The sequence below is a fragment of the Molossus molossus genome, unplaced genomic scaffold (genome assembly GCF_014108415.1).
Source record: "Molossus molossus isolate mMolMol1 unplaced genomic scaffold, mMolMol1.p scaffold_m16_p_1, whole genome shotgun sequence".
Classification (NCBI taxonomy): Eukaryota; Metazoa; Chordata; class Mammalia; order Chiroptera; family Molossidae; genus Molossus; species Molossus molossus.
Window position 1 is genome coordinate 221,293,029 of NW_023425344.1, and position 1,099,012 is coordinate 222,392,040.

Sequence of the window (1,099,012 nt, forward strand, 5' to 3'; positions counted from 1 at the left end):
AAATAGGTGGATTTTATTTACATGCCTGGCCCAAGAGCTCTGATTTAGTTTTGGTCTCCTAGCCTTCAATTCCCAAAGGTAAGCGCGTTTTTCGGACTTTGAGCTCATGATGGATCGGAGCAGGTGGATGCCGGCTTGGTCTTGGCAGGGCACTCACTTAGGGTCGGGTCAGACCAAGCTCAGCCCAGCCAGCCCCTCCGTGGTCAGCGAGGGCCGACCGCTACCCGCGAAGGGACGCACGTGCGGGTAACCACGCATTTATTGGCCAGACGCTTAGAGTGGCTTTTTGGCGTCGGCCGCTGGGGCTTGTTCCCTGGAGGGAGAGCGGGCTAGGGGGTGAAATGACGTCAGTGAAGGCGTGTCCGGGCCCAGGGGAGCGGTGGGCGGGGCCTGCGGGAAGGTGTGCGAGGGGCTAGTTAGCGGCAAGTCCCGGGAGGGCGGGGCGGGGCCGTGACGTTCGGGGCTGCGCGCTGCGGCTCGCGCACGGGTAGGTAAGCGCAGCTGCGGGCGGCGGCGCTCACTTAAGCCGGCGAGCCGCGAGGAGCAGTCTGTCGCTTGGCAACGTCCCGCGCTGCCCATCATGTCCCTAAGAAGCAGCCTTTCGCGTCTCCCGACGCAAGTGCGTTTCGTTCTGAAAAAGTCCGTACACTCCGTGGCTGTGATTGGAGCCCCATTCTCACAGGGACAGGTGAGAACTAGGACGGGCACCGTGGGGCAGAATCTCCGCCCCCCGAACCAGAGAGCGCGGGGGTTGGGGGGAAGGACGAAGAAGCGAGGAGAGGATGGGGAGAAACCTAGTGCGAACGAGCTGGTGGGTTCCTGCCATTGGGCACCGGGAGAGCACGTGGGATTTTCTCCGCTGGAAACTAGGGAAGGAGGGAGGCGATGGAAGGCACCCTTGTGCCATTCGGACTGGGGGCCTCGAGCTGGAGGGCTTCTGCGGCCTCCTCCGAGGAGCGAGAAAGTGCTGGGTCGCGCTTGGGTGATGGAGGAGAGGGAAGGAGGAAGAAGATTCCATGGAGGGGCTGAAGGAGGAGAAACCGGCGTGAATCCCCGTGTAAAACTGAGTAGATAGAGATTAAAGAGAGCGATCTCTAAGAATTCAAGATTCATTCTCAGAGCATTTACTGGGAAGGAAATTGGCGCTGGCCCCCCTGGCGGCGGCAGGACGAGAGGGGCTGTTTGTTCTCTCTCCATGAAAGAAACCCGCAGTCGTGGAGAGCTCACTGGTAGAGAAGCCCGGGATCTGGCCCTTGCCAGCCACACACACCCAACCACCAGATCCTCACCTGGCTCAGCCTGGCTTGGCTGCTGCTTGCCCTTCACACATGCGGCTTGGAAGGTTAATTTGATTCCAGCGATGTTGTTTCCCCTCCGTCTCTCCAAGTGTTTGAAATAACCAGACCTCAGGTGAAAATAACGGTAGTGTCAGGTTTTCAGAGGGATCTACTGGGAACTCAGTACAGTAGTCCTCCCTTGGTTTCGCTTTCCAATATTTCAGTTACCCACGGTCAACCGTGGTCCGAAAATCTTAAATGGAAAATTATAAAAATAAACAATTCATAAGTTGTAAATTGCATGCTGTTGTGAACAGTGTAATGAAATCTCAAGCAGTCCTTCTCTGTGTTGGCTGGGACCAGAATCATCTCTTTGTTCGGTGTATCCACGCTGTGTGCACCACCCTTTTAGTTATCAGATTGACTATTGAGATATCGCAGTCCTTGCTCAGCTAACCCTTATTTTATTGTTATAATTTTTCTGTTATTATTAATTATTGTTGTTAATCTCTTACCATGCCTAATTTATAAATTAAACTATCTGCAATCTCAGTCATCCACGGGGTTTCTTGGGATGTAGTCCTTGCAGATAAGGGGGATGGGGGGGGGGGAACTACTGTATAGTGAGTGTAGCAAATTTCAGTAATTTTGTGAACTATAGTTGTCTTATTTTCAATGATCTTCCTTCACATCTCACTGTGTAATTTATGTGACAGAAAAGAAAAGGAGTGGAATATGGTCCTGCTGCTATAAGAGAAGCTGGCTTGATGAAAAGGCTCTCCAATTTAGGTAAGTGGGGGATCTGAGATGTCTGTCAGGGAGGTAACAGACCAGTTCAGAGTCTTCTCTCTTACATCCAGGGACTGCAGTGTCATCTGTGCACGGGAAGTGTCTCGTATTCCATTAGATTCCACCTGCAGCTTAAGATCTATCAGAGTCCTCAGACAAAGTCTTGTTGCAATAAATTGTGTGGAAGGCAAGGAGGCAGAGAGAGGCAGGGCCTGGAACAAGCTGCTGATGACTGCAAAGTGGTGCTAAGAATGCTACTCCAACTTTAACTGCACAGTCAACCTTTCCCCCTAAAATTCTAGCTTTCCTAACTCAGTCATGAGGTGCCAGACTCATCAGTCTAGCTAGTTTCCCTCTTCAAATCATTCATTTCTTCATTAAGATGAACAGTTTTATATAACTGTAAGCAAAACCTTAGATTAATGTTTTCCAAACTTTCCTGATTATGAAAATCACTTGGGCTACTTGTTAAAAATACTGATTCCTAAGCTCCTTCATGGAAGAGTCTGGTTTACTGGCACTGAGCTAGGACCCAGGCCAAGTGCATTTTCACAAACACCCCAGGTAATCAGAAGTAAAGTTGTAGTATTGTAATTAGGATGGTACTCTAAATTTACAGAAGCAGAAGTCAATGGGGCCCAGAGATAAATGCCATTTACATGGTAATGGTGAACTCTTCTTTTAGTAATAGGGCATCAAATTCTATTACCATTATGGTAGGAAAGTTCTTTTATCCAACCAAGTGTTTCTAGTAGGTGTTAAGGGCCATTTCCTCCATGCCTATTAGGACCTGGTCACACACCTTTTCCAGAGCTGTAAGTGCAAAAGGCACGGAGGCAGGAAGCTGTAGATCTTAGCGACGGTAATGGAGAACTTAGGTGAGTTACAAATCTCTTTCTCAGTCCTGCTTTGAAACCTCCTCAGCTGGTCATTGAGTCCATTCCAGAGGTGGGTCATTTCCAAAATACAGACTAATAATGAAGTCACTGAAATCACCTTGAGTTGAGAATCCTTCATATGCCTCTGGCTACATATGGGTTGAATGCTCAAAACTTTTCGTGTTAAATAATTGCAGTTCCTTCTTCAATAGGGTCTCTTTCGTAATCATTTTAATTACTCTCCAAGTTCACCATCAAAGATGAAAGATAAATTGCTAAGATTTAGTTTTAATGTGTCACGGAAGTTAATCAATGGAGGAGGTTTTTATTCCCGCTTATAAATAAGGATACTGTCTCTTTAAATCAGCTACACACATTCTGCCTTTTATTTTATTTTATTAAAAACATTTTTTTCTCCATGGATTCGAGAGAGAGTGAGGAAGGGGGGGGGAGAGAGAGACGCATCGATGAGAGAGAACATTGATTGGCTGCCTCCTGCATGCCCCCCACTAGGGATCCGGCCCACATCCTGGGCATCTGCCCTGACTAGGAATTGAACTGGCAACCTCTTGGTGCATGGGTCAATGCTAAACTGCTGAGCCACACTGGTCAAACAATACACACACACATTCTGCCTTTTTTTTTTTTTTTTATCCTCACCTGAGAACATTTTTCCATTTTTTCTTCTGATGGGGGGGGGGGGGAGAAGAGAAGAGAAGAGAAGAGAAGAGAAGAGAAGAGAAGAGAAGAGAAGAGACATCAATGTGAAAGGGACACATCGAGTGGCTGCCTCCCACACGACCCAGCCTGGGCCGGGGACAAACCATAACCGAGGTATATTCCCTTAGCGGAACCAAACCTGGGTGTCTCTGAACCGCAGGCCCATGCTCTAACTGCAGAGAGGGAGAGAGAGAGAAACATCAATGTGACAGGGACAGAGATAAACTGCAACTGAGATGTGCCCTTCACTGAAATCAAACCCTCGACCCATTGGTCCTCGGGCTGACACTCTAACTGCTGAACCAAACTGGCCAGGGCTGGCAATCACTGTTTTTTAATACTGGATAAACCTATGCAGCCCATCTGATAAACTGGGCCTGGCGTTGTTTGAATCGCCTGTTCATTGCTGGATTCTGCCTTAAGAAACTCCTGACAAGAATCATTTTCAGCCTCTCACACAGGAGACAGTGTTCAGCTGAGGCTGCTGAATGAGGGGGAGGGGTTCATTTGTAACAGCTCTCTTAGTCATGCTTCTTAGACCTTTCCTGCCCCAGCTCATGGTATTTTTCCACTCTAACCTGGGGCAGCCGTTCTCCCTTAAACACTGTAATACCTCTGTAAACTCTCAACCTAAAGTGATGATGAAGCTTCAGTTTATTTGGTCTTCCCTTTCATTTAGAAAAATATTTTTTTAATTCTTATGCTGTAGCTGATTGGTAGCCCGACTGGTAGCCAGACTGCTGGTGAGCAGTCAAAAATAGAATCTCACTGCATATTAATAAGATTGTGGCACTCAGCAGACTTCTAGCCTGTGGTTGGGCTAATCTCCAGGAACGTGGTAGAGAAAAGTACAGAGAAGTTTCAATGCTCTATTCTGAAATAGTATCAAAATAACTTAAGTCCTTCCAGCACTTTCAAAAAAGCAGCATGGGTCAAATCTCAAGGGAAAGAAGACCCGTGGAAGGTTTCACAAATCCCTTTGTTCTTTGCCTTCTGCTGTGGTGTCACAGGCTGGCAATGTTGCCATTGCATCAGTTAAACTTCCCGTCTTTTCCAGTGAATGTATTTGATCTGGTGTGTGGGCTTAGTAAGGACACACTGTGGTTCCTCTCTCAGGTAACCACTTAATTTGAATATATAGAGAGAACCTGAGAGAAATGAAAGGCAATTGCCGTGACAAGGCTCAAATGTAGTGCCTCTGCTCCTGATTCGGTTAGCTCTGACAGCCATGGTAACGCCCTTTCTCTTCAGAAGTAGAATGTGTGTTCTGTGGGGAAAGACAGCTGTAAACTACGAGGAACAGTTTGAGGTCTCTCTCATAGTAGTTAAGGTAATTTGACCTTGCTGAGGTGACAGCCTCTGGCACAACTATATAAATTACTGTGCCACTGTGACCAGGCCAAGAGTCCTGGAGTTCAGGAAGATTTGGGACCTTTATTCTTTCTGTTCCATTGGTGCTCCATCTAACAGGAATTTCTCTGGTTGAGATCCAAGAATCTGGTCTGCTTCAGCAAGAACTAATAAGAGGGCCTGAGAGAATTGTTTCAACATAAGGATCTGAGGTATGAGCTGTTGATCTGGAACAGATCTATATGTGCGGCCAGGGATCTGTTTACTTTCAGTGGTTGGTAGGGAATGGTAGCAACCACGAGTTTAGTTGTAAGATAGTGATGCTTCAGCCTGGTTCCCATCAGACCATTCCCCTGAAACTATCTTGAGCAAACTCACTAATTTGTCAGCTTTTATCTTGCTGGATGCCTCTATTGCTCAGCTTACCAATTTATTCTTAAAATATTCTGTTAGCCAAAACTCCACTCTCCCCTGAGTCTCCCTTCTCCATTGATTGGTCCTTCCTGGACTCCTTTGTGGGATCCTCTTCCCAACCCTCAAATGTTGATATCCCTAATTTTCCTCTAACTTTGTTCTAAGTAAACTCATCTCACTCTCACACGTCTCAAACTCAACAATTCATTCTCCTCTCCTGCTGCCTTTCCCTTGTCTGCTTCATACTATCATTCATTATCTGGTTACTCAAGTCAAACTTCAAGGCCAGTTCTTTACTCCTTCCCTTTTGACCCTTATATCTGTTGATCACAGTCTTGTTGATTTTCCCTCCTAAATGATTAGAGTTCTTCTCTGCAGTGGTATTGCTCTAGTTCTCCTTCTCACACCTGGCTATAACTTTCCAGTGGTATCTCTTGCCCCAAATTTGCCTTTCTCAGTTCACATTCTTCCTGGCCACCAGAGTGTTCTTTCTAAGACTACATTTCTGCTTTGCTTAGTCTTTCTATTGCTCTCTTTTACATGCAACCATGCTTCTCATGTTTTCATATGCCATCAAATTTTTCATATTTAAATATTTTTTAATTGATTTTTAGAGAGAGAGAGGAAGGGAAAGAGAGATAGAAACATCGATGTGAGAGAGATACATCTATCTGGGAACCGAGCCTGCAACCTGGGCATGTGCCCTGACCAGGAATCAAACTGGGACCTCTCAGTCCGTGTGACGATGCTCAATCCACTCAGTCACACCGGCCGGGCTATCTTGGTGTATTTTTAATTGGCTTTAAAGCTTCATAGTTTTTTTTAATCTTCACCCAAGGATATTTTTTTCATTCATCTTTATTTTATTTTATTTTTTAAGAAGGAGGTGGGGTAAGGAGGACCAGATTTATTTATTTTTTAAATTTGTTTATTTTTAAAATTTATTTATTTATTTTAATTATTTTTCTTTATTGATTTTAGAGAGAGAGGAAGGAAGAAGTAGAGAGAGACAGAAACATCGGTAAGAGAGAACATCAATTGGCCGCCTCCTGCATGCCCCCACTGGGGATTGGGCCCACAACCTGGGCATGTCCCCTGACCGGGAATCGAACTGGCAACCTCTTGGTGCATGGGTTGATGCTCAACCACTGAGCCACACCGCCCGGGCCATCTTTATTTTATTTATTATTTTTTAAAATTTTATTTGAAACCTTGGATAACTTAAGAAATGTAATGTTTGGAGTTGCAAGATAAAAAGCGAGATAATCATGGAATGCTTCCAAGTGAAATAGTTTAAGTACCAAGTCAGATTTGATGATTTTAAGTCCTATTCCACTGTTCTTGACAGCCTTGGTGAGCAAGGCATAATTCATTTCTGTTCGTTACATATTTGGAAGAGAGTTCTGCTATGACTAGAAATATTGAGTCAATTTTAGTATAAAAAATTAGGACTTATTACCAATAAGGTTGACTACACACAGAGGAGCTAAGGATATTCTAACCGACATCACTGTCGTGTTGGAATGTCATGAAAAATTGACAGAAAAATCATCCTGGAGCTTAAAAGAACTCTGACATGGTGAGATCTGGTCATTGTCATCCGCAGTCAAGGGCACGAAACCTTGAATTAAGCCGCTGGGTCTTAATTCGCATTATAAAGATCATTCTCAAAGCAGATAATCTCATCTGCTTTGTAGTGCACTGCAGTCACATTTTGTGAAGTTTCCATCTGAGACTCTTTGCTTATTTGCAACACCTTTCTTTTCACGCATACATTTTTTTTGGTAATTATGGCAGCCAAAATAGTGAGCAATGTCAGGGCAGTAATGGAGAGTGCAATGTAGATTGCCTTATTGGAGCTCCCCCATGGTCCTGTTTCAAGCACACATGAGTTTCATTGCATTGACCATCTGCAGGCTGTGTCACAGTGCTATCCCCACCTGTTGGGCAAGAGTTCATTGATGAGCTTGTTGTAATTGTTTCCTGTGGTGTGATAGGCTGAGTTTCTGTTGTCTACACTGGAGAAGATAAAGCAACTACTGTCTTAAATTTCTGAGTGCCTGCTGGCATTATAGGAGAGACCCTCAGTGATGTTGGGACCGTGGTGTCTTAGGTGGATCTGTGTTAAGTTTCAGTGTTGATGTTGGAGTTGTAGGAGCAGAGGTGAAGACCACAGGTGATGCTGGAACACTGGTGACCTCAAGTGGAGCTGTGTTAAATTTTGGTGGTGTTGGAGTTGTAGGAGCAAAGGTGAAGGCTGTAGGTGATGCTGGAACACTGATGACCTCAGGTGGAGCTCAGTTGTGGTTCGTCCCCGGCGGGGTTGTCAGGAGGAGGCGGCCAATGTGTCTGTCTCACATGATGCTTCTCTCTCCATTCATCTTTAGATAGAGTAGAGGGGAGAGGGGGAGGGGGGAGAGAGAGAGAGAGAAACATCAATGTGAGAGAGACACATTGACTGGTTGCCTTCCACATGACCCCAACCAGGTCTGGGAAAGAACCACAACCTAGGTATGCACAGAACCAAACCCAAGACTCTTTGGTCCGAGGGCCGACGCTCTAACCACTGAGAAAAACCGGCCAAGGCCATACTTTTATTTTTTAATTTATTAAATTTATTGGGGCAACATTGGTTAAAATAACATTACATAAGTGTCAGGTGTACAATTCTATAATACAACATTTGTATATTGCATTGTGTGCTTACCACTGACACGCTAGTCTTCTTCCATCACCATATATTTGACTCCATTTACCTTCTTGATCCTTTCCCCACCCTCCTTCCCCTCCTATGAATGTGTTTTGTTTGTTAATTTGTTGCTTTCTGTTTTATATCCCACATATGAATGAAAATATATGGTTCTTATCTTTTTCTGACTGACTTATTTCACTTAGTATGATATTTTCAAGACCCATCCATGTTGTCACAAATGGCAATATTTCATCATTTTTTATGGCTGAGTAGTAGTCCATTGTATATGTACCACATCTCCTTTATCCAATAATTTGTCAAAGGTCATTTAGGTTGTTTCCGTATCTTGGCTATTATAACTAATGCTGCAGTGAACATAGGGGTGCATATAACTTTACACATAAGGGTTTTTAATCTTTTAAAATATATGTCCTTGATGATTTTAGAGAGAGAGGGGCAGGGAGAAGGAAAGAGAAATATTGATGTGAAAGAGAAACATCAGTCAGCTTCCTCCTGCACACCTGCTACTGGGGATCCAGCTTGCAAGCCCTGGCCTGGAATCAGACTGGCTTCCTTTTGGTGCATGGGACAATGCTCAACCAACTGATCCATACCAACCAGGGCAGTGTTTTCATATTTTTTGGATAGATACCTAGAAGAAAGATTGCTGGGTCATATGGTAGCTTTATTCTTATTTTTTGAGGTACCTCCATACTGTTTTCCAAAGCGGCTACACCAATATACTTTCCCACCACCATTGTACAAGGGTTCCCTTTTCTTTTAATTTATCTTTATTGTTGAAAGTATTACAGATGTTCTCCCTTTTTTCCTCCATTGATCCTCTCCTCCTGGTTCCTGCCCCTCTCCTGCCTTCTCGGGTTCTCTTTTCTACACATCCTCTCCAACACTTGTTATTTCTTGTCTTATTGATAGTAGCCATTTAAGAGGTGTGAAGTGATACCTAATGTGGTTTTGATTTTCATATTCCCTATAGCTAGTATATTTGAGCACCTTTTCATATATCTGTTGGCCATCTGTATGTCTTCTTAGGAAATATGTATATTCAGGTCCTCTGCCCATTTTTTAATTGAATTGTTTGGTTTTTTGTTGTTGAGCTATATGAGTTCTTTGTATATTTTGTATAATAGTCCCTTATTGGTGGTATCATTTACAAATATCTTCTCCTATTTGGTTAGTTGCCTTTTTGTTTTGTTGATGGTTTCTTTTGCTGTGCAGAAGCTTTTTAGTTTGATGCAGTCCCCTTAATTTATTTTTGCTTTTACTTTTCTTGCTTTTGGCGTCAAGGTCACAAAAACACCTTCTGAGACTAAGGTCCATACGTTTAGTGCCTATATTTTCTTATATGTATTTTATTGTTTCATGTCTTATATACAAGTCTTTCATTTTTAGTTAATTTTTGTATATGGTGTCAGATAACAGTCTAGTTTCATTCTTCAGCATGTGGCTTTCCAATGTTCACAATGCCATTGATTAAAGAGGCTTTCCTTTCACTGTGGTATGTTTTGGGCTCCTTTGTCAAAAATTAGTTGCCCATATATATGTGGGTTTATTTCTAGGCTCTCAATTTTATTCCATTGGTCGGTGTCTCTATTTTTCTGCCCTTACCATGCTGTTTTAATTATTGTAGCTTTGTAGTATTATTTTAAGTCAGGGAGTATGATAACTCCAGCTTTGGTCTTTTTTCTCCAGATTGCTTTAGCTATTCGGTGTCTTTTGTGGTTCCATACAAATCTGAGGATTTTTTTGTTCTATTTCTTTGAAAAATGCCATTGAAATTTTGATGGGGATTGCATTAAATCTGTATATTGCTTCAGGTAATATGGCCATTTTAACTATGTTAATTCTTCCAATCCATAAACAGGGAATATCTTTTCATTTCTTTGTGTCTTCAGTTTCTTTCAATAGTGTCTTGTAGTTTTCAGTGAGTAGGTCCTTCACTTCTTTTATTTATTCCTAGATGGTTTACCCTTTTTGTTACTATTGCAAATGGGATTGTTTTCCTCATTTCTTGTCCTAGTATATAGGAACACAACAGATTTTTGTATATTGATGTTTGTATCTTGCAACTTTATTGTATTTGTTTATTGTTTCTAATAGTCTTTTGGGTGGAGTCTTTAAGGTTTTCTCTATATAGAATCATGTCATTTGAAGCAGTGACAGTTTTACTTCTTCATTCCCAGTTTGGATGCCTTTTATTTATTTCTCTTGCCTAATTGCTCTAGCTAGTATTTCCAGAACTATGTTGGCACAAGTGGGCATTCTTGTCTTATTCCTGATCTTAGAGGAAAAGCTTTCAGTTTTTCACTGTTGAGTATATTAACTGAGGTTTTGTTGTATGTGGCCTTTATTATGCTCAGGTACTTTCCTTCTGTACTCATTGTATTGAGCTTTTTAATCATAAATGGGTGTTGTATCCTGTCAAATGCTTTTTCTGCATCTATTGATGAGATATGATTTTTATCTTATTTCACTTAATGTGGTGTATCACATTAATTGATGTGTGTATGTTGAATCATCCTTGCATCTCTGGAATGAACCCCACTTGATCACGATGCATTATCTTTTAAATGTATTGTTGTATTCAATTTGCTAGTATTTTGTTGAAGATTTTTGCATATATGTTCATCAGATATTGGCCTGTAATTTGTGTGTGTGTAGGGGGGTGGGGGTGCCTAGTTTTGGTATCAGCATAATGTTGGTCTCATAAAATTAGGAAGTATTCCTTCTTCAATTTTTTGGAAGAGTATATGACTGAAAGAAACTTGAGGGTAGAGAAGTTTCTTCTGCCTCCACAGTTGGTCATGAATAGGATACCTTACCAGCTGGGCACTGCTTATGAAATTTCCTACAGTAGAAAGATGATCCTGGGTCCTCTAGAATGAGCAGGCAAAGGTAAGAATTCTTGCCTAGGCACACTCCTGGATCTCTATCTGCAGACTTTGGTCACATAGTCTTCAAAAAAAAAAAAAAAGTAGGAGGAGAAAATTTAGAGTGATATACCATCTAATTTGCCATATTTATCTTGGTTTCTATTTTTTCATTGGGTCTAAAGCTTCCTACTTTAAAATGTTACCTGCCCCTACAATAAACAATGAGATCTCATGCTTATGCTAGCTATATCTTTCTAATTTTCATTTCAATAATTTTACATTGTGGTACTTGTCCTTCAACCACTAATGGCATGTGTTCCACACTTACCAACCAATAGAATAGGTCCTCCATAATTTGACCCTCATCTACCTCTTTAGATTTATTTCCATCTTGCTTTCATTTCAGCTAGAATTATGAGCATTTGACCTAGGCTCCACCAACAGAAGCACCCATTCTAAACTTTGATTTGAAATTCAAGAAGGGGCAGCAAAGAACTCATTTTGTGATGGACAGTGATGGCAGCAATTGGGCAGTAGCTTCTGTCCAGTGTCAGTGGGGTCAGCCATGCAAGCTACCAGTGCCTTTCCCTACTAGTGGCGGTGACAGCAGCAATGTCTTCACTGTACTGTCCTGCAGTGTGACTGTTGGGGCCATAATTTCTGGCAGAGTGGCCTTTAAACCAGATTAGGGCCTTCTTAATGAAAGATTCTGGGAATTACACAAATTAAACAGATTGCTTTTTTGCTAGAATCAGCCAGAACACATTTCTGTTGCCTGAAGCTTAAAGATCCCAATTGATGATAAAAGAGTTTACAAATTCCAATGAGAAACAAAAATTTGAGTCCTGGCTGGGTAGCTCAATTGGCTAGAGCATCGTCCCGATACCAAGGATGTGGGTTCTATCCCCAGTCAGGGTGTATACAACAATCAACCAATGAATGCATAAATAAGTGGAACAACAAATCCAACACATCTCTCTCTCAAAAAAAAAAAAAAAAAAAAAATAGAAACAAAATTTTGGACTGAAATCCTCAAAGACAACTTTCTCCAGGTCTTTGGTAGTAAATTCTTGTTCTTTTGTTTGCTTTTTTTCCCTAGTACTTTACACAATGTCTTTGAAAGTTAATATAACTCATTAGGTTATAGCTTCTTTGTCCTCTAGTTAATTTAGGATTATATTTTAGTCCCTTTGTGTTTTAAAAACTATCTGTTCTCTTGGTGCTTTGATCTTTGAACCATCATGTTTCTTAATATGACTTCTGAAAACAGCAGCCTAAAATTTTAAGTAAGGATATTTTCAAGTTCCAGGCCTACCTGCAGCAAACAGACCTACCTTAATGTTACTGTGAATTATTTTAAATGTTCTATATCTTAAGCAGTTGTGATTATAGGACTGTGTGTGTGTGTATACACACACAGAACTCACTGAATTCCATATGTGAATTAATATAAAGTATGCATCAAAACTGTTTAAACATCGTTTCTAGATTTATTTTTTCTTTTTTAGGAGCAGCTTTCAGTCACTAAAAATTATAACATGTTCATTCACTAATTGTTATATTCAACAACTTAAGCACTACTAAGTTCTAGGTTCTGAGAATACAATAGTGAATACAACAAATTCCTGTTATAGAACTCTCATTCTAATGAGGGGTGATTTGAAGTAGACATAAGTAAAACATAATGTATCAGATGGTAATGAGTGCTATAGAGTAAATGAAAATAAGGGATGGGAAGTATGGGGGTAGAGTAAGCATTGTAGTGTAGATGGGGAGGCCTCACTGAGGTGTCATATGAACCGATCCTTCGGAGGTGAGGGAAGGAACCATGTGCGTTATTTGTGAGAAAAGCATTTCAGGCAGAGGAAATAGTAAGTGCAGAGACCCTGAGTTAGAAAGGTGCCTGGAGTGTTCAAGGAAAAAGCTATTACTGGGCTCTAGCCAGTGGTTGTCATGTGGGAAGGGGAGGGCCTTCTACTCTTTTATCTTTGGTTTTTCAAGAAAAGCCAGAAATCTGGGTTTTTATGGGAGATTTGAGTTGTTTTAAGAAAAATGTGATAGCCTGGCTGGTGTGGCTCAGTGGATTGAGCATCGTCCCATGGACTGAGAGGTCCCTGTTTGATTCCCGGTCTGGGCACATGCCTGGGTTGTGGGCTCGATCCCCAGTAGGGGGCGTGCAGGAGGCAGCCGATCAATGTTTCTGTCTCATGTTGATGTTTCTCTCTTCTTTCCTCTCTCTAAAGAAATCAATAAAAAAAAATGTTTTTAATGTAATATATCCATACAATGAATGAACCTTGAAATAGCATTATACTAAGTGAAAGAAGGCAGACACAAAAGGCCACAGATTGTATAATCGCATTATATGAAGTGTCCAAATTAGGCAAATCCATAGAAACAAAGTAAATTAGTGGTTCCCAGGTGCTGGGCAGAGAGGGAATGAGAGTGACTGCTAATGGGCACCGGTTTCTCTTTGGAGTGTGGGGAACCTCTTCTGGAATTAGTAATTTGCTAGTGCTTAGCCAAAGCTGACATCACTGATGATGTGCCTGAATATAGGCAAATCTATTAGAGACAGATTTCAATATAACCATATCTTTCCTGCGTATAAAAGCAGCAAATAATTTAACTTACATCTTATATTTCAAGTTGTTCAGTATCTAACATTTACCATGTTCTAGACACGGTGCTAGGCTCTTGCTATTGTGTTATTCCAAATCTATTAAAAGCAATTATGATACCCATTAGGATGGTTAGTGTTAAAAAAATGTGTTGGTGAGGATGTGGAGATATTGGAACCCTTGTGCACTTGGTGGGAATGTAAAATGGTACAGGTACTGTGGAAAACAGAATGGTGGTTTCTCAAAAAGTGAAAATACAAGCCAGCAATTCCACTCCAGGCATATATCCAAACATTGAAAGTAGGGTCTCGAAGTGTCTTTGTATACCCATGTTCATAGCAGCATTATCAGTGAGAACCAAAAGGTGGATGCAACCCAAGTGCCCATTGATAGATGAGTGAATGAGCGAAATGTGGTACATATATATAATGGAATATTATTCAGCCTTAAAAAGGAAGGAAATTCTGATATATACTATAACATGGGTAAACCTTGAAAGCATTGTGCTAAGTGAAATACACCAGTCTCAGAAAGGCAAATATATGTTGTATGAGTCTACGTGAAGTACCTAGAATAGTCAAGTTAATAGAGACAGAAAGCATGGTGGTTGCCAGGGACGGTGGAGAGAGAATGGAGAGAGATTGTTTAACGGGTACAAAATTTCAGTTTTGCAAGATGAAAAGAGTTCTGGAGATGGATGGTGTTGATAGTTACAGAACGATGATAAATATGCTGAAGACCACTTAAAATGGTTTAAGATGGTTATTTTTATGTGTATTTTACCACAATTTAAAATATAAAAAAAAGGAATATTTAAAAGTAAATTGGAATAGAAATGTATGAAGAATAAGGAAAGTCACTTGAGGTTGTAGCTTTTTCTCTTAGGGACATGACAGTATTGTAGGAGCAGTTGCACATGATAAGAGCCCAAAATAGGAGAAGTTGAAGAAAAATAGTTCATTTCATTCTCCAGTGAACAGAGTTTAGAGAGAAATCCAGAGCTGGTTTAGCAGCTTTGTTCCTGGAAGTTCAGACCTAGATTCTTACCACTGCCAGCAAGGCCTGTATCTAATGGTCCGAGGTGGTTGCGGCCTCAGTCTGGCAGCAGGATGGCAAAATGAACAAAGAAGCTAGCAAAGGGAGAACTTGTGCCTTCCCCTAAGGAATATTTTCAAGAAGTTGCTGCAGGACACTTCTGCTTATCCTGTTGAGCCCATCAGGTCACATGGCCACACCCAGTTACAAGGAAAGGTGAATTTAGTCTCTCTTATAAAATGTCATGCTCTCAGCTAAAACTCCTATCTCCGCAGAAAAAGGGAAGACTAGATATTGGACAAGTATCCCATACCCTCCTTCGTTCTGAGGGTCCTTGTTCCTGCAGTTATCCCTTCTCTCCCCTTGTTTCTCAATTTCTCTTTACTAACCTGTCCCTTCAATAATTAATTGTATCTACCTGCCACCCCCTTGGCCTTATGTAACCTTCTTTGTTTCTCTTCAGAGCCACCATCCTGGCTTCCCCACTGCCCTTTCACATGTCAACTTGCTGTAATCTGGTGTCCTGGGCCATCATTGCAGTGAAACTGGTTTTGCTGAGGTCGGAGACCTGCTACTTTCTAATGTAGTGGATACTGCAACATTCACCTTATTTGAAACATTAACCATTCCTTTCTTATTGAAACTGGCTCTGCTCTCTTTTGGTTCTAACTCTTTAGGTTCCTTTGCTAGATCTTCTGCTTCCTGCCCCTTACATGTTGATGTTCCTCAGGGTTCTGTCCTTGATCTTCTTGCTTTCTGCTGTGTTGGTTGTCATTGTCCATTTCCATGGCTTTCCTATCACCTGTATGCTGATGCCTTCAGAGCTTCGTCTCCAACACCTCTTTCCCCTCCCAGCTCCATACCTGTATACCAGCTGGCTTCCATGTAGCCTCTTTTTATTATGGAAGTGTTCAAATATAACAATAGTAGAGATGGTAACATAATGAATTTAATACATGTATCACCCACCATCAATCATCAGTACACAGCAGTGTTTTTCACCCTACCTCCATACCTCTTGAAGCAAATCACAGACATCATATTGTTTCATCTGTAAATATTTCATTATTTATCTTCAAAATATAAACATTCTTTAAAGCTTATCCACAATACTATTATCACACCTAAAATAATTTAATATCAAAAACCCAGTGTTGGGGAAATACAATTTAAAAAAAAATCTTCCAACTTAGAAAACCTCTCCACAAAGTAGAGAAAGAAAACAGTTTAGCCCTGGCCAGTTTGGCTCAGCAGTTAGAGAGGCGGCCTGCTGTCCGGAGAGACCCGGGTTCAGTTCCCGCTAAGGGCACGTACCTCGGTTGTAGTTTGTCCCCGGCCCTGGTTGGGTCGTGCGGGTGGCAACCACTCAATGTGTCCCTTTCACGTCAATGTTTCTCTCTCTCTCTCTCCCACTCTATCTGAACAAAAAATGGAAAAATGTCCTCAGGTGAGGATAAAAGAAAAAAAGAAAAAAAAAAGAAAACAGTTTATATTGAATAATCATTGAATCAGACAATCTGCTAAGAGATTGCACAGATAAATAAATCTTACCCATTTATATAGCCAGGCAGGTGCAAGGCACTAAATGTTTTCAAGATAAATGATAAGTAGTGCTCCAGTAACGGGCCTTGATAGTATCTTTTGTCACATTTAGCCCATCCTAACTTATGGAAATTGGAGTGGCCTCCTATGTTAGTTGATTGGCTTTATCCGAGGGAAAACAGTTTTTTCATATCTTCACACAGGAGGTAGTTGTGCATATTGCAGCAAGGCACCCACCACCTGTGCCCACAGAAGTTACCCTGTTATTCTCCCACAGGAACTGGGAAGTCAGGTGCCCTAGGTGTTTGCAATTCAAAAAGATGGTTCCCAGATCCTTGAGGAAACATTCTTGAGTTGTGAGACTGGCAAGGTGCTCATTTAGTCATTATAAAGATTTACATATATTTGAAAAGGACAGAGAACAAAATTCTGAAACAAAGGGAGGAAAGAAGTCTATTCCCTTATTTTCAGTAGGAACAAGTAAGCCTTCAATTTGTATCTGCCCTTACACCTTTTAGTGTTCACCCTGTCCCATTAACTTGTACTTTTTATGTCTATTTGTTACAGTTTGAGTTGCAATCCAAATAAGAGAGAGCAATCAATATAGAACTTAAGTCCTTTAAATAGATCCGTCCTCTGTTATTTCCTTCTTCCTTGCAGTTTATTTGTAGAAGAAACTAGGTCATATGTCTGCAGAATCTCTCAGTTTGGATTTTGCAGATCGAATCCATAGTCAACCTATGACATGTTCTTTTGTCCTCTGTATTTCCTGTAAATTGGTAGTTTGATCTAGATCCTTGGTCAGATTTAGGTTCAATTTTTTTTTTTCCTGGCAACTCTGCTTCATAGGTAGCAGTATATGCTTCCACCAGAAGTGATGTTATCAGCCAATAAATATTGCCTAGAATTGATCCATTAACTTGTTTCTGTTAGCTGTAAAATCAGCTCTCGGTTCTTGAGTTCGGAGAAGAAGGAATTCAGAGCCAATAACTTTAGCACAAGAGGAAGTTTATAGCACGCAAAGCAAAAGTACACTCAAAGAGAAGATTCAGGTGGGCTGCTCAGAGAGTTGCCATGGCCTTTTAGAAAGAAAGTCACATGCCTAGCCAGTGTGGCTCAGTGGTTGAGCATCGGCCCATGTACCAAGAGACTGCCAGTTTTATTCCTGGTAAGGGCACATGCCCAGGTTGTGGGCCAAATCCCCTGTGGGGGGCATGCAGGAGGTGGCTGGTCGATGTTCTCTCTCATCGATGTTTCTGTCTTTCTCTCTATACAAAGAAAGTCAGAGGCAGAAGAAGTGAGTGGTTAATTTTAAGAAATGGCAGGCATGGGAGAAGCCAAGTAGAAGTTATCTTCTGTAAAAGACATTTATATTTGTAAGGGTATCTCCCTCACTGTAGCAGGCCTGCATTCACTATTAATGTAAGGTACAGACTTGAATCTTCATAACAATCTTAGCTTTGTTTACTGTGCTTTTCCTGGTAAACTCTTATAACTGACTCTTCATCCAACATCTTTTGTCTTTAGCTGAAGATGGTCTTTAAGGTAGCGGCTTCTGCCATTTTGGTGGAACTCAGTGTTCCTGTGTCTCTATCATGTATACATGTGGTATACATGTTATTACATTTTGTTTTCCTCCTGCTAATCTGTCCCATGTCAATTTGATTATTGGATCAGTTAGAAGAATCTTGAAAGGTAGAGAAAATTTTTCTTCCCAACACATCCCAGTTTTCTCCTGTAACTTCTGTTGACATAAGAACATCCAAACCTGTAGAAAAATGTTACAGGTTTATTGGAGTTTATTTGAGTTGTGGGGGAGGAAGAAATTTTCCTTTACCCTCAAGTTCTTTCAACTGGTCTAATAATCAAATAGACATGAGACAGGTTAGCAAGAGAAAATAACCAAACTTAATTACATACATATGTATGGGAACCCCACATACATGAGAGAGTCAAAGACAGAGAGGGAGCCCTGGCCAGTTTTGCTCAGTGGTTAGAGCGTCAGCCCCATGGACGAGTCATGGGTTTGATTCCAGTCAAGGGCACGTACCTCAATTGTGGTTTGTCCCGGCCCTGGTAGGGGTCATGCAGGAGGCAGCCAGTCGATGTGTCTCTCACATTGATGTTTCTCTCTCCCCCTGCTTCCCACTCTATCTGAAGATAAACAGAAAAATATCCTCAGGTGAGGATTAAAAAGAAAAGGAAATGGGTAGAAAAGACATTCTGAGCTAGGAATGAGGTAAGGTGCCTTGAGGCTTCAAAAGGTCATTTCAGGATGATAAGGAGAGCAGGTGATTAGTAAACAGAGATTTGCCCTGCACTATAGATAGGTCAAAAGAGGTTTTCTTTTATAGGAAGGGCCCCTAATTTAAGTTCTTCTAGGGTTTAAGGGAGCAGCAGAACTTTCTCTTGAGTGCAGCTAAAGTTGCCCTTACCTCAAAACAGTCCACATAACACTGAGGCACATCTTGGGGTGGCTGTTATGAACCCTGCCAGAGCCAAACAGATGACACACTTGGAAGCAAGATCTCAACAGACTGAGGAAATGCTCCCGAGAATGACAGTTTTACAATTTCTTTTATACATGTGGAATAAAGGGGGGAACATAGGGAAGATTACATGAAGGTGGGAGAAAGCAAGGCAGGGATTGGATTACAGGATAGTTAAGTTTATGTGCCCTCTTGAGTGTGGCCATGCCTCCAAGGGGTCTGAAAAAGAATTACTGTGGCATTTCGAAGGTGTGTTCCCAGAAGCACAGAAACAATGGACAGAGCTTGCTTGAGGCATAGGTATACTAAAGAAGACGTATGTTTGGGGCATGTCTACCCACCATGACCTTCCCAGTTAGTAATTTATGATCAGATCACCCTGTGAGGTTACTTTGTCACTGAACTTGTCAGATTTATTAGAGCCTCTTTTTAGTCCACACTTCATTTACACTGTGACTCATGGGATCTTCCCAGATCACCATTTCCTTTCTCTTAAAATGATTTGCTCACTGGAAGCCTTCTGGTTTCCCAGATTTTTAAGAATCTATGACTCAAAGAATAACTCATATCAAATTGTTTAACTCTTACAAGGTGTTTGGCTACCAGTTGATGAATTTATTCAAGCTAAATGTTAGTAGGGTGATAATCAGTTTTTGCCACCTTTTTGAAACATACTCTTTCCCCCTTTTATTGATTTTAGAGAAAAAGGGAGGGAGAGAGAGAAATGGAAACATCCATGAGAGAGAACATCGATTGGCCTCCTCCTGCGTGCCCCCGACTGGGGATTTGGCCCATAACCTGGGCATGTGCCCTGATCGGGAATTGAACCGGTGACCTCTTGGTGCATGGGTCAATGCTCAACCACTGAGCCACACCGAGCCATACCAGCTGGGTGAAACATACTTGTTTTTGAATCAAGACCTGAGTAGCTAATTATGATTGCTTCAGGTAAGAATGGCCTCTAGTTACTTAGACAGATGTTGCATCATTCCTTCAATATCCAAAATAGCACAATTCAGAGACCCAGAACCTAAGGAATTACTGTGGTTGCTTTAAATAATTTAATCTTTGAATAAATTTACTCTCTATTCATGACCAAACTCTTGGTAGTAAGGATGTGTTAATATAATAGGTGTGTTAATGCTCAGATTTGAAGAGAAGAAAGATGGAATCTCCCTAGCTCCCTCCCTCCATCAACCCTAGAGGCCAGAACCACTGACTAGGAAGAGAAGTAGAAGACACCTTCCTGTATGACTCAAGAATTGAGACATAGCAGGATGTGACATTGTGGTTTTAGGGCTTGACAGTTTCTGGGAAGCAAGATCTCAAATGCTCTGGAGAATGAAAATTTTGCAGTTTCTTTTATACATTTGGAGTTAAGGAGGGAATGTAAGGAAGATTACATGAAGGTGGAAGAAATCTAGGTGTGTGTGTGTGTGTGTGTGTGTGTGTGTGTGTGTGTGTGTCGGGGGTGGAGGGGTATCTCTGATTGGATTGCAGGACAGTTAACAATATTAGCCTGGCTGGTGTGGCTCAGTGGTTGAGCATCGACCCATGCACCAATAGGTCACCAGTTTAATTCCCAGTCAGGGCACATGCCCAGGTTGTGGGCCCAATCCCCAGTCAGGGGCATGCTGGAGGCGGCCAGTCGGTGTTCTCTCTCATCAATATTTCTATCTCGCTCCCTCTCCCTCTAAAATCAATAAAGAAAAAAATATATTGTATTCTTCCTTGAGGGTGGGAAGGAGGTCTGGAAAAGAGGATTACTTCTGTCATTTCAAAGGTGTGCTAACCTAGATGCACAAGAACAATGAACAGGGCTTGCTTAAACGTTTTATAGGCCTAGGGTATGACTACCCACCATAATCTGCCCAGTTAAGATATTATGATCAGCCCAGTGAGTATGGCTCAGTGGTTGAGCATCAACCCATGCACCAAGAGGTCACTGGTTCAATTCCTGGTCAGGGCACATATATGCCCAGGTTGTAGGCTCCATACCCAGTGGGGGGCATGCAGGAGACAGCCCATCAAAGTTTCTTTATCTCCTTCTCGTTTCTCTCTCTAAAAAAATCAATAAAAACTTATTTATGACAAAAAAAAAATTATGATCAGATCACTCTGTGATGTTGCTTTAAGTCAGATTTATTACAGAGCTCCTTTTTCATCCACAATTCCCCCTTTTGGTCATAAGTCAATCTGAAGGATGCACTGACGACCAACCTTTTGGTCAGATAGTGTGGTCTCACAGTGCTAGGAAGGCTCATTCCTCAGTCTCAATATCAACATCATCTTGTCACATTTTCCAAAGGGGAAGGGCATGTAAATGGAAAGCTGAAAGGTCTCATGGCCTTCATTGCACAAACACTCTAGGTCATTTCTATCCTGTGAACTAGCATGATCAGAGTTTTGTCACCTTTCTCATTTTTCTATATTTTGCATCTAGCATAACATTTAAATAAACCATAAAAGGAGGATTAAAAGTTATCTTATACATCTTCAGTAATCATTAATAGTTGGAATATGTAGAAAAATCCAAAGAACAAGTATAACTATTATAATGACTAATATCATTAGAAGCCAGGTAAAGATAAATAATTTTCTGAGTTCAACATCAATCTGTAGGTATACAGGCCTTGTTGATGATGTCTTGGGATAACTGTCCACTTCTGATATTGGTGGTTTCTTGTCCTTGAAGAGTCTTTGGTGCCTGTCGTAGGTGGAGGCAAGTGTCAGTCAGGGTAGATGGTCATTCTCAGGCACCTGATATGGTCCCTTACAATAAATAAGGCTGGAGAATGTATTTTATTTGATGTCCTTTCCAATAAACAGAATCTGCAGGTAGCAGTCAGTGATCTCTAAAGTCTTTGTACCCTGGGAGCTCTCTGTGAAAGGAAGCAGCTACCTATTTGGCATTCTCTTAAAGTGACTTGATCAAACGTTGGCAATAGTGTAAGACATCTCCTTTCAATAATGTCAGCTCATAGTTCCTTCATCTGATTTAAGTCCAGCTTAAATGCACTGTGATGTATAAAGGAATGTAAAAACAAAAAAATGGGGTTGTCAGGGAGCCCAAAAGAACCAAGCAGTTGCTTTGGGTTTCCTATACCCGAACTATTTGTTGAATTTACAACCATTGTTTACCCATACTATATATCCTAAAGTTTTTTTTTGATCATTTATTTACAATGCTTCCTATGCAATTTAACATTAACACACACACACACACACACACACACACACACATCTTTTGAAGGTGTTCCAAGGGTTCTTCTGGAAACACCACAAAGTTATTTCTACATATATTGATATTTTAAACCTTAAAATCTCAATTTCTAATGAAAACTAAGAAGTAAGCAATTAGCATTCTTTAACTGGGCCAATTTATGAAGACATTTTATAACCTCTGGAAGCATATTTCATAGACATCAACATTAGTTATTAACATGGACTTATTTTTGTAAAACCTGGGTAAAATATAATTTTACGCCCAGCCGATGTGGCTCAGTGGTTGAGCGTCAACCCACACACCAAGAAGTTACGGGTTCAATTCACAGTCAGGGCACATGCCCAGGTTATGGGCCAAATCCCCAGTGTGGTGCATGCTGGAGACGGCCAATCGATGTTTCTATCCCTCTCTCCCTCTCCCTCTCCCTTCCTCTCTCTAAAATCAATAAAGAAAAAAATTTTTTAAATAAAAATATAATTTTACATCTAATATGTGTAACTTGAAAGATATGTCTGTTTTACTTAAACCAACAAACTTATAGTAGCTTTTATTTACTAAGGACTAACCTTAGATCACATAAATTTAAAAAGCATTTCAGTTGGTATCTATATTTCTGAGAATTTTAGAATATTCAATCCCTAAAACCACTTGTCTTACAATCAGTTTATTTTAATTTATTAAACTAATTTAAAAAATACCATCCAGAGGTATAAAAATGATCTCACATTTACAACATACATGCATAGACACATGCTAAGAGACCTTAGCTTTGAGGAAAAACTAAAACTAAAAATTTTTTTTTTTAATAAAAAATTTTTTATAAAAATTTGGATCCACATTTTGTTTTGGCAGTTGGGATAAGAAGACACAAAAACAAAAACAAAACAAACAAAAAAGGGAGACACTTACTTTTTGTATCTGTCCTTGACAAGTCAAGCAAGTTTCAAATGATCTTCCCCTTTTAAAGAAAGGACAGCTGCCCTGGCCGGTTTGGCTCAGCGGTTAGAGCGTCGGCCTGCGGTCTGGAGAGACCCGGGTTCGGTTCCCGCTAAGGGCATGTACCTTGGTTGCAGTTTGTCCCCGGCCCTGGTTGGTCATGCGGGTGGCAGCCACTCGATGTGTCCCTTCACGTCGATGTTTCTCACTCTCTCTCCCTTCCTCTCTCTCCCTCCCATTCTATCTGTACCAAAAATGGAAAAAATATCCTCGGGTGAGGATTATTAAAAAAAAAAAAAAAAAAAGAAAGGACAGCTGTTTTTAATACCTCAAAGGACTGGGTTGCCACTAAATGACATCAGAGGTTGATCCATTTATTTAAATCCTCTTTTTGAAGCTTTGAGAAACCAATTAAATATGCTTTCCATTCATTATGTCTAATTTTATTTATTTATTTTTTTTATCCTCACCTGAGGACATTTTTCCATTTTTTGTTCAGGTAGAGTGGGAGGGAGAGAGGGGAACAGAGAGAGAGAGAGAGAAACATCGATGTGAAAGGGACACATCGAGTGGCTGCCACCCGCACAACTGACCAGGGCCGGGGACAAACTGCAACCGAGGTACGCACCCTTAGCGGGAACCGAACCCGGGTCTCTCAGGACCGCAGGCCGACGCTCTAACTGCTGAGCCAAACCGGCCAGGGCTCATTATGTCTAATTTTATAGCTGCTTTTTCTAATTGTATGTGCAAAGATTAATTTAGAAGTATCAAAGGGTCCTCATTTCAGCAATCCTCCTGCAGGAGTATTAATGGGAGGCCGACTGTGATTAGGCTTGTTGGCCTCAGAGACACGATTTCCCACATTAGTTTTAGTTTCCTTTAAAATCTGGAGAGTCTGCAGACTCCCAGGGAAAACCAGCCTGCGCATCACTGGGTGAGCCAAATGTGGTGGGCGTCCCGGCAGGACTGCTTCGGAAGCCCTGGCGGACATTTCTCCTCAGGCAACCTCACAAAGACCCGTAGTCATCTAAGAGCACCCAGATTTGGGTGGGGGGAGCAAGTGTCCTATCTCAGAACTGAAGAGAGTTCAGTCTCTCATTTACCAGTAAAGCTTTTGTTCAGATTCTCAGTAAGCAATACAATAAAAAGCTAAAATTAAAAGCAGTCACCAAATTTTTTCCCCTTTCCCTAGGTTGTCTTAACCCTTATCCACCTCAAGGATTTCATAAGAACAGCTCAAATAAAGTCAGGACCTGCCACTTAAAGTTGGGAGGTCTAGAATTCCAAGAGAAAACTCATCCAAGTTCACCCAATGGAAAGCAGGGAGCTGGTGGGGCACGATGGACATGCGCAGGTGCCTAGCACTAGACTCAGGTCCACAGGGTGATCTAGGCAGGCTTCTTCAGAATCATGCTGACTACTCCAAGTAATTTCGATGTAAGGGTTTATTTGAGCCAAACTGGTGACATGCTGGGAACCAAAATTTGGATGCTCTGGAGTATGACATTTTGACAGTTTCTTTTATACATTTGGGATTAAGGAGGTAAGTAAAGAAGATTACATGAAGTGGGAGAAAACAAGGTACAGGATAGCTAAGATTATGTGCTCCTTTGAGGGTGACTACAGAAAAGGTCTGGCAAAGAGGATTACTTCTGTCATTTCCAAAGTGTGTCAACCTAGATGCACAAGAACAATGGACAGGGCTTGCTTAAGGCAAAGATGAACCTTTTACAGTCCTGTGCCTGACTACCCACCATGATCTGCCCAGTTAGAATTTTATGGGCACATCCCCCTGTAATGTTACTCTTGGTCAGATGTATTACAGAGCCTTTTCTTTTTTTGTCTGCATCGCCTTGCCTTTATATTCTTTCATAGGGAATGTAGAAAATCTGAGCTGCGTGTGAGAGCTGGACTCTTTAGGAACCATTATAATGATAAATCAATGGGCCTGTTTTTGTTTTCTAATTCTCACCAAAATGTCTGTCTTTAAAAATGACATAGTCAGCCTGCCCAGTTTGGCTCAGTGGTTAGAGCGTCAACCTGCAGACCAGAGAGACCTGGGTTTGGTTCCCACTAAGGGCATGTACCTCGGTTGCAGTTTGTCCCCGGCCCTGGTTGGGGTCGTATGGGTGGCAACCAGTTGATGTTTCTCTTGGCTCAGTGGTTGAGCACTGACCATGCACCAAGAGGTCGCCGGTTCAATTCCTGGTAGGGCACATGCCCAGGTTATGGGCCCAATCCCCCGTGGAGGGCATGCAGGAGGTGGCCAATCGATGTTCTCTCTCCCTTTCTAAAATCAATAAAGAAAAAAAAATCAATAAAGAAAAAAAATAAATAAAATGACAGTCATATTACAAACAGGTTTTGGGAAGTCTTAAATTATACCATCAGTTTCAAGGAAAAGAAAAAGTGTCAGGTGGGAGTGAAGGGGTTAAAAATAAGCCTCCCCAAAATGTGCCTCTTCAGCATTTGGGTTACTTTCAGCTGAAGTCAATCAAGGCCCAGAAGACTCAGCAAGAGCTTTTTATTTCCCCTTTAACTGCCTAAATGAATTTAGATAGAAGGCTGGTCCAGGAAGAGAATTATCACCAGAGATTAACTGCAAAGAGTATGGGCTAGGTGTGGTAACCTGGAGGGAGCTTGGCAGGCAGGTCCTGTTTGTTCAAAGTCCAAGGTCCTCCATTTCTGCCTAGTTTGGCAAACATTTGTTTACTAAAAATTTGCTCTTCCCATCTTCCTGTGAATTGTCTTCTTTCCCTGTGAAGCCCTAATCACCTACCCCCTTCTCCAGTTATCTAGGGGAGTGGATTCAACCAAAGAACCTAGAAGGGAAGAAAGGAAATGTCTTCTTCCCCTGCAGGAGAAAAATCACAAGTATGCCTCATCCAGAACTGATGTAACTCTTGACATATGTAGGTCTTTTCTTATTTCATGTAATCCTTGTAACAACTGTGGGAGGTAGGACAAGCTTAGAAACTGTACTTGGTTGGACATCTTGACTCTTCTAGGAAGTTATGAGCCAGAGGGTAGGAATTCTTCCTTTGCATCTGTTATGGCCTTGACCCACTGCAGCAAGATGGGCATGGGACGATGTTCAGCTCTCTGCTCTCATCCCAGAGTAGCATGGAATGTGGTCTAATTGAAGGTTCCTGGGGAACACTCATCATGATGTTAGTCCAGGGTCTGGGGCATGGAGCTATACATATGGACTGTCAACTGGCAGAGTTGTAGTCACTAGCCTGATATGTTTCCCTTTAAGTCCTTTCTGGAACAAGGTGAAGTATCAAGAATTTCAAAAAGAAAAAAAGATCTCATTTTGAAGGGCAGTACTTCATGCCCAGGGATTGTTGCTGTCTCTTCCAGTGGTTAGATATTGGAATTAGCTTGAAGTTTGTCAGCAGATCATTTTTTGGTGAAGCTCAACAGTCTTGTCCTGAATGAGGGAAGTTGGTTTTGTTGTAGTGACTTATGAAGCCACAGGAACCCTCCTCTTATCCCCACCCCTGCCTGTGCTGGAACTAGGCTGCTGGGTGCCGTCAGCTGACTGATGGTGAAGACGGAGCTGACTCACTATGATGCAGAGGTGCTCAGAGGGTTGACATGAGTTTGGTTCATAGGGGCATCTGTTACTAAGCCTGTCTTCAGAGTGCTCTGTTCTCTTCTGGAAAGGACAGATGTAGCTGGAGAAGCGATTATCAGGAAACATAAATGGTGTTGCAAGTCATCTCAATTACATGTCTAGAGCCAAATTTTTTAGTTTATTTTTTTACTCAAAGATCACATTTATGCAAAGACATCTATTAACACCATGTTGTATCAGTTGATCAAGAGGTTAACTCAGGTATAGATGGACCCGTCTGAACATGTTAGATGGACATGTCTGAACTCACTGGCCAGGATGCCCAGGGCCACCTTCTTATCAAAGCCAAAGGTGACACCTGGGCCTAAAAGATCTTAATGGTACTCAGTGTATTTTTATTACCAGCACTGGGAGAGAAGCAATGAGGCTGTGTCAGTCTACATGGAGCTTTGCTTTTTCCCACTGCAGGTCACACAGGAAAGCCCATGCAAAGGAAATTCTAGTATTAGTTTGAGTCTGTAACTTTAAAAGCCATTAGGATTAGTAGTCTCAGCACCAAAAGAGATCTCAGCATCTTTGTTTTTCTCCAGGTTTCACTGACTTGTTATTCCTGTCAAGTCATAAACACTCCATCCTATTCAGGCACAGTTTGAAAAAACTGCACAATGGTGGGCCCCTAGGTTTTCTCCAAATCCACTGTTCTGCCAATGGACTACCTGGGGCTCACTGGGCTCTCCCGTGTGCCAGCTCACTTCAAAACCCATCTCTCCCGACTTTCTGGGAGACTTGGGAGCAGCTGGAGCTCCCTATAAGTGGAAGTCAGAGCAGTAAGGAAACCGGAGTTACTTTTATGCTATTCAAAAATGCCTGCTCACTCATAACATTGTCTTCTGTGAGTCTCCAACCAAACGGTCATTCAGGCTTGCTCTAAACAGTTGGAGCTATTTAACTTGGCCGAATTTCTCCCTCTAAAGTATGATACCAGCAGAGGATGTGAGGATTAGCAGCTATCTGTAAAGTATCTAGCGTGGTGGGGTGTGTGGAGGCAGGTAATCATGTTCCTTTCCCTTCTTTCCTGTCACTGGCTTCTCGCAGGGATTCACTAGTGATCAGGACCCTAAATAGAAGTGCTGTCTACGGACTGCTGAGGTCAGGTAGGGCTGTTTTGATTTCTTCCCTACCAGCTGGTTGTGTCATTCTGTTGATGCACTTGTGTTCTCATTTCACTCCAGTGGAGCCTGGAGATGTTTATCAAGGCCAAAGGTGACACCTGGGCCTAAAAGATCTTAATGGTATTCAGTGTATTTTTATTACCAGTGCTGGGAGAGAAGCAATGAGGCCGTGTTAGTCTTTACTTTTCCCACTGCAAATCACACACGAGTGCCTTTTCAAGTTGGTTCCAAATCTGTTTGTCATATGAGCTTCCTTGATGTTTCAGGTTCGTTCTGTCCTCGGTGTCTTCTTAAAAGAGAAGAAAGAGCAGCAATAAAACATGTCTCATCTGATCTAGATTTGCAGATGAGTTGACCTAAAGCACAAAAAAAGTTCAAGAATGGGACAGCTCCCTCAAGTATGACAGGAAGATACCCTTTCTATATTACAGTGTTTGCTCTTTTCACTATCACTCTGAGATTCTTTAAAAATTGGTGAGGCTGCCCTGGCTGGTGTGCTTGGTGGTTAGAGCATCAGCCTGAGTGCCAAAGGGTCGTAGGTTCAAATCCCTGTCAAGGGCATGTACCTGGGTTGCAGGTTTGATCCCTGGCTCCACTTGGGGTCTTGCAATGTGTCTCTCTTACATCAATGTTTCTCTCTCTCTCTCTCTCTCTATCCTCCCTCCCTCCCTCCCTCGCTCCCTCCCTTCCACTCTCAAAATAAATCATTGGAAAAGTATCCTCAGGTGAGGATTAAAAAAATGTAAAATTAAAAAAAATTAGTGAGACCCTGGCTAGTTTGGCTCAGCAGTTAGAGCATTGGCCCGCAGTCCAGAGAGTCTCGGGTTTGGTTCCAGCTAATGGCTGCAACCTTGGTTGCAGTTTGTCCCTGACCCTGGTTAGGGTCGTGTGGGTGGCAACCACTTGATGTGTCTCTCTCATGTCAATGTTTCTCTCTCTCTCTCCCTCCTCCTCTCCCTCCCACTCTATCTGAAAATAAATGCAAAAATGTCCTCGATCTGCCCAGCTGATGTGGCTCGGTGGTTGAGCGTCAATCCATGTACCAGGAGGTCGCCAGTTTGATTCCCGGTCAGGGCACATGCCCAGGTTGTGGGTCTGATCCCCAGTGGGGGGCATGCAGGAGGTGGCCAATCAATGTTCTCGCATTGATGTTTCTCTCTCTGTGTCCCTCTCCCTTCCTCTCTCTCTAAAAATCAATAAAGAAAAAAAATGTCCTCGATCTGAGGATAAAAAAAAAATTTAGGCCAATTCTTGTGCCTTTTGAACTAGATTTGCCACAGCACTCTGATGAGGTCATAGCTTCATTATTACTCAATACATCAGGCTCTAACCAGAAAAGAACCTCCCATCAGCTCCCCACTTCTCAGAAACTGTGTTTGGACTGTGGGTTGCAAATCATGTTCTCTATGACCTCATATTGCATTGCTCCAATATGCAAACTTCTCATTTCTATTAAATTGCTCAACCATTTTCCAAACAAGGCAAGTACAGTTCTTCTTTCAGGCCCTTGTTCACTCTTTAGAAACCGATGCTGAGCCCTGGCCAGTTTGGCTCAGTGGTTAGAGCGTTGGCCCGCGGACCAGAGAGTCCCGGGTTTGGTTCCCGCTAAAGGCATGTACCTCGATTGCGGTTTGTCCCCAGCCCCGGTTGCGGTCATGTGGGTGGCAAACACTCAATGTCTCTCTCTCATGTCGATGTTTCTCTCTCTCTCTCTTCCTCCCTCTCTCCCTCTCGCTCTATCTGAAGATAAATACAAAAATGTCCTCGGGTGAGGGGGAAAAAAAATGCTGGGCTCTATTCCGCTAGTCCTTTGGGTGCTACGATGCGATTGAATTGTAGGCATTAGCGGAGAAAGCTCCTAAGGGGCTATATCAGGATGGCATAGTATATTCACTGATTCAACTCTAATGAACTGGAATGGTCAGGATCACCAATAGTTAGGATCAGCAACACAAGCTTTAGCATTTGAGTTCTTAATCACTCAGAAGTTATGGCAGTAGAGTTTGTAAGAACTCATTTTGCCGTCTGCCAGAATCCATTCTCATCATCTTCCGGATGTAACGTAGACCTGCATTTGCTGGCCAGTGCCCTGTGAGCAGGAGTGATGTGTCACTTCTAGACCAGGGTCTTTACAGGAGAGGTGTGCCTTCTCTCTGTTTTCTTTCTCTGCACTGCCTTGAACCCGGGGCCATGGGTGGCAGAGCCACAAGCCAGAAGGAGCCTGGTCTCTGAATGGCTGCATGAAGGAAAGCCTCCTGCTGACCTAGAATATCCACCTGATGGTAAATGAACAAGAAACCAATTCACTGTGTTTGAGCCATTGTTTTGGGGAGGATTCATTACAGCAATTTACTCTAACAACCTTATTTAAAAGAATAGTGTGGATGATGTTTATGCATAAAGGTCTACCTAGGGAGTGGGACAAGGGACTTCCATCATTAGGCACTTCCTTGTCAACTTAACAAAAAAGTTCTATGGCCCGTAAGGAAAGAAAATAACAAAAATTAACAAAATAGTACTGGTACCAACTTTACTTGTTGTAGGAGTCATTCCTTGATCGCCCCAAATATCACTAAATTTCCTTTCACTCCTTTAGCACTCATTTCCCCTGGTTCTTACCCGGGAGTTATTGTGGAAATTAAAGAGCAGCGTTGGGAGTCACATAGGGTAGGGCCTCTCAAGATGTTAATCCCTTCAGGGAGTCTGGCCCTCCAGGAACGTAAGTCTTGATATGTGCAGAGTTTAGCAGGCTGTCAGACCCAGAGATTCATGCCAACCATGCTGTACAGCCCCAAATGCCCATGCATAATTGTGGTGAGCAACAGCCCTGCCAGCATCCACTGTCAGGAAGCCCTCTTACTAACATGAGGGCATTGGGAGACTAAGTGAATAACCAGAGAGCTGTTCAGTGAGCAAGGAATCGGAACAAATGGAGTTGCATAATCTTGAAGAATCTACCATCCAGCCTGTGAATGAATCTAGTGATCCACTCAACAGAGTTACACATTCAGTGACCAAAATCCTTTTATGAAATTCAGCCTCTCTTCCTTGGAGAGTGTTGCTAGAAGATTGCCAACTTCTCTTTGGGTTCCTTTTTAGGCTTTATGCAGCTTTCTTCTGATAAGTAAATAATAGTGAGTCAAGTAGTTTTCTGTCCCATTTCTCTGAGTCTGCATCCTAGATTCCATGACTGGACTTGAGCATTCCCCATGTTGTTACATATCCACCAGGTTGATTGCTTTCATTCCCATGTACTACTTCTTGGTCATGTGAGGATTAAATAAAAGTTGTTTTAAAAAATTAGTTAATATTAACATTATTACTTAGATTATACACCTAATATAAAACATCAGACATGCCCTGGTGGCTTAGACCTAGTAAGAACCTAAATGCTTCATGTGGTTTAAGGAGGTGCAGAGATAAACATGGAAATGGAAGTAGAAGCATCCAAGTGTAGGGACTACCATTCCAAACCTGCCCAGCCTAAGACTGTGGAGCCAACAATGGCAAGACCTGATATTAACTTGAAAGTTAGCTCAAGTTTCATCTTTTTTTTTTATCCTCACCTGAGGACATTTTTCCATTCATCTTCAGATAGAGCAGGAGGGAGAGAGGGAGGAAGAGAGAGAGAGAGAGAAACATCGATGTGAGAGAGACACATCAACAGGTTGCCACTCACAGGACCCCAACCATGACCAGGGACAAATTGCAACCGAGGTACATGCCCTTAGCGGAAACTGAACCCGGGACTCCCTGGTTCACAGGCTGACGCTCTAACCACTGAGCAAAACAGGTCAGGGCTAAGCTTCATATCTCTTAAATCTAAAGTGTCCTTGCATATTTTGAGGTTTGCTAAAGTACATAATGACTTTACTCATGGCTTTTTTTCCTTTCTTTTTAAAAGATTTTTATAGATGTTTGTTTAGCTTTTTCTCCTCTAGGTTCAATGTATTTGGCCTGTTATATTCTTCTTCTCCTACTTCAACACCTTCCCCCTTTTCTTCTTATTTAGTTGTCCAGATCATCTCTAGTTCTAGGCCTTTTAAATTATTATTTTTTTTAATGCAGTGACCAAAAGATACATACAGAATTCTAGCTGCAGGTACATCTTACCTTTGAGAATAGGATAAGGTTTTCTATTTTGTTCCCAGTATCACTTCTGGTGGTGATCTTGGTCTTATGTCCCAAGTTACTGTTAAGCTTCAGTTACAAGCCATAGCTTCTCAAATTGTTACACTTATCAATAGCTTGGCTTTGGATTCTAAAGGTATAGCTCAAAACTGTACAAATCAAAGATAGATCCATGCTGGTCTTAATGCAATAACACAATTCTCTGCAAATCTTAGGATGTCTATCCTACGACCAGTTCCCCTCCTCCCCCAACATACCTGTACTAGTTTAAGAAGCAGGGTCTTAAGGATACAGTATATGGTAACGTTCTGTTGTCTGGTGGTTCAGATCCCTTCCTGATAGAATTGGATTATTTAGTCCTCACCCCAAATGTGGCAAAGATGGAAAGACTAGTACTTACAACAAAGATAAAAATTAAGGTGTAGTGACCGGTATCATTCACTGGAATATGTGAACCTGAGTGGGAAAATGTTACAGCTTACTGTCAGAATATATCACTAGTTATATTTAAAAAAAAAATTTTTTTTTTAAAGAAATCAGTGCTTTTATTGGCCAAACAAGCTACTTGGGGGGAGTGAAGCAGTAATGGGTGCCCCGATGCCTGGCCAGCCTTGCTTCATGGGCTTTTGTAGGCAATGGAGAACCTGCTCAGGTAGTGGCCAATCATATCTGGTTTGATTCTCACCTGGGTGAAGGTCTTGCCATTGTAGACACCCACCATGTTGTCCACTGTCTTGAACAGGATGATCCTGTCCCGCAGGTGCATCTTCAGCCTGGCTTCTCTCTCCTGGTTGGCTCTGATCAGGGCTTCAGGTGCCACTTCCGCAGCTGCTGGGCACTGTGCAGCTGCCTCACAGTGACAGCTGCTGGGAGGCCATGTCCAGCAGCTGGGCAAGGTGAAGGCCCCGATAGGGGACCTTGCAGGTCTGCTTCTGCTCCAGCTCCATGTCCACCATCTTGTTCGTTCTTCAGAGAGGACTATCTAGTTCTTAAAGTGTCACAATCAAGAGGGAGGCTTTGGGAGATAAAGTCAAGAATACAAACTTTGGGAGCAGATGGCCTGGATTTGGATCCTGCTTCTGGCATTCAGCAGCTGTGTGAGACCTAGGTTTATAACATGAAACTTTCTGTATATGTATTTTTGTCCTAAATTAACTTTCTTTAAATCCTGCTGGTTCCTCTTGGTATCTTACTTCCATGCTATAACTCTGGAATAGAGGTCTAATTATTCCAAATTTTGTGACTGTTAGTCAGTTAACCTTTCTGGGCTTCACTTTCTAAAACCCCTTAATATGCAAAATGGTGTACCTAATAGAATCTCCCCAAAAGGATTGCTAGGTGGTAATCCTGCTAGTCATGTTACATTTGAATTTTACTGTGACAAAATGAGAATGATGTATACTTTGTCACAAGTTATTATTTGTGGCCCTGGCCAGTAAGAGCTGGAATAACATTTCCAATTGATATTTTTCTTAAAAATATTTTTCTTTATTGATTTTAGAGAGAAAGGAAGAGATAGAAACATCGATGAGAGAGAACATGGATTGGCCACCTCCTGCATGCCCCTCACTGGGGATTGGGCCCATAACCTGGGCATGTGCTGTGACCAGGAATGGAATCTGCGACCTCCTGGTGCATGGGTCAACGCTCAACCACTGAGCCACATTGGCCGGACATTTTTATTTGTTATTTAAATCCAATTAATCTTATTATCCTCCACTTGTTTCCAGGCTGCCGCCTAAAAGACTTTGGAGATTTGAGTTTCACTCCAGTCCCTAAAGATGATCTCTATAACAACCTGATAGTGAATCCTCGCTCAGTGGGTCTTGCCAACCAGGAATTGACTGAGGTAGTTAGTAGAGCAGTGTCAAGTGGCTACAGCTGTGTCACACTGGGAGGAGACCACAGGTAAGCTGGGAGCCAGTGGTGGTGGGGCTAGATTGCCTGGTGCTTTGGGCTACTCAATGAGCTTGTCTGTTTCCTGAGTAAAATACCCTTCAGAATTTTTGGCTATGATGTAAAAAAAAGTTAATAAACAGAAACTCGTGTGAAGCAGGGAGGCCAGAACATGAAGCTGTCGTGCCCTGTCCCTTGATCTTGAAGCACAGCAGGAGGAATTCTTGGTAACAGCCCTCCCAACTTCTTTCCCCTCTATAAAGAATCTCCTCTCCTTTGTTTCCGTGGACTTGTATGTGGCCCACATGGTTGCATGTTCTGGATTACAATGCTGTTCCCGAAGAAACACATTTTTCCTGGAGAAAAACTGGCTAACTTTTTAAGGTTGACAATACATAATAGCATTTTGATGTCTTAAGATAATGAGCTGCTGGAGGCACAAGTGATTTTGTTAGGACAACCTCAGAGGTAGACTAAGCAAAGTATTCAGACACAGTCCAGTGTTTCGTGCTTACCTCTTGGAAAGCATTCTTGAGAAACTCTTATGACTTCCATTTGGCTATTGGGAAAATTGGAAGGATATATCAATAGGCTGAAAATATGTGTTTTTAAAAGCATTCCTGCTAATAGGTTTGTCCCAAATTCCCCTCTTGTCATATGAATGCATGCTCTACCTCCACAGTAACTAACTCTAGGTGACTGACACAATAGATCCTTCCTTTCTTGGTGAATCAGCATGTACTGTATTGAGCACTGTTCTGATGTATTCTCAAGCAGCACTAGGGAGTGTGGGAAACTTGTGATCTGTTGGGCCTATATAAAATAAATACACATGGAATGAAAAAAATTATTCTATGGAATTTCAGAGATTAGTCTTGGCTAGAGTAGTCAGATTTCACAGGGGAGTATGTATGATTTGAACTAAGTAATGAAGGTCTTTGTTAGAAAAAACAGCATTTAAGTACTAGGAGCATTGCCCTGGCCAATTTGGCTCAGTGGTTAGAGCGGACCAGAGAGTCCCGGGTTCGGTTCCCACCAAGGGCACGTACCTCGGTTGCAGTTTGTCCCATTCCCAATTGGGTCGTGTGGGTGGCAACCAGTCGATGTGTCTCTCTCACATCGATGTCTCTCTCTCTCTCTCTCTTCTCCACTCTCTCCCTGCCACACTATCTGAAGATACATATAAAAATGTCCTCGGGTGAGGATAAAAAAAGTAAGCACTAGGAGTATTGAGCACTTCATATATACTCTTAGTCATCATAATAATAACATGAAGCAAATATAGTTTTATAGGATTTACTGCTGGGAACACTAAGGGTCAGATGTTAGATAACTTACCCAAGATCTAGAGCCAGGAAGTAGAGCTGAGATTCAAATTCAGTGTGACTTTTCTAGGCAATTAACTTAAAAAAATTTTTTTCTTTATCGATTTTAGAGAAGGGAGAGGGAGATGGAAACATTGATGACAGAGAATACCGACTGGCCCCCCACTGGGGATTTGGCCCACAGCCTGGGCATGTGCCCTGACCAGGAATTGAACCTGTGACCTCTTGGTGCATGGGTCAGCGCTCAACCACAGAGCCATACTGGCTGGGCTCTAGGCAATTAACTTTTCTTTTGAGATCCAATTTACCAATTTTTCTTAAGGTGCTTAGAGAGATTTACAGATCACTTAACAGAAGTTAAATCTTTGTTACAACTGGAAAGGCAAGTAAATTCCTCATTATGAATAAAATTTTAGGTAGAAGAAAGTAGTCCCAGGTTCTCTACTGAGACTCAGTTAGGCCAACCAGAGTGTAGGTCTCCTGCCTCTTAGCTCAGTGCTGTCTTTCAAAGTTCATTTATATTGTCTGTCTTCTCAATTGTCTCACTATTTGGAGACTGCTTATCAATGTCATTATCATAGTCCTTGGCTTTATTTTGTCCATAGGTTCTATACTGCAGCCCTGTCACTACTCCCAATTTCCTATTCAGTGCTAAAACCTACGCTATCTGGAAGATTCCAGACTGGAAGGGATAACTGTAAAACCTGAATAGCTATTGCCCTGGCCGGTTTGGCTCAGCGGTTGGAGCGTCGGCCTGCGGTACAGAGAGACCCGGGTTCGGTTCCCCCTAAGGGCATGTACCTCGGTTGCAGTTTGTCCCCGGCCCTGGTTGGTCGTGCGGGTGGCAGCCACTCGATGTGTCCCTTCACATCGATGTTTCTCTCTCTCTCTCCCTCCCGCTCTATCTGAACAAAAAATGGAAAAATGTCCTCGGGTGAGGATAAAAAAGAAAAGAAAACCTGAATAGCTATTGAACATTTTATTTATTTTAAATATCCTCACCCGAGGATATATATATATATATATTTTTATCCTCACCCGAGGACATTTTTTCCATTTTTTGTTCAGATAGAGTTGGCGGGAGAGAGAGGAAGAGAGAGCGAGAGAAACATCGATGTGAAAGGGACACATCAAGTGGCTGCCACCCGCACGACCAACCAGGGCCAGGGACAAACTGCAACCAAGACACACGCCCCTAGCGGGAACCGAGCCCAGGTCTCTCTGGACTGCAGGCCAATGCTCCAACCACTGAGCCAAACTGGCCAGGGCCTCACCTGAGGATAGTTTTACATTTATCTTTAGATGGGTGGGAGGGACATCGATTGGTTGCCACCTGCATGACCCCAACTGGGGCCGGGGATGAACAGCAACCAAGACACATGTCCTTGGCCGGAATCAAACCTGGGATTCCTTGGTCTGCAGGCCAACGCTCAAACTGCTGAGCCAAACTGGCCAGGGCACGCTACTGAACATTTTAAAAGAAGAGGAATTTTTAGGTCACTCTGCTCCATATACATACAGTATTGCCTTAATCATCAAACTAACTCTTGACTCAAACAGGCTGAGATAATTATCCCTATCTTATTGAAAAGGAAACTGAAGTCTAGAGAAATCAGAGGACTTATCCTAGATCATATACCTCTTCCTGGGGCAAAAGAACCCCAGCATTCTGACTTAATCCACTGCTTTTCGCTCTAGACCATGCTATTCCTCGAAAAGGCCCTAGGTGGGTGGGGCATGCAGCTCAAAATGCTACCTCATGCTATATTCGCCAATGATGGCGACAGTTCGTTCCTAATGTGGTTAAGCTGCATTTCCCATCTATGTCAAATTCTTTGGGTACTGGGAAGCTGGGCGGCTTTCTAATCACTTTTATCAGCTATATTCCAATAGTTGAGACAGTTGGCTAATGTAAGCAGAGACCAAGGACAAGGAAAGGCAAAAACAGAAACAATGATACTTGAATGTCATTCTAATGTTTATAACATGCAAATAAACTTATACTTTATTCAGTGCTCTAAATGAGGTCTTTAACTGGGTTGCTGTTACACTTATTTATGGTTTTATTGATTTTTTAGAGAGAGAGGAAGGGAGATAGAAATATGGATGTGAGAAACATCATATTGGCTGCCTCCTGCATGCGCCCTACTGGGGATCGAGCCCTGAAACCCAGGCACGTGCCCTGAACAGGATAGAACCAGACCCCTCAGTCCATGGGAAGACATTCAATCTACTGAGCCACACTGGCCGGGCGAGTTGCCGTTACTTTAAAGACTTGACTTTGATTTTCATTTTAGAAAGTATCATATATTTTTAAAAGCTGTAAGACTGATTTTCATCCTTAAAAAGTTAATGTAACTAATTTTTTTAAAGTGATTATTAGATCTCTTTGGTTTCCCTTACGAGGTATTAAGCAATATTTGAGTTGTTACATATAGACCACATCCTTGAACTGGATTTCATTCTTGAACAAATATTTAGGGTCCTTTTTGGGGTTGGGGGCTAATGGATCAAATTTTAGGGATTTGGGGGCAGTAATGACATCTGTCACACTTCAAGGAGGACAACCAATGGTCAGTTCTGAACCTTTAGAGCCTTCAATTTTTCCCTAACTTACTCAAGGTTAATCTTTGGGAACTACAGTCCCAGGGATTCGTCTCTTCCAAATCCAGCCTCAGTCTGGGGCCGACTTTGCCCTTAGGACAAAGTGTGAGCTGCACTGGCTAAGGATATTTGTTATTGGTGATGTTTGCCAAGCAGAGGGCCTTGAAGATTACTGTACAGTTGACCCTTGAACAACTCGGGGGTTAAGGGCACCACCCCCCACTGTGCAGTTAAAAATCCAAGTATAACTTGACTCACCAAAAACTTAAGTTGTCCTTTGGTATCTGGAAGGGATTAGTTCCAAGACCCTCCCAACAGTACCAAAATCAGTGGACACTCAAGTCCCTTATCTAAAATGGCATAGATCAATGCATACAGTTGGCCCTTCTCATCCACAGACTTCCAACTGTGAATTGAAAATAGTTACAGGTACTTATTGGGAAAAAAAAATCCATGCAGTTCAAACCATGTTGTTCAAGGGTCAACTGTATTTGTTCTTTACAGCCTGGCAATTGGTACCATTAGTGGCCACGCCCGGCACTGCCCAGACCTTTGTGTGATCTGGGTTGATGCCCATGCTGATATCAACACACCCCTCACCACTTCATCTGGATGTCTCCATGGACAGCCGGTTTCATTTCTCCTCAGAGAACTTCAGGACAAGGTCAGTAGACCAAAATGGAAAAAAAAAAAAAAGGTTGAACGACTTGCAGGGGCTTTGAGGGTTCAGTTCAGTAAGATTTCTGTGAAGGATGGGTTACCAGGGGTAGAAATGCTTACCACTCCTTCATTTGTTCATCAGACATTATTATGTGCCAGGCAGTCTGTTAGATGCTAGGGATGTAAAGATGGCCCCTGCTCTCAGGGAGTTCATAATTATCTAAGAAAGGAAGGTGGTACTGGGTATCTCTGGTGATTGATACACCCATGGCCTGAGGACTTCTTGGTTAGAGGCCCCCAGGCCTCACTTTCAGACCCACTGGTCTAGAATCTCAGTAAACCATGATTACCTCTAGGTAATATTTTCTAGGTTGTTCAAAAGACACAGGAGTCCAGGCATAGACTAGAATCTGTTTATCCCTCCCCTCAGTGAGGAACCAAACTAAACCAGGAATAACAAAGGTTATTCATTAGGCAGAATCTGTGTTCTGGCTGTCAGCAACTTGAGATGATAACTGGGTTATGTTTCAAGAACAAATCTGTAAATAATTCAGTAATATGAAAAGGGCTAATCAGCAGTATTCCTGCTTTTTGAGTAAGTTAATGAGAAACCGAGACCACTTTAGGAGAAGAGTTTTTTTTTTATTCTTCTTGAGAAAGCCATACTGTGTTCTTCGGTTGTCTTTCTGGATCATTTCTCTTTCTTGTGTTGCATTAAGCATATCCTGTAAATAGGAGAAAGCAAACTGCATACAATGGGAAGCACATGGTGATTATCTTGGTGTGATCAAAAATCCTTGATGAATCATGTTCATTCCTCTCTTCATAGGTGCCACAGCTCCCAGGATTTTCCTGGATTAAACCTTGTATCTCTTCCCCAAGTATCGTGTATATTGGTCTAAGAGATGTGGACCCTCCTGAACAGTAAGTTGATATACAGGGTTAAACTCTGGGCCCATCCTGGCCACTTATGTTCCATTTGATGGAACATAAGGTTGTTCCTTGCCTTAACTTGTAGATCACTATAAAGACAAAACCCCCTCTGAAAGTGCATTTGATTTAAAATGCTGTTTAAACTAAGGATTCCTTCCTTTATATCTCATTACAGTTTTATTTTAAAGAATTATGATATCCAGTATTTTTCCATGAGAGACGTAGATAGACTTGGTATCCAGAAGGTCATGGAACAGACATTCGACCTGTTGATTGGCAAGTAAGTAACTACAACAGATGTCTACTTCTAGGTCCCCAGGGTAATAAAGCAGCTCCCAGGGGTCAGCATACTTTAGCTTTTTCTCTTGAGGATAATAGCTTTTCTTTCAAATAAAAGCAAAACATGTACATAAAAAAATTTCAAATAATTTAGGGAGAATATAAAACATAGGTCATATTCTTCCTCTGGGGTCGGGAGGGGGTTTCCTTGAAATCATTGCCCTGATATTCTTTGTCACATGAATTTCTCTTTAGCTCCATTTTTTTTTTTTTTATCCTCATCTGAGGACATAGTTTCATTTTTTGTTCAGATAGAGTGGGAGGGAGAGAGAGAGAGACAAACATCGACGTGAAAGGGACACATCAAGTGGCTGCCACCCACATGACCAACCAGGGCCGGGGACAAACTACAACCGAGGTACATGCCCTTAGCGGGAACCGAACCCGGGTCTCTCTGGACTGCAGGCTGACATTGAGCTCCATTTTTAATGTTTATCTTTTGCGATGAGAAGAATTCATTGTTCCAACTGTCCTATTCTTCTTAGTCTCACTATTTCTTCATCTGGAAGGACGTTGTTTTTCTTTTTTAATCCTCACCTGAGAATATGCTTATTTAAACTGATTTTAGAGATCGAGGAAGGGAGAGGAAGAGAGACAGAAACATCGATCTGTTGCCTCCTGTATGCACCCTGACTGGGAATCGAACCTGTGACCTTTCGGTGTACATGATGACGCTCCAATCAAGCCAAACTGGCCAGGGCCAACTGAAAGGAGTTTTATATTAAGCAAAACTTGGTAGTAGATAAAAATGGCAGATGAATACTAATCAAATGCTAGTTTTAAGAGCATTTTCCCAGTGCTGTTTATTTCTGGATGATTAGTGTAATTAACTACCACTTGTTAAGAAATTTAGTTTTTAGCATACAGGTGTTGTATGTTAGTTTCAGCCAGTGGACATCTGGGCTAAAGTTAAAGTCAGAATTGGAAGGTGATAAGATCACAGACCTAAAAATCAGAGTTAAGTTCAGCTGCTGTTACACTTGGAGAATAAATGCAACTGTAATCCAAATGAAATTAGAATCTACCAGAGCCCAAGGTCATGGAAGTGAAGAATTCCCTCTACTGACAGATATTAATGTAAGAGGCTTTAATACTCAGTATAAGTCAGAAATATAAATTAGAATGAGTCTGAGGCACACATAACAAATGGCAAAATAGTATATAAAAGATAATATGCAAATACTAAGTAACTTTCAAAATAGGAAACTGGAAGTCTGCTGTATTAACAAAGTAGCAGGACTGGCAGCAACAAAATCAAGGAGTTGCATCTGTAGGGAGCATGAATATTCATGCACAGCCAAATGACTTCTCTTATCCTTCTCCTTTCAAGAAGACAAAGGCCAATCCATCTGAGTTTTGATATTGATGCATTTGACCCTACACTGGCTCCAGCCACAGGAACCCCTGTTGTAGGGGGACTGACCTATCGAGAAGGCATGTATATTACTGAGGAAATACACAACACAGGTAAGTAGTGATCAACCTGTTCACTACATAACTAAATATGCTGAAGCCTCTTGTCTGCTAGGGGAATCTTTTCTACTATTCATGATGTTGTTTTCGCTTAGACTTGTCATAGCTAAAAGTCATGTGGTCAGGCTAATAAGGATAGTCATTTAGAGGCATGTTTGCATCTGGTTCATACCAAAATATGGAACATGACAGAATAAAAAGTTGTCTTCTTAAACACTTATTAAATACAAGAATAACATGCTACACTAACGTAGTTCTTTGCATCTGAACTATTTAAAGGCAGATTAAGATTAAAAGGCAAGGCCAAGTAGTTACAATTTTTACCTTAAAATTAAGAGGTTGGCTCACTGGGAGTTGAGTATGTGGAGTTAAAGCTTCTCTTGAAGATATTTCAAAGCTATAATACCTTGGGTCCTTTCATATAGGCTGTTTTATGCTGGAGCTTGTTTAATAGGAGCTTTAATACAGGAATACTGGAAGCTGAATGGTTGACAATAAGATTAGTAAAATGAATGCTTGATTATCAAGAGTGGCTACCAACGGGTTACTGTCCCAAAACTCATACTTATTTACAAAACGTTTCCATTTCTGTCAGAAAGCTTCTGGTTTTAAGGCTACTTTAAATGACCTTTAATTGCATCATTTAAACAACTACCACATGATACTTCAATACCATCTCATGAAATTAGGGTCTAAATAGTAATAGAGACCCCAGACTGAAAGGCCCAGGGCTATAGGAAACCCTCAATTAGTTGGGATAGATATGGAAAATTGGTTTCCTGGCTCTGGAGCCGACTAGACTCTTAGTCAAGCACTCTTTCCCTCTCTGTAGTGCCTATCAGATCTGACAGTGGCAAGGTAGTCTCCTTCTCAGACCCACAATCATAGATGTTCATGTCCTTGGGTTAGTGGCCAGTGAACCTGGGAGTTCAATTCTCCATTCTGGTTACCAGTGACACTGCTAGAGCCAGGGCTTGATAAACTCTAGCACTTGGTTGGGCAGTGGTCATACCTTGCCCCTTTCTGTCCTGCTATAATGTTACTCTTCTATAAGACTATCACAACACTGTCAACTAGATACATAAAACAGTTTGCTTAAACTAATTTATAAGGTGGCAGTAATCTGGAAACATGGGTGATAAATATTTTTAATAGCTCAAACCCTCTTTTTTTTGGTTAATCCTTACCTGAGGATATTTTCCCATTGATTTTTTTTAGAGAGTGGAGTGTGGGGCAGGAGACAACATTGACTGGTGACCTCCTGCATGACAGCAACCAGGGCCGTGAATCGAACCCAAGCCCCTTCAGTTCATGGGCTGGTGCCCTAACCGCTAAACCAAACCAGGCAGGGCTCTCAAACCCTCTTGATTACTTCTGGGCTCTGCTGAAGGCCCAGCTTTAGTCAGTGGAATTCAGATACACATGCAGGAATCGGTGGGAATGCTCCAGTAATGTGCCTGCTCACCCCACTTCTGCACAGTGCACTGAACTATGCATTGCTAACAAGGGACAGCACACTGAACAGTTGTAATGGCAATGAACATGTCAGGTACTATAATGTAATACCAATAAACCATTAGGTATATTCACCCATGTTTCCAGGCTTTATGGCCACCCTAAATATTCTCAGATACTTGTATTCTCGAATACTAGTTTGTTCAGATAACTCTTGAAGAGGCAGATTAACTTCACTCAGAATACCCAACTAAAACGTTAATTACCAGTCCTGGCTGGTTTGGCTCAGCAATTAGAGCATTGACCCACAGACCAAAGAGTCCTGGGTTCGATTTCGGCCAAGGGTACATACCTTGGTTACAGTTCATCCCCAACCCTGGATGGGGTTGTGTGGAAGGCATCCAATCGATGTGTCTCTCTCACATCAATGTTTCTCCCTCCCGTTCTATCCGAAGATAAAAGGAAAAATATCTTCGAGGATTAAAAAAAAATAATAACTACCCTGGAGAAGTGGGAGTGGTAGAGGTTCAGAAGAGATATAAGGCAGGTATGGACAGGCTCTATTGGTCTAACCTTCCCTTCTCAAACCCTCAGATGGTAACTGGAATCCAAATTAAAGTATGGCCAGATCTTCCCTTGGCCAAGTGTAAGGTACTGGGTCAGTCTGATAGGAAACCTAAAAACAGTGTCAGATGTGGAACTTGCCCTCAACGCTCAGACCTGCAGGAGCAAGAGTAATATCTGCAGTAACAACTATACTTCAGGGCATGTAGTGCCTTAAGTATTCAGATACAGCATCAGAGTTCAAAAGTGGGAACAGAGCCCTGGCCACTTTTGCTCAGTTGTTAGAGCGTCGGCGGGAGGGTCCCGGGTTCGGTTGCCACTAAGGGCACATACCTCGGTTGCAGTTTGTCCCCGGTCCTGGTTGGGGTCCTGTGGGTGGCGACCAGTCAGTGTGTCTCTCTCACATCGATGTTTCTCCCTCCCACTCTATCTGAAAATAAATGCAAGGAAACAAACAAACAAAAAAAGGCCTCAGGTGAGGATAAAAAGAAAAGTGGGAACAGAGTTCTGGCTAGTGAGAAGTGGGCATTCTCCTCTTCACACGACTACATGCAGGCAACTGGAAGGTTCCTTAATATTGGAAACTCCTTGCTCCAATGCCCCCCAAGCTCTTTCTTTATTCTCTCCAGAAAGCCTGACAGCTATATTTTATTAAAAGTTTCTTTCAATTCTCTAATATAGCAGTGTTTTAATTTATGCCCAAGAGGGAGGAGGTTGCAAGGGGCTTCCTGACAATGGGTACTTTTATAGTAGAAAATGACTTAGTTTTTTATCTTCTCATTCTGTCCAGGTGGTACAACCCACAGCAGCTAGGAGATTTTCTGAGGTTTTGTCACTTTGTTCTTTCAGGGTTGCTGTCAGCATTGGATCTTGTTGAAGTCAATCCTCAACTGGCCACTTCAGAGGAAGAAGCTAAGGCTACAGCAGGCCTGGCAGTGGATGTGATTGCTTCAAGTTTTGGTCAGACAAGGGAGGGAGGGCACACTGTCTATGACCAACTTCCTACTCCCAGCTCACCACATGAATCAGAAAATGAAGAACGTGTGAGAATTTAGAAAATACTGTGTGCTGACACATTTTCGTCACAATGGGCATTCCAGAGTTGTGAGGGGACAGATACTACACGGTCGTCTGGTCAATACTGCCTTAATGAGATAATTTGTGTATTCTCACAGTTGTCAAGTTTCCTTTCCCTCTCCATTTTGGTGACCAATAATACTACTGTAAATGTATTTTTTTTTTTTTTTTGCAGTTCACAGGTTATTAATATGTTGGAGTACTATGTAAATTTAAAGAAGTCATAAACAGCATTTATTACCTTGGTATATCACACTGGCCTTGTTGCTGTTCCTTCACATTTTACTGGTTTTCCGTCTTCCCTCCCTCTTCCCAGAGTCTGGCCACATAGTGCATCCTTGAACCATTAGCTCACAGAAGCCATATGCTTATTTCACATCTCTAACGCCATTCATTCACAGGGTCAAAGTTCTGGTCCACAAACCCTTCCCTACAGGAAGTTCAATGCTTGTGAAAGAATTTGTAATAAACCAGGGCTCCCAGGATGGCTATCTCCAATAAGATGACAATGGAAAGTAGCAGCTTGTTGGTTGTCACTCTAAAAAAGGAAACAAAGTGAGCAGTCAGAAGTCTGATAAGGTTATTTCTTTCCATTCTTAATACACAGAGGTTTGACTTGGACCCAAGGCTAGATAGATACTGTGAGGCAGGCTGAATTTGTTTGATCTCACAGCCACTTAGCAGTAAGTATATACAGTAATACCCCAGAAATATTGCGGGTTTGGTTCCAGACCAGTGCAATAGAGTGAATATAGTAACAAAGCAAGTCACATGAATTTTTTGTTTCCCAATGCATATAAGTTATTGCACACTTAACAGACTACAGTCTGGTGTAAACATATCATTATGTTGCCCTGGCCGGTTTGGCTCAGTGGTTAGAGCGTCAGCCTGTGGTCCCGAGAGACCCGGGTTCGGTTCCCACTAAGGGCACGTACCTCGCTTGCAGTTTGTCCCCGGCCCTGGTTGGGTTGTGCGGGTGGCAGCCACTCGATGTGTCCCTTTCATATCGATGTCTCTCTCTCTCTCTCTCTCTCTCTCCCTCCCACTCTATCTGAACAAAATATCAAAAAATGTCCTCGGGTGAGGAAAAAAAACAAAAAACAAACAAAAAAAAACATATCATTATGTCTAAAAAAACATTATGCATACTTTAAAGAATATTTTATTGCCAAAAAAAGCTATCATCTGAGCTTATTGGAAAAATGGCACTGATAAATTGCGGGACACAAACCTTCAATTTGTAAAAAACGCAGTATCTGCAAAGTACAATAATCTAAGGGATGCCAGTATAAGGTACTGGGACAACATACACTAAAGGATAAAAAAATTTTTTTTTTTATTCTAAAATGTCTTCAAATAGCAGTTACTTCCTCACCCAATGATATGTTTTAATTGATTTTAGAGAGGAAGGGGGAGAGAGAAACATCGATATGAGAGGCTGTCTCCCATATGTGCCCCCAACCAGGGATCAAACCCACAACCTAAGAATGTGCCCTGACTGGGAATTGAACCTGAAACCTTTTGGCATATGGGATGACACTCCAACCACCTGAACCACCTGGCCAGGCTACTTCCTCACTTTAACACTAACTTTTCTAGGCGGGTCTAGTTAGAAAAATAGTATTAAATATAATATGAAAAAACATACCATTTCTGAAATCATGTTGAATCACACTTCAAAATAGCAGTAACAATATCATGTCAGTTACATACTGAAAAGTGTTTGTGGCAGACTTGCCAATGTCGACATCCAGGTCTGGGATGGGGCCTAAGTGACCAGAAACTGGGTAGTACTTCTCTTACTTTCTCTTCCCTATGAACTCAAATGCTATCTCTACAAAGGTAGCTTAAAAAAAAAATTTACTGTCTTTTGTTAATACAAAGAATTCAGTCTGGTTCTCATATTTACTCTAAACTGAAGGTTTCCCCCTATTCCACAGGGAGTTTAGGAAACTCCCCCTCTCCTGATAATTCCTTGACTCAGTTGTGGTTTTGTATTATGCACACTACCACCTACTCCAAATTCATTTTGTTGCTGTCAGCACTTACATCAAAGGTTTGTTTTTTTTAAGTCAACTTCTTGTTGACAGGACAAAACTCCCAGGTAAGGGGTTGACTCCCATGACGAGCAAGCAGAGCCAAAAGCAAGTATTAAGCAGCGGCAGTGAAAAGTTTTCATGAATGTGAAGCTCTATTACTGCCATGTATTGTCTTCTCTAAGGAATGGAAGATGGGATTAAAAGTGCTTTCAGTGGACAAATTTTACACTGCTCCAAGTCAGAGCAGCACATACTTCTAACAAAAGATTTTGTCTTGGGATATTTAACTACACAAGACAATATTCTTTATTTCTTCAGCTTTATTAGGAGCTTGCAAGTCACAGTTCAGAGCAGTGGTTCTCAACTTTCCTAATGCCGTGACCCTTTTATACAGTTCCTCATGTTGTGGTGACTCCCAACCATAAATTTATTTTTGTTGTCTACTTCATAACTGTAATTTTGCTACTGTTATGTCTTAGGTGATCCATGTGAAAGGGTCATTGGACCCCCAGGTTGAGAACCGCTGGTTTAAAGCTTTGACATTCTAGGTTGAAAGACATTAAAGTTGAGAGAGATGAATTTTGTGACTATTTTAAAAACTTACTTTCTGGACATTGACCGGAGAATCTTTCGACTTTTGCTTAAGTTTTCACTTGTGTTTACCAGCTGAGAAGAGAAAACAGCAATTATTTTCCTCTTCTTTCAAAAGTACATGCTCTAGAACTTGAACATTCCTAAACTGACAGTGGGCATTAATGGGTATATGCTGAAATTAAACCAATTTAAATGGTGGCCTCCGAGTATAATTAGAAGAAAGTGGAGAGGACAAGATATTTTAGTACTTGTCAAGTAAGTTTAGGAATGATTATATCCCAAGGCTGTGTGAGGGACTTCTGGGACAGAGCTAACCCTTGGCTACTCAAAACAAAAAGGCTTCAAGTGCACCTTGCCAATAACTGTGAAGCAACTTAAGATTTGAATTTCACCAGCCGAGCTCCAGGAAAGCCTCTTGAGTTACAGTTTGTTTTTGTAGGCTGGTGGATTACCACTCTTGGGATATGGTTATGTTTCTTTACACCTTTAAGAGATACTTGCATTGAATTGTAAAAGGAATTAATCTTTTTAAAGCTTTTTTAAAAACCTTTCCCTTTTGGTTGTCTGGTACTAATCTAGATATGTGGAGGCTATTTCAACAGATGCCACCTGCCATCTGTCCCCAATCCCCAGTGGCCTTGGTAAGCTGATCTTCAGATCATTCCTTGGCTTTTAAATTCAGCCAATCTATCTGGTATGTACAAAAGTCAAAAATCAAAACAATCTAAGTAAATTGCCATCTCCACAGTTTACCTTAAATTCAGTACTTTACTGTGAATTTTCACTAAGGGAAGGGCATCACTCTGATTCATTTTAAGAATGGAGAATTACAACTATTAAGATGTATGAAAAAATCATCTCAAATCCCCACACTGAACCATATTTTCCCATCTAAGTCTTGCCCACAGTATCTGTTTTTCAGTTTGGATTTGCCTCATACTATTAAGAACACAGCATTCCTTTGGCTAGTTGTATATTTTCAAAATTGCTATGCAGATTTATGGAAACGAAGGAATAAGTTGTTTTTCAGAGTCTCTTAGAGTGATATATCAGAGGCCCCAATATAGCCATCACTGGTCTATTTCCATTTTGTTCCCACAATGATCCAGCTTACCTTAGGTAACAGTACAGAGTTATAGTTCAGGATTGAACCTCTATAAATTGTCACTGGTACTATTTTATTACATGTGGAAAAGAACCGGGTTCTCAATGACAGGAAAGCTATGATGTTTTCATAAGAACAGAATATTCCATCAGATGTGAGAGAAATAAAAACCTCAGATTCATAATCCAGGAATAAAAAGATGAAGTTGCTGCAATCTTATGTTTAACTGGCAATCTTTAATAAATGCAGAAATTGGCCCTGGCCGGTTTGGCTCAGCAGTTAGGGTGTCGGCCTGCGGTCCACAGAGACCCGGGTTCGGTTCCCGCTAAGGGCATGTACTTTGGTTGCAGTTTGTCCCCGACCCTGGTTGGGTCGTGCGGGTGGCGGCCACTTAATGTGTCCCTTTCACATTGATGTTCTCTCTCTCTCCCTTCCTCCCACTCTATCTGAATAAAAAATGGAAAAATGTCCTCGGGTGAGGATAAAAAAAAGAAAGACTGCAGAAATTCGATTTCTGCATTTATTTAATTTATTTTTTCCCCTTCCAATGACTGCTAAATCTTAGGGGTAAAATTATTTCTAAGGGAAATCTCTTTGCCATGCAAACTAAAAACTGAGAAAAAAATAAGAACCTAAAAGGCCATTTACCCTGAATTCAGAACTGCTGTAGCTTTGGGCAACAGCTAGGCAATGGGGTTTAATGGGCCCACCTACTTTACCATTCTTGCCCCTTTCCCCATTTGCCCAGACTTACTCTATTCTTGGTACGTTCCAACTGGTCACGCTGCTCCCCCAGCTCTTCTATGATTTCTGAGCCAATCTGGTCAGTCTCTGCGGCAATCCGATGAGAACGCTCAATACTCTGGGTGGCCCGGTTCAGGCTGTCAGTGCCTTGCAAAAGCAACACTCTTTGAGACTGTAGCTGATTCTGAGAGGATTATGAAAGGGCAATGTTAGACTTCTTCCATTATAAATTAATTGCCACCACAATCCCTATGATAACTCTTATGTAAGAAGGGATATAATGTGCAATAATTTTCATTATTGTAAGACAACCAGGGATACTAATGAACTATAAGATCTTTCTCAGGGTCAGACTAAAGCAGAACTTGGAATCCAATCAGGATCACAATACCTCCCACTCCACTGCTTGTTACACTTAAGTGAGGCAAAGCAAGAAGGATTAAAAACATCAGCGCATTCTCCCAATGCTTGTAATGAATTTGAACTGATTCAGGTACTTGCTGGACTAGCAACTTCAGAGAGGCAGTGGCCCAGATTTGGGGTGCAGAAGCTACCTGAAAATACATATAACCTATAACTTGGAAGGGCAGCAACCAAACCAACTAAACTCTACGGCCCTAGAGCAGATTAACTGAAGATTCCTACCTGATTGGTACCGAGGGACCTTGTATAAGCTATTCATTTTCAATACATACAGAAATCAATGAGAAATCTGGGTGGGACAATGCCACATTCGGGAATAAAAACCTTAGGTGGCCACACTCTAAGTAAGCCCCAAAAGAATTTCACTTTAAGCCAAACAGAAAACAAAAACACTGAAGTTGCCACACCGGTGATTTGCTCTAAGGGAAAGAGGTATTTGGGGCCAAGTAAGGTGCCCTAGCTGTCCTAATTTCCCAAATCCCCACCAGTGTTACTCCACCTATAATCCTAAGCATAGAAGACAAAGGGACAGAAGTAGCCTTTGTCAGGCCAAAATGAACAACAGACAGAAATGGGTGTATCTCTCTCTCTCTCTCTCTCTCACACACACACACACACACACACACACTCAAAAAACAGCCAGTTCATAGGGCCTATCACTGAACACTGGATACCACCATCAAGAAGCCAAAAAACAGGTCCCCAGATCAGAAATAAGAAGTCTTCCAGCCCTGGCCGGTTTGGCTCAGTGGTTAAAGTGTCGGCCTGCGGTCCGGAGAGACCTGGGTTCGGTTCCCGCTAAGGGCATGTACCTCGGTTGCAGTTTGTCCCCGGCCCTGGTTGGTTGTGCGGGTGGCAGCCACTCGATGTGTCCCTTTCACATCGATGTTTCTCTCTCTCTCTTTCCCTCCTGCTCTATCTGAACAAAGAATGAAAAAGTGTCCTCGGGTGAGGATAAAAAAAAAAGAAAAAAAAAAAAGAAGTCTTCCTAAATGATGTATAGACTAGTAGGTGAGGAAACTACTCAATGAGGTTGAGCTAAACCCCAGTTATTTTAGCTTAAAAGAAACAGAAATAAGGCTTCAAAAAAAAATGGGGGTTTTCAACTGATTAGGTTGAGAAAGAACAGGAAAAGATGGTTAAGATCATATAAATCAACCCCAGATTTGGAACAATAATTCTAAATATGGTATATATATCTAACTTGTTTTTATAATTTCTGAAACTAATAATTTTTTTTTTTTTATCCTCACCTGGGGACATTTTTCCATTTTTTTTGTTCAGATAGAGTGGGAAGGAGAGAGAGGAAGAAAGAGAGAGAGAGAAACATCGACGTGAAAGGGACACATCGAGTGGCTGCTTCCCATACGACCAACCAGGGCTGGGGACAAACTGCAACCGAGGTACGTGCCCTTAGCGGTAACCGAACCCGGGTCCCTCTGGACTGCAGACCGACGCTCTAACCGCTGAGCCAAACTGGCCAGGGCTGAAACTAATAATTTTAAAGCAAAATTATTCTTTAGACTCATCCTCCCCTTTTTTGTTTTGGGGTGGGTTTTTGATAATAAATGACCAAAGTCACTTTACACCCCTCATCTCCCTTTAACAAGCTCCACCTGACTGACATTTTTTCAGTCACTCCCTTCACAAGTGAACTTTGAAAATTTTACACCATTCTCAAATATTCTAGCTTTGACATCAGAATGTCAGGCCAGTAGCATCTGAATGTCTCTTCAACTATAATCAGGATATATCATAAAATGGGATTAGTTTATTTAAAATGGTAGTATCACCCAGGCAGGAGTGGCTCATTTGGTTGAGCATGGTCCTGTACACCGAAAGGTTGCTGGTTTGATCCCTGGTTGAAGCATGTATCGAAAGCAACTGATTGATATTTCTCTCTCTCTCAGCATGTCCTTGGATGAGGATTAAAAACAAAAATGGTGCCCTGGATGGTATGGCTAAATGGTTAGAGTGTTGGACTGTGGATAGAAGGGTTGTGGGTTCAATTTCCCAGTCAAGGGCACATACCTGGGTTGCAGGTTTGATTCCTGGCCCCGCTCGGGGTTGTGTAGGAGGCAACCAATTGATGTGTCTCTCTCCTCCCCCCTTCTCTCCCTCCCTCCCATTCTATCTAAAAAATCAGTGGAAAAGTATCCTCGGATGAGGATAAACAAACAAACAAAAAGGCACCATCACAGTTTTTCTACCTACATGCAGTCTGAACTTCCATTTCTTTCCAATGCTAATTGCCAGGACATTTCAATTTCATAGTATGGAATATAATCCCAAATGCAACACATTAAATTTAAGCTTTGTGAAGTTTTATTCCTTTAACCCTCTAGCTTCTCTAGATAGTTTCAGAATATAGATTTTTCTACCTAGTCAGTCTAACTTTATAAATCAGAATACTAGAGGCTAGAGAGGCAATCTGGCTCACTTTCTATTACAACAGAGCAAGGCATTAGCCCTTCTTAAGAAGCATCCTGCCTTCTCTACTGTATCTGGGCTACTGGGACATCTTGATATAAGTGTAAAATAAAGCTTGCATCAATTTTATAGCAATACTCCGATAAATTAAAAACCTAACAGAGCCCTGGCCAGTTGGGCTCAGCGGTTAGAGCGTCGGCCTACAGTTCAGAGACCCGGGCTCGGTTACCACTAAGGGCGCGTACCTCGGTTGCAGTGTATCCCTGGCCCTGGTTGGGTTGTGTGGGTGTTAGCCACTCGATGTGTCCCTTTCACGTCGATGTTTCTTTCTCTCTTTCTCGTCCTCTCTCTCCCTCCCACTCTATCTGAACAAAAAATGGAAATATGTCCTCAGGTGAGGATTAAAAACAAAACAAAACACCTAACTGAATTTTTTGGGCATATGTGAGAAAGAAACTGGATCAATGGGTCAGAATACAGAGTTCAGATATAATATGAGTAGGTAACACTTGTATACCACCAATACATACCAAGCACTGTTTTATATATAGACTACAAAGAAATGTAAATATGCATATGATTTGGAAAGATGTGCATTCAATACAAATAGAAGTAATATCCAATGGGAGAAGGGGAACTGGATGGAGGAAAGAGGATAAGGTAAGGAAAACAAGAGTTAGTATACACTATAACATGAACTGTACTCCACAATATGGTTAATTCTTTTTTTTTCCATCCTCACCTGAGGACATTTTTCCTTTTTTTGTTCAGACAGAGTGGGAGAGAGAGAGAGAGAGAGAGAAACATCGATGTGAAAGGGACACATCGAGTGGCTGCCACCCGCACAGCCAACCAGGGCTGGGGACAAACTGCAACCGAGGTACGCACCCTTAGCAGGAACCGAACCCGGGTCTCCCTGGACCGCAGGCCGACGCTCTAACCGCTGAGCCAAACCGGCCAGGGCAATAATGGTTAATTCTTATACCACAAGCCCCAAAGGGAAAAAAAACAGCTGAAGCTTACCATATGCTCATTTTCTACAGTATACATGCCATATTTCATGTCTCCTCGGCCTCCAGGTGTGGCTGTTAAAGGTGTGCTTCTCACTTCCCGGTGGAGTTTAGCAAGGTCCTTCCGGTAGTTTCGAAGCTTAGACATCATTGGGTTACGGAAAGATAGGGGTGCATAACGTAGTTCCTCTTCCATCTCTGCCAGCTAGGAGGCAGAAAATAGTGAGTAGATAGCCTGGCTCTTTTTTAGTCTCATCTGGGCATATGCCTAGTTTGGACTAATCGAACCACAGACTACCGCAAATCAGTACTCAACCATATACCCCACAATGTGACACATTCACTCCACTACTCTGATGTTTACACAGTGCCTGTCAAGCACAGAACAGGCATTCAAAAAGTATATGATGGAGACTTCCGGTCAAGATGGCGGTGTAGGTAAACGTGGTCCTCCCACAGCCACATCAACTAAACTACAGAACAACCATCATTCAAAACCGCCTGAAATCAAGCTGAATGGAAGTCCTACAACTACAGAATTAAAGAAGCTGCATAGAGACTGGTAGGAGGGGCAGAGGCGCGATGGGCTGGTCCCATACCCATGTGTGGCAGATAAAAATCAGGAGGACACCTCGGCTGGGAAGGTCCTCTCTAAGGACTGAGGGGTCCCTGTCCCACACCAGACACCCCGCTCAGGGTTCCAGTGCCAGGAAGAGAAGTCTCTATAACTTCTGGCTGGAAAACCAGCGGGAACTGAGGCTCAGGGAAGCTGACTGCAGCTGGAGCCCCAGGCAGCTCCTTTTAAAGGGCCTGCACATGGACTTGCCAGACTCACTCCCTCTAAGCTTGGAGGGGAGGCAGCTCGAGGTGCGCCAGAGACATACAAGGAAGAACTGAGCTGTTTGGCATTGGAGCGAGGGCTGGAGAGGGGGCTTTCTCCGGGACAAACTTGCTGTCAGAGGCCTTTGTTCCTTTGGTGAGCCCTTCCCTGGGGTGGCAGACAGTGGCCATATCTGGGACTCCAGCAACCTGGCTCACATTGGTAGCTCCACCCTGGTGATTCCCTGAGGCCCCGCCCCACTCAACTTTCAGGCCCACCCAAGCTGTTGCCAGTTGCTTCACCATAGGATTGGCCTGTCTGGGATCCTGCTTCAGGTGTTCCTAAATTTTTTCAAACAAGCAGCATCTGGTCTCAGATAGCCCCATACCTCTCATTAAGCAATACACAGAAACAAACACAGGAAGGCAGTCAAAATGAGGAGACAAAGAAACAAGTCCCAAATGAAAGAACAGAACAAAACCCCAAGAAAAGAACTAAGCGAAATGGAGATAAGCAACCTAACAGATGCTGAGTTCAAAATACTGCTTATAAGGATGCTCAGCGAAGTTAGTGAGGGCCTCAAGAGCATAAAAAAGGACCAGTCAGAAATGATGGATGCACAGTTAGAAACGAAGGAGGCGTTAACTGAAATAAAGAATAATTTACAAAGATTCAATAGTAGAGTACGTAAATCCAAGAAGCAAACCATTGATTTGGAATATATGGAAGCAAAAAACTCCCAATCAGAACCGCAAAAAAAAAAAAGGAATCCAAAAAAATGAGCATAGTGTAAGGAGCCTCTGGGACAACTTCAAGCGTGCCAACATTCGCATCTTGGGGGTGCCAGAAGAAGAGCAAGAACAAGAAATAGAAAACCTGTTTGAAACAATAATGGCAGAAAACTTCCATAACTGGGTGAAGGAAACAGACATACAAATCCAGGAAGCACAGAGAGTCCCAAACAAGATGAACCCCAAGAGGTCCACACCAAGACACATCATCATCAAAATGCAAAAGTTTCAAGATAAAGAGAGAATCTTAAAAGCAGCAAGAGAAAGGCAGCTAGTTACCTACAAGGGAGTTCCCATAAGGCTGTCAGCTGATTTCTCAAAAGAAACTTTGCAGGCCAGAAGGGAGTGGCAAGAACTATTCAGAGTGATGAAAAGCAAGAACCTACAACCAAGATTACTCTATCCTGCAAAGCTGTCATTTAGAATCGATGGCCATATAGTTTCCCAGACAAGAAAAAGTTAAAGGAGTTCATCACCACCAAACCGTTATTATATGAAATGATGAAGGGTCTTTTTGAAGAAAAATATAAAATATATGAACAAACAAAATGGCAATGAATACATATCTATCGACAATGGCATCTACAAACAAAATGAACAGGCAGGACAGAAACAGTCTCATAGATACAGAGAACATTTTGTTGGTTGCCAGATGGGAGGGGGGTTGGGGAAACGGGTGAAAAAGGTGAAAGGATTAAGTACAAATTCATTGCTAGACTGACAAACCTCAAAGGGAAAGGGGTTGTGGGGGTAGGAAGAAATAAACCAAAGAAATTATATGCATAACCAATGGACACAGACAATAGTATGGGAAAAGGTGGGAGGGGGGCGGGAGTGGGGAGGAGGGGGTCAATGGGGGAAAAATGAGGAACATCTGTAATACATACAACAATAAAGATTTAAAAAAATAAAATAGCCCTGGCCAGTTTGGCTCAGCGGTTGGAGCGTCGGCCTGTGGTACAGAGAGACCCGGGTTTGGTTCCCGCTAAGGGCGCGTACCTCGGTTGCAATTTGTCCCCGGCCCTGGTTGGTCGTGCGGGTGGCAGCCACTAGATGTGTCCCTTTCACATCGATGTTTCTCTCTCTCTCTCCCTCCCGCTCTATCTGAACAAAAAAATGGAAAAATGTCCTCGGGTGAGGATAAAAAAGTAAAAAAATAAATAAATAAACAAACAAACAAACAAATAAATAAATAAATAAAGTAAATAAAAATTAATAGAAAATAAAAAGTATATGATGAATAAGTGGGAAAAAAAACTAACAAGTACCTTATAGCTTATTAAACATTTTTATATGCATTCATTTAATCATCACAGCAAATCAACAAGGTAGGAAATACTATTTCTATTTCATATATAAGACTTGAAGAAAGCTGCTCAACATTATACAAAAAGGGAAGTCAGGATTAAAATCTTCCTATTCTCTTTTCAGCATTCCGAGTTCTTAGTCTGTTATGGTTCAAGTGCTATCAGGAAGCACTTTGAGGTCTACTGTTCAAAAATTACAAGGGTCTGGCAGCAAAGCTCTTCCCTTCCTTCTCTTTCTGAAAAGCAATTGTTTGTCTCCATATCAGAGATCACCAAGGGTCCAAATCAGTGTAAAATATAAAACATGAACATGTTCATAAGAGGCCATAAATTATTTTCATCTGCCTAGGATGGGGTTAATTTTGCTAAGTTCAGAGAAAGAAAGTAAGCACCAAACAAACTGGTATTAGTTCAAAGATTTTTTAAATGCTACCAAGATGTTAACCAAAAATGAAGATTGGCTCTGTAACAGGCACCATAAATATGCCCAGCTGTACTCAGTTACTATATTAAGAAAAATTCCTAGTACTTTCACTATGAAGAAGATAGTCTTCACAACCTGGTGATCTGATCTTTTTTTTAAACATGAATTTCTATTGATTTTTTAGAGAGAGAGGAAGGGAGAAGGAGAACGAGATAGAAACATGGATGTGAGAGAGAAACATTGATCAGCTGCCTCCTGCATGCCCCCCACAGGGGACTGAGCCCAAAACTCAGGCATGTGCCCTGACCAGTAATGGAACCAGGACCTCTCAGTCCATGGGACGATGCTCAATCCACTAAGTCACACTGGCCAGGCAATCCTTTTTTTTAATCCTTACCCAAGGACATTTTTGCATTTATCTTCAGATAGTGTGGGAAGGAGAGAGGGAGGGGGAGAGAGAGACACACACATCGACTGGTTGCCACCCGCACGGCCCCATTGGGGTCAGGGACAAACCGCAACCGAAGTACGTGCTCCTACTGAAAACTGAACCCAGGACTCTCCTGTCCACAGGCTGACGCACTAACCACTGAGCAAAACTGGCCAGGGGTAGGTGATACTTTTTTAAATAGATGTACAACAGAGAAAAGGATTCAGATAAGCTTAACTTCTCAGAACTTCACTGGAACAGGGAAGTTGTTCTTCAACAAGCAGGAAGGAAGATCTGGTTTAAAAACAATGTTACTTCTCAATCTAAGTCAGGATAGCAAAAACTAGGGGTGTAACTATTTCTGCAGAGTACTACTAGAGACCTGGATTTTAGCCCAGTCTCCTGAAGGGTTTGCTGAAGCTAGAGCATAATGGAGACAGAAGGACTCTTCTAACAGGTGAGAGCAAAGCCCTTTTTTTCTTTTAAGCCACAGATTAAGACAAACAAGTGTTAAACTGCTCAGCAATCTGGACCAACAACTTTATTTAAATAAATTTCAGAGTAACTTGATTGAACCTTTTGGAAATTGTTCTTCCTTCTAATAAGGACTGGTGACCAGCTTTTAAATGAAATTTTAAAAAGACCACCCAGGTAAAGGTATAAGAATGCCCTTTGCAACTCACATCAAGAATGTATTATCAAAGCCTCATTTCAGGACAGTCTTCAAGCTTTACTCATTTGTGTTTGTTAACCTCCACCCCCAACACCCATCCTCATCAATTGGTCTCATTTAGTCAGAAATAATGAAAATCAGGATCAATAGGCAGGAACAATTAATCTGTGATCAGGTCATAAAAATTATTTTTGGAAAATATGAACATTAGGTAGAAGAAACTGTTCTCACCGTTTCATTTGCTTCCTGTTGCTTTTCATCAAAATCTCTGATCAATTTCTTCTTTTCTTCTAGAAAAGATAAAACAAGTTTCAAGTGCTCAGTACTGTTTCTATACATTTATAGAGCCCATTCCCTCTGCATAGAATAAACTCCCCATTTCTTCCTTGTTGGGGGTAGTAGTACTTAATCACTCCTAAAAGGCATTTAGAAAAGTATGGGAACTTGTCACAACGACTGGAAGAAGGGAAGAGGGGGAGTATTACTACTGGCGTTTAGTGCCTAGGGAATAAGAATGTCCATGCTTGGCAGTCCTACGTAACAATTATCCGAACCCAAAGGCCAACAGTGTCCCTACTAAGAAGCAGTTCTAAGTTAGTTGTTGTTAAACCACCCAACCCCACAATCCTAACAGAAAGACCAGGCACACTATCATCACTAAGAACATTTAACAATACTGGTTCTGAAATCCCTGTCCCCACCTTCGCCCACATCATAAAATCACTTCTCTATTTAACCCCCATCCACTGCTTCTCTGCAAGACAAATTCAAAGCCCACTTACTCTCTGGCCAGGGAGGCTGCATGGTATGGCACTGTTTCTCTGCCACACCGACTGGCAGTGGTATGGAACTGACTCACACAGTGAGAAAGTCATTCCGATTCTGATTATGTCCTTTTGGTGCTAGTATGTCATTAATACCTAAAAATTACTATCCTTTTTAAAAACAGAAAAGGCTGACCTAGCCAGTTTGGCTAGGCACATACAAGGGCACATACCTGGGTTGCAGATTTGATCCCCAGCCTCAATTGGGGTCATGCAGGAGGCAACCAATCGATGTGTCTTTCTCACATGGATGTTTCTCTCTCTCCCTTCCTCCTTCCCTTCCACTCTATCTAAAAATCAATGGAAAAGTATCCTTGGGTGAAGATTAACAAAAGAAAGAAAAAAAAGAAAATGATTACGTAATAGTAAAAATGGTACTTGGACATGGCAAAAACAATGAAAGGAGCCCTGGTAAACATGCTGTCACCTGGTAAACATTTATACAAGAACTGCTAGTGGAAAAGGGGATTAAGTCCTGGTCCCAGCTTTGGGCTTGACTTAACATGTAAGCTTGGATAATTCTCTTCATCTCTTTGGGACCTGACCTTCCTTGGCTATAAAGTGAGACAGGTCATCCCTTTATATCTAACAAGCAAAAATTAGCCCTTTTTATGAGGAGCTTGATTTTTGAAAATGTATATATTCAAATGAATGTTCTCCCTGGAAATCTACACATAATCTACTTATTACCACAAAGGTTCCATTGCTTACAATGTTTTCTGAACTCTTCTTTTGGAATTACCTTCACAATCTAGGCAATAGTCCCTTTTTTACTGTAGATATCCATCTATCTATCTATCTATCTATCTATCTATCTATCTATCTATCTATCTATCTATAGATATCCATATATATATCCATTTTGAACATTTTTAAGTATACAGTTAAATAGCATTAAGTACATTCACACTGTTGGACAACCATCACTGCTATACTATACATCTCCAGAACCTTTTCGTCATTTCAAAGGAAATTCCATAGTCATTAGACACTAACTCACCATTCCCTCACCCCCGACTCTGGAAACCACCATTCCACTTTCTGTGTCTATGAATCAGACTACTCCAGGCACATCATATAAGAGTAATCACACAATATTTGTCCTTTTGCATCTGGCTTATATCACATGGCATAATGTCTTCAAACTTCACCCATGCTATAACATGTATGAGGCTACTCTTTTAAAGCTGTGTTTTTTTTTCATTCAATGTGATTCCTAAATACAAGCCAGTACTTCCATCTGCGAAAGAAAGAGTAATCTTTTCCAATGCCAAAGAAAACAGCTGAGTTGGGCTTATGGAGGGATAGTGTATGGATACTCAATATGCTGTCCTAAATTTTTCCTGGATAATTTTGTTTACCCTGATTTTCACCTTAAGCCTTGACTTTCTTACTCAATCCAATATAAGATGTGATACCACTATAGTGCTTTATATAGATTTCCACATAAATGGAAATTAATATAAGTCAATCATAATAGCATCTAGCATGTCAGTTGTCTGCTGCTTTTTAAATGATTATAAATAATTTTGGATGTGTATATTCTTTTTTTGTTTGTTTTTTTTAGAGAGAGAGAGAGAGATAGAAACATCAATGTGAGAGAGAAACATCGATCAGCTGCCCCCTGCATGCCCCCTACTGGGGATCAAGCCCAAATCCTGGGCATGTGCCCTGACCAGGAATGGAATCAGGACCTCTCAGTCCATGGGGCAACGCTCAATCCACTGAACCCCACCGGTATGGCCAGCTTATATAACCGCAGGGTCAGCGGTTAGACTCTGTTGGCCTCCGGGCCGGAGAGTCCTGGGTTTGGTTCCTGCTAAGGACATGTACCTCAGTTGCAGTTTGTCCCCAGCCCCAGTTGGGGTCGTGTGGGTGGCAACCAGTCGATGTGTCTCTCTCACATGGATGTTTCTCTCTCTTCCTCTCTCCCTCTCACTCTATCTGAAAATAAATGCAGAAATGTCCTTGGGTGAGGATAAAATAAATAAATATACTGTACTCACTTCACCACATGAGATCCTTTATGTAATCCTAAGATTTTTTTTAAAGCCTTTGAAATCATCCTTTCTGATGATGAAGTCAGGGAGGCAGATAATTAAAGGTTCAAAAGAGCTTGAACCCTACCCAACTGAGATATCAGTAGCTGCTTCTTTATACTTTAGTTGTAGAATTGTGAAATCAATGAATGTTAGAGCTGAGATGAATCTCAGATGTCATCTATCTAGTCTAACCTCACTTTACAGTTGTAGAAATTAGAGCCTGGAGAAAATGCCTTTCCCAAGGTCACAGGAAGAGTAAAGGCATGCAACACTAGTTCTAGAATGCAAGTCTCCTTACTCCCAAGCCTATGCTTCTGTACATTACAGTGCTGAGGAGCATTCTTGTGCTCCCAGGGTATAGCCTTTAGCAACAGGTAAAATCTGTTCAGAACTCTTTAATTTTTGAAAGTTAAGATTAATGCTATAATCAACTACAAAACAGCAGGTCTGCCTACTGGATGGAATGGGCACCAGAAACAAGAGTTAGCCACTCTAACACTGCCCCCATCCCACACCCCACACGCCTTCCCAAGCCAGTCACATGGGAGTTACTCACTCCAAGACTGATTCTGTTTGGTAAATTAGGTGGTTGGCAGCACCATGTCCTGGACACGGAATAAAACAAGCAGTCACAGCTCTGAAATACAGCTAGAGGAAGCCTACTTTAATGTTCAACAAGGTCACAGCTCTCTTCCATATAGGAGGTTTGAATTACTAGCTCAAGAATGACTACCCTTGGCCCATTACAGCTGTAGAAATAACTTTGGTTTTCACCATCTTTACAATATGTGACTAATTTGCTGTTGGCGCCCCAGTGTGGCACTTCTAAGACCTACAATCTCTTTTGTTTGTTTTTGTTGTTGTTGTTTTAATTTAATTTTATTTTTGTTACAGATGTTTCTCCTTTTTTACCCCATTGACACCCTCCTCCCCATTCCCCCCTGCCACCTCCCAGCTTTATTGTCCATGTCCATTGGTTCTGCATACCTGCATATAAGTTCTGTGGTTTATCTCTTCCCAACCCCCACCACCCCCTCTTCTGAGGGTTGTCAGTCTGTACCCTACTTCCATGTTTCTGAGTCTATCATCAGACTGTTATATTCATTATATTCCATATATAAGTGAGATCATGTGGTATTTGTCTTTGTCTGCTTGGCTTGTTTCGCTTAGGATAATACTTTCCAGGTCCCTCCATGTCATCTCAAAGGATGAGAGATCTTTCTTTCTTACAGCTGCACAGTACTCCATTGTGTATATGTACCAGTTTTTTTATCCATTTGTCTACTGATGGACACTTGGGCTGTTTCCAGATCTTAGCTATTGTAAATAGTGCTGCTACGAACATGGGGGTACATATATTCTTTCTGATTGGTGTTTCAGGCTTTTTAGGGTATATTCCTAGAAGTGGGATCACTGGGTCAAATGGAAGTTCAATTTTTAATTTTTTGAGGTAACACCATATTGTTTTCCATAGTGGCTGCACCAGTCTGCATTCCCACCAGTAGTGTACTAAGTCCCCTTTTCTCCACACCCTCGCCAACACTTGTTGTTTGATAATTTGTTGATGGCAGCCATTCTGACAGGTGTGAGGTGATACCTCATTGTTGTTTTAATTTGCATCTCTCTGATGATTAGTGATGTTGAACATTTCTTCATATGTCTCTTGGCCATTTGTATGTCCTGTTTGGAGAGGTGTCTATTCAGCTCCTCTGCCCATTTTTTAATTGGGTTGTCTTCCTTTTGTTGAGTTGTATGAGTACTCTATATATTTTGGAAATTAACCCCTTACCTGATGTATCATTGGCAATGATGCTCTCCCATACAATGGGTTGCCTTTCCATTTTGATGGTTGTTTCTTTTGCTGTGAAGACTCTTTTTAGTTTGATGTAGTCCCATGTGTTCATTTTTACCTTTGTTTCTATTGCCTTAGGTGATGTATCAGCGAAAATTCTGCTGTGTATTTTGTCCGAAATTTTGTTGCCTACATTTTCTTCTAGAATTTTTATGGATTCACGGGTCACATTTAAGTCTTTTATCCATTTTGAGTTTATTTTTGTGTATGGTGTAAGTTGATGGTCTAGTTTCATTTTTTTGCATGTAACTGTCCAATTTTCCCAACACCATTTATTAAAGAGGCTGTCTTTACTCCACTGTATGCTCTTGCCACCTTTGTCAAATATTAATTGAGCGTATTGCCTTAGGTCTGTTTCTGGGTTTTCCATTCTGTTCCACTGGTCTATATGCCTGTTCTTATGCCAGTACCAGGCTGTTTTGATTACAGTCGCTTTGTAGTATAACCTGATATCTGGTGTTGTGATCCCACCTACTTTGACCTTCTTTTTCAAGACTGCTGTGGCTATTCGGGGTCTTTCTTGGTTCCCTATGAACTTCTGAAGTATTTGTTCTAGTTCTGTGAAATATGTCGTTGGTATTTTCATGGGGATTGCATTGAATCTATAGATTGCTTTGGGTAATATGGACATTTTAATAATGTTAATTCTTCTAATCCATGAACAAGGTATGTGCTTCTACTTTTTTATATCTTCCTCTATTTCTTTTTTCAATGTCCTGTAGTTTTCTGCAAATAGGTCCTTTATTTCTTTGGTTAAGTTTATTCCTAGGTATCTTAATTTTTTTGTTGCAATGGTAAATGAAATTGTTTTTTCAGTTTCTCTTTCTGTGAGTTCATCATTGGTGTATAAGAATGCTGTCGATTTCTTGACGTTAATTTTGTATCTGGCTAGTTTGCCAAATTCATTTATTAACTCTAATAGATTTTTGATGGAGTCTTTAGGGTTTTCTATGTATAATATCATGTCATCTGCAAATAATGACAGTTTCACTTCCTCCTTCCAATTTGGATCCCTTTTATTTTTTCTTCATGTCTGATTGCTGTGGCTAAGACTTCCAGTACAATGTTAAATAAGAGTGGTGAAAGTGGACATCCCTGTCTTGTTCCTGTTCTTAAGGAAAATGTTTTTAGTTTCTGCCCACTGAGTATAATGTTGGCTGTAGGTCTTTCATATATGGCCTTTATGATGTCGAGATATGATCCCTCTATTCCCACATTGCTGAGCATTTTGATCAGAAATGAATGCTGGATTTTGTTGAATGCTTTTTCAGCATCTATTAATATGATCATGTGGTTTCTATTCTTCATTTTATTTATGTGGTGTATCACATTTACTGATTTGCAAATATTGTACCAGCCTTGCATCCCTGGGATGAGTCCCACTTGGTCATGGTGAATAATTTTTTTGATGTATTGCTGGATCCGATTTCCTATTATTTTGTTCAGAATTTTGGCGTCTATGTTCATCAGGGATATTGGCCTGTAGTTTTCTTTCTTTGTAGTATCTTTTTCGGGTTTTGGAAGTAGAATTATGCTGGCCTCATAAAACGAGTTTGGAAGTCTTCCTTCTTGTATTTTTTGAAATAATTTGAGGGGAATGGGTGTTAGATCTTTTTTGAATGTTCAATAAAACTCCCCCGTGAAGCCATCTGGGCCTGGACTTTTGTTTGCTGGGAGAGTCTTGATTACCTCTTCAATTTCCTTAGTTGTTATTGGTCTGTTCAAGTTTTCTATCTCTTCCCGGTCCAGTTTTGGGAGACTGTGTGTTTCTAGAAATTTGTCCATTTCGCTTAGATTGTCGAATTTGTTGCCATATAATTGTTCATAGCAGCTGTTAACGATCTTTTGTATTTCTGTGGTGTCAGTTGTTACTTTTTCTCTTTCATTTCTGATTTTGTGTATTTGGGTTCTCTCTCTTTGTTTCTTGGTAAGTCTAGCTAAAGGTCCATCGATCTTGTTTATCTTTTTGAAAAACCAGCTCTTTGTTTCATTGATCCTTTGAATTGGTTTTTGGTTTTTTTTTGGTCTCTATGTCATTTATTTCTGCTCTGATCTTTATTATTTCCTTCCTTCTACTTGTTCTGGGGTTTTCTTTTTGTTTGCTTTCTAATTCTTTAAGTTGTGAGGTTAGACAGTCAATTAGAAATTTTTCTTGTTTCTTGAGGTAGGCCTGTAGTGCTATGAACTTACCTCTCAGAACTGCTTTCTCTGCAGTTTTGATGTTGTTGTGTGTTCATTTTCATTGGTTTCCAGGAAATTTTTAATTTCTTCCTTGATCTCCTTGGCAACCCATTCATTGTTTAATAACATGCTACTTATCCTCCACGTGTTCAAATGCCTTTGCATGTTTTTGTTGCAACGGATTTCTAGTTTCATGACATTGTGATCTGAGAAGATGCTTGATATGATTTCAACCTTCTTGAACTTGTAGAGATTTAGTTTGTGTCGTATCATATGGTCTATCTTTGAGAATGTCCCATGTGCACTTGAGAAGAATGTGAATTCTGAGGTTTTGGGGTGTAATTCTCTGTAGATATCTATTAAATCTATTTGGTTTAGTGCTTCATTTAGAGTATCTGTTTCCTTGCTAATTTTTTGTCTAGAGGATCTATCCAGTGGTGTCAACGGGGTGATGAAGTCCCCTGCTATGATTGTATTGCTGTTAATTTCTCCTTGGAAGTTCTTCAAAAGATTTTTAATATATTTTGGTGCTCCTATATTGGTTGCATATATGTTTACCAAGGTTATATCTTCCTGTTGGATAGATCCTTTCAATATTATGTAGTGACCTTCTTTGTCTCCAGTTATGGTCTTCATTTTGAAATCTATTTTTATCAGATATGAGTATTGCTACCCCAGCTTTTTTTTGCTTGGAAAATTTTTTTCCATCCCTTCACTTTCAACCTATGTGAGTCTTTTGTTGTGAGGTGGGTCTCTTGTAAGCAACATATAGATGAGTCATGCTTTCTTATCCAATCAGCTACTCTGTGTCTTTTTATCGGAGCATTCAGTCCATTTACATTTAAGGTGATTATTGATATGTACTTATTTACTGCCATTTTTGTTTAGTTTGGTCATATTTTTCTTCCTATTTCTTCTACTAATTGCAGTGGTCCTTTTAACATTTCTTATAGTGCTGGTTTGGTGCTAATGTATTCCCTTAGCCTGTTTTTGTCTGGGAAGCTCTTTATTTGACCTTCTATTTTGAATGACAGACTTGCTGGGTAGGGTAGTCTTGGATTCAGATACTTGTTTTTCATGACCTTGATTACTTCATGCCATTCCCTTCTGGCCTGTAGTGTTTCTTGTAAGAAGTCAACTGAGAGCCTTTTGGGGTTTCCTTTGTAGGTAAACTGTTGCTTATTTCTTGCTGCTTTTAGGATTCTCTCTTTGTCTTTAATTTTTGGCATTTTAATTACTATGTGTCTTGGTGTGGGCCTGTTTGGGTTCTTCTTACTTGGGCTCTCTGTGCTTCTTGAACTTGAATGACTTCTTCCTTCACCAAATTAGGGAAGTTTTCTGTCACTATTTCTTTGAATATATTCTCTAACAGCTTCCTCTACTCTGCTCTTTAGACCTTCCAATGTGTTCTTTATTTGTGAAATGTCACTCTTGATCTCTTCCTGGTGGTTTTTAATTTTTTTTTTTTTTATCATCCTCACCCGAGGACATTTTTCCATTTTTTGTTCAGATAGAGTGGGAAGGAGAGAGAGGAAGAGAGAGAGAGAAACATCGATGTGAAAGGGACACATCGAGTGGTCGCTACCCGCACAACCAACCAGGGCCGGGGACAAACTGCAACCAAGGTACATGCCCTTAGCGGGAACCGAACCCGGGTCTCTCCGGACCGCAGGCCGATGCTCTAACCGCTGAGCCAAACTGGCCAGAGCAGTTTTTAATTTTTAATTGGTTTATTTTCAGCATCTCTATGTCCTTACTCATGCTGTTGAGCTTCCTCAAGATCATGGCTCTGAATTCTAGCTCTGTTAACATGCCTAACTGCTCCACATTGATATCATCTTCCGTGGAGGTCTCTTGTTTTCATTTGGCTTTTGTTTCTGTGTTTCACCATTTTGGCTATCACAGTGGGCTTTGGAGCCTGCCAAGTTTTCCCTGTGGGTATTGGTGTTCTGCTGTTTGTGGCTCCCTCTCCTGGGTTTAGATGAGCAAGGGAGGACCCACATTAAACACCACTGTCAAGTCTTACTATCCTGGTTAGAGTTGCTCGCCCAGGAATGGTACTGTTATCCTCTAGCTTTTTGCCTGGAGGCTAGCAGTCCAGGTTACTTGAAGAGTTTTAGGTTGTCAGTTGATTGAAAAACTCCCTCAGGTGCTCAGCTTAAGGGGATTTCACGAGGGTGGGGCAGATGCTGGTTGTTAATGAGCCTCAATTTGCATTTCAATGGCCCACAGGGTGGGGTTGAATATCCGAGGGAGGGGCTGCTGCCTCTCCCCAGAGCCCTGGGAAGGAGCAATATGGCCACTGTCCTGCCCTGCGTGGCTGCAACTCAGCAAAAGCTCCTAGCGCCCTCCAAATCCCGAGTGTCCCCACACAGTTCCAGTCCAGTCTGCCCTCCCTCTGCCGGAGCCCAAGGTGAGTGGCTGTGGCTATTTTAGCCTCTGTCCCGGCTCTGGGCTGTGGAGCCACTTGGGACTTTAACCTGAGGGTGCTGCTCACAGCTAAGGCTGCTGCCGAGCTGCCGACTGGGCTCCCAGCCCGTCTCACGCCTTCGCAAGCCTACCAGGGTCGAGTCAGTGTCCCTGGTTATATGGTCCTCACAAGCTGCTTTTCTGTTGCTTTTTCCCATCGATTTGTCTGTGTTTTAGTTGTAATTCCAGTTTGGTCCTGGGAGACGGACTGTGTAGCTTCCATTCACTCCGCCACCATTTTGGAATTCCCTACATTCTCTTTTGTACATCACTATGGTTTACCTGATCTCACACTGTGTACTAATTAAAAGCATCAGATCCCTCTAAGCCTGTTTTCTCATCTGTAAATAGGACGTATAACAGTACTGACCTCGTAGGGTGGTCTGAAAGGGTTAAAAGAGATAGTACACATAACAAGCACTTAACAAATGCTAGGTATATTAAGGGTTCAATAAATAGTAACTAACATTGTTTTTTAAAGTAAATCCTTAGATTTAGAACTAAAAGCAAAAATAAAATTCACTAAAGAATATGAAGAGTGTTGGAAAAATTAAAATTCTGCAGTCAATGAGTAATTGGTATTTACCAACCTACTGCACAGGGTCCTCCATAGTGATTATTTTTTCTGGTTCCCAAAATAATGAGGTATCACATATAGACACTGAAATTTAAGTGAATTAAAATAAAAAACTTTCAATAACTTTACAACACTAAGACATATGGCAAAATACCTTAAGGGACTACAAAACCAAAACTAAAAATCATGACTATAGGCACTTTAAGAATTGGGTAAGAATTTATAGCAATCTGAGGTATCTGGAGAGACCTTGTTGGATGCTGAGAAACTAAGACTAAAAATTATGGCTGTAGTCCGGCCAGTATGGCTCAGTGGTTGAGCATCGACCCATGCACCAAGAGGTCACCAGTTCAATTCCCTGTCAGGACACATGCCCATGTTCTGTGACTGATCCCTGGTGGGGGGCATGCAGGAAGCAGCCAACTGATGTTCTCCCTCATCGATGTTTCTATTTCTCTCTCCCTCTCCCTTCCTCTCTCTTTCAAAATAAAAGAAAAAAAATTTTTTTAAATATGTAATTGTAAATAGACTAATAATTATCACATATAATAATGGATTGTCACTGCCCATACAAACTTCCTAAAATAGAACACATTGTGTCTACAATCCTGTGTTTTAACAAGTATATATACATCCATTTAAAAGTGATGAAAAAGTGGAAGATGGTCAAATAGAAATAAAACCATACTCCTTTCAATACCCAATCATATATTATTTTATTCCCAACAATCCACAGTATTTATACAACCATTCAACAAATATTTATGAAGCACCTAGCATGTGCTAGGTGCTTAGGATATGTAATAAACAAAACAGACAAAATATATAATTTATGATAAAAGAGGAAGGAACATTTCCAAATTCTTTTATGAGGCCAGCATTATGCTGATACCAAAACCAGACAAGGACACCACAAGAAGAAAACATTACTGGCCAATATCAATGATGAACAAAGATACAAAAAATCCTCAACAAAATAATAGCAAACTGAAATAAAAAATACATTAAAGGTATCACAGATTATGATCAAGTGGGATTTATTCCAGGGATGCAAATCAGTGATGGTTCAACCTCCACAAGTCAATAATGATGAACCACATTAACAAAATAAAGGATAAAAATCATATGATCATCTCAATAGCTGTAGAACAAGCATTTGACGAAATTCAACATCCATTTATGATAAAAACTGATATAAAGGGAACATATCTCAAATAATAAAGACCATATAAGACAAGCCCATAGCTAACATTATACTCAATGGTGCAAAGTGGAAAGCGTTTCCTCTAAGATCAGGAAGAGACACGAATGCCCACTCTCACCACTTTTATTTAACATAGTACTAGAAGTTCTAGCCAGACCAATTAGGCAAGAAAAAAAAAAAGGCATCCAAATCAGAAAGGAGGAAGTAAAACGGTTATTATTTGCAGATGATATATTACATATGGAAAACTCTAAAGACTCCACCAAAAACTGTTAGAACTAAGAAATGAATTCAGTAAAGTTGCAGGATAAAAATCTACAGATGGTCCCCAACTTATGATGGTTCAACATACCAATTGTCAACTTTACAATGGTGTGAACACGACACGCACTCAGAAACTACACTGTAAATCTTGAATTTTGATCCTTTCTTGGGCTAGCGATATGCGGAGCAATACACTCTTGTGACTCTGGGCAGTGACAGTGAGATGATTTTGCTCAACTGTAGGCTAATGTCAGTGTTCTAAGCATGCTTAAGGTAGGCTAGGCTGTGATGTTTGGTAGGTTAGGTGTATTAAATGCACTTTGGACATATTTTTGACTCACTGTGGGTTTTTTTCTTTTTCTTTTTTTGGTATGTGCCCCCAGCGGGAACCGAACCTAGGACTCTCTGGTTTGCAGGCCAACGCTCCAACCGCTAAGCCAAACCAGCCAGGGCACTCACTGTGGGTTTATTGGAACATAACCCATTGGAAGTTGAGGAGCATCTGTATATAAAAATCTGTTGTATTTCTTTTTAAAATATTTTTTTTTCTTTATTGATTTTAGAGAGAGAGGAAGGGAGAGGGAGAGAGATGGAAACATCGATGAGAGAGAACATGGACTGGCTGCCTCCTGCATGCCCCTGACTAGGGATTGGGCCCACAACCTGGGCATGTGCCCTGACCAGGAATCGAACCAGCAACCTCTTGGTGAATGGATCAATGTTCAACCACTGAGCCACACCAGCCAGGCTGCATTTCTATATACTAATAACAAACTGTCAGAAAGAGAAATTAGGAAAACAATGACATTTATAATTGTATCAAAAAGAGTAAAATACCCAGGAATAAATTTAACCTAGGAGATATAAGTCTTATACACTGAAAACTGTAAGACACTGATGAAAGAAATTAAAGAAGATACAAAAGAAGATACAAGTGGAAAGATATTTCACGCTCATGGACTGAAAAAATCAGTATTATTAAAATGCCCATACTACCCAAAGCAATCTACAGATTTAAGGCAATCTCTATCAAAATTCCAATGGCATTTTATTTTTTTTCCACAGAAATAGAACAACCCAAAAACTTGTAGGGAACCACAGAAGACCCTAATAGGTCAAAGCAATTTTGAAAAAGAAGAACAAAATGGAGGAATCACATGTCCTGACTTCGAACTATATTACAAAGTAACAGTAATCAAAACAGCATAGTACTGGCATAAAACAGACACAAAGATCAACAGGACAGAACAGAGAGCCCAGAAATAAACCTACATATATGGTCAAATAATTTATGAGGAGCCAAGATTACACAATGGAGAAATGTGCATTATTAGGAAAACCCAGTCTTTCCCCCTCCTATGTTTTTATCTCCTGTATAGGAGGGGAAACCTAGTCCTTCCTTCTATGTGTTTCTTTCTTGTGCATCTCCTTTACTACTCACCCCAAACACTTCACTTCTAGTCACCAAATATGTGAGGGGTTTCCCCCTCACCAAGAACTGTGACACCGCCCTGGCCAGTTTGGCTCAGCGGTTAGAGCATTGGCCTGCGGTCCAGAGAGACTGGGGTTCAGTTCCCGCTGAGGGCACGTACCTCGGTTGCAGTTTGTCCCCGGCCATGGTTGGTCGTGCAGGTGGCAGCCACTCAATGTGTCCCTTTCACGTTGATGTTTCTCTCTCTCTCTCTCCCTCCTACTCTATCTTAACAAAAAAATAGAAAAATGTCCTCAGGTGAGGATAAAAAAAAAAAAAAGGAACTGTGACACCATGTGGGTATCCTACATTTCAACTCAGTTCTGATACTACTCAGACATAGCATCAGATTCCATAGATTAAGGGCTCGGTCCCAAAAGAATGCCTGTCCCTGCCCCTTCAGATGTAGGTCCTCAGGTTACCCACAACTTCTGCCCAATTTAGTGACAAACTGGAGGTTCCCAAGACCCTCTCCTCAGATTCTATTAATTTTCTAGAGCAGTTCACAGAATTCAGGGAAGCACTTACTTAGGTTTACCAGTTTATTAAATGATATGATAAAGGATACAAACTGCCAGGTGAAGAGGTACATAGGGTGAGGCCTAGAAGCGTCTCAAGCACGGGAGATTTTGTCTCCATGGAGTTCAGATGTATCACCCTCCCAGTGTGAATGTGTTCACCCACCTGGAAACTCTGAATCCCATACTACCGGGATTTTATGGAGGCTTCCTCACATAGGCATGATCTCTTTTAAATTCCATTTCCAGCCCCTTTCCCCTCTCTAGAGAAGTGGGGAGCAGGGCTGAATATCCAAGCTTCTAATCATGGTTGGCCTTTCTGGTGATCAGCCCCTATTCTAGAGCCACCAAGAGCCCACCCAGAGCTGCCTTATTAGAACAGAAGATGCTCCTAGTGCTATCACTTAGGAACTTATAAAGGTTTTAGGAGCTCTGTGTCAGGGACTGAGTCATAGACCAAATATTAGAACAAGATGTTCCTAGTGTTCTTTTTATTTTTAATTGATTTTAGAGAGAGAGGAAGGGCGAAGAAGAGAGAGAAACATCAATCGGTTGCCTCCTGAATGTACTCTGACCAGGAATGTAACCTGCAACCTGGGTATGTGCCCTGACGGGGAATCAAACTGCAACCTCTTGGTGCACGGGACGACACTCAACTGAGCCACACTTGCCAGGGCCTAGTGTTCTTATCATTTAGGAGATCATAAGAGTTTTAGGAGCTCTATGCCAGGAACTAAAGGCAGAAACCAACATATATTTTTTATATTGTATCACAGGAAAGGACAGTCTCTTCAATAAATGGTGTTGTGAAATCTTGACAGTTGCATACAAAAAAAATGAAACTGAACCATTATTTTACACAACACACAAAAATCAACTCAAAATGGGTTAAAGACTTGAATGTAAGACCTGAAACCATAAAACTCCTAGAAGAAAACACAGGTCTTGACAGCAATTTTGGCAAAGATTTTTGGATTAGACACCAAAAGTAAAGGCACCAAAGCAAAAACTAGTAGGACTACATCAAACTAAAAAGCACAGCAAAGGAAACCATCAACAAATGGGAGAATATATATGCAAATCATAAATCTAATAAGGGGTTAATATCCCCCCAATATAAAAAGCTCATACAACCCAATAGCAAGAAAAACAATCTGATTTAAAAACGGGCAGAGGATCGGAATAGACATTTTTCCAGACATAAAAATGGTCGTACACAACATCACTAATCACCAGGGAACTGCAAATCAAAATCACAACGAGCTATTATACAAATGACAAGAAATAAGCGTCAGTGAGGATATGAAGAAAATATAGAGCTTATGTTCTAGCTCAGAGACTTGCAAACTTGACATACATCAGAAATCTCCTGAAGGGCTATTAAAAGAGGCTGTCTGTCAAAATAGTTAATGATTAATGACTGGTTGGGGGCCAAGAATTTGCATTTCTAACAAGTTCCCAGATGTTGCTGATAATGCTGGTTCAGGGACCATACTTTGAAAACCACTGTGCTAGTGAAAGAAAGACAAATAATATACTATAAACATCATAAATATGTAAAGTGTCTAGTATGTTAGAAGATAAGTACACTAGGAAAAAATGGGGGGAAGGAGCAAGGAAATAGTTGTATACAGAGCTGGTATTCTCATGTTTTATTTCAATAAAATAACCAGCTTCCCATATAATAGTATCAATGACTAATCATTTTTACTATTGTCAGGCAGTATTGTAAGGGCTTTACAAATATTAACTTACGTAATTCTCATAAAACCCCAACGAAATAAATATTATGATTTATCCCCATTTTTCAGGGGAAATTAGTTAGATTAAAGTAAGTTGTCCAAGGTCACACAGCTACTTAAAGGAGGATCTGGGATTTGAACCCAGGCAGTCTGACTTTAGAATCCTTGCTGTTAAACATACAACTATACTGCCTCTCAATTCACATTTAAGGGAAGAACTCTTGGAACTCTCCAGGGCCGAGGACAGTGACTGATACATAATAATTCTCAACAAATGATTATTGAAAAATGATTTAATTCAATTACAGCACATAAGCTAAATGCAAGGGCTGTGTTATGTGCATTATTCAGCACCTAATAATTCATGATGGAAATTAAAGCTCTGGAAAACTTATGAAGTAGTTCTTGAACTAAAAAAGAATTCAGAGATGAGGCCCAGTGTTTGCTTAATTAAATTCATTCAACAAATTCATTGAGCAGTAGGAACAAAACAGTGAATAAGGAGATTAAAGGTTGTTAAAATTCGTTTTATAACCTGGGGATATGTGTATATTGTATTTACTTACCCATTAAACAAGTAACTATGTTAACCAGCAACTTATGTTAAAGAGTATTTTGTGCTTGGGTAGAAATTCACATAGTTTTGATTGTCCTCTTTGCAGAAATGGGGAAAAGGTTAGGTAGATGAAAAAGGTGAATATAACTAACTCAGTTTTCTATTTTTGAAACAGAATGCATTATTTAGCCTTACAGACATTTAATTCAGCACCAGGCTGGGGGTAGGGGGGAGGACCAAAAACATATCTTTCAACCATGTAAATCAGATCCTATCGCTCTCTTGCTCAATAACCTTGAACTGCACACTCAGCCCTCATTTATCGCCGCTAATCAGTTCCAGACTCTACCGCGGTAAATGAATTTCCGTGAAGTAGGATTCTTTATTTATACAGTCGCCCCTCATCACTTCAAGTTTCGACTTTCACGGTTTTTTCTAATACTTCAAAACCGCGAAAAAACCACGATAGAGTGAAGCCGTGAAAGTCCAAGCACGAAGTGGCGAGGGAGGACTACATCCCATCTCATTCAGAAAAAGATGCAAGTCTTTCACTGTGGTCTACAAGGTCCCACATGATCTGGCCCTTTCCAGCCTCACCTACTACCACACATCTCCTTTGCTCATTCCACTCCCAACACACTGGCCTTCTTGCTTAGAACATACCAAGTTCACTTCTGCTTTAGGATCTTTGCCGTGCTAGTCCATCCTCCTGACACTCATTTCTCCCAGATTTTTCATGGTTTACTCCCTTACTTCACGTAAGTCTCTGTTCAAATGCCACCTCTTCAAATAGGCCTTTCACAGACCCGCCTCCCCCCATTTAAAATCAGAGCACCTCCCTCTCTCTAGTCTTTTGCCCTGCTTTGTTTTCCTGTAGGTACAGGCATAACAAAATGAGTTGTAATCTTGCTTTAAAAAATATGTTTTTATAGATTTTTTTTTTTTAGAGAGGAAGGGAGATAGAGATAGAAACAAGGATGTGAGAGAGAAACATCGACAGGCTGCCTCCTGCACACGGGGATGGAGCCCGCAACCCAGACATGTTCCCTGATTGGGACTCCAACAGGGACCTCTCAGTCCATGCGACCACACTCAATCCACCTAGCCACACTGGCTCGGGCTGTGAGTTGTCATCATTTTGCAGGTGGAAGGTCTTGCCTTAAATTTGTTAAAAATGCAACATCCGTGAAGCGCAAGGGGGCACAATAAAACGAGGTATGCCCGTGCTGCCCTTAACACGGCCTCAGTCATATATTATCAGCAACCCACTAAAACAGGGATTTAAGTCTTTGCACCGTAATTTGCAATATTAACAGCATCTAGGGCAGTGCCCGGCACACAGTAAATTCTTTCGATAAATACGAATTAAACACACGTATGAATTCCATTGTCACCGGTCATTCAATTCACATGACCTTGGATAACACACAGAGCTGACACAAACGCTGACCCTGAAGTAAAATCAGTAAAACAAAGTCCTACCCACCTTGCCATCAAGATCGATTTCGTTCTGGGGCAAAAAACTGTGCTTTCGACGGATTTAAGAGGACAGCTCTAGCTCCTCCAGGCAAAGCCTGCATTTTGAAATCACGGGCAGGAACTAGTCTAAGCAGAAAGTTCCTAAGAGGACCACACCTAAACGCCGCAATCTTGATCTTTAAAGACTAACCCCCCCACCAAAAAAAAACTGATATTTACCAGCCCCCAAAGCTATGATCCTTTGGGTTCTTCACTCTTTTGGTCTACGGATTCTTTGCCAGTCTGGGGAAAACTATGGACCTCTCGAGAATAATCACTTAAATGCATAAAACAAAACAGAGAACTACTAAAGCAATCAATTCTACTGAAATACAGGACCGCAGATTTCAAGTCTCCTGTGCTCTTCTTGACACACTGAAAATGAGACGAGACACACTGGAAGGCTACGGGAGGCCGAAGAACCCCAAGGGAACGGCACTCCGAGATCCATCACTGAGCACCTAAGCGGCAGCAGCGAGACCCTGGGCGCCGGCCCAGCCAGCTCGAGGGGGCGTGTTTGAAGACGCGGAGAGAAGCGAAGAGGGCTCGGGCCTGGGGAGAGGGCGGGGGCTTCTCCTCCCGGAGCGCGCGGGGCCGAGTGCCCCCGGCCCCGGCCCGGCCCGCCTCACCTGTCCCTCCAGTCCCCAGGAGCCGCTCCGGCACCCCTCGGAGGTCTTCATGGAGGCCGCGGAATATCTCGTGCAGTTTCTCGAAATGCTCGGAGGAGGCGGCGGAGGTGGCCATGGCGCAGGCCGCGCTCGAGCAGCGGCCGTCGAGATTTGGGGCCCGCTCCTACCCCGGTGGTCAGCCGCCCAATCCCGCAGGCATCACGGCGACCACCGCCACCGCCGCCCTGGACGAGGCGCTTCCGGGGCCGCGGCGGGGTCCTCTAGAGCCGGAACGCCCACCCCTTCATGCCATCTCTGAGGGAGCACCGAGCGTGAAAGCCTGATGGGAAGTCGGACGGGCTGCGCTGGCCGGGAGATTCCTGTGAGAGCGGCGGCGCGCCCGGGCTAGCGGTAGTCCCGGGGCTCCGGAAATGCCCAGTGCAGGTTTGAGGAGAGCGCCCAGCGGAAGGGACCGTGCGGACCCGCGGGACGGGCAGCGCGGCCAACTCTCTCCAGGGCCCCGCCTCCCGACGTAGGGCGGCGCCGCAGTGCATGCCGGGGGCTGTAGTCGGCGGGGGAAGACGTCCCTCAGCGGAGGTCACGCAGGAACGAGCGCGGTGGTTCTTTATGCGCCGCTGCCGCCGGGCGAGACGCTGAGCGTATTTGTTTGGCATCAGTGTGTGCTAGGACGTCATCTTAATTGTCATCGCACTTTTTAGTCCCCCCTGACTTCCTTAGTTCACGTCCTGACCAAATGTTAGCTTTCAGCCCTTGAAAGGTAGTCGGGACAGGTTCATGCCTGCCCTCGAGCCCTAAAGCCCTTTTTTGGGGGGGAGGTCAAGTGCCCAGGGTCGCCTGCTTTCAGAAATGGTCCCGGGGCAGTGTGACCCCAAATATACACTCAGCAGATGTTTGTTAATGTTAAACACAGTGACTACAAGGGTCTGGGCATACGTTGGTATAAAATATTCACTGCGCTTGGGTGATTTATGTGGTGAGCAAGGGGGACCCGGATTCAGGCCTCATTCCCACTAAGTGTAACGCGCTAACATTCACAAAGTCCTTTCCTGCACTCCATCGGTTTTCATGGTTCAGTGGAAGGGGATTCGTATTTTCACCACTTTCATGGTTCGCCTATGGAGCCCGTTCTGAAATGTTTGGGAGCCCAATACTTAAAACTGCTCACACATATTAAGATATGTGACTGTTCAGGAGAAAATGATTTCGTGATTTATATCTCCTGGACCCTTATTTTTTTTTAGATTGAGTTCATTAACCATTGATTCAAGAAACTTGTTGAGCTCCTAATAAGCACAGAGAGGGAGCAAAGCCTGAGATTGTTTAGTGGCTGTTCATAGCATTGTTATAGAAGGGGCAAGTACAAAAAGGAGAAAGAACCTGGGATGGAAAAAGTAATCTTTGAACACTATTACAAAAGAAAAGTAGAAAATGGGTGAATGAACGATCAAACTATCACAACTGAAGTTAATGGCATTTCAATTGATACTGTACTGTACCAAGATTCTGGGACACATTATCTTTAGAATGAGAAATGATTGCATAACTGTAATAATGAAGTGTTTTCTTCTTTCGACTAAAATTAAACTTTCATTTAATTGCTTTCTTCTGTTGACTCTAAACTTTCCTTTAATTCTTATAGTTTTCTTTTGGTAAATTAAAACACAATATATAATAAAACATTTTTATTTGTCATTGATAGTTCAGTATAAATTAAGTAAAATATTAATTCAGTTATTCCACTGCACTATTATCAAGTTTTCCAATATTTCCATAAAGTGACCTCTTCTAAATATATAGTTTAATGGTCAAAACAAGTTCAACAAGATTATTAATTTACAAATATGAGAAGACTGTGGTCCTATAACTCTTTTCCCTACCAAAGTGAATCTATAGTCGTGGTTCCGAGAAAATCACAAACCCTATTAGAATAACATACTGTAAACAAGTGATGAAAACAGTAGCAACTCCTCAGACTTCCTTTGGCAACAGTACTTTTTTAAAAATATTTTTTCCTCACCTGAAGATATTTTTCCATTGCTTCTTAGAGTGGAAGGGAGGGAAGGGGAGAAAGAGAGAAAAATCATTGTGAGAGACATGTCAACTGGCAGCCCCCTGCATGAGCACGAGACAACTGTGGCTGGGGATCAAACCTACAACCCAGGCACACACCCTTGACCGGGAATCAAACCTGAGACCCTTCGGTCCATGGGCCGACACTCTAACTGCTGAGCCAAACTGGCCAGGGCTGGCAACATGGCTTTTAATAAAAGTTCTCCAAATAAGCCCTGGCCAGTGTGGCTATTGACTGAGCATTGTCCCATGCACTGAAAGGTTGCTGATTAGATTCCTGGTCAGGGCACATGCCTATGTTGTGTGTTTCATCTCTGGTTGAGGTGTGTGTGTGTTTGTGTGTGTCTGTGTGGTAGCCAATCAATCTCTCTCTCTCTCTCTTTTTATTTATTTCTTAAATAAAAACACTTTAAAAATGTTTAAAAATCAATAAAAACATTTTTTAAAAAGTTCTCCAAATAAAATGTACTTTTTTTTAGCAAATAGACATTTTAATCTTGTCATGATAATGTAAGGTTAAGATTAAGTTGATTGTAATTACCAATATCTGTCCATAAGATAATTTTGCTGAATAAGGAATTGAGGGTTTGTTTGTTTTTTCTTTTCTTTTTTATTTTCCCTGCCACATTGGTTGGCTGGTGTTTAAGATAGTGCCCTATCAGTCTTGCTAATTCAGGTGCTCACCCTTAATTCTTCCATAGCTGGGTATTACCATCTTCAGCGTTTTTCCTCTAATATAACTAGTCCCTTCATTATCTTCCAGGCTTATCATCTTTGAACTTCCTTTCTGTTTCCCATGTTCTTGTTGGTGAGTATTTATCAACATATACAGAGTCTGCTTCCCCTTGCGGCTCTACCCATTTGTATCAAAGACTGGATGACACTGGCTTGCTCCATCTGATCGTTTAACTGCATCAGGGTCCAGTTTAATACTATTCCTTTTTGGCTATTTTGAATTTTGTGAAAATACTCCCAACTACAAAAATGCACGTATATTCAATAACAATCATCAAATAGCCTTTCCTGTCTTCTGATTTTCTAAGATAAACTAAGGGACAAAAAGGAGGCCTCTGTGGATCTGGGGTCACTAACTGAAGTCAGGAGGCCTACCTTCTCAAACTGCTCCTTACATTACCTCCTTGCTGGTCAGAGAAATAGCAGGAAAATTAGTTTAAATTTCATTTTTATTTCTGCCTTCCCCCATATTTCTGCCATCCTCCAAAACCCACAAACTTCTTAGAAAAGGAAGCTCTTCCATGGTCTAGGCATAGGAAAGTGTCTTAGCAGTGGCTTTAGGTTGTCAGAGATAGAATCTTGCCACAATCCAGATTTAGTTAAATTTCCTGAAGAATTCAGATGTGGCACCATAATGGTTTTCCTTAGAGGTGAGGGACAAGTCCTGGTCTGGAGCCAAGCCACTGTGACTCCTGGCGTTGAGCTGAGGCTGCAGTGTGGCCCTCTTGAAGAGAAGATTGGTTGGTTGGGAAGAACATTGTGAACAGAGGGCAGAAACTGGTCCAACACTGACATAGCTTAGGTTCTCCTAGTAGTAGGTTTCAGAAGAAAAGTATGAGCTTGCAGGTTATGAGGGGGTATTTATCCTATGGTATCTCTAGTAACTGGCAATAACAGGAGCAAAGTAAATCTGGACAAATGCAAGGCTGTTCAGTGACTTTGGCAGTGTACACTGGGATTTTATCAGACATCGAGTTGGCAAGGCTGGAAAGTTTGCTCTCTTTGTGCTCAAGTTTTTGGCCATCCTGAAGGAGAAACATTTTGGCTGGGAGTACAGAGTAGTCTGCTGCACACTTCTTGTGGGTCCAACTGCCACCACCTAATCCATAGGGATGCCCAGCAGGTCACAGCTGACATCCCATAGCCGCCTTGCTACCGTCTCATTACGAGCCTGGGCAGAGACCCATGCCACATGGCAGTCACTGGAAGGAAGAAAGAGAGGTTTAAAACACAGTGTTAGCGGAGTCTGTTTCCTGCCTAAGATAAGGATACGACAGAAAAACAACTCGGGGATATGTCCTCTAGGCACTTCAAAGATCCAGTGTTTGTCCTATTTCTTCATTCTCCAATGAGAAAATGTAATTTTCTTTACCCCAGAGAAAATGTAATTACCACCTCTCTTTTTAAAAAAAAAGTCGTTCCGACTTCCGGTCAAGATGGCGGGTAGGTAAACGCGGTATCGCATCCTCCCACAACTACATCAAAGTTACAACTAAACTATAGAACAACCATCATTCAAAACCGCCTGAAATCAAGCTGAATGGAAGTCCTACAAAACTACGAATTGAAGAAGCCGCATCGAGACTGGTAGGAGGGGCAGAGGCGCAACAGGGCTGGTCCCACACCCACGTGTGGCAGATAAAAATCAGGAGGACACCTCGGCTGGGAAGGTCCTCCCTAAGCACTGAGGGGTCCCCGTCCCATACCAGGTGCCCCGCTCAGGGTTCCAGTGCCAGGAAGAAGTGTCCTCATAACTTCTGGCTGGAAAAACCAGCGGGCACTGAGGCTCAGGGAGGCTAAGGGCCCGCGCACAGACTTATTGGACTCTCTCCCTCTAAGCTTGCAGGGGCGCCAGAGACACACAGGGAAGAACTGAGCTGTTTGGCATTGGAGCGAGGGCTGGAGAGGGGGCTTTCTCCGGGACAAACTTGCTGTCAGAGGCCTTTGTTCCTGTGGTGAGCCCTTCCCTGGGACAGCAGATAGTCGCCATATCTGGGACTCCAACAACCTGGCTCACACTGGTAGCCCCGCCCTGGTGATTCCCTGAGGCCCTGCCCCACCCAACCTTCAGGCCCACCCAAGCTGTTGCCAGTTGCTTAACTATAGGATTGGCCTGTCTTGGATCCTGCTTCAGGTTTTCCTAAATTCTTTCAAATAAGCAGCATCTGGGCTCAGCTAGCCCCATACCTCTCGTTAAGTAATACATGGAAACAAACACAGGGAGGCAGCCACAATGAGGAGACAAAGAAACAGGTCCCAAATGAAAGAACAGAAAAAATTTCCAGGAAAAGAACTAAGCGAAATGGAGATAAGCAACCTAACAGATGCTGAGTTCAAAACACTGCTTATAAGGATGCTCAATGAACTTAGTGAGTACCTCAGCGAACTTAGTGAGGGCCTCAAGAGCATAAAAAAGGATCAGTCAGAAATGAAGAATGCACAGTCAGAAATGAAGGAGGCACTAACTGAAATAAAAAATAATTTACAGAGATTCAATAGTAGAGTAGGTAGAGCCAAGAAGCAAACCATCGATTTGGAATATAAGGAAGCAAAAAACACCCAATCAGAACAGCAAAAAGAAAAAAGAATCCAAAAAAACAAGGATAGTGTAAGGAGCCTCTGGGACAACTTCAAGCGTGCCAACATTCACATTTGGGGGTGCCAGAAGGAGAAGAGAGAGAACAAGAAATTGAAAACGTATTTGAAACAATAATGGCAGAAAACTTCCCTAACTTGGTGAAGGAAAAACAGACATACAAGTCCAGGAAGCACAGAGAGTCCCAAACAAGATGTACCCCAAGAGGCCCACACCAAGACACATCAACATCAAAATGCAAAAGGTTCAAGACAAAGAGAGAATCTTAAGAGCAGCAAGAGAAAAGCAGTTAGTTACCTACAAGAGCGTTCCCATAAGACTGTCAGCTGATTTCGCAAAAGAAACTTTGCAGGCCAGAAGGGAGTGGCAAGAAATATTCAGAGTGATGAAAAGCAAGAACCTACAACCAAGATTACTCTATTCTGCAAAGCTGTCATTTAGAATCGATGGCCATATAAAGAGTTTCCCAGATAAGGAAAAGCTAAAGGAGTTCATCACCACCAAACCATTATTATATGAAATGGTGAAGGGTCTTCTTGAAGGAAAAGATAAAAAATATGAACAAACAAAATGGCAACGAATACATATCTATCGACAACTGAATCTACAAACAAAATGAACAAGCAGAACAGAAACTTTCTCATAGATATAGAGAACATTTTGTTGGTTGCCAGATGGGAGGGGGGTTGGGGGAATGGGTGAAAAAGGTGAAGGGATTAAGAACTACAAATTGGTTGCTAGACTGAAAAACCTCAAAGGGAAGGGGGTTGGGGGATGGGAAGAAATAAACCAAAGAACTTATATGCATATATGCATAACCAATGGACTCAGACAACAGTGTGGGGAAAGGCAGGAGGGGGGCGGGAGTGGGGAGGAGGGGGTCAATGGGGGGGAAATGAGGAACATCTGTAATACATTCAACAATAAAGATAAAAAAATTTTTTAAAAAGAAAACAATAAAATACAGTCATCCCTCGCCACTTCACGCTTCAACTTTCGCGGCTTCACTCTGTTGCATTTTTTTCAAATATAGTATTTGAAAAACCATGATAGAATGAAACTATAAAAGTCAAAGTGCAAAGTGGTGAGGGACGACTGTATATAAATAAAGAATCCTACTTAGCAGAAATTCATTTATCACAGTAGAGTCTGGAACTGATTAATAGCGATAAACGAGGGCCAACTGTATGTTTTAATTGATTTTTAAAGAAAGGGAGAGGGAGCAAAGAAAGAAACATCAGTCGGCTACCTCCTGCATGTCCCCTATTGGGGATCAAGCCCAAAACCCAGGTATGTGTCCTGACCAGGAATTGAACTGGCACCCTCTTGATCCATGGGTCGACGTTCAACCACTGAGCCACACCAGCTGGGCTGTAATTACCATTTCAGATCTCACTAGACCACCTCTGATCAGAATGCTTTGTTTGATATAAATGCGTATAATTTAGTCTTACTATTCCCCTTTGTATGTATATATTTAGCTGTAATATCAGTGCCTGCTTGACATCTGTATATGTCCATCTTGTTCAAATAAGTCTCTGAGGTCCATTCTACAAGACCTTGTACAGTGTCATGTAGCTGAGATCCTGCTATTTACATTGGTCACAGATGCTTAGAATGGTAAACAACAACAACAAATAAACAACACAAAACATTTCTTATTTCTGGTCTACCTGTTTTTAAACTCAAAAAAACAAGTCAGCTTTGTAAATAATGAAAGGAGGAAAAAGCTGATAGCAGAAAAGAAATGATAACAAGGTACCCAGTGTTTCATATACCCTCTCTTCATTGGTAGAATTCTAATTATTTTAAGTCCCCATTAAATGCAGGAGCGATATCCCAACCTTGCTCCACCCAGAAACTTCTCTCAAGGATAATTCTTTTATTCATTTTTGTATTTTCTGAATCTAGTACACAGCAGATATTCAATGAAGGACTTTTAAGAAATGATTAAGTAAATGGATCACAATCTTTGAAATCATATAAAAAGCAATTTCAAAACATTTTACTGATTTTTTACAGAGAAAAACATCGATATGAGAGAGAAATATCGATCAGTTCACACATCCCAACCAGAGATCAAATCTGTAACCTTCGCCCTGGCCGGTTTGGCTCAGCGGTTAGAGCATCAGCCTGCGGTCCAGAGAGACCTGGGCTCGGTTCCCGCTAAGGGCACGTACCTCGGTTGCAGTTTATCCCCGGCCCTGGTCGGTCGTGCGGGTGGCAGCCACTCGATGTTTTCCTTTCACGTCGATGTTTCTCTCTCTCTCTCTCTCTGTTCCTCTCTCTCCCTCCCACTCTACCTGAACAAAAAATGGAAAAATGTCCTCGGATGAGTATAAAAAAAAAAAAAAAATCTGTAACCTTCGTATGTGCCCTGACCAGGAATCAAACCCTCAACCATTGATATACAGGATGATGCTCCAACCAACTGAGCCACACTGGCCAGGGTGAAAAAGCAGTTTTTAAAATTATATTATTTCAAGAAAACTGCTTTCCTGGACAATTTAAGCAAATTCTGAAGGTAAAAAGCTGAGCTGACAAGTCTGAAATAATGACATGAAGCAAACTCCTGACACAGTGCTACTCAAAGTATGGGCTGTGGACCAGCAGCAGGAGCATCACCTGGAAACCTGTTAGAAATGTTAATTCTGATGCCCAGACCTACTGTATTAGAATCTCTGGGGTTGAGGCCTAAGAGTATGTTTTTAACCAGTTTTCCAGATGGTTGTTAAATGCAAGAAAATGTGAGAATAAACCACTTAAAGAAATCTTTGCATTTAAAAATCAGCCTTATAAGTACAGTACTTCTCTTTAAGAGAACTCACCAGCACAACCTGCCATTTCTTTTTTTTTTTTTATCCTCATTCAAGGACATTTTTCCATTTTTTGTTCATATAGAGTGGGGAGGGAGAGAGAGAGAGAGAAACATCAACATGAAAGGGACAGATCGAGTGGCTGCCACCCACATGACCCAACCAGGGCCGGGGACAAACTGCAACCGAGGTACATGCCCTTAGCAGGAACCGAACCCGGGTCTCCCTGGACTGAAGGCCAACGCTCTACCACTGAGCCAAACTGGCCAGGGCTCAACCTGCAGATTCTGAGTGCAAAGCCCATCACTGAGAAGGGAAGGCTCTGTATGACCCTTGAAATGACTTGTCCTGTGCAGCCTCCACGGCATGGCGCCTCACTACTCATTGTAGTTTATGGTGAAGAGCAAATGACACAATGGGCATGAAAGTGCCTTGTGAGCTACGACATGCTGTAAAAATTATTCAAATACTACAGTAAGAGCTACGTAAATATGGTTAAGGCATCAGCACAGTCATGGTACTGGTACTTCCAGTGGGATTTTTTTATTTTTTTAATCCTTACAAGAGGATATTTTTCCATTGACTTTTAGATAGAGTGGAAGAGAGGGAGGAGGGAGGAGGGAGAAACATCAAACCTGCAACCCTTTGGTCCTCAGGCTGATGATCTGACCACTGAACCACACTGGCCAGGACAGGATTTTGGTGAGTATTAATCAGTATAGTAAAAGATTGTCTGACCAACTTCAAAACTTTCTTTTTTTTTTTTTATCCTCACCGGAGGACATTTTTCCATTTTTTGTTCAGTTAGAGTGGGAGGGAGAGAGAGAGAGAGAGAAACATCCACGTGAAAGGAACACATCGAGTGGCTGCCACCCGCACAACCAACCAGGGCCGGGGACAAACTGCAACCGAGGTACGCGCCCTTAGCGGGAACCGAACCCGGGTCTCTCAGGACCGCAGGCCGACGCTCTAACCGCTGAACCAAACCGGCCAGGGCGCAACTTCAAACCTTTCTACAAAGCCACAGTAATCAAGACTGTGGTACTCGTATAAGGGTAGATATATAAATGAACGGAAAATAATTAAAAGTACAGAAGCAAACCCTTACATTTATATCAATTGGTTTCTGATAAGGCTACTATTATGAACTGACTCGTGCAGCCCAAAATCCATATGTTTAAGCTCTAACCCCCAATGTAACTATATTTAGAGATAAGACATTAAAGGAGATTTTTAAGTTAAAAGGAGGTCATAAGGGTAGAGCCCTAATCCTATAGGACTAGTGTCCTTATAAGAAGATAAGACACCAGAATTGTGCTCATACAGAAGAAAGGCCATGGAGGGGGGGCACTACAAGAAGGCAGCCGTCTGCAAAACAGGAAGAGAAGTCTCACCAGAAACCAACCCTGCTGGCACCTTGATCTTGAACTTCCAGCCTCTAGAACTGAGATAATTAACTTCTGTTATTTAAGCCACCCAGTCTGTGGTATTCTGTTATGGCAGCCCAAGGTGGACTAATACAGCTACCAAGATAATTTATGTGGGAAAAGAACAATCTTTTCAACAAATGGATCTGGGACAATTGGATATTACATGAAAAAGGATAAAGTTGGACCTCTACCTCATACCATATACAAAAATGAACAGAAATGAATCATAGACCTAAATGTAATATGAAAACTACAAAACTGTTAGAAGAAAAGAGTAACAAATCTGTGTGAGCTTTGATTAGGCAATGGTTTCTTAAATATGACATCAAAAGCACAAGTGACAAGAGAAAAAATAGATAAATTAGACTTTATCAAAATTAGAAATGTTTGGCTTCAAAGGACACCATGGAAAAGGTGAAACGACAAACCAACATAATGGGAGAAAATATTTTCAAATCATGTATCTGATAAGGGACTTGTATGTAGAAGATATAAAGAACTGTTTCAACTACTCTCTCCAGTTTGGCTCAGTGGTTAGAGCATCAGCCCAAGGACCAACGAGTCATGGGTTCGATTCTGGTCAAGTACCTGGTCGGGTTGTGTGGGAGGCAACCAATGTGACCCCTCGCATTGATGTTTCTCTCTCTCTCCCTCTCCCTTCCTCCCTCTCACTCTATCTGAAGATAAATAGAAAAATATTGCCCTGGCCAGTTTGGCTCAGCGCTTGAGCGTCAACCTTCGGACCAGAGAGTCCCAGGTTTGGTTCCCGCTAGGGGCACGTACCACCAAAAAAAAAAAAAAATCCTTAGGTGAGGATTGAAAAAAAAAGAACTGTTACACTAAACAATAAAAAGACAATCCAATTTAAAAATAGGCAAAGGATTTTAATAGACATTTCTCTAACAAAGATATATAAATCGACAGTAAGCAGAAGATGTTCAACACCATTAGTAGAAAAATGCAAATGAAACCTATAACGAGACACTACTTCTTACTAGTATGGCTAAAATAAAGACAGGCAATAACTAGTGTTAATGAGGATGTGGAGAAATTGGAACCTTCATATTCTGCTCATGGCAACATAAAATGATGCAGACACTTTGGGGGAAAGGCTGGAAGTTCCCCAACAGCTAAACACAGAATTAACATATGACCCATACTCCAGTGGAATTTTAATTCTAAGTATATACCCAAGAGAAATGTCCATACAAAAATTGTACATGGCCCTGGCCAGTTTGGCTCAGCGGTTAGAGCGTCGGCCTGCGGTCCTGAGAGACCCAGGTTCGGTTCCCGCTAAGGGCGCATACCTCGGTTGCAGTTTGTCCCCGGCCCTGGTCGGTTGTGTGGGTGGCAGCCACTCGATGTGTTCCTTTCACATCGATGTTTCTCTCTCTCTCTCGGTTCCTCTCTCTCCCTCCCACTCTACCTGAACAAAAAATGGAAAAATGTCCTCGGGTGAGGATAAAAAAAAAAAAAATTGTACATGAATGTTCATAGCAGCATTATCCAAATAGCCAAACAGTGAAAATAATCCAAATGTCCATCATCTGATGAATGGATAAATAAATGTGGTATATCCATAAAATGAGATGTTATTTGGCAATATAAAGGAATGAAGTACTGATATACTCTTTGGCATAGATGAACCTTCAACACATTATGCAAATTGAAAGAAGCCAGTTACACAAGGCTACATATGCCTTGGCCAGTTTGGCTCAGCAGTTAGAGCGTCGGCCTGCGGTCCAGAGAGACCTGGGTTCAGTTCCCTCTAGGGGCGCGTATCTCGGCTGCAGTTTGTCCCCAGCCCTGGTTGGTTGTGCAGCCACTCGATGTGTCCCTTTCACGTCAATGTTTCTCTCTCTCTCTCTTCCTCTCTCTCCCTCCCACTCTATCTGAACAAAAAATGGGGAAAAAATGTCCTCGGGTAAGGATAAAATAAGGAAGGAAGGAAGGAAGGAAGGAAGGAAGGAAGGAAGGAAGGAAGGAAGGAAGGAGGGAGGGAGGGAGGGAGGGAGGGAGGGAGGGAGGGAGGGAGGGAGGGAGGGAGGGAGGGAGGGAAGGAAGGAAGGAAAAGAAAGGAAGGAAGGAAAAGAAAGGAAGGAAGGAAGGAAGGAAGGAAGGAAGGAAGGAAGGAAGGAAGGAAGAGAGAAAGAAAGAAAGAAAGAAAGAAAGAAAGAAAGAAAGAAAGAAAGAAAGAAAGAAAACAAAAGGCCACATATTATGATTCCACTTATATGAAATGTCCAGTATAGGCAAATCCATGGAGACAAAAAGTAGATTAGTGTTTAAGGTAGAAAGAATAACCAGTGCAAAAGTCCTAAGGTTTGCCCTGGCCGGTTTGGCTCAGCGGTTAGAGCGTTGGCCTGCGGTCCGGAGAGACCCGGGTTCGGTTCCCGCTAAGGGCATGTACCTCGGTTGCAGTTTGTCCCCGGCCCTGGTTGGTCGTGCGGGTGGCAGCCACTCGATGTGTCCCTTTCACATCGATGTTTCTCTCTCTCTCTCCCTCCTGCTCTATCTGAACAAAGAATGAAAAAGTGTCCTCGGGTGAGGATAAAAAAAAAAAAAAAAAGTCCTAAGGTTTATGATCATTTCTTGGTAGTGGCCTATATGGTTGCTGTTTGACCTTCAAAGTGTTTAAAATTAAAAATCTATGGAAATGGGAAGGCTCTTCAAAAGTCAATTCAGTAATCATGGATTTGAAGCTGACTTTTTAAAAACCACTCAGTCAAAACCAAGGTAAAGGGTTATTTCTTAAAACCTCCAGGAAAAATCATTCCATTGTGCAAAATGAAATAATCTGTCTTCTTATACTTCAGACCCACATTTCCAACTATTTGTCACACATTTCTACTCATGTCTTATGGAAGACTCACTCAACATGTATAGAGCCAGGTTTATTACACAGTGGGTAACTGTTACTCTTTAGTCGAACATCCATTACACATTCTTTTGGCAATAGCTACCTGACTTCTTTTTTTTTTAATCCTCACCAGAGGACATTTTTCCATATTTTGTTCAGATAGAGTGGGAGGGAGGGAGGGATAGAGAGAGAGAGAGAGAGAGAGAGAGAGAGAGAGAGAGAGAGAGAGAGGGAGAGAGAAACATCGACGTGAAAGGGACACATTGAGTGGTTGCCACCCACATGACCCAACCAGGGCCGGGGACAAACTGCAACCGAGCTACTTGCCCTTAGCAGGAACCGAACCCGGGTCTCTCCGGACCGCAGGCCGACGCTCTAACCGCTGAGTCAAACCAGCCAGGGCTACCTGACTTCTTTCTGTGGAATTACCTCTTCTCCTTAGTTACAGTTTGAAGAGCCCATTAATCAAGTGACTAACTACCTACCCCTAGCCAAGGAAATAGGGGTGAGGGGATGGAAGGTGGGGTGCAGGAGAAAGAAGAACAAATGCTACCTCCCTGGAGAGTGGAAGATGAACAACAAAACCCCCGATGAGCATTCGCTCACCCCAGCAGCAGTGCCCTGCCACCAGACTGGCCACTGACTGTTCTAAGCCTGGCTCTTCAGTCTTCTCTTTGGACCTAGCAGCACCCTCATATTTTAATAAAATCCCTTCTTGCTTATACTAGCCAGAGTCCAATTCTACTGTTTTGGAAAAGAACCCTAAGTTATACACATTATTTTTCATGTATGCTGTCTCAGTTAATGTCACCATCAAACTCCTAATAACTCAAGCTTGAACCCAAGTCACCAAATCTTCCCCTATTCCCTCACTCAATTGGTCAACAAATGGTAAAAATTCTACCTTGCTCACTTAACCATTCTTTTCATGCCAACTGTCATTACCTTAATTCAGGAACTCATTATCTCTGACTTGGGATACTTATTCATTCACTAAACAAGGTCACCAGGGATATTTTTTCAAAGCTCAGATCAGATTATGGCTCTGTACTGAAACAACTTCTGTGGCTCCTCTCACAGTCTAGCATTATAGGCCTTTTATGATCTGACTGCCTAATTCTCATCCCAATCTTAATTTACATATAGTCCATTCTCTAAAATTTCAGGTCATTGTCCTGCTTGGTGTGGTTCAGTTGGCTGAGTGTCCTCCCATGCATCAAAGGGTCACCGGTTCAATTCCAGGTCCGGGCAAATGCCCAGGGTCGTTGGCTCAGCCAATAGATGTTTCTCTCCATTTCCCTTCCTCTCTCTCTAGAGTTAATAAAAACACACAACCACATCAAACTTACAACTAAACTGCAGAACAACCATCATTCAAAACCGCCTGAAATCAAGCTGAATGGAAGTCCTACAACTACGGAATTAAAGAAACGGCCACATCGAAACCAGTAGGAGGGGCGGAGGCAGAGGGGCTGGTCCCACACCCACGTATGGCGGATAAAAATCAGGAGGACACCTCAGCTGGGAAGGTCCTTCCTGAGCACTGAGGGGTCCCCGTCCCACACCAGGCGCCCCGCTCAGGGCTTCAGTGCCAGGAAGAGAAGTCCCCATAACTTCTGACTGGAAAAACCAGCGGGCACTGAGGCTCAGGGAGGCTGAGATGGCTGGAGCCCCAGGCAGCTCCTCTTAAAGGGGCCCTGCACAGACTTATTGGACTCACACCCTCCAAGCTTGCAGGGGAGGCAGCTCGAAGGGCGCCAGAGACATATAGGGAAGAACTGAGCTGTTTGGCATTGAAGTGAGGGCTGGAGAGGGGGCTTTCTCCCAGACAAACGTGCTGTCAGAGGCCTTTGTTCCTTTGGTGAGCCCTTCCCTGGGGGCGGCAGACAGTCGCCATATCTGGGACTCCAGCAACCTGGTTCACACTGTTTGCGCTGCCCTGGTGACTCCCTGAGGCCCTGCCCCGCCCAACCTTCAGGCCCACCCAAGCTGTTGCCAGTTGCTTCACCATAGGATTGGCCTGTCTTGGATCCTGCTTCAGGTTTTCCTAAATTTTTTCAAATAAGCAGCATCTGATCTCAGCTAGCCCCATAACTCTCGTTAAGTAATACATGGAAACAAACACAGGGAGGCAGCCAAAATGAGGAGACAAAGAAACAGGTCCCAAATGAAAGAACAGAAAAAATCTCCAGGAAAAGAACTAAGCGAAATGGAGATAAGCAACCTAACAGATGCTGAGTTCAAAACACTGCTTATAAGGATGCTCAACGAACTTAGTGAGAACCTCAGCGAACTTAGTGAGGGCCTCAAGAGCATAAAAAAGGATCAGTCAGAAATGAAGGATGCACAGTCAGAAATGAAGGAGGCACTAACTGAAATAAAGAATAATTTACAGAGATTCAATAGTAGAGTAGGTAGAGCCAGGAAGAAACCATCGATTTGGAATATAAGGAAGCAAAAAACACCCAATCAGAACAGCAAAAAGAAAAAAGAATCCAAAAAAACAAGGATAGTGTAAGGAGCCTCTGGGACAACTTCAAGCGTGCCAACATTCACATCTTGGGGGTGCCAGAAGGAGAAGAGAGAGAACAAGAAATTGAAAACGTATTTGAAACAATAATGGCAGAAAACTTCCCTAACTTGGTGAAGGAAAAACAGACATACAAGTCCAGGAAGCACAGAGAGTCCCAAACAAGATGAACCCCAAGAGACCCACACCAAAACACATCATCATCAAAATGCAAAAGGTTCAAGACAAAGAGAGAATCTTAAGAGCAGCAAGAGAAAAGCAGTTAGTTACCTACAAGAGCGTTCCCATAAGACTGTCAGCTGATTTCGCAAAAGAAACTTTGCAGGCCAGAAGGGAGTGGCAAGAAATATTCAGAGTGATGAAAAGCAAGAACCTACAACCAAGATTACTCTATTCTGCAAAGCTGTCATTTAGAATCGATGGCCATATAAAGAGTTTCCCAGACAAGAAAAAGTTAAAGGAGTTCACCACCACCAAACCATTATTATATGAAATGTTGAAGGGTCTTTTTGAAGAAAAAGATAAAATATATAAACAAACAAAATGGCAATGAAGCCCTGGCTGGTTTGGCTCAGGGGTTTGAGCGTCGGCCTGTGGTCCAGAGAGACCTGGGTTCAGTTCCCGCTATGGGTGGGTACTTCGGTTGCAGTTTGTCCCCAGCCCTCATTGGTCGTGTGGGTGGCAGCCACTTGATGTGTCCCTTTCACATCGATGTTTCTCTCTCTCTCTCTCTTCCTCCCACTCTATCTGAACAGAAAATGGAAAAATGTCCTCGGGTGAGGATTAAAAATAAATAAATAAATAAATAAATAAATAAATAAATAAATAAATGGCAATGAATACATATCTATCGACAATGGAATCTACAAACAAAATGAACAGGCAGAACAGAAACATTCTCATAGATACAGAGAACATTTCCTTGGTTGCCAAGGGATGTGGGTTGGGAGAATGGGTGAAAAAGCTGAAGGGATTAAGAAGAACAAATTGGTTGCTAGACTGACAAACCTCAAAGAAAAGGGGGTTGGGGGGTGGGAAGAAATAAACTAGGGAAGAAATAAACTAAAGAACTTATATGCATAACCAATGCACACAGACAACAATATGGGAAAAGGCAGGAGGGGGGCGGGAGTGGGGAGGAGGGGGTCAATGGGGGAGAAATGAGGAACATCTGTAATATATTCAACAATAAAGAAAAATAACAGTAAAAAAAAATAAAGTCAATAAAAATGTGTGTGTGTGTGTGTGTGTGTGTATATATATATATATATATTTTTTTTTTTTAAGAAGTACATAAAATTTCAGGTAATTTCCACAAAATCTTGTAGGTGTTAAGAATCTTATGTAATATCTGGGATTTTCTTCAAAATAATATGGGATGTGCCCTGGCTGGTTTAGTTCAGAGGTTGGAACATTGGCCCGCTGACCAGTGAGTTGCGAGTTCAATTTGGTCAAGGGCAGGTGACTCAGTTGCAGTTCGTCCTCAGCCCTAGTCAGGGTCATGCGGGAGACAGCTGTTTTATGTGTCTCTCTCACACTGATGTTTCCCTGTTTCTCTCTCTCTCTCTGTGTCTCCTTCCCTCCCTCCCTCCCACTCTACCTGAGATAAATGGAAAAATATCCTCGAGTAAGGATTTTAAATAATAACAACAACAACATGGGATGAGAAAAATATGGGAAGGGGTTGCAGACTGGGATGGAGCAAGATTGGCCAGGGGTAATGGTTGTTGAGGCAAGATTATGGGTTTATGGGAATTCAACATGCTATTTGTCTACTGTGTACATTCAAAATTCTCTATAATAAAAAGTCTTCACTTATTCAAGAAAGGAATCCACTCATACTAGTTTAGTCCTGAAGACAATAAAGAAATACAGATTCACCCTGGCTGGTTTCGCTCAGCAGTTAGTGCATCAGCCTGCAAACCAAAGAGTCCTGGGTTTGATTCCAGCCAAGGGCACGTACCTCGGTTGCAGTTTGTCCCCGGCCCCGGTTGGGGTCGTGCAGGTGGCAACCAGTCAATGTATCTCTCTCACATCAATGTTTTTTTTTTTCTCTCTCTCCCTTAAAAAAAAATAAATAAATACAGGTTCAAATTCTTTTTAATATTAAAAAAAAATAAAACTAGGAGTCCAAAAAGGAACAAAGAAAATATAGGGATTAACATAACAAAAAATAAGAATAAAAGAAACAACCAGAAAGCATAAAAGATGACATGAATAAAATCAAACCTAGCAGTTACGACAAAAAAAATGTGAATGGGTCAAATTTCTCTATTAAAAGGTAAAAACCTAGAGTTAAAGGACCAAAGCTATGTTAGACAGTGTACTTTTTTAAAAGGGTATGGTATATTAAACAAATCCAAATTACTTCCTTTAGGCAATAAAATTCCATCTTCAAAAACCAATACATTCATACCTGAAATGATTCCCACTTAGAATCTCAAGACCTTCTGTTAAGGCACAGTACAGGCTGGTCTGGGCTCCCTGCTGAGGGGTCTTGATGAAGAAGGAGAAAAGCCACCACATCCATTTCATGAAAGATGAGTGCCTAACCAATTCAGAGTTGACTGTGCCAGGGTGTACAGAATATGCTGAAACGCCAGAGCCTTATGGGGGAAGACAGGAGAGAGAGAGGAAGACAGGATTTAATGTTGCTCGATGGCTGAAGAGAGCAGAGGACAAAAATAAACACGGCCCAGTTTCAAATCCCAGCCCTACCACTCATTAGCTGTGTGACCTTGGGCAAGCTCCAGATGCTGAGATTCAGTTTCCTCATCTGTAAAATGGGTATAATATAATACCTGCACCTAACAAGATTGTTCTGAGGATTAAATGAGGTCATATGTAAAAGAGCTTGAATAGTGTCTGGTGCATTTACACATTTATAAATGGCATTTATACATATGCTATTTCAGGTCCCCAATTCTTGGGGCAAGAAATGTTTCCAATTTTTTTCTGTATTATAAAGGTAATATGATACATATACATATATTGTCTATTACCTACTCTCCCTAGTACAGGTAAGGTTTTGTTGCCCATTGTGTTTTGATGCCAAGCTTATAAAAAAACCTGAAATTTCAGGCCTTTGTAGATTTCACAAATTACAGATAAAGGGATAAAGGACAGTAGATTTGCTTTTTTTTTTTTTCAACTCCAGAGCTACTCTGAATGACCCATATTTAATATTCTGTGTTCTAACCATAATGGCCTTCTCTCTGTTTCTCTCCCCTCTACCTGGTATGTTCCTCAACCACCTCATCCCACCCACACTGTAACCCAAATAATTTCTAATCAACCTGCAAGGGCTCAGCTTGCAGAGAAGTCTACCCTGATCCTTCAGATTGAATAAGGCCCCCCACAAATTGGCTACAGGTCCTCATACTTCCTCTTTATAGCATTTACCTCAATGACAGTCACACAACAACAAAAAGGAAACAATCTAGATGTTCTAAGAACATGACTAAATAAATGAAGGCATACCTATACTATGAAATACAATGCAGCCAACACAAGGAATGGGGTAAATCTCAATGTACTACAAGGAAAGATCTCCAAGACATTATGCTGGCATTTCAGTTCCTTATCTATATATAAATGCATAAGATAATTGGAAAGGGGCGCGTTAAAATTGTTGGCAATGGTTTCTTGAGGAGAAAAAAGTAGGAGGGGGAGCTAGGGGAAAAAGTGAAGGGGGTTTTTCACCTTTAATATATGAACTTTTACAATGAAAATTATTCATGTATTTTTTTTTGGAGGGGGGGTACATGCCCCTCGCGGAAACCAAACCCAGGACTCTCTGGTCCACAGGCCGATGCTCCAACCACTGAGCCAAACCGGCCAGGGCAAAATTATTCATGTATTACTAGACTGATTTTACATGTGACAGTTGTATAACTGCTTGATAATTATCTCCCCTCTATTAGATATAAACCAATCTAGTAGATTGAGGGAGGGACTGTACTTGTCTCGTGCGCCACTCCATCCCCAAGCCCCTATCCAGTGCATAGAACAGCACGGGCACAGAATGCTTGTCTGCTGAATGGCTGAATGAAAAACTCTTCTGTCATGTCCAGGTTTCTTTCATGGCACCACAGCACGTCCATCAGGCTTCCTTGCTCATGTAGCCTTTGCTTTATCTGATCCTCAGAGCTGAGCCCATTTCTCCATGCCAGGCCACCCTGGCTCCCTGACTGACCCTTTGGATAGTTTTCATCCTCTTGATCCTGATCCATCCTGAGCTCATGAAGGATGTCATGCCCTGGGCACAGACTGGACATGTGAACTAAGCTGACCACCAGCTTCCTTCCTCCCCATCTCAGAGCTTCAGCATGGTTTGATGATCCTGTTCCAACAATGCGGCTCCTGTGTCTGGTTCCTTAGGCCTGAATTCTGGCCGCCTCAACTCCTAGACAACTCCAACTGTCCACCCTGGATTTCCTGTCTTTACTGGAATCCAGAGTGGATGATGCTGAGAAACTCTGTTTACTTGTGACTGGAGAGTCCCTTCCTCAAGCATACATTTCTCTTATTTGACCCTTTGCTGTTAGGAAGACAACACCTCCCTCAGCCCCTGCTAACCCCAGCACTTGTTTTATCCTAATGATTGTATCTAGTGCCAGTTCAGGTCCTTTGCTTCTATTTAGTTTCACTATAAGTAAAAAACCTTGACTTGCTCATGAAGCCTGAATTAATTATGACAACAACCTGTGAAGTAGTCCAATTTTACATATGAGGAAATAAGCCTTGAAAAGTCACTTGCTGCAGGTCACACAGCTGGTAACACCAAGCTTTCAAACTCATAGTCAGAATGTCCCCATCCCCGGACAGCCACCTCCAATATTCAGTTGTGGGCTGCTTACTATAACTAGACCCAGTTATAGTCATGGAAGCAGGTCCTGGCCAGAGAATAGGCTCCAGAAAACAGTTTCTAATTCTGTGGCTTTTAGCTACTTCCCCAACTCATGTCTCCACACTCATTTCTGCTAAGCCTACCTTTCAGCCTCCGGGCCAGTTCCTGGGTGAAGAGAATGTTGGCTAACTTGCTATGACAGTAGGCCAAACCTGCACTGTAGAATTTCTCGCCCTGAAGATTATGAAAATGGATCCTTCCCAGGTGATGTGCTAGGGAAGACACATTCACTACCCTTGATGGGGCTGATTCCTTCAGCTTCTCTAGCAGCAGATGGGTCAAGAGGAAGTGACCTATAAGAAAAACTAGAATTAACAGAGTTCAGGGCCAGTGCAGGGGTGAGGGAACAGTGAGTGGTGAGCAGGGCTCAGCAATGGGAAGCAGAAAACTCAGGAATAAGGCTTTTTGCCTCATTCATTCATTGTCAACCACAGAACAAGTTAAGGGTTTAGAGAAACAGAAACAGTCAATGACACAGGACATCCTTTTATGACAGCGATTTTCAACCAGTGCACCACAAGAATTTTAAAAACATGCAATACCTGATTATTTAGTCAGGAGCACTGACCTCTTTTCCCTTAGACTGTCAAATAAAAAAATCACAACAGCCAACACAACAATAGTCCTCTGGTGTGAATGAAACAAAAATATATAGGTCATATAATAGAGTTTTATCTTATTGGTCATGTTGCATAATAAGGTTGCATCTGCTTGGTTAATGGTTAGTACCAGAAATCCTTATATACAAGTCTAGGCACCTGATTTTTTTTTTTTTATCCTTACCCACGTACATTTTTGCGTTTATCTTCAGATAGAGTGGGAGGGAGAGAGGGATGAAGAGAGAGAAACATCACATCAAGTGGCTGCCACCCATATGACCCTAACCGGGGCCAGGGACAAACTGCAACCGAGGTACATGCCCTTAGCAGGAACCGAACCTGGGGCTCTCTGGTCCACGGGCCAACACTCTAACTGCTGAGCCAAACCAGCCAGGGTGGCACCTGATTTTTTAAAGTCACTTTGGAGCAAAAAGGGTAGGTAATTACTATTATTATTATTATTTGTAAATTAATAAAGATTATAGCTATTTTTTGTCAGATTGGCAAAAAATGTATTTTTTTGGCTTACCACAGAATTTTAGTAATTAGTTTATATGTGCCATAAAATGAAAGAGGTTGAAAATCACTATTCTATGAAGTAGGTCTAGATTATGTGAATATGAACATGATGTACTGTCTCATTCCAACTTTGAGTAACTTCCCTGATACTAGCCACAAGGGTCACTACAAAGAAAACAACACAACCCCCAATACAATTAGGCTGTTCAAAAACACCCCAAGGTAAATAGAATCTGAATCAGATTAAAAAGTGGGTGGAACCAAGTGGGCCTCAAGTTTATCCCTGCGCTTTCAAGCAGGATCATATTTATTGTTTACTTATGGTCTATTATGGCCCAGAGGTCCAATCACACCACAAAGAAGGCTCAGTCTGGCCCCTAAGTTTTCCAAGGAGAACTTCAGGTTCCCTCTAGCTTTTGTGATGAGACCAGATTTCTTACCCAAGTGGTTGACTCCTATATGCATCTCAAAGCCATCTGCTGTCTTGGAGTAGGGACACATCATCACTCCTGCATTGTTGATCAAAATGTGAAGGTGCTTTTCCTCTGCAGGGAAGAGGAGATGGAGCCATAGCTATTACATCTTAGAAATCTGCCTCATACCCAGGCTCGGAAAATGGAGATGTAGGACTTTAATCTTTTCTCCATGTTCTCTTCATACTGATTTTGTATTGCTTTCATTCTAAGACTTTAGAATCCTGCATACTTTTACTACAGGACAAAATTCCATCTTACATTATCAAATGGCCTTTCCAATCTTTCCAATTCAGGAGCTACTTACTTACTGCTTCTGGGAAGTGTTCTGTCCACATTTCCCAGCAGAATGGGAAGATTCCAAAGCAAGAGAAGAAAAGATGTCCTGTATGCACTCCTGACACTGGGATTCAGGCACCAAAAGAAATACTGGTTTAACTTCTTTGCTGCCTATGCCAACTTTCTCTCATGGTTCATTTTCTCCTGTGGTTAGCAATTTCTGACTATAAGCTCATGTTCTCCTTGGGAGGCCTAGCTCCCTGGGTTATGAGGGGATATGCCTGCAGAATGCTCTAGGATTTGCTTTTCAAATAATACTACAGTACTTTATGTTAATTTCTCAGCTTAAGATTCTTGCACTATTTGGAGGTATGAATTCCCCTGCCCCATAGATGATGCCAGCTGGAGGTTCTAATTTCTTGCAGATGATTCTTTATCCATTTATGTCCTGAAGAGATAAGCTTCTTTGTCATGTCCCTCAGCTGGTGGCCTGTGCTTTTTTAAGCTCCTGTACCATGGACCAACCTTACATGGAGCCTCAGAGACAGCTCCCCAGCTCTCAAGGGCCCGACGCCTCATCTCCAGACCCTCAACCCCATATTGAGTTCTGACACCCCTGTGAGATTTTTGGCTTTAGTGCTTACAGCTATGACTTTTTGAATTAACTTTATATTTCTGCCTCTTGAGGATTTCCCTTTGTTACTAATGAGTTCAGCTCTGAATCAAAAGGTTTGGGTTATATTTTATCTAGCATTTCTGTACAATAAACAGGGAGAGGGATCTTTTCCTTTTAGCCAAGTCTGCCATGTTGACCCAAAACATAGTCTTAGGTTGTACACTTACCTGCTAAAAAGCCCTCAGCAAAGGCTCGAATAGATTTAGTATCAGCCAAGTCCAGTTTCCGCACCAACACCTGTTGGTTCCCTGTCATGGTCTGGATCTCTCTGGCCACCAATTCCCCCTTTTGCACATCCCGGCAAGCTATATATACACGGGCTCCTGTCAACCAACATATAAGAGACAAACTGTCAGCCCCGTGAGTGAGTGAGTATTATAACCCTAATACTAATGCTGAGTGTTATTTTCAACTGTTTTATTTATTTACCCCACTTCACAACAGAGGTATCTGATGAGTAAGTCAGGAAAGAAAAATAAATCAATAATATTCATTAAGTGTCCTTTAAATTGAGAGCATTGTATTAGGTTCAGACCAACAAATCAGTGGGCCACTTGGAATGTTCTTGAATTTCAGAATTGGGAGGAAATAAATGAGAATGGTCATTACTGTGAGGTAATGGCAGTCGCAGGAGGGAATTAGAAGTAGATAAACTTGCCCCTTTGAGCCAGCTCTTTGGCTGTCTCCTTCCCAATGCCTGTGTTGGCACCAGTGACCACAGCCACCTTCCCGGGAAGCTGGACAGTTGATGTACACACGCCGCTGGATAGCATTTTCCTGCAGAGAGAAGGAGAGCTTATCAGTTCTTCATTTTCCTTGTTTCAAACACAAGTTCCTGCAACCCAGTGTCTTCAGATCCCAAGGATGAGGTATGCTTTGGTTTCTTCTACTGCTGTCCTTTTATAGGTTTAAGGAAGGTTGGAGAAAAGAAAACAAAAGTTTTCTGGTTTTGCTCAAGAATAAAAGTGAGTCCATTACAAGGGCAATAATTGCTTAGAGCTACTCCCTACAGTACAAGAACTGGATGAATATTTGATTAGCCAGACACCTGGCTTTGGTTTGAGATCTTCTATAGGCCTAGGAAATCATAAGACTCAGCCTGAAAGAAGAAAGAACTGGTCCACATATGTCAATATGTTTATAATTAGCACTTTATAGCCTTGATAAACAGCTAATCCAACACAAAAAGCTAAAATTATGACAGCTTGTCAACTTGGGACAAAACAGACAGAAAAAACCCACAAAATTAAAAATAAGACAATGAGCCTGCTGGTTTTGCTCAGTGGTTAGAGCCTGGGCCTGAGGACTGAAGTATTTCAGGTTTGATTCCCAGTCAAGGGCACATATCTGGGTTGCAAGTTTGATTCCCGGCCCTGGTTGTGGTCGTGCTTGAGGCAACCAATTGATGTGTCTCTCGCTCATCAATGTTTCTCTCTTTCTCCCTCATTCTCTTCCACCCTATCTAAAAATCAATGGAGCCCTGGCCGGGTTGGCTCAGCAGTTAGAGCATCAGCCTGCAGACCAAAGAGTCGTGGGTTTGATTCCAGTCAAGGGCATGTTCCTTGGTTACGGTTAGTCCCTGGTCCTGGTCAGGGTCATGAGGGAGGCAACCAGTTGATGTGTCTCTCTCACATTGATGTTTCTCTCTCTCTCTCTCCCACTCTATCTGATGATAAATAGAAAAATATCCTTGGGTGAAGGTTAACAATAACAAAAAAAGATCCAGAGACTTGGAAGTAGGGAACAGACAGATAAACCTCAGAGGGAATGGGGGGTGGGGGTGGGAAGAGATAAACCAAAGAACTTATATGCATATATGCATAATCAGTAGACACAGACAATAGTGTGGGGAAGGCAGGAGGGGGATGAGAGTGGGTGGAGGGGGTCAATGGGAGAAAAAGGAGGGAACATCTGTAATACTCTCAACAATAAAGATAAAAAATGTAAGACAAAGAGAACACATAAATAAGTACAAAAGCTGAGATTCAAGTTTTGGTTTAATGAATTTGAGTCCTTGTTCTTAAGCACTGTACTATCTTTCTTTTCTAAAGGAATGAACACACACACAGAAATTAGTAGGCCTCAGATTGTTCTCTCCTCTTCTTTGCAAATCTTGAAACTCAAGTTAAAAGAATCTGTTGACTAGGAGATGCACTTTTAAAGGGCATTTCAGCCTTTCCATTGAACTTGGAATTGCAAGGTACACACTCCTAGCCACAAAAGATACCAGCTTAGTGCAAACAGGCAGATAAGAAAAGGCCTCCCCAGCTCAGTTTCCCACATCCCTTCAGCTTTAGCTCCAGGAGGGGCAATGTATCAGGACCTCTTCTCAGCTCTTTCATTTCCTTAACCAGCAGGAATGAAAAAGGCCATCAACCAGAAAGTCCTGCTCTGGCCTAACTCCTGTGACCTAACTAGGTGATTGGGAACATGACTCTTGGAGTATATCTTCCTCAGAAAAATCTCGCTGAGATATGAGCACTCAACTCACTATTTTCATTTCAGGTTCAACTTCTCATTGAGATTCTAGGTAGATAAGAAGATCTTGTGGTGGGAAGAGATAAAAGCACCCTTTTTTTCTGAGTATGTGCACCCATGTGTGCCCAGAGGTGGAGGCACTGAGTGTTCGGAGGGAAGGAAAAATATAACTGGAAGGGGCACAGGGAGGTGGGGGGGCAGGGCGGGGAAGAGAGGTGAATTCAGTAAGAACGGAGTGTAACCTAGCACGCCTTCAGGTTCCATAGGGACAGTGACTGCACCCCAGCTTCCTTATCCCGCACCACCCCGCCCCCCAGGAGGGCTGTGTCTTTCCACTCACTGGTTCACCGTCACCACTGGTGACTTACTCAGAACCAATCAGCAGGCCGCCTGTTTTGCAGCTCGCTGCAGATGCTCTGGGAACACTTAGCCAGCTATTGCCGGTTGTCTCACCTGCATAAGAGACCTTTACCCTCACCCTCTTGCCTAACCCTGAAACACCTGGATAATCCCGCACCGAAGGCAAGATAGGGCTCAAGATATCATTTCCTCTCCTTTACAACATCGCCCAGAGAAAGAGCGAATCTAACAGTGACAAGAGAGCAAGCAATGGGGCTGCAGCCAGTTTCAGAAAGCAAAAAGTTGAATCGCTCCATTGTACTATAGAGGCTGGAAGTAAGAGGCTAGACAGGGCTGGTTCAAGGCGTGGGAGCCACGGGGAAAACAGTCTGGAGGTCCACACCTTATTTTGGGGTCTGCAACCCCCAAAGCTGTAAACTTAAGTGTCTCAGGTAGCCTTGTACTCGGGGTTCGCTGGAGCCGGAAGCAAGGGCTGCTTTGACGAAAAACGGGGCCGGGAGAAACAAAGCGCGGTGCTCCGGGCTGCGGTCACTTCCCGCCGCCTGGGGCCTGATGGGGCCGCCCTCCCCGCAGCCGGACTCCTGCGACCAACCAAACCCGGCCTCCTACATGGAGCCCCTCGGGGAGTTTTCCTTTTCCTTCTTTTGATGAACAGAGCTTCGTGAGGATTAATGCCCCCCACCCCAGACTTCTCAAGAGAAGGCAATACATTTACACAGACCTGATCTGGGGTGCAGCGATGTACAGGAGAAGGGGGAGGAGGAGGAGCAGGAGCAGTACCCCAATCATCTTGCGGGGCGGCAGCGAAGGGAGATGCAGCAGCACAGGGAGATGCCCCAGAGATGCTCACCAACTGTGGCTTTCCTTCCCAGACACGTCCTAGTACGACAGCAAAGCTGGGGAGCAAAGCCATCTGGGAAATGTAGTCCAAAGCCTGGCGTGGGCTAACAGGCAGTGAACGTGCTGTTCACGGTCGCAGAGACAAGTTGAACTGTGCACCAGGTACACTGCAGATCCCCAGCTATCTAGGGTCCAGGGCCTTTGGGATCATCCAACCAGCTCTCCCATAGCCTTTCTGGTCACCAATGGTTCTCGGGAAATCTCCGAAGACCTCTAACTCCAGGTGCCCAAGTCTAGACCCCCGTTCATTGTCCCCCAATCATCGTTAGGCAGTTACCACATGGCTTGTCCTGGCATCTGGGACATGTTTTAAGGCGGATTACACAGGAGAGGAGCAGTTAGAATCTGACAGTTGGTAAAGTAGGGGGAGGTGAGAATTCTTCCAGTTCAGGGATTCCAATGGAGCTGAAGCAATGGTCCCTGCACACATTCCCAGGAGAATCACTTTATTCTGTCTATCTTGAATTATAATGCTAACTATCATGATTTTCCTGGTGTTTGACGACTAAGTGATAATACAGTATAGTTTTCTTTCTTTCTCTTTTTTTATCCTCCCAGGAGGACATTTTTGCGTTTATCTTCAGACAGAGTGGGGGCGGGAGAGAGAAACATTGATGTGAGAGAGGCACATGGAGTAGTCGCCACCCACAGGACCCCAACCGGGTTGAGGACAGACTGCAACTGAGGCACATGCCCTTAGCCAGAACGGAACCCGGGACTCTCTGGTCCGGAGGTCCACGCTCCAACCACTGAGCCAAACCACCCAGGGACCAGAGTATAGTTTTCTTGATGAATTGGGTTAGTTATATTAACTCCCAAGGTAGCAATGAATTTCTCAGATTAGCAGCACAGTTGGTTTTGCCAATTTATGAAACTGTTTAATCCTGTCTTCAGTTAAGGCCACGGATAGCCCCCTGCTTAGCCATTCCTTTCAGCTCTATTATCTGAGGCCTATATTTGGTTTCCAGGGGGTGAAGGTGGGGGATATTTAACTACTCAGTATCTGGTTGCGTCATCTGATTGCACTACACTAATGCATTCTGGATCTTTTTTCTGGATAATTCATTTCCATTTGATTGAAAGATACATGTTCCAAGGTGAATTTGAATCGACATTTTATATCAGTTTCTACTGCTTTGACATTAGGATCTAATTTTGTCACATGTTCATTATTGTGTTACCTCATATTTGTACAAGGTTTATAGCTTTGTTAAACGCCTTTCATATGTTTTATTTCACATGTTGTATTTCTGTGCTGAGGTACAACAGGGAGCCAGGTAGAAATGACTTATGGCCTGTCAGGGCAGACCTTAAACCATCGATTTTCAACCGGTGTGTCACAAGAATTTTTTAAAACATGCAATACCTGCCCTGGCCGGTTTGGCTCAGCGGTTAGAGCGTTGGCCCGCGGACCGGAGAGTCCCAGGTTTGGTTCTTGCTAAGGGCACGTGCCTCGGTTGCAGTTTGTCCCCAGCCTCAGTTGGGGTTGTGCGGGTGGTGGCCACTCGATGTGTCTCTCTCACGTCGATGTTTCTCTCCCCACCCTTCCCACTCTGTCTGAAGGTAAATGCAAAAGTGTCCTCTGGTGAGGATTAAAAAAAAAAAAGATTAAAACATGCAATTTAGTCAGGGGCACTGGCCTCTTTTCTCTTAGATTGTCAAATAAAAAATGACAACAGCCAACACAACAATAATCACCTGATATGAATGAATAAAAACTATACCTATTTTTTCGTCAGATTGGCAAAAAGTATATTTTTTGGTGTGCCACAGAATTTAAATAATTAGGTTACACATGCAATGGAATTTTTTTTTAAAGGCTGAAGCCCTCAGCAGCTGGTCAGCCCTCGGATCAAAGAGTTGCAGGTTCAATTCTGGTCATGGGCACATACCTCAGTTCCCCAGCCCTGGTCCGGGTCATGCGGGAGGCAATTAATCGATGTCTCTCTTTTTTCCTCCCTCCCTCCCTCCCATCTGTCTGAAGATAAATATATATATATATATTTCCTCAGATGAGAATTAAAAAAATTTTTTTTTTTTTATCCTCACCTGAGGATATTTTTCCATTTTTTGTACAGATAGAGTGGGAGGGAGAGTGAGGAAGAGAGAGAGAGAGAAACATCGACGTGAAGGGACACATCGAGTGGCTGCCACCCACACGACCAACCAGGGCCGGGGACAAACTGCAACCGAAGTACGTGCCCCTAGCGGGAACCGAACCTGGGTCTCTCCAGACCGCAGGCCGACGCTCTAACCGCTGAGCCAAACTGGCCAGGGCAAAAAATTTTTTTTTAAAAGGCTGAAAATTGCTGCCTTAAACTGTGAATAAATGATGATAAGGGTTATGAAGGGGAAAAGAGAAAGCTTTGGGAGCTGATAGCAGGAGGCCCCTCCTGATCTGGAGATCAGGAAAGGTTTCTTTGAGGAAACAACATTTGAGCTGAAGACTGAGTGAAGGTCAGGAGTTAGTGGGCAAGAGTACTCTGAGCAGAGGGAAGAGCCTACTTGAGAGTTCAGAGTCAGAGCAGGGCCCTGGCCAGTTTGGTTCAGCGGTTAGAGCATCGGCCTGCAGTCCTGAGAGACCCAGGTTCGGTTCCCGCTAAGGGCGCGTACCTCGGTTGCAGTTTGTCCCCGGCCCTGGTCGGTTGTGCGGGTGGCAGCCACTCGATATGTTCCTTTCACATCGATGTTTCTCTCTCTCTCTCTGTTCCTCTCTCTCCCTCCCACTCTACCTGAACAAAAAAAAAAAATGGAAAAATGTCCTCGGGTGAGGATAAAAAAAAAACCAAAGAAACCAAGTCAGAGCAGGGGCACTAGAACAATGGGAAACATTGGCCTAGCTGAGTCATGGGGCAGGGAAGAGTGCCAGAACCAGCAATAATAGCCAAAGCTTAGACACTTCTTATTAAGTGCAAGGCCATGTCCAAGTGCTAAATAAATAAATATATATATATATATATATATATTCCCTTTATTTCCATAACAACTCTATGAAGTATGTACTATAATTTTCCCTGAGGCAACAGGAATTTTGAGTAAGTAGCTCAGGCCATAGTGGCAGAGCTGGGATTCGAACACAAGCAGTTTGTATCCAGGGTCTGTGTCCTTAACTACTGAGCCATACTACCAAAACATGAGGTTCGAGCCCAGCCAGCATGGCTCAGTGGTTGAACAGCAACCCATGCACCAGGAGTTCACAGGTCCGATTGCCAGTCAGGGCACATGTCCAGGTTGTGGGCCAAATCCCCAGTGGGGGCATGCAGGAGGCAACCAGTTGATGTTCTCTCTTATCGATGTTTCTATCTCTCTCTCCTTCTTCCTTCTTCCCTCTAAAATCAATAAAGAAAAGATTGTTTTAAAAAAAGATGAGGCTTGCCCTGGTCAGTTTTCTCAGTGGTTAGAGCATCGGCCCACAGATCAGAGTCCTGGGTTCAGTTCCCACTAAGGGCACGTACCTCGGTTGCAGTTTGTCCTCGGCCCTGGTTGGGTCATGCGGGTGGCAACCACTCGATGTGTCCCTTTCACGTCGATGTTTCTCTCTCTCTCTCTCTCTCTCTCTCTCTCTCTCTCTCTTCCTCTCTCTCCCTCCCACTCTGAACAAGTATGTTAGAGCTAGCTCACCAAAACCAGGAAGCAAACCACTTTCCTCCAGCAATGTCTCTCCAGTGCCACCTATTGACAAAACTTAACATTGTACCAGATGGCAAAAGAAAAAAATTAAATGAAACATTTCCACTTTCACAGAACAAGCAAAAAGAATGAGTTGGAGCTGAGAGGCAATAAATTGATAACTGGCACAAGAGGTAATCTGAAGAATGTAGAGTAACAGAATTATTTAAAAGGTATTTCATGAAGTAGGTGCAGTACTTAGCAACACCAAAAGCATGATTCATAGAAAAACAAATTGATAACGTAGACTTTATCAAAATTAAGAACTTCTGCTCTTTGAAAGATAATAAAGAGAAGTCACAGACTGAAAGAAAAATATTTACAAAACACGTATCTGATAAAGAATTTGTTGTCGGAATATATATATTTAAAAACTCAGGATTAAGAAAACACGTATCTGATAAAGAATTTGTTGTCGGAATATAGATATTTAAAAACTCAGGATTAAGAAAACAACTCCATTTTTTTTTTAATCTTCACCCAAAGACATTTTTTTTTTCTTTTTTCTTTTCCAGATAGAGTGGGAGGGAGAGAGAGGAAGAGAGAGAAACATTGATGTGAAAGGGACACATCGAGTGGCTGCCTCCCTCATGATCCAACCGGGGCCAGGGACAAACTGCAACTAAGGTATGTGCCCTTAGCGGAAACCGAACCCAGGTCTCTCTGGACCACAGGCCAACGCTCTAACTGCTGAGCCAAACCAGCCAGGGCAAACAAACCCATTTTTTAATTGGTTAAGTGATTTAAACAGATACTTTACCAAAGAAGAAATAGAGATGGCAAATAAGTACGTGAAAAAATGCTCAATAGTCATTAGGGAAATGAAATTTAAAACCACAATAAAGCCCTGGCCGGTTTGGCTCAGCGGTTGGAGCGTAGGCCTGCGGTACAGAGAGACCCGGGTTCGGTTCCCGCTAAGGGCACATACCTCGGTTGCAGTTTGTCCCCGGCCCTGGTTGGTCGTGTGGGTGGCAGCCACTCGATGTGTCCCTTCACATCGATGTTTCTCTCTCTCTCTCGGTTCCTCTCTCTCCCTCCCGCTCTACCTGAACAAAAAATGGAAAAATGTCCTCGGGTGAGGATAAAAAAAAAAAAAAAACACAATAAAATACCACTCTATACCTACTGTAATGGCTAAAATAAAAAAGTCTAATCATATTAAGTAGTGATGAAACTGTGGAGCCACTGAAACTCTCATACACTGCTTTTGAGAATGTAAAATTGTGGGACCACTTTGGAAAACAATGTGGCAATTTCTCAAAAAATTAAATATATTAAACATACACCTATCATTGTGACTGCTAGGTAATTTTCCAAGAGAAATAAAAATTACTCATATAAAGACATACATATGAAGGATCATAGAAGCTTCATTTGTTGTAATCAAAAATAGGAAACAAGCCAAGTGTTCATCAATAGGTGAATGGATAAACAAATTGTGATATATCCACACAATGAAATATTACTCGTCAATAAGAAAGAATAGTTTTGAGGCACTGAACAGTCTGAATGTGTCTCCAAGTAATTATGTTGAATGAAAGAAGCCAGACAAAAGGAAAAAAAAAAAGAGTGCATACTTTATAATTCTGTTTATATAAAATTCTAGAAAATGCAAACTGTAGATGGTAGTGATAGAAAACATACCACTGGCTTCCCAGGGATGGAAAATAGTGATGAGAGATGGGAGGGTTTTACCAAAGGAAATGAGGAAACTTTGGGGGGTGATGGATATGTTCATTGTCTTGACTGTCATGATAGTTTTATGAGTGTATACAAATGACAAGACTCATCAACTTGTATACTTTTTTGTTGTTGTTAATCTTCACCCAGGGATATTTTTTTCCATTGATTTTTAGACAGAGTGGAAGGGAGGGAAGGAGGGAGAGAGAGAGAGAGAGAGAGATATCAGTGTGAAAGAGGCACATGGATTCATTACCTCCACAAGACCTCTACCAGGGTCAGGGATTAAACCTGTAACCCAAGTATATGCCCTTTACTGGGAATCAAACCCATGATCCTTCAGTCTGAGGGCTGATGCTCTAATGATTGAACCGCTGAGCTAAACTGGCCAGGGCCAAATTGTATACTTTTAAAAAAGATATGCTTTTATTGATTTTTTTAGAGAGAGATAGAAACATTGATGTGAGAGAGAAACATCAATTGGCTGCCTCCTGCAAGCCTTCTACTGGGGATCAAGTCTGTCCCCTGACTGGGAATCGAACCGGGACCTCTCAGTCTGTGGGCAAATTGTATACTTTTAACATGTGCAGAACATTGCATGTCAATTTTACCTCAATAAAGCTGTTAAAATTGGAGAAGTAGGGGCTGATCAAGTGTACCATGCTACTAAGAAGTCAAGAAACATAAGAACTGAAACATGTCCAATAGATTTAGCACCCTGTAAGTCATTGGTGACTTGTAGAGAACAGCTTCGGAGAAATGGCGGGAGGGAGCCTGATAGGAGTAGGCTGAGGAATGAGTAAAAAGTAAGAAAGTGTGGTCAACTCTTTCAAGCTGGAAAGGAGAGAAAACGTTAGTATCAGGAGAGGGAAGTGGGATGGTAGGAGCATTTTTAAAGAGGAAAAAGTTAAAGATAAAGGGGAGATAGAAAGTAAGTGATAGAGTAAGGTCCTGAGAAAGCAGGAGAGGATGGGCCAGGGGGAAATTCATCTTAGGAGAAAAGGAAGATATGATGAGCATAAATTCAAATAGACTTAGAAACTTGGTACCAGGATAATGAAGAATTTTCCTTCCGATGGCCTGTGTGTGTGTGCATGTGTGTAAAGAAGTCAGGAAACATGCTGAAATTGGTGGGGGAGGTAGGCAAGAATTTTAAGAAGAGTAGCAAATGTTTGAAATAATCATTGTGGAGATTAAGGAAATTGAAAAGATCGACAATTTTATTGGAGGCCCAATTGGTGATATTGGTGACTATGTACAGAGTGAGGCAAAAGTAGGTTTACAGTTGTTCATATGGAAAATAATAGAATAAATAATAGTACAAGAATAAACTGTGTTCCCCATACTCACAACTGTAAACCTACTTTTGCCCCACCCTGTATTTATAATGGCATCAACATGCAAGGTGATGTTATTTTTCTTTAGTAGCTCTCATCAGCCAGCTGCACAAGGAAGACAGATGGATTCATCCAGAGCTGGGGTTTATCAGCTTCGAAGGGCAGAAAGACAAAACGGTCAGGAGGCTGAGGATACTGGCAAGAGAATGATCGAAATGATGAGTATGAAATCTCAGTTGGATAATTCAAGGAAGTGATGACAGGAGGGACTTATCATTGTGAGGTCCTCCTGGGGCTGAGTAACTGCTACACTGGGATTCATGCCACAGGAGAGCTAGGTGAGTAGGAGGATGGGAGGTCTGAAGGTAGGACTTTAGAGGTGGATGGTTCCAGGTGCTGACAGACTGGGGGACGGGGATGAGGCAGAAGAGAGAGTTCCAGGAAGTCTGTCCCCACCACTGTAGGCTTACCGCTCATATTCTCCTGCTTCTTGCTTTACATTATGGTTATTTACTATATGTAAGAAGTTGGGTGAAAAGCCACTTAAAAGCTGGAAAACAGTTTCTTGTAGAGGTGAAAACTGTCTTGGTTTGGGAAAACATGCTTACAGCACCTTCAGGGAATCAGAGACAGTTTAATAATTAGACATAGCTAAATTTAGACATAGCTAAGTCACCTCATATGAGAAAATAAAGGAATTTGGGGGGTTTAGATTTTTAAAAAAAAGGGATAGAAGACTCTTAAGACTTACCAAATCATCACGTTGTACGTTTTAAATATCTTACAATTTTATTTGTTAATTAGACCTCATTAAACTAAAACAAAAAATAAAAAGAGACAGAGAGAGAGTTAAGGAAAATGTCAGGAACTAGAGTTTACAGATAAAAGTGACTGGTGAAAAATATTCAGTGACAGGGTAACTAAAGGACTTTAAGAACAGTGCTATTTACAGTTTAGGATTGTTATTTATGTGGCTAAATTGTAAGCTCTCTTCATCTTCCCAAACCTTTAGCCCCAGGAACTCACAGAAATCTGTCATTTTAAGACAACAGGAAGAGAGGGAGAAAAGGAGAGGTTTATAGTTCTTTCTCCTGCTCTAATTTTTAAGAGGTTACTTTGTAGAGTAACCAGGACAGGGATGACCAGTGGCCAGCGCATTATGACACCCACTTGGATTCAGACCAAAGGTCAAATCATGGAGCGGCTTAGGACCTGTGATTCCCGAAGCAGGAAGAGAGCTTCTCAGTTCTGTTGCAAGCAGTGAATGCTGCTTCATCGGTGAATTTCAGGTCCATTCCTGCACTGGTTCCGCTGGCGTTTTCATCTTTCTCCCTATTACATATATCTATTCTCAGACTGAAAGTTCCTAAAAAAGCAGGTATCAGATTGGTTCATGATCCTTTTGGTGTTAATTACAGTGATGAAGTAGGTCATGATGATGATGACTTTGCTTACGTGGCAACATATGTTTAAGAGTGTCTCAATACCGGTTTGAGAAATAGCTTTGTTTTGTGATATCACAATGATTAATTAAAAATAAATGAACAGGTTGTTTCAGAGCTAACCAGTCCGTTTTGCTAAACACTTTAATATTTAATTAGCTATAGGTCATGAATTCACAAGGTACCAAAGGGTACATTCGGTGAAAAGCCACCTATTCCTGTTCCCTTGTTCTCCTAGAAGCAACCATTGTTATCCCTTTCTTGTTATCTTGTTTCTTGTTATCTTGTCATACAAATATGTCCATCTGTTCCCTCCATTTAAAAAGAAATCTCACCCAAGGACATGTTTATTGATTTTAGAGAGAGGGAGAGAGAGACAATGCAAAACATCGATGTGAGAGAGAAACATCAATTGGTTGCCTCTCATACATGCCCCAATCAGGGACCAAACCTACATGCTAGGTATGTGCCCTGACTGGGAATCAAACCCTCAACCTTTCAATGTATGGGACAATGCTCCAACCAATTGAGCCCCACTGGCCAGGGCTATTCCCTCTAGTTTTTAAACAAATGGTAGCATGTTATAAACCCTGTTCTGCTCCTTGCCTTTTCACCAAATATGTTTCAAAGGTTCTTCCATACCAATATGTTAAAAAAAATATTTATTATTTTTCATAGCTGTATAGTAGTCATTGTATGGCTGTACTGTTGATGGACATTTAGAAGGTTTCCAAACTTTTGCTTGTGCAATGAATACGTGGAAGTGGAATGTTCAGGTCAACGAGTATGTGCATAGCTTTATTAGATGTTATCACGCTTCTCTCTGGAGGCTGTAACAATCAACTCTCACACTGGCCGAGCATCATTATTTCTTTACACTATTGTCAATGGACTGAGAGAGAGAGAGAGAGAGAGAGAAACATCAATTGGCTGCCCTCTGCCATGCCCTGATCCGGGATTGAACCGGCAACCTTTCCTTGCACAGGACGATGCTCAACCAACTAAGCCACACCGGCCAGGCTGTGTGATAGACTTTTCCATCTTTGCCAATCTGATAAGTGGCTCCCAGTGTAATTGTAATGTGCATCTCTCTTATTCTGAGTTAGTTTGAAGAGCCACTTATATTTCCTTTTCTGTAAACTGTTATTTCCATTGGATTGCTTATTCTTTTTCTTAGTGATTTCAAAGAGTGCTTTATATACTAAATAAATTAAACTCTTGTCTACAATTCATTTTGTGAATATTATCCCATCCCACCCTAGTTTCTCTTTTGTTTTGACTTGTGTATGGTGGTTTTTGTTACAAAATTTTATTTTGTATTTTCTTTTTTCAATTTCTGGGTTTCCCATCATATTAGAAAGGTCATATCACTCAAAAATTATTTTAAAATTTGTCCAATAGATCTTGTTAATACTTAAATTGTTTCATTTTCCATGTTTATATCTTTGATATTTTTGAAATTTTGGGGTCAAGAGTAAGGTAAGGATCAAGTTCACTTTTCCCCAACTAGATAGCAAGGTATTATAATACTTCATTAAATAATTCATCTTCCCCCAACAATAATTTAAAATGGTGTTTTTGTTGTTTTTTATCCTCATCCGAGGACATTTTTGCATTTATCTTCAGATAGAGTTGGAGGGAGAGGGGGGAAGAGAGAGAGAGAAATATTGATGTGAGAGAGACACATTGACTGGTTGCCACCCACACAACCCCAACCGGGGCTGGGGATAAACGGTAATTGAGGTACGTGCCCTTAGTGGGAACCGCACCCAGGACTCTGGTCCACGGGATGACACTCTAACTACTGAGCCAAACCGGCCAGGACAAATGGTATTTTTTATTATATCTAAATTTCCATATGTATTTGGATCTAATTCTTGGTTTTCCATTTTGTTCTATTGATCTGTCTGACTATTCATCTGTCTGTACCACACTATTTAAATTATTATAACTTTTTTTTTTTTATCCTCACCCGAGGACATTTTTCCATTTTTTGTACAGATAGAGTGGGAGGGAGAAAGGGGAAGAGAGAGAGAGAGAGAAACATCGACGTGAAAGGGACACATCGAGTGGCTGCCACCCGCACGACCAACCAGGGCCGGGGACAAACTGCAACCGAAGTACGTGCCCTTAGCGGGAACCGAACCCAGGTCTCTCCGGACCGCAGGCCGATGCTCTAACCGCTGAGCCAAACCGGCCAGGGCAAATTATTATAGCTTTGTAATGTAGTTTAACAGTTGGTAAGACTAATTCAATCACCTGATGATGGTCTTTGGGTTATAATATTTAACATGTTTTTAAACAAACTATTTGTATATTTCCATAATTCTAGATGCCTTCTATGCCTTCTATATCTTCTCCATGTTGCTCTAGAGCACTACATTCTGTTTCTTAGGATTCTTTGCCTTGCAGACAAACTCAAGATAAATTGAGCATCATCTCCACAAATGCAGGGGATCTTGGATTTGATTCAGTAGAAATCCCCATTAGTCAGCCCAGAAGTCATTGGTACAAAGGTACCCTTATTTGAAGTTATTAGATGTATTGTCCCTTGCAATGTATAGCATTGTGTCTGTCCTGCTGCTTGACTGTACCCTGATTACATGGGCTAGAAAGAACTCTAAGCATAAAGCACCAAAATATCTTGTTTTTACATATAATCTATGAGTTGTGGCAGACCCAATGTTACCAGGTGTTGGGAGGAAAGGATTCTGTCCAATCAGCAGGACCATACTGGCCCTCCTAGGAGGCTCCAGCAACAAGATCTCAGGACCTTCCAGAACTTTGAGGTGTCTGTAGCTGGCATTATAGATCTCTGCAGGGAACTGGAGCCAGACTGAGAGACGTGGGAAGAAATGGGAGAGGCCCCTGGGAATCAAGAGAGATTTCACCTGTAAATTATCGGATTACTCCTTGTTCTATTTATCAGGTCCATGGAATTCCCACGGGGCAAGAACTGTGTCTTTGGAGTACTTGGTACAATGCCTGACACCAAGAAGTACTCAATAAATGTATGTTAAAGGGAGGATGAACTGATGAGTGAAGGAGTGCGTAGCTGCATGCCAAAAGAGTCTTCTTTTATCACAGGTGTCTTCCTTGCCCGTTGTCCTGTCCAGGAGAAGAATACAGAGTGAGCAAGTGCTGTGAACACTGCTTATCCACCTCCAGAGGGCTCTGAGAGTTTCTGCTGGTTTTTTTTTTTATTCTTGTGTTTCCTCTGTTCTTTAATAGCATTCAATTGAAACATCACTCTCATTCAATACCTCCCCCTTTTCTACACCAAACCCTTGGATAAGGCAAGTGGGATAGGAAGGGAGACAGGAATCAATACAGCTAATTATAACAGCCAACTCTTTTACAGTGTTTACTATGTGCTAGTCTGTCTCAAATTATCTACCTATCTAATGACCTTTTTAATACTTAAAACGGGTAGGTATATATTGTTATTATGCCCTTTGTATAAGTTAGGAAACAGAGTTAACACAGTGGTTTAGTAACTTCCCCAAGGCCATGAAGCTTGTAACTAGATCAGTTGGGATTTGGCAAGAGAGTCCATGCACTGAAACACTATACCTTTCCTTGGCATGTACATGGATGCTTTAACTTCATCGAACTATAACAAAACACAGAAAAGTGAACAAATCAAGTGTACAACTCAATGAATTTTCACAAAGTGAGCACCCCTGTGTAACCAGCACACCTCAAAGAACAGAACACCCCTGGAGTTCCCAACATGTATCTTCCCAATATCTACTCCTTCCCCAGGAAACCACTGTCCTGACTTTTCTCGCCATTCTTCTGGGAGTTTCTTCCTTGTCTTTTTATTTTAATCACATTTATGTTTCACGTAACATGGAGTCTGTTGCTAACGCTAAAAATATTCTATCTTGTAGGAATAGAAGTGGAGGTGATTGAGGAGAATCCATTTCCTAGATAAGAGAAATAACTGGGAAAATAAAAGGGAAAGTTAGGGGGCAGTTGTTCCATTTCCCCTCATTCTCATTGCTGGTTAGTGTGAGGTTCTACTCCTTCCTCCGTCCTCCTCCCTGAGGACTACATGTCCCAGCAGGCTGTGCTCTGACAGCTCTCCGATTTAAATAGGATTCTGGGCTACGCTTAGAGCCAGGCTGTTGCTGAGAGCTCCAGAGGAGCTGGAAGAGGGAGAAGCAGTAAGAAGCAGCCAAGAGTTGGAGCCAGACCAGGAGCCTGAGCCAGAGTTAGAGTTGAAGTTGTTTTTGCTAAGGAGCAGCAACCAAAGAAGTTGAAAAGATGATGGTTATCTTGGGACTGCTCACCTCCTTCCTTTCTTTCCTGTATGCGATAGCTCCATCCATCAGGTTTGTCTTCGGTGACTCATACAGTATTTTACAAAGCCCTAAACTGGGAGCCACGGAACTTGTAAGTAGATGAATTCTCAGCTGCTGAAAGAAGAGAAAGGGATAGAGGTCAAGGGAGAGAAAGTCAGGGCAGAAAAAGCAGAAAGGAAGGAGGTAATTATGTATACCATGAAGGAAGCACCTGGGGATGGAAGTCGAGGTTCTGAAGCACCTGGGGATGGGAGTCGAGGGTCTGATTTGAATTCAGATGCTAGTGGAAGGCTGAGTGGATGACTGTTAGGTAGCTTGACAGACAACTTAGATGGAAGTCCTTGCTCTTTTACTCTGTTCCCTTGGGCTCCTCGGAAGGTCATCCTTTCTTCATTGTTTCTAGTTAAGGTGGCCCTGCAGGGCTACCATGACTGGTCATTGCTGAGGGACTCACTGTTAAGTACCAGTCATTTGGGGAAGGAAACAAACTGGCTCTTTTGCTGTGGGATTTCTGGAGGTGTCAAAGCAATGTGTGTTCTGAATAGAGAAGTTTTTAAATTGCTGCTGATAAAGAACGTTACACGGGTATATCAGGGACTGAGTGTTGCTCTAGGTTCTGGCATAGAAACCTGGGTTCACATTGTAGTTTTGCCACCATTAACAAGTGACTTGAACTTCCTTGAGCCTCAGTTTTCTCCACTGTAATATGGAGATAATAAGAGAGAGGTTGAGAGGATTAAAATAAACCCCCTATGGAAAGTGCCTAGCCTAGTGCCTGGCAGTTGAATGATGCTCAGAAAATCACCTACACCGCCCCCCCCCATCCTCTTTTTGGAACTTGTCAAATAAACTGTATGTAAAAAGATGCTCTTTGCACAGAAGTCTGAAAAGAGAGGTTGTCTCGGTGCACCGATGGCTAGAAGGGACTCTAGGAGGGTGGCAAAACAACCTCTGAAGATGCTGGCTTTCTAAAACTGGAGAGGGAGCCCAAGAGCTGCATTTGTATGTGGGACCCCTTTAGGTACCAGTCATCAGTTATTCACTGTTGGTGCTTTTTGAAGACCTAGGGCTCAGGACCACGGATTCCACTAATGCTCATTGCACACGTTTTTAATGCAGGTTAGAGGAGGAAGCTGACCTCTAGGAACCTCTAGAGCTACGAGCTTTGTTATTTTTGTTAGCTAATAAGGAAGCTCTCCCTTGGCTCTGACTTGAGAGCACTTATTCTGTTTACCCAGATGACCAGTTGTAGCTTCTGGACACATGACCTTCCAACCTGAGCGGATGAGCAGGAGACCCCCTTGCCCACCGGGAAAATGTCCCTTGAAGATTAGCTCCTTTAGGTCTCCTGACAACAACTGAAAGAAATTCTTCTTTCAGGCTGGATGGATTTTATGTATCTCGGCCTGGGATTGGGAAGAATGGCACAAGAATGTTTTTGTTTCCCCTGCCTATAGGAAGTTCTTTGCTGGTGGGGTTTGCAAAACAAACGTGCAGCTTCCTGGGAAGGTAGTGGTGATCACCGGCGCCAACACGGGCATCGGCAAGGAGACGGCCAGAGAGCTCTCTCGCAGAGGCAAGTCCCTCCGCTTCCGCGTGCACGGCAGCACCTCCTGCCCTTCCCACCCGGGCTCTGCCCACATTTCCTTGTCTTTTCTCCTGTGATTGGAGGCTCTGGCCAGGAATTCATGGAACCGGGGATTCAAGTCCAGCTGTAATACCAACTCACTTTGTGACCTTAAACCTTCCTTCCTATTATATAAAGTAAGAAAAACAATGATGTCCATGTATAGTATTGGTCAAGTCTGTTATTCTAAAAGGAGATACTAAGCAACATTAAATGTCAGCGTGTAAAAGCCAGGGTTCCCAGCCTGGAGTTAAGCTGATAGCAAGAAGAATGAGCAGCACCGCAGGGAGAACCTAAAGTGGCAATATAGTCACTCACTGCTTGAGCGATGGCTGGAGAACACTGTCCACCAGTTTCAAGCTCGCTTACTAGACTCTTTTTCAGCCTAGGGTCTGAACACATCGCCCATTTTTTCCCCTACAGGAGCCCGAGTATACATTGCCTGCCGAGATGTACTGAAGGGGGAGTCTGCCGCCAGTGAAATCCGAGCTGAAACAAAGAACTCCCAGGTGCTGGTGCGGAAACTGGACCTATCGGATACCAAATCCATCCGAGCCTTTGTTGAGGGCTTTCTGGCAGGTAAGGCCCTGGTGGGTAGCTAGAAAAGCAAGAAGCTGGGTGTGGGAAGGGCTGCTCTACCCTGAACCATCTCTGACCCTTACATCACAACTATTATGGATTTCACTGGACAGGTTCCACCACATGAACCAGCAGGGCAGGGAATTAGCAAGGGGATGGTAGATGGACAAGCTGGGCAGGATCCTTATCATCTTTTTGCCTCTGCAGTGGGAATGTTGGAGGTATCAGCTTCCTGTCTGGGCTTGTACCTTGGCATCAAGGTGTGGCCCTGGTGCCACTCTCTCCTTTCCTTCTGAGAAGCAAACTTCTGTGCCCACAGGCACCAAGAGGTTGTGTGGCTGCCAAAATTCCTCTGTATCTTGGAAAATAATTGGCTTTTACCAATGACTATGGAATCCATGAGGGACGAGGACCATGTCTGTCTTGTTTTACCACTGTATGCCCAGTGCTCAGCAGAGTGTGCTTGGCCCAGAGTCAGTACTCAGTACCTATTTGCTGAATGAATGGATGAATGAATGAATGGTGTCCAGGAAGATATCAATAACTCAAGTTAGAAACCCAAGTGACAGTGGTCACTGAATATCAGTAAGACAGGTCCAAAGGCAAGAAGTAAATACTCAGGGCTGTGCTGGGTAGCTAGCAGACTCCTCACTAACTGCAGGGTCTCCTTGCTTGTTTTACAGAGGAAAAGCAGCTCCATATTCTGATCAACAATGCAGGAGTGATGATGTGCCCGTATTCCAAGACAGCCGATGGCTTTGAAACCCACCTGGGAGTCAATCACCTGGGTGAGTATCTTTGAGTGACTAAAAAGTGAGGCTGGCCCAACCTTGTTCTCTGTAGGTGTAGATGACCTTACATCGGTGCCCAAAATCTCCAGTGGTCCTATTGGAGGCCAGGGTGCCAATAGACTGGACATATTGTTTTTTTGTTCACTATCCCTCTCCTGACCAGTCCAAAAAAAGTGAGATACTTCTACCCATACCATTAGGAAAACCCAATTACTAGAGGGAAAGGGGGTGGGAGGGAGGGAGGAAAGGGTATGGGGGGATAAATGATGATGGAAGAAGACTTGACTTGGGGTGGTGAACACATAATATACAGATGATGAATTATAGAAATGTACACCTGAAACCTATATAATTTTATTAACCCATGTCACCCCAATACATTCAATAAAAAAGTTTTATAAAAAAGAACCCTCCAGCCCTGGCCGGTTTGGCTCAGCGGTTAGAGCGTCCACCTGCGGTCCGGAGAGACCCGGGTTCGGTTCCCGCTAAGGGCATGTACCTCAGTTGCAGTTTTTCCCTGGTCCTGGTTGGTCGTGCGAGTGGCGGCCACTCGATGTATCCCTTTCACATCAATGTTTCTCTCTCTCTCTCTTCCTCTCTCTCCCTCCCTCTCTATCTGTACAAAAAATGGAAAAATGTCCTCAGGTGAGGATGAAAAAAAGAACCCTCCAAATTTTGGAGCTACCAGGAAGAAAAATGCCATTCTTGGATGGGGCTGTGGGAGCACAAGGCTTGCCAAGCAGGGCCAGGCACGGGGGCTGCAGGAGTCTGTGTTTGGCTGGAGGGGGTCACATCTATAACTGAGGGCTAAGAAAGCCAAGGGTTGGTTGATGGAGGAGGCAAACCTTGAAGTCTTAAGGTATAGGAGAGGCTGGGGTTCAGAGTTCAGGGTGATGACTCTAAAGAGGAGGTCATGGAACATGTTCTCTGATCCTAGACAAATGTTATTGTCCTTGACTATTCTACTCTTCCCTCTGTACACGGGTGTACCTAGGCCCACAGTTGTGTGACTGTGGCTACAGCAGGGTCAGAAGCCAGCAAGTAGCATTTCTCCTGACTGGGGCAAGGGCAGAGATTCAGACAAGTACAGATTAAGTCTAGAATCCCTTACCCTTGCGGTAAGGAATCCACTAACTCAGACTGCCTGACCATTAGCACAGAGTTACATAAAAATTTGTTCCCACTCAGACAATAGTGAGCTAATGCGAAAGTCCTGTCACCAGCTCCCATACCCTGAGCCTGGGCAGCCACTCCATTCTTCAGTCTTCTGTGCCGGCTCTCCTTTCAGGCCACTTCCTTCTCACTCACTTGCTCCTGGAGCGGCTGAAGGAGTCTGCTCCTGCGCGGGTCGTGAACCTGTCATCAGTGGTCCACATTGCTGGCAAGATTCGCTTCCACGACCTCCAGGGTGAGAAGCGCTACAACCGGGTTTTTGCTTATTGCCACAGCAAGCTGGCTAATGTGCTTTTCACTCGTGAGCTGGCCAAGAGGCTCCAAGGTAAGTCTGGAGAAAGGGCCAGGGTTAAGGTAGCAAAAGTAGGGTCTTCCATCCAGAGTAGAGGTTCACAGAAATTTCTGAAGTCAGGATGTCAAACATGCACATTACAGTGGTAGCTCTATGCACTAAGGAGAAAGAGGTTATAAACAGAATAAAAACAGGTCTCTTGCTTTTGGGAAGCTTCCAAAGGAATAAGGGTTAAGAACCTAGAAAGTTACCTTACATTTATGTCAAATCTTATATCTATTATCTCATTTTGTTTTTCACAACAACCTCTTGCAACAGGCGGAGCATGTATTATTATTATGTGGGTCCAAACTGAGGTCTAAAGAAGTAGTCAGCTCAAGTTTATATGACAAGTGAAGGAGTCAGGGCTGGAATGTGGGTTCTTTGCTTTACATCCAGGGTATTTCGTTCTGCATGCTGTTTGCTGAGGTTCACATGGTGAGCTGAGCAAGAGAGGAGCCACTGACTGGAAGTCAGGGAGCTAGGGCTGGATGTGAGCTGCTGGGTCTGAGTTCTTGCTCCACCGCATACTAGCCGTGTGTGTATATGGACGTGTCCTTTAACCTCCCCTGACTTCATCCCCTCAACTTTAAAATGGGGTGAGGCCTCTCTTAATCCTATGATTCTGTGATTTCTTGAAGTTTTCTTTTGACATCTGCAAATCATGGGCAACATTTGCTATGCTGAATAAGCCAGAGTTCAGGAACAATGCTGTCTGCTATCAGAACACAGAAGGTAGAAGAATAGGGGAATCATTAAAAGAAATAATAATGATGGTAATAATAATAATTGAGAGTTTTGTGTGTGTCATATACTATACATGTCTTAACTCATTTAACACAACATTCCTAGAAGGTAGGTGCTATTGTTTCCACCTGCTCTACAAAACAAAAACAAACAAACAAAAACAGATAGGCACAGATACATAGAGAAACTTGACCAAGCAAGTTTGCTAGCTGAGCCAGGATTCAAATCCTCTAGCTCTGGAGTCCATGATTTTTACATCCGAATTCAGACCTTGGCTCTGCAACCTGCTAGGGTATGACCCTGGGTAATTAATTTACTTAACTTCTCTGTGATGAGGCCTCAGTTTCCTTAGCTGTAAAGGGGCATCTTAATATAATTAACCTCACAAGCCTCTTTGCGAATCAAATGAGATAATGCAGGTAAAGCAAGTAGTAAGCCCTCGGACATAATAAGTACTAAAACTAGAGGAGGCACTGGGGGAGTCTGGGGGCATGTTAACTCCCTCATCTCCATCAACACCCTCAGCTACACCTCATAAAATGTGCTTGCCTGGCAAATGCAGCTGAGAACACTAGCTTCCTTTCTTTCAACTAGATTGCTTCCCTTAAGACCTTCCTACAGAAATTCCAAAGACATGATTGTCAATCACTGAACCATGGCTGCTACTAGTAGTAGCAGTACAATTAGTACATGTTGTTGTTTCCATTATTAATACTTAAGCCACAGAAAAGGTGACATCGATATAGAAGGACCTTCCACCAAGCATTCCTTTTGGAGCACAAAAAGCTGAGAAGGCTATAGATCTTTCTGGAAGAGATCAATTAATTACCAGCCAGATTTTACCTGGCATGGAGTGGCACCTTCTGAGTCATGGGGTTCTGCTTCCTGGCTCCCTTCTTCTCGTGCGTTTTTCGACAGGAGGTGAGCTGTTTCTGGAGGCTCAGAGTATGCCCCTGGTCTAACTGTGCTCTCTTTGCCCTAGGCACGGGGGTCACCACCTACTCAGTGCATCCGGGTGTCGTGCACTCCGAGCTGGTCCGGCACTCCTTCCTGCTGTGCCTGCTCTGGCGGCTCTTCTCCCCCTTCCTCAAGTCTGCGCGGGAGGGGGCGCAGACGAGCCTGCACTGCGCCCTGGCTGAGGGCCTGGAGCCCCTGAGCGGCAAGTACTTCAGGTGCGTGCAGGCAGCGCAGGTTCTCCCCCACCTGTGTGCGTGGTGAGACACAGGGCTCCCTGGGTTTTGCACTCCAGGTGGCCAGGTTGGTGCCTCATAACAGAATCCGGTTTGGGTTGGGCCTGCAAACCAAATGCTGTTACTTTTGCAAGGGAACTTTCATTAGAAATTTGGCAAGAGCTGCTTTTGCGGCTCTGTTTTGTAGGCTGTGCCGTTTCCAGGAAAGCTGTGGAGCTTTCTGAGAGTGGGAGAAGGCTGTCCTTGTTGAGTGCCTTGGAAAGGGTATTGGCAGGCTCTCTGGGTCCTTCTCCTGGTTGAACCTTTCGGCTGACTTTTTTTCGTGTACTCTTTAGTACCACTTGGCACGAAGCGCCAGGGCAAGGCTACTCTCCCGTGTGAACTCTGTCTCCCCTTGCTGTCAAGATCGGCACTGTCTGTCGGAGTATAGAAATAGACATTTCAGTGTTGAGTTGTTGTAGACCAATGAAACAGGCCAGACTCAGACTCCGAACTGGGTTCAAATTAAGAGAGCTTGATTAGCTGTGGGGACTGTCCCATCCTGCGCAGATGAGAGAGCAGCCCTGAGCTCAGGGGGAGGGCTGCTTACATAGTTGTCTTAACCGTAGGTAAGAAATTGGGCTAGTTAAGAAATTCTGTATAAGCAAGCTCGTACAGAAGCAGATATTTACAGTTAGCTGTTATGCCTGAGGGAGCGAGCAGTTTCGGTGTACACAAAGCAATGGTTATCTATACAATGCAGTGGTTATCTATTAACTCTAGCAGCTAGTTTTTGCCATTCTCTTAAAGTCCAGGGGGTAAGGTCTGCCTAATGAAAAAACTTTTTACTGTACATTCACATAGCATGTGTTTGTCCTTTACAGAGTCTTATAACAAACTCAGTTTGGGAATAAAGGGAAGCCTGAGATTAAAATTCCTTCCTTTTCCATGACTTGATCCAGTCCAGTCTGCTCTTCTGTCTCACTTTGTTCAAGGCCGTTAATTGGTGCACCGTTCATAAGTGAAGCATTGGAAATAATCTGTGTCCAACAATAGGAGAATGGATACATGATAATAGCTAATGTCTGAGCTCTTACAAAATGTCGGACACTCTTCTAAGTGTTTGACATGTATTAATTCATATCATCATCACAGCTTAATGAGGTAGATAATATTATTATCCCCATTTTACAGGTTAAGAAACTGAGGCATGCCCTGGCCAGTTTTACGCAATGGTTAGAGCATCAGCCCACAGACCAAAGGGTCACGGGTTTGTTTTCCAGTCAAGGGCACGCACCTGAGTTGCAGGTTCTATTCCTGGCCCCTGTCACAATCTTGCAGGAGGCAACCAATTAATGTGTCTTTCTCACATTGGTGTTTATTTTTTTTCCTCTTTCTCCCTCCCTCCCTCCCTTCTACTCTATCTAAAAAATCCATGGAAAATTATCCTTGGGTGAGGATCAACAAAAAAAAAAAAGAAAGAAACTGAGGCACAGAATAATTAACTTGCTCAAGATCATATAGCTTGAAAATAGTAGACCTGGGTTTTAAACCCAGGAAGTCTGGCTCTAGAGCTATGCTGTTCAGTGTGGTTGCCACTGGCCCGTGTGCAAACTGAGTGCTTGAAGTACGGCCAGTCCAAACTGAGATGTGCTGTAAGAGTAAACGGGCACCAGATTTTGAAGACATAATATGAAAATAGAAATGTAAAATATTTCATTAATAATTTTTACAGTAATTACATGCTGAAATTATTTGGCTACATTGGGTTAAATAAAACATATTACTAAAATTAATTTCACTCATTTATTTTTATTTTAAAAAATGTACTTAAAATACTGGAAAATTTAAAATTACGTCCGTGGTTCACATCCTATTTCTATTAGACAGTGCTACCCTAATTGCCTTAAATATGTGATAAAATATTATGTAATCACTAAATAAAATATTTAAAAAATATTTAATGGAAAAATGTTGATGATACATTATCGTGAGAAAAAAACAGAGCTATAGAACTATATAATTATCATTGTAAACACAATTAAAACAGTTTGGAAGGATACACAGCACACTGTTGCTGTGGTTACTATGAATGAGTTTGAGGGAGAGTCAAAGGGAGTGTGAAGGAAGAGTGTAACTTTTTGCTCCAGTTATGTCTTTATAATTTAAAGGTCACATATTTATTTATTACTTGTACGATTAAAATATACATTTTAACAAGAGAGTGATATCCTCCCCAAAGTAGATACAGTATGATCCCAGTTTTGTATAAAAGAGTGAAAGACTACATATCTATTTCTATACAAACAAAGCAAATAAGAGTGTAAGGAAAAGTAATTATCTCATAGGTTTTACTTCTTTATCAGCACTGCATTTTCCATGAATGCAGGAGAGTAGTAATACCTGTGACTTTGTCATCATAATATTTTCATGTCATAGTGCAGTTGTTGCAGATTTCTCAAAATGTCACTTCTCACTACTACTTGAAAATTCGGTGGTTATCAGACCCAATGCTAGCTCTTGTTATAGAATATATTAATAAAGAAGCCTGTGTATTACTATATCATGGATTTTTTAAAAATCCTCACCCGAGGATATTTTTCCATTTATCCATTTATCAGAAAGAGTGGGGGGCGGGGAGAGATCAATGTGAGAGACACACCGACCAGTTGCCTCCTGCTCAACCCTGACCAGGGCCGGGGAACGAACTGCAACTAAGGTACGTGCCCTTGACTGGAATCGAACCCGAGACTTTTTGGTCCCTGGGGCCGATGCTCTAACCAATGAGCAAAACTGGCCAGGCTATATCATGGATTTTTAAAACAATATTTAAAAACTGCTTTTCAATACAATTAGTTTCTTTTCATTCAATATATTTTATACATTTAGAAATATATTCTGAGAAAGAGGCCATAAACTTTTCCAGACTGTCAGTTTCTACTCTTGGTTGTTTACATTCTTTCTCTGCCTTCTAGTGACTGCAAGAGGTCCTGGGTGTCTCCAAGGGCCCGAAATAACAAAACTGCTGAGCGCCTGTGGAACGTCAGCTGTGAGCTTCTAGGAATCCAGTGGAAGTAGAGCTGGTAGAAGAGCCACAGTTTTATCAGGTCCAGTCCGCACCATAATGAAAGGGGACCAAGGAGAAGGCCAACACTGAAGGACTGTCCTCCCGGCTGGCTGCTTTTGTGAATCCTGTTCGCCTCTGAGTCTTCTGACCCTTCTGGAAATCTTTGTACACCCAACCCTCTTGAGAGGTTGGCTCATGGCATGAGATGTTCATGCCTACAGAGCATTTTTCTCCAAGACTTGCAGAGTCAACCACCCTGTTAGGGTAGGAGGAGTAGGCAGATGGCAGATGGAGCACAGGGGTGGCAAAAGAGCCTGGGAAATGGGTCAGTTTTCTCACCTGTACCGGAGACGCCAGCCAGCGTGCTAGCTGAGGAAACAGGAGAACCAGCGTTATGTGTTTCTAGGGACTATAGACTCAAACTCTTGACTAATCTCTTTCCTCTTTAAATTCTAGTCAAAACTCTGGAATCTGGACCAACTCAGGAAAATCTTGGCTTAACCTTGGCCAATTGAGTTCCTTCCTCTGAGCACCCTGGAGCCAATGCATGAAGCTGGACCTTTCCATTTTCTTCTTCCAGTTCTTTTATAAAAATGGGATTTTTTTCTAGCTTTATTGCGATGTAATTGACATATGACAGTGTGTGAGTTTGGACCTTTCCATTTTCAATCATGTAGATGGTTTCCTTTTCTAAAGCATTCCCTTTACCTAAAAAAAAACAAAACAGTTTTGTAGTTTATTATTATTATTATTATTATTTTTTTAGAGAGGAAGGGAGAGGGACTGAGAAACACCCATGTGAGAGAGGAACATCAATCGGCTGCCTCCTGCACACCCCCTACATGCCACCCGGGCATGTGCTCTTGATTGGTAATTGAACTGGCTACCTCCAGTGCACAGATGATGCCCAACCAACTGAGCCCCACCAGCCAGGGCTTTACCTCAATATTTAGAGGAAATAGACTACATATCTCACTGCCTTACTTATTTTCTCAGGGTAGCAAGAGAGAATGGGAACAAAGCAGGCCAGCCTTCTAGTTTAGTGAGTAGTGTCTCACTCTACTCACCACCCATGACCTTGTTATAGTAGCACATCTTATAGTGCATTATTAAAGTGCTGTAAAATAAGATGTCTCGGTTGGGTATTTCCTCAAGGCTCTTCCAGCTCTCACATTTTATTGTCTAAGAAGTGATAGAAGTGGCTTCATTTACATAGATGCTCAGCTTCACTATAGATTAAGGTCAAAGGAAATGTGGGACTTCATTTAATCTGATACATAGATGTAGAAAAACCCAGTCCTAAAAAAACCCTCTACCTGAAATCATAGGTCTTCTCTCTTCTGGCCTCCCTGTTCTCCTGCGCTGTGGCCCCTATGACCTTCTTCTTGCCTCAAGTGCTGAAGGTCACCAAGAAGAGGCAGAGACGTATTTAATCTGTCAGCTAGTTGACTCAAGAGGTCACGTTATTTGTTCCTGCTCTAAAGCATCCAAAGGGTAGCTGGTGGCAAAATGACACTTTCTTCCATAGCATGTAGACTTAAAAAAATTTTTTTAAATTATTTTTTTAAATCCTCACATGAGGATATTTTTTCATTTATCTTCAGATAGAATGGGGGAGAGGGAGGGAGAGAGAGAGAAACATCGATGCAAGAGAGACACATTGACTGGTTGCCTCCCGTATGACCCCACCAGGGCCAGGGACCAACCACAACCGAGGTACGTGCCCTTGACTGGAGTCAAACCTGAGATTCATTGGTCTGCGGGCTGATGCTCTAACTGCTGAGCTAAACTGGCCAGGGAAAGTAGACTTTTTTTTCCCCCTTCATTGATTTTAGAGAGAGCGGAAGGGAGAGGGAGAGAGAAATAGAAACATTGATGAAAGAGAACATTGATTGGTCGCCTCCTGCATGCCTCTCACTGGGGATCAGGCTCACAACCTGGGCATGTGCCCTGACCGGGAATAGAACCAGCAACTTCTCAGTGTACTAACTGAGCTGCATCGGCCAGGGTAGCAAAGGACAATCTTTACCTCAAATAAGCTATGTCCATTGTTCTTATACATCTAGGATTAATGTATGTTTGAAATGTCAGAGTAGTTTTCTTTTCTAGGACCTTGTAGGCACAACCACGAGCATTAGAGCACAGGACTCCAGAGCACAAGACCACAGAAGCCCTTGTTATTATCGTTGTTGTTAATCCTCCCCTGGGGATATTTTTTCCATTGATTTTTAGAGGGATAGAGGGGAAGAGAGAGAGATCAACGTGAGAGAGACACATAAATTGGTTGCCTCCCACACGTGCCCAACTGGGGCTGAGATTGAACCTGCAACCCAGGTACATGCCCTTGACTGGGAATCAAACCAGGGACCCTTTGGTGTGTGGGCCTATGTTCTAACCACTGAACAACACCAGCCAGGGCAGCTTTCATTGTTGTCTTGTTCCCTGTATACCATTTCTACATGTTGTGAATGCTCATTATTAACTATCCTCTACCCACCAAAATAAATGTATGTGTTTCTCCATTTTGCCTTTTATCCACTCGTATGTTTTCTCTCCCCATCCCCTAGCCATGTTTTTCCCCACCTCCTTTATGTACCTTCATGTAACCCTCCTTATGTTTCCTCCTTTGATTCTAATGTATAAAATAAGCTGCAAAACTGCCATTCTCTGGAGCATTTTCTCAATCTGTTGAGATTTTGCTTTCCATCATATGTCATCAGTTTGGCTCAAATAAACTCATAAAAATTCTCTAAAAGTTTGGACTTTTTTTACCTTGACATGTAACTGCTAACAACATTAATAATTCCTAAGTATCATTTAATACTTGGAGTTCAAGTTTCCCTGGCTGTCTCACAAAGTCTTTTTACTGCTTGTTTGTTCACATCAAGGAAAGAGAAATGATTCTTCTGAAAAAAGTGGAAGTTTTTTCCCTAGAAGCCCCAGCAGATCTTGTGTCTCATTGGCCTGAATAAATACTAGGCTGCCTCATGAACCAATCACTATGGCTTAGGATGGGCTATGTTAATTGGTTTAAGCCAATTACAACCCACACCTGTAGCTGGGGTCCATCCCATCCACCCCAACCAATGAGGAAGACTAGTGGCTAAGATAAAGCACTTATGTTAATTAGGATTAGCTGTCCCCGTAAGAGATGCTGTGGTACGTTTTATTGTTATTCCCATTTTATTGACTGGCACAGAAGAGTTAAGAAGCTTGCCCAAGTTCACATAGTTGATATATGGTAGAGAGGACCCAGGTAGCCCAGCTCTAGAACCAGCATTCTTTTCTTCTTCTTCTTCTTCTTCTTCTTCTTCTTCTTCTTCTTCTTCTTCTTCTTCTTATTATTATTATTATTATTATTATTGTTTAGAGAGAGAGGAAGGGAGAGGGAGAGAGAGAGATGGAAACATCGATGAGAGAGAACATCGATTGACTGCCTCCTGCATGCCCCCCACTGGGGAACAGGCCCACAACCTGGGCATGTGCTCTGATCGGGAATTGAACTGGTGACCTCTTGGTGCATGGGTCCACGCTGAACCACTGGGCCACACTGGCCAGACTAGAACCAGCATTTTTAACAGCCATGCTCTATAGCTTCCCACGGTGGAGGGAGCAACTAATCCTCTCAAGGAAAACTCTGGGAACATGAATGAGCAAAGGGTTGAGGGGAACCCTGGGAAGCAATCAGTATATGCTCACTCCTGAGACCTGTGCCTCATAGGCTGTTGGGTCCACTGCAAACCCTGGTGAAGAAGGAAGAAGAAGAAAGAGGAGAGGAGGAAACAGAGAGGCTATGCAAGGGTGGGAGACAGGGCTGGTGAGGATCATGCATGGCATTGATGATCCTGGACTTCTCCTGTGGGCTGGAGGGATAAGTAAACATCAAAAACTAGGAGTGTGGCCCTGGCCGGTTTGGCTCAGTGGTTGGAGCGCTGGCCTGCGGTACAGAGAGACCCGGGTTCGGTTCCCGCAAGGGCACGTACTTCGGATGCAGTTAGTCCCCGGCCCTGGTTAGTCGTGCGGGTGGCAGCCACTCGATGTGTCCCTTCACATCGATGTTTCTCTCTCTCTCTCTCTCTTCCTCTCTCTCCCTCCCGCTCTATCTGAACAAAAAATGGAAAAATATCCCTGAGGATAAAAAAACAAAAAAACAAAAAACTAGGAGTGTGCAGGGCTGCTGTCTGTGCAGCAGAGAGAGCAGCAGAGAGAGCAGGCAGACCATGGGTGTGAGAGCAGAGATTCACACCTGTGTACAAGTTTAAGCGATAAACAGTGTTAACAGTGAGGCAAGAGGCATGGGCTTGGGGTGGGGGCTTCGAAGCCTGTCAGAGATGGCTGATTGTAGGTAGAAGAAACAGAGCCATGCATGGGCTGCAAGGAGTTGGCTCCGGCTGCCACAGACAGGCAATACGCTGGTACTGGTATTGGCAGCATAGGGTTTTTGAATAAACCTGCTCACAAGGCTGGGTTTTTCCACTTCCACACATTCAAATATAGTAATTTTTATTCAGTTGGCATCTTCTCTCTATAGAATTGTTTTTCCCAGAGAGAACAGAATGCTAACTCATTCAAAAGATTAATCCTTATAGTATGCGTGTTTGGAACACTTTGGACATTTTATAACTTTTCATGTTTGCCATGGCTACTTATTAGTATGATTGTTTTAATAAAGGTCATCCTATTCTTGATTTATGTCAAATATCTGAAATCTGAAAACCTTTTTTTATTCTCTAAGATACACAAAGACGTTGGGGCCAATTGCTGGGGTAAGGGGGCCTCAATCTGGAGCACAGGCGCTGGGGAAGAGCAAGGGAGCAGGGACTGGAACTTAGGACCAAACCAGCCAGGGTGTCACAATATAATCTTTGGTATAATTATATAATGGAGACCTATATTTGCTTTTGGAGTAATTACTCCAAAAAGTTATATATTAAAAATAACTATAAACACATATATTGTTGGATAAATTGATGAATTGCAGAATGATGAATGCGTGCAGGTAACAAGATTTGTATTTAAAAATTACACACAGCCCTGGACGGTTTTGCTCAGCGGTTAGAGCGTCGGCCAGCAGTCCAGAGAGTCCCGGGTTCGGTTCTCGCTAGGGGCACATGCCTCAGTTGCAGTTTGTCCCTGGCCCTGGTTGGGTTCGTGTGGGTGGCAGCCACTCAATGCATCTCTCTCATGTCGATGTTTCTCTCTGTTCCTCCTTCACTCCCTCTCACTCTATCTGAAGATAAATGCAACGAAAGTATCCTCCGGTGAGGATAAAAAAATAAAAATTACACACATATAACAGGATATCATATATTTTCTATAGGTACATATATAAGTATGTAAAAGCTCAAAAAGCAAAAAAAGATATAAAACCCTATATAATGAACACATAAGAGAGGTTGCCTCCGCCCTGGTCGGTTTGGCTCAGCGGTTAGAGCGTCGGCCTACGGTCTGGAGAGACCCGGGTTTGGTTCCCGCTAAGGGCACGTACCTCGGTTGCAGTTTGTCCCCGGCCCTGGTCGGTTGTGTGGGTGGCAGCCACTCGATGTGTCCCTTCACATCAATGTTTCTCTCTCTCTCTGTTCCTCTCTCTCCCTCCCACTCTGCCTGAACAAAAAAAAAGGAAAAATGTCCTCGGGTGAGGATAAAAAAAAAAAAAAGAGAGAGAGGTTGCCCCTGGGAGGAAATTGATGGGACATAATATTTCAATTTTTTAAAAAGCAGAATATTTTTACCCTTTTCTTGGACATAAAAAGTTAATAATTTTAGCAGACACTGTTGGTGGCCACTGTCACGCTGTGTGCTGATTACATGATTGTGGTGCCCTCAATCCCTGGCTGTATTTTAGAACAGAAAGCGCCAATGAGTAGGTTTTACTTCAGAAATTCATATTTCACTGTTCTATTCTTGGGCAAATGTTCTTGAAAGTCCAGGGTGATTCTGTTGTGCAGACTGGGGCTGTGACCTCGGGTCCAAGGAATGGTGGGACCACATTTCCCTCGCCAGTGACTGGTTATGGAAAAGGCACGTGCCTCAGTCATGGCCCCGGGGATGTGGAAGGAGCTACTTTGGTAGCTTCTGGGAGGGGCTTCCTCAGTGACCAAAAGTAAGACACAGGAAGACATTTTCTGTCTTCTGTTGGATGTTGTCATGGCTAAATCTAGCCCAAAGGCCAAGCTCACCTGCTGAGGATGCTAAAGTAAACATGAGAGGAAAATGGGTTGCTGATGATCAAGGAGTGAGTGAGTCACTGAATTAACCAAAACTTGAGCTGCCCTCCCTGAGCCATCTTGCGACACTACACTATAAATAGTTGAAGTCTATGTTCTGATGCAATAGTACTATGTTGAGCCATATAAAATTGCTGATATTCTACCATTTTTGCGTGTTTAATTTTTAAACATTTTTATTAAATGTATTGGAATGACATTGGTTAATAAAATATAGGTTTCAAGTGTACAGTTCTCTGATACATCATCTGTATATTGAATTGTGCATTTACCACTCAAAGTTAAATCTTCCGTCACTAAATATTTGATCCCCTTCACCCTTTACTAACTCTCCCCACCCCCTTTTCCTTCTGGTAACCACCATACTGTTGTCTGCGTCCATGAGCTTTTGTCTGTTTGCCCTGTGTGTTCACTTGTTGCTTTCAGTTTTATCTCCCACATAAGAGTGAAATCATATGGTTCTTGACTTATTTCACTTAGCATGATATTCTCAAGGTCCATCTGTGTTGTTACAAATGGCAGTAGTTCATCTATTCTACCCTTTTTAAACCTACTTTCCCCCACCCTTACTGCTGATCCAAGGCAGACGTCTTTCTGACCTACTTTCATCACCTTCAATTTCCTCATCTGTAAAGTGAAAAATTGACACCTGTTTCATTATATTTTTTCTCATTAAAAGATTTGTCATCTTCTGTTAATTCAGCATCTACAGGGATAACTGAACTAACATCTCAATGCAGAGTCTAAATAGTTTTGGCATACTTTCACAGGTGTTCATTCAAGTTTTAATCTGTGTGTACAATCTATTATTTTCTACAGGTAGATATATGATATCTCTTAGTGAAAACAATCTGCTAAGAAGATCATAGAACATGAGGTACACTTTGTTCTGATAGGAGTAGATTAACTGCTGTAACAAACAATGCTAAAATTTAGTGGCTTAATATAGTAAAAATTGATCTCTTGTTCACATAGTCTAATGCAGGGATAGGAGTGGGAGGGCTGTTCTGCTCTACATGGTTTTCAACTCAATAAAATCACTATGTTGCTATGATCATCTAATATTATGTATTCTAATGGTAGTAGTTACCTAAAGGATTAAAAATACAAAATGTGCCCTGGCCGGTTTGGTTCAGTGGTTAGAGCGTCGGCCTGCGGTCCTGAGAGACCTGGGTTCAGTTCCCGCTAAGGGCACGTACCTCGGTTGCAGTTTGTCCCCGGCCCTGGTCGGTTGTGTGGGTGGCAACCACTCAATGTGTCCCTTCACATCGATGTTTCTCTCTCTTTGTTCCTCTCTCTCCCTCCCACTCTACCTGAACAAAAAATGGAAAAATGTCCTCGGGTGAGGATTAAAAAAACAAAAAAAAAACAAAATGTAATTATATTCAAGGTATTTGCAATTTAAACATATTTTCATAAAAATGTAAATTGAAAGGCAAAAATAAAAATTACTTTTAAAAATCAGGCTATTTTTTCTAAATATTTAAATTATCAAAAATTAAAAGGCAAAATACATGATTGCTATGCATATCAACATTTTAAATTAAAGTTCTTTCAATAAAGCTGAATTTTTTAGTTTTTCAAATTTAAGTAATTCTATGAACTTTTATAAAGCTAGAACTATTCATGATTCTAATGCTCAGTGTCCATGTAGCTGCCAATGTAAACAATGGATATCATGCTTCATGCATGTTTCCTCTATACCTACATGACATGCCTATCAATTTTAAAGCAATATGAATTGTTTATTATTTAACCTCCATTTGCGAGTGTTGCAAACACACATTAGTATATGAAGAGAGACAAGAAAATCGACTCTTAGGACTACTGAAAACAATACCTGTTTTAATGCATCTATTATACTCACACTGAGAGAGAATTTGACAATTAATGTGTCTTTTCTCCTTCCCAATAGCTCCCTCTGATCAAATCCTTCCTGCACTCAGGAGCAGCAGCACCTTTAAAGCATTTGGATGCAGTCAAGACATGTTTCCCTGGGTCTAAATAGTGTTAGTCATGAGAGTAGGTGTTCGGGCTCCGAGGTTGTGTTATGTCAGAACTTAGTGCCACAGCCTCAGTAACAGAGATGTCCACTTAAATAAATTTACCATAGTCTTGTGCATTTTTGTGAAATGTAGGACTTTTTAGGGTGCATGACCAAGGAAAAGAGCCCTTCTTGCCTTGGTCTCGGGGCTTTACTGTTCATACAGTCCTGGCACGGGACTGAGAGCCCAGCCCTGGAATTCCCAGAAAAGAGGCCCCTTTCATGTGTCTGCACCCATGTCTACCACAGAGGCTTAATGTCAACCTGGAATGAAAGATCGACTGTTCACTGAACACATGATAATCTTGCCTCATAAAATATCTGAGAGCGTATGATCAGACAGTAAGTATCTCAACTCAGATAACAACACGGTACTGCAGGGAGATGGAAGTGAATGGTGTGATCACTGTGGGTGTATACGGGTTGCCCAAAGCACTAGTATTTGGAAGTGTGCCACATGCCCACTCAGACTTGGTTCCCTGATCTCCTCAGCACTGAACTTATTCACTCCTCTTCAGTCTCCCATTCCCACAAGGACCACACCTAGACACCTTGTTATCACACGAACCTGCTGCTCCTCAGATATTTTAATTTCCAACATCCTATTCCAACCAAACCTCCTACTCTTCCCGCATTTTCCCTTGCCAATTCTCTGGCCACATCATCACCCCTGTCTAGCAAAGGCCAAGAGTAGAAGAATCCAACTCTCTGATTTCTATATGCCAAGAGGGCTGCTGAAGAAAATCACTCCACCGGCCAACTGGAGCCACGATCAGCCCGTGGTCATCAGCATCAGCTGGGCTTCCAGCCCTGCCTGTTCTCCGGTGGCTAAGGATGGATGCGGGGAAGCTTATATAATTTATGGGGCCATCTTTAAGAAGAGAATACAAAATTACAGATACGAAATTAGGTACAAACGTGGATATTGATCTAGAATGAGAAAAAAACAACCAAAGTAATGGGAGTAGTAGGAATTTAAGGTCTTCTGAGATCTCTTTAGGAGTTTTACCAGCAATGCTTGCATAAAAATGCTTTCTGGCCCTGGCCAGTTTGGCTCAGCAGTTAGAGTGTTGGCCTGTGATCCAGAGGAACCTGGGTTCGGTTCCCGCTAAGGGCACGTACTTAGGTTGCAGTTTGTCCCCGGCCCTGGTTGGGTCGTGTGGGTGGCGGCCACTCGATGTGTACCTTTCGCATCGATGTTTCTCTCTCTCTCTCTTCCTCTTTCCCTCCCACTCTATCTGAACAAAAAAATGGAAAAATGTCGAGAATAAAAAAAAACAATTCTTTCTGAAAGCAAGTTGGCTTCTCTTCCCCAACTAGAATACGATTCCCAGCAATTCACAGGGGCCCAGGTAAGCTCCAAAAGCTTCACAGTGGAAGTGCTTCTGAGTTTACAACACCTAGTTCATGTCCTTTCTGTATGCTCCAACCACTCAACTCACCAGCTCCCTTGAACCATTCAGTAAGAGGCGATTTTTCCTCTGACTTCATAGATGACATGGAAGCCATCAGCCATAAACTCCAACTTTCTGCTACCAAACCAGCAAACTTATCTGTATCCCACTCACAGTCCCTTCCTTTCCACCTTTTTCATTAGAAGAGGTGTCACTCCATCCATTTTTTAATCTTCATAGTGTGAATTTCTTTTACAATGGTCTCCTAGTCTCATCAAAGATACACTTGGTTTCTGTTTGTGGCCCTCCTTGGCTCTCTCCTGTTCCTGCTCGTACTACAAGGACACATGGCAGAAGTGCCCATCTTAGTCTGAGTAGGGAAAAGGTCAGAGAAGACTTCCTGAACTGAGTGGCCTGTGTTTAAGCAAGACCTGAAGGATGAGTCAGGTGAAGAGGAGGGAAAAAGCGGTGCGGGCAGCAGGCTCAGAAGGGGAAAAGAATATATCTCCTCAGCCCTGGCCGGTTTGGCTCAGTGGTTAGAGTGTTGGCCCACGGACCAGAGAGTCCTGGGTTCAGTTCCTGCTATGGGCATGTACCTCGGTTGCAGTTTGTCCCCAGCCCTGGTTGGGGTTGTGAGGGTGGTGACCACTTGATGTGTCTCTCTCACATCAATGTTTCTCTCCGTCTTCCTCCCTCTCTCCCTCCTGCTCTATCTGAAGATACATGCAAAAAAAAAAGTCCTCCAGTGAGGATTAAAAAATAAATAAATAAATATAATAATAATAATAATATGTCTCCTCTGGGAAACTAAAAGAAGGGGATGAGGCGTGAAGGTGAAAAATGAGTCATTTGACCTTGAGAAGCTTACAGTTTAGAAAAAGACTCTTAAACAGGTAACTTCAAAATGTTCACTTTCTCAACTATTTCTGATTCAGGACATACTGCAGTCTATACAATTACATTAAAAATTCTTTATTTACTGGTAAATAATGCGCAAATAATTTTTTAGGTGAACAAGAGATGATCCTTGCACACAAGGAGCTTATGGTCTATCAGGTAATCAAATAATAAGTACACATTGACTGTTAAGTGGGCGGAATAGGAGAGCTTTAAGTGACACAGAAGGGTTAAAGGAGTAAATTTTATGCATGTGTATTTTAACCATAAGAAAAACAATAAAATGTTCCAGAGATTCTGAGGTTGTAACTACTTATGAAGACTTTCCAAACCTCAAAATTATAGAGAAGTCAGTTTATTCTTCTAGAAGTATTATTTAATATGGGGTTGACTGGTGGTGCACCTTTTGGATAGGTGTTTGAGGTGAAGAAAAGAAGCTTCCGTGACAGTTAGGGGAGGAAGTGACGAAGACCTGAAGTGAGGTGATAAAGCAAAAGGACCAGGTTTTTCTGACTAGGCAGGTTGGCTGGGACTTGGCTTTCAAGTGGATATGTGCTTGATACATGCTAGGTACTTAAATGTTTGTTGAATGAGGAGGGGGAAGAAAGAGTCAATACAGAGAGCCCCTGAGGTTTCTAACCCGGGCAGATGCACAATAGTAACAATAACATTAATTAATATGAATATCCACTGAAGGAGGAAGATCAAGTTTATGGGTGGATTAAGATGTGTTACATTTTGGCCCAGCAGGTGTGGCTCAGTGGATTGAGCATTGTCCCATGGACTGAGAGGTCCCAGTTCTATTCCCAGTCAGGGCACATGCCCGGGTTTGGGGCTTGATCCCCAGTAGGGAGCGTGCAGGAGGCAGCCTATCGATGTTTCTATCTCTCCCGTCTTCTCTCTCTAAAAAAATCAATAAAAACATATTTTAAAAAAGGTATGTTACATTTCGGATATGGTAGTGTTTTTAGGTGCAGGTCAGCCACGTGGGTGGGTTCCAGAAAGCAGTCAAAAGGCAGGTTTGATGAAGAATTTAGACAAATTTGGTTTAGAACGCAGATGCTTGCTGAAACTATGGGGCTGTACGGGCCAGTATGAGAGTGTCAAGATAGAATAAATAGAACCTTGAAGAATTCCAGCCTGTAAGTGGAATGAAGAGGAAGTATGACCAGAGATGCAAATAATTCGTAGAGATGGCACTTGAAAAGGGCTTGAAGGAAGGGTTTTGACAACAGAAGACTGGAAAGTTGGGTAGTAGAGGTGGCAAAGGAAGGGTCCCAAGAAGAAATAACATGGACAGGAAGCAGGGAAGCACTCCTTCGAAGATGCCATTCAGTCACCGGATGTTGAATGACTTTGTTGTAGACGAACTGAAAATTTCAAGAATGGGTTAATCAACATTACTGTGGGAGAGAGGATGATGACCAACAAAAGGCCATTTTCCTCGGGGATACTGTGACTATTGCTATTTGGTTGCTTGGGTACGAAAAGAGTCTAATAGCACTTGATCTACTTGGCTTAAGCTCCAGCCAGAGATATCTGGTAACTTTGTAGTGTCTCAGGTTTCTAAACATAGTCAGTGGTCCTCTATCCTAGATTTAGATGGAGTGTTCCGATTCTCTTTGTTGTGACACATCTTTGTGCCATGTCTACACTAGGTGGTTTTCAGGTGTACTTTGATCATTACTGTGTGTGTGTGTGTTTCAGTGAGAAATGGCACGAGATCATGTTTCCGGGTAAAGGAGGTAATGGCAGCAATGCCGCTGTCCACAGCTCAAGTATCATACACGAACGCGTGCTCTGAGAAGATGGCATGAAAACAATTTAAGCTAAGCTGAGTCCTACTTTCCCCAAAGACCCTACACTTGGTTTCAAGGATTCACAATTTGGTTGATATTAAAGACATAGAATTTAAAAAATGACAAACAGCCCTGGCCAGTTTGGCTCAGTGGTTAGAGCATCGGCCTGCGGTCCAGAGAGACCCGGGTTCGGTTCCCGCTAAGGGCGCATACCTCGGTTGCAGTTTGTCCCCGGCCCTGGTCGGTCGTGCGGGTGGCAGCCACTCGATGTGTTCCTTTCACATCGATGTTTCTCTCTCTCTCTCTCTTCCTCTTTCCCTCCTACTCTATCTGAACAAAAAATGAAAAAATGTTCTCGAGTGAGGATAAAAAAAAAAAAGACAAACAGCATTAAAAAAAATCTAGAGTACCATTTTTCATTGATCACACAAGCAAAGACCTATAAAGTTGGGTAATTGTTGAGGCAAGGGTGTGGGAAAACAAGCACTGTCCTACACACCTGGTGGGACACTTATTTGCTGTGACCTCTTTGAAAAGCAACCGGCAACACTTACCAAATGCACATCTCCTCAGACCCAGGGTATTCTGGACACGTTAAATCATTGCAGTACAATTTGTAGTGGCAAAAGATGGCAATGACCTAACGGTCCATTAACAGAGCTGGTTAAATAATGATGGCATATCTTCACCATGGGCTCCTTTAGTTATTACTGCTGCTTATGGCACTATACACAAGAATCTGTTGACACTGGTGACCTCTGGGAGGGGACTGGGCTGAGGGGACAGGGATGGGAGGGACTTGTCACTCGCCTTCTGTACCTGATGAATTTGTAAGCTGTCTCCACCCACTACCCCAACTGAAGCAAAAGAGAAGTCTTCTGGTAGTAGAGAGTACACTATAGTTTTTAACACATAGGACACTTTAGACAAAGTCATTAGTTATAATGGGAATCATTTAGAAAAGTTCAAGAATTGAAGGCCATCTTATCTTTTCCACCCAGTTTTTCTCTCCACACAGAACATGAGGCAACAAGGAAGGGAAGGTAAGAACAAGACATCACAAAGAAGTCAAGAAACTGGTAGGGCAGAGACTTTATTGTGGCTGCTTGAGTAAAACATTTAACCCTTCGACATGTGCATTAGTTTTGTTGTTTGTTTTGCAGGAGACCACAGTGTGATGCTCAAAGGCCTTTAGCCTCATCTTATGTCAGTCTAGCTAATGGTTGCCTATTTTATAGCTCAGCTAGTAAGAGAAAAAAGTCAGGAAAGCCTGGTTTAACATCCCAAATTAAGGGCTGCAAAATCTGCAGTCCATGCATATAAAGTGCTTATGTTCAGTGCAAAAAGGTCAGATTCAGAAGGGCAAGGAGATACCAGGGAATGATGTTTCCCGGGAGACAGATGCATTCTACAATTCAAAGGAGGAAAAGCCACTTGTCAAACTTCCCCCAAAAGAGATCTAGTATTTTGTTTGCAGTCTTTCTGCTTTCTAACAGGATGAAAACTTTGAACCTGATAGATGTCCAGAATAGTTGTTTATTTTACTATCAAAAAACCTGGTTCAGAGGGAAGTCCACAGGGTTTTAAGCACCAGAGATACTGACTTCGCTTCTAGTTCCTGTTGGTCTCAGCAGCAAATGTGAGATCAACAGGCTGAGCTCTGGCTGGTGGGAGGCTCAGAGCTGCAGAGCTTTTCTTAGGCCTCTCATTTGCAAATCCAAGTCACTGAGCATGACACTCTTTCTAAAACATTGTCACATCTCAGGTGGGAAGACAAGCCCATATCAACTCAGCACATCACCTAGTTTCACCAACTGGATAGGATTTATTCAGTGTCCCCTCATCTGACTCTTGTCTGCAGACCCACCTCCAAATGGAACCCTTGACTCCCTCTGTTAAGACAAAGAAGTGCCTGCCTTCTCAGTGACCCCAGGTCTCTGCACATCCATCCTTCGGTCTTGAAGAGACTGGAGAGAAGTAGGAGAGAGGAGGAAGTGGTTTCCTAACCAACTGAAGGGTCATGAATAGGACTGTAACTCAAATAGGCAAAAGCTAGCCATTCATTCTGGGATCCTGGCTACCATCTCTCTCCCTAGACTCTCAGAGGGAGCCACATCCTCTAACTTTGCAGCAGTGACAGTCGCAGAAGCCAGCTCTGTGCTTGTAAACAACACCCTGCATTTCCGTTCGGAGAGGCTGCCCTTCCTCTCCCTGCTGGGTGAATCCAGTGGTGACCTCCTGCCCATATCTGGTGTTCAGACCTGCCACCTGTATGCACACCTGTGGCTTTCAGACGCCAGCGCCTGAGGGAGGACCCTTCTGTTCAGACTGCCATCCAAGGACTCGTGGTCACTCCTTGTGCTTTTGAGAGGAGACACTTGGAGCAGTTTGTTCCACAGGTAGCACTTGCCCCAAGGCCATCTCTGAAGCTGGGAAGGGGAGGGAGGGAAAGAGGCAATCCTTTTGGTAAAACCCTAGTCACGAGGAGCTACTGGAATGTCTCCACAGAGGGGACTGTGTACAAACAGGATGACCCGGGGTAAGAACCAAAACGCAGGGAGGTTCGTCAGACCGGCAGAAGTCTAAAATAAAGTGCCTCTTTTCAGCGGGGGAGGGTTCACTGTTCAGAAATGCTTGGCGTAAACCTGAGCGCACGGGAGCGCGCTCTCACACTCACTCACTCTGAGGTAGAAGAACTGACCATCTCCAGGCTAACACACAGAGTCCACCGTCTCAGAGAAACATGGCACTTGCGTGAAAGGTCCTGTCCTTGTCCCAGACGGCAAGGAGGGTCCAGTCCAGCTCTCTCCGACCTGGGCCAAGCCAGGGAAGTCTCAGTGCACAGGAGGAAAGAGGGGGAGAGCATCTTTATCCCTCCTGTCCCACAGCTCTCAGGGCCTGCTGCCCACGGTCACTTCCTGGCGCCCGAGCCAAGGGCACCCCGGGCGTGGCTTGTCAGAAGCCACTGGGTGCAGATGTCTTGCACTACAGAATCCCCGCTGCTCTCGGCGGCCTGCTGCACCTGCTGGACGAGGACGGTGGCCCGTGAGTGTTCTTGCTTCACGGCAATCAGATAGGCAGAACGCAGCTTGCAGCATGTCAGGTAGGCCCGAACCTGGCGGGACCGTGGAAAGGAAAGGTCACTGACGAATCACCAAGACGCACACAGCGTTGCGCCAGAGCTCAGGCACACAGCTTTTACCTCTCACCCACTGAAACAATCACTGGGTTCTCACCGTTTGTTACAGTACTGCAACTCTTCAGACATTCCAGACACTAGGCTACTACACTGTGTTACTTTACAGTGTAAAAAGTTATTACAAATAAGTTAAGAACTTCAGAGAAGTGAGCAGGAAGGCTGAGGTTGGCCTCTGTCCTTTCCCCCCTCACTATCTCGGGCTCTCCGGCTTCCTCCTGGCTTCACTGCCCACAGGTTGTGGTTTTAGTTATTTGGGTGATTATTTGATTAATGTCTGTCTTCTTGACTAGGCTTTTAAGATCCATGAGGGCAGAAATAGTGTCTGTGTTTTCTACCCTTGTATTCCTGGTGCCTAGCACAGGGCCTGTAGTAGGTGTTCAATAAGCACGTATCAAGTGAATGAATGAATGAATAAATGAATGAACAATTATCCCTGTACCCTACAATGAGCACACAGATCCCACTCCTTGTTTTTTCTGTTTCTAACCTGATGAATTTAAAATCTTTTAGCAGGAAATTTGAGGAATAAAACTTATAAACATAATTAGAAAAGGTCTAACTTTTGTTGTTTGGGTCAGAGGAAGCCGTGTTTTGGGTACGGGGTCTCTCTCCTACCTCTGGACACCCTCAAGCTCACGAATCCCCAGCTTGGTGAGACGAGAACCCTTGTTCCCCTGCCCCGCACCAGCACCTCCCTGACCAGCCAGCGTTCCAGCGAGACCTCACCAGCGGCCCCCGAGCTTCTCCTAGAAGCTGCCTTTCTGCTGTGACATTCCCTCCTGGTGGTTGGAGGGGACCCTTCTCTCTTCCTGTTTCAAGGCTCCATACTCTTTCTTGTCTTGATCACTAAAGTCTTTCTTTCCTCAGCTCAATTACAGATCATCTCCCACAGCGAGAAGATGTCTGGCACGTCTGAGTTCACTGACGTGATCAAGTCCTGCTGTTTGAATATCTGCCTGCTGCCCTGTGATGTTCCCACCCAGCCTTCAGCTCCACTTAGCACCTATGCATGTTAAGTACATAACACTAGTTCGCAGGCAAAATTCCTACCAAGAGAAGGAGGGCATTTTTCCAGAAAGGCTGGAATAGGAACTGAATGAAGCTATTTTTTGGCAAGATTTTATGGCCTGAGACAACTTAAGTGCATTAAAACAGCTGCTGGGGAAAAACCCCACAAACCAAACCCTGAAAAGTAATGACTGTCTGGATCTTAGTGCACATCTTTCCCAGGGACGAAGCCTCTGTCTTGCTGAGTGGGGGACTCCCTGAAGGCTTGGAAAAGGACTTCAGTCTGGGAACTAGGGAAGCTGGGTGTCTGGCCCGGCTGTTGGGCTCTTATTTTGAATCTAGAAAAGTAATCTTCCACTTTTCAGAATGTCAGAATTCCATCCTTTCCATAGGATCTGGTCAGGATGTTGCAGAAATAAAGAAATGTTAAGAACACCCTTGCCTAACTCCTCAGACGAGAAGTGCCCTGAACATTCACTCCAGGGACCAGCAGCACTGCCGCCGGAGCAGCTCCGTGGTTGTGCAAACGGACGTTTCCCTGACACTCGTTTGTTCCCCTTCAGCTGACAGATCAACTCCCCTGCTAGAGGCCATGGCAGCCCAGCTGGGAGTTCCCAGGCCTCTCCTGGCCCGTGCACCTTCCTCCACTGGCAGGGGCGTCGGGCCTGCCGTGAGCCACACACAGGGGCAGCTGGGGATGCTCTGGCTCTGGCTGGCACTCCACGTCGAGGCAACGTGACGCGCAGGGTCCCTGATTCCTTACTGCACAGGGAAGAGCTCGGAGGCCACAGGAAAGAGGCTTGTTCCAGAGGAGACACCATGGGTATTTGTTGGTCAAGGGTTGGGTGGGTTTTTCCCCTGACTGTAGAGGGTACCCTTTTCCTTCTAGAACAAAGAAATGCCTGCCCAGTCTGAGAACCTCATTCCATCAGTCACCTGATGATGGAAGGCAGGGATTCCCTAGGGCTGTCCCAGAGAAGGCCTTCACAGAAAATGAAGACACAAGAGCAGCCTAGGACATGTTTGTCTTGGGGACAAAGAAATGGGAAGGCAAAGGCTCAGGTGGCGATGTTCATGCATTCCCCATCCATGCCCCCTCCTCACACCCCCACCTGGGTCCCTGCGCCAACTCTGGCTAACAAGGAAGCTGAGACACAGGTTGAATGGCACTGTCACGGGGAGCAAGGAGTAAAGATGAGGGGCCAAGCCAAGGTGATGTTCGTGAGCATCCCCAGGGAGGGAGACAGTCCCGCGCACCTTGTTGTCGTCGTGGTGGATCGCCTGGATCAGGCCCTCCAGCTCCTGCGCGAACAGAAACAGAGTCGTGAGAGTGAGAAGAGTCCCCGGTGAAAGCTGGGGCCCGATCCAGGCGCCAGCCCGTTGTTCTGACTCCAGGATGGGGATCCTGCTTGACTCTTTTTTTAATAAACTCAACTCCTGCTATAAGAGCAACAAAGGAAATCTAATGATAACACTAGCTTAGGCATTTGAGGAGAAGAACGGCTCTCAAGAGGCATGTCCTTGGCCTTCGCAGACGATGCGGCTGTCACAGGGGACAGTTTCACAGGCAGCATGCTTCGAAGGCCATCTGCAGACCCACCTCACCTTCTCCGCAACCACAGCTCAGCTCCAACAGTTTGCGGGCACTTCCAGGCGCAAACAACATTAGAAATAGGAGATGAGGGCCGCCTTCTGGGTGTGAGGGTATCAGCACCACTTTTCTTTCCAGAGAAAGGCTGATCAGAGCGAGGCCAGTATTACAGAGGGGTCAGAAAGATAAAGGGACCTTGTAGAGTTTCAGGTACATTGTGGGAACAGAAATGTAAAGAGGGGGATGTGAAGACACCGAACTAGAGGGAGGAGCCAAGAGTTCTGGGAGTGAGCGCACCTGGGGTGGGATTCTCTTGAATGCTTCCAAGCAGTTGAGGAGGATGGTGTCTCCGTCACCCTTGGCTGCCATGCCTGACTCACTGACACATTTGAGCAGCTGTCGGATCTCACTGTATTTCTCCCTCTCCACCAACTGCCGGGCAGCTCTGCAGTAGGTGGCGGCAGCATCCAGCTGGAAGTCCTAGAGCAGAACATGGGGTGATGGGCTTAGAGTGGCAGAGATCAACATGGGGTGACAGGCTGGCAGAGATCAACATGGGGTGACAGGCTTAGGGTGGTAGAGATCAACATGGAGTGACGGGCATAGAGTGGCAGAGATCAACATAGGGTGATGGGCGTAGGGTGGCAGAGATCAACATGGGGGGCCGGGTTAGGGTGGCAGAGATCAACATGGGGGGCCGGGTTAGGGTGGCAGAGATCAACATGGGTGATGAGCTTAGGGTGGCAGAGATCAACATGGGTGACAGGCTCAGGAAGGCAGACATCAACATGGGTGACGAGCTTAGGGTGGCAGAGATGAACATGGGGTGACAGTCTTAGGGTGGCAGAGATCAACAGCGGGCAACATATAAAAAGCTCCCACTATGCTTGGTGTAGGTAAGCCATACTGATTGTAGTCACAATAGAAAACATACATATAACAAACAAAAAGACAAGCAAAGTTCCTCTTTTGGAGTTAAGCAGACATTTAGGAAGCAACCATGAAAATCGTAACCTTAATATCTAAACTGGTACATCTCATTGGCTATTGTATCGCTTTATGAAAACCTTCTAATCAAATTCGCAACAGCAGTTCATTCTCTCTCTAGTGAGTCACCTTTTCTAGGGAAACGGAGGTCGGGGCAGGTATCTACTGTCCTGGACACCTGCTGCCATGAAGAGGTGCCTTCCTATTCGGAAACAGACCAATTCACCAAAAGACTGATTTGCTAGAAACTACCAGATAAACACTTGAACTTTAAGCCTGGTCTGGGACAACCCCTGCCACAGGGTCTGGGAGGAGCTGCTGCTCTGCCTGATCACAAGGGTATGTGTGTGTGGAGAGCTTTGTCCAACACGAAAAATGGGTGGGAAAAAAGAATCTGTTGACGGTTCATGAAGCCACTGATCCTTGAGACACGCGTAATGCTTACATTTAAGACCTGCCTGCCCAGAACGATGGTTCTGTGTGTCTGTGCAGCTGTGCGGTGGGGGGTGGTCTGGAGAAACCGCTCTGCTCCTCGCGGTGTCAGTGCCCTGCTCTAGGCTCTGCTGCAGCGATACAGCTGCACCTGTGTCCTCGAATCGCAAGCAACAGAAAAGGTACTGATCAAGCCCACTCTTGGGCGGATGGATGGAGGCGCAGCGCTTGTTGCCGGCGGCCCCTTCTGCTGCACCGGGACCTGTCACCCTTCCCTGGACCCCTCCTCCAGGCATGCTCCCCTGTGAGAGTGAGCGGAGGCTCTGCAGGGGAACAGCTGTGGGGAAGTGTCCTCGACTTATTTACATGATAGCTTTTGAAGAACTTATTACTGATTACTTGGTTTTTGGCACAGTGGCCTAGAGTCTTGAATTTGACCTGTTCTGTAATAGCCACCTTCTTGATTTCATCCTTGATGTACACGTAAATCTGCTTTTCTGGGGATACACATTTTCTGAAGAATAATCTCTCACGAAACTGGTCAGGTGCTGATCACCCTCAGCATAATCGTGAGTAATCCAAGTCATACCTGCAGAACACGGAATGCAATTCCAAAACCATCTTCTACATTTTTCCCTGCTAGCATGACCTGAAAAGGAGAGGGAAACATGCTTACGAAAGCAGTGATTATGGAGCGGCCCTTCAATCGAGAGTGAGGGCCCCATTTATTCATTTATTCAACAGATATTTGTGGAGATCTACTGAGAGCCAGGCACTAGGGATACAAGTGGACTCAAAATGGCCTTTCTCTCCAGCCTCCTGCGGCTCACATTCTGGTGGGGCGGCAGTCATCAAACAAACAACTGAAATAATATTAGACGATTACAACGGTGACAAACATGCTGGGAGAGAACCGTCGACTGTAGGTCTGAAACTTCGCACGTACCTTGCAGGCGACGTCCATTTTCATGTGGTTATTCCCGAACAGGGTTGGCAGAGGCAAGGCGGTGCTCTGCGAGGCCCCGGCACTTTCACACCGCTGTAAAAACCTAGTCACTTCCATCTGCAGCTGAAGTGTGTTCATGTGCCTACGGTGACATGAGATGCACAGTCTAGCCTCCTGAGGGGCTTCAGGAGTGACGTGACAAAGGCTGGGTGACTGAGAAGTTGTAAGGAGATGGCAAAGGGAAGGGCAAAAGACATGATGTGGAAGGAGAAGAGATCGAAACACCCTCTGAGCAGTGATGACAAGAGAAAAACGGTGGCCTAGTGCCCTGTGCAGACTCACAGTAGTTAAGGAGCTTTGTGGAACTGGATGAGGTCCAGTCCTCGAACCAGAGTATTTACAGAGCACCAGTGTGCTTCTAACAACAGAGGTCGAGACAGAAGGAACGCTGCCTTCCTGGGGTCCATCGGCCAAGGAGAGATGAATAATGAACAAATGCATAAAATAACTAGCAACTGGCCTATGAGGTAATAAACAGTAGCGATGGGGCACTTTGGGCGTTATGTTCTAAGCAGCAGGATCAGTAGGAATAATTCCTTTTAGATGAGGATATTTTTTCTCCCAAGGGTTTAGAGATGGGCAAGAGCAGCTTCATCATCAACAGATGCTCAGTTCTAACCTCAGTTCTGGCCCACCCTAATTATTCCTGAACCCTGAAATACCTTGACACATCAGCTGCAGTCATCTTCTTTCGGAAGAAGGTGGTTTTCTTCCTTCTAGAGCTGTGGGAGGTTTCTTGGAGGTAGATCTTCAAGTGGTCCTTGGCCTTGAGCAGCCATGAGAGCTTCTCTCCCAGTTCCGTGTATGTCTTTGCTTTGTGACTGAAGAACCGAATGCAGGTCATGGCAGCCCGGACTTGGTCCTAGAAGAGAAAAACACAAGTTCAGGTCAAAGGAGACCTGGGATACTGGAGGGTGGGGTGTGAGGGCAATTCTGATCTGATTCTCACCTGTGGCTCTTGCCCGCACCCACTCCCATCGATGGCTGCATGGCTACTTTGTATCGGTCACTCCTAGGCCCGAGATCCCACAGGGAAGGGGCTGGCTGAGCTCTTGGGTAGGACATTATTCCATCACAAAAGAGATCTCAAAAAGGATACTTTTGATTCTCCATTCTACTTGGCTTCACTCTTACTGTGGCATTGAATTACTCAGTTTCTCGTGATTTAGTATTGGCAGCCTTCAGACAGATTGGGAGAAACTTGTTTCCTCTCCCTGCATGCGTCCTCTCTAAAAACACTCCACCATTCCTTAGGAATTCTGCATTCATGCCTCATGTTTACCCCGAAACTACCACCTTCCTTGAATTCTGAAGAATGCCATCACTGACAAGAGATTTGAGTTTACCCCTTTAGGATGTGGAGAGAAATCCTATTACTTAACAATGCCAGACAGCAACATGGATTTGCTCTAGCATCAGTCAAATAGCAAGGCCAGGGACCAAACGAGTCTTGCTCTCTCATCTCGCGCAGTCTTCGATCGTGCACATGGCAGGGCGTCAGCGATCGACATAGCGGGGGCCACTCTTACCTTCATAAACTGCTGCAGCTCATACAGAATGTGGTAGTAGTTCTTCTTCTGCAAATGTTGGCAGGCAGCGAGCAAGTACTCTCCCCAGCACTCCAAGGTTGGATCAATGGATTCTAGCAAGTTTTCCAAAATGTGTAGCTTTCCACTTCTGTAGCTTGGCTGGAAAATGCCTTCTATGAAGACTTCTGGAGGACTCTCCTGGAGCAGGCAAAGCAGAAGGTCAGAAGTCTTGAGCCTGGGTCTGGCACCATCTGGGGTCCATTCTGGATCTCCGTCAGCATCCTAGAGTGGTGCTTCTTAACGTCTGAATGTCACACCCTTGAGAATCCTGCTCTCATGACTGTTCACTCTCTCCTCCCCTTTACTGAAAGAGCCTTGACAGAGTTATCTACGTTGACTGTTTCCTATTTATCTCCTGTCATTTTCTCTCTTACCTAGATTTGTACCTACAACTCCACTAAAACTGTCCCTTAGGTCACCAGCGACCTCCATAGTATTAAATCTAAAAGTTAATTCTTGGTCCTTGTTTTCCATCTGATCTATCAACAGCTTTTGATACAGCTGATAGTTTCTTCCTCCTTGAAAAATTTTCTTTATTTGCCTTCCAGGACACCACCCTGTCCAGGTTTTCTTTCTACTTTTCTGGCTAATTCTTTTCAATCTCCTTTGCTGATTCTCCTAATCTCCCCAGGGCTTAGGAGAAGCCGGTTTATTTTTCTACCTATAGTCATTCTTTTGGTGATTTCATATAGCTTCACTCTTTTTAAACACATTTTTTTTTCTTTTATTGATTTTAGAGAGATAGGAAGTGAGAGGGAGAGAGATAGAAACATCGATGAGAGAGAACATCAATTGGCCGCCTCCTGCATGCCACCTACTAGGGATCCGGCCCACAACCTGGGCATGTGCCCTGACTGGGAATCGAACTGGTGACCTCTTGGTGCATGGGTTGATGTTCAACCACTGAGCTACACCGGCTGAACTAGCTTCACTCTTTAAATACTATTGATTTGCTGACTATGCCTAAATTCCTATTTTTAGCCTGTCCATTCCTTCTGAACTCCAGCACAGTCTATCCAACTGATATTCAATTGCCTATTCAACATGTCCTCTCAGGTACCTAGTAAACCTACTACATCTAAAACTATATTGGTGATTGTTTCTTCCAAATCTGCTCTTTCTGCAGCCTTCTTTCTCAGATGGTGATTTCATTCTTTTAACTATTCAGGTCAAAAACCTCCGTCATCTCTGCTCCCATATCCCAACACCAAACTTATCAGCAGATTCTATTGGGCCGGGGTGGTTATCTACCATGAGTTTATAGCCATCTTTTATTCTCCATTAGTTACTGTTACTCTACAATCTAAGTGCCCAAGTGATTTTCCTTTCTATGACTGTAGAGTAGGGGTTTATGACTCAAGGTCTCTGAACCACAGATGAGCTTCAGAAGTAAGGGGATTAGTATATGTGTGTACTTTCCTGAGGAGTTTCATAATGTTTATCATTTACTCATTCATCCAAGAAATATTTATTAAATAGCTGAGAACTATTCTGGACACTAAAGATACAGCTATGAAAAAAAAAAACAGACATAAATATCTGCCCTCATAAAACACATTGTAGGGTGGAGAGAGAGAGAGAGAGAGAGAGAGAGAGAGAAAGAGAGAGAGAGAGAGAGAGGAGAGAGAGAGAGAATAAGCCAAGTAAATAAAATATATAGGTAGGTAATGAGTAATAATGAGAAAAATAAAGGGGGGGGGGGTGGTTCTGTAATTTTAGATAGGATGCCAAGGGAAGATGACATCTGAGTAAAGTCCTAAAGCAAGTAGGAGTGAGCCAGGCAGATCATGGAGGAAGCACAGTCCAGGAGGAAGGAGTAGCAGAGGTCAGGTTGGCTAGAGCAGAGTGAGCTGGGGATAGGGAGGAGCAGATAGGTCAGAAAGGTAGCAGGGACCAGATCACATAGGGCCTGGTAGACAATGCAAGGTCTAGGGCTTTTGCTGAGTGACAGGGAAAGATATGGGAGGATTTTGAGCAGAGGAATAACATGATCACATGGTTTACAGAATCACTCAGGTTGAATTGTTGGCATTAGACAGAAGAGAGGCAGAAATGGAAGATGGGAGACCAGGGAGGAGGCCATTGCAATGATCCAAGCAAATGGTGATGGCTTGGGCTGGGGTGGTACAGTGGAGGTGGTGAGAAGTGGTCAGATTCCTACATATTCAGTGTGTGTTTTGATAGTAAGGGCGCGTACCTTGGTTGCAGTTCGTCCCCTTTTCCAATGCGTGGGTGGCAACCAGTCGATGTGTCTCTCTCACATCGATGTTTCGCTCTCTCTCTTCCTCCTTTCCGCTCTACATACAAAAATGTCTAATGGTGAGGACAAAAAAAAACAAAACAACTTTCATCTCATCCATTCATCTATCCATCTATACATTCATAACTGGTACTGGACCAGGTGCCTAAACACACAGATGAGTCTACACAGGCCCACTCAGTCCAGGTGAGAAGACACAATTGTAAACAAGATAGTTGTAATCCCGTGGGATAAATGCAATAACAGAACTATGTCCTAAGGATAATGGTGGCACAAAGGAAGAGATTATTAACGTGGCTTGCATGTCCTGTGACCGCGCAACACAGAGGGTCTGCAAAGATGAACAAATGTTCTCGGAGTAAGCAAGGAGGAACAGGGCATTCTAGGTAGGGGGAACAGCACATGCAGGCTCATGGAGGTAAGAAAGTACATGGTACAATCAGAAAAACGTAGGTCATTTGGTAAATCTGGACTGTAGGGTTTAGGTAGCATTTGCAGTGACAATCAAAGGGAGAAGCAAGGGGGCCTGACCGTGGTGGGTCCTGCATGCAAACTAAGGCATTTGTACTGCATCCTGGGGCCCTGGGGACCCACTGCAGGTCTTTTAGAGGGAGGAATAGCAAGAACAGTGAATAACATAAATAACAGGCATTTATGCCTTAGAAAGCTCACTTTGGGGTGGGGTGGCAGGTACAGGGGTGAAAAGGGCAGGGAGTAGGCTAGGAACAGCGCGTTCTGTGCTCCAGGCATTCAGTCATTGTCACAATGTTGTCTGTTTTCTGTTGTTCCAATCTGCTTGTGAATTAAGGTAAGATATTTCAGTTCAAGGGTAACTGTGATCACAGCAGATAAGAAGAAATCTTCTATCCTAACTGTGGCAAATGTGAGGCAGGGACAATGCTGTCGTCAGCTTATACCAAGATAAGTACGTAAGCAGCTTAACTCTGGACTAGTCATTAGTTAGAATAAACAGACCTGGGTGATTTCTATTGTCTATTTGTGCTTGGGAGAAGCAGATTTACCTCAAAACTCATTTGGAAACCGAGGGAAAGGAAAAGGTTAGCAATTAAACTCTAAATAATATAACTTTCATGTTATTCTTGAGACCTGGTTAGTAGGTGAGGCAGCAGTGAAGACAATTCCCTTTCGCGGTCCTGTAGGGATGGTTACTAGGACTGTGAGTCATTGAATTCACTTGGAGCAATACTACAAGACAGGTCTATTTGCAAACTTTCATTGGCTGCCATTCTGAATGAGAGTGGCACACTAAAATTACAGTAAAGGACCTTGAGATCCTTTAATTTTATATGAAATTTGGTATGAATCAGCCAATTCTTCATAAAGTTTTCATGGAACATCCAGATAAAAAGGGGAATGCCACAGGGTCATGTTGAAACAGAGTCCTGACTTTGCTCACAATGGCTCTGGAGAAATGACGCCTCCAGGGTGCCTTTGCTCCCTGTGGGAGGAGGGTAGCGGATGCCAGAGGGAAAAGGAGAACAGACTCTCCTTCCATTGGGTGTTGGAGCTCAAACATAGGATGTGTGCTATGTGAGAGTATGGGTGATCCCTGGCCCTTGTGGGAACAGCTCAGCAGATGAGCCGCCGGGTCAGCAGCAGGACATAGTTCCAGGGCCGGTGGGAGGTATGTGGAAACACAGAGGTTAAGCAATTTTTCCAAGGCCACACTTCTTACACCAAACATCTTATTCCAGAGATCATGCTCTCAACCACTATTTGATTCTGCTGTGTGCTTTGGCAGAAGGGACGGCATTGGTCATTGCCGGTCAGAGGGCTATATCAAATCACGATCTGTGTAGACAGAATTTCCATTTGATCTCACTCTGGCAGAGGAGACCTCATAGTTCAACACTGGGTTTAGTTGAAGGGGGTTATCCATCCCTCCCCTGCCCTTTAATGGTGAGTGGTCCACCTAGAAGGGCAAAGTGGGCACTGCCCTTTGTGAGCTGTGTCCGTGTGTCCCACCTTGTTGAGCAGGTGCAGCAGGGCTTCCCGCAGGCAGCTGTGCCTCACGTAGAAGCTGATGATGGCCAGGTTGGTGCTGTAGCTATGAAGGTAGAAGAGGCATTCTTGGTAGTAGGTGTTGTTCATGATCTTCCCTTCAGGAATCACCTCCAGAGAGAGGCTCTGGGTCCGAAGGGTAGTTTCCAGTTCTTTCAAGGTGGCCAAGTAATCATCATCTTGCTGACAGGAAAGGAGAGAGTGTGAGGGAAAAATGAAACTCAGTAAGTTCTCAGCAGCCCTGAAAATGATCAAATAACATTTAACAACGTGGAAAAACGCTCACGGTACAGTTTTAAGGGTAAAAAACGGACGGGATGCAATGTTATAATACCGTGTAACATCAATTGCATTAAAAAACATTAACAGGCCCTGGCCGGTTTGGCTCAGCAGTTAGAGCATTGGCCTGCGGTCCTGAGAGACCCGGGTTCGGTTCCCGCTAAGGGCACGTACCTCGGTTGCAGTTTGTCCCTGGACCTGGTCGGTTGTGCGGGTGGCAGCCACTCGATGTGTCCCTTTCACATCGATGTTTCTCTCTCTCTCTCTGTTCCTCTCTCTCCCTCCCACTGTACCTCAACAAAAAATGGAAAAATGTCCTCGGGTGAGGATAAAAAAAAAAAAAAAATAACAACAGAAAATTCACCAAAATCTAAATATTACTTAAATCTTAGGTATGAGATTATATGTGACTTTTATAATTAAAAAAAATAATTTTCTGTTGTTTGCTTAAAAAAATTGACTCTGTATTACTTACCTAACCATAGACTTATCAAACTATAACGGAGAGAACACAACCCAAGCCTGGCAGCTCTGAGCCAGGACTGCCACTGCGGCTGAGTGGAAGCTGATCTTTTCCCCCGGTCATGACTGCTCCTGGGCCTCCCTCCCTGAGCGGACCCTCCACCTGCTGTGCTCTTACCAAGGACAGGAGCGGCCTCACTGTGGACTCCAGGTACTCAACCACATCCTGTACCAGTCTTGAGCCATGACTCAGCTGATTGAGGTCAAAAGGGGGCTTCAGACAGCGACTGAACTTTTCCCGTGCGGCAGTGAGGTTCCCAGCTTTGAGGGAGGCCATTCCCCAAGCATGCCACGCCCCACTGGTATCAAGCCCAGTCTTTGTGGAGACCTGGAAGGAAAATTGCTCCTTTTAGAGGTAACTACACCAAGGTGTGAGAGCCCCTAAGACCTATTCTATCTCCTTGCTGCCAATCATCTCTCCCTACCTCCCACCTTGGCAACTGGTCATGCCCTATATACTGCCCCATGGTCAAGAACATGAGAGTTGGCAATACCTGTTTGCTAAGCAAAGGCAATTCATTACAGTGGGGTGGAAATAAGCTTTGTCTTTGCCTCACCTCAACGCCTAGTTGGTAGTACTCAGCTTCCAAAAGCTGGTTCCTCAGCCTGGTGACGGCAGCTGGCTGCAGGATCTGATCCAGAGATGGCACGTGGCGGTAGGCAGCAGCAACTAAAATATTCAGCACGTCTACCTTGCTGATGTAGCTATGGGAGGAAAAGGACAAGGCAGTGAGGCTCCCCAGAGGCTTCCTAAGAACAGATGCTTCTTAAAGATGCTCGATGTTATTTCCCATGGGAAATGTGGTGCTGAGGATAGAGAGGGACATAGACACTATGAGAGAAGGCCCTGCAGCCAGACTCTGCATCTCAACTCCATCATTAGCAGCTCTATGATCTTGGGCAAGTAGTTAACCTTTCTCTGTCTCAATTTATTCATCTTAAAATGAAAATGAAAGTGAAATAACACAAGTAGAAGAGCTTAGGATAGTGTCTAGAACTTTGCAGGCACTCGTTAAATATTAGATATTAATGCATGCAGTCGGGACACTCAGATCTTCTATTTGAGGCAAGGCCTTTACATTGAATGCTGGAGGCTCATAAGTGACCTGTTTGCCTTTTGGTCCTTTGGAATCCTGCTTGCTTGGGAGAAAGCACAGAGACTGTATGGATGGCCTGCATCCTGGACTGTACAGAGCGCACATCACTGCCATACCCAGGAGGCGCTGCTGGGCAGGGGCTCCCTGGCCCTTCCCTTGTTTTACAGTCTCCTGGACTCAACATCCTTTCCCTGGGCTAGGAATGGACTCTCATTACAGCTTGCTAGGAGTGCCACCTTTGAGGTGCTCCTGACACTGGTGACTGCAGAAACCTTACAACAGAGCCCAGGGAGCTGGATTACTCCGTCTACGGCTACCTGAACTCAAGGGTCTTAAATAATAATTCTAGCAAAAAACCCTGTGGATCCTGACTTGTCTACTGATTTCCCTGAAAATGGATTCAGTGTGTTAGTGATTCTCAACTTAGTGGGAATGGAGTAGGAAAGTACAGTGTGTAAAATCAAATTTGGTATCACTATGGATTGTTCATTTGTAATAGGTAGTGTGAGTTTTTTATGAGTTATAAACAGTAGAAAAACACTGCAAACCAGGAGCTCTAAACACACATGGGAGATGTATCCACTCCCCTCAGCAAATGGGGCACAAACACAGCAATTCTCCACAGCAGGTGTATCTGAATCCAAGACAGGGGAGAAAGAATGTGTAATCTGAAACCACTGCTGAAGCCCAAGGCACTTGGGGGTTCGAGAGACTCCTACTGAAGTAAGGACTTCCTTAATTTCTGCTGCCCTCAGCCTAAAGCAGATATTTGCTCCATCTATATTAGATTTTGAAGGAAGCATAGGAATTGATGTTAAATTTGTTCTCCCTCCCCTGAGGCTGCTGGAGTCCCAGGTACTTTTCTTAAAGAACTGGTGCACAGACTCACTTGGACTCGCTCCCTCTGGACTCCTGCGCTGGGAAAGCAGCTTCAAAGGCACCAGAGACATACAGGGAAGAACTGAGTTGTTGAGGTAAGAGCTGGAGAGGCAGCTTTCTCCCAGACAGACATGCTGGTGGAGGCTGTTGTTTCTTTGGTGAGCCCTTCCCTGGGGCCAGCAGACAGGTATCATATCTGGGACTGCAGCAACCTGGCTCACACTGTTTGCCCCACCCTGTTGATTCCCGGAGGTCCTGCCGCACCCAACTTTCGGGCCCACCCACGCTGTTTCCAGTGGCTTTACCTTAGGAATGTCCTGTCTGGGCTGATGCTTCAGATTTTCCTAAATTCTCTCAAACAAATAGCATCTGGCCTCAGTGAGCCCCATACCACTCACTAAGTAGCCCCAGGCTTGGCACAAGCAGCAGCCATCCATGATTCACAACTTGGCCTTGCCAGAGCACCTTCAAGCTCAGCACAAGAAACAGCCGTCTGCAGATTGCTTTGTAGCTTATGCCTGGTGGCCCTGGGTAGAGCACAGGCAGTGGCTGACCTTGGCCGGCACCTCCTGGGAGGCCCCAGAGCAAACACACTCAGTGGACAGCTTCAGACTATGTTGAAGCACCACCACCAAACCACCTACACAAGTGACATACTCAAGGGGTTGACTCTGGCTACCAGAGCCCTGCTGAAGTAAGCCTTGCTGTATGTGGTTGGCCCCATGCACAGCTGAACCTTCAAGATGGTCAGAGGTCAGTGGGCACAGCCAGTCCTTGCAGCTGATCAGCCTGAGAAAATCTCTCCCATTGATGTGCTAAGAGCAATCAAGACTCAGTTACAACTGAAGGATGTACAGTCCACAGGGGTGCACCTCAAGTACCCAGATGGGGTGATCAGGGAGGCTGTGCCACTGGACCTATAGGACTCCTATACTAAAATAGGCCACCCTAGGAAGTCTAGGAGACATAGCAACTCTACCTAATACATAGAAACAAACACAGGGAGGCGGGCAAAATGAGGAGACAAAGAAACATGTCCCCAAAAAAAGAACAGAACAAAACTCCAGGAAAAGAACTAAACGAAATGGAGACAAGCAATCTAACAGACATAGAGTTCAAAACACTGGTTATAAAGATGTTCAAGGAATTTAGTGAGGACTTCAAGAGCATAAAAAGGACCAATCAGAAATGAAGGATTCACTAACTGAAATAAAGAATAATTTACAGGCCCTGGCTGGTTTGGCTCAGTGGTTAGAGCGTTGGCCCACAGACCAGAGAGGCCCAGGTTCGGTCCCCACTAAGGGCACATACCTCAGTTGCGGTTTGTCCCCGGCTTCGGATGGGGTTGTGTGGGTGGCAACCATTTGATGTGTCTCTCTCACATCGATGTTTCTCTCTCTCTCTTCCTCCTCCCTCTCTCCCTCCCGCTCAGTCTCAAGATAGGTGCAAAAATGTCCTCAAGTAAGAATAAAAAAAAATAATAATAATAATTTACAGGGAATCAGTAGAGTAGGTAAAGCCAAGAAGCAACCCATTGATTTGGAATATAAGAAAGCATAAAACACCCAATCAGAATAGCAAAAAGAAAAAAGAATCCAAAAAAATGAGGATAATGTAAGAAACCTCTGGGACCACTTCAAACATGCCAACATGTGCATCACGGGGTGCCAGAAGGAGAAGAGAGAGAGCAAGAAATTGAAAACCTATTTGAAAAAAGAATGACAGAAAACTCCCCTAATTTGGTGAAGGAAATAGATATACAAGTCTAGGAAGCACAAAGAGACCCAAATAAGATAAACCCAAAGATGTCCACATCAAGACACATTATAATCACAATGCAAAATGTTAAAGACAAAGAGAGAATCTTAAAAGCAGCAAGGGAAAAGCTAGTTACATACAAGGGAGTTCCCATAAGACTGTCAGCTGATTTCTCAAAAGAAACTTTGCAGGCCAGAAGAGAGTGGCAAGAAATATTCAAAGTGATGGAAAGCAAGGACCTACAACCAAGATTATTCTATCCTACAAAACTTTAATTTAGAATCGATGGACATATAAAGAGCTTCCCAGACAAGAAAAAGCTAAAGGAGTTCATCACCACCAAACCAGTATTATATGAAATGTTGAAGGGTCTTCTTGGAGAAGAAGATAAAAAATATAAACAATAAAATGGCAATAAATACATATCTATCAACAATCTACATTTTGTTTTGAATCTACAAACAAAATGAAAAGCAGAACAGAAACAGACTCATAGATACAGAGAACATTTTGTTGGTTGCCAGATGGGAGGGGGGTTGGGAGATGGGCAAAAGGTGAAGGGATTAAAAAGTACAAATTGGTTGTTAGACTGACAACCTTGGAGGGAAGGCAAAAGGTGGGAACAGGAAAAGATAAAATGGACACATGACACTATGGGGAAGATAGGAGGGGGGTGGAAACAGGGAGGAAGAGGTCAATGGGGGACAAAAGGGGAGAATATCTGTAATACTTTCAACAATAAAGATAAATTAAAAGAAAAAAAAACTGTCCCCTTTCCCAATCTGAGTATCTTTTTCTTTAAATAAAACTTTACCTCATTTATATTACTGATATTCAAGACATACAGGGTGGGGCAAAAGTGTGTTTACAGTTGTTCATATGGAAAATAATACAATAATTAATTAATTAATAATAATAATATAAGAATAAACTGTTTCACATACTCACAACCTTTGCCCCATCCTGTATTTAGATATATTTTGATTTTTGCCAAAAATTTTATCGTTTTGCTCTATAGAGGGATTTCTGTTCTTTCCCCCCTTCTCCATTTCTGGAAAATTGATAGCTGTTGGTTCTTTTCACTCTACGTAACATGTTATATCTATTTATTCATTTATCAACTTAAAAAATGATGTAGAATCTAGTGCCTCTTGATATAAGAGTGAAATTAACTCAATACTTCCTTCCACTCTCTGTCCCACCTCCTTCTGTCTTTTTCAACCTTTTGCTTTTTGTTAATAAAAATAATAAAGCTAATATTTTTGGAGTAGTAGGTTCAGTTCTTAGCTTTTTATATGGATACTCTCACTTTATTCTCATAATAGCCCTATGTGATAAGTATTACTATCCTCCCTATTTTATAGAGGAGGAGACTGAGACCCAGAGTGGTTACCAGATGTGCCCAAGGTCAGAGAGCTCGGAAATGGAGATGTTGAGATTCACTGCACTCCCTGCCCACTGCCGAGTTTGCAAGCAAGTATTCTGAGCAAGTTCCTGAGGTACTTACAGCTCCCAAATCTAGCTAGGACTGAGTGCTGGGAACAGAAACATGAGTCACACATTTGGGTGGATAAGCTGGGAACTGGGAGTTCTCATTGTCAAGTTAATAAATGGAGGCAGAGCAGGTTGTGCAGGGATGTGAGGCCTAATCATACCTTGATGACTCAGACTCCTCCCTGTGACACAGGGAAGCATCAGTCTCCAGCATGCTTTACAGATGCTACTCAGAGCTCCCTAAGGCCACAGTCTGAATTGGGCCAAGGTTGGGGTAGAGTTTTGGTCAAGGCCAAGCATTGGACACTCAGAGAAGACATATCTTTAAAAGCCAGAAAGTTCCACAGAGATTAAAGGAGCTCCCTAAACTGACTTTAATTACAAATCAACCAGTCTTAAATTTCTTTCTGATTGGGGATGGCTAGAGAATCCTCTGCTTAGAGGATCCACTAAGGACAGAGAAGGAAAGGCACAGGCTTGTTTGGGTAGGGTGAGAAAGACCACTTGTGATCTGGTAACAGCATTACATTAACATCAGATTGAGATGTAAACATTTCAGTATGTCTTGTCAGAAAGGACGGTGAAGTGAAAAGTCATGGTGAGGCCAGGAAGAGAAGCTGGAGAGAAACGACACCGAACACAGACTTATTCCCATTTACCTGTCACAAAGAGCCAGGTCCTGGCTGCGGCCGGCCTTGACAAACATCACCTTGGCGCTAAAGAGCAGCTGCTTCATGATGTCTGTGAGCAGCCCTGCGTCCACCTCTGGGTTGGCGAGGCTCTGGGACAGCCTGCAGCAGTGCTCAATTAGCTGGTGGCCGCAGGCAACACTGTCCCGGTGCAGAGTCAGGATGGCGATGCACAAGGAGGCGCTGGGGGCCTGGCCAGTGTAGAGGACGAGAGAAACACAGCGAGTTCAGAGACCACAGCATTCTTCAAATGCAGTTAGATGATGGGAATTATTCTTCCTGTTTCACAAAGCTTGGAAAACACTGAAGAAGGAGCTGATGTCCCACAGCAAAGCAGAAGAGGAACTAGACAACTTTCAGATATTCTAAGTAGCACCTCCAAAGCTCCGGCTGCTAGGTTATGTCACCTACTTCTTGGGTATGTCCACAGGTGCCTCCTTTTTCCAGTCTACTGTCCCACTAACACAGGTCTTTCTTATTACCAGCTTGGACTATGATGGTCACCTTGCTTGTCTGACCACCTGGAGAAGCCTCTGCTTCAAATCACTGGACACACTGCTGCTAATTCATATTTCTAAAGCACATTCCAAAATCTTTCATGGTCACTGATGCCTACTAAGTACATATTCCTTACTGTAGAATTCAAGTCCCTAAACATAAATAGGCCATTTCAATCCAACCTTTTACTTCCTCTACTAACATTCTATCCCTCAAAATGAAACCATTTCCAATTCTCCATCATGACCTGTAATTTCTGACACTGACTTTTTGCTCAGCTGTTTTAGGTTTGCAATCTTTGCCCTTCCCTTACCCTCAGTCCCCTCACAACCCCCAAATTTCTGCTTGTCAAACTCCTACCACTCTTTCAAGGCTCATCTTAAATGCTACCCCTTCCACAAAGCCTTTCCTGACCTCCGGTGCATTTCCCAAGATGCTCCTCATTTTCTGCCTTAACTAGTTTACTTTTAGCTCCCATATTATTACACTAAGCAAGGGAAGGCCAGGCTGTGTTCACCTACCTGCATTTCCTGCCAAACTACTACTACACATCATAAAGAAACTCAATGGCCATTGAATTTTATTGCTATTACCTGCTCATAGTAAAAGTCATTCCGCACCAGCTCATTTTCCTCCTCATTCAGGTCCAAAATCCATTCCACCTCAGGTGCTTTGGGGACCCTGACCACAGCTGAGTATGGGGGGCTTTCACTCTTGGCACTGTCCAATACTGGAGAAGAGAAATGCCATCCACATGTCAGCCACTGGCCAGCAGGCCAGTCTAGCCTAGCCCAGTGAGCTGCCGTGAGTTGCAGACAGATCCTTGCCCGCTATGTGCCCGCCCTTTCTCTTTCCTTGGTTCTTTTCATTTCCTCTAGGAGACCTCCTTAAGAGACCTCAGAATTCCTTCTCAGGAGAGACCTGGGAGGAGTGTTACAGTGTTCCAACCCTGAGAGGTATATGCCTCTCAAATGGAGGGCTGAGGCCCTGGCTACCCGAAACTAACTTGCTGTGGAAGGATTTAGGCCAAACTATTAATAGTGATTAACTAGGGGGAATGAGGGAGCCTGGGGAGGTAGGATGATGGTGAAGGGGAACCTAGGAATTAAAAACAAACAATTAACCTACTAAAAGTTAAGGACCTAATTCTTTGGTTGCTGGCCTTCTCAATTCTGGAAGGTAATGGGCCATGATGATAGGTTAATATGATGATAAACTTTAAGGGAAACAGCTTGATTAAAATGCTAAGAATTGTCTTTGGCCAACCAGTCGGACTGAGTTACCATTAAGGGTTATCAGCCTTGGAATAGTTTTACTTGAAGGAAAAGCCTATCTGAGCATATAAACAAAGGGTCCCAGGGAATGTGGTTCAGCCTTACCTCCTGGTTGTCCTGGATTCTCCTCTGGTCCACTGGAAACAGAGAAAGAAAAAATGAAATTCCTGAATCTCCCTCCTCCTCTTTGTTGGCTGCCTCCCCACTAAATGGGGGCTCCTTGAGAGCAAAGTGATTATTGCTGAGTGATTATTGAATGAAAGAATCCCCATCAATACTAACTGCTCATTTCAAATCTCAGCAGTATGGTAGACAGAGAATTCCCCCGTCCCACCCTGAGGGAGGCAGTGGTATGCCAGGGTCACAGAACCTAGTATAAGCATGGCACGTCTGCCTTCCTATAAGATCAGTAATCATCATGATAATTAATGACAACAAATGTTCATTTTAAAACAAACACAAAAATGCTGTTACACTACTGAACAAAATGTAAAATCTATTTAAGTCCAAGTAAAACATAAGAATTCTAAGTAATATTGCCTTTGGATAGTTGCTTTGGCTCATATGCTCTAGGAGTCTCCATTTCACCCTTCTCTCCTGGGACAACACTGAGCTAGCCAACACGGCCCTGATCTGTCTTGCCAGAGGCATGAGCAGTTTCTGAAATTTGTCACCAAGTGAACTGTGTGTAGGAACATACAGGATTATTGGAAAGGCTGTTCTGATTATGAATAACAAGCCAGGATGACTAGATAAATTAAAGCTGATGAAAGAGAAGCCCAAAAAGCCTACCCGGAGTGGCTCAGTGGACTGAGCATCGTCCCTACTGAGAGGTTCTGGTTCAATTCCCAGTCAGGGCACATGCCTGGGTTTTGGGCTCAATCCCCAGTAGGGGGCGTGCAGGAGGCAGCCGATGGATGTATCTCTCTCACATCGATGTTTCTATCTCTCTAAAAAAATCATTAAAAAAAAAAAGAAAAGAAAAGAAAAGAAAAGAAAAAGAAAGATCTGGGGTTCTACATTCCTTTAAAAAAGAGAAAGTGATGCCCAAACATTCAGCAGGTATGAACATGTATGTCCCTTTGAGTCCAGCGGGGACGACATGGAGCAAGAGTGGCTGTGAAGTAGTTAAGAAGGTGGGTGAACTAAAATCAATGAGCCAAATGTCCTGATCTCAGAGAGATCATCATGTAAGAGCCCTAAACTTGGCTTCCTCTCACCCCTATTTCCTTCCTCAGAAGTTTCTCTGACCAAGGGCAAACATTTCACTGTAGAGTTCATGGCTTTTGGTGTTAAGGTTAAAACTTTCTGCAATTGTTCCAGATTTGAGATGCTCTTTGCAACGAGCCCCCTAGGAGTGTAAGGACTTGGGGCGGGGGTGCAGCGGTCAGTAACCGCAGCAGCCCGGCTGCAGAACACTCACTCTTTGTTGTAGTAACTATAGCACTGGTCACACACGCGAGTAGGGTTCTCTCTGCAGCCTTCCACAACCATTTTCTTCGTGGAGCAGGAACTGCACACTAGCCGGCCACAGCGGCGACAATGATGGCGTCTGTTAAACTGAGGAGTGGCGGAGGGAAGAGAAGGAAGGGGAGGAAGAAAAGGTGAGCTAGCGGAACTGCGAGCAGAACGGTTAATCCAGTCATCACTGATGTCAGCCCCTGGGACTTATTAAGAACACCAGGTGTTTGGGCATCTGCTGAGAAAAAATACACTAGTGTTTGTCTTCAAGAAGCTGAGATTTAAAGATTTCTCTGCTGATGAGCAAAGGTGCCCAAGTCATGAACAGTTTTGCAATAGCTCCTGATAAGATCTACTTGTCTGGCCCTGGCCGGTTTGGCTCAGCGGTTAGGGTGTCGGTCTGCGGTTCAGAGAGACCCGGGTTCGGTTTCCGCTAAGGGCATGTACCTCGGTTGCAGTTTGTCCCCGGCCCTGGTTGGCCATGCGGGTGGCAGCTACTCCATGTATCCTTTCACGTCAATGTTTCTCTCTCTCCCTCCCACTCTATCTGAACAAAAAATGGAAAAAATGTCCTCGGGTGAGGATTTAAAAAAAAAAAAGATCTACTTGTCTGTGGAGGCAACATGTAATGACAGCAAAAAACAGTGAGGAAGGAGTGACTTTCTCAGCCATGGCAGATCAGATTTCTATATGACTTTAATGATAATGAGGAAGTGTTCTGTTTTCAAAATGTCTCATAAGTACTACATTTCATCATAAAGAGGTTGGTAAAGATGTTATACCTCTTTTATAAATGAGGAGGAAACAGACACAGGAAAATTGCATCATCCTCATTTTCAACAGCACTGAGTAATATACTAGTTAGATACTAAGTCAAGTGTGGTAACATTTAGTTTACTGTAATTAGTCCTTATAGCGACATGAGCCAAATAACATGTCATCCCAAATTTACAAGTGAGCATCTGAGACTGAAAAAGTTAGTAGTCACATCGCTAGCTGGGACGAGAACCCAGGTCTTCTGTCTCTAGAGGCAGTGCATATAACCACTACCAGGTCGCCATCCTACTGTGAAGGACATGGAGCTGGGAGCAAGATCTTCTGATGTTTGCTGACTCCTCCTGCTATACCAGCCTGCCCCTCCCCCCTTTAATGAGACTGGCAAAGTTTTTGGAATATAAGGCTATTTCAGGGTATCTACCACCTGTTTGAATCCAGAAAATACACTCTGGTCGTGTCAAAGATAAATCCAGTCTTAGATTTGGTAGTTCTTCTGAAAATACCAATATCTTCTTGGGGACAAGAGGTGACTACAAACTCAGACTCAGGAGCTCGAGTTCTCCTTTCATTTGTCCTTCAGATAGAGCTGGAGGTGGATGCTGCTCACCATGGTGAAGTGCTCCGTGCGGCAGACCATGCAGAGGCTCTCGCTCTCATCCGGCACCCACTGGTGCCTGGCCGGGGGCGTGGCGGGGGGCACAAACTCCAGTAGGGGCCGACTCTGGGGGACACTCCTCTCCCTTGGACTGGGGGAATGTACAATGGGGACACCTGGGAGTCAGAGGCAGAAGTTAGGATAAAAGGTGATCAATAGTTCAGCTCATGAATGAAGAAGGAATGCGAGAATTAGAATTTCACCACTTTACAAATCCCTACTGAAATAACAGATGTGGTTACCGAATATTAACAACTGACTACATCACAAGGCAACTGGACACTGTGTATCTCCCGATGGGAAGCACACAACCACCCATCAAATATATTTACCTAAAAATATTAGGCCTGAATCAAATCAAGTTCCTAGATATCTCTACCAGTATACGAGCAACACAGGGAATCAAGACCCAGATTGCCACAGGGCAGCAATCAGCAAAGTCCAGTATGGGGGACGCTCTTCAGGACAAAGGATCTAGTTTCCTCCACATATAAAAGAGAGGAAGGGGGAAAATGTAGGGAACCTATTGACTGAAAAGAGATTTAAGAGATATTTTAGCCAAATTCCATGTGTGAACATTATTTAGATCTTGATTCTAGAAGAATCAATTCTAAAAATATCTTCATGAGACAACTGGGGACATTTGAATACTGGCTAGATAGTTGCTAATAATAAGGAATCGTGCCCTGGCCAGTTTGGCTCAGTGGTTGGAGCGTTGGCCTGCGGTCCAGAGAGACCCGGGTTCGGTTCCTGCTAAGGGCATGTGCCTAGGTTGCAGTTTGTCTCCGGCCCCGGTTGGGGTGTGCGGGAGGCAGCCACTTGATGTGTCCCTTTCACGTCGATGTTTCTCTCTCTCTCTTTCTCTCTCCTCCCCACCCTCTTTATCTGAACAAAAATGAAAAAATGTCTTCTGGTGAGGATTAAAAAAAAAGGAATCGTCCATTTGTTTTTAGGTATGACGGTTCTATTTTATAAATGTCCTTACTTTTAGAGATATATACTAATATATTTATAAATGAGATTATATCTGGGATTTACTCTAAGATAATCCAGTAGAAGGACAGGGGTATAATGAAACAAGAATGGTCACCATGAGGTGGGTAATGGGTATGTGAGACTTCACGGCACTATTCTCTCTACTTTTGTATTTTGGAAATTTTCCACAATAATAATCTAGCCCCACCCCCCAAAAAAATGTAAACCAAAGCTGCTCAGGCCACCTTACTCCTATGCGTGAAGCTGTTCATAGGCCTGTAATTCTGAGCCCTCTCTTCGAGTCTGATGGATATCATGATGTATGACTAATTCTCAAAGAATGGCCATGAAATGCCACAGTCTTTGCTTTATGGTATCTAAGTAGATTTCTTGTCACCTGGCAGAGCAATGTTGGCAGGTCACAGAAAGAAACAAACTGAAAAACAGAGTGACTCTCAGCAGCACCCAAAAGAAGAGAGGCTATAGATCTCTCTCCAGAATCCTGCTCCAACCGCTGGCAAACAACACTGGCTGAGCTTCTTTTCTTCTGTGTGTAGGTCATTGTGCAAGGGGTCAGAGACTGCGAAAGAGCAGGGACGGTAAAAAGGGGTGACCAATAGGTGGCTGGGGCCGTCAAAGAGCTTGTACCCTGTGTGGGTGACAGACACAAGTAACTAAGTGCAGCATAGGAGTAGAGTAAACATGAGGACTAAACACAGTCCATTCCTTATCAACAGATTCCATATTTGTGAACTTGCCTACTTGCTAAAACTTATTTGTAACCTCAAAATCAATATTTATAGTGCTTTCCCAGGCATGCAGGATGGTAAATAATTTAATCTCCCAAAAGTAGGATCTCAGCTCAGGTTGAAACCGGTGATGTCTGCTTTCTTATTCTAGCTCGCATGCCGAGATGGCTGCAGGAGGGAGATGGGGGGCAGGGCAGTGCCCTGCAAGAGCCTGGCTCTGGGCCTAGCTGGGCAGAGTGTGATATCCAACTTGGCAGTAGTGGGCCGCCTCAGGCAGGTCACGAACACCGCTGAACCTCCTCTTTTATTTTGTAAAATAAGTAAAATAGGATCTACTGGTATGAACTGTTTTCAATTTAAGATTATAATCTGTGCTCTGGCCAGTTTGCTCAGTGGTTAGAGCGTCGGCCTGTGGACCAAAGAATTCCAGGTTCCAAGGGCACGTACCTCGGTTGTGATTTGTCCCCAGCCCTAGTTGGGGTCGTGCGGGTGGCAGCCAGTCGATGTGTCTCTCTCATATCGATGTTTCTCTCTCTCTCCCTTCCACTCTGTCTGAAGATAAATGTAAAAATATCCTCGGGTAAGGATTAAAACAAACAAATAAACAAACAAACCAAGATTATAATCTCTGATATACATCTATATCTAAATATCTATCTACACACACACACACACACACACACACGTGTACATAGTTTCTTTAGCAGCAATGGTTCAGTATTCACTAATTCAGCGTTTGTGGAAACTAAAGATATACCACCATAAATAACAAGAATCACCTGTATGTTGAATTTTCTGGGGTATATCAAGTTGAACAAACCAAGAAAAGCAGTAAGGATGTTAAAACTAAAAATAAAAAAAGGAGGCAAAAGAATCAGAAAGTCAGAATAAGGCAAGATTGGATTGAAAGCTGGGTAGCCCTCAGAAGCTGTTCTTACCAGGAGCAGCAGAAGAGAACTCGGCTGACGGTGATCTAGTCAAGGTCTCGAGGTCTGAAGCCTGACCGACAGTTTCCTGCAGATGAATCTCAGGATCTGTAGAGAGGGACAATGATGTCAGAGTGTTGTTCTGCCATTAGCATCGTTACTCACCGTGTTAGGCATTTAGTTCAGAGCCCTGCTGGCTTCACTGGTGGTCACTCCATGATTCTACCAGGTATACAAGGAATGGCAGAGGCACCTCTAAGCCTGCTTCTTAAAGTCCTCAACAAAGTATGTTTATAAAGGCACATGAGAACATAAAGTAGATGTTAGAATTTTACAAAATAAATTGAAAAATGTCCAGAGGGAAGTGAAAGACAATGCCCCTGGAGGGTAGAGAGTAAGAAAAAAGAGCTGGCCGGGAACATCAGCCCCAATTTACTTCATTTTCTTCATTCCTGAAGAGGCTGAGTCAGCTCACATACTGGTGATAGCTGATGAGACCCTGGGAATTCAGCATAACCTCTATACAGAATGATGGCACCTAAGAGCCCACTGCACCAAGGCCACACACAGACCACTCCCAGTATGTTCGTTTCCCAAACCATTACGTTATCAAGCACACGGTGGTTATCTACCACTTAAAAATTCTGGTCAGCTTGCTACTTCCTCCGAGACCAAAACTCTCCTACTCTCTTTCAATCTCCATAAACTCAAAATAATAAAAGAGGGGAAATTAAATCTAAGGATGTTGCATAGTACTTCCTCCTCCATGTGGAACCCCCATCCAGGGTGTTGACAGTTACCTGATCGTTTCTCCTTCAGAGGGTATGGGAAGTCCAGGGCTTTGCCCGCGTATCTGGAAAGCAGTGAGTCAACCTCGTCCATGGTGAAGCCGATTTCCTGCCCGGCTGGCAGCTGGTGCAGAGTCTGCACAGCCACAGTGGCCCAATCCACTTTCATGTTCATGAGCAGTTGCTCCAGCATGAGCAGGGGTTTAGAGGACAGGTGGGAATAGCTGGCCCGGTGCTGGTCAGGCAGGGTCAGCAGAACCTGTTTGTGGGGAACAGCCACAGAGTAAAGAAAACAGTACACAAACCTCAGAAAAAAGCCTAGATTCTTACTGGGAAGGGGAAGGGTGTTAGGGACCAAGGGTAGGTAGTTACTACTGAAATGGGCTTAGCAGTCTTTTTAGGAAGCAAGGCTGGACTCCTATCTAAATCCCCCAGGTGGCAATCAAGTACACTTCAGCACTGGCCAGTGTGGCTCAGTTGGTTGGTCCCATACACCAAAAGGTTGCAGGTTCGATTTCCGGTCAGACCACATACCCAGGCTATGGGTTCAATCCTAGGTCGAAGCAAGTACAGGAGCCAACCGATTGATGACTCTCTCTCTCTCAAATCAATAGAAAAAGTCTTAAAAAAAAAAAAAGTATGTTCCAAATACCTCATTTAGGATCTAGAGGAAAGGTCAGCAAACGTTACTGTAAAGGGTCAGATAGTAAATGCTTTGGGCTTTGTGGACCATAAAGCCTCTATTGCAATGAGTCAACTCTGCCAGGGCAGTGGGCAAACAGGCCTAGTAACTTGTAAGTGAACCCATGTATCTGTGTACCAATAAATCTTGATGTCAAAAGCAGGCTCAGGAGTGGGTTTAGCCTACAGGTGACTTGTAGGCATGGTTGAGTTCTATTCATTTGAGGCTTTCTTAGAATGAGTAACATAAGGCGATATCAGTGGATTGCCTAACCTGGCACTTCCAGTGTCCCACGGGAAATGATTACTCTAAACTTCCTTTTTTTTTTAATCCTTACCCGAGGATATTTTTACATTTATCTTCAGAGTGGGAAGAAGAGAGAGAGAAAGAGAAACATCGATGTGAGAGAGTCACATCAGTTGGTTGCCACCTGCATGACCCCAACCAGGGCTGGGAACAAACCACAACCAAGGTACGTGCCCTTGGCGCCCTTGGCCGGAACCGATCCTTGGACTCTTTGGTTGTTATCCCTAGGCTTGAAATATGTTCATTGGCTCTGCTCATTGCCAGTTTTCAAGGCATCCCCCATTTAGGTACAGTGCATAAAAAAAAAAAAGATGTATCATCTTTAAGAACATTTTATGTGGTTGAACTCTTTTTTTTTTTATCCTCACCTGAGAACATTTTTTTTCCCCATTTTTGTTCAGATAGAGTGGGAGGGAGAGAGAGGAAGAGAGAGAGAGAGAGAAACATCCACATGAATGGGACACATCGAGTGGCTGCCTCCTGCATGACCCCATCCAGGGCCCGGGACGAATTGCAACTGAAGTCCACTACTCATTGATCCGTGGGTCAACACTCTAACTGCTGAGCCAAACTGCCCAGGGCTGCAGTTGAACTCTTAGCAAGTGGGCCAGCGGTCATATTCATGGCTCTCCCAGCACACATTCCATTTGTGGGCAGTATGTCTAACTGCCAATCAGAATTATTAGAAGAATGTCAGAGGGTCCCATCTCTCCCCAAACATTCCTTCACTGGATTACTTTTTCTAGTTTATAATAATTGTTTTTCTATTACTTCATCATATTACCTAGACAATTAACCCTCTATCAATCAGAATCCCTTTGGAAGAGAGCCAGGCCTTGTCGCAAGAGATTCAGTTTTCTTTTTTTTTTAAAATTCTCATCCGAGAACATTTTTGCATTTCTCTTCAGATAGAGCGGGAGGGGGAGAGAGAAGAAGAGAGAGAGAGGAAGAGAGAGAGAGAGAGAAACATCGATGTGACAGAGACACATCAACTGGTTGCCACCCACATGACCCCAACTGGGGCCGGGGACAAACTGCAACTGAGGTATGTGCCCTTAGCAGAAACCGAACCTGGGATTCTCTGGTCTGCAGGCCAACACTCTAACCGCTGAGCCAAACCAGCCAGGGCGAGATTCAGTTTTAATTGATCTGGGGGTGGAGGTCAACTACTGGTATTTTTAAAAAGTCCAGGTGATTCTAACACATGGTCAGAATTGATACAGCCGATGCCAGAGAAAGCATAAAGAGAACCTAAGAGGACCAGGTAAAATTCACTTTGGAGGTGGGGTAGTAAGAGAATGACAGGTCCTAAGGGACTCAGCTAGGACATGGTAGACGGCTAAGGTAAAGATTTTATATAGCACAGGCCAAAGATGGGAGGTACCTGGTAGAAGAGCCATTGACAGAGCAAATTCTGCAGCAGGGGCTGGGCCAGCAGTCTCTCCCTCAGGTGTGCTCTCCTAATACCCGCTTTTCCTCCTTACCTTGGATCCCATGTACAGTGCCTGGATTTCACGGTGTCGAACAGCAGTCAGTTTTCCATAGAAGTGGGTGGTGAGGTAGTTGGCCAAGAAGTGAGAAGTGGCCAAGCTAGGGTGCTGGTCGAGGGATTGCTCTGTGACCTCAAGGCACGTGGAGGGGTCGGGAATCCTTCGCAGAAGCTATTTCGGGGGAAGAGGAGAGGAGAAAGGTGAAGCCTGTAGAACAGTCGTTCTCAACCTGTGGGTCGCCTAAGACCACCGGAAAACATATTTCTGATGGTCTTAGGAACCGAGACACCGCTCCTCTATCCATCTCCAGGCGGGTCCGCCCACATGCAGATACGCCCACATACAACGTGAGGAACTGTATTAAAGGTCATGGCATTGGGAAGGTTGAGAACCACTATTAGAACTTAGGCCAGCCTTGTTTTGTTTGAGAACAAAACATTTATTCATTCTGGACTAACCCCTTCTCTGTGCTCATTTTTCTCATCGCCCCCATAGCTTCACAAATGATGGCTTTGACAGGACCAGAGTTCAGCAGAATCCTGGACCCCGCTGCCCCTCTGGTACCTAATGTATGGCTAGGCATCTCTGCTCAAGCTGCAGACTATAACCAGCTCCTGCAGGACAAGAAGGGGCAGATCTGAGGTTGCAAATGCTTGCATAGAATTAAGCAGGAGCAAAGCCATCTGATTTGACTAACCTTCCTGACCCCAGTGCCCCACCAAAAGGGGAAAAGTTGGAGGCTTACTTGCAGAGCCTTTTCATGATCTCCTCTTTCTAGAAGGTAAAGAAGATGCTTTTGATGTAGGCTGATTAAATGTTCCCTTGGAATGGGGTATAGGCAGCCCCACTCCTCACACAGTGCATACTCCTGAAAGGAAACACACACACACCTTCAATCCCTTTAAATGCCAGATTTTTCCCCGCGATTGTGAGTCTGCTAAAATCCCAGAAAGTTTGATAAGTGCTGATGGGAATTTCACTACAGGATTAAAGGAGGATCATAAATTCAAAGGTAAGTTATGAAACTGATAGAAGCAGCCTGGTGTGGCTCAGTGGTTGAGCATCAACCCACACACCAAGAGGTCACTGGTTCGATTCCCAGTTAGGGCACATGACCAGGTTGTGGGCCAAAGCTTAATCATCTTTGTTTCACCACCATCTAGCACAGTGCCAAGCAAATAGTAGGTATTTCATAAATGTTTCCTGGGTGACTGAACATCTGAATGAGCATATCTACATTTTGAACTATAGTCGTCCCTCTTTAATCTCGGCTAATCAGTTCCAGACTCTAGTTGTTGTACCTGGTATTGAAGGATTCCTGGGGTGCTCGAATATATAGGCCTACAGTCCATACATACACTAATCTTTTTTCTTTTTAAAAAATCTTTATTATTGAATGTATTACAGATGTTCCTCATTTTTCCCCCATTAATCCCCCTCTTTCCCTCTCCCGCCCCCCTCCCACCTTTTCCCACACTATTGTCTGTGTCCATTGGTTAAGCATATAAGTTCTTTGGTTTATTTCTTCCCACCCCCCAATCCCTTTCCCTTTGAGGTTTGTCAGTCTAGCAATGAATTTGTACTTCTTAATACCTTCACCTTTTTCACCCATTCCCCCAACACCCCTCCCATCTGGCAACCAACAAAATGTTCTCTGTATCTATGAGAATGTTTCTGTTCTGCCTGTTCATTTTGTTTGTAGATTCCATTGTCGATAGATATGTATTCATTGCCATTATGTTTGTTTATATATTTTATCTTTTTCTTCAAAAAGACCCTTCATCATTTCACATAATAATGGTTTGGTGGTGACGAACTCCTTTAACTTTTTCTTGTCTGGGAAACTCTTTATATGGCCATCAATTCTAAATGACAGCTTTGCAGGATAGAGTAATCTTGGTTGTAGGTTCTTGCTTTTCATCACTCTGAATATTTCTTGCCACTCCCTTCTGGCCTGCACAGTTTCTTTTGAGAAATCAGCTGACAGCCTTATGGGAACTCTCTTGTAGGTAACTAGCTGCTTTTCTCTTGCTGCTTTTAAGATTCTCTCTTTGTCTTGAAACTTTTGCATTTTGATGATGATGTGTCTTGGTGTGGGCCTCTTGAGGTTCATCTTGTTTGGGACTCTCTGTGCTTCCTGGACTTGTATGTCTGTTTCTTTCACCAAGTTAGGAAAGTTTTCTGCCATTATCGTTTCAAACAGGTTTTCAATTTCTTGTTCTCTCTCTTCTCCTTCTGGCACTCCCAAGATGCGAATGTTGGCACGCTTGAAGTTGTCCCAGAGGCTCCTTACACTCTCCTCATTTTTTTGGATTCTTTTTTCTTTTTGCTGTTCTGATTGGGTGTTTTTGCTTCCTTAGATTCCAAATCGATGGTTTGCTTCTTGGCTTTACGTACTCTACTATTGAATCTGTATAAATTATTCTTTATTTCAGTTAGTGCCTCCTTCATTTCTGATTGTGCATCCATGATTTCTGACTGGTTCTTTTTTATGCTCTTGAGGCCCTCACTAAGTTCACTGAGGTTCTCACTGAGTTCATTGAGCATCCTTATAAGCAGTATTTTGAACTAAGCATCTGTTAGGTTGCTTATCTCCATTTCACTTAGTTCTTTTCTTGGGGTTTTGTTCTGTTCTTTCATTTGGGACCTGTTTCTTTGTCTCCTCATTTAGGCTGTCTCCCTGTGTTTGTTTCCGTGTATTACTTAATGAGAGATATGGGGCTAGCTGAGACCAGATGCTGCTTGTTTGAAAGAATTTAGGAAAACCTGAAGCAGGATCCAAGACAGGCCAATCCTATGGTGAAGCAACTGGCAACAGCTTGGGTGGGCCTGAAAGTTGGGTGGGTCGGAGCCTCAGGGATTCACCAGGGCGGGGCTACCAGTGTGAGGCAGGTTGCTGGAGTCTCAGATATGGCGGCTGTCTGCAGCCTCAGGGAAGGGCTCACCAAAGGAACTAAGGCCTTTGACAGCATGTTTGTCCGGGAGAAAGCCCTCTCTTCAGCCCTCACTCCAATGCCAAACAGCTCAGTTCTTCCCTGTGTGTCTCTGGTGCCCCTCGAGCTGCATACCCTCCAAGCTTAGAGGGAGTGAGTCCGGTAAGTCTCTGTGCAGGCCCTTTAAGGAGCTGCCTGGGGCTCCAACTGCGTCAGCTTCCCTGAGCCTCAGTTCCCGCTGGTTTTTCCAACCAGAAGTTATGGGGATTCTCTTCCTGGCACTGGAACCCTGAGCGGGGCGCCTGGTGTGGGACGGGGACCCCTCAGTCCTCAGGGAGGACCTTCCCAGCCGAGGTGTCCTCCTGATTTGTATCCGCCACAAGTGGGTGTGGGACCAGCCCCTCCACCTTCGCCCCTCCTACCAGTCTCAATGTGGCTGCTGCTTTAATTTCCTAGTTATAGGACTTCCCTTCGGCTTGATGTCAGGCGGTTTTGAATGATGGTTGTTCTGTAGTTTAGTTGTAACTTTGATGTGGTTGTGGGAGGACGCGATACTGTGTTTACCTACGCCGCCATCTTCACGTATAGTAATCTTAATTTTAATTGTAATACAGGGGTGTATAATAGACTAAGACAACCGAGCACGTGCTGTATTATTTTCACTGTCTTGATCTACTTTTTAATGAATATATTTGAAAATACTGAGATAGAGTGAACCTGCGAAAGTCGAAGCGCGAAGTGGCGAGAGATGACTATATGGCATTTCAGCTCCTTAAAAGGTAGATAAATTCTATATAGCACTCAAATGTCTAATAAACACATGAAACATATTCTAGGTCATAGATAATCATGGAACTATAAATTAAAACAACAAGATACCATTCTATTGGCAGAAAGTGAAAAGTTGAAAGAGGATATGGAGCAATAGGAACTGAGTGTGAGTATAGTTGGGGCGACTGATTTGAAGAGCAGTTGGCATCACCTTAGTGCAGGTGAGAGCTCATGCCCAAAGACACAGCAATTCCACTGCTGCATGTACATCTGTACCCAGTACATACAGTGTGGAAAATCTCTTGTATGAACACAAGGTGATAGTACAAAAGCATCAACTGTTAACTATTTCTATACTTCTCTGTATATTAATAAATTCACACACAAACACAAAAGAAAAAAGAATGTGATGTAGTTACAAAGAATGTGGGCACTGGTAAGGGGGGAGAGGGTTTACACAACTAGTTCTAACTCTGAAAAGAGGAAGGAGGGGAATACCACCCAGGAAAATGGTACCTTTGCTTCTAGAATCTTGCTCATGACAGTTGATGGGTCCTCAATACAACAGTTCCTCAGAGTCTGCCAATCACACCACACGGGGGCAGCCTGCAAACCTAGGATCTACAGAAAGACAGGACAAGCTGTCAAACCAAAATGCAGCTTCTTCCTCCATGAACGAGGCATTGGAGTCTCCAGGGATGAGCCATCCCTAGGTCTCTGTCCCAAAGTCAGAATGTCATAACTTTCCGGGAGAGAGGAGGAATTGGAGCGAATGGGGCCAAGATTGTTTAGAGGACAGGGAAGCATAATCAGGGAGCAAAGACTAAGTGGAGAGGGCAGGATTGGGGTCTTTCACTTGTGAGGACAATTCTCAGAGGTTTCTCAGAACTTAAAGCTTGTTCACCCTTCTGGCTTCATCTGTCCCATACTCCTCCATCTCAAAACTCTAGTCAAGATATTCTGCTGGCTTGAATGCTCTGTGGGATCACCTTTCATGTAGCGTTTAGCTCTGCATGGAAACTGCTGAGCAAGAGTGGAAAGAAAATCTTTCTCATCTGCCATTTTCACCTGCCTTTTGCTGGAGGGGCTCTGGATTCTGCTCAATTCCAAGTACACATGGAAAATTAGCACATATGTTATGCTTGTTATCACCTAATCTGTCTCCCTGAGCCTCTTGATCTTGAATGTAACACATATCCTGCAAGAATCTTTCACTTTTGAAATTGTCATTTTCTTTTTTCTTTAAAATTAATTAATTTATTTATTTTTATCCTCACCCGAGGACATTTTTTGATATTTTGTTCAGATAGAGTGGGACGGAGAGAGAGAGAGAAACAGCGATGTGAAAGGGACACATCGAGTGGTTGCCACCCACACGACCCAATCAGGGCCGGGGACAAACTGCAACCGAGGTACATGCCCTCAGCGGGAACCGAACCCGGGTTTCTCTGGACCGCAGGCCAATGCTCTAACTGCTGAGCCAAACTGGCCAGGGTGAAATTGTCATTTTCATGCATCTTTTCAAAACAGCTCTCGAAATTTAGCTAAGATTTAAAACAATCTTTAAAAAAGACATATTATGAGATAAGCTCTATAAAAACTCTTGAAGGCCCAGCTGGTGTAGCTCAGTGGATTGAGTGTTGTCCCATGGACTGAGAAGTCCAAGTTAGATTCCAGGTCAGGGCACATGATCTGGATAATGGGCTCGATCCCCGATAGGGGGCGTTTAGGAGGTAGCTGATAGATGTTTCTCACTTCGATGTTTCTATCTCTCTCTCTCCAAAATAAATAAATAAATAAATAAATAAATAAATAAATAAATAAATAAATAAAATAAAATAAAAACTCTTTAAGAATAACAACAACAAAAAACCAGTGGACATAAAACATACACAAAGCTCAAATATACAGGGTGGGGCAAAAGTAGGCTATAGGTGTATGGAAAATAATACAATAATTAATAAGTAATAATACAAGAATAAAGCCTGTGCTTTGTGTACTTACAACTTTAATCCGCTTTTGGACTCTAAAGCATCATCCAGTGTTATTTTTTTATCTTTGTTTGATGCATATATATTTAAAATTATAAGGGTAAAAAATGAAAGAGGAACTAGCCAGGAGGCTTCCTTGAAGTTCACCTAAGAATAGAAGCCAGGTGCAAAGCAAAAGCCAGGTCTAGATTTTCCGTTTCCTAAAATCCACCATCACATAAGAATAGACTAGCTTGAGTTGGTAACAGGGAGAGAAGTCCATTTCTTCTCTTGATGTCAGGGTCCATACCTTCTGATACACCTGCAGCTCCGCCAACTTTCTCTGTAGTTCACACCTCAGTTCATCTTGGACAGCTGTGTCTGAAATGCAGTAGGCCAGGATCTCCAGGCACGACTCCAGGGGCCACCTATCCACAAACTTTAGGGTCAGCCGACTTCTCAGAGATGCATCCTTCACAGGAAACAGGTACTGCCAACCTTCTCCGTCTGCAGAACAAAAGGATGCCCAGAGGCAGCAAGCCTGGCACTGGAAGAGCTCCAGAGTCCAGGTTACTTCTTAAGGGAAGGGCTTAGTTCAGTTTCATGAAACAGGAGCTTGGAGGATCCTTAAAATCATCTGACCTTAACTAGTTTTTACACTTGGAACCACTACTATATGGCAAGAAGAAGTGTTATACCCCTATGTTTGTCTTTATGAAAACATAATCAGAGTCATGAGACTTTTTGAAGAGAGAGGAAGAGAAGGAGAAAAGAGAGGAAGAAATAGGAAGGAAGAGAGAAGGAAGGAAGGGAGAAAAGACAGAAGAGATGAAACTCTTCATGTTCTGACTCAGGGAATGTTTCAGACTCAGTGAGTCCGTGAACTTTTAGTTTTCCCTACAATTTCTACTCTGTGCCATATATAACTACTTGAAAGTTATCTCAGGTAAACTAGTTTCACTCCCTCAGCATCCTCTATCATTATTGGTAGATCTCTCTCCCACAACCCATCTCAGAGTTGACAAACAGACTCCAAGCAGAGAAGACTGCATCACCAGTCAGGCAGTGGATTTCTTCCCCCTTCTCAAGGAATAATTTTCTCTTTCCCACAGGGAGCCAGGCCCCTCTACCCAGAAACCTTTCACGACAGTAGGCCCAATATTGCTCTCCTAGTGGAGTGTGGTGGGTCATTAGCTCTCAATTCTGGTCACACATTAAAATATCCTGGGGAGATTTCAATTTTTTAAAATTGATTTTTAGAGAGAGAGGAAGGGAGAAGGAGAGAGAGACAGAAACATCGATGAGCGAGAGCATCAATTGGTCCCCTCCTGCATGCGCCCACTGGGGATTTGGCCCACAACCTGGGCATGTGCCCTGACCAGGAATCAAACAGGTGACCTCTTGGTGCAAGAGCTGACATTCAACTACTGAGCCACACCAGCTGGGCTCCTGGGGAGCTTTTAAAGTAGGGGTTATCAAACAGATCCCCAGTGTTTTTATAAATAGTTTTATTAAAATATAGACATGCTTGCCCTGGCTGGTGTGGCTCATTTGGTTGGGCATTGTTCCATGCACTGAGAGGTCACCAGTTCCATTCTGCTCAGGGCACATACCCAGATTGTGGGCTTGATTCCCAGGCGGGGGCTTGCAGGAAGCAGCTGATTGATCAGCTGTTTCTCTCTCTCTCTCCCTCTCCCTTCCTTTCTCTAAAATCAATAAGAACACAGACATAGACACACACACACACACACCCTCTATAGCTGCTTTCATGCTACAGTAGAAGAGTTGAGTAGTTTCAATTGAGACTCTATAGCCTACAAAGCCCTCAAAAGAAAGAATTTTCTGACCCCCGTTTTAAAGTAAACATTTACCTAACTTCCATCTGGGGCTTCTGGGGATGGAGCTCAGATACTTGTGGTTTATAGAATTTTCCAATGATTCTGATACGCAGGGCTGAGAATATTGGTTATGGATATATGTTCTAAAGTTAGACAGACCTAGGTTTTAAGCACTGCTCCACGATTTACTATCCTGGGCAAGTTTCCTACCTTTTGGTGCCACCTTCCTCTAGAGCAGTGGTTCTCAACCTTCCTGATACTGCGACCCTTTAATACAGTTCCTCATGTTGTGGTTACCCCCAACCATAAAATTATTTTCGTTGCTACTTCATAACTGTAATTTTGCTACTGTTATGTCTTAGGCGACCCCTGTGAAAGGGTCGTTCGACCTCCAAAGGGGTCGTGACCCACAGGTTGAGAACCGCTGCTCTAGAGTTATTGTGAGGATCAAAGGTGATGACACACTCGGTGAATGCTAAATGTTATTCCCACTAGTGAAGGAGGGAGGCGTAGTTTTCTGCTCACCACATGCTGCAGCACAGCTCAGGACCGCATCCTGTATGCTGCTTAAGGCATCCACGTCTCGCCCGTACACTTCAGTGAGCTGAAGGGCCCGGGGCCAATCTCTGGCCACCAGGGCTTCCTCGAAGGCGTCTGTGAGCACGTCCAGGGCAACAGGAGAATGCAGGCCCAGGAGGACAGTAGAGACACTAGCCTGGCCACAGAGGCTTGCTGCCAGACTCTGCTCCTGCTTGGAGGACCCTCGGAGGGGCTCCCAGGCAGCCAGGAGGGAAGCCTCAAGCATAGGGAAGTGTTCCAGAAGGCGCTCACACTCCCGGGCTACCTGCTCTGTGGTCAGAGGTACCTCCCTGCGGCCACGAAGCTCCTTCCATGACAAGCTGGGCTTGGTGACCTTTGATCCCCGAGAAGCCCCCAGACAGGCTACTGTAGCCAGCAGCTTTGAGCGGGATTTAAGGAAGGCCAAGGTAGAGGCGGTGAGGGCTGAGAGTGATGAATCTTTTGGGGAGGAGTTGGGCTTTTTCTCTGATGTGTGGTTCTCAGTTGTCTTTGGGGAGCTCTGCATAGAAAGTGGGGGGTCCTCCAGGCAGCGGGCGGTGTACAGTTGGGCCAGGACGCCCAGGTGGGTCAGGAGAGATGACGTCTGCTGGCTCTGCAGGGAAGAGGAAAGGGCAAGGGGCTCACAGCAGCAGCTGACAATGACCTGAGGCACACTGAGACCGAGGCCCTCACGGGCCAGGAGGGCTGCCAGCCTGGAGGGAGAGAAGCAGAGGGAATGCAGAGCCTCAGTGCACAGCCACCATCGCTGAACCTCAGTCTTCCTTTATGACAGTGCTTCTCAACCTGTGGGTCGCGACCCTTTGGGGGGTCAAATGACCCTTTCACAGGGGTCGCCTAAGACCATCGAAAAACACATATTTCCGATGGTCTTAGGAACAGAGACACCGCTCCTCTATCCGTCTGCAGGCGGGTCCGCCCACGTGCAGATACGCCCATATACAACCTGAGGAACTGTATTAAAGGGTGGTGGCATTAGGAAGGTTGAGAACCACTGCTTTATGATCACCCAGCAAATGTACATGTGGGCTCTTTAACTGTCCCTCTCTCTTTTTAAACACAAAATGTAGCCTATTAACATATTGCTCTGTCCTTATTCATTTATTTTTACTTAATAATGTATCTTGGAGTGCTATCTGTTCATATCTCTCTATAGAGAGGTCTCTCATTTCTTTTTACTGTACATAGTTTTCAATTATGGGGATGAAGCATAATTTAACTAGTCTCCTGTTAGTGGACAATGGATTTTTCTGATCTGTTGCTGTTACATATAAGGCTTAATAAAATGATGTATATACATCATTTTCCATATGCATAATAAAGCCACAGGATAAATTCTCAACATGAACTTCTAGGTCAAAGGATAAATACATTTGTAATTTTAGTATATATAGACAAACTGCCTTCCCACAGGGGCGTGTACCCCTTCATATCCCACCAGTAATCTATGAGAATGCTTGTGTTTCTATAGCCTAGCCAACTAATGTGTTATCTAATTTTTGGATGTTTGCCTATTCCTAAATGAAGATTCTCCCCTTAGTTTTATATTTGCAATGTGACTCTTAGTGGTGGCAGAGAGAGAAAGGAGGCACACTGAATTTGAAGGTAGCTGTATAAGAGTAAATGTAAATCAAGGGCAAAGTCTAGAAGGAACCCCACTCCCTATACTGAACCCGAGCATATCCCCACGGCACCCTCGGGCTCCTTGATGAAACAGTTAGGAAGGCTCATGTGTGATTCCCACAGGGTAGCTCCTACCTGTCAGGTGGGACTTGTCGCTCAAGCAGGAGGTGTGACACCAGTTGGGAAGAGCTCTGGTGCAGGAGAACAAAGGGATTTCCTACTCTGATCTCCACGTGATCTGCAAAGGTAAAGAAAGTGACCTTTGTACCACAGAGAGCAACAGTTCAGAGCCCTGTATTGCAGAACAAATAAAAAAAGTGGTGTCAAGACGAAGTCTACAATGCAAGCCCTTCTGTTGACATTTTTTAGGTAAAGGATATTCTCAACATGACCCTGACCACAAGTTGTCTGTGCCTTCCAATGGCTCTAGAGACTCCAACCACAGAAAACTTCGGTGGGCGGGTCTGGCCGCAAACAGCTCACCCTGCGCAGCTAACACGACCCAGGTGCATGGAGTGCTTGCTCTGTGGACTCCTATCAGAGACTCAGTTCCCTGCTGGTCCTCATGCCCACAATGGACTGAAGGTCTGAGAGGTATTTCTGAGTCATTAACACCATCAGAATTTATTGAGCATGCCCATGTGCTGTACAATTGTACTAGGTATTGGGGAGCCAAAGACGAATAAAATGCAGAAGAATAAGGAAAGACCTTAAAATCTAGAGTCCCTGGCTACTGCTGTGCCCAGAAGCTCTTAACTGGGTATCTTTCCTCTTCCTTGCTCTAAACACTTGCAGACTGGTCATAACTCTGTTTCCTTTTTCTTCCTGCTTACCAGTCTCAGAGCGCAAACTCTGAAGAAGCACTGCAGCCAGGGTGCTGCAGTAACTGGAGAAGGTGCCCAGGTAGTCGGTCTGCCTGCTGCCCGCTGGGGTCTGTTTGCCCAGGTTCTTCCGGAGGAGCTGAGTCTGGATGTGCACAGGGTGGGCCTCTATCTCTGGAGCTTTCTGGGCCGCTTGCTCCACCAGGGAGGAGAGTGGAGTGCTCCTGGGCTCTGAGAGGAGTAATGGCAGAAAGGATGTAGGCTTTATTCTGTGCATCCAGCTTTGGGTCAATTTCCAACATGATTATGTGAACTGGGCCTCTGTACACTGCGTGGGGCCTCCCACAGCTTGGGTGCTACACTTACAAGGCAGCTACAAAATCCCAAGTTGGCCGCATGTACAAATGATTTCCAGCCAGGAAGAGCTTTGAGTCTGGAGAAATCGGGGTGGATGGTTCTGTTTTCACCCCAGTGTCTTGGTGGTTGGAATGGCTTTATGAAGAGCACATCAATCTTTTGGGGAAGGGTTGATCAATATTTACTAACTTCGGGGTGTATTGCTCATTAGGAATAAGAGAGATGTATCAGGTAATGGAGTGTTAACCATCTCTTCACTTGAGAGGCAGGGGAATAGGTGGAGAGGGCTAGTAGGGCTCTTTGCTGAAGTCCTAAGCCTCTGCTCCAAAGTGTTTCCTCTCCCTAGGGCAGTCCTCATCTGCTCCCATACTGGGGCGGGTACCTGGCAGCTCTAGCGCCTCTCTCAGCGACTGAAGGGTCTGGTCCAGCTGCTGGGAGAGGGTGGCGTGGCTGGCAGCACAGTCCTCTGTCAGGCTGGGCCAGCACATCTGGAGCAGCTCAGCAATGCTGCACCGGGGAGGAACTCCTCCTTTCTCTTCTACACTCTCTGCAGAAAGCAAATGAGGAAGAAAAAGGGAAGTCTGATGCTGACCTAATGTTCTGAGTCTAGGAGAAAAAAAAGGGGGAAAGCAACTCACCCGACTTAGTTGGTCCAGTTGACATAAGTGAATAATTGAGAATCTTACTGATTTGCTGAAGAACGACCGGAAAACCTCGAATGCCATCGGCACTGAGGAGGATGTGGTCCAGCCGTCGACCTGAGAGCAGATGAAGGAAGAGAGAATACAGAAAAAATAAGGTACTTTCAGAGACTGGGACTCAGTCCTGCATTCGGCTGTACAGTTTTATCTTCTCCAATATTAAGGAGGAAATATACCCTGTGCCATTTTGGGCGACAACCAGCATATCTGGCTTTTCTGTGCCTGAGGTTCCAGGGCTGCCTCCTGCAAGGTGCCACCGCTGTCAGCAGGGCGGGTGGGGGGTGGTGGTGGTGGTGTGTATATGCAAGAATCTGGCCCTCCAGTGGGAAGCACTGTCCCAGCCAATCAGGCACTTCTTGTGGATTTGCCTTGGTATTGCCCTCAGCTGAGGACTTGACCCCAGACCATATCTGTCTTCTCTAACTGCTTTGAGTAGGCTCTTGACATCCCGACTAGACTATGAACAACTTTATGAACAGAGATGACTCCTTATACCTGTACTGTACCCCCAGATACTTGGGATAATCTAGAGACACAATAGGTACTAAATTAACTTCTAATTGACTAACCTGAAACCATTTCAGCTACTAATAGTTTGAATAATATCTCCTTTCATTTTAGAATATAAGTGCTAGATGAGGAAGAGGGGAATTGTTCCCCCCAAAAGAACTGCGTGTGCCACAGTATACTTTCGTAGGAGGACTAGGTGAACACTGAAGGACATTCCACCAGCCGCTCAGAAGCGATCTGGAGATGTGTGCAGAGAAGAGTTAGCACAGCAGGCCGGAGACTTCTATCCTTACGAAGGCCTGCTTGCAAGGTTGCCCTTGGCCAGCATCTGTGAACTTGACAAGCCAATGGTTTCCTATACTGACATGAAACGTTCCCTAAATGATGAGAATGCACCAAGTTTTCCCTTATACCTGATTTACAAACTCAAGACTACCCCCAGATTATAGGATATGGGGGTTCACTCAGGAGGGGGAATGGGGGAATGCTGTCTAAAGACACAAATTCCATTTATAGCATTTTTGAATATTTACTTATTCCTTGACTTTATCCATAAATCAGAAAGAATTTCCCCAACCCACTACAGATTGCTATGTGTAGTAAGAAGGGAAGGCTTTCAACAGACTGTATTTATGCCTGTAGCCTGGACATGAGGAAATTATCTAACCTGTTTTCCCTGTCCCTCCTTCCCCAGTAAGTACTTTCTTTTTGCATATTTTCTCAAGTATCTCCGAAATCCGTCTGAAAAGGAATGAAGCCAAAGAAGCACACTCACCCCGGCTCTCAAGGCTACTGTTCAGACGTCGCTCGGCTGTTTCCAAGAGCTGCTTGCTGGTTTTCCAGAGCTGGCACTGAGAGCAAGCAAGGTCAAAGGCAGCCATGGCGGGGGGGCTGAGGTCTTCCAGAAGCTCCCTCAGGGGGTCAGTGGGCTCCACCAGGGCACTGCTTAGCCAAAAGTCCTCCTGGAGTGTAGGGATGGGATCTCCAGAGGGGTTGAGCAGCTTGTCGGTCACGTCAGAGATGGAGTAAAATACCATCCCTGGACACCCAGCAGTGGAGTAAAAGTAAAGGTTAAAATAATTCTATATACCACTTTAATTTTGAAAAGTAGTTATTTAAAAAGTGTTCGAGGTCCTTCTCCACAGGATATCGTCTGTGCCTATGAGCACCCACTGCAGCCCACTGTAATGGCATCGTCCGTGCCTGTGAGAACCCACTGCAGCCCATTCTAATGGCATCGTCTGTGCATATGAGTACCCACTGCAGCCCATTCTAATGGTATTGTCTGTGCATATGTGTAGCCACTGCAGCCCATTCTAATGGCATCGTCTGTGCCTGTGAGAACCCACTGCAGCCCATTCTAATGGTATTGTCTGTGCATATGTGTAGCCACTGCAGCCCATTCTAATGGCATCGTCTGTGCCTGTGAGAACCCACTGCAGCCCATTCTAATGGCATCGTCTGTGCCTGTGAGAACCCACTGCAGCCCATTCTAATGGCATTGTCTGTGCATGTGTATCCACTGCAGCCCATTCTAATGGCATTGTCTGTGCATATGAGTACCCACTGCAGCCCATTCTAATGGCATTGTCTGTGCATGTGTAGCCACTGCAGCCCATTCTAATGGCATTGTCTGTGCATATGAGTACCCACTGCAGCCCATTCTAATGGCATCGTCTGTGCCTGTGAGAACCCACTGCAGCCCATTCTAATGGCATCGTCTGTGCCTGTGAGAACCCACTGCAGCCCATTCTAATGGCATTGTCTTTGCATACGTGTATCCACTGCAGTCCATTCTAATGGCATTGTCTGTGCATATGAGTACCCACTGCAGCCCATTCTAATGGCATCGTCTGTGCCTGTGAGAACCCACTGCAGCCCATTCTAATGGCATTGTCTGTGCATATGAGTACCCACTGCAGCCCACTGTAATGGCATCAAGGCAACGGCATGGAAAGGAAGACCAAGAGAAACTCATAATGAGTGTGATGAGTGAGGGTTTCTTCCAAATGGGATCTAAAGGGAGGCTGAGAAAGAATGAGGTGGATCTGTGTGCTAATCAGAAAAGATCTCTGAAATTCACTGTGAAAAGAACAAGGTAGAAAACAGCACTTGTTGTAAGAGCCCCTTTATATCAAAAGCAAAAAGGAAGTGCATATATTTTTGAATAGCTATCAGAAATTGCTGGGAGAATAGAGAAGGAGCAACGTGTGATGCTACTTGATACGTGCAGCCTAGACCTGTACGATAATGTGAAAAACGAAACAAGAATCCACTTTTAAGAAAGCACATGGGTGTGAATTTATGGCAGCCTGTGCCCTGAGGTCTCTCATGGGGCCCTAGGCCAGAGCAGACTGTGGCCCCGAACTGCTGCCGTAGGCTGGCTGCAGGCACAGAAGTGGGTTGCACAGTGGGGGAAAAACAGAGGAATAATGAAAGGATCAGTTTTTGCAGCGTAGCCAAGGCTGAGAATTGACACCTGTGAATCGCAGGCCATAGGAGTTATACACAACTTTTTCACTTTATGGTAAAGTAAAATAATACACTTAATCCCTAGATATTGACATGGAAGGAAATAAACTCCTAATCATTTCCCAAAGCCCAAGATAGCGGCCATGAAAACACATGGTGAAAACAGCATTCACACCTTTCAGCTTTAGTCACACAGGCCAAGCTTAATGAGTCGCTCGAGTGGCAGGTATGTGACCACCACAGTCAGGGAAACGGGTCGCAGTTACAAACTGACTCTCAATATGGCAGGGCTACCATTCCTCAAGGCAAGTGTCCTGCTCTGGATTTCTGCTCACCATCCTGAGGAGCTTATCATTTGGGTGGCTTTCCCCCTGAGACCCTCCTTCCCCAGCTACCACCTGACCACTTGTGGTGGCAACAAGGAAGCCTGACCTGCCGCTGCCGCGCTGCCAATGGCCTGCAGAGTTGAGCGGCCACTGCCTGTTCTTCGAATGGTGCTGCTGCCCGCATCTGAGTTCTGGTTCTCAATCTTGTGCTCGACTCGGGCCAGCTCCTGGATCACCTCCTGGTAGCGCTCCACGAACATCAGTTCTCCTGCGCTGGGTGAGGACTTCAGGTCGAACATGAACACCACCTGGTATAAGACAGGGAGGAGTGTGGGCTGTGGTGGGCCCACTGAGTTGGGGAATATCTGGAGATACAGGATCTTGCCCATCATTAGACCATAGCCCTAAAACATCTGCTCTGCAAGGGGGGAAGAGCACTGCATGTCAGAAGGGTAGATCACATACAGAAGTGACTTACCCAAGCCGGCGAAGCCACCAAAGCCCCAGCAGAAAATGGGCAGATGTGAACAATTTCAAAGAGCAGAGGCATATGACTAATACACAGATGAAAAATATAATCCTTTTCAGTAATCCAGGGAATTTAAGTCATATTAATACCATTTTGCATCTGTCACAATGACAAAGTGTAAAAATAAATCCTCAAGGGGGGTGGGTAAAATGAACTGTCACAACCTTTTTTGAAAAGCAATTTGGCAATCCATAAAGCTTTAAAAACGTTTATATTCTTTGACTCAGTAATTTTCATGTGAAACTTTCTTAAGGAAGTAATTCAAAAGGCTTAATGCCTAAAGGTGATAATCTTGGTACTATTTATTGTAATTATTACAAGGTTGAAAATAATTTAGATGTTGAGTAGCAGGAGAAGGGTCAAATGTAGCTACTTGATCAGACTGTTGTAAGGTCATTAAATCAGTTACAAGGCATTATATAAAGTTTTAAATTCAAAATAATCTTGGCTACTTAAAGTCATATATATCTTGAAAAAATAATGGCTAAAAATATACTTTACCTTTAATGTTGGTTTTGGACAATAGGGTTACAAGTAATATTATTTTCTAATTAATACTTTTGGTATTTACTTATAATACGCATGGCTTATACTATAACCAGGTTATAAAAATAAAGCTTTTGTTTAAAAAAAAAGATAAAAGATCAAGGGCCCATGAAAGAAAGTGGAAGCGAGGTCATTTGGGGGTAAAGCATCACATTTGCTGTAAGAAAGGCGGGTGAGGGTCCTATCCTCCCTCGATGGTCAGAATTATCATTATCATTAAAGTATGGGACCTAAAATGACCAGAGAAGGCTAGGCAAAGATTCTCCTATCACCTAGATTTCTGCTCGATTTATCTCTCAACAACTGAACTCACACGAAAGAAAAATTCTGACCTACACGTCAGAGCACGGTGTGATAAATATACCAACAGAGTTTCAAAAATTAGAATGGTAGGTTTTATGCTATTAAATTTATTTATTATTATTATTATTATTTTTAAATCCTCACCCAAGATATTTTTCTCTTTATCATCAGATAGAGTGGGAGAGAGGGAGAGAAAGAAACATTGATGTGAGAGAGACATCAACTGGCTGCCTCCCACATGACCCTGACCAGGGCCAGAAACAAATAGCAGCCAAGGTACGTGCCCTTGACCAGAATTGAACCTGCGACTCATTGGTCTGAGGGCCGATGTTCTACCGCTGAGCCAAATTGGCCTGGGTTATACTATTAAATTTAAACGATAGCAGAGGATTCTTATATTTCTCACAGCTTGTACAGAATCCTCTTAACATCCCCATGAGGACAAGCAGGTATTATATTTAACTTCAGTTTCCAAATGAGGATATAGAAGCTCAGAGAGAGTATGTCTTTCTGATTTCTTCTTGCACTTTCCCTAGACAACATGAACATTTTAGACTGGTAGCCCCTATACTTGTATATTGAACTGGCATTCTGTTTCTTATTAAACATGGTCTGCATCATGATTTTTTACTATGTAAAAACATGTATGTGTTCAGAGAAGCCTTAGAAGGAAAGAAACAAAAATATTTCCATGTTTTGAAATGGTGGAAGTATAGCTGAATATTCTCTGTTCAAATACTGTGTATGTTAAAAAAACCAACCAACCATGCAACAGCTTAAGCCCCCTCCAGTCTGGCTTTGGACATGGAAACTCTCCTCTGTTTCTCCTGCTGGGTGTGGCCCCTCAGATGCTCCCAAGTGGCTCTGGTTGCACATGTATCCAGCTTTACCTGAGGCCCAGAAGGTTCCAGACAACTAGGGGTGGACTTCACATTCTTTTTTCTAAATTTTTTTTCCTTTATTGATTTCAGACAGAGAGGAATGGAGAGGGAGAGAGAGACAGAAACATCGATGAGAGAGAACATCGACTGGCGGCCTCCTGCACGCCCCCCACTGGGGATCGGGCCCACACCTGGGCATGTGTTCTGACTGGAATCGAACCGTGACCTCTTGGTGTATGGGTCGAGCTCAACCACTGAGCCACATCAGCCAGACTCTTTTTTTTTTTTTTTAATATGTTTTTATTGCTTTTTTAGAGAGAGGAAGGGAAAGAGAGATAGAAACATTGATGTGAGAGAGAAACATCTATTGGCTGCCTCCTGCATGCCCCCTACTGGGGACTGAGCCTGCAACCCGGGCATGTGCCCTGACTGGGAATCGAACCCGGGACCTCTCAATCCACTAAGCCACGCCAGCTAGGCCAGATTTCACATTCTTTACTATGACAAGTTGAGGCCTAAGGTACTAATACCTGCTGCCCAGCCCCTCACCTGATGGGCTTCTGCAAAGTTCCCCCGGAGGATGCACGATGCCAGCAGCGACTCAGGTGGGGAGAACATCATGGGGATAAGGGAACTTTGAGTTTGGGGCTGTAACCGGCCATCCAGTTCATTCCTTCCAGACATGGTGTTCAGACTTCCTTCTGTTGGGACACAGAACGTGGGGGCCAAGGAAGCAACAGAAATTGAGAAAAAGCTATACTGCTATCATCTCCCACCAAACTCTTATATCTTCAAGCTTCTTTTTTTAAAAGGTACATAAATGGGTCTTGATTTTTTCTCAGTTGAAGGGCAAACCTATGCTATCATCTTTGAATATAAGACTTAAGTACCATTCTTAGGTATTCACCTGTTTCTCTCTGCTGATGGGTAACTCAACTGATAGAGAAACAGCTCTTTCCCTATTGAAATATGGCCACCTACAGAACCAAACTTTTTTAATTGACTTGTAATATTGTGTTAACTTTAGGTATACAACATAATGATTTCATATGTTATAAAATGATTACTAAAATTTAGCTAACATTCATCATCACACATGGCTGTAATTTTTTCTTTTGATGAGAACTTTTAAGATCTACTCTTAGCAACTTTCAAATACACAATACAGTGTTAACTATAGTCACGGTGCTGTGTGTTACATCTCTGGGACTTATTTATCTTATAAATAAGAACTGCTCAGTCCAGGTTTTTACACTATATTAGAGCAACTCCATATTAGGGCAAAGTTGCTTGAAGTTGGCAATTGGCTGGGACCCCCATACCTGAAGTACTTGTGCTCAGCTCACTACTTGTACTTTCCAGGGATGGATTGGAACCTCTGTCCCGGCCATCTAGAGGTGTTGGGAAAAAGAGAGAAAATCAACCACCAACTCCTTACAATGTAGAAAGACGTTGACTTGAAAACCAAGATCTGGGGAGCTAGAGAGAGAGGATAATGGGTAACTACCACCCCCACTGCTTCTTCTATAGCAACACCTGCTTTTCCTAGTGAATGGAGGCTTACTATTCCTTCGTGTGGTCATTCGAGGGTAATGTCAGCCCTTTGCAAGGGAGTCTTCTTGGCTCCCTGTCTGGAAAGGGACATACAGCTGCAGGAAAGATGGCTTGTGCATTCTTGGGGAGGATGGGTAAAGTGGATGCAAACTCTGCCTTTTGACGCAAACCGATCAAATGAGCAGCTTAAGGGCTTAGCAACTCAGCCTTGAAGTGTTCCAGGCTTCTCTCATAAGAGCCTCCACTTGACGGCTCACTTTTCTCATTGCCACTGCCGGAGACTTCTCATTCTTCCGCGCTTGGTTCAAGAGCCGATTTTTCCATCAAATCCCTTTCCCTGACTTTTGTAGGCTGTGCTGGTGTCCCCTTTATAGAGTTTTCTTCTGTTTTCGGGCAGTGCCTCAGTGCAGTTTAAGTTTTTCATGTAAACTACCTTTGCAGGTAAATCATAAATATTTTAAATGCAAAGTTCTAACATATGCCTCATTCACTTCCCTCAAGATACCTAGAATTATTAGCACATAGGAAACTCTTACGAATTCCCTGTTAATAACTTAAAAACCAGTACCAAAAATGTTAATAGAGCCCTGGCCAGTTTGGCTCAGCGGTAGAGCGTTGGCCCTAGGACCAATGAGTCCCGGGTTCGATTCCAGCCAAGGGCATGTACCTAGGCTGTGGTTTGTCCCTGGCCCTGGTCAGGGTGGTGCAGGAGGCAACCAGTCGATATGTGTCCCTCTCACACTGATGTTTCTCTCTCTCTCCCTTCCTCTCCCTCTCTCTACCTGAAGATAAATGGGAAAATATCCTTGGGTGAGGATAAAAAACAAAACAAAACCATAATAGAAATTTGATTACATGCTAATAGGCATTCATATACATTTGGTGGGAATATACATTGGTCCATCTTTTTTTTTTTTTTTATCCTCACTCGAGGACATTCTTCCATTTTTTTGTTCAGATAGAGCGGGAGGGAGAGAGAAGAAGAGAGAGAGAGAGAGAAACATCGACGTGAAAGGGACACATTGAGTGGCCGCCACCCGCATGACCAACCAGGGCCAGGGACAAACTGCAACCGAGGCACATGCCCCTACCGGGAACCGAACCTGGGTCTCTCTGGACTACAGGTTGAAGTTCTAACCACTGAGCAAACTGGCCAGGGCGGTCCATCTTTTTTTAAGGCAACTTGGTAATATCTTTATTTTATATCCATATATCTTTGACCTTGCTTTTCTACTGTTAGGGTCTTATCCTATGGCTATATTCATACAAGTATGCACAGACATATGTACAGGGTTGTTTACTACAGCAGTGTTTATAATAGTAAAAAAAACTGGAAACAATTTAAATGTCCACAAAAGGGTACATATGACAATGGAATATTAAGCAGCTTTTAAAATAAGTGAAAAAAGATGTCAATATATAGTATGATACATCTGTACATGTAAAAGGCCGTAAGTGAAAAAAGTTACAGTTCTCAATGATACATCTGAATCTATGAAATTATATATATGCTTGTACTATGTGGAAAATTTCTACAAGGGAACTATTAGCAAGGGTTATCTTGGTGGAGTGGGGCTAGGATAATCTTAGATCACTTTGTTTGTTTGGACCACGTGCTTTATCTTACAGAATATTAGACAAGTGCCACTATGCCACTTGCCTGGTAGGTGGGAACAAGGCATGAGGCATCACTCACCTGCCCGGCTCCTTCGTGTCCGACGACCTCGGCGGAGACTAGGGTACAGGGTGGTAACGGACCGGTATCTTCGGGAAGGTTGCTCCTCTGAAACAGCAAACCCAGTGGGTCACGAGGCAGTTATCAGTTTTGATTTGACCCACCTCCTGGGGTAACAGGTGGAGGAAGATTTGGACTGGGCTCTGAGGCCTGGTTCTGACACCAGTTGCTATGGTGAAATGACAAGTACGGTGTGACTCCCGTGACCTCCTCCCTCTCCCACGTTCCTGAGGTTTTTCTCCATCCTCACTTTCTGGACCCACTGGTTCTGCTGCCTGCACTCACCTGAGACCTGGTTGCTTGTCACCACCTTGTATCTCCACTGGGCCTCCGAGAGAACCTTGGAAAACTGGTGCAGGCGGCTCTGCAGTGTGTCTCTGCTTCCCAGGCAGCCCTGGCCTCCTGGCACCTTTGGCTCCTCATGGGGGCTGTGGCTGCTGAGCTCGTCCAGCTGCTCCTGGAGGAGCCTGAGGAAGGCCCCTATTGCACACTCATCAGCCAGGAACCCACTGATACCACTCGTAAAGTGCTTTAGGTCCAAAAAGCTGTGCCCGTGAGGCCCTGGGGAACTGTCTTTGGGCTCTGTCTTCAGATAGCTTGGAACTGTATTAGCAAGGCTCCTGGGGACTCCCAGGGAACCCCGTTCTGACTTCCTCTCAGGCTGTGCTATGTGCTGAGGGCTCTCTGGTGGGGACCGCAAATCCAATGGACCCTTCCCCTCAACGTCATCCTCCTCAGCATAGTCCTCAGGCAGGTGAGGCTCTGGGTGAAGACTGGCAGAGGTGACGAGGAGCAATGAGAAGATGTTTTCTAGAAGTTCCAGGCACAAAGAGTCGGGAACACTGCACAGATACTGCTGACACCTGGCCAGGTATGTTGAGAAGAGATTTGAAGCACCTAAAGAAGCATGTTTCAGAGAAGAGGGCAGAGAGAGAGCAGACATTAGAAACATTACTTGCCAGACTCAGACTTAAACACTCTCACAACTTTAACTCTTTTATTTTTGTGTGTTTTTCCAATGACTGATTTTTAGAGAGGAAGGGAGAGGGGGAAAGACAGGGAAGGAGAGAGGGAGGGAGGAAAGGAGGGAGGGAAAGAGAGAAAGAAAGAAACATCAATGTGAGAGAGAAACAATGATTGGCTGCCATGCCCGATTGGGGAGCGAACCTGCAACCTGGGTATGTGCCCTGACCAGGAATTAAACTCACCACCTTTTGGTGTACAGGACAATGCTCCAGCCAACTGAGCCACATTGGCCAGGATTCATTTATTTATGTTCTAATGACTAAGGGAATTGTAGTTACAGTCAGAAGAATAAGAGACTCTTCAGCGGTGTCTTTTCATGATTTGCAGAAAGATTTCACTACCTTAATTGTAAGTACAGCTCACTGAATACTTGTTATTTTGTTTCTGCTTTTTTAATTACATTATTCCTCATCTCTGACAAGTACTCTAGCATACAGGCTCCTTACTCCTCAGCTCTATTTTCACTCATTGTTACACTAAAGGGGATGAAGAAATACCTAGATCTCTTAAGAAACACTCACTGGTCAAAAGTGACCATGCTCAGAAGTGAAGGTTTATTCTAAAGCTACAAGGGAGAGAGAACTAACCAGCAGCCACAAAAGGCAAGTTAAAAAACTGTAAGTTATTAAGAAAAACGAGAATATAGGAAATAGGTTCTTTCACACTGTTACTGTGACCCATGACATTGACTTAGAGGCTGCATTTTAAAAAATGAAACACAACAGACAAATAATCAAGAGTGTGCTCTGTTTGGAAGGGTGAGTATATTGTTTTTTAAAACTTATTTTAGTTTATATGCCACTTATCTACACATATACAAATACATATATAAACACACAAATTATATACCTATGTGCAAACTGGAGTGTGATGTGAAATGCTATTTTTATTGTGGATTATAGAAAAAGAAGCATTTGGAAAACACTGTACTAGGTGATCAGACTCCGTTAGAACTTTGCAAATCACTTGCTTTCTCTATGTCTCTGATTAATGAAGGCTGATTAATGGATGAAATGGTTCCTGGGTGTAATAAAACCAACGGCCCCTCCGGATCCAGAGTCCCACATAAAGAACTCTGGAAGAGCTTGTTACCAGCTTGCATCAGGGATAGGGGCACTGTACCTGAGGAGACAGCATCATTCACTGGCTCTGCGGCCACGGCCAGGTCCTCAGAGGGACTGTCTTTGCATTCCTGGCACTGGGTGTGCTGGTGTGAGTTCACACAGAGGGCATAGATGGCGTACTTCATGGCACAGAAGCTCCGGTAGAGTGTCAGGTTCTGATACTGGCTCAGGTGCTCAGGGCCCGGGGCAGCAGCTGAATCTGGATGGTAGAGAGGAATAGGCAGGACTTCAGAGCTGGTTCTTTCAGGCGTGGCTGCAGGTGTGGCTGGAGCAGAGATGCTACATTTCTCTCCTTTCTGCCGGTCTGCTCCTCCTCCCTCCCAGGCCTTTTCCTCCGTGCAGCACCAGCTAACCTTCCCAGCACCAGTTCCCTGTCCCCACCAACCTTCCTGCTACTCGTCTGCTCAACATAGCCCTCACGGCTATTCACTACATCCTTCCTTACATTTCTAAAATCTTCTTTTTCCTTTTAACCAAAAATGAAAACTTAAAGTAGATGTTTAGCCTGCCCAGTGCCACCATATCTAAGAGGCAGGCTAAACATGTGTGTAGATGGAGTAATGAGGGCAAAGGCAACACATTTTTTTTTTTAAACATTTGACATTTTTAAGAAAGCACTGAAGCAGGCATCATGGGGAAAAACACTCTGTTGAAATTGATTGTACTTGTTTAATAATTTATAATGTCTCATTTAAAAAAATTGAACTTGAGGAGAGAGGGCACCATAATCTTTTAGGGTCTCTAAACATCTTAATTTGGCTTTAATCCTTTTCATAGTAAAAATCCAATCTTCTCAAAGAAAAGGCATTCAATGTAGCAAAGCAAAAAAATAAGAAAATATCACCCATGATCTTCCAGCTAAACATAACCATTAACAGTATGTTTTAACCCCTTTGACAGTTTTGCATATATATGTGTGTGTATGTTCAGTATAATGACATTTTCTACACTATTTAATTTTCTTGCTTCTTAAAAAATCCATTATAGTATATGCATTTGATTATGCTTCTTCATAAACTAAATTTCTGATGGTTGCATATAGTTCTACTGAGGCACATTCCTCCAAGGCAGGGCATTGCAGTAGTTAGGGATGGTTTGCTACTATGATGTTGCAATAAACCCCTTTACGTATAGGCTTCCTAGTGATTACTTCTTCTAGGGAGCTCAATTTTGCCAAAGTCAGGGTAAGAAACAGCGAGATCAATACTGCCTCTACCCAGCATCACTGCCCCTGGGACCTATATAAGGGCCAGGACCTATATAAGCCTGAGGGTGAGGGCTCCTTAAATTTTGCACCCAGATGCCTCTCTTAGCTCACCCTAGTGCCAGTCCTATTATTGTTCTTTTTACTTTTTCTAAGTTCTAAGTGCGTCCTGGTGGGTCACCAGGGGTCACATTTAAAATACTCCTTTGGGCCCTGGCCGGTTTGGCTCAGCGGTTGGGGTGTTGGCCTGCGGTCCGGAGAGACCCGGGTTCAGTTCCCGCTAAGGGCATGTACTTCGGTTGCAGTTTGTCCCCGGCCCTGGTTGGTCGTGCGGGTGGCAGCCACTCGATGTGTCCCTTCACGTCGATGTTTCTCTATCTCTCTCTCTCTCTCCCTCCCACTCTGTCTGTACAAAAAAATGGAAAAATGTCCTCGGGTGAGGATAAAAAATAAAAATAAAAAAATAAAATACTCCTTTGGAAGTCTGTACTTGTATGTAGAAAACAGAGTTCCAGTTCCTTTAGGAAGCCTGTTAAACAAGTTGCAGTGACACGGGTTTTCCGATGGGGGCTCAGTCCTTTCTCAACGTCCATCTACGCGATACCTAGGCCGAGCAGCAGCTGCTGCCACGTGGAAGGTTTGTTTCTCTAAGTGAAGTGTCCCAGGCCTGTGGGGCAGCTTGTGATGACACTATGATATCATTTTTTTAGAGCAAAAGAGCTTGTTAATGGGGACTTTACTTTCAATCAAAGCTCTAAGGTGAAAACAAGTCTTTGCTATTGTTTCAGGCCAGTCTTTCTTCCAAACGGCTTTATCTGTTCCACAGCGTGCGAAGGTGATATGGGAGAGAAGGGAGGTAGGCACGTGTGCTATGAGAAAGCTATGAAGACTGGAACGACTCACCAAGAGCCTGCACACACACTGCCAGTGCCCACGCTGTGAACTCGGCGGGCAGTTCCCAAGTCTGTCATTGGCATGAGGCTATGCTAGCGGTTCTGGAGGTGGGTCCGCAAGGACAGAAGTTCCTCTGGGACTGTTCTCATAGGGTTCCCTCACCTCTCCAAGAAAGGGGAGGCAAGTTCCTACATCCCATGGTCTCAGTGGGGCAAACAGCACCAATTCAGAGGGCGCCTAGGCCACCCACATCACCAGATGACACCTAGGTAAATCTTGTGCTGAAAGGAACTCGGCAGATTGTCCTAAGAGGAAACCTTGCCAAGTGGCTCCGTTGCCAACTTACCATGCTCTTGCTGGGAACCCTCAGCTGGCACCTTCTGTAAGAGCTTGAGAACCTCTTCCTCCCTAAGGGCTGGGAGGTTTGTGAGGTGATGGAGAGAGTAGAGCACTGAGTGGCTGTCTCCACCATGTAAATGACACAGGAGGTCTCTCTTTGGTATGGGGTCGCTGAAAGGGAAAGATGGGGATGGAAGAAGAGGTAGTTTAGATCACTGCTCTGAGAAAGACCAACCTGGAGTCCCTCTTGAGTTTGCTCTCTGCCCCATAGCACCCACTTCCCCAAATGCTAAATTTTAGTTGGTTTGGGACACAGCAGAGCATTTATTTATTTTAAAAAACTTTTTTCTTTACTGATTTTAGAGAGAGATATAGAAACATTGATGAGAGAGAACATTGATGGGCCACCTCCTGATGCCCCCCACTGGGGATCGGGCCCACAAACTGGGTATGTGCCCTGACCAGGAATCGAACCAGCGACCTCTTGATACATGGGTTGATGCTCGACCACTGAGCCACAAAGACCAGGTGAGCAGAACATTTATTTACCCTCTGGGAAGCACATCCATCAGGTCAGCTCTGCTTGCCTAGAAAGGACCTAGAAAGGGCCCTTTTGGTCAGTAGGATCTAGAAAAAACGTACGGATGAAGCTCCCTAATTTCTGTGCTCTTCCCAGCTCAGCAGTGACACAAGTTTCTCTGCTTCCCTTTGGGTAACGGCCTCTCACTACTTCCCACTCTGCCCTTTCGACTTCAGGAAGAGCTGGGGATGTGGGGGAAGAGCAGAACAGGAACCCAGACCTGGGGAAGGCCTACGCTTAGTTACTGGGAAAACATGGCTAAGTGACAGTTCAGTATGCAGTTACTAAGTAAAAGTGCGATCCACGCCCTGACCAGTTTGGCTCAGTGGTTAGAGTGTCAGCCTGTGGACCAGGAAGTCCTGGGTTCGATCCGGCCAAGGGCACATACCTTAGTTGCTGTTTGTTCCCAGCCCTGGTCGGGGCCATGAGGGAGGCAACCAGTCGATGTGTCTCTCTCACATTGATGTTTCTCTCTCTCTCCCTCCTACTCTGAAGATAAATGTAAAAATATCCTCAGGTAAAGATTTAAAAAAAGAAGTGTGATCCGGGATAACACACAGCTAAGAATGCGCCCCACATTTACTGTGTCACTTTGGGCACGTCACTTAACACCTCTGGGCTTCAGCTGCCCACTTTTAGAATTAGGATAATATTGGTATCTACCTCATAGGATTATTGTGAGGCTTAAGTGAAATCATCCACTTAAGGAGCTTGGAGCTATGCCTTGCTATAGTGAGTGCTCAGGAAATGTGAGCTATTGGTCTTTTTATCATTGTCATCCTTAAGTTATCTTCTAGTTATAACCTCATGGCTTTATTGAAGATAATTATTACTTATGTTTCTTTCACGGTTTAATAGTTGGAATAACTATTAGTTGCTGGCTAGCAATGTCATTCCACATTTATGTGGAAGATGTCTTGAAATGGTCACATGCACAGAACACGAGGTCAAGTGTACCCAATGGGAAGGGAGCTGGCTGCACAGGGCTATACCTGCTCTGCTGTATACACCACTCCAGGACCTCCAGGTGAGCCCACAGCCCATCACAGGCATCCCTGAGGAGCTTGTCACAACCTTCGTCCTGTATTGACATAGAAGAAAAGAGATGGTGAATCAGGCATCTGGGGTCAGAGACTGTAATGAACTTCAGGACCTTGCATTCTGCCTCAGCCCCAAGTCCCACAGCACTCTCTTCTGAGCAGCTCAGGCTGCAGAGTAAGAGTTACCTGTGTCCTGTGCAGTGTCTGGAGCAACCTCTTGGCTGATGCTAGGCTCTGGCAGTGTGTCCAGCCCAGGAGCACAAGCAGTCGACTGAGAGGCCTGAATTCCCTATCTAGCAGGCAGCCAAGACTGGAGAAGTCTTCCTCTTTCAACAGTGTTAGTGCTGTCACCTGTAAGTCAAAGGAGGCTGCTGTAGGCAATTATGTGGCTTTGCTGCTCAGTAGAGGAAGAGGCTTTCTGGTACAGCAGGTAGATTTCTGACCAGGACAGGATGAGGCCAGGTGGCTAAAAAAGGCCCAGAAAACACTAGACTATAAGCGCTTTCAAGGCAGAAACTGACTTTTGCTGAAACCACAGCTCCTAGCACAGTCAGGGTACATCGATGAGCTTAGTAAGTATCTGTTGAATTACACCGAAGCTCAGTTGCAGTCTGGAAGGAGAAGTTTGGAGTAACCAAATTCCCGTCAGCTGGACAATACATTGCTGCCACTGTCTTTTCTTTCCCGCACCCTCCAGAAAGCTGACAAGTATCCAACATTTTGGTTCCTGCCAAAGGACTGATAGATAATGGCTGGAGTTCTAATTATGAATGATACTGGTTCTTGAAGACGTCTTCCCCCTGGGACTATGGGATGGACAGAACCAAATGTCTCACCATTAGTTAGATTTCTCTGTGTTGGATAAATGAGTGGGAGAGAAATGAGGAATGAAAAAGCCTGTGGAGCGTTCCTGAGTACTTCTGATGGAAAATAATTACGTTTGACCTACCAGGATCTGCTCGAGGAAGTGCTTGTTGTTACTCAGGCAGTAGAAATAGGCCGATTTCCAAGCCTCGGCCGGGTCAGGACTGGAGAACAAGGCTAGCATTGCCCACTCGGGATCCAGATGATCTGGTGAGAAGGAAAATGGAAGCAGACAGGGTTACTGGGGAACCGGAGCTCTTCTTTCCTAAGCTAAAGCCCATTTGAAAAACCAACTGTTAGAGTTCACTCTTAAAAACATAAACCCGGTTTCCTATACCTCTACATTAAAGACTCTTTCCTTCTCTCATCAATTTCTGAAAAGCTCTTTGCTGCTATTGCTATTCCTTTATTTTTTTTCCCCATCACCACTCCACCACTACATAATCTGTGCTTTTACAAAAGAACATCTCACCCTTTTTTGCTTAGCCTTTCCTATTAGCCTTCCTGAGCCCACGAAAGGCCCTGGCCTAGAGGAACTCCAGAGGCTGGGCATAGTGGGATTACCAGCACAGCAAAAGCAGCAAGGGAAACACACCTTTTCCCGACAATGTGGCCTTCGGTGGCTTCTCTGTGGCCTTCTCTGCATAGGTATGGCCATACAGGGACACCAAGCCCCGCCCGGCCTTGTGCAGCAGGCAGCTGAGCAGCCGCTCCTCCTGCAGGGGACTCCCCTCCGTCCTGCAGGCCTCCAGTAGTTCCTCACACAGGACACGCAGCTCCACCCCGAGCGGCTCTGCAGGGCAACGCAGAGTCCGCAGGGCTCCGTAGATGGCATCTACGCCCCCAGGGGGCCCAGTGGCAGGGTCCTGCAAAGCTCGCAGTGCCTTTCGAATGAAGTCCACCAGTGCCTTCTGCAGAGGCCAGCCACAGAGGTCGGTGCCCTCATCTTCCCTAAGCAGAAGCTCCAGCAGGGCCTGCGCTGGCTGGGGAGCCCGGCTCAGAAGATCCAAGAGCACAGAGATAGCTTCTGAGCTGAGCCGAAGGGTGCAGCTCTCCTGCCTTCGATTTCTGTCCAGCACGGGGTCTGCAGTGTCTTGTGATAAAGCCTCATAAAGCTCCTAAATAGAAGATGAAGACAGGGATGTATGGTATGTCTAGAATGTTATCACCTGTATGTCTTTATGTTTTCCTATTTTCAGTACATATTTGTGTGTGTGTGTGTGTGTGTGTGTGTGTGTAAGTAACAGTAGCAATAACAAACACTTCTGTAGTAATTGTTATGTGCCAGGTCCTTTATACAGAAAAATCAAATCAATCCTTACAACAATCTTAAGAGAAAGACACTACTATTATCCCCATTTTACAAATGAGGAGACTGAGGTAAAGAGATGAACTCAGTTGCCCAAGGCCTCCATGCTCAAGTTTGTCCCCGCTTACTGCCTCCAAAGTGTGCACTGTTGCTCTCAATCAGGGACTGCAAACTCACAGACCAAGCAGATGACAAATGGGCAAGTGACATCATGCCCAATCCAAGGCATTTAAATTCCATTTTTAAAAGAACATTATGCGACCGTGGCTCAGTTGTTTGGAGTATCATCCTGTAAACTGAAAGGTCGCGGGTTTCATTTCTGGTCAGGGTGTGTACTGCAGGCAACTGATTGATGTCTCTCTCTCATATTGATGTTTCTCTCTCCCTCTCCCTCTCCGTCTCCCTCGACCTGCCTCTCTCTCTCAAATAAATGAAAAGAAAAAAAGAATGTCATGCACCAGTTTTTAATCCTAGCCTTGGTTTAAGGTATAGGCCATTCCTTATCCCCAATACCTCCAACCCATATAACTCTCCCTTTCTATTGGGCTTTCAATGTATTCACAATTAGTACCATATGGTTTATAATTGTCTCATGTTTCTGTTAGTCTCTTCTCCCTGACTAGACCAAGCCCTTAAAGGCTAGAACCTCTACAGCCTAATTTTGTTTAAAGAGCAGAGGCAGAGGAATAAAAGGGGGTGCTTTAGTACCCTAACTATGGATGGTGCTCAGGGATGCTTCCTCATTAACTGCCTCCAAGATGATCAGAGAACCAGGAGTCCTTGACTTAATATAAGTGAAAGTACGTCTCTTAAATCCTACTGCTAATATGTCTTTATTAGTTCATGGCAGAGTGATGAAGAAAATAAGTACTGAGCCTCAGAGTATACCTCAGGCACTTAAGCACTTAAGTATAGATCTAGTTAAGACTTAGTTTAACCCTGGCTGGGTAGCTTAGTCGGTTAGAGCATTGTCCCGATATGCCAAGGTTGCAGGTTTGATCCCTGGTCAGGGAATATACAAGAATCAACCAATGACTGTATAAATAAATGGAACAACAAATAGATGTTTCTCTCCCTCCCCCTTCTTCTGTCCTTCTAAAATTTAAAAAAAAAAAAAAGCGCCTTAGTTTGAACCTGGCCCCAGAAGGTTGTTGTGAGGATGAACTCCAACACCTTCAGTGCAGCTGTTACAGGAGAGGTATTCAACAAGCACTAGTTCCTTTTCCCCTTCACATTTCCTACCATCTACTGGTAAACAATTCAAACTCCTAGTTTAAATCCAAGCTACTATTTCTTTACATGAAATGAAAATCACTTTAATCCCCAGCTATACTTAGTGTTTCTGGACAATCCACCTATAAGAATTCTAAAATCAGGTAAGTTTATCCTAATTCTAAACTCCCCGCAGAGTGGCCTCGATCTAGCCTGGTCTTGCCTGAGAACAGAGTACAGTCGACCTCTAGGGAACCCATCTCTGCTGGATTCCTGGCAATTGAACTGGTTGAGTAACTGTGACCCTTGGCAGGTGGTTCCAGAACCCTCTCTCACCTTCAGGATGTCCTCTGGAATGTGACCTTGGAGGTCTTCTGACAATAAAAGAAACTCCAGCTTTCTTCGGAAAACAGCTGGAAGTAACTTCTAGAAAAATCATAAAGAGGAAGTACAGTGATTAGGCATATGCTTTAGTTAATAAAATGTAAGTAAATATTTCTCTCCAGTTACTATTCTTTTTTTTTTTTTTTTACTGCAAATAAAATTTTATTCATAAATCACTAGCCATGAGTTTTTATCATTAGTTACTACATAAATGCTGCTTGGTGCCATTATCCAAGTGGCATGATCATTTTCTGTCCACAAGTCACCTTGTATTTACAGAATTTTCATGATTTACATATATGCATCTATCAGTGAGGGTTTAACATTGAGATGCAACATAGCATCCATAATATCTGCTGTTTTCCAGATACCAAAGTAGCAGAAATGTATTTTTATTCACCTTTTCATTTGGTCACCTTATGTAAAAAAAAAAAAAAAAAAAAAATCAATAACTTAGACATTCTAAGTCTCTAAAGGAAATTTTCCAGTGTGTTCGTGGAAGTGGTTAGACAGTAAGATCGTCAGAAACAACGTCCATGTCCACAACCTCTGGTAGCTCCTGTACCATTTGTCTGCCAGTGCCTCCTCTGTGCAAAGGGGCCTGGATGAGATTCAGGTTTTGCTTGACTTCTCTGATGTCCTGAGCTTTCTGCAGTTCTTTATTTTTCTTCAACCTGTTCATTATAAATTTGGCTTGACGTTTCTGCTCGATCTCTTCCGAATCTCTTCACCGAATCAATCGTTTTATTCCACGGCACTCATGGCTATTTGATAGGTTAATTTCTACGTTTTTCAAATTCAAATGAATTATCCACTGTAAGCTCTTTACCAGCTGCTTTACATAATGCTTTAGCCCCCTTGACCTTGTGAGGATTGAGCTTCTTTTTAAAGCTTTATGACATTTGGATTTACAGAACCTGAACATCCTGCAATCGGTGAGAACATCGTGCTGAATCCAGGGTATATGGGCCCAAAAAAGACATAACACTTCTCGGTCTCCCCACTTACTCTTATTTCTGTTGTTTCTCTAACCACTGAATTCCTAGGAATGTTTTTGAGATACATTTCTTTGTATACAAAAACAGCTAAACTTGTATGCATACCCCTCTTGAATATTAACACTTAAATCCCACATTGATCAGCCTTAAACTCAAGGTTTGTTTATTTTTATTTTATTTTATTTTTAATTGATTAATTTTTGTTACAAATGATTCTCCTTTTTCCCCCCAGTGGTTCCCCCCTCCCCCTTCCCTCCCCGCCCCTTCCCCCAATTGTTGTCCATGTCCACTGTTCATGCCTATATGCATATAAATTCTGTTGTTCATCCCTCTCTCAGCTCCCCACTCCTTAGGGGATTGTCCTCAAACTGTTATGTTCATTATATTCCAGAAATCAGTGAGATCATATGAAATTTGTCTTTCTCTGCTTGGCTTGTTTCACTCAGGATGATACTTTCCAGGTCCCTCCATGTAGTCTCAAAGGACAAGAGATCTTTCTTTCTTACCGCTGCGTAGTACTCCATTGTGTATATGTACCACAGCTTTTTAATCCATTCGTCTACTGATGGGCACTTGGGCTGTTTCCAGATCTTAGCGATTGTAAATAGTGCTGCTACAAAGATGGGGGTACATATATTCTTTTTGATTGGTGTTTCAGGCTTCTTGAGGTTTGTTTATTTCATATGACTTTTTTTTCTGTCACTTGAGGTCTTTCTCCAAGAATCTCCCTTGCAGTGACCAAAATACCCAGTTATGAGTAAGCCTGGGAGGGTATGGACCACATCATCCTCTTTTGGTCTAAATCCTTGATTTTAGTATTTATTATAAGTTGGAAAACAAAAGTAAACAGGAAGGATTTAATGTTTATTAAACACTTATGTGCCAGGTATTGTGTGTGCTATATTTTCACATATTTAAAAAAAAAAAAAAAAAAAAATCTCATTTAGTCTCTAAATCAAACAAACCTGAAATGGTTAGGAAGCACTTTCCAACTTTTTCAAGCATTAAAAGGAAGAGTGATCCCCATGTTTGTTAATGAGACGCGCCATCAGAGAAGACTAATGTATAAAAGAAGAGAAAGCCTTGGATTCTTTTGGTACCTGCTTGTTTCACAATTACTTCCCTTCACCTAGTTCTTAAAAGTAAAATTATAGTCTCCCTGTCTCCAGACACAAATACAAATAGATTAAGCCTGGAAATAATCCTGACAAACACAGCTTTAAAATAGAGACACCAGTAAATCATGTAGCTGGTTAAAGCTTCCAGAAGCTGGGTTTTGTTAACAGGTCCCCTAACTCAAGGCAAGAAGTATCTGCAGGATCACACGTAGTCTATTCATATGCTATTCATCAATCACATTAGAGGCTAACATGATCTGGTATGTCCTTGGTTCAAAATCCTATTTCTTCTTACCACACCCTTCCCTAATGCACCTATACTACCCGAATGCTTGTATAATATGAATGATTGGAAGTTGGTGGAGAAAATTCATGCTAGGAAGCCGAAGGTTAGAGCTTCTACTGAGAACTAAGAGGAAGGAATAGGTAAGATGCTTAGACAGCAGGCCCTTAACAAAAGAATAAAGTCTGGTTAAGATTTTAGAACTTTAATCTAGAATTCTAATAAGTTTATATTTATTTTACTAGTGAAATTATATTATGTATATGCATGGCCATAAATGACTAACATTTCTAAAACAGCAAGAATTTGTTCCATGTTTCTAAGCAAAGATTTTCTTATTATAAAAGCAAGGCATGTCAATGTAGAAAAATTAGAATATACAAAGAGGCAAACAATCCCACCCCACCCCACCCCAAAGCTTCCCACTTAAAAAGAACTACTATCAATACTGTGGTCTAAGGGCATTCAGATTGTTTTCTACACATGCATCTATGCAAGCATACCAAATCTACTGTTCTCTAAACTTTTTTTTCCCACATAGCAGAGTATGAACATCTTTTCCACGTAACTGAAATTCATTTACCACATCATTTTAATAATGGCATGATATTTTACAAATAGAGGAGCCGGCCCTGTATGGTGGACATGGGAGTTTCCAGTTTTCCTCTATCAGAAGCAGCATGGCTGTGACTGTTTCTGCAGTTAAATCTTTGCACACACACTTACACATGTAGACAGAGAGCACTACAAGATAAAAGGCAGAAGGCAAAAGTGGATAAAGGAAAGGGAAAAATAGAATAACTGTTTCAACTAAATTAAAAGGGAAGCTTTCGGCAGAAGGTGGGAGACTGGAAAAGGATAGGCAGCCAGCAAGTCCCTGGAAGGTGAAAGCCACAGGTCCTTTCCCAACCTGTGAGGTTCAGCCATCAGGGCAGAAGACCAAAGAGCAGGCCATTCCCCCAACCAACCTGGAGTCAAGGATGACCACTCCCACATGTGACTGGCCTTGTAGAACTGCTCCATGAATTCACTGGAAATCTTAGTCCTTGTATAAAGTTTTAAAATTCTCTGAGGTCCTTGTTTAAAGTTTAAAAGAGTTCCACAACTGTTTAAATAACTGAGGCATTGGAGCCTTATGGACCAAATGATCTTCCCGCTGGCAGAAGCAAGAACCCTTAGTTGTGCTGAGTCAGGGATGTGAAATCCACCGCCTGACCCGATTGAGTAACTGCCCACAGAATAAGCAACCAAACAGCCATAAAGGAAGCAAATACCGTTTAGAGAGGAGAAAATTCCTCTGGTTTGATAAATTCCATGTTTGTACTAGAAATATCCTTAGTAACAATAAAACATTTTTCTTTTTCTCTTTCATGATACTATTAAATATTTTAGCTCAAGTGTTTTCTCTTTTAAATCTGAAACTATAGGCAACGCTTATGCAGGGGTTGATTATTTTTCAGTTTTGCTTCTTTCTTTCCTTTCCTCTGAGTCTTTTCATCACTTCTCCTTGCAGACAACTGGCAAAAGCCCGGATAACAAATGCATTTAGGTAAGTACTTTCTGTTCCCTTTTCACAGTTCTGTGGAGAGGGGTAGGTGTCAAGCACAACTGGAACTAAAGACAAAATTAATTCTGATGACTGAGGGGAGTAAAGAAAAAAATTAGGCTAAATTATACACATTTACAAAATAGAACTTATGGTTTCTTACTTTTAAGACCATGAAGGCAAACACCAATATCGAAGTGGAAAAAGCAGAGATGGGAACTCAAAGTTAGGGAATCTTGGTTCTAGCTCTGGTTTTGCCAGCTTTATGGTGTGACCTTGACTCTTCTGAGTCAGAGGTTCCTTAAAGTTGGAGGCTTAATACAAAATTGCCTCAGAGAAATATCTTTAATGGATATCAATTTCTGATAACTATCACATCTAAAAAGGCTTTTCATGGCAATTTTTCTTTCAGAATAAAAAAGCACTCCCTTACAAGTTCTCTTTCAGTATTAATTTCATCACTTTGTCTTTATATTTGGTAAATTATCAATCAATTCACGTGAGTTACTAAATTGCTAACTAATGAGGCTTAAATCTACAAGATTTCACTGCGCTGGACAAGTAATAAGATATTTGGAAGAACCACCAAGTTCCAGCCTAGTCCATTTGAGTATTATGAGGGTCATACCTCATTCCCTACCTTGTCACTTTCACTGAATTCTGCGAAGTTCTGTTCAGGCACAACTCTCACGATGGTATTTCACAAAACGGTATCATCTCAAATGGTAGTACATGCTAATGTATGTTAGTGAGTTAATGAATGAATTCAGGTAAGATAAGAAGACAGCAATACAAGTTTGAGCTATTCTCCCTGTTAGTACAGAGAGAGGATATGACAAACCTCACAATAAAGGAAGTAACAGACAGAAGGAAAATCTCATAATTACTGCCAAGTTGTTCTCAGTCTCGGCCTCAGGAGAAATTCTGAAATAGAAACCTACTTACCTTTTCCTGGGCAAACCATTTTTCCAGTACAAGAAGCCAGACCCAGGCTAATCTTTGAGGGTTGATGTCCTGTCCACAACTGAAAAATGTAAAAAGAAAGAATTACTATGGACTTTTTCTCTTTTGTCATCCAAGATTTACATTTCACTCAGTCTATTTTAAACCTGAACAGGCAAGACTTTCTAATGAGAAATTTTCAGATGTACATGACAGATCAATAAAACCAGAACCAGAATAGAGCTAGCAGCTTTCATGGAAAAGAAAAGAAAAAGGTCTTAATCTTACCTCCACTTCCCTATCTAGGCTTATTTATTTATTTATTATCTTTACCCAAGAATATTTTCCCATTTATTTTCAGATAAGAGTGCAAGGAAGGGGGAGAGCGAGAGACATTGATGCGAGAGAGAGACACATCAACTGGTTGCCTCCCACATGGCCCCGCCTGACCAGGGACGGGACAGAACCAAAACCAAGGTACATAATTGATTGGAATCAAACCCTCAACTCTTTGGTCTAAGGGCTGACGCTCTAACGGCTGAGCCAAACCGGCCAGGGTTATTTTTTAATATGTTTTTATTGATTTTTTTTAGAAAGAGAGTAAGGGAGGGAGAGATAGAAACATTGATCAGCCATCTCCTGCACACCCTTTACTGTTGGAGCCCGCAATCCAGGCATGTGCCCTGACTGGGAATTGAATTGGGACCTCTCAGAACATGGGACGATGCTCAATCCACTGAGCCACACTGGCCGGGCATAACCTTTATTATTTTTTAAACAAAATAAAATTACATAGGAAACCATAAAAGTAAAGCTATCCAAAGTATATTCTTGAAAGCAGAAACTGAATCAAATAGTACTAAAGAAAAAAAGGAATTTTAATTTAACTCTATGTTAAAAGGAGGGTTATAGGAATTTGTAAGCCTTTCTTTGTAGTAATTTAAATTAGATAGTTACAGGCTGGAACTCAAATTCAAGGGGAAAAAATTAAGGAAGAAAAGAGTCATTTAAGTCTCCACTCTACACAGGGTGGAGCAAAAGTATGTTTACAGATGTGAGAACATGAAACAGTTTATTCTTGTATTATTTATTAATTATTGTATTATTTTCCCTATGAACTGTAAACCTACTTTTGCCCCACCCTGTATGTGTTAATACAGTACTTAAACAATACAACAGAACTGCTAAAGTAAGGAAAAGTGAGGGAGAGACTGAACAGTACATTTAATTTCTATACCAGTAGTTATTAGCACTTATAGGAAGAATTTCATTGAAAATTTAGAGAACAGTGGTTGTCGGGGGCAAGGAGGAGTCAGAATACAAATAAGTATTCACAGGGAGTGAGGGAATTCTTTTGTGGTGATGAAACAGTTGTGTATCTTGATTACAGAGGTAGTTACATGAATATACAATGGATAAAACTGCACAGAACCACACACATAAAAATGAACGCAGATTAAAAACGGTGAAAACTGCAGGGCTGGTGTGGTCAGTGGATTGAGTTTTGTCCCATGGACTGAGAGGTCCTGGTTCATTCCCCGGTCAGGGCACAGGCCCGGTTGCAGGCTCACTCCCCAGAAGGTGGCGTGCAGGAGGGGGCTGATGATGTTTCTTTCTTAGGTGGATGTTTCTATCTTTCCCTTCCTCTCTTTCTAATAAAATCAATAAAAACATATTTTTAAAAAAAGCTTTAAGTGCATTCACTTCAATTTCATAAACAATTATAGGAGGGTTTGCTTTTTTGGAGGCAAAGAAAATATATCACAATGCAGTCCCACCATCTATTTTAATGATAATAAACAAAAAAAATGGTAGTTTCAGACACAATTTGCTGGCCAGGCTTAAACAGTTCCAAATGATAATTCAAAGCCAATACTGATTAAGTAATAGGCATGTATTAAAGAGGCAAATGTTCAGAGCATGTGAAATACACTCTTCCTGTTAATTCTTCAGAGGGTAGTTGAGTGAGGCATATTGACCAGAGCTCAAATATTGAACCTTGTGTCTCATGCCCTGTGACTGCCTGGCAGGAAGAGAGATCCCTTACCTCAGCTGATCTGGACACACCACCAGCGCCTGGAGTATGTCCTCCACCTTCTTTGGGATATCCCCTTGTGCCTGGTGTAGCTGAGGCACACATGCCTGTGCCAGCTCCCATTCTCCTCTTCGAAGGCACTCACAGAAAAATCCAAAAAGCTCCTTCTGGGAAGCAGTTTCCTCTTTTCCAAATGGATGATGCATTTTCCCAGCACAGAGTGCAGGGAGGTAGAACGAGATGAATTATGCAGATCACATGATCAATTTTCCCATTCGTGGAGCACCTTCTATAAAACAATGTACACCAGAGTAAGAAGAAATGGAAGGAGCTGTATTTAGATAAATAGCAACTACTAGCCCGACGGGGAAAGGCGCGACTTAACTTTCCTAATTATCGTTGTAAGATTGATTTGACATGCTACTATCTTTGAGAAGTTCCACCTTTCCCCAAGGGGTGGATCTCATCTCTCTGAGAGCATCCAATATTCAATGAATATTAACGTTTGTATTAACTCGGGGCGCAGACCCATAACTCCACGTTCATATTCCCTCCTAAACTTTAAATCCAGTTCGGCTCAAAATCCCCAGGTGGTCGCCTCCTTAAATATGAGAAATTCAGCAGGAACCTCCCTACTTTGCCCTCCCTTAAGGTAAAGGATTGACGATCCAGAGACGAATCTGTGTCAGAACTGCAGGGCGGTGGGGGGTTGGGGCCTAGGACGCTCCCTACAGGGGTTTTGGAGAGCCCTCCCGCCTTCCCTGGGGTGCCTTACACTCACCTGCTCCCGGTGCCCAAAGCAACAGTGCTTCCAGCGCAGCCATGTTTCAGTGGAGTCAGGTGACAGATCCCATTCGGAAGGTTGCCAGGGGGCTGGGGATTGCTGACGATTAACAGCGGCCACTCCTATTGGTCAATGGAGGGAAGATGCAAATAAAGCACCATATTTGTTTGGATCACGTGACTCCACCCCTAGGAACTGGAGAGCAAGGAGGCTCGGAAAGAGTAAATCAGCTACCTGGCTGAGGAACATTGCTTTCAGTTTGGACAGCTTCTCATCTCGACACTTTCTGTTCTGCACTCGGCGGAGCAGGTGGCCGAAAGAGCTGTGTTTCTTGATTTTATTCTTCCGCTCTCTTTTCTTCCTAGCGTTTGAAGTCACCTTTTACTGAGCTCCAATCACTGTCAGTGCTTTGCTAGGCCTTGGCGGGATACCCAGAGCAAGACCTGAATCCTCCTCCATTATTCTGTACACTTGGGCTCTCTTATAATGTCAGAACCCTGCATTCTGAATTCCCATTTTCTTCTGTTTAACTCTGTTCATTTATGTGCTCATTTACCCGACAACCATTAATTAGTGTTGTGCTAGCCTTTAGAAGCTGAATAAATTGTGGTCCCTGTCCTCAAGAAGCTCAGTCTAGTGAGGGGTGCAGGTCAATAATTAGGATAAAGTGGGCTAAATTATAAGATAGAGGTATGCACAGGGGAGATAAGAGCAAAGAATGAGCAAAAGCTTTTCTCATATGTAATATTCTGAAACTGAGAAGGTTACGTTTTGAGTAATTTTATTCAGCATTTCCCAAACTATTTCACTACCAGAGGCTGATGAAAAGCAAGCCAAAATAACCCAAAAGCTTCTTCCAAAACCTCTCCTATGATAGGTGCATTCTCTATTTCCAGAAAGCTAACATAGTTTCTCTGATTCATTAAGTAATTCTTAAGTGTAGTGACGAAAAAAAGAAAGGGGGAAAAAAAAAACTGCAAGCAAGGTTTTGCTTGCTTTCATACACTCCTTGCAGATGTTCCGCCTCTGCATATTGATGATCACTAGATCGAGAAACTGGGACTTAAGCTTTATTGTAGCGTGTGAACTACAATTCCCAGCAAGCCGCGAAGCCGACCTGGCTCTGCCTACCTCTGATTGGATGTTTCTCAGGAGCATGACCCAACCAGCGCTTCGGTTGTTGCTTTGTAGCGCTTTCCGCGGGGAATTAGGGGATAGTTGGGGGAAACTTTGAAAGTTGGATGCTGCGGACCCGGTACTGGAAAGTTTCATCTTGGGGGCAGTAGTGGGGAAGCGGGGTGCACGCATTATTTTCTGCTCCCGCTCTGAGCCCGTGGTATTGTTATGGGGGCAGCGGAGAATCTATCTTGGGTGCAGGGCACGCCCCCTTAATTCTGTAGGAATCTTAACAAGAATCCTGCCGCGGATCTGGTGGTTCCTGTCTTCCTTTGTGGGGTTGTGAGGAAGCTGGTCCTTGTTGAAAAAGCTCTTTTTAGGTGATTCTGGGGTGGTGTTTTTGCCTCTTGATGCCACCTCCTTCTTTTACTTCTGGGCAGTTTGGGGTGTCTAGGCAGGGGAGCCCGTGTTTGGGGTAAGTCTAGGGTCTGCCCGCCCTGAGGTGGTGTTGCAGAAGAGGTAGATAATAGCGTGGAATCTGGAGTCAGATCTATGGATTTGAATGCGGACTCCATCATATGCTAGCTGTTGGACTGTGGACGTTTTACAACTGAATGCCTCGTATCTTTACTCTGTAAAATGGGGTAAAACATCCGAAGCGCTTGGAACAGTGTATGGAACGTAATAAGGGCTCAATAAATATTAGCTATCATTGTTACTTAACAGTTTTCATTGAACATCCAACAGGAGGAGTTTTCTTTTCTTTATCCTCACCCGAGGACACTTTTCTATTTTTTGTTCAGATAGAGTGGGAGGGAGAGAGAGAGAAACATCTACTGAAAGGGACACATCGAGTGGCTGCCACCCACAGGACCCAACCAGGGCCGGGGATAAACTGCAACCAAGGTTCATGCCTTTAGCGGAACCAACCCGGGTCTCTCTGGACCGCAGGCCAACGCTCTAACCGGCTCTAACCGCTGAGCCAAACCGGCCAGGGCTTGCTTTCTTTTCTTGATGAGGAGGAGAGGATGCCATCTCCAGGGTTGAACCATCTTCCCTTTTTCCCCATTCACATGAGCACATGTACACACATAACAGAGCAGGAATTTACAGTCTCTGGTGGAAGAATCAGAGACCCTAACGATCCGTTGATTATGGGGCAAATATGTACAAAGTGATGAGAACATTGGAGGAGGGAATGAATTTGGTTAAAGCTTTGTGGAGGCAAGTCAGGGAGGCAGGATGGCGCTTTTCCTGACCTACTGTATACTGTTGTGGCTGGAGAGCAGGTCATGTGAGGCAGCAAATGATGCTTTGCTGAATGAATTGATAATGATAATTATTGTTAACCTTAAGCATTATGTGAAATCCTTTAACCTTCATTACATTCCTAGGGAGTAGATATTTGAATTACCCTTGTCTTACAGATGAAGAAACTAAGGATGTGGGAGGTGGAGTAACTGCCAGGAAGGTCAGGATCAAGGCCTTGCTATCTGATGTAGGAATGAAAGGGAAATGAGAAACCAATTTATGAAGGGTCTAAATCCTAAGGAGTGTGGAATTTATCCTGTGGTCTAATGGTTCCATGGGCAGTTTTTAAAGGATGAGAGTAACAAGATTGGAGCACCTTTTTAGGAAGTTACGTCTGGCAGGATTATGGCACTGGCCTGATGTTTGCAGGCCAGTTTGGTGGGTCTTCTTGTCCATAGCACATTTAAATACCAATGACAGTACTTATTGCATGACTGAAGTTATTTTGTATACTTCACATCTTTTACTGTGAGTTGCCAAAGGAAAGGGAATATGCTTAAATGAATCTTGTACCCCAGAATTTAGCAGTGTGTGCTTAATAAGTGCTTGAGGCCTTGGCCAGGTGGCTTAGTTGGTTGGAGTATCATACTGCACCAAAAGGGTTGTGAGTTCAATTTTTGTTGGGGCATGTGTTTCTGTGTGTGTGTTGGGGAGGGGAGGGGAATGGATGTTCCTCACATTGATGTCCCCCCACCCTTCTCTCCCTCTCTCACTTCACCCCACCTTCCTCTCTCTCTGGAAATCAGTAGACATATCTTCAGGTGAGAATTTAAAAAAAAAAATAATAAAATAACTGCCTGTGGAAGGAGCAAACAAATAGATTTTTTTTTTGTGTGTGTGAGGCAGTGAGTGACCAGAGGCAATATGCAATAGTCCAGACAAGTGATGGGTGTGGCCCTAATAAAGTCAGGGATAGCAGGATTGATCATTCTTAAAGTCCAGGTAGTTTGGAGTTTATAGTTCTTCTTTTTGATTGATTTTATCAGTCTAAATTGTGTCATTGCCCAGAACTACCTGATCTGTAAAGACACTAGGCAATGACATAGAACATGCTACTTAATAAATGTCCCACTGGGGAAACAAATTAATACTGACACATTCCTATTAAGAGAAATGAGAGGGATGTATTCTGTGTGGGAAGTGTGTGTGTGTGTGTGTGTGTGTGTGAGTGTGTGAGAGAGAGAGAGAGATATTTAATCTGATATACAGATATTCAGTGTGATTCAGAGAATTTGGATGTTAAATAAAAATTTGGGTCATGATATTGGAAATAAATATCTACATTCTTAGTATATATATATATATATATATATATGTATATATTTTTTTAATTTTACTTTTCTGATCATTATATTGCATGATCCCCTGGAACAATGAACAGTTTCTGTTTCTACTCTATCCAGAGAATATTTTGCCATTTCAATGAGATACACAGCCTTTCCTTTGCATATTTTTTTTTATCCTCACCCGAGGACATTTTTCGATATTTTGTTCAGACAGAGTGGGAGGGAGAGAGAGAAGGAGAAACATGGACATGAAAGGGACACATGGAGTGGTTGCCACCCACATGACCCAACCAAGGCTGGGGACAAACTGCAACCGAGGTACGTGCCCTAAGCGGGAACTGAACCCAGGTCTCTCTGGACTGCAGGCCGACGCTCTAACCACTGAGCCAAACCAGCCAGGGCTCCTTTGCATACGTTTTTAAGGGAGTCACAGTGATTCTAGTCTAGCTCTCTGAAGGCAGTTATTTCAAGAGCTTCATTTAGCCCTAGCAAGGTTCAACAAGAGTGAAATTTAATTGTATATGGGAATGTGATCAGCTAGTATAGTATTTGGGAATGTGGGCAGCTAGTATAATAAACAACAATTCAGCTTGTAAATAACACCTGGAATAATAAAATCTCATTCGATTCAGAAGATTTGCTCTGACTCATAGAACAAGAATTTAAATATGGTTATGGACTTGTATTCAAGTGCAGTGGTTAGGAGGATAGACCTCAGTATCAGACTTCCTGGGTTTGAAATCTAGAACCACCATTTACTTTTTCTGGTGATAATAGAATAGCTAAGCTTTCCAGGCTTTTGTTTTCTCATATGGAAAAATGGGGTCAATAACCTTTCTTATAGGGTGTGGAGAAGATTGAATGTGATAATTTACTGTATAGCAACAGTGCCTTGTATAGTAGTTGCTCAATAAATTATTGTTACAGTACAAATGGAAGTACAAACTTTCTAGGAGTGTCATTTCGAAATATGCCTTGAAGGTTACTTACACATCCAAATTTATAAATGTATTGAAAAATCTCAAGATGCTTTCCAAATGTCAAGTAGTATTATATTCATGTAATAAGTATCAAAGAATGGTGTGAACTGTATATTTTTATCTAGCCTTGTTTCTCTGTGTATATGTTTGACAAATAGTTTTCTCCTGTATTTAAAACATTTAGAAAGATTCTAGCCTGGCTGGTGTGGCTCAGTGGTTGAGTGTTGACCCATGGTTGCTGGTTCAATTCCCAGTCAGGGCACATGCCCAAGGTTGTGGGCCAAACCCCCAGTGGGGGGTGTGCAGGAGGCGGCCAGTCGATGTTCTCTCTCATCAATGTTTCTAGCTCTCTCTCCCTCTCCATTCCTTTCTCTCTAAAAATAAATAAGGAAAAAAAAGAAAGATTCTATAGCCTTCCTTTATTTTATCAATAATATTTTATTTTATCTTTTTATTTTTTGTTAATTCTCACCCGAGGATATTTTTCTATTGATTTTTAGATAGAGTGGAAGGAAGGGATGGGGTCAAGGGGGGCGGGGGGAGACAAACATCCATGTGAGAGAGACACATCGATTGGTTGCCTCCTGCACAACTCCGACCAGACCGGGATTGAACCTGCAATCCAGGTACATGCCCTTGTCTGTGAATCAAATCTGAGACCCTTTGGTCTGTGGGTCAATGCTCTAACCACTGAGCAACCAGCTAGGGCTTATCAATAATATTTTAAATGCTATGCATTTCATTATGCACATGGAAAATTTGAAGAATTTTTTTACTTTGTAATGTTTTGGATAGTAACCATCTATTATCACTTATGCTATTTTCTGATGTTCCCCCCCACCTGCATCTGGAGTCATGGGTAGCAAGAAATTAAGACGAGTGGGTTTATCGCCAGAGCTGTGTGACCGTCTGAACAGACATCAGATTGTTACCTGTAAGGTAAAATTTATTTAATTTTTTTAAATGAGAAACTTTAAGTACAAATTAATTTTAAGTATTTCTTATTAACTCTTAACTAAACCTGAAATGTGAAACCCTAGGTTTATAGGGAAAAAAAGGATAAATGATGGTGTTTCTCCATAGATTAATTTTGAAACCAAAATGATAAGCCATTTAGCTTATACTTATAATTCAAATATGATTTCATTTAACCTGGTTCAATATTTTCACATTTTGGGGAGAAGGATGCTCATGGCATAAGGTGAAGTACACCTGTGCCATTTATTTGAGGTTCTAGAGAAGTTTTACCTACTTAAAAGAAAATTTTTACTTACATGAGAGATATGACTCAAATGAGGAGATGTTATTCAAAATGGGTAATTCCTCTTGAAAGCAAGAGAAATTAATAGTTAGGATCATTTTCCTATTGATGGACTGAGAGAAATGTATAGAGAGGATGTTGCATTTTTAAGTATAATAGTGAAGCAAATTTCTTTTAGATTAAATGAGATTTAAGGTTTTAGATTAGGATTTAATCCTTAATATGACAGACTTTCAGAACATGCTGCAGTTTTAAATAAATTGCTTTGTGTGTTAAAGGTATTTTTGGTTCCTCTGTTATACACTTAATAATCCTCATGTTCATACTTTGAAACCTCTTAAAAGTATGAAGTTTAACATTTCATTCCATAGTCAGTTTTATTCTGTCAATTATCAAATACTTCCTCTGAATGATCTCAGGTAGCTTAAGAGGCAATGCATTTCAATCTGACACTTTCTGGGCATCTCTTTGTGCCCAGACTCTTTCAGGAACAGGTGCAATGCTCATACACACGTGAGCTGGATGCTCTGCCATGTGATGTTACTTGGTGTGTCCTCTGGTATACGCCAACTAAATAGGATAATTACAAGATAAGACTATCATATCTTTTAGTGAAGGCATATTTTGAGGGGAATGTACCATAAGGAACACATAAATCTTTGATCTGCAATAAATTTCACTTTTATCTACCATGGACAGTATCAGTTGAAACTTTCTAATTCCAAAATCTTTGTTACATATATATTTAAAATATTCTCTTTATGTCTCTTTAGGACTTTTTATGTCTTTCGCCACTGGAACTTATGAAGATCACTGGCCTTAGTTATCGAGGCGTCCATGAACTTCTGTGTGTGGTCAGCAGGGCCTGTGCTCCACAGATGCAAACGGTATATATATATTTTATTGTGATTTGATTTTGATTTTGGAATGATTCTTCATATCATTTCAAATATTTTTTTGGGATGAGGCAAAAGCAAAAACAATACATCAGAAATATTGACTTGCCCTGGCTGGTTTGGCTCAGTGGTTAGTTAGAGTGTTGGCCCGTGGACCAATGAGTCGCGGGTTCGATTCCAGCCAAGGGCACGTACCTTGGTTGTGATTCATCCCCGGGTCTGGTTGGGGTCGTGCGGAGGCAGCCTCTTGATGTGTCCCTTTCACATTGATGTTTCTCTCTCTCTCCTTCTCTCTCTTCCTTTCTCTCCTTCCCACTCTATCTGAATAAAACAATGACAGAATGTCCTCGGATGAGGATAAAAAATATATGTATATTGACTCTTACACCAGAATTAGTCTTCTAATGAGAATATATTTATGTAGTTTATAAGCTCCTGGGAGATAGTTCCTAATTATGGGAATGAGGGGACAATAGAAAGTTTTTTCTTTGTAGCTGAAGTGATATTTCAAAAGGTCATCTTTCTCTTTTTGTTTGGGTAGGATTTGTGGACCTCATGGTTAAATTATAATATACTTTTTATTTATTTTTTAACTGATTTTTAGGGAGAGAAGAAGGGAGGGGGAGAGAGAGAGATAGAAACATCAATGAGAGAGAACAGTGATTGGCCGCCTCCTGCATACCCCCACTGGGGATCGGGCCCACAACCTGGGCATGTGCCCTGACTGGGAATCGAACCAGCGACTTCTTGGTACATGGGTCAATGTTCAACCACTGAACCACACCAGCTGGGTGAAATTATAATATATTTTTAATTTTAGAATTTCTCTGTCTCTGTAATACTAACTTTTACCATTATCACTTAATGTACATTATAAAGTACATATAATAGATTTACACTTGTTTATTGATTGAAGAAATAATACTTAAAAACTTATCCTTACCCTTAAGAAGAGTCAAAGTCTTTTATAGCAAACCCTCATCAAGTTGTATTATTTTTTTCATATGTTTTGTCTCATGACTTGAGCTTTTCTAATTGTAGGTTTGATGCATGGTGGAGAAGATATTATTTTCCTAGAATAATTGTTGCCTAAAAGTCTTTCCAATGTTTTACAAATGTATTTATTTATGTGGATTATAAATTACTTTACTCTCTCATGTTGAAGTTTGAGAACCACCGAACAATAGAGTGCAGTTCTGTGAAGTAGGAAGTGTCATTTGAGACTTCTGAATCAATGGACAGAAAAGGTATTTTCTTTTGTTCAGATTTAGCTTGCGATCTAAGGAATATACCTTTTTTTTTTTTTTTATCCTCACCCGAGGACATTTGTTCATTTTTTTGTTCAGATAGAGTAGGAGGGAGAGAGAGGAAGAGAGAGAGAGAGAAACATCGACGTGAAAGGGACACATCGAGTGGCTGCCACCCGCACGACCAACCAGGGCCGGGGACAAACTGCAACCGAGGTACGGCTCCCTCAGCGGGAACCGAACCCCAGTCTCTCCCGACCGCAGGCTGATGCTCTAACCACTGAGCCAAACTGGCCAGGGCTAAGGAATATACCTTAAAGGCAGAGCAAGTAGAAGGAGAATTAGAATCAGAGGTAGAGTTTGACACTAATCTTACCTTTGTCATTGATCTCATAGCTTTGGACAGCTCACTTTGTTTTACTGGAGATAGTATGAGATGATTCTGTGACTAGATTCAAAATAACTTGTTACCATTTCAAAGGTTGGAAAGCACCAGGAAAACCTTTAACTTGACATTTGTTATTCTACTCAGTCAATATCTATGGCATATTTCTCATTAGGTAATAAGAGAGCATGGACAGGAAATTCACTTTAGTTTCCACTTACATCACCACTTCAGCTGCAATTTCAAGATTTCATCTTTCTCGCCCTGGCTGATGTTGTTCAGTGGTTAGAGCATTGGCCCACAGACTGAAGGGTCACGGGCTTGATTTCTGGTCAAGGGCATGTATCTGGATTGCAGGTTTGATTCCCAGCCCTGGTCAGGGTCGTGCAGGAGGCAACCAGTCGATGTGCCTCTCTCACACCGATGTTTCTCTCTCTTCCCTTCATTCCCTCCCTTCCACTCTCTAAAAATCAGTGGAAAAAATATCCTTGGGTGAGAATTAAAAAAAAAGAATTACTCTTTTTTGCTGTACATTCACTCTTGTAGCATTCTTTAGATTTTAGTCCTGCTTTAACATTGGCTTAGCCTTAGTTCATTCCTTTAAGAAAGATTTTTTTTGCCTATTTATTTATTCAGTCATTTATTCTTTCCACCAATATTTATTGAGTGCCAGCCACATGTCAGGTACTTTGTCAGGTACTGGGAATATTGTAGCGAACACGACTGATAAGTTCCTGCCTTCCTGTAGCTTATAGTGTAGTGGGAGAAGTCAGACATTAAACAAATAATTACCTAAATATTTAGTTAATTGTAGTAGTGATAAGTCCTATAAAGGAAAAGTTCAAGGAGCTTTGAAACTTAATAACAGGGGACATTACTTAATTTGGGGAAGGGCTCCCACAGAGAAGCAACACTTTAGGCTAAAACCTGAGGGATGAATAGAGAGAGAAGCACAGGAGCTGGGAAGGGAGGTGAGCAGGGAAGAGTTCAACAGGAGTGCGGCTAGCAAAAGGCTCTGTAAAGAGAAGCTGCATGGTGCTTGCATGGCCACGCTGCTGTGAATGGAATGTAGCAGCGAGGAAGACAGTGGCAGGAGGTGAAGTCAGCTAAGTAAGCAGGAGTCAGACAACGTTAAGGATCTTGACCTTTATTCTGGGAGCAATGAGAAGCCATAAAAGGGTGTAATCTAATATGTGTTTTAGAAACTCAGTCTTGACCACAGACAAGTAAGTGATTGAAAAGGAGCAAGAAAATATTTGTGAAGAATAGTTAGATATCTATTAATATATTCCAGACAGAAAGTGATTCTGACACAGATTATTAGTGTGGTGTTAATACAGATGGTATAATGTCAATTAATATGAGAGATATTGAGGAGGTAGAATGAATTGGATTTGTTCATTGTCTTTGGGTTGTGGTGAGTACAGTAAACCTTGCTATAACGGACTAATTCTGGTAAGGGGGTTGTCTATTAAAGTTGAAAGTCATTTATATAATAAAGTGCGTTTTCTGAATGCATATGTTAAAAAATTGACAAATTAGTTTACCTGTTTTTGCTTATGTAGACACGTTTGTGTAATTAAAATTAAATATGTATGAAAAGTCTAATTTCACAGATAAGTTTTCTACATGTATTACTGTAATTTTAAATTTATACTGAATAGGTCTAGTAAATCTGTGTTCTCACCAGTCACCTTGAGTAAACAGATGCACACGGCTGGTGCGTGGCTTAGTGCAGGTGGAAACATCTGCCTGCACATGTTAAAACTACTACAGAAAGTCACGCCATGTGACAACAGAACAAATTACTGCAAACCATGTGGTGTGATCACGTGCTAATCATGCGCCGAACATTGTTTATGAGCAGTGACTCTTGGATTTAAGTAGACTATAGTTGTAGATATGTAATATTTACTTACGTCAGTGAAATTACTACAGTGTTTTGTTCAACATATGGCTTATTTGCTAAAATGTGTTAAAAGTAGCAGTGAATTAATAACAAAAATAACCTGTTAATTTATTTTATTTTTATTAAAAAAGTTTTTGTATTTATTGATTTCAGAAGAGAGAAGAAGGGAGAGGGAGAGAGAGACAGAAACATCAATGAAAGAGGACACTGATTGGCTGCCTCCTGCATGCCCCCCACTGGTCATCGGGCCCACAACCTGGGCACGTGCCCTGACTGGGAATTGAACCGGCAACCTCTTGGTACATGGGTCGATGTTCAACCACTGAGCCACACCAGCCGGGCCCTGTTAATTTAATTCTAAGCAAATCTTGTTTAAAAACATTTTAAATTTAACAGGATGTTAATTTTCACATATGGCATATGGACCGGAAATTTTGTGTTTAATCTGAAGTTCGTTAAATTGAGGTCCACAGAATGGAGGGTTTACTGTACAGGAAAGTGTCAAATGATTCTTGATTTTTTTGCTTTGAGAAACTGGGTGGTACCATTTCCCGAGATAAGGAATACTAGAAGAGGATCAGGTTAGACCATGAATTCAGTTTAGTACTTGTTGAAATGCGGGTGCTTGTGAAACACTGAGCAGAGATGTGAGGTAGGCTGTTAAATAGGGAGGGGCAAAAGTAGGTTTACAGTTGTTTGTATGGAAAATAATATAAGAATTAATAAATAATACAAGAATAAACTCTGTGTTTTGTGGACATGAAGCATGGAGGAGAGGTCTGCACCAGAAGTATGCATTTGGGAGTCCTCACTGTAAATATGGTAGTCAAAGCCATGGGAATGGAAGAGCAGTTGCCTAGCAAGTAAATACAGTAAGAAGATAAGTATACCCCAGACCAAGCCCTGAGTGACGCCAACATTTAAGGATGAGCTTAGGCTCATGGTCAAGATGGCAGCGTAGGTAAACTCGGTATCGTGTCCTCCCACAACCACATCAAAGTTACAACTAAACTACAGAACAACCATCATTCAAAACTGCCTGAAATCAAGCTGAATGGAAGTCCTACTGCATCGAGTCTGGTAGGAGGGCGGAGGCATGATGGGCTGGCCCCACACCCACATGTGGCGGATAAAAATCAGGAGGACACCTCAGCTGGGAAAGTCCTCCCTGAAGACTGAGGGGTCCCAGTCCCACACCAGGCATCCCGCTCAGGGTTCCAGTGCCAGGAAGAGAAGTCCCCATCACTTCTGGCTGGAAAAACCAGCGGGAACTGAGGCTCAGGGAGGCTGAGGCAGCTGGAGCCCTAGGCTGCTCCTTAAAGGGCCCGCGCACGGACTTATCGGACTCTCTCCCTCTGAGCTTGGAGGAGAGGCAGCTCGAGGGGCGCCAGAGACATACAGGGAAGAACTGAGCTGTTTGGCACTGGTGCGAGGGCTGGAAAGGGGGCTTTCTCTGCGACAAACTTGCTGTTGGAGGCCTTTGTTCCTTTGGTGAGCCCTTCCCTGGGGCGGCAGACAGCGGCCCTATCTGGGACTCCAGCAACCTGGCTCACACTGGTAGCTCCGCCCTGGTGATTCCTTGAGGCCCCGCCCCACCCAACTTTCAGGCCCACCCAAGCTGTTGCCAGTTGCTTCACCATAGGATTGGCCTGTCTTGGATCCTGCTTCAGGTTGTCCTAAATTCTTTCAAACAAGCAGCATCTGGTCTCAGCTAGCCCTATACCTCCCGTTAAGTAATACACAGAACAAGCACAGGGAGGCAGCCAAAATGAGGAGACAAAGAAACAGGTCCCAAATGAAATAACAGAACAAAACCCCAAGAAAAGAACTAAGCAAAATGGAGATAAGCAACCTAACAGATGCTGAGTTCACAATATTGCTTATAAGGATGCTCAGTGAACTTAGTGAGAACCTCAGCGAACTTAGTGAGGGCCTCAAGAGCATAAAAAAAAGGACCAGTCAGAAATCATGGATTCACAGTCAGAAATGAAGGAGGCATTAACTGAAATAAAGAATAATTTACATAGATTCAATAGTAGAGTAGGTAAATCCAAGAAGCAAACCATTGATTTGGAATATAAAGAAGCAAAAACACCCAATCAGAACAGTAAAAAGAAAAAAGAATCCAAAAAAATGAGGAGAGTGTAAGGAGCCTCTGGGACAACTTCAAGTGTGCCAACATTCGCATCTTGGGGGTGCCAGAAGGAGAAGAGAGAGAACAAGAAATCCAAAACCTGTTTGAAACGATAATGGCAGAAAACTTCCCTAACTTGGTGAAGGAAACAGACATACAAATCCAGGAAGCACAGAGAGTCCCAAACAAGATGAACTCCAAGAGGCCCACACCAAGACACATCATCATCAAAATGCAAAAGATTCAAGACAAAGAATCTTTTTTTTTTTTATCCTCACCCGAGGACATTTTTCCATTTTTTGTTCAGGTAGAGTAGGAGGGGGAGAGAGGAACAGAGAGAGAGAGAAACATCGACGTGAAGGGACACATCGAGTGGCTGCGACCCGCACGACCAACCAGGGCCGGGGACAAACTGCAACCGAGGTACATGCCCTTAGCGGGAACCGAACCCGGGTCTCTCGGGACCGCAGGCCGACGCTCTAACCGCTGAGCCAAACCGGCCAGGGCAAGACAAAGAATCTTAAAAGCAGCAAGAGAAAAGCAGCTAGTTACCTACAAGGGAGTTTCCATAAGGCTGTCAGCTGATTTCTCAAAAGAAACTTTGCGGGCCAGAAGGGAGTGGCAAGAAATATTCAGAGTGATGAAAAGCAAGAACCTACAACCAAGATTACTCTATCCTGCAAAGCTGTCATTTAGAATTGATGGCCATATAAAGAGTTTCCCAGACAAGAAAAAGTTAAAGGAGTTAATCACCACCAAACTGTTATTATATGAAATGATGAAGGGTCATTTTGAAGAAAAAGATAAAATATATGAACAAACAAAATGGCAATGAATACATATCTATCAACAATGGAATCTACAAACAAAACGAACAGGCAGAACAGAAACATTCTCATAGATACAGAGAACATTTTGTTGGTTGCCAGATGGGAGGGGGAGCTGGGGGAATGGGTGAAAAAGGTGAAGGGATTAAGAAGTACAAATTCATTGCTAGACTTACAAACCTGAAAAGGAAAGGGGTTGGGGGGTGGGAAGAAATAAACCAAAGAACTTATATGCATAACCAATGGACACAGACCATAGTGTGGGAAAAGGCGGGAGGGGGGCGGGAGTGGGGAGGAGGGGGTCATTGGGGCAAAAATGAGGAACATCTGTAATGCATTCAACAATAAAGGTTTAAAAAAAAAAAAAGAAAAGGCCCTGGCCGGTTTGGCTTAGCGGTTAGAGCGTCGGCCTGCGGTCCCGAGAGACCCGGGTTCGGTTCCCGCTAAGGGCATGTACCTCGGTTGCAGTTTGTCCCCGGCCCTGGTTGGTCGTGCGGGTGGCAGCCACTCGATGTGTCCCTTCACGTCGATGTTTCTCTCTCTCTCTCTTCCTCTCTCTCCCTCCCTCTCTATCTGAACAAAAAATGTCCTCGGGTGAGGATAAAAAAAAAAAAGAAAAGTAAAAAAAAATAAAATAAAAAAAAATAAAGATGAGCTTAGACAATAAGGAATCTGAGAGGAAGCAACCACCAAAGTAGAAGAAAAGCTGGTGGAATGTCATATCACAGTATTACTCTGTCTCATTTGTGCATATACTGTTATTTCTAGAGTCTTGGTTTGTTTTTTTTTAGTTCATTTGTTTTATATACTTTTGAGAGTCACCAAATATATTATTCTAGTGATTATACTTATAGTTGCAAATGAAGTACTTTAATGCTGACAGATTGGGCTGCCTTTACATGTTTGATAAAGTATCTCCACGTCCATGTTGCCTGATGATGGATGTGGACAATATTCACATATTTCTAAATCAGATGCAAGCCACACAGCTTTGACCGTAGCTTTTCTGATTATTTTATGTGCCTCAATATAGCCTTAAAAAATTTGTGGTCTTCCTGTGTGAGACTCGGGTAACTGTCAAGATAGTATATGCTGAAGCCCTTTCTCGTCCCTTGAGTTGGAATGAAGTTGTTGGATGAATTTTCCCTTTGACAATATTTGGTGCAGTAACATACTTTACAACCAAAGGGATGGTAGATGCAGTTGATCCAACCAGAAAGCAAAAGGTAGAAGCTCAGAAACAGGCGGAAAAGTTAATGAAGCAAATGGGTGTGAAAAATGTGAAACTTTCAGGACATGAAATGAGTTTTGCTGCTCACCTTGTAGACCCGCTTAACATGCATGTTACGTGGAGTGGTATAGCAGGGTTAGATGATGTTGTCATGGATCTGAAAGACCCTGTCATCTTACCTATCAAGAAGAAACACTTGTTTGAAAATTCCAGGCTTCTGCAGCCCCCAAAAGGTATTCTTCTCTATGGCCTCCGGGCTGTGGTAAAACATTGATTGCCAAGGCTACAGCCAGAGAAGCAGGCTGTCTGTTTATTTACCTTCAGCCTTCAACACTGACAGATAAGTGGTATGGAGAATCTCAGAAATTAGCTGCTGCTGTTTTTTCCCTTGCCATAAAGCTACAGCCTTCCATCATCTTTATAGAAGAAATAGACTCCTGTCTACGAAACCGTTCAAGTTCTGACCATGAAGCTACAGCCATGATGAAAGCTCAGTTTATGAGTCTCTGGGATGGGTTGGATACTGATCACAGCTGCCGGGCCATAGTGATGGGAACTACTCATCGCCCTCAGGATCTCGACTCAGCTCTAATGAGAAGAATGCCTACAAGATTTCATATCAGTCAGCCTGCTCTGAAACAAAGAGAAGCAATCCTGAAACTCATCTCGAGGAATGAAAATGTGGGTAGGCATGTGGACCTGCTAGAAGCTGCCCAGGAAACTGATGGGTTTTCAGGAAGTGACCTAAAAGAGATGTGTCCAGGTGCTGCCCTTCTCCATGTCAGGGAAGATGTTAATTCAGAGGAAAGCCACGACGAGAATGAAATTCAGCCTGTGCAACAACAGGACCTGCATCGGGCAATTGAAAAGATGAAGAAATCAAAGGATGCAGCATTTCAGAATGTTTTAACACGTTTGTTTATGTTAAGAGTAAAGGTCATTTGTACAGGTCAGCGTGACCTGGTTTGGTGGCCCTGTTATCATTAGTGGAGGTAGAATGGAAGGAGCGTTCTTTAAACAGCGGGGGCGTTGAATGACACTGGTTTTATACTCTGAGTTCTAAGTTACTGAGATGTAGTTGTTACACAAAAGGTATTACCACTTGTCAGATACCATGAGGGTGAACAATTTAATCCAGCCTGCCTGTGGGTGCTCGTGTTTGACCTTTTAGGCCATATGTTGCAGCCTTATAGCATCTAAGCTGGTCTTAACAGGTGATCCGTTGAGTCATTAGTGAGAAATGGAGACGTGGTAAGTGCTGCTTTCTAGTGTATGTGTGTATTAAATGTATATATTCACACATTTTATTTATTTATTTTGTACATGTGCCCCTAGTGGGAAGTGAACCTGGGACTCTCTGATCCGCAGGCCCATGCTCCAAACACTGAGCCATACCAGCCAGGGCTATTCACACATTTTATGTTAACAATCTGTAGATATGTTTGAATACAAAGACTTTTTTTTTTTTTTTTTACCTAAACTACTGAATCAAAAAGTACCAAATACTATATAGCGAAACTAAGATTGAAGGTTGTGTCTAAAAGGTACAATGATTCAGCCATTTTCAGTTGTCACTTGTTTTAGCTTTTTAAAAAGTCTGAGTGTTCTCTGCAGTTGAATAATTGGAGTCAGCCACATCTGAATATTCAGTTGTTCAATTATTATAGTTATCAGAATGACCAAATAACAATACTTGTTCAGAGAGCAGCATTGAATGGTTTTCAGGCAGTTGTGTGATCAATCAACACCCATTTCACCTTTCCGCAAGCACGCTGAGGCATTTTTAAATCGATATACATGAAGGTGATTGAAAGCCATTTGAAAGAATGGCTTTGAAAAACTTCAGTGCCATACAATACATGTGTGTGACTTCCCCTTTCTTCGTTTACTGTTACATTGTTCTGTTGTAACCATGTTTTTAAATGTTATTTTAAAGTTATATGTTCTTTATGGTCAAATACAATTTGGTCATCAAAAATAAAATGATAATTTAAAAGAAAAAATATCTGTGGTAATCCATGATTTAACTGAAATAAGAATTCAATAGGTAAGGTTAGAGAAGAGTGGGCACATTTATGGCTCATAAATATTAATATGTTGGTCTTCCTCACAGAGGCAGAAAAGCCTTGGATTTGAGACATAGATTTATTAAATTATAAACTTTGTAAGTGGGTAGAAACTGTGTCTGTTAAGTTTACCATTGTATTCCCAGAGCCAATCATAGTATATGGCAGCAGTAGGCACTCTAATTTATTGAATGAATGCATTTTTATGGCTTGATTTCATTCATAAAAATGAAATTTTTAATGGTAGAGACTCCAAGGTGCAGGTGTTCTTATACATTACTAGTGGGCATGTAATCACATTAATCACATCTGCAAAGGTAAGTTTTCCAAATAAGGTGGCAGTCACAGGTTCCAAGGATTGGACGTGGATATTTCGCAGCCTGCCACACCTGCCTTCTAGCTATTCCTCACAAACCAACTCGGTTTGAAGTGACACCTTGATCACATCTCTCTGTTGCCCTCGGCATAAACTCCAAACTTCAACAAGGTTCTTTGTGATTTGGCCCCTGCTTATTTCTCTCGCCTTATCTCTTTCCATACCACAACCACACTCCATCTTTCAACCATTCTGCACACATTCTTTATTTTTGGTAGTTTCTATTTGTTGTCGACCTTTCTTTCCACATTCTCCCTTCAGCAGGAACGTGCACATCTCTTTGCCCGTCTAAGAGCTAGTTCAGATTTTAGTTTAGTCTAGCTCTTCTGTGAAGTCTTCCTGGATCACAAAATCCAGGGGAGGTGCACTGTCTTTATGTCTCCACTTTCCTTACCACAGTATCTCTTATTAATTGTATAGTAACTGCCCAGAGTCTAGGCCTAATAGTTGACTATAAGTACTGTGAGGGTAGGGGCTCTGTGTGTTAAATCATATCCCCATAATCTAGCTCAGTTCCTGGCAAAGAGTAAATATTTGTTGAAAAAATTAGAGAGGATAAAAAGATGGAATTGGTGTTCTAACTGCTAAAGTTTGAGGTTTCTGAATAGATATGGAGGTTGAAAGAAGTTAATCTTTTTCTCGTTCAGGCTTATGAGATAAAAGCTCAGAGGTCTGCTGCCCTCTCGCCAGCATTCTTATCTACAAGCCTTTCTGCTTTGGACGAAGCCCTGCGTGGTGGTGTAGCTCGTGGATCCATCACAGAGGTAAAGGAGACTCTTTCCAAACCTTTCCCAGTAACCTATTACTTTCAGAGCCAGGGGAAAAAGTTTAGTTAAAAAAAACACATTCTTTCATGAATAGTAATCTGAATTACGTTATAAGCACCTCAGGACATGGTTCTCTATCAGTGTCTAGTATAGTTGTTCTGCAAAAAGATGTTAAAAAATAATTCTTGTTGCCCTGGCCTGTTTGGCTCAGTGGTTGGAACGCGTTCAATTCCTGGTCAAGGGCATATACCTGGGTTGCAGGTTTGATCTCTGGCCCTGGTTGGGGTGCATTTAGGAGGCAACCAATTGATGTATCTTTCTCATATTGATGTTTCTCTCTTTCTCTCTCTCTCTCCCTCCTTCCTTTCCTTCCACTCTCTCTAAAAATCAATGGAAAAAATATCCTTGGGAGAGGATTAACAAAACAAACAAACAAAAATCCTTGTTGATTGACTGGTCTGCTTTGGTTGCTGTTTGAAAGTGATCATCACTTAGAAAGTGATGAATATTATAAAATAATATTAAACAATATGGGGAAATTATAAAAGGATCACTACTTAGTGTATTAGGGAGGAAAATTTGAAATTTTTTTTTTTAATCCTCACTTGAGGATAATTTTCTATTTATCTTCAAATAGAATGAGAGGGGAGAGAGAGAGAAACATCCATGTGAGACGGACGCATCAACTGGCTGCCTCCTGTACGACCCCGACCAGGGCTGGGGACGTACTGCAACCGAGATACATGCCCTTGCCAGAATTGAACCCGTGACCAATGGGCTGACGCTCTAACTGCTGAGCCAAGCTGGCCAGGGCAAAAATTTAAAGTTTTATTAACATGTGGGCAAATTATAGTATTAAACAGAAATGAGCTGTTTTTACTTCCTTGTGGATAGAATTTGGTTGCAAGTGATAGGTATTAGTTATATATTGTTACATAACAAATGACCTCAAAACTAAGTGGCTTAAAACAACACAAAAACCCTTACTGATTTTGTTTCCTTGGGAATGGCGTATCGTAGCTTGGTGATCTTCATGAGGAATGCTGTATCTGGGGGCTTGATGTGGCGGGAGGATATTTCCAAGGGGCTCACTCATGACTGGCAAGTTGGTGCTGCTTGTTGATGGAGCTCACAGTTCCTTCCCAAGCCGGCTCTCCACAAGCTACGTGAGTCTTCTTGTGACGTGAAGGCTGATTTGCTGCAGGATGTGTGATCCAAATGAAGGCAAGATGGAAGTGGCCCTGCCTTTGATGATTTAACTGTGGGAGTTACATCATTACTTCTGCCATACTGTCTTCAGTAGGAGTGTCAGTAAGTCCAGCCTGTGTTCAAGGACAGGGAAATTAGGCTCTATGATTTGAAAGAGGTGTCACGATAGCATTTGAGGACATTTAGAAACCACCACTGCCCAGGCCGGCTTAGCTCAGTGGTTAGAGCATCAGCCCGTGGACCAAAGAGCCTCAGGTTTGATTCTGGTCAAGGACATGTGCCTCAGTTGCAGTTCAGTTCCTGGCCCTGGTTGGGGTTGTGTGTGGGGCGACCAATCGAAGTGTCTCTCAATGTCAATGTTTCTCTCTCTCTCTCTCCCCCTCTCGTGCACCCTCTCTCCCACTCTATCTGAAGATAAGTGGAAAAATATCCTTGGGTAAGGATTTAAAAAAAAACCTACCACAGTTCTTTTTCTTGAAAATTGCATTGGTGTGTTCACTGGTCCTGATGTGGTGAATCGATAGACTATATTTACCAATACATTCCTGAAAGACTTCTTGCCTGAGTTCCAGGGGTATAGATTTAAACAAACTTCTAAACAAGAGCCGACTTTTACATTCTGATAGTCATATATTTTACTGTAACCTTTTTCCTTGAATAAACCTTATCTTGCCCGGCTGGTGCGGCTCAGTGGTTAAGCGACGACCCATGCACCAGGAGGTCGCCATTCAATTCTCGGTCAGGGCACGTGCCCAGGTTGTGGGCCAAATCCCCAGTGGAAGGCATGCAGGAGACAGCCAATCGATATTCTCTCTCATTGATGTTTCTCTCTCTCCCTCTCCTTTCCTCTCTCTTTCAAATAAAAAAAAAATTCTTTTTAAACAAAACAAACAAACAAAAACATTATCTTATTTCCTGTCTTCCAAGAAAGATTTAAAAATGTGTGTGTACTATGGCCAGTATTTCCTATTAGATAGTTGGTAAACCAATGAATGAGAGGCGTCCGCGTAATTGTAAAAAAAAGAAAAATTTAGAACCTGCTGTTGCGGAGTACTGCCACCAGATGGTGCCAGATTTCTATTTTATATAATAATTTTGTGATTTAGTTGGATCTTTGTAACAGTAGTGATCCACTATTGTTTATAAGTTTATGTCATAAACTTATTTATTTAAAAAAATTTTTTTCTTTATTGATTTTAGAGAGAGAGGAAAGGAGAGGGAAAAACAAACATTGATGAGAGAGAACATCAACTGGCCGCCTCCTGCATGCCCCGCACTGGGGATTGGGCCCACAACCTGGGCATGTGCCCTGACCAGGAATTGAACCAGTGACCTCTTGGTGCATGGGTCGATGTTCAGCCACTGAGCCATTGAACCACACTGGCCAGGCAATCATAAACTTATTTAAATAACAAAAAATTGAATATAAGGAAGATTAACCAACAACTACTTCTTATTTTTTAAGTTTTAGAATAACTTTCAATACTTTTCACTTCGTTTTTACAATTCTTGCTGAATCCAAGCAGTAGTCACAAGCCATTGAAGTGTTTTGTCATGATCTACTTGGCTGAATTGGAATGTACATCTGATTGTTTATTAGTAGCAAATTTTCTACTTTCTATTTCAGCTACAGTTAGCTTCTCCAATCTTGGGATTTTTCAGCTGAATACAGGGAGTATTTCTGTTTACTTTTTAATAAAAAACAAAATACTTATTTTATTTATACAGACTTAACTATATCCTACATGTGTAAGTTGTGAACCTCTATAAGCCCTTGACCCAATATCAGAACCAAAATAATACCAAAAACATTGAAACTAACTGTGGACTCTCCCCTGATCCTGTCTTTGGCTTTTTGTTGGGAGGTAACCTCCATTCTGAATTTCTACCATTCCTCTACTTTTCCCCCTGTAGTTTCCGATCGTTACCACCTGTATACATAAGAGATAGAACATTTTAGTTAGTTTTATTTCGTTAAATTCATTTATCCCTTCTCTTGTGATTGAACATTTGGGTTGTTTCCAGTTTGCTACTAATGTAAACAAGTTCTATGAAACTGTTACACATGTCTCCTTGATCACACTATAGGTATTTCTTTAGGGCAGGGATTGGCAAGCTACTTACTACCCAGTGGTCAAATCTGGCTAACTGCCTGTTTTTGTAAATAAAGTTTTATTGTAACATAGCTATGCTCATTTATTTACATTTTGTCTGTGGCTACAAGGCAGAGGTGAGTTAGTTGTGACAGTGGTCTACAAAGCCTAACATATTACTACCTGGCCTTCATCTAGGGTATCTGCTTTGAAATGATTTGCTGATTATAGGATATGTGCATGTGTAGCTTTGCAGCATCAGGGCAAATTGTTTTTCAGAGTGGTTGTGCCTGTTTATATTCCTATGAGCAGTTGTCAACGAATTCCTTTTGCTCTGTATTCTCTTGTCTTGGTATTATCAGACTTCTTAATTTCTGCTTATCTTTGTAATCTTAGTTTTCATTTTCCTGATTTCTTTTTTTCTTTTTATGTTTATTGATTTTTAGAGAGAAAAGAAACATCGATGTGAGAGAGAAACATTGATTGGTTGCCTCCTGTACGCACCCCAACTGGGGATTGAACCTGCAACCTAGGCATGTGCCTTGACTAGGAATTGAACTTCAAATCTTTTGGTGTACGGGAAGACGCTCCAGCCAACTGAATAACCTGGCCAGGGCTCATTTTCCAAATTTCTAATGAGCTTAAATATCTTTCATAAATTGCCCTGGCCAGTTTGGCTCAGCGGTTGGAGCGTGGCCTGCGGTCTAGAGAGACCCAGGTTCGGTTCCTGCTAAGGGCACGTACCTAGGTTGTAGTTTGTCCCCGGCCCTGGTTGGTCGTGCGGGTGGCAACCACTCGATGTGTTCCTTTCATATCGATGTTTCTCTCTCTTCCTTTCTCTCCCTTCCACTCTATCTGAACAGAAAATGGAAAAATGTCCTCAGGTGAGGATTAAAAAAAAAAAAAAAAACTTTCATAAATCATTTTGCTATTAATAAATAATTTTATTAAGGAACAATTTAAATACTATAAAATTCAACCATTGTAACTGTCTATAATTAGTAAATTTATGTTAAATCATCATCACAATCCAGTTTTAGAATATTTCCATCATCCTAAAATAAAATGTTCCCTTGTGCCCATTTGTAGTTAGTCTCTGCTTCCATCCTTAGCCCAAGGCACCCATCTGATCAGCTTTCTGTCTTTATCAACTTGCCTTTTCTAAACATTTCATATAATTGAATCATATAATATGTAGTCTGTTATATCTGGTTTCTTTCACATAGCATTATATTTTTGAGGTTCATTACTGTTGTTGCATGTAATAGTTTTTCCTTTTAAGTGTTGAATAGTATTCTATTGTATGTCTATAGCACATTTTGTTTATCTACTCATTAGTTGATGGAAACTTGGATTGTTTCCAGTTTTTGTCTATCAGGAATAATGCTACTGCAAACACTCATAGACATGTCTTTGTGTGAACTTAGGTTTTTGTTTCTCTTGGGTGGATTCCTAGGAATAGAATGGCTAGATCATATGATAGGTGTGTGTTTAATATTTAAGAAACTGTCAGACCACTTTCCAAAGTGGCCGTACCATTTTACATTCTCACCAGCAATGCATGATGGCTTGTTTCACCATTTCCATACCAATATTTAGTATAGATTTTTTAAAAATATGTTTTTATTGATTTTTTTGTTAGAGAGAGAGAAAAATCTATTGGCTGTCTCCTGCATGCCCCCCACTGAGGATCAAGCCCACAACCAGGCATGTGCCCTGGGAATCGAACCAAGACCTCTCAGTCCGTGGGACGATGCTGAATCCACTGAGCCACACCAGCTGGGCTCATCTTTTTATTTTTTTTTATCCTCACTTGAGGACATTTTTGCATTTATCTTCAGAAAGAGCGGGAGGGAGGGAGGGAAGAAGAGAGAGAGAAAGAGAAAGATCGATGCGAGAGAGACCCATCGACTAGTTGCCACCCACACGACCCCAACTGGGGCTGGGGACAAACTACAACTGTGGTACGTGCCCTTCGTGGGAACCGAACCTGGGTCTCTCTCTGGTTCGCGGGCCGATGCTTTAGCCGCGGAACCAAACAAGCCGTGGCCAGGCTCATCTTTTTGATTTTAGCTCTTCTAGTAGGTGTGCAGTTGTATTTCATTGTGGTTTTAATTTGCATTTTCCTGATGACTAATGATATTAAACACCTATTCATCTGTTTATTGGCCATTTGTATATTTTTTTTACTGAAATGTCTATTCAAATCTTTTCCTATTCTTTAATTGGTTGTTTCTTTTATTGTTATTGAGTTTTTTTTGTTTTTTTGTTTTTGTAGTATGTGCCTCTAGCAGGGATTGAACCCGAGACTCTCTGGTCCGCAGGCCGATGCTTAACCGCTGAGCCAAACTGGCCAGGGCTGTTATTGAGTTTTAAAAGTTCTTTACATATTATGGATATATAAAGTCCTTTATCAGATATATTATTTGCCATTATTTTCTTCCAATCTGTGGCTTATTTCTTCATTTTCTTTGAATTTTACAATTTTGAAGTCATGCAATCTATCAGGTCAGGCTGTTAAAATAGTCCATTATGTTGTTGAGTTGACACGTTTACTTGTAGCTCTATTATTCTTTATATATTTTTAGCTTATTTTATTATGTTAAACTAACACATTTAGAATTGTCATATTCTCATGGAGAACTGAACCTTGCACTATGGCTCTTCTGTGCAGCACGTAGCACCATTCCCATCGTGCTGTTTGTGTAATTACTTAATGTATGTCTTCCTCACTGCAGAATAAATTCCACGTGGGCAGGGATTATGTCTCTTTCTTTTTATTACATCCACAGTATTAGGACATGTGGAAGGCATTTAATAAATATTATCTGGATGAAAGAATTTGTTTTCCTTTCTTTATTGTTTAGTACTTATAGAGTGCTTGTGTACTACAGTGCTTTGGTTCCTGCTGCCTCTCCTGCACTTCCCCCTTTGATCTTGGAATAACCTAAACTTCAGGAACTTCTAATGTGATTGCAGTTGCAGGATAGACTAGTTATTTTACAGTGTTATTTTCATTTGCATGCATTTGTTTTTCCAAATCATCAAAATAGTACATTTAAGGAATATGACTTTTCTACCTCATTGATTTTTTATTAATGAACATCAGTGTTCTTTTACTTTAGGAGTGTTTTTCTTATATGATTTTAAAGCTGTATATCCCTAATGTCTATATATCTATATATATCTATATTATTTTTGTTATTATTGCTATTTAACAAATCATTTCAAAGCTTAGTACCTAAAAACAACAATAAATATTTCTCTCACAGGGTTTCTGTGAGTTAGGAATTCAGGAGCAGCTTAGCTAGGTGTTTCCAGTTACAGTCTCATGAGATTACAGTCATGAAGCCACAGTGGACTGAAAACTAGCCTGGAGCTGGGGGAGGTGCTTGCCAGATGGCTTACTTACGTGGCTGGGAAGTTGGTCCTGACTGCCACCATGGGGACTCAGTTACAGGCCACCTAAAGCTCCCCACAGGTCCGCTTGAGTGTCTTCATGGCATGGGCTGACTTTCCCTAGAGGAGGTGATCTAAGAGAACAAAGTGGACATGGCAGTCTCTTATGACTTGGCCTTGAAGTTATATACCACCACTTCTGCTGTGTTCTGACACTCACACAGACATGCGCGATCCAGTGTGGGAGGGCATGAATACCAAAGCGAGGACTGTGGGGTCCTTCTTAGGGGCTGGCTATCACTGTATGTGTGTGTGTGTGTTTACATATGTATGTATGCATATATGTGTATGTACATGAGTGGGTGTGTTCTAATTTATTGTCTCTCCATTCCTTGAGACTTGGTGGTAGGCAGAATTTCTAAATGTCCCTCCAAAGATGCTCTGTTGTAACCTGGAACCTGTGAATGTGGTGAGAAATCACTCCCACGATTGTGGTATGTTACATGGCATTGCCTTTAAGGTAGGGAGATTATCCTCATCGAAGCCCATGAGCCTTTAAGAGCAGGGAGCTTTCTCTGGCTAAAGAAGAAGGGAAAGCCAGAAAGATTCAAAACAGGAGGATCCAAAACATGAAGGTGGAAGGGGCCATGTGAGAATGAATGCAGGTGGCCTCTGGGAGCAGGGAGCAGCCTTCAAAGGTCAGCCAGAAACGAAACGGAGCTCAGACCCACAGCTGCGGAGAAGTGGATTTTGCCAACACCCTGAATGAGCTTGGAGGGTGATTCTCCACTCCCACACCCCCCAGCCTCCAGATAGGAACCGAGCTCAGCCAACATTTTGATTTTGGCCTCATGAAGCTGAGCTGAGAACCAGCCTACCAGGACTGTTAATCTACAGAACTGTGTGGTAATAAATGGGTGTTGTTCTAATGTTAAGATTGTGGAAATGTGTTACATAGCAATAGAGAACTAATACAGATACCAGTGGAGTTGTCTAATTAATTACATTGCAAAATCTTTGTTTTGGTTAAGAAGTCAAATCTTGCCCTGGCTGGTTTTGCTCAGCGGTTAGAGCATTGCCCTGCGATCCAGAGAGACCCGGGTTCGGTTCCCCCTAAGGGCACGTACCTTGGTTGCAATTTGTCCCCGGCCCTGGTTGGGTCGTGCAGGAGGCAACCACCCGATGTGTACCTTTCACGTCGATGCTTCTCTCTGTCTCTCCCTCCCACTCCATCTGAACAAAAAATGGAAAAATGTCCTTGGATGAGGATAAAAAAAAAAAAAAGAAGAAGAAGTCAAATCTTAGAGTCCGGGCATCAGGTAGAAGTTAGATCTGGTGGAGGTGAGGGAGGAGGCGGTTGGTTGAGTCGGCTTAGGCTGGGCCTGGAGATAACTGAATGAGTAAGAATGAATGTGGAAACATTCTTCTGTTGTTTGTGTAGCTGTTCCTTCCTGACTCTAACTTCAAAATTCCCTAATTTATTTATCATGGTGTTGCTCTATGTGAACGTCACCAAGTCTCTGTACCAAGATTAAAAGGGGAGCTAGGGACGTGCTGCTCATGCCGAAAGCAGAAACCCACTCTGCTGAATCACCAGTGGGTGTGGACTGCGGGCTGTGCCCATTCCTTGAGACACCACGTTCCTCACTTGGGAACATACAAGCAGATAATTCTGCATCTCTTATAACTGAATGTTGGTAGCAAAGGTGTGTTTGAAGTCTAATCTTCAAAAGTTTACATTGTGTGGGGATCAAACCCGGTGATGGTAGCCTTGCCATGTGAGGATCATCCAGATCAGATCCGTGTTTCTCAGCCCCTTTCTCATTACCACCCCCTAAGGAGCTTTATAGACTTTTTTCCTTTAATCACCCCTGCCAGGAGATTTGAATACTACATGTACACTGCTTATCAATTTATGTACTCTGTGCATATTTGAGCTTCATTCATAAAAGGAGTAAAATTACCCCCACCCCCAATCAAAACCAAGTTTCATTCTTGGAGTTAGTGTCACCACTGCAGAGAATGCAGGACAAAGATGCTAATGCGATTAGGTAATTTGAAGATGTATTTAAAGGGGTCAAAAAAGAGGTGTTTTTGTATAGTGATCCAGAGCCTGGGGCTAGAGAACTGGCGCAGACTCTGGGCGGTAGACTACAGTCAAGGAGATGTCAGAGGTGTGACATCTGCATGTCTGAGTGCAGAGTACTTCTGGGAAAGGAAGCAAGGGAAGGAAGTACTGCCAAATCTTGGTAACATTTAAGAGTCATGATTAGATCCTTGCTCTAAGCACTAAGAAACAATGTAGCATTTCTACATTATTTGTATTTCTTTGCTTTGTTCATGATGGCAGGAGACCTGGTGTCCTCCTTGAGTGAGGCAGTTTTGTTTTGGAAATGATTATCCTGTTCCAAAAAGGTAGAGGCGAGATGACAGTCTTATTTTGGCATCCCAGTCTTTCCTCAGAACAGCTGGGTATTACAGTTCTCTTTCCTCCTCACTGGCCGAGTTCGCTGTGGCCTGCAGGATCACAGGGGTTGTAAACTCAAATGCCTGCGGGGCCAGGCATGTAGTAGAAATGCATCAACAGTGACGTGTAAGGCATGCCTGTTTTATTAGTCCACTGTGGTTGCTTACACTGCTTACAACAGCAAAATTTATTGTTCTTACTCATAGGTCTGCAGGTCGGTCAAGGTGGGTCTCATCTCCATTCTGCAGTCAGGTTCAGGTCAACTTCATGTACAACAGCAGCAGTAGGAAAACTAGGGAGAGATTTCCAAGTGGTGTTCCTTGACTATAGTCTACTGCCCAGTGTTTTGAAGGGCAGGATAATCAGGCCTCTGCCCTAATATAGGAGTCCAGCACACACGGTTAATTGGATTGTAGTTCCCAACTATTCACTCTCTAACTGATATAACATGGTTTTCGATAAAGCTTTTGTAGAATCTTTCATATGGCACGTGTTAATTGGTTAAATCAATGATTATATCCCTTGATACTGTTTAATTTTTATTTTAGCTGTGAAACTTGGGGCACTTGTCATTTCCAGGTCCTCCTGCTTTTTCTCTGATTTGTTCCCCTGCTTTCTCTCTTCCCCTGTACTTTAAAAACAGCAGTTGTCAGTATGAGATGAGAGAATCCAAGATAGAAAATTTCCACATGTTGATGTAAAGTAATTGAAGATCAATGTTTCTTTTACAAGGCAAAGTGCTACTTGGCCTTTCTGAGATTGTTAGCTCTTTGTTTATTTGTTTGATTTAGGATTTAGAGAGTTATTTATTTTTTAGAATATATTTATTATATTTTATTTTATTTTGGAGAGAGAGAGGAGTGGAGAGGGAGAGAAACATCGATCGGCTGCCTCCTACACACCCCCATTGGGGATTGATCTCGCAACTTGGGCATGTGCCCTGTCTGGAAATCGAACTAGCAGCCTTTTGGTGCATGGACGATGCTCAACCATCTTAGCCAACACCAGCCAGGGCAAAAGTTAGTTATTTTTAAAATTAATTCTGTAGGTCTGAAGACCTGATTATATTTCTACATAAGTATAGAGCAAATGGAGGAGACAAATAGTTAGATACTGGGTGGGGGCTGGAGGTTTGGGGTGGTCTTACAAAAATGGTTTCCGCGTGTTTTTTCTCTCAGATCAGAACCAGGCAGTCCTTAAACTGTCTTCTGCAAAGTATTGGGTTGGAAGGTTGCCCCATCCTGTTGCCCTCCATCTTGAACGAGGGGAGAATGAACTTGGTAAGAGTTTAGGTCCTAACAGGTCTGAGTTTCACACTCATCTTAACCACTTAATCTCATTTAAGATTAAAATGACTACGCTTCATTTTTACTTTAGTGCAATTTGACCTTCTTTTCTTGGGAATAATTCTCTTTCTTCTTTAAACCAATTATTAATACAATGGTTAATACTCAGTTTACTTCCTTGTTGATATTTGAGTGATCTTCACTACTGGTTTTTTTTTTCAGTCTTTTTACATTTCTCAGGCAGGGCTGAAACGCAGACACCGACTGTCTGAAGCTAATTGTGTTTTACTGGTGTTGTCTGTGTGTAAACGTTGTATTCATTCTGAGTTTCCAAGAAGCAAATAACTTAGACTTTTCTGGTTTGGCATGTTCTTGCTTTCTAACCACATTGGAGCTGAACCTGGGAACTGAACACAACTTGAAATTTTGTGGTTTGGCTGCCAGAATTCAGAGCTAAACTATCTGAAGCTAAAAATTATTAATGTTGAAATGTTTTAACCTACTAAGTAAACCTGAAAAAAATGAAATTTTACTTTTATCTAGATGTCAGATGTGTGAAGAATGCTTAAAAATGATACCAGTGTTGTTCATTTTATAAAACCTGACTAGTAAAGAATTTCTGTGCATTCTGTGATGAGATGGGGAGTGACCAGGGAACTTTTTTGACTTATGAGAGCTTTGGTTATCTCCCAGCAAAGACTGTAAAAGAGTTACTGAATTTAAAGATAGGCGACACATTCTTTTTTCTTTTTAACGAAAAGACAAGATATGTCAAATTTGTTGACCTTTCTGTATGACAAGTGGCTATGTTACATAACTCATAGCATATTGAAAACAAATCAACCAGCCCTGGCCGTTGTGGCTCAGTTGGTTGGGTGTCATCCCATGCACCAAAAGGTTGCTGGTTCGATTCCTGGTCAGAGCCCGTGCCTGGGTTTTGGGCTCGATCCTTGGTAGGGGGCATGTGGTTCAGTTTCATCACATCAATGTGTCTCTCCCTCCCTCTCCCTTTCTCTCTATCTAAAAATCAATACACTGTTTAAAAAAAACAAAAACCACAGCAACTACCAACCAACGGAACACTCTTAGTACATCCCTGCAAAGTACAGGTGATGTTTTAACAATAAGTGAGAAAGTAATTGCCTTTGTAAAGACAGAGATTAAACTACAGAGAAAGTGTTTATTAAGTCACTGCTTGGAAATGTTTCTCATGGAATGTGTTTTTTGTTGTAAGTGGTATATGTATCTAATGAAAACTTTGCTATCTGTACACTGTAAAAAACTTGTAACAATATTTTCTATACTTCTGAAAATCTTCCAAATAGTTTAAGTTGATTTTTAAACCAATTGTTAAAAATGTAAAAATGCAATATTTTTAAAAATTAATTTGCAAGAACAATTGATAGGAGGGAAGACAGAATTTTTTAGCTAAAATCCAACAAAAACTAAGTGATAAAAGTTATTGAAAAATGAAAATAGTGATTTAGTAAGTACAAAAATGATATATTACTTTAATTTCAGTCCTTGCATTTTTGCAATTATGCTTTTCTCTACTATATAGACATTACAGTTAAGTACTGAAATAAATGGAATTTAGGACCTGACATTTCAGTCACTGAATGACAAAATACTTAAATCAATATTTAACAAGTAATATGATTTCATTTATTTTCATTGTTGTCATTGCTACACTAAAAGCATTAGTAAGGTTTCATGAGAATGAAACCATATGTGGTGAGACAGCACCAGGTGGAAAACTGGTGGAGGCAGACCGGACCTTGGTTCAGCAACCTCAGGCTAAGAAAGAATTCAGAGCCAAGGCTCAAACTATAAGAGAAAGTTTATTTAGAAAGTCAAAGAGGTAGAAGAAGTGAGCCATAGATGAAACAGGCTCAGGAAACAAGTTACAGAAGTAAAAGAAGGCCCTGGCCGGTTTGGCGCAGCGGTTGGAGCGTCGGCCTGCGGTACTGAGAGACCCGGGTTCGGTTCCCGCTAAGGGCACGTACCTCGGTTGCAGTTTGTCCCCGGCCCTGGTTGGTCGTGTGGGTGGCAGCCACTCGATGTGTCCCTTCACATCGATGTTTCTCTGTTTCTCTCTCTCTCTTCCTCTCTCTCCCTCCCACTCTATCTGAACAACAACAAAAAAAATGGAAAAATGTCCTCGGGTGAGGATAAAAAAAAAAAAAAGAAGTAAAAGAAGGGCCCTTGGAGCTTAGAAGAGAGAGGGAAGGAAAATGCATCTGGGGGAGGAGAGTGGGGAAAGACATGGGCATTGGGTTGCATAGAGAGAGTTGCATTGGGTTCTTCATCTTGAAGGCTTTTATCTGCTCTCCAAAGGCAGGGATTTCAGGGGAGGTCCCAGGGAGGATCCGTTAAGATAGTCATCAGCTTTCCAGGTGTGTCCCCTCAGGGTCCTGGTTTCCACCGAGTGTTTGGCATTAGGGGAGGGGGTCATTAGTCATTGCATTCTGGTCCTGATGTCAGTCATGGTGTCCCTCTGTCTGGTTTTGCTGCTTTTCTGGGCCCGGAGCTGAACACAACTGCAGCCTAGATGTTATCCCTAGGGGTTAATTGCTTAAGGATGTGGTCATGCAAGGGTCATGGGAGTCATATAAGGCCACTCTTGGGCTCCTTTGTCCTTCTCCAAGGAAAGGTCAGGAGAGGGTCCGAACCACATGACCAGCGATATGAAAGGTCAGGAGGTTTAAACTGCATGACCATGGATATGCTGGTGGAGGGGGAAAGGTCACCCTGGGGGCGAGGTCCTTGTTTGCCCGGTTTTGCCTGTCCTTGCTCTGCTCATGTTTGTTTAACGGCCTACCACACGACTAAGATATGAAAGTATTTTTAAATATTTATAATCTTTTATTTTTTAATGTCTATTTTATGTATGTTTTATACTGTGTGTAACATATTAGTAAATTAGTATGTATATAATATATATACATATGGTGGAGGACCATACTAAATTTTTGTTTGTTTGGTTTGATGTGAGTATGTAATCAAAAAAGTTTGTATATCCCTTTTCATTGATCACCCATGATCTGGCAAACTTTTATTGGTGGTAGCAACTATATATCCTTAAACTGCAAATCACTGTTTTTGGGATTATAAATCACCACATAGTTTTTAACTTGTGAGCTTTTGTTTTTTAATGTGGAGCCTTGATAACAGACATTTAGCTTTAGTCTAAATTCCAAACCAGTGGTTCTCAGACATGTAAAGCAGCATCAGCATCGCCTGGGAGCCTACTGGAAATACAAGTTTTCAGGCCACATCTCAGACTTACTGAACCAGAGATGCTGGTTAGCAAGATGGCCAGGTAATTCTAGTGCTCACTCAAGTTTGAGAATCGCTGGCTTTAATGATTTAGACTCATGAGTCATCCTTTCTTTCTACTTCATGATGGACCTGAGACAGTTTCTTAATATCTGTAGTATGTCTCAGTCTTAGCTCAGACTTTTATCATCTCTACCTGAGATTTTCTTCTCTTTTCCTTTCCTCCTCCTTTTTCTCTTCCTATTGTGAAATATTGTTTATTTGTGTTGTTTTCACAAAAGGGATCGTGTTTTGGTTCTTAAATTTTGGATGCCCCAGCCAATGTGACATATGTTTAAAGGAAATACATACACACACACACACACATTTTTTTTTTTAAATCCTTACCCAAGGATATTTCTCCATTTATCTTCAGATAGAGTGGGAGGGAGATAGAGAGAGGGAGAAAGAGAGAAACATCGATGTGAGAGCGACACATTGGTTGCCTCCCACACGACCCCGACCTGGGCCAGCAATGAACTGTAACCAAGGTATGTGCCCTTGACCAGAATCGAACCCGAGACTCATTGGTCTACAGGCCAGTGTTCTAACCACAGAGTCAAACTGGCCAGAGCTTAAGGGAATATTTTTAACATTTTAAAATTAATAATTTTTACTACTTCCAGTTGAACTGGAATATACACATGATTAATTTCCTATATTTTCCTCCTATATCTTGATTTCAAATTTTACAGTCTTGAAATATTTCTTTACCAACTAAAATTTCAAAATAAACATTTCAAAGTATGAGTTACTTAGATTCTACACTTTTTAAATTTTGTTATAGTTGCTTTATCTCTCTCTACAAACACACACACACACTCACATACTTTTTTTCTGAACCATTTGCTAGTAAATTGTATACATCAGTGCCCTTCATCCCTAACACCTTACTGCTAAGAATAAAGGTCAAAGTAGCTTTTAAGGGGACTAGTACAAAATTGTTCTGAGAGGCTGATTCATAGTAAATATTAAACCAATTATTAAAATCTTTTATTTTCAATATCCTTCTATAAATGCCTTAGTGAGGAAAAGGTATAGAACTCCAAGTTATAAATCTATAAATGGATCCTCTAGCCTTTCTTAACCAAAGTTTTTTATCTGAACTACAGAATACAAAGGGATGATTCGAGTGACCATTTTCTCATTTCTCCCAAGGATGGCCCATAGCTAGTACCAATCCAGATATGGAGGGGAGAAGTTAACTCACCATATACGGTGGATGTATCTGGGAGTCCACACTGGTTGGACTGTGCTTGTGGCAAGTTCCTAAAGATTTTGATTTGACTAGCTTATGATGTTTACACAAATTACTTCTTTTCTTTTTTTAAGATTACAGGTCCACCAGGCTGTGGGAAAACTCAGTTTTGTATAATGATGAGTGTGTTGGCCACATTACCCACTGACATGGGAGGAATGGAAGGAGCTGTTGTGTACATTGACACCGAATCAGCATTTAGTGCTGACAGGTAGGGTATTTTATTATTTTCCACAATACTTTAGTTTTGTAACATATGTAACATTTTCAAATAGGTTAACATTTGCTTTTTTTTTTTTTGAGAACACAGAATGCTAGATATTGTCTTAAGGAATTTTCCTCTTAAAATAGACAGTTTCTTTTTATCTTTTCTATTCCTTTATTGGTTTAAGTGGGGTTCCTGTATAAGGTGTGTTTGGCAGAAAGTCAGGAAGAAAAAAGTTCAAGAAAGAGGGAGAAATGTAAGTGGAAAAATAGGGAAGAGGGAAAATTAATAAGAAAGAAGATAAACTGCTTTGTAACTAATTTCTAGTTGGAAGTAAAATATTTGTGAATGGAAAAATTGCAGATTTCAAAACATTTTTTTTGATTGAGAAGTATTTCTGTTTCATCTTTGAAACAGTATGGTATTCATTGTTAGAAACACACTGATAGTAAGAGTATCTTTGCTTGGAAAGAAAAGCTTTCCTTAGTTTAAAAGGTGAAAAGGACCTTTCATATTCTATGACAGAGGCATTTAGTCATTTGTGTATTTCTGTTTTTAATGTTGTTTTTTTAATTGATTTTAGAGAGAGAGGAAGGGAGAGGGAAAAAGAGATAGAAACATCGATGAGAGATAACATTGATTGGCCTCCTCCTACATGTCCACCCCGCTGGGGATTTGGCCCACAACCTGGGCATGTGCCCTGACTGGGAATTGAACCATCGACCTCTTGGTGCATGGGTTGACACTCAACCAGTGAGCCACACTGGCCGAGCTCATTTGTGTATTTCTGTACACCTGAAAATAAGTCTGGGCTTCATTCTTCCCTGCTCTGATGAATGTTCATAAGCAGGAGTGCTTATGCATCTGGAGACTGATTCTAGTCTGTTCTCTTAGTCAAGTATAATATGGGTATAGTCCTTTGAGTCTTTCTCTCACTATGACATTATGAATTAGATCTCTCCCTCATTTCTCTCAAGGAATACTATTTAAGTCAAAGCATATCCCTGATCAGATAAGTTCCAAATGAATTAGTTTGCCTAGATTTTATTTGCTTTGTTCTATATCTCTTGGTTATCTGTTCTTTTTTGGGGGGGGGGGTGGTTTATGCCCCTAGCAGGAACTGAACCCAGGACTCTCTGGTCCGCAGGCCAATGCTCCAACCGCTGAGCCAAACCGGCCAGGGCGGTTATCTGTTCTTTTTAAGTATATTCCACTGGTTTGTCAGCAGTTTGAGTTTGTGTTATATCTTTTTATCTTCAAAGCTAAATCCAGTGACTGACACATAAGACCTCTCAGAAAATGTTGGTAAATAAATGGACAGGTGCTCCTTTCAGATCGTGAAGTTTTGATACCATTTTCTTTTGTTTTTTTCAGTTACTATTCATCTTCAATATTATTTTATATTAGTTTCATCTGTATAGCATTGTGATTAGACAATCATTTACCTTACAAACTGATCCCCCGATATTATAAGTACCTATCTGGCACCAAGCATACTTACTATAATATTATTGACTATATTTCATATACTGTGCTTTACATCCCTGTGACTGTTTTATAGCTACCAATTTGTAATTCTTAAACCCTTCACCCTTTTCACCTAGGCTCCCAGTCCTCTTCCATTTGGCAGCCATCAGTTTGTTCTTTGTATGAGTCTGTTTCTGTTTTGTTTGTTTATTTATTTTGTTATTTAGATTTCACATCTAAGTGAAACCATTTTGTATTTGACTTTTTCTATTGATGGGCACTTGGGTTGCTTCCATATCTTGGCTATATAAATAATGCTGCACTGAACATAGGGCACATATATCTTTGTGAATTAGTGTTTCGGGTTTCTTAGGACATAAACCCAGAAGTGGAATTGCTGGGTCATAAGGCAGTTCCATTTTTAAATTTTTGAGAAACTTCCTTGCTATTTTTCATAGTGGCTACACCAATTTACATTTCCATCAACAGTTACTAGGGTTCCCTTTTCTCCACATCCTTACCAACACTTGTTTGTTTATTAATGATGGCCGTTCTGGTATGTGTGAGGTGATGATCTCATTGTGGTTTTCATTTGCATTTCTCTGATGATTAGTGACATTGAGCATCTTTTCATGTGTCTATTGGTCATCTGTATGTCCTCTTCGGAGATAAAACCATTTTCTACTGCAAGGACTGAGACTTCCATGAGGGAAATGGCTGATTCTGGCTCTGGAGCAGGACATTTTTAATTAGAGTCTGAAACGTCATATCACATAGCAGGGAACTATCAAAGTCTACTTAGGGGAGTGTCAGAGGACTTTTGGAGTCAACTTGAAGAAGGCTCTCTCTGGCCAAAGATGAGAGAACTTGAGCACCAACAGCATAATAATAATGGCAGTGGATTAAAACACATGAAATATATTTAAAATCCATGAGTCTATAATATTAACAAATGAGGAGCAACTAATTAATCACTATTGGAGGATTCTGGAGAAGTAACTCATTATTTTGAAAATGAGTAAAATAAAACGGGAAATCAAACATTTATTTATCTTTTTCTATATGAACTGTATTACTGAGTAACATCTAGGTCTTTTTATTGATGTATTCCAGTATAAATGCAGAAGGAATGTTAGAATGTCACCAAATTATAAATCCTAACAATCTAATTTAGGCATTAAATATTGTGGTATAATAAGAAATAAATATTTTGCCTTCTTCCTGCTTTTTGGCAAAAGAGCTTATAATACCTTTGGAATTTTCTGAGTGATAGAGGTGAGAGGAATGTCATTTGCTATTCATAATTAGCCCCTTTCAGCCATATCCGAGTTTATAATAATGAGGTAACTCTTGGTGAGTTCCTAGGTAGCTTCTGGTGGGGACTGGTTGCCAGTGGAATCAATCATGTGGTTATAGGGTTGGACCTTTCAGCCTCATAAACTGCCCCCACAAACCTTTGAAGAGGGGGAGGGGAAACTGGTTAATCACCAGCAGCCACTGATTTAATCAATTATACCTGTGTAATGGGGTCTCTACAAAAATATCTAAATGATAGGGTGTGGGGAACTGGTGAACACATGGAGGTGCTGGGAGGGTTGTATGCCTGGACATGGCGTGGAGGCTCTGCTCCCCCCACCCCCTGAATACCTTCTTTTATTTGGTTTATCCTGAGTTGTCCTTCATAATAAACCGGTAATAGTAAAGTATCTTCCTGAGTTCTATGGGCCATTCTAGCCAGTTATTGAACTTGAGGTGAGTGTGGGAATGTCTCCTTTGTAAGTAGCTAGTTAATATTAATAATCGGAAGAGAACAAAGGGGAGGCCAGATATAATAAGCATGATCATCTGGGCAGCTTCACCGTTAAGATGCAACTTTACACTCCCCAGGGAAACACCAGTGCATTCCCTGCAGATCACTGGGGGAAGGACTAGAATAAAGGGGGAGACAGATGCATGTGCAGTGAAGTTGGGGTGACAGTAGGGAAGGTGCTTGCCTGTCAGTCTATCCTGGGAAAAAGATAATTGGCTAGAGGGGCAGAGCCGTTGCAAATACATGGAATCCTAAAGCGTTCATTGGCTAAGCTCTCAGTTACGCTCCCCAGACAGAGAGTTCCCTCTCTCTTGCTTGCCCTTGCACTCGTTTCTCTCTCGTTCTGTGACCCGTGATTGCCCATGTGCTAGCCCGCCAGGTGACATCACACCCAGTGGACTGCAACTGGGAACACAAGCTAAGCTAGCCTGATGCTGGACTGAACTGTGCTTTAGTATGGAGCAGAAACTCTGCGCAGTGGCTTTAATTCTAGCCCTGCTGAAGACAAGGCTGGACTTTTCCCATGGTGAGATGGAAGGAAATGGGACACTAGACACCCAGGGGTTTAATTCATGCAGATAAACATGTTTTCCCATGTAAGTCTCAGAAAATTCCTTTTCTTATGACATCACAAGAATTCTACTTCCACTGATAACAGGAAGCCCTGATTTATAGCCTGTTAAGTCAGAAATGCCAGAGGGCCAAGAGTTGCAATTGGTATCAGAAGTGGGGGCAGTCATGTGGGACTGGAGCCCTTCGCCTTGGTGTCTGAGCTTACTACCGGTGATTAGTATTAGAATTGAATTGGTTTGTGGGACACCCAGTTGGTGTTCCCAGGGTATTGGAGAATAGGTTGGTGTGGACAACCTACACGTTCAGTGTCAGGAGTATTGTAAGTAAAAACAGTTCATCAACATAGAAGCCCACTAACATCACAAAAAGACAACCCATCATTGTGGTACCTCCTGATGGGAAAACAGTCAAACCCGAATGTGATCAAGCTTTCAGATCCAACCACTGGCTTACAACATACACAAAGAAGAGAGGAGCAGTGTTAAGCTACCAGAGGGATGCACACAGTGGGAAATGACAGAACAATTTTGTTTCTTTAACAAATAAATTGTTAAGATTTAAGAAAAGAATAGTTACAGCCCTGGTTGGTTTGGTTCAGCGGTAGAGTGTTGGCCCTTGGACCCAAGGGTCACGGGTTCGATTCCTGGTCAAGAGCATGTACCTGGGTTGTAGGTTTGATCCCTGGCCCTGGGTGAGGTCATTTGGGAGGCAACCAATTGATGTGTCTCTCTCAGCGTTTCTCTGTCTCTCTCCCTCCCTCACTCTATTCTGTTCTATCTAAAAATCAGTGGAAAAATATCCTCTGGTGAGGATTAACAAAAAAATAAAAAAGAGTTAGAGGGGGAACCTTTGGATTAAAAGAGACTTCAAAGATTTATTGCTCACATCATATTGCATACTAAATTATAAATAAATTGTATTTATTTATTTATTTTGTTAATCCTCAGCTGAGGATCTTTTCCCATTCATTTTTAGATAAAGTGAGATGGAGGGAGGAGGAAGGAAGGGGGGGAGAGAAAGAGAGAGAAACATTGTTGTGAGAGAGACACATTGGTTAGTTCCCTCCTGTCTGACCCTGACCTGGGCCAGGGATTGGACCTGCAACCCCGTATGTGCCCTTGACTGGGAATCGAACCCTTGACCCTTTGGTCCATGGGCTGACACTCTAACCCTAAGCCAACCGACCAGGAGTATTTTTATAATTTTTTGATTACAGTCTTGACATGACTTCTTTATATTCTTAGTTATAGGGATTCTGTTCAGCAGTTCTCAATGATGGTTGTTCTGTAGTTTAGTTGTAATTTTTTTGTGATCATGGGAAGCACAGTGGCTTCAACACAAAGGTTTATTTTTCTCACATAACAAGCAGACCTGAGTAGGGGGTTGCTGGCGCCGATTCTGCTGCTCAGTGATAACAGAGGCCTAGGGCAGTACACCTTTAGGCACCATATCCATTCTGTACTCATGTCAGTGAGAAGGGAAGGGGCAGCTGTACCTTTTATCAGGAAAGTATACTATTATTTCAGAGTAGCCACCTCCTCCCCTCTGCCGATTTCGTTTACGTCCTCTGGAATCCTGCACGTTTCTCTCCGGGCCACCCCTATGTGCAAGGGAGGATGGAGAAGTCAGGGAAAAGCTTGTTACAACAAGCACGACCAGTGTCCTCGGGCTGGTGAGCATTACTACTTGAATAAAATTACGGTTCTCATAGCAAGGAAGAAGTGGAATGGATATTGGTGGGTAATACCAATAGCCACAACGGGGCTGATTGCTGGACTTAGAGAAGAGATAAAGCAGGAAAATACGAGACTCAAAACAGACCCGGAGAGGTAGAGAAGAGTATAGTTCAGACTGACAAACCTCAGAGGAGGGGGGGAGGGGTGAGATAAACCAAAGAACTTATATGCATGTGTGCTTAACCAATGGACATAGACATGACAAACCTCAGAGGAGAGGGGGTGAGGGGCAGGATGGGGAGGAGGGTGTCTGTGGGGGGAAAAAAGAGAAACATCTGTAACAAAAATAAATAAAAAGAAATCTAAAAAAAAAATCACTATAAACACTGCCTATGAAGATAAAGAAATATATTTTAACTCTCAGTACATCTCTGTATATAGCATTGTCTCCATTTTGCACTTACAAGTGAGCTCTCTGATTAGCACAAATGAGAAAGTGAATTGAAGGATTAATGTGAGGGAAGTTGAAAGGACTTACATACAGAGAATTTAGGGTGATAAAAATGGAAAACAATATCTGCCAACAAATTGCTAGATATCTTTCTGTCAGAAAGGAGAAAGAAAACAGAAGGAGAGTAAATAAAAATTACTTTTGTTTAAAATGTATTAAAAAGAAAACCTTATGAGTGATGTACTTAAAAGCACTTTGGAAAGATTAGTCATATATCTATATGTATATATATTATATTAATCCTCACCCAAGGATATTTTTTTATTGATTTTCTAGATAAAGTAGAAAGGAGGGAGGGAAAGAGAGAGAGAGAAACATCAGTGTGAAAGAGACATTAATTGGCCGTCTCCCGCATGATCGGACCAGGTCAGGGATCGAACCTATAACCCAGGTACATGCCCTTGACCTGGAATCAAATCTGAGACCTTTTGGTCCTTGGGACTACACTCTAACCGCTGAGCCAAACTGGCCAGGACAATATTTTTAAAAGCAATACACTAGCTAGCTTATTTTTACATGTCTTTAAGAGGATAATTTAAAATAGTATATTAATCATGCTTGTTCATCATAGACTGTAATTGTTTCTCCAGATGGCTTAATAATTAGATATGTGTAGCCTGGTTCTAAACCCTCGGGTACTCAGGCACTGCTTTGGGGAGAGGGGCATGCTAAGCAGACAGAATTCTGATTGAGTCAGAAAAATGTCTGTTTTAATTTGTTTTACCTATTGGACTTATACTTAGGATCTGATATCATCTTAGATGCTGTGCACTTGTATGTGCCTTGAGAATATGGATAAATTGATTAATCTAGAAGACTTGGCAACCATGAGAATTCCAGGATACACGAATTGAATGAATACTATATTATTCCTTTTGGAGAGAATTAGAAAATGATGGAACTGGAGGTTAAGAATAAAAAGACAATAAATAGTCCAAATTGAAAAAAAAAAAAAAGTAAGAGAATATAGATGGTAAGTAGTAATAGAGGTTTCCACCTAAAAGTTTGGGAGAAATAAAGTGGATAAAGTAAAATAAAGCTGAGTCTCAGTACTACAAATGCACATGGGAGGAGAACTGAGGGATCTGGGGAAAGAAGAGATGGGACCCAGGGCCTTGAAAGGGGACCTGGGGAGGTAGGATGTAGAATTTGACTATTATGAGGTAGAGGTAGACATTCCTGAGTTGTCATGAAGTCAGAAAAGCTTTGTAAACTAGGAAGAAGATGTAGTCCAAAAGGGGAGGAAGACATTCATCAAATAATCACAACAATGTAAAATTTAACAATCATAGCTAAGTATACGGGAGAGGTGTGTGTTGTATTGGTTTGTATGGAAGCAGTGGTCATCCTTAGGTCTGAAGGAGCTGCTGTCCTTAGTATGCATGTCACTGGGGTGTTAGGTACCCCAAAGTCAGTGACCTTTAATTCCTGCCAGTCTATTTAAAGTGTCATTCTTTCTGAATCAGTGTATCAAGAGGGAGGCATGGAGGGTAGTGGCCAGTCGCGACTTTGGCTGGTTCTGAAGGCAGTACCAGTGTGGTCTTAGTTACCTATTTGCTAGTTGGTACAAATCCAGGATCTTTGACCCAGGTATAGATGATTTCATGAATCTCGGTAGGTTCTCCTTAGTCCAACTTCAGCTGCCTTATAATTTGTGAATCTAGGTGAATTATTAGGGAAGGAGATTCTGAAGAGTTTCTAGGAAAGAAAATGGAAATTAGTGATAAGTACTTATTATTACTAAAACAAAACTTTGGAATTCTCTGGAATCTGTAAGGAACTAATAGATTTCACGTTTTTATGTGTAGTAATCTCACAATGCTGAGCAAGTACATATTGAATTAATGAACAGGAAAATACTACACATATACAGAAAGCTTTGGAAAACCATAAACTTTCATTTCAGCATATTTATGATGTGATATTTCAACTACAATTTCGGAAGGACTTTTTTTGTTTTGTTACATTAAGCATATGTTTTGTTTCAAGTTGGCATGTGGTCACTAATGTAAAGCTTTTAACTTTACATTTATACAAGAGCTGCGAAGTAACGGGGAACTGATAACAAACACCTTGACCACCGAATCCATTCTTCTCTACTTCGGTGGATGGTCAATTCCATTCTTCCAGACGCAGACCAGATAGTCCAGAAGTCCCTTTGGCTCCTCTTTTGAACTACATTTTGGGTTCAGTTACTTCAGATCACATGAGCTATTCCCTAGGTCAAGACACCCTCATCTGTTATCTGGACCTTCTGCACTAGTGGTCTTGTTTTCACCCTTGCCCATCTACAGCCTCTTCATTTGGTATCTAGTGATTCTTCAAAAAGAAAAGAAGTCAGGTCATACCCATTCTGCTTCTAGGCTTTTACTAAATAAAATCTAAACAAAACCCACAGACCTAAGGATCGTGTGTGGTTTTGGCCCCTGGCTAGCCCTCTGACCTTGCTTCTTCTTTTTTTTTTTTTATCCTCACCCGAGGACATTTTTCAATTTTTTGTTCAGATAGAGCGGGAGGGAGAGAGAGGAAGAGAGAGAGAGAAACATCGACGTGAAGGGACACATCGAGTGGCTGCCACTCGCACGACCAACCAGGGCCGGGGACAAACCAACCGAGGTACGTGCCCTTAGCGGGAACCGAACCCGGGTCTCTCAGGACCGCAGGCCGACGCTCCAACCGCTGAGCCAAACCGGCCAGGGCACTTCTTTTTTTTTATCCTCACCCGAGGACACTTTTCCATTTTTTGTTCAGATAGAATGGGAGGGAGAGAGAGGAAGAGAGAGAGAAACATCGACATGAAAGGGACACATCGAGTGGCTGCCACCCACCTGATCAACCAGGGCCAGGGACAAACTGCAACCGAGGTACACGCCCTTAGCGGGAGCTGAACCCGGGTCTCTCTGGACCGCAGGCCGACGCTCTAACCGCTGAGCCAAACCGGCCAGGGCCCTTGCTTCTTATTCTCCCTCTTGAGTTGCAGCTACATCAGCCTCTTACACCCGGCCTTGTGCACTTGCTATACTCTCTTCCTATGCACTGGCTATCCACATGGTTCATTTTTCTCATCTCCCTTTGCTCAAATGTCACCGTATTAAAGAGGCTCTCCCAGATCACCTTACATAAAATGGCACTTACTTCCATCAATCACAGTCTGTCCCCTCATCCTGGTTCATTTTTCTTTAGAGCATTTATTATCTGATATATGATATACTATATTTCTTTGTCTCTCTCAGTAGAATGTAAATTCCATGAGGGGAGGATCTTTTTGGTTTGGTTTGGTTGTTATGCATTGCCATATCCTTAGCACCTAGAACAGTGACTGGCATGTAGCAGGTCCTCAATAAATATTTGTTGAATTACTGAATCATAAGTGCATCCTTTGAAAGGAATACTTTTTATAAAAGAGATGTCCACTAGATGGCATTGTTGTCAAACTTTATGTAATTAATGTCTGGAACAAAAGATAGGTTCTTTTCTGTTGCTTGCTCCAAACAAAACAGATCTTTGTGATGAAGATTATCATGAGAAATTTCAATGATTAATGTAAGGCATATAGAATACTACATTTATATATATATATATATATATATATATATTTTTTATCCTCACCCGAGGATATTTTTCCATTTTTTGTACAGATAGAGTGGGAGGGAGAGAGAGAGAGAAACATCGATGTGAAGGGACACATCGAGTGGCTGCCTCCCGCACGACCAACCAGGACCTGGGACAAACTGCAACCGAAGTACGTGCCCTTAGCGGGAACCGAACCCGGGTCTCTCCGGACTGCAGGCCGACGCTCTAACCGCTGAGCCAAACTGGCCAGGGCTATTTGGTTTTTGATTCATATGTTTTTAGATATCTCTTCTAAAATTAAAACAAAACATTTAGAAAAATTTATAGAAAATTACAGCATATTGGTATGTAAATAACCATTTGATACAGTTATTTGGTCTAACTATGGTTATTGTCTCTGTGAACAATTCCTAAGTTTGTCCAATTAGTCTAAGCTTATTAAGCTTGACCTTAAAGGCACCACCATCCCACTTAAACCTTTGGGCAAAAACCCTATGTAATTTTCTTTTCTTTTCTGCCATCTCTCATGGTTATTAGTTAGGAAGGCTCTTTTAGTTTATTTCATACTAAATCAGATAAATTGTGCATTTTTAGGATGGAAAGAAAGAAAATACTCCCATTGTCTAGTAATGGAGTATCTGATATGTTTAATATCTAGAAGTAAATAGTCATCAGCAGGAGCCGTGGCCTTTGCTTTTCATGGTGTTAGAGATATTGCCACCGCCCTGCTCTCCACCAGAGCATTAGGGAAAGAAGAGAGCATGATGACTCTGAATCCAGTTAGTTCATGCCTGTGCCGTGGCCACCTTCCTTCTGAAGCACGCCAAAGGCATGAGAGAGCAGTAACCCGTGCCAGAGCCTTTCACACTTCAGCCACTGCTTGAAATCCAGCCTCCTGTTGGAAGTGGAAAATTATTGTCTGTCAGCTGTTCAATTATTGCTAGTGAGTTAGGTACTCTCAGTCTGGTTCCTAATCAACTGGGCACCCACATTTTGAAAACTTCTGTTTCTGATGGATGTTGTCATTCCTATCCTATTCAAAATCAGTGGGTGCCAAGTGCCAGAGCTTTTTAGCTGCTTTCTCTGACGAGAAATAATTGCCCTGTTCAAAAAATTGACACATTTCCCAAACCCTCAAAATATACCTGTTCTGCTTTTGCTAATGCCATCTTATTTCTTTTTGCTTTTATCATTTACTTCATTTCCTCTTTTTTTTTTTTTTTTTTTCAATTCTTATGCCTTTCTTAGGAACTTCTCTTGAATGGTCATTTGATCCATTTTGTTTTTACTCTTTACACATCTTTCAGTCCTGTTCCTTGCTCCTAAAATAATTTTTCCTCTTGTTCAACCTGATGATTTCTTTAATGTTTCTCTCTTCCTGTTTTAGATGTTTCTCTTTTATTTCTGATTATAGCATATGTGAGGAACTTTGTTTATTTATTTAAAGTTCTTAGCCTCTTCTTGGAACTCATTAACTATCGAGAAATAAAAACACTGTTCTTTTGTACTTTATGTCTTTAAATGGAACATAAACTCTAGGATGGTTTTTGGGTTTTTAGGCCTTCTTCCCGGTCACCCTTGAATGGTGGTTAAGTACGGGGCTGACCAAGTGTCGTTTTAAATAGGAGACAGTTGCGCCCTGGCTGGTTTGGCTCAGCGGTTAGAGCGTCGGCCTGCGGTCCTGAGAGACCCGGGTTCGGTTCCCGCTAAGGGCGCGAACCTCGGTTGCAGTTTGTCCCCGGCCCTGGTTGGTCGTGCGGGTGGCAGCCACTTGATGTGTTCCTTTCACGTCGATGTTTCTCTCTCTCTCTCTGTTCCTCTCTCTCCCTCCCACTCTACCTGAACAAAAAATGGAAAAATGTCCTCGGGTGAGGATAAATAGGAGACAGTTGCACTCAAAGATTTACACTTTTAGCCAGAAACATTTGAAATTTCTAGTACTGCTGCCCATGTCTTGTACTATTAATAAAGGTAGTTGCATCTGTTTTAACTTGTCACTCTCCTATGCTTGGCCTACCCCATGCATTAGAACTAGCTTTGAGGTCAGAATTCAGTGTTTAGAAAATCATGTTTTATTTACTAAGGAAATCTCAAACAATATTCATTTTTGTAGACAATAATTTTCTGTTTACCCAGGACCTACTGAATAGCATTTGTTTTGTATGTATTATGTTTTAATGGACAAAGCATATCTTTTAGGTCTCAGATGTGGAGACTTACTGATGTTTAATTATTAGAATGATAATATTCCATATTTATTCAAATATATTTCATTCTTGAAAATGCAAGCATTTTTCTTATTTATTCAACATATATCACAGCTACTAGTCAAAATATCGTTTTAAAAAAAACTTATTTATTCCCAGAAAGGTAAACCCCAGAGGCATTGTTGCTTGCTCAGCTTTCGATGAGATCTAAAAGCTAGTCTCATGGTCTGTTTGCTAATCTCTTTTAGTGCTCATAAAGAAGGGCTTACACTCCAAACTTATATATTAGGCCATTTTGCTTATACCTTCTCTATCCATGAGGCTTTCGTTCTATAGTTCCGTGTGGCTTACGTGTTTCCTAAGTAAAATTCATTAGAGGTTCAGCAATGTGGCCTTAAATAGCATAGAGTATCTTCACTTATGCTGTTTTTTTTGCCCCACAGACTGATTGAGATAGCAGAATCTCGTTTTCCCAGATATTTTAACACTGAAGAAAAATTACGTTTGACAAGCAGTAAAGTTCATCTGTATCGGGAACTCAGCTGTGATGAGGTTCTACAAAGGTATGTCGTTTTAGGTTTTGGTATCTAAGTAATACTTCGAAGATTTAATTTTTGGTCTTTGTGTTTTTAGTTTGTGAGTGAAAAAAGTCCCTATATATTAGGTTTATGGGAAATAATTTCTTCTCTGTTCTTCTTTATTCACTGTGGCCTATTGGTTGAAGTATCTCTTTAAAAATGAAAATAAAACCTGATAAAATGTTTTATTTAATTAATTAAGTGGTGTATTAATTATCTATTGCTTCACTAACAGATTACCCAAAGTTTAGCAGCTTAGACAGGAAAACACATATTGTCTCACATAGGCTCTGAGAGTGGCTTAGCTAGGTGTTTCTCGCTCAGGGTTGCTCAAGGGCTGACCGTCAAGCTCTTGGCCGGGGCTATAGTCATCTCAGGGCCATTGTGGGGCTGGAGAATCTTGGAGAATGTCAATGTCACTCTCACAGTTGCTGGAAGGCCTCCCTTCCTTCCTGGTGTTAGCCAGTGGCCTCTGTTCCTCACCATGTGGGCCTTTCCACAGGACTGTTTCCAGCACAGCTGCTTGCCCCATCCAGAGTGAGTGATCTGAGAGAGAGCCCAACATGGCAGCTGTAGAGTTTTATAACCTACTCTCAGAGATGACGTACCACCATTCTGCCGTATGCTATTAGTCACACAGACCAACCCTAATACAATATGGGAGAGACTTCATAGGGTGTAAATACCTGGAGATGGGAGTGAATGGGCTAGTTTGGAGACTGGCTACCCTACGTAGGTTTACCCTAAAATTGGAGCTTTAGCAATATCAAAGGAGACCTAAGGACTGAAAACATTTTGGTTTATTTTCAAAAGAGTGCTATATGTATTGAAGAGGTATATGAAAATAAGTTATGTTAATTGAATGCTTGCAATCATCACTATAACTTAGGAAAGAACAATTTGTTGTTCTTTGCAATGCCCTGTTTTTTAAATTATATTATAAGCTTTTTACTATTTTACAAATTCTACTTTTACAGGATTGAATCCTTAGAAGAAGAAATTATTTCAAAAGGAGTTAAACTTGTGATTATTGACTCTGTTGCTTCTGTGGTAAGAAAGGAGTTTGATACACAGCTTCAGGGCAACATGAGAGAGAGGAACAAGCTCTTGGCACGAGAAGCAGCCACCTTGAAATATCTGGCTGAGGAGTTTTTAATCCCAGTAAGTTTTTCTTTCTCCTTTTTCCTTTACCATTCTTTTTTTATATTAAGTCCACTGCCCTAATATCAATTAATGTAATCAGAATGAAATGCGAGACAAATGACTTTCTAAAGGTAGTATAGTCTAATTGCTAGAGCAAATGTTGCCATCTTATTAAATGTGTTCATCTGTTGAGATTATTTGATCTTTTTTACAGTCTGAGCCTGGAGCAGATTTATTTATTTATTGACATACTATATTATACTGGTTTCAAGCGTAATGATGAGACGGTTATATGACTTACAAAGTGATCAGCCCATTACTGTTGGCATGACTTTCCATAGTGGGAGTTGTGAACAGGAAGTTGAAGATGAGGATGTGTTGCAAGAGTTTGTGGTAGGTGAGGTACAAGATACAAATGTTCACTGGGTTACATTCCCATTAGCAGTGTGTGGGAGAGTCCTGTGTGTTCTTCAGCCTCAACAACGTTTAATGTTGTCGTGCTTTTCAGAGTTAACCATGCATCATCCCAACGGAAGATAAGGAATTCCTTAAACTGAGATAAAATGTAGTTACGATTTTGTAATATTTAGATTTGTGTTTGGAAGATGAAAATCTTGAATTATTTTAACATTAAGAATATGTATCTATAGTGTAAACTACCACACAGCTTTTGAGATTTATAAAATTAAGCAAGAAGTCAAGGGAGAAAATGTGGCATACAAAAGGTTTTACATATTTTAATGGCTTTTAAAATTCATGTTTTATATTAAATATGTAATTCCTGGTGAAGTCAAGTGCTGTAAAGTTTCTCATGGATGATTCTCATCTTTTACATTTTATTGTAGCTGGTTAAAATTATAAATTCATGTTTTCCCTGGTCAAGGAGAATAAGGGAATTTGAAAATATCTTATAAAGTGACTTGAGTGAAAAATTATATATGCTTATTTTATTAATTCATACTGTTGCATGGGTTAATCCTGTGTAAAATATGAAAATTTACTTTTAAAAATTTGTATTTATTTGCTTTAAATAGTAATTGTAGGCTAATGCTTTTCAGTATTTCCTGAGGTGATTTATTTTCCTGAGTGAGAAAGGGGTTCAGCTTGTCTTTGCTTTAATAGAGCCCTCTGATATAATAGGTACTTAGTATTTCCATGTCTTGTTATCTTTGCCTTTGTTTTTCTGTGTACAGAGAAATGCAGAATATGCATACTTATATAACACAGTGTCATATTGGTTTTTGGACCAGTAAGTGTTGGTTTTATAAGACTGTTGAAAAATACTTCCTTAAGGAAATGTCAGGATTTTCCTAGCCTCATTACCTCATTTAAATGTAAAATGATAAACTTCTAAGCTTTTATATTGTACTTTGAATAGGTGGCTTTATATTGAATTAAGTGTCTTAAAAAGTATGTTGTCTGGTTCATTATACATTTCAAATTAGTCAGCCTCATGATCCTTGTAGTTCTTCAGACATGCCAGCAAACATTTCTGCTTCAGGAAGTGTTTGCTGTTCCTTGGCCTGGAATATTCCTACTCTGCATACCCATATGGTTTCTCTCTCTGTCACCTTATGAGTAAGGACTTCCTGACCATATAAGTATCAGCCACACTCCCTGCCTCCCCATGTCTTACTATGCTTTATGTTTCTCCATTGGAGTTTTTACCGTCTAGCATTATATCTTTATGCTTATTGTTTGTGTCCCCTCTACTCCAGAGTGGTTCAACGGACTCTGTCTGCTTTGTTCACTGCTTTCTTCTTAGTACCAGGAGTAGTGCCTAGCACATGAAAGGCACTCAGTAAATATATTTGAATGTATAAATTGCATACACTGCTTTTCTTCTTGGACTTGAATTAATCTTACATATATTTGTATTGAACTTAAATATTAATATTTGCTTTTAACACTATTTGGTACTATCTTTTATATTATTGTTTTAATAGTAATGAAATATAATTTCAGATGGCATAATGTCTTATCATACAGGAGCTGTACTTAGATTACACTGGCTTCTTGTAGGAAGAAAAATAATTCTTAAGATTCTTAAACTTGGAGAAGCCTTTAGAGACCTAGATCGTGTTGGAGAACCAGGAAGTAGAAGAGGTTTGATCTCAGTTGGTAGAACCAGGATAAGCAAATGTCTGATGGCTTCTGCAGCTTAAGCGGGAAACAGGCATTCCAGGCTGCTCACAGGCTTGGCTCTGAAGGCCGGGACGTGTCTGGCATTTTGATACACTGCAGATATCTTTTCATTCAAATAAGAGTAAAGAGTAGAACCAACTTGGGTGGTAGGATGAGTACTGTATTGAATTTTAAAATTTCTCTACAATGAACACACAATGCTTTTAAAATCTAGGGGGTGGGAAAGCTTAAAAATATAATTTGTACTTAATTTTGATTGTCACATTGTATATATATTTGTGTACAGTTTCTATGTATGTTTGTATATTAGCATGCCTGCATAGAGATTTCAACCTCCTCTCAGTAACTGATAACTAATAGAAAGTCAGGCCCTGGCCTGTTTGGTTCAGCGGTTAGAGCGTCGGCCTGCGGTTCTGAGAGACCCGGGTTCGGTTCCCGCTAAGGGCGCGTACCTCGGCTGCAGTTTGTCCCCGGCCCTGGTCGGTTGTGCGGGTGGCAGCCACTCGATGTGTTCCTTTCACATCGATGTTTCTCTCTCTCCCTCCCACTCTACCTGAACAAAAAATGGAAAAGTGTCTTCGGTGAGGATAAAAAAATAAATAAAATAAAATAAAAATAAAAAAATAAAAAAATTTAGAAAGTCAGAAGGCCTGAATAACATAATCAAGCAACTTGATCTATTGACATTTACAAAACATTTACAAAATTCCACTCAATGCCTGCAGAATATGCATTCCTTTCAAGTACACATGAGATATTCACCAAGATAAACCATATTCTCGGCCATAAAATAAACCTCAACAGATTTTAAAGATCGAAATAGTATAAAGTTTGTTATTATTATGTTTTCTTATAACTGGAAGTTTGTACCTCTTATTTCCCTTTGCCTTTTTTGCACATTCTCCCAACCCCCTCCTCTCTGGCAGCCATCCCTTGTTCTCTGTATGTGTGAGTCTTTCTGTTTGTTTTGATTTTTTTTTTTTAGATTCCACGTATAAGTACAGTCATATGGTCTTTGTCTTTCTCTGAATTATTTCACTTAGCATAATAGGTCCATCCATGTTGTCATGAATGTCAAGATTTCATTCTTTTTTTATTGCTGAGCAATATTCCATTGTGCGTATACCACATTTTCCAAAATATGTTTTTTAACCAGAAGAGAATTAAACTAGAAATTGATAAGAGATACATGTGTGAAAAATCCTCAAATATTTGGAAATTAAACAAAAACACTTCTCAGTAATCCATGGCTCAAAGGATAAATCATGACAAACTTAGAATATATTTTGAAGTAAAAATGAAAATAGAGCACATCAAAATTTGTGGAATGCAGCTAAATCAGTGTTTAGAGGGAAAATTGTATAATTAAATGCTTTTACAGGCATACCTCAGAGATATTGCAGGTTCAATATAATTTAATTTAATTTAAATATACTTTATTGCTAAAGACTGTTAACCGCCATCTGAGCTTCTGAGCTTTTGGTGAGTTGCAGTATTTTTGCTGGTGGAGAGTCTTGCCTTCATGTTGATGGCTGCTGACTGATCAGGGTGGTGGTTGTTGAAGGCTGGGTGGCTGTGGCAATTTCTTAAAATAAGACAGTAATGAAGTTTGCCCCATTGATTGGCTCTTCCTTTCATGAATGATTTCTCTGTAGCATTTGATGCTGTTTAGCATTTTACTCATAGTAGGACTTCTTCCAAAGCTGGAGTCATACCTACTGTTTTATCAACTAAGTTTATGTAATATTGTAAATCCTTTGTTGCCATTTCAGCAATCTTATGGCATGTTCACCAGATGTAGATTCCATCTCAAGAAACCGTTTTCTTTGCTCATCCATAAGAAGCAATTCCTTATCCACTACAGGTTTCTCATGAGATTGCAGCGATTCAGTCACATCTTCAGACTCCACTTCAATTCTAGACAATTGCAATAGTAACATCCAAGGTACTGATCACAGACCACCATAACATAATAATAATGAAAAAATGGAAATATGAGAATTACCAAAATGTGACACAGAGACAAGGAGTGAGCAAATGCTGTTGGAAAAATGATGCCAATAGACTTGCTTGACTCAGGGTTGCCACAAACCTTAAAAAATGCAGTATCTGCACAGTGCAATAAAGCGAGGTGTGTCTCGCTCTGCTAGAAAAGGTAGTTTCAAATCAATGATTCAAGCTTGTAAAAAATAGAAAAGAATAAAATAAACCCAAAGTAAGCAGAAGGTAGGAAATAATAAAGATGAGAGTAGAAATTGATGAAATTGAAAACAGAAAACAGTGGAGAAGAAAAATGAAATAAAAGCCGGTTCTTTGAAAAGATCAGTAATTTTGACAAAACTCTTCCCCAGACTGACCAAGAGAAAAAGGGGAAACAAATTAGCAGTATGTGGAATTAAAGGGGAGGATGTCACTATAGATCCTATAGGCATTAAATGGATTAGAAAGGAATATTATGAACAACTTTATTCCAGTAAGTTTGATGAAAATAACCATAAACAAATTGTAAACAATGGGTATAGTTGTGGTGCAATAAAACTTTGTTTAAAAAAAACAGTGGAGGGTCATATTTGACCCACGGGCCATAGATTGCCACCCCCTGATCTGGAGCCCTCCCCTTCTTAGGCTCAGGACCCAGGGCCGGTTCTACCAGTCGTTTAAGGTATTTGGAGCAAGGCTAAGAGAGCAATCTGCTCATAAATCAATGTTTTCTCAAACTAGTTTAAGGCATTGACCCCTTTAATGTACAAGTAATATTCTCATGAACCCCCACTGGTAATTTCAATTTTATTCTAATACAGAAATATATAGAATTATAAAACTAGCTAATAAAGTCACACTTATGAAACCATAAACTGGGTTGTATTTACAAACAACACAGTATGATTTAATTACTCTAATGTAATAGATAATTTGCTAAATTAAATTATTGCTTGCAATAGAAACATTAACTTGTGGCATAGCTTGTTTTTAATTTTGTATACGTATATCTACTGTAGTTCATGTGATGACTAAACTCTCTCAACTCTTTTTTCTGTTTGAACTACTACAAAACCTTCTTCTGTTTGGGAAGGTGACATCATTTTGTCCTCACTGGTACATGAATGCATTTATGTTTGAATTCTGCCATTGCTCTTTTCTCATTAGTTCCTGACAAAGTAGTACTACTTACTCTGCATCACTTGATTGAAAACAGACATTAACATCTTGTGGCAGTTTTCAATTGTAAAATGCCTATACTAATATTTGAGGCCATCACTGAAATAAACATAACATAACATTAAAAAATTCTCAGAGAAAATTTACAAACCTTTGAATATGTTTACAGTTTGAGAACTACAGTTGTATAAGTTTTGTAGAATTTTTTTCCTGAATTTTATGGGGCACTCTGCTATTGGGATGCAAAAGGCAAAACCTTTGTCTCTTCAAAGTGTGCTCACGCTAGTATTGGAAAGAACAGTAGGCTCTGAGACTATAGGTACTTGATGAAAGTACACGAGAATTTAAATATTGCCTGTGTAAAATAAATTGTGGTTATGGTTAATTATGTTTCCTGTTTATCATACATAAAACAGTTTTTATATATATTGTAAATTACATATCAGATTAAAATACAGTAAACCCTTAATTTTGCTGACCTTGATTTAATGGACTGAATTTAACAGACACAATTTCTGGTCCATATGTCAGGTGTGAAAATTAACGTCCTCTTAATTTTAAAATGCTTTTAACCACGATTTGCTTATAATTAAATAAACAGGTTTTTTTTGTTGTTGTTATTAATTCACTGTTATTTAAATAAAATTTTTTTTTAATCCTCACCTGAGGATATTTTTTCCTTTATTTTCAGATAGAGTGGGAGGGAGAGAGAGAGAAAAAAAAACATCAATATGAGAGAGACACATTGATGGTTGCCTCCTGCACAACCCCGACCAGGGCCGGGGACCGGAATCGAACCCGCAACTCTCTGGTCCACAGGCTGACACTCTAACCACTGAGCCAGACTGGCCAGGGCTGGACCATACACTTTTAAGGACAGAATTATGTCTTCTAGTTTTCTGATTCCCAGGGCCTAGTGCTATGGGTAGGAAGTATTCTGGAAGTTAACAGCTAATAACATTACATTGCAAATCATTATGTTGTATACCTGAAACTAGTATAATGTTACATGTCAATTATATCTCAGTTTTAAAAACAGCATATATGAAATCCTGAAATAATACATAGTTATATGCTAACTTCAACTCTATAAGGAAGAGCTGAAAGTTAACTTGTTAAATGATGAAAAGTAATAGGTGTGGCTCAGTGAGACATGTACCTAATGCCTGAATAAGAGGGACCCAATTTTAAGAGCATTGTGAAGTAACTTGAAAGTAAAATAAAGTTACTATTAAGGCTCATATACTTACTGTATATGTCATATTTATATCCATTTAAATATTTATCTTTTAAAATATAATTTGAATTTTTTTATGCTCACTGCTGAAATTCTTGCCATGTTTATGTTGATTTTTGTAGTATGCCATGTTAGCTGTGTTCTTTATTTGTTTAGTTTCCTATCTTAGAGTTTTATAAGCTCTTTGAATAAAGGAGAAAAAATGATCTAGCTTAGATAGAAGGACTTTAACTTTCAAGATGCTTTTTTGAAAATGCTTCAAATGTATTTTTGAACAGGCCAATACAGATGCAAAAAGATGCACCAATTCAAGATGTAAATTTTTACTGTTTCAGAGAATTCAAAACATTCAGTTTAGTTGTTGGTATATAAGTAGCACTGAAGTTTCTTGCTCTTTTCTTTCTTTTCCTTTTACCTTCACTTCTTGATATTATACATATGATTTCTAGTATACAGGAGCTAGTATCAGTTAATAGTATTTAGAAAAGTGACATATCAAGAAAAAATTGAATATACTATTTAAATATTCCAAGAAGGAAAAGTCTGAATTTCATTGAAAGATGCTGTTAAAATCTATTTTACTGGGATGTGATTATTACCAGTTTTTCTCTTATTGCCATCTGTATTCTTGATTATGTGCCTTTTGAGAACATGCATTGCTCTAATTTATTGCATAACAGTTTATTCTGAAATATTAATGCTCATAAAATGTTTAAAGCTACTTAGAAAAATTAATTAAAATAGGTGTATTTCCTATTTTCTTATTTTAAATACATAAGGCTTTAAAATCATTTAACGAGTAAAAACGACTTATTTTCGTTTTAAGTAAGGCAAATATTATAGGGTTAGACTTTTTATTATTTGAAAAAAGCATGAAAATATGTTCTGTGTTCTGAGCTTAATGGCAAACTCCATATGGGCCAGGGTTTCTTTTCTTTTTTTCCTTTAGCTGTCTCATCATGCAAAGTGGGTTTAGTCTGATGGGATTATATCTTATCTTCGACACTAATAATATCGAAAGTTCTTTTTTAGACCCAGAAACATGGAAGTAGGGCACAGACTGACATCCCTCAGAAGAGGGGGTGGGGAGGTGGGAAGAGATAAACCACAGAACTTATATGCATGTATGCATAACCAATGGACATGGACAACTAAGCCAGGGACGGGGCGGAGGTGGGGTGGGGTGGGGAGTGCCAATGGGGTAAAAAGGTAAAATATCTGTAACAAAAAAATAAATAAAAAATTCATTAAAAAATATATATATATTAAAAGTTCTTTTTTTTAAAAAATTCTCACTCGAGGATATTTTTTCATTGATTTTCAGGTAGAATGGGAGGGAGGAAGGGAGGGAGAGAGAGAGAGAGAAATATTGATGTGAGAGAGAAACATTGATTGGTTGCCTCCTGCACAACCCCAACCAGAGCCACGGATTGAACCTGCAACTGAGGTACGTGCTCTTGATTGGAATCGAACCCATGACTCTTAGGTCTGTGGGCCAATGCTCTGACTGCTGAGCCAAACCAGCCAAGGTATGTTGAAAGTTCTTTAAAAAATAGGAAAGTAGGCTAGTGCATTTAACATAATTAAGATTTTGTTAATTACAAAATTGCAATACTGTGTTTATGACTTGTGATATAGAGGAAAAAGAATGTATGTAACAAATTTTGACATTTGTTCTTATCACAAACATAAATTCGGGGCTTGCATTTCTGTGAAAGCCTAATGAGCTTTTTCTGATTGTAAACTAGGAACCCTAGATATATGTAAATAACCCATCAAAATCTCTAGAGTTATATTTTGCTATTGTGTAATGTTATTGTGTGATTTTCCAGAAATCATGTAGTTTTTGGTTTACTGTGATAACTTTCATATTAATTACTGACAGCAAACACTATAGGACTTCTACGAGGTAAGAAAAGTCCTCTACAATGTTTTTTTCTTTTCCATAAGTGCCTTTTATCACTCACACTTGAACTCAGATTATTTTTAAAGCTACCCTTTATTCATTCAGGTGGCTGAAACTCACACTGCAGACTAAACCTTTATTTCATCTTCAAGTGATAATAAGTCTAGAAAAATTATATCTTTATTTTTTTAACTCTTTATAATTTATAAAACTTTGCTTTTATTGTTGACTAGAGTAAACAGTTAGAAACAACTGAAAGGTTAACGAGTAGGTGATTGGCTAAATTAGCAGTGGTACATCCATACAACAGAGTGCCGTTGTTAAAATAAATGAGATAGCGCAGAAATGCACTCACAGGTACATAGGAAAGGATTAGATCAGCTGGCTTGGGTTGCTGAAACCTAGCATATTCTGAAGAAAGGCCTGTCTTCAGGACTGGCCTTTGACTGGCTCCTGGGAGAAGAACTCTGAGCCCTTGGAATATTCTGTCTAATAATAGTGTTTTTGTATGTCCGAGGCCCTGGACCACACAGTACCAGCTGTATTAGATAGTTTATGCAAAAAATGTGATTTATGGTGAACACCTATTTTGCTCTGGGGACTGGAATCTGAATAGCTGAGGTCAGTCATGCAGGCCCTGTGTGCCTCCTGAATGACCCCCAATAAAAACCATGGACACCAGGGCTTGGACAAGCTTTCCTGGTTGACATCACTTCACTTGTGTTGTCACACGTCATTGCTGGGAGAATTAAGCACATCCATGCAACTCCACTGGGGGATGACACCTAGAAGGTTGTGCCTGGTTTTTCCTAGACTTTGCTTATGCTTCTTTTCTCTTCGCTTTTTCAGTCTGCATCATTCTGTTATAATAAGCCATAACCGTGAGTGCAACAGCTTTTCTGAGTCCTGTGGGTCCTTCCACGGTGAATCATTGAGCCAGAGAGTTGTTTGGGGGACCTCGTGCACAGAAGCATCAGTAGATTATGTGCAAGAATATTTATGGTAGCTCTGTTTATAATTGTTTGAAACACAAAATTTAGGTACTATAGTATTAATGTATTGGTTTTGATCATTTTACTGTGGTTATAAGATGTTAACATTAGGGAAGCTGGATAAAGGGCGTATAGGCACTCTCCTTGCTCTTTTTACAACTGTTTGTTGAGTCTAAAATTATTTCAAAATAAAAGTTAAAAAAGGAGAATGGGTTGGAGTGCTTTTATTTGTGTAAGTTGGCTCTGGAAGCTCATAAAGAAACTCCATTGGTTACATGTGGAGAAGGAAAGTTGGGACCAGAAGGTGACTTACATTCCATGCATTGGATCTATCTAATCTATTTAGTCATCCAGTTCCTATCAATAACACCTGTTATCTTTAATTGAATCAGTGCTCTTCATCTGTCAGCAAATTTAGTTGGCTCCATTTCAATATATGGTCTGTGATTACTTCCTGCCACCTTCAGTGCTGTTAGCCTGGTTCCTGGTGGTTAAGAGTCCTGGCTTTGGAATTAGACGTTGGTTTGAACCATAGCCTCTCCGTTTGCTAATTTTATGACCTTGAGTAAGTTAATTATCCTAGCTCCAACTCTTAGTTTCCCATTTGAAAGCGGGGATAATAATATCTGACTCATGAGGGTGTGAGGATTAAATGAGATAATGTCTGTACTGTTCTTTGCACAATGTTCGACACATTCAGTAAAAGGTAGCCATTAATTATTAATTTTAGTAGTTACCTCATTCCAGATGCTTGGTATATTTTATCTCTCTTCTAATATTTTTTTCATGAAGTGTCCAGCTTCTCCAGAGGGAAAATCATGTCTTACTCACTATTGTATCCCCGTTTGGCTGTTTTTTTGATGGATAGTGTTACTGCCTGGACCCTCCTATACCTGGTTAATTCACTCATTCTTTGGATCTCAGACTCTCTCTTTTCTTTTTAACTCCACCCTCAGCAATGGTGTATAAAACTCTGTGCTAGGCACTCTGAAATCATAAAGATGAATAAAACACAGTCTTTGCTTTTCAGGCTTCTATAAATAAGTAAATTGTAGGAGACAAATAGCTTTCTGTGGTACAGTAGAGAATGAAATAAGTATCTTGTCTACTGTTCTTTTTCTGTTTCTAACAGATATGTAAGTAGCTTGGTACCCATTTCTCTGTCCTTTCTTGGGATCGTAGAGTGCACAGAGAAATATAAAGGCAGGTAGCATAGATCTTCATAGGCTCTAGTTAAATTCTTTATTATGTCTAATTTTGACCCTTGCTGTCCGTTCTTATTGAGAGAGTGCTTGTTTGGAGACAGACTGGTTAAACTGATAAAGCACAAGCATAATTCCAATGTTGTTGCCGAGAAAAAATTAGAAATGAAAGTAAGTTTGCAGCTCTTAGTCTTTACTTTTACTTTACATATAGTACACAAATGTGTTCGTAGAATTTTCCAATTGGAAATTTTAAATTTGTTGCTGTTGGCAAATGTCAATTCTCAAGCGAGAAGAGGGATGTAGAGAGATGCAAGAAGCAGCTGCATAATTGAATACTATCAATTGCTTCTTCTCTCCTGGATTATTATTACAATGTCTTCATTGGTGTGCTTATCTCCCCCCAGCCCCCGCTGCCTTTTTTTTTTTTTTTCTCCCATAGGGACATATTGTTGATCTTAAACAGATATGGTTTATTCTGGAACAACAAAGAAGTGTGATTCAGGATATTCTGTTTAATGGCAAACCACAAACATTCTTTTATAGAGGAAAGGGGAGTTCAGGAGGCTGCTATAAACAAATAGTCCATAGGAGGAAACTGGGTATTTGAAGTGTAGTGGCTTTTCATTGGCTGAGTTGTAACAGTCTTTCATTGGCCGAGTGGTTGCTGGGTGAGGAGAAGATCCTCCTTCCTGCTGGAGTAGTAGAGCAGAAAAACATCTTCCTGTTGGAGATGGGAAGTATATCTCTTCTTGTTTGGGGTCATTGACGACAAGTGGTATGGTGCGTAGCATAGGGCCCCACAGGCCCTCCCAATTCTGATTTAAGTGAGGTTTCTGTTTGTTAATCTTCACAATATTACTGCTACATAATTTTCCCAGAGTGTATCTCTGATTACATCCTCCTCTGCTCAGAAGCATTGCGTGGCACCATGTTTTTTATAGAATAAATCTACTAGACTTTAATTGCTATGGGGGCAGAGAATTTATCTGTTCACACTTGGATCCTTTGCATCTAGGACAGTATAATGCAAATAGTTGCTCCGATTAATATTTGTTGAATGATTAAGTCTAAATTCCTATATGATGTTCATAATTTGCTTTCATCTGACTCCAACCTACTCTTTCTATCGTTTTTTTTTTCTCGTCTTTGCAGGCTGCTGGTCTATCCCTAACTCGATGTTTATTCTAGCTGTGGATGTCCTCCCTTTTCATCACTCTCTTTCTAAATTTTACTCTTCTTTCATGTCTAAGTTCTCAAGTTTTGTTTCTTCCCTGAGATTTTTATACTGCTCTATTTTAGCTCCAGTCAACTCTGCCTTTATTTGTAGCACACATATGCTTTAGACCCCATCAATTTTATCTTCTTTTATAGTACACATGGTCTTAACTATTTTTTTTTATCCTCACTTGAGGACATTTTTCCATTTTTTGTTCAGATGGAGTGGGAGGGAGAGAGAGGAAGAGAGAGAGAGAGAGAGACATTGACGTGAAAGGGACACATCGAGTGGCTGCCACCCGCACGACCAACCAGGGCCGGGGACAGACTGCAACCGAAGTATGTGCCCTTAGCGGGAACTGAACCCGGGTCTGTCTGGACCTCAGGCTGACACTCCAACCACTGAGCCAAACTGGCAAGGGCTTAACTTCTTTTTTTAAATTAATTTTATTGGGGTGACATGGGTTAATAGGATCATATAAATTTCAAGTGAACACTTCGATGATATAAGATCTATATATTGCTGTGTGCCCACAGCCCCAAGTCAGACCATCTTCCATCACCATGTATTAGGCTCCCCTTACGCTCCATCTCTCCCCCCACCCTCTTCTCTCTGGCAACCACCACACTGCTCTCTGTGTCTACGAATTTCAGTTTTATATCCCACATATGAGTGAAATCATATGGTCCTTAGCCTTTTCTGACAGACGAATTTGGCCTTAAGTTCTTAATGAGAACTTTAATCATTTATTGCCTTGCAGTGTCATTTTAAATTTTGATCTCCTTAGTTTATTAGAAAGCTCCCTGAAAACAGAACTGTCTTTCATGCCTCCTCCATGGCTGCCTATGTTGAATGGTGTCCATATTGAATAGTGTGCTGTATTGAGTAGGTGTCCAGTATGTATTTGCAGAATGATTGCATCACTTTTTCTAGTTATGCAATGTCTGAAATGCATATTTAATTAAGTAAGTGCCTACTTCAATTCTAATACTTCTTAAAGGGAAAACATTCTAACATTCATTCTAAAAAGTGAAAAGATACTTGGAAGCTAAACTTAGGTGTCTCTCCCCCTTCTCCTTCCTTCTTTAAAATTGAATGGAGAGGATTTGACAGCTATGAACCCTTAATTTAGTATGATGCATCAACTTGGTGTGAGACATCATCAGTTAAGATTTTATATAAAGAACTGTGGCCCTGGCTGGTTTGGCTCAGTGGTTAGAGTGTTGGCCCACGGACCAAAGAGTCCTGGGTTCGATTCCCGGTCAAGGGCATGTATCTTGGTTTTGGGTTCGATCCCTAGCCTGGGTCGAGTTTGTTCAGGAGGCGATCAATCTCTGTGTCTCTCTCACATTGATGTTTCTCTCTCTCTCTCTCTCCCTTTCTTCCTTCTTCCCACTCTATCTAAAAAAATCAATGGAAAAAATACTCTCAGGTGAGGATTAAAACAACAAAAGCACTGTGATCATCAAGCTGGGACTATAACATTAATGCTCTGTATGTACTATTATTATAATGCCTTGTCTAGAAGTTTAACAATGTCACATGATATTCTACTTTATGATTTCTAACTTGTCAAAAAAAGCAGTGTAAAGAAATTAGATCTTGTGAGTAATGGAATCTACTAACAGCTCCCTGTTTAATTAAATTCAAATAAACACTTTGAAATACAACCCTGCCTGCATGAGAGGTTGGTCAAAGGACAGTATCTTATGTTTTTCAATCAAGGACAAAAATTGTTTCTTTGGTTAATATTGTTGTATGTTGTCTTTCTTGAATAGATCCATTGAGTTAATGCACTTATCTTCCAAGTATATGCTGTTTTTTTTTCTACTTTAGAAAGCTTAGTCTTTTAAAAATAATAGTTTATTTTTTAATTTTGTTTTGAACTTAATTATTTGAGGAGCTTAATTCTTTGACACCCTAAATTTTGACTTCTTTTTGGAAGCTTCCAGTCTTATTAATTCTGTTTTTTATCAGATTATTCAGTCGGTAAATTTATAATTTTAATAGAGTTTTAAGCCCTGGGCAATGTGTTACTCTAAAAACAGAAACATCTTTTATTGCTGCAGTTAGAATGTTTTCCTTTATTGAGTATAAGAATTAAAGTAGGTACTTAACTTTGTAAGATTTGAAAAAAATTTCCAAACATTGAATCTATAGAAAATACAAAGAGTCTAGGAAAACTCATAACAGCTGTGGTTTAAAGGTTTTATCTGTCTTCCAATACAACTAATATAATATATAATAGAGAATATTAAAAGTTAGATTTTCCTCACTTGAACAGTTTATTCCCTCCCCATTTTTTGCCTTCCGATTATCCTTGATATTGAAAATGATATACTCATCAATTTACACTTTCCTATTTTAGATCTCTCTCTTTTTTAAATATGTTTTTGTTGATTTCAGGGAGAGGGAGAGAGAGAGAAACATCAGTCAGCTGCCTCTTGCACACCCTCTTCTGGGGATTGAGCCTACAACCCGGACATGTACTCTGACTGGTAATCGAACCTGGTACCCAAGACAATACTAAACCAACTCAGCTACACTGACAGGGCTTGTTTTTATCTCTTAATGTTGATTCCATTTCTGTTGGGAAATATCTTATTAAAAGTAAAACATTTAGCCCTGGCTGGTTTGGCTCAGCGGTTAGAGAGTCGGCCCATGGACCAAAGAGTTGGGGGTTCGATTCTGGTCAAGGGCACGTACCTCGGTTGCGGTTCGTCCCTGGCCCTAGTCGGGGTTGTGCGGGAGGCAACCAGTCGATGTGTCGCTTTCACATCCATGTTTCTCTCTCTCTATCCCTCTCTTTCCCTCCCTCCCACTCTATCTGTGATAAATAGAAAAAAATAAAACTAAAATATTTAAATAAAATGATAGCTCTTAGCCCTAGCCGGTTTGGCTCAGCAGTTAGACTATGGACTGAAGGGTCAGGGGTTCAGTTCCCAGTCAAGGGCACATATCTGGGTTGCAGGTCCAATCCCAGGCCCCAGTATCCCCAGTAGCCCCAGTAAGTGTTGTGCAAGAGGCAGCTGATCTATGTGTCTCTCTTACATCAATGTTTCTCTCTCTCTCTCTCTCTTTCTTTTCCTCCCTCCGTCCCTCCCTTCCACTCTCTCTGAAAATCAATGGAATAATATCCTCAGGTGAGGATTAACAACAAAAAAATATGATAGCTCTTTAATCCTAAAATTGTTTTGATGGTTATAGGAGAGAAAAGTGTGTGTGGTTAGAAAGAGCAAGAACTCTTGTTCTTACAGTTAATGGTTTGCAAAACTGAGTTCCTTTTAAAATTACATTTTGATAATGATTGGTTTTTTTAAAAATGTTTTATTGATTTTAGAGAGAGAGGAGAATGGAGAGGGAGAGAGAAAAAAAACATCAATATGAGAGGTAAACATCGATCGGTTGCCTCCCATAAGCACCCTGATTGGGGATCAAACCTGCAACCCAGGTATGTACCCTGACCAGGAATCGAACCAGTGACCTTTTGGTGCATGGGTCAATGCTCAACCAACTGAACCACACCAGCCAGGGTTAATGATTGGGTTTTGAAGTCCCTTTTAAGATCAAGGACCTTACTTAGTATCTCAGAATTTGTGTTGTTTTACTGGCAAAAGTAAGTAGTTGTTAAAATTATTGTAGTTTATTTAAATAACCTACAGTCATAAAGGCTGTTAGTAAATAGCTGTATCTTATTGAATACTTACTTTTGTTCCAGGTATTTCAATGAATACATTTCAAACATTTTTTTATTTAATACTTTAAATAACTTTGTAAGGTAGTTTATATTGTTCCTGTTTTATAGATGAAGAAATTGAGGCTTATCAGGGTTAAATAACTTTCCCAGAATAACATGGCTAATAAGTAGAAAGGGTAGGGTTTGAACTCAGATCTGTTTGATTCCAGTGTATGTGTTCTTTTTCACAATGGAACACTGCTTCCTAGTGCAGAAGTCAGAATTATTCTCCTTTGCCTCTTTTTGACTGAAAGCTATTCAATACTCAGAATTATTTCTTCTAATACTTTTCCTTCTTTCCTTTTTTAATCCTCACCCGAGGATATTTTTCTATTTTATCTTCAGATAGCATGAGAGGGAGGGAGAGAGAGAGGGAGACATCAACTCGTTGCCTCCTGAATGACCCTGACCAAGGCTGGGGACAAACCACAACCGAGGTATGTGCCCTTGACCAGAATTGAGCCCGAGACTCTTTGGTCTGCGGGCAGACACTCTAACCACTGAGCAAACCTGCCAGGGCTCTTTTACTACTTTTTCAATGAAAAGTTTTATACCTTGCTTTATACTTTGTTGCTTTTCTTCTGTTAGTAATATCAGTATTTCAAATAAAAGAAATACTTGAATACTTGTAGCTTTTAAAAATTTTTTATCTTTACCTGAGGACATTTTTTCATTTTTGTTCAGATAGAGTAGAAGGGAGAGAGAGAGGGAGGGAGAGGGAGAGGGAGAAAAACATCGACTTGAAAGGGACATATCCAGTGGCTGCCTCCCACACGACCTGGACGAATCACAACTGAGGTACATGCCCTTGACCGGAATCAACCCGCGACTCATTGGGCTGCGGGCCGACGCTCTAACCGCTGAGCCAAACTGGCCAGGGCTCGCAGCTTTTTTTTCTTTGAATTTTTTTTTGTTATTGATTTTAAAGAGAGAGAAAGGGAGAGGGAGAGCGAGATAGAAACATCAACGAGAAAGAACATCGACTGGCTGCCTCCTGCATGCCCCTGACTGGGGATTTGGCCTACAATCTGGGTATGTGCCCTGACCAGGAATTGAACTGGTGACCTCTTGGTGCACGGGTCACTGCTCAACCACTGAGCCACACTGGCCGGGCGAATACTTGCAGCTTTGATTGCATTTTCAGTTACATAGAAATCATATGTGTATGTTAAGGCGATAACTAATGCCTTTTATTTTCCAGTCAGTATGCTAAAGATTTGTTGGTTGTCTTTTCTCAAGCTGAAATAGGCAAACTTGAAGTTTAAGTCCTGTGATAAGTATGCTGTCTTAGGAAAATAATTACTGAATACTTGTACTTTGGACCTCTTTTGGGGAACATGTGAAGTACAGACAACCTCCTAAGATTCTGCTTTGAGGTTTAATGAAGACTCAATCTGTGCTGTGACTAGACAGGAGACCTTTTAGTTTCAAGGCATTGCCTGATGTGTCCATAAAATTGGTTGTTCATGAATTTAATTAAAACCCCCTAGGAACTTACAACCTAAGGTAGTTTTTTTGTTTTTGTTTTTTAATCGTCACCCAAGGACATTTTTCCATTTTTTGTTCAGATAGAATGGGAGGGGGAGAGAGAGAGAGAAACATCGACGTGAAAGGGACACATCGAGTGGTTGCCACCCGTACAACCCAGCCAGGGCCGGGGACAAACTGCAACCGAGGTACGTGCCCTTAGCGGGAACCGAACCCGGGTCTCTCTGGACCGCAGGCCGACGCTCTAACCGCTGAGCCAAACCGGCCAGGGCTATTTGTTTATTTTTAAAGCAGCTTTATTGAGGTATAGTTTATATACCATAGAGTTCACTCTAGGAGAAAGTTTTGCTTCCATGCAAAGATGGATAGATTCACGACCAAAGCCCACATTTCTTCATTCATTCATTTATCCCTTTATATATCCTACGATATGAATGTATTTTTTACTTTACTGCTAGGATACCATATGTCTCATTGCCAATATTATTCATTTTTTTTTTTTAATATGTTTTTATTGATGTTTTTCGAGAGAAATAGAAACATCAATGTGAGAGAAACATTGATCTGCTGCCTCCTGCACGCCCCCTACTAGGGATTGAGCCTGCAACCCAGGCATGTGCCCCGACTGGGAATCGAACCAGGACCTCTCAGTTCATGGGATGACACTTAACCCACTGAGCCACACCAGTTGGGCCCATTATTATTTTTATTATGCTATAATTTTATAGATTCTGAAATAATTAGCTTATCTGTCATTTTAGGTTGATAAAAGTATATTGAAATTATTTTTATAGTTATACTCTAATATGAATAAATGCTAATAGATGAAGGAGCTTAGAAAGCCATCTCATAGAATGATTTTATTTACTTTAAGCCATCTTATAGTAAAGATTTTAAATATGTCCCAATATAATGGGATTTCTAAAATCAGGAAAAGTTGATTCAGACAAAATGATAGCTTTGATGGGATGAGGGAGGAAAATATTTACTTATATTAGATGTTTATTGCTGGCTAAAGCATTTGTTTTTCTTTTGTCTTAGTGGACCCATGATATTTTCCCCTGTAACCAGTAGGAATCAGGAAACTTGATTCCACCTCAGTTCAGGGCTAGACCTTTTTGGCCCAAGGGTTATGTCCTTCCCTTTGCCAGTCAGTGATTTGGGTATGAGCACATGACCCAATTCTGGCAAATAGGATACAATAATAATATAAAAAAAAGTCATTTAAGCTTCTGGGAATGTTCTTTCCTGCACTTACAAGAGATCCATGGGAAGATACTTTATATCTTCTATAGGACATGATCAAGGAAACATGTAGCCCTCGTTATTATTGTCAACCATGTTGTATCCAAGAAGGTGGAGCCAACCTTAGGATGAAGCTGACATTTTTAAAAATTGAACTATTTCAAGCAATTTTTATTTGTTGAATTTAGGGAGACAAAGGGAAGGGACACACACACACACAATTGATTTGTTGTTTCACTTATTTATGCATTATTGGTTGATTCTTGTATGTGCCCTGACTGGGGATTGAACCCACAACTTTGGTGTATTGGGATGATGCTCTAACCAACTGTGAAGCTGACATGAAAAAAAAATTGTATTGATTTTAGAGAGAGGAAGGGAGAGGGAGAGAGAGAGAAAAAAGCCATCCATCAGCTGCCTCCTGCATACCCCCTCCTGCATGCCCCCTCCTGGGGATTGAGCCTGCAACCCAGGCATGTGCCCCAACCAGGAATGGAACCAGCAACCTCTTGGTGCATGGGAGGACATCCAACCAACTGAGCCACACCGGCCAGGGTCGTAGCTGGCCTTTTGAATGGTAGTGCAGAGAGACAGAAAAGCTATGGGTCTTTAATGACATATTTGAATAGTCTTTTCTCAGAGTTTCCAGATATGTTAACCTGTGTGTTTCCTTGTGGTTTAAGTCCTTGGTACTGTAATTGTGGTCCATTTACTGGCAACATCAGCATCACCTGTGAGCCTGTTGGAAATGAAGAATTTCTATCACAACCCTAGTCCTACAGAATCAGAATCTCTATTTTAATAGGATCCCCAGATGATTTATTTGCACAGAAAAAGCTGGAGACGTGTTATTTTAAGCCACTTTGAATTGGGTTTTTATTTATTTAGAAATGAAAGCATACTGATATGACATTCTAGAGTTTTTTCTGAGTTACAACTTCCTTCAAGCATGCCATGTATAAATAATGGGGGGAGGCACCATTTGTGATTATAATGGAAACAGCATTGATTGGATCATGATAGAGTTTTAAAAATTCTCATCACACTTTAACTGATGTATGAGGTTCTTTTGGGTTGCTTTTTATAGTTATTTTTAGATGAAACCTAAAACTATAGTCCTTACTCCTTGTGGTCAAAAAGACCCTAATGTTATTTTTGGCAAGTCAGGAGATGTGAGCTTAGCAGTCTGGCTGGAAGCCAGCTCTGAGAGTTGCATTTTGCCTCCCTCAGGATTACCCCTTCTCATTCTCTCCTCGGCTCCGTTTCTGTTTCAGCTAGATCGAGTTTTGTACTGTATTTCTGTTCTAGCACCGTTAACCTCTGGGGAGTCACTCTGGCAAACGGCTGCCTTTTAGGCCAGATGTGTGTTTCGGTCACATGAATAGAGAAGAAAATTTTGTTCCCCTGCTGTAAACTGTAAATTATCTGTGTATATGAGGTTAAAGATAGCATGAGAAATTAAATCCTGTAGCAGTCTAGGAATTTTATTTGAGAATTCCCCCCACACACACTTTTTATACAGAGTTAGATGCAACATTCCAAAAAAGGCAAAACATATTACAAAATTCTTGTTTGCCCATTTTCTAAAGGCCTTAGTGAGCCTGTGGAAGGATAAATGATATGATTCAATTTACAAATTAGATTATTATATCAATAATTAATTGAGAATGAACTGTATCCTTGGTATGCTTTAAAGTGAGAATTACCAAAGGTCTGTATTCACTCAGAAAGGCCTTAGCTCTAAAAGGAGTGCTTTGAAGGGGAATGCAATTATGCTGATTGATTTTAGTATTGTTATTTGTTGAGTTTTTAGTATGTGCTAGGCATGCTACGTACTATGAAAATTTATCTCTGATCCTAAAAAATAAATCATTTTATTCCCATTTTAGACATGATAAAATAGAGGCTACAAAGATGAAATAATGCTCCCAAGCTCATACAGAGAGAGCCCCGGACTGGTGCTCCTAAACCCACACAGGCCCTCAAGGAGCTTACTCTCTACTGGGTGGGAGACTGGATGCAAACAGCTCATTGTAATACAATGTGAGATGAAGTAAAACTAAAAAATAGATATATAAACAGCATCTAGTGAGAACACAGAGGAAGAGGGAATTAATTCTGACCAAGAAGATCAGGAAAAAATAACTTATCGTCCTTCCTATTTCTATAATTCCTTAATAGGCTCCTCCTAACCTCTCTTATTCTGTTAATGGTATCACCATTTTTTTCAGTAATCAAAACTCAAAACCTTTGATGTTTTAATTTTCATATTCTCACGTTTTGTCAATCTGTAAAGCCTTTTAATTCTTAATAGTTTCTTACTATCTGCTACTGTCCATTCTCACTGCTACAATCCTAGTTTTATCTATCACTACACCATTGAGGTCAGTAGCTGTCAGCCTTTGGGCACCTAAGATTTACATCTAATGCTGCTTTGTCAATGTAGAGATTTTGAATCATTAGTTCAAGGTCAAAACTATACTTGTCCTCACAAGCGTGCAGCAGTGAAGAATGCTCTGATTATTAATAGTTTGGTAGCACTAACTTAATTTGTGTACGGTACTACAAGTTTAACCAGCATTGGTCTTTCACCGTCAGTGCAAATGTCAACACAGTGAAAAAGGCAAATAACATCTCAGTATAACTATAAAAAATAGTTATTACTTTGCACCTTTCCGGGGTCTCCTTCCACCACCCAGGAGTCCCCAGATTGAATTTTGAAGACCACTGCCCCAGGTAAGCGGTCCTCAAGTATATGTCTCAAGTGGACAAGTATAGTTTTGCTTAAGAATGTTCTTAATAAATCAGTGATAATTATTAATGTCATTAAATCTTGCCCCTTGAGTACTTGTTTTGTTATTACTCTATTTGACGATGAAATACTCAGAAGGCACTTGTGTGTTCTGAAGTATGGTGGTTGTCTCAAGGAGCAGCACTTTTGCAGTTGTTTTGAGTTGTGAGCTAAACTAGCTGTTTTTTGTTTTTTTTCATGGACGCTATTTTCATTTGGAAAAAAAAATGACTGGGAGACAAACTGTGGTTATTCAGACTTTAATATTTGATAGAAAATTTTCCCAAAATGAAGAAGCATTTTATCATATCTAATGATAAAATTAAAGCTTTCAAGCAAAAATGAAAATGTGGAAACTTCCCAATACTTAAAGACTTTTCTAATGAGATTGATGGTGTTTGAAATGTGTTAACTTTGGGAAGATGTTCATAACAAACATATTCCACATGGTAAGCACATGGGATGATAAAATCATTCAAACTGCAGTGTAGATCAGTTGTTTTTAATGTAATAGAACGTTCATTGATAAAGCTTCAGAATCCAAGTTGCAACTTACGTTTAAAAAATGACCACTTGAAATCCTGAAATACCAATCAGAAAGAATATATGCATCCTTATGTTCATAGCAACACTATTTACAATAGCTATTATCTGGAAACAACCCAAGTAACATCAGTAGATGAGTGGATGAAAAAGCTGTGGTACATCTACACAGTGGAATACTGTGCAGCTGTAAAAAAGAAGGATTTCACCCTGGCCGATCTGGCTTAGCGGTTGGAGCGTTGGCCTGTGGACCAGAGAGTCCCGGGTCCGGTTTCTGCTAAGGGCACGTACCTCGGTTGCAGTTTGTCCCTGGTCCCGGTTGGGGTTGTGTGGGTGGCAGCCAGTCTATGTGTCTCTCTCACATCAATGTTTCTTTCTCTCTCTTCCTCCCTCTCTCCCTCCTGCTCTATCTGAAGATAAATGCAAAAATGTCCTTGGGTGAGGATAAAAATAAATAAATAAATTAATTAATTAATTAATTAATTAATTAATTAATTTAAAAAAATGATGACTTGAGTTTTGTCATACTCTTAAGGAAGAATAGCCATAGTTATCTGAAAAAGCCATTGAAACACTTCTTTTTCTAGCCCTGTGTCTGTGTGAGGCCAGATTATCTTCAGATACTTCAACCAAAACTATACATTGCAACAAAGTGCAGAAGTAGGTATGAGAATCTAGCTGTCTTGTATTGTGATTTGTAGACATGTAAAACAGTGTGCCATTCTTTTCATGAATATTTTTGGAAAGTACTTATTTTTCAGAGCAATGTGTTGTTAAATTAAAATACAAAGAGCATATTACTGTAATCTTAAAATAAATGAATAGATAAGTATTTAAGCACTTCATTTTAATTTCTAATATGGCACATATGGATAGAAAAGGGGCTCCATAATCTAACCAAAATTAACCTCACAGAGTGATCTGATCATAAATTTCTAACTGGGCAGGTCATGGTGGGTAGTCACTCCCCCAGGCCTAGGAAAGGTTTGTCTTTGCCTTAAGCAAGCCCTGTCCATTGTTTTTGTGCATCTAGACCAGCGATTTTCAACTGGAACGTGCCACAAGAACTTTGAAAACATGTAATACCTATTTAGTCAGGGGCACTGATCTCTTTTTCCTTAGAAAAAAAAAAAAGAGAGAGAATAGCCAACACAATAGTCATTCAGTGTGAATGAATGAAAATTATACCTATTTTTTGTCAGATCAGCAAAAAATAAAAAATAATTTCACAGAGTTTTAATAATTAGTCTATGTGTGCCATGAGATGAAAAAGGTTGAAAATCACTGGTCTGGGTTAACACACCTTTGAAATGCTTCTTTTGTAGACCCCTTGGAAGCCTAACCATCTTCAAGAGAGCACATATATTGTGAACTATCCTGTAATCCAATCATAGAGATTTCCCTGCCTTGCTTTCTCCCAGAGTCACATAATCTTCCTTACTTCCCTCTTTAATTCCAGATGTATAAAATGAACCCGCAAAACTGTCATTCTCTGGAGTATTTGAGATTTTGCTTCCTGGCATGTCATCAGTTTGGCTCAAATAAACTCTTATAAAAATTCTCTGCAGGTTTGCAAGTTTCTCTTGTCAACACAAATGTCAATGAGTATAACCCACATATAAAAAAGTTCGTTGGGAACCTCAGTAATTTTTGAGACTATAAAGGGGTCTGTAGTGGGTTGAGTCTCCCTTGGAAAGATATATTCAAGTCCTAATTCCTGGTCCCTGTGAATGTGACTTCATTTGGAGATAGCATCTTGGCAGATGTGTTTAAGTTAAAGTGAGGTTATAGTGAATTTGAGGTGGGCCTTAAACCCAATTACTTGTATCTTTTTTTTTTCTTTATTGATTTGAGAGAGAGAGGAAGGGAGAGGTAGAGAGAGACAGAAATATCAATGAGAAAGAACATCGATTGGCTGCCTCCTGCATGCCCCCCACTGGGGATTTGACCCACAACATGGGCATGTGCCCTGACTGGGAATCGAACCAGTGATCTCTTGGTGCATGGGTCAATGCTCAGCCACTAAGCAACACTGGCCGGGCACTTGTATCTTTATAAGAGAAAGAAAAAGGAGATTTGGAGATAGAGACACAGAGGAGACACAGGGGGAAGAATGACATATGAAGACAGAGCAGAGATTGGAGTGATGCGGCTACAAGCCAAGGAACACCAAGGATTGGCCAGGAGCCACCTGAAGCTGGCAAGAGGCAAGGAAGGATTCTTCCTTAGAACCTTCAGAGGAAGCCTGGCCCTGCCAATACCTTGATCTCAGACTCTGGCTTCCAGAACTGCGAGAATAAATTTCTATGTTAAGCCACCTGCTTTTTGGTATTTTGCATTGGTAGCCTTAGAAAACTAATACAGGGTCTTGAAGCCAAAAGGTTTGAGAATCTTTAAACTAGTCTATCATAATTAGCTATTATCTCGCTTTTCTTTCAGATTTTGTCCTGTTAGTACATGCTGCTTACTTCTGCCACATTACGTAACTTGAAACTCTTATTATTCTTCTCTTTTAAAGAAAATATCTGTTGTTCTTTATTACCTGAAGTTCAAAATGAAGTTCAAACACTAAGTTTGTGTTCAAAGTCATCTGTGATCTGGCCCTAATGTACTTTCTCACCGTGTGTCCCACATTCCCTAAAATATACCCTTTGCAACATTTACTTGAGTATATATTGATTGTGCAGTCATTCATTTATTCATTCACCAGCCAAAAGTACATGTCCTCACTGATTGTTTTATTCTAACACTGTGTTATCTAATGTGAACACTACCACAGGTGGCTGTTCATTTTATTTATTTATTTATTTATTTATTTTTTAATCCTCACCCGAGGACATTTTTATCTTTATCATCAGATAGAGTGGGAGGGAGACAGAGAGGGAGAGAGAGAAACACTGACGTGAGAGAGACACATAGAGTGGTTGCCACCCACATAACCCCAACGGGTGCCGGGGTCAAACTGCAGCTGAGGTACGTGCCCTCAGCAGGAACTGAACCTGGGACTCTCTGGTCCGTGGGCCAGTGGTCTAACTGCTGAGCCAAACTGGCCAAGGACGGTGGCTGTTCATTTTAAATTAAATAAACTTAAAACTAAAATTTAGTTTTTTAGTTTCAGTAGCTAATCATAAGTGTTTAATAGCTATATGTGACTAGTGGCCACTGTGTTGGACAACACAGGTATAGAACATGTCCACATTGTAGAAGGTTCTTTTAGATACTGCTCTTAGAAATAGTCAACGCCATTCACCTCGTCCCCAAATCAGCTTGCATTTTCCTCCCTCTTCAGTGCTCCTGGTCTACCCTTCTTGCATTGGCTTTCCTCACCACACCCTGTACTTCTTTCCTCCAGTCCCTAGCATGCTTTTCTTGATGTTACTCACCAAAATAAACCTTTGCTTCTGACTCACATATGGCTTCTTTTAAGATGACTCTGTCTGCATATAATCTCTTATTTCTATTTCTGTAACACTGATTTTATTCTATGTTTGTACTGGCCTGTATTGTTACCTGACCTGTAGGATAGACAGGTACAGAAATGACCAGGTGGACAGCTCCTCCTAGCTGATTGAGGCTAGGAACCTTGTCTAATAGACCACAGTCTATTAGATGGCAGACTTACCATCATATTGTAAATAGAAGAAAAGGGAAAAAAGGACAGATGAAACAAACATTCAGTAATTATGTTAATTTTAATTTCAGAAAATTGTATTAAAAAGTTCTCCCAGGCACACCTCTGTAAGATGGTTAGGATGCCTTAGGAATAAAAATTATATTTCTATAATTGGGGTTTTTCTGAAGAAGGGGAGTCTTCTGTTTTCAGAGCCCATCTAATTGCTTGCTAGGTCTGTCTTCTTGGATGTCCCATAAGCTCTTCAAATTCATGTCCAAAACTGAACATCAGATGCATTTATAGCTCATATTGGCTAAAGATGAGAAAATTTTTAATCTAAACAAACAAAACCCAACCTAGAAACAAACAAACAAAAAATACCTCTACATAATTGATTGAAACACATTTAATATGTAAAAATCATGTATATTATAATAAAAGGAAAATCAACATTTCACTAAAAACCATTGCAGAAACTAGGGTACTAACTCCTTAGTCTGAACATTAGCAATATAAAGAAAGAACTCAACATTTACCTTATCCTTTGTATTGACTGTACTGCAGGGAGATCAAGTAATCCTTTACAGAAGAATCCCAGCTAATAAATATGGAAGAAATGATGGACATAGATCATCATTTTGGGGGTGGGGGTGGGGAATCACTGATTTAGGCAATAATTATCAATGGATAAATTTTGAATAGAAAGTTAAATAGGATTGTTTTGTTCCTTTACCTAAATATACATGATGCCCATTTACTTAAATGTTTACCTAAATAGCAGAATGTTCTTTAGTTTGAGTTTTCTCATGATTAGATGCAGGCTATACTTTTTTTGGGATAAAAAATAGAAGTAATGTGTGTTCTCTTCAGTGTATTATATCAGAAGGTGCCAGATATTCTGTCTTAGTGCTGGGAAGATCTTGGTTCGTATAGAGGGAGGAAATGGAGTTGGACTGGACAGAAGTAGGAAGCAAATAAGAAAGGAAGAAACATTGGAATGATCAGAAAAAGATCAAATGATCATTGGGAAAGAGGATGCTGATTTGAATGACGCCACATTTAATTATTCACTTGGTTAGTCTGAGACTGAATGCCTGGGGAATAAGCTAGTAGAAATAATTCTAGAAATATTGCATCTATTCTGCCTTTCCTATCTTCCTGAACTTTGCTAACAGCTTGAGTGAATAAAATCATAACCTGCAGCCCTGGCCAGTTTGGCTTAATGGTTAGAGAGAGTCAGCCTTCAGACGGAAGGGTCTCAGGTTTGATTCCCCATTAAGTGCATGTGCCTAGGTTGTAGGTTCAATCCCTGGCCCTGGTCTGGGTGGTGCAGGAGTCAGCCAATCGATGTTTCTCTCTCCCTCTCTCCCTTTCATTCTATCTAAAAATTAGTGGAGAAATGTCTTTGGGTAAAGATTAACAGCAAGAACAAAAACCACAAAAAAAACCCCGTAATCTAAACAGTTTGAACACCGAAAATTGATCTTTGTCTCATTTCTGAACTCTAGCTTTTCTAGAAATTAAGTATGATTTGCAGTTTTTCCAACAGCGACAGAAAATGTTTGTTGAATGCCTTATACAGTAAACCCTCGATTTTGCAGACCTTGATTTAACAGACTTCGGATTTAACCAACAAAATTTCCAATCCATATGTCATATGCAAAAATTGACACCCTGTTAATTTTTAAATGCTTGTTTTTTAATTCTCACCCGAGGATGTTTCTCTCTTTATCTTCAAATAGAGTGGGAGGGAGGGAGAGAAAGAGAAACATCGACGTGAGAGGGACCCATCGACTGGTTGCCTCCTGCATGACCCCGACCAGGGCTGGGGACAAACCGCTACTGAGGTACATGCCTTTGACCAGAATCAAACCCGAGACTCATTGGTCCGAGGGCCAACACTAACCGCCGAGCCAAACCAGCCAGGGCTTAAAATGCTTTTAATTAAGATTTGTTTAAAATGAAGTTAACAGGGTTTTTTTTGTTTTGTTAATAATTCAGTGTTGTTTTTAACACATTTTAGTAAATAAGCCATATGTTGGGAAAAAACACTGTAGTAATTTCACCGACATAAATAAATATTACATATCTACAACTATAGTGTACAAATTTAAATCCAAGAATCAACGCTGGTAAACAGTGTTTGGTGAATGATTAGCACATGATCACACCGCATCGAGCTCAGTAATTGGTTCTGTTGTTGCATGGCTTGACTTCCTGCAGCAGTTTTAACTTGTTTAGGCCAGTGTTCGCACTGTGCCCCAGCTGTGTGCATTTGTGTACTCAAAGTGACTGGTGGATGTAAGCGTTTACTAGACTTATTCAGTATAAATTTAAAACTATTGTAATACAGATAGAAAACTTTTCTTTGAAATTAAACTTTTCATATATACTTAATTTAAATTACACAAACATGTCCTCATAAGTAAAAACAGGTTGACTAAATAATTTGTCAATTTTTTAACATATGCATTCAGAGAAACCTTTATTATATAATGGACTTTCTGCTTTATTGGACACTCTCTCACCTGAATTAGTTCCTTGTACTGGGGTTTTACTGTATTAGAATGTGTATATATGAACACTTACGAATATACACATATGTGTATGCACACATACACACACGCACATATATATTTTTTTCCTTGCTATCCCAGGAGTAGTCTAGCTTTAAGTGAGATTTAATCCAGAGGGTTCAAATGATTCCATAAGGACTCAGTCTTCTTTCTCTTTTTTTTTTATTTTTTTATCCTCACCCAAGGATATTTTTCCATTTTTTGTACAGATAGAGTGGGAGGGAGAGAGAAGAAGGGAGAGAGAGAGAGAAACATCGACGTGAAGGGACACATCGAGTGGCTGCCACCCGCACGACCAACCAGGGCCGGGGACAAACTGCAACCGAAGTACGTGCCCTTAGCGGAACCGAACCCGGGTCTCTCCGGACCGCAGGCCGATGCTCTAACCGCTGAGCCAAACTGGCCAGGGCGCAGTCTTCTTTCTCTTGATCTTTCTGTTCTACCTTCTTCAGTGTTACCCCATTCTCAGTGTCTCCTTTTGGCAGAATTGCTATAGACCTATGTTGTCTCTTCCTTTTAGATGCTGTACACGCCCTTGAGGTTCATTCTGATTGGACTAGCCTGGTCATACGCCCACTGTGGCTGGCAGGATTTGTTGCTCCTTCTGGACCTGGATGGCACGCTGTACCCCTATTGTTAGGGATGCAGCCCCTCCCCAAACACATGGACTGAGAGTCTGGAGGGGTTGTTTTTCAAAAGAAATGGGGCATATTTACCAGAAGAAAGTGGAATTAGGTACCTGTCAGGTACAACTAGCAACTGTTTGCTGCAATACCTGAGTAAGGTTCTTTGGATTGACTTGAATTTAAGTGAATAAAAAAATGGTGGTACTTTGGAGAAAGTAAAGGGCCTACGTGAAAATTCTTTGGGAATAGGCAGACTCCTGACTGCTTGCTTTCTCCCTTGCTTTGGCAATAGCTGACTATTTTTTCCAGAATTGATTTCTCTAGCTTTGTGGGCTTCTGTCATCCTTGCTGGAGGGAAATGACGTCAGGAAAGTGGGGAGTGTGAAGGAAAATAAGCACAAGGGTCCTGTTTTCCTGCAGCCTTAGTCCTGCCTCCCAGACCTACTGCCAAAGACACATAAAAGGCCTCGTCCCAGCTTTCATCTTGACTTTAGGGGGTGAAATTTGTCATTCTTACATAACACATAGAATATTTATCAAATTACATATTTGTACCACAGCAGTTTGATTTTCTTTGTTAGTATTGTCTAAAGTTACAACATGTAATAAGTCTCTATCCTTGCTTTCTAAGCTTGCCAATGTAAAAAAAGTAATATTTCCTTTTGGAGCCTGAAGCTTTTTTTCTCCCTAGCTCTTATTTAAGGAGAATATGTAATTTAGATGTTTGAATAGGAATGGAGGAAGTAGCCAAAAACTTTTCAATAGTCTAGTTAAAATACATAATAGCATGTGTTTAAAGTAAATCTTTGGAGGAAAGATTGGAAAATCCTGGATAAAGTCATATATCATGTACCTCAAAGGCATGCCTTACTAAGTAGAAGTGGGAGGAAGCAGTACGTATCCTAACAGGGGCTGAGGGGTTCTTACTCAGACGTTTCTGTGGCAACATTGTTCCCATCTTGGTAGTTAAAGGGCTCAAAGAAATTTCCAACTTTGCTTCATCTTCTGGATTTTGTGTTGAGTTAAATGCTATCACATTCTATACAGGTTTGCATACACACGTTCCCTCTGAATTTATAGAAAAGAACGTATTTTTTCTGTGTTGGAAATATGACACATCCCTGAAAATAGCGCCCTCACAAAAAAGTTGGAAGTCTGTGGAGAATTCCCCCATTTTAATCACAGACATGGATGAGGGGCATTCTAACTTAAACATATAGACTTTGGCCCCAGGCCAACATAGGTTCTAACTAGGTTTTTAATGTTTTGGGTGTGTGTCCTTAGACAAGTTGATCTCTGTAGACTTCACTTCTCTCATAGGTAAAATAGTTATTCAATTATTCATTCCACAAATATTCAATCTTAGTCACCTCCTAGGTGTTGGGAATACATCAGTGAAGAAAACAATGAGATCTCTTTCTTGGTGCAGCTTATGTTCTGGGGCTGGGAGAAGCAATAAACAGAAATTATATGTTAAAAATAGTAATTAAGAAACGTAAAAATAGAGCAGGGTCAGGAAGATATGGAGTAGGGAGGAGAGCAGGTGCAGAATTAGGGTGGTCAGGGTTGGCATTGTTGAGAAGGTGACATTTGAGCAAAGGCTTGAATGAGGTTTTCAAAGGCTCACTCTGGTTGCAGTCTTGAGGATAGACTCTAGGGGGTGACAGATCTAAGCAGAGAGAATTGTTAGGAGGTTTTATAATAACCTAGGTGAGAGAGGATGGTGACTTGAAGTAGTAGCACTGAAGATGGTGAGAAATGGTTGAATTCTGTATTCCTTTGGGAAATTCAGCCAGCAGGATTTTCTGATGGTTTGGATACGTATGTGAAACAAAAAGAGGAGCCTGGACTTTGGCCTGAGAAACTGGATGGAGGGAATTGTTATTAACTGACAAGAGGGAAACTGTGGGTAGAGCAAGTTTTAGGGGGGACGGTCAGGAATTCAGTCCTGTGTATATATTGAGTTTGAGGTGTGTGTTAGGCATCTACATAGGGATAATGACATTTACTTATAGGTTGATTGTGATAATTAAATATGGTGAATGCGCCCTGGCCGGTTTGGCTCAGCGGTTAGAGCATCAGCTTGCAGTCCAGAGACACCGGGGTTCGGTTCCCGCTAAGGGCACGTACCGCGGTTGCAGTTTGTCCCTGCCCCTGGTTGGGTCGTGGGGGTGGCAACCACTCGATGTGTCCCTTTCATGTCGATGTTTCTCTCTCTCTCTCTCTCTCTCTCTTCCTCTCTCTCCCTCCCACTCCATCTGAACAAAAAAATGAAAAAATGTCCTTGAGTGAGGATAAAAAAAATAAAGTAAAATAAAATAAATATGGTGAATGTAAATCATTTAGCATAATACCTGACACCAGGGAATATATTGTGACATGAAACAAGAATAATGGGTTGTCGCCCTGGCCAGTTTGGCTCAGCGGTCCAGAGAGACCCGGGTTCGGTTCCCACTAAGGGCCCTGGTTGGGTCGTGCGAGTGACAACCACTCGATGTGTCCCTTTCACGTCGATGTTTCTCTCTCTCTCTCTCTCTCCCCCTCTCTTTCCCTCCCACTCTATCTGAACAAAAAAATGGAAAAATGTCCTCGGGTAAGGATTAAAAAAAAAAGAATAATGGGTTGTAAAAGGGATATTCAAGGGAAAAGAGCTCATAAAATATACTAGAAGAACTTTAAAAATAAGATTGAAAGATTGAGGAAATCTTCCAGAAAATAAAAATCAAAGAAATGCAAAAATATTAGAGAAATATTAGAAATAATAGAGAGTCCGTGAAGGAGGTCTAACTCTTTTCTAATAGGAGTTTCAGAGACAGACCAATGAAAATGGAAGGGAAGAAATGATCAATGAAACAATATAAGAAAAATTTTCAGAACTTAAGGATATGAGTATCTAAATTGAAAGCACTAACCACTATGAATGGGGGGGTGAGGGTGGGGGTGGGGATATATTACCAGGACATTTCAGAGCCCCAGACAATAAAAATAAGTCACAAAGAAACAGGGATTAGCAGAGTGTCAGGCTTTTCAAAAGCAACACTGGTAGCTAGTAGACAATGGAGCAATACCTTGAAAGTTCCGAGGGGAAATTATCACAGACATAGACTTATATGTCCAGCCCAATAGCCAATCAATTATGAGGATAGAATAAAGATATTTTTATATCTTTATTTATATTTTATGATATATTTATGATATTTTATATCTTTATTTATATTTATATTTTACATTCTCAAAAAGTTTAGTTCTTATATGTCCTGCCCCAGGAAGGTATTGAGGGATCAAAAAGAGAGGTAAGACATGAAAAAGACATGCAATTAAAAAGAAGACATGGAACCCAGAAAAATGGGCTGTAAGGCTGGAGAGAGACAAATTCCCGGGTGACAGCTACCAGCAGGTCTAGAGATGACCAGTACAGTTTGAGGCAGGAGGATGTAAGATCCAGGGAAGTGGTCTCTTAGAAGCAAATTGAACTGGAACATGATGTGTTAGAGCATTCTGAAAGAGTTTCATAGTGTTTTCAGAGAGGGCATAAAATGTTCCAAACTTACAGGAGTTTACATTACAGTAGGGGGTACACACAAGTAAATGGGTAATTGCAGTGTTACAGTGTTCTGTCAAGGTTTGTAAAGGTTAGTACTCTGTTCCTGGACCACCCATAGTTGGAATGGAGGCTTAGAAATATATTCTTTAGCTCCTTGAGCATCTGTAATTGAACTGGCAAACCAACAACTTGGGGCTGACTGTTGGCTTAGCTGAGGAATACCCTGCCACTCTAGAAAAGAAAGCTTAATAATTTTTTTTTTCTTTTTCAGGGGATGGGCAGGGGAAAACCATTGTTTTTATGAGTTGAAAGAATTTAAAGTTTATATATATAAAGTTTTTATATATATGTATATGTGTGTATATATATGTATTTTTGTATGTATGACACTATCATGTTTATAAGATCATCTTGTTTTAAAATGACTGTGTTGTAGTGCAAGGGAAAAAAGTTTAGTTGTTAAATTTAGATATATAGAGAAACTACATTTGCTATATAATAATTTACCTTACCCTCCCGGATGACTTATATATCCCATTGATTTATGCCAATAAAGTAATATTCTCCGAATAAAATAATATATTTTTTTCTTATGGAAATCTTCACTATAAAGTTATTTTGTAGTTGGAGATCGATTAAACACAAATTAAATTATGCTACCTAATTAATAAACTATTTGGTCTAAACTTTGCTTTTTTTTTCTTTTTTATACCTTGTTTATAATATAAAATGTAGCAGTTTTATGTTACATCAGTATTTCTCATATAAAAGTGGAACTGTGTTTATGCCTCATTTAATTTATCATTTGGCCAGCTTAATGAAGCGAATATTAAAAGAAAAACTGCAAGCGGAGAAAAAGATAATCTAAATGAAGATTATTACTTACTAATATTGTATAAGATTTTATTTTCATTAAGTTTCTGTAATATATGGCCATCCAGGAAACTGGGAACATTAGCTAATCCTCTCAACAAACATTGACATGTCAAGCTCTGTGCTAGGTCTTGTGAATACAGGACAAGTTATGACATCATTCCTGCCCTCTAATAATTCTTAGTCTAAAAGAAAGAAATTTGAAATATAAACAAGTGTAACAAAATAGAGAGCTAATAGTGCTATAGATAATACTTACCAAGTGAACAAAGAGCAAAGGTCATTCTAAGAAAGGTATGTGTTAAGAAAACAGACATGGCCCTGGCCAGTTTGGCTCAGTGGTTGGAGCGTCGGCCCGCAGACCAGAGAGGCTCTGGTTTGGTTCCTGCTAAGGGCAAATACCTTGGTTGCAGTTTGTCCCTGTCCCTGGCCCCAGTTGAGGTTGTGTGGGTGGCAACCACTCATTGTGTCTCTCTCATATCAATGTTTCTCTTTCTCCCTCCCTCTCTCCCACCCCCCGCTCTATCTCAAGATAAATGCCAAAAAAAAAAAAAAAGTCCTCGAGTGAGGGTTAAAAAAAAAAAAAGAAAGAAAGAAAACAGACATGGAGATGTAACACTGTTGTGGAAATAGCAAACATTCTGTTTGTAGCCGAGTCAGAAAGAAAGGGCTAGGGAAGCATGTGAGAGCCATTTCATAGAACATGCGTGCTACACTCGAGTTCATCAGTGCCTCCTAAGCAGTGTTTCTCATATTTGTGTGATTATAAGAATCACTTAGAAGTTAAAACAAAACAAAACAAAAACCAAGTTTCCTAAACTTTACCTTTGCCTGGGAAAATCAGAATCCTCAGAGGAGGGCTGGGAATCTGTGTTTTTAACAAGTACCCTGGCAGTTCTTATTGTAACCAATTTATTGAACAGATTAAATTTATTAGGTTATAAGCAAGTATTGTTTCCAAAATTTTCTAGTCTATGTGAGATTTCAAGTAAGAGCACATTCCACAACTTTTCTCTTTCTCTGTGTGTGTGCATGTATATTTTGTTGTTATTAAAACAGTCTAGGCCAGCATAAAACTTTGGGTAACATATCCTCCCAGTGCAGGCTACTGCTGTGTCTGGGGCTGCTTGTGCTCTGGCTGAAAGATACTGTATCCTCCCTTTTCAAGACCCAGATTCTCTGTATTGGCAACTGAGTATGGGAAGAGGGGAATTAGAGGTCTTCTGAGTGGTTGTTGGAGGGCAGTGTTCTAAATCTTTTCGTGTCTAACTGGACCCCTTCTCCCCATGAGGACCCTCACGGAGAAGGGCAACCATGGCTTCTCCCACTGGTCCCTGTTAGTGGTCTTTTCTTCATAGGGGGGTATACTCCTAGGCATCCCCTTTTCCCATCTTTCTTTTACTTCATGCTCTGTCCTTGGGGACATTGGAACTGATAAGGCCCTCTTATGTGCCCTCCAAGGATCAAAGTCTTGCCAGGCAAGCTGCATACTCTACAGTCCTTTTTGGGGTTCGGGCTTTGGACCTGGACTACTGTATCTAGTCCTCTTCTTTCAGAGATCTCAGACAATTATCTACATATATGTCTATGTTCAGTTGCTTATAGGTTCTGCAGCCCATTAAGCAGCTAACTTGTGACCAAGCTGCCAGTCTCTCCTTGCAGACATCCTCACCTCCCAGTCTGTATGACCAATTCTCTGGAAGTGCTCACTTTGTTAATGATGCCACCCCCATGAGTCCAGACTTCCACACTCTCCCTTTCTTTGCCTTACTTCTGTCCTTGGGAGGGTTGGTTGAATGCACAAGCCAGTTCTGTTACTTCTTAAACCTTGAGGAAGATATCTGGACATAATTTTTGGTGCTTTCTCTCAGATTTGGGCATTTACTGCTTCTTGCTCTCAGCTGTGGGCCGTCATAACCGATTCTGGGACAATAGGTTAAATACCACTTAACATCTTGTTAGATTATGACCAGGTAAGTTTAAGAAACATTTTTGCAGGTAGTGGGAAATATAATCAGATTGGTATTTTATAGCGTTTAAAGAGCAGTTTAAGTAAAATATCATAATGGAATTGTACCTTTGCTACTCTCAGAATTGAAGTAACAATACTTTTGCTTTAGGTTAAGAAACAAAGTAAATATATGTATGACTATGAATCTTTGTGGAGTGTCAACAGTAGTAACTTCTGACAGCTTGGTTGTAGATGTTTCTTAGTTAATTTATCCTGGTACCTTTTGGATAAAGGGAGATTAGACCACTAGGTGGCGCTTAATAATTAGAAAATGGAAGCGCTTTATGGCTACCACTAGGATCAATCTAGCAAAGCAATGGCCAGTGACAACAGCTGGTGTCAGTCCTAGAGCATAGGTTTAAAATAAGAGAGAAAGATAAACAGAGAAAAGAAGTAGGAGGGGAAGAAAAGAGAGGAGAAGAAAGGAAACAGATATATTGTGAAGGAAGTTGTAAAATGCCATCAATTGCCAGTGGTTCCTATGGCATTTGCTTCGGGTTCATTTATTTGGTTATTCATTCATTTGACATGTATTTAATGAGTCAGGGAATCTGGTTGAGGATATCATGGTGAAAAGATGTCCTCTCTACCCTCTGAGTTTATAAGCAATGGGAGCTTAAAATATTTTAACTTAAAATCTTGACCCCTTCTTTGTAGAGTAAATTAGATGATATGGAAAACAATACTTTTTATTTTTAATTTTATTTGTTTTATATCCTCTGTTTCATTTTCCTATCAGATAAAACCTCCCACCAAGCCCTGGCAACTACTATTTTCTGTCTCTATGGATTTGCCTATGCTGGAGGTTTCAAAAAATGGAATCATACAATATGTGGTCTTTATGACTGGCCTCTTTCAGTTAGCATATTGTTTTCAAAGTTTATCCATGTTGTAGCATGTAATCAGTACTTCATTCCTTTTCATTGCCAAATATTATGCCATTGTATAGATATCCTCATTTTGTTTATCCATTCATTAGTTGATGGATGTTTGTTTTGTTTTTATATTTTGGCTGTTGTGAATAATGCAGTTATAAGTATCCATGTACAAGTTTTTGTCTGCACATATGTTTTCATTTCTCTTGTTTATATACCTAGGAGTAGAATTGCTGGGTCATATGGTAACTATGTTTAACATTTTGAGGAGCTGTTTTCCAAAGTGGCTTCACCATTTTATAATACCATCAGCAGTGAATGAGGGTTCCAGTTTCTCCACATCCTTGCCAATACTTTCTTTTTGTTGTTATTTAATTGTAACCATCGTAGTCATGAGTATGGACTGGTACCTCATTGTGGTTTTGATTTGCATTTTCCTAATGCTAATGAGGTTGAGAATCTTTTGATGTGCTCATCAACCATTGTAAATCTTCTCTGGAGAAAGGTCCATTGAAATCCTTTGCATATTTTTAATTGAATGGCTTGTCTTTTTAAAATATTTTTTCTGCATTGGCCAGTTTGGCTCAGCAGTTAGAGTGTCGGCCCATGGACCAGAGAGTCCTGAGTTTGGTTTCCGCTAAGGGCATGTACCTCAGTTGCAGTTTGTCCCCGGCCCCAGTTGGGGTTGTGTGGGTGGCGACCAGTTGATGTGTCTCTCTCACATCAATGTTTCTCTCTCTCTCTCTTTTTCCCTCTCTCCCTCCTACTCTATCTGACGATAAATGCAAAAAATGTCCTCGGGTGAGGATTAAAAAAAATAATAATAAAATATTTTTTCATTACTGATTTTTAGAGAGAGAGGAAAGGAGAGAGCGAGAGATAGAAACATCAATGAAAGAGAACATTGATTGGCTGCCTCCTGCACGCCCCCCACTGGGGATCAGGCCCACAACTTGGGCATCTGCCCTGACTGGGAATTGAACTGGTGACCTTTTGGTGCATGGGTTGTCGCTCAGCCACTGAGCCACACCAGCTGGGCTGAATTGCTTGTCTTTTTATTATTGAATTGCAAAAGCTCATTATTTATTCTGGATATGCCTTTTATCAGATATTTGACTTTCAGATGTTTCTTTCATTCTGTCTTTTCATTGCTTGCTTCTTAGAAGCACATATATGTTTATTTCAGTGAGTGCATGTGGTCGTATCGTGTAGGTTGCCATGAAAGGGGATGAACAGGGTGTTGACAGTTGTCTTTTATTTTATTTTATTTATTTTTTATCCTCACCTGAGGACACTTTTCCATTTTTTGTACAGATAGAGTGGGAGGGAGAGGAAGAGAGAGAGAGAAACATCGACGTGAAAGGGACACATCGAGTGGCTGCCACCCGCACGACCAACCAGGGCCGGGGACAAACTGCAACCGAGGTACATGCCCTTAGCGGGAACCGAACCCGGGTGTCTCCGGACCACAGACCGATGCTCTAACCGCTGAGCCAAACCGGCCGGGGCACAGTTGTCTTTTATTGATAGTCATAGCTGTTCCCTAAATCAATATGGAATACAATTATAGGAGGCCAAAAAGGAGCTAAACTACTAAGAGTGAAACAATGTCTTCTAGCGTATAACACACCTTCTTCATGCTGTCTGTGTTATCCTAGTTACAGACTAGTAGGGAAATGCTAGGGGTTGGGATAGTGAGAAAATAATAGTTGTTTCCTTCTTTTGAGGCTCACGCAAGATATATTCTTAGAGATAAAGCTAAAAATAAAACAAAAATGATAAAGGACTGACTGGTTCTAGAAGGGGTTATAGTAGTTCTACTTTTGTTAAGTCACCATCTGATAAATGCTTTCACAGTTGATCAGCATCATAATGATACAAGCTCTTGTCTTTCTCTGATTTTAGATACAGTGAGAGTAACCCTTTGGATACAAACTTGTGTTTAGATGGTGGAGGGGAGGTTGGTGGAGAAAATAGGGTGTGTCTTTGTTACAGCCTGACTAGAGACGTTTCCCTGTTGGTAACTGAGCATGTAGACAGCTTTGGTGTTCATGGAGTGATATACTGAGATGGTTGTGATTGCTTGTCCATCTTTTTTTTTTTTTCAATTTTTATTAATTTATTTTTGTTACAGATGTTTCTCCCCCCCTCCCAGACCCCCTCATCCCCATCCTGCTGCTCCACCCCCCTAGCATTGTTGTCTATGTCCATTGGTTATGCATACATGCAAGTTCTTTGGTTCATCTCATCCACCCCTCCCCTCCCCACCCCCCTTCTCTGAGGTTTGTCAGTCTGAACCATACTCCTTTCTATGTCTCTCGGTCTATTTTGTTCATCAGCCCACCTTGTCCGTTATATTCCACAAATAAGTGAGATCATGTGGTATTTGTCTTTCTCTGATTGGCTTATTTCGCTTAGCATAATACTCTTGAGGTCCCTCCATGTTGTCTCAAAGGATAAGAGATCTTTCTTTCTTACAGCTGCATAGTACTCCATTGTGTATATGTACCACAGCTTTTTTTTTTTTATCCTCACCCGAGGACATTTTGCCATTCTTTTGTTCAGGTAGAGTGGGCGGGAGAGAGAGGAATAGAGAGAGAGAGAGAAACATCGACGTGAAGGGACACATCGAGTGGCTGCCACCCACACGAACGACCAGGGCCGGGGACAAACTGCAACCGAGGTACATGCCCTTAGCGGGAACCGAACCCAGGTCTCTCAGGACCGCAGGTCGACGCTCTAACCGCTGAGCCAAACCGGCCAGGGCTACCACAGCTTTTTTTATCCACTCATCTAGTGATGGACACTTGGACTGTTTCCAGATCTTAATGATTGTAAATAGTGCTGCTATGAACATAGGGGTACATATATTCTGTCTGATTGGTGTTTCGGGCTTCTTAGGGTATATTCCTAGAAGTGGGATCACTGGGTCAAATGGCAATTCAATTTTTAATTTTTTGAGGAAACACCATACTGTTTTCTACAGTGGCTGCACCAGTCTGCATTTCCACCAGCTTGCCCATCTTTTTTGACCAGTATTTCTGAGTAGTACCTTTGAAAGAATTCTTTGTCTCCTTACTGCACTTTCAGCTTAATATCGAAGTGCAGTGGTAGTAGTGAAGATGTTTTTTATTTTATTTTATTTTATTTATTTTTTAATCCTCACCCAAGGATATTTTTCTGTTTATCATCAGATATAGTGGGAGGGAGGGAGGGAAAGAGAGAGAGAGAGAGAAAGAGGGTGGGGGAGAGAGAAACATTGAAGCGAGAGAGACACATCGACTGGTTGCCTCCTGCATGACCCAGGACCAGGGATGAACCGCAACCCAGGTATGTGCCCTTGACCGGAATCAAACCTGAGAGTCATTGGACCCTGCACTGATGCTCTAACCGCTGAGCCAAATCAGCCACGGCAGTGAAGATGTTTTTATTTATTATTTATTTATTTATTTATTTATTTATTTATTTATTTATTATCCTCACCCGAGGATATTTTTCCATTTCTTTGTAAAGATAGAGTGGGAGGGAGAGAGAGGAAGGGAGAGAGAGAGAGAAACATCGACGTGAAGGGACACATCGAGTGGCTGTCACCCGCACGACCAACCAGGGCCGGGGAGAAACTGCAACCGAAGTACGTGCCCTTAGCAGGAACCGAACCCGGGTCTCTCCGGACCGCAGGCCGATGCTCTAACCGCTGAACCAAACTGGCCAGGGCTGAAGATATTTTTATTTATTTTTTATTTATTTATTTATTTTTATCCTCACCCGAGGACATTTTTCCATTTTTTGTTCAGGTAGAGTGGGAGGGAGAGAGAGGAATATATATATAGAGAGAAACATCGACGTGAAAGGAACACATCGAGTGGCTGCCTCCCGCACGACCGACCAGGGCCGGGGACAAACTGCAACCGAGGTACGTGCCCTTAGCGGGAACCGAACCCAGGTCTCTCTGGACCGCAGGCAGACGCTCTAACCGCTGAGCCAAACTGGCCAGGGCAGGGCTGAAGATATTTTTAAAGTTGACTTAGATAAATTAAGAAATAGTCATGTCTGACCAATGATAGGCACAGATGAGTGATCTTTGTTTTTTTTTTTTTTTGTAGTAAGAGTTTGAAATAGAGCACTAAAAGCATTCTGAGAAAGATGTTTACCTTTTCACAGTTTTTCCCTGGAATGATCTATCATATTCAGTGTGGATTCTTGACCAAGGCTTCTCAGCTGTATTATTGAAGAGATGTGGGTTTTGTCAAGTAGCCTGGCAGGTACTGTAGTGCTTTTAAATTTTTAAAATGTTCATTTTTTTATAATATAGGAACTAATTCCAGTGCATAGTCAACATTTCTTTATGTGAACAGTTGCCTGACCTTTGCTTCCGAGAGTGTAACAATGAAAGTTTTTGGAATTACAATGCAGTTGTCTCTTAGAGAAATCCTGTAGATCGACATTTTCAGACTGGTTTAAGTTCCTCAGGCACATTCTCTCCTGACTCCTCTCCACACCCAGAAAGATATTTTGGATCCTTTTCATCTTAATCTTGTGCTTTGATCAGAATGAAGAAATGAGTCAAAGAAGTTTTCCAACACTAATACTTCTGGGGGAGGCCACACAATATAATTTTGAATCTGAAGCAGCATTAACTGTCAGTTTTGCTTTTTGAGGCTGATGGACAAATTTGTAATCATGAGCATGTTTCATAATGGTGACATAATTGAGGGTGTAGGCTTATCCTTTAGAACATAGCCCCCAAGAGACTTGTGTTCAGTACATAATGTAAAGCTATTTTAAGGTGGTTGTGAAATTCTTTGCTGTCAAATAGGAGGGACTTAGACAATTTGTGTATAGTTTTCTTTGTAGATGATGTTGTTCTTGATTAGAAAACAATTGACTCCTCCATGTCTTACTGGCCTCTGTGGTGAAGTATAACTCAAATAAAATCAAACTTTGTGTGATAACTGTGCTCTCAGACCAAGGAGTCGGCACTCTCTAAATCTGGAGGAAATAGTCGCATTTGACAATTTCACTGCCACTTGAGATTTTATCTAGTGTGTGATGAGGTGATGCAGTTATATTGGTTCACAATCTTAGGAGAGAATTGATAAATGTGGGCCTGAGGCTTGGCACTAGGAGATCTGTCCTAGAAGAAAGATAATGATCAAAAGAGTATTGTTTGTTGTTGACCAGCTCTGACTATGAGACATTTAAGGGATTTGAGCTTTGATTTGAAAGATTAGTTGAAAAATAATTATTTGACACTTATTCTGAGCCTATCACTCTGCTAGGTACTGGGAAATTAGAGCAAATAAACATAATTACTGATCTTGAGATACTTACATTTGGGGAAAGATAGACGCACAATAGATGCTATTTATTAAATGTTGGGGAAGGACCTTTTCCTCCCCATTGTGAAAGCATACCCAAAGGGGGGTTACCAAATAAATTTGAACACTCCATCAGCTGTGATGGAAACTATTTTTTATAAAAGCCAAGAATAAACTAAATGCACAGTTCAGAATAGTGATGACCAGTGGGAAGGAGGCTGGAAGATGGGATTCAGGAGGGGACCATGTGTAACGTCAATGGGATGGGGAATATTCTAATTAATGAATTAGGTGATGAGTTCATAGGTATGTATTTTTATCATTATACTGCTGCATAACCTATATTATATATACAGGGTGGGGCAAAAGTAGGTTTACAGTTGTGAGTATGTGAAACAGTTTATTCTTACATTATTACTCATTAGTTATTGTATTCTCTTCCATATGAACAACTGTAGGCCTACTTTTGCCCCACCCTGTATATATTCTTTTATATCTGTCAAATGTTACATAATTTCAAAAAACAAGATATTTCAATAAACATTTCTCAATCTTAATTTATTAAAAGCTTTCATTCACTTAGGATAAGTAGTGGGACAAGAACTCAGTTAGCTAAACTGTTTTCTGCCTGTCTATTATCTATTCATCCATTCCTGAATTTTTTACTTTGATTTTTGAAACAATGAAAATAATGTTAAAGTCTTTTCTCATGACCTAAATGTCCTGTTTCCCTGCCCCCTACGGCTCCATGTACTCTGTCCAGAACTTAGTTTACAAGTCAAAAGGATTCTGTCTGGGCTGGTCAGCCAGACATTTAAGTATTTAGAGAGAGAGAGAGAGAGAGAGAGAGAGAGAGAGAGAGAGAGAGTATTTAATGTCTGTGCATGGTTTAGCTAAGGATTTTGAAATCTTTATAGGGTTTTCCTATTTGCTGGGTGGTTTTAGAGTTGAGGGCCATAGTAGAAAAGAAAACAACAATAACAAAAAATACTATTTCCTCTTTTATCTATGTCCTATATTATACAAGTATTCTGAAAATAGCACCAATTTTCTGGGAAAGGTCATGACTGAGACTTTTCTCACCCTTTACCCTTACTCTCCAATTCATGTTTCCTTCTTATAACATGGTCATGTGCTTGCCCAAGTCTGGCTTATAAGCCGTGTAGACTATTTGTGCAGTTTTGTTTTTCAAGCCCGACACTGCACATGATGCAGTATTTAATTTGGAGTGAGCTCAGTTTAGTCACACGTGCTTCTTGTGGTGTTTATCTTGGAATGCACAAGTAGGAGGGAAGTATTTTTGCATTTTATACATCTGGACATTGTTCATGGTCCTCCTGTGACTTGGGAATTCTGTGTGGGGCAAAATCCAAAGAATAGTATTAAAAATAACATGGAGTTATAATGGCATCTGAGTAAAATCCCCTGAGACTATGTTTCTAATCCCAGCAGAGTTTGATTCTGACGGTGAACTTTTTCAATTGTGTGGTTCACTGTTGGCCTGAGATTAGAAAGTTACCCGATACCCTCAAATGTAGGCTAATTTGCCTGCCAGACTTTCTGAAAGTCTACAGCAGATTTGGCTTGTTGGGGGAAGATGTTTGCCTTGATTTTGTGTGGGATAAGATAGGTAAGCTCTGCTTTCTGCCGCTGTGCCTCTGCCACTCTCTTGCTCTGCAAGCATCTTAAGAGAGACCTGTGAGGTCACGCCCCTGATCCTGCCTCATTCCACCTAGTTTACAGATAAAGGGTGACCCCGAGAACACCTCAGGCGCTGTGTCGGGAATGGGGGTGGGGAGCGTATAGTATAGTAACCTTATTTTTCCCTGATTCCATTTGATGGTACAGTATAGTAGCTCCTCCTTTTGAAAAAGTGGGAAGGACTGTAGGGAAGCCATGCTGCTCTTTGAATGGGTTTGCATATGGACAGCATTGCTGTTTGGCCCCAATCTGAGTTTTCTTTCATTCTCACTCTCATCTTTTATGCAGCTACAGACAGCAGGCTGGGAAAGCAGAATGAAAGCTTCAAACAGATTTGCACTTGAATAAAAGAGTGATTTCTCTTGTTCAGAGTGCAGACCAGTTTGAGGAGAAAGTTGTTTGCTTTTTTACTTTCTGGTTAAGGACTGTTTGCTTTTTCCCCTTCCAATGTAATAAGGAGGGCAAAAAGCTAATAAAGTAGTTGGACCTGCTAGTTATAATTCATATAGAATTGTCTAATGTTCTCAATACATTTACTCATATGATTATAAAAGAAGCAAATGATTGGAGGGTGAAGGTCAAAATTCTGTTGAGGTTTCAGAATCAGTTGAGTATGAGCTGGTTTGAGTGCTTGGATAAGACCACTCAAGTAGGAGCTGCTTCTCTTTGCTGGTTATTTTGGCCTTTCCTTTGGGAATTTCCCCCCTTTACTTTTGTAATGCATTTTGCAACTTTCAGTTTAAAAAAATTCATGAAAGTTTAAACTTTTAGTGAATAAACACATTCTGGTCCTATGATGGGAACCACCACACAACAGGGAACGAGGTGACTTCAGCTGGAGAGAGGTTAATAGTGGGAACTCCAAGGGCTGATCTCAACATCGTGCTTGTTTAATGTTTTAATGGCTCCAAAAGGAAATGGTGAAATCTGCTGATGACACCAAATTGTTTTTGCTGATCCAAACAAGGATTTCTGGGAAGCTTCTTCGGAATATTTGGAGTAGAGGAAGAATTGGGCAATGTGGTGGCAGACACACTGAACTTGAAGTGAAGGGTTATGTGAAGCGTGGGTAGCGTCAGCATAGACTTGACAGAGCCTGCCAAGAGCCTCCTCTTGGAGACAAGAGGAAGACTGTGGGGTCCCTGGGAGGATGTCGCTTCAATTCCTCTTGTGAAAGGGAGACTTAGGACAACGAACATTGTGATATCTAGAAAGTGGAAACTACAATGGCAGTAGTTGTAGTTATAAAGGGCAGTGAGTGAAAAATATGGTGTCTGAATTTCTTTATTACTGCCAGCACCAGCGCTTCCAAATCAAAGCTGTTTCCCTTGAAATGGTCATAGAAAATTATGTACTCATTTTATGCATGTTTCTTTTGGGGTGGGGGAATAGCTCCTAGTACATTCTTTTGACTATTTTCTGTAGTGGCAGGTCTTCATTTTTTAAAAAAAATCCTCACCCAAGGATATTTTTCTATTTATCATCAGATAGAGTGGGAGAGAAAGAGAGAGAGAAACATTGATGTGAGAGAGACATTTAGACTGGTTGCCTCCCGCATGACCCCGACCAGGGCCAGGGATGAACCACAGCTGAGGTATGTGCCCTTGACTGGAATCAAACCCAACACTCATTGGTCTGCAGGGCAGTGATCTAACCACTGAGCAAACCGTCCAGGGCAGGTCTTCATTTCTTAGGTTACTCTCTAGTCTCTGCTTCTGTGAGTTTGACTTTTTTAGATTCCACATGTAAGTGAGATCATGCAGTATTTGTCTTCCTGTTTCTGGCTAGTTTCACTCAGTATAGTGTCCTCTAGTTTCATCCATGTTGTCACAAATGGCAGGATTCCCTTTAGAATAAGTTATCAGTCGATTTATTTCACAAACATCATTCATTTAGGTATGTAAGTTATAGAGACTTGTTAAAACACCTGTTTCATTGCACTATAGCATACCATATTTATAAGTAACCTTCTCTTCTTAAAATTGGTAGAGTTCTATGTCCCCAAGCATACTTTTAGGGAGGAAGCAGGAAGTTGTGTAGTAACTTGAGATTCCTTTAATTAATGCGTTGATATTTCCTCGCTAGAGCCTACCTCTATGTAATGAAAAAGACCCTGTGGGTTAATAAGTAAGACAGCCTCTGCCACAGGAGCTGTGGGCTGGCCATCTATATCCATCTGTCCATCCATCCATCCATTTCCAAAGAACCATGAGTCCCAACCCCTTCCCTCAAGATGCTTGGTCTATTTGCATGGTGGTCTTTCCGTGTGAAACAGACAGCAGTCAATCACCCCAGCGGCAGTGGAGTCCTGAGTGTGAGGGTGAGATGGGAATGGGCAGAGTCCTTGCCTTCTCTTTCCTCCCTCAATGGAAACCGCTGGAGTGGCTTTTGAAAACCACCAGTTCAGAGAATAAGTTATCTAGAGGGTCAGAAAAGAGTTTGTGTACAGACAGAGCTAGGGAGGCTTACTTCATTTCTTCCTCACTCTTCTGAGTATTAAAACAAAATAAACAAAATAAAAATTTTCCGTATGCCAATCCTGTGCTTTCCTACTTTGAAAGTCAATATAAACACAAAATCCCCCACATATTTAAATTTATGACAGAATTTTGCCTTCATAGTTCTCTGTATTTAAACTCTCCAAATAAGAGAAAAGTCAGGAGAACTTCTAATCTAAGAGCATATAGATAGCCCAAGAGTAAAATATTATGCTGTAGACCCCCTGTTCCCAATGCAGCTGGCTGGTCAGTCATTGGACAGGACTTGCTAAAAACAAGGCCTTCAAATCCCAGCTCAGCGAATCAGAATCTCCAGAGTAAGGCCCAGGTGTTTGAACAAGTTTTTCTAGGCATAAAAATAACACCTCCTAAATATAAATATACACGAAAAAGCCTAAAGGTGGAATGATGTTAGAATGTATTGAAATAAAGCTTGATGTAGAGTTTGTCTTATGCAGTTCTGATGACAGAAGTGTGATAAATATTTCTTTGAACCCATTGACAGTAATAGAAAGCTCAGTATCATGGTTAACATATGGATCCTGGAGCCAGAATGTCTGGGTTCAGCCAAAATTTGGTCACTTACTAACAGTGTAACCTTGAGCAAAATTGTAATAATTTCTTTGTGCCTCAATTTCCTCTTCTGTAAAATGGAGATAATACTAATGGCACCTGTCTCAAAGGGTTTTTGTGAAGATTACAGGGGACATGAGTGAAAAGCACTTAAAACTCTCTGGCACACAGTAAACCCGCAATAAAAATTGCTATTATCATTACTTGTACCTCTAATTTATAGAAGTAAGCATTTTGGTCCCTGTTGTGATGCTTTTTATAATGAATTTGGATCTATCTAAGGGGGGGGCGGGCGGGAAGCAGGAACATTGATTGCTCAGATATGATAATGTGTGTGTGTGGTGTATAGGTATGCATTTACACCTAAGTATATTGTATAAAAATATGTAATGAAACAAACATATCCTCTTTAATTTATTTGGTGTAGGACTTTAAAGCAACAGATTCTAAATTTGCTACATTTTGCATTTCTGCAGCACTCTGATAACACCAACAAAAGTAATGTAATCTGAACAGACACAGTAGATGGCGCTTTAGGCTTAGTTTTTAAAGAAACCAGTACAAGAGAGGAAAAGCAAACTGAAGCACATTTTAATGGGCTCCCCCCCCCCCCCTTCTTCACCATTAAGACGATTTCATCTTAGAGTACATGCCTCTAAGAAGTAAGGATTTTTCAGGCAGAACTGGATAATAATTTTGGCAAAAATAAATCTCCCAGTTGCTATGTTTGGGCCAGGCTTGTCACTTGGAAAATACTGTGTTTTCAGTCACAAATATATATAGAAGTTATTTTGTTTCAAAATACTGCCTTATTTATGAGAGTTTTTCTCCCATCCTTGTCTTGGTATTTAATGTTTTTACTCCTAGGGATTTTTTTTTTTACCCTTTATTATTATTATTTTATAAAAATGTAGTTCCATTTAACAATTCAGCTATAGTTATTCAAAGAGGTCTTAAATACAGGTCTGTACTAAAGGATAATTATAGGACTACACTGTGCTTTATGTACTTGATCTTCCTCAATCTTAGTAATAACTCTGAGGATTATTATTCCCTTTTTCAAAAGATAAACAAAGTGTCTCAGAGATGTTTAGTAACTTGCCACATTTACATACTTAGTGGCTGCTTTAAGAGTTACATTCCTGAATTACGGTTGTATTTTTTGAGAATCTACAGTGTGCCATGCATTCTAGGCACTGGACGTAATATATTGACTAAAACTGACTAGGGCCCTGCCCTTATGGACTTTGTAGACTATTAGATACTTGAAAAAGTTTCTTTGAAATCTATAGGATTGGAATTAGGTCACGGAGATGTGAAGACGTGTTCAGAGTCACATGAGTGTTGGATAGACCAGGGAGCACTTTAAGAAAAGAGGAAGAATCATGCCTACCTTGAATGTATTACTGTATTAAAGTGTTTACGTAGGAGTACTCATTGTAGTCAAGGGAAAGCAAGACCTTCCTTCTCTTTCCAACTCTTGACAGTTATTCTTAAAACCAACAATAAAAAACATCATGAGCTAAACTGTCTTCCATATAAGAATCAGGAAGAATAAGGAAAACATGAATATACTAGAATATCAAAATTTGCCATTGGTTAAATGGTATTAAAATATCTAAAGCGGCCCTGGTCAGTTTGGTTCAGCGGTTGGAGCGTTGGCCTGTGGACCAGAGAGTCCTGGATTCGGTTCCCGCTAAGGGCATGTACCTCGGTTGTGGTTTGTCCCTGGTCCTGGTTGGGGTTGTATGGGTGGCAAACAGTTGATGTGTCCGTCTCACGTCGATGTTTCTCTTTCTCTCTTCCCTCCTCTCTCTCCCCGCTCTGTCTGATGATAAATGCAAAAATGTCCTCGGGTGAGGCTGAAAAAAAAAAAAAATCTAAAGCAAGACAGTGTCAGTCAGCAGTGGGAGTCTCAGGGACTAGTGTAGTTTGTGCACAGTAAGACCACGGTAACTTCTCGATGGCTGTGCCATTTGGTGAAAACTTTTTATGTACAGTCAGGCTAGTGATACCCTGAATTGCTAAGAACCCCTTTCATCTTGGGACATTTAACATTTTTCTTTTAATTTTTCTTCAAAAAGTTCTACTCTGTTTTTTTCACATATGATCCCAAGCTCCTGTGATATAGAAAGGTCTGTAATTGATGAGGAAACATAGACTAAGAGTTTTAAATTGAAATCCATGACCTCTGGGCATCTTCTGGGACAGAGCAGAAATAGTACAGATCTCTTGCAGTAGGAATTGGGTCTGGAGATAAATGCTCCTCAGTATGCAGTGTTACAGTGTTTTTGTTTTGGTGGTAAAGTTGCTTACATTATATGCAGTTGGTAGCCTGTGGTTTTATAGCCACTGAAATATACTGTCACTCATTGAGTGAGGTTTGTAACAACAGTGTTTTCTGGTTGTCGAAGAGCTTTTGGTCTTTTTCTTCTATGGTAGGGCGCTACAGTCAAGTGAAATCTTTATGAACATTTTCCAAAGAATAGACCTTGAACAATTAAATTATATATTAACCAAATAAGGCAACTGCCTCTAGCCTTTAATGTAGCATTCATTTTCCTAAAACTTACTGTCCTTTTTGTGTCCAGACGTGGACAGAGAGGAGTAAGAATGGTTTAAAGTTTGAAACTGGAAAGTTGAAACCTGTCTCTTCTTGATTCTCTGATCACGAGAGTCACAATGGACCTTTCTTTCAGTAGATGAGAGCTCGAGTTTATATACATTTAGAATATTAAATTATAATCATATTAGCATGTTTTAAAAACGTATGCAGATCATAATCAACTTCTTACTGTTCTGTTGTTTTGTAAGGTGATCTCAAGTGGCTGCAAAGTTGTTTACAGTTAACCCTGAAGTTACTTCATTCTCAAAAGGGCACCTTCTGTAGCTTAGTGTTTATTTACAGAATAAACCACCTTTTTGCTGTCTTATTAAAATGATGGAACCATTTTCTAGCATATGGAAACATTTCTGCATCTCATTTTTTTTTTTGAGCATATAACCCCATGTGATTTACAAATGTTGGTAAAAGCAATAGATATTTCCAAATGCTATTAGAATGTTCAAACAAATAGATAACTATTTTAAAAATTCTTCATTGGGATAAATAAAGACCAGAATGAATGAGTGATTATTATTCACTCTTTCTAGTGTTTTAATTTCAGAATTTCCTTAATTTTTATTGCTACTCTACTATCAGTATCATCACAAAAGGTACAATAGTTATCCTAAGGTTACCCAATGTTGCCAAAACCACAGATAGAAAATTCTCCCGGCTTCACTATAGAGAAAATCATGACTGGAAATTTAAAAAGTTGTCCAAACTTTTGAAAGTATCATTTTAAATACTGTCAATAACAAAGTACATACCAGTGTGAAATTTTAAGCAGATAAAATCTGTGTGAAGAAGAAGAAGTGTTTCTGCATATTAATGCATTATCAGCTGTATGGGAGAAGTAATATTAAACTACATCATACATTCTGACAGTGTACGTGAACACAGCCAGAGCACTTATAAAAGTCAAAACCTATTGCCCTGGCTGGCGTGGCTCAGTGGTTAGTGTCACAGACATACAGCAGGGTGGTGGGTTTGATTTTTGGTCAAGGGCAGCTACCTGGGTGGAAAGCTCAATATCTGGTCCTGGTCAGGGTGCAAGTGGGAGGCAACCAATCGATGTGGCTCTCTCACATCGATGTCTCTCTCTCTCTCTCTCCCCCCCTCCCTCCCTCCCTCCATTTCACTCTCTCTAAAAAATCAATGCAAAAATATCCTCTGGTGAGGCTTAAAAACAAAACAAGACAAAAAAATAGAACATATCACTGCGATAAGATATGCCTTTTGTGGTCTAAACATGTCCCTAAATGACATCTTGAAGTTTGGCCTGGCTTTAAACATCTTTTGAGGAAGGACAGGTGGTATAGCTGCTTTGTTCAAGGAAAAAAAATTACATATGAAATGTAATGAGGTGAAGTAAAGATGTTCTCTGAAAGACTGATGAGAGGGAGACAGAGATGGAAATAGATGAGGATTTAGAAAACACGTTTAGTTGTGGTTTTGATCCCCAGTTGATCCTCAGTTGGGGTGTGTATGGGAGGCAACATATCCATGTTTCTCTGTCACATCAATGTTTCTCTCTCTCTCTCCTCTCTCCCCTTTTCTCTTCTCTCTCTCAAACTAATAAAAACATATCCTCGCCCTGGCCAGTTTGGCTCAGCGGTTAGAGCATTTGCCCACGGACCAGAGAGACACGGGTTTGGTTCCTGCTAAGGGCATGTACCTTGGTTGCAGTTTGTCCCTGGCCCCGGTTGGGGTCGTGGGGGTGGCAGCCAGTCGATGTCTCTCCCTCCCTCCCTCCCTCCCTCCCTCCCACTCTATCAAAACAAAAAATGGAAAAATGTCCTTGGGTGAGGATTAAAAAAAAAGACCTTGAGGTTTGGTGCTTTTGAGGTCACATATGGTCTTTGAGGAGATAGTTTTAATGCAGTGACATGGGTGGAAGGATCCAGGAAGGTAAAGAATACGAAATTATAAAGAAAGATGAACGGGAATAGAGAGATGAAATGTTAGAGTGCCAGGGTGAAATGAAGGCTTTTTTTTTCTTCTTTTTTCTTTTTAAATGGGAAAATGAACACGTTTGTAGGCAGAGGTAAAGGAGCCTTTGGAGAAGGAGGGAGAGAAGGTACTCAAGAGTAGGGGTTTGATTGCTGACTGACAGATCTCAAAGGAGTCTGGAAAGGAGGTCAAGTGTATGGTTGAAGTATTGACATTGGGAGGAAATATTTAGAGATCAGAGGGGAAAGAGGACAAAAGATGGGGAAGGTCCAGGGGTGCTTCCTGGCAGAGGGGATGGATGCTCTGGGAGGATATGCCACATGCCCTCAGACATCTTATTAAAGAAAGGTAAGGCCGTTATCTAGGAATGAGGAGAAAGGAGAGAGGAGGAAAGATGCAGTGTAGAAAGATGCAGTGTAGTTGCAGTGATAAATAGATAAAATGAGATAAACTGTTGAGTTTCAGTGAGGACACAATTGAGGATATAGCGTTAATTTTATTTCTTGTCTTTTTCTTTTTTCTACTGAAAACAACAGAAGACAATTCCATGAACGTCTGCACTCAATTTTTTTTTTTCTTATAACCATTTTCAGGGACTTGAATGATTTTAGTGTCTTTCAGGCTCATAAAATGGCTTCACTGTTGTGAAGACTTTTGTTGTCAGCTACTCTAGGCTAATGCACATGTCTTCAGAAATATTAATGGTGATGGTGCTGTTAATACTTATGGCTGGATTACAGAAAGCAATATATGCTTAGGACCTGACGGTATTTTCAAATGTCACAAGACAACAGAACGTCTCCAGGAACTTGTTCTAGCAGCAAAGCTTGGGATTTCTCAGAGCATATCTCTTCTGTCACTCAGTGACATGGTTTTCATGACACAGTGTCTGACTCCTCTTGTTTCTGATTTCATGTGAAAGATATTCTCTAGGTCTGGAAATACACCAAATCAAGAAATAGCCTGATGTGTAAAAGATGCTTGACTCAGTCCAAGAAGACTTTTAATTTTTAGAATTTGTGGTGATAAAGATGAAACATTACCTGTAGATATTGGTGGTAGTTCAGAAAAGTGAGACATCAAATTCTATGTGGCTGACGTCAATTGTATTTAATGAACTTGACAAGCGTCTATAGAACAAAGCAGGGAACTCTGTAAGTAAGACAGATCCCATCTTTTTTTGTCAAGGTGAATGCTCTCAAAGGAGGGGTATGTGAACTAGACATTATAGTACATGTAGAGTTTGGACAGATTAAGCTGGGACTGGGCTATTAAGCTTTTGGTAAAGAAAGCAGCATGAGCAAAGATGGACAGGGGGAGGTGTGGGACGCCTTTAGGAACTTCTTCCCTTGGTTCCTTTTCTGAAAGTAAAGCCTTTAGGTTGCTGCTTATTGATGCAGTGGCGGATGCAGTCCAGATAACATGTCTTTTTTGGTTTTGTTTTACATTAATGGTAGTTGTCTGGTTTTTAGTTTTACCAGTTACTCTTAAACTGGAAAGAAAACAAGAGACTTGAAAGTCTTTACATTTGAACAGTTGGTAGCTCCATTCAGTTTACCTGTACAATGTTTTCAAATAGCTGTTATATATAAGATGATGCTGAATGAGATAAAATTCTTGCCTTCAAAATTGCATATTCTGTTAAGAGAAATTTCATTTGAGCAAAGTGCTTTAACATTCAGTATATTAAACCATACAAGCAAAACATATTTTATATTCCCAGTGTGGTTCTAGAGCTACACTGTCCATTATATTTACCACTAGCCACATGTGGCTGTTAAAATGAATGAAAATTAAATAAAATTAAAAATTCAGCCGCATTGTCACATGTCGAATGCTCAGTAGCCACACGACCAGTGGGTAGGTACTGGACAGCACAGATACTGACCGTTTCAGTCACTGCCGGAGCTCTGTCGGGAAGTGCTGCCCAGGAGGCGAAGAACGTATTTTACTTGTTTTGGTCACATGATCGGCTTAGTCATTTATCTCTTCAACAAACCTTCATTAAATGGCTCTTATGTGCCTGGGAGCCAGGTGATAAAGAAAAGTGCTATTTCCTGCCCACATGGACCTTTCAGTCTTGTGGATGATAGAGATGATAGATGGATAAAGGAGGATGTGATACATGCCATTGTAGGAGAAGTTCAGGAGGCTGTGAATATATTTAAGAAAAGGACAGAAGCAAAACTCAAGATTTACCTCTGGGGAAAGGGGAGTAGGTATCAGCTCGGTTCAGCTGGAGCCAGGGGGTGGAAGGATGATCCAAGCAGTGGAATGCACCTGGATACAAAAGAACAGGGCACAGTATAGGTGCTGAAAGATGTTTCCTGTGCCTGGGTAATCTCCAAGATCTCTTAATTCAGTCTTTTAACAATGTGTTTAAAATATTTAAAAAGCAAGCTCCTTCCTTTTTTAAAACTGGAGCGTAAAAGGTCCCTGGTTCCCATCCCCCACTGTTTAAGGGTCCTGTTATAGTGATCTTATATCCGTAGACCCCACAGTTAGAAGAGGACAGAAAAGGGTGAAAAGGAAAGAAATTGGAGAAAAGAAGGAAAAAGAGGTAAAGATGGCCAGAGGAAGTTTCAGAGAAATAAAACAGGTAACGTTTGATGGGAATGACAGTACCATTTATAACACTGAGACTCCCTGTCTCTAATCAAAAGTTCAGGTCAGCCGTTTCAGAAGTTCAGGTCCCCAGATGGTTAACTGGTATCATGAAGTATATTGTGGGAGAATATTTTTGATGAGGGATTTAAAATTTGAATTTCTATCCTGATTCACTTCATTAGAAATCATAATAGAATTTTCTATGCTATATTCTCATGAGTCTAGGCACTTACAGTGTATACAACCTGGAAGAAATGTAAATTCTATTATTTCCTTTTTATAGGGCAACAAATAGTCACTATAAGATTAAAACCCACGGTTACACGAGGAGTCAGAGATAGAGCAGGATCAGGACATAAAAGAATTGTATCTTTACTCAGCCCTCACCAATTCCAGAGATTATTCTATGTATTATACAAAATCCATTGCACATAATAAATCTCTCACATTTTGTAAATATTTAGCTGTTGTTGATTTATTTCTGCCCTACTGGCAGCCATCATGTCTCTGCTCTACATTGTGAAAGTCTGTTTATATGTCTGTGTCGACACCATCTGCTTTTGCATGGAGGCCTCTGGAAGGCAGGAATCATGTCTGTTTATTTTGCATAATGCTTAGCATAGAGCTGTGTACACTAAACTTTATTTTTACTTGATGATGATGCTTTTCTTTATGCATTTCTTTCCTTTCCTGTCTTCAGATTGACCGAATCTGGTGACAATTATTAATTCAGTGGAACTGCAGAGAGGTGGAATGAACTCTCGATTGCTTAAGCAGGCTGGGCAGCAGAATGTCTCGCACAGCTCTATGAGGGCTCATGCCACTGCAAAGAGGTATCCTCTTGTAATAGGATGAAAAATACAAAGACGCCACCCACGTTGGTTTTTATGAAGGAAAAATCTGGTGTCTAGTTTTACCACCAAGTGCTTGTCAAATAAACTTGGTATGAAATCAAGACTGTATATAGTAAACAGAAAATTCAGATAAAAGCTATAGTGAAGAAATACTCCTCTTTATTTTCATCCCTATTCTTATTTGGGACAGGCTTCTGGGATGGTGTTGGAGGGCTGAATGCAAATTTGATGAAATGGATCTGGAGCCAACTGCATAAGGTCTCAATACTTTTTTAAAGATGCTCCAGCTCTTGTTTGAGTAAAAACAAATTTTACTAGTTTATCCTCCTTCACAGTGTCCATCTATTTTAACTAGCATCACTCAGTTGTAAAACAGGGCATCCAAATTGTGGACACAATTATTAAGTTTGGCTTTCTTTGTTAGAATGTTCCAGACACTGAAAAGAAACTTCCTGAACCAACATGGTAGGTTTTTTTTTTTTTTTATCCTCACCCGAGGACATTGTTTTTCCATTTTTTGTACAGATAGAGTGGGAGGGAGAGAGAGGAAGAGAGAGAGAGGGAAACATCGATGTGAAAGGGACACATCGAGTGGCTGCCACCCGCACGACCAACCAGGGCCGGGGACAAACTGCAACCGAGGTACGTGCCCTTAGCGGGAACCGAACCCGGGTCCCTCCAGACCGCAGGTGGACGCTCTAACCGCTGAGCCAAACCGGCCAGGGCCAACATGGTAGTTTTAAAATAATAATTTGAATCTTTTCTTTTCCCCCTTATCTTATCTCTTCTGCCCTTTATCTAGATTTAGCTTGAATTTTTCTTTTATATTTCAAGGAATCCTCAGGGGTTACTATACTTTTTGGTTTTGGCTATATCTTTTATTGTCAGTTTTTCATGTTCCTTATTTTTGTATTAACTGATTATAAGTGACATTTCTTGTGTTATTTGATTTCTAGATTCTTCAGCTTTATGTTTTATTCTGTAACCTATTGAGGTGTCTGTGTGTAAAGTAGGACTCAACTGTCAGTGTCATCAGTACTGGAATTTAGATTATGATATTCGTTACTTCACAATGTTTGTTTGATTCTCCTGGGTTCCTTTGGTCAATGCTTTCTTTTGGAATTTATGTTAACATTGGAAAATAAAGTTAGCCCAGGGATAAATATGCTGATGTATCTCTAAGTGTTATTCGATGATTAATGATTAGTTTATAAAATAGTTAAAATTTATGTTGTCATATATATATATATATATTCACACACATACACACATATACATATATATACTAAAACTTTTCTTCATCAATTATATATTTGCTTATTCCTGCCAAGAATAAGACTTTCTTTGTAAAATCACTTTATAAACTTTATAGAAATATATAAAATTAATATTTTATATTAAACATATAAATGCACTACTTGACAGAAATAATATTGTTCATCCACTGAATGAAGAGTCAAATTTAGAGAAGCTTAATGGCTTATTCAAAGCCACACAGCTTGGAAGGAGCTGAAGGGTTTCGAGTTCAATTCCTGATCAAGGACATGTACCTGGGGTATAAGTTCGAAACCTGTCCCTGGTCAGGGCATGAGTGAGAGGCAACCAGTCAATGTGTCTCACATGGATGTTTTTCTCTCTCTCCCTTTCTCTCCTTCCCTCCACTCTCTTTAAAAATCAGTTGAAAAAAATATCCTTTGGTGAGGATTAACAAAACAAACAAACAAACAAACAAAAAGAGATGTTTAGTCCTTGGCTGGATAATTCAGTTCTCTTAAAACTGTAGCCATCCTGTCAGTAGCAGATATCTTAGAAACAAATAACATAGTGAAGGCTACCATCCTACCAACTTTATTTAGACAAATTATTTCACCTCTTTGTTCTCAATATTTTTATGTAAAATGTAATTGACACATACTTTTTACATATACGAATAAAAAAGTTTTAAAAATAGTATCATATTGATGAAAAATAAGATTTCGTAGAGCTAAGGAAACAAGTTGAAGACTAGCACACCATTGCAGAACTAATAAGTCATATAGAACCAGTACGGAATGGAATAGAGGTAGCTGAAAAATGTAATGCTTTGGAGCAAGAGCCTGAAATAATCATGGTAAACACAGGGATAAAAGACCGGAGCAGCTTGGTTAACAGTGACAGATGTGACACGAAGATGAGTCGAGAGACGGATTACTGGTGTATGTGAAGAAGAGGACCCAGGATGAAACTAAACGTTTTTAGAGAAGTATTACAGCAAAACTTCATTGAAGTGGAAAACTAAATCTGCAGGTCAGAAAAACACATTGAATACGGAAATTGGTAAAGAAGAGTCAGTATTAACTTGAATCCTGATTCTTATGAAGAAATATTTCTTCAGTCTTTCTGGCAGAAAGCAAAACTGGTGTATAAGGGAGAAAATCAGACCAGTGTCGGACCTCACAGTGAAGTGCAATACTAGAGGAGCAGCTCAACCAAGTTCTCTAACAGAAAGCATGGCCCAAGTGCATTGTTCCTAGTCAAGTTGCCCTTGAGGAATAAAGGTGACAACTTTAAGCCCTGGCTGTCAGGCTTAATTGGTTGAGTGTCGTCCCGTGCACCGAAAGGTCTCGGGTTCGATTCCCGGTCAGGGCACATGCCCAGGTTTCAGGCTTCATCCCCAGTAGGGGCATGCAGGAGGTGGCCAGTTGATGTTTGTCTCTCCTCCTCTCCCTTTCTTTCTCTCTCAAATCAATAAAAGCATTTAAAAAGCAAACAAACAAACAAAAATGGTTACCAGAGCCCAACTGGTGTGGCTCAATGGTTGAACGTTGACCCATACACCAAGAGGTTGCTGGTTTGATTCCCAGTCAGGGCACATGCCCAGGTTGTGGGCCCAATCCCCAATGGGGGGCCTGCAGGAGACAGCCAGTTGATGTTCTTTCTCATTGATGTTTCTATCTCTCTCTCCCTCTCTCTTCCTTTCTCTCTAAAAAGCAATAAAGAAAAAAAATTGAAAAAAAAAAAAAGGTGACACGCATATAATCCTGAAATGTGAAAGAACTCAGAGGATACTGCATCTGTGAGATCCTACTGAAAAATGTGCCTGTGAAAATTTAGTCAACCAAGAACTGAATCAAAATAAACACTGCTTGAGAATATGAAATAAATTTACAAATAAATCTAAGATTTAGAAATGATAGAAACTTTGGTAACATAACAGAATGAGAATGTTATACATCATGGCAAATAAAACAAAAATTGAGAAATAGGTGGAAGGGAAATAGAAATTGTCAATCTCCATATTTTTCATAGTAACAATTCAATACTGTGTAAAATTTAGAATAGTTTTAAAGTAATATTAATCTACCATATATAGTTTGTTTTTTTTTTTCTTTATTGCTTTTTTAGAGAGAGAGGAAGGGAGAGGGAGAAAGAGATAGAAACATCAATGAGAGAGAACATGGATTGGCCACCTCCTGCATGCCCCTCACTGGGCCCACAACCTGGACATTTGCCCTGACTGGGAATCTAACTGGCAACCTCCTGGTGCATGGATCGACGCTCAATCACCGAGCCACACTGGCTGGGCCCATATATAGTTTTTAAATAATTTTTTTCCTCAAAAGTTAGAGGGATTTTTACAATTAATATTCTTGGAGTGAAGAATTTATCTAAGGCTTAAGTTTTTCTGTTTCATTTTAGCATCTGTTAATTTCAAGTAAAATTTATATATATATATGCTACATATATATTTTTAATTTTAAAAGTGAGTATACTATTATCCCAGAATTAATCAATTTATTTCTGTTCATTCATTTATCCATCTGTATATGTGAAATAACTGTCTGGAGTGATTTTCACTCAGTGTTAATACTGAATATTTCTCAGTGGTGTTGTTTTGGATCATTTGTTGTATTTTTCATTTGTTTATTTTATATCATTTGACTGTTGATAGGGAGACTATTTTAGTGAAAGTGATATAATGAATTTATTGCCCTGAAAAATGGGTGTATGCTTATATGTTTTTAATACATAGTTTTATATCCTCATTTCTTCTAAAGTATTTCATGACCCTTTTTCTCTTGCCATCATGTTTAATAGCTACATAGTATTTTATGGATGTGTTATATTTCTTTGAATCTTGATCTCAGTTTCTTTATCTGGAATGACAGAGTTGGATTAGATGAGTAGTTTGCAAAGTGTTTCTTTAAACTGTAGAACATTCCAATAAATAAAACAATTTATAACTCTTGGAATATAGTTTCAAAGCTGTACAAATTGGGTAATTTCTGAGGTTTATTCAAATACCATGAAAACTAGTTGTTTTCTTCAGAATTTTTTTTGAGTGACTGCGTTCCATGCATTTAAAAAAAACAGGTAATAGCCATGATTTTGAGTCAAACTTTTAAAGTGAAAGGGAGGGGCATATAAAAACCATCCAGTCAATTTTCCAAACTTTTAGATACCAGGAAACCAATTTAAATTGCTTGACTAAAATGAATGAGACTTGAGTCCAGATCTCCTGACTTCCTGTGCTGTTCTTTCTTTCTCCTACAGTACATGTAAATATATATATATGATGGGCAGGAAAGATACAATTTTATCTTAACATATTTCACATGTAGACTATCTTGTAAATGTCAGGAACTATACCTACTTTATAATGTATTTATTTTCTTCCTTATGAAAAGGGATCAGCAATACAGGCATTATTGAACTCTTCAGTTCCAGGAGTTAGAAAGAAAAGTGAGTGGGATTCAAAAGCATTTACTTGTCAAAGATTTGGAATTTACTGTGGTTACTGAGTAAAATAAAACTAAAACTTGATTTGGCAGAGGATTAAAAACAAAGCAGTTCCAGTGTGTGCGCACCATGGAGATGCCATTTTCCTTTCAGGCATCCAAGGGGGGAAGGGAAGATTGTGTCTCTGTGTTGCCGAGCTGATTTATTTAGTTATGATTTCAACATGCCTACAAGGCAAACCCTGGAAAACAATGCACAACAACATTAACCAGAACAAACGGTGTTTTTTCCTATATCTCCCCACCCCTGCTAAGGTTTTTCAAATAAAACAGCACTGTTTTCTGTTTATTTCAGATTGTTTAAGTGTCTTTGATATGTTTGACTATTGGGTGTGGCAGGTTTTAGAATCTTAAGTTGTAGTACAGGTTCCTGAACAAGAAAGAGAATGAAAGGTGATGTGGCTTGACTACTGGAATGTGTAGAATGTGAAGTTGTGAGAGGTATTATAGTCTGCCCGAGGCTGCTCTTAGTAATGCACCTTCTTGTTAAAAGCCCTATTATTATTGGAAATTTATTTTGGAAACTATGAAAGAAGGAGTTTGACAGGAAAGTAGAATAAACCACTTTGTCTCATATTTCCTTTCTACATAGGCACTTTGAAGAGATACCTTAAATATTGTGAAGTCTTAATTATCCTGGGATAGATTACCATTATCACAAATTTGAGTTAAATGTACATAGCATTGCACTAGGTATGATGCAGAGAAAATTAGCAAACAAGATCCTTATCTTTTTGGAGCTTACAAAGAGTTGATATCCTAGCATGCAGGTCAGCAAATCGCAAACTCATTTTTCCACACATTCTGTAAACAGCCCCTCCCTTTCAGTGTCCTCTATCTTTAAGGGCCTCTCTATCCTTCAGCTGGAGCCGCACATTCATCTTGAGTCCTCATGTTCTTGCAGTCTCCACAAAGAATCTATCAACGAGAGCTATCTCTTCTGTCTCCAAAATTGCTTTTGAATGTGTTTGTTTCCTTCCCCCATTCTCATAGCCATTGCCCTGTTTAGGCCCTTTTTATCTTCCAGTTCAATTCTTAGGAGAGCTGATTTCCCCCTTTCAGGCTTTGCATTTTCCACTCCATCCTCCCTACTGCTCTCAATCTGTTTCTTTAAGGACAGATCTGATCATTTCATCCTCTGGCTTAAAAACCTTCGATGGGTCCACATTATGTTTAAGGGATAAAGCCTAAACTCCTTAGCCTGTCATGCAAGGGTTTCATGGTCTGGCTCCACTCCACTCATTTTCTGCCACAATTTTCCTCCACCCCCACTCTCTGTTGCCAGACTCACATACACATTTGACGCTTGTCCCACCAGCTCCTTCATTGTTCCCTGAGCTTGCTTTCTCTTTGTGCTTTTGCTCAGACTGTTCTGTGCTGGAGTTTATATGGAGGAACTGAGGAAACCAAGATTTTATAAAGAATACTCGACGAAAGAGGATAGAAGAAACAAACCATGTGCATGGAACCAGGCAATTGGTGTAACCATTATAAAAGAGGTCAGATTAGTAACTGCAGACTACTTTCCCAGACCAGCCAGGAGGAAGGACTTGGTTCTACAAAGTACTGGAGCCAGTGCAGTGGTGAAACTGGTTTGTGGCAGTTTTAAGTGAATGCCTCCTTCCTGTTAATATAGTCAAGAGCACGTTCTTATTTTATAGCTGGAGGATAGAGGAAAAGAGCTATAGTAGATTCCTGGTGGAGTAATTAAGTTCAAGAAAACCCATTACCCTCATCTACCTATTGTTCCTGCCTTATTTCACTTTCCAAGGGAATCGAGAACAGATAGGAACCCACAATATTAAGGATCTTCAAGAGAAGAGAGTCAAAGAGTCCAGAGAGCCCGGCCGGTGTGGCTCAGTGGTTGAGCATCAACCCACCAAGAGCAGAAAATGACTATTTTCAGCTTGGGGTCTGTCCTTCAGTAGGTGTGTCGGTAGATAAATGGGCTTATGAAAGAAACACATATCATATTGCTTTATTGCTTTTTGCTGGTGTTTGTGTGTGCTTTCCCCACAAAAATGATATCATACTTACTGCCTCTCGTTTGTCAAATTTTGCCTTTTAGATTCTCCAATACACCTTGCAGATCTTTTCATGTTAGTACATACAGATGCTTTATCACATTTTTCCGTTTCTACTACATGGTTTCATCTTTAGTGCAGTGCTAGCATGACTTTTTCCTCTTTTGGTAGTCTCATAGACAATTAGAAGGTAAAAGAGAAAAATATTACAGCAACCAAGTATTGATTCTGATTCCAATTACATAAAGAATAAGCTTGCAGTTGTTGGCTCTGGGAGGAATGTTTTCCTTAAAAATTAGAATGTTGGACCCAGTTCAAAGGACATCACTGACATTAACACCCTCCCTTTCCTCTACCCGTACCCCCCCCCCCCCAATTACTGGCATTCCTGGAAATTAAATGTAACCAGGGATCTTTGTGGTATGTATACATCTGGTTTTTCCTTTTCCATATGCTTAAGTCCTCCCTTCTCAATTGCTTCTGTTTAGCACTTAATTTAAATTCCCAAATTAATTCAAGAAGCAAATTTGAAATCAGTAAAATGAGAGGATTAAATAATCTTTTAGTGCTCTTACACCTCTAGGATTTAAGTTAGAGACAAAAAGATAGGTTGCTAACTTATCTTTTAGCAACTGAGTCAGAGTGAAAGGGTGGTTCTAAGATGTTGGCACTTATTGTATGCTTTGTTTAAAGATTTAAGAGGTACCATCATATACCAGGAGCAAAGGGTTAGGAGTCAGGAATTGAGGGAATCGGTCCCAGCCCATCGCTGACTCTCTGTGTGATTGCAGGTCACTCTTTGCTCTTAAATTTTCCGTCTGTAACATGTAATAGATTACTTCTGGCTCTTAACCAGGGATGTTTTGTAACAAAATAAAGATAATCACTGCCAGTTATTTTGTGCTCTTCGGTAAAGATTCTCCATTAATTAATGACAGCAGTAGGGTGGTTCTTGCATTATTGAAGAAAGTTCTTGAGAGTGAGAGAAGTACCCAGAATAGATTATGTAAAGTTTTTATTATTTCTCTTAGGCCAATGAAGAGTGTTCTGTGTTAGGTAGAACAATGCTGAAAACTAATAGAAAAGTAAAAAGTTTGTAAAACTGTAGGAGCATATGATACTGGCCATAGTTCTTTCCAGCTGTAATTTTCTGAGTCATTGGGTACCTTTTACAAAAGTTAGAAAACTGTCTTTTAGTTTAGATTTTTTTGTTTGTTTTGTTTTTGTATATTTGTATTTTACGTTGTTCAAATATTCTCCACGAGTTCTGTCATTTAGATAACCTTGGACTAGAAGTTCATATGTAAAAGTTATCACTTTATTTGGATTCTAACCCTTCTTGTAGACTTACTGTATCAGGTTCTCTTCCTGAATTCTACTTTTCACTTTGTGATTGGTTGCTTTTTGTTATAAGAAACATCTAAGAGACTCTTAACCTCCTGGGAAAATACCTGTTGTTTTTTTGGTTGATAAAAAATACCAGTAAACTTTCTCTTTAAGGGAAAAAAACCAATTATAGAAAAGGAGATATTTCTTTGAGGGAAGAGTTTAAAGAAATTTATTCTTTTCTCAATGCACTGCTTTCCAAATTGACGTCACCCCAGGGGGTGTGAGAATTCTTTCAGAGTTTAATGTCCAGCTGGTGAGCAAAGCTGACACTTGGTGGCATGAAGTCCAGCAGGGTTGCTGTGTCTGTTCTGCATCTGGAGGCTGTTCTGTTATGATGTGAAAAATTAAGATTACAATTTTTGAAGTATATATTTCACAATCAAAGTATTTATAAACACATATGAAACTTGTTCGCTGTATAACCTATGAGAAATGGAATGGTCATGTTTATAACTCAGTAGGTAAACTGCTCTGGAATGCTTCTGACCAGTCTCAGCCGAGGCGAGACACTCTGAACTGACTGGGTAAGGAAGGATCTGTTTCCTTATTCAGCAGTTTCATGTGAATTTAAAAAGATGGCTGGTGTTTGGTTTGATTTCCAATTTAAGTTTATTATGCTTCATATGCCAGTAGAACATGTTTTCTTTCTACCTGTAGATTTAGTAGAATTGGCCTTGGAGTATGGCTTTGCAGGTAAAAAAAAAAGTTACTTTTTTTAAGCTCCTCTTGAACTTTAGAATTCAAATCAGTCAAATAAATAACCAAGAAGGGCAATTAGAGAGGATATTCTGTTGTTTTTCTTTTCTTTACTTGAAAACTTAAGCTGAATTGAAGCTTTGTACTTAAAAAAAAAATACTATTGAAATAACAGCAGTTTAATAGCATCATAGAAAATTTGGAAAATGGAGAGGGGAATGAACTGTAACAGATAGGATTTGTGCCGGGTCTTGAGGAATACATCATTCTTGATGTATTCCAGACTTCCCTTAGGACATTCTTTGTTGTGTGAGTGTTGTGTTTTATATGTTGTATGCCTGCGTGGGTCATCCTGCCTTGGGGGAAAGAGTTGTGCATTTATTCTCTAATTACAATATATTTTAACAGGATTTGGATGAGTCACATCACTTGGCCTTGCCTTAATTTCTTCTTCTGTTAAATGATAATGGCTATATAATTTGAGATTTATTTAATCTAGTGGAGGCAAAGCTTTGAAATTACAGAGATGACTTTCACTGTGAATGAATTTAAGATAGGAAGATAGCATTGCCACATTAGTGCAATCTTCTACCTTTAAGAATGGAATCACATTTTTTTTTTGGCATAAAAATAATGACTAGGCCCCCAAGATAGTTTGAGTGCCTAATGCATGTTCTAGCTGGCAGTAATCTTAACCATCTTGCAGTTCAGCATCTGGTTTATACATGAGACCCTTATAATTAGCCAGTAGTACTTCTCGGCCTTGTCCTTCAGGAAAATTTATAGTATACCTCAGGTGGTGTCAGATAGCAGGCAGAAGACTAAATAGCTAGCTCTCCTAATTTAGAAAAATTGTGTCCCTGAGACCAATATTGTTAAAATATTATTTTAAAAAAATGGGTTTCCCTCTTCATTTGAAATGATTGATAACTTTACTGTCAGAACAACCTAAGAGGCTTAAGCTTCATGGGTGTGGTTTTAGAGTCTTAGGAAATCCGGGAAGAGCTCGTCTTCAGAGGGGATAGGCTGTGGGGTGTTCTGGAGTGTTATGCAAGGAAGAATTATTAGGCCAGGTGCCTTTCATGTTTCTATCTGCCAGAGTGAAAAACTGTAGAGGCAAGAGTTTGTCTCAGTAAAAGTTCTCATATGTTCTCTTCCCAGGAAAAAAATGACTTTTTAATACATGCAAGAGTCCACATACTTTGTAGGCAATCAATATTAACAAAAGGTGAGTTTGTTTTTGATTAGTTACAAGTTGGTACACACTCCTATTGCTGTGTTCTGCTTAAACCATAATTATCAGAGAAACCTTGTTACACAGGATTTTTTGAAATGAAGCCTGTTAATTACATCAGACCCTTTGGTTTTGTGTGGAACTATTATCATGGTATGAATTGAGAGCTGATTGTGCAACCTACTTATTTGGAAAGTTCTTTACCTCAACTTTTGCTTCAAATCCATGACTTCTAATGGAAAGGGCATGGTGCGAGGAGGCAACAGATTTCCGAGCTGAACTCTTTTCCTTAAAAATCCCTTAGTGATCAAATTGCCTTGTATGAGTAGATTCCCATCAAAGGTTTGGGATTGGTGAGTTTCAGGACATCTTATCTAAACATTCTTTTAGGGATCAGTCTGTGCTGGTTAGACCCATAGAAATCAAAATTATCAACAATGATGACAATGTAATTAGCCACATCTGTCAGCAGAGCATAATCAGCTGTATCTATCTGAGGCTGCTGAAAAGTCCACTGGGGTAAAATTCTGGCTCTCCCCTTGACTCACATTAATGACCCGAAAGATTTTGGACTGAACTCTGTAAATGGGATTGAATCTAACCTGCAATTGACATCGTACCTGTAGGTAGAAATTGTACCAGGTTAGGAAACTAGATCAAAACCAAACTCACCTTACAGCTAGTATAAATTATGGTATAGGAAGCAATGGGCAGTAAGACGTTTTGGTTACTAGGACCCTCAAAGGAAGCTTCAATAAGTGCTTGTTGCATCCAGGCTTTTAAAAATTGTTACAGTAGGTTTTATGTAAATTGTTCATGCTAAATATTTGCATTATGTATTCCTATTTCTTTGTACTTCCCATTTGATGAAGTTTCCAAATCGTGGTTTGCTGGAGGGGGGAAAAAACCCCGAAACCCAAACCGCATAGAACAAATTGAATTACAAACCTGGTGTGGTCCTTTAACTCAATTACATCTAATTTGTGTTATTTCAGTCATCCTGGGTGGCAGCTGTTCTGCGTGAATGCCCACAAACATTTTCAGTGTGAGACTTGGTCCTGATTATAACTCCTTAAGATTGGTAGTAGGACATTTCTATTTTAATGGGCAAAGTTATAGATTGATTTGGTGTATCAGGACCATTTTAAAAACTAAAAATTTAGTCAGTTTGTTCTTTGAATAGTCTTTAAAAAATTAAACATCTAATGTGTATTTTAAATGTTAATTAAAAAATTTTTACATAACTTTACCTAATTTACCTATTATGCTTCTACTTAAGTTTCTCCTAAAAATAGCCTCTTAATCACTTTATTCAGGCAATTATCAGTTTGAGGGCAAAGAAATATAAACTGCTAGATTTTGATATACTCAAATAAATATTTTGATATCCTAAACCAAAATTTGGAATGATTTGGGAAGAAAGACATGAAAAAGTATTGTTTGGCTCAATATAATTGAGATGGAGATTTTAGTTAGAACTGAGTTAGGATTGAGTCTGAATTTACAGAAATGAAGACACTGAAAGCCAAGAAACTCATGCAAAAGCTGATTCGGGAACCGCTTACTCTATGACTGCTGTCTTAACAATTGATACTAACATCCTTCACTCATCTCCATCTTAAATAATTATTTTTATTTTTATTTTTTTCTGGAGATTTATCTTCTGAGCAAATACTTAGTTTAATTCACTGCATGGTATTAACTTGGACAGAAAAAGGACATTAGAAGTAAAATATGCAGAATATCAATGCAGAAGAGAACATACGTGATAGAAGGACCTCAACTAATTTCCTAAGGTGGACAAATGCTAAGTAGAGATTTATAGTCAAGAGATACTATCTAATCAAGAGAAATGGAAGAAAAACCTTAATTCCTCAAAAATGACCTATGATATATGAATATGTTTGGAAAGACACTGTTTTTCTACTATATTTAGTAATTTTCTATTAGCAACTGAACATCTGCTGTGGATTAGGTATTATTCTAGGCACTGAGCCTTCAAAGATGAATAAGTTACAGGTCTCTACTTTGGAGAAACTTAACATGTAATAGGGATGGCAAATATGTAAATAATTTATAGCACCATGTGTTTTGAGTGATAGAGGTTTGAATAAATTCAACGCTTTGTATTTTGTTATGGGAAAAGTATAGGATTCAAATTAGGATATTAGATCAAAATGGAAGTGTATTTTTTTTTTGAAAATTTTTTTTCTTCTTTATTGATTTTTACAGAGAGAAGAAGGGAGAGGGAGAGAGAGATAGAAACATCAAAGAGAGAACATCAACTGGCTGTCTCCTGCATGCCCCCCACTGGGGACTGGGCCCACAACCTGGGCATGTGCCCTGACTGGGAATCGAACTGGTGACCTCTTGATGCATGGGTTGACGCTCAACCACTGAGCCACACCAGCTGGGCTGGAAGTGTATTTTTAAAAAACACTCACGCCCAGGCCGGTATGACTCAATTGGTTTGGGCATTGTTCCATTCACCAAAAGTTTGCTGGTTGATTCCCTGGGCTGTGGGCTCCATCCCTGGTGGGGGGCGGTGCGGGACATGCAGGAGGCAGCTGATCGATGTTCCACTCTCATGTCCATGTTTCTCTCCCTAGCCCTTCCTCTCTCTCTAGCAATCAATAAAAATCTTTAAAAAATACTACTATACATGAGACATACTTTTTACTAGCCATTTAATCAGTTACTAGTTGACCCAGAGACTTAGGAATATAAATTGTTTAAATTTATGGTGTCTATCAGCTGCTTACACTGCTTCCCTACCATTCTCTTCTTAAGGAAGAAAGTAACAATATGATCATTTATTCTGAGCACCTTCTTTTACATTATTTCATTTTACTTAGTTTTGAGCTACACCAAGTTCAATAACATTTTTTAAAGCTTTCATCATCCTGTATTCTTTTTTTATATCTGACCTTGACTATACCTTTCTACTACTTGAAACTTTTTCCCCCTGGTTTTCAATGTCAGTGTGTTTTTTGGTTCCTCTCTTGCTTTTCTAACCTTACTTGGTGTCCACTTTGCTGGCATCACCTCTGCATCAGTTATCTATTGCTCTAACAAATTACCTGAAAATTTAGTGGCTTAAAATAACGAGTATTTATCATCTCATAGTTTCTGTGGGTCGGTAATACCATATCTATTTTATTCACATTCACAAAATAAACATTCAAACATTCAATAAATACTGCTTCATACATGGATGCTATTCTAGTTGTGATTCTCATCACTTCACCTAAATGGCTCCACCAACTTCTTTGCTGGCTTCCAGTATTACCTCCACGATGTTGTTAAACCCCCCTCTCTAAAGAAATTCATGCTATTGCCCCCCTAATTAATAACCAACTGTGGCCCAGCTGGCTAGTGTGGCTCAGTGGTTGAGCATCGACCCATACACCAAGAGGTCGCCGGTTTGATTCCTGGTCAGGGCACATGCCCAGGTTGTGGGCCCAATCCCCAGTTGGGGCTTGTAGGAGGCAACCAATCGATGTTCTCTCTCATTGATGTTTCTTTCTCTTTCTCTAAAATCAATAAAGAAAAAAAAGAAACTTAAAAAACAAAAAACAAAAAACACCAAGTGTGACTTTCATTGGCCTAATCTTTAAGTTTATATTGGTTTTCTTGGCATTCAGATCATTCCATATACCTATTTATTCAACCATGTTTCTTAACAAACATATACTTTACTTATACTAGTCCTTTATACCTTATACCAATCCCTAGCCCCATCCCTATGTTCAGTTTTACTTCTTGCCTTTATTACTGAGTTTCCTCCTCACCTATGATGCCTACTTTCCTTGTTTTTTCATACTTATCATTCTTTCTCTTAGCTCATGTCTCATTATGTTCCTTTCAAATAAAGCCACTTTGGCCCTTTCTGGCTCACTCTAGTTTTTATTATTTTTTTATCCTCACCCGAGGACATTTTTTTTTTTTTCTTTTTTTGCACAGATAGAGTGGGAGGGAGAGAGAGAGAGAGAGAGAGAGAGAGAGAGAGAGAAACATCGACATGAAAGGGACACATCGAGTGGTTGCCACCCGCACGACCAACCAGGGCCGGGGACAAAGTGCAACCGAGGTACATGCCCTTAGCGGGAACCGAACCCGGGTCTCTCCGGACTGCAGGCCGATGCTCTAACCGCTGAGCCAAACCGGCCAGGGCCTCACTCCAGTTTTTATTCTTTGAATTTCTTTTATACTAATGCTCAATATTAAACAGTGTATTTCTTTATTTTTAGTTTATTTGAGTTAATTTCCTTTCCCAACTAGAACTTCGGTTCTCTCGGAGCAAAATATTTTCACTTCTTGTGTCTCTATTATATTGCGCCCTATAAGTACATGTTGGTTGATTGGCTGAAAATGAGAAAACTTGACTCAGCTGTAAAACATTCTCTTTGTGGTGCTGCCGGATGAATTTTAACACCCAGAGCCATAAATGAGGATAAACTGGGACTTCAGGACTGTTTGGAACCACATTTCATCATCTTCATGAAGAAGCATTGCTGTATGAAGAGATTAATTTTTTAAAATGTTCCCTCTGGCCAACTATCAAAACTGGCTTTTAGCCTTGAACTATCAAAGCTAAAGTTTCAGTGTAGCCTGGAGCAGAACAGGTATTAAGTAGCAAGCAATTCAAGGTCTCTGATCCCTAGCCTGCTTCAGCTATGGGCCTGGCCAAGCCCTTTGGCGTAGATAAGTAGGACAAGGAATGTACTTTTATCTTCTCTCTCTTGAAAGTTTCATGGATTCAATTCACAGGGAAAGGCAATAATTAAAATTTCGTGTCAGCATCTTCTCATTCACCTAGAAAAGTTAAAGGCAGGTAATAACATTAATCAAAATACAAGTTTGGGGCTTACAGCCTGAAAATAATGTTTGGGGCTAATTGTGTTCTATAATATTCTCGGTATATTCTGCCCTGGAGAATGCCTGAGAGCCAGTGGGAACTAAAGCCTCGGTTCTTCTGGTAACTTTGACTTGAACTTTGTGCTTTTGTTAAGATGGAATGCTCGTCACATTATTACTTTCTACTAATATTACTTTGTATCCACTTGTTTTCCCTTGTTCTCTACCTTTCTGTTTCTCTTCATTATTCCCCCGGCTAAAACCATACATAAGTGGGGTGTTTGGTCATGGTTAGAATATAAGAGGAACAATTCAAATTTTCATTACAGCCATCTCAAATTCTTATTAGGTTTGTATTTCAGGGTTATTTATAATATCAGGTGTGTGATTTAGGTTATTATTTGCACATTTTTGGTTCCCCTATGGCTAAATGACTGGTGTTTATACAAAAAGTTTTTTCCCTTGTTAATTGTTTATGTAGGTGTTTTAGTCAAGAGTCCTATCTTTAGCACTGGAATATTTGAATTAGGGAAAATGAAAAGGTGGAAGCTGTTGATTCTTGCCTTTTACCCTTATAGTAATGACTTAGGGATATGTATCCTGGAGAAGATAAAAAATATCAGTTGTGAATTGACCTAGTTACTGCCCAGATCACTTCAGTTCATATACCTACTTCGGCATTCCTTCCTCTAGGATCCCTGCTCCTAAGGGCCTCCTCGTAATAGCCAACCCAGTGGTAATAACTCAATTGCATCTTAGTTTGCTCTATTCATCTTGTACTTCTCCACATACACTCTACTAACCTATCCAGTGAGTAGCTCTATTTAAAGGTAAAAGAGGTGAAGAAGAAGAGGAGAGAGGGAGGCAGGGAGGGGCAGACAAACATGGAAAAGCGGCAGGAAGCAGTGTGAGGGTCCTCCAAGGGCTGGCCCGCCCACCTTTGCTCACTGCTGCCTAGTCTGCCTTGGTCCTGTTGCCACCCTTTTACAGTTTCTAAAAGGAGTTTAAAATAAAATTTAACAAATGTGTTCGCACTTCAGCCCTCAACACTCAAATAAAAATACTTTTCTGAAAATCTCCAACGATGTCCTTAAAAGCAAATCTGTTGGTTTTTGCTTAGTCTCCATCTTCCTTGATCATGCGGCTGCATTTTATACAGATTTGGATACTCCCTTCTTGATAAAAGGAAATAACTTATTGCACACAACTTTGGCCACATGAAATCTTGTCTAATCAGCCTCATTTGAAAGTATACATTTTATTTGATGGCATTTGCAAATTATCCCACCCCCACCAGAATTTGCCATGTGAAAATGCTTCCATATGCTGAAAGTTAGTGTACTCATTTTGCTGAAGGAGAAAAAAAGAAAAATGTACTTTACTGACTTGCTGTCTTATAAACATGAAGCTCCAGCGTGGGCAGAGTTGGCAACAGCAGCACCTCAGAACTCACTGTAAACAACGCTGCAGCCTTGAGGGCTCACTTCAGTTCACGACGAGTTGGAGAGTTGTTTCTGCCTCATAAAAGTAAATTGTTAAAAATGCAATTGTGATTCATATATGTTTGTAGAATATTTAAATGCAGTTATCATATAGTATTTAACACTGACTTCTAACAGATTTGAACATTTTAAGTAACTAGTTTTGCTTTCAGAGTCTGTGTATCTCCAGACATTTGTTTCAATAGCCACTATCCTGTCTGGGCCCCCAACACCTCATGCCTAGATTACAGCAACAGTCTTCTCCTTGATCTCCCTAACATTAGTCATTCTGCCTTTTAACCTGTCCTACCTGGTGCTATAGGATAATCTTTCTTAAATAGCATTATGCCTTTTCCCATCAACTGATTTCATTTATCGTAATCTCACCAACATTTCTCTCAAAACCTGATTTATAATTTCCTGTAAGGAGTCTTCATAATAATCTCATCTGCCCCCATTTTTCCACAGTATTTTTCAGTCAAACTCCTACTCTATTATATATATGTTGATTTATTGAAGATTAAAAAAATTTGTTTTATATATGTGCTCTTTTCTTTCCAAGTGTATATTAATGTGATAGGAACACTATCTTCTATTTCTTTTGAATGGAGTTTAATATACACACCTGGTATAATGAATTCCCATATGCCATTCACATAGTTTTATCTGCTGTTAACATTGTGTTCCATTTTCTCTTTCTTTCTCAAATACACATATACATACTTTTTTTTTTTAATTTTTAATTTTTTTTGGTTACAGATGTTTCTCCTTTTTTACCCCATTGGCACCCCCCCACCCCGTCCCCGGCTTTGTTGTCCATGTCCATTGGTTATGCATACCTGCATATACATTCTGTGGTTTATCCCCCCCACCCCCTCTTCTGAGGGATGTCACTCTGTGCACTACTTCCATGTTTCTGGGTCTACCGTATTCCTCAGACTATTATGTTTATTATATTCCGTATATAAGTGAGATCATGTGGTATTTGTCTATTTCTTGGCTTATTTCATTTAGGATAATGCTTTCCAGGTCCCTCCATGTCGTCTCAAAGGATAAGAGATCTTTTTTTCTTACAGCTGCATAGTACTCCATTGTGTACATGTATCACAGCTTTTTTATCCATTCGTCTACTGATGGACACTTGGGCTGTTTCCAGATCTTAGCTATTGTAAATAGTGCTGCTATGAACATGGGGGTACATATATTCTTTCTGATTGGTGTTTCAGGCTTCTTAGAAGCGGGATCACTGGGTCAAATGGAAGTTCAATTTTTAATTTTTTGAGGTAACACCATATTGTTTTCCATAATGGCTGCACCAGTCTGCATTCCCACCAGCAGTGTACTAGAGTCCCCTTTTCTCCACACCCTCGCCAACACTTGTTGTTTGATGATTTGTTGATGGCGGCCATTCTGACAGGTGTGAGGTGATACCTCATTGTTGTTTTAATTTGCACATATACATACTTCTTATTATACTTTTGTTCAGAACCATTTGATAGTAATTTGCAGAGGTTGTGATCATTCACTCTAAATACTTTAGCATGTGTCTATTAAGAACAAAGACATGTTTACATAACCAGAGTATATTGATCAAATTCAGTACTATATTATTATCTAGTATATGGTTCATATTCACATTCTGGCTTTTATCCCTGGATGACCTTTATGGTTGACCCCCTCCCAATCCAAGGATTAGGGGATGGGCATTTTTTTGTCATACCTCTTTAGTTGTCTTTACTAGAGCAGCTTCTTAGCTTCTCTTGTCTTCTATGACATTGACATTTTTGAAGAGTACAGGTCCTTAATTTTGTGTAGTTTGTCTGTGTGTGTGCATACATGTGCTGTGTGTATGTATGTGTGTGTATATATATATATATATAATATATATATGTAATATATATATTATATATATATAAAATATATATCTTTTTTCCCCCAAACTAGACTGTAAGTTCCTTGGAGACAGAAATGATTCATCTTGTTCAGTTTTGTTCTTCATGTTTCCAAGTACATATAAACTTTGCTTGTGATAAAAATGAAATAGGTTCATAAGTCAAAAGTTCTTACCTATTCTGTAGGTTAAAAGGATGCTTTAAAACATACAGAGAAGAAAATATCAGATTAATTAACTCTTAAGTAATTAAGGACGTCAGAGAATGCCATTGTAACAATAGAAGCATTATGTTTTCTTTTATAGAATCTTGAAGGAAATTGGTTACTATAGAGCATAATATAATATGGGACCTATACAGAATGCTGTGAACCCTGTACTAACTGACATGTGGCATTTCTTTTCATCATTCCTCTGTGGAAGCCCTTAGCAATGCTGTTCGACCTTTCCTATACATAGAGTTCCAAATAGTGTTTGCACCTGACCTGGTGGGCGCTGAAGTTAGCGTGAATGATCTTTGACTTTAAAAATATGTTTCTCAAAATCGGAAATATCTAAGGTTGTCAAGAAAAGGTCTTTTATTATCCTTAATTATTCTTTGGTTATCAACTAAGCAAAGTTATAAGAAAGTGACTTATCCAAAGTTTCAGAAGTGTTTTGTTTTGAAGTGAGCATCTGAAAAGAGCATTTTAGAAACTCTGAAACCTGGGACTTATTTTTAAGGGTCCAGAGTAAGCTTGAATTGGTTATTTAGGATTTTTAAATTGGTAGGATTTCGGGAACTCTTAGAACATTGTTTCCTCTTGTTTTGATGAAGAACATGTAACATACTGGTTTTCTTAGTGTTGACTTTCATACTCATCTGCAGGCAGTCGTCACCCCAGTTGCTTGCTTACCTCTGAAGGCCTGTTCTGACTGCATTTGTCTGAACCTACTGCACAGCTGCACGTGACTCAGCACACGCTGCAGCGAAGATACTCGCAGGAGTAACGGCTGACATTCTCCACACTGTGGTTTGTCTCTGTATGTGCCTGTGGATAACTTGGCAATCACTTCCTCAGTGAAAAAACAGTCAGTGCGGTTCAGCCAAAGTTTAAAGGAATGAAATAACTGAAGTGGGAGTTTTTTGTATAATGCCAAGTGATGCTATCCTTGGTTCTTTCTTATTGAATTGTTCAGGTAGTAGGTAGTGTTTCATTGCCTTGGAAAGTATTAAAAACAAAGCAATACAAAGCAAACAAACAAACAAAGAAAAACCAGCAACAACCCACAAACAGGAAATACCAGGTAATTCAGCCATCTACTTTCTTGCCACAGTATTAAGCCAAGAATACTTCCTGTAACTCAGAAATGTATGCTTAGATCAGGATCTGATTTTGAGAATGAAAAACAACATCTTGTCTCTTTTTTCCAGGATCAAGTTTAATAGAAAAGTGGTGATGTACTAATCTTTTCACAGACATGACTTGGGAATATTTCCTATGTTTGTCAATAAAAAAAAAAAGTCTTTTGAGAATTGTTTCTGCTGTAGCAGGAAGAGGCACTGTGATTCCCTGAATTGTGTGGATTAAAGGCACAATCAAGGAACAGGCCATTGAAAATGATGGCCCCTGCAGTGTTAAAAGTGCTTTGATCTTCTGTTTTGACATGTTGAGTTTATCTTTAATTACATGTGATGACATTTGATTACTATACACTTAGACTATTACACTGTGGTTTGTAAGATGTAGTTTGCACTATATAACTTCAGCACCCATTTTTCTGTAGTTTGCAGAGATGTTTTAGTTTTGTTTATGTGGAAACTTAGATTTCTGAATTAGTAGACACTTCAAATGTAAAGTATTTGGCTGTCAGGAAAAGTATGCTTTTTGTATAGTAAAGATTATCAGTGTGCTCTGTTGGACCTCGTGTCTTATTTTACAGAGGTAACAGAATTGTATGTGGTTATTATTTCTGCTGAGTGTCTGTTTGACTTTAGGCAAATCACTTATGTTCTCTGGACCTTTGAAGAATGAAAGGTTTAGATTAGAGATATCACAGGTTTCAACTCTGAAATTCTGTGATTCTACTCTTCTAGAAAAGTCCATGATAAACATAATTCAGAATACAGTAGAAATTCCTGACACATTTTTAAAAAGAAAGATGTTTAAAAAATGTTGCATGAGTGCCCAGCGAGTGTGGCTTAGTTGGTTGAGCGTTGTCCCATGCACAAGGAGGTTTCTGTTTCCATTCCTGGTCAGGGCACATGTCCAGGTTGCTGGCTCCATCCCCAGTAGGGGGCAAGCAGGAGGCAGCTGATCAATGATGTTTCACTCTTATTGATATTTCTCTCTCTCTCCAAAAATCAATAAAAACATTAAAAAAATATTGCATGAGTTGTTGGATTTTGACCTTGCATTTTGATGTGAAATGAGATACTTAAAAAAAAACACACCACAATGGCTTTTTCTGGGAAGGGGCAGTGAGGCTGACGGGTAACCCCACTATAAGGCCACAACTGTAGAAAGAACTTTCCTTTAGAATTTCCTGTGTGATGCCATCACCCTCGCCTTGAGGATCTGATGCCGTTCTTTGAAATTACTGGCTTGCATTTACTTGCCGAGCTTTGCATTTTCCCCAATTATATGCCCCACCTATGACATGTCCTTAAGAGTTTGAACTGAGTGTAATTCTCCAGAGGAAATTACAAAATAATTCTTTCTTTTTGAGTGGTAGCCAGATATAGTGATTTGACTTTTAACACCATTTAATCAATGTTGCCAATGTTCCTAATGGGACAGTCAGGCCAAAAACAAAAACAAAAATGAATAAACAAACAAAATCCTTTAAGTCCAGTAGCTACTGATTGAGTGATTGCCTGATTTTAGAGAGAGACAGAGGAAAGGGGCGAGAGAGAGATTTGTTGTTCCACTTATTTATACATTCATTGGTTGCTTCTTGTATGTACCCTGACATATTGGAGCGACACTCTAACCAACCAAGCTACCTGGCCAGGGCCTCCAGTGACTAGAGAATATCATTAGGGACTGTAGTATTTCATGTTTTTATCCTGAATTTTGCTTATCTTTGTCATATAATCTGTTCTTGTTCAGATGGCTTGTGTTGTAAGAAATCTGTCCCTAGCTAAAGGTGGGACCTCCCAGAAACATGTATAGTGATAAGTCCTTAGTAGAAACTCAAATATTTAAGTGAATTGCAGTTTCAGAAACATTTTTTAGACATAAATCTGAAAGGCTCAAAAGACTGAATTAATGCTTGAAGTTATGAAGCTTTTAAACCAATGCTAGAGTTATCTTTGTAGCACAAATGAATTGTATTTTTCTTCTTTTCTAGTGGACTATAAGAGTCATTACTTTAGCCCTGGCCAGTTTGGCTCAATGGTTAGAGCGTCGGTCTGCAGACCAGGGAGTTCTGGGTTCAGTTCCTGCTAAGGGCATGTACCTTGGTTGCAGTTTGTCCCTGGCCCTGGTTGGGGTCATGTGGGTGGCAACCAGTTGATGTGTCTCTCTCACATTGATGTTTCTCTCTCTCTCTCTTCCTCCTGCTCTATCTGAAGCTAAATGCAAAAAATGTCCTCGGGTGAGGGAAAAAAAAAAGTCATTACTTTAAATTTTGATCTGTCACACATAATTATTGAGTATGATTATTTACTGCCTAACAAATAAGCATTGGTACTTACATTTGAGGTTTTTAAAAATAATATGTCTTATCTGTAAGTACTTCAGGATTTTTTTAAAAGCTAGAAGCCTATACATATGTATAATTTGTAGTAAGTAGGTGACAGAGTGAAAAGTAAAACCTGAAAGGTGTTATCATACAGCTGTATTTTAAGCTACTCTCTTGCTCACAGACTATTGCTATGTTAAGATTTTAGGCTTTGGCCCTGGCCGGTTTGGCTCAGCGGTTAGAGCATTAGCCTGCGGTCCGGAGAGACCCGGGTTCGGTTCCTGCTAAGGGCATGTACCTCGGTTGCAGTTTGTCCCCGGCCCTGGATGGGTCATGCGGGTGGCAACCACTTGGTGTTCCTTTCACGTCGATGTTTCTCTCTCTCTCTCCCCCTCCCACTCTATCTGAACAAAAAATGGAAAAATGTCCTCAGGTGAGGATAAAAAAAAAAAAAAAGATTTTAGGTTTTGTTTCTTTTTAGACAGAGTGGAAAGGAGAAGCCTTAATATAAACCATTTCAAAGTAGTTACCTATTCCATATATTAATAGAGAAGAATGGTAGTACAGATAAATCAAAACAGTAGATAACAATTGCTCCTCTTTATTGGTATAAAGAACATGGGGAAGGCATTGGGAACAGGAGCGAGGTGAGCACTTAAATATGGAAAACTCACTCGTAGTGGTGGTTTTTGTTTTTTTGTTTTCCCTCTGCCTGTTTCTGCAGCTTGGTCAGGATCCTTTGAGATAGAGTTTCAGACAGAAGAATGAGGGGAGAAAAGAGAGAGAACAAATCACTGAGCCTAAGACAATAGCATCTGTAGATTCTCTTTCTTGTTCCCTATGCTAGGGAATTCTCATTAAAATTTCAGGTTAGACGATTTAGCAGATAGTTTGTTCAGTACTCAGAAGGAAAAATGTCGATCTCTAGGAGCTAGCCAGAGTTTACAAAAAATGTTATTATAGATTAACCTAATTTTGTTCTTTGGAGGGTTGTTAGGCTGTTTTTTATGTTCCTTTTGTTTGTTTTTCTTTATTGATTTTAGAGAGAGAGAAAGGGAGAGGGAGAGAGAGATAGAAACATCGATGAGAGAGAACATTGATTGGCCGCCTCCTGCATGCCTCCCACTGGGGATCAGGCCTACAACCTGGTCATGTGCCCTGACCAGACATCGAACTGGTAACCTCTTGGTGCATGGGTCAGCACTCAACCACTAAGCCACACCAGCCGGGCATAGATTGTTAATCACACAATATAAGTATCTTATTTTATGCAGCTTTTTGGCATGGTCCACCATGATATCACTGTGGGTAAAATGGACAAGAGGGATATGATATAGTAATATAGTTATGTTGATATGTAACTGATTTAACAAACACCTGAAAGAATGTTTAAGAGAAAAAATGTTAACCTGGAAGGAAGATTCTAGGATACCACAGGAATTTGGAATCAGTCTTCAGATTCATGTTATATAAACAGTTAAAAGAAAATATAGCTGGCACACTGATCAAATTTGTAGATAATACACAATTGGGGAAGGATGGCTAAAATCATTAGGTGACAGACACAGGAGTCAAAAAAACGTCTAAACATACTAGAATGATGGGCTTGACCAAGAAGACAAACTTTTAGCAACAAGCTTCTAGCATGTCCAGAAGAAAATGGCTAAAATAGTAAGGGGACTTTTTTTTTGAAATCCTCACCCAAGGATATTTTTCCACTTATCTTCAGACAGAGAAGGGGGGAGAGGAGGAGAGAAACAAAGAAACATCGATGTGAGAACCACATCAATTGGTTGCCTCCCACATGACCCCGACTAGGACCAGGGACTGAACCGCAACCTAGGTACGTGCCCTTGACCAGAATCAAACCCACGACTCTTTGCCTGTGGGCCGACATGCTAACTGCTGAGCCAAATGGACCAGGGCATAGAGGGATTTTTTTTTTATATAAGCAAGCTAAAAAAACAGGAGATGTTAGCCTATAAGGGGTCATATAATAGCCATCATCTAATATTTGATGGGCAACCCTATAGAAGAGAGGTTAGAATGAGACTGTGAGGTTCCAGAATGCAAATTGACAGCCAGTGGTTAGATGTTATATGGAGGTAGATTTTGGCTCCATATAAACGAGTTCTGCGATCCTTACAGGTGTCTCAAAAAGTAGAATGGACGGCACTGGGAATTAAGTAGTGAATTTTCCAGGGTGGTGCTGAATTGCCTTCTGGGCCTGTGGTAGTAAAAGAAATGTATTCATCAGATAGGGACTAAAACCAGTTGATTTTTAAGATGCAGTCTGACTTTTTAGGTTGTGTGTTCTCTATTTGTTTATAACCAATCTTACTTCCTATCATTTGGCTAAGAAGCACAGAATCTCTGACCATAAATTGAGAAGCAGGAATGATCTCTTATTATCAAAACATGCCCATTGCTTTTGCAAGGAGCTTTTATTCTTGTCTACTCACTCCTAAAATATCTTTCTGAAATTCAAAGTATTTAACATAGGAGCTTAGAAAGGATAATAATGTTGTTTGCAGGAGATATTATTTATATATTTGGCACATTTTAATTAACACCAAAACCAAAATGATCATATGGCAGCTATTAGAAGATAGTACTACAGTGATACCTCGGTTCTCGAACGCCTCGAATTTCGACCAAATCGGTATTCGACCAGGAGATTCGAGAAACTTTTGTCTCGGAATCCGAACAAATATTTGGAACTCGAACTTCCGAGATGAGCCGAGTTGAGCCGAATGGCGTTCATTCGGCCCAGCGCGCCTTGCTTGCGTCATCAGTGTGAGTGCAGAGAGAGAGTCACGCTTTGTGGAGAGAGTCACGCTTTGTGGAGAGAGTCACGCTTTACACTGAATTTAACCCTTAGACATACTGTACACTTTTATTTCTTGTTGAGACTTAAGTTTTTCTACATATTATATACAAATTAGGCCAGTAAATAGGCATTTTCTGGGGCTTGGAACGAATTAATCCAGTTTCCATTATTTCCTATTGGGTTTCATTGCTTCGGTTCTCGAACAATTTGGTTCTCGACCGTCCTCCTGGAACAAATTATGTTCGAGAACCGAGGTATCACTGTATTAAATTAGTACATATAGACATATCAGAATAATCAAGTTCATTGATTTGTTCACTCATTTGTTCGTTTACTCATTTATTCAGTGGTATTTTTCAACTATCTGCTAGGTGCTGGGAACTTGATAATTACTACAATTTCTCTGATTAAAAATCTGTTAATAGGTGTTTATTATTTGCCAAAAAACACTTTTATTAAAATGATAAACAAATATTACTCTTATTTTTTCATGATATAAACTACAATGGAAAGAATAGAAGAAACCCTGGGAAATCTTTAGTTTACTCTGCTTGTTAACTGTTGTATGTATTCATACAAAAATCACACTTTTCCTCTGGCCAGTTTTGCTCAGCGGTTAGAGCTTCAGCCTGCGGTCCAGAGAGACCGGGTTCGGTTCCCGCTAAGCGTGTGTATCTCGGTTGCAGTTTGTCCCCGGCCCTGGTTGGGTTGTGCGGGTGGCAACCACTCGATGTGTCTCTTTCATGTCGATGTTTCTCTCTCTCTCTTCCTCTCTCTCCCGCCCACTCTATCTGAACAAAAAATGGAAAAATGTCCTCGGGTGAAGATAAAAAAAAAATCACACTTTTGTGTACATTGTTAGTATGAACATTGCTTTGATACTGACTTCTAAGGTAGAACATGAGGTTTCAGGGTTTTCTTCATTTGGTATCAGAGTTTTGCATATTTTTTTCTTTTTCTTTTTTAGACTGTTAACTTCTATGTTGCTCTTTGAAAAGAAAAATAAAATATTGTATAAGGGGTTTAAAAATAAATACTATCATATATATATATTTTTAATCCTCACCTAAGGACATTTTTCCATTTTTTGTTCAGATAGAGTGAGAGGGAGGGAGGGATAAAAGGGAAGGAGGGGGAGAGAGAGAGAGAGAGAGAAACATTGACGTGAAAGGGACACATCGAGTGGCTGCCACTCACACAACCTAACCAGGGCCAGCGACAAACTGCAACCGAGATACGTGCCCTTAGCGGGAACCAAACTTGGGTCTCTCTGGACCGCAGGCCGACGCTCTAACTGCTGAGCCAAACTGGCTAGGGCAATACTATCATATTTTGAAGAAAAAAAACCTTCTCAGCCAATTTTAACTTCAGTGTGTATTGTTGCTAGGTAGACAAGAATGATCTTGAAAAAAGAAAGCTTTTGAAATATTAAGCCAACAAAGGCATTGCCTGCAGGATAAGTTAATAGTTGAACATATTCACTGGTTACATTGCCAAGTTTTATCTTTAATTTATTTTAATATAAGATGGTTTACTTTCTCTTTAATCTTTAAAAATGTACCTATTAACATTAGCTTATAAATCGTTATGACACCCAGGTAGGGTAGATTAGTAGTACCTTGTTTTACAGTTAGAAATCTAAAATGAGAAGCCAGTGCTTCTCTGTGTGACTATAGCCAAGCAGGGCTGAGGGCCGGGAGGGGCCCCACTGGTTGATCTCAAGTCATCTATACATGTCCAGGACTGTTGTTACTGCCATGTTGTCTTTCTCTGAAGTTCACCAGGATTCTTTGGCAAAATGTTAGTTCCTGCCCATCAGTTTTCTCATCTGCAACATATGGTCTTCTCTGACATTTCCCATAATCATCTCAAGATTGCAGAGAAATGGAACAGATAATTTGTACATTTGTGTTTCATAGCAGCATTATTCACAATAGCCAAAGGGTGGGTCAACCCAAATGTCCATCAGTGAATAAATAGATAAGCAAAGTGTAGTATATACATACAGTGGAATATTACTCAGCCTTAAAAAGGAAGGAATTTCTGTCCTGCCTGGTGTGGCTTTGTGGTTAGGGCATTGGCACTGAAGTGTCCTAGGTTTGATTTCTGGTCAAGGGCACGTACTTGGGTTGCAGGTTCTATCCCTGGGCCTGGTCAGGACACGTGCGGGAGGCAACCAATTGATGTGTCTCTCTCATATCCATGTTTCTTTCTCCCCCCCTTCCTCCATCCCTTCTACTCTCTCTATAAAGCAATGGAAAAAATATCCTCAGGTGAAGATTAACAAACAAACAAAAAAGAAAAAAAGGAAGGAATTTTTTACACATGCCACAACATGAATGAACCTTGAAGACATTTCGGGGAACAAGCCATTCTCAAAAGGACAAATAGTGTATGATTCCATTTACGCAAGGTATCTAGAATAGTCAAATTCATCGAGACAGAAAGTAACATGGTGGTTACTAGGGGCCGGAGGAGTGGGGAAATGGGAAATTCTTCCTTCCTTTGTGTAGATCCAATTTTTCATCTAGCAGCATTTAACTTCAGCCCGAAGAATGTTCTTCTACATTTCTTGTATTGCAGATACGCTTGCAATAAATTCTCTCAGTCTTTGTTTTTCTTTAAAAAAAAAAAAAATCTTTATTTTACCTTTATTTTTTTTATTTGAAGTAATTTTTATTTGGAGTTAACATATTCTTTCAAAATAATGCTTCATTTGGTGGTACTGCAACTTAATTTTCAAATGATCTAGATATTCCCTATAAGTAAAGCTCTGTCCTCTTGAATGATTTTGCACTTCATTTTATGTGATTGATACTTTTTAAAAATTTTATTTTTCAGTTAAGTTTACATTCGATATTATTCTGCAGTAGTTTCAAATGTACAAGGTTTACCTTTATTTTTAAAGAATATTTTTGCTAGATAAAGAATTTTAAGTTGACAATGTTTTGTGTTTCTTCCTTATAACAATTTAAAGTTGTCATTCCATTGTATTCTGGCTTTCATTGTTTCTGATGAGAACTTTGTGGAATTCTTAGCTTTGTTGTGTATATAGTGTCTTTTTTTTTACTGCTTTAAAACTTTTTGTTTATGACTTCTTTAAAAAAATTATTATTTTTTTATTTTAGAGGAAGGGAGAAGGAGGGAGAGAAATAGAAACACTGATGAGAGAGAACATCAATTGGCCACCTCCTGCATGCCCTCTACCGGGGATTTGGCCCACAACCTGGGCATGTGTCCTGACTGAGAATTAAACCAGTGACCTCTTGGTGCATGGGTCCATGCTCAACCCCTAAGCCGCACCAGCCTGGCAGGCACATTATAATTAAAATGCTGAAGAAAAGTTATAGCCCGGCTGGTGTGGCTCAGTGGTTGAGTGTGGACCCATGCACCAAGAGGTCATTGGTTCAATTTCTGGTCAGGACACATGCCCAGGTTGTGGGCCAAATGCCCAATGAGGGGCATGCAAGAAGCGGCCAGTTGATGTTCTCTCTCATCAGTGTTTCTATTTCTTTCTCTCCCTCTCCCTTCTTCTCTCTCTCAAATCAATAAAGAAAAAAAATTTTTTTAAATTATAATGTGCCTTTTGTGTGTGTGGTTTTCTTTGTTTATTTTGCTTGTCATTTGTTGAGCTGCTTTTATCTGTTTATTTTTTACTGATTTTTTTTTAGAGAGAGAGAGAAACGTCAATGTGAGAGAGAAACATCCATTGACTGCCTCCTATACGCCCCCTACTGGGAATTGAGCCCACAACCCAAGCATGTGCCCTGACCAGGAATTGAACCGGGACCTCTCAGTCCATGGGACGACTCTCAATCCACTGAGCCACACCAGCTGGGCAATTTATCTGTTTTTCAAAAAATATTTTTTATCAAATATGGTAGCTTGGGCTCTTAGTTTATCAAATTACTGGTCTGCCTCTTTGACTCCATCTGTGGTACTCAAATTACATGTATGTTAAACAAGTTGATATCATTCCACAGATAGTGAGCCTTTGTTAATTTTGTCTTTTTTCTCTGTGCCTCTGTTTGGATGATTTCTATTGTGCTTCATATTTAGTGATCTTTTTTTGTGTCTAATCTGTGATTAATTCTACCCAATAAATTTTTCACTTCAAATACTTTTTTTCATTTCTAGAAGATCTGTGTTTTTTTTGTTGTTGTTGTTAGTCTTTTTTTGTTATCTTTAATTTCTCTCATTTTTATGTTTTCCTTTACATTCATGAGCATAAATTTAGTTCTTTTACAAATCTTTACTACTATTTCTATATCTTTGCCATTTACATGCCTATTTTATTTACTGATTTTTTCCCCTATTTATGAGTCTCATTTTCTTCTTTGCATGTCTAATAATTTTTGATTGGATGCTGGATATTTTGAAAATTATGTTGTTGAATGCAGAATTTTATTGTCTTTCCATAAACATTGTCAAGCTTAATTATAGCAAGTAGTTTGAGTTGAGTTCAATTCTTTTGAAGCTGGTTAGAGTGTGTCTAGAGTTGTCTTTCCTCTAGGGCAGTGGTTCTTAAAGTACGGTACCTAGACCAACAGCATCCCTATCACCTGGGGACTTGTTAGAAATGCAAATTCCAGAGCTTTGCTCCAGAATCACTGAAACAAAGACGGTGGGGATGATGCTTAGCAGTCTGTTTTATCAAACCCTCCATGTTATTCTGGTGTATTCTAAGTTTTAAGAAAAGATTTTAAAATAGATTTTTAGAGAGAGAGGAAGAGAGAGGGAAAGAGAGAAACATTGGATGTGAGAGCCAGACATCCATTGGCTGCCTCTTGTATGCCCCCTATTGGGGATTGAACCTACAACTCAGGCATGTGCCCTAACTGGGCATTGAACTGGCAGCCTTTTGGTGCATGAGGTGATGCTCAACCAACTGAGCCACATGGTCCAGGTATGGTGTACTCTAGCTTTTTTTTATTCTCACCTGAGGATATTTTTTTGCATTCATCTTCAGATAGAACAGGAGGGAGAGAGGGAGGAAGAAAGAGAGAGAAACATTGATGTGAGAGAAACACATCAACTGGTTGCCACCCACATGACCCCAACCAGGGCTAGGGACAAACTGCAACTGAGGTATGTGCCCTTAGCAGGAACCAAACCCGGGTTTCTTTGGTCTGAGGGCCTACACTCCAACCATTGAGCCAAACCAGCCAGAGCTGTACTCTAGCTTTTAATAATCACTACTAGAGAGCTAGTTGAGCTTTGCAAGTAGTGTGTGCAATGCTCTAGAAATAATCATACAGGTTTCTACTTTAGCTGGTCAAAAGGTCTCAGTCTTGTATGAGTTCTGGATATTATTCAGATGACTACTCATGGTACTTTGCTTGACTTTGTGGCATGTATTCTATGCATATGCAGTTTAGTTTTCACCTAAGGTCTCAAGAGGACCCCTGTGCAGATTTCTGAAGCTCTTCTCTGCATAAGTCCCTTCTCGTTAGTACTCTCTCCTGCAAATTCCATCTCTTTCCTCTTCATTAAACTCTGAACTCTGCTTACCCCAACTCAATAAGACAGCTATACTCTGCTTGGGTTACCACTTCTTGTGTTGCATTCCAGAAAGTGCTTTCAGAGAGACATCAGGGGCCATTTAGAGGATTACCATTTTTATTTTCCTTTGCTTAGGGATCATAGTCCTACACTGACTTCTGTCCAATGTGTGACAGTAATTCTTTTGTATATTTTATCCAATTTCTCACTATTTATAGGAGGACAGCTGTGGTCTCAGTTACCCTGTTATGTCTGGAAGCCATGTAATTATTTTTTTTAGGTCTTGAGGTCACACAAAAGCTAATTATATGAGAAAAATGAACATTGTATTAATTTCTTCACCTTATTTCTGCCACTACTTAAGTGTTGTATGTATTACATACTAGACAATGTGCTAGGACAGGAGGATTCAAACCTACAAAACCTTTGAAGCCTTTGCCTTCAAAGATCTTTTAACCTGCAAAGGCAGACTGACTTATAAACAACTAATGATAAGCCAGTGTGTGATAAAGGCTATAACAGAGGCAGCATGAAATTATATAAAACCCATGGAGTATGAAATTAGATAGGCTCCATTTAAATCTCAACTCCATGATTTATTGTTCTATGTAACTTCTCATAGCTTTAATTTCCCATTCTGCAGACTGGAGAAAATAGTACTTTGTAGGATGTCAAGAAGATTAAAATAATTTTTTTTATAGAGTCCTTGACCTACAGTAGAGGCTCATTGAGTGTTGGTTTCTTTCTCTTTAGAATTAGCATAGGACAGAGAAGCAGTTAAATATTACAGTAGAATTCTTCAGGGAGGAAATGGCAGTTAAATTGTGCCTGGAAGGTCGAGTGGGACTTTGGTATGTGTCAGATGGGTTCCAAGGACAATCTACTTTAAAGGACCTGGATGAGCATGCTCTAAGACAGTGGTTCTCAACCTGTGGGTCATGACCCCTTTGGGGGTCGAATGACCCTTTCACAGGGGTCGCCTAAGACATAACAGTATCAAAATTACAGTTATGAAGTAGCAACGAAAATAATTTTATGGTTGGGGTCACCACAACATGAGGAACTGTATTAAAGGGTCGCAGCATTAGGAAGGTTGAGGACCACTGCAGGTGTAAAAGTTGGGGAAGCCTGCAAATATATTATGTAAGTTAGTATAGTCCAGAGCCTTAAGAAAAGTAGTTTGAATCTTAAAAACAAAATAAAACAACCCACCACCATCACCAAGAACAAAAAGTCAATAGTAGGAAAATAAAAATGAAGGAAAAACAAAACAAAATATAACCCATAGTAAAATATAACCCATATACTTCCTTAGGCCATTCCTACTTACTGCCATGACTAATAAATTTGGGAAGGCCTGTGGAAAATTCCTGTGGGCTGATATTTTTCTAACCACTATTCAAAACTACTTTAAGTTAATATTCTAAGCTGATCATTTCATTAATATTAAACTCCAGAACATGTCCCAAAGTTTCCAAGAGTTTCCTAAATTGTTTTTTTCCTGTTATCTGTTTCCTTGGGTTACGTCTAATTTTTTTTTTTTTTTTCATCCTGTAAAAATTGATTCCCTAGATTTTCTAAGAGATTGATAATATCAAAGTACTCAAAAGACTTTTCTTAGACTCTGGTATGTCTGTCTGTGTTCACATTTGGTAGGAATACTGTCAGGGGCTTAGTAAAATATAGAATGTATTTTCTACACTTATTTTGGTGGGGATTTCTAAACTTAAGTATTTGATTTCATTGAGGTTTAGATTTCTCCTAATGAGGGTTTTTGTTTGTTTGATTGTTTTAAATGATCTTTTGCAATGTCTAGTAAGAATCAAATGACTTCTTGGATTGAGTTTGCTTCATTTCTCCAGTGGGTAGCTTTTATCTGAGCTCTAGATATTTATTCAATATTTTATTTGTTTGGTTTCTGAAGCTTTGGAATGTTTTAGGAAAAATAAGGCTCATAGAGAAGAACTGTTATTTCTGAAAGATAAGATCAGAAATGGGGGATAAAAAATCAGAAATCCGGATACCAGTTTTTAAAAAGTCTTTTGCCTCTGTCTCTGATACCAGTCATTTGGAAGTCTGTCCCTCTCCTCTGTGGTGTGTTATCATAAAATCTCCTCTTGTGTTTGCAGTAGAATTGCATTGAGTTCATAAATTAATTTGGGAAGAATTTACTTATTTATTATACCAAGTTTTCTTACTCATGGAAAGGTCTTCTTCAATAATATTATAGAGTTTTGTCCCTAAAGATCTTACACATCTTTTTTTTTAAATGAGGGTTGTTTTTTATTGCACAGTCAAATTGGTTGTTGTCTCAGAAATTGATTTTTATATATAGATTTTGAATTCAGCAGACTTGCACCGTGTGGTTACAGAAATGGTTTGTAAGTGTTCTTGGATTTTCTAGGGAGAGAATCATACCATATGTGGTGGCAATTTTACTTTCCGAATCTCATACTCCTTTATTCTTTTTTTTTTTTTTAAATCCTCACCGGAGGACATTTTTGCATTTACTGTATCTTCAGATAGAGTGGGAGGGAGAGAGGGAGGATTTCTTTATTCTTGAATAGAAGGAGTGATGGTGGGACCTTGTTTTGTTTCTAACTTAAAGGGATTTCGAATATATTTTTTATGTTAGAAAGTTTCTTTTTGTTTCTGGATGGGTGGAAATTTTTTAAAAGTAGTGAATCAGTATAGAATTTCACAAATTTTTTTTTTTTTATATCTACCGAGATAAATCATATGGGTTTTCTCTTTTATTCTGTTAATGTAGTAAAATAATTTAATGGATTTTCTAGTATTAAACTATTTTTGTATTCTCAGACAAACTCAGTTTGGTTATTTAAAATTTATATTTTGCTAGATTTCTTTTGTTAATATTTTATTTAGGGATGCCCTGTGATTTTTCTTTGTACTATTATACCTTTTAGGTCACTGAATACATTTGGTAGCTTCCACATTTTCTGTTATCTGGAAAAATTTATATAATGTTGGATTTATCTTTTTCCTGAAGGCATGGTAAAACTTATTTTACATCCTTTGTACCTGATGGGAATTTTAAATGAGAGAGTGTTTTTTGGTTTTTTTTTTAGATTAAAAAAATTGAAGTATAAGGCACATATGGAAAATACACAGAATTTTATAGCTCAATGAATTTTACCAAGCTCAACAAATCCATGTAACCAGACTCTAGTTCAAGAAACTACAAATTATCAGCACCTCAGAAGTCTTCGTTGTGTGCCCTTTCAGCCACTGCCCATCCCCAGGGGTAACTGCTACTATAATTTCTAAACCATAGATTAGGGGATTTTTGTTAGTTTGGTTTTGAATTAGATATAAATGGAATCATACAAGATGAATTCTCTTGTATATGGTTTCTATTACTCGAACAGTATATTTGTGAGGTTTATCATATTGTTTTGTATAATTGTAGTTCATTCATTCTATTTTTTGAATAATAGTCCATTGTGACTATTCACACAATAGAATACCCTACATTTATTCATCCATTCTATTATTAATGGATTTTTTTTTCTTTTTTGGTACATGCCCCTAGCCGCTAGGACCCAGCGGGAACTGAACCCGGGACTCTCTGGTCCACAGGCCAATGCTCCAACTGCTGAGCCAAACCAGCCAGGGCTATTAATGGATTTTTTAGCACTTTCTAATTTTTGGCTAATATGAATAGGGCTGCTATGAATGTTCTTACTATGAACATTCTTATAGATATCTTCTGGTGAACATATTTACATGTTCTCTTTACTGTAAGAATTCCATTATGGGGGGCATAGGTTGTACATATGTTCAGCTTTAGTGGTGGTGTCAAATAGTTAAGTCGTTGAACTCATTTATATTTTTTACCAGCAGTGTTTAAGTTCTGATTGCTCCACACTGTTATTGGGACTGGTGTTTAACTATTTAATTTAGCCATTCTAGTGAGTATGTTGAGTATGATGTTAATTTGCCTTTCCTTAATAATTAAGTACAGTAAGCACCTTTTCCATGTGCTTGTTGGTCATTTTTATATGGTCATCTCACTGAAGTGCCTATCCAATTTTTTGTCTATTTGAATTGTCTGCTTTAAAAAATTGATTTATAGAAGTTCTTTATATATTGTAGATACCAATCCTTTATTAGATTTATATACTGCAAATAGCTTCCCTTATGGGTAGTTTTAAAATTAGTTTTTCAGTTTCTAATAGTTATTCAAGTTTTCTATTTATTTTAGATTGTTTCAATAACTTTTTTCTAGCAAGTTGTTGATTTATTTATTTATTTATTTATTTATTTATTTATTTATTTATTTTTTATCCTCACCCGAGGACATTTTCCCATTTTTTGCACAGATAGAGTGGGAGGGAGAGAGAGGGAGAGAGAGAGAGAGAGAGAGGGAAACATTGATGTGAAAGGGACACATCGAGTGGCTGCCACCCGCACGACCAACCAGTGCCAGGGACAAACTGCAACCGAGGTACATGCCCTTAGCGGAAACCGAACCCGGGTCTCTCCGGACCGCAGGCGGACGCTCTAACCACTGAGCCAAACCGGCCAGGGCTGATTTATTTGTTTTTATACCTCCTGATGTAAAGTTGTTTCAGTCAGCCTAGAAAATTTAGTCACTGTCTCTTTAAATGTTGCATATACAAGCATGTGTGAGTATGTGTGTGTATTTCTTTTTTATCCTTACCTGAGGATATTTTTCCATTTTTTGTTCAGATAGAGTGGGAGGGAGAAAGAGGAAGAGAAGGAGAGAGAGAGAAACATCAATGTGAAAGGGATACATCGAATGGCTGCCACCCGCACAACCCAACCATATACCGCAACTGCGGTATATGCCCTTAGCAGGAACTGAACCCGGTCTCTCTGGACTGCAGGCTGATGCTCTAACCACTGAGCAAAACTGGCCAAGGCACCCGAGGACATTTTTCCATTTTTGTTCAGATAGAGTGGGAGGGAGAGAGAGGAAGAGAGAGAGAGAGAAACATCGACGTCAAAGGGACACTACTTCTAGTGGCTGCCTCCTGCACAACCCCAACTGGGTCCAGGGACAAACTGCAACTGAGGTACGTGCCCTTAGCGGGAACCAAACATGGGTCTCTCTGGACTGCAGGCTGACACTCTAACCGCTGAGCCAAACCGGCCAGGGCTGTGTGTGTATTTTTAACATAACTGATAGCATACTTTACATACTGTTTTGTACCTTATTTTTTTCACTTAACAATATTTCATGGAAATCTTTGCTTTTCAGTGTATATTGAAAGCTCCTAATTTTTAAAGATAGATTCATAGTATTTAAAATATTATGGGAAATTTATTTATGCAGCACCCTATTGATGGCCATTTGAATTATTTTCAGTCTTTTGTTGTAACAAGTACAGCTGCAGTGATGATAAATTTATAAAGTGGAATCTGGTCTCATTAACTCCTGGACTGATACAGTATTAACTTTTATGTTTATTGTACTGTTTTTAATTTTTAAAATCTTTGAAAGATTGAGATATAATTCACATACAATAAAATTTACCCTGTTAAAGGGTTTAATCCACTATTCTTTTTTAGTATATTCACAGAGATGTGTAACCACGACCACTGTCAAATTCCAGAACATTTTCATCATCCTCAAAAGAAACCCTATACCCATTTGCAGGCTCTTGCCTTCCCCCAGCTGGCAACCACACATCTACTTTGTCTTTGTATTTACCTACTCTGGACAGTTCATATAACTCTGGACAGTTCATATAAATGGAATCATACAAAATGTGGTATTTTGTGTCTTGCTTCTTTTACTTAGTATTTTCAAAGGCTCATTCATATTGTACCATATATCAGTATTTCATTCTTTTATGGACAAATAATATTTTATGGTATGGATATACCTTATTTTAGTTGATACCCATTTGGGTTGTGTCTACTTATTGGCCATTATGAATAATGCACCTATGAATATTTGTGTGCAGGTTTTTGTGTGAATATATGCTTTCAACTCTCTTAAGTCTATACCTGGGAGTAGATGTTATTCATTATATAATAACTGTTTGAGGAACTATCAAACTGTTATCAGCTCCATCATTTTACATTTCTACTAGCAATGTGTGAGGTGGGAATTTCTTCATATTTTTCTCTCTCTTTATATATATAAATATATATATCTTATATAAAACTATCTATCTATCTATCTATCTAATAGCTACTATCGTAATAAGTGTGAAGTGGTGTCTCATGGTTTTGATTTGCATTTTTCTAATTAATAATGATATTAAATATTTTTTATGTGCTTTTTGATATTTGTATATCTTCTCTGGAGAAAGTTCTTTTCAGATCCTCGCTTATTTTTTAATTGGATACTTTGTCTTTATTGTTGAGTTGTAAGAGCTCTTTATTCAGGATACTAGATCCCTATCAGATACATGATTTGCAAACTCCCATTCTATAGATTGTCTTTTCACCTTCTTAATAGTGCCATTTGAAGCAAAATTTATAAAATTTGAATGAATTCTAATTTATCTGTTTTTTCTTAGATCACTTTGCCATTTTACCAATATTAAGTATTCTCAAATCCATGAACATGGGATGTTTTTCTATTTGTTTACTGATCCTCTTTAAAGTTTTTGAATAATGGTTCTTGCCACTTCTATTCAACGTTATGCTGAACCAGGTTATAGCCAGGGCAAATTAGGCAAGAAAAAGAAATAAAAAGCAACCAGATTGGAAAGGAAGAATAGAACTTCCTCTTTTTGCAGATAACATGATTTTATAGAAACTCCTGAACAGTTTTCCAAAAGAAAAAAATGATTAGAGTTAGATGATAAATGAGTTCTATAGGGTTGCAGGATACAAGATCAATATATCCCAATCAGTTGTATTTTCATATACTAACAATGATGTGTGTAAATGCAATTAAGAAAATAATTCCATTTATAATAGAAAGAAAAATAATAAAATAGTTAGGAATAAATTTAACCAAAAAAGTATAATATTGTTTCCTTCTGATTTCCATTTTTGATCCCAGGCATTTGGGGTTTTCCCTTTATTAATTTGAAGCTCATCTATGTTTTTAAAACAAAAATCTTCATATATCTTATCTAGTATTTCTGTATGTTTAGAGAGAAGGGAAAGTAACTGTACATCTGTGTGTATGATTGGAGAGTTCTAGGTTAGATTATTTCCCCATATTGCCATATTGCTGGAATTTCACCAACTCATTTTATAGGTATAAATAATTTTTGCCCTGTTATAAGAAAAAGGTATTAATTTTTCCAGCATAAATTTAAAGGAGTAAATTGACCACAAAGTGCTGATAAGTATGACTACATGAAACATTGAAACACCTCTACATTAGAGAAACTTTAAAAGCCAATAAGAGCCCTGGCCGGTTTGGCTCAGTGTTTAGAGCGTTGGCCTGCGGTCCGGAGAGACCCGGGTTCGGTTCCCTCTAAGGGCACGTACTTCGGTTGCAGTTTGTCCCCGGCCCTGGTTGGTCGTGCAGGTGGCAGCCACTCAATGTGTCCCTTTCACGTCGATGTTTCTCTCTCTCTCTCTCCCCCTCCCACTCTATCTGTACAAAAATTGGAAAAATGTCCTCAGATGAGGATAAAAAAAAAAAAAGCCAATAAGAAAGAGGTAGAAATATTTGTAACATGTATGTTGATAAGGGGCAAATATCCCACCATATAAAGTGTTCTTTTTAATCAACAAGAGAAAACAAAACTAAATCCTAATAGAAAAATGGCCAAATACATTTTTAAAAAGGAATTCATAGAAGAAATACAAGTGGCTAATAGAGAAAATTATTTAGCTTTATTAATGAAATAAATGCAAATTAGAATAGTGACATGTTATTTTTTGCCTTGCATATTTAAAAAATATGCCTTTTGGTGAAACTCTCAGATAACTCAATAGCGGGAAGGTAAATTGGTAGTACTGTATGGAGGACATTTTTCCATTTTTTGTTCAGATAGAGTGGGAAGGAGAGAGAGGAAGAGAGAGAGAGAGAAACATCGACGTGAAAGGTACACATCCAGTGGCTGCCACCCGCACAACCAACCAGGGCCGGGGACAAACTACAACCGAGGTATGCACCCTTAGTGAGAACCAAACCCGGGTCTCTCTGGACCGTAGGCCGACGCTCTAACTGCTGAGCCAAACTGACCAGGGCTGTATGGAGGACATTTGACAACAGTTCTAAATTTGAAATGATTTATTGATTTTTATTTAAAAAGTTTGTTTCTTTATTGGTTTAAGAAAGAGAGGAAGGGAGAGGGAGAGAGAGATGGAAACATCCATGAAAGAGAACATCAATTGGCTGCCTCCTGCATGCCCTCCACTAGGGATTTGGCCCACAACCTGGGCATGTGCCCTGGCCAGGAATAGAACCTGCGACCTCTTGGTGCATGGGTCGATGCTCAACCAGTGAGCCACACTAGCCGGGCTAATTTTTTGATTTTTAGAGAGAGAGGAAAGAAGAGAGAGAGAGAGGGAGAAAGAAATGTCAGTGTGAGAGAGAAACATCTCCTGAACATGTCCCAATGGTGTGATTGAACCCGCAACCTGGGTATGTGCCCTGATGGGGAAACGAACCTGAAACCTTTTTGGCGTATAGGTCAATGCTGAGCCACCTGGCCAGGGCAATAGTCAGTATTTTGAATATAGGGTAGTTTCAGTGATATTCATCCCAGCACCGTGTTTAATGGCATAAATTTGGAATTGCCAATAAAGAGATGGTTAATTGCATATAGTAGAAGTTTTACCATTATTAAAATTTGTATTTTAAAATACAGATAAATTGCTTTTCGTGTAAAGTGAAAAATAGCAAGATACAAAGCTATGGAAGGAGTATAATAATAGTTCTGTTAAAAACAATCATCCAGCCCTGGCTGGTTTGGCTCAGCGGTTAGAGCATTGGCCTGCGGTCCAGAGAGACCCAGGTTCAGTTCCCGCTAAGGGCATGTATCTCAGTAGCAGTTTGTCCCTGGCTCTGGTTGGGTCGTGCGAGTGGCAGCCATTCGATGTGTCCCTTTCATGTCGATGTTTCTCTCTCTTCCTCTCTCTCCCTCCCACTCTATGTAAACAAAAAATGAAAAAATATCCTCAGATAAGGATAAAAAAAAAGTAAAAACAATTATCCACACAACAACCATCAAACACATACATGCAAATACATATAGAAAAATAAATATGCCATCATATTAGAAAGAAATATTTCACCATATGGACAACAGTTATCTTTGGGTAATAGAATTAAGGTTCTCATTTATAAACTTCTGAATTTTCAGACTTTCAATAATAAATATGTATTACTTTTTAATTAGGAAAAAAGTACAGTAATTATGAACAAGATGTTTTCACACAGATTAAACAGATTATTATGGCATGGTGAGAATCTTTTCCATATGGCCCTGGGAATTTCTTCCTTTGGTTTGTGAATTGAAGTGCTGACAGTTGTGAAGTAATTTGCTAAGTGATAGGAAGCAGCTTTGAAAGTTGAAGTATTTTAAATCCTAAGGATTTACAATGAAGAGAATACTTGGGCATATCGTGCTAATAAGTTTTGATATGTATTGCTAACTTGTCACCAATTTGGTTATCATCTTTGTAATGATAATTTTGTTATTCCTCCCCCATTTATTACAGTGTCCCATCACACCCTTTGGCAAGCCCATGTTAATGCAGGGTGTCCCCAAAAAATATATGCAGGGTGTCTGCAGATTCTATTACATTTTGAAAATGAAATGCATTTTAATGAACAGTGGCTTTATAATTATTCAAAGTTGTGTATACATTTTTTGGGACACCCTATAGTTCAATGTTGCAGTAAGAAGCCCTAGGCTTATGTGGGTAGTTTTCTGTCACTCTAGCCCCCTTCCAAAACCTACTACTTTTATCTTTAAATGCTATATGTTTTACTGTTGTGAATTTAAAACAGGATTTCTCTAAATAAGGAGAGTATCTCTCATCATGGTCTCTTTAATTATAACAGAGTTTTCATATTACATCTAGAGTAGAAATCTAGATGTGTGCCATTGTACTGATATAAAGGTAAAACAAAGAATAGACTGTGATCCCAATAGAGACTTTATCGAATAGGGTGGAGAGAGTGGCATGGAAATTAAAAGAATGAGCTACGTTATGGGTTTAAATGCTTTCTCTATCATTTACCAGATTGTTACTTTACCTCTTAGTCTCCTTATCCTTAAAGTAGAAGTAATAGTAATTTTTCCATTATGCTATTTCAGTGATTTTCAACTGGTGTACTGTGGCATACTGGTGTGCCTCAAGAATGTTTAAAACATGCAATATCTGACTAGTCAAGTGCACTGGCCTCTTTTCCCTTAGATAGTCAAATAAAAAAATGACAATGGGCCAGGCCTGCATGGCTCAGTTGGTTGAGCATCATCCCGTGTACCAGGAGGTCACCAGTTCGATGCCCAGTCAGGGCACATGTCTGAGTTGTAGGGCTCAATCCCCAGTAGGGGGAGTGCAGGAGGCAGTCAATTGATGTTTCTCACATTGATGTTTCTATCTCTCTCCCTCTCCCTTCCTCTCTCTGAAATCAGTTTTAAAAAAAAAGAAAAAGACAACAGCCAACACAACAATAACCATCTGATGTGAATGAACCAAATTATAACTTTTTATTTTGTCAGACTGGCAAAAAAAATATTTTTTGGTGTGCTGCAGAATATTAGTAGTTGATATGTGCCATGAGATGAAAAAGTTTAAAAATTACTGTTCTATTTTCTTATATTTTTCCCTTTTCTTCATTGAACTTTTTCACTTCCAAGACATTATGGTTTTGCTCATTTATTCATAATAATATAAAATGTTGGAATAGCCCTGGCCGGTTTGGCTCAGCGGTTGGAGCGTCGGCCTGCAGTACAGAGAGACCCGGGTTCGGTTCCCGCTAAGGGCATGTACCTCGGTTGCAGTTTGTCCCAGCCCTGGTTGGTCGTGCGGGTGGCAGCCACTCGATGTGTCCCTTCACATCGATGTTTCTCTCTCTCTCTCTCTCTTCCTCTCTCTCCCTCCCGCTCTACGTGAACAAAAAATGGAAAAATGTCCTCGAGTGAGGATAAAAAAAATAAAAAATAAAATAAAATAAAATGCTGGAATATAATCACTTTGTCTGGTTCATTCATGTATTTTTCACATCTAGCATAATAGTGCCCACTGATGCTGTTCCTTCAGGGAGCATTCTTCCTACATATTTGCTCAAAGCTGATCCTTATGCTTCATTTAATTCCCTGCTGAAGTATCACCTAAACAGAGAGACCTTGCTACCTCTCGTGTAAAATAGCATCCTATCCTTTTCTCTATTTTATCCTGCTTTATTTTCGCCATAACACTTACCTCTACTGATATGGTATTATACATCTATCTGTTTTCTTGCTTATTGTCTGTCACCCACTAGAATGTCAGATCTGTGAGTGCCAGGACTTTGTCCACTCTTATACTCAGTTCCTTACCAGGCACATTAGGCTCCCAAACATTTGTTGAATGTACAAATGAGTAAAGCTGTTGAATATGTGGATGAATAGGTAAAGGGATATAACTTACTTTATAGGGTTGCGATGAAAATAAAATGAAAACAAATATCAAGTGTTGTCCTTCCATGTTGACTAATACAAGTAGGCAGTTAATAAATGTTAGCCATAACATAATGTTGCTCAGAATTTCTGATTTTTCAAATCTTCAAAATTGGTATTTTTATTGCTATTTAATGGATGAGAAAATTGAGGCTAAAGATTTGTTCAAGGTTTAGTAAGTTCTGGCTAGTAAGGGCTATCTCAGGAATTCAAACTAATCTACCTTATTCCTTAACTACAGCTCTTTTCACTCTTCTCTGTTGCTTTCAGAAAAATCAAAGGAGCCTCCTGGGGAAAGTGACATTTGAACTGGCTTTGCAAGAAGAATGAGAGTTTGCTTGACACAGTTGGGGCAAGGGCATTTCCAGCAGGGGGGCACCATGAACAGTGATGTGAGTCATGGTTGTACAGGTGCACTTATGTAAAGGATCATGTCCTAATTTCCAACTCTGAAGCGCATCAGCAGAATTTTATAACTGGAGTGTTTTGGACACTCTGGCTGCCAACCTTGCCAGGGGATTTTACAAGTATTTAATGGGTCTGTCTCTGGCCCACATGCAGTAGACCCAAGCTGTTCAAAATGGTAGCTAGTAGACACCTGTGGTCTTTTAATTTGAATTAATTGAGATTAAATTAAAAAATTAGTCCTTCAGATGCACTAACTGCATTATAGGTGCTTGGTGGCTACCATACTGGAAGCACAGATACGGAGCATGTCCATCATTGCAGAACATGCTGCTGGACAGCACTGTTATGGACAGTTAACAAATGACTAGATAGAGGACTCTAGCAAAACATTCACAGAGAAGAAGAGAATAGTGAAAAAAAAAAAGTTTCCCAAGCTAACAATGCTTTAAAAAACAGTGGGAAGCAGTTATGGGAAATTCTAATCTAATCACACTTTAAAAGGCCAGTTAGGCTTTTGTTTTTCTTTATAGATGAAAACTTCAGTTTATTTGACTTGGATAGGGATACAAAGCCAAAAGCTTCATAGGCTTGGGAAATCACTTTATGGATATAGATTAAAAATCATCTACTATGCCGCCTCCCTGCCCCCATTAGCTTGGCTTGCCAAAACAAATGGAGTCAGCAACTCTGGATAGCCAGTCCTTGATCGAGGCTCTGAACCGTTTAGACTGATCATTCATTCGGTAAAGAATTGACTTTACCCAATATGGATCTATAGTCATCTTCATAGTTATAGAGGTTTATATCCTGTCTCTTCTCACTTTATAAAAACTTCACATACCTCCTCAAAATATCCCTGTGAGTTTGGCTTTATTTCCTCAGACACAGAAATAAGAGTGCTGACTGACCTGTCCAATATCAAATAACCAGAGCCAATATGCAGTCTCAGCTTTTCTGATTCAGAGGTCAGGTGCCCCTCAAGTCCTCTTTGCAATAAGGATACATCTCTTTAGCCAGGATAAAAAGGAAAGTTACACTCTCGTGACAAAATGAGAAGAGCTCAGATGAAAAGAGGATGGCAGTCCTTAGAGAATTGACTGTTTTGGGAGCAACAGGTTGACCCTTGAAGTCAATGGAAGTCACCGAAGTCCTCTTAGAGTAGACAGAGTAGCATGATGGAAACAGCCTGCTAAAATGTCGGTAATTTATCTCTACTAAGGAGCGACTGGGTGAGAGATTATGTTTGATAAAGTATTACAAACAAGAGATGACCTATGCCTGGACTTTGTTAATAGAAAGAGATTTAAGGGGTGTAGATTAAGATACATTTTGAAGAAAGAATACACCTTATTTGGCAAAAGTACCATTATTCCACCGTCACTCAGGTTTAAAATGCTGGTCTTCCCGGTTCTACTCAGGATTGATGGTGCCATCCTCTGCACTACAGTAATCATGCTGTTTGCAGAAGTTTATGATACGCATTATGGCCACATTTCAGTTTTCATGGACATTGTCTGTCTACCTTATTAGATTTTGAGCACCTTGAGAGTTTATCTATATTGGGTTTCCATAAATGTTTGCTGAACTGAAACTATTTGACCATTTTTTCTAATTTATTCCCATACTTAATAAATTACCAATTTGTGACTTTATTTTCAGGCTCCCTCAATCTATTTACTTGTTCCTATGCCCATTTTCTGTTTCTCCTCTCACCGTTCTAGTTCAGGCACCAGCCAGTCACCTATTTTGTGGGTAAGTGAATAGTTATTTTGTTTTTTTTTTCTCCAATCCTTCAGCCCTCTAATCCAACCTGCACAAAACATCTAAATTATTATTATTATTATTATCAATTTCCTCTTTTTCAGTAGCTTGCCATGATTCATTGAATTAAGTGCAAATCCTTCATTTGATATTCAAAGCTCTTTGTATCCAGTTGAAACCTACCTTTCCACAGCACTGAAGAGAGTTTTAAGGAAGTTTGTAGTGATAAGATCTGCTTATTGATGTGTTTCAATGGCTGTGAGACTCAAAATATTTTAAAGACATATAGTAACATAAGAAATTACTTGAAAACAATACAAACCAATATAGTGTAATCAACTGCTTGACCATGTGATTAGCCCACAGAGTCCATAGAAGTCCAGAGTAAAAGACCATGGAAACCTTGCATCACCAGACATATAGCTTTATTGGAGAAGCTGATAATTGTTTGGGCTCCTGTAACATTCATTTTATTCATTCAGACAAAATCTCTCCTTGTATTTCTAATAGAAATATGTAAGGTTTTAGAGTAATGGGATCTGTTTTGCCAGTATAAAAATATTTCCTGTGTCAGCCCTGACCGGTTTGGCTCAGGCAGGGGTGGGGAACGTCCGGCCTCAGGGTTGTACGTAACCCACAAAATCAATACCAGCTAACATCACAGGCCTCACCAAATTAGCCCGACCAAATATAGCAGGTTAATTTTTAAGTTTATAATTTTGTATGGCCTGCGAATGATGTTATAAATATCCAGTTGGCCCTTGGCAGAAAAAACGTTCGCTGCCCTTGGGCCTGTGGATTAGAGGGTCTTGGTCTTGGGTTCAATTCCTGGCCAAGGGCACATACTTGGGTTGCAGGTTCAGTCCCTGGCCCTGGTTGGGGTCGTGCACGAGGCAACCAATTGATGTGTCTCTCTCACATCTGTGTTTCTCTCTCTTTCTCTTCCTTCAACTCTATCTAAATATCAATGGAAAAATATCCTCGGATGAGGATTAACTATCTATCTATCTATCTATCTATCTATCTATCTATCTATCTATATCTCACCTAGCTCCATATATATTATGTACATTTCCTGTGTCAGAATTCACATACTTATAAATAAATACTCCTGCTTAAATGCCATTCTTTTAAATGTTATTGGATTCCTTCCCAGTACTTGGAAAATGTGTATACCTGAGCTGTTTCTTCTGATCAGCTTCTCCTGTGGACCCTTAGTTTGAAGTCATATTGGAATAATTTGAGGAAAAGTAGAATTTGGCAGATATTATAGCATCTGAGTAGCTATCATAAAGTTTAGGTTTCAAACAGGGTATATGGCATTGTGTAAGCTCAGCTTATAATAAATAGAGTTTGTCAATTATGTAGTAGTAATAGGTTCAAAAGTGCTATTTTTATGGGTGATAGATTTTTCTCTATGGCTAACTGCTCTATTTTGTTTGTACTTAGTACAAAGAAATTTATATTTTTTCATCTATGGATGCAAGAAATGTAGAAAGTCATAAACAATAGTAAAAATAGCAGATGCCTTGAAATAATACTTATAATTTTTCAGAGATTTCCAAAAACAGAGAATGTAAATTGTCTAGCTGTGCCTTTTTAGTGATTGAATTGGTTAGTTTTCTCTTCGATGACTATTCTAATAAATTTAGCAAGGCAACTAATTTCTATGAATATGATATGGCCAATACCTTAGCTACTAGTAATCAACTCATATCTATTCTCGGTCTGTAAAGAGTGCTATCTATAAACCTATACTTATTATTTCTTACTTAAACTTTACTTTTGTGTTCCTGTGAAAAATGAATAAAAAGTTTTATATTTATGAGTTCATTTCCTCACTCTAATATTCATTCCAATTTCTAAGGGCCTTTTGATTTACAGGCTCTCAAAAATATTTCCTCTTCCAATTTGAACTTAAGTAATTAGCTTCTTCCTAATTTGGAACCTCAATTTGAAAAAGTATGTGTTTGATTTGGCATTAGATTGGGCATCTAATTCTTAAATGAGATCAAGTAACTTCAGTTTTAGATGACCACAGACACATTTGCCAAGCAGCATCTTTGTAGCTTTGAAGAAACTGGAACAAACCTTTTCTACTTGACAGTCATTTTAACTTCAGTTAGGTATGGCTGTACCAATCCCAGTTTAAACAACTAGACTCTGAACCTGTTTTTGTTCTGATTAAGAAGTTTATATGTCCAGGAATACAGAGGCACAATCTGTTAACAGCTGTAAATTTGGTTAAGATGTGTGTGGATAAATTTACAGACAAAGAAGAATATGTGATAAAGACTATATATAGCCTTCAAAAACTAGTGTTTATTATCTGGGCCTTTGAGAAAAAGTTTGCCAACCCCTGGTTTATATTAGCAATAGTCGTAATGATGATCCCTTACAAGGATTCAAAGAGTGCCATCTGAATCAACAAAGCAAGATGAAAGTATGTGTTTTATAGCTTTAGTCTCGGGGTATTTTATTTCTGATTTGCATGTGAGATATAAAATAGAGATGATACAGAATCCTTATAGGATTTTTAGAAGTGTTAAATCATGGCTCTTTGCAGTACTTTACACATGGAGGACAGTAACAATTATTGCTGCTGTTATAAAAATATGTTGGATTCTTGACAGTTGTTTCTACTTTGTTTTATGAGTCTCTCTTCTGTTTCATCTCTGCCCTATTTGCATAACATTTAATTTTGTAACAGACTGAGAAAATTGCTTCCCAGAATGACAATTTGCAACCTCTTTAATGCATTTGGAATTAAAGAGAGAATGAAAGGAAGATTACATAAAGGTGGAAGTAAGCAAGTTGGGGATTGAATTACAGGATAATTAACAGGATTCTGTGTTCTTGTGGGTGGTTTCTCTTCTGAGGGGTTTGAAAAGAGGCATTTTAAAAGGTGTGTTAACCTAGATGCACAGAAACTACAGGGCTTGCTTAAGGCAAAGATAAACCTTTTACTAAAGAAGTTAATATGCCTGGGGCATGACTACCCACCAAGACCTGTTCGGGTAGGAATTTATGATTAGATCACCCTGGGAGGTTACTTTCCATAAAATCCCTTTGTCGTCCACTCTACTTTAAAATCTTTTTGATTTTAGTTGAAAAGCATATCCTAAGTGTAGCAGTTTTATTATAGAATAACAATGGCAGAGTAACAAATTATCCCAAAATGTAGTGGCATAAAACAATCAGTTATTATGCTAACAGATTCTGTGGATCAGGAATTTGGACCAGGCGCAGCAAGGATGGCTTCTCTTTGTTCCACAGTGTCTGAAGCTGGAAAACTTAAAGGCTGGGAGCTGGAATATCTAAAGGCTCGTTCATTCATATGGTTGGCAGTTGTTGGCTAGGAAAGCTCTAGTTTCTCTCCACATGTGTCTGTCTTTGTGATCTCTCCAAATGGATGAGTTTGGGCTTCTTTAAGTGGAGTGTCTTGGTTCCCCAGAGTATACATTCCAAAAGAGAGCCAGGCAGAAGCTGTATTCTTTCTATGACATAGCTTTGGAAATCCCAGAACAACACTTCTATTTTTCTCTGTTGATCAGAACAAATCACATGTCCATCTAGATTCAAGGGGAGAAAAATGGACTCATGAGGGACATTTTAGAACTTCAGTTTACCACAATTATATAACTTAATTTAATTAATAATCACACATATGGCACTTAATCCATATGCCAGGTATTATTCCAAGTACTTTACAAATGTTAATTTATTTAGTTCCTAGCAGTCTTTTTTAACAGATGAACAAACTGAATCAGAATATTAGATTAACTGAAATACAAATTTCTCTGACCTTGAAGGATAAAAAAGTTACTGTGATTTTTAAAAATCTTGCATAGTATTATTTATTTAAATACTTAAAAATATTTCAAATGCATATTTCTTTTTCATGCATTAGTTGGATTTAAAAGAGGCACAGTTTCTAATAAGTAGTTTTTTAAATGAGTACGGTGGTCAGGCCTCCACAAGTCTATCCTTATGTATTATTAAAGCTGGGTTATGGTAAATAAGTTGGAATTTGTTCATGAAGCAGTGCCCAGATTAATCAATAAGTTATGAATACTGTTCTGTTTGACAACAATCTTGTACTAACCAAAGTTGATTGATAAATTGATTCTGTGTCCTTTTAGGAAAACAAATACAATATCTTGGCCTTGGTGTGATAATTAGCTAATGGTTGTCTTTTCCTTCATTGGTATTGAAATTAACAGTATGAATGTTTGTTAGACATATTTCAAGCCCTGTTTTGTTTTTGTTTTTTACATCCATTGATTCTGCCTGGGAGATTTGGCAGTCTCTGATCAAGCTGCTTAGAGGCTTTTCAATTTTGTTTGTCCTTCAGAACTCAGTAGTGCTATTTTAAGGGTGGGCCAAAGTGACTTTTACCCTGGTACATTTGTGACACAGTTACACTATATCTCCTAGTCTCTACTAAATATATAAATATATAACAAGTATAAAGTACACAGACAAGAAGAGGGTATCCTTATTATATTATCAAAACTCTTATGGAGTGGCTAATGTTTTTTTTCTTTCTTTTTTTTTTTTTTATCCTCACCTGGGGACATTTTTGCATTTATCTTCAGATAGAGCTGGAAGGAGAGAGGGAGGAAGAGAGAGAGAGAAACATTGATGTGAGAGAGACACATCAAGTGGTTGCCACCCACACGATACCAACTGGGGCCGGGGACAAACTGCAACCGAGGCACGTGCCCTTAGTGGAACCGAACCTGGGCCTCTGGTCTGCGGGCTGACACTCTATCTGCTGAGCCAAACCGGCCAGGGCAACATTCTTTTTGAATATTTAAATATTTTTCTTTTTACGTATTGGACAATTTGGGGTAGTCTTTAAAAACAAATACTCAGAAGTACATGTAGAAATTTACATGATCAAAACCATATCTGAGACTGACTTATGTTATATTTTTAAACTTAGAGATCTAAGAGAGAGATCAATGCTACTCTGAATGTGAATGAACTGATTACATTGACTGAAATGAAGTGTGACTTCCTTGAAGGCTTTATAATAATGTGGGGAAATGACATATATTTAGGTGAAAAAAAAGGGAAAAGATAGAATGCCGAATATTTAATTTATATAAAATGATCAAAAATTTCTAAAAATATAGAAATATGCTAATTAGGGGGAAATATTAGTGTTTGGAGATATTGAGGATATGGCTATGTTATTTTCTTCATCCTTTTCTTCATTTTCTAAGTTTTCAGTAATGAATGATTTTGTATTTATAATGAAAACAATACTTTTGTCACAACTTCAAATTATAATTAATAATTCTAAATTTTTGTTCAATTAAAAGATAATATTAAAATGATCTTTTCTGTTTAGAAGGTACATATTTTCTTCTAACAACCAGAAGAATATATAAGTTGAATTTGCTTTTGATAGTGATACTGGATTCGTTTTCCGCACATTGTACAGGCTATCATAGATTTCCATGGGGCATTTTGAATTTTTATAAAAGTATTCTACATTAAGATTGTTTTAAGCCCCAGAATTATCTATTTTAAAAACTGTTTAGTAATGAAGTAGCTATCACTTAAAGAAGATTGAAGCTCTATTGTTCCAAAATTGAGGCTGGGTCCTGCGTGTCCCACATTTCTGTCTAAACTGTGCATCGTTAAAATTTCATTTGACCATTTACAGTTCTTCTTACTTTTGTGAAGACATTTTTCAGATCTTTTCAAATTATCTTTAAATACAGGCAGATTATCTAATTTCACACACTTCCAGAAAAAGAGTTTTAAATTTTCCTTGTACCTTTTTAGTCAATAACTGGTTACCTTTAGTAGACAATTTAGGAAAGCTAAGCTTCTGGGTAATTTTTCCCCCTAAAGATTAAGATGTGATGAGACAAATCACTTGTGGCATACCTTATAGAAGGAAATACTTTTTTTGGTGACTTTTAAAAGGTACTAATTTAAATGTCATAGTGAATTCTGTTAAGGTTTTTATCTTTATTATCTTTATTTCAAGGTTGTAATGCCTCTTACCACTTCATTTACTTAGTTTGGATGGATTTCAACAAGGATTCTGTTTAAAAGTAGTTTTCTGTATGTTTACACAGGAGAAATTGAAGCATTTCATGATCTCTTGAACTCAGCAATCTTTCCCTCTTATTATTTCTGTGTTTTTCTCATGTGCTATTATTAACCTTTTGAATTATTCAGCTTTTTTACCGGATCTCTCTCTAAAATACCATAAACTCCTTGAGGCGTGTGTGCCATGGGGTATATAATGGGTAGTAAACTTTAGAGGAAGTAAGACTGGGTTCAAATTCTGACTTTTACTTACCAGCTGTGGGATCTTGGATAATTATTCTTCTGGCCTCAGGCCTCTTATCTCCAAAATGAATGTAATAATCTGTAGCTCATGGGGTTACTGAGAAGATTAGAAATAAAATATATAATGTTCCTGGCTTATAGTAGGCATTCAAACACTTAATTGGCTATTATGTATTCAGTAATAATCTGCGTGAATGACTGTATATTAGTATGCTTGGGCTGCTATAAAAAATATCATGGACTGGGTACCTAAACAACAGAAATTTATTTTGTCACAGTTCAGGAGGCTGGGAAGTTCAAGATCAAGGTGTCAGCTCATTCATTTCCTCTTCCTGGCTTATGGCCACCTCACTGTGTCCTCACATGGTAGGGGGAAACAGAGAAGCAGCAAGAGAGTAGGTGTCTCTTCTCACGGGCACTAATTCCATCACGAAGGTCGCATCTTCATGACCTAATCTAAACTTAATTACCTTTCAGAGGCCCATCTTTAAATACTATCACGTTGAGGGTTAGGACTTTAACACATACAAGTTTTGGGGAGAACTGATTAAGTCCATAGCAGACTGCTCCAGGGAAATCTTGATTACTAAAACAGCCATTAAATACATACAAGACATATAATCATAGTCAAAACAGTGTAGATAAATTGACCATCAGATTATAAAGGAGGCTTGTAAGGAAACTGAAAAGGAGCAAATAAAGAGATGGGAGGAAACTCTACAAAGTGTTGATTCAGTAGAGAAAAGAGTTTCAGAAAGTTGGTATGGTCAATAGTGGCAGATACTACAGAGAATTCAAGTGGGAAGAAGGTTGAGAATCAGTCCTCTTTGAATTTGATCATGTTTATTATTTACCAGTTTCTATTGGTATTTTTTATTTTATTTATTTGTGTGTGTGTGTGTGAGAGAGAGATTGATCGAGAGATTTGTTGTTCCACTTATTTTTGTATTCACTGGTTGCTTCTTGTATGTGCCCTGACCGGAGATTGAACCTGCAACCTTGGTATATCCGGGATAACACTCTAACCAATTGAGATACCTGGCCAGGGCCTCTATTGGTATTTTTTTGTTTGTTTGTTTTGTTTTGTTTTATCCTCACCCGAGGACATTTTTCCATTTTTTGTTCAGGTAGAGTTGGGGGGAGAGAGAGGAACAGAGAGAGAGAGAGAAACATCGATGTGAAAGGGACACATCGAGTGGCTGCCACCCGCACAACCGACCAGGGCCGGGGACAAACTGCAACCGAGGTACATGCCCCCAGCGGGAACCGAACCCAGGTCTCTCAGGACCGCAGACCAACACTCTAACCGCTAAGCCAAACCGGCCAGGGCCCTCTATTGGTATTTTAAAATGATCATTGTTGAATATAAGACATGTTGGAAGGAAAAAGGTTTAGAAAGTAACTGTATCAGTTAACATTAGGGCGACTGCATATAACAAAAGAAGAGAGACCTATCTTACTGTTCCCTGCTTCCTCATTCCTATCATGTTGCCTCATGGTCCACAATGGCTGCTAGAGATTCAGCTGTTGAGTCAGTTTATAGTTAGAAAGAAGGAGAGAAGAACAACAAGAGTGTGTCCCTTCCCCTTCAGAGCACTCCCAGGAAGTTGCACATAACACTTCCTCTTTGGCCAAAGTGTAGTCACATGGCCACAACTAACTGCAAGAGGGACAACCAGAAAATACTGTTTCGGTTGGACATTAATGTATCCAGCTAAGAATTGGGATTGTTGTTACTAGGAAGATGAGGAAAATGGGCAATGAGTACAGGTAGCTATCTATGCTGCAGTAGTCATTTTTATTTTCAAATATTGCAATGTTTATTAGGCAGTTGATAATGTGTTGGCCTTTTTTTTAAATTTTCTTTTTTAATCCTCACCCGAGGACAGTTTTTCATTTATCTTCAGATAGAACGGGAGGGAGAGAGGGGGAAGAGAGAGAGAGGGAAACATTGATGTGAGAGAGACACATCGAGTGGTTGCCATCTACACGACCCCAACCAGGGCTGGGGACAAACTGCAACCGAGGTACATGCCCTTAGCGGGAACCGAACCTGGGACTCTGGTCCGCAGGCCGGCGCTGTAACTGCTGAGCCAAACCGGCCAGGGCTTTTTTTTTTACATTCTAAAAAACACATAGAGTTGCTTGAGGTCACTCATGGGATACATTTTAGTTACTAATCTGGATCTATAGAAAGTGATGAGAATGGCCCCTAATCCTGTTTTTCTTTTCTTTTTTAATGTTTGAACTTTCAATGTCCTTTAAAAGGTCATTTAAAATTATTGTTTTAAAATTACACTAAAAATGAAGTTTCTTTTGGAAAAAAATCTGAAAATATAGAGGACTAAAAAGTAGGAAAGTTAAACTACCTATAATTAATTGCACACCCATCGTTAACAGTTCTGGTATGTGCCTGTTCAGACTTTTTCTGTGTTCAGATGTCAAAATTCATTGTTTTCGTGGAGTGGGAACAGAGATTAACTTTGGGGAGATGAAGACGTTTGGAGGTGGATGGTGTGATGGTTGCACATCAATGTGAATGTTTCATAATACTAAACTGTACACTTGAAAATGGTTAAAATGGTACATTTTGTTATGTATATTTTACCACAATAAAAAAATTTATTGTTTGCAAAAATGAGATCATATTCAACATCTCATTTTATAACCTGCTTTTTATACTCAACAATGAAAAGAGAACCTTTCCACATAAATAAATATGTTTTTGCACTGTGATTTTTGTGGCCAAATATTTATTTTATCCTTTGGATGTACCACCTTTTATTGAGGGCAGTGTTAAAGCAAATAAAAAGGAGTATTAGCCCTTTCCTTTTTAAGTGGATTCACAGAGAGCTTTGTGATGCATGGCAGAGGACTGGGGAAATAACCAGATGGTGGAAACTGAAAACCCCCCTGGGTCCTTAAACTGTGTCTGCCTTGTTCAAATGACTCTCTAAATAAACTGCTTTACTGTTCTGATGTCAACATGGCAGCTTTGCTTTTCTTTTTCCAAGTATAATTTTTTTTTTATTTGTTTAAAAGGATGTTTATTCCAGACCAGTGGTTCTCTTGGATTTTTTCCCTACTACGTTAATGTCATATTAGAGGAATCACGGCAAATAGAAGCATAGATGAACATCCCAGCCTGAGAAATGGTTCCTTCACACAAGGATCAGATGCCAATGATGGCAGGCTTGTCTGAAATTTCAGCATTGGTAATCCACTCTTAGGAAGGTTTTCCTCCTGACTTGAGGTCTGGCTCTCCCCTGAGAAGCCATTTCCCCTGTAGCCTTTCTGAGAGGATGCTCGTCATTTTCCTACACCTTCTCTGTCACAGGATCATTGTTCTCCTAAGCACCCCCACCCCCAACATTTATAGACCGCCATTTCTTTCTTTTTTTTAAATATGTTTTTATTGATTTTAGAGAGAGAGAGATGGGAGAGGGTGATTGATGAGAGAGAAACTGATTGGCTGCCTCCTGCACGCCCCCTACTGGGGATTGAGCCCACAACCCAGGCATGTGTCCTGACTGGAAATCGAACTGGGAGCCCTCAGTCCATGGGCCGATGCTCAATCCATACTGGCGGGGCTAGACCACCATTTCTTTGCCTGCTGTAAAATACTCTGCTTTGAGTATACTTTTGCTACTTAGCTAAATCAACTGTCATTTCTTCTGTACCCTCATGTCCCCTACTTCATTCTTTTTCTTCTTACAGAGTAGTCTCTCTTTGTCCATGGGGGATACATTCCAAGACCCCCAGGGGACTCCTGAAAGTGCAGATAGTACCAAACCCTGTATATATTATGTTTTTTTCCTATCTGTATATACCTATGATAGAGTTTAATTTATAAATTAAGCACAGTAAGAGATTAACAAAAGTAACTAGTCATCGGAATAGAATAATTATAACAATATGTTGTAACAAAAATTGTGTGAATATGGTCTCTCAAAATAATTTATTGTACTTTACTGGCTCCTCTTGCGATGATGTGAAATGATACAATGTCTATGAGATGAAGTGAGGTGAATGACATAGGCATTGTGACTTGGCATTAGGCTATTATAAAGGTTATGTAACACAGCCCAGCTGGCATGGCTCAGTGGTTGAGCATCCACACATGCACCAAGAGGTCGCTGGTTTGATTCTTGGTCAGGGCACATGCCCAGGTTGTGGGCCACATCCCCAGTGGGGGGCATGCAGGAGGCAGCCAGTCGTTCTCTCTCGTTGATGTTTCTATCTGTCTTTCCCTCTCCCTTCCTCTCTCTTTAAAATCAATAAAAGGAAAAATAAATAAGTAAATAAATAAATAAATAAATGTTACGTAACACAAGCACAATGATACCAGGACAATCGATCTGATAATTCAGATGGCTATTAAGTGACCAAGGGGCAGGTAGTGTGTACAGCATGGATACGCTGGACAAAGGGATGATTCATGTCCCAGGCAGAATGAAGAGGGATGGCATGAAATCTCATCATACTACTCAGAATTGTGCACAGTTTAAAACTTATGAATTGTTTATTACTGGGATTTTCCACTTAATATTTTCAGACCACGGTTGACTGGAGTTAGCTAAAACCACAGGTACCAAAACAGCAGATAAGGGGGGCCCACTGTACTTGTACCATTTCTCCCATTTCTCTTCTTTTAATACCCTTGTATTTCCTTTTTTTTTAAGCCACATTTTTGAAATCGTTTTCTTCTATACCACTTTCCTACCCTCTTTACCTCTCTTCTAAATTCAGATGTTTTCCTCTTTGGCCATGATTTCTTTATCTTCCCAGTTTATATTGCCAAATCTTCAGCCATATGTGGACTAGCAATTATAGGGGACAAGTTACTCACTGTCCCTTCCCTTCAGTTTAGATTGCATGGGCCATATCTCTAACCTCTCTCTTAACTTACTAGACTCTTATACTCCATCATCCGTCATATCTGCTGGGTAAATTCCCAGCAACTCATGATTGCTCCTGAGCTGCTGAGTTCAGTTGGAGGCAGATTAACATCACTATAAATACATAGGCACCCACCTCATCTGCTCTCTCAGAATTACCCAGCAATATTGTTTCATTCCTTAAATAACTCTCTCCTCCATTCTGCAAGACAAGATGCTTCACCCAAGGCTTCTTCCAGGCTCAGATAATGTCTGCTGCCTCACACACATCTTCCCCCCAGCACCCTGTGAAAGCAGTTCTCTGTAAACAGCCCCATTGCCCTGCTTAATGTTCACTATTACAGTATCACAGCTTGAAATTATCTGATTTATATACTGGCTTATTTTATGTGTTCCCCCATAAAAAAATTAAGGATCATGTGAATAGGAATTTAATCTTTCTTTTTTTTACTACTGTAATCCCAAATGCCTAGAATAGTACCCAGTACAGAGCGGGAATGCAAAAACTTTTGTTCAGTGAATGAGTGGTAATTTCAGTCATTTTTTCAAATGTCTTACTCCTTAATTCTGTCTCGATACTCAGCAAATGACTAGTTTTGGGTCAATAGGAAAGATAGAAATCTTCAGATAGAAAACTCCTTCCTCATCTGCCATTGTAAGTATAAATCTTCCCATGTTTTTTTTCTCTCCTCTGTCCCTTCTGTTTTGTAAAAAGGTTTTCTTTCATTTCTTAGTCTGGGTCTCATCTTTTTCTACCTTAGAGAGATCTTGATTTTTCTCTAATCCTGTCTCTCTCCTAAATCCTATGTGTAGCCGAGTGACTATGAGCATTGGGCTTTGTAATCAGACATACTTGGGTTCAAATTTGAGGCCTGTCTGTATGAAATCTTGGGCAAGTTCTCAGCCTCAGTTTCCTCGTGTGTGAGTTTGAGGATAATCATGCCAATGCCATAGGGTTGTCGTAGAGCTTAAACAAGGTACTGTCTCTAAGTTGCTAAGCTCTGTGGCTCTTACAAAGCACTTAGAAAGAAAGGTCCGGGCCCTGGCCGGTTTGGCTCAGCGGTTGAAGTGTCGGCCTGCGGTACAGAGAGACCTGGGTTCGGTTCCCGCTAAGGGCATGTACCTCGGTTGCAGTTTGTCCCCGGCCCTGGTTGGTCGTGCGGGTGGCAGCCACTCGATGTGTCCCTTCACATCGATGTTTCTCTCTCTCTCTCTCTTTCTCTCTCTCCCTCCCGCTCTATCTGAACAAAAAATGGAAAAATGTCCTCGGGTGAGGATAAAAAAAAAAGAAAGAAAGGTCCTGTATTACTTTATTGTTATCTCCCTTCCTCTTGGCCCCTAAGCTTATTAAATGTATCTTTAAAAATTGTTCTACTTCAACTACATATTTAGCACTCGAGCCTTTTCTTCCCCATCACACCTATTCTCTGCTTTTTACCTCCTACTCACTTTGGAACCCAATTCAGTCTGGCTTCCAAAACATTTCACATTTTATTCTCAGCTGTGATCTCATTACTTTCCCACCCCACCCTCTCCAAGCTTATTCTGTCTGCAGTGACTTCATCTCCCAGAGGTTCAAATCAGAAACCTGGAAGATGCCCTTGTCCCCGTCTTCTCCTTCCCTCCCCGTATTCCACTACCAAGCAGAATTTCGATCATTTTGCCTCCTAAATATTTTCTGAATCTTTCTACATCTCTTTTACTTTAGAGGCCACCATTCGAGTCCAAGGAGCTATCATTTCTCACAGAACCGTGACAGTAGCCTTCTACCATTTATTCTGGCACCACACCATTCCGTATTCCACACTGCAGATACAGTGATCTAAAAAACCCAAGGCTGATCACGCTGTTCCCCTTTCTCACACCGCAGTGACTCCTGTCCTCAGGACAGAGCCCTTTTTCTCAGGTCCTGCTTACCTGTTCAGCTCTGTCTTGCACCACCGTTCCCCTTGTCCGTGCCCTAGCCCTCTTTCTGCATTTTGTTCAGCTCTCTCTGCACCCTGAGCTATCTCACGTGCTATTCCTCTGCTGCTTTCATCTTCTCTTTTTGTCTAATTCCTGTCCTGCGTCGCCTCTGGTCTCAAGTAGGTCTTCCTGCTGGCTCGGTGTCCCCCTGGTCTGTTCCATGTGACCCTGTCATCATAGTGTTCATCACATGTTATGGTTCCTCATCTCCTCTCAAGATCTCTGATGGCAGGAGGCATGTTCTTTTTTTTTTCTTTATTGGTTTGAGAGAGAGAGGAAAGGAGAGGGAGAGATAGAGATGGAGACATCGATGAGAGAGAACATCGATTGGCCACCTCCTGCATGTCCCCCACTGGGAATTGGGCTCACAACCTGGGCATGTGCCCTGACTGGGAATCGAACTAGCGACCTCTTGGTGCATGGATCAGCACTCAACCACCGAACTACACTGGCGGGGCGAGACATGTTCTTTTGTTCATCAGTATATTCCTTAATATGGTGCCTGGCCCAAAGTAGACACGCAGGAACATTTTGTTATATGTTGTTGTTAAATGATTAATTCAGCAAGGGGGAAAACATCCTACATCACATTTATTAGGGTTTAGAGGTACATAGAGTATTCCTGTATTTAGCTTTGAATATTTCATTAAACATAAGTAAATGTGGAAAATAATAAGACTGCTTCAACACATGCTCTTATTTTTCTGTCCTCACACATTCCCTTAAAGTGTTTCAATGTTTGTTTTTATTTTGTACTACAACCCCCCCACCCCCCACCGCGCAATTTGGATGCCTTTGAGTGTAAAACACCGCTTAACATCAGCGCTTCTGCCAACGTTTTAGTCTTCCAGTTACATTTGGGATGACATTTGCATGATACTTTTGTGAAATTTTTTAACCAAAGTTGCGTTTAAATTACACAGCTTTCAATTCTGTGTATCCTAAAAGATAATGAACCCCACTGAGCTGTCTTGTCCTCCAGCAAGCTAAATGAAAGCACTCTGGGGGCAGAAGGCTGAGGCGCCCTCACAGCCAACAGGACACTGCACACACACAGGCTGGTCGGGGGCCTGTTGATGATTAATGGTCCTCTCCGTCCCAGTCACCACTGGGCCGAAGTAGGCAATGGGCTGAATCACCTCTGACATGGAAAAATGAACGCTCTGGAAAGACCTGGGGAATACAACCTGCTAGCTAAGAAGCATTTTCTTCAAGTTTATTTATGAAAGCTTTATTGTGGAAGGCAGTTGATATTTAATGTGTTTGATTATGTTGTTCCTAAGAAAATGTCATTTAAAAAAAAATTTGAGACACAAATGGGTCATTATACATTAGTTTTCCTTGCCTTATTAATATGACCACTACTTGACTATTTGATAATGCAGTATAGGGAGCTTTTGTTCATTTTTTAGTGCATCTTGGGTCAAAAACGTAATTAGAAAAACTTTACAGGGAAATATTACTAATCTTGCCATTACTGGGCCTCTCATACCATTGGAAGATAGGATTTGTCATTACTCTTTTCTGCCCCAGCACAGTTTATACTTTTGCTTTTAGATTAGTAATGATTATTTGCCTTTTAGTTAAGTCTATAACAAGAATGCTGGGAAGATAGTTTATTTACATAACCCCATTTGATGCAAAATTATCATCAACTAGAGTTAATTAAATAATGGTTGTTCCTTGTGCACGGTTTCAGGCAGACTAGGATACCACTCTTAGCAAAAAACGGCAAATCTGTTGTTTTGAAGTCTCCCAGAGGAAGGGTATGCACAGTTATGCAAAAGTCCTTTAGGGAGACAGAATGAGCCATTCTGTTTTTTTCATCTTCTTCTCTGGCAGTTGTCTATACCCAGAGAACCTGGACAGCTTATTTGAAGACCCAGGGATTCCTAATGTTGCAGATTAGGCCAATTTACAACCATGCACCTAATGCACCTTGGATTTCATGCCGGAGCAATAAGGGGATATGACTGAAAGGAGAGAACTTTGGATCTCCAAGTTAAATATATTCTAAATTCATGTCTGGGGTAGGTCTGCTTCCTGGTTGCAATGTGATCTCAGATTATTTTGGACTCTGATAATTTAATTTAGCCAGTTCTTTTCCCTGCTATAGTTTAAACTGTGGAGAGTTTATAGTCATGAATTTTATCATTTTATCTCTTATTTCCAGAGGCTGACTGTTTTTTCTTTATCTTTTAAAAAACAACTTAAGATGTCTGTATGTTAGGAAGGTGGGTGGTTTTAAAGGGTTAAAAAATGAACTGTCTTTAAAAAGTGAAGAATCTCTTTTTCACAAGTTAAAAGATTCTGAGGTGCATTCTTGGATGGGACATAAAAATAAGCAACTATATTGTTAACCTCCCCTTGTTGAGTGTGAATATGTAAGGGAAGCTTTCCTCGTTACTCTTTTTTTTTTTTTATCCTCTCCTGAGGACATTTTTCTATTTTTTGTTCAGATAGAGTGGGAGGGAGAGAGAAGAAGAAGAAGAAGAGAGAGAGAAACATTGACGTGAAAGGGACACATCGAGTGGCTGCTACCCGCACAACCCAACCAGGGCCGGGGACAAACCAACCGAGGTACGCGCCCTTAGCAGGAACCGAACCTGGGTCTCTCTGGACCGCAGACCGACACTCTAACCACTGAGCCAAACCGGCCAAGGATACCACGTTACTCTTTTATTACAAAGTTAATTCTATCTATATGGGGAAAATATATCCAGAGTTAGAGAAGGAATAGCAGTCAGAAAAGTTTCTCCATCTCACCTCTTCCCTTTGGTTGATTGTGATAGGAAGGATCAAGGAGCAGAGGCTGCTACCCACAGTCTGGACACAGATTGCTGTGCCCTCCTCTGGTAGTATAGGAAATGCTACAGACTGGTGAGCGGCCCCAGGCAGAGTAGAAGAAACACAGACACTGGAAGTTCAAGTCCCTGTTCTGTAGTTTACTCGGTGTTTAGTTTTAAGCAAACTGCTTTTTCTGATGCTCAAAGAAATTAAATGACTTTGAAATTAAGAGTGAGAATAATGATATTTTTATGATCTGATTCATCAGGTAGAGTTGGGCCTCCTGCATAAATAGGTAGGCACAACCTTCAGAGGTCTGTTACCATCATTGCCCTAATAGCGACCTTGATGTCAATGTTTTAGTAACATACACGAAGGTTTATAAGAAAGCATTACACCACATTCAGGTATCCTTGTAACACAAAGAAATCTCAGAATCAGTTAAAGCTAGAAGAATTTATAAGTGATCTACCACTGTTTCTTAATAGATGGTAATGATTAAAGATTGGTTGGTTATATGGTAGATTTCGAACCCTAAGGATTAAGATTGTGGTCAGTGGAATAAACACAGATTATGTCCAAATACAGAAGTTTTGCCAAGATTGTTTATATAATCAGTTATTCTCCCTTTTTACTCTGTGCACATTATAACTCTCTAAATGCTGTTCTGTTGTACTATATAGTATATTAGTAAGAATCTGGCATTTGAAATGTGTGTGAATCAAATGTCTAGGGAAAGAAAGAAAGAAGCCTGCCATCATTATATGCCCAATAGTTAAAAAGTAGAAATGATGTGTATTACAGACATGAGTGACTTTAGAGAGAAGATTCAGTTGAAACCATTGTGGCCAGGAACTTACATGAAGATACTGGCGTATATCCAGGAATTAAGGTCAATTAAGTGCAATTGTTTCATCTTGCAAAATCATTTTTCCACCAAGAAAGCTTGGCAGCCATATTGATGACTTCTCATGAGAGAGGCAATGGGACTATAAAGAGGCCTGAAATCTACTTTTTAGCTTTCTAATTTCTCTCTCTTTTTTTTTTTTTTTTTTTAATGTCAGAAGGAGCTAGGCCTAGAAGTTAAGCAGCCTGGTTTTTCCTCTGGTTTTCCAATCATGAGTCTAGTTCCTCTAGCTGTCTCTTACCTGCTCAAATGTTGTAATTTGTAGCGATGGCATAAGTACATGTAAAAGAAGTGAAAATTGGATATGATCTAGGTGTCGGATTACGGGTTTAGTTTCAAAGACCATTTTAACCTGGAAAATAAATAAGAAGGGGTAACAGGCATTTTCCAGTGATGGGTGGTTTATCTGTTCCTTGTGTTCCACTTTGACTCAACACTGCTCTCTCAGGAATCTCTCAAACCTCTCCTGCCTGTGTCAGAGTTCATCTTTTCCTCCTGAAGTGATCAAAGCTTTCATGGGCATTATTTATGGTAACCTCACACTGTTCTAAGATGCTAAGGAGAGGCTATGGGGCTCCATCTTGATTTTTAAATCCAAGTGAGAGCAGATAAATCTCTTCTCTGAGGTTACACAATGAGGCCTTGGTAGAAGCTGAAATAGACTCCTTCGTCAGAGCATAGCCTAATTCTGTCCCTCCTGTCGAAGATGCAGTAGATTGTTTGGCCTTTTCTCTGAACAGGCCTTTGACGCTTAGAGTGTGTGGAAAGTATGTGCTTCCGTCAAAGAGTTTTGCTTGTTTAGTTTTTCTTTGCCTGTTAAAGTAATGACTAGAGGACTGAAGAAAATAGAAAGAACATCCAAGCCTCATTTCAGCCTCTGCATTTAGTACATCTGAGCTTTGGACAGAAAGTGCTTTTATTTCCTTGGGATTACTCTTCTGTCTTTATACTCGACATATAATTTACTGCATGGCCTCTGATATTCAGAAGTTTGGGGGAAATTATTATTTTTTATTAAAGCTTTATGTGTAAAACTTAGACTTTTGAAATAATGTATATTTCAATATGAGACCACATTGAAAGAGGATTTGGGGAGATAACTACAAAATTCTGCATTTTAAATGGAGGGTTAGTGCCTTTTTTCTTTTTTTACCTAAATGTCATTGCAAAAATTGATTCTATTTTAAAATTGCCTTAATTTAGCAATTTGTATTGCTATACATTGAAGTTTTTAATAAACTAAATTGTTTGCTTTATAATAAGTATTTGGTTGAAGTGATTTTCAGCTATATTTTCATTTGAATATTTATCCTTCAGTGGCTATTTATGATTTTAGTTGTTTTTCTTCTCTTTCTCCTCCTTCTCCTTCTCCTCTTCCTCCTCCTCCTTCTTTTTCTTTTTGAGAATCCATGATGCTTTTTTGCAATTTTTAATACAAGACAGGAATTGTTTCTTTTTTCCTTTTCTTTAAGGGCTACTTCTCAAATTATCCTGCATGCCTAAACCTGTGTTATAGCTTATACTCAGAACAACAGTGGAATCTCTTGCATACAGTCTTTGTAAAGCCAAGTTACACCGCTGTCCTCCTGAGGCTTAAACATTACAGTTTTTGTAAACCCTTGCATGTGCCTCCAGCACCCCAGTCTGTGAACGCATCTCACTGTTTATCCCTGTCGTTCGCGTGCACATGTTTGTTCTGCAGTGTGATAACACTTGATGGCTGTACACTCTCCATATGCTCCGTCTTGTAGAGATAAACAGTGTGTGTGCTGTATGCTTTCCTCAGCTTTGAAGACTTACTTTTGAAATAAACAATTCCATAGACGATTATAGTTGGTTTGGGGAAGTCATTCACGCAAACATATTCTCCATGAAAGGGAAGGTACTGGGTTTTCACCCTTTAGATATTAACTGGCTAATTGAACTTCTTTGAGGGATTGAGAACAACTTAACTGCTTTTAGTTTTTCAAAGATTTACGAGAGCAATGCAAACCTGTGTTTGAAAGTTTTTAAAAGTACTAGTTAATATTATAAATGACCATTTTGTGGAATACATTCTTTCATTCTCTCAGTGGTTTACTTTGGCTAGAGGGATTAGTGAAATTGCTTTGGATTTCCTTATAATTTCCCTTTTATATTTTAAAAATTAAAACATTGGTATTGACATGTAATGATGACATCTAAAACATTTATATTGTGGTACTTGTTTGTCTATAGAATCTTTATGATTCATTTATAAGTAGCTATTTTTTTTATTTTTGGTTCCCTTTCTGACTAGTTTTATTTGTGAAAATTGAGGCAGATATCTTTATTCTTAGCTTGATGTCCTTTTCCCCCCAAATATCTATTGCTTGCATTTCTTTCCCCCAAGATGCAAAGCTGCTTTTATTAGTTGATTTCCTAGAAGCTTTGGTACATAGATGTTTCATAAGTTTTCTATTGTTAACTACAGACTTCGTTGCATACGCAGTACATATTACAATATCTGAGGTTTGTTGTTGTTGTTGTCTCTTGGCACACAAAGTTTACCACATTTCTCCAGGAGATTTTACCTTAGAATAAGGTAACGTAAATCTGGAGGTAGTAGTGACGCTATGTGGGATGCGACGTGGCCAGAGGTGGGCAGGAGCCCGCCCCAACAGCTCTCAAAACTAACTGTTCCATTTTCAGAAATTTTGTGAGCTAGTTACATTAAAAATTAAACTATATGAACTTAAAATCAAATAAAAAATACTCAAAATGCATCACTTCTTAATTCTTTTTGCTGCATTTTACTATTATCTCTGCTCTTGAAGTTATCTGTGTTTATTGTATCTGCGTCAGAACTACTGTAATACTGATGCATAGTATTGCACACCTCTTCTAGCTCTGTGTTCACAAATGCCTGTTGGGAATTTGAAAGCAGTTCTTTTTGATCGTTAACTTGAACAAAACCAACTAACTACAGCAGAATTGTAAGAATGATATATTGTTCCAAGTTTATGAGACATCATATGCTAAATACATCAGGAAGCCTTTTATAGTTTTCTCGAAACCCATGCTACTTACAGACATGCTGCCCCCTTTCTAACTCCTATGACCTCAGACTTCCTCTCTTCGCTCTATGTTGTTGCTAAAGGGTATGACAAATTCGTTTGTAAAGCAGTCAGTCAGTCATTCACATCCATCTCTTTGACCACAAATTACATTAGGATGGTGTTACAAAATGTTTGTGGGAAAAGAGAAACATCATAATACTAGATTTATGAAATCATAGCTTTCCTTCCTTGGAGGCATAGTTCTATTAGCCCACTGTTGGGAAGTGGTTTATATTGGCTAATTTGTATTAAAGGGGGAAATGGCTTTATTCCAAGGAATTTATTTTTTTTAGCCTTGTGGCTAGTTTGATAATTGGTGATAGTATAGTTATGCAGTATGCAGAAGTAAGTGTGGGTAAGAATATCATTTGGTTAAAGTGTGACCAATTGAAATAAATTCAGAACGCTATCACATACTGGTTCCTGATAATGGGATAATGGGATAATTCAGTCAAGCCTCTACTTTCAAAAATGTGGTAAACCTATATTAACCGATGTTTCTTAAACTTTAGTTAGTTGAGTATCACCTTCATCATTTTTGTCATATCCATGTTTCTCTTGTACCTTTATTTATTTAGTAATTTTACAAATGGACTTTTTCTTTTAGCCCTAGCTTTATCTTAAGTGATTATAACACCCATGAAATCTTGAGCTTAAGGTAACAATTCCTTTTTCTTTAATACCAACTACAGTATTGCTTAATGATTATTAGTTTTAGAAGTTTGTCCTTGTACCACCAATGGGATATGTACCGTGCTGAGGGAAATACTGTGTTAGTGATGCTAATAACTAGGCATCAGGCTAAATAGTTTTATTTCTCATGTCAACTTTATGTGGTAGGTATTGCTATCTCCACGTAATAAATGAGGAAACTGAGAAGTTAGAGCAGTTAAGTGATTTATCCAGGGTCATGAGGCAAGCCAGAACTTACTTGACCAAGATCCATGCTAACCCTTGCTCCTTACAGGGTGGTGTGGGTGGGGAGCGGTGTGGGAGTTCGTTGGAAATGCAAAAGCTCTGGCCTTACTCCAGACGTAATTAATCAGAATCTGCATTTTAACAAGATTCCCATGCATAGTAAAGTCTGAGAAGCTTTGATGTAGACTTCAGAGCCGTGTGCCTCCAGGAATAGAAGATGGACGACCTGGCCGTTGACTTGGCTGGTCTCCTGGTCTCTGCCGTGTGAGTTCCTGCATGCCTTTCTACTCTGAGCCACAGACTGTTTTTAAGAAACTTGGTATTGGTTGGAAGGTAAGTGATAATGTTCTCAATCATTTTGATTATTTTTCTCTCTTAAAGTCATCTTTTATCTGCTTTCCTTAATTGGGGTAACACGACTAAGCTAAGAGGTCGTCATTTCCACTTTTCTCTCTTCGTTTCCTTTTCCAGAAACCACAGATCAAATTCTTGCCCTTTGCAATGGCCTTGGTGGTCCTTTTTTTGGCCTTTCTCAAACCTACCCGGGCCCTGAGAAATGTCTGTACAGCTACAACTAATTTTCCATTATTCTTGGATGGTTTTAGTGGCATGTGTACCATCCTGACTTTGCCTTCTTAACTTCTTGCTCCTGCTCCTTGCCACTCAGTGATTTCACTGCTTGCTTTTTACTAAGGCGTGCCTTGGATCCGTGAGGCCTCTGTTTCCATCCGACCATGCCTCTCACTCTTGCTGTTCTCACAATCGTAAGTTTAATACCAGCAGCAGCCTTCGGAGATCCCACAAAGACATTTTTCTGGAAATGGTCAAAGTGTTGGGAATTTGATGGCTGGATCTGGGAATATCAAGAGTGGCAGTGACTGGCTGTAAATCTGGTGTGTCAGCATTTCATCAGTGCATTGTCTTTGTGGTTTCTGCACGGAGTTTCCCTGCGAATCCTGCGCCTGGGGCAGTCGGCAGGGTTTCTAGACACCGCGCCCAGTTTGTACATTTACGGGCCCTCTTTCTTGGTATTTATATAGTTGTTTATTCAATCTCCAAAATAACTAGTTATTTGAGATGAATAGAAGTTGGACCTATTCATGAGACCAAAGCTTGCCTTCCTGTTCACTGGCGGTTCCATACAGGTTATAATAGTATTTTATTTTCTTAACTTTGAATAGTGTTAAAGGGAAGTTGACTCATTTGAATTATATGAGGTACTGAAAGAAAACTATATTATTCATTATATTCTATAACGCGAGAAACAGAAATCGTGTTTTCTTACTGTAGTAATTTCAGACTCTGAAAGATTTGTTTATCAGCCAACTGTAGACACACCTACCCAACCCAGATATTTTTTAATGGTCTTCAGCTTTGCAGTCATTTAGAATTGAGGTTTTTTTCTCCTTTCTGCCACATTTTTTGGGGGTACACACCCTTCTCCCCTCCCTTTTGCCATACTTTTGTTTCTTTGAGAAAAGGAGAGTTCCTCTTAGAGCATAGAATAAACATTTCTTTGTGAAGTGTGACTTATTTATGCTTCAGGGGTTGTCAGTGTATACACAATAGAGAAGGTGATGGAGGCCGCGAGACATGCCAAGTCAGCACTCCGTGCGTGTTAAGGCCAAAGAGCACGTTAAGCAGGCTGAAAAAATTTTTTAACAAGTTAGAACATTTTACAATTTCCATATTTATCAAACATGTCAGGGGATGGGATCACAAAGCCTTCCAGGGATTAACTGCCTCTAGGACGTGAACTGTTTTATTAAGAGGGAGGAAGCCAAGTTCTCAACACCCCATGATTTGCTCTAATAACCACAAGAGTTAGCATGTAGGTGATCCTTGCTGAATGAAAGGTAATCCTGGGGCTAAAACGCTCCTTGAATGGAAAAGGAAAAAAGAATCTTCTCTCAACACATGAACTGTATGTGAATCTACTTGACAGAGTTTTGGAGTTTGAGGTTTATTTACCTAGAGTTTCAGCTTTATTAAGTCTTTCGTTGGTGGTTCTTGACCTTTGACACTCATGGACTTAGGTGTTCAGAAACAAACACTATCAAAGAGGGGTGGCCATTGGCTTTTTGGAACTTGGCAAAGCCTCCTACAGTTATTATTTGTTTTTAAATGTTTGGGGTTTGGCAGATACTAACATGCATATTGCCAAGCATTTTCCTTTGAATGTTAGTACAGGAATATCTTGGGTGGAATTTAATTGCTTTATTGGTGGTTCATTTGCATTATGCCAGTCAGAATGCTGTTTTGGAAAAGATATTTGATGACAGAAATAGTAGAAACTTTACAAACAGTTATTTAGTACCAGCTTTTTCTTAGATGGGGAAAAATTGGAATTCAAGCCCCAAATATTTTCAGTAAGATCTGGGACTTGGAATCTTTAAGTAGTGCTTTCCAAATTTGTCTGTATCACTTTTTCCACAAAAGCAAACCAGACTCTACCTCTCTGGCCTGGTCTGTAAATCTTTAGAAAAGTTGCAGAGCTGATCTGCAACCTTGGATCAACACTTAAATGGAAAATTAATGTTAAAAAAATGTTTTCAGCAAGTAGTAGAGAGAGCAACCCTCTTCTGGAGAAGTAAGTTGGAATTAAAACAACAACCCTGGGAGACGAAGCATAGGGTAGATTTTTGGTTCTAAAGCCAAATTACCAGGGATGACAAACCCTCTGAGAGAAGTAAAGTTATATAAGGTGCCACAAAGTAGCTTTTCCATTACAGTTTGTAGGAAAGGTTGTAAAATAAGGAAGCATGCTGAGACTTTACAAATGAGGACTAAACCAAACATTTTAAAGAGCAGGAGAAGGACAATACCAAATAGGGCACTGAACTTCTTACTGCCCGTCAGGTTGCAACCAAGCATGATGGGATAAACAGGTTTCTCATTGCCTGTCAGCTTCCTATCTTTTGTAACAGGTCCAGGAAAAGCATTGCCAGCAGCTTGAATGACTACTCACCTCCTCCCAGGGAAAACAGTGATGATAAGCATCCCGCAGAAGGAAGAGCATTTAAACATTGGCTTGGATGTTTCACGTTCAAATTATTTTGAAACCAACTCATAGGAAGTGTTGGGAAATTCTAGTTCTGAATTCTGCAAACCAGTGTAAGGAGAAGGACACAGTGATATAGACTCTTATTTGCTTCAAATAATGGGGTGCAGGAGGATATAAGCATGTCATTGGTCTAGTGTTCATGGTTTTCTCTTCTCCTTAAATCCACATGTTCTTTAAAATGTTTAAAATGTCACCCTGGCCAGTTTGGCTCAGTGATTAGAGCATCAGCCTGTGGACTGGAGAGTCCCAGGTTCAGTTCCTGCTAAGGGCATGTACCTTGGTTGCACTTTGTCCCCGGCCCCAGTTGGGGTCGTGTGGGTGGCGACCAGTCAGTGTGTCTCTCTCACATCGATGTTTCTCTGTCTCTCTTCCTCCCTCTCGCCTTCCTGCTCTATCTAAAGATAAATGCAAAAAATGTCCTCAGGTGAGGATAAAAATAAATAAACAAACAAACTGTTTAAAATGTCAAGGAAGCAAGACAATCTATGTCAAGTCCTTGTCTGCCTGGCATTGGTGTAGCTGGTGAGATGATTAGGTGTCTGTTAGAGGTCCACACTGGGTTAGGTCTAAAATGTTTCATTTGGGTCAACTTTCCATGTATTTCTTTATGTAATGCTAAGTGTTCCTCACAGTATAAGAAAAAAAAAAATCATGTGTTTCTTTTTAAACTTTTGTCCTGGTTACTTTAAAACACACACGCTATTAGTAAATATAACATTTTCTTTTTTATTTCTTTGTCTTCTCTTTCTCTACCCCTCTTTCTGTGTCCCTCCCTCCTTCCCTGTCCCACTGGTTACACTCTAATTAGTGAGTGTGTGTGATGACCAGTGGGAACATTGTGACATTTTACTTTTTGCCCAACTGGGGTCTGTTCCAGCAGTCAGGCCTTGTGTGAAGTGGAGGGAGAGGCTGGATCCCCTGAGCACTGTTCCTTGTTAGAACGTTGAAATGATTTGTTACATTGTTGAGGGCTTGTCTTAGGTTTGGATGATAGAGAATATAAGTAAACATTTTAAGGGAAGCTTTATACTTCTTATCTCCCACAGTCCCTTTTAGATAGTAGAAGCTGAATTTAAAAAATTGTTACTGATTTTAATTCAGCTGATATTTTACTATGAGGGAAGATAATTTAATTTTGTACCTTAATATGTTATCAAGGAGTGGTGAATAATATTTTCTGTCAAAAATCCATTTGTCGTACAGAAAACGAAAACCAGTGAGGATCATATAACTAAAAAGTAACTTAATTTAGTTATTATCAGTTGCTTTCTCTTATAGAGAATGTACATCTGTATTTGAAATTAAAATCAAGGAGCCTTTAAAGCAGTCTCATGACTAATATATGAAACAGTGTGACAATATTTTAGTTCTGTCTTTATGGCTGTTCTACAGTAGGTATTAGTGACTGGGGGACAATGTAAGACAGGAGAAAAGAGAGTGTTAGTTGGCTCAGGCTTTTACACAAAATACCTTAGACTGGATGGCTTATACAACTTATTTCTCCTATTCTGGAGGCTGGGATTCCCAGATCAGTTCTTGGGGAGGGCTCTCTTCCTGGCCTGCAACAGCTGCCTTCTTGCTCTGTCCTCACATGTCTTTCATGCATGTGTGTAGAGAGAGAGGGCATGATCTCTGTGTTCCTCCACTTGTAAGGACATTAATCTCATCATGAAGTTCCCACCTTCATGACCTAATCCAAACCCAGTTACCTTTGAATTGCCCCACCTTCAAATGCCATCATATGAGGAGTTAGGACTTCAATATAGGAATGGGGGGGGGGGGGGGCTACATCCAGCACAAACTAGAGAGCAAGATACGCCAGCCCTCATGGATGATGATTTAAACTGCTTAAAAAGAAAAGCTTTATATGTTTAAAAAATATAAACATTTTAATTCTTCAAATCTGGAAGTGGAGGCCTTTCTCAGTTTTATTTTCTCCTTAGATTTAGCAGCAGCACCACAAGAAGCCTGGCTTCCTGCTATGGAAATTGCAGTCCACCAAATCCCATTGTGGAGAAAACGGTTCTGTGGGATAGTTTACCTTGTAGCCTTTTGGAACACTGCTTCTAAAAACTTAAACACACACACACAACCTTTTAAAAGACATCTACAAACTTTGTGATTTTCAGCATATAATGGGATTATTGATACTTCTCTACAAATCAGAATTATGCTTTGGTTCAGCTCATTGGATGAGAGATCTTCCATTTAGTATAGATAGTGTTTATAATATGTGTATATATTTAAAAAGTTCTAAAAAATACAATCCTGGAATTGTTTTATTCTAACATTTCCTATATTTCTACTATATTAAGAGGCCATGTCATATCATATACTCACTACTGGAGACTTTTATTAAAATATATCAAGTATCTACATAAATAAGATTTTTACTTCGAAGTAAGCTTCTTTAGAATTAATTTTTGCTTGTTAAAAACTTTTATTCTTTGAGATTAGAAAGAAAAGAAAGAACAGTAGGTAGACAACTTTCAAAGAAGTGGAAGGAACACAAAGCTCACGGGAAGAGGTTGGACTCGCCATTGCGGAGCCAAGGAGTTCAAAAGAGGGAGAAGACAGCCCCCTGTCCATCTCTGCTCGCCAGAGGCACTGCACTCCTTCCACGCCCCTCTTCTGTGCGAAATCCTCTTGCCAGTAGACATTTTCACGTTATGATTGTAGAAGAAATGTGTGCCCATTGTGTGAAACTTGAAAAGAAATAGGAAAAATAATAAAGAAACAGCAACTAACCACAAAACACTACTACCTAGAGATACTCTTAACTTTTTTGTAGTTGTATAACTTTATTAATATTTATTCATTTTTTATCTTTGTTGACATATACCATTGTGTAAGTTAAGGTGTACAATGTTATTAGGAGAGAGAGAAACGATGACCACAATACATTAGTTAACACATGCATCACCCCACATAGTAATAATTTTTTGTGTGTGGTGAGAACTTTTAAGATGTGTTTTCTTGCCCTGGCCAGTTTGGCTCAGCAGTTAGTGTCGGCCCATGGACCGAAGGGTCGCAGGTTCAATTCCTGGTCAAGGGCTTGTACCTGGGTTGCAGGTTCAATCCCCTGCCCCGGTCGAGGTTGTGTAGGAGACAACCATTTGATGTGTCTTTCTCCCGTTGATGTTTCTCTCTCTGTCTCCCCACCTCTCTCCCTTCCACTGTATCTAAAGATTAATGAAAAAATATCTTCAGGTGAGGATTAACAAAAGAAGAAGAAGAAGAAGAAGAAGAAGAAGAAAAATCTCTCTTCTTAGCAACTTTTAAATATGCAATATAGTATTGTTAACGATAGTCACCATACTATACATTAGATCCCCAGAACTTATTCATCTTAAAATAGAAATTTGGTACACTTTAACTTCTGTCACCTCCCTATCCCCAAACCCCTGGCAACCACTAATTCCTAGTTCTCTGTTTCTAGGAATTTGGTTTTTTTAGATTCCACATATAAGTGACCTCATATAGTATTTGTCTTTCTCTGACTGACTTATTTACTCAACATAATGCTCTCAAAGTCCATCCTTGTTGTCACAAATGATAGGATTTCTTTTTTTTTTATCCTCACCTGAGGACATTTTTCCATCTTTTGTTCAGGTAGAGTGGGAGGGAGAGAGGAACAGAGAGAGAGAGAGAGAGAGAAACATCGACGTGAAGGAACACATCGAGCGGCTGCCACCCGCACGACCAACCAGGGCCGGGGACAAACTGCAACCAAGGTACGCACCCTTAGCGGGAACCGAACCCAGGTCTCTCAGGACCGCAGGCCGACGCTCTAACCACTGAGCCAAACCGGCCAGGGCAGTAGGATTTCTTTATGGCTGAATAATATTGCAATATATGTATCTCTCAATATTACATTCTCTTTTTATTTTATTATTTTAGTCTTCATTCAAGTACATGCTTAGAGAAAGAAGCAGGGGAGAGAAAGAAACACTGATGTGAGAGAGAAACGTTGATGTGAGAGAGAAACGTTGATGTGAGAGAGAAACATTGATGTGAGAGAGAAACATTGATGTGAGAGAGAAACAATTGCCTTCCATACATGCCCCAACCAGAGATTGGATTCCCAACCTGGGTATGTGCCCTGACCGGGAATCCAACCAGCAACTTTTTGGTGCACAGGACGGTGCTCAACCAACTGAGCAACTCCGGCCAGGCGATAGCACATTCTCTTTATCCATCCTTTCATGGACACTCAGGTTATTTCCATATTTGGCTATTATGAATAATGGTGCAGTTATCTCTTTGAGACAGTGATCTCATCCTTTGGATATATACCCAGAAGCAGAATTGCTGCATCATATGTTAGTTCTATTTTGATTTTTTTGTTGTTGTTGTTGAGGAAACTCCAGACTGTTTTTCATTGTGGTTATACCAATTCACAATCCTACCATAGTGTACAAGGGTTCCTTGTCTTCCATATTCCTTTTTTAAAATATGTTTTTTATTCTTGTAATCCATTTTAGAGAGACAGGAAGGGAGAGGGAGAGAGAGATAGAAACATTGATGAAAGAGAAACATTGATCAGCTCCTTCTGCACGCTCGCCAATGGGGATTGAGCCTGCAACTCAGACAAGTGCCCTGACTGGGAATCGAACCAGTGCCCTTTTGGTGCATGGAACGTTGGTCAACCAACTGAACCACACCTGCTGGACTTCCACATTCTTGGCTGTACTTGTATCTCTTGTCTTTTTTATAGTAGCCATTTTAACAGGTGTGAGGTGATATCTCATTATAGTTTTGATTTGCATTTTTTTCCCTGATGATTAATGATGTACCTGTTGGCCATGTGTGTGTCTTCTTTGTAAAATGTCAGTTTAGGTCCTTGACCCATTATTTTAATTGGACTTTTTTTTATTGTTTTGTTTTCTATTGAGTTGTATGAGTTCTTTATATATTTTAGATATTAACCCATTATCAGATATGTGATTTGCAAATATTTTCTCCCATCTTAGTAGGTTGTCTTTTTATTTTTGTTGATTATTTCTTTTGCTATGGCTAACTTTTTTTTTCCCCCTAATCTTCACCCGAGGACATCTTTCCATTTTTTGTTCAGGGGGGGAGGGAGGGAGGGAGAGAGAGAGAGAGAAAGAGAGAGAGAGAGACATTGACGCGAAAGGGATACATCAAGTGGCTGCCACCCGCACGACCAACCAGGGCTGGAGACAAACTGCAACCGAGGTATGTGCCCTTAGTGGGCTGGACCGCAGGCCGATGCTCTAACCGCTGAGCCAAACCGGCCAGGGCTGGACTCTTAACTTTTTAGCATATTTCTGTCTGATGTTTTTCCATGCAATTGAATATGATTAAAGTTAAGCTGAATAAACACTCTCTTGGGCTGCTATTGTTTTCATTGACCACTATCTTTGTAATTACAGTGTGCCAGGCACTGTGTTAAGCATCTTACAATGAGCTCCTCTCATCAACACTATCAGGACAGGTATTGTTATGCCTTGAGCTTGTGTGTCAGGGTGGGTCTGTAAAAGAATTGACTTCTTTAAGTGGGCTTTACTGTATGGAGAGAATGTGGACAACAGGAAGGAAAACTTGACATTTTTCCATTTTTTATATATGTTCTTCTTTCTCTCTCTAAGGTTTTATTTTGGAGGGAAGGAAAAGGAATATGTCTTTAAATATTTTAAAATTGATTTTAGAGAGTGAGGAGAGAAATATCAATTTGTTGTCCCACTTATTTATACATTCATTGGTTGCTTGTTGTATGTGCCCTGACCAGAGGTTGAACCTGCAACCTTAGCATATCAGCACTCTAACCAACTGAACTACCTGGCCAGGGTGGAACCTGTCCTCTTTAAAGAATAAGATATTTTTAAGTGAAACCATATTATCTGCAGTGGTTAGTGTGTCAACAAGTTCTAAATTGTGAAGAAGTCTTATCAGAAGAAATGCTGCTTTGAAAATGATATGGGAGTGTGTGTTGGGTGTTCACTCCTCCAATGCCTAGATGAAGTATACAATGGAGCAGCTGTGGATTTTACAATATTTAGATAGCTATATAATGAGTAATCAAAACATTCCTTACACATTTACTAGGTTAAGATCAGCTTATGTAGAGCTTACATAATAAACTGAATCAAGGAATCAGTAACACGGACACTTTGTTAGCTGTTAGAGATGCTACGCAGACCCTGGGCCAGGCCAGCACTTCCCTGTAAAGTTCCAGGGCACGTCAGAATGTGTAGAGACTGCACCGACGCTTACCCCACAACACCTATCCAATGAAATGCCCCTGCTCCTCCGCCAACACCCAAGGGCTCTCCATCTTTCCTTTTCACAGTCAGTCACTCATTGCCCTATCTTTCCTAATAAATTGGTTCCAAAATAAATTTCAAGACCCCTTTTTTTCATATACAACTCAAACTTGCAGAACCATTCAGGAGGAAATAGCCATCTCCCCCACCCCAAACTCCACTCTAAAGATCTAAAATAAAAGCAATCCTCCAGCTTCCCAATTCTGAAAGGACTGTTCTATTAGAAACCTAATCAATATTTAAATGGCAGCATCCAGAGTTCAATTAAACATGAAGGTAAATAAACATTCTTTCCAACTGAATGGACAAATCTATTCCCTTTTTCTGTGGATGAAGATCAAGTTTAGATAGGTTAAATATAAATATGGCTACCTATAAAACTAATGGATGAGTCCTGGCCAGGTTGCTAAGTGGTTAGAGCGTCGGCCTGCGGACCAATGAGTCACAGGTTTGATTCCAGTCAAGGCCACGTACCATGGTTGCAATTCATCCCCAGTCCTGGTTGGTGTCATGTGAGAGTCAGCCACTCGATGTGTCCCTTTCACGTCGATGTTTCTCTCTCTCTTTCTTTCTCTCCCTCCCACTCCATCTAAAAAAAAACAAACACAAAACAAACTAATGGGTGATAATACATAGAACAAAAAGAGGCAGAGAACCCAGTTTGGTGTCCATGTGACAGGAAGACATGAAAGTAAGATAGAAGGAAGGCATCAAGACAAAAAAAGGGTAAAGAGATCTAGAAATGACTAGAGATGATGAAGCAGGAGTTAGGAATAAGGGTAGAAAAGGAATGCCTAGGCAAATCTTTGACAAGAATAAGGTATCTTTGTGGTTATCCAGTTTTCCCAGCACCTTTTATTGAAGAAACTGCTCTTTTCCCATTGTATATACTTGGTTCTTTGTTGTAAATTAATTGACTGTATATGCACACATTTATTTCTGGGCTCTCTATTCTGTTCCATTGATCTATGTGTCTGTTTTTATGCCAATATCATACTGTTTTGATTACTATAGTTTTATAATATAGTTGAAATTAAGAAGCATGATGTCTCCAGCTTTGTTACTCTTTTTTTTTTTTATCCTCACCCGAGGATATTTTCCCAGTTTTTGTTCAGATAGAGTGGGAGGGAGAGAGAAGGAGAGAGAGAGAGAGAGAGAGAGAGAGAGAGAGAAAGAAAGAAACATTGACGTGAAAGGGACATATTGAGTGGCTGTCACCTGCACGACCAACCAGGACCAGGGACAAACCACAACCAAGGTACACACCCTTAGTGGGAACTGAACCTGGGTCTCTCTGGACTGCAGGCCGATGCTCAAACCGCTGAGCCTAACTGGCCAGGGCTCCAGCTTTGTTATTCTTAACATTGTTTTGGCTATTTGGGATCTTTTGCAATTTCATACAGATTTTAGGATTATTCTGTTTTTGTGAAAAATGCCATTGTAATTTTGATAGGGATTGTATTGACTCTGTAGATTGCTTTGGGTAGTATGGACATCTTAACAATATTAATTCTTTCAGCCTGGCCGGTGTGGCTCAGTGGTTGCGCGTCGACCCATGGACCAGGAGGGAGGGTGCTGGTTCAGTTCCTGGTCAGGGCACATGCCAAGGTTGTGAGCCATATCCCCAGTGGGGGGCATGCAGGAGGTAGCCAGTCAATATTCTCTGTCATTGATGTTTCTATCTCTCCCTCTCCCTTCCTCTCTCTCTAAAATCAATAAAGAAAAAAAATTTAAAAAAAACAATATTTATTCTTCCAATCTATGAGCACAGAGTATCTTTCCATTTATTTGTGTCATTTTCAACTTCTTTCATTAGTATCTTACACTTTTTAGTGTACAGGTATTTCACTGGCTTGGTTTAAATTTATTCCTAGGTATTTTATTCTTTCTTGCTTGCTTTCTTGCTTTCTTGCTTTCTTGCTTGCTTTCTTGCTTGCTTGCTTGCTTGCTTTCTTGCTTTCTTGCTTTCTTTATTTTTTATCCTCACCCGAGGACATTTTTCCATTTTTTGTTCAGGTAGAGTTGGGGGGGGGGGGAGGAGAGAGGAACAGAGAGAGAGAGAGAAACATCAATGTGAAAGGAACACATCGAGTGGCTGCCACCCGCACAACCCCAACCAGGGCCGGGGACAAACTGCAACTGAGGTACGTGCCCTTAGCGGGAACCGAACCTGGGTCTCTCCAGACCGCAGGCCGACACTCTAACCGCTGAGCCAAACCGGCCAGGGCAGGTATTTTATTCTTTTTGATGCAATTATAAATTGAATTTTTTAAAAAATTTCTGTCGGATAGCTCATTATTAGTATATAAAAACACAACTAATTTTTGTATATTGATTTTATATACTGCAACTTTACTAAATTTGCTGATTAGTTCTAACAGTTTTTTAGTGGAGTTTTTAAGGTTTTCTACAATCGCTCTCATGTCATCTGCAAATAGAGACTGTTTACACATTCCTTTCTGATGTGAATGCCTTTAATTTCTTGCCTAATTGCTCTGGCTAGGACTTTCAATACTATCTGTGCCAAGTAAAAGTGGTGAGAATGGGCATTTTTGTCTTGTTCCTTAAAAGCTTTCAGTATGATGTTAGCTATGGAATTGTCATATATGAACTTTACTGTATTTCTCTATACCCACTTTGTTGAGAGTTTTTATTTGAATGGATGTTGAATTTTGTCAGATGTGTTTTCTGCATCTACTAAAATTATCACATGATATTCATACTTTATTTTGTTAATGTGCTGTACCACATTGATTGATTTGCAGATCTTGAACCATCCTTGCATTCCTGGAATAAATCCCACTTGATCATAGTGTATGATCCTTTTATTTATTTATTTTAAAATATGTTTTTATTGATTTTTTAGAGAGGGGAGAGAGAGAGAGACAGAAAGATCAATGTGAGAGAGAAACATGGATCGGCTGCCTCCTGCACGCACACTGCTGGGGATCGAGCCCACAAACCAGGCATGTGCTCTAACTGGGAATTGAACTGGGACTTCTCAGGCCATGGGACGATGCTCAATCCACTGAGCCACACTGGCCGGCTGTATAATCCTTTTAATGTATTGTTAAATCCAGTTTGCTAATATTTTGTTGAGGATTTTTGCATTTAATTAATTAGGAATATTGGCCTGTGATTTTCTTATAGTGCTATTGTCTTGTGGCATCAGGGTAATGCTGACCTCGTAAAATGATTTTGGAAATATTTCCTCCCTAATAAATTCATCAGGGAGTGAATGGTTATTGATTTAGTGTCATATATATATATATATATATATATATATATATATGATGTAAATATCCAAGAACTCAGATGATATTTCTGTTCTGCAGATAAACAGTATTAGTTTATATCCTTTACTACCTACATTAAGGAAAAAAGATTTTAATCATTAAAGGTAATAATTCTACCCTAAGAGTTGTTCTGAAAGAGGTTAAAATGCCAACAAATTGACAACATCAAAGAAATAGATAAATTCCTAGAAACATACAAGGTCTTCCCAAGACTGAATCATGAAGAAACAGAAAATCTGAACAGACCAATTACTAGTAAGGAGATTGAATCTGTAATCATAACCTCCCAACAAACAAATCCCGGACCAAATGACTTCATTGGTGAATCCTATCATGTGAGATGGAGAGCGATCATGTGATAATAGTGGCAAAAGATCAATAACGCTAGATGTAGATATCTTATTGAACATTAAAAAATATAAAATCACATCTTACATCTTTATAAAATATAAGATAAACACACACACACACACACACACACACACACTTTCTGGATATTTATAATGCCTACTAGAATTGGGTTACAGTATTATTGTTTGCCAGTAGATGCCACTGTCTGATATGATATTCTCTTAAGCAACCAGAATGTTATGTTTCTTACATTCCAGGCCTCAAATACTCTTAAAAAGTTAGTTTCTTCCATTATATATTTGATAAAATTGAAAGCCTGTTTTTCTAGTGTATAGAAAATGAAGGACATTTCAATTATCTTTAATATTTAGTGTATACTTCTGCTTAAATTCTGGTATGTTTGAGCAAGCAGAGGGTATCATAGTAGTATTTCTCCCTTCACTGTTAGTTGTAGCATACATATATTACTAATAGTGTAAGTAAATAGTCAACTGTAAACCTATTTTTGCCCCACCTTGTATATTACTTAACAGTTTAAGTAAACAGTTTAGAATTAGAATGAGCCTGCCTATCTCAATGAAATCTAAATCTTTATTTGATTTTTATTTTATTGCTGCTGCACCCATGTTTAGTTAAAGTGCATTGAAAGTATGAAAGTTAGAAAGACAAAAGTTTTGCCCTGGCTGGTTTGGCTCAGTGGTTGGAACGTTGGCCTGCAGACCAAAGGGTCATGGGTTTGATTCCCGGTCAAGGGCATGTACCTGGGTTGTAGATTCCATCCTCAGCCCTGGTCAGGTTCGTGCAGGAGGCAACCAATCAAGGTCTCTGTCTCTTTTCTTCCTTCCCTTCAACTCTATCTAAAAATCAATGGGAAAATATCCTCTGATGAGGACTAACAACAACAAAAAAGACAAAGGTTTCTTAAAGTGTGTATTTTTTCTCACTATATATGATATTAGATTACCTCTATACATTCTATTTTAAAATTAATTTTATTAATTTGTTTCCCCAAAGATTGCAGGTCTCTCTCTCTCATACACACACACACACACACACACACACACACACACACACACACCTCCCTTCCTGAAAATCAAGGATCATGTCTTTTCCCCCTTTCTTTTACCTCTTTTACGCCTGGCTAAAATTATACTTTGTATGCATGAAAGCGATACTTATATATTATCTGGTGGTTATTAAATAGTTCATAAATTTCCTGAAGAATAGGTAGAAACAACAAAAGGGGCCCTTCTGGGATGAGAAAAGATTAGGACAGTAGAGTATGACATCAGGAAACAGCCTTAGTGTTCTTACTCAGTCATTCCTTTTTTTAAAAAAAAAATTTTATCCCCGTTTAAGGACATTTTTCTATTTTTTGTTCAGATAGACTGGGGGGCGGGGGAGAGAGAGAAAACATTGATGTGAAAGGGACACATCAAGTGGCTGCCTCCCGCACGACCCATCCAGGGCCAGGACAAACTGCAACCGAGGTACGTGCCCTTAGCAGGAACCAAACCCAGGTCTCTCTGGACCACAGGCTAACACTCTAACCGCTGAACCAAACCAGCCAGGGGTCAGCCATTACTTTTGTAAACCTGTATGTAATTCTTTCTCGACATTGTTACTTTTCTGCTTCATGCCTTGATTTTTCTATCTGCAAAATAAAGATGGAAACAGTTGCTTCCCATTTACTTCATAGATAATTTAAGGGCAAATAGGCTAGTGTTTCTATCCCCAGATGTATCAACTTAATCTTATTTGTATATTTTCTGTCCATACTTCTGATTCCATAATGTCCATTCGTATATATATTTTTCCATTCTTTTATTTACATTCTTTTCCTTCTCTGGGACTTTTCAAAATCAAAGCATGTTAATCACATTCCATAATGCACTTGAGTATTCAAGATACATTTCAGATATGGGCAAATGTTTGAATAGCTGCATTTGTTCTTTGAGTGTCTATCAAAATCTAGGCCCCAAACCATTGAAGGGTGTACCAAGAGGGGTGTCCCCAACCTGAAGTGCAGATAGTTTCAAGGTTAGAGTTTTAGCCTTTTCTGAAAGCCTCCCTCTGGTCTACTCAGATGCCTTCTTTTACCTAGATGATCATTTATGGAACAGTGTCATGGCTGAGGTTTGAGTTTGATGGTCCCTTCAAGAGCATTAACTGAAAAGTCTAATTTCTCATCCAAAGAACAGACGTTTTCTCACAATCCTCAACATGTATATGCCTGGTTTGTCTGATACTAATAAAAAATAGCCTAGTAGTCAATATATCTTGTCACCATCGATTACTTATAAACTATTAACAATTGAATTTCAACATAAGTAAGAAAAGAAAAAAGAGGGCATTAAAACTTACACATAAACTATACTTTAATAGACTTTCACTGAAGGTCAGAGCCCAAGTAATGCCTAACCATTTATAAGGCTGTGCAAAAAACCTGGCCCTGATCTGATTTATGAAGTCCAGTGAGAGCAAGTACTTAGCTGAAGACCAATCTTCTTTAGCACTAACATGACCTGGAAATATTTCTCTTGTTCTGCTAGATTTTTAAGTCAGGAGTTCACAATTATAAGTCTTTATCACTTTAATATGACTCTTACAGAATTAAAAAAAAAAATTGACCTATAATTAGATGCCTTCAAAATGTGGTACTGAGGAAAAACAGTTAATAGTGGAGGTAGGGGTGGGGGGTGAGGATTAAAATGGATGCATTTTGGCATTGGGTTTATGGTTATTTGATTAAGATAGAAATGGAGAGTATTTCTTATTTCTTGATTGTCAAAAATCAGTTTCTTTTGGTGTGACTGAAGCATCTTGATTTAGGATTTTGTTTTTATATTTATTTTCTGAGAGAAATATAAAGAATTCCACTTATTTATTTTTTATCTTAGGAATAGGAAACATGAACAAGTACTACAGACAATAAAACATATTTCCCAACTATGCTATGATTGGTTAAATAGACTGGAGAAGACAGAGATGGGTGTGAAGGAGCAACAATCTTTTTGTTGTCCAAAACCATGAAAAAGCAAAGAAAAAACATTGTGTGTGTATATGCATATACACATTGGGGTATTTTGTTATTGTATTTATTTTTGTTGTGAGGAGAGAAAGAAAGCCTTCAATAAATGAATAAATAAATAAATAAATCATATTAGAACTTGTTATAAATATATGTATATCCCCAGAACTGGAACGTTAAGCCATTATTTAAATTATATCTCCATTTTTTTTTTTTTTTAAATTAGAGAAACCCATTAACACTTATTCTAGCAAGTGGAATGTGGTATGTGTCATTTTACAAAGGAAATACATAGGTTTTTTTTGTTGTTGTTGTTTTGTTTTTTTAAATTTTATTGTGACATCCTGGTGGCATTTGGAACTAGTGTTACTATGGTAGTACCTTGTTTTTGTAACTGTAGACCTGGTCATTTTGGGACATTTTGAGCTGCATAATTCTTTTTTGTTCTGAACATTTTAGGATATGTGGCAGCATCCTGGCTTCTATCTGCTAGATGCCAGTAGCTACACCCTCTGTGGGACAAAATCATTTCCGATAGAGAACCACTGCTGTCGACGTACCTGGTGGTCCCGCACAGCAGGTTTAAATGTGGACTGCACACAGTGTTCAGCAATCCGAGCACCTCCCCAGTGTTGGTGACCTGGAGCAACACAAAGACACAGATTTGGGGGTAATAAATTTTCCCCCCTAAAACCACCACTTAATTTTTAGGATATTTTTCAAGAAACATTAAAGCTTGGGCTCTGAATTGGTTGGTTAATTGGTTGATTCATCATTTGATAGATTCATTTATTCAACGAAAATATATTGAGTCCCTGCTATAGGCCAGTCTCAATGTTGGCAACTTGTGTGGTGCTGGGTGGTTCTTGTAGCTATACGTAATGAATTGTGGATAGTCAGCCTGTTAAAAAGCTGTTGGTGGTAATATAAGTGAAAAATGGTGGTTGCTTAGATTTGGGTAGTGACAGGGAGATGATGAGAAAAGATTTTATACAAACATATAGGAGGAAGAACATTAGGATTTGGTGACTGATTGGAGAAAGTGAGGAGTCAAGAATAATCCTCAGGTTTCAGGCTTAGTTAAAAGGATGAAGAGGGTGGCATTCATTAAGGTGAGGAATAGAGTGGGAAGAACGGGTTTTTTAAAGGTGTGGGGACAGATACTGATTTTACCTTTTGACACTTTCAGTTGGAGGTGCCTTGAGACCTCCAAGAAGATGAGCTAGACAATGAACTTGGGAATTGCCGGAATCATGTCTGTTTTGTTCCTTGCCAAATTCCTCATTCTTTGGACGGAGTCTACATTTCCAGGGATGGAGACGGGTTTAGGTTTGGGTGTATAGATTCAATATTCTTTGGGGTATAGCTGGTTTGATTAAAATCAAGGTAGCAGCTGACATTGTCCAAAGAGAGTGCCGATAGGGAACAGAGGGCCTAGCGCTGCAACATTCTGGAAGGTATGCCTGTTCAAGGAATTGAAGAGAAATGGCTGGAGAAGCAGGAGGCAAATCAGGAGGGTAAGGGTGATAGAAGCCAAAGGAAGAGAGGATTCCACAATGAAGGGAGTGTTTAATGGTTTTGTATTCAACTAACAGGTCAAGTAAAGTGAAGAAGACATTGACTTTTGCAACTAAAAAGTATTAATTTTTGAGAGCCTTTTTGGTAGACTGCTGGTTGCAGGAGTTCATTAAATTTGGTTAGCGTGTAAGTGGGAAGAGAGTGGGTGGAGTCAGCAGGTGCAGGTCATGCTTCCATGTGTTTCGGTTGTCTTACAGAAAAGACAGAAGGCAGTATATGAAGGAGGTATGGACTGAGGGAGCGATGTGGTGGGCTGACACATGTTTAAATGCTGACAGGAAGGAAACAAGGGGAAAACAGAGGTTGACACAAGATCAGAGAAAATGGGGATAGGAATAACTGGAGATGGATGGGTGCAGACCACAGGGAAATACTGTTCTTAGATAGGGACACCCTTTAATCAGAGGGATGGAGAAGGTCCAGATTCTGCTTGAATTAGCTTCCAGTCTTGGGGACCTTTTCAGGGAATTATATTCCTGAGGTCTCCTGAAGGTTCAGGCTTGCAGAGGCATTAAGAGACTACTGGCAAAGTTCATACAATTTATGAGTTCTCTAAGGTCCTTTGGTACTCTGAGGTTCCATTCTTTTAGTGGCTCTCTTTGTTTTGAGTAGCAGGTATATACTACAATCGGATACTGAACCTATAGATCAGGTGAGGGCTTGGGGTCCAATTCTAGTCTAAATAATCTGAGATCCTATGGAAACTCACCCAGCTGTTGAAGTACAACCTGGAGATCACCTACAGCCAGTCTACTTTAATTAGCAAATAATGTCATTCTCATTATGACTGTTTATTATTACTAATCTATGTGGCAGATTGTTGATTACAGAAAACTCTGGATTATTGTGGTATTAAGCTTAAAAATCTATACTGTTCAAATGTGAAAGGGTTTTATTACAGCTCAGTTTCTTGTGTTGGGTAAAAACAATTGGATTCAGATCCTGGCTTCATCTTCGACTAGCTTATGTGGCCTTGAGCAAGTCATTTACTGTATAGTGTCCTCACTGTGATTCCTGGCAATGTCTAGCTTGCATCCTGGTTGCAAAAATTAGAGGTCATGAGTATATACCAGCACATTATTGATATTAAATAAATTGGAGCTGATGTTATTTGTAATTACTCTAAAAATAATTTATAATTTGCTATTACAGGGCCCTTCGAGAGCATGCTCTGAATTTGTTGTTAGAATTCCAAATCAAAATCAGGGATCTTATTTCTCTATGGGTCTAAGAGAGATTAGTGATGATGTCTTTGGTCTAAGTTTTGGGAGGGGCAGAAGATTACAAAAATAGTCCTGGGCCAACTAAAAACATCTTTTATTGGCCTACATGTCATTATAGTAAATAAAGAGAAAATAATTGAAATTCTATTTTCTTAAGATATATGGAAATAAATCAGATTTTTATTGGATCTCTGTTATTTTTCATTAATGTATCTCAGAAGATGTTATTTATTTTTCTTTTCTTTTTTTTTTTTTTTACGGATTTTGCTTCTCCAACCCATCTTTTCCTCTGTTTAGTAACTCCTTTTCCCTTCTCCCTCTTTCTCCTTTTCTTCAGATTACTGGGAACTTTCTCATGTTGCAGCATTTGCTTGCAATCAATCATGCCAGGAAGGCTTCCTGCGCTCCAGAAATGCTGTGGGGTGTGTGTGTGTGTTGGGGGGGGGGGGTGGAGCTGGAGGGGAGAAGGGAGAGAAATGGTGTCTAGGGTAATTGTGTTGGTGTCTTTTCTTCCCGGAGAGAAGATTCAGATATCTGTTTTGCTCTTGCTCCTTGCTCTGTGGGTGTAACTGAAGAAGGGGATTGGAGAGGGGGAGGAGGTAATTAAAACCTTGAGCACTGTAAAGGCTCTTCTTAATTAAGTGGTGAGGATGGAAAAATAAAATACCTTCTTAGGCTTTATTTCTGTTCTCCCTTTAAAAGTCTGCTGAGGGACTGGAGTTCATATCCCTTAGAAAACATAAAGTTCAAAGTAACAACACTGGAAAAAAGTGTATGTGCTTTTCAGATAAAGTCATCTTTATTTTATTTCCCTGGGTGCCCTGCCTATATCCTCCTCCCACCTCCACCATCACTCCGACACTGAAGCACCCAATTCTCTGCAGGACTAATGGAGACACTTCAAGTATCTAACTGCTCCGTTTCTTTTGTTCAAGTTGCTTTTGGTCCTTGCTGGGAAATGCTCTGAAAACTGAACTGGCTACCGAACACAAAGCCTGACCTGTGCTGTCCCTCCCTGTAACGCACTGTGAGACTTGTTCCCACCTCCTGTTCATGACTCATTAGTCCCTAAGTACAGAAGAGGTTGCTCCTCTGAAATAAAAGGAGCGGACCCAGCTCGGAGTCCTTTTTCGCCTTTTCCTGTGTTTTATTTGGGTGCACTCACAGTTCTCCACTTTCATTAGTGACCTGGCAGGGGGCTGGCACAGTGCTGAGACTAGCTTTTGCTGGTTCCCTGGGGTGTATCAGAGATCTCAGAACTCAATACCCTACTACAAAAATAAAATACTGTGCTTCAAACGACCTTTTGATGGAACAAAGCCATCCGTCCCAATCTGCCTGGGCCTCTCAAATTGCCATCCTTGCCAAGAACCTCTCCTGCGTTTTGCACCGGCCCTCTCACCCCCAGCTTCCCCCTCCTCTGAATGTAGTTTCTTTGGTAGCCTCTGTCTCAGGTAAATGCTTGTGTGTGTGTGAAAATGCAGGCTTTGGCAAGGACCCTTTGTATTTAAAGCTTACTGCAGGGTAGTAGTTTCTTATGAGCACTGTAGACAGCAGATATGTATGGGCTTTTATGCCACAAGTGTTCTTCACTTCACATTTATATGTAAAGTTTGGGAAACTATATGAAAACTAGAGATGCTATAGAAAGCTGAGTTACATATTTATAATTCAACTTTTTTTCCTAATTTACCAGAGTGACCAAAGTGTTGTCTTATTTAAAACCCCGGCACCTGCCCTGGCCAGTTTTGCTCAGTGGTTAGAGCATCAGCCCACAGACCAGAGAGCCCTGGGTTCGATTTCCGCTAAAGGCACGTACCTCAGTTGCAGTTTGTCCCCGGCCCTGGTTGGGGTCACGTGGGTGGCAACTGCTCAATGTGTCTCTCTCACATTGATGTTTCTTTCTCTCTTACCCTCCCCCCTCTATCTGAAGGTAAATGCAAAAATGTCCTCAGGAGAGGATTAAAATGAATGAATGAATGAATGAATAAATGAATGAATGAATGAATAAATAAATAAATAAATAAAACAAAAATCCCCGGCACCTGGAGAACTTTCCCAGCTCCAGAGCCACCTGTGTGTGTGAACTCCATAATCAAGTGCGACAGGAGTGTCCATCACACCTTTCGTTCTTTCTTTTTTTTGGTACGTGCCCCTAGCGGGAACTGAACCCGGGACTCTCTGGTCCGAAAGCTGATGCTCCAACTGCTGAGCCAAACCTGTCAGGGCATCACATCACACCTTTCTTTAAAGCACTTGGGATACTCATGTGTGGTGCCTTGTTAAACTTCAGCATTTGCATTATAATTCTTAGGAACTGACTAATCTGCTTATTTTTAACGCAGCTTGGGAAAATAAAAATAGGAACATTTTGTTGCTAAATGACCAGTTTAACCTTAGAGAACTCAACTTTCTTATCATTGGATTGCTATCACATCATAGCTGCAATAACAGGGTAAGATTTGCAGTTTTAATAAATTGTTCTAAAATTCCTTAAATACTCTCTCAAAGTACATTGATAGTACATTTAAATAATATTATTCATGCCTGGCTGGTGTGGCTTGATTGGTTGGAGCGTTGTCCCATGCACCAAAAGGTGGCAGGTTTGATTCCTGGTCAGAGCATATACCCGGGTTACAGGTTCAATTGCTAGTTGGGGTGCATGCGGGAGGTGGGTGATTGATGTGTCTGTCTGTCTGTCTCTCCCCCGTCTTCTAATTTCAATTTTAAAAATCTTAAAAAATATATATTATTCATACTGAATGATATATTTAGGGCCTTTGTAGAGAGTATTCAGTTAATTTAAGAAAAATTCTTTTGATTCTATAGGAATATAATAAACATTTGCAAATGTGAGATGCTATTTTTGTTTTGTACTTCAGATTTGCAAGCATGCTCTAATTTTCTACAGGAAGTTTATGCTAGACTCTTTGTTTAAAAAAAGTTTATAGAAATAAGAGGTATATATATATTTTCGTAGTCTGAGGCTACAGTTGTGTATTACATGAAAAAGAAGTGGTCTGTCTCTTCTGCTACCTCAACGAGTGGTGTGAGGAACACCTCTGTCCCCTCAGGGTGTGTGCCCGGGAGTAGGATTGCAGGGTGATCAGAACACTCATCCTGGAGTCACCAAGTGCTGCCAGGCCGCTTCCTGGAGAGGCCGCGCCCGCGTGTCCCACCGCCCGTGCGTGAGTGCTCCTCGCCAAGACTTTATATATTTAGACTTGCTCATTTTTCCAAACTGATGGGTGTAAAGTGATATTTTGTTTTAATTTGCATTTCTCTGATTACTAATGAAGTTCAGCATGCCTTTATATGCTAGTTATTTGGCTTTTTTCTATCATGACTTGATTTAAGGCTTTATGTTGACAGAGACCGTAATTTTGAGTTTTCCAAATATATCACTTTTTCCTTTTCTGTTTTTTTTTTTTTTTTTTTTTTTTAACCTTACAGTTTATGCTTTTAGGATTCAAGGCCACAGGATTTACTCTCTGATCTGACCCTTTTTTTCTGTTCGCCTCCTTACACTTAAACTTTAATGCTTCTTGAGGTGACTTTTGCATACAGCAGCACTGGTTTTTGTTTTTGTTTTTTTTATCCTCACTCGAGGACATTTTTCTATTTTATGTTCAGATAGAGTGGGAGGGAGAGAGAGAGGGAGAGAGAGAGAGAAACATCGATGTGAAAGGGACACATTGAGTGGCTGCCACCCGCATGACCCAACCAGGGCTGGGGACAAACTGCAACTGAGGTACGTGCCCTTAGCGGGAACCGAACCCGCATCTCTCCGGACTGCAGGCTAACACTCTAACCGCTGAGCCAAACCGGCTAGGACCAGCAGCACTGTTTGAGGTTGCAGATTCATGCTTTGGAATACAATGCAGCAGTTTGGTCGGAATTAAAGGGCCGTACTGCATCATGGATACAGTTTGGAAAGATGATTTAGTGAAAAACAAAAGAAGGCTATGCACAGTACATTATCACTTATGAAAATTTAAGAACATGTATATTCACAAAACAACACTTTACATTTTTCAAATAAACAATCCTTACCCAAAACAGATGCTAGACAATTAAAGAGTTGCTCATGTAGGAGGAGAGAATGAGGATTCTAGATAAAGGTAGGGAGGGGGGAGATTAAACTAAAATAACAAAATCCCCAGTCTATGCAAGAGAACGGTCTTGCATAGACTGAGAGTAATAGTGTATACTCTGGACTGAGAAGTGTGGTTAACCCAGAGGTCTGGGGATGGAGTGAATATAATTTAGGAGAGATGACCAGAAAATAATTTAGGTGACCATCCAAAAAAGGCTAATTGAAGGAAAATAAAAATACAATATTTTAAGTGTTATGATTCATAAAAAGATGCCTGTAAGGAAGAAAAATGCTTCTAAACAACTACATCTGGTTTTACTTTTTGGCCTTTAAAGCCTTTTGGGAGAAACAGGAATCTCTCTTTTTTTCCTTAGGTGAAGATGTCTGTAAGGAGAGCAGATGTTGCTTTTCAAATGCATGTGTACACCTGCCACAGGACAAAATGAGTAGTTACTATTGAGAACAGGCTCTGGTTATTTTTTATGCTGCTCATTAAATTAAAATTCTTTTCCTGGTAAGTATAGGTTTATAATTAAGTCATTTATCATAAGTGTTCTCTTGGCTACATCTTACATTTGATGACATACAGAAGTGACATGTGGGTGGTTACTTAGAAATTAGATGAATGAGTTATTTTATTGGCCTTTATCATTTGATGTATAGGTTCTTCCTATTTATAACAAACACTGCACACTAACTAATTATATGCAGTGGAAGGAAGCAAAAAAGATCTTGGTCTAGAACTGCATTCTCAACTTATTTTCAACCCATGAACACTCTTGAGGAATAGGATACAGTCCCATTGATAGGCATGTGCTCTCTTGGCATCCTGCTCGGTTGTGTTACAGTATACATAGGTCTTTCTTTGCTAGATATGGATTCCATATTTCCCTCTTCTGACTCTCATGTACACTGGTGGTACTCTGCCCCGCACCCTCTCATTTACTTTATGTCCACATACTCAGCACTATACGAGCACTTTCTATTTTTTTCTCATTTATTCCTCACTACAACCTGCATACTATAGATAGAGGAAACAGACTCACAAACGTTAAAGTGATTTTTCTAGGGTCATGCAGCAATTGATAACAAAACCAGGATTTGAAGCCAAGTGTAATTCTAAAGCTCTCCTTCTTTCTACCTAACTACACTATATTTTTCATGGGGTATCTTCTCCAAATCCATATTTGTGTAGAGTGTGATGTATTCATTAGGTCCCTTAATTTTTTTTTTTTTTGGTACATGCCCCTAGCGGGAACTGAACCCAGGACTCTCTGGTCCACAGGCCGATGTTCAACCGCTGAGCCAAACTGGCCAGGGCTAGGTCCCGTAATTTTTAAAAGAGGACTTTAACCCCATCCTTTACTCTAGTGATTTATTGCTAAGGGATATAGGCACCTTAAAGTTATACCATAGACAAATTTGTGTTCAGGTTTCTTTTGGAAAGATCCAAACTCTGAACTCTCTAACTGCTCAAAAACTTGTCTGTAGAAGATTGTGACATCACTGCCTTCAGTGATGGATGTTACCGCAAACAGCCGGATAAAGTTCACTGTTCTGTCTGTGATGGAGTTTCTGAGGCTCCCTAAGGACACCACACCACCTCACCTTTGAGAGGATCTGGGGATGGAGTACCCCTCAGCCCTCAGGGTCAGGAAACACTGATTATTTTCTAAAACAATCTTGAGGCTGTTAGGAATCTTATATGTGATTGTATTTCTTCTTTACGTTGACTACTAAGAGGGTTAGAGCCAAATTTGCAGCCTATCTGTAATAAGCTGTGGAGGAATAGACAATATACGTCTGTGTGCTGATCCTACTCCTGGCATTATTTTCTACGTGTGTTCCTCGTTGGTCTCATGTTTCTCATTTATTTGTTTGTATTGACTGTATTTTCATAAACTGCCACAAACCATTTCACTGGTGGTGAATGTAAATACACAGATACCATGAGTAAGATCAGCTAAGGCTTCCTGATGTGACCGGGGAGTCACATTCCCAGCAGGAACGTCATGTGCACACGCTCATCTCTCTCTTTGTTTTCTTCCTTTCCTTCACTTCCTATTAATTTTCTTTTATGTTTACTATGGATGCCCCCCTTGATCAACAAATCAGTAGAATTTCAATGGTGCTTTTTATTGCTGAGTATGAACATAAAGAGTTCTTTTTCTGCAAAATTAATCTTTTAATTTCTAGTTCTCTATGTTCATATTTTTAGTAAAGGTATAAATTTAATTTTTATGAATACGCAAAGAAAGAAATTTAACTAATTGTATTATGTTTTCATCTGAGAATAAGTGCAGGGAAATTTTGAGTGCCATTATAGAAGTTTTTGCAAGATTATACAGAAGGGATTTTTTTTTCAGTTTGTTCTCATGAGGGTAATGAATTCCCTGCCTGTTGCCTAACAGACATCTCTAGTTGGATATTCAACTGGAACTTTAGATTATCTGAAATGACACATATACTCCCCCTCCCCCCGCCACCCTGCCCAAATATACCGCTATCGTTTCCCCTCACACTTCCTCATTTCATTTTCTGTTTTGGTAAATGGCATCACTCTGCATTCAGTCACCCAAACCATGAACATGGTAGTCATCATAAAATCCCCTCGTCAGTCACTCAGTTCTTCCTATTTTACTTACTTCACAGCTTTAAAATTGGCACTTTTACATTCCTACTGCTGTTACCTATTACAAGTGCCTTGCCGAAACAGGCACTCTGAATGCTGGGGTGAAGAAATGAAATAATGAACGAATACAGGCATGGACTGTCTTAGCTTTATTGTTTCTCTCTGGACTACTGTGAAATCCTATCCATGTCCCTACTGATGCCATCAGAGTGATTGTGTCGCTCTTCTGCTTAAAACCTTCAGTGACTCCTTCCAGCTTCCAGGACTCCGTTGAGTTTCGCACCAAGGCCCCTCATGCTAACTCCCCTGCATCTTACTGGTCTCACTTCCCACCATTTCTCCCTACTGACCTTATGGTTTCATCATGTGGCTGCATATCCGTTTCCTCCTGCACACTGTTTATTCTGCAGAACCCAACTGTAGCTTCCCTGGAGAACTTGACTGACTGCCGGTCTGATTTAGATGCCGTTTCTCCTTGCTCTCATATCCCTGTATGCATTGTCACGACATGTCCCATGTTAAACTGTCATCATGCTCTCCTTATCCAGAGGCCTTTTCTTAACATAGGTTCTTTAGTCCGAGACAGTGTCCAACGTTTAGTGAACAAACAATAATTGTTAATTGATTGACTGACTGAATGTGGAGTAGAGTAAGTCTATAGGTTATAATCCAGTCTAATCATGCAGTCATTCAATGCTGGATATTGTTTGAGACAATTAAAAAGTAAGCAGGTGGATATACAGTGTTGCATAGCATTGAGTGTTGTAAGGAAAATGAAGAGCGATAAGGAGATTCTAAAGCATCCGGTCAAGTCAGGCATGTCTGAAGAGGGTGCCTTTGAGCAGAGACCTGAGCGAAGTGAGAGAGGAGCCATGGGGCCCTGGTGGTCACACGGTGTTGGAAGGGGTGGTTCTGGGCAGAGAGAATAACATTCCTGAGCACCTGTGAGCAGGAGTCTTAAACATCAGCACTGTTTATTGTTTAACTGTGCAGTCTGTTCTTTTTCAATATTATATATCATACCTTTCTTTACTTGCTTGATTTCCTGAAAATGAAAAAAATGCCAACATGGGAAAGTAACTTTTTTCTCCCTCACTGCTTATCACTTTCTACTCTTTTCTCTGGGAGGACAGCCAATAGATTTGTTGGTTAGAGGCTCCTAACAGGAGAATACCGATTCAGGGGACAGATCTCCACCTGCCCCCATTGAATTGAGGTGTTCAGAGTTGTGTGAAAGCCTCTTTGAGTTGACCCGAATTGTGCATGTGTGTACAGCTCCCTTACCGACCGTTTCCTTTTTCCAGGCCCCTAATTCAGCCTGCAACCCTGGATAAAACCTTAGACCTTTTAGCCTCAGTAAGACAAGGAACATAATTTTGGATGCTACTCCTTGATCTGTCTTCTGCTTACTGCCTAAGTTAAGCCCGTTCAGTGGCAGTTTTCCATTTGTAAGAAGGATACCTTTCCAGTTAAGTTGTAAAAAAATCTAAATAAGCCCCCATGCTCTGAAATAATAGGAGCTACAGAGTCCAAAGAGGCAAAAAAGAAAGAACATTCCTAAGAAAACTGTGTAAATTTGCAAATTTGTTGTTCTTTGGTGCCAGCTGACAGGTGGAATGACAACCCAACCCAGTAACACTGGAGCCATTGTGATAGGAAGGAACTTAATATTGTTATTGTTCCGCCTAGATGATGTTTGTGCGAGGCTCTGCCAGCTCTTGTATTGAGAAAGCCCAATCAGGCGGAAGGCTTGCTGGTTTCTGCGTTCAGAGCGGCCCAGCCGCTGAGGAAAACCGATTAAATCTGGAAGGTGGCAGCTCACTTGGCAGGCTGCTCCCAGCACCTCGAGGAGAATCAAAGATAAATAAATACCACGTTTTATGAGAGGAGTATGGGGTGAGAGGGAGTGCCTGGACAGGAGTTAAAATTTCAAAGTGGGGGGACGTTCTCACTGACTTTCTTCCTGATCAGACTCTTGTCTCATGACCTCGCTCATGCTCGGATTAGAGCTGGCGCTTGTAAACCCGTGTGAGTTCACAGGAGAGGGGGGAGAGAGGTCTGTTTCCACAACCCCAGCTGTAGGGGGCAATGATCAAATACCAATTTTAAGTTTCCTTTTTTTTTAAAATGGCTTTTTAAACTATTTTACAAATCACATTGAATGCTCATTTGCCTATGGAACATGTGAAAATGCTGGCCTGTTACACAGATATTTCATTTTGAAAATCTGTCATTTCTTCAGGGAAAGTTTAGGGACTTTCAGTATGGCCCCTGTTCCAAGTTCATTGAGCTACCTCAAGGTCAAGTGGTCCCTAACTCCTCTTCTTTCCAGGTATGGACTCTGATCTCTCATTCTGCCATTGTGCCTTACATATACATTTTTTAAATCTTTATGAATAATATGTACTTGAGCTTAACATACCTCCAAGGGGCCATGGATTTTTTAAAAATATGTTTTTATTTTTAGAGAAAGGAAGGGAGAAACAGAAACATCCTTGAGAGAGGAACAGCCATTGGCTGCCTCCTGCATGCCCCCTACTGGGGATCAAGCCTGCAACTGGGAATGTGCCCTGACTGGGAATCAAACCAGCAACCTCTTGGTGCACGGGTTAATGCTCAACCACTGAGCCACACTAGCTGGGCTGGATTTTTTTTTTAATTCTCACCTGGGGATATTTTTTAGGTTGATTTTAGAGAGAGTAGAAGGGAAGAGGGAGGGAGGGAGGGAGAGAGAAACATTGTTGTGAGAGAGCTACATCCATTGGTTGCCTCCCGCATGTGCTCCAACCAGGGTTGGGGATCAAGCCTGCACCTCACGTACATGCCCTTGACTGGGAATTGAACCTGTGACCTTTTGGTTCGAGGGCTGGCACACTAACCACTGAGCCACAACGGCCAGGACAGGCCATGTATATTTTATTGGCTAAAAATAATTCATTTTTCCCATACATTTATAGAGCTTTAGAGATTATTTGACCTGCCCCTGCCACTTTGCAAAGAGTAAACTGAGGCCCAGAGAGGTTAAGTGACTTGCTTAGGGGCATTCAACCAGTAAATAAATAAATGCAGGGACTCCAATCTGCTCCTGACCCCAGTATGCTTTTTTCTTGTATCAATGAATGTCTTTTTAGCTGTTTAGGCTTCAATATCACATACAATGTAGAGAACTATAGCAGTTTACTTTATAGACTTATAAAGAAAAGTTAATAAAATAATCAAACAAATTCCTTGTATAATTAAAAACTTTATATGAATCACCAAAATAGTTTCAATCTCTTTTTCCATCAAATCTTTTATGAGAGCAACTAGGAAATAAATTACCACGTTGGGTTTCAATTTGTTGTGTTTTTCTTCCTGCTGCGGAGAATATGGTGATTAAACAAAATAAAATGCCCAAAGTTAGGCAACCAGGAGGTGAAGAACAAAACCAAAGGTATTAGATAATTAGGAGTCAATAGCAGGGACTGTAAACTGTTACTCCTATAAATGTAGTGTGGGTTGCTGTGACCATTGTCACAATGTTTTATGTTTGTCTCCACAACCTACAGTAATTTCTCATTTTCTTTTCCCCAGTGTGTGAAGTTAATTTAATACGTTAGTATAAAATGAGGAAGGGAAACTTTTCTAGATTTTCTTAGAGGCTAGGCAGAGTAAAGAAGGGTCTTTGCCTCAGCTAGGATAAAGGAGAAGAAGATATATTGACTACTCCTGACAGACTGCTTCAGACAGGGAGCAAACAGATTTAAAAAAAAAAAATCAATGAAAAAAAGACATTAGTATCAAGTAAGTCCTCAAAAGAAAGGTGCTTTAAGAATGAGCAATACAGTTAAGTATTCCTGTAAAAACGTAGGGAATTGTGAAGGTTCAATATTTTGTTCCCTATTAGAAGCGACCATTGGCTTTCGCCAGTATCAGTTGTCAGTGCTACTTGACAGTATTAGTCGTGGCTTGCCTGGCCCATGGTCCTCCTTCAGTGTGACAATAGCGCTGTTTATGTTGGAGACAAATCCCAGAAACTCAAGGTAACAGCATACACAGGGTGAGAGAGTATATCCAGGAGATTTTTATTTGGCATTTTTACTGCTAACAATCTACAGAAGTTTTAGCATTTAGTGCCAGGTCAGGCTGAAGGGGCAGCCTCTCTAGCTGCGTGATTTTGAAAGGTTTAAGGAATCAGCAAAAGATTACATAATAGATGATAGAGAAGGGAGAGTCTGGCTTCTATAGAACCTTGCAGAGATAGGAGGGTAGGCGAACAACTGCTTCCAGTTTGTTCTTCTTGTTGTTTTTCATTAAAAGAACTCAAAAAGAACAGTATGTGTTTTGGTTCTTTGAGCAAGGCCTTTGCCAAACGTCTCTGAAACCCACTCCCCTCTCCAAACCCATAAATACTTTTGTGATCAATTTAAAAAGCAGGTAAACTGAGAAACAAAGCACTTTGAAGATAGGCCCAGGTTTCATGGTGTGACCAAAACAATTCTGTGTCTTAAAACTCAGTTATCTAATCTACCCACTCCATTGCTTATTCTGCCAGCATTTTGTGTCAAGTACTTTTCATCACAGCACAGCTTTGCTGTGAACACGGAACAGGGTTATCTCTAGACTCTGTTGACATCATGTCTCTGCTCACATACCAATTGGGTGAATATGGGCCCATATGATTCCTGTAAGTGGATTACAAGGAATCCATGATAGATTTCATTCACTTCTGAGGAAACCAAGAACTTTCTCTGGCGAGCTTCTTAACGAGATATCCTTGTTTGTTTCATACTCACGGTACAGGTTGGGGCTTATGCGCTGTCTGAATTCTTAGGTGCTCAACTGAGAAAATCATATCCATCATTTTACGGTACTGGCACAGAAGTTAGCTAAGTTCATGAGTTTTACACTTTATTTTTACTTGTTTACGTAAGAGCACAGATGTGCATAGAGCTGTTGAGTCTGCCCAAGAGGCAGAACTGTTGTGTCGGATGGAACGAAATGAAAGCCCCCTGATGAAGTGAGAGGAGTGACACAGTGGGGAAGACCCAGACAGTTTACATCTTCCTCAGTTTACACTGAACGTCAGGAGATTTTTCCTTCCATTTGAGCAAGATGTTCTCAGGTCCATCAGGAGATAGTAATCGTGCAAGGAAGAAAATACCCCAGGAGTGAGAGTTCGGAAAAGCTCTGGGAGTTGACTGGTTTTGAACATGTTAGCTGAGTTTGTTTCCTGAACTATAAAGACAAGGAGATTGGTCAGTGTTCTCCAGAGTTGCTTGAAGCTCCTAGGTTCTCTAATAATTGTACTGCAGTCATATACTGAGAATTTAAAAATTAGATATGCATAATTTTACGTTGTAATAAAGGAGATGGTTTATATTTGTCAGTAGTAGAATTGCACTTTCTTTTGTATATGTGTGAGTGACTATACTTGCCAATGCATGAAAAATTTCAGGATGTTAATAAAATATAGTTAAGCCCTGGACGGTTTGGCTCAGTGGTTAGAGCGTTGGCCTACGGACCAGAGAGTCCTGGGTTTGGTTCCCGTTAAGGGCACGTACCTCGGTTGCAGTTTATCCCTGGCCCCAGTTGGGGTCGTGTGGGTGGCAACCACTCGATATGTCTCTCTCACGTCATTGTTTCTCTCTCTCTCCCTCCCGCTGTATCTGAAGGTAAATGCAAAAAAGACCTCAGGTGAGGATAAAAAAAATAAATAAAATAACAGTTAACAGTGTTTTTTTTGGAGGAGTAGGGATATGGGTTCATGCGTAAGAGCAGGATAATTTACATTTATTTTATACTATTTGTTGATATGTATATTCTTACTATGTCCATGCATTGTTTAAAAGTTCAAAAAATTAATTGGTTTTATTATTTTTTCAAAGATTAAAAAGAAGCCTCAAATCATTACAGAATGCATCTCAGGATAAAAATATTTGGACTTTAATTTCAGACTCCAGATATTTTATCTAACCTTAAAGTATTGTTTGAATCATCAGTAGATTTTTGCTTTTATTATATTAAGAAAGGTCTTTTAAATCTTGTCTGTCAAGGAGAGCAGCTCCCTTTGTTTGATGCAACAAGCAGCTTTAACAGTAGAAGCCAGATTCAGCAGTGTTAGTGATGGGATTATAGAGCTTCCATTCATTTGGTCCGCTGACGACCTTATTATTTCTTTATCCTATTTGTGACACTTTCTAGAATCATCTTTCTTTGATTTGCAGCAATGGGAATGAAAGAGGTGGGAAAATATTGGTTTTCAAACCAATTAGTAACGAGGAGTGCCAAGTTTAGAGTGTCTCAGTCTTATTGCCAGTCTTAAATGTAAAACAGTAGCTCTCTCTTAATCTTCTTAGAAGATAAACCTACAGGAAATGAAAAGCAGCCTGTTGAAACATCAGAAGGCATTTTTACAGGCTGCACATGCTGCTGGACTTGAATTTTGGTTCCAGCATTAGTTTTTGTCCTTTTCTCCCGTGTTTACAGATGCTTCTAGGAAGTGTTGAGAAACTGTAAGAACCCAGAAACTGGATGTTTTTAGCCTGGCATCAGTGAATTTCTTTTTCTTTTTATATCTTTTACTTTTCTTTCTTTCGTTTTGAAAAAAAAAAGGAACTTTACAGAAAATGGGGAACCTGAGGAACATTGCATTTTTTTTTAAGCCCTTACCCAAGGATATTTTTCCATTTAGAGTTGGGGGGCGGGGAAGAAGAAACATTGATGTGAGAGAGACACACCTACTGGTTGCCTTCTGCACAACTCCAACTGGGGCCAGGGACCCAACCGCAACCCAGGTATGTGCCCTTGACCAGAATCGAACCCGCAACTCTGCTCTACGGGCTGATGCTCTAACCGCTGAGTCATACTGGCCAGGGTGCATTCTACTTTTTTTTTTAGAGTAATTTGTAGCACTGTTAATGTATTTATATTATAATTAGTATAATATAGACCTGGTAGGCTTTTTTATTTCCAGTTGTTCTATCAAACCTCAAGCATTTCCCCATGTCTGGCACAGTGTTTTTTAGACTTTCCCATATTCAACAATAGCAAATAAGCAAAAGTTAAAGATGAACTGCCACATTGGAGTTGTTAAAGTTTTCATTTGTTATTCTCAGATTTGCATGATCTCTGGCTGAATTTATTTATACTTTTGCTTCATTCAGGTTATGATATCACTATAATTTGGTTTATTTATTCGTTCTTTGGAGCATTAGGTTATTTATGCTAATGTTGATCATCTCATGAAGATGATAATAGCTATTGTTATATTTTTTAGCCCTTAATTTTGCTAGATACTATATCACACATTTTGTTAATTCATTCAGCAAGTATTTATTGAGTACTTTTTAAAAAAACATTTTTTCTTTATTGATTTTAGAGAGAGAAGACGGGAGAGGGAAAGAGAGAGAGAGAGAGAAACATTGATGAGAGAACATCCATTGGCTGCCTACTGCACTTCCCTCACTGGGGGTCGGGCCCACAGCCTGGGAATGTGCCCTGACCAGGAGTTGAACTGCTGACCTCTTGGTGCATGGGTCGATGCTCAACCACTGAGCCATACTGGCTGAGCTTTATTGAGTACTTTCTATGCCCAGGTATTGATTTAGGGGCTAAAGATATAATAGTGAATAAGATAAAACCTGTAAGAAACTATGTTTCATATAATGTTTCTAATCTACATAAAATTGTACAAGGGAGACATTCTGTTAATTTTATAAATGAAACAGCTGAGACTAGAGAAGGAAAACATTTTCCAGCGTCCTGTAGCCTGTAAGTGACCAAGTTTTAGTTTGAACCTGTCTTATTTGATTCTAGTCTGCATTCTGCTCCATGCTATACTGCCTCACAATAATCAGTACTATTTTCTCTTCATTAAAGATTATTTTCTCTTCATTAAAGATGTTTATAAACATCCAAGATTGGTCTAAACATGCTTAACTATGGATATAATTATTTCTTTTTAACCCCAGTGCTTCCAGAAAGCTAGAAGAGACACTAAACCTAATAGATTGAGCATCAAAAGTTATACAATACTTAGGAATACATTTAATAACAAAATTCGCAGGACTTATACGCTGAAAACTATAAAACATTGTTGAAAAATTAAAGAAGCTTAAATAAATGGAAAGACGTCACATGGTCATGATCAGAAAACTCAATATTGTTAAAGTGGAAATATTCCCTAAATTGATCTATAGATTCAATACAATCCCTATCAAAATCACAGCTGATCCTAAAATTCATTGAAAATCAGAATAGCTAAAACAATCTTAAAAAGTAAAATGAAGTTGGAGGTTTCTAATTTCAAAACTTACTACAAAGCTACAGTAACCTAAATAGTGTGGTACTGGTATAGGATAGAAATATAGATCAGTGGATTGGAATTGAGAGTCTAGAAGTAAACTTTTATTTATGGTTAATTGAGATTTGACAAGGTTGCTAAGACAACTAAGTGGAGGAAAGAATAGTCTCCTCAATAAATAATACTGGGACAACTGGACAGCCATATGCAAAAGAGTCAAGTTGAACCCCTACTTCATACCATATACCAAGCGGATTAGGTACTTAAATATAAGTTACAAAATTCTTAGAAGAAAACATAGGTGTAAATCTTCATGATCATGGATTAGGCACTGGTTTCTTAGGTATAACACCAAAAGCACAAGCAACCAAAGTAAAAATAAATTGAACTTCATAAACATGAAAACCTTTGGTGGTTTCAAGTATATTATCAAGAAAGTAAAAGGACAGCCCGCAGAATAGAATAAAATATTTGCAGATCTTATACTTGATAAGGATCCAGTATATAGAAAACATGAAGAGCTCTTAGAACACAATAATAAAAAGATAAATAACCCAAATAAAAACAGATAAAACATTTGAATAGAAATTTTTCTGAAGAAGACATATAGATGATCAATAAGCACATAAAAAGATGTTCAACAAAATTAGTTATTGGTGAAATACTAATCAAAGCCATGATACCACTTTCCACTACTAGGATGGCTATAACAGAAAAGACAGACTATATATAACAGGGTTGGAGAGTTGTGGGAACATTGACATTCTCATACATTGCTGGTGGGAATGTAAAATGGTACAGTCACTTTGGAAAACTGTTTGGCATTCCTCAAACACTTAAACATAGAATTAGCATACGACCCAGAAATTCCACACCTAGGTTATATGCACTAGAGAAATGAAAACATGTCCACACAAAAGCTTTTAAACGAATAGTCAAAGCAACATTATTCATAATAGCCCCAAAGTGGGAACAACCCGAATGTCTGTCAACCAATGAATGCATAAACAAATGAGGTGGTATATCCATACAATGGAATAGTATTCAGCAGTGAAAAGGAATAAAGTATTAAATGTGCTGCAAGATGGCCAACGTTGTTAAATGAAAGAGGCTAGTCACAAACAGCTACATATTGTATGATTACATTTGTATAAAATGTCCAGAATAGGCAGATCCATAGAGACAGTAAATAGATTATTGGTTGCCAGGATCTAGATAGAGGGAAATATGGGGAGTGACTGTTAATGAGTTTATTTTAGGGATAATGAAAATGCTCTGTACTTAGATATTGATGATGGTCACACAACTGTGAGTATATTAAAAAATACTAAGTTGTATACTTAGTATAATTTTATAGTATGTGAATTATTTCTCAATAAAACTATTACATGTATTTTAAGAAAGCTATTACTGCCCTGGCCAGTTTGGCTCAGCGGTTAGAGTGTTGGCCTGTGGACTGGAGAGTCCCGGGTTCGGTTCCTGCTAAGGGCACGTACCTCGGTTGCAGTTTGTCCCTGGCCCTGGTTGGGGTCATATGGGTGGCGACCATTCAGTGTGTCTCTCTCACATCAGTGTTTCTCTCTCTCTCTTCCTCCCTCTTGCCCTCTCGCTCTATCTGAAGATAAATGCAAGAATGTCCTAGGGTGAGGAGAAAGAAAAGAGGGAGGGAGGGAGGGAGGAAGGAAGGAAGGAAGGAAGGAAGGAAAGGAGAGGAGAGAGAGAAAGAGAAAGAAAGAAAGAAAGAAAGAAAGAAAGAAAGAAAAGAAAGAAGAAAGAAAGAAAGAAAGAAGAAAAGAAAAGGAGGGAGGGAGTGGGAGGGGAAGATGGGAGGGGAGGGGAGGGGAGGGGAGGGGAGGGGAGGGGAAGGGAAGGGAGGGGAGGGGAGGGGAGGGGGAGGGAAGGGGAGGGAAGGGAAGGGAAGGGAAGGGAAGGGAAGGGAAGGGAAGAAAGAAAGAAAGAAAAGAAAGAGAGAGAGAGAGAGAAAGAAAGAGTTATTGCTTTGGTTTTACGGATTTGGATTCAAATGAATTATCTGTGTTTGAGTTATTTCAGTTGAATACAATGGAAACTAGACTTTTATTATCCATGAGAACTTTTAATCTTCCTTGTTTTTATCTGTTTTCTATTGGCTTACTTGACACCAACTAGCAAAAACTACTATAGAACAATAGGATGTCATTTTTTATAAACTTTTTTCTTGGTCTCCTTTTTGGAAACCTTAATGTTATATTCATTTCAAACCAAGAGTGGCATTTTGTTGTAACTATGTCACTTGGAAATGTGTTTATTTTTAAGAGTATGAATTTGATTTAGAAACTGCTTTTTCGTGTGGCTGTGGAACTTGATGGTCACACACTTGAAATGCTCCCTGGCCAGACCAGAAGAGTCTCTGGGCAATAGGAGGGGTGTGTGTGTGTGTGTGTGTGTGTGTGTGTGTGTGTGTGTGGTGTGTCAGTGTAAAAATGATTCACAGTTTGATAAAGTGCAGGCAGGTTGCATATGACTTTTATAGTGTGGCTGTGAGCCCAGCCCATGGTAAGAATTCATACATGTCTCCTTTATTTGTAAACGTGGAATTGAAGTAGGTTTTATTTCTTGACTGTCCTGGCATGGTGCTAGTGAGAAGGATGGGTGTGCTACCCAAAGCATTATGTAATAGGAAGCACAGTTTTCTGAGAGAAATATTGAACCTGGTAGGAAGGGAGATAAAAATCTTTGCTAGGGGACAGTTCTTTTCCATTGATATTCCCAATGCATTTTCCCAGGGTGTGCCTGGGGTTCTTCTGCTGAGTTGCTAGATAATACTCCTTCTTATCCAGCGTGATTGGATAAAGAAACTAGTTATTTGGGGCTTGGAGTGTAGACAGCAAGGAGCCATGGTTCTGAATGTGGTGTCTGGCCCAGGCCTTCTTGCTAGTGATGGCAGCATGTGCTGGACAGGAAAGAGTGGGCGGCAGTACTTGATAACACAGGGTATTGGCATCACCAATTTCATTTCTGGTCTTCCCTTTTAAAGTAGATTATGTTTTAGCCTCTTGTCAAATTGAATGCTGAGGATCCCTGTAGCTGTTGCCTAGCTGGTCATTAACATACTTGGAGAGGATTCTCCAAAGCAGCTTCAGTTTCCACCACATTTGAATTCTTAATTTTAATCAACTCATTTATGCCTTGGTCCTATTCACCAGCACCTTTTCCTCTTTGCTTCCTAGTCTTTCTGCTCAGTTCAAGTGATAGCAACCTCCAAATTGACCTCCCCAATCCCTGACTGACCCTATAGTTGTTTTCAGTGGTCTCATGGACAGTTGACATATATTTTTAAAAATTATTTTCTATTCTTCAAAGCAGTTTTGAACCTAGATTAATAAGTGATTCATTGTACTTAAACTAGAATAGATGATATTCAACTTTATTTTTTTTTAACCCTCACCCGAGAATATTTTTCCACTGATTTTCAGATAGAGTGTATGTAGAGTGGGAGGTGGGAAGAGAGGGGGGGAAGGAGAGAGAGAGAGAGAGAGAGAGAGAGAGAGAGAGAGAGACCAATTGGTTGCCTTCCGCATGACCCTAACCAGGGCTGGGGACTGAACCACAACTGAGGTACGTGCCCTTGGCTGAAATTGAACCCACAACTCTGGTCTGCAGGCCCTGCTCTAACCATTGAGCAAACCACCAGGGCAGATTATTCCTTTTAATGGTGGCAATTTGTTCACTCAGTTTCTAAAAAGAGGTTCATTGTAGAAACACATATTAATTATTACACCATCTTGGAATGAAATGGAATCTTGAGCTATCATTCACCCTCTTCTTCCTAACAGAATGCCTTAGCTAAAATCATCCTCGGAAATGAACAGTCTTAAGTAATTTTAAAAACCTCTTAGATAACTCATTCTAAAATTTACCAGTTTTCAGTATCAGGAAAATTGTGCTTTAACATTTTTTAAATTCATTTCCTTTGGAAGGTTAATTCAGTTTTCTCATTTTCCCCCCTATTATCATCTGAGGTAGATGTTGAGTACATTCAACCTGAAGCAAATCATTCTTCTTTACACTCAATATTTTGCCCCCAAATCGGGAAAAATCTTTTGGACAAGTGGCTTTGTAGTCACCCTTGGGTTCACGTTGTGCTTGAACTGCAAGTCTGGTTTTATTGCCTGGAGAGATGCTGAGACTTAATTAAGTCTTAGAGTCTCTAAAGCCCAAATTCTGCCTGAGTTCATAACTAGACATCGGCCGTTCCCAAGGACTGTTACATCCGGGAGCCATGGAGAAGCGGGAGAAGGAAGTTCGGCGTGTCTTCTGTGAACCAGAGTTTAGGGTGAGGCCAGCTCTGGGCAGGGACGGCAGGCCTGCTTTCCCTTTGGCAGTTGAGGTCCCCTGGAGGGTGGAACTCAGAGGACGGTGCAGTGAGCACGAGGAGGGTAGAAAGGAGTGGAGGATGAGGAGATTCTTAACAGTGTTAAAAAAATCAGAAGGGCCCTGGCCGGTTTGGCTCAGCGGTTAGAGCATCAGCCTGCGGTCCTGAGAGACCCGGGTTCGGTTCCCGCTAAGGGCACGTGCCTCGGTTGCAGTTTGTCCCCGGCCCTGGTCGGTCGTGTGGGTGGCGGCCACTCGATGTGTCCCTTCACATCGATGTTTCTCTCTCTCTGTTCCTCTCTCTCTCTCCCACTCTACCTGAACAAAAAATGGAAAAATGTCCTCGGGTGAGGATAAAAAAAAAAAAAAAAAAAATCAGAAGGTATCTACACTATTCCATGATCCTCTCCTCTTACCATCATTTCCTAGGTAAAAGGACAAACCTGAACTTCCTTCCTGTCTCGTGTTTATCCCAAGGTTGTTTCTTTCTTACATCCGCTGGAAGGAAGTAGGCAGAGAAAACACTGGCGTGACTTTAGTTTCTTTTTCTAGGTCTTTGGGTGCCAAAGTCTTATTGATGGTGAATTTAGGTCTTCATGAGCAAAAGTAGGAATAATAATTATTACCCTTTATTGAACAGAGGAATCGTGCTAAGTACATTATTTTGTTTGATCTATACAGATCTATAATATAAGCATTTCTCTAAGTTAATACATGTGAAGCACTTAGCATAGTGCCTGAAATATAGTAAGAGCTCAATAAATGTTAATTCTCAGTTTGGAGATAAGGGAACTGTATCTTAGAACAGTGTCAGTAGAATTTGAATCCATGGCTTTTAAACTCGAAAGCCCATGTTCTAAACTATTGTGTGTTTCTCTCCCCTTCAAGAACACAGCTCCCTTTACAAAAGTCTTTCCTGATACTCTCCTGTACATGCGCTCTAGGATCATACTTGTTTTTTAATTCTATGTTCTGCCTTGTTCCAATTTGTGAGTTCTGTATCCTCCCCCCACCCCTGCATTTATCCCCAGGGAAGTTCATTTTTCAAATTATCAAGGTCTGGACCAAATTTATTTAGTGAGAATGTAGAATTTTTCTTACAAGATTTTTAAAGGACAAGTAAGATGATTACATGAAAGGATCTGTTTAGGCTCTTTTTGCATGGCAGGGGGTGGACCAAATAGCCTTTGGATCACTTCCACTTGTATAATTCACCATTCCAGCAGGACGGCAACATTTCAGGCCAAAGTTCAACTATTTTTTTTTTTTTTTATTATTAAATTCTTTTATCGTCGCCAGGAAACTAGAGAAAATGAATTCTTCACAGTGTGCTTGAGCATGCAACATGAAACGGTTTGCACACTAAATGAAATTAAATGAAAGACAGCTGTTTGGGAAAGAGCTGTCAGAAACTGATTGGGTTCTATTAGAGGAGAATAGAGGCTGGGAATAGGTTTCAGAAACAGGATATCAGTGGCTTACAAAGCAAGCAAATTTACATACAGCAAAGCTCTCATGTGGCTGTGCTGTTGCATGTCTCTTCAGTTCATCCATCTTAAATTATTGTTTGCTCTTGGTGAGTAGGTGTCTGCTTTCAGGCTTCTTTTCACATGTCAAATGTGTGGCAGTTCTTTCTTTTCTGAGAAGTAACTACAGCAAATCCCACTACAATGCTTTTCTAAGTACTTTGGTTTTGGTTAAATTGCAAATCCAATAATGTTCATCAAACAACTTCCTTTACCCAGAACCTCTTTGTTCCTGCCCAAATACCAAAGGTTGCCAGAGGTGCCACCAGGGTCTCCCAAAATGGCTACCAGCAGGGTGGGGGGAGCAGCTGCACCTCAAAAGAGACTCAGAGCAGATGGTCACCTGTGGTGAGACGTATCACGACTGTATTGAGCCTGATTTGTGATTGTCCTTGGTACTTTCTAGATCCTCAAGTCATGTTACCTGTGTGATGCTTCTCCTTGCACCCCAAGACCTTCTTGCTCACTGTTTGGGCACGTGTTCTTATATCTTACCTAAGGCCCTGCTACTGCTGAAAGGCTTCACCCCGCTGTCTTTCCAACCCTCCTAGCTCTCAGTAGGCTCCCTGCTGGGCCCTCCAGCGGCAGAGGCAGTGCTACACACGGAACTGCCTTTACAGGAATGTTTTCAAAACCCCAAAAGGGGTTCTATTATTGAAGCACAGCCTATGCACAGCATAACCGTATGCAGGAAATTCAGTTAGCATGCACAGTTAGGATCCTAGTATAACACTGCACTCGTGCAGCCTGTCTCTGGAGCCCCTGCTGACAGTGAATGCTGACATTGCTGGCCCTTCCGTAATTCACTGGGCCCAGTCCCCGCTGCCTTCCTTCCAGGTCTCCCTTGCTATCCCCTCCGTGCCTTCGTTATTTCTTCTGGTTCAAAATACGGCCTCTTCCTTGGTTGAGATTAAGGAATCACGTAATTCACAGTGTGACCATCTGCAGTCCTCCCTCCTGGTCTTCCTACCTTATTGCAGTGTGTTTTGGGTCACCACTCCTGGAGTACCCGGATCAAGGATCTGCAGTATATGAATAAAGTAATGACCAGTACAACTCCCACACTCCACAAATGAAATGGGGCGTGAGTTACCAGCAAGGTTCCCCCTCTTTAAGATGACATTTACTGAAGCAAATGCCATCATTGAAAGTAAGCTGTGAACTTAACAGTGATTTTGTTGGTGAAAATATTTGCTTCTCAGTTCTGGAAATGCTTCTGGTTAACTCCTCTGAACGCTGCCTTCCTTTCCCTCCTGGTTAAGATCCAGAGCAGATACCACAAATATTCCTCCGTATAATCAGGAAGTTCTTGAGCTGTCATTCTCTGAGAGTCATGGCTGGAAGGGACAGAGCCTATGGAAATTAGGAATACTCCACTTCTTTTTTCTGCATCTCATGAAGAATTATGTCATCAGACTTGTCCCACTGTCACGTAGTTAGGGATTTAACTATTGTGTAACTTGCTTATGTATTCTGCCCCGGCTTCTGTTCTCATTCATTCAGAAAACGTTCACTGAGTACCTGTTTATAAGCCAGGCACTGTGAAAGGAGTGACGTCAGGAAAGTTGGTAAGCTGTGTGCTCTGCCTTTGAGAGCTTAGGTCTGGTGAGTTGTGAGGAAAGTGTTTTTCTGAGTGTTGATATGATGATTACTTGCTCTTAATGGCATTTATGTCAATAATAGGCCTTAATAATATATTTCTCTTCTTTATTTGGACTATATCATACATTTATCCCCTTCACAAAATATAATCAGCCCTTTTGTCTACCTGACCTCAAATGAGGTGACAAAATGTGCGTAAGGGTATGTGATGACACAGCCACAAACATAATTCTCTGCGCAGATAGTCTTTCTGAATTCTTGGCGAATTTAAATGTTTAGCGTTGTGAGTCTGAGCTGGAGTAATTCAGGCTTGACAGTCACGTGATCAAGCTGGGGCGATTGTTTTTAGTGCGGCCATAGGAAATCAAAGCTGGCAGCTGGGCTGCAGCTGTGTCCCAGCTGGTTCTGTTGAGCTTTATTTGGAGGGAAAAGTGGCAGCGGCTCTCCTGGCGCCCTGGCTCCAGGAGATGGTCTCTTTATCCAGGGCACGGGCAATACCTGCCAGATGCTTTTGAATCCACTGCCATTGACACTCAGGAAGTGAGGCTTCAAGGAAATGGTATTGAGAATATAATGTTCCTTTAGCGGGCATGTCATTATCGCTTTCCTCTTTACAAATTCAATAGACTCACGACCTAGAAAGAATATTTACCTTATATAATTAATTAGACAACATTTCCCCTAAATTACAAAGATAGGCTTTTAAGATGGGCTGCCTTAAAGTTCTCTGCACTGTCATAAGATTTTGACCTGTGGTGTCTAATTTTTGCCTGAAAATCTTTTTTAGATTTTCATGGGTAGAATAGCACATGTATGTTTAAAATATATTCAGTTGGTTTACTGGTTTTATTAATTCTCACCAGAATTTGCATTAGCTACTTTTAGCTTTCTTGAAGGAAAGGTATTATTTGTAACTTAGATTAATCAATATTGTACCTGTTATAAATGATACTATAATGAGAGCTGGAATACAGTTTTTACAATGCATAACAAATGAGTGACTGAAATTCATAATATGTTAAGAATTGTACAACTCAATTAAAGAAAACCCATAAGAAAAATAGGTAAGAGTTTTGAACAAGTAGTTCCTAGATGAAGAACTACGCTTTGCCAATAACCTTAATAATACTGAAAGAAATGCAAATTTTACTGCCTTCTGTAGGAAGGCTCTTCCTAATTAAACTCAACAGAAAGGTGTGATACTTAGTGAGACCAGTGCAAATTAGGTAAGGTTCCTTTAACAGACATTGTTAGAGTTTATCTTGGGAATGAGTTCTCATTCATACAGTAACCCTTTGTTGAAGGCTCTCTGGCATAAAATACATTGATATGGATTTCTGCAGCATGGAGCTTCTGCTTTGCAATTAGATCTAACTCCTGTGAGAAGGTGTTATCACCTTCAAAAAACAAAATAATTTTGCCCTGGCTGGTGTGGCTCAGTTGGATGGGCATTGTCCCATGCACCGAAAGGTCGCTGGTTTGATTCTCGGCCAGGGCACATGGCAAGGTTGCAGCCTCAGTTCCCAGTAGGGGTGTGCAGAAGGCAGCAGATTGATATTTCACCCTCACATATATGTTTCTCTTTCTCTCTCCCTCCCTCTCTCTCTAAAAAATCAATTTAAAAGTTCTTTAAAATGCATCAAACAACATTTATAAAAAACAAATGGTTTTTCTATGGTGTGTGAAGGCTCTTAGGCACACTAGAACTGGCGTCTGGCTATCAGGGTAACTGGATAGAGCCCTTGGCACAGTTACTGCATCAGTAGGTGTTAAGTATGAGCATGCTAAGGTCTCTTCACATTTGACCTGTTAGTGAAGGTCTCCTCACAAGCTATATAGGTTTAGGTTTTTCTCCTGTGTGAAGTAAATGATGCAGTTGAAGATGTGATTTCCTAGCAAAAGGTTTCTATATCCATACAGATACTATATTTATGAGACTTCTCTGCAGTGTGAATCTTTTGATTAGTAATCACCTCTGACTTCTGTCTGAAGGCCTGCCAACATTCAGTACAGACATAGAGTTTCTCTCCAGTAAGGATTTTCTGGTATGAAAGAAGTCTTAATTTTTTGATGAGAGTTTTCCCACCATCAGCACATATATAGGTATTTTCTCCTTTGTGAACTCTCTGATGCCCTAGGGATTGTGGATCCACGCTTGTTTTACTATTTTATCCTAAATACTTGTGATTGCTGTTAGTGACAGCCATCCAATCCAGAGTCATATTAAAGCCTTCAGCCTTGCCCTGGCCAGTTTGGCTCAGCGGTTGGAGCATTGGCCTGCGGACCAGAGAGTCCTGGATTCGGTTCCAGCTAGGGGCACCTACCAAAAACAAAAAAACAAAACAAAAAACAAAAACAAACAAACAAAAAAAGAAAGGAAAAAAAAAAAAGCTTTCAGCCTCAGTGAACAACATGCTTTGCACCAAATCATATTTTTTGTTTTATATCTAAATCTATTAAGGTGGAGTTGGAATTTTTTTTGTCACATAATAGAAATTGTTCCAAGTTATATGGAAAACCATTTGTTTTATACTGATCCATTTATGTAGACTGCATACTGACTTGCCATACTTTTAATCTTTCAGCTGTGTAATCTGAGTGTTATGCAATTGAATGACAAGTTACTTTTGCTATCTGCCGTCTTAGTGTGATAGTCTCTCTTTCACTTGAAGCTTTTGAGGAATGTACATAGCATTTTGTCATTAAATTTGTGCAGTTATATATGATGGTTTTTGTGTTATATTTTATAATATGTCAACATGTTAAAATTACTACATCATGAGTATTTGTTTTCTTAATCTTGTTACTCTTGTGATGAGTTTCAAAATATGAGCTAAATATTTATTTTTAGTTTTAGTTTTTTACTCTTTGTTGCTGAAAATATTATAGATGTCTCCCCCTCCTCCCCACTCCCACCACCCTCCTGCCTTTCCCACACTATTGTCTGTGTCCATGAGCTAAATATTTATTAACTTGTATTTCATTGTCATGGGTTTAATATATAAGTAAAAATATTGTTATTTCCCTAAATCTTCCACAATATCTTTTTTATTGGATACCAATTGATATGTCAGAGTTCATTATTATTAATTACATACCATTTAAATAAGTACTATGTATTGCATGCTTAGTACATAACAGACACTGCAGAATATTTCATAGTATCTCATTTAATCATCCACATAATTTTTAGTATGACACTATTTTCAAGAGGGTGATTGGCCATGAGCAGTAATTTCAAGTGATTCACTGAGAAAATATGTAAAACTGGAGCAGCAAAGGCTAAATTATTCAAGTCTTATTCAGATACATGAAGAAGACTTTCTTTTAGCCTTCATAGAATTCTGCCCTTTGAATAGTGAGAAAATATGGTCTGTTTAAGCAGAGAATTTGAGAGTCATGAGATTATATTGCAAACCTCTAAGTTTTTATACCTAACCCTGTAAGTCCTAGCATTGCTGTTACAGCCCCTGACTGAAAATGCTGAGTGAATGTGCTTCACTCTCACTGAGGTGCATTTTGTATATTCACAGGCTCTGAGCATTTGTGAATAGTGCTTGGTTTTCGGCTAGTTGTGTTTGTTCCTGGTTCTATGTCCTGTTGAATTGGACTTTGCTTATATAAAGAAGTGTCTATAAAGCCACAGGCAAGTCAAGTTGGAATTTCTTCCTTGGGGAAATCTGAAGTGTAGAGTTATAAGCAAATATTAAGGTTCAAAGTGGGCAATATAATGAGCACATTCAAGGAATTAGTAAGTATTTATGTAACACTTCATGTGTGCAAAATGTTTTACAGCCATATTCATTAATTTACATAAGTCCCCTGGAAGGTAACAATGTTATTACATCTGTTTTATAAGCAAGACAGGCAAAATATAGGCAAATTAAGTGGCAATAGGAAGAGAAATTAAGACATTGATGTTAAGGCGTGGACCTATATTGTATACCATGTTGCTTCATTAGGGAAATAAAGAAATAAAATGCTTCTGTTTTGTTATAGACGTGGGTATAGTGCCTATATGGGTAATTGTTTATAAATATTTGTATAGTTTTATATATTTTCTGTTACTTTCTGGTCATGTGGCTGAAAGGCCTTCCAACACGAATTCCAGTGAATGGATATCTGAGCTTATTACCTGATGGGTATGATTTGGCATTAAACATTCGCAATAAAATGTTACAGCTATGATGGCCAACAGATTGGTGAATATGTCCAGTGGATGCTTAGTATTGACCTAGATAGAATACACTATGAGATCAGCAGAGATATGACCTTGTTGACCACACACTGCCTGTAGGCAGCTCTCTGTCACTCTGCTTTCTCTGTACTTTTCTTTTCTCCCCAAAGAACAGCAATTTTATAGTAAAGAGGAGTAATTTTGCTCATACCCTCAAAAAGGTAAAATGGGAAAATCTTCCATAACAGAAGAGATTAAAAAATCACCCAGACTCATGCATTAGAAAGCAGGAAACATGGTAAATTATTGCATTCAATTAACTTTTCATTGACTTACTGAGTGCACAGAAACTGCTTTAACACTCTGAGGTGTGACCATACGGTAATGAAGAGCGATTTTTTAAAATAAATATACCTTAAAGTACACTGTTTAAATGAGTGCTATTCTTCAACATAGCCACTCTTTACCCTAATCCAACGATGCTGTCACTGCAAAAAAGTATTTTTAGAACTCGTCCTTTTGAATTGCCTTTAGAAGCCGTTTATGAACTGTAAAAGAAAACAGTCTCACATTTACTTAAAGTCACACCATGCTTTTTTAATCAACCCTTCCCCTGCAAAGAGTCATTACCCAGATAGACTACTGACCTTCTCTCCAGCCTTTGTTCTGCACTAATTTTTCTTTTCTTGCTTGTTTTCAAAACCAGATCTTTACTTTAAAAATAGAGATTTGCCATCAATGAGGATGTTTACTTCTTTTTAACTTCTTATTTTGAAATAATTTAGACCAAAAAAAAAAAAGTTATAGCCCTGGCCGGTTTGGCTCAGCGGTTGGAGCGTCGGCCTGCGGTACAGAGAGACCCGGGTTCGGTTCCCGCTAAGGGCACGTACCTCGGTTGCAGTTTGTCCCCGGCCCTGGTTGGTCGTGCGGGTGGCAGCCACTCGATGTGTCCCTTCACATCGATGTTTCTCTCTCTCTCTCTCCCTCCTGCTCTATCTGAACAAAACATGGAAAAATGTCCTCAGGTGAGGATTAAAAAAAAAAAAAAAAAAGTTATAAAAATAGTACAGAGTTCTTGTATATTCTTCATTCAGCTTTCCCTCAATTTAACATCTAATTTAAGCATAGTACAGTTATCAAGATCAGGAAATTAGCGTCAATACAATGCTATTTGTTCATCGATAGGCATTATTTAATTCTCCAGTTTTCTACACCAGTACACTTTTTCTGCTTCAGGACACAATCCAAGATCCCGCACTGCATTTAGTGTCATGTCTTCTTAGTCGCTTCTAATCTGTGACAGTTCCCAATGAGAACATTTAAAAGAAGCATTTCCACCCTACCCGAAAAAGAAGAAAGCTTTAGACTTTGAATGTAATTCCAAAAATATCTCCGTTTCTGTCCCTGTCTTGTCAATCCTTTCACTTACATATGAGTTGTGAAGCCTACCATGTGCCAAATTTGTGCTGGTTGCTGTAATAAAAAAAAAAGTAAGATGTGCTTGGGTACAAAGGAGCTCACAGCACATGAAGGCAACCAGTCTGTTTATCCATGGTGCAGGTGTATATAGAGCTCTGTGGATTTTTTCACGATGCTCAGAGTCTCTGACTTGCCATTTCTCCTGCCATCTCCTTATTTCAGATTCTCACTACCTCGTGCCTAATCCATTGTAATTGTTTCCTAACTGGTCTCTTTGGCTGTCATTCCCCTCCCCCTTCCAATTCATCTAAAATACCTCTTTATATGTATCCCCCCTCTATTCAGTAACCCTTATAGCTCTCCCCACGTTTACTTTCTAAACATAGTAGCACTAGTGTTTCTGTGAATCACTGGGGCTACTCTAATAGCTTCCCACTTCTGCTCTTGTACCTTCACGTAAGCAGAATGATCTTTTCAAAATCCAGAACTGGTCACATCATGGTTCTGTTGAACTCCTTCAGTGGCTTCCTGTTGTTCTCAGGATGCCGTCCTAAATCTTTAGCCAGGTCTTGTGTAATCAGAATATTTTATTGTCTCGTAGGGCTTGTGGAAGTATTAGAGTAGTTAGAACTCACAAAATGCTTAGAAAAGTGTCTAGAATGATTTCAGTTATACGTGGAATCTAAAAAACAAAATAAACAAACAAGGAGAACAGAAACAGATTCATAGATACAGAAAACATTTTGGCGGCTGCCGGATGGAATGGGTTTTGAAGGATGGATGGAAAAGGTGAAGGGATTAAGAAGTACAAATTGGGCCCTGGCTAGTGTGGCTCAGCTGGTTGGGTGTTGTCCTTGTTACCTAAAGGTTGCCAGTTCAATTCCTGGTAAGAGCACATGCCAGGGGTTTCGGGCTTGACCCCTGGTAAGGGGATGTTTCTCTCTCTCTCTCTCCCTCTCCCTTTGCCTCTCTCTAAAAATCAATTAAACTATTCTAAAAGTAGAAGTACAATTTGGAAGTTACAGAATAGTCATGGGGATATAAAGTACAGCAAAGGGAATATAGTCATTAATATTGTAATGACAAGGTGTGATGTCAGATGGGTACTAGATTTATTAGGGTGATCACTTAGTTATATAATGTCTAATCCCCTGAAGCTAATAAAATATTGTATGTCAACTGTAATTGAAAAATAAAAAAATTTTTTTATAAGCCGAAGATACACTCAATTACAAGGCTAGTAAAAATGAATTTAAGAAATGCAAAAAAAAAAAGTGTACCTAGAATGTAGTAAGCAGTCAATAAAAGTATGTTCTTATTTAATTAAGAGTTTTAATCAAGAATAGATGGTGAATTTTTATTTTTTATCCTCACTGGAGGACATTTTTCCATTCTTTGTTCAGATAGAGTGGGAGGGAGAGAGAGGGAGAGAGAGAGAGAGGGAGAAACATCAACGTGAAAGGGACACAGCAAGTGGTTGCCACCCGCACGACCCAGCCAGGGCTGGGGACAAACTGCAACCGAGTTATATGCCCTTAGCGGGAACCAAACCCAGGTCTCTCCGGACCACAGGCCGATGCTCTAACCGCTGAGCCAAACCGGCTAGGGCAGATGGTGAATTTATGAAATGCTTTTATAATATAATTTTCTCTTTTGATATTCTATAGCAAATTATCTTAACATATTTCTTATTATTGAACTATCCTTGTATCATTCTTTGTATGAACCTCATTTGGTCATGGTGATTAATTATTCTTTCTTTCATGGTACTGCTGGATTCTTTTTTTTTAATCTTCACCAGAGGACATTTTTTCATTGTTCAGATAGAGTGGGAAGGAGAGAGAAGGGTGGTGGGGAGAGAGAGAGAAACATCGATATGAAAGGGACACATCGAGTGGCTGCCTCCCGGACGATCCCAACCAGGGCCGGGGACGAATCACAACCGAGGTACATGCTCTTGACCGAATCGAATCCACGACTCATTGGTCCACAGGCTGACTCTCTAACCACTGAGCAAAACCAGCCAGGGCACTGCTGGATTCTTTTTGCTGATATTTTATTTTGAGTTTGCACCTAAATTGAGTAAGATTTGTTTGTAAGATTCATTCTTTATGCTAATTCCTCATTCTATGGTCCTCCTGTTTGATCTTATATCCCTTTATAGCAGTTTTTGCTCCTATAAGTAATTATTTGTACATTTATTTGTTTGATGTTAGTTTTTCCTGCTGTAATATACCATGAAGGTAAGAACCAACTGTTTTGTTCACCACTATATCCCTAGCACCTAGCACAATACTGAGATCACAGTACTAAAAATATATGTATATATTTATTGAATAAATGAACGTATTAGTAATAATTAAAGGGGAAAAGTACATTTTCATTCATTTCTATAATTGATTCCTTCTAGTACAATAAGGGGCTGTGTCAAAACTGTACAATGCTTTAAAGTTAACCAATTTCAAATAGGGAAATTTTGCAGACACAGTGGCTCTTTTTCCTGTTTCCTCTGGACTCATAAATATTGAGAATTAATAAAGCAGTTGAGTAATTTTGTGGGAGAAGTTATTGTATTGTTCCTTGCCTACAACACTTCCAATTAGGCTGTATAATTGACCTTAGAACAACTTGGGTGTGAGCTACACAGGTTTACTTATATGCAGATTATTTTCAATAGATACTGTAAATGTATTTCTCTTCCTTATAATTTTCTTAATCACATTTTCTTTTCTCTAGCTTCCTTTATTGTAAGAATATAGTATATAATGCATATAACATACAAAATATGTGTTATTTGACTGCTTATGTTATCGGTAAGGTTTCTGGTCAACAGTAGTCTATTAATAATTAAGTTTTTTTGGAGTCAAAACAGGGTTTTTGACTGTGTGGGGATCGGTACCCCTAACCGCAATGTTGTTCAAGGGTCAACTGTAATTCTTATTTAAATAAGAAACACTGCATTTACAAAGATAAGTGTGGCAGAGGGCTGAAACTAGAACATACATCTTTGCTGCTTGTTCTCAAGACTCTGACCATTTAGAATTTCTTGACTTTTTGTTTTTCCTAACACTTTTAAAGGAAAAATTTGACTGTTAAGGATAACCCACCACTGGCATAATTGAAGGGGAGGACTTGATTGGTCCAGATTAGCTTTTAGGTTAGTAAAAGGGCACTGCCCAACCTATAGATCGTGGATTCTTAGGTCAAGTTTGGTATCTTTTGTCCACTTGGTGGGGATGTGGGGGTAGAATCACATTGTATAAATCATCGTTGCTAACCCTTAACAGTCACATCCCTTAGAAGCATGTAGGTAGGCAGGTGTCATAAAACATGTCTACTATAGCTTCTTACTACCATGAATCATTGGAAAAGTTTCACAAATACTCTGGCTTTCAGTTTCTTGACTTTTAAAATAAGGCTAAAAAAAGGCTTCTGGTCAAGATGATGGCATAGATAAATGTGGTACTCTCATCCTTTTACAACCACAACAAAATTACAACTAAACTACAGAACAGCCATCATTCAGAACCACCTGAAGTTTAGCTGAACTGAAGTTGCATAATGGGCTGGTCCCACATCCACATGTGGTGGTTAAAAATCAGGAGGGATATCTTGGCTGCAGAGATCTCCCTTGAAGAGTGAGAGGTCCCACCCCAACACCAGGCTCCCCAGACCAGGGTTCCAGTGCCAGGAAGAGAAGTCCCTGTAACTTTTGGCTGTGAAGTCTCCGTAACTTCTGGCTGTGAAAAACCAGCAGGGACTGTGGATGAATGAGATGGAGGGCTTCTAGAATCCCAGGTGTTTCTCATATAGGGCCTGCACCGACTTACTTGGATTCACGTGCTCTGAGCTCCAAATCTGGGGCAGTAGCTTGAAAGATGCCAGGGATATATGGGAAATAACTGAATTGTCTGTCTTTGGAGTGAGAGTTGGAGAGGCAGCTTTTTCCCAGGCTGTGCTGGCAGAGGCCCTTGTTCCTTTGCTAAGCCTTTTCACCACAGAACCAGCAGGCAGGCACTATAGCTGAGTCCCCATTAACCTGGCTAACACTGATCGGCCTGTCCTGGTGATTCCCTGAGACCCCATCCCACCTAACTTTTGGGCTCACCCATGTCATTTCCAGTTGCTCTTCAATACAAAGGGCCTGTGTTGGCTCATGCTTTGGACTTTTCTAAAGTCTTTCAAAGGTTCACAAACCCTAAACAAGCAGCATCTGGCCTTGGTGTTCCTCGTGCCTCTTGCTGGGAGGCCCCAGGCCTGGCAATAGCAGCAGCCAGCCTCTCTTCGCAGCTGTCCTCTCCCAGGCACCTCCAAGCCCAGCATTAGTAGCAGCCATCTGAAAATTGGTTTGTCATGGCACAGGTGGCAGCTGATCTTAGTGATTTGGAAGGTAAGGTAGCAGAAAACAACCAATCAGAATAGCAAAAAGAAAAAAGAATGAAAAAAAAAATATATGAGGATGCCCGGGCCGGTTTGGCTCAGTGGTTAGAGCGTCGGCCTGCGGTCCAGAAAGACCCAGGTTCGGTTCCCACTAAGGGCACGTGCCTCTGTTGCAGTTTGTCCCCGGCCCTGGTTGGGTCGTGCGGGAGGCAGCCACTCGATGTGTCCCTTTCACGTCGATGTTTCTCTGTCTCTCTCTTCCTCTCTTTCCCTCCCACTCTGTCTGAACAAAAAGTGGATGAATGTCCTTGGGTGAGGATTAAAAAAAAATGAGGATAGTGTAAGGAGCCTCTGGGACAACTTCAAGTATATCTACATTTGCATCAGGGGAGTGCCACAGGAGAAGAGAGAGAGAGTATGTAATTGAAAACCTATTTGAAAAAATAATGATGGAAAACTTCCCTAACCTGGTGAAGGAAATAGATATGTAAGTCCAAACAAGAGGAACCCAAAGAGGCCCACAGCAAGACACATTATAATTAAAATGCCAAAGATTAAAGATAAGGACAACATCTTAAAAGCAGCAAGAGAAAAGCAATTACTTACCTACAAGGGAGTTCCCATAAGATTGTCAGTTGATTTCTCAAAAGAAACTGGCAGGTCAGAAGGGATTGGCATGAAATATTCAGTGATGAAAAGCAAGGACCTACAACCAATATTATTCTACCTAGCAAAGCTATCATTTAAAATCGAAGAAGAGATAAAGAGCTTCCCAGACAAGAAAAAGCTAAAGGAGTTTATCACCAGTATTACAAGATGTGTTTAAAGGGTCTTCTTTAAGAAGAAGAAGAAGAAGAAGGGGGGGAAAAAGATAAAAAATATGAATAATAGCCTGGCCGGCATGGCTTACTGGTTGACCATTAACCTATGTACCAACAGGTCACCAGTCCAATTCCCGGTCAGGGCACATGCCCAGGTTGTGGGCCAAATCCCCAGTGGGGGCATGCAGGAGGTGGCCAACTGATGTTCTCTCTTATCAATGTTTCTATCTCTCCCTCTCCCTTCCTCTCTCTCTCTCAAATCAATAAAGAAAAAATATTTTAAAAAACATAAATAATAAAATGACAATAAATACAGATCTATGAATAATTACTTTAAATGCAAATCCATTAAGTGTTCTAATCAAAAGACCTATGGTGGCAGAATGAGTAACAAAACAAGACCCTTACATATGCTGTCTACAAGAGACTCACTTCATATTGAAAGATCCACACAGACTGAAAGTAAAGGGATGGAAAAAAGATATTTCATGAAAATGGAAAAAAAAAAAAAAAGGCTGGGGTAGCAATACTTATACCACCAGACAAAATAGACGTTCAGACAAAGGCTATAACAAGAGACAATGAAGGACCCAGCAATTCCACTTCTGAGTATTTATTCGAAGAAACCCAAAACACTAAATCAGAAAGACATATATATCCATCCATATGTTCATTGTGACATTATTTATAAAAGCCACGGTATGGAAGCAACCTAAATGTCCATCAACAGATGAATGGATAAAGAGGAAGTGGTGCATATATGCAATGAGATATGACTCAGCCATTTAAAAAAAAAAAGACTGGCTGGTGTGGCTCAGTGGTTGAGCATCAGCCCATGCACCAAGAAGTCGCCGGTTTGATTCCCGGTCAGGCCACATGCCCAGGTTATGGGCCCGATCCCCAGTAGGGGGCACGCAGGAGGCGGCCAGTTGATGTTCTCGCTCATCAATGTTTCTATCACTCCCTCCCTCTCTCTCTAAAAAATCAATAAAGAATGAAATCTTGCCATCTGCAACAATATGGACGGACCTAGATGGCATTGTGGTGACTGAAATAAGTCACACAGAGAAAGACAAACGCCACATGATTTCACTTATATGTGGATTCTAAAAAACAAAATAAATGAACAAACAGACCAGAAACAGACTCATTGATACAAGGAATATTTTGTCTATTGCCAGATGGGAGAGGGTTTAGGGGAATGGATGAAAAAAGTGAAGGGATTAAGAAGTACAGATTGGTAGTTACAAAATGATCATGGGGCCCTGGCCGGTTTGGCTCAGCGGTTAGAGCGTCCGCCTGCGGTACAGAGAGACCCGGGTTCGGTTCCCGCTAAGGGCACGTACCTCGGTTGCAGTTTGTCCCCGGCCCTGCTGGGTCATGTGGGTGGCAACCACTCAATGTGTCCCTTTCACATCGATGTTTCTCTCTCTCTTCCTCTCTCTCCTTCCTGCTCTATCTGAACAAAAAATGGAAAAATGTCCTCAGGTGAGGATAAAACAAACAAACAAAAAACCAAAATGATCATGGGGATGTCAAGTACAGCACAGGGAATATAGTTAGTAATGTTGTAATAACTATGAATGGTGTCAGGTGGGTACTTGATTTATTGGGGTGATCACTTAGTAAGTTATATGTTTAATCACTGGGTTGTATACTTGAAACTAATATATATTGTCTATCAACTGTGATTGAAAAAATAAAATTATTTAAAAATAAAATAAGGCTAATAATAAGTCATGGTTACAAAGTGACTGTAATGATCAGAGATAATATATGTAAAATGCCTGGTATACAGTAATAATAAATTATAGCTTGTGTTATTAATCCATTAGATAGTAATAAAAAGTGCTCTAATTTGAAATACACAAGAAGTAAGTCTATAACTTCCATGAAATAAAGAGATAATGTCATGAATTCGGAGACACTTTCTTATAACCCATCCATCCACATCAATTTTTGCATTATACCAGATGTAAATAAATGTTTGCTAGAATTCTACTTCTAACAATGTATTAGAAGATGAGTACATTGCTCCTAAACATTCTGGTTAAAATATAAAATCTATTGTTTTAAAGCATGGTTCAGCTGGAGATAAAATAAGAGGAATAACTATAGGCCAGAAACATTTCTCAGAAGGAAAAAACTCAGGAGGATTTTTCCCTGAGAGCAACTGCAGATCTTTAGTTAACTAGAGCCTGGTTTCTTTTACTTATTTATTTTTTAGGGGTATGTGCCCCTAGCAGAACTGAACCTGGGACTCTCTGATCCACAGGCCAGTGCTCCAGCTGCTGAGCCAAACCAGCCAGGGCTAGAGTCTGTTTTCTACTGGGCACATGACATACTTGTAGTTGGGGGGAATAGGACACAAGGCTGGGGCTCAAGCAAGATAAGAGGTTAAATGGGAGATCTCTACTTATTTATTTATTATTATTTTTTAAAATATATTTTTATTGATTTTTAGAGAGGAAGGGAGAGAGGGAAAGAGATAGAAACATCGATGTGAGAGAGAACCATGGATCAGCTGCCTCTTGCGCACTCCTTACTGGGGAACAAGCCCACAACCCGGCATGTACCCTGACTGGGAATCGAACCAGCAACCTCTTGGTGCATGGGTTGACACTCAATCACTGAGCCACAGCGGCTGGACAAGACTTCTACTTATAGCCCAGGGTGATACTTTTTAAAAATTTTTTATTCTCACCCAAGGACATTTTTCTATTTTTTGTTCAGATAGAGTGGGAGGGAGGGAGGGAGGGAGGGAGAGAGAAACAACGACGCGAAAGGAACACATCGAGTGGCTAACACCTGCACGACCTAACCACGGCCGGGGACAAACTGCAACCGAGGTACATGCCCTTATCGGGAACTGAACCTGGGTCTCTCAGGACCGCAGGCCGACGCTCTAACCGTTGAACCAAACTGGCCAGGGCCTGAGGGTGATACTTATTACCCAAAGGGTGATACCCTCAATGGGTAAATTAGAAAAAATATGTACCCTTCTCAGCATGGCTCTCCATGGATCAGGGGAAAAGGGTGTGTGTATGAGGTCTCCCATTCAGAAATGATGCATTAGTTCCTTGGACTCTGACTAGTGGTCCATAGGCCAGAGACCTATGATGTGCTATTTAAATCAACTAACAAATAGATGCTTAGAGGTGGAATCTTCCCCCATTAAAAAAAATTAATTTTGTGATGGTGACTAATTGTGTGATAAGCACATATGAAGACTGGAGTCATCATTTGGAAATGTCCTTAAATAGAAGGAGGGAAAATAAACTCAATCCCCTTTTATAGTGCAAGTTAAGCCTTATTTTTTCATTCCTACTACCAAGCTACTAGGTAACTCTGAGTAAGCAGTTACATTCAATTTTGACCTCAAGCCTTTGCAGTCCTAATGAAGGAGCATCATGTTGGTACCTTTCTTATTCAGAGTGGCAGATTAATGAGACTGGGCGTAGTTTCAAGCTTCTAACTAGACAAAAGACTTTTATATACAAGATGATGTGATTTTGCACTTATATACTTCATGTGACCATCTTTTTTGAGGCTATAAGACAGTTTTTCCTAAGGTAAAACAGTGAACTAGCTCCTTGGAGTTTCTGAGTTTGCAAGTTGTTTTTATCCTTACCTGAGGACATTTTTTTTTTGCATTTACCTTCAGATAAAGCGGGAGGGAGAGAGAGAGAGAAACATCGATGCGAGAGAGACACATTTAATGGTTACCACCCACATGCAGGGGACAAACTGCAACCGAGGTACATGCCCTTAGCGGGAACCAAACCTGAGACTCTCTGGCCAGCAGGCGACACTCTAACTGCTGAGCCAAACCAGCCAGGGTGTTTTTGTGCATTTTGAATAGTAAGTAGACCTCACAAGTTAATAATAATAAAAAGAAGAAGAAGTTTTTGTGATTGTTATTTTAATGATGAGATAAAGGTACAGTTAAAAAGAGATTAGGTAACTTTCTCAAGGTCTCATGACAAACAGGTGACAAAGCTAAATTTTCCCACATAATGTCATACTGGATGAGAAATGTATCCTTATTTAAAATATTACATCAGTGAGTCATAGGCTTTACGGAGCTCTCAACACCAGCAGTAACATTACTGAGCCCCAACTGGGCACATGGCAGAGTGGTCTGAAAATCGGATAGGGCTCTAGCGTTCATTTATACAGTATTTAAAACAAAATTAATTTAGAGTCAATCAAGTGGAACTGCAGAATTTAAAGGGGTGAGAAACGAATCGTCTGTGTTCATTTCATTCTCTCATTTTCTTTAGTTGATGTTCTTCTCAGATGCCAGAGACCAGTCATGGTTGCCAGATGACTGGGCTCCGCTGGCTCCTCGGGGGCTGCGGCGTGCTTGTTTCCATGAGAGCTGGAAGAACGATGCAATGGAAAAAGCACATGCTGGCGTTTTCAAGTCGCCGGCTGTGTAATTCTCAGTGCTCCCTGCTCCTCTCAATGTGGACTTCCTCTGATCACTCTCAGAACTGGGGCTTCATGAATACAGCTTACGGTGTGCGCTGACCGAGCTTAAATGTGAGCAGTGGCAGGGCTCTTGGGTTAACTGTGGCCACACCCAGGTTTGTGGGGATAATCTGTGCAATTTGACTTTGGTCAGTTTGATTGCCAAGTGGATTGCTTATTCCTGGGAAAAGACATCATTGTCTCTTTCTGGAGGTATCGCAGCCATGATGTTTAAGAGATGTATTTTTTTTTAAAGGTAAATCTCTTTTTGGGTGATCAGACAGTTGGTTTTAAATATCATGTAATCTGCTATGAAATTTGATGGTAGGCTCTGCTCTCAGAACGGTAGTTCCATCAAAGTCCATTCTCATGGTGTCATTTAGAAGTATAATAAATAAAAAAGGTCCTATAGGATCACATTAAAATAGTTTCTGTAATTGAAATGATATTTATGAAGTCAAAGCAAGATGTTTCCATACCTGATCTTCATAATGACTATCAGTATGGATGTTGATGGGAGCTTGAATTCAACCCAGTGTTTCCCATGGCTTCTCTGGTGCTAGATCTGACATGAATGATGTGGCCGCAATAACTGTGCTGAAATGGAGGTTGAATTATATGCATATATGTCTTATAGCCATTCAGTTTCTTTGGGCTGATAATAATGTGTGTTTTTTTTTCTTTTTCTTTTTTAATTAATTATTTTTGTTACAGATGTTTCTCCTTTATCCCCCATCGACACCCCCCTCCCCGCTCCCATCGCCGCCCCCCCTCTTTCACAGCATTGTTGTCCATGCCCATTGGTTACTCATACTTGCATATAAGTTCTTTGGTTTATCTCTTCCTCTACCCCTCCCTCCTCTGAGGTTTTCAGTCTGTTCCCTACTTCTATGTCTCTGGGTCTATTTTGTCTATCAGCTTATTTTGTTCATTATGTTCCACAAATAAATGAGATCATGTGGTATTTATCTTTCTCTGATTTGCTTATTTCACTTAGCATAATACTCTTCGGGTCCCTCCATGTCGTCTCAAAGGATAAGAAATCTTTCTTTCTCACAGCTGCATAGTATTCCATTGTGTAAATGTACCACAGCTTTTTTATCCACTCATGTATTATAATGTGTTTTTTTTTTTTCACATAGTAACAAAAAATAATTTAAAAAAATAAGTTTTTAAATATTCATACTTAGCTTTCAGTTTTGGGTAGCCTAATTTTCTGATCACTTTCATGATGTTGTTTCTATCATTGTTCAAATTATTTGGGGGAGGAGAGCCATTTAGCTCTTGTGTATACCCAAAAGCAATGTACACTCAGCAGTGGCAAAACTTTCTTCTTTATAGCTTATTCTATATTCAAGTCTTCTAGTCCTAAATCATCGTCAGCAAAGATTAGAAGCAGCAGGCAGAAGTGTTCTGCTTCTTTGAACAACTACATAAAACTAGATCTACCCTCCCACCCCCAAAACGTGTTTTATATCGAGACACCCCTGGGCAGTCTGAGATGGCTGCTGGCCTGAAGAAGAGGCTGTGCAGGGGCTCTGGAGAGCAGAGGCGCTTTTCACTTCCTTCGTCCTAAACAGCATCATCTGTGCCGTACCCGGGAGCGAACAGCTTGTTTTCCAATCAGAATGGATTCTTCTGCAATTCGACCTTTTTTGGAAATTAAGTATACTTTCCAATGTATATGTTTTGAGGCCCTTGGGTATTTGAACCATTTCCTAGTCTACTTTCCCAGACATAAAAGATACCATGTGTGAAATATGTGGAATGAGAATATCAAGGTGTTTGGGTGGATTCTTTCTGCAAAAAATATATTTGCTTATTGCAGTTTCTCTGTAGACTTTAAAGTCAGTAAGGGAAAGTCTAAAAGCACCTCTTCAGAATTGAAATCGTTTATGTCTGCCGGTATAAATAGAACCTTCCAGAGGATAAGCCAGTGAGCCACCTCCAATACCACCTTCTTCATGAGACTTTCTTCAATGCCCTTGTGCAAAGAAAGTGAGCCACCTCCAATACCACCTCCTTCATGAGACTTTCTTCAATGCCCTTGTGCAAAGAAAGTGAGCCACCTCTAATACCACCTCCTTCATGAGACTTTCTTCAATGCCCTTGTGCAAAGAAAGTCGTCCTCCCCTGCTCTGCTTTTCCAAAGCACTTTCCACCTCCTTAAAAGTGCTTATTGCATATCTCAAGCTACCTCTAATTATATTTTCCCATTTTCTCCCCTGTCTTCCACTGAAATCAGAGTAGGGATTTTACCTAATTTTTGTATTCCTTCCATTGCTGTACCCAGACCCTGAATGTGGTCATAGATCAAGCACCCGCCCCAACCCACCTGGTTTCCCCCACTAGGTCTGTTCACTCCCTGGTCTCTGCTAGGATTAGGTGGTCTTAAAGCTCTATTCACACACTATTCTGATGATTTGTTTACATAGCTGTTTCTTCCACTAGACTGTAAATTTCATGGGGACACAACTGTGCCCTCCATCTGTATTTCCCCAGGGCCTAGCATAGTGCTAGGACACAGAGAGGACTCATTAAATTTCTATTGAATGAATGTTAGACTTATTCAGTGAACAGTGACCGTGAGTTATATAAATGGAAAAGATAGGGTCCCATTTTCCAGAGTTAGCTTGACTGCATAATAATGAGGCATTAATAACAATTGCACATTATAATACATATACATCCTAGAGTGCATTTTATACCCGGAAAACTATAGGTATCAAAGAAGTATTCTGCTTCATGATGTTCATATCATCATGACAGGAAGAATATGTTGCTTTTATTTATTTATTTATTTATTTTTATCCTCACCTGAAGACATTTTTGCATTTCTCTTCAGATAGAACAGGAGGGAGAGTGGGAAGAGAGAGAGAGAGAGAGAGAGAGAGAGAGAGAGAGACATTGATATGAGAGAGACACATTGATTGGTCGCCACCCACACAACCCCAACTGGGGCGGGGACAAACAGCAACCGAGGTACATGCCCTTAGCGGGAACCAAACCTGGCCTCTCTGGTCCACGGACCAACACTCTAACCACTGAGGTAAACTGGCCAGGGCAAGAATATGTTGCTTTTAACTTTAAAACCCAGAGATGGTCATCTGTCATCTCTCAGAAGGTTAAATAGTATTGATGGTTATCTTTTTATTTCTCTGTAACCTGATTTAGACTTGAATCTTTGAGTTTTCATTTTATCTATTGATAGAATTGCCTGTTGACTAGGCTGTGTCCCTTAGGAAGGTAAGCTCCCTGTGTGCAGGTACCATGCCTCTATCCCCAGGCTGCTAACATAGAACCTGGAGAGGTTAGATGATCAGTACGTATGAATATAAAACTGATGTGTGATCCACTTAGAAGCGTCTATATGAACTCTTTATCTTAACTCTAGAATGAAAGTTCTTTTTATTGCTTGGAAAGAATCACTGGGACCAAATGGTTTTAATGAGAAATGTTGAATCCTTGTGAAGATGGTCATGTTTATGAGTTAGAATAAGGACCTGGGGTTGGTTGCTCCCAAATTCTTCCTTTAGAAGATAAAGCTTCAATCCTTTACAAACTTATTCCTTTCTGTTTACCTATCTATCGCTTGGATTCTGACCCAGAGAAATAGACTTTCAGAAAAGGTAATGTGAGGTGAAATCAATTAGATCACAAGAATAAATGTTCTCAACAGTCAAATTTTCTGTAATTTGCAGATTGAATCTGATAGAAGTATTGGTTTTATTAACAAGGGGTTTATAGATCCTATTCTATATCGCTGTTCTCACATGAAATGAACTAGCTATTAAATATAAAGCTCTTAATAAGTTATTTCCTTACTCCTTTTTTCCCAGAAAAATAGCATACTTTCATTAATTAAGGGCCTGATACAATATACAAATCTATTTTTTCCTATATCAGTGCATATTTGATGGCTTCTTCATGAATATAATTTTTATTGTATTTTTTTTATTTTACATTTGCTAAAGAGACAATGAATATATTTCCTTACTCTTAAAGTGGCATTGAATAATTTGAATTTAAATTCTCAGGCTAGATTTGGCAACTCTATTTAAAAGTTAATATGTAGTTTGTTGCTGAAATCAACATCTCTTTACTCCCAGAGATAACTTTTTAGAGAGGGAGAGTAATCTAGTCTTTTTCACTTCTTGTGAGACAGTGTATAAATTTAACCCCCTGCAATACCATTTACTACTTTATATCTTTCTTTTATCATCCTGGACACTGGTCTTTCTCTGCAGGAATGCATGGTGAATGAGAATGCCACACGGCAGGAGACCTCAGGAGCAGGCATTTTGAGCTCTTCATGTTACATCTGAGGAAACAGAGGCTCTGAGATGTTAACTGACTTGCTTAAGATTACACAACTAGTCTATGCTAGAACCAAAATGAACCTTTCCCACTGTGCCTATGGGCTTGCTGTATTTAGTGAGGCAAGATGCTCACTTCCCGGCAAACACCTACTGCTGAAACTATCAGAGTTGTCTGAATTGAGAATTTTAGGTGGCAACACATAGCTACAATGTGAAGATTTAAAACATTACATTATTCTTTAATCAGAGAGCCTGACACTAGGCCCGACATAGACACCACAGGGGACCAATAGTGAGGTGCCTCACTTAATGAGGGAAAGGAGGCTTTTCCTTCAGTTAACCTGGAAATCAGTGCGAACTGGGTCACAGTGAGTAGTTACATAGTAGTCTTAAGGAGCACAATCCCAAAGCAAAAAAAGACTTCACTGCAAAGCTGAATACCAAGTGGTAACATGCCGCACACCCAAGGGTGTGGCGGTCAGAAAATATGTTGGTTAGTGGTTGAAGCATCGATAAGGTTGGATCACAAGGTGAAGGGTGCCTTTGCTTATTTAAGCATCATGGAGTGGTTCTTAAACTTGAGTGTGCTAAAGAATGAGCTGGAGAGCTTGCTAAAGTCTGGATTGCTGAGCCCCACCCCCACATTCTTGTGGCCCAAGAATTTTCGTGTCTAACAGTTCCTAGATGATACTGATGCTAGTTGGGGAACTACACATATTTTGAGAGTTACTAGTCTATAGGTATATTAGTTTTGTATTGCTGTGTAACAAATTACTAAGCTGTAACCAATTTAGCAGCTTAAAGCAACACCTATTTACTAGCTCACAATTCCATAGGTCACAGATCTGGGACAGCTGAGTTCTCTGTTCAGGCTGAAATCAAGGTCTTGGCTGTCAACATTCTCATCGGGAGCTTGGAGTCTCCTTTCCAAGTTCATTTCTGTTATTGGCAGAATTCATTCCCTTGCAGCTATAGGACTGAAGTCCTGTTTTCTTACTATCCCTTAGGGGCTGCTCTCAACTCCTGGAGGTCACTCTCAGGCCCATAGAGGCTGCGTTCAAGGGAGAAAATATGCTAGTCTGGCCGACTCAGTGCTCCCGGTCTAGGCAGTGTTGACTTTCTCTACAGAGATGAATAAATCGGTACCCCGATTATGTGTGAGCCTCTATGAGCGTACTCGATGTGGGTCTCCTCTTCATGTCAGGCCCACGCCCGCCGTGCTGCAGACTGTGCTTGGAGACTGGTGCACTGAGATTCAGATTCCGGATGAAAATAAACTCACCCAGATGAAAGCCAGGGACAGGGAGCAGAGAGGGCAGCCCGCCTGTCCTCCGAGACATCCTCCCTGTCTGTTGCTCACAGTGGCCCGTGTTCTTCAGACTTCTCATCATACAGCACAGCCTTGATTACAGCCACGATTGAAAGTAAAACGGAAGAGTTCTCAGAAATTTAAAAAAAAAAATCTACTGATTTTTCTTTAGCCAGTATCCCCCACTCTTTGTGTGGGAATTGATTTTTTTACTGAAGCCTTGAGATCTCTGAGTGGTATAAAGTTTCTGAACTGAGGTGGAATCCTGAAAATAAAAATTTAAAAGGTGGAACAGTGGCAGCTTCAGTTCATTTCCCCTTGAGAATTCTTGCAGACATCAGGGAGGCAGGCATGGCCGGGGCAGATGCTTGAGAGTTAACAAATAAGGCTTTGTGACTGACTGCCTGGTTTTTAACGCCTGGTCTGTATGCCTCTGTGTGTGTGACTTCCATTTTCCTACTATTTCTTTATTCCTTAGGAAAAGTGTAGCTTTATTTGAGTATGAAAGACCCAGAGGTCCTTTTATATAAATTTAATGAACTGATTTCTTTATGCAACTTAAATATTCAAGTATAGAATTCTTATACTCCTTTAGTAAAGATAGATAATCAGGATTATGCTTAGTTCATTTCTTTGTCCGATTAGGATGGGCTCAGATTGTCAGAGAATAAAATTCAGTCTCTATTTAAGATCATTCCTAAAGTCAGTGACAACCATGTCAGAACATGGTAATGTAAACTAAACTGAAATGACTACATAAATCCAGCATGCTGAGATGTCACTTAGATTTTAAAAGTCAACTATGTAGCCCTGACTGGTTTGGCTCAGCAGTTAGAGCGTTGGCCCGGGGACCAAAGAGTTGTGGGTTCCATTCCAGTCAAGGGCACGTGCCTCGATTGTGGTTTGATTCCTGGCCCTGGTTGGGGTCATGCAGGAGGCAGCCAATTGATGTGTCTTTCACACATCGATGTTTCTCTGTCTTTCCCTCCCTCCCACTCTGTCTGAAAGTAAGTGGAAAAACATCCTTGGGTGAGGATTAAAAATAAAGAAAGAAATAAAAGTCAACTATAGCCCTGGCCGGTTTGGCTCAGCGGTTAGAGCGTTGGCCTGCGGTACAGAGAGACCCGGGTTCGGTTCCCGCTAAGGGCATGTACCTCGGTTGCAGTTTGTCCCCGGCCCTGGTTGGTCGTGCGGGTGGCAGCCACTCGATGTGTCCCTTCACATCGATGTTTCTCTCTCTCTCTCTTCCTCTCTCTCCCTCCCGCTCTATCTGAACAAAAAATGGAAAAATGTCCTCGGGTGAGGATAAAAAAAAAAAAAAAGTCAACTATATAATTTAGGGCTCGAAAGATTTTTTTTATTTATTTATTTATTTATTTATTTTTTTGTTACAGATATTTTACCTTTTTACCCCATTGGCACCCCCCTTCCTCCACCCTGTCCCCGGCTTAGTTGTCCATGTCCATTGGTCATGCATACATGCATATAAGTTCTGTGGTTTATCTCTTCCCACCCCCCCACCCCCCATCCCCTCTTCTGAGGGATGTCAGTCTGTGCCCCACTTCCATGTGTCTGGGTCTACTGTATTCCTCAGACTGTTATGTTCATTATATTCCGTATATAAGTGAGATCATGTGGTATTTGTCCTTCTCTGCTTGGCTTCTTTCACTTAGGATAATACTTTCCAGGTCCCTCCATGTCGTCTCAAAGGATAAGAGATCTTTCTTTCTTACCGCTGCATAGTATTCCATTGTGTATATGTACCACAGCTTTTTTATCCATTCGTCTACTGGTGGACACTTGGGCTGTTTCCAGATCTTAGCTATTGTAAATAGTGCTGCTATGAACATGGGGTACATATATTCTTCCTGATTGGTGTTTCAGGCTTCCTAGGGTATATTCCCAGCAGTGGGATCACTGGGTCAAATGGAAGTTCAATTTTTAATTTTTTGAGGTAGCACCATATTGTTTTCCATAGCGGCTGCACCAGTCTGCATTCCCACCAGCAGTGTATTAGAGTCCCCTTTTCTCCACACCCTCGCCAACACTTGTTGTTTGATGATTTGTTGATGGCGGCCATTCTGACAGGTGTGAGGTGATACCTCATTGTTGTTTTAATTTGCATCTCTCTGATGATTAGTGATGTTGAGCATTTCTTCATATGTCTCTTGGCCATTTGTATGTCCTGTTTGGAGAGGTGTCTATTCAGCTCCTCTGCCCATTTTTTAATTGGGTTCTTTGTCTTCCTTTTGTGGAGTTGTATGAGCACTCTGTATATATTGGAAATTAACCCCTTATCTGATACATCATTGGCAATGATGTTCTCCCATACAGTGGGTTGCCTTTCCATTTTGATGATTGTTTCTTTTGCTGTGCAGAAGCTTTTTAGTTTGATGTAGTCCCATGTGTTCATTTTCTCCTTTATTTCTGTTGCCTTAGGTGATGTATCAGTGAAAATTCTGCTCCGTATGATGTCCGAAATTTTGTTGCCTACATTTTCTTCTAGAATTTTTATGGATTCACGGGTCACATTTAAGTCTTTTATCCATTTTGAGTTTATTTTTGTGTATGGTGTAAGTTGATGGTCTAGTTTCATTTTTTTGCATGTAGCTGTCCAATTTTCCCAACACCATTTATTAAAGAGGCTGTCTTTACTCCACTGTATGCTCTTGCCACCTTTGTCAAATATTAATTGAGCGTATTGCCTTGGGTCCATTTCTGGGTTTTCAGTTCTGTTCCACTGGTCTATATGCCTGTTCTTGTGCCAGTACCAGGCTGTTTTGGTTACAGTCGCTTTGTAGTATAACCTGATATCTGGTATTGTGATCCCTCCAACTTTGTTCTTCTTTTTCAAGATTGCTGTGGCTATTCGGGGTCTTTTTTGGTTCCATATGAACTTTTGAAGTATTTGTTCTAGTTCTATGAAATATGTCGTTGGTATTTTGATGGGGATTGCATTGAATCTATAGATTGCTTTGGGTAGTATGGACATTTTAATTATGTTAATTCTTCCAATCCATGAACAGGGTATGTGCTTCCACTTTTTTATATCTTCCTCTATTTCTTTTTTCAATGACCTGTAGTTTTCTGCAAATAGGTAGGGCTCGAAAGATTTAATTTTATAGAAGTTAATGTGAAAAAGATTTGAAATTTTAGTTGTCTGTAAACTCAGCATCTGCCATGAGTCTTACATGCAGATGACGTGGATTTTGTGTCTTCATTAACATAGCGTGTGTCCAGGTCAAAGGTGGACACGCTGTGGCTCTCCCTCTTCTGGTTAGACCACCTTTCTTTTGACTGTTCATAAGTATTTTTTTTTTTAATCTTTACTCAAGGATATGTATATTGATTTTAGAGAGAGAGTAATATCAATGTGAGAACATCCATCAGTTGTCTTCCATACATGACTCGACTGGGGATTAAACCCACAACCTTTTTGGTACATGGGATAACATTTCAACCAACTGAGCCACCCAGTCAGGTCTCAGAACAATTTTGATAAATGAGTTTATTTGGGAGGAATCAATCAGATTAAATATTAGAAAGCCAATCACATAAAGCAATACAGGTCAACAAACTGGGATTACTTAGCCTAAAAGAGACAAAAATTTGGGGGTACATTTAAGTTGGGATGCTTTGATTACGTAAACTAACAATAACATACCTATTGATAGGGTATCAAGGAGCTTACAGAGTCAAAAGAAGGTGGGAGTATCAAGCTTAGAAACCAGAAAGGACAGGGGCCAGAGATGCTCCACAGGTCTCAGTAACAATTTCCCACGGTGGTATTTTTCGGGGCTTCACTGCCAGAGTGCTAATGCTCCAGCAACGCTGAGCATTTTTGTTGAGATTCAGAACTAGGGGCTCTAGCTTGGGCCCTCTGCTCACTCTTGGGCTAAAGGAAAGCAGGGCACCTTGACTCCGTCGCACCAGGCTTCATTCAGGAGGGCAGGAGTAATTTCTCCTGAAGAATCGGGTGCTGTTACTAAAATAAGAGGGAATTGTATGCTGCACAGACAAAAGGTAGTAGATGTCCACAGCAGGTTACGTGATCACAATCTGACTATTTAGAAAAGGGGTGAGACTTGGTGTGGGTGTAGGGCAGTGGTCGGAATGTCAGGCCGGGCCGACCGTGTTTAACATGAACAAGAACACTCTAACTATGAGAGCCGTTTACAGGCTGCATCGTCATGGTATGGCCCTACCATTTCTATTAAGATTCTTTTGGTTGCATGTGGCAGATATTTGAATTGCACTAGCCTGGTAAAAAGGGAAATTATTAATTTTTAAACTTACTTATTTGAGAGAGATTTGTTGTTCCACTTATTTATGCATTCATTGGTTGCTTCTTGTATGTGCCCTGACTGGGGATCAAGCCAGCATCCTTGGTGTATTGGACACACTCTAACCAACTGAACTACCCAGCCAGGGCTGAGAAATTATTAGAAAAATACAAGGGATGTTTCATGTGAACAATGAAAGGATTGGCCTGACGCACTGTGGGAAGGGCAGACATCCCCTGGGGCCTCAGAAGCAACTAGAAGTCGGGAGGCAAATGAAGCTGCCCAATTTCTCTTTTGCTCCTCTCTGAGTCTGAGTATCGACTTCATTCTCTCCCTGCACACTCTCTCGTGTACATCATGTGAAAAAGTGCCTGAGCTCCACACCTCACGCCACCGCAGAGAAACTCTTTTGCTGTCATGTTTAGCAAGAAAAATCTTGGGAAAAGATTTGGACACCAGCTGTTCAACTTCGGGCAAACCAAACAAGGCGGAGGGGTAGAACGCTCAGCTTGGTTCAAGTGCCTTTTCTGCACCGAATGGGGGCATGTGGAAAATTGGCTGTTGGTAGCACCACTGCTGAGAAAAGCAGCTCCCAGAGGAAGAGGGGGGCTTTTGCCAGAAGGGAACGTGGTAGACAGGCAAAACATTAGCGTCCAGGGCTCTGTCGCTGTGTGTGTTCAGACAAAGGTGGGATCAGTTAGAGATGTTCTCGGAAGGATTCTTATGTTGGTGGGAATCTGAACTGGAAGACTCCTGAGTTCTTTCCAACTCGGAGAGCAGAGATTCCCGCTGCTTTTTAGGCAAGGCAGGCACATCCTGGTTTGGGGTTATATCTGAAATTATATTTTTCTATGTATTTTTTTTTTATCCTCACCCGAGGACATTTTTCCATTTTTTGTTCAGATAGAGTGGGAGGGAGAGAGGAAGAGAGAGAGAGAGAGAAACGTCGACGTGAAAGGGACACATCGAGTGGCTGCCACCCACACGACCAACCAGGGCTGGGGACAAACTGCAACCGAGGTACACGCCCTTAGCGGGAACTGAACCCGGGTCTCTCTGGACCGCAGGCTGATGCTCCAACTGCTGAGCCAAACTGGCCAGGGCTTTCTATGTATTTTTAACTCGAGGATTACTCTGGTTGGAAGCCAAGGAATATTTACTCAACTATTGCTTTGAGTTTGAAAATGGAGGAAAATATTTAATTATTTAAAAATGCATGTCCAATGATTGAATGACTTAAAGATAATTTGTTTTTGTTTTTTAAAACTTTTAAATAGTGAATCAAGTGTAGATTCATAGGAAGGTACAAATAAAATGTCCAGGGAGGTCTCGTGTACTCTTCACCTAGCCTCCCCTAATGCTAACAACTGTGTGATTCTCATATAATTTCAAAACCAGGAAATGGACATTGGTAAAATCCATAGAATGTACTTAGTTTTCACCAGTGCTATGTATTCATTTGTGTGTGTATGTATGTGTGTGTAACTTTATGCAGTTTAATCACACATAACCACCAACACCGTCAAAATACTTAACTGCACCATTACCACAAGACTCTCTGTAGCCACCTCCACACCCCACAGCCCCACTCATTTGTTCTCCATCTCTATAATTATGTTATTTCATGGAATGTTATATAAATGTTCTATAAATGGAATCATGAAGTATGTATTTTGTTCATTGATTTTTTTCACTCAGCGTAATTTCCTTAAGGTTCATCCAAATTGTTGCCTGGATATAAAATTCATTCCTTTTTATTGTTGAATATTATTCTGTGGTATGGATGTATCATAGTTTGTTTAACCATTCACCCTTTTAAGGATATTTGGATAGTTTCCAGCTTTGAGAATTGTGACTAAAGTGCTAGGAACGTTCATGTGCAAGTTTCTAAATGAAAATAAGTTCTCATTTCTCTGTGATATGTACTAAAAATAGTATCCTGGATCATGTAGTAAATCCCTTTTTAGTTTTAAAGGGAACCGTCAGACTGTTTCCAGAGTGGTTGTTCTATTTTGCCTTCCTACCAGCAATGTATGAGTCATCTTGTTTCTTTTCAACCTCTTCAGCATTGGTGTTATCACTAATTTTTTCTTCTTTTTTTTAGAGAGAGAAAGGGAGAGGGAGAGAGAGAGAGATAGAAACATCGATGAGAGAGAACATCGATTGGCTGCTTCCCGCACACCCCTTACTGGGGATTGGGCCCACAACCTGGGAACTGAACCGGCGATATCCTGGTGCATGGGCTGACACTCAACCACTGAGCCACACTGGTCAGGCATCACTAATTTTTATTTGAGGCAATTTGATGGATTTTAATTTACATTTTTTCTAATGGCAAATGTCATTGCACATCTTTTCATGTGCTTACTTGCCATCTGTGTGTCTTCTTTGGTGGAATGTCTGTACATATCATTTTGTTCATTTTCTAATTGGATTGTTTGTTTTTTCAAATGTTGAGTTTTGAGAGTTCTCTTCATAGTCTAGATATACGTACTTAGTTGGATATATGGTTTACAGATATTTTCTCCAAGGCTGTTAAGTTTTCTTTTATCCTCTTAGCAGGGTCTTTTTCGGAGCTCAGATTTTACATTTTGACGAAGCTGATTCTATTTGAAGTAATGAAGGAATAGATTTTGCATACTTGTGATTGACCTAAAGAGTTTGAGATTGCCAAATTACCTGCTCCATCTTCTTCTTTTCTAGGTTAGACATGGGTACATTTAAGATGAATAAAATTATCTACTGTACTGTGTTAAAATGTAGTAGAGTGCCTGTGATTTCTAACACCTATTTTTCTCATTAGTTTTAATTAATAGAGAAAAAGGAAATTTAGCTGTTTTAAGGAGGTAGCTTTATTGTGAGTTTCAGTAAGATTCATTACAGACTGGAAGGAGGACATGTAATTCCACTTGTACCGCTGAATTTGCAAATAAAGACAACCCACATTGAACCCGTGGCTTCTCCTTCCGTCAGTCCATGTGTTCATTCCATAAAGACTGCACACCTACCAGAGTTTCAGGGTTGTGCTTGGTTCAGGGCTGTAATGGGGAACAGGGTAGAACACGTAAGTGCTGCCCTCGTGAAGCTTACTTTTTCATTCTTATTATTTTTGGCTTTGCTGTATGTCAGTGTTTCACTGCTTCAATTAGAGATCCTTATTCCCCATTTCTACTTACAGAATCCTTCTCACTCATCTGAAATACAGTGTGTCTAAATCTCAGTGAATGGTTTTAATGCTTTGGGCGTGGCTGCATTCCATTCAGATGAAAACCAAGCGAAGCAAGTACTAATTACAAGCATACACGCGAGAATATGTTATAAGAAGGAACATCCTCATATTTAGTTACTTTCTCGCCAATAGGGGAATTTTTTGGTAGAGCCTTAAGTTACCTTGAGCCTAATTGAAGAGTCTAAATATGGTATCTGGAAGGCTGCAATTCACCTCGTTCTACAAAATGAGGCCCAGCCATCTGAATGACCCAGTTACTCAAGTACTTTTTGGTTAGTCCATGATTCTAAAAACCTTGCTCTTGTATCATTTATAAAAATGGTGATTCCATGTTGGTTTTATGTTATAAATAAGATACTTTTCCTACCTGTGAATTGATTGACTTGTAGTGTGGCTTAAATGTAATGTGCCCAACCTAAAGAGAATTCTAAAATAGGATCTAAACTGTGTTGGTTAAAAATCAAAATTCGTTAAACATTTTGAGTGGCAGTTATAATTTTGAGTTAAATTTTTTGTTATTTAGTAGCCTTTCATATTTTATTTGTTCTGAACAGGTTTACATATGATAGGTTGCAGATAGATCAACCATATTTTAAAAAGTGTATTATAACAAACACGTACTACTTACTCTGCACTGGGCATGTTTTCTGTTCTTCACAAAGACTTACTAATTAAATCATCATCATGTTATTAGATAATATTATTAGCCCCATTTTACAGGTGGTGAAACTTAGGCACAGACTGGTTAGGTTATCTATCTAAATTCATACACTTAATAAGCAGCAGTCAGGATTCAAAACCAATCCTGGCTTTAGAGGCTATGCTATTAGCTACTCACTATATAATGGTTTCATATTGTAGTTTGTCAGTTACTTTTTCTTATAACACAATAAAGGCATTGAACTGAGATTTTCCTATCTTTGAGAAAGTAGTATGGAAATGGATGTAATACATAGAAGTTTTGGTAGAAAAAAACTGGGCCTAGAGTCAGAAGATTTAAGTTCTGGCATTACCAACACAAGCTGGGTGACTTAGGGGAAGGCAACTATGTATATTAGTTTCCTATTGTTACCATAACAAATCACCACGAATTGAGTGGCATAAAACAACACAAATGTATTCTCTTGTAGTTCCGGAGGGGAGAAGTTTAAGGTCAAGGTGTTGGCAGGGCTGTATTCCTTCTGGAAGCTGCAGGAAAGAATCCATGTCTTTGCCTTTTCCAGCTTCTAGAGGCCACCTGCATTCCTTGGCTCATGGTCCCTTCTTCCATTCTCAAAGTCATCACTGCAGCCTCTGGTCCTGCTGTTACATCTCCTTTTACTGTCTTCTACCCCTTTTCCCCCTCTTATAAGGTCCCTGATATACATTCGGCTTGCCTGGATACTCTAAGATAATCTTCCCATCTCAAAATCCTTAATTTAAACACATATGCAAAATCCCTTTTGCCACGTTAGGTAACATTTTGACAAATTCTAGGGATTAGAACATGGTCGTCTCTGGAAGGCCTCTGTTCTGTCTACCACTGTTACTTTATTTCTGTGAACCTCAGTTTTCTCACTTGTAAAGGAAGGAGCGCTGATCTTTGAGGGTACTTCTAGTTCTGAGAACACTGACATTTCTCATCCTACGCAGAATTCTCATTGCTGTCATCAGTAGAGCTTTCACTATGGAAATCTTGTTTGCAAATGAGGAATATTTTTTATATTTCATTTTAATCTTAAATCTCTCAGAGGAAAAGGTGACAGGATAAATATAATTGACAACACAAGGAGAAAGACACTGAGGTGCTCAGATCTGTGAGCTACAATATTCCTTAGTGTCATTGTAGCCAAACTTGGGACCTACATCAAGGGAGAGAGTTCTTGTAGATATTTCATAGTGCATTGACTGGTTAGAATCTTTTTAGTAGAGAGTAAAACAAAAATATAAATGAAGCTGTATTATTAGGTTGCATCTGTCTATAAGTGACAAAAATTCAACTGCAAATGACTTAAACAATAAGGGCATTGATCTTTTTTTTTAAAAAAATATGTTTTTGTTGATTATGTAGAGAGAGAGAGACAGAAACATTGATGTGAGAGAGAAACATCGATTGGCTGCCTCCTGCACACCCCCTGATGGGAATCAAGCCCGCAAGCCAGGCATGTGCCCTGACCAGAATTGAACCAGGACCTCTCAGTCCATGGGAGGATGCTCAGTCCACTGAGCCACACCATCCATGTGACATTTATTATTTTGTTACCTCATGTAATAAGACGACCGAGTTGCTAACAATTAAGCAGCTCAGTGATTTTATTAAGAACTCATATTCCCGCCATTGCTCTGGCAGGCTCTCCCACCTTTACTTGGCAGGCTTTGCCCTTAGACTGACCCCCCTCAGGCTCACAAGGTGGCTGCAGAATTCCCATCACCTTCTAAACGGACATTGTCCAAAGACAGAAGAGAGACCATCCCTTGTGTAACTTTTTCAGGAATGAGGAAATCTTCTCCAAAGGCCATTAGGCAGTTTTCCATACGTTTTATTGACCAGAATCCTGTTACACGCCCATTTAAAAATCAGTCTTGGAAAGGAGAATGGGAGTCCCATGTTTGACCAGATCCCACACAGTCCAGAAGAACTTTTTAGTGATGGGAATGCTTTCTTTCTGTGCTGTCCAGTACAGGTGCCACTGGCCACAGTGGCAGTTACTGAGCACTTGAAGTGTGGCCGTGCAGCTGAAGAAATTCATTCTTAATTTAAATGTAAGTAACCATGTGTGGCTAGTGGGTACCATATTGGGCCGCATTGGGCCAGATTAATCATTTGGGACAGAATGGATGTTGGATAGTAAACTAACTACCATGTTCATTGTATCTTTATTTTATTTTTTATCCTCACCCGAGGACATTTTTCCATTTTTTGTACAGACAGAGTGGGAGGGAGAGAGAGGAACAGAGAGAGAGAGAAACATCGATGTGAAAGGGACACATCGAGGGGCTGCCACCCGCACGACCAACCAGGGCCGGGGACAAACTGCAACCAAGGTACATGCCCTTAGCGGGAACCGAACCCGGGTCTCTCCGGACTGCAGGCGGGCGCTCTAACCGCTGAGCCAAACCGGCCAGGGCCATTGTATCTTTAAATAAAGCCGCGGACAGGTGGTATCTTTGTCTTTAAAACTTAAATCTAATTACTGACCCACGTGGGTAGCTCTTTTGGAAATCAACCAACCAGCGAACTAAATACTTAAAACCAGTGAATAAGTTTCCAAGGGCTAACCGTGGCAGAATTTCATGAGTGAAGGGGTACGGTGGGATGTCATGGTATCCTAGCATGTGCTGGCATGTGACCTGGTTCAGCCAGTAGTGGTGGTTTGATGGGGATGTAACTGGCTAGGAACTCTGCCGGTGAGTGACAGGCTGCTGAGCTTCTCCGCTCGGAAGCTAGTTTGTTTTGCGATATCGTAGGCAGCGAATGACAACTCTGATTAATATATAATTCTAAAGCCTGCCTGCCTTTGAGATTGTACAGATAGGGAAATACATAGATGGCATCTGGGAGGGTTTATTCAGCCAATGGATGTTTATAAACCACTTGCTATGTGCCAAGAACTGTTCTAGGTACTGAAAGATAATAAGCAAGACTAAGCCCCTGTCCTCATGGAACTTAGTTGTTACAAACAACAAGTAATACATTTTAAATTGTGATAAGTGTTAAGAAGAAAATAAAGCAAGACAATAGGAGAGAGTGAATGAAGTAAATCTTAACAGATGCCTAGAGCTATGACTTTCTTGTCAAATGCTCAGGGTTTTTTCAGTTTTTCTCTAGGAAGAGGACCTTTGGTTTATAGGGTTATTTGTTTTACACACAAAAAAAATTAAAAGGGCTCAGTTTGGATGATCTAATTGCCAAAAGGAAGAAAAATTAAATTTGTTCCTGAGAAGGCAGTGTATTTTTCTGCTGTTTGAAAATTAAAATGTGCCTGCTCTGGTGAGTCTTGCATGGCCCAATAATAGGATGAAGTTTATTTCCAGTTTGATCGTCTTCTGCATCCTTTGAATTATTGGGAGAGCTCTGGCTATCTTAAGTAAACTTCTGGGCTCCAGCTTTCTCAACCACAAAATGGGATTATTATTGATAATTACACATTAAGCATTTTCATTAAGATTGAGCAAGTCATTTGACCCCTCTGGGTCTTAGTGTTTTTAGTGTTAAAACAAAGTAGTTGTAGTACTGTCAAGAATGTTAATAAACAGAGCCCCTCTTTCAGTGCTGGTACCAGTGGAAATTGGTATAACCTTTCTGGAGAGCCAGCTGGCAGAATAATTACAAATTCTTTAAAATGTGCATAATTTTTTGCCCCAAGGAACCGAACTGAACAAGTGTTGAAAGGTGCATGTTTAAGGATGTTCATTATATTGTTGTTTATAATGGCAAAAGACAGTAAACAAATGTTGAGCAATAGGAGTTTGGTTCAGTTTTGGTGCATTCCCTGTAGAATTCTATGCAACTACTAAAGATGATAGTGTTAGTAGATATTAATAGAATTGGAAAGACATTCACAGTGCACTAGCATTTGTGGTGATTTATGCCTCTTCACTTTGGGATACTATAATCTGGGGTAGTAGTTATGGTCACTTTTGAAAAAAATCTAACAATAATGGCAGGTAATTACTGAGCACTGTGAGGCCCTAGGCACTATGCTAAGCTTGATCTGTTCTCTCAAAGCTTCATGTTAACCCTATTGAATAAGAAAAACTTGGAACCTCATGTTGTAGATAAAGAAACCAAGGCTCAGAGGAATAAGGTAACTTGTCTAAGGCCTTACGTTCAGAGGTGGTAGAGTGAGAATTTGTACCCAGGCATTTGATCTAGAGGCTACATTCTGAAATCCTGAACCCAACTGCTTCTCTGCAAACTACCTTCAGATATAACCACCAAAGGTATATTGTACAAACTCCTTCACACCTTTCCTGTAACTGCACTATTATTTGAGGGTATTTTGGCCCAGGTATGTGGCAGAGGAAGGGGTGATCCACCCGTTAATAGAGGCCAGCAAACTTCTGCCCATTAGCCAAAGCCAGCATGCACCTGTTATTGTAAATCAAATGTTACTGCAACACAGCCATACTTATTTGTTTAGGTGTTGTCTTTGGCTGCTTTTATGGCCTGCAAAGCCTAAAATGTGTATGATCTTGTCCTTTACAGAAGAAATTTGCTGAGCCCAGCCTTAACATGTTAGAAATCTGGAACTCATGTCTGCCCTCTCACAGTGACCTCTTTTCTGTCCTTAAAGAGAGTAATTGAAAAAACAAAACAACCCAGTTTTAGAGTTTCTGTCCTGCAGAAGTCCAGGCCACAGGCAGTCCGTTGCTGGAGGGCGCTCTGCGGAGGTGAACAAGAGCGGTCTGTTCCAGGACCACTGAAGGCCTCTGTGCAGGGCTGCCTGGCCTCTCTCACTGGGCTGGTGGGCCGGCAAGCTCTACCTGTTGCTGCCCCTCCAAGAGGCAATGTGTTTTCACACACACAATGAGGCACTTCGTTAGTCATGGGGTGCTTCCTGGGCCCTGGGGACACAGGCATGACATCTCCAAGGGCCAGCGAGGAAAGACGCTCTGCCGAGCAAGCCCTCCAACCTCTGCAGACGACTGTAGACTGTGTTCTGTTCCCTAACCCTCAGGGTGCGATTCGAGACTGCCCCCCTCATCCAGCCAGATTCTGGGCACCAACAGCTCACTGCCAGCCCCAAGAGGCCGGGCAAGTCCGCAGATCTGTAGAGCTGGAGGCAGATTCCCATGCAGTACTTTTTTCCAGGGCTCAGGTTTTTATTCCCACAGTTCTCCACTCCTAATGCCGTTGTTCCTTCATGTGGTGAATGGTGGGTGGTGAAAGATGAAGTCTGCATGAGATAAAAGACACTTGGCAGTTAACATTTCTGGATAAATATAGGTTGGTAGCATCGTGAAATCAGAAGCATATTTTGCCCTTAGTTACATTGCTTTTGTGTGGAGTTTAACATAATAAAACAACGTTTTTAACAGCAAAGGCTGCTAGCAAAATTAGTGTGGCTTAGAATAGGACAATTACCAAAGGAAATTTACTGAGGGGATTAGTAGCTCATTAAATCTTTTATCTTCAAGAATAAAAGAAACTCTTCTTTTTCAATTCTCTTTCCTTAGGATTTAAAAAAGCATTTTGCATGAAAACCTCTCTCTCTCCCTCTCCCTTTTTCTTCCTCTTTCTCTCTCCTACCTTCCCTTCTTCCTTCCCTCCTTTATCTATTTATGACAGTGATTTGTGGAATTTAGTCTCAGGGATAACTTTGTTAATTCTGTGTAAAGTTTACTCAAAAACTTGTTTTCTAATTGGTACTAGCTCAGTCTCTTGCTAACAAGCCATAATCGTAAAATCTCCCTTTAGAAATTACTCAGGGAAACTGAGGTTCAAGACTCGATGTGAGATTACACTGGACAGATTTTTATAGTTTAATTTAGGAACTGAGCCCAAGAGTTGCATTTTCCAACCCCATTGGCAGGCTGTGGTTGAACGAGAAGGATTCCTCTAGTATTGGTTCATGTTTGCATCCTGTTTGGGTGAAGTCTATGAGAAACGGGGAAACAGCCGTTTTTGATAGTGTGTTATCTGTGGCTGCCTTAACCCACAGAGGATGCCACCCCAACCACTTACAAAAACAAACAAAAAACAAATTTCTTGTTGTTTCTGCAAGATGAAGATGATCACTTTTGTAATGAAAGAGGCCTTTTATTTTTAAAAAACATCTGAAGGCATATGAATTTATTCCTAATGCCTAAGACCAAATATACCAGTTATTGAAGATTTTTTTTTTTCTAGAACTGTGCAATATACTAAAAAGAGGGTACTTTTGAGCACTTCGGAGATCCTTCCTCAAAGCTCTGTGTGATTCAAAACATTGCATAATTATGAAAGTTTCTAACCTGCTCTTGGAGATATTCTAAGTGGTAGTTTTTTAGCATTTACAGATGAGGAAACTGAGGTACAGATGGAGTGCTCTGCCCTGTGTTGTTCAGAGAAGCAGATATTGATGCATACATCATTCTCATCAAATCCCTTAACAGGACATTCCTCTGTGTCTTGACATAAAATTATTCCTGTTTCCCTTTGACAGCTTCAAGCTTTGCCTCATTAACAACAACGCTTGTTTTTCACAACGCTTTGGGACAAAGGCTGGTCTGGCTTCGCAGAACCAGAGGAAGCCCTGAAAGGGGTCAGTTACTCTGGGGTGAAGGTGTGGGCAGGGGCTCTGAGAGCTGGCCTACTAACTCACTCCTGGCAGGGGACTTCATTCTCCGCAACCCTACCCCGGTTTTTCCCACCTGAACTAATATTTGCTACTTCTTAGAAGGTTGTCATGAATAGTGATGAATTTCATGTTGATAAAATGCTGGGAACCTTTGGGAAAAAGGCCTTGTGTAAGCACACCATGAGTATTGGCCCCACGACCAGCCCCAGCTTCTTTTTTTAAAAAAAAATTTTTTATCCTCACACGAGACTTTTCTTTTTTTGCATTTATCTTTAGATAGAGCGGGAGGGAGAGAAGGAGGAAGCGAGCGAGAGAAACATCCATGTGAGAGAGACACACCGAGTGGCTGCCATCCACACAACCCCAACCGGGGCCGGGGACGAACCACAACCAAGGTACATGCCCTTAGCGGGAACCAAACCCGGGACGTTCCCGTCCGCAAGCCGATGCTCTAACCACTGAACCAAACCGGCCAGGCTCAGTCCCCAGCTTCTTGACTGGGCAGCCACACTCTCAGATTAGGTTCACCACACCCCACTTTGGGTGAGGACAGACCCTGGAATGGAACCTGCGGCTGCCCTGAGAATACACAGCTGGTCTGAAACACTGAAATCCAGGTGAGCCTAAAGCAGCCCCGCAGTGACGTCTGCCCCTGCTTCTGTTGCCTGCTAATTTGGGGAGCAGCAGAGGCCTCCCTCGGAAGCCCTTCCAGAGGGCCGGCATGCCATACTCATCATCTCACTAAGCCCTCAGCCTTTACTGCAGAAGAAAACTCTCGAAAGGCCAGTCCAGAATGTGACGGCGAGAGGTCCCGAGAGGACTGGTTTATGTCAAGTTAAGGATGAGTCATGTCACTCCTAAAGGGATTGGCATCAATTTATGACACAAAACCAAACACAAAGAAGAAAGCCTCTGGTCTCATTAAGGAGCCCAGACAAAAATCCCACTTAATCCATCTTACTTTTCCTTTTCCTCTAACTCAGCTGGTGTGCAGGTGTAGGGCAGCTTGGCAGAAGCTTTGAACATTTGGAAAAGGGAGTCATTACTGAAAGTCACTGACACACACTTCCCTTGGAATGCTGCTGATGTCATGGAAAGCTGGGACCTGAGCAATAACCCCTAACAACCAGAGCTACGGTAAACAGTAAATGTTACCTCCACCAAGGCATTGGTTTTTGAAGAGTTTTAACAGGCTGGGGCTTGCCAGCCACAACTCGTAAAAATGTTCTTATAATTTTATCCTACTCTCTAAAAGCACGGGACGACTGCTGAGGTTTCTCTGCCACTTGGGGATGCAAAGCCAAATTCATGTCAGTTTCAGGGTTCACTAACCAGAATTTACAGCACTTCTTTTCCAGTCCTTTTCATACCCCCTGCCATGCTCATGGGGTTAGACCTGGTAGATTTAATACTTTTTCAAAGACGTCTCTTGTCCTACTGAGTTGCCTCAGTTTCTGGTGATTGGCTGAATCTATGTGTTAGGTTTTGCCTAGTGTTTTATTAGCCTCGTGGTTAATCCAGTCTGTAGGTTATATTCCAACCGACTTGAAACAGTTGGGCAAAGTGACATCCTATAGTTCAGATTCTGAATTAGGTGCATAGCAAGAAAACAAGCAGCATGTGTTGTCATATAGAACCATCAAGAATGGTTGTTGTCAATAGTTGACGAAAGCAGAAGAAGACACAGAAACAAGAGATTGGAAGGAGCTTCTCCCACAATCGGCTGCCTTTTAGGGGAAGGAGTTGGTGGACTATTACTGTGAAAACCAAATGCTGCATGGCTTCTTCTTTTTTTTTTTTTTTATCTTTACCCGAGGACATTTTTGCATTTATGAGCAGGAGGGAGAGAGGGAGGAAGAGAGAGAGAAACATCGATGTGAGGGAGACACATCGAGTGGTTGCCACCCACACGACTCCAACCGGAGCCGGGGACAAACTGCAACCGAGGTACATGCCCTTAGCGGGAAATGAACCCGGGTCTCTCCAGTCCGCGGGCCAACGCTCTAACCGCTGAGCCAAACTGGCCAGGGCTGCATGGCTTCTTTAGACCTGTCCACACCACAGGAAGAAGCAGAATCTAGCACTGCTTTCGCAAGGCATTGTCAAGGTGGCCATATAATTTATCATCCGAACGAGGGTACTTTTGAGAGTGAAGGGAATCTACTAATAATTGCTCTGGGATCATGGGAATAAACTGGGACTGCCTTAGGCAAAGGGGGCATGTGGTCACTCTCATCACTGTGCCACGACCCACCCAGCCCGAGCCTTTTGCGGAGGTAGTGTTCACAATGACAGAGAGGGTGGACCCCTTCCTGCAGCCTGGGTTGTCTCAGTCACAAGAAAACAAGTCTGCTCTCAGAATTAGTGGACTGCAAGATATTCCTAAATTAAAACCTCAAGGAAGCTTCAATTCACACTCTTAATTTACCCAGTTTTGAACATTACTTCTATTGCTCTAGATGAGTGGTTCTTACAATGTGGTAGGAGATCCCTGGGGGTTCCAGGAAATCCTTTCAAGGAGGTCTGGGAGGTCAAACTATTTTCATCATAATATTGAGACATTATGTGTCTTTTGTGTTTTCATTTCCTCATGAGTATACAGTGGAGTTTTCTAGAGAACATGTAAATTTGACATCATAACACCTTGAGTGAAAAACCAGACTCCAGGTTCTAGCTGTCATCTGCTGAGCCAGACGGTAAAGGAATTTACAAGAACGTGAAACAACGCCACTCTTTTCACTGACTTTTTGTTTTGTTTTAGAAAATATAGTTATTTTTATAAGATTATATTAGTTTTGTTAAGATGTTATGGGTTTATTAGTTTACTTTTAAATGGGTTAATAAATACTTTAAAAATTCTTTAGTTTTAATTTCTAATATGGTAAACACATGGCTCATAAGTAAAAGCTCTTTGAGGACTTAATAGTTTTAAGAGGACGAATGGGTCCCAAGACCCAAAGTTTTGAGAACTATTGCTCCAGCCCTTTCTCTCTCCCTGAGGAGGGCCACGCGGGCCAAGTGAGATGAAGTCCCTGAACGGAGAGACCAGCTTTACTCATGACGCTCACTATGGTCACTGCATCTGCTGTGGTCCCAGCAGAAGGTCCGGTGCCCAGCTGGCACTCTGTGAGTGTGGGTGATAGGGCTCCTGAGACAGCTCTGAGAAGTCGCCTGTCTCTCATGTTTGGGTGTTACATCAACAGGAATGGTTGGTTTCTTTTACGTCTTTGCCTTTGGATATTTAATGTGTTCTGGTACTCTATTAAAAATCTTATTTTGACATGACAATAATAATATCGTTTTGTTTTTTTTTTAACCTGGCCACTTTGGCTCAGCGGGTAGAGCGTCAGCCCGCTGTCCAAAGAGTCTCAGGTTCGATTCTGGTCAAGGTATGTACCTTGGTTGTGGTTGATCCCCGGCCCTGGTTGGGGTTGTGTGGAATGCAACCAGTCGGTGTGTTTCCCTCACATCGATGTTTTTCTCTTTCTCTCCCTCCCTCTAACTCTATCTGAAGATCGATGGAAAAATATCCTCGGGTGAATTTAAAAAACATAATAATAATAATGTCGTTTTTTTCTTCAGAAGTTTTATGGACTAGGTCAAATTCTCATATGAAACAAGTAAGTTAGATAAGAAGACACAAAGAATAATAGAAGAGCCTGGCTGGTGTGGCTCAGTGGAATGAGCGTCGTCCCATGGACTGAGAGGTCCGAGTTTGATTCCTGGTCAGGAACATGCCGAGGTTTGGGTTTGATCCCCAGTGGGGGGCGTGCAAGAGGCAGCTGCTCAATGTTTCTCTCACATCGATGTTTATCTCTCTCTCTTCCTCTCTCTATTTTTTTTAAACTTATCTTTATTGTTGAATGTATTACAGATGTTCCTCATTTTTCCCTCATTGACCCCCTTCTCCCCACTCCTGCCCCCCTCCTGTCTTTCCCCACACTGTTGTCTGTGTCCATTGGTTATGCATATATACATATAAGTTCTTTGGTTTATTTCTTCCCACCCTCAAATCTCCCTTCCCTTTGAGGTTTGTCAGTCTAACAACCAACTTGTACTTCTGTTCTACCTGTTAATTTTGTTCGTAGATTCAATTGTCAATAGATAATTGCCATTTTGTTTGTTCATATATATATATATTTTTTTAAATCTTTTCTTCAAGAAGACCCTTCAACATTTCATATAATAATGGTTTGGTGGTGAACTCCTTTAGATTATCCTTGTCTGGGAAACTCTTTATATGGCCATGGGTTCTAAATGACAGCTTTGTAGGCTAGAGTAATCTTGGTTGTGGGTTCTTGTTTTTCATCACTCTGAAAACTTCTTGCCACTCCCTTCTGGCCTGCAAATTTTCTTTTGAGAAATCAGCTGACAGCCTTATGGGAACTCCCTTGTAGGTAACTAACTGCTTTTCTCTTGCTGCTTTTAAGATTCTCTCCTTGTCTTGAACCTTTTGCATTTTGATGATTATGTGTCTTGGTGTGGGCCTCTTGGCATTCATCTTGTTTGGGACTCTCTGTGCTTCCTGGACTTGTATGTCTGTTTCCTTCACCCAGTTAGGGAAGTTTTCTGCCATTATTGTTTCAAACAGGTTTTCGATTTCTTGTTTTCTCTCTTCTCCCTCTGGCAGCCCCAAGATGCGAATGTTGGCACGCTTGAAGTTGTCCCAGAGGCTCCTTACACTATCCTCATTGTTTTGGATTCTTTTTTCTTTTTGCTGTTCTGATTGGGTGTTTTTTGCTTTCTTATATTCCAAATCGATGGTTTGCTTCTTGGCTTTACCTACTCTACTATTGAATCTGTGTAAATTATTCTTTATTTCAGTTAGTGCCTCCTTCATTTCTGACTGGCCCTTTTTTATGCTCTTGAGGCCCTTACTAAGTTCACTGAGGTTCTTAATAAGTTCAGTGAGCATCCTTATAAGCAGTGTTTTGAACTCTGCATCTCTTAGGTTGCTTATCTTCATTTCGCTTAGTTCTTTTCCTGGAGTTTTGTTCTGTTCTTTCATCTGGGACCTGTTTCTTTGTTTCCTCATTTTGGCTGCCTCCTTGTGTTTGTTTCTATGTATTACTTAATGAGAGGTATGGGGCTAGCTGAGACCAGATGCTGCTTGTTTGAAAGAATTTAGGAAAACCTAAAGCAGGATCCTAGACAGGCCAATCCTATGATAAAGCAACTGGCAACAGCTTGGGTGGGCTTGAAAGTTGGGTGGGGCGGGGCCTCAGGGAATCACCAGGGTGGGGCAACCAGTGTGAGCCAGGTTGCTTGAGTCTCAGATATGGTGACTGTCTGCCGCCCCAGGGAAGGGCTCACCAAAGGAACAAAGGCCTCTGATGGCATATCTGTCCAGGAGAAAGCTGCCTCTCCAGCCCTCGCTCCAATGCCAAACAGCTCAGTTCTTCTCCAAACTGCCTCCCATGTTGGAGCCTGGAGGGTGCGAGTCTGAGTAAGTCCGTGCGCGGGCCCTTTAAGAGGAGCTGCCTGGGGCTCCAGCTGCCTCAGCCTCAGTTCCCACTGGTTTTCCAGCCAGAAGTTATGGGGATTCTTTTCCTGGCACTGGAACCCTGAGCGGGGCACCTGGTGTGGGACGGGGACCCCTCAGTCCTCAGGAAGGACCTTTCCAGCCGAGGTGTCCTCCTGATTTTTATCCGCCACACGTGGGTGTGGGACCAGCCCGTCCGCCTCCGCCCCTCCTACCAGTCTCGATGCAGCTTCTTCTTTAATTCCGCAGTTGTAGGACTTCCATTCGGCTTGATTTCAGGCAGTTTTGAATGATGGTTGTTCTGTAGTTTAGTTGTAATTTTGATGTGGTTGTGGGAGGACGTGATACCGTGTTTACCTACCCACCATCTTGACCGGAAGTCCTCCCTTCTTCTCTCTAAAAAATCAATAAAAACATATTTAAAAAAAAGAATAATAGAAGAAGGATTTGCCTTTTTTTAGCTTGGCTAATTCTCGTTTATCCTTCATCTTACCACCTTCCTCAGTTAGCCTTTTTGAATCTTCCCAGGCAGGCCTAGTACCCTCCCATGAGCTTCCAAAGTATCCTTGTCACTGACGTGCTACTCTGGGTCGTTCCAGGCACATTTTGATTTCTCCCAGTTAACTCTCAGTGCCTTTTGTCAGAAGTAGTGTCTTTAATCTCCATATCCCCAGAATTGAATAGTGTTTGGTAAAAGTGAGCTAATTTCACTAGTCAAGGGTCTCCTCCACCCCACCCCAATCGACAGAGGGCACTTATTACATTTTTAAAATATCTTTGGAGTCATCTAGCATCTTATTTCCACAACTGGACAACTTTTAGATCTTATTTATCAGCCTGCTGAACTGTTCTGTTTTTCAGACATAGATACCATCCAAAAATTTTGATATTCTTGTTTTTAACTGTCTTGCTGAATCAAAACAGCTGAATTTGATACAAGTTCAATGTTGTTTCCTTTGAGAATTAATGCATCTTTTTGGGCTTGAGCTACCCTGTGTATGTTCCTCCCTCCCCCCAGGAAATTTTCGATTTCAACAGGAGAGCTGTTCTTCTGAGTAACGACGTTGACAGGGACATGGGCAGACACACACTCATCTTGTAACAAGCCCAGCGTGAGGCCCTTGGTCATGTCTGGTCCATGACTACAGGTGGTGCAGACCATTGTCAGTCAGTTCTGTCTCCCACCATCTGTCAACCTGGAGCCTCCATCCAAGGAGACTGAGTTCTACTTTGATGTGACCGAAGTCCCTTCTCAGGGTTCTTTTCCTGCGGGACCCTTCCCCATAACTGTGGTCGCTTCAGAGTGATGTTGACATTTTCTGGAATGTCAACAGTCTGATTGCTAAGAATGGCATTCTCACAGTAGATGCAGCAAAAAGAGGGAAATTTTCTTTTTTTTTTAATGTTGTCTAACATGGTTTCCATCATACTGAAAATTGTTTTAGTAGAAGAAACTGTCATTTGAGAAAAGAAGATAGATTGCTTTGTTATGACTTTACATGTAAACTGATATATGTCCACCTACCCCTCCGCACTCACAAACTCCCTTTCGAGTCAGAATCTTTTAAGCCTTTAAAGGTAAATCTTTCTCAATATCAGAAATTATTTCCATTGGCAAAAAGGGAGAAGTTGTGAAATAATTTTTGTAATGCAGCTTCAGTTTTGTCATAACATTTCATTCTTTTTTATATTTTTTCTCTTATTTACCTTCCAGTAAAGATCTTTTCTGATTTTTAAATCTGTTCCTTGACTAGATTTTTAAAAAATACCTGCTTAATTTAATCTAAAAGATGTCTCTATGGCCTGAAATTAATGTGGCAGGATAAACTGAGGCTGTAGTTCTTTGGGGTAGCAGCATTATCCTCATGATTGAATAATTGTGGCAATTATATATAAACGAAAGTCAAAATCTAAGTTTATGGAGCTAGTCTTTAATGACATGCATTCTGCTTGGCTTTAGGTTGGGTCTTTTCTCTGAATGCTAGTTATAGTTTCCAAGTTTCTTTTTTCTCAAGGCCTAACATTTTGGATAATCACTTAAACTTATATGTGAGTTTTTGATCAGAAGGCAGAGAGAGAGAAAATGTATTACAATTCTTATCAAGCCCTCATAAAAAAGGGATGGGTTGGGCAGATTAGTATGTTGGCTGAGACGGAGCCTACAGGAACACTGATTTCGGTGGCCAGGGCCCTGGCTGGAAGGGAATGGGACAGCTGGACACTTGCCCTGACTTTGCTGCTCTCTAAACATCAATGCGATTTCAGCAGATTACCTTACTTCTCTCAACCACGACTAGTCCCCCATCTGTGAGAGGAGGCTGGATGCGATGGTTTCTAAGGCCCCTTGCACATCATCTGATTCTACAGTTTGTTTTGTACGCTTGTCAGGATTTCATGTTCTTGAACTCCCTAGTTGACAAATATGGTGTGGGAGGAAATGACACAGTCTTGAATAACCAGAATGGATTTTGTCCACACTTACGTGCTAATCCCCAAAGAAGAAGAAAATACAAACGAGCCAGGGGCTGAACATGAACATGGTGACAGTGAGGAAAACACCGAAGCAGACAGCTGAGAGCTGCGTTTCCCGGCCCGCCTGCCATGAGAAAGGCTGAGCCTGCCAAGTCCTCAGGCAATCAAGGCCAGACCTTTGGCGAGCTCTTACTGTGAGCGCCCCTCGTACCACACGCACAAACCACACAGGAAAGCCGTCTCTCTTCCTTCATGTGTGCCTTTGGGCCACCCTCGCCTCCTGCCAAGACCTTGCTGAAGCCCCATTCTTGCAGCTGCCACGGTATTTTGTCTGCTACTTTCAGGGGCTTTGAGAAGCAGCTGCGACCTTCAGTGGGAGCTCAGGGGTGGTGGCCTTGGCAGTGGGGTTTTGTTAGGGTGTGTGGACTCTGTCACAACCAACAACTTTTACCTGGCTTTATGGGCAGTTTGAACCATGTTCTAACTCTCCTTCCTTGGCAAATGTCAGAACTGATGGCTTTAATTTTTCCCCCTCCCTTCCCCTTTGGGGAGTTCTCCCCCACCCTCTACATTCCTCAGCCTTTTTGTCTGCAAACATCCTGTGGAAGATTTGGTTTGTCTCCGGTTCTATTGCCAGGCTGCTCATCTTTTTCTTTCTTTTTCCACATAAAACATATTTATCTAGCCAGAGAGCTTAAGATGGGTAACCAGAGTCCCTCACAAGCCTAGACATTTGACCCCGTCTCATCTCTAACAAAATGAATATCTTGAACTGTTCGGTCTCCCCAGGCCCAGAGAGCTCCTGGCTGCTTGTCGTCTGTCCAGCCTCAGCTAGTTTTAGTGTCTTTTCACCTCTGGCCTGTGATGTTTTCCCGTGGAGCGTGTCTGCATACATCTCCGATTGGCCCTTAATGATGGCAATTGTGCTAACAGGCGCTTGGTTCTCATCATTTTAGCAAATTGAGGAAGAATCAGGAAATCTCATTGAAGAACCTTGACTGGATGAGAAGCCATGTATTACAAAGGTTTTAAATTATTGTTCTATGCACAGACTGCTCTTGCTGACCTGCATATTGAAAGTAAAGCAAAAAAACTCTCCCCAGTCATCGTCTTTTCTAGTAGAGCCTTGTCTTTAATTGGAGTGGAGCTGTTTTAGGTACCATTGTCCTCTCTGTCACTCGTCCTGGAAATTCCAACCGTTCTCGTGCAGCACACCTGTGGTTTGTCTGATAGTTTCTCATGTCTGCATGTATTTTGTATTGTATTTCAAATAACTTAAATGTTAATCGATGCCAAAGTTAAAAATGAGTCTATTTGATAAAATTATTTGGTGATAGGATCTTGCTTAACTTTTTATGTACTATATAAAGTCTTTTTATTCATATTGGGAATATAGTACTACAAAGCCATTTTTCTTTCATTTCTGCCTATCCATCTTCCTCAGTCCCAGACTTGTGTGGCCACATTGTTGCTACTGCCCCATTAACCCTCTGTCTCTCATCCTTTCCCCCTGTTCCACATTTCGCACTGTCTATAATTTATAGAATCATAGTATGGTAGAACATTGGTACTGGAAGGGCCCTTAGATGTTAGTTACCCAAACATTTCATTTTATAGATGAGAAAAAGAAAGCTGACGAAAGGAACATGATTAGGCCAAGGTCACACAGCTGGAGCCTAGGCTCACAAGTGTTTTTCCACTGTACTAACCCAGGCTCCATGTGTGAGCACTTTTCCAAAGCACTAGACTAGTAATAAATACTTAAATGGAGAGGGAGTGCATCTTACTGGAAAGGGCATAGGTTTGGGAGCCAGACAGGTTTGGGTTTGAATATATTGCTCTGCCACCCATTGGTAGCGTAAGTGGGCCAAGTAACTAAAGCTTTTGGGAACTCTGCTTTTTCCTTTGTAATGAGGGAATAATGACAATAATACTTTAGGATTATTGTAACTGTTGAATTATATAATCTGTGTGAAGTGGCTTTTATATATTATGTTCAATAAATTGTTATTATTAAAATATATTGATCATAGGGAAATATTATATCATATGTTTAAATAATAATTTTAAATAGGTATTTTATAATTGGCTATTCAGAGACTATAATTCAGTAGTATTCTCCCAAACTCAGCATTAAAATATGAATGGAGTGAGTTGTCGGGAAGCGAATTCCTGAAAGTTATTTATACCATGACTGTGATTCAAGCATTTCCCTTTCTTTATGGCTTTCATCTGTACTTAGCTGCAGTGTATCTTGTCCAAAAATTTTTGTACAAGTTGAACTCATTCAAAGAAGACATCTGGAGTGTCTTTGGGTTTGGTCCCTGCTTTTCATTTAGCTAAACACTAGGATATAAATCTAGAATATAATCTGTAAGGAATGTTACATTCCTATTTTTGAGACGTTTGAGATATTCAGTGTTATTCTGAAACTCATTGAACTGTGTGATGAACAGCTTCAATGTGAAATTGTATGTACCTGTTTGAAGTACAAACAGACGCTATCTTACGTTCAACGTAAAGGGGTCCAAGATTGTTCTGTTAAAATAAAGCAGAACCAGTGTTGAACCCACTGGTGTAGGGAGAAGGAATGAGTTAGAAACAAAGGCTAAGATAGAATAACAAAGGCCAGAAGCAACAAAAGAAAGTCCGGAAGCCTCAGAAGAGGTGATTCAGGGGGAATTTCAGGGGAGGGCTTTTCAGATTGCTTACCTGTCCCTGGCTGACTGGAATGTTCTTAGAGCTTGAAGTGGATGTAAGGACCTTGAGAAACTAGGCAGAAAGAATTTTTGCTTCTCTAATAAAAAGAGGGCTCAGAGAAAGAGCTGGGGCGTAGATTGTAGACAGAAGTGCAAGTAGAAAGAGGCACTGTGTACTCTTCTCCTTATGGAACCCTTAATTGCCAAAGAACGTTCAAGCTCATAGAATTTGGTCTGTAACTGTGATTAGATATGTAAAAGTTGTAAACACTCTTAGGGGTTTCTTTATAATTTTTTCAGTGAAAGAGAGTGCAGCAGTGAAGGAGAGTAGATGGGGTGTTCCTTGTGTCCGTAGGTACCTAGTATCATATATTAGATTAAGAACTATAGGCCAGAAGTTTCTTAAACATTAAAGTGGCATGCTTTTGGAGGAATATTGGACAACCAAAGATAGCGAGGAAGTAGAGGTGCTATTTTGCTATATTTTGGGCTCACTCAGATGGGATCAAACCAGAGAAATTTGGCAAGCATTGGGCTCACCAGTTAGAACTGCACCGAAATAGTTGTGGTAGCAAGTAATTTCTCCAGGAGTCTCACTCCACTTGAGGCGTAACAGCCAGATTCCTGGTCTTTGAAGGGAGACTGCCAAAGCTGATACATTTTAGAATAGTCCACTGAAGTCTATAAATTTAGGAGAAACAGTTCAGTTAGGTGATACTGGGAATTCGTGTTTCCATACTTTTCATATAGAAGACACACTGAGTAAATGTGTCCTGGAATTCACTGTTTAAAATGAGCTCTTTCCTAATATATCCTCCCATTGAGATATAATATTTTGTAGTTTATTAAATGAGAAGATTATAAAAGAATTTGACTTTAAGAACTTGTATTTGGCTTTTTCTATATTCTGTTTGAAATTCTGACATATTAACCTTGCCATTTTTTTTTTTAAAGCTTTCTGGGAAGAACTCTCCATGACCTAAAATTTGCCTTCCTGTTTAATCATTCTCTGAGCCTTTTTTTACTCTTGCCAAGTAAAGTACACCTGCCACTACACTTCATCATCATTGATATTACTTGTCCCTTGAAATCTGACATCTACCCTATATCATCCAATCTTATCTCCTTTAAGTACCCAGCCCACTGACTTATATAAAGTAGGTTTTCATTAAATGTTTTTTATTTCATGAAGAAGTAATTCTTTCTTTATATTTAAAGCAACTGACTATTATGGAAAGAGACATAACTATGTGTGAGTCTATTTATGGGCTGTCTGTTCTGTTCCTGATCTAATTAATCATCCTTTCACTGATATCACACTATTTAGATTTTTGTAGTGTTATAGAAAGTCTTGAAGTTGGTTAGTTTCAGTCCTTTAGCTTTGTTTTTCTTTTAAATATTGTGTTGACTGTTATGTTGGTTTTTTTTTTTTTTTCTTTTCCATATAAACTTCAGAATCAGTTTGTCCATATCCAGAATCAGTAACATGTTGGGATTTTGATTGGAATGGCATTGAAGCTGTAGTTCAAGTTGGGAAGAACCAATATCTTGACAATATTGAGTCTTCCTGTCTGTGAACATGGAATCTCTCTCCATTTATTTAGATTTTCTTTGATTTCTTTAATCAGAGTTTGGCAGTTTCCTCATACAGATATTACACATACTTTGTTAGGTTTATACTTCTCTTTTTTGTGGTGCTAGTATAAATGGAGCTATATTTTTAACTTGAAATTCTAGTTCATTTTTAGTATGTAGGTAATTGACTTTTGTAAATTAGCCTTGTATCCTGTCTCTTTGGGGTTAATTTTTTTTATTTTTTTTTAATCATCCTCACTAAGGACATTTTTCCATTTTTTTGTTCAGGTAGAGTGGGAGGGAGAGAGAGGAACAGAGAGAGAGAGAAACATCGATGTGAAAGGGACACATCGAGTGGTTGCCACCCGCACAACCAACCAGGGCCGGGGACAAACTGCAACTGAGGTACATGCCCTTAGCGGGAACCGAACCCGGGTCTCTCTGGACCGCATGTCGATGCTGTAACCTCTGAGCCAAACCGGCCAGGGCTGGGGTTAATTTTTTTATTCCACTCTACCTTCTTTGTTGTCTTATTAGCTGTAACTCTTTGTTTAGTTATTTTATAGTTGCTTTAGGATTTAAAGTATACATCTTTAACTTACCGCAGTTTGTCTTTAAGTGATATTTTGCCACTTCACATGTAGTAAAAGAATCTTATAGTAGTTGTCATATAGTTTACTTATATATGTTACACATACATTATAAAGCAGCTGATTGTCTAAAATATGTTTAAATAATAGGAAAAAAATAGATTTCTCCAGTAGTTACCATTTCAGTGTTCATCATTCTTTTATATAAATCCAGATGTTATTTTCCTTCTGCCTAAAGGACTTACTTTATCATTTCTTAGAGTGTAGGTCAGGTGGTGATGAATTATTTCAGCTTTTATACTTTGAAGAGGTCTTTATTTTAACTCTGTGTTTGAAAGATAGTTTTGCTGGGAATAGAATTCTATATTAACATTTTTTTTTCTTTCAGTTTTATAACGTTGTTTCTTCACTGTATTTTCACTTTCATTGTTTCCATCTAGAAACTGCATTCATCCTTATCTTTGTTTCTCTGTATATCACATATCTTTTTCTCCCAAGTTTTTCTCTTCTTACTGGTTTTGAGCAATTTGATTATGATGGACCGTTATGTAATTTTCTTCATATTTGGTGCTTTTTTTAATGAACTTTTTTGATATGTGGGTTTATAGTTTCCATCAATTTATAAAAATCTTAGCCATTATATTTCAAAATATTTTTTCTTCTCTCTTCATCTCCTCTTCCATTACACTTCCATTACACATATATTAAGTTACCTGAAGTTGTCTCATGTCTCATCAATGCTCTTCATTTTTGTTCTGTTTTTCTCTGTTTCATTTTGGATAGTTTCTATTGTTATGTTTTCAAGTTCTCCAATGTGTAATTTACCATTAATCCCATTCAGTGTTTGTGTCATTTCATACATTGTAGTTTTTACTTTTGATTTGTGTCATTTTAGTATCTCTACCAAACTTTTCAGACATATGAAATGTAGTTACGGTAACTATTTTATGTCCTTGTCTGCTCATTCTAGCATCTGTGTTAGTACTGAGCCCATTTTGATGGTTGATTTTCCTCCTCATTATGGGTCTTACTTTCCTGCTTCTTTGCATGTCTGGTTATCTTTGATTGGATACCAGACATTGTGATTTTACCTTCTAGGATGCAGTGTATTTTGTATTCCTATAAGTCTTGAGCTTATTTATGGGATGCAGTTAAATTACTTAGAAACAGTTTGATCTTTTGGAATCTTGCTTTTAAGATTTGTTTTGGCAGGACCAGACAATTTAAAGATAATTATTCTCCACTATCAAGGTAAAACCTTCCTGAGTACTCTTCCCAGTGCTCCATGAATTATGAAGTTTTCCAGTTTGATTGGTTGGAATAGATATTATTTCTGGCCCTGTGTGGGTGCTAGGCACTCTTCTCTCTACTCCTCTGGGATCATTCTTTCTCTGGCCTTAAGTATTTTCATCACATGCATTCACTAATCAGTGCTGAGTATTTGAGGGAGACTCTGTACAGATCCTTCCTTTGAATTATAACTGCCTTATTTTCCCCAGATGTTAAGCTGCATCTCCTCAAATCAGGGGGTTCGCTGAGCTCTACCTGGGTTCCATCTCCCTGCACCATAGCTTTCCAGTAAGCTGGGGCAACGACAGAACTCTCCTCATTTGTTTCCTACATTTAAGGGATCACCGTCATTCATTGCCTAATGTCCAGTGTCTTGGGGAAAAAAAAAAGTTGTTTCATGTTTTGTCTTAAAAAATTGGGGGAGCCCGGCCAGTGTGGCTCAGTGGTTGAGCATCGACCAATTGATGTTCTCTCTCATTGATGTTTCTCTCTCTCTTTCCCTCTCCTTTCCTCTCTCTCTAAAATCAATAAAGAAACAATTTTTTTCTTTAATTGAGGGAGGTTTATTATGTTGGTGGTAAGATAAATGTGGTTCCTGTTACTCTGTCTTGGTCATAAGCAAAAGAGCTTCTTTTAAGTTTTCAGTGGTGGTTATAGATATGACCAATAGCCGAACAGGGAGTTTCTAACTGAAATAACCATGATATTTCAACATAAATTGAGAGTTTGGAAAGAGAATTAATCTAAAAATTATCATCATCTATTTTTCCTCCCACATATATCCTTCACAAACATTGCATAACAAATTCCTTGTACACATTGTTGACCACATCAGTGGGTAGACTATTGAATTTGGGGGGAATAGATACACAAGCCACTAGATTTGTATGTTTCACGGAACACATAATATAAAAAGGAAATGATGCAAAGGGAACTGAGTTGGTGTTATTTTAATTTCTTTATATCCATAAATAGCTGTGAGATTTTTGTTTTGTTTTGTTATTTGTGCTTCACTGGGAAGCCAAGTGATTTCTGGCAAGAAAAGAAGCAGGAAAAAAAATACCAAAACCTAGAGAAATGTAGGTTATTTTTTTCCTGTTCTTATAGCTCCTATAATGTTAGCCAAGTCAATAAATGCTCGCAAAGATCCAAGTAGGCTGTGATACAGTAATTCCCGCAACTGTTTTCTCCATTCGTAGTTTTGAAAAGTAGAAAAGTTCATAGATAAACAGCAGTGATTAGAATGTAACTGAATTTAGGACACAGTTTGCTAGTGTGCATTTTGTATTGACTAGGCCCACAGAATAGCAAGAGATCCTTCTAAGGTTGACTAGTAACACACAAGATTTGGAATTCCTCTGCCAAGTTTTAGGTGGCTTATTAGCGCTTAGAGTTTCTTCAAGAGGGACGAGTGAAGTGAGAACTAGATGGTATCTCGTAAGATCTCTCGCTCTCTTTTTCCCCCCCTTCCTTGTACTTCTTAAAAGAGGGACTTGGACTGTTGAATTGGAATGGAACAATTAAAAACAGACTTAAAAATCAAGCTCTGACATGCTGGCTGCTTGCCTGCTCTGTCCGGGCAGCTCTGGCTCCAGGGAAAGAGAATGCTTTTTTTGTTTGTTTGTTTGTTTCCAGACAATTTCCTGCGTCATCACATTTTTTTGTGAGCCAAGTGTTCAATGTCGATGATGATGTTGACAGAGCCCTTGGAGAATGGAACGAGCTCATCTCCTCAGAGAAAGGTTTTTGTTTCAAGTTTTAAAATTAAGGGATTTTTTTTTTTATCACATTGTTATTCCTAGTTTTTTTTTTTGTTTTTTTTTTAGGCCTCCTTGTGGGAGAAGACTGGTCTCCCTTTACCTAGTTATCAGGTGGATCCCTCTTTTAAGTTGAGAAAGCACTTTAGAAAAAATATTTTTTTTGGCATTTATGAAACTCACAGCAACATATCTTGCTCTGCATGGGTCTTAGCTTAGAAAGTTGTACATGCAGTATACCCTGAAGGATTAGCGTACTTTTATTATAAGTTCTATGTTAATTCATATTTAATTTCACTATCATGGGGTCATTGCTTACAGAGTGACATTTATTCATGAAGTGTTTGGGAAAATATAAAATATATTTGAATTATGACGATTTAAATTTATTTACAAATTTCCCTTTATTAATAATGTTCCCAAGGTCATTCTTGACAAATTGAAAACAGATTTTGATACTTTTTTTAAAATTTAAATTAATTAATTTATTTTTGTTATAGATCTTTCTCCTTTCCACCCCACTGATTCCCCCCTTCCTCTCCCTCCCCGCCCTGTCCCAGCTTTGTTGTCCGTTTTTCATGCATACACGCATGTAAGTTCTGTGGTTTATCTTTCCTCCCACCCCCTCTTCTGGGGATAGTCAGTCTGTACCCCACTTCCATGTCTCAGGGCCTACCCCATTACTCAGACTGTTATGTTCATTATATTTCACAAATAAGTGAGATCATATGATACTTGTCTTTCTCTGTTTGGCTTGTTTCACTTAGGATGACACTTTTCAGGTCCCTCCATGTCGTCTCAAGGATAAGAGATCTTTCTTTCTTACAGCTGCGTAGTACTCCATTGTGTATATGTATCACAGCTTTTTTATCCATTCGTCTACTGATGGACACTTGGGCTGTTTCCAGATCTTAGCTATTGTAAATAGTGCTGCTACAAACATGGGGGTACATATATTCTTTCTGATTGGTGTTTCAGGCTTCTTAGGATATATTCCTAGAAGTGGGATCATTGGGTCAAATGGCAGTTCAATTTTTAATTTTTTTGAGGTAACACCATAGTGTTTTCCATAGTGGCTGCACCAGTCTGCATTACCACCAGCAGTGTAGTAGAGTCCCCTTTTCTGCACACCCTCGCCAACACTTGTTGTTTGATGATTTGTTGATGGCGGCCATTCTGACAGGTGTGAGGTGATAACTCGTTGTTTTAATTTGCATCTCTCTGATGATTAGTGATGTTGAGCATTTCTTCATATGTCTCTTGGCCATTTGTATGTCCTGTTTGGAGAGGTGTCTATTTAGTTCCTCTGCCCACTTATTAGTTGGGTTCTTTGTCTTTCTTTTGTTGAGTTGTATGAGCACTCTATATATATCGGAAATTAACCCCTTATCTGATATATCATTAGCAGTTATGCTCTCCCATACAGTGGGTAGCCTTTCCATTTTCATGATTGTATCTTTTGCTGTGCAGAAGCTTTTGCCCACTTTCGCCACTCTTATTTAACATAGTACTGGAAGTCTTAGCCACAGCAATCAGACAGGAAGAAAAAATAAAAGGGATCCAAATTGGAAAGGAGGAAGTGAAACTGTCATTATTTGCAGATGACATGATGCTATACGTAGAAAACTCCAAAGACTCCATCAAAATTTTATTAATCTTAATAAATGAATTTGGCAAAGTAGCAGGATACAAAATTAACGTCAAGAAATCGATGGCATTATCATACACCAATGATCAACTCATAGAAAAAGAAACTAAGAAAACATCCCATTTACCATTGTGGCAAAAAAATTAAGATACCTAGGAGTAAACTTAACCAAAGAAGTAAAGGACCTATTCGCAGAAAACTACAGGGCATTGAAAAAAGAAATAGAGGAAGATATAAAAAAGTGGAAGCACATACCTTGTTCATGGATTGGAAGAATTAACATCATTAAAATGTCCATACTACCCAAAGCAATTTATAGATTCAATGCAATCCCCATCAAAATACCAACAACATACTTTACAGAACTAGAACAAATATTTCAAAAGTTCATATGGAACCAAAAAAGACCTCGAATAGCCACAGCAATCTTGAAAAAGAAGAACAAAGTAGGAGGGATCACATGACCAGATTTCAGGTTATACTACAAAGCCACTGTAATCAAAACAGCCTGGTACTAGCACAAGAACAGGCATATAGACCAGTGGAACAGAACAGAGAACCCAGAAATGGACCCAAGGAAATATGCTCAATTAATATTTGACAAAGTTGGCAAGAGCGTACAGTAGAGTAAAGACAGCCTCTTTAATAAATGGTGTTGGGAAAATTGGACAACTACATGCAAAAAAAATGAAACTAGACCATCAACTTACACCCTACACAAGAAAAACTCAAAATGGATAAAAGACTTAAATGTGATTCATGAATCCATAAAAATCCTAGAAGAAACTGTAGGCAACAAAATTTCATACATCATATGCAGCAGAATTTTCACTGACACATCACCTAAGGCAATAGAAACAAAGGAGAAAATGAACACATGGGACTACATCCAACTCAAAAGCTTCTGCACAGCAAAAGATACTTCTGTTTTTTCTGGGAAGATTTTGAACTTTTACATATAGCTTAAACTCTTATTCATAATTGAGTCCTCAGTCTGGCTCCATGGCCTCTCTGATCTAAAGAGGTGTTTCAGTTTATAAGACTTACTTTTTTTTTTTTTTTTTTTTACAGATAGAGTGGGAGGGAGGGAGAGGGAGAGAGAGAGAGAGAGAGAGAAACATCGACGTGAAAGGGACACATCGAGTGGCTGCCACCCGCACGACCAACCAGGGCCGGGGACAAACTGCAACCGAAGCACACGCCCTTAGCGGGAACCGAACCCGGGTCTCTCCGGACCGCAGGCCAACGCTCTAACCGCTGAGCCAAACTGGCCAGGGCTAAGACTTACTTTTGATAGTGGGCATAGTGGTGTTGGGAAGCTGGGGGTCAAGGAAGAGGGATTAGGTATGCAAATATTTATCTAGCATGTATTATGGTCTAGAGAGCTGTATATTATCATTTTATAAACTGCCATTCGTGAACCTCAGAAAATGGCCTGACTGATTAGGTGGGATTTAGAGGAAAACTAGAAAATATTCTTATAATTTTTTCCAACTATTCATATAAAAGAGTGCTATTAAATGGTCATTTAATAGGAATGCTTCTTTTTCTCTGCCTCAAATTTAAACTTTTCTGTAAGCTAATCAATAAAGAGATGGTTCACATTTTTAAGTATGTTATATGAAAGGGGTGGCATTATGAAAATGGGCATACTACATAGAAGTAATAGAATAAAAGGCATGGGATATGTAGGTAGTCTAAGAATTTTAGAACTAAAAATTATCTTCAAACTCAATTGGACCATGCATGTCATCTGACAGATGAGAAACTGCTGTCTTTCAGGATACTGGCCTTGCCCAACAGAGCTGGTTAGTATAGAGAACCTGGGTTGCCTAACTACCAGTTCACTATCCTTTATACTGTATTTTAATTCTGTTTTCTGCCTTATTTTAGAAGCAGCAATCCACATGAGCTCTACATCCTGAATAAAAACAATAATAAAAGCAAATAATTGTGTTAAAAACATAATTTAACCCAATTTATTTACTGGTTGGTTTGTTTATTTTTATTTGATTTGTCAAAAAGCCTCAGGGGGCCCAGTGTTGGGTAGATCATGGCCTCTAAAATTATTTTCAAAATTGGAGAGAAATAATTGAAGACTCCCCTTCTTATATAAACATTTAAACTATTCGTTTGACTGTTCAGTTGTTGTGACCTCTGCTGTGATGGTCCTCGAAGATGTTGCTCAGGCTGCAGCTGGCTATTCTTGACATCGTAGAGAGAGAGCCTTTGCTCCAGTGTATTCCAAGAAATGAATAATAGGCGACATTTAGGGGAGTTTAGCTCATGGCAGCCTACCCTCACTGTACCCTTCCCTCAACTTCTTTACCCCCACCCCACCCCACCCCATCCCAACCTGCCTTGACTAAATGCAATGAACAGGAACCATGGTATGAATGGGAAGGAAAATGTTTTAAATACATGAAGTTATAATGACTTGGTAAGTGCTATAAAAATACTCTGTAACTGAGCTGGAAGTTGCATCATCCACGCCTGTGGCACTATGGACTGGGCCCAAATGGTATAATTCTCAAGTGTAATACTGTAGTCATTTTTCATCTGTCAAGTAAATATTTTAGATTTTAAACCTATGAAATGGAAAGCTATAATTGTTCGATTCCAGTGAACCACAGGTGCATTTAATTTTCTTCCTTTACTTTTTGCTGTCTTCTTTAGGTAGGCTGAACCAACCAACTAAGGAGTGTGTTCTTATCCACAAGGTGGGCTTTACAGTCAGTCAATATATTTAAATGCTTACCATTATATAGCATTATTCTGTTAAATATAAAAACTCCTAAATAGAGTATAAGTCCATTTCATTGAGAAAGAACACTCATTTTCATCCACAAATGTTGTAATAATGATAGAAGTAGCATATCTTAATGACAGACATATGGGGATCAGAAAAAAAAATGGATTTTTGCCCTGACTGTTGATTTTTCATTTGATCTGATTTGAATCATTTCCTTTTCCTTTAATTTCAGTATCTCCTAAAGGTGAATAATAATACTTTTATCTGCCACACAGAGGTGCTGGAAGAATGAAAGACAAATTCTCCAGAAACACTTAGAGCTGCTTCAAAGAAAGACTTATGTAAACAAAAGATTCCATGTTCTATCTTGTTTTTTCTTAAGTTCAGAAACCACAGTAAGTGTTAGAAGAGGCTGAGAAGTTTTGGTTATTTTTCATAACTTCATTTGTAGGTATGGAGGGGAATGTAATTGCCCACATTTTACAAACAAGAAAATTAAAGCCCTAAAAGATTTGTTCATTTTGAGGCTTAAAATAAATAGCCCTTTATGAGAATTGGGGGAAATTGGTGGGAGTATAGATACAGTAATATTGGCCATGTGTTAATCATTATTAAAGCTGTTAATGGGTATGAAAATTTGCATAATAAAAAGTTAAAAAATAATATTGATTTTTAAAAATAGCCCCTGTTTTTATTTACAAACTCCTTTTAAAAAGAGACTGGAGTCCCTTGATCTCTGAGGCATGGAAAACTATTTCTTTGGGTTCACCAAAAAAAAAAAAAAAAAATTGAGAAAAATTGTATGCATGGACTTGAGCACAGACATTTTTGTTTTTCATATTCAGTTTTTATATTTCCAGTGCTTTCAGAACCACTTGCTACTTTTAGCAGTTTTAACTTAACATGCTATTTTTTAAGAGATTACTTTTTTGTTTTCAACTCCTGTTCCAGATGCTTGTCACCTTCTCTTTGTCATTGTCGATTTTAGATTTTCATTTTCCTATTTCTGGAAATTGTTGGGAATTTTGAGCCGTCACTTATTAACCCGATTACGCTCTGCTTCATTGCACTTGTCAGTGGGTGGCCATGTGAATTATTTCAGCCTTTAGAGACAGACCAACCATGCTACCTATACCCACAACAGAAAGCTGCCGGCCTCCCCATTGTAGGATCTTATCGAATGGCATTTGAAACATGTGAGAGCACTCATTTTAAACAACCAGAAAATCACCCCAACCTGGGTTATATTCACTGGTAGATTTGAATGGTTAAAACTTGACATTTTGTCATCTAGGTAACACAAATGCTGAACTTAAAATATAACATATTTGGTGTTCGTGGTTTCTAGGCATCAAAGGTAATCAAATTTAGAATGTAATCACAGAACTTCAGAGTTAAGAAAGACCTTAATATTCATCTGAGATAGTTCAGTGTATATGAAAAAACTAGAAAGGCCAACTAATTGGCTCAGTTACATACCTTTGTACTGGCAGAACTGGAACTTGAACTCGAGTTCCTTAGCTTTCCATTCAGAGTCTTCACTAGGTTATCTTTCAAGAGCATCTAGGCCCTTGATGTTGTTTGTGAACACTGGATATATCTCTGCTTCTTACATCTTAGAAACACTCTGTCTGCAGGATGCTGAGCCATCCTGCAGTCTGAGGCAAAATGAAAAATCAGTGAGACTGATCCTATTGGTATTTAAAATTCTGTTATTTTCTTCATCATGGATTTTGGCTTATTGTTGTTGTTGTTATTAGTCCTCACCCAAGGATATTTTTTCCCATTGCTTTTTAGGAAGAGTAGGAAGGAGGGAGAGAGGGAGCGGGGGAGAGAGAGAGAGAGAAAAGAGAGAGAGAGACACACACACACACACACACACACACACATCGATGTGAGATACACATCAATTGGTTGTCTCCTGCACATGCCCTGACCAGGGCCAGGATCAAGCCTGCAACCTTAATACATGCCCTTGATCAGGAATTGAACCCACGACCCTTTGGTGCTTGGGCCAGTGCTCTAACCACTGAGCATCTCTGACCAGGGAAGATTTTGGCAGTTTTGAATTTTAAAAATAGTGCATGAAGATGTTACTTATCTGGGTTATGAGTTGTTGGCAGCCTCTAAAACTTTGCATCTGAGTCAGGTGCCTCACTGGATTCATCCTAGTCCTAGCCCTACTGTTTTTATTTAATCCACTAACTCTATAAATTCCTCTTGCAGCCTCTGGCAATAAAATGAAATCAGGCCATGGAACCTTTCTATTCAAAGCAAACCCTTACTGTTGGCCACCTAAAAATGATGGTAACAAAGAAAACAGATTTGCATGTGCTATTTACTGACTGTACTGTAGGGAATTTATAAAGTTTTCTTTTTAATTCATTTTTTCCTTTATTGATTTTAGAGAGAGAGGAAGGGAGAGGGAGAGAGAGAGAGAAACAGAGGAGAGAGAACATTGATTGGCCACCTCCTGCATGCCCCCTCACTGGGGATCAGGCCCACGACCTGGGCATGTGTCCTGGCCGGGAATCGAACTGGCAACCTCTTAGTGCATGGGTCAATGCTCAGCCACTGAGCCACACCAGCTAAGGACTATAGGGAATTTAAAGGACAATAGTGCTTGGCTCCATGAATTTAAGCTCTGTTAGAATGTCTACCAGTTTTCTTCTTTCTTTCTTTCTTTCTTTCTTTCTTTCTTTCTTTCTTTCTTTCTTTCTTTCTTTCTTTCTTTCTCTTTCTCTCTTTCTCTCTTTCTCTCTTTCTCTCTTTCTCTCTTTCTCTCTTTCTCTCTTTCTCTCTTTCTCTCTTTCTCTCTTTCTCTCCCTCCCTCCCTCCCTTCCTTCCTTCCTTCCTTTTTTATTTTTGTTACAGATGTTTCTCCTTTTTTACCCCATTGACACTCTTCTCCCCATCCCTCCCCACCGCATCCCCGGTTTTGTTGTCCATGTCCACTGGTTACACATATACATGCATATAAGTTCTGTGGTTTATCTCTTCCCTCCCCCCACCATCCCCTCTTCTGAAGGTTGTCAGTCTGTACCCTACTTCCATGTCTCTGGGACTACCCCATTCCTCAGACTGTTATGTTTATTATATTCCACAAATAAGTGAGATCATATGATACTTGTCTTTCTCTGTTTGGCTTGTTTCGCTTAGGATAATACTTTCCAGGTCCCTCCATGTCGTCTCAAAGGATAAGAGATCTTTCTTTCTTGCAGCTGCGTAGTACTCCATTGTGTATATGTACCACAGCTTTTTTATCCATTCGTCTACTGATGGACACTTGGGCTGTTTCCAGATCTTAGCTATTGTAAATAGTGCTGCTACGAACATGGGGGTACATATATTCTTTCTGATTGGTGTTTCAGGCTTCTTAGGGTATATTCCTAGAAGTGGGGTCACTGGGTCAAATGGCAATTCAATTTTTAATTTTTTTGAGGTAACACCATAGTGTTTTCCATAGTGGCTGCACCAGTCTGCATTCCCACCAGCAGTGTACTAGAGTCCCCTTTTCTCCACATCCTCACCAACAGTTGTTTGATGATTTGTTGATGGCAGCTATTCTGACAGGTATGAGGTGATAAATCATTGTTGTTTTAATTTGCATCTCTCTGATGATTAGTGATGTTGAGCATTTCTTTATATGTCTCTTGGCCAGTTGTATGTCCTGTTTGGAGAGGTGTCTATTCAGCTCCTCTGCCCATTTTTTAATTGGGTTCTTTGTCTTCCTTTTGTTGAGTTGTATGAGTACTCTATATATTTTGGAAATTAACCCCTTACCTAATGTATCATTGGCAATGATGCTCTCCCATACAGTGGGTTGCCTTTCCATTTTGATGGTTGTTTCTTTTGCTGTGCAGAAGCTTTTTAGTTTGATGTAGTTCCATGTGTTCATTTTTTCCTTTGTTTCTGTTGCCTTAGGTGACGTATCAGTGAAAATTCTGCTGCGTATGATGTCTGAAATTTTGTTGCCTACATTTTCTTGTAGGATTTTTATGGATTCATGGGTCACATTTAAGTTTTTTATCCATTTTGAGTTTATTTTTGTGTATGATGTAAGTTGATGATCTAGTTTCATTTTTTTGCATGTAGCTGTCCAATTTTCCCAACATCATTTATTAAAGAGGCTGTCTTTACTCCATTGTATGCTCTTGCCTCCTTTGTCAAATATTAATTGAGCATAATGTTTTGGGTCCATTTCTGGGTTTTCTGTTCTGTTCTATTCTACCAGTTTTTTTAAAAGAGCTGAAAGCTAAGTCATGGGTCCTGTTGTCTGATTCTTCACTGTACTGTCTTTTGAACTCTTACATAATTGCATTTGTTTTGATTTCTATAAATTGGAAATCAAGGGACGGAAGCTCTTTATAGGCCTATTGTGTTCACTATTTTATTTGGGCGTTTTAGATTGTTTGATAGGTAATTTATAGGACAAGGCACTCTTGTTTCCAAGTGATAAAACCCAGCTCACACAGACTTAAGTTAGAGTGGAATTCCTTAGCTGACTAACTGAAAATCTGATGGGTAGACCTGGCTTAGGGTATTACTCATCATTTCATCTGGTCTTGTCTCTCTGCCTGACCTGAATGTGTTTTCTATCGGGTTGGCTTTTCCCACACAGAAGCTCCAGGCATATACTCTATTAGGTTAGCAGCTTCAGTAGAAAGGGAATGAATCTTTCCTGAGTGCTCCAGCAAAAGCCTCCGAGTTGAGCACAATTGGCCCAGCATGGGTGATACAATTATTTCATTGGCTAATTCTGCTTCACATACTCAACCCTGCATCAGGGGCTATGGAGAATAGAAGTTCTATTGGTAGAAATGGGGTATCTCATTCCCCACTGAGTGCTGGGGGTGGAGTCCTTACGATAGCGCGAGAAAAAGAATTTTCTGAGGCTCACACAGGAGGATGAGTGGTTTTTATTTGCATGGAATTACATCCCTGAGTTTCCAAAGTCCTATTTCCCTTAGTCCAGTCACAGGAGAAGTATAGTTGGGGCTTCAGTAGAGCTAAAAGCAAAGCCAGTGTCCAGAGTTTCTGTTCCATGTGGCAAGCAGGTCCAGTTTAGCATCAGGCTAGTTGTAGTCCACTAGTCCATTGTGTGCAGGGTCCACATGGCTGTGGGCCATGTGTGTAAATACAGGAAGCAGGAGTGTGAGAGCCCCGCAAGCCAGGATTCAACCGAGAGAGACCAAGATAGCCAGGAGCAAGGAAGAACCAAGAGAGCTAACTCCTTTGTTTAGGGAATTAAATATCTCAGATCATCCTGTGCTTGCAGTGGCCACACCTACTCTGGCCAATGACCTGTTCCCAGGTGTGACCAACAGGCAAATACCTTCCTGATGTCACCTCAACTTTCCTGGGCATTCGTCTGTCTCCCCTCTGTCTAGTCCCTTCCCCCAGTGATCTGCAGGGAATGGACTAGTGGCTCCCTGGGGAGTGTAGAGCTGTAGCTTCCTGGCAAAGCAGCCCAAATGACATGCCTGTAATATTTAGCCTTCCATTTGCTCCTTTCTTGTTGTTAATAAATAGGTTCATTGCAACCATATCAGAAGAACCCAAAGGAGGAAAGGACTTCTTAACCCCTTCCCCCAAAAAAGATGCTGGATGACAGAGACAAATGTCTACTAGGATGTTATCATTCCCATTTCATTAATGAGGAAGTCAAGGCTTAATTAAATTCATTTTCACAGGGCTCCACAGCTAGTAGATGACAGAGTCCTAATTTTGAACCAAATCTGCCTAACTCTAAACCCCATCCTCTTTTCTCCACACTTTGTTTTCAACTGGGGGTGATTTTGCCTCCAGAGGACATTTGGCATTTTTGGTTGTGAGAACGGTGCAGGGAGGTTGGAGGGGTGCTACTGGGTAGAAACCAGGGATGTTGTTAAACATCCTATAGTGCCCAAGACAGCCCCTCACAGAAAAGAGCTACCCAGCCTAACAAGTCCCAAGTGCTGAGGTTAGGAACTGTGCTCTATAGGTCCCATTTCCAGGCTAGTAACATACATTTTGAAAGAAAGAAAATAGTTTGAACTGCTGACCTCCTAGACCAAGATCAAAAGAGTTCAAATATCTAGGTACAATTAAGTAACTCAATTCAAGGAAACTGTTTTTTTTTTCAGAGCAGTTTTAGAATACTGAGTGCTTTTGTTTAATGGGTAAATTGAAATAGCACCTACGTTTCTTGTTTAAAATATGTTTTTATTGATTATTTAGAGAGAGAGGAAGGGAAAGAGAGATAGAAACATCCGATGTGAGAGAGAAACTTTGATCAGCTGCCTCTGGCATGCCCCCTACTGGGGATTGAGCCCACAACCCAGAAATGGGCCCCGACTGGGAATCAAACTGAGACCGCTCAGTTCATGGGGTGACATTCAATCCACTGAGCCATACCAGCTGGACTATGTTTCTTTTTTTAAAAAAAATATTGTTTTATTCAGACGTTAGCTAACTTCCCAGGTGTAATTTTTTCATTCCAAAGTCATATAAATTATTCTCAAAATGAAAATCTAGGGATATTATAAATCAAATACTGAATTCTTTTAATATAGATATATGTTTATCTTGGAAGCCTTTTAAACATTTCAAATGGAAGATTCTATACCAGGGGAAATAATTGTTTTTAAAAGTCTCAGCCAAAGCATTGAAAAAAATTCTGATGGTAGATTTAACATACTAGAAAATATACAAAAATTATCTTTCTTTTGCCCTGGCTGGGTTTCTCAGTCGTTAGAGCATCGGCCCACGGACCAAAGTGTCTTAGGTTCTTATAGTTAAGGGCATGTGCCTGGGTTGCAGGTTGGATCCCCCATCCCGATGTTTCTCTCCTCCACCCCCACCCCTTCCTTCCATTCTATCTAAAAAAAATCAATGGAAAAAGTATCCTTGGGTGAGAATTAACAAAAACAAACAAACAAAATTTCTGTCTCTAAGCAAGTGCTTTGTGAACAAATAATGAACACAGAAGAGTGCATTTAATGGACTCTAGCTGTTAGCTTGGGGTTTGACACTTCCGAGAAATCAACCTTCTTGCTTAATGACATGAAAATAGTTTGAACTGCTGACCTCTTAGAGACTGCAAGTGGTTTCTGAATTGTGCAAATCTGAGTAATCCTCGGAAAGTTGTGCTTCTATAGTCAAACCGCAGTTCGAATTCCAGTAGAATAATTGAATGATTGGAGGGATGCTGCAAATGGCATTCGCATACGAACTCTTTCACAATTCAGCAAATCAAATTTATTATTGGAGTCGGAAGATTTGGGACTTAGCGTTTTCTAATATTGCCAGCTTACACAAATAGTTTTTCTGTATTGTGTTCCAGAGGCCGCCTTGACTGTGCATGGAATTGCAAATCCATTCCTCACCCTGGCTCTTGTTAGCCTTGTCAGACCCAGCCCAGATCAACAACATTTTCTCTGATTTCAACCAAATAATTCTGACTTGCCTTGAAGTCTCACATGGAAGACGCTCCTCCCATCGCTCTTAATTGCTTGAGGTTCCTCTGAGTCTTGCCTGCATCCCCACTAGCTTGGCTTCTCTTCTTCATGTGATCATCCTGCCTAATCCAGGAAATACATACCGCCTTTTCTATTTCTCCTGTTTTCCTTAGGCCTTTCTTCTCTCCCCTGTGTTCTGTTTCCTCATTGCCTATTACTCCTACCTCCGTCAGTTTCCTAAGCCTGATTTCCTGGCTGCAGGTCCTAAGACTTCCCCGTTTTTTAGATCATGTCCTCATCCACTAAGACGTCTGATGCCTACCCACCCAGCATATTATGATAGGCATTGTGCACAGGCAAGCCCTCCAGTCATTGTTAGTAGATCCAGTGTACAGTCTCCTTGGAGATGAGGCAGCTGCTGATCTTCAAACCACCCAGTCTTAGTCACCAGAATGCACGTTCCTTTGCCGCATTAGGAGGGGCAATGATGCTTGTCTACAAAAAGATGTTGGAAAAATACCTTGCTAAATGGTACTGGGTGAAATGTTATAATTTATGATTAACATAGTTCTGTTTCTGTTGAGAAATGTTCTTGGAGTTTGGGAATTTCTTATCTCTGTAAGCATTTTCCTGGTGCTGTCAGAAATGTTCTCTCTTTGTGATGTAGGTTGGCATTCCCAGTTTTATAGAGCAGAGAGATGAGAGGCCACCTTACTAATAAACAAGTCATCTGACTTGTTTAGAATTTCACAGCAAGCTAATTGCAGAGCCCTTGAGTTTCCTGTCTCTTGGCTCCAGGGATATAAATAAAACATGATTTATTTCACATTGCTTATTTATATGAGTGCCTGAGAGCATTTGCTTCCCTTTAATACAACCGTGAAAACTATTACCTGGTAAATAAATTGTTAGAATAGAAAAGAAATGAACGAGGCACCAGGTACCTGAATTTTGCTACTGCCTTTTCCGTCAACTAGCTTGTAATGGGGGGTGCTGGTTCCTAGGCTCTCCTTTCTTGTTTGTTTGTTTTCTCCTTTTTAAAAATTTCTTATCTTTTTTATTTGTTTTATCTTCATTTTATTTATTTATTTATTTTTACTTTCCGTGTGTCTCCTTTTGAACTGAGAAAACTACAGTCATTTTATTCTTCCTTGATGATGTTCCTTGAAGTCCTTTGAGGGGGGGAAAAACAGAGTAAAATGTTGTTACTGATTAACTTCAAATGACCCTGTCTGTTTGCAAAGCTCCCAGTGCCTGCTGGGGCAGGTGATCCCATGGGTGAGTTTTGTGGAGTGTGGTGGGAACCAACCATGTCTTGGTCATTTTTTTGGATTTCTGGAACCGTTTTTCTGTGGAGTCGAAGTGGGAAAACAGTTGGGGAACTGCTCTCGGTGCTGCCGTGAGCGTGTTTGGGAAGAAAGCGTACATTCCGATGGTATGTTAGGGGGATATTAACTGTTCAGGAGAAATAACCCTTACCAAAGTTAATGGCTCCCACTAGCATTTTCAGTAACATGTACCAGATGTGGATAGTTAATTATTCTCAGATCTGATAAGTACCTGCCAGCCAAGGCTAATTTTATTTTCAGTAAACAGTGGCCAAAGGTCCTCGCTGTTCATTTGATAGGATAGGGCCTGTTTGCACTTATCTATTAATAAAAGCACAACACTCCTTTAGTTTTCCTTTCCCAGGGCCAGATAAAACATTTCAGACACTCAACGTATTTGTCTTAGTAAATCAGACAAAGTAAACAAATCTGCCAGATTAACTTGGTAAACAGAGAATGGTCAAGTGTTACCTTTGGAGTTTAGCTCAATGCCATATAAATAGCATTAATCGCATGATATTTTCAATAACCTTTATGGAGCAAGACAGTTGTGTTTTTTTGTTTTTTTTTTTCTTTCTTTCAACCACTAGGGATATAGCATGTTTCTTAAGTACTTTCAGATGTCCTTCTGTAGGGGGATTTGAAAATCACCCTAAAATGAAGTTTATTCTTTTGTCCCATTAGTAGCACGTTGGAAACATTGCTTTAGTTAGTGTATAAATCTGGAAACCTCTGTGGTTCATCTCAGGAGGCGTGCGAGCCTTGGCAGACAGAGGTAATGGCCATCTAGAGGTTACTGATTTGGATGGAGAGTGAGGAAGGGGTTAGCTTTCTTGCTGGAGAGAGGGGTAGATGGGTGGAAATCCAGACTTCATTCATCCAGCTTTTTTCCTCTTGGGAAGAGTCCTGTTAAGGTCAGAAGTGCTGTTTACTTTGTGATGTAGATAGATGCTTGTCTTGTGAGAACTGGCAGGAAGCAGGCCAGTTATTTCACACTAGCCAACAAAGCACTGTTCTATCTAAATAATTTCTGTCACACCAAGCCTGGACTAGATTTGTGCTGGTGTCCTGGCGGTACAGGGCTTCAAGTCTCACGCCAGCTCTATCATCCTGTCTCCCTCAGTAAACTTTCTTTTTTCGTAAAGATTGAAAACAACTCTCATCTGTTGTCTCTTGTATTGACTTTATACTTGAGGTTGCAAGTACTTTATAAAATGTTTTCAGTTTTGCATTCTGTGTAATAATCCACTTCATTTAGTAATAATGGTACATAAAAGAAGTAGTCTCAGAAACATGGAAACAGACAAGACTGAGGAACCTCAGTGGGAAGGGGACAGGGGAGCTGGAAGAGATAAACCAAAGAACTTACATGCATATATGAATAACCATTACAGACAATAGTGTGGTGAAGGGAGGGGGGTGGGGTGGGGGCAGGAACAGGGAGGAGGGGGCTCAATGGGGGGGCATCTGTAATACTTTCAACAATAAAGATACATTTTTAAAAAGAAACATTAAAAATAGCCCTGGCCGGTTTGGCTCAGCGGTTAGAGCGCCCACCTGCGGTCCGGAGAGACCCGGGTTCGGTTCCCGCTAAGGGCATGTACCTCGGTTGCAGTTTGTCCCCGGCCCTGGTTGGTCGTGCGGGTGGTAGCCACTCGATGTGTCCCTTTCACATCGATGTTTCTCTCTCTCTCTCTTCCTCTGTCTCCCTCCCACTCTATCTGTACAAAAAATGGAAAAATGTCCTCGGGTGAGGATAAAAATAAATATATATATATAATAATTAGAAGGAAAAAAATGTAAGACCATAGAGAAAATTCTCTACTTATACCTTCACCCACCTCTCTAATAATCTCTGCATTATTACCTCACTCTGTCAGAGGGTGGCCTGGCACAGGGCAGTGAATGTAGTGCCAGGTACCCAGCTGCAACGCCCTGCGGGTGACTGATGATGACAGCGTCGGGGAGAGAGAGAAGCAGGAGTCTGGATGTCTGTGTTCTGTTTCCAGCTCACATGATGGCCTGTGGGAGATCACAGGCACATGATTTCTACTCTTTATTTAGTTTTTAAATCTCACCCGACAATATGTTTTTATTGGTTTTTAGAGAGAGAGAGAGAAAGAGAAAGAGAAACATCGATGTGAAAGAGAAACATTGATCGTCTATGTCCCTTATGCGCTCAGACCAGGAATTGAACCGCAACCCTTGTGTGTACAGGACGATGCTCCAACTGACCGAGCCACCCAGCCAGGGCTATTTCTACTCTTTATGTTTTAGTTTCTCCAGCTCTAACATGAATATAGACGTTCTAGTTCATTTGCCTACCTGACAGGCATGTTGTTAAAACTAATGAGAGAAAATAATACAGTTCTTATAGTCTGAAGGAAAAAAGGTGCTATAACCAATGAGTAGAAAATGTTATTTATTTAGAAGAGCAAGCCTTTCGAGTAAACTTTTTTTTTTGTATTATTTTTACCAGTCTTGTATTTAATAATCATTTGCCATATTTATTGGTTTTTCTCTTTTAATTAGACCCAGAGTGTAATAAAATCCATAGTATGACTTTCAGAAGCAGTTATTTTGTTATCTGTACTAACTCTTTGAATAAATAATATATTTTTAGCTATAAATCAAGTTGCATCTTCAAAGTGATTTTTATTTATTTATTTATTTAATCCTTACCTGAGGATATTTTTCCATTGATTTTTAGACAGAGTGGAAGGGAGGGAGAGAGAGAGAGAGAGAGACAGAGAAACATTGATGTAAGAGAGAGACATCAGTTGGCTGCCTCCCACACAACCCCGACCAGGGTGGGGATCAAACCCTTGATCAGGAATCGAACCCATGACCATTGCTCTAACCTCTGAGCCAAACCGGCCAGGACAAAGTGATTTTTATTTGAAATGATCTGGGGATACTTATGTGGTGGCCTAGGCTAAGTAAAGTAGGAGTGAAGAGAGTACTAGAAAAGTATTGCTGAATTCCTAATTCCACATAGTCCCAATCTGCTACAATTAGTCTCAAATCTGTATTTCTACTCTAGATCTGTTTCCTGAGTTCTAGACCCATAAACCTAAGTACATAGACAGCTTCTCTACGTGGAGGGCCTATAATAATTTCTAGCTCACCATGTACAGAACGTAAGTGAATGTACTATTCCTGAATCTCCCTTCTCTCTGAATGGAATCACCTACCTCTCAAGCCAGAAACTCTCACCCCGTACCCTCAAAGTATGTCCATTAGACTACTTATTATTTATGCCCCTTTTCTCCATTGCCCTGTTGCCACCTTAGACTCCTGCTGTTCTGTCTTTAGATGGCGGCGATCGTCTTCCTGCTGCCAGACGTACCCAGTCCAGTCTGCCTTCATACCATTTCCATACCAACCTTCCCCAAATGCAAACCATAAAGTGTTACTTTCTCACTTAAAAAGTCAGTGGTGGCCTCTTCCGTCCTGCAGGACAAGATTTAAACTCCTTATGTTAATTATTGAGGTCTCATGATTTTAGCCTTGTTTCTGACTTTGAATCCTGGTGTGACCTGTGCTCCAGCTGAACACTGAAAGTCTGTGGGTTCGGGAACATCCATGTTGAACATGCTGCACATTCTCCATACCTATTTGTTTTTTAAAACCAAATTCCAGCATGAAGTTTCTTGTGACTCAAATGGAAGTAGCTACTCCCTCCTTGTTTCCCATCATACCCTGTGCTTCTTACATCTTTCCCGTGAGACCTGTGACACTTATTTTGTATATGTCCTTCTCTTCATTCTTGATTACTTGAGGGATTATATTATTTTCATGTTCAGTTCAATGCTTGGCACAGAGGTAGGACTTGGTTCCTTGATGGATGGGTGAAGTCAAGTCCTATGACCATATCTCCTTAATCAAATTTTACTCCCTTCTCAGTGTTTCATGGAAATAGCTTTAAAAAGTACTCAGGTTAGTGTATACTCTTCTTTGAGCATGCCCACAGCCCCGTTCCTCAGGTGTATAGTTTGCTTCTTCAATTCAGCTCTGAGGGTCCCCACAAGACTTGCATCCAAGGAAGCAATGGGCAACAGCAGCTCATCCTGCGATGAACCCTGATCCTGTCTCTAGGGACCCTTCCTTTGCCTTACTATCCCAAGTTTTAATAAACTTACTGTCACTTTCAAAAAAAAGTGCCCAAACTAAGATTTGGTAGGTAGGCTAGGTCTTTACTCTATTGGTATGATTGAAGAGCCAACAGGAATGCTCCCATAACCCCTATACACTCCCAGAGGTTTCATATACAGTCTACAGGTTCACTATGGGAACAGAAACTGAAGCTTCTCAGACTGAGAAGCCTCAACTTTCTTGGGGAAGTTAAAGAGCCAGCTTCTGCTCACTCATTTATTAGTTTATTAAGATAGCTTTCGAGTGTCTGGTAGAGTAGTAGCATGGGTTTAAAAATGAATTTGTTTGGGCTGCTGCTCTGTGGCTTGGGCACAATTCATTCTTTTTCAGTTGAGTTCCCTACATGGGACAGACTTTATATGTATAAGGTGGAGCTCACAGAGCCTAAGAGGGTTGTTATGCCAGGGAGGCTCAATGTTCTTTTTCAGTGACCTGCACCTCTCTGAGAGTAGAACTTTTGTTAGAATGTGTGAGTTTGGATGTGTCTCCCAGCATCTTGGCACTAGAGGTTATTAGCTACAGCACAAGTGTCTCCCCTTGGTGTGGGCTGCTTGCTCGTGGAACCAGAGACACTCAGATGAAAGGACATTATTACTTTGTAAACGAAGTTTTATTAAATATAACAGAAACGGATCCAGCCAGAGTGGCTCAGATGGTTGAGCATCGTCCTTTGCACCTAAAGGTTGCAGGTTCGATTCCTGGTCAGGGCATATACCTATTGAGCGTTTGATCCCCAGCCAGGGCACATAAGGAGGGCAACTGATCTCTGTTTCTCTCCCACATTGATGTTTCTCTCTCTCTCCCTTCCCTACTCTAAGCATGTCCTCAGATGAGGATTTAAAAAATAATAAAAAATAGAAATGGACTTCTAGGATTTTATGCCATCTAATTAGGATCAAAATACAAGACAAAACTTTTGTATATTGCCTAGTACAGTGCTTAGTTCTGCTGAGGCCTTTTATGCTTTTGATGATGATGGTGGTGATGCTTTGGAAGCAGTTTTTGCCCACTTAAGGTATATCATGGGAGGCAATTTTCTTCCTTAGCAGTCTAGGAAGAACGTTATTTTTATAGAGCTCAGATACAAATTCTGTCCTTCAGACTATTTGCCTAAAACTTAAGAATATGGCATGATTACAAAAGCACTCTGGAATTTAGATTAAACAGCATTCAATTTGAAAATCTACTCACATCATCTAAATATCATTAGGTTATAATAGGCTGATTGATAGGGAGCAAAGCCGTTTTCGCCTGGTGCTGCATGCCGCTCACTCAGCCAGCCTTTTCAAACGGAGATGTTGATAAAGGCCTCTACAAATCTTAACAGTTGGAGACAGTTTAAAAGCATAGTTCACTGGGTAAGGTCACACCCACTTAAGTGACCTATTTTGTATACTTTTCAAAAATAGGTTAATTAACTTAATAGAAATAATAGGACTCTCGTATTGATGTGCAATTACTACTAAAACAAGTTTTTTCTTTCCAAGTGAACATGATGTTCATGAAATTGAGGGCATAATAGCCATGACAAGAGCCAGGCTTAGCCAGGCAGGTCATGTTCAACGAGTATATTTCAGACTTGCCTTTTAAAACCCTCTTTTATTCCGGCCCTGGGATGTGGCCATACCTCCACCAAAGCTTTTCGCTCCTGGCACGCTCCTGTTTCAGGTTTCAGGAGGGATTATTATGGCCGTTGTTGTTTTCCTAATCACATCCACAGCAGCTCACACAGCCCCTGCTACCTGGAGACTCCAGCATGCACGGGAAACTTGATGGAACTGGGTCTCTGGACTCTTTAATCTGAGGCTGTTTTCTTCGTTTTTCTCCCCGATGACTCCTCCGGTACCCTGGGAGAAGCATGGTTTCCCAGGAGGCTGGCGTGAAGGAGGGCAAAGGAGTGCCCAGGCCAGAGTCATATTTGGAATCAGTTATATTATCCTCACGTACCCTGGTTTCATTTATTTATTTAGTGCCCGACTCAAATTTTTCACTCCCAAATCATTTTACCCTCCTCCTCAACCTGTTGTTGATGGTTTTAACCTTCGTATTCTGTTGTTAGTCACTTAACTTAAGATAATTTGATTTTTCTATTCATGTGTTTCTTAAAATATACCTTGTCAATATCTTATATTTTAAATTGGATACATGGGTGTTTATTATATTGGTCTTCAGAACTTTAAAATATATTTTAAGTAGCATATTACCTTTAAAAGGTTAATCCCCTCCCTCAGTGTGATATCTTGTATCACAAATAACTCAGAGCTTGACTTCTTCTGCGGCCCAGGTGGTCTGAGAGGCAGTTAGACACTCACACAAGGGAAGGTTCTGGAAGTCAGTCACAATGGACGCGTGTGGAACTGGGGGCATATTTTGAGCTAGAGGACGTAGGTGGCCTCCTAGTTGCCTTACAGCAGTGCCATTTCCCACTTGCTGGCACTGCCCTGCCAGCGCAGCCTTTCTAAATGGAAACGTCTTGTTTGTACACACATGCAAGCAAATCGAAGATAATGCTATTCCATGGACTCAGCTGTGGTGGGAAGAACTTCTCCACCAGCTCTCTGCCTTAGGAAGATACTTTTCTTACAGAGAGTTGTGATGATTGTGAAGTCCAGCCTTCTGACTTCTCGGTTAGAGCACAGGCAGATGAAAGAAGTCTTTGGCGTTGTGTTGATGGAGTGGTTCACTGTCCAGTGCAGGATGGAGCCCATTCGTTTGAAGATGCCCGATTCTTCCATGTCCTCGCTTCATGTCGGGTTTTCCCTCGCAAGCATTATCTCTGCAGTTTAGCAGCATCCTGTTCTTGAAAGCAAAGACCTCATTTTCTATTTCTTTCTTCTAATTTGTCTAATACAGGGTTCAATTCTGAGCAAGCATTCATTAACAACTTCTTAGTTAATTAACTACAGAACTTCTGGCTTGGGTTTAGGAGAGAGCGAGAGATTGGGTAAGATTGGGAATACAGGAAAATTAAAATGAGGATTTTTTTCTGTTACTCTTTTTCTTTGATAATAAAAGTATTATGTGTGCCTTGTGGAAAACTTGGGAGCACAGCAATGTTTTAAAAATCACCTGTCTTGTAGGTGTATGTCTAAGATAATTGAAAATAAATTGTACACAAATGTTCATAGCATCATTATTCATAAATACAAAAAGTGGGAGTAGCTTAAATATCTACTAATGGATGAATAAATAAACAAAATGTGGCATGTTTGTGCAATGGAATATTATTTGACCCAAAAAAAGAAGTACTGGTACGTTTTACAACATGGATAAACCTTGAAAACATTCCGCTAAGTGAAAGAAGCCAGGCACTAAAGACCACACATTATATGGTTCCATTTATATGAAATGTTCACAACAGGGAAATCTATAGAGACAGAAATAGATTATTGGTTGTTTAGGGATGGGAAAGGGGGGGTGCTTGTAGGTAATAGCTAATGGGTACAGGATTTCTTTTTGACATGATCAAAATGTTCTAAAATTGATTGTGGTAATGGTTACACAATTTGGTAAATATATTAAAAACCATTGAGATTTTTCTCAAAGAGTGAATTGTTAGATATCAGAATTGTATCTCCATAAAGCTGTTACAAAAATATTAATAAACCTAAAACTGCACCCTGAAATGTCTACTGTTAATAACTTTGTTATTTCCTTCTAGTCTTCTTTTACATAAATTTAAAATTTTACATAATTTGGCTCGTATTTCATGTAATCTTTATATAGCATTTTCACATAAACATTTTATTATCCTATTACAAACTTTTCGTAAACAGACATCTAATGTCAGCATAATAATCTATCTTATGATTGTACCTATTTCTATGACTATTCTTCTAGATGTTGGACATTTAGATCATGTCTGTTTTTCACAATTGTAAATAGCAAGTTGCATTTTGGAAAGGCTATGAAACCTATTATTGTCATTTGTAGGTATAAATGTCAAAGAAAAAAATGTGCAGAGAAATCATTTGGGTAGACCAAAGTTTCCAAAAATAAAAGCTTTGTGTCTATGTTTTAGTCTTTGGGTGCACAAAGTACATTTCTATCAGGAGTCACTGACCGGCAGGCCCCACCTGCCCAGGGAGAGGTCTAGGTCAGCATACAGATAGCTCTCCTCCAGCCCCAGCAAGTAGCAGAAGTCTCTTGCTGTTCTCTGTGCACAGGTGGGCAGGTTCTCAGCCTGCCAGAGTCTATGTATTTCTATAAGAGGTTCTCTTTTTCTTGAGGAGGTTTATTTATCCTTCATTTTCTCTCTTTGTAACTCTAGGCTTGACAGAATGAGAAAAAAATGAGACATTTCTGCAGTAGAATCTTCTGGAGAAAAAGATTAAACACTACAGTCTCTTTCACTAGAAATTTTTATTTTATTATTTTCTAAATAAAAAGTTAAATGCAGTGTTTTAGGTGGTGATTACCTTTCCTCTTATTCATCATATTTCCAATTCTCATTTTAGGCTGATGAAATATTTAACACTTTAACTCCTGTGTGCCATAGCCTCGTGTACATTTGTATACTCACCAGCCAGTTTTAATGTACTTCCTTACAGTTCATGCTCTTTGGTCATCATTTGAACAGTACCCACCCTTCACCCCTCCCAGGTTCACTCTGCACCTTTCCTTCCCCCACCTTGTCCAGCTCTCCTTCAGAAAGACAAGGAAATGCTTTGTCAGTTGTTGAGAGGAGGATGTGGTTCCCGTATGTTTTTCTGTCATTACATTCTTCACCTGTTACATGTATATTTGTCCTGTCCTTACTGACTTGACTTCCTACCATGTTGCCAAGTACAAACATTACTTAAGGAAAAGAGAGCTGGCACTCATGGGCTTGTCTCCCTTAGCTAGGGCCCAATACATAATTTTTGTTTTCTAACTTGAGGGGAGAAGAAGCTTAGCTAGATGAAGAGACTTGTCTGAGTCAGAGCAGGGAGCTTGATTGGAAACTTCTGCCAAACGCTTCCGCAAGAAGTCATAAGCTTGGGCAGGGGCTTCTTCATGCAACACGTAAGAGGTTCTGTTGGTAAGAAAACAGTATCTATGTGTCCAGGCTGAACTGAGATCTCCCTGATTTCAGGTGAAGAAAGTTCCTTCAAAGAGGAATTTAAGAGAATGAAAATGACGTGACCTGAACCATGGTTTCTTTCCCTTTTGATTATCCTTTTAACCACCCATGGTTTTTTGTGCTTGGCTGGGTATGTTTCCAGCCAGTCAAGTCTGTGTTATGAACGAGAAATAAGACACTTAATCCTGTGAATGATTAACCTGAGCTGGCCTCCCTCCCCAGTAGCTTGCCTTTCCTGTATTGTAGTCTGTTTACTCATTTCTGAGCCAAATCTCCAAGGTCTTTTATTATTGAGTGTGGAGACACCCGGATCGCAGGGAGTTGGGCCTTTGTTTTATTCTGAAGATGAGGTGACTGATTATACAGCTGTTGGCATTTGCATTTTTCAAAGGCATTTTAAAGTTTATTGCTTGTGAAAACCCAGTTAGTGAAATATCATTTTTTTTAAATGTTACAGATGAGGAAGTTGAACTCAGAAAAGTTTTAACTTGCCAGAAGTTCCACGGCTAGTCAGTGGCAGAATTCAAATGGCTGTACACTCTTACACACTTAGCTCAGTGTCTAACTGGCTGAGGCATATTTTCGTTTCTTATTTATGAAGCCAAGTAAGGCTAGCTTGAGCCATTTGTGGTTAGTGAATTTCTGTGTCTGATCTGTTGCCACTGAAGCCGAGGTGCCTTACAGATAGGATTCTATTCTGTGCATTCTTTGCAAAGAGCTGATTGCCATCTGGCCACACTGTTTGTGGGAGAAACCTGACCTTCACCAAGACTTGATTCTCTAAGACAGCACTAGGTGGGTGCAGTGAGATCTGACTGGAGGGTCACCTCTGGGCTGCAGGTTTTCCTTTTGTGAACAGGAAGTCCTAATCAGGGTCTCAGAGGTGACAAGAACAGAGTGACTGGTCACTCCCTGATTCAGATTCCAGGGTCGAGTCACTTTCTGTGGGATAAGAACCACATGGAGTATGAGTAATTTTGAGTAAGGCCTCTCGGACTTGGTCCAGGAGCACAGACAGTCTCAGTTCCTCAGCAGAGGGGACTTAGAGAAGAAATGACTTTTACATTGTCATAAAGAAAAATAGTAGCAGAATATGGGACATTATCTTTGTCTCTTGGCTTCTTTCCTTGGGCTGTAACCACTAGATGGTATAGATAAATATTTACTCAAGGAAGAATGCATAGCACTGAAAGAGCGAAGTCTTAAGATGGATAAAATATACAAAATACTCTTACATAGGTCCTTATATTGACATTTCTGGCTGCATATTGACCCATGAAGGGGAAAGTTGTAGCCACTAAAACCTCAACTGTTAGAAACTTACTCTGCAGGGTAGAGTGTCTTCATAGTGATGGCACAGACTAATAATGCTCTTATTTTAGCCAGGTGTCACTGAAGCCCATCAAAATTACGTCTTTGTCTTAGTCAAAATGATGTTTTTCTTTTTTGGTTCAGACAGGGCGGGAGGGAGAGAGAGAGAGAGAGAGAGAGAGAGAGAGAGAGAGAGAGAAACATCGATGTGAAAGGGACACATCGAGTGGCTGCCACCCACATGACCCAACCAGGGCCGGGGACAAACTGCAACCGAGGTATGTGCCCTTAGGGGGAACCGAACCCGGGTCTCTCTGGACCACAGGCCGACGCTCTAACCGCTGAGCAAAACCGGCCAGGGCCAAAATGATGTTTTTCTCTTCCCCATTGTTGTTCTTTATTCCTTGAGCATCTAGATCTCGTGTTTTGAGCATTAATGAAAGAAATTTAAAAATAAAGTATATGGGCATAGGACAGGATACAATGGAAATGTAACAATGCTGCAGTAGCCAAGAGCTTGTGGTGAGACTCGGTTCAGTGGGGCCAAGGCCAGGGGCATTGGGTTGGATCAAGGTTAGTGACTGAAATGCTCATCTCCCTGATATACACATAACTAACTCCCTCACCCTTTTCAAGTCTTTGCTGAAGTGTCACCTTCTCAATGAGACCTACACATTTATTCTGACCTACACAGTTAAACTTGCAATTATTTGAATGAGTTAATTGAAACCTCATGTTGATTAATCCTGCATTACACAAGAAAATTTAATGCTCTAGATGGTGAACTTAGTGGTATAATCCACACCTTAGTTTTTAGTTTAATGCTCTTTGCAAATAATGGTATTTAGTTAGTGTAAATATTAATATTATTAGCCCCTGAGAAAGGAACAGGATGTTCTCTCCCTCTCTCCAGCTATACTTTCAATCCTGGTGATCAGATTTCCCTGCAATATTAAACTAAAAATGAAATAAAGCAATAGATCGATCTAGTTGAAATATGTGATTCTTGTATATACCGATATACCACATTTTGTCATTTCATGTTTCTTTCCTGTGTTTTTGTTTCTCATGGACCGTGTCACAGCAGTCTTTACATAGAAAATAACTAGAAAACACTGTTTTGTGTTGCATAGGATGAACTATTGCTGACTCATTCTGTGATGCATTTCTGTCTAAATCCATACTGGGGCAGGACACTGAGCCAGTGCCTCACCAGTAGGACTAGGGTTCTTTTATGATTCCCAAGCCAAATTCATGTTCTGGAATTATGGTGTCTGTTTAAATTTCAGGTGGCTAAGATAAGTTCTCAGTTAACATTTTACACATTGGATTTGTATCTCCTTGTAAATGCAGAGTATTGGTAGAAAATACAGATCAATCTGACCAGGTTTCAGATCCTTCTGCTACGTCATATTCAATCAGTACTGTTGAGTAAACCTCTCTGGGCCTCTACTTCCTCATCTGTAAAATCTGACAGTTCTAAGACAATGGCTTCACCATTTCTCAGCTACATAGTCACTTTTTAGAATAATTGCAAAGAATTTGTAGTATCTGTCATCCGAGTATTGCCTGTTCTTCCTCCCCTTGCTCGGGCATCATGGTGGCAGACACAACAGCCTGCTCGCTGCCATCATTGGAAAATCGGCAGCGTGCTCCGACTGGCTGGCTCCTGCTGAGCTGGGACTCCATGTGGTGCCATGTTCTATTAGCTGGGCTCTCAGGGTGTGTGCCAATTTGCCAAACTACCTAATCCTTAAAACACCCCTACGAGATGAGGAGGAGGCAGATTCTATCTCTTAGGTATGCATTTGGGGAAACAGACCAACTCATTCCTGTCTGCTTTCCTGGGGCTGTGCGTGGATGGGTGGACAGGGAGGCACAAGAGGTTAAGTCATTATCCAAGATCCACAACAGTGAATAGTGGAACTGGGATTCAAACCAAGGTCCAACTAATTCTAAAACCTGTGTTCTTAATCAACATGCTGTTCTCAAGAATTAGCTCTCAAATCCTTCATAATTTCTAAAAAGACGATAATAAGATCTGTGCTGCAGTATTGGATCAGGAGATTTAAATGTTACTGCTCAGCTTCATGGAGGCCTCACCTCAGGCAGCTCAGTCATCCTTGGACGATTTCTTCACCAGGGAAATGAGGATCATGCTGTCTGTCACTCGGGTAGAATAAGCATAAGAAACGGAAACAAAATGGCATCAGCAAAGCCCTTTGGTCTCCAGAGAGGATGAACACTGTATGAATTTACAATCTTAACATTTTATATTGAAGACTTCTGAGCACGTCCATTTCCAATACAAAAAGGTAAACTTTGGACCATGAATATCCTAATTCTGGGGATGAAATGGTAACCAACCTTGAAATAGTTGCAGCAGTATCCAAAGAGGGTAGGACCATGGAACAATATCACCCAGGTAACTAGCAGAGAAACCTTCTGGATTGTTTCAATTAGCAGCAAAAGATGTATTTCATGGTCCTACGGCTTATTAATCAACTGCACTATGCCAAGATTGAGTTCTGTTTCTTACTAGAGATCTGTTCTAAATCAGCTTGTTCATAACATTGTCATCAAGTTTGCCATCCACCAATGAGACACGTCACAAAATGAGCAATGGAGTTTTTTTCACCAGAATGAGCCAAGAAAGATAACATTGAGGATTAAGATGTGTTTCTGTGGAAGGTTTTCCTTCCAGGCTCTAGCGTGCCGCTGAATGTACACTGCCACATCGACTCACAGGGACCAACAGCACAAACATACCCAAAGTTTCCCCTGGAAACTTTGAAAAGTACTACTTTTCCTGGGCACCAGAAAGGCACTCAGCCCAGCAGCGCTGCCTCTGCTCCAGCGTGTGCGCGTGCGCCTACGGAAACACCTGGTGCTTTGTTCTGCTTCTTCAGAATGATCCTTGTTGCTGGCCGCTACCGGAGTGATCTAATTATACACATACTTTACTGATCCTCATCTACCAAGATCCATTTTTCAAGTTTAGTTAGCATTCCTCAATGGACTTTTCCTAGAAAATATGCCATTAATCACATGTGGTTATCTTTTCTCTCACTAGGATAGAGCAGAAGTCCATTCACAAGGATAAAAATTTTGCATTATCATTGAAGCTTCTCCAAGCAACTCTAAATTTATGAGAGAAGGAGGAGAGGAAGCAGAGGGGGTGGAGGAGAGGACCAAAGGAAGAAATGGAAGTAAAAAGCTATTAAACTTGAAAGTCAGCTGAAACTCTTGGCAACATATATAAATAAATGTGCGTTAAGAAAGCCTTTCAAGGGTTTAAAGAATTTAGCTCTCCAACCAAGAGGTTAAAACCTTCTGACCTTTGACTAACCTTTCACCCTGTCCTGTCTATTGATCATTGAGCCACTGTTGAGATGAACAGATGACCAGGTGCTGAGCACACTTTTTAAAAAGTTATTTTGCTGGGAAACATTTCCCTACTCAGGTATCTTTAACAGCTCAGTGCACATGACCTTGGCATTACCTGAAAGGAGGCAGGTCATCCAAGTGGGTAGAACACCAGGTCATCTTGGCACTCCTTTTATTCATAATGCTCTTCTTCTAATATTGAGCTAGTGACTATGCTGCCTCTTCATTTTGCAATAATTAGGGTCTTCTTTTACTTTCTCCCCTTCCTTCCCTGCCCTGAGGCTCTGTTGACAACAGCGGGATATACACTGAAACCCATACAGTGTATAAAGAAAGAAACCTACTTCATGGAGATTCATTTATCGCGGTAGAGTCTGGAACTGATTAACCTCCATAAACGAGGACCGACTGTATCTCTTTGCAGAACAAAGACCTAGAATGAATTCTCTAATAAATAGCTTTTTTCAGTATTTAATCTTTGGATCCGTTTATGAAAATTGTGTATAAAATTGTTTCCTGTTGACCCAATTCATTGAAATATGCTCTCTGTAGCTGTGGGGAAAAGACGCATTATTTTAGATGTTTCTATTGTGAGTTCAGTTACATAGCACTTTGTACTGTGCAGTGTGTGTTCATGTTCTCTTCTCCCTGCCTCTGCCCTCCGTCTCATGAGTGAAGACATGGTGTGAGGGACTGCACCCTGACCACCTGAGCTGGTATTGACGACTCAGTGAAGACTTCGGTCATCCACACAATTAGGCTAGTCACAGCACGTTCCGTCCCGCTTCCTCTCAAGACCCTTCTTTGTTAAAAGTTTGAGGTCAGGAATTTTTATTTTCTTTTATTCCTTTAAGTCAAGAAAGGAAATTTTAGGCTGTGTCTAGAGGGTTTTGACTTCTTCCCAGGTTTGGTTCATAGCTAGCATATTGGAAATTGGCAGAAGGTAGGGTCAAGTTCTCAGTAGAGTACTACAGAATTCCCCTGCACTACCACACCCATTTCATTACCCCTGTTTTGTAGGACTGGCAAATGATGTTGTTTGGGTTGTTAAAAAACAACAACAGCTCCACTGTTGGTTGAGCATCGACCCATACACCAAGAGGTGGCTGGTTCGATTGTGGTCAGAGCACATACCCAGGTTGTGAGCTCCATCCCTAGTAAGGATCATGCAGGAGGCAGTCGATCAATGATTCTCTCTCATTGATAATTTTCTCTCTCTCTCCCTCTCCCTTCCTCTCTCTATAAAATATCAATAAAAACATAAACAAAACAATAACTATAACAACACATTTTGCCCCATTTTTTAAGGCAGACTCAAGAAAGGATTCTTTGAGGTCAGAATTAGAGCAAAGTATTTGGTTTTGTTGAAGAAGCTGAAATAGAAAACACTTTGAAAGAGATGTGTAGATATAAGTGTTGCTTTGGCCTGTAGCACAGAGAAGATCGTATGTTTGGCTGTGGAGGAGTTGGGGGGTACTTCTGCCGTGGCACTCTGACAGAGGAGCAGGTGAGATCAGGGCCACCTTCCTGCAGAGTGCTCTAACCCCTTCCTCCTTCCTTAGGTCTTCCCTTTGAAGTTAAAGGAGCTGCTCCAGTGTGTGTTATCATTTCTCTTACAGTCAAATTACTGTTTATTGTCATGTGATTGCCTTGTTATACTAGAATGTGGTAGCTAGTCTTCATGTATAATCCCTGGGATTTCAGGCTTTGTTTTTAGGATGAGGTTCTGTTATCTTTTTTTATTTTTTATTTTTTTGGCAAGAATCTGTTTGGGGATAAGACACATTTCATGCAGCAAATTAAAAATAAATATTTAAAGTCAGATTTTGCTTTATTTAAAAAATTCAGAGCACTTATACCCTCAGGTCAATCCTCTAACACAAATGTATTTATTTAACCATTGACCTACAGATAGAAAATCGAAGTACAGATTATTAAAGGCCTAGTATCACATGACTTGTTAGATTCTTAGTCAGTGTTTGGAACTCACTGAATAGTAGGTTTCTTTCTGATATTATCCTAGAGCAATACTTTATGACCTTTCTTATGTCATGGTACTCACAGAAATCAATACTGTTTATATGGGCACATGGAATATATTTCTCGAAGATTATCTCTAGTATTCACATACGTTAGAGAGGTGTACACTTTGAAAAATGTTCTGCACTATCATTGTATCATTGGGTCTGTTGGGAGTGATGCTGCTGGAGAGCTCGTGGGGCAGTGCTGGTCTGTGATGTGGGGACACAGGCACACAGCCTTCACACCATCGGAGTCTTATGCCCGCATCATGCTGGAGATCAGGTGACTCATCAGGAACTGCAAACACGAGCGCTCCTGCCAGTTCAGGTCTTACTTCAAGACAGTAGGTTCTTGTGCACATGGTAGAAATGGGTGTGGTCTGCATCCTGCCCTCATTGCGATCCAGCATTTTGTGTCTAGAGCTGGGTCTATGGCACCAACCCTTTCTCAGTCCTGAAGAACATGAGTAGGGCATTGCCTAACTCAAGTAGCCATCCTAAGTTTTATCACCTGTCACCTTCAAACACCCCAGCTTCTGGTAGCCTCTGAACCTCAGCCTAGATTTTTAGAGCATTGAGTTTAATGGAGTACAGAGTGTTTGACAGCTTCGTCTCCTTCATCATTGTTTTGCCCTTGTGTAGTATTTTGCCCTAACTTGTTTATCCTGTAGCATGCTTACAGATGCTTCTGTTTGCCCTAGCTGGTTGTGGTGTGGGGTAGGAAGTCATCCTGCCTACTGATAGACAAGGGAGTTGTACTATTAGAGAGGGCCAGCTAGAGTTGTACTTTTTTTTTTTAAGAAAGTAGTTGACCTTGATAATGAAGGTATTACCATAACCACCATCCTGTTGACTGAGTGCTTCACAACATTTTAGTCACTGTTTTAGCATCATAGACTTAATCCTTACAATAACTCTATAAAGTAGCTACCATCATTACCCCCATTTTACAAATAAGGAAACTCTGGCAAAGGCAGGCTAAGTAACTTTTCCAAGATCATGCAGGTAGTGAATTACAGAGCCAGGATGCAAAACCAGAATGTCTAACTGCAGAGCCTGTGGCCTTCTGCTCTCCTTCTTGCCTAGGTGGTGGGGAGGGGAGACACCGTAGGGAGCAGGTGCACAGGGTGCCGCAGTTGTAATGGCTGTGCAAGCCCTCTGCTGAGTTATATTTTAAGATGTCCAGAAAAGAGATGAGGAATTGTGGGAAGACAACGGGTTTTTCTGGGAGGGAGCAGCCATACTGGACGCCATGGAGAGGTTGGAGCCTGCCTGGTGACTACAGCAAGACTTTTTCTCCATCCAGGTTGGCAAGACAGGTGGTGAAGGAGAAGCAAACAGTGAGGCACTGTGTTCTGTATCTAGATGAGCACATAGTCCAATGTGAAAACTTGCTCATGTGGTACCTCAACATGGCGTACTTTAAAAGGTTTCTCGGGAGAGGTATGAGAATGATTTGAGGGTGGGTTTGGTCTTGACCCTGTGTCAGCAAACAAAACGAAACTTTCCTTAAGCTAAAGGTAACTGAGATGAAAGTGTGTTTACAGAGATGAGCAGTGGGATTTTTACAGTGACTCTGGAAGATCCCAGGGTTCACCACTCCGTGAATACCATGCCGTGTTCCTAAGCTGGTAAATTACTGTGAGCTTTTATGAGAGTGGATTGTGGGAAGCATCTAGATGAAATTCAGCCTGCTTCCCCTCGAGTCCAGGGCCCACTAATGCACTCCAGGTGTGCAGGCTGCCCAGGCTTTCTGCCTTGGAAGCCTCAAAGAAGAACTTTCATCCCTAAAGGGAAGCTTTGAAGAATACCAAGGGCCTTTCTATCTCCCCTTGTTTTCGGTATCCTTTCTGCCCACATGTGGTAATTGGAGCTATCTGTGGTGTTAAAGCCGGACTTGTTCCTTCTCAGCCTGCCCCTCCAACAGTGAAACCTTAAGCCTGTGGCTTCGATTGTGCGCCGCAGCGATTTCTCTGCAGTGTCCCTCGGATGTAAGAGGAGAACGGCTGAAATACTAGCAAGGGGGATATAGGAAATCACCAAACAACAATTTTCCACCTCTATGGATCCTTTCATCTGAGGGCAAAAGAAGCTGGAGTGGGTGCCTCCAAAAGAACAGGACACACAATTTAAAACTCTTGGGTTATGGGCTAAGGAACTAAAGATCAAAGGGCCGGGTCCTCAGAATTACAGAGTGAGTCACTCGGAAAACCCTGGGTAAAAGTCAGGCATCCTGCTCTCCAGTCTTATATGGCTAATAAGTACGATGGGCTTTTACCAGTACATTTATTTATTTATTTTTTAACAGTTAGACCCAATACTATCCTAAAGGATATAATCACGTGTGCCTTATAGATGAGCATTTTGAGGTATGACGAGGTATTTTGCCATGATCATAGTAGTGGGAGACGTGAAGAGGTATTTGAGAAGCCCTCAAGTCTATTGTGTGGTCCCTGTGCCTTCCTTACAAACCACCGCCACTGCCCGGCAGGTGTGGCTCAGTGGATTGAGCATAGTCCCATGGACTGAGAGGTCCCAGTTCGATTCCCGGTCAGAGCACTTGCCTGGGTTACGGGCTCCATCCCCAGTGGGGGACGTGCAGGAGGAAGATGATCATTGTTTCTCTCTCACATTGATGTTTCTATCTCTCTCTCTTTCTTCCACTCCCTCTAAAACATCAATGAAAACATATTAGAAAAATGAAAAATCCACCGCTCCTATTCAGGAGTTAATCGATGAGATTTTTCCAAAGCTAAATTAACAGCTAAGAGGTGTGCTGGGTAGTTTGTGATTTACTTCTTCCAGTTTTGACTGCTGTAAGCATTTCAGTCTGTTGCCCACTAGTCCAGATCAGCTTGGTGGTTATAACTTGATCTCCAATGGTAATGATTTAACATACTATAGACAAATGCTTGAATAGGGAATATGTAAGTTCTCTAAGTTACGTTTTAATATTCCATTCTATTTCGATTCTGTTTCATGTGTCCTCTTAATACAGGGGTTGGCAAAAGTAGGTTTACAGTTGTTTGTATGGAAAAATATATAGTGCAAGAATAAATAATAATACAAGAATAAGCTTTGTGTTTTGCATACTCACAACAGTAAACCTACCTTTGCCCACTCCCGTATATGCCAGTTTTCTGACTGTGGGTAATCTGACTTGAAGGTCAAGTGACTTGAAATGCAGGTGGATAAATTGTGTGTGTATGTATAGGTGTGTGTGTGTGCGCACGCACGCATGCACCAGCTCACGCTCATACATGTGCACATGACTATTCCTATGGTGAAAGAGAGCCAGAGAGATGTTAATCTCCTTACCACCTACCAGAAGCTGGAAAATACCCACTGTAGAGATGAGTTCTGAGGTACCTTCCCCAAGCATGTTCCAGGAGGTCACCTTCCAGGGTAGATTTTGAGTCATTTGCTTCTTTGTTTCTCAGAGATTTTAGGGGCACTGGCCCTCTTTGACAGCATCTGGAGAGGTAAGACAAGGGGCAGTCTTGGGGTCATCCAAGAAGTGCATCAGAGTCAGGGAAATTTTTGCAGATCTCTCGAGAGGTGTGCAGATATCAAGATGGCAAAGGGTCTAGTGAAAAGAACCTGAGTTTTGCCATCAGACAGACTGGGGCTAATATTGGTCCCACATTTCCTGAATGTGTAACTTTAGGTTGATTATTTTGTAGCGATGATCCTCAATTTTCTCTCTTGTAAAACTGTGCGTAGTAATAACTGCCACACAGATTTGTTGTGAGGATTAACTAAGAATATATGTGTGAAAGCTTCTAAGACATAGCAGACTTTCAAAAAATATCTGTTTTACTTTTCCTCTGTCTTAGTCACCTTCTTTCTCTATCCTCACATGGCTGAGAGCAGAGAGAGAGAGGAAAAGTTATCTTGTCTTTTCTGATAAGGACACTAATCCCATCATGAGGGGGCTACCCTCATGACCTAATGGCTTCCAAAGGCCCCACCTTCAAATACCATCACCATGGGGATTGGTGTTTCAACATATACATTTTGGGGGGACAAAAATTTATAACCCTTTCCTTTCCTTTCCTTCCCTCCCTTTTGCATATTGATTTGGAAGATCTGTGTGCTCTAGTTTGTTTTAATTATGTTTTTCTCCCCATAAAAAAACTATCAAAGTCTTCTCAAAGCTTGATGAACATTTAGATTTTGTTGAATCTTTTCATGATTTGCTTGTAACACATGTATGATTCCATCTGTCATTGACCTTTTTAACCCATGTAAAATTTAGAATAAGAGTTCACTGACAAAAAGTAATTTAGCACGCTGTTGGCATCAGTCTGCCAAAGCCTCGTCAGCAGGGATGGCCCTGGACTGAGGAAGACAGGCTGATCCGTGAGGGTGTCGAGAGTCTGACCCTGCCCACAGGGCCACCTGGCAGGGTCTGTAACACTAGCTGTTGTTATACGTAAACCCCCAAATCTCAATGACTTAATAAATAAAAATTTATTTCTTACTCACATCAAGTTTAATTAGATGTTCTTGATTGGTGGTAGGCTGTTCTCCAACCAGAAATTTCTTCCATCGTATGTTGTGGCTCCTTCTATTTGATGGCTCCACCATTTTCAATAAATGACTTCTAAGGACACCCTGGAAAAAGAAAGAGCATGAAAGACGACAAGTGGGAGGTTTTTTGGGCCCAAGGCTGGAGGTGTCTCATCATTCTAACTCCCACCCATACCCCATTGCCTAGGACTTATATGGCCATACTAAACCACAAGGGCAGCTAGAAAATGTGACGTAGCTTTGTGTCTGGGAAGGAGAGGAAACAGGTTTTGTGATCAGCCAGCCATTTCTGACAATGCATTTGTTGGTTCAGCCTGATCTTTCCAGAGTTGTATTTCTTTCCTCTTCTTCGTTGACCTTTGTTCCAATTTATGATGTTGGTTTGTGAATCTGATTCTAGTTTGGTTAACTCCTTATTTATGGGATTTTGACTCACTTAACTTGCCCTCATCTGATATTCTTTGGAATCAGATTCTTTTTTTTTTTAATCCTCACCCGAAGACATTTTTCCATTTTTTGTTCAGATAGAGTGGGAGGGAGAGAGAAGCAGAGAGAGAGAGAGAGAGAGAGAAATATCCACGTGAAAGGGACACATCAAGTGGCCGCCTTCCGCACGACCCAACCAGGGCCAGGGACAAACTGCAACTGAGGTACGTACCCTTAGTGGGAACTGAACCCGGGTCACTCTGGACTGCAGGCTGATGCTCCAACTGCTGAGCCCAACTAGCCAGGGCTGGAATCAGATTCTTGACCCTGCCCTTTGGCCATTTTGCATTCAGAGTTGTTTCAGAGCTAAAGAGAATTTTAGAGATCATTGAATTTGACAACTGTTTTAATACTAAACGTGCTTTTTTTCCAAAGACCATTGGAAAGTTTACTTAGAACATGGAAACAAAACATGAATATTTATCAAAATCTGTGTATGAAGTTTCTTCTTTATAATGCTTGGCATTTTGGAAGAGGGACAGGTTAGTAAGAAGAAAGGGACCTCCTTGTATGATAGAAAGTGTTCATGAGTTTTAGCCTTAGCTTTGACTCTCATTAGCCATGTGAAAATTTTTTCATCTTTAAATAGGCTCAGTGGAATACAGAGAAGAAATATTGGAAACCTATACAACCAAGTATGAGTAATGTTACATCTGGTGGTGACTTTAGGAATGATTCTTTGGTTTGGTTTGTTTTGGCTGTGTGTGTGTGTGTGTGTGTGTGTGTGTTGTTCTTTTTTCCCCTTCCAATTTTTACACACACACACCCCCAAGCCCAATATTTCTTAAAATGTAAAAATCACGAAGAACAAAAAAGATGGAGATAATTTCCAGCCCTAACTACCTCCCAGTTATTATGAGAGTCACATGAAACAGTACAGAAGAGTGCACTTAGAAAAATGAAGAACAACCATCTACTAAGGTATTGCTGGCAGGTTATCGCCAGCAGGTTGGATTTGGCCTCAAACATTCAGTTTCTGTGTAGGGGGAGTGGGATTCATGCAGAAACCTGGACTTTCTTGAATTCACCATTTGGGTTTATTGCTTCTCCAAGAGGAGAAAATTCTATGGGCCCAAAGTGCAGTTTTGTTCTCACAAACGCAGAAACTGAAGATTATTTGCTGCTTGTACAAACGGACAGTAACTTCATCAGCATTTAAAAAATCATTTTAAAGTCCACAAGGAAAAAAGTGATGTTAGCAAGGAATTATACCATGTTCTTGAGTAAATTAGGGAGGGAGAATAGAAGGCAGATAGATGAGGATTGCCTGCTAATCTGAAAACCCTCCCTTCGGTATGTCGTGCTGACCACATAGAAATCTGTTGAGCCTGCTTGTTAGTGGTGAATTTCACACGCAACTGCTTGGTTCACATACCTGGCTTCCCACAACCTTTGTGATTATAGGCCAGCATCAAAACATTTTATTTAAATTCAGTTGATCTTTCATTCTTAAAAAATATGTTTTTATTGATTTTTTAGAGAGAGAGGAAGGAAGAGAGAGATAGAAACATCGATGTGAGAGAGAGACAGTGATCAGCTGCCTCCTGCATGCCTTCCATGGTGGATCGAGCCCACAACCCGGGCATGTGCCCTGACCAGGAATGGAACCGGGACCTCTCAGTCCATGGGACGATGCTCAATCCACTGAGCCACACCGGCTGGACTTTCATGTGTTTTTTGGTTTATAAAAGTAATACATACTCATAAAATGCAGACCTTTAAGAAATATATTATGGAGAAAAAGGAGAAGTCCTTCATAATCTTAGACTTAAATGCTGTTAGCAAGTTTGTATGTTATATACTGTTTTGCACATTTTTTTGACATATCTTGGACATATTTCAAAGGAGGAATTTTGATACCAGTTTTCTTACTTTTCTCATATTCCTTCTCAGCCCTTTAAACCTTGATTTGGATGGTTAATACCTTCCAAAATTAAAAAGAAGAGAGCTGGAGGGTGAATCTTTCTTTCTTTCTTTTTCTCTTTTTCTTTCTCCCTTCCCTCCCTTTTTCTTCCTTCCTTCCTCCCTCCCTTTCTCCCTTCCAGCAAGAGCTTTTTGGGTTTGGCTATGGTTCTTCTTTCATATTGGCCAACCCACTACTTGTGGTTGTTGCATAGATAGTGTGTGAATGGTGAATTAATGACTCCAGAAAAGCAATTTACCCCCCACCCTGGCATCCTCTCCAACAATGGGCTTGTGAAAATGAATTAAATGTAAGGGTGATGTTGATCTGTTTGGGAAAGATGGAATGAGTTATCCACCTAGAAACAAATCTGATCCAGTCGCTCTCCTTAGAAAAACCTCTCTCGAATTCTCCTCTACAGTACAGAATCTAAGTTTATTAACTTGGTGTGTCAGATTTCCTTGGCTCACCCCTCTAACCTCAACTCCCAGCACCCTATTCCTGCCCACCTGCTTCGGACACAGTGCTTTTCTTTCTGCCGTTGTCTTTTTGCATTGACTTGCTCTCCACCAGAATGCTTTTTCCGGCGTCTTTGCTTGGTGACTGCTCATCTGTTGATTAGTTCTCTGCTGAGGCCTTGCTGGATTCCCGAGGCAGAACAAGGAGCTCCCTCTCTTCTCCGCTTCTATTACGGTGGTTCTGATGCCACAGTATAACTTTCCTTCTGTCTTAATCCTTTCTTTAATGTTTTTTTCTTCCACTTTTATTTTTGTAAATTAATTAATTTTTGTTATAGATGTTTCTTCTTTTTCTCCCATTGACTCCTGCTCCCATCTTCCCCTTTTCCCCCACAGTATTGTTGTCTGTGTCTTTTGTTATGCATATATGAATATAAGTTCTTTGGTTTATCTCTTCCCACACCACCCTTTGAAGTGTGTCATTCTCATCTTTTAATGTTTTTATACAAATCTTTTTCTTTCCCCTTTATTGATTTTAGAGAGAGAGAAGGGAGAGGGAGAGAGAGAAAGAAACATCAATGAGAAAGAACATCGATTGGCTGCCTCCTGCATGCCCCCCACAGGAGATCGGGCCCACAACCTGGTCATGTGCCCCGACTGGGAAAGGAATCGGCGACCCCTTGGTTCATAGGTCAACACTCAACCACTGAGCCACACCGGCCAGACTGGTACAAATCTTAAGCATATAGTTGATGAATTTGTCATGTCTAAATTTGTACCAGGACTGTGAGCCTTCAGAATTTAGAAACCGTATTTTAGGCATTCTTGTATCTCCAGAGATACTCAGTAGGTGCTTGAATGAATGAGTGACCCATGTGATTTCCTCAGTTCATCTAGTACAGAATTCCTTATGGGAAAAGGACAGACATTAAAGGGTGTTTTTTGAAGGACTGTGAAACCACGTAAAAGTTGTTCACTTCCTTGCCATTAGCCTCAAAAGTTAAGAGATATAACCTAAAATAGTATTAATTTCCTCAGTGGCAATTATGGATCCATGAATAGAAACAAATTTCATGCATTTTTCTACCCATATGATAAAGCTTATTAGAAACTATAAATCTTAAGACTTGAGATATTAGACAGAAAGTGATATGGTTAGGGTAAAACTGCCTTTCTCTTATTATTTATTCCTTGTAGAATAAAAGCCACTAACCCTTCCCTTAAGTTCTTGAATCTAGGTTTAGATTGCTCAAGAAATGGAATAACATTTAATTTTAAAATTACTTCTCCCACTAAAAGTTGCTGACATATTAAAAGGAAATTGTGTTAATGCGTGTATTTTTTTAAAGCTAGATAACAGAAAACTTGCTCAGAGTGATTTGATTTAACAAAAGGTCCAGTAGTCTTCTTTGAAAGGTGACCCTGAAATCAATCTCTCTAATTTCATTAGCCCTTTAAGGAAATAAGCACATTTCCCTATTTAAAATGAGGTTGGCCTGGTTACCTCTTCTGTGCTAGAAAATCCAAGCTGAAATATCATTACTTTGCACTGATTCAAATTTTAAACTCTTCTTTGAAGAAAAAAAAAAAAAAAAAGAAACAGGTAAATAATAGCACCAAATGGACATTTTTTTCTACTATCCCTAGTGACCTAGATGGCCTTATGCCTTCTCAGCTTGTCTTAGTTTTATTATATAACTGCCCTTCTTCCATTAGTTAATTTATCCATCAGTCAACTCATTCATTCACATAATCAGCCATTATTGATGCCTATTACATACAAGGACTCTGTACTCTGGAGATACCAAGGCGACAAGTTCAGATTAAAATTTATTTCAACTCTCTGTTTTTTAAAAAAACTGGTTTTTCATTACCTGCAGTTAATTGGCTTCATTTAATGAGTGTCAGTTTAGGGTCTAGTGTTCAGTACTATTTAACATCATTAAGTTCTTCTGTGGTTAATATTACATATTTCATTAATAATAATGAAATTCAAGCAAACTCCTATTTCCTGGGAAGTATGTATCTCCTTAGTTCTCATTATTAATTATCTAAATACTTTTAGTTAATGCTGTATCACTGCAGGCCTGAAAAAAAAACAAAAAAACTAATATCCTTTTTAAAAAGGGTCTTGTAAATATACAAAGTATGTATTTGTGTTAGATAAATGCTATGATTTATTTTTAGAGAAATTGAGTGGGTTGTTTGCAGAGTTGGGAGTAAAATGTAACTGCTTAGATCCTAAATTGTGCTAAGATATCAAGTACTGATGAACAGAAAAAATGAATCACATGTCTTGATCATCATTTTATAGAGGCCATAGATCTGCTTTATGGAAACTTGAGTTTTTGTATAACGGAGTTCAAAACTATTACATACTCAGGCCTGGCTGGTGTTGCTCAGTGGATTGAGCATCATCCCATGGAATGAGAGGTCCCGATTTGATTCCCAGCCGGTGCACGTGCTGGGGTTGCGGGCGCAGTCCCCAGTAGGGGGCGTGCATGAGGCAACTGCTCTATGTTGTTCTCACATTCGATGTTTCTATCTCTCTCTCAAAAAAATCAATAAAAAAAAAACTATTTAAAAAAACGATTACATAATCAGGACACTCAATAGGACAACCCAATAAAAGATAATTTGAAGTCCTATGATGAGAAACTATCCAGGAACTAAGTGATGTAATTACTTGCCAACTGCAATGAGAAAGTCAGGCTCTTCTTTTAGTTTCAATCTGTTATGGGCATGGGGAAGGTAGTTCTTAGAATCAGGTCCTGAACCCATCTAACTAAGACTTGGGGATTCTGGCAGTTTTTCAGAGCAAACTTTCTAGGAAAAGAGATAAAGGAAGACCCTCTCTTCCTTGTCTTCTGTAGTCTTCATTGTGATAACCCAGGTCTTACACAGGAATAGATTCTAATACAGAAAACACAGATTGCTTTGGTCTTAGCCTGTAAATCAAGAGGCAAAGGCTTTTTCTATTTTTTTGTAAGCGAGTTCTGCCTTCAGTAGAGGGCAGAGAAAGAGTGTATGTCATTAATCACTCGAGAATTGTTTACCACGTTGATCTAGAGGGCACTTGCCCATGGCAAGCAGTAAAGTTACCTTGGTTGTTTAAGAATAACCTGAGTGGTTTACTCAGACTGTGTGCAAATGTTTGGACATTATTCAAGGTCTGCCCTAGACTGACCAATTAGCTTTCGTTTCCACTGCTTTTCTCAGATTCACCTTTATACCACCCAATCACATGGAGAGGAGCCAGGGGTTCCCCCAAGTTACAACATTACTGACTTTCCAGCCATGTGACATAGGTTTTCAGACACCAAGTTAAATTTCAACCCAGACATCTCTCTTCATTCAATTCAGGTCACCTACAGGCCAGATAAAACCAAGGTCATGTGTTGAACCAACAACATAAGGAGTTTTGTTGGTTGCAATAACTATAGTGTTAGTCACTGTTTGAAATACTACACCGTGGTTAATCAGAAGTTGCAGCTGTTGTTCCTTGTATTTATGAGCCCTTCCTTAATCAAGAGGGCCAGCGAGGGCCTCTGTTTGAAAGGAGCCTTTCAGGAGGTCTTCCTTTTGGGTGCTCCTTCCCTTTCATTGTAAAAAGAAGAGAACTTGCAAACAGTTATTGAGTATTATATACTGGCCTCTCTGAAAACAGATTTTCCTATTCCAGATTTGTAGGATCAAACTGTAATCTTTATGTTTCAGCTAATGACAGTAGAGACATGAAACCAGTGCTCTCCAGATAATTTCTTTCATTTGGCCTCAAACTGAACAGTTCTCAGATGTCTGTCAGACACCAGAAGTTACATATATTGGCTCTCTGGAAACAGACTTTGTGATCCAGAATTCAGGTTGTCTGTTTTTAACCATATGTTTCCACTGATAATGTAAACAGACCAGATCTCTCCAGGCAGCTCTTTTCACTGGTCCCAGCCTGATGGATGATGCTGCAAATCTCTCTCTCTTCCTCTCTCTCTCTCTCAAGTTTTATATCCTACCTTACTTTATTTATTTATTTATTTTTTTATCCTCGCCCGAGGATATTTTTCCATTTTTTGTACAGATAGAGTGGGAGGGAGAGAGAGGAAGAGAGAGAGAGTGAGAGAAACATTGACGTGAAGGGACACATCGAGTGGCTGCCACCCGCACGACCAACCAGGGCTGGGGACAAACTGCAACCGAAGTACATGCCCTTAGCGGGAACCGAACCCAGGTCTCTCCGGACCGCAGGCCAACGCTCCAACCGCTGAGCCAAACCGGCCAGGGCTTTTTTTTTTTTAAACATTTTTTTTTTCTTTATTGATTTTTTTTTTTTTTAGAGAGAGAGAGAGGGAGAGGGAGAGAGAGATAGAAACATCAATGAGAGAGAACATTGATTGGTTGCCTCCTGCTTGCCCCCCACTGGGGATGAGGCTCACAACCTGGGCATGTGCCCTGACCGGGAATCGAACCGGCGACCTCTTGGTACATGGGTTGACGCTCAACCACTGAGCCACACTGGCTGGGCTCTATCCTACCTTACTTTATGAGAAGTCATTAATGAGTTATCCATGGGGGGAGTTCATATTCAGGAATTTGAATAGGATCGTTGTATGACTGGATTTTGGAATAAACCATGAAAATGAATTTTTTTTTTTTAATCTAAGAATTTACTAGCAATGTGCGTCTTTCGATTTGTTGATTTGTCAGCTCCATCAGAAGCTGTGTTGTAACCCTGAAGCTGGTGCAGCAGCTTTTCTTGAGGTACTTAAATATTCCAGACTTTAAAGTCACTTTGACTTTTACTGATAGCTTTTTTGTGAATTTCATTCATGGGGACTTTTACTCTTCACCTGCTGATCTCTCATGAACCCTCTACTCAGCCACACCATTTTCACGTAGTTCCCGAATACAGCATATATTTACACATCTTTATGGCTTGGATTATACTGTTACTTTGGGCTGGTATTGTTTTCGCATCTCCTACAGTACTTAACATCCTTCAGGACAAGGCTCACATGTTTCTCCCAGCAATACCGTCTACCCCTGCTTTCCGGTTGGACGAGCACGCAGCTCTCTGCACCCTTAGGCCATTACTGAAGCACCAGTTCACCCTGCCTTGTGTTTGGATTGACTTTGCACACATGTTCCTCCTCTAGGAGAGGCCGACTTATTGAGGACCAGGACCATATCCTCAAGCAGCTCCGAATGATCCGCTTGACACAAACCTGCAGGCATCTCTTATTGTCCTATAAATATATGGAAACAGTGGTGTTTAGATTTCTCAGAACTGCTGTGAGGAAGGGCTCAGAGACTAACACTGGTCAAATTCAAATTTCTCTTAAAAGTAGTCAGTTATTGTTTTTTTTCCTCAAAATGAATAAATACCTCAAGTTTGCAGTGACAGTTATGTGGCATGACAGTTTGTTTTTCTAGGATACCCACAAATCCAGACAGCTCGTTGGCCGTCACCGACGGTGATAACTGCCTTCAGTTCATGTTTGGACCACGCCAGGCTGAGGCTGTGAGCTTCTCTGACTGAGCATGTTTGTTTAGCCCCTTCCAGCTTCTTCAGCCCAGGCTTCCCCTCTGCTTGTAACCCGCCTTTTCAGTACCTTTAGTGGGGGATGGCTGGAGCTCTGAGAGACAGCAGCAGTCCGTCTGCGTGCTTGCCTCAGAGGACAGTTTACGACCAGGGGCTCAAGAGGAAGCAGCAGGGACCTGGAAACAAACAAGCAGGCTGTCTGGGACCAAAGGCACAGTTACTGCGTTTGTTTAAAGAATTAAGCTTACGAGTTACACTTTCCCCGTTTGCAGCACAGATAAAAATCTCCACTTGAGGAATATTTCAACATCACAGCTGCAAGTATAACTTATAATGGAAAATGTTTTTCATTTTGAAAAGAGGCAATTGCTGTTTGGTAATGGGAGACGAGGCTGTCTGGAGATAAAGTCTGCATGAAAGACCAGCACAGCTTGATGAAAGGAGCAGTCTGGTTTAACAACCTCTAAATCAGGGGATCTCCATTTTAATCTTATTGGTAGCCCAGTCAAGAAATATGAAGTGTCTACTGTGTTCAGGACTGCGAAACCTCATGGAGAGTACAGTAAAAGAAGACGACGCGGTGTCTGCCCCCGAGGGGGTGGAAATCTAGTAGACAGCTCATCTGTTCCAGGGTCCACAAAGAATGGTGTTAGGCAGGATGTCATCAAAGGGCCACATGGCTGACTGCAAACCAGAAGGCAAGGAATGAATTACTGTGGACTGGGGTGCTAGATGGCTTTAGATTTCTTGGATATTCTCCATGACTCATTTATTTTCTTTTAAACTGAGAATTATACCTGCCCTCTATCTCTATACCAAGTACCTGGGATACTCTGAGTAATGTTTAGACTGAATGTAGAACTTTGAGTCTCCTGCAGATCTGCAGACAGAGTGAGAATGAGAGATGACAGTGTGGTAGAAGGGCCTTTGGAGATGTATTAGTACTCTCTGCCGCGAAGGAGTAAGAATGCTTTTGCAGGATGGTTATAATGAAAGATATTTTTCTTTTAGTTTATAAAATGTGAAAAAAAAGAAAGAAAAGTCTATCCCAAGTTCATGTACTCTTTCTTGACTTTAAGAAATACAGGACATTTTATTTTCCCATAAGGCTGGTTACTTTTTCATTTTTATTTTATTTCATCCATCAACTCATTCAGTCCTATGGTGGGACCTGGGACTATAAAGTTGAAGAAGACATGGACCCTCACTCTAAAAAGCTAATGAGGAGACTGAAGAAACCAAAGGAAAACAAAAACTAAGTTTTTACTGTTTTAAACAGTTAGGATAGGTTTTTTCCCCCTACAGTTAAATCTAAAGAAAACTACAATTTTAGCTAGATTTACTGTGCCGTCTTCATCCACTGGTATGTGCAGTCACCCATCCATTCATTTTTCAGGCTAATGGATGTTGGAAACCTGAGTCATCCTTGACATCTCCCTTTTGTTTGCCCTCGAAACAGAATCGTCAAGTCCTTCCGAATGTCTGTCTCCAGGATGTGTTGGATCTGTCCACTTTACCAACATATTTCCCATCTTGACTGCTTCACTGACCTCCTAACTGGTCTTCAGTTTTCACTCCTGATTCTCTACATTGGCTTTCGGACCTTTTTGACTGTGAGTCACACACACACGATACATTGGTGATACCCTGGTACACATACATATGTGTAGATACTGTGTATCTATAAGCAAATCTGAAACAAAAGATTCATTAAGTGATACTCAACGTTTACTCTGTGTGATGCAGTTTTATATTAAAAAAAACTCTACTCCTTTTTCATTCTGGACACGATCAACTAAATTAACTTCATGACCCACTCACTAATGGATTAACATCCTTTTCAACACACCAGCCAGGGTGATGGTTTTCTATCGTTTCCCTGCTTAAAATCTTTTTTTTTTTGGCTTCTGGTTATAGTAGGATTAAACCCAGAAACCATGGTGTGGTCTACCAGGCCCTTCGTGGTCCTGCCTCAGCTTCTCCGGCATCTCCACCTCTCAGTGCCTGCAGACACATTCTTCTTTGGAGGTCTTCCTTCCCTCACACACCTGGCCAGCTGCTGTGCTCCTTGAGGACTCCATGTGAAGGGCCCTCCCTTAAGGAAATTAGATTTTCCTTACTCTCCCTCACTCTTCTCTTTGTTTTTTGTTCATTGTATTTATTATACTTTTATGTGTTTCTTTGTGTGACTTTTGTTTAGTATCGATGGCTCCTGCTAGACTATAAGTTCCATGATAGCTCAGGCCAGGTCTGTTTTGCTTATTGCTATATCCACAGCACCTGTCAGTCAGCAAATACTTTTGGGCCTGTCCCGTGCCCAGCTCTGTGCTTGGCCCTAGCAGCACAAAGGTGAATAAAACAGACCCTGCTCTCAAGGAGTTTGGCTTTTTGGCATTTAGTGTGTCTGAAGGCAAGGTATGGAAGGCCTAAGAGGTTAATAAACAGATTAGAAGGGGTGTTAAAATGCTGGAATCCCTTTGACCAATGCTTTCTTTAGGACCCTACCTGGAGGTAGGTTTTCTCATTTACTCATAATACAAACTCAATCAGTGGCATGATGGAATGACTGTGAGTGAATTTACCACTGATATATGGAAGGATTTAAGCAAACGATAGGTGCCTTTTATTTTTAATGTTATTTCTGTCTCAATAGGTAGCTCCCAGGCTTAGAACAGTAGTTTGGGAGACTCTAACAGGGCACTGAGACCAGTCTCCCACTTAATGCTGGAATACTCAACTGTAACACCCCTGACATTAGGTGTTCATTAGACTCGACTCCTTCTAATCCACAAAACAGCCTATTCCATTTAGGAACAGTATGAATGGTTAGAACGTGCTTTTGTTATGCTGAGTTACTTTTCTGGCCATTTGTCTGCCCTGTGGAACCATGGAACTAAGTTTGCTCTCTCTGTCACAGGACAGCTGTCCAGGTGTTTACAGGTAGCTAACGTGTCCAAGAAGTTCTTCTTCCTCAGCTCTAACAATGCTCATTTCTCCAGTCATGCCTCATGTGACATGATTCCCACCCTTTCCCTTCCCGTGACATTCTGGACATGCTCTTGTCTTTGTGTGTTCATCAAAGCTTGGCGCCCGGACCGCGAGCAGCTCTCCAGCTCTGTCTAGACCAGCGCGGAGCACAGGGCCTGCTTCTTCCACAGTCTGAACACTGTACTTCGGCTAACCTGGCCTTAAGTTGTGTTGGATTTTTCAGCAGCCAAGTCACACTGTTGGCTAACGGCCGGCCTCAGCCATCTAAAACCCGAGATCTCTTGCACATGAACTCTTGCTCCGCCCGGTCATTCTCTCAGCCTGTAGTAGGCATGTAATCGTTTTCTCTGTTGTATCCAAGTAATAGACTTTCACATGTATCCCCTCCAGCCTTATCTCCTGAACTTCAGGCCAACCTCCCATCCAGCCGTTGTGGAGTCTGCAGGCTTGGCCGAAGAACAAGACTCCAGCTCCAGTAAATACCACAAACAGTTATTTGCTTTAAGTTCAGGAAATGAAAAGTTATGCCGGTTTTAAGTTTCCCAAGTTGCCTCCCCCTCTGGTCCACCCCTCCAGTGTCGGTCTGAGGCCCAGCGGAGGGTGCCCGCAGCGGACTGCGCTCAGGGAGGGCCCGCTGGTCCTGCACGCGTCCGGGCTGGGCCAAGGGAGCCTTCGCTGCCGGTGATCTGAAACGTGCCACCGACTGGCACTGTGGCTCTGCAGTCAGGTTTGGTCCATTGTCTCCCAGAGAAAACAGAAAGCCACCTCCCCCCCTTCCCTTCCCACAACCTCTTTTGTCCCCACAATCCAGCTCTGGAAAATATCTGAAGGCCACAGAAGTGGGAGTACCCTTTGATGTTTATATTGGCTGGCTCCTTTTCCTTTTTACTCCTTTTTTTTTAAATAATCAGAGTAGTAGAAAATGTGGAGAATTAACCGCATGACAGCAGCGGAGGAATTCATTAGAGACACGGAGATGAATTCTGCTCAGATTTCAGGCTCTCAGGCAGGAGCCACAAAGGAGTAATCGTCTTCTTGTTGTTTTTAATCATTTCTTTTGTGGCACCTTCCTTGTCCCTGAAACCAATCTCGGTGTCCAGCGTGAGGGAGCCTGAGCACACAGGCCGTCGGGGCGTCTTTGATTTGGGGATTACTGTAGCCACGTCAACTACTTCCTTCTAGCCCCTCTTTGACCGGAGAGGACTTGCCGTCTTGGAGAGGCACCCGTTTCACATGTGTTTTAAAACTGTAAATAATGTGCATGAAACTTGAGTACAGAAGATTCTTAGACCCCAAAATTCTGAGGAACAAAAATTTTGCAAGTGTGTTATCCTCTACCTTAACCCTCAGGAGCCCTTCCTTTCATGAGTCTCAGAGCAGCTTCATGGACGGCTGTGCCCATGACTTCATTTATGCTTAACACTTCACTCGAGGACCTCGGGAGAGTAGAACGATGATTTCCTCTATAGGAGTATAAAGGCAACGGCCGGATCCCCAGAAGCGGCGGTAGTAGTAAGATTTCACTCCAAAGTAGCCCTAAGTGTTTTACTTAGTATTGGAGCCTCACAGCTATTCTAATTCTCCTGAATCTGTTTTTAAAATGAAATCATAGGAAGTTCCATATTGAAACTATTTAAGAGAAACATCTTTTCTCAAGCATTTTCACATACTTTAGGAGTTCCCATTAATATGTAATGTATTGATCTTATAAATATAAATCATTTGTACCTATTCATTAAAGCTGGCTCTATAAAGCCCCTTCTCAGGGATATTTTTGGGAAGAGAATTTGTTAACCTGAAGAACTCATGCATGTAAGTGACGTTAAACCATTTGGTTTTAACTGTAAGCTAACCCGGTCCACCTGTGCTTGCGTCAGACCTCTAGGGCCCACCAAGGACAGGCCTAGCATCACACATTCCCCAGGCAACACGTTTCTCGTGGCCCATCTTGGGTACAGACTGCAGAACCAACCGAGACTCAGAACCAGACCGGTGGCGCGTTAGCCACCTTTTCATTCATACAGTGTTTCTGCTACCTGCCCAGTGGAGACGAAGGTACTTGTCACCTGCTTGTCAATGAGAAAATATATCTGTCTTTTTTTTGTATCAGGTGACTGTGGCCTGTAGAGGTTATAGGGAAGGCTCTGTGGAAGAGGGGAGACTTGTGTGAGGCCTGGAAGAATACCTAGGGTATTAGTCATTCAATGGTCAAAATGATCAAATCATCAAAAAAGAAAAAAGATCAAGTCATCATTTTTTGAGGACTTCTGACACAGAGCCATTTGAGATCTGTTGTCTGCTTCTGGTTTGAATTGGCATAGAGGAGGCCTGAAGGCAACGGAGTAAAAGCTTACGAGTGAGCAGCTCGTGGTGTGTGTGCAGCACAGAGTGGAAGATGTGATTGAATTTACATTTTAAAAATACGGCCATTTACACTAAGGAGGTCATGGTATGGAGAGGAGTGAAAAATGTAGTTGATAAACAGAATGTACAGTATGATCACAATTTTACAAAAAAGGTGTGAAGGAGAAGTCAGGGAGGTCACACAACATGCTGTTGGCTGTGGTTATGCTCATGTTCTGAGACCGAGATATTTTGATTTTCTTCTTTGTGCTCTTTGATATTTTCTACAGTGAAAATGCACTATTTTGCAACAGATATTTTTTAAAGTTAGACTAAGAAGTTAGGCACTTATTTGTTGTTTGATTTATTCACTTATTTTAGGCAACGTAAAGTCCATTGTGAGAATCTGAGTATTCGAGTGACAGAATGGACATCACATTGTTGGGGACAGATATGTTCCATAGATGTAAGATGTTTTGGAGCAGAGAGAGCCTGGTGATGAGTCCTCTGATTGTATCAATACTGTGTTGTAAAGTGACAAATGTGTGAAATAGGATGATGGTAGTAGGAATTCTAGGGAAGGGACATATGAAACATTATGGAGGCCGTTTGCCATGTGTTGCAGAAGCGTCTGGAGAACAAGTAACATATTTCAAGCTTGCTTGGGAGAATAAAGTCAATAGGAGATCGAGGCAGCTTGCTTGGCAGCTGGATAAAGAGTTTCAATCCAGGTTCGCTTGTGAGGTTGGTTGGTTTTCGTGGTTTTTTGTTTTTGGTCCTTTTAATTGTTTTATTTGGAAGTACAGAAGAATTACAAGAATAAAAATAGTACACTCGAATACCTGTACCCAGATTCATCTATTGCCAATATTTTACCACATTTTATTTATAATTTATTCTACCTACCTGTCTATCACCCAACTATCTGCGTGTAATATACATATACATAATCCATTTCTGATCTCTCTGAGGATAAATTACATTCAACTCGAGTCTTTACCCCCAAATACATCAGCATGTATTTCTAACCAAGGGGATATTCTCATATATAGTCGTTGTAGAGTTCTCAACTTCAGGAACTTTGATTTGACCCACCACTTGTATTCCAGTTTTGTCAGTGGTGATTATTCCAGTCACCCAGTGCTGTTCTTTATAGTATTTCTCCCTTCAGCACAGGATTGTGCAGGTCGGGTATTGCCATTAGTTGTCATGTCCCTTTAGTCTCCTTTAATCAGGAATATGTCCATAGCCTTTCTTTATCGTCTATGACTTTGACATTTTTGAAGAATAGGGGTCCACCTCCCATGCCTTTTAAAACTTTGTCTGATGTTTCCTCATGAGTAAATTCAGGTTATGCCTCATCAGCCAGGTGACATTTTGTTCTTCTCAGGTTATATCTGTAGACATATAATGTCCATTTACCCCCTCTTTGGTGATGTGATTTTTATTACCAAGTCAAGTATTATCTAATTTCTCCTCTGTATAGTTACTACTTTTCTCTTGAAAGCAGTCTGTGGGAAGCAGATACCTTGCTCCTCCTCGTCCACCCGGATTTAGTATCCATCGATGATTCTTGCACAATCCAAGCTTTAAAAATAGCTTCAAAATCATGATTTGCCAACTCTAACATTCCCTTCACATTTTCCAGTTGTCACTAGATATTTTCCTCTAAGGAAGAGAGTTCTCTCTTCTCCTCATCTACCCATCTATCCATCGATCTAGTCATCGATTCATTTCTCACCAGTCTGGACTCGTGCATTCCTGTACTTTTCAGTGGTTAAAACTGTACTGAATTATTTTGGTGCTGAAATTGTCCCAGATTTAGCCAGTGTGTTCTTGTCCCACCACTCTTTTTATTTATTTGGGTTTTTTTTTTAGCACTTCCTTACTTTTTGGCATTATAGGTTAGCCTAAGCTCATCTTGTACCTATCCTTTCTCAGCCCTCAAAATCGCCCATTTATCCAAGAATCCTCAGTTCTTTTTTAGAGGAAATGGTATTAGAGACCAACTTTTGGGGAGTAAGTGTGCTCATTACTATTGTGGTGTCTTTGCTTCTTGACACTTTAATAGACAGAGCTGGTTAACACACACACTTTAGAAATCATAAATTCATTGTGATACCTCCGATTTCAGTCCATTCCACTAGGGTTTTTGTTTGTTTGTTTTGTTTTTGCTTGATTCAGTTTTATATATAGCTTCCAAGTTTGAAATAATGATGAGGCAAAATGCAAAGAGTCTAGCATGCAGTGGAGAAGATAGAAAATTGAAACTCACATGAGAGGGTCCAGTTTAGTGATTAAGGTCAGGACATTATTCATACAGAGTTGGGGGTAAGCACAGTTAGAGTTTGCCAAGTCTGAAGACGAGGCTGTACAAGAAAGATATTGCAAGAGGAAGGCGCAGAGGAGGGGCACTGAATTTTGAGACCCATGAAGCTGTTATGGTAGAAGAAGAAAGAGACAAATAGAATAGCCCAGAGAAGACCATGTAGACAATGAAGTCCCAAATAAAGGAGAGACATTCTATGTAGAGACATGGTCAAGACTGGAAAGATTTTCAGCAAATACTGAAGAGTGAGTGGTCAGAGAAAATTGAAGACTGAAACTGGACCTCTGGATTTGATATTTGGTTACCAAAGATTTTTAAAACTGGAATTGAGAGCTCATTTGCATGTACAACTTTAAAGTAGCAATGCAGCTCACACTAATTAATATTTGATTAATGGTTTGGGACATTTCTAGTTGGTTTTTAGCAATGTTCACCAAATACTATTTTGTTTCTAATTACATGCTAAGCAAGTTATGCTCTGTGTATGAAGTGTCCAAATATAAGAGGCATTGTAGACAGGCTATTTTTAGGGAACTCATGTTTTTCTTTAAAAGCTCGGTTAACATTTGGAATTGATGTACAGTATAATATTTAAAAGAAAAACAACATATTTCCTCATCCCCCAAGAGGTTTCTTAAAATAGCATAGACTCTTACCTACAGTGGGAAAAGTCTCAAATTTTATAAATTGCGTTGAATCTAACTCAAATTACCTGACCAGGAGAGTCCCCAAGAAAAACAAGGTATGGTAAAGGTTATAGTAATGGTCATTAAGAAATCTGTGTCATGCGTTGGGCCTCCCTCACCAAACACAGTGACCCAGCTTGTGGCTACTGGCAACCTTTCTACGGCCAAGACATGCTGCTTTTCAGAGAGAAGTCCAATCCAAATCTTTGCCCAACTCGAAAGCCAAAATATTCATCTCATTCCTTTCAGCCACAGAAAGGGCAAAGCTTTCGCTAATAGGATCCATGTCTTTGTGACCTCTTGATGCACCAACCTGTTTTCTCTGCAGCACAGAAGCAAAGTTTTTATTTCCGTTGCTTTTCTTCACAGAGCCATGGAGCCTTAGTGCTAGAAGTTAGAGAGGATCTTCGAGGTCAACCACTTTAAGTCTCTCACTTGCCAGATGAAAACACCAAGGTGCAGAGAGGTGAAATAATGTGTCCACAGCCCCTCAGCTGGAAAACAGTAGCGCCTGATTCAGGCCGGCTGACCCTCCACCTGGGTCTGCAGCTGTGCCATGCATTGTAGCATCTCTGTTCACCAGCCCGACCTCGCTGGCATGCTACTGTATACTCTGGGCATTGTGTGTGGAACCTGTGTGACAAGCTGTGCTGTGCTTGGCCACAGTTTGGTGCCCACGAGCAAACCCGGTGGGCAGTCTCAAAGCAAACTCTTTTCTCAGTTGAGGGGAATCTGTGGAGATGTTTGACAGGCTCGCCTTGAGGTGCGGCCTGGAGCGGCCGGACGCTTGACGCTCTTCTCCAGGCTGCAGCACTTGGTGCACACGCTTTCCTCTTTCATCATGGATTCTGATGGACCTCAAGGACACTAGATTCAAGAGCATTTCTTTCTCCTTGCTGCCAGTAGAGACCAGTTCTACTCTAGAACATCAGTGTCTAATACTTTGGGACCAAGGGGGGCCTGTTTCCATTTCATCCGATCTCAGTAAGCAAATACTTACAGAACGCGGCATGAGCCAGACTTCACGCGAGGCACCGTGAGGCTGACACGGGTGTCTGAGAACTGCTCGTACTCCTTCCTAACTTCAGGGCAGTGACAGAGCACAGAGCGGCCATGCCTGCCTGTCCCTGCCTGTCCCTGCCTGTCCCTGCCATGGCCTTTGCTTCACTGATACTCCCTCAGGGGACATTGTCCCTCCCACTGAGTTTCCCTTAAAAAAGATGAGGTTTTCCAGGAGAACTGTACCATTTTCTTTGTTGTCTTATTCACTTCATTTTTCTTCCGCATTTGAAAGATCCAAAGTGAGGGCAAGGAGAAAGGAAAATATTTAGGTTGACTACATTGAAAAAATGTGAAAGTCCCCTTTAAGTCTACTTGTGAGAAGATGGTTTTAAAATATTCTACAGCCTCGGGGTTCTACAAGCCTTAGCTACCCTCAAGGTAGAAGATGCTGTGTTTAGGCTTCAAAGAAGGGCTAATTCTTCTATTGTAACCTTGCTTTCTTCCTCCTGCTAATCTTTTTAAATGGGTACTGCAGGAAGCCGCCTGCCAGGCTGTCCTGTGCTCCAAGGAATGTAGCGCATCATCTTTCTCCTTATTTGGCACTGAATTCATCAGGCTCTACTAACTGGGGTGAAACACGCTCGCTCTGCGAACACCTTTAAAACAGTCCTATAGTTAGAGCGGGCAGGGCCCGTGACAGTGGGACCACCGTGTCTATCAGCCGTGCCTGAAGCAGACACAGGCGATCGGCACCGCCACATCCAGCGTGCCAGGGGCAGGCGCGCGGGAAGCCTGAGCAGCATTCACATCCACGCGTGTTTTAAAGACATCAGGGGTGATAACACAGCCTTGTGTACACATACAGGAATCGTCGCAGAAAGTGGCCTTGCTCCCTTGGATGACTAGGTCTCCGGCTCACTGAGGGTGCTGGAGTGATCCCTGGGTGTGCCTCCTTGCCTTCCGTGAAGTCTGGGTGGATGTGGTAGCAGCCCCAGCTGTTGTAGTATCATGGGGGGTGGGGGGTGGATATTATAGCAGAGTCTTTACCTGTGAAAAGTGGACAGTAATCCCCACCTCACCAGGTGGGTGTGAGGGTTCAACAAGAATAGACTTGGGAAAGTGCAAAAGCGAGGACATGTACTGGTGATCGTGGTCACTACAGCTCGCACGAGTCACTCCCCAGGTATTCACGATAAGGTTGTCAAAACAGAGTAGGAGGTCTCTCTACCAAACAGCATCCTGTGTGTATTAAGAAACTCCCGGTCTGAGTCACTGAGTCAGCTGTGGGCACCGAGAAGTGTCCATTCCATCCTCACGTCCCATTTGTCACCAGCAGACGGTTTCACTTCATTTCCAGTCGCTTTCGCTTTCAAGCTCTCAGGCCTCCATGTTCCCACACTTCGCACTGTGCCGTCTTCCCCGGTCTCTGTGAGTCTGTGTATCCGACAAGTGATGCACTGTGGTCAGATGGGAGCATGGCTCATGGTGCGTGTCCTAGGTAGGAATGTCTAAAGTCAACAAGTGGCCCAGCCTGGAACGTTTTCTATGACACCCCCCCGCCCCCCCGCCCCCAGTTCCTGGTGACTCTGATTTGTTTGTGCTTAGGGCTACTTCCATTTTTAGTTCCAGGACCAGACTCCCTGTGCACAGGGCCCTTTTCACGTCCTGTGGTTTGGAACCCTTATCAGTGCCTGACTACCTGCTGCTTTCTGACGTGAGAGGTGATGTAACAAGGTGGCGACCCTTCCGTGACTGACTTGAAGGACCCAAGGTGGACTGGCTCAGTCTCAGGAATCATGGTCTAGAAAAGATGCATAACGTATGTCTGTCTGTCATCTTTCAGCATCATAAACCCTGGAAATTATTTAGGCTAAAAGAAAAGCCGAGCAAGTAGGATGATGCTTCGTTTACTGTCGGTGCTGGTGTGGGGCCTGTGAGTGTCTAAGGGAAGCAGGATGAGGTGTGTCCTTTGGGACCCCAAGTGATAGAACTGAGGCCATGGACAGAAGCTACACAGAGACAAATATTGACTTAACCACATGAAGATCGTTCTAACAGAGGTATCCAGAGATGAAATGAACTGTCTCAAGATCTGAGTTTCTATTACTGGAAGTGTTTAAGAGTAAACTAGGGGAAAAAGGATGTCTGTAATACTTTCAACGATAAAGATAATTTTTTTTAAAAAGAAAGAAAGAAAAAAAGAGTAAACTAGGCCACCAGTGAAAGTATATTGTAAAGAGGACTTATATTATTGAGCTAGGTAACTTTTATTTTATTTTTTAAAACTGTGTTGGAATTTTAACCATGAAAGGATCACATGCATTTTATAACAAATAAAATAACACGGACTAAGAATAAGTCAATAATCCTTTTTCCTTCTCTTCTCCGCTCACATTACCCTCCCTCTACCTCATTTCCCCAGTGAAACCAATGTTTGGAGAAGGTAAAATAATGTTAACAGAAAACAGAGAAAAGGACATCTTAAATTCTATTTTTGTACTACTTTCCCCAAACCGAATATGGTAGATATGCCTTTAAGAGGTCAAAAAGAGCCCTGGCCGGTTTGGCTCAGTGGTTAGAGCATCAGCCTGCGGTCCAGAGAGACCCGGGTTCGGTTCCCGCTAAGGACATGTACCTTGGTTGCAGTTTGTCCCCAGCCCTGGTACCCTGGTTGGTCATGTGGGTGGCAGCCACTCGATGTGTCCCTTTCACGTCGATGTTTCTTTCTCTCTTTCTCCCTCCCACTCTATCTGAACAACAACAACAACAAAAAATGGAAAAATGTCCTCAGGTGAGGATAAAAAAAAAAAAAAGAAAAATAATAAAGATAGCAGGAGAGCTCCCCGCTGTCTAGAGCATGGGCTGTGAGATATGGTTCCTCGGGAACTTGGGGAATCGTATGTGTAGCTACCAGAGGACGGATCAGAGCAGGGTTGGCCAGAGTCACCTCAAGGGCGGGATTGTCTGTAGGCCGCAGACTGGCATCAACATAAGTCACTCACAGACGTGTCAGAAAGGGAGCTGGCCATCATCAGAAGCACCCAAAGAGGGACACTGGTTGTGCGCTGTGGCCCCAGTAGCTGCCCACGGGAAAGGGATGCTGGCAGTCTTCAGTTTCTGTTCCATTAGCAAGGACTCTCCTCTGCGGGAAATCCAGTTTAACATCAAGTCCTACACTAAACTCCTCTTTTTCTTATACCTTGTGATTTTAATTTGCCTCTGTAGTTACACCCGTCTGAAGGGGAAGATGCTTTGGTCACTCTGTTATGAGCATCTAGTCTGAATAATAGATACACCAGTATCTGTAAGTTGGCATTTATCTTACTGCACCAGTTTATTGTGAATTTAGTTGGGGTGAAGCACCATGTCTAAATCTAGTCAACTCTGGCATATTGACAATGTCAAGTGTCTGGGCCTGCAAGGCTGGAGCTGGACCCTAGCTGTACAGTTCACAGAGTCATAAAGTGACACTAAGTACCAAAGGGAATTAATGTAGCACTTGGATAGAAGTTTGGGCTCTAGAATCCGATTGACCTGGGTTTGAATGCGAGATCAGCCATTTACAAACTATATGACATAAGCCTATTTCCTTCTCTGTACAAAGGAGAGAGATGATCATAACACCAACCTCAAAGGCTTACTTTGAGGATTAAATTAGATAATCCATGTAAAGGGCTTGGCTCGGAGCTTTACATAGAGCTGCTGTCATCACCAACCCCACCACCACCACCTCCAAGGCACAGGACACCTTATGATGATTTTCCCCCAAACATGTTTTTATTGATTTTGTAGAGAAAAAGAAAGGGAGAGAGAGAGAGCAACATCTATGTGAGAGAGACTCATCGGTCGGCTGCCTCCTGCACGCCCCCTGCTGGGGCCAGGGGATCAAGCCCTCAACTCGGGTGTGTGCCCTGACCAGGAATTGAACGGGGGCCTCTCAGTCAATGGGATGACACTCAATCCACTAAGCAACACCAGCCAGGCTGGATTTGTTAATAATAACTACAGATAACATTTATGGGGCACTTATTGGGTGCCAGGCAGAATGCTAAATGTGTTACATGGATTCCCTCACTTAATCCTCAGGGACCCTCTCAGGGCTATCTTCTAATATTCCATGTGGTAGGTAGATGTAGAAGCACAGAGAAGTTAAGCTGTCTACTCAAGTCCCAATGCCAATAAGAAACCCAGCTGGGACAGGAACCAGTTGTCTGACACCAAGCCCATGCTCTTAACCACTTATCGTGCTCCTAGAACCTGTGAGCCAGTTTGCAGAGGTCAGTGTAGTCCTACACTGTCATCTGCTTGCTTAAAGAAAAGAATGACAATGATTCCTGTACTCTGGATGAGAGACGGGAACAAATTCACGTTTGCACAGAAATCCTTCTTGGAATCCTCGGAGAGGGCTGGGAAACAGGCTGTGCTGTCACTGTAGCCGGAGGCGCCTGGTGGAGGCTTAGGTTGGGGGAGCTGGGCTACGCTTGGTGTTTGTGAACTGTGACTCCAGGGGGCAGCCGAGCCAGTCCAGCATCTGTGTGAAAAGACTCTTTCGGCACTGGGGGCTTTGGGGTCTAGATGACTTTTTGAGTCCCCCTCCTAAGAGTCTCTGGCATCAGCTAAGACACGCATGGAGCAATAACAGCTCGGAGTTAAGCAAATCAGTGGTTTAAGAGCTGAGTGTTTGGAGCAATGAGGGATGGTCAGTGTTCAAGAGTTAAGGCTGGTCATGTTCTGGAGGTGGCTTTGCTCCAACTGTTTGTTCACCAGTGTTTTGAGTTAAAGGGAATGACAGTCTATAAATTTATGTACATGGCACTTCGCGGAACAGAAAAGGCCAGCTTCTGGCCTCATATCCACATGTCACAAATATAGCTTTTGTCCTTCCCCTGGGAGTTTGTAAGGCTCTGTTGCATTGTGCTGTAGTAACAAGTTCCCGGTTTTGTGGGCATCTGTGAAACCCTCTTTCCCTTTATTTCACTTTGTTGTTGTTGTTGTTTTGCATTTATACTATGAATTAAATGAACCCTTAGGGGTTCCAATTATATTATGGAAAAAACAACTTGGAGTTCTGAGAACCTTAAGAACATTTTGTTTTGCTTAGCTAGATGTTTAGGGCTTTTAGGATTTGGTTATCATTTTCCAAGAACTTTGAGAAAATTAATCATCCCTGTCACCTCACATGACAAAGGGAATCTATTCAATTTGCTCCTGAGTGATAATCGTAATAACCCTATTCTTACAGTCTTTTACATTTTATAAAAAGCTATTTTCCACATGATAATTTATCACAAATAATCCTGTTTGGAAGGTAGAACAGAGGAGACTAGACAGGTATTATTGCCCCATTTCAGAAAACGAGAACATGAAACGCAGAGTGGCGGTGACAACGGTAACAGCTGTTTTCTGCACACCAGCCCAGGGCCACTTCCCTGCGGTGGTTCACGTGATCTTGGTAATAACAGTTCTGCACATCGAGTATCATCTCCACTGTGAGATGGGGAGGCTGTGCTCAGACAGAAACTTTTCCAAGGTCACACAGCAGTAAGTAGTGGAACCGGAATCAAACCCAGGGCTTTCTGATTCTGAAATCTATGCTCTCAATTAGTAGATTATTACCCACAGAGAGGCTGTGAACCTGCCCGGGGCCAGCCGGCTCCCAGTGGCCTCGGCAGGGTCAGAATTGATGTCTGTAGACAGTTTCGCGTATTTTCTACTCGAATGCAGCTGCCTCGCTGGTTTTCATTAGCAGTTGGTTCTTCTCAACACATAAAGAGGAACAAATGAAAGCTGAGCCAGATTGTGCTCTTATAACACAGAACCTGCACAGAACCTGCTCAGAACCCACTCAGAACCCGCTCAGAACCCGCGAGAATCCAGGCACTGACGGCGTCTTCGTGCCTGATGGTCTTTTCATATTCTGTTTGTTCTTCACCACCGTCAGCACCACCACCATCATCTTCAGTTAATGCAGGTGGTTCTCGTCCGATAGTGATTCACCTGTGGCCTTGTGTCAGGCACATGTATTATTAGGTGTTCCCCACTTCAGTCTCCCCACAGCCACGAGCTGTTTCTAGGTCTCCCTGAAAGACTTCCCAAGAAAGGCTGACAAAGTTTTCTTAAAGAATCCATCTAAGTTCTAGTATCCCAGCTGTTTCTTCACCTGTTTGCTTGTTATAAAACTAAATCTAGAATTACATTGATATATATATGTGTGTGTGTGTGTATATATATATACACACACACACATAATGTAAACAAACATTCATAGCATCTTTTTTTTTTTTAATACTCACCCGAGGATACTTTTCCATTGATTTTCAGATAGAGTGGGAGGGAGGGAAGGAGAGAGAGAGAGAGAGAAAGAAACATCAATGTTAGACACATCGATTGGTTGCCTCCCTCACGACCCCTACCAGGGGATCGAACAGCAACTGAGGTACGTGCCCTTGACTGGAATCAAACCTGTGACTCTTTGGTCCACAGGCTGATGCTCTAACTGCTGAGCCAAACCAGCCAGGGCTACATGGAAGTATTTTACAAGGTTATAATATTCCTCTGTTGTACAGATTTATATATTACCTCCTTCATCGTCAGGGCTCAGAGAGGTATATATATGTGGATAGGATTCCATCTCCTTGGCCTTTCTCATCTCCATCAGCAGGGGCCAGGGGATCCCAGGCATTGCCCTCTCTGAGCCCACTCTCATCGCTCAGTCCCCAGTCTCTGCCTCTGGTAATGCAGATCTGATCTCACTGAGCTTGGAGGATGGCTTAGATGTCACCACAGGAGGCCCGACATGCAGGGGACCCTTTACCTCCCGAACTCTTGTTCCTCTCTCCACCGCTTATTCCAGTTCTCCCCAAGTCCTGTTCCCTAGCATTCAGAATCCAGCACCAGGACAATCTGTGTTCCCAGCCTCCCCTTGGAACCTTCCTTTCACCTCCTCACTCCACCAGAAGCGTGTCTGTCTCCTGTGCACACGGCCCTCTTCAGTGGCGACAGTTTTATTTTCCACCGTATCCTACCACTGCGCCTCTTCCTCACGCCACTCTCACGCCAGCCTTCATCCCTTCAGCATAACCCCTGGCTTTGCGTCTCCTGCTATCACTCATGGAGAGCTCTGAGAGCGTAATCCTGTGCCGTGTAAGGCCTGTCTTCTGTGGCTGGTTGTATAGATGTGGTGTCTCTTACAAAGAAGGATCCTTTGTAAACGGTCCTTGATCAAGGCCATAGCTGCTCTTTTAGTCACTTAGTGTTGTCTGATGGGGTGTGCAGGACAGAGGAGGGGGGTGCAGCTTCCGTCAGTCTGCCTGGGTGTTGGGACCTTAACCCACTCAGGGTACAAGGACGGCTCTGTTAACGGGTGGACACACATCTAAGCCATGCTACTGGGATCTGTTCTGAACATTGAAAATATACAATCCCAGCCCTGGCTAGGTGGCTCTGTTGGTTGGAGCACTGTCCCGTACACCAAAAGGTGGTGGGTTCAATTTCTTGGTCAGGGCACATACCCAGGTTTTGGGTTCAATTCCCACTTAGGGCACATGCGGGAAGCAACCGATGTATTGTTCTCTCTCTCTCTCTCTCTCTCTCTGTCTCTCTCTCTTTCTCCCCTCCTTTCTGTAAAATCCATTTTTAAACTTTTAAAGAAAAGATATAATCCTGGCCCTAGAGTGATATTCACAAGACATTTTACTTGGTGGGACTATGTGGCTAAGGGCCGGGTTGAATTTGACGTAAACCTCATGTTCATAGTCTTTGTGGGGAAATGGGATCTGAAAAAAATGTGTAGAGAGTTGGGCACTCATATATAAGAATACTTTTCTAACACAGAGGAAGTCGTGCAAGACTCGGGGTCTGGAGTATAAAGTGCTTGTCTGCCCACTTTGAAAGGACAACCCTGCATTGGTCAGTAAAGCGTTCCTGGTCCAGGTGAATCTCTAACAAGTAAGAGAGGCTTGTTGGATTTCTTCGTAACCCTCAGCGGTCCCAGAGGTCAGAGCGACTCCTTATCTGTGAGCAGCAGGTCTTTAGATTATAGACCTAAAGGGGATATAACTTTAATGTTGTACAGTTAAACCAGCTTCACACTGTTTACAAGGCATGTCATACAACACTGCAAACAAGAAATTAGAGTATGTGGAAACTATGCTACTGAAATTAAGCAGCATAAGGAAAATGAATGTAAGCCTATAAGTCACAGCTTGACTTCTGTTCCAGGAGCTGACCCAGGGCAATGGAGCCAAAAACAATGTTCAGACCTGTTCTGTTCCGACTTGTGAAGAGTATTTGATGTTGTCTCCCCACCCCCATCTCACTTCCAAGTTTGTGCTGTGGGTTAGGAAAAAGATTGTAACATTGCCTGATTCATTGCTGCTCTCACTGTGGTTCTGGCTTTAGGAAGTGAGACGTCTTCTTTTCGTTAAGTGTCACTGGCAGGGGTAGGACATTTTCTAACAGTTTTTGTGCTGCCAGCAATATGTGTGATGCTCAGGACGGGCGCCGGAGACATGTGTGCTGATTGGGGAGCACGCACTTTGCCCGTGAAGACCTCATTTTGCTATTACCTGAACATGCATGCTACGGATGTGGCATTAGTATTAGACTTCATGTCTATTTAATCCAGAGACAGAAATGTCAAGTGTATAATTATGACATCAGCGTATTGGTCTTTCTTTAGCAATGAAAATCTCAGTTAAGAACGGTGGAAAATTGCCCCGATCATATCAGAAAAGTCTGTGTGGAGAAAGTAGGCAGCTAACACAGTTGACAACATAACCTGAAAGCTTGAATCTGGCGTTTCCAGCGTGAAGAGCTGTGTGTTAGACGGACACGATGCTCCGGCCTGGCACTGGACACACGGCAGCGTGTGGGCGGACATGGCAGTTGTCGGAGAGTGGCCGGGGTGCAGCGCGCTCAGTCGGGCAGAGCCTGCTGCGGGGCAGGGGGGCACTCCTACAGACTTTCGGCAGGCACTTTCAGAACTTGGGGAAACTACAAACTTCTACTAAGATTAATAAAGAGAAAGGGAACTTCTAAGTAGGTAAAACTCCCAGCATGTGAGTGTGGTTGACAGAGGACCCGAACCTTGTATATCAAAGCTTCTAAGTTCATTTGGAACAGAGCTTGATCATTTTTTTCCCCCTTCCAAGAGGATGCTTTATGAAGGAACACAGTCGGAAATTGTAATTATTCTGAAGAAGTTTAACATAAACCTGGTTGGACTTCATTGTGTCTTCCCCTATATCCCACTCAGTTACCCCAAAATAGGAAGGGTACCCCCTAGAGAACCAGAATGACAGGTCCCCGAATGTGGCTTTGAAAATGTTCTCAGAGAATCCTGAAATGTCTGCCTTTTTAAAGAGATCTGCAGAGGTGATGGAGAGCCCACGGCCTCCTTTCGAAACACCGCGTTGTACTGAACTCTCACCGTGAGTATAGGTTTTCTGGGACTGTCCTAAATCCCTTGTTGTCTTCCAAGCCTCTTCTTTCCGCTCTGTCTTCAGAGGAGATAGAAAGCAGCTGGTCACTGTTTTCTGTGTGAGAATCCCTATATACTTGAAGAAACTGTTATTAAATCACCCCCTTTGACTCTGGATTTTTGGATAGGCTCTTTCCCGTCTCTTTAGTATTCCATATAAGTCTTCTTTTCCAAGTCTCATCAGCTTTATGGCTGTCCTGAACACCATCTGGATCCCAGAACTTGATGCTGTAGTACTCGGGCCTGACCAAATTACTTAATAAACAGAAGATTGTTTTCTGCTTCCTAAGTTGTCCTTTCTAAGAATCTCATTGTCTTTCTTGATTTTTTTAACTTATAATTTTTAATTGAGCTAAAATTTACATACCATAAAATTCATTCATTTAAAGTCACAATTTGGTGGTGGTTGTTTTTTTTCCTGCTCCCCAGAATATTCACTGGATTGTTCAACTATCACTGTTATCTAATTCTAGTACATTTTTATCACCCAAAAAAGAAACCCCAGTGCCCATAAGTAGCCAGTTCCCACGCCCTCTCCCCCCAGTGGTTGGAAACCAGTGATCTACTTTCTGTGTCTATGAATTTGGAAAATTTGCACATTTCATATAAATTGAATTATTTCTTTTTACGGCTGAACTCTATTCCTTTTTATGGCTGAATAATATTCCATTGTGTGACCATATCATAGTTTGCTTATTCGTGCTTGATTGTTAAATTCAGAGTTACATTAATGCCCAACAATTTACTCTGTTCCTCCCCTGAGGATACTCTGTCCAGTTTTTTTAAAATCTTATTTAGCTTTTTCATTCTTTTTTCTTCAATTTAATAAGATCCCTTTGCATTCCTAATTTTACTGTCCAACATGGTATTATTTACAAACTGAAGGAAAGGCCTAAGGCCAACCTGCGAACCGCACAGATGATTACGTGTTCTTTTTAAAAACAGGCATGCTCATTATGTAATGGTAATGGGCACAACAGCCTCCTTTCATTCAGCAGGTTTTCATGCCTCAGATGTGTGGACCTTCACTGAATGGTCTTACAGAGGGCTGCTTCTCAGAGTGTGCCAGCAGCTTCCTAAGGTAGTCAGGGAGGAAGCAGGGGTGGACTAGGGTTGATGGCAGGTCCTCAGTTACTACAGAACCGCTTCCTGTCACTGGTGGTGATCATGCATTCCCTTTTCATGAGGAGCAGAGGCAGCGTGAGCATGGGCTCACTCCTGTGAACACGAGACAACTGTGGGTGTCTTGGGTATGCCATTTGCCAGTATTTGTACCCTAACTGTTGCATCTATGAGATGGAGTAGTAATACCAACCTTGTAGGATCGTTGTGATGTTGAAATGAAATAACTTCTACATAGCACTTACAAATAATGCCTGGCACGTGTTTCGTGCTCCGTAAGTAATAGTGATTATTGCCACATAGAGTCCAGATAATTTTAAATAGGACTAAATGGTATAGTGGCCCCTGACCTCAAGGAGCTTGCTATTCTAATGGCAGCAGCAAAATTGACAATTGATAATCCTAAATTTAAAAACAAAAGAAACTCAGAAAAATATACTGAGAACGTATAGAAAGCTTAAAATAACATTGTCTTATGTCACTTAGTAAATTTGAGGGTCTAATGTAGGAGAAGAACCACTGATAACAATAAAGAAATGTTGTCTTGCTCAAATACTCATGGAGTAGTAATCTCCTTGAGGGCTGGAACTCCATTTTCTTTACCCCTCTATGCCTGAAAGTACCTTGTGAAATGACTACACAGAACAGTTACCCCAAAGGTGTTGCTTGAATTGCTGTCTGTTGCAGCATCCTGATGCCATCCCTGGTTCTCTGCTCACTGCATGTTTTCTCTTGATGAGCTCTTATTTACGTCCATGGAGTCCACCCATACCCTGACCAGTCTATCTTGTCTACTGTAGCCCAGACTTCTCTCCTGAGCTCCAGGACCATGCATCCAGATGTCTGCTGGAAATCTCCTGGATGTCGTATAGCTCCCTTCTTTCCAAAATGACCATCTCCCATTTTTCCTGTCTTGGTCAGTGGGAAGATCATATCTACAAAGTTTCCTAAGTCACGGTTTGGGACTCTCCCTCTCCCTTACCACCCACATCCAGCCAAATATGTTTGCGTTCCTCTTTCTCCTCCTGGTTTAGGTTCCCCTCCAAGGCAGGGTCTCTTTCTTGTCACTTCTTCTTATCCCTGCCTAGCCCAAGGCCTGCTCCAGGATATGCATGTTTTTAATAAATGTCTAATGAATAGGCACTTTTTTCCCCCTATAGCTCTTCATTTTTTATTGGAAGGACAGATATCCACAAACACATGTGTATGCCTGTGAGCACATACATGTAGTATTCACACAAGTCCTCCAGGTCCACCAACTCCTGTCCAGTCCTTTCACTCCCTCAGTTTATTGGTAAGATTCTTATACAGCACAAGCCTGCAGGTGTGTGTACTTGTATGGGGGCTGTGGGCAGAGAATTCTGCCATGATAACCTCAAAATTCCTTCTGGCAAGTTAAGCCACATACTCTAATCTGCCAAACCATTCTAAGACATTTCTCAACCATTTTCCCATTCCTTTGTTAACAAATTTTCAAAAATTAAAAAAAAGAGAGAGAGAGAGAGAGAGAAAAGAAAATTATACCCTAAGAAATGATCTTGGCCATGATGAGAATACAGTTTGGAATCCCAGTTGCCCATTTTCCATTCTGTCATGAAGATGTATTTGGAGAACAACAATAAATGACCCCCAAGCCCTGCCATTGTTTCTTCATGGTTTATGTTTCATGCTCTGCTGCTTAGCCTGCAGGGAGGGAGGCTTAACTGACAAACCTGATTTCTGTAGCTGTGCTGATATCATCCATGATTCAAAGCCACAGTGAAAAATTGCAAATCAACCTCAGCCACATTCTTATTGTTTTTCTTGCTGAGAGAGACACATGCACAGACAAAGCAGCCCCCTGCTTGCCAAGTGGGACCAAACAGCCCTGGCATGGAATGGAGAAAAATTGTGAAACTATAGTGGCTAAAATAATTGAAACCATAAAAAGCAAATGACTTAGTTTCCCTGGATTGCCTGGCCTTTGAAGCTACTTCCTTTTATGCTGTCTCCGTCCTGCACGAAGCCTGTTGTGCTAATTAGTTGTTTTCTTGTCCCGAGATTGTACTGAAACGGCGTGACTGTTAACAGTACTTGGATGACTTCTTAAGCACAGCTTTTAGTTGGAAGAGTTATAGTAAAAATAGCATCTCTCCAAAACTTAATTTTGTTCTGTCCCGATCACTTCCTTGGCCAACATCTTATTAGCTGTGTAAGTGATGCTGTTCTGTCTTCCTTCACTCATGGTTAGTTCTACGTGGCATGTGTGTCTTCAGCTTGAGTGTCTGTCAAAATCTTATTCATTCCTCAGTGTGAAACTTAAATGTCATCTCCTCTGGAGTGTCTTTCAGGTTTCGGTCATGCTTGTTCCCGTCGTCCGCTCTCTGAGAAACTTGCGTGTGCTCAGTAGGCATCTGATAAATATTCATTAAGGGGATGTTCATAAATGGCGCAGGAAATTGCTAGTTTTATACCACCGTGATCTTAATTTTTTATGTAAACCACAAAGGACATCTTAAAAAGTTATTTTCTTTTTAAGCCTCAACAGCATATACAGAAAACATAGGCAAAACGTATGTTTCTTAAAGAAAAAATTTAGACATACCACTGTGCAATTGAGAAAAAACATATTTTTTAATATTATACATGTAGAAAAATTGTGCAAAGAAACAGAAAACATTGTAGGAATGATGCATGTTTAATTGTGCTTCAGCAGCTCATTACTTCTTAGATATCACTGAATTATCTGTGGATACTAATGTAGGAACAGTGATACACTAAACCCAAACCTACTTATATTTATATGAATACACAGTTTAGAATTCTTGTTCAGCTAATTTACTTTCTGTGTCTTACCTGGGTTCTTATTCAAGCTCGTCTTCCTACCTGCATGGAGAAGTGGTTGGAAGCATGCTGAGAGTTGGGCACGAGTCAGTTCAAGTTTGTGTGCGGTGGGGAAGGTGCACATAATTGACTTTCAGCCTCCAGCAGGGTGGCCTGTGGTTTTCAAACCAAAGCCTAACTTGGAATGCTAACTGAGGGAACTGTCCTGTAGGGACCATGACACGATCAGCTTGCTACTGTACATGCAAGTCATAGTTGGAAATGGTGCCCAGTTTTGTGATTAGTAATTAATGAGGAGGGGTAGAGTCTAGAGGTAGCTGAGAGTTCAGCCACAAAGGTGATTAAAAGTTTGAGAAAGAATCATGAGGGAATTTAAAGAAACCGGGATTGGAAAGAAAGGACGGAAAAACACTTAGTGGAACAAAGTGCCCATGTTTTCCGTCTCACCTGAGGATAACTTGAGAGGCTTAAATGGCATGAAGGACTGGGGCAGACGTAAGGAAACATCTACCAACAAGCAAAGCTGGAGTAGACAACTGAGAAATACGGTCGAGTGTTCACATCTGAGGATTAAAAACTATATACTCTATGCTCTGTTGGGGTTTTATGATGCGTCTCGCCCAAGACAGTCATGTGGTGTTATTATTTTCAAAAGCTGCTTCACGGATAGCAGGAGAGAAGGAAGCACAGCTCCAGGTTGGGAAGCTGCGTGATGTGGAAGAAGGGCAGCAGGCTGAGAGCCGACTGGACTTGATCGCTGTCTTAGGTGTCCTGTGATTAATTGGTGATCTTGGACTTGTCACATACTTCTCTGCTTGAGTTTCCTCGGCCGTAAAATGAGAATGGAGTTTATAAGATGGAAAGCAGCAACTTAGTAATCACAGGTTTTTAAAATGCCTCTTCTGGGCCCGCCATGGAGCAAGGCTCCGATAGGCGTTCTTATTTACAGATCCTCTTATCCACCCCCTTTACATGTGCACCAACCACGGGCCAGAGAGAATGAGCCTCGCTGGTGTTACGCAGCTGGTTCCTGAGCTGGGTGGAGCCTAGATCTCCAGCTCCCTTCTGCTGAGCCAGGCCTTTGCTATGCTGCTTGGGAACCCTTTCTAGTTTTTCCTAACCTTCACTTCCCTTTTCTTCCTTCCAGAAATGCTTACTATGTCTTGTTGATGTGGCAGGCACTGTGCTCGGTGCTGGTCATGTAGGATGGAACTTTGATGGGATGAACCTTCATGATTTTTAATTCAAAGAAAAAGTGTTATAGGTAGTGAAAGAGGCATTTGGAATTTTCCAGGCATGTAGATACCTTTAATGGTCCAGTAATGCTTCCTTGCCCCAAGTCTGTGGTCAGAGGCAGAGTACAGAGTACAGGGGTGCACTGGCTCTGTCTGAGAAGGCAGCAGGCCCTCAGACAGCCCCTTTCCGTTTCTTCTTTCCTCCCATCCCCTGTGATAGGGACTTCAGCATGACTGAGACGTCATGGAGCTTTTTCAACTCCCGGGGCCAGGTCCTGGAGCCACAGGTCCCCACCTCTTCTCTGGAAGAGGCCCTGGACTGTAGCCAGTCATTTAGTCTATAACTCCTGGATTTAAATTCCTACTTGGCCACCCACCAACAGTGGACCTTGGATTAGTTACTTAAGCCTTCTGTGAAATGGGGGTAATATCCATATCAACCTCAGAGGGTTTTGGCAAGGATTAAATGGAACAATGCAAGTTAAGTTATGATTACTACTAACAAGAAAGCAAGAGGTGTTAGCAATCAGTTAGTTTTAGCAATTTGATTTTTAAGACAACAGTGCTCCTCTCACCTCCTTCAACCTGTTGCTGAGGAGGCCGAAGCCCTCCCGGGTCCTCTCACTTAAATCGTGCTTCCTGAGGGTTGGTCGACTAGCGTGCACTTCTGTTTGGGGATGTGTACGTATGGCCATGTTTCCAGGTTCTACGGTCTGACCAGCCTAAGTTCACATCCCTGCTCTAATGTTTAATTGGAGAAAACCTTGCTTTTGTAAAGGTTTTGAAGTGTATCTGCTGGCCATTCATGTATTTATTTTCAATCTTATAGAATTGTTCTATAGGTCATATTATTATAAGTGATAATAATGATAGATAATATGTGTCAAGGACGCATTCTGTATCAGAACCAAGCTAAATAATCTATATGCATTGTATCTGTTTTTTGTTTTTGTTTTTTTATAATAAACGTACCCATTTCAGAGATGACAAAAATTGAGAGTAAAGGAGGGTTAATAACTTGTCCAAAGTCACAAACTATTAAAGGCAGAGCCAGAATTTAAACCCAGGTTTCTCTAGCTCTGAAGCCCGAAGCCCATGTTATTTTTCACCACAGCTCTCGTTTTGCCACCCTAGGCAAGATTCACGTCTCGGCCAGGGCTAGAGGTCATAATGGGTCCTTGGCCTTACCAGGAATAGTTTCTAGGCCTTAGTTATTTTTTATTATTATCATTATTATTATTATTTTAGAGAAAGATGAAGGGAGAGAGAGAAACATCAACACGAGAGAGGAACATTGATTGGTTGGCTTCTGTACACCCCCTCACTTTGGATCAAACCCACAACTTGAGTATGTGCCCTGACCGGGCATCGAATCCGTGACCTTTTAGTATATGAGATAATGTTCCAACCAATTGAGCCACACCAGCCAGGGCTAGGCCTTAGTTATTAACTAATTATTAGTGAGAATATTCTCTGTTGCTGGCAAAACAGTTCATGTACTACTTAATTGATGTTGAATCATTATTGCTAGGATTGTCCAACATTATTTCATCTTTTGCCTCAACTCCCTTGCCTTTACCATAGTGTGAAAATGTCCTAAAACACTGCGAGTTGTCACTTCTAGAAACTAACTTTGCTTTTTTTGGAAAAAATATTTTTTCTTTATTGATTTTGGAGAGAGAGGAAAGGAGGGAGAGAAAGAGATAGAAACATCAATGAGAGAAAACACTGATTGGCTGCCTCCAGCATGACCTCCACTGGGGATCGGGCCCACAACATGGGCATGTGCCCTGACCGGGAATCGAACTGGCGACCTCTTAGTAAATGAGTCCATGTTCAACCAGTGAGCCACACCGGCTGGTCTGATTTTTTTTTTTTTTTAAGAAACTTAATTCTACTCATCTTTTTGTGCATACCTATAACAGCTTCTGGCATATCAGATGTGTTTCATAAGTTTGTGTTGAATGAATGAATGAATGAATGAATGAATGAATGAGAATTCAATAGCTCTGCTTGAAAGCACTTGGTATAGTGAAACAGGCTCTGAACACAAGTCAGATAATCTGTTTGCTAGATTTATACTGGCCTCTGACCTGCTGTGTGACTACATCAAGTAACTACTTTTGGGGGGAAGGTGGGAGGATCAAGGTAGTTACTTCTTGGTTGGCCCTCACATGCAGTTGGATCTTTGCAAAACAATGGAATATAATTGAAGTGATTGCTAAGGTCCCTTCCAGGTCTCAGCTTTCTTGGCTTTCTGTAGACTGTGAATGTGGGAATCAGGTAGGATTTTCTCAGTGACCTATCTGGAACCCTAGAAACTGGCAGAAATGGGGAGAAAACTTAATGTTCTCTAAAAATACTATAGATGTTCTTAACTTATAGGTTCCAAAAGTCTTCTTGTTCCTAAGCCCCAAAAGATACTGTTCATGCAGTAGCTACTCTCTTTTACCAACAGGCAAAGTTGACTGGTCCATTTTGAGACATAGTTCTGTGCTTTTCAAAGTTCATAAATTGAAAACTCATTTGTAAATAAATGTCTATAGACAGCTGAGAAGTCATTATTTTTTCTTATATGAAGTTGTATATATTGAAATCTCTTATATTGATTTACAGCTGCCCTGCTGGTCAAGCTAACATTCTTAATGGCCAAGAGCTGGAGAGCCTAGTCACTGTTGGCCTGATTGTGTTCTTGGCCCACCTGTGGACTTGTTGGCAGTTAGGATTTCTTATAAAACACTTTCCCAGAAGGGCCTTTGTGGATGAGATGAGCAACACATTGCATTTTAGAACAGTATGTGATCAGAATCAAGATGATGAAATTCCTGGACAAGTTTCAGTGTAGGTAAGAGTGTGACATTTCTCTGGCTTACTCATCTCCACTGTGACAGGAATTGCCACTTTTCCAGTCTTATATGTTGCAGAGTGAGAAAGAGATGGCCTCACGGAGTAGACATCTGGGATGAAATCTGGGTAAATCTGCGCACGGCCAGTTTCTAAGTAGAGCGGTCTCCAGGATGTTGGGAGGAACAGGCCCGTCTCCAGTCCTCGGCTCAGCTACGTTCCTGCAAGGCCCTCGGCATGTGCTGGACAGTGCTCCCTCTTCAGTTGGTTAGTCACCCTGTCTGCAGATAGTGAGGCTGGCCCTGAAAACTGCAACCAACAGTGCAGGTTCCAGTGGAGGGCTTGCCATATCTTTTTGGTTATACAAGCCTTCCGTTTGGGGCCAGGGTCAGAGCTGTGGTGTAAATCAGTGGTATCTTCGTATCCCACCCTGCTCTCTAGGTTGCTGCATCTCTAAAGTAATGGCCTAGGAGTAGACAGATGATTTTGAGCAGTATCTGGTGCCATTACAAGCCACGCTGCAACATCCTTACCTCATACTAGAACTTCAACTTGGACTAGGTTGAAGCTCTTATTATTTCTAGTGTGTCACTGTATTCTGCCTCTGCTCTTCAGAATCAGTTAAAAATTTTGAACCGTGTGTCCAGGGCTGAGAAGGTGTAGCAAGCAGGTTTGTAGTCAGTTGAGAGGTTACAAAAGGCATCAAGTTGTAGGACAGTCTTTTACAGATGGCTGCTAGATTCAACATAATGTGGATTCCATTGGTTGAGACGTTTTGATTACAAGCAACAGAAATGAACTCTGGCTAACTTAAAAGAAAACAGCAACATGTGCCCTGGCCGGTTTTGCTCAGTGGTTAGAGTGTTGGCCTGTGGACCGTGGGTTGCGGGTTCGATTCCGGTCAAGGGCACGTACCTTGGTTGCGGTTCATCTCCGGCCCTGGTTGGGGTCTTGCAGGAGGCAGCCAGTTGATGTGTCCCTCTCATGTGGATGTTTCTCTCTCTCTCTTCCTCCCTCCCACTCTATCTGAAGATAAATGGAAAAATATCCTCGGGTGAGGATTAATAAAAGAAAGAAAACAGCAACATATAGTGGCTATGGAGTAGGTCATAGAATTGAAAGAAAAGTGGAGCAAACAGATTTCCAGAGCAGAGTAGCTCTTGGAAAAGGAAACAGAAACTAATAGTTACATCATGGTACCACTCTGGGTGAGTCCACCCCAGACATTTCCTGATCTTTATTGTTCAGCTAATTATTCAGGTTTCGCGAAGAGAGTCTGATTGACTATCTGGCTTGGGTGATAAACCTACCCCTTGGCTAGAGGAAGTCTCTGAACCTTGACTGACAGTCCCACCTGCACCACCTACAATGAAGGTCAGGATAGCTCCTCCAACCAGGGTGCTCCCACCAAATCGAGGAGGCTCCAAGACAACAGGTGTCCACTACAGACCTGTTTCACAGGATTCTGCGGGATTGGACTCAACTAATCCTCAAAGCCAGAGGAATGGGCAGCTATGCAGGGATTTCTTTTACTTAGGGGTTGCCATAACGATGATTATCCAGTTTAGGGGTGCTTGGCTGTAATTTTCATGTTCTTTTGTCTCCAGTACACTTTTAGAATTGAAATCCATAATTAGCAGGAGGCATCTTTGGTAATTGTAGTTGCCTGTAGCAAAATAAATGTTAAGAATTCTTTGAATGCATTAAAAATCACCACTAGCATCATTGTCACACACAGAAGGCCAGAATAAAGGCCAGTCATTGGAAGTGAACTGTGACAACACCCCAGCCAGTTACTTCCTCACTTTGGAGTTGTGTAGATTGACAGGATTTGGGTCTTTGAGGGCTTTGATGAGACTGACTGACTTCAAACGAATCATCAAGACAGATATTTCTAGTTCTATAGGCTGAGGGATTTATAACAAGAAGCCATATTGTGGGTAGAAAATTATAATAACAAAGGGGATTTTAAAATGAGGATGACACATTGATTTGGAATGTTTTCTCATCTGAATTTACTTATTCCGAAATATTTCCTTCATGCTTTCTTTCTCAAGTGTACAGCCAGCTGGGTGCCACCTTTCCTTTTCTCTCCGCCTCTGCTCCCGACTCCTCCCTTTGCCGTAACCACTCTGCTCTCCTCTCTCTCGTCTCGTGCTTTCTCTCTTAACCTTCCTTTTTCTAACCCTATTTCATCTCTCTCTTTTCCTTATTTAGTCCTACAGCCCATAACTTCTGTTCCTTCTCCTGAAATTCCCTTCCTTTCTCCTCCTCCAAATCAACATTCTAGTCCCCTACTTCCAAGCTTCTTATCTCTTCACTGTTCATCCCCAGCGTGTTTACTGACCTGTGGGACAAAAGACAAACCCCCGGGGCCCTCTCTTCATGCCATCCTTCATGCCCAACGAGTACCCCAGGAGACATGAATCAGTGGATTGCACCTGTCAGTGAAAGTTTATGTGTATAAGTTTATAGATATATTTCAGACATATGACAGTGTTCAAGCAACTAGTTTGCTAAATGGAGAGGTTCTTGAATTTTTTTTTTTTCCTGGCAGGGAAGAGAAGCAGAAAGCTTTGTCTACATTTATTTCTTTATTAAGTTAATCGATGAGGTCCTGAGAAACTGTGTAAGGAAAATAGATAGTATTAAAGAGAAAAAAGGGACAAGAGCCCAATGAACAATGAGGCATTCATATATCCTGCTGACTCCTTAGTGACAGCAGATGCAAAGAATGTGTCACGGATGCAGTGATAGAACAGAAAGCAGAACCAGGAAAGAGGTGGCAATCAATGGCAGTAAAAGCCAAGTGATTCATATATTTAAATGAAAGAGAGCAGGAAAAGGGCAGTGTACATAACGTGGAAGTAGAGACATACCGGTGGAGACAAACTGATCAGAAATGTGAGAAGCTCTCCTTGCAGCATTAGTACATTGCATGTTAAATAACAAACGGAACACACATTATCCTAATCAGACGCGGTGTCTGGAGTACTCTGTGGGGAATGAAAGCTAGACATTATTAGACTCGTATCTTTAAACCAATGCAACTTCAGAAATCAAGTCCCTGAGAAAGGAATGGAAGAATTCAAATACATGAAATGAGGAACAGTGGCGAGTGACACAAATCTGAAACAGGAAAAGTGACTTTCTATGGTACTGTCAGGTTAACAGGTGTCGAAAAAGAAAAGCAAGGTGGTGCTGTATTCCTGAGGGTTGGGAGACCAGCCTGGCCCAGCAAAGAGCAGATCCACGTGCTGTCTGCCAAGTCCTGTGCTAGCTGCTGTGCACACCCTTCTCATGTAAGCTCACTCGAGGACTGTGGACATCCACCGGGAGGAAAAAGCAGAGGGAATTTTCCCTGCCAGTTCCAAAGTCGTAAGCCTCAAGGGGAATAACTTCGGTTTTGTCAAGTCAGAGTGAGCAGCCAGAGGCAGCAGACATAGGATGTTGTCAGAGGTAAATCGCCCGGTTCAGTGTGTTCTGTCTCTGCTGCGAGGTCAGAGGACCACAGCAACCCGGCCAAGTGTGTTCGGCGATGGAAATCCCCTAACTTTCCAATGGCTGCAGTCCCGCAGCGCGGAGGCTTTGCTCACACAGTGGCGCTGCGCCAGCTCTCAGATCTCTCCAAGTTCATTAATCGTGTTCTTCTTTTGACTCATTCAGGCCTCTAGAAAATAACCGAAGGTGCTGGGTGGCTGTGTAGATCAAGGAGGTCAGATAAATTGGCTTGATGTTGGTTTATAGAAAATCCTAGAAGATATTGCCCAAAATATTTATGCATACTGTCCTCAGATGGGGATTACTCATGTGTTAGAAGCAGGATATTTTCAGTGCATTAGGAAGCTTGGGTATGTGTGGGTAATTTCATTTCTTAATATAGGGTCAGATATTGTAGGCTACTTAGACAGTGGAATTTCATTATGACAACTTATTTTTATATCTGTTTAGATGAAATAGAGGTCAGATTATAGCCCTCTAATAATAATAATAACAATAGCAAACATACATACAGGGCTCATTATTTGTTAGGTACCATACTAATTGTTTTCCCTAATAGCCCATATTGATAGGCTGAAAAGTCAGTTCTAGTTTCTAAGCCAAGGCCATAGATATTGTGATCATATTATTTTATCTGGCTAATAGTCCTCACCAAGAAGTTTATTTTAGAAGAAATGTTTGTTTTTAGATTCATGGTTATACTTTTAAGTTATAACGGCAAGTCCACTTCTCTTGCTTTTGGAATGCTTTACTCTCCTGCTTTATTCACTCAGTTCACAGACCTTTATTAAGCACCTTAGGGCACTAGTGACTACATGGGAGACAGCTGTGAATAAGACATCCCCCTGGATCTGAAGGTATACATTGTATCAGTGCTTTGTGATTGGCATGAGCAACATACTTGGGAAAGGCACAGAAGTAGCAGCGAATGTAAACATTCGAGTGGAAACTTCAAGAATATATAGAAATTCTTCAGCTTGACAATGGTGAGAGGAGCATCACCCATAGAGGGGACAGCATGTGTAAATGCAAAGAGGTGGGAAAGGGCATAGCATGTTTAGGGTAGAATAAGACATTTTTTAGAAACAGCGTTGTGGCAAAAAGGAGCCCAAGTGGGTTAAGTTGGGTAGGATTGTGATGGGCTGTGTATAGCATACTAAGGCATACCCTGTAAGCGCTGAAGGAAGAGGCTTATGGAGGTTTTTAAGAAAGAGTAACTTCGGTTATGTTTCCAGAAGAGAATTCTGATGCCAGTGTGGGTGGGAGAAAAGAGGCCAGTTAGAACGCCGTAGCCTAGACGTGGTAGTAGCAGGGCCTGGGTGTGGGCACAGATTAGATGTGCACCTTAGAAGACGAATGGGCAAACTGCAGTGGCTGGATAGATACAGGAGGTGATGTTGGATGATGCCCGGATTAGGGACTCAGGTCAGCCTTGGGGAATGATGAGGTCACTTTGTGACATGATGAGTTGAAATTAAGGTGCTAATTCAGTTGAAGTCCAGTAGGCTATCATAGTATGGATCAAGAATGAGATCCCTGGAGAAGTACTTGAAGTATTCGAAGCTGGTTAGATCAATTAAGCAGAAGAGAAAGGGGCCAAGGACAGTAGAGAGTGTATTCTGTTCAGATTGTGGACCAGGGATTTCCTCATGCTGTGTAGAGAGAGTTTTAGGAATCACTAACTGGCTATTTCTCAGCCATGTTTGTTGTTTCTGGGGCAGACCACATTTTGGATTCTGTTATATCCCTACACATGACTAATGCATTTTTTAATGAGGTTGGGAGTTTTGGTCTAAGCTAGCAGGATAGTGACCCCTTCTAGGTGGTTATCTGTGTGTGCTGCTTTGAGGAGGGGTTGGGGAGTCATTCTCGGAGACACAGAAATCCATGTTCCCACTCAGCTTTCCCTGGCTGACCTGGATTCCAAATGACTGCTGGCTCTGTAGAGATTTGCAGACGTCCACACAAAAGGAGTGTCATTTGTATGCAGCCCCTTAACTAACTGTAACAATCCGTTCCTTATGTCTCTGAGAAAGCACACAAATCGAATCTCCAAAACTTGCTTGTTTTCAAGGACACCTGTATGACCCTTCATCAAGTCAGCTGACCCCCCTTCCCCTTTATTCACCTGCTATTTCAATTATGTGAGCAGTGATATATTTCCCTCAAAACTCCCTGTCCTGGGAAATTTCTTGAGAAGAGAATTATTGGAAAAAAACATTTCTGCTTTTGAGCCAACTCAGGGATTTAAATCTCTTCCAGCCTCCAGAGCACCTGGATTCAAGTGTCTGCTCCCTCCTGACCGGGAGAAGGAGCTGCATCTTGAACTGATGCTCATAAGCACATGGAGAAACTATGAGTCCATTTCCTCCTGCTGTTCGCTGCAGCAATGAAAAATGAACCCATTCAGATACTCCAGAGCCAGTTTTAAGTATCCCAAGATGGGGCCCAGCGGCATGCTGGCGCTCAGGAACCTGGTTGCAGAGCCCTCTGCATCACTGCCCAGTGTGGGCTGCTGGCTGCTTCCTGCACAAATGCAGTTCTCTCTGCAAGTACACTCTTCTTTCCCACTGCCCCGAACTTCTAGCGCGGTGCACTGCAGGTCTGATGAGTGGCTGGCAGCTGGTTGGATTTTCCAAGTTGTGGAGATTACTTGATATATACAGGCCTCTGATTTCCTTGATTGCACTTAGCTTTACTCAAGGCAAAGGGAAGATGATCCGTGGTTACAAGTTGGCAATCACGGGGTCCTCTGGCCCACAGACATATTTTACTTAACTTTCTCAGTGGTGTCTGTAAGAAAATTTGAATTCAGTGTCAGCATTACAAAATTGAGAGATATAATCATCTGGGTTTCTGACTTCTCTCAAAGACGGGAAGACCTGGCAACGCTGGGCTGCACTCTTGCAGGTTGATGAGCGAGTACACCTCGTGCTGCTGCCTCCTTCAGAGTGGGCATGACCCCCACTGCCAAGTCCCCACACGGCCCGTGTTTATCACACTGGACCCACCTCACTCATCTAGGTTTCACCCTTGCGTCCGGAGGCTTTTCTTTGTAGGCTCTACTGGCAACATTTTTTTTATCCTCACCCGAGGTCATGTTTTGCATTTATCTTCTGATAGAGCGGGACCCGAGGACATTTTTTGCATTTATCTTCAGATAGAGAGGGAGGAAGAGAGAGAGAGAAGCATCGATGTGAAAGAGACACATCGAGTGGCTGCCACCCACACAACCCCAACCGGGGTCGGGGACAAACTACAACCAAGGTACGTGCCCTTAGCGGGAACTGAACCCGGGACTCTCTGGTCTGCGGGCCGACGCTCTAACCACCGAGCAAAACCAGCCAGGGTTCTACTGGCAACATTTTTTAAAACACTTACAAATTAGCGTGATGTTTCAAAAACATATTAGCAACTTTGTTGAACCATAATTCACATAGCATAAAATTCAGTCATTTTTGGTATATTCAGTGTTCTACAACTATTGATCGAATTTTAGAACATTTTCACCCCCAAAGAAATCCTGTACTCATTAGCAGTCACCTCCTAGTCCTTCCCCTCACTCCGTCCCCCACTCCTAGGCAACCACTAATCTGCTTTCTGTCTCTATGGATTTGAGTTGTTCCTACTTTTTAGCTATTATAAATCATGCTGCTATGAACATTTGTATACAAGTTTTTGCAAGGACATGTTCTCATTTCTCTTGGGAATATACCAAGGAGTGGAAATATTGGGTCTTATGCTAACTCTGTGTTTTAACATTCTGAGGAACTGCCAGATCGTTTTCCAGAATGAGCACAGCATTTAGCGTCCCGCCGTCAGTGAGTGCTCTCCACACACTCGCCAGCACTTGTCAGTCTTGCAGCCATCCTAGTTGTTGTGAAGTGATTGTTTATTGTGGTTTTGATAAAAACTAAACATTTTTTGCAAAATGGCTGATAGATTATGCTGACCCTTCCTCATGCCTGGTCTCAGCTTGGTCTCAGCTCTTGCAGTCAGACCATGTCATACAATGCAGTGTGTTCTTGGTTGGTGGGCTGTGGAGCCCTCATGAGTGGGATTAGTGCCCCCTAAAGGAGACCCACAGACTGCAGCCTGGAAAAGGGTGCCCACCAGAACCCAAGCGCACTAGCACCCTGATCTTGGACTTCCCAGCCTCCAGAACCGTGAGAAATCTCTGTTGTTGACAAGCCACCCAGTTCATGGTACTTTGTCACAGCAGCCTAAACAGACTAAGACAGTGACCTTCCAAGGAGGGGAGCAGTTGTCCCGCCCCAGACTCCTGTTCTCCATCTCCTCAAGAAGCTGTACTTCTTCGTACTCGTTTTTTATTTTCCACTGAGCCCAAAGACTCCACTCTCGTGCCTGCCTTTGATATGTTTTCTTCTTTTGTTTACTTCTCTCTCTGCTTGCACCCTGTCTTGCCTCCACCCATCAGCCCTGCCCAGTGGTACCCACATAATTCTGAGACTCTGGAGCCTTCTCTATTATCACCACAGCCACAGGAACCACACGAGGCCTCTTTGTCCAGCAGAATCTAATAACATTATCAGATGTCCCATCAGTCTCATTTCCAATAGCGCCTTCCATTGTCCCCTCAAGTATACTTTACTGACAAGGATTTTGGTTGAGAAAATTTGGCCACACTAAGTGTAATTCAGTATCTGAATTAAAAAATGAAAGGTCTTAGGTTGGAGGTGAAAAAGCTATGTTAGCCACGTTGTCCTGGCCCACAACTGTTCCTTATTTATTATTATTTTTTTTTATCCTCACCCGAGGACATTTTTCCATTTTTTGTTCAGGTAGAGTGGGAGGGAGAGAGAGGAACAGAGAGAGAGAGAGAAACATCGATGTGAAAGGAACACATTGAGTGGCTGCCACCCGCACAACCGACCAGGGCCGGGGACAAACTGCAACCGAGCTACATGCCCTTAGCGGGAACCGAACCCGGGTCTCTCAGGACCGCAGGCCGACACTCTAACCGCTGAACCAAACCGGCCAGGGCAAGTTCCTTATTTTTATGTAGTCTACCCAAAAGACTGCAGTCCGAGCATGAGACATCCGCAGGGACATCTGGAGCAGAGAGGCCTTTCCACTGAGTGTGACACTGAAATTGTCTTGGATCAGCAGCAGTGGTTTTTATAGGGCACCCTCATTACCCTGGGTGTTACATCTGCAACAATAAAGGCTGCCTCGGATCTTCCGTTTCCTTCGTCTCAGAACAGACCTCATTGTGTATATTAGAGCACACCCCAGGCCTGGTATGTCTGTAAGAGTGGGATGACTTAAAACAGCACCTTTCACCCAGGATCTGGAAGCCTTTAACAGCCTCAACTCCACACTTCCAAACACAGCCACTTAGGGGAGGACAGACAGTAAACAGGAACTGGATCGCGTGCAGGGAGCCCAGAGGGAACAAGAGGATGGTGTGCCAGCCGCAAGTCTCGTTTCTCTGGCCGTTACAACCTAAAGCTCATGTGTTTGTACTTTGTCTACAGCACGCATATAATCAATACTTCTTACTTACCTAATCTTTTGTTAGAACTGCTTTACTCATCAGTATGATCACAGGATGGCTATTTCTCTAACTAAAGAAGTTAGAGGTTTCAACTGTACAGGGACTTGCTCCTTATGGAGAATCGCTGGTAGAATGAGATCGAGTGTCCAGAGTACAAGAGCCACTAGTGTTCCCACAGCCTGATATTTGCTCATATCCCTGCCTTCATTTACCTCGTAAGGAAACAGGTCCTGTTCCCATTCCCATCCCAACTCACTCACAGGTAAGGCCAGAACTGAAGGACTTGAACCCGTGGAAACTTGCCTTGTTTTTCCTTTCTGAAGCTTGATTGAACTATTCTGTTTCTCCAACCCAAGCTATCAGAGAAGGAAACGTTTTACTTTTTGAAGTACCAAGTGTAGTGAAGGTATGTGAGCTGGTCTCTGCCTTCTCGGACTTGTCTCACACAGAGCACATCAGCCACACCGGTCGTCCTGCTGTCTCCTCGGCATGCCAGTTTTGTTCCTGCCTCGGACCCTTGTACCTACCTCCGCCCCAACACCTGCCTGGAAGGCTGTCACTGTCTTCTTCACATAGCTGGCGTGTCTCATTTTCTCAAGCCGTGGTTAGTCATCTTCTAGAGAGACTTCCTAGGACTCCCCAGCGGAGGGAGCACTCCATGCATCACCCCGCAAGCACTCTCTGCCCCATTTACCCTGTTTTATTTTCTTCTGGGCATTTGTTATTGTCTGAATGGGTCACCTTTACTTGTTTATACATTGATCGTCTGTTTTCCCCTGACAGGACTGAAACCCAAGAGTAGGGATCTACTCAACACTGAATCCCCAGTCTGTAGAACAGGCCCTGGCACATGATAGGTGCTTAATAAATATTTGTTGCATGTTGAATGCATCTATGAATTTTTTGGCAGCTAATGCTTCAGTTTGGGTTCTGCAAAAACAGACACTGAGATGGACTTTGGGGTGCAAGATGTTATAGGGAATCGATTCGTGCAAGGAAGGGAAGGAGCAGGATCGAGCAGAAGGAGGAAGTGAGCTGTGACACAGACCCAACAGAGCTTCAGCCAGTCCTGTGCCAAGTTAGTTCTAGAGCAAATAAAAAGTCTGCCCACTAGACTAATAGGGAACTAGCATTATAGTGTATAACCCGGTTCACTCTAGAACTTGCTATGGCCTTGATACCCACCCCCTCTGGAAGGGCATGACCTTGGACAAGGAGGCCCTCTAAAACGGAGGCTGACCCTGAAGGAGCTGATATCGGAGGCTCTCTGCTGACCACACTCCCCATAGCTGGACAGTAAGTTCTTCCTTGAAGGGACCTTTAGACAGTACATTTTAGCACCTACCAACTAACAATAATACCATAAGTAATGTATACCTTATGCATTATTGTCTGTTATTAATTTAAGATATGATTTTCAGAATTAATTTACATCTAAAAGCTGGGACTATTATTTATACCAGAAATTTTAAAGCAAATCCATACATGTTGCTTACAAATTACTCATTGCTTTGATTCACATATGATAATCGATGTCACTTCTTTTTTTGTTCTTTCTTTCTTTCTTTTTTTTTGTAGGACCAGTATTTGGTTTTATAATTTCTGGAAATGCACCAAACACTTGCCTAGAGTTATAAGTCCTGTTTTCTAGTTCAGATGATTACACTTTTAGCCTTTGCAAGTTGTAGTAAACTGGTTTCTTTTATCTCCTGTAAAACATTGTTCAGGTCCCCCCCCCCTCCCCATTTTGTAAACCTTTAGGCAAAATGCAGTGTCTTCCATATTATTATTTCATCTTTTTTAGTAGTCTACCTTTTTGGTTAGGTCATTTAGCATGTAAGAATCATTGAGTAACATCACTTTCAAACTGTCATAGTTGGGGATGTGTTTTCCAAGGTCTGGAGCTTGCTCAGTTTTTGGATGCAGCCTTTTCCTTCCTTGGAGAATCAGTTTCCCGTTTTCACTCATCTGTAGCTCTGCTGTGGGTATGATTTGGGAGCTTGGTTTTTATTGCTCCAATGGCTCTATAGTAATTGACACACCAGGTCCTGTTCCATTTACATATGCACACATGCTACTCGATGACTCAGATAGGCTACAAGGAATCTCTTTTATCCTGGGATATCTTTGAGATTCTGGCTTACGGTGTCGTTCTGTTCTCCTGAGATAGGACCGACAGTGCTGTTGGAAACAACTGACCTTTATTTCTGCTGGCATCTCGTCGCCGTGGTGCATCCCAATGTAATTACACGTTACTCTGTAATCAACAGAGGCTTCCTCTCATTTAATTTTCTGCTGACTTGATTTTCTCCTATTTTGGAAACCTTGAGGATGATTATAGCAGTTTCAATTTCTTAAACAGGTTTCTTTTCCCAAAGGCCTGCTTCCAATCTATTTCTTTTCTATTCAGTTAGTCTGTCCACCCATGTTACCTATTTGAAAACAGAAATGCTGGTGTGTTGGTGGGCTCCATGCTGCCATCTAAAATATTGCGGAAGGAACTATTTATGTTATTGCTGTTGCTATGAATCAGCTCAGTGGCCCACATCCCTCTGCTGTATAAAATGGACTTGACCTTAAAGAAAACAACATCTTCACCAGAATCCTCCCCTGAGGTCTGCTTTGGCTACAATAAGAAGTCATCAAAAACATAGAAGCCGCATTTCCTAGGAAATTGGGGCTTTTCCTGTATTTGGGAGTGGTGAAGGATACACCCAAGCACTTGGAACGGATTCAGCGCTGGCGGACAAACAGAGCTCTGCAGAGCAGGACTTCCTCTCTGCTCCCTGGGCTCCCTCCCATTGTCTCCGAGAAGATGGGGCGAGGACCAGACGGGAGCCGCTTCGGGATGGTCTTTTATTGTCGGGCCGCCTGTGCGCAGTGATTCCTCTGGCCCTAGTGTCTGTTGGACAGTTGGAGGCTTTTTGAAGCCATTGTATTGTTAGAGAATAATTAGGGTGAATGAAGCAGGGGGTAGGGGTTAACAACAATTCTTTGTTGCAAGCAATTGCTAGTCTTGGCATCAGTATTGGTAACAAGGCCAATCTACTGGAAGGACTCTAAACAAAAGATGGAAAGGTTGCGGTTGGTTTGTCTAATCCATCCAGTGAATCCACCCATGCATGGCCATTGTGCCCTGTGAGCTCTCTGGAAATGCCTTTGGTCACACTGCATTCCACGCCACTGGGTGGGTGATCTCTGGGCAGTCTTGTACATGGATTTCCTAGAATGCTTCTCATAACAGAATAAGGGGATGCACAGGTGTTGCCTTGGCAATTAATCGGCATACTTCATAAAGAAAATAATCTCCTAACATTTGGGTAGATGAATGAGGGCTGTGTGAAAGGCTCAGGGTCTGTCCCTTTGAAGGGGGAGTTAGAGAATGACCCGCCACAAAAGAGCTGAGATGTATTGATTGACACCACGGTGCAAACACCTAGGCAGATCCATGGCCTGTGTCCTCATTGTTTCCTCCATCCTCTCTAGGCCAGCCGGTCCCTGTGCTGGTCCTCGGCGGTCTTCATTCCACTTCTGCTGTGATCCGGAGGACCCCCAGCCAGGGTGGGGTCCAGCAAACCAGGCTGGCTGTACATTTAATACTGTTGTGACAGTGGTTCTTACTGGAAGGCTTTACAAATTGGATGCCCATCTCCTCTCACCAATTTCGGGAGCTGGGGCTGCTGCTAATTTCTGAGTCAAGTGGACTTCCAGCTGTGGTTGATCAGATTCTTGCTGTGTTAATAATACATGGGATGGTGCCTTACATGGGGGCCCCAGGTTCCTGCTTAGTTCCTTCTTACATCCTCCTAGATCAGCTTTCTGAAGGGAACTCCAAGCACGGAGACATCTACCTCAACTATTTGGTTCAAATTGTGCAACAAAAGTTACCCCATGTATCTCTTCCTGTGGCTCATCAAAAAGAGAGAGACAGGCAGTTTGGAAGTGGAGGTAGGCATATCTCCAAGGAGATTTTTGACCTTAGACACACATCCCCAAGGGTGAATTCCTGCCCTCACATGCTGAATAGGGCTCTAATTCCACAGTCTGATTTAGACCGGTGAGGACTTAACATTTGAAATCTCAAACCAGGAATGCTCAAGATCGATACTAAACTCTGCAGCATGGCAGAGGTGCATTCACCTACATCTCATTGTGAGAGTGAATCTGACTGTCCAGGGTCTGTGGTTGCCGGGGGGCGGGGGGTGTGGAGTAAGGGAGGGGGACAGCAGTGTGCTTATTTTCACTTTGTCAGCTGCTCTGGAAAACTGCCGAAATGACTGAGATACAACAAGCCTTCAGGGTTGTTGTGAGCCAAGGAGGGGCAAGGCTTTTAAAAGGCTCTGTGGAATTCAGACTTCAAGTTTCATGTGTATTTGGTTTGGGGCAAAAGTGAAATCCCTGAACTTTCCCCAAGAAAATGTTAGCTCCCAGGAACACACAGCAGGCCCTCAACTGTCTGGACACAAGTGTGTCTTGAGGAAGAGAAAAGAATTCAGTGCCTTTCCATTTCGCCTTGTGGCTCTGTTTGGCCAGTGGAAAAAGATTGATGAGAACCCTGATTACATCTGTCTCCATGGCCTCCAGCAGATTATTGGAAAGGCCTGACAAAATCCTTTTGATACAGGCGGTGGAAGTTCCAGTAGATGGGGGAAGGGAGCGGACTAAACCCTCCCAGCTGAATGTGCCAGGAGGTATACACACAGCAGCCGGGGAGATGGAGCAAAGCTGAGCATTTTTACAAGACTAGGGACTGGCATCGTCCTAAGGGAGAGGGACTCGGGGCATTAAAATAAGGAGCTTCATATGGGAAGGAGAGCTAGTAAACCCTGCGCGGTTATGATTTCCGAGAGAGAAATCAGGGGCCGGTTTTTCTAGGCATGAGTTGTATCTTTTATTGGTGATCCTGTTCCAGGGTTGATTCCTCTGCAGTGTGACTTTGGTCATGAAAACTCCAGGCTGTGTTTGCTGCACTCCCAAGAAATGTTGACATTTGTAGGGAGAGAGGAAATCTGGATAAATAGAACTCTTTTTTGGCGTTGTTAAAAATATTACTAAAAAGAGCAAAGGGTGTTTTCAGAGCTAAAGTAAAGTCTTTCTTTGGAATTTTGAAAGCTCAGGTAGGTGGCTGGGTAAGCACTTTCTTGCAGCCTGTTTGTACTGAGCTCACAGTGGTTTCTGAGCAGCTTCAGGTGAGTCTGAGGGAGGACACAAACACACCCCTACTCCAGCAGCCCTCTCTCCGACAGCTGTCCTGTCTGTCTTGTGACTTGGACAACTTTTAGGACTTTTCAGAAGAATTACACCAAAGCTAGTCTGCCATGATCTTTGAATTTTCTTTGAATGTTGCTATCAAAAGTGGAAGAACAACTTTTCATCGTAGAACTGGAAGGAGCGGGTATTTGGTTTACCCCTTGCTTTTTGCACACTCGGAAACCGAAATCGAGAGCAGTTAAGTGACCGGCCTGCAGCCACACAGTAATGAGCATGAGCACAGGTTCCCAACGCCTGGTTTATTATCACAATGTAAGCTCTGCCCGCGAGAAGGAGAGTTCAGTTCAGGTCCTCTAACCTTAGGAACCTGGACGAATCTATCAATTTTAGTAGAAACAGCTAATCAAGACAGCCTTATCGTTTTTCCACAGAACATAATTTTAAGGAGAAGCATTTGGAATAACCTGATTTTAAACTGTAATGCTAATTCTTTATCAGTCTGGTGGGGGGAGTTTTGCATATGTTGCATGAAATGTATGAACATTTTCTCAATGAATACTTCTGTAACCATTAAAGCACCCATTGGAGAATGAGCACTAGCACTGTAGGCCAAGTTCACTTCACAGACCCTTTACACGGAGCCCTGTGCATGTAGGCGACAGCCACGAACAGGAGCAGGGAGTAGCGGTGGGGAATGGTCTGCGCAGCACGTTGCAGCTGACACGGTGCCTTCACACATGATCTAATCGATCCTCAGGACAGTTTTGTGAACTTAGGAAGAAGAGATGTAAGTACAGCTGTTTTCCAGAAAAGAAAATGGAAGCTTGGAGATACCGAGCAGTTCACCCAGCACAGTTGGGAAGCCGCTGTGTTTATTCTAAGCCCACAGCCCATTTCATTACCTGCCTCCTGACGCATTAGCTACAGAAGCGATAAGGCCTTGGACGGTGATCCCCGCTTCTCTTTACCGTTTTCTCTCTTCTCCGGGGTGGAAACTGCAAGGGCTACCTACACTTTCCCTGTCCAGTTCCACCTCCTGGACCGTATTATTGAATTTGTAGTATCTACCTTACATCGAGGGAACAGGCCTTTTAAAAGTCCTTAAATGGGTTTTAATTCTCATTCCTCCTTCACATCCTAAGCTTCAGACCTCACGCTCTCTGGCTTTTCCTTCGAATGAGGACTGTTGTAACTGCTGGTGGTATGAACTGGGCTGTCGGCATACATGAAGGATGTTCTTTTTTAGAAAGAAAAAAAATTTACAAATTGGCAGTGTTCTTGATGCTTTTTACTTTTGTAACAGCCTGTGTTGTTGATGTTACTGGTTTATTTTCATGCGTAACACTAGGTGGCAGAATGACCACACCGCGAGGAAGGCTGTCCTTTGTTTCTTGCTCTCAGGGCAGGGACCTGAGTAGTGAGGCATAAACCATCTGTGGCTACAGGAGATGGGACCAGCCAGCCTGGCCAATATTTTCTTGACAGAGAACTGGCTGCAGTGATTCTAAAACATATGCTTCCAAGGTACTGTTTGTAAGTTTCCCTCTTTCCTTCTCTTCTCCCCAGAGCCCCCCAGCATCTGAATTTCTCCACGCCATTGTGTTCATGTAGCAGAGGGCAGGCAGACAGGGCCCGTGGGCGGCCGCTCTGACGTGGCCCATGGGGATGGACGCAGCCAGTGGCGCTGGCACTCTTGCCCGTTTGTGCCAGCGGGTCATGGAGCGTTTGGGGGAAAGGCCTGAGCCCTTGCCCTGCGCCGGGTCAGCCTGGAGGTGCTGCCCTCACTCACTCAGGTAGACATGACAGGGATTGGTTTTTCAAGAGCAGCCTGTGGTGGTTCAGCTCTTTAGCTGGTTTAGAAATACAGCTGCAGAGGACGTGGGACGTGGCCTAGGCTTTCTCCCGAGAGGCTTGCCGGTGTCGCAGCGCTCCCCGAGCGGCGGTGGCCCCGGGTGCCTGGCAGGCCGGGACGCACTGCAGCTAAGGGAAGCTGGCCTTTCATGTTGTGAAGCGCATGAACTCGGGGTACAGAAACACTTCTTTGAATTTTTGCTGAAAAAAAGAAAAGAATAGCATTAAATCAAAACAATGCACTTATAAGAATGGTGGTAATACTCTAAGTATATTCTAGTTCAAGAACTCCAGTAAAACCAAGTCTGAATTAATAAAGCTGATCAAACAAAAAGAGTTTATTTTAATTACAAAAGCATTCTTTACTTTACAACTGGAACCACATCGGATTTCATTAAATAGCACGTTCCCGATGTGAATTGTAAATGATTCCATTTACAAAAATGAAAAGAAGAAAAAGAAGTATTTAAACCTTGACTTTTCAGGAACCCACTTGTTGCATAAAACAAAGACAAACTTGACTGTAGTTTTACACACATGCACCACACCCTCCGCTCTTTTCCAACCAGGAACCTCGGGGCATTTGGTAGTTTGTACCAAACTACCTGGGGGTGCTGGTAATATCCTGACTTTGCAGAGAGGGCACTGTGGACATGAAGGGGCCTTGTTCACATGACCCAGGTGAGTCACAGTACTCCGGGTAAGCCTGGAAGCTAGGGACATGAGCATTTGTTTATTTGTTTGCCCGCCAGAGCTGCTGTGTTTTCATAATGAACAGATTTTGGAGAATCCCCGAAACAATGTATATAAATCAATCCAAGGATATCAATCACAGGCCACCACCACAGTGATTCTTTGAAGCTAAAAGAAGGTTGTGAGACCTTGTTTGTTAAGAATGAAATGTCATAAAAATTCCAAAGCAGGGCTCAAATTTCCAGGGGGAGGGGACCTTTTTATTGTTTCCTCTAATAGTTGCTTTGGTGCTTTAGTGAATAAATGTGTTGCACAAAATAACCCTAAACTTAGTCTCTGAACCATAGCCTGGCTTTGCTCCCACTTTTGTATTTAGCATTCATTCTGCATTATTTATTTATGATACTTTTGCTGTTGTTTGTCGTCCCCCCACCCACCCAGCTTTATTTTCACACCCTCCAGTTAATTGGTATCTTCTGCTCTCAGGACTTCAGCAATGTGCACCACATTTTTACGTGGATCCTCACCACGAAGGCCATGCTTTTAATTTTCTGAAATAGAACAATGGTAAAAATGAGTCAGGCTTGTTTCTATATTTGTTTCTCAGTCAAGAAGCTTAATTTTCTCATTATAATGCTCAAGGTATAGAGCTGTTCAGTTGGTTTACTTTTAAGGGAAACAACCAAAACTCAGTTCCTTTAATTCGATGTTTTTAAATATTACAGAAATCTTTGCGTTTGTATGTCCAAAATGAACAACATAGTGATAGTGGTTTTATTTTTAATCCCTAGGTAGGAAAAGCATGCCCCAGAGAGCCAAAATCCTCCCCCAAATTCTCTGGGAGTAGGCCTTTTGGGTGTAGCCCAGGCCTGCTCATGGCCCTAGATCACCAGCATTAACTCACTGCGGGCCCTTATACTTACATCTAAATGACAGCCCAGAACCAGTGACCCGAGGGGCTGGGGTGTAACAGAAAATCGGAGTGTAGAAGAGCAGAGGGCATTCACAGGAGGGGAGAGAGGTGAGCTGGCGGTTCAGCCCCAGGGCAGCGTGGGCTTCTAGCAAAGGGTGACTAGAAGTCCGGCGCCTCCACCCTCATGGACACAAGCTGTAGATATCAGTTTACCATGGTTTTCAGCATTAAAAAACCAGCTAATGTTCTTGAGTGTCAGTTTATTGAGCTCTCCAGTGTAGCCTCATAACTTATATTAATTGGGAGGAAAATGCTGCCAGAGCAAAGAGAGATGCTGGACAAAACGACTTTGTCTTTGACTGGCTGTCAAGGCCCTGCTGTGTGGAGTCATTGACAAGTCCTTGGTTCTTACATGGCAGATCCGGAGAAAAGGGGCGATTCATCTTCTTCTGTTGCACCTTTCAAGGAGGATTTTTTTTTTTAAGACAGATTTTGTTTATGGACTTAACATCACTGGCCGTGGGCAGTGGGCTCAGCGTCCTTTGTAAGGTGTAATTTACTATTGTGCTCCGCCCTCCTAAGTTTGCACACCTCGGAGAGCTTCATCCCATTAACATTCCTTCGTAAAAGCATCAGGTGAAAGAGCCAAGCGTGTGTTGTTGTTTTCTTAGAGGGGAGTGGAGCTACAGAAGGGGAGGGGTCCCCATCTTTTTCTCTTTTAAATGATGGCAGATAGCTTAGAACCAACCTGTTAAAGCTTTTGGAGGAATGTGGTGGAGTGGTCTCTTGACGCTAAGCTCTAGGAAAACAAAATAAAGGAAGTAATTTCAAGAAAAGACACTTACCCATGCTGGGCTGTGTTCTCTGACGTGCCCTGCCATGTCACATCTGTTCCTCTGTGGACGTGAGCTGGTTCGGTTCCTCCCTGTCTGCTGGGCCCATCCTGCTGGCCCATCTTTGCTCATTGCGCTGGGCTTTCTCAGCTCCGCCCTTGTAAGTGTGAAATACTGTTTCTGACTCTGAGAAAGCATGGCATTGTTTGAAGATGATACACTGATACATTTACGTAAAACTTCTCCACTTTCTAATGTGATAGGGAAAATAACAGTGTCTGTTATAATGGAAGGCAGGTCTCTGCTCTCCTGTCTCAGTTGTGCACATAAAAATTGACCTGCCTGCCATTTGGGGAAGCCTTCATAACCTTCATAACCTGGAAGGCACAGGAAAGAACTGGTTTTTATTGAGAATTTAAAAGAGTGTTTTCACAGCCTTTTCCTTGAGTCCCTGATTTCTAAAGGGTCTTTTGCAGCTTCCACAAAAAAGAGCTCAAATTCCACTTTTAATCCTACAGCCTGAAGGAACTGAGGACACTGATAGCCAGGCAGCTGAAACATGAAAACAGCAAAATAACAATGTTAACAAACATTTTTTATTGTATTTTAGCTGTGGAAATTTTGAGCTTTAGAGCATGATTAGATCCTGATTTTCTTGGAAATAGTCTATGTGGGAACTCAAATACAGGTCTTGAGAAATTATATGAATGGGGGATGGAGAAATAGGAGCCATCTAAAGTAATTTAAATCTACCTTGGATATGTAGTTTTTAACTCACATTTAATTATGGTCCTATCTTAGCTTCTGGAAATTCAGTGTACTCCTCCCAACCTTAATCTGTTTTCCTACTTCTCCTTCGCCATGGTTCTTTAATCTCACACACACCACACACACCACCACACACACCACACACACCACCACATACACAACACACACCACACACACACCACACACACCACCACATACACAACACACACCACACACACACCACACACACCACCACATACACCACACACACACCACACACACACACACCACACACACCACACCACACACACACCACACCACACACACCACACACACCACCACATACACCACACACACCACACATACACACCACACCACACCACACACACACACACACCATACCACACACACCACACACACCACACATACACACCACACCACACACACACCACACCACACACACCATCACACACACCACCCATACCACACACACCACACCTCACACACCACACACACACACACCACACCACATGCACACACACACATACCACATGCACGCGCCACACACCACTCATACACCACACCACATGCACACACGTGCACATGCCACACGCACGCACCACACACACGCACACATGCACCGCATGCACAGCACATGCACCACACACACATGCACACACACTTTGCCACATAATGGAGAAATATACACAGTATTTTTTTTTTTAAATCCTCACCCCAGGATATTTTCCATTTATCTTCAGATAGAGTGGGAAGGAGAAAAAGAGAGAAACATTGATGTGAGAGAGACACATCGATCAGTTGCTTCCCGCATGATCCCGACCAGGGCCAGGGACTGAACTGCAATTGAAGTATGTGCCCTTGATTGGAATTGAACCCGGAACTCTTTGATCCCTGGGCTGACACTCAAACTGCTGAGCCAAATCAGCCAGGGCGACACAGTATTTTTAATAAGATCATATTTAAACAAACTGTTTTGCAACTTGTTTCTTTTTATGTAAAAACATTGCAGAAAAATGCCTATGAAGTCTTATTGAATATATGTATACATATTATATATGTTTTTAACTCATTTGTTATTGCTGGACATTTAGATGGCTCCTAATTTCACTAGTTCAAGCAATGCTACAATGTTGTTGTTGTTGTTGTTGTTGTTGTTGTTGTTATTATTTCTGTTCAGAGGGAATGTCTTCATTGTAAATTCAAATTCTCAATTCATAATCCTCTGTTCAGAGATACCTTTAGCATTCTAGTATGTTTTCTTTCATGCTTTTTTCAGTGTATTTATGTGAATGTTTATAAAAGTGGTATCATGCTATATATAGTTTTGGTCTTATTTTTTTCTACTTCATATTTTACTTTAGGTATTTTCTTACATCCTGACATCTTCTTTTGAACAAATTTTCTATATGTTGTATTTTTTCTTTTATGAATTGTGTATATCTTATTTATTTTTCTATTGGAATACTAATGTGTGCTTTTATATTGATTTATAAGAATTCTTTATATAGTGAGGCTATTAACCTTTTGTGTCTCATATTTGTTTCAGTTACTTAGTTTTTCATTTGCCTTTTTAAAAAATATGTTTTCATTGATTTTTTTTTTTAGAGAGAGAGGAAGGGAGAGAGAGAAACATCGATGTGAGAGAGATACATCCATCGACTGCCTCCTGCACGCCCCCTCCTGGGGATTGAACCAGGACCTGTGAGTCCATGAGACGATGCTCAATCCATTTAACCACACTTGCTGAACTTATCTGCCTTTTAATTTTATTTATGGATAAATAAAAGTCTTATATTTTTGTGTAATCAAGTACGTCATTATTTTTCTTTATAACTTCTTTTAGGTTTAAAAGGACCTTAAAAGAAGCTATAATAATAATAATGATCATAGACACATTTTGTTTGGCAGTTAGCTCCCATGTCATCTGGTTTATATGTGTAAATTTATACTTACTTACTCTTTACAACAAACCTTTGAGGTAGATGATGCTGGCTCTGTATCACTGATGAGGATATTAGGTACAGAGGGTCATGCAGGTAGAAATGCATGAACCTAGGTGGTCTGTCCTGTGAGCCCGCACCCTCTGCATTGCATTGTATTGCCGTATATTTCACTGCTGTGCTTGGTTAGCCTAAAGTACTATCCTAAACCCTGCTATGTCTCAGTGATCACTACAAACAGAGAAGAAAAATCTCCATATTTTCTCCTAGTGTTTTGAATGGTTTTAATTATATTTATTTCTTATTTGTCAGGATCATACCTTGACGTGTGGTATGAAGTCAGACTCATTAAATTTTTTCAACTAGTCAGTGTCCCCAATATGTTAGCACTTCTTTAGAATTTATTTATTTTTATTTTTTTAATCCTCACCCAAGGACATTTTTCAATATTTTGTTCAGATAGAGTGGGAGGAAGAGAGAGAGAAACATCGACGAGAAAGGGGCACATCGAGTCGCTGCCTCCCGCATGACCCAACCAGGGCCGGGGACAAACTGCAACCGAGGTACGTGCCCTTAGCGGGAACCGAACCCGGGTCTCTCTGGACCGCAGGCTGACGCTCCAACCGCTGAGCCAAACCAGCCAGGGCAGCACTTCTTTAGAATTTAAAAAGCACTTTCCTTTTCCAAGTAGCCTTTATAATTAGTGCCACTTTGTGTTAGTTGTTTCTTCAGTTATGTTGTTTTAGAGTTGTAGATTTCCTCGGCATCTACCATCTGCATTTGTGGAATCTCGTGTTACTTCTAGATTAAAAGGCTCATAAAAGAAGAGATACTAACTCTTCAAGTTCTTTTTATTCTTTATATAAAAATAAGATGAACCCTGGCTGTTGTGGCTCAGCGGTTGGAGCGTCGGCCTGCGGTCCAGAGAGACCCGGGTTCGGTTCCTGCTAAGGGCACATACCTCGGTTGCAGTTTGTCCCCGGCCCTGGTTGGGTCATGCAGGAGGCAGCGACTCGATGTGCCCCTTTCTCGTCAATGTTTCTCTCTCTCTCTCTCTCTCTCTCTCTCTCTCTCCCCCTCCCTCCCTCCCACTCTTTCTGAACAAAAAATGGAAAAATGTCCTCGGGTGAGGATAAAAAAAAAATAGGATGAGATTCTTATCCTAGGGTCAGTGGACCCCCACCCCCAGTTCAGTATATCCGTGAACTTGAATAAGAAAAAAATTGCATCTCCATTTTCACTCAACCAAAATTTTGCATTTTCTTCCATTTTGAATATAGGCAACAAACGACAGAAATATTAGCAGTGCCTGTGACTTGAAACGACAGGCACTAGACGCTGCCTTCGGTTGTTCCAGGTGTCTTGGAATGTCCTTTACAGTCATCACCACTTGGACATGGTGGTTACAGTGGGCCCGCCACTGGATTTGGCTGTTTCATGAAAACACATTTAATAGAATTTACCTATTTAAAAAATTACTTTAAAAACTGGATTTCTATAAAATTGGTTTCCTTTGTAAGCCTATGTATTTTCTGAGAAGGGGTTGATAGGCCATCAGGCCACCAGCAGGATTCATGGTATAAGCACATGAAGAGCGCCTGTTGGACACGGGACCATTGGGCTTTATAAATACTCCCTGGGTCCTGAGTCGGCGAGAGATTTGGGAGGAGCGGGGAAGCGGTCCTGTGTCCTCTCTGCGGCCCTTGCTCTTTCACCTCTGCAGTGATCCTCCGCATCACCCTGAACAGCGGCTTGTTCTCTCCCCTCCACTTGGGACCTCTCTCTCCTCCCCACTCCCTCTTCTCCACTTCTTCCTCATTCGCTCCCTCTTTCACTTTGCTCTTCCTCCTTTCTTTTCCTCTCCCTGTCCTCTCTCAAAACATTAGTATCTTAAGGAGTTTGTGTTTCAACTACTTTTTAAAAACATTTCCTCTGTTGACTCTAAGAATGAATTCAAGGGCAGGGATAAACAAAGGGTTGATAGGAAGAGTTAATAATATCAACCAGAAGTCGAAAGCAAGATTTGCCAAAGATAAGCATAAGGTAATTACCTGGAGGTGATTAAGAACTGACCTCATAGGGCACCTACCTGGGTTGTTTGTCTGGCCCCAGGAAAGACCTTGTGTGCCTTGGTTCTGGCCCTATAGTTCCAAGTCCTGCTTTCATATCGGACTTATCCAACTTCTTTTATAAGTTGTTTGCCTCATAAGACAATCATTCACTCTAATTTTTAAAATACCCACAGGAAGGGACCTGTTTTGAAAGAATGAGACAATTAGACTATATTATTGAGTTGAAGTCATTTCTTTGAGATTAATTCAAAAGTATATATATTTATAGGCAAAACTTATCATATAATTTGCTCACCTAAAATAAAGTGGAACTTTTCTGGTGCCTGGAATAAGTTAGTATTTAGTTTCTGAGATGCTTGTGCATGGTTTCACCTACCTGCCAAAATATAATAGTGATTCATCTTAGTCATTGGTCATGGATGCCTATCGATACAATCTGTATGGCTACAGAATTTTTCTTCTTTTTCTTAAAGTAAGTTCTATGTCTGGGATAATGCCATTTTTCTACACTAAAAACATTAGCTCGTCTTACAGCTAACATAAGCTGAAAATTAGAGGTGCCTAGGGGAGGGAAATGAGGCCGATGGATTGTTTACATGAGTGCTATAGTTTCACTTTTTATGCACCAGTCACCTTGGAAGAATTAATGCCCTGTAAGTTCGCCAATCAGATTGCTTCAGTCATCTCTAAACATTCCATTTGGTTTATTAGAATAATAAATACTGTGCAAAGAAAGTTCATCTGGATCCAGGACATTATACTGTGGTCAACCAAAGAAATATGTGCTACACCTTACCTCTGACTAGGCTTGGTCAGGTGACACACTGGGTTTGATAAGTGGATACAGATTTACCCTCTTTGGCGTTGAACTGGGGGACTGGTGCTGGAGTCATAGCATCTTTGTTACCTGTCCTGGCCAGTGTCGGTGGCCGTTTCTGTCGTGCCTCTCACCACCTGTCTGCTGAGTGCTCTTTGGAGAGGAGAGGAGGTCTCTCCACCCTGCTGGGCAGACTGGGAACCTGAAGTCACCCCAGAGCAGACTTATGAGAAGTTCATCATACTGTTTCACCTGATTTGATGAGGGTGACTCTGAATCTCAGCTGGGGCAGTGTCAGTGTTGGCGTCCGGCTCCCAGGTCCTTCTGAGACGGCCCTCCTCTGCCTCTCCAGGCCGGTCGCAGCTCTGCCCGCCAACACCTCTGCTCTGTCAGGGAAGTTGCCCTGGAATCACCCTGCTCAGTCATTGCCCCTTGGTATTTTCCTTCTGCTGTTTTCTTTATCTGCCATGTCTGTTCTCGGAGGTCTCCAGCGCCTGGAGCAAGTCCCACCTCCTTCTGAGCCTTTCCTGTTGTCTGAGTCCTTCACCAGTCTTGCTGCTGAACTTCTGCAGAGCTGACATTCGGGACAAAAAGATGAACTTTTGGTGCAGGAAGCAATGGAGTAGAATCAGATAAATACTAACATCATCAACAGAAAATCTGGTTTTATTCACATAAGGTATATTAAAGAGATCATAACTAATCAATATTTATGAGAACAAACTTCATATTTTAACATTTATTGCTGGGGATATAGGTCCTAGGAAAAAGTGATAAAATCATATTACAAGTGATCAATGCACTAATCAAATTAATTGCAGCATTATTTAGAAAGGGGAAAACGCCTTCAATGTTTAGCAATAGAAGAACGACTAGTTAAACTATAATATACATGCATAGTACACTGTGCTGTTCATTAATAACAATTTAAATTAAATGATGACGTTGAAGACTATGCATTGAAAAGGATTTTTGTATAATGGTAAGCAGTAAAAGCAGAATATATGGTTGTAAAAACGTATATATAAAGATGAGGAGGGGACATGGATAAATGAAAACAGTTGATTTGTTAAAATGATGGAATTGGTAATTTTTTAAATTCAAAGATTCCCATCATAAAGGTATTAGAAAACCCTAAAGTTTATTGTATGAGTAATGCGTTCTCGGTGTGGTTTCTCTGCTGTGTTTCGGCGTGCTAACTCAGCTGCAGGCGTCTTCTGTGTCTTCCATGCCCTGTGCTTTCAAATGGAGAGTCACACAGGTAGTTAATGCTTTTGCGTAATGGGCAGATTTACTAATTACGTATGAGGAAAGTAAGGACATCCAAACTAAAGGATGGAACTGTCATCTTCTGAATACGTACTGTGTGCCAGACACGGTGCTGAGTGTGTGGACAGTTTCCTTCTTTCAAATATGAGTGGGACCCTCAGAGCAAGTCATTACTACTCACCTTTTGCCGATGAGGTATGTGAGAGGCAGAAACATGAGTTGTGTGAGAGGACATGGTTAGTAGGATTTGAAGGCAGTTGTTGACTTTAATTCTTTGGGTTTTTTTTCTTGTTCAGAAACATCTCTTAGCCAGTAATAAATTATTGTGACCCTGGAAAGTTTCCAGGGGCTTTGTGTCTTAATAAAACTTAAAGGCTCTGGGTTCACTGACTAATAAAACTGTGTGTGTGTGTGTGTGTGCACGCGCACGCATGTGTGTTATGAATAATGATATCTGTAGTTCCTTAAAAATACAATTATTTTATAAAACTGCCATCTCAAGGATAGAGTTTGCAATGCAGACGATGATGTCAGATTGTGTGTGTGTGTGTGTGTGTGTGTGTGTGTGTGTGGTGTCAAACAGTGAATGCACCTTGCCACCATCATCCCACTGAAGGCCTTCCCACAGGTTGTCTTGTTGGAGGGCGGCCCTTGGCTGTCCAGGGAGGCCGTTTACTGGAGAGCATTAGTCTCCTGCCTTCACACACTGGTACTATTTGAATTAAACTTTTGTGGCTGTGAGGAATCGAGACGCATTCAAGTTAGCTCCAAGGAAAACACAGTTTACTCTCAGAGAGGAAGGATGTCCTGAAAAGCCAAGGACAAGAGCCATGACAGCCGAGCTTCGTGGAGGGCGGTGCAGAGGGTGGACTCCAGCAGCAGGACACTGGAGACTCTTCCATTGGTGCGTCTCAGCTACCGACTCAGCAGCTGCTTCTGGACCCGCCACCCACTGGCAAATTCTCCCTTCACTTTCTGTCCTTGACTCAGTTTCTTAACTCTGGCCTAGTCAACTTAGACTGGGAATGGGCAGTTCTGGTCTGAAAAAGGACACCTAGGCCACTGGCAGACCCCAGAACTTACACAGGAAGGCAGAGCATAGGAGCAGCGACATAGCTGGGGAAGGGGGAGGAAGGTGCCACCTAATGATGTTCTTGCAGAAAAATGTACAGAACACTTCATTTGTCTGTATCAAAGAGCGTGAAGAGGAGGGGAAGGGCTGTGCCTTGTACCAACACTGGCAGAAGGGATTGCCGTAGGTGGTCTCCTTCGAAGGAGACATGGTTGTGGCAGGCCAAAGTGTCTAGTACAGGGACATGAAACAGAATGTTGTTATTTATGTGGGCACTTTGGACTTGTCCCTAATAAATTCCTGATACCTAGACTCTAAGTTGACTGAGAGGTAAGAGTTGGATTCCATTTAGAGATGGAAAAATACACAAAACTTAAACTGCAGACTGACGAGAGGTCACTTTGTAAGCTATAGTCATTGATGACCTTTCTTATCTGCACTAGGCTCCCGACTCCCTTTCTCTCCACATTATGCTTATGACCATTTTTGATGACCCAGTTACCTATGTCGATAGTCTGTCCACATTCTGGTTTCTGAAGATCACCGCTGTCCCACAAGGATCTTTTCCTGTCTTACTTCAACGCCCCAGTCTGATGATCTTACCTTATACCTGATGTGACCAAGTTCACCATCTCTTCCTACAGGTCATGACGTCAAGTATCCTTTTCTTTGACCACCACCTCCTCTACTTACAGCTTATTTATTCTATTATCCCCCCTCCAGTGACACTTCAACCACATCAAGATTCCCCAAACTAATAATTATACCACTTTTTAATTATTTTCAAGTCTTCAGTTCCCTCTTTACTCAAAACCGAGTCCATGGTTCGTTGTGATAACCACCACTTTGTATATACCCTCCACTTTCCTTCTTTCCTTTAGTCACACTCACTCAGCGAGACTTCTGTGCTTATTGAACCTAGGTCCCTGTCAACTCTGCCCTCACTGAAAAAAAAACACACACGGTCTGAATTTATGTGCATAATCTTTATTAAATGCTTTTGGTCCGATCCGGCAGTGCTGATGCTCCCTCTGAAGTAACCATTTCACATCTTCTCCTTTCTCTAACTTCTAATAATTTCTCTCTACTCCTCCCTGATGGCATTTTTTCCCCCTCATTTCACTGGGAAAATGGAAGCATTCGAAGAGATCATTGCTCATCTTCCCACTAACAAATCTATCAACTTCATCGGAACCGTCTTCCGAAAGCCAGCGCACTACTTATGCACTGGATGGCGCTACACTCACCTGCTCCGACACCTCGCACCTTCCCTGCCTTACCGATTTTTCCTTCTCCACTTCCTGTCAGCATCACAATGGGCTGGAATGATTCTCACCTTTCAAGTCTACCCTCGATTTCACATTTCCCCTCTAGCGACACTTTGTTTCACTCAACTCAAAAGTCTTATCTAAATCATCATCCATTCTCTTCTTAGCCCACTCTGACTGGGCTTTTGTTCCACCATCTCACTGAAACCGCTCCTCCCAAGGCTACTAATGACCTGCGCCCTATTGGTTCCAAAGGCCAGGTCTCGATTTTCGTCTTATGTGCATTCTCCATAGTATTTGGCAGTTAATCCATGATGCATTTTCCTCACTTAGCTTAGCTTCGGAGGCATCATGGTCCTTTTTGAATAGCTGGTCTTCTCTGTCTCTTCTGTCTCCTCTTCCTCTTCCAAGCTGAGAGTACCCCAGGGCTTGGGCCTTAACTTTTTACATTTTCTATCTTTGCTTATACCCTGTCTCAAAACTTTAAATATCAGCTATGTACACTTGATTCCACATCCGACTCTCCCTATGTACTGGACTCATCTATCCAAGTCCCTCTTAACACTGCCACTGAATGTCCAGTAGGCACCTCAGACTCAACATAGTCAAAACAGAGTTCTTGATTTCTTCCCGAACTGCTTCTTCCATAGGCTCAGTGATCTCAGTGAAAGGCACACTGTTTATCCAGTTGCTTAGAATCAAGAACCTCAGTCATTTTTTTATTCCATTTTTCCTCACTCCCACATTGACTCCATCAATAAAGTTTTCAACTCCACTTTCAGAATAAGCCCTGAATCCCATCCTCTTCTCACCCCCTGCGTCTCTCCCATGCTAACCAAGTCAGCATCATGAGCGACCTAAGCCACTATAATAACAGCTTGGCTTCCCTGTTTCTGCTTTTGCCCTCCCGAGTCTGTCCATTCCACAGCGGGTGGTCTTTCTGGAACGTGAACCATGTGCTATCACTCCTCTGCTCAAAAACCCCCAGTTGCTTCTCGTCTCTCAGAACATAGTGCAAAACCCTCACCAGGGCCTTCAAGGTTTTTCGTCCTGTCCCATCTTTCTGATCAGATTTTCTTTTGACTACAGCTGCCCTTGCCTGCCTGTCAGTCCTCCAGCCAACACACCAACATAATCGTCCCTACTACAGCGTCAGCCCCACTAGGGCAGCGACCTTGTTCTGGCCGTTGTCATAACCTCAACCCCTAAAACAGAGCCTGTCCCATAGACGGTACTCTGTAGATATTTGTAGAGTGAAATGACTTGAATTACGAAAGAGCTTCTTTTCCACCAAAGAGGGGGGTGTGCTGACCGAGCACTTGACTTCTCTTTTGTATTTAGCACTCCTGGAAATTACACGATCGCAATGCCCAACTAGCATTCTGGATTTCCTCACGGAAAGCTAAATGTTGCTTTTAAATGTCTGTGAATGAATTTTTTTTTTTTAATCTTCACCCGAGGATAATTTTCCATTTATCTTCAGATAGAGTGGGAAGGAGAGAGAGAAAGAAACATCAGTGTGAGAGAGACACATCGACTGGTTGCCTGCCGCGTGACCCTGACCAGGGCCGGGGACTGAACTGCAGCAGAGGTACATGCCCTTGACTGGAACAGAACCCGTGACTCTTTGGTCTGCGGGCCAATGTTCTGACCGCTGAGCCCAACCAGCCAGGGCTGTGAATGAATTTTTAAATGATGAAAATCACATTTAGATGAAGCATCAGGATTTTAGGAAGTTGTGGAGGGCAGTGCCATCAGCATACCGGTCTATCCCCACTTAACCTTTACCCCCCTGGACCTATCTGCTCTCTTGCTGTTTTGAAAAAAACAAAAACAAAACAACTGAACAAAATGTAAAGAAAAGGAGGATGCCCTGGCTGGCTGGCCCAGTTGCCCAGTTGGAGCATTGTCCCGTACACCAAAAGGTTGCAGGCTCGAGTCCCTGTCAGGGCACATACTAGTTGTGGTTTGGTCCCCTGTCAGGGTGTGTAGGGGAGGCAACCGATTGATGTTCCTCTCTCACATCAATGTTTCTCTCTCTCCCTTTCTCTCCCCCCCCCCCCCAAATCAATCAAACATATCCTCAGGTGATGATGATAAAAAGAAAAGAAAAGGATGATTTTAAAACTTTCAGAGCACAAATAGAGCATCCAAGAGGCCTTTGCTGGGGTTGTCACATGGGATTTAACAAGAAGGCATTTGCCCTTCTTTAGGGACTAGAGAACACTTGGACAAGGTTAAGTATGCAGTGCCAGTTGTCATCTGCCAATGTGGTTATAAATGACTCAAAGCCTGATGGGTGGCCGACCAGGGGCAGGCGTGGGACTGCGGTGGCTGTATGTGCTGAGCACCAGTGTGTTTCTACATTAGCTCAGGTTTAGTCAAAGAAGCTGCTGACATATTTTATGAAATAAATTCTCTTAGTCATCCTAGGAAATTTTGGTAAGCAGCCAGTGATTACATTTATTCAGTCTCTTTTATTTTTAGTTAGATATTTGCCAGGGAATATTTGTACCCCAAATTCCTGCAAAATAGATGAGATAGCTCAAAATTCGTATCATTATTTCTATGCCATCTGGAAAAGAAATTGCCTTCTGGGCTCTATAGCTTTCCTGAATTACCTCCTTTAAAAATTTATTTTTAATTTGCAAGCTTAAGTAGTTTTCACCAAAAAAAGCTGGATTTGGAAAACTTGTTTGATGTGTGGTTTTCTGTCTCACAAAAATAGGTGATCAAGGAAGTGGTTGTGGGAAATGAAAGGAGGTGTGGATGCTGAGTCTCTAGATTTGGGGACCCAATCCTGACATGTCCACATCTTTACCTTTATCACATCTCTCTGGAAACTTCAATTTCCTCATGGGTAGAAAGAAGGATAAACATTGTACGTCTTCCTTACATCATTATTATAAGAATGAAATACCTGTGCAGAAGGAACTAGGATGATGCTCGACTCAGTAGAAGGCACTTGGGGAAGCATCTGTTTACCCCTTCATTGTGAGTTGCTGCTATTGTGCTGGTCTAGCCATGGTTCTCTAGTTAGCTAGTCCATGTTTTTACAGCTCAGGTGATGGGGCACACAGATTTGTTTGTCTTGGTTCCCTCAGCCTCCTGCATATTTTCTTCGGGGTGGCTTGGTCATTACAGTAATGGAATCTTGAATCGAGCACTCTTTGGGCTTCTTCTGGTTCTTGCAGTCAGCCTTGTCATATGTTAATGTGTGCCTCCTGCCTCCCACCATACGTTGTCGCGCTGAGCCAGCCCACTCTTGCTGACCTCAGCGCCCTCTGTAGCTCTGTGCACAGTTCTGGCCTACAGTGTGCTCAGCGAAGTTCTGTTGAGCTGAACTCTAACAGATACCATGAAAGGAAGTAGGTGTATTCTTAGGTCAAGGAAGAAAGCATCACAAGTCTAAAGGTTATGTCATAACCTTGCTTGCCTCCCCCATAGACCCAAGATTAGAACCCTGTATTCTTCCGGAGTCTGGCTGAGCCGAGTAGGAGCCTGGGTTTCGGTTAACGGCATAAGAACTTGGTTCTGTTGGAGTTATCGGGCAGGGATATAAACCTAATATTTGTGACAGGTGATAGTTCTGCGTCTCTGATCTTTCTCTCCTCTTGAATCAGTTCTATGATCATTCTTGACTATCTATAATTTTAGGCTCTTAAAGCTCTTCTCTCTTATCTTTTCCTAGCTCCAAGGCAGTGATTTTCAGCTGTTGTGTTGCGAGAATTTTTAAACCATACCAGGCACACTGACCTCTTTTCCCTTAGATTGTCAAATAAAAAATGACAACAGCCAACACAACAGTAGCCATCTGGTGTGAATGGATCAAAATTACACCTGTGTTTTGTTGTTGTTGTTGTTGTTTTTGTCCGATCAGCAAAAAATAGAACATTTTTGGTGTGCTGCAGATTTTTAGTAATTGTTTTATGTGTGCCACAAAATGTAAAAGGTTAAAAATCACTGCTTGAAGGTATCAAGCACCAGCCCTGGCTGGCTTGCTCGGCTGGTTAGAGTGTTGTCCCCAAGGTTACTGGTGCTATATTTAAAGATATACTTAGAGCCTGGCTGGTGTGGCTCAGTGGTTGAGCATCACCCATGCACTAAGAGGTCACCAGTTCGATTCCCAGTCAGGGCACATGCCCAGGTTGTGGGGCAAATCCCCAGTGGGGGGCATGCAGGAGGCAGGCAATGGATGTTCTCTTTCATCCATGTTTCTATCTCTCTCTCCCTCTCCCTTCCTCTCTCTCTAAAATAAATAAAGAAAAAAAAATAAAATAAAAGATATACTTATAGAATGAATTCTTTAAAAACAATAAGCACATTCACAAAAATTTTTACTCTTCCAATAACTTTAAGTGCCTAATGTAACTTTTGTTTTGCCCCAGACTTCAGCTGGAATGCGCCTTTCTTATTTATTCCACGTGATTTCTTAGAATTGATTTTCTCTTAAGGCTGGTGTGTCCTTCAGAGCCCTTGGGCCAGTTGGTGGGCAAGACCCTTTGGGCTCCTCGAGGCGGTATCTGTGGAAGGTGCAGTTTAAGGATGCATCTTTCACAGCCTGGCTTAGAAGTTATTGCCAGCATTTCTGACCAGCTTTCTCTTTCAGAAATCTTGTGTCCCTGCCACAAGGCAAGAAAAAAAAAACAGGAAAAGAGATGTGTGTGAAAGAATGCTCTCCCTTTTCTTTTTGTGGTGACTGTGTATCTTAAGAGGTGGCCCCTGAAGGTCCCGGAGCTGTCTGCCTTTTCATGTAAATGGAGCCCTTAAGCTGATTTAGAAGTTTGCCAAAAGCCTGTGGGTGTTGGGGTGAGAGATCTGGAGAGGAACCTCCCTGTCCCATTTAATGTATTCAAGTTCAACTGTGCGCGCTCTTTCTTGTATATAATTAAAATACTGCAGAATTGTATTTTGCACTTGTAATTTTAATTATGCACTATGCAATTTACTGTACACACATATTACTGTACAGTGTTACAGCTCTGCATTTTGTACTTGGAGGTCTGAGGGATTTCCCAGGGTAATTTTGACATGTAAATTTTGCTTTACATGATGACTTTAGACTGCAATCCCTGTGTAAAACACAACCCACTGTATAAGATATTTTAAAATCTCTATTTCCCCCCAAATAAAGGAGTAGGTATAACTGAGACTCATATTCACCCATCACTCAAACCTGTAACAGGCATAGGGTGGGTGCTGGGCTGTGTCAGTAGAAAATGGGCGAGGCAGAAGGAACTTGTGAGATTCCAACAGGAGAGGGAGCGGGGCAAGGAGGTCTGAGGCAGGAGAAGGCGGGTCCGGGACTCCAAGGTCAGTTCCTGGAGGAGACTGTCCTCTGGCCAGTGCAGAGCTCACACTGGCCAAGGAGACGAGCCCTCTGCCGGAAGCATATTGCTCCCTTCCCTTGGTAATGATGCGACGTGTGCCTGTTCCATGTGAAGAACACTGTGTGTGTGTGATGTGTAAAGAGTAGGAGGAAAAAGCAGCCCTACCGGAAAGAAAAGACGGGGAAGCATAAGGATTTACAGTCCAAGGTTTTAGGAGCAAGTTCTGACTTTATTGTTCTGTGGCTGGGGCAGTGTGGATGGGGAACCTGGATGCTGGGGGATGGGGGGGTAGAAGGTCAAAATTGTGTGAACCGTGCAGCTGGAATCCCAAGCTGCCCGGCAGTGCCACTCCCTCCCCCTGCCCACCCCACCCCCACAGTCGGTTTAATAAGATGCAGAAAGCCCTTGGATTTGGTAGTGAAGAAAGATAAACAACCTATCCCAACACACCATTTAAACTTTTTACTAAGTGCAGTTGAAATATATTTTCATGGCCCCCGCTGTGGGATTTTCACCTGCCCCCTCACCCAGCTCTTTAGGAGGCTGGTAGAATTCTGAATTGTATCCACCTGGGTTGGACTCCTCCCCTGGACTCTTAGTCTTAGTCTCCTCATCTGCACCGAGGAGAGGACGGGAGTCACCTGGCTGGTGCCTTGTGAGAGTGAAGGTAACGGCCTGCAAGGAAGCAGACTGCCCTGGCAGGAGACCCTGACCACAGACAATTCTAATGCATCATCCCTTCAGTCCAGACTTACTCTTGCAGAGGTAGAAACCCCAAATCTAACTAGCTTGCACAAAAAGCAGAATTTCTCATTTCATTGAAACCAGGGAAGACCTGAGGAGTGGAAGGGAGCCAGGGACGCAGATGGCCACCTAGGAGGGCTCCCAGGGCAGGCAGTCCCAGTGATGTCGACGGCATCCTGTCGGCCCAAATCCAGATAAGGTATTTGAACGTCAGTCTTATTTTATCACTGTATTCATGATGAACACTTAATTCCAACTTTACATGGTAGATTTCTTTGTTATCACTTACATGTACAGTAAAGATTAGTACATTTCACAACACTTTTTTTCCCTTAACATTCTTGTTTGAACACATAAAACTATATTTTACTTTAAGCAAAAAAGACTATGTCGGACTTTCAATTCGGAAACCTGAGTCAAATCTGCAAAGTCTCCTGGCGGAGGAAAGTTGTAAGACCTACGTTCTTTCATAATGGGCCTAGCCCTTCCCCCTCATCTGACATTTTCTTGTGGAAAACATCTGGTTTGAATGAGCCCTAATGGCTGCCTTGATCATCAGAAACCAGAATGCAAAAATCATAAACAATGTATAGTAGGCAAAGGGATGCCAAAAAGCAGTATGGAAAGAAAAGTCAGCAGCAAATGCATTTAATATTTAAATTTCACCTTTTGGGTGCTTGTCTTCTAACTGCCTTGTACTTCTCTCTGGGAAAGCCCAGGCTCCCAAAACAAAGGGTGGGGGGTGGTTCCACTCCGACAAACCCTTGACGTGGCTCTGCGGACATCCCCTCCGAGCCACGTTCTCCTTCTGCTTCGTCTGAATTCACTGGGGACGATGGACAGAGCTCTAGGGACCCGGCATGTTACTAGAAGGGGGAGTGGGGATTGTACTGAGGCAGAACCATGGTTCCTGAATCAGTAGGACTATTTTGACCAGCTATTTTCTCCTGGTAATCAGGGTCCACCATCACAGAAATCTGAATGCCGAAAAAGTTCCTAGTTTTCTAGGAATTCTGGGACTGGGGATGACTTACAGGCAGGGATGGAACCAGACTCTTGACACATTATCAGGCATTTATAAGCTTGGCGATAGAACTGACCAGAAATGTTCTCTGAGTCGGTGGTGTTTTGGATGCTTCTCCCAAGGGTTTGGGAGAAGATTCTGGATGAGCCTGTAAGAGATACATGGAGTATCCCTACCAGTTGGTGGGGAATGCCAGAGGTGCAGGAGGTAGCTCCTAGGGTACTTACCTTTTAAAGACTAGGAATGAGGAAAGGGAAAGTAGCTACAAATTGGTTATTAGAACTTCTGTGGAGCTTGAGACAGTTATCAGGGGGTTGGGGCAGGGACTAGTCCCATCAGAGAAGAGGATTATTGGCGAGGAGTGCAGGATGCGGAATAAGATATAGGAAGATTTCGGGATCCAAGGAAAGTACATAGTATGAAGTGAGAGAGGGGTGAGCATTGTGGTTTAACCTCCTTTACCACTTCTCACCTGTCTTGTCTGGTATCACCTATTTCAAATTGGAGGTATGTGTATGGAGGCTGCATAGTATTGTGGGAAAACATGGCCTGTGGAGCCCGAAGGCTTTTATCTCTTGGAACAGTAGCACCGGTACAGTGTGAAATAAATGGGAGGGCAATCTAGGTCCACTGGGTTCGCTGGAACACTGGCCTAGGGCCGGCTCTCTTAGGACCAGTGGGGTAGTCTTCTGTTTCACCTGTCTGTCCTGTATGAGTTTGCGTTACTGACAGGGCTTCCTATCACCCCGGTGTCTGGAGTGAGTAGACCCTTATGAACCATAGACCTATGATAACCTGTAAAAGGGGTTAAAATAGAATTCTTACACTGGATTTGGAGGTAGGGTTATGATGGCGGGGTTATTGGGTCTTTGGGACAGGGATTTGGCCATAGTAAAGTTTGATCTCTTCAACCTTAGTGCTCATTAATGGCTAAGCAGATCACAAATAACTGTTAGGGCCCATAGTTTTCAGCAGTTGTTTTCTCGGGATCTGCTATGTGTCTGGTACTGTGCCAGGGCACAGAGGTGACTGAGATATGGTTCTTGCTTTTAAGGTGCTCCCAAACAAAGGGGACAGACTCGTATGAAAATAACTAGACAATGTCAGATAGTAAATGCTAGTCTATTGGTGTGAATCAAGTAGCACAGAGGAAGAAAATAATTCACTCTATATCGATGAAGAACTCATAGAGAAGGAATGGGTGGCTGGTGTTTTGAGGGATGAATATTATTATACTTAGCAAACTATGGGTGATAAATATCGTGATGCTGGAGATGCACAGTTAGTGAGATGCTGTGCTACCAGATTGGATAAAGTGTTGGTACTGGATTTATATATGGTAGATGGATGGTCCCATCATGTTCATTCTTTATTTCTCTTCCTACTCATGAGGAAGTCCTTGTCTAACAAAGTGATCCGTGTTTGCACTATTGGAAACTGGCTTTAGATACTTTCTCCTCTGGAAGGGGATGGCTTTTTGATCTAAGTGTAGTGATCAGAGGCAATGTGATTTAAATGAGTGGAAGACAGGCTATGGGACCAAATTATGACTCTACCACGTAAGAACTGAGTGTCTTTGACAAATTGCATATGTTCCTGGTGACTTTGATATTTCTACGAAAAAGGATTAATAATGGTATCAACCTCATAAGGTTGTTGCCGCAAGTGTACTAATAAATGTGAAAGTACTTTGTAAAGTGCTATGAAAATACGTAAATGTTATTATTTTATCGAACACATCAGCAAACCACTCATTTATGTAGTTCCATGTATTATGCAGAGTTACAGAGATATAGGACCCATCTTCTGGGAAAACTGAATCAGAATTCTGATTCAGCTTCAAAATAGCAACCAGAGCCTTGGTTCTAAGTGCCCTTACCCTGAAGAGCAGAGTTGTAAGTGTCCCTCGGACCACTGCCCCAATGACCTGGCATGCTCTTCACTGGGAGAGGCAGTTTGAAAAGGAGAATATTATGCTCTTGGGGTTTGCCCTTTAGAAATGTTTGCTGTTTTGGTTTTGCACTCTGAATATGAGTGAGCCTGTTAATTCAGATCCCCAGACTTGCCCTAATAATAGGAAAACTGTGAGAACCACAGATATTAAAAACATACCTCAATTTAGGCAACCAAGCTAAGGCAAATATATATGGCATTATATGGGAAAAAAAATTCCCCTGTGCACACCCAAAAACATAATTTAATGTCATAGCATTTAACATCAAAAGAAGGATGTCAGAGAACATGTTTACCATTAGAAGATTTGAATGAAATAATTCGTCTTCTGAATGAAGGCAGTAGAAAGAGAATAAGGAAGATTAGTAATTCGTTTATGGAAAGAAAAATTGGGAGATTACATTAACACTTAATTTTTTAAAAATTTAATTTACATATAGTAAAGTATGTAGTTTGAGGAGTTTTGGGAAATGTGTCTATTTACCACATTTTTATCACCCCCAAAAGTTCCCTCGTGTTCCCTTGCAGTCAATCCCCTGCTCCCAGCCTCAGGCACACACTGATTTGCTTTCTGATGCTACAGTTTTGCCAAAGTTTAATTTTAATTTATATTTTGCTGGTTAACAGAAATGATGATAGTTGGACATCGTCAGAATTTAGGATTAGAATCCTATCTCCTTTAGAAAGTACAGTTCCAATAACTTCTCTGAGCCTTTGTTTTTCATATTAAATGAGGATAACAACTTTTCTATTCACCTCAGAAGGTTGTTATAAAAGAATCCAAAAAGCTCTGGCTGGTGTGGCTCAGTGGGTTGAGCAGCCTCCATTGCACAGAGAGGTTGCCAGTTCGAGCCCCGTTAGGGCACATGCCCTGGTTGCAGTCGATCCCCAGTAGGGGTGTGTAGGAGGCAGCCTAGCGATGTTTCTCTCTCTCATCTCATTGAGGTTTCTCTCTCTCTCTCTGTCCTCCCACTCTTTCTAAAATGAATAAAACTTATTTTTCAAAGTCCAAAAAGATAATAGATGAGAATTAGGTATTTAGAATTTGATGGATTATTTAGCAAATATTAATATTAATAAAAGTATAGCACTTCTAGATATAGTAATTTTATAGAGGAATTTCCATGCCAGAACACCAGTGGTGCCTACACAGACCCCGAGGGAGAGTTCTCCCCATGGTTAGGAAGAAGTCCCCTTTGAATCAGTTTGTGCATGGGCCCAGAATTCAGTCTCCTGTCTCTCTAGCTGACAGTAGAGGAGTGCAGTCTGTTCCGCTGAAATGTCTGAGTTAACATCAGATTCATCATGTATGTCACTTTAGGTATGATCATAATATAAAAATGTCCACAGTGGCTACTGTTTTCCTAATGCTTTATCATAATGAACTATTTATTTCATGCTCAGGCTCCCACTGATTGGGAGGCATGTCAGTTTCAAAGTTCCCACTATTTTTTAGTGTTAGCTGATTTATTTATTTACTTCTTTTTTATTGAGGTGAAAATCACATCATCTAAAATGAACCTGTTTGAAGTGTCTAGTTCAGTGGCATTTAGCATATTCACGCTGTTAAAGTTCCCACTTCACACAGATAAAACGGAACTTTTCGGATGTCCAGTAATGTGCCGGTCTTCCACGCTACGCACATCAGCTGCTGTTATAAATCGCCATTCTTTCACACAAGTGACCTAAATGCCATTTTTATTGAAAATTGTTGAGTGGAGCCCTGGCCGGTTTGGCTCAGCAGTTAGATTGTCAGCCTGCAGACCACAGAGTCGAGGGTTTGATTCCAGTAAAGGGCACATACCCCAGTTGTTGTTCGGTCCTGGACACTGGTCAGGGTCCTGCGGGAGCCAGCCTATTCATGTGTTTCTCTCACATCGATGTTTCGCTCTCTCCCTCCCTCCCTCTCCCCCTCTCCCCCTCTCCCTCTCTCCCTCTCCCCCCTCTCCCCCTCTTCCCCTCTCCCCCTCTCCCTCCCTCTCTCCCTCTCCTCCTCTCCCTCTTCCCCCACCTCCCTCTCTCCCTCTCTCCCCCTCCCACTCTATCTGAAGATAAATGGAAAAATATCCTCAGGTGAGGATTTAAAAAAAAGAAAAGAAAATTGTTGAGTAGAGAGCAGAGACTAACACAGGGTAAACCCCCTGACTGTGGTCTCACACTCCTTGGGCAGCAGGAAGAGAATGGCCATCCCATGGGTAACAGAACACGTGTGTGCTATGCAGCACGTCGACGTCGTGTGTAGACTGTGCCTTTTCAAAAAAGACAAACGATCCCCAGCTGGTCACTCTCACTTCCTCCTGTGTACATTTTGTAGCTTCCCCGCAGGGAAGTGAAACTGATGGTGGGTTGGAAAAGACTGAAATTTGCTGAAGTGGATTCAGCCAAGTGGCTGTTTATGGATGACCTTTGTCTTCTTGGGGGTGACAGCCAGAGGAGTTACAGAATCCTGGCAGAATGTCACGTCTCATTACAATTAGAGTCACAAACCTTGAGCTTTGTGGGTTCTTTCACCTGAGGCTGTGGTGAACCAGGACTCCCAAGACCTGGGTCTGAGCTCTGGCTCTAATATCTATATATATGTGAAGAGATTTTGTGTGCCACTGTGGACGTGTTCCCTCTGCTCATTTATCTTCCCTATGAGACTTTCGAATCCTCAAAGGCCCTCTGCATCTGTATTTTACACAGTATTACTTCTTCATCTTTCTCTGTTCCTACACTGCATTTGGTAGAGATATAATAAGCACTTGCTGGCCAACAGAGTGGGACCACGTCCCGCCTTGGATGAACTGGAATTCTGTTGAAGGTGTTTTCAACTAGAAATATTCTGTTTTGTTATTATCGCTGCTGTTAAGTTTCAGCTGGAGCAGGGTGACCAGGCACCATCTCCCCCCAGGTGTCACCCTCTGGCCGTCCTGGAAGATGGGCAATGAGAACACTCCTCTAGCTCCAGTCTAACCCTTAGTGGGTCTTCGACTGTGCTGTGTTTTTGAGACCTTGTGTTTTGGTCTCTCTGCCTCTCCCAACTCTTAGCAGCCTGAACAAGAGCTGTAGTGGATGTATTATATACTCCCTCCCTCCTTCCTTTCTCCACCCCCCCCCCCCACTTTCTCTCACCAAGAGGGACTAAACTCTCCTGAATACTTGAAGTGGGTTTCACAGAACACAAAATCTGTACCTTCACAAAGGGGATTAAAATGTTGGAGTTTTAATTCCTCAGAATCAGCATATTTGAAAACAGAAACCAGATCATGTCAGTCTCCTACTTAAAACCCGCCAGTGACCTCCCACCGCCCTTAAAACTGAGCCCAGAGCCTTTGTGGGGGCCCAGACGCCGCCTGACTCGACCTCACCCACCTCCCTGACTCCTCATCTCACTGACTAGTCTCCAGCCTCTCCGGTCTTGGGGTCTTAGAACACCTCTAGCTTGTTTCTGCCTCAGGACCTTACTACTTTCTCTTCTGCCAAGGACTCTGCCCCGAACTCTGTGCCACCCCAGAGTTGTCCTCTAATCTCAGCCCAAACCTCTCTCAAGCCTTCTCTGGTCTTTATATTAGGAGCCCCGCACCTGGTCTTTTGTTTCTTGGTGTTACTCATCATATCTGAAATTGTTTGGCCCACCTCCTGGCTTCCGTGTGTCCCTGGGCCCTGATCACTGTGTGCACTCAGGCCACGGGGCAGACGGAACTCTGTCAGGCCTGTGTCTGTACCGCTCTGGAACTTAGAGCAGTGCCCGTGCCCGCCCTGTGCGTGCTCAGCAAACATGGAACACGTGGGCTCGGCGAGGGGTGGGATCTGAAGTCATGTACCTCTTTCTCGGCTTTTCTTTCTCTCTCTGTGTGTGTCTCACGTATTTCGCAGGAACTGCATCATGAAAAGCAGTGTGATCTAATGTTGGAGCGTAGGCCTTGGGTCAGGGCTCTGGGTTTACCTGTCACTTGATCTGGTCATGCACAGCAGCCAACAGGAAACAGCTATGGTAGAACCACTCTTTTTCCATCAGCCAACAAGTAAATCAAAATGAGAATTCCGAGTAATCTGCAGTACTTAACTAACATTAACTCTGGTAATAAGTTTTCAACCTTAACTTCCATTACCACACTGCTTCCTCAGGTCCCTCACTTTGTGAGCTGCCCTGTGATCTAGCTCAAAACAGGAGCGGCCCCATAGGAGATACATTACTCTGTCCTCGGCATGGCCAAAGAGCTGTGCTTGTGGACTGGAAGAGGACGATGGTCAACCAGGGACTATGCACAGAGGAGGCTTTAACGCTTCCTTATTACAAGGTTCGACTAGAAGAAGGCGTTCTCAGGATTTTCCTCGTAATGGAATTCTTCTTGTTTGGATTAAGACATTATGTCTGCAACTTCCCACAGTCATAGGCTGACCTCGCAGGTGACCTTGCAGTGTAATGAGCTCTTCCAGCAGGATGGCCCGGCGTGGTGCACTCATGGAAAGTGGTATGCAGCTTGCCTCGTTGGTTTTTCCGGAGATGGCGCGTCTGGGTCACGGGAGTTCAGCCAGCCTTTGATTGTATACAGAGCAGTTTTATGGGAATAGTTCTATAATGCTAACATATGTAGACAGAGCTTCACGAAGACATCACCGCTTACTTTGGGAGCTAATTCATGATAGGTAAAATAATTAGCCTTTTTTTTTTTAGCCACAGCCACCCAGTCTTACCAGTTCCATCTGCAGTGGGGGATGGGTATATGTGTATAATTCTTGTCACCTTGCAGGATACATTTTTGGCATGTACATGGCCACACCAAGGCCCTTGGCTTTTTAACTTTTCTGCTCCTTTAGTATTTCTACATGAGCTGAGGTGTTAAAGAGTCAGAGAATTTCTCTCTAAAGATTTCTGGTGCAGAGATATGGGACTTCCTGATATGCCCGGGCCAGCTGCCCTCAGCTCCTTCTGTCTGTTTTCTCCTTCATGTTTTTCCTTTTCTGTGAGGCCTCCCTTCCCACTCCAGTTAAAATTGCAACCTTATCTTATACTAGTGATTTTCCACCGCTATACCCAAGAGTTTTTAAAACGTGCAATACCTGACCTTTCCCTTACAGTGTCAAATGAGAAAATGACAACAGCCAACACAATAGCCATCTGGTGTGAATGAATCAAAATTATACCTATATTTTTGGTCAGATAAGCAAAAAATATATTTTTGGTGTACCACAGAATTTTAGTCATTAGTTTATGTGTGACATGAGGCGGAAAGGGTTGAAAATTGTGGCCTTTTATTAAAATCCCCTTACTCTAGTTGATTTGTTTCCCATAGAAACTATCACTTTCTTACATATTATACCATTTACCATCTATTTTGTTCACTTTCTGCGTCCCATTGCTGGAATACAGACTCCACAAGGGCAAGGATTTCTGGTTATTTTATTTTCATTATATCCTACATGCCAGAATAGTGCCGGGTGCATAGTAAGCCCTTGATAAATATTTCTGGAATGAATGAGCTGGCTTCCCAGTGAAAGGAGAGATAATGCAGTGTAGTTGTAGAGCTTGGGCTTTGGAGTAAAATGATCCTGGATTTGGATCCCAGCTTTGCCACTTACCAGCTGTGTGTCTTCAGAAAGTGATCAAACCTCTCTGAGCCTTAGTTTTCTCATCCGCAAAATAAGGATGACCTTGAAAGCGTGTTGTAAAGACCAAGAGGCGAAGAGGCAGCAGAACATTGTGGTTAAGAGGTAAGGCGTTGCTTCCCATTAGATCTGGAGTCTGGGCTTCATCTTCAAGGCCTGGCTGTCCCATCACCATGTGAGATTTTTATAAACTCCCTAAGCTCGTTTCTTCATCTGTGAAAGAGATCTACTACTATGGCTTGCCTCCTAGGACAGTGGTCAGGATCAAAGGAGGTGTTCTACATAAAGTCCTCAGCAGCCTGACCAGCTGTTAGTAAGGGCTCCATTAACCTGAGCTGTTCTGAGGAGGTGATGATAATGTTTGTAAAGTTCACCCCATTGCTCACATACAGTAACTGCTCAATAAATGGCAGGTTTGAGATAAGGACAGTGTTGTTAAAACTCTGGGAACTTCTAAACTGACGTTGCTAGTTTTCTTTGCATTCTCCCTTCTCCAGGGGGAATAAAATAAATGCCTGTTATTTTTATGAGATATTTGTTTCAAGCTGAAAATGGAACAGTGAATAATTCCATGCCATAAAATTCTTTGATCTATAATCAGCCAGTTCTGTTATGATATCAAGATTATGTTTAAATTTTTGGATTCAATTGCCCCATGGGCTCTGTTCTACCATCTGGTCATCGGGAGGACTTTATATATCTTGGGTGTTTACTCAGCTCTTTCAGAGCTAATGGAATTGGTTTTGGTGGCTGTGGTTTGGGGACAGTGTGATGTCTCAAGAGGTCAATTGGCTTCCACTTTTTTCCATGTGAGATGCCTCTTCCCTGCTCTGCTCCTCATTGCTACATGAGCCTCAGCCACACGCTTCCCCTCAGCCAGACCCTCCAACTGTAGGGCCCAGGTGTGAGTCTGTGCTCCCCCACCTGGCTGTGTGGCCCTGGCCAAATAGTCAACCTCACTGTACCCTTCACCTTCGTACATAAATAGAGGGAAAAACAGAATGGTCCGACATCCCAGGGCTTTGTGAGGAGTAAATGAGATGTTAGCTGTAAAAGTCGTTTTAAAGTACTCAGTAGTGTTTATTATCATGTTTCTTTATTTAAAAAATTAAAGTATTTTACTACTGTATGGTTTAAGTTTATGAATACTTTCCATATTTTGAAAGTTCTGGAATTTAACTTCTGCCTATAGTGTCCTGTGTCTTCCTAGAAGGGGTCAGACACAGTTGCCTCTTGGTTATTTAGTGTAATACTGTTGGGAAGTCATTGCAATGAGCTGGGTTGTTGTGAACGTGCTCAAGCTGATGTAGGGAGGGCCCCGAGGTTAGAGCAGCTCATGGGGAGGGGGCTGCTGGCCAGTGTCAGGAAGTCTTGAAAGGTGATCTTTACCTGGTGATCTGGCCTGGGCCCAAATTTTGACCCAGAGATTATCACATTCGGGTGAACCCAGCCCTGTTCTTGGTTCCACCTCTCACAGGACAGACCAGCTGTAAAAGCAGAATGCCACATTTTTAATTTTGCAATGAAAAAGCCAGCTGTTCCAGGCATTGGATAGGAACAACTGTTTAGTACGTTTCCCCTTCAAGGCAAGTTCAACGAGATATCAAATTGTCAGCAGGTTGCTTGGTAAGTAGGGAATGGGTAATAAGAGAGTCAAGTGAATCAGACGTTTAGGGTGTCAGGCCGCTGCACCCGTCTCCACAGCCCAGCTCTGCCTGTTGGGGACTGTGCTCCGTGACCATGCTGGGCTCCCCAGCAGCCCGGCTGGGTTTGGGATCGGCGCTGCCATCATTTACCTCTGCTGATCTTTTCTCTTCCATTTTTGGCTGAAAAAGTTCTTCCCCACATCTCCTGATCTATTTTTTAATTTAAATTTTATTATTTATTGAAGTAAAACATATCAAATCTAATAACCATGTAGACGTAAACTGAAAAACAGCATTTCCCTGGCCCAGGTCTCCCCCCGATTCCTTCTCTCTGGAGCAGCCCCTTCCAGTCCGAGCTGCTGGTTCCGCGGGCTCCCTCCAGCTTTCTAGATGAGTCACATGCGTGACCCGCTGTTTCTCGGTTTTCTGTTGGAGATGACATCTACGGGAGATGAGCCCTGTGTCCTACCACTGCTTTCTCTTCCAGCTCCCCTCCACCTTCCTTCCAGTGCGGCCATATCCCGACATGTAGGTAGAGCCAGACTTAGCGTTTAGACGATTGTGCTGACGTAAGTATTCATGGTGACCTACTGAATGCAGCATGACTATTATCTTACTCCCCCGTCCCTTTCTCCCTCTCTTCCTTTCTTGTTTGTACTTTTAAATTTCTCTCTACATATTTCTTCACTCATCCTTCATCTTTAAATTGATAAGGGCAGCTCTGGCTGGGTGGTTCATCTGGTTGGAGCGTAATCCCGTATACTGAAAGTTTGCAGGTTCAGTCCCTGGTCAGGGCACATACCTAAGTTGTGGGTTCGCTCCCCGGTCAGGGTGTGTACAGAAGGAAACCAATGTATGTTTCTCTCTCTCTTCCTCTCTAAAATCAGTGCATGTCATCTGGTGAGGATTGGTCAAATAAATAAATAAATAGGTAAGGGCATTTGAATCATAACCGCCATGCCTTCACCACACCTAGCAGAATCGACACCTTATTAATATCATCTAATACCCAGCCCATATTCAAATTTCCCCGATTGGCTTCAAGATGTCCTTTTACAGTTGGTCAGTTTGAATAAGGATCTAAAAAGGGAAACAAATTGCCTTTGGTTGTTATATTTCCTAAATTTCTTTTATTCTGTAACAGTCACACCCCCCGCCCCCCGCCCTTATCTGTGACATTGATTTGTTGGAGAGATTGGATGTAAGTACCACACATTCTAGATTTGGCACATTGCTTCCTTGTGGTGTTGTTGAACTTGTTCTTCTTTATCCCTTGAACTAGTGGTTATTTGATTAGATTTATTTGTAAGCAAAATTACACTATCAGTAATGCTGTGTCTTCCTATTTTATCATGCCACGAGGCAGTAATGTCTGGGTAACCACCTTCAATGGTATGAATTTGATCAATGGGTTCAGAAGATGGTAACCAGATCATTCCATTGCCAAGCTCCCTGTCAGCTCTCCACCTAATGATGGGCCTTCCCTATGTCCATCGTTTCACGGGGCACATACGCTGGCCTTTCGTTGTATGGTTTGGGTCTAGGCCAGTAAGAGCTGATTATCTAGTTTAGCTCCAGAGGCCATCTTATTTTCCTTCTTCCCAAGTCTCGGTTGGAGTCTCTGTGCCCGCCACGAACTACCAAATAACTGACTGAATTTACATGAAACTAAGATGCGTGTATGTTGTATTGATTAACGTTTTTATTTGAACAGTTGAGCTCTGCTGTTGACTTCAAAAATGTAAGTAGAAAAACATAAAGCTTTCTTGTCAGTCATTGTTGAAAAGTAACTGGCAGGAAAAAAAAGAATTTTTTGTTTTTAAGTAGTGGAACAAATCAGAGGACTCTGCTTTGGGTTATAATGCCTCCTTTCCCCAGGGTAGGACAACTTTGAAGTCTCGTGGGGTCTTCTGCCTGCGAGGGAATTGGAGGGAAGCTACCAGGATGGACACTGATGACACAGTCATTTGAGGAGTTTTGGGTTGTTTGTTTTAGTTTTTACTCCCCTAGTTTGCTGAGAAGTCTTTCATAAAGATTCTTTCCTAAACCCTATTGCATATGAATCAGGGCTTTTCCTTCCCTCTGTAATGGGGCTTGGTGCGCTTTGATGTGTTTCCGCAGAACTTAGCTTCTAAATACAGTTTGGAACTTAGCGCTACAGTTTGAAACACACACACACACACACACACACACACGCCACCCACCCCCCCCTTCTCCCGACTTTCTCAACTGACTTTTTATTTTAGTGCACGAGCCTGTCCTGTGGGAACCAGCGTCAGTGGCAGGTCAGACTGAGGTGAGAACTGGCGTCCCCTTCCTGCAAGGTTGGGATGTGCAGGCGTGAGAAGCTGCGCGAAGAGGGGAATCCTCTTCCGTGTCTCTCTGCTGAGGGCCATCTCCATTCTTATCAAAGTCCTCCTTTTGGAGACCGATGAGCTCCTGGTATAAATGCCTGTCTGTTACCTTAGAAAGATAAAGGTTGGGGTTTAGTGACTTCCATTATTCCAGAGTTTAAAGTCCTCCTCTGAAATACTCAGCAGATTTAAATTCTTATAATATCGGGGCCTCTTTTACCATTTGAAATGACCTTCCATGTGACTCTCAATGACCAAACTGTGCCCGTCCTTCAAGGCCCAGAGCAGATGGCACCTCCTCCGTCTCCTGGTGAGACGTCGTCTCCTCCCGTCTCCTGGGCACCACAGCTCTCTGCATCCTTGTGACCGGGCTATGGGCTACTTCTCATTGTCGTTTGTTCACACACTCCCGTTACTTCTCCCGCTTAGCAGAAAAATATCAGTCTTTGCTTTGTTTTGACCGTAACTTATATTTAATAGACAAATTATCATTTTAAATTTTAATAATTAAATTAGTTGGGCAACTTTATTTTGTCAGAGGTTCCGCTTATATTTCAGCTACGCTTCAAATATCTGTAAGTCAGAGGGAGAGCCAGACTTTCTGTTTCAGCAGAGGGAGGAGACTGTGGAGAGGAATTAGCATGGATTTTGGAGTCAGGAGACCAGATTCAAGACTCACCTCCAGCTCTTTCCAGAGTCACTGCCTTAGAGAAGTTGGTGTGTCGCTAGAGGCCCTTTCTGACAACATGAAGACCTGTGCAGAAGTCACCTGAGACTTTTTAAAGGTTTAGTTCATTAGCAAGATGGAATGGGAGAAAGGACTGTAGATTTATGAGCAGGTGTGGATGGTGCAAAGATAGAGTCTTGGATGCGCAAAGCCCTTTGAGTGGTGCTGGCCGGGAAGGGAGGCCTTCCAGGGGTTCCTCTCTAGCTCTGCTGGGAAGGACAAGTGTACAAAGCCCAGGGGCTCCTCAGGGCAGAGAGAACATGTTGGGGCTTGGGGAGGGCAGCCTTACATATACACTTTACCCTGTAAAGTCCTCGCAGTCCTGCCCTGAACCTACCTGGCCCAGCTATGCCTTCTCTCACATCTCACTTCTATTATTCTCTCTTGGGCGCTCCTTAGCTAAACTAATGACTGGGGCCACTTCTAGTGAACCATCACCGGGCCTATTTCGTTCATCAGCTTTTTTTGTTCACTGTATTCCACAAATACAGTGGACATGGACAACAATGCTTGGGTGGGGGGGATAGGGAGGAGAGTGTCTGGGGGAGAAAAGGAGAAACGTCTGTAACAAAAATAAATTAATTAATTAAAATAAAAATTTAAAAAAAACATCACCGGCCCTTACAGTGAACCTCACATTAGTGATGGAGAACTGCCCTCCGAGAGAGCTCGGGTCCTAGTAGTTGCCTCTGCGGAGAAAAGTGTGTCTGAGATCCCGCTGCATTGGCCATCACCCACTTCACACGCAGCTGGCCCTGGTTTCAGAGAGACGTGGAGAACCAGCTTTCTCAGGGAGGTGTTCCTTTGCCATCACCTGCTTCTCTGGGAGGTACACTCGCTTTCACGATCAAGGAGCATGAAGAGCATGGGATCTGGAGTCAGTAGACTTGGGTTTGGGCCCAGTTATATGCTGTGGCTACTTTCCTCTCTGCTGTGGAAAGAGATGTAATACCTGCATGACTGCTAAATGATAAAGAGGTTCAGATGAGATTTTATATTTATATATGTGTGTGTAATAAATATATGTAACCTTCATTATTCCAAAGCAACATAAAGTATTTTTTTTATCCTCACCCAAGGACATTTTTTGATATTTTGTTCAGATAGAGTGGGAGGGGGAGAGAGAGAGAGAGAGAGAGAAACATCGATGTGAAAGGGACACATCGAGTGGCTGCCACCCGCACGATCAACCAGGGCCGGGGACAAACTGCAACCGAGGTCCGTGCCCTTAGTGGGAACCGAACCCGGGTCTCTCTGTACCGCAGGCCGACGCTCTAACCACTGAGCCAAACCGGCCAGGGCAACATAAAGCATTTTTCTGCATTACCAAGTTATTTCAAAGGCTACATCTTACGTGGGTGAGAATTCGAGCCACATTGTGGCCTAATGGCTCTTTCGCTTACAAGTGTGAACAGTTCCCTACACCTCTTGGCACCTTGCTTTCCTCTCCTGTGAAATGGGCAAGAATACGAGTTGTATACAGTGAACTGTGCTAAGTAGACCAAGGATGGAGGATTATGCTCTTTCCAGGACTACTTATTTACTTTTTTTCAGCAGGATTGAGATTGTCACAATAGTTTTCTGATGTCATGCTTGAACACAGTGTATCAGGTTGAAAGGAATGATCTTGGAGTCCCATAGATGTTACTGCCTGATGCAAGCTAGGCAAGTTACTGAGTACGAGTACCCTTACAGTGGACGTGTTGTCACCGCCCTGCCCTCGTAGGGTAGGGTCACAAGGAGGATTAAAGAAGGTTATGTAAATAAGCCATCACGCATGGTGTTTGCATTCCATGGGTACTCAATAGGTGTTATTTTCTTCCTCTAGACTATATATTGCTCTTCAATTTTTACCCTCATCAAATAGCATTGACTAGAGCTCCCAGGTTGGGGTAAAGGCAGAGGGAGCCAGTTACGTTTATTTATTTTATAATAAACAACAGCAGGATCCCCTCCTTCCCCTGGTCCTGAGCCTGCTGAGTCACTGCCCAGCCCCTTGGCCCTGTGATCTCTGGCTATGTCTATGGAATACAGCAAAACCCACAAGAAACCAGCCTGATAAATGACAGAGCATTTTGAGGGATTTTTGTTTGCGTTCCTGCACTCGCTCTCCTGGCAGGATGGGAACCTTTAATAGGACTTTTCCTAAATGATGCTGCATGTGCAATGCAGATTATTTTTCTCTGTTCTCCTCACAAATGACCATTTCATGAGCTTTCTTTTCATTTTTTTCTTCTTTTCTGCTTCTCAGTGCATTCCACAAAGAGCTTATTCCTCTGCTGGTTACTGATTGATGGTTCTACTCTGTGTGCCCTTTAATTTTGCAATAAACCAACAAGGAGTTGAGACCACAGACTTAAAGAGAATTGACTTATTTATTTGACTGGATTCACTGGAGCAGCAGGCAGATTTAGTCATTTCAGTGTGGTCCTGGGGAGGGCAGGACGAGTCCATGAGAAGGATCACTCTGTTGTAAATAACCAGACAGAAAAGAACATACTCGTCCTCCCTTTCCAAAGCAGCAGGGCATGCATCCTCAGGCAGGCCCGTCCCCGGTCCTGACGGAAGCAGCAGGCCCGTCCCCGGTCCTGACGGAAGCAGCGGCCCGTCCCCGGTCCTGACGGAAGCAGCGGGCCCGTCCCCGGTCCTGACGGAAGCAGGAAGTCTTCTGCAAGGCTTGCCCGCAGCTCCAGGGTTCTGAATTCAGGAGGACTTTAGATGTGTGGAAGTGGATAGCCACCACCCACAGGCCCTGCGTCCCTTTTTTCAAAGGGATCCTGATGTGCCTTGAAGGACTGAAGGAACCTTCCTAGTCCTTTCAGGCCTGGTCTCTTGGCTGGGTGACTGCAGAGGCCAAGGACAAACCTCTGCCCGACCACCTCGATCCCAGCTGTGTTTTCACCGGAAGGCCAGGGGCTCCATCGGGATGTAAGGGGCACTAAGACACTTCATGAGTTGACTACCAAATATACTAAGAATCAACTAACTTTTCTCTTATTTAGCACCACCATTGTACAGGGAGAAATCTGAAAATAATACAAACGTCAAGTAGGAAAACAAGAACAAACTTCTCAAACGGTAGATACTAAGTAAACTAAAGATAGCCCTTGTTTAAAAACATAAATATTATTATAATGTCTATTCCAGTATTACTCCCTACCCAGGGCCACTCTCTCTGAGTCTGAAGTGGAGCTGGGAAGACCAACGCCCACGTGGACTTGGTCCCCGCGATGACCTCCTAGTTCAGATCCCAACTGGTTGTGGCTCTGCCACATCGAACCAGCTAACTGCCCGTTCTCACTCTGCTCTTATGTGGCAACCTTTCTTGTGAAACTCTTGTCATCACATTTTAGCAGAAGTGAAAATATTAGCAGAGTGGTTAGTGGGGAAGACAGAAATAGAGTCCAGGAGTGTGTGTCCTTTCTCTCGCCGGACCTGCTGGAGCATGCTTCCTCCGTGGGCTGCAGACAGCGTTTCCAACTCCACCAAACAGCGTTCCGGAGGCCACTGGTTTCTCCTTGCCACTGATGGTTAAAGAGCTTGTGCCGTTGTCCTTTACATGAGACTGGCCTTAAACAACGCGAGGTTGCTCAGTCTGCTGTCAGCGAATGCCCTGCCCTGCAGAAAGTCACCACAGGTGTCCACGAGGAGTGTGTTCACGTTGGGGTCTTTTACGTGGCAGGACCGGCGACGGCCGGAGAGCCAGACGGGCTGGGTTTGAGTCTGGCCCTCCCACAGACTATCTGTTCGGTCTGAAAAAATTGCTCAGCTTCTCTGAACTTTAGTTCCCTCATCCTCAAAACTGGGATAACAATGTTTGCCTCACTGAGGTGTGAGGATGGATTGAGCTAATGTGTGTTAGTCACGGGGCTGGGGCCTTGAACTTCACAGCATCTCATACCACTTACACTAGAGGCAGAGAGAATAACGCATACGACACGATGAGAAAAACTTCTCAGACTGAATCACTTGGGACTGGTTCTAAAGTGGGAGTATTAGGAACTTAGAGGTCACTGGGCCTCGTGTTGTTCGGAGAGATTCCACGGAAGAGGTGGCACTTGAACGGGCCCCAGAAAGGTGGACATGTGAAGAAGAAGAAGCAGGACGGTTCACACTGGGCACTGGTGCAGGGTGAGAGCGAGCGACCGTGAGAAGTGCAGAGGTAATGGCAAGATCACAGCCTCGCCTTCCCCTGGGAAACCGGAAGTGGGGAGGAGAACTCCCTTCACTTAGGCGCCGGCTAGGGGGTAGGCACTGTCCGAAGTGCTTCACAGGCCGGCCATTCATCCTCAGCTCGGGTCCAGGTGTCACATAGCTGAGGAAGGCGAGGCGCAGAGGGCCTAAGGAACCCACCTGCGTTTACACCCTAGTGAGTGGTGGAGCTGAGGTGGACACCCAGGAGGTCTGACCCAGAGCCCCGCTCTGGACACACAACAGCTGCTTCCGCTGCTTCCCAGCGGCCCTCGCGGGTGCCGAGGGTCAGCAACGACCGTCCTGCGGACGTGCCTGGAAAGGGGAGAGCACCGAAGCTCTCACGGGCACTCACTCACACGCGCCCCGCCATGCCCTCTGGCAACTGTGAGGCCTCACCCAACCTCATGTTTCCTCTGGGACCGAGCTCCAGGCGGCTGTTCCCAAGCCACCAGAGTGGGCGTTTGTCATCTTGTTAGGGCTTGTGCCTCGCGTGTGATCTGTTCTTGGCTGGGACCTCCGCCTATGGACCTAGAGCACGTGATTGGGAGGCGGCTTGTTGGTGACCAGGATGGACTGTCTCCACTCTGGGGCACTGCCATGGAGCGAAGCCGGTCCCCGCTCACCATGTCAATATTTAGTCATTTTAGTGTATTTGTTCTGGACCTATTCTTGTGTCTCGCCTGTGTCGACTCTGTTTAATTGTAGGTTATTATTGTTTATCTGTTATTGTTTATTTGTCATTTATTTAAGTACGGACACTGATTCCATCCCACTCACCCCCAACATTCCCTTTTAAAGCAATAACACCTTACACAATATCCTTTCCTTGAGGATATCAAATAAATAGTTGTTGTTCAAAAGCGTTTCTGATGAGGCTGCTTCCTTGGAAATGTGTTGCTAGGCAGATATTTGACCTCCATTTGAACAGATAGTGAGTGGCCTTTGCTCCTGTTTTGTGCCACAGATTCACTCTGGAGTTAGATTGGATGCACATGCCCAGCTTTAGAGTTTGGAGAGCCAAGGTGGCACAGAGATGCAAGGAGGCAGACAGTGTTGGCTCGTCCTCCTTTGGAGACTTCTCGCAGGTGGGGTGAGACCAGAGGCACCTCTGGGCTTCAGCTTCTCCCTACTGGAAGCCACTGTGTGCGTGGCTGGAGCTGGAGAACAGCAGTGTTGGTGTCTATCAGTCTAGACTCCGCCAAGAACAGTGTTTTCAGACCCCTCCCGCCCCCCAGGGAGCAAGTGAGTCAACAGAACAGTGGTCTTGGTTTCAGATGAGTCTGAGGAGGGGAAATCAGTTAACAGCAGCCTTCTATGATGGACTGATCACAAAGCTGTGTCTTTCTAATCCTGCTTACAAATCAAAGGGAGGGGAATCCCCAGAGCCCAGGAGCGCACATGAATAGAAAGCACCATCAAGTAACAAAAACACCTAAAAGGTCATCAGAAACTCAGGGGGATGTTGGAAATTCACCTCCCCTGCCTGTCTGTGGGGCTCCGTGGGCAGCCAGGGAGTGGGCGAAGAGAGCCAAACAAACTCCCCGCAACAAGCGACTGGGCCATGGGAAATGGACAGTATGGCGACGGCTGGTCAGACGGTTTCTTCCACATCCGCGAACCTGAGTCACCCGACAGTTCTTGTTTTCCAAGCCCCGGCTGGCCAGAGACCTTGGCCCGTGCTAACTGTAGAGTGCACCATCTGAAGCTCCCGCGGGGCACCCTGGCAGTTCACCAGCGGTGCGTGCCATTTCCTGCAGCCCCACGATCACCAACAGGATGCTGAGGCTGGGCTGGAGGTGGAAACAGCACACCAGCCTGCAGCCGGCAGCCTCCTTACAACTGCCGCTCTGTCTGAGACCCGGAACCAACACGTGTTAACCTCAGGCCGGTGGAACTGCGTGCCGCCAGTGGGACCCGAGTTCTTCACGCCCACGGCGAGGGCGCCCGTGGCTTGCCAGGGTTTCCACTGCAGCCCCTTGCGTGCGCACCCCAGAAGAAGTAGGCCAAGGAGAAAGCCAGGGCCCTGCAGCTTTATCTTGTGTTTATTTTGGCCAAATGGCAGGCATAGTTCTACCTCGGTGTGTTTCCTCTGAACTCAGTGGTCTGGGCAATGGCTAAAATGAAGTGGAGGAGGTATTATTACCAATTTCTTTGTGACTGTGTTTGTGTTTGTGCAAGGCTGTGGAGAGTCTTTCCCTCCATCTATGTTGCCTGGTACTGGGATCAGTGTCTTCTTTAGGGACTTAGACCAGGCAGAGTGTTTCTCTAGCTCTGCCTGTGAATTTCAGTGAAATCTCCAAAAGAGATTTTTTTTGTCCTCTAGGTCCATAATAAGAGGTGTGAATTTTATGAAGATTTCTGTCTTGTTCCCTCCTACCCCCTACCCCCCCTTTCTTGGCAACAGCCAGTAAGTTCTGCGCAGGATGGATTTTTCAAGGTCAGAGGTGATGAGAGTCATTGAGAATGGATGATAATGACTGGTGTTAAGTATAACACCGATACTAATGCAAAATGAAATGTGTAACATTTTTCATAGCAGCCTGCTACATTTATAGTCTTAACACATGCACTTTCTTTACATTTTCTGTGGATTTAACAGTTTTAGGTACAGAGGGGTTAGGAGCATTTCCCAGAATTGCACAGCAGGTAAGTGACAGAGCCAGAAATAAAAGGCAGCTGCCCGAATCCCACAACAGTGTCTTTTTCAAGCCAAATTGAAGTTTGATCCTTTTACCACAAATCTTTCCAAAGGAAAATCCCCCACAGCCTTTCAGGTGTTCGCAGAAAACAATGGCCATGCAGACCTGCAGGATGGAAACAGCAGGCTGCAACTCGAAAACCTCATCAGGTCTTCATTCTCGAACCCACAGTTGATATTCTCTGGGCCGAAGCTAACGAAAAATTAGTTTTTTCCATAATGGAATGATTTCTAATTTTCCAGAGCATGGCAAAACTAAGCCAGTGAATAGTAAAACCAGATTTCTGATGCTCAAACTCCAAAATATTTAGTCTGACTTCTCCCAGCAAATATTGGATATCACTTTTTGAAGTTGAAAGCCATGGGAAGGGAGAGGAATGGAGAGTTGTCCGGGGAATTGTGGGGGTGGCTCTCTCAACTCACTTTAGAGGGGACATGCCCTTGTTCCTGCACTGCGCCCAGCACCCCCGCACGCTCTGTTTGTCCATTTTCCTCTGCTTCTCACCCTTCCCTGGTCCCCCACGTCCCTGCCCCCCAGCTCTTATCCCAGCAGGCGGGTTGGGGCAGGCACATCATGGTCGGAAAGCAAGAGGAGAGTGTGGTGAAAACCACTTTAGGGCCTTTCTCTCAGGCCTGGGTGATGAAAAGACTCAATGAACCTTAACAGTTTCTCACAGGAGACTTCCGGCCTTGGTCTCTTTCAAAGCAAGACATTCAGCAACCATTCACAGGGCAGGATTAAAACTCGGAATTTCTGACTTATCCCAGGCTTCTGCTTGGATAGAAAGGCTAGGTCACTGTCATATCTGTCGATTAGGATCATTTTAGATACCCAAAGTAACATTGTTAAAAAGTGTACTTTAAGCCAACAGACCATTTTTAAAGCAAAAAGAGAAAAAATGAATGATGCCTTCTGAGGTGATGAAGAGCAGAGCCCTGTCACTTGGAGGGCGCTAGGGCTAGTGGCAGGGGGCAGTTTGTGAGCAGTCAGCCCCTAGTCCCTGTCTATCCCTCAGAGGACGCTCCTCTGGCGGGCCAGGTCATGCAGCGGGCGGCCTGCTTCCCTGGGCATTGCAAGTATCAGGATAATCACTGCATCTAGCCCTACATGCCCAGTTAAAGTGATTTTGAAACTCTGATTCTCTTTGTTAGATCGTGGCAGATTTCTGGCAGGGAGTGGACGGGAGGCGGAAGCAGGTGTTTTTATGGGCAGAAAAATGTCCCTGAGATGCAGAGGTTGCCTCGTGATTCCTCTAGCCTAGCCTGCCCCCTAGACTTGGTGTTTGCCTGGAGTCCCATGGAGTGTTTTAGTGTCCAGGCCTCCCGTGGGCCTTGCAGGTGACGAGCCACACGCATCGGAGGGCACTGCAAAGCCCCAGGAAGACGGGCCGAGTTCGACTAGGATGACCTCAAATGCCTGACACTCTCGGAGAAGCTGAAGCTATTTCCCTTTTTGACTTAGGGTTCTTTATTAGTGTCGCAGTCCAGAAGGACTCTTGTCCCACGATTGCACTTGTTTCAATATAAGATTTTGATCATCTTTTAGTGTACCTTAGATCCCTTTGTTCATTACTTTTATAGATCAAGCTCTTGAGACCTGGACGTCAAGGCCTGGAGAGCTCACCCGCCCGTGGGTCTGGTTAAGAGTTCTTCCCCTCCTCTGCCCAGCGCGGCCTCAGGAGGGGGTGGGCAGGGAGGCCTGTGCATCCCTCTTCTAAAAATCTCTTATTAACTATTGCTCTCAGGTGATTTTAGTTCACTCTGTGGAAGGTGTGGGTTACAAAATTTACCTCTCACCTGTCCCCACAGCAAGCTAAATGAGGACATGTTCTTAAGTCCTTAAAGAAAAATCTTCCTTGTAAATAATTGAGTTGTTTTGCTTCCCATAAATATCTCCTCTGCTGAGCAAACGGCCAGATATCCCATTCCAACCTATTCTGTCCCTGGCTGACCACCAATCCCTCTTCTCTGCCACTTTCCAAAAGTCAACTAAAAGAAGCTTCCTCCATTAGAGGCTGTGCCTTTAGGCTGGAGGTCCCCACTCTGATTTCTCCAGGGCTGTCCCATTTTCTCTTCTGTCCACTGTTTTCCAGTACTCACAGTGGCTTGAATGTACTAAGTAGCTACTCATGGAGGCCCCGGCAAAGATACTCCCAAGTTCTTCACTGTAGGGTAGATCAGACTAGACACAGGTATGTCCCACAAGGCAGAACGTATTCTGGACCAGCAGCAGGTGCAATAGGTTGTGGCTATAGCCAGGTGTGGCCTGGTCACAGCACAGCTGAACAACGGTGGGTCCGCTGGAGACAGACAGTCCACATAGGCTCAGAGACCAGCAGAGTCGGGCCCAGTTGGTCAGTGGACTCCAGCTCACCAGTCCCCTGACCTTGGGATTGATGGTTCAGCTGACCAGCTTAGTCTGTTCCTACCCCCTTGTCTCCAGGTATTTGCTCTTAAGCTATCTTGGATACTTAGCAGAAATGAGTCATATTATCTTTTCTTTTTGTCTGTTTGTGTGTTGGTTGGTTTGTCATCCCTAGGACCCTCTGCCTTCTGACCAAAACGGCATTCATTCCCACCCATCTGCCTGACTAGGTCACTGGTCTTGAACTGGCTCCTGTCTCTTCATCTCTTTTCTCTAGTTTATAATACGAATATTAGTTATTTATGACTCTGTACCCTGAAGTTCTTTCTTCTTTAGAGAGCTCGTTGTTCCCATACACTGAGTATAGGTATTAAGCTCCAGTATACTTGTTACTTTACCACTTGCCAGGTTTGCCCCCCAGTAGGTGGATGGTTTTCTTCTTCCTGAAGAATAAACTAAGTTGGATACCCTCTCCTCCTGGCTTCTGATGGAATCATAACTATTTAAAAAAATATATTTCTTTCCTTTAGTCCAAGAGTCCACGCTGCCTTTGGATTTGTAGTAGACGGGTGTGTGTTGGGGTGGGGGTGGGAAGTGTTTTAAATAAACCACACTTTTAGAGAATTGGCAAAAATGACAGATGCAATTTAAATTAATTTTTTGTTGCTTTTGGAGCATATCAATAGCAAATATTTGTTCTTTGTCAGCAGTGGGCTGTATGCTGTTCAAAAGGGGTCAGGCATGGGTTTTCTATCTAAGCAAGCAAGGTACAAATCAGCAAAGAATAATTAGAGACAATGATGGGGCTGACCTTTGTTAAGTATTTATTTACCGCTGGCCAGGCACCATGCTAAGGACTTCATACGCATTATCCAGTTTCATCCTCAAAGCCCCGTGAGTTAAGTATTATCATGCCCAGAGAGGTTATGAAACTTGCCCAATGTCACACAGCTAGTAAGTGGTTCAGGATCTGAACTCAGGTCTGTCTGGCTCTAAAGCCCTTTTCCTAACCACTGTGCAAACTGCTCTTGCCCAGATTTGGTTCCAAGCAACAAAAGCTCCCACCTTTGCAATGGAAGCGAAGCATCAGGAAAGCCCCTCAGAACTCATGCTCAGAAGCCAGCCAGTGTCAGACTCTGCTCATAACTTGTGGTAGTATTTTATAAGTTATTTTAAGAATGTTGTTTTCAAGTGTCCAGACTCCTCAGAGGCCAACACATCTATAGGCTTCTGCCCACGTTCTGATTATTTGTCATCGATGCTCTTTGGAAATGTTTCCATTCTATTGTGTTGCTGTAAATCAGATTAAAAAAAAAAAAAATAGCAATTCAGTGAGATGGTGTGATTAGCAACCCCCTGGGTTTGGTTGCTATGTACACCTTCACTGATTTGTATTTCAGAGTCATAATAAAAAGGGAGAAAATTATTGACAAAACCACATAGGAGTTTGTTCTCTTGCCATTGGAGAGTGAAAATGTTTTCTTCTCCACCTATTCTTCCATTGGAAGTGGAACTGAGAGTGGTTGTTTTTGAGATACATCTGTACAGTAGTTTGGTTTCAGGCTCTGCAGGGTATCATTTTAGTAGTTAGGTACACTAAAACCATCACCTCAGTACCAATTTCAACGAAATAATAATACAAGTGAGAAAATGTGGTCTGGTATTTTAGTAAATGCCTTATCTTTTAACATACAAGTTTTAAAATAGGACAACGGTGCCTTTACATCTTTATTTTCCCCTATGTATATGATGACATGCTTTGCATGGAAGTTATTCAGTATTTTTTTAATCTTATCACTGTTAGTATGTCATTAGAGTTCTATTTATTATCACCAACCCATCTTTTAAAAGAATCCCCTGAAAAATAGAACTTACGTTTTTAGATGTCTCAGAAGGAACACTTTTTTTTTTTTTTTTTTTAAACTAGGACAGGCAGATACATCATTTTCTTCATTGGTAGATAAAGCACACGGTATTTTCAGAACAGTGTCAGTATCTTATCAGCCTTTATTTCAATGATCACTATCTTTTTCTTACTGAGATTTTTACACAAATTCTTTGCAATTATGTAAAACTTAGGACTAAGACTGGTAAAAATGAGTAAGTACGAAAGTATATACTGATGTAGAAAATTGTGATTTGGTATTTTATTATTATATCCAATTGTCTGAGGCACAGGGAATATATTAATGTCCTGACCTATACAGCGCCCTTCTGAGGAATAATGACAACAATGGCTTTTATTGGTTGAATATTCACTGTGTGCCAGACACTATGTTAACTACCTTACACTGATTCTCTCATGTAATTCTCAAAACAGTCCTATGTGATAGGTGTTATTTTGCCTATGCACAAACAAAGCTTCCAGTTTAAGTAACTTTTCCAATGTTCACAGTGTCAGAGTCAGAATCTGAACCCAGTTTTATTGAACTCCAAAGCCCATATTCTATATTATAAAGAGAGAAATGAACACAACTGCTAAATCATGCTCCTAAATACGTACAAGAGCAGACTGTTATTTGACCATGTCCAGCCATTTTAATTGAAGACATATCATAGGTGGTTCTTACCAGTAAATGAAAAGTAGCAACATAAAATAACACAAGCGGTAGGATTGCTCATACTCGGTGGAATGCTGCAATATCCGATCTTCGCTGGAGAGCAGCTGGAGACTTGTGCGCCTGGTTGACACACAAAGACCTCGGGAAGGTTGTCTTTGCTAACAGAGTACTTCATTTCTTCCCCTGACCTTGCCATCATGCTCCTGTCTCAGCCCTCAATTAAGCTGCCATTGGCACAGGATTTATAACGTGTCACTGGCCATTCAAGAGACAGCAACAGAGGTGTGGCTGAAAAGCCGGACAATAAAGAATGGAAATGATTTTCATTTCTGTTCAAATCAGGGTGATAACAAAACCATAGCTGACCCTGCGACAGAACAAGATAGTCCAACTAGGTGCACATTTTAGGTCCCAAATGCTCATGGTTTCTTTCTACCCATGGGGGGAACCGCCCAAACCCTGGGAAATGATCAGTATTAGTGATGTTGCAATTTTCCAGGAGAGTATTTGTATTTCATTCTTTCTGTAGGTTTGTAAACAATAGAGTACATTTTATAAGTGAGAATTTGTAAGGAAAATAATAGTTTTTTGACCGAACCAAATGTGAAAACATGGTGTGGCAGTAGACGATGTGAATTCGGTAATTTTAGAGTCTTTTGTAGGAATTTTAAGTATTATGAACTTTATTTTGCATAGATAGGATTGTAATAGTTTGTGTTTTAAATATTTAGTAAGACTCTGGAATTATTTTGTGGGACTATAATTCAAAAGAAGAGTGTTATTCCTTTATGGATAAATCTTACTTTAATTTCACAAATTTGGTCATAAAACTCTGACTTTTGATTTAACAAAGAAAGAAGGCACAGGCACCCAAATTTTAAGTTATTGCTTTTATTCAGCACTAGTAACTAGGGTGGTGGATATAATCTTAAAAGTGAAAGTTTAATAAAATGCGTGCGCATACATATTAATTTCCTGGTCAGCCTTCTGTTCAGCTAATACAGCCTCTCTCAGTCCCAGCTTCCTTGGCATTCAGGGCCAGTTGAGTAATGGTTTAAGCTCTGAAAGGAAGCCCGTTTCCTCCTTTTTCTGTGTTTTGAAGGACCTGTGGGCTTTGCCAGATATGCTGGCTACAGATAAAGTTGATGAAAGTCAGCGTGGGGGTTTTCCTACCTGTGTACTTATCAGTCTTCCCCTGAGCCACAGTCCGCCTTCTGATAGCTCTAATAATTAATGTGGTCTTCTCTCTTCTCCCTGTCCCCCACCTCTCCCTGTCTGTTCACAGGTTATCTTGACGAATCAAATTACAACCCATCTGAGCGGAGCCCTCGCTTCTCAGGCAGACCTGGTGTCTCCAGCTGATGATTTGTCCCTGTCTGAAGGTAAGGGATCCGTCCTAGAGGGGCTGAAACTTGACACGGACATGCAGCCCACCACCCTGCCTCCTGGAGAGCTGGAGACACAGCTAACAGGCCCCGGCCAGTGAACCCAGCCGGAGCCCCGCGAAGTGGGCTTGGCCACCTTTCCTAGCATCTGAACCCTTATGTTTGGAAAGTCTCTTGCTCTGTCACTATAAGTGAGCTTCCTTTTCCACTCGAGTGAGTCACCTTAACAGGCACCCATCACCTCCGCCTTGAGGCTTGTTGCTCCTCTGTAGGCTGCTTTGGGTCCTTAGTAGGAGGGCTGGTGAACTTTTAACTGACTCTGTTTTCGAGACTGATGCTCAGAGGTTGGCTTTACCAGTGGCCCCGCAGCAGTTCAGCCTTTTTTGTGCTGGGTACTTTAGACTGGGGAAGGGTGCAGCAGTGCGATGTGCTGGTGATGTGGCGTCCCCTATCAGCTTCACAGAAAGATGAAGAAAAATGCACTGCACCGGCGATTCTGCAAAGTGTGCTCTACCATCCCATGCCTGCAAAGGTCAGGCTGGCTCTGGTTTACGTAGACTGGGGAATTACACCACCGAGCCAGTGGGTGGTTTCTAGTGTTACTGAAAGTTCTTACGTGACATTTCTGAACTCTGCTGGTTGTAACCTCTCAGGACAGAACGCTGTGGGCCTGTGTGTGTGCATAGCTGTTCCAGGCCCCTCTGCACTCTCCTTTATCTGAGAATTATTCATAATGGAAGATATGGAACTTCCAGGCCTCACAAGGCTCCTGAGTGCCCAGGTGGTCTTCCATGGATCGACCTCAGTTTATGGTCCCCCAAAATGCAAGGACTACACCCCTGCTTCTCAGTGGTAGTTTTTGGAGTGAAAACAAATTGCTTATTTAAAGCATAGTAAAATGGCCCTGGCCGGTTTGGCTCAGCGGTTGGAGCGTTGGCCTGCGGTCCCTAGAGACCCGGGTTCGGTTCCTGCTAAGGGCGCGTACCTCGGTTGCAGTTTGTCCCCGGCCCTGGTTGGTCGTGCGGGTGGCAGCCACTCGATGTGTCCCTTTCACGTCGTGTTTCTCTCTCTCTCTCTCTCTCTCTCTCTCTCTCTCTCTTCCTCTCTCTCCCTCCCACTCTATCTGAACAAAAAATAAAAAAATGTCCTCGGGTGAGGATTAAAAAAATAAATAAATAAAGCAGTAGTAAAATGTACTGTGTACCCTGTTTCTGCCTTCAGTGATGCACTATCACGCCCCCATCTTGGACATAGACACCTGAATCATTTCATCTCTCATGCCTTTTGTTCCTTCAAGGCTATATAGGGTCTTTCTTTTCAAATATCTATCCCCAGTCCGTCCCCCCCCCCCCCATTTTTTGTTATTTGTGTTGTGATCAGCTGACTCATTAACCCACAGTTGGATTGTTTTAATAAAATTCCAAAATATCTCTCAACTCCAGACTCTGCAGTTTCCACTCTGCTGCTACCAAGTGGCACTTACCTGCTCGGGCTTTCCTTCCCTGTGTCGCTCTCTTCGGGGAAGCCTTGTCGGAGAGCGGGCTACAGTCAGTAAGCTGATCGAAAAATGTTAAGGACTTTGTGACTTGTCAGCTGGAAATCAGCCAGGGTGGAAGTATTTACACCCTGGAAATTAGCAAATGCTAAAAATTAGGTTATTTTTCTTTTCTTTTGCATGGATCTGTTTCCAAAACACCACTAGATAAAGTCAGTACTTCTTTTTTAAAGGCCATCTTTTTTTATTTATAAATTTATTTATTTATTTTATTTTTGTTACAGATGTTTCTCCTTTTTTACCCCATTGACACCCTCCTCCCCATCCCCCCCCCCCCCCCGGTCCGGCTTTGTTGTCCATGTCCATTGGTTATGTGTACATGCATATAAGTTCTGTGATTTATCTCTTCCCTTCCCCCCACCCCCTCTTCTGAGGGTTGTCAGTCTGTACCCTACTTCCACGTCTCTGGGTCTATCCTATTCCTCAGACTGTTATGATCATTATATTCCACAAATAAGTGAGATCACATGGTATTTGTCTTTTTCTGCTTGGCTTGTTTCACTTAGGATAATACTTTCCAGGTCCCTCCATGTCGTCTCAAAGGATAAGAGATCTTTCTTTCTTACAGCTGCATAGTACTCCATTGTGTACATGTACCACAGCTTTTTATCCATTTGTCTACTGATGGACACTTGGGCTGTTTCCAGATCTTAGCTATTGTAAATAGTGCTGCTATGAACATGGGGGTACATATATTCTTTCTGATTGGTGTTTCAGGCTTCTTAGGGTATATTCCTAGAAGTGGGATCACTGGGTCAAATGGCAGTTCAATTTTTAATTTTTTGAGGTAACACCATATTGTTTTCCATAGAGGCTGCAGCAGTCTGCATTCCCACCAGCAGTGTACTAGAGTCTCCTTTTCTCCACACCCTCGCCAACACTTGTTTGATGATTTTTTGATGGTGGTCATTTTGACAGGTGTGAGGTGATACCTCATTGTTGCTTTAATTTGCATCTCTCTGATGATTAGTGATGTTGAACATTTCTTTATATGTCTCTTGGCCATTTGTATGTCCTGTTTGGAGAGGTGTCTATTTAGTTCCTCTGCCCATTCTTTAATTGGGTTCTTTGTCTTCCTTTTGTTGAGTTGTATAAAGTCAGTACTTCTTAACACTTCGCAGTGTGGTCTCTCCTTCCTGTTCAGACTGTGTTCTTGCCATTCCCTTGGCTGAAGCTGCTAGGCTGAGTGTGCGGGCCCTGGGCCTCTGCAGGGAGCACTCACCTAGTCTTGAATAGTGTTGCCCTTTTCACTTATACCTCTTCTTTTCTTTTTTTTATCCTCACCTGAGGACATTGTTCGATATTTTGTTCAGATAGAGTGGGAGGAGGAGAGAGAGAGAGAGAGAGAGAGAAACATCGATGTGAAGGGACACATCGAGTGGCTGCCACCTACACAACCCAACCAGGGCCGGGGACAAACTGCAACCGAGGTACAGAACCCGGGTCTCTCCAGACCGCAGGCCAATGCTCCAACCGCTGAGCCAAACCGACCAGGGCCTACCTCTTCTTTTCTTCCCAGAGCCTGCCACTCCTTCAAGGTTTACTTAAAGACCACAAAACTTCCTTGCCTATTCCAGGGCGCATGGGTCTCACTCTCTGTTCCTCCTCTGTGGCCCCTCTACCTGCTTCACTATGTAAAGAAGAGGTCTAGAAAAGTACCTTTACATGGGTTCCCAACTACATTGGCAGGTATTTTAAGGGCATAGACTCTCTCGTATTCTTTTTGTGTCTATGTTGTGCATGAGTGACTAGCAAAGTTCTAGGCACATACAGACAAAAAATAAACGCTAAATGAACACCGTAGTTAATACTTTGTAAGAACAGTAACCGCAAGAATCACATAAGGCACCTATAAGCATCATTAAAAATTGTTATACTGCCCTGGCCAGTTTGGCTCAGCGGTTAGAGCGTCGGCCTGTGGTCCGGAGAGACCCAGGTTCGGTTCCCGCTAAGGGCACGTACTTCGGTTGCAGTTTGTCCCTGGCCCTGGTTGGTCGTGCGGGTGGCAGCCACTCGATGTGTCCCTTCACGTCGATGTTTCTCTCTCTCTCTCTCCTTCCTCTCTCTCCCTTCCACTCTATCTGTACAAAAAATGGAAAAATATCCTCGGGTGAGGATAAAAAAAAAATTAAAAAAAAATTGTTATACTTATTTTAAACATCACACGCACGCGCGCCCACATTTATTAAACTCTGAGGAGAAAAAAGTATCTTGTTTCTTTATAGGAAAACCAATAAATAAGACTACTTTTCTTTGTCTTGGCTTTCTGGTTTATCTTAAGCAAAGAAGAGGAGAGAAACAGATAACAAAGGAAATTGCTTTGTGGCTCCAGTGTAACTTCTTCAAGAAAACGGTAACATTGTGTTCGTGGCAAAGAAAGGGTTACCGGTTCATTCTTAGACAACTTTTTCTTATTATGAAATCCAAGGGAGAATGGAAACACTTGATTTTTTCATCTTTCCTTGCATAGCTGAGCAAGTGAAGAGGCTATAGAAATATTTTTCCTGAAGTCTATAATGAAGTTCCTTACCAGTGAATTCAAATGGACACGTTTCTTAGAATATGTATACCTATTCAAATATATTACAACATTTGTTAACGTCACTGTGATTAATGGGTATACATTGCATTCATGGTATTAGCTTTGCCGTTGTTTTATTAGCTCTGTGATCTTGAGCAGGTTGTTGAATCACTTTGGCCTCTGTTTTCTTTCTGTTAAGTGACAGGTTGGATGAATATAAGATTGCTGAAGTCTTTTCTAGAAGAAAAGATCAGAATGTGGGCCTGAGATCAGGAGCATTCAGGAGGTGATGGGGTTTTAAAATTCTGACTTTTCAGGGTGGGAAGAATGATCTTCAGAAATCTTAGCATTGGTACCTCTGGCATACCTGTAATCATCTCTTCTCCCATCTCGCTGTCTATAAACACTCCTGGTCTTGTCTGCTCTTCTCTTGCTGTCTGTGTTTCTTCTACACAGACACATGCACAGGAAGTGTGTGCAAACCAGTGTGCACGAGAAGCACGCCCTGATGAGTGAGCTCAAGGCCCACCCTGCCCTGTGATTGATTTCAGCTGCAGCGCAAAGGGCAGTGCCAAACAGCACTCTCTTGAAAACAGTGTGGGTGAGAACAAGTGACCACAGAGTAGCCAGCGAAGCAGTGATCCAAGTTGACCCGAGAGAAGTACTCAGCAGGGGCTGATTCGGGGAGATGAAGTCCCTTCTGCTCTGATACAGAGCAGGGAATATAAGTGACCTGGCTCAACTGAGAGATCTCTTCCACCACAGCGGACCCTGCACTATTAATATCTGCCAGCTGCAGGCCCAGAGCATCCCCTGCAGAGATCAAAAGAACCCCTATCTTAGCTGGAACAAGGTCATCTGCACAGGCTGTAAAAGCGAGCCCTGGCTGGCTCGGGCACCCCTGTAGGGGAGGAGAAGTCAGGAGATGGGAGGTGTTCTCTCACGCTCCTTTAATCTCGGCTGACCAGCTGTTGCCCTCCCAGTGTTTGTAAAGTTGAAAGTTCTTTGCTTTTGTGTTGCTTGTGGTTTTTTTTCCTTATTAAAATTGTGACTAGGTTGTTGCTTAGATTATGTAGACCCATGTTCACTGCTTGGGTCCACCATTTCATTCCCTTCATTGAGGTTTTATTCCACGTTTGAAGTAGCCAGTTCCCAGGTGGGAGAGCCCAAGAGGGAGAAGTGGACCCCGAAGGCCAAGGACTTTTCCTGACATTGCTCCTGCCCCCTAGCTTTGTGCCTGGAGAAGGAATGAGAGGACACATGGAATTTTCCCTGTTTGGTTAAAGTAACTCCTCATACATGCAGTGTGCTTGTCCATTTCTAGTCTACCGTTTTCACAGGTGTTATTTCATCTGTGGGAGAATAGAACTTGCATGACTTAAGCAAACTGACCAAAGTGATATTGTGAACCAAAGGGCAGAAATCAGCATTTTTGTTCTTGTCATCTGCACTGTTCCCGAGCAGGCACTGCGCTTCCAAGTGTTTTCTTCTTCAGTGTTTTGTTTTGATGACAGAAACTCAGGCATCTGGGTTGTCGCAGAGTTCAGTGCCTCGTTACTGACTAGGTTATTGTGACCATTCTGTGGCCAAGGACATGTTTCTTAGATGCGCTTGCCAGTTCTTCCTGGTGGTGGTCAGAGACACGGAGGGTGATTGGATCTTGGTCATAGGGAACATCCCTTTTGCCCTTAGTGATCAGGAAAGAAAGGATCTAGCAGACCAGCTGGCCTACGCCACCATATCTTCTTCTGAAATTCCCTGAGATTTGAGCAGAAGGACTAGCTGAACCCCAGTTCAACCAAGCGCGGTGGGTAGGTGAGACAGACGCACGGTGACAGCAGGCCTCGTGGAAGACTGAAGCTCTGCGCACCCTAGACCGTCAGCTTGTTTTCCTCTGATGATGTAATGGGATAGCAGTTACTTACGCGTGGCGACAGAGCCCATTTCAGCAGCCCCAGAGGCTTCACGGACAGGAAGACATCGTCAGGCTGCCGTCCTGACAGTCCCAGCGTCTGGCATGTTAGTACTCTTCTACCTGCAGTAATAGTTTTTGATAGATAATAGCACTTAAAAACTAAAGATGAGCCCTGGCCGGTTTGGCTCAGCGGTTGGAGCATCGGCCTGCGGTACAGAGAGACCGGGTTCGGTTCCCGCTAAGGGCATGTACCTCGGTTGCAGTTTGTCCCCGGCCCTGGTTGGTCGTGCGGGTGGCAGCCACTCGATGTGTCCCCTTCACATCGATGTTTCTCTCTCTCTCTCTCTTCCTCTCTCTCCCTCCTGCTCTATCTGAACAAAAAATGGAAAAATGTCCTCGGGTGAGGATAAAAAAAACAAAAAACAAAAAAAAAAACCTAAAAATGAAAAGTACATGGATGGGTCAAGGAAAGAACACAAGAGAAAAAGCAGTACTTACCAGAACCAAGAGTGGTTCCTAGTTTTTGTATTAGAAGCCTTTTTTTTTTTTTTTCGGTTAAATTGACGGCTGATTTCATGTGCAAGAGAAAGTATTTGAGGATTCATACTCCCTAAGAAACCATCCCTGCAAAAAGCTGGAGTCCATTTGAAAGATTATATGTAAGTGCGTGGCTTGTGTCTCTTCTAAAATAAATTCACCAAGTAGGAACAGCTCGGAATGGTCGGGGCGAATCAGGGACTCATGGTTGTGAAAGAAGCAGACTTCAAAGCGTGGTATGAATTTTCAAGTTTTATTTCCACTCTTGCTTTCCAGCTGGATCTGCTCTGGATTTACTGCAGGATGTTTGAAAATGTGGCTCCCTGCTAATCTCAGACAGTTGCTATGATCAATGGTTTCTTTCATTTCCGATAAAAAACACTGGTGTTTCTGCTTAAATTGTGTGTACTTTCAGCTTTATTATTATAGCCGTAATTTATTGTCCAGCATTACCCAAATTTGTAATCCATTAACCACAAACTTTGGGGTGGGTTGGTCAAGTTAGCAAAACTCTCTCCACACGTTAGCTCCAAGGCCCTCCACAGCCCAGCCCCAAACCAGACGCTCACTGGTGTGGGCAGGCCATGAACACATGGGCACGGGTGGAGCAGCTTCCAGAACTCCCCCTCTCAGGGGTACGGTGCAGGGTGGCTATACTTAGAGCTTTGAAAACAGTGTCACCATGTGACTGCGAGGTTAATATTAACAACTGTGATCAGCACTGTTAACATGAGCATTTCCATAGCATTTTAAAAATGTCTTAAAATGATGAATCACTTAATCCACTTCACGCCACCGAAGCATGAAGGGAGTTGCTCACAGGCCACACAGTGAGCGAGAGATGGCGGCGCTGGGAGCAGAAGTCAGGGCCCCTCCCAGAACCCCGGGGGTGGACACTGCTGCCTCTTAGGAGTGACTTTGGATTAAAATGTCTGAGTGTCCCGGTGACCTTTTCATTTTTTATTTCAAAGCCACAGACATATATCAACACACAGCTTACTTCCAGCCACTGTTCAGGTGCCATGAAAGGCCTAATTTATAGAAAACGAGTAAAAGCACCGGAAAGCTGTGGTGTTTAGCAAAAGAAAGCCTAAGTATTATGTGAGCTGGAGCGGGGTGGGGTGACTAGAGTTGAGAGGGATCGGGCACCGCCTGCAAATGTCTGCAACTCTCAGGAGGGAGAGGAGCCGAGGATGTGCAGCAGGGAGGCCAAGGGCAATGGCCAGCGGCAGAGGGTCAGATGGGAAAGGGCACGCTGAAGCCACCCACCAGGAAGCGCTTCCTGGACAGGGCTGGTGTTTGCTAGTGACGTTTGCCAAAGAGAGGCATGTTGGAAGAAGCACTTTGAATCATGATCAAATGAGATGGGGACCAGAGAGTATTCTGTGAGAAGCAGTCTTTGAGATGGTTTGTGGGAGGGCTGGGCTAGATGTTCTGAAAGTAGTTTTTCCCCTTACCCTCAGACCTCTTGTTTTTAAAAAAATTTTTTTTTCCTCTATTGATTTGAGAGAGAGAGAAAGGGAGAGGGAGAGATAGAAACATTGATGAGAAAGAACATTGATTGGCCGCCTCCTGCATGCCCCCCACTGGGGATCGGGCCCACAACCTGGGCATGTGCCCTGACCGGGAATCGAACCGGCGACTTCTTGGTGCATAGGTCAATGCTCAACCACTGAGCCACAGCTGCTGGGCCCTCAGACCTCTTTACTCTTTAAAATTTACTGATTAATTTCCCAGCTCTGCACACGTTCATGTTAATATCTCAGTGTCATGAAGACAGAAGAGATGAGAACAACAAAGCCAATTTTGTTCATTGCTTCAACTGCAGAGACGACAGGGACAAAAGCCCAGAGGCTGGGATGCCAAGAGGTGATGTGATCCTGGAGGGCTTCAAGTTGGAAGGATTCTCTGAGACGAGATTCTTTTTTTTTTTTTTTTTTATCCTCACCCAAGGACATTTTTCCTTTTTTTTTCAGATAGAGTAGGAGGGAGAGAGAGGAAGAGAGAGAGAGAAAGAGAGAAACATCAACGTGAAAGGGACACATCGACTGGCTGCCACCCACACGACCCCAACCAGGGCCAGGGACAAACTGCAACCGAGGTACGTGCCCTTAGCGGGAACCAAACCTGGGTCTCTCTGGACCACAGGCCAATGCTAACCACTGAGCAAAACTGGCCAGGGCTGAGACGAGATTCTTGTTTGCCATCATCTATGCCAAATACGAGAGGCCTCTAGGTCAGGGATCATAAAGAAAGGAAGAATGGCTGGTGTCTGGGAGCGACGTCCAGAGTAACTGAGTTTGTGTTGTAGTGTGGCATGCGTGTTTGATGTTTACTAGGATTGGGCGAGGATTGCAGCCAGTCCTACCAAGGTGGTCTGGTCCAGGGCTTGTCAAACTGAGCTCTGACTTAGCTTTGGATCTCCCATGGCTTTGCTTTTCATTTTTCTGATAAGCCACTCAATAAATACTAGTTGGATTAAACTGTATTTTATTCCGTCAAACCGACATTTCCTCTGCATCCGCCGCAGTCCTGCATATATTAGCATAGTTAATATGCTAATATATTAGCATATATTTTTGGCTGGATGAAGAGACCTTCAGGTGCCTTTCAGCCTGATGATTTCATGAGTTGTGGAATCCCTACCATATGCACTATGTTAATGTTACAGGAAATCCAGAAATGGACACAATGTGGTCCCTGCCTTCAAGATAGTTACAGTGTATTTGAGAATGATTCTAAAGGAGAACCACATCAGGGGGAATGTGTACCAGGCTTTCCGACAGTCTGGCAGGCACCCCGGGCTCCAGATTTAGAAAGAGGGGCTCTTTTGGCAGAGACGAGTCTGAAGGGTCCAGGAAGGAAGATATGAGATAGGCCATGAGGGATGGACTGGATTTCAATGGGCAGAGAAGAGTAAAGTTCGGGGAATGCTGTGCACAAAGGCATAAAGTTTGCAGTGGCCCATGTCTGCCCTTATCTCCTGACCTTCTCCCCCTCAAACCTGTGCTAGCCACACACCCACCCTCTTGCTCAGACTCACCAAGTGTTTCTGCCTCCGGGCCGTTGCATGTTGCTGTTTCCGCCGACGGAGCACTAGTCCCAATCTCCTCGGCCTGCTCCCTTACCGCCGGTCTTTCCCGGCTGTCCTCTTCTCAGATGGAACCCCTGCCCCATCCCATCCTTCCCTAGCTCCTAACCCAGCATTGGTTTTTTTTATTGCCCTTGGCACTACCTGAACTGTATTCTAAATGTCTTCATGGGTTTATGGTCTGCCTCGTTGGCTTTCCTATGATCTCCGAAAGGGCAGAGACTTAGTCTGGATCACTTACATAGCCCCTAGTTCCTGGAGGGCGCTCAATAAATATGGGTCTGTGTTGCAGGGCCTGTTGGGAAGGGGGCAACTGTAAACGTAGGGAGGGCGTGTGCAGTCAGTCTAGAAGTACGCTGGGGCAGACTTTTGAGTACCAGACTGAACTTGGATTTTATGCTAAAGTGACTATCACTGTGTACAGTCATCTGGATGACATGTGCAGGGTGGCTTAGCGATGGGGAGATAAGGTAAGGAGACAATGAAGTCATCAGATTTTTAGGGAAATGGGGCACCCATTCCGAACCAGGAACTATACTTATTACTGAGGATACAGAGATGACATTGTAGGTAGATCTATAATTACCAAAGGCATGATGGCAAAACCATAGTCATTGGAAGCAGTTCCTACACTTCCTTATGACTGGGAGTGCATGGGGCCATGCAGGAGGGTGGCAGAGGGTTAGCCTAGGGGAGCAGGCCATGTGGAGCATGGACGTCTGACAGGCCATGCTAGGAGTTTATGCTTTTTCTCTGAAGTCCTCATGAGAAGAGGATGAGGATAATCCATTGCAGCACGTCATTTCCTTGATCAGCGTGATGGATGAGGCTCATTCGACTGGCGAGGAATACTTCTCTGTCCTCCCTTATGGTTCCATGTGCGGCCCTTCCAAAGCCACGTGCCAATCAAAGCAGACGGATGCCTCCCCAGAGAGTGGGGCTGTTCTTCAGTCAAGGACACGAGAGACTGTGTTTCCCCACCACAACCTTTATTCTGGGGGTTCTCAAACTTGGCGTGCAGCCGGCTCGCCTGCAGGGTTAGCGATGCATGCATTGCTGGACGTCCACTCCCGAGCACCAGTGGTCTGGGAGGGGGCAGAGAATCTGCATTTCTGACAAGTTCTTAGGAGTTGTTGATACTGCTGGTCTAAGGACCACACTGGAGAGCTGCTGCTTTATTCGTTGAGTTTCTTATCTGTGTCAGGCTCCAGGAAGACCAGGATGAATGTGTCTCCCCTGGAGACCTCAAGGAGACAATAGTCTAAGAGAGGAGATAGGTGTGCAGAAGGGGTGCCGCCAGGACCCTTGGTGGCCATACCCCTTCACTGGGTCACCAGTGGTTTTCCGCAGGCTTTGGGACAGCAGTTACTAGACTGTCAGAGCTCTCTGGATAGTAAGAAACAAAAGGCACTCAAGTTTATTTTTTTAAAGTTAATCTATTAATAACAGCAGCTGTCCTGGCCAGTTTTGCTCAATGGTTAGAGCACTGGCCTACGGACCAAAGGGTCTGGGTTTGATGTTCTGTCCAGGACATGTAGGTCAAGGGCACGTACCTGGCTTGCCGGTTTGATCCCCAGCCCCGGTCGAGGTCGTTTAGGAGGCAACCAGTCAATGTGTCTCTCTTACATTGATGTTTCTCTCTCTCTCTCTCTTCCTCCCTCTTCCTCCCTTCCACTCTATCTAAAAATCAATAGAAAAATGCCCTTGGGTGAGGATTAACAAAAAAATAACAGTAGCTAACATTTATGGACCATGTGTGGTGTGCCTGGTGTTATATATCTGTCACTGAATTTAATCCTCCCAACAACACTGTCAGGGACATGCCCCTCATCATCTCATTTTGTAGTTGAAGAAGGAACTGAGGCTTAGACAGCAGCACAGTCGCTGGCAGAGCCAGGACCCCACCCAGGGAGTGTGGCTCCAAAACTTACGTTTTACCCACCAAGTTCTCCAAGGACACAGCTCAGATTCTCATGCTACATGCAAGTAGGAATAAAATACAGCCGATCACATGAGAAGGGTAGACGCTGAGGTCATTCTCTTCATCTTTCTCATCTCTGCCTTAGTGTTCCATGGCACTGACCCTTGACCTTATGGTCTGATTGGCCCAATTTTCCTTTTCACACCAGGTAATTCTATGGGTGGGCTGTCCTTTGGTCCAATCAGACATGGCCAAGAAGTCACAGGATTAAAAACATGGCCAGTACATCTATTCTGTTAGCAGGGTCCATGGAAAGGGGCACTTCCCTCTCTTAAAGGGTTGTGTAAGAGGGGCAGATGTTTATTGATTTACTTTACTTTTTTATCCTCACCCGAGGACATTTTTCCATTTTTTGTTCAGATAGAGTGAGGAGGGAGGGAAGGAGGGAGGAAGGGAGAAAGGGAGGGGGAGAGAGAGAGAGAGAGGGAGAGAGAGAGAGAAACATCGACATGAAAGGGACACATCAAGTGGTTGCCACCCGTACCACCCAACCAGGGCCGGGGACAAACTGCAACCAAGGTATGTGCCCTTAGCAGGAACCGAACCTGGGTCTCTCTGGACTGCAGGCCGACATTCTACCACTGAGCCAAAGCGGCCAGGGCGGGCAGATGTTTTTTTAGAAGGGGGTACCTACGAAATGAACATCCCAATGTAGCATCCAATTGAAGGACTTTGTCCAGCTGAGCAGGTATTACTGTAAGTTTGCTAAGAGCATCTGTATACCTCTGTGGCTCCCTCAGCCATACCTGTTCTCAGCATTCTCCCCTTCTTCCAGATCAAATTCTCAACATTGTCTACCTATTTGTAGTCCATGCCTTCAAGCTAATATACTGGATTTAAGGAAAAAATTTGAAAACATTTTCTTTCCAGGCCCAGATAAATATCTGGCTATTCTTTGATCTGATATTCTTTATACCCACCATCAGCCCTAGAGTTTCTCTTCAGGGAAGGGAGAGTTCTCTTCGGTTAATCGGAACAATATTATCTGATGAGATGTGAGGTCTAAAATTACCTATGTATGTCATCTACTATGGAGGGACATATGACAGGCAAACTAGCCCAGATTATATCCCATGATCAGCATTGATTCACCACTGCTCCAGACAAGATAAGCCAGAGAAGCCAAGATGGCATTTGGATAACTGAAATATTTGCATTGGAGAACTCTGTATCTGTAAGTGACATCTTCTCCATAATTTATGATATTCTTGCAAAATTACTCCCTACCCTCAGGGGAGTCTGAGTTTTATGGGTTAAATGCAAGTGTGTGTGTCGGGGAGGGGTCTCTGTATTTTACTAGAAGATAGTGTGTTATTTTTAAGTTCCGATGTTGATTTTCTTAACCATGCTTCTATGTAATGGCCCCATAAAAGCAGCTAAGAGAACCTAAGCTTCCTGGCAGTGTTACTTCCAGCCACAGAGGATGAGACCTCAGAGGGCCAGGCATGTGTTGTGTTTTTAAATATAGTATAGAGGTAAAGGAAGCGTGAAAAGTGCCCAAATAAACCGCTCCCGAGTTGCATGGCAAGGAGAACACGCGCCCAGGAGAGCTCCAGACCAGAGAGAGAATCCCTGAAGTCTTTACGGTGTCACCCAGGAAACAGACCTCAGTGACTGCCAGAGCCCAAGGCTGGATCCAAGGTTCCAGCCTGGAAGAACCCCCTTGTTCTTTTAGGGACCAAACTGGAACCAAGGGAAATAAACAAAAAAAGCGAATTAATAAAAAAAAGAAATTCTGTCTCAGAGTCCTTAGAATATAAGCTCCTCGAGGACAAGAATCGTCGTCTCCTTTCACTGCTTCAACGCCAGAGCCTGGAATAGGGCCGGGTGGTCACTCAGTGCATGTTTGATGAGTGAATGAGGCACCTACAGCTACAAAGCAGGGCAGCCAAAGAGTTATTTAAAGCTTTAGACCTGTATTCACCTGAAGGAAGCATGAACTGATGTATCACGTGTGCCCCAAAGTTCCTTCAGCATGCAATGAGCGCTCACTGTGCACCTGCCCTGATCCTGTGTGAGAAGCAGCAACGGGAAGCTCAGGGTAAGCGTCAGAAAAGAAAGATCAGGAGCCTAATAGCTGTGCTTTGAAGGGGAAATCTACTTCACACAAGAGTGGTGACTGAAGTAGTTTAGTGTGATGTACAATTAGGATATTTATCAGGTACCTACTATCTACTAGGTCCTGTGCTGGCAGGTGCTCAAGATACAGAGACAAAAGCTACAGCTCCTGCCCTTCGCGAAGCACGGTCTGTTGGTGGTGGGAATTGTTATGGCCGAGAACACAGTGTGTTGTGATGGCTCCGGGTTCAGGAGCCATCCTGAAGCACAGACGAGTCCTGGTTTGGGGATGGGGACTCTCTAAGAGGGTTTTTCAGGAGGGAGACACTGGAGCTGGATCTTGAAGGATCAGTAGCAGTTCCCAGGTGGAGAAAGGGGAGGGGAGGGTGCTCCATGTACTGGACTGGAGGCAGGTGACGTGGGAGACCTCTGGAGGCCATCGGGCCACATCAGAGGGAGCGCTGGAGCATGGTCCGTGGAGACAAGCGGGGCCAGACGGGTCCTCTTCAGCATGATAGTCAGTTTGAACTCTTTCCTGAGCATGCTGGGGACTCACTGACACAGGAAAGTGACAGGATCATTTTGTCTTTCAAAGGGATTTCTCAAGCAGTGATGAGCAGGTGAGAGGGTGGAGAGGGGACCAGAGAACTTGGGTTTGGAACTCTTTGAGGGGAATCACTGTTGGGTGGGGCTATCCCTGCATTTCTTAAGGCAGTGGGAACTTGGCAGTCCGCTTTTACCCTTCCGAAAGCTGGGTGGCCAGGTCTGGTTGGACTTCTGCCTCATCAACCGGGGAGGGGTTTCCTTGGTGCACTGGGCTTCTGAGGAGCATCCGGCGAGCCCTCGATTTATCAAGGTCCCTTCCGGTTGGAAATGGCCATCTGTAATTCTTTGCTAGGTGGTGAGAGAAAATATCAAGTGATTTAAAGTACTAGACAGTTCTATGGAAACAAGTATATTATTATGTTCCTTTGTGAGTGATTATAATAGTGACATTAAGCACCTATCATGTGTCAGACATTATACTATGCATGAAAAATTCCAACAGCCTTTGTGGGGTTCAGTTGTTATCCTCATTTTAGGAACAAAGAAGCTGAAGCACACAGAGTGTTTACATAACTTGCCGATGCTCTGCTAACTACTGATTAGTTGCCATTTAAACCTAGAGAGTCTGACTCGAGTCTGCGCTCTCGACCAGTAGGCTACACTCGGCTCTAAAGGACGATGATGCAACAGCCTCTGGCCTTGCTGGGGCTGAGGATTCCATGCTGCAGTGTGATCGGCGTGGTCATTTCTTTGCATTCACCCTGCAGTCACTCAGACGGATGGCCTTAGGGAAGCCGAGTGTTGGAGCGGCAGGTGAAGCTCTGTGTTTGGAATTAGGAGGCCTGCTGAAGGCCGTCTCTGCCGCAGAGCTGGCTGTTGCTCTGAGCAAGTCACTTTACTTGTCTGGCCCCAGTGCCCTCAGTCCACACGCACGGGCACATCAGGCGATGCCCTCAAAGGACAAGGTGATGTTTTCTCTTTTAAGCATCAGACAGACTTCTCTATCTTTTAAAGATGAACAAAGCAAACCCCAGGCTCGACCAAGCCCTCTCTGAGTATTTTGGTACATCCCTTTGTCACCTTTATTAAATCTGCGACCCATTTTTTAAATCTACAATCCATCATTTTTGAGGGCGAAATTGCCCTGAAATAAGTAAAACTGCTCTCTGTAAGATGTAGTGTACTGTGCTCTTCAGTTATATAAAACACACCAGAAGTAGAGATTTTTTTTAAAAGATGAGATGGGTTCTGATATTTTCTTCCCACATACCAGTGAGTCATGTATGCCTGTCGGTGATGTCGGGGGAAAGTTTAGATTTCTCCCCACCCTGTTTCATTGCACAGCTCTTTGCAGCCCCACGAAGGAGGAGGCCGAACCCCACACTTGAGCATTGGCCTCAGGCTTCCAGTTGTCCGTTCATTCAGTTATGGAGCATCTGTGACGTGAAATGCTTGCTGGGTGTTCACGGATAACGATAGTTGAGGCTTGGCCTCCGCGCTCTAGAACATAAAGGCTAATTTTAATTTTGCCGTCCTTACCCGGTTGGAGCCCTAGATTCCCCGCAGACTACAGTGCAGCTAAACCTTACATCTAAACGGGCTGTATGTGTGGCACCGGTGGGAAGGACAGGAAAAGATAAGCAAATAGGAAAGGTCAGAATAGGAACCGCCGCACATGAAACAGCCAGAGCCCCATGCAGGTCGTCTGAGTTGCCTGGACGAGGAGGCAGGTTTTCGTGTCAGAGGCTGCAGGAAAGAAGAGAACGTCGTGATCAGCTGGTGGCTTGAGCTGCTGTCTTAGGACATCAGGGCAGAACGAGGATGGGCTCCCCTATCAGTCTGTCCTAATCGCAGTGTATGTAGAGCTCTGGATATCCGCCAACAGACAACCTGCATCCCTGGGCTAGACCCACTCGGAAAGTGGCAGGCTGTACGTCAGCCCCGTGCTTCACTGAGAACTCGCCAGCCTGGCGGGGGCAGCTCGGCGCAGCTCAGCACCTGTGGTGGGTGACTGTTTTCCTTGGCCAGCTGTTTAATGAGCACCAAGTTAGATAAACTGTGCTTGGCTTCCATGCCCTCTCCAGACACAAACAATTAAGTACATCCTGCTGGAATGGCCATGTTAGGGACCTGGCTTTCCTGTGCTGATCATCTGGGTTTCCTGCCCCTCGGGGCTAGGGTTTGGAGAAGTTATTGAAGCAACCTTGAGAAAGCTGTTAACCCTTAAAAGTTTGCTTTTTATCAACAAATATATTCAGAAATGGTTGGCAGCCAAAGCCTTACTATCTGTGGCAGTTTTAAAGAATGATCAAAATCATGATCTTCTTCATTTTGCCCTCTATTGAGGGCTGGCTTAGAGAAGGAGGAGATTGTAATTCATGAATCCTTTTCTGGTTTTGTAACCAACGTGCACTCTCCAGTTGGGGTGGTAACCTCGTCCTTCTTAGTCTGTTCATCTGTGAGCTGGCGTAAAGGTGCCCATGCCCCCAGTGAGATTCATGAGTAAAACCTCTCCTAGCTGGGTTTCAAATTTTGTGAGAAATCACTTTTCTTCATGAGAATGCACATTTCAGCTGAGACTAGTATGATTGATTTTAGACATGAACTACAACAAGCCCAAGCTGAACAGTTCTCCCAGAATAAGACTTCTAAAATTGGTACGGGTGACCCAGCATGGCCTTGGACCAACTTACGTAGGAACCACGATGGGCATGGAGGAACTATAGCCTTGATCTTTGGCCTACTGATAAACATACTTGTGATTTTACGTGTACCTGGAGTGATACATGTGTATTTGGGAAATCTATGAAAACACATAATTTAGCAATGCTGTTTATTTGGGAGGATGTGCTTATATATCCTTCATGGCCAAAGAGAGATGCCGGAGGGGAGGGCTGGTAGGGAAGGAGCAGGAGGTGTGCTACTCGCTGAGGGCAGACTGGGGTGTGCCAGGCAATGCATTGCACCATCAGGAAAGGAACCTAGAAAGACTCATGAGAGAGGAGGTGATTTCTGTTGACAAGTCACCATTGTTCAGACTCAGTGGGGACGAGAAAGGAAACCCAGAAACCTACATGACAGCTTCTCTTGGACTGGCCGAAAATATGGATTTTTTTTTCCCCTAGCTGGAATTTGACAGGGTCAGTTCACGTCTGGGTTTTCAGCACTTAATACAGGGCCCTTTTGTCTTGGGAGGCGGCTGGACTGGTTTTTCCTCCAGGCAGGTGCACAGAGGGCGTTTATTGTGGCCTGAAACACAAACACCGAGCTCGAGGCCCCGATCCACACACTCTCCGGCGTGGCTCAAGGAAATAACCTGAACAATGTCTCTTGCAACAGGCGAGCACTGTAAATGCCACTCCTGAATGAAATATTTCTTAAAACTTTGTATCCGTAACTTGATCGTCTCTTAAAACTTAATTATATGTCAGGGGAAAGGAAGCGATCGGCCCCTCCAGCTGTCCAGGTTGAACAAGAGCGCACAATGGAGCAGCTCCGATTCGCGGCCTCACTTAGGTAATCAGATTAATATCTCCCGAATTGAATTTACCCTTTTGATACGGAGTCTTTCAGCTGCCTTGTTTCACATCTCAAATTCTGACAAAGCTGTGCGGCTTTTGAGTAATTTCCCTGAAATCTATATGCGGGAAGCCTGTGCTCTTTCGAGCACTTTTTGGGACTTGTACCAATTAAATCTGTTTCTGGCACACTTTTAATGGCATACTTTCCCCTGAGTCAACAACTGCTCCAAAATCTGAGGTCATTTGTTTAATTTAAAAGCAAAGGTTATGAAACAACCATTTCAGGCTTCACCAGCCAAGCCCCTGTGGCTTTGAGAGTGGTGATGAGACGGGGCAAAGGCTCATAAAGTGGATTTCTTCCACACAAAATAAATTAATTACTGTGTTTCTGTTCAATCAGTATGGAACCAGGTTTGTCCACACCCTCCCCGCCAACCTTGCCATCCCTTTCTCTTCCCACACATCCTCTTGTTCTGGGCTTCCATACTGCCGACTGAAGTGCACCCTTTGCTGTTGTTTTAGCAGAACAAACATCTGGACTAGATTTTTGTCAGCTGGAGTTGAGAGAGAACTGTAAATGATGCTGTGACTTTTTTTTTTCATCCTTATTAAATTTATTTATAGCCCGTCTAAAGCCAGGAAACATGTTTTTAAATGGCCAGAGCCCTTGATTGGAGGTTCTCGAGGAACATACAGTGGATGGTCTTTTCCCCCTGCGGTTTCTAAATAATATCAAGGGTGGAATTACATAATTCCTCATTTTGGTGGTGTGTAGTTTTTTTTTTCCCCAAGGACCCTTCATTAGGACACATTGTGCGTCAGAATTCTTCCATTGTAAGAGCTTATCTGATATGCTTTGTTTTCTGTTAGTGAGAGAAGAGGGAATGTCACTGGCATTTCTGAAAACTGCCGTGCTGACAGTGAGTTCTGGTCGCTGGAGACGTGGACCAGTGGCTCGAGTGTCTCCTCTTGCCAAGAGAACACAGCTTGGATCCCGTTCCTACCTTTCCCACTTAACAACCTCTAAAATCTCAAAGCTGCCAAGTCTTAAAGAATCTCATTCATTTTCTCATTATTTAAGATAATAAAAAGCTCCACAAGGGGCTTACTAAAATAATTTATAAAATTCTTTGCTGTGCCCTTAGACCTTATTAAATAACAATGCCTTAGGGTTTCTGTAATTATTTAAGAAACAAAACCTTCTCGAGGAGGCTGAGTCAGAGGATGATTTTTTGAGGAGCCTTCCAGTTCTCTGATCTGAGATGATTCTTTGATTTCTCTCACTGTCATTTGAAAAGAAAGAAAGAAAAAGGGTGGGATGGGGAGGCTGTTTGGGAATGAGGTTTGCTACCCACAGGCATTTTCTTCTCCAGGGAAGAGACTGTCCCGCTTCCTGCCACCCAAGTCAGTCATCCCGGCCTGAACAATGGGGCTTCATGTTCTCCATCTTGCTAAGGGTTAGTCTCTGTTGTTATGAAAGTGAATTGAAACCAAATGCACTTTCTATTGGAAAAGCTGCCATTGATCTCCGCTCACAGACTAAGAGGGGAGGCGCTTATACACAGAGGGAAGAAATCCTTGCTGTCATATCATCACGCCGGCTAGTTCACTGTTAGACCCATGAACATATCTTTGATGCAGCATCACTCACTTTATGGTGTGTCTGTGTCACTTGAAGGTCAGTGTTCCATATTTAGTTCTTAGACATGTTAACAGATTCTTTGGTGAATTGTCTCTCTAATGGACTGGGAAGGCCATTCTTGCAGCAAGCCCCTTCATTGACGAAGAGGGCATGAAAGATAGGTCATGTTCTTCACCAAGAAAGGCAACTGTTCCTCCTTTCTGCTAGGTAGCATTTGAGGCTCAGTGGCCTCGTCCAATGTGGGGGTCTGCTGCCCACTTCCCAGTTGTTCCAGTTAAAGCCAAGTCCATGGCCCTGATCCTGGCCATGAAATGAGCCACAGAGAGGTCATCACTCATTTCTAGCATCATGATTGACAGCTCTGGATTAGAACATGGCAGGCACAAGGTAAAGAACATTTATTTTAAAGTAGGGAGAAAGGAGAATCCAGAGAGAGAGAGAAAAAGAGAGAGAGAGAGAGAGAGAGAGAGAGAGAGAGAGAGAGAGAGCAAAGATGACTCCAGCTGGACATTAAGCAACACTGCATTTTCCAAGATCCTAAAGCCAAATAATTCCTGCTAGTTTAGCCTGTATTATGCTTGGAGATGGAAGCCAGAGGGTGGATGAGGGTGCCTGGGGAGGAGCTGCTGCAGGCCACTGCATGCTGGGGACATGGAGTTCTCAGTCTGCACTTAGAGCCTTCCGCAGTGTTTTCCTAATCATAATAACAACAATAAAGTAATGAAGCTTGTGATCACTTCCTAAATCCCTCGGAGGAAGCACCCTTGAATGCAGTGTTGTTTGCTGCAAAGCATCTAACTCCTGGTGGAGCACGACCTCAGCCTGGGAGGTGCGGTGAGGGCATGGACAGCCTCTGGCATGGGACAGTCAGTCCTCCGACCACAAGGGATGAGTAGTCATGGGAACGGAGATTCCAGCTGTGGTGCTCGGGATTTCCATCGAATGTGATGTATTATATAAGGAATACTCTTAGACATACTAGGCTATTATATGTAAATCAACTTAGCTGGGGAAACATAATTTGATTAATATCAAGATTTTTTCATAAGGTGTTATTGGATGCTGCTACATTTTATGTTAGCTTGGAGCCATTGCTAGGCATGGACATTCTTTCAGTTATATTCCTGTTTTCTGTGAGTCAAGACCTTAGAAATAAATTTGTTTTTGAGCCAGCAGTTGCCTCAGAGGCTCCCGGGGAGCGCTGTCCAGCCTCCTGAGGACAGCCACACCTCTCATGTGGTGACAGACACGATCCCGTGTCGAGGAGGACGCCTCACTTCTGTCAGGATCGTCACAGGCCTGAGTGCCTGAGGTGGGACCAGTCAGCTGGGTGGGAGGGGAAGAAGACAGTCTTTAAAAAGCAGACCACTTTTCTTTTTTCTAAAAAAAAAAGCTGATTTGTCTAAGACAAAAATAACCTCTGCAGAGTGGTGAGCAGCCGTGCTCACGTGAACCGGGGCCTGTTCTTCTCTTGCTTTTTCTCACCGACGCTTTGCGAGCCCCTTCACTCTCTCACGCACTTTCCCAGGGCAGCGGGCGGCGGGCAGGGGCAGCGTCCCCGGAGGACGGCGGCCGCGCTGCTCTCCCGCAGGGAGCTCCTGTCCTCCCACAGTACCTGGAGAGGAACCTGTTGAGGTGGTGGCCTCGTCCCTCCTCGCTCCGGTGTGCCGGGCCTGTGCACCGCGGCTCTGTGTGGCTGAAGCTCAGCAGGCTTCTGAGAGCGGAGGGTGCAGAGAAGCGTCGGTACCATGGCTACCTTAACTGCCGCCCAGCGTGTAAGCTAGTAAAAAAGAAAGAAAGCAAACCCAGCAAAATCAATTTTAACAGACTACCCTTAGGCTGCTTTGTCTGAAGAGGAAATAATTGCAAAAAAAAAAAAAGAGAGAGAGAGAGAGATAAAGAGAGACTTAAGTAGGCCATTTGGGAAACAGGCAATGACTATTTTAAAGGCTTGAAGTTCTAACATATGTGTTTGCTTCCCCCTCCTCATCTCTTGCAAACAGATAATGGTTTACATCAAGAGAAAATTCAGGAAAAGGGCTTTTTTTTATTTCCAGGAAATCTGGCCACTGTGTTCTGCAGCCAGTGATAAATGGGGGTGCCACCAGCAGTGACCTGGGACATCCTGAATTCTTGCTCTTGTGAAGGGCTCGCCCTCTCTTTTCAAAGGGTCTCCTGTTCCTATTGCAATCCTCATGCTATCTCAGCTCAAGATCTTCTTTCCCCCTGTGCTGTACTTAAAATAGAACCTCTGCTGGTCCAGTCTCTGCCCACAGAGGTGGACGTCCTCGGGGGGAGCAGGATGAGGAAAGAAGGGAACCGGATATTGGCCACAAACATTCTAATTCAGCAAATGACGGAAACTGAGCAGTTATTTCAACTCATGTTATATAAATCAATGTTACTGTGTCCATTTGAGGGGGTACTGAGTGCCCTTCATGCACCCACACAAGCCCAGTCCATCCAGAATGGTAGCAGCGCAGAGGAGAAATGTGGTGTTAAAGAAAAAGTTCCGGTGCGAGGTGTTGTAGGCCAGCTGAGTTATGAACAGAGCAGCTGTTTCTGGTTAGAAGATTGATTCACTTAGTCTTCACCGACTGGGCTGAAGTAAGTGGGTGGAGCAACACGAGGTTCCCGAGCCTCTCGGTTGCTTTGTCCCTGCACATTGAAAGCAGGATGTAGAACTGATCCACGGCTCTACCTCCCCACCGTTTTCCAGTGTAAAACACGTTGCAGCCCAGCCAGTGTGGCTCAGTAGTTGAGCATGGACCCATGCACCAGGAGGTCTCCAGTTTGGTTCCCAGTCAGGACACATGCCCAGGTTGTGGGCCTGATCCCCACTGGGGGGCATGCAGGAGGCAGCCAGTTGATGTTCTTGCTCATTGATGTTTCTGACTCTCTTCCTCTCCCTCTCCCTCTAAAATCAGTAAAGAAAAAAAATTAAAAAACAACAAAGTAGGTTGCAAACTGAAGTTCAGTGGGAGAGGACTCATTGCTTTACTTCTTTCCTGTCCAACCATCAAGGGAAGGTTGGTAGGAAGTCTCAGTCTTCACAGAACATGCTGATCTAACCCTCTGTCTGAGGGTGGCTGGGTCTACAGGTACACCCTTGTCCCCCCTTGAAACAAGGCAGCTAGAATTTTGGGGAGCGGGGGGAGGCCAACCCCAGAAACCAGTTAAGTAGCTCTCAAAGCCCAATTAGACTAGAATATCTTGTTAACAGTTCCTTCCAGTGTATGGATTTTGCCTGCGTCGTCATCAAGCTTTTGCTGTTTCTCTTTTCCACTGTCCTATTCTGTTTGGTTCTATCTGAAGAATTAGTAGAAGATAAAATATCGTTGAGAACAATTTGGATAATACTGAAAATGTTAGGAAAGAAACAGGGAGAAGCCTTGTTAACAAAACAGCCTACTTACAAGTATTAGGCTTAGAAGAGAAGAATTAAGGCCACTTGGGCTATGGATGCAAAGCACTTGTGTCTTACCAACCACAGAAAAGCCCTTGCTTGGGGTGTCTTGAGGAGTCTGATCCTGGGTGGTTTCCAGGCCAGTGGCTGCTGCTTTCTAGGACTGTGCATCAGAGAAAGGGAAAGATACACGTTTTGAGACGGTTACAGCTGTGGTTGCTTATACCTGGTGAATTCTAATCTTCTGCTTGGGAACAGCCCTGTGTGCCTCTTGGCCTTTCCTCGGCCTCCTTTGTGAATCTCTCCTCCTTTCAGTGTCTCCAAATGTGGGCCCCAAAGAGGGGTACAGCAGCTGAACGCCGTGCTCTTGGGCCTTGGCCCAGACAGGCATCTTTCTGGAAGGAAGACTGAATCCCGTTCTTAAGTCTAAAGTTCCCCTTGATTAGCAGCTCCTTTTGTTTGTTGTTTTTAACGGCATCTCTGTCTTTCCCGGGTAGCTTACAGGGATGTGTTTGAGAGCCCCTTCCAGCTGGGAAGCTGCCCAGCTCCCACCAGCTGAGTCCGGGGACGGCTTCCCTTTAGTTCCGCTGCTGCCTGTGGACGACAGGGACTCCACTTCCAGCCCCGGCCACAGTGGCCCTTGTCTGCTGTGCAGACTTGGCTCTGTTCTCTGGGTTTCCATTCTCAGTCATCTGGGCATTTTGAGCACCCCTCTTATCTCAGTGCCTTGGCACTCAGGACCACATGCCATCCTATCATACAGATGGGGACAAAGAAATCCTTCACTTTTGGCCTGCAGTTCCCCAGGAACCGTCCTAGGCTGAGTGACAGTCAAGGAGATTGCAGGGGTCGGGGATAGGTCTGGAGTGATGTAAATGGTTTTGTTGATAGAAGACAAACTGAATAGTATGACAATAGCTAGGATTGTTCAGTACCAGGATTCCTAGTGGCTGGTTTCCTCCCTTTCCCTCGGCTAATTGAGGAGCAAGGAGATAAGGACCCCATGGCCTCCGATTGCTGTAGCCTCTCCGGGCCTGGCCACCTCAGCTCAGGAGCTAGCAGGCTGTGTGCCAGAGGCGTGGGCCCAGCATCCTACTGAGAATCCCGTGTACATCACCAGCTTTTCACATCCTTTCTACCACCTCCTCAGTTTCTGATTTGGGGGCGGTTTGATCAAAGTCATTCACTCTTCAGAGAAGTGTCTGGAAAGATGAGTCCAGGAGTGCTGACAGCAAGTTCCCTGTATTCATTCTGCCCAGAGGAAAATAAGCATTTGGTCAAAGGAGACTTCCACTGCCAGGTGCTCCCACTCCACAGTGTCCCCTCCTGCCCCCACCCCCAGCGCTCTGACCCCCATGCACTCATTCAGACCCTCCACCCTGTGCAGACCTCTCAGAGGTGGTCAAGAGGCATCGACCAGCCGAAGAAAAGGCAGCCAAGCAGTGTTAAGTCACTTCCACTTAGACCTTAGGAGCTGGGTGGGGCTGCAGCTTCTTGAAAGGCAGACCTGAAATGCTTGCCTCTCTGCAGAGTCTGATTTCACATTTGGCTGCTGATCATTTGGTCACTGGCATTCACTCATCTATTGAAAGCCCCAAGCTTTCACACACTTGGTTCTACAGAGCAGTAGAATATTAACAAGACATGTCTTGATTATGGAGCCAAAAAGGTGATGCAACCTCCTTTCACACCAAGGCGGGTGGGTATATTTATTTATGTTTTAATAGTCGAGGGCAGCAGAGACACAGGGAGGGTCAGAAATTCCTTCAGGATTATCCATTGAGTCCAAGTTTTGATCCTTTGGTCCCTGTGACAGGCAGTGGTGATCACTTTCCTGTAGAGCATGTGACCAGTGTAACTGGAACTGTGGGTTCTAAATATGACTCCCTCTCCCCACCTACTGCCGCCACCTCCAGTTGCCAGAACCCAGTCGGTTTTCTGTGGACACCAGCTGACACTCTGAGTGGCCTCCCCCAGAAGGCCTCTCAGTCTTTGTCTCAGTTTAGGTGTACATCTCACCCAGGAAGGTAAGTCTTCACACGTAAAACGAACTCCCTCTAGTTTTGAGTTCCTTTCCAAGAATCGCCCACGGTCAGTCCGTGGCCTGTCTGGCAGACTTAGAAGAGACCGTGCGGCACAGACGGTCGTGCTCCCGGCGCCCAGGAATGGTGCAGGAAGTGTCTGGGAGAGAGTGGGGAAGGACGCGTGTTCTTGGGCACAAGCTGGCTGGACCACGTGGTTGGAAGTAAATGGTCATTTTATTTCACGTTAGGAAGAGACACTTGGAACGGCTTGGCAGCAGATCTGTGGCCGGGTAATTAACCTAAGAACTGTAGCTTTCTTCCACATAGGAGATTAAATACCAGTTTTTGGTGAGATCAAAGTGGGCCTCTTGGACTATCTGATGTTTGCAAAAGGCTCCATGTTGGGCCAGCAGAACAGTCTTTGCATGTACTAGTCCCTATGTTGTTGTTTTTTTAAAGCCCAGTTTAATGTGTTTAAATAATGTCTGCCAGAATTTTTAGCTCTTTAGACCCAAAGCAAAACTTGTTTTACTTGCACTGACTTTATATCAATTACTACTACGAAAACAAGTCACTGTCTCCCAGAGTTTGAAGAAAAGTGGGGCTTTTGCCCTGGCTGGTTTGGCTCAGTGGTTGGAGCGTTGGCCTGTGGACCAAAGGCTCTTGGGTTTGATTCCTGGTCAAGGGCATATATTTAGGTTGCAGGTTTGATCTCTATTTGGGGCTGTGTAGGAGGCAACTAATTGATGTGTCTCTCTCATATTGATGTCCCCCCCACTCCAATCTGAAAATCAATGGGAAAATATCCTCGAGTGAGGATTAACAACAACAAAGTAGAGAGAATACAGCATTGCTCTTTGGGTAGCATCACAATAACTAACACTTTTTTTTTTAATTAAAATTTTTTTTTTCTTTATTGATTTTTAGAGAGAGAGGAAGGAGAGAGAGAGATAGAAACATCGATGAGAGAGAACATCTATTGGCCGCCTCCTGCATACCCCCCTACCCACTGGGGATCTGGCCCACAACCCGAGCATATGCCCTGACCGGGAATCGAACCGGCAACCTCTTGGTGCATGGGTCTACACTCAAGCACTGAGCCACACCGGCTGGGCAATAAATAACACTTTAGACTAATATGGCACTTATGGGCGTTAACAGATAGAGTTTATATAATCTCTCCTTTATTTTCTTGACATATCATTGAGACAGTTTGGAGACTGGTGCTATATCTCCCATCTATAAAATATAAAGAATCAAAGTGTTAAGTTTGAATTTGATGGATTAGAAGAAAGAATGCAGACATATATGTGATCCCTGTTGCCAAGATGCTGCCTAGAGCTTTCAGATTTTGGAAGTTACACATTTCACCTACCCATGGGGGACTGAGCAGTATATACTCTGAGCCAGAGTGCGACAGGCCGTGGCTGGTTAAGCTGGACAAATAAATGGAACTGGTTCCAGTTTACCAATCTGGCATTAATTATGTGCTGGTCAAGGAAGTGTTTTTCAAATCATGGGGAACCACTAGTGGGAATCCACTGGTGCTTTGATGGTGGCCTTTGGGATATTTTATCATTTGAAACCATTCTCGTGGCAGACCCCAGGAAAGGGCGACTTCAGCCAACGTGCAACACGAGGCAGAAGAAGCGGGCTCTTGCTGAAGGCTGAGCTGACCTGTGGGTGGGCCCTCTTTCACATGGTTCTAATTAGGAATGCAAGGGAGAGTCGATACTCCACGGTGACTCTCCTTTCCTTCCCGGCTGGGAGATAGAACAACGGCGCCTTTGTGGTGACCTCTGCGGGCTTGTTTATATTTGGTGACCTGCCTGAGCGCTCCTGCCAGCGTGGACGCTCCTCCTGGCTAACAAGCAACAGCCATGCTATCTGCTATTGTGGGAGACCTCGGAGGTCAACACGAACAGTCAAATGTTCTCTCTGTTGTGGAACTAAGTCGGTGATTTCCAACCTTTTTCATCTCATGGCACACATAAACTAATTTCTAAAATTCTGAGGCACATGAAAAATATATTTTGTTGCCGATCTGAGAAAAAAAGGTATAGTTCATTCACACCAGACAGCTATTGTGTTGGCTGCTGTCATTTTTTTTTATTTGACAGTCTTAAGGGGAAAGAGGTCAGTGGCTCTGACTAAATAGTCAAGTATTGCGTGGTTGTTTTTAAAAATCGTTTATTGATATAGAGAGAGAGGAAGGGAGAGAGAAACATCGATGTGAGAGCAAAACATTGATCAGCTGCCCCCTGCACACCCTCTACTGCGGATCAGGCCCACAGCCTGGGCATGTGCCCTGACCGGGAATCGAACCAGCGACCTCCTACTATAGGGAACGATGCCCAACCAACTGAGCCACACTGGCCAGGGCAAGTATTGCATGCTTTAAAAATTTTTGTGGCACATTGGTTGAAAATCGCTAGTCTGAATTAATTTTTTTTACAGATGTATTAAGGTATAATTTACATACTATAAATTTACCCATTGTAAGTCTAACAATTCAATGATATTTAGTAAATTTGGAGAGTTATACTACCACCTCCACAATCCAGTTTTCAAACTTTATTTGGACTTCTTTTGAAAATACCAAATAATTATTATAATTGGAAGGCAGGTCATGCTGAGGTGCAACATAAAATTTTCAGGTTGCCTTGGGCAAGGAAGGAGCGCTACCCAAGAAGTCATTTAAAACAATTACATTTCAAGGCAGCCTTGAGATCAGCATTTGTAGTTACGAAGATTTTCTGTATTTTTGCACATCTAACGCCATGACCTACTTGAAAGAACAAAGAGACTGTGCTACAAAGCCTACCTCACATCTCAACATCAATCAATGTTTTCTGATTATAAAGAGAAGGTACAGGAGATGAGAATGTGTGTCCCCTTCCCTCAAAGGGCTTATTGTCCACTTTGAACATCTCATTAAATGTTTATACACGTGCCTGCTCATTTTCAGGTATCATGGTGGGCACTGCAGATACAGGTGAGCGAGTGAGGCATCATGGTGGGCACTGCAGACACAGGTGAGCGAGTGAGGCATCATGGTGGGCACTGCAGACACAGGTGAGCGAGTGAGGCATCATGGTGGGCACTGCAGACACAGGTGAGCGAGTGAGGCATCATGGTGGGCACTGCAGACACAGGTGAGCGAGTGAGGCATCATGGTGGGCACTGCAGACACAGGTGAGCGAGTGAGGCATCATGGTGGGCACTGCAGACACAGGTGAGCGAGTGAGGCATCATGGTGGGCACTGCAGACACAGGTGAGCGAGTGAGGCATCATGGTGGGCACTGCAGACACAGGTGAGCGAGTGAGGCATCATGGTGGGCACTGCAGACACAGGTGAGCGAGTGAGGCATCATGGTGGGCACTGCAGACACAGGTGAGCGAGTGAGGCATCATGGTGGGCACTGCAGACACAGGTGAGCGAGTGAGGCATCATGGTGGGCACTGCAGACACAGGTGAGCGAGTGAGGCATCATGGTGGGCACTGCAGACACAGGTGAGCGAGTGAGGCATCATGGTGGGCACTGCAGACACAGGTGAGCGATGGTGGGCACTGCAGACACAGGTGAGCGAGTGAGGCATCATGGTGGGCACTGCAGACACAGGTGAGCGAGTGAGGCATCATGGTGGGCACTGCAGACACAGGTGAGTGAGTGAGGCATCATGGTGGGCACTGCAGACACAGGTGAGTGAGTGAGGCATCATGGTGGGCACTGCAGACACAGGTGAATGAAACAAGGGCCCTCCCTTAAGAGCTCAGAGTTCAGTGGCCCATGTGGAACAGATCATTTCAATGTTGTCATAAATTGTGTGGTGGAGATAAGCCCTGTGTGATATCAGAAAGGTCATCAGCAAAGATTTCCTAAAGATGATGTTACCAAGAAATCAAAGATGTGGTTAATAATTGCATCAACCCTGCTAACAGATTGAATTCCTGCCATGTGCCCCATTTGGCCAAGGCTCAATGAGATCTGGTCCCTGCCTTCAGGGGGCTTAATAACCAGTGGAGAAGATAAGTCCATCACTACATGATTCCAAGTAGATGTAATCACTGTATAAAAGTAGAAAAAGCAAAAGATGCTAGGAATTTAGAGGTAGAAGAGGGACCGTTCCAGGGATATCTTCCCAGGAAAAGTAGCCGAAAGTCTCAGAAGCTTAAAAAGCTCAAAAGGTGAATTTTGACAAATAGGTAGAATTTAGCATGTGGGTGAGAGCTGGGAAAGAGTGTGGAAGAAAGAAAGCCCAGGGGCAGGAGAGCTTGGGATGTGCGCTGAGAACCGTGTATAACCCACAGTGGATCGATACACGTCAGGTAGTGTCAACGGTTTCTGTGTCTCTGTGTGACAGCCAGGGAAGCAGATGCAACACAAGCTCCTGTTGACTGTCTGAGGGAAAGCTTCCCAGAGACCTCGTGAAGATGTGCGCTTTATGCCACGGCGACCAGATGATTCGTTTTCTTCTGCGGTGTTTTTCTTGATTCATTGTGCAGCCACGGCCTATTGGGCCAAAACACTGCGCCAGTGGATTTTCACTAGTGGTTCCTCGTGATTTAAAAACCACGTCTTCCACCAGTACGTTTTTGTGCCTGGTTAGTGAGCTGGAACCATTTCCATTTGTTTGTCCAGTTCAACCTGGCCAGAGGCCTGAGGCACTCTGGCCCAGGAGTTGAATGTAATCCTTTCAAAAATATTTTTAAAAAACCAACTTTTTGAAACACTGGTCACTAATCTTTGAAGGGATCATGTCTGTACCTGAGCAGAATTAGGAGGTGGATGGGAGGGCTGAGAAGAAAGAGAAAGAATGGTACCATTCGCTGAATTCCCAGGTCTCCGCGGGGTAAGCCTATTTCTAAATTTAAGTCGCTAAGGACCTTGAACCTGGGGTTGTTTGGGGATATTTTGGAAAGTAAGGAATATTGTCGGCTTTCAATCAGGAAGGAAAGAACTTGGTTGTGATATAACCAAGGAAGAGGGAGTTTTGCGTTTGTTTGTTTACATGGACGGTCCACCTACTGTGTGGCCTAGTTGTTCAGGACATGGCCGACCCCGCCCTCGGGGTCAGTGTGAACAGCCAGTCTGCAGCTGTGGCCAGAGACAGGGACCAGCACCGCTGGGCATTGCCCTTCAGGCCCTGAAGGTTAATTTCATAGTGTTTTGTGGCGTTGACCCTGCCAAAGAAAATGCTGCTTCATTTGAAAAATATAATTTCTGAATGTGTATTTTTCTTTATGAAGAATAAAGAAGAGAGATTTTTCTTTTTTTTTCTGAAGAAAATATGTAGCCTATTGGCCTTGCTGGACAAGCTAAAAGAGTAAGAGGTCAGTACTCTTTACAAGCGTCATGCCTTAAATGTCAGTCTACCAATAATTATTTACATGCCACCAGAGGGGAAATCCCCTCCGTTGTTGTTTTTTTTTTTTTTTTGCCTCTCTCTAAACTGAGATACTTAAAAAAGAAATCCCTAAGTGGGGAAATGATACTTTTTTTTTAAGCCTGTAAATTTAGCGCTCTGTTTGCTGAGAAGGAACAGCCCTAGAAGCAGGGCTGGGAGAGGGCGTGTTTCCAGTGCAGCGCTCACCGTGGGTGGGAGGTGACTGCCACTCTGCAGGGCAGAAAGGGCAACTTTCTGGCTACTGTTCGGGTTGCCAGATAAAACACAGGACGCCCAGATACATTTGCATTTTAGATAAACAACAAGTAATTTTTAAGTAGAACTACATTCCAAATACTGCATGGGGACATGTTTACACTAAAAAATATTCATTGTTTATCAGACATTTTAACTGGGGCATCCTTATTTTTTATTTGCAAAATCTGGTAACCCTACGTGACTCCTACAATTACAAAGGCTGCCCAAGGAGACTGGAGCTTTTATGATTACTGAAAGAAACTGACTGTCTTGAACCAGAACAAGACAGTATATGAAATAAAGCTGGAAATAGATCAGGTCAGTCCCATAAAGGCGAAGGCGGCCCTTGTTCGTTTCCTCTCTGGGCAGCGAACTCAGGACTCCCTTCTGTCGGGAGTGGCCGTCTGGTCCAGTCTAGCTCGGAGTCATACTTTGTATGTCACCTGGATGGCTTCTTCGTTTCAGCTTTCACTCAGGTAGCAGGTCAAAACTGGGCTCTCTTTTAGTCCAAAGTACTTGACCTTGGGGTAGCTCTGGACCCTCTTGAATTTTCATTTCTACAGAATTCCTGTTTGGTCTAACGGAGTGGGGACTGACTAGACGTGTCTGAGGATAATCATAGCTATCCTTCACCGGGTGCTAATGTGTGCCAGTGGTTGCCACATCACCTACATCAATCTACGTGGGTTCATTCTGCTCCCAACAACCCTATGAGACAGGGACTATTACCTGCATTTTACACATGAGGACATGAAGGCCCCAGAAGATGAAGGAACTTGATGTAGGTCACAGAGCCACTGAAAGGCAGAGCTGGGGTTAGCACGCAGGGCAGTCTGACTCCAAAACCACTTTGCTCAGCCAGGACACACAGGGTGCCCTGCAGCTGGGCCCGGCCACTCCTCCACTCCCCCAACCCCAGGCGGATCCGATACGTAGCTGTCCTTTCTCTTCTTGTTCCTTACCAGCTGGAGCTGACAGAGAACTCTCCGTCTGAAGTCGGCCCTGCGTGACCTTTTCCACGTGTGCCATGCTGCGTGCAGTAGCCTCGGATGTTAACTTTGGATGCTTTCTGTTTTGTATGAAAATGATCAAACCAACCGGGACAGAAAGCACAGGAATTTTAGTACAGCATTTTTAAAGGTGTCATCATTTTAATATCTTTAAAGAGCCTGAAGAGACTTCCAAGTATTAGACTGTCAATAGCTAATAGCTCCAAGATGCGTGTACATAGGAATCGCATGCCTTTGTCTCAGCCCGGGGCTCCCAGAGGCAGGGCCTCGTCCCCCCCACCCTCCTCCGGCCTTCCCGGTGAAGGCGTAGCCAAGACACACCGCCCAGCACCATTTTCTTTCTGACCCGGCAAGTGGTCCTCCTGGTTCGCTCCTCACGTAACACGATTTGTCAGCATTTTGAGCTCAGGAAGTAAAATGTTTAACTTGTCACAGCTGGGAAAGTTCATGGAGGCAGCCATGGCGTTCCCGTCATCTGCTGTGGCCACAAGTGTGAACATCTCAGTGGGTGTGGTCTTCCAGGTCTCCACTGGCATTTCTCAGACGGGGTTAGGGACCCACGGGTCTGGAGGAATTTCTTTCCAGGGGTCTCTTTAGAACATGGCCTCTTTCTGCAAGGAGGTATCTCATCTCTCAGCCTCCCCTGTCTCCCATCGTTCTCCCCCTGGGCAGCAGTGCGGGCCCCTCTTTCCCTCGCTCTCCCCGTCTCCCAGCCCCACTGGGCCCCGAGTCTCCTACTTCCTGTTCCCGCTCACCGCCAGCTCCTCACAGCCCTGGAAACAGTTCATCCAATTCTAAAGGGAAATTTCCGAACAACAGGGAAACTAGGAAGAAAGCAGAGGTGGGAGCGTGCTGTGACAGTCTTCCTCCTTAGCCCTGCACTTAGGAGAGAGGGTTTCCTGTTCTCCTAACGAGGGCAGCCCGGCTACCCCTTCTCCTTGATCCGCCTCCTCGCGTGCCCCTGTCTTTTTGTGACCCTCTTCCCCTCCAGGTCTGACTCGGTCCATTTTTGTACTTGGTAAACTTGCGAAGTTTGTGAGTCCCTTTTGGATGACACAATGCTGGGGCCCTGGGGGCTTTCAGGAGCAGTTCAGTGAGGGGGGGCTGAGATTTGAAAGGAAGCTTTGGGTAGTCGTTACTGAGTGGTCAGTCTCTGCCCTGGTGTTCGGGCTCTGAGCTCAGCGAGCAGGAGCGCGTGGCCCACCTGCCCTCCCTGTAACGGGAGACGCAGCTCCGTGTAGACATTGAGCGAGTCCCTTAAACTCTGCATTTGTTTCCTGCCTATAAGAGGCAAAACAATCCTTCTGACTTCGTAACAGTGCTGTGAGGGTTCAGGGAGTGGATATTATAAATCCCTCAGAACTGTGCTGAGGACAGTAAGCACTGTATGAAATAAGTAAATATAATGAAGCTGGTAGTAATAATAATGTCCTTTGATTCATGCCTGAATGACTATTTCAACTTCTGAAGGACACCTTAAAGGTCCAAATAAATCCAAGGGTAGTTAGCAAGGTCTGCAAATAACATATTCCACAATTGCACAAGGCCAGACCGATTGACTGATTATTTTTGAGTCCAGCTCCCCACATAGATGTCCTTCCCTATCCCCTCCACATGTATCCAATTGCCCTTGCTGCCACACCTCATATTGGCTGTCAGCCTATGTGGCCAGTATTGTTGGGTATTGAAGTATCTATTTTTTCTTTAAAAAAATTGTTTTTCTTTATTGATTTCAGAGAGAGAGGGAGGGAGAGGGAGAGAGTTATAGAAACATTGATGAAAGAGAATATCAACTGGCCATCTCCTGCATGCCCCCCACTGGGGATTTGGCCTACAACCTGGGCATGTGCCCTGACCAGGAATCGAACCAGCAATCTCTTAGTGCCCTGAGCCACACCAGCTGGGCTGGGTATCTATTTAAATACAAAGCCTTCTCTTCTAGATCATAAGCTTCTTTTGAGGGGTGAAGGCCACCTTTCTGATGGCCGTGTAGCAGTCTTCGGGCCTGTGTGCTGTAACTGTTTTGATGAACTAACTGGAGCTTCTAAACCAGGAACCAGCTGGCCTAGAGCTGAGTGACACCTGATTGAACCCTGCTTCTAGGCCTCATAGATGTTTTCTGTCGAAAGGCCAACTCCCTTATTGATGTTAGGATGATGGAGCCCCCATTGTAGGCCAGGGCAGACCAAGCCACTGTGCAGTTAGGGGCACGGGGGCAAGTGGGCTGGGATTCGAATGTGGGGTGAAAGGAGGGGTACCTGCAAGCGGAAGGCTGAAAGGTGTTAGGAGTGCTTTCAATTAGCACCTTGAAAAGGTTTGGTTAAAAAGGAGTAATGAAAATACACTTTTTGTAATGCAAAGAGCTGCCTCTGAAAACCTCCCCACTTGGCAGGCCCTGTGGCTAAAGGACTAAATACAGAGCTGGAGAAATCAAAGCACCTTTGCCACAAAGTGTACAGTCAGAGCAAAATGCAGAAACTGGCCTAGCCATTTGTGGCACTCTCTAAAAAAAAAAAACTCATGCCCCAGCCAGGGTGGTTCAGAGGTTAGAGCGCTGGCCCGCAGACCAAAGGGCCGTGGGTTCAATTCCCCATCCCAGGCACAATCCTGGGTTGCAGGTTCAATCCCCAGCCCCAGTCCAGGTCATGCAGGGGGCAGCTAATTGATGTGTCTCTTATACATCGATGTTTCTTTCTCTCTCTCTCCCTCTCCCTCTCCATCCCTCCCTCATTTTCACTCTCCCTAAAAGATCAATGGAAAAATATCCTTGGGTGAGGATTAACAATAGTAAATGAATGAATGAATGAATGAATGAATGAATAAATGCCAGTGGTGTGCTGGGCTGGTATTTGTATCCTGTGTAATTTTGGGTGGATGGATAAAACTTTATAGGAAGAACTGTTTTCTAAAAGTAAATTCTGCCACTCTGGCTCAGTGGTATGCATGTCCACACTTTTATAAATGTATTTGCACAAACCCACATGGCCATGTGACTCTCACATGTTAGAGACACATTTGGCAAACACAGAAGAATTAAAAAGTACTGTGTGCCTTTCCCCATTTGTGGGTAGTGTTTGATGTTCACAGGTGCATCAAGATTCTTATAACCTTGACTAGTAGGTGAGACAACTGAGAATTTCAAAAGGGGAAGCAAGAACCCAGAGAGGAAAAACATTTATTGTTTCTAGGGGGCAGGAGAGAGGCACAGGCTGTGTGCCCGCAGGGCAGGAGAGAGGCACAGGCTGTGTGCCCGCAGGGCAGGAGAGAGGCACAGGCTGTGTGCCCGCAGGGCAGGAGAGAGGCCCAGGCTGTGTAGTCACAGGGCAGGAGAGAGGCACAGGCTGTGTGCCCGCAGGGCAGGAGCAGAGACATTTTTCTGAGGGTCAAGCTTGACCTTTGACTATAATTAGATACTGAGAGAACCTGCAGTAGGGGTTCAGAGACACTGTCGACCAGGGCGTGCATTGTGAGTTTGTAGCTTACAAGCTACAGTGACAGCCAGGGGCAGCAGGAAAAGAAGCTGAGAAAAGGGGCCAGGACAGGCACGTCCAGTCACCAGTGGGTAGAGGACTTGACTTACCTCTCAGAGGAACAGAAATGAAATAATCACCGTTGTGCATACTGTAATTCACTTTATAAGTGCCTGACATATCAGCAGGTTGTATGTAGTTGACTTACACTGCAGAGGTTCCCAAATAACCTCGTAGATTCAGAAGTCCACTCAGGTAGTGTTAGGATGGACCTCTGACCCAGGCAGATTGAACAAGTCATCGGACCCCAGTCTGGGTAGCTGGGCAAGGATGGCTCTCAAGGAACCTTCCAGGCTTCACCTGGTAGACTCTTTCTTCACCCTCCTGTTGTCGTAGTACCCGGGGAAGCAGCCAGTCTTCCCCAATAAACTGTGTGCTTCCTGAGAGGAAGTGCCTGTCCTGTCCATCTGCTCCACTCCTGCTCCTGGCGCACGGGGGCCCAGAACCAGCCCAGTCCGGTGGACGCGCTGGCCACATACCTTCTCGAGCGGAAGTGGGCTCCATGCGTACGTGCTTCTCTCTGAACTTCCCTGCCATTCAGTGGAACCTTCCAATGACGTGAGAGACCTGCCGCCACAACACTGCCCTTTTAAATCATGTGAACAGTGTGTTTCTGGAACACGCTTTTGGCCCTGGCTGGTTTGGCTCAGCGGTTAGAGCGTCGGCCCGTGGACCAGTGAGTCACAGGTTCGATTCCAGTCAAGGGCATGTACCCCTGTTGCAGTTTGTCCCCGGCCCTGGTTGGTGTTGTGCAGGAGGCAACCAGTCGATGTGTCTCTCTCACATCGATGTTTCTCTCTCTTTCTCCCTCTCTTCCTTCCTCCCGTTCTATCTAAACATAAATAGAAAAATGTCCTCAGGTGAGGATTAAAAATAAGTAAACAAACTTCTGTGTTTTATGTTATAGATTAATATTGAATATGCTTTTTCCTTCTAGAGTATGACTGTTTTTGTTACAGATCTCTTCACATTTTCATCTGGATTTCTGTCCACGTTTCCTTCCCCTTGAAGTTTGTACTTTCTCTCAGGACACTTTTGACCACCATCCACTGAGCCGCGCCTGGGCTTGCCCGTCACTCCTCCCCTGTGCCGTGTGGTGCTCCTGCCGGCGGGGTGTCATCCTGACTTGTTAGGGGAGACTGTTGTATACTGCTCTGCCTCCCGCGGCGCGGCACCCGGCGCCTTCCGCTCCGGCAGATGCTGAGCTAGCACGTGCTCATCGAGTCCATTAGCGGGGCTGGCTTGGAGCAGGCCTAGCTCATTAGTGGGGAGCAGTTGCAGGTGAACCGAGGGCACAAGGCTTTGGATGAAACGAGCTGTCTCATCTTAGCCATCTCGTCAAGTACTTGCCCGACTTGGAGAACTCTGCTAGCACGCCCTGTGTCTCAGCATCTTTGTTGTAAATGAGGACAGCAGTAGTGCCCACATGCTACAGCATGGGGAGGGCTCAGTGAGCAGGTGTGCACGCCGCACGGTGCCGGGCCTGGGAGAGCCTCCCACAACAGCCGGCGGCATTCACTGTCCGAAGTCGGGGTTTGAGGAAAGAAGGTTCCTCCAGGTTATATTCTTGCCAAGTCTGGGCTGGCACGCACCTTCTCAGATTCCTCATGGAGCACCTTGTGCCCTCCTTCTACCCAGGGAATGTGTCTGCTTCAGGATGGGATAGACCATCTTGACTAAGAGTATTGTTTTTACCCTTGGTCCGTGACCTATATTTATCTGTTGGTCTGCAGCAGATAGATTCCTTTCTTCAGCTTCTCAAAGGGGGAAGTCCATGACCCAAAATAGGTTAAAACCACTGAGGGAGACATGATGTTCTGTTGGACGAAGGACGGGGAGCCTGTGCTCGTGGCAGAAATGTGCACGCGGGACACACGTGTGGCCGCCCGTAGACCTCCTGTCCCTTCGAACCGAACACCAGCTCATCTTGGGAGGTGTGCTCACAGGCCCCACTGTGTGCCGGGCCTGGTGCTGGGTGTGGGGACCAGAAACACGGCCGAGCTAGCTCCCGTGGGGAGGGGGTAGGGTCGTAGCAGCTCCCCTGAATGTTGGGTTGAACACCAGGTGAACCATTTGGTTCCTCCTCAGTAAGGGAGCCCCTCCCCCGTGGAGCTTCCCGTGTGCTCAGTGCGGCCCCCGCGAACGAGGCCGAGCAGTGCTGCTGCCCCCCACTGGGCAGGGGAGGCCCCAGGCCTGGGCCAGGCAGGGTTTGAGGACCGTGAGGAGGAGGCCCAGGGAGGTGTCCACGTGATGGGAGCCGAGCAGTCCTCCTTCCCGTCCATGTCTCCGATGCGGGTAGAGGACTGAGGGACCTCCTCATGCCCGGGCTTGGCCTGCATTCAACTCTAATAAAAAATAATAGTAAATGTCAGAACTAGAAATAAAATGAGGCACAGGTTGCCATTAGTACTTTTTCTATAACCCAGTTACTTTTTCTTCATCCGAATACATTACCTATTGTATCAGCCAGGATCCCGTCACGAAAGAGATGACACTCTTGGAGGAGGGTCATCCAGGAGACTTGAATAGTGAGAGGGGTACTTTTAGTGGCGTGGCAGGGTGCAGGGAAGCCACGAGGGCTTGTGCGATATTCCAGGGCTGGTAAGAGGGGGGCTCCGTGAGATCCCCTAGACCAGAGAGGGCCAGGGGATGGGCTGGGTTCTGGAAACAGGAGCCTGGGAGGACTGCCCAGCGGGATCTGAGACCTCTGTCCGGAGGCGCGGGCCACCCCCAGCCCAAGGCCACTCTGCCTGCTCCGGTGTCCGCTGTTGCTCCCCAGCGGCCAGGCCAGGTTCCTGCACCGCACAGGCGGGGTGCAGGGCAGGTCTGGAGGGCACACCAGAAGACCTCCACGCCTGTTCTCATGTTTGGTTTTCGAGGGAAGAATGTGTGTTTCCATTTTTCTTTCTGTTATGGCAAGCTAAATTTTTAATAGGTAATAAAATATTTTTCCCATGGTTATTACTCCATCAACGTGATGATCTCAGTTATTTTCCTCAGTGTCTTATTAGTTTAGCCCCTTTTTAAAAGGGGAAGTTGTATATAAATTAGCCTGTTTTCCTCCATAGCACACAGAGAATAAAAATGCGATTCTTCAGAGGTTTTCCTTGTTCCATTTCCCTCCCTTTCCCTCTCCACTGCGTTCTCCTTCTGCGCTTGGGCCGAGAGTCTGTTACGTTTGGAGGCATCTAGCCTGGTGCTTCCCAAACCTTTCTCAACCAAGGACTCCTTTGGGAATTCAACTAAATTTCCTGGTTCCCTCTTGCTTTGAAAACCAATGCCCTTATTAACCAACGAGGTTATTTTTATTACTTACAAATATTTTTATAATTACCTTAAGACTCAACAAGGAACCAAAGGTAAACAGACTAATTATTTCAAGTTCTAACCACTAGGAGTGGATATTAATCTTTGAGAAGGTATTATTAAAACACAGTATAAAACAGTCATAAGTTACATATCAAGCCCTAATTGCAAGGGAGTAGCCGTGATTATAAAAGGCAAATAAACTGGAGTTGAGAAGTCAGTCACCGCGCCATGTAAACACGGCCGGCACAGTCAGCGCGTGCCTGTGAGTTAGGGTTCTGTGGCTGTTCACCGACACGCATTCATTTCCCCAGCAGATTCAGCGAGAAGCCCCTTACGTGAATTTCAAGCGGTAGGTATTTTCCTAGCACGGCTGTCCTCCCTCTGCCGAGAAGCCCCTCGTCACCCAGAGGGCTGCCCCCTGTGTGTCCCCCGTCCGGCCCCCTCCCGTAAGCTCCCTCGCGCGTCTTCGCCGGCCTGTGTCTGTGGCCACCCTGGCTGTGTCACGGAGCTGCCCTACACACTGCACAGTTTTGATCAGAACTTCACTGAACCAGGGATCAAAGACCTGACTGAGGGAATTCTCATTAAAGGTTTTAAGTATATGCTTCTTCTTAGATCCTTGTGCGCGATCTCTTTAATTCTTGGGTTGCCTTCCCTGAAATTATCCAGAAAGGGCTGGATCCTCTCAACTCTCCCCGCCCCCACCCCACCCCACCCCTGGCAAGCATTTCTCCTGGGCAGTGCTGCTGTTGTCCTGAAGTGTTTCAGGTCCCGTGCTGGCAGTGGGCCCAGAGGGGCCAGGCTGCTGCCAGCGGATTCGTTCTTCAAGCCTTTGCTGATCCATACTGTGTCACAGGCTGAGCCTTCTGTGGGCTCCCTGAAAACCATGAGGAGACACTGAAGGGCTACGAATAAAAAAGTCCCGTGTTCTCCCCTGGCCAGCTCCCCTTCCCTCTTTGGTGGGAAAAAGCACCTCAGTTTTCCTTTGGTGAATTACCCCTCCGGAGTCGCCATCTGTGTGGTTCACGAGGTTGGCTTTGAACCTGGAGCAGACCACGCGGAGCGTCAGTGCTTGTTTAGGACTAAGTATGTGACCCAAGCTGAGGACTTGAGAATTCAGCATGAGAGTGTGGCTGCAGCTACTGGCAAAGGGAGCCCCTCTGTCTGCTGGGCCACTAAATTGGTAGAATGGGAGCCAAGAGCCGCATGTAGGGGAGCCCTCCTGCAAAGGCCAACACATCGGAAAGCGGAGCTCAGCGTGGGGACAACGGACTCGCATCGTCATTTGAGCCCTTGTTCCCAGCTGCCTTGGTGATGTGACCCACGCATGGGCCCTACCTATTTTGCCCATTATGGCAATTCGAGTTGTTTCTCTGTCACTTTTAACCTGGACTCCTGAGTATGAAGCATCCACACAGCTGAGAATCCAACACTTTCTGGGATCTCCGGCCCCATGGGGGCCACAAGCTACTGAAAAGATACGATGGTCAGCTTGAGCTTCGAGTCCCAGGGAACTACACAGAGAAGTTTTCCTTTTATTTGATTCTAGACAGCATTTCGATACACATATGAAATTTGGGCATTCCAGGAGGAGACTTGGGACTGATAACACGGTGTCTTACCAGCTGTGTGTGGCATCTGTGATCAAATATGTTAGAACCCTGTGAGGTCTGGGTTTTACCTTAGGGGGAAAACATTCTAAATGAGTTGAGGACTTTTTACATTTAAACAGGTTAATGTTTAACGTATTTTTTGATAATACAGTTGAAGAGGTCAAAGTAAAGAATCAATTTTACATATGTGTATATACTTACATGTATCTTTTAGGCACACTTTAAAATATGACACGATGCTAGGCTATGTTTCAGAGGAGGCTGGCATGGAACACTGAGTCGCCGTATTCAGCACTAATGAGACACTTAGAAGCAAAGCTCCCATTCCGCTGCCATGCCCAGCTCGGGCTTCTGCATTTCGGGAGGATGTGGAAAGCAATTGCCATGATTAAAAGCATGGAAAATCAGATCTCCGAAGGACGATGGAAGTGGGCTATTTAACCTAAAGAAAAGAAGATTGAAGGGAGAAAATAAATGGTATTTAAGTGTAGAAAGAGTTCTTAGACAGGAAAAGGTGGCAGATGTTTCCCTCCTCCCTGTATGAAGAGAATTGCCTTAGAAATTTCATTTGTACAAAAGGGTTTTTCAAGAAGATAGGATTCTTGTTCTGGTTGAGAGGTTGGACTAGGAGTCCTTTAAGGTACCTCTTCACTGAGATTCTGTGATTACTAGATCTGTACTTTGCTTAACAAAAGAATTGTGAAGCCACTTGCTGCCTATCTTAAAAGGTAAAGGAATGAACAGCTGGCTGGTTTGGTTTGGGTGTAGTTCTGCCCAGGAGCTACTTCACCCCTCATGACAAGCCTGTGAAGAAGCCAGTGTTGTGTAAGCACATCAGAGAGAAAAAAACCCAGTGGTCAAGTAATGATAAACCCTAGGATTTATATTTTCTACATCTTCATTTTCACTGTTAGGAAGCAAATCATAATTAGTTTCTGCATTAACTATATACATGAGACAGATCATGGGATAGCTTAGCATCGGTGCCAGTATTTTTAGAGGGGCAGAATTAAGTGTATGGGTTCCGTATTGAGTCAGGAGCATTTCATGTTGGCTCTGGTAGGTTTCTGGCTTATTTCCTACTGTAACTTGACGAGTCTAATTTGGGATCCAGAGACTTCAAATCAAGACTCAGGAAAATGCATTTAACTTAGAGAAACAATTCTACTGTTACATATGGAAAAGCTATTCTAAAGAACAATAGCTTTGGCATGATTGCTACTTTGATGGATCTAGATTTATTTAAAAGTTAGAATTCAAAAAATAATTAAAGGCCATGTGTTGTCCCACTATCTTCTATACTACTTGGACCTTTGCATTCAGTTCTTCTATGTGACAACTCGATGCTTCGTGCAGGTACGAGCCCCTCTGACTAGTTCTCTTGTGTCCACGTATCCACTAATTAGCTTCACAACTGGGTTCCGCAGTTTCCTTGGCCACATTGCTTGAGCTGCAGTTTCTGCATGTTACACACCAGCAGTCATTTGCCCTTCACGAAGCCAACGTGGTTACTTAAAAGTAACTTACTCAGGAGGCTTTCCAGCCTTTCAGTGAATCTGCTAGTAAGCAGAGGTTGACTGACTTCACAATCAGCTAATCTAAAGAAATTAAGTGATCATTTCTAGATCTGTACTTTGCAAGTTACAGGAAATAACTGGGAAGAGGGAAGACTAGCAAGTCCACAGACCTACTGTTGCAAGTACGAGGGAGAGTTTGCTGGAGATAGTGATTTTGAAAGGGACCTTACAGTTCCCCACCCCTCCTCACTTCCCAGCTGAATTAGGCAAGAAAAGTCAACTGAGAAACAAAACCAACCAAACAAACAAAACACCTCCAAATAACAATAGCAACCAAAAACCTAACTTCCAAAAAGAGTTCACATTAGATGTTTGCTTTTTAAAACCTGACTTAGCAACAGGAAGGTAGTTTCTGAGTTTATTTCCATACTTGCCCTCTGAACCCTGCCTTGTTGAATGATTCAGGGTATCAGATTCTCTCCCATAATTTCCTTTCAACAGAACTTACTGTATTACCCACCCATCCCCCAAACAGAAATGGCTAAAACAGCTGGCTCGTTCCCTCTTGGTATATACACACAAACACAAACGAGGCGCGCGCACACACACGTATAATATACATCTCTGCATATATAAACACACACTTTGGTCATTTATTTTTTTAACAGCATAAAGGTCATTAATCAAAATATAATTCATTTGAGCAGTCAAGGCTTGACACGAGGTCATTATTTCAAGAAAACCCGAAGAGACTAAGCTCCCTTTCATAGCATTGTTTTCTTTCTAAACCTCCGTAGGGTGCATGGCTCTTCTCCACTGAGAAAGTTGGGGACAGCACCATGGAGCAGCCTCATGGCCTCCGTGTTGAAAGACCTAAGATCTTCTGGGGAAGGAGTTTACACATCCACCCACCTCCCAGAAGAGAGCGTTTGAGTCTGTTGATGTCTAACTGGAGGCTGTCCCTACTTAGCCCCAGGGCAAAGCAAACAAAAATATTTCCCATTTCTTTGAGGAAAAAATGGTGCAGAGAAATTAAGCTAAGTATCTTTTTCTTATTGCATTTCAGTTCAGTTCCATCGGCACTTTTCTTAAGCATTTTGTAAACTGAAACATTGAAATCATTTTATCTATGGGAAACCTTTCTTTAGAAAGCTCAAGAGAGCCCAGACTTTCTCTCCTTCATCCTGTGACTCCATGAGAGATCCTGGAAAGGCTGGCTATGTCTCTCTGCCCTGCTGACTGGAGATGGAGGTACAGAGTAGCAGAAGGACCAGGCAGCCTGAGTGTTAAACCTTACAAGTCATTATGGCAGTAAAAATTAATGCAAAAGTGAGATACCACTCTTACCACCCCACCCCCCCAAATCTCTACCAAAACCTAAAACAAAACAAGCTTTAAAAACCCTAAATCTTGGTGATCTCATGAAGAAATAAGAACTCACACTGCTAATGGCAGAGTGAACTGGAAGCGTGTACTTGGGCCTGAAAAGGCACAAACACTATAAATAAATACAGTTCTGGGTGTGTGCCTTAGATACAACCTATGCTTCCCAGATAAGGTTATATACAAAAGAGACTACATTTATATCTATAGAAAAAACTGGAAGGATGAATACAAAATTCTCGACAATGGTTTTCACTGGGAGAAGAAAATACAATTTTAGTACTTCAACTTGATAACTTTCTCTCTTTCTTTCTTTCTTTTTTTTTTTTTTTTATCCTCACCGAGGACATTTTTGCATTGTTATTTTCAGATAGAGCGGGAGGGAGAGAGGGAGGAAGAGAGAGAGAGAAACACCGATGCAAGAGAGACACATCGACTGGTTGCCACCCGCATGATCCCAAATGGGGCCGGGGACAAACCACAACCGAGGAACGTGCCCTTAGCGGGAACCAAATCCGGGATTCTCTGGTCCGAAGGCTGATGCTCTAACCACCAGGCCAAATTGGCCAGGGCTTGATAACTTTCTTAACGCACAAGACAAAAAATAAAAATAAAAAACAGGAGAAAATATAGAAACAATGTTTGTTATGTTTTCCTCTGTGCTTTTTCATATTTAAAATGTTCTCGAAGTTATGAAAGGTTGCTGTCCACAAAGTTCATTAGTATAATCAGCATCCTTTGCTTTGTCCTCGGTGGTTTTCTGATTTACGTCTTTCCAATCCTGAAACAATTTCTCTGTGATGCTAGTAGACTTCACCCCAACTAATGCATCCTCCTGTAGCTGGTCATAAGCTCTGTGAAGGTGGTGCTGATAAGGCCCAACATTGGGGAGATTTACAGAAGAGGCCTGGAATCTTCTTTTTCACAGCATTTCATAGAGTTGGAAAATAGCCTCAGGGATCATCTAGTACAATTTTTTTATTTAAGTGAGGAAATTGAGGCCTTGAGAGGTTGTTCAAATTCACCTGGCTAATGAAAGGTGGAGGGGGGCCGCATCTGTGACTACTGGTTTTCCTGTAACAAAACATTGACCTACAGGAGGTGATGAACGTTCTCCAGGTCCTGTCTGCGGGGCTTTCTCTGTGGACCTGCAGAGCCCGCTCTGGGTTCGGCATTGCAGAAATGGCCGTCAGCCCGCAGAGCTCTGAGGGGCTGGAAGGAGAGAAGTGGGACGTGTGTATGGCCGCGGCGCTCGGCGAAGCAGCGCGGCACAGAGGGTAGGTCCTGGCTCTGCCACCCCCGCTGTTTACCGTGGCTGCTGCCTCTCCGCGCCGCTGCAGAGTGACAATAGCAACAGAACCTATTTCAGGGGCAGTCGTGGGGGTTAAAAGAGTTAATCATGTAATATGTGAGACTGTGTCTGATATACGTGTTCAACAAATGTTAGCTATTATTACGTCATATGTACAACAAACTAGTGAGGAAACTGAATATTTATAGTTCTGCCGTCTTTTGCCTTAAACCACCTACCCATCTCTCAGAGTTGTCGTTAGTATCTTTGTCTTTGACTTGGATGAGTCTCAGTTTTGCAATAAGAAAGCAGAATTCAAAAAGGCAAGATCATGTGTTTGTCCGGAACGATGTCATAGATGTATGATAATGATTATGTTTTCTTCCTCTGATATTTCATTTGACACATATTCTTCCCAGTGCACGTGGGCTACACAAGGGAGATACCAAGCACTTAACCTGACTATTGACGTAGAGACAGCCCTCCGGGATTACTGCCCAGTACCCGCAATCCGTTACCACAAGTTCTCGGAGTTTTTCAAGAGAGAAATACCCATCCCTGTAGTCATTTTGACAGAAGCGTTTAAATGTTAACATAAGATGATGACAGAGTTCTACGTGCTGCCAATTTTGAGTCTATTATGTGGAGGAGGTTTCCAGGTTCCAGGTCAGCTCCTCTCTCTCTGCATCAGTTTATTGAAAGTCCTGCTGTCGTGTATCAATCCTGATGTACCTGTCAGACACCAACCTGTGCACTGCTGGAGAATTCATTCCCAGAGTTTGCAAGACAGCTGACCATACCTTCATTCATTCCCGGTGCCTCCTAACCACATAATGTAGTTCTTACAAGATGCATTTCTCTAGAGTATATTATAAATTTCCTTTTTCTGGTTGTTGAAAAACATTTTTTTAACAAATATTATAGTAATCTTTCTCATCTACCTCAGAAAAGAACCACTCCCTAAACCTGATCAATTCCTTTGTCAAAGTAATAAGAGGGTGATTTCATTTATAGTTTTACTTACTAATTTATTCCATAATTTGGGTATTAATCTTGCTGTCAGATGAATACAATCAACTTTTGGACTCAATTTCTTCCTGTGCAGGGGAGAATTTTTATACCAAATTCCCACTTAATTGCCTCTTTTGCACACACCCACATCTTATTTTCATTTGTGCTTAGGCTATTGCCACAACCTATAATTGTCCAGCTAAGTGATTTTTTTTTTTAAGACTTGATGATTCTGGGTACCAAAATGATTTAGATTCAAAGCTGCAGGGGATAGTTTACTGATACGTGAATCAAACCTGAAATGATTCAGACTCTTGAAACATCAAATCTCTTTTGTGGCAGGCGACTGAAGTTGACCACAGCGTGTTCAGCGTGAACACGGTGCGAAGGCTAGTCATTACAGCGCGCAGCTTTGTGGCAGGGTGTGTGCTCTGGCATCCGACTGTTGTTTCTTCCCTTTTTGCCACTGTCTTGGTCTGAAATGTCCTTTTTCCTCTGATGCCTACCTTCCTGCTGTGTGCTGGTTGCCACTCCAGGAGCAATAGTTCTCAGGTTGAGTTTTGAAAATTTCACCCACCTGGGCTCTAATCCAGAAGCCAGGGCAGGGATGTTCATGTTTTTAAAAACCTCTTTCCGGCATTCTTATGCTCAACCAGAATTGAGGACCACTGTCCTGTTGCCTAGGTTAGAAATCTTATGTTTGTGAATAATCGAAACCCAGTCAAACCATCTTAACAAAAAGGAGGAATTTGCCGTGAGAGAGCAGGAGGATCTCACAGAACTCAAGGGCGTGAGATCCATCAGGCGTCGTGAGAGACCAGAGTCTGGAACTGCAGCATCAACAAGGCCCAGGCAGCCAGTCCCCTCCCCGGTGTGTCCCTCTGTCTGCCTAGCTGCCTTCAGGACCTGTGGACTCAGAGCTCTGCTTCTCTCTGAATGTCTGCTCCTTTCTGTTTCTCCTCTCCAGCTGGCCACTTTCACTGCCTAGTGAGCACACAGCCCAACATGGTGCCCAAGTGTGCATGTCCTCCGTGCGGGCTGACTCGCGTCTCTCGGTCTAAGTTCCTGCAAGGAGCTCGATTGGCCTGGCATAGGGGTGTGTCTGCCTTTAAGCCATCAGACAACGTGGTTCAACGTGGCTTCCAGGGGCCCACTCACGTGTGAGTTCAGACCAGAGGCTGTTCGTATATCTCAAAGTGTTTCCTTATATTTGCCATGTTCTCATGCATTTATACCAAATAATTTTATTTCTGGTATCAGCTTTATTCTGTTATTTTCGCCTTTAAGGAAAGTGAGGAGCAATAGTTTCTACATATCAGAGGTGATTTAATCATGCAGATACCGCTAAAACATGACTACGCTGTCTCTCTGCCCACTTCTCCCTCTTACGAATATGCATCAGTTATACTGCTGAGAAAATCGGAGCCTTAGGAAAGCTGCCTCTCTCTGGTAGAGTAACACAGTGATAGAACAGCCACAATGTTTATCATTTTAGTCATAAAATAATGTTTAAAGGATTTGAGGTAGTTTATCAGAGACGATGCTGATATGTAACCTTGTCATGATCTTTCACATAAAAGGCTCCTACATTTTCTTTGTTTACACAGTTTTCAAAAAAGTGGGCATAGTTTTGGGAGGAATAGAACACAGTGCCCGGCACAGGGTTAGTATTCAGTAGTATTCTGCCAATAGTGTTTGCTTAGAAACATTAATGAGCGATAACTTCCAAGTAGTTTTGAAACACTGGAATGAGTTACCAAGGAAAGTAAATACACTTTTTATTCTTTCTTTTTATCATCTTAGCCACCATCTTGCATATGTGGGGTAGCTAGAGATATCCATGATACTTGGCTCTCTGGGAGCTAAAGGTTTGGTAGGGAAAGTAAAACACCAAGGCGATGCTAACTCTCCCGCCCTCACTCTGCAGAGACCTCTGCCTGCTCTCGCACGGCCCGTTTCATCCTCAGTGAGAAGAGGGACAGGGCTTTCTGCCCGTGTGACTGCCGAGTAAGCCCTCAGAGGGTCAGTCATTCCGACCATTTACAAATTCTAATCTTTATTGATGTTTATTTATTTATTTTCCGAGGACATTTTTACATTTATCCTCAGATAGAGCAGGAGGGAGAGAGGGGGAAAGAGAGAGAGAAACATCGATGTGAGAGAGACACATCGAGTGGCCGCCACCCACACAACCCCAATTGGGGCTGGGAATAAACTGCAACTGAGGTACGTGCCCTTAGCAGGAACCAAACCCAGGACTCTTGTGTCTGCAGGCCAACGCTCTAACTGCTGAGCCAAACCAACCAGGGCTTTTTATTGATTTTTAAAGAGAGGAAGGGGGAGAGAGAGAGAGAAACATCGATGAGCGAAAACATCAATTACCCCTCTCCTGCATGCCCCCCACTGGGACTTTGGCCCACAACCTGGGCATGTGCCCTGACTAGAAATTGAACCGGTGACCTCTTGATGCATAGGGTCGATGCTCAACCACTGAGCCACACCCACTGGGCTACAAATTCTAATCTTACTGGTATTTTCACCTGCAGGGAATGTGAAAAGCAACAATGTCCACATTTTGATGGTGACTTAACCTTGCAGACACCACAAGATGAACCAGGCAGAGAGAATGTTAAGATAAAGCCCAATGTTAACAACTAAATTAGAAATGAAAATGAATTTGGTCTCTAAAGGACAACAAGAACAAGCATGACTGTATTTCAGCAAATTGTAATGCCAAAAAAAATGCACGATGAATAAAATAAATCAGAGACGTGCATTAGTGCAAGTTCAACTATGAGAATGACATAATAGGAAAAAATCAAAACTAAAAATGGTAGTTGATACATGACGCTATATCAGAATAGCTTCATCATTAAATAACACTGTGATTTGTGGAATAACCGGCCATTCCTAGAATATATCTTATAGCACTGAAGCAGTGAGGATCTTTATAAAGTTTTGTGGAAGTCTCAGTTTTATCTTACATCAAGGGTAGAATGGGAACAATCTATAAGAAATGTTTTCAAGTAATTTGTAAGCTTATGAGAAACACTGTGTTATCCAGTGCTCTTGGTTACAAATAACAGGTTCGATGGAATTTATTGGCTAATGTAACTGGGATGTCTAAGGGGTAAGTCTGGCTGCCTTTCCATCATTGTTTCTACCACTATTTTCATCTCTGATCTGCTTTTCTCCTGGTGGTTTTTTTCTCAGTAGGTTTTCCCTGGCTCTCATCACGTAGGATCTGAAACGGCGTAAGTTCCTTTTTCTTTCTGCCATTAAGTCGGTACTCCCAAAAAGAGTTTGATTGTGCCTGGCCAGTGTGTTCAGTGAATTGAGTGTCGTCCCATGGACTGAGAGGTCCCGGTTTCATTCCTGGTCAGGGCACATGCCCGGGTTGCAGGCTCGGTCTCCGGTGGGGGGGGCGTGCAGGAGGCAGCCAATCAATGTTTCTCTCTCACATCGATGTTTCCATCTCTCTTTCTAAAAAAAATAATAAAAACATATTTAAAAAGAGTCCAGTTGGCCTGCTGGATCGCTTGCTTACCCCTGAGGTGGGAAGACGGGGGCCCCAGAAGTGGGGCTGGGGCAGTTCTCCAAAGGAAAAGGAGGCTTCTGTGGCCAGAAAAGGGGGAATAGGTCTTGCGTAGCAGAAAGAACAGATGTCCACCCTCCATGACATGAAGCAGGCCAGGCACTGTCGCCTCCTGTGGCAAATGAAAAACCTTCACATGAAAAAGAAATGACAGCTTGAAATATTGCAAGTAGTGAGAGAAAAAAGTCAAGGTGCTTCTTAACATTCTCTCCAATCCCCAGGGTTACAGCTAATTCTTGCTTCCTCTTTGCTTCCACGCATTTGGCTTACCCCTCTGCTCTGTTACTTGGTTATCTTCCTTCTACAGCTCTGTCCTCCTTAAATAAGGTGTGGACATTTGAAGATGGAACCTTGTCCTTTAGCTTCATCCCCAGGGCCTAGTCCAGCGCCTGGAACACAGGAGCCACTTGATGCTCATTGAATGGAATCGGGTTCTATTATAGGCACTGCTTAAGTGAGGGAAATATTCATAATTACAAGTTTGCTGGACAAGGGCATTAGGGAACAGTCCTCAGTCTCTGAGAATGGGTTTCCCTGCACCACTTTCGGCCTCTCTCTGCTTCTTCACCACTCCTCGGAGAAAGTGGAACGGTGCCTCCGGGAAGGAACGACTGTCTCACCTTCGGGTCCTGTGCCAGCCACAGGCAGGGGGGTCCTGCCAGTCTAGTCCCGGGAAGCCTAATATTGCTGTGCCCCCAAGCAATACCTTCCACCACCTCTGGTTTTTGGATGGGTTCAGAATTCAGATATGGAAAAAGCGTATAATTTAATGGTCCCCTCAAACCTCATAAGAGTTTAGAAAGATCCTATATTTGTCTTTGGATATGTGCAGAGAATGAATTCGAAAAAGAAATACTTTGGAATTTTATATACTATTTATTTATATCTCATCTTTTTCCGAAACAGATTTCAGTTGACTTCATGGTGCATGGTAGTCTGATTCATGACATTCAAAAGCCACAAGGACAGGAAAAGAATTTTTTGAGACACCCTGAAGCACAAACTTTATTTGATATGGCTTCCTACCCTGGATTACAATCAGGAAGGCATTGATTCCTTTTCCTGTTGTTGTTTTGGTTTTGTTTTTTTTGGTTTTTAAGCAAAAAAGATGCTATTCCTCCTGCTCTATGCCTTCTCATGGTAAACAGCTCCAGCAGTTACCGTCACCAAACCAAAACCCTGAGGGTCAGCTTAGACCTCCTCCCCTGTCTGCTGCCTGTCCCCAGCGCCCACTCCACACACCGCAGCGCTGCATGCCGGAGTTCCTCCTTCACACCCAGCCCCACGCCCCGCGTCTGCATTCACGCGTGACCGTTCTCCCACACTAAGCTGCCCGGCAGCCCCACTGAACAGCATTCCCTCCGCGTCGTGGCCAGTGTTCTTCCCGCGGCCAGTGTGACTGTGTTACTCTTGTGTGTGAAATCCCGCAGTGTCTTTTCACTGCCTCTAGGATGTAGTCCAAACTCCTTAGCATACGCAGGGACCGCCAGGATTGGCAGCGCCGAGGTCTCCAGCCATATCTCCCTGAATGGCTTCTCTCTCGGCCTCATTTCTCCATCACCCCTCCTTCCGACACACACACACTGGGGCCATTGTGAAGTGCTCAGAGTACCCTTTTGGGCTGTAGGCGATTTCACGTTTTGGGGTCGTGTTTGCTGCTCTTTTGCCTGTAATTTACCCCTTCCAGCCTCCAAACACGGCTCAGCTTGCAAGATGCAACCCAAGTGCCACCACCTCTCTGAAGCCTTTTTGACAGCTCACTCTCAGAAAGATTCACGCGCGCCCTTCCTCATAACCCCTCTGTGTCTGGTGATCCCCAGACCATTCTTTTCATGAATGCTGTGCAACAGTTTGCCTCCCGTGGCCCCGTGGGCTGGGGCCCGAGTCTGGGTCGTGCTCGTGTTGCTGTTGAACACGTGGCCCGTGGTGATGCTTCAGCATGTTCCAGAAACGTGTGTTGACTAAGTTCCTGTTGATATGAAAGGACAGCAGTTTGAGAATTTTCGTTAGCAGTAGTCCTTGACTTCCTACAACTTGAAAGCTACACCGGGTGCTGCTCCACCGAGCGGTAAGGGGAGCTGTGTTGCAGAGTCGGCTTAGAAGCAAGCTTGTGAGCAGCAGCGGGCTCTGGCCACAGGGGCTCCGCTCGTGACATTCGCAGCCTTTGTTTCCTGTGGGGCTCGGAGGGCTGTGGGTCGCTTTCGGTCTTCATCTTCTAAATGCCCAAACGCCCATGCACTGGAAGCTGGCATGGGGATGCAAGCAGAGGGTATTTGTGTGGACGGACAGAGGACTTTAAACTGTCAGCGCTTCATCTTTCTGGAGTGGCTTAAATATGCATCTGTCCGGGGCGGGATGAAATACATGAATTTGCTCAGTATTCCTTCCTGGCTCCAGTCAAGAAGCGAGGAGCAGAGGTCAAGTCAGCAGTATTTACTGAGTGACCATGGCATGGCGTGCGCTGTGGGGCACAGATGAGATTTAGGTGAAGAGGACATCCTCCAAGAGTTTACAGTCCAAGGTTAGGAATGTAATCAAAATGAACATACCTTCTGTGCTAGGTTCTGATGATAAATCTAGACTACTATTTTAAAGTCCTTTAAAAATGTGAAATTCTCGGCAAAGCGCAGACAGTCTTCTTACAGTTGATCATGATGGTTGAAAAGGGAAAAGCCCAGGCACACTATGGTCTAAATCAGATTGCAAACGGATGCCCATTGGGCCAGAATCATACAGTGTTCTCAAATTCAGGAAATTTTCAATAAAAATTAAGATTTCTTACTTACCTCTGGTTTCTGCCTAGCTCTTCAATTCGTTTAACTTTGTGATCTCAGGTCTAAATATTTCACACTTAATGGTTCGGGGAAAAATTGTACAGAGGCTTTCAACTTTAGATAGGTGGATTGTCACATAAACGCAAGGAATATTTCACTCACTTGTGAGTTCCTAAGCAGAATATATAAGTTGGTTTTAAAAAATGGCAGTTGAAGATTCACTTTGCCTTTGTTTCGTATTTTAGATATGAGATCAACAAACCCTTTGTGTAAAGGGCCAGATACTAAATATTTCAGTCTTTGCATTGCAGGTCCTGTGGCCTTTGTTGGGGCCATTCAGCTCTGCTGTTGCAGCGTGGAAGCAGCCATAGACAGCACATGAACAAATGAGCATGGCTGTGTTCCAATAAAACTTCCTTTGTGAACACTGAATTTGAATTCCACGTAATTTTTATATCACAAAATATTATTTTTCTTTCGTCTTTTTCCCAACTATTTCAAAATGTAAAAACTATTTTTAGCTCATGAGTCGTACCAAAGTAGGAGGCAGATCTCATTTGGACATTGGATGATTATGTGTTGAAAAATCTTTTTTCTATTGATTTTAGAGAGAGAGGGGGAGAGAGAGAGAGGGAGAGAAACAGTGATAAGTTACCCATCCCCGTACATGCCCCAACTGGGGATTGAACCTATAATCTAGTTATATACCCTGACCGGGAGTCAAAACTTTGGTGTATGGAACAATGCTCCAACCAACTGAGCCACTTGGCCAGGACGCACAAATCTTGGTCTTAGGCTCTTTAGACCTAGCTAGCCCAAAAGAGCAAGCTAGGATATCTGTGTTCTGTATCATGCAAAGGAATTCTCCTTTCCTCACTTTTTCATGTTTAGAGGGAGCTGGGTTGAGGTTCCTCTTGAACATGGAAGAGCCCAGTTGTTCACCTTGCATTTCCCAAAGCCTCAGAGACTAGTCTACATTCCAGACAGCTCAGGTGATGAGTGAGCCTTGTGTTTTCCATGAGGAACTTTATCCCTTAAGCATCTGTACCCCAGTCATACTTATGCATGGAAAAGGCTAAGTAAAATCTATTAATATCCTAGCTAGAAAGAAAACTATAAAATTACACATATATGCAAGCTCGTGTGTATTCTGCAGTTCAAAGTGTAGTCAGCAAAAAACGCCTGCATGCTATTGCACTGGGAGGAAATCGGTGTCTTTGAAATCAAATACCCTGCCATTGGCATATCCAGGCTTGAAACCCGGCTGCAGCTTTTAGCTTCCACCACATGTTTACATTGGAAATCTCTCTGTGCTCATATAGAGTTTGTTCTCTTATGAAATCATGTCTCTAGGGAAGGATAATTTAAAGCCATTTCCGTTTGTTATGTCTGAGCTGAACTAGACTATTAGGGCTTGTTAACGCGGGATAAACTTGAGCCCTATAACTGCCTTCATCTGCAGATTATAGAATCTGTCCAACAAATTGCATTCTGATGTTTTCAGATGAAGGCTAAGCAAGCGAGGGCCTTCTAATTTATATTCTATCACCATGGTTGTCTTAGGAATCACAGTTTTGACTTTCATGCCTACTTGGTAGAGCAGAGATAATATGACTCTCGAGCAGGCCAAATCCAGAGGTAATTGAGACACTAAAACCACATCAGCATGCTGCTCTCGCGGAGCTCGAAAGGCTGCCAGTCAGAAAGTGCTGGCTAAGCATCTTCCTCCCGAGGGCCTCCCTTCCCCCAGCCTTAGCATAAATCAGGGCTGCGTCCACCGAAATAGCGTGTGTGGTCTGCATTTAGAAATTTCATTTGAAAATTATATTGTGGCAACCATGAGACAGATGGATAAAGTAAAACAAGTTTTCTTTAGGCTCGTGTTAAGAAAATAGAATTAAGTGAAGATAGACGGTTCCCTGATTTAGTGAAGGGGAGGTGCTGGCTGCCCCAGGGTATCCGACACCCTCCACCTCCATTCATCAAACCCGCCCGCACCCTCCCTGTAATGCTTACACTTAAATATTTGGCCGATTATCATTCTCCATTTTAGATAGTGGGATGTTGGAAGGAAGGGGTTATGTTTGACTTTTTTTATTAAATGTCTAGCCAACTTCCAGGACGGTGTCCCTAAAGTCTTCAATAGGATGGCGCTGGGCAGCGCTATGGGTAGACAACATGGCATCCCCCAATTCTAGCAAAGGAATCTTCCTTTGTGGCTCCAACCTCACTAACAGTGTCTCCATCGAATTTAATTCTTCTCAATACACTGGTGGAAGGCATCGTCCCAAGCCTGGAGGTTGGTGTGTGTGTGTGTGGGGGGGGTGGAATATAGAGACGAGTAGTGCCTGGACCCTCCCAAAAGGTGACTGTATATAAAGTGCCCTGGTCAAGACCAGATTCAAAGAGCCACAAATGAAGGGCAGACACGGGACAGTGACACTGAAACGGGCTTTGAGCGAGCAGTGGGGTTTTAACTAGCAGGAGGGAGAAGAATCTGCTAGTCTAAGGGAAGGCCACGAACAACATTCCCAAAGTAGAGAAGAACGGACATGTTGAGGGCGTAGAGAGGAAGACTGCCCCCTGCGCCCTCCCTGCCCTGCTCCTTTACCCAGGTAACCGGTGCCTGTCCGCACGAAGTGTGCGTCCAGAAGGGGGCAGCCCTGAGTGAAAGGAACTTGACGTCACTGACAAAGTACAGCTGCGATCCTTACATCCAAGGAGAGGGGTGCACTGGCTAAGAGAGCATTGCAGGAGAGTCCAACATACTTTTCGGGGCTTTGCTGGAGAAACGCCCTGCACCTTGAAGGGAGCGTGGGCATTGATCGGAGGACGCGGGGCAGGAAGGCAGGTCGAGGTGCAGGGTGCCTGCGAGGCGCTGCGGACTGAGGGTCTGGGGGTAGGTGCAGCCGACCGCCGTCAGGGGCAGACCTGTGCGGTGTGTCTTCATTCTAGAGGAAAGGGGAGCCCTTGACTCATTTCAAGCAAGGAACGAGGTGATGAGGTTCACTTTTGGGAAAGATCTCCACTCTGGCTACAATGTAGAGAGTGGATTGGATGTGTAAAGAGGGGGCACGAGTCTGCTGGGAAGCAGATGTGATTGTCCAGGTGGGATGTGCTGGGTGGTGGGCGATGGTGGTGGAGAGGAGGAGAATGGAAGGAATGCAAGGTCTGATTATGAGCCTGGCCTTGGAGACACTGAGAAGATATACCAGGAAGGTAGGGTCCGGAGCTCAGTGAACAGTCTGGGCTGGAGATAAACGCTTGAGAGTCATCTTCCTAGAGATGGTAATTGGATCATGAGTGTGGATAAGTGTTAGTTGGGTGAATGAATGATGGGACGAATTGCTGGGTGAGACTGGGTGAGGAGAGAGCATGGAGTAAGAAGAGGGCCTGAACAACGGTGTAGTGCTGTAGTCCTGTCATAATGACCAGTTGTGATGATTGACTGTCCTAAGGCTAGCTCTCAAGCCTCATATGGACTTATTCTGAAGGGTCCATCCCCTTGTCCACATGGAAACGCACTCCTTCCCCTTGCAACTCACTAGGGATGGGCTCTTGGAGTTCACATAAAAGATGGATGCTCTTCCCAAAAGAAGCACCTAGGTTCCTCGGCTGATGCCACCAGGGACCCGTATTGATCAGGGTTCTTATGTTCATTATGTTCAATAGGACCTTGGAGTAATGGGACAGATGTCCCTCATTGCTGCCTGTGCACTGGCCTGGGGACTCTTCTCCACTCTCCTGCCATTGCACTTGTCAGGCACTGAGAGACAGGACTGTCCACCTTGCTGTCACTGGGAGGGGCATAGTGATGTCAGAGCAGGAGGTCCAGGGGTTTCGGGGGCACCTCCACATGCAAGCCCCCTGCAGCTCCTCTAGATCTGCACTTGAATCCATTCCCTCCCGTTCTATCTTTTCTGAGGACCCCAAGGATTGGCCAGCCCGTGTCCCTTGCTATTGCTACCAGCAGGTAGAAATCTGGTGGGGCTGGGGGGAGGGGAAGGATATAATGTGGGAAGAGGGGGCGGCACTGTTTCTTCCCCCTTGTTTAGCTAAAAGTATAGTCATAAAACTTTCTCTCATCCTTCTTGTTCCTGAAGCAAACACATAGCTCTCTGGATGTTTTTATTACTAACAATGTCAGAAAGCAGGTTGAGAGCAAAACAGCCCTCTCTGGGCCTTTTCCCAGCCTGTTCTTATTTTGTGTTGTTTTCCTTAGACCAAGGATGAACACAGACTCCAACTTCTGAGGTCAGTCTTTTTTGTGTACCTTGTGTCTTGGCATCATTGCCATTAGCATCTCCTTTCCCTTTGGGGAGTTTAGAGGACAAAGTAGGGCCACCCAGTGGAACCCCCAAGAGAAAGGTACAGTGATGCACTGAGGGTAATGGTGGGATCACAGAGGACTGAACTCATCTTTGTCTGAGTTCTAGTGAGGCCCATGGGCCCACAGAGGAGCTTCCTTGGAGGTTTGCCCCGGTGCTCACTGGGCCTGTGCATGTGTCAGTTGGGGGGAGGAAGCAGAGGGGAGGACACCTGTGAAGTGCAGGAATCGGGGCTAGAGTGCTGCTGCAGGGGTGTGCCCACCTCTTCCCTTGTCCTCCCTGCACAGTGGGCAAGACGGTGTCCAAGACCAGGGGAAAGGGTGGTGGGTTTCCAGGCAGCGGTAAGGTGGACCATAGACGGGAGGCAAATTTGGAAGCAGAGCCGAAGCCAGGTATGACAGACAGAGAGGAGTGTTGGGGGGAGGGGTCTGGGTCATTGTCTGAGTGTTGCAGCAGGGGGAGAAGGGCACAGAACTGCCGTGTCCCTTAACATTTTTCTGAAAAGTTGCCCCTTTGGGGGACTGGTTCAGAAGGCTTCCCCGGTGTCCACATAGTTATGCTTCTATTAAGAGGTTTCTGAGCAGCTCGGGCCACCCAGCTGGTGAAACCACGTGGGGTACCCCAAGCTCGTGGGTCTCTAAGACATGTACTTAAGTCACATGTACACAACATAAGAGCCACCCATGATGTCAAACAAACAAGCACACGGGGGCCCCTTTCTCATTACCACATCCATGAAACCAAACTGTTCAGAGTGTTGGCTACAGAGGTAATGTTTTCTTGACAAAGAGATTACTTGTAAAGTAATAAAGACTATTCAAAAAATGAGCCATAGTTACCGCAGTCTGTGGTGCCATGTAGGTGGTATGCCTGTTATAAGAACTTTTGCATCATCTAATATGTTTTAAACTAGAAAAATGCAGTTAGTCACTCCTGGGCACTCAGAAGTTTAAAAGTCCAAAGGTCTTACGCTGTGTGTAGGGGGAGTGAGCCAGGTCAGTCCTTTGGGGTGCTACGGGCCAGTGTCTGGGCTCACTTATGATTTCAGGATGAAGGAGAACACTACGTGGGGGGCTCAGGACTGGATTTGAATGGGAAGCTCCATTTCCAACTGCAAGGTCTCAGTGTAACTCAGTTTTCCTTTCCGTAAAATGAGAAGAGAATCCCAGTATCAGGGCACTGTCTGAGTAGCTTTAAGCATTTAGGAAAACTCCCAGTGACGCACTGACTGGTGGTCGGACAAGACTCAGCCTCCTCACTCCTGCTTTGGTCACGAAGGCTAGTGCGGATGTGTTTTTTGTCCCATTTCTTATATTACTTATTTATGAAGACACTACTTTTTTAAAAATTTAACTCTTATATTGCATAAAGAAAACATTAATACAAACCTCATTGGATAGTAGGTTAGCTCCAATATCTTCAAAGTCAGTTTCAAAATTCACCTTAATGTTATCTGAAGCCCAATTTGCCCAGTAAGTTTAGCTCACTACTTTATTATCAGCTTCATAACCCCATGATTCTGGGAACAGAAAGTGAACTAGAACTTGAGCTCGGCAGTTTACTAAATTCTCCAGCTAAATCCACCCACATGTCTCTGGGGAGTTTCATCCACCCTCTCCTATTCCAGATGTTAATAAACTCTTTCTAATATTATCTGGGCCGTGGTTGTCTTTCTGATAAATACCTCCCCAGAACTACACTGGATAAAATTCATGGAGTTTACATCACAGTTTGAAGGCTCAGATTAGTCCAGTGGTTTGGGATTATTTTTCCCCCAAGATGGAAAGAGAGATCGTTATTGTTGTTTTTGAAATCTTTAAAAATATGAAAGGCTAAAGGGAGCAGTCAGTTTAACTCCTGCCACAGAGAGAGGTAACATATTGGTGTGCAGCTCTCTGGGGACCTCTCAGAACGCGCGTCCTCAAGTTCACACATGCCATTTTCAGAAAACAAGATCACACCGTACTTGCTGCTTGTGACCTTGTTTTTTCACCCAGCGGTCTGTTGTGCATACCTCTGTGTTTGCAAATGAAGAACAACACCATTAACTAGAGTGGCTCCGTGCAACATGCCGTTCAAGAGCTGTGCCGTCACCGACTGATGCATTTTTTCCAGCTGCTGGTCATTTAGGTCTTTGTTTTTTTTTAAGTAACTAAACATATTCAATCATTTGAATTCTCTCAATCACTGTCCCTTCTCTTTTTATTTTTTTTTTCCTAAAGATTTTCTATTGATTTCTAGAGAGAGAGGAAGGGGGAGAGAGAGAGAAACATCAATGCGAGAGCACCGATGGCTGCCCCTTGCACCTCCCCCACCAGAGATGACCTAGTCTGAAACCCAGGCATGCACCCCAGCTGTAACCCAACCAGCAACCCCTCCGTGCATGGATGGTGCCCAACCCATTGAACCACACTGGCCAGGGTGGTCATTTAGGTTTTCTTCTGTTTTTTACTATCAGGAAAAAAAAACCCACCATTTTAATGAACATCCTTTACATCATATTTCCAAACCTGTCTAATTATCTCTTTAGGGTACATTCCTGAAGTGGTATCATTGGGTCATATGCATGCTTCTGTTTATACGTGTATCACCCAACTACCCATCAGGAAGGTATTTGTTTGCATGCCCATCACTTGTGTTTGTACGTTCTTGATCCTCCATACGAGTTATTTTTTTAAATCTTTGTGAATCCCTTAAGTGAAAATGACATCTCATTGTTGTTTACATTTACTTTACTCTGCTTGCTAGAGAGATTGAGCGTCTTTCTGAATGTTTACTGCCCACTTATATTTTTCTATGTGACTTGCTTGTCTAGTCCAGTTAGAAAACTCTGGGAGGGCTCCGGTCTGGCTGGTCCATGGGATGCAGAACCGGGCTAGGAATTAGTCTTCAGGTAGACGGCATGATGTCAAAGCCTGTAGTAAAGAAAATTTTCAAAACCACCGGATAGTCTAAGAATAGTCTATTCTATGAATAACTATACCATGGCATTTGAGTATCCCTAACAAGAGAAGAAATTCACAAGGCACATTGGAGGTGTCTCTGGGCTGTGCCCTGTGCTGTGGTCCAGAAGCAGCGGCAGATTCTAGGAACCTCTCCAGGTTCACCCCGGAGGAGCTGCTGCCGACCCAGCACACCCCACCTGCTAGAAGCAGCCGTAGGCCGGCCTCTCCGAGTTTTATGATGCATCTGAAATGAACTTTTACTGCCTCCTCCCTTCAACTCACAGAAAACCATGGGGGAGGAAAGAAAAACAGAACCCACCAAGAGGAACAAGCAGACCTGTCCAAGGCAGGGGAATTGGCTACTCCATGGGGCAGCAGAGAGTAAACTACAAAAGACATAAAGCACACCTCACTTTAATCCTTTCCATCCGCCCAGAGCCCCCAGAAAGCTCATAAAGTCTCCCTTTCTGGGTGATTGGATTCCTTTAGCTCGGGGGCAGGCAGCGCTGTTTGGTTGTTTGGGGAGGGCACTGGGGGAGCTGGGGCAAAGGAGAATGGCAGTTTCTGGGGGAGAAGGAAAACGAAGTCCCTCTCTTCCTGCTTCAAGGTGCTGAGTGGTAAACAGGCAGCTGCCGCCCGGACACGTGGCTGGGCAGCCAGTCCCCCGCCGGGGCCGCCATTCCCAGCGCCTCCCTCCCTCGGGAGCCACGCAGAGCTGCGAGTTTTTTCACCTTTTGAGGGCTCCTCTTGGCCAACTCAAAGAAATCGTTTTCAATGCTGCTGGCAAAAATGTGGCTGAAAGTTGTGTGTGATGGATAGTGTGTGTGTTTTTCTCTCTCTCTCTCTAAAAAGAGTGGCTGTTCTTCTCGGCCAGTACTTAGAAGCTGGGACTGTCTGTTCTTTTTGTTTGAAATAGAGACTTTAGAGACCAGTCTTTTCAGAGCCTGGAAGGAGGAGAAAGAAAAAATTGCCCCTGGTTTGCCTTTGGCCTGGGTGCTGTTGGCTTGTTTTTGACCTTTCACCGCGTTCGCAGCCTGCCCAGGAACCCTGGTCAGCCTGGGCTGGGCGCCTGGGTCTCCAGCAACACTCGATCCAGAAAGGAAAAAAGAGCCTTTGGCAGTTAAAAGAAGACTGTCCTAAAATGTGTCTTTCCTTGTTTTTGCACTCCTGGGGAGGGCAGAGGAGAAAAGGCACCAACTCGCTCCTCTCCATCCCGGGCCCCAGCCAGCCTTCCAGCGGCTCCCAGTCCCGCTCACCCCTCTCCCCAAGCACACTCCGAGGCTGTGTGCCTCCCGGCTCAGGGCCTGCCCTCTGCAGGCGCCCTGCCCGGCACCGGATGCAGTCCTCCCTGGCATGTGTGGCTGCTGTGAGTGCAGTGAGCTTTCCCTCCGCGGACTGGGTCCTTGAGAGCAGGCCCAGCCTTCGGTGTCCAGCACCATGCCTGTGGTACTAGTGGCGGCAGTGGTCTTAGCATCAGTAGCAGTAGAGGTAATAATAGTAATACTATTTAGTGGGCATGTGCCATGTGCTGGGCACTGTGCCAGGTATTTCTCACATATCTCTCATCCTCCCAAAAACCCTACATCACAGGAGGTATCATCTCCATTTTACAGATGAGGAAATTGAGGCTTAGAAGTTAAAAAAAGTCAGGCAAGGTCACAATATACAAATGGCTGGAACAAAGTTGGAATCCAGGTTCTTACTCATTTTCCCTCTTATTCGGGGTCTCTTATTAGATGCTCAATAAATACCTATTGATTGAATGAATGGCCCTGAAATTGTTTTCTGAGCCTGGGGAAATTAGTCCAGGAATTTCAAGAACCACAGCTTTTACACTTGTCCCCTGAACTGGGTCCTCTCTCTTGTTGTCTCCTGTTTTCCCCTAAGAATCATGACTCTCATCGTGTTTTAGCAGGGGTGGCGGGGCGGTGAGGATAGAGCAACGGTTAGCCTCCTTGTTTCGTGTATCCTCTTCCCTCAAACTAGTCTTTGTTTCCCTGAAGTCTCTATAGTCACCCCAAAGAAATTAGGTAAATTAAATGAAGCCACTGTTTTTACAGATCAAAGACAGTTGAAGATCAACAATATTATATGGTTCAAATTAATACAATGCCTCCGTCAGAGGCCTTAAGATGTCTACGAACTTCCCTCATGAATTGTTGTAAGAATTAAATACATGTAATATATGTAGATGACCACTAGAGCCTGGTACATAGTGAGTTTTCAAAAACTGTAAACATTAGCCCTGTCGGTGTGGCTCAGCGGGTTGAGCGTCATCCTGTGCACCAAAGGGTCTTGGGTTTGATTGCTGATCAGGCCACATACCCAAGTTGTGGGTTTGATCCCCAGTCGATATGTGTGCAAGGCAACCAATTGATGTTTCTCTCTCTCTCTCTCTCTTTCTCTCTCTCTGTAGAATCATTGAAAAACTTATCCTAGGGTGAGGATTAAAAAAAAAAAAGCACCAGACCTAAAAGAAACATAATTGAAATGTAATATATCAGTCCCTCCCTGTTCTTATCTCTCATTTGTATTTTCATGGGAATGGGTGTGTTTTTGCATAGTCCCAGCCCCCCCCCCCCCCCCGCCTCCTGCACGGGAGGAGGGAGGGTAACCCAGAGATGTCTGCGTTCCTGGGAAACAACTTAAAATGGGCAGAACCCTTGAGTACCAAACCCAGCTTCTCCAAACCATTATTTTCCAGGTGCCAGGTTGGCACAAAAAACTGCATTACCATAGTTGAGGCTGTTTTGTGGGGAAAGATTTTTGGGAGAAAATTATTTTTCATATTCAGCTACCTTACCACACTCGTTGCCCATGAGACTGCAAAGTGCCATGTCTCCCTACTTACAGAGGCCAAAACAAATTCCAGGAAAAAACACAATTTTTGCAACTCGTTTTCAAAAATTGGTACTATGTGTAAATATTTGGTGAATGGATGGTGATTAAACAGTCAGTATAAAGAAGTGTATATAGCCATACACTATATATTTGCATAGGAATTACACACATACATATAAGGAATTTCATTATATAAACTATACGATATAGTTATGTGTGTGCTCAGGTTGATCTGTATTTCAGTGCTTTCTGCTGATCTGTGCTTTCTGTCTTCACCAGTGTGCAGACAGCGTCTGAGAGCACTCAGGCTGTGAGTCGGACAGGCCTCCTCTCCTGAGCCGGCTGGCCCTGTGGTTTACATCCTCCGTGGTTCAAGCAGGAGGGCCAGGGCCAGAGGGCTCTGAAAGTTCAATACCAGGCTTTTCCAGTGCTCTTAGCAGCCTTGGGACCTCTCAGGGAGAGCTGGAAACAGCTTCAAGACGGTGATGGCTGTGTTGTGTGTGTGTGGAGTGTGTGTTTTCTGTGTCTGTGTGTGCATGTGTGTTGAAGGTAGAGTTGCCAACTGAGTAAGACTCAGAGCCTACACTTCACTGTTGTGCTTTTGTGTGCCCACATGGAAGATGGGCATTGGGGCAACTGCTCTAGAAGAGGTGAAATCGATGGCGTGTCAGAGGCAGGGAGAGATCTGTCCTGGGGAGGCACCTTCTGACCGGGCTGCCCTGAGTTTCTACAGTGGCCCCGACGGGAGCGAGGGCCCGGCGCTCTCCTTCTCTGGCGCCTGCACAGAGGCAGAACAAACACCTGTCTGGTGTTGGCTTCAGCTTTGCTGCACCGTCAAGCTCACCCTAACTCTTCTTCCTCCCCTGCCTCCAGCTTCCCTCCCTCCGGATTGCACCTGTTTGTTCCTCCCCCTCCGCAGCTGCCCCACTCGTCCCACGTACTCTCTCCTTGCCCCTCCCGCACTACCACCCCCTCCTCCCAGGCCCGAGCAGCCCTCTCTTGACTCAAGACACCCAGTAAACAGGGAGACACTAGCAGTCCTTGGGCACGTTGTGAGGAGGGCCAGTTAGAGGCCAGGTTGACCAGGGCGAGCAGCAGGGCATCCAGAAAGACGCTGTGCTGCTGGGGAATGGGAGCCTAATCCCGTTAGGGGCTGGCTGAGACTCGCCGGCCTGGAGGGCTCTGCGGCTTGCAGCCCCTCCCCCAGCCCCTGGCCTCTTTTCTTTCGCAGTGACACACAGTGCAGTGCCTCTGAGGTCATTTGTTTCCCACAGCCTCACAGGGCGCTGTGGCAACACGGGGGACAATGATCTCTCACAGGAGTGACGGGAGGCCTTGTTTTGCCTTAAATAAGCTCCTTCAAGGGAGCAGTAAGGTCTGTTGTGTGTGTGGTTTGTTTTTTCAGAAAATCCTTTTGCACGTAGTTCCAGTGTGAAGTACTCAGGCAACTTCAATCGAAGACATAAAGAATCTTATGTGTATGTGTGTGTGTGGGTTTAATTTTATTTTTATTGCTGTTTTGAGACCAGGATCGTGTTTTCCCTTCTGCCAGTTACCCTTTTCCCACTCACGCACTCTAGACGCCGGCGCTCTTTGGATGGTTTCAGGCAGGAATTGGCATGTTGGGGGCCAAGAGATGCCCATGTCCCTGTGCTGGCACCTGACTGCCCCTACCTTGGTGAGGCTCTCTGAGGGGAGGCACCGGGATTCAGGGCTCCAGCACGTTCCTCCTCTTACCCTGGGCCCCCAGAAAGTGCTTGGGACTGGCTGTCCAGGGCCACCATTCGCAGCAGAAGGAAAGTGAAGTGGGAGGAAAGAGACCTTTGTGGACCACCTCAGAAACCTATGTGGACCACCTCAGAACAGACCATCAGCTCAATGCAGAGCTTCCGGAAATGTGCGGAAAGGAAGAGCCCTGTGTGTGAAACAGGAGATGGAGAAGTCAGGTTCTGTGCCCGACTTAGCTGTGTGTTGAGGAAGGTGTGAGGCCCTGTCTACCCACACCCTGACAGCATCACTAGGGAACACAGAGCTGACCTATTTGTCCTGCGCTCTCCCAGGTTTAAGGTCTTCGGGTTGCGCGAGGTAGTTTAACCTAAGAGCTGTAATGTGTGAGCTTTATTATTTGTAAAGGCTTTCTATTTGGCGAGTCATGCTGTGTCATGCAATCTAGATATTTCATCTGGAGAAACTGAGGTCAGGCAGATTAAAGTCTTTCCCAAAACCACATGATGAGTTCATTTCAAGGTTTGAGGTTAAAACCCAGGTCCTTTAGTTTCCAGATCATTAACTAATCCGTGTGATCTATGAATTCTTTCTCCTTGTTCCAAAAAAAAAAAAAAAAAAGGGCAATCAGACATTCTCTCATCTGAGCAGCATGTCTCAGAAACTATATGGTTATCTAAATTATTTTTTTAAACTATCTTTTTTTCCCTTTATAAATATATCTTCCCTTTTTGGTAAATCATATCTTCACTCTTTATGAAATTTTGTCACCTCTTTAACATATCAGACTGCAAAACTGTTGTTGGCTTTATGATTGGATTACTAAAAGAATATAATATTTTTCCCTTACCTTTTTACTTCTTGACTTTTTTCCAGTGATGATTTTAATAGATCTGTGAAATACTTTGGCAGGAAGAAGAGTTCTCCAGATGTTTCTGTTGATTGCACTATTGCAAACACAGAATAATGCAGAGACTGGTATCACTTTTTGGTAAACTGAAGAAACAATTTTTGATACCTAGTTATCCTTGAGTTTAATAAACATTCCCAAGATTAACTTTGAACAAGAGTTTAGTGTCATTTTAATTATTCCCAAATTCTGAAGTGGGAGTCCTAGAAGTTTTGATACATGGGTTTTGACTTATTGCCTTATTTCTCTGGACCATCTATTAAGTGCTTATTCTCTATTGTTCATTAGCTTCAAGCAGCAAACACACCGCACACAGTCCATTCCCACAGACAGCCTATGTCTTTGACATTGATACGACATCAGCCAGACCGTCTCCTCCCTGGCCATGATGGAAGTGTTCCCGTCATAGCTAAAGCTAGACTGATCATGCTTTAGTATTCAACAAAAATGAATAAATAAAAATCACTAGTGTAAGGTTTGTGGCGGGTGATGAATGGCAGAAGAAACCCCCTGAAATGCATCAGCAAGCTCCCTTTGGACATGTCTGACCCTAAGGACGTGCAGATTGTGCCTAGTCTGTCTGGGCTCAAGCCGCCTTCCCCCGGGGCTCATCTGAAGTCTCCCTAGAGGTCTCTTGCCTGCTGGCAAATTCCACTGTGTCTTCCAGATGCACAGAAGATGAGTTTGACGAAGCCCAAAATGGTAACCAAAAATGTTGAATAGCGAGAAACGGGGAGTGGCGGCTTTGGGAGCTGGTAAATAAATAGCAGGCTGTTGTCCCACACCCTAGTTTAATGCTCTCAAGAGGTTCTTATGTTGCTCGCATTAGTGGGCATGTAAATGAAACCCCTGTTGGCCTTGGCAGATATTGGCCTCTTCTGTGACCTTGTTTGACTGAAACAAAAAGTCATTGGTGGAACAAAATTTCAGAGCTCTGAACTTGGTTGAAAGAAAAGGGCAATTCTCTGAATTGGGTAATTGGATCACCCTCCCAAGTGCCCTAGGGCTTATATCAAACATATAAGAAGGGGATTAATAACTTCAGTGTATAAATGAGCTTCAGGTGGCTTCCAACTGTAACATTTCACTCTCAGGAGCTTTAGGACATAAAAACAGATTTTTCCAGGGCATTTTGAAGTGCTCTTTATAAAATACACGACGGGCCTTCAGACTGCGGCAGAATCCTTGTAATTGTGCAGAGTCTGGGCTGACGGGCGGGCGACCTGAGAGCCGCTACAGAGTGGCCACTTCGTAAAACTGTTCATGAATGTGTTATTGGAACCAAAAGATGACGGCAATAATAGTTTTACAAATTATGCTTGATGTGCATTTCCTTGGTCGTAATTTTATTACCTAGACTAAATTAGATAGATCTGCCGGGCTCACCATCTTCCTGTTTCTTACAGTTGGTTAGAGGATTCCAAGTCTTACCATAGACCTGTTTGCTTATGTGTGAGTTGTAAGGGGCCATTTGAGATGCTATTAAAATTTTATTTATATTTTTGTTTACTCAATATTGACTTAATGCCTACTGTATACCAGGCTTGAGAGAATAAAAGGGCATTTATTGGGTATAAAAGTCTAATCACGATGTTGTATACCTGAAACTAATATAATATCAAATGTCAATTATAATTGAAAATTTGAAAAAGCAAACCAAAAAATGCATATCTATATATCTATATAGAGAGAGATATATCTATATGACCCATGAACAGATATTTGAAATATGGATTCATAAGGAACACACAAGAAGGGAGCCACTGCTTCTTAGGAGGGGGAAGGTTCAGAGAGGTAAAAGGAGGTAACAAGAAGTGAGTCCATGAAGCAGAAAAGTGGAAGCATATTCCAGGCTCAGGGTTCACGAGGCTAAGCTGATGATGAATCTGGTCAGAAGATGTAGGATAAAATTGTTATTTTTCTCTTGGAGGAGAAGGGTCAAAGGTGGTTCTGTTGAGTCCTGTGGAAATGGGATAATTAGTGTTGGGGGCACCTACCGGGGTCACAACTTCGGCAGAGAAGAGGAAACAAGGGAAAACTTGTGAAAAATACACTGTTTTGTAATGTATCTTTAAGGGCGTAGCCATTCGGAGAATTCTGGCAACCACATAGAAAAGAATAGCTCACGGGGAAACATTCTAGAACCGATTCTTATCTCGTTGGCTGTAGATCTAACTGGATGCCAAAAAGAGTTAGCAGAATCCTGCTATTTATTTACTGCTGACTCAATTCAAAGGTGATATTTTTTACTGAGAAAATATTGCTAAAGCTAGGTAGAGTTGCTGCTAAGAACTAAACACCAGAAAGCTAATCAGAAAAGGAACTAACTTTAATCACGAGCTAAGCATTTATTTTCAGTTTTATCCTGTGATTTTTATAGACACCTGTGAGGCAGATGTTTTACCTGTATAGTCACAAGAGAAAACAGCCTCAGAGAAGTTAAATGTATTCCTCAGACTCCCACAGCCAGGAAAGGCAAAGCCCACGCCCTCCTAATTACCCATCTTCCCGCCAGTCATAGCTAAATCTTCAGGCTCATGTCCACCCATGAGAGTAAAGGCAGACACCAGCCGGTGTGGCTCAGTGGACTGAGCATCATCCCATGAACTGAGAGGTCCCAGTTCCATTCCCAGTCAGGTTTCCGGCTTGATGCTCAGTAGGGGGCGTGCAGGAGGCAGATGATCAATGTTTCTCACACTGATGTTTCTTTCTCTCTCTCTCTAAAAAATCAATAAAATCATTTTTTAAAAAACAAAATAGTAAAGGCAGACTATTTGAGTTCTCTCAAATTTGTTTTGGTTTTGTCATTGACCATGTTTTTTTTCTTTCTATAAAGTCTGTGTTTCATTCTCTTTTTTTTTTCTTCCTGTAATAGCTGGGTGCTTCTAGCCAGAGGTGGCAAACAGGTTCCATCTTCCTTTTGGCTCTAGGTGGTCGGTGGTGGCAGCTTGGACTGCTGTGCTGCGCTGGGCGGGCAGCGGCTCTGCAGGCGCTCCGCCGGCTGCCTATCTGCGTCCCGGCGGCCGCATTAGCGTCTGCACTACCCCTGGGCAGTGAGCAAGATGAGCCAGCAAACGTCCTAGTACAAGAAAGCCATGCCTGCCTCCCAGACTAGGCAACATTCTCTGCTGCACAAAGAAATGAGAAAGAGTAGTGGACCCATGCCCTGGCAGGTTTGGCTCAGCAGTTAGAGCGTCAGCCTGCGGTCCGGGTGAGAAACCCGGGTTCGGTTCCCGCTAAGGGCGCGTACCTCGGTTGCAGTTTTTCCCTGGCCCTGGCTGGGTCGTGCGGGTGGCAAGCACTCAACGTGTCCCCTTCACATCGATGTTTCTCTCTCTGTCCCCCCCTCTCTCTCTTTCTCTCTCTCCCCCTCCCACTCTACCTGAACAAAAAATGGAAAAATGTTCTCGAGTGAGGATTAAAAAAAAAAGAAAGAGCAGTGGAAAAAGAAAGAGCAGTGGATTCATACGAGAGAGTTTCAGGCTAAGAGTTAGAGGGGAAAGGCCGAAGGAGGTCAAAGGAAATAGATTACAAACATCTGAAATGTGACCGCAAAATCCAGTTGGGATTGTGGTGGCTCATTTCAGGGTAGCTGCTCAACTTTGTTTGTTGTTTTCTTTTCTTTGTTTTAGGGTTATTGTATTTTCCCCCTCTGTGTGGAGTGAGATAGCAAACCACAAAAAGTAACAGCGTCCTGTGTCCCTTGGCTGCCCAGCGTAGCCAGTCCCAGCTCTCCCCCTACAGTCAGCCCTACATCGCCCCGAAGCTAGGCCCATGACTCAGCCCTCTGGGGACGGGAGACGTGGCTCCATATTGATATCAGCCATTGGGCTCATTGCTTGAATCCCCAGATTGTCCGTGTGTTTGTTGACTTTTCATCTAAAAATAAAAGTCAGTTAAGGCAAATAGCTTAGTGCCAGTGGGTTTGGCTATTTGTAGAATTGAGAGAGCGTTGGGCACACCACCCTCAGGGTTTTCTTGGCGCTGTGTCAGATCTGGCGTTTTGCACTTGAGCACACCAGCTCTCGCACAGACTGGGCCCACTGAGCTGAGCTGTGGAAGACCTTCCTAAGAAAATGAAAATGCTCAGAAGGCAGTACTGGTGAGCCAGAAAGCATCGCTGTCTCCTTTGGGTCCTCTCCTGGGCATACCATCATTCCTTCCTAGGTAAACTGTGAAACGGGGTTGCCCTTCTCACCGGAGACAGTATTAACTGCGTGGCTTAGGAATTTCAGTGCAATTCCGGCAGTGGCTTTCCTGTTCCGTAAACTCTCCCTGTTCTGTAAAATGGTGCCACAGCCCTAGCTGGTTTGGCTCAGTGGTTGGAGCATTGGCCTACAGACCGAATGACCACAGGTTCAATTCCTGGTCAAGGGCATGTGCCTGGGTTGCAGGTTTGATACCTGGCCCCATTGGAGATTGTGCGGCCAATCCATGTGTCTCTCTCACATCAATGTTTCTCTCTCTTCCTCTCTCTTTCCCACTCTATCTAAAAAACAATGGGAAAATATCCTTGGGTGAGGATTTAAAAAAAATGGTGCCAACATCCTTCATCCTCACCCCCCACCCCCCCAAGTCATTAGACATTCTTTCTGGCCACTAGATTCCATTCTAGAGCCTCCTGCCTTGAGTGCCGGAGGCCAGAACTGTAGCGGCCAGCTCGGTGCAAGTTGCGGAATTGGAGACCACGGCCTGGTCACCTCTCTGGGTCATGTAGAAGTCACTTCTGGACAGAAAGTGCTGTATACAATGTATATTTTTAAAAATGATCTTTACTTTGTGCTGCAAAAACAAACTTTGAGGGGATGGTTCTCCCACAGGATATGGAAATGGCCTTGGACCATGTCCAGGGTTAGTGCCACAGCTGCTGTTTCCTGCAAGGGACATCCCACATCCACAGGGGAAAAGACAAAGTTAAATATATAGCAGGCGGGCAATGACTGAAGCTATTAACAAGAACGAGAGGATCTGCCTGTTACACAGTCTGTAATAACATATGGCCACTGGCAGGAATTACAGTTTATGTTTAGAAGACATATTTAAAACTCTGCCAGAGGTCAACGGATCCAATAATAACCATAGCAACAACAACATCATTTACTTTTGGCACCTAATAATTTTAAAGTTTCTTTGTATATCTAGTTTTATATTCACAACAACCTGGTTGGGCTGGGAGGTTGGATGGAGAGGTAAGCATGGGATAGGGTATGTAAAGCAAGGTAAAGTATGGATTTTATTCTCAGCGTGATGCAGAGTTTTAGCCAGGGATGGACAGGACATGATTTACATATTAGCAAGCTCATCCAGCCTGCTCTATGGGATATAGAGTATAAGGAGGCCAATCAGGAAACGTGACATTAATTCAGGTAAGAGATGGTGGTGGATTGGACTGTGTGATGGTGGTGGAGGGGGTGAGAAGTGGTTAGATTTCAGATAAGTTTTGATGAAACTGCTTACAAGGACTGCACATAGATTGGATGTGAATATTAAAAAAACAAAACAAAACAAGACCTTGAGATAGCTCTAGGTTTTGGAGCCTAGATAGCTCTGGGAATGGTTTTATTTTCTCTGTGGAATTCTGTGGAGTTCTTTTGATTTTTTAAAATCTAGGAATGCTGGAGCGAAGAGCAGAATGGGGTGGAGAGAGCAGGATAGGAATTGGGAGTTCGGTCCTGGGAAAGTAGAGTTTGAAATGTCTGTTAAACATGCAAGTGGAGATATCAAGCAGGTAACTGGATATGTATGAGTGTGGAGTTTGGGGGAATGGGCTAAAGTAGGGATGGGAAGAGGGCTAGGGACTGATCTTGGGGATACAACAACATTTACAAGTGGAAAAGAAGATAAATATATAAAGGAGTCTAGGGGGGAGGGAACAGTAGGGTGTGAAGAAATCCACACGAGTGATTTTCTAGAAGCCAAGTGAAGCAAATATTTCAAGAAGGAAGGAGCTAGACCCAGTGCTACTGAGAGCTCAGGTAAGATGAAGACTGAGAACTGACCTTGGACTTGGCAAGGTACAGTCAGCGGTGACCCTGACAAGACTGGCTTCAGCGGAGTGTAGGGGACATTCAGTGGAGAGTAGGTTAAAGAGAGAATCTGGGGAGAGGAAGTAGAAAGAGAGTATGGGCAACTTTTAAAAGGTGTTTTGCTACAAATAGAAACAATGAAATGGAATGGTAGCTGGAGAAGTCAAAAGTATTATTTTGTATATATTTTTTAAGATGGACATGTGATCATGCTGGAGTGAAAAAGGGCCAACTACTAGTGCAGACGCCCGGAGGATGTAGGAAGGGGTGGGATGTAAGTCTGAGCAGATGGGGTGGGGGTGAGGGTGGGGGCTAGGTCAAAGCAGGCTGTTTATCCATTGGAACGGAAAAGAAGAAAGACTACATGACTACAAATGCACGCAGTTCAGTACATTTGGTGATGTGAGGATGAGATGGTTCTTTTCTATGGCTTCACTTTTCTCAGCGAAATGAGACATGAGATGGGTCAGCAGAAGTAAAGAAAAGGGAGAGAATGTGGGAGTCTGGAGAAGAGAGGAAATAGTCAGATAATCTTTATACTTTGCTACCAATGCCTTTGAGTCCTTGATGATTTCATGAGAAAATAGTTCCCAAGTCTAGACTTGGTAATTTACTCAAGAGTGAGCCCAGAAAAAAGACAGGACTCCCTAAGTGGCTGACAGTTCTGCGAGCTCGGGTGATGGGATCTCTACAGAAAGGATAAATGGTGGTGTCTGTGTTAAGTGAACCTCGTCTGAGGACGCCCCTGCCCCTGTCTACATCCCCCAGGAGGGTGTGTGGAGTGAGGTGGGTAGCCTTTGCCTCCTTCCAGGATGCCCCGCTTGGCTGAAGTCATGGGTTTCAGGCATGTTTCCTGGCTCTCCCAGGGGCAACCTTGACCCCACTCATTCTGTCCCTTACAGAGTTGCTTAGAGACACACCAAACAAACAAAGTCACTCCACATGCTCACTGTGCCTCTTCCATATTTGTGAAAGAGCTCTTGGCTCTCCTAGCTGCATGTACTACAGACCAAACAGCGGGTGTTGAGGGAGAACTTTGACTAGAGGACCTCCCAGATGGTGTCTATCTGTTGTGTTCCTGGCAGATATTTGGGTTCTGCTCAGAAGCCGTCAGTTTGCTGGGGTTAATTAGAATTCTGATATATCTTTGCTTGGTGTTCTGATTACTGGAAAGTAAAACAGCTGGGCTTGGGGATGATTTAGAAGAAACAGTGAAATGAAAGGAGCACCTCCTGTTCATCTGAAGCCCCGGAAAGGCTGGCGATGCAAGAGCCAAACAGCTTTCTTCCCTCCTGACGGGTCCTGTTACCCTCTCTCTGCTTCTCCCAGGGGTCCTGCTGGGAGGGTCTCTGCTCCTGGGGTAGTGGTATTTGCTTTGATAGGTATATGTATTTTTGTATCCGTGAATAAATGAGGTAAGTGGAAAAGAATACATACAAATAGTATTATGGCAATTGAATCAAACCAGTTCCTTGAGATAGGCTCTGTGTGTGTACATGCCCTCACTGCTTGCTAATCACCCAGGGACTTGCTGCTGCTTATTGATTACCCTAGGTATGTTGAACTTACCAACTTGTTTAATCCTCCAAATTGCACTTTCATTGCCGTTTCAGAGGTGAGAACACAGAGGCCCAGAGAGTTTAAATAGCCTGGCCAGGGCCACATATCAGCTCAGTGGGAGAGTCAGGAATTTTGCTCTGGCCCTGGCCAGGTGGCTCAGTTGATTGGAGTGTTGTCCTGTGCACCAAAAGTTTGTGGCTCAATCCCTGGTCAGGGAGCATATGGGTCGCAACTGATCAGTTTCTCTCTCTCCCTTCCTCTCTCTCCCTTTCTCTAAAATCAATAAACATATTCTCAAGTGAGGATTAGAAAAAAAAAAAAAAAGAATCTTGCTCTGGTCTCACTATTTCCAAAGCCAGCTCTCTGTCCACTACAGCACACTGCCTGTTATGTATGATCAGTGATAAGCATGGCTTGGTCATTTGTATTTGTGAAACATCTATTTTTATTATTATTATTATTTTTTTTTAATTTGTTTTTGTTACAGATGTTTCTCATTTTTCCCCCATTGACACCCTCCTTGCTTCCCCCCACGCCCCATCCCCAGCTTTGTTGTCTGTGTTCATTGGTCTGTATTTGTGAAACATCTTTTACTGAAACTCTGCAAGTCATTTGGAGAAAGGAAGACAGAACACACATTTACTGACACCTTAAGGGTCAGATGTCATTTTCGGCACTTTCACATATTGGACAGGTTACAGTGACTTCATCGCACGGATGAAGACATGAACCTGAAGAGAGAAATGAGGTTTCCCAGTCCCACAGCTCACAAGCAGGGGTGAAGAGCCGAGCCGGGTCCCAGTCCCACAGCTCACAAATGGGGGTGAGGAGCCGAGCACAGGTCCCAGTCCCACAGCTCACAAACGGGGGTGAGGAGCCAAGCCCGGGTCCCAGTCCCACAGCTCACAAGCAGGGGTGAGGAGCCGAGCCGGGTCCCAGTCCCACAGCTCACAAGCAGGGGTGAGGAGCCGAGCCGGGTCCCAGTCCCACAGCTCACAAGCAGGGGTGCGGAGCCGAGCCCGGGTCGCAGTCCCACAGCTCACAAATGGGGGTGAGGAGCCGAGCCCAGTCCCAGTCCCACAGCTCACAAACGGGGGTGAGGAGCCGAGCCCGGGTCGCAGTCCCACAGCTCACAAGCAGGGGTGAGGAGCCAAGCCGGGTCGCAGTCCCACAGCTCACAAGCAGGGGTGAGGAGCCGAGCCGGGTCGCAGTCCCATAGCTCACAAACGGGGTGAGGAGCCGAACCCCGGGCTGTTCCACTGGAGCAGCGAGTGAGTCTATTTTTAATCATGATTATCCCTACGGTCTAGTACAGGGTCTGAGCGGCACATAGTAGGTGCTCAGGAAAAGTTGTGGAAGGAATAATGATTGAACATGCTGCCCGCTGCAACAGGAATGGCCGAGCCTGGTGGTGTACTTTCTGGATCTTCCAGTGGATGTCGACATGATCCGAGGAGGAGGCTGTGAGAGGGAGCGGAAGGATCAGGAGGTGCACCGTGTTTCTGGGTGCAGCCACAACGCTCTCCTCACAGCCGCGGTCCAAGCGATGGCACTGCCTTTCTGTTGGGAACACTGAAGCCGAGTTACCTTGGAAAAGACTTCGCAAGTCAGCGGACAATTTGTGGCATGACCGAAATCTTGAGATTCTCACCTTTACAGCACTAACCACTTAACAACCCTGTGGTCCTGGTGGGGTTATAGCTTTCCATAAACCTCGTACTTAATCATTTAAAGAGATGGCAATTTATCTTAAATACGCACCTTGTTATGGATGTGACACACTTAGCACAGATGGTCTCCGGGTTTTTCCTGGCTTCCCCTACCCTAACAGTATCTAGTATGTTAATGTCAATATTAGCTTTACTGTTTTAGGTAACGTTGGTATGCTTCTCATTAGCTGGAACCGTAAAGAGCTGAGTTTTACCTGCACTGAGGGAACGCTAAATTCCTGTTGGCATCGGAGTGCACGGTCCCATGTCGAAGTGAGGTCATGTTTCTCCGGGATTGTGCCCGTATCTGATGAGCCTGGCTGGCGTGAATCCGAGACAATGAAATAATCACACCCATTAGCTCACCAGGGCCCTATTAAGATGTGGCCTGGCTTTCCATCTATTTCTCCTGCTCGGAAAAACTGACACAGTCATGGTTTGTAAAGGTTAGCGGAGATGGAACTGCTTCGGCAGCCGAAACGTAGCACTACCCTGTTTAGACTTGGGGCCAGGCTGCTGCTGGATCCTGGGAAATCACCTCCAGAAGCCGGGGTGCAGGGTTCTCCTTGGATCATTTTGTCTGTGGTGGTTGACTTTTCCTAACACACTGTTTCCGCCACCCCAGCAGGTCATTCTGAAGCGGTGGTTCCCAGACTCTTCCCTGATTATGATTCTCTTTATAGGACCTGTGTTCTGAAGGCAAATTGTAATGGTTAAATAATAGTTCAGTTTTCTTGTGGATACTTAGTGTCATTATGCTGAGTCTTCTTATGCCTCCCATGACACTTTCTCAAGAACACCACCCCAGACCCTGTGCCCCCTCCGGGGTTGTGGCCTCAGGTACCTCACAGAGTACCCTGGACTTACCCCCAGAGCTCTTTTCACAATTGTAACTAGTTATTTGTGTCAGTATTTGCTTGTCTCGTGTGTAAGCTGCACGAGGACGGGGCCTTGCCTGTCTCGTTCACGCCACATCCTAGGGCCTCCGTCTGTGCCTGGCACACGGTGGCACACAAGCAGCTCTCGCTGGATGAATTCATGCATTAGCTGATTTAATTTCAGTGAAAATTAAAAGAAATGTGTCCCTTATTTTGGCTTAGGAAGCCTTATCCTGTGTAAATTTGAAAGAATTTTTGAAATATTTATTATAGCTTGAATGAAAATCGCCAACTTTAGAGTAGAGGGTTAGCTCTGGGTAGGAGAAAAGATGTGCTGTTGGAGAGGATTGTACGAGAAGCTTTCAGAATACGGATCACTGCCTTGGGAAGGGCCTGTTTTTCTCCGCTCACGTCTCTGGAGACATGGAGGGCTCTGCGAACAAGCCCTCTGTCTCTTTTTGTGTCTTCTACCATTTCACTTTCCTAAACTACTCCTTTCAAATTAAAAACAAAAACAACTAATTACCTGCCCTGACTGGGTGGATTGGTTGGTTGGAGCATCATCTCATACACCAGAAGGTTGCAGGTTCAAGTTTAGGTCAGGGCACATACCTAGGTTGCAGGTTCAATCTTCGGTTGGTCAGGGTGCACGTGGGAGGCAATTGATCAGTCAGTGTTTCTCTCTCACATCGATCTCCTTCTCTCCCTCTCTCAACATCAATAAAAACATATCCTCAGGAGAGGATTGAAAAACAGCAACCACCAGTCACCCAGCAATGGTTAGCGGAACGCCTACTGTGTGCGTGTCCTATACGCTGTAATTAGAATGCCTTGAGTCTTGTCCTGAGCTTCTTGGGGTCTTCTGGTGGATAGCATTACGTGGGAATGGGAAAGTTATTGGAGAGTGGTCTGATGTCAGGGCAATTGCTTAGTCTTTCCTAACAATCTGATGCCCCCCTGTGTGGGTCGCCGTCTTTGGAAGTGTCAGGGACATGTTGGAAAGGTCATCGCACCTGCCAGCTCAGCCGGGCAGGACCCACGTGGGAGGAGCCCTGCCGCGCTGCTCCCAGCATCCTTGCTGGGCCCTGCGCCTGGGCCTTGTCGAGGGAGCAGCCGTCAGTCCTCCCAGCAGATAGCAATCAAAAGTCTCTTGATAAATCAGTAAGGCTGAAAGTATTCTTGGCAGTTTAAACAGGCAGTGGTAAGAACATGCTTTCTGTAGTTACAATGAGTTCATTATCCAAGGGCCGGAAGTGACCAAAATCATTGATTGGCTAATTATACATAACTCAAGGGTCATAATGCTTCAGTCATTATGTGGGACTATTCATGAAGCACTTGAGTTCAGCTCCAATGAGGAAGGGAAGTGTATCCAGGGAAATTGCAGGGTAAAAGTCTGGGAATGTAGATAGTGTAGGATGTTACTGGTCTGAAATGGAGGGGTTCATATATAGAGTCTTTCAAACAGATTCTTGGAAAACAGATTCCCTAAGTCTTTCCGTGTTTTCGGATGGGATGTAAAACTAGAGACTGACCTTTACTTGTGGTTGTCTAAAAATCTACCCTATTTTTCTTAGGAAGGAAAGTAGTTGCCTTAACACTTGGCGAGAGTCCCAACGTGTACAGGGTGGGCCGTTTAACACAGGCCTGTGGACGCTTCAGCGTGAGGAAAGGGGTTTGTTGTAAAGCACCATGTGTTTGTGGGTGTTTAATGAATATGAGCTGATTAAATTGGCCACCCTGAATTATAACCTCATACCTTCGGCAATTCCTCTCCGGTTTTTAGCTCAAGACAATATTCTTCCTACTTTTCTGCCCAAACTTGTTAGGCAGTAATGCCACCGCTGTGAAAACTGCTTGTGTTTTCTCCCCAAAGTCTTTTTATTTCAATGGTGAGCTAACGAACCCAGCCTTGGAAGTACCTCTTTTCCAGATCGCTTGCCCAGCTGCAGGGATGTGGTGTGTCTGCCACACCCACAGCGCCTCCCCTGCAAAGCTCCTCCATCTGCTTCCCTGTCTCTGAGCTCACACAATACCGCTATCTGTCTGGAGCAGATAGCAAGCTCTGCCCCAAACAGAGGAGGCCTTGTCCACAGGAGGAAACAGGTCTGCGCTAGAATCAGGCAACCTGGGCTCGTGGCTCGCTTCTGCTCACAGCCATCTGTGTGGTGTGGAGGGGGCGTCGCTTCATCTCCATGGCCTGAGTTTCTGGGAAGGGGTGAGACAAAAACCAAAATGTCTTCAACTAGGGGCTGTGGACACTTGAGGTGTGCAAGTTCTATGAGATTTTAAATTTTCTGTGTCTTATTTAAATATTTTTTATTGTAAAGATAATACTTCACGATCAAAAGATGTTTTCAAAAAATAAATCTCAAGTTTCCCAAGTTGGTCTAAGGTCTCCTAGGGGTTTTCGAATGTGTTTTGGATGTCTCAGATAATTTTTCCCCTTTGGAAGGAGTCTGTTCTATCTGTCACTCCAGTTTGAGAAACACTGGACTGTTTCCATACATTCATAAACTGGGTGTAGAAGTGGGACAGCATATTAGCTTTAACTTTCTTATCCTCATCCTACTCGACTCAGTTACGTTTGGACCACCCCAATATACTTTAGTCTTCACGCATATGGGCCTCTTTTGTGTTATAACTGAAATATTTTCTATTTTCAATCACTATACATTCATTTATAAAGAGCATATTTCTCCCGATAGCTGCTTGTCTTTGCCTTTAAGATTCAGATGGCTTAATTTATGGGCAGCTGACCTGACTGAGACCACCTTCTTCTCAGAGGGTTTCTGTGCAGGTTACAGTGAAGAGATGAGCTACCCTTATCAGTAAACTCGAAATGAAGTCATCACAACCGTGGTTCATGTATGCATTCCACTTGTGTAGTCTACAAAGTGCTTTCTTTCCTGTACATTATCGCTTTCGTCTCTTCAGTAAAGGAAGCAAGTAGTGTGGTCGCCATCGTACAGATGAAGACACTCAGGCCCAGAGAGGGTGCGTCATCTCTTCTGACTCAGTTTACTTGTTTTTCCCAACAATGCTTCTCAGCCAGTAACAGCAGCAGATATATAATAAATAGCTCTGCTATGTGGTGCTGTTCCACTGTTTCAGGAAACCGTAAGTGGGGCTTCTCATTCAAGGATAGACTCACATTGTCAGGCCTGCTCAGCCTGACATCAGTCACATGCCATTATTTATTTATTTATTTAAAAAAATGTTTAATCCTCGCCCTGGCCGGTTTGGCTCAGCAGTTAGAGCGTCGGCCTGCGGTCCTGAGAGACCCGGGTTCTGTTCCCGCTAAGGGCGCGTACCTCGGTTGCAGTTTGTCCCCGACCCTGGTCGGTTGTGTGGGTGGCAGCCACTCGATGTGTTCCTTTCACATTGATGTTTCTCTCTCTCTCTCCCTTCCTCTCTCTCCCTCCCACTCTACCTGAACAAAAAATGGAAAAATGTCCTCGGGTGAGGATTAAAAAAAAAAAAAATGTTTAATCCTCATCTGAGGATATTTTTCCATTTATCTTCAGGTAGAGTGGGAAGGAGGGAGAAAGAGAGAAACATCGACATGAGAGGGACACATCGACTGGTTGCCTCTCGCACGACCTCGACCAGGGCCAGGGATGAACTGCAACTGAGGTACGTGCCCTTGACTGGAATCAAACCCGCAACTCATTGGTCTTTGGGCCGACGCTCTAACTGCTGAGCCAAACCGGCCAGGGCACATGTCGTTATTTATTAAGAGGCCTAGCTGGTCCCACCCAGCCCATTTCCTGCTACGTAGAAGTTCCTCAGTAAATATTAATTGGATAATGAGTGATGAATGAATAAAGCCCCTGTATCATCCCTCTGATTATAGTTTTTACATTGCAGGTAATTTTTGCTGCTCGGATTTATGTCAACTTTTTTTTTCAAGTTCTAAGTCTTGATTTGCTCAAAGACTGCCAAGTGCTTTAAGGGGAAAAGACCAAGGAGCTGCCAAGAGGGAGGGACACTCGGCTGTCGGAAGAAGTCCCCCCTCTGGCCTTATCTACCTTCCTGTCTAGGACCGGTTTCTGAGGCCTCACAGGGAGCATGGGAAATGGTGTCACTGTCTGCCCGGAGTTGACTGGAATCTTCCCTCCCACCATGGGGAGAGACGGGCGTGATGGAGGTGTGTGAGAGTAAGTGGAATGGCAGATAAATGTCCCTAGGTTAGAAGGCTGGGATGGAGAGCAGAATGTGGTGGGAAGGCCATTTCTGTGGTCAGGATATGTCTGAATGCAACCGGGAGAGAGGTTTGGGCTGCTCCTTCCATAGTGTGGTTTGGCTCCTTGCCCTTCACTTCCCGAGAGGACTGTTAGTGACCAGGGACACTGCGTTTTAATCAGGCGGCTCTGGCACGCTGGTGAGCTTGGCCCCGCGGGCGCCGTGCAGTCAGAGCAGGGAAAGGGAGGCTGCGGGCCTCCGAGGAACCCCTGCCCTTCCCGTGCTGGCCGTGGCCGTGGCCATGGCCGTGGCATCAAAACACATTTTGCGTCTTCACATACTCATAACGCTAGTTATTGTCACTTGCCTGCATTATCTATGAACGTGGGTTGCCTGAAAAAAGTAATTCCAGTTTATTTTTATATTCTCGTTGTCCCTGGAACCACTTTCTGAAATTCCAGGCTTTTATTTCACTGTCATTCTCTTAAATTGTATCTTTCCGAAAGCCCCTGGGGTTCTGGAGAGGTTCTCGTGCTTTGAGTGCGCTTCTGAGTAAGTTCTGGGCTCCGCTTGGCCAACGAGAGGCTCCTTTCCCTCCCAGTCGCTTCTCTCAGGCGGGTGCTCGGTCATCTCGAAGAGCTGAGACTGCCGGGGGACCGAGCGACACCCGTCAAACTGCAGCCCACAGCCTGGGCTGACCACACACGTGGTCTCCAAATGCCAATGCACTTGAGGAGTGAAAGCCAAGGATGGTGGTTAGTGCCCCCGCAGGCCCTAGATGGTTAGAGCCAATACACACCCATGCTTTCTGCCAGGGAGTTTTCATCAGTTTCCTCAGGATGTTGGCGTGTGTGTATAATTAAGAGTAGTTAATCACCTTAGAATTCCCCACAGAGAGATGGGGTGGGGGATGGAGGAGGGATCTCTGGCTTCTGCAGTCTCGGTGAGAGTCATCAGTTGAAAGAGACATTGAGAAAAGCCAAGTCTCTGGGCTGTGTCTGCACCACAGCTCCCACAGAAGTCGGGCTGGCACCCCACCCTGTCATTTCAGTGAGAGTGTAGTCCCAAACCTTCCGTGGCGTTCTCAGGGTTCTCGGGTTTGGTGAGAACTTGGATTGTGGGGGCAAGCTGTTCTGATTCTCTTCCATCAAGGCCCACTTCCTGTACAACCCACTCAAGGCCCCTTCAGCTTGAAAGAGCAGTGACTCCGATCTTGTAAATAAATGGAGGTGGGCACGTCAATCATTTAAGTTAGATTTGAGCAGCAGGGTGAGTTTAATTGTTACCTATGGGCAGGCTTCTAAATGAAAAGAGCGGACTCAAACCATGAAACCATCTTCATATTTATTCTAAATCCCTCACTTTTTCTAATTTCTCTGTATGTTTCTCCTGTCTTTATCCTATCAATCAACAAATGTAGCTGCTGGAAATGGTCTCTTATATTTGACAACAAAACCAAGTCCCATTGACAGTAAGTGAATTTGCAGAATCACACAACTAGTTAGCAAGTTAGACTCTGGCTCACCAGAATTCCAGCCTGCCCACTTCACCAAGGAGACATCCCTGGGAAATACATTTTTACCTATTTCTTAGAAGGATTTCACTAATGTGCACTTCACTTAAAGCAATAATGATGTATTTTCTAATTCCCCTAAATTGATCATGGTGAATTTCTGTTTAAAAGCCATAGAGTAGTTTCCCTATAAAACCGACTCTGAAACCATTTCTTCATTCATTCATTGAAAGAAAAGCTATTGTCCATGACACTGCATCAGGAATTCTGCTAAAACTATATGAAAGGGCAGAACCTCCCACAAGGACTCAGAACTTAATACTCTTTAGATTCTACTCAGCACAGTTGATTTGCTCACCGGTGCTAATAACATTAAGGTTATGAGGTTGCATTCCCTTATCTTACTGATTGCACCAGCACAAAAGTTATCCTGTTTACTCTAAAATATCACTTTAAAGACAGACATATCCTATGGATGGAATGTTGGTAGCTTCCTGGGATATGAAGGTGGGTGGTTAAAACTGAAAGGCCTCTTGGGGACAAGTGGGGAAAAAACCCCTATTAAGTCACTAGCACATGGCTCTTTCTGACCTGGCTGGGCCCAACCCTACTGGTCTTTAGGCTCAGTAGCCTTGTTTATGTTTGTGATAATTCCTTAGTTTACTCTGATCCCTCTTTCCAGATAAGAAACCACAATTGGAAAAAATCATTAGTTCTTAATTTGCCCTTAAATTTTTCCCCATTGGAAGGAACCAACACCTCTTGTCATATGGTACTAATTCCCCTTTAGTATTTTACTATCTTTGGATACTTATGAATTGGAGTCCAGGTAAACAAGGTAAAAATATATTTTATAAGAAATGAGTTAACTTTTCAAAGTAGCAACCATAAGATCATGAAGTCTCTCATTTTCGCTTTTTCAGAGTCTTTAGCTAGTGTGCCAGTGGTTCTCCAGGGGACGTTTGGCAGTGTCTGGAGTCATGCTGGTTGTCATACCTGGAAGGAAATGCTACTGGCATCCACCCAGGGATACGACTAAACATCCTACAATGCAGAAGAAGCCCCCAAAAGCAAGACGTGTCCAGCCCCAAATGCCAACTGTGCCGAGGCTGAGACGCCCTGTGGCGAACAAGGCAGATACCACCCTGGAGGAACCGCCCTGGACTAGAGGCTGCTCAGTCCTCAGTCTGCTTCTTCAGGCTGCCCTCCTCTTTCAGCCAGGAGTTGTGCCTGGTTCCATCCCATGAAAGGCAGCTGACCCTCAGGGTAGGAAAGTGTGTTCCACAGTGAAGTTCCACTTCCAAGAAGGTTGTCTTTGGTTCCCTCACAGTGTCACCATCCACACTCTCTGTTCAGGTTGCCCACCAGCAAATGTTGCTGCTCCTCATTCTCAGGCGTATGATGGGGGAGAATATAAATACCTCCCCAGACATCGTGTGGTCTAACCTGCCAGCTGGTAAGCTGCAGCTCCTTACAGCTGGTCACAAGTACTCTGTGACAGTCCCAAGGCTCTGTTCTAAGAAGACAGAGGTGAGCAGGTAGTCCCCCACAGGGTCACTGGGCAGGCGAGTTCGGGGGTATGTGTGGGAGCTAAGAGTATGCTTTCTACGTACAAGCTTCTTTCTCAGGACCGCTGCTTAGGTATATGTTCTATTGAATAATTCAGTGATCGCTTATGTTTCTTCTCATGAGTCAGCTTTTCACTTTGCAAAAGCAAAACCTATTTGCATCAATGGAGCTCATTTTTTAAAGTTTCTTATTACTTTACTGAATGAAATAACTGAGTAGAATAGGGGGGAAATAAATCATTTACCAAAATGCATAAATCAGGGATTTTTAAAAACCTTTTCTTCCTGAAAGTCTTCTGTTTTTCACATGGTTGGAATTTTATCATCAAAGAGATTTTTGCTATAAAAGCAAGGCAGTTTGCAAAAGTATCAGGCAGGATTTTCCAACATAGCCCTGTGCTGGCTGACTGTGGCATCAGGTGAGTCTCAGCAGCTGGCACAGTAATGCCACCTGGAAACAATGACTATTGGAAAAGAAACAAGAAAAGATCCTAAAAGAGGCCAGGGTGGTAGACAACTTGTCAAGCAGCTGTTTGCCTCCCAAAGTGGCAGACTGGCACGTGTGGCCTACGCACGCACTAAATCATTCATCACATGCGGTAAATGCCTAGGAAGGAAACTATTCCACAGCCTATAGCTCTGACTACAGAAAACATGGTTTGGGGTCAGAATAAAGGTTCCCTTTTTGTGTTTTCATTCCAAAGTTGCAAGCTACCCCCTCTTTTGGCATTCTCTCATGCAACTGTATAGCTTTTGAGCAATTGTTATGAGAAATTATATCTCAAGTATAAAATAGCAATTCAATAAAAACAACTTTGCTTTTCCTCTAGAACCAGAGGTCCGTATCTCTCCAAAGCATCTGAAAGGGCCCCCCACCCCTGTACCCCACTGGTGCGTGACAGTTGTTTAGAAAGCAGTATTACAGCTCCTTTTCCTGCAGGATAATTTCTCCGTGACTGTGATCTTCCGGGTGGACAGAGAGGGCTGGGCAGGGTTAGATGGCATGAGGACAGAGGAGAAGCTCGCGGGAGTGCCCTGCAAACAGAGATGGGCGAGTTAAGTTACTGCAATCGCCATCTGTCTCTGTTTTGCTAACTCATTAGCTCGGACACCACATTGTGTTAATCCCCACTTCCCCTGGCTATGAGCTTGATCCACGTCTCTAGGGACTCGGGGACAGCACAGGCTGACTCTCCTGTCAGCTGGGCCGCAGCCTTTGTGCCGCGGGCAGCGTGCCAGGCCTGCCACCCGTCCCTGCTGCGTCACATGGAGGTGGAGTTCCCCAGCCCCCGCAACAGAAACGCGGGCCTCCGGGCTTGGTTCTTTCTTCCAGAAGCCTCTCCATCAGTGTGATAGATTCCGGTCTTTCACCCCTAGCACCCCTCTCCTCCCTTCCTCACAGCGCCCCTACAAGGCAACTGGCAATTTCATGCTGACCACCTTGGAAGTTTACCACCAGCTAAATGCTACCCCATGCTTTCTGTGTCTCTCAGAAGGGCCCACCAGGCAGCTAAAAATAACTAAGGCCTAATTTGTCTCCCAGCACTATCCACAGAAGGACACGTCCTACTTCTGGTAGCATTAAGATCATCCAGTGATGACATTTATGTCCCTTTCTAGGAGTAGTTGTTCAGAAATGTCATTGTCTCTGCTGATGAGCTGGCTAGGATGTGCAACGCATTTCTAATGTCTTGTTTTGAGCTCTCTGGCCCTTGGTTTTCTCATCTGTGAAAGGGTGTTTTCTGAGAAGGACTAAATATTTTGTAAAGTCTTTTCTAATTCAAAAAATGGAAGTATAGCCCTGGCCGGTTTGGCTCAGCAGCGGTTAGAGCGGCGGCCTGCGGTCCAGAGAGACCCGGGTTCGGTTCCCGCTAAGGGGCATGTACCTCGGTTGCAGTTTGTCCCCGGCCCTGGTTGGGTTGTGAGGGTGGCAACCACTTGATGTGTCCCTTTCACATCGATGTTTCTCTCTCTCCCACTCTGTCTGAACAAAATATTAAAAAAAAAACACAAAAAGATGGAAGTATACAGTTCTCACAGTATATAGCTTGCTACTTATATATGTATCGCACACTGCTCTAGGCATTTAACATACATGAACTTATTTAATGGTAGTTACTGATTTACAGATGAGGAAACTGAGGTACTGAGAGGTTAAGTCGTCTGTTAAAAGGCAAACAGCTAGTAAGTGGCAGAGCCAGAACTGAAACCCAAGGCTGGGCACCAGCATCTATGCTTTTAGCCACTTACTGGGTCACCTAAGGTGGTCGTGTGGTCACTGCATCTGCTCTGCCTCCTCAGCGTCTGCAGGTTCTTCACATGTGCTCTCGTCGACGTTTAGGGCAGCTTCCTGTGGAAGTTCGTTGTTGGGCCCCCTTTTTGCAAATGGAAACGTTGAGATAAAAGCAGGCACTTACATAAGGCCACACACAAGCTATTGGCAGGACCCAAGAGCCCCGCTCTCCTGCCTGGGGCTTCTCTTCCACTCATAATTACGGTGAGCGGAAAGTTCGGGTATGAGAGGCTAAGGATTTTTTGACCTCCTTTACCCTTTCAGGCAAACCAGGCACAGCTCCATGGACGACTAACTGGGTTAAGTTCCCAACTCAAATGCTGAATGATCTATGCAGGATATGAAGCATTTACAAGCCTATGACTCATGCAGATGTCGCAATAACATGCCATTCCCCATTCCTCTCTTCGCTGTTAGGCACCCACTAAAGAGCTTTCACCTCTCTGGATGGCTGGAGTTACAGAGTCCTGCAAACTTCCTCCCACATTCAGCCCTTGCAGGGTTTCATCCAGGAATTTTAACAGCAGGAGCTCACAGGGAGCTTGTTCTTCGGCCCTTTCTTACTCTCTGCCCTGATACTGCCTGGTCCCCCACTGGCCTTTCCTGTCTCCTCCAGGCTCGCTGGACTGCGTGTGCCTTTCTCAGGGGAGCTTTGGAGAGCCCACTCCGAGCTCCCCTTCATGGAACTCAGTGTCTCCCACTTCCCAGCCCCAGCAGTGGTTTCCCATTAAGCAGTGGGAAGGGGATTGTTTCTGCCTCTCATCTAGTCCCGCCTTTCCAACTTACTGGCACTAAACTGCCTGCAGAGCAATCTCAGGAGCTGTGGCCAGCATAAGCAATTCAGGATGCCCAGGACTGGCTTGTGACATGGAAAAACTGGGATCCAGATGAAACTGTGTGCTCACTGATGTCACCTTTCCGTGCATGTCTGGACCCAAGAGAGCAGAATGAAAGACAGTCCCCAATACCCAACTTATCTATGGCATCTAGGGCACAAAGGGATTAGGCAGTGGTAGCGGGAATGGCTGCTGCTTTCTCCTCAGCAAAGTCAAGCAAACTTCCGACCCATTCCCGCGCACTCCAGTTCCATGTTTAACTGAAGACACACAGGAGTAAATGTGTGCTGGTAGGAAGGCGAACCCTGAAGCCAGAGGTGCGCTGGCTGATAGAAAAGCCGTTCCTTTCCTTTCTTTTACATGGCTGCGGTCTCCCCCGGAGAGTGTCCACGTAACTCCTCACGCCTGCACCTTATTAAACTCCTGTTTGATTCAGAGTTTACAGCCAAGATGCACGTGGAGTGCTGCAGCAGGCCACAGGAGCCTGCAGAATGGGTTTTTGTTACTGTTTCTTGATGTGTAAGTGCAGTGGGTCGACACTGTGCCTGTCAAACAGGGTGCGCCCGAGGCCACGCTTCCTCCATGAGCATCTCTGTCACTGAGGGCTGTTACCGTGGCGTGTGGCAGAGACCACATTCGCAGTCACTTGAGCAGAAGGTGGGAGTTAACCCCCGGGTCGCTGGCACGCCTGTAGAAACAGGACTTGGGCACAGCTGACCAGGAACAGACGGACCCGGTGTTAAACCCCATCCAGTCCGTCCCTCTCGCCCTCTCTTTCACACACAGACCCGATTCATCTTTTCTGAAAGGGACTCCCCCGCAGAGCTGTCCTCCTAGGCCTGCACTGTAGACCCGCCAGCCCCGAGGGCATCCACACGGCTGGGGAGCACCTGAAATGTGCTGTCAGTGTGACATACACACTGGGTTTCGAAGACTTAGTATTGGGGAAAGCAGTGTAAAATGTCTGAATTTTCACACTGATTACATGTTGAAATGATAATGTGATGGATGTGTTGTGCTAAGTAAAATGAAAATTTATTTCACCTTTTTATTTTTTTCACGTGGGTAGGAATTTTTATTTGCGGGCTACATTCTATGTGTATTGGACAGTGCGGTTCTAAATGGTCTCACCAAATACCCACAGCAACACCGATCTCCCAGGCCTCAGTTCGCTGACTTAACGGACGGGGAACACTGAGGGGACAATCAGAGACACCACCGATCGAGTCTGTGTCACTGGACTCCATCCTCCTCCCTTCCCTTTGCCATCCATGGTAACTTCTATGAGGCTGTAAACAGTTTCTCCTTTTTGAAAGTGAATTTATACACTCACTCACTTCAAAAGTATTTATTGAGCCCCTGTTCTATGCCAGGTCTTGCATCAGGCACTGGGTCACAAGGCCCAGGCCTCGCGAAGCATCTCCTCGCGGACCTAGCCACTCTCGCTTGTTTTTCATGAATGTGAGCTCAGTGCAGAAGCGCACCTCCCAGCGCGGCTGCATCTGGGCCAGGCTGATTCATCAACCATGGAGTAAGCCTGAGTCAAGTGAAAACTCCATTTCCAGAGTCCCCACTAATACCGTGTTATCAAGGGAGATGTGGAGGATGGGGATAGTCACAAATCACGACCCTGCAATGACATAAGGTGTGTCTCGTCCTGCGTTATGGGGCCAGGTTCCAGAGCCCCTTTCTCAGAGATGGAGCTGGGGGATGTTACTGTCTCCTCTTTGTGATCACCGCCACCCAAAAGGACAATTAAACAGTTGACAGCACACTTTGAGATATCTCTCCCCCTCCCACCAAATAGCCATTTTTCTAGACTTCCTGACAGTATCTGTGAGAAAGCCTCTGGATTCAGGCTTTGTTTTGTTTTAATTTAAGTAACTTTTAAAATGAAGTATATAATGCAGATTGTATACGTTGTAAATGCACAACTCCATGAATTTTCTCACTGAACACACATGGGCAACCAGCACCCAGATTAAGAAACAGAACATGACTAGTACCCCAGAATCTTCCCTATCGCTACCCGCCCAAAGGTAACCACTGTCTGGGTTTCTACAACCATAGATTAGGTTTGCCTGTTTTTGAACATCATATAAATGACATCATATGGTAGGTTTTCTTTGGTTCTTGTTTCTTTTGCTTAACATTATGTTTATAAAATGTATCTTTGCTATTGTATATGTCAGTAGAAAATATACGTAGCCAAAAAAGAAAATAAAAATTACAAAGCTGTTATAGTAAGATAATGTAAAATATCAGTGTTTAAAATTCTAGCCACTTTTCTATGCATATAAATACTTATGTAAATAGCTTTTAAAAATTAGACCATAGTGTACATATTATTTTGTGATTTGCTTCTTTGTTTAATCTATCAGATCTACCACAGTATTCTGAATGTTGGTCTATCTTAAGGAGGCCGCCTTCTGAATTGGCCAGAAAGGTAGTATAGAAAACTGGAAACTTTTTTTAAAAATCAGGAACACAATGTTAGTCATTGTGATAGGTTTGGCCTGAACCTCTCAGGCTTCCAGAAGACTTCTCATAAAGATAGTAAGCAGATGGCCGTTGAGTTGCCAGGGAGACCTGATACTCAAGGCTGGGGCGAGGCTCTGTTTCTCCATGAATCTTCTGTTTTTTTCTCTGCCGTTTTCTTTTGTTGTTTTTTAAATTTTTTTCTTTTTTCTTTTTTTATCTTTATTGTTGAATGTATTACAGATGTTCCTCATTTTTCCCCCATTGACCCCCCTCCTCCCCACTCCCACCTCCTTCCCACCTTTTCCCATACTGTTTGTTGTCTGTGTCCATTGGTTATGCATATATGCATATAAGTTCTTTGGTTTATTTCTTCCCACCCCCCAACCCCCTTCTCTTTGAGGTATGTCAGTCTAGCAACCAATTTGTTCTTCTTAATCCCTTCACCTTTTTCACCCATTCCCCCAACCCCTCTCCCATCTGGCAACCAACAAAATGTTCTCTGTATCTATGAAAATGTTTCTGTTCTGCCTGTTCGTTTTGTATGTAGATTCTATTACCGATAGATATGTATTCATTGCCATTTTGTTTGTTCATATATTTTATCTTTTTCTTCAAAAAGACCCTTCAACATTTCATATAATAACGGTATGGTGGTGATGAACTCCTTTAACTTTTTCTTGTCTGGGAAACTCTTTATATGGCCATCGATTCTAAATGACAGCTTTGCAGGATAGAGTAATCTTGGTTGTAGCTTCTTGCTTTTCATCACTTTGAATATTTCTTGCCACTCCCTTCTGGCCTGCAAAGTTTCTTTTGAGAAATCAGCTGACAGTCTTATGGGAACTAACTGCTTTTCTCTTGCTGCTCTTAAGATTCTTTTTTTGTCTTGAACCTTTTGCATTTTGATGATGAAGTGTCTTGGTGTGGGCCTCTTGGGGTTCATCTTGTTTGGGACTCTCTGTGCTTCCTGGACTTGTATGTCTGTTTCCTTCACCAAGTTAGGGAAGTTTTCTGCCATTATTGTTTCAACTTCTTGTTCTCTCTCTTCTCCTTCTGGCACCCCCAAGATGCAAATGTTGGCGCGCTTGAAGTTGTCCCAGAGGCTCCTTACACTATCCTCATTTTTTTGGATTCTTTTTTCTTTTTGCTGTTCTGATTGGGTGTTTTTTGCTTCCTTATATTCCAAATCAATGGTTTGCTTCTTGGCTTTACCTATTCTACTATTGAATCTGTGTAAATTATTCTTTATTTCAGTTAGTGCATCCTTCATTTCTGACTGGTCTTTTTTAATGCTCTTGAGGTTCTCACTGAGTTCATTGAGTATCCTTATAAGCAGTATTTTGAACTCAGCATCTGTTAGGTTGCTTATCTCCATTTCGCTTAGTTCTTTTCCTGGAGTTTTGTTCTGTTCTTTCATTTGGGACCTGTTTGTCTCCTCATTTTGGCTGCCTCTCTGTGTTTGTTTCTGTGTATTACTTAACAAGAGGTATGGGGCTGAGACCAGATGCTGCTTGTTTGAAAGAATTTAGGAAAACCTGAAGCCGGATCCAAGACAGGCCAATCCTATGGTTAAGCAACTGGCAACAACTTGGGTGGGCCTGAAAGTTGGGTGGGGTGGGGCGGGGCAGGGCCTCAGGGAGTCACCAGGGCGGAGCTACCAGTGTGAGCCAGGTTGCTGGAGTCCCAGATATGGTGGGTGTCTGCCGCCCCAGGGAAGGGCTCACCAAAGGAACAAAGGCCTCTGACAGCACCTTTGTCCCGGAGAAAGCCCCCTCTCCAGCCCTCGCTCCAGTGCCAAACAGCTCAGTTCTTCCCTGTATGTCTCTGGTGCCCCTCGAGCTGCCTCCCCTCCAAGCTTAGAGGGAGAGAGTCCGATAAGTCCCTGCACGGGCCCTTTAAGAGGAGCTGCCTGGGACTCCAGCCGCCTCAGCCTCCCTGAGCCTCAGTTCCCGCTGGTTTTTCTAGCCAGAAGTTTTGGGGACTTCTTTTCCTGGCATTGGAACCCTGAGCAGGGCGTCTGGTGTGGGACGGAGACCCCTCAGTCCTCAGGGAGGACCTTCCCAGCCGAGGTGTCCTCCTGATTTTTATCCGCCACACGTGGGTGTGGGACCAGCCCGTCCGCCTCCGCCCCTCCTACCAGCCTCGATGAATCTTCTTCTTTAATTCCGTAGTTGTAGGACTTCCATTCAGCTTGATGTCAGGCGGTTTTGAATGATGGTTGTTCTGTAGTTTAGTTGTAACTTTGATGTGGTTGTAGGAGGACGCGATACCACGTTTACCTACCCACCGTCTTGACCAGAAGTCCTCTCTGCCGTTTTTTTTTGTTTGTTTTTTTATCCTCACCCGAGGATATTTTTCCATTTTTTGTACAGATAGAGTGGGAGGGAGAGAGAGAGAGAAATATCGACGTGAAGGGACACATCGAGTGGCTGCCACCCGCACGACCCACCAGGGCCGGGGACAAACTGCAACCGAAGTACGTGCCCTTAGCGGGAACCGAACCCGGGTCTCCCCGGACCGCAGGCCGACGTTCTAACCGCTGAGCCAAACTGGCCAGGGCCTCTCTGCCGTTTTTAACCCAGGTATTCTGATCACGTGGAACCCATTAGGAATCCACATAATCTGTGAGTGGCTCATTGGCATCTGTGTTCGAGGCCTAGCTTAATCCATAACTTGAGACAGGTCAGTAGAAGTGCTCCTTATTTCTCAAACGGGAAGTCTCGTGTCCACATCTGTTTGGTATCATAGGAAATAAAACTTACATAACATTTTGGAGTCTTTGAATGAAAAGTTCCTTGGAGTTGCTGACTGTTCTTAAAATCTCCTCAACTAACTAACATTGTGGACATCCATTGTCATGGATATAGTCGCTGGGCTGAATCATAGCTACGCTGCAATCTTGGACAGTGGAAATGCCTAAGCCTTGACGTTCTCGTCATTTATTTAAAATGCTACCCATCTATTTCCTAGCTGTTCACACTGAGTGCCTACCATGTTGTAGTTTTGGTTACATGCCAAATCTTCCCATTTGGGTCTTTATTCGTACCCAGTTTGAATTGTATCTATTGGCATGTGCCATTGGGTTTTCCTGAGTGAGGTCACCTGGAACACTAGTATTCTGACGCCAACTTTCCTCTGCAGGGGTGAAGAGAAGTAAATACTCCTGCTGGCCAGTAAAGCTTCATGACCCGACACTCCTCTGACACTGTCAGGGACCCCTGGGGACCAGCCCTGGATGGAACTTAAAAGACCGAACATGTACCTTGGCTGGAACAATGCTGGGGCCCATCTATCAGAAGTTCAATAGCAGTGGGGCATCTTAGAGGTGGGAGGGAGGTCCTGCCCCCTATTTTTCAAATGGGGAAACTGAGGTGTAAGGAGGTCACAGATTTGAGTCGGAAGCTTACCCTGATGTTCCATCAGCTACCCAGATGTCTGTACTAGATAGGAGATCCAGGGAATGACAGTGTCTGAGGCGTGATGAGGGTGACTTCTGGACTAGATTAAACTAGTGCTGCCAGGGTCTCCGGGCTGCCCGATGAGAAACGGAGGGTATTGGTTCGTTCTTCCTCCTTCCTCACCTTGGGATTATGATGGTGAGAGAAATTTGGCATTTTACCTGATCAGTATTGGAAACTTGGCCTGCCAGAGAATTCAAAAGTTCAGTTTGGGAGATGCCTTCCTGCCTTCCTCCAGAATCCAGTGGTGAAGATCAATTATTATTAAATTTCTGATTCTCTCTGTCTCTCTCTCCCCCTTCCTCTTTCCTTCCTTCCTTCTAGTATTATTTTATAACTTGTTACTGATGACCTCTTAATCTTCAAGCACATTTCTGATATCCCAGATACTACCAGCTTTGGAGTCTTCAGTCTGCAGAGGTACTGAGCCTGCCCTTCTGGAATTCTTCCCAGGGTCAATTGCCTTGTGATCGAGGTCCAGGAAACAAGAATATTTCCAACTCATTAGGGACTGCCTTGGCCTTGAGCAAAAGTGGGGTCTGAATCATTACCTAAGAGAGCTTTGTAGATTGTCACAGTTGGCAGCCTCGGGACTTGAGCTAATCCTGGAAATTCTTTAACTTCCCAGAAAGAAGGTTCCACAGGGTCAGGCTGAGGTCCTCGGGGAGAACAGATGGAACAGCGCTTGCAGGCAGTGCCTTTCACAGCTGGGCTTGCAGACACATAAAAGTGTACCCATTTCCCCCTGACCATCAAGCCTCTGCTTTTCAGATGATACCGGTCCTTTACTCCTTTTTTTCCCTGAATGTGGAGGGGAAAAAAGAGAGAATGCACTGTGATCACTGAAATAAAAGCAAGTAAACTTGTTGACTCAGTTCCCATGGTGAGTGCAAGGAAGGCCAGGCCAACAGAAACAACGGAGATATTACAAAAATGTGTTTCTTTCTGCCAACTGCACAGTCAGTCCTTTATACCCAGTCACTGTAATCGCCCAACACCCAGCACTCTCTCCAAGGCCATTATTCCGGCTGCGGGGGCTGCTTCTCCTGCAAACAAATGTTGATTTTGCTAAATGGGCTCTCTCTCCAGCTCCCTTTGTGGCAACAAGGAGTATCAGAGCATCATTTAGGAAAAGAAAGTATAAAAGATCAGAAAGATAGAAGGCTTAAGGCTTTCTAAAGGCTCAGGGGTATGTGGCTCTAGCAACACATTATAAACTATCAAGCCACCTGTCAAATCAGCTTTAATTAACTGAAGGCACATCAGTGTTATTTCATTAAAGTGAAATTCTGTTTAAATGGAAAACCGGCCTGGTTGGTAGCTCAGTAGATTGAGTGTCCTCCCGTGGACTCAGTGGTCCCGGTTCGAGATTCCTGGTCAGGGCACATGCCCGGGTTGCGGGCTCGATCCCTGGTAGTGGGCGTGCAGGAGGCAGCCAATCGATGTTTCTCTCTCATGTGGATGTTTCTCTCTCTCTCTCCCCCTTCCTGTCTCTCTAAAAAAAAATCAATAAAACATATATATTATATGTAATATATATAAATCATTATATATATAATATATATAAATCAATAAAAAAAAATATATATTTTTTAATAGATGGAAAACTGCCACTACAGGGTACATTGCAGCATTACTTGCATGGGTTTGGGGTGGGCAAATGAATTCTGTATTTAGAAAAACCAAATCAAACCATTTCTTATGCTTTGAAGCACTTATTGTAGGTTCCTTGAAATGTAGGGAGTGCCTCTGGGTAGGGCCAGACACAGCTCCATGCTGTTTGCCAGTTCTTTTCACGACCCTCCCCGTCTTCTCCCTTCACCTCCTGGGTCCTTGGCCATGCCGCCCTAGGACTTCGGTTCTCCACCTCACACTGACGGATTGGATCCCCGCTACCATTTGGGTGGACGGTGGCGGACAGAGGGCATGAAGAGAGGGAGCTATTTCAGGTTGAACAAGAGAAGTGAGGCCCAGGTCGTCACAAGGAGCTGGTGGAAAATACAGCCCTCTTCTGAAACTCAGCTCGCTGGTGATCTGAGAGCTGGAGGGACGGCAAAGATCCTCTCATCCAACCCCCCTTCTCCCAGGCCCTGAGACTCAGGGCTGAAGTGACTTGTCCGAACTTGTTAAGGCCATCAAGTGGGGCTTCTCTATCTGGACTCCTGCCCTTTCCCCTCCAGCCAGTGCCCCGTCTGCGGACCTGTTGATAACAGCACGGCCCGCGGCTAGGAAAGCCCGCCTGTCAGCAGGACGGGTTACGCGCTGACACAGGACATGTGTGCAGTCGGGTCAGGAGGACGGCTGAGTTTTAGTTCCAGTTCTGCCTCTGCTTTGTTGGTGCAAAGCGGTCACTTCTCCCTTTGTCTGTTTCCCCTATTTGAGAGGAGAAGATAATGAACCTTTCCACCTATCAGGCTCGCTTGAGTGTTATAAAGAATAATGAGGTGAGATTTGTGGAGTGCTCTGAGCGGGAGGAGGAGGGGAGCGCTCAGGAGGGGGCATTGTTCGCTGCGAGCACGTATCACTGAGCCGGTTAACAATAGTGGAGAGAACACTCAGAAATGGATTCCAGGGACCAGCCCTGCTTTGAATTTCCGAGGAGGATTAGGGGACCTCATAGGTATTCCACTTCTCCAGTTTCTTTGGTGTACGTCAAATGAGGAAAGATAATTACAGCCTTCGGTGTGGATTCCGCCTGGAGTTTCAGTCGGGATGTCAGAGTGGACTTGTCTTCTGTTCCGAGGCCAAAGCTGTTCTGTTGTGATCGTTCAAGCCTGGGGCACCTTCTCTCCCGGGGCAGGGAGGTCACTTAGAGCCCCACAAAGTGATTTCCACGTGGCAGCGGGCCCTCTTTGCGAGGTTGATGAGTGGGGCTTCTACATCTAAAGTGCCCGAGGAGCAGTTTGGGAAATAAAGGCAAGGTCTTCATCACGGTTGGTCCTTTGTTACGATGTTGCTGCCGGGAATTTTCTCAGTATCCCAGATGTACAGTACAAAGTGTCAGGCTTGACGGCAGCCTCCGTCAGGTGGGCATGGAGGCCTAGCCCAGGTAAAGGTAAACCTGCCAGGTCACTAAACGTATTCAGAGCTACCTCTCATCGTCCCTTCCTCCCCCCGAGGGTTAGACAGGGGCCTAAGACACGTGGGAATGTTTCCAGATGATTAGTCTGATGAAGGATCTGTTTCTCCAAACTCACGCTGCCCCGTTTCTAGACCCTCAGCCCCAAGTTCAGGTCTAGGTCATTTTCAGTGTGAGGGAAGAAGGGGAAAATTGCAGCCAGGAAATGCTCGGGCTGGTGTGGTTCTCCGTGGGCCGCCTAGACAGCGAGCCAGGGACACTGGGCTCCCTCCTCACGAGGCAGGAACGGGCTGAATTTTATTATCACCCTTTCAAGGGTGTAGAGAAAAGTCAAGAGGTCATTTGGAACAAAAATGTTCGAGATCAAAGTTATAGTAAGGAAATTACGCTGATCTCATCTTTGTCCCCTGAAGTTTATGGGTCTCTTTGTAATCACTGCTTCCTCAAACCTTTCCCCTCTGCCTGAGTTCTCCAGGCCTCCATCTGCAGGGCCTGTGGGACTTTCCCCTGCTCAGAGGCCAGAGTGTCCCTCTGCGGTGACTTGTGAGTCTCCAGTAACATCCTCCAGGGTGCTGCAATAACAGGCGATGAGCCCGAAGGCAGTCCATCCAGATGCCTGTCCCAAGCACATGGTGCACGCACCCTGGGCTCCAGCGGCCCCTCTGCCCCTCCTGCCATCCCACCCAGTTGGGCAAAGCCCAGTTTGAATTCAGCACCTCTTTAGGGCTGACTCAGATCTCCGACCGGTCTCTGGACTCCTTCCTGAGTGGGCCACCAAATCAATTTGTGTTTCCTCGGCAAATCATTCCTCTGCCCCAAGTCTCCATGAAACAGCACGGATTTGCTTGGCAGGATCCGCTTGCCCTCTTTCAGAACCCCCACTTTTTTGCTTATTGTAGTTCAGAAGTCCCCGCCCTCTGAAAACATTTGGAATTCTCCCTTTCCCTCCCCCAAGGTGTCTGTTTCGTCCCAGACCTGCCTCCCCGGGGTGCTTTCAGGAGGATGCCGACGCTTTGGGCCCCAGCTGCTGTCCTTTCTTTCACCTTTGCCAGGGCAGAGACCAGTGTTGGGCTGACCTCCCCGGCCGGGCCGCCGAGGAGAAGCCTAAGGAAGCCCCCAAGGCCCCTCTGTGGCCACAGCTGCTTGCCCTCCCCGCCCCTCGCCTGTTCCTTTTCTCGGTGAGCCTCAACGCCAGTGCCCCAGTGAGCCTCTGGGAACAGAGGCCTGTCCCCTGCACTGGCCTCGGCTCCCCACACTAGAACATTCAGGCGTCAATGGGAAACAGCGAGATCTGTCAGCGTCGCCCCTTTCTTCAAGGCTGTGAGGGCCACATTCTCCACGGCCATCTGTTCCCTTTCACCTCTCTGGACAATGTTGCTTTTTAAAGCTAGCGATTCTTCCTCCTTTATCCCTCCTCTCCCACCTCCCCTTCCCTCTGTGCTGCCCCCCTGCCCCCCCCCCCCGCGTCTCTCTTCTCCCAGCCCTAGGAAATTAGCCTCTCTTGAGAGAAAACGTGCCCTCTGCCACACAAAGCTGTTTTGTGACCACTGTGGGTTTTTGAGTTTTTATTTTTAAACTTTTTTTGAAGTCAGAGTTCATTACTTTTAAAGTTTGTGATTGTCTTGTGGGTATTCTTTTGATAGGGATGGGAAGGAGGAGGACAGAAAACCTTTTCAGTTGTGCAAAAAGAAAATGCAGAATGAGAATGTCTTAGGCTCCTGCTGGCAGGCACTGGCCTCTTTCAGGAGCAGTGCAAGGACATTTCGAAACCCAGAGATTCCCCCGCATTTAGTTTATGATTATTTTGTCGTCGCTGTTGCGCTGCTTTTCATTTGGAGCTAGAGCGGCAGCAAAGCAGGCCCAGGGATCCCTTCGGTCGTAGGCCGAGCTGTCCTCTGAGTGAGGCAGTAGGTCCTGAGGCCCAAGGAGTGAATGTGAAAGGGTGTTTGTACCAGTGCTGACCCGTGACTAAGTGTGTGACCTTAGGCTTGTCACTTTCCTTAACAACAATGATGATAAAATCTCCACTGGGGAAAAAAGAAAGCTTAATACATGACTCTTCTATTTGTACCATTACTCTGTTTCATAAATAAGATCAATCGACGGTAATATCTTGAAAACTTTATGGGCCATCCTTGGCTAAGGACATTATAATAATCCACTCAAACGTACATACAGTGCAAAACATCAGACTCAGCTGTCAACATGGAAATCAGCTGGGACGTGGACTCCCAGCCCTGCTGCTGGTCAGCATCGCGGGGAAGGCTGGGACACGGGCTGCGGGACCCGACGGTCAGGGTCAGAGTCCTGTCTCCATCACTTACTAGCCATACAAATGGGGGTGAAGATTCATCATCTGTGAAATAAGGACAGTAATATTGTTGTTGAGAGGATTAAGAGATTTTTGTCACTGAAAGCACTGAACCATCTCTGGCAACACTGTAGAAGGTACACGTGAATGTTAACTGTGATTGTAGTTCCCCTTCGCATCCCACAAACACATTACAGATGAGAACACGGCCTCCCAGCTTCCTGTGGGGCTCCTCGGACTCTAGCCCATGTACCTTCCGCTTATTTTTCATTGTGTCATTCACATTGATGCAAGAAACAATGTAATCATCAGTGGGGTTGTAATGATGATTAACATAGAAATTCTACTTAGAAATGTCATCAAATATAGAAACACCCTAAAACATAAACAAGGTAAATAACCGTGTACTTCTGGCAAAGAAGGTGAACCATGTGGAGATGAGAGCCATAGAGGGAAAGCCAGTCACGATTTTGGCAATGAAGGCTATTGTACATGTTTTCAGTTGGAAATCTACAGAACCTGATTTATTTTTCTTTGGTATCAATTTCTATCAATATCCTATGACGAAGAGTTTCCCAACATCAGAGAGAGAACATTAGTCAAGTATGCTTTCCTAGACAGGCACAGGTGACTCAGAATAAGAAACTGAATATTACGATGGAATAAGGAAAAGGAATGAGGATCTGGAGAATGGGGTGAGGGGCTCCATGAGTTTTTCCTCCCAGAGAAAGAGCTGACTGGTCCTTCTTCTAATTCTTTCTAAACGACTGAAAGAAACAACGAAAGAAGCGACTAAACCGACAGCTGGGTTCAAATCCTTGCTCTGCCACTTACTGGGTGACCTTCGACCGTCACTTATTCTCTCTGTAGCTCAGCCTCCTTCCCTGGAAAATCGGTATGATGAGGGTGCCTCCATCATAGAGCTAATGTATGTAAGGAACTAAGCCCACTACCTGGAACTTACTCATATCCCAAAATGTTACCTCGGCATTCTCAGCTGTATGTAGCCTCTTACGTCACCTGATATCTGAGAGGTGGGACAAACTCCACCAAGTTGGTGGCCTTGATCACTTTGCTGAATCTAATCATTTCCAGTAAGCACATCGCCCTGTCCCATTTCTAGATAAACAGTGGCCTTCAAGGAAGAAGGAAATGGCTTTGCTTAAGAACTCATGTTTCACAGATGTGCACTGGCCGCCTGCTGCCAGCCAACCAGTTCCCCCAATTAAAATAACCCTGCTAGCATCAGCGTATTCTGTTCGCCATTTCCCTCTCCGGCCCTGAGGCTGCCTTGCGAAGGAATACTGGGGAAGTGAAAGTCATCCCTGCTCCCTGGCCATCCGCACGCTGCTCAGACTGCGCAGCTGGTGACCGGGCGCCACCGTGAGTTCCCGTCCGAAACGGAGTGCTCCCTTCCTCTGGGCCTCTAATTCGCTGTGTGCTTTATGTTGGCGCGGTGGCCATGGGGACATCCCTCGTGGTGTATGGCCATGCGCGTGTGACATCCCCAAAAGGAAGAAGGGCAGAGGCTTCTCTTAGCCTGGACTCAGTTTCTCTTTGCTCCAGAACTCAGGGAAACACGCTGAACCGAAGAAGCTCAGCAGCCAAGCTGAATTCACCAGTCTGGGAAAATAAACTCAAAGAACCTTTGGCAACTTAGGGTGCTGAGGACAGTGGGATCGCCTCACTGAATTATTCCGCAGCCTGCTTCTTACCCCATCCCTGCCCCCTGCTCAGAGCCTTCAGGGGCAGCAAACGTACCTGATGCCAGCATTCCACTCCCTCCCACACCCCGAATATCCTGATTCCTATCATGAACATTCTACTTCCCAAAGGGGTGCCTGAGATGGAGCCGGGGGAGAGCATAACCATAAATCTTTGCGCTCTGGGCAAGGTGATAATTAAAAGCATTCTCCACAGTGATGTGAGCTCTGATGCCGAGAGGGAGGCAGCTGGGAGGGCAGAAAGCCGCTGGAGGCGGGGCTCAGGCCCCAGCTCTGCTTGTGACCAGGTGGGTTCCGGGTGTCACGGCCTGCTCGGTCTGCTCGGTCTGCGAACCGGAATGCGGATCATACCAGCGCTGCGGGCTGCAGGGAAGCAGAACGTATTCACGTCCTGAAAGTTGAATTCGTCAGGTGCACTTAAGTACTCTGGGATTTTCAAAGCCCCTCGAGGCTTTTATCCTCTGTCCACTTTATTCTCTTTTCTCCTTCACTTACACACTTTGTCCCTGTTGTCACTAAAGAAACAAAGGGAAGCGGGAACTCCGAGAGCTGAGCTATGGCGTCTAGAAGAAATGCAGGTCGCAGATCCTGACTGAGGGACCTTAATGAGGGTCTCTGCCTGACTGGGGACCTGGGCCCCATCACCAGCCCTGTCCTGTTTCATGCCGCAGGCTGTCAGCTGCCCCTCCTCCACTCTGTGAATTAGGGTTTTGAGTGGTTCCTCTAAGAACAACTCCAACCAGATGAGTTATGGCATTTTTAAAGAGCATTTATCTCTCCTCTCTTCCCCTTGAGGGAGGGTAGGGGATAAAGTCATCAGAAAGGAGTCTTTTTTTAATTTATCCTCAACCGAGGACATTTTTCCATTTTATCTTCAGATAGAGTAGGAGGGAGAGAGAGGAAGAGAGAGAGAAACATCGATGTGAAAGGGACACATCGAGTGGCTGCCACCCACACAACCCAACCAGGGCCAGGGACAAACTGCAACTGCGGTACATGGCCTTAGCGGGAACCGAACCAGAGTCTCTCTGGATTGCAGGCTGATGCTCTAACCGCTGAGCCAAACTGGCCAGGGCCAGAAAGCAGTCTTAACAGCTGGCCCAAAGGGCCTTCACCACACGGGTGCCTTCCACGATGAAAAGGATGCAGGACCGCATCGCACGGTAACGGTGAAGATTGTCTAACGCAGATGTGCCTGTGACAGTACCCCGCCGTCCGCAGGGTCTGAGAGTCTACAGCTGCAAGCAAAAGAGCAAATGCCTAATGCATGATTTTCTTCATGCTTTGGGGTATGTAGGGTAGAGCAGACTCCTGGGCCTCACCCCTCAGAGAGTCTGATGCATTAGTGGGACAGGGACAAGGTTTCTGCATTTTTTAAAGTAAACCAGGTGACTCTGGTGTGTAAAGACACAGGGGAACCAATGCCCTAGGAATTTCCCCAGAGCCAGTCCCGTGTCCTGATTTTGTATCAGAGGCCCCATCATTTCTTAGGGTAGGCCAAGGTACTGCTTTTGAAACAGAGTTTAAAATTGCATAAAAGTTCCAGTGGAAGTTCAATGAACTCCCATATACCTTTCACCTAGATTGTTAGCATTTTGCCACATTTGTTTGATTTCTCTCACATTATTGTTATTAATTTATTTTTATAATATTAATTTACTATTATTATCTTTGCTGAATCGTTTGAGAATCAGTTGTAGACATCATGGCCCTTCATCCTCAAATACGTAAGCATTTGTCTCCAAAGAGCAAGAACTTCCCTTACATAACCGCAGTACAGCGATCTCGCCCAGGAATTCACGCGGATGGGACACTGATGTCCATGTACCAGCCACGTCCAGGCTTTGCCAGGTGTCCCCATAATGTCCTTTGGGCGATTTGGGGGGCTTTGTTTTTGGTTTTTGATCCAGGGTCCAGTCTAGGATTAGACGTTGCATTTAGTTAAAATGTCTTTTTGCATTGATGATATTGGAAGCCACTGATGTTTTCACAGAAATGTTTTTGTTTTTTTCAGGAACAAATTTCCTGGTAAACATCAGTATTCCACCTGGCTGGGTGGCTCAGTTGATTGGAACATCCACCGACAGGCTATGGGTTCAATACCTGGTAGGGGTGTGTATGGGAGGCAGCTGGTCCATGTTTATTTCTCAAATGAATGTTTCGTTCTCTCTCCTCTCTCTCCCAAATCACTTAAACAAACAAAAACCACATTTCTTTTTCCCTTCTGTACCTATTACTTGCAGAACCAGTGATCCAGGGCCAGTCTGAAGCCAAAGCTGATGTCCCTGGGCGCAGCTCTGCATCAATCGCGACCGTGGGAAGGACCCTGTCTCTGGTCCTGGGTTTGCCCGGGGCTGATTTCCCAAAGGCAAATCCCATGACTGTTAGTGTGGCCTTTGTGCTTCGGTCCACTGGGCCAGCACCTGCCCGCCTTATTGCGCAGACTGGTTCTGTGGCTATGGAAAGCTACCAAATATTCCTTCATTATAGTTTTTTTCTCTTCTTTTTTTTTTTTAAGAGAGGGAGGAAGAGAGAGAGAGAAACATCAATGTGAGAGAGACACATCGACTGGTTGCCACCCACACAACCCCAACCGGGGCCAGGGACAAACTACAACCAAGGTACGGCACCCTTAGCGGGAACTGAACCCGGGTCTCTCTGGTCTGCAGGCCAACACTCCAACCGCTGAGCCAGACCAGCCAGGGCATTCCTTTACTATAGTTTAAAACTGATAAGAGTTATGCCACTTTTTACTCTTCCCAGCGCTCTCCAAAGGCAGTTGGCTGAATGCACACATCTGAGCATGACTTTTTCCCCAACAGCCAAGATAGTAAACAACTTAAAATCAGAATAAGATACTTAACAGAATAAGTATTTGGTCTGCTTCAGCCAGAAAAAAAAATTACTTTGAAAAAAAAAAAAATCAATGGTCAGAAAGTGCGATGACCATATCAGAATGCAGCCGCCTCGGTCTCCAACGGGAGGGGGAAGCAAAGCTCCCACCGTGGTGGCTGGCGGGCAGGACTGGAGGGATCTCTCCTGCACCGTGAGCAGATGGCACATGCTGCTGTGGAAGGAAACCTGTTTCACATAAGCATCTTCCTGGCTGATATTCAGTGAAGCCTACATTAAAAAATAAAAGGTCGCAGGTTCCTGTTAATGGTTGGGTTTTTGTTTTCTTTTGCTAGTATTTACTTAAGGATAGTATGTGTTTTCTCTAGTGAGTGAATTTGTTTTTAATTAAAGAGTTCTTTTCAAAGGGTCAGGAGACCTAGCTATAGGTCACCATTCAGGATTTTCCCCCTTAAATAGAAGGTAGCAGGAGGAAAGTTGTATTATTAGAAAAAAAGATTCAGAGGCATGGCCTCCTGGGGAATGTTGGAAGCTGAGCCAGATGGGGAGGAAATTGCTTCTTTCTATTCACACACCCTAGTCCAAGCCTATTGTTTTCCTAGCTGTCTTTGGAGGTGTTCGTGATTCTCACTGCAGACACAGCAGAGAAGTCCTGTGCAGCATCTCCTAGGGGACTTTTGGCCAGTAAACGAGGAGGATTCTAGACTGAGCTTTTTTTTTTGGTAGGGTGAGCATCCTCATGCTGTTTTTGAACATATCTCTGTAGGTGATCATATGTCTTGATTTGCCCAGGACAGTCCTGATTTACCTGTTACCCCAAAATAATTATTAAAATGCCCCAATTTCATTTTCAGAAGTGTCCTGGTTGAATGATGAACCACTCTAAGACTCTGGGAAAGTTAAAGTATTTTTTTCCCCCCACAAAAGCCAACCGAGTAGTTTCGGTGGTTTGTGCTGGTACACACCAGGCTTCATCCTAGTGCTGAGCTCACTCTGTTTCTGCCTTCTTCAGTGGAAGATGATCCACCCCTGACTCTTGCATTCCAAGAGTTCTGATGGCCCCACCTTTTCATGTCTTCACATTTCCTACCTTCTTCAGGAACGAGTTTATTGACCCTTGGATCAGCCTGGGTGTGTTGTGTAAGTAGACTCTGGACTGCACCCCCCTCTTTCACCTCTAGCCAAGTGACACTGGGAATGAAATCCTCCACTTGACCGAAGTGAAGGGGCTGATTCTTCACCAGCCCGAATGCCTGCCTCAGTGAGCAGATGATATGGAGGCTGTCGTGATACGGTTTTGTGCCTTATTTGTAAATCTGAAAGAAGACGAATAGCTTTAAAGTGTTTTGAGAATCTCAAATTTCTGAAGATTATAAATAACAAAAGATTTTTTTGTCTCTCTCATCTAAAATGGCAGCACAGACTGTGGTTACTTGCTTAATAGATAGCGTGTGGTCCCTGGGCCATTTGCAGCTGATGGGTTTTTCCAGTGCTCTATTTATAGAGTTAGGTCAGAAATATCACTTCCGTTGGAACTTGACCTACAGACCATTGTCAATTTTAGAGGCCCAAAGAAGTAGAGTGCACACTAAATACAGCTGGTTCACAGGTTCAGTTAGTGAACCACAAGCCCCCAAGGAAATTAATTTTGCTAGAGGAGAGATGTCCAAGCCCATGTGTTACTTTTGCCATGTGGCCTCACGGAGCTTGTAGGTCATCTTGAATGCTTCTTCTAGAAATAGCCTGTGCTAGGCAATCCTCCTCCTTTTTTTATACCCCATTCACCCTCTTTAACGTTGGTTGCTGAAATTCTGCCTTTCTGCATCGAATAGAACAAGAGCTGATGATCCACCATCAGAGGTAACCTAGGCTACTCTGGGAAATTTAGGAAAATGCAGGTCTAAATATTTTCCTACCTCATCTTTCTATTGGGGCTAACCAAGGTTCTCAGTCACTTCCCAGTTCAAATGTAACCCAACCAAAAACATATGCTGAAGCTCAGCAGCTTCCATGGGCCTGGTTTTAAACAGGGGAAACTGAATGTAATGGATGATAATCCCCTTTTAATCTCTCTTTCTCCCTCAGACTCCCATCTTTAAGCCCCGTTATTATGAAGTAGTGTTTGCTGGGACTTGGCCACTGGCCAGCAAATGTTTACCCATCATAAGGTTTTAGTAGGTAGGGCAGACTAAGAAACAGCCTCATCTGGAGAGAAATCTCTCCCAGGAAAAGAACTACACGTCCACACTCACTTCAGGCTTAAACGGTTGCTGGGTAGGTTCATAGCCATTCAAAGATAGCCCAGGAGCAGAGCAGCGGTGTTCAACTGATGTGCCACAGGAATTTACAAACATGCAGAACCTGACCATTTAGTCAGGGGCACTGACTTCTTTTCCCATAACTGCCAAATAAAAAAAAATGACAACAGCCAACATAACAGTAGCCATCTGGTGTGAATGCTCTGTCATGAACCATAATTATATAGGTCATATAATAGAGTTGTATCTTATTGGTTGCCTCTGATTGGTTAATTCTTAGTACCAAAACTCCTTACGTACAAGCCTAGGCACCTGATGTTTTTTAAAAGTCTCTTTGGAGCAAAAAAGGGTAGGTAATTACTTTTTTTTTTTTTTTTTGGTAAATCAATCAAAATTATACTTATTTTTTTGGTTATATTGGCAAAAAGGTGTTTTGTTTTTTTGGTGTGCTGCACAAGTTTTGTAAAAAGTTTATGTGTGCCAAGTGATGAAAAAGGTTGAAAATGGCTGGAGTAGAGCATCCTCAAACTTCCTGGATAAAGGGAGTTCCAGAACAAGGAGCTAATGTCTTGTCATCAAAATACCATAGATTCAGCGTTCTTAGTACAGGCAGGAACTTTTGGGATCATGTTGAACAACTGTTTCTTGTCATGGATGAGGAGGACACCAAGGCTCAGAGAGGTAAAAAACTGGTTATTGCAAGGCCTGCTCTGCGGTGCATTGTTCCCTCAATCTCCTCCCACCTGGTCTCACGAGAAGCCCCGTCTAAGTCAGCAGAACGCAGGGTCCTGCCTCCTGCCGGCAGTGGCCGGCTGCTGCCGTGCGCTCTGTGGAACATGCTTCAGAGCATGAAGGCAAGAGATAAGCAAGAGAATGTCAGTTCCAATGGTGACATACCATCCCCTTCCCTTTCAGTCCTCAAAATATTTTTCTTTTATTTTTTTTAAATTTCCTCTTTCTAGTCTCAGTAAGTTGCCTTTCATCTGAAGGGCTAGGAGGGACCACACGCCCAGAATATCCACCCCTGGTAGGCCGTGAACTTTTCCTTCCCCCGTGTTCCTATTCTGGGAGTCGCTGCCTTGTTTACACGTTAATTTATTTCAACGTGGAAAAACCTATTCTTTTAAAGTTGACCCTTTTGCTACGTAGCAGACACTTTTATGTTATGTACCGGAGATTCAGTTTGACCTCCTAGAAATGCTTAGCCACAGGAGTCATAAATTGAAATGCTTTCAGAGACGCTTCCTCATTGAAGGCTCCCAACAGGCCTCTTCTAAATACTGACACGGGTTGGTACCGGAGGCCCACTACCTTTTTGGAAATCAAGGCTGCATAGCAACCTGATTATCCTCCTCCAGTCCAATTGCACAAGACTCCACACCCTGTGTGTACACAGCAGAGAAAAAGCCCCCTGCCTGGTGAGAAATTTGTCTTCATAACCTCCACCCACTGCAAAGGAGTGGGGAATTGAATCCAAAAGATAGTGCGTAGTTGTGAAAGAGATTCCAGAATCCAAATCCTGTTGTTTTAACCACTTCATTACTGAGCGTTACTAGCTTGCCTCATTATTAGCAGAATAAACAAAGTAGAAGATGATGATTAAACTTCTTTTCCTCCCAGATTTCATCTACAGTGTTTGATCATTATTGTTTCTGTCATTTATACACACCGAGTACCTTCATCTAAGGGTCACCAAGAATCTTTGGTTGCCCGGAGGCAATAATTATTATTCACATTTTACAGATGGGTAAGCAAATACAGAAAGAGAACATGCTTTGACTTACCTAAAAGAGTCTCTGAGAGAGTAGGGAATGAATGTTCCCACAGTCCTTTTTTAGAGAGACCTGACTTCACAGTAAATCAGTTAGATTTCTCTACGTAGTTTATTCAGATACTTCTATAGGCTGAATCCTGTGACAATGAAAATTCCCCAGTAATGAAAATATTTTTAAAACCCAGTTGATTTGATTTTTTAAAAAATTTGTGTTGAAATAAACCAAATCCAGTACAATAATGTCATATTGCCTTGGCAGGTCTAAACACCACAGTCATCAAAAAGGAGAGGGGGAGAGCGCCCCAATTTTTAGAACTTCCGCTTAAAGTGAGCATAGAAAATTCACTTATCTATTTCCTGACCAAATAGGTCATTGGGCAGGAAACCACCTTTTCTGAAAAGCCAGTAAGCAGATTCCTTCTGCCTTAAATTCCCCCTGAGCGGCAATACCTATCATTTATTTATACTAGCCCTCACACAGGAATGCTTGAAAGTCAAAAGACACAAGACCACTGAGTTTTCCAGTTGAAAAAAAAAGTTACAAATGTATAGTAACCGACAGCTTCCCCACGTCCCTTTCTGCTAATCCTCTCTCAAGGGACTCCACCCCATAACCACCCTTCAATTGTTTTCCCATATTTAAGACCCTATTAAGTGAAATAACTTTCTAATCCTGATCAGATTGTTAAGCCTTCAGTCAGAGAGGGTCAGTGTTAGGCCCCCTGATTTGCATGAAGCCAGCTGTGGGCCAGCTGAGCAAGGGGAAACACCTGCCACGCCAGGGCTGCACGGCTTTCTGGAACCCTGGCCCTGGGTTCCCGTGTGCATGCTGGAGAGAGGCGGCCACGTGTGCGGTGACGCCGAGCTGAGGTGAGTGATAAGATGCCCACAACACATCCCATGGGTGTCTTCCCCGCGATGGGCCTTGGGGCCCCTCAGGCCTTCCTGGGGGCCCTGCCAGCTGGCAGAGTAGCAGGCTATTGGACGTAACGAGCCTGGAGAAAGCTAATTAGAGAGGAGGTTAAGATTCTGTCAGCCCGGTTTCCAACGCTGGCTCTGTCATTGCCCAACCATGTGACCTCGGGATAGTGACCAGTATCTCATAGACCAAGTCTGTCAACAGGGAGGATATTAGCTATCTCACACAGCGGTTGTGAGGATGTAAAAAGATGGAACTAAGATATAAAGCTCAAACAAGATAGAAAGGGCTCCCCGTATAAAGGGCTTACCCAGTGCTTAGCAGAGAGTACTTGAAAAATATTGCCTTTTATTACCATTCACTTTCAAGGCCTCGCTGTTGTTGCACTGGTGGGTAGCTCTGTTTGTGAGCCCTCCTAAAAATGTATCTCCTCAGGCTGCCTCCTCAGAGCTTCCCCTGGAAACGTCTCCGTGGGCACTGGCGCTCATGGCCCTTAGTGGGCACTGAGCTTACCTGTCCGGAGGACAGCCAAGTACATGGGACTCTTCAGTACTGTTTGGGAGCATGGGATTCTTTAAATCATGGCTACTGGCCCAGCGTGGCTCTCATTTCTGAAAACATCTAGATCTGGGACGCTTTTAGTTTTCTTACCAAGAAAAATGTTTGAGTGCTTAACTGATTAGCATTTTCTTTTTTTTTTTTATCCTCACCCGAGGACATTTTTTCATTTTTTGTTCAGATAGAGTGGGAGGGAGAGGAAGAGAGAGAGAGAAACATCGACGTGAAAGGGACACATCGAGTGGCTGCCACCCGCACAACCAACCAGGGCCGGGGACAAACTGCAACCGAGGTACGTGCCCTTAGCGGGAACCGAACCTGGGTCTCTCTGTACCGCAGGCCAACGCTCCAACCGCTGAGCCAAACCGGCCAGGGCCTAATTAGCATTTTCTAATGATTCACGCGCAGCCTTTCCCTGGAGCCTGAAGAGGTCCGCCTTACGTCACGCTAATCACTTAGGCATCTGAGCAACACGCTTCTCGAGTTTGCTTGAGAAAGGTAAACCTATTAATTTCAGCTTAAGCAAGATAGAATTAAGAATCTGGATCTACTGCCAAAACAAGTGTATGACATGGTTCAGTGTTTAGTAAGAATAACCTGTTAACTGTTTATCGAACCAGTATTTATTAAGCATCCTCTGCGTCTCAGACCTCGTGTTAAGTGTTTCGAGCGTACCAGCATAAATCAGACATGGAGTTGGCCCTCTTGAAATATATGTTAGGGATGAGACGTAAAGGACACAAATAATATACCACAGGACAGAAAGTGGCAGTAACACGAGCGAGTGAAAGCATTATGGGGTTGAGAGGTGGCAAGCGTTAGTCCTGTGATGGCCAGAGAAGAGGTGTGCAGGCGGTGGTATTGAAGACAACCTGTGGGCCTAGAGGCCTTGCAGGTGTGGCGGGGCCGTGGAGAAGAAGCGATACACCAGAGCAGAATGAAGAGGTGTGGACAGGCAGCCTGGGCATAGGCTGGAGCAGCCTTGAATGCCAGTGCTGGGGGTTTGGCGCTCTTTGAAGGCACCTGGGGGCCACTGGGCTTTTTGAGCAGTCTGGTGGTACATGGCAGGGCAGTGTGCACAGCTGTGTGCTCAGGGGGTTGACCGGGCGGGCTTTCCGGAGGGAGAATGCCAGCAGCATGGAGATCAGGGGAGTCCCAGCGCTCATGCCGGGCACGGGCCAGTGTGGGTCTGGTCTCGGGCAGGGAGGGGTGCAGGTGCGATATGACAGTCAAACCAGTGGGACTTGACAATTTATTGGATGTGAGGAGCATGAGAAATTTAATTTTGAATTCAATTTAAAATTGAGAAATTTAAAAATGGAACTCAAGTTTCAAAGCAGGTTACATGGAAGGCCAAAGACAGGGACAAAGAAAGAGGACTGAATCTCTCTGGGGAAATGGGAGCTCTATGTGAAGACATCGGGTGCGTGAGGCTGACGCTCACTGCGCCGGACTTACAGTTCCTGTTGAAACAGAGCACAGGTGCGGAGGCAAGTCAGCGGCTGAGGCAAAGCTTAGAAACGCTCGCGTGCAGCAGACATTGCAGGCTTGGGGGGTGCGTCATATCCGGCCCATACACTTGCTTATTGTGTGTTTAAAAATTAAATCATTAAAGCAACATTTAAACATCAGGAGATTATACTCAGAATGTTGATTTTTGGCTTCTCTTTTAAATATCAAAAGATGTGGCTAACTATGAACTCATACTGGCACATGATAACAACTGGAGCTGAACAGGGGCTTCCCCCTTGAGATTCTGGGTGAATTCTCTAATTCACAGTCTCCACTCCTGGCCACCCTCTCCTAACACTGAAGATTAACCAACGGTAGATTAATGGTTGCCTGGGGCTGGGGGCAGGAAAGAAGGGCTGGAGGCGATGGTAAGGGGTATGGGGCTTCTTTGTGGGGTGAGGAAATGTTCTAACGTTGATGACAGCGGCGGTTGAACAACTCTGCTTATAGTAAAAACCATTGCACTTTAAATGGGTGGATTGTACGATGTGCGAATTACTTCAATAAAGCTGTTTTATAAAAATGCAAAAAAAAAAAAAAAAAAGACAAATCAGTTGCTCATGCCCTCCCAGGAGACATTTCTCTGTTAGCATGTCTCTATGAAGAAAGGAAAAACTGAGAGAGACTGAGATTTGTTTAAAGAAAAATGGAGAGTGTACATCTTTTTTTGTGGTAGTAAAGAATTTCTACATGTTACAATGCAAACACTTGGCCTCTGTATCATTAATTTATTTCCTAGCCACTGAAGGCACTCGGGTATCAGGAAGCATTTTGGTCACGGCCAGCTCCCTGAAGTCCACCCACTAAGAAGAGGCCTGACTACCGGAGGTCAGAGGAGGGGGAAGCCTTGTTAACTGCTGACAGAGGGCAGGGCGGCTCAGACGTTACAGGAGACCATGCAGTGAGAGAGCGTGGATCGATGGGGCCAGAGAGGGATACAGGTGCAGGTGACCAGGTACGGTCAGGAGTTAGTCTTTTATCTGCAGGCCCAGAGGACTGTGTGCCTCCCCACGACTAGCACGCCTCCCGTGGCCCAGGCCCGTAGTGGGCACAGGAGTTTGGAGGAGCCCTAGGTGTGACAGCCAAGCTGGCTCTCAGGGCTGGCCCCTGCCTGTCAGGAGGAGGGCGGAGGCGAGCGGACAGCTCTCCTCCCGTGACGTCAGGAGGCACCAGCGAAGCTCTGGAGGTGTGAGATCATAGCGAAGTACAGTGTGGGGAGCACAGAGACTCGGAGTTTACTTCAGATCCTCTCCTTTGAGAATAGTCTTAGATGGTAGGAGAATGTTTCTCTTGGGAAAAGGATGTCTAATACAGAGATATGAAATGGTGAGATCTTCTAGATTCCTCTTCCGGGGGAGGGGTGCACACGTGTGTGCGCGTGCACACGAGGCGGGGGGGTTAAGAACGGCAAAGGAATTTATATGTATGTGCTATCATTTCTGTTTTGATAAGGAAAACTGAGTTAAATTCTTTCAAGCTAAAAGTCTTACAGTTCAAACTAAGACTGTTTCAAAACTGGCTTTTATTTCTATATAGTAGCATTTTGCCTTTCTACCATGGATGTTGAGTGACCTGATTTATTATTAGCAGTGGTTCCAAACTGCCTTGCAGCACGACCTCTTCTTGATGTATGCTCTGTTACCTTCTAGCCCAGTAGTGGTCACTTTCCAGGGGGCTGAAGGAGACTCGTGCTGGCTCTTATTTTTATTTATTTATTTTTTATTCTCACCCGAGGACATTTTTCCATTTTTTTGTTCAGATACAGTGGGAAGGAGAGAGAGGAAGAGAGAGAGAGAGAAACATCGACGTGAAAGGGACATATCAAGTGGCTGCCACCCACACCACCAACCAGGTCCAGGGACAAACTGCAACCAAGGCACGTGCCCTTAGTGGGAACTGAACCCGGGTCTCTCTGGACCACAGGCCGATGCTCCAACCGCTGAGCCAAACCGGCCAGGGCTGGCTCTTATTTTTAGTCTCATATTCCTAACCCCGCTCCCTCTCTAATTCATCCACTCCTGCAGTCGTGAACTGAGTACCCTAAGCAACAAGTAGTGACGGTCCCTGTGAAACCAGCACGAGAAAGGCCCCGTGATCATAGTGCCCTGCTTCGTTTCAGGCACTTCTGGGTCCAGCTGTGTGACCGCTGCACTAGGCAACTCCTGGAGCCACAGTGTGACCACGCGGCTGATTTTCCAGAACCTTGGTTCAGAGAGAAGACAGGTGAGTGCTTTGACATTGTTCTGCGACTGTCAGGCCACGTTGTCTGTCCTGGCCCGACACTGACGGGGTAGGGAAAACAAAGCAGCAGCCCCGCTGCCCCAGCAGCAGGTAAAATGAAGTGGGAAGACAGCCACACAGAGGAAAACACCGTTCAGAATAGACCCAAAGAGAGTTAGCCTGCTTCCTGATACTGGCCAGGAGCTTGCTTGTAAGTGACCAAGGTACACACCTCTACGGATCTCACATTCTCTGTCTGTGAAGGGTGAATGATCACCCTGTTTGTCAAGCACTAGATAATTCTTGTACAAATTAAATGGTGATGGTGCTTTTTCTTGAAATGAGTGTGCTTTGAAAGCCTTAGACCAAACGGACCTTGCCAAGTGAATAAATGATTCCTCAGATCCTGGAGACTTTCGCACTGACGCATAGCCAGTAGTTTGAAGTGCTAGATGATGCTAGAGAGACCTCCAGAAAGACGCTGACCTTCTCAGAGCTCCCTATTTATGGTTTCCGTCCTGGCTTCAAATGAGAATTTCACCCTTTCACCGAGAAGGGTTCATTTCTACCCCTTTCTTCATCTTCCCTCCACCACCAAAAAAGGACCACCACAGTCTGACCTCTTTGGTACGAAGTCTCCTAATTAGGACATTTATTTTTCCTGATGTCTGACTGCAGCTTTATCCTCTGTGTGGACCAGGTTCTATCACAACCTCCCCTGCATACAGGAGGAGAAGGAAGGCAGGGAGATTATTCTGATTTGTTGGACGGGGCAGACCCAGATTCACCCGTTTTGCTAAATATGTAACAAATTCAAGTTATTAATTAAAGAGTCATGACATGTTATGCTGGTGGTCCTTTCCAGAGGGGGTGGCGGGAAGGGGGTTGTGGCCCTTTACCTGCAGTGGGTAAACTGGCTCTTTCTCAAGGAGCCCAGAATCATGGAAACAGACATGAGCCTTGGCCTGTTCCAGACATGACTTTGCGAGTGCCCTTGGTTACAGACCAGAGGATGCCTCTGGTTCGCTCAGGCCTATGTAAATAACATTCCAGCCCGATGACTGGGTCAGCCATGTTCTGAGAAGATGGAGCGGCTTGTTTTTGTTTAGGGGAACATTCTCGAGTTGTCAGGCCCCGGCGTGCTCATGACCTCAGTAATAGCCTTTTCCCGACGATTCAGGTATCCTGGGTGCTGAATCCGTTACCTTTCTTTTCAGTGGAACTTATCCAAAAATATTCCTGTCGAACCTGACGACCTTCGGTTGGTACCCTAGGTTGTAAATTTTGTTAAGTAAACCCTGCTTGCAGTTTTCGGGCGTATCGTTAAGGACTGTCAAGCACTGTTTCCTGGAATCTCACCCGAAGAAGCAGAATCTGTGTGACTCAGTGTTGATTTGGTCATTTTCGTGGATCCTTAACCCCACTTCTTGAAAACGTGTAGTTTATCTCCGTTTTAGATTTTAGATGACACACTGATTTTTGTGATTCACTCTGCTATATATGGCATCATGGGTTCCAGGCTCCCAGATTCTAGTTTTACTAATTCCAATTAGTGTTATTCGTAAACAAAGAAGTTGGTGCCACATTTTTCTTTTTCATTTGTTTGATTAAATTAGCCAGTCATCTCTATTTTGTTAGTGTCAACAGGAAGTGGCTAGTAGGACAAATGCTATTATTTTGTGTCTCTTTGGTGACTGGGACATTTTGGAGGCTGTTCGTTCTTGGTTCATAAGGTCAAATGCAGGCCACTGGTCACAAGAAGAACCCGGAGCAAAGGGCAGATGGATGAGTGACAGTCTGTCAGCACATATCCCAGTCGATGGGTCAGTGGTGTTATCTCAATCTGTAAAGGACAACTTGTTACTATCGTTACCAATCAATCAAGAGCAGAGTTCAGAATCATGTTGTGAACAATAATGAGAAATTAAAGTAAAATACAACCCGAGTTAAAGTGGCCAACCCAGGCAAAAGAGCGTATGTTTAATTAATCTATAGAAATGCCTGTGCCTTTTGGGACCAGTTGTTAAATGTATGACCTGATTACTAGGATACATTTTGATATAGTACACAGGTCTCTATCCGATGCCCTGGTCTCGCCTCACCAGAGGGTGTGCATAGTGATTCCTTGAGCCTGTCCTGTGCTCCTGCTTCATGACCAAGTAGAGAAACCATGTGAAGATAATCCTTTCCTGGGATGTGTGCCTTTAAGGTAATTGTCCCAAAGAATTCTTATACTGTCACTTAGTAGGAGGACATGCCTCAGTCATTCCATAGGCAGACTGTGGAACGCCAGCCACAAGGGGAAGACACCAGGTAGAGCTTTGTTTTTTCTCTCTCAATGCGCAAGCAGAGGCCACTACACCAAGGGATCAAGGTTACGGAAAGAAGGTTATGTTTTATCCCATTTCTGTGACATTGAGCCCTAGCCAGGGCTCTTGAATGTGAGGTTTAGTCTGAGATCATGGGGCTGGAAGGGATCAGGTCAAGCTGAGCAGATCTGCGAGCAGATTAACCCAAGGGGTGAATTGTATAGTCCAAGGGAAGGAGTCCTCCCTGGCTGATTATTTTCTTTACACCCTGGAAACATTGTAAAAGTATACAACCAAGGGGAAATCTCCTTATCAGGGCACAAGCCAAGCTAATTCTCTTGTTTATTCTGTTTCATTGTTTGTAAAAACTCTCTTAAGAAGCTGGGGAACATTTTCTTTTGGACCAATTTAGCTTTTTTTCCCATTTGACTTTTAGTTGCTCTTTTCGTCCTCTGCTTCCATCATGCCTCACCCTTTTTGCAACATTGTTATTCTTACTAAAGACATGTCCTTAGAGTTTAATTAAAATGGCCACTACCAGGTTTGTTGTTGTTGTTGTTTTTGGTGGCTTAGCTTTGTTAAATAACTAAAAGTGTGATTTGGTTCACCATGTGCATGGCCTGGGCATACAAAGAAGTTGAAGACAGCTCCTACCTTCCAGTTTCCCCTGGTGTGAGAGATTGCGGGATCGTATGCACACTCGCACACGTGCACACTCAGGAATAATCAAAACCAAGTGCAGGGGTTAACGAACAATATTGAGGTACTGCCACCTAATTTGTTACCTAATAAGTGGTTAGAACAACAACTGCTTTGAATCCAGAGGAAGGTCAACTCATCAGGGCACATTCATCTTTTCAGAGAAAGGTGGGACTTGAGTATCACTTTATTAATTAATTAATTTATTTTTATCCTCACACTAGGACTTTTGCATTTATTTTCAGATACAAAGGGGGAGAGAGAGAGAGAGAGAAACATCAATGCGAGAGAGACACATCAACTAGTTGCCTCCCACACAACCCCAGCCGGGGCCGGGGACAAACTGCAACCGAGATCGGTGCCCTTAGTAGGAACCGAACCCAAGACTCTCTGGTCCACATGCCAACACTCTAACCGCTGAGCCAAACCAGCCAGGGTTTGTGTATCACTTTACATCAGCGTTTCCAAAGCCTGGATGCACTGCAGACCCATCACAGGAACATTTACAAAATACCAAAGCAGGGCCCCGCCCTGACACCTTAAATCAAAGCTCCCACTGGTGAGACCGGGCGTCCGTGTGACTTTCACTTGCGAAGCGCTTCGAGGGGGTTTTACTGTGTAGCCCAGGCTGGAAACCGCTGCTGAGGCAGATCAGACCAGGAAACTAAGAAAGGAAAGGGGGATGCTGGGTGAGGGCGAACAGCACAAGAAGACAGGAGGGCAGGTCACATGTTCAGAAGATACGCTTGGTGTTTGCCTTGTAACATGAGCATAGGTTTGTGTACACATTCATTTGACAACCCTTTATTTAATCACCTCTTCTCTGCTAGTTACTATGTAAGATGCTTGTAACAGATTCAAAATATGAGTAGGTTGATGCCCTGCAGTTGTTCACAATCAACTAGGGGACATAGATAAACATGTAAACAGTAGGCGCTGTCTGCGTGTCGTGGGTCAGAGGGCAGGGAGGGCCAGGACGAGGGCCCTGCACAGAGGGAGGCCCCGTGGTGACGAGTGGGCAGCAGCGTCCAGACTGGACTGGCTGAGCCTACCCCAGGGAAGCGCTCAGGGTCCCCAGGTGCCTGTGCTGAGGGACCGGGCGAGCTAGAGTGGGGGTGCTTATACTTGAAAGAATGATGAAAAAACTTGATGAAATATTCATACCGTTTCTCATCAGATCCTCATGAGGTCTGTCCTTGCAAACCACATATGGGATTATATAAATTTTTAAGTGCCCTAGAAGGAGTAATGAAGTAAATTAATCCCAACTAAGCTTCACACTCCCCTGATGAAATAAATATTATGACTCTCTTATTTCAACAAATGGGAAAGAGGTGACTTTTTCAGCCAGAAGGTTTATTTGAATGGGCTTTATAACAATACTTCCATCTTCCATTTCGAGGCACCCTGACGTTACAGAGCACTCGAGGGGGGACTGCTGAGGGACGTACATTGTTGGCAGGACCGACACTGCTACTCAAGTTCCGGATCCTCATTTGAATCCTTAGGCTTTTCTCAAAGCCCTAGGTGGTTGTGCATCTTGGAGGTAGTCAGTGTCTCCTTTCTGGTGATAGAATTCTTTCGGTGTCCATTTTGTATTTTAAAGACAAACACCACCATCGCTCTGAAGATTTCCTGATGCCCAAACTTGAATCAGGCCTTCTTCCCTCAGCCTCGCCCGCAGCTGCACCTCGCACTTGTTGCCATTCTTTTTTTTAAGGTATTTTTTTCCCCATGATTTTTAGAGAGAGAGAAAGGGAGAGAGAGATAGAAACATTGATGTGAGAGAAAAACATCTATCAGCTGCCTCCTGCACGCCCCCTACTGGGGATCGAGCCCACAACCCGGGCATGTGCCTTGACCGGAATCGAACCGGAACCTCCCAGTCCACAGGACGACGCTCAGTCCACTGAGCTACATCGGCAGAGCTTGTCTCTATTTGGGTGGGCATGAGGCCCAAATGATGGGCCCCTTAAGTACTGCGCCTGACTCTTACCTGCGTGCCTGCAGGGCCATGGTCACTGCTCGATACTTACACATTCAATACGTGTATTTTGACTGAGAGAGAGAGAGAGAGAAACAAACTCCTTGTAGCCATACGTGAACCCAGCCTTGGGGAAGGGCATAATGATTTAGAGTCACTCTTCCCCAAAGTTCTTTTAAAGTATTAGCAACTGGCCCTGGCCGGTTTGGCTTAGCGGTTAGAGCGTTGGCCCTTGGACCAAAGAGTCACGGGTTTGATTCCGGTTAAGGGCACGTACCTCGGTTGCATTTTGACCCTGGCCCTGGTCGGGGTCGTGTGGGAAGTGACCAGTCGATGTGTCCCTCTCACATTGATGTTTCTCTCTCTCCCTCCTCCCACTCTTTCTGAAGATATTTGAAAAAGTATCCTCGGATGAAAATTGAAATACATATAAAATTATATATAAATTTATATATATATAAATTAGTAACTGTCAGTTTAAAAACTTAGCATCAAACTTGACAATTACAAGCAGATACCTAAACAGAAACACCGCAAGGAGACTGAATACAGTAACACCTTTTCTGCAGAATGAGCCTGCTGGGGCTATGAGAGAGCAGGAACCAGGCTCCCTTGACGTCCTCACTGGAGTGTCTTTGGGTAAGCAAGCCGGAGCTTGAACACAGTTGTCCTCATTCAAAAAGGAGCCCTTCTCTCTTTGGTTCCAGGTCACTATGTTCATTCTGTTGTTTCCTACCCGGGCTCATCTGCTGTTTTCAGGCAAGGAGACCCTGTGTGTGTGACTGGACCAGCCAGAAGAGAAGTCTGGCTGAGCATCAGGGGTGGGCGAATTTATTTTTTAATATCTGCAGAAATAGCAAAGGGAACAGAGAATCCCGGCCAAGTCCATTTCCTTGGGTATAAATGTTACTCCCTTTTCAGAGCTGCTGAAGCATGAGATCCAACCCCCTGCCCACACTCTCCCATCAGAACTGCTCTAACAGCCCTGGGCGGTGTGCTCAGTGGTTTGAGCGCCAGCCCTTGGACCAGTGGGTCTCAGGTACGATTCCCGGTCAAGGGCTCCTACCTGGGTTGTACGTTTGATCCCTGGCCCTGGTTGGGGTTGTGCAGGAGGCAACCAATAGATGTGTGTCTCTCTCATGGATGTTTCTCTCTTCTTCCCTTCCACTCTATCTAAAAAAAAGGAAAAATATCCTCAGGTGAGGAGTAAAAAAAAAAAGAAATACTCTAACAGCTATTGAACAGATTGGGAACTCCAGAAAGGTGACTCTTAAAAAGATCATTTTTCGCCCTGGCCGTTTTGGCTCAGCGGTTAGAGCGTCCTCCTGCGATCAGGAGAGACCCGGGTTCAGTTCCCGCTAAGGGCGTGTACCTCGGTTGCAGTTTGTCCCCGGCCCTGGTTGGTCGTGCGGGTGGCAGCCACTCGATGTGTCCCTTTCACATCGATGTTTCCCTCTCTCTCTCTTCCTCTCTCTCCCTCCCACTCTGTCTGTACAAAAAATGGAAAAATGTCCTCGGATGAGGATTCAAAACAAAATAAAACAAAAAAAAGATCATTTTTCCAGGTCACCAGTCAAATGCATTAAAATCTGAGGAAATCTCAGCGGGAAGTGTGCAGTAACAGCACGTGAAGGCAGCGAGCTGGGATGCACAGAGCATGCAGACAGGCTCCACCCAAGAAAACACACGTGCCCACGGGTGTTTCCATCTCCACTTCTGCGAGGAGGACATCACTCTCTCCCCACCGCCTCCAAAAACAGACAAGCAAGATCCTTGGGGCTGTCTTTGAAAAAAGTCAGTGTACTAAAAAAAAATAAAAAATCACTACTTTGGAAGGGACTCAAGTACAAAACACTTTCCCTTGGAGAGGCTCCACTGGAAATGATCAGTGAAAACGCTTGGGTGCAGTTGTCCGTGGTTCTGATGGGGTCTCCCCCTCAGGTACTTGGGCTGCGGTAGACCATGTATCTCTGTTGAGGGTCAACGTCAGTTTTTCCTAGGAGATTCTGAGCCACATGGGGTCAATAAAAGTTCAAATTGAAATCAAAACAAAACAAGGGTGGGGGAACCACCATATGGTTTAGGTATCATTTTTCATCAAGTAGAGTCGTAAAATTAAGCGTTAGCACCACTTCCAAAAGGAAAGGGTACTTTAATACCAAAAGTAGAGAAGATGCGTCTGTGAGTCAAGACCACTGCTGTAAACTGAACACCTTTGCTTGCATGGGAGATAATACATGTCCTTATTGCTCTGTTTGAGGGCATGACCTGCCCATCAGGACCTAGATGACTGGATCCCTCAGAAGGTGTGGGTGACTTCCCCTTTAAGAGGCCGCTCACTTCACCAGTATTTTATCTCCTCTGTCATTCTCCGCCAGCTCTGGCTAGTTTTATTTTTATACCCCATCTGGTACCGAATCTGACGCAGTGACCCTTCCAGCTCCAACTTGCTAAGTAAACCAGGGCAAATATGTGGATGAGAGATTTCTAGAGAAATCTCAGCGGCTGCAGGAAGTAGAAGAGACACGGGGCTTTGGAACCGAACTGAAGCCCTCATTGTCGCGCTAGGGGAGAAAAGTGCTTTTCGTTGGCAAGCCACAGAGGAAACAGCCACAAGATCTCTTGGACAGGCAGTGACCCGAGAGTCAAGGACGCTGAAATTTATTTGGCAAGTTTGAGAGTGGCGGTTGGACAGGATGTTGTATTTTAGCCTTGGATGGTTAGCTTTGAGGGAGAAGAAAATGGGTCAACATCTTTGGTTAGGAAAAACAAAGGGGAGAGAAGGATTCGGTGTCTACATCGACTCTGAACTGATGTACAGCTGAAGCAGCACTTTCACCAGAAGGCGAGCTTTTAGGATCTGACGCTGTCCCATTGGAGGTGTCCTCGAGAGATCTTACCCGGGGACCCCCAACTGCCATGAGTTTCAGAAGCACAGGTGCTGGTTACGGTGAAGGTTCCCCGGCTCCCGTGGCTGTTCAGTGAAGACCAGCATGGCCGGTGGTTCTCAAGCCCACACCCTGTCCTCGCCCCTCATTTCACAGAAGGGGGTAAGCAACAGAGGTGAAGTGACTGATCAGGGATACGCAACTCGTAAGGAACAGAAATGGAACTGGAACTCAGTCCTGATTCCTAATCCATTGCTGTTTGCCCTGTGCTGACGTTTAGGAGGTAGACTCTGGACAAGAAAAATCGTCAAGCTCAGTGAAATCCCTGGGTATGTGGGAGGTGTGACGTGGGTAGTCCCTGTGACTTCTAGTGGTTCACAAAAAGATTCTGCAGAAACAGTATTTTTTAGAGGCACCATCTCACCTCGCATGGCCTTGTATTACCAGATAAAAGTCAACATCTTAAATTCTTGGGCCCACACATGTAAATAAGTATGTCTTTCCAAGTTGAGCTTCGCAGTGAGCATAGACTTCCCAGCCAAAGACTTTCCTATAGACACCGTCCTGCAAGCAGGGCTGACTCCCGTCCCCTCTCCTGCCAATGGTCAGCGGGGAGGGTCGCCCTTGAATCTGGAGCTTCCTGTCTTGTCACCTGCCCTTGTAGGATAAAGGTGTTCACACACCTTTGGGAGAACTGGCGTGTCCTGGTCTGTCTGGTCTCCTCTGCATGCGAGAGGCCTTGTGGTTATCACATCTTTGAGTCTTTCCGCTCAGAGTGGGACGCAGCAGACAGGAGGCAGCCTGTGGGGACCTGCGTCCCACCGTGCAGGGACCCGCGGGAGGTTGGGAGTGCGTGTGGCCCCGTGCTGTGCTCCAGGCAGCGCTCCTTGGAGCCCTCGGTTTTCCAGGGATGGAAGGATCTGTTGTTATCGAGTACCTATGCAGGCATCATGTTCCACCCTTTCTTTTTTTTTTTAATTTTTTTTTCTTTACTGATTTTACAGAGAGAGGAAATGAGAGGGAGAGAGAGAGAGAAACATCAATGAGAACATCAATTGGCCGCCTCCTGCCTGCCCCCACTGGGGATCGGGCCCACAACCTGGGCACGTGTGCTGACCAGGAATCGAACCGGCGACCTTGGTGCATGGGTCGATGCTCAACCACTGAGCCACACCAGCCGGACTGACTCTTTCACATGCATTATTTCCATAAATTCCCACATTCACCCTTCAGCATGGATCTTATCATCTTCCTTTTTACAAATAGAGAAACTGGGCCAAGAGGGAGAGTAACGTGTATTCAGTAGTGGTATCAAGATTTGAAACCAGGTTTATATGACTCCAGAACCTAAGTTCTTTTTGTTACACCATGTTCTGTGAGAGTAGGCTGTCTTTTTTTTTTCTTTTGTAATTAGGAATAAAATGACGTACTGGAAAATGGAGACTTGAGTAAGTGAGGATGCTTTGCTTTTGGCTTGCAATGAATGGTTCTTACTAACTTTCTGTCTGATTTTTGCCCACGGATGACTAGGTCCAGAATGTCATTTAGCTTGCCTGCAAAGCTCGCTGAGTTACGTGTTAGAACACCTTCCAGTCCGGACGGGGCATTAGGAAGGGGTGATTAGCTGCTGCTTGCCATGATTTGCCTTAGAAATACATCTGCCGTGTGACTGTAATTCAGAAATGTGTTTTGCTGTGTGTGTGTATGTGTGTGTGTGTGTGTGTGTGTGTGTGTGAATGATTTGGAAAGCTCAGCTGTCACACATGTGGCCGAAGGAGGGTCACAGCACGGCCCCTTGCGGGTGGGGTGGCTTCAGACCCTTCCATAATCTTAACAGTTTATGAAATTGGGTGTGGGGGGGATGGGAAGCAGACAAAGGATTAACCTGGCAGAGGTGTGAGGGAAAAGGAAGCAAGTCTATCCCTATCATTTGATTTGGATTCATGTAAGTCTGACTATGTTACCATACAATTTAAGATATGCTAAAAACCATCCAGTGCGTGAGTGAGTGGTTGTCAACTGCAGTGTAAGTCCTTGAGCTTCCTGGTTCCTGCTGCTTTAACTCATTTGGAGTTTTCAGTCGCCCTAGAGCTGATGCACTACTCCTCCCTCACAGTCCTGCCCTTCGCTCCGCACGCAGTAACCTGGCCTAGGTCTTTAAATCAGTCCGTGGCTCCTGGCAATTGCCTCAGAGTTCAAATGCTAGAAGCAGAGATTTTTCCACAGAGGGTCTCTTTCTGAAAGTTTTCCTTCTTGGCTTGGCAGAGCCTAGGCGTTCTGGCACCTAGGACAAAGAGCATGTGTGCCTGAGTCTGGGACCCTTGTTTTATTGTTACCAAAGGGACTATGATTGCGAGAACACCTTTGGAGAGCCAAGCTACAGTGGCTCTACCCCACTGCCCACCTCCTGGATTCTTAACTCAGACCTGGCAGGGAGTTCGGGCTGGGATTATGATCCACGACTCTAAGTAGCAATTATCTGAGCATCAGGCCTCCAGAACGAGGCACATCATCCTCAGCCTGGAAAAGCTGGAACTGAGGCACCTGCTATATCTGGGAGGGACCGAGCAGGAGTCGCCCGAAGCCCCCAGGGCGCCGGCTTTCCGACCACTTTGCTCCGTCTACCCAGCCATTTATTAAGAGTCTCCTTTGTGCCAATTACTCTGCTAAGTTGCTTTGTGGGTATTTTCTTTTTCAAACCTCACTACTACCCTATGAGATGGTATTACTAGGTATACTTTCAAGATGAATACAGTGAGATTTATAGAGCTTTAACAAATTGCTCTACATCACATGGCTTCTAAGGGTCCCCCCCATACACATCTCTGTATCCCCCCTGCATCCCTGGGTTTTTAACCATTATCCTGTCCCGAGCCCGTGTTAATGTAAGGCCGCTCCTGCACGCTGGTGGGACGTGTCCCCATGCCACCACGGTGCAGCTCCCTCCAGCGGCGGTACCGGGTGGCATGATCCCTTCCGAGGTGGGATGAGTCATTGCTTTGAGAGAGCATTTGCTCTCTCTGTGAGATGATCATTAGTTGTTTCCTGTAACGGTGTGGCTCTGGGTGGCAACAACATTCTTAAGGAAAAATAAGCTCCACGGGACATGGTCGTCTGAACCTCACCATCCAGTCGAGGCAAATCCGGGCCCTTCTTCTCTCAACTTCCAGGTTCTGGAATTTCCAGTCAGCATCTTTTCCATGTTCTGGGTTCGCCTTCAGTGTCCTGCCATTTGTTGTCCAAAAACAGAAAAAGGGGAGAGTGTCTCTGTGGAGTCTTGCTCACGGTGAGGGTGGACCGTGCCCACCTGCCCGTGGCCCCCAGTGAAAGCCTGCAGGCCAGGAGACATCCCTTCCCGCAGAGGTGACACAAGGTGATCTCCCTGCACTCTTCCTTACAGAGTCACGTTCCCCACATGTTGTTCAGCTTTGTGGTTTACCTTTAAAACCTTGCTGAAGCCCTGGCCAGTTGTTCAGTGGTTAGAGCATCGGCCCGCAGACCAGAGAGTCCCGGGTTTGGTTCCCGCTAAGCAGCAGTTCTCAACCTGTGGGTTGCGACCCCTTTGGGGGTTGAACAACCCTTTCACAGGGGTCACCTAAGACATAACAGTAGCAAAATTACAGTTATGAAGTAGCAACAAAAATAATTTTATGATTAGGGGTCACCACAACATGAAGAACTGTATTAAAGGGTCGGGGCATTAGGAAGGTTGAGAACCACTGTGCTAAGGGCACGTACCTCAGTTGTAGTTTGTCCCCGGCCCCTGTTGGGGTCATGTGGGTGGCAATCAGTCAATGTGTCTCTCTCATGTCTATGTTTCTCTCTTTCTCTTCCCCCCTCTCTCCCTCCCACTCTATCTGAAGATAAATGCAAAAATGTCCTCAGGTGAGGATAAAACTAAACTAAACTAAACTAAAATAAAATAAATAAAATAAAATACAAAGCCTTGCTGAATTGTCTGCTCTCTGCAAGTATTATGCCCGGACCCTGGTCAAGATCCTGCCGGCCTGGTGAATGGGGAGCCCCGGCAGTCCTGTATTCTCGTAGTGCCTCCTTAAAATGCTGCGGCCTCTACCCGTTCGACAGCGTACTCACACCAAGCTGTTCTCTCTTTTTTAACTCTTCATGTAGTATTCTCTCCAGATATACTCTTCTGTCCTGACTGCATTTGGCATGTCAGGCTCTTCTTGTGACTGAACCCCATGTCCTACCTATGACTCCGTTTTGGTACTAACCTAACCTTTTTCTTCTCCTCTCCCCCTTTCCTCGTTAATCTTGCTCCAAGATCCCTGTGGCTGGCTCCGCCAAGGGTATGTCAGCATCTGACCCCCTTGACTTGAGTAGGCCAGTCCTTAGGAACCAGCCATAGTATCAATTTAAATTAAACAGCAGGCACTTCAACCCAAGGCTCCATTTGTTTCTGGGACCCCCATGCGTAGGGGTCTCGTTACATGTTTTGGTTGTCCAAAGGCCAAGTATTTTCAAAGAAAGCCACTGAGGCGAGTCAGCCAAGTGACTACCAAGCATCTGTGAAGTCTTGGTCACTTTTTTCATCTCCTAAAAATCTAATATTTTTCCTCAATTAAGAAACGGTGTACATTACAGCTTAAAATCTTTAGCAATAAATCTTCCAGGGACTGTAATTGTTATAATAGTCCTTTGTGTGTGCTCTAACCATGACATGGGTCCTCTTATGACTCTTCTATTTTTATCTAGACTAGACCATTAAGTAGTCTTTGTGTCGGACACTCCCTCTCCATTCCCTCCTTCCCTCCCTCCCTCCTCTTTTTCTACTTCCAGATCTTTTCTTGGTGGTTATGTGTGCCAAATGCTGGGAATATACAGTCCAATAAGGCCTGATTTCCTGCCCTGAAAAACCGTACCAGCAGCAGGAGAACACCCCATAGAGGGAAACAGACATGTAAATACACACGAGAAGTCCCGAGGGCACAGGGACAGCAGCGTGGGCAGCCGTGCTGGATGGTCAGAACTCTCAGAAGAGAAGGCGGGGCAGGGGAGGAGTCGGGGGAGGGCACAGGGTTTACCTGAGACTTGAAGGGTGTGTCAGGGTTTGCCAGGCAGGTGGGGACGGAGGCTGAGGAAGCAGTATGAACAAGGGTTCCAGGTGGGAACTGCAAAGGGTCTTCCTTTAGTGCCAGGGGAAGGATGTGTGGGTGTCTGTGCAATGGGTGTGGTAAGGAAAATGGGCCCGTATAGAAAGACAAAGCAAGGAAAGGAGAGCGGAGCACATCAGACTTGGTCCTGAAGACGCGCAGATCTCCACTAGGAGACTCCCAGCAGAGCTGGGACATCTGGTTTGTACTTAAAGTCCAGTGTGGAGCCATGGCTAACTGGGAGAACTGCTGGTTTAGGCTTCAGTGTTTTCTAAGAGATTTCTATCTACAAACTGGGAATCAGGACGCTCTGCTTAGTGGGTCATGCCAGTCAGTTGCTTCTTTGCTCTTTGCTCCGCTCCCTGCCTTTCCCCTGCTCCGCCTGGTATCACGGGGAACTGACCCCGCAATCTGCATTTCTCAGGCTCCCTTTCCATGGATTCTGCTTGTTTGGGGGTCCCGGAGGGAGGACAAAGGGCAGAAGTAGGCGAGGAGCCATGCACTTCTGCCTCTCTGCTCCCAGTGGTGTCTCAGGCAGTAACATTAGCTCCTCCTTCGTGACCCCTTTGTGGTTCCAGCTCCACAGAGAGCTGGAGCCGGGCTTCCATCCTCTGGCTCTGTGGACATCATCGCTTCCTCTGTTCCTCCAGCTCTAGGGATGGGGTGGCGTCTTACTATTACTCATCTTTGGTTTGCCTCTCTGTCCTCTATTTTCCTTCCAACTCTTCTAACACCTTTGTAACTAGTTCCCAACATTAAATTCTCTCTCTTAAACTCCCTGGGTGAGTCCTGTTTTTCTGCTGGGCCTCGACTAACATGGTCTACCTAAGCTGTCTGGTTGGTACATGGCTAATATAAGACCCCAGTGTTCTCCACTGGCCCTGTTCCCCAAAGGGCTCCTCCGTCTACCACGAGTCCCCAGCTGTGAGAGCTGGGTCCCTGGGCTGGGCGGTCTTGGAGGGCAAACGTTTTGTGCAGTGCTTCCTGAATGGCATGAGAAAAGGAGCTCCTCTGGCCCAGCCTCCTTCCTGTGGGATTTTCCAAAACTTTCCAGATGTATCTAAGCTCAGGAAACATTTTAATGGCTGGAAATAATGCCTTGTGGGGGTTGGGGGTTTGCAACCAAAAGAACCTCCTCTAAACGAAGTGTGTTGCAATACACATATCCAGACCTGCCCCTCCCTTGTTGAAATCATGGCAGGCTCCCATCCCTTAATGGATTCCCGTTGTAGAAGAGGAGTCGGGTTCTCTGAATGCACTGGTGACAGAGCAGGGGGGCAGCTCCAGGGGCCGGAATTCTCTCCAGGAGGGAGAGGATACATGGTTAGCTATGGATTTGGATTCTAATTCAGATTCCACCTCAGATTCTATAGGAGACTTCTATACTCCTCTTCTTTGGCCAATAACAGTGGTTGTAAGATTGATCTAAATCATAAATAAATATTTTCTAAAGCCATTGTTACTGAGTTAAGGAATTGGAGCATTCTGAGATTCTTGTGAGGATAAGCATCACCTAACTGGAGAATTAATGACTGATTTCTTCAAACAGGCTGTGGCTGTCATGGTGCTCTGTTGCCTACATTTCATAGCAACTTTCAGAAGGGACTCTGTCGGAGGGTGAAGGTTACTGTAGAAGGTTACTGTAGAAAAGTAGAAGTGGAGGAGCTATACTTGTGTACTGTCTCAGATACTTTAGTATTGGACCAAGAAGTAGAAAGTAATCATCATTTCTAGTCTGTGGGGGCAAAACCCCAGAAATTGCTAAGACACTCACATGCTCCATCACTACAGGGAACAGATGAACCTCCACCCTTTGGAGAATGACTCTGAATTCAATCCCTTATTGATTTACTTGGGCTCTTTCTAGGAAGTTCCCACATTCTTTAACATAGTAACCACTTACTAGGATACTTGTGTGGTTATTTGATGACGCACAGAACTTTATAGACCTCAGAATCAGGTATATGTTTTATAATATAAGAGTAGGATTTTAATGAAAAGGAAGCTGATGGTGTGCACCAATGTGAATACAGTTTCTGGTGTCTCTGAAAAGTCCCGCATTATATGACATTGTTACTTTTTCCTTCTAACCAGTTTCCTTCTATTAGCCTATAAGGGAGCTCATGGAATGAATCATAGCCCCAGAAATCAAGCGGGAGGATTTTTCCATTTGGAAATGGATGGTGCTGTTGTTGTTTTTCTGTAATTCTTTCAAGAATTAAAATTGATTAATAGATTCTGGCAAATAATATACATATAATAAGCTCATTGTCTTCACCTGTAGGCACCTAGAAAAAAGTCTCCACTGTGAAAACGATAATGGTACTTTAGAATTAAGTTCTAGCTTTGTCTCTAATTAGATATGTGATCTTGGGCAAATGACTCTGAGTCATAGGTTCCTCTTTTATAAAATAGTTAATGATCTAGAAAGAAGCAACGCCACACTGTATCCCTCATTTGCTGTTTTGCACAATGGGAGCATTCTTCGTTATTTATGGTCAGGCTCGCCACAGGGCTTGTCTGCACTAAACCATAGGACAAACCATAGCACTCTGCTCAGTTCTTCATTTGGCTGATGACTTCCTCTCGTAGTGTTTTTTGACCAGTGGTCAGAGATTCCTCTTGGAATCCAATTGTTGAGCTTGTTAAAATTCAGATTCCTAGGCCTTCCCAGATAAAATCGGCAGCACTGGAAGTGGGCCTAGAAATCTCTGGGTTTTTGCACATTCTCCAGGTGATTCTTAGGTACACTCAAGTCTGAGACCCACTGCCAACTGGCCGCACACAGTGTATACTCTGTTGTGTGAATCAGTTGAACGTTCTTTTCTCTTCGCGTCCAGCCTGCAGGGTCTTAGCGCTGGGCCTACTGACTGGATGATTGGGTCATGCCTTTTCAGCTCTGTAGGACTGTTTCCTTATTTATCAAAAGTGGGGGCTGGAGGAATCACTGCGTTCTAACCAGTCTGTAAAAACAGTCACCTGTGACCTTTAAGAGTTACTGAACTGCCCAGGCCGGAGTGGCTCCATTGGTTGGAGCATCGACCTGTGCACTGAAAGGATGTGGGTTCAGTTCCCGGTCAGGGCACATACCGAAGTTTGGTTTTGATCCCCAGTTAGCGCATGTACAGGAGACAATCAGTCAATGACGTTTCTCTCTCTCCCCCTTCTCTCTAAAATCAATTAAAAAAAAAACACATATCCTCGGCTGAGGATTAAAAAATAATAATAATAAATAAAAAAGAGGTAATGAACCCACCTTAAGAAATCCTGTTTCTTGAGTGCCTACTCTGTGTTGGGCATTGTGCCACTTTTACATGTTTCATTTTTTCTTTACAGTAGCCTATTGTATCAACACTATCACTATTCGCACTCTACACGGAGGGAGCGGGGGCTTGGAAAAGCGAAGTAGGTTGTCCGCTCTACTTAGTTCATAGGTGGAGCTGCAGGCAGTGGGATTAAACTGGGGTCACAAACACGGACGGAACTGCCTTGTTTGCTGTGCCCCCGAAGTTCCAAGGCCTGGGGCCTGTCCAGTGCGCTGCTCATCCGCCCTGTTTCACTCTCCCAGAAAAGGAGCCTGGTTTTGGTTTCCTTAGATGTTTATTTGGACTCTTGCTTAAGCATTTGCCTTTCCTACTCAATAACAGTGAAAGGACCAAAAAAACAGAAAAAAAATCCCAGGGCTGGAAACATTTTGTTTCCTACAAAAAGGCTATTTTGCAGCCAGCTCTGTGGTCGAAAGTATTTTTCCTGTGGTCTAGGGATGGGTTGGATCCCATCTCTTCTTGGCCAGTGTCTGAGAACTAAGCCTGTGGCTTCCCATCAAGTCAGCACACAGTATGCTGTGTTCCTTAAACGAGTGTCTACTGATGCTGCCTGTGTACATAAGTGGCCGAATAGGTCCGTTTGGGTGCATGGGAACGTGTGCACATGTCCCTCCGGCCTTCCCAGGGCTGAGAGAACCTGGGAGTGGTTTTCCACATACTGCACATATCAACATAGCTTTTAAGTTTTCATCACTCATACGACAACCAAACAAATTCAGATGCTGACAAATGAGAGGAGAGTGATATGTGAGCCTGATGTGGATTTGCAAGGAATCAAAAAGCCAAGGGAATCTGAGATTTTGACCTGTCACATTTCTTTCCATTTTCAAATGTTCAAAACCAGGACATGGGGTTGGTTTTATTAGATGGCAGGGTGGTCTGACGGTGATGCAGAAAACGGGAATTCTGAGGGCTGCCTCCAGCCTGGCCACTTGCAGAGTTAAGACGCTGACCTTTGCCCAGCCTTGCATAAGTCACTTCTTCCCAAGGACTGCATTTTCTTGTCCAAAAACACAAGTTTGTTTAAAAAAAAAAAACCCAGCTGTGTGCTTCCAATAATAAGAGTTCTTCTAGTGAGAGGTGGATTTTGAGCATTCAAACAGAATTGACAGATAAGAATATCAATGCTGGGTACCTTTTCTTTACTCATAATTTAGTATTTACTCATAACTTAGATGTTTCCAGTAAAACTTTGCAGTGTGTGGTAATGCCCGGAACCCTCCAGCCTTACTTCCTTCGCTCCCGCTGAACTACCTGCCCGGAACGCCCTTCCCTTGAAGAAACCCTACTTTCCCTTCATGGCCTGGCCTTGGTGCCGTGCCTTTGCATTGTGCTCAGCCACCATGCACACGCGGCTGGCTGCTCCCAGAGCGCAGGGTTTGCAGTGCAGGTGCCTGCTGCCTGCCCGCTGCCACGTGAGCTGCTCGCTCGTTAGCAGCAGGCTGACTCACTCCCCAGCACAGTGCAGGGGGCAGCCCAGCATGTTGTTGACCGAAATGAATTAAACTGCTCCAAAGACGGCAAGCTCCCATCTGAAACTTCAGAGTTTTCTTGTGGATGTCCTTTATGGAGCTTTCCATTCGAGGATGTTGTTTGGAATTCAAAGCGTCACATTGTCCCAGGAGAAAAGTTGTAGTCGCTGGATTTGGGCGGACCATTTGCAGAAACAAGCAAATCCCAGGGGTGGAAGGAGTTATGAATCCTTTTGTTTATACATTTTAGGGGGAAAGATGTTAGGGAAGATTTAAAAAGCTATTGGAATAGCAATTAAATCATCGGGAGTGCTGCATTTTATTTTTAAAAAGAAAATTATTTTCCTCTATTGATTTTAGAGAGAGAAAAAGTGGGAAGGAGAGAGAGATAGAAACATTGATGAGAGAGAACATCGATTGGCTGCCTCCTGCATGCCCCGCACTGGGGATCGGGCCCACAACCTGGGCATGTGCCCTGACCGGAATCGAACCGGCGACCTCTTGGTACGTGGGTCAGTGCTCAACCACTGAGCCACACCAGCAGGACAGGAGTGCTGCATTTTAAAGGTGCAGGGATTGAGATAGAGGTGGACCCCAGGCCCAAATTCAGCACCTACCCTGAGATACAGAAGAAAGTGGCCCATCCAAGTCAGCCAGTGGGAAAAATGGCCACAGACAGATCAGGGTTCACCGTGGGGAGGAGCCGGTGTCTTCATCACACAAAGACAGTGGAGCTCTTCTCACGGGCAGGGTGGGGTTGGGGTAGTGGTGGTGATTTTAGTAAACCAGCTTTCCGATGACGGGGATGTTTCTGTTTTTATCCCGTAACAATGAGACAACAACCCAAATAACAGATACCGCAGTACGTTGAAATGCCAAGGCGAAATGAGCTGGTGGAACTCCGTGGCTTTGGCTTTTGGCTTACAGGCATATCCATGCATTAGGGCCATGGCTTGGCAGCAGACAAAGCGGCCGTGTGGGTCCTGGGGGAGCGTCTGGCTCTGTGGCTTCCTTTGATATACAATTGAACTTTGGCAAATTGTTCCTCTCAAGTCTCTGTTTATGAGGTCCAGGGGTAAGCAGAGACCCTCATTATGGAGCCCAAAGCCAACAGCAAACTAGAACTACAGGATGTCTTCCCACGTTCACACTCTGCTTGCCGGCTAAAGAGCTGGCCCACAAAGGGCAGAGCTGGAGGAAGCGACCGCTGGATTCTCTCCCGCTGCGCACGGCTCTAAACCCGTGAGCATGGCCAGATCGCCCAACTTGCCTTCTTTCAAAAGGAAAAGACCTCTTACTGGTCATCATTTACAGGTTCTCAGTGCAGTCATGCTTAACAGCAAGGACAACCACAGCTAACACTTACCAAGTGCTTAACCATTTACCATTATACCTGTAATTATCCGTTTAATGATCACACCTTTGTAGGTAGGTTCCATTTTCTCCATTTTACAGATGAGGGAACTAAGGCACAAAGAGGTTAAGTAATTGTTAGTTGTTGTTGCTGGTAATGATTATTCATTAAGTTTAAGGTACAAGTCTGGAGGTATAACTTAAAATCGACTGGCTTTCCTGAATGCCTCCCTCCACAAACTATGCCCCTGGGCCACAGATAATAAAATTATTGGAATTAATATACTTAGCATTCTTAATGACTGACTCACCTTAAATTGTGACGAGGCATTGGCCATTTTCAAGTTATATTAGTCTTATATCGGGAAGCCTAGAATTAGGACTTTTTCAAAGATATACAGAAAGTGATCAGTTTGGCAAGCAAGTGGGACTAGCTGCCTGTCTGCCGAGCTTGTACAGTGGAGCTGGAAACACATGCGGTGTTGGGCTGAGACGTTTAAGCATTTGGACTCTATTCAAGTGCCAAGATGAAGCCAGTGGACCCCAGAGGGGCTGGAAAGAGGCTGTGCACCATGGTTTGCAAGTTATGGCTGTCCCCTTCGTTCCTGGAATCCCCATGGGAAAGGGCCTCTGTGGTGCGGCTGTGACGCTTCCCCTGGCTTCCCCGAGACTGCTGATGGCACGAGCGGCGGCCATGGCTGAGCCAGGCACGTGGGAAGAGCTGTGCAATCATTGTCTTTGAAATATATTGTGAGGTGTGTTCTTACAGCAACACTTTGAAGTGGGTATGATTACCCTGATTGTACAGAGGGGGAAATGTGCTCAGAGGGGTCCAAAAAAAAAAGTTCTGAATCTAAAACATCGAGTAAATGGTAGAAAAGGAGTCCAAGTCAGGTCTACCTCTCAAGTGACTTTCAGCCACTAGATTGTCTTGCTTCATAAATGGCATGGCAGACATCTGGCATTGTCGCTTGGCCTTGATCTCTTACCCCCTCTTTTATACCTACACCCTCACTTTTTATAAGAAAACACCCCTCTTCAGCTTCCAGCCTGCGTTACCTAGATGGGGCTGATCATGCCCACTAGCTGTTAGTCTGACCAAGGGAAGAACCGCATCCCCTCTCTGTTGGTCTGACCAAGGGAAGAACCGCATCCCCTCTCTGTAGAGACTGGTGTCCAGGAGTCGGGTAACCCAAGCTGAGACGATGAGAGGACACCCAGGACTTGGCTGGAACAAACAGGGCTGCTAAATTGGTGGAACGTTTATCTGGAACTCCTGTGGCCATCCTTGCCATCACACAGATGGAGCCCACTGGAGAATGACGATGAAGTCAACCTGGAGGGAAAAAACCAAGAGGCTGAGGGAGAATCTGCCAAGTCCCGAGGTCATCCCTGAGGCCCTGGGTGCAGCCGCATCGGAGGTGTTGGTTACTCCCGAACCTTCTGGTCACGTGCACCAGTCGTTTTTGTCGGTTTGTTCCGTCTCGGGGTGTGCCTGTGCCTGGCAACAGGAAGAACACTGAGCAATAAGCGCATTCGATGCTCCTCATTGTGCACAAAGGTGAGGCCAGAAAATTCTGAGAATGAGACCTTTTATTGTTAAATTGGTGTTTGTAGCTTCCCACAGGTAGAGACCAGTTCTGAGTATTCAGGTCCACGAGATGATTCCATTCCTTTGCTTCTCCTCTTCTTTTTACGTTTGCTTTTTCTCTCCTTGGTTTTCTTTTGGCCTTTTCATTATTCCCCTCCGCTACTGTAGAGAGAAAAATGCACGAAACTTCCATTAAGCAACTTTTCTGGGTTATAAGCCTCTTTGAAAAGGTTCAGATAAAGAGTAAGTTAAAACTAATGACTTAAAGGCCATTAAAAAATCATTTGGGGTTTTAGTTAGCCATGACTTCTTTCCCACATATTAAGCTTTATGAAAGTCTTGATGTCATTTCTTCCACAGCAAAAATACACCATTTTCTGGTTTAGTCTCACTTAATCATTAATGATGGCCTGTAAAATATTCTTTCCAATTCAAGAGTGGCATCAACTAAGTAACTGAGATGAAATTAGTAATAATTTTGGACCGGTGGCTATTTAGCAGCCTGGCCTCTCCTGTGTGCTAGACTGGGCTCTGGAAAAAGCAAAGACTCATAAAACATCGTTTTTGAAATCTAGCTGGATCACAAGCCTGTGAACCACTGACGACAATGTAGTGTGATGGGCAGGAGGCTAGTATACTTTTCAACAACTGGTCCTGTATAGGAAGGGACCAGGCAGGACAGATGCCCGGCCTTGGGGGAAGGGGGTCCTGGGGCAGGTGAAGCGATGGGGCCTTTGGGGGCCGTGGGAACAGCAGCTCCTTGCCAATGGCATGCTGTACCTCAGTACTTGGACAGCTCGGAGTGGGCTGAGTGAGAGCCTGGGGTTGTTCTGGAGTCGCTCTCCTAAAGTGGAGGGGTGGGGGGCACAGCTGATGCTGCCTGAGGCCAAGAGAAGGGCGAAGGAGAGCTCACAGCAGAGGTGACTTCCGGGTTGGGCTCTACAGACATTCATTCAGGGAAGAGACCAGCCCAAGTAAAAGCAGGTCTGACACCTGACACAGTTAACTGGCAGTCGGGTTCGAGGGTGATGGGGGGGGCAGGGACTGGAGTAATGAGTTGGCCCATTGAAAGACCTGCTAAAGAGTTTGAAAAGCAGATATGAGGGAGCCAAGAATGGTTTTCAAGAACTTAAAATTGTGGTAGTCTAGGGGCGAGGACTTGTGCGTTATGCTCAGGGGTCTTGCTTGTCTGATGGAGAGAGAAAACTCGCTTTAAGATTATAGAGATGTATAAGCATTCACTCAGCAAGGATGCCTGTTTTATAAATTGATCAGACGACTCTGGGAAGGCTGGAAGTACAGGCATTTAAGCAGCAAAAGCCTTGGATTGCTGTTCACCCTTAGGCAAAGAGCTGGGAAGCCAGTGTGTGTCATTTTCTGGATTCCCAAGGCCTTCTGGGTTACTTCAAAGCTGACCATTTGGGCAGGGACCTCATCATATTCATCTTTGTTTTCCCTAATATCTAGCTCAGTACCTGGGACATAGGAGGTATTCAGTAAATATTTGTTCAATTAGTATAACATGAAATAAGTCATTCAGTTCTAAGTAACCATTGCTTACACTTACTGTAAATATGGTTTTATACAATTGCAAAGTTTGTCTGCCCTTTTTAGGCTCTGTATTTTCATTCTGGCATGATCTGCTTCCAGTGGCATTCAGCTAGAGTCTGCCTGCTCAACAGGACCTCTCTGGCCACAGTGAACTGCGTATCCCGGCCAGATGACTGGTGCGGCGAACTCTCGCTCTTCAACCTCACTCTCCCACCTAGTGACGGAGAGGACGCTTTTGTTCTTTCTGAAGTGGAAAACATGAAAGTAATTCATGCTTGTTGTGAGAAAAACCAAGCAATATAGAATAATACAGAGTAGGAGGGAAAAAATCCCCCCCAGAGGTATATAATCTTCTACACATTTTCCAAGCATATATGAAAATGTGTGTGTGCTTACATATATAATATATAATATTCTGTAACCTGCTTTTTAAATCATCCTTACATCATAGATAATCCTCCCATGTAAACTAATAATTACTAATCTTTTTCATAGCAGCATAGTATTTCATGGTATGGATATACAGAAATGTAGTCAAAAGAATAATGACATTAAAATGAACGAAATAGTGTGTTCCTGAAACTCATACCAGGAAGTCTTTAAGTATTCCTCTTTTAAATTATACTTAAAAAAATAACAAACGACTTGATCCAAGCAAGAAAAGCAGTAATCAACAGCTTTACTTAAGAAACAGTTGGCTGAGTCTATTAATATTGTAGGCGTGCTTTGCATCATGGTTAACCTTGTCTAACCTCTTCTACCTAGGAACGCCAAAGAGCATAGTAAGCATATAAATACTCCATAAAAGTTGTTCTGTACTAGTCTGGACTGAATGGATCTTTAAATATAGTTGTTATTTATTAATATCTTTTAATAGGGCCCTCTTTAGTTGGTCCTCTCTCTTGATCCTAATTTTAAATAAAAGATGGCTCAGAAATCTGCTCCACCTCCCCAAATAAATCCAAGCTCAGAACAATGAGAGGCCCCAAGCTGGCCCCAAGATCACACCCCCTCATCATGTGACTTCTGATTGTCCGAGATTCCACAGCTGTGGGAAGAGAGCTCCTGGCTCTTGTGTGCTGAATGGACCTGGCTTTTGTTTCTGTTTTTTGCTTCCATTCTCATTTTTTCTTGCCTTTCTTCCTCTTTGGTATCTCATTCCTTGTAGCGCTCTGGCTGGCTCCGACAGGGATGAGCCTGCCGGCCTGTGTATGCAGGAATCCACCGTGTCATCATTAGAGTAGTAACCTCTAATTCGTTCTTGGTTGCCATTAGCATTGAAGAAAACACGTCAGTGTGTGGGCTCTTGTCTTTGTGATAAAAGCTTTTGTCCCATAGTAATTAGGCAGAGCTCTGGTTTACTTCTAAAACATGATGAACTCCTTGGGAAGGAGGGGAGAAATTGGAGCCCTGTTATTTAAGGTACCTGGGGGAACAAAGAAGAGGCTTTTCCCATTGTTTCCTCCTAATTGGACCAGACTGAGGCTGTTGTGCGCAGTTCCAGAAGGCAGCCCCGGCCTGGTGGGAGAACAGGATCGGGGTGACGGATTGAAGCTGACGGCAGAAGGGCATGGGGCCAGGAGGAGTGGAGGGCCTTTCAAGGCCAGATCATCCGGACGCACCTCGCGTCCCAGCTCTGAAGGGGGAGAAAAGGGAGCTCAGACCCCTACCCTCTGCTCTGTAGTTCCTGACCTGAAGAGTTTCCTGCACCCAGAATCGCAGAGAAGGGGCTGGTTTGCTTTATTCCTCATAACTCTCTGTATTGCTTGAATTGTTTAGAGTGAGCATGTGTTATTTATATGACCATAAAAACATAAAGCTGCATTCATAGTGTAGGGTGCGGAAAAGAGAGAGCAAGCCAACTAGTCCTGTAGTGCAATCAAGTCATCTTAAGACTAAAAGTGCTTGTGGGATCATGATACTTGAAAAGGCCCCTAAAAATTCTGAGCAGGGCTAACCCTTAGCATGATGACAGAATAGGAGACTTTAATAGCCCCCCATCTCCTTGCTCAGGGGTCTCAGTGCCAGGCTGCGCTGGACCCCCACAAAGGGCCCTGCCCAGGCGCCCCGGCCCTGGGAACATCTCACACCGGGATGTTTTCTGACCCCTCTGACGGTCCCTGTTGGTGTGGACTCTCAGCTTGAGGGTCCTGCATTTCAGGCGACATTATCTACTAGAGAATGTGCCCTGCCTGGTGACACAGATTTAGTCCAAATATATGATTCTAATGAAAGGTTCAGACCCTGACAACTCAGTGGGAGGAGGAAGATGTTGATTAGGAACCTCTGACACCCCTCAAATCAGACCCCATAGGCGGCTGCCTGGTGGGCTCACTTGTTCTCTGGTTCCCACAACTACCAGTTCTGGGCCTGGGCAGCCAGGCACGCCCCCTTGCTAATCAGCAGACTCGCCTGACCTGTGCCTGAGTCATCTCATTGAGCAAATGCGGATAATAATAGTATTTACTTCATAAGGTTGAGATGAGGATTACATGTCTTAGAACAGTGCCTGGCACATAGCAAGAGCTTAAGTAATAACTGTTAGCTCTTATCACTATGATTATCCCGAGACCGCCAAGAGTCCTGATGTTCGAAATGGGCCCCAGATGGAAATCTGGTGGGTTCCCAAAGAGATAGGATAGTTTTTTAACTCCTTATACATCGAATCTGGTTGCTCTCAAGCTCTTCTTACCAAGCTCTGTCTGAAGTTCTTCTGCAGATCCCCACTTTTTGGGATGAGGCTAGTCTCTGAGCCCATTTCTGTGGGATAAAGGTGCTTAATTCTTGAAAATACTTTATAAATGAATCAAGTATTGTGTATATGCAGTCCAGTGTATATACAGTGTAAGATTTGGACACAGTCACATTGGAAATATTGAAACAAAAGCCTAGCGGGACAGGCCCCTGGTTTGTCCTGCCAACACCCAGGAGAGTCATTGTATCAAGCCGCCGCTCGCCTGCATCTTCCTGCGCTTGTCTCCGAGGCGAGTTCCAACTAGATTTAGCGTGAGCCCCGAAGGAAAGGACGGGGAGGCACTCCATTGTCTCTGTTACACCCTTAAACTCGTCTGAAATCCTGTCTTGTGTTTCCTTCTTGTCCTTTGCCCTTTTTTTTCCACTGGAGAAGGGCTTTAGGGAAATCACAAGAATGCTGTGGTAACAGAGGGAATTAATTTGATCGTGCTCTGAAGAAAGAGTGTTGCTTTCCCACTAAAACAGCTCCTCCACCCATCTGAGCAGGGCCAGGGCTGTGGGACATCACACACTCCAGTCCCACTTGACCGGCTGTTTTTGGATCTCTCCAGCCCAGAGCTCGGCCTCTTTACATAGAAACATGTTGCCTTCCTCGAATCGCTTCCCAGGAGACCAAAGAGAATCCCGTGTGGCCCAGGCATGATGTAAGAGGGATGTGTGCTTCAGAATTCAAGACACACCCTCTGAGTTCCTGGCATCTTTTACCATAATAATTGCACAGCCACAGCCTTCCTCCGGTGACCCTTGCAGGCCACAGCTGCCTCGCCTTGACTGCCTGGCCGAGCAGACCCAGCTCTGCTTCCTGTGGGTCTGGACCGTGCTGGGAGTCAGGCCGCCTCGCTGGACGTCACAGAGCTTAGTGTTACATCCGGACACAGCCCCTGTGCACCTTGTTTTTCTGGTCTTTTTTCTAGCCCTGAGTTAGGGCAGCGAAAGGGAATGTGTCTCTGTCCCTTGAAATTGCCTGTGACAGTATTTGGTTGCTTTAGTTGGAGCTAGATTGAAATTTCCGAATTCAGAGGACAGCGAAACCACATACTTGTTCATGCGCACTTCCTCGAAAGTTAAAATCGATGGTACTTGCATTAACTTTTGATTCAAAAAAGTTCAAATCTAGTAATGGTGGCCATGATGTTAATAATGATGCAATCACTTTGTACTTCTCCCTTTAGCAGCACCCAGTGGTCATACTCACAAATAGGAGGCAGGGGGAGGGGGAGGAGGACAAATGGGGATAAGTGGTGATGGATGGAGACTGGACTTGGGGTGGTGAATACACAGTACAGATGATGTGTTGTGGTATTGTGCACCGGAAACCTGTATAATTTATTAACCACTGTCACCCCAATATTCCATAAAAAGGGGGGGAAAGAAAAGTAGAATGGTGGTTGCCTGAGGGTGGAAGGGAGGAGGGAAATGGGGAGTTAGTGTCTGTTGGGTACAGAGACTCGGAAAATGAGAGCGCCCTGGAGGTGGGTGGTGGGGATGGTAGCACCGTGTGAATGGCCATGATGCCCTGAGTCATACACTTACAGGTGGTTAAATGGCAAACTTGATGTGATGTGAATTTTCCACAATAGAAAAAGTTTGTTATAAGCATCCAAGAACATCTAGTGGGTAAAGTGCCTACTGTTTTATCAGCATTCAGTAAGTAGTAACAGCTTTGACTAGAGTTGGGACATTCCATTTTAATGGTGACATGATATTTCATCCTGTGGCTCTACCGTAATTCGTTTCTTTCGCTTGTTCGTTCGATTTTTGGATTTCTTGTAACACTCCACCACTGTAATGAGGATGGAGTGAATTCTCTGTATACATGTACCCTTTCCAGTGTTTGCAGTTATGTCTTTGAGATCTATTTCCTGGATCGCTTAGGGTGAATTACCCTTAATCTCTTTGGCATTTTCTGCATACGCCAGCGGGGTTTCACAGGTGTAGCCATTTACACACCACCGGCCGAGTAAGTGCCAGCTCACCGACTCCTCGTCCGCACGGGTACGCCTCCAGCTGGCTTTATAAAATGTAATAAGAGAGATGGCACGTTAATGTTTCAATATGCATTTATTTTCTTTTATCACTAAGAGTGCCAGGCATTTTTTAGTCTTCATTTACATCTTTCTACTTGTATTTACATCTTTTGCCTATTTCTAGTGTGGCTTCTATGCTTTTCTTACCAAATGTATTTGTTATGTTGGTAACATGTTGCCATTAAAAATTTTTTTTTTCCTTTATTGATGTTAGAAAGAGAGAGGGAGGGAGAGGGATATAGAAACATGAGAGAGAACATAGATTGGCTGCCTCCTGCATGCCCCCCACTGGGCATCGGGCCCACAACCTGGGCATGTGCCCAGTTCGATACAGGGGATCGAACTGGCGACCTCCTGGTGCATGGGTCGATGCTCAAGCACTGAACCACACCGGCTGGGCTTATTGCCATTTTTAATATTCAGAGGCTTTTAGTTCTTATGTAGTTAAATCATTTTTTTAAACATTTCAAAATACAAAATAGTAATATTTTAAAGTAGATCAGAAGTGGTTTTATAATAACATAATTATTATATTTAATGTATATTCTTCCTGTAACTTCCTCATTATTCTTTTCATATCTGTTAGCATAAAATCTGCTTAGATGCTTAATTGACATGAGTATAGTATTTGAATTAAAATTATGTATACTGACCAATTAATAATAAATATTAATAACCCAATATAAAAAGGACATTACAAAAATTAGATCAAATCAGAAATTAAAATGAATAAACTTGACTTTTTAAACTCATTAATAAATTCTTTGAAAATAAAATGATAAGATACTACATTCCAGCTATAAATTGTTTACAATAAAAAGCAATTTTATTGTTGTCAGGTTTGACTCAGCAGTTATAGCGTTGGACTGAAGGGTCTCAGGTTCAGTTCTGGTCAAGGGCATGTATTGGGGTTACAGGTTTGATCCCCAGCCCTTGTCGGGGTTGTGTGGGTGGCAACCACTCGATGTGTCTCTTTCACGTTGATGTTTCTCTTTCTCTCTTCTTCCCTCTCTCCCTCCTGCTCTGTCAGGAGATAAATGCAGAAATGTTCTTGGATGAGGATTTAAAAAAAAAAAAATTCAATGGAAAAATATCCTCAGGTGAGGATTAACAACAATAACAACAAAACCCACATGGTAATGGTGACTGAGATTGACCCTCAGATATGCTGCCAATGGGTGAGAAAATTGGCAGTTTGACATTAGATACCAAGAAACTTAAAAACGTTTATGCACGTTGATTTAGAAATTCCACTTATATAACTATGATTTGGGGCAGCCTCAGCAATGTGAAAAAGTATTTACATTCATAGATAAAAATTGGATTCTGTCTAAATGCCCAATGACAGGGAATGATTGAATAAGTAATAATAGTGCAACTCTCTTTGGGGTGTTATATAGTCACTCTAAATGGTAGTCTTAAAAAATTTCAGGGACATGGGGAAATACAATATGCTGGTAAGTGGATAAAGCATGATACAGTGATTATACTAAAACAAATTATATGTGGTGGTGGTGGTGGTGTGTGTGTGTGTGTGTGTGTGTTTGTGTGTGGTACATATCCAGAAAGAGATGAGTAAACACACATAGATAGTGCCCTGGACGGTGTGACTCAGTTGGTTAGGCATCGTCCCACACACCAGAAGGTTGCCAGTTGGATTCTGGTCAGTGCACATGCCTGGGTGGTGGGCTGGGTCCCCAGTAGGGGGCGTGCAGAGGGCAGCCAGTCGATGCTTCTCTCTCACATGGATGCTTCTCTCTCACATCAGTGTTTCTCCCTCACATCATTGTTTCTCCCTCTCCTTTCCTCTCTCTCTACGAGTCAATAAATTATTTTTTAAAAAATTGATAATATATGGTAGGAGTATAGGTGATTTTAATTTTTTTTATACTTCCACACATTTTCTAAGCTTTATATTGTTTGCAAACTATTGTTTCTGCAATCAAAACTAAATTCAAATATTAAAAAATATTTTAAAAACAAACAGTAACATTAACATGTCAGTAGTGGCTGGAAATCTCATTTGAAACCTAACACTGCAGCCTACGTGTGACACTGCACGTTAGCCTTACACAGACGCACGTGGGCAGCTAGGGGAGGCACTCAGATCCGAACTGTCTAGCAGGAAGTTACCAACTTCCCTGCATTTTTACTTCTCCCACCACAGGGGAAAGAAACCAACATATCTTAGGTTCTTATGAAATGCCACATTTTTCATTAATGTCATCCATCCCGTTAATTTTCACAGCAAGTCTATGGGGTTGGTGTTATTGTGCTCACCTTGGAGATGAGGAAAGGGATGGTTAGAGTATCCAAAAGCATGCAGCGAAGATTTGAAGCCACAGTGGACTAAATGTGTCTTACATTTTATAATAAGGATGAGTATACTGGGTCCTAAGCCACCTTTTTTAGCCCCCTATAAAAATGATCTTATGATAGTTAAAAATTATATTGCACCCCCCTGAGAGGAGTTATTTGGTATATGTAGGACTCGTATCTATGGGTGGGTGTGTATGCCACTGACCCTGAAAGCTGGTATTATAATGTCACCAAGTCACTAACTGACTGTACATAGAACTAAAGCTCACAAGGAGGGTCTCATCTTTATGTTTATCTCCATCCTTTCTCATGATTTTTGGGAAATTATTTCAGTTTAATAAAAAATATATATATTACCCCACAAAGGCAAAGCGACTAAGACTCTCTCTGAGACAGCAACAGATTTCAACAAAATACTGGAAGACAGGAAGTGACTGGAGATTAACAAGATATAACAGAGGAAACTGTAAATCAGACTGCCTTCAGTGTAGTGTAGCAGTGGGACACTCGAGAGATTTCCTCAGGACTTGGAAGGACCAGCTATCACAGAAGGCAAAGAAGACGGAAACAGATGAATTGAAAATTGTATGTGAAGTCACTAGACCCTCTTTCTCACCCTGGACAGCCAGGTTACGGATTGAAGGCCAACATTTATCTTTGGAGAAAATGATTTGGAGAAATTTCAGACTCAGGACTCCCAACAAAGCAGAGGACATGGGGACGCGTTTGGCTAAACAGGGGTCACATCTGCCCAGTGGTGAATCTGCTGCCCTTCCCCAGCCCTGCTTCTGGAATGTAGCCGCCAGGTAAGGGGCCGGAGAACCCCCTGCTGTAAATGTCAGCCCACCCCAGGAAGGTACCTTTATGTATTGACATTGGTTACTCTTCAGTGGACCCCACAAGTTGACAAATGTTGCCCATATACACAGTGCTTCTAATTATAGTTTTAAAATAAAATATATTTTATGGTTTAAATATGACTGAACAAGCAAGGGTCATCAGACTTTGTTCACATCCAAGAGAAAACAAACGGAAAAAAACAACCATGAGGAACAAGATGTAATGCAAGATTTGAACTATAATGAGTATCCTCAGAGCATTCAAGATGATAGATGATATAAAAACAGGAATAGGTTGTGCTGAATTAGAAATAGTGAGAAGATAATAAAGAGCTCCTGGAAATTAAAAACATGATAGCTGACGTAATTCAGTTAAAGTGGTAGAAGATAAATACAACGTGATATCATTTACTCTGTTAAATTACGTGTAAACATTGAGTTGATTAAAAACAAAAAAAAGCAATCTTTTAGAAGTGAAAATGTTTAAAATAGAAAACGATGGTGGCAGGGTTGAATGGCGATAAATAACAAAGATGGATATTGAATCAGGTGTTTAAAAATTTGGTTTGAGATACTCAACAGATGCTCACAAACTCTGCACTTCCCCAAAAGCAACTAGAACATTGACAAAAACTGTCAAAACCAACTTTTTCAGGACTTTGAAAATTAACTAAAGGCTCACAACAACCTGAGCAGTGTTTGTTCAAGAAAAGTAGGTGAATCTCAGTAAGAACAACAAGATTTGTGGCATTTTAACTTTCCATAATCCCATCCTCCCCACTCCAGCTCTGCAGTAACCTTGAAAGCCAACCGTCCTGCAACTATGGTAGCTTATTAAGCCAACATGGAAGCCACTGGAAGGGGGATAACAGGTTTGGAGCCTCCCAAAGGCCCCATCCAAGAGAATTGTTACTATTTGGCCCGACAGCTCACTGAAAGTTCCATTTTCAGAACTTCCTTTCATTTGACCTGACTCAGAGCTTGGTCTGTGTGAACAGTCCTACCCACAGGGCATTTGCCAAAAATAATCAATGGCAAGTGCTTACCATCATGGCTGCCTAAAGCCCGGTTACCAGGTAGGGCTAACAAGAGGCTGAAAGTGACAATAGCAATCAGCATTTGTTCTGCAGCAAGCCATTCTAGAAGCATTGAGAATGGCACCACCCAGCTCCTTCCCTGGGAACTACACTCAGCATTTCAGCATCAAGCTGCCATGTTATTGAACTGTATCTGTGAGCATCTGAGCTTTGTCTTGATTTATTTTGTGCATCCATTAGCAAGATGTGTCCTACGATATCAGAAAAACCAAGGAGAGTTCGTAAGAATGTTACACGTAGCATGAAACTGGATGTTATTAAGTATGTCGATCGCAGTGAATGAGAGACATTACATGTACATTGAATTTGGCGTCTGGGAATGCTCAGATTTTTTTCCATATACATTAATGGTGATTGTTCCTTTGCTTTATGCTCTTTCAGCTTATGAAAGATTTCATGGTTAAGCTCTACTTTTGGATAGCAAGGGCAGTCCTATATTTACATTGCTGGAACAAAGACTGTCAGTTGAAAGTATAAGGATGGAAAAATACATAACATGCAAACAGTATAAAAAAGAGAGCGTGTGTGGCTATACTAATATTAGACAGAATAGACTTTAAGACAAAAATTATTACTGGAAACAAAAAAAGGACATTTTTATGATGAGAAGAGGGTGGGTTCATCAGGAAGATATAACAATTATAAACATATTTGCACCTAACATTCTCCTGGATAGGCTATACAGGGTTTGGCAAAAGTAGGTTTAGAGTTGTGAGTATGCAAAACACAGAGTTTATTCTTGCATTATTGTTTATTAATTACTATATTATTTTCCATACGAACAACTATAAACCTTGTATATAAGGCCACAAAACAAGCCTCAATAAATTTAATGAAGCCATACAAACTTCTCTCATCACAATGGAATAAAATTAATAATTAATAACAGAAAGAAAGTTGGGGAATTCTCAAATGTTTACAAATTAAACATTCACTCCTAAATAAGCAATAGGTCAAAGAATAAATTACAGGAGAAATTAGTAAATACTTTGAGAAAATGTGGACAAAATTGCAATATACCAAAACTTATATAATGCAGCTTAAGCAGTGCTTGGAGGGAAATTTATAGTTTAAATGTCTATATTAAAAAATAATTTTATGCCCAGCTGGTGTTGCTCAGTGGTTGAGCATTGACTGTTTGATTCCCGGTCAGGGCACATGCCCAGGTATGGGCCAAATCCCCAGTGGGGGGCATGCAGGAGGTGGCCAATTGATGTTCTCTCTCATCAATGTTTCTCTCTCTCTCCCTTCCTCTCTTTCTAAAAATCAATAAAGAAAAAAACATTTTTAAATGATTTTATTATACATAAAATATTCCTAAATAAAGCTAATATTTCATAGGGAAATAATTAATGACCCATATTCTTTGAATGTATAAGTTTGCATACTGTCATATATGTGTAGCCAATAAATTCTCTCTGATTTTAGTATGATTTGGGAAAAATCACTAACTCTTTCAAACTGCATATAAAGCTCACAGGAAAAAAACTCAACATGGTTTTAAAAATATACGAACAGATATTAAGCTTATAGTTAATTACATACATGCTAAAGTATTTAGAGGAAAGTGCACTGACATTTGCACTTTGAAATGCAACAAGAATAAGATAGGTTGGTGTGATAAGTGATAACATTTTATAAATAATAAAAACAAGTATAATAAAATGTTAACAGTAGAATCTACTTGTTAGGTTTATGGGTATTCACTATAAAATTCTTTCAACTTTGCTATATGTTTAAAATGTCTCCTAATAAAATGTTGAGGGGGAAATAAACTGAAAATGCACCCTGACCCTGGACTATTATCATCCCAGGATTTACTGAGTTACTATCCTGTCAATCTGAAGAAATTATTGATTTCTTTAAGGACCTAGCTCTTTTACTTTATATACTTTGGCCATTTGATGTATTATAGAAAAACATTTTCAAACAATCACCAGAAAGCACAGTGATGCTCGATGGGGGAATAAGATCTTGTAGCCTCAGAGCCAAACTTTCTAGGAGAATCTTCTCAGGGTCTAGAATTATATCCCATTAGGGACTCAGATCAGCTTAATTTCTGCCCCGAACTCGTGTAGAACAAGTTGCGAAGCGGGCCACAGAGCTAAACGAAGAGATCCACGCCTGCTCAAAGACAGTTCACGTGCCACCTGCGTTTTCCCTCACGGCTCTACGTCTCCAGATCTTACTCCCCTGTTCTGAGGAGGCAGTTTACACGCCATTAAACTCATCCTCTATTCTCCCCTCGAAACCTTGCAAAACTCTGAGGCTTCAGTGCTCTGTGGAGAGTGAGTTTCCAAATGATGAAGCAGATTTTAATCAGGATGAGATCCAGATACGGACTGGGAGCTGGACCTCTGCCACCTTTCCCTCCAGCTCTTCTTAACACAATGACTAGGGAATTCCTTTGAGGATCACCGGGTACACTTCAGCCCTCCTGCTCCGTGGCCTCCTGCCAGCCGCAGAAATCTTCCTGTCTGGAGCATTTCCGGCCCTGCTGTCCCTTGGCTTGGAGAGTTCAGCTCCACCTGGGGAAGGGACAGAAGACTTGAGGTTATCAAAAGCCTGTTGAATTATCTGGTGCAAGACTGGCTTTCTTCCTGGGCTTCAGAACAGCTGAGAAAACAACCGTTTTCTCAGTCTTGGACAGGGAGGAAAATCCCTGGCATGGAGGGTTTGTCACAGATTCTTGGCACAGCTAGAGGAGAGGTTTGTTTAGCTCAGCAATGGGTTTTATTAGCCAGGCATCAGCTGAAGTGAGATAATAGGGGACCTGCTGCAGGACATTTCAGCGTGTGGGTTTGCTCGCTTGCTGCTCAGAAGACCCCCACACAGACGCGCATATTAGAGGCTCAGCAGGGACATCGCCACCGAATTCGTCAACAACCGCAAGAGCTTGCTGATCACGGGAGAGGCCGAGTCAGGGTTAAAAAATCAGCAAGATAGGAAAGTATAGATGGATGCAAAGTCATATTTCCGAACTATCTACCTCGATTGCTTCCCAGTTTCTTTCGCTGAATATATTACATGGTCTTTGGGCCCTACCTCTTGAAGCAGAGAGCAGGGGTCGAAAGTGAGCCAGGCCCACCACCTGCTCCTACGGGAAGAAATTCTGCTTACACTTGCCTTTGCTAGCTCCCTTACGCCGCCCTCCACCCCACCAGTGCACGAGTGGGTGGTGGGTGGGAAGGGGAAGGAAATGGAAGAGGGGAAAGATTCGCTGCCAGTGTTAAAGGAAGCTGGCTGGCACAGGCACACGAGAACGTGGAAGAACTGGCGCCAGCTCACTCAGCACATGGCTGCCTGTCAGTGTCGCCTTCCTGGGCCGCGGAGGCGAAACTCACTTTTTCCTCAATTTGGGGCTCTCTCGCAAGAACTTGTGCACGCTGCCAGAACTCTATAAAAGGAGCCTCCAGGATAGCTGTGCTCAGGGTTCCTGACATCTTCGTGCTGCCTGCTCCACACTGGCCTTCCCGGCCAGCCGAGAAGAAGGGATGGGCCGGGCTGGTCCAGAGGAGGGTGGCACCTAGACTTTAAAAGGAGGACACGGGCTTTTTCCCTAGAAGGTCTCACCGACCTGGAGGCCCGAGGTTCCTATGCCCAGGACTTTCTGTTCTATGGCTCCTTTTCCACTCTGTGAGCCTCTTGGAAGTGGGAGCAGGCCAGGAAAAACATGTGATGCTATAGCGAGCTGAAACCGAAGACTTGACTTTGGGCCTGCCCACGCTGAGAACCTGGGCAGCGATGGACTGGGCAGCCTGCTCTTTGCTATGGCATCTTCCAAGTCCCCAACTTTGGGGAGGGGGTGTGCCAGACACGTCCTCGAAGTGGGTGTGAGTTAGAGCTTCTGAAGGTCCCCATTTGGTGCCTTTCTCCACTCATTCATTTTTGCGTCTCACCACTGAGCTGCTGTTATCTGCACAGCACCATCCTGGAGGCTAGTGGGACCAGAAGCGGCAGCAAGGATGATGGCGGGCTCTGCCTTCAGTGCATGGTAGTAAATTCAGTGGGAAAGCGCAGCTGTCAGAGAGGTACAGGTAGAGTCCGAAGGAATTAGAGAGAGATTCCCGTAGGCTGGAGAAAGCGGCACACACGTTCCGGAAGGTGACCTTTGTAAGACGTTCAAAGAGCAGGCAGGATCTGGACATTTAGAATGAAAGGCAGAGGGAGAATGCCAGGGTGGGGGTTTCTGACCGCTGAAGCAACCTGCGCAGAGCCCTGCCCAGACCTCCTCTCTGTCTTCAGTCGTGCAGGGTCCACACTGCAGGGGGAGCTGCCCTGTTTGCTATTCTGTGTCCTGCCTCGTTTGACGTGTGACCCAGGAAGTGGGTTGATGTGTGCATGATGTATCCAGCGCTGCCGTCGTGCCGGTTAAAGTATGGACGATAGAACCAGGTGGCCTGGGTGGGATCCTGGCTTCACTGCATATAAGCTACCCACCTCAGAGGGTGGTGTGAGGAACCATGTGTGTTGGCTGTTGTTTTCGTCGTCGTCGTCAGTGCTGTGAGAACCCTGGGAGGCTCCCCCACCACCCCCATCCTGGAGGACTTTTCGCCCTTTGGGATCCATTCCTTTCCTTTGAGGGTCTTACACTGAAATACAGACACGCCAGAAAGGGTAACGCTGGAAGGGTTAGATCAGCTGTCACCCCAGAGTGAGAGAAAAGCAGCTGACAATGTTCTTGCTCAGAGGAGAACAGGTGTCTGAAGGGAGGGACACGAGAGGAGAAGGGGGGGGGCGGCCAGTGAGCTCCGAAGGCCGGCTTCTCCTTCCCTGTGTGAGTTAGAGCGCCGAGGCCTGTGTTTCCGCTGGTGCCTGCACTCGTGCCGCACAGGGATCAAGTGGAGGACAGCGAGGAAAATGGCCCTCAGTCCATTTAGGAGCCCACAGCCAACAAAGCATTGGCCTGGGCCCCATAGAAGGGGAGGGTGAGGGATCAAAGCAAATGCCCCTGATCTTTGCAATTCCATCAGCCATTCAGAACATACATCTAAGAAATGAGTTAAGGTCAAAACAGATGACCATCTTTAAAAAGTGCAAATTTACACAGTGCAAATGGTAGGTACTCAATACATTTTGTTGACGGATGGATTGAGTGGACGAATGAATACCCAAGAATGAGGGGCTCATAGTAGAATGTTAAAGTGAAAAGGCCCAAGGCTAAAGGCTTCCCTGTACTGTCCGTCTTCTGCCCAGAATGTCAGCGGCATAAGAGTGAGGACCTTGTCTGTCCTGCCCCTTGCTAGGTTCCTACACCTAGAGCCATGCCTGGCACAGAGGAAGGTGCCCTGTGAGCATTCGTGGATTAAGGACATGGATGGATTGGTGGATGGGACAAGTAATGGAAATTACTTCCAGATGGTAGTGGGATTTGGGACCCAGCATGTCCATGGTACACACAACATTAATGACCACTTTTCTTGCAATAGTAAGTGAAGAGAGGAGAAAGTATATTCACTGGGGTGTAGTTAGAGCTGAGCTGGTCTGATACGAAGGACACATTCAAGAAGAAACACTCTGGCTGTTTGCAGGAGGTGGAATTAACAGCTCGCAATGCCACACACCTGCCTGGTGGAGCTGTCAGCTCTGCGTCACATGTCTGCTCGCCCGGCTCCATATTTCCGTGAATCCTCAGAGGGATCCAGAGCCAACTTCACACATTGCACACAGGGTTCCATGTGATAAAAATGTTTCACTAGGGCCCTAGAGTTTCATTAAGCAACCAGGCCCTCCCCGCAGGACACTGTCTATTGAAGAAGAGAGAACAACACTTGACAACAGCCCAAGTTGGGCAATGATTATAACACCCCGAACGTATGGGATGACGGAACACCTGAAACACAACAGCCCAAAGAATCTGCGAGGAAGGGCTGTTTGCTTTGGAAGAGGATGATTTATAGTTTGAGAGGCATACATGCACAGAGCATGGGATATTGATTCCAGTCTATCTGTAGTCACAAAGATACATGGCAAGTATCACTCTCCCTGAAATTTGTTGGACTAGAAAGCTGATTTACACTTCCGGTCCCTGCTGTGGAATACCACAGAGCCTCCAGATCAGAACATTCATATTAAAGCATATACACCTTCGCGCCAGGCCTCTCACCATCATGTGTGCATTGAAGGGTGTGTGGTCATGGGTTGCTCTGGGTGTCTAACCACCTTGATGGTGCTCCAGTTCTGTTTGTCAGTTTCCCTTTTGGAATTGGGGCTCCAGGCCACACACAATGCACCCAGCATGCTTTGCTGAATGGAAAGCAGAGCAGGAGCAACACTTCCTCGTTACGGATCCTGTCTCCGTTGATCTAGCCTGAGACCACACTCGATTTTTTTTTTTCTTTATATTGAATTTTTGTGTTTTTTTTTCAGTGAGAGGAAGGGAAAGGGGGAGAGAGAAAGAGAAACATCGATGAGAGAGAACATTGATTGGCCGCCTCCAGCATGCCCCCCACTGGGGATTGGGCCCACAACCTGGGCATGTGCCCTGACTGTCAGTCGAACTGGCGGCCTCTTGGTACATGGGTCGACGCTCAACCACTGAGCCACACTGGCCGGCCACACTCGATTTTTGTGAACCACTCTCACAACCAATGTGTACTGAACTATAGTTACTAACACTCCCGATCCATTTTCTAAAAGCTACGTCTCATCTCCCAATTCTGTACCAATAAAAGTTGCTCCTCTGTTCTCAGGAACAGACCATACATAGATTTACATAAAATTGCATCCTAAAAGATTTGTAGGATTGGTCCCAATATCCTAGCCACATTGAGAAGTGTTTTGATATTATGATCATCTAATCTAATATACTAACTCTCTCTCTTTTTCACCGTCTGTGACCATCGTCAGCACCAATCAATGGGTTTAGTTACATGATCCACAAGTTTAGATGTCACCTTTTCAGTGAGGTCTTCCCTTACCGCTCTATTTAAAATTGATCCATACACTTCCTATACTTTTACTCTACCTTTTGTTCTCCCTTATATAATCATACTCAATGATTATATAATCATTTAACACATATAATCATCTAACATACCATATATTTTACTTACTCATTTTGTTTATTACCTTTTTTCCTCCTTTAGAATAGAAGCTCTTTTAGAGTAGCGATTTTTGTCGCTTTTGTTCCCTGCTGGATCCCATGTTTGTTGTGTAGATGTGGTCGAAAACATCAGCATCCTCGTCCAGGTCGGTCAGAATGTTGAACGTGATGGAACCAGGGCTGCATTGCAGTACAGTCTACTAGAGGTGGCTGCCCCTCACCAGGTTGCTCTTGATCCATCAATCTGGAAGTTCTCTGTCGCCCCCAACAAGGAAGTGGGATTCATCGGACATAATTGATCACTTCCTTTTTCTAACTGCACACAAATCATCCTTTCAACGACCCATTTTAAGCCCTGCTTGAGAAGGGCACGGCATCAATCAGTGGCCTGTCCAAACCCCTCGTCCCTGGAAAGGAGGTCCTTCCAGATGTGCGGTCCCCCAGGTGAGGGCCTCCTGGCCGGGGCTCTGGTCGCTCCTAAGGTGGGCATGTGCTCCCTGGGCGAGTCAGCAGTCAGCTGCTGGCAGCAGCGCCGCGGGGCTGGAAGGCTCAGGCTCAGGTATATCTGTTGCCTTGCACTGGAATATCACATTCTTTTCTCTCCTGAGTTTTAATTTTGCACTTTATAAAATAAAAATGATAATATAATTTTCAAATATATACTATGGTACTATATTGCTTGTTAATTTATTTGTTTGTTTTGTTAATCCTCACCCGAGGATATTTTTCCATTGATTTTTAGATAGAGTGGAAGGGAGGGAGAGAGAGAGAGAGAGAGAGAGAAACATTGATGTGAGAGAGACACCTCGATTGGTTGCCTCCCACACAACCCCTACCAGGGCCAGGGATAAAACCTGCAACCCAGGATGTGCCCTGATGGGGAACTGACCCTGAGACCCTTCGGTCTGTGGGCCAACGCTCTAACCACTGAGGCAAACTGGCCAGGGCTGATTGTTATTTATTTATACCCTTTCGGTTTCGTGTCCAATTGCTTTCTGCAGACAAGAAAGATCTAAAGTTTTGGATATGTTTAGTTTATTTCTATTGCTCTTTGATCTAAAGGGTTTATATTTTATTCATGTCCTTTTCCCACATTCTTTCTAACACAGCTGGGGTTTAGGCCCTTGTCCGTCATCCCTGAATTATCTCAGTAGCCTCCTGACTGGTCTCAGGACTCCCATCTCTTCTTGCTTCTCCGCCTTAGGCCCTTCAGTCAGGCTGAGGTCTTGGAACCCAGCCACTCAGAATGTGGTCTATGGACCACAGCATCAGCATCTCCTGGGAACTTGTTAGAAAATCAGACTTTCGGACCCCACTCAGAAGCTATGACTCAGAATCCGACCCCCGGGTGACTCACGCCATGTTAAAGTTTGAGAAACACTGTCCTCTCCTCTGTGATGAAATCCCCCCACCAGGGGCATCCCCCAACTTCACACTGAACCATTCCCAAACTGTCTCTGTCAGGAAGGTTCCTCCTTAATTTAAAGGTGAGATATTTTTGACATGAAGATGTAAATGCCCACCCTGGCCTGTTTAGCTCAGCGGTTAGAGTGTCGGCCTGCGGTCCAGAGAGATCCGGGTTCGGTTCCCGCTAAGGGCACATACCTCAGTGGCAGTTTGTCCCCGGCCCTAGTTGGTCGTGCATGTGGCAGCCACTTGATGTGTCCCTTTCACATCGATGTTTCTCTCTCTCTCTCTCTCTCTCTCTCTCTCTCTCTCTTCCTCTCTCTCCCTCCCACTCTATCTGAACAAAAAATGGAAAAAATGTCCTCAGGTGAGGATAAAAAAAAAGATGTAAATGCCCACTCTCTACTCATTGATCCCGAGAAGGATGAGCAAGTTTATCTAGATAACTTTGGAGCAATTGTAAAAATTACTGAGATTCGACTTGAGTTGAATCCTCTGGTAAAAGCAAAGAATATTGGTTTTTGATAAGCGAGTGTTAAGGAGTATTTGGGAAGCATATATGATGAGTTGGTTGGAAATATTCTTGTTAGTTGGACACAGTAACATTTAGTGAGTGGTATTATCCCCACTTTATATGGGAGGAAACTGAGACTCAAAAAAGTTAGATTGTCCATAGTGACAGTACTGGTTAGAATTCCGGCTGCAGCACAGTGACAAAGATGTCCCAAATGCAGTGGTTCGGACGAGTAGTTCTTTCCCGAGGTGGACAGATGACCCAGGTGGGAGGCACTGGTGCTCTATGAGGCCACCCAGCCTCCCCCTGCTGTGTGGCTTTGTCGTCTCCCAGGAGGTCATCCGTGGGGCGGGGCTGGTTCCCACCCTTGGAAAGGAGAAAAGGAGAAGTAAAGAGCCCACCATTTTCTTAGGAAAATATAACCCAGAAGTTCTACTTGCCGCTTATACTCACATTCTGTTCATCAACGCTCAGTCATATGGCCACCCTAGCTGCAAAAGAAGAATGTTGAAATTGAGGGGTTATTTGCTAAAATGAAGAAGGGGGCTGCTCTCGGGGGACGCCGCGAGCCTTGCCTCAGACCCCTGGACCCCACCGCACGAGGAGACCTGCTCTCTTTTCGCCACATTATTCCCCCGTTTCTCCGACTTGACTGTCAGTAAATGTTTGTTGACTTGAGATAGAGTTATTACATGTGAGCCTTGTGCTTGTTTGAAATTAGTTCTTCCTCCTTCCTTGCCTTTCCGGTTGTCTAAGTGGCTCTGTGACCCACTGTCTCTATTTTTGATGATGTTAATTTGTAGAACAGCAAGCAGGTGTTCATCTTCCTTTAGGAGAAATGTTACAATAGAATAATCCACCAGTCCTTAGAAATTCTATATAACCAAATGAGGTGTGATAGTGGGTTGCTGGTAATGACCAAATGACCATCCCCTTTAAGGTAGGTATCTTTTTAGGAGGATGCCATTGCTCAAAATATTTTTGATATTTTGTGGTGGCTGGTATGTCAGTCAACTCTTGCCGCAGTAATGGTTCATGAAAACACCAAACTCTCAGAGGCATAGAATAATGAGCATTTAACTACTATGTCTGGGGGGGGTCTCCTGGGGGTTGCTGTTTGGGATGGGCCTGGCTGGCCAGTTCTGCCCCAGGTGTCTCTGACCCTCCTTCTGAGCCAGCAGGTCAGCCTGGATACATTCTTCTTCTGACAGTAGCAGAAGCATAAGAGAATAAGTGAGATATTTTGGGCTTCTTAAGGCCTAGGCTGAGAACTGGCACAGCCTATTGGCCAAAACAAGTCATGTGGCCAAACCCCAGTCAAGGGCCATGAGAAATACTCTGCACCTTGACTAAGTGGAACCGTCGTCACGTGGCAAAGGGTGTGAATACAGACTTGGTGAAGAATTGGGGTCAACAAAGCAACCTACCATGGCTTTACCTGTAGCAAATTATTTTGAATATTGACAATGATGGTAAATCTTTATCTCATAAGGGAGCTTTGAAAAATTATTTTAGTAAAATAGCTAAGTTTATGAATAAAATTAGACTAGGTTTATCATTGGACAGAAAGATAACTAAGCACATGACCTGAAAGAATGAAATGTATTTCTAGAAAAACACTCAAGAATATGGCATTCAAGGGCAAACTAGTTGAAACAAATGAACAGCCTTCCAGGGCAATGAATTGACTGACAGAATAACTCTCATTTGGTTCTAAAATAATTTTAAAATAATAATAAACCTATAAACCTTATGGCCCTGGCTGGTGTGGCTCAGTTCGTTGAACATCATCCCATGCACTGAGAGGTCCCCTGTTCAATTCCAGGTCAGGGTACATCCCATGCACTGAGAGGTCCCCTGTTCAATTCCAGGTCAGGGTACATCCCATGCACTGAGAGGTCCCCTGTTCAATTCCGGGTCAGGGTACATCCCATGCACTGAGAGGTCCCCTGTTCAATTCCGGGTCAGGGTACATCCCATGCACTGAGAGGTCCCCTGTTCAATTCCAGGTCAGGGTACATCCCATGCACTGAGAGGTCCCCTGTTCACTTCTGGGTCAGGGTACATCCCATGCACTGAGAGGTCCCCTGTTCACTTCCAGGTCAGGGTACATCCCATGCACTGAGAGCTCTCCTGTTCACTTCTGGGTCAGGGTACATCCCATGCACTGAGAGGTCCCCTGTTCAATTCCGGGTCAGGGTACATTCCATGCACTGAGAGGTCCCCTGTTCACTTCCAGGTCAGGGTACATCCCATGCACTGAGAGGTCCCCTGTTCAATTCTGGGTCAGGGTACATCCCATGCACTGAGAGGTCCCCTGTTCAATTCTGGGTCAGGGTACATCCCATGCACTGAGAGGTCCCCTGTTCAATTCTGGGTCAGGGTACGTGCCCAGGTTGCAGGATTGATCCCTAGTAGGGGGCATGCAAGAGGCAGCTAATCAATGTTTCTCTCCCTCCCCCTTTCTCTCTCTCTCTAAAAAAATCAATAAAAACCTATTAAAAACAACAACAATAATAAATTAACCTTATGGCTTGTGGTTACACGGTACCAGTGGGGAGGGACCTGATCTCCCCTTAGACTAACCCTGGGAAATGTGCTTTATGTGCAGATTCTCATTGCCAAGTCCCCTCTGGCTCCCTTCACCTCGTTTGTCTACACCATCCAGAAGGAAGGCCTGGTTCTTCAAGGTAAGATCCTTGGACTAAGCCATTTCTTTAAGCTGATTATGCTCAGGGCTGCTCAGCGCCAGTGATAATTACTGCTGTGCTCCTGGTCGAAACTACTGCAGGGCAGAAGCGAAGGCCAAGAGGAATTGTCCAGTGGTATTTATCCTGATGAGATGAACAGATTGGCATTTGTGGCAAGAATTCGACAGAGGTGGTGGCGGGCTTCGGGAGGACTATAGACTTTTCTAACAGAGGGAAACAACCAGAGAATGGGGGTCAAATTGAGCAAGCTGGGAACGGCCGCCGGCCCAGTCCACGCAGATCCCGCGGGGTGAGATGGCAGGGTGTCTCTGACACTGGGGGGCTCCGCACTGCCTCGGAGCCCTCTTGCTCGGCAGGTAAAGAACCCGCGGCCCGCAGCCTGTGGGGCACCTTGTACGGCTCCATGAGCTTTACTTCTTCAGCCTGTGTCTGGTCACGCCATCTCCTTTCCTGGTGCTCAAGTCCCCACTGGGACCAGGCTTTGCTGACCTACCCCTTGTGACATGGCCTGGGGCTTAGAAGGAGCTGGTCTCGGCTCGTGGTGAGCCCCCAGGAACTCGCCGATCTGCATGGCGGCTCACTCCCAGATGCTGGCCCCTCTGGTAGGTAGGAAAGGCTTCCAAATGCAGGTCTGTGCAGAGAACGGTGAACATGAGATCAAGTCAGACACCACTGGACTTAGCCCCCAGGGTCAGATGTCCCAAACTACTTGGTCAGTTAAGAAGCTTCCCCACAGAATTGCTCAGGATACTTATCTGCCCCCACTGTCAAGCAGGAGGCCCTGTCCACAGAGACACATAAGTGAATACATAATCTGAACCACAGGGGAACACGTTGTCGTTGTTGTGGGGGGCAGGGGCGGCAGATATCTGCCTAGTGGGGTTGTGTGAGCTGAATCTTTTCTCCAGGTTTGTGAAACAACGTAAGTACGTATACTATCCCCAGAGACACATTGCACTGCCAAGACTGAGTGGGGCTCGTGGGGCAGGCTGGGGAGCACCGGGCTGCAGCCTCCCCGGCCCCCTCTGCACCGCTGCGTCCTATTGGGCCTGGAGAGCCCCGTGTTTGTTTGCTGCGGCCGCGCTCCACAGCAGGGACTCGGGGCCAGGGAAATTTGGGGTAAGAACTACTGACCTTTGGCTCTTAGCCTTTGACTTATGCTATCCAAGTTCCTTGGTAAATATTTTTTTTACAATTGCAAATACTGTTTTCTGACAAAGAAGCAGAGATTTTAAGATGAGATTAAGCAGAGCAAACAGCAGGCCCCTTTGTTGCCTGCTCTCTAAGGGTGTGTAACTAATAAGCAATCCGAAGGCGAGTGTTATTTACCCGGTGCAGTGTGGCTTTGCTCTTCAATCTTAGAGCCTTTCGTAAAAGATTAGAAGTCAATGCATAGCAAAATTAGATGAAGATTTCAAGAAAATCTATGGAAGATTATAAGACAGTTCTCCTCAGATGGCTTGCATTGAGAGTCTTGATCACTGGGTATTTCGGTAAAAAGTATTTCTATGCCGGATCTAATTTGGGTAACTTTTAGGATAGTATTTGTGGAAACAACATTCACAGGGCTGCCTCTCTGACACCCGTGGCTAAGATCGTGATTTTGACAGGAAAGAGGAAGTTGGTGGAGAAAATGGAGACTGGAGCTGTAATTGATCGGTAGAGGTTAAAAAAACTACAAAGAAAGAATATTAGAAAAAGTTGGAAAACAGGGGAGAAAGTGAGTTACGAAAGGAGGCTGACCTGGAGTTGTGTGTCCAGGAAAGAAAAAAATTCAGGAAAGTGTCTGATGATCCACGAACCCCAAGGAATCAATAAAAATGTCTGAGACACTACAGAGCTTCACCTGATTGTTCTGAAAGCAAAACCCTCTGCCCGGATTAGCAGTGCGCCGAGTGTACGCCTCTGGGCGAGCCCTTTCTTCCAGCCATGTGCTCCCAAGATGTTGGGGAAACCCAAGGAAGCAATAATCCTCAGGAAAAAATAGGGACCCCTCCTTTACTGGAGAGAGACCCCCACACACACATACCCCCTTGGATATCTGTTCCAGCTCTGGTGTGATCTGGAGAAAACCTCTGGCACAGTAGTTTTGTCAGCTTGAAAATGACAGTGTTGACCCTCATTCAGTGCTTTGCAAATTGTTTCATAACCCATTACTGGATGATAAAATGAAATGAATGAGTCACAACCAGCATATTGTATTGTTTCATGAAGTATTTGTTTTGTGTGTGTGTGTGTGTGGTTGTACGATTGTGTATGGTTGTGTGTGTGCATTTTCAGTTTCTGTATGGAGGATGCAGTGCAAATGTTTCTCTTACCTGGGTTGTAGTCATTGGCCTGGGTGATTTCTAAAGACCTTCCCAACTTTGGCTATATCTGATTCTCCGAGGAGATGGTGTACTTATCATTCACTCAGCCCAGTAGACCTACACCCTTGAGATCTCCACAGACTGGAACATAAAAGCTTATTTTCCCCCCAGTCTTACCAGATGACTGAGCTAGAAAACACCTGCACATTTCCCCAGGTTTAAAGCAAAGAAACCTTTGATCCCTGGGTGGTAACCTTGGAAGGTACCAGCCCTGGAGGCCAGTAAGGTTTCCTTGTGTGAGGGTTGCTCTGGCATGATAGCCCTGAGTTGGCATGGAGGTTGGTACCTGGAGCTGGAGGGGGCAGCATGCGATTCCTGCCTGAGGGGCAGGGGGCCAAGGGGAGAGCAGGACGAGCGAGGCAGCTCGTGGGCCCGCACAAGGGGAGCACTCAGCCTTGGTGAGGAGCCGCCTGGAGCGCCCGGAGCACAACCCAAACAGGCTGCTTTTCCAGGGGGACCACTGGCGAGTGTGAGAATGATCCCTCAGTGCCTTTTATCCCCTTAGCAAGCCCCAGGATTCCTACTGGCCTGCTAAGCAGGAGGTTTTATAATACCTGACGAGCTCTGGGGGGGAGGGAATAAAAGGCGAGGCTCAAATTTGATTTCCTGGCTCCACACGCCACTCCCCTCACCGGTTCTCAAGGGTTAGGATGCTGGGAACTGCGGCCACTGGTGGCCTGATCCCCTGCCCACCCCTTTGTTCACTGGGCTGGGACAATACAGCGGCAGGCTGGGGACACTGAGGGGCTTGCTTAGCGATTTCTTAGGCTGCTTTTTGAAGCACTTGAAGGCGCTGGTCCATGCTATTGTTATAGTAAAATAGAGAGCGGAACTATTCTCCTTTTGCGGAAAAAAAAGAAAAAGTAAAAGAAAGAAAACCCACTCTCCCAGCATCTTGGGGAGGCCGGCTTACTCTGGCCGTTGCCATGGTAACACCGCTGCTTGCATCTTCTTTGTCTGTCCCAGGTTGTCAGAGATCCTGGCCTCTCAGGGTTGGGCCCGAGACCCTGGAAATACTTAGGCCCCAAGGAGAAAGAGCTCACAGCCACCAGCTTCTGATGGTTTGACTTCGAGAGGGGTCAGGTCCCAGCAGAGGGAGAATTCAGCTTTTTCGTGCAATTGAAGTGGGAAAGGTGAAGGGGGGTAGGTGCCGTTAGTCCACTTTAACTGTTGCCCCGAGTCCGCCATGAAAGCCGCAGCACGCACGAGTGGAAGGCTTGGAGGTTTGGCTAGCCCACAGCGAGGCCAAGCGGTGCCAGGACCTAGAGGCGAGGGCAAAGCAGGATGGGCCCACGGAACCGCATGGCTGCCCGAGGGAGGGGAGCGTTTATGGGCTCCAACTTGACTCGCACTTGTCCTTTGTGTCCCCAGGAATCCCCAAATGTTGTGCCACCCAGAACACAACGGGGCCCCCTGGGCCTCTGTGTCAAGGCCAGGAATAAAGATTCTATAATTAAAGCAGCCAGGCTGGGTGGCTGCTGCTGCAGGAAGCCCGGGGAGAACATGGGCCTGGCTCCCCGGCCGCCACCCAGGCGTTGTGGCCCGGCAGTCAGGCCTGCCGACTTGGGGAAGCAGCGGACCCAGAGGAGGGGCTGGCCCGCAGGACGCAGGGCGCGATTGAGGGGCTCCTCCTTGCTCACTCTGACTTTTCCGCACCCTCCTTTTCCTCCGGGACCTAGGAAGCATTTTGAAAAACAAAAGCCAGATTGTTTTGAACCGGACAGAAGAGAATGGCTTAGTTTCTCAGTAGGACAGAATGTTTTTTTTTTATATTGTTTTTTAAAAAATCAAGATAGGGTATGGCAAGTTGAACTTGGATTCTGGTGCTGTCCTCTACTAGCTTAGGTTTGAATGAGCAGCATAACGCTTGGGGTGGGGATGGGGAGCCCACGGGGAGCCCAGGGGACCCTGCAATAGATCCCGAGAAGGCGCTGGAAACAAAGCTAGTTTTCTGTTTTTCTAACCATCTAGTATAGGGCCTTAGAAGAAACCAGAAATCAAAGAAGTAAAACGAGGATTTTTTAAGAGCTAGAAAGCTATGTGCCCCGTCTTTCTTGTAAAATCAAGAGTTGTTTGATTGCCTTTCAAAGCATATTGGGAGAGACATTAATTTCCTCTATTTGTTCCCTTGTCACAAAGTTGGGTTAGATTCTTCTCCATTTTCTTAGTTACTGAGCCAATTGGATGATTTATTGAAAAATTCTTTCCCCCCAAATACCACCATCAGGGTTCATCAGATTTCAGTCTGAATCAGTAACCCATCTAAATGTTTTCTGCCTGGTGGACTCAAAGTGACCCAGAAGATTCGCAATCTATTTCCGTCCAGGTATGGAAGTGTCTGCCTGGTAAATACCACCCACACACCTGGCACAGCCTGGCATTCTTGTGGGAGCCTGGGCAGAGAGCCCTGGGATTCAGTGGAGCAGAGAGAGTGAACTTCTCTCCCAGAGGTCACAGCAAAGAGGGCAGAGCAGGCCTGTGAAATTGTCCCCGAGCTGCTGAGTGCCGCCGCAGCCTTCTCGGTGTGGACCTTCCCAGAGGAACTGAGGAAGGACTCCCATCTGCCAGCTCTCTTCTCTTCTAACATTCACTTCGCATTCCCTCCTCCATGACCTCTCCCCACACTGGCCCTCTGCTTTGTTCTTATTATTACTTATTATTACTCTAGCCATTGGCCTCAAAGAGAGATCTGTTTGGAGTGCATTCCAAATCTGTACAGAGGGCTCATTGCACACATCATGCCATAACTTGCTTTTGTCACTTAGCGTTGTGTTTTTGCAGCATGTCCCCATTGACGCTTATAGATCACGTTCTTTCACTTTAATTGAGGTATCCATAGCCATTGTTTGAATATACCATGTTATCCATTCCTTCCTTCTCTTTTTTTTTTTTATCCTCACCTGAGGACATTTTTCCATTTTTTGTTCAGATAGAGTCGGGAGAGAGAGAGAGAGAGAGAGAGAAACATCGATGTGAAAGGGACACATCGAGTGGCTGCCACCCACACGACCCAACCAGAGCCAGGGACAAACTGCAACCGAGGTACATGCCCTTAGCGGGAACCGAACCCAGGTCTGTCTGGACCGCAGGCCGATGCTCTAACCGCTGAGCCAAACTGGCCAGGGCTATCCATTCCTTTCTTGATGGAAATTTCAATTACTTGTTAATTTAATGAATTCTGTGGCACATGTTTCTTGGTACGCAAGTGTGAGGGTTTCTCTGAGTATATATCAAAAAGCAGAATGGCTGGTCAGAAGGTATGGAGGTGCTAATCTGGATGGCCTGGAGTACAGCTAAATTTGAGGAGCTGTATTTCTATGAGAGAAGGAGGTGAACATGCAGTAACACATCCCTTTCAGAGGAGTCCAATTGCAGAGATTAGGTCCCACAATGCAATAGTACAGACCCTAGGTTTGGGCTCATTGCAGAATATTGAAATGCAACATAAATATTATATGGTAAAAATGATGTCAGGACTCTCTTTCCTAGAGTCTAGATCAGAGAAGAGAGGTATTAGTCAGTAATGACACCTTGACTCAGAATCCCCAAATCTTGGCCCCCCACCCAAAACAGAATCTATCTCAAGCAGAAACTTTAGTACGTGTTTTGCTATTATGCACTATGCAAGAAAGATATTTGAACAACAGCTACTCTAATGCTTATAGCACAAAGCTGGGGATGAATTTGGGCCCAAAATCATAGACTAAACACTTTTTCCCCCAAAATGTTTTTTCCTGTTTCCACAGTTTTTTAAAACATGGGACAAAATGTTAGTTGGAATAAGGTTATAGAGAAAAACTCTCTTCCAAGGCCTGGAATGTAGTTAGTCTGACTCCATGCCCCTCTTTAGAATCTGGAAGCCATTCAGCTATCTTTGCAGAGTTAATAGTTTGCATTTGTGAAGATGCCCAGGTAATAATACCAAAAGATATTAAATCAAGCCAGGTTGTTGATTTTCTTTGGAAACCTGTTCCAAAAGGACTTGATGTTCTTTGTGGAATATGACTTAAGCTTTATTTCCGTGAGTTCAGTTCAGTGGGTATTTTGTTGAGCATCTATTGTGTTTACAAACCATGGTGCTCAGTGGACAGAAGTCTGGGGGAAAAAATGGTTCTTTCCCTTCAGTAGCTCAAAATCTAGTTATTTCAAAACAAAAATAACCACTCAAAGCCAAAGTGTGACGCATATCATCAAGGTTCAGAAATGGACCATGGAAGGACGGAGGAGAAAGACTCGTTCCAACTAGGATGGCTGAGGAAGGTGCCCCAGACACGTGGGGCTGGCCGTCAGCCCCTGCATGCTGATGAAGTGGCATTCCACTGCCTCTTGACCGAGACCAGTTTCCTTGGCCGTTTGATGGTAGATCTGGGGACACTGGGGAATGCTGATTAGCGCCATGTGACTAATGAATCATGCTGACTAATGTGTTCTAAATGGATTGATTCAACAATAAAGGGAACACTGAGGGCCAAGAGTTCAGATCCTGATTTCACCATGAAGTATAAATCACGTAGTCTCCGTACTTCTTTTATTTATTTATTTATTTTTTGTCTATTAAAATATGCTCATGGTGAGAATCTAAGTTACCTTGACTGGAAAGTACTTTAGAAACCTTGAGGATAGCAGAAATGCTTCCCAACAACACCCAGGACAGGCTTACGCAACCGTGGGTATTCATAGTCCGCCCAGAGTCAGGACACCCATCACATGCTGCTCCCAGCCACGCGGAACTGTTATTTCCTCGCCCAGCCCTGAGAACCGACACAGTGCACCGCACTCACACAAGCCGGCAAACAGAGGAGCTTTTGAACAATCTTCCTGTCTACCTACTGGGGCGTCAGTGTTTTTCTACAACAAATGTCACCACAGAACTGAGAGCCTGCATTGCACACAGCTCTTTCTCTTTTGACATCTCCCCAGCTAGGCTGCTTGAGAACCTGGCCTTCCGTGCCCAGATGTTTGCTGAATTCCGAAGGCCCCCCAAAGGGCCCAAGTTCTTTTGTTGCTCTCCAAATCATTTCCCACAGAGACTGACCGATGTCCTGAAGGAGCCCTTCAATAGGGAGGATAAATGGAGGCAGATGAAGACATGCCCCCCTAAGGCTCACCCACGTCCACGCTAACAAAGGGTCTGAGGCACAACCTTGTAAAGAGCATTTTGGTCAGTAGTGTCTCTTCGAAAGGCCAAGCCTCCCCCACAGGGCAGCTTTCAGTGGCTACCGTCATAGTGGAAGTACTGGGCGTTTGTAAAGGGCTGGGCTGGGCTAGATGGAGCACAAAACATCTACATCATGGTCCCCTGCCTTTGTGAGGACTTCCTGGCTACAGATGGCAGCTGCTTTCTCAGGGGAAACCTGGGGGCAGAGGAGGAAGCCAAAGAGGGGCTCCAGCTTCCCTGGATGACCTCTTCCCGCCCAGCCCAGGAAGGACTCCCCTTTGTCCATAGCTGTCGGCAGTCAAGCCTGGGCTACAGGACCCGAGCCCACACCTGTGCTGGGTAACAGACAGGTGTGCGTGTAAGTGGCCCGCTGCAGGGAGGAAAGCCTCCCTTAGACTGAGAAGTTCGAGCGTTTCATGACAACAACGTTCCTGTTTGTTTTGTTTTTTTTCCAAACTTTCTTTCTCTCCCTCTTTTTTTCCTTTAGGCCAACAGAGGCCATAGGGACACTGTGACCTTTGTCTAGAGCTGATGGAGGCGTGAGTTGTGGAATGAAACAGGACTGTGCTGCTTGGAAGAAGGAAACGGAAGCCAACCTAATGGGGATTAATTAGTTGATTGCTGTTGAGATGGTAACAGATTTGCCCCCTCCACTGAGCCAGCCAGCTCCGACCGCGCAGGGAAGGTGAAGACGAAGAAGTCTTTGTTCAGGTCTCTAGATGCAGGGCTGTAGGCTTTGCTGCCGTGATATGTCAACAGCCACAATGATAATAATTTGCACTTATATAGCACCTTTCAACCAGGCACCTCAAAGCGGTTTAACCACATTAATTAATTAAAGCCCACAATCCCCCTGGGGAGAGGAGGAGGAGGACTAACAGGATTTGTAATTACAGGAGGGAACATTTCCTAATAAAGTATTGTCCACCAAATAAAAAGAGGAGGTGTATAAGAATTGGGGTCCCCAAAGAGGAACTGGTTCAGAAATGAAATCATGGAAAGATGGGGAGGTGGGGGCGGGCATGGGCAGGGGGCCTGCTCCTGTGTCAGAGGGAGGTCGGTGGGCTCAGAGTTCACTGACAGGTTTGCATCCAGCTGAGAAGCGGGCCATGTATGGTATTAGTGGCGTTTGGAAGGTCATTAGTGACAGGACCATTGTGGTGTAAATTCCAGTTTCACTAATATATTGTGTATGGCCCTGCAGAACAAAGAGTGAGATTCTTGCAGTATTTAATAAAGGATGAAATGATTTCTTTAGATTTAAAGCCCAAAGCTGGGCCAGTCAATTAGCAAATAAATCACTTGGTGACCCATAGGATAATGTAGTGGTTTCTAGCACAACTCTCGGCCTGGCCCCTCCTGCTGCCTAAGGCTTCCCACCAGAGCTTCAAGATGGGCTCAGTGCACGGCCTGGGACCTCAGCTCCTTCAAAGCCAGGCATCAGATCTTCCCAGCCTTGGACATCGGGCCCTCTCTTACCCAAGTTGTTAATGACCCTAAGCTGTCCTGTGTATGATCACTTTGTACGTGTTCCCCCTACACAGGTTTTTAAACGCCTTGGAGCCTAGAATCAAGTCTTATTCTATGTCATGTCTCCTGGTACCCAACAGAGTGCTGTGCCCAGATGGGCCCAGACTGGTCAGGAATGATCGTCAACAACTCAGTGTTTGTTGAGCATGTACCAAGTGCTGAGGGGAGGCTCAGGAACAATAGGAGACGAGCCCTGTCCTTGAGAACGCTAGTGCAGGGAATGGAGAAGACTCGGGTACCACTGACAGTAACATGAGCCAGACTAGTACCGTGACGTCACAGGCACGCGGTCAGGCCACGTGCTGCAGGGGCAGGAGAGGGGCACCGAGCTGCGGGGCCGGGGAGGGATGCTGGGCCGAGCGCGCTCTGGGCTGGAAGGTGAGACCGGTGCTGGTGGACCGGCAAGCGCCGGGGAGGCCGACGCTGACTGTGGCCCTTTGTCTCCCTCTGAGTAAGGTGCTTTTTCGAGAACCTGTGGTCTTCAATAGAACTTTTGTGAAAACCAAGCTGAGTTTTTGCAGCTGATTAAACGTAAATTTCCCGTGAATTCTCATTATTACACGAATTGGCTGATTTGGGACATCAAGGGAGCATTTGAGAAATTAGGAAAGACGTTTTGTTCTCTGTCACTGTTCATTCAGTCTCTCTCCACTTGGACTGTCCACCACGAAAGACAAGTTAAACAGTTTACACATTAAAAACAGGGCACTCAAAGGTGTCTGAAAAAGGTGCAAGGAAAACATATCTCGATCACAAATGTCAGAAATTAAATGGCTTTCTCCTTGAGACTATTTTTTTTTACCCCTGTACACATTAAGACAGCGCTGTACACCCAGCAATGAACAAATCAGTCCCCGTACTCTCCTGCTCCAGGGCCCGCCAGGGCGGCCCACCACGACCACACTGCCAGACCGACCTAAGCACTATCTTTGCCTGTTGCCAGTATTTATTGAGTGTTACTGCATGTCTGACACACTGTACGTGCCTAAGCGTACAGAATCTCCCACCAGTCTGACAAGGTAGGACCTTTATCATCCCTCCTTCCAGATGAGGAACAAGGCAAGAAGAGTTCAGCCTCTTGCTGGAAAGTGATGGAATGTGGGTTTGAACCCAGGCAGACTTGCTCCCTCCTCTCTCCCCCTCGCCCACCCGTGTCGTATTTCTATTCATATCGATTACAACACTCTCTTGATCATCCTCAGTTCACTAAAGTACTGAGCACAATACTAGACACATAATAGGAACCCAGTGAATGTTCCCCAAATGAACGAATCACCAGAGCAATAGTAGTGCTTCCATCTGCCCTGGGAGCAGAGTCTGCAGAAGGCGTGGGCTGGGTGCTGAGAATGCGGTCGAGCCCATCACTGCCTTCTTCTCTTTCCTCCGTCATTAGAGATTAGGAGCCGGGCGCAGGAAACTTGCCCCCGGGAATGTTCACAAGAAAGAAGACACAGGCGGTATTCATGAGCTGAAAATCTGCCAAGCTGGTACCACCCATGAGATGCTGGTGAAGCCTCTTGCATTGTTAATTACTTGCATTGAACTTGGATGCGATGCAGTGCTCTTTTTCTTGGGGTGTGGGTGTGCACATACACATGTGGGACAAAGTCCCACTCTGTCTCCCTAACTGCTGGCGTCCTAGCTACTCTGTTGCTGTGCCGCCGTCCTGGCAAAGCTTCAGAGGAGCGCGGTCCCCATCAGCCCGCGGAGTGAAGGTCCCTGGATTAACCCGGAGGTGCTGAACTCGATGCATAGCATCTTTTATGTCGTATGTTGTGAGCAAAGCTACTACTCAGAGACAAGATTGTAAAGGTGCTTCCGGCAAAACCAGACTTGCCAAGTGACGGTTCTGAAGACAGGGAACGAGGATTAGGTGATGGGGGGAGGGGAGTGGGGGCAAGAGGAAGTGCAACGTATCAGATTCTGGCCTAAACACTGTGGTCTTAAAACCACTTGGGGGTGTCATTTTCCCCCCAAGCTTTGGTTTTGGTATCATCACCTCACCTTCGGCCCTTGGCCATGAAAGGACTTCCCTCTGCTGAGAGGGACGGAAGCAGCCAGCACAGTTCTCAGTGCACATCCCGAGTGTCGGGGGAAGCACGTTGCCTGCTTCTCTAAATGTCACTCACCGAGGGTGGGTTTCCCTGGAGCTCAGGCTCTCCAGAACTCCACGTACATCTGGGGAGGAGAGGGACCAAACAGATAGGGACACGTGTCAGGAGGGGCCTAAACTAACGCCCCGTGAAATCCCAGGGACGGGAAGTCTCCTGGGCCGGGTCCTCCACGGGCGGCTCAGTGTCTCAGGTCGCATCACCGCGTGCGCGCAGTGGGGCAGAGGGCGAGCGAGCACAGGGCCCAGGGAACAGCGCAGCTCACCCCAGGGCCAGCAGCGGCTCCGCCTCAGAGGACGCAGAAGGCACAGTCCCCATTCCCCCACCCCCACCCCACCTTCCCGGTATTCTGCAGGGAAGGAGAACTGGATCCTCATGACCTGTAATGTCGCCACCTCCTGCCGGACCCCGTGAGCTGGCAGATGTCCCCACCCGCTCCTTCCCCTCGGACTGAGGAGCACATGTCGCGTGTGGAGCAGGGAGGACCGATCAGTCTGGCAGCCCAGCTCAGTCCACAGGGGCTCTTTTTGCCAGTCACCAGGGGAAACCAGTTCAATGGGGACTTTTCCCTCGGAGCTACCAGGCACTAGCACTGTTCGGAGAGGACACTGGGCTAAGGAGAGCCAGGGGCCAACCCCCTGCTTCCTGTGCGAGGCTCCTGGAAACCAGCCCTTCCGCCTCATTCCCCTCCTTACCAGACATGATTCAGATTCCCGCTGAGCCCTGTGACTTTTCCAGAAAGCAGGGGGGGGAGAGAGAGAGAGAGAGGAGAAGCTTTCCCTTAATATTCTGCTAATAATGAGTTTTCAGTCGTGCCGAGGGCAGCCTTGGGCGCCCCGGAGGCTGGCTGGGGCCAGGCCGCACGGGCAGGAGCCGCTGGGCTCTCCCTCCGTCAGCCTCCAGGCCTGCAGGCGGCTCACAGATCCCGAGAACAAACACGCTGCCACACCTCTGCCCCAAACCGAGCAAACCGCGGTGCTGTCCAAGCTCCGCTCCAGAGCTGTGGAGGCCTGGACCTCAGTGACTTGACAGGACTTCACTGTCTCAGGCCAGACCAGCTCTGCACATGCCAAGACCTCCTGTCTCCAGGACGCAACCTGGGCCTACCCTGACCTCAGAAGAACAAAGGGAGCAGTGAGGTCACACCGCTTCCTGCCCGACACCTAACCCCTCGTACACAAGTGAGGGGTGGCCGCATGCCATGCCTGCTGAGCGATCCCACCTACTCGTCCCCCCAGAGTGAATGTCTTCAGATGATAATTCCGTGTCGAATTACCTACATGGAACCTGTGCAGTCTGTTAGTTATGTGTGGGCTCTCTTCATGGAGAAGAGTCCCAGCTACCCCGGGTGAAAGGGGACAGCTGTTGTTCGGGACATGGGTGGCCTGGAATTGGAAAGCCTTTCGAAGCAGAGGCAGCCCTGGGGATCCATGACCTTGGAGTGTCTGCTCCCCTCTGCATTTCTGCCCCAGGCCCCTCTCTCGCCCAGCAGACTGTCCTCCTGCTCACCCCGAACTTGAGTTGGCGTGTGGCTCATCCTGGTCTCTCCTCCTACCTTGACACTTCAGCTTAAGTTCCCATTGTCATTTTCTCTTGGTGTCTCCTAGTTTAAATTCCTGAGAGAGAATCTCATTGGCTTGGGCTCATCTTACTGTTTTGTCTCAGACAACACCATTGGCCGCTGCCAGCCAGTGAGCTGTGGGCAGAGGCGGGAGCTGGAGGCAGGCTGCCTGGGCAGCAGAGGGGCGAGGCAGCCCCCTCCGGGCTGAGAGGGACCCAGCGCTGTGTCCCTAACGGACCCCTGCCCCTTCTCCCCATCTTACCACTGTAGACCTGATCTCCCCATCACAGCCTAGCCCCTCATTACTGCTCACCCCAACCCCAGACTCCGGCATCCTGCTTCTCCCCTCGTTGAGGTGCCACGTAGGACGAGTGAGGGGGAGGGGAAGCTCCTACAATGTGTGACTATAAAGAAGACTGGGAAGGGGTGGTGTGGGAGGAGGAATGGAAATGAAATCCGTTCTCATCATGGGATCCCAGTACCTTTCCTCTCCCCGTCTTTGGAACAGTTTCCCTCTCCCCAAAACTAGACATCAGCCCAAGCAAGAGAAACTTCCACCGAGGAACCCTGGCTGAACAGAGTGGGGAGATACCCTGGTCCACTCATCCCCAAGACCTTCCTCCGACCCTGGCGAGGACCCCTGGTCCCCAGCCCAGAGCCCTGCCTCCCCCCAGGTCCCCACCCTCTGGCCTTCTGGAGCACTGGGCTCAGATCCTGGAGTAACACGGCCCAAGCAGTTTACTTTCAAACTGAGGTTTAGGACACAGGGAAGGACTCTGTTTAGTTAAGGTCTTTGCCAATGTGCTCTCCCAAGATGCCCAGAGCTCTTCATTGGCAGTTTTCACCAATTTTCATGTTTTTAGAGGACTAGCCATGTGTGGCATTTCCCTGTTTCCAATTGGTCTGAATTCATAGGCCAGTGAGAGGGCTCGGGGGAAACGGAGCTGTAGTGCTGGGCTTCGCCTTGTATTCATCGAGACCGTTGCACTTGTACCTCATGAGATCGTTGAAAGACAAACCCAACCCAGCTCCGATTGCAGTGTTCCCACATTTCCGGGAGTGGATGTGCAACTGGAAGTGAATTAGAGGCAAATCTAAACAACCCTATATTTCTCTGTCCTTTCCTGAGTATGTCAGGATTGATTAAATTGTTGGTCAACCTTTGTCCTGTGACTCAAGCCACAGTTTCCCCAGGAGCCTATGATGGCAGAGAAGGCCGTTCTGATGGTGTTTCTAAACCTGCTGCTGTGGGGCTCTGGACGCGGTGCCTCTGGACCACTTCCAGGTCTCTGCTCATTCCATTTACACTCCGAGGCTGAAGTCTGTTGCCATTGGCTGTCCCTGGGATCTGAGAACCCATCTGGGGTTTGTCCAGTCTCTCTCTCCAACACCATCATCTCAACCCCTGAGTCATTACCATTTCAACATCTTGAAAGTTGATGCAGAGATGAAGCAGAAGCCAGTTTGGCTTTCTCCCAGTTCTTTAGGCCCCTCTGGGGTTAATCAGCAACCACCTATCTCTGTGTTAATAACATAAGCCTCTCTAACTAGAACACCTGGAGGAAACTCATGGGAAGGCTTAAGATGAAGCCAAATTTGCAGTGATTATTCTCACCATCACGCTGTTGTAAGCTGGACTCAGACTTTCCACAGTCAAAACAGCCTGCTACGCCCAACCAACTAGATGGACGGACCTGCAGCTCTCAGGGTTCCTTAAACCACCTCGGGTTTTACTAATACCTTTCATGCTCACGTCTCAGCTCCAAAGTCTCCTTCTGCCTTGAACTTCAGGCAGCATCTCCCTTCTGCAGGTACACAGGGCTTAGTGAGGCGTCCTGGGTGCATCTCACTGGTAGAATTCTCTCGTGGTATCTTCCCAGGCGTGTTGTCTCACAGTTCTGGAGACACAGCACCAAGGTTTGGCTTCTCCTTGACTTGCGGACGGACACCTTGTCGCTGTATCCTCACAGGGCCTTTCCTTTGTGTGCGCTCCTAGAGTCTCTTCCATTGTAAGGTCACCAGTCTTATGGATTAGGGTCCCACTTTTATGACCCCATTTAATCTTAATTACCTCCTTTTAAAGGCCCTATCTCCAAATACATTCATTTGGGGGGTTGGGGCTTTAACATATGACTTTTGTGAGGGGGGAAGGGTATAATTCAGTCTGTAACACCTGCTGTAACTCTGTTTTCCTCAATAGATTGTCTTCCACCCACTGATGCTGCCCTTCTAATTCTGAGAAAAGTAGATATTGGTCAAGAAATGGCAGGCGTGACTCTGTGCAGCCAGTTTGGGAATGGCTGAGCTGGGTAGGGAGGGTGCCGGAGATAGGCAGAGTGAAAAGATGATGGATGGATGGATGGATGGATGGATGGATGGATGGACGGACGGATGGATGGATGGATGGACGGATGGATACATGAGGAGATGGTTGCATGAATACAGAGATGGATAAATGTATGACTTGGGTAGCTCATCAATGCACCAGGGAAGACATTACATTCTGTTTCTTTAGGGTTGTAACTTTATGCGGTGTCAGGGTTGCAAACTCAAATGTTTGTGTTAGACAGAATGCAGAGCTGCGAAAAGAGGCCAGTTTGCAGTCATAGGGAGTGGTGGGGACTGTGACGAACTGGGAAGAGTACGACCTGCCTAAAGGGACAGCATTACTCGGCTCCAGCCGCGTGCTACTCTGCGGGATGCCAGCCAAATGCTGCCAGAACTTCTGATTTTTCAACGGAAACCAGAAATCTGGATTTTTCAGATGAAACCGTTTTTAAATAAATCTTTACATATGGCAACCAATTCAAATTGATAAAATACTGAGTGGTCCAAGTAAACACATTTACAGTCTGAGTGAACCTTAAAGGCTGCCAGATTTCCTCTCGGGCAATGCTAGAAAGATCTGTAATGTCAGCACGCAAGGATATCGGTGTGTAAGAGGGGGGCTCATGAAGACACCACCAGGGTTCACACTCCAGCCCACTACTTACTGGCCTTATAATCATGAGCGAGTTATGCATGTAACTCAGAGTCATTGTAAGGATGAAATTAGTTAATGAACGTAGGTGCCTAGAACAATGCCTGCCGCCTAGTGACAAAGCAGTCACTGAGCCAGTATTATTAGGAAGTATCACTAAATCTGTTGGTTCCCTTGTCTGTAAAATGGGGACAACAGTTGCCTTACCGAGCCCCAAAGGGAAAGAAGAATATGTACGAAAGAGATGGCAGAAGTGTGCACACTGCTGAGCAATGCACCCTGCACCACTTCTGTTACTGTTCCCACAGAGGAGGCTCCGCCTTGCCCAGGGCGGGGCTGGGAGTCCCCAGGAGGACAGCGGGAACTAGAACCCATCCTTTTGGTTCCAAGGGTCATGTGGTTGTTTTGCTGTCATAAAAATGTGTGGTTTTTTTTTTTTTTTTTAATTATTTAAAAATTTTTAAACATTCAGACTAGTAAACAGTATGATGAAACCCAAGCCCTCTCATCTCGATGTAATAATCGTTGTTAACATTTGCCACGTGGCTTCGTCTCGGTGCGTGTTCCTGGCAGGGTGCAGGTGGATGTGGCAGAGACGCAGTGAGAAGTGGGATGGACGGAGCTCACGGAGAGCTGCGAGCCTTCACGACCTTGGGGACTCCTGACCAGTCAGCTGTGGATGGTTCTGTGGGTAGGACCCTGAAGAAGGGGTTTCTGTGCCGGACGGGTTGGCATGAATGATACATGGTTACCACCCTAAAGTGGTAGAAACTGGGACACAGAAATTCTTTTATTACATATTTTTGTCTATTGTTACTAATAAGGTTTTCATTTTCTGCAGAGAGAATACATATTTCTGTGTTGCTCATGAACTGAGTGTGTCTAAAGAGGTCTGGGCTGGGGAGTGTCTCAGTCACCAAGAGCTCAGGAGTTGACACCGTGCCGGGTCTGTGAGAAACCCAGTAAAATCACGGTGATAAAAAGATAGGTTGGTCACTAAAAATGAAAGGTTTCAGGAGCAAAACACTCAGATTCAAAGGAAGTATAAAGGGCTCTTTTTGTTTAGTGTTTGAAGGCGCCTCTAAGACATATTGCCCCATTTCTCAGCCTTAGCTATTACTGCATTTCAGTGCGAAGGCCTCTCCCTGGAAAGGGTGTCTTGCAACGTGAAAGCAGCCGGACTTTGCTGGAAAATTCTGTTATTCAGACCCTTCATTAATTTAAGCTGACATTCCTTCTCAATTGGGGCAAATCGTCAAAGCCTTATTGTATTGAGAACCTTGAATTCAGCAACAAAGAGTGTGGGGTTTGGAGGGAAATGTGGGAGGGGGTGGGGGGAGCTCCTGAGGCCCAAAGAAAGGAGGGGAGGAAGGAGCTGAGAGGAGGGTGGGCGGAGAGACTGGGGTATCGAGAGCGAGGGGACAGGGAGGCGTTAGAAAAGCAGAAAGACTGCGCAGGGGTCGAGGTGGACCAAAGGGGCTTGGAGGGGCTGGGCCCAAAGCGACCCCGTGAGCCTCTGCTCATCAAGACGGTGGAAGCTAAACCGGCCCGCGACTTTGCCCTCACAGATTCTTCTCCAGAGTAAGGATGAAAAGGGAGAGAGGGCACAGAGGAAGGGGAACACTTTCCTGTCCTCCATTCAGGTGCCTCTTGACGTTTCTGTCAGTAGAGCCCTGCCCGGTGTCACAGGGCCTGGCAGGAAGTTGGCTGCGGGGGCCTGGAACCCCAGCCCCGTCCGCAGTCCTCCGGCTCAGCGCACCCCTACCCAGGCCACCAGCACCCTCTCCTTCCTTCCTGCGGGGCCCACCTCGGATGCAAGAGGTGGGGCGTGCTAGGTGCGTGCATTGGGTTCATTGCTGGTGCCTAAGGCAAGGAGGGTCTTTTGAAATGTGAATAAATGGTCCACAAACTTTTACTGAGTATCTATGATTTATAACTAGAATAGAATAAGATTCATAAGGTGAACTTTCAAGCCTCGGGGAAAACTGGACTTTTCCAGTGTGTAACTTCAATAAATAAAATAATAATTTCAAAAACCAAAGCAGTGTCTGATAGTCTTTTCTCTGCCCCAGAAATGTCCTCAAGGACACAAGACACTCACACGGATGCTGTGGGACAGATAACTCCTGGTGTCTAGCAGCCCATCGGAGACTAAGTCAGGGGAGGCCGTTGGATGTCAGTCCCCAGCTCACCACTTTCCTGCTCTGTGCCCTCAAAGAACCCCTGTGACCTCTCTGAGTCACGAGTCCCAATGTGTAGAACGGGGACAGAAATAACCGGCCCAGTCCTCATCACTGGGAGCCCGGAGGGATGACCACGTAGATGAAGGATGGTTTTCCCACCTTCACCGGCTGCCTAAACCTGGTCACTGCAGTGACCCACTCTTCAGCTCAAGATGTAGATCAGATCATGCTGTCCCTCGCTCAGAGCTCTGAGATGACTCCCTTTTCACTCGGACTGACAGCAAAGTCCCCACTGCGCCACCTCCGATCCACCGTCCTCGCCCACCTGCTGGGCCATCCCTGTCTCCAGGCACCTTTCGAAGCCTTTGCACTTCCGAACCCTTTGCTGGAATGCTTTCCCCCGAGACGCTCTCTAGCTGACACCCTCACCTACGTCGCCAGGTATTGATTGACATGACTCCCTCATCTCTAAGTTTTTGCTAACATGTCACCTCTCCATGAGACCGACCCTGTTTATTTTTTTTATTTTTATTTTTTTTTAATCCTCATCCGAGGACATTTTTCCATTTTTTGTACAGACAGAGTGGGAGGGAGAGAGAGGAAGAGAGAGAGAGGGAAACATTGATGTGAAAGGGACACATCAAGTGGCTGCCACCCGCACGACCAACCAGGGCTGGGGACAAACTGCAACCGAGGTACGCGCCCTTAGCGGAAACCGAACCCGGGTCTTTCCGGACCGCAGGCGGACGCTCTAACTGCTGAGCCAAACTGCCCAGGGCAAGACCGACCCTGTTTAAACTGCAGCCCACTGTCCTTACCCCACCTGTCACCATGCAACATAACAGAGCCCTGGCTGTGTTTGCCGTCACCTGTCTTCCTGCTACAGCACGTGCCCTGGGGGCAGACACCGGCCTTGTGTTCCGGGAGCGTCCTAAGCACCTAGGGCCGCATCAGGCACGTAGGACTCTCAAAGGACACGATCAAAGACAGCCTGCTCCAGCCGAAGGGATGTGAGCTCACACTCTCTCCCAGCATCGCCGCAAGCTCTCCACGGAGTGACCTTTGCTCCAGTGAGCAAGTGTGAAAGCTGACATCTGTTCTCATATGTAAAACCAGTTTTGAAACTATAAAGTGCTGTGTAATGTCAGGCCCAAGGGCCTGGCACAATGTATACAGCAAGAGCCCAGTTGTGGGGGTTGGGGGAGGGGGTCAGAGATCCCAGGACTGGGTCCTTGCTCACATTCAGGTCTCAGCTAAACATCAGCGCTCAGCAGAGCCTTACCTGCTACCCTCTCTTTGATCCACACAGCATGACTGGCATGATTTTAGGTTAGAAAAAACTGTATGAGGACATTTCTTAAGCAGCTACTAAATGCTAGACAGTATGTGTGCCCAGGTCACTAGGTAAGTGATCTCATGAAACTGTCAGCCTTTTCGCCGTTGTTTGTCCAGTGCCTCCTGGCAGGCCTGGCACATGGAAGGTGCTCAATAAATGTTCACTTATTTCCCTAATAATCCTCTGAGGCTGGTACCATTAACTCCATCTCACAAGTGAGGGACCAAGGTCCAGGGTTAGGTAGTTTGCTTAATGTTGTCACACCAGTGACTGACAAAGCACGGATTTCACTTTGACTCAGACAAGCTCCGGTCACTCTGGTTCTGAGAGAGAATTCGGGTTAGACCCTCCCTCCGGGTTCCCTCAAGTACATCTGTCTCCTGGCCACGCCAGGCGATCGGAGAGGGCTTTGTCTTTCCTTCCTGGCTTTCTCTTCCCACGTGGGCTCACTTCCTCCCTTTGTGCAGTTAGCTCACCTGGAGGGGTCTCTCGCCACCTTTGGATGAATGGTCCCGCCTTTCTCACCCTTCCTGTCTGGATAACCCCAGAGTTAGTGGCGGCTCACCTCGAATCTTAACTCAAGTTCTGAAAGACATTGCAACTTTGTGCTCAAAATCTCCCTAGGAGTTAAATTCTTTGTGAGGGTCATTTGCTTAGGAGTAGAATGATGGATCCATCAGGTCTGTCCCTTAATGGTATCTGCCCTAGTTACTCCATTTAATGTAGTTAATTCCCAAGGACCCGCACTCAGCCTGCACTCTGGCCACACCATGGAAAAGCGCCCGTCATGCTGTCTCGTTACATAAACAGAAATCATAATGACCAGCACGTTCCTTGTGCTTCTCACACCCCCACTCCGCCGGTATTTCTTTCTTAGCCGTTGCTACAGTGTAGCACGAGCTGTCTGCACTGTGTAGGGAGAGAGCAACTTAGCAGGCGCCCGGACCTGCTGCATGGGAGCTGAGAGGCAGCTCTGACTCTCGAGTCCCCAGAACTCCATACATCCGATGTTTTATGCCAGAGTCATAAGCTTTTGAGTTTTTACAGCGTTGCCGTGAGAGGTAATGATGCACTAAAGATGCCAGGCAGGTTTTCGTTCCCTGGGTGCTGTTGTACTTCATCTAAACCAGCAGCGGCCTGTAGAGGCTCTTCCTGGAGGTGTCAGTTCAGAGACTCGGCTGGAGAAGCTCACGGTGGAGCTGAGTGTCAGGAACGACCAAGTCCACCAGGATTGCCCTGTCAGTAAACGGCCGAGGCAGTTATTTGGTTGCAGGGGACGGTCCTGTGTACTGGGGGACATGTGCCCTTCCTGCCTCATCCACGGAAGGCCAGGCGCGTCCCCCGGGGACTGTGAGAACCAGGGGTGCCGTAGGCCACAGCCAAGCCTGGTTGAGAGCACCGGTGACAGTAGTTCTAAAAAACCTGGTGAACTGGGGCAGACACATGACGTTCTGCCCTTGGTAAGGGGTCAGTCTACACCCAGGGGCCTTCCCTCCCTGTGTAAGTTACTTCCTGCCCTCGTTGCCTTCGATGGATCCACCCAAACACTGGACTGCAGCAGCGGGGTTCTCCGCCTGCCCCCCTCAGCCCTGACTCGACAGTCCCAGTACCGCTCCTCTTCTGCCCACAGGCACGGAGGGTCTGTCTAGTTCCTGGAATACCACCGTTCTCCGCGAGGTGAATGGCCAGCTCCAGGCTCGTCTAGGACATGGATCCTGTAATTCGTGGACCCTGGCAGAGCATGACTGTGTCAAGAACCATCTGAGGCCGTCACATGAATCACTGTGCCTGCTCTTGTCCTGCTCCTTGTTTCTCTTGGGCATGATTAAGCGCACATGCCAACGCCCCAGCTCGGGGCCATCGACTCAGCCCTGCGTCCCGTCCGCCTGTCTTGCTGGGGCAGTGCTCCGGGCCGCTCGCACACATCCTGTTTGTTCAGGCCCCTTTGTCTCCCACTGGAGCAGCAGGCAGAGAGGATTCCTCTGCTCCTGGGCTCTGGGCTTTGAAATCAGATCCTGGCACACCTGATTACACTCAATAGCTGGAAATGGTGAGGATGTCCGATGGGCAGAGGGCTCTTGTTTTAAGCTCTGCACACCAGGAAGGCAGGGGCTGGGTCTCCTCCTAGGGACGGCCCTGGAGGGGGCAGGATGCTCTGGCAGGAAAAGCAAACAGTGGAACCGAAGGGAAGTTCACTTGAAAAAGAACTCGGAGCACCTGTCGGTCAAGCCGCGAGGAGCGTCCCCGAGGACACGCGCGGGGCTCGGACTCGCTCTTCTCTCCTTGTCCTTTCCCGGCAAACCTCTCTGCCTGCTCTTTCTGGAGATGTGCTGCCTCTGAGACCTTGGCAAAGGGATTCAACGAGAACTAGGGACTTACACGCCACCACAGTGGGAAGCTCAGCAGGCACTGGGACATCCGGGCAACTCCTTGCAGCCGAGGGCTCCTCAGCCTGCGGGCAGCTTTTCCATCGGAGACGCTGCCCTCACGCACCGGGCGAGGGGGGGGGTGGGCCAGCCCATGGAGGAGTCACTGGGGAAATTTCACACGCACAAAAAAGCATAAAGAGTGTCCTTGCACCCACACCCTGCTTCAGAAATGAGTTACGGACGCAGTTAAAGCCCCAGTGTCCTTCCTGAAGCCGTCCCCGTCATAGCAAAGCCTCTCAGTCATGCCGGGCATTTCCTGTGCGTTCCAGGGATGTGTGCCTCCCTCTCTGGGGCAATGGCTTAACCTAGTTGAGCCTCCCTGCCTTTATCTGTATGAAGGGGCTATTGACGGGATTAAAGGCAATGATTTATGACAAATATCTGACTGTGGTCTCATGAACAGGAAGGAGTCAGCAGAAAGACTTGGGTCAGACGCAAGACCCCCCCAGCCTGGCTCTGACTGGCCCTGGCGGCCCGCTCTCCGTCCTCCAGCCTCCCCAGCCCGCCCCGCTGCGTGTCCCCAGACAGCCACCTCTTTGCCTGCCTCTGGACGCCGTGCTTTCTTGCCTGTGAGGCCCATGCCCTGTCCTAGTCTTTCTTCAGCTCTGGGCTCAGATATCACCAACTCCGGAGGTCTCTTCCATCCCCGGGGCGGGAGTCGGGGTGCGCCCACGGCCCTCTCCCTGAGCGCGGGCAGCATGGCCACGACACTCCGCGTGCACCCGCCGGCTTTCGCGAGCTGTGCGTGCAGCACGGACAGGGCCGGGCTCTCTGGCCCTTCCAGCCAGAGGCTTAGCCCGCTGCCTGCTGGCAGGCCGGGCCGTGCTCGTGAGCGTGTGCGTGACCGCAGGAAGGACGGCAGCTCCGGCACCGTTCCCACAGGCAAGTCCCGCGCCCCAGGCTCTCCTCGGAGGCATTTATTTCCTCCTCGCCGCCCCGCAGCTTCTCCGTTCTGGAAGCATACATCTAGAAGTTCTCTTCCTACTCCTTGAATAAATTTGGAGGAAATGGGAACGTGAAATTTCTTCCCCAATAACTGCTGAAAACCACAGTTTCAAAGGGAACCCCGGGTGGGCTTCACCCAAGTCTAGTACATCTTTTTCTAGGTGTCTCGCCATTTATGTTCTCTTTCCTCCTGCAGACCGTAGAAATTCTTAAAGGCAGAGAAATGTGCAGACCTCTTCATCTTGCTTAGAAAATGCACATTGCCGCCACCGAAACAAAATATTGGCAAACGACAGTCTGGCCACGAAGGTGTTCTCACCCACACCCATTGTTCCCTGCTGAAGCTTGGTTGCTCCTGTGTAGACTCAGCCTTAGTCATGGAATTTTAGAGGATGTGTCTCAGAAGTGGGATCAAGGGCAAGCGCGCCAGTGATCTGCACCAGAAGCCGAGCCGGTGCCCTGGCACCGGAAATGGGCACCCGGCTCTGCCAGGAGGAAATGTGAGCCGAGGGTGCCAGCCGGGGTGGGTTGGGTGCATGGAACACAAAGGGCAGATTGTTTTAAAAAAAGTTTTATTTTACATTTTTAATTTCTGTCCAGGTAAAATCCACACCAGAGGCGACAGTTTGACGTGAACAGTTCGGTGGCCGTTAGCACATGCGTGTTGGGCACCCCCCCACCCCTCTGTCCCGATCCAAACATCGCCATCGCCCCAGGCTCGGTCTCGGCTGATTAGTCATAAACCAATGGGGCATTTTGTAGGGTTAGTGGGTGTGGTAGACTGAATGGTGGCTCCCAAAAGGATATGTCCGCGTCCTAATCTTTGGAAACTGTGACCTTCTCTGGGAAAGGGTCTTTTCAGAGGTAACTAAGTGACGGGTCTGGAGGTGAGCTCATCCTGGATTGCCCAGGTGGGTTGGAAATCCAATGGCAAGTGTCCTTATAAGATGCACTCAGAAGAGAGACATAAAAAAGGGGACACCACGTGACCACAGAGGCAGAGACGGGAGTTGGGTAGCCCCAAGCCAAGGAACACCTGGAGCCACCGGAAGCGTGAAGGGGCCAGACAGGGCTCTCGCTGAGAGATGTCAGGGGTGTGGCCATGCCCACACCTCGACCTTGGACTTCTGGCTTGCAGCACTGAGACAGACACATTTCTGTTGTCCTAAGCAGCCCTAGGAAACATATACAGGGGGGTTGCACAGAGGATGACGGGGCGAGCGAGAGAATCTGGAGATCTTCAAACCGACTTCAGTGCCTTGATTTGCTGCTCGGTCTGGGGTGAATTTTGTGCTGCAGCTCTGTTCCCTCGTATGTCTCTCACGTGTTTGCTCTTCATGGCTGAGAGCGGGGCTCAAAGCTCACTGGAGGCTGGGAGGTCAGATCAGCCCCTCACACCTATTGAAATGGTGGTAATAGTAAGGACCACACTCTACAGAATGTTTACCACATGCTGGTTAATTTACATGCACGATCTCATTTGATCCTCAAAACAATCCTACAAGAGTTAGTATTCTCAACCCATCTCACGGATGAGTAAACTGAGGCTCTGAGAGGTCATGTAGCCTGTTCAAGGCCATTCGGTGAATGATGGTGGAGCCAGACTTTGAGCCCAGGCCCGCCTACGCTTGATCCACGTTACAGAGACACTCGTTCTGGTGCCCCACGGCGCCCCCGCAGCACCCTGTGGCTGACCAGGAGGGATTTATTTCCTGAATATTAGCACCTCTGGCACGATAGTTTGGGTGATGAGCTAACTGAGAGTAAGGTTGCTGTTTAGGTCCTGCTAACAGCAGGTGGAGGGCAAGACATGGCATTCAGAACTGATAATGATGGAGATCCTTTCCCCACCTCTGCCTCGGCAGGGGACGACATCAAACCCTGAGCCATGTGGCTTCTCCGTGTGAGAAGCTGCACAGTCCTCACACAACACAACCCAGCATCACTCCCTGCCTTAGCCTGGACAGGACTGAGAGGACAGGAAACTGGCCGGAGAGAAAGGCTCTGAAAAGGTCCTGTCCTGGGGGCCCTCTGTTCGTCTATTCGGGGCCCTCTCGTTATCAGGACAGACGCAGGCGGGCTCCAAGTGGCAGGAGTCCTGTGCCTTTCGCAGAGGCCCTGTCAGTTCGGGAGAGCGGCTGATCCTCCTGCCGAGGCTGGGTGTGGCCAGCGTGGCAGCTTCTTTGCTGTCCTTCCAGCGTTCCACGTCGGAGGGAGTGCAGGAGCAGGGAGAGACCGAGGGCCTGCCAGATTTCCTCCCACACAGACCTCTGTCCAAGATAAAGTCAGACAAGGCTGTGTCACAGGACAACAGCATAATAAATTCCCCTCCGGCCTCCTCCCGGCTCATTGTTCTATTGCAGGAGTTGTTTTGAGTACGATCAAAGGAAGGAAGAGCCCTGTGCTATCAGGCTGGGGAAGAAGGATGCTCTCCTGACCGCTCCTGTTGCCCTTGGCCACCCTCGTTTTAAATATGAGGAAACCAAAGGGCAACGTGCAGCCTAACCCCATCCGCATGGCGAGGCCCAGGGGGCCGTGCGGGGGCCCCACTGGCCCTCCTGTGAGACAGCAACCCCGGCTGAACCCAAGGCAGCCACCGTGGTCATCCAGCCCTTGTCCTTGCACCCGGACTAGGGGTCGGGGAGGCCCGAGCACAGGGTCAGTGGCTATGTTGGGGGAGCCAGACGTGAACCCTGGACTGGATGCATGAGCTGTTGTTTACCCCTTGGGCTGACAACTGAGGCCATAAGGCCACAACCGTTGGCGATAATAGGCCAAAAAGGAACTTCCCAAGTTCCTAGTGCCTACCGCCCAAGACAGTGACTAGCTCGGGACTTGTGGCCTTTCCAGCACTCGGCCGGGTTCCGACAGCGCACGGGCGGTGTGCGCGGGCAGCCCCCACGGCTGGATTCCTGCGGGAAGCCGAGCAGAACGAGCACAACGCGGGGCTGCCCTCAGCCTGGCTTCAGAGGCGGGAAGGGCGGAGCCGAAGGTTCCTCCCGCCCGAGTCGGGCTCAGGGAGCCCGCTGCTCCTCTGGGGTGGCTGCCCTGCCGACGCCCAGAGTCTGATTCACCAGGTGCCCGGCTGCAGCCGCCTGGTCACCTTTGTCTGGGCTGGAGGCCATGTCTGAGCCATCAAAGGAGCCTCAATGGGGGAGAATGTCAATGTGCTCCCTCAACCAGAAAGGTGGTTTGAGTTTGGCCAAAGCAGCCCAAGCAAACAAGCAGCAGCCTGTCCGTGGAAAGATGGGGGCTGCTGGGAGATTACACGACAACAAAATGAGAGCCATCATGTCTCTCCCAGCCTGAAGGAGGGAGAGCCTTTGAAGCCGCAGGCACGCTGAGCAGAGCTTTCCACCTGAGAGACACTGGAGATGGGAGGTCAGGCTGCACACAGCCCCACGGCCGGGATCAAAGCTGCTGCCGAGGGGAGGTGGCCACAGCTGCAGCCCCGCTCCCCCAGGGGCCGCCCAAGGCTTTCTGAGGGCAACTGGGCTGCCTTCGCAGGGGCCTGTGGGAACCCATCGGAGATGCGCTGTGCGGCCAGACCCGCACTCTGCTGGGAGAGGGGACGTGAACCCCTTAGTGGTCCTGAAAAGCAGAGGCGCGGAATCAGAGCACACAGGAAATGCTAAGACCACCCACCTGATGAGCGCCTACCTTTCGGAAACAAACAGCTTCCCAGGCACACTTCTGAGAAAACAAACAGACTGAACACGCCGCCTCAAAGCTCCGCACACGGGGGCCTGTGGGAAGCCTGGCCCCTTCTAAGCATCGGAAGCTAAATTTAAATTGTGTTGGCCTCTGGGTGCCTATGCCGGGGCTCCCCTGCATCCGATCTCCTCCCTGGCCACCTGAGAAACAGCAAGAGGCCTCATGCAGGGAAGGTCAGGGTCCCCTGTGGGTGCCACCAGCATACTTCTCTCAGACTGGACAAAGGAATCTGCCAGGGAATAGGGGCATCTTCCAGGCTGGGTCCTGCCTGGACTGGTCCCTCAGGGACAGCCCCCCGACTGAAGCTCGCCTTTGGAGGTCTGGCGCTTCATGGAGCCCACAGTGTGGTCTTCTCCTAAGTGGGCACAACCAAGCAGAACCATTTCTACTACGCTCTTCTTAAAAGAATGGGAGGGTTCTTCTCCGCTCCTTGGGACTGGGTGGGGAGGGAGTGAGGGCCGGGACACTAATGTGGAGACCTTAGCAGCATTTGGGTGCAGAAGGGACTATGTGGAAGAAGGGGTTGCCCAGGTATGCAGGGACTAGATGAGAAAGTTCCAGAACCACTGATGTAACTAGCATTTTTTCCAAAATGGATGAACAGGGCTGGACAGAGGGCCTCAAGGAGAGAAACAGAGGTGAGGATAGAGGCATCTCCTGGTATCGCCCCATCTCCAGAGGCCAGATCCTAAGGAGGCATCTGGAAATTACTGAGCCCCTCCCCCCACCCCCACCCCCACCGCACACTGCTCACTAGGAGATTAATATCCGTTGCTTGACTTTGCCCCATGAGGTGGGTGGGATTGTCTCCCTTCCACAGGTGACAGACAGAGATTCTAGGAGGTGACCGAGGCTCTCCTGGGACACACAGGGAACTGTGGATCTAGAACTCAGCCCTCAGGTGGCCTGGCTCCAGAGCTCATAAACCTGGCCCACTGGCCCGGCCTGCCCTGCGTCTCCGGGCGAGGCACGTGCTAACGGCTGCCCCGTCGCTGTGTGGAACCGAGCGGCCTGAGCAGCCGAGCACACGCGGGCCTTTCTCCCTGGCCGGGGGGATCCAAGAGGGCCCGGGTTATGCAAAGAAATTCTCTGAGGCACCAAATAAAATCCTGCTCTGAGGTGCAAGGAGGCCTTTATTGAAATTAATACCTAATAAAGTTTACACGGACCCCAAAAGGAAAAACAGAAGGGAACTGAAACAATAAAAAGGCCGGGTAAGTAGAAAATAAAACTTCAGTGTCGCCTTTCATGCGGGAACCACAGCGCGGGCAGGGCTCCGGTTCCACGCCGTCCCCACCGTCCTCCTGAGGGGGGTCGACGCGTGCTAACGTCCTCTCTTTTTAGGCACGGATGGATGTGGGCCCCAAAATCCAGCAATTCTCCCCAAGGCAAAAGAAGCACAGAGCTGGGGCTGGGAGCACAGCCTCCCTCCCCAAACCTGGTCGGATATTACCTCTCGCTGTTTCCCGACTCAGCAAATGAAGACAAGCTCTTCCCTGGGAGGCTTGGGGCGGGGTTCAGAGGGTCTAGAAATAGTAGGGGCAGAGCGGAGGAATCAGCCCTCACTCCAGCCTGCACCCAGTATAAACCCCTCCTTCTGTGCATGCATTAATGCACGCGTGTTCTTTAATTGAGGCACATGTGCGTTTGTATGGGTGCCCACAGTCACGAGGGCCCCGAGGCCTGGCCTGGGCACTCCCTGTAGGTAGTGCCACACGGACAGCAAGCACTTCTGATGAGGCTGGAACCCCATGTCTGGCTGACACCTGTTCGTGAAGGTCTGGGGAAAACGGCTTCTGGTGGACCCCGGGGGGCGGGGGGGTGAGGCTCAGGCAGCTGGAGATGGGACTTCCCTGATGGTCCATGTCCCACCATGTCATTTCTTGGCTTTAACAACACAATAACAATCATTGCACATGGTTTTTAATGGCTGTCCATTGCCAAAGATCATTAAGCACAGATTCCTTCACTGGACCCGGAGCCCTGTCCCAGTGTGACTCCGTCTAGGACCCCAGGCTTATTTCTTGCCTCTCTCCTGGTTTCTGTGCGGTGATTCTCAGCGGGGGGGGGGGGGGGGGGGGGGGGGGGGGGGGGGGGGGGGGGGGGGGGGGGGGGGGGGGGGGACAGACGCGTGGAGGACGCGGGGCCTCAGCGAGGGGTCTCTGACTCCGCACCACACCAAATCTGGGCTGCAGCCTGAGTCAAAGTTTGTAAAATTAAAGCCAACGTGAAAGGGGTGCCACATTTCTGGGTTCTCTGTCTTGGGTACCAAAGTTTAACAACTATTACAAGAAAGGGCCTGCACTGTAGTAGTGGTTTTCAAACTGGGATCCAAGGAACCCCTCGGAGAGTCCCAGCTGGGATGGAGCCAGAAGAGATGGGACACCCCCACCCCTACCCCTGCCACCAACACACACAAACTCATCCCCTCTTCTTGTAAGATTTTATCTGAAGACAGGACTCTGCTGGGGAGGAGAGTGGAATCGAGTTTACAAGCAACGCTGAGGACAAAGTACACCTACTTCTAGCCAGCCCCTTGCCACCGTTCAGGGGCACACAGTGAGAAATTGTGACACCCCCCATTGTGCACACCGTGACTAAACTGTGGTGTGTGCCCCACACAGCAGAAGGCATTCCCCCTGTCCAGACCCACACAGTGAGTGCCCTGGTCTGTTAGTTTCTCAGATGCATTAAGTTCTGCATTAAGTCCATCTGGCTCTTGGAAATAAGAAAGGAACTTGTATGTTAGCCAATCCAACTGTCAGTGCAGAGACAGTCCCCTTTGTATAAGCAGGGCAACATTTACTGCCGTTTGGGGAGGGGGAGAGGGTGCTCCTCTCGGCAGGTCCTTGCATAATGTCATTTCATTCAACTTTGTCTCATTTTAACGTTGATGAGGGGGAAAACATCGATTCCCAGCCAAAACCACTGTCTCTGGGGACTTGGCACATTCTCTCCATGTCTGCGTGGGTTTCCTCCCACATCCCAGAGATGTGCACTTAGCTGAATGGGCTGTCTACACTGTCCCAGCCTGAGTGGGTGTGGATGTGGGTGTGCGTGGGCGCTGTGATTGAATGGTGTCCTGGGGGTGGTGGGGTCCCGCCTGGAGCCCTGAGCTTCTAGAAGAGGCTCCGACCACCTGAGAACCTGAACTAGAATAAATGGGTTGAAAAATAATGATCTTACTTGTTTTAATTTGTCTTTCTTAAATGTGTGTAGATCTCACATGTGTTTCAATGTTTAATATTAGAAGTGTTTTGGGTATTTGGGTTTTTTTCCCCTCACCCGAGGACATTTTTGCATTTATCTTCAGATACAGCCGGGGGGGGGGGGTGGAGGAGGGAGGAAGAGAGAGAGAGAAACATCGATGTGAAAAACACATCAGCTGGTTGCCACCCACACAACCCCAACTGGGGCTGGGGACAAACTGCAACAGAAGTTCATGCCCTTAGCGGGAACCGAACCCAGATCTCTCTGGTCCAAGGGCTGACACTCTAACCACTAAGCCAATCCGGCCAGGGCTGGGTTTTTTTTAGAAGTTTGGTGAAGCTTTTGTGATCAGAAGTTTGTATAGAAACTTAACTCTTATTCATATCAATTAGCATATGGTAAAACTGGTTTCATTATACATCATTTTGCTTAAAGTCACAATTTCCAAGAACCTATTCATGACATTAAGCCATGTGTGGTTTTTATTATTATATCATCAAAGCCAAAGTTCCCAGAGGGGTAGCGGTCACTCGGGGCCCATTTTCATCTCTTTTATTTTCTACCCAAATTAGCCTTTGCTCATTTGGCTGGTGCCTCCCACCGGGCACAGTTTGCCCTCAGGCATTCTGGGCTTAAAATAATGGGAGTGATAAGAGGTGGCAAAGCAGGACCCTGAGACAGGACTTCCAGAAATTCTTCAGCTGAATAAGGAAACACCGTCCGTCTGTCCGCAGTCCAGAGGGCTGGGGGTTGGAAGGTGCCTTTGTCCTTGCTTCTCATGCTGCCGTCTGCTCGTACTTTGAAAAAGCTACATTTCTGACTCAGGCCTGGGGTAAATGCAGGGAACGGATGGCAAGCCTCTCTGTTACATGAATTAGAGCCAAATGAGACACAGTAGCAAGCAGACCCAGGCCTGTCACAGCTATGACTGAGCCAGTGGGGAAGTGGCTGTGTGTGTGTGTGTGTGTGTGTGTACACATATTTCGCTCTGAGTTCCCGTGCACTGGGGGTATACTAAGGGGGCAAAAAGTTGTGTGCATGTCTGAGAGGGTGACTGGGACACTCAAATTTATAGGTGTGGGGGGGGGGACCAAGGGGAAGCTTTGAGAAGGGGAGTGTGTCTGCATATGAGCACATGTCTCTGATCATGTGTTTGGGGAAACTGAGGGACAGTTTGTGTTTGGGTGTACACACCTGGTGCACTGCTCTGTTGGAGTCCCTCTGTCACCCTCAGGCAGTTCACAGTGCATGGCGGGTGTGCGTGTGCTCAGGTGTGCGTGTGTCAGGTGTACGTGTGCTCAGGTGTGTGTGTGCTCAGGTGTGCAGAGGGGACGCTGAGAGAAAGCTTTTGAGAGTCTGAAAATTCTCAGAAAAACATCTGGCAACTCCCCGTACTGCCGGTCGTACACATTCGATGCTTGTGAGGCTCATTTCCTGTGCTGGTTACCAGCCCTTGTTTCTACAGGACACAAAACGTGAGTTAGAGCAAAAGCTCCAGGTAGCAGAGGTGAGTTACGGGAGAGGGTATTTCGAGGGTGGGAAGGAGAGTGGACGGGGTGGGTCACCGCGTGTGTCTTTAGAAGGGGCAATGAAATCCATTTGTAATATTAATCCACAATTCCCACTTTCTGCGCTCGGGAAGGGAGAGCTCTCATTTAAAGGTCTGTCCTCCTTCATTGCTCGGAAGCCAGTCAGTACCCAGTCAGCAGCGGACGTTCTTGTGTGTTTACGTGTTTTTGCTCGTCGGGCTGCTCCGCTCTCAGCGTCAGCGTGAGCCCAGCCCCAGGAAGTGTCTGAGCTTTTCTCGGGCTTTCCTCGGGCTCGCCTTTGTTTGGCGCAGACGGGTACGCTTGCTTCAGCGCTGTTCTTTGTAGGAGGGCCCAGACCGCTCGGGGCCTTGGACTGGCATCTCCAGCAAAGCGAGAGAGTTTGGCCCAACCCCGCCGGGGCACGCACTCGGGCAGACATTTCGGAACGCCTCAAGATGGTGAGAAATTGCACTCTACAAACAACTCCTTGGCATGTGACCTCCTCAGACTCTGTCTTGCCAGTGTGTTCATCCATGTGGCACCCAGCTCATAAGAAATGCTCAGTGGCTGCTAATTAACCATGGTGCATTCCAACCTCTGCAAGGGCCATGAAGTCATTACCAGAGTCAACAGAGCCAACGATGGCTCTTCAGCACAGCTCAGGACCTTGCCGGATCAGGGTCCTGCACCCCTGCTCGGGGTCCTGGTGCATCCATGTGAGAGTCATGGGCCTCTGCTCTGCCTCCAATCTAGACTCAAGGAAGCAGTAGCAAAAATCACCTGGCTGTTGGGTTCCATGGAGCAGAGAGCCCGAACCTATCAGGAAACCAAGTTAAACAAAACAGAGCTGTGAGGATTACACCCACAATCCTCTGGGCTAGTGGAAGCAAGGAGTTCCCAGCAGGGACCATGCTGGAGGCTCACTGGGAGGCAGGAGCAGAGGAGTCACCTTGTCCACACAGACGTTCTTCCTTGGCTATCTGCCAAGGTCTAAGCTTTGGTTAAAGTTATTTCTGAGCACAGGGTCCCTACTAATCGTGGAACCCAAAGATACTGATGGGGTCATTTCCAGGCTTTGCCCTGGTCCAAATCAGGACTCTAGTTATTTATGGTAAAAGAGTTTGCTTTATACTGTACCCCTGCATAGTTGGGGTCTTTCTGTCACCCCCGCATAGTTCAGAATCTTTAGTCGCTTGGACACCTTTGGAAAATAGCAGGACTCTCCCCTGGCTGGTGTGGCTCCATCGGCTGGGCATCGTCCCACGCACCTGGAGGTCCGATTCCCCGTAGGGGGCGTGTAGGAGGCAGCCAATCAATGTTTCTGTCTCACTAATGCTTCTATCTCTCTCTCCCTCTCCCTTCCTCTCTCTGAAATCAATAAAAAACATGTTTTAAAAAACTAGCAGGACTCAAAAGATTGGGAAGTGTTCCATGAAACTCCTTTAAGGCACTGCCTGACGTCCAGGGAGAAGGTTGTCAGGGAAAGGGACCCGGGATAACAGTGGACGTGGAGACAGTGAGGTGTAGACCATTATCCTTTATAGGAACTCTCGGCTCCTGTCTGCAGGGGACCTGCACTGAGAGGCGGCACTTGGCTGAGCTGTGATTCTGTTCAAGGCCCAGCGCCTTCCGGGGTGCTCCAGGCCACTGGGATCGCAGCCTGGGAAGACGCCCTTCCTTGGCTACAGGGGTCTCCACCTGGAGGCAGAGCCTGGCCCTGGAGGAGAGAGGTTCCTTGGGAAGAGGTCTGCATGTTCCCTCCTGATCTGAGGCAGCAGCTTTCTGGGTGTCGTGCATCTGCTGCCAAGACTAGCCCCTGAGAGGATGCTGATTTCTCAGGCTTCCCTGCCCGTCCCCACCATGATCCGAGCAGTTGGGCCCCAGAGGCCTCGGAAGGGGCCTGGTTGCATTTCCAGGCAGTTGCATTTGCATCGGAGGCTCTTTCCCCCAGGTTCCCCCACAGAGGGGTTTGCTTGTAGGGAGGGTTGCGTTCCCTTCCTCTGTTCCCCACGCACCCATGTGCCCCTCCATCACTGTGCCCGTCACAGAATCATATTCTCCTGCTCCTGTGTCTTCCCCTGCTAGCCTGGAAGTCCCTGCAGGGCTGACTTAGAGTTACCCCTAGAGGAGAGTGTGGGGCAGCCTAGCATCCTGATTGAGTGAGGGTCACCAAGGGTCCAGAAGGCCTGGGCTGGGTACCTCCAGCGCACACTAACCATTGGGTTTTGGCTAAAGGTTCTTTCCAAGGGGCGTGTGCAGCCCGGCCTGATTCTCATGGCCGTCCACTGATATTGCTACATTTCTTTACCTAAAAACTGGAGCTGTATTACCCCGAGCCCCTCACCAGATTGTCTATGGAACCATACGTGAAAACTTTGTCAAGTGGCTGGTGCAACACACTTAGGGGAGGGGTGTTATGTTAAAGTCCCCCAACTCCTTTCATTGAGTGGACGATCTCTGTAACTCCGACGTCCGCTCTCCCTAACAATGCTGCCCGTTCCCGTGTGACCTTCAGTGAGCTGCGCATCAAGGCGACTCTGTTTGCTCATCTGTGAGATGTGAGCGTAGGGCTGTCAGGGATCCGGCCCGCGGGCCGTGGTGTGCCGACTCCCGCTTTAGCTCATGACAGGTGCCCAGCAAAACCTGGGCAGTTAACTTGTTGAAGGTAGGTGAGTGGAGACTTCTCTGCTCAAGCGGATCCTGGATTTCAGCTCGGTTTCCACGGGCCTGGGTTCTGTGTCCCTGCCATGGGGTCACAGGGGCAAGCCCCTCGCCTCCTCTTCACTCCCCTCCCCTAGCTTTCAGAGATCACAGGCTCATTCAAACCCACCCACTTCACGGACAGCAGAGTGTTTGTACCTTCCAGGATCTGTCCGCCTCCCCTTCCCCATCCAGGGCCTTTCCTGGCCATCCCGTTTGTGGGGACACACAATTTGTAATCTCCTTAAAACCAAAGAAGTGAGGTCTCTGATTCGTGTAGATTAGAATCAGCTGCAACCTATTAATGGCCCAGAGCCCAAGACAGATTTTAGGAAACAAAAACACTGGACCAAATTAGACTGAACTCGCCTCTGTCTCCAGGGGAGGGAGGAGGGGGGAGGGGAGGGGGAAGGGGAGTGGCCATGTGGTTTTAATTAATTTGAATTCTCATCCTGAACCTAATTCACCCAACACAAAGCATGTGTAGTGTCATGGAAGCAGCCAGCCCTGGAGCTGGGCTCTCCCTGGTGAAAGCCCCCGGTCCTGCTGGGGGGCTGGGGCTGGTTGTGTGTCTGTAATGAACAGGTTTCAAAGTGGTTATTTTGGAAAAGAGAATTGCAGCGGCGCGTTAAAATCCTTTCATCAGCGACAGCCAGCGTGCACGGCCCTGGCCACTTAGGGCTTCAGAGAGCTCTGCATTCCCGCGATCTCGTTCCAGACTGCGAGGCTTTGCCTTGGTTTTTATTAGGCTGATGGCTGCCCTGATTTTCATTATGTGGTTTGGTGACTGGGATCATCAACATGTTGCTGTCTTCCTAGAGCACCTGAGAACGGAAAAAGAAACGAGAAACGGAATGCGAACAGCCAAGTGGCGATCCCTCGCGGGGAGGGCTGGCTCTGCCGCCGGGCGGGGCGGTCACAAGGCCGACCTGGCCGCATGTCTGAGGAAACTGAGGCCCGGAGAGAGGTCCCCGCTGAGGCCCTGGACTCCGCTCTCAGACCCCCGATCCGTGCTCCTTTCGCTCCCGGGGCATCAAGGGTGTGAGCAGAGTCAGGAAGGTGGAGGAGCCCAGATTCTCCTGGCCTGGTGCTGGGGACACTCCTGAGAGTGGGGAAACGGTCAAACTCACGCTCAGCTTCAAATAAAATGCTGCCGAGGACAGGGGCACGATCGGGCCAGCTGAGCGTTTTGATGGTGCCCGGGAGGGGCTGTCCTCGGACCCCAAAGTGGCTGCGCTGAGGCATTGACAGGAGAAGAGTCGCTGGGCCTTCACTTGGCACCCACAGCCCTGAGCTGCGGAAAGGAGGGGAAAGGGACCAAACCCCACAAGCCACAAAGATGATTCCTTACCGCTGTGCATGTAAAACCTCTGGAGCCTGGTCCGGCTCCCAGAATCACCGTGTGGGGTGGCAGGAACTTTGGTGAGGCCTGCGTTATCTGATAAATGGAACACCAGCCTGGCTTACTTCCTGTTTTGATGATGGCTACCTTCCAGAACTTTCTTTCATGAAAAATATTCTGGGAGAATTGCTATTAAATAACTTCTGGTGCTTAAAAACAATGCACGGTCTCCAGGCAGCCGGCCTCGCTTTCAGTGGGACACAAGTGAGACCCAGCCCACAGAGGCATGAGCAGAGCACTGGAGCCATACTGGGGGGGGCACGGACGCCCAGCTGGACCAGGTCTGTTTCACAGAGAGGGAGCCGAGGCCTTGGAGCTGGGGCGGGGGTCTAGCCCATGGTCTGACTATACCATTCTTCACAGACCCCGGTTCCCTTTACCTTGACATTGTCATTCATTCATTCATTCATTCATTCATTCATTCAATATTTATTGATTACTTCCTATTTGTCAGACACTTCTAGGCCCTGCCAAATTTGTTTCTTTGAAGTCTTTAGAGGTAGAATAAAAGAGATTCATTTCTGTGGAATACATTAAAGAAGAAAAGAAAAATTTGCCCCCAAAAGCCAGGTTTTAGGAAAACTTTGTGAGCCTGGCGCTCCTTAGCAAACACTTGCCGTTCTGGGTGTGCTTTTTGATGGCCAAATGACTTCACTGCGAGGCTGGGACTTCCTAGGCTGCCTCTGCTTATAGTCACTGCCTCACTCCCAACAGCCACCTGGGCAATCTGGCCCAAAGGATTCTGGGAGTGAAAACTGTCAGGGATTGTCTGGCTCCAAGTCTGAGCCAACGCTGGCAGGAATCCAGACCAGTTGAAGGCATGTGGATTGTCTGGGTCCCTCGGTCTGTTTTCCATCATTCTCCTCCGACAGTTCACTGGTCAGTCCTTTGCTCTTGTTTACCTACATGTGAATAATTCCTCAATTATAAATCAGAGAACCCGACACTGAGTTTGGGATTATCTGCAATTTTTTTTTTTTTTTAATCCTCACCCGAGGACACTTTTCCATTTGTTGTTCAGATAGAATGGGGGCGGGGGGACATCTACGTGAAAGGGACACATCGACTGGCTGCCACCCGCACGACCAACCAGGGCCGGGGACAAACTGCAACTGAGGTATGAGCCCTTAGCGGGAAACGAACCCAGGTCTCTCTGGTCCTCAAGCCGACACTCTAACCGCTGAGCCAAACCAGCCAGGGCTTATCTGCGATCTTTAACTTTCCCAGGGCAAAAGAAATTAAACCAACAAATCTCTTTGTTTCTCCTGGCTCAGTGTCCAAATCATGGACGCACTGATCTGTGTAGAGTGAGCCAAGCCTGAGCCACCCGCCACCCCTCCGCTCACAGTGAGCAGCCATGCATACATTCATTCACTGATGCACTGATTCATTCAATAAATACTCGGTGAGTACCTATGTGTCAGACTCTATTCCTAGACACTGGAGATACAGGGTTAAAAAAGACACTTCATACCATTTATATCTTAGTGGCAGTGACAGACAATAGGCAAAAGAAAAAAACCCACACAACCAAACATATCTGTGCCTTGACAAAAGTAAAGGAAGGTAAAGAGACCGGACCGAGGAGTGCACTATTCTACGCAGAGTGGTACCAAGAAGACTTCTCTGAAGAGGTGACAGGCCGAGGCTGAATGAAGGGAGAATAAACCGTGGTCGATCCCGGGAAAGAGCCTTCTGCACAGAAGGAATCATCAGTGCACAGGCCTGGGGCAGGGACAAGTTTGATGTGTTGGGAAACAGCAAGGAGGCTGGAACTGGAGCAGACCGAGCAGGGCAGTGGGCAGTGGGCAGTGGGCAGCTCAAGGACTGAAGACTTCAACTTCTGCTGTGAGCATCATGAGTGTCTTTGGAGGCCTTGAATTAGGGGAGTGGTGTGGTGGAGACGTACATCGGGGGCTGTGGAGAAGCTGGGGAACGATGATGGCCCAGCTCCGGTTAGAGGCTTAGACACATGGCCCTTGGCCCAGGGGCGGTGCCTGAGTATAAACCTTTGAGGGCTCCACATTTCGACAGGGTGAGGCTGGGCCTGGGAGCTCACTACCTTTCTACCAATTAGTCTTAAGCCCTAAAAAAGGAAATGCTGCTGTTTAAATAGCAGGGTTGGGACCCATGAGTCACAGAAGCCTCAATCAACCGGAGCAGCACTGGTGGGCTCTGGGAAGCTGCTGGTTCAGGGTGTCAAGCCCCCCGCTGGGGTGTCTGGCTGCCTGCTAGGGCCTCTGTCAGCTCCTCCAGGCAGACTCAGAAGAAGCAGGCTCAAATACAGACCCAGCCCGTCGGGGGTCTGGCTTTACTTTTCGCTGACTGTATCCTGTCTGGTCACATTCCTTCCCAGGGCCTTTCACTTTGCAAACTGCAGGCCACCTCACTGGGGAGCAGAGGGGAGAAGGGAGAGTCACAGTGCAACGCTTGCCTTGCCACGTACCATGCTTTTAGAAAAGCTACTAAGCTTTCTAGAATCGTGCTGTCCAGTACAGTAGACAGTAGCCACTAGTTACATGTGTCTATTTACATTTAAAATGAAGTGAAATTTTTAAAAATAAGTTCCTCCGTCCCACTCAGCACATTTCAAGCACTCCATCGCCACGTGGGACCAGTGACTGTCCCGGTATTGCACAGTGCAGACACAGAACATTCTCATCAGGGCAGGAAGTTCCAATGGGCAGTTTCACTTCTTTAAAAAGAAAGTAACCCATGAGAAATGCACAAGTTAACACACACACGGTGCAGGATACTTCACCAGTCTTATTATAGGGGCTCAGCAAATTGATAGTCACCATGATTTATCATATGAATCTCTGTCCTGGCTCTGCTATGGACTAGCTGTGGGACCAGTCACTCAAACTCTCTGAGCCTCAGTTTTCTGGTCTGTAAAATGGGAATAATAAGTAATGCTGAGTGTATTCCTTATTGCATAACATGACCCTTATTTTTCTCAGTTCTCCCTGGACCTGTGAGAAGGTCTTTACTGACTCAGCTGACTCATCTAGACCTGACTGGAATCTCCAGTCCTGCCATGCTTAGCAGGAAGCATGACTTACACCAGGGCTCAGTGATGGATTCTGAAGATTTTAGCTCTTTTGAAGAGTCTGAACATGGTTAGTGGTTGAAGTTCTAATGAAACAAATGGGAAAGTCTGATCAAGAAAAATAGTCAGATATTCATGCTGCTCTGTGCTCTGAGAGCAGACAGGTCTTGGGTCCCCTGGCCTCCTGCCCACATATTCCTTCTGTGCGTGCAGCCCTGGGGAGAGGCTCTTGGGCAGAGCTCGGGGTGTCTTGGCCTCCCATCCGTCTTCCTTTTTCCACTTTGGAATTTTGTTGTTGTTTAACGTTTATTAACTGCAGGCATTTGGTGGGTGGAAGTTGGGACTTGCCTGAGGCTGGAAGGAAGTTATTTTCTAGGCCAGGATAAGGTGTGGTTTAAGAGTTGAAGCCGGAATCCCCTTCACCTGCTTAATGCATTTCAGGGGAGATTTGTTTTCAACTCCCAAATTACCTGCTAGGATTTCTAGACCTGAGATCCTATCTCCCCTGGCTGTTTTCTTTCATTTCCGATAAGAAAGACAAAGGGAAAAGAGTGAGAGGCTGAAGAACAACATTCTTGTACTCTTTTAAATAAAATTGCATTCGGTGAGTGATTTTCTTGACTGTCTTCTGTAAAGCAGGTGGCAGAAGGCCCCGGACAAGCCATCTGAACTCCGTGCCTGGGGAGGGGCGCCTGGGTTACGGGAGAGCAAATTCAGCTGGGATTTTACAGAAAACCCAGGGCCTACATGTGTCTCATGAACTTTTTAAATCTCTCCCCCTGTGACTGCTCCACCAGCAGCTTTCTCTTCTCAGGGGGTGACAGGCAGCTAACCTCCAAGCTGCTCTGGCCAAAAACCTCAACGGAGTCGTCCTCGCCTGCCGCTCTCACAGCCTACTTCCAAGGTGCCGGGTGTCCTGTTGACTCTCCTTTCAAAGTCGATCCAGAATCCAACCAATTCTACCACCCTCACTGCCAACATCCGGTCGACCGTGAGAACCTCCTCTACCTCCCTCCGTCCACTGTCCACGCGCTGGTGTCCCCACTTTGAGTTGCCCTACAGTATATTCTCAACGTACTAGCCAGAGCAGAGCACATCCCCCCCGTCTCAAACCCCCAGACGGCCTCAGCACGACTCCCACCTCATTCAGGGTAAAAAGCCAAAGTCCTTACAGCGGCCACCGAGGCCCTGAAGGATCTACCCCCGTTCATGCTGACCTCCCTCTCTCCTGTCCCCTCACTCATTCCTCTTCGGTCACACTGACCTCCTCGCCTTCTCCAAACACATCAGCCCTGTGTCTACATCAGGGCCTTTGCTCCAGCTGTCCCCTCACCTCTCCAGGTCTTCACTAAGGTGTCGCCTTCTCGCCGAGGCTCACTGACCCCGCAGCCTCTCCAGTTAATCTCACAAGCTCGCAGGACCCTTTCGGAGTCCCACTGCCCTTCAGCTGATTCTATCCCCCAGCACGCACCGGTCTCTAACATATTACATAATTTGCATATTGGTATTGGTATTGTTTCTCTCTTTTCTCACTTCTAGCACTTTAAGTTCCATGAGGGCAAGGACCCTGGTCTGGTTAGTTCCCTGCTGTCTCCAGCGCCGGCCGGCCCTGCGCTCGGAGCTGCTCTTCTTGGCCCAGCAGTGACCCCGGTTCGCCTGCCAGGGCTCCCCTCCTGGAGAATGGGCTTTGCAGGAGCCTGATTGGAGGACGGCCAGAGCCGAAATGAGCCCGAAGCATTGCCAGGCAAAAACAAAACAAAACAAAACAAAACAAAACAAAAAAACAGAAAACAACAAGCCAATGTTATGGAGAAGGTTAAACTCATATGGGAACCTCCAATAAATTCAAGTTAAAAAGAAACAGAGCTAGGAAGAACTGTCCCCAAGCTCACAGAGGGTACAGGAGCAAGAAGTTGCCTAAATGATGGCATAATTTATAAGCAACAAGACAAAAAAGAAGGAGGAGGAGTGGGGGAGGGGGAGGGGGAGGGGGCGGAGCGGGGAGAAAGACCCTCTGAAGATTCGGATCACCTCCTTTAGGCCCTACGCCTCCTGTGAAGCAGGCAGTAGGCCCGTACAAGCCACGTGAACTCCGTGCCTGGAGAGGTGCTCTTCGGTTTTAAAGACAATTTTTTGGTTTTAAGGACCCCTTTGGACTCTTAAAATTCTGCTGCAGACCCCCAAAAGCCTTTGTTTATGTGGGCTGTATCTATAAATCCTGGAGTAGCTGGCTTCTAGGATAACCCCCAGTGATCCTATCCTCTAACCCTAACCCGCCCCCCCCCCTCCGTGTATTCTCCTTCCGCCTTGAATTAGGACTGGTCTATGTGACCAACAGGAAATGGCAAAGGTGAGGGCGTGTGATTTCAGAGGCTAGGCGGTGAAAGGGACTACCGGTTCCCATTGGGTCTGTCTGCTGTTCGCTCTGGAGAAAGCCAGTGTCCCTGGTTTGAGTGCACTGGGAGAGACCTATATGGAGAGACCTACTCAGGCCCCCTCTCAGCAGCAGAAACAAGTGACCAGGCTTGTGCCCGAGCCACCTTGAAAGCACATCCTCCAGCCCCAGTCAAGCCATCAAGTGACTACAACCTCAGGAGAGACCCTGAGCCAGAACTGCCCAGCCTGGCTACTCTTGAATTTCTGATCCACAGCAACTGTGAGGGAGTGAGGAGGATGATTACTCCTTTAAGTCACTAGGTCTCAGAGTATTTTGCTATTCGGTGATAGATAATTAAATCATTTGCCATATTAAAAATTAAAACACAAAAATGTATATTGTTTTTAACATTAATAGGTAATGTTAATAAAACCATTTAATATTTATTTACATGAATACATTTATAGGTATTGACTTATTAAAATTCATAAATTTAGTAATTCGTTAAAAATAACAATCTTATTGTAAAAACGACTGTTTTCCCCAAACACAACCGAACAGAATTCTGTGAAAAGAGTGACAGAGTGTTTCAGTTTTGCAAACCTCTTTAATGTCTGGTTTAATAGAAGACAGCTGGGTTCTCATATCTGCTTCTGCATTCAGTCAGCTATGATAATGTTGTTTTGGTTGAAGTATATGAAGGAAACCCAGCCTTACATAGATACATAGCTGGAAAGGGAGGAATATGTTAATAGCCTCTACAGATAATTGTGGATATTCCTCTTTGACACTATCCCAAAACTCCACAAATGGTTTATTAAAGGTTTGTTGCAACCTGGAATCTGACACTGTATCAATAAACTTTTGGAACTCAGTTACATTAAAATCCATTTGGTCTGTCTTGTGCTTTGAATGGCTCTTTTGCTCGGGCATGATTTTGTAATATTACATGGGTCATTTGGAAAATATTGCTGCACTAGGTTATGCAGATCTTTCAGATTTGACATGCTAGTTCGTGATGAAAACTAGAAATTCCCATTTGTGGATCTCACCACTGATCGCATAAGGAGCTTTCATACTTATTGGGAAGGTGTTAAGCTTGTTGTGGCTGAGACGAGATTTTTTTTTTTTTCAAAAAATCTACTTTTTTTTTTTTTTTTTTATCCTCACCCGAGGACATTTTTCCATTTTTTGTACAGATAGAGTGGGAGGGAGAGAGAGAGAGAAATATCGATGTGAAAGGGACACATCGAGTGGCTGCCACCCGCACGACCAACCAGGGCCGGGGACAAACTGCAACCGAAGTACGTGCCCTTAGCGGGAACCGAACCCGGGTCTCTCTGGACCGCAGGCCGACGCTCTAACCGCTGAGCCAAACTGGCCAGGGCCAAAAAATCTACTTTTTGCTTGACAGCTTTTATTTTGTCAACAGACACTGTCAGTTATCTTTCCTGAAGTGACAAGCACAGAGAAAATGTCTGTCGAGTCAGCAGGTCTGAATGACCGAGGGTGTCTGGTCCTGTCCGCGGCCGTGGGTGGGTCCCTGGAAGTGGCTGGTTCAGCCCACAACCCAGACGGTCCCACGGGGTCTTCATGCAAACTGCCTTGTACTCTGTGCTCCACCAGAAGTGCTTTACGCTCACCTTCCGATTCACCACAGAGGAGTAAAAAGATGTATTTTGGACAAGATTTCATAAAATTAATAGTTGTTGCTGCTTCACCGAGGACCCTCTTCAGTGAAACTGTTCTCTCTTCGTGTTCCAGCAGCCTTGCGGGGCGACACCACCGTGACCAGCAGTTCCTCCCGCGTGTCAGCACAGTGAAAAGGCAAATAACATCTTGGTGTTATGAAAACAGTTTTGACCTTGCACATTCCCTGTCAGGGTCTCAGGGCCCCCAGGGCCCCCGGGGGCCATCGACCTGGTGTGAGGCCGTGGCTGTAAGGAGTGGGTGCTGGCCGGCACGGGTGGGTGGCTAGGTGAACGCACGACCTGCTGAGACACACGCGGACCGGCTCTTCGTGCAGGGTCGCAATGGCCACCGTGGGCTGCATGCACTGGGAAGCGCTCCGTCAGGCATGGGCTTGGGCTTGGGCAGGGACTAGATGTGAGCCGGGCTCTTCACTGACGGGAGGTAGGCTTTCTTCAGGCCTTTGTTTGCCCTGCTTGTAAAAGGCGCGTGGAGAGTGACAGGCTCTGGGCGATTCCCAGCCTGCTGGGCTGAGCAGTGGAGGAAGCTCACAGCAGCTCCCCTGCCTTCGTAACCTTTCCTTCTCTCCCTTCATCCACGAGCAGTCAAAAGACGTCCTTTGCGGAGTAACTGGGTCCTTCAGGCTCCAAGCTTGAAATGGCAGAGGTGTCACTCACAGGGGCGGCGCCCACAGTGCGGGCGCGCAGAGCAGCAGGTCCCCAAGGCGCGCGTGCTCTGATGGCCGTGGCCCAGAGGACTTTGTCACTGTGCAGGCACTAGGCGTCACCTCTCCCGAGGGCCCTCAGCCTTCCTATGACGTGGACTCCCAGCGGGACGGTGAGGGCAGCGGTCATTTGTCACCCTTGTTCGGTTTAGCTCACACCCCTTTTCACCGCAGAAATGCACAGTAGGCTCGAACCCCGCACCTGACCGGCCCCAGCCTCCGTGAGTGCCTGTGCCGCTGTGTGTCTGCAGTCGCAGGCCCCGGCTGCAGGCGGGAAACAACGGCGCTGTGTCCGCAGCCTGGGAACCCGAGACCTTTCCACATCTGCTCGCCTAGTCGGGGGCCGGAGGAAATCACCAAGACCTTCCAGCATGGGCGGGAGGGGGGCACAGAGGGGAAGCCTTAAGCTGCCGCGACCCCGGGTCATATGACCACCCCATGGTCCTCCCCTGTCCCTTTCATCCCCTCAGGTCCCCAGCACTCAGCCTTTTCATCATTCTGCAGGTCAGCAGGATCGGGTGTACGCGCGTCGACCAGAAAGCTGCGCAAATGGAGGCAGAAGCAGGTGTCTGCTCCCCCCGCCTGCCGAGAGCTGTTTGAAGAAAGTTGCCAGTGTGGCGGGGCCTCCCCCCAACTGCATTTTCTTTCCTGAAGTTCTTTCTCCCTTTCCTCATTCTTCCGGTTTGGAGCCCCTAGAAGTCTCTGGGAACCAGTCACCAAAACGAACCATTCAAAGAGCTAAGGATTTAGGGGGCAAAAAAGAACTAAGGGGTGTGACATCATGGTCTAAAGAGTGGCCCTTTCGTGCCAGCGCCCAGGGACCACATCCGGGGCATCCAGGGGTGTGCTGGCCCCAGGTCCGATGAGCTTGAAAGGATTGAGGGCACACAGCTTTCCAGGCCTCAGAATCATGATGTCATGTGGCAGCGAGAACTAACCTCGGTGGGAAACCAGCAAGCTGCAGACCAGGCTCTCTCCGCGCCAGCCCTGGCTGTTAAACATTCACCAGCACGTCAGTACCTCCACCGTAGAAATCGTCGCTCAGAGTGTGATTCTCAGGCTACTTATATCGGAGTTTCCTAGGGAAGAGAGAAGGGTGTGTGGGGGCTAATGTAATTAAAATGCAGATTTCCTGCCCTGGCCAGTGGTTAGAATGTCGTCCTGTACACCAAAAGGTGGTGGGTTCAATATCTGGTCGGGGTGCTTATGGGAGACAACCGATCAGTGTCTCTCTCTCTCTCTCCACCCCCTCCTCTCTCTCTAAAAAGTCAATTAAAAAAAAATATCCTTGGATGAGGGGGAAAAAAAAAGATTTCCTGGCTAACCTGAATTAACAATCAAATTCTCTGGAGGTGGGGCCCGGGGAAATGCATTTTTCGCAAGTTGCAACGATTATTAATAAATGTGATAAAGTTGGAGACTTCAGGCTTAGGGAGTGGGAGAGGAGAGTGGGTGTATATCTGGCTCTTGGCATCTGGAAGGAACAGCTGGCTCCGATCCCAGTTGGCCTGAGAATGGACAGCTGTTTTCCCTCGAGATACAAACTTCATGACAAGAAGAGGAGGTGGGAACTCTGGGGTCCCAGCCACCACTGACAACGTGATTGGTTCTGCCTTGGATCTCAGTTTGCCTCCGCTTTCCAAACTTGAGACTTGGATTCAAGACAACACGGGCAAGTGCCCAGACATATGCGTCAACATGGAGAAAGTCACCGTCGTTGGACTATCGACAGGCCCGTGGAGCCCAGTTTGCACACGAGCTTGCTCAGGACAGCGTTCTTCTCTCCGATCTGGGCAGGCGTTAGCGAGAGCTTTCCCAATCACATACGCTTGTAGAGCAAGGACTGCGTTTACCTTAGCCCCCGAGCCTGGGGGAGAGGGCCCTTTAAGGCAGACAGAACAAGAGGAGAAAAGAAGAAAAGAGAAATCTTTCTTATCTCAGATGTGAAACAGAAAGTTTGTGGAGGGCCCAGCTCTGCTTCTGACTTATTTTGCATCTACCTGAGGAAGTGGTTCAGATTCATTTTTCCTGAGAACTTGACTGCATTTTCATAACAGTCCTGGGAGGTAGGTATTGATGAGACTACAAAGACCAGGCCATGTAACATGAAAACAGAACCAGTCAATGGGAAAGCTGGAGTGTAGACCCCAATTCTTATGACCAAAAAAACCAAGCACTTTCCTCTCCCCCCACCCCCCAGAAAACAATGCAGTATTTTTTCTGCATGTGGTTGGAGCCCAGTAGGAGTCCTTAATGGGCATCTGGGACAGTGACACTGGGCATTTGAGCTCAAAGTACTGTGAATTCCTAAACCACTGGAGCTCCTTATATCCTGATGCAAATTCAGAAACATAATCCAAATCTTATAAAACTTTCAAGATTATAAGCTATTAAATTACAAACTATTAGATTATTGACTATTAGATTATCCGCTGGGATGGATAATTAAGAGTCGATCCTGTCTATGAACATAATGTAGGCGCTCATTTAGCACCAGACATTGGGGCTCGCAGCAGTTCCTCAGGTTCAGCAACCTAATATGTCTCAGGTGATGACCTTGGGAGGGAAGACATTCTGAGGTGGGGTCTGTGACTCCACTGCCCCCGGCCCCCAGCTTCCTTACACGGTTCCTGCAGCAGCTTCTTTTCTCCCTCCACTGCTGAACCCCTAGAGCCTTGAAAACCTCCACCGCTTGCCGGGTTCCTTTGGCATCCATGGCCACGCCCTGAGCCCGTGGTGGCTAAGACAGCTGACACTTAACGCACACGCACCGTGTGCGGGTACCACGCCAAGCACTTTGCACGGGTTGACCTCAATTAGATGTCACAGCCACCTTCCGAGGTTGAGCCAGTCACAGTCCCTGATCTATAGGTGAAGCCATGGAGGGATTAGTGATGTGAGTCAGCCTGGGACGCATGGCTCAGTAGGATGACATTTGAAACTTGCTCCCAAGTCCATACTCAGGGTGGTGTGGGTGGGCGGTAAGCCTGAGACTGTCCTTGTTGGGTTTGCTGTCCTAAGAGCATGGAAGTGAGTCCTCCATCTGGTTCTCTGGCTTAATTTGGCCCCGTTTCGAGGTTTCACATGGGGACAGCCCAGGCCAAGCCCATAGGGGCTGATTGCAAATAAGATGGAAATTATGTGGGGTGTCAGCTTCTGTCTCTTGAGAGAGAGGACCAAACAACACACCTCCTGAATCTTCTAGGATGAGGTCAAGGACACAGTCTTTCAGGCCAAACCTCTCAGGCAGAGCTCGGCCTGGTTGAGGAAGAACATGGCCACCTCCCTTGCCGTGTTGAGATGCCCAGATTCTCTCCTGGAGCAGAGCTTTGGGAAGCTTCCATAATCCTTCCTCTCCTGGCTCAGACGCCCAGCTCCCCTTCATAGACCAACCCAGAGCTGTCTGATGTGAAGCATGTACCGGCTCGTGTGTGCAAGATAGTAATTACCTACAATTCCAGTTAGGAAAGCTGAAACCTGCCTTTTTCATGCCTCAAACAATTATGGAAGCGCCTTTTGAAGCTCGGGATAGAATAGAAAAGCAAAACAAACCAGAGCCAATTAGAGCCTGGGATTTGAGGCTGGCTTAGTTTTGTGTAGAGGAACTCAGGAGGAACTGTGGGAGCGGGTCAGGGGTCACCCCAAACCTCCAGCTGCCGATGACTTTGCCTGAGCCAAAAGGACCATTATTTTGTATTCAAAACCAAGGCCCTTCTCTCTGGCTCAGGAAGTTTGCAGCAACAGCCTCCGCATCAGCTGTGAAGAGGACTCCCTGATTAGATAAGGCCTGGAATGCATTTGATGTTAAGCAAAACAGTTCTGACAGCTTTCTTTACGTGCCATTAGAATGTTTTTCCCTCCGCTGCAACTTGGTGAGATAAATGGAATCCCTGGGGACTCATTTGTTTGGGGGTGCATATTTGAGGTATTTATGTGGCTTGTGTGCCATTTGGAGTTAAGGTTGTCTGGCCCTGACGCTCCTCTGGCCTTGGTGGCGGAATCCGGCCATCTTGAAGCAGGCTAGTGACTCCCGCGATGAGAGCATGAGGTCAGAGGTCAGCGAGCAGCCCTAGGGTGGAGTGAGAAGCCGGAGGGCTCATGCTTCTTTCCAGAACCCGTGACTGTTCTGTGGCGTTCAACACTGTACCACAAAGTATAGGGGTGGGAGTGGATGGGGCCTGGAGGTTTGAAGCCAGGTGAAAATCATCTTGGCCAAAATCTGGTCACTAGAAGGACTGTCTGGTGGCCTTTCGAATTAATAGGACCACGTGGACTGTCAGGGCAACAGGACACTGTTCTAGGAGGCCCCCTTTGGAGTGTGAAGTAAGGTAAACCGTGGGCGCCGACGAGCCCCAAGAGAGCTCGCTGGGCTGTGTCTGTGCCCCTTCCCCAAGCGGAGAAGAGATTTCCTTGGCCCTGGCATGAGTGCCCAGCTCTCCATCTGCCCGTCGTTCACCCACTTGACAGTGGGCCTGCATGCGTCCTTTCGACTCTAAGAAATGGCTTTTATGGGAACAGTGAGACACAAAGGGACTCTGCTGGCAATGTGCCTGCTGTGCTCGCGGTGGGGTGAATATCCGTGTTACAGAGACTTCAAAATGGCCAGTTCTGCATCTAAGAGAAATTTGTGTCTTATTAGATCTTTTGATAATTATAAGAGCCAAGATGTATCACAGCTTCACCAACAGCCCTGCACTGTCCTAAGGGCTTTGCATGGTTTACTCACGTACCCCTCACTCCAGCCCCACGAGGTGCGTGCTGTCATCATCCTCATGTTGCCGATGAGCAAACTGAGACGGAGCAGCCAGGCCACCTGCCCAGCCACACACAGAATCAGGACTGCTTACAGGAGACCAACAGAGAGAGCTAGTGTCGTGACCCCACAGGGGCTTAGAGACAGCAAAACAAAACAAAACAAAACAAGTCTTCTGAATAACCAGATGCTTACATTTTAAAAATCCAACATTTCATGCTGGTCAGACTGAAGTGTATGGGCAGGGTGAACCCTGAGCGGGTGGCCCGACAGAGTGTTGGAATTCGAGTTCTCGCTCCTGTATAATCCTGCGGAGCTATTTCAAGACCGAGAACTGGAAGCACATTGGGAACACGACACGTACTGTCCCAGGAGATGAGCTAAACGTGCCACAGGCTCAGGCTGGTGTTAAATACAGGGTGCCTACCAGATCCGAAGTACGTGATTGAGAAATGTCCTGCACACATGCTTCTGAGACGTCTGGGTCTGAATTAACTGTGGAGAAGGCTCACACTCTCCTATACAGTGTCTCTGGTGGTCATTGTTCAGGAGGATTCCTGGCTGCCTGTGTCATTGATTTGGCCCCACGGGAGGGCTCTCTATTAAGTCCTAATGAGGCACAGAAGCACTGAAGCTCTAGACCGCGAGTTGTTTGCGTTTTCTCAAGAAGATGGTTGCATCTGTAGCTCTTTACACGGAGTGTGCGCGACCTCCCAGCCTTTTCCCTGAAGCAGGCCCAGCGTGCAGCAGAGGCCGCCAGCTCTAAGCAAGCTCTCGGCTGGGCGGAGAATGTTTACCACAAGGGTTCCGAGCTTTGCCAATGGGTGCTACGCTGTAGTAGGCAGAACAATGGCCTCCCAGAGATGTCCATGTCCTAATCCCTGGAGCCCGTGACTATGTTATTATATGACAGGGGAGAATTGAGGTAGCAGATGGAATTAAGGTTGCTAATCAGCTGATTTTAAATTAGGCCCGGCCAGTGTGGCTCAGTGGTTGAGCATCGACCCATGCATCAAGAGGTCACTGGTTCGATTCCCGGTCAGGACACATGCCCAGGTTGTGGGCTTGATCCCCAGTGGGGGTGGGGGGCATGCAGGAGGCGGCCCATCGATGTTCTCTCTCATTGATGTTTCTATCTCTCTCTCCCTCTTTCTTCCTCTCTCTAAAATAAATAAAGAAAAAATATTTAAAATAGGAATATTATTTGACTTCTCCAGGTGAGCCCAGTGTAATCAGTGTCCTTAACTGTGGAAGAGGGAGGGAAAGGGTCAGTGCCCGAGTGATGCGATGTGAGAAAGACTTGAAGGGCCTTTGCAGATGGAAGGGACCACGAGCCAAGACATGCAGGCAGCCTCTGGACTCTCGAAAAGGCAAGGAAATGATTTTTCCCTTTGAGCTTCTAGAAAGGAACACAGCCCGTCCAACATCCTGATTTTAGCCCAGTGACATTGGTGTCAGACTCTTGACCCCTTGAACTATATAAGATAAATTTGTATTGCTCCAGGGCACTGCATTGGTGGCCATTTGTTATAGCAGTGATAGAAAACTCGTCCAGGGCATGGTGGACGGCTGCAACACAGAAGACAACCACCACCTCCCCCAGGTCCCATGACCGGGAGAAAGCATGGTGGCCACCTCAGCATTTCCCAATGCCCGACTCTCGCCGCCCCCCTAGCCCAGCGCCGTCTGCCTGTGCGCACTCCAGCTCACAGCCTTACCGGACGGTGCCTCTTCTCGCCTGCGGGTGTTTGTTCCTCTTCTGGGCAGTGTTGCGGGGCCTCCCGGCGTGGTCCAGACACCCTGGGGCATGACAGCAAGCTACACTTCGCGCCCATCCCAAATGCCAGGCGCCTCTGGCCAGCACGAGGTTTGGGGGACTTTCTCCCCTTGCAGTCAGCCAGCTACAAAGTCTCTGCGCTCTGGAATGTTGAGTTAACATGACAGAACCTGGATGGGCCACGTGTGGGGAGACAGCTTTGGTTCGAGAAGGTATCTTGGAAAATTCGGGATTTTTCCCAGACGTCCACTGCTCCTCTCACGCGAGCATCCACGTCAGGTGACTGAGCTGGGTTATGAAACCAGAATCCCCAGGGTTCTGGCTCAGCCGCTTACTAGCTCTGGGACGTTGGCCAAGGTGTTCAGTCACTGGCTTCAGTTTTCTTATCTGGAAAATGGGAGCAGTATGGGAGCAAATACAGGCAAAGTGCTGAGAGAACTGTCTGAAGCGCATTGAGTGCTGTTTAAGTGCTGCTTGTTGTTACCGTGGAGGATGCTGTTCTGGTTGTTTTTATTAGTAAAGGGGCCCCAAACCTCAGGGGCAGTCCTCTGGCGCCTCAGGGAAACCGCTCCGTGGTTTGCCGTGTATCACACTTCGGACGGTTGACATGAATTACCACCTCACAGGGTACGGAGGCTCAGGTGTGTGACACCCTCCTTTAGAGCTTTCTCCCCAAACAAGTCTTTCAGGAAGCAGGCTGTGGTGTGTCGGGGCAGCTGGGCGGCAGGAAAGGCGAAGCCCTGCTCTGAGGGCTGTGCACGTGCGGAGGGGAGAGGGCACCGCCGCTGCCCGGTCACCCAGCAACCCCCGCCCCCGATTCATGCAGACCCTCGGAGCCCTCCCGGAGAGCCTGCGCTCACTGTGCGCCCACCAGGAGCACTGCCATTTAGGCCTCTTGGTTCTTTGAGACTCTGCTCATCGGTTTAAAAAGTGAACAGCGAGGGGGAAAACTGGCCGGTTTTCATGCCGGAGGCACCCTGGTGCCCAGAATACTGCTCGCGGTGACCCGAGGACACTCACAGAGGCTGCCGCTGGGTGTGGCAGCAGCCTGCCCTGCACCGCGGGGCCTGGGTGTGTGCGGCAGGAGCCGGCGCTCGGTGGCGGCTGCGGGGCTGCCGCAGGCTCTGGTCTGTGACCGGCTCGAGCAAAGCTTCTGAGCAGACAAGGGGGCTCAAGAGAGAAGAAAGTTGTATCTGCACAAAGCCACAATCAACTACAGTAATAATAACAAAAATCCTCCACGCTCTGTGGTATCGTAGAGACAGAACACAACAGAACTGGGATTCTTGACTTTCTCTTACCTTCATCCCCATAAAAGAGGTTTGAAGTACATTTACCAAAGCAAAAACCATCCGAATTGCTCCAGAGCCAACCGGGAAGCCTAGAGCGACAACTGCGCTTCTGGAGCACGAGGGGGCGGAGGGGAAGAGGGGGGGACCAGCTCCCTCTGCTTTCGGTGTTGGCCCTTCGGGGTCCTGAGCCAGCTGAACCGAGGCCAGGCCCAGGCATCCCCACGCCCAGGAGCCCCAGGTGAACAGCAGGAGTCAGGGACATGCCTGTGCCCCCGAGGAGCAGCACCGGGCAGGAGCGAGATGGTGCTGCACAGCCAGACACGCCCCAGTGTGCGCTTTCGCCTCCTCTCACGGTGCGAGCGTTCGACGAGTGACACGTAACCTCTCCGCAGATCGGGGAACCGCCTCGTACCCGTTGGCAGTGAAATCACTGGAAATACAATACAGTGTCTGGGGCACATTAGATGTTCAGTAGGCAATTAGTAGCTGTTCTTCTTATTAAATATAACAACCACTTGGGCCAAAGGCCACTAGACTTATAGAGTCACCCAACTAAAAGAAATCTTAGCGAATATAAGTACGCAAAGAAAAAGGTCTGAAAGGAAATGCAGTCACGTTGTAATAATAGTTGTTCCTAGGTGACGGGACTTTGGAGATATTTTTGTTTTCTTCTTTATACTCTTTATTTTCCCAATCTTCAGTAATAACTGTTAATAGTTGTTATTATCTGAAATTTTAAAAACATTACTGTTTACAAAGTCATCAATCCCAGTGTCCTGTCCCAATCAGAGGTGTACTAAGCCGTCCCAAACCAGAGTCTTCTAACCTGTCGCCGAAGCCATGAGGAGACTCCACCGTCCACCTGTAAGGAATTCCCTCCTCTTATACCCTGGCGCGTCAACCCCAGTGGTCTCCAGCCTATCAGAGCCTTGCTAAACTGTTTAAGAGAAAACTTGAACCATTTCTAATTTTGTCACTCGATCTCTTTTTTGCCTTTAGCTGCCGGAAGACTTGAGCAAATGTAATGCTCAGTTACAGTAACGATTCGCTCAGGTTTTGGGCATAATTATTTTCCTTCCCTTCTCTATGGTCTAAATTTCTCTTTTTCTTATTCATCCGATGAATTGTGCATGTATCTTCTGTTGTAAACTATCCCAAGAATCCTTTGAAAGTTAACTATAAAGCATAAAGTATAAACAAAATAAATGGGATTTTACCTGATCTCTGAAAATATGAAGTTGTTTGAAACTAAATATTTATCTTTTAAAATGATCACATAACAATCATCCTAACACATGCTATGAACATCTACTGGGTGCCAGGCACAGTTTCAAACTTTATCCCATCAGTCTTATGAGGTAGGTATTATCATTGCTAATTGACAAATGAAAACTGAGGCTCAAAGAAGTTAGATGACTTTCCACCAATCTCCCAGCTAGTAAGTGATGAGCCTGTGGTTGCCACCCTGGTCTCTCCATCTCTAAATTATCCCACCCCTATTCTGCTTCAGCAAATACAGTTGATTTTCTTTTTCTAGGTGGATTATGTTAAAATGGTGTACAGGGCTGAAGGCACAGTTGGCTGAATTCTAAATACAGGAGCAGGACAAGAGGCTGCCATAGAATAACAGAGACTAAACTGTTCAAAGCATGGTAGGTGACTGGAGTTAGGTTCATTCTTGGAATGAAATACTGAGGTGGAACTTTCTCATTAGGAAAAGAGGTTGGAAAGAATGCTGATGACACTACCTGGGATGACTTCTATGAAACTGCAGGCCTTTGGAGGCAGGAGGAATAGTCACAGGCCAGCAGACAGAAACCAGGATGCTTTCACTACTCAGAGAGAGATTGCAATACCCCGGCTAGGCAGTATCTCCAACTATCTCTTGGTTATGAACCAGAGACCTCTTATTAAATCTCTAGGATAGAAAAGATAAGGAGAAAAATGAAAGAGAACCCCTCACTTAAATTATCATCTAAACAAAGCTATCCAACAATAAGAAAAAGTGTTGCCCTGGCCAGCTGGGCTCAGTGGTTAGCATGTCAGCCCACGGACCGGAGAGTCCCAGGTTTGGTTCCCACTAAGGGCACGTACCTTGGTTGCAGTTTGTCCCCAGCCCCAGTTGGGGTCATGTGGGTGGCAACCACTCGATGCATCTCTCTCACATCAATGTTTCTCTCTCTCTCTCTTCCTCCCTCTCTCCCTTTCACTCTATCTAAAGATACAAATGCAAAAATGTCCTCAGATGAGGATAAAAAAAAAAAGTGTCAACAAAATTAACATTTGTTAGATGAATTTTGTCCAAAAGGAATTAATAGGACAATCTGACAAAGACTTTAAACTAAGTGTGCTTAAATACTCAAAGAGGAATAACATTTATTTTTTAAATGAAATTGTGAAATGAATCAGATATAAATGAAACAAGAGTTGTTAAATATGAATAAAAACCAATTAAAAAGGTAAAATCCATAGATGGGATGAACTCTAGATAGGGCATAGATGAAGAGGGGATTAGTGAATGGGAAGGTAGTATTGAAGAAATCACCCAAAATGTAGCCCAAGTCAGAGTTGAGGTCATAGGAGATAGTTGAGAAACTCCAATTTATGTCTAGTAGAAATTTTGGAAGAAAGGCATTGAAGGGATCGTGGAGAAGCAACATTTGAAAAGATGAGCTGAAAAAATGCACTTTGAATACTGAGCAGGATAAATAAAAATTAAATCCACATCTATATATTTTGTAGTGAAACTAGAGAACCTCAAGGATTAAAAAGACAGTGTTGAAAGTTACCAGAAAGGAAAGAGGTTATTTATAAAGGAATGAAAATTACATTGATAATAGATGTCTCAATAGCAACAATAGATTCCAGAAGACGGGGAATTTGTATCTTCAAAGATCTAAGGGGGAAAACGGTTGATCTAGAGGTTTATACTGAGCTAAACTAGTATTTAAAAGTGAGTTTAGCCCTGACCAGTTTTGCTCAGTGGTTAGAGTGTCGGCCCACGAACCAATGAGTCACTGGTTTGATTCTGGTCAAAGGCACATACCTCGGTTATGGTTTATTCCTGGCACTAGTTGGGGTCGTGTGGGAGGCAACCAGTCTATGTGTCCCTCTCACGTCGTCGTTTCTCTCTCTCTCTCTCTCTCCCCGCCCCCCCCCCCCCCATCTGAAGATAAATGAAAAATATCCTTGGGTGAGGATTAAAACAAATAAATAAATAAAAGTGAGTTTAAAAATAAGGGAATTAAAGTACTATTAAAGGGTATGTTATTAACAAGAAGAAAACTGAGTCTTTTTTTTTTTTTTATCCTCACCCGAGGACACTTTTTCATTCTTTGTTCAGATAGAGCAGGAGGGAGAGAGAGAGAGAGAGAAACATCGATGTGAAAGGGACACATCGAGTGGCTGCCACCCGCACGACCAACCAGGGCCGGGGACAAACTGCAACCGAGGTACATGCCCTTAGCGGGACCCGAACCCGGGTCTCTCCGGACTGCAGGCCGACGCTCTAACTGCTGAGCCAAACCGGCCAGGGCAGAAAACTGAGTCTTGAGTAGGGTATACAAATCAAGAAACTATAGTAGGCACCAAATAAGTTGATTAAAATGTACTTCAACTGATTATAAAAATAAACAAATCTGGAGGTCAAAATGAAGCTTAACTCAAAATATTAATCCAGACAAGACGATGGGAGAGGGGGTATTCATTAAAGGGTTAAAATGCGCCAAGACCCCTCCTGTTCAAAAAGAAAATAAGATACTTTACACTTTGAAACATTTACAGTTAAATGGTAAAACTTTAGGGTAATCATGAGCTTCGATCTATAACTTCCAAACCAATAAATAAGAAAGTATAGACTATAGAACACTCTATCAGTTTAAGAGAAGGCAAGAGAGAGAAAAAAAAATAAAGAAGCAAAGAAGAAAGATAAATAGAAAACTCTAAATATAGTGGATGAAACAGTCAAAAATAATAGTAACCACAATAAGTGGAAATGGATTAAATGTACATTCTAAAAATCAGAGATTATCAGATTAGAATTTTTAAGTATAGGCTGTTTTCCAAAGACACACATAGATCAAACCATACAGAAAGTTAGAAATAAAGAGATAGCAAAACATACCAGGAAATACTAACCAAAAGAACACTGATGTCAGAGTATCAATCGAGGATATAAATATCTTGGGAAAAGTCAAATGAATTTACTAGGGAAGCAACGTAGGATTTCTGGGCAATATTGAGTGTCCATTTTGAGAACTGCAGTAGTCATGGATTTAAAGCGTGATCACTCAACTCCATTATTTTCTCCATTAATCTTATACTGCCTCAGGGCCATTGCAGCCTAAAAGCCAATCGTTGGGCTAAGGTAGCTTGGGGTTATGCCAGGCAAGGTTGGCATAAGGAGAGAGAGGCAAAGAAGTTGAGGATAATTTGTAGGCTGTGTTTATAAAAACGGGCCATGGATTTGATGACAGGTCAAAAGGAAAATGAGGACATATGAAAAGGTGATACATAGAACAAAACAAAGTAACCAAACAAGAATAAGTAAATAAGCAGGTGAGATTAATTGATTGGAGGAGAAATACTAGAAAAAGTTGGCTGGAAAAATGAAACTGGTTGCTGGATGATATGACAATTGAAACTGAGATTTGCAAAGTGGTGATGACAAGGTCTAGGCTATGGCCACTGTGAAGTACCTGAGGAAGATCACTGGAAGCTAGGGGGTCAAGGAACTCAGAGACCAGGGATGTTAGAGTCACCAAGAAGGATGACGGGGATCGGGTAAGTTCAATGTTCCAGTGTTCAGTAAGTGAGTAATGGAGAGAGAGATTGATGACAGCAACAACATGCGAGAAGGGTTATGCAGTCTGAAGGACAGAGCATCCAGAGAGCTGTGGTTTGTAAGGCTAAGGAAGAGGAATGGATTGGAAGTAGCAGTGGGAAGCATGGAAGCCAACTTCCCTGTCTTTAGACTCTGGGATGTGTGGACAGTGGGAGGAAAGCTGGCCCCACGCTTGAGCGCAATGGGGAAAACCACATCCTCAGCAAGTGTCAGTTAAGGAACCAAGATGAACTAAATGTTTAATGAAGATAGGGATTTAAAGGGGTTCCATAAAGGTTGGTGGAGAAAGCAGACATTCGGTCAGATAATAATAAGTGGGTCAGAGATTAAGAATAGCATCAACATTTTTTATTGTCTCTCTCCCACTAGCATATAAACTCCATGAGGCTAGGGATCTTTGTCTGTTTTGTTCATGAATATATCCCAAGGACTAGAACAGTGCCAGGAACATTATAGATGTTCAATAAGTATTTGTTGAATGAATAATGGTAGCTAATAATTATTGAGCAGTAATGTGCCAGGGTTCTGCTAAATGCTTTACATGTATTATTTTTAACACCCCATTTTATAGATGAGGACATTGAGGCACAGAAAGGGTAAATAACTTGCCTAAGTTCGTGGGGCTAGCAAGTGGTAAAGCTAAAGTTCAAACACACTCTAGTTGTAATTTGGCTCTGGAGCCCCTATTATCACCCCACCTCCCTCTGGTTGGTGAACATACCGAACAGTATCCGGATGATAGCCGAGGTGATAGTAAATGACCAAGTAACAATGGGATTAAAAGTTAAACAATAAATATTGCTACTGATTTCAAAAGCCACTCTAAAAGGTAGATACGGCATTTGCTGTCCCTAATGTCATATTCTTTTTAATCTCCCACTATGACACAGGTTATCAGTTCTGCTTCTGTTAATTTCCTTCCTCCACATCTTCACCTCCCTCACCCCAACTCCCATATCTCCCTTCTTGGCTATTTTTAGTTCCACCTGGCAAAACCTCAGCCTTTCCACTAACTTTTTTTGAGGCGGTCAGGTGCATTGGAACCAAGTTTCTAAGCATGTGATATTGACACATCGGTCGTAAGCGAGCCTTGGGATCACCAGGATGACTCACTGTCATACTGATTCCAACTACATACTCATTGTGGGAGTGCCCCTTGGAGTGCTGAGATGCTGCTGGCCATGTTATGAACAGCTCATCTTATTATGAAGTGAAAAACTAACTGAACACTCCAACATGGCAGGAAAACCAAGAAGGAAAATGAGTATGTGTAACTGGGTAGAGGAAGCCTGGGATAGTGTCACCGTTCCTGTGTTAATCCTCTGCATCACACTCCTGCATGAGATATATGCTCCCCAGGGTCGGGGCAGGGAAGGTCTTGATAAGCATCTGGTAAACTGGACTGAAGTCAGTACTCACAGAGCACTGATGCTATTGTATCCACTAAAGTTCTTTCTTTGCATGCAACAGAAACACCTCTGACTAACATAAGCCAAAGGGAGTTTTGAAAAAAAGACATAGGAGACCTACAGGATTATTGGAAGACTAAAAGGGACCATTCTCAGAAACAGGCAAGAAGCAATCAAGCTCCAAGAAGCAAGGAAATAAACACCAAGACAAAAGTCAAGTCAGGATGCACCACTTGGACGGGGTGATGTTCCTAATGTGTCTATTCTCTCTGTCCATCTGCTCAAAACGCACATTTCATCGAGGGATCATCTGATCGGCCTAACTTGAGCCACAGATTTCTTGATTTGCAGTTCTATCCACAGAGTGTATCCTTCAGGGAAGAGATTATCCCCCAAAAGGAAAACAGGGTGTTGTTAGGAAGTGGAAATGGATGCTAGGCGTTCTGACACAGCAAGTACCCACAATTCCCAGGGATAGTTAAGAAGACACAAAACGTTACCTCCTCTCTGCTGTACTTTCAGAGTCAGTCCTGCGTTGGTCTAAATAGAAAGATCTTTTAGTACCGGGCTCGGCGTGCTTTGACCTGATTGTCAATATCAAACACTATTTCTCTGGAAAGGACTCTTAAAATTATTATCACATAAATGTTTCCTGATATCCCGAGTGACCCTTTGTACAATTTTGTCTTCCTCTGTGGTTTGATGTTATTTCCCCTTATGTCTTTAAAAATAAAATTCCTGACTTATTATTGATTTAGATCCTTATGGAAATTTTTAGTTTTTTTTTTTTTTTTTTCATTGAGAGAGAAGACTCCCAATGAAAAGTACTATAATGTCAGTTCTAGACTTTGCCTGTATCGTGGGATAAAATATATTTTAGGAAATACTATGAGTGAGACCTTCATATATATATATATATATGTATGTATATATTCCCCTTTATAAAATTGTTCTGTGGCAGTTATTATTTTCTTAAGCACCCTTTTTATTTCTCTGTTTAGCTATTATTTTAAAATATTTTTACTGAGTAATCTCATTTTGTTTCTCAAATGAGTAGGTTAGAAGAAGTATGTTGTCCCCATTTGGTTCATGTAGAAACTGACTCATCAAAAGATTATGACCTCCCCGAGGTCACATAGCTAGTTGGTAGTAAAACCAGGCCAAGAATCAAGATGTCTTCACTTCTCGACATTTGATTATTTAAGTCAGGTATCTCAACTTGATGCAGTACCACCCTCTTGCAGGGGGCTGCCTTGTACGCCATAACCTTAAAGGGCCTTCATTTGGTCCTTGTCTAGCCCTGTGGGCCAAAGAGAAGTGCCCACCCGTAGCCTATGCTCCTCCTCCTGACCACAGTCTGGGTCCCAGGAGGGTCCTGTCCAATGCCTCCAAGCCCATTTGGGTCTATCCTCCCATAGGCAGACTGACTTGATGTGGGCACCTCTAAGCCAGAGGGGCAGCCGGGGTGTGGGCATTTTGAGTGTATGGGGACAGCCGGAGCTGGGACTAGGGAGCTGGAGTGTCCAGCGGGGTGGGCACGGCCCCGGTTATGCTGGATGGAGCCGGGGCTGGGAAGAGGTCTGTGGGGGGAGCCAGTGCTCCCCTTGCTCCCCCTTTTCTGTGGGAGCTCCACAGTGTCCGGGCTATGAATTCACACCTGGCTTCCAGGTCGTCAAGAAGGCAAATCTTTTCATCGTAGGCAGACAGACCAGGTTTCCTTTGATGGTTAGTGAGTTTGGTTTGTACTTTTTCAATATGAGGCACGTGCTAGGTGGGCCTCCCCCTGCGCTCTGGCCCCCGGCCCTGCAGGGGGCCGGCATCTCTGTTTGGCTAGCAGGCTGGGCTTGTTGCTGTCGTCGTCATTTTTTAACACCTTGAGCTGGTTTCCAACATTAACAATTGGGAGACTTCATCTAAGAACAGAGATTTCTGGTCTCTCTTTTTAACAAAACACAGAAAATCATGCCATCAGGACCTGCTCTAGCTGGGACAGGGGTTTCCTGAGTGGCCACCGTTCCCACCTGTCTCCCTTCATTCACTTCCGTGAGCTCCCTGGCCTCTGGGGGCATTTGAGTTTGTCACCCCATTGAAGTTCTTCATTAGGTGTTCTTGCGAGGCACAGCCACCACGCTAACCCTTTAATACATTGTTTGCCTCTCCTCTCTGCTTCCACCGAGAAAATGGTCCTTTTTTCTTTTTAATTAGCTAAGTATAATTCCTAAATTTCAATTTGGATAAATGCCTATAATTTGGGCGTCCTGTTCCCTAACTTCTGCGTCTTGGGGAACCATTAAGACCACAGCTAGGAACTTCAGGAGAGCGGTCCCCCAGCGGGACCGCCCTCTCTCACCAGGCCCACGGACTGGAAGCCGAACGGAACGGATTTTCTCACTTTGACCCCGGTGAGAGAGGGAGATTTTTGATAACTGACAAAGAGCTTTTGTTCAAGTTTGCATCAGGATAAATCAGCTTGTCCCCTGGCATGGCCCCTTACTCTTCCAGGCTCATCTTTCCTTTCTGCCCCAGAAGAGGCCCTGCCCTTCCCCCTGTGCGTGGGGGCCGCAGCCCTCAGTGGCTTCAGGTCTCCAGCATCTACCCCTCCCCCGCCTCTCGATCTGGAAAACAGCTTTGCAAGTTAACCTCCAGGGACATTCGCTGGGTTTCCAGCGGGGTCCCCAGCCCCACGGGCTGCCAGAATGGGCTCTTTACACTCCATAGATGGGAGAGAAAAATCTGCTTGTTCGGTTGCAACTGTCAAGCAAAGGACGTGCTGAGCTCAGATAGAAATAGCACCGGGGTCAGGGCAGGGCAAGGCCCCAGCATTTCATTAGCTCAGCCGGCTAAGGGTGATTAAATGCACACAGTGGCCCATGAATGGGGCCATGGAGGGCAGCCGCAGCGCAGCACAGAAAAATCATTCTTTGGCTGCTGTCAGCAAGCTGAATGAGACTTAATTATCGGGATAATGAGAACTGATTTTCATTGTTTTAATTTTGGGGAAAGGGTGAGAAAGGAGGGACTTTCTTCTCTCATCTGGGTGAAAGGATGCTAAACCCTGGCCTCCAACAGCACCCCACATCCTCCAGGCTCTGTGGGCTAAGCCTCCTGCGTTCCCTCGCTTGGTTTTTTTTCACGGATGCAATAAGGAAGGGTGTTAGGCTTGTCTTCTGTGCCGGTGTTGCTTTTAGGCCCTGTAATCCTGGCAGGATGTGTCCTTGTAAGAGCATGTCTGGCTGGCGTCTGTCCCCAGCAGCTGTACCGCAGTAACACCGACTGAGAGAACCCACGAGGCGGAGCTGTCTGTTCTCAGCCCCTCCCAGGTGCTGTCAGGTCACCAGTGAATCCCACCTTGTTCCTTTGTTTTGTTTTCATACAGGATCTAGGTGAATCAAACAAGCTACTCAGGTTGAACATAGAAGAATTCTGAGTTCCTGGCATCCATTCTGAGGCTCAAGATGCTAGGATTTTACTACAGACCACACTACAACCATGTGGAGGTCATCAGAACCCTCTAAAAGCCAGAATCCTTGACAATTGAGCTAAGTTTTGACCCCATGAACCGTGAAAGTCATTAGTCCGTCTCCCCCTATTCAGCTTGGTTCACTTGCCACCCTCCCAAGATCTTGCTCTTCAAATAGAAATGAGAGAGATTTTTATTATCCAACTTGATCACTTATTTCTCTGTATGAATTGGGGGTAAAACGATACGCATTTGTAAACAAGGTTTAACGTGGTTCTAGGTTCTATGGAAATATATAATGACATACCCCCTCCCCCCCAAAAAAAGTCCTCTGGGTAGACCAGAAATACTTAGAGAAACACATGAGGGGCCCTAATTGAATGTGAGACTCTAACCTGGAGAAGGAAGAGAGGGTGAGTTTGGGAGCAGCCAAGAAGCTTTATGAAGCTGATGGAGTCTTGTGAGTACTCCAAGGTTGAGTAGAATTTCAACCAAGAGCAAAGGGTTGAATTAGACAGTGTGTTTGAAGGAAGGAAACAGACATTATTGGAATGAAGAATCCATGTGGGCAATGATGTAAGTTTCAAGTGCAGAGTAAGGCCAAATGATGTAGAGTTGTGACGGGCAGAGCATGCTTTTTTCTTTCTTCCGAACTCCATCTTTGGCCATAAAAAGTGGAGGTTTGTTGCTTTCGTTTTGTTTTTACGTTCACCCCGACCCCCACTCCAGTGCTCTAAAGAGAAAGGCAGAGAGGAAGAAGGCGTGCCCTGTTTCGGAGAAGAGATGGAAACTCGCTTTGATGTTCCAGGGTTTCTAGGTTTAGGCTCAAGACCAGAGCTGGTCCCCCCTCAGGGACCACTGGGTTGTACCCCTCGGGAAGTTCCACAGACCCTTACCCTGCCCCGTTCAGCTTAGCCTCTCCTTTTCTTGAAGACTCGACAAGATATAGGTTAAGTTCTTCAAATCTGGCAACTGGGTTCTGTGCAGCAAAGGATAGATAGTGAAGGAGAAAGGGCAGTAACAGGTTAATGGCCTACCTGGCCCCTTCCCAAGAGGAAAAGCCATACTCCTTCCCAGAAGCCACATCCTATGCGCACAGTCTCGATAGGACGTGTCTGCCCGTCAGAATTAATTACTCATGCCTGTCAGCAGTGGGCATGGCCCTCTCCGGCTGAAACAATGGCTACATCCCTTCTGATTAAAGAATCCTTTGCCTTAGAAACCCATGTAGGTCAGAGGGGCAGGCTGAGTCTGGATGGCAGGCAGTCTTCTTAGGGTATGTTTTCTCATCCCGAGACCTGCTCTGTGCTTCACGTCACCCAAGTGGCTTTGCTCGTCGCAAAGCAATACTGTCGGTGCAATCTTCTGTGGCCTTGCTCGGACCTGACACCGTTCATTTGGGAGAAAAAGAGAGAGCTAGCAGAACAGAATTTGTAATAACAGCTCTTAGTATTTACACCTCTTGTTTCCAGATCTCCAGGTGCTTAACACGGCTGAAGCAGTCTCTGTGCAGCCTGTTTCTCCCTCTCCACATGGCAACCTGTGGCATCTTCCTCGAAAAACAGCCTAAATCCCCCTCTCCCCTTCTGAAGGCCTCCACTGGTCCTCTGTTGTCTGTAGAAATAGTCTCCGAACTTTTTTCTATTGAGCCTTCTCAGAGAAAACAATGTTTGACTATGCACTCCCAATAGATGTGTATTTCTTTTTACATTGTACAGAAGTATTACTTTGCTACACTTTTTAAAAGCTGAAATAAAGATGAAGTAAGCAATAGCTTAAAATGTCATGCTAATGTTGATGGCTTCTTCATGCTCTCATTAACTAGTCGCCACCCAGCAAATACGTCAGCCGAAGCTCATTGTAAATGATGGTAGATATAAATCCATGTGTCTAACGGTTCTCTTGGAATTTCCTAATTGCCTTGGCTTGACTTCTCGCCACTTCGGAGAGTGTGGCTGAAGAGACTCTGCTCTAAGACAAACGTCAGTCTTCTGTCCTCACAGTCGATGCTGTACCACCACGAGGATCGTCGATCGGTTGCTTCTGGGCAGAAATGTATTTCGTCCCCTTGCCCATTTTTGTGTTTGTTAGGTTATAGGTAATACTCATAATCTAATGAACCAAGAAAATGCACACTGTGGTGGCTCATATTTTGTTAAAAGCCTGGGGAAGAGCGAGGACGGAGGACGCCGCTCCTGACCCCGTGCCCTGGGCAGTCTCACGCTGCGGCAGGAGGCTTCCTTCATGAGCCGTCCGCGACGTGTGTCCATCTGCCGTGGGTGGAAGGAGGACCCCACCGTCAGTATGTATGTTAAATGTTATAAAGTCAAATTTCTTCGATCAAAATAAAGTTGAAATTCTAATAATTTTTGCCTGAATACTAATGGATCATCTTGTGTGGCTCTGGGCTACGCATTCCATTTGGAGACGGAAGGTTTACGGGACTAATTTCACATACGTGAGCATTGACTTAAAGGGAACTTCTCTGTCCAACCTCAGCCCATCTTTCCAGCCTTGTCTCCCATTGTGCCCTGCGTTGCACCGTTGAGACTTCCCATTGCGTCCTACACATAAAATATCCTTTAATAACTCCCTTTTACTTACTGTTTCAGCCAATTGGGATGGCTTTTTCCTGTTTTCTATGTGGCTAGTTCCTACAAAACTTTGAGGACCCAAGTTAAATCTTTGAAAGTCGTGATTCCCTTAGACCAGAGATCAGCAAACTTTTTTTCTGTAAAAAGCCAGATAGAAAATATTTTCGGTTTTGCAAGCCATACTGTCTCTGTCCTAACTACTTAATTCTGCCATTGTAGCTCAAAAGCAGCCCTAGACAATACGTACACAAACAAATGAGCATGGCTGTGTTCCAACAAAACTTTCCTTATAAAAATAGGCGGTGGAGTGGAGTTGCCCCAGGGCCATAGTTTACCAGCCCCTGCCTTAAAGAGCTGGTCCCTGTTCTGTCTTCCTTCTCGCTTTCTCTCCGTGGTTCTCTGTTTAAAAGCACATCTTCCCCAAGGGACTGTATTCCCTGAAGTCAAAGACGTTTCTTCTTAGTCCCTAGCTGCTAGAAGTCTGGGACCTAGAAGCCATTCATTAAAGAGGTATTATTGATTATCAAGCATTATCATAATGTTCTCATGGGAAAATGGAGAAAAATCATTTTGTTGGGTATAAAATTGAATGGCTGACTTCCAAGAATGATCCCAAATAAAAAATTATATAAGAATCTTAATAATGAGATTAAAGGATTTAGCTTGATTGGAAGTAGACTTTCTAACAGTGTCCTGTTCCCCTGACCACTCACGGCCATGTCCTTATTGCATTGTTCTGGTCCACAGCTTTAACAGGACCTGGAGAATCACTACATTTGCTTTTTTCAAAAAGTTTTTTATCTGTTGGTTTAAGAGAGTCAGAGAGAGAGAGCGAGAGACATCGATTTGTAGTTTCACTTATTTATGCCTTCATTGGTTGATTCTTGTATGTGCCCTGATCGGAGATAAATGCAACCTTGGGGTATCAGGATGATGCTCTAACCAACTGAGCTACTCAGCCAGGGCCTCGTGTCATTTTCTACCACATAGCCACTGGTATATGTTGCTTTATGGCTTTCAAAGCACAATTCCCATCTTGCTGATAAGGACACTGACGCAAGTTAAATCACTTACCCAGATCAAGCTGGGACTTAGACTCCGGTTTTCTGATTCCCAAAGTAGGCTCTTTCATCATACCACACAGCCTCCTAGGTAATTAGGCAAAAATGACAATGTGCAAAATTAACTCAAAGAAGAAATTAATCCCATCTGAAACTCCAAGGAGACCTTAGGACCATATATGTGAGAATTTCAGTGGTATTTTGTGGACTTGGCCCAGTGGAAGCCTAGACACCCTGCCAACTTTGCGTAAGATACATAAATCTCAAAATCAATTTAACTAACCTTCATTTATCTTGGAAACGCAAAAATTTGAACTAGCGCTTGGCTTGAATGAAGAGATTCACACCAAGCCTGCATCCCCGCTACTCTTGTAAAATGTTTCATGAACCCCAGGGCTGAAGACCTCACTGTTCTGTTGGGCTGCGAAGCCTCCTACGCATGCTTGCTGCCTGGGGGGGGTGGGGGGGGGGTTAATACTGACTCAGAAGCGAGAGGACCACTGACTGAATCACCACCACTTACTACACTCCTCTGCTCTGTGTTCCTTGGAAACATCTTGCCTCAGTTTGGGCTTGAACCAACCCACTTAGAGAGAGAGAGAGCGATTTTACAGCCCCGCGTGGAGAGACTCCAAGCCAATCGTATCTATTTCCAAATGATCTGACGCAGCGAGTGGATCACATTTCCGTCGGAGGCTTGGCGGAGGACAGTTGGATTGGCACTGTTGAACCAGTGAATAAAGAAGGCTGTCAAGAAAAATCTCACATGGTCCCTAAGGACCATTAGTCCTAGACCCTAGGACCAATGAAATGCTCAGTCAGGGGTGGGTGCTTTCTGGGGAGACTGAACACAAAAGAAAAGAAAGAAGGAAGAGGTGACCATGTGTGATATTCAAACGAATCAACATTGATTTGTAAAGCCAAGCAGATTGGCACATGCCCAGTACCTTTCTGAGAGCAGGCGCCGAGCCTAAAAACATTCACAAAATCTACCTCTTATTTTTATTCTTACCTTTAATCAGACTTTTTATTGGAATTTTTTTATGATTGGTTCCCTGTCCACTTTCCACCCTTCCCATCGCCCCCTCCCTGCCAAAGGAGGCAGGGACTCCGAATGTATTTGCCAAAGACCAATAGACCTCTGTGTTCAATTATTCTGGTCTTAGGAAATAATGATTAGGGAGTTCTAAAAATGGGATGTGGAAAGAGCGGAGAAGTTAGGTTTTGTGCAAGGTCCTAGGACAGACACAGGCACCGAGGTTGCTAGGATGCAAGTGGCTGGCACTTTGCAGGCCCGGTGACGGTATAAGCAGAGTCCTGGAACCGACTCCTCACCCAGGAAGCTGCCGCTCACATGGAGACAGGCAGATCCCTGAGCGCCCATTTCCACGGGCACACATCTGCTCCGTCGTTCTCTGCCTTGGCTGTGCGAACACATTTCCCAAGGCAAGGATGGTGACCACGTCGAACCCTGGGAGGCTGTTCTCTGAGCGAGAGGAGGTGGTGCCTCTGGTGTCCACCGACAATGGAAGTCTTCACACTGCTTCTTTCCATCCAAATATTTTGGCCACTAGAGGTGTTTTGTTTTTAACATAAAACGATGTAAAGGGACACCAATCACTTCCCTTTGCTTCCTGCTCTTCACAGACCACTGAACTGGCCTGTTTCAGGCACCACGGTGGGCCAGGCACTTTTTCCAGAATGGAGCAAGGCCGCCCTTGCCCGCAGAGCTGCAGTCTAGCCGGAGAGACAGTCCAGTGTTATCAGCACCTGGGGCAGAAGCAGTGTGAGAAGCACCATGGAGATGGGGGGGAGGAGCCACTGTGAGGAAGCTTCACCAAAGAGCAGATGTGAGAAAGGGGAGAGAGTGTGACTGTACTGGGGACCCTGTCCCTCATTCATTCATCCACACGTTGTCTCCCCAAACATGTATTACCTGCTTGTTATTTGCCAGGAACAAGGAGCTTGGGATTCAAAGATGAGTAGGTCATGGAGCATCGGGTAGAGGGGAGGCGGGAGGGAGGTCGTGGTGGAAAAGGAAGAATAATTTGGACCAGATCGGCAGGGGCCTTACTTGCCATGCTGAAGAGTATGAACTTTGTTCCGTAGGTGAGGAGGGGCCCTCTGAGGTCTCTTCGCAGGTGGCGGCAGATCGCCACCGCGACGCATTGTTCCCCACCCCAGCCCCGACTTGTTTCTCTCGTGGCACTTACCACAACCTGGGAGTATTTATTCACTTATCTGTTTTGTGCTTATTTCCGGTCTGGCTCCCCAGCTGGGATGTGAGCCCACGGGGACAGGGACCCGACAGCCGTCGACACTGTTGTGTGCCCACTTCTGGGCACAAGGTGGGCCCTCAGCAAATGCGTTCCTGCACAGACCTGTGCTTCTGCGGAGGGCTCCTGCTGGGGGTGGGGAGAGCCCAGCCTGGAGATTCGGGAGGAGGGGTCAGAGAGGCAGTGCGGTGCTGAGAAGCTGACCTGGGGTGCGGGGCAAGGGGACGGGGGAGAGAGGTAAAGGGGTCATCAGAGCAGCGCCGACAGACCTTGATGTGGGCGAGGGTGGGGTCAGGGGTGACTCGGAGGTTTCTTGGGGATGGCTAAGTGGCTGGAGATCTCACCCCCCAAGGGGAAGCACAGAGGAGGAACCCGAGGAGGGGCCTGTCGTGGGAAGCAGGAGAGCGTAGATAATGAGATCAGTTTTGGACATGTGTGATTTCAGACAACTGGAGAGGGTCCAACTGGAGATGTTCAACAGACAGTTGGAAATATATGTGGGCAATTCAGGGGCTGGCTGGGGCGAGGTCACAGGTTTGCGGTGATAAATGAAGCCAGTGGAGAACGTCAGGTTGCTCCAGGAAAGCCGAGTTCGAAGAGAAAACAGCAGTTCAAACCTGGAGGAGACACAACGTAACGCGAGGGTGGGAAAGAGGAGCCAGAGGCGGAAGCAGAAGGCGAGGTCCCCGAGGCAGGAGGAGAGAGGGGGAACCCTGGCCGCCATTGAGAAGCATGGGCCCCACCTGGGACAGCAATGGGAATAGGAGCTGTCTTTTGGGGTGACTAACTCCGCCCATTTCCTACCATGTTCATGGTGAAAGGGGGTCTGAGCAATTCTGGGCCACTGAGAATAGGAACACGTCTGTGTCGTTTAGGAGGACTTTCTTCTTCTAACAGACCCTGAGGGTTGTGGGGAGCAGACTCAGCCACGCACTGAATGGTGTACCCCCTGGGGGACATCCTCAGCTTGGAGACATCTTTGGGGCACGCAGCTACAATGCAAATACCAGCGAAGCCTCCTGCCACGGATGGCGCCTGTGGGCGAGACAGTTGCTTAACAAAGGGCTCCCACTTTGGGGTCTGGGTTCAGGTTCCAGCAGGGTGAGGACAGAAGCAGCTGGCTCCAGCTCTCTGTGACATCTTCCTCGGGGGCTGGCTCACGTTAGTGCTGACCGTGACCTCGTGCCCTCTCTTCAGCACCCCCTGCCACACCCGCTCCTGCTTCTTCACGCCCCTCCCCTGCCTTCCTTCTAGCTGCCCACACGTACTTTAGAAACTGAAAATGTGGTGGATATGAAATGGAACGTTTAAGAGAAGCCCAGGACACAAGCAGACCACGGTGGGGGTGTTCTGGCTGAAGGGAGGCATGTCGGGGTCCAGGAGTCCTGCTCCCTTGTCCTGGGGCAGCAGGGCCTCTGCTGGAGCCTGTGAGGCGGGAGAAGGCACAGGCCACAGCGCCATGGCCCTGGATTCCTGAGCTCAGTCCTGCCCCCTCCCTCTGTTATATTTAGGTCCCCCCTGACTCTGAAATTCTCTGAGTGAGTGTCTGCGGGTCATGAGACTCCACTCTCTTTCCTGAGAATTTCCCTCCCAGGAAGAGAGCAGGCCAGGCTGGGACAGTGTTGGGACACCCCAGCACAGAACACACTCCCCTCGTTCCTGTCCTGGTTTCTTCCAGAGCTCCATCACCCAGACGGTCAGGCCTTTCTATGAATGGAAGCATTCAGTCTGCGTGGGCTGACCAGCGCTGCCCTGGGAAAGGCTGCTTGGGAAGGGGACTCAGACGTGGGCGGTCCATCCCCGACACACACACACGCACACACACGCACGCAAACTGAAATGAAGGGAACCTGTCATGGGGGCCTCAACAGTTTCTTCTAAGGGTGAGAGACAGGGGAAGAAAGGAAGGCACTTTCTAAAGTTAGCATCACAGCCTCATTCTCTCTCTCTCTCTCTCTCTCTGGGTGTGTGTATTGCTCCATTTCTTTTTCTAAAGACTGACACGCTAGGGCTTCCTCAGCCCTCTCCCCCCACCCCCCTCAGTGCTGGGTGAATCCTGTCCACCACCCTTCCTGGGCCCCTCCTGCTCCGCCCGCGAGGCTCACTCACCCTGGTGCCCAGCCCTGCCGCATACTTCTGCTCCGCTCGTGCGTCACAGCTATTCATCTTGTTTAGTGCTGGCTTGGCTGCAGATGCTGTAAATATGGTAATTTTAGACTCCCTGATTGGAATGGGTTTCAGGGCAGGGAGGAGAGCAGTTTGGTTTACTCTGTTGGAGCTGGTTCCAAGCTGGTTCTGCCACTCTCTGTGTGCCCCTCTTCCCCAAGCTGTGGCCCCATTAGGGCCCCCCTTTCTTTGGGTTCAGTCCCGACCTCTGAGCCTGGGAGGAGTGAGAGGGACAAGGAGATGTGTCTGGGCTCCCGGCCTGCAGAGTTGCCGGTTAGCAAGGAGCACCATGGCCCAGGGGCCAGAAATGCAGCCAGTACTCATGAGTGGGGGCCTTGACCCTCCTAAGACAACGTGAGAGGGTCTGGGGATTAGCCCCCCCCCCCAGGGCCGTGTTCCGGGGCACACTGGGGATGAAGCGGGGGCCACTAGAGGCCTCTGACCCCATCCAGAGCTCTCTCTTCTCTTTGTTCCTTCCCTCCTGACCTTCCCCGTGGGAGGCTGTCACTCCCAAGGGCGGCGGCAGTGCTCCCAGGGCTGTCCGCTAATCCCCCGCCCCCCAACACCCCCCCCCCTTGGTGCTTAAAGGCATAATTTGCATTTGATTAAAATACCCTGAACAGTCGGTGGATTCAAATCTGCAGGGAGTGACCACCAGGCTGACATTTCAGGCCAGGGGGTCAGGGTGGGAGCTGAGCGTTTTGAGCCCAGAGCGGTGTCAGGCCCTGCAAAAGCCTCGGATAGGCTGCCAGCCCCTCCCCCTCGGGGGGACAACCCCGTGCCCGGCTCTGAGCAGAACGTCGAAGAGTCCCGGTTTTTAAGCCACTGTCTCTAAGTCTAGAATGATCGAGCCCAGGAGCCGACTCAGATTTCTTCTGGCCTCAAAGCCCCATTTGACCTAGGAGAGTGACTTGCACCTAGGTCAGGGACCCATAGCTCTGTTAGCCCATCTGGTGGTGTGTCCCTTCCCTGGGCACGTCTTCTTTATTACCGAGCCCTGAAGGAAGCCACAGCACAGTCCCACTGCTGTCCCTGCTGGTAGACGCTGAGCTGATGTCTGCTCGCCTCTGGCTATACATGGAAACGCGCCACCCACGAGGCAGCCCGTGGAAATGTGGTTGGCTCTGACTGCTGTCTGATCACTCTAGTGCTGCAAGCTGTCCTGCTGTCCCTCCACCGGCCTCTGTGTCATGGGTGGGGTGGGTCGTGGGAGAAAGATTAGGGGTCTCTGCAGGGGGTATAGAAGCTAGTGGCACTCAGCATCTTCTGAGGGTGCAACATGGAGAGGGGGCCCACCTCTTCGGTAGGCCCTGTCCCCTCCCGCGCCTGGGCTGCCCGTGCTCCCTGTTGGCCCAGGCCGTGTCCGGCCGCCACACACTGTGCTCGTTCACTTTTCCTCCTGGAAATATGGACACAGGGACATTTTACTCACTATAAAGCAAGGGTTTTTTCCTGGAGTACTGTTAGGGTGTGTGTTCCCCTAGACAACTGTTGTACAGCAGTTTCTGGGGTTGAGGGGTTTTTCTGGAATATTCCGTGCTAACGGTGCATTGCCGGGAAGCTGCACTGGTTTGGTCTAATTCAGGTGATGGTCTAGAGCACCTCAGACATGGAACATCCCCAGTGAAACTGGCCGTCCCGTAGCCCAGATCAGAGCCCAGCTAACAAAGTCCTCCCTGGGAGAGGCCTGGGCACCCGAGAGAAACAGGTGGGCCTCGTGTGAAACAGCCTTGCGCCTGTTGGGGTGCAGATGGTGTCGGAGTGCGGCAGGTCTCCCCTCTTGTGGATTAACAACCACCCCTGAAGAAATAGTCTCACTGATTTCTTGCATCTCACACATGCTGTGGGTTCATAGCGGCCCAAGCGGTGGGTCCCGCGTGCTGTGGGCCCGCAGCGGCCGGTGCGGTGGGTCCCGTGTGCTGTGGGTCCTGAGTGCTGTGGGCCCGCAGTGGCCAGTGCGGTGGGTCCCGCGTGCTGTGGGTCCCGCGTGCTGTGGGCCCGCAGGGGCCGGTGCGGTGGGCCCGACCCTGGCGCTCTGCGGAGGCCCGCCCATCAGCAGGGACAGCAGCGGCTGTGTCTGCAGAGGCTGCGGCGGGTCGGAGGGGTGGAAGCACAGGCTTTCTGGAGAGATTTGAAAATAACAGCACATTAACCAGAGAAGGAGTTGCTTCCGAATTTTTCATAAAGTGTTCAGGAGACGGCCTGTCGGGCCTTGTTCCTCACGTGGTGGGGCCAGGGAGCACGGTCGCCTCCCCCCAGCACCTAGCCGGGGCCTGGCCTGGGCAAGCACTCTGTTGTTAGGATTTTACGCCCCATCCTTTGCTTGGGCGGCTCCTCCCCACCCCTCTGTCGGGCTCCATCCCCCACCCATCACTACCACCACCTTCCTTCCCAACAAGTGCCTGTCTCTGGTCTCCTCTAACTGTCCGGTGTAGGTCACATTCTTGTATCTGGTGGCCTCACCGTGTTTATGTCCAGGGTTTATCTCTTTGCAGAAGGAAACACCTCCGGGTCAAGGGCTTTCTCTCACACTTATTTATGAGCCCTCAGCACCCAGTACAATGTGCTATACACAGTAAGTGCTTGTTTAGACTGTGATATCCTTAATAATAATAATAGCTCTGATTTACTAAGCATTTCCAACGTGCAAGGCACTGGGGACTTCTCCTGCCTGGTGAATCCTTATAACAAACCAATGAGTGTTCCCATTAAGTTCTGTGTTGTTGTTTTTTTAAAATGAGGTAAGAAAGTGAGGTTCAGAGGATGTTCCCTTGCCTGAAATTGTAGGTCATGAACGACAGCGCTGTGATTCGAGCCCAGGTTTGTCCACTCTAGACCTTGAACTTGAGCTGGAGCTCAGAAGGGCTCTGTTATACTCTTCTCATGGAGACAGGACTGTGTCTTTCCCAAAGGCAGGGTTGCAAACTGGCAACCCGAGGACCAAATCTGGCCCACAGATGTGTTTTGTTTGGCCCACACAGTGTTTTTTAAAAATCAGGAAATTTTACATCATCATCTCCATTTCTGGCTTCGCCGGAAAACCTGGGAGATCCAGTAACCCCGAATGTGAGCCGGGCGATGCCAGGCCGCTGCCGAGAAGCAGCTGTCCTCTCTCTCCTTCCCCTCTGTCCCTCCCAGACCTTGTCTGCATCCACTCTCCAGTTCACGGCTTCTCCCCCAGGGAGCTGGCACGGGGGTAAGTCGATTCTTGGTTACATAGGACTGTCCCACAGGTTGCAGAATGTTTAGCATTACTAATTTAGCATTCTGCACTAAATTAGTAGCACCCTTCCTTCAATCATTTTGACAATCAAAAACACCCCCAAACACATGCCCGAAGCCTTCAGTGAGGGGTGTCACACTGTCCCCTGGTGAGAACCATCGGTGGACAACCCTGCGCGTCGCTACTGCTGGCACACAGTAGGGCCTTCGGTCAACAGACTGGACTGAGGACGCAATGTCCACGACCGCATGGTTCCGTGTGTCCAAAGTTCCCATGAAAACAGAGGCGGAGAAATGAAGTAATCACAGCATTTTTTTTTTTAAATAAATTATCTGGAGCAAATTTAGCGCATTCCCCTGAACACCTGTCCCAGAGTGGGGGGGGAAATTAGTAATAACATGTTCCCATTCTGCATGCCTCAGTTCCCACTGTGATGGTGATCGGTTACGGTTTTCTTTGCTCCTGGTCCTACGTGTAACGAGAGTTACCAGCAGCTGTCAGCGGGCACCACCCAGGAAAGGCTGCGTTTAAAGGGACAGGGACAGAATCACATGCAGCTTTGCTATGGAGAAATGTTGCGAATCATATTTTTTGCTTTGTGTTCAAATTCTAAAAACACTATGTGGTTACAGTAGGCATTTCAGAATGCAGTAAAGTACTAAGAGTAAGTAAAAACCACTCCTGAGTTCATCCCCTGAAGAGAATCCCTGTTTATGTTTTTGTGTCTTTCTTTCCAGTCCTTCTTCCCTCTGCACGTATTTGTGTTTGTTGTTGCCAATTTTGTTTGGCTTTTAGCAACATTGGGATTGCACTGCTTATAACGATTTCCTTGCCAACTCATGGCTGTTCCCAGGGTCAGTTTAACCAATGCCCTTTTGTTGAACATAGAATTGCTTCCCCGTTCTCACTATTATTAACAGGACAGCAATCAGCTTCTTATTCATACCCCCTTTTCAGTCACTCTGATTACGTCTATGGAAAGTGGGTTATGGCTATCAGCACAAGAAGAAATCATTCCCTCCACAGGTGCTAGAGATGGTGTTGGCTCGAGCTAGAAAAGATGGGTGGAGTGAGGGTAGACGGAGGTCTGGTAAGAGATGCCCAGGCAGGGACGAGCCCACATTGTTGAACTTGCACCTCTTAGTGTGGCCAAAGCCAGGTCATCTGCCCGGATCGAGGAGAGGGGACATGGTGTAGAGGACTCAGGTTTTAGCTCTCACCTCAGGAAGCAAACAAGGACTTAACCAAAGAATGGCAATTGTTCGGCAGCATTGCAAGCCCCATCCAGGTCACACCATGGGATTTACGAATAAAAGCCATTGCACAGACATGCAACTCTTTCCGGTGAGGGTGAGAGACAGCAGCTGAGGTGGGATGAAGGTAAGGGTGGGGAGAGTAGGATTATCTCATGTTTGAGAAATGGCCTGACAGATCAGCCAAAGTTCAGAGAGAGCCTCGTGAAATCTTTTTACCTGCCCGAAATTGTAAGATTACCATAACACCGAAGTAAAAATAGTCTTTGCAACCTCGCAAACAGATCTTAAAAATGTGCCTACTAAAATGGCTTGAAGACCCAACATGAGCTGGACATAGACCCTGAGTTGTTTTTATGGTATAATAATAACAATGACAATTTCTACAGCGTGTCACAATTTACAACGTGCTTTATTCACTGTATTAGCCCCATCTCTCGGGGCGGGCGCTATTGAATGTACCCACCCTCTGTGCAGAAGAGAGAAAGAGACCGAGGTTCAGCTGAGTGCCGACAGGTAGCAGTGGAGTCGGCTTCAGACCAGCATGGAGGGGGGAGGTATGATCACTAATCCACGCTCTTGTGACCTTGAAAGATGACTTTGTTGGGAAACAAATATATACGATGCCTGTGCCCTTGACCTCCTTAGCAAGAAGAACTACCCAGGTGGGCTACCAGGAAAAGCCAGTTCCCTCTGTGTGTGGAGAGCAGCTCAGTGTCTACCTGCCAGTCTGGCCCTCTCTGCGCCTCGAGCAGACCACACACCTCCTGCCACAGGACGGTCACCTCTGCACCTGGAATGTCTCTCCCAGATGTGGCCACGGCTCATTCCCTAACCTCTGCAGGTCTTGGCTTCGGGGTCACCGTCTCCGTGGTGCCTGGAAGTGGCACCTGCCCACGGCCGACCCCACCGCGGGCACTGCCCTGCTTCAGTTCCCCTCAGCATCGCTTACCTTCGAACATCCTGCGCATTCCATTCATTCTCTGGTTCATGTTTGTTTTCTCTACCAGAATGGAAGTGCGGTGAGGGCAGGCGTTTTGTGTTTTGTTCCCCGTGCCTTGAACACGGACGGCACTCAAAAACGAACTGAATGAAAGCGGTAGAGGTATCAGAGTAGGTAAAAATTCCTTGAGAGCACGGGGCACAGGGACGTCCCATCGGAGTCCGCCTGTGTGGGCTCCGCTCCCCTCCTTCCCTTCTCCTGTGTAAAGGTGACCTGCTCCGCAGTCATCTTTGAACATTAAGATACTCCTGGAAGAGGTGACACATTTACCCGAGCCATCCAGTCCACGGAGCAGACGGCACAGGGGAGGAACCACCCGCACTGGCCCTCACGTGGGCGAGTCACGGCCTGCAGCAGCCAGGCCCCCGGCCCATGGAAGGAGGGGTGACGGGAAGTGTGGGCTGGCAGGGCGTCCCATGCGGTCTCTGATCTCACCCAGGTGGGCCTCGGCGCGGGGACCCAGATGGAGTGAGGCTTCCTCTCTTCCGCCGCTGGACTTGCCGCGTCCCCAGCGGCTGCGCAGGTGGACCTGCGTCTCTGCTCACTGACCCGTGGAGGGAAGGGAAAGGTTCCCCTGGACCTTCTCAGGGTCCCTGGCTGGGTCTGAAAATTAAACTGACAAAGACAGATTAGCAGCAGAAAAGCATACACATTTATTTAATATGTGTTTTCTGTGACACGGGGCCTTTGTAAGGAAACGAAGCCTCAAACAGACAGTGTTTTTTCTTTTTAAATCCTCACCCAAGGATATTTTTTCATTTATCTTCAGACAGAGTGGGAGAGTGAGAGAGACACTGATGTGAGAGAGACACATCATTTGGTTGCCTTCTGGTCAACCCCAGCCAGGGCCGGGAATGGACCACAACTGAGGTACGTGCCCTTGGCAGGAATCGGACCCAAGACTCTTTGGTCCACAGGCCGATGCTCCAACTGCTGAGCCAAATCATCCAGGGCCCAAAGGGGCGTTGGATCTGCCGTCTCTGCGCTGGGCTTGCTGGAGAGCGCGGGGCGGGGCCAGGGTGCAAGGAGCCGGCAGCGGGTCAGCGGAACGCGGCCAGGCCTGTGGGTCAGGGTTCCTCTCAGCCTGCCTCTGTCGCCGAGATAAGCGGCACCTCGGGTGCAGGCGGGCACCTCTCACCTGGGGGTTATGACTCTGTGGGGCGGAGCCCGGGGAGGGGGTGAAAGTGACCCTCCTGCCTCTGCTGTTCCCTCAGACTCCCTCCGCTGAAAACCCGGACAGGCCGAGGCGCGGGCGGCGGGTCCTGACCCCCTCTCCGGGTCCTGACCCCATCTCCGCCATGGGTTGCAGGGGGTCCCTTCTCTCCAGTGGGGCACCGCTGAGTCACTCCTCGGCACACTCATGCCTCGTCCGGACACTCGCGTTCAGTGGATGTGCAGTGAATGCCCCGGTGGACCCGCGCTGGCCCGGGGGAGCCTTGGTGAGCAGCACAGACACAGGCTGTGGCCCCAGGCAAGGAGAGGGACAGCCCCACGCGGACCTGCACCAGACACACCCAGCCCTCCCCTACACCCTGTCCTCACTGTCCCCGAGGGTGTGCGTTCTTGCTGCCTCGCTCACCCCGTCCCCGGCTGTCCTCGGGAGTCCCTACAGTCTCAGCAGCGCTGTTCCTCCTCCTTCTGTGTCCCCAAACCCACCTCGTCTCCACGCGTCTGCCCAGAGCCTCCTCCAACCCTTCAAGAAGCCTTTACTGGCCACCAGAGAGCACCTTCTCTTCCTCCCCCGACCCCTCCGACGGCTCCTTGGACACTTTCCGTAGACCCCCGTACGGAGGTCACTATCCTGACGTGCATGACTTAGCTGTTGCACCATCTAGATTGTAAACCCTTTAAAGACAAGAACTGGGGATTAAAATTCCTGTTACCCTGCACAGACTTACCCCGTGCCACACGGAGCCCCTTAAACGACTGCTGATTGAATCAGCCTCCCAGGGCAAGCCGTGTCAGCGTCCCCAACGGGCCTGCCCACTTTGGGGCCGGTCCCTAGAAAGCACTCCAGTGGCCTTGAAGGATTAATATGCTGTCAGAGGGGCTGCCCTTCAAAGGGTCCTGATGGCTCTTGTTATATGCAAAGTGAAAGAGGTAAGGAGACCGTTCTCCGCATTTCCTGCCTTTCAATTGAGTGAGGACAGACAGACGATTTATTGGGCATTTCCTAGCTTCTCCTTCACCATAGGAAACCAGCCTGGAAAAAAAAAAGGTGCAAATTTTAAAAAGATGTGTGGCTGTTCTGAGGAGTGGGGGTGGGGTGGGGGGAGAATTCCTGTGTACCATTAAAGTGAAAAAAGAAAACTCTCCAACAGCGGGAACTCTGATCTAGGGACCTACCAACCATAAATTCCACCTCCCCCGGGAGCTCAGAGCGGGCAGGGGGAGCGGCTGTGAAGTGCCGTCCTCTCCGCTCCCCGCCTCCCGGTGATGGAGCTTGGGCTCAGGGTGCTGGCGCTGTGGCCCTAGCCGTCAGCCATCACCATGGAGGAGCCGGAGGAGCCGGGGCGGGAGGGGCCTTCAGAACCTTTCAAGTGCTGCTTTCAGTTGGAAACAGTTAAATATCTCTACCCCGCCTCTTCCCTAAGAGAGAGCGAGCACCAGCGAGCCCTGGAAAGGGGCCAGGGGGGTGGCTCAGCAGATGCAAAAGCCTAGCTCCCCTTCCACTCTGCAGTGGGGGTCGTGTGAGCTTCCTGGGGCTACCCTAACAAGGTCCCACACGCTGGTGCTTAGCACAGGCATGCATTTGCTCACATTCTGGGGGCCAGAAGTCTGAGATGGAGGTGTCAGCAGGCCACGCTGCCCCGAAGCCTCCAGGGGAGAATCCTTTCTTGCCGTCCCTGTCTTCCGCGGTGGCCGGCCATCCTGGGCATGCCTTGGCTTGTAGCGGCATCACTCCAGTCTCCGCCTCCACCTTCCCACGACCATCTCCTCTGCGTGTCTGTGTCTTCTCCCTGCGTGCGTCTGTCTCTGGGTCTCTCCTTTTCTCCCTGCTCTGGTGTGACCTCCTCTTAACTCACACCTCAGTCACATCCGCAAAGGCCCTACTTCCAGTGAAGGCATATCCACAGGTAGAGACTTCCACATATCTTTTTGGGACACAATTCAACCCACAGCAGGAATCAAATGTTTATTGTCTATGGCTACATTGGGAAGACTTTGGTTACTTAACCAATGACTGTGTGTGTGTGTATCTATCATTTTTCTTTATATAGTGTCATATATATATACACCTATGCATGTATGTGTATTGTGTGTGCGTGTGTAAAACATAATAGGTATTTACCTATATATATGCATACTATAATATGATTTGTATTTGTATGGTGTATTTACATGATATGTATGACACTATATAAATAAATATATATAACACTATATAGATGACATGAAAATGCAAATGACAGGCATTTGGGTTTGTGTATGTGATGAATGACATAATATAAATATATATGACACTAATAAATATATATGCCACTGTATGAACACAAATTATAAAAGCAATTCTGAGTAATGCCCTAATTTTATTCATCTAAAGTTTAAGACCACAGAGCTGCCCTTAACGCTTGTCCTGTGGTTTCCCCACTAAAGAGGGGGCGGGGAAAGTCTGTCTGCGCCGCAGACCCAGCACCTGCCCGGCTGGACTCTGAAAGGACGCGAGCACGTGGGAGGGACGGGCGCTGAGTGTCTGCCTGGGTGTCCCCAGCGCCACAGGGTGGCTCTTCTATACCTTGTTCCAGAGGAGAAAACCAGGCCCGGAACATGAAGTGGCTTGTCCAGGTCCGTGTGGGCACGAGCAGTGGTGGGGTGGGGGCGAGCCTCCACGCACCCCAAGGCACCCACTCACCCCGCTGACTCACCCCACTGCCTCTGTCTCTCCTCCTCCCACTTTCGCACGGATCGTCAGACTTTTCACTTGAATTTCTTCCACTGAGCATGTCTAAATGTTATAGGTGGTCCCCAAAATAGCGCTATTTTCCCTTAAAATGATCTGAGAAATTATCTTCCTGGAGGTCTTACTACACGCCGAGGTTCAAGCCCTCTGTGTTCAGTCATCCTAGAGCTGTTGGTGAGATGGGGGGCTGGGGGGAAGAACCTTGCTTTTTGAATTTTAGAAAGGTTTGTTTTTGTTCTCCTTCATTTTTTCAAACTCCAAACTGACCAAACATCGCGTCTCATTTTCTGGAAACAGTGGCCTGCCTGGGGTGTGTTTTATTAATGAGTTGGAGACGCAGGTCTCTGGGGAAGGGCTTCCCTCTGAAGCCCCTTTGACAGCGGCCCTCGGAAGCCTCGAAAGGGCTCTCCCCTCGCAAGCCCGCCTGTGCCCCTGGGTCTCCACCCTGCTGTCTCCCCTGTGTGAGGCTGCCCAACTCCCTTCTGACAACCCTCCGGCTTGATGCACTCTCCACCCTGCCTGCGGGGATCATCCAGCAGGAAATGGGCCACATTCAGGACCGCTTTTACATGGGGTTCTGGAGGCATTCGCTGGGAACCTTGGCTGGGGGATTTCGTGCCAGGGCCGTTGCCCATCCAGGGCTTCCAGACAGACTGGCAGAGAAACTGTGCAGCCTCCTGCCCCTTCCTCTGCTGTTCTCCACTTCCTTTCGCCCTGGCCTCCCCATTCGAGAAACCTGTGCTTGTACCCAAATAAATCCGAGCTCTTTGCACAGTACCCGCGCCACAGCCTCTGCCCACCGGAGGCACTGCCTGGGCCAATACATCCTAGTGCAGAAAAAGCTGAGATTGTTGGCTTTCATCCTTAGGGAACACCAGGATCCCTCGGGGAGCTTGTTACAAAGGCAGGTTTCCAGTCCCACCGCTGAAAACGTATCAAGAATCTGCCTTCTTAAAGCACCCCAGAGGATTCTGGTGCGCGTGGTCCAGGGCCCACCGCTGGACAAACACAGCTTAATTCCTGGTCAGGTGTGTGACCGGGGGTCTCTACCCCCACGTGTGAGAGTGCCTACAAGGAAGTAAAGACCAGAAGTGAGAAAGTACAGACTGAGGCACAGCTATAAACCAGGTAGGCGTGGGTGTGGGTGGGCCTGGAGGTGGGCTGAGGACAGGCAGGCACGTCCGTGTGTGACTGCCCGGGGACCAGCAAGGAGGGCTCCACGCGGAAACTGCTGGGACAGTGACGGGAGAGACATTGAAATCTTCTGCGACCACTGTGGAGGCCAAGCCTCATCCTGGGTCTGGGACGGGCCATCAGGAGCTGCCCCGAGTGCCGTCATTCTGAGGGGGGGGGACTCCTTCAGCTGCTTCTCAGAGGCAAATAAAGACTCTGGCTTTGGATTCACCCTGCCTGGGACATTGTCACTTGTCTGGTCTCTCTAGGTGGACTTGAGCAGCTGCGTACTGCCTCCGTGCCTCTGTTTCCTTACCTGGAAAAGGAGGACCATAGCACCCACCTCAGAGTGGCATTGAGAGGTAAATGAGGTCCGACTGCAGCGGCCAGAGCGGTCCTGGGAGCCGCGAGGCTGGATGAGCTGCCGCCTGTTCTCCTAGCTGCTCCCTCCGCCGCACGGCCCGTCTCCGGAGCTGTCTCCTGCAGAATCAGACCACGGCACCAACCTGGACGGCCCAGGAACGTCCTGGTCGTGCTATTCCCGAAAGCTTCAGCTTTCCCTTTTGCTCCTTCTGAAAGCCCTCGCCACCTGTGAGTGCCAGTTTGGAATAGGCACCCCCTTCCTCTCCACGTGACCCCACCTCGTGACACATTTACAGCCCTTCCCGTGATCCTGCAGGAACCACTCGACAGATGGGGGCCAGGCCTCTGCAACGGAAAACTCGGGTTTTGAATTCCAAACCTCTGCCTGAGAAGGCTGCATGATCTACGGGGTGAGACGGGGAGTTCCAGGTTGGAATGAAAGGCTCCCGAGCAGACGGAGAAAGGACGTGCACAGACACAGAGGCCCGCACAGCCCCCAGTTAATCCCCCACGTCGGCTTCGAGGGCCTTGGTGCTGGTTTCAGCCTCGGAGTGCCTTCTGCCTCGGTGTCCTCCTGCAGGATGGCGCTGGCACCCGCAGGTGTGTTGTGGCGCCTGGTAACCAGTTCCATTTACAAGCTGAGCAATATTAGGAGCAGTACTATTGGCTCTCTGTGCTAAGTGATCAGTGTGAGGAGCTAGGCGAATAAGAGTTGCTATAGCTTTATACAGAAAAGACCCCAATTTAGCAGAGGAACCAAGCGTTCCCCCCCGGCTTGTCATCCCCGCCGGCCCTCATCAACAGCGCATAGCTAAAAGATATTCTGCCAGTGAAACCCGTGTGGTTTTGTAGTCATCTGGGCACAGACATCCTGAGCCAGAGAAGTGAAGAAAAACGAAACGACACCTCTGCAAGACAGAGACTCAAAAACCCCTGGGCATTTTCTAGGTGGAGATCATTGCCCATGCACCCAAACACCTGCCACATATGGCCACAGGGTAGGACCTCACTCCCATACTCCACGGAGGGACCTGGGTCCTGCCAGGGTTCACCACGGGGCACCAGCCAGCCAGCCTCCCGCCCCCTGGTGGCTCCCCGGCCAGTGGGAAGGCGGAGGCTGAGAAGAGAGCCACAGTGTGCCATGTTGACCCTGTGGAGTTCAGAGACGGCTTCCCATTTGCCTTGGCCAAGGAGAAAAGTGCTTTATTTCACCCAGCCTCCAGGCCTGCCAGCCCCAAGGCCGAGGGAGCAGCCGTCCCCCCCCACCCCCACACTGTGCCTTGCAGAGTTCAGTGAAAAGCCTCATCCAGCACGGGCCAGGCGGGGTTTGCAAGGAGCCTGTTTCACCCCCTGCTCACTCCTTCCTCCCGTCCAGATCAGCCGGCAGCCGTCCCGGCGATCCTCCGGGCTGGCTTGTTCCTTTCTTTTCCTCCTAAGTCTAGAGCCCAGTTATTTACCCAAAGAAAACAAGGAAGTGACAAGGTAACAGAGTACACATGTTGTGAAAATATGCAGGCTGAGGCTGAGGAAAAGAAAACATTCTTCCATAAGTAGCTGCCTTGTTAATTCATTTTTTTCTCCAGATTAGAACCAGCCATTTCTTGTGCTCCTTCAAGCACCTTCTGTGGTTTCCTGACAGCTGCCTTCAAGGGGTGAGATTTGGCCTGAAAAACGGGCCATCGGTCATGCTTCGGGGGGAGGGCAGAAACCAAAATTCCCAGATTGCTCAAATTCGCTGCTCCCTTTCTAGATGGGAACGAAGGAGGGAGAGGTGGCGGGGAGAGGATTGTATAAACTCCGAGGCGTCACCTGATTTTCCATAAGAAATGACAGCTCGGTAATGCACAGTCCTTGGGACGTGCCTTCTTACCGCCCCTGAAATTGGTTTCCGATCCCTGGCAAGCCCGCGCTGCAGCCTTGAGGAGCAGCCACAGGCCGATTCTCGGCAATTAAAAAACAATATTGGCCCGATAGAGACCTCTCGGGTACCCCCCACACCCTTTTCATTGTGTGCCAACGATCGCGTTCCCAAGCCTATATCGGAACAGCTGGCCGCGTCTGAGGACCAGGCTCCAGCCCTGCACCCAGCGGGCTGGGGAGGGGCCGGGGTATTAATAGCATTTGTTCCGCCTGGAGTTTGGGGCAGAAGAGAGGTAATCTGTGTCTTTGGGGGAAGTCGGACCATAATCAGTTTGAGGTCCAGTGTTCCTTCACTGGATAGATCTTTCAGCCTCGTGATGGACGGGAGCGGCCGAGAAAGCCGGCGGAGAGGCTCGGTGCGGCCAGCACCCCCTGCTACGAGTCTTCATGCTTCTCATTTTTCCTCCCTCCGTGCCCCGGCCTCTTTTTCAGCCTGTGGGTGTTGGCCCAGGGCTCGGCCAGCCCCCTTTGGGAGAGGTCACACCGCAGAGGCCTGGGCAGTCCCTGTTAGCATTGCTGTGGTACTTCGGTTAACAGGAGACCTCCGGGCTGGGCTGTCTGTCCCAGCAGGGGACAGGCCTGTGGGCCGCTTTCCCAGAGCAGAGGCTGGTCCCTGAGGGGGCGCTCGGGCTGAAGGAGCCCCCCCTTGTTTACAGCCGCAGAGTTCATCAGCTCCCCACCACCGGCACCAGTACCCTTCCCCTCGGGGTGGGCGGAGCTCACACCGTCTCCCCACGTGGCCGAGGCCTGCACCACCACACGGTACCTCCCCAAGCACTCAGGAGAGGGCTAGACGTCAGCTCTGGAAGGGTCTTGGTTTGGTTGGGTTGACGCTGAAATGGAAAACCTTGAGATTAAGGTAGATGGTGGGTCTGAGGATAAAGTTTGGCCTCCGGGTAGATGTCTCCCACGGAGAGAGCTGGTGGGCAAAGGCTCTTCCGATCGGAGCCCGAGGCTCAAGGGAACCTCGGAGGGCCAGTGTTTGGGGCCGGGAAAGCCCAGTCATGCCCCCTAGTGAGCACCTCAACACAGGCCACCAGGCTCCCACTGGGGAACACAGCCTCTCCCCACCCTGGGCCAGGCTCCAGCCTCTAGCCCTAGTGAAAAACTATTTCCGACGATTGTTTTCAGATACTCGACATCCAGTGCAAGAAAACACAATAGTGACAGGAAAAACCCACTACTCCCGCTCCCCAGCCCCCACCCCACCACAACACAAAGGTGGTCCCATCTCTCACTACGAGAAGGTCAGAGGACCCTTTTCTCGCTCCGGCCCTTGATGCGGGTCCAAGGGAAGCAGTGCCTTTGAACTCGGCGACGTCCACAGCAGGCCCAGCTGTGAGGGTGTGGACAGGGAGCCAGACAGGACGCGCTGCCTTATCGGGGGCCAATCTCAGGCCCTCCTGTGCGGACCCAGCTTCCTGCAGCAAAAGGTGACTTGGAGCCATTTGTTCAACCGTCTGAGCAGGCCGAGGAGGGCCCGGGGGCAGTTGAAATCCCAGTCCGTCCGAGCCAGGCCTCTCTGCCGGAGTTTCCAGACAGAACCCCGAGAGCAAACCTCACCGCGTTTTGTCTCGGGCAGGTCTCTCCCTTGTCCTCGCCTTTCACTTTCTCACCCCCCCCCCCCATTCTGACCATCTTTAAAGTGCCTCTGAGCAGCAAATAATGGTGCAGAGAAATGACTGCTAAGCTCATGACGAGCAGGGAATGAATCCCGTTGACATTCAGTTTTATGACCCAGCTTCGATGATTGTTGCTGAGAGGTTTTTCTCTGGGTCCTGGGTGAGGCGCGCCCTCAGATTCCTCCTGCTCTCCAGACCTCCGCCTTCCTTTACCGGAATCTGAGATTTGGAACGTTGGAGACTCTGCATCCAGGAATCCAACATCCCTGCCTGTGCAGGATGCTCCAACAGATGACCATCCTGGGGTTTGGGTTCTTCCGGGGTGGGGTACACACCACCTTGTAAAGACATCTGAGCCACTTATTTGAAAGTTCTCATTCTCAGGAAGTTCTTTCTTACACTGAGGGAGAATTTGCCGCTCTGTGACTTCGATCCATGGACTCTGTTTCACAATAATTCTTGAAAGCTGGGCAGCAGTATGGCCTGGTTCCAGCACCAGGCAGAGCAGACCCACGAGACAGGCCGAGCCCTTTCCCCTCTGCTTCTCTACATCACACACCTGATCATTAATATTTTGATTATGTATTGGACAGACGGGCTCTTGGTTTCACCCTAATGTGTTTTCATGTTGGGCTTTAACATCTCCATGTCGATACTATCTGTTAAGATATTACTCACAAGATGCTGTTTGTTGAGAATGTGCTCAGAGGAAGCAACTATCCCCTGTGTGTCTCACCCCATCGGGTTACCCCAGGGCACCTGGGGCTATATCTGGATCCTTCTTCCGGGGGGTATTTCACCATTTGCATCCTTCCCTAGAACCACGGTGGCCAAAGCCACTGTTGCTGAGGAAGGTGTATCTGTGTGCAGCCCTTGTGTGTGTTGGGTGGAAATTTTGAGGACTAGTTTTCTAGAATGAGATAAGTTTGCTCCTCCTTCTTGGTGCCAACCCTTCACATTTCCTTGTTTTTTGTTTTTTTTTTTATCCTCACCCAAGGACATGTTTGCATCTATCCTCAGATAAAGCGGGAAGGAGAGAGGGAGGAAGAGAGAGAGAAACATCGATGTGAGAGAGACACATCGAGTGTCTGCCACCCACACAACCCCAACCGGGGCCGGGGACAAACTACAACCGAGGTATGTGCCCTTAGTGGGAACCGAACTTGGGACTCTCTGGTCCATGGGCTGACGCTCTAACCGCTGAGCCAAACCAGCCAGGGCATTTCCTTGGTTTTTGTCACCTGTCTCTCCTGGCTTCTCTAGGTTATACAGACCCAGGATTCACCCTTGTCTACAGCTGATGAGAGACTTTACTTGGCTTCTTACCAGAATGTTAGCTCTGGGTGGGCAGGGAGTTTGTCTGTTTTCTTTGTTGCTCTGTCCTCAGAGTCTATAACAATTGGATAAATGACTGACTGGTCCCCAAGATGCTGAAAACCACACTCTGTACTACAAATCCAGAGAACAAACAAGAAGGTGAACCTGGCCCATGGTCCACACAACTGTCATCATTGTCATCCTTGTTAGATATTCGGGAGTATTAGGAAAACAATGTCGAGGCCAAATTTCAAACAGCAAGTAAGCAGCCAAGCCAGGCCCCTCAAGCTGGAGTGGTCCTTGTCCTTTGTGCTCTGCTATTCCGCTGTCGCTCATCATGTGACTTGTGGAGAGCGGGAGCTCGTGGAGGGCGTGGGTCTCGCTCTCCGCTGCCAGGTCAGCCACGCCCTCGCACAGCTGGCTTCGTAGATGGTGGTGAGATCACAGGGGCACCCCCTGAGCTGGGGAAACCCCCAGTGCCCTGACCAGGAGAACGCCCTCGTCTCTATCTCTAAACTCTCATCAAACTCCGCTAGGATTTTTTTTTTTTTTGCTATTTTTATTCTATCATTTCTCAGCTCTAAAGACTATCAGGCCTTCTTGTGTTTGTGAAAATCAAGTCCCAAGTCTCTGCTTGGCCTCCGAGATTCTTCGGCATCTGGCCCCACCTTACCTACCCCACCTGAGTTCTCGCGACCCTTCCATGGACACCCCTCCACTGTCTGCGGTCAGGCCACATTGGTCATTGTCTCCCCATGTCTTCCTTTTCCAATATGCTTGTGTTTGTTACTATCCCCAACAGGCTCGTACTTCTGTTTAGTTTTGTTTTTTAAATTAAATCGACTTTCTCTTTTTAGAGCACTTTTAAGTTTACAGAAAAATTGAGCAGGAAATACAGAAATTTCCTATGTACTTCCTGTCCTCACACATGCCCAGTCCCCTGTCGACACCCCCTTACACACTCCGCTATATTAATTACGTTTGATGAACCTGCACTGAGTCATCATAATCACTCGAAGGCCATCGTTTGCACAACTGTTCACTGTTAGTGTTGTACATCCTATAGGTTTTGACTAATGCGTAATGACAGGTACCCGCCATTACAGTGTCATACAGAATAGCTTCACTGCCCCCCAATCCTCTGTGTTTTCCACACCTTCTTTTCACAGTTGTATTTTCTACCCAGTTATCATGGAGAGTGCAAGTGCCGATTCCGTCAAGTCTTTCCCAGGGGCTGCAGCCTCACAGAGCTCTCCCTTCCCGGGACCCCTGCTGCGCCAGCGTCGCAGCTCTGTTCCTGTGACTGTGGTGAGCATCTGAGCTTGGACTCCCCCTCGCAGGCCTGGACAGGGGTTCAGGAGCAGGGCCACCCTGCCGCATCACTGAGGAGCCTCCTTCACATATAAATGGGGCCCTGGGGCTATGCGATGCCATACCCCGTTCATACGTCCTTGCTGATTGAGTACAACCAAACTAGGACCTTAAAAAGAAATACTTATCCTTCTCACGATTCAGTTCAATCTTCAGGTGATTATTGAAGAGCTACTCTGGGCTAACCAGCGACCATACCAAAATGAATAAAGTGGTCATTCTCTCCTCAAAGGAGTTATATAATCTTGCGACTGAAAAGTGAGTACCCGGATCACCATAATACAATGTGAGCAGTGCTAAGCTTTGAGTACATACGAAGACTCCAGCCTTGCGATGCAGCGTGAAGAGTCACCTCACCAGGTAGGTGAGCGGGCGGAGGGCGTTCCAGCAGGAAGGGACCGATTGGACAGTGAAAGTACATGGCAAGCGGGACAATTTATTTCCCGATGATAAAATCGGAAGCCCAGTGGTTAAATGAGCCTGTGGTCCCCAAGTAAGCCTGCACCAGGTCATTGGCACAGCGGGACTGTGTGCTCACTCCGAGTTACTGCTTCTGGAATTGGAAACCGAGGACTAGAGCCCGCTCCTGCTGGGCCGCGTCTCGCTCTCCTAGGGCCGGGTGGGGTAAGTTCCAGAGCCCTGGTGTATTTTCTCCTTTCGTTTGCACTGCGGCGTCGCTCTGTGCACAGGACAGTGTCTGTCCAGCAGGAGGGGCCTCCAGGGCCCTCAGGGGACAGCCTCAGGAATGGGCAGTCATCCACAGGCTCCCTGGGGAAGCGGGCACTCTTTCAGCCTACCTCAAATTTTCTTCTTTCTCTTTCTCACTTTCTGATATTTCAGATATTAGAAATCTGGTTGAATCAGCTCAAAGCCAGTGTGGGCGAAAATAGAGCCGTTTCGGCCCCTTAGCTGGGTGCTCTCCCTAGCCCAGTCGCTAGGTGTCCGGTCTTTGCCACCATGTAGGAGCCTAGACGGGATGGGGCTCCCACAGTGCGGTCCCGGGTGTGAGAAGAGGGCTGGGGTCTCCGGATGAAAGGGCTGAGGGCCGCTGCTCTGCTTCTGGGCACCTCTCATTTCCCGGTCTCTGCTCCCCTCTGCACCATCAGCGGGAGTGTGTTTGAGGCGTCTAGCGCTGGTCTTTGTGTCACCTGGGAACGTCCCTGCAGGGAGAGCTAAGATCTCCCCAGAGGAGTGGGCTGGAGCCCTGACCTCTGTCACCTGAATTGTTTGCACCAAGAAGCCCCCATAGGGGTTAGAAGGGTGATCAATTGGCAACTTACGGAGTAAAGGCCTCTCTCCCTCTCCTCCCTCCGCTCATTGTGCTTGGAAGGGCAGCGGGGTCAGCGGCAGCAAACTGAAGGGCCGACCAGCCGTGCCCTGAAAGGGGTGCGTTTTGTGTTTCAGTAATGAGCACTCTCTCTCCCCTGGATGCACTCAGATTTCATGAGTTACAGGGAACCTGTCAACTGCTGTTTTCATTGTATGGGGCTCACGGGGAACTTGGAGATGGGGCAAGCTCGTTTCAAAGGAAGCAGGGGAGAGAAAGTGGTGAATAGATGCTGTCATATGCAGATCACAGCCCCAGTTGCTAGGGGACACCCCTGCCGGCCCAGAGGGCAAACCGCGAAGCCCTGTACTGATGGCTGCGTCCTTGGAGATAGGAATGCCTCTGCAGAAAGGGCCCGGCCAGCAGCCACACTGCCGTGGGCCCTCAGGTCTGCCACGGGGCTGTCCTGACAGTAGCCTGAACCCCCGCAGCCTCTGCCCCACGGCTGTTCAGCGGGGAGCCCCTCGCCCAGGAGCTGAAGGAACCGGCCATCCTGGAAAAGTGAAAAGAGGCAGAGAGAAAGGGCTTCTGTTTCAGAACCGCCAGGCCTCCGCTCACAGTGGGGCCACCAGGGCCCTGGTCGGGAGCTGGGCCCTGAGGTTAAAGGCAGGTTTTCACCTTCTTTGTTTGCTGTGTCCTCTGAGAACACTTGGCAATAACATTTCTTTCCTGATCGGTTCATTTTGTAACTGACAGACATTGTTTTCTTTCCCGTTTACCTAAAGTGGCCTAGAGTAATAGGACAGGCCGTGCCAACAGGGGAGAACGAGCTTGCCCTGGTGGCCCCTGGGTCCCCGGGCCCAGGCCTCGGCAGCCCGCATCTCCTTGTCCATCCACCCACCTCTGGGCACAGAGTAGCCAGAGGGGCTGTCCTGCCTGGAGCAGAGACCAGAACAGGACCTGTGGGGGAGCCTGAGATTAGGAGAGGACCCAGAATTAAGACTCTCCCTAAGGGGTCTTTCGACTGTGGGGAAGAAGCCCGGGGTCAGACAAGGCCGTGGGAAACCAGTCTGCCACTTTGCATAGGACAGGCCGGGACAGCCAGGACCAGAAGCATCGGAGGAATTCATGGGAGGACCGAAAAGAAACCAGGGGAAGGTACTGGGAGAAATGTGTTTCTAACAACTGTTTACTGAAAACCCTGCTTATTTAAAGGGGCCGAGGCATGGCCCTGTCATCTGGGCATCTGAGTCTGGGGGCTGTGGCTAAGCCGGGAGGTGGGATCAGTGCCCTTGGCAACCCATGTGACCTCCTGACCCTCTGGTTTTCACCGCTGTGCCCACTTCTACCAGAGCAAAGTCTCTCCCTATGGGGGTTGCCAGGATAAATAATAAGTCCGAAACCTTAAGGAGGCTTCAAATCTAGTGAGAGGGCAACCTTTGCAAATTATGGAAGTATCGTTTGAGACATGCAGGGCAGCGCAAAGGGACACTCTGGGCACTCGGAGCCTGGGGCGGGGTGGCCGGCGTCACACACACCTCACGTCTCTCGCTTCTTCATAACTGCGCTCACTTTCCAGTTTGCTCTCACACGTATGTCATTTCTTCGCTTCACACCAACCACTGACGGTGCTTTGTGAGCCTGAAAGGTCTGTGAAAACGTAAGACGTGGTGATGCTTCGAGGCGCAGTCTCCACTGGCAGAGGCGAGAGGCCGGGGCGGTCAAGGAGCAGCCAGTTGTCCTGACTGGCTGGAGCACAAGACAGCTGACCTTGCGGAGCCCAGGACAGGCGACCTCATGGACTGTGGCTAGAGAACCAAGCACTGGGCTTGACCCTGCAGAACAGAGAGAGTTTGGATGGGTTGTGGGTCGGTTTCCTGTTGCTGCCACAACACCCTGTCACCAGCCAGCGCCTTGAATGAATACAAATCCATTCTCTTTCAGTGCTGGAGGCCTGAAGTCTGGCACGGGTCCCTGGGCTGAGATCAGGGACTTGTCAGGGTGGTGTTCCTCTCCGGGAGCTCCAGGGACGACTCCATTTCCTCCCAGAATCCGCACACACTCCTTGGCTTGTGGCCCCTTCCTCCATCTTCAAAGCCAGGCACAGAGGACGACGTTCTTCTCACATCTCCTCACTTTGACCTCCTCCTCTACCTCCCTCTTCCATTTTTAGGGACCCTTGGGATTACACTGGGCGCACCCAGACAGTCCAGGCCAGGGTACCTATTTAAAGGCCAGCCCATCGGCAACCCGAATTCTCCTTTTCCTTGTACGGTAACATCATCATAGGTTACAGAGGTCAGGACATGGACGTTCTTGAGGGGTCATTATTCTGCCTACAGAATAGGTTAGTTGTGGTCGGTCAGTTATTCGTTGTTTAGTTGGTTATTTGTTGTTTGCCTGTTTTTTGAGACAACCCCCTGAGGTCCTCACCCAAGAGCCAGATAATGAAGTTTGTTAGAAAAAGGGAAAAGCAAGAATGAACAGTCTCAAGGGGAGGAAGAAGCTGCGGGAAGTGAACTCTGATTTTATCGCACTGCCTAGCAGAACGAGTCTATAAAGCACAATCCCAAGAACTAGAAAACACACTCCGCTGGAGAAGTTTCCGAGCCCACACCCTGGGACTCCAGTGCGCAGCTAGTGCCTACAAAAACTTGGTCTCAGGTCCTTGGTTTCTGTCCGGTGTCCTCTGGTTTAGAAGCAGGGATATTTGTAATCCGTTTTTAAATGTCTGGTCAACCTTTTGAAATATCATCTCTCATCCAAATACAACCGTGGGTTCTGCTAAGTGCCTGGTGGTCCCCTGGAGCCTCTCAGCCCTACAGTGGGCTGAAGTCTCTCCACCGCATCAGCGCCAGCCCTGCCTGATGGCCCCTGCCCACTGCCCCCTGCCCACTGCCCCCAGACTCCACACCTTGTAAGCTGCACTGTGCACAGCTGCCCCGCCTCCTACCTTGTTGGCAGCTGACGCTTGCTCTTCAGGAAGTCCATCAAAGCTCTTGAAATAAAATGTTGTAATTGGTCACTTGCTCATTTTTTGAAGATGAAACTGAGGGAGAGAAAGGTTTTAGAACGTAGCCAGATTGAACGTGCTGGGATTACACTCAACCCTCTTGACTCTGCGGTGGGTCACTTGTCTTGAGCGGTCCCTGCTGCTGGGCAGTTCCTCGGCTGGGCCTCTTAGAGCCCCTTCTTCGTGTCTGCCCAGGACCCAACCCCGTTTCCCGGTTCCCTTGCCAGGAGCTCCTGATTCCAGTCGGTCGGATGACTCCTGCGGCGTGCCCCGCTGCCCACCTGCAGACTGCCCCTGGCCTGGGGCTGGCTGTCCACGCGTTCTTGTCCCGCTGACGCGTCAAGAAGCCCTGACTTCCCAGTGAGTCGTGGCTTCCATGACTGACCTTCCGGCTGGTGACTTCAATCTCAATGCCCCTTCGCACTTGTAGATCTTGACTTCACGTCTCCAAACTGCCTGTGTTACAGGAGCAGCATCAACAGGGTAACAATAGCTAATGCTCGAGCTCTTGCGACCTGCCAGGCACTGTGCACATATCACCTTATTTAATCCTTACAACAACCCTAGGAAGAAGCCTATGAAGACTGAGTCCTAGTCCACTTTGCAGGTGAGGAAACAGAACATGGAGACACGAAGTAGCTTACCCAAGGAGAGATAGCCACGTGTGATGAGGTCAGTATTCAAACCCAGGCCATCATACCTCTCCTGAATTCATGCTATTATCGCCCTCTTTCCACTTTACCCCACTGACCGTCCGCCCCCAGCAGCCCAGTCATGTCCCCTTTCTGCTCGGAGCCCTCCAGTAGCTGCCGTCTTGCTCAGTCAAAGCCAGAGGCTGACCATGGCCGGCAGACCCAGATGAGCTGGCCCAGTTCCTTCTCCGCCCTCACCTCCTGCTGTCTCCCCTCTCTCCCTCCCTCCTCCTCTCCAGCCACACTGCAGTCCTTGCTGTTCCTCAAGGAAGCCAGGCACCTGCCTACCCCAGTGCCCTGGTCCTCACCAGCCCTCCCTGGTTGCTCTCCCCACCCCCATAGTGTGGCTGGTTCCCCTTGCGAGGAAGTCTGGCTGACACGTTGCCTTTGCTGGCCTCCCTACCCACAGGCTCCCTATCTCCCTTGCTCGGCTTATTTTCTCCATAAAGTTGTCATGTAATGACACATGGGGTATATGTCTGCTTTTATTAGCTGTTTCTCCCACTGAGAACGAAGCTCCAGCCTATTGCCCTGGGAACAGAGCTCCAGCAGGTACCTGTTGAGTGAATGGATGGAGCCCCAGACTCCCTTCAGGAGCCTGATGTCCCCGGCAGGCTCCAGCCACCATCTCGATCCCAGGTCCCTACCTGTGCCTATTCCCGCGCCACCAGGTGGAAGACCTTCCACTCAGCTCACAGATGGAGATTTAGCTTCACCCTGGTGCTCAGTTCCCTCCGCATGGCAAACAGGAACGTGCAATGCCTATTTCTGGGCTGAGATCAAATCTCCATTCTCACTGACTGCTCTGGTGCTCATCACCTGTTTAAGAGAAGCCAAGGCTCGTCCTTCTATCCTCACCCCGACTCCAGCAAGCCGGGGACGACAAGCAGCTACGGCTTCACGGACACCACCGCTGACCACATGGGTCTGACTCTCAGCCCTCAAAATCCTGTCTCACCCCCGCACATTTCAAATAATCAAACTGAGAAGTCATTGTTGATCTTTCCCCAAAGATAGCTCTTGTCCTCCCATCCAGAACTCCAGCAGCATGTGTTCACTCGGACCCCTGCCCCCATGTTGATTCTGGGCATGTGTCCCCCATCATTATTCTCCAACAGAGGATAGTTTATTTCTATTTTCTTTATGGCTGGTGCAAGGCAGCACCTGAGGTAACCCAGTCAATTCCAGAGCCTGCTAATTTTTTAGCAATGATTTTTGTTTCAAGCTTCTGGGTGTGGGAGAAGCAGAGAAACAGGCCACGGGGTAAAAGAGGCAAGGGGAGTGGTGAAGTCCTCTTGTCCAAGCCCACTCTGAGGTAAAAGGAAAGGAAAATGTATCTGTGACTGGTTTTCTGATTAGCTAAAGTCTTTACAGAAAACACCTTAGCTTCCAAGAAGTTTCTTGGGAATGACTGGTTCTCTGATGGGAAGCCATGAAGATGGGCTGAGACAGAAAGTGGACCATTTATGGGCATCAGCTTTGTGCCAGGCATGTGGCAAGCCCAACTGGTGCCTCCCTTTACTGGAGCTGCTCAGCCAGGGTATTCAGTCGAGAGAGAGAGAGAGAGAGAGAGAGAGAGAGAGAGAGAGAGAGAGAGAGAGAGAGAATGTGTGTTTTGTAACTCACTTGTTTATTTTAATTAATTTTCCAATTAAAGTTGACACACAATATTATATTAGTTTCAGGTGTACAACAAAGTGATTAGACATTTATATACCTTACAAAGTGATCGCTGAAGAAGTGGAGTACCCACCTGATACCATGCATAGTTGTTTTTATCCCCAGTTGGGAAATGAAGGAATTGAGTCTCTTAGGAGGTACATGATGTGCTCCCATTTATATAGCTTCTAAATAGCAGGGCCAGAATCTGAACTCAGGTCTGCCTGACTTTAAAGTTTACACACAAACCCTGAGTCCTGTCTCTCTGGAGATCACCAGACTGCATTTCCCCCTGGCGGTGAAGCTATAGATGTTTGGGATCCAGCTTATGTAGGGTGACATGAGCTCAGTGGGTGCTTCTTTGGGTCTTGGGCCCCATTTGGTAAGTTAAAATTGACCACTGAATCCCCAAACCTTGCCTGGTAGATTCCAGAACACAGATTCTGTCCCTTTCCCTATAACCTCCCCCTCCACCCCCATCCCCCCACCACACACACACACACACACACACACACACGCCCTTGTTGAGCTGGGATTATCCCAAAGAGGAAGGCTCAGCAGCTCCAGGGCCCTCTGCACTGCTCCTTCTAAAAGTTTCTAGAAACCAACAGCCACCCCTGAGCCCAAGGTGACTGCCCAGTGGGCAGCCAAGTCCATCCTTTGTGGCTCTCCAGGCTTTGGGGAATGTGATGTCAAGACCTTCACAGAACGGTTGAAGATGCATGATGCTTAAAACCCTTGTTCTAGGGCAGGTCTCTTGGCATCTTTCCACGGCCCCTGGGGGTGAGACTGAGTCTTCCTTTGCAGACAGAGATGCTGCAGCAGACAGGGATGCAGGAAGACCTTCTCAGGGAGGGAGCCAGGCCTTGGTACTTTAGAGCTTCTAGGGTAAGAGACATCTTGCCTCTTTTTTTTTTTTTTTCTTTTTCCTTTATTGATTTTAGAGAGAGAAGAAAGGAGAGGAAGAGAGAGATAGAAACATTGATGAGAGAATATCAATTGGCCGCCTCCTGCATGCCCCACACTAGGAATTTGGCCCACAACCTGGGCATGTGCCCTGACCAAGAATCGAACTGGCGACCTCTTGGTGCATAGGTCAATGCTCAAGCACTGAGCCACATGGCCTGGGCGACATCTTGCCTCTTGACAATTAGGTCACTATTGCTCCGTGGAACACTATTGCTGGATTGGCTGCATTGGAGGCGAGATCTGGCTTGGGGCCGGGGAACAATGTAAGCAAAGGGTGAGTGGGTCTGGGCCGGGGGCTGTGTTCTTGACTCGGAATCCATGCTCTTTGCTGAGCTCATCACTGCCTCAGCACAGCAGACCTCAGCATACACACACGTCGAGAGCAAGAGAAAACAATTAATTTTATCTTGTTTTGAACAAAGCCTGGACAAAGGAGGAATGAACAGCGCCATTCTACTGTCGGTTTGCTGAGATTCCATGGAAAGCAAGCTTGGGGGGCCCGAGCCTGTGTCAGAACATGAGAAACCAATGCCCTCTCCAACACTTGTGGAAACAGGAGCTCAGATGCTCACAGGGAATTACAGAGAAGAAAGCAGAATTTCCAGTTTGGTTCCCAGTCTTTTCAGGCCTTGACCTTTAGCCTAAGCCAGAAAGTCAAAGTGATCTGCATGACAACTGTAGCTCAGAGGAGACACCAGGGGGCAAGGAGAGAGGGGGCAATGCTAGGTGAGCATGTCCCAGGTTCCTGGGAGCCCAAGGAAGGGCTGCCCCTCTACGGGACAACCCCGGCAAAGCCACAGGTATCTCCTGTCCCGCGGCCTTGTCCATGATTTCCATCATTTTGAAGGTGGAGGCCCAGCCTCTAAGAGGAATGACCAAAGACAAATCCTCTGGATGCTTTTACAGTGAAATGTAAAGTTGTCATTCTTGCGATTTTACTCCTTGTTCCTTGGATTTTTACTTAAAAAATTGAGTCCAGGGCTGGCCATTGCCATGGGGTTCTACATGGGGGTCATGAGCCAAGGTCCCTTCCCTTTACTCTTCACGCCACATTTTCCTGACACTTCAGCCTGGATTCCACTACGCAGCTTCTGTCCACCCAGGACCTGGTTTTAGCCCTCCGGCCACTCGGCCTGTTTTCTTTCCACATGACAAGGTGAGGCTGGTCCCAGGGTGCACCCCCAGGCCCCCCTCTGAAAGGACATGTGTGGTGGCACCTCCTTAGTCTCCTGCAGCTGAGGTCAGCTCCTTGCTAGTACAGTGAGCAGCTCAGGCCACCTGCCCCCCCTTCTGGCTCTGTGCTGTGGACTGACTCACTTTGCTTTCTTCCTTTTCTTGTCCCACTTGGAGACGAGAATGTTCTTGCTGAGAGTCCGCTTTTCCTAAGGTGTGTTTCTTTCAGCCAGGGAGCTGGTCCCCACTTCGTAAGAATCAGTCTCCTCCTTGTTTTACCTTCGATGTAGCCATTTCTAGAAGCGGGGCGGTCTAAGAGGGACAGCGTGTTGTCCTTGCTTTTCCTGTCCTCCCATCTTGGTCTGCGTGGGCCTGGATGTAGACACATGAGCCGGCGGTCATGAATGACAAGGATTAACAGCACTTGTCGAGCATTTGTTGATAGCCTGGCTTAGGAACTTGCCAGTTTGAACCCAGGTCTCTCTGACAGCAGAGCCCACCCTCGAAGTCACTACATCAAAAGGTTCTTCTCTGTCTTCTCTCATTGCATCGGCACAGACCCTTCCCTACAGCACCCACCCAACTAAGCACAGTCAGCCTCTCCGGGTCTATCTCCTTAGACACTGCTTGGCCCACGCGGCTGGTTTACGAGGCCCCAGAGGCCATTATCAACACACAGTCATGTCCACCCAAGATCTCCTACCTCCAGGGGCTGGCTTTCAGGCCCTCCGAGGGTCTCGTGTGGTGTGCACATTGAGTCTCACTGATGCTGCCCTAGGGTGAGACCTGGCTGCAGGTACACCAAGCCCTGCCCATCTCCCTGCCTCCTCCTCTGGGTTCAGTAGAACAGGGGTAAAATCCATCTCAGTGTCCTTACTCCTAAGACTGTTCTTTTTCTTTTTTTTTATCCTCACCTGAGGATATTTTTCCATTATCTTCAAATAGAGTGGAAGGGAGGGAGAGACATCGATGTGAGAGAGACACATCAACCAGCTGCCTCCCACATGACCCCAACCAGGGCCGGGGATGAACCACAACTGAGGTACACGTGCCCTTACCAGAATCGAACCCACGACTCTTTGGTACATGGCCTGACACTCTAACCCCTGAGCCAAACGGGCAGGGCAAGACTATTCTTGATTTAGAAAACCTATACCCCGAAAGAATCAGCCCTTGCTGTGGGTGACCTGACTGGTCACTGAGTGCTGAGCATGGCTCTGCAGTATTGCTTGTGAGTGGCAGGGAAGGACCTCAGGGACCATTTTTTCCCTCTATCTTTATTTACTCGCTACATGATCTCATGCTGTCTCAGAGCTTTATATGACATCCATCAGCTAGCAGCTCCCAAATTGAATCTCTGGCCCGGACTTCTCCCCTAAATTCCAGGATTGCCTCGCTGACTGCCTGCTTGACCTCTCCACTGCGGTATCTACTGGGTATGTTCAGATGAACATTCCCGAAGCAAACTCCCGATTCCCCTCCCAGCGTGCTCCTCTCTGTCTCCCAATATCTGTACAGAGTAATTCCATCCTTCCGACTGTTCGGGCCAAAGTCATGGAGTCATCTCTGCCTCCTCTGGGAATTTCACACCACGCATCTAAGCCATCAGCAAATTCTGTTGGCAGTTCCTTGAAAATAACCCCCAACAGCCTCTTACCACCTTGATTTCCGCTTCACTGCTCAAAGCTACCACCATCTCTTGCCTAGATCATTGCAAAAGGCTTCACCTTGTCTCTGCTTCCAGCCTCCCCATGTTCCCCTCCCATCTATTCTCCACACTGCAGCCAAAGTGAGTGTTCAGAAGCATAAGCCAATGCTGTCACACCTCTGCGCAGAGCTCCCAGGGACTTCCGGCCTTGCTCAGAGCAAAGGTCAGAGTCACAATGGCCCCCAGACCCTGCCCGGCGTGGCCCCGGCCTTCCTCCCCTTGCTCTCTCTGCTGTAAGCACGCTGGCCTCCGCCTCTTCCTCCAGCACAGTGGGTATGGTCCCACCTCAGGACCCTCGTCCTTACTGCTCATTCTGCCTGGAATGTCCTATCCTCTGAATCCCAATGGCTGGCTTCTCACTTCAGGTCTCCAAAATATCCCTTTATCAGAAAAGCCTTGTTACCCCCCAAGTCTTCTCTGTTCCCCTTCTCTGTTTTATTTTTCTCTATAGCACTTATTTTCACCTGATATATTTGTGTTTCCTTTTTAATCATCTCCTCCTCAACACACAGACACACACAGGCACAGGCTTTGTCTACTTTTTCCAAACCTGTATCCCCAATACTTAGAATAGTGCCTTCCATGTAGTGGGTGCTCCATCAGTATTCTTTGAATAAGCAAATGAATGAATGAAATAAGACGTCCTCAGGGGGAGGTTCAAATCAAAGGGAATGTTGGGTTTGCCTTCTGCTTTGTAGGACTTCAGGTTGGCTCAGGACATGGGTCAGTGCCATTAGACAAACTCCTGAAAAACATACTGGTCTTCCTGACTCTGTGGTGGGTGTCCCCACGCAGCAGAATATGGTGATGGTTGTTGGAACTCGTTGCTAATGGATGTGAAAACAAAGAAAACAAACATAAATACTTTTCTCCTATGGATAGTGTGACATGGCAGCCTTCACAGAGGTTTCAGAATGTTCCAGCCTCCTCTTGCATGACCTGCTACACACTTAGTTAAAAACAAACAAGCAAATCTTCACATCTGAGCCCTAGGTCCTGAATGTCTCATGATAACCTCTCTCCTTGAAGGATATATCAATTCATAGGGAAAAGGCCTTGATCATTAATTTCTGAGACCAAGTTGGAAAGAGTAGGTCGTGAGGACCAACATCCAGAAGAAAGTTCAAAGAAGGTGGCCTGGGTTTAGACATCACGCCCCAACCCATCGGCTTTCCAACACACGCCAGATTGAGGGGTGACAAGAGAAAGCAGGGAAGGAGGTGGCACTTGAGGTTTACCTAATAGATTTCTGCTTCATCCCCCCTACCTCTTGGGAAGTACTGGGGTATTCAGGGATCTGGGTTGTAGGCGTGGCTCCCCTCCAACAAGATCACCACCAGTTTCCCTTTGCACGCACGGACTCACTTCGAAAATTCAAGCATCTAAAAACAAGTCACTTCAGAGCCTCCCGTGTGAGGAACCAGCTCCTGGTCTTCTGTTTTAAGACCTTTGTCCAGCTGCTTCCAAACTGCCAAACTCTCCCTCCACCCCCATCCAGTTAGCGCACAAAAATATAGGCCCCACCACAGTGAGCAGGAGGAGGACCTCTTCACTTGGTACTTGAGGTTCTCAGACGATGAACGAAGGCAGCTCAGAGATTTCTTTTATTCCTGCAGCACAAGGACATAAGCAGGTCCCCTGGATCAAAGGCAGGGAGCCCCAGCCTGGGCTTCTCTTTGTCCGAGCCCTGAGGTCAGGCCGGGGCTTTGTGTTTGAGGATAACACTGCCAGATTTTGCAAATAAAAATAGAGAACACCCGTTTAAATGTGAATTTCTGATAAACAGTTAATAATTTTTTGTTTGTTTGTTTAAGTATGTTCCATAAACTACTTGGGACACACTTGTGCTGAAAAATTATTCTTTGTTTGTCTGAAAGCCCAGATGCATTGGGGTTCTGTATTTTATCAGGCAACCTGATTTGCACGGTTCAAACAACCAGCAACTCCCAAACCAGAGCAGCCACTGGGCTACCCATCATGAGGCCTCTGCTGACCCACTACCGCAGGACAGTACGGGGCCTGGGCTCCGGAATCCTCTCAGCCCCCTTCGGATGTATCCCCTCTCCTCAGGCCCCACAGTGTCCTGGAAGGCGGTGGACACGAACATTGCGGACCTGGTGGAGGCCGTGTTCAGCAGGCCCCGCTGCTCTGCCCCGTATTCTCACCTCCTGCTCACAGACCAGCTGTGTGATTAGCACATGCTGGTCTCCCAGGGTTCGAACCCCATCCCAGCCTTGCACCATCTGTGTGACCTTGGAGTCCTCAGCACCCTTTCCTTCAGTTTCCGTCTGCAAACTGGGACCCTTGTCCGGATGAAATGAGTGGGCACACGGGAGGTGCCCGGCAGTGCCCGGCAAGGGCAGACCCTGTTACGTACATGGGTTGCTCTCCGCCCCTGCTGCTCCACTAAATGGCTCCCTCAACCACCCCACTGCTTTTGTTTGGGGGTCCAGGCACGAGCACAGTGGCGGTCAGCTTCTGTGTGTCTAGATATTTGAAAGTTACATCGTGTTGTCTCCTCTCACCTCAGTGAACACACCTTCAGGACATCCCAAAGGCCTGTTGGAGTTCAGAGTCGGCGGAGTCCTCGGAGCTCCCCCCTGGAGTGTGGGGGCTGCGGAGACCCGCCCTGGGCTGGCGCAGACCCAGCTCCATCCGTGCCAGGCAGGGCCTGAGCACTTGTGCGTGGACACAGCCCACGTGTCCATGCTGTACACCCACATCCCCCAAAGTCACCTCTTAGTCACCCTTAAGGTCCACAGATACATACAGCGTAACACAGCGCACCCTGTTGGCAGGACTGACTTAGGCTGGAGGTCTACACCAGCCTTGGTTTAAGCTCAAGGACTGGGCAGGGAACTCCAGTACCTGAAGCGAGGTCCGGCAGTGTGACATGTGTGGGCTCCTGGCGAACGTGGCCCTTTTGCCCGTGGCTGCTGGGCTGTGGGTGAGAGAGCCGGAGCAGAGCCCTAGCGGGGCGTGCCCAGGGGGACTGAGGGCAGCCAATGAGCGTGGGAAGGAGGAGCTTCGGAAGTTTCCTAGAAGACTTCTTGGGATGCCCAGGCTCCTCGCTGTCAGGGCTGGGTGTCTGCCCAACACCTCGTGCCTCAGGGTCATTCAGGTGTCACTGTGTCGCTCCTGACACAGTGGGGAGCTTGTTTCCTCCTCTCACACTCCCGGACTCTAATCCCCACCAGTCTGTGCCACTTGGCTGGCCTCCTTGGCAGAAAGATGACAAAAGAACCTATCTCTGGAGACTCGGATCCCTCAGCCAGAACCCAAAGCCTCCTTGGGACCACATGAGGCAATGGCCAAAGGCCCTGACCTCCAGTCCCCAACCTGGTTTCCTCTCGCCTCTCACTGCTAGGTGCTGTGGGAGTCATCAGAGCAGGCTCTTTAGTCTTCAAAGAAGCAGGTGCTATCACACTGCTTAGAGCAAGCCTCTCCCCTCCCCTCCCCTCCCCTTCCCCCTTCCCCTTCCCTCTCCTTTCTTCCTCTCTCCTCTCCCCCCTCTCCTCCCCTCTCCTCTCCCCCCTCCCCTCCCCTCCCTTTCCCTCTCCTCCCCCCCCTCAGCACACTCTGCCCCCCTGCCCAGGCCAGCCTTCCCTACCGCACCTTACCTTCCAGCGCCCCAAATCTGTCTCGACTCCGGCCAGCTCACCTCCTCTCCTGGGCTTCTCCCTGCTCCTAACATCTGTTCATCTACTCCTGGCTCAACTTGCTCCATATTTCTGTCCAAATCCCTTTCATCTTTCAAGGTTCACTTTAAGTTTCCCTCCATGATACCCCTCGTACTTGCATTAACCCTCCTCCTGGTTTACCTCCTGTGTTGTTTACCACCTGGCCCATGAGTTATATTCATGATAGTATTTTTACCATCTGGCATTAGTATTCCTCACTTGTTACATAAAAGTCATAGGACTAGGAGACATGTAGTCCAACCCTCATTTTTTGAAGATGAAACTGAGGGAGAGAAAGGTTTTAGAACGCAGCCAGATTGAACGTGCCGGAATGACACTCAACCTTCTTGACCCAAGCCAGGAATTCTCCACAACCCCCTGAATCTGTGTGACCCACAGGATGGGGGACCATGAAGGGCAATCAATCACATGACACACTCATTGACTGGCAGACAGTGCCTCTCCGGTGACTGGCGGGACAGAGCCCAGAGGCACCCGTCTTTGTACACCCCTTTTTCTCCGAGTTCTTTGCTATCCATTTTAATAACCACCTGGGAAAAAACTGAACCACCAGAGGTCCCCCAGATTTTCTCAGGCCAGCCCAGTTCCCTGCGGTCTGCCCTTTTCTTCAGAGAGAATAAACCCAGTCTCTGCCAGTTCCCGTAGTCGCTTGCATTTTCACTTTGGAAGCCTAAATGGCATCTTAGCAAGTGTCCCCTCCAACCTTCCCGGGAGCTGATGAGGAGCCCCAGGCAGGAGGTTGGTGGCCATAGCTGGAAAGGGGCTGAGTCCGCAGGCAAGGAGCAACTACGCGGCGGGCCCAGGCCGGAGCCCAGCTTTAACAGATGGTAGAAACCAGGAGAAAACAGACTGAGTTCGGAAGAGCAGGGAGTGCTGGGGACAGGGTGACCTGCCCAAAATAAGACCCCTAAACTCCAAGTCAATGCCCAGATTCAAAATCAGCCAGAATAGGGCAGAGCAAACATTTTTCTTTTCTTCCTGCCTCTCTAGTTGCCCTGCTCGTGGCGAAGAAGAAAAATAGCATAATGAGCCACGTTGGAGAATGTCACCCGAGCAGCTCCGGAAGGACGTGGGCAGATGCCTGGCTGGGCGGCTGACTTTCTCTGTTTCTGGTAGAGATTTTATAAATACTCGGGGAGTTTGATCTGAGGCTGGTGGTGGGGAGGCCAAGGGAGCAGCAGAGGGGGGAGCTATCTCAGCCCACGGGGGTTCTTGGACCTCTCCGAGGCCTGCTTTTCATTAGTGTCACCAAGGCAACTGCTCATCTGCTGCAGATCCCATCACGCCCTGCAAAGCATCCACAGCACGTTCCTCTTTTCCTTTAATAGTGAAGCTGCTGCCATCAGCTTTCCTCCAAACCCCCTCCCCTCAGCCCCGGCACCTCGTAGCCTGGGGAGGAGATAATTAAGGAGAGAACAGCTACGATCCCAGCTCTCGAAGGCTGGTCTGGGAGGCAGAGCCAAAATCACCCTGGTCCAAGGGTGGCGATTCGCCCAGGCCTGCGGAGGCTGGGTGGTAAGGAGCCCACGGAACCAGTCTGCACCGGCGCTCCAGTTCCAGTTCCTCCTCCGTTGTGTACACACAGCCTTGACTCTTGTCTCCTCCCCGTCTGACCTGACCTTTCCCCTCCACACACACCTTTATTCTTGACCCGGGCAAACATTTGCAGAGTGTCCAAGGAACGACCTCAGCAATCCTCATTCTGATGAGTTCCAGATGCCCCTTGAAGTGTACCCCGGGTATGTCTCTGGTTTGCACCAGGGTGTCCAGTAGGGTCTACAAGGCGGAGGCTGGTCAGGGGAGAAAGGGAGACCCCTGTTTGCAAGGCATTGTGAGAGCGGGTGAGATGATGGCTTCACCTGGGAGAAAAGACAGCCCGGTTGTGTGATCCCCACGGCCAGGCAGGGACTGTGCACCCAGAGCCTGGGAGCCCAGCTTCGCAGACACGCCCCTTCTCAGCGTGGACTCCGCGCACTCCGCGGGCCTGTTTCAAGCCGGCTCCCTCCAGCTGTGAGCGCCACGGAGCCACTGCCAGGGAACTGGGCTCTGCTGCCCGCACCAGCACAGCCTGCGCCGAGAGGGGCCCTCAGCAATGTCTCTCGAAAAGAGCGACAAAGAAGGAGCAGTGTCTGCGGGGCAGGGGCTGGGTTTTCCAGGTAGTCTGTGCTCCTGAGCGAACCTGGGCTGAGCCTCTTCCAGCCCTCCTTTCTGTGGACTGCAGGTCTCCTGCCTGAGCTGCAGCAGAGCCCCAGCCAGCCCGGGGGCTGCATGAAAACCCAGACAAGACCCTCCCCAGCTACCCAAGGAGCAGAACCAGGACCCCGAGTCATCCGGGCTCAGACAAACGCAGCGCCTGCCTTCTGCCTTTTGTTCCCTTTCCCACTGAGATCAGCCCTGGAAGAGCAAACCCACAGTCCTCCGCTGGTCTGAGCAGGAAATTCCTGTCAGCTCATGGGAGAGGCCAACAGCATGTTGGGATGGGGGCTGGGGGGGAGGGGGAAGGGAGAGATGTCATCACATAGATTCCCGCCGAGATACAGAATCGTATCAAAGTCTGACCCTGGCCCCGGGGAGCAGAGCCTCCGCGACCTCGGCACAGGCCACCGCCAGCCTTTCCCACCCAAAGCCGATGTGGAGTTTCTTTAACACTCAGCCAAGCAGCGGGGAAGAGGGGATGATTAGCAACAGTTGGGTGCATTAGCCGACGGACTGCACAGGGGGTCTTGTGGTCCTTGCTGGTGGCGAAGCTGTACTGAGGAGGCAGAGAAGCGCCAGCCCCAATGGCACAAATAAGTGTGGGTGAAGCATCCTTGCTCCTCAGTGTGGTCCTGGGCCTGCAGCGTGGCCTTCATCCAGCAGCCGGTCCCAGAGGCAGGATCCCAGGCCCCTCGGAATCAGAGGATACATTTTCATGAGACGGCCAGCTCACCAAAGGCATGCTAGTGGTTGAAACACAGTGGGGCACAGGAGGGAACATACACGGGCGGGGTGCCTCCATCTCCGACCTCGTGGATTCTGGCCCCACTGTCGCTCAGTAACTGACGGTAGGTAAGCACCCTCCGTGTGCCTCAGTTTCCTCACCGTTGGAGCAGAGGTGATGTTTCCCACCGTGAAGGGTTGACATGAGGCAGAGGCCTGGCACCAGTCGAATCCAACCCTAGTTAATGACAGCAGCACATTAGAGTTGATGGCTCAGGGGACATTCAGATCATCTGCTTCCCCAAGTCAGCGGCCCAGGAGATGGGGTTTGGGCCAAGCCTCTTGCTATTTCACTCATGTATTTTCTGAGGGCATTTATAGACTCCTGACCGTGAACCCTGAGGCCTTTCATCTCCAGTCACCACCCTCCCATGTGAAAGCAGATCCTGAACGCCCTTGGGGGAGGAAGCTAGCTGTGGGTGAAGGGACTCCATGAATGTGGACAGGCCAGGTGGTGAGGAAGAGGAGACGCAGCCTCTGACCTCGGTAATGGAGCCCTATAAACAGCACGGTGACCGTTTCCCATAAGCAAGCAGCGTAGGGTCTGGATTTCATTTCTTTTACCATCTCTGCATTTTCCAGAGTGGCTGCTTCCCTTTGTTCTATGGCTACAGCTCCCTCCGCTTTCTCGAGCGAATGCAACAGAGCTGGATGGACGGCCACGGGCCTGCGGGACTCCGAGGTCCCCGGGAATGCCGGGCTCGTTCTGCAGAGCTGCGTTCCCAACAGAGCGCTGCTGAAGCTGCTTTTCCAATGAGTTCGGGGGGAAAAGAGAGAGGGACAGCCCCTTGGAATGTGCTGGCCGGTGACCGGGCCAGGTGGGCGAGTCATTGGACCTCACCAAGCCTCAGGTTCCTCCTCCGATAACAATGCTAATAGGAGAACCTCCCTGGAGTTGCCAGGCAAGTCTTGACCAATTCCGGGGACAATGGGATTTCTGGACGATTAAATTAGGTGATGCTTACAAAGAAGGTGGTCCAGAGAGGTCTATGGTCAATTGTGTTAGCAGCCGTTCCTGTGCTGTTAGGAGAGGTGGGCCTTGGACATCGGCCTAGGTAGGAAATCACTGATAAGACTGATTTCCATTTACAAACAGAAAGCTCAGCCTCCCCACTTCTGTGCAGGTCAGTAACTGACCCTCCCCTCCCCCACCTTCATTTTTTCTTTGCTTCGCTGCAGGAGTTGAGACATGTAGCTCAACAGGCTACCCCGGTGAGTTTAAAGCTTTAAATAAATACATGCTCAAGATTGCTGTCACATCCCTGCCCCCATGACCGCTGCAGGCCCCTCCTGACCTGGGGACGCCTCTCCCTCCCTTCCCTCTCGCTTCCTTTCCTGCTGGAAGCCAGGCCCAGGCTGAGCCCTCGAGAAGGTATCTCCTCCACGCACGTAAGCTGGTCCCAGGGGCCCTGCACAGGGCGGACCAGGCTCGTCCTGATCCAGCACAGACTCTCCTCTTCCTGGGTTTGTTAGAAGCCTGACCAGGCCCCCAGTCTTATGACTTCCACAGATGTTTCTGCTTAAGCAGCCCTGGCATCTTTATGGCCTGTTTTTTCCATTCTTGCCTCTCTCCCTCTGTCCCAGCAGCCCTGAACGCAATTTGGACTTCATTTTCTTTCTAATGATTACAGGGATAGAGAGAACTTTTTTTCTTTTTTCCCCTTTCCCCTCAGTTCTTCAAGTCACACACGCACACACACGCGCGCACACACATTCCATTTGCATTCAGATCTGTGCTCATGGTGTGTATTTGTTCATGTTGCACTGACATTTATTTCCACTTCAGACTTAGCCCTGTTTCAAAGCCTCCCTCCCTGCTTCCCCCCACATCTCACCTTCACCCCCTGTTTGTCCCCACACTAGGAAGTCACCCCAGGGCAACCGATTGGTGTGTCCTCCCAGATGATGATTCTAAAAGGTCTCATGCTGGCCTTGGCCTCCCGCCTGTCCCTCCGGTGAGACAGGAAGGGCCTTGCTGCCTGTCAGGCTCTGTGGGTAAGGGAGGATTCCGCCTGATTGATGGAGTGAGAGCTGAGACGCCATTGTTATGCACCCCTTCAAAATGCCCAGCCAGCCAGGCGACCCAGGCTCAGGTGTGGCCAAGTTGACAGTTGTTAAAAAAATGGAACCAGTTTTCCACAGCTAGGTGACGAGCTTAAAACCAGTCTGGCCACTCCTCACATCAACACCTATAATCACCCAGCTTGCGGGCATGGTGGGGTGTTCCCGTTCACCTGCCCTGCAGGGTTTGGGGTCACCTGTCTGAGTTTGGTTCCCAGAGCAAAGAAAGCCTGAAGCCCCCAGGTCTTCACCTCAAAGTCTGTCCCTGCCGAAGACACCTGAGACTCAGAACCCCTTACTGCCTCCAAGACTGAGGAGTGGCCCTGGACTTCTCCTCTGGGCTCCCACTGGGGGAATAGAGAGATCCACCTGGAGTGCTAAGTGTTGACACCACCTGCTGCCTTGCCTGGGGTGAGCCCACTGCCTTGAGGGGCATCCGGACGTCATTTCTCCATGTCTCTGCAACAGTTCTGCCTGCGAGTCTAATGGCACAGACTCACCTCTCAGGGTACATCCATAACTGAGCTAACCATCCACTCCTGCAGACTATCTAACTGAGCACAGAGGAGGGGAGTCTTCAGAGCGTCCACCCTTCAGCACCCTCACCAGGAGGGTCTTTCCAGAGGAGCGGTGGAGGGACGGCTGAGCCAAGCCTACGAAACCCTCACCAGGTGACTGCCACCTGCGAAGGGCCAGACAGCACTGCGACCCCTCTCTGCATTGCGGTGGTGTTGCCACCTGCATCTCACCCATGACCCTTCTCCTTCCTCCTTCCTAGAAACAAGTTAAAACCCTGGTTCTTGTTTAGTGCTCTGGAGACGGAATTGTGACCCTTCCCCCAGTGGGTGAAGGGAGGCTGCTCAGAGAAGTCGGCAACAGCGGAATGAACTTGGGTCCCAGCAGCGCGTGGTGACACACAAGGACAGTGGGACGTGGAGGCTAGAAGCAGACCCAGAAGTAGGAGCGAGAAGAGGGTCTGCCCGGGACGCGGGGCGTGCGGGACAGGAGCCTTTGTCTCCACGCAGAGGCGCGTGGACACCCCTTTTCGTTTGCTTCCCTTGTCACACATTCACCCACGCAGAGGAAGAGGGGAGCTCACTCCTCAGCTTTTCCACTCGTTAGTCCCTCCAGAATTCCCCTCCAACGTGGGTGCTTCCCTAGGAACTACAATATGGTCATATCCACCAGACCTCCTTCTGATGGTTGAAATCAATTCGACACCAACAGCCCTGCTGGTCTGGCCCTCTCCTTCCCCGGGCGATCCCCTCGCCAGTGCCAAGCCCTTCGCATGATTGGGCCGGGGGACTGTGTGTTGCGTTTTCGCTGCTCCCCGGGGTTCCCACAACAAGCGTCTTTCCCCTGGTTGCTAAGGAGTGCCCCGTTCCCGCCGCCATGAGGGCTCGGCTCTGTCGCTGGACTCGCAAGCCTGAGCCCTGAAGCTGTGGAACAGATTGTCCAGCCACCGGACGCCCAGCACTGTCCTCGTGCCGCTCCCCCTCGTCCTCTCGTCACTGCTGGACCCTGCTGGAGGAAAGGAGCCCCGAGAAACTGCCCACCGCGCCACAGCACCAACACGGGTGGCAAGTGACTTCCACAGGGTCAAAGGGATGCTCGGTCTCCCTGTTCTCTGAGGTCCTGTTCCCTGAGGGACCCGGCCAAGCCCTTCTTTCCCGACGGCCATGATCCGTGTCCCTCTGCACCGTGAGTGAGGAAAGGGATGTTTTCCAGGACTCCAAGAGCCAAATCTCCTCCCTGCATCAGGGCGCCCTGCTTGCATGGGCTGGTGGGGGATCTACAAAACCCCAGAGGTCTTAATTGCACCATAAATGTGAGGCCAGAGGTACTGGTGTGTGTGTGTGTGTGTGTGTGTGTGTGTGTGTGTGTATGTTCAGTGGAAGGGAGAGAGGAGCTGAGCAGGTGTTTCTTGACTATGAAAGGGAGGAAGTTGTCCCAAGGAGAAGACTGAGTGGCCTAAAACGCTTTAAACATATGCATCTCAGTTTTAAAATAATCACATACCCATTATAATTATTAAATAATAATGATTAGAATACTAACACGTTTTTGCCTAGTATTGAATGAGATCTCTCTCGGTGTCAAGCACTTAGCATATGCATTCTCAAAAAAACCCTGTGAGGTACAAGTACTATTACGTAATTTTTAAAACGGGAAAACAAGCATTGAAAAGTTGGGTCTGTTGCCCATGATCGGAGCTCTGAGAAGTGGCAGAGCCAGGACGAGAACCCTGGCCTCTGACCCCGAGCGCAAAGCCTTCCGCTCGCACCTAGTAACGACAACGGTAACTACACGACGTGGTGACCATAACTGCTTACTCGGGAGTACTGCCGTGTGCCAGACATTGTTGTAGGTGCTTGACACAGATTCACTTCATCCGTTTTTGCCAAACTCTATTTGCTATCACCTCATTGTAAACGTGAGGGAACTGAGGCACAGAGCATTCTGACACTGCTTTCCTTCGATGTAAATTCAGCAGCTCTGTGTGTTAGGCATGTCCTGGGGCTGGGGCGGGACCCAGTGCTGAGTAAGACAGCAGTCTTAGCGTCCGGGGCCCCCAGCAAGGCCCACCGCATGGCCAGCAGCTTGGGCCCAGGGCAGATTCCAGAACTAGGAATGGGGGTGGTAAGAATAGGGCACCCTAGGGTATCCTAGAGAGATGAGCATACCAGGAGGTTCCCAAAGCAGGAACCCAAGCTCAAGACAGCATCCTGTTGTCCGACGGAGGCCCACGTCAGATCTGGGCCAGCAGCAGGGCCGGCAGAACCAGAGCCACCGTATTCCACCTGCTCTGTGGCCGCAAGAGCAGAGCTCTGGAGCCAAGCTGCTCGACGTAAATTCTCACTCTGCTGCGCTTTAGCAGTGTGACTTGGGCAAGTTAATGAACTTCTTTGGGACTCAGTATCCTCATCTGGAAAATGGGAACAGCAACAGAACCCGTCTCACAGAGTTGTGTGAGAACTAAATGAGTTCCTACGGAGTCGACCTTCAAGCAGGGCGTGGACCACGGTGGGCTCTGGGCCAGCGTTCGTGCCCCACGCCGGCTCCAAGGCTGAGCCAGGCAGAGGCTGCCGAGGGGGCCGAGTTGAACCAGGGGTGGGGAGGAGAGAACTGGTGAAGGAGCCAGTCGGGGCCTGTCCCTGTTGGCTTCAAGGGGAGGGAGAGGTGAAATCAAATGGTACAGAAAGGAATTCGCAGGCTTGGTGTAACAGAGTGGCAAACGGCATGGGGCTCTTCCTTCTTAACTGCCGAGGCCCACGTGCAGGTGTCTGGTCCCGGGCCCGGTTGGAAAGGAAGGATCTCTCTGGCTGACATTTCAGTGCTGCCACTGTTGGCCAATTATGGGCATGAAGAGAGGTTCCCACAGCTTCTCAATCACCCAAGACGAGAATATCGATCTATTCCCAACATCCTCTCTATAAAAGTCCCCGACCTCAGGCTCCAGCTTGGAAGAAAGACAGAGGCGGCCGGGGACGTGGTGGAAGGCAGCCGTGTTCTGTCACAGTAAATCTTTCCTAGAAGCCCTGCCCGCTATCCTAGGAAAGGAGACAGCTGAGCTCCTCAGCCAGGGCTGGATCAGCCCGGAAAGAACCCTTTCCAGCCCCCAGAAGACCCCCTCAGAAGCTTGGGAAAGAAATGACTCACTGGAGTGCTTTGTGGACATGGGACTGTCCGACGGGGGAGGGGTGTCTGATGACTTATTAGAGCAACTGAGAACGGGGGACAGCCTTTTGGAGGTGGGACAAACATGTTTGCCTGAGAAGAATCCTGGGGCTCCTCCAGCTCCTCACCCGACTCTCTTTAGAGAGCTCCCCACTGGGACTTTTCCTGTGCATCAGAGACCACAATTTCCTCTCCCAGAAACCCTATTAAACTGCGAGTGAGTGTGTGTGCGCGCATGCGTGTGTGTGCACCAGGATTCCTTCCCCACCTAATTTTAATTTCTTAAACTTCTTTGCACATTTCGACCATCGTGTGCATTCCCATGACATTCCCCTTGAATCAATCTCTCTCCATGAATTCTTCCTCTACCCGCCTCTTCCTGAAGCCACGGGGCCTCAGAGGACCGCAGGAGTGTCTGGACTTTGAAATAAGAACTTCCTTCGGGATCTCATCATCCAGCGATGCCAAAGCTGTGTGCATGGCCACTGGGATGAGACGCTGGCCATGGCATGGGAGGGGACCTGCTGATCTGGCCCGCCCACACCCAAGCTCCCGGGTACAGCGCCTGCCCTCCACCTCGGAGCATAGTTCCTCCTTGGCTTCCCGCTGGGCCGAAGGGCCAGTGATGTGGAAGCAAGAGGTGTCTAAGGTGCACCCTACGTGGCAGCTTGAGTTCCTTGAAGTTGAGCTAAACCAGGAACCACTGGCCTAGATTTTGCCCCAGATTCTCATCTGGAGTTTGCCCAGTGCCCACCTTTCCAAGCACAGTCTTGTGGGAAACTCCTTGTCGTGCTGGGAACCCTAGGTCTTTATTCTCTTCTGCTCATGATTATCTACTTTAAGGGACAGAATGGTGACACCAAAAACACTACCCGTGGGAGACGAATCAAAGTGATGATGGATTCCCCCCAGAATGCTGCCAGCTACCTCTGCTGATTCACCTCGCTAAGTGTCAGCTCTCACTGCTATGACAATGAGCTTGCCTTCCTTGTCCAAAAGATGGCCCAGGGTCAAAGGGGAACCAGTCAAGGAGCCCTGTTTTGTCTGAGATAATGCCTTTGTGAACAAGTGAGTTGACCACAAATGTCGTTTTCCACTGGCGGCGGTTTCTGCGGAGCTAAGAGAGCTTGCGGGGCGGCTGCCAGCTAGGGGAGATTACGTCTGTGCTTGTGTCTGCGCAAGGGTTGTAAAGTCAGCTGCAATGCAGTTTCTCTGGTCTGCAAAATGACAAATGGCTTTTGAGGAAGGACTAAGTGACTTATGACCAGGACAATGTAGCCGCCTGAGTCAGTCTCCCCAGTGTGTACATTATGTTATTTACAATAGCAAGAAATAGATACAACCTTAATGTTCACCCACAGGGTATTAGCTGAAGGGACATCTGTATGATGGAATACTAGGCAGTCATTAGAATTATGTGCTAGCAGAAGGCTTACTCTCCTGGGAGAATATTCACAACGTATCATTAAAGGGGAAAGGGCGGGTTACAAAGCAGTATGCACAGAGCGTAGCAGTCTGGGAAGGAAAAAACATGGTGTATGTTTTTTAACTGGAAGAATATGTAGAAGAACATGAACCGTGCTATCTCTGGGTAATAAAAAATTGGCTTGACTTTTATTTTCTTTTTTGGATTTGTCTCCATTTTTCAAATTGTCTCCCAGGAACATTATTCCAAAATCGGGGGGAAAAATTACATTAAAAAAAAAAGATTATCTGAGGGATCAGCAGATGTGTTTCCTGTTTCTTATCCCATGTCTATTCTCCATTTTATATTGGAGGCTCAAATTCCTCAGCCCTTCCCACAGATGCTAACGGAGCCAGAGGCCTGGAGTGGCCGGTGTCCTGAACAGCACCACCAAGGAGAATTCCTCCCTGACAGCAACAGCTTTGGAAAGGTTTTGTTTCCACCTAGCACTGGGAATTACTCACACCCAAACCACTATTTTCTTCTAACTGGGAATATGCTTCTCCAAGGGATCTTAAATAAGTGGATAGGGGCTCACGGAGGACAATTATAAACGTCTACAGCTGCTCCGTGGGTTGTCACACACGAGTGTGACTTACCCCTTCTCCTTGGTCTTTTTACAGCATTCTGTCCCTTGGAGTTTTGAAAATTTGCTGTCACAGTGAGAAGGAAACGGGCTGGGAGAACCACAGTCCTCCTTTGATGGAAGGAACAGTGAAGGGAATTGGAGAGAACAAAACTGAGGGACTAAGACAATCATAGAACAGTGGTCTGCACAGGGACGCGCCAGAGAGGGCGGAGGGCGGAACCGCTGAGCTCAGAGGAAGTTCGCTTGGGCACCGTGAAGCCCGCGGCAGCAGGCGGCCTTGGTGCGCACCACTGCTGGCACGGAGGGGAAGACCGTTCTAGCTTTCAGCGGCTCCTCCTCACCACCTCCTTCGGAAGCAGAATGGTCAAGGTCACCTCACTGCTCACCATAAAAAATGACACCAGAAGTGTGCCAGCTATCCTGAAGTCACCATTCCCATCCATGGCAGATCTTGGTGACATGCGTAGGAGTAGTGGGGAGCACTGCTGTCCCCCCGTCCACTGTCCCAGTCCATCAACTGTGCCATTCCAGAGGTGCCACGGTACCTAACTCTGGTGCACGGTCAGATGGTGGCTTTTGTCAGTCACCCTGACCTTGGAAAACTCATTCCCCTATTGTATTGGAAAATTCCTCTTGTGCCTGTCATCGCACACATCAGGAGACCAAGGTTTCCATTTTCTCAGAAGTAATTAACCCGCTATTGCCATTGAGGAGCCTGTTCCTGGAATATGTTACTCATCCTGTTACAGCCATAATTCAACCCCAGGAGACAAGGTCTGAGGCAGGGACCTGAGTTCTTCCGAAGCAGAGAAACAGGCCAACGCTAGGCTTGGCTATGTACTGAGCCTGGGATACCCTCTCAAGCCCCCACTGACATCATTTTGTGTCATGTACTCTTGATTGCCTGGGGCTGTCTGAGGATGGCAGAATACAGAGTGGGAAAGGGAGGGCCCGCTGAAGGGCACAGCCCCCGTAGAATAAGGCACCCAGCCCTGATAAGACCTCAAAAAAAAAAAAAAAAAAGGCATAGATGGAAGGAAGTCTATCCTACTCTATCCTTCCAGATCAAAAGAGGGAAAGATGGCACTTTTCAGATGGTTGACACAGAAATGTAAAGAACTGTATTTCAGGGGGCACAGACTACACAGATTTCATGGAGGACCTTCAGTGTTTCAGTTCATGGGATTTGCTAAAACAGAGAAGTCAACCTAGTAAAACAAACTAGGGTCCCCTTCGCCCTAGAGTGCCACTGTGGGCTCAGTCTGATTTTAAATCTAAATTCTCTAGTGCAAGAAGCTTTGTGGGAAGAGATATCTGCTTATTCACAAAGTGGTGTTCTCAGGAGGAAATCCTTAGGTCCTACCATGTTCCTGTAGAAGACAATGGAGGTGAAGCTTTCAGTGGATGAACTCAAATCTCATTCATTCATTCACATGTCCATTTAACAAACATCTATTACAACGATTTTCTAACAGTGTGCCACAAGAATTTTTTTTAAATGCAATATGTAGTTTGTCAGGGGCATTGACCTCTTTTCCCTTAGACTGTCAAATTAAAAATTGACAGCAGCCAACACAATAATAACCGTCCAGTGTGAATGCCCTGTCTTGAACCATAAATATATAGGTCATATAATAGAGTTGCATTTTTTTTTTTTTTTTTTTTTTGGTACGTGCCCCTAGCAGGAACTGAACCTGGGACGCTTTGGTCCGCAGGCCAATGCTCCAACCGCTGAACCAAACCGGCCAGGGCTAGAGTTGCATCTTATTGGTCACATTGCAAAATAAGGTTGCATCTGATTGGTTAATTCTTGGTACCAGAAATCCTTACATACAAGTACAGGCACCTGGTTTTTTTAAAAAGTCACTTTGGAGCAAAGGGTAGATAATTGCTATTATTATTATTATTGTAAATCAAAATTATACCTTTTTTTTTTTTAATCAGATCAGCAAAAAATATGTTTTTTGGTGTACCGTGGAATTTTAGGAATTAGTTTATGTGTGTGCCATGGGATGAACAAGGTTGACAATCGCTGATCTAGTGAACATCTTGGATATGCACAAACCAAATCCTGTGCGCTACCTGCCATCCCCTCCAGGAGCTCACAAACCAGGAGGAGGGCACTCAGGGAAACAGAAATTACAGTCAATGGTGGGTGGAGCCTAAAGCAAGGTAAGAAGAAGGACCACAAAGCCCAAAGGCGGGTACTGCTCACACTATCCACAGTTTCTGGGGGCTGCTCACAGTGAAGGAGGCTCGTAAGTTGGTTGGTATTGAAGACAAGCAGGAGTTTCCTAGGCAATTGAACTCTATTTTTCTTGGGGACATGAGTGTGTTACACTATGCACCTGAACTCCAGGGAGTGAGTGAGGACACAGTGACTGTGACAGTGGTTGACAACCTTCTGGAGAACAAGCACAGCCCCCACCCCGCCCTTCAGGAGCCTTGGCTGGTTCCTCAGCAGTGAGCCCAGGTGGTCTGTGGCCCAAAGCCAGCCTAAATGTTTGATGCAGCCAAGAGACATCTTGAACCAGAGTCCTGAAGCCAGTGGCAGATTCATCCGGGGATGGCGCCTTCTCGGGAAAACAAAGGTCCAGCTCTACTTAAGCACAGATGCAAAGATGCCTAGAAAGAGATTTGAGAGGGTTTGCACGAGGGTGGGTCTGAACTGGCCATGGGCCTCAGTCCTTTGGTTACGCCCTCCACCTGCCATACCCACCTCCCTCTCACCCAAGCATCCTTTTTTTTTTTTTTTTAACATGTTTTTTCTTTATTGATTTTAGAGAGAAAGAAAGGGAAAAAGAGAGAGAGAGAGATGGAAACATCGATGAGAGATAACATCGATTGGCCGCCTCCTGCATGCCCCCCACTGGGATTCAGGCCCACAACCTGGGCATGTGCCATGACCAGGAATCGAACTGGTGACCTCTTGGTGCATGGGTCAGTGCTCAACCACTGAGCCATACCAGCCAGGCTCACCCAAGCATCTTAAGACGATGAGTCATGGTTCAAGACTCAGCACAAATGCCAACCCCTCTGAGCAGACTTTCCCAGCATTCCAGGATCAAATGGTCATCCCCCCTCTTACCCCACCCCCACCCTGGGCACTGTTCCAGCCTACCTGTCTCAGAAGAGACTGCATCCATTTCTTTACCGCTGTCTCCCTGAGGGCAGGAGCAGGTCTCTCTCGCAGCTATAACCCCAGTGCCTAACGAAGGGCACGGTGAACCTGTATGGAGCGGATGCACCCTGCACTTGAACCCGTAGCATGCCTGGAGTCTTCTCACAGAGCAGAGGCATTCTATTGCACAGTCCTTCCTGATAAAACCATAGTGTCTAATGCCCCTGTTCCGCAGATGAAGGGAGGCAAGTCCAGAACTTAGTGTGTGGCAGATCCGGGCATGTACACCCCAACCAGGACTGTGCTGAGACCAAAATTCCAGAGCCTGAGCCGCCCCAAATCAGACCAAATGTCAAACAAGCCAGAGCCACACTGAGTAGTCCCACAGTGCTGGGCTCCCGCGTGTTCTGGAAGGTTCTCCTGAGCTGTGCCCCCAGAAGGCCGGGGTGGGGAGAGGCCCCACAGGCCCAGTGCAGTGTCGGGTTCCCCCTTTTCTGTCAGCAGGCATGGAAGAGCCTTTAAGAAAATGGAGTATTATTATTTGTTTGTTTTTACAGTGACTCATCTGTCGTAACTGGGTTAAAGTCCACTTAGAGAAAAGGAGAACAAAAGACCTCCTGTTAGTGCTGGAAGTTTGCCTCTTGAGATATCACTGAGAGGAACTGGGAAGAAAAAAAAAAAAAAAACTCGGCAGGGCAGAGGAAGCTGCAGCGGCGAGAGCACAGGCCCTTGGAAAGGCAAACAGCAGGCTTCACCTCCAGGCCCTGTCTGCGCGGCGCTCCTCGCCGCTGTACGGCCCGCTGCTGGCGGCCGTCGGACGCGGCTGTGCTGTTCCCACACTGCGCGCAGCGGCTCCAGGCGCGGGGCCCTGCGGACAGTCTCCCGGCCAGCCGACCCCAGGCTCAGAATGCTGATGGCGACGGCGATGGGACTAGCACGGAGAGCTACTACGAGCCAGAGGCTGTTTGAACCTTGTCTGTCTAACTGGCTCCACAGACACGGGACACCAGCAGGCTACGGCCCGGCTGCCGCAGACGGGAGCCGTGAGGAGGAAGTCTGGCTGTGCTCCCGGGGGACCCACGGGCTCGGTGCAGGTAGAAGAACCACGGGGCTTGCAGGTGCCCAAATCGAGCGGGACCGCGTTTCCAAGTGTCATTTTCCAGGGTGCAAACTCAGGCCAGCTGACCCCAAACCCCCAGGACCTCCAGTGGACTCTTCAAATGAAGAAAGAGGGGAAGAAAGTTCTCCCCCCACAGCCTTCCAGCTGCTCGGCCCTCCCGTGTAGACTGGCGCCGTGTCCTCATCGGGCAGCTCGCGGAACCCTTGCTCTCAGCCTCGGCCAGGGGCCGGAGGCGGGTCTGAGCCTCCCGCCGGCACTGTAAGAGTCGGTGCTTCCCTGCTCCCAGGCTGCGATGGAGGGACGGGGCGGGAAGGAGAAGACAGGGACTCTGAAAGTCCCAGGCCTTCCTCCTCGCAGAGGCCCTTCACACCCCCTCTTTCTTTCCACGGGTCTGCTGGACCCCCGAGATTAGGCCTGGCCTGTGGGTCCCAGGCCTCTGCCCTGCTGGCTGGCTGGGCCTTCCGGGCCTCCCAACTGAAACGGCCCTAATTGTCCCGTTTCCTGAACAACACATATTTTTGGTCATTTCTCACCAGACACCGAGGATTCTTCGGCAGAAACCCCAAAATGAGAGTGTCCCTGTGATCGCCGAGCCTCTCTTTGCTCGTGGCTGCCCATGTTCCACGGCACGCAGGTGACGGGTGGGGGGAACGACCTGCGGCCAGATGGGCGCTTCGCGGAGCCGCTCTGTGCAGCGTGGCCTCTGGTTCTCTGGAGCTGCTCTGTGACTTTGAGGAGATTATTCGCGCTAACAAGCAAGGCCTCTGCAAACAACGGATTGAGGGGAAGACTCGAAAGCAGCTCCTAGGCTCTTTCCCTTTGGCCGGCCTCAGGGGGCTCAGGCCCCTGGTGGAATCACTGGAGATTTGGGGCTTAATTAAACCCTGGCTTTGGGCCAACATGCCGGTGGCCCCATGAATTTCCCAGGTCCACCCAAGTGGCATAAATACTGGACCGGGAATGTGAACCACTTAGCTGATCCCGAAAGAGCCCGTCATTAGCTGGGAGCCCGCTCACAGGGCTCCACAGGTGGGGGCAGCCCCCATCCTGGAAGTACTGGGACTTGAGCTAATGGTCCCTACATCAGCACTTTCTGGGGCCACAGCTGGGGGCTTTGCGGGACACCTCCATCATTGGGACCTTAGGAAGTCCTTTCATTTCTCAGTCTGATAAGGTCTAAGCTCAGCACCCACGGGTGACCACATCATCTACTTCATGGGTTGTCTTTGCTTATTCTTTGCATTTAGAGACCGTTTTCCTTCTGAGAAAATGGTTGGATCTTGCACAGCCTGAAGCATAAGGGTTGGGGATGTTTCCCTAGAGGCCACTAGAGAATCTCTTGTGTGAGGACCCCCATGAAACGCAAACAGAACACCGCGTGCGTTCTTGAGTTCGGCAGTTGTTGTTGCGTACACGCAGCGTTTGCTGGCGACCCTGAAGGACTCAGCAGAACAAGCTGTTTGGGGTTCCCTGCGGCCCAGGACTGAGGACGCAAAAACAAGATTCATTCCCTGGCCCCCCACAACTGGCGGGCCTGGGGATCCCTCTGGGATGATCCTGCAGTCACCCCCTGAAACACTGAACCCTGGAGTTGGTCTCATGGCCAACTCTCACCAGAAACTTGGGGGTCCTGGCAAGATGTGAGGGATTGAGGAATGGCCTCGCCACAGAAGGGGGCAAGCCAGGTACGACACCTCCCACCCGACTAGCTCTGTGACCTTGGTTGTCAGTGTCTTTCTCATCGGAGCCTCAGTTTCCGTGTCTATAAACATAATGATGATACCTGCCACCAACGTTTCCCTGAAGGAGGATGGGAGAGTGAATCAGTGAATGTTTATTGAGCACTTGGGGTTCTTCGGAGAAAGGCCTTTATAAATATGGCATGATTAAAGGATAACAGTTTGTTAACTCTCCGAGGAAGTACTTACTGGGATCAGGGCTGAACATCTTGATGAGTGAGTTTCATTCTTCACTCGGATGTGCACAGGGCTCGTCACTCAGCTCTGCTGCCTGCTCATGGTGCTGTCCCGTCGGTGTTTTCATTTTCATACACAGTAGTAGGCCCAACAGATGATGCCTCCCACATGCTTGCCCATGGCCTCTGCCCCTTACACCAGCTTCCATCTCTCCATGGAGGTCACCGAGACCACCTAACTGTCAAGCCCAATGGTCTCTTCCTATTCCTCATTCTCCTGGTCCTCCTAGGGCATGACACTGGTCACTACTCCCTCATCTCTGGAGGTCTTATTCTATGGTTTCCCAACCCCAACAGGTTGAAACTGAAGTCATCATCCCTAAGACAATTTCCACCCCTGACTGCCCTATTTCTCTTCACATTCTCGGGGAGCCAGTCTCCAGATCTCCCTCTCCATTGCCACCCCTCAGTGCAGACCCTGATTCTTCCAACCTGGTTGTCCCTTGCAAAATCCTTCCTTTGGCCCATGAAACCCCCAGTCTCCAGGCAGGTGTGATGTTTGTATATCCCTGAACTGTCCTGCAGACCTCTCTGCACCACCTTGACCTCTGGCCATCCTGTTCCCCAAACCCAGCCAGGCATCTCCTGCCCCTTCCTGTTGGCTGCTCTTGCTCCATACACTTTGGGACCTGCTTTCCTACTTGGCCACCTTCCTGTCTGGTTCCTAAGCCCCGTTTCTGCGCTTGCTCCCAGCAGGCTGATGGAACTGACTAAAAATCTGAGAGAGACCCTTTTCTAGGGCACCACAGCAGACTTATCCCCTGCCTACACCCCCCGACAGACACAGACATATAGACACACATATTCACTTGTGTAGATAGACACACACAGAAGCATATAAACATACAGAGAGACAGATGCACACACAGACATACAGATAGACTCGTACACACAGGTACACATACTGGCACACACAGACATGCAAAGTCAGACACAGATAAACACACTCATGTTGATGTCCACAAAAACACACTCACATATAGACACAGACATACATACTTACATAGACATGCAAACACATACCTCCACACACACGTTCCTGCTGCCTTCCCATCATCCCAGTATCTTGACAGGCTAACTGGTCTCCCTCACCCTCTCGGAGTAGCAATTTCTCCTTACTCCTGCCTTTCTCCTTTCCCATCTGCATTAGTCAGGGAATCAAAACCAGAGAAACAGAACCAGTACAGGATAAACCAAGTGGGGCAAAAGTAGGTCTACAGATGTTTGTATGGAAAATAATACAATAATTAATAAATAATACAAGAATAAGTTCTGTTTTGTGTACTCACAATTGTAAAAACCTACTTTTGCCCCACCCTGTATATACACATACACACTCACATACGTACATATATACACATAATATACATATACATTTACATACACACACATGTATAGAGAGGGAGCTATTTTAAGGAATTGGCTCATGCAGTTGTGAGGGCTGGCAACTCTAAAATCCACAGGGAAGACCAGCAGGCTAGAGACCCAGAGAAGTGTTGATGTTGGAACTGGAACCCAAAGGTAGTGTGGAGGCAGAATTCCCTCTTCCTCAGGGGACTCCAGTCTCTTCTCTGAAGGCCTTCACCTGATTGGATGAGGCCCACCCACATTATGGACGGGCATCTGTTCTACTCAAAGTCTACTGATTTCGATGTCAATCACATCTAAAAAATACCTTCATAGCAACATCTGGACTGGTGTTTCATCAGATATCTGGGTACCATGACCTAGCCAAGTTGACACACATAATTAACCACCACACCATCCCCCTGGTATGCCAGAGCTCATGTAAATCTCCCAGACTGTCCCTCTCATCCCCATGGTCCCCTGCTCTGTTAAACACCTTCACCCCGGATGCACAGTAGGCGCGAGGTAAATATTTGTTGAGTGAGTAATAATGAGCTTTGCTAGGAGCTGAGGATATAATTATCAAAAGTGTGTTTTTGTCTTCTCTCTACCTTCGTGAGTCAGCAGCCATGCTGCGGAAGGTTCGAATCCCCCACAGCACTTAACAGAGTGCTTTATACAAAGTAGGCCCTTAATTACTTGTAGATTAATTGATGCGATTCTTTTTACTAATCCTTCTATCAAATGTACATGAAATATAGCAGATTTTAGGGCCTGGTGTATGAAATTATGAATTATAGTGCCAAAATCTGTCTCCACTTTTCTTTTTTTTTCTTTTTATTGATTTTAGAGAGAAAGGAAGAGAGAGAGATAGAAACATTGATGAGAGAGAACATCAATTGGTCGCCTCCTGCATGCCCCCACTGGGGATTGGGCCCAAACCTGGGCATGTGCCCTGACTGTGAATCGAACCGGTGACCTCTTGATGTATGGGTCGACGCTCAACCACTGAGTTTCACCAGCCAGGGTCCAATGTTTTTTTTAAAGTACAGAAGTTAAGAGATATTTTCTTACTCGGGAAGAGGACACCCAGAACACAGACAGTGGTCTCTAGAAGTAGGATTGCAGGTGGCTTCTATTTGATTCCTCTATTCTTTTCTGTGTCTTCCAACTTGTCCTCTATGACCATGTGTTACTTTTATAAAGTAAAAAAAAGTTCACGTCTTTTCTTTCATCTCATCATTTAGGAGATTCAGGGTTCCACTCTCAGCTCCTCCTCGGGCCCTCAGCGTACCTTTTGGCTCCCTTTTGAAAAGAAGGCATTCTGGGGTGTCCCTGTAAAAATCTAGGAGGCCATAAAAGATCAAGTTGACTGCAAATAGTTGTTCTGTTTCAATCATGTGCAAGTGTCAGCTAACACAGAACTCTTAATAAAAGCATTCGGGGAACAGTGATTGTGGCTGTTGTTGGGAACAGGGACCGCGGGTCCCGGTGTCTCGCCTGGAGCCTGTCCTCCAGCCCCAGGCCCAGCACGCTCTCAGGCTGTGTCCCTGCCCGTGACACAACCCCAGCCTCGGTGGAAGCGACTGTTTCTGAACTGTGCTTCAGACCCCGCCCCCTGCTGGGGTCTCCGGAGGGAAGGGTTCACCTCTGGCCCAAAAGCAATGGAGTTTCGGAACAACCACAGTGGGCCACAGCGGCCTCGGGCTGCCAGCATCACTGCGCCAGAGCCACGGACTCCCACGGCGGGGAAGGGAGAACCAAAGCCGAGGAACGTAGACATCCTGTGGTGGGAGAGCCTGTCTCGGCGGTCGCCCGATGGTGCGGCCACGAGTGCGGGGAGTGGCTGGAGCCCAGCCCTGCGGCGAGAAGGTGGGTGAAAGACCAAGGAGTCCAGGCCTGCCCCGAGGCTGACATTCCAAGAAACTCACCCAGCCCGAGGCCAAGTCTGTGAAATCCCCCTCATTCTGGACGGGATCCTCCGCAAATAGCTGGGCTTTCCAGTATGATATTTGATAAGTGCAGATGGGCTGAAAATATTCTTGAGATTTTTCAGTTTTGTCCAATTAGTGGTGGCCGCCAGGGCCCATCTCACCGCCTACTGCGTCCCACCAGGGGTTGCACCAGCTCTTTGGGCCTCCAGTAAAGCAAGCTCCATCCTCTGTGCCCACAGACAGCAGGGTCCTGCTGCCCCACGTCCTCCTGGGCACATGTCCCTGCAGCCCTTCCTCAGCCCCCCCCAGATACCCCAGTGGCAGCGTGATGGCCCCCAGCCAGGCCACCCTCCTTGCTCCCTTGTAGTCGCCAGATGTACGAGCCGGAAGAAATCTTAGCGCTCGCTGACCCAACCTCCTCACTGGAGAGCCAGCCTCTGCCCCACCTTCCTGTGCGTCTCCGCTCTCACAGGGACAGCAGTCATGTTGGATTAGGGGCCCACCCTACTCCAGTAGGTCATCCTAACTCACTACATCTACAGTGACCCCATTTCCAAATAGGGTCTTGTTCTGAGATGCCAGGAAGGACATGAATCGGGGGGCACTCTCCAACCCAGGACAGCCTTCCCGCACCCCCCAGCAAAGGTCTGTCTTATTCTCCACCTCCCCCACCTCACTGCCCTTTCTGTAGTTGGGGCAAGGGCATCTGCCCACTGGTCTGACTGGTAGTTGGGAGGCAGAGGGCAGGAGGTTGTCTGCCAGCTGCTGTTTCCCCTTCATGGACATGGACACTCCGGGGCTCCCTGGTTTCCAAGACTGGACAGTAAGTCAGTATACGCAGCCCACCCGGCATGTCAGTCACCCAGGGAGCTCTCGGAACACACGGAGCCCTGACCACACTCCCAGGAACCTGCTGCTCTTGCTCGGGGTGGAACCTGGCATGTATCGTTTGCAAAAGCTTCCCAGGTGATTCTAAAGCCTGGGATGAGAAAACTGTCAGATGCTGGGAAACTGTCTTCTCCCCTGGAAGGGGAGTGCAGCCCTCACCACACCCCACCCCATTTTCCGGGAATGTGGGTTCCTGCCACTCACGGCCTGGGGGGCCCCAAGACTAATCAGAACACGTTACCGCCTCGTTCCAGGCTGCAGGAGAGAGTGAACATGGAGGGACCTGACACAGACAGCAACGAGCACCAAAGTTTCCTGTTTGACTTTTAAAGTGTGACTCTTGCATCCTCTGCTCTAGCATAGCCATCTTGTTTCATAATCTTTTTAAAAGGCTGGTTTTGTTCCCTCCAGAAAGATCCAAGTATAGAAATGAGGCTCCAGAAAGATGTGCTATGTTTAAACTGTGGCTTTTTACACTTCTTGACATACCACTAGGTCCCCGGAGGCACCTGACTTGGAAAAGCCAAGCCACAGAGAGTTAGCGGGGGCGGCTGCCGATCCGTGTAAACTCTGGAAGGAACTGCATCTTACAGAGGAGGTAAAAGAACTCACCCAAAATCACACAGCTCATCATCAACAGCGGGAACTGTACCTCGACCCACCTTCTCCACTGCTCCAACCTAGGTCAGCTGCTGACTTGCTGTGTGACCTTGGATAGGTCTCTTTACCTCTCTGTGTCAGTTTTCCTGCCCATAAAATGCTGCTGCTCTCTGTTCTACCTCTGAGGATCTATGTGGATGCACCTAAAATTATATGTAAAGGCAAGACACTATCATGGTGGAAATTACAGCCCAGGTGAGGCCCGGGGAGTCCAGCAAAGGGACTCCAGGGCCATGCTGAGTGCGCCATGTCTGAGGGGAAGACCAGTGTGGTCACCTTGCCCTTCCAGCAGCTGAGAAATCCAGGTGAATTCCCTGATGTTCCAGTACCAGGGAAGTCTGAGGCCTTGAGAGCTCACGCCCAGGGTTTGTTTGCCCTTCTCTGCTCCAAGTTTTTATCTGCCCAGCCCCAACCCCGGCCCCAGCCCCAGCCCCAACCCCAGTCCCAGCCCCAGCCCCAGGTGGAGAATGCACTTCCTCCAAACAACCTTCTTGTCCCAACCCTGACAGTGTCTTTTCAAAAGGGTAAGGCATGGAAAAATGAGTGACAAACAGCAGCAGTGCCAGCATCTTCCTTCTCCTTTAACGAGGCCACAGATACCTTCCCCACGACCCATCCCTTCCAGAGGAAGTGGGCGGCCAGCGCTCCAGACCCCTCCCTCCCCTGGCCCAGGCCAGAGCAGGCTCCTCGCCTGTCCGCCCTGCTCTGTTTACACTGGGAGATGAGCTTCTGCGGAGCTTAAGTGCAGTTCTGGCCCTTTTGTTTGTTTTTAAGTCAAGTTACAACTTTGCTCCTGGATTTATTGCAAATTCCATTTATCTTCTTGCCCAGGGTCTCTGCACAAATCCTTCCAGTTTCCCTCCCCCCTGCGGACAAATAACCAGAAGCACGGGAAGGGATGAGGAGCACAGGGGCAGGGGACGGGACAGACAGGGAGGCACCCGTCAGGAAGGCTAGAGGCTGTCCCCTGCGGTGCTGGGGAGGAAGAGCGGGCTGGCTAAGTAGGAGCAGCTGTGGAGCTGTCCTGGCGGAGGGACCAGGGACCACAGGCTGGAGGAAGGCAGCCTCTACCTGCTGCCCTTTGTTACAAAGACCTCCTTGGGCAGGAAGAGCAGGGCTGGACGGCACAGAAAGCCAGGCCTCAGCGGAGGGAATGAAGACAGGAAAGGTCTGATTTGAAGGGAAGGGGCCCAAGGTGGTTTCTGGCAGGAGATGGTTTGAGGTCAGTGGTCCCAGGGGCCTAGAAAGGACACCACGAGGGGCAGCCTGACAAGGGCTGCAGGTCTGAGGGGTGGGCGTGGGCATGTGCCCATGGAGGCCACCCCAGGCACGCTGGGCACCAGCACAGCATCTGAGCGTTTCCTCCTCCCTCCTCCCTCCTCCCCAGACACCACCATTTCCTAACTGCTGATGAAGAGCTAACAACTCCAAGCTGGAGCTCACCAGGGAGAGAAAGAGAATCAGACTGAGCCGAACAAACTGACAGCGGGATGTCCAGCCGCGCTCTTGGCTTGTCCTCCCAAGGCAGGAAGTGCCGACGGCCTGCCCTCCTTCCCCAGCAGAGCCCCGGCTCAGGAGTGTGCAGGGCACACCTGCTTCCAAAGGCCTTCCGTGGGGGGGCCGGGGAGGGGGAGGGGTTCCCAGGGCTGGGAAAGTGGGGACTGCTGGAATCTCAGCGCCTAGGGCTTGGCCTCAGAATGGTGTTCTAACCTGCCCTGGCCCGGGACAGCAGCTGCAGGTAGCTGAGGTGACTGCAGAGTGACCCTGAGCAGGCTACAGGGCGGCGGGGTCAGCCACCGAAGGAGTCACCTGTCATCATGCCCCCCTCTCTGCCTCCTAGTCCAAAGCATGAAACTCAGCCCCAGCCCCGCAGCCCAGGCCCCTCCTCAAGGAGCCTCAGGAAGTGGGAGTTGAGTGAAGAACAGGGCAGGTCCCCTCTGCCTCTGGGAGCCACCTTGGCTTCCGACAGGTGCTGTTGCTAATGAGTAGAATATTCCAAGATAATTTCCCCAGCCAGGCCTTGGGCTCTACCTCTTCTGGTGCTGGCGGCCTGGTTCCTCCCCAGTGACCCCTCGCCCTGCCAGGAGACCAGCCTGCCTGTCCACGCCGGGGCCCTCCGCCAGGCCGCCTCATCCCTTCACTCTGCGGTCTCAGCCACTTGCCCGCCTGGCCCCCCAGACACCTCCAGCCGCTCCTTTCCCTCACCGCTTCCTTTCTCCTGCCCTCCTGTTACCCCGACTCTCCTGCCCACACCCCAGCCCATGCCCCTTTGGGAACTTCCTTTTCCACCAAGCTCACATCTGCACCCTGAGGCCCCAGCCCCTGAGGGACCCACCAGGGTCCGCTGCCCGTTCACTCTGCAGCATCCAGGCCCTGCAGGGGCGCAGCCATCACACGGGCTGCACACCCCCCGAGTCCTCCTCTCCGCCCAGGCCAGCAAGTCAGCCGGCCCGCTGTCCCTGAGGTTTCCGCTCTTCTCAGAGCGCCAGCTCCCCTCTGCCTGCCATCAGCAGATCTCTACCACCCGCCCTTCCCCCCACAAACAGATTCTCCTGTCACCCCTTTGCTCCCCTTCTCTGGGTCTGAGAGCAGCTGGCATCCCTGCCTCCTTGGCAAACCTCACGTAACTGGGTCCAAGATGGCATGGGCGGCACCTGTCTCTCCCACACCACGCCGACCGGGCCACACTGCTGGCCCGAAGCTGCGTGTCCACAGGACTGCCCTGATCTGAGTGCACATCACCTTGCAGAGGCAAGGCCCAAAGCATGACCCCGTCGCCCTTGTCCTAAAGCGGGTTCTGCCAGCCTGCCTTCTCTCAGTCACCATCTTTTGCTCTCGTCGCCTTTATTACAAACCTCTTCATAAGGTCCCTTACCCCTGCGGCTCTTATTCCCTCTCCTCGGGCCCTTGCATCCGGCTGCTGCTTTAGGCCATTTTCACAGGCCTCCCTCCTAACAGTAGCTCAGGAGCCAGCCCCGCACCTCCTCCTCGCATGGCTGGGTCCCCACTCGCCACGCGGACCCCTTCCTGGGCTCTGCTGCTTACTTCCTGCCGGGCTTACACTTTCCCCTCCAGCTCTGCACAGTATCCTCTTCCTGGCTGGCCGCTCCTCTCCTCACGTCTCTCTCTCATCCACATCCACATCTTCCACCACTCCTTCCCTGAGCCCCAAATCTCCAGCTACTGAAATCCCCACAATTCCACCTGCCTGCTGGCCATCTCTGCACAGTCTCCCAATACACATCCCCAAGTTCTTCTGCGTAAAATTAAACCCATCTGATCCTCTCTAAACCCATTTCTCTGTTTGCCTGTCTCTGTTAGTGAATTTCCACTCCCCCATTGCCCAGGCTCAAGACCCTCAAACTCACCTTCATCTCCTCTTCTCCCTCTCCTTGCACATCTGATTGGCCTCTGGAAGTCTGCAGAATTTTCTTTGGCACTATGTTTTATATCCCTCTCCACCCCAATATTGCTACCTAAAGTCAAGCTCTCATCATCCCTCCCCTAGACATGTTCTCTCAGTGTATGGACCTTCCTTCCCATGGGCCACATGCCCTTGGACACAGAGGCCATCAGAGTGGCCTGCCTGCCGGATGAACTCCGCACTGCTGTGGCTCCAGCCGGGAGAAGCCCCGTCCTCACTGCAGCCAGCATCGCGCAGCAGACATTGACGAGGGCCTCCCATGTGATGTGTGCCTGTGCTCAGATCGGTCACCTGCTTTCTCCTCCCAGAACTTGCCACCTGCATTTACCAAGTTTGCTGGTTCTTCACTTTGTTTACTTGTTTTTATCTGCCTGAGATACCTCCTCTGTTTTGCTCCCATACCCACCTCTCAGCACCTTATCCAACCACACAGCCTAGCTCTTAGCCCATGTCCTCCAAGAAACTGATAGGATTTCAAAGGCAGGATCAGTCTCTCCCCTTCCCCAGTCCCCCTTACAGCAGTGTTTGTTCCCTGTTACAACTGAGTCCAAATGTCTGTCTGTGTGCATGTGTGTGTGTGTGTGTGTGTGTGAGAGAGAGAGAGAGAGAGAGAGAGAGAGAGAGAGAGAGACAGAGATCTCCCTAGCTGTGTGGTCCCACAGGCCAAAGACAAGTTCTTACTCGACTTTTTAGCCTACACATACTTAAAAGAGTCTGTTACATTTGAATCAGGTCCCATTCCCTCATTCAGAGTGGCCAGAGTGGCCCCGCATCTTACATGCCAGGCAGCAGCAGAACTGCGCCCCAGCCGTCTCCTGGTTCCCGGGGCGCACTCAGGAAGCAAGGAATGCCAGGCTGTTTCCCAGGGTGTGGTTACATGTGCCCTCCACAATGTACCCAAGGTCCTCAGCTCTTCTCTTCCTCCTGCAAACTGGGCGGGCGAGACGCAGAACAAGAGGCCTCAGGCAAGCGGCCAGGAGTCACCAGCCTATTTTTCTAACACTACCCACGGGTCTACACTGAATTTCCAACAGCGAGTATAATTCTGTTTTTTGAACATCAGGAAATTGCTGTCTTGCCTTTTTTAGCAAAGGAGGTTATCATCTTACAATGTCTCCAATGAAAATCTCTCTCCTCTTCCTTAAATCCCCCTTCCAGGCCCCCCCCGCGCGCGCGCACACACACACACACACACACACACACACACACTGCAGTACATCTCCTTTGCTCCAGTGGCTCTTCTGAGGCCAAGGCCTTCTCCTGCCTCCTGACAACATCGCCTGGGGATAGGAGGATTTCTGAAGCCTGGTAAGGCGTATAGCTGCAAGGAGGAACGATTGCATATAAAAATAAACAAATTAGTGTGTTTTGTAAAAATCAAACAGGACACCACCTGTCTTTATCACTGTCCACACGGGGTAATCACACAGGAGGTTTCACAGGGGAATGGGAGCGAACAGCGTTTCCACCTGGCAAAGGCTGTGGCGTCTCTGTGCCTGGGCGCCCACACTGGACGCACTGGGCCCTCCACCGCCAGATGTGGCCTGGGCGTCGCGGAGACTGTTAGATCCGCCTTCGTTTTCAGGCGTCCTTGCTTCCAGCTGAGCTGTGGCCTTGCCTCCAATACAGGGAAGGACTCTCTCTTTCAGTCGCGAGGAATGGTTCATTCAACGTCACAAACGCCAGCGGAAGGATCATGCGTGAGGCTCAAATCCTTACCGTGAAAGGGAAAGAACTAAGTGAACACAGTTGTCAGGCCGTCCTGAGACGGCACAGATGGCCCGATTGCTGCTAGCAGCAGTGAACCGTTCGCCAGTCCTCCACACGACCTTCTGTGTGGCTCGGGAGAGAAAAACAGCCATCACTCTGCAGAAGCTCACGTTCTCCTCCCGGGGAAGCTGGAGCAGGCTGACCTAGGAAAGCGCAGTTACAGTTGAATGCTTTCACTTGCGTGGGAAGTCCAGCTGTCTCGTGGGGGCCCAGGAGACAGACAGACGAGGGGAGAATTCCTGTGTTTGGGACTGGGCTTGAAACGTCGCCTGCTCGTAACACCCGACTTGCAGAAGAGCAGAAAGAATTTCCAGCTGTCGTCAGGGTGGGGAAGCCCCCCTGATTCTGACTGGGGCTGTTTTTATGCTCTGGACTCTCCTGTCACTTCTTCTAGGCTGGTTACCCCATTGAACACCCAGTTCCAGGGGCCAGTTCTAGAACCAGGTGACCCTGTGCCCGCAAGAAATACAAGTGGCAAAAGGACCAACATTGTATAATTCTGCTTCTGTGATGTACTTAGAGTAGTCAGATTCATTGACAGAAAGTAAAATGATGGTTGCCGCCCTGCTCAAGTGGCTCAGTTGGTGGAGCAACGTCCTGTGCATCGAAAGGTTGCCTGTTCGATTCCTAGTCAGGGCATGTTCCTGGGTTTGGGTTTGATCCCCAGTCAGGGAGGATACAGAAGGCAACTGATTGATACATCTTCTCACATCAATGTTCCCCCCCCCCCCCATCCCCTTCCTCTCTCAAACCATGTCCTCAAGTGAGGATTAAAAAATAATAATACTAAAATAAAATAAAATGGTGGTTGCCAGGGGCTGGTCAGGAAGAAGTGGGGAGTTGGTGTTTAATGGATATGGACTTTCAGTTTGGGCTGATGAAAAAGTTCTAGAGATGGATGGTAAACAATGGAAATATACTCAACTTCACACACATATCTACTTAAAACTGTTTAAAATGGTACATTTTATGGTATGTATATTTTACCACGATTTTTAAAAAAGAAAAAAAATACAAGTGTGAACTCAGCCCTGGTTATGACACTGCTGAGGCAAAGCAGACAAGTGACTCGATTCCCAGCCCTAAAGAAGTGTGTGTGCGCATGCGCGTGTGTGCACGCATGCATGTCACGTGCATGTTGCGGGTGTATCTGGCCTCACGAGAGTGAAAATGGATCCACAAACAGCATGGTTGAGGAGGCGAGTGTACCGGACCAAGCCTTTTAACCTCTGGGTAGTGCCCACGACTAACATGGGGTCCTTCCCCACAATGCAGACCAATGGAATAGTCTTGGTGGAAGTTGTTAAAATGCCAAAAAAATCTGTGTAATATCCTCGAAGGGCTGGATGGCAGGCCTTTTCTCCATGACGTGTTCAAAAATGCATTTCAGGTTCAAAGATAAACTAGATTTTTTGGAGTCAGAGAAATCGAGACTAGAATTCAGGGCCTGCCACTGTGTGGTCAATCATAATACCCAATTTAAGTGTAAACGCTTAAAATCAAAAGAGTAGTGACTGTGAAAATGCTTTTTGTAAACAGCAAAGTGCCTCCCCATTATCTTTTTTTTATAAAAAATATTTTTTCTTGATTGATTTTAGAGAGAGAGAAAGGGAGAGAAAATAGAAACAGAAACATCGATGCGAGAGAACATGGATTGGCCGCCTCCTGCATGCCCCCCATGCCCCCCACTGGGGATCAGGCCCACGACCTGGGCACGTGTCCTGACCCGGAACTGAACCAGCGACCTCTTGGTGCATGGGTAGACGCTCAATCACTGAGCCACACCAGCCGGGCACCATTATCTTTTATCCTTTCAATTGAGCCTGACTATGGCAGTGAGTTAGCAACAATTATAAAGAATCATACTGCAGGAAAGTCAGCCTAGATCTTAACGTCCAAATTCAGCCTGCACTGTCTGTTACAGCACAGGTTTTGGGGGCAGCCCGGTGGCAACCACAGGGGAGAATAAAATCAAAAGTCCTGGGAGCTAGACTTTTTTAGAAAATAGAGTATGTCGCCTTTAGGGGAGGGCCCAAGTTAAATCAGATATTCCTGAGAAGAGTGGCGAAGCCTTTATCAGTTATCAATACTGGGGTATAAAGTCATTTCTGCCAGATCCTTATTTTTTCAATTCACATACCATAAATTTCACCATTTTAAAGTTTATAACTCAGTAGTTTTTCATATATTCACAAGGCTGTGTTAGTATCACTACTATCTAATTTGGAATATTTTTGTTACCCCAGAAAGAAATCCCTTATCCATTAGCAGACAATGACCATTCCCCCCTCCTTCCAGCTCCTGACAACCAGTGATTTACTTTGTATCTCTATGGATTTGCCTATGCTGGACATTTTGTATAAATGGAATTACACAATATGTAACCTTTTGTGTCTGGCTTTTTTCACTTAGAATAATGTTCTCAAAGTTCATCCATGTTGTAGCATGTATGAGAATTTCATTTTTTTTAAATGGCTGAATAATATTCCATTGTATGAATACACTACATTTTGTTTATCAATTTATCAGTTGATGCACATTTGGGTTATTTCTACTTTTTAGCTAATATGAATACTACTGTTATGATCAGTCATGTACAAGTGTGTGTGCAGATGTTGGGTACATATCTAGGAGGGGAATTGCTGGGTCATATGGTAATTATATGTTTAACTTTTTGAGAAACTGCCAAATTGTTTTCTAAAGCAGTTGAAAACCGGTAATATACAAAGGTTCCAATCTGTTCACATTCTTACAACACTTATTATTGTCTGTCTGTTTTTTATTATAGCCATCCTAGTAAGTGTAAGGTGACATCTCATTTGATTTTGATTTGCAATTTCCTCATGACTAAAAATGTTGTGGGTCTTTGTATGTATTTATTGGCTATTTGTATGTCTTCTTTGGAGAAGGGTCTAATCAAATCCTTTGCATATTTAGGATGTTTGTCTTTTTTATTGTTTCATTGTAAGAGGTTTTTATATTTTTTTGATACAAATCCCTTATCATAAATGTGATTTGCAAATGTTTTTCCCATTCTGTGGGTTGATTTTTCATTTTCTTGATGCACAAATGTTTTTAATTTGTGCATCAAGAAACATTTAATGATGTTTAATTTGTTTCTAATTTTGTTGCTTGTGTTTTGGTGTTATAGCCAAAAACAAACAAACAAACAAACAAAAAACCCATTGCCTAATCCAAGGTCACAAAGATTTACACTTATGTTTTTATGTAAGAGTTTTATATCTTTAGCTCTTAACATTTAGGTCTTTGATCCATTTTGAGTTAATGTTTGGTCTGCAGTGTGAGGCAGGGGTGCAAATTTATTCTTTTGCATATGAATATCCATTTGTCTCAATACCTTCCATTGAAAAGACTATTCTATCCCTATTGAATTGTTTTGGTAAACATGTCAAAAATGGATCTTTCTTCTTCTCTAATATAAACATTGAAAACTTTAAATTACCATCTGAATTCTAAGCAAAAGAAGCTAGGCACAAAAGGCCACACAGTGTAAGATTCCATTTATATGAAATGTCCTGAATAGACTAATTCAAAGAAACAGAATGTAGATTAGTGATTTCCAGGGGATAATAGGTGTGGGGTTTCTGTTTTTGGTGATGGGAATATTCTGGAATTAGGTAGTGATGATTGTTGTACAACATAGTAAATGTAGTTAAAAAAAAAAAAGAAAAATCACTGAATTGGACACTTTAAAATTGTAATTTTTATGCTGTCTGAATTATATCAATTTTTAAAATGTTGAGCTGGTTGAATGAGTTTGAAGTTGTCAATTGTAACTTTATTGCTGTTGCAATGTAACAGTAGTTTCTGAGGGACCCTAGGAAGATAATCCAGATTGTGGTGATGGTTGCATGATTCTGTAAATGTACTTAGATTCATTGAATCATACACTTAAAACAGATGAATGTTATACTATGTAAATTATACCTCAATAAATATGTTTTTAAAATTCTACTTAAACTCTGCTTTAGTGGCACCACATAAACTTTGATATGTTATGCCTTCATTTTCATTCTCTAAAATATTGTTTTAAATGAATTTTGCATTGTCTTCTTTGATCATGGGTTATTTAAAATGTAATGTTTAGCCCTGGCCGGTTTGGCTCAGCAGTTAGAGTGTTGGCCTGTGGACCAAAGAGTCATGGGTTCAATTCCGGTCAAGGGCACGTACCTCAGTTGTGGTTCATCCCCAGCCCTGGTCAGAGTCCTGCGGGAGGCAACCAGTCAAGGTGTCTCTCTCGTGTCAATGTTTCTCTCTCTCTTTCTCCCTCTCTCCTTCTCCAACTCTTCCTTCCTCCTACTCTATCAGAAGATAAACAGAAAAGCATCCTCAGGTGAGGATTTAAAAAAATAATTAAAATGTAATGTTTAACTTCCAGATATTTGAGTATTTTCCAAACATCTTTTTTTTTTTAAATCATCCTCACCTGAGGACATTTTTCCATTCTTTGTTCAGATAGAGTGGGAGGGAGAGAGAGGAACAGAGAGAGAGAGAAACATCGATGTGAAAGGGACACATCGAGTGGTCGCCACCCGCACAACCAACCAGGGCCAGGGACAAACTGCAACCGAGGTACATGCCCTTAGCGGGAACCGAACCCGGGTCTCTCCGGACCGCAGGCCGATGCTCTAACCGCTGAGCCAAACCGGCCAGGGCCAAACATCTTTGTTTTTTAAGTCTAATATAATTGTTTTGTGATGAGATTTCAAATTTTAAAGATTTGTTTAGTCTTTTGTTATGACCCAAATTGTAGTCTATCTTGATAATGTTCCATGGGAACTTGAAAAGAAATATGTATTCTGCTGTTGTTGAGTGGAGAGTTCTATAAATGCCAGTTAGGTAAAGTTGGTTGATAATGTTGTTCAAGTCTTCTATTTTTCTACCAGTTCCTGAGAGAGGAATGATGAAATATCAAAGTATAATTGTGGATTTGTCTATTTCTTCTTTCAGTTTGGTCAGTTTTTTTGTTTGTTTGTTTTTTCATGTATTATAAGATTGTATTAGTGAGTGCACACAAATGTAGGACTATTATCTCTTCTTAATAAACTTTTCTTTGAATTATTATGAAATTCTCCTTCTTTGTTTCTGGTAATATTTCTTGTCTTCAAGTGTTTTTCTGTTATTAATATAGTCATCCAGCTTTCTTATGATGTGTTGCATTGTATATATTTCTTTTTCATTCTTTTTGTTTTAAACTATTTTTATTTTTACATTTAGAATGGGTTTTACTTAAGATGCGCTTTTTTTCCCCCATATTTAATATCTCTGCCTTTTCATTTGAGTATTTGGACTATTTGCATTTGATTACAAGTACATATAATGTACTTACAATATGTTTGCTGAAGATATACCACCTAATTTTTGTCTTCTATTTTTCCTATGTGTTCTTTTTCCTCTTTTTCATTTTTCTCTGCCTTATTTTGGATTGAGAGTTCTTTTTATGATTTAATTTTATCTACATAGACTTACTAGCCAAATACCTTTATGTCCTTCATGCTATTGTTGTTACACATTTTACTTCTATATATGTAGTAAATTCCACAGTACTTTGTCATTATTTTTCCTTTAATAGTTTAAAGGAATTTTTCAATTTTAAAAAAATCTCATGTTTATATTTACTCACATGATTACCATTTCTGGCATTCTTTATTTTTTTAGTAGATCTAAGTATTTTCCTTCTGCCTGAAGAATTGCCTTTAACATTTCTTATAAGCAGATCTTCTGGTGATGAATCCTCTGAGTCTTTATGAATCCTCATAAAGTCTTTATTTTTGCCTTCATCTTAAAATGGTATTCCACTGGATGTAGAATTCTAGGTTGATCTTTTCTTTTCTTCAGCACATTAAAAATGCCATTCTATTGTCTTCTGGCTTGCATAGTTTGATCATAAGTCTATAGTATTTCTTATTTTTGTTCCTCTACAAAATATATTTCTCAGGCTATATTTATTTATTTATTTATTGAAAAAACAAATTTTTATTGTCTAGAAATATATATTTTAAAAAATTTCCCACAAAAGATGCTATTCTCCCATTTCTCCGTCTTCTTCCTCTTCTTCAACACCCCTGATATAAAGGACATTATTACACCTTATTAAAACTTCATCCAGGTGTCCAGACAAGGCTCCATCTATGTATTCTTCTGTGTTTGCAAGCTGCATGTTCATAGAGCCATCTACAGATACCAGGTAGCCTTTGTACTCCATTCCCCACGTAAGTTTCACCATTACTGGCTTCCCTGTTAATCCATTGAGGAAAGGTTTGGGATTGAGGGGCACACTCATCACGACGACGAGCAAATGCTGCAGGCTACTCGCTGCCGACCCAGCAGTTGTCCGCCCCTCGTGACTGGAGCACCCACAGCAAAGCCTGGACGGCAGAGTCTCAGGCTATTTTTAAATTTTTCTCTTTATCACTAAATTTTAGCAATTTGACTGTGCTGTACCTTGGTGCGGTTTTCTTACATTCTGTTGGGCTTCACTGTAATTCTTGGATCTATGGCATTTATAGTTTTTATCAAATTTTAAAATGTTTTAACCATTATTTCATAAAAAATATGTTTTCTCCCTTTTCTCCTCTCCTATTACATATATATTAGCCTACTTAATGTTGCCCCCCAGGTTACTGAGATTCTCTGTATTTTTTGTTTATTTCTATTTTATTGTCTTTTTCCTCTCAGTGCTTCATTTTGAATAGTTTCTGTTGCTACATTTTCACTTTCACTTATTTTTTTCTCTGTAGTGTCCAGTTTGCTTTAAATTTTATCTACTTACATTTCACTTCAGGTGTTGTGTGTTTCATTGCTAGAAGTTTCACGTGGTTATTTTTAAATACATATTCCATGCCTTCTTCATTCAGTCAATGCCTTATTTTTCATCTTTGAGCACATTTTATATATTTATAATAGCTGTGTTGGTTTGCCTGCCTGCTTATTCTATCAACTCTGTCACTTTCAAGTCTGTTTCTATTGACTAAATTGTCTCTTGGTTATGAGTCACATGTTCCTGCTACTTGGTGAGTCTAGTGATTTTTCATTGGATGTTGGATGTTTTCAAAGTTACACTGTTTATTGTGTCTTGTTATTTTCCTTCAAAGAGTGTTGGGCTTTTATCTGGTTGTCAGTAAGATAACTTATAGATAAGGTTGATCCTTTAGGTTTTAGGGGCTTATTTTAAACTTTGTTAGACTGAGTATAAAATTTTTTTTCTCTAGTGATTAGTTAGTCCTACTACATGGTCATGACCATTATGGGATTTCTACTAAATGCCCTGGGTGATCAAGCTGGTTGACATTGACACATTTCTCAGTTCTATGTAAACTCTATGAATTATTCACTTTGTAGTTCCTGATCATTTTTTGCCCAGCCTTATGGAACTTTACTTTGTGTATACATCTTAGTACTAAGGAAATATTCCAGAGGACCTTTATGCATATTTCTGGGGCTTTTTCAACACAGCCCCATCTTTTCTAGGACTCTGCCCCACCACTTCTATCCAGAGTCCCTTGACCTTCACTTTCTGTCTTTCAACTCAGCAAATCAACCTTACTTTGCCTGGGATGCCTTTCCCTGCTAGATAGTCCTGAATTTGTCTCCAATCAGAGACTAAGGTGATCATAGGGCTCACCTCATTTATTTTCTTTATCTAAAGGATTAGTCTTGTGCTGCCTGTTGTGCAGTATCTGAAGCCATGAGTACTTTTGTCTAGTTTTCTAGTTGATTATGGTGGGAGGGTAAATCTGGATCCTGTTGCTCTGTCATGGCCAGAAACAAATTCTTAAGAACTAATTATGATAAAGAAATAGCAGTGAGCCCCAGCTGGGTGGCTCAGTGGGTTGAAGCATCATCCTATACACCAAAAAGGTTGCGGGTTCAATTCCCAGTCAGGGCCCCGACCTGGATTTCAGGTTCAATCCCCGTCGGAATGTGTACGGGAGGCAATTGATCGATGGTTCTCTCTCACACTGATGTTTCTCTTTCTCCCTTTCTTATCTCTGTATCTCTCCCTTCCTCTCTCTCTAAAAATCAACAAACATATTCTCAGGTAAGGATTTAAAAGGAAAGAAATAGCAGGCCTAAAATCTAGACACTGCTGACTTGGTTGGGGGTTCCAGGGTACAGAGAAGCATCAGAAAAATTCTAGCATCTGAAAGCCATGTAGGAACAGGTATGCCAATGTAGAAGGAAGGGGGGAAAAAAGTGGAGGCTACTAAAACAAATCTCTCCTGTTTTCTCAGGTGGCTGGGTAGCTTCCATTCGTTCTTCCAGATCTACTGTCCACCCTTCACCCTTCCCTGTACCCCAGAAGACTGACCTGCCTATATTGCATTCATCAGTCTCCTTCTACCTCTGGTTTCTAGTTGTGCTCAGGCAAAGGAGGCAACAGCAGGGAATTGGAAGCAGGAGGATTATTTACTCCCCTAGTTCCTTCCCTTCCAAATTACTATGGATTCGTTTTGTCTCTCCACCAAGGTCACAGTCCTGTCATGCAGCTCTCTCCTACAGGTGCTCTCTCTGGGTTCTAATAATTATTCTTTCCCCTTAACCCTTCAGACTTTGCGATGGTAATACCTCCTCAATTTTTGCATCCTAAAGTATCACACCATTCTTTGTTAGTTCCCCTAAACCTTGCTAAATAATCCCTTCATTAAATTCTCTTTTTGCCACCTGACTGATACTACAGAGTTATTGATGCTGCCCCCAAATGTGAACAAGCTACTGCCCACTAGTTGTATGACCTTAGGAGATCACTTCACTGTCTCCCTTCTCATCCTTGCCCTTGGCCTAGCCTTAACTGTTTGGGGCCTTATAAATCAAAAGTTCAAGTTCTGGAGGCTGCCCCACAGTATGAGCCCCAAGGCAAATAGTGCTCTCTCCCCATCCTTTACATTTCTCTCTCTTCTAGTTCCACACTGCAATTCCTGGCTTAGCCGTTTTGCTTCACAGGGTAATCCAAGTCCCTCCCCCCAGATCTTGGCACCAGATAACACCTGGTAAGGGGTAGGAGCGCAGCAGGCCAGAGGAAGGCCACTTACATGGACATGACCATCAGTTGGGGATCATACTCAAGGCCAAGTTCCTACAAGTTACTCAACCTTTCGCCCAGGCCAGTAGGTCTCCACACTCAAGGAGCTTTTTTCTCCTCTTACTACATGCTCCCTGGAGAAGACTTATTTTTAAACCAGGAAAACAGATAAATAGCACAAGTAAAGAAAAATGTTTGAAGTTCGTGATTTTAAATAATAAAGAGGGAAAAGTCACGAGTTTTACAAGATTGCAGAGTTATTTAAAGGTAGTCCTGAGGTCAAGAAAGCAAGTTAAACAGAGCTGGGCACTGCAGCCTCCCCCTGGCTGAAACAGATTTAGAAATGGAAACCAAAGGTATGGCCGAAGGAATCCATGAGCAAGAAGAACCAGAGTTAGTAACAGTCTACCCTGAAAAACAGTGAATGCCATAACCTCTTGGCCCCCAGCTCTGTCTTGAGAGAGGGAAGGGGAAACAGTCTTCCACTGTCCTGTGACAATCAATTCAACTCACTTGCCTTCCTGGGGAAGTTATTTCTACACAGTGTACCTTTTGTGTCTTCTCCTTGATCAAAGGAACACTGAAGGCCCCTTTGAGGATTCTAACATGACAGGCCTATCTACTCTCCAGGGTTGATTTGTTCACGTGGCCCTTGCCCCACGTATAGAGCACCTTTTCCGTTCACATGCCACCAGGACCACGACTCCTGGGTCAGCCCCTTCCTTCTCTCTCCTCCTAAGGCTCTTTCCAAGATTTCAGATAAGGTCTAGACTTCTTTGGGCATCAGACCGCCTCACCCTTATTCCTCCATAGGCTTGAACATGACATTGCATCTTTTTTAGGGAAAAGCCCAGTGTTTCCCTGTTGTTTGTTGACATTAAAGACAACTGTGATTTAGCCAAGAACATACCCATGCAGGCTGTAGGACTGGGTCTGCCCAGGAGCCCTGGGACTCCTGAGAGAGTTGGCAGGCCCCAGAGGTAGTGGACACCTAAGAATGGCCCCCCTTCCCTACAGCTCCTATTGACAACCCTCTGACCTGCCTCCGCCATGGTCAGTGTTGATATATGATTCACAGTGTCCCTGTGTGCAGCTCTGGTTTCTGATAAGGACCTTCCATGAAAGAAACATTGCTCACCCCTGAGCCAGCCACCCCTACTGTTGGTTCAGGGCTCAGAGGGTATAGCCCTTTGACCCCTAACCCTTGACCCTGACCCTAATGAACCATTCCCACTTGACCTTTCTAGAAGTAAGCCTATACTCAACATTTTTTACTGAGGAAGAGAAGAGACAATCCACTCAATGATTTGCTATTGTTAGAGTAATTAATACTCCAAATCCCTGAGTAGGCAGGACTGGAAGGCTTAAGGCTCTTTAATTCTTCCTATTCTCAAGCTAATCCAAAGCTTATTTTCCCCGCCTCCTCTAATCATGTTTCAGGCCCTCACCTGTGTGTCCACAGCCCAATCCACTTGTTCTGGGGAGTGATTTGGCGAAGGCAAACACAATCCTTGCAGTTGGCCAGTAGTATCTCTGGAGATTCCCTAAAGGAGGGCCTAGAGATGGAAAGCTGGGTTAGGCAGAGGCTAGGGGATTTTTATTCAGGATGCTTGTATGGTAAACACTGTTTTTCACTCACATTGCATGTTTATTTAAGATGGAGATTGGAAGGGGGAGGGTAGGAGGCCCTCCCAAAGTACCCCTTGGCACCAACACTATTTGAGAGTCCTTCGCCCTGACATTGGACTCTCCCACTTCTCACTTTATTTCTTCGCCTTTTCACTCATTCAATTCTTGGCCAATCCTTCCCACTGGTCTTTGTCCTATTCATCCATCCATCCATCCATCCATCCATCCATCCATCCATCCATATCCATCCATCCATATCCATCCATCCATCCATATCCATCCATATCCATCCATATCCATCCATCCATCCATCCATCCATCCATATCCATCCATCCATCATCCATCCATATCCATCCATCCATCATCCATCCATCCATATCCATCCATCCATATCCATCCATATCCATCCATCAATCCATATCCATCCATATCCATCCATCCATCCATATCCATCCATCCATCCATATCCATCCATCCATCCATCCATATCCATCCATCCATCCATATCCATCCATCCATCCATCCATCCATCCATCCATATCCATCCATCCATCCATCCATCCATATCCATCCATCCATATCCATCCATCCATCCATCCATCCATCCATCCATATCCATCCCTACATAACCATCCATCCATCCATCCATCCATCCCTATCCATCCATATCCATCAATCCATCATGCATCCATATCCACCATCCATCCATCCCATATCCATCCATCCATCCATATCCATCCATCCATCCATATCCATCCATCCATCCATCCATCCATCCATATCCATCCATCCATCCATATCCATCCATCTATCCATCCATCCATCCATCCATCCATCCATCCATCCATCCATCCATCCATCCATCCACTCATCCTGATGGCAGCTGTTTCCCATGGGAAGCAGAAGCCCTCTGCCAGACAGAACCCTATTGTTTTCATCTCTGCCTGTGGGGTCACCCACTTAGGGTTCATGACACAGATGCTGCCCACTGTGGCTGATGGCGTTACTGCACTTCTCCACAGACACCTTTCTCCTCTTCCCATTCCCTCCCCATCTTTTCCTCTTCTTCTCTTTTCTGTTTTCTCTCCTATTTTCCTCTTCTTTTTCCTTCTCCACTCCATATGCTCTAGTCCATCACCATGAATATTTTGTAGCTATTCAACTCTAAAAGGGCACCTGAGCCCAGGAGAGCTGATAGCTCCCCCTCTCAGGGTCCCCTTCACCCCAGCCACCCCCAGTTTGCCTGGGGCAGAACAAAGCTGACCTTCTCCACACTGGCCACCGGGATTTGGGTTTTAAGGCCTCACTGGGGCACCCAGGGCATCAAACCTCCATGCTGGGGTCCTGAGCTGTTTAGAGACCATCCTACAGGAGAAAACGTACGTTCCCAACATAAAAAAATCTCTCTCCTTCTGTTGCTATTGACAACAGAACTACAGAGCCAGGACTTAGTGGCCCAGCATAAATACAACAGTGCTGTCAGCAGCCAGGTCCCAGCTAACCTCCTTCCAGCAGTGACGGGGCTCTGCGCACAGTGACAGTGAGTGTAACCAGACCCAAGGCTCCGGGGCGCAGGAAGCAGGCCGAGCGGCCATGGCACCACGTTCCCCTCCCCTGCCTCCTCCTGCCTCTGGCAGACCCTTTGGGGGTCAGTTTCCCCATCTGGAGTCCATGGACTAGGGGTACAGGGCAGGTCAGCCTTAGGCCCACAGAGGGCTCCTCCTCAGAGCTGCCTTCTTAGTTCACATCTTTCTTTCTTTCTTTCCTGAAGAGGGTCCTGGAGCCTGGGCACCTGGAATGGTTCTGCAAGCATGCCTCTAGCCTGGCCTGCACCCGTGCGCCGGCTTTCCCTTCACTGTCTAGTCCTCAGAGCCCATCTGTCTTAGAATTGCTGGCTTTAGGCTGGAGGGGTCTTGGAGATCATCTGGTCCCAACCCTCTGAGAAGCAGATGGATCCCTGCCTGGGATTAAGACCCTCCACAGGCCCTGGATTTCCCAAGCACGGGAGCATCCCAGGAGCCTTTCTGACTTCCAGAACACTAGTGGAAACCAAGAGGATTCAGGTATTTGGGGCCACGTTGGACCAGCATTGGTGCAGATGCATTTTGATGAATATAGACATGGTCCCCAGCTTCCTGAAGCTGTCTAGTGGAAAAGACAGAGATGGATCAAGTAATCAAAGTGCATTGCTGTTGACCAAAAGGGAGCATGTACAGAGGATCCCAAGTCTGGGAAGAGGTACTGAGCCCCAGGAAGTGGCATTTAAACAGAAGGAAGGAGTGTGCTCTTCTCCTTGGCCTCGTCGCCCAAGCCTAGCACAGGGCGGGCACATGGCAAATATCAGTGCATGTCTGTTCAATGAATGGGTGAGGAAATGAACAGACTTTTCTAGTTTCCTGGAGAACCTTTGGTTCTTTACAAGATTTGGGGCTGTGTCTCTTAATGTATCCATTTACCAAAAAAACGATCGAGACTTGAAGTCATCAGTCCTCATGAGGTCTCTGCATGTTATGGACGAGCTGTGTGCTGTTCATTCTGTTTTAGAGGTGTGTATGCTGGGTCACAGCTGGGGAAGATGATACCCCTGAGATCCCACAGGGAGTCTTCCGGACTCCCCCCTCCCCCGCAGATCACACCGTGGAGAACTCTGTAAATGGACTCATCAAAGCAGGGAAGGCCAGCCCCTTGACAGGTGATTGGATTTAGATCTGAAAGCAGAGATGGGTTAAAACTCCCTGCACCCAGATGTCCTAACCACAGACCGAAGCTCAAGAGGAGACGAGGGGAGAGCAGCGCCACTGGCCTACCCTCGCCTTCCCAGAGGAGGGTGAAGGGTTCCTGGAAATTCCCGTAAAGCGTCCAAATGAGCAAATCCAGGGCTGTTTGCCGTCAGGTTTCCCAGAGGATTATGGGCAGACTGACCAGCTGTTCCATCCCCCAGGACTGCCTTAACTTCAAAGACTGGGTTCTCTGTCCCCGGAAAAGTAGGCCCTGCTGAGAAATGTCCCCAACTCTCCCAGAATTCAAAACATGCCCACATTGAGGTGTTGTTCTTGGGCCTCCAGGAACCTGGCTCTAACATACAGCAATGAGCATCCTCTTCCCCCTCCCTCTCTAGTAGCACCTCACCAAAAGGAGAAACTGGAGCTAGTGACATTGGGCGGAGGCAGGGCCACCATATACAGTTGCTCAGGCTGGGTGGGGTCTGAAATCCAGCCCTCACTCTGCTTGCCAAGTGTGCCCCCTGGCATGGCTGCACCCACACGGAGGAGGGGGTGCCTTTTCCAATTTGCACGTAGGTGCCGAGCAGACTAGCAGTGACCCTGGGTGGAGAGCCCAAAGAATTACATCTGGGGAGGAAAATAAGCCAACCCTGCCCTTGCCACCACCTTCACAGTCTAACCAGGTGTTCCTCAAGTGATCAGATATGCTAACAAGGCAGATTTCTTAGGAGGTAACAGAATATGATGGATAAACCAGTAGGCCCGGGAAGGCTTTATGTTTTCTTTTTCTATGTCCTGAGTTCAGATGACAGTGAAAATCGAACTATTGAAATGTACTAAGGAAGGATCAGATGTCTGCTTTCTGTTAAACTACTTTAAGGAGAGTAAAGATTTACAATACATATAACCCCTCTGTGTTGGAAACGCCAGGGGTTTGGAATCTTTCCCAGAAGTTGGGCTCTAGCTTCACTTACCTTGAGCCTGTGGGCCAGGAAGTGAGCCCCTGGAAAAGGAGGTAGAGTGGGCATTTTCTCAGGAAAACAACCCTCCCTGTGGAGGGCCAGGCTTCTCACTAGCAAACGCACCCCGTCCTCAGAACGACCGGCTGCCACTGCCGTCTGAACGGTGGCACAGCACAGGTGCGCTGCCTGCCAAGGAACCAGGGTTCTAGCAAATGCTTGACGGCTGCAGGAGGCAGGCTGTGGTCTCCTCGCTGGTTGCTTTACATCACAGGTAACTCGTACGCTGGGCAGGGGCAGATGCCCCCTCTCAGACCTGCTTCCGCAGCATGATCTCCTTTGGTACCTGCCCATCTGCCCAGTCCTCCTGGAGGTCAAACACCAAGGTGTGGCCTGGGGAAGCTGCGAGGAAAGCTGAGCGTGGAGCAGGGCCTAGGTCACAGCTTTCCTGGTGCTTCTGGTGTCTGCAGAGGCTGGATTTGGAAGTGGGGTCAAGAGATGAACCCGAAATGCTTCCTGGGGCTCTGGGGACCCCCTACCCTCAGTTCCCTGCCCTCACAGCTCCAAGTACTCTATGGCTCCTGGACCAGGCAACTACTTGTGACCGACCCTTGGTCTTGGCCACGGGAGGCCCAGGCTCCCAGGGCCGTGTGAAACTCGGTATGGAGGGGCAGTTCTTGGTGGCAGGACACATGTCAGCGTCTTGGCCAGGAACATCAGAATGATGTCATATTGGTCCTGTGTAGTTCTCTTTGGAAGCAGATAACTGGAGCAGCCGGGACTTTGGGCAAGTTCATTCCCAAGTGAGAGTCCCTTCTCTTTCCTGATTATCCCTTTTGTATTTTCTACACAAAACCTACTTGTGCTATCTGTCAGGACTTGGCCGATCATTTCACGTGCAGAGCCTTCCCATGCCTGTGGGAAGTATATCTGATAGGAGCCAACAAGTTCTGAGCACCTACAGGTGCCAGGATTGAGCTAAGTGCTCACTTGGCCAGCAGCATCTCGTCAATCCCCATACAGCCCTGAGATGAAGCATTGTTACTATTTTCATTTTTACTGATGAGGAAGGGTTTCAGAGAGGTTAAGCAACTTGCCCAAGATCACATAGCCAATAAGTGGTGAAGCCAGGACTTGAACCCAGATCATGTGGTTTTAGTGCCCACACGTATTACCACATCAAAGCACAGGAAATTCCAGGTCTTTAATGGAGTCAGAGGCTGGGATATAATGAGGAGGGAAGACCTCAGCTCCCCTGACTCATTGCAGCTAAGCTCTGCCCACGTAGGTGACATATGTGCCTGAGATGCAAGTCTCCCAGGTGGTATTAAACCGGGGAGCGGGGACATTGCCTTACTTGGATTTCTTACAGAATGGTGGCTGGTTTCTAGAGCAAGTGTCCCATGAGTGAAGGGTCTGAGAGACCCAGGAAGATATCACAAGGCTTTTTATAACCAAGCCTTGGAAGGTTTAGAATGTCACTTCTACCATATTGTGTTGGTCACGCAAGACAGTATAGCTAGTCCAGATTCAAGAGCTGAGAAACAACACACGAACACCCAGAGGGGAAGATGGAGGGCTGCCATCTTGGAGACTGTCTCCCACGACTCTCTTTAAGGAAAGATAAAGTTCTTGTTTTGAGCTGGGGGAGGGAGAAGGAATGAGCTATGGCCTGGGGAAGCTGAGAGGAAAGAGACTTTGTCCCTCTGTCTAAAAGAAGGTTCTTCTCCAAGTCCCTCCGCAACCGTTCTCTTAACGTCACATCTCAAAGTACTTGCTTAGACTACGTTCCAGGCCCAGAAATCTGGGCCAGAATGTGGAACAGAGTGGAAAAAACCCACTATGTCATCCTAACTAATCAGCCTTCGTTTCAGAATGAGTTTGCTACGTGACTGTTGCCGCAAAATTGTTTATCTGCCCTTGCTGCCGCGTGGCCTTTAAGGGACACAGTCTGCTACCAGTGACGTCCTAGCAGCGGTTGCCCTGGAGACCTGCAGGTCAAGGATAGTAAGGGAGCTTCTTGCCATGGTGACCTCATGTAGAAATCTCTGGTTTTTCTGAACACCTGGTAATTGAGCTAGGAAAGGAAGAGAAAGCCCGTAGTTCCTCGGATGAGCCAGCGCACAGGGCACAGCAGAGTGGGCTGGTGCAGAGTCCTAGCCTGCACGGCAGATGTCCTTCCATTCCCCCCACTACCCCTGACTTGCTTTGACCGGAACTGTCCGGCTAACCTTGCTGGGCTTGGGCCGGAACCTGGTTTGGAAAGCTTTGGAATCACCTGGTGGTTTGAGACAGCAGCCCTTCCCATCCATTTGGATAATTCAAGCATAATAACTCACGTCTAGGTCAGCAGCTGGCTTCCCCCAGCCTCTGCTCTCCCTCCTCCATCGCACATGGGGGTGTGGGCAAGGACTGCCGGTCTAAAGCAGGATAAGGCTCACTTCCCATCCCATCCCCCCAAAGTCGACCCTGGTCAATCCGAGGAGAGAGACCGCTCTGTCTCTTCCCCCAGCAACAACAAATGTGCTGAATAACTACTGTTATGTTCTTTCCTCTCTCCCTTCCCCCCTTTCTTTCTATAAGAAACTCTCCTGCATAGTTCGGATGAATTATATTCCTTGGTTCATGACTCAGTCCCATCTCTGTGCCATGCACACTCCACTTCTATTTAGTTATTTTTAAAAAATAAATAAACACCGGCCAGCCTACAACCCCAAACAAAAGCCAGGACTTTGACAATCACCAACATATCGTCCCAATCCCAAGTGACAGTGAACAGGAAAATGAAACAGCCGGTCACCCTGCATGCACAAGACCGAAGTTGGTCCTTTAAAAAAGTTTCGCTAGTGTCCCAAGAAGACGTCTTTTAGAAATGCCTCGTTTTTCACACGGCCCCTTAAATCCGAGTCATTTAAAAGCCGGATTCCCAACTGGTCTATCATTTTATTTTAATGATGTGTGCTTCCTATAGAAACATGGAAAATGACTGTTTCTTTTTTCAATTAGACCTGTAGCGGCCCGCAGAGGAAAGCGGCCCCTGGCCCGCGCCCCCGGGGGCGGGCAGGGAAGGGTTAACGAAGGCCCCGCGGCCGGGCTGGAAACCGCTCGGTCACCCGCGCATGCGCCGCACAGCCCTCTGCGCCCCGGCGCCCCGCTCGGGCTTCCTCCGCGCACAAAGGCCCGCTTTGTTCCTCGGCTCTGTTTTAAATATCTGACGACTATTCCCCCCGTCCCTGCGCCAAATCCCCGGCCTGACTGCAGGCGCGGCACAAGGGCGCATTGTGGGGCCGAGCGAGGGGCGAAGGGGGCTGGGGGCGGCCGGCCCGCTGGGGACGCTCCTGTTTCGCCCAGTTGACTCAGCCATTTGGGTCACCAGGGCTGAGTCGTGGGGTGTCCCCTCGTCTTAATTTTTCCGAGTCCCAGAGGTAAAAATGGGAAAATGGGGCCCCTGGGAATGAAGAGCAGGCCTGGAGAGAGGTGCGGGGTTCCAGCCGAGCACGAGGGCGCGGTGCAGCCCAGCGCTCAGACACCGCAAAGCCTCAGACACCCCGACCCGACGGGGGGCTTCCTTCCCCCCAATTCGGGGCCCCAGGCACGCTGCTGAAAGGGCACCTCCCCGGGCTCTCTGCACCCACAGCTTTCGGGTCCCACTTCGTTTTAGGAATGGCCCCTTGGGGAAATCACACCTCCCAGATACGGCCTCTCCCTCCCAAAGGTTGGTAGGTGAGGACTGGGATGGGGTTCAAACAAAAGTAGGCTTTCAGCTCGCAGGAAAGCCGGCCCAGCCCCCAACTCCTCCTTTTCCTTGTCTTGCTGGCAGGTAGTTTTCCTTCCCAGCTCAGGTGTTTGTTTACCTGCTGCCCGCAGAGGAGTTCGAGCACTCTAGGGAGGTTTGCAAAATAAGAAGGGTGAGACCCACCCACCTCTCTTTCCCATTTTCGTCGCTAACGGTAAGGAAAACACTGCCTTTCTGGCTAGATCTTGGAAACTTAAAGCAAAACACAAAATGTGAGCTGTAGCAATTCTGAAAGGTGTGTTTGGTCTTAAGTTTAATCAAAAGGAGGTTTTCCCATCCCAACCTGTGAGCAAAGCCCATATACCCCTCAGAATCTTTTTGTTGTTGTTGGTGGTGGTGTTAATCCTCACCCCAGGACATTTTTTTTATTGATTTTTATAGAAAGTGGAAGGGAGGGAAGGAGAGAGAGAAACATCCGTGTGAGAGAGACACATCAATTGGTTGCCTCCTGTACCACCCCAACCTGAGCTGAGGATGGAACGTGAAACCCAGGTATGTGCCCTTGACCAGGAATCTAACTTGTGCCCCTTTGGTGTAGGGACCTACGCTCTAACCGCTGATCAAAACCTGCCCCAGCTCCCCTCAGAATCTTGACGGAAAATTGTGACCATCCCACCCAGGGTAGGTGAAGGAGGAGGACCTAGATTGGGGAGATTTGGTTCAGAAGCAAAGGACTTTGTGGTTTTGTGGTGGTGGTTCTAGGCCTGACTGGGAGCCCCCAAATCCTCCCTCACAGTTTCTTATAAATCTCGGGGTTGGGCTTACAGTGCCTTGACGCATTTCTCAGCTGTCAGGACCATAAATATTTCCTGAGATATATTTTTTTAAATCATACTTTATAATGTTCACATGTCACATGTCTCATTTCACCAGTACCCTGAGGGTTAGAGCTGAGAAGCGATACAGACCAACCATCTTATTTTGCAAATGAGGGAACTTGTCCAGAAACTCAGAAAGACAAGACAAAGCCACTCGGAAGGATAAGCCAAGTCTCCTACGCCCAAGATTGAATTCTTTCCCCTCTCATATGCTAGTCTCAAACTAAAAGACCAGGTTTTCACCTACTGCTTCTTCACAAAATCCTCTGCACAGATCCGATTCTCGCTCGAGAGTAAGGAGCCGGGAGGAAAGGGTTTCGGTGTGCAGGCAGCTCTGAGGAGCCTAGGAATCTCTTCTCAGTAAATCCCCTAGGACGGCCGAGCTTGCAAGGACCACACTAGCTACAAGCTTAGAGACATTAGTCACGTTCTGCTGCCAGGGTTGCTAAGTGGCAGAGAAGTCCTGGGTGTCTGTTTCCAGGCACCCTTCAGTCTCCTGAGGAATTTCTTCAAGCAACACTAAGTGTCCTTTCAGCACTCTGTTGGCCTGTAAGCCCCCTATCTCTGGAGATAACAGCCCGCAGCCCCCGCCAGCCGATCAGCCTGCAGCTGAGTTGTGTGGGAAGGTGTTGCCTAGAACTTGACTTCCGTCTGTGAGTGTGCACAATCTCCCCAGGTGTAAACTAGGATGGCGGTCCCTACACCCCTCACCCCTCGCACACCCACGACCTCGGAGATGTGGGAAGGTCTGCTGGAGCAAGTCTGTGACTCTACGCAAACTGCTGGGAGAAAAGCCGTCATCAACAGCTTCATTGCATGGCAGTGCCTACCCATGTGAGCAGGAGGTGACGGAATACATGCCCCCTGAGCTTCAGAAGGTGGGATCATTCTACGTGACCTTCAGCTTGTACCAATGACTTTGGCACACCCTTTTCTACATTCCACGTTGACCCACACCGCCAGCACCCCGAGCCCGCCGCTGGTTTCAAGCTCTCCCACGTTGGCTGATAAACCAGCATTTAAGCCATCACGTGGGAATGCTGCAGGACCGCCAACAGCTGAATTTAAGCAGCATCACCTTTTGACTGTTCAACAGTGTTTGTGCAAGTATTTGAATATTTTATTGCATTTTGACCTGATTATAAGAATGAGTGGAAAATGAAAAAATGAAGTGCTGATGCTGGTGATAAGAAGGGCCATTCTCCTAAACCTTGCAGAACGGAGACAAAGATGGAAATGATTAGGCGTGCCGAAAGCAGGGGAATTTTAGCCTCAATCAAATGCTCGCTGGATTTCAGCCAGTCGACTGTGTGTCCAGTTGTGAAGGAATAGAATAAAATTAGAGAGCATCTATGAAACCCTGGACATACGTGGTCAAAGATTACATCTAGGTGCGGTGGGATTAATGATTTCCCGTGTCCCGCAGTCCTAAAGCCACACTAATTTCATGACAGATTTTTGGAGCTGGGGCGAGGGAGCTGTGAGACTGAAAATCAAGCAGCTACAGCGGTAATATTGCTTAGCTTCTGGGGAACAGAACTTTCCCTTATAACCTGCAAGTCCGCTGCTTGTACCCATGTCAGGCCAGCCGGTTTTCAGGAAAGCATTAGGTGTGGAAGGAGAGGGTGGCCCCCAGACGCATTCTCTATGGGGTTCACCCAGCATAAAGCCATGGACAAGGCCTTTGATTAATGTGCTGGAAGGGATAGAACTTAACACAGGCCCTTGTGCCAGGAGGTTTTCCCAGCCCGCATATGCCCAGCTGACAGAAAATCATGAGAGTCAAAAGCGAAGAATGTGGGGCCGGCCTTTTCCTCTTTGGGCACCAGCTCCTTTCACAGCCATTGTCCCAGCTGTCCCTGGGGTTGGGGGGGTTGGGGGGGCATGCTTTCTCTCAGTCTTTGCACAGTCTGTGCCTTCTGCCTGGATTAGCTGTCCTTCCTCTGGAGCTGCCTGGCTGACTCCCAGCTCATCCTTGAAGACTCAGCCCGGGCTGCTGCTCCCACCCCCAGGCTCCCGTCTCGGCTCCCACTGCGCGCTGCGCCCACCCTCTGGCCTTGCTCTGTGCACACTGTGTAACCATGGCCGGCTTGCCTGCGGGAGCTTTGAGGGCAAGGAGGTCTCATTCACCTCACGTCTTCAGCATCCAGGCTTGAGGGCCTCGGGAAGTGTCTGCTAAGTGACTGAAGGACAGCGGAGCATAGACCCTCAGGGAGACCTCTTCAGCACAACACTGGTGACCTTGCTTGCATTGGTGACCGTGCTTGCAGAGGTGACCTTGCACCGCCATTTCGAATTTCTTGACCCTGAAAACCCTTTCTTTCTTCTCTGGAAGCCAAACCATTTGTCTCTAAATTCCTGTCTCTCTTTGTCCCTAAGGTCCCCTCCTCTGAGGACCTTCTTGCCCACTCTAGTGTCTTCATTCTCTGCCTGTACCACTGCCCGTCACACCCCCTGGACGCTTCTTTACAAATACTTTTAGTAAGTAAAGCCACTACTTTTTCTTCAACCAGGGGATTGCTGCTAAAGTCTTACCACTTTCCTCAGGCAAAAACAACCCCGAAGTGCTGTCTGATCCAAGGCATTTCCCAGGGAGGCCAGCCAAGGGGAGCAGGAACCTCTCGGCTGTCGGGGACTGTGATGTGATGTCTGAATGGCCTTTTAGAAATACTCCAGCCTTTTCCAGGGAGGCCTTCTAGATGGGGACACTCTGAGTCAGCCCCTCACAATTGTCTGGGGGTCTGGGAGGTGAGTGCAAGGAGCACCTGATAAAGGAATTCAGCCTGACTGGGTCTGGTTGGCATCACTGGATCAGCTGTGAATGAGAAGGGGGGAGGGGTGCTCTGATTTGCACCCCTCCACCAACTGACTCTTGGCCTAACACACCTGGCCCTGCTCCCTTGGCTGTGGCAGGAAGCCTTGGGCGGGGGAAGGGGCAGCTCAGAGGAGCCCACCATTGGCCCACCCAGTGTGTGCCCAGCAGGCATCCTGGCTGTCCATGCTGACCTCGGCCCCAGGGAGCCCCGTCACTCCCCACATCCTTGGAGCTGGAGCTCTCTGGGGCGGTGCCCAGAGTCCACTTGATGGAAAGCTGATTCTTTTCCTGTGGGACAAACAGCTATGACCAAGACACGTCTGTCAGGGGACGACTTGGCAGAGTCACAATGCCAGGCTCAGATGCATCTTTTCTGTGTGATTTCCCAAAATGCAGTCAAGAAAGCATAACTTCCCCAAGAGCGCCCGGCTCCCCCACTGGATGTGCACCCCCCGACCATATATAAAAGGAGCCAGGAGCGGCCCCCAGTGAGGACAAGGCTGCCATTCAGCCAGGCTCCGGTGACATCCCAGCCGTGAGAGTGCAGCTGGGGCAGTTTATGAACAACGCCGAGTCCCAGGGGGAAGTCGGCCCTGTCCTCCAGCCCACAAGCCTCTATTGTTCGCTTTCTTGTTTTTCTCCAAATGTTTAGATGTGTTCAGAGCACAGAAAATTCCCAAATGGAGACCATCAGCCAGGGCCAGCCAGTCTGAGGCAGGGAAGCCTGTAGCTGGATCTCTGTGGGACGCGTGCCACCTGCCCCCACAGTTGCTCCGATCTCTCCCTCAGAGGTGACTATGGTGGAAGTGGGGTCAGGGCTATTTGAACAACAGTGGGCTTGGGTTGTCCCACCAAGCAAGGTGTGAGGCCACAGCTGGGTCGCACTTGGTTGGCAGTCATGTTACCCTCAGGCCGTCCAGAATGTGGGTGGGAGGGTCTCTCCTAAGTGCTTGTCACTGACCAAGGCTGCCGACGTGTGACAGGAATACTCGTGTCCTGGGCCCCAGTGTACATCAACAACTTGGTTCAACCTCTTGGGTTTGACTCCTGGTTCTAGCTCTTACTAGCTGTGTAACCTTGGGTAAGTGGCTTAGCGTCTCTGAGCCTCCATTTTCCCTTGGTAAAATGACCCCTACCTCATAGAGCCATTAGAGATTTAATGGGACAACTAATGTAGGCACTGGCACACAATGAGGCCGCAGTAAGTACTGCTTGTTCTTCGTATCGTGCTTGTCAGTGACCACTGTCACCCCATCCTGAAGCCACCCTCTCTGCCGCGGGCACCCACGTTTGTTTCTCAGCTGAAGGCCGTCCACAGTCTCCGGGTGTGGGTCAGAGAACAGCTGTGCAAGGCCAGCAGTGCTGGAGGCATGAGGGGTGAAGCGGCTGTGACGTAGGGAGGAGAGAACGTGCTCACAAGCCCGTGCCGCTGCCTCCTCCTGTCCGCAGCTCCAGATCCCTTTCTCCAGGGCTCACGTTACTCACCTTCCCCCCGGCGGTCGATCCCCAGCCCTGCCACGTGGCCCAGCAGGACCACCAAAACCCTAGTCCTGCCAGGAAAGCCCCTCTCCCGTGTACCCACCTAGACGGCCACCAGAGGCCGGTGGGAGAAGGGGGCAGGCAGAGGTGGAGTTTCTGGAAATTTTGCAGGTCAAGGGGGTGAAGGGTGGGATCCAGTCCTGCAGGCCTGGGGTGCTGAGTGCAGTTAGAGATGGGACCGTCCACTTCCACCAGCCCCAGCGCCTGGTCGCGAAGAGGGCTGGACAAAGTTGGGGGGTGAGATCCAGGAGAGGCAAGAGAGTGTTTTGAGTTCCAGTCCTCCCTGCCTCAGCACATTTCACATTCCAATTTGGGGCTTTGGGCTTCGGGCTTCTGCCTCCTCGAAACAGAACAGAGATGACAAGCCCTCCCCTTCGGGCTCATTAATCCTTTCAAGAATAAGGCCTCCGGAGCCTCCTGACAGGGCCATATGGTTTCCTTATCTCCCAGCTCTCACCTTCCATTTGGAATGTTTATCCCAAGATAACGATCAGATTCCACTTAGGATGATTGAATGGGGCCTCCTTCCAGTATTTTCCCCACAATTTCAAATGAATGGACTATCCAATCCAATAATAAATGAGCCAGACCAGGCTCTGATGATGGATAGGGCTCCTCCCACTCGCCCGGCCCCCCCTCCCCCCAAGCACCCGCACCTCCTCTCCCTACAAACATCCCCCTCTTCCACCTGGGCAGCTGCACTTTTATGGCTTTATAGAGTGAAGTTCCAGGTAAGATCACCAAACAATGTGTAACTGCCTTAAACAATGTTTGGAAACCAGAGGTCAGAAGCACTCGTCCAGAGACATGTAATACAAGCCACAAACGCAAGCCCATGTGCAATTTCATGCTATCGAATAGCCACATGCAAAAGGCAGCAGTGAACAGGTGAAATTAATTTTAAGAATGCATTTCATTTATAGTTATAATTACTTTTAGAGTATTTACTATAACTAATATACATTTTATGTAGCCCCAAAATATCACTTCTACGTATCATCAATATAAAAATTATTTGTGAGAGCCCCGGCCAGTGTGGCTCAGTTGGTTGAGCGTCGTCCCATGCACCGAAAGGTCACTGGTTCAATTCCTGGTCAGGGCACATCCCAGGTTGCGGGTTTGATCCCCGGTTGGAACGTGTGCAGCCAATGGATGTTTCTCTCTCACTGATGTTTCTCTCTCCCTCTCCCTCTTCTCTCTCTAAAAAATCAATCAAAAATTTGTTTGTGAGGTATTTCAGACTCTCTGTTTTGTACTTAGTCTTCATGATCCGTGTGTTTTACACTTGCAGCATATATGGACTCAGACTGGCACGTTCCGAGTCTGCGGTAGCCCGCTGTGGGTGGTGGCTGTTGTACTGGGCAGGGAAGAGCTAGACAGAGCAGGAAAAGAAACCTGGACAAAATCAAATTACATGGGCTGCGCGGCTATCAGTCTGGAGCTGGCTGCCAGGACCGAGCCTCTGTGGAAAAGACGAGCCGTCCTCAGCCTTGCTCCCAGGCGAAACGGAGGCCCAGGCTCCATCTTCGTACCCCTTCCAGCCTTTCCCTGAAGGAAAGGAAAACACACACATATGCAATGACTTTCTTTTTTTAAGTGGCAGCATTTTTTATTGCTGCTAATTTCATGTTCATCATTTCACTTGCTAATAAAATTGTTTATGGGAGCCTCTATCACTGGGTGCATTTCCGGCAGGCTGGTCGAAAGGGAAGAAGGTGCTGACTGACACCCAGCATCCACGCAGTGAGCTCTGCTGCACTTTATATGAAGGGGGGCAGGGAGTGCTGGCTGGAGCAGACGGAGCCAGATTTGGGTCACCAATGCCAAGAGATGCTCCCTGGTTCCAGGAATGGGAAGACACAATTCAGACATTGACGGAACACTCAGGAAGAGCCCCACTCATCATTCAGACACTATACTTAACTGACTGTGTTCTGGACAGGGCAACAGAAGAGGACTGGGTCTGTGTTAAGCAGTGTGTGTGTGTGTGTGTGTGTGTGTGTGTGTGTGTGCGCGCGCACCTTCTGTCCAAGGGCCTTTAATGAGCTGATGGTGCGGCAGGTCTCCTGCTACAGCAGAGTATGCCCAGAGCCTCCCTGCTCTCAAAATCGAGATAAACACGGTACAAAGAGAAGGATGGCAAGGGAGGCCTCTGGCAAAGCAGGAGTATGTTAAGACACCAGCCCTGAACCACAAAGGGAGGAAGGCAGGGAGCAGATTCCAGACCCCTCCGAGGAGGCCTTCGAGACCACCCTGTGTAAGAGCTGCTCTCTGGCCCCTCTCTCTGCTTCGTTTTCTTCATAGTACTTATAATTCAGACGTGCAAAAATTTTGCTTTGTTGACTGCTGTCCTCGGTTTTGTTCTTGCTTCATCCCAGTGCCTAGGAGAGTGCCTGTCACTCTTGGGAAACATTTGCTGAGTGAGTGAGTTGTACTAGGAGGCCGTGCCAGGAACACTGGGCAGGCCCGAAAGAGCAGTGATCTTAGAACCAGCAAGAGGGTGGGAACGAGCTGGTAGGAAAGGCAGAGAGAGGTGGGTGGGGTGGCAAGGGGGATGTAAGAAGCAGGGAGAGATGGTGGTCTGTGTGTGATCCCCGCGTAATGGGAGACAGAGAAGAATTTGAAAAAGTGGAGGAATGTGATTGCAGCACAAAGACTGCGAGATTATTTTGTCAGCAACATTTGGATCCCATTGGTGATGAGAGACATGTGGGCCCGGCAAGGAGACAATTGTGGTAGTCAAGACAGGATGTGAATAAGACATAAAGAAGCATTTCATCAGTGGCGATGGAAAGAACCAGGGCTGCAGTAGCCAAGTCAAGGAGGAGGACGTGTCGGCCCCAGCGTTCCCGTGTGCTGCTTCTCATACACCCTCAGTGTTCTCCACAAACATACAATGCACACGCACATGTACACACACATACTTGCACACACATGCTCATACAACATGTACACACATACACACGCATACTTGCACACAAAGGCTGCCCACAAAGAGCATTCTTTCAAAGGCCCCCATCACTCATTCTAGCACAACTGCAAACCCTGTTTTCTGCTTCCATCTTTGGTCTTTGTCTTTTGTCTGCTCCTTCCTGTGGCCGCGGAGGAAAGGACTCGCCGGGAGGGACTCAGAAACTCCAGATGAGGCAGTATCTTCCCCAGGAACAAGGTTTACTTCTGGCTAGTTTGAGAGGGAAGGGACCCCAATCAAGGTTGCAAGGTTTTCTGGGTCAGAAAGGAGAGAAAAGCCCCAGCAAAGAAGGCCTGGGAGAGGAAAGGAATCCTTTAAACTAGGGCAGGTTGAGCAGTTGCTCACCGACATCCTAACACGTTCACACAGGTGTGGGCCATGTGAAAGGTCTGCAGTTGCAGCGGGGACCCGGAGGAGGCACCGAGCTTCCTGTTATAGGAGGGGTGGGGATGTGCCTGGGGATCCAGCTGAAACAGGACTTTATTTTTAAAGAGGCTTAGATTGATGTCTCTGCTAGCCTAAATATAACGGAGCAGCCAACTTCTTCCCAGCCCGGCCAGGCCTGAGCAAGCTCCAAGACCCTGTATTCAAAAAGAAAAGAGAGAGAGAGAGAGAGAGAGAGAGAGGAATCCACAGATGCAGAAGGTCACAGAGTCAGCCTCTCAGTGTGTTGGGAGGAGGAAGATGGATGAGCTGGTTGTGTACACTCTGCAATCCCCTGGCCTCACCCTCAAGGGAGAAAGACGGAGACTGTTGGGTGAGGGGTGGGGAGCCGGCCCCCACTTTGGGTTGTGCTTGCCTGGTAGGGACAACAGAGACCCCGGCCTGTGCTAGGGGAGCTGGCAGCCCGGTGGGAGGGCAGGAGGGCTGAGCAGGCACACGTCCTCGAGTGCAGGGTGAGGGCCCAACGTGAGAGACAAGCGGAGGGCTGGGAACCATCCGAGGGGAGCCTCCATGTGGCTAGAGAACCGGAAAAGTCCATCTTGGAAAAGAAAGGATTTTAAATGAGAGGATCTTGACAAAGATGGAGAAACAAAAAATAGCAGAGACAAGAGTAGGCAGGATGTATTTGGGCAGCTCTCAGCATTCAGATTTGACAGGAGTGCAAGAATGTGAGAGTAAGCAAGGCAGAGGGGTCTTGGAGCCCGGCGTCTCCATGCCTCCCCCAGAAGCTTGTGCTGGGGACTCTAGATAAACAGGAGCCATTGCCCTGGCTGGGTAGCTCAGCTGTTTAGAGCATCATCCCAAAATGTAAAGGTTTCAGGTTTGATCCCTGGTCAGGGCACATTCAAGAATCAACCAACAACACCCTAACCAATTTGGCTCAGCAGTTAGAGTATGGGCGCATGGACCAGAGAGACCCAGGTTTGGTTCCTGCTAAGGGCATGTACCTCGATTGCAGTTTGTCCCCGGCCCCGGTTGGGGTCGTGTGGGTGGCAACCATTCATCTTTCTCACATCAATGTTTCTCTCTCTCTCTTCCTCCTTCTCTCCCTCCTGCTCTATCTGAAGATAAATGCAAAAATGTCCTCTGGTGAGGATAACAAAAAAAAAAAGAATCAACCAACAAATGCATGGATGAATGGAACAACAAATCTATGTCTTTCCCCTCTATCTCTCTAAAAATCAACAAGTAAAAATTAAGACAAAAAACAGGGGAGCCACTGAAGAATTGGGAGAGGTGGCAATGCAGCCCAGGCAGATTGAAGGAGGGTTGGCTTTGCAAGGGGGAGCCTCTTGGGGTAGGGAGAGCTGGGAGCATGAAGTTCGAGGAGGGCCTCAGTTAAGGCAAGCTAGCTGCTGCAACAGACTCCCAAACCTCTGACACACAATAGCAGTTTATTTCTTACTCACATAAAGCTAACTTGGCACAGGGCTGAGGGGGTGAGGCTCTGCCATCTTCAACATGTGGCTCTGGGGTCACCCTGCAATTAGCATCCATCTGGTGCAAGAGAACGTGGAGGATTTTGAAGGAGGCGTTCACGAGCCAGGAGCTGTTGGCCAGAACTCAGTAACACGGCCCCACCACAGGCAGGGCCCTGAGGAGTGAACCCTGGCTGGCCGTGCATCTCTGGGAGCAGGGCAGACAATCTGGTGGTCATCTCTGCCTCAAGGACAGGGACAGGGCCTGGGATCTGAAGGGGGATGTCGGCAACAGAAATGGAAAGGGGGGAGCAGGGAGATTGCCTCCATTTAGGAATTCCGAGGAGGAGAAGCCAGAGAAGGAAAGCGGAAGGAGGGAGCATGGCAGAGACATCAAGAACAGGAGGACCAAGAGAGAGCCCTTCAGTTTGACTCCTGCGAGACCGGTGGGAGAGGTGGGGTGAAGCAGATTTCAAGGCTCTGGGAGCAGCCAGCAATGACTCCCTAGTACTTCCATGAGCTCACCCCTGAACTAGGTATGTGGGACCCTCTGATAAGACATTCACTTCACTTCCCAACACCCGTGGGGCCCCAGAAGGTACCCCTTTCTAGGGACTCTCTGTGGGGCAGCGGCAGGAACGTGGGCTTTGGAGTCAGAAGATCTGAGTCTGAAGCCAGGCATAGCCATCTTGCCCATAAGAAACAAAATGTAACCTTTCTGAGCCTCCATTCCTCATCTATGAAATGGGCATACTGGTACCTTCTTTTCAAGCATGTTGTAAGGGTTAAAAGTAATCTGCTTTGTAAAGTGCTTCGCTCGGTGCCAGTACAGTCATTCACGCAGCAAACATTATTGTACACCCACTGAGGGTCCTTGTGCACCTCCCGAGGGCCAGGCACCTTATTAGGTTGGGTATGCTAAGGACCCAGATATAATTCTTGCCCTCAAGAAGCTTATACTCTGGTTGGGCGGACAGACACAGAAGCAGATCCTTAAAATGCAGTATGGTGTATGCAGTGGTCAAGGAATTCCTCCTAGAAGGGAGACCCAGCCCCGGCTTGGTGCGGGGGGTGACCTGCTAGCTCTCAGTAGGGAAGAGTTCTCCAGGGGTGGGCTGGAGGATACCAAGACTCGAGAACCACAGAACAGCATGCCTACCGTGTGTGTTGGAGCAGGTGCTGAGATGTGGGTATGGCAAGCATCTCAGAGTTCAGTGTCTCTGACCATAAAATTGAAGCAGAAGGGGTGGGGGTGCGATGGGAAATGTAGATAGGAGACTATCCATGGTGTTAAGGGACTTGCCCAGTGGGTATCCCTCAAGGACTTTAAGCATGTATGTATTCCAGTGAGCTTACCCTGGTTGCTAGTTGGAGGGGTGATTTGAGGAGAGGAGACCAGAGGCAAGGAAGCCGCAGACACAATTCAGATCCAAGATGATGAGGGGCTCTGAGGGTGGTGGCGATAACACGACGCCTTGATATCACGCCCACCCAGCATTGCTATGCACCCAGTGCCAGCCCTGTGCTGATGTTTACATGCATCACCTTTACTTATTTTTTTGCATCCATTTTATGAGTAGGAAACTGAGGCTTAGAGAGGTCAGTAACCCACAAAAGTTCACACACTTACTAAGGGGCAGAGCCAGGCTTCTTACCAGAGCCAGAGCCCTTACCCACTGCAGGATGACGACTGAGACCCAGCGAGTTGACGACATGGAGGAACATGGAGACACCTTCAGCGTGGGAGGTGAGCAGAGGAGGCCGTGAGGGTGACTCCGCTCCCTCCTTGGAATGCTGGCGCCCGCACCTGCCACTGGGCCAGACAGGTGCAGGTTGGGGGGAGACGAGGAGTTCGTCCGGGGAACTGGTGAGGGCGGCTGATGGGGAGTCCAGAGAAGTCACTGGTGGGCATGGCCGTCACCGCTGTGAATGACCACCATCTCCATGGCCAACACTGCTCCGGGGGCTGTCCAGAGGCGGGGAGCAGCGGGGGAGTAAAAGTTAAACCAGACCCCTCTCAAGTAAGAAAGAGCTATCACGGAGCCCGCCAGTTCCTCGTTTCCAAGAAGGGAGAAAGGGATGGTCCCAGCCGGTGGCATCGCTCTCCGTCCCTGCCCTTCGTTTCTTCCTTTATCTGGCTCCTCGGAGGAACGGCAGACATGGTCAGAACATACAACTCATGTAAAACACTATTCATTCTAACCACATGGCCCTTTCTGGAAGGTTCTGGACAGCCACCCACCTTCCTTGAGGGTCCTGCCTCACACACTGCAGGGTTGGGTCCCAGCTCCCCTGGGCAGAGCCACGCGGGTCGCAGGAGAGAGGAGCTGAGCTGTGAAATGGGGGCAGGGTTCTCTCTGGGTGGGAGGAGGCCCCGACTCCAGTTGCCTGTCATCTCTCAGCTCCCACTTTGGACTGCCCACCCCAGGGTCTGTCGCCAGCCTTTCCAGGGCTGCGTCCCCTTGGTTGAGGGGCGCTCTGCCACCACCTGCCCCAGACCCCCCCTTACTGCCTCCATCTGTTCCCTACTCCTCTATCCAGGACTCCCTCTCTGCCCTTCCTCTTCCCGGGCCTTGCTTTGGGCTTGCGTGGGCATCGCTGACATCCAAATCCAGGCAGCAAGCATTGACCTGGTCAAGGTAATTCCTGCAATGAGCACCTACCAAGTGCTCAGACATGAAGGTTGCCCCTAAGGTCTCAGGGATGCTGGAGGGTTGTGCAGGAACATGGGGTCTGCCCCATTCTGGTGCCCAGGCCATGGCCCAGGACCCTGCTGCAGTCCCTGTTCCTGGTCACGTGGCCAGAGGACCTACTTGTTTCTGCCAGTCCTCGGCCCTCCTGGAGGAACCTCAGAACCCTTCCTGTGAAGCCATCTAGGATGTCCTCAGCACCTCTTCTCTGAGCCTGGGCACCTTCCTGGAGTGCCGCCTGGAGCAGGGCACAGGTGCCCACAAACCACCCTGAGGGGTGTCCTCCCTACTGAGTGTCTGCCTGCAGAGCAAGGCCCAAGTGTCACCTCCTCTGCACTGCTCACCTCGCCCAGAGCGTCATCCTCGGACCCACCTAGATATGTCATCAAACGTCAATAGTGCAGGTCTGATCATATCCAGTTTTGTTTTTGTTTTATTTCTGTTTTCTTAATTAGCTCCACCCTCCCCCCAAAAGGGTTTATGTGCTCATGATAGGAAATGTAGAAAATACAGAGCTATATAAAGAGGAGACTAAATGTAACCCACAATGTCAGCTCTCAGGGAGTCACTGTTGGCCTTTCGTGTAACTCTCCTGTGCATATTGTTTTATGTACTTGAGATCATAGCTTAGACCTTGCTTTTGTTTTCTGTTTTGGTTTTTTTTTTATTGTGGTAAAATGACTACACCTAAAATTTACCATCCAAACCATTCTTAAAGTTACAGTTCAGTGGTATGAAGTGCAACTAAGCACCAGAACTCTTCATCTTGCAAACCTGAACCTCTAGTCATTAAACCATAACTTCCCATTTTCTCCACGAACCCCCCACAACCTCTGGCAACCACTATTCTACTTTCTGTCTCTGTGATTTTTGTCCACTCTAAGTATTTCATATACATAAAATCATACAGTATTTGTCTTTTTGTGTCTGGCGTATTCCACTTGGCACAGTGTCCTCAAGGTGCGTTCACGTTGTAGCACGGGCCAGAATGTCTTTCCCTTCTAAGGCGGAACAGTGTCCATTGTGGCTGTATATGCTGCATTTGGCTTATCCGTTCATCTGTCAATAGCCACGTGGGTTGCTTCTACATGTTCTAGCTGTTGAGAATAATGCTACTATGAACCTGGTGGTACAAATATCTCTCCAAAACCTCGCTTTCACTTCTTTTGGATATATACTCAAAAGTGGAATTGCTGATTCAGATGGTAATTTTATCTTTAATTTTTTGAGGGACTGCCATTTCGTTTTCCACATTGGCTATGCTGTTTTACATTCCTACCAACAGTGCACAAGGGTTCTAATTTCTTCTCCACATCCTCCCCAACATTTTTTACTTTCTGGGTTTTTTACAGTAGCCATGCTTATGGGTATGAAGTGCCTTAAGTCTACCTTGTTTTGTTAGTATTGTCATTAGAAAATGACCCCTTTCCTCTTCCCCTGTTGTTGGAAATTTAGGATTTTTTTCTTTCAATGTTTTTCAATATTTTTGCTGTTATAAATAAAATCACAACAAAGATGTATGCATAAATCTTTGCTGAATTTTGGATTATTTCCATAAGCACGATTGACAGATGAAACACAGGATGCCCGGTTGCACTGGGATTTTAGATTAACAATGAATAGTTTGTTTGTTTTTTAGTATAAGTTGCCCAAAACATTGCTGGGGACAAACTTATTTTTTTAAAGTATTCATTGTATATCTGAAATTCAGATCTAACTGAGCATCTTATATTTTTATTTGCTAAACCTAGCAACTTTGCCATAGGTACAATTCTCAGGAGTAGAAATGATGGGTCAAAGTTGATGAACATATTTAAGGTTCTGCATACATATGGCCAAAGGTCTTTTTAATAAAGTGGTGTTAGTTTTCTCTCCCCCAGCGGTAAAAAAGAATGCCTATTTCTCCATAAAAGTGGCAGCTTTGAGTTATTTCATTTACAAAGAAACGGATATTTGCTTCTTTGATAGGTAGAAAATGATCATTCATAAAGCTTTGATTATCCATGAAGCTGGCCCTTTTTCCTAAAGGTTGGTCTTTTGCACTTCCTTTAATATGGACTATGTGTTCCTGTCCTTTACTGATTTATCTTTTTGTTTTTCTTGTCAAACTATATGAGCTCTAAAGAATAATAAGAACCTTGTCTCTCACATTTTGTTGCATGTATTTCTCCCAGCTTCTTTTTTCCCTTTTAATTAAGCTTCAATTATTCTCCAAAGTAAAGGCATTTAACAATTTACATAGACAAATCGCTAATTCTTTAATGATTTTTTTGTTGCTTTTAGTCTAGAGTCCTTCCTCATCTACAAATAAGGTATATCTAGTCACCTATATTTTATTCTAGAAATCTGTGTGGTTTCCTTTTATTATGGGTTTTTTTTTGTTCGTTTTTTACATTTAACTCTTTAAGCCATGTGAAGTTTATTTGGAAACAATATACAATGAGTTGACTTCCAGTCACGATGGCAGCATAGGTAAAAGCGGTATCATGTCCTCCCGCAACCACAGCAAAGTTACAACTACACTACAGAACAACCATCATTCAAAACCACCTGAAATCCAGCCAAATGGAAGTCCTACAACTAGGGAATTAAAGAAGCAGCTACATCGAGACTGGTAGGAGGGGCGGAGGCGGACGGGCTGGTCCCACACCCTCGTGTGGCTGATAAAAATCAGGATATCTCGGCTGGGAAGATCCTCCCTGAGGACTGAGGGGTCCCCGTCCCACACCAGGTGTCCCGCTCAGGGTTCCAGTGCCAGGAAGAGAATCCCCATAACTTCTGGCTGGAAAAACCAGCGGGAACTGAGGCTCAGGGAGGCTGAGGCAGCTGGAGCCCCAGGCAGCTCCTCTTAAAGGGCCCATGCACAGACTTGTCAGACTCTCTCCCTCTAAGCTTGGAGGGAAGGCAGCTCGAGGGGCGCCAGAAACATAGAGGGAACACCTGAGTTGTTTGGCATTGGAGCGAGGGCTGGAGAGGGGGCTTTCTCTGGGACAAACATACTGTCAGAGGCCTTTGTTCCTTTGGTGAACCCTTCCCTGGGGCGGCAGACAGAAGCCATATCTGGGACTCCAGCAACCTGGCTCACATTCTTTGCCCCACCCTGGTGACTCCCTGAGGCCCCGCCCCACCCAACTTTCAGGCCCACCCAAGCTGTTGCCAGTTGCTTCACCATAGGATTGGCTTGTCTTGGATGCTGCTTCAGGTTTTCCTAAATTCTTTCAAACAAGCAGCATCTGGTCTCAGCTAGCCCCATACCTCTCGTTAAGTAATACATAGAAACACACACAGGGAGGCAGCCAAAATGAGGAGACAAAGAAACAGGTCCCAAATGAAAGAACAGAACAAAACCTCAGAAAAAAAACTAAGCGAAATGGAGTTAAGCAAACTAACAGATGCTGAGTTCAAAATACTGTTTATAAAGATGCTCAATGAACTTAGTGAGAACCTCAGCGAACTTAGTGAGGGCCTCAAAAGCATAAAAAAGGACCAGTCAGAAATGAAGTATGCACTAACTGAAATAAAGAATAATTTACACAGATTCAATACTAGAGTAGGTAAAGCCAAGAAGCAAACCATCAATTTGGAATCTAAGGAAGCAAAAAACACCCAATCAGAACAGCAAAAAGAAAAAAAAATCCAAAAAAATGAGGATAGTGTGAGGAGCCTCTGGGACAACTTCAAGCGTGCCAACATTCGCATCTTGGGGGTGCCAGAAGGAGAAGAGAAAGAGCAAGAAATCGAAAACCTATTTGAAACAATAATGGCAGACAACTTCCCTAACTTGGTGAAGGAAACAGACATACAAGTCCAGGAAGCACAGAGAGTCCCAAACAAGATGAACCCCAAGAGGCCCACACCAAGACACATCATCATCAAAATGCAAAAGGTTCAAGACAAAGAGAGAATCTTAAAAGCAGCAAGAGAAAAGCAGCTAGTTACCTACAAGGGAATTCCCAAAAGAAACTTTGCAGGCCAGAAGGGAGTGGCAAGAAATATTCAGAGTGATGAAATTCAAGAACCTACAACCACGATTACTCTATCCTAAAAAGCTGTCATTTAGAATCGATGGCCATATAAAGAGTTTCCCAGACAAGAAAAAGTTAAAGGAGTTCATCACCACCAAACCGTTATTATATGAAATGATGAAGGGTCTTTTTGAAGAAAAAGATAAAATATATGAACAAACAAAATGGCAATGAATACATATCTATCAACAATGGAATTCTACAAACAAAATGAACAGGCAGAACAGAAACAATCTCATAGATACAGAGACTATTTTGTTGGTTGCCAGATGGGAGGGGGGTTGGGGGAATGGGTGAAAAAGGTGAAGGAATTAAGAAGTACAAATTGGTTGCTAGACTGACAAAGCTGAAAGGGAAGGGGGTTGGGGGGCGGGAAGAAGTAAGCCAAAGAATTTATATGCATAACCAATGGACACAGACAACAGTGTGGGAAATGGCGGGGGTGGGGGGATGTGGGGGAGGGGGTCAATGGGGGGAAAAATGAGGAACATCTGTAATACATTCAACAATAAAGATTAAATATATATATACATATATATACACAATGAATTTATAAATTAATTTTTTGCTCAAATCTCTAATTTGTTTCAACTCTATTTGCTGAATAAAATTCTTTCCTTCTCAATGATTTGTGGTGCCTTAAGTCATATACATAAAAAAAGGCCATTTTTCTTCAAAATGACCTTATTTGTGTCATTTAATTGTTCATCAATTACATATTTAAGATCTCTTCCAGCATTGAAATTATAACTATAAAGAAACGTCTACTTATTCTTGGATCTTTGGAGATAATTGGCATAATTTCTTCAGTGTTGGTTTTTATTTGTGTCCTACATTAATCTATTTTACTGCAACTTAATATTATTCATCTCTTTTCCGGGAGTTTTATCTCTCATTGTTATATCATGTCTTATTGCATTGGAAGAAACATCCAAATGGTTGTTATATAATAAAACGGTATAGTAAAAGTAATAGCTAACATCCTTATTTCATCTCTACTTTTAATAAGAATGCCTCTAATGTTATGCCATTAAGAATAGCCATGGCTTTTGATTTAAGATAAAAAGCATTTTCATGTTAAGAAAGTAATTGCCTCTTCTTATTTTCCAAGGCTTTTTTTTTTTTAAGGAAAATCATGAATAATTAATTAATTTTGTTAAATGTATTTGCACTATTTATGAGTTTCCCATTTTGAAGTGCAAGTACTACCTGCTTAGTGGAATTACATGAGGCAGAATTAGGGTGACTGCACACACTCCCCACCACATTGTATTATATGATGCTTTTGTTAATAGCAATTCTGAAACTGAAGTGTATGTTAGTCTTGATTGCACGTGTCTATTAATAATAATAATAATAAAGCTGAGAACATTGTAAAACACAACAAATTAAATTTAAAAAAAAATAGATATTCTAATCTTTTCCCCTTACCCCAATAAATCAGCCTGCACATACCCTACTTTGGAGACCAGTTATCTAAAAGACAAGTATTAGTGGGTTATGTGTGGGTACATTCTACCCTGTTTACATACAGAGTTCTGTGGAACATCTGTACACTTGTTTCCATCAGTCATGGAGGACCACAAATAATGCATTCGAATTTGAATAAGCGCACTTCAAATGCCCTCTGACGCTTAAAGCAGAATTTTTAACCTAGTGGGATAAAGCTCAATAATGGCAAAAAGTACACACAACACACACACAAAGGATGAGGGAAAAGCAAGTTATTCAACTTTGCCTGACCTTGGGCAAGTTATGTAGCCTCTTTGGGCCACAGTTTCTTCATTACTAAAATGACAGGGTTGTGCTCCATGACCTCCAAGTCCTTTCCTGCACTGACATTTTGTAACAGTGATGACCCTGGGGGGGTTTCGGGTTAGGTGAGAAGCAGATTTGCGTGTCAGTCAGCAGGACAGCTCTGTCATTAGGAAATCAAGCAGAGTGCAGTTCTAGGTTGATGACCAGAGGCGCAGTGTGCACTATAATCAATCCTGGCTGTCCCCAGGGGCAACACTGGCACCAGTCAGAGCAATGGGACATGAAGGATTTGGAAATCTTTAGGCAGGATCAGAGAAAGAACACATAGGATTAAAGCCTTGGAAAAAATGGGTCCTGTGAGAAAAAGTTAAAGACATGGAATTCCTCAGGCTGGAGAAGGACATATTAAGATGGATCTGGCCTCGAGCTCTTGGCCTTTGAGCAACTGTTTCTAGAGATTCCGGCAGTCTTAGATGAAGGTCTCTTTGTTGCAAAGAACAGAGACCTGCTCGAGCTAGCTCATAGCATCATAGTATCCACAGCCAGAATAAATGTAACCACGATTCATTAGAACAAACAAGTTGTGAGGAACTCAAACATCTCTCTTAGCACCTTATGTTCTGCATGTTCTCTCTCTCTCTCTCTCTCTCTCTCTCTCTCTCTCTCTCTCTCTCCCTCTGCTCTCCACTTCTTAGTCCTACTTTCCACTTCACCGCTCAAGTCAGCTTACAGACGGACATCATGGTCCCCACTCTATAGCTACAGTTTTAACTACGTTGTCCATTGCCAATTGGCCTAGGAGACCATTTTCAATTCTAGACTCCTTCGGCAGGATTTACTCACTTTAGCTCCTCTTTTTGAGCCAGGCCGCCCCAATCATTGGTCATCATTGGTGGGTCACCCAGGGGTCAGGTGCCCACCCCTGGTCATGAGAGGAGAGGACATGGACACGTGTTCTGAAACATGGCTATTTAGGGCAGATTTCCTTCAGATCAGCATATTGGCAGACTGGCTACAATGATAGGAGAACAAAATAAGTCTGACCCTGGGCTCTGCTATAGGAGTACGTCGTAACAGGGCTTCTCAGGACACCCTTTGAACTATGTGAGCCTGCTCCTGCTGCGAGGCATGCTGACAGAGGGCTGCCTCGAGGCAGGGGCCTGGCCTGAGGTCCTCTGGGAGTCACCGCTTTGCCTGCTGGCCTAGGAGAACATAAAGTCACTTCCCCTGTTGGAGCCTAATTTCATGTCAGTAATGTCTGATCTTTGCTGGTGGGAGATCAACCACTTGAGGACTTTACAAAGCACCAAATCTGATTAGCCACAGACGGAATTTCCCTGCTTAAACCAGAAGATGCCAAAAACAACCCAAGGACCTCAGCCCTCCCAGGTTGGCTTGGCTTGTTGTCATCCATTTTGATTATCCAGTTTCTACCGGCTTCCCTGAACCAACACACAATCCAATACCTTTGAGTCACTGTCCTCTCAGTCTTTAAAGCTACAAGTGGCTCTTCCGCTCAGCATCCTGCCCAGAATCCTCATCACCTCCCAGAACATAGAAAATGAGACATTAATGAACAAGTGGGTGGGGTCATTATTTACGGTCTTTTTCCTGTGTTGGGTTTAATCACATTTCCAGCCTCAAATATGGACAGGCAGAAAAAACCCAGTTACTTTAAATGCAGGGGCCTTGAGAGCATAGATTTCAAATTCTAGGAAGGCTTCATCTACCCAAAACACAACTTCCCAGACACCTCACTATCTAAAATCAGACCAGAACCTGGAGATGAGCCAAGTGACGTCTAAGTAGCCAAAATTATCTGTGTAGGCTCATATTGGTTTATTTAAAGTAGCATATAATTCAAAGCAACTGTCCCCAGAGGGCTAGATGAACTATTACCCTCTGAGAAGGACTGGATGAATCCTATAGGGATAAAAAAGGCTAAGTTCCTCACTCACAATCTATTTGCTTTTTGTTTACCCAGAATTTTAACGAGTTTGCCTATCTGGTTTCTCAACTCAGAAGAGACTTAAAAAAGTTGGGTCATGAGGTCACTACAGGTAAAGTGACACATTCCCTGATAAAAAGTAGACCTAGAGCCCTGACTGGTTTGGCTCAGCGGTTAGAGTGTCGGCCTGAGCACCAAAGAGTCGTGGGTTCAATTCCGGTCAAGGACACATACCTTGGTTGTGGTTTGGTCCCTGGCCCTGGTTGGGGTCATGCAGAAGGCAACCAATCAATGTGTCTCTCTCACATTGATGTTTCTCTCTCTGTCTCTCTCCCGCCTTCCTACTCTATCTGAAGATAAATAGAAAAATATCCTCAGGTGAGGATTTTTTTAAAAATGTAGACCTAGAAACTCCAAATGCACAGCAACATGAAGTGACCTGGACTAGAGAAAAACGGCCACACATATCTCATAGTAACTGAGTTTATAAGAATGACCCTAAGCAGAACAAAAATGTTAAATTAAGATCAGCACATCCTATCTTAAAACCTAGGAAGTAGGTGACTTTTTTTTTTAGAAAGGCTTCTATCCAAAATAATTAAGTATTTATTTTATTTTTTTAAATATGTTTTTATTGATTTCAGAGAGAGAGGAAGAGAGAGGGAGAAAGAGATAGAAACATTGATGAGAGAGAAACATCGATCAGCTGGCCCACCCAGGCACCCCACCGGGGCCGGAGCCCACAACCCAGGCTTGTGCCTCTACCGGGAATCGAACCAGCAACCTCTTCATGCATGGGAGGATGCTAAACCAATTGAGCCACACTGGCCAGGGCTACATTATTAAATTTTTTAATGTGATGTTTCAAAGCTCAAATATTTAGCTAGCTGGAAATTCCACTATCCAAAATGACAGGTTTCTTTCTGGATAACTGAGGTTTTACTATAACTCCATTTGAACTCTCTAGACTGTTCCCTAAAGGAAAATAGGGCACCTCGTCCAGCCAGGGAAATGCTGATGCTTTGACGTATATGCTATTTGGAATAAACCAATAGGGGCTTAAGGAGGTTTTACTGTATTTGGTTTGCAGGCTTCACTTGGCACCATCTCTTTAAAAGGCTGCCTGCCTTTGAACTAATCCTCTATTTATAACCCAGCTGGAGAAAGGCCTCAGCAATGTATACAAATTCCTAGGATTTGCAGAGAGCTGCTCACGTAGCCCTGAGCCCTGTGCAGAGCCCCTGGCTCAGCCCTCGCCTCTCCAGAGAGCACCCTGCATCGCTGTAGACACGTCTTGGTGCTGCGGTGCGCGGGCCGCCTGCCATGCACAGGAATGCACCCACATTCTTGGTGGGGACACGGGCCCATCGGGGGCCAGGGGCATGAGCTGCATTGAGCTGAGTGAACACCATCACTCAGTCTTGACGACCCGCACTGTCCAGATGCCCTTCCCTGAGGCCCAAAGACCGGGGCCTCGCACCGCCGTCCCCTATCAAGCCATTCTTTTCTTATAACTCATTCTCTCCCCGAAACGACGCCAACTTCACATTTTCCCCTTTTCCCCCCTCACACAAATTATTGCAAGTCATGGCAGTCTAAATATAGCCCCCAGTCTGTTTTCCAGATGCCGAGGCCCCGGCGTTTTCCTGATGTCTTTCCAGCTGCCTCTTTGCTCTTGCTTTTCCTTCTCCTTCTTTCTCACCTTTTTTTCCCTTCCCCGATACTCCTGCCCTCTGCCTCCCAGGCTTCTCTGGTCTTTCCTGCTTTACCAGTTCACGAGAGAAAGTTCTAGAAGCATGTCCTGACGCTAGGGCAGCCCTCTCCCCAGCTCTCCAACAGTGCTAGTTGTGGAGCAGGGATATAATCTCAGGAAGAGGCGAGGGACACAGAGTCACCTCGGACCCTCAGCAACGGGCTCCCATAAGCCCTTGCCATTCCTTCACTTACTGGCCCGGTCCAGAGAGCATTAAACCTCCATCCCCTCATCAGCTTCTTCTTCTTCTTGGGTCCTGGACTCCAAAGAGTAGTGGGTCACTTCGTCCATGTAGCGATCTCCTACATTTGAAAAATAGCTCCTAGGACACACCGCCGCCTTCAGTTAAGTAATAGCAATTCCGTTTGCCTTCCTCCATGAGGCCTAGGTGTCCAGAGCTTTGATCATTCCTACAGATTCTGGCTGTACTGTCTCCGGGTTGGCCATATCCTGTGCACGCTGTGGAGCCAGTCCCTGAGTCCCTGGCCCTAAGGGGGGTTGGACTCCTGCTGAGCGTATTGGAGGGATCCACCTTATAGTTCTCAATCACAGGCCCCTATCTAATTAAGAAAGAAGTGCCACAGCGATGCGTGTTCATGCATAACTCGAGATCCACTCCGGTGATAGAATATCAGTCCTTTCCTGCATTGAGAGCAACTGTTGATTGACCTGTGCATTTGGCTCCATCCTTCTCAATAGGCTTGCCCACTCTCAGCCAGCCTTCCTGAGTTCTAACCCGGCGATCTCAAAGTGCCCCGTGTGCTACAGATAGAGCGGATATAAAACTAGTATTCGTCTGTTCACTTATTCAAAAAACAGTTATCGCATGCTTCCTTAAGCCAAGTGTTGAAAAGATGCAAACGAGAGTTCACCTCGAAAGGCACACACTCCAGGGCAGAGTGTCTCCACGTGGGCACTATGAACACTTGGGGCTGGGTAGTTCTTTGTTGTGGGCTGTCCTGAACATTGCAGGGTGCTTTGCAGCCTCCCTGGCCTCTGCCCTCTAGATGCAGAAGCCCCCTTCCCCAGAGTTGTGACAACCAAATATGTCTCCAGATGTGGCCAAATGTCCCCTGGAGCCTGTTGCTAAGGATCTAGTGGGCTGGACAATAAGTGGATGATGGTTACAATTTAAAGAAATCCGACAGTAGAGACAAGAACTCAAGGCTGTGTATGGGGTGGGAGGGCCTTTGAGCTGTGTTCTGAAGGATAGATACAAGTTCTCTGGTTAGAGACAATGTTAGAGGGAGAGGAAACAGGCAGAGGAAACAGCATGTGCAAAGGCACGGGGGCAGCACAGAATAGTTCGATGCGCCTGGGATGGCAGCTACCTGCGGAGCAACAATAGATGAGGACAAATTGGGCTTGGGCCCAGGTTATAAAGGGCCTGGTATGACTAAGATGCCTGCACTCGGTCCTGAGGATAAGAAAAAACAAGAAGATTTTTAAGCTGGGGAGTGTCATGAACAGACCATTTGAGGCATGATAGGGTGGTGAACAGGAGAAGCTGTGGTGATAGTTCAGGAAGAAATGGTGTGAGCTTGAATTAAGGCAGTGGTGCTTGGGAAGGCGTGGGGGAAGGGCAGGATTTGAGTTCTTTCTGAGACAGAACACGCAGAACTCACACAAAGTGGATAGAGAACAAAGAGAGAGAATAGAGTGAGAGGTAACCCCAAAGCTTCAGAGTGGACAGAATCCTTCTGCATCAGTCCTGCAGTTTTTCTCTCCCGGAGACACTCTGGAATCTGGCCTGTGCCTATCTTGCATGGGAAGATGAGGTTTCGAGGTTACATTTACAGTGGGGAGTGTTTCTGTTAACCCTTCTCCCTCGCCTGCCTTTAGACCAGGTCCATGGGAAGCATCTGATGGAAGGAAGGAAGGAAGGAAGGAAGGGAGGGAGGGAGGGAGGGAGGGAGGGAGGGAGGGAGGAAGAAGGAATTGGGTTAAGGAACTGAGCATCTAGTTTTGTCAGTGCCAGTGACTGGCAGTCAGGTGGCTCTGAGCCTCAGTTTGTCCATTTGTGGTCGGAGGAGACTGCCCCCGCCTCGCCAGGATGTGGTGAGTGTGAATAGGGCAGCTTCTGTGGGTGGTTCGGACCCCCGTAGGTACTTGGCACTTCATGCCTGCAGTTGGCCCGGATTGTGAGTGGTTGTAATCAGGCCTGATGGAAAGGCCCCCTGACTCCACCGCGGCCTTGAGCGGCTGCCAACTCCTGACCGGGCCTGCTTTGAGACTTGCCTGCAAATTCTTTTTTTCAGGGTGTCTGGTGTCTGCAAATAGTCTTCCCAAAACCATCTCAGGTTCCAAGAAGTCCCTTTGGCTACGCATCCCTCTGTCCTTCGTGATCCCAGCTCAGTAGGAAACTCTGAGACAAGCCCACTCTTTTTGGTTTCGTGCAAACCCTCCCTCCCAGCTCCCCTGCCGCCTCCCCACTTCAGTTAGAGTGACATGAAAGAGTGGGGGCTGGGACAGAGGCGGCTAGAGAGAGGGCGGCCCATCTGGCCTGTCAAGATGGCCTCAGGCTTGCAATGGGACACGTCTCCCCACTGTTTCCTCTGGGTGGGCAAGGTGGGTGGATGGTGTCAGGAGGCAAATGGTGGGTGTGAGTCCGTGGGTATGTGTGCGGATGAGTGTGTGTGTGTGTGCGCGCGTGTGTGTGAGCTCACTGCCCTGCACTCCCAGGAGCCCCAGCGCTGATGGTGATCTCTCTCAACGCAGGAACAAGGGGCTGCATTGTTAGCCTGCCTATCTCTTGGTTTCTGATTCACCCCAGGCCACTGCAGCCTGAGCAGGTTCGCAGCTGCTCAGGGATATACTTTCCAGCACATTTAGGACTTGGAACAGCCCCAGGTTTCAGGAACACATGGTGAGGGGGGAGGAGGGGGCTCAAATAGACCGAGAAGGGGGGAAGCGAGCTACTTCTTTCTTACTTCAAGACGAATCTCCATTTTCATCATCTGATAGCAGGAACAGCATCTGAGGACGGCGGATGAATTGCAAACCTGTGCAGGTCGGGGGAGAGGGCAGGCGAGTGGGGGGAGACGGCAGATTTATTTCATCCTGGCTGAGGTCTTCTTGTGCAGCCTGTCCCCTCTGACACGCAGCTCGTGCTCCAATTACACAGTCTCCTCCCAGCCCCGGGCCTGCCAGGGAGCCCTCACCGGAAGTCAGCCCTGGAGGGAGCCTCTGGCTTCCAAAAGCCAGGGCCAAGGGCAGAGAGGAGGTGGAGACCGTCCCTAATATCTGGGAGCACCGAGCGTTCCCATAGGCCTGTTCTACAATTTGGCCGTGTCTCTTCTGTCTGCCCTGTGCTTTGTGAAGGAGGGAGTAGAGGTGGTACTTTCCCAGACTCTGGCCTCAACGCTTTTTTCTCGGAGACAGGTAACCCCTCACAGCACACGGAAGCCAGGGGACACTGCTCTCCCATGCATTCCCCCGCATTCCCCCCCAGCTATGCGTGCCTCCATCGAAGGCTGCTGAGGGCCTTCGAAGTGCCAAGCGTGGTCCAGGCTTTCAGCGAGGAACAGAACAAAGCCCCTGCATCCTGGGAGCCCCGGTGCGCAGAGTGAAGGGGGGTCGGGCAGGACAATGCAGATCTGAGCTCCTCGGTTCCCCTGAGAAACCTGGTGACCTGCTCACCTGGCTTCAGGCAGCCCTCTCTTCTGTGGCCTCGCTCATCCCGGGCAGATTTCTCCGTGTGCCTCAGTCATCTCGATCCACCAAGGCGATGATCACAGGGCCTCATCTACTCTGAGGATAGTGAGACTCCAGGATCACTGTGCATAAGATGGCTCGGCTACGTCTGGACCCTCCGTCTGATCCTAATATCCTTCTTTTCCCCTTTCCCAGGATAACAGGATCACGGTCCGTCACACACGTGCCTGTGTGAGAACAGAGAAGCTGATGTGTGATGCCGGCGCTCCTGCCTCCTCCGGGCCCGACCTCCCTGGGCAGTGCTGCACAGGGCTGGCCTCTGTGTGGGGCTCAGAGCGGCTCCCAGACTCCCAGACAGAGCCCCTTTCTCCTGTGCCCCTGTACAAAGCTCGCTCACAGGGTCCCATTCAGAGAGCTAGGTGATTGAAAGGGCGGCTGTGGGCGGGCAGAGCGACCTTGGGCCTGCCTCAGGGGGTGAGGCAGTTAGACCCCAAGGCCCCCCAGCCCTGAAGGGACCAGCAGGGCCCTAATTCTGCACAGACCAGCGAAGAAGGAGCAGAGTGGCAGGGAGACAGGTGAATTCTTGGCTCCCAGCCCTCAGGGAGCAGTTGTCCCTCTGCTCTGCCTACTCCCATTCATTCCCAGAGTGGGGGAGGCGATTCCCAGCCCTCCTTGGGGACAGACAGTGTAGGGAGAGAAGGTGCCTGGAGGGGAGGTGAGTGCGTAACTGAATGAAGTGGTTTACACAGCTCGGCTAAAACAGACGGTCAGTCCAGTCCAGTCACAGCGCCGACTAAGAGGACTTTCTGCGAAGGTGGGAAGTTCCATATCTTCGCTGACGTGGCAGCCGCTGGTCACCCTGAACTGTAGCTGGTGACTGAGGAACTGAACTGTTTGCTTAATTTAATCAGGTCCCCTGTGGCTGTCACCTGTGCCTAGCTACATCCTTATCGGACAGGTCTGGTCTAGTAGAGAAGGGACACGGGTTTGAAGCCACACAGCCCCAGGTTCACATCCTGACTGTAACTTATCCTTACCACTGTGTGCCTGGTCCGTGTTGCTGGAACTCGGCTCCCCCATTATTAATGATCATTGTGAGACAGCAGCGTGGGGGCCTCGCACAGGAGCAGGGACGAGCTGGTAGCTGCCTCGGCCAGGGTGCATCCCCTCACCTCTCCCAGCAGAGACCTGACCAGGGGCCTCAGCTTCCAGGTGCAGGAGGAGGAGACAGATCCAGCCTTTTCCTTCTAAGGTCTGTGTTTCTCCACTGATGGAGGCCTGTGTGCAGGAAAAAGTCACCTCTCCGTGGTGCACAGAAGATTTGACAGGGCAGGTCTGGGCGCCTCGGAACAGGTCGCCAGGCCTGGGGCTTCTGCTCTGTACCCACCAGCTTGACCCTTTGGTGAACCCATGTCCCTGGATTCTGTGGGCAAGGCTGCTGGACCCAGGCGGGATGATGCTGTGGCTAAGAGGACGTTTCCTGCCCTGGTCCTCAGCTGCTCTCCCCCTGAGCCATGCCCATGTGCCAACTTTTCTTCTTTCTATACCTGAGTCAAACTCATCTGTCCCATGTCCCATCCTGGTAAGAATCTGCTCATGATCTTCTCAAATGACAACTGCCCTGCCATGGTCCCAGATACTGATGTCCTCCAATGGTCTGTCCTTGGCCTTTCCAAGAAGCCCAGGGCCATTGCGAGATGCCAAGAGAAGGAATGTCAGGCAATGTGGGGAAGGAGGAAGGTTCTGGGCCAGGTGGGCAGTAAGACAGGGTGGGACAAGCTGCCGTCTGAGGGCAGCCACATCCTCTGCCTTCTTCTGTGGGTGCCTCTGAGCTGGCCTCCTCGGAAGCCTGGGGGTTACCACTGCATGTCAGGGGGCTGCTGGTCAGGAGTCTGGGCCCAGGACACTCAGCCCCAGCTGTCCTCATAGCGCATGGGCCCAGGGGTTCATCTGATGAGGGCCACTGAGCCACCCCCACCAGTGACCATGGCCAGACAGAAGAGCCGTCGCGTGCCGGGAGCCCACAGACACAGTCAGAAGCCTCTCACTATACCAAGGATGGCGAAGCCTGGTGTCCCCATCGCCCTTCATCTCAGGAGCCCCGAGTGTATTTGTTCAGCGTGGCCTCACCGCCCCAATCTCTCTACATTACAAAGAGGACAGTAAAAAGTACCCCAGCTCCACTCTGGCCTATTTGGCTCAAGGTTAGAGCATTGGCCTGAGGACCAAAGGGTCGCAGGTTCAATTCCTGGTCAAGGGCATGTACCTGGGTTGCAGATTCGATCTCTGGCCCCAGTCGAGTTCATGTGTCTCTCTCACATTGATGTTTCTCTCTCTGTCTCTCTGTCTCTCTCTCTCTCCCTTCCTCTATCTAAAAAATTAATGAAAAAGTATCCTCGGTTGAGGATTAACAACAACAAAAGATAACCCAGCTCCACCTACAGAGGAGAAGAGGAGAAGGTGGAGGTTTAGAAAGTCACCTAGAGACTCAGCATTATCTTTCTCCCTCCTTCCCACCCTACATCCCATCAGATCATCATCACCAACATCATCACCATTTATTAAGTATTTATTATGCTAGGTTTTGTTACATCATTCCATCCTCACTATAACTCTGCAAAGTAGATATCATTATCCCCGTTTCACAGATGGAGAAACTGAGGATAAGACAAATTACTAACTTATTCAAAACCACACGGCTCCTTTGAGGCAGCAGAGAAGGTGTGACACCCAGGCTGTCACTCTCTGCAAAACTGCACAACCATCAGGAGAGAAGAGCTAAAGAGCAGCGAGCTGGTAGGACGGCCTCTCCTCCATAACCTGCCCAGAGCCCAGAACAAAGAGTCCGCCGCGGGCGGAGGTGGCCGCAGGGCCTGGAGTGAGGCTGGGAGCGGAGCCGGCGGAAAGCTGTGCCGAACCAGCTGCAGAAGCACGCCCATCTCCTTCCCTCCAGCCTGCTCCACTGGAAAAACAATCTCCCCTGCCTGGGGACTTGGGGCCGGCTGGGCCACCTTCTGGTCTGTCTTCATTCAGATCCCATTTCTCTCCTCTCTGGGAGGTGGGGGAGGGAATCTCACTGGGGGAGGCTGAAGTCTTCATCTGTCCCCCTTTTAAGCCAAGCAAAGAAAAATAGCTCTTTGCCAAGATCTTTCATCTCAGTCATTTACTCTCGCAGATGTTTTCTGCAATATAAACAAGGAGCAAAGAATGTTGGGGAGGAGAAGAGGGCGGGAGGCGGGCAGGAGGAGAAGGAAGAGTGAATCGACAGCTTTGAAATCCGGGCCTGCCCAGATTTCAGGAAACAGGACCTCGGCAGGGTCCCTACTGCCCCGAGAGCGTGGGCAACCTCAGGTCACTGCACCGGGCCAAGCGGAGGGTCATTCCCCAGGGTGTCTTTGAAAGGAGGCTCTAGAGAAGTGGCCCAGCCTTTGAGTGGGTGGTCTCCCCAAACAGCCTCCCTCTGCCTGGGAACCAACACATGGAGAGCAGCTGCTGGGCCTCTGGGCTTCACCTGGAGCCGTGCCCTGCTGGGCTACACACCTGCCCACCTAGTGCTCCACAAGCTGGGCAGGGTCCTGGGCCAGCAGAGCTGTCAGAAGAGGATGGGAGCTGTGGGCCCCCGCAATGGGAATTCGGACTTGTTGCAAAGGGAGAGAGACTCTTGGGCTGGGTTGGGTTGGAGGAGCACATCCTAGAGAAGGTCAGGGAAGGAAGTCAGGAAGTGGGATGTCTCTAAGCTCAAAATGTCATGGCACTCGTACTGATGTCAGTAGTTCTTAAACTCAACTCTCAGACTAAACTCAGTGCCTGCTGGGGCTGGCAGGCACCCAAGGAGTGAGACAAGGTGGGACTGTGTGACCTGAAGACGGCAGCCCCATCTAAATGGACAGACGCAACTCATTTCAACGGAATAATTACAAAAGCGCAGAAATTCAGAGTTTTGTATAAAACTTCCAGTTTTTGTTTTCATTTTTGTTTTTAAATATTTGCAGTAATTTAAAACAGGAAACATTGTCAGACACCTGAGGCCTGCCTGAGGGCAGGTTTGAACGGGTGTGAGACATTTGCAGAATGTTGGATGAGTGAATGAATGCTCACTTGCTGTTTGCTCCTGTTCTCAGCAAAGGGATCTGTGAAGGAAAGCCGAAACAGAATCACACAGCAAGCTTTTACTGGGGACCCACTGTCTCCCCAAAACAAAGCTAAACAATATGATGGATTCAGAAAGTCAGAAGACCTGGTCCCAGCCCTGGAGGGTTGCACCGTGAAGGGGAGGCAGTGGGACGCAGGAAAGGAGGCTGACCCTGGACGGTGCTTGGTTGTGTGACATGGGATGTTCAGGGAACAAACGGGAATCAGGCAACGCTTCCCAGAGGAGACAGTGTTTAAGCCAAACCTCGACAGATGGGTGGAATGCCCAACTGTTCAGGCTGAACATGAACCCTGAAAACGGAAGGCTTCCCACTCCAGCCAGGACATCGAGAGCGCTGTAGAATTGGGACCCAAAATTACAGAAACAGGGGAGGAGAAAGAGCTACCCTACTAAGTTGGTGCTACCCTTCTATTGCCACCAACTTCCCCACCCCACCCGCTCACCCCTACTGCCACCAAATTGTGGGGAGGGTCTCCGAAGAAAAGTTAGCAGGCTGGGGGAGCATGAGCCGAGAGCAGGCTGTGGAGCTGGGGCTGCCAGTTAGGAAGGAGTGATAGGCAGGCCTGAAGCTCAGTAACCTTTCGGAAGGACACGGGGAGACACAAGTTTCACACAAGTTTCTGGGCACCCATGGTTTCCTGCCACTGTCCGTAGCTTTCAGCTCCTTGCAAGAAAGAGAATGGGAAGGGAACCAATTCTGGTTGACCCCAGGCTCCCCACCTGTTCCTCACAACACGCTGCAGGGCTGCAGTGATTATTCCGGTTTCCAGAGAGGAGATGGACACAGGGCAGTAAGCTCCCCAAGGGCAGAAACAGCTGCTCATTGCTCACTATTGACGCCCAGGTGCCAGCACAGGGCGCTGAGTGATGCAGGATATACTAAGTGATTGTCTGAAGTATCATAGCCGGATATGGCCATGAGGAGACTCGAACCCAGTCTGCCTGAACCCAAAGCCACCATGTTGAGAAACCTGCATCCCCAAAGGTCCCTAAGTAGTTACTAAGTGTGCTCCACCATCAGTCACGACACGGATGGATTGTCAGTGTGAAGGAGGTACAGTATGCAGACATCACTTGTTGGCCAAGCATTTGGATCCGACACATCCCTTCAAGCAGCATGGCCTTCCTTTTCACTGGACGCTTCAGTGTCCCCTCCAGCCACCCTTAGGTGGATCACCTCTAGGGAGAGCAGCTCACTACTTCACACCCCATTGACCCCCAGCAGGCTGAGCTCCCCTCTGCCTCTCTCAGCCCTCTCCCAGTGCTCACGGTGCTTGCTTTCTGCACTACCTGGACAAGGCTCTTCAGCATGACCTCTCTCTTATTTGTCTCTTCTGCATGTCCCTCACATGTTCCCCATGTCATGTGCTTTCAGGCCCCTCTACCCATCCCCAAGCTTCTCCTCAAATGCTATACAATGTCTTTGTGCTTCTCTTTTAAAAGCAACACCATGGCATTCGAGTGGGACAGACCAGTAAAGAGTCCAGCAAGAGAAGTACCTCCCTAATCTCCAATGCTCTTCCTCAGTTCATGTCACAAGATCACACCAATTTTCTTGGTAATCATGCGCAGGGACTCATGTCAAGTTTAATATCAACACAAACTCCCAAGCCTTTCCCACACATGTATAGTTCCATTTGCTTTGGCCCCATGGTTTCATATGTACATTTAACCCTATTATATTTCATTATGTTACATTTAGCTAGAATTCATCCAAACTGTTGCAATCTTTGGGGATTCTAATTCTGTTATCCTAGGTATAAGCTACACCTTCCAAAAGCAAGTGAGTGAGTCTGACCTCTGACAGTTCTTCCTAATCTCTGATGGAACTGCCACACTGTAGGGGCCATGGGACAGCTCTGGGACACTGAATGGGACCATCTGTTCAGACTGATGTTCTTCTGTTCATCAGCACATTAGGGCCTTCCATTCAGCACATCCCGGCCACTCCATTTGTGCTGCCGTCCAGCCCACATTGTCTTCAAGAGCTCCGTAAGGTACCTACGTGCTGCCTACTGCAATGCCAGGAGCTCCCAACCTAGGATTACCGTACCCCCACCCACCCAGATGCAACTAACAGACCGTCTCTTTTCTTGATGAGTCCATACTGATTCCCAGTCGTCAGCATTTTCTTTGTTAAGTCTTCAGAAGCCTTCCCGTTGCCTGGAGGTAAAGCAGAAGCTGCCTTCAGACAGCCAGATCTGTGAACTCATGCTGGGTGTGTCCATTTGCTCTTCCAGATACCTCTCTGTCCTTCAGCCCCTGCTCTGTGCCCCTGTCCTTGAGAACTGCATCCCTGGCTGCCCTTGCCCTCTGGCTTCTGTTGGGCTCAGTCAATGGGAGGTACTAACAAGAAAGAGGAGGGTGGGGCAAGGTCAGGGCATGTTTTTCCATGGTTCCTCCTTGGCTGTGTCTCTCTACTGTTCTCATCTGAGGCCATGTCCCCTGTTGGGTGGTTCTCTCCTAAGGCACTTTCTCATTTGCCTCTTTCCCTTTGCCCTTCAGGCTCCCACCCCTGCTACCCCTGGTGGGCCTCACCATGCTTTGTTAGTTTATGTAACCTTACTCATAACTTAGTAATCCTATTTCTAAATTCTTCTCAATTACACCATTGGAGTGTGCCATCTCTCTTGCCATGAGGCTGCCTGATGCACTCATATTTTGAATACTGTTGCCTGAAGACTTCAGGGGTGTAGGCATTGGTGAGAATAGCGTAGTGGTTAAGTACACAGAACTTGTGGTCTCGCTGACCGGGGTTGAATTCTGTCTCTATCATTTTCTAGTTCCGAGGGATCACATGATCAAATTATAAACATTCAGTAAATGAGAGTATTCCAGCTCATTATTAAGAGAAAATTCTAACCATGGAGGGTGTTGCTTTGGTGCTAGAATAATTAGCATTATGCTACAAGGTTTTACTATTTAAGGCTGCCAGGGAATTTGGCCTCGGGTAATCTGCCTACATACTACATGAGAAAGAAAACATAAGCATTATCATTGCTGTTATTTCAGTAGCTAGAGAGGCTTTCAATTCTACTGCTTATTTTCAAGAGAAATTTTAGCAAAGAATGTTCTAGAAAGCTTTTTTTAATTAAATTTATTGGGGTGATAGCGGTTAATAAAATTATGTTTCGAGTGTACAATTCTATAATACATCATCTGTAAATTGCATCGTGTGCTGACCATCCAATGTCAAACCTTCCATCACCATATATTTGATCCCCTTTACCCTTTAGAACCTCCAACCCCCTTCCCTCTGGTAACCACCTTGTCTGCGTCCATGAGCTTTTGTTTGTCCTGTTTGTCCATTTGTTGCTTTCAGTTTTATATCCTACCTATGAGTGAAATCATATGGTTCTTGACTTATTTCACTTAGCATGATATTCTCAAGATCCATTTATATTGCTGCAAATGATAGTATTTCGTCTTTTCTTACGGCTGAGTAGGAAGCTGGTTTTTTGCATTCTATCTGACACCCCTTTGCTATCCTTTCTTAGCATGTTCTTAAAGCCCCCCAACCACAAAGTACAATCTCTACGTGTTTAAGGTATAGAAATGTGGCGCCCTTTAGCCTGCCTTTACAGGGCTTCTGCCCACCCACACCCCACCCCTAGATGATGCTCTTGCCAAAATTAGGCTCTGAAGAGAGTCTCTTAACTCTGTCCAAAAGCTAAACCTTAAAAAGGTCAAAGGTTCTCTGGTCAGTCACATTACACTCAACTATTTTTAGCTGACATAGGGCGAAACAAAGTTCCCAAAGATCTGGGTCTTGTGAAAGTCGGAAATTCTGCCAAGATGGAGAGATGCAGCTCTCCCCATGGGGAGACGAAGAACAATTCCTTCCTTCATTGCCCCACAATATCTATTTGCTGCCAATAAATCTTCCACCTGCTCTGTCTTGCTTGCGTTAGATCACATTGGGTTGGTCTACTTATTTGCCATTCCAACCCCAACCTTTACAACTGAGACTTTCCTGTTGAACTATTAATGTGTCAACTCATCCTGTGGGCCATCTCATGCCATGTCATGCTCTAGCTCCTGAGTTGCAAGCTCGGTAGTTTTCTGGATGTCGATCCTAATAGAAATGCAAGATGAAGGTCCTTGGGTCTCAACTTAGACCCACTTCACTTCTTTTCCCTGCCATGCTCCTCATTACTGATTTGTCTCTCCTGAGACCCCTCCAGCTCTGCTAGGCTCCTTTGTCCTCTCAGCCTCTTCTCCCCTTACTCACACAGAAGCACCAAAGGCAAGCATCTTCCACACAGAGATAGCTGCTCTTCCACATACTCCTATGTGACCTTCCACTCTCTGACCTCCATTGCTAGAATCTCTTGAGTTAGAAAACCAGAGATGTTTTCATGACTTTTAAGGCTTATATTGGCAAGATAGCAAGGAGAAGGGAGTGTGGGACCAAGCTCAGAGTTTCTGCCTGACCCCAGATTGCTGCTGAGGGCAATGCCATGGGAAGGTGACCTCCCACAGGCCTGGGGGTTGTCCCAATGGAATGACACCATTGGACACTCAATGTCAGCTCATCTGTTGCTGCGCTCCTCTGGCAGGATACTGGAAAGACAGAAACTGAGTTTGAAGTTAAAGGATGTAGATAGAGCTTGATTTAGTGATTTAGGGTCTGGGCCAGGGTTTCTAAAACTGTAGAAAGAACTATTCCTGGCCAAGTTCCTTATTAGTCATATGTGTAAAATGGAAACATCACTTTGTCAGAAATATACTCCCCCCCCACCAACCTCCTCCCTAGCTGTGTCTATAATCAGGTTCTGGAAATAGAGCTGGTATTGGGAAAGGGACTTAAGAACACTTTACTGATGGAACTCGCATCACCCTGGCAGGAGCCATCGTACCAAGCACTTATGGATAAGAATGCTGGGGCCGTCAAAAGAAGGGTGAACCAACCTCACCCTGCCAGTGCCCCCAGACGTGCTTTTCCATAAATAAGTAAGTTATGAATGTTTAAGCTTTCTCATTTGTCATTGTAAGTATTCAGAATTCATCCGCTCTTTTGTGGTACCCATGCCCAATTTTCTCCTCGGAGAATCTCACCTGCCCTCTGTCCTCAGTCCATGAGATTCCAGTGCAGCCAACACCACCCTCAACTCAGGAAGAAGCGCTTGGCCCAGACCTAAGCCAATCAGTGCAGTCCAGGCTCCTGAACGGGCACCTGATTAATCAGAGCCAATAGATGCCTTGAAATTTTCCCTAGGATTTCTGGGAAAGAGACTCGCATTTTTCCCTTGACCCTCAAATCTGAAAGATATAGGACCTGAAACTGCTGTCATTTTTCTGTTACATGGACCCTGTGTCTGAAGCCAGCATAACAGACAGAGAGCAGAGCTGAGAGATGAAAAGTAATCAAGCCCCGATTATAGTTCTGAATCCAGTTGTGTCTGGTGCTAGCCTGATTCTGGATCTTTCAGTTGCATGAATCATCAGGTCTCCCTTTTGCTAAAGGAGTTTGGAACAGGTTTTTCTGTCCCCGGCAACTGAAAATCCCTAGTTGACCGTCGTTTAAAACTACACATAGTTTAAATGGAAGCAGAGAAAGGAGGCAGGACCAGGCCTGTAATTTGCAAGCACAGTCTGTGGCTCAGGTACACAGACAGAGGCTTATCACACACGTGGATGTGAGGAGAGCAGCACCAGGATGGATCCAGACAGGAAGAGGAAGAGCCCAGACAGGAAGTCCTCCCGCAAACACCACCTGTTAGAACTGAAGTTACTGAAAGACCACACCGTTTCTATTGAGTTTAGTCTGTTATAGCCCACTTTGTATATTTAATGCAGTAGTAAATACTATTGCTATGAAACCCCTTCATTTATACCCTATAATTTGCTCTCTTTCCCTATGAATTAATAAAAATGTCTATCAACCATTAATGTATTTAATTTAATCTGCGTTCATGAATCGGCTCATGGGTTAGGGAGCTGGCAAGTCTGAATTCTGCAGGGCAGCAGGCAGGCTGGTTTCAGGTAAGCGTCGATGTTACCGTCTTGGATCCAAAGGCTGGACACTCAGGAAGAGTTTCTCTGTTGCATTTTGGAGGCAGAATTTCTTCTTCTTAAGGAAAACAGCCTTTGCTCTTAAGGCCTTCAACTAGTTGATCAAGGCCCACCCACATTATAGAAGGACATCTGCTTTACTTGAAATCAACTGATTGTAACTGTTACTCACATCTAAAAAAAAACAACAACAAAAAATACTCCTTCAGAGAAACCTCTAGACTAGTGTTTGACCAAATAACCAGACGCTATAGCCTAGTCAAGTAGACCCATAAAATTAACCATCACACCCACTTTAAATATTAGTGAGGGTTCAGCTTTGGATTCTCAAGCCCATACCAAGGTGGACACTAGAAATAATATCCCCTTGACAAAGCTCTGTTAGTTCCTAGCACGTAAGAAAATCCATGATCACTTAGTTTAGTCTGGCCAGAAGACTTTATTATTCATGTTGCTGTTAAAGTATGTAAATCAGTCGCACTCACTAAATCTCCCTTGGTTTACTTTTTACTCTTTGTAGAATCCCCCCCCATTCCAGAAAAGCACTTGAGCCCGGCTCCGTGCCTCCCCCGCCCCCATGTATTCACCGGGTCCTAATCGAAGCTAGACCAGCACTGGGGTGGTGGGATGAGGCACCTGCAGTGGGAGGAAGCATTTGCCCCGTGAGTGCTGTCTGTGGGAGAGCCTTATCTAAAACAGACATGAAGAAAACATCTCACCTGGCCTGGGTCTGCTAGGGAACCTGACTGTGGCCCCAAAGGAAACAAGTTATTGCCATTCCCACGCTGTCAACCGAAGAGCCTTGCCCTGCCTTGTGATCGGCTGGGACACATCTAATTACACTGATAACTTAGGTACTTATTTTCATTCTCTCCAGTTACCTGCTATAGGCTCCATCTTGCATCCAGCCCAGGGTTACACTCCAGGACACCCCCCCGAAGCAGCCATTTTTCATAAGGGCATCTATGCTAGGAAGGAGTGGTGGGGGGACAATCAGCAGCCCCTATGGGTGCACAATACTACTCTGCCTATAGCCAGGTTTTTCTGAGGATGTCCTTTAGGCTTCGGTGCCTATGGCTAATGGTGCCTACTCACCAAAAATCCTACGTTTCTAGCCTCCCTTGCAGTTAGGACAAGGTCATATGACTAGATTCTGGCCAAAGAGGTGTGGACAAAAGTGATGTCAGCCACTTGCAGAGCTGGCCCTTAACTACATCTCAGTAACCACCCAGTTCTGTCTTCTCTGACTGCCGCAATCTTGATGCAACAAGATTTTTGTTTGTTTGTTTGTTTGTTTGTTTGTTTGTTTTTTATCATCCTCACCCGAGGACCTTTTTTTCCTTTTTTTTTTTTTGTTCAGGTAGAGTGGGAGGGAGAGAGAGGAACAGAGAGAGAGAGAAAAATCGATATGAAAGGGACACATCGAGTGGTTGCCACCCACACAACCAACCAGGGCCGGGGACAAACTGCAACCAAGGTACATGCCCTTAGCGGGAACTGAACCTGGGTCTCTCCGGACCACAGGCCGATCCTCTAACCACTGAGCCAAACCGGCCAGGGCTGATGCAACAAGTTTTCAATGGCCCAACAACTGAGATGTGAGGTTGTATTTGTTACTGCAGCATTGCCTTTCACATAAAGCATAACACAGGGCATAAAAAAGGGAGTATTCCTCGGACACATGGTCCTCCTCAGCCCATAAGCCATCTCACACATGGGGCTGTTCCTCCCCAGGGTGGCTGGTGATCAGTGACATCCCTCTCAACCTCTGATGAAACGACCTCAGACACTTGTACTGACGGTGACAGGTCAGAACCAGGACCTGTGTGTAAAGCTACCCAAGATCCTCTGTGTGCCCTGATCCTGTGTGCCAAGATCCTGAAGGAAAGACCAAAACTGGTGAAGTAACTGAACCAAGGTGGGTTTTCCACAGTTTTGAGCTCATTTAGAGGAAAAGAAAAAGATTTCAGTCCCTAAATAGGGCTAAAGTCCTTCCATTTCAGTTGAAGATTTCCTTGCTGGGGTCCAAAAACAGTCTTATCTGTCGAGAACTCGTGCTGCTGAAGGTTGCTCCAGCACAGCAAGCCGACCAGCCTGCCATGCTCCGTGACCCGTGAATGTGGGTGGGACCGCTCAGCCTTTTCATGCTGTTGGAAACAGTGGCCTTGTTGATCTCAGAGAGTCCAGATTAAGCTGATTTCGCTATTTTTAATCTTCCGGAAATAAGCAAAGAAGAGAGGCCTAATTGCAAACAGACTGAACTTTACATAGGAAATATGTAAGTCCCCAGAGGCACCTAGAAAGTGTCTGAAATCTTAACAGCCTCCCCCCAGCCCCCTCCCAGACTCCTCTCTCCAGATCACGTAGGCCTGGACCCAGGGAGGCCCGGGGCAGGAGGAGGGATTGGAATCAGGAGTTTAGCTATGGCCTTGGACTGGCCAAACCAGCCGAGCCAGCCCCTTGGGCCTGAGGGCAGGGGCTTTGCATGAGAAACAGGAAGACAGTTTGCCCACAGCTTGAACCATGGCTTTGGGAAGGTTCTTTGTTCTCTCGCCCCCATTATTTTGGTTTTTTTGGTCCTTCTCTATTCTGTCCTTGTCAAATTCCAAGCATGGGGAAGATTTCAAACACCATCATCAAGTTTGCAACACACACACGCACACACACAACCCCCATTGCAATTCCATTTGCCACACGGCTCTGGGATTTGTGGCCAAGTGTGGCCCAGTGAGAGCTTTATAATAGTTCACATGTCCCCAGCCTTACCCACAAGCTTCAGTGTCAAAGTCCCAGCCAGAACCCTGGGTCTTGCTGGCAGCTGGCTGTTGGGTCACTGCAGGAGGCAGGACAAGGCCCTGTAGCCTGCTGTGCCTCAGTTTCCCTGTCTGTCAGTTTGGACAACCATGACCACAGCTAATTCTGAATGGTCTGCCTGCTTGATGGGACCAGGCACTGGAGGGGGCTCGGATTTATGGCACGAAGTCCCAGAATGAGTCAAAGAAAACAGGCCAAAACAGATCAGGAGCCCAGAGCCCAGAAGGGCAGCCAGAGAAGATTAGACACGCTGCCGACAGAACCGTCCCGATGACTTTATTGAGGGCTCTTGCTCACGAACAGCCAGTGTGTTATTTTAACTTCCACGGGACAGGCCGACCCTTGCCTGCGATGGGAACTTTGGGACCGGAGCGGTCCATGGGCCCTGCTGTTGCTGAGGTCGCGCCGGGAGCTGGGGCTCTTCCAAGGGAAACCAGCATGGGGCTCCGGGGCTTGGCGGAATGGCTGGACAGATGGACAGTCTTTGAGTGAGAAAGTCATGGTTATGAGGCAGGGAGGAGTGACAAGTGTCCCCCCTGCTGCAGCTCTGCTGTGGGGGTAAGTCTTTGTTTCTGGGCGTTTCTGCTGAGAAGTCCTTCTTCCCTCACTTTTGCTTCTTGGTCTCATGAATCCGTGTGGAGGGCAGCAGGCCAGGAGCACAGACGTGGAAAGGGTCCAGGAACTGCGACCGTAGTTCCCATCCCTAGGAGCTCCCAGTCCCCAGCAACCCTTGGCAATGGCTTTCCCTCCCACACCCTGACCCTCCGTATCATCTGTCTCATTACATGGTCCATCCTGCCCTCCTGTCATCTGTTCCTTTTAACCCTCCCTTGGGCGTGGAGAGCAGCCCTGGCAGGTCCATTCCACCCTCATCTTCCACGGGGGTGCTCAGGCAACGATGCAACTCGATTCGAGTTTGCCAGACACGTTTTCTACGGCCAGCTCTAGTCCATGCGATAGGGAGCGGCTCACAAATATCTCGTTTCAGCACGAAGATCCCTCTTCCCTCTCACTGTCTGCTCTCCATCGGCCACCCACTTCCCGCTCTTCTCTGCCGGAAATGCTCCCAGCCAAAGCGAGCCAAAGCAGCAGGTGTCTGTGGGCTTACAGACCCTCCAAGGATGAGGGTCTCTTCAGTGGCTACCAGATTGCACCCTGATGCCAGCCAGCTCCTGGCGTCTGCCACTGGCCCTCCCAAGATTGTAACCTGGGGAGACACAGCCCAAACCCTTGATCCAGCCTCTTCCCAGTCCAGCTCTGTTGGCAAAATGAAACTCCCTGCCAAGGAAAAGCCAGCCTGGACTGCCCATGAAGTACCCTTGAAAACTGGGCAAACACCCATCTGGGTTGGTTGGTGCCTGGGGGTTTACTAGTGAGCCAGTAGGAGGGGGAAGACAGGAGCAAGAGGTCTGGGGCAAATGTCAGATTTTTGGACAAGCCATTGCTATTAACATGTCTTTATCTGGAAAAATAGCACGCAGGCCCTTAGAGTGGAATAGAGACGTTTACAGCGGTCCACGACCCAGCTCTATCCTGCCCCTCTCTAGTCTGCTCTGCCATCCCCTCTCCCGTGTGAACTCCATCTTGCCCAGACCTACAGTCTCCCTATATCCTGCTCCCTCCCGGTGCCTTCCACTCCCTTTGCTCACAGTATCTGTCCAGATGTTGCCCATGTTCTGAGGTCCAGCTCCAGGAGTGCCCTCCCGCCACCCCTGCCCTGGCAAAACTCTGGGAAGCCTGGCGCGCCATCCTTCTCTGTCCTCACTCAGGGCCCTTTCCGTCCACTCCACATAGTGGCCACTTTCTAGAGGACCACCCGGCACGTCCTCTCTTTCAGATGTGTTGGCCGTTGTCTCCCTAATCTCTGTGTCCCCAACCTTGTGCCAGGATTATTGCCCCAAGGATGCCCCCAGCTCAGTGCTCTGAACACTGCATGGCCTTAGGCGATGCTTTGATTGGTTATACATAAAGGAACGTGCGTGATCAGAAAGATACTTAACCTCGAAGACCCAGAGAAATGCTCAGTGAAGCTGTGTGTGGGCCCAGGTGGGCCCTTCTTGGGGGCAGTGTTGTAACGGGCTTTCCTTTCTAGGCAGTCCCCTGACAGCCCCAGAATCACACAGAGGCCCGTGGAAGGTGGTGGTTGAGTGAACAGGGTCCCGCAATCAAGCAAGACCATAAATGTAAAGCCGGGGAGCTAAACAATGTTCGTTTTACAACTCCAGGTGACGAAAACGGTATTTATAGACTCAGTGACGTGTTTGAAGCAGCGAGTCCCGAAGGCTAATATTTTAAGCTGGACATCCTGAGACCCTGACATTCTGTTTTGATTCTGCTCCTCGTCCTCCCCGCCCGCGTCCCCTGGAACTTTCCATGCCTTTTGGACGAGACTGTGAAACCTCTATTGTGTCTCAACCCTCACTAGTGCTAAGGAAGGATTTAAAACTGCTTTGTGGAAGGATGACTGGTGATGAGTGGAAAACTCTGAGGCCTCAAGATGACATTTGCCATTACACCGCATCTTCCATCGCAGAATTTCAAAACCCTGGGCAGGAAGGGGAGCCCCGCTGCCCCGCGAGCTCCAGGCCGCGGCGCTTGGGGAGGAATAGTAAGTCCTTGTTTGCAGATGGACCCACCTGGGCCCAGAGGGTCCGGAGAGTCTATTTAAGACCTTTCTTTCTCTTGAGCTCATTTTTATATTGGATAAAATTTCCTAAGGCCAATCCATAAACAGAGGGTGGGAACTGAAAACTGCTGTTTAAACAGCCCAGAATATAAATGCAGAAATCAGTGTTTTCCCTCAGAGCAATCTAGAAAGTACTAGCCAGAGAGCAAATTACAAACAGCTACACAAGCATCAGGGAAGTACCATAGATCACAGGGCATGGAAAATAACCATGAGATCATCGCATTCGGCTCCCCGGGGGCATGAGCAGCCGGGCCGCGGCCTCACAGTCCCCCTTCTGAGGGTGTCTCACCTTTCTGTTGCTTGGACTGTGAGCAGCGTCCACCACTGGATTCATGTCCTCGACGCCAGCACCCCCACCACACACACAGACAGCAGCGCCTACAAGACAGAGCTCCTCATGCATGGAAATGAGGTCCAGAACATTCTCTGTTGTGGTTTCCCCCACCCCCCACTATTTGTAAACAACTCTAAATGCTCATGGACAGTCTACCCGGCCGTACTGACCAGGTCTATAGACAAGCTCGATCTGGCCAGACTGAAACAGCAAATCCTGTAGTAACTTCGGGGTTTAAGCTCAACTTCTGAAAGCTGTCAAACAGGCAAAAACAGTCGCACCTGTTCTCAGGCTAAAAAAAAAAGCAGATAACCTGTACCAGGAGAACAGACAAAAATAATGATCTGCAATAACTTGAACATTTTTATTTTGCAAGTGAAGCACACGGCTTTAGTTTTGCAAATTACGAAAAGAATAAATGCTCAATGCAAAAACCTTGGAAAGTACGAAAAAACACAACAGGAAAACTTGGTAGTGTTTGTTGTGCTGCTGTCCAGTATTCCCTGTGAATAGTCCCCTGTACACTAATGTATAATGCATATTATGTTGTGAGTTACATTATATATTATGTGATACATTACATAATATAATTATATAAAGAGGTATACCACATTTTTACATATAGGAGTCATTTGTATATTTTTATATATTTGTTTATAAAATATATGTTTGCAGATTTCATATAAAATGTAAGAAATCAATTTTGCCTCCTCAGTGTCACTCTAAGGTAACATACATTAATTACAGAAAGTCAGAAAACATGCTTGAACCAAAGAAAGAGGTGAAAGTCGTGTTTATTGCCACCATTCAGGAAAGACCACTTTCATTTGCTGTATGCCCTTCCTGTTTATTTTAAATATACACACAGGAGGATGAAGTGATAGGTCAAACGATACAGACAAGGCACCGTGGTACACGTTTCATTTCACAAGTACCTGGGGTGAGGCAGTGAACCTCGGAGACCACTGTGTTCCTGCCCCGTGGGTCCTCTCGTGCTCTGGCTTCTCCTGGTGGACGGACACTGCCTGGGACAATGGGCTGCGGTGTAGCCTCGAGGGGCTGCACTGCCTGGAGCTTTTGTGGGAAGAAGCAGGCCTAAATTTAAGAATCTTCCTTTCAGATAACAAGAGCAAAGCCAGGAAGTCGGATACCAGGACTTGATCTAAGTCACGGGGCAGCAGAGACCGTCGGTAGCCTGGGGAAGTTCCCCGGGGAAGGAGGAGAGTAGAAAGCATGCCCAGGCCAGGAGGAGAAGCCAAGCAGAGGGAAAGAGAGGCCGTGGTCAGACAAGCCAGGCCTTTCCTGCCCCCCGTCCTGGAGATCATATCTTGAGGAGCAGGGTGTTATCAACATCTAGAGGGAGTTTGGGGATCTAAAAATACCCAGTTGATATTTTGAGATAGAGTTTGAGGAGATCCCATGTCTACTGGGTTTATCTGCCCAGATCCAACAGAGGGCCGTGAGGTAGGTTAGAAATGACGGAGGAGGGGTACAGCCAAGGCTGACGGGTAGGACCTAGCATCCTGACTCAGCTCGCTTGGTGTCCAGGGGGTTCCTGAGCCCCAAGTGCAAAGGAAAGGCCTGGGGTTGGGACCAAGAAAGCACAGTTATTCTCAACCCTCCCGCCTGAGTCAAGGGAGGAGGTAGGTGGGGATACACTAACTTTCTAATGCAGCTCAGCTTAGGACCCATTGAGGTCCCACCCCACGCGAGGAATGCAGAGATGGGGCCTCACCCTCAAGGAACTCAAAATCTGGAGAGTTTCATTTATTCTATACCATGTGCTACACACATTCCTGAAAAATCAGATTCGGGTACATGCCGGGGCAGCCCAGAGATGGGAACAATTCCACAGACACTGCAGAAGCGTTGGCTGTCAGGCCTCTGGGAGGCCGACCCAGGCACTGTCCCCTCATTCTGTTTTCCATGGCCTTTCTCTGCTCCCCTGCCCTCCCTTGAGCCACATCTTCTTCCCAGTCCTCCACCCCAACTTGCTTGTGCAGCTCTCTTCCACGCACTTTGGAGTGTGCACGGTAGTGGCCAACCTAGCGTAGACAAGGCTGGGTCCTGAGGCTATGGTTAGAATGTGAGAAAATGGGACCAGAAAAATAACTGTGGTAGCAATTGATAATAATAGTGATTAGTATTATTATCTCTTGTAAGTCATACATTAATTTGTAACTCAACAGCATGAGCTCATACAACATATATAACAGCCTATGAGGTAAGTACAACTGTGATTCCTCCTTTTAGGGATGAAAAAACATAGGCACGGAGAGGTTAAAGGGACTTGCCCAGGGTCACACAGCTGGTAAATGGAAACCAGAACCACATCCTTGCTGGCTGGCTCTAGACGCTCACAGTAGGTGACGGAGACACCAAAGGCTCTGAGCTAGGACAAGAGGAGAGGCTGCATTTGGTTTGGGAATGCAGGCTGGCCCAGAGAGGTCTCAGAGATTCTAAAATCATCCTTGCCCGGCTGGTGTGGCTCAGTGGTTGAGCATCGACCCATGTACCAAGAGGTCTCCGGTTCTCAGTCAGGGCACACGTCCAGGTTGTGGGCTCCATCCCCAGTGGGGGTCATGCAGGAAGCAGCCAGTCAATGTTCCCTCTCATCGATGTGTCTATCTCTCTCTCCCTCTCCTTTCCTCTCTCTCTAACATCAACAAAGAAAAAATATTTTTAAAATAAATAAAAAATAATACCATTCTTAATAGCTTTCTGAAGACTTCCCAGTGGGCAGGAGGGTTTAGAGCGCCTGAGGCTTCTACTTTCTGCTCTGGACACAGACCCCTGGAGATTACAGCTCCGTGGCGCCACAGTTGCAGGGGTCCCCGTGAGAGAGTGGAATCTGCACCTGCGTCACACACTATCAGGGTAGGGCCAGAGTCCAAGGTGTACATGCCTATACCTGCACAGGTGCTTCTGGGTGAGGCAGGTGGGGCGAGCCCCCCACTGAGGAATGTGGCAAGGGAAGGCACCCTTTGTCTCGCTCCAGTGGCTTTCAAGCGAAGAGCCCGGAGTGCTTTGTGGGCATCCATTCATGCGCGTAGCGCCTGAGCTGCACTGACTGGCTGACAAGCCTCTCCACCCAGCGTCCAGGGACCGTGTCTCCACTTGCAGGCAGGCCAGCACGAGGTCAGAGTCAACGGGGGGAGCTCTGCCCTTCTCGGGCGCCACAGCAGCCGAGCGGGCTTGCCGAAGTCAGTGATCTGCAGAGCACCCAGACCCCAAGGCAGGCCAGAGACGAGCCTGTGAGATGGATCCTGTACTTTCTTTTTTTTTTTTCCCATCCTCACCCGAGGACATTCTTCCATTCTTTACTCAGATAGAGCTGGAAGGAGAGAGAGGAAGAGAGAGAGACATCGACGTGAAAGGGACACATCGAGTGGCCGCCACCCACATGACCCAACCAGGGCCAGGGACAAACTGCAGCCAAGGTACATGCCCTTAGCGGGAACCGAACCCGGGTCTCTGTGGACCGCAGGCTGACACTCTAACCGCTGAGCCAAACCGGCCAGGGCGGATCCTGTACTTTCAACACTTTCTCTTGCTCAGCCTTGGCGGTGACCTGGTGGAGGGGCTAGGTAAGCTCCTGTGTCACAGACAAGGAAACTGAGGCTCAAAGTGGGGTTTTGAAAATGAAATTTCGGGAAACTCAAAGTAAATCTCCTGGCCCCTGGCCCAGATCTATCTTCAAATATACCATACCGTCTCCCGTGGCATTTAAAATACCAAGTAGAACAGGGATTGTTGGACCTAAGTCAGGCTGGCCCTGGGGAACTAGTTCAGGGGGCAGACTGTCCACCTAGTGCCTGATGTATTCAGGCCACATACTGGTGGTAAGGCAGAGAGGGTTTTAGGGGAGAGAGGGGTAGGAGGCTGGGGCCTTCTCATTTCTGCCAATGGAGCTCTCGTTCCTGTTGCCCAGAATGGCCTTGCTGAACACGATAGCATGTAGGGATTCTCTCCAAACACCAGTGAGTGAAGGAGCCCTTTACAAAATCGGAATCCTCTCTCCTCCTGCCCCTGCCCCCACCTCCTCAAAGTGGTTTGGCCTAAAACCATGCAGAGTAATTTCATCTAACCCTAAAAAATATAATTATAAAAGTAAATATGTTAGCCAAAAGAGTCTTATACTGCATTTCAAAATCAAGTGTAAATAATTACAAAACATCATGGTGGAAGGAAGAAGGAAATGAACATTTATTGATGGCCTCGTAAGTTTCAGTACCTATTATCTCATTTTAAACCAACCCTCATTGCAAACTTGTGACCTAGGCATTATCAGCCCCATTTTGCAAGTAAAAAGAAACTAAGACTTGCCCTGGCTGAGTGGCTCAGTTAGTTGGAGCATCATCCTGTACACCAAAAAGGTTGTGGTCAGAGCACATACCTAGGTTGCGGGTTCAATCCCTGATTGCGGCATGTACTAGAGGCAACTGAACGATGTTTCTCTCTCACATCAATATCTCTCTCTCTCTCTCTCTCTCTCTCTCTCTCTCTCTCTCTCTCTCTCTCTCCTTCTCCCTTTCTCTCTCTCTAGAATCAATAAAAACATATCCTTGGGTGAAGATTAAAAAGAAAGAAAAAAGAAAAACCTTTAGAATTTTGAGGCACTGTGAAATATGGTATTCATCCTCATCTTGACTTTAGAAGTCATTATTGTTTTTCGACTATCTCATCTTGTTATCCAACAGTACATTTAAAATTTCTACATTCCTGATCTGATGGGCTAGTCTTTGGCTGCTGAATCTAAATGTCACTACCTGTGTTGCTTTCTTCCCAGCAATTAATACCTCCTCTTCTATAGCTGTCTCTCAGTCATGCCTCTTACTGCTAGGTTGTAGGTATTCTACAATGGTCATCCTTCTGAGACCCTAAGGGAGTAGTCCACATATAATATTTTCCAGTAGTGTATGGTAAATGTTTAGCAATCGGCTTTCCAAGGGTAGATCTGACATGACTGTTGGATAATTTCATTTACAATAATATATGAGACAAAAATGAAACAACAAAAATTATATTTCCACTTCCGAGCTTCGTTCATTTGTCAATGACAGAAATGTCTTCTTTGCAGAATTGAATAATCATTTTTGTCTATTTGTTTGTTTTTTTAATCCTTACCCAAGGATATTTTTCCATTCATTTTCTAGAGTAGAAGGGAGGGAGGGAGGAAGAGAGAGACAGAGAAAGAGAGAGAGAGAGAGAGAGAGAGAAACATCAATGTGAGAGGGACACATCAATCGGTTGCTTCCCACATGATCCCTGGCCCTGGGATTGAACCTGCAACCCGGGTACATGCCCTTGACTGGGAAATGGAACTCAAGACCCGTCAGTCTGTAGGCCAATGTCTAATTGCTGAGCCAAACCACCCAGGGCATGGATAATCATTTTTGAATACTGGAAGAATATTGCCTTAGTTCAAAATGTCATTGCTACAGATATGACATACTTTTATGTTTAATCTACATATTAATATTTTCTCCATCACTTTCTTAAGTCTAGGCAATCAACAATACAAGCCCTGATTTGTAGAGTTTGCCCATTACTATAGTGTAAATATTCTTACCATGGCTGATCGTAAGCTGCCCAACGTGGTGTTACTGAATGTGGAATGGGGAAGAGATGCAGTATTCCCATCATATTGATATAATATACATATACCTCAAGAGCATAGATAATAGTAAATTGTAGCAAAATAATTAGGATGTGATCTGTTTTTAGTATTTCTTACCTTTGTTTTTAATGTAAGTTAACTGTAAGTTAATATAATTTAATTTTTCATAATGGCCATGCTTAACAACCAGCTCACAAAATTCCTGGAAATTTTACAATCAGTCCAGTGCAAGCAGCTCCAGCCACCACTGTCCCTTCCCCTGTTCCTACTGGCCCCCGTGGCCACATGCCATCTGATGGCCTCACCTTTTGTTAAATAGCTCCAGCTAGTCCCAGTCCGCATGAATCAAGAGAACATTATTCAGTGCTCAGTTTCTCCAAATAAGCAACGTCGACAGCTTCAGTCCAGTGGAGTGACTTAATGATCTGTTTCCTTCAATAAACTGTGATTTCTGAACTTAATTCAGGTACCTGAGCACTGCTGTGAGCTGAGAGTGAGCACCGAAGGCGTTCATGATGTAATATACTAGGTTTAAACTTGGCAAGCAGATGACATTGTGAGAAATGGATTTTCTTAGGCCGATTTTAGGAGCTTGGGGTGTTTTTTTAAGAGTTAAGCCAAGGCAAAAAATAACCCTTGCAACACATCACTTCACAGCTGGTCAGCCTGGGAGAAGCTATTCTGGGATATCCAAGCTAAGGTGCCTCTTCAGACTTCAGGCAAACTGGAATCAGGATGTGGGGTTTCTATTCCTGTCTGTGTCAAGGACTTGCTATGTAATCCCTCACCAGGTGCCTGGCTGGTGACTCAGTTTACCCACTGGCAAAATCAAGTCAACTGCCTTTGCCAAGGACATTAGATTTAAGCAATGGGGAGTAAAAAAAAGATAGTTTCTAGGGTTTACTAGAGGGTTTGGAATGTCCACTGAAAGTGTTCTTAGCGGAGACACTAGGAGAGGCATGTTTTATGTGAAATCTTATAGGAAGTGATAAATGAACAAAGTTTAACAAAGAGCAGCAGGAAGAAAAATAGAGGGAAGGTAAAGGAGGAGAGGGGCCTCCAAGCAACGCCCAGGGAAAACGCTGGGTCAGGGGCTAGAGTATAAACTGTGTCAGTGTTCACTTGTCTAGGACAAAGTGCATGCAACACGGGGCTAGGGGTGCCTTTTGTCTGAGTTTGATGGGACAGTTTCCTGAAGGGGAAAAGAATGCGATCACCCCAGCCAGGTAGCTCAGTTGGTTAGAGCATCATCCTGATACCAAGGTTGTGGGTTTGGTCCCTGGTCAGGGCACATACAAGAGCACCCCATGAATGTATGAATGGGTGAAGCAACAAATCATGTTCCCCCCATTCCTCTCTCTAAAATAAAAAAATTTTTAAGTAAAAAATAAAACAATGTGATCAAAGATATGATTTTGAGACCTGTGTGGAAGATGACTGAGAAGCAGGCAAACTTGAAGGCAACACCAACCTCAGAAACACCCCTGAATATTGAGGCGGCTGTGTAAACAACCTCTCTTCGGTTCATCAGATGACATGGTGGTCCTCACGGAACAAGTCTTTCTCTTCCATTCAAAGCTTGAGTGGCCCTTTGGATGAAGAAGCATTAGAAGTGATCACTGCATACGTTACAGTTCCCTCCACCACCTTGGACCTCCAGCAGCCCCACTTTTCTTAGCAGCAACCTTGGAGGAGAAGATGCTATCCTAACCTTAACCTCGGAGCACCGGAGACCCACAGATGTTAAATGACTTGCTCCAGATCACAACTGAGGCTAAAACCCATCCCTTGGCCACAAAGCTCGTAACTCATCTCTATCAGTCTGACTCTGTCAACCCTAACTAGCTAGTCAATTTTCTCATCCATAGGCCAGACACCTTCTGAAATAAAAAGATCATTGATCTCTCTCTCTCTCTAAAAAAAAAAGGCCAGTTCCAGTTGTCAAATGCTGAAAACTAGAGAGAACTTCTTCTAGAAGTTCCATGAGAAGCACAAGGATTCTGAATTTCCAAGCCAGCCAAGTCTGGCTTTCCTCTATAAAGAGACCGTCCCTCCCTGTTTAGAACATACCCTTCCTCATTAAGTTAGTTCCATGTTTTGTAATAACTTTTGCTTACAACACAGAATTGTCACAGATTATGGAAACACACAGGCCTTGGGGAAAAAAAAAACAAAAAACAAAAAACAAAGAACAGTCCCTAAGCCCCTGGAAGTCATTATTCCTTCCTTTAGCAATTGCTGAGTTAAGCACCAAAAATATGGTTCCCATCTTGCTCCCTTCCCCCACCCCTACCCCACCCCCAACATACACACGGTCTGCTGGACATATGTTCAGAAGAAAGCAGGGATGTGGGGGTGGGAGAAGAAGATTCACATGTCATGAGTCAAGAGCGTGTGCGTTTGAAAAGAAAAAGTGAGAGAGGGTGTGGGGTTTGCCGCCCTGGAAAAGGACGATGCAAAGGATTTATTGCCTTTGAGTATCTCACAAGGCATTTTTTTCTAAATAAAAATCTGTAGCTCATGGCATTTTTCTCTCTTCGGTATGGGGCAGTAAACAAGCGCTCTGAAAGGGGAAGGAAGCCAGGAGAAAGCCAGCCATTAGTCACGCAGCTGCATATCCTGTCCCAAAAGACCCCAGTTGAGTAATCGCCCAAAATATGCCTGTTATTTTTTTTTCTGTCAGAAAAAAACGGGCCCTGCCAAAATGTACTGTAAAAAAAAAAGAAAAGAAAAAGAAAATCTGGTCTCTCGGCCCCAGAGGGGGAAGGAAGAGAAAGAAGCAGCAGGAGAGACTTCTCAGCGCTCCTCCAGCCCTCTTCCCAGCTTCCCCGCGAAAGGAAAAGCTTTAGACTCTCCCTCGCGATGGAGTCGGAGCAGAGCTGGTCCATGAGATGCCTGGGCCTCAGAGTCCTTGCAGTTGCCTGGTGCCTAGAAGAGCTTAGCAAGGGGAGGGGCGGGAGGAGAGTGTGTGAGGACAGCCCCATGGGGAGAGGGAAAATGGACAGACGGGGCCTGGATACTGAAGTCCTTTGGTGGACTGTAGATGGGTGAGCCAGCTGTCCCACAGGGAACCCGTGGCAGCCCACACTGGCTCACGAGCCCAGCCAGTGGCCAGCATGCTTCATAAGCTTTTCTGACGGCCTCAGCAAAACCCTTGCCTCTGGCTCCACCGTGCCCTAGGCTGTTTGGGCCGCAGAGTGCACAGCAAGAATTTGTGTGGAAGGACATTTGGGGAGCTCTCGAGAACAGGGGCTAGGGAAGGACCAGACCTGTGGGCAACCTCAGGTGTTTTCCTGGATTGGCTTCCCAAAACCCATGGACAACAGGTTCCTAGGAGGAAACTGAGGCACGGCAAACAAAGATGTTCTAGAGCCTGGGTACGTCACTGCCTGTCTCACACCCTCAGTCATATGACTCTCGGGACCAGGACCAAAGGATGGTCAGTCCTAGCGCAGAGCCCTCTGGGAAAGTCATGATTTCCCTCCTACTCACAGTCTGACCCAGTCAGAGCTGTCCATGGGGAGGGGAGCTTTCTGAACCCCGATGACCAAAAACTGAGCAGGAAGCCTTCTCCTTGAGAAAGAGAACAGAGATGAGCTCTGGGCTCTCTGGAGCCTGTCCTAGAGGAGAGCGCGAACTTGCCTCAGCTCCGCAGGGCAGGGCGAGGCTGGGGGAAGACCCTCTCCAGGAGCACCTCCAGGGACCTGGGTTCGAACATTTGGCTGCCTGGCAATTCTGGGCCAAGGGAACTACAGTCCCCCTGCCGATTGCTGCAGGAAGGCTCAATTTTACCAAATCAGGCCTTTGAGCCCTGCCCATCCTGTCCGAGGCACAGCTGCTTCCCCTGGGAGAGCTCATGGCACCCAAAGCCATGCAAAGGACTCTGGGAGAACCAGCCTGTGCATTGGAAGGGCAGGTTCTCCTGCTTTCTTGTCGATTTGCTATGGAATTTTGGACAACTCAAGTGAACTCTCTTGAGTAATTTTTCCCTCCCTTCAAAATGTACCGACTATTAATCAGAGCCTTTACACGCTTGCAACAGGCAAGGTAGCGGCGCAGTGATCCACCACAGACAGCCCCTTGCTTCTTGTGCAACCTGGGCCGCCTTTCCCACGCCTTCTGCAGCACGTGATTTCTTGACTTTTCTGAAACCAGCTTGGGTGGGTGAGTCTGGGGATTGAGGGATGGGACAAGAACAAATACAACAAAAAATAAACACACACCACAATTTAAAAAACAACCAACCAACCAACCAACCAAATACTAATACTAGCATTTCCAAATGCTCATGGGTAGAGGGCAGTCCCTTAGCAACCTGATAATAATGAAAATTCTACCAGGGCATCTGGAATTCACTCTGTTAGACATTCTAGCTATTGGGAAACAGAGGACAAGACCACCTCATGACTCAGGAACTATCTTAGCGTTGGTGCCCATCTCCTAGCTCCTGTTCAATTCCAGTTTGGACTGGCCCTTGGGAACTCTCCTTTCTCATCTCAGCTGTAGTTGCAGGAAGTACCTGAGAGCTGTAGTCTTCCTCCGGCCTCAGTTTCTTCTTGAAACCAGGTCCTGTGTGTAAACCATAAGTTTACATGAGAACTGTCAGCACCGGCTCCTGGACTAGTGCTCCTGGGCCGACGGCCTGGCACAAGCCAGGAGGGATGCTGCCTCCCAGAGCGCAGGCGAATGAGGTTTCTGGAGGTGCCCACCCCACACGGATTTCCCTTTGTGGTAGCAGAGACATCTGTCACTGAGCGTGGGGCCATTAGCTTCGCCCCCTCCCCTTCCTGCGCTCTGCAGGGGGCTGGGGACAGGTCCTCCCGGCAGAGAGGGCTCCACTTCCTCCTGCTGCAACATTTCTCAGCGGCGTGGGCCTGAAGCCTGCAGTCACAGGCACCCAGGTGATGAGGTCTTTCTCAGCCCTAGTTCCTCCCTCCTTAGCCCTTTGAAGCGTCTGAGCGGGCAAGGTCAGCATCTTCCAGGCCGTGGGGAACGTGCCTGCCTGGTACGCGCTCCAAGTAGCTGATTAAGATGCCCTGAGGTCTCTGGTTGGAGGACAAAGGGGGTGGCTGACATGACTGACTAGCTCTGCCCCTGTCCTTCCCTGTCAGCAAAAGACCTTCCACAGAAGGGTGCAGGTGGAGAACCGAGAGTACGAAGCTCTGCAAGCCACACCCCAAACCAAGGACAGATCAGTGCGCTCTCGCCTGCCTGCCGGGGCCCAGGGCCCTGCGCGCCCCGCGCTGCTAGGGGAGCAAAATGCAGCGACGTGGGTTCCGCACGCTGGTGACAATGGAGCCTGAGAGGAGGTCTGGGGAGGCTCTCGAAGCCCACTTGCCAACCTGGTCCTCGGTGCCCTCGTGCTGAAGCTGGGGGTGATGTAACGAGAGCCTTGGGGCGTGTGAGGAGTCCGTGCCTGACAAAGCACTTACTGACCAAGGAAAATTCGCTTCAGGTGCCGCAGGGAAGGTCTGCGAACAGGAATGTCTGGGGTTCTGAGACACTGGAAAAGATTGCCTAATAGTGTAATGGGCTCCCGGCCCTGGAAAGAGCTGGAAATAGGATAAGTACTCTCCCATCTTGGATGGGTCAGCACTGCCCTGAGGTGAGGGGGTGGGTACACTGACCGGGGAGAAAGCTTGCCGGGGAACCTGGTCTATGAGATGGTACTTTTTCATAAGAAAGGAACGTTTTTATTGTGGTGAAATATGCACAATAAAAATTTAAACCTGCCATTTTAACCACGTTTAAGTGCACACGCAGTGACACGGTGTCGCGCAACCATCACCACCACCCGTCACCCAGGACGGTTCCTTCTCCTAAACTGAAGCTCTGTCCGCATCCCCTCTCTCCCCAGCCCCTGGCAACCACCATTCTACTTTCTGTCTCCTTGAATTTGGCCACCCTAGGGACCTCATGTTAACGATCATGTGTGTGTGACCAGCTTACTTCACTTAGCATAATATCTCCAAGGTACATCCATGTTGTAGTATGTGTCAGAATTTCATTCCTTTTTAAGGCTGACTAATATTCATTGTATGGATATGCCACATTTCATCTGTCCCACTGTGATGGACATTTGGGTTGTTTCCACTACTAGGAACATGGATGTACAAATAGATGTTCAAGTCCCCTGGAATAGTACAAAGAAAGATTCTCAAAGACAAAAGTTTTGTGTCCCAGGAGTAACAGTGTCATGTACTCATATCATGATCCCGTGTGGAGAACAAACATTTGTAAAAATCGCGCTACAGTCCTGGCCCGTTTGGCTTAGCAGTTAGAGTGTTGGCCTTTGGACCAAAGAGTCGTGGGTTTCATTCTGGTCAAAGGCATGTACCTTGGTTGCGGTTCAGTCCCTGGACCTCGTAGGGGCCGTGCAGGAAGTAACCAATCGATGTGTCTCTGGCATCAGTGTTTCTCTCTCTCTTTCTCTCTCTTTCTCCCCTCCCTCACCCTCCCACTCTATCTGAAGATAAATGGAAAAATATCCTCAGGTGAGAATTATTTTAAAAAACCGCGTCCTGGCTCAGCAGTTAGAGCGTCAGCCTGGGGTCCGGAGAGACCCGGGTTCGGTTCCCGCTAAGGGCATGTACCTCGGTTGCGGTTTGTCCCCGGCCCTGGTTGGTGGCGCGAGTGGCAGCCACTCGATGTGTCCCTTTCATGTCGATGTTTCTCTCTCTCTCTCCCTCCCACTCTGTCTGAATAAAAAATGGAAAAATGTCCTCGGGTGAGGATAAAAATAAACAAATAAATAAATAAAAGAGCAAAACAGCCCTGGCCGGTTTGGCTCAGCAGTTGGAGCGTTGGCCTGCGGACCAGAGAGACCTGGGTTCAGTTCCCACTAGTGGCATGTACCAAAAAAAAATAAAAAATCACGCTACAACCAGGCTCAGGTAAGCATGGACAGAAGAGCCAGTGGGTTAATCGATCAATCAGGGAAGGCTTCACAGGGAGATGGATTCTGATAGATGACTAGGAGTTTGCCTGGTAGAAAAAATGGAGAAGAGCGGGAAAGGAAATGACTCAGAAAAAAAGACAAAAACTTAAATGAACACATCCTTTGACCCCACCGTGGTGCTGGTAGGAGTTTTCCTGAAGATACACCCAAGGCATATGTCCAAAGATCCCTCCGCAGCCATGTCTGTGAAACTTACAAACTGCAACCCTCTTCCATGCCCTCACTAGTACCCTGGTTGAACAATGGTGTAGCCACACTAAGAATTAATATGCAACCATTAAAAAGAACGAAGGGGGTCTCCAAGTGCTGATATGGTGAGAATATCAGACTTATTTTTAATGAAAAAAGATGTCAGTATACACTCAAATTCTTTCCCCGTTTACAATCCTTACCTTTGGGAGGTGCAACTGTGGTTTGAGGGGAGAGAAACTTAAGGTTCATGTTATACCTTCTATGCTTGTTTCCTTTTTTTTTTTTTTTCTTTAGCTCTGTGCATGTATTGCATTAAAAGAAATGTTAACAGGACTCTCAGGGTGATAGAACTCTGGGCCATTTTTATATTCTTTATGTTTTCCTTATTGAAAATATTTTAAAGAGGAAAGTAGCTCTTTTTTTGGAATGCTTTCTAGGAGTCCTATTGGCTCCTAAAGTCAACAGGATGGAGTAGACGCTTAAAGGGCCAGGCTTCTTAGGAGTTTCTCTTAGAACTTTGCAAGAATTCCTTTCAAGACAGAATGGTGTTCTCATATTCTGAAGAGAAACACTGAGGGACAGAGATAAGAAGAATAGGCCAAAAGTTTAGGGCAAGGGAAGCCGGAGTCAGGGGAGCTCCCACACCACCTACCCAGCTATCTAGGGGACCTCCACCTCTTCCGCAGGTCTTACACCCCTCATGGGTCACCACACCTCCAGGACAGAGACCCAGCCACACAGGGTTAACCCCTGTGCTTTGCTTCACTGAGCATGTGGAGGAGGAGCGCTGGGGGGTGGGGGTGCGAGAGCGGAGGGGCCCTGCCCAGCCCAGCTCCAGGCAGCATTAATAAAATGCAGGTGTTTTCACAGTTGCATTGCAGAGCAGGGGAGGGAGTCTGAACTGCAGCAAGCGGATAGAAACACAGAAACAAGAGCCGAGTGTGGTGGAGAAAAATGTGCCTGCGAATAATGAGAAAGCATTTTGGAAAGAGGGCTGGCTTTGCGGTTAAGAGGAATGCAGCAGTTTCTGGCACAGGCCTCCCTTATAGCTGTGTGTGTGTGTGTGTGTGTGTGTGTGTGTGTGTGTGTATACACAGGTCTCCTGTTCTCATGCACACACAAAGGCGTGTGCATAGACACACACCATTGCCACAGATCTTTTCCCAGCAACACTCCGACAACACGAATTTGGCCTTCACTCGCTTTGACCCTGGACTGGTTCTGACATCCCCTCGGCATTGTGGTTGCCTTTTGCCTCCTGCCTTCCTCTCCCGGACCCTGACCCCACACCCACACACCTCCTCCTTTCCCATCCGCCATCTTCCTTTCCTGGGGCCTTGGGTGGACTGTCTGGCCTGGCTCCTTCCTTCAGCCCCCTCGGCTCTGCTTCCAAGCAGGCATGTTGTGAGCCTGACTCCACAGCCCCTTTCCCAAGTCCAGCCTCCCAGCAATGGGGTGAGGGGATGGCACCTCTGCCCTGGACTTCCAGGAGGCCGTGGGGCTAGGCTGATACTGCTCGGCTCCTGCTGCTTTAACTCACGTGAAATGCTCTGAAGTCATGTAATGTAATTTAATTGACTCTGGAGACTGAAGGTGAGAGAGTGTGACCGAGCAGGCACCGGGAGCCTCTGGGGCAGGGGCCTGGAGGTGGCAGCAGCTCTCAGAGCTGGGTCCTTCGTCTCTCCTCTCACCCCCTGAGGGGGCACAGGGGAAATCACTGCTTTACCCCTACATTCTGGGGGCTCTCAGCCTGTCCTGAGATTAAAAAGCTTAAAAGACTTATTTCTGTGATTTGTTTAGTTGACTCCCTGTCTGAGACCTAATGGGGCTGCGATCGTAGGCAGGGGGTTCTGGCAGGAAAAGGCTTTGGGGGGTCCAGGTGGACCCCTGAGGCCCTGCTTGACCCAAGGTGAGCTGGTATCTCAGGGGGAGGTGCAGATGGAGGGGACGCTTTTCCAAATGGACAGGGGTTCCTGTCCATGACGGGGGTGGTTCTGGGGGCCCTGGACAAGCGCCTGTCACTGGCTGCTAAGCTCAGCCTGGGTGTCTACATGAGCCCCAAGCCCGCTGAGCCAGGACCTGTGAGGCAAAAGGCCACCCCAGCTGCATGGTAAATGTGTTCCCCAGAATTTGGCACCCCAAGGTCAGAGGGGGCAGGGGGAGCAAGGGCTTGTCAGCCATCCTTTGCCCTGGCCGGTCTCAAATGGACCAAGCCCTAGAGAGTCAGGTTTTCTCAGCTCCATCTTCCAGCCTCACAAATAACACAGGCTGAGCAAGCGGGGTGGACGGGCGGCCCATGTGGCCTCTTGGGGGAGGCAGGACTAGCCATCAGCTGTGGCCGCTACATTCAGAAGCTCCAGGCAACCCCACTGCCAAGTCACATTGGGGCTGCGTGTCCCAGGCCGCAAACTGGAGCGTATGCCTGACAAGTCGGGACCTGGACTTGTCCTTGTAGGGGTAACAGTGGGAGCCATCCTAAAATCCAGCTTGCGGGGTCCCCTCAGCAACACCAACTGGCCTTGGGCCTCTTGCATCTCCACACCCAGCCTGGCCTCCCTTCCGGGAGTGGGGTGTGGGGAGCAGGGTGTCCTCAGAGCCCCACCCCTGTGTGAAAATTGCATGGAGCCTCAGGCATCACTCCTCCCCCAGCCCTGTGAGGACGGTGCCTCCAGGAACAGATGTTTCTAATGAGGTTCCAGACCAGGGCCCCCACCCCCACCCCACCCCCGAGGTGCCGGCAAGCCCCACTGCCCTGGCTCCCAGGGAGGGTCTGCACCGCTGGCCTCTGAAGACAAGGGCTGCCCAGTGAATGGCACACACTTGCCTGGATTCTCAGCTCCTTTCAGGAAATTGCCAAGTTGGCCCTTGGCTTTCTCCTTCCCAGGGCCCCACTCCATTTCCATAGCAACCGCCTCCCCATCCTTGGGAGTCTCTCCCCAGTTCTGCCTGCCCCTCCTCTCCACCGCCCTTTGCGTCTCATCTGTCTGGGTGGGAACCGGGATTAGAGTTCGTCAGGGCCGGGGATGCTTTTCCCAGGGCCGCCGGGCCTTCGTGATCCCTTTGCGCCCCTGCCCAGGCTTTTCAAGTGCCCAGACTTAATGACGGGCCCTGGGTTTCCTCCTCTTCCCTTTCTCTGCCTCCAATAAAGCCGGAGAATTAACCCAGGTTTTAAGTGCCTCGTTTCCAAGCTGCATATCAAAGGGGCCTTCCCCAAGCTGCTTCTGCATTTCAAAGGGGCTGATTTATCGCTTTCACTTAAATTGGCACATTTTGGGGGAAGAGTTTTACTCCGAGGTCAAACCCTGGAAAAACAAATGGATCCTGATTTACCCCCTCCTGGAGTGCTGTGGGCTGTTAGTGTAGAAACTGCCAGGTAAGGGGCTGCGGTGGGAGGGGGTGGGGGGAGGGGACAGGTGAAGAAACGGTGGTCGGCACTCCTCGGCAGCTAGGGGCTGGTCCTTCAGGGGACTAGCCTGGGCCTCAAATCCTTCCTGTTCCCAGAGTTGTCAGGAAAGGGGATGCACTGGCCAAGTCCTAATGTCCACTTCCTGCTCCCTCCGCCTCTTCTGGGGGCCCTGACGTGTGCCCGGAGCAAGCTTGGGTTAGCGATTCCAAGCCAAGGGCTCTCACTGATCCGGTGACTCTGCCCCTCCAGTATGACCCCAGCTTCTCTGCTTCCCTGATTCATTTCCTCTCTCCAACTCTCACTTCCAATCTGTGCAGGTTCATACTATTCAGCCGCTGTACAGCCGCCGAGCCACCCACCCTCCCCTTCCGTCCTGACCTCAGCCACGCCACATCCACCCACACATACCCACTCACTCTCTCCCCACCCTGCCACCATACCCATGCCCCCTCCCACCACCCTAACTCAATCAATCACCCTTATTATTTCCTGTCCCCCAGAGGAATCATCTCAGACCCTGAAACCTTTCCTTCCTGTTCGTCCCTGCTGCCCCTGGGCAGACTTCCCAACCTCGCGGCCGCGTGTAGGTCCTTCCTTTCCTTTCACCAGACCTGATTCCCACGCTCTTGTGAGTAAGTCCCCACCAAATGTTCAAGTCTTTCACTGGACTGACCAGAAAAGCCACAGGCAAACAGCCATGGAGAAATCCTTGGAGGTGGCAGGGCAGGTGGCACAGCCTCTTGAACTTCTGACCTTGCCCTGAGGGCAGGAGGAGGGGCAACAGTGCCCAAAGCAAGCTCTGGAGAGGACAGCTGGGTAAGGTTCACAGAGGCAGCGTTTCCCTCACAGGGTACATCTCCAGTTCCTTTTCTCATGTACTCATCCATGCACTCCCACGACTGTTTACTGAGTGACTACTGCATGCCAGATGCAGCAGGAACTCCCAGTGGGGTCACTCTGCAGCAGGGGAATTAGATAGGAAGGCCAGCAATTAATTACAGTGCAATTAGATGAATGCTTTCTCCCATAAAGAGGCAGGCAATGCGTGCTGAGATTGCCGAATTCCCTCTGGGAGATCCAGAGAGACTCCGAGATCTGATTTGAGTTTGAAAGATGAAAAGGTGCTTATCAGAGAAACAAGCATGTTCGAGGCAGAGGAAACAGCAGGTGCAAAGGCATGGAGGCTCCCGAGCCCCCTCACAGGTTCTGGTGTGAGGCGGACCCGCATGGTCAGCGCACGGGAATGTGGGGGGAGTTGAGCGGTGAGACTGGGACCGCAGAGGCGAGAGGTTGCAAACACTATGCCAGGGCATCTGGACGCTGTGGCTGAGCTACAGAGCACGTGAAACAGAAATGGGGGCTGAGGAAGCTAGGGGATGACATAGGGGAGAAGAGCAAGTGGAAGGCAGCGTTCCAGTCCACAGCCTCCTGCTCACCCTCCCCACTGGCTCCGTGTCTGGCCACCCAGACTCAAACCTGCCTTTATGTGCCCAGCTCCACTGTGGAGTGAGACAGGGTGTTCTCTGGGAGGCCTTGCGCAGAAAGGTCTCGCCATGCCCTTCCCTAGGATGAGCTGGGAGAACACATGAGTGAAAACTCCCCTCTCCTTTGGAAGAGGTGAAGAGACAGGGAAAGTTTGGAGCAAACTACACAGGGCCTGGCAATGTGTGCAGACAAAGGGGTGGGAGGAAGTAGGGGCAACAGGAGGGAAAGTGCCGTCCATGCCCACACCAGGCACAGGGCGGCCTTTGGAACTGTATAGAGAAAACTCCCTGGAGGGGTTGGACTAGAGTCTTTAAGTCCCTCCCAGTGCAGGACTCCCATTCTGCAGCCCAGGTCATCTGGAAGGAAGCCAGGCTCTCTGCAGAGCACATTGTCCTGGTCACAGGACTTCCAAAGTCACAGAAGGAGACGTGGAGCGGGGCAGGGTCTCCAGGCCCTCGTCTTGATGATGTTCCTCAAGACCAGGAGGTGAACAACCTGCCGTTTGCACATTTCACATGAAGTCAACAGACTTTGTGCAATAGATGTGTTCCGCCAAGGCTGTCTGGGAGCTAAGATGGTGCAATTCAAGTGCTGAGGAAGAAACATTTTACCTTCTATCCTTCTTTGGCTGGTCAAATAATTACATTGACATGAGACAGATAAACAGGAGAAAACCAATTTAATTTATACGTACGGGAGTCCCATAAAAACATGAGCCCCGCCCTGGCCAGTGTGGCTCAGCGGTAGAGCATTGGCCTGCGGTCCAGAGAGACCCAGGTCCCAGGTTCGGTTTCCGCTAAGGGCATGTACCTCGGTTGCAGTTTGTCCCCAGCCCTGGTTGGGTCGTGCAGATGGCAACCACTCGATGTGTCTCTTTCACATCGATGTTTCTCTCTCCCTCTCTCTCCCTTCCCACTCTGAACAAAAAATGGAAAAAGGTCCTCGGGTGAGGATGAAAAAAAAAAAAAAAACATGAACCCCAAATGCAGTCAGGCAGATGAGGCTCCTGTGCCCTTCTGAGTCAAGGACCAGGATGGGGCCTGAGGCTCCAAAGGGGAGGAGGGCACTTCCAGGGACGCTGCAGAGCAGATGTTTAGTAATCACTTTCCTTGCTGTGCAGTAGTCTTTCAGGTGAAGTTATTTTGGGTACTAGCTCTCTTTCTGGGCAGGCCCCCTGTCTAAAATTTTTCAGACAGTTAAAGGAGAGGTAAATTTTTTCCTGAGTCAGCTGGGCCTTGATTACCTTCACCTGAAAATAGTCCACGTGCCAAAGGGGCACATTTTGAGGTGGCTTATTCTGCTCCCCTTCACAAGTAATACTTCCAGGTGTCTCAGGAAGGGCCGCTCTTTGCCCGTGTTCTCACACAATCCGGGTAACTGGATAACTGTCCTCTATCTCGGGTTTGCATGAAGCCCGCCCCATCCCTAACCGCGACAAGAGTACTGACTGTGTGTGGCCGGACGCCTCCCACTGGACCCGCACAGATTGTCTAATGTCCCTCTTAAGTCTTGGCCTCCCGACTTGGTTTCGCTGGCATCTCTGGTCCCTGGTGACTGCCCCAGAGTCACCCTCTCAGCATCTTTCTCCACACCCTCTTTTGGGCTTTTTCTCCTCGATGAGTATGTGCTTACTCTGCTCAGGTCTCAGGAGGCTCTGAGGGTGTGGAGCAAGGAAGGGAGGAAGAGAGGAAGGTGGAGGAGAAAGGGAGGGAGGCAGGAACAAGGGAAGACTCCACCCTGCCCTCAGGGGCTTCCCCAGGAGGTGGGTCTCTCTGCTTTGCTTTTCTGGGGGTATCCCTCGGGCTGTGGGAAGTCAGCTTGCTATTTGCCCAACAGCCCCAGGCGGGCGGAGCTCTGTGACCAGCTTTGGGCTCCACCTGCTCATGTTGCACTCAGTCATTTTAAGGCAGCTGAGCACCAAGCCCTGACCTTTCCAAGAGCTGTCTTTACCCAGAGGCACTTCCTAGTTTTGCTTCTTCTCTTTCTACCCCATGAGAGGATGGTAGAGAGGGAGAGACAAGAGAAATCAAATCTTGCTCAAAGATCATATTCTGCATCTTTTCCCTCTGAGCCTTCTTGGCTTCAACCAAAACGCTGCACTGCCTTCTCTGTGTGGGCTGGATCTCGGTGCCCTCACCTGGGCCAGGCCTCTTGCCCGCCCTGCACCCCAGCCCTCTGTAAAGCCTCGAGTCCAGTCCATCCTGTCCTCAGCAGTGCCTCTCACTGGTCTCGGCCGAGTCAGGTCACCATCAGAGTGCGCATCTGATTCAGCGATGGAGGCAGGTGTTTAGGGGAGTCTGGGTTAAGTCTGCTGGAAGCCAAAGGAAATAACATTGCTCTGATCCGAGGCCTTCAGAAGTGAGTCACACACCCCCGGCTCATCACTGTTACACAACATCACGCCTGCATTATTCAGAAGCGATTGTCTTTGGTTTACTAGACAGCAGAGCCCGACTGGACTTTGGGAGCCCGAGCATGACTTACTGGTCTGCTGAGGGCCCGACACCAAGTACACGCCTCACCTCGGTCCAAAAACCCCAGCGAGAGCGCCGAGTCAGGGAGACTCATCTTTGGAGCATTTCCCCGGGGCCTTTGGTCACCATATTTCACACCTTAGAAAAATGTTTCCTGAGAGTGCAGTGAATACAAAGGCTCCTGGAGGGAAGGTGGGGGCTGGCCGGCCAGTGTGGCAGCATCCTGGTGCAGCCCCCCTTTGCCCACAGTCCTGGGCTGGCTCCTCCAGCTGCAGCCTGCACCCTCTGAGATAGACCAATGTTATCTTGGTGTTTCACCCCTTCTTTGGCAAGTCAAGTTAAGGACCTGCCAAGGTGGAGTTGGAATTGGACGGTGGCTTTCTTTCACGTGGGGTAGAGGGGAGCATTTTGGGGTGTCGTGGGATAATGCTGTGTCCACAAAGGTGGCTTTGGAGACCCAGAGGCCTGGACTTAGGTTCCAGCTCTACCAAGTACCAGCTCAGCAAATACCTCAACCTCTCTGAGCCTCAGTTTCCTCACTTATAAATGGGAATAATAATAATGGCAACCTTGATAGACTGTTGTGAGTTTTAAATATGAACATTGTGTCTATAAGTGCCTGACACATGGTAAGTGCTCCTCAGATGGTCCTGGGGTTGTTGCTGCTGCTGCTGCTGCTGTTATTATTATTATCATTATCATCATCCTCATCATCACTACTACCACTGTCACCACCATTCTCCTTTGGGCAAAGTCTTCTTTTGCATAATGAATTTTCTCTTATTTATTTCTGCTCCTCAGCACCACGCACACAGTAAGGCCCAGTCAGTGGTGGTTTTAATTAAACTGCAGAGGGTGCGGCGCCCCAGAAGAAGGGACAGTATGTGAACGGGCCCTGTAGGGGGAGGAAAAGAGCACGTTTGAAGAAAATGTAGAAAAAACATACAAGTATCAACTACAGAGGCCAAACAGATGCCCCAACCTTGTCCTACCCCGCAATTTGCAACACCAGACCCCCGACGCCTGAGGCCTTGATGCCTAATCAGGGCCTCTGCTCCTCTCCCCGCTAGGAAACTCCCAACAGGACAGACCCTGGGAAGGTGATCCGAACCCCCAGGACCCAGGAGAGTGGAAATATACCAAGAAAGGATGCTGAGACCTTCTGCGTTTGGTTACCATAAAGGAATAATCCCCCAAACCTGTCTGGGCAATTTGTACTTGGAATTGGATAATGAGGAGGTGGGGGGAAGGTGCTGGGAAGGAAGCCCAGGCGGGGGCTGTGGCTGCCAGGTGGGGAGGGAGGACTTTGCTTACTCAGCCAAGACAGTGATGGGGGAGGTTGGGGTTCTGCCTTCCACATAGCTCCTAACACTCCCCCACATCCCACAATGCATGGGCCCGGCCCAGCAGCCAACCACCCAACCCCACCCTTCTCCAGCCTCTTGGAAACTCTCTCCCCTCTCAACCCCCTCTCCCTCTCTCTCTCATCCTGCTAGAACCTTCCTCAGCTTCAGCCATTCACCCTCCCAGGGGCACTTTTATTTAATAAAAAGAAGTGTCCCACATGACAAAGGAAGGGCTCATTAATAACACTTCCCTTTGCCACTTGAAAACCACCAGGGGCAAGGTTTCCATCAGAGCTACCAGGGCCTCCAGGATGGGCCAGGCCCAAGGGCTCGATAACCCTGTTGCACACGTTTTTCTAACGTCAGATTGATTACAATATAATTTACATAGCGTAAAATCCATCCATTTTAAAATACAGGTCTATGAATTTGAGCAAATGTATGCAGTCATGTAACCATCACTACAATTAAGACAGAACAGTTCGGTCACCCCCCCCCCAAATTCTCCAGTGTTCTCTGTAGCTAAAACCCCTGCCCCCAGCCCAGCCCCTGACAACCACTCAGCAGTTTTGTCTCTACTGTAGTTTTGCCTCTTCCAAAATGTTGTTTAAATGGAGTCATGCTGTACAGAGCCACCAGAATCTGGCTTCTGTCACTTCGCCTCCTGAACGCGAGATTCCTCCAGTTACTGCAGGGATCCAAAGTTCATGTTCATCACTGAGTAGCTCCCCACTGAATGACATGGAACAATGTGTCTATCCAGTCAGCAAGGGGAGGGTACTGAGGTTGTCCCCATTTTGGGGCCATTATAATAATGCCATTAAAAACATTTGCATACAGGTTTTTACTCAGATGCAAGTGTTCATTTCTCTTGGTAAATACTTGCCAGGGGTGGGGATTTGCTGGGTCATATGATAAGTGTGGTTAACTTCACACTTAACCTCCCAAGTGTCTTCCAAAGTGGCTGCACCAGTTTGCATTCCCACCAGCCATGCCTGAGGTTCCAGTTGCTCCATCCACCTCCTCCCCTCGACTTGGTATTGTCAGTTTTCTGTTTTTAGTGTTTTTCATTTTAGCTGTTCTAGACGCTTTCTCATTGTGATTTTAATTTAGAGATTGATGATGCAAAGTATCTTTATGTGTTTATTTGCCATCCATACTTCTTCTGAGGTCAAGTATGTGTTCAAATATTTTGCCCATTTTAAAAATGCAATTGTTTGTTTCTTTTCTTATTATTGAATGTTTAGAGTTTTTTTGTGGTTTTTTTTTTTATCCTCATCCGAGGACATTTTTCCATTTTTTTTGTACAGACAGAGTGGGAGGGAGAGAGAGGAAGAGAGAGAGAGGGAAACATCGATGTGAAAGGGACACATCGAGTGGCTGCCACCCGCACGACCAACCAGGGCCGGGGACAAACTGCAACCAAGGTACATGCCCTTAGCGGGAACCGAACCCGGGTCTCTCCAGACCGCAGGTGGACGCTCTAACCGCTGAGCCAAACCGGCCAGGGCTTGTGTTTGTTTTTTTTTTAATGTATTTTATACACACGTTCTTTCTCAGATGGAAGTTTTGAAAACGTTTTCTCTCAGTCTTAGCACTGTCTTTTGAAAAACTGAAGTTTTTAATTTTGAGAAGTCCAATTTGTCAACTTTTTATTTTATGGATCATGCTTTTGGTGTCGTATCAAAGAACTCTTTTCCTAACCCAAGTCACAAAGATTTTCTCCTATGTTTTCCTTTTTTATACTTAGGGTTTTTTGCCTTCATACTTTCTCTTATGTTTCTGTCTTTTATACTTTTACATTTACACTTAGGTCTATGATCCATTTTGAGTTATAGACCAAGATTTGGGGGGGAATTTTGCATATGGATGTATGATTTTCCAGCATAATTTTTGGTTTTTTTTTAAAATAATTTTTCTTTATTGATTTTAGAGAGAGAGGAAAGGAGAGGGAGAGAGAGAGAAACATCGATGAGAGAGAACATTGATTGGCCGCCTCCTGCATGCTCCCCACTGGGGATTTGGCCCACAATCTGGGCATGTGCCCTGACCGGGAATCGAACCCATGACCTCTTGGTGCACAGGATGATGCTCAACCACTGAGCCACACTGACAGGGCTCATTTTTGTTTTAAAGACTATCCTTTCTCCCTTGAATTCTATTTGCACTTTGTGAAAAATTAGCTAACCATGCATGTGTGGGTATGCTTCTGCACGCTGCTGTGGTCCATGGTTATAAAAGGCCACGCTCTCATCAGTTCCGTCTCGACCTCTCTGGCGTCCTAGTCATTCTGCACCGAGGGAGTGCGCAGCCACCTGGCGCACTGTTTTTCTACAAGGCCCTTCTCTTTCCTGTGGCCTTTCAGGCAGGAGGCAGAGGCTAGACAGAGCTCCAGGGCCCCGATGGCCTCTCAGGCCCTGGTGATGCAGACCTGTCCGGCACGCCGCCTGGAACGCGGATGCGCTCAGGTCTCTGCTGTGTCCTCGCAGTGTCAGGCCCCCAAGCATTTGCCTACACTGCAGCCTCGGCCCCGCCCCGCCCCTTTCCTTCTGGTTAACTTGAATCATCCTCAAGACTCAGCTAAGGCATGCTCACCTCCAGGCGCCTTCCCTGAGGTCTGGGCTGGCTGGGCGCCAGGCTCCCTGCTTTCACACTCCTGCCCCCACGCATCCCCCTGTCCCAGCATCTGCCGCATGTAATCAACAGACACGCAAGTGACTCTTCCCCTACCACCAACGCCCTGGGGTGCTTCTGTGTGTACTTACGCGGGCTGCTCCGGGTGCCCAGCCCGGGGCCTGGCACATGACTCCTGAATGAACAGAATCCATGGCAGATTTTTCTCCGGCCCTGTGACACTAACCGTGGGAATGTACCTTGTTCACAGTCCCACCTGGAGAGGCAATAAGCTTTCGGCCATTTTCTCCTCCTCTCCCCAGGAGTTCGTATTCAGAGAGCCTCGGCCTAGGGAAGGATGCTCAGAAACTCCTGGCTCCTGAGGAAACAGGCATTTCTCCTACAGAACAGGGATCTCACCAAGGACATCCAGGGAGCCGCCTCCTCAAAAGGTTCCCCACGTAAACAATCGGCATAGTGGCCAGATGTGGACAAGAGCCTGACGCCCAGGTCTGAATTCAGAGTACCTGAACCCACTGCCGCCCTACGGCTAAGGCAAGCACGTTCCCTTCTCTGGACCTCAGTTTCCTCGTCTGTAAAATGGGAATAATCAAAGCACCTCTTCTTTGGGTTGCTGTAGGGATTAAATGAATCGATATATGCATAAATAAATACATGGGCATACTTAAATATATACTCACTATAAGTAAATAGAAATCATACCCAATAAACTTGGATTATTATCATGGTTTGGGGTTGAGATACACTTGATGTCCACTGTTGTCAACAAAAATGAGTACAGCTTCTTCCCCCACTAATCACCTCACATTCAGGCAGGAGTCAAGGCCATCGGCAGCTGCTCCCAGGAGCCACATGCTGGGGACACACTGCCCCTGCCTCAGTGTCCCTGTGTGCCACTCAGCAGTGGGGACTCTGCCTGATGAGACCTGCGTCGGGAGATTCTGCCTGGATGCGGGAGTCCTCAGACAGCAATGTGTCAGTGACGCATCAAGGCCAGAGCAACCAGACCACCTGCTGTGCCGGGAAGAAGCCCACGCACAGCGCTCACGGGGACCCTGGGAAGCAGAGCCCTGTTTTTCCAGGAGGTTTGGCCCCCCTGAGAAGGGGGTCAAGAGAGTACCCAGAGCACTGATTATATTCCTGGGCAGAACAAAGAAAACCATCTGAACAGGAAAGGAAGAGGGTCGAGCAGGGGAAGGGCACGGAGGCAGCTCCCCTTCGCTGTGTGAGTTACTTCCCTGAGCTCAGTCTCCCCATCTCCCCTTGGAGGGGAGTGCAGCTCCCTGCCTGATACCTGCTGCTAAGAGAGCATCCTTCCTTCCTTCCTTCCTGGCTGTGGGCCACACACCTGGCTGTGCGCTCTGCCCACGTGGGACTAGCATTCCTGGGAGCCCAGTCAGTGCAAAGGCCCTCTAGGGAGTAAGAACCAGGAAGAGGGAAACAACCCCTGGTTCCTGGAGAGCCGGCCCACCTCCCGCAGCCCCTCACACGTGGGCCATTGGACGGGCCTGACTCAGCCCTGCAAGGGAAAGAACTCCCTCCTTCTTGCCCTATTGGTCCGGCTGGACTTCCTGGTGCCTTGAGTCCCTCCCCTCCAACACCTCCCCCAGCTCCTGCTGAGTTGAAGAGCTGGGGGGAGGCGGGCTCTGCCAGGCTGGGCGCCTCACACTGCAAGGCAGGGAGGGGTGGGTGGACAGCGCCTTTGCCAGAGCCTGGGAGGAGAGCAGAGCATTCTTTTGAGTCCATTCAGCTGCTCAGCTATTTCCTGCCCTGCTCCAGCACCCGCATGCTCACTCCACCTGCTCTTACTTAACCATTTCCTGTTTACCGCCGGCCTCCTGCAGCTTCCAAGCTCCAGCAGCAGCCAGCAGCCCAGCCGAGCTCCCTCCCCGATGGATGCCTGGGCAGACCAGGGGCAGACAACTGCTCTCTTGAATGGAAAGTGCCACCTTGGTCCTTCCGTTCAGGCTGTTTAATCAACCCCAGGGCTAGGGAGCGTGGTCCAGCCTCCCCAGGGCTAGGACATGAGCCTGGGAGGAGGAAGAGGACACTTCCCTGGCCCAGGCTGACCCATGGTAGCATTAGTCACCCTCTCTCAGGAACCAGCCACATCCTGTAATGGACTCTTCTCTCCTGGGACCCCTGCCCCCTGCCCACCTGCCTGACGCTTCTCTCCCAGGCCCCCGCAGTTCGGGCAGACACAAGAGCCCTCGTGGTCCTTTCCACGTAAAACATTCCTCTATGATGCTGACTTCCTGCAGGAGAAATCTTCGAGGGTGTTTTAATTACAGATTTGGGGGCCAAGACATGGTCCCAATCTCTGCATCGCCCTGTATACCTATGTGACTTGGCAAATTGCAAAACAGTATAGACCTCAACTGGATTTTGTTCAAGGAATAATCATATACTGATCTCATAGGATGGTTGTAACGATGGTATCACAGTATGTATGCGTAAGTGCCTGGTACAAAATAAGCAGTCAGTGTGTGGTAGTGAGTACTCTACAGGGATAAAATAAAATAGAAATATTATTTTATATGAGGGTTTATATAGGCTTCCTTGCCCCTCTGAAACTATGGGCTGATCTAGACCAAAATTAACGAAGGCAAGACTTTTCTCAGCTTCAATATCCACTGGCTGTGGAAGTTGCCCCCTGCCCTGGTGGTGGAGGTGGGGTCGGGGTGAACAGTGAGGAGTAGGGCTGGTGCAGGGAGAACTGTGGGTCCATGTGAGGTCCCCAAAGGGGCAGAGAGACTGCACATGTGCTCTGAGAACAAGTCATCTGGACACATGGAAGCCACTTGAGGCCACCTCTCAAACCCAAGGCCCCGCACCCCAGCTGGCCCAGTCTCTAAAGCAGGGTTTCTCAACTTTGGCACTTTGAGCCAAATAACCCTTTGTCATAGGGACTGTCCTGTGCCTTGTAGGTGTTTAGTAGCATCCCGCAACTGGACACACTGAATGCCAGTAGCACTGCCCTCCCCCTGCCAGTTGTGACCACCAAAAATGTCTCTGGATATTGCCAAATGCCCCAGGAGAGGTGGGACATCACCCCGCCTCTGTTGAGAAGGGCTGGTCTAAAGGCTATGAGCAGTAGAAGAGGGGCCCCTTGGTCCCCTCCAGGCCCCTTCCCTATCTCCCGACATTCTCCGGGGTCTCCCCCCACCTCGCCCCACCCCATTCATTGGAGGTAGCAATGCCAGTTTCCCAGCAAACAGGCCACCCAAACTCAACCTCCAAGCACAGGCAGCCCACTGAGTCTCCAGAAGGCAGCCTGGCCCAGCTGGCGGCAATTAGTGGACTGGCTGACTCGGCAAGAAATGCCAGCGCCTGGCCAGGGCGCAGTCAGTGGAGGAGTCTGGGGGATAAAGGAGGAATCCAGTGCCTCGAAGATGAGCCAAAAAGGCAGGTAAGATGCTGAAGCAAGGCCACAGGTGGTGTGCATGGGCTCTGACCTGGCCACTTTCTGCTTGCTCAGCACGCCTGGAGAGGCATCTGGAGCTGAAAGGGAGCTCAGAGCCCCAGGTGCTAGGCACTGCCTCCCAGAGACCCTGAAAGTTCAGCGTTCAGTAAACCCAGGCTGGGCCAATTTGGGAGGCTTCCCCGGGCTGGGAGCTGGGCTCACAGAGCTGTCAGGACGGCAGGTTTACGAGCTCTCTCCAGCAAAGGGACAGGAAAGAACCCTACGAAGGTGTAGAGGAGGAACCCAGCGAGCTTCCAGGGAAGGTGACTTTGGAGCAGGTTTGGCAGAGGAGGAGGAGTTCGCGGGGCAGAGAAGCCAGCGGAGGAGGGGCATCCAGGGAAAGGGCGCACAGTGCGCGCAGGCGGGGCTGCCCAAGGAAGAGGGAAGCCCACCCACCGGTCCGTGGGGCCGCAGTCAGACCCCTGGCGGGCAGCACGGTTTAGCTCTGGGGCAGTGGGGTGTGAGGGTGGCAAGTCTTTCCCATGGGAAAGTGGCTGGTGGCCATGAGGATGAGTGGGCAGTTTGTCTTCCCCTTTCCCCACTGATGTTCAGATCACCTTATGTCAAGGTCAAGCTATCTTTGTTTGAGGGAGCTAGCCATTGTTCCTACAAGAGACCTAAGCCCACGTGCACTTTGCCTTGGTCAGTTCCATGGGGAAGACACTGAGCCCTGCCCCCACCCCACCCGGCCCTGCCCTGCCCAGCAGCAGGAAGAGCTGACAGTCACCTGGCCTGCAGGCAGGAGTCAGGAGGAAATGGTGTGTCTGAGGTAGAGCCTGAACTCCTCGCTTTCACTGAGTACCGGTTGCCCACTAGGAGGTTAACGTTTCCCTCCCAGACGGCAGTGGCGCACTGGGGCCCCGCCTTCCCTGCAGGCCATTCTGGAGAGACGCCCTCGCGGTAAGCTCAGCCCTCAGTCACCCAGGGCAGGGAAAGGATCTGATAGGGCCAGGGCCCTGCTGGAGGAGCCTCCTCACACCTGCCCTGCCCCTGTGGGTCTGCCCCGTCCCACCCAGTCCCAGGAAAGGGCTGGAACCGGTTCCATTTCCAACATGTCTGGACTTCTCCCTTCTTGCCCAGGTAGCACTTCTGGGAAAACCTAGAACAGCTGACGGGCTTTTCAGGATTGGCAATCGTGTGCGCTGCTGAAGTGCTTTCCTTTAGAGGACCTCAGAAACATTGACAAGGAATAGGGGTTGTCCCGGCTGCGAGAGGAACCAGAGAAGAAATGTCACATGCCAAGTAGGTGACAGCTTTGGCAGTGGAATAGATGCGTTAAGAGACTGGCTCCAAGGGAAGCAAAACAGTAGAATCCAAAGGCTGCAGTTGCATCTCTGACAAGTATTATCTGATAGTACAACAGTTCACCTTCTGTGGAAATCTATACAGGCCTAACAAACACCCAGTGGGGGGGGTGGGGTGTGTTGCGAAGAGGACAGAATAGAACAAGATCTAATACTCATCCTCCTTTTCCTTATCTGCCTTCCTATGGTGAGAGGTTTTTGAGGGTGCCTCTAATATAAGATCTTCCCTCTGAGGTTCTGCACCCACCGCTGCCTTCTCTCTCCTCCTCTCTCCAGCAGGGCCCAGACCTCCACTTGATGGGAGATAGCCACTTTAAACCACCTGTCCTCTTGATGGACACCTGGCTGTCCTATCTGAAAGATGAGGCCATTGCTTCGGAATGTCCTTCTGGTCACCCTTCCTTTCCCACGGGCCTCACTGTCTCACGCCTGGCTCCACACCCCACGCCCTTTCCCCATCCCACCATCTTACATGCCATTATCGCCAAGGTAACCCTCCTAAAGTACTACTTCAGTTGGTCACCCATTCTTATCCAAAGGACATTGTCCAAAATCCCTAGCAGAGACTCATCTTCTACCTCTGATCCTCCCCAGCATAATGTCTCCTCTAGACATTTCACTGTCTACTTGCTATCCCAGCATGTGCCTTGAGCCTTCCTCCCTTCTACCCTTACAGGTCCTTCCCACTTATCCTCAGGGACCAGCTCTGCCAGGAAGCCTTCCCATCACAAGGCCCCTTCCACCGTGTCTGCTACCCAGGAGATCGTGTCACCTCCTTGGGTTTAAATCCAGAGCTCTCCCCTCTCCGAGGGTCTCAGTATCTGTACTTCTCATTCTGTCCTTGTTAACACACTGCCTGGGTTGTGAGCTGTCTCCCTAAAGAAATTGGGTTGCCAAATTTAGCAAATAAAAATACAAGACTCCCAGTTAAATTTTAGTTTCAAATAAAAACCAACAAACATTTTTAGTATAAGTATATTTTATGAATCCGGCAGGTGTGTCTCAGTGGTTGAGCATTGACCCAGGCACCAAGACGTCACTGGTTCGATTCCCGGTCAGGGCACATGCCCAGGTTGTGGGCCCGATCCCCAGTGGGGGGCATGCAGGAGGCGGCCAATCGATGTTCTCTCTCATCGATGTTTCCATCTCTCTCTCCCTCTCTCTTCTTCCTCTCTCACCAAAATCAATGAATTAAAAAAGACTATGCTAGCAGCAGATGGATTTCAGGTAATAAAGCTGAGTGCCTCTTGCTAACCAAGGGAGGCAGAAGCTCCGGAGCCAAACTGCCTGGTTACAAAGATCAGGTCAACCACGTAGTGTTGTGAAGCCCCGAGCGATGATATAGCATCTCTAGGTCTCAGTTTCCCCATCTGTAAATCAGGGATGATAACAATACCTACCTTAGAGGGTTATAGTGAGAATTAAATGAGAGAGAGTACGGGAAAATGGGTGAGGACACTGATCTTACGTGAAAAGCACTCAACAAATGTGACCGACACCAGCGATTGCCGCTGTCTGTGGCTGCTGCCTCAGCACAGTCTCCTTTCAAGGCCCGTCAGGGAAAAGCCCAGCATGGGGGTCGCCTGTGAATCCGCATGAGCAACAGAGCTCTGGCAGCCTCACAGAGGGCGGGCATCCAAGGGAGAAGGGAGGTTCTCGGTGGGAAGTCCCGCCTTAGGTCCAGGAGCTCAAGACGTCCAGTGGCTTCCATCATGAGTGCAGCTTGTCCCCACTTCTCCAGTTAAATTGCAAACCATTACCCTCCTTCTTGAAGCTCCCGGAAAAATAGGTCTCACATCTTTAAAGAGTGATAAGAGCTAGTCTCTTTCCATGTGATGAAATGGCTCCACACCCCACTGGATGTAGACAGAGGAAGGGCTCCCCTTGGCCTCCTTAGAACTCTAAGGGTGAGCACCAGGGCCTGCTGAGAGACAGCCCACACCCCAGATCCGTAAGCAGCCTGCGAACACATCCTCGGCCGCCCAGACCTCCACTGCCCCTGAACGTCAGCATGGCTGGGGTCCCTTGGGATTTTTTGAGGGGATTCTAGGTCAATTCAACAAATGTTGAATCCCCAAAGAATAAATCTGATGAATGACAAGTCTTTGAATTCACCAAATTCACTAATTTCATAAAAACTTCTTGAATATCTACAATGAATATATTTTCTTAACAGCGATTTAAGAAATATTTAAGTTGTCAAAAGTTCAGAGACCTAGAATGATTTACTTTTATTATAAATACATTCTTCTTAGGAATATATTTTTCCTTTAAATATGTTATTGAATGAAAATATTTTATTTTTCTTATAAATGTATTTTCAAGAACTATATTCATGAAGAATATCTTGAGTCAAATAAGAATATATTTTTAATGTATAGTTACTAACATATTCAGGCAGAATGCAGTCACATGTTCATGAAGAATATATTTGTTGAATATATTTCAGAAGATTATTGTTGTTTTTTTAAAAATATGTTTTTATTGATTTTTCAGAGCAAGAGGAAGGGGGAGAGAGATAGAAACATCGATGTGAGAGAGAAATATCGATCAGCTGCCTCCTTCATGACCTCCACTGGGGATGGAGCCTGCAACCCAGGCATGTACCCTGACAGGGAATTGAACCAGGACCTCTCAGTCCATGGGATGCCAACTCAATCCACTGAGCCACACCGGCCAGGCAGAAGATTATTGTTTAAAACAAGTTTGTTAAATTTGGTAAATTCAAAGACTTGATTAATTGATTACTGATACCTTGGCTTTCAGGAGGCACCCTGCTCCTCCTAAGAGAAAAACAATTTCTCCCTCTTCTCATTTGTAATTTGATTCTGAGACTTCTAGAACAGTGGTTCTGCTGAACGGCTGATTTTTGGATTACAGCCCCAGGGGAGTCTGGTTGTGGGTGGGGCAGAGCCCAGAAATCAGCATGTTGAATATGATCGCAAGGTCATTTGGATGTTGGGAGATTCCACACCTCTCTTTGTAAATCAGTTCTAAGATAATAGGGAAAATGACTACTCATGAAGAGTTACTGTGATATTCTAAGGTAGGATATTTTGTTTCTTATAAAGTGCTTTAAAATTACATCTAACACCCAGCCAGTGTGGCTCAGTGAATTGAGCATCATCCCATGGACTGAGAGGTCCCGGTTTGATTCCTGATCAGGGCACATGCCTGGGTTTTGGGGTCGATCCCCAGTAGGGGGCGTACAAGAGGCAGCCCATCGATGTTTCTCTCTCACATCAATGTTTCTATCTCTCTCTTCAAAAAGTCAAAAACATATTTTTAAAAAAATTACATCTAACGTTAACACTAATTTTGTAAAATAATAAAATCACCTGTATCCCACCATTCTAACACAATTATCTTTTTGCAAACAGTCTTGAACATAACTGTACACTTTACAGATTGCCAAAAGGTACACATTTATATTCTACCTTTTCCATTTACTACCATATAAGAAACATTTTTCTACATTCTGCAAAGGTATTATTATTATAATTTCTAAAGATTGTATGATATACAGATTTGCTAAAATTTGTTCAACTAGTCCTCTGATATTTTATATCCCTTGTGTGCTAAGTTGTTTCCAATTCTTAGCAGCAATGAGCATCTTTAAACATACAGTGTTTTGCTTCTGTTGAGTGATTTCCTCAGAACTCATTTGCAAGAATAGTTTGTGGCGTCTACAGTGGTTCCCCTACAGTGAAAACAGAAATAGAATAAGGTCCAACGACTATTCCTGGGATGACACAAAACATGAATATTGTGATCCTCCTTTAAGTCATTCTTATGGAGCCCTAAGAATAAGGGTCAGTTTTACAGATCAATTTAAGGTCAGGTTGTTGAAGAAGATGGACAAGTAGGAGTGCTGAGCTTCTTATAGAATCATGCTCTTAGTGCAGCTTGTGTTGGGAAGGCCTGAGACACTGCAGGTAAGTAATATGTTCCAGTATTTGATGCATAATAAAGATACAGCACTCAGCTCATTAACAGTCTGGCATAATTGAATTACATCATTCACACTCCTCGCCACACCACCCAACGTGTCTAGGTAACATCCAGAGTTGTCCCACTGAGTCCCAAGATTATGAGAAGTGTGGAGCCAACTCCCCCAATTCCCATCCTGCCCTCTCCCCAGCTGTTCCACAGTAGAAGATGCAAATGGAGGTCTGCAGATAATGAAGACCATTAGCCAAGTCTCACTTCCTGTTTAGAGCTGATGTTGTAACAGTGTACTGAGGAACCAGGGAAAACCCAGGAGGAACAATCCCATTGCTCTCCAGAAGTGTAAAATAAGGAGGTTTTTCTGATTTCACTTCCATGAAGACAGGATCTTTGACTTCTTGGCACCATAGTGGGTGTTCAACAAATAGCTGTTGAGTCAATGAAGGATGGCTTTTGCCTAGCCTCCTAAGCCCCCCAGGCCCTGTCCCCAGGCTGCCTCTCCCTGGTGTTCTCTGTAGAGGGTGCTCTCACTATGGCCTTCGCTGCAGCCAACGTCTGGGATGCAGGTAGCTGTGTGTCTCCATCCTGGGCAGTGCTGATCTCCTGGGTCTGACCTCTGGGAGGCTGTCAACATGCTCAGTCTCAACAGGTTTTCTAAGCCTGACAAAAGGCAGCCTGATGGGTACCTCAAAGCACAAACTAAGTACACTCTGTTTATTAGCTGGCTGACCACCCTAGCAGGTCCAGAGTCCACCCTTCCTGAGACGCCAAGGGAGCCTCTTCTTCCCGAAAGTGGGGCCCTGGTTCTTCCTCAGCTGCCTTCTCCATCTCTCTTCAGCCTGCTTGAGTCTTCATCCCTGCTGCCCAAGCAGTGTCTCTGCAGGTCTCCACTTCTTCTGAGATCCAACTGCCCCAGCTAGGAAGTCGGAGTATACGATCAGAACCAAGAACATTCTTCTTTTCCCTGCTCTCTGCCTCCTCCCAGGCCTAGCGTCAGTATGAGCTTCACACGGGGCACAGGAGTCCCCGCTCTTATTTTACCGTTTGATAGAGATTCCTGCAGAGCTCCGGTCCCGCTGACTGCAGACCCAACAGTCAGGTGGGGACGACAGCAGGGGAGCCACCTGCCTCTCCCCATCCACTTCCCCTTCTGGGATTCCGAGTCTCAGGTGAAAAGTGGAGAGGAGAGCTTCCCCTCCACCCAGCTGTCATGAGCTGAGCCGGAGAGGGCGGCCACCATCCAGCTGGCCCAGGCTGAGGCCCAGACAGACACCTCCTGGTTCCCACGCTCAGATGGCAGTCCTGAAGCAGAACTGGTTTCACAATCTCACCTCTGCCGGTGCTTTTTGCATAATGACCTGCCTTTTGGTTCCCACATCACAATCATAGTATTTATCTATGCAAAACAGCACCTCAAAAAAAGAGAACACACACACACCAGCATTGGCCCAACCCCTCATTAGAGTACAATGCACAGGCCCTGGGCACACCCAGGGTGGAACCAGCGCCCAGACTGGTCGGGCTTTAGGCTTCCAGGCCTCCTTGGTGCTCCTCACACTGGCTCTGTCCCCACCCTTACCCCATTCCTCCCTAGGGAGATAACAGAGGAGCCCTTTGGGAACAAGAGACGGGTCCACGTGGGGATCCCCACCTCCAGGAGCCCTTCTCCTTCTGAACTGTTATCTCTAAGCCGCTTCCTATTTTCTTCAGCTGAATTTGTACAAAATTGGCTGACCACTGACCAATTGTCACTTTTGTTCCTCGTTAGAATAAAAACTCCATGAGAATAGGAACCATGGTACTTTTTTGGGGACCTAAACTAGCGTGGGCACACAGTAAGCCCTCATTAAATACTTGACTTCATAATGAATCGTCCGCTCCCCTTCTCGCTAACAGTACACCACCTCCTTTCAATCCTTAATGCCCCGGGGTCTTAAAAATAATGGGTAAAATACCTTCAACAATAATCGTATGCTTTTTTGTATTGTCCAAGTGATTTTCAGTTAGCATGCACTATTTAACATATACAGAAAGGGAATAAAGAAAAATATAGCACCCATGTGCTCACCAAAAAAACCCCACGAAACCTAGAGCATTATTATTAGAATTGAAGCCCCCAGACTGTCTTGAGACCATCACCCTCCCTCTTCCTCCCCTTCAGAACTTATATCCCAAATTTGGTGACCATCTGAATTTTTTACTATCAATATACATCAGGTTTGCCATCAGATAGAAAGCTTCCTTCAGAAGCTTTGGAGGTTTTTTTGTTTGTTTGTTTTTACTTGCTGTTGTGTTTAGAGGAGACTGTGGATAGAAAAGGACAGTCTGTTCTGTAAGCTGGGGTCAGACCCGTGTTCTCAGCCTGGCCCCACCCATGTGCCGCACCTGCTCGATGCCCCAGTTTCTCTATGTGCAAAATGGCAGTAATACGACCTGTCTCTTCTCCACATCTCAGAGTGCGCAGGTGGGTGAGGTAGATGTCAAGTGCTTGGCGCGTGGAGGAAGAGGGGGACTAGATACCCTGAGGGGGCAGGGGATGCACACAGAACCAGCAGGCACCCAAAGCAGATATCCCGTGACTGAGCAGGGGTCCTAAGAGCACTCACCCAGCCCCCGTCACCAGCACCTTCACACCTGGTCCACTCTGTCTCATCTGCACCGGGAGGCCTCCCATTTATGCTTGCTGTTCTGAAGCTGTGTCAAGAGGCAGCGTCATCCTCTGGCCACGCGGGGCTCACTTTGTGGACAGAATTGCAATGTCTCACCGGCACTGCTTCTGGGTCTTTTCTGCCTGTCTGTCAAGCAGAACTGTCACTGATGGCCATCTGCCCACATGGGCACAGGCACTCGCCTGAAGGCCTCTGGGGTAAGATGACAGTGTGGTGGAAGAAAGCAGCGAGCTTGGTAGGTAAAAGAGTTTATAACTCAGATGTTATCGACGGTGGAGAAGTCACTGTCATCGGAAAACATTCCCACCTGTGCTAAGTGCTTTCGGCACTCGAGAGAGAGAGGTGATTCAGAAGGCTGACTTTGCCCACAAACCAAGAGTGGGGGCAGCTTCAGCCTCCCCCCCTTGAAGCTCCAAGAGTCACTGCAGCCCAGGCTCCCATCCTGTGGCCAGTATTCAAGACAGCCCTCAAGGTAGATGATACTTCTGGAGAAATCCCTGATGGCGTAACAGGAAGCTTGGCTCCAACATGGGAGGTCACGTGTTGCTACAGACGGGAACTGAGGGTTGGGACTGGAAGCTAAACCAATACTGGGAACCTTCCTGGGGGAGGAGGAAGAATCCTGAGCTGGTAGTGGCTGAGAGAGTTGAATTCTGGGTCTCGTTCAACCCTTACTATCTGTGCCACCTTGGAGGAGTCATTTCATCTCTCTGGGCCTCAGTTTCCTCATTTGTAACACAAGGGGATTGGGTTGGTTTACCTCCAAGATCCCATCACATTAACATCTTCATTTTATTTTTTTTATCCTCACCCAAGGACATTTTTTCCCACTTTTTGGTCAGATAGAGTGGGAGAGAGAGAGAGAGAGAAACATCAATGTGAAAGGGACACATCGAGTGGCTGCCACCCGCACGACCAACCAGGGCCGGGGACAAACTGCAACCGAGGTACATGCCCTTAGCGGGAACCGAACCCGGGTCTCTCTGGACCGCAGGCCGACGCTCTAACCACTGAGCCAAACCGGCCAGGGCATCACATTAACATCTTAAGAACAGTATCAAAGGACAGGGATGAGACCACCGCTGGGATATTCCTAAATGGAATTCTCAGAGCCAGCTGAGCAGAATAGAGCACGGAATTAGAACCCGTATCTGAGAGGTACCAGAACAAGCTGGCAGGCGACCTCCCCCCGCGAGCCCGGCTTCCCACAGTCACACAGCATCCTGACCTCATTGCCCCGATGGTCAGCACAAGCCACGGGACCTGGCACTTCTGCCGGCCATGTGATTCCAGGCCAGGCACTTATCTTTCGCCGAGTCTGTGTCCTCATCTCTAATCGTCTTCGCCTCCTCCGTGCCCCACGAGGAAGCTGTGAGAACGGACTGAGTAATGTGCATGAAGCGCTTAGCTGGCGAGGGGAGAAGAGTCCCACACAAACAGAAGATGATGATGATTGTTGTGACAGCTGCTCGATTCCCCGAACTCCTCCCCAGCCCTTCATCTGCTGCTGCCAGAAACTAACCTGTCATCAGTCGCTGCAGACTCGTTCTCATGGCCGGTTCAGGGAATTTCCCTTGAGCATCGTGCTCATGTCTCGCCTCGTGGCCAGATGACAAGACAGCAGAGAACAAGGCTGAGAAAACATGATGCCACAACTTCTCTAACACCTGATGCCACTTGGCTATTGCCCACGAGACTGCGTTTCATAAGAGCAGGGACATCGCTGCCACCGTGTTGCCTAAGTGCAGGGGGCACCATCCACCGGCCTTTAGCTGCCACTCAACAAACATTTGTTGAGTACGTGAATGAATGACACAAACTGCCCAGCCGGTACTGGGGTGAAAAGAAGGAAACTAATATTTGTAAGTGCCACCCTGTGCCAAGAGCATTTTATATTCTTATTTTATTCATTCTTCTCGGCCACTGTGGAAGCAAAATTATCCTCCCAGTTTATGGTCGGGCAAACAGAGGCTCGGGCATTAAACAACTCACCAAGGAATCACTCTGCGTAAGTTGTAGAATTTGAATTCCCAGCACAGGGTGGCCGGGTTCCAGACACAGTGCCTTGAATGGGGAGAGGAAGAAAACTCCCTTGAACCAAGACAAGCTGAGAAGCTTCATCAACAAGTGTTTTAACTGGACCAGCCAAGCAACGAGTACCTATGGTCCAGACAGGCCTGGACTGCCCTCAATCTAACACGACTTGTCCTGGTTTGTCACAGACCAGCAGGGCTGCCTGTGAGCATCAGAATGGCTCTCCATCAGCACGTGGTCGAGAAAGAGCCCGAGCTTCAGAAGGTTCTCGAACCATTCACGGAAGCCAGTGGAGCCTGGGCCAGCCCTTCTTCCTTCCTTTCTTCCTACCTGAGTTTAGCCCCACCTTCCCATCACATACATAGACCCCCAAATCCCTGCTACGAGGTCTCCCCCAAATACACAGACACACAATGTCTACTCTCCTTTACCAGTAAAACGCCTTGGTTTCTAGAAGACTGCAAAGTGCCAGCCAGGAACGTGGCCGGGAGGAATCACAGGCTGAACCTCGAGAGTGCAGGAAGCAGCCTTTATTCCCACTCCCTGCTGTGTGTACAGACACCTTCCCGGTGTGTATAGTACTGGCCTGGCCCTCTAGCCTCGTTATTGACCCAGGCTCAGCCCCTCCATTCCTGAGCTTTGTTTAACTTCCCTTACCTTTGATTGAGGAACCATAATCTCTGGTCTGATATCAGAAGGAATTTGTTCTTTCAGAAACCTACCCTGGGCTGGCCCGAGTGAGCAGCCTTTAGAAAAGCCCATGGAGAGAAGTACATATTTACTCAGGCCTGTGGCCCTTGTAAAGAAATTGCTGGCGGTTGAGAAGCGCTTCCAGCAGAATGTTCCTCCCAAGGTGTGGCGACTGCCCTCCCCGGGCCCACACCGGCAGGTGCCCTCGCAGTCGGCCCCCCGCCGAGGCCTCCCTAACTACCGTTCTTTGGACTTCACCTTCATCAGCTCTTCCAACCCCCCAGAGAGGGAGTGTCTTTCTTGGGAAAATCTGACCGGAGCCTTGCCCACTAAGACAAGACCTGGAGGAAAACGTCACTAAGCGGGGAACCCAGGACCAAGACTTGTTCTTAAACTTGTGAGGCAAGTGCCCGCCCTGCTCAGTCCTCCTGTGCTTGTTTGCTCCGGCAGCCACAACAAAATCCCGTAGGATTCAACGTAGTTACCTCTTCGAAGGCCCGCGGCACTTGTCAAGGACTTTTGGGCAGTTGACAACAACCTGGGCAGCTTAAGCAATAGAATTGTATTTTCTCACAGTTCTGGAGGCTAGAAGCCCAAGGTCAAGGAGTCAGCAGGTTTGTTTTCTTCTGAGGCCTCTCTTCTTGGCTTGCAGGTGGCCGCCCCTCACTGTATCCTCGCATGGCCTCTTCTCTGGCGTGTCCCACATAACCCCTCCCCCGGGCTCTCTAGGTGTCCAGTGTCCCTTTTGCCAATAAGGACACCAGTCAGATTGGACCAGGGAACATGCTACTGGCCTCGTTGTAACTTAATTACCTCTTTGAAGGCCCTATCTCCAAATATAGTCCTATTCTGAGGTACTGGGGTTAGGACTTCAACATACCAAGTGTGGACGTAATCCAGCCCATAAAACCTGCCTTGGCCAAATCATGTTCCCATGCTGTGCCTTTATTTTTCTCACTTGGAACTCATTCCCAGGCTGGCAGGCTTTCTGAGGAAGACAGCACGGTCCCATGCCTTAAAAAAGACCTGTGTTAACAATCGTCAAGGACAGAGTAGGAGCAGTCAGGAGCCTGCTGTGAGCCCTGGCCGGTTTGGCTCAGTGGTAGAGCGACGGCCCTCAGATCAATGAATTGCAGGTTTGATTGCGGCCAAGGGCACGTACCTCGGTTCGGCCCTGGTTGGGGTTTGCAGGAGGCAACCAGTCGATGTGTCCCTCTCACATTGACGTTTCTCTCTCTCTCCCATTCTCTCCCTCTCTTTCCCTCCCACTCTATCTGAATAGAAAAATATCCTCATATGAGGATTTAAAAAAAAAAAAAAGAACCTGCTGTGAGCTGTCCTTGAAAAGCCAGCTACCCCTGCAGAAGACTCCTAGATACGGCCCAGCGAGGGGCCACCTCACTTTGAGAGCCCCGCTCCTTGCTTCCTCAGCCAGCGGTTATAGATTTTGATTTAGATCCTTTCAGGGGACTTGGGCCTCTGTCAGTTAAATAAAAGAGACAGATTTGTTCCCCCATAAAATACCTGATGCTGCAAAATTTAAATATTCCCCCTGGCCTCAGGGGAAAATAATTGAGTTATTCATACTGTCCAAGGCCGCACCAGGCCCGCCCGCTGCCCTCACCAGTCTCTGCACCCATGCGTTTGTAGGCATGTCGCAATATGTATGCATCCTTGTAAAATACATGGCGTTATTTTATGGGGAGTTCTGTTTGTTTTTGTTGTGTGTTTTTATTTTTTATTTTTTACCTTTATTGATTTTAGATAGACAGGAAGGGAGAGGGAGAGAGAGATGGAAACATCGATGAGAGAGAACATCGATTGGCTGCCCCCTGTGCCTCCCACTGGGGATTGGGCCCACAACCTGGGCATGTGCCCCGACCGGGAATCGAACCAGCGACCTCTTGGTGCATGGGTCGACGCTTAACCACTGAGTCCCACCAGCTGGGTGGGGAGTTGTGTTTCTAACTTACAAAATGGTATGCTCCAAACTGTATTTGGTTGCCTTCCTCCCTCCACCCCTCCAGCTCTAAGATGACTGCCAGGTTAAGGCATGCAATCCCCTGATTCTCGGAGCTGTGAGACTCTATGGGATGTGCCCTCCACAGTTAGCTTGTACATTCACATGGTGGCGGACAACCAGGCAGCCACAAACAGGGCCGAAGTGCAGGTGCGGGTGGCCCCTGCCGGAGTGCTCTGCGTGCGAATCTCACGGGGGCTCTTGTGCCCAGGTGGACACATCTTCATGGCACCGAGCTTTCCAGACGCTCTCTGGGCGATTGGACCAAATAGATCTCTTTAATAAGGTGCTTGCTATAGTGCTATTAACTTTATCATCTATTAACAGAAGAATTCTGCACTGGAGAATCGGAGTTTCACCCAGCTCTGCCACAGGCTGGCCATGGGATCGTGTATATCACATCACGTGTTTGGGTCTCAGGGACCTCTTCTGCCAAATGAATGTTGCAGACAAAGTCAGCTCCAAGGCCAGCTCAAACCGCTAGAGGAAATCCACCCGAGAAACAGAGCAGTGTCACGGAGGAGAAAGTTTAGCTAAGTTGTAGCTTTGGAAATATTAGCAAATTATGGAAGAAGAAAATGTCTTCATCTTTAACTTGGGCATACATATGTAATAATTCTTTGACAACAAAATGAAATGCTATAAAGTACTTGGCACTTTGGGATATTCAAGCTAATCAGTTCTCTCTTCTTAACCCACACCCCTTTCCCTGGTTTTTCAGTTGAAGAATTTACCTTAACTGTTCACATTTTTTTTTCTTGTTAGAGGTGTAAATACACTCAGTAAAATGCACTAATCGTTTTAAAATAACAGCTTCATTGAGATATAATTGACATGCCATAAAATTCACCCTGTTAAAATGCACAGTTCAGTGGTTTCTACTATATCCACAGAATTGCGTAACCATCACCACAATTTAAGAACATTTCATCCCCCCAAAGAAGAAGCCCTGTACTCACTGGCCGTCATTCCTCGTGGCGTCCACCCCTTAGCCCCTGGCAACCATCAATCTGCTTTCTTTCCACTATTCTGGACATCTCATATAAATGGAATCATTCAATATGTGGCCTTTTGTGACTGGCTTCTTTTACTTGGCATGTTTTCCGGGTTTATTTATGTTGTGGCATGGATCAGCATTTTATTCTTTTTTATTATCAAACAATATTCCACACTATGGACATATGAACATTTGTTTATCCATTCATCAGTGGATAGGTTGCTGCTACTTTGGGGTATCATGAATAATGTTGCTATGACAATTCATGGATAGATTTCTATGTGGACATATCTTTTCAATTATCTTGGGTATATAGCTAGGAGTGGAATTGCTGGCCATAGTAACTCTGTGTTTAACTTCTGAAGAACTGCCAAACTTTTCTTTAAAAAAACCACTTTATAATCCCACAAACCGTGTATGAGGGTCCAACACGCCCCCTCATTCTCACCAACACTTTTTATGATCTGTCTTTTTTATTTCAGCCTTCCTAGTTGTCGTGAACTGATATCTCGTGATTTTGAAGTGCACTAATCTCAATTAACAGCTTGATGGATTTCTGCAAATGTATATACCTATGAAGTCACCACCCAGACTGAGATATAGAACATTTCCCTCCTCCCTCCTCCCAGTCATTACTGTCTGCCCAAAGTAATCCCTGTTCTGAATCATCACAGACTAGTTTTCTTGTTCTTGGACTTTATAGCAGTGGAATCATAGAGTATATATTCTTTTGTGTCTGGCTTCTTTCATTCAAAAAACACTGTGGGCCCTGGTTAGAACATCAGTTGGTTAGAGCATTGTCCCAATATGCCAAGGTTGTGGGTTTGATCCCTAGTCAAATCACATACAGGAATCAACCAATGAATGCGTAAATGAATGGAACAACAAACTGATGTTTCTCTCTCTCTCTCTCCCTTCAATAAACAGAAAATTTAACAACAAATGTGGTATCAATTGTTTCAGCTATTCTTTTTTATTTCTGTGTAGTATTCCATTATATAAATATGCTGAAATCTATCCATTCTCCTATTGGTGGACATTGGTGTTGGTTCCCATTTGGGGTTAACAAACAGATTTGTACAGCCCTGGCCAGTGTTGCTCGGTGGTTAGAGTGGTGGCCTGCATACTGGTCATGGGTTCAATTCTCAGTCAAGGGCACGTACCTGGGTTGCAGGTTTGATCCCCAGCCTTGATCAGGTGCCTGTGGGAGGCAACTGATCAATGTGCTTCTCTCACATCAATATCTCTCTCTCTCTCTCTCCCTCTCTTCCTCCCTTCTACTCTCTCTAAAAATCAATGGAAAAAATATCCTCGGGTGAGGATTAACAACAACAGCAATAAAAACAGATTTATACATTTTTTTCTGGAAGATATATGAACTTATTTCTTTTAGGTATATTTCTGGAAGTGGGATTGTTGGATCTTGGGGTAGTTTTAGCTTTAGTAGATGTCACCAAACAGTTTTCCAAAGTGGTCGTACTAATTTACACTCCAACCAGCAGTGCATAAGAGTTCCACGTTGTTCTACATCCTCATCAGCACTTGAATATGTTGGTCTCTTCAAGTTTTAGCCACTCTGATGGATGTGCAATGGTATCTCATGGTGGTTTTAATTTGCATTTCTCTGTGATTAAGTATGTTGAGTACCTCTGTTCATTGCCGTTAGTCTGAAATTTAGCGAACGGGATGTGATAGCTAATACTTCCTCTCCTTGGTGATTGCTGGAAGAGCTGGATGGGGTCCCATGCGGGGCCCCATCAAGGCCGAGGTCTTTGTATTCCAGACCCTTAATCTCTACAAACTCAATTGAACATTGATATAAAATCAGTTGGCATGAGTTTATTTGTTTTCAAATCATCAGTATTTTACTTCCGACTCCTAGAACTCTCTGTGCAACATATCCTTAAACCAAGAAAGAGAAAGAAAGAGTATTCTTAAAGTAACTATTAGCCCGGTCGGTGTGGCTCAGTGGCTGAGCATCGACCCATATACCAAGAGGTCACTGGTTCAATTCCTGCTCAGGGCCAATGCCCAGGTTGTGGGCCAAATCCCCATTTGGGGGCTTGTAGGAGGTGGCCAATCGCTGTTCTCTCTCATCAGTGTTTCTATCTCTCCCTCTCCCTTCCTCTCTCTCTGTAATATCAATAAAGAAAAAAAATTTTTTAATAAAAAATAAAATAATAAAGTAACTATAAGAAGAAACATTGACCAGTAAACCTTTGAAGTAAAGATCAAACAATTTTTCTTTCAGTCCTCATCCAAGGATATTTTTCCATTGATTTCTAGGAGGGAGGGAGGGAGGGAGAGAAACATTGATGTGGGAGAGACACATCGATTGGTTGCCTCCCACACAACCCCAACCAGGTCAGGATCAAACCCCCAGGCCAGAGATCAAACCTGCAACTGAGATACATGCCCTTGACCAGGAATTGAACCTGTGACCCCTCGGTCCATAGGCCGACGCTCTAACCATTGAGCAAAACCAGCCAGGGTGATCAAACTATGTTTAAATAAAAGAACTTTCCACTGAAAAGTTAAAGTCGGATGAAATTATAATTTAGTATTTAATGGATGTTTAGGTTAGTGTTCCTCATTCATTTTAAAGTAGACATTTTTATTCTTTATGCTAATTTAATGGAATGAGCACTTGAAAGAGAGTCAGTTATTTTTCAAAGAAAATTGCCTCCATCCTCAAGTAAGGGAGAGGTGATGTGAGAGTTACAAGTTTCAGAAGATTCCTTAGGATGCTCCTAACGTGCAGGCGTCGTGAGCAGGATATGGAACCGTGGGGGGCCGGCAGGATGCTGGGGAACTGCCCGGGCAGTTGGTGAGAGGCACAGATTGCTTCTGCTGCACCCCATCCAGACTGGGATAAGATGCCCAGGTCCTTTGGGAGAGGAATTTCAGAGACTGGATATGAGGCCAGATATGGAGTTCCCAACCCCTCCACCAGGCCCCATGTAAACAGGACCTTCCACCCAGCAGTAAACTCCCATCTCCTCTGCCTGACAAATAGCACTAATGTGTTTATGTCTTGTTAAGCCACCGGGCCAGAGAGCAAGCCCCGCATTAAAGCAAACAGAGCAGCAATCCTCCCACAAATGCTATCAAATACTAAAACAATTTTGAGTGTGGAAAATTCATTCTTAATAGGGAAGTGGAAAGTTACAGATATAGAATGATATCATCTCAGAGCCGGACAGAACCGTGGAGGTCATCCGTGGAACCTGCCGCCTAATTCTGGAATCCACATGACAACATGGCTGCCCCCTCTGCGTGCACAGTCCTGAGACAGGCCCCTCTCAGCCCTGCAAGGAAGATTTCCATCCACTGCTGAATGGTTGTTGGACAGTCATTCTACTGAACCAAAAACCAGAAACTTCCACCCTTCAGTCAGCATTTGAATAAGAAGATTTGCTCCTCTTGGTGAGAAGCCTTTGGGTGTTTTATTTTTTTTCCTTACTGGAGGACATTTTTGCATTTATCTTCAGATAAAGCAGGAGGGAGAGAGGGAGGAAGAGAGAGAGAGAAACACTGATGTGAGAGAGACACATGGAGTGGCTGCCGCTCCCACGATCCCAACCAGGGCCGGGGACAAACCACAACCGAGGTGCGTGCCCTTAGCGGGAACCGAACCCGGGTCTCTCTGGTCCACGGGCTGACGCTCTAACCACTGAGCAAACCCAGCCAGGGCGCCTTTAGGTGTTTAAGGCTGCAAGCCTGACCTCCTTTGAGTGATCTTCCGTGGTGAACCATTCCCTGTTCCTCCACATCATGCGCCACAGAGCACAGCCCTGCCAGACATCGTTCAGGAGAAGGGAGTCTTCCCAGTGCTGCTCTCCCTCGTCTTGAACCAGGCCCACGTCAGGGGTTGACTGGGGCGGAAAACCCACTCGGGGATGTGCCCAAAGCTACAGGCTGTGCTTCCGAGGGATGAAAGGCATACAGTGCAGTACAGAGGATTTTACTTTCTGTAAAACGTTTTTAGCAAGTTGGGGTGTCTTCAGGAAACCAGGGTGACACTATGGGCCCCAATCTGGAACAAGCCCAAGCAGTGTTCCCAGAGAAGGGTGGGTCCGTGCGGTTCCAGTCACACACTCAAGCTGTGTTAACTGCTTCCCAGGCACCTGTGGGAGAGCCACAGGGAAACTAGAGCTGGCGCTTCCACAGGTCTTTGTTTTATCCACCTGGGCAAAGGGGTCTGCATCAGTGCAGGCGAGGAAGAGAACGTGGAGACTTCAGAGCAGGGGTTGGGTGCAAACAGGTCACGGTCAAGCCTGACCAGGCATGCAGGTCCACTAGCTGCTTCACCATTCGTCCCCACCACCCAGGTCCCCGTGGGAAGCAGAGTGCGAGGAGCATGTGCGCAGACACACGGACTCTCACAAACGCACGTGCTCAGGGCCTTTCCCCTCAGCACCCCCACCTGTATACCCCTCAGGGGCAGGAAATAAAAACCAGGTCTTGACAAAGAGAATCCTGGCCTCTCCTTGGAGGCTAAATGATTTTATGGTAGAGGCAATTGGAGCAGCCAGCAAAACAAGACAAAGGTCTTATTTGGTTTATCAAGCCCAGGTTACGCCCATTGTTCAGTAGGCCAACCGGTGTTAATCAGTACCTGGACCTTTGAATAGACGCTTTACCCAATAAATCTGTGTAGATATTCTTGCTACATAGTGATAAAAAGTACTATTCTGGCAGGGAAGCAAAAGCACTAAGATTTTAAGCAGTCAATCTTCCTTGCCTAGAAAATAGGGACTGATGCCCGCCCTAGGTATACAAAGGAAAGGAAATCTATAACTATGACAAAACTGATAGCCAAAACAATGCTAAGTGGGGCTTTCTGGAAAGAAGGTATTGTGTGTAAAAGTTCTAGGAGAACCTTCTCTCCCCGGTTTCTCATGTTCCCATGCAAACACACAAAGGTGAAAATTGCATGAGTTTGAAACCAAAGTATCCTATTAAAAAAAAAAAATCTCTTCTCAAAATTTGAGAATGCAGAAGAATTCTAATTACAACATCAAGAGGAATGGTTATGAAATACCCATAATGGTTGATAAATGCTCAACCTATTCACTGAAACATAAACAAACCTTTGACCAGAAGCACTGACGGTTAGCAGGTCACCACCAGGGTTATAGAAGCCTCTGCACACACCTCTGACTCGAGGGAAGGTAATTAGAGAGCCAGGTGTCTCCCCTTTGATAAGCGCTGCTTTCTGAGCAGCCCGGACTTAGAGGGAGCTGAAAACCGCCAACTGGGGCTTTGGCACAAGCTTTTCTGCAGCCCCTTGAGATGCCGTGCAGCCCATGCTACAGGCCTCCCACCTCCCCTCCTGGTTGTCAAAACAAGTCTGTGGGAGAGACATTCTCAGGAATGTCTGATGCTCTGTTTAATATGGAAAATGATCCTCCCAACTCCCGGGAAGAAATGAAGAAGCAGATTTCCTTGCAACATGCCCAACCCAAACTCCGAGGGAAGGGGCAATTTAATGGGGTGCATAAGAAAGACCTGGAATTTGTGGATCCTTCAGAAAGTTGCCTCCCCAGTTTAATTGTTTCCATCTAAAGGGTTAAATCACCTCTATGGGTCGTGGCTCAGTTTGGGCATTCTCTCCGATTCTCTTCTTTTAAGGCTCTTAGGGAACTGTTTACCGACTGTTTAGAGAGGGAGGATGGGAGGCCTGCACTGTCCTTTTCTGATGCATAGAGGTACTGCCCTCCACAGGGGTGATTGCATTTTAAAAGATTAGCATACAAAGAAACACTTTGCACCTCCCTAGGTTTTTAAATTCTGAATCTCTGCCTCCAGACTTACTGCCCAGTGATCTTAACACCTTCATACCCTCACCTATAAAATAGGACTAGAGTTGACCTCAGAATTTTGCAAGGATTAAATTAGTAAAACGAGGTAAAATTTCATCCCAGCCTCTGGCACATGGCATCCAGGAAACAGTAGCTATTGTTATAATTGACTTTTCATCGTTGGTTCATTCATTGGCTCTAGAAGCTTTGTGAGGAGAATCAGTCAGGAGAATCATAATTGTGTGGGTTGACAATGTTAGATTTCAGAGTGTAGAGAAATAATTCAGTAACGAAGTGCTGAAATCCGCGTAACTCTTACTTTGAAAGATCCTAACAGATCCAACTGGTAGATTCCTGCTATGACCTAATGGGAGGGCCAGGGTTTAACACTACCATTGAGCTGTGTGATCCTGGAAGGCACTCAGGAAACAACATGTAAAGTTTATAAAGTATTTACATGTTTTGTTAATTTTATAATGCCATGTTTTCTTTTTATAGTCAGTGGTATTTTAATAGCAAGACCTTGTATTTTTTTTTTAAATAAAAATTTAAGCACTCTTTCAAATGTTTTGTTTTCTTTTGAGATTAGAGAACTACATTACACGAACTCTGGAAAGCAGAAAAGAGAGGTGAAAGAATCCTAAGTGTACCCTCCTAACACAGCCACCGGCCTCGCTGTGTATTCGCTCGCAGTGGAAGAACCATCAAGACCACAATATGATCTTTCTACCTGCCTTCGCTTCCTCATTCTCCCGCTTGTTTTACACACACATGCCAGGAAAAGGCAAAATATGTAGACTTCAAGAAATCTATCAAATGGGCCTATGCTACCTTATGACCTTACCACTCTTGTACGTGCTCAGTAAACATTTGGTTCTTGATTAACAGGAACATTCTCTGGAAGGGGACTGGGGAAACCTCAGAGGAGCTCACCCTGCCAATATGTAATCCCCTTGGGTCCTTACATCTGGATGAGTGGCGCTGTTGGATGTTATCCACTCAGAAGTCTCTACCAAAGACCAGAGCAAAGGTGACCAAAAAGATGGGAGGGACATATAGGTCAGCCGTGAAAACCGTCTGATGTGCCCAGTGCTTCCCTGTTTGGAAAGCCCAAGGAATGAAAGAGAAAATAAACTCAGCAGAAACATACCGTTTTCTGAAATATCTGGAAAGGGGACACTCAGTGAAGAGAGGTGGACACCACCCATGACACTGCTTCACACGGAGGGGATAACTTTCTCTAAAAATGTTTTTTTTTATTGATTGATTTTTAAAGGGAGAGGGAGAGAGAGACAGAAACATCGATGAGAGAGAACATCGATTAGCCGCCTCCTTCATGCCCCCCACTGGGGATCGGGCCCACAACCTCATCGGGCCCTGATGAGGAATTGGACCAATGACCTCTTGGTGCATAGGTCAGTGCTCAACCACTGAGCCACACTGGCCAGGCCGGAGGGGATAACCTTCAAACTGCCCTGACAGGTACTACATATTGACAGGAAATAAAAATAAATTCAAAGAGATTTGGGTGTGGAAGGCTGGGGACAGAGTTGCCAGATAAAATACAGGACATCCAGTTAAATTTTTAATTTCGGATAAACAACTAAAAAATTATTTGTTAATCCGGAATTGAAACTTAATTGAGGTCCCTTGTGTTTAGATTCGCTAAATTCAGCAGTCCTGCCTAGGAGGGGAAGCTGGGCAGAAGGAAAAAGAGGCAGAGATGGAGTCACGTGAAGTGAGCAAAATGTGAAAGATTAAAAAAAAAAAAGTTTGGGTCTCATTTATAAATAATAGACTCGTCCGTGTTTACCAAAAAGAACGTGAAAGGTTCCCAAATCAAGCTTCTAAAACTGAGAATGTTTCCAAACACGCCAGGCAACTGTGTCTCTCTGGGAACCTTTCAGCAACAAACCCAGGCCGCTGGGATCAGGGTGGACGGCAGCATGAGGACCCCTGTGTTCTCCACCCTGTCTACCCTCTACCCTCTCAGAGATCGCCCCCATTGCTGAGAGAGCCTGTGCCACCTGGTCCCATCCTCCAGCCACAGAAACCTGAGTGCCAGGCACCGCTGGAGCAAGAGCTGCGCCAAGTCGCCGGCAAAGAGCGCAGGGTGTGTGTTTGTTGAAAACCTGAATGAACCCCCTCCTCTTCAAAAGCCATTCCCCAGCATTCCATTGTCATCTCCACTTTCCTTATGAGACCCTTAGCTCACCCCCACCCCGCACCCTAACGAATACCCACACTTGATGCATAATGATTAATGAGTGTTGGGTCATATGGATGAGGAAGGAAATGTTCACGGGCCCGCCTGACACCGTGTGCTCTCCACAGGCACCAACCACGTCTCACTTGTGTTTCAGTGTTTCTGGCCTCCCAGTACATAGTACGGTGACTTCTGCCGCTTGGGGGACAAGGTCTTCCCAGGGTAGTGAGAAATCATCTTTAATAAGTAATCCTGCACAGATGGTAAGTAGGGAATATGACCAGCACCCACCCTGACTGGGGCTGATATAAGTGTAGGCATCTGATAAGTGTTTGGTCCTGTCCAGGAAGTGGCTGGACCATGAAATCAGATATGGGAGGAAGTCTGTCCGTGGGAGGGGCCTCCTCACAATGGAGTCTGCAGGGACCAGGGAGACAGGAATGCTAGCCAGGCTGAGGGGCTGTGCAAAGGACAGCCCAGGGGAACCTTGGCCAAAAGGCATTTCCCACCCCCTCCACTCAGGTGTCACTGTGAGTCCAGACAAAGCTGATTACCTGTCCATTTTAAGGAGTGAGGTGTCCTGAAGTGTTTGTGATTCAATCATTTTGCCCCCCACCCTTTTGGGGGGTGGTACGTGCCCCTAGCAGGAACCGAACTTGGAACTCTCTGGTCCGCAGGTTGATGCTCCAACCACTGAGCCAAACCGGCCAGGGCTTGTTCCCCCCCCTTTTTAATCCTCACCCAAGGATTTGTTGAAAGAGAGAGACATCGATGTGAGAGAGAAACATTGATGGGTTGCCTCCTGTACTTGCCCTGACCGGTAATTGAACCCACACACTTTTGGTGTATGGGATGACACTCCAAGCAACTGAGCCACTGGCCAGGGCATGAGTCAATAATTCTTAATGTGTTAGTTCTTCTGTGGTAAATGTGTCAGCTTATTGAATGAGACCCATCAGTTAGCACATTGATTTTGGAAAATTTCCATTGACAACCCTGACTGCAGAAATAAGACTGTGAGGTTATAAAATCCTTTTACTCACAAGGACTTTTTAAAAAATCTAATTTGTTTTCTATTCCCCTTGATGCCTTGTTCACGATAGGTACTTGGCAAATGTTAGTGGAATGACTGAATGAATAAATGAACGCACAAATGGTGGACATTAAAATCTTCTCAGATACATAATAATGGAACTAGAGACCAGGCTACCCTGTCATTGTCGGAAAGGCCCCAGAGTGGTCAAAGCTTTACCACATCCTTGTCTTGTGATTGGGACAAGTCATTTAAACTCCATGACCTTCAACTTCTGAGGCTGTAAACAAGAATAATCTCCTACCTTAATAAGTGGTTTGGAGAATCAAGTGAGATTTCATATCTGAAAATGGCTGTTATATAGATCTAAGACAATCAGATAGGATTCAAAACCTACCCAGGCCTCAGTTTTCTCATCTACAAAATGGGAATAATAATCAGTCTGAATTCATTGAATTGTCATTAAACTGAAATGAGATTATACACACACACACACACACACACACACACACACGAACTTGCAAAGTGAGCTAATCTTAATTTCTCTTCTCTGGGTTCCCATTCTCTGTATATTTTCTAAATGGGTTGTTATTTTATATTGTCCAGACTTGTTTTCTGCCAATTCACCAGTCAGCAAGTAAATTAATTAGGTGATAAGTGATTCCTTGATCTTTTTTTATTATTATTATTATCATCATCATCATTATTTTGATGATAATTATTAAAGCAGGTGGCCATCAGATTGGCCAGAGGTCATGCATGCAAAGCAGCTGCAGCGGTATCTCAGGATTTTATCCTTATCAAGGACCTGCCACCCAGGTGTTTCCTCATTTTAGGACCCACCCTCTAGGTTTCCTCAAATTGTGTCTTTCAGATGAGACCCACCCGCTGGAGCCGAGCTTTGAAGGAACTGGCCCTGAGGTGCATGAGGAAGTACTTCACTGATGCTGTCCCTAGCCATACTCTCTCAGGAAAATAATGACCTCTCCCCTTCCCTTCCCCTCTGGAGCCCAGATCCTCAAACAAAAGCAGAAGAATCAAGCAAGCTTTCCACCAGAAGTAGCCGCCAGCTCAGTTCTCACTGCCTCCAAGGATTGCATTGGCTGCACCAGAGAGCAGCTTTGGGTTTGTTTTTGGTTTTCATTTTTGAAAAGCATCTAAGACTCCTGAACAGTGTGCTGATTTATACTATCTTCCTTTCTTCTTAAGCCATCAGATCAGCTTATTGACTCTGCTTCCTTTGGTCCACTTGGTAGATGCCTCACTTTTTTTTTTTTCTTTATTGATTTTGAGAGAGAGAAATATGGATGAGAGAGAACATCGATTGGCCACTTCCTGCATGCCCCCCACTGGGGATCAGGCCCACAACCTGGGCATGCGACCTCCTGGTGCATGGGTCAACGCTCAACCAGTGAGCCACACCGGCCGGTAGATGCCCCACTCTTCAAGGCATCATAAGAGGTGCTTGCTGTCAGTGCCAGGTTGGAAGCCCTCACAATCTAAAACCTCAGAGAGGATCACACTGGGAGTCCCACACACCTCTGTGCTAGTGACAACATGCGGGGGCCGCTCCTCCCAGAGCCCTGGGTCAAGGTCTCCTGTCCCTTATCGCTTATTTTCACTGAGGCTAAACGCATCTGTTTGGATGTGAATAGATTTTTTAACTCCTTTCACAGAGCCTAGTGCTTGAGACAAAGTCAGCCCAGGTTCTGCACTTTGTCCATATTTCAGCAACTCTCGTGCTTGATATTAAAAATAGCTTTGTCTAGTCCATTGAGATCAGACCCAGGAGACAGGCGCCTGCTATTCTAATCTCAGCTTCACAAATAGCTCTCTATGGCCTCGAGCATCTATCAACACTTCCAGGGGTCTCCAGTTATAAAGCAGGACCAGGCCTTGGTACCTATGAAGGTAGGCTCTGCTGAACTCTCCGGAGCCATTCGTGAAGTTAACGTGAGGCCTATGCAGTCCCCTTCCCACCACCTGTGGCTCAAAACTGGGAAGCGGTTAGGAACAGCCCCCACACTTAGGGTATCCTGTATTTCCCAGGCCAGAACCTACAAAAGCTTCCCTCCAACAGAGCTGGTAAACAGGCTGCCCATCCCCCTTCCCCTCATCTCCCCCCCACACTGGCCCCTAACACCCACCCAACCCCACCGGCAGCCCATCCCATACTCTGTGAAAGACCATAGGCCCTGCAGTTGCCAAGGGAACCAAGCCTTTTATTCCATCCCAGTGACTGGCTAGTTGGGGCTGAGGAGTGAGGTAGCAACCGGTGCTCCGGCCTTGGGAAGCCCCTGACCAGACCCCCCTCTTTCTCAAAGGGGGAGGGTGGGCTGCACCCCTGTTGCCTTTTCACCCAACCCCAGCTGGGTGGCACGGAGCCCTTGGGCTCTCAGGAGTCCCTGGCTGTGGGCGCTCGAGAGCAGTGCTCCCCAGGCCCTCCTCTGGCCCTGGCCCTTTCCAGAGGACAATAGCCTCCATGCAAGGGAAAATTCCATCGCCCAGGGTTCAAGTCTCCAAGGAGTTGCTGGGGCCTCTGTTTAGCCTGGAGTGGGCTCTGAGGAGCCGCTGCAGCTGCTTGGCTTGTTTTCCCCCTCGCTGTGTTTTATTTTTAACCCCTGAGCTACCGAGGATTGTTTTTCCCCAGCCTGTGCCTGGGAACGAAGAGAGGAAAGAAATAAGGCTTTGTTCCCTTTGGGAAACTAATTGGGAGAGACAGGCGGTGTGGCCGGCTCAGTCCCATTAGGGTGTGAAGCTCCCAGCACACACATCTTCCCGCAACCAGCACCCAGGAGGCTGGGCCTGGGGTGCGCCCCTCCCGCGCGACGGGGCCCAGCGGCGAGGCGAGTGGAGAAACAAGCCTAGCTCCATAGGGGACAGAGCTCAGAAGATATTCAGGAAGTAGGGATGTTGGGAGCTGGAAATGTCTCCTCTTTCCCATTGCAAACCCCCAAAGCAACTCCAGCTTTTCTCCCCCTGCTGTTTCTTCCCAGATCTGCATAAGGAACTCTGGAAGGAATGAGACAAAGTAAAAACCAGGAAAATCAAGACATAATGCATTTCAATACTAAGTTAATACATGGAAAACACCCAACAGCCCCACTTCTAAGTTTACCAAATAATTCTTTTTACTCAGGAATTTAATTTCATCGCCAACCAGTTAGAAATCAATGAGAAGTTTGACCCATTGCCATTCTGTGTTTAGACTGAATGGATCTCGAGTAGGGATCCATGAGAGTTTAAGGGCCATCCTGATCCCATTTAGAAGCAGAGCAGATTTCTTTCTTTTTCTTTTTGTTAAGTAGTAATCGTTTGCATTTACTGAATGCCTGCTGTATGCCACGTGCATTCTGTTTGTTTTTTGATTTTTGTCTTTCAGTTTTATCTAGATAGAATTAACATCAGAGCAATAGACATAAGAGTTTTATTAAAACTTCAGCTCTGTTAACTTCTCAACCCTTCAGCTGCAGCTCTGGCTCCCCCCACCACACACACACACACACACACACACACACACTGCATGAGGTTCCACATTGCAGATGGTCGATCCTTCCTCTCCTGTGGCAAGACTACATTTTCAGGAAGCTGTTGGGCACAATGAAGCAACGTGCAGCTCTGGAGAAGTGTCTACATGTGTCTACATGCCGTTCAGGGTTGGGGTGCAAGTTCCCCCCAGTCACTTCCCAGCATACGGACAAAGGGCTTGAGAGAGAGCAGCAAATGGGTGACTCAAACTGGGACTCAGCCTTGAGCCTGACCAGGACTTCCCTCACATCATCCCCCACTCACGCTCTGCCTCTGGTCCAAGAACATGGAGCCCCAAGCTCCTGCCCCTCCATCTGTCCCCTGTGCCACAGGATCAGCTGCCAGGCCAGAATCACTGCTGTGTCCACCGCACCACTCACGCAAGGTCTCTGAGGAGTGGGCACTACTGGCAGCCCTGAACCAGGCCCCCTCAGAGGTGAGTTCCCTGCCACACAGCCTGTCTGCCAAGACACCCCTAGTCCCATCGCTGCTTTTCTTAAGACAACTGCTGGCCGTTGGGAGACTGGCCAGGGTTAAGGCGGAGCTTCAGTGTAGCCATTTTCACAATAGTCCATGGTTGGTGCCAAATTCTCGTTGAGTTGAATAGAATGGAGGAAAGCAGACCAACCCATCAGAATAATAATAGCCAACATTTACTGAGTCATCATACACCAAGACCATTCTAAATGTTTTTATGTATTCATTTCTTTTCACCTCATGATAACCACGTAAGGTAAGCATCATTCTTTTCCTAGTTTATGGATGAGGAGACCAAAGCCAGGTTGCAAACTGGACAACCCCAAATGCAGTAAATAATCTAGGCTCCCCTGGGAAGCCCAGCCTGGAAGCCTGGAAGCCTGGGTCCTCTCCCCGCACCACACGCCACACCACAGGGTCCCCTCTGGAAGTTTGAGGAGGTGCACACTAAGGAGGTAGGCACGTGGTTTCATTGGGCAAACATGGCTTGAGAGTCTGGAGACCCAGATTCAAATTCTGGCTTGGCCTTTATTCCTATGAGCATTGCCGACCACTCCAGCCAGAAGGTTCCGCAGGCCCCCCAGGTCCCTGTCCCGCCTCAGAGTCTGTAAAGAACGGGGACAGACAGCCTGTGTTGGCACCAGGACGGACCCGGAAAATCAAGACATAATGCATTTCAGTACTAAGTTAATACATGGGAAACACCCAACAGCCCCACTTCTAAGTTTACCAAATAATTCTTTTTACTCAGGAATTTAATTTCATCGCCAATCACTGACAAGCAACCCTGACAAATAACCACTCACCCCGCACATGAGCCTTAGTATGCTCAGTGCAGCATTTTGGGAACTATGCGTTCTTTTGAAATGTGTCTGTTTGGGCCATGAGTAAGTATCGGGGAGAGGGGACGGGGCCTTTTTCCAGTTAGTGAAGTGAGGCTTCATGGAGGAAGAAGATTTTCTTAGTCACATTTCCTGTTTCACACTGACCTTTTCAAAGGAAACCCACAAGTAAACCTGTAGGAAGGCTTGCTTACAAGATCAACCCACAGGTATGATACAGATCATCTAAATAAAGACCACGCTGCGCGCGAGCCAATGGAAACAGCAACAGTGAGCAGGCCTGATGGAGGGAGATAAAGGGGATGGTGCTCCGCAGACTGCAAAGCACAGTGCCCTGTAGAAGATGTGAAATGACAACGCTAAACGATGCGAAGGACGTCCCTCAGGAATCCAAGCAGAGTGGCGGAGGGAAACCAGGCGGCAGCATGGCCTCGGGTCTCGGTCCACTGGGGACTTAGCCGCTCCATATAAAACGGAGGCTCCAAACATTAAGAGAGACATGCTTGGAGGTGTTTCCAAAGGAGCCCTGATGACCGGGTTGTAACATTAGCGACGGGGATGAGGTTAGTTAGCCTGGTGAGGAAGGACCAGGAGCTAGCTGGAGAACCAGAGAGCTGGTGAGGACGGGCGGCCCGAGGACCGTGGCAGGGGCTGCACGTGGCCATGGCCGCTGACCACAGAACTGCAGGCCCGAGCAGGAGCAGAGACCGGAACATTCCAGGGTGTCCTGAAGATGACTGGACAGTGCGCTGGTTTGCGGAGGGCAGGGGCAGCCGCGCCTTCGCCGGGACAGTGGGGCAGTCAGGGCGTGGAGCGCAGATGCTGACCAGGGAAGGGATCCGCGGCCACACTGTGCGCCCTGCGCCCGCCCCAGGGAAGGCCGCGGAGAGCGGAGGCTGGGCAAGCTCTGGACAAGGAGGCCAGGAAGCGGCTGAGGTGAGAGAGGCAAAGGGAGCAGTGAGGGATGTCAGCAAAAATGCAGCAGGAACAGGAGTAGGAAATGATAAGCACTGGCCCAGAAAGTCATCTAAGAGCCAGAGGGGGATTTTTTTTTTTATCCTCACCAGAGGACATTTTTCCATTTTTGTTCAGATAGAGTGGGAGGGAGAGAGAGGAAGTGAGAGAGAGAGAGAGAAACATCGATGTGAAAGGGACACATTGAGTGGCTGCCTCCTGCACAACCCAAAGCAGGGCCAGGGACAAACTGCAACCGAGGTACGTGCCCTTAGCAGGAACCGAACCTGGGACTCTCTGGACCGCGGGCCAACACTCTAACCGCTGAGCCAAACCGGCTGGGGCCAGAGGGGGATTTTCTTGGTCAAAACTCAAAAAAGACATTGGGGGCAGGAGGGTAAGGAACACAATCTCATGGTCAGAAATAAAAACAAAAAGTGATAATATCTTTTTCTCCAACTGTCCAGTTCTTAGGCCCATATACCTATCTTTCTTCATTTCTTACATACCCTTCCAGAATTTCTTTATGTAATTACAAGCGAATTATGATTATAGATATTTGCTTTTTCCATTCTTTTTTTAAATATGTTTTTTATTGATTTTTTTTTTTTTCAGAGAGAGAGAGAAAAGGAGAGAGAGAAACATCAATTGGCGGCCTCCTGCACACCCCCTACCGGGAATCGAGCCCACAACCCGGGCATGTGCCCTGACAGGGACTGGAACGGGGACTCTCAGTCCAGGGGGTAACGCTCATTCCACTGAGCCACACCTGCTGGGATTTCATTCTTTTGTTGTTGTTGTTCAGATAGAGTGGGAGGGAGAGAGAGGAAGAGAGAGAGAGAAACATCGACGTGAAAGGGACACATCAAGATCAAGTAGTTGCCACCCGCACAACCCAACTGGGGCCAGGAACAAACTGCAACCGAGGTACCTGCCCTTAGCAGGAACCGAGCCTGGGTCTCTCTGGACCGCAGGCCGACGCTCTAACCACTGAGCCTAACCGGCCAGGGCGAGGGCTTTCACTCTTCTTCTGTACAAAGGTAGCATAATGCCATGTTAGTGCATGCCCTGGGCTCCTCACCCCACGTAGATTCTGCGGTTCTTATACTATCAGTATGTAAGGAGCTTCTTGATGCCTTTTTTTAGGGGGGGGACCCTGCAGTGTTCCTGACTAGAATACCTAAAGTTTCTTCCCCCGCAGCTTCCATGTTCCTCCCCCATCCACCTCCACACCCAAACTTTCACCCAAACCCAGAGTTAGTGTCCCCACCCCCGCCTCACGTGTCTTTAAACCTCTGCCCACACCCGAGACTTCATACTCAGACCACAAGGTCGCTGAGGAACTTAAAACTGTGTGTTTGAAAGAGAAGAAAGTCACATTGCCAAGAGAGGGGACGTCAGGCCTCACCGTTTAGGAGAGAAAAGCTCCTTCATTCCTGGAGGGAACCAGGACCTTTGAGTCCCAGGCAGGTGCCTCAGCTGCCAGATCCCGAACTCTGGCTGCCCCTCACTGTGGGGCTCTGCGCAGCAGAGGCCGATGCCCGGGGCCACGTTCATTACGGGAAAGTCCCGCTGGCGGCTCCACCACCCAGTGTTCCCTCGGCCACCCCAGCCCTCTGCAGTCCTCTGTCAGACCCGCTGTCCTCTTCCCAGGCCCAGACCTCCCAGGACTGAGCCGCAGTCTCTACCTCCTGCCAGGAGCAGCCTGGACCTGGAGGGGAGGTGTGGTCCTGGGGTCTGGAGGCACCTCTGGCCTAGTCGTGGTTGGATGATGCCTAAGAGCTTATCAAAAGGTGTCCATGGTGCCTGGCCAGTTTGGCTCAGCGGTTAGAGAGTCAGCCTGCAGACCAGGGAGTCCTGGGTTCAATTCCGGCCAAGGGCACGTACCTCAGTTGCGGTTCATCCCTGGTCAGGGTCGTGCGGGTGGCAACCAGTCTTTGTGTCTCTCTCACATCAAGGTTTCTCTCTCTCTCTCTCTCTCTCTCTCTGAAGATAAATGTAAAAATATCCTTGGGTGAGGATTTTTTTTAAAAAGGTGTCCACAGTGCCTCTGCCCCTCAACAGGACATGGGTGGAAAGTGGGGAAGGCAGGGGTGAGTGGGTGGGGCACATCTCCCCTCTCATGAGGTCACTCCCTGATCCACAGTGCTCAGGACCACCCCCAACTGCTTCATGTTCCCAGGGAGTCTCCACCTGCTGTTTGATGACTCCCTTTGAAATAACCACCAGTGTATTGGTTATGAGCACTGGGTTTAGGGTCAAGCAGTTGTGGGTTTGTGTCCTTGCTCTGCCCCTAACAAGCTGTATGACCTGGGTAAGCCCCTTAACCTCTTAGAGTCTCAGTTTCCTTATCTACAAAATGGGAATAATACCTATGTCAGGGGATTACTATGAGGATTCGATTTGGGTGATGCTATAAAAACTCTCAGTCTGCTATCATCAAATGTTCAAAGAGCAGCCACAGTCATGTCTCTTCCACCTTCCCAGCACCCAGGCACTAGCAACAAGCGCGCCGTGGCTGTGGGCAGCCATGCACAGGCCGGCTTGGAGGAGCCTCACGTGAGTGGCAGCCAAGGTGGGAGAGAGCACCAGGCAGCTCGCAGTCTCGGTGTGGGCCTCTGTCTCCTGCACTGAAGGGACAAAAGAGGCCCTCATGCTCCTTGCTTGGTGTCTCCAAAAGCAACTCCACCTCCTGGCCCTGGAAAAACAAATCCAGAGGGCACAGGATGCAGGTTAGGGGGGCCTCTCTTTGTACACGCAGCCATGGCCTGCTTAGCCAGCTAGTTTCTAGTTTTTTCTGTATGCCTGGATGCAGGCCTGGAGGAGAACTGAGTCTGGATATGGCATGGCCTCCTGATAAACTCTGAGAAGGAGCAAGCGGACAGGCTGGGCCTGCACTGTGCTTCCCTGGCACCCATAGTCCCCTCCCTCCTCCTCTTCGCTGCCTGGGGCCATGTGCTGGCAGGCTGCACCCCTTCACGGGTCCCTTACCCAGACTAGACGCTGCATGAAAAGAAGCGTCTACAGTGCTCCTATCCCACCAGGCTCGGACATGCCAGCCCCAGAAACTCACCCCAGTCCAGGGTTCTCCCCACCCCATGCTTTTCAGGAACTTCTTGAAGGAAGATGGGGACCCACAATATAATCCATGAGCACCGCCAGCACAATGGCTCACCAAGGGGAGGAGTCAGGAGTACCCCCCAGGCCAGTGGTCTTTCCATGGGGTCACTCCAGCACACTGTGTCCAGTGCTGTAGGCCGATCGGATGGTGGGGTGGTCCCAACAGAACCTGGGAAATTCCTGGGAAGCCCAGCCATTTTTGCCCTTGGGTCCCTGGATTGTATGTTTAGAAGCTGTCTTGGCTTAACTAGGAGAATTGGCAACCCAAGATGCTAGACGACCAGATCCATTAGACTTCTACAACACCAAGGGCAAGGACGCAAGCAATCTGATCCCAGGATCCCAGCGCCTCTTAACAACTTTCCTACTGTGGCCCCTGAGACCCTTGTTGACACGATCCTGCTCACTGACCAGTCCCATCTTGAGTCACCCCTCATCCTCTGTGCTCCACCCACATGATCCTCCCTCTCCTCTCTCACCCGGGTGTTCCCTCTTGCTTGAGATAGTCAACCTCTCTCTTCATTGGCTCACCCCCTTCACCCTGTTCTTCTGCACTGGAATCCTAAGACTTCAGTGCAAGCTTTAGGGTTGTCTTCGCAGTGGAGACCTTTCAGGATGTTGGCCTCATCCTCCAGTGTCATGTCTATCTATCTCATTTTGTGACAACCACAATTTCCAAACCACCTGCTGTTGTTCTGTTGTGGCATCCTGTAAGTCTTTGTCATTAAGATTTAGGATAGGGTTTGTTTGGGTTCTGCAGCCTGCTACCAAAGACTTCCTTCCTAGAAGTTGACACGGATTCACTCATCAGCACGCCAGAGGCAGGACAAGGTGGTTTTCCAGTTATCACTATGGAATAAACCAGCTCAACCTCAGTGATGGAAAATGCCGATCATTTTACTATGCTCACAGATTCTCTGAGCCAGGAATTTGGACAGAGTACAGCAGGAATGTCCACTATGTCCAGGGCTTCAGGTGGGAAAGGTAGATGACAGAGAAGAGGGTGGGGAACCTGAGTAGTTGGGGATGAAGTTATCTAGAGCCTTCTTGGTTCACATGTGTGGCACTGGCATTGGGGTGACTCAATGGCTGGGCTCAGCTGGGACTGCCCGACTTAGACCTACATGTAACTTCTCCATGTGGCTTGGGTGTCACTCTTGGGCAGCTGGGTTCCAAGAGTGAGTATTCTAAGAGAAGCCAGCAGAGATTGTGGGGCTTCTTATGACTAAGCCTCGATAGTCACAGAGAATCACCTTCTCTGTACTCTACTAATCAAAGCAGTCACAAGACTATCAGATTCAAGGGGAGGGACATAGATCCCACCTTTGGATGGGAGGAATGTCAAAGAATTTTAAACAGCTGCAGCAGGAAAGCCTACACCCAGGTGCAGATCCTCGTAGAATCGGGGCTCCCTTACCAAGTCGAGGTGTATCTTCTGGCTGGCAGGCTACTCAGTGGTGATTGAGAAAAAGCCATATTCCGAGGCCCTGATGTTCTTCCAGAAAGGACGGTAGACCAGGCTTCCATGATAAGGACTCTCTACAACAGAAATCCAGGTGGCTACTGGGTCTGCTGAAAAAGGCACAAGTCCAGTTATCACTGCTGGGGTATGCACAGGGTCAGACCAGCAGCATGTGACACGATGCTGTCAACGGCTTCAGCTGAGCACCTTCCATCCTCGTCTGAGAGTGCACGAGAGCTTATCCAGTGTCCACGCTGAAATGTAAAGATATTCTATCTACAGCATATTCCTGATCTGACAATTTGTACTTTGTATCAAAAAAGGAAGGGGATCGAGGCTTCTTCATGGTGAACCCATGCCAGTTTCTAGTGATTGGCATGCCTTTGAAACACATAGACCATCCTTCACCACCTGAGTTCATGTGGTTTTCACCAGACTGGGAAAGAAAGTAAGCAGTAAACAGATCAATAGGTCAATAGAAGAAAGCAAAAGAGAAGGTCTTCAGACTTATCCCTAGGTTCCTCTAAAGATGCTAGAGGGGAGGTGGGGCCCCAGGGCCCAGTGGTTCCGGGGGTCCTGGACTGCCAGCTGCCTGGCTTCCGGCTCTTCATCCTGCTTTGAGGCAGGTCCCATTTCTTTCAGAAAGCGAACCATTTGCACTGGTCTTGGATCACTTGAAGGCCACTGTACCTCACAGGTTGGACTATCTGGGACTTGGAAGCTCATGGAAGGGCAGCAGAGAGGAAATAGCTTAAGGAAGGGTCTAGGAGAGAGTAAGGAAAGTGAGATTGATTGGGGAGGGGTGGTATACAGTTCTTCCCATGGAAGCTATTAGGTGACATGTGTCACTTCTGGGCCCAAACAGTTAAGAGGTGATACACCTTCTCCGTCCCTCTGTACCCTGCCATGGGGATCTTATAGCCCATACACTCTGGCAGCATGTCTATATGATGGAAGAGGTTTTATCCATCCTCACCAGAGCAAGAAATAAAGCTGGATCATGGTAAGCCACTGACACTTGGGGGTTCATTTGCCAATGCAGCATGGCCTGGCTTAGCCTGACTAATATGGAAATCAAGGCCCAGAGAAGGAAATATGGATATTGAGTAACCCTGAATGGTGCCTGTCAGGAAAGCAAAATGAATGCAGGTAAGACGGTAGGAGTTTCTGCCCTGAGGGGATGACCAAGCAGCACCAATTCTGTCATCACTGCGTGGTGCTTTAGCACTTACAAAGCACATTCATGGACCCATCTTGCTAAATCCTCTCAGCAACCTTGGCAGAACCATCTTTAGCCCTATTCCATTGACTTTAAAAGATATGTGTCAAGTCATACAGTGAGGAAATGACAACGCCAAGTCTAGAATCTAGACACCACCCAATTGGCCACGTTTGTAGAATACTGGCATCTCTAATAAAGATTATAGCTCTATTTTCCCCCTTCCTTCTCCAAAATCCCTGGTTGGTATAGGCTTATCTTTTTTTCCCTAGGTCTATTTTTGCAGTAAGTTTATTTCAATATTTAAATTTTTCCTGGAGATGACTGAGCACACCCGGAGGAGTCACAGAACCAGGGTTGGGAAACCACCCTCAGGGGTCCCTAGCTGAGAGTCCCCTTGGCCGGTCCCTGAGGAGGCACAGCCACCATGGTCCTTGTCAGACCAGCAAATGAAGAAGTTGAACTGGACCACATCAAAGAAAGATTTCTTCAAAAACTCCAAATCAGATCCAGGTTCCTCTTCTGCGCACCACAGAGAGTAAGTAAAGGGGACCTTCTGGGGCTGCTTCCTCTTTCCACAAAGAGGGGAATGGCTGCAGCCTGAGGGTTGCCATTTATGTCTAAGAGTAGATGACAAGTTAAAGGTCAAGACTAGGGACCCAGGACCCAGTGTCTCTGGAACCCCGTGCTCTCCAAAGAGTAGTCTCAGCCATCAGGAGCCCAGACACTCCTGAGAAGCCCTCCTCCCTGCAGCCCCCAACCCTGGCTACTCACGTGGGCCCACTTGACCTGGATGTCACATCAGACCCCCACCTGCCCTCTCCTTGTTGTTAACACCCAGAGGATAACTTGATCCCGGGGTCTCATTTCCCGTCCAGCTCCCTCCTCCTCAGGACTCCATAGTCTGATTTCCATCTTTACCTCGATTCTAAAACTGTCCCCACCCAGGCCATCACCAAGATGCTATTGTCCAAACAGGAAGAACTCAGCTTCAATCCAGGCTCCATCACTTAAAGTGTGTAACCTTGAACAAGCTATTTACCTTCTCTGGTCTCAGTTTCCTCATCTACAAAAGAGGGATAATGATAGCTCCAAGCTTGTAGGGTTGCTGAGGGTGAAATGAGAGAATGTGGGTAAAACACTTGGCAAAATGCCTGCTTCACATAGTGCAGCATGTGATGAACACAGGTTGTCAATCCTTCAGCCAAAATCCTTGGGGCCAGAAATCATAACTTTTGTTTTCTTTTTTTTAAATTGAGATATCATTGACATATAACATTATATTAGTTTTAGGTATACAACTTAATGAATGTATATATGTACATATTGCAAAGTGATTACCACAACTTTAGTTAATATCAATACCACACATAGTTACATATTTTCTTGTGATGAGAGCTTTTAAGATCTACTCTCCTAGCAACTTTCAAATATACAATACAGGATTATTAACTATAGTTACCATTCGATTCCCAGGATCTATTTATTTTATAACTCTTCAGGCACCTGCAGACTGAGAGAAACCCGTTCTCCGACTCCCTTCACGCCTGCCTTTCTACCTGCTAAGACTACTTTGAATCAGATCACCTTCACTGAAGCTTGCGGAGGCTCTAACTATTGTTAAACACTTCCTTCCCTATCATGGCCAAAGGCTCTCCCCCCACATTGGTCTTCACTTCCGTCTGGTCCCCTCTGTAACCCCCCAAGCATCCTCACATGTCCCTTGCCCTCCCTCCCTTCCTCCATCTGGTGTGTCCCCCGTTTTCCTCGGTCACCCCCAGGCCCAGCCTGCCATTAAAGTCTAGGGATAGTTGGATTTTTATCAAGAAATTAAAAACTCGAGTCACCTTCAATTGTGAAGCCTTTACAGATGAATCTCACCCTGGAGCTTAAGATACTCTATTTTACCAAATCATTTTGGTTTTCAACAGATTTCTACACATGAATCCTCTCTCACCACTGACTTTCATTCTAAATTGAAAAATGTGCTTAAAAGAAAATAAGCTCATAGATGACCTCCCAGCATTCTGCTGGAGCAACTATGGGTCTCATCCAAAGGACCTGCAGTGTCCTGTGTCACAGTGTTCCACAGGGAACCTCGGCCTGGGTCCTGTTCCACAATGTTCCAAGGAGAACCTCGGCCTGGGTCCTGTCCCTCAATGTTCCAAGGAGAACCTCGGCCTGGGTCCTGTCCCTCAATGTTCCAAGGAGAACCTCGGCCTGGGCCCTGTTCTCCAATGTTCCAAGGAGAACCTCGGCCTGGGCCCTGTTCTCCAATGTTCCAAGGAGAGCCTCGGTCTGGGTCCTGCTCCACAATGTTCCAAGGAGAACCTCGGCCTGGGTCCTGTTCTCCAATGTTCCAAGGAGAACCTCGGCCTGGGCCCTGTCCCTCAATGTTCCAAGGAGAACCTCGGCCTGGGCCCTGTTCTCCAATGTTCCAAGGAGAACCTCGGCCTGGGTCCTGTTCCCAATGTTCCAAGGAGAACCTCGGCCTGGGCCCTGTTCTCCAATGTTCCAAGGAGAACCTCGGCCTGGGTCCTGTTCCCAATGTTCCAAGGAGAACCTCGGCCTGGGCCCTGTCCCTCAATGTTCCAAGGAGAACCTCGGCCTGGGCCCTGTTCTCCAATGTTCCAAGGAGAACCTCGGCCTGGGTCCTGTTCCCAATGTTCCAAGGAGAACCTCGGCCTGGGCCCTGTTCTCCAATGTTCCAAGGAGAACCTCGGCCTGGGCCCTGTTCTCCAATGTTCCAAGGAGAACCTCGGCCTGGGTCCTGCTCCCAATGTTCCAAGGAGAACCTCAGCCTGGGCCCTGTTCTCCAATGTTCCAAGGAGAACCTCGGCCTGGGTCCTGTCCCACATTGTTCCAAGGAGAACCTCAGCCTGGGTCCTGTTCTCCAATGTTCCAAGGAGAACCTCGGCCTGGGTCCTGTTCTCTAATGTTTCAAGGAGAACTTCAGCTTGGGTCCTGTTCCCAATGTTCCAAGGAGAACCTCGGCCTGGGTCCTGTCCCACAATGTTCCAAGGAGAACCTCGGCCTGGGTCCTGTTCCCCAGTGTTCCAAGGAGAACCTTGGCCTGGGTCCCCCTCCCCAGTGTTCCAAGGAGAACCTCAGCATGGGTCCCCCTCCTCAGTATTCCAAGGAGAACCTCAGCATGGGTCCCCCTCCCCAGTATTCCAAGGAGAACCTCAGCATGGGTCCCCCTCCCCAGTATTCCAAGGAGAACCTCAGCATGGGTCCCGCTCCCCAGTGTTCCAAGGAGAACCTCAGCCTGGGTACTCAGCCTTTCACTTTTGCCCTCTCTTCCCCCTTTCTGCATGGGGTTTTCAGCAAGAGTCAAGCTCAGCCCCACCCACCCCTACCTTGGAGGTGAGGCAGCCCCTCCTTTTCTGCTCTGAGGCTGGAGCGATTTTCCTAAGAGCTGTTCGCTGCTTTCAGCCCCTTTGTAGCCAATGTGCTCCTGATGGTTACTGTATAGAATCACCCCTGATGTCCCCTGATGTCTCCAGCGCACAACAAATCATATGCTGTCCTAAATCCCAGTTTCCTCAAACTGTAACAATGGGGAACTCTGTTTCCTTCTCCTCTCCACCTCCCACTCAGTTCTCACAGCTTCTTCGTAGGCCCCTCACCCATAACAAGCTGGGGACTCACGCTCAGCCACCCGAAACATTAGCAAACCTAAAACCCACATTTACATTTTATTACTCTGTAGGAAGATGACTTACAATACAACCTACAATAAATTGAGGAAAAGAGAAATTGAACAAGTGCTTCTGGGTGGTGGGTCAGGGATATATACACACACCTATGTATTGTTTTGAAGACTCTTTTAAATGATCAAGTGGTTCATGAAGTAACCAGGCCTGCGGTCTTATACCACCGGTGTTTGTTCCTCATTTACCCTTTTTTAATTTTTTTTAACCAGAGGAATTTTTCCCTAATGGGGAAATCCCTGGATTCTGCATTCTAAGCTCTCCGAATTTAGTTCTTCCCTCTTTTTGTTTGTGTATTTATCATTCAAACAGAGGGGCTGAGAAGGTCAAGTTTGGAGGACGGGTTAGGAACCTGAGGTACCTACCGCGGGCTGTGCACTTCCTAAGCTCAAATCCTGGAAAAGAGTAAATTACCCCAGGTCGCTGACGGGCCCATTTTGTGCATTCGAAGCTCTGAGGTATGTTTAAGTGAACTTGCTGGAATTCGGTTTGTGGCCATCTTGGTTGTCCATTGAACCAATATTATGTGTCCCTTGAGTCTGTGATATGACAGCGGGACCCCCAAGACCCTGAAAAGCAAGGGTCGCACAAGCCTTTGAGATAACTCCCCTTCGGGTGCAGCTAACCGGCTCCTGCTCACTCAGCTCCCCCTCCACAAGGAGCGCATGGGCTGCCGGCCCCACCTGCCGCTCAGCTCCTCTCCGCAGCCTGCACCGTCAGCAAAGCCCGGACGCCAGAAAAATGCCCAGAGATGCCCCTCAGCCCTCGCACCATGGGAGAGGAATGTTGCCTGCTTCTCAGTGGCTCTGCTATGATCACAGTGAGTACAGGGAGGAATCAAACCACACTGCCCCAGAGGGATGCTGCGCAGGGACTCTGGGGAGGCCTCACAGGGTGGTGGCCGTCAGCCGATCTGCCGTGGCCCCTGCAGGGGCCCCTGAGGTGCCCCGTCTAAAACTAGCTCTCCAGTCCCCCTGGACTCCATGCCCTCGTGCTGCCCAGGGCACCACTCTGTGCTGGATGTGTCCTCTCTACCCAGGAGTTTTTCCTCTGCTGAAGCATTCCCATCCATGTTTTACCACCTCCCATCGCAAAAGAAAAAGAAAAAAATACCCTTTGGAACTGGTCACTCTTTAGCTAACACCCTCTTTTTCTTCTCCCTTTTAGAATAAAATTCCTCAGAAAAATGATTGATTTTCACAGTCACTACTGCCTCTCCTCCTATATTTTCTTGACCCCTTACAGTTGGGCTTTGCTCCCCGCCATGCCCCTGAGACCAGTCTTGCCAAGGGTCACGACAGCACCTACTGGGCAGCTCTCAGTCGTCCTCCCCAACCTCTCAGCAGCATTTGGCCAGTTGATCGCTCCTTCCTTCTAGAAATACTTCCTTCCGTGTCTCCCACCACCCGTCTCTGATTCTCCCCCCCGGGCTGCTGTTTTCCGTCCATTAGACGCAGTCTCCACCCTAGGGCTTCTCATTCTCTGGCCTGTGCCCACTCCCAGGGCACTCCCCTCACATCCCCTCTAGCCCATTCATGTGCTGACGAGGTTGTACCCTGGCCCTGACCTTTCCTCGCTGGGGCACCCTGGACAAGTCATTTACCCTCTATGCCTGAGTCTTCTCATCTGTCAAGGTACCCTGTGCACAGGGCTGTTGTGAGAGCAGGTGAGTTAGTATGTGCACAGCACTAAAACGTGCCGGGTAGGTTTCTTCAGTGAGTGCTCTTCCCACCTGTTCACCTGGCTAACTTCAGTTCACCCTTTGGGTCTGAGTGTAAATGTCACTTCTAGATTTCTGTGCAGCTTCTTCTCCTTGTCACCCTTACACAATTTTGATCAGTGCATGACTTCTGTGACTGTTGACTGCCAACTACTACCTGGTTAGCCCCTGAAGAGCAAGGACAGTGAGTTTCTTCATTTCTGCTCTATCCCCAGCACCCAGAGTGATCCGGGGCAGAAAAGGGGGTGCCTCAGTGAAGAGTCACTGGGTGAATGAATGAAAGACCGAACATATGAATGAATAAATGGATTCTAAGTGACCACTGCAGCCCTATGGAACCTAATTAAGAAGGTGGACCTCTGCCCAGCCAGTGTGGCTCAGTGGCTGAGCATCAACCCATGCACCAAGAGGTCGCTTGTTCGATCCTGGTCAGGGCACATACCTGGGTTGTGGGCCCAATTTCCAGTGGGGGGCATGCAGGAGGCAGCCAATCGATGTTCTCTCTCATTGATGTCTCTCTCTCTCTCTCTCCTTTCCTCTCTCTAAAATCAATAAAGAAAAAATATTTTTTTTTAAAAATAAATAAATAAGAAGGTGGACCTCTCCTAAGAAAGGGGCCTTGGAAGGATCTTGATCAGGACACACTGAAGAGCCTGGGTCATGAAGGAGGCTGCAAACTCACTTCACCATGCCCACCATGGAGGCCTCTTTATCGCTCTGTGCCCAGCTCCTGTGCCCTGGACGACATGGCTCTATCCCACAGCAGTGGTGGGTGGGTCTAAGCCACCAGACTCTCTGTGGCCAAACAAATCCCATGCTAACCTGCAGGTGTGTTAACCAGAGATTCTGTTTATCCTTAGACCTGAAACTCAATAATAAGCTGACATGCCTGAAATGGATTTACTCAGGCCAGGCTGACTCCATGGAGGTGGCAAGTAGGATGAACACAGACCTGGGGTTGAATCCTAGCTGTGCCCCTGGTCACCTGCGCAACCCTGAGAAGAAATGGTGGAAACTCTCCAGTTCTTCACGGTTGACGCTCTTCAGTTATGAAATACTCCTTCTGCTGTCGGAAAGGTAAACTTCGGCACTGTGCTTAGTACCTGGCAGAAATGCACATTTTCACTTCCCTCCCTCCAACGTGGAGTAGAAGTTTCCCGCCAGTGATGAAAAGGGTGGAAATTAAGAAGCTCCAGGAAGGAGCAAAGCTGCTCCCCATCATGAATTACACACACTTGACCTTGGGTTGGGTAAATACAAGCGTGGTTCTGTTCAGCTCGACTCAGTGGAGAAGTATTCACAGGCACCTCCCGCGGGCCCGTGTTTGTGCCGCAGCCGAAGACGACGCTGAGATTCCGATTCCATTGCTCTCTCTGTCTGTTTCTCCAGAACCTGGGTGTAAAGCAGTAAAGGACTCCTTAAAGTCTTTCAAGTCTTGCTCTGTTAATCCCATGATTCAGATGGAAGGAACTTTTGAGGGGAGGAAATTAACGCCGCTTGAGTGCCACCCTGCCGGTGCCTCCTCTTGCTTTCTGATGAAATCCCCGCCACCCTGTGATGTCGGTATCTAAACGCATCACTGAAACGAAGCTCTATCTCTAGAATCCCAGCAAGCAGGGCCTCCACGAAAGCCTGGAAAATTCCAGAGCCTCGGCACAAAATTAATCTACCCTGACTTGGGTGTGGGGGAAGATACAGGAGGGGCCAGTTCAGACCTTTAGAAGTCCTAAGCGCTAAACATATGGCATCATCTGCAATGGGATTCAAGATAAAAACACTATAGACTCATTAAACAGAAAACTTGCACGCATGCTGAAGTCAAAATTGCTTCTCTGTACGTGTTTCCGAAAGCAATGTCCTGGAAAACTTTATTAAAGCCGCATCTTGTTTTTTTCTCAGCAAGCCCCTGACTTGCCGGTACAGGGGCCCTTGGTCTGCGTACTGGGTTAGGCAGCAGCCAGTGTCTGCTGTGTCCTCACAAGATCAGGGGTGAATGAACTTAGACAAGGTCAGCTACATCCAAACCATTTCCACTGATAAGGAGCTGATTGACTGCAAGCATTTCATAGGGGTGCCCTCTTATGAACTCTATTTTGAGAAGTGGAAAAACTGATGAGGCTGTGATATAATCAGAGAGAAAGAACCGTTTCAAGGTCAACGGGTTTTGTTGGATAGTAAAACTCATCTTTGTTTCTTTTTTCCCCTTCACATGAAAAGAAAAAAGGATGTGCAGCTTCTCCATGAGTCTGAGTTCAGGTAGAAAATCCCAGTGCTCATGCCCTGGCCGGTTTTGTTCAGTGGTTAGAGCGTCAGCCCTTGGACCAAAGAGTTGCAGGTTCGATTCCAGTCAAGAGCACGTACCTCAGTTGCGGTTTGTTCCCCAGCCCTGGTCGAGTCGTGCAGGAGGCAACCAATTGATGTGTCCCACATTGATGTTTCTCTCTCTCTCTCTTTCTCTCTCTCTCCTATTCTATCTGAAGATAAATGGAAAAATATCCTCGGGTGAGGATTAAAAAAGAAAAAGAAAAAGAAAATCCCAGTTCTCAGAGGGTCCTTCGGAAATCTATTGACAGTTTCCTGTGGTCTTGCATATGGTTGTTCTCCAAAGGCCTTGTGATTGTGATTTTAACTATCTCTAGGAAGACCCTGAAAGAGCATAATCTCAAAATAATATTCAGCCTTAACACTTTAAAGTACACATGGCAAAATGGTGTAAGACCCATTGGTGGGCAAGGGTGTGAGGAAACAGGAATTCTCATAAATTGTTGGAAGGCGTACAAATTGACACAATTTTTTAGAGAGCAATGTACAAACCTATCAAAATTTTCAATGTGTAAATATGACCTTGGACTCAGTTATGTCATGTCTAGAGTTTTTTCCTATAGAGATCCAGTCACGTAAGTACTCAGAGATAAACAAGCAAAGACATTCACTGCAGTCATTTTTATCACATTTTTAAAAATTGGAAATAACTAAATGTCCATTAATGAAGGAATAGTTAAACAATGTCTTATGTATCTGTTCTATGGTATGCTATACAGCAGTTAAAAAATATAATGTCCACAACCACATTAAAATTACAACTAAACTACAGAACAGTCATCATTCAGAACTGCTTGACATCGAGCTGAATGGAAGTCCTACAACTACGAAATTAAAGAAGCAGCCACATCGAGACTGGTAGGAGGGGCAGAGGTGCGACAGGCTGGTCCCACGGAGGTGCGACAGGCTGGTCCCACACCCACGTGTGGCAGATAAAAATCAGGAGGATACCTAGGCTGGGAAGGTCCTCCTTGAGGAGTGAGTGGTCCCTGTTCCATACCAGACCCCCAGCTCAGGGTTTCAGTGCCAGGAAGAGAGTCCCCATAACTTCGGGCTGTAAAACCAGCAGGAACTGAGGCTGAGGGAGGCTGAGGCTGCTGGAGTTCAAGGAAGTTCCTCTTAAAGGGCTCGCACACAGATATACTTGAACTTGCTCCTTCTGAGCTCGGAGGGGAGGCAACTTTAAAGGCACCAGAGACGTACAGGGAAGAACTGAGCTGTTTGGCCTCAGGATGAGGGCTGGACAGGCAGCTTTCTTTTGGACAGGCATGCTGGCAGAGGCCTTTGTTCCTTTGGTGAGCCCTTCCCCAGGTCTGCAGAGGGCCTCTATATCTAGGACTCCAGCAACCTGGCTCACACTGTTTGCCCTGCCCAGGTGATTCCCTGAGGCCCTGCCCCACCCAACTTTCAGGCCCACCCAAGCTGTTCCCAGTGGCTTTATCATAGGACTGACTAGCCTGTCTTGGATCCTGCTTCAGATTTTCCTAAAATCTCTCAAACAAGCAGCATCTGGTATCAGCAAGCCCCATACCTCTCATTAAGTGGCCTTGGGCCTGGCACTAGAAGCAGCCAGCCTTGGTTTACATCTTGGCTTTTTCTGGGCACCTCTAAGCCCAACACAAGAAACAGCCATCGGCATATTACTCTGTAGCTTATGTCAGGTGGCCCTGGGTAGGACATAGGCAGTGGCTGACCTTGCCCCAGAGTCAGCACACCCAGTGGACAGCTTCAGACCAAAAAATAAGGATAATGTAAGGAGCCTCTGGGACAACTTCAAGTGTGCCAACATTTGCATCATGAGGGTGCCAGAAGGAGAAGAGAGAGAGCAAGAAATTGAAAACCTATTTCAAACAATAATGACAGAAAACTTCCCTAACATGGTGAAGGAAACAGACATACAAGTCCGGAAAACACAGAGAGTCCCAAACAAAATGAACCCAAAGAGGTCCACACCAAGACACATCATCATCACAATGCAAAGGGTTAAACACAAAGAGAGAATCTTAAAAGCAGAAAAAGAAAAGCAGTTTGTTACCTACAAAGGAGCTCCCATAAGACTGTCAGCTGATTTCTCAAAAGAAACTTTGCAGGCCAGAAAGGAGGGGCAAGAGATATTCAAGGTGATGAAAAGCAGTGACATACAACCAAGATTACTCTATCCTGCAAAACTATCATTTAGAGTCGATGGACATATGAAGAGTTTCCCAGACAAGAAAAAGCTAAAGGTGTTCATCATCACCAAACCAGTATTATATGAAATGTTGAAGGATCTTCTTGAAGAAAAAGATAAAAAATATGAACAAACAAAACATCAACGAATACATATCTATCAACAATGCAATCTACAAACAAAAGGAGCAAGCAGAACAGAAACAGACTCATAGATACAGAGACTTTTTTGTTGCTTGCCAGATGGGAGGAGGCTGGGGGGATGAGTGAAAAGATGAAGGAATTAAGAGGTACAAATTTGTGGTTAGACTGACGAACCTCAAAGGGAAGTGGGGAGGGAGGGTGCAATAAACCAAAGAACTTCTATTCATATATGCGTAACAAATGGACATAGACAATGGTATGGAGAAGGTAGAAAGGGGGAAAGGGGGCAGGATTGGGGAGGAGGAGGTCAATGGGGGGAAAAAGAGGAGACATCTGTAGTATAATCAACAATAAAGATAAATTAAAAACATATGTGTGTGTGTGTGTGTGTGTGTGTGTATATATATATATATATATATATAAAATGTTAAGCCCTGGCCAGGTGGCTTGGTTGGAGCACCATCTCGGTATGCCAAGGGGTTTGATCCTCAGTCCCCCAGTCAGGGCACATACAAGAATCAACCAATGATGATTTTTCAAATCATTCAAAGCAAGAGACTCTATTAATATCCCATTTTATTTTTCTTGTGCTAACTGGCAGCACTGTGCCCCGCCTCTAGTCAGGGCTGCCTGTGCGCCCTCTCACAGTAAGGAGCGGTCAACACTGAGCCCTGCAGCTTGATTTACCTCCAATCATCTTCTCAACCCAACCCATTCTCACATCAATGAACTAAAAAAAAAAAAGAATCAACCAGTGAGTGCATGGATGAGTGGAACAACAAGTCAATGTTTCTCTCTCTCTCTCTCAAATTAATAAATAAAAATTCAAAAAATAATAATGTTAAGATGCATATACACAAAATGATATGAAAAGAAGTCTACAATTACTAATTTAGAGACACAAGTTTTCAAACAGTTTAAACCCAATTGTGTACGTGTTTTTTTTAATTATGTACATATATCTTTTTTTTTAATCCTCACCTGAGGACATTTTTCCCATTTTTTTTGTTCAGGTAGAGTGGGAAGGAGAGAGAGGAACAGAGAGAGAGAGAGAAACATCCATGTGAAAGGAACACATCGAGCGGCTGCCACCCGCACGACCAACCAGGGCCGGGGACAAACTGCAACCGAGGTACGCGCCCCTAGCGGGAACCGAACCCGGGTCTCTCAGGACCGCAGGCCGACGCTCTAACCGCTGAGCCAAACCGGCCAGGGCTGTACATATATCTTTTTATAAACATAGGACATATCAAGATGATATTTGTCACTTGGGGGAGGGGCTCTGGTAGAAGGAGGTAGTGAGGCAGAGAATGGGGGCCTCCTATTTCTTGTTTTGCCGTATCAGAGTTACAAATTTTCTTACAAGAAAGTTATGTGACTTTCATAATAAGGTTGTTTTATTTTTTTAAAGAATTACAGCCCTGGCTGGTGTGGCTCATTTGGTTGGAGCAATGTTCTGTACACCAAAAGGTGCAACTTCGATTCTCAGTCAGGGCACATACCTAGTTTGTAGGTTTGGTTCCTGTTTGGGGTGAAAACAAGAGGCAACCAATTGATGTTTCTCTCTCCCATTCTTTCTCTCCTTCCTCTCTCTAAAATTTATATCAATCATTGGGTGAGGATTTAAAAATAGAATTACAGAGGCCTTTGGAGATGGGATTTGTTGGTGTTTTATCAACACAGTCCACGACCAGAGCCAAGGCCACCTCACCTCCTTGAGCACTGTTTCATGTTCCACACTCCGGAGTACGATCCACCCCAGCGCTGTCAGGGAGAGCACCGTGCTCCCCTGCCAGGTGAGAGAGCGTGCTCGCTGGGGACAGAGCGGTGCAATCTGCACAGCGCCTTCATTACCTTATCTCACAATAGCCTGCAGGGTGGGCAGGACAGGAATTTTTATTTCCATTTCTACAGCGGAGGCTTAGAGAAGTTCTGAGCCAGCCCCTGGTCATGTGATTGGCAAGTAGCGAGCCACAAGTGAATCAGGTTAGAAGCTAGTTACGCAGATGTGCTCGTCTCCACTGCAGAGGTGCACGCCTGTCACCAGGACCAGACAGGGAGCAACTCTGGGCCCAGAGCAGGCTCTCCCTGGTCAGGGCTCAGTGGCAACAGCCCCATTGCCCCTAACTTTCCATTTGCAAGCTAACACATTCCAGCAGTTAAATGACGTGTTGGGAGTCCATTCCTGCTCTTCAAATGAGGTGTCTTTGTACAGCTCTGTCTTCTACCACTGTTGCCTAGTACTGCATCGGTACGGGCTGCACTGTGTTCCCCCCAAATTCATATGTTGAAGTCTTGACGCCCAGTACTTCAGAATGTAACTATATTTGAAAACAGGGTCTTTAAAGAGGTAATTAAATTAAAATAAGGTCACTGGGGTGGGTCCTAATCTAATTGGATCGTTGTCCTTATAAAAGGAGGGAATTTAGACACCAACATGTACAGAAAGAAGATGATGTGGGGACAATGGGAGAAGATGACCATCCACAAGCCCAGGAGAGGAGCCTGGAACAGACCCTTCGCTCATGATCCTCGGAACAAACCAACTGCACCGGCACCTCGGACTTCCAGCCTACAGAACTAAGACAGTACATCTCTACTGGTTAAGCCACCAGTCTGCGGTGCTTGCTTGCTTTTTTTAAAAAAGCTTTTTTTCCTTTGTTTATTTTAGAGAGAGAGAAAGGGTAAGGGAGAGAGAGATAGAAACATCAATTGGCCACCTCCTGCATGCCCCCTATTGGGGATTTGGCCCACAACCTGGGCATGTGCCCTGACCGGGATCACACCGAGACCTCTCCAGACTGAGAATTCTTTAGGTGGAACTTCTTCACAATGACTGAGGAGGACAAATGTGCCCTGGTAACTCTAGAAGTCTCCGGGCTGTCTATAGGCAAAGCCCGGTGGTGAGAGCCCCTCCTAGAATGGCCTGGGCCCGGCTGAGGGTGGAGAACCAGCATTGCTTTGCTTCAGGGTCCTCAGTCTGCTCACAGATAAAGCGAAACCCCTCAGCATACGAATCCCAGAAAACAGGAAGCCCCTTTTATTTGTTCCAAAGAGGGAGCAGGATATGATAAAAATATACACTTAGAATTTTTGGAAAATATGGGGGGGGGGGGAATCCCCATAACCCTACCACCCTGACACTTAGTTTACTTTTTTGCATTTTGCTGCTTTGTTTTACACGGTCATGTTTCATAAATGGATACAGAATTACATATACAATCTTATTTTTTTTTTATTTATAAAGCATTCCTCCGTGTTGTTATAATCTCTCTGTAAACATCATTTCAAATGACTGCAAAGTATCCCAGCAAGCTGATCGGCTTTCTCAAATGTGCACTGCAGGACATCTGCCTCAGAATTATATGGCGTGTGTTAAAAGTGCAGATTTCTGGATCTCATCCCAGAACCATTATATCAATCTCTAGGAGTGGAGGCTGGCAATTCTCGTCTTAATAAGCTTCTCAAGCAACCCATAAAGTTCCAAAACATTTTTAAAACCACTGAAATTGGTATAACCATAGTTATACGTCACCTTACCCCAAATGATGGACGTTTCAGTTGTTGGCAATTTTTGCTTTTACAAATAACTGCATAAAGAACATCTTTGTGCGTAAAGCATTTGGCGACTTCTATAACATTTCCTCAGGATGGTTTCTCAAAGGTGATATCATTTGGTCGAAGATGTAAACCTTTAAAGATGCCTGATAAACACACAACACACCTGCACACGCCTGTACGCCTGCCGTCTGCTCAGGTTGCCGGGAAAAGCCAGTGGGCATTTACTCATCTACACTCCTGGTTCACACGAGCTTTTGTTTTCCAGTTCTCTTTTCAGCAGAGTTCTATCTTTATTACCCAAAATATTGAGTTGAGTCACAATAAAGTAGGCAAGAAGTGAGCAGTCAATAAAATGCCCTTTATTGATGCATAAAAGACTCTGGCTGCCCTGGCCAGTTTGGCTCAGCGGTTAGAGCGTCGGCCTGCGGTCCGGAGAGACCCGGGTTCGGTTCCCGCTAAGGGCACGTACCTCGGTTGCAGTTTGTCCCCAGCCCTGGTTGGTTGTGCGGGTGGCAGCCACTCGATGTGTCCCTTCACGTCGATGTTTCTCTCTCTCTCTCTCCCTTCCTCTCTCTCCCTCCCACTCTATCTGGACAAAAAATGGAAAAATATCCCACGGGAAACCAGGGCAGCAGATAACCACGGGCACTTCCAGGGTTCCAGGTACAAACCAGAACTCAGCACGGACACCGCGCCCCCAACACAGCCATCCCACGTGCCACGGAGCAGTGCTCTCTTCAATTCAAGGCGATGACCAACACTTGAAGGAGGTACACAGCGATATGGGTGTCACAGAAGCTGGGCCCACCCTCCCTGATGAATAGGAATCACCTTTCAAACATCAAGAACCCAGCAACCGGCAGGACTGGGGGATTCCTGGGAGGAAAATTGTTCATAGAGCCACAGTGAGCTCAGGGCAGCTGATGAGCGGCCAAGGGGGTCAGAAAGAGCCACAAAACAGAATGTCAAACGCATGGCAGGCATATTGTTTTCAGACTGTGTGTTGAAACGGCTCCGGGGAGAGGAAATGACACAGAGATATGGGCAACCTCAAGCAGCCCACTGTGCCACCGATTAGCGCAACGAGGACTCATTCATTTGCTCAGTTAGCCTTCCCAGAGCCTGTAGCATGTGCTAGGCATGGGTCTAAGGACTTCACAATGTGAACGTATTCAGTCCCCACAATCAAGCCTAATAGATATCACCACCCCCATTCTACAGATAAGGAAACTGAGACACAGAGAGGCTAAGTAACTGGCCAAAGTCGCATAGCTAATACATGGTAGAGCCAATATTTAATCCAAGCAATCTGGCTCCAGAGTCCAAGCTTTTAGCCACGACCCTAAACCACCTTGGAAGAGAGGACTAAGAGGGGTGGGAACCTATCACACAGAAAGCGCAGTGAGGGAAGCCGAAGCCACAGAGTCAGCTAAAGTGACATTCAGAATAAAGATGCGAGCTGCTGACCCTCACACCCGAGCACATTTTGGAAGGATCAAGTTGTTCATTGCAAACCAGTCTTTCAGCACCCATCTGGTCCTACTCCTCCCCCCACTCCATACAGACACCTCCCCCTTGGTCACCCTGCCTGCTAGCTTCAGAATGTGGCGCCTCAGCCCCTGGGGTGCCGCGTCCCTAGCACAATAATTCCTGCCCTCAGGGACCACCTCTGCGTTTCATATGAAAGGCTGCAGACTCCACCATCAGAGCCCGCATCCCTGGCCTCCAAGGCCTTCCACCACTGCAACGAATTACTCGTGCTGAAAACTCCCATGTGGAAACAATCGACAGACTTTCCCGTCAAACCTGGCCGGCTGGCAGCTCACATGCCTAGACTGGAGCAAGCTGCCTCCCCTTTTAAACAAACACATTAAGTTAATAATAACACTGACCACAGTTTGACAGCCACGTTTACTAATTAATTCTTATTTGTCCCTTCTGTTAGGAAGGCGGTAGGATTTGCTCAATTTACAGATGAACTGAGACTCCTAACCGGTTGCTTTTAAGGTGGCACCAAAAAGTTATTGGAGTGTTTACCCGAGAACCTCCCTCTTTGTTCAGCCTGGTACGGGATGGAGTGCCTAGAACCGCCCCCTGCTCACCCAGGCCCGGCCAGCCCTGCCCCTTGACGGGAGTGTAGGTTGCTCCTCACAACCACCCCTTCCGTTCACTTGCCCGTGCCAATGGTGCCAATGGTGCTGTCTTTCTATCCGCACAATAATCCGAGGAGGTTTGATTGTGATCCCCATCACTGTGGCTCTGAGAGGTCAAATGACATGCTCAAGGACACACAGCCCAGAAGCAGCAAGACCTGGTGTTTGTAGCCTCCCCTTTGCCCAAGTTTGGCTGGTTTAGAAATTTGTTCCAGGTGATGTAACGGGCAGCTTCCAGAACAGAAGTCTCCCTCCCTGCCCAGCCTTGGGCTCTGACCATAGAACCTGCCCTCTCTCCCCACACCTACCTCCAAAGGCCCTTGGGCTCTAGACATTCAAGAGCTGAACTGTTTGTGGACTCTAGTGGGAGGAAGAATTTGCTCCTAGTCTGTAACCTCTGTTCCCTTAATCCAAATGAATGTATCTAAAGAATGCTGTTCCCTGGGGCAGACACCCCTGGACTGATGTCTTCAGCCATGTCGTTGGGCCGATGCTGGACTTCCACCCCCAGCTATTTTCAGCTCGCGGCACCCCAAGGCTGGGAAAGGTCGCTGGGCGTGCTCTCTGTCTGCTTATCTTAACCTCACCCTCTATCTTCTCTCCCTTCTATAACATTTATTGAGCATTTTTGATATGCCAAGCGTCCCACTGGGACCATTAACATTCTAGACCATGCTTAGTTCTTGCAACAACCCCACAAGGCATGTATTCTTATTGTGGTGTTGGTTTCACAGATATGGAAACTGAGGCATAGAGAGCCTCTCTTCATGACAGAGGTCACATGGTTGATGTGCAGCAGAACTGGGATCTGCCTCTCGACTCTAGGGTTAGGACACTGGTCTCCAGCTCCCCCACCTCGTATCCTCACACAGCAGAGGGTGCCGAACTGTCAGGGCAAAGGCCCCACGGTCACATTTTTCACCTGGTGATGGCCTGTGGGGCTGATTATAGCCATGTGTTATTTCCCAAGGGGACTCAGGGGCCCCTTTGCAGAAACCAACACCCTCACCACCACCCTGGCTGCTGAGCAAGGAGTATCAGCCAACTCTGAGGGCTGAGACCCAGGCTTCTGAGGTTGCACCAGCAAAAAAGGAAGTGCACTTGGCTTCTTGCTTCGTCTGAGCCTGGCTAACCATGTCCCGCTTGGGATCAGCATGGAGGCCGGGATCTAATGAGTAATAACACCATCGGGCTTGTCTTGAACCTCAAGCCTGCATATTTTCTCTACGAATCCACACTCTGTGACATACATGACCTCATGTAGCCTCGTGATACCCCCAGAAGCCAGAATGAACGAGGTGGCCAAAGGAGACCACTTGTAAAGGTGGAGACACTGAGTCATGGGGGAGTGGGGTGATTGAGTTTGCCAAAGTGAGTTGCAAGAACTGAAATGCAGGTCCCATTATTTGCCAGAAAACCATAGCCACAAGTCCCCTCCAGCCTCACCCTGGTCAGAGAAAAAATGAATCCTTTTCTAGGTCTCTCAAAGTAGCTGAACTGGAGGTGGCTCCGGGGTACTTGCTCAAAGAAAGGCAGTGATCCTGGTGGGGGAAAAAACCAGCCAGCCAGAATGAACACAGTTTGGCCATTATCTGCAGCCCTGCCTGTCTCCCCCACCCCACACCCCCCTTAACTGCCCTGCCCCGAGATAACGCAGCAGCTCTGGACACAACTGGCCGCCCATGGACCCCGCCTCTCCTCCGTGCTAGGATCCAAACCCGATAGCAAAGATACTGTTTGCCCCAAGAGCTTAGTTTTAAGCCCATGCCGGCCTGGCTGTGCTCCACAGCAAGGTCCAGAGGGGAGTTCCTCTCCTCCTCTCATGCCTCAGACCCGTCTGCTCAGCAGAGAGCTGGCCAGGCACGAAAGCCTGAGAGGACACCCTGATACCCTACGCACCACCCCCAACTCCTGACCCAGCCTTTCCAGACCCTCTCCCCTGCCTCATTTCCCTGCCTCGGTGGCCCCTGCGCATCTGCCCAGTCTTCTCATTCAGAAGCACCCAGGCCAGCCCCTCTCCTCCCAGTCTTCTAGGCCCACCCCTGGTGGGCAGCTTTTACAAAGAATCTTAGATCTGCCCCCACCCCCCGCACCTTCATTTTATACACGAGGAAACCATGACCCACAAGGGTTAAGTGACAGGCCGAGGGCCACCACTTGGTAATAGCAGAGCCAGGCTGGTTTCCAGGAATTCAAGAAATGTTTGCTGCAACCTGCACACAGAAAGTCAAGTGAAAGGGACTGTGATGGCAGATGGGCGTTTGTGGAACAAGATCCTCCCTTTACGATGAGGACACTAAGGCTCAGGTAGGTAGTGGGGGCTTCTTCGGGCCCAGTTCACACTGTTTATTGGTATAAACTCTTAGCTACAAACTAAACGGACCAGAGGCCCCTAATCCTACTGCTGACAGCTGATGTCCAGACAGCATGGTTTTGTAACCTCAATTAGTCACCTATTTACAAGCAGCTCTGAACATCCTGCTGCAGCAGGGCCGCCAGGAGATCCCTCCGCCTGCAGGGGCCTGGGTGCGTCCCTGTTCCCGGGAGCCTGCTCCCACTGGCTTCAGGTCCCCGGCCAGAAAGGAAGCGGCAAACCTTGAAAAGGAATAGGGCCGGATAATACTTGCATTAAAAAAAAAAATTTAATGAAGAAAGTTCTAACTTGTCGGAGTGATCGCATCACTCGCCAGGTCCCCGGCCCTGGGCAGCCCGGCTCCACACCCCAGCCCGTTTCTCAGCCCCTGGCCTCAGCTTTCCCATCTGTCAAGTAGGCATATCTCCTCCCTTTCCTCTTCGCCAGACAAATTAGAAAACGGACGGAGAAGAAGGCCGTGCTTTGCAAAGTGTCCTACAACTTAAACAATTAGTCATGATTAACAGAGGACTCTCCTGGCATTTGAGAAAGGCCCTTTGTGGAGGGACAGGAAGGGGATTGGGGTTACTCAGCCAGGTTGCTCCCCCCAGCCTGCTTTAATGAGCCCCCTTTTGCCATGGAGGCTTCTCTCTCATTAGAGTTGGCTCATTCCATCTGCTTTCTGAACTCTGCAGTCTCAGCTCGCCCACCCACACATCCCGGTCTCTCCCGATCAGCTGTCAGCCCACCCTGACCACAGACAAAGGAGCCCCCACGGCTCTCAGGAAGGGTTTCCCTTGCCTTCTCCCAGTCCCAGCTCCCCTCCAATGGGCCAGCTGACTGGGCAGCTCTGGGAAGCTGGCCCAGCCCCTCCTTTTCTGTACCAGTGTCAGAGAGTCCCGTTGACCCTGGTCTTTAGGCAGAGCAGAGTCCCTGTCACCTCAGCAGGTGAGTGTCTTCCTGTGGGAAGGCGGGCAGTGGGTTTGGGCCAGCCTGGTGGCAACAACCCCTTGGCACCTCCCACTCTGAACCCCACACTAAATCAGAGGGAGGGGCAGGGAACTAGCATTTACTAATCCTCTATTATGTGTCGGGCACTTTGCCCATGTTCCCACTACTTCCCATAACCCACAGAGGGTATTATTATCTCCACTTAACAGATGAGATGAAACAGGTTCCGAGATGCACAAGACAGAGGGATGGAACGGAACGTACATCCAGGGTTCTCACCTCTGGGCTGGGTGTGGGGGTGGATCACAGCAGCACGTCATTTCCTGAGTCTATATATAGCAGGTTGACAGAAGCCCATGAAAAGAAAGAGAGCATAACGCACATGGACTTCTGGATTTGTTATTACGATCTCACAATAAATTCTGGAAGTGAATAGAAAAAGTAAAAATAGTTGCTGTTAGGTAGATATCTGTAATGTTGTGTTACTTTCTCAGTGAAAAACACCAAAGATTCCTTCCTAATAGTTTTCTGTTTGCAAAATGAGCAGCTGATATGTTTAAACAGTAGCAACTAATATTAACCACTTACTACGCCCAAAGCCTTATTATACAGGGATGCTCTCTCTCTCTCTCTCTCCATTTTTTTTTTTTTTTTACATTTATCTTCAGACAGAGTGGGAGGGAGAGAGAGAGAAACATCGATGTGAGAGAGACACATCGATTGGTTGCCAACTGCACATCCCCAACGGGGGCCAGGGACAAACCATAACCAAGGTATGTGCTCTTGGCCAGAATCGAACCCAGGACTCTTTGGTCCGCAGGCCGATGCTCTAACCGCTGAGCCAAACTGGCCAGGGCAGATGCTCTCATTTAATCTGCCAAAAGCCTATGCTATAGGTATGATTGCTCTCTGTTTTACAGATGAGGAAACTGAGGAGCAAAAGTGATTTCCCCCAACTCTCTGAGATGGTTAGAAAATTTGAACTCCGATAGTCTGATATTGGAGCCTGTACCCTGACCCATTAAACATAATATTACCAGCTCTGGGATTTCCTGAGCCAAGGATGGAGCATGAGCCAATGAAGGTGCCTACTATGCGCAAGTGCCAGAGAGTCAAAAACACTCAATAACCATTGGCTGGAATGGAAGAAAGGAAGAAATGAGTAGGAGGCAAATGGATGACTTGCTGAGGGGGTCCTGGGAGTGACTACACACATGGAAGGGCTGAGTTGGCCACCAGCAAGGTGTTCTAGATCCTTGTAACTCCAGCCTGTGAGGGCAAGATGGGAATGGTGGGCAGGTGTGGACAGCTTCAGAGGACTCAGGCCCTGCCTGGCTGAGCTGCGGCTCAGCCCTCACTGTGGATCCCACTCATCCTGCTTCGGAGATGCTGACCACCTAGGACACCACCACAGTCTGGTGTCATCTCAAACCATCCAAGGCTGGGCTGAGGGACCAGACAGATGCCTGTCACAGATTAGGCTTGAGGCCAAGAGGAACACCCATGGGAGGGAGCCCCAAACCCACAAGCATTTGCTGCCACTGACACTGGAAGGCAACCAGGTAAGGCAGAAGAGGCTTCTGCTCCAGGAGTTACTGTCTAAGAACGTCTCAGAGATGACTAGGGATCCCTTTCTCCGGGAGTCCTCCCACCTCCCATTCCAGCCGGTCCACCGACACTCCCGTTCTCCTCCTCCCTGCAGGTCCCTCTTCGTCCTTTTCTTTGCCCCCCATGATCCAGCCCCTTCCTGCCTTGCAGCCCCATCTCCACTACCGCTTCCTTCCCCCTCTGGGTCTCACAAAACACCACTTTTCTTTCCCTCCGTGAATACCCCACTCCCCTGTACTTCTCCGGGGCTTTTATCCGCAGTATACCCTCTGCCTGAGATGCTCCTTCTCCATCCCCCTCTTGAATGTCTAGACAATCCTGCTCACCCTTCAGAAAGTCTTCCTGAACCATCCGGAAGGTGAGGAACCTGCCATGTGCTTCTATAGCACACCCTGCCTTGGCCCATGATTCGTATAATCACTTAGTTGCTTTTAATCTCCACGAGGACACGGGCTGTGTCTGTTTGGGTCATCACTCGATCCTTATTCCCCAGCACACAGCAGTGGCTCTGCAGTAGCACTCAGCTGCTCCCGGCACAGTCCACACTCAGTTTCTTTCAGGGCGGCTGAGGAATGCAGCGCAGAATTAGCTGAATTAAACATGTTACCATAAGGCTCTGTTGTGGCTGGAATCCTTCCCCAGGTGCCTAGAGACCCAGGAGGCCGAGTGAGAAGCAGAGGTGCCATGTTCACTGCTTCTTTTGGTGAAAGGCTCACCCCACATGTGGAGAGCTTTGTATTCAGCTCAAGCCATCACCTAGCTGGCTTCTTGCAGGAAGTTGGGGCGGGGGGGGCTTGGCCAGGCCTTGGCCAGCTGAGAGCCAGCCTCAGTCCGGGAACACCATCCTGTCCTCCGCCCACAGAGCTCCTCTGCCCTCTGCCCCCACCGGCAGGGACCAGCAGCAAGAACCCAAGTTTGTGTAAACAAGGCCACAGGAAAGCCGGCACCTTATCTGCTATCAGTTCTCTTTCTCCAGCTCAGCCACTTGGCTGGACCCTCAGCAGTAGGTGGGAATGGGCCAGACTCCTCCCCTTTTCTCCTTTATCTTTTCTCCCTGGCCGGTTTCCCCTCCCTCCGAGCCTCACTCCCTGGGGTCCCTGATCCCGCCAGCTGGAGAAGGGAGGCAGTCCTGGTTCACAGCCCGAGTCAAGGCCGAGTCTCGGATTGTCTGCGCTGGGAGGCTCCCTTCTCCCTCCTTCCTTCCCTCCCAGTTCCCTCAGGATGGGGTCACAGATGTGTTTATCTTGTTGGAGATGATGGAGAGGGGGGCAGGCAGCAGTCTGGAAGTTAGCTGAAGGGTGTGGAGTGCCCACGGGTCCTCTGGCTTTGACCCGTAGGACAAGAGGTTGCGTTTGGATCCTTGTCGTGTCCAAGTATCCAGTTGGAATCGGATGGACAAGAGTTCATTAGGTGCAAGGTCTCCTCCTGCTCTAAAATTCTGTACAACCAGCTAGAAGGCTGCGGGGGAGGCTGTTGGCAGGGTGAGTCTGCCTGTCTGCCTGTCTCCTCTTTGGACTTCTAATTACATATGCCTGGTACTGACCCAGAAAGAGGGGGTGGCCGGCTAATACTCTCCAGACTGTCATATTATACCAGAGGCATTCCAGCCTGAAAAAAATCTGTGAGTCGGAGGCATCAGGTTCCATGAAATGAAAATATCTGAGCCACATCCCTAAGAAAATAGATTCTATACTTCTCGGACTAACTGAACTGTGAGGGCAGAGGCGAGCTCCTCCCCCCCCCCCTTCATTCAACCACTGCCCCTCTCTTCCTCCACAATAGCCTTAGGGGGCCCTTGGAGAAGTCAAACAGAGACTGAACTCATGTCCCCAAAGCAAGACCGATGAGTGTACCCATGCTGTGGAGCACCTGGGGTTTACAATAGCACCGTGCAACCTAGAACCTGGCCAGGTCAGGGATGTTTGGGGATGAACACACTCCCTGGATGAAAATAAACCGAAGCCTTAAACACTCAAAGTAGACAACAGGAGGTCTCAAAACTAAAATATCGTGGAGCTTCATTTTGTGGAGATGAGAATGGCAATTGTATGGCCCACGGTTGTCCTGAAAGGAATACTAGAGAAAGCAAGAGCTCGAGAAGCCAGCTTTGTGATTAGACTAAGGATAAGCCAACTACAACCCACCAGTCAATTCTGGCCCGCTGCCTATCTTTGCAAATAAAGTTTTATTGGAACATAGCCACACTTGGAACATTTACATATTGTCCATGGCTGCTTTCAAGCATTACAACTGACTTGAGTAGTTACAACAGAGAACATATAATGTGACCTGCAAAGCCTAAAATATTTAATATCTGCCCTTTACAGAAAATATTTCCTGACTCCTGAGATAGACCAAAACAGGCTAAAAACACAGCATCCCAAAGCAGAAGGTGAAATCCCAACGCATCTCATTTCATCAGAGAGCTGTGGGTTCTTGAGGATAGCTGTCTCCACATCCCAAGAGATCAGAGTGTGGGACACAGATACTCCTTGGCTGAAGTAGGAAGTGTAAAATTGCATCTTAAACCCATTTATAATTCATTCAGCAACAAATATATGTTGAAGGCTGTTCTTGGCCCTTAGGAAAAACCAGTGAACAAAACAGTCCAAGAATTGTCCCTCCTGGAGCTTATACTCTAGTGACTGGTTTAAGTCTCCACCCGAAGACAGTTGCCTTCAACTGGATTCTGAGGTCTCTACATGACACAAGAATGAGTGAGGCTGGATCCCGTACTGCCTAAAGCAGAACTGACTTTAGGGACCTTTGTGTGATAGGTTTTGTTATTATTCATCAGAGGAGGACTTTACTTCCCTCTCCCAGGGGACATTAGGCTTAGCCATCTGACTTGCTTTGGCTAATGAAATGTGAACAGAAGTGACAGGTGTCCCTTCCAGACAGAATTTTAAGAATCAGTAAGTGATTCATCACGTTAGTCTCTTTCTTCAGCCATGAAACCATCGATGTCCTGGATCAACAAGTCCCAGTGTCCCTCCATCAGCCCAGGAGTGAAAACCACGGAGCAGACCTACAACCAACACACAACGGACATGGGGTACGAATGACAAATAGTGTCTGTTACCGTGAGCCACCAAGATTTTGTGGTAGCTACCACAGCATACCCACACGCACCCTGACTTCGTTTTTGTACTCTCCATGTGTCCCAGTCAAGTTGACTATATGTGTGTGTGTTTTATGTCCCCGCTGACTCTCATTGAGAAAATGATCACCTGACTCCAGGAGATGCCATTCTTGTCCACAGACTGCGTGGACCCTCCCCGACACTTCCTGTACAACACAGGCCTTCCCAGGAGACTTGTCATTTTGCTTGATCGTTACACTCGCAGCTCCCGTACCTCCTTTTCGAGACTCTGAAAGGACAGGGGCTGGTAGATTTGGGTTGTCAAAGCACATTTTTTAATAGGCATAACATCTAAGTCATACTTATATATCCTAGCCTAGGAATTCTAGAGGAGTACCCTGGTCATATGAAATATATCCATGTCCTCATGTGTCAGTCGTGTTCATTCAAAGTCATATCAAGTGGATCTGTGTCTTCTATGTCGCCAGATGTTACCTGCATCAGCGCCCAGTGGGCCTTTCTCGTCCGCGTTCTGCACCCTAGTTCAGAGCGCTTCACGCGGGCCCCTTGGCCTCGTCTCCACACAAGAGGCCATTTCCCCCCGTGGCCAGCGTTCCTGTTCTTCAGGGCAGGCCCCGGTTTTCTTATCAAAAACATTTGTCTTTTGGGCCTCTGCATGCCTTTCTCCTGGCTCTGTTACTGTCCTGGCCACCCGGGGCAGGCCGCAGGTGTTGGCTGGCGTTTCTAGAGCTAGAATCCTCAAGTTGGAAAGACCGGCGTGCTTACGGGGAAATGTTGGAGTGTTTATCCAGGTCAGGATTGGGGCTGCCATCTGTGCCATTTGGCAGGAAGGAGGCTAAAACCTGAGTCTGTGTGGGAGACAGGTACTGACCTTTGCCCCACACGGCTGGCAGGCCCGCAGAGCCATTGGCAGAGCAAGATGGAAGGCATGGCTGGACCTAACCAGCAGGACAGGGGAGGAGAGGAACAGGGGTTACTGGGATGCCAGCAAGGTCCCAGGAGTTCTGTTCCCCTCCCACTCCTGGCCCAGAGCCCCTGCCCTCTGGGAGACACAGGAGGACAGGTTGTACCTTCCTTGCCTTCCTGGGAACCCAGGGAATCCAGGTGTGGGGACACATCTCTGGGAAGGAGAAGGGGGCAGAATTAGGGGACAGTAAGAGGGGCTGCTGGGGGAAGCACGCTTCCAGAGCCTATCCCCTCCGGTCACCCCGCTGCACAAGTTCTCAGCCCCGGGAATAGGGAGGGGAGACGAGAGGGTCAAGGTTAAGGCTCTCCCGAGAGTACATGGGGTGGAGGAAACTGAAACTTCTCAATCCCCACCCTGTTGATGAGCTAATAGATGTGAAAGCCCTTTGTAAGCTACGAACCACCACAAATGTAAAGGATTTCCATGGTCACTATTCTCCACTTTCTGCCAACCCCAGAACCCAATTTCTCCTTAAGGACACGGGGCCTGGTCACATCCCTGGATTTGTAGTAAACCCTGTGGTCTGCGACATTTGTAATGGCCCCTCTCCCCATGTCCTCCCTGGCCTGGGAGCTCATCCCTTGGTTCTCCTACCCACCCAAGTTCCCATCTCTCCTAAAGCCACATCTCATTCATGCACCTCGCCCCCGCCGGCTGGAGGCCAGCAGAGGCCTACCTGGTCTAACCCCGCTTTGACCCAAAGAGAGGGGCCAGGTGGGGGACTCCCTAGATGGTTCTTCCTTGTCCCAACACCTCTTCTTTCTACCCCAACCCTTTCTCCCCAGGCCGCTACGCTCTCTGGCTGTTCCCAGCCCTGAGCCCCACTGCCTGGCCCAACAGTGGAGTCCCCTTCCTTAAGCAGAACCTCAAACTCCAGGCCTTTAACGGCTTTTTTCAAACCCACCAGTCCTGGGACTCATCCTCTCTGCCCTTTGTGGCAGTCACCTAACAGCAGTGAGGCCTCAGGAGATGCTTGATGAGTATCCAGGGCTGCAATAAGGGATGTGCGGCTATCAATGGGACATGGTCCTCGCGCCTTCCAGGGGGTTAAAGAAACATGCACCTGGAGAAAGATGAGCGTGCAAGGACGAGGAGGCCCTCAGTGGTGCGCCACGTTCTGTGTTCGTGGAGTTCTGTGGAGCTCGGAAGTGGGGCCCCGCGCTTCGTGGAAGACGAGTTTCATGTGGTCGTGGAGGACGAGGTAGGCCTTGCTGTCCTAACACATTCCGGGGAGATGAAATCTATCCTGTTTATGAAAGACCTCCAGGGCCAAAGGTTTCCCTGCCACACAACAACGCTGTTGTCCCTCTGGGCCCTCTCAGATGCTGCCATTCACTGCGGCCTAAGCCCCCTGCTTGTCCCCAGGAGATGAACAGCTGGTCACCAGCCTCAGTGTGATCACCTTAGTGGCCAAGAAAACAGGGTTCGAGGAGCACTGATGTTGCTGAGAGCTGAGAACACCAGCCCAGGTGGGCCTCTCGGGGGAGGGCTGAGCAAACCCCCGCCAGCCGTCCGCGATCAGCCTCTGGTTCCCGTGAGTGACAGACACTTAGCGAACCACCATACTGCCCACGAGGGGGTGGCAGGTGTTGGGTTCTGCTGGAGACCAGAGAATCTGCGTGCTCTGGGTTAGCGAGGATGGTTAGAAATGAAAACACGGCCAGGTCATGGGAGGAGGCAGCCCACCATCCTAGGGAGCTTAAGCCTCCAAACTGTGGAGGCTGTGACACGAGTATGGGTCTGTGGCGGCTGGTGGGCATGGACCCATGCAGTGTGGCTGGTGGCCCAGCTGACGCAGGCCAAGGAGCCCGAGGGTGCCCTTGGGAGGGCTATACCTAGGAAGGAGGAACACTGCCTGGCCCTGGGGGCTGCTCTTTGCCCCAGGCCTGGGATTCCTGAGAGAAACACACAAAGAACCAGGTGAGAAAGATGTCCCCTTCCTGTCCTTTGCCCCTCACTCCAGCCTGCCACAGCCACCATCATCACCAACATTTACTGAGTATTTACCACTCGCTTCTCAGTGTGCAGAGGTCTCATCTGACCCTCCCAACACACAGCAACTCTGTAAAGTGGGTCCTGCAGGTACCCCCCCCCCCAGACAGGAGAAACCTTTTCCCAGAGTCACGCCACAAAAAGTATCCCAGAAGCCTTCCCAAGCTTCTGCTCCAGACTCCTAACCACCATGTGACCTCACCTAATCCATGGAACCTTCCCATGAAGACATTCGCTTTTCTTATTTACATTTCACAGACGAGGATATTAAGGCTCAAAGAGGTCTTCCCCAAGGTTGTGCAAGGAGCCAGAGAGCAAAGGCAGGATTGAACCCCAGGCTTTCCAATTGCAGAGCCCATGCTTGTAACCACTAGTCCCTACCGCCTCCCTTCCCATCCCCCACGTAAGGAACAGAGAGGCCAAAACCTCCGGCCTTCCCGGAGAGTCAGGTGATCTGTAACCTGAAATGCACGTGGGGGAAACACTCCCGTGTGAGGACAGGCTCTGCAGGGCCATGCAACGATGCCCTGCGGGCACAGGTGTGAGCATGGCAGGTACAGAGACGGGCGCTGTGCTGGGGGCACCTCACGCCTCACTACTGAGTGAACCTGGCCTTTCATCTGCTCTTCTACACCCCTCACTTTAAAAACAGATCCCTTGCACCTGCTGGTTTGGCTCAGCGGTTAGAGCGCTGGCCTGCAGACCAAAGAGTCGCGGGTTTGATTCCAGTCAAGGGCAAGTACCTCGGTTGCGATTTGGTCCCCGGCCCTGGTCTGCGTTGTGCGGGAGGCAACCAATTGATGTGTCTTTTTCACATGGATGTTTCTCTCTCTCTCCCTCTCTCCCTCCCACTCTGTCTGAAAATGGATTGAAAAATATTCTCAGGTGAGGATTTTTTAAAAAATAAAACTAAAATAAAAACAGATCCCTTTTTAATGTCCTGCAGGCACGGAGCATTGTCGATTGTAGTGTCATCGCGATTTTTTGTTTGTTTTGGGTTTGTTGTTACGGGGTGGGGAGACAGGGGCTTCTTGGCAAAGCATAAGGGCACACCTGCCAAGGGGCTGTGCCCCACACCAGCACAGTGTCATAGCACGTAACACGCTCTAAGAGGAACTCACTGCACACGAGAAGAGAGAGAAGAGTCGGAGAGCCATAGAACACACCCCACGCCTCCAAGAGCCAGATGACCCCATGCCGGCTCAGGCCTTACCGGAGGCTGGGGGCTGGAGAGTGGGGTTGGGGGGGGGGCTCATGTTCTGACCTGCCAGCCTCACACTATCTCCAAACTCTTCCTCAATCTGTTTCTTTTTTTTTTTTTTTAATCCTCATCCGAGGACATTTTTCCATTTTTTGTACAGACAGAGTGGGAGGGAGAGAGAGGAAGAGAGAGAGAGGAAAACATCGATGTGAAAGGGACACATCGAGTGGCTGCCACCCGCACGACCAACCAGGGCCGGGGACAAACTGCAACCGAGGTACATGCCCTTAGCGGGAACCGAACCCGGGTCTCTCCGGACCGCAGGCCGACGCTCTAACCGCTGAGCCAAACCGGCCAGGGCTCAATCTGTTTCTTTAACCCAGAAGGTCAACCTGACTCCACTGAGACGGAGTCTTGTCAGAGAAGCCTGGGGCAGGACAGGATAGATCTGCGACAATGGGCCGGTTTCTATCCCTCCACCCCGCAAGGGATTCAAGTGCTGGCTTTGTTTACCAAGCTTCTTCGCTCCCTCTCCCTGCATGTCCCAGCGTGCCTGGGGACCGTGAATGGGGACACGCCAGCGAGTCAGGGCCCAGCGTGGCTGTGGGTCCTATGGAGACCCAGCGGCAGGGGCTGGAGGAAGACCAGCCGGGGCCAGGCCCCTCCTCTGCCCTCCACCTGGCTCAATAAGATGGAGAAGAAGCCAGGCCTGTCCCGAAGCCCCTTCCCTGGACTCTTGTAAGTCTGAACAAAGTGTTCTCCACATTCCTTGCTTTATGACATCTTGTACCGTAGTCTCCAGGGCCTTTATTGCTTGTATTGTCATTTAGCTTGTCATGCCTATTAGACGGCTATTTCTGAGAGAAAAGGGCCGAATTGTACCCATAGCTGCATCCCCCTGATACCCAGGCATACGGCAGGTCTCAGCAATTACTTGTCCAGTGAGCGCCTGTACAGGGAAAGTTAGGAGCTGTCGCGTGTTCCTCTCTTTCCCCACCGAGTCCACATCACCTTCTCTCCTGGTTTGTTTCTCTGCCTCTGCAAAGAGAGTCTCTGACTCCGGTCCACCCGTTGGAATCCTGCTTGCCTAGCACAGTGCCTGGCACACCCCTGCTATGAGCCTTCATCCCCTTAACATCATTCCAGTCCTTCCACCACTCATGTCTTGTATGCTTTATACACATTTCTTTGGCCACAAACCATTACTCCGTAAGAGTCCAACAGGTGGATATTCTCCCATTTTGCAGGTGAGGAAACTGAGGCTGAGAGAAGTTAACCGGGGACACCAGCTTGTAAGAGGCAGAGGCAAGATTCAAACCCAGGCTCGTCTGGTGCCCAAAGCCAAGCTCCCTCTTGCAGGCCCACTGCCTCCCCAGCCTCAAAGCAATAGCCTCTCGTCAGACCCTTCAGGACCTGTGGGCTACGGAAGCATGGCACCCCACTGGGGAGCCTGTGACAGGGGAGAGGTCTCGGAGAGCTCAAGCCTGGAGCTTTCTATCACCGGGCTGGGAGCATAGGAAGCGGGTGTTTTTCTTCCTTGCAGCCCTGGTGGCTGATTCCTACAGCGTATCCGTCCTGGAGAATGACCGGAAGAAGTGGCTTCCGGCTGGCAAAGGGCGGAGCCGGCTTCTTCCCACTCCACAGAGAAGGGGGTTTTGCTCCAAAGCAGCAGCCACCTCTGCCTAGCCCTTGGACAGAGGGCACAGGAGGGTTTGGGTATAGGGTCTGAATTCTGCCCCCTGCTTATTCGGGCCTAGCCAGCTTTGGAACCCACCAACTGAAAAATGTAAAGGGCTTCATGCTTTCTGACCCTTGACCTGGGAGCTCCCAGGAAAATGAGACTGGGGCCCAAGACATTTCCTGGATGGGAGCTGCGGGAGCGGATCAATGAGCAGTTAGTGGGCATCTCCTCGGCACAGGCGACTGCTTGAGATGGACTCTGGCTTTGCCACCTCCAGCTGCGTGACCTTCGGCAAGGTACTTATTTGTGCTGAGGCTATTTCCCCATCTGAAAACAGGAGAAAAACAACACTTATCTCATTGGGCTGCTGGAACATTAATAAGAAAATATAAGCAAGGGGCTTGGAACAATGCTTGGCACATGAGTGATCAGCAAGTGTTCAAAAGCATGTGAGAGCTGCAACAGTCTACCATAGGGTCAACTGTCTCATCCATAAACCGCTCCCAATTTACAGTCACACGGCCTGCCAGGGGCAAAGCCGGGATTCCATCCTGACCCTAGAGAATCAGAATCAGGAAGCAATGAGTTGGGGGTATTAATTACCTTTGCTTTTAATATGATTTTTTAAATTAATTGCAAGTTTGTATGATTTACTATTGAATAATGGCTGTAAGAACTGACTCACAAAAATTCCGAGAAATTTAGCCATCAGCTCTCGTGAATCAATGATATGCATGACCAATTTTCAGGTTTGTTGCAAAACTAAAGGCGATCATGTCAGTGTCAACCACCGGTGTCTAGAACCAGCTGTGGGACCTTGGGCAAGTTTCTTATCCACTGTGTGCTTCCAACTTTCCCATCTGTAAAAGAAGGCTATTGAGAGGATTCCATGAGGAAACGTGTTTAGCCCTGGCCAGTTTGGCTTGGCAGTTAGAGCGTCGGCCCATGGACCAATGAGACCTGGGTTCAATTCCGGCCAAGTGCACATACCTCGTTTGTGGCTCATCCCCAGCTCTGGTCTGTGTTGCACGGGAGGCAACCAGTGGATGTGTCTCTCTCGCATCAATGTTTGTCTCTCTCTCTCTCTCCCTCTCTCCTAATCTGTCTAAAGATAAATGGGAAAATGTCCTGAGGTGACGATAAAAAAAGAAAAGAAAATGTGTTCAAAAAATCTAGCCAGAGCAGGACCAAGGTGAGTGAGGCAAGCAGGGAGCCTGCAGTGCAAAACTTCAACCATGTACCCTCTCAGGCCCGTGCAGTGCATGGTTGGCACTGGGCGCCTCATTAAATTTCATATGTTAGGGGCCTCACTTGCCTCACCCTAGTCCCAGCCCTACTCCTGGCACATAGTAGGTACCTGCTATTATTACTACAAGAGCTTCAAGGAGGGCAAACCTGACAGAGGAGACAAGAAAAGTTATCTAACAATACACAAGAAAAACAATGGCTCAGTACATGGTCCAGGGGCATATGGGAGACAGTCAGATAATGAGGGTTATATTCCAGCAAAAAACCCCACAGCCTGCCCAGGAGACTGAGCCATCTCTGGAAGAAACAGGGCTTTCTAAAAACAGTTGCAAGCAAGAATTTCTTTGCATGAATTTGAAAGATTAAAAAATACAAGTCTTTAAAGTATACTTTCTCCTACATGGTAGGTAGGTATATATTACAGTATTATTCTCCCACAAAAACTTTTCCAATAAAATTGATGCCAGGGGAAAATGGGACTGTTGACCTGTGGTTTCCTAAGTTCCCTGATACCCTACTAGGCACCAAGCACCCAAAGGTGGTGATGGGGAAGGAAGGGTACTGAGACACGGCCATGTCCTGTCGGGAGAACATGAGGGCTATGTGGACTGGGCAGAGGGAAAGTTTCACTTGTTGAGAGTAGGGAAGGGGAATTGGGGTTTGTGTTAGTCAGGGTTCTGACTAATAAAGAGAAATAGAAGCAACTGGATATAGAGAAAGAGATTAATCATAAAGGGATTGGATCACATGATAACAAAGTCTGAGAAGTCCCTTGACCTGTCATCACAATCATGGGGTCCAGCAAAGCCAGTGGTGTAGTTCACACCAATCCTGAATGCCTAAGAACCAGAGAAACCAATGGTGTAAATCCCAGTCTCAATCCAGGTCTGAAGGCCCAAAAACTGGGGCGGGGCAGGGGGGGAGGGGGAGTCCATCCTAAGTCTGAAGACCTGAGAACCAGGAGCACCAATGTCCGAGGGCAGGAGAAGATGAATATTCCAGCTCAAACAAAGAGCAAACTCGCCCTTCCTCGATCTTTCTGTTTTATTCAGGCCCTCGATGAAGTCGGATGGTGCCCACCTGCCATGGTGAGGGTGATCTTCTTTACTCAGTTTGCCAGTTCAAATGCTAATCTCTTCTGGAAACACCCTTACAGACACACCCAGAAATGTTTTTATAAATATTTTACCAACTATCTGGGCATCCCAGTCAAGTTGACACATAAAATTAATCATCACAGGGTTGATGCCTTAAAAAAGGTAGCTGGAAAAATTCCTAAAGGGCATAACATTTTGTAGGAGGACAACTCTCAAATCTCTAAATAATTTCAATGTAATATTTGAGCAAATTCCAGATGAATAGTGAGGTATCGTGATAAGAGTATTGGGTTTGGGATTAAAAGACTTGGTTACCATCTCTTACTACCTCTGTAACCTTGGGCAAATCCTTGACATCTAGATACCTTAGTTTCTCCATCTATAAAATGAGCACCATGGTAAGGAACAAATAAAATGAGAGCCCTTCAAGGTGAAGAGTTTCTATCAAATATTCACAATGGCTATGGGTTGGATGACCATGTGAAGATCCCCAGTCAGTGACACCAAGAGCCTGGAAGAAGTTCCTTTTGGCCTCCAAGATGCACAGTGAGCACTGCAGGTGAGGGCCGTTCACTCAGATCAGTCCTGACTCATGAATGTTTGAAAGATGCATCCTTAATTCACACCCGTTTGGTCCTATGTAGAGATGCTGAAAGAATGTTTCTGCTGCCCGGGTTGGAAGGAGGGACTTCCATTATAATTAGTGCAGACTTGATGTTATAATATAGAAAGTGTTCTGCATCTTTCAGCAAGCCCGTACCTCCAGGGAACAAGCATGGGCCAGAGATTTGCAGCCTTTCTCCAGGTAGAAGTCTAGTTCCTAAGTCTGGGAGGATCTCCTCCCTCTCAGTCCATAGGATGACGCTTAATCCACTGAGCCACGCTGGCCGGGCAGGATCTGCTCCCTCGGAAGGCGGGTTGACCTGGTGTCTCCCGTCCCCACCCAGTCGGGCTCTATAGATCCAGACCTCAGGAGAACATCTGGATTTGCTCTCTTCTGAGCCTGATGGTGCTAAAGAAACACAATGTGGTTCTACATGGCAGTCCAGGTAACCCAGGAAGAGCAGTTGAGTCAAGAACCTGCTGGAGGCACTTCATGAGCTGCGCAATGGGGAGAGGGGGGTGACCCCAGGCAGCCTAAGAAACAGACCACAGCTGCACACCTCTAACCTCCCACCCCATGTCTGACCAGAACGGTCACTACACCACCCAAGGTGAACAGCAGGGTCACATTGTACACTGTTGCAAAGCTCTCTGAATTGGCCTTTTGTAAGTATGTTTCTTCTGTGTCTCATGTTGGGAAGTGAATGGATACCTCTTGGTGATGCCACCACATTTGAAGTAACTGCCAAATTTCCTTAAGATCAAAAGTAAACTTTCTTTAAGGATTGATAAAACAAGAGAAGTAGTAGCATCCTAGGGGGGGAATGTGTATTAGCTAAGCCAGTAAAGGGCTTTAAAAAGGTAAACCACGAAATACGAATTACATGGTCTTGACTCAACAGGTCCCCAACCAACCCTACATGCTCTTCAGAGACAAATAGTGGATGACATACTCGGTGCTCTTCCTCTGGGGTTGGTGCTGTGCTCCCAGTCCCCCCGGAGCCACCTCTCCGCGTCCGCTGAGGCGTCCAGACCCTGTCTGCTCTGGGCTCCAGCCTCCCGCTCTCCACGGCGGCCCCTCGCTCCCAGACAGTTGTCCCTTGTTTTCTAGCCAGCTTCTTAAAGGGGCAAACCTGTTATCTTCTAAAATTCTTTCTTATTTCAAACTAATAAACTATCGCATGCTTTCAAAACCAGTTAGTTTGCTTTACAGTTCTCAGTGGGGCCAGCATCAGGCGAAACACTGAGGTGGACCAGCTTCCCCTCTCCTTTCTGTATGCTGCCCTCTCTACCCCACCATACAAGTTAGGGTTCTTAGCTCCAATTTACAGCCAAAGTCCGGCTGAGTCAAGCAAAACAGAAATTCATTTTGAGCAAAGAATACTGCGTACTTCACAGAGTCTCTGGGAGGGCAAGAGAACCAAGTTGGAGACTCTGCAGCCAGAAGCAATTTCCCTACAACTCATCACAGTACTTGTCTGGTGAGAACAACACTGCCGTGGGCACTGGGCACCGTGGCCTGTGCCACCAGCACACTATTCCCGGACACTGGACTCAGTCTCTCACTCCACGGCCACCAGTGCCCCAGGGACTCAGACCCCCTCCAGAGATAGTTTTCGGATTCCCACCTCTTCATCTCACCAGCTCCTATTCTGCGTCCGGGCAGATGTGTCTGCTGGGCAAAGCCCAGGTCATGTGCCCATTCTCCGCTGCAAAGGGAGGCTGGGAAAGAGAATACATGGCACTTTTATCTGCTAAAGTGGCAGGCCATGCTGCCACCCAACAGGACAAGGAAGGTAGGAATTCCCTAAACATGAAGAAAGGCTCGGATGCTGTCCAGAAGAAAAGCAAGTACACATTCCATTCTCCAAAGCCACTCAGCTCTTTTCTGCTCCCCACCCACTCAGAGCCACTACCTCCATCAGTAGAGAATCAATGTGCTATCCCTCAGAAATAATGGCTTTCTTAAAGATGACCCAAGAAAGGATAATGTTTAACAAAAAGTATCAGTGAAGGAGATACTTTCAGACAGAGACATTCTCATGCTTGACCCAGACAGTTTTCTGACTCCTACAATGTCTGAAAGAGCAAAACACACACTGTGTTTCATTTTCCCCAGATCACGAGATACCTATAGACACAAAATATGTAGTAGGTTATTTGTAAAAATGCCTGTGAGCATTCCTCTTTTTGTACCTATCCTCCTAAGGATCACTTTGCAGCTCCTCCCATCAAGAGGTAGAGTCTATTTCCCCACCCCCTGAATCTGACCAGGCCTGGTGACTTGCTTTGGCCAACAGAATGTAGCAGGAGTGATGTTATGCCAGGTCTAAGACTAGTTCTCCAGAGCCCTTGCCTGCCTACACTCATTCTCTTCACATGCAGCTGCGCCACAAGGACAAGCTTCAGCTAGCCTGCTGGAGGACGAGAGACCATGCTGTCCCAGACCCCAGCCCACCTGCCAGCCGGCCACAGATGTGCAAGTGAGCCCAGCTGAGACCAGAACAACCCAGCTAAACTGATCCCAAATTGCCCATCCACCGAATTGGGAGCTAAATAATTTTAAACCACTAAGTTTTGGGGAGGTCTATAATGGAGCAAAAGCTCATTGATATGGGATAGTTCCTCTGCAAAGCACCCTGGGCTCCAGACATGGTGCGTGGCCCATGTGGACAGAGGGGTCCGCAGATGCAGTTGGTGTCCCACCCACGTCCCCTCAACCCTCACCACGCCAGTGTGTGCCTGTCCACCTGCCAATCACCAGCACCTGTATCTCTGCCTGCGGGCTCTCTCTGCCTCTAGAGCCCACTTGCTCACCCTCACAGCAGGCCAGAAGTGCCAGGCGGCCCTCCACCCATGACTGCGGGGCTGGTGTATTAATACCCTGTCTCCCATGCCCCTTGGGTGTGCTGTCTCTGAGGCATGTGTCTTTTATTGGCTCCAGATTGTCCCAGCAGGATCAAGGTCCAGCTACCCCTAGGGATAACTAACTTGATAGAAAACCTTTTATTGGCTGCCTCCCCTTCTCTGACCCACTCCCCCCACTCCTATTGGTGTTTCCTGGGGTCACCTCTCAAGTAAACTACCTGCACTCAAATCCTCATCTCCAGGTTTGCTTCTAAGCAACTGAGACTGGTGGGCACTGAGGTGGGCTCCCACCCAGAACCAGAGCTGCCATCAGCCTCTCAGCTCCGTGTTCCACCCCCGCCCCACTCGGGAGCCAGCTGCGTCGACACTGCCCACTATCACAGCCCCGGTGTCCCTGGGCGCAGACTCCTGACGACAGCCGCTCACGGGACTTCAGTGGCTTGAAGAACTGCTCCCCCGACCCTCTGACTTGGGCAACTGTTGCTGCTTTTCCCTTCGCTCTCCAGTACACCACTGCCTCCTCTCCTGGTCTGGAGGGCAAAGGTGGGTGCAGGAGGAAAGACTAGAGAAGAGGAAGAGCCAGACTTGGAAGACAAAAGTGTGGAGCGGGCTGGCCTGTCCCCACCTGTTCTTACCCTGCCCAGATCTGGCAAAAGGCCCAGCCTGAGCCCCCAGCAGGCTGTGGTTGGTACTCAGAAGGAAAAGTTCAACAAACACCGCCCTGGGCCACAAGGGCTTCAGGACGGCTGCCCAGCACATACATTCAAAGATAATTGAACGCCTGCCTGTTCGGTGCCACACGCTGCCCTGGATGTTGGGATATAGTGCATGCGTGTATATATATGCACAAACACACACATACACGCACATACACATTACACATATCTATCACTCCAGGCCGGAGATACCTGTCTTGGAGACTCACAGCACACAGGAACAGAAATGGGAATGGGTTCTTGGGTCAGGCAGACCTGTGTTCAGATCCTGTCTCCACTCTCAAGTAGCTGCACGACCCGGGGTATGTTGGTCAACCTCTCTGTGTCTGTTCCCTCCCCTGTGAGGCCGGTAAAATAACAGTACCTCTCTTACAGGGTTGTCGGGAAGGGTAAGTGGGGTAACACCTGATACAGATAAGCCCTTAATAAACCTCAGCTAGTGGGACTGTTAAGGCAATGCCTTTCTGGTCTATAACCTGCCGTGTTCCCCACAAGCTCCACGCACGGGGCCCCGCAGGAATGCACGTGGGTGAAGCCGGTGGGCTAAGCTCCCTCGACATAGCCATGCTTTGTCTGCATGTTCCTCGCTCTGTGAAGAAATAGGCTTTTCATTATTGCTTTTTTAAAAAGAACCCACAGCCTGCTTGGCCTTGTATTTTTCTTATTCATGGTAGAGCTCTGAGTATAGGGAAAGGTTTCTCTACCATGAGGAGGAATGCCCAGGCAGTCCTGGGCACCCACAGGGAGAGATGCGGATGGGGCGGGCTGCAGAACACAAACTTTGTCAACGGGAACATGAGCCCACCGTGGCCAGACAGCCCAGTGTTTCCAGAGATGCCAGAAAAATGGATTATAGTAAAGTTCTTGATCTTTTCTTAATTTTTTTTCTTTATTCATAGAGAGACAGAGGAAGGGAGAAGGAGTGAGAGAGAGAAACATCGATGAGAGAGAACATCAGTTGGCTGCCTCCTGCATGCCCCCCACTGGGGATCAGGCCCAGAACCTGGGCATGTGCCCTGACCGGGAATCGAACCTGTGACCTCTTAGTGCATGGGTCGATGCTCAACCACTGAGCCACACCAGCCAGGCTAAAGTTCTTGATTTTTAAATGTTGGCTCAAAATATTTAGAAATACCAGGTAGAGTACAGTGCGTTCTGATGGATCCATGGCAGTGACCTTGAGACCTCTCTGCTGTGTGCTTATCTCTAGGTCTCTGCAGTCTGAGCTGTTCATGACGCGGGGCTGCCACACTGCAGTTCCAGTGGGCCACTCGCCTTCAGTGCCTTGGAACACGTGGCTCAGAGCGTTGGCAGGGTCCCTCCTATATGCCCAGGCCAGGCCAGTGGAGCTACAAGCAAACCTCTCTCCACACGGACACTGGTCCTTGCCAATCTCCCCTCCTCTGACATATTGGCACCAAATGGACCACCCAATTAGCAGGCTATCACCGGCTACTATTATCTAATTATCTCCAGCTACTCTTTTATTGTATCAGCATACAGAGCATTCAAAGTACAAAATCCAGTCCTGTGAATAGACAGTTTCAATTCGTGTGTGTTTTGTCTCCCCAACTAAAATGTAAACGATGAACAGGGATCACAGTTGATGTCTTTCTGAACCACGGAGCCCCTCCTACACTGTCTTCACACCTCACACCTACCTCCATCACAGAGATAATTCTGAATTCGTTGCTGTTGTGGGTGGCGCTTGGGTAACTCTTTAAGATACAGAAGAAACCTCTCCCAAGAACACCAAGAAAGAGGAATATGGAGGAGCCAGTCCTAAATTTATCTTACAACGAAAGAATTAGCCACTTCTGTGCCTTCCACGTCAACTCATGCCAGCATGAAGTGCAATTCCGTAACGGGCTGCTCTAGTGTCATTCAGAGCAGCTTGGTTTTAATTTCCTCACCAGTAAAATGGAATTACCCAGGCTTACTAGCCACCTCCTAGAGGGGCCAGAGAGAACAAAGAATGCATTAGCCATCTCATTTATAGAGTATATTTAAAATCAGAGAATATTTGGTACATTGAGGCCGAGTACACTGTTAGGTGACAAAAGTATATCAGGAAAGAAAATCCTTCATTGTTAATGTATACCTGTGTTGAACTACCTATAGTTAACCTACTGGTTAGTCAGTTCCCTTGGGGTCTAGCTGAGTCCTTGTAATTTGTTATGCAGAATACAATAATTCGTTTGCAGTTGTATTTACTCTTCACTTCCCAAGGCTACTTAATTCTTTTCTGTTTAATAGGCCTAGAACTCCCAATAAAAGGGAATTGAACAAACCGCCTGCGCAGGTGCACACAGAGTGCTGAGTCGCAGGCGGTGCCGCGGGAAAGAGCCTTAAAGAGAATAACAACCCAACACTCTCCTCTTACAGATGAAGCCACCAAGACCCAGAAAGGACCAGACACATGCGGCTCCCAGCTCACTCCCCTCTCATCAGGCTGGGACACCAGGGTCCTTCAAACACCTGCAGCCAGGCTCTTGAAGGCCTGACCCTGTCGGACGAGAGGCTCAGAGGATAGAAAGCCATCAAGCATACCGATAGCACAATGTCCTCAGTATCTGCTGAGCGGCCGCTAAGTGCCCGGGGACGGAACACTGGAGGCCGACCCGTGAACAAGGGCCCAGGCCCCTGCTTTTCCAGATTTACCTTCAAGTTTGGCGAGGTGGTGACCATCGAGTGAAAGAATCCGCAGGCGTGATACTTTCAGAGGGCAGGCATTCCTGCAATGAGCTGAAATCCACCTCCCTGGGACTTCTATCTTCAGTTACTCAGCTCGCGGAGTGAGCAGCACAGAAACCAAACCACTGATAGATATTAAGGAGCGTGTCAAATGCAAAGCACAGTCCTAAAACCAGACAGTTATTTCAGTGTCTTAATTTGAAGAGATGCTTTCGGGAAAAGACAACATGAGAATGAGGCGACTTTCATGTTCTCACTGAACCCCTAGTTCATAACTGTTTCAAACCACCGCTTCCCAGGAGGTTCAGACAGCCAACCTCTAGAGTCCTAGACCTGTCCCAGGGAGTCACCTGACATCCTTAACAGGACACACCAACGCCCTTCTGGCTAGAACTCTAGTTGGGGCTTTACGGCTCTGATGGCCCACTGCCCCGCTGTTCTGCTCAGCAAAGGAAAGTTGACTCTGTACTTTCTAAGACATTCATGGAATCATGGAGCAGAGAGCTCATCTGGCCCAACCCCCTAATTTCATAGACAAGGAAATGGAAGTCTGGAAAGAAGAAGTGACCACCCAGGTCCATCAGCATGTTATGTCCCCTCCAGTGCCCAAACCAGGCAGGGCAGGGTTGGGCAATCGCACTAATGTATAACTCCCATTTTGCTCGCGTGTTGGCAGGGACTTCCAGTCCTCCCGTGGTTTTTAATGCATATTTAAGAAGACAAAGCCTAGCTCCTTAACTCCCTGTTCATGTGGCCCTGCAGTCCAGAAGTCTTCCGAACATCTGACGACGCACTGAAGGGGCCCAGGAACACGCATGTTTGGTTTGCAAGGGTCCTGCACCGTGCAGAAGACGCCGGTCCTGCTCCACACTGAACCAAAGGCTGTAGGATGTGGCGAGAGCAGTGGAAGTCAGGGACAACACAGCAGCCAAAGTATTTCAGCTTTTACCTGAGTCTAGAAGTCCCCCTGTAATGCCTCAGTGAGCTCTAGGCTGGGCAGTAAAACACCTGGGAAGAAAGATGCCTGAGGGCACAGGCCCTCTGGGGCAATGAATGAGGAGCCCCAGCCCTCCGTTCCCCAGCTTGCAGCCCTGGGGGGCTGGTTTGAGCGGTGGCTGCAGCTGATTGTGGTGCCTCCCTCCTCTGCCCTCACTGGCTGCTGCTGAGGCTGGAGCTCTGAGAACAGGCAATCAATGACTTCCTTGGGTGGAAGGGAAATGCTGGAATGCAATTCAGTAATGATGGGCACAGCTCGCAGAACAGAAAGCACCAACAGCAGGAACACCAACTCCAGCCTCCAACCGGTGCCTCCCAGAGCAGGCCCAAGGCCCCAAGCTTCAGGTAGACAGGAAGGCTGGTAGCTGATTAGAGAAATCACCTGCATTACCCAGGTGTCTCCATCACGTGTCAGACAGGATGACAGCACTTTGCGCAGTAAAACTGTACACTTTCCACCACTGGCCATGCAGCAGCACAGCTGAGGCGGGGACTTGGTTTTCAATGCAGCTGCTGCATCCGAGGGTGAACCCACTACATCTCCCATTGCCACACTGTACCTCAATTTCTCCATTTGTAAAAGAGGCATCAACCGATCACCCTTCGTGTACCACTCCAACCCTCTGGGCTGCAGAGAGGGCAATCAGATGAGATGGAAACATCTTAGAGAAGGATGGACTAGAAGGAGACACATCCTTTTCCATAACTGTGGGTCCCTTGGGGAGAGTGAAGAGCGGAACCCAAACCTGCTAAGTGACCATAGTACCATCTGACATCTGCCTCCCAAGCCAAGTGTAGGGGCTGCGAGCTTGAGTGTTGGAGTCAGACCAGGGTCCTGGCTTGGTCATAAACAAGTATGTACTTGGGCACTGTGACTTCTCCCTGAGCCTGACTTCCCACCTGTAAAATGGATCTAGTGATAGCACTATCTCATAGGTACTATCAAATGAGACCATGCCATGGAGGGCTAAGCTCGGCACTTGGCATGCACGGTAAGTCTGCCAGGTTGCAACCCTACAATTTCTCTGGAAGAAGGGCTCTGTCACCAAGAAATGCAAGCTGCTCCCCATTCTCAATACTACCTTTGTCCACAGCCTTTTCTTTCCCAAAGCTCCTTCCTCTCTGTCTCATCTGATCCTCCCCACAGCCCTATAAACTGAACAGGGTGAATATGCCACCTGAGCCCATGCTTAGAGGAGAAAAACCAGTCTCAGAGAGGTTACGTGATTTGTCCAAGGTCACACAGCAAAGTCACAAATCCAGGCCTGCCTGACAGTGCTGGAATGCGATGGAGGCAAGTGAGGCACCAGAGTGCATGACCCTGAGCGTGAGCACCTCCTTAAATGCTGCAGCCGAGCCACAGGCCTGTCCCTGAGCAGGAGGCTGCTGCCTCCACACTGCACCTGCAGACCAGCCCTGCAAGAACCTGCCCCCCAGCCGTGGGGCGGCCAGATCTACTGGCTGAGCCGGACAGCACCCTCTGTCAGGATCCAAGAACATTTTCCCAGAGCCCTGCTGCCGGAAGCACTTCCCAAAAGAGTGGGATGGAACAGAAGGAAGAAGTGTCATCATGGTCATGCGAGGCTGCCACGCACCCTTGAGCCAGAGGGGCAGGAAAGACAGGCTGGGCCAGCCTCTGTCAGCCGTAGGGAGAGATGGGCCAGGACAAGCAGGTCACACAGGCAACTCCCAGGATGGTGGCCCCTTGATGCTGACCCACCTAGCCAAGCTCTCCTCTCTCCAGGCCCTCTGAGCCCAGCTAGGCCCCAACTCAGCCTGCCCCTATCTTACACAAAGTGTGAGAGGCACTAACTAGCTACAGATTTATTTTGAATCTGCAAAGAGAAAAACTCTTTTCTAATGTAGTTGATTACATTTACTAATTAGCCAGTTTGCTGCACTCTGGATTACTACTCATTTAGTTTCTCTAAAGAAACAACACTTGTGAACCAAGGGGGACTCTAGGGTGGTGGACAGCTATGGAGGCTTGAGAGCTAATCAGCTGAGATTCAAATCCCACTTCACCTGGGCAAGTGACTCACCTGCCCTGAGCCCATTCCCTCCATCTATGAAAAGGGGAATGGGAATAGTACCACTATCCTCAGGTTGTTGCTACTACAAAAACCAACCATAAAAGTGCCTATAATGGGCCAGGTACTGAATTTCACTTTTTCCCTCATATTTATTATTTAACAAAACTCTGTCAGTTTTTACTTTTGAAGTATAATTTATGTAAAGTAAAGTGCATGGAACTTCAGCATGCAGCTCACATCACTTTTATGTGCAAATACTCTATCTTCTCATCAAATCTCTATCAATGTAGACCAGCCTTGCCTGCTTGTGAACTTCATATAAATGGACTCACAGCACGTGCTCTTTTGTGGCAGGTTTCCTTCACTCAACTTCATGTTTTTGAAATGTGTCCATGTTGTTGTATGTATAAGGCAGTTATTCTTTTATACAGCTGTATAGTATTCCATTGTGTGATTATGCCACCGTTTGTTTATCCATTGAACTAGGTGTCATCATCGTCGTCATCATCATCATCATCCCATTTTGCAAATGAGGAAACTGGGGCTCTGGGCTGCTTACTACATTTTTCACTGGAAGTCACAGAGTGAGGTTGACTCTGAGCAGGGACTCGAACCCAGGTCCCTGACTCCAAAATCTGCTTCTTACCTGGGCAGCAGAGTCTCTCATCCCCCTGGAACCCTGGGGTGGGCAGAAATAAACTCTGCCCTCTGTGGTCATGAGCTCCTTCTCCCTGCAGTGCAACTGGGAGTCAGGGAGCAGCTATCTGACTGACTCCAGGTGGCGAGAAAAGTGCCTCAGGTTTGGCCACTGCCAATATTTATTTTCACTGCACCTCAAGCTGACAGCGCAAGTGAGGTCGTCATTCACAGCCCTGTACCTTGAGACCCGGCCTTTGCCAACATGTCAACGCAACTGCAGGCAGCCTAAATGCAGTGGAGGCACCCTTGTGCCCTGGCCAGCCGCTGACTCTCGTGGGCAGGGGGAAGGAACCTGGCCTGGCATGTGAGCAGCCCCTGCCCTGGCTCCCCAGAGACTAATTTCCCACAATGATAGCTTAGAGGTCACCCTTTGGGGCTCCTCCCGAAAGCACTGTAGGCCCGAGGACTAGAAGTTTTCTCTGTAACCCAGGCTTTACCCACTATGAAGCGGTCACCACAGGGCTCCCCAGGGCTGACTGAATCTCAAGAAAAGGCTGAGGTTTCGCCCTCTTCCCAACTCTCTGAATTCCTCCTTGCTGCCCTGCAGACTGGAGGCCAGCCTGAGAAAGATCTGGAAGGCAACGGCGTGGTGAGGAGCCTGTCTGGTCTCCCCCTCAGGGAGAGTGCCAGCCCGTCCAGCCAGACGTGATCAAATGGTTGGCTACGTGTAGGGCGGGGAGACCCCGGGGGAAGAAGGGCACAGAGCCAACTCCCAAGGCACCCAGGGCACCCTTTCCTGTCAATCATTAACAGAAGCCACCCTGCCGCAGGCAGAGAAGGGGAAAGTCCAAGGAGGTGGCCCCAGCCCTGTCCTCCAAACATGCCAATCCAGGGCCTCATGAGACATGAGATCATGACACTAGGTGGAGGGTGTGTGTGGAGTCATCTAATCCAACTGGCTGCCTCTCATGTCCCGTTCCTGCAAAGTCTCCACAAAAGGCCGAGGGAGACATGAACATGGGTCAATTTGCAGTTACTATGTGCTAGGGACTGTGCCAAATGTATTCAGTGTGCTGGCCTGTGACATGGTGGTAAAATGCAATGTTGGGGCTAGGGTGCCTGGGTTCAAATCCTGACACTTCTAGCTGTGTGACAAATGCGTGAACTATGCACCTCGATTTCTCCATATGTAAGATGGGGATAGTCCAGAACTTCCTCCTGGGGGTCACTGAGCACTTTTCAAATTAACACACACGACGTTCTGACTACCTGGCACTTAGGAGCTGCCGTGGCTAACGGTCCGCTTGATCCTCACAATCCCCCCTGGAGATACAGATGGAAAATTCAAGGTTGAGTCATTTGCCCAAGGCACAGACTGGTATAAGGAGAGCTGCATTTGAACCCAGGCAGAGGATTTCCATGCCCCTTCTTCCATGCCATGGAAACCTCCTCCTGCCATGGCCCTGTCTTGCCCCTTTGGTAACCAGTCCTTCGGATCCAACTGACTGTAAAGCCCAGCTTTTGTCTGCCCCCAAATTCTCTCAGAGGCCCCCCAGAGTGCCTCTGAGGAACAGCAGGCTCCCAGCCTTCCTCTTTAAAATGAGGCCTCCAGGCCTAAAAAGGTAAGCCATTACTCAGTGGCCAAAACAGCTCAGTTCTTTGAGCTGCTCCAAACAAAGACCTTTAGCCAAGGGCTGGACCATGGGTGCAGGGCCAACAGCCACAGAGGCCCTGACCAGCAAGGGCAGACCTTGTGCAGGCCCCCAAGCCAGAGATGCCCCAAGGTCCAGGGCAAAGAGGTGAGGAAGTGGGCCTCATGTCCCCAGAAAGTTGGCTGACAAAGGCTGGCCTGGCCTTTCCTGCCCCACTTCCCTGTACAAAGACCTTCCGTCCAGCTCTCTGCATGGCTCCTGTGCCCCCCAGCCTGCAGATGAGCTCAGCCACAGAGGCCCCCTGCCAGCTGGGCCCAAACCTCCCTAGACTCCCTGCCAGCCCAGAGCACAGGACTGCTGCTGAGGCCCTTTCATCTTCCAAAATCCTGGAAAAAGAATAGGCCCGAAAGAATTCTGCCATTTCCTTTCCCAAGTAGCTTTGGACCTATCTCCTCTACATTTCAGATCTAGATGGTAGAAAAATCCGGCTCTGGAGCAACCAAGCTCACTTGGGAAAGAGAACGTCCTCAGGCCCTAGGGAGCCTCCCCTGGTCTTTACAGACCACACCACCCTCCAGAGCTTCCTTTGTTCTCACTCAGGGACTGACTAGATGGAGGAAATGTCTGGGCAGGCAGTGGGTATGCTTTGTCCCCTCTGAACCCAACCAAGAGCTGGAAAATTAGATGTCTACCATATGCCCATCTATGCCTGCAGGGAATGAGCTCAAGGTGAGTGATTGCTTTTAGTCAGAGGAGAATCACATGCCATGCCACCACCCCCACCACACACACACACACACACACACACACACACACACGAGACAGTCATTGCCTCCTTAAGGGACAGAGGCCTAGGTTCACTTGGGTCTCAAAAAGCCTGCTTTTCCCCTTCTCTCCACCACCAACTTTTGCCCTAAGAGGTAATAGTCCCTTTTCTCTACCTCATAGCCCTCCCCCCAGCAGTCACCTGCCGGCTGGGGGGTGGAGGGGGGGAGTTGACAGGGTACATAAGGTGTCTTCCCAGAGCAAGGACAGCCCTGACCCAGCCAATGTCTTCTGCAGACCAACCTGCCTTTGGCCAGGTGGAAATTCAGTTTACCCCCCAAAATGTACTGAGTGCAAAGAACCAAAGGCAGCTGAGCCCCAAATAACAATGTCCATCTGTTCCTCCCCAAAAAGAAATCCTCCCAAGAACCAGACTTGGGGTTTCCAGAAGGATCCAACCTCTCTGGCAAGAAAACATCCCCTTGATGGGCATCTGGCCTTGGCTGGGTTGTTTGTAGCCAAAGAGACCTCACCCTTCCAAAGATGACAATTTACCTACTCTGAATGGTATTAAGGTTCACAAAGACTAACGGTAGTGGGACAACTTGGTTATGCTGGCCATTTTAATACCACTTGCCCCTAACAGCCCTCCCAATACAGCAGCACACGGCAGATCCAGGTGCCCTGTGACTGAGCCCCTCACCGCCCTGGATGATCCTCTCCAAGCCTACAGTGCTTCATCACATTCCAGGTAGTTCGAGGATAGGGCCTTCAAGTAAATTTCCTGTGGGTAAAATGAGCCTGGAAGAACCCATACCACTCACTCAAATCCAGGCTTACTGGTGTGCCATGTGCTACAATCCCCCCTTCACCATTTTGGCACCCCAAACATCACACAGGCTGGCAGAGAAGACTGGAAGCCCCTGTGCCTCAGCAGCCCTGTTGGACCTCTGAGTCCACGCAGGTGGCCAATGCTGGCCCCTTGCCAACAACCAACACACTGGGCATATAATATAGAGAAGTACAGGCTGCTCTGCAATGGACTTCCTCCAACCCACTCCTCTGAACTCAGCAGACTTCCAGCATCCACCAAGGGAGCTGCTAGCCACTGGCTTTACCCGCAACATACACAGGAGACAAACTTACAAAACAAAACCACAAACCAAGTAAAACCAGCTTTACCATCAGTGTTTCTTGAAAAAAAAATGGGGTTTATTGATTTTTAAACTGCAAATAGTCGTTACAAAAAGTTTTTTTTTCTTTTAAATAAATTCACACAAAGAAAGAGAAATAGAAAGCGACGGTAGTGACCAGCAAGAGGAATAATAATTACATTCATCTTAATGTGTGTGCCAGTTCTGTTTGCATTAACATTGGAAAACTCTAAACCTGGAATCCAGAACCTCAAATCTGCGATCGGAATGTCTTGAGATGGGCACGTGGAAGTCAAAGGGTTTCTTTTATTTTTTTCCCTTTTAGAAGCTATACATAAAAAGTTGTTTTCCTTCTGTACTGTCACAGAACTTCTACATACATTCTCAGTCCTAGTTGTGAAAGGTCTAAAGAGAAAGAAACTCAATTTGCAGTCCAACACAAAGGGGGAAATTTTCTAAAATAAATAATCCAACAGTTTTTTGCATTTTTTTAAATTAATTTTTCATTTTTTTAAAATAAAATAACCAAAAAAAAGTGTAAAGTTACAAAAATGTCGTTGAAGAATAATATATTAAAACTGTGGAAAAAAGGGAAAGACACGTCACAAAATTTTAAGATTAATATGAAGATCATAATTTAACATAAAAGAATATATTCTATGGATTTGTCATCCCGATAAATATGAACAAAATTAACAAAAAAAAAAGCATAGTTTGGCAATAAATACGTCTTGATAAGTTAAATAAGCTTTTTTATATTGATGTGCAGTGACAAGCAAAATTTTTGCTCTCCAATTTCTGAAAGTTATATGAAGTTTAAAACCCAGGGAAAAAAGCATGGCGTGAGGGCTCTAAGGATAGACCTACGGTATTCTAGAGCAAAAACCATTAAAGCTACTTCTACGGGAAATCGTTTTACACAGATATTGTATGTGGAATGAATACCATTAACTCTCACCCCTTACATGTTTTTTTAGCTTTTCTCTCATTTTTTTTTTGTCATTTTTTTTTTAAAAAGATGTCACATATGAACTGGGGAACTTTAGCACCAAAATCAAGTCTCTCATAGTCCATCTAGCTTCCCCTTCCTCCCCACTTAAAAAAAAAAAAGAAAAAAATTAAATCACAAAGTCCCACTTATGTCACAATCTTCATCCACTTTTTCAGTCTTCCCTCCTGCAGACCTACACGAACCCAGGCAAGATTAGTCAACAGAGGTTCAGGTCGGGAAGAAAAAGGTTTTGAATGTCAAGATAGGTTTCCCCAAAAACCCAAGTCTGGCAACAACTCTCCCAAGGGGGTGTGGGGGGGTTACTGGGGAGGGGAGGAGGAAATGTGTGGGAGACTGAAATAAGGGAAGGTGCAGTTGTATCGCCAGTGGAGGGAGCTGCTGGTCTGGGTCCCCCCTTCCCCCCTCCCCCCTCCCCATGGGCAGAGGCTCTGGGAGGCCCACGGGTGCCCTCTGGCGCTGAAGAGGTAATGTAGTCACAGTGACAAAGTTAGATTACAAGGCACTAAGTTGCTTCTGTAAACTGTTACTGCTTTTTCTTTTGTGATTTGGCACTTAAGGCTTAAGCCGGAAAAAAGGCATCTACTGACAAATATGGGACTTGTCTGTTATGCATGATAAGTGGGCTATAAAATCAAGGGGAGGGGGTTTCAAGCCAGAGGAAGCTACTGACAAATTGACTTGTCCTTATGTTAGGGGGTTAAAAGGGAGGATAGGGAGGAGCATTCCAAGGTTCTAGGGGAAAGGGGTTGAGCTTAACCTTGTTAATGTAGGGGTTTGTAGGGTAGGACAGGGAGGTGAGGGTAGGGGATGTGGAAATGGGGTGGGGTAGTGGAGTGGGTAGGGAGACCCTCCCTACCCTGGCTTAATCATCTGAGATGGAAAGTCTGCTGAAAATGGGCAGGCGTCTTGAGTTGTCCAAGGTAGGGGAGTCTGAGCCACTGTGGCTGCTGCTGGAGCTGCTCAGGTAGCCCTCCTGGTCCGAGAGAGAATCCTGAGGGCTGGGGGGAGAGTCAAACATGTGAGGGGACTCAGACATGGGCCGGAAAAGGAAGGTGGTCGGGGAGCCACCCCCGGGCAGCCCCATGCTAGGGGCAAAGAGGCTCGCCAGCTCCTGGCTGGAGAAGGCAAAGGGGTTATTGGTGCCATCAGGCAGGGTGGGTGAGCCCAGGAGGTCATCGGCGCTCAGGATGGGGGGTGGGGTGATGGACGTGGGGCTGTCCAGCAGCCCCGTGGCAGCGGCGGTGGCAGCGGCACTGGGAAACCCAGCAAAGCTAAAGCTATGCTGGAGGCGCGGACGGTCAGCGGAGAGGTCCCGGGCCCCGGCCAGGGCGCGGCGCTCCTCAGCATTGTGGATGAAGTGGCAGCGGGGCCCGTATGGGCAAAAGCCGATGGTGTGGAAGGTGCGGCACAGCTCCGTCTTGTACTTGGGATGGCGGGTCAGGCTTCGGAGCTCATGGATGCCATGTGCGAACTGGCACTTGTCCCCGTACTTACAGGCACCATTCTCCTCAAAGGGGCGGCACAGCTCCGTCTTGTAGCGGCTGGAGTTGACCTGGCCGCTTCCAGGCTGCTTCTGGGTGGGCAGCAGCCGCTCGCCCCCTTCTGAGAAAGAGCGGTCTCGGAAGCGGCTATCCCGAGAGCTCAGAGCTGGGGCTGGCTCACCCTTGAGGCTGCTGAGGAGCTGGTTCTGGTGGAACTTGGAGCTGGGCAGGGTGACCGAGTGCCTCCGGGGGAAGCCCCCACCAGTAGGGGTGCCCACCGCCTTCCTGTCCAGCAAGCAGCCCCCCGTACTGGGAGTACTGTAGTTGAGCATCTTGTTACCCTGGAGGGAAGAGAGAAGAGAGGATGGTTAGCAACTAGGGCCATCCACCAGGCCCGAAGAGCAGACCCTATAATGGCAGCTCCCTCCACAATTAGAAATGCCCATCTCCAAGGAATCATCCCCACCCCTGCCCTGGCAAGCCCCCTCCCCCCTTCTCCCACAGACCAACCACCTGGGTTTACTTTGGTCCCATGCTTCAAAAAAACAAAACAAAACCCTGGCCTATGTGAGAAATTGTTTTATGCATGTACCCTACCCTATGCAGACCCCTAAAATGGACCCCCATATCCTGTCCCCAAAGCTACCACTTGTAGCCATAAAATTCAACTTCTGTATCTCCCAAATAGATTCCTCAGCTCAAAATATCTCACATCACTTTGACCTCTCTAGATTGCCCCTCCCCCTAACAAAAACAGGTAATCCTTAGAAAACTAGGAGCCCCATCCCCTTTTAATCAATCCCTGCTTAGCTGACCACCCCGAAACTTGTCCTAAGACTCTTAACTTCCTTCTTCAGAAGTGTTCCCTTCCTTTGGCAACAGGTTTCCAGACTGCCTTTGCTTTTATCTTGCTGGGGTGTCCACTCTGGGGTTAGGGTTAGGGATGTGATTCCTGAAACTAAAACTCATTGCCCCATGATCCAGAAAGGGGTACTTTCCACAATGTTCTCCCCAACAAGCTCTGCCCACCCCACCCCCTTCCCCTGGGAAGATGCCTTTGCAATTAGTCTTCTGGCTCCAAGAGCAGGCTGGAATAAGAGCGCCAGTGTTTAATCTTTAACGCAAAGCTGCAGGTGGGAAGGAGAAGGAAAGCACCAAATCCCCCCACCCGCCTGCCAGTCAATAATGGATTGGGGGGTGAGGGGCAGAGCTACCACAGGCAGGTTTCTGTTCCAGTGGGACCCTGGTCACCTGCCCACACTGCACCCAAGATTTGGAAAGGGTGCTGAGGGTGGGGGGAATGACCTGGGAGTTGGCTCCCAGCCCATGTGGGTGTCATTGTGCAAATTCTAAAGTCGGTCCCTTAGGATCAGCTGCCGGGGATCGGGAATCTGTAACAGCAACCACCCCACGGAGAGCGGATTACAGGAACCAAGTTGAGAGCCGGTTCCCAACAATGAGGTTCATTTAAAAAGTCCTGCGGGGGGAGGGGGCGAGAGAAAGAGAAATAGATCAAAGAGCGAGAGAGCTGGGAAGAGAAGGAAGAAGTGCGGGAGAACTCGGGCAGCCACCAGAGCAAGTGGAGTTCGGGGAAGTGCAGGGAAGGAAGCTGCAATTCCAACTTTTTGATGTTTCTCTTCAGCTCCTCGGCGTCCCTGCACCCCAACCCTGCAGCCCTGGGGCCCTGGCAGCTATGCCGACTGGAGAAGCAAGCTGGGAAAAGAGAGCAACATGACCTGACGTGTTTAAAAGGAGGCAAAAACACTTTAGCAATTAAAAGTAGCCTAGCAGCTTCCCTATTTCTTAAGGAAGAAAAATGGGGAGGGGGAGTGAAAAAATTTAACATCCATAGGCTGGTTTTTTTGTTGTTGTTGCTATGTACACTTAAACTGCCCTCCTGGAACATTCCGGGTTTAAAACTTGCTTTTCTCCCACCCGCTAGCAAGCTACACGGCTTAAGGACGCTCTTATTAAATCCTTCCTCGAGAAGACCCTTGAATTCAGAATGGCATTTTTGCTATCGGTCCCCCCACCCTCCATACCTATGAGCCTCGATCCCCTAGAAATCAAGTGGGTCTACCCGAGTCCCACTTTCACCCCAAAGTTTGCAGCACGATCGTCTATCCCAAGAGGAAGCCTGGCCGAGTTGAGGTAAACTGAAGCCCCGCTGCAATGCTACAACATCCTTTTGAATGACAACTCTTGGCTTTTTTCTCGCAGATTTCCAGCCCCTTCAAAACATTAAAATTTTCCAGCAAAACGTCCGGAGCCCCCCTCTCCAAATCTCACAGGACAGCAATGTGACTCGAACCCCGCCGGTGGTGGCGATACCCACAGCACACACCGGAAAATCGAGCAGACCAGCGAAACTGGGCTCAAGCAGCACGTGACCACCGAAAAATCGCCCGAATCCAAGCCAGTGCCCCGCATACCTCGGGGAGCCCCGTCACGCAAACTTAGCCCCCCAAAACTTTGGTATCTGGATTACATTCCCATGCATTCCCCGCCAGGAACTGTTGAAACTCAAAGGGTGGGGAGGAGAGGGCCAAATTCCTTCAAACTGGGAAGGGGAGGAATGGGGCGGGGGAAACAAAAAAAAAACTACCTTGACTCCCCCCACCCCAAGCTTTCCCAAACTTTTGGGGTTCTCTCTTTACGGCAAGAGGGGAAAATCTTTGAAAAGCAAACGCTCCGCCCCACTTTACCTTGCATAAAACTTCGCTTAAGTCGAAGATGGTGGCAGACACAAGCGTGGTGGTCATCGTGGGCGCTCGCACGGGGCAGGGACGAGGATCTGGTGTGTCGCGAAGTCCCGGTGCGGGGAAGGCGCAGCCTCCGGCTCTCCTGTCTGGAGTCCCACACGCCTGCTCCCGGGGCCCCTCGCCTTTCTGACTCTCTCTGGCTGTGGCGCGCGAAGCCAAATTTATAGTAGCTCGGGAGAGGAGGAGTTTAAACTTATTTAAATGAGGAAGAGGAGGAAAAAAAGTTGATTGACACTGAAGTTGAATCAGCCATGCGGTCAAACTCGGGGGAAAAAAAAAAAAAAACTTTCAAAAGGAAGAAGGGGGAGGGGAGACGAGGAAAGAAGGCGAGGAAAAAAAAAAAAACCACTCTGAGCCGCGCACAACTTTTTTTTCTTAAAGAGGAAAAGTTTCGAGTCCGCTCGCTTCGCTACCCGGCGCCCTGCTCTCCAGCCGCGCGCCCCTCCTTTGTAAGCCTGCAAGCTGGGTTCTGTGACATCACTCATTCCACCCTCTTCGGGGTTCTTGTTGTGTTGTTTTTTGTCAGGCAGGAAGGCGGGCTCGACTTTCTCTTTTTGCAAGCGGGAGCAGAAGCCCGTCCTGAGCCCCGCTGCGGTTTCCATCTTGGGCAGATCTTTCTTCAAACTTCTCCAAGTGGCCCGCACAACTTACTCTTTTCCCGAGTTGTCTTTAGCGCTTGGCTCCCTCCGCAAACCTGGCAGGGCGAGGGGATTGGAAATTTGGGACGCATAAAGCCTTCAATTCCAAGGTTTTACGTGTGTGTTTTTTTCAAGTGTGGAGAGGTGGGAGACTTTTTACCCCCGCAGGACCCGGCCTGGCGGGGGTGAGCGCACAGCACGGTTTAGCGCGCTGCACGGGTCTAAACTGGCGCTCGCTTTGCAGCCAGCACTCCCAGAGTGTAGGCCAGGGGATAGGGGGAGTAGGGCGGGGGGGGGGGGGTCGCGAAATAGACCACCGCCCAGGCAGATTGTTTATTTTAGCAGGCCTGGGAGTTGTATTTATTTCACGCATGCAATCTAAACCTTTTTGTAAGGAAAATCTGAATTCTCATGAACGCCCCTTTTTTCCCAGCCCCCCCAAACCCGCCCAGCAACACAACTTTCCACGCGCGCTCTGAACTGTGGGCCGCGCCGAAACACACACACACACACACATACACACACACACGCCTAGACGCTTGAACAATGAAAAAAAGTTACTTTGGCAAGAATGAAGGTAAAGAGATGGGGGAGGCGACACTTAACTTATTGTTGTTCCTCCCCCGCCCCCTCGGGAACGGAACATATGGTTTGTCAAGCTGCGCTGTTTGGGCGGGATGGGGGAGGGGGGGCATGGGATCCTCGAAACCGAAAGGCCCCTGATAGACTGTTACTCCTTTAAAAACTGTAAATTTGTATTTATTTACTGTTAGGTTCGGATGCCCCTCCACTCACCCAAATAAAAAGTTGTTAACGTCTCCCCCACCCGCCCGCACGCCTTCGCGCCAGGGCTGTTGTGAGGACCTGGGCGGAAACCGCAGGGCTGCGTTTCTTTCCTATTCCCCCGCGTGCCGGCCGCCTCCTCAGTCCTCGCACGTTTCTTCCCAGCACTCGAGGCCGCCGGGTCTGTTACGAAACCCCTTGCGCTGAGTGGCTAAGAGCGGGTTCCATTGCGATGTAATTAGGTCACCCCATTATGAGCACGTTTCTTTGGAAAGGACGGGGCGGGTGGAGCAGAGCGCTGGAGTCGCACTCTCACCACCACCACCACCACCACCACACACACACACACACACACACACACACACACACACTACTGCATTTCTTATTTATTCGTCGACCTCCGGGCAAACCCAGGGAAATCTTCCAATCACAACTGTTTTAGGAACCGGTTGTTTTTCATCTTTACGAAACACACACAAGTTTTGCTGCAACCACGAACCTACGTGATCACCAGCCCGATCTGCTTTTATTTGTCTTCTTTGACTTAAATTGATGGCCCCCGTTTTTAACCCGGCTGCTGCCCCTTGCTTTTCCTTCTGCTGTCCAGCCGCCTGTTGCTTCTCTCCCTTTGCTCCCATTTTGCAGCTTTTCTTGAAATCTGGCAAGCGCCAGAAAGGGTAATAACTTCCATCCACCTTAATTTAAATCAATCAAATGTAGGTTTCTTTCTTAAAGAGAGGGATGTTTGCTCGCTCCTTTCCCCGGCTCCAAGAAGGGGGTGGGGGGGCGATTTCGTGCAGTTTCTTGGAGATGAGGTAATGAGTTCCAGATTTCAGGACAGAGTATGGTGCGCGTTAAAACCACAAGGTTTGTCTGCGTCCTGATGTGAAGCTATTTCGGTTTTTTATTCCCCGCCCCTCCCCCAAAAAGGCCCATTGGTCTGACTGTGGAGGGTTCGCGAATCTGTGCTGGGCAGACAGAGAGAGTAGAGGCGAGGGGTGAGGGGACCTGGGGCGAGCCGGGCCTGCACTAGCTGCTCCCCCTCTCTGGGGGAGGCGCCACTTTCCCCCATGGCTGCGGGACCCGCCAAAGCACCAGCACCTGGCCTCGGCGCCCGGGCTAGTTAACCCCCTCCCCCCCCAAAGAGAACGCGATTCCTCGAATTTCCAGCGCTTTTCCAACTCCCGGAGGGAGCTCCCCTCCCCCGCTCCCGGGGACGCGGGCTCCGTGGGGCGGCGGCCAGCCTGGCCTGCTCTCCCCGGAGTTGTTTACCGGCCCCGCCGACCGACCGGGTTTGTTCCAGCTCCCAGAGCTTGCCTCTATAATTAAACCCTTTTTTTAATTGTCGGGTTGAAACGTCATTTCGGGGACTTTCCAAGGGTGAGGGAGCCGAGGGGAGGGAGCGAGCCTCCTTAACCCTTCGCTGATCCGGCGTCCACGCCGCGGCGGGCCGGGGAGGGGTGGTGGTCTGAGGACCTGAGCCGGCCTCCCGGCCGAGACGTGCTCAGCAGGTGCCCGAGGGTGGCAGGCACCGCAGCGAGCACCACCAGGGCAGGAAGCCCGACGGGAGGTGTGCGCGGCGCTCCCCGCCTCCTCCGCTCAGCAGCCCGCCCTACGGTGCCGTACCCGCGCCGTGCGCAGAGGCCGCCCCTTCACCTGCACTGCGGCTTCCGACTGGGAGGCCGAGCGCCAGGTCCTCCGGCCCAGGCCCACTTCCGGGCCCTCCCTGCTCGCTGGGAGCCGGTCTCCCGGCGGGGAGGGCCTAGCCAGGTATTTTTGACTTGGGGTATTAGGTTTTTTCAAAGGGGGAAAGTGAAAGTCGTCTGAATTAGGGAAACGCGACGGATCTATTCATTGGCCAGTCTGGACCCTGGGCGCACCTCGAAGCAGGTGAGAGTGTGGGGCGCTGGGCCACTGACCCCTGGACCAGTGAATCCTAGGCCTTTTCACCACCGGCCTTCAAGGCACTTCCTCCCCAGAGTCCCTTCCTGGCCCTGGTTGCAGCTCAGGACCGGCCTTCGTAGAGCCCTGCGTTGTTACGGTTCCTCCCAGGCTCAAGGTCATTTGCAAAACCCCCCAAATTGTTCGGATAGGGCCCCGCCCTCCCCCCCAAACCTCTGCTACCTGAGACCCTGGAACAGCCGCAAAATCTCTGGATTAGAGAGAACAGGGGAGGGCCGAGTGCTGCCAGAGGGGTGCCTGGTTTAGATTTAACTATAGTGCTGGTGGAATGCCGATTCCTCAGCTTGGACCCAGGCCCAGTGAATCAGACGTTTTGGGGTGGGGCCAGAAATTGGCATTTTAGTAAATTTTCTGCTAGTGACTCAAACACTAAGGTTTGAGAGTCTGTGGTCCAGGATTTAAAAGTTGGGCCGTTCTGGATCCAAATCTTGGCTTTGGTGACTTTTCAAGACTCTGACCAAAGCCTCAGTTTCCTCATCTCTAAAATAGGGATAATAATAGGCCTAAAATTGCCAATAAAGTGCCTAGTTTCATGCCTAGCTGAAATCTTTCATATGCTTAGCCATTGTATGTAAACTAAACCATTCTTGGGGTCTCATTACACCACAAAAATTCGGGGGGGGTTATTTATTTTGCAAAAGGATTCTTCAGTATAGATGTCCATGAAATGGTCAACTGACAGCTTTGATCTGTATCACATCGCTTTCTGATACCATCGCCAGCCCTGGATAAGGCAAGCCCTGAGGTCTGAAAAGAGGAGAGGGCATTAGCAACGTGGTCTAAAGAATGAGCACTGCTCTAGGAGTCAGGAAACTTAGAGTCTAGAGCAACTCTGCCTCTGGTCATCGAGTCTTTCTCTACTCTGGGCTTCAGTGTTGTGATCTGTAGAGGTGGAGGGTGTTGGACTACACAGATGGTGTCAAACATCACTATAAGCAGAACCATATGGAGAGCTTTTAAAATTATACATATATATATATATATATATATATATATATACACACACACACACCCCACCTCACTCCACCTGGAAGGATTCTGCTTCAGTGGGTCTGGAGGTGAGGCCCAGCATTTGTATTTTCTAAGCTCCCTGGATGATTCTATTATGAAGCCAGAAACACTAGATTCAGTTATTTTAGAGCAGTGGTTCTCAACCAGGGGTGATTTTACCTCCCAGTGAATATTTGTCAATGTCTAGAGAGTTTTTGGTTGTCACAACTGAAGGGCAAAAGGTCACTCCTGCTGGCATTTAGAAGGTAGAGGCCAGAGATGCTGTAGTGCACAGGAAAGCTCCCCACAACAAGACTTGTCCAGTCCAAACTGTCAGTAGTACCAAGATTGAGAAACTCTTATTTTAGGGGTTCTTTCCAACTCCATGCTTCTTACATGCTTAGTTAGGCTCCATCCCCACCCTCCCTCAAACCTTTCTCCATATGGCAGTCCAAGTGATCTTTTTCAAAACCTAGATCTGATTTTGTGTTACAATTGCCTAAAACCCTTGGCTACCCATCTGTCTTAGAATAAAAACTAAACTCTTAGCCCAGCAAAATCTGGCTCTTTTACTGCTCTAGCCTCCTCCTCTTCCCCACCACCACCTCTCCCACCCCCCAGGGCACTCCTGTGCTCTAGTCAGCTGCAGATGAAAATGAACAGCCCTTCCTCCTACCCCAGGGCCTTGACACATACTATTTCTTCTTTCTGAATTGAGCTTCCTTTGGCCCAAATAAATTCTAAATCACCCTTTAGAACCCAGCTCCAATATCACTTCCTCAACCATTCTTGGTGCCCTCCTCCCCCTATCTAAGTAAGGTGTCTACCTTCTCTCATGTCCTCATGGAATGTTTATTTCCTTCAAAGTAGTTATTTCAGTTTCATTCCTGTAAACGTTTTTACTTTTTAACTTAACATACAGTAAAATTAATCTTTATTTGGTATATAGTTCTATGAATTTTAACATGTGAATAGAATCATGTAACCACTACTATGATCAGGAAACAGATCAGTTCCATCACCCCCTTGTAGTCACATCCTCCCCATCCCTGACTCTGTCAACCACTGATCTGTTCGCTGTACTATAATTTTGTCTTTCCCAGAATGCCTTATAAATGGAATCATACAGTCTATATGATTTCACACACATAATGCCTTTGAGATTTATTCATGTCGTTGCATGTATTTATAGTTCATTCCTTTTCATTAAAGAATGATATGTCACTGTATGTGTATACCACCAATTTTTTATTCATTCACCTGTTGGAGGACATTGGATTAGTTCCAGTTTGGGGCCATATAGAATAGAGCCGCAGTAAACATTTGTGTACAGATTTTTGTGGGAATATAAATTCTTATTTCTCTAGAGTACATAACTAGGAGTGGGATTGCTGGGTCATATGGTAAAAGTATATTGCAATTTATAGAAAACTGCCAAATCATATTCAAGAATGCATATACCATTTTGCATCTTCAACAGCAGTATCTGAGAGTTTCCAGTTGCTCCACATACTTACCTGTACTTACAATTGTATTTTTTATTTTAGTCATTCTAATAGGTATGTAGTGGTATCTTAAGGTTTTAATTTGCATTTTTCTATTGGGTAGTAATGAACATCGTTTTATTTGCTACCTGTGTGTCCTCTGGTGAAATGGCTGTTCTTTTGTCCATTTTTTAATTGGTTGTTTGTTTTCTTGCTGTTGAGTTTTAAGAGTTCTTTATATATTCTGGATGCAGTTACTTTGTCAAAATGTGATTTGCAAATATTTTCTCCAGTTTGTATCTTATTATCTTTTTCATTCTCTCAACAAAGTATGTTTACAGAGCAACAGTTTTTAATTTTGATGAAGTCTAATTTATCAGTTTTATCTTTTCTGCATCAAACTTTTGGTGTCAAATCTTAACCCTGGGTCATTAAGATTTTCTGTTTTCTTGTAGTTTATGTTTTACACTAACATCTATGATCCATTTGAAGTTAGTTTTTAATGTAAAATGTGAGCATTAGGTTGAGGTTCTTTTTTTTTTTTTTTTTTTTGCCTATGGATGTTCAATCTCAGCACTGTTTATTGAACTGTTATTTTTCTATTGAATAACTTTTGCCCGTATCCAAAAGTCAGTTGGCCATATTGGAATGAGTCTCTTTATTACGTTCCATTGATCTGTGTGTCCATTCCTTTGACAATACCACACTGTCTTGATTATTGTAGCTTTATAGTAAGTCTTTTGTTGTTGTTGTTGTTCAGATAGAGTGGGAAGGGGAGGGAGAGAGAGAAACATTGACGTGAAAGGGACACATCGAGTGGTTGTCACCCACACGACCCAACCAGGGCCGGGGACAAACCGCAACCGAGGTACATGCCCTTAGTGGGAACTGAACCTGGGTCTCTCCAGACTGCAGGCCGACGCTCTAACCGTTGAGCCAAACAGACCAGAGCACTTTATAGTAAGTCTTAAAATAGGGAGTATAATTCCTCCAGCTTTATTAATTTTCAAAATGTCTTAACTATTCTAGTTCCATTGCCTTTTCATATAAATTTCAGAACCAGCCCTAGCTGGTTTGGCTCAGCAGTTAGAGCATTGGCCTGCAGTGCAGAGAGACCCAGGTTCGGTTCCTGTTAAGGGCACATACCTCACTTGCAGTTTGTCCCCGGCCCTGGTTGGGTCGTGCAGTGGCAACCACTTGATGTGTCCCTTTCACGTCAAAGTTTCTCTCTCTCTCTCTTCCCTCCCACTCTATCTGAACAAAAAATGGAAAAATGTCCTCAGGTGAGGATAAAAAAAAAAATTCAGAACCAGCTTGTATATATCTACAAAAAAATCATACTGGATTTTTATTGGATTTGCATTCAGTCTATAGATCAATTCAGGAAGAAATACCATCTTTACAATGTTAAGTTTTCTAATCCACGAACATGGTATGTCTATTTGGGTCTTCTTTTATTTTTTTAATTGGTATTTTATAGTTTTTAGCATACAGATACTATATGTGTTTTGTTAGATTTATACCTAATATTTCTTTGGGGGGACAACTAGTGTAATTTTTTAAATTTCAGTTTCTAATTTCTCATTACTACTTTATAGAAATACAGTTGATTTTTGTCTATTGACCTTGTATCCTATAATCTTATAAAGTCACTTTAGTTATATGAAAGTTTGGGGATAGATTCCTTGAGTTTACATTTGCTTTGTTTTTCAACATAGATAATTATAGGAATTGTTTAATTTTTTCTTTCAATGTTATATATATTTTGTTGTTCATTCTCACCCAAGGATATTTTTTCATTGATTTTTTTAGAGAAAATGGAAGGGAGAGAATGAGGGAGGGAGGGAGAGAGAGAGAAACATCGATGTGAGAGACACATTGATTGGTTGCCTCCTGAATGAACCTGTAATTGGAAACCTACAACCCAGGCACATGCCCTTGACTGGAATCAAACCCAAGACCCTTTGGTCCATGGACCAATCTTCTAACCGCTGAGCTAAACCAACCAGTGCACATTATACGTTGTTTTCTTGCCTTCTTGCCCTGTTTAGGACTTCCAATATGATGTCGAATGGGCTTGGTGAAAGTGAACACCCATACCTTGATCATAATCTTCGGAGAAAGCATTTAGTCTTTCACTATTCAGTATGATGTTAGTTGCTGGTTTTTTTGTAATCATGTAACTTTTTGACATCTCCCTTCCCAACAGGATGTATGCTCCAAGAGCAGGCTGTCTCTGCTCTCAACTCAACCCTCAGTGCCTGGCACAGTGCCTGGCGCACAGTAAGCTCTCAATAAGTAATTCTCTACTTTGGTAACTTAGCCATAACCACTATTGTGTGTGACAGACAACAGGGAAACATAGCTGAGCCTGCACAGATCTCACAAAAAATAACCACACAATAAATAATCCAATGGATCCAACTAGGCGTTGGCCCCATGGAGTTGACAGTCGTAAGCTGCGAGCACCTGGAGATCAGCTTCCTAGAAGCCATACCGTGGCGAAGCATTCTCTATGAGGAGGGGAGGACTGCAGTAAAATAATTATATTAGATTGAGAGCAATCCATTCCCAAAGGGAATTTAAACAAAAAGCTCTCAGCTCTGAAAAACAGGGGCTTTCAGGGTAAAGAGTCCCACTGCTCTGAAATCCTCGGCCCTCAGACGGGTGGGGTTGTTTCGCTAAATTTATTTCAGCCGCTTATAGAAACAGAAGGGGGAAGAAGGGGGTGGCCGCCTGCACACCAGCCCTGGCTCTGGGGTATTAATATCTGCCAGGTCAGGCTTTTATTTGGGTTTTTGTTCTACCTTTTGGGGGTGGTGAGGCAGGCAACAGGAATATGTTGCAGCTGCATGGCTTAGCTGTGGTTTCCCACCTTTCTGCCGGCACATCCCCCCAAGGCCACATCCAGCCCCTGCTCCCCTTCTGCCTTCCCGTGGCTCTCCACCCTGACACCAAACCCGGGCAGGGCCGTCTCTACAGCCTCCTGCAGGCACCTCTGACTCCAGATTCCCTCCCATTCCCAGCATGGGTCTGGGTATGAAGAGAATGAGAGAAACTGAGATTTAGATAGAATCTGTTTTCCTTCTGGCACAAGTGTGGGTACAGGGAGCCTACAGCCTTTGTCCCTAGTTTCCACCAGAACCCCCTCCCCAGTCTCACACCTCTAACCCCAACGGCTCCAATCCTTGAATTGGGGGGTTGTTGAATATGAAATTTAGGCCTTTTTCTCCTGCGTTCCCTTTTCCTCAGCCTCCCCAAAATCACTGATCACACCTTTTTTTTTGGTATGTGCCCCTAGGGAGAACCGAACCCGGGACTCTCTGGTCCACAGGCCGATGCTCCAACCACTGAGCCAAACCAGCCAGGACAAACACACCTTCTTCTTAGTGCCCGATACCTGAACATCTCTTCTGCTCCATATGTAGAAAAGGAGTTAAGTGAAACCACGAGGTTAATTTTTAAAGACCTGTACTTGTGCTGAATTTGGAATTCCTTGTGGAGCACAGGTTAATTACCTCCCACAGATGTGGGGGAAACTGAGGCCCGAGAGGGGAGGTGGCAGCAGGTGACCAGCACCCATGGCAGGTAGATGAGGTCAGTGCCCCTGGCTGGCTCTAGAGGTGCCTGCTGACCCTGAAAGGACCAGAGAAAGTCAGGACGCCCGTCTGGGAGCTCCCTGCGGTGTGGCACTGTGAGGGCAGGAAGAGATGCACGAGGAAGCTGAGATCTGCTGGGCTTAAGCCTTGAATAATTACATGAGAATTTGGGGAAGTACCTCACACAGCGCCCAGCCTGTGGGAACCTAACACATGCTGGTTTGGTTCCTTAGCAAACTCCTGCTTCCTGGGTCACCAAGAAAGACAGGGGAAGCAGCATCTGTCCTCTCCACTCCCGGCCCAGGTACACTGCACAGGGACTGGTTGGGGGGAAGGGAGAGGCCCAGTGTGAAGAATCTCCAGGGGTTCCTGCTCCAAACTGGGGTCTGCCTCAGCATAACCAAGGGTGCAGCACACACTTGTAAACTGTAAAGTACTCACAAGTAAGCTGCGTTCCTATCTGGTCCTAACACCAGCCAGTTTGCTTTGGAATGATCCTCCAGCCCAGGCTGGGGCAGACCCCACCCTGGGGAGCTGCTCCTTTGAGAAGCAGGACCCACCTCCCCAGCCAGAGCAGGGATCAGACAGCTCTTGGAGGGTCGCCACAGGAGCAGCCGGTGGAGGAGAGAGGATGGATCTTTGCCACACAGCCCTGTGACTTCTTTAGATCTGAGTTTCTCCCGCCAACTGCACCCTCCGCCCCAGGGGGACTGCAGGCCCCAAACCAGGGCCTGCCCTTGTCTGACCAAAGGCAACCAGATCTGCCGCAGCTGTTCAGGGAGAGAACAAGCTCTCCCAGAGACCAGGGAAGCAGCTGGAGAAAGATTCCTGCCAGCCTGGGGGTGTAAATATTTATACAACGTGGTGCGTGGGAAGAGGGGAGGCAGAGGGAGGTGGCGGGAACCAGGCGGCACTGAGACGGCAGATTGAAGAAGCCTGAGTTGTGGCCTCAGGTGGGAAGGGCAAGAGGTGGCTGGGATCCTAATCTCTACCTGAATTCCTACATCAGAGAGGCCGGGCCCTTACCCCCAGCTCTCTTGGCAGAGTTGAGGGAAGAACTTAGAAAATTCATCACCAGTCCCCTTCCTATCTAGGATAGCCCTTGAGATACACCAAGCCCACAGGGCCCAGGAGTAGGGCTGGGGGCTTCTGGGTCTTATGTTTCTAGGGTCTTAAAGAATACTGGATTCCAAGAGTTGGACTCCAGGGTTGAAGGCTTAGAAAACAAGTAAGCCCTGGCCAGCTTGGCTCAGCGGTTAGAGCATCAGTCCGCGAACCAGAGAGTCCAGGTTTGGTTCCTGCTAAGGGCACGTACCTTGGTTGCAATTTGTCCCCGGCCCCGGTTGGGGTTGTGTGGGTGGCAACCAGTCAAGGTGTCTCTCTCACATCGACGTTTCTCTCTCTCTCTTCCTCCCTCTCTCCCTCTTGCTCTATCTGAAGATAAATGCAAAAATGTCCTTGGGTGAGAATTTAAAAAAAAAGAAAACAAGTAAAGTATAAGCAGAATATTAAGTATAAGCAAAGATTTCTTTCAAGCTTCTATATAATCAATAGTACCTTTCTAAAGTGGCAGAGAGCCCTGGCTGGTTTGGCTCAGGGTTACAGCGTTGGCCTGCTGTAACCCTGAGGGTTGCGGCATTTGAGTCCCAGTCAAGGGCACATACCTGGGTTGCGGGTTTGATCTCTGGTCCTGGTTGGGGTCATGCAGGAGGCAGCCAATCGATGTTTCTCTCACGTCGCTGTTTCTCTCTCTCTCCCTTCCTCTCTTCCACTCTATCTAAAATCTATGGAAAAGTATCCTCGGGTGAGGATTAACAAAAATAAAAAGAAAGTGGCAGAGAACATTGTGCATTGATGAAAATGATGAGGATAGGACCTGACAAAAGAGCAAGATGTGGCGGAGGCGAGGGCGCCGTTGACGGCACTTCCAGAGAAGCACGCGGCCACCGCCAACACGGCCGAGGAAGAGCGCAGCCTGACCAGCATCCACTGTGTCCCCAGGCGTGCCCCAGGCAGGGCACTGCCCGGCCGGCCACCCCTCGGCTGGGCCTGCCGAGGACTCAGCCAGCACCCAGTGCCATTGATGCCCCAGGGCAGGAAGCAAGCCTGGGCCTGGGGCGACAGCCAGATGGACTCCAGTCGATTTGCCTCAGACAGCTGGGGAGCAGAGCCAGGACACTCCTCACCCCCCCCAACTACCACTCCAGACAAGGAGGGGTGCGGCTGTAACTTCTAGGATTTCCCTGCCACCACTCCCATTGAGAAGCGCCACCTGCTTCTATCAGTACCAGGGCTGACCCTCAGGACCTCCCACAGGTGGGGTTTGCAGTGCTCCCCAGTGGCCAAGAACCTTTAAAATACCTCGCGATTATCAGCCTCTTCTTGCAGTCTCCCTGTGTCCGGGAAACACCCACTGGCCAGGGGTGGGGGGTGTTGGAAGGAAGGGCCTTGCGCTGGAAAACTGCCTCTGTCTCCCCACAGACCCTCCAGATGCCCAGGCCAACTTCAGCCAAAGAGCAAGGATCAAAGGGTACCCAGACTCCCCGGAGAGGCTGACCCTGTGCAGCAAGCCTCCCACCCACAGCACGAGCTTTACCAGTGCTACATGCCCAGGGCCCCAGGGCGGCACCTCCCCTGAAGCCCAGCCTTTCTGGGTGGAGTCTGGTGAACCCCCCACCCGGACATCCAGAGAAGGGCAGGTTCCATGAGCAATGGGGCCCAGGCCCACACAACACGGAGGCAACGCCATCTGCCCCCAGCCCTCGACCTGGGCCTGGCAGACGATGGCAGCCCTCACAGGAAGCCCCTCTCCAGAAGGAAGCTCTTCTTCCAAGGACACTGGGGCCTGGGGGAGACTGTTCAGATACCCAGGTCCTCTTCTGCCATTGTGGCCCTGCCTGCCGGCTGTGGCCTCCTCCTTGCCAGCGCTGCTCAAACAGATGAACAAGAATAAAAGCCTCTGTGCCCAAGGAAGTCTTTAGGGGAAAGAACTGGAGCTGAAGGAAAGGGGCGGGGTGGGAGGGCTATACGGAATAGGAGAGGAAAGAAATTCAGGAAACAGACAAAATAAACCATCCGGGAATCCAGATGTAAAACAAGGAAGGCCAAAAGAAAAGAAAAATTATGCGAAGAAGGCAGAGTAGGGTGGGGAGGGGAATTGAGAATGAAAAAGAAGAAGGGGGCAGTGATAAATATTCTGCAAAGAGAGAAGAATGTGAAAGCAAACAACACCAGAAAAAAAAATTTTAAAGACCCAGGAGACACAAAGAGGCAGCAGTGAATTTAAAGCAACTGCTTTTATCCTCAACCAACCACACTCCTTAGTTCTGAGTTGTACAGCTTTTCGTGGATTTCAGACTCTTCTGAACACTGAGCAAGGGCGGCCCTAGAAAAGCAAGCCTTGCATCTTGCCCTCGTTTCCTTCTACAGTTCTCCCAGCGCGAGGGTTGATGTTCCTGGGGCAAGGCCGAATACCGCGTCCGTCCGTTCACCCAGCCCGTGGCTTCCATCATGGTGCCCGCCAGGGGGCTCCCTGGAGGGCCTGAGCAGCGGAGCCCTGTGGCGGGCAGGAGAAGCATGAGGTGTGGAGCAGTGTTGCTGGCTTTGCATCTTCCAGGGAAGGGTTAATCCAGCCACTTCTCTGTGAACCAAGTCTAACCCAGCCCACAGACACACCATCCTGGACCAACAGGTAATCCTGGAAGACTGACAGACATAACTCTATGCAAAGCCAGAGGTGTCCCAACAAGTGCTACTTTTGAAAACAATTTAGATGGTTTAAATTAATTTCCAGGTATTTCCAAGGAGACCTAAAGATAGCCACAGCTTCCCCATTGGAGAGATTGGCAACCAGTTACTTTAAGCTCACTTTGTATCCATACGCTCCATGAGCACTGAGGTGCTGGTTCCTTTCCCTGCGTTGGCGTCGCTCAGCCTCCTCTGCCTGTCTCCTGTGAGTAGGCTAATGCCTCTCTTCCCTGTGTTTGCTTGGGCTTTTCCGTGCCCCTTACTTAATCAAACCTCCTCTGCCCACTCTTCTGCTGCTTCAGGGCAGCAGGAGTTGGGAGAAAGCTGAAGCAAACCAAGGCACGATCGAGAAGCAACAGCGGTAAAAATGCAAGTGAGTTGGGTTTAGCGCCCAGCTTGGCGTGCTCAGGTGGTGGTCTGTGGGCGGGGTGGGCGCCCAATGGACAGGGGTCTGACCCTCGCCACGCCACCTAAAACTGCACCTCCGAAGTTCAGCCAAAGGGAAGCCACCCCGGCTGAACTCTGATCGACTGGGACAAAGAAAATGGGTCCGTGGCAGCCTTTTTCCCCGCTAAGAATTCTTAAGTACTTGACCCTGATCTTGTGCATTCTGTAAGTCACATTTTTCTTCTGTCAAAAACCGAGAGGTAACAAAAGATACAAACGGGCTAATGTCTAGGTTGTGGTCTTGGACACTCAACCCAGCTTCTTTCCCATCCCTCCTCACCTTCAGACCTGTCTCCATCGCATAACCTATGAGTCAAACTCTTATTTAACCATGAAAAAAGACAAACCAGGAAATTAGAGGCTGAATGACCTAAAATTTATTCCATTCAACTGAGCTAATCTCCTAATAAGGGTGTGTGTAATAATAAGTCATACTATGTCTGTTCTGGAAGAGGTGAACGTTGAAGGGAAAGCGCACGGTGACTGCAGATCCCAGCTTGTCAAGATTTGTCCTCAAGAGGGTAAGCGTCTGGTCCTTGGCCAAGTGGCCTAGCAGTTTGCTAACCCAGCCTCCACGCTTGGGAGCCAGTGCGTTGGGATGGCGAGCACCCAGTGTCCGGGCTGACCACATTCAGATCTGGCACTGCCGCCTCCTAGGCAGGGGACTTCCCTGCCCTCCCTCGGCCTCAGTCTGCACTGTGAAATGGTGGTGACAGTAACGCCGATCTCCCGCGGTCGCCGTAAGGACAGATGCGCAAAGCGGTTGGCACACGCGCCCAGCTCCCCTCCCTAAAAGCACCCTAGTCAACTGTTGCTGTATGTTAAACAGTGAATTGGCAAGACTGAGAAGGTTGGAGGCCCCACAAAGTGGGGTTCCACGGAGTCACTGGAACGTAGTCAAGTATCCTGAGCAAGAGAGAGCAGAGGGCCCCGGAGGAGGCGCAGGCAGCTGGCGGGTGGAGTGCCGCCGGAGCGCCAAGGACAGCCACTCACAGCCGGGACTTCCGGGTGGGTGGGAGGAGGCAGGGGTGCCCTGCCGTCCTCCTGCATTAGCTCAACAGGGCTGCACCCCAGCCTCGCATGTGTTCATCCTGCCGAGAAACCCAGCACCCACTGTGTGTGTGGACAGCCCCGACCCAGCCGAGAGCTGTAAGGGAGCGAGCTTACAAAGTGCTTATTGGCCTCAGAGACTTAGTAACTGGGCGTTTCTGCCCAAATTCAGAAATCTGTCCTTTTAGGAGCTAGATTGTAAGGACATGACCAAATGCTGAGAAATTCCTTTTTCAGAGCTGGGCTTGTTTTCCTTAAGTAGAAAGGGAACGGATTTTTTAAAAGTTCTGGAAATGTGAATACCAGCTGAATCTTGGGGATATTTAGGGGGTATTATTAATTTTTAGGTGCAATAAGAACACCCAAGGATATTTTTCCATTGATTTTTAAATAGAGTGTAAATAGAATGGAAGGGGAGAGAAAGAGAAACATTGATGTGAGACACATTAATTGGTTGCTTCCTGCATGACCCAGACCAGGGCTGGGGATTGAACCTGCAACCCAGGTATGTCCTCTTGACCAGGAATTGAACCCATAACCCTTCAGTTCATGGGCCGATGCTCTAACCACTGAGCAAAACTGGCCAGGGCAGAGTCTGTTTTGTGTGTGTGTATGTGTGTGTGTTTTTTTAAAGATAAATACTAATAATGATATGATCTGATATGTAGGATTTACTTCAAAATTATATGGGAGGTAGGAAGGCAGATGGCGATACACATGGACAGGCCCAGTAAGCAGGATTTGGTGATGTTGGTGATGGGTATATGGGGTTTCATCATACTACTCTGTCCCCTTCTGTATGTGTTTGGAATTTTCCATTCTAAAATGTCTTAAGTTCATAAAAGCTGAAAGAATTTTAACTCAGGGATTCTTGTCTTATTGGTTCTTTTTTTTTTCAATCCTCACCCGAGTATATGTTCTCACTGATTTAGAGAGAGAGAGAAAAGCATCAATCGGTTGCCTCCCATATGCTCCCAAACCAGGGATCAAACCCACAACCTTTTGGTTCATGGAACGATGCTCCAACCAACTGAACCACACCGGCCAAGGTTTATTGGTTCTTGCAACATGATATGAACTTTCTAAGGACATGTGTTCTTAGACCACAGATGAGGCTGTGTGGGGAGATATTCCAGGAGCCGGGAAGGGCTGGAGAGCAGACAGGAAGACCACCACCACCCAGGTGAGGGCCAAGAGTAGTACCTGCCCCTCGAGGCCTCTCAAGCTGGGAAAAAACATTCAAAGGGCCTGGTGTCCACTTGGCACTACTTTCAAACTCAGTGATTTTTTAATTGGTTTCAATGTATTTTAAACCACAAGGAACTGGTTTTTTTCCCAGCAAAGTGGGCAAGCTACTCAACCTTCCTAAATTCACTTTCCTCAACTGGAAAATGGGGGGTAATCACCCAGACCCCATTTTCTCGGGTGGTGGTAAATGAGAGAAATGTGTGTGAAGTGCCCTGGTGCTAGGCAGCACTGATAAAGGGCGGGTCTGATTTGAGGGATTTTGACAAATGTAGGCCTTTAGCCTCTGAGGCCCACAGTGGAGCCGCCCTGCCCTGGGCGCTCTGTCTGAATTGTGGAGACCGAACTTAAACATCTAAATTAAACAAAAGTCAGGGCACATACACTCAGATCCCCTTGATCCAGGCATCTTACTGCATGTCAGTCCGTTCAGGTGTCACAGAGAAGTCGCTGCTGCCTTCCTCGCTTCCCAGGGCCCCCACCCCCACCCCACCCCCACCCCTGCTCTGGAAGAACAGGCCGCTTGGGATGGAGCCCCTACAGCTTTCTCTCTGGTCGAAGAATGAATTGGAAACTGGGGAATAGGTCACAGCTCCTGCTGGGCCCGGCTTTGAATGGTGAAATGCATTTCGAGAAAGCAGACCTTCAGGAGATCCACTCATTCCCAAAGATAGAGCTGGGGGGGCGGGGGGTTTACAGTATGCAGATCAAGAGCAGGCCTTGTGCTCAGGAGCACACTTCACAGGGACCTTCTGGAGCCTTCCCCGGATGAGCCTTGGCCAAGCGATCATGAAGGCTTCCAGACAGCAGGGGGCAGCACAACACACCCTCCCCAGACACAGGGACCCACCAAATGGCTAGGCATGGTGACCTGGCCACAGACACTTTTCCGAGAACAAATCTAAGTAGCACAGAGGGCAAAGGGAGGAATCCCAGGACAGGCAGGTGTCCCACACAGCCCTTCCTAAGTCTTTGCCACCTGCCCCCAGGCAGCTGGTTAGTGGCTTCCTGTGAGACAAGTTTCAGCCAGAAGAGCGTGTTTGTGACTTCAGGTGAGAAACCCACAGGCTATGAAGGGAACATAAGCAGAAGGACCAGTTGTTGAGAAAGCAGCTACCCCAAGCCTTTGGGTTCTCCTGCCGAGGGATAGAGAGGCCTGTGCCTTCACAACCTGCTCCACACCCAGCCTCTCCTTGACCCACTGTCCCCAAACCTCTGCGTAGTCCCTGCCGTGCATTCCTGGCGTTATTCTAAACTCCCCAAAGCCCCCTGGCTCTAGAAGAGACAGCAGTCTCTGTTGTGAGACCTTGAGTTCAGGAGCGAAGGGCATAGGCTTTGGAGTCACAGTGCTGTGTTCAGATCCCAGTTCTGCTGTTTGCCAGCCCTGTAACAATGGGCAAGGTACTCACCCCTCTGTGCCTCCATGTGCTCTGCACAACAAGGAACAGTGGCTCTACAGGCCAGCGCTGTTGCTTACAACATTGGCTGGCAGGGAGAAAATCCCTCAATAAACATTAGCAAGGCGCCCAGCCGGTCCCATGGACTGCGAGGTCCTGGTTCTATCCCTGGTCAGGGCACATGCCCGGGTTGTGGGCTCGATCCCCAGTAGGGGGCGTGCAGGAGGCAGCTTCTGGATGTTTCTCTCTCACATTGATGTTTCTATCTCCCTCTCTTTCTAAAAAATCAATAAAAACATATTCAAAAATATTATTAGCAAGGCTTCCCCTCAGCTCACTGGGGATGTGCTACTAATGACCTGAGAGGTCCTGGGAGAAATAACTGCACTAAAGGGAGTGTAAAGTTTTCATAGCCGCGGCTCTGAGACATGCGTAGAATACTGCTCTCAGCACAGACCAGAAGCCCCCGAAGCTGTGCTTCCGCCCACCAGAATGCAGCAGCCCCTGTAAACCACCAGGCTGTGGAGTCTACACAGCCCTCAGCCTGGAGCAGGAATGGGCTTGCCCAGTGTTTCCCCAGTGTGGTGGACAGGGACAGTGATACTGGGTGCAGCCCTCCTGTGTCCACTTTGGATTTTGTGCAGGACAAGCAGAAGACATCACTCACATCTAAGCTGGGCTTACTAAACACCTCGGAGGCTGAAAGGTGGGCTGGCTGCCCTGTGAGGGCCGGGCCCACGCGGCAGGTCCTCAGGCCCCAGGACCGAGGCCTGGCCTGCCCCAGAGGCTATGAGGAGCCTGCCGGCCTCACCGCGGGGCTGGCCTTCCAGGAGACAGGGAGGAAAGAGTTAAGCCCACTCTGGGCTCTGGAGGAGGGCTCTGCTGCTATAAACAGGGAGCCAAGGGAGGGAGGGAGCTGACACAGGATGTGGCCGGGGCTCGAGCTGTCTGATTATTAACTTCACTTTTATTTGGAGGGGATTCGATTCTCTGTTTTACTTCCCATCAAGGAAGTGAAAGCCCGGGTCTCAGAGGGGCCTGGTTTCAGATTGTTTTGTCACAGCTCATTTATTTTTCCTCTTAAATAAATAAACAAAACCACCTCTTTGTTTTCCCCTTAATGAGCGTACAGCAAATCATCTGTGGGCGAGGCATGAAGGGGTTTTCTGGAGACCTTCACTGGGCACCCTGGCTTCTAGGAGGAAAAAGAGGTTCTTCCTTCGGCCTCAGCCTCCCCCGACTCCCAGGGCGCTTGCGTTCCTGCCTCCTCGCGAGATCTCAGCCTACAATCATGCATGACCTCAAGCCCAGCTTAGACTTTCCTTGGCTGGTTTGGGGGACCTGACGTGCTGTGCTGACTGCCGACCCATGTCACAGGCTCCAACTCAAGGCCACAGAGAGGAAGTCACCAACACAAGACTCAGCGGTTAGCCCTCCCGGTCGAGCTGGGACCCATGGTTTTTGTTCCTATGGCACCCTGACATTTACACTAAAAATAACTTAAAGCAATTAAACACAAAAGGATTCCATTACAGGGCTTAAGAAAACACCATTACATGTTCCTTCGCCCAAGGTTCAAAATGTTTGGGAACTTTGCTTCCAACACCAAAGCCCGTTCAATAATTTCACAATACTCTCTCAACAACCCTTTTCAAAATGACCCACATGTGCGAGGTGCCATGGGGAACACAAAGGCCCATGTCACAGGGTCCCTACCCTCGGGCACCCTCAGTGCAGCAAGAGAAACAGGAGGGTCCCTGCAGCGAGGCTGATGGTACTATAGGTGGGCAGAGGAGAGACAGATCCCGCTGAGGACGGCTTCCTGGCGGAGCTGATTCTTCAGCTGGACCTTGAAGGACTGACAATATTAACAAGAAAGAACATTCTAGAAACCAAAAAGTCCCCAGTGACAGACATCAATGTGTGAACCAGGTCAGATATCAGACAATGGACGGTGTGGCCGGTAGGGCCCGCAGCTCCTCAAATAGCATTCAGAATGGAATTTCAAGTCCTCCTGGTGGGAGGGACTGAAAGTTGAGTCAGCCACTCAGCCGGCTGCAGGCTGCCAGTCCTTGACCCCGGGCTGCGCTGTGGGCCTGAGAGGGAGTCGCACTCTGTGCTGTGAGCAACAGGATCCTGCACTTGGACAAGGGCTCCGCTGGCCTGACACAGCTGCCCGACGACACCTGATGACCAGTAGGAGCGGCTTTACTGCCTCTGGCTTTATGCTCCTCGAATATGGGGCACGCAGAAAGGTGACTGGATCGAATCCAATTCGCTTACAGAAAGCTCGGGCTCCTGCTGGCTAACGGAATGGGATTTCCAAACACCCAGGGTCCAAGGTTTTCTTGTAGTTCTTAGGAATTCCTCCCTATTCCCATGGCATTTCAGCCTCCAAACCCCGCCGCGCCGGCCCTCGCCAGCCAGGAGAGGGTTAAGCTGCTCCAAAGATGGTTGACTTGTTTTGCACTTCAGAGGGGGTCACGAGGCAGGTTGCCCTTTGCCTCTGGGGAGGCAGTCAAGGTCCTGCTGTCCTCTCTGGCACTCTGCCCCAGGCGGCCTGACGGCCTGACCGTATCTCCTTCCCTGGATGCCCTGCAGCCCCAGGTCTCCGAACCTTCCAGGCCCAAGGCGGGCCAAACCCCAGCACCAGGCCAGGCTCTGGAGGGGTGAGGCAGGGAGGCCCCCTCAGAGACACAGGGGTCAGAGGTACACACCAGCTGAGCTCCTTTGGCTTCTAAGAATGTCTGGGGGCACTGGGCCCAGGTGGTGGCCGCTGCCTGGGACCAGATCCCTTTCTGCTTCTTGGCTCCTGGCTGAGACACCCCCACCTGGTCTTCCAGGCAGGACGCTGAGGGCTGCTCCTGCCCGAAGCCTTCGCAGGGGCTCCATGGACATGGTCTCACTGCCCTCCAGTGGCCAGCCCACCAAATAGCACTCATGGGCCCCAGGTGGGGTCAGGGGTGATGGTCCAGTGTCCACATCCTGGGCCGGCCCCTGGTTAGACATGGGCTGCTCTTTGCTACCTTTGAAGAGGTGACTGTGCGCATCCCCAGCTCCTCTTATAGGAAGCCTAAGCTGCCCTTTGCCACCGTGGACACTGACAGAACAGCAGGGGGTTTGCCTCCTCTGGTGGTTCTCAAATTGGAATGTGTGCCTGAATCCCCTGAGCTGGGTCAGACCAAATTGCCAGGTCCCACACCCAATATCAGAGAATTTACTTTCCTAACAAGTTCCCAGGTGGTGCTGCTGCTGCTGGTCCAGTGGTCCCGAGAACACATTTGTTCTTGCTGTGGAAGCTCTGGCATTCACTCACTGGGTAACACAGCGCCCCCTGCAGGCATGGAGCACAAGCAGTGCATGGCCAGGTTCCCACCCCTCCTGGAGCTTGAGCTCAGAGAAGAGACAGACTTGTTTAAGCAAATAATCTCATAAATAAATACAAGATTCCATTTGAAAAGGGGAGGGAGGCAGGGGGCAGAGAAGAAGGGCAGAGCCCTAGGTCTATGGATCTGGTACCCAGAGACCTGCCTCTTTAGAAGGGGCAACATTCAGAGGAGAGAAAGGAAACTGGATCCTGAGCTCTTAGCCACCTCCTCCAGTGACCAAGAATGGTGTCCCACCTTTAGGAACCGCAGTGGCCCATAATCTTCTTGCTGCCCAAACCATATTTGCACAGACCCTTCCCCAAGGCCTGAAGGAGAGTCACATTTGATGGGTTCGAGTTTGCTGAGCAACGGTGAGAAGACTCGGTTTATCACCTCCCCACCCGTTGATCCCACGTTTCATCTCCCCCCTGCTGTGGGGCCCGGATGCAGCCATTTCTCTCTCGAGCATTTTTCAGCGCCTCCTGTGTGTCTGCGCCGGAGTCACAGCACTGGCCTGAGGCAGGCCGCAGGAGACGAGGCCCGTCCCACACTCTCCCTCTGCTCCAAGAGCCTGGCAGGCAGGTAGGCGGAGCGCACCACCCTGCCCCAGTCCCAGTTCCTGATCTGCTGCGAGCACCACCCAAAGTGCCTGTGGCAGCCTTTGGGGAGCAGGCCCAGCTGGCGGGTGAAAGCCAGGTGCAGGTCCCCCTCCCCTGCTATTTGAAAGTAGAACATTCCTATGAAAGCTTTCACAAGCCAAAATGGCATAAAGCAAAGCAATTACCATTAATTTATATGGAAAACTTTTTGAGTGTTCCCAGACCCCAAAACCTACCAAATCATACTGAATAACACATAAAACCTAAAATAACACTAACATATAGTAAAAGCAGGAATGCACAGAAGAAATCGAGATAAAGCACAGATGCTCACAGACCCAGTTCAAAGCTTTGGCGACTTGATGCTAAGTGTAGTTCCCCAGGTGGGAGCTTGGTGGCGCCACTGTTGCGGCTGAGGGTGTGCCCTGCCTCTGTCATGTTGGCTGTAAAACAGAGGCTGAATGCTATTTTTAGTTTTCACCTTTCCTCATAAAAGCGAAAATCCTCTTCGGATTTCTTTCAGTTGGTGAAAACAGGTACTGATGTAAGTCCTTTGTAAAAGTCAAGTGGTGTTAGGCAAGCTTTTGAGAAATGGGCTACTGTATTCTCTCGTGAGGATGCTTGTTACTTGGCATCCCTGCCAGCGCCAGGGGAGCAGGTGGGTGAGCACCTGCTGATCGCCACTGCGTCTTTATTCCTCACGCTCTGAGGAGGAGGCATCTTCCCACCAGGCCTGTCCTCTTGCATAGGCACTTCCTCCCTCAGTTTTCCCGTCTGAAAAATGGGGGTGGGGGTAGTGTCGTACTAGATGATCCCCAAGGTTTTCTTGGGCCAAGTCTAGCCCACCAGTGTGCTCTTAGAGAGATGAATGAGAAGAACATGACCTGCCTGGTGACCCTACAACTACACATAGTAAGGCCCTGGGGTTAATAGCACCCAAAAAGCTAGGTGCAGCTTTAGTCAAACCAATCCAGTTCACATACTGGCTCTGCTCCTGACTCCCTGTGTGATCTCCAGCAGGTGGCTCAACCTCTCTGAGCAACTTCCTCATCTGAGAAATGGAGATAACATGGTACCTACCTCATAGGGTTGTGCTGAAGATTAGAGTAATAGCTCCACCTATCAAGTGCTTACTCCATGCAAGACACTGAGCCCAGGGCTTCCCATCAATTACATGAGGTCATGCAAGGAGGCACTGGCCCTGTGCCGGCAAGGAACATGGCTCTGTAATGACGACCACGGTTGTTATCATTTCACAACAGCCCCATGTGGGCACTCTCAACAGACAGAAGGAGCTCCGCGAGGCCTTGGCCTGGCACAAATGGTGGCTTGCATTAACAGCCTGCGAGAAGGATCCCTTGTGAAGAGGTCCTGCAGCAAAGAGAAATGTAGAGGGGCGGGTGGCCCGAGGTGGTGGCTCCCCACTTCTTCCCAGGAGAGCCAGCCCGAGTCTAGCTAGCCAGTGCCCAGGCTGGGATGTCAGCTCTTACTCACTCTTCCCAGAGAGCAGCTAATTAGCCTCCCTGCAGCCAAAAGTTCCCCAGATGAAAGCTGCTTAATACACATGCAAGGCGTGACCCCCATATTTATAACCAAGGTTCCCTTGGGTGAGGAAGGCCCAGGGGCGGAAAGACAGGCCAGATCAGGGCCTCGCCTTCTTTATGACAGAGGTTCTCAGGGAAGGGAGCTGGACCGGTGGCTATGAGCCTGAGAAAAAAGCTGTAAGGGGGTGGGGGTGGGGATGGGGCCACCCAGGTTCTGGGAGTGGGAGGAGCCAGGTGTCTGAGGGGGCAGAATGCTCCAGGCCCCAGGCTGCCTCCCAGACCAGAAGCTCCCAGGTCAAGATAGCCTAGGGCAGGGAGGGTCAGAGAGAGGACTCTGATGCTGGGCTTCCAGGAGGAGATCCCAGCTCCAAGGTGACCACTCCATGAGCCAGAGCCTCAGCTTCCTTATCTGCAAAGTGGGGATAATGATGGCCCTGACCTCACAGCTATTAACTGATAGCACTTAGTATAGGCAAGACCTGGCACCATGGTGTGAAGAATGATGACTCACACATTTGTTCATTCAACAGACATTTATTGAACACCTAGTATGTGCCAGGCACTGGGTGCTGGAAACACCGTTATGGGCAAAACAGATCAACCATTTCCTCCGCGGAGCTCGCGTGCTGTGGGCAGACAGGCCATGACTGTAGGAGGCAGGAGGTCCCGAACACGCCGCCCAGCAGTGGTCTGCACTGTGACACTGCAGGAAGCACCTCTGTTTTACAGATGAGGAAACAGACTCGGGGCAAATAAGCAGCACACCAAGGTCACGGCCAGTCCGTGGCAGAGCAGGAATTTGATCCCAGCCCAAGTCCACACTGTGGAAACGTGGCCACGTAACTTTGCAATCCAGAGGGCCCCATCAGGGAAGAGGGCTGTGCTGGGGGCGGACACTGGCTCCGACATGGTGGCCCAGACTCTCTGAGCACAGGCTCCCAGGGGTGAGCAAGGTGGCCTCCCCGTCACCCTGCTCCCGGCAAGGTGATCATGGCTGAAGAGGCTGCCTCCTCAGGGGAAATGTCAGCTACTAGCCACCCACAAGCCTGGGCCCCAGGATTCAAACCCTCCCTCTCAACCGGGTCATGAGATTGGGAGGTGTCTCAGCCCTGGGACCAACCTGGTGGGCAGGCCAGGTCAGGGGCACTGTGTCCAGCCAACTCTCCTGGGCAGAACTGCCAGGCCCATCCAGCCAGTGGACGCTTCAATGGATAGGCATGTATTCGGCACCCACTCTATGCCAGGTGCCATGTGCCCTTCGACTTTAAGGTGCCCCCTTTCTGAGGAGGGTGCCAACCCCCAAACAGAAAGTGGATGCTGGGACCAAGGAACAGGACACAGGGAATCTCGGGCCTCAGTCAAGGAGGCTGCTCACATGCCAACTTGCCAACCTCCCACCTCAGCACAGGCGAGGGCACGGGGCAGGCAGTACACAGGACTCTAGAACACCTGCCTGGGGGTGCCCACCTTGACTTACTCCATGCCCAAGCAAGACACAGTCTTCACTGTCCATTTACCCTGCTCAGAGATGTGCCTGCCTAGTGTCTCTTCATTCATTCCTTCATTTTCCTCACTCCATGCCAGTCACACTAGGCAACAAGGATCCAAAGGTTAAAAGAAAAGAAAAGAAAAAGTTCCTGTCCTTTGGGAACTTAAAGCTGAGCAGACTAAGCAAAGCAACAATGGCCACATGGCCGGGCCACAACCCCGTGGCAGCTGCCGCTGGAGCGTGGGGTACGCCTGCTCGCATATGGCCACAGTTGAGCTCAGCCCTCTACTGTCATCCCCCCAAAAGCAGGTCCATTCAGTAAATCAGGCTGAAAACAGGGTCTGAAGGCTTGGGGCTCCTGAACCACAACCCCACCCACCCCATCCAGGATGCAGGAGGCTCTCCCCAGCAAGAACATGTCCCTGAGAGGAGCCCCTACAGCTGCCCAGGGAAAGGGAAGCCCCTCCATCGCGTGGCTCCAGGAGGCAGCGCGAGGGAGCTGGGCTGAGCGGCATAGCCAGGGGCTCCCCCAGCCCCCACAGCCACTGCCCACAGGGTGTCCCCGACAGCAGAGTACCTCCTAGGTCCCAGGTGCATGCTCAGCACGGCACATGCATGTCTTAACCCCTGAGAGTGTTACCAGTGACGAGAATCCGCGTTCTGGTCTGGTCCACGATGGCAGCCGTGCCGCCCCGCATGCTGGCGCTCCCCTGTGCACTGTGCAGACTCCCTGCCAGGCTGTCTCGGGGAGAAGGGACTCCCTGCGCCCAGAGCCCTGAGCCCCCCCCACCCGTGCTCCTGCCACGCTCTCCCACCAGCTAGCCCCGCCACCTCAGCCAGCCGCTGCAGTCCTGAAGCACCTCTGCCCCCAGGGAGCTCGGCCCTGCACAGGCCTCAGAGAGGAGGAGAGATGACCCCGGAGGGGTCACACGCTCGAGGCCTATCCCCACTCCCACAGCTGCCGTGGAGGACTTGGCAGGGAAGGGAGAAATGAGCTGGATCTTCCAGGTGTCTTGGCTGACCTTAAGCAACCCGAGTGCCCTTCGGGCAAGAAAGCAGAAGGAAGGAGAGCGTGGGAAGGCTGGTGATTATCACCCTCCATTTCAGGGGTGGGTGTGGGGGCCACTGCCCAGGGAGCCTCACCTGGCCAAGAGGCAGGAGTGAGCCCCTGACTGTCCCAGGGGCCGCGGGGCAGGGGCAGTCAATGTGGTCAAACTTTACACCCACCCATGAGAAGACGGAGGCTCAGAAACCTGAGAAATGTGGCCACGGTCACACAGCCAGGAAACAGCATCTCCATCCACTCCCTCTCACCCCAGAAACGTTGCCCGTGACAACCTAGAGCTGCGGCTGCTCCAGGACTGACCCTAGGACCAGAAAGGACTTGGTGGGGGGCTCAGCTGGATGGAGAAGCAAGTGCTGCTTCATCACAAGGCTTCTGAGACAGGAAGAAATGTGGCTTCTGAGAAACGGGGTGGCCCACTGGGATGAAGAGTGCCCCCAGGTCTCCCTCTCTCCAAACAGCAAGTCTCCAGAGCAAGGGGCTCTGGAGGCCTCGGGGTCCCCGACACACACACACACGCGCGCGCGCACACACACGCTCAGTGACCAAGTAATAGGCTGGCCTGGTCAATCATCCACGGGCCATTGAGAGCTTTGTTGCTTAAGAGGACCCTAGGCCAGATATCGACCTGCCCATCCTGCTGGGAGGAAAGAGGAGCAGAGACCCATTGGCCCTGCCCGAGGTGGAGGTGGGGTGGTTGCTGGAGGCCTCGCTGCCGCCCTCTGCGGACAGGGGCGTCGGGACAGGAGGCGCCCTGTGCACTGGCCCTGGCCCCAGAGTCAGGCCTGGGCCTGTTTGCCTAAGGGGGTGGGTGCGAGCCGGCATGCCAGTGGCTCGCCAAGAGGTCACTGCCTTGGTGAGGGAGGGTCAAGGTTCCTCCTTCTGGGGTTAGCTCCCACTGGGCTCTGGACTGGGAGGGGGCAGGCTGGACTGGACCCAGGAGGGGGATAATGTGACAGAAGGGGTCGGGATGAGGCTGTTGCCCTAAAGCAGGGCTGTATATCTTGGTATCTTAGAGCCGAGGGAGGGGGTGCCCGGGTCTATGAGCCCAGCCCCCAACACCTTCTGCCAGGGCCAGAGGGGAAGTAACTGGACCGAGCCAAGGGCAATTCTGTGAGTGAAAGCACACACTGAGGACCCCCCCAGCTCTCTAGGGGAGACTGAAGCAAGGGAGGGGCAGCTGGGGTCCCAGGTGTCTCTGGAGAACAAGTGCCAGATACTGCTCAACTCTGGGACCCAGAAAGCCAAGCGGAAACCCAGAGCCATGGGTGCTCAGGCACGGCCCCTCCCCAGCTTGTTATCCCTGCCCCCGTGAGGGGGGTGACTTGAGGTATAAGGAGGTGTGAAGGGTGAGGGCAGGGTACACATAAAACTGCTCCACCACTTGACTCCCTCCCGCGTGCGTGCGGTCTGGCCCTGCTAAGCCCCCTGCCCCAAGGGAACGTTTAAGGGGGCAGAGACCAGCACTACCCTCTCTGGCCTTTCGGTGCAGGGTCCCTCCAGGTTCTTATCCCCTCACCGCCAAGTGGGATCTTCTGGAGAATACACTCCACCCTAAAAAATGCCACAGAGGTCAGTCTGGACATGGAGCAGAGTGACAGTGGGAGACAGAGTTCAGGTCATTGGACCACCCAGCCTCAGCACAGGTCCTGAGGAGGAAGCGAGCGCCCTCTAGTGGCTTCCTGTGATGCAGGCGCCCAGAGCGGCTCTCTGGAGACGACTCAGAACAGCAGCAACCTCAGCCTCCTGCAGCCTCCAGGAGCATCTTATCACCAACCCACAATTTACTTAAAAAAATAAAGAAAGTGATCCGATTGACATCAAAAGGACATTGTGAGGATTGCACCACATTTGCAGCCCTCTCAGAAATACGTTCTAGGTTAATAATAATGACAACACGAAGAGCAAATTGTTTTAATCCTCACACGGACTTCGTAAGGGAGGTGTTATTTCCAGTATTCGGATGGAATGGGGGCTTGCACAAGAGCACACAGGGAGTAATGGCAAAACTGAGACCCGAGCGGAGGTGTGATGCCAAACACTGTGTAGTAGGCACTGCACTCAAACCGCTCAGATCAGAGGCTATTTCCAGCCAAGGGGTCGCTTTTCTCTCCTGTCTTCTCCCAAGAGAGATTGCCCTGTTGGACAGAAGGCAGGGAAGTGGCCCATCCTCCTCTCGTGGTTATAAGGGTCACTGATAAACCTTTGCCTATCTTGTTATACTTTACACAGGACTTTCATCTGTGCTTCCTCATTTGCACTTCAGTCAGCCCTGGGGGCGGGGGGCACACCATACACAGCCCCAAAGGCAGGGGTCCACTCAACATCCCGCCCCGCACCCACACAAGCCCTGCCTGGGGCCAAACCCGATACCTAAGATTCTTGTAAATGTCAACTCACAGAACATATTTACAAAACCTACCTGACAGGGTTTAGAAAGAATTCATATAACACAGTAACAAAAAGACAAATAACCCCATTTAGAAACAAGCAAAAGATCTGAACAGACATTTCTCAAGAGATCTATGAATGGCCAATAAGAATATAAAAGAAGCCCTGGCCGGTTTGGCTCAGCGGTTAGAGCGTCGGCCTGCGGTCCTGAGAGACCCGGGTTCGGTTCCCGCTAAGGGCATGTACCTCAGTTGCAGTTTGTCCCTGGCCCTGGTTGGGTCGTGCGGGTGGCAACTACTCAATGTGTTCCTTTCACGTCGATATTTCTCTCTCTCTCCCTCCCACTCTATCTGAACAAAATATCAAAAAAAAAAAAAAGTTGGGTGAGGATAAAAAAAAAAAAAAGAATATAAAAGAAGATAATCACCATCATTAGTCAGCATTAGGAAATTCAAAAGAAACCCACAATGAGATACCCTTCTACACCCACCAGAATGGCTAAAATTAAAAAGGCTGACAAAACCATAGTTAACGAGCGTATTCTAGAACAAACATGCATTGTTGGTAAAAGCACAAATGAGGCAGGATAGTAAGAAGTCAGGAAAATTCCTTAGTAAGTGGAATGGAGAAACTGAGACAGATAGCTGATTCAAACTGGCCTCATCCAGCACCCTGACTCACTTGCCTCCTCCCTCACCGGCCTCCTTGCCCTTGCATAGCCGCTCCCTTAAGCATTAAGCCCTCAGGAAAGTAAGGTTCTGCTCAGCATCAAATAATCTTAGGAACAAAGCCTAAGGTCTATTGAGCACAGAGACAGAGTTTTGAGCAAACTAGAGGTAACGTCTAGGCCTCAGTTGTGTTTCAGCTCCAGGCCCAGAAAAGCAGCAAAACCAGATGAAGTGACGTCATGGCTGACATCAGGACCAGATGTAATGACTGATGACCCCGTACCCTAGCACTGACCAGTCAGTGGAAACCACAGCCCTGACCCTAAATGCTCTTTTGATGAATCAGCATATTAAAGGACATACCTGGAAAGCTGATGAGTATTCTGTTAAGATTCTCCCCTGAGCCCTGGCCGGTTTGGCTCAGCGGTTAGAGCGTCGGCCTGCGGTCCGGAGAGACCCAGGTTCAGTTCCCGTTAAGGGCACGTACTTCGGTTGCAGTTTGTCCCCGGCCCTGGTTGGTCGTGCGGGTGGCAGCCACTTGATGTGTCCCTTCACGTCGATGTTTCTCTTTCTCTCTCCCTTCCTCTCTCTCCCTCCCACTCTATCTGTACAAAAAAAAAAAAAATGGAAAAATATCCTCAGGTGAGGATAAAAAAAAAAAAGATTCTCCCCTGAGACCGCCCCTAAAATTGCTGCCTTTAGAAAACAGATAAAGCCCTGGCTGGTTTGGATCAGCGGTTAGAGCGTCAGCCTGCAGTCCAGAGAGACCTGGGTTCGGTTCCCGCTAAGGGCACCTACCTCAGTTGCAGTTTGTCCCTGGCCCTGGTTGGGTCGTGCAGGTGGCAACCACTCGATGTGTCCCTTTCACATCGATGTTTCTCTCTCTCTCCCCCTCCCACTCTATCTGATCAAAAAATGGAAAAGTGTCCTCGTGTGAGGATAAAAAAAAAAAGAAAACAGATAAAAACTCTTAAGACAAAGGACCCAGTGCACACTCTCTAGAGGTACCTGTGCCTTCTCTCTTCAGGTGTGTATCAGTGCTTTCTTTCTCCTAAGCTCTAATTGTCCCCACGAGACTTGCAACCAGAGGAGCAGAGGGCAGCAGCAGCTTGTTCCGGGCTAACCCCTGAACCTGTCTCCAAGAGCCTTTCTTTTGCCTCTGTAACTTGTTTCCTGAGCCCACTCAGCCTAACTGGCTCACTTCTTCTGCCTCTGTGACTTTCTTTCTGAAAGGCCAAGGCAGCTCTCTGAGCAGCCCACTCAATTCTTCTCTTCAAGTGTATTTTGTTTTGCATGTTAAATAAACTTCCTCATGCACTAGAGTTATTGGCTCTGAATTCTTTCTTTGCCAAACTCAAAAACTGAGAGTTGACATCACTGCTAACAGAACTTAGAAGGGTAGCAGGAAAATTCTTTTTCCTCCCCCACACATGGATATATCAAAAGCACTATGCTGAGTGAAAGGAGTGTTACACAGGAGTACCTATGTTAGGATTCTATTTATGTAAAATTCTAAAATCCGCCCTGGGCCAGTTTGGCTCGGCGGTTAGAGCGTCAGCCTGAGGTCCAGAGAGACCCGGGTTCAGTTCCTGCTAAGGGCACGTACCTCAGTTGCAGTTTGTCCCCGGCCCTGGTTGGTCGTGTGGGTGGCAGCCACTCAATGTGTCCCTTTCACATCGATGTTTCTCTCTCTTCCTCTCTCTCCCTCCCACTTTATCTGAACAAAAAATGGAAAAATGTTCTCCGGTGAGGATTAAAAAAAAAAAATTCTAAAACTGGCACAATAACCTATGGGAGAGGGGGGGACAGAATGGCAGTTACCACTAGGGGCCTGGGCAGGATTGATGGGAAAGAGGCTTAGGGGAACTTTCTAGTTATTGGTAATGTTTTACATCTTGGTTGGAGTCTGGTTGCATCAGTGGGTGCATTTATTAAAATTCAAAGGGTAGATTAATATGTACATTTCATGGAATATAAGTTTTACCTCAAAGGGGAAAAAAAAACTATAAACAAATATTAAATCCTGGTTAAGAACTTACACGTGAAAATATTTAGGGAGAAGTGTGCTGATTGATCCAACCTATGTCTCCAGTCTTTTCTCTACATGCCCCACCAAACCGTTACTCCCGAGTGGCTAAGAGCTGGGCTTCTCATGTTCCAACACCCAAACAAATCACATGGGTCACTTGATAGGATGCACAGTCTGAGTCAGTAGGCCTGGGCTGGGGCCCAAGAGTCTGCATTTCTTACAAGCTCCAGGTGATGCTGCTGCTGGTCCTTGGACCACATTTTGAATAGCAAGGACTTTGAACATCACCTTCCAATAAAAGTAAGTCATCTATTAAGAACCAAGAAATGTAGACTGCCTCGGTCTACATCACAAATCTAAACCTAAGTCAGTCTGCACTTAAGCAAAGGGCCTCAGTGTCAAGGAAACCTATCATACACCAATCACAATCCTCCAAGTCATCTTTAGCTAGTTTACCTGACCCTAGAAAATAAGCCCTACTCACCTCTTCCAGTAGATAACAACCATAATTATGATAAATGACAGCAATCACAATCAGTCGTGAGAACTTACTAGGTACCAGGGATGTGCTACATGCTCTATAAGCATTACCTTGTGTTTAATCCTTCTAACAGCTTTATGAGGTCAATACTAATATTGTTTCCATTTTACAGATGAGGAAACTGAGGTATAAAGAGGTTAAGTATTTGCTCAAGATCACATCAGTTTGGCCATCTGGATACTTCCTTTGACTTTAATTACTGACAGTCTTATGGTAATAGTCACGGTATTTACATGTGCACACTTACAGACTAGTGTGTTTTCTCTCTCCACTGAGATCACATTGTCCTTGAGGATAAGGACAGGATAATTCCCAATGCCCTATCACAGCCTTTGCCAAAGCAGGCCCTCTTCTTCAAAACAGGACACAACACAGTGACAAGAAACTCCCATCTTCACCGGTAACAGGGCCGAAATATTCCCCTCCCCTCCCAGCAGGCTCTGGTGCGGGTGCCACAGCTCAGAGCTCCCCACTCTCCCGCTCCCACCCCTAGCAGCCTGCTGTCTGCTGTGTAGACTTCTCCAAGTCAGCCCCTCTGGTTCAGCTCATCTCTGCTCCCAGACCTCTCCTTCCAGTTTTCTCTCCCATCCCAGGGTGTCCAGTCTACAGCAGCCGTCCGCGACCTGGACGAGACACCCCCACCCCACCCCCGCCGCTCTACTCTCCTCTGCAGCAGGCTCTGTCGCAGCTGCACCCACAGTGGCAGGTGGATGGCGGGGGGGTTGGGGGTGTCTTCGGGCCTTGTCCCCAGAGGTCAGAGCAGAGTGCAAGTGAGAGGCCCCTTGCTCACCCCACCCCACCTAATCGTGCCCTCCTCAGTGTCTCTATCACCCTCTGACACAACCCAGAGGCCCACAGGTTGGGGACTGGATGTCCTCAGACCAGGCATTTCCCACCCCGGCCCTAACCCTACCGCGCACTTCCCAGCCCTCCCACAGGCTGCTCGGGCAGGCCTTCCTTCTGCGGTATCTCCCCACCCAGCTACGACCACTTAGGGAGGATATTTTACTTTCCCAGACAAGCTCAGCGATGCAATTTCTCCTCCTAAGAGGTTAGACTAATTGCTCTTCCCAGAAGAAAATCCCCCGAGGTTTTCCTTGTGGTGGGATAGGAGGTTGGAAAATTATATGTTCAGGGCAACATGGGGTTACTATATTAAGTCCCGGTTCACGTCGGGCGGTCACTGGGGAGCACGGGCGCCATCTGCTGGCCTAAAGCAGAATCCCGGCACTGTCCTGCGGAGAGGCGAGCCCAGCCTCCTCATCCAGGCGCAGTCCTGGGCCCCCACGCGAGCGAGGCAAAAAGGCAGACCCCGGCTCAGCCCTCCCAGTCAGCTTCAATCTTTTCCATTTTAAGAGTCCCGTAACAACAGCGATGTCTGATTTATTGGCTCCCACATACATAACTTGTATGATTTCCAGGGATGAAGAGACTTAAAACATACCAGACACAAACACATCAAGTTGTATACATTAAATATCCACAGCTTTCTGTAAATATTTTGTAGATATTGCATCTGCAGCTTTTTAAACCTCAGTAAAGCAGTATTTATAAAAAGGACCAGACACACACTTTATAAACATTAGGCAATGAAAAAATTATGTATTTGTAAACACACACAAATATACCAAAACATCTCATTGACAGTGATTTCTATCACTTCTTATATCAAATTAGATTATGCAGTTTTTATCCTATTAGATTGTTTCTAAACTCATCTTTAAACAAATGGGCTCTTAAATTTTTAATTCATGGGAACATACATTAGAAGTAATTTTCAGTCTCTCAAGTTATAAAAGCACGAACCTACCAATGCAGCAATCTCATTACTGGTGGTGAACCCTACAGACACATCCACCCTCATGACAGCAAAGATGTATTGCCTCTGCAGCTTCGCTAATAATAGCAAAACACTGGGAACCACGGGTACAATGCTGGTGAAATAAATGATGGTCCATCCATGTAAGGGAAACTGTGGAGGGGAATCTATACCTGCTGCTATGGACCCAGCTCCAAGTTGTAGTGTTAAGTGATGAAGCACCATCTGGACAGTGATGATGGTCACACAACCCTATAAATGTACTATTAGAATCACTGCACTGTACTATTAAAATGAATGAATTTTGTAGTATGTAAATTATATCCCAATAAAGCTGTTTTTTAAAAAGATCATAAAACATAATATGTAACATTCTCTTCTATAAAGCTAAATTAAAAGTACATTTTTAATCTTATATGCTCACATAAGCATAAAAATTCTAGGAGAATATATAAAAAACTTAATAGTAGTTGCTTTTAGGGATGGGAAAATTTTTATTATATACACTCTGTCCTATATATTTTTTTACTACGAGCATGCATACTCTTTCAATAAACTATTTACTAGTTGCATTCATCATCCCATTGTTTCCATGGCAACATTTGACCCCAGAATGTAAATGGAATAAGAATTTATTTTAGCCTTGGCTGGTTTGGCTCAGTGGTTAGAGGGTTGGCCTGTGGAACAAAGAGTCGCAGGTTCGATTCCGGTCAAGGGCAACCTCAGTTGCAGTTAAATCCCTGGCCCTGGTTGGGGTCGAGCAGGAGGCAACCAATCAATTTGTCTCTCTCATATCGATGTTTCTCTCGCTCTCTTTCTCTCCCTCTCTCCCCCTCCCACTCTATCTGAAAATCAATGGAAAAATATCCTCAGGAGAGGATTAAAAGGAAAAAAAAATGATTTTCATATTTTAACGACTTAAAGCAAAGAGGAAATTTTTTTCACCAAAGACTCAGGTTTTATGCACAAGGTATTCACTTCCTCATAGGTAGAATTTGAAGAAAACTCTTTCTTTCCCTGGTGGTAAGACCCATTTTAAGGGTGTGTGCATAGGCACACACGCACACACATGTATTTCTCTGAATATTCTGAATTTTCAGACTAATATGATTATTATAAAAAATTTTAAATAGAGGATATAAAAAGAGAAAACACAATCAACTGTAACACAGCAACTGCTAACATGCTAGTGCGTATTTTCAGCCTCTTCCTAAATGTACATATTTTCTGTTTCATAGTGTTGTGAACAAACTGCAAATCGTCTGTGTCCCAGTTTTTCTACCAACTCCCATATCATAAAAAACTTTCCACCCTGGCTGGGTTGGCTCAGTGGTTAAAGCGTCGGCCCGAGGACCAAAGAGTCTCAGGTTCAATTCCGGTCAAGGTCACGTACCTTGGTTGCGGTTTGATCCCGAACCCAGGTTGGCGTCGTGCAGGGGACAACCAATTGATGTGTCTCTCTCACATCGATGTCTCTCTCTCTCTCTCTCTCCTTACCTCTCACTCTATCTGAAAATCAATGGAAAAAATATCCTCAGGTGAGAATTAAAAACAGCAACAACAAAAACTTTCCAAATCCTTTCCTGTCCGGTTTGGCTCAGCAATTAGAGTGTTGGCCCTCAGACTGAAGGGTTTGGGGTTTGATTCCCGGTCAAGGCACATTCTGGGTTGCAGGTTCGATCCCAGCCCCTGCCAGGGTCATGCGGGGGGCAACCGATTGATGTGTCTCTTTCACATCAATGTCTCCCTCCCTCTCTCCCTCTCTCCCTTCTGCTCTCTCTAAAATTCAATGGAAAAATAGCCTCAGGTGAGGATGAAAAAAACAAACACAAAACTTTCCATGCCCTTAAAACGTTCTTGCTTTTAATGTGTGCGTGGTGTTAGATCCTATGGACAGTTTCCGAGTTGTTTAATCGGTCTCTCCTGTCCGGCGTTTTGACTTCTTCCAGAGTCTTGCTCTATAAACAGTGCAGCAGTGACCCTCCAGCGACATGTCTCTGTGCTCCTCTTACAACTTTCCCAGGACTGAATTCGTGAGGTGGAACAACTGGAATATCAAAGAACGTGCCCATCTCAACCCTCTGGAGACCGGTCGCCGTGTACCCTCCACAAAGGTCACAGCAGTTGGAGGAGGGGTGTACAAAGCGCTGGGGGGGGGGGGCTTTCTCCGGATGAGTTCACTGCGTTCTCCGTGGGCAGGAAACGGAGGCCAGGGGGCTGACACTTGCCCAGGCTGGCTCCCCGTTAGTGCCGCAGCCGGGGCTGAAAATCAGATCTGTCTGATCCCCAAACCCACACTCTTCGTTAGAAAATAATAATAATAATAATAAATAATAAAGCTAGGGTACAGTTTCCAAAGAAAACCCCGCCTCTCAGTGTTTGTGTGCCCAGGGCCACAGTTAGGGAGCCAGAGTAAGCTGAGTAGGTCTGTGAAGGGATCAGTGGGTTTTGAAATGCAGACATAACTTTCATTCAGGAGAAATAAAGAACTAGCCACCAGTCAGCCAAGACATCTCCAATTAACAACCACAATTTTGGAAATAAATTTTTGATTCCTAGCCATCAGCCTTACCCTAGACTGTGGCAAGAAGGAAGTCGAGTTACAAGTCAGGTATTGCAAAGCAGCATTTGACAGAGCAGAGTTGCTGGGAAGGCCTGTCTGGGTGGGCAGCGGGCACAGAGGCCCGCGTTCCTGTGCGCAGAGGGTCAGGGAACCTGCGACCTGGTTCACTGGGTCCTGAAGAGAGCTGACAGGAGTGACCTGCCTACCCCGGAGAATTGTCCAGGACCTGAGGACAGAAAGGACAAGCTGGCTTTGGCCCTGTCCGCCTCGCTTTATCTAGAAGGAGGGGAACTAGGTCAGTACAGTGGGAAGCACAGGGACTTGGGGGCCCAGCAAACCTGGGTTTGAATCCTGCTTCTGCTGCTTCCTAGCTCCAGGGCAGGCAGACCACTCGGCCAGCTCTGCGTGGACCTTTCTCCTTCAGCTCCAAGCTCAGAGGCCTCAGGAAGCCCTGGTTCAGGGCTCACAGCTCACGGGTTTTGGGGCAGCTCAGCAAACTTGGCCTCCCGGGCCTGTCTCCGCCACCCGACCTCCCCAGCTCTAATCAGGGGTTTCCTGTCACCTTCCCAGTCCCACTGGGACTTTGCTGAACAGTCTGCCCCTGCTCCTCTGCCCACCCCACACTCCAGGTAAAGAGGCCATAGGCGCTCCCAAAGGTGGCAGTTTTGAAAGACACTAATGGCAAGTTCTCTGGTCAGAGGAACTGGCTGGGAGGGCGGTCAGGCCAGGGCTCCCACTTTCAAAACAGCTGATGACAGAAGGTCCCCTGGCAAGGCCCGAGTTCCAGCCTCGGGGGAGCCAATGGACAGCAGGCCAACCCAGGGTTGCTGTCCCCCAAAGAGGCTGAGGGACACCTTTCCTTTCTCCTCTTTGCTGCAGCGACCCACCTCCCCAAGAGCCCAATGCTCCCCACACCTGCTGTCCCCCGGCGCCCGCTTGGGCTCTGCTCTCGCTGACCCCTCTGTGTTTAACTTCTTCCAGGCCTGGTGGACTCAAAGTTTATGCTTCGAGTCTCAAGTCTCAGCTGGAAGGCCACCTGCAGGCAGCCTTCAGCTCTCCCAGGCCCACTGGTCACCTTCCCCTCTGCCCAGACACCCCTCCCTGCCAGCCCTTCTCCCCTGCACCACCGCCGTGGCTCTGCTACTCTAGTGGCTCCACAGACACCTGTACCGACAGTACGTGGACACCGCTAAGTGCTGAGCCGCCAGGACGCCAGGGGGCGCACAGAGTAAGAGGCAGAGCGTGACGTGCAGCAGCGCTCACCGCCCCGACACCCAGCAGTGGGCACCTCCCTGCTCTGCGGTCTGTGCTGTCCACGGGGCAGGTGGACATCAGCCCTGGAGGGAGAATTTACACCACAGAAATTGGCAAACGCTGCAAACCAGGGCTTTTTATTTTTTCCTAGACGGCAGGTTGTTAAATATGTACTAACATGCCACTGCAAGAGGAACACAAGGGGGCTATGACCCAGGGAGGGACACTGGCTTGGTGTGGGTTCCCTCTAACCCGAGATGGGTTCCCCACTAAACAGGCCCTGAGACACGGGTTTAAGACAAGTGGTTTGTTCGGGAGGGAATTGCAGGGACTGACAACAGTGAGGCAGGGAAGGGAGGGAACTTACTGAAGGGGGTATTACAAGCCATTTTGCCACCGTGGGCAACTGGAGCTCATTCCCAGGGCGGGTGGCAGTCAGTGAGGAGCAGACCTCAGTCGTCCCCAGAGCCCCCAGGAAGCCAGTCTTTGGTTAGTCATTGTCTCCGGGCTTTTCCAGCAGGCCCTGTGCTTGGGCCCAGCCTGCTCCTGCCTCCAGAAGAGACCCTCCACCGGAGAGCGGGAGGGCTGGCCAGGAGCAGCTGCCTCAGGGAGAGGTGACTGCCAAGGAGACCTGGGCGGGGCACGCGGTGTCGTCACAGGGAGCACACCAGACCACAGTCCCCCAGGGCGGGCACTGCTATTCTGCATGCAGGGTCCTTGAGACCCTTTCAGGAAATCCGTGAGATCAAAATTATTTTTATAACAATACTAAGACATTAGTATTTTGCCCTCTGGTTCTCTCATGAGTGCACAGTAGAATTTTCCAGATGCTACGTGACATGTAATATTGCACTAGACTGAATGCAGAAGCAAATAGGAGAGTCCAGCTGTTGTTTTAAGCCAGACATTAAAGAAGTTTGCAAAAATCTATATATATAAAATACTGATCTTCTCACTAGTTTTTTTGTTTATTTTGAAAGATACCGTTATTTTTCTTAAAAACTGCTTTATTGTAAACATGACGATGTTTACATTCCTTGCTATTTTATTTTATTTTTTAGTTTAATTTAATTTTTTTTATCCTCACCCGAGGACATTTTTTTCCATTTTTTGTTCAGATAGAGTGGGAGGGAGAGAGAGGAAGAGAGAGAGAGAGAAACATCGACGTGAAAAGGACACATCGCCCTGGCCGGTTTGGCTCAGCGGTTAGAGCGTCAGCCTGCGGTCCTGAGAGACCCGGGTTTGGTTCCCGCTAAGGGCGCGTACCTTGGTTGCAGTTTGTCCCCGGCCCCGGTCGGTTGTGTGGGTGACAGCCACTCGATGTGCCCCTTTCACGTCGATGTTTCTCTCTCTCTCTCTGTTCCTCTCTCTCCCTCCCACTCTACCTGAACAAAAAATGGAAAAACGTCCTTGGGTGAGGAAGGAAGGAAGGAAGGAAGGAAGGAAGGAAGGAAGGAAGGAAGGAAGGAAGGAAGGAAGGAAGGAAGGAAGGGAGGGACACATCAAGTGGCTGCCACCTGCATGACCAACCAAGGCCGGGGACAAACTGCAACTGAGGTACATGCCCTTAGCAGGAACTGAACCCGGGTCTCTCTGGACCACAGGCTGGCGCTCTAACCGCTGAGCCAAACCGGCCAGGGCTCCTTGCTATTTTAAATCAATAAATACTATATGGGAGAGGAAAAAGAATTTTTCCTCCTACCCTTCTAAATTCTTCGTCTGGACTAATAATCATATTGATATAAAACAGATTATAGGAGAAAATGACTGAATGTATTACGTATGTGCGCACGGAGGTTCCATAAGAACATGAGACCTGAGGACAGATCAGCAGTTAAGGTTTATAAAGCACCTTGAGTTAGGAAGAAAAGTGGAAGTTCTGGTTTGAAACATCAAAGGTCAGGAAGGCGGCACTATGGTGATAGGAAAGCAAATGTTGGGTAAGTAGTGTTTGCTGGGCCATGGTTAACAATGGGACACAGGGAGACACTGATCACCTGGGCCTTGCTAGGTTCCTCCCTGTCCATCACATTAGTCCATGTTCCACTCTAGTTATCTGTGATGATATCCCCCTTCCTGGAGCGGGTCCTCTCTCTAAATTCTTTCAGGAGATGCCCTGCCGGTTTGGCTCAGCGGTTAGAGCGTTGGCCCATGGACCGGAGAGTCCCAGGTTTGGTTCCCGCTAAGGACACGTACCTTGGTTGCAGTTTGTCCCGGCCCCAGTTGGGGTTGTGTGGGTGGCAACCATTCAATGTGTTTCTCTCACATTGATGTTTCTCTCTCTCTCTCTCTCTTCCCACTTCTCTCCCTCCTTCTCTATCTGAAAATAAATGCAAAAATGTCCTCCGATGAAGATTAAAAAAATAAATAAATAATAAATTCTTTCAGGAGGTTAAGGGGAAGGTCAAAGGTTTTTCCTGAGTCTTCTGTTTCTTGAAACTAACCAGCTTAAAATAATCAATATCCCAAAAGACATATTTGGGGGTGGCAAACTCTGTTCCCCCTCACTATTTTGAACTTTTTTTTTTTGGTATGTGCCCCTAGCGGAAACCGAACCTGGGACTCTCTGGTCCGCAGGCCAACATGCCAACCACTGAGCCAAACCGGCCAGGGCTTTAACTTTTCTTAATTTTCATTTATAACATAATAAACACTGGTAGATATACTCTATATAAACAAAAGCTTTTAGGGGTTTCTAGTATTTTTTAAGACAGCAGAGCGTCCTAAGAACAGAAAGTCTGAGAACCAGGGAGTTCGTGTTTGGTGGTTCGTGTCATCAGGGAAAGTGGAAAGTTCCGGAGACTGATGGTGCTGACCGCACAGCTGCACAGACGAGCTTAGCACCACAGACTCCGCACCTTAACATGGTCGCAGTGGTGCATTTCGTGTCTTGCACTTAACCACGATTGGAAAAGAGTGTGAGAATCGCTGTAGGCTCAGCTCGGGGAGCAGACTGTAGGTGCATTTCGGGAGCCCTGTAGAGAAGGTTCTTTGGGAAGAATTAGACCTGAAACTTTAAAAACAAGAAACATGCCAGACAAGTCCTTCACATGCCATTGCCTACTCTTCCATCAACCCCATTTATAGATGAAGAAACTGAGGGTCTGCCAGGTAGAGTGATTTACCCAAGACCCACACCCCTGGGATTTCAACCCCAAGATTTCACTGGCCCTCCTGCCCCAGGGCCACAGTCAACTGAACCAGGGAGCTCAGAGCCAACAGAGCAAGGCTTGGTCATGGCCATATGCCACTTAACTCAAAGTGGCCATTCTCTATTTAAAAGGAAATTCCCCATTCCCACTATAAAGCTGTTTTACAAGATAGGCCAGCCGCTTCCCCCCACCCCCATCTTGACTGGTGGTGAAACAGAACCCCATCACCACAAGCATGGGGCAGAGCCACGGGGACCAGGGACACGCAGATCGACGCTGCGGTTCTTCCACACAGGTGGCTGCCGGGAGGAACCAGCCAGGCTGCCAGGGCTCTAAACTGCTGGTCCTCCTCTACTGTCACCTGAGAAAGGACACTAATGCAGTGCAACCTGGTTGCTTGTCCATGGTCCATCTCCACTGGAGGAACGTGATCTGGGTCAAGGCTAAGGCACCTGGAGACCACAGGGCCACGTGGCCAAGGCCTCAGGTTGGACTTGGTCTTCATCACTATGCTTACAGATACTTTTACAAACTTTGAAGGGAAATTAATCATACAATTAAATCTGAGGACCATTATGAGACCACAGAGCCTATGGTAATTGAATTAAAATGCTAATTAATCCTGCAGTAATTTGTGTATACATGCAAATACACACACACACACACACACATCTCTTTCCCTATAAAACCTCGAAGCCCTCACAGTCTAGCTGACCCATGGGGCTATATGGGGCAGTGGGGGGGGGGGGATAGGTTTCCATTGGCCTGCAGCCCAAGTGCCTCCTCAGGGGGAGCCCAGAATCTCGATCCCCAGACCCAATGACAGTGGCAGCCATTCCCACAGTCCACACACTGGGCAAGAAACTGCTAGAGGCAAGCTTTTCCAGTTTCCACCTAGGATTAGCCCTTTGGGGCTGCAGAGAGGGGTGCACGCCTATGCCCCAGGCACACAGCAACGGCCCAGGTCCTCCCAGCTCCCACTTTGGTCTGGTGGAGCAAACTGCACATGAATAGTGCAAACAGGGCTGCAGACAGGCAAACTGTTCCACGCAGGTGATTTTTTTGTCATCCCCCAGGAGCCCCCTGAGGTAGTCTTATTCCCACATTAGAGAAGAGATCAGAAAATGGAAATTTAAAGATGGTATTTGAACCCAGACCAGACTGCAAAACCCTGCCCTCACCTCTGAACCAAGCTGAGGAGGCTCCCAAGGGAGGAACTATAGAAGTGACCTGTTTCCATGGCCTGCAATATTTTCCATTTCTTTTCTTCTGTGGGAAAAACGATTTTTTTTTTAATTGTTATTATTAAAGGACACTTTTTCTACTAGAAAAGTTAGAAAAATATAAATATATAGTTAAAGTCAGCATGATACTACCACTCAGAAATAAACACTGTCCTAGTCGACTAGCTCAGCTGGTTAGAGTGTTGTCCTGATACACCAAGGTTACAGATTCAGTGCCCTGGTCAGGGCACATTCAAGAATCAACCAATGAATGCATAAATAAGTGGAACAACAAATCAATCTCTCTCTCTCTCATCAATACATTTTTAAAAATAACATAAAAATCTGTTTTATGTTTTTTAAAGGAAAGAAATAAACACTGAACATTGTGGGTGCATTTTCTATATATAGTCATTCACTGATATAGAAACACTATATTGGGATATTGTCTTTACTATTGAGGGCCAGGTGCTTTGCTTCCCCCACCCTCTTTTAATCCTCCAGATAGGCTTCAAATAGATATCATTTTAACTTGTTGAAATATAAATTGAGCCATATTAAAATTTTGAATTTATTTGGAGCAAATATCAATTTACACCAGGTGTCAGCCAATCTAGCAAATAAAAAAGAGCTGCACAAAATGCGAGACTATTATATGCAAGAGGAAGCATGGACAAGGAGGGTACACTAGGCAAAAGGCAGGTTGGGATTCAGCTGAGGGCTACAACCTGAGGTTCATTAAGTAACTGAGACTAACAGTCAGCCTGTAGGCAAAGGCTCTGGGATACTTGAATCTTTGCCTGGTCTGCAACTCTACCCAGGAAAGTAAGACTAGACAGTGGTGTTCAGCATGGTTTTTTTTCATATTCATCCAAACCCAGCAGAGGGAGCCACAATCTGTGGAACACTGATATCCGTTGGGAGACTTTGGCAGACTCCAAACCCTGCTGAGACAGTCAAAGTGGTGAAACAAAGAAACATGTCCCAACTAAAAGATCAAGAGAATTCTACAGAAGAAGAGCTAAATAAATAGAGATAAGCAAGTTATCAGAAGTAGAGTTCAGAGTAATGATTATGAGGAAGCTAAACAGCATGAGTAAAGATATAGAAACAATGAAAATCAACTAATTGGGAATGAAAAACAACCAAGCAGAAATAAAGAACACATTGGAAGAACTAGCCAGCAGATTAGAGAAAGCCGAGAATCGGATCAGTGAATTAGAAGACAGGGTAGAAAAAAATCACTCAATCAAAGAACCAAAAAGAAAAAAAACAATTTAAAAACAGGAAGATAGTTTAAGAAAGCTGTCAGACAATATGAAACATAACAACATCCACATCATAGGAGTACCAGAAGAAGAAAAAAGTGAGCAAGGATTAGAGAATCTATGTGAAGAAATAGTGGCAGAAAACTTCCCTAACTTGGTGAAGGAAAAAGGCATACAAGTTCGGGAAGCACAGAGAGCCCCAAGCAAGAAAAACCCAAAGAGGCCCATGCCAAGATACATCATAATTAAAATGCCAAAAAATTAAAAACAAAAAGAGAATCTTAAAGGCAGCAAGAAAAAGCAACAGGTTACCTATAAAAGAGCTTCTATGAGGCTATCAGCCAATTTCTCAACAAAAACACTAGAGGCCAGAAAAAAATGGCACGAAGTATCCAAGGTAATGAGAAACAAGGATCTCAATCCAAGACTACTCTATCCAGCATGACTCTCATTCAAAATAGAAGGTGAAATAAAGAGCTTCCCAGACAAAAATAAAAAAGGCTAAGGGAAGCCCTGGCCGGTTTGGCTCAGAGGTTGGAGTGTTGGCCCATGGTCCAGAGAGACCCAGGTTCCACTCCTGCTTGAGGGTATGTGCCTCGGTTACAGTTTGTCCCTGGCCCCAACCAGGGCCGTGTGGGTGGCAGCCAGTCGATGTTTCTCTCTCTCTTTTCCTCCCTCTTGCTCTATCTGAAGATGAGTGCAAAAATGTCCTCAGGTGAGGATAAAGAAAAAATAAAGGCTAAGGGAATATATTAGCATCAAACCAGCATTGCAAAAAATGTTAAAAGAACTGCTGTAATAAATAGAAGTAATAGAGAGAGAAAAATAGGCAAAAATAAATAAAAATGGCAATAAATAAGTACATATCAAAAATAACCTTAAATGTAAATGGATTAAATGCTCCAATCAACAAACACAGAGTAGCTGAATGAATAAGAAAGCATGACTCATATTTATGTTATCTACAAGAGACCCACCTCACAACAAAAGACTCACACAGGTTAAGTGAAGGGGTGGAAAAAAAAATTTCCAAGCAAATGGAAATGAAAAAAAAGCTGAGGTAGCAATAATTATATCTGATAAAATAGACTTCAGAATGAAGGCTATAACAAGAGACAAAAAAGACCACTACATAATAATATTAAAAGGATGGATCCAAGAGGAGGATATAACTGTGGTAAACATATATGCACCCAATATAGGAACACCAAAATATATTTTTAAACTTCCAGAGGACTTCAGGGGAGAAACTGACAGCAGTACAATCACAGCAGGGATCTTCAACACTCCACTGACATCACTGAATAGATTTTTTTTTTTAATCCTCACCCAAGGACATTTTTGCATTTATCTTCAGATAGAGCAGGAGGGAGAGAGGGAGGAAGAGAGAGAGAGAGAGAGAGAGAGAGAGAGAGAGAGAGAGAACCATTGTTGTGAGAGAGACACATTGAGTGGTTGCCACCTGCACGACCCCAACCAGGCCAGGGACAAACTGCAACCAAGGTACATGCCCTTAGCAGGAACCAAATCCAGGACTCTCTGCTCCATGGGCTGACGCTCTGACTGCTGAGCCAAAACAGCCAGGGCACTGGATAAATTCTTTAGACAAAAAATTAACAAAGAAGCAGAGACCCTAAATGATGCACTATATCAGATGGATTTAATAGATATCTACAAAGAATTATACCCCAAAACTTCTGAATACACACTCCTCTCAAGTGCACATGAGACACTCTTAAAGATAGACCACATGTTAGGACACAAACTAAGTCTCTACAAGCTCAAGAAGATTAAAATCATATCACCATCTTCTCAGATCACAATGGCATGAAACTAGAAATTAACTACAATAAAAATACTCAAAAACATTCAAAGACATAGAGGCTAAATAGCATGTTATTAAACAATGAATGGGTTACCAAAGATATCAAGGAAGAAATTTTTAAATTTCTGGTAATCAATGAAAATGAACACACAACAACACAAAATCTATGGGATGCAGCAAAAGCAGTCCTAAGAGGGGAGTTCATAGCACTACAGGCCTACCGCAAGAAACAAGAAAAATTTCTAATGGACTACCTAACCCTTAAAGAACTAGAAAGTAAACAAAAAGAAAAACCCAGAGCAAGTAGAAGGAAAGAACCAATAAAGGTCAGAGCAGAAATAAATGACATAGAGACTAAAAAACAATTAAAAAATTAATGAAACCAAAAGCTGGTTCTTTGAAAAGGTAAACACGATTGATGAACCTTTAGCCAGACTCACCAAGAAACAAAGAAAGAGGACCCAAATAAACAAAATCATAAATGAAAGGGGAGAAGTAACAACTGACACCACAGAGATACAGAGGATTGTTAGAAAATACTATGAACAATTATATCCCAACAAATTGGACAACCTAGGCAAAATGGACAAATTTCTAGAATCACACAATCTCCCAAAACTGTACCGGGAAGAGTCAGAAAACTTGAATAGACCAATTACAACTAAAGAAATTGAAGATATAATCAAGAAACTCCCAGCAAACAAAAGCCCAGGTCAGGATGGCTTCACAGGAGAGTTTTACCATACATTCAATTAAGAACTAACACCTATTTTCCTCAAACTATTCCAAAAAATTCAAGAGGAAGAAAGACTTCCAAGCTCTTTTTATGAGGCCAGCATAATCCTAATCCCAAAACCAGATAAAGACACTACAAAGAAAGAAAACTATAGGCCAATATTCCTGATGAATATAGATGCTAAAATCCTTAACAAAATAGTAGCAAATCAAATCCAGCAATATATTTAAAAAATTATTCACTATGACCAAAAGGGATTCATCCCTGGGATGCAGGGCTGGTACAATATTCACAAATCAATAAATGTGATACACTACATAAACAAAATGAAAGATAAAAGTCCTATGATCATATCAATAGACACTGAAAAAGCATTTGACAAAATCCAGCACCCATTTCCGATAAAAATGCTCAGCAAAGTGGGAATACAGGGATCATATTTTAATAAAATAAAGGCCATGTATGAAAAACCTACAGCCAACATCATACTCAATGGGCAAAAACTAAAAGCATTTCTTTTAAGAACAAGAAAAAGACAAAAATGGTTCACTTTCACCACTCTTATTTAACATAGTACTAGCAGTCTTAGCCACAGCAATTAGACAAGAAGAAAAAATAAAAGGCATCCAAATTGGAAAGGAGGAAGTGAAATTGTCATTATTCACAAATGACATAACCCTGTACATAGAAAACCCTAAAGACTCCATCAAAAATCTACTAGATTTAATCAATGAATTTGGCAAAGTAGGATACAAAATTAACATACAGAAATTGATGGCATTCTTATACACCAATAATGAACAATCAGAAAGGGAAACTACAAAAAAATCCCATTTACCATTGCAAGAAAAATAAAATAAAATAAAACACCTAGGAATAAATTTAACCAACAAGGTAAAAGACCTGTTCTAAGAAAACTACAGAACACTGAAAAAAGAAATAGAGGAAGATATAAAAAAGTGGAAACATGTACCATGTTCCTGCACTGGAAGAATTAACATCATTAAAATGTCTACACTACTCAAAGCAATCTACAGATCCAACGCAATCCCTATTAAAGTACCAACAGCATATTTCACGGAACTAGAACAAATACTCCAAAAGTTAATATGGAACCAAAAAGACCCCAATTAGCCACGGCAATCTTGCAAAAGAACAAAGTGGGAGGGATCACAATACTGGATATCAAGTTATACTACAAAGCCATTCTAATCAAAAGAGCCTGATACTGGCACAAGAACAGGCACATAGATCAATGGAACAGAACAGAGAACCCAGAAATTGACCCAAGACAGTACATGCAATTAATATTTGACAAAGGAGGCAAGAGCATCCAATGGAGTAAAGACAGCCTCTTTAGTGAGTGGTATTGAGAAAACTGGACAGGTACATGCAAAACATGAAACCAGACCACCAACTAACACCACACACAAGAATAAACTCAAAATAGATAAAAGACTTAAATCAAACTTGTGAACCCATAAAAATCTTTGAAGAAAATGTAGGAAGAGCCCTGGCTGGTTGGCTCAGCGGTTAGAGTGTCAGCCTGTGGACCAATGAGTTGTGGGTTCGATTCCATTCAAGGGCACATACGTTGGTTGCAGCTCGTCCCCAGCCCTGGTCAGGTCGTACTGGAGGCAGCCAGTCGATGCGGCTCTATCACATTGATGTTTCTGTCTCTCTCTCCCTTCCTCCCTCCCTCCCACTCTATCTGATAATAAGTAGAAAAATATCCTCTGGTGAGGAATGGAAAAAAAAAAAAGAAAATGTAAGCAGAAAAATCTCAGACATCATACGTAGTGGAATTTTCACTGGTACACCACCTAGAGCAAGATAAACAAAGGAAAAAATGAATAAGTGAGACTTCATCAAACTATAAAGCTTCTGCACAGCAAAAGAAACCAGCGTCAAAATGAAAAGGGAACCCACTCTCTGGGAGAATATATTTGCCAATGATGCATTGGATAAGGGGTTAATATAAAAAATATATAGAGTACTCATACAACTCAACAAAAGGAAGACAAAGAACCCAATTAAAAAATGGGCAGAGGAGCTGATTAGACACCTCTCCAAACAGGACATACAAATGGCCAGAAGACATATGAAAAAATGCTCAACACCTCTAATCATCAGAGAGATGCAAATTAAAACAACTATGAGATATCATCTCATTCATACCTGCCAGAATGGCTGCCATCACCAAATCCTCAAACAACACGTGTTGGCGAGGGTGTGGAGAAAAGGGGACTCTAGTACACTGCTGGTGGGAGTGCAGACTGGTGCAGCCACTGTGGAAAACACTATGGTGTTTCCTCAAAAAATTAAAAATCAAACTGCCATTTGACCCAGTGATCCCACTTCTTGGAATATATCCTAAGAAAGAATATATGCACCCCTATGTTCATAGCAGCACTATTTACAATAGCTAAGATCTGGAAACAGCCCAAGTGTCCATCAGTAGATAAGTGGGTAAAAAAGCTGTGGTACATTTACACAATGGAATATTATGCAGCTATAAGAGAGAAAGTTCTGTTTCCCTTTGAGACAACATGGGGAGACCTAGAGAGTATTATGTTGAGTGAAATAAGCCAGTCAGAGAAAGGCAAGTACCACATGATCTCACTTATTTACGGAATATCATGAACAAAATAAGCTGTCAAACAAAACAGATCCAGAGTCATGGAAGTAGGGAACCTCAGAGGGATGGGGGGTGGAGGGTAGGGGGAAGAGATAAATTGAAGAACTTATATGCATATATGCACAACCAATGGACACAGACATTAGTTTGGGGAAAGTAGGGGGGTGGAGCAGGGAGGAGGGGGTCAATAGGAGAAACAAGGGGGAACATCTGTAATACTTTCAACAATAAGAAAACGAAAGCAGGTTGGCTGCTGCAAGGCCACTCTCCTGCAGAGCATGGCAGGATTTCACCAGACGATTCCTGATGGACTGGATGCCTTTTCTGGGAGAGCCGAAACTGTAAGTAAGCCTTGGTTTGGTGACACAGGACTTAGCAGCATAAATGACTCCATTCGGGGCCTGCTGTCTTGTTTTTAACAAACCCCACGAGGAACGAAGTTCCCCAAGATCACACAGTTGGGAAGAGCGCTCAGCTTGAACACGAGCTGCTAGCCTGAGCTTCCAAGGGACAAGGTTCATTCGCTAGGTCGTGTGCCACCTGGCATATGGCATATTTTAAGCTGAAGGAATTTGGGAAAGGGCAGGTGCAAGGACTTTCTGACAGTCCTCTGAAGCAGGTCTTAACACCATCCTGTGAGAGGTGCCCCCTGCCCAGAGGAGAGGAGCATCCTTGTCTCCCAGGCGGGATTCGAACGAACAGCCCTGCCAAGTTTCCCCAGGATACTCCACTTAGCGCATACCCTCTACCCTACAGCATTTCTCCAGACTTTCCGCTCTCCATCAAACCTGGCATAAAAATGCTCAGGTTTAACCACATCTTCAGTCTTCATTTCCTTATGACGTCTCCCATGTCCCTTAAAACTTATATTAAATAAATTTTACTGCTTTTCTCTTGTTAATCTGTTTTTGTCACAGGGCCCCAGTGGAGAACTTAGAAAGGTAGAAGGAAAGATATTTTTCCTCCTCTACAGACCCCTACGATTCCCTGTATATCCTATTCTGGGCTTACGTTTTGAGCATTTCTAATGCCATCAGGCATGCTCCCCGCACAACTGTGGGCCAGTCCTCGCGTTTCTCAGGGCGCGAGGTTCGGGCACAACACGGACAGAAGGCTCCGGGCGTCACCCCTCAGACCGGGGTCCTTAGACCTCCTGTGTCAGGAAGCACACATCATGAGCATGTTTAAGGTCTATGCCTATTTTAATAAGTAACCTGGAGACTCTAAAACGAGTTTTAAAGGTGAAGTTTTTATATGGATATTTCACATGTAAAAGATGTTTACTCTAAGACCTTAAATGTCGCCCTGGCCAGTTTGGCTCAGCGGTTAGAGCGTCGGCCTGCGGTCCGGAGAGACCCGGGTTCGGTTCCCGCTAAGGGCACATACTTCAGTTGCAGTTTGTCCCCGGCCCTGGTTGGTCGTGCGGGTGGCAGCCACTCGATGTGTCCCTTCACGTCGATGTTTCTCTCTCTCTCTCCCTCCCACTCTATCTGTACAAAAAAATGGAAAAATATCCTCGGGTGAGGATAAAAAAAAAAGACCTTAAATGTCCAAGTTAGGATTTTCTCAAACTGGGTTCTGGGATGTTCTCTTAGAAATCTGTGAGAACATAATTATTATTATTATTATTGCATTTGTCTTCAGATAAAGCGGGAGGGAGAGATAGGGTAAGAGAGAGAGAAACATCCATGTGAGAGAGACATATAGACTGGTTGCCACCCACACAACCCCAACTGGGGCCGGGGACAAACTGCAACGGAGGTACGTGCCCTTAGTGGGAACCAAACCCGGGACTCTCCGGTCCGCAGGCCGATGCTCTAACCGCTGAGCCAAACCAGCCAGGGCAAGAACATAATTATTTTAAATGAAAGTGTTGCTCTAGTTGAGTTAGCCTGTTTTTCTGAGGATCATCCAATTGGTACTTTTCCCCGAATGAAAAGATTTTTGTTATTTTTTTCTTTATTGATTTTAGAGAGAGGAAAGAAGAGGGAGAGAGAGATAGAAAACATAGATGAGAGAGAACATCAATTGGCCGCCTCCTGCACGCCCCCCCCCCCCCCGGGGATTTGGCCCACAACCTGGGCACGTGCTCTGACCAGGAATCAAACCCGCCACCTCTTGGTGCATGGGTCGATGCTTAACCACTGAGCCACACCGGCTGGGCTGAAAAGTGTTTTTATATACAATTATAAAATAATAGGTGCTTCATGCAAGAAAAAAAATCAGTTAATGCAGAATGGTATAAAGAGGAAGTTGTGAGGGGCGCAGACACTAAAGAAAGGGGCACTCAGGGGAGTGGTGAGGGGAGCCCTCCGGTCCTGGAGGGCAGGGAGGGGGAGGGCAGTCCTACTGGTTTGGGAAGAAAGCAGGGACCACTGTGCAGGCTTCTACTGAGGGACCCACTGTGCAAAAGCAGCTGACCAAGCCCAGCCCTCGCCCTCCAGGGCCAGGCGGCAGACGCATCCTTGGCTCCCAGGGCTTAGGCCCCATGTAAAGCTTACAGGGTTTGGCAACTGCCTCCCACAGGTAAAGCGGAAGTTGGAATTGCGTGCTCCCAGCTCCATCCTTCCAGAGCGGTGGGGGTCCATGCCAAGGCCCCTCCCTTCACACACATCTCACGCAAACACCTAGGCCATTTCAGGCTGGGGCCTGATCCCCTAGGTCAGAGGGGAGAGGCTAACAGTACATTCCCCTCACCCCTCAGGGCCCAGGGGGGTCAACCCCTCCCCCACACGGCTGAGAGGGCTTAATCCTTGTTCCTCAAAGCAGGGTTGGAGGACTCATGGGGTCTGGTTTCTGCCCAAATCACTGAAAGTTTAAGCAGAAGTCCCCAAGACTCTCAAGACCTTGAGCCTGGGAAACCATCAGGCCTGTGGCCTCTGCCTCAGAGGGCTTTCCCGTCTCCCTTGGGTGCCCTTACTCAACTATTAGGCCGGCCGGGACTTCACCTGGGTGCGGACTTCCTCTCCCAGCCTGCCTTGGGGCTTTCACGCTGCGGGGCTTTCTTGCCCCAGGAGAACGCTGGGTTTACCTGCACAGCAGCCCTTCCTGGCGGAGGATGTGTCTCGATTTATCAGCACCCTGTGGGCTCCCCTGGAAAGCAGCCCCACAGTGACCAGGACTTGGCTCCCAAAATGCCTGTTACAGCACCTCACCTTCCCTGCAGGGCCTTTCCAGGGCAGCTGCTCCAGATACCAGGGTTGATGCTACCCCAGCGACACCTGGGGCAGCTGCTCCACAGGTCCAGCAAAGCCCTCCTCAGTCCAAGCATGGCAGATGGGGCCCTTACTACCCTGCACCCTCGGACCCTGGCCAGGTAACGAAGAGGCCCCCGGCAACAAGGGCCAGCACAAAGTAAGGGCTCGGCAAATGGCAGCCCTCGTTCTTCCCCTGCTGAATGTGCGTGGTTGCCTCTGCGGTCCCTCTGCGGCACAGATCCAGGCCTCTCGCCACTGGGGGAGTAACCCAGCTGGGCCTGTTGGGAGCAGGACAAATGGAAGCCGGAGAGTGGAGGGCTGTAGTTTTGCTCCCTGCTTCTTTCTGTGAAACGCTGTAAGGACACATTCGGCCACTGGAGGGCAGCATCCACCCAGCTAATTTTAAGACCAGCTTTCTCAAAAGCAGGCAACATTTTCTGGTGGCTGTGTGAAGGCAGAAGCAGCCTTGACGGTGGCTTACTAGACTCTGGGTTCATGGCTTTGACTCATAATTTCATTTACATCCACCCTCCTCTGGGCAGTCCTTAGTGACTAGATGTGTTTTAAAATACAACCTATAGCTGGCTGGTGTGGCTCAACGGTTGAGCATCGACCCATGCACCAAGAGGTCACCGGTTCAATTCCCGGTCAGGGCACATGCTCAGGTTGTGGGCCAAATCCCCAGTGGGGGGCATGCAGGAAGCGGCAAATCAATGTTCTCTCTCATTGATGTTTCTCTCTCTCTCCCCCTCTCCCTTTCTCTCTCTAATATCAATAATAGATATAGATATAGATGAGATATAGATATATACATATATTTGACCTAGGAAAATAAATTTTACATAAAGAACTCTGTTTTCCCATTGTCGTGAATTATAAAATGAGAGTTTTGTTCCTAAACCTGGGCCTCCCACAGGTGCCCAGGGACAGTGAGTGTCCACATGCGTGACCACCTGGACTCCCCCCCCCCCCTCCCACAGGTCCATTTTCCCACCTGCCAGCTGCTGGCTGCAGGTGAAGAAACGGGCGCAGCCCAGAGGGGCGCTGCCCTCCCGCAGACCTGCAGCAGGGACAGGTTCTCCAGCCAGGGGCCCGAGTGTCCTGGTGCTGGCTGAGGGCCCGGCATGGGGCTCCACGTTTGTCCTCTGCGTGCCCATCCTGCAGGCTTTGATCCTGGGGCTTGACCTTATAAGAAGGTGTTCGTGCAAGTCTGAGACAAAGCCAGGACTCCCATCCCCGCCAACTGGTCAGGCAATGACCGCCACCCGCCAGCAGCAGCGGAAAGACACTGTTCACCGAGAAGTGAGATGGTCGCGACCACGTCCGACTCTCAGAGATGTGAACATTGAGGACTGGGGGAGCCCTCCTAGGCCACCTTTTAGGTTTGCTCTCCCACTCAGACCCCAAGCGACGGCCTCAGCCTCAGCCTCATCCACTGCTGGGCGTCATGTCAGACCAGGCCAGGCCGGGCTGTGTGGCTCCTGCAAACTTGGGATTGAGACCAGCTCTCATGCAGAGGAAACGCAAACACTGGGGCACGGTGGGGTAGGCCTCGCCCACCGCGGGGGTCAGGCCCAGAGGAAGCTGGCACCGGAGAGAAGTGAAGCCACAGGAGCTAAGGTGCAACCTCACAGGCTCTCAGCTCCCGAGGGCTTTCTAGGTCCTGCGGCTGGTCCCTCTGAGGCTGGGCTGCTGCCTAGCTCTGGGGCTCTGTGAGACACCCCGAGACCTCATTTCCACTTTGTCTGTAAGCTGGCTGGTTGGTGCTCCTGACAATGGGCCACTGCACGGCTGTAGCTGCATTTGCTCAGGCCTTACCTGCATTTCAGACAGGACCTTCCCCACCACTGGGACCTTGAAAGCCTCAATGGAGCCCAGCAGGTGTGGCTCCCTGGTTGAGCGTTGACCCATGCACCAGGAGGTTGCCGGTTTGATTCCCAGTCAGGGCACGTGCCCAGGTTGTGGGCATGATCCCCAGTGGGGGGCATGCAGGAGGCGGCCACTTGATGTTCTCGCTCATCGATGTTTCTATCTATCTCTCTCTCTCCTTTCCTCTCTTTAAAATCAATGAAAAATAATAATAAAAAATTTAAAAAAGAAAGTCTCAATGGTCACGATGTGACCTCTGGCGCTGTGGTTCGGCTGAAGGGCCCTGGCGGTGTTGCTTGGCCTCGGTGCATGCTTCCAGCTCTGACTTCCAGGTTTGCCGGGTGCCAGGTGTGGAAGGGGCTGGTTACGTGTCCTGTGTCACCCGCCAGGGCACCGCACAGGGACGGGGTCCTTAGGGCTTTTGGTGGCAGCGCAACTATTCAGTTACCTCTGCTCTGTCCCCCTATGTTTGGTCTAGTCTGGGGGTGAGGGAGTATCCCATGAATTTGGGGACCTTCTCCACTCAGGGATTAGCCCACAAGCCTCGCCCGGTGCCACTACCCAGCCCACGCACCTTCTGCTGAACCATCATTCTGGCCCTTTTGGGGTTTCGGAGCTTTGTAGCATGCACCCCCCCTCCCCCTCTGTGGACTAGCATTCTGGGGTTAGAGGCTCTGGCCCAGCAGCTAAGGCAGCCTCCCGAGAACCAGTGTGGCAAGCTCAGGTAACCCAGCCCGGTGACTGCACTCTGGGCACTGGCCCGCATCCAGGGGTCCGCTCCAAAGCAGGTAACACGGCGCAGATCAGGGGCCCAGACAGTGGAACACACAGAACACATGTTAGTTTCCTGCTGCTCCTGCTGCTGCTGCTGCTACTGCTGCAACCAAGCACCACAAACAACACAAGGTCGCTCTGGCTGGCGTGACTCAGGGTTGCAGGTTTGATCCCCAGCCCAGTCTGGGAGCGTGTGGGAGGCAACCCATCGATTCTCTCTCTTTCTGCCTCCCCCCATCCTTTCCACGCTCTCTAAAAATCAATGGAAAAATATCCTCAGATGCTGGTTTAACAAAACAAAACAAACAAAGAACAGCACAAATTATTCTCTTCTGGTTCTG

General features: G+C 45.0%; 9 protein-coding genes, 1 long non-coding RNA gene and 2 pseudogenes across 28 annotated transcripts; 4 read left to right on the plus strand and 8 right to left on the minus strand.

The window, feature by feature from the left end:
• Positions 1 to 487: 487 nt before the first annotated feature.
• Positions 488 to 44,319, plus strand: ARG2 (arginase 2). The gene is made up of 8 exons (XM_036259192.1): positions 488 to 688; positions 1,994 to 2,066; positions 33,474 to 33,651; positions 38,073 to 38,232; positions 39,058 to 39,152; positions 39,337 to 39,441; positions 40,831 to 40,967; positions 43,842 to 44,319. The coding sequence occupies exons 1-8, from the start codon at positions 581 to 583 to the stop codon at positions 44,045 to 44,047; spliced, it is 1,062 nt and encodes a 353-aa protein (XP_036115085.1). The 5' UTR covers positions 488 to 580; the 3' UTR covers positions 44,048 to 44,319.
• LOC118640994 lies at positions 32,289 to 34,276 on the minus strand (annotated as a pseudogene).
• VTI1B (vesicle transport through interaction with t-SNAREs 1B) lies at positions 44,223 to 75,151 on the minus strand. Its single transcript, XM_036259235.1, has 6 exons — positions 74,707 to 75,151; positions 57,091 to 57,149; positions 52,428 to 52,619; positions 48,562 to 48,735; positions 46,713 to 46,774; positions 44,223 to 44,607 (listed from the first exon to the last, which is right to left on the minus strand). The coding sequence occupies exons 1-6, from the start codon at positions 74,819 to 74,821 to the stop codon at positions 44,511 to 44,513; spliced, it is 699 nt and encodes a 232-aa protein (XP_036115128.1). The 5' UTR covers positions 74,822 to 75,151; the 3' UTR covers positions 44,223 to 44,510.
• A 2,084-nt stretch (positions 75,152 to 77,235) lies between these two features.
• Positions 77,236 to 100,880, minus strand: RDH11 (retinol dehydrogenase 11). Its single transcript, XM_036259205.1, has 7 exons — positions 100,758 to 100,880; positions 97,857 to 97,975; positions 97,366 to 97,521; positions 96,211 to 96,315; positions 94,736 to 94,945; positions 92,160 to 92,349; positions 77,236 to 78,713 (listed from the first exon to the last, which is right to left on the minus strand). Exons 1-7 carry the CDS (start codon positions 100,823 to 100,825, stop codon positions 78,611 to 78,613), a joined length of 951 nt encoding a protein of 316 aa, XP_036115098.1. The 5' UTR covers positions 100,826 to 100,880; the 3' UTR covers positions 77,236 to 78,610.
• A 12,230-nt stretch (positions 100,881 to 113,110) lies between these two features.
• RDH12 (retinol dehydrogenase 12) lies at positions 113,111 to 123,587 on the plus strand. 2 transcript variants are annotated; one of them, XR_004959279.1, is made up of 8 exons: positions 113,111 to 113,401; positions 114,829 to 114,947; positions 115,422 to 115,577; positions 116,261 to 116,365; positions 117,657 to 117,866; positions 119,602 to 119,791; positions 122,764 to 123,042; positions 123,312 to 123,587. XR_004959279.1 is itself a non-coding variant. In XM_036259218.1 (7 exons), the coding sequence occupies exons 1-7, from the start codon at positions 113,334 to 113,336 to the stop codon at positions 122,864 to 122,866; spliced, it is 951 nt and encodes a 316-aa protein (XP_036115111.1). In that variant the 5' UTR covers positions 113,111 to 113,333; the 3' UTR covers positions 122,867 to 123,587. The 2 variants fall into 2 exon arrangements, 1 of the variants encoding a protein (XP_036115111.1); XM_036259218.1 differs by having other exon boundaries at positions 122,764 to 123,587.
• A 14,349-nt stretch (positions 123,588 to 137,936) lies between these two features.
• On the minus strand, positions 137,937 to 204,784 carry ZFYVE26 (zinc finger FYVE-type containing 26). 2 transcript variants are annotated; one of them, XM_036254618.1, is made up of 42 exons: positions 204,735 to 204,784; positions 203,966 to 204,242; positions 201,922 to 202,000; positions 196,984 to 197,073; positions 194,722 to 195,244; positions 194,212 to 194,333; positions 193,449 to 193,613; positions 193,215 to 193,303; positions 191,650 to 191,813; positions 189,204 to 189,404; positions 187,341 to 187,952; positions 187,017 to 187,103; positions 185,089 to 185,157; positions 184,316 to 184,467; positions 181,614 to 181,815; positions 179,485 to 179,748; positions 178,137 to 178,256; positions 177,881 to 178,045; positions 177,154 to 177,372; positions 176,456 to 176,558; positions 174,647 to 175,392; positions 172,594 to 172,790; positions 170,830 to 170,934; positions 167,355 to 167,477; positions 166,604 to 166,780; positions 164,144 to 164,390; positions 163,356 to 163,451; positions 160,646 to 160,809; positions 159,224 to 159,360; positions 157,906 to 157,937; positions 157,120 to 157,256; positions 155,999 to 156,219; positions 150,669 to 150,816; positions 150,230 to 150,439; positions 149,275 to 149,493; positions 144,969 to 145,166; positions 144,102 to 144,301; positions 143,380 to 143,521; positions 143,023 to 143,082; positions 141,312 to 141,494; positions 140,681 to 140,725; positions 137,937 to 138,331 (listed from the first exon to the last, which is right to left on the minus strand). In XM_036254618.1, exons 2-42 carry the CDS (start codon positions 204,157 to 204,159, stop codon positions 138,128 to 138,130), a joined length of 7,611 nt encoding a protein of 2,536 aa, XP_036110511.1. In that variant the 5' UTR covers positions 204,160 to 204,242; positions 204,735 to 204,784; the 3' UTR covers positions 137,937 to 138,127. The 2 variants fall into 2 exon arrangements, with proteins under 2 accessions (XP_036110511.1, XP_036110507.1); XM_036254614.1 differs by lacking the exon at positions 137,937 to 138,331 and having other exon boundaries at positions 138,588 to 140,725.
• LOC118641024 lies at positions 197,537 to 198,132 on the minus strand (annotated as a pseudogene).
• A 1,179-nt stretch (positions 204,785 to 205,963) lies between the features above and the next one.
• Positions 205,964 to 753,345, plus strand: RAD51B (RAD51 paralog B). Of its 17 annotated transcripts, XM_036267364.1 has the most exons (11): positions 207,915 to 207,925; positions 210,284 to 210,369; positions 211,465 to 211,578; positions 222,410 to 222,526; positions 237,634 to 237,770; positions 250,025 to 250,144; positions 251,137 to 251,320; positions 592,081 to 592,177; positions 702,021 to 702,124; positions 745,022 to 745,100; positions 753,136 to 753,345. In XM_036267364.1, exons 2-11 carry the CDS (start codon positions 210,286 to 210,288, stop codon positions 753,150 to 753,152), a joined length of 1,053 nt encoding a protein of 350 aa, XP_036123257.1. In that variant the 5' UTR covers positions 207,915 to 207,925; positions 210,284 to 210,285; the 3' UTR covers positions 753,153 to 753,345. The 17 variants fall into 17 exon arrangements, 13 of the variants coding, with proteins under 13 accessions (XP_036123150.1, XP_036123257.1, XP_036123144.1 ...); XM_036267257.1 differs by lacking the exons at positions 207,915 to 207,925; positions 592,081 to 592,177; positions 702,021 to 702,124; positions 745,022 to 745,100; positions 753,136 to 753,345 and adding exons at positions 205,964 to 205,992; positions 349,181 to 349,273; positions 392,054 to 392,167; positions 393,450 to 393,589; XR_004960184.1 differs by lacking the exons at positions 592,081 to 592,177; positions 702,021 to 702,124; positions 745,022 to 745,100; positions 753,136 to 753,345 and adding exons at positions 349,181 to 349,273; positions 370,296 to 370,482; positions 393,450 to 393,559.
• On the plus strand, positions 215,888 to 220,307 carry LOC118641035 (ATPase family AAA domain-containing protein 1-like). Its single transcript, XM_036278155.1, is given in 3 exon segments — positions 215,888 to 215,991; positions 219,123 to 219,565; positions 219,568 to 220,307. Coding segments are annotated over 3 exon segments (1,287 nt in total).
• A 124,732-nt stretch (positions 753,346 to 878,077) lies between the features above and the next one.
• Positions 878,078 to 878,466, minus strand: LOC118616139 (small nuclear ribonucleoprotein F-like). The gene has a single exon (XM_036241546.1). It carries the CDS (start codon positions 878,389 to 878,391, stop codon positions 878,131 to 878,133), a length of 261 nt encoding a protein of 86 aa, XP_036097439.1. The 5' UTR covers positions 878,392 to 878,466; the 3' UTR covers positions 878,078 to 878,130.
• A 113,707-nt stretch (positions 878,467 to 992,173) lies between these two features.
• Positions 992,174 to 1,010,237, minus strand: LOC118618709. The gene is made up of 3 exons (XR_004957086.1): positions 1,010,052 to 1,010,237; positions 1,000,653 to 1,000,786; positions 992,174 to 992,849 (listed from the first exon to the last, which is right to left on the minus strand). It is a non-coding gene; the product is annotated as an uncharacterized LOC118618709 (long non-coding RNA).
• Positions 1,010,238 to 1,041,040: 30,803 nt separating this feature from the next.
• ZFP36L1 (ZFP36 ring finger protein like 1) lies at positions 1,041,041 to 1,045,739 on the minus strand. The gene is made up of 2 exons (XM_036278830.1): positions 1,045,263 to 1,045,739; positions 1,041,041 to 1,042,898 (listed from the first exon to the last, which is right to left on the minus strand). Exons 1-2 carry the CDS (start codon positions 1,045,317 to 1,045,319, stop codon positions 1,041,939 to 1,041,941), a joined length of 1,017 nt encoding a protein of 338 aa, XP_036134723.1. The 5' UTR covers positions 1,045,320 to 1,045,739; the 3' UTR covers positions 1,041,041 to 1,041,938.
• Between the last annotated feature and the right edge of the window lie 53,273 nt (positions 1,045,740 to 1,099,012).

Bases quoted from the DNA above. Each gene is read 5' to 3' on its own strand.
- ARG2 (XM_036259192.1), top strand. From the start codon at position 581: ATGTCCCTAAGAAGCAGCCTTTCGCGTCTCCCGACGCAAGTGCGTTTC. The intron at 2,067-33,473 runs GTAAGTGGGGGA...ACTTGTTTCCAG, and splicing joins GAAAAGGCTCTCCAATTTAG to GCTGCCGCCTAAAAGACTTT. The intron at 38,233-39,057 runs GTCAGTAGACCA...CTCTCTTCATAG, and splicing joins TCAGAGAACTTCAGGACAAG to GTGCCACAGCTCCCAGGATT.
- VTI1B (XM_036259235.1), bottom strand. From the start codon at position 74,821: ATGGCCACCTCCGCCGCCTCCTCCGAGCATTTCGAGAAACTGCACGAG. The intron at 57,150-74,706 runs GTGAGGCGGGCC...TATCTTTTCTAG, and splicing joins CCTGGGGACTGGAGGGACAG to AAGAAAAGAAGAAATTGATC. The intron at 44,608-46,712 runs GTAAGTTTTTAA...TTCCTTTTTTAG, and splicing joins CTCCGGTCAATGTCCAGAAA to AGTGACAACCAACAAGCTGC.
- RDH11 (XM_036259205.1), bottom strand. From the start codon at position 100,825: ATGATTGGGGTACTGCTCCTGCTCCTCCTCCTCCCCCTTCTCCTGTAC. The intron at 94,946-96,210 runs GTAAGAAATCTG...TTTTTCTTATAG, and splicing joins TATAGGAGTCAACCACTTGG to GTCACTTCCTCTTGACCCAT. The intron at 92,350-94,735 runs GTAGGCTTAGCA...TTCCCCCATAAG, and splicing joins ACTGGCCCGGAGGCTGAAAG to GCTCTGGCGTTTCAGCATAT.
- RDH12 (XM_036259218.1), top strand. From the start codon at position 113,334: ATGATGGTTATCTTGGGACTGCTCACCTCCTTCCTTTCTTTCCTGTAT. The intron at 113,402-114,828 runs GTTTGTCTTCGG...CCCTGCCTATAG, and splicing joins GCGATAGCTCCATCCATCAG to GAAGTTCTTTGCTGGTGGGG. The intron at 116,366-117,656 runs GTGAGTATCTTT...CTCTCCTTTCAG, and splicing joins CCTGGGAGTCAATCACCTGG to GCCACTTCCTTCTCACTCAC.
- ZFYVE26 (XM_036254614.1), bottom strand. From the start codon at position 204,159: ATGCATCATCCATTTGGAAAAGAGGAAACTGCTTCCCAGAAGGAGCTT. The intron at 178,046-178,136 runs GTGAGTTGCTTT...TGCTTTCTGCAG, and splicing joins AACTGGACCAACTAAGTCGG to AGAGTGTAGAAGAGAAAGGA. The intron at 145,167-149,274 runs GTGGGACACACG...TGCCTGCTCCAG, and splicing joins TGCTGCACCTGCTCAACAAG to GAGAGTCCTCCAGAAGTCTT.
- RAD51B (XM_036267364.1), top strand. From the start codon at position 210,286: ATGGGTAGCAAGAAATTAAGACGAGTGGGTTTATCGCCAGAGCTGTGT. The intron at 250,145-251,136 runs GTATGTCGTTTT...CTACTTTTACAG, and splicing joins TGTGATGAGGTTCTACAAAG to GATTGAATCCTTAGAAGAAG. The intron at 592,178-702,020 runs GTAAGGGATCCG...GCTTCGTTTCAG, and splicing joins TGATTTGTCCCTGTCTGAAG to GCACTTCTGGGTCCAGCTGT.
- LOC118616139 (XM_036241546.1), bottom strand. From the start codon at position 878,391: ATGAGTGTGCCCCTCAATCCCAAACCTTTCCTCAATGGATTAACAGGG.
- ZFP36L1 (XM_036278830.1), bottom strand. From the start codon at position 1,045,319: ATGACCACCACGCTTGTGTCTGCCACCATCTTCGACTTAAGCGAAGTT. The intron at 1,042,899-1,045,262 runs GTAAAGTGGGGC...TCTTCCCTCCAG, and splicing joins TAAGCGAAGTTTTATGCAAG to GGTAACAAGATGCTCAACTA.